Genomic DNA, 1,153,433 nt, shown 5'->3' on the forward strand with positions numbered 1-1,153,433 from the left:
GATTTGTCTGTAAATCTGCAGATTTCGTACATAGTGCTGCAGACATTTTCTGTTGTGCAAACTTTAGCAGACTTTTGAAAATATAGTTTTTCGCAGACTTTCGTCTGCTAACTGCAGAATTTTTTCGGATATACAGACTTTTGCAACCCTGTCTGAAGATATTTCAAATTTTTACCATCCCTGTTATTTGGTATGAACTGTCTGAATAGCGGCCCTTACACGATCATTAAAAGTGTTATTACTAAGTAATGACACTTCTGCTCAAACGCTCGTCATTACTGCATTACTGTACATCATTACTTTTAGCATTACACGTTCATTATTAATGATGAGTTTTTGTAACTACTCCAGCAATAGCAATATTTTTATTTTCGTTTAGCTGAAAATAAATTTGATTTGCCATTGAAACGTTAAGGTTAATGAAATATAATTAATTTAAATCTATACTTTGTCATTTTTTCGCGTATAGTTCTAAAGATATTCAGCACTTCCACAAAAAAAAATAAGAAGAAGAAATAATGTTGGTAATGATGGAAAATCCGGAATTCCATCATTACTCGTGTCATTACTGAACTCGTAGACCTTACACGATCATTAAAAGTGTCATTACTTTTTAGTAATGACACTTTTAATGATCGTGTAAGGGCCGCTAATTGACCCAAAATATTTCAGGCTGGAATGAAAGTGTTAGTGTTCATGATGGTCAGCTGGGTATTTGTGTTAATCTGCATGGGAGTACCAAATTCGGTTGTGAAACCTGGTTTGTCGGACAAGGTTAAAAAATGGCGTTCTCAGATGTTTTAGGTACTTCGAACTTTTCATAAAACGTTTACACGACTACGACCAAATGGTGGTTTCAATATCCCATTGGCATACGCCCAAGGGGAACTAAGGCTCATGAAGGCGTTATCATCAAGCAATCAATCGAACATTACATGTACGATGTGTGAGCGGCATCAGGAGATCGGTTAACTCATAATAAAGTATTTCTGTAAAATGAGCAATATAATCTATATCTATTTTTCATCACATCAATATTATGTTTTTTATTAGTAAAATTAGTAAATTAGTAAATTCAAAAGAAAAATACGACCTCTAGTGATCAGACATTGACGTTCAGAATGCTATAGATGTGGGCTGTTTCGGAGCAAAAACCGCGGCGATTAACATGAATTGTAATATATAATAATCAGCAAAAGCAACTAATATGAATACTAATAGAAACTAACTATTGTTAAGATTGATTTAGTTTACTTGACATTCATTTTTCATTGCATTTCAAAGACCGCGGGGAACATCTCCAACACCTCTGAGGATATGGTAGAAATTAAACAAGAAATTTTCTCTGGCTGTTTTACAGATCGGAAAGTTCTCCTATCTTTAAAAATAAACATTTTTTACCATTAACGACAACATTAACACTTGTTTATTATCATTGGCGGTGCACTCCCAATCGAAATGGTGTCACGTAATCATTCTTGCGCGCCGCCTAGTGGTGAGTGCTCTCATTTTATAAAGTACCTGAAGAACTCTAAAATGGATCACAATTATTTCAATTGTTCTTCGACACCCTCATTTCTTATTATTTGTCTTTGCTTCAACATTGCCGCATCTAAAATGAAGACCAGCCAGAAGCACTGCAATAGCTACCAATTCATCCCAAAAAATCACCGTGTTTGTCTGGATTATGGGCCGCTGGCATAATTTGTAAATTCGTGATTGAAATATAGACAAAACTAAACAAGTTTGACAATGACAAGATCCGATTCACACAGTATCTGTCAAAAACAGTGTTGCCAAAAAGATACCAGCAAAAAATCACCTTTTATATAAAAAAATGAAGAATCGTAAAATAACTTTCTATTCAATTGCCTGCTCCAAACTCGTGCATGAAAATTTACAATCTGAATTACACTGAGGTCTTTTTTTATGCGGTTTTGTTGTATGCGACTTTTTTATGCGAATTTTCAGAGTTATGCGGTTTTTTTTAATGGGAAGTTTCAAAGTTATGCTTTTTTTATGCGAATTTTCAGAGTTATGCGGTTTCCCTTCTGCGGTTTTTTTTATGCGAAGTTTCAGAGTTATGCGATTTTTTTATACGAAGTTTCAGAGTTATGCGGTTTTTTTAATGCGAATTTTCAGAGTTATGCGGTACGCAAATTCGCATAAAAAAGACTTCAGTGTATTTGGAAGAGTGGTGTTTTCGACAGTGTTTGTGAGTAAGTTGGTTGGGGATAGACAAACTGAAAACTTTTAGATACCGTTAGTAAATAACTATGTTTTTCATGAGCATTTCCGGAACGGATTTTTGTTCAACCATAATTCGTACGAGGAATAAGGAAACAGGATTTCTCATCGTTTAAAAACAACTTTTATTTTCATTGTTCAGTATAATTGTAGCCATTTACTAATTATTTTATTGATCCACATTTTGTCTACTCACAGTACAGTAACTCTGCTCTATCACGATAAATGCTTATGGGAAATGGTTGATAAATATTTGTTCTAAGTGTACTTTCAGTTGCGTTAAGTAAATTGGAGTGTTGATAGTATGGATAATACTTGTAACTTCAACTCTACGGTTAGATAAATACTATTTATTGAAGCACTTCGTTTCTTTCTTTGTTATTCTCTCTTTCCAGTGGGTTGTAAATTCAGGGTTAGAAAACAATCTATAATACATTATTGAGTGTGGCCCTGCACGAGAAGCCCTGTAACTTATAAATGCACTTGAAGATTAACAATTTAAAGGCAGATACCGTTGATTTTAAAAATCTGTATTGATTGTTTCTTTTTAAATAGTTTTAAAGGCCAATTACACTTGTACAAAATCAGGTTTGCGACGATACTATTGGTGCATTTGTTCTACAAACACACCAAGACTGAACGTCGATAAATACTACTCGTTCTCAATTGGTAACAAACGAAATATGTAAATATATCTCTGTCTTTTTCCGCACAATATCTTCAACAATGCAACAACATGTAACGACATGCATTTAAGTGCTGTGGTCACTTTCAAACGAGTAATTTTAGGTTTATTTACTCATTCACAAAAATTAGATCCTTATGATTAAACCTTCTAGGTTTAATTCCTCTGGTATCTCAATCTCTTCGAGATTGATTTCGCTGTATTTGTACACTACGACCAGTGGACTAACAATTTCCTCATCCATCATATACGTGTCCGACTCATTCTGCATGTGCCGTTCGTAAAGCTGCTTGGTCAATTTTTCAATGAATATCGGCTTGATTTCATTTTCGCAATCGTCCGTAGTGTACGACTTAATGATCTGTAATGGAAATCAGCATAGTAGCATTACAATTTCACTACAACTGTCTTATTTTCTCTTTAACAAACCTTTAAGATTTGCGGTGTCGTTAAGCATGTACTAAGTTCCAACAGAGTCTGGACATCCTCCTCGGTTTTACGTGCTTGCAGAATACGGGAAATTTGAATCAATGGTTCTAGCGGTTTCACCACTTCCGGATCCATTGCCATTGTTCGGACCCAACCCTCCAGACAGCTCACGTTGTAGCGAATTTTCATGCCGGTTTTCCACATGCAAAGATCACCGCGAAGCATCAGGTTGTTGACGGCAACAGCACAGATGTAGTACATTAGCTAAGAATATATAAATATAAAATTATTACCCGGATAAATTAAACTGTGTGCTTTTTAAAAAAAAATAACCGGTGTAAATTTGTGCTAGGTGAAAGGCTTACCTGCTTGAAAATTTGCTCCATGTAATAGTTTTCCATGCCAAAGCTGGACAAATGTTTATAGAAAGTTTCTAGCTGTTGCACAAGCGTCTTCGGTTCGCGGTTTTCTTCCGGCGATATATCCAGCGACATCGTCCGACGGCTTTTACCGCGTGCCGTTTCGTCGTGATCCAGAATGGCTGGTACAATGAACTGCTTTATGGATTCCTGTATTTGCCGTAGTAAAACTCCGTGCATTAGGATGATCGTTTCGTGGATCACCTGTCGATACTCGGACAGATCGAAGTTTTTCAACTGCTGCTGATTCTGGGCGTCACTGTTGTACTGCATGTATTCTGGGTAGCCTCCGAATTGTTTCAACAAGTTGTGTAATCTAGAGAAAATGTCAGGTTCATGTACAAAGCTGTGTGCGTTTTTCGTAAGAACTAACTTGAAGTAAATTGGTACGACACCCTGCATTAACTCTACACCAGTATTTGAAACATGCCGAGTTCTAAGCTCGTGAATTCATAAAAAAGTGAATAAAAAATAAGACACAATGTTCGACTGTGACGTGTTAAACCTTATATTGGAAATTCTGTATTATCTTCGAATTCCAAGTTAAAGCAAGCAATTTACAGGTGTGGCCTGAAAATGGAATTATTCGACGATGACATCGCAAATTTACAAGTAAGTTTATCCCGCAAGCTTTGATACAAAGTCATCTTTTGGCACGATTTGACCAACTGCCACTACTTCAAAGTGGTTATGGAGTGGTATGTTGCCAACAAGATCGATTTTGTCCCCAAGCTGATGAATCCTACGAATTGATTGAAATTTCGACCAAAGAAATAGTACAGGGCAATTTAAAAGCAACGACTTCGACGAAGCGGCGGGGTAGCCAAGAACATCCAGCAAATGCGATCTAATTGACAAAAAAAAAATTCCGTATACGTTTCCACTTTTAGAAATTCAGTTTGAACTGGAGAAATATAACCATCTAATGCCTAATACCTAATAATACCTTTGACATTTTATTAGAAGCACTGTAAAGTAACTATTGAAGGATTTTTTGAACTTATTGAATCACGAATCACAGATCTGATTGTGCGTACCAAATTCTTTTTAATCAGCTGTTTATTCTATAACTATACTTACGTAAGAGTATTGACTAGCCACATCACACGAACTTCGGCAGTGTTCGGTAATTTGTACAACTTTTTGATCATTTGTACGAAACGAGTTAGTAGAGATCTTACGTGTTGATCGGTATTAACCAAGTCCGTATACCTTATACACATGAATACCACATAAGCGGGTAAACTCGGTATCAAGGTCACTGCCACCCGGGGTTTCAGGTCCGTCACCAACCGTTGAACGATCTTGTTTTCATCCTCATGTCGATACTTCAGTATACCCTGGTACGACTGAGCCTTTTTCTTGACAACCACCATATTTTGGAATTCATCGTTCATCAAGATGGAATCATTCAATCCATGATCTCGCAACCGATTCGACAATATGTTATTCTTTTTGGTCAGTTCGTTGATTTTCACCAGCAGCTCATTCAATTGCTCCTGCAAATCTACGTACGCTGCTGTCGATTTTTTCAACTCATGTCTCAAATACTGTTCACTTTGTTTCAGCGCATCGATATTGGCCTCAGTCGGATTCTCCAGCCGGTTTTGTAGAATATTCTGTAAATCTTGTACCTCTTTTCTCATCGCATCGAACACCTTGTTGCTTTCAACCAGACTCTCGTTATGAGCCTCCGTCATTGCACTCAGCTCCGCCTCCAGCTGCCGATTGACCAATTTCGTTGCCTGAAGTACCTCCAAAAGTTCACCTTCGTCGTGTATCTTCAGGCTAGTATCACCGTTCGGATTGATATGCGACTGGCCTAGGGTTCTCAGCGATTGACTTTGCTGTGCCAGAACGGCCTTCAGTGATATGCACTCGTCACGGCGTCGTTTCAGCTCCTCCTGCAGTGCACTGTATTGAGCTTCCATTTCACGATCTTCAACGCCCCGTTTGATGCTGTTTCGCAGCAGATTGTAATCCTGCCGCAGTTTTTCGAACTCCACTTCCATCTCGGAAGCTCGTATTGAATCCTCTGTGCTGAGAGAAGAGCTCTTACGTAGCCGTGCGACTTCCTTGCGCAACTGGTCACTCTTGGATTTCTCCTCTTCGAACAGTTGGCGCATTTTCAAAATAATGGTTGTTTGGTCCTTTTCAGGGGATTCGTGCGTGTTTGGTGTGGAGTGGTCTGAACGAAAAAAAAATTTATATTTAAATATTATACTTCAATAACAGTGCATATGAGACTGTGGTGCTGTTAGACAAGAAATTTAGGGGAGAAGATTAAAAAACAACAAAAACAAGCCTTTCTGCTTGTTGAGTTGACTGTGCTTGACAAGAGACATATTTTTAAAACATCACAAACAATATAACCCGGAAATTGTTAAAAACAGACACAAGAAGGTTTAGCAGTTAGTCACTGATGAACGATTGCGGTTGTACCGTTTCAAAACGTACTTCAGCCGAAATCCATTAGTACTGATTAGTCACGCGAAAAAGAAGAACACTGAATTGGTCCTACCTTTCAGCATACTAAACGACTCCGGTGGAGTCTTATAGATGCGATCGTAGTCGATGGTAGGAACTTTTCCTTTCGATAATGGTTCGAAACTGTTTTGACTAGAAGCATTGCCTATTGCAGAAGTACTGCAACTGCTGTCACCACGCACTGGGGCGGCAGCCACAGTAACAGTAGCAGCAGCAGATGCCGTACTGGTCGATGTGGAAATATTGGATGGGACATTTGGGGTACTACTAGCACTAAACAGCGAACCGCTGGTTAATTTAACATTATTATTAATTTCACCTTCGTTTGATGGTGGAGATCGTCGAATTTCCAACGTGTTTTTGCCAGAATTGTACCCGAAGTCTTCTTCGTTCGCACTGGAAGCGTTGCTAATCGAGCGTGAATGAGTTTTCAGCTCATGGGAATTGCTTATGATATGCTGCAACCGGCGCAACTCATGCCTCAGTGCGTGATTGTCATTCTCTAAAAGTTCTTTGTCTTTGACCATTCGTTGATAAGCGGAATGAATTTCATGAGAGTCAGCCTGCGAGAGAAGTCGATCCCTTTCCAATTTGGTTACGTCATTGATCTCATTAACCTGAACGCGCATTTTAGCTAGATCTTGTTCCATCAAAGTGCGTTCCTTCGCTCGTTCCTCTTCTTCTTTTTGCTTCTCTTCCAGCAGTATCATCTTCTCGTCTCGTTCGTTCTCCAACTGTTTGATGACAACCAACAACTTTTCATCCTTCTGTTCTAGTTGTGCCTTTAGAACCTTTAGTTCGTTTCCCTGTTTCTTCATGGCTTCCAACTTTTGACGCATCTCCGGGATCTCGATGTTTTGTTTCTTCAAAGCATTGTTCTCCTTTGAAATTTGATCATAGCGTTGCTGCAGTTCGATGATCTTGTTTTCCAATCCTTTGTACATCTTCTGAATGTGGGAGATAGTTCGCGCCTCGGCTTTCATACGCTTGTACAATCGACGAGCTAAGAAACGGCGAATGGTAGCTTGACACTTGACAATATCAGCCAGTCGCTTGGTAGTTCGCTGACGGGCCAAGTATCCTCGACAGAATCGTTGAATCTGAGTTGCTTTGTAGTTATCCAGCACTTGTTTGAACTTTCTCCGTGCCAGCATACCTCGCGCATGAGTTTGTATACCATAAATTGATCGCCGAATTCGTTGATATTTGATTCTCTTAAGCCACCCTCGAACATAACGCTGGATTTTGATGGCAGCCCGATTCTTCCGAAGATTGTCAGCTCGCCTACGAAAGTGTAGTAAGGGATTGTTATTAAAAGCAAAAAAACTGCACGAATGCATACATACTTTCTAGCCAACATTCCGCGAGTGTGACGCTGCAGCCCGAGAGCGGTTCTCTTCCATCTCAAGTACTTCTTTCGACAGATAAAGCGCCTTATCAGTGACTGAACCAGTATAATGTGTTTCTTGCGAACGTCACTCCTCAGCTGTTCGAGATAGGCAACCTGACCTGCGCGGAAGAAGATCTGCGTGTTTCCCAGTCTGTACTTGTCCGGATCGTTCAACCAGTTGCGCACGATGTTGGTGCAGGTGGCCTTCACATTCCAATCAACGATCTGTACCCGTTTACACAGTAGACGATAGCGATCGTAGAAGTCCTCGTACGTCCAGCGGGACGGAAATCCGGCAGCCGAGATGCGAACAGTTTCCAGTACTCCACAGGCTCGCAGCTGCTGGACAATTTTCGGTGCTTCCCATTTGAAGGCAGCTTTGTCTTCGTTTGGCTGTGGATGAAAATTGAAATGGAAAACATACAGAATTGGTGGTATTACTCGAGTTGATGTTATTATGAAAGATTTAGTTATGATTTGATAAGTCAACGTGATCTAAGTAAGAGATTTTAAAGCTTGCTTCAGATAGAATTGGAACAAAGACAATTGCCTGTATTTCAGTTATTTATTATTAAATTCAACATCTTTTTTTATACAAATGTAGCGCTTTCTTCATACTTTCAAGAAAAAATACGGATAAAATTATTCGTCACGGTTTTGAAGGAATTCTCGAATTTTTCCTGTAACACGGCTCATTAGGCGGCGCACACCTTCTTCGTCCATCGTTTTAGCTATCTTATTCCACCAGGTCGTCATCTGATTGATGTCTTTGACAACCTTTCCCTTTGCCTTGAGTCTCCTCTTCATGATTGCCCAGTGTTTCTCAATAGGGCGGAACTGCGGGCAGTTGGGTGGGTTAAGTTTCTTCGGAACAAACTGGACCCCTTTCTCTGCATACCATTCTTGAACGACTGTGCTGTGATGACAGATTGCCAAATCTGGCCAAAACATTACGGGATGGTCATGGGATCGAATGAACGACAAAATTCGTTTTGGAGACACTCGTTTTGGTATAGTTCCGATGCTATTGTCTTATTTGTAACGAAAACTTTCGTTTTTTTTGCCACAGCTGCAAATGCCCTGCCAAATCATAAATTTTCTTGCAGATTTGTCGGCAAAAACAAATTTAAATTTAGCTGGTCTTAAGCTGTTGTTAAGTAAAATTTTTGACTTGGGATTTACCAGAAGTCAGCCTTGACATAGGTTTCATCGTCCATCAGAAGACACCCGTCGAACTTGGTCAGCACCTGGTCATATAGTTTCCGAACACGAATTTTGACCACACTATTCTGTTTTATGGTCCGATTTAGCTGTTTGCTAGCTCGATACGACTTAATTTCTTCCCGGAGTCGAGTTCTCCTCACGGTACTATGGGCAGCACCGAATTTTCTGGCCAAATTACGGTCCGACAGATTAGAATTCCTCCGAATCGTCTTCAACATCTTACCACGCAGTTTCCGGTCGACAGTTCCACTCCGACGATTGGCTTGTCGTCAATGTTTCCTTATACCGTTTGATAACGCGCCATACGGTATTTCTGGGCAATTTCAGCTGTTTAGCTAGCCTAGATGCAGACCACAATGAATTTTCCAAATAACTGTGCTCAATTCTTTCCCTTCTTTCGGCTTCCATGTTGATTGTTTACAAAGTGCAATCGACGTGAAGCTGACAAAATTCCCGACACGTTGGCGCCAAGAACTTCCAAATTCGTCCCCCATGAGCGCCACAATATGAGCAAAAGGTTGTTCCAATTCTAAATGAAGCAAGCTTTAGAAGAACTTATCAGACAGTTTTATGGGATTTGTATCTGTTTTTGACTATCGTTTTTGAGAAAATACTCATGAAATTGGTGATTTTCCACGTATCACATTTTAGTTCGGAAATCGGATCCAGATAAAATGTTCTACAATTTTTTAGAAAAATCCTTAGTTTGTGAAAGTCGGTTAAGCCGTTTCCGAGAATATTGAGTGCGCACTTTTTTTCTAATTTTTACATATTACCCTGTAACTCCGGAACCAGAAGTCGGATCAAAACGAAATTCAACAGCAGGCTATGGAACCATAACACCTTTCATTTAAATCTAAGTTATTGAAAATCGTTTCAGCCATCTCTGAAAAAAAAGTGAGTGCAATTTTTTCCATTTTTTTGGTATATATCACTCTGTATCTCCGGAACCGGAAGTCGGATCGGGATGAAATTCAATAGCAGGCTATGGGAACATAATCTAAGTTTGTGGAAATCGGTTCAGTAATCTCAGAGAAAAGTGAGTGCATGTTTTTGTTACATGCATACACATACAAACATAGACATTTTCTCAGTTCGTCGAACTGAGTCGAATGGTTCATGACATTGGGCTTTCTGGGTTAAAAGGTCGATTTTCACAGTGATTACATAGCCTTTCTGTATAGGAAAGACAAAATTTTGAATTTTTGTTGAGAAGTACACGAACAAAAATTCATTAAACTCTGAAACCGGATTCTGATTAAAAAGTCATCCAATCAATAAATATCATGCCCTTGACATCTTGGAGCTTAAACAGTGTGCCTTTAAACTTATATTATCAATTTAAAAAAATCAAGAAACATGTCTTCATGGTTTATTCTTTTCAAACACACCTTCCTCTTTGCGTTTTGTCTTCGACTCATCAGTGCATCATAAAGCTTGCTTCATTTAGAATTGGAACAAACTTTTGCTCATATTGTGGCGCTCCTGGTGGACGGATTTGAAGATCTTGGCGCCCACGTGTCGGCAATTTTGTCAGCTTCACGTATGATTTTTGACATTCCGCAAATCGACTGTACTTTGTAAACAATGAACATGGAAGCCGAAAGAAGGGAAAAAATTGTGCACATTTATTTGGAAAATCTATTGTGGTCTGCATCTAGGCTAGCTAAACAGCTGAAATTGTCCAGAAATACCGTATGGCGCGTTATCAAACGGTATAAGGAGCCATTGACGACGATTCGAAAGCCTCAAGCCAATTGTCGGAGTGGAACTGTCGACCGGAAACAGCATGGTAAGATGTTGAAGACGATTTGGAGGAATTCTAATCTGTCGGGCCGTGATTTGACCAGAAAATTCGGTACTGCCCATAGTACCGTGATGAGTACGCGACTCCGGGAAGGAATCAAGTCGTATCGAGCTAGCAAACAGCCAAATCGGACCATAAAAAAGAATAGTGTAGTCAAAATTCGTGCTCGGAAACTATTTGACCAGGTGCTGACCAAGTTCGACGGGTGTCTTCTGATGGACGATGAAACCTAACACATGGATCAATAAGTCCCGAGACTAACAATGGAAACAACATTTTTTTCGCGAAATTTGTTTTTATTCATCAACATAATCACCTTTTAGGGTGATACAATGGTTCCAACGTTTTTACAATTTTTCAATACCATGTTTATAAAAAAAATTATCTTTCGCTTCAAAATAAGCTTCAGTTTCAGCGATGACCTCCTCATTTAAGCCAAATCTTTTCCCTGGAGCATTTTTTTAAGATCAGCAAAGAGCCAGTAGTCACTGGGGGCTAAATCTGGCGAGTATGGGGGGTGGGGAAGCAGATCAAAGCCCAATTCGTTCAATTTCGCCATTGTTTTCATCGACTTGTGGCAGGGTGCATTTTGTTCCATCGAAAGCAATCGCGGCACTCACTTGGAAAAAACCTTTTTCATGCTCAATTTTTCATGAAGGATAGTAAATACACTTCCATATGATATCTGTGTCATCTCAGCAATCTCACGGAGCTTCACTTTACGATCTTTCATTATAATTTTTGTCACTTCACTCACATTTTCCGGTGTAACGGCTTCCACAGGTCTACCCGAGCGTTCCGCGTCATTTGTGTCGGTACGACCACGTTTAAACTCGGCGAACCACCGACAAATCGCTGCCTTTGATGGACAAGAGTCCGGATAACATTTTTCAATCCATTGTTTCGCTTGCACGGTGTTTTTACCCATTAAAAAACAATGTTTTATCAAAACACGAAACTCGGTTTTTTCCATTTTTTTTAAAAAACTACAAAACGACTTTACTCCAACCTCGATAACTCAGCTGTTTCTGGTCGGATCGACTTAAAATTTTGACTCGTTTCAAGCAAAGGTTAGTACTCTAGAAAGACGTGGTTACTGGTTTACTACGAGTGCCGTCTCTGCTTTAGTCTCGGGACTTATAGATCCATTTGTTATGTCAAGGCTGACTTCGGGTAAATCCCAGGTCTAAAATTTTACATGGCAACGGCTGGGGGGGGGTTGTTCCATCCAAATTTAAATTTGTTTTTGCCGACAAATTAGCAAGAAAATTTATGATTTGGCAGGGCATTTGCAGCTGTGGCAAAAAAACGAAAGTTTTCGTTACAAATAACACAATGACATCGGAACTATACCAAAAAGAGTGTCTCCAAAAACGAATGTTGCCGTTCGTTCGATCCCACGACCATCCCGTAATGTTTTGGCCAGATTTGGTAAGCTGTCATTACAGCAAAGTCGTTCAAGAATGGTATGCAGAGAAATGGGTCCAGTTTGTTCCGAAAAACCTTAATTCACCCAACTGCCCCCAGTTTCGCCCTATTGAGAAATACTGGGCAATCATGAAGAGGTGACTCAAGACAAAGGGAAAGGTTGTCAAAGACATCAATCAGACGACGACCTGGTGGAATAAGATAGCTAAAACGATGGACGAAGATGGTGTGCGCCGCCTAATGAGCCGTATTACAGGAAAAATTCGAGAATTCCTTAGAAATCGTAACGTATAATTTGAGCCGTATTTTTTCTTAAAAGTATGAAGAAAACGCTACATTTGTATAAAAAAAAAGATCTTGAATTCAATGATAAATAACTGAAATAGAGGCAATTGTCTTTGTTCTAATTCTATCTGAAGCAAGCTTTATATTAGATACACCCTACCGAATCACATCAAATGTCAAAATTATGCTAGACATTGACATTACAACCACAGCATCAAAATATCATTGCAGTTTACCTTAATACACCTCACATAATGTGGTGTTGTATTGTGGAGAGTAGTAATCAAAAGCGTCAAACTTTCTCGGAACTGCGATCCAACAGTTTTCCGTTGCTGTTTTTGGGTCATTGGCTGTGGGAAGAATATGAAACAAACGAAAATCCGATTAGTTCAATGCTAATAAATTGCACGAAAGGCTTTAAAGCGTCTTACATCGATACCGGGGGTATACGTGAGGACATGATACACAGAATAGATCGCAAAAAACAGCAGGTTTACGAACAGGTGGCAGCAGGTGAGAAAGAATCGTCTAACGATCATCATCAATTACCATAATGTCGATATCAAATTTTATCTCCTCTGCCTCCTGTACCACAATTGAATTCAAATAGACCTTACAAACGAATACGAACCTTTCTTCTTTTATCGGCTGGCTGAAATGGAGTACACAGGAAAAAAAACAAACAGAAGCAGAACGGGACAAACACATTAGCAGAAACATCACAACAGGCTTTCAAACACAATGACATCATCGTACCTGATTCCTGGCTGCACTAACTACCAGTTTTACTCCGGCACTTCTTGCCGCTTCCGGTGTTGATTGCTGCTCATCTTGTGCAGTCATCAGCTTATGGCACAATTTCATACCGGAAAGTGCAAGCACATTGACCAGCTCCTTCGATACGGTGTCTCGATTTTTCTCCAGAAATCCCTGTGACTCGTACTGCACCGTGTCCGAGAAGTGCTTGATGAGAAAAGCACTGGTACCGAAGCGAGGTTTATCAAAATGTTTGTACTTGGTGCATTTTTCAAACAATTTCCCCACCCAGGATTCATCCGATCCTCGTGGCATCCGACATTCTTCGTCCAGCAAATCCAGAATACCCAGCTTAGATTCGATCAGATCGATACACGGCTGATTATCATAGAAATCAATCATTGTCCATTCGATACCTTCCTTCAAGTACTGTTCCTGTTCCAGTTTGAAAACGTGCTGGTTGAACTGCTGCTGAAGTTTCTCGTTGGCGTAATTGATGCAGAACTGCTCGAAAGAATTAACATCAAACGTTTCGAAGCCATAGATGTCCAGAACGCCTTTTTTTCGGAAACGTTTCACATTACAGCCAACAAGCAAGAAGCCAAGGAAAAGGTGAAAATTACATTCTATTAGTAGAGCCAGTGCCATCCTCGAACGATAAACCGTCTCAAACGGCGAACTAACACTAATTAGGTTGAGACGGTAATAAAATGGATACACCGCAGCACAACACTTACCAATGAAACAGCTCTGCTTTTTTGACCCAGCCAGATTGCGGTTGATTTTCTTCACTATGTACTGAAACAGCTCAGCGTACACGTGCTTTGCTAGGGCATCGCGGGCGGCTTCCGATTGCGGTTTGTTCTGTGGAATCAACACGCTGTCGTTGATGGATTCGATTTGGCGAGTGATGAGCCATTTGCGCAGTTCATCTCGTTCTAGCTTCAGGATGTCGCTGAAGATGTTCAGGTGGAGATCGTCGGGCTGATGGGAAAAAGTACATGCTTAGAAATAGGTTTTACGATTTGAAATTCAAATTCAGGGTTTCACAATTCAACTTACCGCAACAGTGCACGCCTCCTGGTCCACTTCCTGGGTTTGCTTTTTGAACTTGTGGGTAAAATCAATGTTTCCCAGATGCAGCACAGCCGCAAGTATCTTCATGATATCACTGATCTCCGGATCATCGAAACCGAGAATGTTGAGGGCTTTGATTGTTTCCTGGAACTGCAGTTCGTCGGATATCTTCGCAATGTCCGGCGACTGGCCCTGGTTCAGGAAGTGAAACTTGTTTTGGTGATCCAACATAAGTTCTGGCCACCGTTGCCGTGCCGCACACAGTTGGTAGAATATATGATAGTTTCGTTCGCCCGGGGCTTGGAAAACGACGCGTGACTTCTCCAGCAGATACGTCTGCATGGTGCCCCCCGTCAACGACATCATCGACAGGTGGTTGGTGAACAACAGTTTGGTGAACTTGCCGAATCTCGAACTGTTGTCATTTCTCGTTGTTTTCGCATTTCCGATAGCTTCCATGATCGGATTACTGGCCAGCACTTTTTTCTCTATTTGTGTTTCCGACTCACTACCGCCAACCGTTGCAAAATATCGCATAGCATACTTCGCAGATACGGTCTTGCCCGCACCGGACTCACCACTAACAATTATACTAATATCACATTTCTCCCGCTCTAGCTTAGCGTAGGCCTCTTCCGCCACGGCAAAAATATGTGGCTCCAGTTCGCCCATCGAGTGACCTCGATAGGCTCGAATCAAATCCGCTCCATACAATGGCAGTTCGGCGTACGGATTGATGGCCACCAGCACGATCCCACAGTAGGTGTATATGGCGTGCCGGTCGCAGAATCGGACTTCCAGATTGTACAGAACGTCCGGTTCATGCAAATAGGACAGTGCCGTGAGATCATTCTGACCAATGAGGATTGCGGGATTCCGCAGTGGAGGAAGATCATTTTTGGACTTTAGTTGAACCGTGTGCTTCACCTGTCGGTCGGTGATGAGCTCGAGTGTGCTGCTGCCTTCCTTGTAGTCGCTAAGTACCACGGCACCTTGCCAAACGTTCTCAGGGTGTGGGATCCAGACACGAGCATCCTGTGAAGGAATTGGGAGAGATGATCTTGCATTAGTATCTACTTAGTTTTACTAAAGAAAGTTTAGGTAGCATGCGAAAACGTTGAGAAAATTCCCAAACGTAGAACAATATGAGAACTTTCAGATTTTTTTTTCGATTAAAGAGATTTTATGCTTGCTTAAGGTCATTCGTCTCTTCTGGCCAGTCAAACTTGTGTACGAAGTTAGATTTCGAACCCAGGTGGGTAGCGTGAAAGACATCGACTTAACCATCACGCAATACCCGTTCACAACAAACCATTTGTTTTGCATGGATGGTGAGACCAATTTAACTCAAAACTTTTTTAAAATTGAAACATATTTTTGTATATAGTATCTTCAAACCGCTGTATCTCGAAAACTGTTAGTGGAAGAAAAATTGTGTCGAAAAAAATTGGAAGAAAATCGATGGGAGACTAAAAAATCTTCACACTGGAAAATAAAAAAATTCAACAATTCAAAAACTGACCGAAAAAATAAAGATTCAGAAAAAAAACCCTGTTTTAATACAGCTTGAACTGCTTTTAATGTAATGAACTAAATTTCTGTTTAAGTTGTTAGTAGAATATTCTCACTAATAGTACTGTTGTTGTACCGTTTAATTCCACTATGTCACGTCATTACACTCTCACAAAGTCACTATTTTCACAGTCACTATTTTCACGAAAGTGTATCGAACGTTATAATACAGATACGTATTTCGGAATGTTATTTACATTCTTTCAACCGATACACTGAAGAAGACTTTGTGAGAGTGTAATGACGTGACATAGTGGAATTAAACGGTACAACAACAGTACTATTAGAATGTAATGAAGCTTTTCTCATACATAACTCTGTTAGTTCATATTGCAGATTTCGAACGCTATTTCCGGAGCCGTAATTCGAGGATTGTAATAGCCAAAGTCGGTTCATTTGATGACCAACATTTGAACCTAATTTAGATCTTTTTTTATTGCATTGGAAACAACGGTTTGAAATTTTGCGCTCTCATCATTCTGTTATACCGGAACCGGATCCGGATAAAATTCATCACACTTAATGGTATGGTAAGGCCTTTCATTTGAATCTAAGTTTTCGAAAATCGGTTGAACCATCCCTGAGAAAAACTTTTGGAGTATGTGAAGACTATTTCCAGTACGTCCGGCACTGTAATCCGAAGACCAATATAGCTGAGGCCAATTGTAATGAAGATGTTTTAAGCGTTTTGCAGCATTGCTCTAAATAACGGTTAAATAAAAAGTTTAAGCTCTCATAACCATAACCTCTCAAGTTTGCGAAAATCGGACTCGAATTTGTTTTGATTCTTGATACAAATTCATTCAGATTGATTCGGGTCTTTCACAAGAGAGGGCTACAGCGTTTTCATCGCAACTCCGAAAATATTTTCGAAACCAAAAGTATCAGTGATCATCGATTATTTTCTGAAAAAATATGGGGATAGAAAAAATTAATGTTTTTAGTTTGGTCTCTTTTCGAACTTGATCAATGATACAATAGAAGCTCTAAACGAGTCTACACCATCTCTGATAAAATTGAAAAAAGAATGCGTTTGGTCGATTAACTAACTTTTATCAATTTTTCGCCGGAACCAGGAATTAGAGCCATTTGATTTTCGAACTTGATCTACAACCTTAAAACAACTTTCAAAATAGCGTAAATTTATAGAAATCGATTCAGTCATCCCCAAGAAAGTTGAACGAAGAAAAAAGGCGTTTTGCCGGTTACGTCACTTATATTATTAAATGACAGCCAATTGATCTTGAAACTTGCTCCACCACCCAAGAGTAGGTTTCAAACATGTTAAAGCTTGTTAAAATCGGTTTAACCATCTTTAAAAAAATTAACATAAAAAAAAGCGTTTTGTTGGTTGTGTCACTTTTACCATTATATCTCCGGAACCGAAAGTGATAGCCAATTGATTTTCGAAATTGATTCACAACTAGTAGCTTTCAAACGAGCCTAAGCTGATAGAAATCGGTTCAACCGTGACATTTTTCGATCTCATTGAGCTAAGTCCAAAGGTATGTTCCGGTTTCAAGATGCTCGGATGCACCACTAAACTCACTTCACTCCCGAGTGAACGTTTCAACAATATCCTATATTAAAGTCTCGGAAAGTCTTGATTCACAGCTCTTATTCGAGGAAACTGAAGAAAAATTTGCAATACTATCGCGTAAAGAATAAAAACTTCCCTATTTTTTATAAATGAAATTACGTGATACAAAATAAACGAGTGAATAGGATTTAGACAAAATAGTTGATTTATTGCATTGTTTATTTGTTTATTTGGAGCAGGGAAAAGCCCGGTGGAGTTAGTTTCTGTCAAACTTGCTCTCCAACAGGCATAAAACCTCCTCATCTTTAGCATCAACAGATTACAATCATCCAAATGATACATTCTAAACAGTTCTTATAAAATCATTTTAAATCACCAAATAAAGGTCAACAGATTTCACGCGCGTCTTGATTCTGTATTATTTCCGCTTTATTATTTTAAATATTTATTAAAACTATTAATTGGTTACATTGGTTGATCTGGGCAGCCGGCTGCCGAGAAAAATTATAATTTATTGTTTGAAATGATAATATCAAGTGTTTTTTTACTATGTATTCAATATACCGATATATGTCATCTCTGTTATTAACTTTGTAATATCAACGGATTTGTGCAATAGTTGATTTTTATCATTCAATGAATAATCCTGAAAGACAATCAATAACATGGATAAGAAAACATTCCAAATAAAACTATTCTCCGAAGCTAGACGGAAATCGATAGGTTGAATGAAGAGATAATTTAGTAAAATAGAGTAATCAGAAGTGAAACATTGAAAATATCTGATAACTGAAAAGAAAAAGAAACTCCTGCAATTGTCGCCTTTTACGACATGGAAGCAGGAACCCAGTGAATCTATTCTTGGTTCATTTTTTTTCCGCCGGATTCCACACGGCATCTAGGCTGGTACTGTCCGGAGAGAGCTAATAGGTTCTATCAATCTCCTAGTGGACCCCAGCCTCTTCTAATTTTGGATCACTTGTTGACTGGATAAACTATTTGCCTATAAACAGTTAGATTGTTCGGAGTTAGACAATCAATGGGTCTTTTCGACTAAAGTCGTTTCGCCGAATGGGTCATTTTGTCGAAAGGGACAATCAATCTTTAAAAAAAAAACAAGAGAAAAGTCATGCAGGAAACCCGTGAAAATGAATTTATCCGGTATTTACTCATATTTAAAGTTATTTCAAAAGTGCGATTGTAGATCAACTAAAGAGGTGTTAACATTATCATATTCCATTTGTCTTTATTCTGAATCAATCCCAATAACGAAATTAGGACAATTGAAGGATTCGACTCAATGACCTTTTCGGCGAAATGGCATTCAGCGAAATGGTTTTCGTAGAAATGGCACTCGGCGAAATGGCATTCGTCGAAATGACGTAAACTTTTTGCCTATAAACATTCGCATTCGGTGAAAGGACCCTTTCGGCGAAATGGCCTTCGGTGAAATGACCCTGATTCCAATCAATGGATTATGAGATCTCAGTAGGATGTTGCAATTCATGACTGTTTTGTCCACATGCAACCTAAAGAGAAACTTGCTATCCATGGTCAGTCCTAGATAAATTGCCACATTCGGCGAATTTATTTTATCAAGAACTGGATAAAAAAGATCGAGAAATAAAAAATCTTTTTAAAACCACAACAACAAGAATAATAATTAGATATGAGAAATGAAACAAACAAAGTAAACAGCAAAATAGTGTTAAATGAAAATAAAATGAGGAACAAAACTAACAAAAATGAATTGAAAACTCCAAACTATAAAAATTGTTTTCGTAATACGACACAAAAAAATAACCCAATTTCAGGACGGCAAATATTACTTTAGCTTGGAGTAAAGTAATGTAAAATATGGAATTCAAATTTTCAAACTTAGGATTAGACAAGAGAAATTAGTGCAGTGCGAAATGTAAAAACAGATAAGGAATTTGCACAACAGAAAATAACGAAAAGATAGAATATAATAAACATAAGATACGAGAATCGAAAAAAAAACTAAAATACAGAAGCAATCGGACGAAACTGAAATCAAATGACAAAGTAATGAATTTTAAAAATATGATTGTAAAAGAATCACAAGGTGAAAAAGAACAAAAAATAAAAACAAACAAAAACCACAATATGAAAACGATATTATAATGGGAAAACGAAGTAAGGGTCGACTGTAAACTATACAAATTTGAAATTGAAATGGCAACAATAAAAAATAGGATCCTATAAATCGATTTCTTAGAACTAAAAATAGTGAAAAACTTCAAATGAAAAAAAAACAAGAATAAAAACCAAAAAGCATAGTATCAAAAATTAAAAGTTCATGGTCATTCGGAGGGTTTTGGTACCTCGTGGGTAGAACTTGTTAGTTTGTAGATATATAAACTTAATTCGGCACCAACGGTCTTCCGTTTCCTGTCCCGGAAGTACTGAAAGTAGTGACACAGCGTGCTTTGTTCAATTTCATACACGTTATAAAGAAAACGAAAATCAACATCGAAGCTTGGGTTTGAAAACACAACCGAGTTCCTCAGCACCGCAAACACACGACCAGAAGTTTTCAATCGAAACCAGAATCACGGTGCGGCTACGAATGTCTGCTACTGGTGTGTGATTTTAGTTAAACACGGTGCTGCGGTTGAGAAAAATCTTAGCTTTTTCACGACAAGTGCGACCGAAAGGATAAAAGAATGTCGATGAATTGATACTTGCACCGAGTTTCATAAAACGTTCGAATCAGTTCGTTGAATACGCAAAATGTCTGTTTGTATGTAACATTTTTGTACACTTACTTTTCTCGTAGATGGCTAAAACTAGAAAAACATCTTTTATTAGAATCAAATAAAAGGTTTAAAGATGCCATAGAAAAGTTCAGAATTTCAAATTTATCCGACTTCCGATTCCGGAATAAAAATCTGAATTTCTGATTACTTGCTAAGATAAAGCGTGACCGATTTTCACAAATTTATGTTTTATGGTCCCATACAAAACCTTAGAATTTCATCCGGATACGATTTTCGGTACCGGAGGTACAGGGTAAAGAGTGTTAAAAATGTATAGCGCAGAAGATCAAATTACTAAATTTCATTTGTATATATATGCGATTTACAGGTTTTATACTAAAACGTCGAAAGACAAAAGGTCGAATGACAAAAAGTCGAATGACAAAACGTCACAAAACGTCGAATGTATCAAAAGGTCGACTGCGACAGAAGGTCGAATATAACAAAACGTGCTTAATTCCCTTAGCAGTGAGATGATACCTTTTTTTTATAAATCTACATGTGTTTTTTGCATGAATATTCTTCGGTGTTTTAGTTCTCATGACATTATTTCAATGACCGTCGTTTTAAGCGGAAGTTTGAGATTTTAATCACTCATTACCCTGTAATGTCGAAACTGCAAATCGAATCAAATTTGAATCTAAACGTGTGACAATCGATTGAACATTCCATGAGATGTCGAAGTAATTTCCACTTTAGAGCTTTTCGGTTCTTCCAGAGCCGGTATTCAGAAACCAGGGGTGGAATCATGTAAGGTGATTATCACCAAGTGATTATCACTTTTGAAAATTTGGAATCATGTAAGGTGATAATCACCAAGTTCTGTCACCACTGCTGAGAGGCTAACATCACTATCAAACGTTGGCATTACGTAAGGTGATAGTCACCACGATTTAATCACCTTCATGTCAAAATGGAGGTGATAGCAATTTAGTTATCACTTTCAGTAGTGATTTGATTTTTTGAGAAGTGGCTTTATAAATTATTGTCCGTTAGGTGAATTTTAAGCCACTGATATAAAAATAACCTACCAATATTGGTCGGAGAGGATAATTTTTTTAAATGAAATTCGTACTGATATTGTGTCAAAATTAAATACCAAAATGAAAAGTAACTTAGTTTATATAGTTTAAAGAGTTCATAGAATGAACGCTAGTATTTATCAATTAAACCAATTTATTTATGTTGTAATTATTATTTGAAGGAATATCATTGGGGTATTCGTAGAGTCGAAGATAAATTGCTTTCTGGAAAAGTGATAAGTTTATGAATGTAGACATCACATGTTGCACATAACGTAACATAAAAAATCTATGCTAACATTTTCAGTAGAATTAGATGGCCGTGACTTAGTGAGCGACATATCAGTCTCGTTCAACTGAACGAGTAAAAAAGATTAAACTGCGTTCTTAATTTTCTTCTTGTGAATTGAACTAAATAAGGCAATATTTTTGGACAATTAGTTGCTGCTAATCATAGTGGATATTCGTAGTACCGGTGGGTAAAATTTCCAAAATGGAGGTAGAATTTGAAAGCTCTGTGAAATGACATAATCGTAAAGTGAATGAAAACTATACAAGAAATTATTTAACGGATCTTTCTCATTCGAGAGGAATTCCATCCGTTGTGAAACATCAAGAAGATCTAACAATTCGTGTCAAAGCTTTCAAATTTATCCCAAAGAATTGACTGTGACATTGATTTCCATTGAAAAATAAAAATCGGCACTAAATTAAACCAACAAGTGAATTTTTTTATTTGTTTATGCGCAGGTAGTTTTTTTCAGCGTTACTCTTCGATCCATACAAATCATCATTTATAAACATGACTCGAATTAATGAAAAGGATTGAAAACTATAGGAATAAAAATTTAGATTTTAAAATATTATATGGGTATACGCCACTTTCATATGTTACTCCTCTAAATATCAACGGTATACGCCACATTCATATTTTACTCCTGAAAAATTGACGTTTCTTGACAGGTGATATATGGGTGAAGTTAGCTCAATCACCGGTGATGGTGATAGTAAAAGTGATCACCTTCGGTGATTCCAAACATTCTGGTGATCACCTCTTTATCACCAGGAGGTGATAGTCACTTATCACCTTACATGATTCCACCCCAGCATAACCCAAATCGATTCGTATGGCCATAAATTAATATGACACAGTTTAAAGCTTTTCGGGATTGTCATCTTCTATTTCGGTTTGAATTTTAAAAGTTCATCATCCTGTAATTCCAGAATCGGTAGTCAGAATTGGATAAAATAATTAATTTTGTATGGGACTTTATTTTAATTCGATTTTTTGTTTCTGAAATTTGATTTGCCTTTTTTTTGAGACAAACGATTGAGCTTTGAAAAACGATTCGATACCGGAATTCGAAAATCGGTGTAGCCGAAGTCAGTTAAATTCACCTGAGGAGCTGTACAGTTTACATTTGATTCAAAATGTTTGAAAATCAGTGTAGACATCTTTAAGAAATTTTAGTGCGAATTAAATTTTTGGGTACCTTCCGAATCGAAAACTGAATACCGCTAAAACGGAAATAAGTTTATCGACTATCCAAATCTGCAAATCCGATAAACCTGAATAATTTATGTGAAATGGACATTTTTAAACTAATGATCCTGTATCTTCTAAAGTCGGATATGACTAAAAAGTAAGATGTTTTATAGGATTTTAAGAAGTAAAAGTCTGACTTTTTAATTTGAAGAAATAGGTTTTTGGAATCTTCAACAATGTTTTAGATAAATTCAAATCCAATAACGTTGCCGAGGATATAAACTCTCTATAAATGAGGCATAATAGATCATGTTTCCATAAAACCCAAATTTAGAAAAAAAAAAAAAAGATATTAATTTGCTCTGACATCACTGCAAAATTTCACTGGGGTCGCGCGTATTGCAGTAGCATCAATTAGTGCGACGTGAACGGCATACTTTCGAATATCCATATCAGCACGCGACCCATGTTGGAACGGCGAAAAAGCGAAACCGGTGATGCAACTTCGCGACAATGCGTCCGGAGAAAAAAAAGGGTCGTCTGTCAGTCTCTGGGCGTTGAACGTATGTAACGGAAATGCACAGACAAATCCAAAGGGAGTTCAGTCAATATCGATCCATGGAAGATGCCCAAGCGTATATACGCCGGTTGGTTGGTAGACGTATGTTATGCAATAGAATTCCGCCTGATTTCACTCATTCCGAAACGGGCACTCACACATGGTTCATTAGGATTTTAGCTCCACTACGTCATTATTAACTTCTGCGTCAAGGACGCGACCTTGACCTGTACATCCAAAACAGAAATGCAGTTCTCGAACCAATGTGAAATAAATCATTACTAATTTAACCAAGCTGATAGCTATGGTACTGCATCGAATCAGGATGGAAAAACATTAAATGTTTGTATGGCTTCACGGTATTCTGGTTGAATATTTTATAAAGGCTAGATTGAAAACAAATGGTAGAACGATTATTTGCAGCAGTTTTGGAAATGTTTCCAATTACAGGACCATATTTTTCAGAATAATTTTTCTAGCTTATAATTCATAACCATATTAGGTGATTGGCATTAGTTGATTCATCTTATCAGTATTCGTCGACTCCTAAATTGCAGCCAATGTGTCAGCCTGATTGGTGACTCATAAAGTAAAATGTTTTTTCGCATAAGATATGAAATTTGTACAAAATAATAATACACATGTAGCCTATTTTAAACTGTACTGGCATTTATGATTCACTCGATTCGGCAGCCGTGTGAAGCAAGGTGTCACCGATTGTACAATTCACTGATAACGCTGTCTGTTTTTTGCCTGATTCAAACAAAAGTGTTAGTCAAGTTTACATCTACGAGACTTGTGCAAAAACGAACGGTAAAATGGTGACGTATTATATATAAAGCAAAGCAAAGTCAGGGTACTACATTCCGATGCGGAACTTGACCTTCTGTTCAGGCGGCCGGTGCTACGATCCTACGGACACTAAGAATCGATCCAAGTTAGGACTCGAACATGCGACATTTGGCTTAATGTTTTCTTAAAGTCTCCCTATAAATACAAATCATGCTATCCCGATTAGCCGACCATAACTCTGCCCATACTTGCATATCAGTCCCATATGGAAAATCGACATGTCGAGAAAAAGACAATTAAAATTTTATTTTCAATTTTTTTGATTTATTGTGCTACCTAATGCTAAATCATGGTATTATTACAAGAAATATCGATAATACACCTTTGCTATTCCAATATTGCAACAAATGAATTTATTGAAATTTGCACTGAATGGGACTGATATGCGGGTACTTTGCATATGGGACAGACATTAGTTGATATTTTTTTCACATTTTACTGAACAAACCCTCAACTTTTATTGAAATTTCTGAGAGTATATTGAGGATGGATTGCATTCCTCAAGCTAACTCAATATTAGCGAAAATCGATATGGGACTGATATGCGAGTATGGGCAGAACTGAACTCAATCAAAACTGTATCCCTCTTTGACACTTGTTAGACATGTGTATTAGTTTCGCTACCAAAGAAACTCAGATCAAATTTTATTATGAATTGCTTTCTGTTACTTTTTGATCGGGATGTAACGTTCATGTAATTAATGACATTCAATATATTCCAAAGATTTGTACCCGACCGAAATGTATCCTTGTGTCCAACAATATTTTCACGGTTAGCACTACATCGTTCTGAATTCTTGCCAGAAATATTCTCAAACCATTCATTGGTAGTCCTTTGACCTACTTATGGCGGCCAACTAACACCACTTTCTTTCTCCGCCATGTGCTGCTACAGTCGTTCAATATCAGTTTACTTAGATACGAACGAACAAATTTTTGTTCCGTTTCGGCAAGGTTTTCTCGGTGAGGAAAAAGAATCTGTAGCACGGCACCCAACATATGCGAAAATAATGAGCCACGTTTAATTTCCTTGAACGTAGTAACATACAACAGGTGACCCAAATAGATAATGTTATGTTTGGGGTTTAAGGTTGCGGTAGTCGTCCATTTCATGCAAAGATGGAATAATGCATGAGTTCAATGGAATTATGTGGATCGAAAGTATATGTAATCTTTCATATCATTTTCCGCTTGATTAGCCGACGTTTTGCCGATGCACTGTAGTTAAACATAGACTTATTAGAAAATGTTAATACGCTTAGCAGAGGTAGGTGAGACTGAATATTTCTTTTTTACAGTTGGAGAAATTGTACTATTTAGAAGCTGACTTTTGTTGCTTTAGTGATATCATTTAAAATTTTAAAAATCTTTGCCTAATAAGAAAGCCGCTATAAGCCAATCCCGAAATGTGTAGCAAGTCATCAGATTTCAAATACTCCGGTTTATCTGGAACTTTGCATACGTTTTCGATAAGACAAACCATTCATTTTTTGGGGAGACCAATCCGATTCAAGACAAACCATTAAAATGGGTGAATGATTTTTTGTACGTACCAATTTCATACCACTGTAGTTCGCAAACTGTTAATTGTACTGATATTTTGTCGAAGAAAACGTTTTAGAACATCGATTGAGAACACTGAAAACCTATTCATACTGAGAAAAAGTTCTTTTGAATCGAGGCCCAGAGGGCCGGGTGTCATATACCATTCGCGAAATGTCTATGCATGCATGCATGTGTGTGTGTGTGTGTGTGTGTGTGTGTGTGTGTGTGTGTGTGTGTGTGTGTGTGTGTGTGTGTGTGTGTGTGTGTGTGTGTGTGTGTGTGTGTGTGTGTGTGTGTGTGTGTTGTGTGTGTGTGTGTTTGTGTGTGCGTGTGTGTGTGTGTGTGTGTGTGTGTGTGTGTGTGTGTACACTCACTTTTATCCGGGCGTTTTGGCAACTAGTTTGTTCTTATAGAAGAACATGTAAAAATGAGCTAATTGCTCAAACAGCAATTCCAAGAGAAACTGATATACGATCTCTTCTAGTTCGCAAGTGTTGCAAATGATGACCGCTCAAACTCACCTCCGGTATACCGGTCCCGGAATACGGTTCCGGAAGTACCGGAAATAATGTTCAAAAACCCCAAAGCGGAACTGACTCACTTTTTTCTGAGTGTGGAAACCCTGAATTTTATTTGACTTCCGATTTCGGTACCCAGGAATATTGTGATTGAGTTTTAAGATATTTTTATGAGAATACGAGGTCTGTTCAAAAAGTACCCGGAATTCTCATTTTTCTAAAAATATATTAATTTATTCGTCTACATCTATATGGTCCCCTTCAAAGTAATCCCCCCTAGATATAATACACTTATGCCAGCGTTTTTTCCAGTCTTCGAAACACCCCTGATAGTCACTTTTTGTAATGCTCTGTAGCACTCTCAGCGATTCTGCCTTTATCTCTTCAATCGATGAAAAACGCTGTCCTTTCATGGGTCTCTTCAACTTTGGGAACAGGAAAAAATCACACGGAGCGATATCTGGTGAATAAGGAGGTTGGGGCATGATTAAAGTCTTGTTTTTTTTTATCAAAATTCAGCAGTTTTGGAACGAATTTTGCTGCCACTCGTTTCATGCCCAAAACATTTGAAAAAATATGATGGCATGAGCCAACTGATATGCCAACTTCATCAGCAACTTCTCTAATAGTGATTCGGCGATCATCCATAATCATTTTTTCCACTTTTCCCACATTTTCATCGATTATTGACGTGCTGGGTCGACCGGAGCGTTCGTCGTCTTCAACGTCTTCGCGGCCATCTTGGAAACGCTTATATCACTCGTAAACACTTGTTTTTTTCATAGCAGACTCACCGTAGGCTCTCTGTAACATTTCGCACACTTGGTTACACTTTATTTCATTTTTCACTCAAAACGGCACAAATCTCCAAATATCAAGGGGAACGTGCCATTTGAGCCAATTTGTTCTGAACATAAAATTTGTCTGCATCAAATAAAGCTTTTTTCGTGACTGTACTAGGAAGCAGAAGCAGATAAAATTTCGAATGAATGGAAATCAGTTTACTTTCACAAAAATTCACAGTCTTCATTTTTCTAGCGACAGCACCCATGTTTTTATACACTAATCGCATCTAAACTAAATTATCTAGACATTGTCAGGATGGATTTTTGATGTAAGTTTTCAAGTCGAGATATGCCACGAACAATAATAAGTTGTTGCCTTTCTCATATAGAAAGGTTATGCAATCACTTGAAAAACCGACTAGTGAAAATTGTATCATATACCATTCGACTCAGTTCATCGAGCTGAGCAATGTCTGTGTGTGTGTGTGTGTATATGTATGTGTGTATGTGTGTGTGTATGTGTGTGTGTGTAAGTGTGTGTGTGTGTGTGTGTGTATGTGTCAAATAATCTCACTAGGTTTTCTCGGAGATGGCTGAACCGATTTTGACAAACTTAGATTCAAATGAAAGGTCTCGTGGTCCAATACGGAATTCCTGAATTTCATCCGGATCCGACTTCCGGTTCCGGAATTATAGGGTAAAGTGTGTTCAATATTGTACACCGTCACTTAAACCGGCGAAACAAAATACGTAAAAAAATTTCTGAACTGGTCTCAAAACTACACAAATCGATAGTCATTATCAGTAGGCAACTAATTAAACCGATTCCGACTATCCTGGTTCCCGGTATCCGGTTCCGGAAGTACCGGAAATAGTGGTAATATATACCAAAATGGATCTCACTCACTTTTCTCAGCGATGGTTTGACCGATTTCCACAAACTTAGATTCAAATGAAAGGTCTCGTGGTCCAATACGGAATTCCTGAATTTCATCCGGATCCGACTTCCAGTTCCGGAGTTATAGGGTAAAGTGTGTTCAATATCGTACACCGTCACTTAAACTGGCGGAACAAAAACCGTAAAAAATGTAAATTAACTGGACTCTAAACCGTTATTCCCAATCTTAGGGTCAATTGAAAGGTCTTATGGTCCTACCAAAAATTATTGCATATTTTCGGATGCAACAAACATTTAAATCGTGATTTAGAGTGCGTACTAGTAGAGTTTGTATGTCATGTTAGTTGGTGGCCGTACGAACCGACTTTGATTATACCGGTTCTCGGGATCCGGTGCCGGAAGTGCATATAATAATGAACCCACTTCGTTTTCTTAAGTATGACTTACGCAATCAAAGCACTGTTTTATTCTGTATGTTGTACTAGTTAATGCACAAACAATCTCTTGATTTCTTTCAAAAATCGAAGAAAAAATTTTTGAATAGAATACAACAATATTATACATGAGAAAGGCATCATTACACCACTAGGTGGATTAAAACAGGTTTTTTTTATTTGTCACCGTTTTTGAAAAAAAATATTAATTCGAAGCTTTTTGGAACACTCTAAAACACACTGGCCTTAGACCTTAAGATAGTTTTTAAGATTTTTTATTTTAAGCTTAAGGTTAAAACATTTGAATGACTGTTTTTTATCAGGAACTTAAAGCTGATAAAACACCGTAAAATTATTCCAGCTTTGAGTTCTTCACTTTTTAATTTACACTAATCAAACGAAATAAAATTATTTTGACAAAAATTGAAGAGACGCTTTGTTTCATTTTTTTCGGTAGGATTTAATATTCATGAAAAAGCACATGACTTTTTTTCAGAGTGTACTTTTTTTTAAGAGTGCCTAATATATGTCGATCGATGGTACCGAAAACAGTGGCGGAATATTTTGAAACGAAGCTACAACGGTTTGAAGAAAAAGGTCGCAATTCGATATTTTTGCCTTTCTCTATAGAAAGGTAATAGATAGAAAAACCGACCGATGCTTCGGAGACCCCTAATGTTGAGTCGCGCGCGAATAATACCTATACTGAAATTTTTACTAACAAATATCCTTCTCCCGTGACACTTGTGGAGTGCGCAGTAGTATATACGGCCTCTAGTAACAACAAGTGTTGGACTAACATCCCTTCCCATTCCTTAGACGATCTACGTTCGGGCCTGGCCGGCGCCGGTACTGATCAATGAATTCTGGGATTATCAGAAGATGTACATTGAAGGATGATTTACCAGTCCCAGGTCGGATCATCTAGAAACTCCCTGTACAATTTCAGCTAATCCCGATCAGTAACGGAGTAGCAACCAGGGGTGGTCGCTCAAGCTCAAGCTCAAGCTCAAGCTACAAACTAACAAGTTCTACGAATTAGAAAAATTTATCAGTCACTTTTTTTTTGGGATTTGTGCCTGTTTTTGACCATCGTTTGTGAAAAAATATTCATGAAATTGAAAATTTTATCGCGCTTTATTTCCAGAACCGGAAGCCAGATCCGGTTTAAATGTTCTTGAAATTTTTAAAAATCTTTAAAACCTTACATTTGTTTCTTAGTTTGTGAAAAACGGTTAGGCCGTTTTTCTGAGAAAAATAAAGGAGCACTTTTTTTACGTTAATTTTCACATATTACCCTGAAACTCCGGAACCGAAAGTCGGATCCAAATGAAATTCAATAGCAGAGTCTGAGACCATAAGACCATTCATTTGTGAATTCGGTTCAACCGAGAAAAATGAGTGCATATTTTTATTACATACACACACATAAATGTGCTCAGTTCGTCGAGCTGAATCGAATGATATATGACATTCTGCCCTCCGGGCTTCGGTTGAAAAATCAGTTTTCACAGTGATTGCAAAGCCTTTCTTTATGAGAAAGGCATAAACGTGCAAAACAAGGTTAGGGGCAATTCATTCTTTGCCCCAGGCGCTCTTTATCCTAGGTACACCACTGCCACCATTATAACGATCGTGGCATGCGGATACATTGAGCAAACTTTTCAAGCATTGATAAAACATGTTAACTAGTTATAAATAGGGAATCAAGCTCAGAGGACAGGACAGTTGTCACTGAGTAATTATGTACTGTTGCAGCCCTTATGCACATTATCATGTTTCTGCTAATTCTATCCTCATCCGAATCGAAATTCTAATTGTTCCGGTGAACGCTAGGAAGCGGTTCCCTATTGATAAGTAATAAATGAATAACAGGATTACTTGGTTTAAACAATAGGCTTTCTTTCACGATTCATTGATAACCTGACATAAAATCAATCGAAAATTGCAGGTAGCTGGTGAATTAGCTAGCGGCACGAACCCACGACACCAATAGGAGCCGGGGTTCAGTGCGAGAAAAAATGGAAAGAAATCGAAAGACAAAACGAATAATGCATACACCTTCCAAAGCACTGACTTCGAAATAAGCCTTGGAAATAGGTCATTCTGTCTTAGAGACTTGTTTCCGCTTCGTGGCCCGGCCGACCGACCGACCGATGTGCCGCACGGTGGTAATCCAGTATACAGTAGGTCGTCTCACCTTACCGTTTCGCTTGGTGGCAAACGACGAGCAACAGCGCGCCCATCATAACAGATTCTACGTCGGAGTTGATAATGGCAACTAACTTGCGGAAATTATCATCACACGTGGTTGTTCGTGGCCCGAATTACTTTTCAGTTTTCAATCTGTATGTACGTTACCGAACTGGTGAGAAATTGGGATATCAATAGTGGGAACCGTACGCGGTGTGCTGAAATGTGAAAATCAGATGCGGTTTTCCGCATTATGATCTTGATCATGAAACACCACCCACAGATTTTTACTGCGCACGTGATGCATGCGTACGTTGTGATGCGTAATGCTAATACTAATACTGTTCATTGGTCAACGTGATTACGATGGTGAAGGAATGGTATTTGTTTGAGGGGAAACCCTTCGGATGATTAGACCATTTTTCCACACATTCATTCGATTAAAAGTACATACACCATCATGGATTCCACCACCGTATTATCACGAACGTGACTTCGTGGTTTCTTTTATATTGGTTACTAAGATAAGAGAGCGCAAGCAGCACAGATGCGATGTACCAACATAGGAGCGGAATGCTGCTGGCATTCGTAGCAATCCAATACATTCACCGTTCGGTACGATCTACTGAGAAGATCCATACAACGATCGCTTTGTTTCCCTTTCGATCTATCTCGAATGTAGGTACAAACCATGAACCCCGCACAATAAGTGGTATAAGACACTGCACTGCGCAATGGGGCAGATCAGAAAGAGAAAGGGACGGTGTGTTGTATTTATTGGTCAATTTGATTCTACGTTCATGTTTTGTTTGCTTTCGGATTGTAGATTCACCTTCGATAAAGTGCATCCGTGTGGCGATTTTCCACGAAAAATGGGATGATTTTTCGCCTTAGCTTATATTTTTTTAAGTAATTCACCGGAAAAGTGTGCAAAATTTATATAGTTGTTTTGCATGGAAAATGAAATTTTCCGTTGAAAATGTCGCCCATGCTTACTAGATCATCGATAGGTGCTTGGCGCATAAAGAGTTTGACCACATAATTGGTCGTCGAAGAAAAGAATACTAGATTGTTGAAAAAATCGTTTGATGCACAACGAGTTGTTTTGTGTGGAGATTTTACATGCATGCTTGATCCGTGTGATTCGTCATTTCGAATCACGAGCCTGATAGGGTATCAAAATCATTGCTTGCTAAATGACTCAATGGTGCAATGCATATGACTGTTCTAGTAATGCCGATATACTATTCAAGCCATACCGCAAGCAGGATTTCGTTTACCAGTACTAGATGCAATGTGTGCCATGTGCAATCAGTTAGATGAATAATATTGGTTATCGTGGGCGAGAGTTGAACAAATGAAATTATTGAACGATTCAATGATACGATTCTGCTGTTGAAACAATCAGGACAAACAAATAAAAAAAGAAACGTTCCTAGCATTTAGTTTAAAAAATCGTTTAGATAGGCGATGATGATTAGCGTAATAGATAATAGATTGATATTGGTATTTTATGTAACTTATTTTTGTGAAGTATTTTCAAATCAAATAAACATTATAACGGAGTCAAAGCAATCAAAAGATTCACAGTATATGAAGCTAACCACTTTCTTGCAGTTTTAAGGTAGACGAAGAATTCCTGGCAACTTGAAGATACAGAACAAGTTATAAGCTAACTTTCTTGCTGCGCTGAGCTAAAGTTGCATTGGGTGTATTTTCAACTGTGGATAATTACTTGAAAGCGGGCGGTTTACGATATTACAAATATTATTCATTAACCGTGAAAGTAGCTTAAGACAAATCAGATGATTTTGTAGTTAGTTAATAACATGAAATGTATCATTTGGATATTCTGTTATCTATTGACACAAAAGATGAGGAGGTTTTACGCCTACTGGAGACATAGTGATAGATTGAAAAATCTTATCTCCAATGGGTTTTTTCTTGCTCTTGAAATAAATACACTAAATAGAAAACATGCTGTACCTTAAAATTGTTAGTTGTGAGATCTACTGTCCCTGTTTACGGCATTGGCTCAACAGAAAAGACGACAACTGGTATATTCACTCCACATATTCGCTTCGCCATAACAGAAGTATTGCACATTTTTTATATTTTTTTCTGATATTGATTCTCAGAAGCTAACTTATAGCCATTCCTTAATTGTAGACGAAGTACTCAGCAAAATGATGCGGTGACTCAACTAATGATATGACTATTGCTATTATTATTTGACGAATTCAGTGTTCATGTACAAGTTAATGGGCACTACATGGATAAAATGATCGTTTTAACTGTTGCATGTAAAAGAATTTTATCTCTAAATTTTTATTCGACAATTGATCCTGTGATTGCAATGCTACAAACATTTATCGAACATGACAATGTAGAATCACCAGACGAGCGGTGAAGCATGTTTTAGACAACCGATCGTAAAAATCAAGATATCCTTCCGGTAATCCTCAAGGATTTAACAATGAGTTTTAAACGTGTTCAGTCCATAATTGAACCTGCACAAGTAATAACGAACAAATCATGAGACCTCTGAAAATTTACGGAATCAATTTAAAATAGGATATTTTTTGTAAGTAGTCACAGTGGCAGCAGTCCCTTGCTTCAGTTCTACACTGGACCCTTGGTAAGATTTGCTTCTATTTTAAATCAACACACAGCCTTTCATAAAGACTGTCCCAGAAAGTATGGACGCAACCAAACACCTCTGCCATTTCGCAATGGTTCAGAATCTGTCAATTTTTATGGCTGCGTCCTGTTGTTTACACTCTTCTCTAACCACTTGTGCAGTTGTTTATTCGTTTTCATTAGTTTGTTTCGAAATGCGTAGACTTTCAGCAGAACAACGTCGAAAAATTGTGTACAAATGGTGCACAGAACGCGGACTGTCACTGAGAAAGATAGCAAAAATAGAAGGAGTAAGTGAAAAAGCCGTACGAAATTAAATCAGGAATTTCGGTGAGGATAACAAATTTGTGGATAAACCGAAAACGGGTCGAAAAAAGGTCCTGCTAATTCTCAGTTGGATAAACGTATACTGAAGGCGTTCGAGCAAAAGAAGTTCGAGATGTGGCCAAAAAAGTGGGCACTTCGAAGTCAAATGTTCTTCGTGCTAAAGAACGTTTTAATTATTTCGAATCTATAAGAAGCAGAAATAACCAAAACGTAGTCCGAAACAAGAAGCATCGATCAGGCCGAGGGTTCGAAAGCTGTACTATACGATTCTTGCTGGAAATTTGAACTGCATAATCATGGACGACGAAACCTACGTGAAACTCGATTACAAATCTTGCCGGGACCACAATCGATTGAAGTCGAAAAATTTAGTAAGAAAGCTATGGTCTGGCAAGCAATTTGTAGCTGCGGTAAGATTTCGAAACCCTTCATCGCCACTGCTTCAATGAACAGCGAAATATACTTCAAGGAATGTTTACAAAAACGACTTCTACAGTGTGCCTTAATATTATATTATTGAATAAAAAAAAAAAAAAAAACGACTTCTACACATGATTCGAAGCCACGAAGGATCCTGTTGTTTTCTGGCCAGATCTTGCTTCTTTCGTCGTGTCACTTTCGTCCCAAAAGACATAAATCCACCAAATTGCCACAGCTTCGACCAATTGAGGAATTTTGGGCATTAAAAGGCATATCTTAGGAAACATGTCTCGGCAGCCGAAACCATTCAACAGTTCGAAAAAGATTGTAAAACCTATTTTAATCCACCTAGTGGTGTAATGATGCCTTTCTCATATTACTCATTACATCATAAATATAACCGTGAAATTCGCAAAAACAACTGTTTATTGAATAGAAATAGGAAAGTTTGTTCGAACCTAATCTAACAAACTCTATAAAATCTGTTTACCCTGTAGTTCTGGAACCGAAAGTAGAATCCACAACAAATTAAGGAATTCTGTATGAAACTGTAAGACTTTTCTTTTGAACCTATAAGTTTGTGAAAATCGATTTGGCCATCTCCAAGATAAGTAAGTGAGATCCTTTTTGCAGTTTTTGATCACTATTTCCAATTCTTCCGAGACCGGATTCAGATAAACGGAATAGCCAAAGTTGGTTCGTTTACTACCAACAAATATGATCTACAAATTGGAACAGTTTTGAACGTAGTTAAACCTATACTTACTATCTCATACTCTATTTCGATTAAACCAATTAAACGAAATTTAACAAACGAAACGAACCTGCGTTTTTGTTACTTCTGCATATGTAAGTCAAGCTAAACAGCATAAAACATGTAACAGGATTATTATTTATTATTATTATTATTATTATTATTATTATTATTATTATTATTATTATTATTATTATTATTATTATAACTATAACTATTATTATTATTTTATTATTATTGACATCACTACACAACGTGTACGAAATAGAACAAAGCACGCCTTATTCGTTTTGTGTTTTCTTCTTCTTTCAGTGTTGTACATATTGTCACTCTATATGGCGATTTGAAAACTTTGACACTCATCGCCCTGCAACTGCGGAACCGGAAGTCGGATCCGGATGAAATTTCACAGTAGGTTTAAAAACAGTATGAACTTTAATTCAAATCAAGATTTGTCAAAATCGGTTCAAGCATCGCAAAGAAATCGAAGTGAATTTAGTTTAAGGAGTTTTTCTTCTTCACTTTCGGTGCTCTCGGAACAGGAAAACAGGGTACCAGTAGTGCCGAATTAAGTTTTCATGCCCACAAACTAACAAACTCTGCAAACTAGAAGAATTTATCAGGCAGTTTTAAGGGATTTGTACCTGTTTTTAACCATCGTTCGTGAAAAAATACTTATAAAATTGGTAATTTCTCACTTATCACGCTTTAATTCCGAAACCGGAAGTCGGATCCTGATAAAATGTTCCACAAATTTTTAGGATATTATAAGACCTTTCATTTGAATTTTAGTTTGCAAAAATCGGTTGAGTTGTTCCAGAGATAATTGAGTGTAAACTTTTTCTCAAATTTTCACATATTACCATATAACTCCGGAACCGGAAGTCATATTCAAATGAAATTCAATAGCAAGTTATGGGACCATAATACCTTTTATTTGAATCTTAGTTTGTGAAAATCGGTTCAGCCATCTCTGAAAAAAGTGAGTGCATATTTTTTTCACTTTTTTGGTACATATCATCCTATATCTCCGGAACCGGAAGTCGGATCGGAATGAAATTCAATAGCAGGCTATGGGACTATGAGACCTTTCATTTGAATCTTTGTTTGTGAAAATCGGTTTGGCCATCTCTGAGAAAAGTGAGTCAATATTTTTGTTACATACAAACACACACACGGACACATACACACACACAGACATTTGCTCAGTTCGTCGAGCTGAGTCGAATGGTATATAACACTATGGGTCTCCGAGGCTCCACTCGAAAGTCGATTTTCACAGTGATTGCATAGCCTTTCTATATGAGAAAGGCAAAAAGGGTCAAAACTTGTCGCTAGAAGTCTGTACGGAATTTAATGAGGAACGTTCGCAAGAAGGTGCGCCAGCTAGTCAACAATGGCTAAGTAGCAAATGTTGAGAATAACATTCTATTGTTGTAGTCTAAATTTATCAGTATGTCGAATAAAATTTGAATATCTAACACTTGTGAATTATTTACAATGAAATCAAAGTGCGTCCATACTTTCTGGGACAGTCTTTAGGCTATGGTGCCCACTTGGTCATTGTTTTCTTTAAATGCTGATTCAAACAGATTTAAAAAAATTGTTGTTATAAAGTGTTCGAAATTCTGCAATCAGCATGAATATGAACTCGTTTAGTTCTGCTTTTTTTCATTTAGAGTATTACATAGATTAAAGGCAAATTTCACATCGGTGACGTCTCGCGACTAAATTTACCTTGTTTCACAAAAATTTTCAAAATAAATAGTCCGCTGGTGCATTCTCTTATTTTGCCCCGGGCGCCGAATTTCCTCGGTACGCCACTGGTCCCACCAGACCTAACGAAGATAGGTCCTACAATAGTTCTTGAGCATACACAAATCGCAAAATTTCATTTTTGTAAAGTGGACATAATTCTGGTTGTTGTTTGCGATTCCCTGAAAACTCGTGCTCCTAGAAAAATTAATACTAAATTACGCATCGTCTGTTCGGCGCAGTTCGGCCACGATACTTTCCGCCATGTTCACGCTGGGTTAACACAACTGATTGTTTTACGGTGAAACACTGACTAAAAAGCGCAGGTTGTAGATTCAAAACTGTATTTTTGCTATATGTTTTGCATACAAATATTATTTGTTTTAAAAAAACGTGTTCAGATTTTACGTTTTCAAAATCTTAATTTTGTACAAAAAAAATTAAACATGATTAGAAAAATTACAATAAAATAGTTTTTCAAATTAATAATAAAATTGGGATAAGGTGTAAGTTCTTCATGGTCTTCATGCGTTTGTAGACAGAAGTCAGAGTCGCATATATTACTTAAACCCGTAAACAATGATACCGTTATACTGAAAACAATTGATTTATTATTTAGCTCTGCAAGCAAGGTGGATCTATCCAGTCGAAGATGTTGCACCTTCAGAACTTTAGTGGCTTATAATGAGCTAGAACTATGGAAAATTATACACCACACAATTTAAAAAAAATATTATTTATCTCAAAAGTAATTCATATTATCTTTTTCAATTCTGACTCCAGACTGTAAATTTTTTGTTATTTTGATTATATTAAGCATAAGTATATTAGCATGAATAAAACGGTATCATTGCTTTGTCAAAAAATTTAACACTGCATAAATTGTTTCTGTCATGAATTATTAATTAAACTACCAAATTTAAAAAAGTTCAAATTTAACTCCTAACTCGGGACAATCTGTGGTTTTACCACAATAACCTTATCTAAATGAAACGACAAAGTAAGCTTCGCATGCAGGTTACACCTATGTATAGAAAGTTCAGAAGTTCCACGTATTTACCTTCACGTAGAGCTCCGTCGATGACATATTTCTTGTGTTGATGATCCGTTCTTTCTACGCTGCGGGCTTTTTTCCCAGCGCAACAATGATTCAATGATGTTATTGCGCTAATTGGTGAACTTGGCTCAACTAATCCGGTTAATTAGAAGTGGCCTTTCACTGGCACAAAGCACTAATGGCCAAAACAAGAATCCGATCTTTTGCACATTATTTATTTTTTGTTTCTGCAATCACTTTTTCGGTCGATAATCTTTAGCCTTCACCTTGGGCACTTTTCACTTCGCAGAAGCCAATTCGTTACCACCTCTTTCTTCCACGGTAGATTATAGTAAACTTTTCACAATTCCTCCTTTATTTTGCACCTTTTTCAACACAAATTAACATCACCTCCGCACTTGTTAATCTTCTTACAACCTGAACAAATGAAAAAGTATCGCGTAATCAACCGAGCAATTTATTTCACTGCACAAAATGCCACATGTAGCGATCTGCCTTTTCGCTGCTCTTGCTTCTGTGGGAAAACAGCACAAATACCTTTAGTTCGGTCGGACGTCTCAGTATACCCGTCCACGTTCCGTGTCAAATCAACTCCAACTAAGAACAGTTCCACGAGTTCCGTCAGTTCCGTACGTTTGACTTTGGGAACAACTCTCGATGAGTTCCATCACCGCTCGCTCTGGTCAAAGCGCTTAAAGGCGAAGCCCCAAAATCATACGCGGGTCAAGCAACGAACGATGGATGGATGATGTGTGTGAGAGATCACCACATTGAGAGTGAGAACGATACACAACATCGCTGGAGCCTCAGAGCGCCTTCGGTGAGAGTTGAGTGTCCGCATATGACAGTGATGTGGTTTTGTTTTGGTTTTTCTTTTCCACTAAAAAATATAATAGAATCTATACTAACATTTCAAAATGTTGTATGCGATATTGCACCGGCTCGGCTTACACTGAAACATTTAAACTGCTAGGTATATGATAGAATGTTAAAAAATTAAAACTACATTATTACAACTATCGGAATTGTTCTTGTTGTTTTTTCGATGTCTTAAAAGAAACTTTATTCTGGAACTTACACCAGATGGCAAGACGCACAACTGTATGAAGTAAAACCTGTATGAAGTAAAACCTCATAACTTTCATAAAATAAAATGAAAAAAAAAATAAAATTCTCATCGAAAATAGATTTGATTTTTGTAAATAGAATAACTAATAACGTTTTCATTCTCAACGGTGGCAGAAAAGGATGCCTCGATTACACACAAATTAGAGCGAGTATATTAGGCTACACTACACCGATGCAGTGATAAATAAACGGCATAAGTTTATCACAACAAACACGCAATGTTCCATCGGAATTATAAAACTTACACGCAGAGTAAAATATAAACTATGAACAGATCCCGATTCGTTTCAACAATTTTTGGTTTGATTTCCCAAAGATTTTCAAAATTATCATATTTTATTTTATAATACTAGAATAATGATTTGGACTGATTACTACCAATTTACCTGAATCGTTGCTCAATACGTTGAAAATCGTTTCTCAACGTTTGATTGGCACATTGAGGTTGACAAAACTTGTTTTGTACAATGTCGTTCACGCAGCAGTTTGACAGTATTATTTGCATATAATTGATATTGTGCTTATAAATGACTGTATAATAATCTCGATAGAATGTTTTCTAACTACTAAAACTTCTCGAAAAGGCAATTTATTTCAACGGTTAAAGTGTAATCGGATATCCCTGTTAAATGTATTAGATCGAAGAATAGATTATAAACTTAAGTCTTTAACTCGAATTTTCATTTCTCTTTCTTCTAAGAATGACTGAAATGGAAGAAACGAATCTGTTGACCGTATTATTATGTTTGCACTAGGAAATCATTTTATCAAAAGTACGTAGAACTTAACCACTAAGACTTCTCTTTCGCACATGTTTTTTCATGATCATACAGAGTTGGTTAGAATCATGCTGGGTCATAACAGGCATAACAGGCTTCTGTCTTTATTTGACTTGTGGCTACAATGATGTGCTGATTTATTTTCCGAAAAATTCACACGAATTTATTTTGTTATAACGGCTAATAGACCATCTATAATCATGTACTTTACAGAGTAAATCCAAATAATTCGATTCTTGATAAAAGTAGTTCATATCAGCGAACGAAAAACAAAAGTTTTCTCTTTCGTATAGTGTTAAAATTTATACTTGATTGATTTAACTTACCAGAAATTCCTTTTCAAAGTGGATGTTCAATGATTTTTTTCATTAGCCGTTGACCCAAAAACGAAAGAAATAATTTTTCAATTGCAAGAAATAATTCAATTAATGCAACTAGTTCGAGAATGCTAATTGAATTTACCTGCTTTTCGAAATTAATTAGCATGTTTTCAAAACCTTCTGTTATAGAGTACCTATAACCAGAGTGACGACAGCTGTTCGTTTGAAATGACAGCTTCCAGTTCCAAACGAGCAAACGACCTGTCAATTACAATGTAAAGCTAACGACACAAATTTTCCGCACTTCCCCCAAAATTATCGATCAGAATATCATCCGTACGATAAGGAAATTAAGACTTTACTCGATTTGAAATGCTCGAATGTTTGTTTACCATACTCTGAGCGCTCTAATTGCCCACCAAATGACTTAGATGGTGGCTACGATAGCACTTGCGTGAACACCTTATCCTTGCCACCAGGCTGCCGAAGATAGTCATAACCAAAATGAATTTGTTTGATCTTCAACTAGAAAGATTTTTAAGATAGATTATTTTAAAATTAGGTTTGAATATATCTTGCGTTTTTGGCATCGTCACTTATATGAAGAAACGAACATTTTAAGCCTAAACTCAGGCAAATTGAGTAGTGAAAATCATAAGGCAAATCTTATATGATGCATCAAAAATCATCAAAATCACCATTTCATAAGATTAATATGAAATATATACCTCTGCAATATACATCTCATATATCACTATTATCGTTTTCATACGAACAACTTATGAATTCCATACTACATGAGAGAAGTTATGTTTGTCATAGAAATTTCGCACAATGTTCCTAAAAATTTCGTATGAATTTCAAAAGGCTTTTTATTGGAATTCCAATTTTCGTGACTTCATAAGGCGTTCTTATGATTCTCATACGATATTCTTGTTGCTAAAAACCATACGAAATGATTATGAAAATCCATATATTTTTTACCTGAGTGTAGTAATTTCGAAGCTGGTAGTCAGATGCGTACAAAAATCAATAGAAATTTGTTGAATCATGAAATAATAAGACGTACACATTATAATAATTATGAACCCGTTTTGAAGATATCGTGTTATTTTTGCGAACAACACTCATCACTCCGTAACTCAAAAATCGAAAGTCGGATCATTATGAAATTCAATTACAGGCAATGAAACCAAGAGATCATTTTTTGGAAAATCGATATGAGTTCCATTGTTTTGATCACTACTTCCTGTACCGGAGAGCCGGGACCCGTTGCTAACTAGAGAAATTTATTGACATATTTTCAGTAATTTAATGCTTTTTTCATCCTCACGTTTAAAAACGTGCTTTTCCAGCCATCACTTTATAATTTCGAACCGGTAGTCGTAATGGCCGAACTAGAAATACGATAAACTATCCTGTCTCGGTTTATTACAAATTGCAAAGCAATCGACCATTATGATGTAAAAACAAAAACAGTTTCGAAACAAATTTTTTTATTGTATCTTGTATTATAACTATAATGATGTTCTACCTTTTTTAATTCATATCTGCTAACCCAGGACGGGAGAAACGTGATCTCTGCGTTCTATTAGGTGCAAAAGATCTCAACTGCTGTGTACCACCTCTAGATTTATAACTCTCCGCCAAGTTATTGTAAGTTTCTTTCCTAGGAGCAGTTACGATATCTTGACACAGTAGTTCATCTAGAGTACTATCGTTTATGTGACCATTTGTCTCCAAATACTCCAGCATTCTTTGCATATCTTGCGGAATCTCGGAATCCTTGGAGGATATTCTGCTATTAAGTTGCTGAATAACTTCTCGGCAAAATGTCTGCTTTTTCTCCAGAGGTCCTCCGACTTCGAGAACCGCTCGGAAGATTGGAACAATGTCATCTAAACGTCCTAACGCAACAAGCGCCAAAATCTACAAATATAAAAAGTAAAAGTAATTCTTTTTTCAATCTCTGCGTTAAATACTGACCTTGATTTGTCTTATGGTTACGTAGTTTGCTTGGGATAGTGAACTTGTAATTTCCAAAGCAATATCTGGTTTATTATGCTTTAGCGCCAATGCCGCAGCAAATGCAATAGCTTTCCTCATTGGTGTGTGCCCCATTGCATTCAGTTCTTTCCACAAGCTCATCGCATATTGGAACGATTCCTCGCTATTTTCCTTATAACACGCAGCAAATGTCAGTGTTACTGAGTATCGCGGGTAACGACCGCTGTCTACTTGGCGCGTTTTGATTACATCGAAAAGTTCTCGAACTTGTGAGTACTGTCCGTGCTGATATAAGAGATCACCTAAAATCTGATAGGTACTAAGCTGATCGAAAAATCCTTTGTATTTTTCATCCTTAAAGAGTTTCACGGCTAGCTCAGGATCATCGAGGAAATAAAGAGCACGCATCACCACAGGACCGAAAATGTAGTTTCCGAACCGCAGTTCTTGTCCTTGTGAGTTGTATCTAAATGGAGATAGTTATGCATTAGCATATCAAATTGAATATTTCTTAAAATCGTATGACAAGTCACATCAAATAAGACTTTCTTTAAAAGATTCCAGGTTCTACTTACTTATCAATCATATCTAGAAGTAGCTTTTTGTCTTCTGGGGTGTTCTCCACCAGATGAACAACATTCTTAAGGTCTTCTGTGAAGATCATGTTGGTGTTTGAGCCGGCCACAAACTCCCGCATTTTCCGTTTAAAATTATCTATGTTGTGCATATACTGCGTTTTAGTTTTTTCTCTGTAATTTTTGTATCCATCTAAGCCTAGCACCGAGGCCGAGTACAAATTTCTGGCAACGACGTTGGCTATGATAAAATTGTGTTGCGTTAAAAATAAGGGGTTTCAGATTATTTCGTTGACTTACTATATCCTGACTGACGAACCAAACTGGTTAAACTGTTACGAAACATTATTGTGTTTTTATGCTATTACTTATGATGCTAGTGTTATTTACTAGAAAGACAAAAATTAATTTTGCTCAGTTGAATCGCTCGTAATCGCACTTTGAAATAAGAGCATAACCTCAAACACGTGTGCTGCTTTGGATTGACAGTCGTGAAACATCGCATAGCTACTCTGAGTAAACTATATAAACATCGCATTATTTAAGTGAGTTACCATTTGTGAATCAAAATCGCAAACAAAAATCTCCTAGTTGTTCAGTATTTCCTAAATTAGTTGGGTAAATCCTTGTTCCTCAAATGCAACGAACAAACTTAGACCCGGCTTACGTCACCGATAACACAAAATCGTTTCCAACAATTTCACAGCCCAAAATAGTCGGTTTCTTCAGCGTCGACTCGAAACGAGAGTACATACCGTCGGCCAAAAATCTCAAATATTTGAATTTACCGACACCGGCTTCGGGTAGACCTTTGCAGATAGATCTCAACAAAGGTTTTCAAATTCGTAAACCGAAACCGGACAGTGCCAAACAGGAAAAATTAGACCATTTACTAAAGTTTATTATTGAAAATCAGATGAACTTGCGAGAAAGTGGGCCTGATGCAGAGCACACAACTCGACTCAACTGTGATTTCGTGTGCTTCCGGGGCTTGCTGAGAATGCTGATGTGCACCCCATACGAACGCAAAACCCCGTGGATAGTTTTGGCCAGCCGCTACAAAGGAACCATTTATTTGTGTGCTGAAGATACACCGGAGAAGCTTCAAGAGGAAGCAACACTGACTGAGCAGCAGAAACGATTCTGTTATTATGGATTCAAGTTTGAACAACACGTCCTGACTGGTATTCAGCACATATCTTCGTTTTGTCTTTTGTAAACAATCCCAATTTTCAGACGAACCTAACAGTAAGCCAGATACAAACTCTCCTGTAATTGAATCCGAGGAGTTTTGCGCCATGTTTCGTACCACGCTTGAGAAAAATCGAATTTTGTATGGTGCTGAAATGGATGGGATTGTCGCAGACAAGCCAGTTGATAAAAATTTTCTTGACGCAGATCATCTTGCACGACTTGAATTCATCGAAGTGAAAGTAAAACGAAACGAAACGAACCCACGACAAGTAGAGAACTTTTTTAGGTTTAAAACTAGGAATTGGTGGTGCCAGAGCTTTCTGGTTAACATTCAACGAATATTCGTGGGTCTGAGAGATGATCTCGGCATGGTCAATGAAATCAAAGAAATGAGCTTAAAAGAAATCGACCGATCATCCCGACGATACTGGTCGGCTTCGATTTGTACTGCTTTTTGCTCTCATTTTCTTGATACGGTTCAAAGAATAATGCTAAACGTTGATTGTCCGAATACGGTCTATCGTTTCGAATATGATTCCAGAAGGTGTAGGAATGTTGTGTATTTTGTTCAAAAAGAACCAAATAACGATTCCTTCCTTCCAAATTGGTACTGTTCCGTGATATAAGAGGCTTTATTATTAAGGTATTTTTTAAGCCAGGGAGTTGGGAACAATAAAAATGCATTTCATTGTACACATTTGCTGTTTTACGATCAGTTCTTTATTAGTTTGCTTGCTTGGGCTGCATGAATGTGTAATTAAAGTGTAATAATCCATTTATTATTTTGCTCGAAAAGATTACTAGTAAAGGTAATTTACAATTGGGCGCCTCGAATGAAAAGTCTGTACATGTTACGACTACCTACTCTTTCACACATTGTAGTAGTGAGATAAAAGATCCGTTTGATTAGAATTAATTGCATGAATGAAACGTACGCTAATATCTTCGACTTGGATTAAAATAATGTTGATAACATGTTTCACCCAGTTAGTTTTTCGGCTACACTATAGTACAACTGATTTATTTTATCTCTTTTTGTTCATTATAAATATCTTAAGCTATGATCTTCTTTTTTTTGCTTTTGTTTTTGTAATAATTCATTTAATGATTTAACTCACTAATTTCACTAGTATAACAACAATATTTTTGATTTTTTCCTTAATGTTCCTTGTATTCTTACTATGATACATGAATCCCAAATATGTAAAAATAAACAACTACAACAAAAAAGTACCTTTATTTCAGCCAATTGTTCTTTTCGTCCACTACATTGATTTCTCTTGTAAAACTCGTTGATATCTGTGAAAGAAATAGAATACTTTCATTAGCTTGAGTGACTAGGTCACATACGGGGAGTTCTTATGGTGATCGGAAATAATGCCTCTTAGTCTATTAGGCATTAGTTTACATATGTTGTGCGTAGCTCCATGGATATAATAATAAAAAATTCCAAATGCATATTTTAGGTCGTATGTAACGAACTGTACAAGGATTTTATTGTGAAGGAACACGTAAACTAAATTCGACATGCTTTGTCTAAAAAGCTGAACTCCTCAAAGTCCAACGAACTAAAGATAGATTGACGTTGAAGAGGAAGTGACGACACAGTTTTCGCCAAAAACAAATACTGCATCGCAATGGACGACGAAACGTATTCGAAGTTTGACTACAAAGAATCTACACTGTTGGTGAAGATGATGGTGTTGACAATAAGATCGCCTCAGTTTTCACTGAATATTTCGGCAATTGTTGTCTTGAGGTAAATTTACGAAGTGCCTTACGCAATACATATATCAATGAATGCAGATATTCGCCCTTATTCTGAATAACGACGTATTGATTTTTCGATCGAATGTGGTTCGATCGAATCATAGCTACCTTTGATTTTGCTAGCGTTATTGGGAATACGAATGAAATACGAGCGAAAAAACGATACGACGTTATTCAGAATAAGGGCGATTGACACGAATCAATAATCGTCCTGAAATTGTTCTATTGATCGAGAGTTCAATTAAGATAGGACAAGAACATCTAAGAACGGTGCTAACCAGTCTGTAAACTGAAAATCTTTCACGAATTGTTGATAGACAATGTTGAGAAATCATGTAAGAATGAAAGTTGATATAAATAAAAAGGCGGGTGATTAATTTCAGAGACATAACCGGAATGTCGTGAATACGAATAGCATTGGATTGATGAAGCTGAAACTGTGTCCCTATAAAGCACGATATCAACTCCGGCAAACGACAAAGGTTAAAATTGGGGTTAAATAAAAGACATGCAATAATAATAAGTCAAATATCAAATCAGAAATTTTGTTTTCTATACAGGGTCCGGCACTCGAAGTGTAACCAATTAAAAAGGCCATAAATTCAGTTTGGAAAATTACTTTTACTTAATTCAAAGTACAAAATGTGTAAAAATAATACAAAATTCAGAATCAATTCACTTTTGCTCGATATGACCACCTTTTGCCTTGACTTGATGACTTGAGAGAGCGAAGGAGTTGCTTCGTTTTGCTGAAAGCGGTCAATTTCCGAACATTGTATTTTCTGACGAGAAAAATTTTCCAATTGAGCAATTCGTAAACTCTCAAAACGATAGGGTTTACTTGACCGACCGTTCATACGAGAATTTGAGTCATCGATTGGCCACCAGGAGGCAGCACCCGCAACACATAATGGTTTGGGCCGCTGTAACCGCAGATGGGCGTTCTCCAATCGTTTTCATCGAGCCTGGCGTCAAGGTAAATGCGACATACTATCGGGAAAGTATTCTGGAGGTTGCTTTGAAGCCGTGGGCAGACAAACATTTCGGTGGCAGACCATGGACGTTTCAGCAGGACTCGGCACCGTCTCACAAAGCTCGAGTGAACCAAGAATGGCTGAAAAACAACGTTCCGAACTTCATCACGTCCACACAATGGCTCTCGAATTCACCAGATGCGAATCCAATGGATTATTCTCTTTGGGCCATTTTGGAGAGCAAAGTCCGAACTAAAAGATACACCAGTCTCGAGGCGCTGAAAAAAGTTATTGTCAGCGAGTGGGCCAAAATACCTGCAAGTCACATTCGGCCAAACGAAGCAACTCCTTCGCTCTCTCAAGTCATCAAGTCAAGGCAAAAGGTGGTCATATCGAGCAAAAGTGAATTGATTCTGAATTTTGTATTATTTTTACACATTTTGTACTTTGAATTAAGTAAAAGTAATTTTCCAAACTGAATTTATGGCCTTTTTAATTGGTTACACTTCGAGTGCCGGACCCTGTATATGGGTGCAAATTAGAAATTTAAGGGTAAAAACCAGTAGAAATGTGGTCAGCTTTTGAACAATTACTGCTCAGTCAGTTTAGTTTCAATCAGTAATATTATTTCACCAAATGTTCATGGCCATAAATGAAATGTTGATTAATAGCTAGCAGTGTTCTATTTTGTCTGCTAAAAATCTCCGGTATACCGAATTTTCGTAACGTAGACGAACTCGATTAACATTTTAACTAACAAAATCGACCACATAAAACTTACATTCAAATCAGTCTCAATACAAATTTGTTATACAATGAAAACGAAAAACAAACTAGTGAGTACATAGTTTTGCTGTCAGGACTATGGAACTTCGAGTAGTTTTTCCAACAAATAAAAAAATGATTCTGTGAGTTGAGCAAGTTTTCACAAGCAAGTTTTCAGCAAGTTTGGCAAACCCGGTGCAAATTTAATTATTTTTTACGCTATTTCAATGACAGGATATTTTTATAAATACGTTACACGTTTGCAATCTACAAGGCTTTTCTATAGAGAAAGGCAAAAGTATGTAGTACTGGATCTGTGTTAGTTTCCATCCAGTGATTTTCCTGAGTTTGGATTAGTGTTAGTATTTCCATCCAGTGATTTTCCTTATCCTTATTCCTTATATCACATTTTGGTGGGGAAAGGGTTCCAGTCAGCTTTACAGCCCTGTCCAAAATGTGTTTCCCTCCCCGTTAGTTTGTATCAGGCCGAATTAGCGCCTGCGCGCCATACAAACGCCTCTTTCAATATGAGGAAAATATATTAATACCCAACAGTTTTTATTATTTATTTATGTTGGTTTTCTTACCTTTGGTCATAGTTTATATTTTGTTTTACCTTAATTCCAGTGGTTCTATTCAATATATTTGTTGCCAAATCTTCAAGATATGGATGTGGACGAAATGTGGTTTCAATAGGGTGGTCCCACTTGTTATACTGTGGCCGAAACAATCGACTTATGGGAAGAATATTTCAACGACAACATTATTTTCAGAAATGGACCGGTAAGTTGGCCTCCACGTTCGTGTGTTTTGACGCCATTCGATTATTTTTCGTGAGAATACGTGAAGTCATTGATTTATGTGGATAAACCAGCAACGATTGATGCTTTGAACCAATATACAACGTTCCATTGCTGAAATACGCCCTATAATGTTGAAAAAGTGGTCGAAAATTGGACCTCCAGAATGACCTTTGTGAAAAATAGTCGTGGCAATATGCCTGGAAGCATATTCGAATGCATTCGATCATAACAACGCTCTACCACAATCATTTCTGGTCATTAGTAAACAAAATGTAGAAGCTTAACTGGAAAGTTTAACCATATCCACCAGAAAGTTCCGACTTTTAACGGTACAATATTTGATTCAGATTTTCGTTAATAAGAATCCGAAGATTTTTGAGCGAGGAATTTTGCAGATTCCAGAAATATGGACACAGGCGATCGAACATAACGAAGGATATAACATGGATTTTTTTTATTCTGTATGATAATAAATCTACAATTAAACGAGAATCCAAATTAAATTAATTGGGTTTTTTTAATGGAGCGACGTCCTTCTAATTGTACTACTCATCCCGCAGACGCTGACGGCCCCGTACTACTAAATTGTTCAACGTTTTCGACATTCACATTGTTAAAGTGGAGGATACTTTCACGGCTTTACCTCTATGCCGAAACCAGCTCAACATACATGACCATCGACACAATTTATTAACTTACCTTTCACTCGCCCAACGCAGTATCCTACTATTCTGACCATTTTCCATTCTGGTAGGATATCTATTCCGTTTCCCCGTTCGTTCAATATTCTACTGTACTGCTTGGGTAGCAGCTGCAGCCGCTGCCGGATCCGGATGCAGCGTTTCATCGTTCGTTTGATTCGCTTGGTAATCCTGCGCATTACCTGGTAGAGGTTCAACGTCTGCTGCTGCCGCTACGACGGGAGTTGCGGCTGCAGCCGCTGCTGCTGCTGCTGCTGCTGCCGCAGCTTCCGAACGTTTTTTGCGCTGATGGTCATAGTTGACCAACCGTTGGCCCACCAAATATTTGTCATTTTTGATTGCCACATACAGTTTCTTAAACTGACGGATTTGCAAGATTACGATCACAACGATGAACGCAACCAGCAAGAAGAAAGGGTAAATCTGGCGGGCAATCAGTATCCTCGTTACTTGATTGGTGAAGAAAAGCGGTAGAATCGAATGTGCGATTACGTAAGGAACGGCTAAAGCGAGACCAAAACAGGTGATGACTGGAGCACCCAACTCTCGAATGATGAACCTGAGGTTAATATCATGAAAACCATCGCGATAGACTTGCTCGATGGCTCGTTTGAGTGCCCAATCCGGACCCATCAAGGTGAGTGCACAAGCGATTTTGGTGTATAGCACTCCCAGAGCCCAATCTTGCCACAGAAACAGAACCGGAGTCTGTTCCAATGGAACTCGCAATGGCACAACCACAACTAGTTCCAGCAGAAGTCCAAACATCAGCGGTATAACTCCCAGCATAAGTACGAAAATCATTGCAGCCAAAGCGTAAGACGTGGCAACAGAAATCCAGTGTTTCACTCGTTCCATCACGACATTTCGCCCTTGAGGGAAAAGGTTCACAGCAACGGCAATTCCACGTGATATGATCCAACAAAGGTACGTTCCCATCGCAGCCGTGTATAACTCGTGAGGTCTCGGGGGCGTTTCCGTCCCAGTTGCAATAGCATTTGGTGGTGGTGTAATTTGTGAACCCATTGACCACAGGGCCATTCCATGACGTCCGATCCAAACTGGAACGGTGAGGGTAATCAACGATCCGATTACCAGACTTATACACATCAACACCAGCAATCCAACTAAACGAATGACAAAGAACGCTGGCCGATCGTACGGTTGAAAGCCAACGGGAACATCCCGCTGCATAATCGCCTGATGAGCAGCAGCCAAACCTACTCCCAGTTCGGCTGGCTGTCTTGGCGGAATTTCATCCTCATTAGGGCGAGGTTCTGTTCCGAGGAGGTAACTTTTTATTCCTAAAATGCGGGCTACCACATTGCACCAGATCCGTACCAATCCCTTGAGCCAAATACGAGTGTGTGACTGCTCGAAAAAGCCGGGTAGGATTATCTAGTAGGGAATTGGAAAATCTTCAGTTGAATCAATCAAAATTAAATTTATTTTGTCAAGGTAGGTACCTGAAGCAACAGCAGTTGCAGGCTCAACTCGTTGACCTCCGAATCGCCCGACAGTGTATACGGTAGGAACATTGGCCAGATCGATTTGAGAATCTGAATTGGTGCCCACAGCATCAACAGAACGGCCGAACCGAAGATGATGGCCGAAGCAATAAGTCGCCTCGCATGGCGAAGAATTGAAAGATGAATCATTTCCTGGAAAGTAATCATTGTATTATAATTATTTTTAAGTTGATGAAGAGATTTTCTAACCTGTATGGGACTGAAATCGGGATCATTCAGGTTACGTAAAAACCACAGCACTCCAGGTCGCAGTACCTCTCGCAGTAACACGATAAATGATGCGAAATAGTACACGTACACCATTCCGAACATCCAGTGAATGAAAAGCGATGTTCCTGGGGCTGCTTTGAAGCTGGCCTTCCGATCCTTGAGCGTGGCGTCGAACATGGGAAGCGAACAAATGTCTAGCCACCATCCGCACACCAGTGGAAGCACTCCGATTTCCACAACCGACAAAAGCGACACTTTCACCACAATATAGCATAACCCTAGGATTCTTCGTTGACGACGCCAATGCAAAAACCTAGCGATGGCGTGCAGCTTAACCAGTGTTATTCCAATGACACAATATCCTAACAAAGTGGTTAGCAGTCCGTGAAAGTGCAGAAGCGGTTTGCCGGGGGTTATAATTCCCAAGAAAGAAATCAGAAAGTTTCCAATCGAGTACGGACAGAAAGCGAAGACAAAGATGAACAATGTGTTCAATGAAACAACCCAGAATACGTGCTCCAAGAAAACCATTGACCCATCCAGACCCAGTAATCTTTCCCATGTTAGCTCTTCTGCCGCTCGTTCCCATTCCATCGGATTCCAGTTGGCTTCATCGGCTGCTGCTTCGGCAGGTTCGTTTACTGCTTCCGGTTCACCTTCACCATCGCCCTGTGGTGGTGGTGGTTCTGCTGGATCGATGGGAATATTATCTGCCGGAATTTCCGGGTGTCGTGCAGCTGGCGCAGGAGCAATAGGAGCTTGAACTGGAATCGCTACTGGTGGAGGTGGCGGTGGAGGAAGGGGCTCAACAGGTTCACCAGCTACGGCCTCATCCTGTGGTAATCCCTAAGAGAAAATATAGCATAGATTTGGGAAAAAAACATTATTTTGATTAAGCGAGTCGCAATAAATATTTCAATATTTGTCCTTAAAAACATCATTCATGACAGCAAAACTTACCCGATTCAGAAACTCGATCAAGTTGTTGTCCAAAAAATTGTTATTATTGTTGTTGTTGTGTTCCTCTTCGTTATTATTATCATCATTGTTGTTGTTGTTATTATTATCCTCCTGTCCATTCTCGACCGGATTAGGTTGTTCTTCGTTTGCGTTTGCTTCCGCTTGAACTGCGGGTGGGTCGTCTCGCTCCAGCCAATCTGGCCCTCCACCATGTATGATCTGTTCCCTCAGCCACACCAAGCCAACGAAGGTGAACAGCGTACAGGTTGCCACAAAACATCCTCGAAAGACATCGATTGCGATATTCTCGGTCGAAAATATATCGCCAGGCAAGGTCAGTAACATTTCGATCGAACCGGAAAACAGGAAGCGATAAGTTCGATACGCTGTGAGCGGAACTATTCCAAGCCACGCGACAGCCACCATACTGTAGTGAATCCAATACTTCACTGCGGTTCCGACCGAACTTAACAGTCCCCCGGCGACATACTTCAGGGGTAGCACCCGTGGCATATCCGGGGAATAGATTGGCGTGAATGAAAATCGATGACCGCACAGTTCGCAGTATTCTTTGCGCGAATATCGCATCCACTGCATTAAACAATCCTGATGGATCCATTTGATGCTTCCAGTGCATATGCAGGGATGGAACAGTGGTCGATCCGACTGCGCTTCGCAGCGGCAGACGCGACAAATGTCACCCTCCATATTTGTTCCGCAGCAGCAGCTGTGTTTTTGTTACAATTATGCACTGTCAAATATTGTTTACGCAATGGCCTGCTTGGGTTTTCGTTTCTCAATGCTCTGGACGAGCAAAACAGGTTGTGACATTCTCCTCTCTCCAGTCAAGAAGTTGATTCAGTTTTTGGTTCAATCGAAGAAGTTCAATCAAAACAATTACCGCTTGCTATCCCGCTCTGGCGAACTCTACGCACCCACGTACGATGTGTGGCTCGTGTGACGAGCGTGACCACTTTTCTCTCACTACACCACTGTCCTTGGTGTAGAAAATCGTCTTCTTGTCGATCAGAGATACCTAGAAAAACAACCGTTTTCCTTAATTTAGCACACGCGAAAACTGCCAATTTTACTATCACTTTTACAAACAGATACCGAGCACAATGTTAGTTATGGTTTTGAGCTATTTTGAACAGTTTTACAACGTTTATTAGGATAATTTTTTGCAAAGAATCGAAAATTTTACCTAGTCGAACGAATAATACAGTCGAAATATAGGCTTCTTCGTCTTCTTTTTCTGTCTTCTCCAGTGAACATCAAAAGTGACGTTTAAAGTTTTAATGGTGTAGGCTCCCGGGAAAAGAAATAAAATCACACCCTGATTTTATAGATAATAACAAACAGGGATGCCAGGACTGCAGACCTGGCTGCGAATCTGCAAATTTCTTATGTATCACTCAGGCAACAAAATATCTGGAATTTCATAATGATTTCGTACACGGAACCGCAAATCAACCTAATTTTAAGTACATTCCACCCAATTTGGGGGTTTCGTTCAATAACCTAATTTTAGGTAAAGTGGCTCTAGGTAGTTTTCGTAAGACACGTGCAAAAAAATACTCAAAGATGAGTTATATTTACTCTATAGTTGATTCATATTGACTCAATTTCAAGTTAATACGGTTTACTTAATTTTAGCTTATTGAACGAAACTCTCGCTGTTGGGTGGTTTTGCTCTTTGTATTTTGACAACAATTGAAGGAGCGAATGAAAGGAAGTACTCAAAATTAAGTAAAAAGAAGTCAAATAATAGGTAGTTTTTATTTTCCGTGTATGGTTTCTAGTCACAAGAATATCGTATTCCCATTAAAAGCCTTATGAAATTCATACGAAATTTTTAGGAACATTGTGCGAAATTTCTTTGACAAACATAACTTCTCTCATACACTTAAAACCATTACGCTAGCTGTTGCCGAGATTCAGCACGACAGCTGTCATTTATTGCCGCGTTACATTTTCGCTTTGCATTGCGCGATTATTTTCTGATGGAATTCTCGAGTGAAAAAATGGATAATCTTCGAAGAAACGTGGAACCACTTGCAAGTAAAAATATTGAATAAATATAGTGACATTTTTCGCTTTATAAAAAGCGACTTTATCAGATTACATTATAAGGGAAAAACACCCAACACGGGGCTCAAAGAGTCCTCGAGACAAAACTTTGGGGGATATGCGAAAAAATAACCCAATGCATGGACAAATCCAATAGATCAAAGTAAGTTTATTTTTTGAACAATACCGTATATGCATCATTAAATATTGAAAATTTTTGCATATTTTTTTTAATTTTCATATTTCCAGCTCGACTCAAGGTGGCCGCATCCGGAAACGCCGCTTCTGATTATGCTACATGTTTAAGGTAGAGGCTTTAAGCACTACTGGCAACAAATTTGTAAGCCTCCTTTCAGTGTTAATAAAATGAATTTTTGATCCTGAATGGTGTGTTTATAATGTTTAGAAATTACAAACAAAATTAATTGACTAGATTTTTAATTACTGATGATTCGGTAATTTGTTTTTTTTTCATTTTTTCGTTTTATTGGATTGCCGAATATTCAGCGAACGTTTCACTGAGCAAACAGTAAATCTTATGGTGGCGATTTCGGCAATATTTGACGTTTGTCAAATTTGAGGGTGCCGAGACGCTCAGTTATTTTATTTTTGCCGAGATGATTGCTGATTACTCGGCTGTGCGAATCTCGGAATTTTTTTGCCGAGACTCAGCTAAAAAATTTAAGTGTGTATACTGTGGAATTTATAAGTTGTTCGTATGAAAACTATAATAGTGATAGATGAGATATATATTGCAGAGGTATATTTTTGATATTAATCTTATGAAATGGTGATTTTTGATGCATAATAAGACCTTATGATTTAGCTACTCAAATTACCTGAGTGTATGGACTCTCAGCGGTAACCAACCCATACACAACCTGACAGAAATGAGCTTGTTTCATATGTGTTCCACTGAATTCAGGACGGCGCCAGTGTACCTAAACAATACGAGTGCGATGAATTACGAAACAAAAAGTTTACAAGAGAAACCAGTACTTCATTACGTTATTTACGGTTACTGTGTATGGGTCCAGCAATATATTTAAAAGGAGCGTAATTCTCATTTTGAACTCCTTCACGCAAGAACTCCTGAATGAAATGAAAATATTGCGAATTTTTCTAACAGCGCTGCATAGCAACAAACTCATCCATAACACCCGTCATAAATCGACAAACATGCGTATTTTGTAATTTTTCTCTTTTAATTCACTTTGCCCAACGTTTTCTAAAAAGATAACTATTAATAGTAATTGATAGAGTTAGAAATGAAATGTTTTTTGAAATTTTGTGTGTGACTAAAGAGTACCTAACGTATTTAGTCGTATCAATGAACACGTAAAGAATTAGTAGCCATTTGTAGGAGTATTTGTTATCATTGGATGATCTCCTAACGACTCGGATAAAGATAAGGGTTGGCGGTAACAAGAATAGGGCGTTCAAGCAAGTGCTTTCGTAGCTCAGCGTTGCCAGGTCATTTTTCCAAAAATCTGTATTCAGCGCCAAAATCTATCTATACCATATCGGTATCAGTAGAGTGCCTTAAACCAGAGTGACGACAGCTGTTCGTTTGGAATGACAGCTTTGTTCCAAACGAGCAAACGACCTGTCAAATACAATACAAAGATAACGAAACTGTCATCATCTCGCTTTAACCGTTTTGAGTTGTTTCCAGCATTACGGATGAGATGTCGTCACTCTGGTTATAGGCATTCTGATACCTAGAGTCCCGTAAGGGGCTGTCCATAAAAGACGTCATGCCGCAAGGGGGAGGGGGGTGTTTCATAAAACGTGACCTTTTGTGACAGGGGGAAGAGGGGGAGGTTTTTGGAATGTGTTGTCCAATATTTTCAATGAGCGCATTTTTTAAATACCTAATGTAATATTTACCCTATTTCCTGAAAAAATTTCCACAATAAACGTTTACATTCTATAGGAAAACGTGTATTTGTTGATGTAAAAGCTTCTTCTTGTAAATTTGGAAATGAATGATGCAGGAAATCATTTCTGTTGTGATCAGCAAAAGTGCACGGAGGAGCGAGTAAATTAGCGAAATTATTAAATTTTGCCTAATATGAGTAAAAAAAATGCCTTCAAACGGTTTAACTTAAGTTATGCAATGACAACTTTTTCAGTAATTTGATTTTCTAGCATTGATAATAGTATATCATAAGAATTTCTCTTATCTGATTCTGATGCAGTTTATTCAATTGTACTCCATTTGAAAAAGGGCGGGAGATCAACGATTTCAGACGTAGATCATGCCATGTCTTATCTTGATCATATGTGATTTTCCGCCACCAACATCAAAGCTTATCGAATCATCCAATGATTGAACTTACATAAATCAAGAATCATTTTAGCTCAAAATCACTACCCATTGTGTTACGGAAGATCAGTCACAGACTAACAGACAGGACACTCAAATTAAATTCTTCAATCATTTTAACGGTCTTTTCGAATATTCCTTTAGTTGGGACAGTACACGTATATGTCATGATGTCGCCACGTTACCCTATCAAAAACATCCTGTCTGTCATCTAGACTGTGTTTATTTTTTCATTTACCAACAGAGTTGCCATTTATACAGAATTACCTGTAATGTATTGATTCGTATACGTCCATGCGAATTTCATGCAGGATACAGATTTAATACATATTGCCAAAACTATATATATATATATATATAATTGTGCCACTTCTCATCCTCCAACGCAATACAAAATCGAACCCGTTTTGTTACAATATTTACTTGCTTCTGGTCTACCGCCACTTAATTTCGGATGAAAATTACCAACACAATAAAAAATAATCTAGATGAGCAACATTGAGAAAAATAAATGGTTTCCTTCCAACATCGCTAAAAAAGTTAAATATGTTATCAACGTAATCCAATAACTTATTGTGATGATTCATTTTCAAATATTATGATGAAATCAGGCATCCCTGCAAGCAGCTGATCGGTGTTGACAAACGAGGGGAAACCAACTAGTAAAAAAACTTTCACATAACACAAGGGGTGTACCGATAGTAAATAGTTCGCGCAGTACAATATAGGTGGAACTAGTGCATCACGAAAAATTATTTTTATAAAAATTTACTCATACTGTCATGTCTGTTAGTCTGTGGATCAGTACCGATATTGATCAATGTGATTTAAAATTCACTGATCAACTGATCATGAAAAGATTCTCCGGCAGTGATCTCGTCACAGACTAACAGACAGGACACTCAAATTAGATTCTTCAATCATTTTAACGGTCATTTCGAATATTCCTTTATTTGGGACAGTACTCACATGTGTCATGATGGCGCCACGTTACCCTATCAAAAACATCCTGTCTGTCATCTATACTGTGTTTATTTTTGTCATTTACCAACAGAGTTGCCATTCATGCAGAATTACCTGTAATGTATTGATTTGTATACGTCCATGCGAATTTCATGCAGGATACAGATTTAATACATATTGCCAAAACTATATACAGAATTATGCCTACTTCTCATCCTCCAACGCAATACAAAATCGAACCCGTTTTGTTACAATATTCACTCGCTTCTGGTCTGTCGCCACTTAATTTCGGGTGAAAACTACCAACTACATTAAAAAATTGTCTAGATGAACAACGTTGAGTCAAATAAATGGTTACCTTCCAACATCGCGAAAAAGTTAAATATATTATCAACGTAATCCAATAATTTATTGTGACGATTCATTTTCAAAAATTTTGATGAAATCAGGCATCCCTGCAAGCAGCTGATCGGTGTTGACAAACGAGGGGAAACCAACTAGTAAAAAAACTTTTACGTAACACAAGGGGTGTACCGATAGTAAATAGTTCGCGCAGTACAATATAGGTGGAACTAGTACATTACGAAAAATTATTTTTATAAGAATTTACTCATACTGTCATGTCTGTTAGTCTGTGATCTCGTTTTGTTGAGGTTTTGGACTTTATTTTCTCAGCCCTGTATGCTACACTAAGGAAATATTATTCTTTACCTAAAACAATTATATATCTGTGTACCACTAGCACAGACTAACAGACAGGACACTCAAATTAGATTCTTCAATCATCTTAACGGTCATTTCGAATATTCCTTTATTTGGGACAGTACTCACATGTGTCATGATGGCGCCACGTTACCCTATCAAAAACATCATGCCTGTCATCTAGACTGTGTTTATTTTTTTCATTTACCAACAGAGTTGCCGTTCATACAGAATTACCTGTAATGTATTGATTTGTATACGTCCATGCGAATTTCATGCAGGATTCTGATTCAATACATATTGCCAAAACTATATACATAATTGTGCCTACTTCTCATCCTCCAACGCAATACAAAATCGAACCCGTTTTGTTACAATATTTACTTGCTTCTGGTCTGCCACCACTTAATTTCGAGTGAAAACTACCACCACAATAAACCAACTAGTAAAAAAACTTTTACATAACACAAGGGGTGTACAGATAGTAAATAGTTCGCGCAGTTCAATATAGGTGGAACTAGTGCATCACAAAAAAATATTTTCATAAGAATTTACTCATACTGTCATGTCTGTTAGTCTGTGCCACTAGGATTAGCTGGGATGGTTCCGATTTATTTGGAATTTTATAGTAATCTGTCGCGAATTATATCAATGAAATTCTGACCCTCTGGTTTTGCAATGAAAACTAAAAAATAACCTAAAAAAAAAGAAACTACTTTTTCTCAGCGATTTATGTTAATCTGCTATCATTTTTTCCATTTCACGTTGAAATACGAGTGAGGGTGGCTGTAACAAAATTAATAAATCTAAATTTTACTGAACTAATAGAATAGACATAGAAGAAAAAAAAACTACAACTAATTTATATCATGGTTCAATCAAATTTATTGTAGAAACATAATTTTCCAAAATAGCTTTTTAAACATTTAAGTATCTATTTATTTCCGATGAAACTATCCACGTGTGAGCATGTTGTTTCACACTAGTGCGACGAAAACTTGTGTATTTCTTGTTCGAGGAAGAAACATTTTTCTCGACCTGGAGTGAATCTGTGTTGCAACGCCACGAAACTATCATCGGGAGTCACTGTACAAGTCATTACAATCGAAAATATAACCTAGCAATAAACGGGCCAGATGGGCCATTACCGCCCTTAGCCTGTCACGATAGTATTTACATTTGTCTTATTCTATCCGAGATACTGCAACAATTCCCTTGCCCTCTGATATTTACTGTCATTAGTTAGCAAAGTGTTGTCAGTGTCCTTCACCCGTTGGTCTGTTTCGTTTATAACCGCTTTTGCTTGTTTGGTTAGAGCGTCCCTACCAAATCCCTTGGTACCGGATAGGTACTCTAAAGCAACCGGCCAGATCTCTCCATCGAGCATAGCTTCGTCAAAAACGTGTTCTTGAATGTATATTTGCCTCAGTTTTTGAAACTTCCACTTATCGCGGTTATCATTCCATGTTTGAAGATATTGTTTCGTTTCCTCTTTTTCACGGTCTTTAGACTTTTCTAGTTTTGCTTCCTGGTTTTTGGCATTTTTCTCTCGTTTCTTGGCTCGCTTTGCTTTCTTGTTCAATTTGAGTGCAGGATTCGTCAGTATAATTTGCTCAATGGTTGTCCCGACCGCAATGCTTTCTGACTTGGATTTCTTCGATGTCTCATCATTAATATCTTCTGCCGTTTTCCGCTTTCCTGAAACACGAGGTGCCTTCTTGCTGTTCTCATGAATTTTGTTAAACAAAGTTAGCTTACCTTTTTTCCCAGACTCTTCGATGGCGTCTGATACAATCTTTACTTTATTAGAATTATGTTTATTCATATTAATCAAAGAATTACAATCTTTTCTGAAGAAATACTTCGAATATTTGTTATTCCGAACTAAAACTTCGGTTCGTTTGGCTGCATACTTTTGTTTATTTCGCATGGACCATAGAGAAGTCAAACAGATGCATCATTTTGAAAATAACATATGAAAAGGGCATATACGCCAAAACCGGATTTTAAAAACTTTTTTCGAATCTTTTTTTTTGTAATGTTTTGAAATTGTTAATTATTGATGATGATTATCATGTTTTATAGGTAAATGTTTCTTTCCAATTTCCATGAATTTTTGTAATTACTAATTTCTATCTTTTTTTTCAATGAAAACAATGAAAGTTATACATATATAAATTTATTTTTTCTTCGTATTACAACAATAATTGATGCTGTTAGATTACATCCTCATCAACCGATTATCACTGGGTAATAGCTAGTCAACTAAATGCCTGGTGGTTTTAGATTATTTCTTTTCGTTTACCACCTTCTCGACCCAGTTTCGTAGTTTGTCCGTGTCCTGCAGACCTACCAGGCGCTGCTCAACCTTTCCGTTGCGGATTGCCAACAGAACTGGCACTGAAGCTACCTCATAGTCTAATGCCAAGTCACTGTGCTCGTCGATATCGACCTGCAAAATAGTATATGAATCATAGCTTAGTATAACTTGAATGAACTGGAGCCGAAAATGACTAAATGATGAAATGCAAACTTGGATCAAACGTATATTAATAGATTATTGATGTGACTACTGGAAGGAGCGATGAAAAGTACCGCATCGCTCCATGCTTATTTTAAGACGTTGAACCCGACAGATGTTAACCTTCTGAATTCTTTTTAGTAATTGTTGTTATGGTGAAGATATTTTATAACCGAAAAAGTAATACAACTATTCAAGTATCACTTTCATATATTAGATTATAATGATGAAATACGAGTGCAATGATACGAAACATAAATAACTAATTATCTAACAGTAACAATAATTTAATCATCGTCACTAACCTTGGCCAGTTTCACTTTACCCTTCTGCTCACCGATAATAGTTTCAATTCGCGGGGTCAACATTCGGCAGGGACCGCACCATCTATCAAGAAAGAGAATCTTAATCACAATTATACGACTGCCAAAATAAAATGAGCCTTACGTCGCAAAAAAGTCTACAATGATCGGATCCTTGCTATTTTTCACTTTCTCGTCAAATTCCTGGGGGCTCTGAATTTTGAAAACGTCGAATCGAGGCAATCCCGTACTGATTGTTCGAATTCCGGCGGTTAGAGTACCACGGAAGCCGGATAATTTGGTGAGTGCGTTCATTTTTATGTGAAATATTTGCGGCTCCTTTTCTTTTAAAACCCGCTTCCTTCGCACTGCGTGTTATGATTATGAAACCAAAAGACCACAGCAACCCTTTGACGTCGACTAATGACAGCAAACGACCAGGAGCACGTGAGACTACCACCATGTTACATTCCGTTATTGGTGTTGTCTTTGTGCCATTTATGGCTGCGTCTTGAAAAATTTATGTTACATTCTACTGAATAAAATAGTAGGCATATTGAAATCATGCACAAATTGTGAAATTTATAAGAAATTCATTCAACTTTCGAAACAAGTGCAAATCATGTGCATTTTTTAATGAAAGTTATGCTAATTATTTAGCATCTACTTCAAAACAACGAACTCTGATGGCAGACGTTCACGTATGACTTTCAGATAGATATCATTCCATTATTAATATAGATTTCAATCAAATCAAAGTTTGTGGAATTAAAGGTTTTCATTTGCATACGTACATTTTATTTCACTAGCATGTGATTGGTTTTGCAATTATCCGCAAAAATGGCCAGTTGCCGTTGAAGGAATGCCACATCTTACACACTTAAAACAGATGATCGAGCTCAGCATATTTAAATGCCGAAGTAGGATTAATTTACATGCTCTTTTCCGAAATTCATTAAAGTAATATTCTGATATCTCCGTAAACCGCGTTTTTTGCCGAATTTTGGCATATTATGCTGAACTAATATACCGAAATCAGCAAAGTCCAGTCGCCATTGCTCGTGGAGCTGGGAAACGTGTAAACGTAAAAGATCAGTGAAATAAAAAACTATCTACTTTCATATATATTTACAAATATCTGCTTATTTCCAGATAGAGGCGTTAGGAAACAATAGAAGTAATAGTCTTTTGCCACGATGTTTTTTTTTTGGTTTGCAACCAGAAGTTCCACAATTACTTAAAACATCCACTTTCTTGCTGCTTAAAAGTACGCGTGGTACTTTTTAAAACTTGAAAGTACAGAACAAGTTTCGTGTGAACTTTTTCGCTGCATAGAAGCTGAACAATATATTCTAGAAGCAGCTTAGAAGTTTGTTCGGTTGCCTCGCGCGAACGTTCAAGTGTGGATAATTACTTAAAAATAGGCTGTTAGAATGCTACTGATGAATTTCGAGAGCTGCTTAAGTCAAATCAGTCCCTTTTATTCGAACTTTTGGTTAGGGTTTGGGTAATTAAAATTTACAATAATAAAACACCCCTTTTCCACAACCTTAGCTTTTGTGATAATTTTTTCATACAATAATAAAGAAAAATCATATTCATATTCGATTACAGAAGAATCGACAATTCACGAGATTCAATCCGGATCGCTTTTGCAGAGCTATCAGCCAAATTTCTGATGATAAGCTCGGCAAAAATTGAAGGTTAACATATTTAGTTTTGCCGATATTCTTGGTAATTATATTGTGTTGTATATCGTTTATTTATACCCGGCTTTATATAATTATACATTTTGACGAGATGATAAAAGGTACTTTTCAAATTCGAATACTGTTTACAAGTATTCATTAGTAGCATTCGTCAAAGATGTTTTTTCCCGATAAACAGGTACCATTCAAACAGCACATTAGCTACAACGTTGTTGAATCTAATCAATGCTTGGGGCTCAGGATGAGGTTGACTAAGTACTTGACTGATATTTATTGCCAAAATTCCCTGTACTGTTTACTCGTTCGTTTTACTTCAAAATATTGTTTAGTATTTTGAAACTTTCTTCGCCTCAACGAAACTAATAGAATTGAATCGATACAATGTAGATTGCTCATAGAATAGAATCGATAGTGTATGTATGTAATCGATGTTCGTTTTGTTTTTCGTAGGTTGCCTTGGAATAATCTGCATCCACTATGAGAGACCAGAGATGCCAGGTTCACAGATTGATTTGTGTTTCACAGATTTTCAAAAGATTTATGAAAAAATGAACTATCATCGTTGTGAGAGACGCGAATTGCTAATTGATCTTGACACTATGGTGTACCTAGGATAAGAAGTGCTAGAGGCAAAGAAAAATTTGCCAATCCCGTGCTCCTCGTTTAGGCACGTAATTTATATAAACAAAACAAAAACATTGTATCCGAACTATCGCTTACCTATCTTTTATCTCAGGTGTCGAAGAGAATACTCAGTCCGACACCGTTCTCCAATTAAATACAAGTAGACAACACGCACAATTGGATCAAGATGAAATTCAATTCGTTTGAGTCTAAGTTTGTGAAAGTCTCGTTTTTTCCGTAACTGGCAATTGAGGACCTGTTTATCTCAAATCAACTAACATGCACAGTTTAAAAATTATACGGCTAGCTGATCGCATTCTTTTAATCACTGTAGTGTTCAAGGGTGGCAAAAACTCGCTCATAAGATTTGATTTTTTCTATTCATCAGCTCACCACATGATTTACGATGCAATCCGAAAAATGATGGTAAAGATGAAAATCATCGCTGATTTAAACAAACACACTCACCTATACAGAGCACCGCTGACATCAAATTATGATGGTATTGATGGTTCTCAGTTTTGATTTCATAGCATTTAACTCTCATTCCTAGTTTTAAAAAGTGAGTACTGAGTTTGGCATCACTGTACCGAGCTACACCGGTGAGTGTATTCTTAAACCACAGAGCTGCCAACACAACCCAGATATTCGGTTTTGTTTTTGCTGGTACTCAAAACGAACACGAGCGTTAATGTACGAAAAAAAATGTCGGACCGTAGTGTGATGTATACCATAAACGATTGAATTTCATGTCTCGAGCTAAACACAACTGGCTACTGAAACGAATGCGTTCTCCAGCATGCGAGAACATGTCTTGAGAAATGGATTGAAATGGCATCGATTCGAACATTGGCCGCCCATGGCAACTCTGGTGGGTGGGGAATACAAGCGAGACAGTTTCATAAGAATCTGATTCAATGTGTTGATGTACAAACACATCAAATCACAACTCACAAATCGTCTCTCAGTGGGTTCTAATATTTGATGAGCAGTCAGCGCTCATCTGCTGATTGCTTGACACTACGATGTTGAGACGATGTTTTCTCTATACGAATGGTTACCCAGTTACTCAACTCGTTCAGTGATGCTTTTGAAACCGATTTGCAGGTGAGCTGAACTCGGTGATGATGAAGTACTGAGTTGATTATTGCCAGCCCTGGTAGTGTTATGTAGCTATAAAACACGCTCTTGAAATTGAATGTTTCATACTTATCAACCTGTAATTCCGGAACCGGAAATCGTATCTGGATAAAATTATATATCGTTCTATGGAATCGTAAGATCTAACACTGTGGATGTGGGTCTAGGGGTTTCTGAGAAAATCGACTTCATTGTTTTTAATTTTTTACGCATTCTACCCCGTCACTCCGAAACCGGAAGTCGGATCTAAATAAAATTCAATAGAAGGCTAAGGGACGGTAGGAACTATCATTTTAATCTAAGCCAATAAAAACCACCCAAGAGAAAATCGAGTGCACATTTTTTTGTACATGTTACTCCAGTACTCAGGAAATTCGATCCGGATAAAATTGAATAGCTCGCTATGAAATCAAGGGATCTTTCATTTGAGTTTAGGTTTGTATCAATCGGTCCAGCCATCTTCTAGAAAATCGAGTGCATATTTTTGTTACATAAACTTATGCACACGGCTCGGTTCAAAAGTAATTGCATAGTCTTTCTTTATGAGTGACTACATGGTCTTTCTTCATGAGAAAGGCAAATAGAATGCATATTAAATGAACCGTGCAAAAATGGCCGATGAAAACTGAAAATCTGACACGGTTTCATGCGATAAATGCGATTGTTGCGGAGTTGAGATATGCGTAACTGATATTCATGCAAGCAAATAGGAAAGAGGAACTTAAATACGCGAGATTTTTGTTTGTGCACTAGAACGGTTTCTAGCTGCGGAACGAAATGGATCTAAGAGCAACTCTTGTTTCCGTGCTACTGATGCTGTGTGCGATATTCTCGGACGCTGCACCAACAAACGACTTGAAGGAGGAGGTAATTATTAGCGAAATCAGCCATATTCATTCGACTGGAGTTGTTATAATTTAAATAAAACAATAATTTTATTGAAAACTTCCATTAGTTTTGAAATTTGGAAAAATTAACAAGACAAAAAGCATAAATAATCAAATACGGATAAAAACGGAAACCCTTGATTTAACCATTTTCTACGAATTTGTCGCGAACCAAATAACATTGTTTCTTTTCATGTTGTTCTTTTATAACATCGCAGCCCATAGGATACGCGCAATTTAAAAGACAAGCCAAGATTGCTCGATGGATTGATGATCCTTACAAACCTAAGCCATTCAAACATGTCTAGAATTTGGATTTTGCTGCTTTTAAATTAGTTCGTAAGATTATTGCTTCCTAAGATGTCGTTATATTATCGAAATAAATAAACTTGAATAAGGTCTACACACTTACTTGCAGTTACTATGAGTGATACTAAAAACTTTTACAGAGTCAAAACTAGACAATGTGCCATTTTTTTAAATAAAATTAAAATGGGTTTGGGAGTGACCGCATCAGGCTTGAGTTTAAAGTGAAACACAATTAAGTGTAAAAACATTGTGAAATAGGAACGTAAATCAGACTTTCAACGTTCTCTATGAATAATGTGTTTATTCTACCATGAAGCTAAAATTCCTAAGGGCCTCATTGTATGGACTTGAGGAGACACTAAGCCAGAGGTGTAATGGGAAATTGGTGTACTCTATCCAACACCTACTCTATTTGTGATATTCTTCTGCTCGTAGATATCCACTTCAATGTTAACACTTGTTGCTAGTCTACATCTCGCTTCCGTATACTCCATTCAAATGAAAATTCACGCTCGATTTACTTTAAAAATCACGTAAGTGCGTTGCAAATAACAATGACTTTATGTCTGCTTAACGGATTAAGTTGATGCGCGAGGTGGCATTAGTAGATCAACATAATCTGCTAATGTACTGATGAGCTGAATGCGAAACGTAAATAATTCATCATATAAGATTTACGTGAATCGACCAAACATCAAACAATCTACGTGAATTTGAATCCTTAAAGTGTAAGTTGTTTGAAAATTCACGAGAACTTTTCTTAATTACAATTTCTTACTACAAAGCAAAAAGAATGGCGATTTTAATATAAATTTTACTGGTTTTGTCAGTTTTACAAACTTACTCGCACTATGTTGTCGGCTTTTTTTCAGTCAGTTTTTTTCTGTGCTTTTTTTTCTGAAAAAAAAAGTTTAATTTTTCATGGTAAGAATCCTATTGATTTATGAGAAAATCTGAGAAAATCTCCATGTGACTTCAACCAATATTTAAAATAACAATTCTTTGGATGTAAATGTGCTATGAATGCTATGTCTGCCAGAATTCCGGCAAAAATCTGGCAATAATGCAACAACCGTTTCCGGCGAAGAATTGCGCCTAGCGGTTCTGTTTCTGTCGGATTCTTGCCATACAATCAACGTTGCCAGGTATACCAATTTATCGATATTTATACAGATATTTCACCTCTATAAAGCAAAACGGATATGTACTCCCAAAATACCGATAATTCACGGATTATACAGATAAATATCGATTTTCGTAGATAGCTTGGATAGACAGGAGAAAAGGTTACTGCGAGACCTTTTTTTTTGCTCACTAAAATGAGCTTTGGTGACATTTCCGTGAACTTATGTTGACGAGATTCTGATACTGATATGGTACAGATAGATTTTTACGTCGAATCTTACTAAAACTCATTGTGGCTATCACATCACTCACACACTCTTTGAACATAACTCATGGTTTGAGTTGCGATTACTCAAATTCATGAACTGGAACAATATGTCAAAATTTGAGTATGGATTTGAATAAAATAAACTCGTTGCCATGAGTTCTCTCACATTTATTCATACATTAGAGTAAGCGTTGAGTTTTTAAACATTTGAGTGCAAAAAATACTTCTTGCAGTTCAGTGCGTTTTCATTCTCGGAATATTCTTTCGAAATTAAGAATGCAAGAATACGTCGTTTTCCATTGCCGTTTCTAGATCCGGTTTTGAATACATGAATCAACGTCAATCATAGATGTTTTGTGGTTTCAATTTTTACTCTAAACTGTTCGAAAGGAAACGGTTTTGCATCACTATTTCGCACCTTCAAAAGAAAGAAGAATAACTTCGTATATGAAAATTAACGAAGAAAAATTTCTTCGTTTTGAGAGCAAGAAACTCAAATTTTTAGTTGAACTTACTCAAATTTTGAACAAAATAGTTTTTTCCTATTTGAGTAAAAATTACTCAAGTTTTGACAATTTCGTCCCTTAATGCAAAAATGAGTAGATAGGTGGTAACTCAAGTTTAGAGTACGAGCAAAAAGAAAATCTTTTTAATCACATCACAATAATCGAAAGAGAGAGTGATTAAAGAGAAACTGTCACTTGCTAATACGCCCTAATGAAAAATCAACCGAGAAATGACAACAAAAGTGAAACAAATTCAGCAGAGCGCCCAAAACTGTGCAGGTAATTTTTTTGCGAGATTAGTAGGTATGTTTTTGTCTTTCTTATATAGAAAGGTTATGCCCGTAGGGCCGAGTGTTATATACCATTCGACTCAGTTCGTCGAGTACGCAAAATGTCTGTATGCGTGTATGTGTGTGTGTGTATTTTTTTGCACTCACTTTTCTCGGAGATGGCTGAACCGATTCTCACAAACTAAGATTCAAATGAAAGGTGAAATTGTCCTATATAAAATTCCTGAATTTCATTTAGATCCGACTTCCGGTTTCGGAATTACAGGGTGATTAGTGAAAAAATTCTTATTTCAAATTACTTCCTTACTTTTCTCAGGGATGGCCGATTTCAAATTACTTCCTTACTTTTCTCAGAGATGCCCGATTTCAACAAACTCGAATGAAAGATCTCATGGTCTCATACAAAACTTCTAAATTTCATACGGATCCGACTTTCGGTTCCGGAATTATATGGTGAAGTGTGTATAAAATTGGGTACCGTCGCTTGAAGTGGCGAAACAAAACACCTAAAAAAATTCTTAACTTACCTCGATACTATTCCAATCGGTAGCCATTGTCAATAGACAACCAAACAACCCGATTCCGGCTATTCTAGTTCTCGTTTTCTGATTCCGGAAGTACCGAAAATAAAAAGTTAAATAATGTCTAAACTTGCCTAAAAACTATTACAATCGGTAGTCATTGTCAGTAGATGGACAAACATTAGTTTGGCTTTCCTTGTTCTTGGGTTTTTGATGAATGACCGAAAATTGTAGCCATAGACTCAAAAATGGAAGTAACTTTTCTTGAACCAACTTCCGAACTATCGGCTCCCAGATTCGGGTTTCAGAAGTATTTCTGTTCGTTTTCTCAAATATGGCCTAACCGACCTGAGTACTGTTTCACTTACTAGTTTATGGACACACCTTCATGTTTTTTAAGAATCAAAGAAAATTATTTTGAAGAATACCACACATTTATATATGAGAATATGTTAGATATGCGAAAGGCATTATTGCACCACTAGGTGGATTAAAACAGGTTTTTGTAAATTGGATGACTTTTAACAAAAATTTTGAATAACCTCAAGTAAGCACATTCTAAGAAAGTGGTAAGATTTTGTTGTGCGTTCAAATTTGTGATAACAGCCCATAAGCCATCTATCAACATTCACTTTGAAGAGGAATTCTGAAAAACTCGGTACACGCTGAGAATAATATTAAACGATAGAGAAAGTTTTCTTTTTCATCTGGTGTTGAAACGGAGTGAGCCGTTCGTGACCAAAGGCACATCTGAAGGGGGCTTCAAACCGTAAGGTTCAACTTACAATCTTAGGAAAACAGCCATTGTTGAAAAACGCAAAAGCAGTTTTCTCCGTTACTGCTTAATAGAACTTCAACAAAAAAAACCATCCGTTTAATTGAAAAACAAAAAATGAGACAAACAAACTGACTGCGAAGAAAACTGCTATTGCGTTTTGCAGCAATGGTTGTTTTCCTAAGATTGTAAATTGCCCCTAAATGTCAAGTATTTTATTCAAACTCAGCCTAAAATTTAACTTACGTAAGCATATACTAAACTCGAATATCTGAACAAAAAAGCCTTTGATATCCACTGATTTAATAATAGAAAACGTTCAAACGATTTAACGCCTTATGGATTTTCACGCGAATTTGTGACTGGAACTAATATAAGCAAAATAAAGAAGTCATTTAAATAGAGGGAAAAATTGCCAGTGCAGACCAACTTCTGTGAAAATGGATTTAAAATGGATTTTAGTCTTCGCGACACTGCTGATCTGCATGGCTTTCTCCAATGCAGTGCCAGTAGAAAATTTGGACGATAAGGTAATTTTGATATCACTTCGAATCAGTGCGATGCTACAAAAAATTCCTGTTAAATATACTCTGTTGATAGGAATTTGATGTCAGTAGATTCTTGGGCAGCAAAAACGCATTTTATACTGTTTTATATTCATTACTAATATGTTATGATTTTTTAGGATAATGAAGACTCGTTGGTGATGAAACGAAATGCTTTTGCTCAAGTTGAGGAGCCGCCATTTATACGGAAAGAGGCGTATAAGGTCGGTTCATAATTCATGATTCTGTTTATGTACAAGATTAATCAAATAACGATATAATAAATTTATGATGGTTCATTACTTGTTTCTTTTAAACCAAAAAAGAAGTTAACTAAAGGGTGATTTTTTGGGAGATATAGGATTTGATTTTCAAAAAAAAAGAACACAAAAGATTTAAGAAAATTGATGAAATCTTTATTATAAGCGATAGAACGATCAATACAATTTAACGTTTGAAGATGATTTCACACTGACTTTTTTGGGATGCATTGTAAGCGGCGTTGCCAGGGAATTTTTCCAAAAATCTGTATTCGGCGCAAAAATCTATCTGTATCATATCGGTATCAGAGTTCACGGAAATGTCACCAAAGCTCATTTTGGTGAGCAAAAAAAAGGTCTTCTGTCTATCTATGCTATAGACGAAAATCGGTATTTATCTGTACGATCCGTGAATTATCGGTATTTTGGGAATACATATCTGTATTGCGGTATAGAGGTCAAATATCTGTATAAATACCGATAAATCGGTATACCTGCAACGTTGATTGTAAGCTCTTGCAATGCTTCTGGCTGGTTTTCTTCCAGATGTGGCCATTTTGCTTGTTTACATATCCATTCAATCAGAAATGGGCGTCGTCGCTGGACACAATTTTTAGATTTTCAATCCACTGGATCTGTTTTCAACTTTGCCACAGCCCGACGTCACCAAATCATAGACGTTGTAGGTCGACGTTGTAAGTCGATTAAACTGAAACCGAACTGAACAAGTTCGACAATGACATACTTGCGTGATGTGTCAAAAACAGTGTTGCCAAAAAGATCAGCAAAAGCATCACCATTCACAAAGTGGTTTGGAATTTAGAATAACTGAGCTCAACAACATGGAACCGTCTATTTGAAAGTGTGTAGAAAATTTGAATGTTTTACGAGATCATCTTGTCTATCGAAGTAAGCTTATCATGAAATTAGGAAGGAATAGAAGCCGTTTCCTACCCCAGATGATCGGTCGTGTTTGTCAAAAATTTTAGCTGGAGTTCTGGCAGAATTACATAGAAAATTTGGAAACAATGTCATAACTGTTTCCGGCAGAGAATTTTACCTAGTGGTTATAAACGGTGCTATTTGTTATACCCCTATTCAGAGATGTCTATCTCCTCTGTGTGACGAAGAGCAAGCAAAATTTCTCCCCTCGCACTGACAACTTCAACGAGAGCTCTTCTCTTTCACATTTTTACACCACTGTTGTATAAAGTGTGCACGCATCATGAGTGCGTTTGTTTATTTACTTTTACCTCTTCCACTGAATCGCACCAAAGTGCTAGAGCATTAGCTAATAAATTCTTTGAGGTGGATGCAGATACTTTCACAGAGGTGTACACGCTGGTGAGCACTCTGGTGTATGGTTTACGTAGAAGAAGCGTGGGCACGCAAAATCAGCAAAATAAAACAATTTATCGTAAAATTTTCGGTTTTCCTTGCAAATTTTTCATAGCAAGGCCAGATCTACTCTCTATTAATTGAAGTTCACAGAAGTGTTCGCTCACCATTACGCGCCAGTGGTCACTTGGGTGTATTTAGACGAGAGCGCGTGTGAGCGATTCATGCGAAGAGAATGTGTTTCACTCGCACCAGCTGCTTTAACCACAAGCACACACTCAAATGCTGTCTATTCGACACTGAGAAGAAGTGCGCTTTCCTCTTTGTGCGGTGCTTCGTTTTTTGCATCCTCGGTGTGGACAAGAATCTGACTCCAGCGTGTATCACTCTGGTGAAATGCCATCTCTGCCCCTATTTATTAGCTTTCGGAATTATTTGTGGAATTTATATTGAGCTCTAGATAAATGCTGGCTCAAATGCAATAATTAATTCTTAATGAAATTTAGCTTTCGAAAATCTGTCGGAATGGAAAGTGAAAAATGAATTGAATTGACCCAGCATCTGTTCTTCTTCTTTTTTTTATTTTTTGCACGTTTTCGTATTGATTCCCCTTAATAACGTTTCATCACTGTACTATCTTAAGATACTGCTGTCAACAAAAGTTTATATGTGCTGATGTAGCAGTAGAATAAGAATGTTTGGTAGTTGGGCTGTTCAAAAATATGAAAAATCTACCGAACGGAGTTTAGTATGCGTATACACACCACGAAAAATCATGTAAATTTCTAAAGAAGAAGCATCGCAATTCACTTAAATTTACAGTGAATCATGTCGTTAATTTCACATTCATTCATTACTAAAGAAAATACGACATGCTTGGATTTACGACATGTGTCAGTTATATTCTTTCTAAGAATGTGTCTATGTCAACAATAACTTATCTGAAACTCCGAAAGTTTGGTTGGGACCAAGAAAATGCATTATTTGTTTTGTTTTGCAGTGATAAGAAAGCTGGCAGTAAGAGTTTTTTTTTCCAAATAGGAATCATGACTCTTATAATGAAATGGCAACAAATTATAGCACGAAACGGTGCATATTTGACCCAAATCAGACAATCAGTAACATGAAAATGAAAGCCTTGAAATTCACGTTGAAATAATGGGTTTCAACCTGATATGTTATCGCCATTAAAGCTAAACAACTTCGTAATAATATAAAAAAAATGTTTCAACGCTTTGATAGAATTTCACGCTGTGGTCGGAACTAATGAAACCAAAATAATAAAAAAAATCGTTTATATAGGAAACATTATTGCCCGTGGAAAGAAATTGGTTTGATCTTTCAATTAAAATGGATTTTAAACTAATTCTAGTCTTCGCGATACTAGTAATAAGCATTACTTTTACCAATGCAGTACCAGTAAAGAGCTTAAAGAATGAGGTAATATAACTGAGAATTGTGATCAAAATTTAAACAATAGAGATGTAGAGAACGTAGTTTGAAGGAAATCGATCCATAACCTTTAAAGAAAATCGATCCATAAGACACAAAATGCATCGTTTCATTTGTAAGAATATATCTAACTACGTGTGGATTGCGCTCTCATCGGATAATTGTTGCAAATAGAAAGTAAAAATATTGTTTGTCTTGATCAAGTATATAGTAGCACTTTTTATACTGCCGTGATGATCTGAAATCAAGCAACAGTCTTTTAACCTTGAATTTTAGTACAGGCAGAAGAGCTCACAAGTTCCTTGCAGCGCATGTAATGTTCTTTTATTAATTTTTATAATATTGTAGGATAATGATGACTCATTGTTGAAGAAGCGAAGCGCATTAGCTCAAGGCGGCGAAGATACCTTCCACTGGCAAGATCCACCACCTTTTAGTGAAGATTATTGAAAGCAATCGACGAAGGATTTCGACACCGATTTACTACTTGGAAAGGAGTAGGGTCTGTTTAGATAGGAAAAATATGCAGTCGCTGTTGACTGATTAAATTAAATAATCTATGAATTAATTATAAACCAGTTAAGTTGATGACATTATTGTTGTTTGACTTAGGAAAAGATGCTCAGGGTTTATGGAGAAATTTGAAAACAATGCGGAAAACTCTTTACTTTCGCTTGGGTTTTTCGCGCAAGGACGACGATTTTGAGGTAGTTAGGCACATATCTTCACCTGAACGTTATAAAAGGGGAACCGTGGTCGAAAATCGATCATCTCTTCTTGTGTATTGGATGGAAGCAGACGTCAGGGCGAGAAGACGCATTCAAACAGCGGCATCGGAGAGCGCACTTTCTGCGTGGTTAAAAACCTCATACGCTCAGGTCGTAGTTCTCGTTTGCCTTCCGGTCGTTAAGGCTAGAAGACGAAAAAAAACCAATTTCGCATCATTTGGCACTGCGAACGGATGTGTTGCGATTTGTATGCAAAGCTAGTTTCATTTCAAACAAGTTCGATTGCATCATACAATAGAGCTGCTGGTCGTTTGCATTGGAGATAAAGAACACGAAAAACGAAAAGTGGACAACATTATATCAAAACAGCAAAAGTCATCAGTTTAGTGAAAATCATCAGTTTAGTGAAAATCCAAAATAATTTGATGCGCTTCGTGCACTTTTCGCTGTGCGAAAATCGTTCGAGAAAAATGTTCCGAACTGTGCTAAATATCGTAGAGAGTTCCACAATTTGGTCCTTCTAAAAGGCAGAAATGAATACTGTACAGCATCTTGATAGTTTCTTCCAATGAAATATGCAAATCCGAAATGAGATAATCGACGTCAAAAATAGTTTAAAATTCTAGTAGTGCAAAGGGGGAAAGTTTAACAACTGAAACAATCGATCAACTATCAATTCGAATTCTAAAGTATAAAGAAATCGTGCCAGTTTTATTCGTATTCACGACATCCAGTTATGTCTCTGACATTACATACCCGTACTTTTTTATGCATAACTTTTTATTGCATTGATGAAGTTTTGGATAAAACTTGTTTAGAGTGTAATGTTTACATGTACAAAATTTCGTCACAATCATCACGTTGCTAGATGTGAATCACGAAATAGGTGAGAATCGACAATTTGACCGTATCTCGTGTAGTTAAATCGTTCAAGGAATGCAACCCCGCCCACATTATTAGTTTGTAATGAATTCTGAATCAAATCGTAAAATTTTCATTGAGAATTTCATTTGGAATTCAGTATGAAATCCGATTCAATATGGAATCCAGTGCAACAACCGATTTGGAATGAATTTCGTCTCCAACCGATTGATTCGGAAATCGAATTGGAATTGAGTGAGAAAAAGCGAACTGATTGTCAATTCGTTTTCTTCATCCTCATCGTTTTGCACGCTTTCGTGCTGATATTTTGATACATTCGAAATAAAATTTTGTATAACTGAATACTTAAATTTACGCCATCAACTTTTTCGGATTATAGAACTAGTAAATGGCCAGTTCTTTGTAGAATTCCAGCGTAAGCTGTTGACTTTCATGTACTTCATCCTTAGTTTTATGAAATAATTTTTTTCGTGGTAAGAAACCTATTTATTTATACGAAAATGTGACAAAATCTTAATTACACCTCAAGGTGATTTGAGTCAAGCTTTCACGCGAATTTTCGAAAATTATCATTGAAGGTAACATGGTTTATGATAAATGTTGTCGCAATATACATGCAGCATTTACCAATATTTATTATAACAATTGTCTAACTAATAGGCAAACGTGATATGAACATCCTCTACTTTTCATCTGTAAAACAAGTAGATTTGTCTGGACAGTGCATTGAATGCAGGTTTGTCCTTTAAAAACGACGCGAAAAGTAATATTCATAGTAAATATTCACATAACTTTTCACGCAACTATACGTGATCATTTTTAGAGTGTACGATTATTTCATTTCTATATACTGTATACATACGTTTTCTTCACCAAAGTATCTATTTGTCATAATATAATAAATAAAGTATACCGCTTACTGCCGAGAAGACCGAAACAAAGAAAACTGTAGTATATTGCACAATAAGACGATACGAAATGAGCAAACCTGTTGAACAAAGGGCATGTGTGATTATGCGATCAAGGCTACTGATTCTAAACGGTGTCGTGTTCCCCTTTCATAGAAAATTTACCTGCGGAGCGAATGCAGAGGCTGGAAAGGAATTTATTGGAAAAATATTTATCTCGATTCGGAAATATTCTCTCCATCGAGAGAGAACGGTGGACGAATATTTTTCCGTTGCTATGTGACTTTCGATCAAGACGGAAGGGGCCATGCAGATCACTGGTTACCTACGAAAATCAGCAAGTGTCAATATTGTCAGGAAACCGTTCACTATGGCAAACCCTGCGAGAAAATGGACAAACAGACATCTCGACCCATGGACTATGGAACTTCTATTACGCAAGGCACAGGTAACCCCAGTATCTCAATCAAACATCCTCATCAAATAAACCATTAACTGTGAACAATGTTCAACGAAACAAAAATAAAACAGACAATCTCGACAACGATGCTTAATCATCGCAGGATGGCAATGAAACTACATTTCTCATTACAAAAAGCACATCAACGAACTAGTATCACGAAAATAAGATACACTGAATCCGTTGTATATTTAAGATCTTGAGTCAAATAAATTAAAATAAAATCTATTCTTTCAGTACGTTTTTGTCTTTCTCATATAGAAAGGTTATGCAATCACTTGAAAAACCGACTAGTGAAAATTGGCCCGGAGGGCCAAGTGTCATATACCATTCGACTCAGTTCATCGAGCTGAGCAATGTCTGTCTGTCTGTCTGTCTGTGTGTGTGTGTGTGTGTGCATGTGTCAAATAATCTCACTAGGTTTTCTCGGAGATGGCTGAACCGATTTTGACAAACTTAGATTCAAATGAAAGGTCTCGTGGTCCTATACGGAATTCCTGAATTTCATCCGGATCCGACTTCCGCTTCCGTAGTTAAAGGGTAAAGTGTGTTCAATATTGTGCACCGTCACTTAAACTGGCGAAACAAAACACGTAAAAAAATTTCTAAACTGATCTCAAAACTACACAAATCGATAGTCATTATCAGTAGGCAACTAAACAAACCGATTCCGGCTATCCCGGTTCCCGGTATCCGGCTCCGGAAGTACCGGAAACAGTGGTCATATATACCAAAATGGATCTCACTCACTTTTCTCAGCGATGGTTTGACCGATTTCCACAAACTTAGATTCAAATGAAAGGTCTCCCGGTCCCATACGAAATTCCTGAATTTTATTCGGATCCAACTTCCGGTTCCGGAGTTATAGGGTAAAGTGTGTTCAATATTGTACACCGTCACTTAAACTGGCGGAACAAAAACCGTAAAAAATGTTATAAACTGGACTCTAAACCGTTATTCCCAATCTTAGGGTCAATTGAAAGGTCTTATGGTCCTACCAAAAATTACTGCATATTTCCGGATGCGACAAACTTTTAAATCGTAATTTAGAGTGCGTATTAGTAGAGTTTGTATGTCATGTTAGTTGGTGCCGTACGAACCGACTTTGATTATACCGGTTCTCGGGTTCCGGTGCCGGAAGTGCATATAATAGTGAACCCACTCCGTTTTCTTAAGGATGACCTACGCAATCAAAGCACTGTTTTATTCTGTATGTTATACTAGTTAATGCACAAACAATCTCTTGGTTTCTTTCAAAAATTGAAGAAAAAATTTTTGAATGAATACCACAACATTATACATGAGAAAGGCATCATTACACCACTAGGTGGATTAAAACAGGTTTTCAACCTACTCAAAGCAAAAGATAATGAAAAAATTATGGTTCTTGTTTCACTCGAACAACAATATATAGAGTTATAATGAATTAATTGAAGCAAAATATTCAATATATTAAATTCTACTACCATTTATGATTCTTACATAACTTTCTAATGCGAGAATCAACAAGTTTCGGGACAAATTAATAAAACGCTTACAGTTACCTGATCCTGTACTAGGTTTATATCACTTTGAAACTATTCGGTAAATTTAATAGAAATCGTGCTGATCGATCAGTAATTTATCGATTTTTAGCGAATTGTTCGGTAAAGAGTACCGAATCAATGTGCAAAACGCAAGCACATAGCACGCCATATTGGCTTTTGTATACTGTGATCGAAGTGAGTGAAATGGAATATATATTGAACCAAATCCAATCTTTGGATGTATCGTTATTCGAACTATTCAGTAAGTAATATGATTTACCTTCTAACATTTCAGTTTTACAATAAATGGATGCAATCACTTGTTTTTTTTCTGTCGAAAGGCAGTTTCCGGTTATGTAGAAGACCTTGGACGCCATGTCTCTTTACATATCCGAAATCGCGATTTTCTTCCAGACGCTGTACATTACGACTGTACATTTTCGAATTGTAATATGTGTTATAGTCGGTTCTGGTCTTTAAAAAGACATATTTTGGATAAACATTCCCGAGAACCGCAATTTCTCGTGAATTCTCCGTCATTTCAATCTGCATTTGAATATGCCGAACTAGCGGATAATGAGTCAGCAGGTTCAATTAATGAAGACACTAAACATACCGAAACGGATGAAATTAAAAATTCTCGTGGCGCTAAAAGAACAAAGGATGCAGATACAGAAAAAATAAACCCGTTAAACGGTATAATTCAGTGGTTAAAGGTAAATAATTGTATTTTTTGTTTTTTAAATTCCGTCTTGTTAATATCATCACAAAGAACGAATATATTAGTATTAATTAATTACGCTGTTATATCTGTGAATTTATATGTGTTATTCCAGGTTGATGACCCGTTCCCTGAGGTTAATTCCTATATCCCGATGCTACTTTACAAAGCTGAAAGAGGAGCTATTATTTGGCGCGATCTTAAAATTCCAGTAGAGGGAGATATTCTGTACTGCTTCGGATTGCTGTGCCAGTGTTTTGAAGTATTAAACTGTAAAAGCCATCCTGAACATAAACTGTTTTATTTGTTCATTATGAACACTTTATATGGTATTGGAACTCCTACTACAACGGGTGAAAACTTTCGCCGAAGCTATGAGATGACAGAAAATTATGTTTTTTTAAATGAAAAATAAAACGGACGTAGAGCAATTAGTGGTTCAAGATATTTTTTCCGAAATTTCAAATGAAATAATTTAATTCAAAATTAATTATCTGCTGCACTGAACTGTAAAAATTACTGATTCAATCAGTTGGTTTAACCGCTGGTTCGGTAACTTTTCAACGTAAAACAAATGCTGACTAAACAGCAATATTTACTGAGTCCTCATCAACATTTGCTGACCAGTACAGTTAAAAATGAAAATTTGAATAAACTTCAGTTTTACTAAACCTTCATCAATTAATAAATTACTGAACAGATTACCGTACGTTCAGCTGTGTAAAAGTCGGTAAAATATTACTGAAGTCGGTAAAGAAAACTAAGTGTGTAAGCCAAATAATGGTTTGTATTTGCTTGTGTTGAGAATTAGAGATGTACCAAGTTCTTATAAACATTTGTAATAATCTTTTGCGGGTTTATATGATCTGATAATAATCTGACCGGTTAGGCTTCTGCGTTATTGATAGAGTAATGTTCTGGGGAACGACAACTTATTATCTATAACCGTTTGGAACACACATTTGACAAAGAAAGATGGTTTCTTTTAAACATGATTTTGATTGGGCTCTCAGCAGTATTATTTGATTACATGAAAACAGAACAATCTTCACTTTTTCGGTCCTCTCTCGTTTTCTGATTTGAGATTTTCCCATATGTAACATTTTGTTTTTGTTGGTATTCAGCAGACTTATAAATACATTTTGGTTACTCTCAAACATTGCTGCTACGGATGCTGCTGCCATACTACTGACTGTTACATGTGACTGTTCGACGCTCGACAAAAAAAATTCTTACCTCACCCTCCCTCGTGTTTTTCTCCCGACCACACACAACGACCGGCGCATCGAGATTTTCACTAAATTTTCCGAGTGTTTCCCTGTTTGTCAGTTTGTTAGAGAATCAGTCGCATTTCAGTCGTTGCGTTAGCGTGCCTCAGACCGACGAGGACCAGAGCCGGCTTCGCACTTGCCGAGTTTCGCAAACAGTTGCAAATTTGAGATATTTATTTGACATTTTGTTTTGAAAAATCGGGCAGTGTAGTGAAGCAAAACATGAACATTTTATGACCTAAATCGATTCGATCGCTCCTATGTTTGAGATATTTCGAAACGATTCTTCGAGTGACTGCCGGTAAATGGTGACAGATACTAGTTTCGGATAACATTTTTTTTTATCGGTAACGGTACTTCGCTTGGCTTGGATGAATGATCGAATACTTCGACAGTGAAGGAATCTTGAGACAAAAAGAAAATTGATCTGGTCTGGAAAATACGTCCTCGACCTGAACGTGAATTGTCGGTGTGTTTGCATGCGTGTTCAAAATTAGATCGTTTGTTTCTGTTCAGTCCACTTCCTGTGTTATGATTGTAAAGTGCTTCACAATTCTAAATTTACCTTCGACCAGGAGAATACCTCGAAAACACATGTCTTTCTGGTTTCAAAGAAATTCATAATCAATATAGTATCGGTACGATGCTGACGTCAGCTATTCTCTTTGTTTTTTGACGTTTAGGTCCACACGCTAGCGTAACTGAAATTTTACGAAATTCCTCGAAATCCATTAAAATTGAAATTGTAGGCAGATCAAGTGCTTATTTCAGTTAGTTGTTTTGATGTCGAACCCCGCTTTGTTCTAACTCCATCGAAGTAGTCGTAGTCGCGTAGCCTCTCGTTCTCTCCGTGTTTCAAGTGGACTGCGGGTGCTATTTTTACGACCTACTGAAAGCAGAAGAAAATCCACGGCTTTGCTTCGGTGTTGTTGGTTATAAAAAAGTGCAGAGCAGCTGGTGGTGGAAAATAAGTGCAGTTGTAGAGAAAAATGAAGGAAGAATGTCGTTAGCGGGGAAGATCTGTGAATGAAAAATGTTGCATTCCGTCGATTTTTCTGCAGGTTAATGATCGCGTTCTATGTGTTCGTTGTTTCGTGCGCGATTCGTTGGTGGTTGTGATTTGCACGATTTTCGAAATTAAATAAAAAATTGGAAAAGTGAAAACCAGAAAAGTAAAAGTGAAGTGTGGAGTGCCGGAAAAAGAGAAAAAAATCTCATCAATCATCGCCTGGTGCATTCCGTCTTCTACTACTAGATGGCACGGATCCATGTCAAAAAGTATTAGCCAGACATGTGAGTAGACTTATAAATATGCATCTCTTGTATTTGTTTTTATTGGCGTCACGAAGTGGCGAGGTAATTATCCAGGATCCCATTTCGCTAGGGTTTCATGATGCTTTGGATTTTTTCATCATTCATAGGAGGTTGCCGTAAGTTAAAGTTATGACTTCAATATTCAGTAAACTTAATATTGGTTCTTCAAAGTATTGGAATTTGTGTATATTTTTACCGAGAATAGTTACCACCCAAAAACTCTTCATACAATATATATTTAAATTTGAAGTTAAAAAAAATAATTTATGCAATGCGTATATCTCTGAAATCACTCGATTTGCTCTTGAGAAAAGAAGCCTAGAATGAAAAGTCATGTATTGCCTTGTGTATCATGACGAGTCTTATTCATTAACTAATGAAATTGGTTTGGAAAATAACATCTTGAATTGAACAGCCTGCCATCCTCATCTAATTCGATCAAGGAAAATTGTTGAAAAAAAAACCATCCATGAGGATTCAAAATGCTGCCGTTTCGATTTTTTAAATTGAGAAAATGGTTGATTCCTTTATTTCTTAATACAAATACATATAACCAAAACACATTGAGATACTTATCCGTTATTTCTTGTGCGGCTTACTTCCTAAGAGACCGGGAAAACGTGGCTACAGGTTTGTATACAAAAGGCCACTGTATTGGACAACTCAAAATTTATCACCTTGATGGATTTGCGCCACCAACGTTGCTTTGTCATAGCAATGAAATTACATTTATAATCAACAATATTGCACCTTGGCTGCACTGTCTATACTCGCATATGGATTCTGGCCACTTTTGTGCTATCCCGACGGATAGCGTCTATTTTTACGTTACTTTCAGAAATTGCAAAAACAATTAGGGGTTATTTCAATAAAATTTGAAAAAAATATCCAGCCCGGTCTGTCCCATATGGAAAGTACTCGTATATCTGTCCCATGCATTAAAAATCACGTTTTAGAAACTAGAAAATGTACAGGATGCATTAACTTGTTTTCTAGCCACTGTAGTAATATTTAGCGCTGCCAGTGCTCTCAAAAATTTAGATAATGTTAGATAGGCTATGTTTAAGTCGATCTTTTGATATAGCCGGTACGATAATTTTTCTTGGATAGTTTGCGTTTCGATCTCAGTTCCTCGCCAAAATAGCTTCCTTCAGAATCAAATGTATAGCTCCCATTTATACTCACAATTTCATCCTCCGAACCAACAACTTTAGGAAAAGATTCAGCTCTTTTTCTTTAACATGGACCAAAATCAGATGTATGTATATGCGAATATTTCAAATTGGAATTATCTCGAATGTACTGTGCTTAACGAGAGAATTCAGAATCTTCCGCTCGAATCCTGGTGGAATTGAAACCTACAAAGTCTGAGAGTATATTGAGGATAGATTTCATTCCTCAAGCTAACTCAAAATTGGCGAAAATGGGCAGTGTAGTAGACCGAGAAAGCGGGTGGATTACAAGTTTGTTTGCGAAAGGCCGCCGCTTCCGACGCACGTCTCCTATTAGTATTAGTGTTTTATATGGCATTAACTAAGTTGGAATATGAGTCGATGGCAAAGCTGGAATTAGAAAAATAATACGTCCATAAACAGAATAATATCAAATTATTAAGGCTGTAATAAGACAGCAACACTCCGCAACGATGTTTTCAACAACAAAAGCGATGATGAATCAATGGACGAGGACAAGAATAGTAAACCATTACCCTCTCTTAATTTATTTGGATAACAGAGTAAACCTATCCCAAGGAAAAGGGAGTAATTCACTCGAGCTTCAGTCAAAAAAAACTATAATGTTTAGTTCATTGCGAAATCAATCTTGACATAGCCAATATAAAACTAATAAGAATAATAAAGACCTCTCCCTAATCCACCTAGTGGTTTCTCTTGCCATTCGAAATTAATGACAAATGCCTTTCTTTTTTTATTATTTACCGATATATTTGAAAAGGCACACTGCCTTAGCTCTTAGATGCCGAGGGCATTTCTTAACAGTACTTAAGACTAGTATAAGTACTTAAGACTAGTATATAGCAGAAATAAAAATTTGCGAAAAAAATACCACCTGATGTATTTCACATGCAAAATAGTTTTATTGGCAAAATGATCTCCCCGGATAGGAATAGTTACGGACTTGGGTTCCGTATCGAGGGTGTTTTTTTCAATTTACATTTCTACTATTGTTTTTGTCATTCAGTCAATAGGTACTGATAGAAAGACTAACAAAGTTCAAGACGACTTTACGCCTTTGAAAAACGAAAAAAAAATCGTTCATTTTGCTGTATCACTTTCTTCGAGGTTTCGGAAACGTTATGAACATGTTTCCGAAATTATGTTTATACATTGCTAGGAGAAGGATTGATCTATCTCTTGCTTGCCACTTACTTTCGTCCTCGAAGTATCAATTTTAATTCATGCACACGAAAAAACTATCCAGAAAACTATCTTATTTTAAGCATTTTTCATTTATTTTCATTTAAAGTTGTTCGCAGTAGTTTCCTTAAGGTAAAAAAATACTGAAAAGTTAATTCTATTTACTCAACTGTTCAGTTTCATTGTCTGAGTTCTATGTTGAATACTGTTAACTTAATGTTTGTTCATTGAACAAAACTTTGGCTGTTGAGTTTGCTCTTAGAATTTTGATAGAATAGAATTTTGATAGAGCGAGTGGAATGAAAACTTTAAAATAACTCAAAATTAAACAAACTGTAATCAATTGAAAAGGTGAATACTTGAATAAAACATTAGGTATGTTTGAGTGACAAAACAGGAGAACTTTTTTGATGCTCAATTTTTTGTTTTTGTTCCGATTATACTATTTCATTGACTAAAATCATCAATACACAATTCATAAATGGATTCCTAATTGATTCGAGATTTTGTTATTTATGTAATATATTCGAGAAACGGAAACCAATACCAAATGAAAAAAACTTACTGCAAGAGGCTGACGAATGAAATCGCAGAATTGGAAACTAGCGAAAGCATTACCAAGTTTCCCGTAGCTGATGAGATTTGCTACAACGCGTTGGTTTTTTGCTCAATTTTATATCATATAACACCATACCACAGAATTGATACAAGAATTACAATAAAACTTTATCTAGTGTTTCAGAAAAATTTCTTCTACACACTAGAAACCAATCCTCGAGCTCGGTAAAGTAAAATTCCGAGACAGATCGGCAACATATAATTTTGCTGATTGCTCAGTAATCAATATTATGTTATCCGAGATTCGTTTAGTAAGTTTACTGATTTTTCTGCAAAGTGCATTTTTTTGCCGAGATTTGGCAAAATCTTGTGCTGAACTCATCGGTGATTAACAATTATCCCGAAGTCAGCAAATGCGTTTGCCGAAATTCGGCCAAACAACTGTCATTTACGTTCTACATTTTCGCTTGGCACTACGAAGTTATTTACTGACGAAACATATTCGACAATCGGCGTTGAGTTCGAATTGCATATTTTACAATTGTACGCCCCCGAAACATAAGTAATGTAATGCATACTTTTTGTTTTTAGATGGATATAAAATGAATTCTTGATTCCTAATTGAATGTGTACAGTTTAAACAAAAACGAATTCTTTGTTTACTTTTGAAACCTGAAGGCTCAGTAGTTCACTGTTGCTTGTGACGAACATTCAGTAAAGGTTATGCCGAACAGATAGTAAGCTTTATGTTGACAATTTCTGTAAAAACTGACTCTTGTCAAATTTGAGATTGCCGAGAGTTTTATCTTTTGTGGAGTTTTATCTTTTGCCAAGATAATAATTATAATTAAATAAGTTACTTTCGAAGTCCAAGGACTTTAATGTCAGTTTCTTAAGAACTTCAGATGGTAAACACTTGTCTGATGAAGGTGATGTACTTCACTATCTTTTTAACACTCACTTTCCAGGATGTATGGATCCATCACCGACAGCTCTTCCCGAGACTTTTTCAGGTAGTTACGATTCTTGGGCCCTTGCTCGAAGCGTTGTGACGATTGAATCGGTCAAATGGGCAGTTGAGAGTTTTGCTCCGTACAAGTCTCCTGGAAAGGATGGAGTTTTCCCAGTGTTACTGCAGAAAGGGTATGAACATTTCAAACATGTTTTGAAGAAAATACTTACTTTTAGTCTTGCGACTGGATATATTCCAAGAGCCTGGCAGGAAATAATTGTCAAATTTATTCCCAACGGCGGTCGCGACACTTATGAGGAAGCGAAGAGTTTCAGGCCTATCAGTCTAAGCTCATTTCTTCTTAAAACAGTGGAACAGTAGATCACTATATCAGGAATGTTAGTCTGGGCGTGCATCCGCTACATGGAATGCAACATGCTTACCAGCGTGGAAAGTCCACTACAACCCTGTTACACGATGTTGTGTACAACATTGAAAAAGCTTTCTCACAAAAGCAATCTTGCTTGGGAGTTTTCCTAGATATTGAAGGTGCCTTTGATAACGTGTCTTTCAATTCAATTCTGGAAGCAGCCCGTGGTCATGGCATACCTTCAAGTATCACAAATTGGATATACGCAATGCTTAGCAATCGACTTCCTTGTTCATCGCTTCAGCAAGCAGAGATTAGAAAGCTGAGTGTCTGTGGGTGTCCTCAAGGTGGTGTACTATCCCCACTTTTATGGAACCTAGTCGCTGATGGTTTGTTGAGGAAACTTAATAACCTTGGATTTCCGACTTATGGTTTTGCCGACGATTATCATTTATTGATGACCGGTATAAGCATTAACACTCTCTTTGATTTAATGCAACAAGCCCTGCGATCTGTTGAACAATGGTGTTGTCAGGTTGGATTATCTGTAAATCCGGGCAAAACATCAATGGTGCTTTTCACTCATCGTAGGATAATCACAGGAGCTCGTCCGTTGCAGTTCTTTGGTTCAGAGGTCACTGTGGTCGATCAAGCTAAATACGTCGGGGTTATTCTTGACTCAAAACTGAATTGGTCTGCTCACATTGATTTCAGGATTAAAAGAGCTTGCATGGCTTTCGGACAATGCAGACGAGCTTTTGGAAAATCATGGGGACTCAAACCCAACTCAACTATAGTTAGACCAATTTTAGCATATGGATGTCTTGTATGGTGGCAGAAAGGAGAAGTCGCGACAGTTCAGTCAAAGCTAAATCATCTCCAAAGGATGGTCCTAATGGCGATGACAGGAGCATTCACGACAACTCCTACTGCTGCTCTAGAGGCGCTACTGTGCATTAAACCACTACATGTGTTCCTTAAACAAGAAGCATTATCTTGTGCATACCGCCCTAAGGTTACAGGGCTTTGGAACAGTGAACAGTTAGATTATGCTACCAGCCACACTCGCTTGTGGTCTCAAATGGTTACGTGGGATGAGTATTTACTCGCTCCTAGTGACCTAACTCTCACATGCATTTTTCATTTCAAAACATTCAATGTGAGCTATCCTCTTCGTGAGGAATGGTTGTCTGGTTGTCTGGAACGACAACTTGATGAACACATAGTTTGTTATACGGACGGTTCTCTGTTGAATGGTCGTGCTGATGCTGGTGTCTACTGTCGTGAAATGAGGCTGGAGCAGTCTCTTTCACTTGGTGGATACTGTACTATGTTCCAAGCAGAAATCTACGCAATTCTGTGTGGAGTACAATCGGCACTTCAGCAGAGGATCTGTGGTAAACGAATTTATTTTTATTCCGACAGTCAGGCAGCCTTAAAAGCACTCAGTTTGAATGACTCACGGTCGAATCTAGTGATCGCATGTCGAACTCAAATTGAAGACCTCAGCATTTCAAATGCTGTTTACTTCTTATGGGTACCCGGCCATTCTGATATTACTGGAAATGAATGAGCTGATGAGTTGGCTAGAGCTGGTGCAACGAATGATTTCGTTGGTCCTGAACCAGCTTTACCACTTTCAACTAGTTGGATAAAGCACAAGATTCGTTCTTGGGCTGCATCCAAACATGCCAGCTACTGGCGCAGCTTGCAAACTTGCGCTCAGACAAAAGCATTTCTACCAGATTCAAATCTGAAAATGTCAACGTGTCTACTGCATTTCTCCAAGCATCATTGCAGTATTCTGGTCAGAGCTCTGACTGGACATTGCAAACTCAATTATCACATGGCTACTATTCAACGTGCTGAGTATTATTCGTGTGATTTGTGTGAATGCGATTATGGTACTTCATATCATCTGATATGTAACTGTCCCGCATTGACGCAGCTACGTATCCGGGTTTTTGGTTCTCCATACATGGTTGAGTCTGTGTATGCGGAGCTAAAATTGAAGGGTATTCTCTCGTTTCTCACCCAATGTGGTAAGGAGCTATAGTCAGAAGGGTTCATCGTTCTTCCTGGAGTGAATGAATCCCTTCTGTATTCACCTTAAATAGGGTTTGGCAGATTGTTTGGCATCCTTTATGGGGTACCGAATTTACTTCTGCTTGTACATACTGCGAATCGTTCTGCATTCTTCCGGGAGTGCAGAATGGTGTCGCTTTTGTAAGATCTCTAAATCCTCTCGGGGGTGGGAGGTTTTATTAACAGCAGACTGTTCGGGACCTCGTAGAGGTTCAGAATTTACTTCTGCTTCCACTAAATGTGATCCTCAGCAGATTGTTCAGCATCCTTTAGGGGTGCAGAATTTACTTCTGCTTTTATGTGTTTTTGTGTCGTCAATTTTTCCCATCCTCCTAGTCCAACCCTTACCATTTCCTTTCAATCCTCCCCTCTTAATTGGGAAAATGATGCTAAAAACAAATTGATGGCAAGGCACAAATCTCCAAATATCAAGGGGAACGTGCCATTTGAGCCAATTTGTTCTGATTCCTGATAATTACCGAGTACTCGGCGGTTATTTTGCCGAGATTCAGCGAAAAGAAATAAGTGTGTAGGTTGACACGACTCGAAAAACATCGGAAAACAAACGAAAGTTTTAGATTTTCAGTAAATGTTGTTTCTAATTCGTTGTATCTTATACCGTTTTAAGATACAACGAATTAGAAAAATGTACATAATGAAGCAGTTTTGATAGAAATTTAGAAAAAAGTTTAAGGTGCCTACATCATCACTCTAAATGACGATTTTAAATTTAAACTACACTTAACTCTGAAATTCCGGCACGGGAAGTTTTATACGGAAGTCGGAAAATTCGATAGCTTCCCAAATGACCGTGAGATTTTTTATGCAATTTCAAGTTTTCAAAAATCTGTTTAACTATCTCGTAGAAAATGCAGCGAGTTCCTTTTCGGAGTTTTTGACAACTATTTCCGGAGCCGGGAGCTGAGATCCGGTATACACGAAATCAAGTTTTGTGGCCGTCCACAAATCACACCTACACAGTTGAAGAATTATATGTCTAGCTTAAAGGATTTCGTTCGTTTTTTCAGTCTCATGTATAGAAACACACTCAAGCAATTGAAATGTTCCCACTTATCAACATGTAACTCAGGAACCGTAAGTCGTATCCGGATTGAACGCCGCGTTCTATGACATCATAAAACCACTCATTAGAAATTTGAAATTTATGAAATTCGGTTCGTCAATCTCTGAGGGAACTGAGTGCATATTTTCAAGTTTTTGCACATCTTCATCACCCTGTCGTTGCGAAACTCTGGATTGGGATGCAACTGCAGTTTGTAGAGGAAACTTTAGAAATCGCTGAATCGTTATTCACAATAGTATCCAAGCGTTTTTTAAACCATCTCGAATCATGATTTTCATTTAGTTTTGGGATAGTTTATTTCAATCTCCAGTGTCATTTCAGTTTCAGATTATAGGCCTCCTATTGTCCATATATGATACATTGCATTCACCTCACCCAGTGATTAAGAACATAATCAATTGGCATGTTGTGAGATTCGTTTGTTTGTCTGTCATGTGAATTTAGATGTTTCGGTGGTATACATAGCTAACTGATAATTATTTATGCATAACCGACAAAGCAAACCCATAATTTTTATTTCAAGTTTCGCTTCCGAAGTCAAGATACTTCACTTCCCATAACTCACAGATGCTTGATATTGAGAACAGCCAACGGTTCCATCGAAATTTGCTTTCTGTGTTATACAGATCGTTGAACTAAACACCGGGCAGTAAACTTTTTATGAGTGGACTCCGTGAGCTAAGAGACGTATCAGATATTTACAGCACCTCAGCGGAATGCTAAATTCGTTATGCTATACATATTATAAGCACACAAAGCCACTCAATCACGGTTATGAAAACATTTGACTTAAACTCTACCGTATCTGATGGACCTGGAGGATGCTCTCTGTACCGGTTAAGATTAATAATTACTCACTATCGGTTTCGCTTTTTCGGTAACCTTAATCACGTGAATTTCCCACATCGTCGAATTGCCATTCATTTTTCATATCTTCAGCACACCGTTGCGGATGAAGCAATAGAAATTTCTGCAGCCATTCGTAAGAAAATTGGACAGGTGCTAGTGTACAGTCGTAGGCCATTCCCACTAGGCGGCAAACTGAACCTGACTCTGACCGTGCTCTGTAGCACACGAACGCCCCTAATCGGCACCATTTCTTGTTGGAAGTTCAATCCACTGATTAGCCTCTGCTGGGAGATGGCCGACACAATCTTGGCTGTTCATCGCCGAGGCATTAGCATCACAAAGTGGAACAGCAACTCGACATAAGGCTTCCTATTTAGGGGGAAAAAACGTTAACAAAGATCGTGTTTTGCGACCTGACCGGCCCGGCAGCATTTTAGTTGGGTCGCGGCCGGGCTCTTCCACTTCATAAACAAACAATTAACCCCGTTGACTGACAGCGGCGGCCGGCTTGGTGGACCACCAAGCCGGCTTTAGGAAACTGATGATGACGGATTTATGTAGCTCTTAAAGTCGCACCCCAATCCTAGGTGGTGACAACGGGGCACTGGCTGGTTGGGCGATGTTACATCAGCAAAATTCGATTAACTTAGGTATGATAAATTTATAGTTTCCTAATGGCCCAGCAGTGGGATGAGATTTGAAGCTACGCCTTCGGAAGTAGCTATTACGATCTGATGTAACGATACACAATTGATTATTAGTTGCGCAATATTTTAGATTGAGCCAGGTCCGAGATTCTATTCCTAGCTCGCAATTATTACTTAATCCTTAATGGAACCGAAAATTAAATTTATATTAAATACTTCCAGATCAGGAAACGTTTGTGATTAAGAGTATGGAAAAATGTTTGTTTATATGTGATGGACAAAACATGACACTTATTTTCTTAAGAGACAGCCATAACCCACATTTGGATTCAAATGTCTCTCTTGGTTGTCATTGAATTATTTTCTGGGTCCGAACTCAAGTACTGGAGTTCGGGTTTGAAGAATGCGGCCAGTTTTATGAATTATGATATAAATCATGTCACTATAAAGTAGAAGAATCTCCAAAATAGAGCAAATACAGATGTATTTTAGTGATTGCATTGAAAATTATTTAAAGCCTTGGTATCACATTCATTTTGTGGAATTTTGATCTTTTGTTTTGACAGACTTCGCACTAGAGATGGGAAACTTATAGGGATTTATCGATAATATCGATATAAGCTTGAAATCGACGACATCGATAATTTACAGCGTAAACAAAAAATATCGATATTCGATATTGCTTCCATGGTTGCATTTGGAATTGCAATTTCATGTTTTTATTTCGCTTGCGTAGTTTATACTGAATGAGAGATTACTCCGAAATAAGTAAACCTAAAATTAACTCCCTACTGCTCCTCTATAGGGTGTAAAGTACTTTAGGTTCTACTTAATTTCACAGAATAGTCATTGTTGAGAAACACAAAAGCAGTTTATTTCGCTATCGCTAATAAATCTTAGTTTATTTAGAAAAATGTATTGCTGCTATTTCTTTGTCGAATTTCCGATCAACGACAATGGTAAAAAATGGGTTTGCGTTGTGCAGGAAGCAAAGTGCAATAAAAAAGCAACCAGCAATTTTAGTCGGAGTATAAGATAATGGTACAGTGAGTAATCCGAGAGCGTCTACAAGAAAAATCCTACGCATTTTCGAGATATCTTGTTCCCTAAATATTTTTGAACCTTCTTAAAACGGGAGGAAAATGCAACGATTTAATTTTAAGGAGTCTCAAACTGGTTTTCCTCTCGTTTTTAAGAAAGTTCAACAATTTTTGGGACCCTATAAAAATAAGCTTGAACACATGTTGGTGTTCCCTGGGCATGTGTCCATAAAAAGTACACGAGCAAACACGATGTGTTAATAAACATCATAGTTCTGTTAGAGTTAGAGATAGTACAATTGTTTGTCGTTCTCTATTGAAATATATAAAAATTGCTGGAAAACCGATTTCTGATCGTAGCTGCGGAGACCCCAAGTGTTATATACCAATCGACTCTGCTCGATGAGATCTGAAAATATATGTACATTCAAGTATGTCGATATGATAACCAAGTTTAACAAGTTCAGTCTTCTTTGGAAGCTAATTTTAAGATGTGAATTAATCTCGACTTTAGGATCATTGCTCAATTTCTAAGATCCAATCGCTGATACTTCCTGTTCCGGAAAGATGATCGTATTAGTGACATAATCGACATATCGTGTGTTTTTTATTCGCTGAAGTGATCAAGGGTTAAGTTTAATTTTGTTATTGCTGATACTTTTGATTTTGGGAATACTGTTGAGCATACTTTTGTGCACTAATCTAATCAATCTGGATGAATTTATGTCAAGAATCAGCCCGAATCCGTGTCAGAAATTATCGGAATAAAAAAACTGTTTGAATGAGACTGTTTGTACGACTACACTTTTACCAGCCGCTACCTAATTTTGGGTCGAAACCTACCCAAAATTAACTAAAGTGCATCTCCCCAATTTTGGGTAACGAGTGATGACCTCAAAATTTAGGTAAATGTAAGTTTAGTACAAGTGTTATGCCATAACAAAGCACACTACCCATTCTTGCCGATCAACAACTCAAAGTTTGAGTAGATAACGACCTCATTTTGGGTGGCTTATAGAAGAGCTCCACAATGAGTGATTTCTCCTCAAACAATAGGTAGAAATGATTTTCAGTGTAGAGAAAGGCATTATCACAGCTTGAGTTAAATTGAGAAGAGGAGTTTTTGCCTTTCTCATATATGAAGGCTATGCAATCACTTTGAAAATCGGCTCTTTACATGCCATTCGACTGACAAAATTATCGATATTTATCGATAATATCGATATCGGACTGCACAGTATCGATATTATCGATTATTGTCGATATTTCCCATCTCTACTTCGCACCCGATTGATAGTGTACATAATGGTGGCAGAGCTGATATAGCTGATATAGGTGAGATTGGATAGCTTATGTCACTGTACGGGTGCCAACCAGACTCTACAAATCAACATGTATTGAGTGTCTGCGAGGTATATCAAACCTAAAATTCACTACTCATTGATTGTCATTGCTTCATTACGATGTGATTAAATAATAGTCGAACAGCATAAATATTAGAATAAATTCATTTACTCCAATAAACCGATAACTTTTTGCAGAGAATAATGAACTTTATCAGTTTATGGTTGTGTTAGTTCTCTCTTTATTTTACTTCAACAAGGAATAGAAGAAAGAGAGAGGAAACAAAAAGAGTCGCCTGTATTTGACTGAGTATATTTCTACTTGGTCATAGAACCATGGAGTATCTCATTTGACAGTCACTTTCACAGTACAGATTACAGTTGCCGATGATTTTAGTAAGTCTGTCAAGGTCATTCGAAGTCTAGACCAGTTCCCTATGCATTCGAGTACCAACCTAGAACTATGCAAATTGTTTACATTTTTTTACAGATCTTGAATTCAGAGGGTGGTAGTTCAAAGTATAAGACAATGGTCTCGCAAGCCAGTAGTTCGAGCCACAATCTGAAAAGATTTTTGGCGTCAGTAGGGATCAAACAACTAATCGGTCATAAGAGATGTCCATCTCCTCTGTGTGACGAAGAGCAAGTGTTATTTTATCCCCTTGCACTGACGAAATCAACGAGAGCAATTCTCTTTCACACATATACTCCACTGTTATATAAAGTGTACCCCTATCATGAGGGCGCGTGTTTATATTCTTTCACCTCTAGCACTGGGTCACACCAAAGAACTCAAATTCTCTGTGGTTGACGCAGATATTTTCACCGAAGTGTGCATGCCGGTGAGCACTCTGATATACGGTTCGCATAAGAGAAGCGTGGGTTACGCACATTCAGCAAAATACAATTAATCGTTGAAATTTCGTTTTTCCTTACTGCGAAAAAGGTTTTAATGGCAAGACCAGCACCACCTTCTACAAATTAAAAAAAACAGAAGCACGCGCCAGCTTTTTTAAATACACGCACATACTCAAAGTCTGTCTATTGTACACTGTGAAAAAGTGAGCTTTTCTTTCTTTTTGTGCGGTGTTCGCCGTCTGCATCCTCAGTGTAGGCATGAGACTCACACGCTAACAAGTTAGCTGTTTTCGTATTAATAACTACTAAGTCTGGTATCGTAAGTAGTTAGAATAACACAATTTTCTTATAAGTATCAAAAGGAGAAATGGTTTAGACCTACAGGTCGGGTAGCCATGCAATTTTTTTGTTCGGAATTTAGTTACTTTTGATTTATCAGAGAGTTACGAGACGATATGAACGAAGTTAGGTTCAAATTCAAATTAAAATTAAAGCAGATCTTTCATGGGGATACATCATTTGAGTGCTTTTCGGCTGAGTTCTCTTTTTACAGAATAACTTCCATATTTTTGTAATAGTTCAACTTTTCCCACTACTTTTTCTCGCACTCTAGATAATCTATTGATTAAATGGATTTTTTTGTGTTTGTTTCAATTATAGAGGTTTTTACCTTACAGTCATTTACCTCTCGGACCAGATAAACTTTCTAACCTCATGTGCGGTGTTTGGAATCGAACCCAGGTGGGCTGCATGAAAGGCATTGACTTGCTCATTACGCTATATCTTTCCTACGGAATGGGTCCGATATTCCACAGGAAATCGTGACTTTTTTTCTTAAACTTAGTTTTCGATTGTTTTAGATTTGGCTAAAATTTGCAAACGAATTTTTCGTGATCAAAAAGACCAATTTGAATCACAAATTCGCAATTTGGACTTCAACCTTACTTTCAAAAAGTGCCCATGCGAGAATTTTTCGGAAATACTTTCTTTTGAAATAATCGATTTCTAAGTTTCATTTTCCAAACAAAATAAAAACCTATTTTGTGTAGTGTATGCTTTATCCATAAAACCACAAAAATGAACTAAAACACTAAGATTAATACCGTTTTCGTTTATTGATCACAGCAGCCCGAAAGCTGACCCAGAGTCGCCCAAACAACGTTTGATATGTTTGTTTTAGCAACCTGAGGTCGCTCTAGACCGGACTCCAATCGCGTAGTTTCGCTCTGAAAATTTTCTAGGGTCGCACCACGCAACCAGCCGAGTTTGTTTATATTTTCTTTTTTTCATGAGTTGTTGTTTAGGGCGCGTGCCACGTGTTCGTTTTACTCGGAATCAGAGTAGCCTGCGTCTAGGTTCAAAAACGAAAACGGTATAAGACACGGAATCAATCGATCCAACCGTTTTTTAAATATATTTTTTTCATTTTCTAAGAAATTTTTGCTTAGTCCCTTCTCAAAAGAACGGACATATATTCAAATTTTCATTTTACAATTATATTTGTTTAAATCAAAACAGTAGAATGTGCTCAACTTGCTACGTATGATTTATTTTGAGATAAAATATCATCCAAATAGAGAAATTGCGTTTATTTTTGTAACTTGAATTAAAAAATTCTAAAATCGATTTCTTTAGAGTAGGACTCGAATTCGAATTCGAGTATTCGAAAATTTGACTCACGTTGAAAAAATCACTCATACTACACTTTTTTGTAAGATTTGTCTTTTTTATACACATTAGAAAAAAAATCGGTAACAACATTTGGCCCGTTTCAAAAGTCAGTCAAAATCAAGAAACACAAAGTATACAAAATGGCTTCTTGTGACAAAGTTTGCATGTCCCGAAAGTTTGGCTGAAATCTAAGAGAGGGCTACCAACTTTTGTTCAAGTTGACTCGAAATTCGGCACTAGGAACTTGCCCTGTATGGGCCAAATTATGCGGGGTACATATGAATTATTTTGTCTAATTGGTTTCTTTACATTAGGCCTTTATTTTAGACAATGGATCCTTGATTGAAAACAACCTTTAAAAAAGATTTGAAAAGATTTGAGATTTTTTTGTTCTTAGCATTTTGAAAATCAAACAACATTTCGTCGTTTATGATCATACGTTAAAAATGGGTTATTTAATGCCACTTCAGCAACATGTCGGACATGTAACATCGTCTTTTGATTCCTTAATCCATGCCGTACCTAATTTTCAACCGTATGGATGCATTTAAATACAGGGAAATGGCTATTTGTGTCTTGTCTTCCCAATGATGCAGCACACTTTTCTTGCGTTTCCTCTATTAGTAAAACTTAGCAGTCAAAGCACACTACTTAAAGACCGGGATATTCAAAATATGCCAAGTTTCAGACTACTTGCTTTATGAATGATGCCTCATAACAACTCATTCAGAGTTAATTTTTATTAGCTTCACGAGTTCCTGGTCGAAACCAGAAACTGTGCACTAAACAATTTCAACCTAAACTTTGGTGCACAATTCTCGTAAACATATCAAATTTGACATTGCACAGCGTGTAGTGACACCATCCGTGGGAAGGTCTGGAAAGCAAATTATACGTCCCATCTGGTCAAACAATTTCTCGGACGAATATTTATAGAATGAATGTTAGGTTTTCTTACAAAAAAACAGAGTGGGGATGATCGGGTTAGGAAGCTGATGGTCGATGAGTTTTTATTCCTTCATTCATCTCTGTAGATTTGTAAATAATGAAAATTTATTTGCCTGAATTCAGGAAATTTTTCGTTTTCAATTTGATGACAATTTAAAGTAAAGCAAAACAATTCAGTTGGCCACGTCTTAATACCATGCAGCGAACCGACTGTGCACAGTTTTCGGTGGAACTGACTGCAAGAAGTATGAACCGTGCCGGCCGATGCAGTCTAAAAATATGAAAATGGTTGCTTACCACGGATGGAAGGTTTTAAACTTTGTGTGAAATTTCATTGGCTCGTGTATTTTTGATGATGGCGATTCAAATCGAAATAATCACTTCATACGAAATTACTTAAATGTGGATTGGGTTAACAATTTCTTCCAATGTTTAACTAGTGCAGCTACGTAAGTTTCCACATGCATCGGGTCGAAAATAACTATGTACACTAGAACTTTTAACTAACCATAATTCACATTTACGTGAGCGGAGGTGTTTTTGATTCTCTCAGCTGAATTAATTAACTACGCACTTTCTTTTGGAGTGGGTGATACACACTTGTCCCGGGTAAGTGATTTCGAGTGTAAGTCACTGGTCTAGCAAACACGTTTTCCTTAGTTTGAACAAAGAACCTGAACGGATTTTTATTGCCAGCAGGAACGTTACACTAACTCTGCAAATAGTCTTGTACACTTACGAATCGACTGCGAAGACTATTGAAAAATTAATGGTAAAGTTGCACATCGGAATGTACGGGGTTATTCGAAAAGTACACGGGTGAAAATCCATTGCCGGTACCATGATTAAAAATCATGAAATCATGAATCATATCTATCATGAATAATAAGTCATGATTTCATGAGCAAAATGATTGATATCATGAACAATAACACATCTTTCATGAAAATTTTCATGATATCAATAATTTTGCTTATGAAATTTCATGATTTCATGATTAAAAAATCATGGTAATAGATTTTCATCCGTGTAAGAGCTGTTCGCTTAGATTTCAAAATCGACAATTCGTAAAACGCTTAAACTAGTTCATATCTTTACAATTATTCCAGGTGTTATTTTGATTCAGCAGTCATTTTGTATAAATTTAACAGTTTTTATAAGAATTTTTCAATGCTTATCATTGAATGTGTTCGCATTTAAGAGAAGCGCCCTCACAAAACAAGAATCAGTATCGTACCGACTTGCACTTTGTGCGGTTCGTTGATGCCACAGAGAAGGTTGCGGGAGCGTTTGAGGATTTACTTTGCCGTTCGTTTCGAACGAGAAACATTTTTATCGAAATTTTGATGTTTCTTCGCATTCGAGGAAAACGTGATCAGCACCTTACATCACGAACACTTACAAACTAAACGATTACGTTCACGGCATTTACAATTTGTAATGAATTATTTTCTGAAAAATAATGAAACTGCTGCTGTAATATTAAAAAAAAAAATTAGCAGTGATTCTGATAGTAGTTATAAAGTCCTACGTTAACAGTTCGATCGTTAACGTAGGACTTTATAATTACTATCAGAACCACATAGGACTGTCCTAGAAGTTTTTAGTAGTTTTATTTATAATTTTCTAACAATTGAAAAATAAATTTCTAATGTACACTCTTTTTAGAGTGTCTGACTTATTTCCAACCACTTTTTGTGTTTACCATACCAAATGATTTATTGTAAGTTAGAAAGGATGAGTAGCAAGAATTTTAGATCCTTTTTCATCGTGTTGATGTTTATTTTCTGTAAATCAAAACTGTCCTCTTTTTTCAATAAAATTGTCCCCAATCTGACAGACAGATGGCGCTGTGCTAATGAAGCTGTTGTTTCGAAAATCGTCTCAAAAGTTCACGTGAAAAAGCTGACATCGTGAAGATATTAGGAAGTATATTCATAATTCCGCCCGAGTACTTGAACAAGAAAAAACGTGCTTAATCCACCTAGTAGTGAGATGATACTTTTTTGTCGATTCACATGTTTTCCGCATCAATAATCATAATAATAATAATAAATTTACTTAGAACCCTAATACACTGATGAAGAATGTAAGTAGCATTCGAAAGACGTATCTGTGATGTGACGTCTTTTGTATATGTTTTTAAAAGTGTTGTTGTGATACATACTGAATGTGTATAGTAACGTGATATAACAGATCGGCTGAAAAGTTCGTATCGTTTCTATGAGAGGGCGCCACTAGAATTAAATCCATACCATTTTCAGTTAGTAGCAACCTTCAAAAGATACGTATATAAATTTGACAGCTGTCTGATTATTAGTTTGTGAGATATTGCATTTTGAGTGAAGCTACTTTTGTTATTGTGAAAAAAATGGAAAAAAGGAATTTCGTGTGTTGATGAAACACTACTTTTTGATGAAAAAAAGTGCCGCCGATACCAAAAAATGGCTTGATGAGTGTTATCCAGACTCTGTTGCTTCGCCCGGTGAATTCGTAAGTGGTTTGCAAAATTTCGTACTGGTCATATGAGCACCGAAGACGATGAACGCAGTGGACGTCCAAAAGAGGCTGTTACCGATGAAAACGTGAAAAAAATCCACAAAATGATTTTCAATGACCGTAAAGTGAAGTTGATCGAGATAGCTGACACCCTAAAGATATCAAAGGAACGTGTTGGACATATTATTCACGAATATTTGGATATGAGAAAGCTTTGTGCAAAATGGGTGCCGCGTGAGCTCACAATCGATCAAAAACAACAACGAATTGATGATTCTGAGCAGTGTTTGGAGCTGTTATATCGAAATAAAACCGATTTTTTTCGTCGATATATAACAATGGACGAAACATGGCTCTATCACTTCACTCCGGAGTCCAATCGACAGTCAACTGAGTGGACTGCACGCGATGAACCGAACCCAAAGCGTGGAAAGACTAAACAATCGGCCGGTAAGGTTATGGCGTCTGTAATATGGGATTCGCATGGTATAATTTTCATCGACTACCTTCAAAAGGGAAAAACCATCAACAGTGACTATTATATAGCGTTATTAGAGCGTTTGAAGGACGAAATTTCAAAAAAACGGCCTCATTTGAAGAAGAAAAAAGTTTTGTTTCATCAAGACAATGCACCGTGTCACAAGTCGATGAAAACCATGCTGAAATTGAACGAATTGGGCTTCAAATTGCTCCCTCATCCACCGTATTCTCCAGATTTGGCCCCCAGTGACTTTTTCCTGTTCTCAGACCTCAAGAGAATGCTCGCTGGTAAAAAATTTAGAAGCAATGAAGAGGTAATCGCTGAAACTGAGGCCTATTTTGAGGCAAAGGACAAATCGTACTACAAAAATGGTATCGAAAAGTTGGAAGATCGCTATAATCGCTGTATCGCCTCTGATGGCAATTATGTTGAATAATAAAAACGAATTTTGGCAAAAAAATGTGTGTTTCTATTAAACGATACGAACTTTTCAGCCGAACTGTTACTTATAGTAGAATAAAATAAATAAGTAGAACCAAAATATTTATTAAAATAATCAGAACAAATGAAAAAAATATGCCTATTTTTTAAATATATATGAGTGCTATAAATATTTTGTTTTTTTTTTCAGTGGTTGTAGCTAAATACAGTTACAATTTTTTTAGTTATGAAAATGTATGGGTTAACACTTTGAATAAGAAGATAATGCAGAATTATCAATATAAGGATTAACACGTCATAGTCGAACAATTATGTTGCCAAAAAAAACCTTGTTAAAAACCCGACTTCGATTATATCGGTTCTCGGGCTCCGGTGCTGGGTGTACATATAATAGTGAACCAACTTCGTTTTTTTTAAGGAGCAAAGCATTGTTTCATTCTGTATGTTACACTAGTTAAGGCACAAACAGTCACTTGGTTTCTTTCAAAAAGAAACATTTTGAATAGAATACCACAGTATTATATACGAGAAAGGCATCACCTATTTCGTTCCCCCTTCCCTGTCTCTTCACTATCTCGATGGCAACTAATTAGATCTTTGTCGTTTCAGACATTTTTGATTTTTTGGTGGGTGGATTAGAACAGGTTTCATATTTTTAAAAGAGTCAATCCCGATTAACCTTGCAGTAAAATTTCAAATGCAAAACGAAAATGACTCAATAATTTTTGGAAGTAGAATTGATTTTTGGCTGGTTTTAAAATATCGTGTGTTGTCTCATATTTGGCATTCGGCCCTTTTAAGAAGTATTCTGATGTTTTAGATCTGAGAGTGTAGTAGTGCAGGATTTTGTTTTGAATGCTATCGCAATTGCTGAATGATATGATGAATATAGAAACAACGATAGGATGAATAAAAATCCATTGAAATGAAATTAGGAACAGAATAGTAAACATTTCTGAAATGATTTTGTTTTAGGCTTTGTTAAGACGTAAAGCCGCCTTGAGCTAGTTTTAACATGATCAGTATCTAACGGGGAAACAGATTGGAAAACCGACATGTGAACACAATGATGTAATGAAAACCGCGAAAATGTTACCGCAGAGACGGGACTCGAACCCGTAGCTAACTCCTAACCGGGGAAATTGTTTTACCAATTAAACTACCCTGCATATGAAAACACATGAAGAGAAAGTCCAATTGATTGGACGAAACTAAGCATGCTTCGCCCTACTTAGCCACTACGGTATTCACTTACAGTCCCGTATCGACGGAAACAAATTCAACAGAAACACATACAATGATCACGAGTCTATCTCTACCCATCTGCTTTTGCCGCACGATACTGATTTGAGACTTTTGTTTTTGGCTATTTCGCTATCTACGGGATAACACACGATAGTTTCATCCATCGATTTAATTGATCTCCACTAGTGTGTGGTAGCAGCAGTGACAATTGTGTGATCTCTGGAAAATTAAATTCCGAGCAAGAATTTCCATCACTTCCTGGGACTTCAAAACCCCCGAAAGTCCCTAAAGATCAGTCAGAAAATTTACCAAATACTGGGTTTGTTAAATTCTCTGATATTGTGGACTGGATCATGTCTACTTTCAATATTTCTGAACCTCTTAAAAGCCTGATAATGGCTTTTATTCCTACAGTTAAAACATTCTTGAAGCAGTTGACTGCAAAATGGCCCCTTCTTTCAGCGATCGTATCCTTCGATGGCTAAGACACCCACCGAGGTCACGGATACAATCACTGTTATACAGTGGAATTGTAGAAGTATCATCCCAAAAATAGATCCTTTCAAATTTCTAGTAAATAATCTGAAATGTGACGCATTTGCATTGTGCGAAACTTGGCTAACTTCTGAAATACCCTTAAACTTCCACGATTTTAACATTATTCGTCTGGATCGAGATGATTCCTATGGAGGAGTACTTTTGGGGATCAAAAAGTGCTATTCTTTCTATCGCATTAACCTCCCCTCGATACCAGGTATTGAAGTTGTCGCATGTCATGTTACAATCAAAGGCAAGGACCTTTGCATTGCTTCCATCTACATTCCTCCAAGAGCCTCGGTTGGGCATCGGCGGCTCAATGATATCATAGAGCTTCTTCCCGCACCGACGTTGGTTTTAGGAGACTTTAACTCACACGGTACGGGATGGGGCTGTCTTCACGACGATAACAGATCAACTATGATCCATGATATCTGCGACAACTTCAATATGACAATCTTGAATACGGGAGAAATGAGACGAATTCCTGCACCACCAGCAAGACCAAGTGCGCTAGACTTATCCCTTTGCTCGACATCGCTACGGTTGGGTTGCACGTGGAAGGTAATCCCTGATCCCCACGGTAGCGATCATCTGCCTATCGTAATTTCAATCGCCACCGGATTAAGACCATCGGAAACAATCAATGTTTCGTATGACCTCACAAGAAATATTGATTGGAATAGCTATGCGACCTCGATATCTGAGAAACTAGTAACAACACAAGAACTTCCTCCGGAGGAAGAGTACACGTTTTTGGCTGGCTTGATTCTCGACACCGCGACTCAAGCTCAGACGAAACGTGTACCCGGCGCGAAAACTAACATCCGTCCCCCCAACCCGTGGTGGGACAAAGAGTGCTCATAATTAAACGCGGAGAGAACTGCATCATTTGTCGAGTTTAGGAAAAACGGAACACCTGATAATTTCAGAAACTACGCGGCATTAGACGCTAAAATGAAAAGCTTGATTAAAGCGAAGAAAAGCGGTTATTGGCGTCGATTCGTAGACGGATTATCGAGAGAAACATCAATGAGCACTCTTTGGAACACAGCCCGACGAATGCGCAACAAAAACACCACAAACGAAAGCGAGGAATATTCTAACCGCTGGATATTCGATTTCGCTAAAAAAGTATGTCCTGACTCTGTTCCGGAACAGACAATCATGCGCGTCGCTTCATCAAACAGAAACGAAACACCTTTTTCGATGGTCGAGTTCTCACTTGCGCTTTTATCGTGTAACAATAAATCTCCGGGGTTAGACAAAATCAAATTCAACTTGTTGAAAAATTTGCCTGACTCTGCCAAAAGGCGCTTATTGAATTTATTCAATAGGCTTCTTGAGGATAATATTGTCCCACATGACTGGAGACAAGTAAGAGTTATCGCCATTCAAAAACCAGGGAAACCTGCCTCCGATCACAATTCGTATCGGCCGATTGCTATGCTTTCCTGTATCCGGAAATTGTTCGAAAAAATGATTCTGTTTCGTCTAGACAATTGGGTCGAGACTAATGGCTTACTTTCAGATACACAATTTGGTTTCCGCAGGGGTAAAGGAACGAACGATTGTCTTGCGTTGCTCTCAACCGAAATTCAAATGGCATTTGCTCGTAAAGAACAAATGGCGTCAGTTTTCCTAGACATCAAGGGGGCTTTTGATTCAGTTTCCATAAACATCCTATCTGAGAAGTTGCATCAGCATGGTCTTTCACCAATTTTGAATAACTTTTTGTATAATCTGTTGTCCGAGAAATACATGTATTTCGCGCATGGTGATTTGTCGACAATACGATTCAGTTACATGGGTCTTCCTCAGGGCTCATGCTTAAGCCCCCTTTTATACAACTTTTACGTGAACAACATTGATGAATGTATCAACACATCTTGCACGCTAAGACAACTTGCCGACGACAGCGTTGTGTCTATTATAGGACCCAAAGCTGCCGATCTCCAAGGACCATTGCAAGATACCCTCGACAACTTGTCGACATGGGCTCTTCAAATGGGTATCGAGTTCTCTACGGAGAAAACTGAGCTGGTTGTATTTTCAAGGAAGCGAGAACCAGCACAATTACAGCTTCAACTAGGGGGTGAAACCATAGCTCAGGTCTTCACATTTAAATATCTCGGGGTCTGGTTCGACTCCAAAGGCACCTGGGGATGTCACATTAGGTATCTGAAACAAAAATGCCAACAGAGAATCAATTTTCTTCGTACAATAACCGGATCATGGTGGGGTGCCCACCCAGGAGACCTGATCAGGTTGTACCAAACAACGATATTGTCCGTGATGGAATACGGATGCTTTTGCTTCCGATCCGCGGCGAACACTCATTTCATCAAGCTGGAAAGAATTCAGTATCGTTGTTTGCGTATTGCCTTAGGTTGCATGCAGTCGACTCATACGATGAGTCTTGAAGTACTGGCGGGCGTCTTACCGTTGAAAAATCGATTCTGGGATCTCTCATATCGATTGCTAATTCGATGCGACATCCTGAATCCGATGGTGATTGAAAATTTCGAAAGGCTTGTCGAGCTCAATTCTCAAACCCGTTTTATGTCCTTGTATTTTGATTACATGGCTCAGAATATTAATCCTTCTTCGTTTGTTTCCAATCGTGCTCATTTCTTGGATACTTCTGATTCTACTGTGTTTTTCGACACATCCATGAGAGAAGAAATTCGTGGAATCCCGGATCATGTGCGCCCTCAAGTGGCCCCAAATATTTTTTATAATAAATTTAGAACAGTCAACTGTGAAAAGGTGTTTTACACTGACGGTTCAAACATCAACAGGTCCACAGGCTTCGGCATCTTCAATCAAAACATCACCGCTTCTCACAAACTCAATGATCCGGCTTCAGTTTACGTCGCAGAATTAGCTGCTATTCAGTACACCCTTGAGATCATTGAAACCTTGCCCAAAGACCATTACTTCATTGTCACGGACAGTCTAAGCTCAATAGAAGCTCTCCGGGAAATGAAGCCAGGAAAGTATCCCCCATATTTCCTGGGGAAAATACGGGAACACTTGCGAACTTTATCTGAACGGTCTTATTTAATATCGTTAGTCTGGGTCCCTTCGCATTGTTCCATTCCAGGCAATGAAAAGGCAGACTCATTGGCTAAGGTGGGCGCATTAGAAGGTGATATTTATGAAAGACCAATCTGCTTCAATGAATTTTTCAGTATCTCTCGTCAGAAAACTCTCGAAAGTTGGCAAACTTCATGGAGCAATGGCGAACTGGGACGATGGCTACATTCCATTATCCCTAGGGTATCGACGAAACCTTGGTTCAGGGGGATGAACGTGAGTCGCGATTTCATTCGTGTTATGTCGCGGCTCATGTCAAATCACTACACCTTCAACGCACATCTCCGGCGTGTTGGGCTTGCGGAGAGCGGTCTCTGCACCTGTGGCGACGGTTATCAGGACATCGAGCATGTCGTGTGGTCGTGCGTAGAGTATCGTGACGCCAGGTCGAAGCTACTGGAATCCCTTAGGGCCCGAGGTAGACCGCCTGAGGTTCCGGTTCGGGATGTGTTGGCGAGTCGGGATAGTTTATATATGCTTCTCATATACCAGTACCTTAAACACATTGATATACAAGTGTAATGTGTTATCCCTCGCTCAGAAAGTATAAACTCCACCTACAGGTTCGACACTAACATCCGCCCGATTCTCTCGATCCCCGTCCCTGTCCACCATCTTCATTGGAACTAACAAGATCTTTTTTTGTCACTAACTTTTTCGTTACCCCTTCCCTATCTCTTCACCATCTCGATGGCAACTAATTAGATCTTTATCGTTTTCAAACATTTTGTTCCCACATCCCCTTTTTACCCCGTTTCCACAATATTTACTTTTTTTTTTCATTCTCTTCCGTAACATCACCATCATCGTCCACGGAAGGCCGCCCCAGTCGAAAACCAGCATGCGGGCCACCCGCCGGGCCTTCGTAGCCTGGGGGTGTTTCCCGCGGACCCACGCGGACCGAAGGATGCGGCCAACATGGATCTTCGCCAACGGCATATGGAAGACCCTCATGCGATATTCAATTCACCGGCCACTACCGATAGCTTCTCGAGAATCCGCTACCGCTACATTACATAATGATACTTTTCTAGTTTTAAGTTAGTCGTAATTAAGATTAGTAAATACCCTTGGCATCTTAGAGCTTAAGCAGTGTGCCTTAAAATTATACTATAATATTGAATAAAAAAAAATTGTGTGATCTCAAACACAATGGTAAAGGTAGACAAACCTTTTATTGTCCTTCAACGATTTTGTTTCAGGCTTTGTTAAGACGTAAAGCCGCCTTGAGCTAGCTAGTTTTAACATGATCAGTATCTAACGGGGAAACAGATTGGAAAACCGACATTAGACGGTTAGGAGTTAGCTACGGGTTCGAGTCCCGTCTCTGCGGTAACATTTTCGCGGTTTTCATTACATCATTGTGTTCACATGTCGGTTTTCCAATCTGTTTCCCCGTTAGATACTGATCATGTTAATTTCTGAAATGTTTTCCGCTGTTTTTTGAACATTAGTTTAATTTTCATATGAATCTTTTCTCAATGTGGAGCAAGGCGAATTAAACAGAAATAAGATACGTCTTTACAAATGAGATAGAATAAGGAGCCGTTACCCTACATGATTAGATCATTTATGATACATCCAAACCTTCGTTTATGTTTTTTTCACGCTACCTCTATTTATGTAACTTTTTTTGAACCAAATCCCAAATAACGTGAACTAGATTTTACGAAACTGCTTGGTAAAAAAGAGGTTTCTGCATATAATGAAAACGATTTCCGGCTCATTTATATTCCATGGAAACTACTACAATATATGTATTTTCAGATCGTGTTTAAAGAATAGATTCCGGAAAATGATGTTTGAGCTATTTTGAAAATCCAAAATGACGACTTCTGTTCCATTGATATTCCTTGAAAACCCATACAATATAGAACAGATTTAATGTGAGATGTTGGAGGTTTAATGTGAGATGTTGGAGGTTGTTTCGAAATTCAAGTTGGCAACATCCGGTTTATTGATATTCTTTGGACAATCCACAATCTACATTTATATCGAAAAATTGTGTTCTGTGACGTAGTTTATTTTTGGTTTAATCAATACGTCAACAAGTAAAATTGTCGCATCGGGAGTGAAGACCAGCCAGAAGCATTGCGAGAGCTTCCAAGCCATGAAAAAGGCATTTTTTGGTGTGGATTATGAGCCGGTGGCATCGGCCTGATGTACTTCTTCAAAGGCAACGATGGGCGGAACGTTACTGTGAAAGGTGAGCGTTTTAACAAGACGGTGTCACATCCAACACAGCACGCGAAATAATGACTGAATTAAGAGGCGCCTTCAGTGAACAGTTTATCTCACGTATGGGCCCGTCGATTGGTCCCCTAGATCGGGTGATTTAACGCCTTTGAACTTTTTCTTATAGGGCCAGGATAAACCAGCAACGATTGACGCACTGAAAGCCAATATTGAAGCATTTATTTGTGAAATACCGGCCGATATGTTAGAGAGAGTGTGCCAAAATTGGACCTTGCGCATGGGTCAAAATTTGCATGAAATCATCTTCAAACATTAAATCATGTTGATCGTCATGTCGATTCCAATAAAGTTTTCATCAATTTCCAATTTTTTATGAAAATTAAATCTTATAGCTTTTAAAAAATCACCTTTTAGTATTCTCAAAATCGGTCCAGCCTTCTCTGAGATTCACGCCTCTTTATTTTACGCACACATACAGACACACAGACATTTGCTCAGTTCGTTTGCCAAAGCATAAAAAATAAAAAGCATATTTATAAAAATGGTATGAGAATTAGGTGCCACGTTTTCTCACAACTCATTTGATCATTGCATCGTGTAACAAATCGATTGTTACGTTTGGTAGATTCCTTGAATTGAAATTCGATTTGCTACCGCATTCACTATATTCGACAGATTTAGCCCCCAGCGAATATTTTCTTTGTAAACAAAAACTCCTAAATGTTCACATTCTGCGGTGACCAGTCATGAATAAAGTGCTGTTTTCTATGTCAGATGTGTTAATGTAATTTTATCTTACAGTATAAAAATAATAAGCTGACATGGTTAGAGCAAACAAAACTGAGCGATAAATGAACGCGCTAAAACATGGGGACAATGAGTGAATTCTTGGAACACACCCATAATAAATCGAACATTCCTGTCGAGGGTGAAGCATATGTAAATTATGCCATCAGTATCCGCTATATTGCTTATTGTTTGCCGTTGGTTGCGAGAGCAAGCTTTCGCTGTGCGATTCGAAAACAATTGATACATTTGTCCGTTGGTTCCACCACCAGAAAGCTCAAGACACTCGAGCCACGTGCCGAAATTTGCATTTTTCCGCCGTTTACACGATTAGAGACTCGACCGGGTCACCAACGGATTTGCCCGGCACTCTGCAGTCGGTAATTTTCGTTAATTCCGAACACGTGAAGTTGTGTGTCTAGAAATGGTATTTTTGTCTGTTGGAATGTGTCTGAATACTGCGACCGTTGACGGTTCCACTTAAACTGTTCCAACGTATCAACGCTTTGTTTCAACGGGGCTATCAAGATGTCAAGTCTGCTTCATAAATTATGCGACAATCTCCGTTTGCGGTACCGGCCGGACCGTTTTTGAAATAATCTTTTCCACTTCCGTATCTGGGAGATCAACCTGCAGAGATTTGGCACTGTTACTTCATTCACACTTTAGTCAAGCACTAGGTGTCAGTTTGAGTTCCATAAAAAATGGGAACACTCAAGACACAATATTTATGTTTGTTCATTTCTCCACACCTTTTCATCGTCAGAAAGTGTACGCACAAAAGAACATTCAAATATACAAATCTTCTTTTTTTCCACTGTAGGTACATAAGAAGTGTTAATTTTTAATTCAAACTTTGCCGGATGAATACATTCGAACGGTGGTAAATTGCTTCTGATCTTGATATCTTCCTATACAGAAACCGTATTAGTCTGGTCTCTATTGTCATCAATGGAGAAGAAAATATTTGTACGCTTCGGTGGGATTCTTATGCTACGAACCTTACTGGCCTTCTTCCTATGTAATTATTATCGCATTTACTTTGAATCCGAACCCGTGGACGGAGGCGTACGTAAAAGTAAATCCAAACGTTCGTTGGCATTTACAGACAGCTGATGAAATGGTTTGCTAAAATGTTTTAAAAATTACTAAGCTTGGATAACATGTCCCCTGTCTGCAACCGTTAAACCATCTTCGAGGTCTTTCCGGGAGAAGGAGTGCTCAAGCGTTTCACTTTACGGGAGATTATTAAAATTAATCATAGAGGAACTGTATGAATGCACCGTACCAGCGTACTTTTGCTGCATGAAACGCATGGTAGGAGCATTGGAAGGGGACGACCTATCCAAACGTGTGAATTATCGTGTGTTGGGTTAGTTAGTCGAACCGGTAATTATGACGCTGGTATCCAAAGGCTCCGAGCCGGTGCGAGAGTTTTACAAACTAGCAACGAGCAGCGTCGATGAATGATCGCATTTTCTTCCTTCCTAGTGTCTCTGACGTATCGACTGGAAATTTCTATCGACAATCGATCACCGGGATCACACGCGAGATGGTGTTGTAACACCTCAAACTGCTTCCTTCCATATCGAAACGTTAAATGATCTGCGTTTTGTAAACGTTAGTCGGTAGATGGTGACATAGCTAGTCTGTTGGTAGCCGTGTCGCAGACGATGATTGACCAATTTGTGGATTGATTTAATTTATTTATACGTACTGTGAGATTCTTATGACATCCATGACTAACGTTTTGAACTTAATGTTCAAAGTTTTTCGATAAATCTCAGTATTGAAGTTGGGTATTTCGTTATTTTTTGCACAGTTATTGTTTAAAGAAATCGAAAATTTGAGTGGTATTAATCTCGAGTAATTCACAGAGCTTAAAATCGAGCGGCATCTCCGGAAAAATGAATTCGAACAACGAATGTTGCAGAAATTTACGGAAGAATGGATGGACGGATTTACGTGTTTTTTTTTTGTTTGCTAGATCTAAGATTGATATTTGACGCGCAACGAGTTGCATAAGTGCTTGGTTTTCGAAGAAAAGAATACTAGATCTTCGAAAAATAGTTTGGCGCGCAACGAGTTGTTTTGTGTCGAGATATCACATGCATACTTGATCCATGTGATTCGTCATTTCGAGCCACGTGCTAAAATGGGTATCAAAATTATTGCTTACTAAATGACTGGCGGAATGCATATGACTATTCTGGAAATATCACTGGAGGTAGGAGAAGAAGTTCTGATATCGTTTACCAGTTGATGGATTGTGTGTAATGGAATCAGTTTAAGAATATTGGTCATTATGAACGTGAGTTAAACAAATCAGAAAATTTTGAAATGTATAAATGAAGAGATGATTCTATAGAAGTGCTAAGGTCAAACTAAGAGATTTTCCTTCCATTTTGCGATCGAATGACCTAGATTACACTAAGCGCATATAACGGATTGAGACTGCCATTTTATATTTCATATTCTGTGAAAAATGCTCAATTTGATAGATCATTATCAAATGAAAATTTAGGCGTCGTCTCTCGAAGCAACCACAGTACTCCACAATACCTGGAAATTATCCACTTTCTCAGAGCTCTAAAGTACGTGTGACACTTTGTGGCAACTTGAACGTAGGGGAGAGTGTTCGGTTACCGGTACCCTTTTATTTTAAGCTTATAACTTTTGACTAAGTGCACATTATGTGGACATATATACATCAATGGAAAGCTAAAGTCCCTGGCTAACAGCTGATTAAGCAAGTAAGTTGATTTGTTTGATGAAGAAAACTTTATTATCAATTTAGTAAAGTGATAAATTTTGACCATTTCAAAAAAGGTGTTCAGTTATCGGCACCCCAAGAAATTTCGCTAAAAATGGAAAAATATAAGTAAAGACTACAATTATTCAAATAAAAAAATTAAATTTATTCTTTTCGGAGACTTTTTGGACAAATTTCTTCATTGCCTGATGGTGACTTCGCCTTGGCTCTCTTGGCCGATGATTTAGATGATGGTGCTTGTGGTGTTGATTTGGTCGGCCTTCCACCTGCTTCGCGGTATTGAATACGGTACTGCAGCCGATTTTTTGGCTTCTTATCCACTAATTAATGGCATTTATCAGTGCATGAAATTTCATTTTCCTCGACTTTGACAATTTGTTTGGAGTTGCCATGCACTCTAAATAAATTTGAATTTCACAGGTGACTTAATCCCTCATACGATGTAATTCATAAAGGCCTAATTTGTCAAATGACGGAAATGTTTATTTGTAATGACTTACTGTTAGATGAGCTTGAATGTTACTGGTTTCGACTGTAACTTGCGTTCTGCTAGCAGGTTCGACTGTATAAATTTAAATGCACCTTTTACCAACCAAGCAGATGCATGCTTCTGTGGCTCAGTCGATTAACAGACGTACTTGCGATCCAATGATTCTCGGTTCAAGTCGCGTCGGTTGCTAACAGTATTCCTTTTTTTATTTAAATGAATTTCATGTATGGAGTTTTTGACACAATATTAAATGTTCTTCGACGTAAATTTGCGTGAACTGCGACGCTCCATTTATGTGCATCTAATAAGATGTAAAATCACAGGTTTTTTTAAGTGTGTGGTTAACAGAACCAGAGAACCAGAGTTTTTACTTTTATGATGGATGTTTTGAAGCTGTCAATTTGTCCACGTGTTACATATCACCCGAGATGCCATTTAGTACAACAAGTTTAGATAGAAAAAACGAAAAGATCGAAAAGTCTGTAAATTCTGACGAATGTCGGCAAACAATCGAAAAGTATGTAAAAAGTCTTTAGACGAAAAAAGGTTTGCAGGTTAACTACAAAATTTGATAATTTACAGTCAAATTTGCAGATTTGGCATCTCTGCATATCCCACGATTTGTCGGTAACTGAACACCTTGGGGTGCCGGCCCAAGTAGCATGTTAAGTTGCTGTCCTGTATTTTTCTACCGATTGTGCAATTTATCAAGTTAGTTTATATTACTATTCTGATAACTGTTGTGTTATGGAAAAAGCGCAATTTTTCTGTGTTGTGCAACATATCTTCAAGCTCATCCGTTATTACGAACATTTATTCACAACGATTGTGCAACTGATACAAAAACTCATGCCTCGATCCCATCACAAGGGCAGTAATAAAATCAGTGAAAAAACAATTGTGAAACTCGTGAGAACTACTACGTAATGTAAACAAGAAATGGAATGACGTTTACAAAAACATGCAAACTTTATTTCGAATGAATAAGTTTCACATTTGATTTTCTATACAACTGCTCTTAACACAAACATGGATCTTGTAAAGTAATCTGCACATGAAAAATAATAATGCTGCATATTGTAGAATTGATCTTTTGTGTTTTTGTAGTTGAAAAATCGACAACGAACTGCATTTTTATGGTGAAACATGTATTCATACGGCCGAAATTTTCAAACGCCTTTGAATTAACGCGTTTTTAATGATGTGCGCCAATTACTGTGATAATAACAGCCTATTATTTTGAATGAGAATCATCGGAATGGTGTTTAAAATACGTGTATTAAAACATTCTTAACATTTTCAGACGATTTTGATCAAACTAATGTGTAATTAAGCCTGAAAAATCTCGAAATGAATTTTGCTTGAATATTTTCCAATATGGCATCGATGGTAACAGTGAGTTGAATAGAAAATGGTTCACCCAACGTAATGACATATATTATCTAAATAACAGGAAACATTAACATGTTAATATTTCGAAAAGAAATGCTCCGCGTTTTGTTTTTTTATCAGTTTCAATCTTCTAGTTGAATTGAACAACAATACAGTATAGCCATTCATCTTAGCGGACCCGACTTTTGTGATACGCACTGTAGGTATTATTTTGGTAAGTCCGTGTGCTGGAGTTGCAAAAACAAGTTGCACAAGCGGTAATATATAACTATGGGAGTAACTATGATGGCATTAACTTTTTGTTCAATATCTTTGAAAAATGATGCCAGGTCTGCTTATTTTTTTCGCGAGATGAAAACCGAATACAATTTATCTGATTGATTGTTGTTTTCATTGCGTATGTAATGCTGTATTCCTGCAACTTTTATGATAATAATGTCATGTCTGCAGTTTTGCGTTCAATTCAAACAGATGAATCTTGCACAACTTTTTTGCAAGTTTTGAATTTTATATCATTGTTTTTTTTTAACTGAACAAAACTGCACACACTGAGCTAAAAATTCATGAGGCAGCCAAAACTATGCGGACTCAGCAGAAACATATTTTTTACAGCAAGGTTATCAATTCGGCTAATCATTTTTGCCTTGCGGAGAGCATCAATCATTTAACTAATTTTTCTTCCACAAGAGATGTAAAGCAATTTCGACGTATATTGTGTCCGCTACAATTATGACAGCCATTTGGAAAGTTTTTGATAATTTGCACAATTGTTATAGTTACTCCCGTTTTACATGACGATGTGAATTTTTTTGCAGAACATTAGTGAAACATAAACAAGTTGGTGATTTACTGCACAATTGTTTTAGATGTTCTTAAAGTTGAATTTTTCGGTAGTATCGTGAAACTTAACAGTGATAAGTTGCACAACCAATTTTAAAATATTTAAAAATCTTTCTGAACATATCTAACATAAATAACATTTCTAAATCAATTGTAAAACATCTTGAAAGTTTAATAAGTTACATTTGCTACTTGGGCGGTAACAGAAATCGGCAGATATTTTGAAAATTACTACAAAAAATTGTGAAAGCATCCCGTATTAAATCACGAAATAAATTTATTTCACTTTATAAATATTCAATCCACTCACATTTTTGATTGATGCTCTTCAATTTATGATACTATAAAAAAGTCAGTAAAAACTTTTGTGTTAATTTTCACGCATTTAAAATTTGTTTTGAGCGCAGCCAAAAGTACAAGCGTCCGTTTGCTTCGTGGGGTGCCGTCAACCGAACGCTACCGGCAACCGAACACTTTCCCCTACAGAAAAAAGTTCCGAGAAAACTTTCTTGCTTCTTAAAAGCTGTACAGCGGGTGAACATTCAAATATGAGTAATTTCTTAAAAACGAACTGTTCCGAATACTTTGTATGTTGCTTAAAAGAGTGTCCAATCTTTTCTTACGAACTTTCGGTTTCTTGGGCTGAACACAAATTATAAATTTGTCATACTCTACCGAATGAACAACTTTAGAAGAGAAACTCTTCAACATTGTGTTAAGTTTATCAATACAAAATTCTGGTTAGTGAGCTTTATTATCGATTACCGAAAGCAAGAATCTCACCTGGATGAGAAAATGTGGCACCTTATACCTTATGATCAAAAAAGAACCGGAATTATCATTTTAAAATTCCCGCGCTTGTCCAATCTGTAAACTTTTATTCTCTCAACGTTGGCAACACTTTTATACACATTCTGTCAAATTTTGACACATATCGCACGATTTTTTTTTGTTTGGTGTCTATACAAAGAAGTTGACAAATTTTCGTGTGGCGATTTTTATAATGGATGAAAATTTAGAACAACGTGCGTGCATCAAATTTTGTGTTGTAAATGGATTTAAGTGTTCCGAAACGTTGAAAATGTTAGAAAAAGCCTCTGATGAATCGTGTCTAGGAAAAACACAGGCATATGAGCGGTATAAACGCTTCAAAGGTGGTCGTACAAGCTTGGATCATGATGAAATCCCTGGCCGTCCAACAACATCTGTTACTGAAGAAAACATTGAATCGGCGAAGCAAATCGTCTTGCAAAATCGTTCTGTACCGATTAGAGAGATTGCTGTGTTGTTGGGCATCTCTTATGGATCAGCCGAACACATTTTAACTGATGTTTTGGGTTTGAAACGCGTCGCTTCTCGGCTGGTGCCAAAAAACCTGAATGCACCGGCTCACACAGCGTTGGTTGTGTCGCAGTTTTTGGCCAAAAACTCAACCAATATCATCAACCAAGCACCGTACTCTCCAGATATGGCCCCGTGTGACTTTTTCCTCTTCACCAGACTCAAACTGCCATTGCGGGAAACGCGTTTTGAGCCCATAGAGACCATAAAAGAGAATTCGCTGCGTGAACTAAAGGCCATATCTTCGGCGGCCTATAAAACTTGTATGGAAAATTGGATCAAGCGTTGGCATGCATGTATTGCCGCAGGAGGAGAGTACTTTGAAGGCGATAATAAAGAAATTTATTAAAAATTAAATTTTGCGTTTTTTAATAAAATTCCGGTTCTTTTTTTATCATAAGGTATGTCGAAGCCATTTGAGAGGGATCTCTGTTCAGTGCATTGATTTAAAGGATGAGTGGTATTTCTATTTGGGATAAAGCGAATGTGTGTCGAATTCCGTTGATTGTAGGTTAAGTAATCAGAAAAATTATGGAGAGAAACGGTAATCACTTAGTCGTTTGACAATTGTGCTGTCTTTTCGGATTCGAATAGATCATTTTTGCGCGAGACGAAAATCGGATCCCAGTAGAATTCAATAATTGTAGGAACATTTTCATTTTGAAAGTTTAAAAAAGGCGGACTACAAGCTTCTGAGAAAATCGAGTTCTTTTTTTTATTGTTTAATACATTCTACCCGTTGTTCTTTAGCTGGGAGTCGGATCCGAACAAAATTCAATACTGAATTCGAGCAAAAGAATGATGTTTCAGTTCAGGATGTGGCCAAAAAAGTGGGCGCTTCGAAGTCAAATGTTCGTCGTGCTAAAGAACGTTTGAATCTTCGAACCTATAAGAAACAGAAACAATATTCTACGGTGCGAGAAGGGCAAATGTTGAACCAGTTCGAGACATCGATTGAAGTCGAGGAATTTGGTAAGAAAGCTATGGTCTGGCAAGCAATTTGTAGCTGCGGTAAGATTTCGAAACCCTTCATCACCACTGCTTCAATGAACAGCAAAATATACATCAAGGAATGTTTACAAAAACGACTTCTACCCTTGACTCGAAGCCACAAGGATCCTGTTGTCTTCTGGTCAAATCTTGCTTCTTGCCACTACTCGAAATCAACGGTAGAATGGTATACTACCAAAAATGTCACTTTCGTCCCAAATGACATGAATCCATCAAATTGCCCAAAAGACATGAATCCACCAAATTGCCCACAATCTTAGGAAACATGCCTCGGCAGCCGAAACCATTCAACAGTTCGAAAAAAATGGGAAAAGTGTCAAAACTTGTCGCCAAGAAGTCTGTACGGAATTTAATGAGGAACGTTTGCACGAATGTGCGCCAGCTAGTCTACAATGGCTAAGTAGCAAATGTTGAGAACAATATTCTGTTGTTGTAGTCTAATATTATCAGTATATCAAATGAAATTTGAATATCTAAAACTTGTGAATTATTTACAGCGAAATCAAAGTGCGTCCATACTTTCTGGACAGTCTTTATCCTACATTACAATTCTGCATAAAATGTTCAAAACGACGAATGTAACAATGAGAGATTCTCTTTGTTTACTTTCTCTTTCGATTATTACGGTACTATTAGGAATCCTTCTCTCCAACTATTTACTGATAATAATAACTGAGGCTATCATCTTTCAATCTGCACTGAAGAAACTACCGGAAAAAGCAGGAATATTTCGCAATAATCTAAAGAGAAAGTAAACAAAGAGAGTCTCTCATTGTTACATTCGTCGTTTTGAACATTTCATACAGAATTATTGTTTCTTAGATGAAACTTTGGGACAAGTCGCATATTCCAAATAGAAAATGTCCTCTATTCGAATTACGGCTTTCCGTTAGAATACATGAGAGTTTCAACAGTATTTGCTACCAATTTCAATGGACTTGAGAAGAACACAATATGTAGAGCAAGTAACATGTAAATATGTCGTCACCAGGCCCGTACCCAGGATTTCGTTTCGGGAGGGGCCCACAAATAAGAAATAATGCATCTAACTGATGATTCTTGGGTCTTAAGTAGTTTTTGTTTTTTTTTGAAGAGTGAGTACAAGTAATTATAAATTTAAGTAAATTTGTACTCACATATTTTGGATTGCACAATGAGGATTTGAAGCAAGAAGTTATATGTGTCAAAGGGAAGGGATCGATTTTTTACATTTCTTTTATCATATAGTTCGTTATATTTATCATATAGTTCGGCTTCGACTTCTGGTTCCGGAAAAACTGAGTGATGAGTATTAAAACCTTCAATTTTAAAGGTGTATTTTATCTAAATAGGATGTTCTTATGTGTTCACTATGTAAAAAGAAACAAATATTTTGAAACTATTCAAGCTCTTCTAGTTTGCAAAAATTGTTGATTGTTTGTCGAACAGATGATCGAGCAGATTTAAATAAATTTATATTCAAATGAAGTGCTTTATAATCCCACATGATCCTATTTAATTTCATCGAGTCATCTTCCGTGTCTGGATCAGAGATGTCAGACCTGCAGATTTGTTTGTGAATCAGCAGATTTATAAAATTAGCTGCAGACATGTTTCAGTTGCAGACTTTTTTGAAGGCTTTTGAAAATCACGTTTTTGTAGACGTTTGTAAAAATTTACAGACTTTTGAAATCGCCGCGGTCTTTTTTGTCCACTATACCAATTCCTTACATCATTCTTTGAAGAAAACTTGAAGTTCAGACAGTACAGACTTCTTCAGCCCTGTATGAATATATTCAAAAATTTTACTTTGCATCTCTGGTCTGGTTATACAGGGTGATGAGTATAAAAATTTAAATTCGTCATTGGGAGTGACGATGCTACAACAGAAAAATCTTCTTAGAAGTAGTCAAAAACTCCAAAATAGAACTCACATAAATTTCTCAGAGATGACTAGGACGATTTGCACAAATGTAAGAATGAATGGTCTTATGGATTCATAGATTTGTATGCTATTTTAACCCAATCCGGCTTCCGGTTTCGGAACAGGTCCGGAAGAAGCGGTCAGAACTCCAAAAATGAAGCTCACGCTCTGCTCTGTGCATTGTCTCGAAAAACCAATCGCTAAAATAATGCACACTTATACTTGCTGTCGAAGGTGTTTTTCTTTGTTCGAGGTAGTCCACGAAAAGTATACCGAGACAAACCCAAAGAACCGATCTCATAACCATTTCGCCTAATTTAGCCTACCTAGGTCGCTTCGGACTCGTGCCGAATTCAGTCTATTGTCGGTTAATCATTCTGTTCTCTGGTGTATAATAATGAATCCAGATTTCGTCAACAGTAACTAATCGACATCATTATCAGCAGCATAGGCGGACAAGCTTCCGACGTGTGCTCGCGTTCATCGTTTTAATCCTGAGTATGCAAGTGCGGCATCCAGCGGTAGGACATCTTTTTCATTCGCAAAATCTTACTAAAAGTATGATTATTTTGCTCAGTACTAATCCTCATGGCACTTTCTGGTCATCCTGTACCATTTCCTTTAATTTTGACATTGATTGTAATCACTGTGAAAACCGATTTTTGTGCAAAGAAAAAAATTCGATTGGGTTATCTGAAACTGGTTGGTAAAATCTTCTAATTAACAGATCATGTTAGTTGATGACTCATTTCTGTTCTTGATTCTGGAAATAGTGGTTATGGTGGCCGGTACCCAGGAGGGGCCCAAAGATAAAAAATAATGTTACTGAAGATTGCTTATGTACCTAATTTTCGGTGTGCTTTTTACGGGTGTTTTTAGCAGACGCTATAAACTTTTCCACTGGATCTGTTTACTGTCTTATTTTTTTTGTAACACATGTCTGAGATCTTCTAAATAATTATATATCTGTTTTCGATTTCGGGAGGGGCCAAGGCCCCTCAGGCCCCCCCCTCTGGGTACGTGACTGGTCGTCACAACCATTTTTGTGCATTTCTTTAACAAATCATTACTACAGTCTTCAGTATGATGTAAACAGCACCAGCAGCATATGCCGTCACATTCACAGACCTAGCTAAAACAAATTAACCGCGTTTCCTCGACAGTTGCTGCATAATCATTACATTTCGTTCCAATTGCTTCCATTTCGTTTCCAAACGAACCTATCTCGAGAGCGGTCTTAATTAAGCTACCAATCACTCTACACAGTACGATTTGTGCGTTGCAGAAGCCCCTCATCAACATTCGTTTGTGAATTCATAATTGACTCTGTGGTGGATTGCCAAATGTCCCCAAAAAACCCCAAACGACGATTAACCCTTTCTGTGTAATGTCCGTCGTCATCAATTTCTATTTTGCCCTGGTCTTTGGTTACGAGCAGTGCGATCGTATCTTCCGTAGGCTATAAATATTCATATCATGGAGTAATCGGACGTATGGTTATAGCGTTTATTTTACCCCGGCTTCGGGCGTATGGCACTCAACCGAAATGTACTGTTTTGCAATGACTGAGCGGAAATATATATTGGAGAAGCCAAGTGAAAGAAAAACTAATAGAAAAGATGAATTTTTGGAAAAAGATACGCTCAGAGACAGGACTCGAACCTGCGTTCTTATGCATTCCGTGCATACGCGCTACCATTTCGCCACTCTGATCTTGCTTTAGCCACACTAAAACTCACAGACACAGTAGCAACGTACATCGAACATGGTCTACATCCTGGCCGTCATCCGACCGACACCTTATATCCAAACATCTTCTCTGTCCATCAGACACTAGTCCTCTCGCTTTATACCTATTTCTCCGATCAAGCATTGAGTAGGAGAGTGTATTTATAATCGCTTGTCACCTTCTTTAATGGTGCCAGTCGCTGGCTGGACATCGTCAGCGACAGACCCCTATGAAGGTTGTATTGATTGTCTGCCCTTTCCTACCAGAAGCAGATTGTTACGGAAAACTAAAAAAAAAAAAAAATTAATAAAGCGAAATGTACTACTTTTTTGCATGGCGAACATCAATTACTATCAACCTTAGAAATTTTACAATTGGCAAAACAAATCCTTGTTTGCACCTGTTGATTAAAATTATTGATACAAAATATTATCTTTTTTGTGCTGCTGCACAGCGACACTGCATTTTCATATTTCGTATTACAGCATATTGCTAGTTTTCGGGATCACAGTAAAAATGCTTCCCGATGAATTTGAAAAAAGTTGTCCAGATAAGAGACAAGCTTGACGTCAGCCTTGTGGTTCAAGTTTAACTATCTTGATGAGCAGAATATTGTAAATCGTTATCTGTGCTTTGCACAAATTGAAAAAAAATTATTACCAAATTCATCAAATAGAGTACAAGTTCAAGTAAGGATTTTAAATAATATTGGTTCAAATAATATTCGGTTGAATATCGACACTGCATACTATGGGATTTTCACTGAAAACCACAAATGACTGAAAGGGCAAATGAAAGAGAGAACACAATTTTGAAGCTACTGTTCCGCTGGACATGGATTTCGTTCTCATAGTTTGCAAGCGAAGCTGAGAGTGACAGTAATTTTTTGTCATTTTCGTCTATTTTTTAGCCAATGAAAATGACTTCTATTAGCTCTGATCTAGATGTTTCTACTCACCAGTCGGCAGAAAACTTTTTTCAAATTTTTTCATATTTCCTCAAAAATTGGCGTTTTCTCAGAAATTTTAGAAGAAACTAATTCCATTACAAATTTTTGCATACCGATCGTTTGCATTTGAGACCAGTTTCAATTTACAGAAAGAAATTTAACTCAAAGCTGAATAGAGCCGTTCTGATATTTAAATTTTAACAATTGCACACCTCGATATAATAATCACTGATTCTAAAATACTACAATTTCATATATTTTATATTAATAACCGGATAACCTGACTCCATATTTTGAAAACATCAATAGAAACAAAAATTCATATACGATGACTACAATTTGTAATATTTTAAAATTGCTGTAAAAATGTCGATAGTTTTGAGAATATTACAGTAAACGTGGTATTATTTTCTTCAAATTTTAACTGGTACCAAATTCAATCATTTGCCTCTCACAAATGTTTGGTTGCCTGCATTGGATTTCTCGATAAGTACCGAAAACTCTTAAGATTCGAAAAATTTCCGTAAAAATATCTAATTGTACGATTTTTTTGGTTAATTTTGAACTACTTTCATCTACAAAAAAAATCGCTGGTATCAAAAGCAATTGATCAGTATATAAATACGAATTAATGGACTTTCGGTTACGTTTTTGATAAAAAACTTTTGTTCGATATTTTAAACTGGGAAATATTTCATTTCTATTTTATGTGAGAGATTATAAAATTTTGTTGTTAAAGGAATGAATTTTTGTTATTGCTAATGAGTTAACCTTTCTAATGATGATCAAATTTTTAAATTCGTTCCAAAAACCGCTGGGATATAGTCAGTCAAAATCAGCGTTCTCCCTTGGTAGTCCGGCGTAACTTTTTCCCCCTTGGTATTCGGAGTGTTAACCATCTGTCTTCAATGTTAGGAGCGGCCCACAACAGCGTCCTATCCGTAGTGGACGATCGTATACGAAATGCGGTGTCCCGTCGGTTATCTTCGGGATACCAATTCTGTCACGAGACTACCAACACTACCAGTTTCATTCCGTTTCTATTTTACAGCACCGTTATGCAGAGTCAGACAAGAAACCTACGAAGCACTGTGATAATCCTGTCAATATTACCGACTTTTTGCCTATCTCATGTAAAAAGGTTATACAATCGACTGTGTCTGTGTGTGTATCTGTCAAATAATATCACTCATTTTTCTCAGTGATTGCTGTGTAGTTTCTGAATTCCAAGTTTGGTCCTTTCAATCCAATCTTACTGTTTAAGAGAAACGCTCCGTTCTTTCTTGTGTCCAATAATGTAATGCGGGTGTGAAGTCTCGAACGATTGTTGTGATGGAGATAAACTGGTTGCTAATGATTGTGGAATGAAGTAACACGTGGTAACCATGTTGTGGTCTGGTACCACACATCCTCTCTCATCTCTAAATAAAGTATATGTTTAGGATAAATTTATGTACACAGATAAAAATATTTTGTGATTTTACATTTATTTTCATGCACATATTTGGAGCAGGCAATTGAATGGAAGTTTACATTACAAAACGAAGCGGTTTGTAAATATACAGTCTTGTTCAATGAAAAACTAAATGAATTTTAATGTAATTTTACATCAATCATGGTTTTAAATCAGATTTTCGTTTCAACTGATGTTCATTTCATAGTACTATCGGTTTACATGTCGTGTAAGTTTCACCTTTTCTTTCTGTGTATATATTTTAATCTTTTATTCTATTGTTTTTCTATTGTGCTTATATAATTGTTCAGGTATGCTGGTAATCTTTTTTCTCTGACTGGACGTTTATTTATTTCCATTCCCGTAGATACCTTTTTACCGTATTGGGTTATTGTTTTGTCCTGTTCCCTTTCGTTAGACTGTCTCCATTATCCGACTCTCTTGGCTTGGGTAAAGTCTAGCGGCTCTGGATATTCCCTGAAGCTTTTCACTCATTGATAGGAATAGAATCTGTGCGCGTTTAGCTGGATTATGTTTGAAAGAGATGCGGCAATTTCGAAACGGTCTATGAATTTGTTCCATTGTTCCCACATTTTGTTAGCGGGAACATTTTTGGAAAAGGGTGAATGTGTTCCCATCTAATGCTTGCTGTACCTGATGACGTATCTGTCTTATCACTTTCGATGTTCCAGTTGTACTCATACAATGTTGAAGTATATACTCCCAGCGGTTGATATGAATTTACTGCCCGTGTCAGAATATTTAATGTTTTTTTTTCATAAGCTCCATCCTATTTTCGTAGTCTTTTTTTTTATTTTTGTTTGTTTACGAATTTCCGTTGCACTTCTCGTTAATAGAGTAATTATTTAATGTTTCGTGGTTAACAATTTCGCCGGATAATTGTACAGGTCACCAATCAATAGACAATTCATGGTCATCTTCCGAATCGTACTCGGGTGATCGTACATATTTTCCCGCCATTCTGAATTAGTAATCTACAATAAAGAAATACCTAATGTATAAACTATTTGGTTTTAAAGACAACAAAATAATAACAAATATCTTCAGCAGACGTCCCGATCCGCGCTGAAATATCTCACGGCCGTCCCGGTCTGCGTCATTTTTTTTCAGCGGTCGTCCCGATCCGCACTAAAATTTCTAACGGCCGTCCCGGTCCGTGACCATTTTTTTTTCAGCGGTCGTCCCGATCCGCACTAAATTTTCTAACGGCCGTCCCAGTTCGTGTCCATTTTTTTTTCCAGCGGTCGTCCCGATCCGCACTAAAATTTCTAACGGCCGTCCCGGTCCGTGTCCATTTTTTTTAAGCGGTCGTCCCGATCCGCACTAAAATTTCTAGCGGCCGTCCCGGTCCGTGTCCATTTTTTTATTCAGCGATCGTCCCGATCCGCTCAGAAATTTCTCTGGGCCGTTCCGGTCCGCATATTATTATTATTTTTTTTTTAGCGGTCGTCCCGATCCGCGTTAAAGCGTTTAAATTTCTCACGGCCGTCCCGGTCCGTATTCATTTTTTTTAGCGGTCGTCCCGATCCGCACTAAAAATTCTCAGGAATCATAGCCGCAATATTTATTTGCCGACGTATAATTTAAGTTGCTTTATTTTCTTACCTATTTTTTTCGTTTTGCTTGAGGAAAATTTCTTCCATCAATTTGCTATGACGATCAAATCAACTTGCTCGACGACAGTAAAACAAAATTTCTTTTAAGTCTTTTTTTTTCAAATTTATAAAGGCGCTTTGTGTGCTTCGTAAATTCGTAAATTATACTAACCGGCTCCTGGCAGGATCGCCAATGTGTAGTTTCTGAATTCCAAGTTTGGTCCTTTACAAACAAAAATAAAAAAAAAGACTACGAAAATAGGATGGAGCTTATGAAAAAAAACATTAAATATTCTGACACGGGCAGTAAATTCATATCAACCGCTGGGAGTATATACTTCAACATTGTATGAGTACAACTGGAACATCGAAAGTGATAAGACAGATACGTCATCAGGTACAGCAAGCATTAGATGGGAACACATTCACCCTTTTCCAAAAATGTTCCCGCTAACAAAATGTGGGAACAATGGAACAAATTCATAGACCGTTTCGAAATTGCCGCATCTCTTTCAAACATAATCCAGCTAAACGCGCACAGATTCTATTCCTATCAATGAGTGAAAAGCTTCAGGGAATATCCAGAGCCGCTAGACTTTACCCAAGCCAAGAGAGTCGGATAATGGAGACAGTCTAACGAAAGGGAACAGGACAAAACAATAACCCAATACGGTAAAAAGGTATCTACGGGAATGGAAATAAATAAACGTCCAGTCAGAGAAAAAAGATTACCAGCATACCTGAACAATTATATAAGCACAATAGAAAAACAATAGAATAAAAGATTAAAATATATACACAGGAAGAAAAGGTGAAACTTACACGACATGTAAACCGATAGTACTATGAAATGAACATCAGTTGAAACGAAAATCTGATTTAAAACCATGATTGATGTAAAATTACATTAAAATTCATTTAGTTTTTCATTGAACAAGACTGTATATTTACAAACCGCTTCGTTTTGTAATGTAAACTTCCATTCAATTGCCTGCTCCAAATATGTGCATGAAAATAAATGTAAAATCACAAAATATTTTTATCTGTGTACATAAATTTATCCTAAACATATACTTTATTTAGAGATGAGAGAGGATGTGTGGTACCAGACCACAACATGGTTACCACGTGTTACTTCATTCCACAATCATTAGCAACCAGTTTATTTCCATCACAGCAATCGTTCGAGACTTCACACCCGCATTACATTATTGGACACAAGAAAGAACGGAGCGTTTCTCTTAAACAGTAAGATTGGATTGAAAGGACCAAACTTGGAATTCAGAAACTACACAATTGCTGGACCGATTTTCACTAACTTAGACTCGAGTGAAAGGTCTTATGGGTGCTATTGAATTACATCCAGATCCGACTTTCGGTTCCGAAGCTACAGGGTAAAGTTTGTTAGAAATTGCAAACCGCACATAACGTAAAAAATCTTTTAAGTTTAACTTACAACTGTTCAAAAATGAAAAGGTAATGTTAGTTTCTTCTCAAATAAAATGTCTAGTTTTTATTCAAGTTCCAAATAATTTTTTTTAAGGAATTCTCTCATGATATCCATGAAAATATGAGATATATGGAAAGGAATCATTACACCACTAGGTGGATTAAAACGGGAATTTGAAGTGATTCATCTATATGCTTACAAACTAACTCGACTTTTCCATGTGTTTCGCAGCATCCTTATATCTCCGAGTATTATTACTCTTCAAAACTATATCGTTTTATCCTGGGAACGATGTTTCCTGATCCGTCTTTCCAAAAACGCAGAATCAACCGTTTTGAAATTTATAAATAAGAACACAACTTTATTTCAAGATGTAATCACGAAATATAATCAACAATCAAAAAGAATTAGTTTTATTTACAAAATCAATATAATTATGTATGTGAGTGACAATTCAAAAATAAAATGCTGAAAATTTACCTTTTGCCCTAGTGCAACATTCGTCATATAAAGAATTTCACTGTAATTATTGAATCCATTTGATGCAAATATTGCATTGAGGTGGGGCTGATCGATTGATAGATAATCTCCAAACACGATCTGCTCTGTGTATGAGATGGGTCTTCGGAATTCGATTGAGTTAACGCCTTAACATTTTATTGTAGTTTAACGTTTCAAAAATATTGTGTCAAAATTTCAAATTGATCATGTTTGAGTGTGTAAGTTACCAAAAATATTTTTTGCTCACTTTTTTTCTCTGAAAACCGCGTTTTTTGAAGACCAATCTTTCGAAGTACTTGAACACGATCCTGCAAATCTACTGAACCGATTCTTTTAAAACTAAGAGCATACTTTCTTGGTATAAAATGCCTCTCCCCTACGTGTTTAAAATTTTTACATTTTCTTATTAAGGTAGTTTTTCACCACATAATTGGCGCAAAATTAGCATAAGATTGCGTTTTTTACTAAAAATGCAACGAATTGCTAAAAAATCAAAACAATAACTTGGGAACGACGGAGGGGAGAGAAATAACTCGTACTTTAAGTCAATTTAAGAACAACGTGATTCTTAAAAGAGGTTTTGGGTTATGCTCTGTTACCGCCTTATTTTTCAGTATTAATAAACAGAAATTAACCTAAATATTCTTTAAATGAAGCTATATAATGTAAGAAAGTTTAAATAAATTTGCTTTGCTGTTTCTCTGTAGAAAAATATAAAAAAGTGTTTTTTGATTGAAATTATCCCTTACTCTCCCCTTAATAATTTAAGTTTTTACTGACGAATTTCCCAAAAACAACCAATATTTTAGTTGTGATGAGATCGTGGGGATTTCAGTGTAGAAGCGTACACAACAAAGAACATGCAGTGTGCTCCAAATGTTTCGAATTTAAATTGCATTCATCGCCACTCAAATGTGCAACAAATAAATTGGATTTTACGATCATATATGTCAGACTCGAGAGGCGGAAATTTACATAATGTATGATAGTTTAAAATTGAACGTAATTTTAAAATAAGAACAACATGCCTAAAATATTAATATTGATCATAAGAATTAAGTACTTTAAAATACGACAATTGGTTCTCAGCATAATTCCCGCAGACAGGTCCTCGCTATAAATACAGTTCGATAATAATTTCTTCGACATTTTGTGGTCGTTTGTAATCTCGACCGAACGAAAGCGAAACGAGATCGCAAATGATCATGTCTTCGGTAGCACAACAGCTAAAATTTTACCAAACACGATCGACAGACCGACGGACCGTCCAACCAGTTGCTGGGTAGCACAGACAGAGACGCAGGCGAGATTTTCAATTAATTCAAACATACAACATGTTTCTGAAGCGGACCGAAAAAATAACAGGGAATGTGGATTTCGGGGAGGAGCGGATCTAACACGTAATACGCCGCTCGAAACATAAATATAAACAAGCGAAATGAAGGTATATTATAATCAGCAGCACACATCGCTGCAGCCAGCCGAAGTACAACCCATCAGACAAACTTGGGAAGTAAGAAGAACAGAAGCGAGTTGGGAGTTGATAACAAACAAGATTAATGACTTATGAACATGAATATGCAAAAAGGCGGTGCAGCGCTAAGCCTTGCTCGGGTTAGTCAGTTTTACGCTCCGTCGGGGAACTTCGGATGAAAGCGACAGTAATCCAGAAAGTAAGTGAGTGATTAAGTGACTTTTCGGGAATGGTTTGAATTATGCAAACGCAGCAGATTAAATTTCAGCGAAGGTACACGATCGTTTTGGCCGGCTCGAGGCTGGAGGTAATTTTTCAAGCTTGTTAATGGAGGGCTCGGAAGCCGCGCTCATTAGGGTATGAAACACAAGTCATGATGTTTCAAACAACACTAATCTTCTTCTCATCATTTACGTGAATAAGGATTTAAATTTTAATTGTCATCTCATCATCACCGCTGTCTGTGGAAGATTAGTGAATTGTGGTTTTCGTCGCGATCATTAGATGAAACTAGATAAAGATAAACGCGCAATCGAAGATTGTGTAGCAATTAAATTAATTCAAAGTCGACGTTTAACCAAACAAACTGCCCTTAAACTGCCACCATTGGTGGGAATGATCACTTGAGAAACACGTTCACTCAACTTGACCCCCAAATCTGTAGAACTCTTGGTTATTCTTGTACCGACACGAGCTCGTTCGGTAGCATGCGAGCGTAACAGCATAATGTCGGGGTAAGTACCCGCTGTTCTGAAACGCTGAACTTAATGCTGCGTTCGTATGATGGAGTTTGGGCACGTGCTTAGCCAAGCAGATAGTGAAAGGCAAACGTGATTTTGATGATTTTGCCAAGGCGTTGCCGCAACTGGTTTCCTCAGCCACAGCCTCGGGCTACAGGTTGGCCATAGGCACATGCCAAAAATGGTCAATTTGATTCGGCCGCCATTACCACTACTGGTTGCAGTTGAAAGTTTGCGACATTTTTTTCTCTCTCTCTGTATCACTGTGCGATAAATGAACCTAATGATCAACAAATGAGAAAACGGAAAAAGCATGACAATGGTGCTCACTAGGCGTACCTCAGCGCATACCTTTCGCAGGATTTTATTTTCGTTGGGTAGTAATAAAAAAAATAACAGCACACAGAGACACTTTCCTCAAGCACTGTTTTCCGCTGTTGGATGCCAGGCCGCTCGAAAGCTGGCGAGGTGGCATAGACAGATGTTTAAAAGGGCCCGGCTTTTGGCTAGACATTTAGCTGCTGGGGAAAAATGCAATATAATGCATACATCCATAATAGAGTTGCAAAAAGGGAAAGATCGAAGATTGTCGCAGTTTCCGTCTCGATTATAATTTATGGTGTAATGCTTTATGAATGGTTTATGTGGGATGGGTATGACTCAGTAGGAAATGAATGTCGCTTGATAAACACTGTCTTGTCCCAAAGTAAGAAAGTGCAAGTCGTTAAGGTAAATTTTAAAAAGTTGCTCTCTAAATACCTTTGGCATAAGATCCAGCTCTCAATATTGCATCGGTAGATTAAATAATAATCGACTTTGTCAACTTGAGAATAATAAGAAATGCTTCGATCCACTTATAAGTGTTCGCATCAAATACGATTTATTTCAGGTTTTTTTCAAAGATTGAGTGGAACCATATATTGGAGAAACCAAATTAATGAGAAATTCACAGAAAAATATGATTTTTACCTATTTTTATATATATAAAAAATAGGTATAGAATTCGCTCAAACTTTCGAAAAATTTTCCGAGGCCCGGAGGGCCGAATGTAATATACCAATCGATTCAGCTCGACGAACTGAGCAAATGTCTGTGTGTGTGTGTGTATGTGTGTATGTGTGTGTGTGTCTGTATGTGTGTTGTCAACTAAAAGGTCGAGATCTCAGAGATGGCTGGACCGATTTTGATCAAACTTGTCGCAAATGAAAGGTCTCCCCGTCACCCAGAACGCTATTGAATGGTTTTGAGATCGGATGTTTACTTTTTGAGTTATACGAAGTTTTATGTCAAAATTTTCAGTTTTTTTACAGTATCTGTCACATTTGACCTTGAAAACGGAATATGTTTCCAGACTTAGATTTCGCTCGGTAATACCTATCCAACAAGCCATAGATTGTTAAAATTCGTCCATTTTTAACGGAGATATCGATATTTTTGTGTAAGCCTTATTCCAGTAGAAGGAATTTTGAGCGCTGTATGAAAAAGCAATGCTTGGGAGCAACATGAAACATGATTTTTTATACTGTTACATATAATTGTTTCTAAGTACCAAAAAGACTGTGTACAGCATCCTTTTTTATGACAATTTGCCTCGGACCAATTTTAGCACGGTTCATTTTTGGCAACATAATCTTTCGAATATGGCATATGTAAACCAGATGATACCAGCATTATCGAGTTGGAAGTAATTCCATAATTATATTGATTTAAACTATTTACAGCAATAAATGCTGGAAGAACATGACTTCCATATACCATACGACTCAGTTCGTCGAGATCAGCAAATGCGTGTGTGACAAATAATTTCACTCAATTTTCTCGGAGATGGTTAAACCGTTTTCTACAAACTCAGATTCATATGAAAAGTCGTATACTCCCAAACAAGGTTCCTGAATTACGTTTGGATCCGACTTCTGATTGCGGAACCACTGGATGATATGTGAAACGAAATTAAAATAATGCAATTAATTTTTCTCGTAGATGGCTGAACCGATCTAAGATTCAAATGAAATCTAAGAATCATCTATGATTCAAATGAGAGGTCTTAAAATCCTATAAAACCTCTTACTTTTTAGTCAGATCCGACTTCTGGTTTAGAAAATGCAGGGTGATTAGTATAAAAATGTCCATTTCACATAAATTAATCAGGTTTATCGGGTTTGCAGATTTGGATAGTTGATTACCAAATAAATTTATTTCAGTTTGAGCGGTATTCGTTTTTGGATTCGGAATGTACCCCCAAATTTTAATTCGCGCTACAATTTCTCAAAGATGTCTACACACTGCTCAGGTGAATTTAACTGATTTCGGCTACGCCGATTTTAGAATTCCAGTTCCAGTATCGAATCGATTCTCGAAGCTCAATCATTTTCTCAAAAAAGACCAAATCGAACTTCAAAAACAAATATTACAGGACTTAAGGTCCCATACAAAATTGGTGAATTTTATCCGATTCTGGAATTACAGATGATGAGTTTATAAATTTCATGTAAATTGTTTGGCGTAATAATTTATGGCCATTCGAATCATTTTGGGCTATGCTAATTCCTGAATACCGGCTCTGGAAGTACCATAAATAATGACGAAAAACTCTAAAGTGGAACTTACTTCGACATCTCATGGAATGTTCAATCGATTGTCGCACGCTGAGATTGAAATTCGATATGTTTTGCAGTTTCGGCATTACAGGGTAATGAGTGATTAAAATCTCAATTTGCCGTTTAAAACGACGACAATTAAAATAATGTCATGAGAACTAAAACACCTAAGAATATCCATGCAAAAACACATGCGTATTGATAAAAAAGGTATCATCTCACTGCTAGGTGGATTAATCACGTTTTTTCTCATTCATTTGGCTTCTCCAATGTATGTTTCCACTCAGTTATTGCAAAAAAAAAATTTCTCAAAGATCTTTTCACCAAATGATGGTGTGTGGAAAGTTAACTGTTTCCGCTGCTAGCAAAACACACATCGAAAAAAACTTGTTTTAATCCACCTAGTGGTGTAACGATGCCTTTCTCATATCAATCATACTATCATATATAATACTGTGGTATTCTTCAAAATAATTTTCTTCGATTCTTAAAAGAATAACCGAAATCGGATTGTTTGATCGTCTACTTATAAAAACTATCCATTGGAAAATATTTGAGGTCGATTTAGAAATGTTTTTTTGAGGTTTTTCCCTATTTTTAGTGATGGTGTACAATTTTTAACCCACTTTACCCTATATTTCCGGACCCGGAAGTCGGATCCGCATGAAATTCAGGAACTACGCATGGGACCACAGGACCTTTCATTTGAACCTAAGTTTGTGAAAATCGGTGGCGCCATCTATGAGAAATGAAATGAAATGAGAATGAAAACATATTTTCATTTTTTTGCACATTTTATCTCATAACTCCGGAACTGGAAGTCGGATCCAAACAATATTCAGGAATTTTGTATGAAACTATAAGACCTTTCATTTGAACCCAAGTTTGTGAAAATCAGTTCAACCATCTCTGAGAATAGTTAGTGCGCTTATTTTCACATTTTTTTGCACATTTTACCCCATAATTCCGGAACCGGAAGTCGGATTCAAATAATATTCAGGAATTTAGTATGGGGCCACAAGACCTTTCATATGAATCTAAATTTGTGAAAATCGGTTCAACCATCTCCGAGAAAAATTAGTGCAAAAAAAACGTTACATACACATATACGCACACACACACACACACACACACACACACACACACACACACACACACACACACACACACACACACACACACACTCATACACACACAGACATTTTGCGTAATCGACGAACTGAGTCGAATGGTATATGACACTCGCCCCTCCGGGCCTCGGTTCAAAAGTCGGTTTTCACAGTGATTGCATAATCTTTCTATATGAGAAAGGCAAAACAATTAAACACAAATCTTATCTAGTAAAGTATCTAGTAGTAAAATCTTATATTTACATCAAAATCTCAAAAAATCAACATTTTCATGGAAGTTTTCGAATTTAAAATATTGGAAAATGTAAATGCAAATCCACGTAAGTGCCTACAACTTCTTCAATTTTAAAAACTTCTGTGAGAATATCGATTTTTTAAAAATATTTTGGTAAAAATTTTAGCTGAAAGTAAATTTAGTCGGTTGGTTCACGAACATTCTTGAATGCGTGCTTAGCTAAGTCACAAAAAACTCTAAGATTCAAAATTTTCTGTAAAAATACAAAATTTCTTGAGATTTTTATTAAATATGATAGCATTTCCTATTAAAAACTTTAATTGAAGCAATATTCAAACGATTGGTGATCAACAATGGTTCAATGTTCGATATGAATTTCAAACAGATTTAATTTAATTTTGATTTTAAAATATCTATAAAATATCGAATTTTTGGATTTTTTTTTAGTAAATTTGAAACTATCTTTTCCCGTACATTATAACTGGTATCAAATTCAATCGATTGGTGTACAAAAATGCTTAGCTGAATTTAGCATTCTTCGAATACTTCTAATATTCTAAAATTTCAGTGAAAATATCGAATTTTTTGAGACATTTTCAGTAAAGTAGAAAATGATTTCTTCTAAAACGTATATCTGATGTCAAATGCAATCCATTGGTATATAAAAATGCATATGTCGTCGCTTTGAATTTAAGGATATGTCGAAAATACGAAGTTTTCAATAATTTATGCTTGGACTTTTGGTTACGATTGTGATCATAACTTTTATTAACAAAGTGTAATTGAAAATATTTCTGTTCCAATTATGTTGTGATAGACGTATCAGTCTAATGATAAAAAAACTTCAAAATCGGACTTTTAACAACTTTTAAATTATAGACAAAACTGAACAAGTTTGACAATAATTCAAGACACGATTCACGCGTGTTCTGTCAAAAACAGTATTGCCTTAAAAATACCAAAAAAAATCACCCTTTATTTGATCCTGGAGCCTGAGCTGACTGAAACGGGATTATTTGGTCATCGGTTGTAAAAACGTTGTATGGCATTACAAGACGGTACATTTAAATTTAAAGTTTGTGAAAATGAGCTCAGCCATCTCCGAGGAAAGTTAGGGCACATATTTTTTACACATACTATCCAGCAATTGCGGAATCGGAAGACAAACTTTTAAAAAATCAAGAATTTATGGGACTACAGAATCTTTAATTTGAATATTGATTCATGAAAATCGGTCCAGCTACCTCCGAGAACAATGACCTCACAAAAATGTTAGATACATTCATACTCACATACACTTTTTTGCGGGCCTCGGTTCAAAAGAAGAATTTCGCAGTGATTGTATAACCTTCCTATAGGAGAAAGGTACAACGGTATATACTAAATCTAAGAGCAAGAAGAAGATTGTTCCCCAAGAGTGCGAATACATGATCTTCCTTCAAACGTTAACGGAATAAGTCGCAAGAAGACACGCTCTCGTTGGAAAGGGAAGAGAGCACGAAATACTAACAGCAACAACAGTAACAACATCAACAAGTGCAACAACGGCAGCAACTGCAACAATAGAAGCAACAACAATAATACAAACAACAGTATCAACTGCAAAATAAGCAACAACAGAAGAAATAGTAACAACTGTAAGAACTGAAACATCAACAACAATAGAAATCGCAAGAACATAGAGAACAGCAAAAACAGTAAAAACAGCTATACAACAGCCACAACAAGAAAATTAACAGCAATAACGTCAATGGCAACAATAACAACAGTAACTACTTAAAGAATAGTAATAGTAATAGCTACAACACAGTAACAACAGTAACAACAATAACAACGGTAACAACAGTAACCACAGTAACAACAGTAACCACAGTAACAACAGTTACAACAGTAACAACAGTAACAACGGTAACAACAGTAACAACGGTAGCAACAGTACCAACGGTAACAGCATCAATAAATGGGGAAGCATAACATGATGGGTAAGACCATCGCATTTCACGCAGCCTACCTGAGCCCCGCATATACCATAGAGTCAAATATCTCTGGAACGAGAGGGTTATGAAGCAAATTTATTGCACTTGGGCTGTAGAATCATCATGTGGTGTTTAAATGATAAGTTTTTTTTTTATCAAAAACATGTATTTTCAAAGTAATGCCTAGTCTTTTTAGGCACGTTTCCGAAGCTGTGCGTCTTGTCTGATTTTAGATATGCACGAAACGTCAGGATCTGGTGTTATCTCGAAAAATCATTTCAATTCAACTGTCTGGGATTTAGATTTTCTTTCCAAGATAACGCCAGATTTCGACGTTTCATACATTGCTAAGATACTGGGTAGCTCATTTAAAGTGGAAGCATTTGTTTCTGAACAAAATATATGAAAAACACATTTTTATTTATTTTCATGTTTATTTAAAAAAATGATATCGATTAAATGGCCATCTTTGGCCTTTAGTACAAAATGTGCCCTTTTTCGGCATTTTCCATCGTTTTGGCCAATGTATCGGTCGATATGGCAGCGATTTCACGTCGTATGTTGTCTTTGAGTTGGAATATGGCTCTTGGCCCTCTGGCGGCGTAAATCGGGTGTTCTCTGTTTTTCGATATTACTCGTCCGGGGAACAATGGTCGTAACAAATCGATTGTTAGTCGAGCTGTATGGCATGTTGCAGCGTCCTGTTGAAACCATTAGACATTCAGCCTGTTTCTGCATTGTGCATTCGAGGGAAATGACATCAATATTGCGGACTGACTAGGACTGATTTATTTGGTCGGTTATTTTCAGATTCTTCATTTTTTTGAGCAAATAATTGCTATGATAATTTCTTCCTTTGGCATTAGCAAATCGGAATTTTGAATAATGGCTATGTACGTCGTTCGCAGTTTACGCAGTGCTCGCTCTGGTGTATCTAAAATAAAGCTTGCTTCAGATAGAATCGGAACAAAGACAATTGCCTGTATTTTAGTTATTTTTTATTGAATTCAAGATCGTTTTTTATGCAAATGTAGAGTTTTCTTCATACTTTTAAGAAAAAATACGGATAAAATTATTTGTCACGGTTTCGAAGGAATTCTCGAATTTTTCCTGTAACACGGCTCATTAAGCGGCGCACACCTTCTTCGTCCATCGTTTTAGCTATCTTATTCCACCAGATCGTCATCTGATTGATGTCTTTGACAACTTTTCCCTTTGCCTTGAGTCTTCTCTTCATGATTGCCCAGTATTTCTCAATAGGGCAGAACGGGGGGCAGTTGGGTGGGTTAAGGTTTTTCGGAACAAACTGGACCCCTTTCTCTGCATATCATTCTTTGGAATTCCTGCTGTTATTTACCGTCGCTGTGCAGCTGCTTTATCGGTACCATTATCTCAAATCTTCAACCAATCGTTTAATAAGGCAAAGTTTCCCGATATTTTAAACAATCCTACATGTTTCCTGTGTTTAAAAATGGAGATAGACGGAAAGTCCAACAGTATCGTGGAATTACGAATCTTTCGGCAGGAAGTAAAATATTTGAAATCATCGTCAATCAATTTATTCTCCGTCGTATCGCTAGCTACATTTCAACTGACCAGCATGGATTCATGTCAGGGCGTTCTGTTTTAACGAATTTATTGCAATTTACGTCAACATGCATCGACCAATGGAGAATAAATTACAGGTGAATGTTATATACACTGACCTGAAAGCAGCCTTCGATCGTATCTACCATGAAGTTCTTCTTCGCAAATTCAATCTGCTCGGAGCCACACACAAGCTAACTACTTGGCTACGGTCTTACCTCACTCACAGAATCATTCGTGTAAAGCTGGGTTCTTGCGAATCATCCGCATTTACCAATGGAACAGGAGTACCACAGGGTAGTAATCTGGGCCCCCTGCTTTTCATACTCTTTTTTAATGATGTAGCTTCCGTTTTGTGTACTGGATGTAAACTAATATTTGCTGACGATCTCAAACTCTATTTGGCAGTAAATTCGACCGAAGACTGCGTTCGATTGCAAACACTATTGAATAGCTTCGTGGATTGGTGTCGAACAAATCAGCTGACCATTAGCATCGCTAAATGCGCCGTAATGATTTTTCATAGGAAGAGCGATCCGATCATCTACAGTTACAGCATTGATGGTATACCGTTACGTAGAGTCAATGAAATCAGTGATCTTGGCATTATATTGGACCACGAACTAAGCTTTAGCTCCCACATGGCTCATATAACTAAAAAAGCGAATCGAGAACTGGGATTCATATCTGAAATATTCCGTGACTTTACGAATCCATATTGCTTAAAATCTCTTTATTGCTCCTCAGTCCGGCCAATTCTTGAGTTTTCATCGCCAGTTTGGAATCCGTATCAGTTAACTTGGTGCCTAAAACTAGAAAGAGTTCAGAAAAGACTGATACGATTAGCTTCTGCTCGTGACCCGCAGAACCTACCGCCATATCAAGATCGTTGTCAGCTATTAAATCTTGAATCATTGAAACGTCGTCGTCGTATTCAACAAGACTTCACAGTAGCGAAAATTCTGAATGGTGAAATTGATGCACCTGAACTACTATCCCGTTTGGATCTTCGAGCCACTAGAAGAACCCGCGATGTGTCGTTATTATCAACGAGGTTTCATCGGACGAGCTATGGATATCACGAACCAGTCTCTTCAACGATACGTACTTTTTCACGAGCAGAGTGTACCTTCGAGTTTGGCGACTCATCAAAAAAATTCGCATCCTCTATACGAAGACTACAATTACTGTGATATTTATGTATACTATTTATTGGTGTTTGTATGATTAACGAATGATGTTTGTATAGTTTTATTTATGAACAACGACAATTTTGTATGTATTATGTGCAAATTTTAGTGTTTTGGAAGGATAGTGGTTTTTATGCCTCTTTGAGAATAGTGCCATTGAAAAGTTTTGGTACACTCAAACGGGCTTTCCCCACTCATATCATTTAGACTGTAATGTCCGATGATAATAAATGAATAAATAAATAAATAATTAATTAAATAAATAAATAAATAAATAAATAAATAAATAAATGAATAAATAAATAAATAAATAAATAAATAAATAAATGAATAAATGAATAAATAAATAAATGAATAAATAAATAAATAAATAAATAAATAAATAAATAAATAAATAAATAAATAAATAAATAAATCGAGTTCTCCTCACGGCACTATGGGCAGCATCGAATTTTCTGGCCAAATCACCAAATCATGATTTTCTAGAAGTGTCCTCAAAAATACCACTTCACCGTCTTATTTCTCAATATTTTTCCACGAAAAAATTACAAAATGTTGTTCGAACGATGCTTTTAACATGCAAAACATTTGAATTTATTTTGTTGAACGATAATTCTGGAAAAAAATGAAGAAGCTTCACCGAGGGATCGTAGTATATTCGAAAAATCTTCCAGTATCGACATTCTAACGAAGTGCTTAAAACAGCATTAGTAAAGTCAACCGTTTCCACTCTTAATAAATATTAAAAAAAAACTTTCATACATTGTATGAATATATGAATGTAGGGCTTGAACGGACCCTGCCACAGACAATGTCTGACATTTTCCGCGAAAATAAATCACCGATAATTTCGCTCGAAATTGTTTAAAATTGCATAACCCCGAGGACCGCATAGTTCAAGAGGGCAAGCGAGGACTATCTTAATTCGCCAGCCAAAAGGAAAGGGCCAACAAAGGGTACACGAACGCAACTGCAGACGAACGAAAGCTCGACGACGTGTGCTTTATTATACGTTTTGTCGGCGTAGGGCATAATTCCCAGGAAACAAAAACATATATAAATACCGGCCTACTGCAAGGCCTACTTTTCTCGCTTCGCCAAAAATGTAAAACAACGTATTCAAGATGTATTGTTTTTTTAGGCTGGCCCACCAGAGGCCGGGTGTTTCGCTTTCATGTCTAGCTCCGAAAACCTTTATGAATATGTATTGCAAAATACTTCGATGCCCTTTAAAAAATTATCATATGTGAAGCATCGTAAGACTGCAGTGTAATTAAAAATAAATACATAAATAAATATTTTAATGTTTTCGACAACGCAAAACTAGTTTTCAAGAAATGAACCGAAAAATTCAAAGCGATCCTGTTAACTCGGCACTAAATGGGTTAATGCGTCTGGGATCAGTCAACGCCCGCTATCATCGTCTCCGTTGCGCAGAGCCACGACCGTATCGTGAACGTCGTTGAACCGGATTGAAACGTGTTTCTGATAAAATTCAGAACTGTGGGGGCTACATGCTGACAGAGTGTGCACGATTTATGAAAATCGTATCCAATTCGTACGATGCCCATCCGCTACTACCGGCATTATGTTTTGAAGCCATTGTGAAACAGTGGGACACGCGGCCGTTTTTCGGTTTTTTCTCTCGGCAGACCGAATTAATGTCTCGCGGGCGGGTTATGCGTCGTCGCTGCCATCGTGATCGTTCCGATTTGTCTCGACCGACCGATGTCGGATACGCTTGGGTCATCCCGATCGTGCCGCGGATCCCTAGAGTGACGAAATGTGAATTAACAATGTGGGAAGCGTTTTGTAACCGTATACTTGATGCTGCATTTCTCTGCCGTTGATGATTTTACGGCAACGTGTAGGCCTGATCGAATAAGCTTTATTATAAATTATTAAACGGTCTAAACAAATGCATTAGTGCTGTGAGCATGCAGTTAAAGAGTATGTCAAAATTCTTTAAAATATTATTGCGGGTCCTGATTTCTTCATTGCAAAACAGCTGCTTTTTCGAGATTTGCATTTTAACAAAGCAACAAGGCGAACGACCGTAACTAGGTTAAAGCCGGGTATAAATAAACGATGTAATAATAATAATAATAATGAATACTAGAAATAAATGCCATTCGGGATACCCATTTCTACCAGTGGATTTCTTAAAACTAAATCACATTTTATTGCGAGCTCATAAACGTTTAGAAACATTTACGGGAAAGTATAATTTTCCCAAGGGGAGGACGCTTATAACAATGTGCCAATCACTCATTAACACAATGCGTTGGCGCATTTATCAATTTTGGCACTCGTGTTTTTTTTAGAGGCACAATGTAGTTTGTGTTAAGCGACTCTCCCCTTGAATTTTCCCTAATTTTGTATCATAAAATTAGATAAAATAACCGATGTGCGGATTTCGTACAGTTGAGTACTTTATGCCATCATTTGTTTATCCACAACCGGAACCAAAAATCTGGACCAAGACACAAATACTGAAACTAAATTCAAGAACTCAATTCGAAATAAGGAACAGGCTCATAATTCAGTTGCGAAATTTTGACTCGGAATCCATTTCAAGATTTTTGTTCTAGAATTATGAAACTGAGCCAAGGAGAGAGTCGTTTAACACAAACTATATTGTGCCTCTAAAAACACACGTGAGTCTAAGTGTGCCACGCTGTGCTGCCCCATGAAACAGCTGCTTGTCAAAACTGAGCCCTTTGTGTACCGCAACTGTGCAACTGTATGAAAACGAAAGTGCCAATATTGATAAATGCACCAACGCATTGTGTTAATGTGTGATTGGCACATTGTTCTAAGCGTCTTCCCCTTGAAGTGAGCTCATTTTCAGAATTAGGATCCGAAATAAGTTCTAGAACAGAGCTCTGAACCTATAATCCGAACCTGAATAAAGGACCTGAATTCAAGTCCAAAATTCAAGTTCCGAAATTAATTCCAGCTTACAAGTTCTGAATTTGGAAATAAATTTTGAAACTGAATTTAGGAATTGAATTCTGAAACTCAGAAGGAGTTAAATTATGAAACTGGATTCAGGAATTTATTTCGACGAATTTTGTTCCAGAATTCTGAAGTTGAAATCCTAAATCAGAATCCTAGATAAAATTCCGATCATAAATTAAGGCCATCGTTCAAGTACCATGTCGCGGATGATTTTAGGAAATTTCCGATGGAAAATTTGAAATATTTTCCCAAACCAAAAACATACAGACCTTTGAATAACTTTCATCTGTCTGCAGGGCGATAATGGCTGGAAAATTCGAAAGATTTTCCGAGTGTTATCAAAAATAGTACTGAAAAGTGTGAGCTCTTGTGATCTTTCACAATTATCTCGAAAATATAACACGTTTTCTTAATAATGGACCCTTTAAGGCTTAGTTCTGACTCCAACTGCATCGATTAGTTCATCCAATACAGGGTCCGCCATGTAACTTTTTTTAAACATGCAATAAAACACAAACGATTCATCAGATTTCAATATTTATTTTTTCATAGTAAAGTACAATCCTTCCGGTTAATTGTGGAATATAAATTCATTCAAATGGCTGCTTCGGCTGGCCTTGCAATACGCTATACGGCCGGTCTTGTTTTTTAGTACATTTTCGATTGTATGCAGCTTTATTTCAGCTATGGCTGAACGAATGTTGTCCTTCAAGGCTAGAATTGTCTCTGGCTTGTCCACATAACACTTATCTTTGACAACCCCTCAAAGATAATAGTCTAAAGGCGTCAAATCACAGCTCCGAGGCGGCCAAACGACATTCGAATTTCGACTGATAATTCGATCTTCGAAGACTGTGCGCAGAAGATCGATCGTGTCATTGGCTGTGTGGCACGGAGCGCCGTCTTGTTGGAATCAAATGGTGTCTTCCTCTTCAAGTAACGGGAAGAACCAACCGCTAATCATGGCGCGGTAGCGCTCGCCATTGACCGTGGCGGCAGCTCCTGTCTCATTTTCAAAGAAAAATGGCCCAATGATGCCGCCAGACCAAAATCCGCACCAAACCGTCACTCTCTGAGGATGTATCGGCTTCTCCATGATAACTTGCGGGTTTTCCGTCCCCCAGATGCGACAATTTTGCTTATTAACATACCCGCCGAGATGAAAATGTGCCTCATCCGAGAAGATGATTTTTTCGCAAAATTCTTCAAGCTGATCTCAAGCCCAGTTGGCACTATTTTCACGCGTTCCTCAAGCGTATACACAACCATTTTCGTTCAGCGGAAGGATAAAACTAAGTTTCTGTCAAATCAGAAGTTACATTAAGGTTACCAATGTCGAAATAACAGCTAGTTAAAAAAAAGTTAGGTGGCGGACCCTGTAGCTGAATTTAAATAGAAATGATATTAGGTTTGGTTTGAGCAAACATTTCAAATTGAAAGTTTTCTAAAACCACTTGCGCGCATGGTACTTGGACGATGGCATTAAGGAACTCAATTCAGCCCCAAGAAACCATTTAGTCAAGAAACCATTTCCAAAAATCTAGTTCTAGAATCCAGAATTAGGATTCATTTCCAGAGTCATAGTAATAATTGCGGAATGTAATTTGGAACAAGACTCTGAAACTAAATACTAAACCTGAAATTAAATTCGGAGTTCAACTGGACCAGAATCCATATTCAGTTCCAAAATTCAGTTTTACGATATTGTTCCAGAATCCAATCCAAAACTGAATTCCCGAATTTAGATCCAGCATACAGAAGCTGAATGTGATCTATGCTACTGGTTGGAAGCTTTATATCACACAGAAGGTCTACTGCTGCTGCTGTTGGTGGAGGGTCCTCATCACAACGTCTTTCTCTGTGTAAAGCACAAGAAGAAATAATGGATTTTCGACCATGGTTTACAACTAGTCCAGTAGAACATCAGAACTTAAAGCTTGCTTCATTTAGAATTGGAACAAACTTTTGCTCATATTGTGGTGCTCGTGGTGGTCGGAAGTTCTTGGCACCCACGGGTCGGGAATTTTGTCAGCTTCACGTATGATTTTTGACATTCCGCAAATCGACTGTACTTTGTGAACAATCAACATGGAAGCCGAAAGAAGGAAAAAAATTGTGCACAGTTATTTGGAAAATCTATTGTGGTCTGCATCTAGGCTAGCTAAACAGCTGTAACTGCCCAGAAATACCGTATGGCACGTTGTCAAACGGTATAAGAAAACATTGACGACAATTCGGAAGCCTCAAGCCAATCGTCAGAGTGGAACTGTCGACCGGAAACTGCGTGGTAAGATTTTGAAGACGATTAAGAGGAATCCTAATCTGTCGGACCGTGATTTGGCCAGAAAATTCGGTGCTGCCTATAGTACCATGAGGAGAACTCGACTCCGGGAAGGAATCAAGTCGTATCGAGCTAGCAAACAGCCAAATCGGACCATAAAACAGAATAGTGTGGTCAAAATTCGTGCTCGGAAACTGTATGACTAGGTGCTGACCAAGTTCGACGGGTGTCTTCTGATGGACGATGAAACCTATGTCAAGGCTGACTTCGGGCAAATCCCAGGTCAAAAATTTTACTTGGCAACGGCTCGGGGGATGTTCCAGCCAAATTTAAACTTGTTTTTGCGACAAATTTGCAAGAAAATTTATGATTTAGCAGGCCATTTGCAGCTGTGGCAAAAAAAAACGAAAGTTTTCGTTACAAATACGACAATGACATCGGAACTATACCAAAAAGAGTGTCTCAAAAAACGAGTTTTGCCGTTCATTCGATCCCACGACCATCCCGTAATGTTTTGGCCAGGTTTGGCAAGCTGTGATTACAGCAAAGTCGTTCAAGAATGGTATGCAGAGAAAGGAGTCCAGTTTGTTCCAAAAAACCTTAACCCACCCAACAGCTCCCAGTTCCATCCTATTGAGTAATACTGGGCAATCATTAAGAGGAAACTCAAGGCAAAGGGAAAGGTTGTCAAAGACATCAATCAGATGACGATCTGGTGGAATAAGATAGCTAAAACGATGGACGAAGAAAGTGTGCGCCGCCTAATGAGCCGTGTTACAGGAAAAATTCGAGAATTCCTTCGAAACCGTGACGAATAATTTTATCCGTATTTTTTCTTAAAAGTATGAAGAAAACTCTACATTTGTATAAAAAAAGATCTTGAATTCAATAATAAATAACTGAAATGCAGGCAATTGTCTTTGTTCCAATTCTATCTGAAGCAAGCTACTGACTACCTCGAAACCGTCGTCCTCGCGGGTATGGGAAAGGCAAACTCTGATTGATTCGCGGTTTTCATTACATCATTGTGTTCACATGTCGGTTTTCCAATCTGTTTCCCCGTTAGATACTGATCATGTTAAAACTAGCTCAAGGCGGCTTTACGTCTTAACAAAGCCTAAAACAAAATCGTTGAAGGACAATAAAAGGTTTGTCTACCTTTACCATTGTGTTTGAGATCACACAATCGTCACTGCTGCTACCACACACTAGTGGAGATCCATTAAATCGATGGATGAAACTATCGTGTGTTATCCCGTAGATAGCGAAATAGACAAAAACAAAAGTCTCAAATCAGTATCGTGCGGCAAGAGCAGATGGGTAGAAATAGACTCGTGATCATTGTATGTGTTTCTGTTGAATTTGTTTCCGTCGATACGGGACTGTAAGTGAATACCGTAGTGGCTAAGTAGAGCGAAGCATGCTTAGTTTCGTCCAATCAATTGGACTTTCTCTTCATGTGTTTTCATATGCAGGGTAGTTTAATTGGTAAAACAATTTCCCCGGTTAGGAGTTAGCTACGGGTTCGAGTCCCGTCTCTGCGGTAACATTTTCGCGGTTTTCATTACATCATTGTGTTCACATGTCGGTTTTCCAATCTGTTTCCCCGTTAGATACTGATCATGTTAAAACTAGCTCAAGGCGGCTTTACGTCTTAACAAAGCCTAAAACAAAATCGTTGAAGTGTGATGAGTTTTTCTCATTGTTTTCAAAGATTTGAGAAAACTTAATTTTGGAGCTATTTATGGTTATCTCACATTGTAAGGAGTGTATCGAAAATAAGCTATCCACAAATTTTTCATTCAAATTATGATAAAAAACGATATTTTATTCAAACTAAAAATTAATCTTATATTGTATGAGTTTTAACTTGAGCCATAATGAAAACCGGATGAAATTTAAGTTTTTCGAACTTTTGATCGAACGCTCTTCATCAAGTTCCGGACAAGTGTTGCATCGCATTTTTTGGACGCTTAAGCCTTTCTTGAAGACCCTCTTCACGATTGCCCAGTAACGTTCGATGGGTCGAAGCCAAGGGTAATTTGGTGGATTGATATTTTTCTCAATGAAATTTATACCCTTTTCCGCAAGCCAATTGAGAGTGGTTTTGGCATAGTGAGCCGACGCCAAATCTAGCCAAAGCAGTGGAGGTGTATTATGTTTCTTATATAAAGGCAGCAATCTCTTCTGGAGACACTCAGATCGATAGATTTCTGCATTTATAGTTCCGGTAGTATAAAAAATGGTTGAATTCAAACCACAGGAACATATTGCTTGCCATACCAGTACCTTGCGATCGAATTTCTTCACTTGAATCGACCTGTCCGCATCTCTCACATCCTTCCCAACAACGACAGTAAAGTATTTAATCATAAATTGCTGATCATATTTCTGATGACTTGGAGAAAGAATTGTGTTGTTGCGTTTAGCATAACTCAAGATATTCACGATTAAGTTCTACACATTCTTTCACAGAACGAATTGTGAATAGGTGTCCCATAGAAAATTAGGACGTATTCACGTCAAAAACTGTATAATTGGTTGAAACAATTGAAATAGTTTTTCCTTTCATGCATACTCAGTTGAAGCAATGACACCTAATTGAAACATTTCATTTGCCGTTTGTGGCGTGTGTTATTGCTTCATTGATATGGATCTAATTGCTAAAAAAATGGGGACGGGTATAGCGTGATGGGATAGTCGATGCCTATCACGCAGCCCACCTGGGTTCGATTCCCAACCCCGCACATAGGGCCAGAAAAATTATCTGGTCCGAAGAGGCGAATGACCTTAAGGTGTTAAAACCTCCATAATTGAAACAAAAAAAAATTGCTAAAAAAACATGTTTCTTGAAGATATCTGTTTTTCCATCTGGCCGTACAATCTACAAGTTTCCATTTATAGTGATAATTTTTTGACGTAGGACTACGTCTTCTTTTTTATATATCGGAGTGCGAATTCAAAATATTTAAAATAAAACCGTACAAACAGGTTTTGAACATGTACAGCTCAAGCGATTTTAAACAGATTTTCGGTATTATTACTCAAACTGTTTGAAAATATATTTACTCAAGTAGATTTCGTACAAACTTTCACTAGGTGTGGTTCACAATGCCGTAGACCATTTGAGGATTTGTTTTATGCACTGTTCGCATTCTATCGAAATGCTGTTGCGGTTTCACAGCCAAGAAAAACGCAGGATGACCTCGATCAGGGAGTGCTAGATGATCGTGATCGTGAAAGGTGCTCATTATGAACACCTACAAACTAAAGGGTCCTTTTCAGGGTACCCAAAATTTTCAAAGAATTATTTTCAAAAAAGAATTATTTTCGCCTAAATGCAGTTATGTTCATCCGTAAATTTGAAAACTACTGCCTAAAACTTAATTTTTTACAATAGTGTAAACAACATGTATTTTTAATGCTTCTTAATTCATTGAATAAAAATCATTTTCACACTTTTCAGATTGCTCGAATAAGATGGGCTTCATTAATCGAGTTATAGTTATATAACCTTTTAGGCATGTGGGCAAATTTGAGTGAAACAGTCTAACAGTAAAATATCTCTGAATTTCAAGTAATTTTGGCTTTTTCTTCAATACTTTTCATGTTTTTATTCGGGTACGAGTGTGTAAAGCTCAGACTACCTCAAACCAATTCATTAATCGTTTTCTGTTTCTAAGAAGTTGAAGCTTTTGATCCGTTGACTCAAATGTAGTATTCCAGTATCGATCGATACTAATGGTACACACTTCGAAAAAACCCTGTGATTTTACATCTCATAAAATGCACATAAATGGAGCGTCGCAGTTCACCAAAATTTACGTGCGGGAACTTGTAGTATTATGTGATTGAAAAATTCCACATTAAAATTCATAGAAATAACAAAAAATACTGTTAGCGACGTCGCGACTTGAACCGAGAATCATTGGATCACAAAGTACGTCCGTTGCTCGACTGAGCCACTTGAGCACACATCCGCTTGGCTGGTAAACGGTGCATATAAATTCATACAGTCACACATGCTAGCCGAATGCAAATTACAGTCGAAACCAGTGAAATCTGCCGTCATTTGCCAAATTAGGCATTTATGAGTTGCATCGTATGAGCGATTCGGTCATCTGAAAAATTTATTTTTTTATGTGTGTAGTTGGATGGTGTTAAGTTGGGAGTACATAGCGGGTAATGCAAAATTTTCCAGTCACTTCTATAGTTTCCGAATGGATTCTGTTACTCTGATAGAAAGTTACATTCTGACTTCCATAATACGCTGAAAACATACTTCTAGATCCAATGCATTATTTTTAGTGAACAAGGCAACTATCCAAGTGCCACAATACAGGCTAGACGAGGGGGATGTAATGTTGCAACTTTCTATCCATTTCTGATCTAGCTACAAAATATCCTCAGACCGAAATATTCTTGACGTCAAGTCTTTTCAGTCCAAGATTATTTACAGAACCATTAACCAAACCATTTTATGAAATGCAAAAAAAAAAATTTCGAGCTAGAGTGTTCGGTAGATTTCGTTAGAATCAATTTCCACCAATTTTTTTTTACTAACAGACTGTCTTTCCAGTTTCCAGTTAGTATCTGCATCATGCTCAACATCCCCGCCAGCTGTTTTGTTTACTCTCGTTCGGCGTCTCAATTGCATCCATTTGTCTCGAGCAAACTGCTGATTTAATTTTCGCAGTACATATCCGTTGTATTTTTTTTTCCATCCGCTAGTTTTTTCTCCGTTTCAGTTATTGGGCCTTATCACGTTCGCCCAGCTGTGTTTTTGTCTGCAGAAAGTATTCGCATATGCGATTGCCTTGTCGTAGATATTATGAAACATAACTTTTTATTAAATGTCTCCAATTGTGTATGCTAAAAAATAAAGGACCAAAGACTGAACAGCCGCAAGCAAGCGAAGCTTTACGATTTCAATTTCCCCACGACTCGTCCCCGCGATCATGGTTCTGGGCGAGTATTCGAGTTGAGTTTTATCAGAAAAAAAGGAGTGGAGGCAGAGAAACAAGATTATTACATGACATGATTTGGCTACCTTGGTTGCCTTTTTCCGCACGTCTTACCTAAACTTATTGTTTTGCAAAATTAAGTGCTACCTCCACGTATATGGAAAGTAATCACTTTCCATCCTTCGCCAAGCGGGCCGCACAGACGCAGGAACGATTCCGCTCCGGTATAGTATCGGAGAGGCCCTTTTGACCGGAGGAACCCGCCCAACACATCAGAGTTCAATCGAGCATAACGTAGCGAAAGCTTTCGCCTCAGGAGCGGACGCATTGGACTGCATTGCTTTTAGCTCCACACAAAATCGCGATAAAAAGCAACATGATCACTTTTACTTTCGTCGGTCGCAAATCGGGTCCGTTTTTGCTAGAAGTGCCGCAAGATAGAAACGTTACATGTGTGGGCAAGAAATAACGCGGTTGGTCAATGCACTCGGGTTACTCAGGGATTTGGGGGTTCCAGTGGAAGAAGAAACAATTCCAGTAGTTTTTTGGATTTATGTAGATTAACTTCAGTGTAAAAAAAACAGTGATGTCATTGGATCAGTTCGAATATTCACTTGTCTAGCACCCGGCTATCTAGTACTACTGTAAAAACTAAAAATACCATTTGACCTGTAAGCTGATAGGTGCTTATGTGGCTCATTCGATAAACTGACGTACTTCGATTTAATTCTCAGTCGCTATCGTTTTTTTCATGGAATTTCAAGCCTAGCAATCTCGAAATCACATTCAGAATTTTGTTTTGTAGAAAAATGTATGTCTGGTACCCCGATCAATATATCATATCCAAAAAAATCTCTTTTTATTTCTTGTTAGAAAATTTTGCTGGGATCAGACTTATATCAGTACTTGTATCAAAAATTGCTTTTTGTTATAAACTTCTTATGGTTTGATGATCGGGACCACCATAATGGTTAAAGCCTTGCCTAAATATACTATATATAAAAATGATTGGAACAGCTGAATCAATAGAATTTTCCAAGTTTCTTTGCAACTGTGTAAACACTGGTGATTTGAAGTTGATATTTCTTCGGCTCACATTGTTGTCTTGTACTGATCTAAAAACTTTTAATTATGATCATATTGGACTTGGATGGGATCAGGCCCGTGCGCAGGGGGGGGGGGGGTTTGGGGGTTTTAACCCCCCCCCCATGAAGAATTTTTTTAGAATTAAGTTTCATGAACAATGGAGTACTTATTATATTAAAGTGCAAATAACTTGACCCCCCCTCCGCTTCAATGATTTCTGCACACGAGCCTGTCAGAATTCGTTTTACATTATCAATATAGTGGATGAGCCGCCTTTTCGCCTTTTGGACACCCCCCTCTCCCCTTGAAACCCCCCCCATGGATGATTCCTGCGCACGGGCCTGGATGGGATTATTCTACGCGTTGGCGGTTCAACGCATCGGTTGCTGCTCTCAAAAATCAATTGTTTTCTGGTTGAGCCTCGTACAGGATGGATTCTTATTGTCTCAGTTGCAATCGTATCGAAATCATCAAATATATTCAAATGTTTTGCTTAATAAAAAGCATCATTTGAACAACATTTCGCAATTTTTTCGTGAAAAAATATTGAGGAATGAGCCAGTGAAGTATTATTTTTGAGGACGCCTCTTAAAAATCATGATTTTCGGTGTCCACTGTATCTCAGTGGAGACTAATCAAAAGTGAACAAATCAAAGCAGAATAGTTGTAGTATATATTTTTCTAGATCCAAACGTTTTTTTTTAATTTTTTTAATTTTAGGTGGTTGTTCAAAGCTAAAATTACGTTTTTTTTCACAAAGAAAATCCGTCATTTTGTAGTTGTAAACCCCTTCCCAAAGTAACAAAAAACGAAAAGAAAAACGTTGGGTCTAGTATTTTACATGTAGAAAAAATGCAAAATTTGAAAATAATTGGTGTGTGTGTATGTGTGTGACTAATAATGTCACTCAATTTTCTCAGAGATGGCTGAACCGATTTTCACAAACTGAGATTCAAATAAAAGATCTTATCACACAATTTTCCTGAGTTTCACTTGAATCCGACTTCCGGTTCCGGAATTACAAGGAAATATGTGCAAATTTATGAAAAAATGCACACTGAATTTTCCTGGAAATTTCGTAAACGATTTCCTCAAATTAAGGAGCAAATAAAAAACTTAAATTCTTTAAAAAGTCCCCGAAAAGTTAATCCAGATCCGACTTTCGGTTCCGGTATTACAGTACGATTAGTGAAAATTTTTATTTTTTTCACAAACGACGGCGAAACAAGGCGCACATTTTCATAAAACTTGCTGCTAAATTCATCTAGTTGGCAGATCTTGTTAGTAAGTGAATATATAAAACTACTAGTCCCCGGTTCCCTCTTCCGGAAGCACCGCTAATAGTGAAGAAAAGCGTTAAAAACAGAACTCACTTGGACTTCTCAGCAACGTAAAAACCGATTTTCACAAGTCATAATTCAAATTAAATCTCTCAATGTCTTAAAAGATACTGAGCAATTTCATCCAGATCCGTCTTCCGGTTCCGAAATTATAGGGCGATGAGTGTCAAAAGATTCAAATCGTCATTCAAAATGACGATGCAAAGCCGGTTTTCGTCGGTACGTGCGGTACGGAAGAAGAAAACACCACCGGCTTTACTCTGTTCGCAGCATGCTTTGTTCAATTTTGTATAGCGTGCAGGGTTGCCACATTCCAATCTATATTTTTCAGGTGAACAATTTTTAAATTTGTAAATCTTTTGTACCTTATTGTTAGTATTATCACAAAATCATAATAATGATGTTTTTCTATAAAAGTACACTTATTTTCTTTCTCATATACAAAACTTATGCAATCACTTGAAAAATTGACTAGTGAAAATTGACCCGAAAAACTAAGTGTGTATGTATGTGTGTGAGAATGTGTCAAATAATAGCACTCATAAAATAAAAAATCTCATAGTCCCTTAGGTTACTTTTGAATTTCATCATGCTTGCATAGGGTAAAGTGTGTTTAAAAATGCACAACGTCAATTAGAGCGAAGATGCAAAGTGGGCAGTATTCTTCTAAAATTGGCTCAAAACTGATTCAGTTTGTAGGCTATATTAGTTAGTTACTAAACGAACCGACTTCGGGTATACTGGTTCCATATTCCCGGTTCCAGGAGTGTTGGAAATAGTGGTCAAAAACTTTTAAACGAGACTCACTCAATTTTTCCATAAATGATTTGGTCGATTTCCACAAACTTAGGCTCAAGTTAAAGTTCCTATAGTCTCATAGGTTGCTGTTTGATTTCATCCGGGTCTGACTTCCTGTTTCAGATCTAAACTAAAGTGTTTTTAATCATTTAGTGCGACGATGCAAAATAAAGAAAAATTCTTATCAACTTGACATAACTGTTTACAAATTGAAAAGGTTATGTTAGTTCATACCCAAAGAAAGTTTGTTCAAGTTTGAAATTTTTTTGCCGAATCTTCTAGTGATCGAAATTTGTATTTTGAGCGGTTAGTGGAATGAAAACTAAACCGTCTTAAAGAAAGAACAGATTTATAAAGACACTGATGAAGCGTTCCGAAATACCAGTATCTAATCGTTCACTTTTACATTAGTATCATAACGAAATAGGTTTATTTATAGTGGAATTCAAAAGAACCTATAATTACTTTCGTCTGATGATATTTAAAAAAATATAAGTAATATGAGAAAGACATCATTACACAACTAGGTGGATTAGAAAAGGTTTTTTTAAATCGTTCATTTGTACCCGGATTTGACCTAATTATGGTCGTTTACCGGGTTTTTCTAGCTGAAAAGTCCAACTTTTTCCAAATTTTATTCGTGTGAACATAATCAAAAAATGACAAATTCTACGTGTTATATGAATGACTTTCACAAAACTAATTAAATTTTTGATCAAAGTATTGAAAACATCCAAGTTAAGTTAAGGGTTTTCTGAAATTTCATGTCGTTTTACAAAAAATAAACATTTTTTTTTTCATAAATACGTTTATTTCTTAAGGCAGTTTACATAAGTTTTTCTTCGCCGTAGCATCACTTTTACATAATATTCTTATCCTAATTTAATTCTAACATAGTCACAACGTTTTGCATTTATTAAAACATATTCTCTTATTACTTAAATATCATCTTAGGTAATTCGTCATTAATTATGAAATCTACTCGGAAATATTATTTGAACCAAACGATTAACTTCTATAAATTATAAAATAAGCTGTTATTTTCAGACATTTTGTTAATAATTTCATAAACTGTTTCGAGTTTGTTTGTATCATTACATTATTTTTATTCTAATTTAGCTATTGGTTGAACTCATGGACGCAGCTGGGATCAGAACTAAGTCTTGAAAGGGGCCTTTATTAAATTGAAACTCCAGTTTTCTTTATGAAATGATAAATAAGTTTCATGTATGAAAGGTCACGACAAGCAAGAATGTCTCGAACTGGGATATTGGATAGTCTACCTTGGGTACGCAAAGAATTTATTAGTTGAGATCTGACATCACGATACTCCACGCATGTCCAAACGACATGATCAATATCTCGATAACCTTCGCCACAAGCACAATGATTAGTCTCGGAGAGCCCAATTCGAAGGAGATGTGCATCTAACGTGTAGTGATTGGACATGAGTCTGGACATCACACGAATGAAATCTCTACTCACATCCAGTCCCCTGAACCATGCCTTTGTCGATATTTTCGGAATAATTGAGTGCATCCACCGACCCAGATCATCTTTATCCCAAGAAGCTTGCCAGCTGGCAAGTGTTCTTTGGCGAGACGAGCTATAGAATTCGTTGAAAGCAATTGGTCTCTCATAAATTTCACCCTCAATAGCACCACGTTTGGCTAAAATATCGGCTCTTTCATTGCCAGGAATGGAGCAATGAGCCGGGACCCAGACTATAGTGATTAGATAATTATTGTTCAATATGTCGTTCAGGCACTGTTTTATTTTGCCCAGGAAAAACGGTTCAGTCTTGCCAGTCATGTTTGAGCGAATGGCTTCAATTGCACTCAGACTATCTGTGAAGAGGAAATAATGGTTTGGAATTAATGTGACGATAACACTCAAACTATTATGAACTGCTGCTAGCTCTGCTATATAAACAGATGCAGGTTCTTGAAGCCTAAATGAGGCCGAAACATTATTGTTGTACATACCAAACCCTGTCGCTTCTTCAATTCGCGATCCGTCCGTGTAAAACATTTTCTCAGAGTCAATATGCCTGAACTTACTTGAAAATATTTTTGGGATTTCCGTCGAACGTAGATGATCCGGGATTCCACGCACTTCGCGCTGCATGGATGTATCGAAAAATAAAGTTGAGTCAGGGACATTTAGGAGGCTGACACGGATAGGAATATATCTTGAAGGGTTGATTTCCTGTGACATATGGTTAAAATATACTGTCATGAATTTTGTTTGAGATCGAAGCTCGACTAGTCGTTCGAAATTATTAATTACCATGGGATTCAGCACCTCACATCTTATTAGCAGGCGTGATGAAAGCTCCCAAAATCGATCTTCTAATGAAAGAACTCCCGCCAGAACTTCAAGACTCATTGTATGTGTCGAATGCATGCACCCTAAAGCAATTCGCAAACAACGATACTGAATTCGCTCCAGTTTGATAATATGAGAGTTTGCAGCGGAACGAAAGCAAACGCATCCATATTCCATCACTGAAAGTATCGTTGTCTGATACAATTTTATTAGATCTTCCGGATGAGCACCCCAACAAGATCCTGTTATTGTTCGAAGAAAATTTACTCTTTGTTGGCATTTTGTTATCAGAAACCTAATGTGTCCTCCCCACGTGCATTTGGAATCGAACCACACCCCGAGGTATTTAAAAGTTAAAACCTGTTGGATCATTCTTCCCATCATATGGAGCTGAAGCTGCGCGGGATCATGCTTTCTTGAAAAGACGACTAACTCTGTTTTCTCCGCAGAGAATTCGATACCAAGATGAACAGCCCAATCGGACAAGTTATCTAAGGTATCTTGCAATGGTTTATGCAGATCAATAGCTTTGGGTCCAGTAACTGAAACCACGCCATCATCTGCCAATTGTCTTAGTGTACATGGGGTTACTAGACAGCTGTCAATGTCATTTAAGTAAAAATTATAGAGGAGCGGACTGAGGCATGAGCCTTGCGGGAGACCCATGTAACTATTTCTGAGTGTTGCCAAATCGCCATGTGAAAAATGCATGTGTTTCTCTGACAAAAGGTTGTGCAAATAATTATTTATAACCGCTGGGAGTCCATTTTGGTGAAGCTTGTCTGAAAGAACATCAATGGAAACTGAATCAAATGCTCCTTTAATGTCTAAAAATACAGATGCCATTTGTTGCTTTTGAGCGAAGGCAATTTGGATGTCAGACGAAAGTAATGCAAGGCAATCATTCGTCCCTTTATTTCTACGGAAGCCAAACTGAGTATCTGACAACAAACCGTTCGTCTCGACCCAAGTGTCGAGACGTCGTAGACATCGCAATGGGTCTATATGAGTTGTGATTGGAAGCTGGTTTCCCCGGTTTTTGAATGGCGATAACTTTCACTTGTCTCCAGTCAGGTGGAACAATATTTTGCTCAAGAAACTTGTTGAACAATTCCAACAAACGTCTTTTTGCGAGGTTGGGCAGATTCTTCACCAAGTTGAATTTAATTCTGTCCAACCCTGGAGCGTTATTGTTACAAGACAAGAGTGCTATAGAAAATTCCATCATTGAAAATGGGTTATTAATAAAACAATTATTTGGAGGAGATTCCCGTATAATGCTCTGCGTAGGAACAGAATCTGGGCAAACTTTCCTAGCAAAGTCAAATATCCATCGGTTCGAGTATTCATCACTCTCATTGCCCACGTTACGATTCCTCATTCGTCTGGCCGTGTTCCAAAGAGTGCTCATTGAGGTATCTCTTGACAAACCTTCGACAAAATGTCTCCAATAGCTACATTTTTTGGCTCGAAGTATGCTCTTGTACTTGGTTTCTAAAACCATAAGTTTTTCAAAATTCTGAGGAGTTCCTCCTCCCCGTTTTAGAAACGTCTTGCAAGCATTTTGTTTTGCGAGTTTAGCCTCTGAGCACTCTTTGTCCCACCAGGGGTTGGGAGGCCTTCTGTTAGTCGTTGGCCCAGGAAAGCGTTTAGTTTGGGATTGTTCTGCTGCCTCCAGAATCGAACAAATGAGGAAGTCATATTCTTCAAGTGGAGGGAGCTCTTCCATTGAATTCAAAATACTAGAGATACTACTTTGGTATTTAATCCAGTCGATATTTTTTGTCAAATCATATGGAATACTAGCGGAAGTAGCAATGCAATTGCTACTGCTAATTGAGATGATGATTGGTAAATGATCGCTACCGTGTAAATCAGGCAGTATTTTCCAGGTGCAATCTAGTCGAATTGATGTTGAGCAAAGAGATAGATCTAATGCACTTGGGCGTGCCGGAGGTCTTGGGATCCGTGTCATGCTACCCATATTTAATACCGTCATGCTAAAATTGTCACAAATGTTTTGTATTAAAGATGATCTGCTATCATTGTAAACGGAACCCCACATAATACCGTGCGAATTTAAATCCCCCAGAATCAATCGTGGTGCAGGAAGGGCTTCAACCATTTCATTAAGCTGTTGCTGTCCAAATTGTGCTTTTGGAGGAATATAAACCGAAGCTATGCAAATATCTTTGCCTTTAATGTTTATTTGGCAAGCAACAACTTCTATACTAGAAGTTGAAGGGATGTTTAATCTATAAAAGGAATAGCATTTCTTAATTCCCAAAAGCACTCCACCATACGGAGAGTCTCTATCGAGACGTATAATGTTAAAATCATTAAAATTTAAAGCTATGTTTGAAGTAAGCCATGTTTCGCATAAAGCAAATACATCACATTTTTGACTATGCAATAATATTTTAAATGAATCAAGTTTTGGCATGATGCTTCGACAATTCCACTGCAGGACAGTGATTGTAAAGTCTCTATCGAGACGTATAATGTTAAAATCATTAAAATTTAAAGCTATGTTTGAAGTAAGCCATGTTTCGCATAAAGCAAATACATCACATTTTTGACTATGCAATAATATTTTAAATGAATCAAGTTTTGGCATGATGCTTCGACAATTCCACTGCAGGACAGTGATTGTATCATTTGCGACGGGTGATAAATTATCCATCAAAAGATACAAAACCTGAGACAATTGGCCATTGAGCTGATAACTGCTTCAAAAAGGTTCTAGCTATTGGAAGGAATGCCATTATGAGGGTCTTTAAGGGTTCAGATATATTGAATGCTGAGAAAATCCATTCAACAATTTCCGAAAACTTCAGTAATCCTGTTGGTGGCTGTGAAATGGAGCCCACTGGATTATTATCTTTTTCTGTACTAGATCCTGGATTGGTTTGTGAATTTGACAAACCAGGAGGCACAGTCTTTGGTTTTGACTTTTTTTGTTTAACACGGGGATCTTTTTTTGAAGATGAAATTTTAGGTGTCTTTTTTGGTAATTTGGAGGAAGACTTCTTTCTCTTAACTGACCCTTGGGTAGTGATAAACGAATTACCTTCACTATTTTCGTCAGAGTCAGAGTCCTCTGGTTCCTCTAGATTTGAAAACCCGTTTTCGGTTTCCAAAGGGGGGACATCAATGACCGTTTTAAGCATTTCTGCATATGTGCGCTTAGACCGTGCTTTTAAAGAAAGCTTAATTTTGTCTTTGTGCACTTTAAATGCAGTGCATACTGAAATATCATCATGAGGACTATTCCCACAATAAATACATTTTTCAATTTCCTTGTTGCAATCATTATCTTTATGAGGCCCTTCACACTTAATACATTTTGGTTTATTACTACAGTAAGTAGCTGTGTGGCCGAATTTTTTGCAGTTCGTACAATTCATTACATTTGGAACAAAAAGCCGAACAGGGAGGCGAATTTTATCGACATAGACATGGGACGGCAACGCAGACCCGGCAAATGTCACTCGAAACGAGTCTGATGGGCGATAAACTTTTTTTTCCTCTTCATGAACTACTGAGTACAGTTGTTTGCACTCCAGTATTTTCACACCCTCAAGCATAGAGTTCTTGAAACGACCAACACCATGCTTGAGTAAATCATCTACCGAAAGACTCGCTTCGGTAACAACACCGTCAATTTCGACATCTTTGGAGGGTATGTAAACTTTATACTCTTTAATGAAATGTTCCGAAGAGACAATATCATTCGCGTGTTTCAAATTATTTACCACAACACGAATTTTATCGTTATTTACTTTTATGATCTCTTTGATTGAAGAGTATCGTGATGTCAAACCTTTATTAATTTGAAAAATGTTTAATGGCTTTGATATACGTCTAAAAAAGACTATCCAAGGCCCAGAAGAGCTCTCCTGATATTTTTTCGTTCGTGGGGGTATCGGATTCATGCTAGGATTTACGTCCATGGATTCATCCATTACATTAAAATTTTTAACTAAACTTTAAAATAAAATTTGAAACCAACACTACACAGTACTCAATCAAAAGGAAAAGAAAAAACTTCTACCTTGAAATTGTTGTCTATCTCCGTTGCACTGCCGTGTAGATTCTCGTTGCTCTAGATGTTCTTGTTGGATGCTGATTGTTGGATGTGATGCTACTGCTACCTGACATCAAGCACCACTCGATTTCCGATTTACTTTTGTCTTCGCCAGCTGTAACCAGCGCAGGTCACCGGTGTATACCTGCGTGTTGTATGGCAGTGGAAAGACCGAGTTGTCTTGTCTCCTTCTTCCTAGTGCTCCGCACCGATATGCTTCTGCACCGAAGTGCCTTCGCACCGGTGTGCCTTTGCACTCTCCTGCTTCTATGTGCCTTTGCACTCTTCCTCTTCGATGTGCCTTTGCACTCTCCTGCTCAGCACTTGTGGCTGTATATTGCGGCCTGGGTAGAGTTTGGGAAACGCCCTTTGTTGTTTCCTTCACCAGCTTGGCCCAGCACTAGGGCTCTCTTATGCAGCACGACTATACGTTTTAACGGCTGCTGCCAACAGGTCTCTACCTGTAGTTCAACCGTTGTCGTATCTAACGCGTGTAAACCAACCAGCGTTATTAAACTGTACGCTTCTATACACAACCTTCTCGGTTGAACGGCTATTACTGAATGATTATTCTGAAAAAAAAATAAACATTTATCATTGGTTAAAATTTTGTTTCAGAATAGGTAATTAATAGGCTCGCAAATTTGATGCAAAAATGAAAATGTTCAAGAAACTTTCCCTTGATCAAACTGATTATTTTAAGTACTTTTTTATCGCAATCGAAATTTGTGCTTTCTAAAAATATATTGAAAAGGAACTGGCATTGCTAGTAGAATCGAACAATAAAGACGATATTGGCTTTTTACAGTAGCTGTACACTGATCGATAAAAACTAGAAACCTTTTTCTTCAAGCTCGTTGATGAATTTTTTCGTACTTCGTTGACAAGATTGTCAAACTTATAACTTATGGACTAATCTGCTGAGAATATATTTTTTTGTTAATAAAAAAGATAGATTAAGGAAGATGAAACTCTTACGATATGTTACTAATCTGAAAAAAGTTAATTACTGATTCGTTTCCACAAAGTTAAATAAAAATGAAAAATTTCATTGTCTCATAGTTTGCTATTATTTTTTTCCAGATCTGACTTCCGGTTCCGAACTAACGGGGTTAAATGTGCAAAACAAATTAATGATTCGATCAGCTGAGATTGAATTTTATCCGGGTCTGACTTCCGATCGGAATTTTCGAATTACTCGATTATTCAAAATTCGAATATAATTTTTTAAACTAATCGGTTAAAGATTTAATAATCGATTAATCGATTACTTGATTAATTGTTCGATTATTGTAGTATTGGAATATTATTTATTGTAGTATTGGAATATATTTGAATTGTTATAATAATAGTACTGTATTGATTTTTTTAATTCTACGATTAGGTAATATACGAAATTTCAGTTTCAAACTTCCGTTCCGGAATAACGAGGTAAAATGTGCATGGAAAAAGTGCACTCGATTTTCTTAGAAACCGCTGGACCAATTATCGCAAGCCAAGATTAATATAAATTTTATCCAAATCGGACTTCCGGTTTTTGAGCAACGAGGTAAAGTGTGTAATAAAAAGAGAATGCTCGTTCGATTTTCTTGGAAACCTCTGAAACAATTTTCACCAACTAAGAAAGTTGATATGGTGCTGCTATTAAATTTTATTCACACACCTAGGAAATGGATTCTGACAAATTTCCAAGTGTTGAAACATGTAAATTTACACGTCTGCTCGAAAGGCGTGGTATTTTTGATATATATTAGCATCATTCTTGTAAAATTCAGTCATTTTATGCATTACGTTTTCATGAATTGTGTCATATGTGGATTTACGTCACCTGTGAATTCCATATTTTTTGCGTTTCTGGACTGATGGGAAAAATATGCGAAAGATGATGTTGTCGAATATTGTTTAACTGATTTTTGCAGATTAAAATGTAAAGTTTTACGGTGACATAGCAATCATACTACGATCACTAGCACCAGTGGTGCTAGATATATTAGAGAATGAGCCATTGTTCGGACCTTGTGTCAGTTTTCCTTTAATAACTTTTTTTTCTTACTCGTTCAATTTCCCACGATAATACATGCACTGATTTGTTTAGTATTAAGGTTGATCTCCAGCCGATTTTTTTTGTAAAGAGTAAATTTCCCCATGCAAAATCCCATAGAAAGTTTGAACCTCGGACGCGAGAATATAGTTTCACCGATCGAGCTGAAATTTTGCATAGTTTTTAAGGGGACCACGAAAAGTTTGTTGAAGCTGAAATCACCATTTTGTCACACAAAAACAAAATTTTAATTAAAATGAAAAAGAAATCAATTCGAACAAGAAAAAGTTTTTTTTATAGTTTTTTTTTCTCAGAAAGTGCCCATCTTTTAATGTATGGTCAGTTGGTAGGCAACTTAATTTACTATCAAGAGACAAAATTTCTACCAAATCAAAAATTATAAAAATCTACTAGAATTGAACAACCTAAAACTCTTCAGTCATCACATCAAAACGAAAGCGTTGCACACCCGACTCAGGTTGATTGTTGGGTACTGGAATCCAGAGGTCAAACCAATTACCTGCTCTTTTCTTCGTTTTGACCTCACCAGTCGGTTTTTTTACAATCGTTGCCGTTGGTGCCCGTAATATCCCTACCCAGTTGTCCAGTGGCTCCAGTGGCAGCAAATCTATGAAATAACTAGTAAAGTCATAGATACAGTGGAAATCAATGATGGAAAGAGGAGGAATTGTGCATTTTGTTTTTCAACAGTGAATAGAGAAAACGACCTCAACGCTCGGAGTTTACGATTGTCGTTTACTGGCACTTGGCTTTCGATTTTTTGTGTTGTGTTTCGCTGTGTAATGGAGATAGAGCCCTTTTATGATGTGATAAAATCTGCATGCACTTCCGGGGATCTCCTGCGGCCAGTGACAACAGGTAGGTAATTTTGTTTGTTTGTTTTAGATGCCGGATGTATGTACAAGGCGAATAACCAATGACTCTTAGAGTAGGTAGTGTTTTATATGGCACCGGAAATTACCTTTATTTCTGTATCAATAATTGAGATGATAACCTGAAATAGATTTGTTTTTCGATTCCTCTAGACGAGACGACCGTTTTTCTAGTTAAGCAAAAAAAATTGTTATATATCTGTATAATATTCACTCATTAGCTACTATTTTATGATCATGTTTACGTGTTGAAAAATTAATTCCCATCACTATTTACATTTCTACCATAGTCATTTCACGGCTCATTAGTCGCGAACAATTCTTCAGCTTAGCGGTATCGGAAGGCGTGTTCCTAAAGTTCCGAAGGTTGCAAGGGTATGCAATAAACTCCGATATCGTTAATGAAATTGATTTTAAACTGCCTAAAATTTATCGCTCATGTCATGCTTGTTTTGATTTGGTTTCCCATCTCACACAGACCGCTAGATGGGACTCCAACTGCACCCCGTCAGCCGCCTTTGCCGGGAATCCAAAAAAAAACCAAGAACGGTTGGACTTCATCCAATGCCAGGGGCCATCTATTCGGCAACCCTTCTAATGATACCTCGTTAAGGGATCTAGTCATAAAAAATCTACGCCTGGAACTACGGAAACCATCGATTTATCGACTTTTTATGTAAATGCATTTTACGGTGCTCTCGTCGGTCAGGTGAAATCATTCTGGACTGCATCCAAGCTAACTAAGCATTGCCGTGAATTGCCTTCGAACTTTGTTGTTTATTACACGGTGGTGACAAAATGAGGCTCGTTAAGAAGCGTGAACGCGAATCATAATTCGGATGGCAGGGTCGTAAATTAGGCGATTACTCCGAAAAAACAAATTCACGTCCCGCAAGATGTTCGACTGATGGTCGGTTTCATCATGAGGAAACATTTTTGTCGCTGCTAGCTAGAAACGGTATTTTGATAGTCCAACATGGCACAATCACAGCTTGAATTACCTTTTAGGGAGAACAGATCGCACGAAAAGTTATGGTTTTGGCGTTAAACAGTAAAAAATGTTATTTTTGTATGAGTAAGGATTGTTTGTTAAGAGAAACAAATTGGGACTAGTATAAACATTTATAGAAAAACCCAGCCGTCCATTTGAAATTTTTGTCAAATATTGATAAACTATTATTTAATTCCACAAATGGCTACTAGCGGCGTTAATCGTTTAATCGTGTTAGTTGCGAAAATTGCAGTAAAACACCATATGAGAGATATGAATCAACCAGAGCAAAACCGTCCAATTTCCTAGTCAGTTAAAAGTTGCATCACTACTCCGCTTTCCCGCTGCGAACCAATTATGCGGTTGAGTAAAAAAAGTGTTTTCCATGTACCATGTCATAATGTTCAGGCCCAGTAAATGAGAAACCATCCGGTAGCTGGAGAAACAATCGAATTAAGAAGCGGTACTGGCCCATGTTTTGCCCCTTCGCGTCCACCAACTCGACGGCGCGAAAGAAAATCACAATAATTTGCGGCCAAACAGCCGCGGCTGCGCATACATGCGGGCAACTGAAAGCCCCGCAAGCAGATTTAGTGACGCGTGCAGATATGGCAAAGTCATTAGGTTTTGTTCAATTTCAATTAACAACTTACACGCTTTTCTCCGCGGCTGTATTTCTCCCTTTGAGGCCTATAGGCAACCACATAATAAACCGCCCAAGCATTCGCGACCGACGCCGAAGGCGTTGGAAGATGAAGCGTGTAAACGTTTGATGGCCGATTTTTTTTGGGAAGCTTCTCAGTGCCACACAATAATGTCAAGGTTTGAGTCGAGAAATGGATGGATAGCATTTCTCCTTGATGGCGTAGCGTGCCACCGTCGGGTGTGTGACAGCAGCGTAGGAAGAAAGCTTTGTGGTTTAAATGGAGTTTTGGCAAATTGTTTTGAACTCTAGCTAAGAAACACTAGTTTTCTTTGCCATCTACGTTGCCAACCGTCAGCGGGAAAAGAAAGCTTTTGTTGCATCTGTCAGCGCTCGTCATGTGCGAGAAACTGTCAAAAGTATACTTTTTACGAATAGGAAAAGTGACACATTCCATTATTTTCAAATGGAGATTTCCCTCATCATCATTGATATTAATTTGACTTTGTAGTTAATTTGGAGTTGTATGACGAATACCTGGGTGGAATAAATAATAAGAATAAAAGCACTGATCTCTCATGTTAGTCATCGTAAATTTACGCTTCGATCTGCAAGGGATTCTTGGGCTGTAATCTATTTCGCGAATAATTTAAACTTTCGGTTAAGATCTGACAGTTCAACTGTTATCTTCTATGTTGACAAAAATAATCCTGCTCGAGTGCTTGATTGTTATTTACAGCTCACTAATTGAAATTAAAAGGAGCAACTTTTGGATCATTTAAAAAATTCGCTTCTTTGAAATTTGGTTTTGTACTATCCGCAAAAAAATCGTATCTTTGTGACGAAGGTCTTGGCGAATTGTACACAAATATTGTCAATTTTTCTGCTGATTGATAAATTAGAGTTGCTTAGGAGTAATGAAAAATGATGCCATTCCAACTCAAACTGAACATCTCAACAGCATGATAGCCACCAATGCCGGCCGCCCGCATCTCCGCATGCCTCCTGCGATCGTTTCTAACCTCAAAAAAAAATGTTCCAGTATAAAGTAATGTCGTTTTCGTTTTTAAATTGCACTACACCGGTGTAGCGAAAGCTGCACCTAAACCGTTCGTTTTTACCAATTGCACTACACCAGTGCTACACTTTTTCTGCACCGATACCACTGGTGTAGCACTCATCAAAAGTTTGGTGTAGCTCTGTGCAATGGAATCGTTTATTGTAGTCAATGGTTACTGTTTATGTTTTCGTCATTTTAGTTAGTTTATTCATGCCTCAGTGTAGCACTGCATCGGTGTAGTGCAAATTAAAAACGAAAACGCCATAAGAACATTTAGTTAATCGAAGTTAGTTCTTTGGAATGTTTTGACTTCCTCATATAGAAATGCTATGCTATCACTGTGGAAACCGACTTTTATCCGAGGCCCGGAGTGTCATATAACATTCGACTCAGCTCGACGAACTGAGCAAATGTCTGTGTGTGTGTCCGTTGGTGTGTATGTATGTGTGCGTATATAAGAAAAATATTCACTAACTTTTCTCGAGGATGGCGGAACCAATTTTCGCAAACTTAGTTTCAAATGAAAGGTCTCAAGATGCCATAGCCTGCTATTGAATTTCATCCTGATCCAAACATGAAAAAAAAACGTGATTAATCCACCTAGCAGTGAGATGATACCTTTTTTTATCAATCCGCATGTGTTTTTTGCATGAATATTCTTCGGTGTTTAAGTTTTCATCACATTATTTTAATGACCGTCGTTTTAAGCGACAATTTGAGATTGTAATCACTCATTACTCTGTAATGTCGAAACTGCAAATACAATCGAATTTAAATCTAGAAGTGTGATAATCGATTAAACATGCCATGATATGTAAGTTCCACTTTAGAGTTTACGGTAATTTAAGGTACTTCCAGAGCCGGTATTCACGAACCAGCATAACCCAAACCGATTCGTATGGCCATATGACGAATAAATTACAGTTTTGAGTACAACTTTGAAGCTTAATTGGATAAAATTCATAAATTTTTGTATGTATGTATAAAACTAATTAATATTGTATCTAAGTTTAATTCAATTTGAATTTTTGTTTCTGAAATTTGATTAGGCTTTTTTGAGAAAACGATTGAGCTTTGAGAAACGATTTTATACTGGAACCGGAATTCTAAAATCGGTATGGTCGAAGTCAGATAAATTCACCTGAATAGCTGTATAGTTTACATTTGTTTCAAAATATTTGAAAATCAGTGAAGACATCTTTGAGAAATCATAGCACGAATTAAATTTTTAGGTGCCTTCTGAATCGACTACTGAATACCACTAAAACTGAAAAAAGTTAATTTTTTTTTATCGACTATCCAAATCTGCTAACCCGATAAACCTGATTAATTTATATGGAATAGACATTTTTATACTAATCACCCTGTATCCCCGAAACCGGAAGTTGGATCTGACTGAAGAGCAAGATGTTTTAAAGAATCTTGAAACTTTTCATTTGCATCTTAGATGATTCTTAGATTTTATTTGAATCTTAGATCGGTTCGGCCATCTACGAGAAGAATGAGTTACACAATTTTGATTTCGTTTCATATATCATCCTGTAGTTCCGGAACCAGAGGTCGGAACCAAACATAATCCAGGTACTTTGTTTGGGAGCATACGAATTTTCGTATGAATCTGAATTTGTAGAAAAGAAATTTTCAGAGAAAATTGAGTGAAATTATTTGTCACACACGCATTTGCTGATCTCGACGAACTGATTCGAATGGTATATGGATGTTATGTTCTTCCAGCATTTATTGCCGTAAGTAGTTTAAAACAATATAATTAAAAAAAATCTGCAATCATCTGGTTTATATATGTCATATTCGAACGATTATGTTGCCAAAAACGAGCCGTGCTAAAATCGGTCCGAGGCAAATTGTCATGAAAAAGGATGCTGTACACAGTCTTTTTGGTACTTAGAAACAATTGTATGTAACAGAATAAAAAATCGTATTTTCCGTTGCTGCCAAGCATTGCTTTGTCATACAGCGCTCAAAACTCCTACTGCTGGAATAAGGGGAAAAGTCGTTTACACAAAAATTTCGATATCTCCGTTAAAAATGGACGGATTTTAACAATCTATGGCTTGTTGAATAGGTATTATCGTGCGGAATCTAAGTCTGAAAACATATTCTGTTTTCAAGGTCAATTGTGACAGATACTGTCAAAAAACTGAAAATTTTGACATAAAACTTCGAATAACTCAAAAAGTAAACATCCGATCTCAAAACCATTCAATAGCGTTTTGGGTGACGGGGAGACCTTTCATTTGCGACTAGTTTGATCAAAATCGGTCCAGCCATCTCTGAGATCTCGACCTCTTAGTTGACAACACACATACAGACACACACACATACACACACACACACACACACACACAGACATTTGCTCAGTTCGTCGAGTTGAATCGATTGGTATATGTCATTCGGCCCTCCGGGCCTCGGAAAAATTTTCGAAAGTTTGAGCGAATTCTATACCTATTTTTTATATATATAAAAAAAGGTAAAAACATAGAAAAAATATGCACTCACTTTTTTCAGAGATGGCAGAACGGATTATCGAAACTTAAATTCAAATGAGAGTTACTATGATCCCATAGCATGCTATTGAATTTCGTTGGAATGCAATTTCCGGCTTAGGAGTTTTAGGGCACTCATTTTTTCGAAAACGGCTTAACCGATTTTCACAAACTAAGATTCAAATGAAAGATACTAAAGTTTTTAAAAATTTCTAGATCATTCTATCTGGATCCGATTCTTGGTTAAGACTAAATTAAAGCGTGAAAGTGAAAATTTTCAATTTCATAAGTATTTTTTCACGGTGATCAAAACAGGTGCAAATCCCATAAAACTGACTGTTCTACTCTTCTAGTTTGCAGAACTTGTTAGTTTGTAGGAATATAAATTTAACTTGGCACTACTGCCCCCCATCCTATCCCTGTTCCGAGAGCACCGAAAGTAGTGAAGAAAAACTCCAAAAGTGGTACTCACTTCGATTTTTCAGCGACGCTTCAACCGATTTTCACGAATCTTGATTCAAATTAGAGCTATTGTCTTGATTCGAATTAATTATATTGTCCCGGGTTGGCGGTTTAATGCATAGGTTGCTGGTCTTACAAACCACTTGTTGTATGTTCCAGCCCCAACCTGGAAGGATTCTTAGTGTCAGTAGGATCCATAGTACTAGCCATGCAATGATTCTGTACAATAAGAATCGGCTGCAAAGTCTGTTGAAACAGAAAGGCCGAATTTCACAAAAGAAATGTAATGCCAAGACTTTGCTATATTGTCTCAAAAGCTAATTTGACCCGGATCCGACTTCCGGTTCCGCAGGTACAGGGCGATGAGTGTCAAAGCTTTCAAACCGCCACATAGAATAACAATATAACACCGGTACGCAGCGGCACGTGCAACGTGGAAGAAGAAAACATAACACGAACGACGCGTGCTTTGTTCTATTCCGTACATTCTATAATGAAAAGAAAACAGTGACGAATATCTGCTACTGGTGTGTGATTTTGGTAAAAATCGGTGCTGCGGTTCTACATGTTTTATGCTGCTGATTCATGTTGTTTAGCTTGACTTACATATGTAAAAGTAACAGAATCGCAGGTTCGCTTCGTATGTTAGATTTCATTCAATTGGTTTAATCGTAATAGAGCATGAGATAGTAAGTCAACCAATCGAAATTTAGCAAAGTCTTTGTCTCTATAATCAATAATCAATATGAAATATTATTTCACGGGTTATAGGGTAAAGTGTGTTAAATATTGTACACCGTCACTTAAACCGGCGAAACAAAATCCGTTAAAAATGTTGTAAACTGGACTCAAAACCGTTATTCCCAATCTTAGGATTAAATGAAAGGTCTTATGGTCGTTTAGAGTGAGATTGCAAAATCTTAAAAATTTGAATAAAAACTAATACTAGTTTGTACGTTAGTTGGTGGCCGTACGAACCGACATCGATTATGTTGGTTCTCGGGTTCCGGTGCCGGAAGTGCATATAATAGTGAACCCACTTCGTTTTCTTAAGGATGACCTACGCGAGCAAAGCACTGTTTCATTTTGTATTTTCTACTAGTTTTTGCACAAACAATACCTTGGTTTCTGTCAAAAATTGAAAAGAAAATTAGAATACCACAATACTATATATGAGAAAGGCATCATTACACCACTAGGTGGATTAAAACAGGTTTTTGCTCTTCTGATATGGAAAGGTTATACAAACACTGCGAAAACCTATCTTTGCACCGAGGCCCGAAAGTCATATACCATTCGAATCAGTTAAGTGAGTACGCCAAATGTATGTGTAGATTTTTTTGGTGCACTCGCTTTTCTCGGAGATGGCTAAACTGATTTTCATAACCTTGGATTCAAATAAAAGGTCTTAAGATGCCATAGACAATTTTAAAATTTCAAATTCATCCGACTTCTGGTTCTGGAATTACAAGGTGATTAGTGTATTTGATTTTTGATTTTCTATTTCGAGTCACTTACTTTCCTCAGATATAGCGTGACCGATTTTCACAAACTTAGGTTTAAATTAAAATTATTCCCGAAAAACCTCACAGTCTTAGTACCAATAAAAATGAGCTTTTGCTATATTGCTACATATTTTGTAACGTCCATAGTTTTTGATGAACATTAGATTAGATCCTAAGAACAAATAACAGTTTCTCTTTATTTATTTTCTCTTTCAATTATTACGGGATATCCCCGCATTTTTCGTTAATCTCTTCAGTGCCGTTTAGAAGATGATCGTTTTAGTTACTATTATCTGCAAATAGTTACAGAGGATTGCTAAGAGTACCGTAATAATCGAAAGAGACAATCTCAAACATAACCAAACATGCATTTATGCTTTGTAATTGATTTGTTTTGTAAATCTATGTTTTGTAACTTTTTGAAATAGAATCAAGTTCATATTTCTCGGTTTAATCGAAAGACATGACGAGACGGAAACTATTTGAATCCATAAGATTTTTGTTTCTACTGATAAAATCCTAGCGACAGTTATTTCATCACACCAAACAACAAAACAAACTATTCGATAAATTTCATAATCGATCGTGTTTGATTCATGATAAAAACATGTCAAACAACCAGTAACAGTACCACCTGATCGGATTCGTAGCTACGTCCAATGATAAATCTTCGAAACAGTTCCGTCCTGTCTGGCGTGACTGTCCAATGATAGCGCTTCCTTCACATCCGGGCCTGCCTCCTCAACTCGGCTACCGTTAGACTTTCCGAGAGATCACAGAGGGGATCATAAAGAAACTAACGCGACCGGTACCACAACCGATAAAATTTCAAGATTTGGTTTCCTGTCTACTGCTGGTCCACCACCGAACCCCACAGCATTGTGCTCCTTACGGCAAGTGCAAGTGAGGCTGGCCGGCATGGCTCGAAATCACTTCGAAGTGTTTAGTAATCGTTGCAATGCTGCCCATGTAAAGCTATACGGGGTGTAAATTGATCCCGCATGGGAAAAAAATCGCCAGTCGTGGTTCATTTGAAACTGGCCCCAGACTCTCCTCTCAGACTCTCGAATGGATCGAGTGGTTCGCTCGTCTGGTCAGGCTTCATGACTGTACGAGATGAGGCAGGTTGTGTATTTCTCTACCGGTGTCGAGTTTCGATAAAGACTATTCTTCCTACACTTCCATGTATTGATGGATTGATTCAAAGTTTAACTGGCAGGAAGTAGCCCATATCTGATATGGGTAAGAAAATTCATGCCGACGTTCTACTGGTCGCTCGATTGATTAAACTACGTTTTCCTCAAAAGCTCACTAACCTGATGTAGTCGAAATTAAATACTAATAAAAATAGAAATCCTCTTGATATTAAAATAAGTTTGCATCCTGAACTCAAATCTCGTTGAAAATTGATCACTTTTAAGGCGATACATAAAGTTTCCGTAATATTTCATTCTAGCAATAAGAAAATAAAATAATAACAGTCATAAATCGCTTACGGTTCCGAATGACAGAAAACAAAGAACAATACCATGTACTGAGCAATAACACAATTTCGAGAGGAACAAACTCTACTTTAGACTTTTTTGGAAGGTTCAGATCTTTCGGCACGATATCAACGTCATTCGTTATATTCCACTCTAGCATGTCCTTCGTGTAGTGACATGATGCCAGAATGTCGGTAATTCGGAAAGCAGCGCTTTAGGAGACGGAAGAATTCGCTTTTGGATACATTCCTACAAACACACCTGCCCATTCATGGTGCTTGCGGTAAAGAAAGATGTACTTCGCTTTCTACAAGTACAAATCACTTGCCAAATTCGGGACTTCTTGGCGAACTTCGACATCACCTGTGCTCTCGGGCACATCACACGTATTCTTGGGAGTCAGATACTGGTTTCCTGGAATCTAGTTAAAGTACACCTTAACAGACGTCTGAGCCTTAATCGTACGTATTCCAACTCGAGTTTTGGTATTCTGCACGAAAATCTTGCTCACATGCAACTTCTATCTCAAACTGAGGCGTTTGACTTCCGTTTAATGGAATATGAAATAAACTCACAGAGTGTAAACTATACACATTAAACAGTGTCTACGCAATATTTCAATTATTATTACCAAACGATTCAAAAGTTAAAGCAAGTGTGTGCGAATTTCAAACGATTCATCTTTTACATATGGTATTTTGTGCCGTAGAAGTGCGTGCATATGAATTTTCCCGTTGGTTCGCACATGACATAATACGATGAGTTTTTTTTTCGTTGAACATTAATATGAGAAAGGCATCATTACACCACTAGGTAGATTAAAGTAGGTTTTTTTCTGCCATTCGATATGGTGTATGAGTGTTGCATATGTACTTGAAAAGGCCTTTCTCTTCTTACTTGGTCTTCAGACCAAATTCCGGAATCCATGTAAATCGTTGATCACCTGCGAAAATCAATTGAACGAAAATCAATAACTCTTAGTTCATTTTTTTAGTATATTCAAGTTTTTTCCTAGATATGAGGCATGAAAAATAAATTCTGTGATTTTTGTGTAGGAAAAAATTGTAAACCTACTTGTATTGTGTAATGGGGAAAAGGAACTTTTATACTAACTTACTAACTGATACAGAGAGCGAATCGATTTAATTGAAGTTTGCATCGATTTTTGTCGGAATTTGCTTAAAATATTATGTGACATTACATCTAATGGTTCCATAGTTGTGAGTCTGTGTAACACATTTGTACTAAACCAGGGAGAAATTCAGAATTTCTCAACTCTTCTCCACAGGGACTCACCGCCAGTGGCTCTTTTTTGTGACAAATTTTTAAACAGTAGCATATCCAAGGAGAGCAAAATCATCACTCAGGGCATCAATCATCAACTGACGATCAGATCAGGGAAATGGTTTCATCGCCTTGCTTACACATCCTACCATTCCACGATGTATTTTTGAAGAGCTGCCGTTTCTTTTGACATAAAAAAGCTAATTTGAGCGCGTGCTTCTCCGCTAGTTTAAGCCACTATTATCGATGATTAACGACATTGATTACTGTTCGCACCGATATGCAAATGACTTCTGCATACTCTGAAATTGCACGCACGAGTTGTGCATGTACAAATATTTACAAGCTCAAACGTTTCACGTTTTACCTTTTTTCGAACGGCTCCACTTTTCGAATAGGCTTTGTGGTTTACTAGTAGTAAATATGCAGTACGTACACAATAGAAAAATTGCGTCAAAAACCAAACATTTTTTGGGACATAATCCAGCCTACCAAATAGCATTAATTTAGAAGAAAAGTTACTAATAATTTATTTCACGCTTATCTTTATCCATGTTGGATTTTCAAAACATTTTTCCACACTTCTTTACTTTATTCGAACATTGATCTATATTTCCGAACTCGTTTCATACCGACTTTTCCACAATACGAGTTTTGCTCCCCTTTGTTCTACTCCGAAGGTGACAAAGACTGATTCATCTTACTTCGGACATCCCCAGAGAGAATCGCAGATTTCTGATATATTTATACACCTGCAAACAATCCAAACCCGATTGAGGATACAATGAAAGCACTTGACTAGGATCTTATCACCGGAACCATCAAATTCAGTCGTTGTACAATCAATGAGGTAGACCCAGGTGAGGCAAACTTTGCTAACATAAAAGTGAAATCAACTTTACTTCAGCAAGCCAAGCTATCATCATAGTGTTCAATTTAGTTGACATTGAATTCAAGCATGATTCTTTTATTAGTTTTACGTTTCGTCTTTGACTAATCAGTGCAGAGCAGTTCAAATTGAACTGCTTAGTGCTAAACTCGGCAGTTCAATTTGAACCGCTAAGCAGACGTAAAGTTTCTGCTACTTACAGAACACTTTTTGTTTTGCAACGGAGTGCAATGTCTTTTCTGACGTGCCGAACGAAAACGTGTTTTCGACTATTTCTGGCCGATGCAGGTATGGTCATTTAGGGGTTAGCCAAATTTTGTGCTAGGGCACATAACCGTTTTTATTAGTTTTACGTTTCGTCTTTGACTCATCAGTGCAGAGCAGTTCAAATTGAACTGCTTAGTGCTAAACTCGGCAGTTTAATTTGAACCGCTAAGCAGACGTAAAGTTTCTGCTACTTACAGAACACTTTTTGTTTTGCAACGGAGTGCAATGTCTTTTCTGACGTGCCGAACGAAAACGTGTTTTCGACTATTTCTGGCCGATGCAGGTATGGTCAAACTAATAAAAACGGTTATGTGCCCTAGCACAAAATTTGGCTAACCCCTAAATGACCATACCTGCATCGGCCAGAAATAGTCGAAAACACGTTTTCGTTCGGCACGTCAGAAAAGACATTGCACTCCGTTGCAAAACAAAAAGTGTTCTGTAAGTAGCAGAAACTTTACGTCTGCTTAGCGGTTCAAATTGAACTGCCGAGTTTAGCACTAAGCAGTTCAATTTGAACTGCTCTGCACTGATGAGTCAAAGACGAAACGTAAAACTAATAAAAACGGTTATGTGCCCTAGCACAAAATTTGGCTAACCCCTAAATGATTCTTTTACTTGTATGTCTTCATACCGAATTGTTTACAAAGTTTTCGTTACTAACGTTAAACCACCTGTTTATATCACATTGTTGTACAAGAGTAGAGGTAGAGGAAGATGTTCGGTTGCCGGCACCTCACCGTAACTTTTGACAGAAAGCAAATAGCGTAACTACGTCAAATGTCAAAATTGTAATAGAAGCACGTTCTTTTTGTGCCGAATACCAAAGCAAACAGACGTTTGTACTTTTTGCTGCGCTTAAAACAAATTTAATTTGTATGAAAATCAACACAAATGTTTTTTATGACTTTTTTATAGTATCATAAATTGAAAAGCATCCATCGAAAAGGTGAGTGGATTGAATATTTATAAGGTGAAATCGATCTATTTCGTGATTTAATACCGGATGCTATCAAAATTTTGGCAACCAAAGTTTTTTTTTCGTCATTTTCAAAATGTCTACCGATTTTGGTTAGCGGCATCCTAAGGTGTTCCTTTACCGGTACCCCTTTTTTTCTACAAATCGCGAAAAATTGTCATTGATATGCAGAGATGCCAAGTCTGCAAATTTGTCTGTAAATTATCAAATTTCTTAGCTAACATGTAAACCTTTTATCGTCTAAAGACTTTTCACAGACTTTTGAAACTTCGATTGTTCGTCAGAAATTACAAACTTTTCAAAATTGGCGCGATGTTTTGGTTTTTGCTAGATAAAATTATTGTATTACCTGGCATCTCGGGTGATACGCTCTGGCCCCTCCTGAAATCAAAAACATATAATTATTTAGAAGGCCTCAGACATGTGTTACAGAAATAACAAGACAGTAAACGTAATGTACTGTAATACAATACCAGTTCCAGTGGAGTAGTTTAAAGTGTATGCCCGTAGAAGGTACACCGAGAATAGGGTACATAAGCAATCTTCAGCAACATTATTTTTTAATTTTTGTGCCCATCCAGAAATGAAATCCTGGGTTCAAGCCTGCGTCCAAATCGAGGAAAATCAACTTTAATGAATCAACTTTAATGCCATTAAACTTTGCTTAGTGGATAAGAACCCAATAAATTCGACTGCAGCAACGTATTCAACCCTGCGAAGCCTGTGGAAAACCGGCCTAATCAACACCAAAGGCGCCACCATACAAATCATTGGCCACGAGAGGCTAGGCGAAGTCACCATCAGACAATGAAGACTTTTGTCCAAAACTCCTCAGAAAAGAATAAATTCCGTTTTTTCTTTGAATAATTGCAGTTTTTACTTATATTGTTACATTTTTAGCGAAATTTTATATTGTTACATTTTTAGCTAAATTTATCACTTTTCTAAATTGATAATACAGTTTTATCAATCGATTGAATCAAATTAGTTTCTTCTTTAGGGACTAGGGACTTTAACTTTCCATTAATGTATACACCTTATGATCAAAAAAGAACCGGAATTTTCATTTTAAAATTCCCGGGCTTGTCCAATCGGTAAACTTTTATTCTCTTAACGATGGCAACCCTTTTATACACATTCTGTCAAATTTTGACGCATATCGTACGATTAGTTTTTGGCGTCTATACAATGAAGTTGAAAAATTTTCGTGTGGCGGTTTTTATAATGGATGAAAATTTAGAACAACGTGCGTGCATCAAATTTTGTGTTGCAAATGGATTTAAGTGTTCCGAAACGTTGAAAATGTTAGAAAAGGCCTTTGATGAATCGTGTCTAGGAAAAACACAGGCATAAACGCTTCAAATGTGGTCCTACAAGCTTGGATCATGATGAGATCCCTGGCCGCCCAACAACATCTGTTACTGAAGAAAACATTAAATCGGCGAAGCAAATCGTGTTGGAAAATCGTTCTGTACCGATTAGAAAGATTGATGTGTTGTTGGGCATCTCTTATGGATCAGCCGAACACATTTTAACTGATGTTTTGGGTTTGAAACGCGTCGGTTCTCGGCTGGTCCCAAAAAAGCTGAATTTCATTCAAAAACACAGCGTTGGTTGTGTCTGCAGTTTTTGGCCAAAAACTCAACCAATATCATCAATCAAGCACCGTACTCTCCAGATATGGCCCCGTGTGACTTTTTCATCTTTCCCAGACTCAAACTGCCATTGCGGGGAACGCGTTTTGGGACCATAGAGACCATAAAAGAGAATTCGCTGCGTGGCCATACCTTCGGCGGCCTATAAAACTTGTATGGAAAATTGGATCAAGCGTTGGCATGCATGTATTGCCGCAGGAGGAGAGTACTTTGAAGGCGATAATAAAGAAATTTATCGAAAATTGAAACTTTGCGTTTTTTAATAAAATTCCGGTTCTTTTTTTATCATAAGGTATGTCCACATAATGTGCACTTAGTCCGAAGTTATAAGCTTAAAAGAGAAGTGTGCCGGTAAGCGAACACTCTCCCCTACGTCTGTCACAGCCATTAACGTACCCAACGACTGGATAAATAAAAAGAAGTGAAGAAATTCTCACAGCAATGCAAGGATGAATCAATGGACAACTGCGTGAATAATGAACAATTGAACATCTTCCCCCTGAATTCGCTAAATAGCAATGATAGCGCTTTTACTCCGGAGTAAAAAAATAACAACGAGTAGAGCATAATAATAGTGTTTTGATATTTATTACACATTAATACAAACGTGTCAAATAAATTAATAAACATAATCAAACATTTGATATGATGCCACACACACATTCATCTTTTTTATGGCAAATGTGCTTCAAAATCAGGGACATGTAGGTCTCAGATTAGGACGCCGATCTTACAAGTCATTTCAAACTTCGAACTGTAAGGATTCTTAATGTCAGTAGGATTATAACACTAGCCATGCGATGGCTCTATACACAGCGAAGTCTGTTACAACAGAAGGTCGAATTCCACAAAAGTAGTGTAATGCCAAGACTTTGGTTTGTAGATTTTTTTTATTCACGATGAAAAAATTACTAAGGTGGACAAATTTTTGACCGCAACACATTTTTAATCTCTAATCGTATTCCAAAACGAAGGAAGCGGAATTAGCATGTAATTATCACTCCGATGAGTTTTCATTGCGAAAATAGCTAAACAAAATCGAATGATTATCAGCATGGCTGAACGATTTGCTACGCACCGAGTTCAAGGCATGGTGTTTTCGTAAAAACTTAACCTCAAGAAGACAGACAACGAACCCGGCGGCTAGTATGATCAATCCATTTAACACATCAAGGAAAAACAACATCCAACTTCGAGCACATACTATTCTGGCGTCAAATTTAAACGCTCTCACGAAGCAGCAATTGAAACAGATACGATGTGGTTCTTTCCGAAGGGAACTGAAACCAATCACCCCGTAATGTACAGGGCAACCTTGAACCTTTCTAAACTGTTTTACTCGCATCGATCGAGGGGCTACATAAGAAATCAAGGTTTGGTACGGGATTGAAAGAATTTTCTGCCTCGCATGGAGCTACACTTTATTTACGTATGAACTCAAGTTGAAATGAATTGATCACATTTATTGCCCCAAAATCCAAGGTAGAGAGAAAATATAAAATACAATGCAAATTTTCGTGTGTTTGCAAATCTGTGTTGATGTAACATCCGAAGCTTTCAGTCACGCTTAGCGACTGTGAGTTCCACCGTATCGAAGTTTGCAAAGCGAATGGGAAATTGTTTAAGTTTTGAAAGCTTATTCTCTTAAGATACATGACCTTCATGTGTGATGCAAATTTAAATTAGCTCATTATTGCGCAATATGATCATTAGGATCAATCAGAAAAGTATTAGAGCTTGACCAGAACAAAAGATATGGCCAACATGAGCATGTCATTTTCAGTAAAAGAAAGACCTGAAAAAAAAATCGCTTGTCCAAGTGGTACCGATATTCACCTTCATAACGTATCTCACTCACGACATGTCCACTTCGAAAAATATCTATCCTCAACCGAATAGACTCACGTTTTCCCACGTCAATAGAAACTTCATCGCATTATTGACGAACACGGCCCCCGAATTATTCCGATCATCTCCTCTACCTTCCGGCCACCTCGTCGTGCCCGTGCGGTACGTCGTCATATCTATCATTATGATCATTTCCCAGCAAACATACTTCAATTTATTTATTATTCGATTTACAACTTCTTCGCGGCATTTATCGGCGGGCATCGCTTATGCAAATTGAGTAAATTTTAAAGGCTTCATTTTTTTTGTTACCCACCGCCGTTTGCTACCGCTTGCGTCGTCACCTTCGTCGGTGATGTGAGGGGAAACTATGAGCCGGGATTTGAGCGTACGTCGTGTCCTCGTCTGTATGTGTTTTGGTGTGAACAGATAAAAAAACATGATTGATTAATTTGGCCGTTGCATAAAAAAAATCCACCATTCAATTACGATGGCTGTGATTGTTTGCGTTTCTCGTTTTGACTTCGACTTACACGATTGTTGAGTGTTGATCATTGGAACGTGTTTCCTCTATCTGCGTAAATAATCATAATCGTTCATAATAGTTCGGATACAGAATCGATCGCAGCATGTTCAATAAAACAATGTTCTTACAAGCCCCCCCATAATATGACCTTCTTTGTCAGTAGAATTCGCAGCCACTTCTCAGTATTACAGGGCTACTGCTACGATTCAACTGACCTTAAGATTATTTCCTGGTTGTGAATCGAACGTACTAACATACATAACAATTTTTCGAAACTAAAATTTTAAATGAATCGAAATCCACTGTACAATTTTTCATGCTCTACATTTATACAGGTGTTTTGATTACTCCTAACCAACGATAGTCTTGTTAAGACGTAGAGCTGTCATTTGTTCAGTTTTGAATTGATCAAATTCGTTTAACGAATATTCAACGAAAAAAAAAAACAGATTAGAAAAATGATATGCGAATGCAACTATTTAATGAAAACCTAGCTAGCTCCTAACCGGGTAAATTATTTTGCCAATTGAACTACTCTGCACACAAAGAAAAAGCCTAATTGATTAGAAGAACCAAGCATGCTTCGCTGTATTTGGTCACTATTCACTTATAGTCCTATATCTATGGAAACAAATCCAACGTAAATCAAACACATACCGCATCACAAGTCTTCTATCGGTACTCCTGGAACCAAAAACTGGTTATCGGCATGGTGACAATCGGTTTATTCAACCATAAACCAATATGATCTACATGATCTGCGAAGTGGAGACATTTACTAGCCAATTCAAAGATTGATAACTTATGAAAAAAATATTCTTGAAACTGACATTTTCACACTAAGCACCTTACATCCGAAACCAGGTGTTGGATCCGAGCGATAATTGAGTTATTCTTATGGCATCTTAAGATTTTTCCGTTGAATCTATGTTTGTAAAAATCAGTTCATCCGTCTCAAAGAAAAGTGAGTGACATTATTTTCACATTTTTGGTGCATATCATCCTGTAATTCCGGAATCGGAAATAAGATCCAAACCAAATTTTGGAACTTTGTATGACCGCAAGGCCTTTCATTTGAATCTAAGTGAGTGACAATATTTGTCACATACACACACAGACATTTGGTGATCACGACGAACTGAGTCGAATGATATATGTCACTAGGTCCTCCGGGCCTCCGTTCAAAGGTTGGTTTTCACAGTGATTGTTTAGCCTTTCTATATGAGAAAGGCAAAAATTGAGTAAATTGATGAAATCTTTATTGGAATCGATAGGACGATGAATATAATTTAATGTTTGCAGATGCTTTCATGCAAATGTTGGCCGAGGCTCAGCTTTAGATGGCCCATGCGCAAGGTTCAATTTTGGCATACTCTCTCTAGTATATCGGCCGGTATTTCACGAATAAATGCTCCAATATTGGCTTCCAGTGCGTCAATCGTTGCTGGTTTATCCTTGTAGACATGAGCCGTAACATGGCTCCTCAAGAAAAAGTCCAGTCCGTGTGGGATGTGGGATGTTTTGCTGAAACCACATATCGGGCATGCCCAATTGTTCCATTTTGGGAAAAAAAAATCGTCGCCTTTGAAGAAGTACGGATGATGCCACCTGTCCATAATCCACACCAAACAATAACTTTTTTGGGATGCATTCTTGCAATGCTTCTGGCTGGTCTTCACTTCAGGTGTGGCAATTTTGCTTGTTGACGTATCCATTCAACCAGAAATGAGCTTCGTCACTGAACACAGTTTTTCAATAAACCAAGCATGAATTTTGATAGTAAAATTCAATAATTTGCACGTGTTGTTCGTTCGTAAGTAGATTAATGATTAATTTATAGACCAAACTGAGCAAGTTTGACAATGGCGTAAGACACGATCCACGCGTGATCTCTCAAAAACAGTGTTGCCAAAAAGATACCAGCAGAAGATCATCCAGTTGAATTGAATTTCTCTCGACAGTTTGAAGTTCAGTGTAAAATTTGTGCATCGCATAAATTTGTAATATCAGATAACATGCTTTTCTTCTAATATGGTTGGGAAAGCTATTCTAATTCATGCATTATTTATATTGTTATTGGTGACATACTGTAACAATTTTTTTTTATATTGGTTATTTTCATTGCGTGATGATCAGTTATTCTGTATGTCTTGCAGCTAGTTTTTTAAACCTATTACTCCCATATGTCACTAGTCACTTATGCAAAATACGCTGTTGATCATTTGTTGCAAGCTGATCACAAATCAACTGCAGTAACAAAAATTGTTAATCAAAGTGATTTCGAATAACAGCCCAAAACCTTTCTTGTAGACCCTACTAGGGGAAAATCTATAACTAACTCAATCCGATTTTAACACATGGGCTGAAAAGTTCTAGTTTTATTGCAGTCAATTTTTGCAGTTAATACTAACCTTTCATTAGTTTGTGAGTTATTGTGCTTAGAGTGACGCTTCTTTGTTATTTTCAGAACAGTGGATCAAAAACAATTTCGTGTTTCAATTGTACACTGCTTCTTGATGGAAAAATACCGTTCAAATGAAGCAATGGCTTGAAAAGTCTTATTGAGACTCCGCTCTATCAGAAACAACAATAAAACGTTGGTTTGATGACTTCAAACGTGGTCGTAGAGACACCGATGAATCAGAACACAGTGGATGTCCAAGTGAGGCGGTAACACCAGAGAAAATTAAAAAAAATCCACAAAAACATTTTAAATGATCGAAAAATGAAGTTGCATAAGTTAGCTGACATCGTAGATATATCAAAAGAACGTGTTGGTTTTATATTGCATATTGCAAAGAACGTGTTGGTTTTATTTCATTTGACTATGGAAAAGTTCTTTTCGAAGTAGGTGCCGCGTTTGCTCCCTGTTGACCAAAAACAAGAACGTGTTGATGATTCTGAACAGTGTTTGGTCATGTTTAAACGTAACAAACAGGGATTTTTGCATCGATATGTGACAATGGATGAAACATGCACTCATCACTTCACTCCGGAATCAAAACGATCGTCATCTGAGTGGACAGCAACTGGTGAACCTCGTCCAAAGCGCCCGAAAGCACAACAATCGACTGGAAAGCAGCGATGCCAGATCGTGCGCACTGAATTTCCGTATTCCATCTTGTGTTGAAGTGGTGACAGAGGAGAAAAAATTTGTATAAATCCGTATAACTTATTTTACATCTATTATATCTTTTTAATACCAATTGTTGCGTAATTTATGTAAGGTTTCTTTATTTTTGATTTTGAAGGAATTTTTATTCAATACGAAAAAACTACTGGGTTGTGTACGATACACGACCAATCATGGTGACATTAAAATGTAATTATCCAACTCTCCCATTAACAGATTTAAATTTGAAAAATAGGCAAATAATTGTGGATCAACCAGTAAAGGCATTTTCCAAATTTACAAAAAAAATTAACAAAGGTTTCTTATCTACTATTAATTATTTCTACGATTTGGTCTAAATTTTTCTTTTATTTGTTTTCTGGATATAATTAGATCAATTTTTTGGCAGTTTTCGTTGCTAAAGCGCATCATAATATTAACAGGATTATTATTATTGTCTTATATTTTTTCCGAGAATATTTGACGACTTCTAAGAGGCGGGTAGGAGCATGAAATGTTAATTGTGAAAGCAATAATTCAGTACTTGTTAAGAAACAATATCGTTGATAAAATAAAGCATTGTAGTTTTGCGGCGTTTTCCGAGTGTTTCTAAGTTTATGAGCATACAACGATCCTTATATGATGGAAGAGGAAATGTAGTCCAGTTAAGTCTACGAAACGGATGCAGTAGAAATTGTTTTTGGATAGATTCGATGTGTTCTTCGTGTACTATACTATACTATGCTGTAGTATCTCAAATTTGGCAGAGGTTGTATATAAAAATTTTATTGTGTAAGAGTCCTGAAATTTATGACCGAAACGTTTAATGAAGCCTAACATACTATTTGCTTTATTGACAAATGTACCACGAAAATAAGTTTTGAGACAAATGCTCCACGAAAGTAAGTTTTGAGTCTAAAATTAGGCCTAGGCCTCTAATAATTTAACATTTTTCTACTGATTGGTTTCGTAAATATATTTCAATAGAAGAAGGCATGATTTTGCTACTAAATGATATTGAACTAAAGCTAATTTTAGGAAGCTAGAGCTTACTAATATATCATCGTCAATTGCACATTTTTATGAAAAAGAAGTATCTATGATTATCTTAATAACACAAATTTGAACTGAATCCATTAGCAAGCCACCGTTTCGTTCGAAATTTGAGTTTGCCCTATACGCACGAACCCATCGACAAATAAATTCATTTTTAAGTTACAATATTCAAGTAATGCTTTCGAATCAAGTTAAAAGTGGAAAATTCATCAACAAATCACCTATCTTGTGCTTTCAATTAGGTACGAAAAATCTATCGCCGATAGTTCTAAGTTGACCTGCTAGTTACTGAAGAATCAACAGCTGATCGGTGTTCAATATACTCAAACGAACACACTATGCAGCAGACGGAAAATGGCATCCATACACCGCGTAAAAGTGATTATCCAGCGAGCGAATGGATGTAACTCTGTTTTGTCACCCATTCCCTAGATAAGCTACATGTTTCGTTCACAGGCAGCCAGTGACAAAAGTGACTAAAGGATGACATCATTATGGCATGCTGTTATTGGCTCGTGAAAACATAGGTCAATTCAAACCAATTTTTCAATAGTACGCTACTGAAATACTGAAACGACGTTGCCATTAATGTTTAAGTAAAATGTTTCCGTATCGATAGGTTGTTAAATTATGTCAATCTCGAAACAAATAGCTAGGTTATTATCGTAAAAAACTATGACATATACTACAAACTTTGGGTGCATTCTGGAAATTCAAGAACTAATTAGTTCTACTGAGTTCAACTTGCGCATGTTTTCAATGATTTATCCCAGTGAAATTTGTCGGTCGGAATCGGCCCGACTGTCCAACCGATTGATCACGCTTCTCTATCTATTCCGTATCGATAGGTTGTTAAATTATGTCAATCTCGAAACAAATAGCTAGGTTATTATCTTAAAAAACTATGACATATACTACAAACTTTAGGCACAAACGAATTTCCAGACATGACAGTCACGATCTTTTTTTGGCACACATCTACGGTCCTCCGTGAAACTGGCACCAATGGTGATAAATTGGTTGCACTACTGAGTTCCCATCATCGCACTCATAATGCAAATGTCAAATCGTGAGAACCCTTTCGATACGTCAGCTCATTTGTACACGCAGAGAAATGGAGCATGTTTAAAAAAACAAAACAGTTAGCAGAATTTTTAATATGATTTATGTTCATGTCAAGCTAGAATATGATTGTTTTGACCCAATTTCTCCCTTAAATATAAAAAATGTTCACTGCTTGATTTGAATCTAAACTTTGGTTTAACCAAACGAAAAATTTATTTGCTCCCAATGAATTTTGTTGTTGAAATAAATTAACTATTTATTACATGTCAACCAAATTTGAATTGACGTTATCGAAATATCCTCATTGACTCAATCCTGCTGTATCTTTATTTCAAGAAAAAATAGGTTTAATTTATCTATGATCTTATTTGTGTACTGATATAACTAAGTTTATTGTTCAAATGAACCGTGATAGTTTTATTTCCAATAGACAAGAGCATTTTTCCCGCGAAAATATTCCAGGGCATTTTTTATCTCCCGCGGATAAAGTTTTTTACAAGTTTTATAAAAAAACGTTTATCTGCTTCTTTAATTAACTAAGGGATTTTCAATAATTCAAGCGTATGTATCGATAATTGGAAAGATTTTGAAAATTGCATAGCATTACATAACACATTTTCTTTGCAAAAAATATTTCATGCAGGATCTCTATTTTGACTGATGAATCGTTGGATGCTATAAATATTGAAAAATCAGGGCTTGATAGTGGGGTATGTAAATAATTCGATAGTCTAGCGACAAAACGGCTCACAGTCTTGAAAAAATGCTAAATTTAAAAAAATTGTATATTAGGAAATTGAAAACAAATAAAGGTAGTATCAAAAATTACTTCGTTAAATTAGTATGAAAGAAATTATTTTATTCCTGAAATCAAACAAAAATGTATGGTTTCAACAATCAAAAGCGTTAGTTGAAATAACTAAATTCAAGGAAAATTATTTCAACTAAAAGGTTTTGTGAATTTAAAGCGTTACAATTATTGACTTTAACTAGAGTTCGTTTCATTTAAAACTATATTTTAAGTTGAATTTACTGTGAAATTGTTTGTCAAAAGGTTGACAGGAACGCGCAAGTAAAATATTTGTTTTTTTTTATCAAACTGTTTATTGAAACAAACTAATCCACCGAGAAATATAAACGATCATGTTTTGTAGTTTCAATTAGCAATATTTACAATATCAAACCAGATTTTCTTTTATCACTATTTCAATAAAAATATTCGTTGGGGGGGAACCCAAATTTGGTTATTTTTACAATTTTTTTCTCTGCGTGTATATATTGAGATTTCATGGCACACTTTGGTCGAAATGATAACAATGCAATTAATCTCGCGCTCCATCAAGCGGTGAGTGCGGTCATTAAAGAAGGTACCGGGAACGGACCAGATTTTTTTTAAATATTTGTAAGCACATACATGTCTTTATTATTTATCTTTGCTTTAGGTGCATTCTGGAAATTCAAGAGCTAATTAGTTCTCCTGAGTTCAACTTGCGCATGTTTTCAATGATTTAACCCAGTGAAATTTGTCGGTCGGAATCGGCCCGACTGTCCAACCGATCGATCATTATGGAAAAACAGACTTCCTATAAAATCTGTATGAAATCAGTATTTTTTGCAAAATCCGTATAAAACTCAGTAAATTGTACTTGAAAATCAGTAGAATAGTGAAAAATCCGTATATCTGGTAACCCTGCTGGAAAGGTTATGGCCTCGGTATTTTGGGATGTACGTGGTGTAATATTTATCGACTATCTTGAGGAAGGAAATAGCATAAACAGTGAATATTATATAGCGTTATTGAAGCGTTTGAAGGCTGAAATGGCAAGGAAACGACCGCATATGGCAAAGACAAAAATGTTGCTTCACCAAGACAACGCACCGTGCCAAAAGTAAATCAAAACAATGGCAAAACTACATGAATCGAACTGCGCATTACTGCCACATCTGCCGCATTCGCCAGATTTGGCTCCCAGCGACTACTGGCTGTTCGCAGACCTGAAAAAATGCTTGTCGGTAGATTATTTCGTACGAATAAAGAGGTTATCGCTGAAACTGAGACCTATTTTGATCAAAAGATAAATCGTTCTACAAAAGTGGTATTGAAATGTTTTTCAGCCCATGTGTTATATTTGGTTAGAATTGTTTGCCTCGGATTCTGTAGATGATCCATGAGATCATCAAAACTAATCGCATCGATAATCATATCATCAATCCTTGCAAAGTATTATTCATGCATTCCTGCTTGGAATAGGTTTTGTTTCATATTTAATAACTTCATCAACGCTAGACCATAAACGAACAACCGTATAATCGCTGTTGAATAATTACTCATATAATGATTATGACTGTGAGCTTGCCATTCCGTGAGCACCGGAAGGAGATTATTCTGCCATGTGATAGCAAATCGAAAAACGACGTCTGCACTAAATGGTAACTAATTTTCCTTCCCCATGTTTTGCCAGCGAACTAAGGCACACATACCGGAATATCAACGGATGGAAATGGATTGATAATCTTAGGTACGTGGGACAGGAAAATATCTCAGCAGCACCAACTGAAAGCGATGATCGATTATCTGCCATTTTCATGACTACAATTGCTAATCCAATGATGATGAATATGGATGTTAACCCATATGGATGGTATCGAATAGTATTGCCTAGGTTAGGTTCCCTGGTTTTTTTTATCATTTACTTATACGAATTCAAAAGGAGTAGAGAGTTATAAAGATGAAAGAATTTTAAACTATGATTGTCTCTTTTTCCATAATTTGTTGAGTTTATATCTTCTTACACAGCTGCAAAATCTCAAATATGATCGACCACATGATTTCTATTATGGACCAGTCTATGCACAGTCTCGACTCAACATCGTAGGCCTATGAGAAAGCAACAGCTCGAACAATCGGTGTGATTTGTGTGATCGAACACTATCAATGCAATCAATTCTGACGCACTCATATTGCATCACCACGGAATCAAATCGCATTCACCGCACAACTTCCTCAACTCCAATTTAGCAAGCAAAAGCGCCGCAAATCGCACCATTCCTGGCTATCGCTGCCTGCTGGTGGTTGGTGCTGTCCGGTACAGCATCGACAAAACATCTGTGTGTGCAGATTTCAGCTATCGATTTCAAGTCTACCGCGCGCCATTCAGTGGAACTACGTCGATCGATTTCCCTTTCAATGCATCGGTTTGCGGTGTGCTTCTTTAGAGCCTAGGGTCGACCGCGGAACCCGTCGGCAGTCCGGGAGGAGGTTCGTTGCTTGCAGTCTTTCCTCGGCGGAGCTGTCCGTTGAGCTCGGTATATCGTTTTAATAAGCCCGCCGCACTTGTGAACCGGCCGAAACGCGCGAAACAGAGGAAAAATCCCATTATCCAATCGCAATCAATAATTTTCCCTTTCGATAGACCTCGTGGCTGGTCAGCTGGGCTACGGACCAGCAACAGGTGAAGGAACCGGAGGAGGAGAGGAACCAATTTCGCTTTCCTTGGAATTTACCGTGGTATTTTCCCGCTATACGAAGACCTTTGCCGCTCTTCTATCGCATCATGGTCAGCCGGATTTGATTTACTTTTCTCTTGCCGGGATCTCTGGTCCGGAATTGAAAGGGCTTTACTAATGAGCCTCTGAAGTTGTCGGGTTGCGAAGACCTCACCCGGGCGGATCGCTGGAGACGGTGGTGGCATTAAGTGCGAGAGTTATGATAAATATGAAGCAAATGATACGTTTCGTTCCATGTGGAACGCATGGCTTGCGGATATGGATATTGGCACTTGGGCAACGAAATGGGGTGTGCAACGAATGAGCTTTGCACACTCGCTATGGGCATGTAGGTTTGTGGTTGAATTGTAACCGCGAAGTAATCGTCACACGGTTGAACGACTCTTGGATGTTGCAATTTGTAACTCAATTTGATTTGATTTTAATTTATTAGTTCAAATCGGCGAATTACAAAGCGTCAAACAACCGCTGGATGTAGTAGCAATAATTTAATTGCCACACCGTTCCTCTCCATACCCAGCTTTCGTACTGCTACTTCAAGTGCAACTGTACAACTGATTTACGAGTGTATTGCTTGTCTTCAATAAATCTTTCACCAGCAATGCCTACTTTGATGATCGAATTTTATGTTGCATAGTATAGTACCAGTCAGTTTAGATTGAGAGTCATTTTCCTTAATTACAAACGTTTTGTGTTACTGATTTCTACGATACCTTGACACTACTAAAGAATATTTCCAGGGATCAGTTTGTAAAATCAGATACAATACTTGCTACGTTTTGGAGGAAACTTCGCACACGTCTTTAGTATGACCAACAATTTTGCACACATGGAGGAACGAATTCCATGTCTAAATATCTCTAGAATGGCTGCTTCTAAGAAAAACTGTGAGTGATTTTTTTCTTTTTTGCGGTTTATGTTGAACTGCTAGCGCGACCTGACGGCTCAATATAAACCGCTAGGCAGGCATAAAGTTAATGCTACTTGCAAAACACGACTGACATCTCGGACGAAACAAGTTTCGGCTTACTAGCCATGCAGATTGTGGTAATTTGAAGAGGAATGAAAAAAAATGGTTTACCCCTAAATTTATACTAGGTACATCAACATAAACTGCTACGAGTACTGATGAGTGGAAGACAAAACAAATAAATCAAAGCCAAAATGAGTATAGCATAAATAGTATGGTATCAGTCAAATAATATAGGAGAGATCAATGGTTGTATGGAAATTTGAATAAAAAAACCTGTTTTAATCCACCTAGTAGTGTAATGATGCCTTTCTCATGTATAATAGTGTGCTATTCTATTTAAAATTTTCCCTCTGGGCCAATTAGTGATTGCATAACCTTTCTATATGAGAAAGGCAAAAAGGGGTCGTCAAATGATTTGATGTCAAATTTCAAATTTAAAAGGCGGGGGGGGGGGGATTTGAACCCCTTGCATTTTTAACGGATTTTTGAAACTTACCTGAACATTGATATCTATTTTTCAATTCTTTTTCCTGTCACTATTTACTACAAATTGAAGTAAAATGTTCATTATGTGTAGCGTAGTTATCAGAGAGTCTTCAATAAAGACTCTAAAGTCAGTTTCAGAATTAATTATTTGGTACAGCAGAGTGACGAATTTCTAAACAGTAGCTAGGTTTTCGGAGAGCAGGATTAAGTTTCACTACAGGTTGAAAACAACAGACAATCCATTCGAACATGGTCTCTGAAATATTGGATTTTGGGTTGGTCACTTCATTACAACTTGGTCCGAAAATTAATGCATATATTTTCAAATCCCAAATTTTGAATTGTATCAGAAGGTTACAACGGTATAAATAACTTGGATAAAATACTGGTTGTAATGGGAGTTTCGTTTCAAGTAACAAATAGTGTTACAAACCTAACACACTGAAGAAGAATATAAATTGTATTCGAAATGCGTATATGTGATGTGACGTTTATTATACATGATTTATAGTGTTGTGGGATACATAGTGAATTTGTATAGTGACGTGATATACTTATAACAGAATTAAATGGTAATATTAAAAAATTTATTCTTGTAAAATCATTCTGTTCAAACACTCAAACGAAAAGTTAATGAAATAGTGTCCGGTTTTGTCCCGGTTTCCCCTATTGTTGAACAAAGTATGTTTGAACAAAGTTCATCTTACGTTTTCTACATTACAATTATTTTGAATGGTGTAAGACTCATATTGCATCACATTCAAATTTAGAATGTGGTTTTCTTAAATCTGTGAAAATACTAATTATATTAAGTTTTTAAAGTGGAAATACTAATCATTTTAAGTTTTTAAATCTTATCATTTATTTCAACTGCCAAACTATAAATTCAAAGTAAGACAAATATTACTTTTATTTTAAGTTAGTTCATTTTATACTGATTTTGCAGGTTAAATTTACTATGATAATATTTGTCAAGAAGTCGACAGGAACGCACAAGTAAAATATTAGTTAGTTTTATCAAAATATTTATTGAAACAAATTAATCCACTGAGGAAAATCAAATAAGGAGTGTATCGAAAATAAGCCATCCACAAATTTTTCTTTCAAATTATTATAAAAAAACGATATTTTATTCAAACTAGAATTTGATCCTTTATTGTACGAGGTTAAACTTGAGCATAATGAAAACCGGATGAAATTTAAGTTATTCCTTCACGAATTTTCGAACTTTTGATCGAACGCTCTTCATCAAGTTCCGAACAAGTGTTGCATCGCATTTTTTGGACGCTTGAGCGAAATTTTTTCGAACTTCTGCATGTTCCCATCTGCCTTACCAGTCTTTTTGAAGACTCTTTTCACGATTGCCCAGTAACGTTCGGTGGGTCGAAGGTGAGGCAATTTGGTGGATTGATATTTTCCTCTACGAAATGTATACCCTTTTCCGCAAGCCAATTGAGAGTGGTTTTAGCATAGTGAGCCGACGCTGAATCCAGCCAAAACAGTGGAGATGTACTATGCTTCTTATATAAAGGCAGCAATCTCTTCTGGAGACACTCATTTCGATAGATTTCTGCATTTATAGTTCCGGTAGTGTGAAAAATGATTAACTTCAAACCACAGGAACATATTGCTTGCCATACCAGTACCTTTCGACCGAATTTTTCCACTTGAATCGACCTGTCCGCATCGCTCACATCCTCCCCATAAGTCTCATCATCCATCAAAACGCATGCATCCGGACACTGCAAAAGACGCGATTACAATGGCCCTTGTTGCTGCTCGATTCTTCTGTTCTACACTTTGTTTTGAGATTTTCTGCTTCTGGTAGGTCTTCAGGTGATTTCGCCTCTTGATACGCTGTATCATTCCGACACTTTTCTGTTAGAAATATCCTTCTCACTTAGCCATGTGTTCAGAACCTTAATTTTCACTTCCGCACAAACAAGTAAACAAACGAAAGCTGACAGCCAAACGCACAGCATGCTGTGATCTGAGCATAAAATACCATCACAAATACACTTCGTACAACACAAATGTATGTGGATAGCTTATTTTCGATACACTCCTTATCTAGTTTTGTTGTTTGAAGCAACAATATTTGCTATATAAAACCAAATTTTCTTTTCCCACTGTTTCAGTAAAATAAATCGTTGAGCCAACACAAACTGAGTTATATTTACAGCAGAAGTGGAAGAACAGCAGCGGCGTAATATAATTTTGCACATGCACCTTGAAAATCTGAATCTTTTACAGCTCAGAATTGCACAATCTACGGCAATAGATTTTCGCATTGTGAAAAGGATCACAAGCGGGTAGTGCAAGCTTTCAAGAGAAACCCAAACCGAAAACACTGCATTTGTGTAAAACTTTCGTGCAAAACGCGAAAAACCGTGAAGGAGTATAAAGTTAAAAAGGCAGCGAATCGCAATGAATTGCTGAATACGGTGGGAAAATTACGTGCACGGAATCTCTACACACAGATGTTGACAAAACCGCATTGTTTCATCATGGATGACGAGACGTACGTGAAAACAGACATCCGGCAGCTTCCGGAGCTCGTGTTTTTCACTGCCCATTTTAAATTTGATGCCCCAGAAAATTTTAGAGAGCAGAAAATGTCAACTTTGTCAACAAATACATGATTTGGCAATCAATTTGCTCATGTGGAAAGCGGAGCACTCTGTTTGTGACAACTGGTGCGATCAATAGGCACATATAAGAGCTTGCTGATTTTAAATTTATATAAAAATACTACATACCAAATCATGAAATGGCCAATTTTTTTTTGTTTGATAGATAATTGCTTGGCCTTTAACATTCAAATATGATTTCGGACATATGGCCGTCACGACTATTTCTCATAATGGTCTATTGAGTGCGTGTTTCAGCAATGACACGCTGCATATAGATTTTCAAAGCAGGTTTATCTACATAAACCAATGACTTCACGTATCCCCACAAAAAATATCGAATGGCTTCAAATCACACGAATACACCGGTCAATTTTTTCGAAATTATGTTGTCATTTAAATATTCCTTAATTGAGTCGTTTGTTTCGGCCGCAGTATGACAAGTGGCACCATTCTATTGAAACCACATTTTGTCAACATCCATATCTTGAAGATTTGGCTACAAAAAATCATTGATCATGGTATCGGTATCGATTTCCATTCACGGTAACGTGTCGTCGTTCCTCATTTTTAAAGAAATAAGAACCGATGACTCCATTAGCCCATAGACTGCATCAAACAGTACATTTATTACGTGATTCTTGAACGGCGTGTGGATTATCTATGCTTCAAATATGGCAATTTTGACGTATCCACTCATCCTAAAATGCTCTTTATCACTGAAGACAATTTCGCGCTTTAAACAATTTTAATTGAACACTGATTTGGAAAAAAAATCTCCACGATTTGGAAGCGTTGTTCTGGAGTTATTCATGATGATTTACCAAACAATACTGAGTAGAGACGTCACTTTACACTGTTAAAACACCCCTATTAAAAAAACCAAACCTGCTAAAATAACACCCATTACATAAAGGTCTCCTTCCATTTCTAAGGTCTTACAGTGGTCCTACGCTTTTATTATTATATTTTAAGTGTAAAATAAATCCAAATAACTTTTCCACCGTCAATTTTGAAATTGAAGTTGAAATTAACTACTCGATAGAAAATAACTATCGAAATGTTAAATTTTTATCAAAATTTAAAATCATTCGCAGTGTGCCTCATTGCACATATTATTATATAAAAAAATTTAGTAAATTGTATTTTTCGACATTCATAAAATTCTACTGGAGGAGGGGCTTAACGTGATGGATAAGACCATTGCCTTTCACGCAGCCTGAGTTCAATTCCGAATCCCGCACATACGGTCAGGAAGTTTTTCTGATCCGAGAAGCCAATGACCTAAAGGTTCAAATCGAAACCAACAATAAAATTCCACTGAAATAAATAATGATCTGCAAAGTGCGAAAATTTAAATGAACCCCTGTTTTCAAGTCAATCTTTTCCAGCCAATTGATACAAAATAGTTCACTTCCCAAAAATATGTTTTCCGTTGTTTTCCCAGGTTACAAAGTAGATGTTAAGTAGTTTAGTTTTCATTGAAATGTTTAATCACTCATCAAATCCGAGCACCACTTCATCAATTTTAATTCACCGTTCAAACAATTTACTCTCATTATCACGCGCCTATGCTGTCTATTCGCATTTACTACTCATCTTTCACGCGTTTATTTGATTTTGCGATTTTTTCTCGTTTTGCCTGTTCACCAAAACCGCTTGCAGCCAAGTGTTAATAAACCCAGTCAGTCTCGAAGAACCCTTGGCGTAACGAAGATCAACACTGCAGTGTGGGACCGCTCAGAAATCAAAACAAAGCAGGCACTCACTCTCAGAAGTATGGGGTGAAGAGTGTGACTTGCGAGAGCGCACTACAGTTCATTTGACGGAGAGTTTCGTTACAGCGGTACCCATCGCCGGTACCATGCAAACCGGCTTTGGCTTTTGCTGCCCGGTTAGCCGGTTATATGGGCTTCAGTGCAGGAGGAACGGCAGCAAAAAAAAAGTCGTTATGAATGAATGAATGTTGTACGCCGCCCCGATGAGTGCTTACCCACAACATCATCAACGCCACGGCTAGGGTAGTTTTACATTACACCGTTGGCGTTCATCGGAATCGGTCGCGTTTGTTGTAGAGTGTGTTTGCTTTCGAAGCTTTGAGGGCAAACATAAATCGTGCATGGAATTTTGTTCATGTGTTGAAGTTTTGTTACAACCGAAAACATTCGAAGGACTACCGCTGGCTATTAGCGGGAAACAAACCATTTATTTTAAAAGGAATCGGAAAGCTTGTTAGTGGCAGTGACTAGGAAATTTTGGTGCGTCGAACGACCATCTCGTTTGTATATATGGAACGAAGGAGTCTGCCTAATTCGGCAACGAGATTTGAGTTATCCAACACCTGACTCATGACGGTTTTCGGTTGTGTCTTCCGAATTCGAGAACGTATAACACGCATGACACGCATATAGTGCACCAAACTAGTTATTATGGTGAATTAGAACCGTTTCACCGCATCATCGACTTATGAGATTATGCCTTTTTGATCCTTAGACAGTGGTAGAGTAGAAGAACAGAAAGAAGTCCGGTGAAAATAGATTCAGTGTGAAAGAAACGGCAGCTGGTCAAGTGGTTCGTTAGATGTTCCGAAAATTGCATTTGTTTGGGTACTGACCGGAATAGTTTGGTTTTGTACAGGCAATTTGACAGCTACGCAAAGTAGTGTGACGTCACATACGTTAAAACCGAAAAGTGATTCCAAGTGGCCATTGGAGTTCCGAATGGCTGCTGAACAGCGATGATCAGCTCGTGTAACACACGCTTGACAGGGGCCTACCGTAGATAAAACAAAGTGGCTACTAGATAAAATTATGCACAAACCGGACGTGAGTGAGTGAATGAGTTGTGAATGATTTCGGCATTTTGATGCGCCATCCAGTGGATGAGTGTGTAACTGGAGCTCTCGGAGTCGAAACTTTCACTAAATTTTGTCGTTTTCCGAGCACATATGTGTCCAGCTTTGATCGAGCAATCGGTTTTTGTTTGAATGAATAATTAAATAGAAGTGGATAACTGACTGTTTGTCATTGCCTGCTTGGATGGTGGAGAGTTTGCGAGGGAGACGACTGTTTCGAAAATGAGTGGAAAGTGTTTTGCTGTCAGGTCGAAGTAAAACATCGCTTACCTTACTGTTGGTTTTTCGTTGGGATGCCTTTTGGAGATGTGCTGAACTGATTGCACTCGTGAAAAGACACGATCAAGTGTACCGCCATATTCAAACAACTTGTGAACAGGCAAGCGAATTGAATTAGATGTCACCTAAACTCATCGTAAAATGACGTCCTTGTGGTAGGTTTGAACATCGACGGACGCAAAATTGCAGAACTGGAAGCCGCATGACCTAGTGAAGGTTACCCATCGGAACCGACATACCGACACCGGATCAACGCGAAGGAATTGTGTCGACGACCGAGTGGATTATCGATTTTGCAGGAAGCAGTAGTAACACTCCGAAGGCGCCGTCGTTCGGTAGACGAAAATACCGATAGAAGCGGTAAACGATTTGGACACCTGCACTACTCCAACGGCACGATTTTGGCTCGGAAAATAACAGCAACAAGGAAAGGCAGTTTCAGTTGTGTGCTGTAGTTTTACCTCTTGGCTGTTCAACATGTATTTGGTGCAGGTAAGGATTGGCCGTACTTTTAGCTTTTTAGTAAATACCCGATTCACTGTAAATTCATTTACATACTCGTCTTTGGTGCGAACGGAAATATCAGCACGAAAGTTATTTCGATTCTGATTTTTAACGAAACGAGTTGTTAAGTTTATTAGCTTTAGACTGGCTTTAGAATTATATTTTCAAATGGAATCTGCAGATTGACTTATTTCATGATTAGCATTGACCGGATAATAAAGGACTCATTAATAACGCTGAAATTAGAATATGTGTTGCTACGATCTCAGTTTCCAGTAGCCATGAATTTTTTTCATTTCTGAAGGAATGAAAATTAAAGAATGATACTTTCTAATTTCGAAGATCAGAATAATTACAAAAGAATCTTTAACATTTTTAAGGCGATTTTTAATGAAAAATATCCCAGAGACCGAGAGATTAGTAAAAAACCTGTAGGAATGAGCTTTGCTAAATTTCACATCTTAATCCTTCATGCGCTGATTGTTGACTAAATTGTCTGATACGTACGCAAAATAAAAAAAATCAAAATAGGCGCGTGATAATGAGAGTAAATTGTTTGAACGGTGAATTAAAATTGATGAAGTGGTGCTCGGATTTGATGAGTGATTAAACATTTCAATGAAAACTAAACTACTTAACATCTACTTTGTAACCTGGGAAAACAACGGAAATTATAGTTTTGGGAAGTGAACTATTTTGTATCATTTGGTTGAAAAAGATTGTTAACTAAATTGTCTGATACGCATTTGAGCACTATTTGTTTTGTTCACATTGAGTTGAAAATTTTACTTCAGCAATTGGAAATGAGCGTGAACATTTTTGTGCAATGATTTATTTCCATTTTCGTCGTGGATTATCAAGACAAGAGTGCTTCAATTGACTTGTTTCTACTTTTGGCAGTGTAGCACCATCCTATGCGAGTGTAAAAAACTGATATAACGCATTCAATCGTGGTCGTAGTTCGCTTGCCGATGAATTCAAAGAAGGCATTAATGTGAAAAGCTTATATGTTATTTTGCGTGAAAATTGTTTGCATTGGATCCCACATAATTTGACAATCGCTCAAAAAAGACTCGTGTCGATAGGTGCAAAGGAATGCTGAAATTTTAATCGTTGTGCTTCGAATTTCGTGTATACCATCTACCCAGGTGACGAAATAAGGATTTACTCATATGAGCCCGAAATTAAACAGCAGACTGTATGGGTGTTCCAAGAAGAACCAACTGTTTCGAACAATGATTCTACAAGAACTTGTTGGATGCACATTGAAATTAGATTAGATCTCTCTTCCAGTGATGTCCATTCTCCTCTATTCCAAGACCATCACCGTAACACAACAGAAAACCACGCAGACCTAGTACAATTCCAAGCAAGGAACAACAAAATTTCTACACAAATTCGCTTCAATGGAAAAATAATAATCCAAAATTTGGGACGGTTCCAGCCTGATGAATAAGTTGATACCTTTCGCGCAACTTGCCTGGGTTCGATTCTCAAATCCGCGCGGAGTGTAAAATTTTTTTTCTGATCAGAGAGGCTAGAATCTCTATAATTGATACTATAAAATCTACAAGGTGAATGCGCTAGATTTTATTGTTTCAATTATAGAGATCTTAGCCATTTCGCTTTTTTCCTCGTTGAATGTTGACCAATAACTAATCAAACTCTAGCCTTAAAATGAGTTTTACAGCTGTCATTGTGACATTTTTTATGAGGGCAGATAGGTATTCGAAAGATGTAGATAGGGTTCGAACTTTGAAAAATAAAATGACATATTAACATACTGTGGAAAAATTTAGATAAAAAAACAAAAGCCGTCATTTTATCCAAAACGAAGAAATGTAATTACCGTACGGAAGATGTCTGAAAAAAAAAACATGCGGGATTAATGGAGTTTAACATTAATTCTACTCTAGAATGTAGATCATTCGCTGCATGTTAACGTGCTTGTTGTTCGTGAAGTTGACTTTCTCGTGGAATGCTTCGTACTGGCCTAGATTTACTGAAGGACATTTTACGAACACTTCAAATTCATAAATTGAGATATTCAATCTTGAACACTGTTGATAATTTCAGTGTTTTGTGCGAAACACTCAAGTCTTATGCGCATAACTTTAAAAATTCGCACAAGAAAACAGCATAACTTTGTAAAACGTCGCTCTTGGTATTTCAAATTCTACTATCGAAATCAGGAGGTAGACTTCTGACTTGTAAAACAGACTGTACGAGTGAAACTGATGCCTTTTTTACGAAGTTTATTTTTATATGCGTTTTGCCTTTCTCTATAGAAAGGAGCCTCGGAGACCCATAGTGTTATATACCATTCAACTCAGTTCGACAAGATCGGAAAATGTCTGTATGTGTGTGTGTGCACTTTTCGAAAATATTTATACGCGCTCAATTTTCTCAGAGATGGCTGAACCGATTTTCACATTCGGGCCATTGATCAAGTTCAAAGATCAAATGACTGTGACTTTCGGTTCCGGAGATATGATTGTATAAGTGACGTAACCGACAAAACGCATTGTATTTTTACGCGCTCAATTATCTCAGAGATGGCTGAACCGATTTTAACAACCTCTGCTCGTTTAAAAGCTACTATCGGATCATTGATCAAGTTCGAAGACCAAATGGCTGTGACTTTTGGTTCCGGAGATATAAAGGTATAAGTGACGTAACCGACAATACACGTTGTTTTTACCGCTCTCAAGTATATAAAGGTGCCAATATTTTTGGATCACCTCTAATTTAATTGTTCAAAACTATGAGCACTCGAAAAAAGCCCCCATGCAAAATTTGAGCTAAATCGGACATGGGTAAGGGGTGCTGCCCAGCGATTAAAGTTTGAAAATTTTCGATCTTGTAAAAGCACCATGAAATTTCCGAAATCGAAAATTTTTTTTGATGCCAAAAAATCTTAATATTGCATGAATCGTCGAGATTTAGTGTTATCTTGAAAATTTTTTTTTGAAAAAGTCGATTTTGAAATTTTTTCGAGATGACACTAAATCTCGACGTTTAATGCAATTCTAAGACTTTTGGCATCAAATTTTTTTTTCGATTTCGAAACTTTCATGTACCTCCCCCTATGGTGATTTTTCAAGATATATGAAGATTCTACTAAGTGGACTAAGAAGGTTTTTGTTTAGGTTAGCATCACTTTTCTCATACAAATAGGCAATGCAAATGTCAAGCACTAGTTTGGAAAAATGATGCTGACTGTGTGACATAAACACTGAAGCATGCTTTTGTGAACTACTTGAATCAATCTGAATCAATTGGTGTCGAAATTAGTGTCCGAAATTATTTAATAAAAGTATGAAGTATATTTTCAAGAGACTGTTATGAAAGAAGAGAAAGGCATTATCACACCACTAGGTGGATTAAGAGGGTTTTTTGTCTTAGAAATGCATGAAACATCGAGATCTGGTGTTATCTCGAAATTTATTTTTCAATCAACTCGTCGACACCGATTTTTTTCATAAAAAATTTTTTTTTGAGGAAACATCAGATCTCGAAGTTTTATGTGTTTCGGAGGCATGTGTCATAAATTTTTTATTTCGATTTCGGAAACTCAAAATTTTCCAAATGAAAGTCAATTTGAAAAAAAAAATTTTGTTTTTGAGATTCTAACTTTTTCAGTTCTAAATTAAATTTTTTTCAAAATAAGGTTTTAGAGATTTCACCAGATTTCGACGTTCCATGCATTTCTAAGGCATTTAGCATCAAAATTTTATTTCGATTCGTCTCAAAATTTTCCAAATTCAAGTCAATATTTTTCAAAATTTTTTGAGATCACAACAGATCTAGATGTTTCATGCATTTGGCATAAAATTTTTTCATTAGGTTCACGTTTTTACGCAGATTTTCAAATTTACGCGGTTTTTTGCGCTAGATATTACAGGGTTTTTTTAAGCGGTGCGTATTTCCCGCGTAAATAGAGACCTCCGTGTAAACAATCAAGGCCGGTGAAAGAGTACTACCCGCCCGAAAATTTCGCGCGGAAAACAATAGTCAAAGTCTTGGCATTACATCCTTTGGTGGAATTTGGCCTTTCTGTTTCAACAGACTTCGCAGCCGATTCTTAGTGTACAGAATCATTGCATGGCTAGTACTATGGATTCTACTGACACTAAGAGCAAATTCAGCAGCTGCAAGATTCATATGGGTGGTCTATAATGTAAATGAAACTGAAACAAACGTATCCCCAGCAATCCGTTTTAGTTTTATTTTTTCGACCAGTTCTACTGTCAAATTTAAAACTGGTATACATTGCCGTTCTATTTTTTCTATATTTGAAACACAGATAAAACGCTGCTAGGGCTGCCAGTTTATTTTGTTATAATTTCTAGATTTAAATTTTAAAACTGACATAAATTATGCATCTAGAACTAGAACACTCCTGAATATGCCCTAAGAATTCTTCCAGGTCGGGCCTCGAACATACGACAACTGGCTTGTAAGACCAGCGCCCTATGCATTGAGCCGCCAACCCGGGACAAACAATAGTTATTATAAATACTGACAAGATTTTTTTGTTACTCGAAGTAATAAATGAAATCGTTCATAACTATATTATGTCTTGGTTATTTATGAGTTTGGCAAAAAGCCGTTTTTGTGCTAATGGCACATAACCGTTTTCACTATTCTTCACGTTTCGTCTTCGGCTCGTAAGTGCAGAACAGTTCAAATTTAACTTCTTAGTGCAAGCATCAACAGTTCAATTTGAACCAATAAACTAGTTTAAGTTTGCACTAAGTAGTACAATTTGAATCTTTTTTGCACTGAAGAGTCGAAAACGATTATTATGTTCTTGAAAAACATTTCCATCAGAATTTAGGAACACTTCAAAACAGTAGATCGGTCTTTTCCGGTACACGCACCTGGGCTTAACCAGGGCTTGTAACGAACGAAGCAACAGAAAAACTTCTGAGATCAAATTTTATTTTAATATCACACTCTAAAATCAAATTTTTTTTCATATCACTTTTTTGAAAACATTCAGAACAATGAATACCATAAATTTCAAATTTGAACTTGTTTTTAAAACGATTATTTCTTTTTGGCTCATGAGTATAAATTTTAGAAACTCTAGAAAAAAAACAATGTTTTCAATGCTAACATTCGTCAGAATCACAAATTATGAAACTCGTTTCCTCATGAACATCTTCAACTCGTGAACCATTCACCAAATGCTAAACTAATGAAGTATAGTCATCAGCTGGCGCACGAGTTCATGAACTAATGAACGAACGAAGCAACTCTCCGGTGCTTCGGTTGCTCTACGAAAGTGTGTGAATAGCACAGCTGGTGAAACTCTTTTATTTTCATAGTTTTTCAATTTGCAAGCCCTGGGCTTAACACGTTTCGCCGGCCTAACAAACAATCACTGAAATAAAATTTTGAGAAAAGGAATTAACATAATTAGTAATAAGATTGTCAATCTTCAAAATAATACCAAGCCTCTATAACTAGCTTTTGGTAAGCCGGACCAAATGACAAAACCGTGATTCCGCTTGAGTAAACTAATTGCTATATGTTACAGGATCCAACGCAATTTAAATAAACCAAGTTAAAAAAAGTGTTTATTCAACAAAAACAAACTTGTAACACTCGAGCAAACATTCGGACACCCTTGCAATGTGATCTAACCTATACAATATTGACTTAGGTTTGATTCATAGCTTACATGACTGAAACAATCAATCTAATTGCACCTTTACATACATTAACCCTCTTGAGTTTACCGGAGGAAGTCCTATGCCACTGAACAAAAAAAAAAAAACAAATAGCTCCACAACAGTGTGAACGTTTGCAGTTCGAGACGGTTTGCGTGAGAAATCCTCGTTCAATTTGTAGTCCATGCAACCAACAAAAGTCGGGTGGCACAAAAGGAATTTTGCATCAAAAGTGCGCCACTATGTATAATCGAATGGGGTGAGGGAGGGTGCTGTCTGGTATGAAGGAGTCGCGACACAAACTAAACCTTCTAGCATAACCTATAAACTAACCGTAGCAAAACCAAAACCCGGTCTTCTAGGGAGGGAACTGGTTTACTACGCCTCGGGCAGGCCGTGGATAGAATCCTTCAGGTGGAGGAGGGTTGACTATTAGTAGAGTTTAGGTCTACTTCTGATCGGCTGTTTTTAGCTGCAGGTTTTTTTTCCAGAGCATTGTTTTTACCGTACTCGAACGAATGCTGATACCATCATGCTTGTGTGAGGGGTAGGTGAAGCGGTACCGATTTCGACAGGTTCTCGTACGGCTTGCGTGCGATTAATTGACAAGGCCACGACCCGCCGCTGTCCGCAGGGGTAAATATTTTGCTACTGGGAATTTTAGTCGCGAGTCAAAACCAAGAAAATGCTATTCGACGATTTCGTTGCCTTGAGTTAGAAATAGAGCTTGATCAATATAAAGATCGAGATAAATTTGATTGGGATGAAGTTCAGTTGAAACTATGCGGAAATTATTGGTGCCTTTTTGTTTTCAGATCGAAGTGCGTGTGAGCAGAAGAAGAGTGAAATCTTCAACGCAACTTAATCTATCATATTCCTTCCTGTTTGTTTTCGAGGAGAAAAAAAAATTCCTTATGCTTTCACATAAATTGATTTGATTGATCATAAAGAACATGACCTGACAAACATTGTGATATTTTATACGAAAAAATAAGGACGAATGCTTCACAATAGAAGGAAGAAAGAATGCCAAACACCAGTTATATTGATTGGAACTCTTACGTGAAGTGGGTTGTCCTCAAAACGAGAACAGGTATAAAAATGGGGATCAATTTTTTTGCCTGAGGCTCATCACAACGATGTTTCTATGGGCAACCGAAAGAGAACCGATTGAATAAGACTGCTTCCAACTTAGTTGATCGATCCCGGGGAGAAACACAAGGAAAAAGGAACATGGAAAATATTCCACGCAACGATTACATCATAATAATATAAGATCTGTCTGACAACAACAACAACAAAAAATGAGTGAAAGTTAGTAGTTCGACAGGCTGGACCGATTATATGGGGACCGAGGGTCAACGTCAAAAGTTTTCATCTGATCTCGCATAATCGCCCGGCCGTCTGGGCCTGTTTGGGTGCCTGCGGGGCACGTGATCATCGGCGTCCGGTCGGTACAGTTGGCGTGTTGTTATCCAAGTGTGACTAACGCCCCCCTCGTGCTCCACCGATGTTGAGTATTATGCCAAACGACTTGTTTTATTTCTAAGTTACCAACTTTCTACGCGGCGCTTAGTCAGTTCAGTTGTGAGATGAGGACTAACAACGTACGCATGAAGAAAACGGAGTAAACACAAGAGATGTTCCAGGTCGCTCGATGCCGCACCGCTTCGACGGTTGAGGTTTGATGTCAGACTTCGAAAACAAACTGAACACTACAGTCGATTAGCATTTCACACATTTCCAACGCTTTCCCGCACCGTCCAACGCCGTGCGTTTTCAGGGTAATGCTCTAATTTGCATCTCCGTGTGGAACTTACTCCCAGCCATGAAGTGACATTTAGGGCTGTAAGCGGTGCCGGCGAGGTACAAATGTGAGAAAAGACCCCAAAACCGTGAACCGCCGAAAGTGGCGCATGAAGATTGAATTATTCGATTCTTTTCGTTTCATCAGCTATTCACAGCACGAAAATGATTTTCGATGTGGTTTGATTTTTTTCAATCCGAAAGCAACTCTTTTTGCGGTCAGTTGTCACACTGTGGTGTCTGATCCAATTAATGCTTATGAATTCATGTTGTTGAGTTTGGTATTTGAACTACTCGTTAGTTAGAAGTACGTGTGCATCACTATAAAAGTATATTTTCATTTTATTTTGGTATTTTATAGGCAAATCGTGCCTTTCAAGTTCGATGATAAATTGGTTTGCTCTTACCAATGAACAATACAATCAAGATCAAATTATTTCTCGAATTTAAAAGGTTCGCTTATGCTAAAATATGACTTACTCACGGCGAACATATTCTATCACACAATTAAATAAGGAAGAGCTAACAAGAGCAAGCATACTTAAATTATTCCGGTAAAATTCATTCATACTACGAATGTAATTCGTTCCTCTGATGTATTATAGAATTTCTACAATCCTACTCTTTAAGGATAATTTGTTTCTTTGATAAGACTCGAAAAACCTTCGAATATGACCAAGTTGGAGCTATTCAAAAAAGATTTTGAATCTATATCTCCATACACTAAGGTCTCTTTTTACACGGGTTTTTTTCGCACGGTTTTTTTATACACGGCTTGTTTTACACGGATTCCGGAATTAACACGGTTTTTATTCACACGGTTTTCGTAATAAACACGGTTTCTGATGAGAGTTTAAAAAGAACTGTCATTTGTTTTTCGTGAAAAAATTTAAAAAAGGGAACAGGTTGTCTGAAAGAAAACGATTATGAGAGCTAATTCAAAGTTTGAAAGTTAACTAAAATCATTCATTCAACAATTCACGGGATCATTGACTGTCGTTCCATAAAATGATTAATCAGTCTTCAGATCTTGAATCCCTGTTGTAAATTACACATTACGACAACGTCTCTTCCGCTCAATTGTGGTGTATGATGTCAGCATCGTCACTGATATCATCGAGAATTTCGTATCGTTGACGAACTAGTCGGATTTACTATTCTCGTCAACTCTTCGTCATATCAAACAGTACAGTATTTTATACCCATTTGAATTCTATAGCTCTAGTAGTATTATGATTTACGCCAATGAAATGAGTTTCTTCAGCATGACACATAGTAATACCTTTTCTAATTTGATCCATATTCATCTCTATGAATTCTTCCCCTTCTGTTGCTGCGTGCATATATCTTCACCCAATACCCATGTCTTCCCACTCAGTTTAGTTGAGAATGACTGTTAAGATCTTTAGTGTTTACTATACATAGCACCATCGGAATTGAAAAAAAAAAACAAATTCTCAAGCTTTTTTTGTAGTGAAAGTGTTTATGGGTTCTAATTGTACGTTTTATCGCTCTTTTGAAAACTGAATGCAATATACAGAAGGCATGAGCCATTTAGAATAATTTGCTTATCGAACAACGCTTTTCCTAAGTGTTTTAATTTCAATTTTTATCCAATGTGTTTTATCAAGTATGTCTGGACGCTTCTCGTAACCTCAGGCTGTTTTTTTGATTTCCGTTTTTATTGGGAAATAACAGTTACTTTTTTACAGTTATGTGCACCTTGCATAAATTTGGGGGCTAAAAAATAATCTTTTTCCCCTTCAAATAATCAAAAGTTATATTTCATCCAAAACAAAGAAACAGATAATCAAATCTGCGGTTTTTGGAATTATTACGTCAAATTTCCCACGCGGTTTTTTTTGCACGGTTTCCGCAATTACCACGGTTTTCTTTTACACGGATTTTTTTAACACGGTACGCAACCCCCGTGTAAAAAGAGACCTTAGTGTATATCTATTCGGTTACCTTAAGCATTTTACATCTAGTTTATTGAAAATATTCGTTAATTCCATGAAATCGAATAAAAATAGTTTAGATTGTTTTTGACAAGATTTAAAAATCACATTTTTCAAAAAAAAATTTTTTGGCCATTATTTATTTACTATGAAAAAACTTCGTCGGTTGTAAGCTGCAATATATCAGAATGTGAAATTAATATACGTAAATTATACGTTTTTTGATAAAACTGGTTCTAGTGTTATTTTCAAAAGAAACCCAAAACTCATCCGAATTTTTACAGTGTATATCTTTTTCACATAGTCATAATAGTTACCTGAAACTTTACCGAAAACATCAGATTGATTTTATGTTTTCAGTAAAGTTTCGTAGATATACTTTTACTTTGGCCCTTTTCAGAAGTGAAGTTGGAGTCACAATGGTGGACTGTTGATGCAAATTGTATTTTTGTATAAGTTTCACATACAATTTGAATCAGTTCGTCAAGATCGCAAGATTTCTCTCTGTGTATGTGCAAAAAACGGGCACCTTAATTTCTCTTAAATAGCTTAACGGCTAGTCTACAAGGCATTATTCGGTATGTTGACGTAGGACTACACAGCTGTTGTCAAAATCATCGTTAATTTTTGTTCTAAATATTTGGGCAGCAGTGTGTTGTGTTACGCGTTTACCTGTTTGTATCTGTGCGGGATAAACTTTCGGAAATATTTTTTTCAGAATTTTGAATGCCCTGAAAGGATCGTTTAGTTTGTTGGTCAGAATCTACTTTCTCCGATTTGGATAAAACTTCGTACACATCTTCAGTACAACATACCATTCGGTTTGCACTGATGGAGAGAACAATTTGATTGAAGTTTGAGTTCTGAAAAGGGAAACATTTATTAAAATTTTCGTAACTCGGAAACTGTTATTGATGAAAAATGACTTCAAGAAAAAAGTTTTTGGACACTCTTGGAAAATTATACTGGGAAAAAGTAGTCGAATACTTTTTCAATAATTAGAAATTAATCAAGAAAAGAACTAATAATTAATTTAAAATAAAAACGATTTCTCAAAATTTTTAATAATTCAATGTTTAGCTTAAATTGAAAATCCATATTTGTTGTTTGTTTGATTCGTGTCATTTTAAAGATTAAAGATTTTCAGTTGAATTAACTTTCAGCAAACCAGGCGAACGACCGTTAGTAGGTTAAAGCCGGGTATAAATAAATGACAGAAATAAAATTTTCATGCATTTTTTGTAGTTTTATCGGCATAAGCTTCATTTTTATCAGTAAAAAAGTTTAAGCATAAAAAGAGTTTTACCGTCATCCAGTTTTAATTGACACTAATCAAATCAACCAATAAATGTGGTTTTTTAGTTTATTAGATTATTAGGAAAAATATTTTTTTTAATCAAAGACAAAAAAACTGCGAAAGTAGAAGAAGTTTAATTTATATACGTGCTCTTTGTACAAACCAAAAAAGGGGGCGGGTAATGTCAGAGTCATAACTGGACGTGAATACGAATAACATTGTTATGCCTTTTTAATACTTCTGAATATAGATAATCGTTCATATTAGTGGATTGTGTAAATGTTGCAACTTATGGTGCCTCGCTTCCAGAATTGTGACGCAAATCTATACTAAAGACTAATCGAAAATAAACATATTTTACCATACCATTAAAAACACCGAACAAATACAGCTATTCTAATAGATTATGATCCTCAGTAGAGGTAAACTTCGCATAATCTTTCGGGAATGTTTAAATGACTCTAAAAAGAACCCAATGGCAGAATTTATCCGATGTTTACAACTGTTAATCCTTTTTTGCATCATATATTTATTTACACCAGAGCTGAAATTTTGAGTACATAAATTTAGTTCTCGAATTATGGAACTGAACTCATTTTTAGAATCCTGGTTCTGAATTCGGTTCTACAACAGAGTTCTGTACTTGAATTCGGAACCTTAATAAAAGTGGAAAACCTTGTTTCAAAATCCATGAACCGAATTTAGTTCCAGTATGCAGGTTCTGATGTCTGGAAATGAATTCTGATGCTGAATTCCGGAATTGAATTCTGGTTCACAAGTCAGTTTTAAAATTTAGGTTCGGAATCCCAAACTAACATTCATATCCTGAATTTTGTTTATGAACTCTGAAGTTGAAATCCTAAATCAGTATTCTGGATTTCCGAACACAATTCAAAGCGCTAAATACAGCTTAAGAATTAGAATTCAGTTGCAGAGTCATAGTTTTAAATTATGAACCAGTAATCTGGAACTCAAACCAGACGCCTGAAACCAAATTCTAACCCTGAAATTGAGTTCAAGTACTCAGCTTCGAATACAATCTAAAATTTACTTCCTGAATCCAGAACCAGAATTCAGAAGCTGAATTCGATTACTGAGAATCTGTTATTGCTCCAGCTGGTTGAAGGCAACTTCTCGCCACGACGTCCGTAATGCGAATGAGAGCGCTACCTGAGCGCTGTTTATGGAAGGTCCTCACAAAGACGTTTAGTCCCGTCCGAAACATAAGAAGAAATGTTTAATTTTCGACCATGACCATGAGTCGAATCTCACCGAAAATTTGTATTTGTTTGTGAAATTCTGTAATTTGTTATATGATATATTCAATTGGTTCGTAAGCTTCCAATACGAGTCAACAGCTTTCATTAATCCTTTCTTTGAATGAGATTACATAATCGCGCATGAGAAACTCGTCATCTGAACTGACTTTGCAGCTCACATTTTACACATAGCAAAATCAATGCGCAATGATTCTACTGCCGTGTCAAGTTTGTTTTGTTTACACAATCCGCCGGTGATTGTCGCCATGATTGATTGGATTGACAGCTGACGGGCGAAATGTTGAACATCCATCACCAATCGGCACCAATCACCGACGACGAAAGGCAAATTTGTGTACGCACGGGGAAACCACAAGTAAACCTGCTCGATCCGAGGTTCGATCCGTGAATCATGCATACATTACCGCGGATGGGTACCTGTGCTGCACTTGTGCACTTTATGCTGCAACCGGGGGAGAGATATGTACGTGGGAACTAGGTATAACTTCGTCAGCACAGCGAGTTTACCGGACAGCCCTGAAGTTGTGTAGCGCCCGCCAGCAGCGGTGCGGACAATCGTTTCTGTATTTCCTCGAAGTCGTAAAAAAGATCTGGGCATTGAAAAAACCGCACCGCATGATTGAGTAATTGCGATCAAACTGAGGTGGCATGCATCGAGAGCTTGATGGCGAACGAGCGAGCGAGTTGCGTTCCTTCTGGTTTCTATTTACAGTTTCCGCTTTGGAGTTAAACTATATTTACCCGAACTGGAATGGAAATCGATCCGTTTATTATTTCATTATGAGTTAATTGCGCGTTAATGGATAATGCGGTACTTTTAAATGTCAACTTTTGGGCTGGAAGCACGAGTGGAATTAGGTAAGAGGAATTTTTATGTAATGATTTTATCAGATTTCAATGGAAACCTTGACCTTCAAGCCATGAAGCATAAGTCAATGTTCCTGGATTCATAGAATCGTAACGAAATGGTAACGAATCGGGTACCGGTGCCGCTGAGCTGGCTCGGGGAAACTCATATCTTATCCAATCAAACCAAAATTCCCATACATTTTCGGCCTAACTGCGAATCCCTCGCTCGAGAACAATAGGCACATTTAATAAGCCATCACTGCCACGTTCGAAAGCCTGTGAAACGCGGCGGTAGTCGTCTTCGGAGATCCACCGCAACCGTAAACTGCAAACCATTTGTTCTGGCTGCCTTCGGAGTCTACGGGATTTGGTCGCTTTCACGAGACGGGTGGAAAAGTTTGGGAATTTGGTCAATGACCGAGAAGTGTTTTCATTTGTTCGCTATAATCTGACATAATCGTACATCGGCCCGGTTTTCGTTCGAGCCCGATCAATTCAAGGCTGAACTTCTGTAAGATAAAGCTGAAAAGAAAAGCACTTCTTCCGAACAGCAGAGCGGTTGCAAAATTATAGGTTTGTTCAATTACTCGAACGGCTCGTAGAATTGGGTTACCGCCAATATTTTAATGTATCAAATCTAAAGTAGGTGCAATTAAATTTTCGAAACATTTTGCCGGCCACAATAAAAAGGCTTCTAAGAATCGAGAATGCAATCAAAGCAGAAAGACTAACGTTCTTGGGCTCACCTCATGACTGCATAATTTACTAGCAGCAACACGAACGGGGTTGCACCCTCTTCGAACCGTGCCCGAATCCTGCGCTCCTGCCGTACGTCAAGGAACACGACTTTGACGACCTCCCGGAGATACTATTTTCCCTCTCGTTGATCTCGGCCAACGGTTGTGGTTGCGTCTGATCGGAAGAATTTATCATCCCCTCGAGGGCGTATAATCAGATTTATCCCTTCCCAATTCTTGCCTTCAAACGGCTCCGGTTCCTTGCCTAAATCATGGGCTCACAAGTGGATTTTCGTTTCTCGAAAGGGACGAAAATAACACCCAGCGGGTGACGATGATTAATATCTTTGAATTGACTGCAAATTTTTCGAAACGTCATGGTCTCGGGAAGCGTGTGCATCCCAAAAACTCGCCACAGCACAGCAGACGCTTTCAATGTTCGTTCTTTCGATTTCGTAGCCTTTCCGAACCGATCAAGATGATTGCATACTTCTTGGAAGTGTCAGCTGCACAGATTGCATTTATTTTGGGAGAATCGGAAGAGGATAAAACTTTTGTGATGCTAAGCTGAAGTTTCGTAGGTTCATTAAAATTCAATTAAATGAAATTAAGGATTGACGACGGGAATGCAGGCGGCTTGCAGCACAAGACTAACGCATCATTACGAACTGCCAGGGCGGTGATAGGTTCGATTCTCCACTGTCATCAATTGTTTTGCGTCTGTCGTGCACCGATCAGACCAAGTGGGTTTGCAATTCAACCGCGACAGTCTGATGTGTATACATATAGCCTTGACAGAGAAGCAGAATGAGGGTTCGAGAAACCTCACTAAATCACGAATTATAACCCTCTAATAAAACGGACCGAAATGGTTCTTATTTTGAGTTGTATATAGCGCATTGCATTATAAAAAAATTCTAATTGTTATCCAGTAAAGAGAAATCGAAAACAAATAAGAAGATAAAACTCAAAAAAAAAGTAGAGGCAGCAGAACAGGATTTCAATTAAGCCCCGCTTTGTTCAGTGTTGGTCCCGAAACGCGTGCTGGTTTGGTGCATCAGTTTCTTATGAGAATTGAACTCGTGAAGGGGATGTTTTCTGCTTCAAAACACAGGCAGCAACAGAGGAGGAAACAGGCAGGAATAATCCCAATAATAGAACGAGCCTGACACAGAGCATAACTCATAGCCGGTGTCATTTGTCAAATTTAGTTCGAATGGAAAAGGGTTCGCCGTCTGGTTGCTGGTTGGGATGTGCTGGTTGAGGTCTTTCTTTCATTCGGAAAGCTTGATCCTTGCTCCTGAACTAAATGTGCTTAACTAGATACGGGTTTTTATTTTCGAATCAGGTGTGATATTGTTACGGAAGTATGCGCCTTTTCACAGATAGAAGAATTTAGGTTTTTTTCTTCCATTCGCTTTTACTGTGTTAGAATAGTAGATCCCATTTGTATTACTGATTAAATAATGCTTTTAACATGAGAACAGGTTTTTAGATTTGAATAAAAAAAATATCTGTGAGGACTTGACATTTATATCAAATACAAGTTAAATGTGAATATGCGCTTTCGATGTAAATATCAGCATTGTCTCACAAAGAAGTAATGAAAAACCTACATTCCTACACGAAACAGTATTTTTTTCCGACCCACTTTTTTGTTGACTATCAGGGTATAAAGCAGTTGTATATTGCCACAACTTTACTTAACCATCAACCCGGACGCAGATATCGACTGAGCATGACTAATTATGGATTTAGTCATGTAGCAATATGTAACTTTTTTTTCGCATATTCAGAAGATACACGAAGTGTGTACTTCAAAATGCTTATATACAGCTTCTGCCCATGAGTAATAGCTTTACGGAAATAAACAGCAGAAAAGATGGAACAATCATAACTAAAGTGGCGTCTTCAGCACGACAAATCATTAAGAGAACGATTCGACTCAGGACGGCTTTTTATTAAATTCTGAAGCTTTAAAAGTACAAAAATGGTGTCTTAGATGAAGTATCTAAAAATATTCACTGAGAAAAAAAGGTTTTATTCTTTCTCGAGAATTAGAAAACTGTGTGTGTGTGTTTGTGTGTGTTTGTGTGTGTGTGTGTGTGTGTGTGTGTGTGTGTGTGTGTGTGTGTGTGTGTGTGTGTGTGTGTGTGTGTGTGTGTGTGTGTGTGTGTGTGTGTGTGTGTGTGTGTGTGTGTGTGTGTGTGTGTGTGTGTGTGTGTGTGTGTGTGTGGCCGTTCGTCCGTGTGTGTGTGTGTATGTGTGTGTATGTGTGTGTATGTAACAAAAATATGCACTCACTTTTCTCAGAGATGACAGAACCGATTTTCACAAACTTAGATTCAAATTAATGGTATTATGGTCCCATAGTTTGCTATTGAATTTCATTTGAATGTGACTTCCGGTTCCAGAGTTATATGGTAATATGTGAAAATTTGAGAAAAAGTTTACACTCAATTATACCTGGAACAACTCAACCGATTTTCGCAAATTTCAAATTCAAATTTTATCTGGATCCGACTTCCGGTTCCGGAACTAAAGCGTTATAAGTGGAAAATTACCAATTTTATTAGTATTTTTCCACGAACGATGGTTAAAAACAGGTTCAAATCCCATAAAACTGTCTACATACATTCTTCTAATTTGCAGAGCTTGTTAGTTTGTGGGCATGAAAACTTAATTCGACACTACTGGTTCCCTCTTTTCCGGTTCCGATAGCACCGAAAGAGGAGAAGAAAAACTCCTAAAATTAAATTCACTTCGATTTCTCTGCGATGCATGAACCGATTTTCACAAATCTTGATTTGAATTAAAGTTCATGCTGTCTTTAAACCTACTGTGAAATTTCATCCGGATCCGACTTCCGGCTCCGCAGTTACAGGGCGATGAGTGTCAAAGTTTTCAAATCGCCATCTCGCTCACTTTTCTTGGATCGATTTTCTTATAGGTTCAAAAGAAAAGTCTTACAGTTTCATACTGAAGCGAGTATCTTTTGTATTTAACGAAGCAACATAATTTTTTCTCCAAGCCATCGAAAATATACTCAGCAATTTATGATAAAATTTCTAGTAGTATGAGATAACAACAAAATTTAAGTTTTCTAAAATGTTTGTTATGAACGAGCATTAAGGTGAATTCAGTGCCTAAACAAGGCGCCTAAAGTTCCCTCCGCATGAATGGAACTAATCATCGCACGAAGCGTATCGTGCAAAACCGGCACATAGAAATACGGATTGATTTCAGTGATTGAGTGAGTGCTATGACAATATTGATATTGTGACACGTAACCTTGAGAAGATGATGGAAACATACATCGAATTGAAAGCTGAAGCTAGGCGCATCGTACTGGCCATTAATGCGTAAAAGTCAAAATACATGAGAGGAAGTGGCTCTAGAGAAGAAACATTACGCCTCCCACCACGAATATTCATAGACGGTGACGAAATCGACATGGTTGACGAGTTCGTGTATTTGGGCTCACTGGTGACCGCCGATAATGACACCAGCAGAGAAATTCAGAGACGTATTTTGGCAGGAAATCGTGCGTACTTTGGACTAAGAAAAACCCTTCGATCGAGAAAAGTACGCCACCGCACGAAATTGACCATCTACAAAACGCTGATTAGACCGGTTGTTCTCTATGGCCACGAGACCTGTTTTTGAAAGAAAGGTGCTGAGAACCATCTATGGCGGAGTGCAGATGGAAGACGGAACGCGGAGACGGCGTATGAATCACGAATTGCAACAGTTGCTAGGAGAACCACCCATTTTCTCCCCGGTGAACAACCAAAATGGTTAAAGCCGGGGTAGAATAAATGATATAAAAAAAGAACCACCCATCGTACGGAAAGCTAAAATCGGACATCTACGATAGGCTGGGCATGTCATAAGGAAAGGTACAAGAAGAAGAGGATAGCAGCAAGCACGGTGGATTGATCAAGTGGAGGTTGATCTACGAAGCATCCGTGCCTTGAGTGACTGGCGACGAGCAGCCATGGACCGAGTTATGTGAAGACGTATGCTTGATACAGCAAAGGACACCCCAGGCCTCTAGCTGTTAGGTGGTGGTGGTGGAGTGCTGTGGGATTACGACACGTTTTGTTCGCTAGTAAAACAGACCAACTTCCAACTATGTATCATTTTATAAAAGAACTGAATAAGATTCAAACAAGATCTTTTTATATGGAATTACAACTGGCTTGTAAGATGTTCACTAAAAATATCTAGTTTTTGAAGTGCATTTCAAATCAGTACATGAGTGAATAAAGAACATTGCCTTTTTGATTTAAACGCTCTTCTCCCCTACGAAGCAAAGTCTTGGCATTTCATTCCTTTTGTCGAATTTGGCCTTTCTGTTTCAACAGACTTCAAAGCCGATTCTTAGCGTACAGAATCATTGCTTGGCTAGTACTATGATCCTACTGAGACTTTGAATCCTTCAAGATCGGGGCTCGAACATATGACAATTGGCTTGTAAGACCAGCACCGTAATCTTTGAACCGCCAACCAGGGCCCTGTCTTCTCCCCTATAAAACCCCGTAATTTCTTTCTCTCATGTGTTCCTTCTTATAATTGTACCGTTATAGTTATGCAAGTGACGCATTTAAGTTTGTAAAATTCCCACAATCAATCCACTAGATATTCGGATGTGTGAAAAAAGTATGTCAGGTTTATTCGAGTTCTAGTTATCCAGTTATGTCTCTGACATTACCCTTCCGTCTTTTTTTCCATGGAGAAGTTTAAACTATGAAAGTAGTTATATGAAAGTAGTTATACTAGATGGACTAGAATTCAGTAGAATAAAAGCAATAAATTTCCTTTCTCCAAGCAGTGATATTTTTTTTCAAGATATTAATGAAAAGTCATGATAATCCAATTACGCCGTTTGAACAAGTCATACGTCCAAGAATTGTAATTCTGAATCTAAAATAGAAAATTTGCAAAATCTGGTTCCAGTGTTTAAATGACGACTTTTCAGCGAGAAAGGAGAAGTTTTACCTGCAACACTATTTCTACCGAGAGGTACCAAAAGATACCTTTCAATTCTGAACTGAGCAAAATTCAATAAGCATAATAGTTCCTCCACAGTTAATTTTCTGAATTTTCATACGATAGTTCCTCCAGCTGAACCTGGATTTAAAAATGTTCGAACGGCTTACCTATTTCTAAAATAAGGTGTTTTGGCACCCTATGGATTTCATACCATGAGAGAGCTGTTGGTATCTTGAGGGTAGAGATGTCCATCTCCTCTGTGTGATGAAGAGCAAGCAAAATTTCTCCCCAGACAACTTCAACGAGAGCTCTTCTCTTTTACATATATACACCACTGTTGTATGAAGTGTGCACGCATCATGAATGCGCGTGTATATTTTCTTTTACCTCTAGCACTGAATCACACCAAAGTGCTAGAGCAGAGCTCTTAAATTCCTTGAGGTCTTTGAGGACGCCGCTATTTTCACAGAGATATACACGTCGGTTAGCACTCTGGTGTATGGTATAGAAGAAGCGTGGGACACGCAAAAAAAACAATGTATCGTTGAATTTTCGTTTTTCCTTGCAAGATTTTCATAGGAAGGCCAGATCTACTCTCTATTAATTGAAGTTCACAGAAGTGTTCGCTCACCATCACGCGCCAGTGATCACTTGGGTGTATCTAGACGAGAGCACGTTAGAGCGATTCATGCGAAAAGAATGTGGTTCTCCCGCACCAGATCAACACAAGCACTCACTCAATGTCACTTTCTGCACTTTCCTTTTTGTGTGGAGCCTACCGAATGCATCCGCAGTGTAGAAATGAAACTTACACACTGGTGTATCACTCTAGTGAAATGCTATCACTAGAAAACTCTTTGCTTATAATTGATTCCTCTTATTAATAACTGAAAAGAATTACTTTTTACTATTTGACCAACCGGAGTTTGTATCGTAGAAAATGTCTATTTGAGAAGTAGGTTGACTAAGTTGACTGTTCTAAATGTAATCAAATAAAATACCCGTAAAACATAGTAAAACGATTTGGCTTTTGAATAATACAATTTCATTTTCTTTTTATTTTCAGGTAAGATGTAATACGAGTATAATAGTTATATTTCAGTAAGTCTCATCATGATTTATTTTATTTCATTCGTTTTGAATTAATTGTTGTCTTCAATGTGAGATTAACTTTTAGTTTATACTCACTGAAAATTGGCTAAGAATAGAAGTAAAGGTAAAACGCACCTCCATCATGACAATAGATTACTATAAAATTTCGGTACAAATGGTTCAATTATATTTGGAAAATAAACATAAAACAATTATATCGTTAGTTATCGCATATGCATAGAAAATTGCTCGTTTCGTAGTAATTTTCCTAAGTTATAAAGATGATTTTAATCACGTAACCAGTAATCTTATGTGCCAATCATTGTTTCTTTTAAATTCTGTTCTGTTACAGATGATATATTTGCAATTAAATAGAATAATTTGTAAAAGCAATACACAGAAATTATAACAAGATTAAATTTTACATCTGTTTGTTTGCATGTTTTTGAAGCCTGAAATTGCTTATAAAATTCTTCACATTCTTTTAAATTACGGGAATTTTTCGGCAAAATTTTTGAGATATGGTACCACCTATTTCAATAAGTCAAATCTGACAGCAGCATCGTAAAGTTGAATGTTTTGAACGGTATGCGTGATCAGGACACTTTGTCATACTAATATGTGCGTGCGTGTTAGTAAAGTCTATGAGCGCTTTCCACGCTTTTGCTGTTTGATCAATTTTCTCGGAGAAGGCTTAGTCGACTTAGGTAATCTGAGGGTTGCTTCAAAGGTAAGAAATAAGGAATGGCTTCGGAGATTTTTTTTTGTAATACAATTTTTATTCTGGCCTTTTTGCGTAAAAGCTTTACGTGGCCGATTGGCTTATCTCAGGCCGATTGGTCCTCTGGTGTAGTTGTCTCCTTGTCCAGTTTATCACATGGCTTACCATAGTGAACAGCTTTTTGGCAATATTAACATGTGGCCATCTGATTGTCATAGGTAACAAGTGATTTGCACGGAATTCTCGTATCTTGACCCAAAATCACATAAAAAGGTATAGGCCTCTTCAAGTGCATGCGTAACAAACGTACGACATTTAGAATACCGGGGGAAAAAGTTGTTCCACTTTTCTTTTTCGATAGAGGAAGAACATGCACACGAACTTCTATGGCACTATTTTCCATATGTACTGAAATGATGTACTTAATGTTCTCGTGCTCCACATAATGCACATTATTATTGTCTTATGCGAATTGAATTGCATCCAACTCTTTATAAAACTGGATGTAAACAACATAATTTGTCTTATTGCATTGAAGTAAATGCACACGTTTAATGTCAAGATGTATCTGCTCCTTAACCAAACCTTCAAGCTCTCGTATCGAAGGTCGAATTTTGCACTGCCTGAAGTCAACAACAATTCTATTCTTTCGTGTCGGCGGTAGCTTTTATTCGTTTGGTTCACTCATTTCGAGGTCGTTCTATTGTTCACTACACAATACTATACTTGGATTCTTCCGTCCCGAACGTAAGCGGTTTTGTTATATCGACTGACTTGTGATGATGATGATGTGATGTAAGTGACGTAACCTACACTCTTCACCACGTAACTGCACTCTTCACCATTCGCTCGATTTTTGTGAAGTAAGCTTCAAAGGATTTTAACAATCTTAGGTTACTGTTCTGTTATTTGATAAGTTAAATGCTTATAATAGGATAAGTAACGACAAGACGCACTATTTTTTCTATCCGCTCAACTGTCTCAAAGGTATCTGAGCCAACTAATGCAACCTTGGGTTTATTTAGAGTAACAGGTGCGGCCACAAATTACGTCCAAGTGGATTATGAAGAACACTTCTGGTTCTGAATAAATTATCGTAAAAGTGACGTAACCGACAACCCACCCTTCTTTCTCAGAGATATATGTATGGATTTTGACAAAATTGTTTTTTAAGCTGTAACAAGATCACTGATCACGTTCGAATGTTCACGTTCTGATTTACCAAATCTTTGTTCTTAATTTTTTGAGAAAACGCTGTTAGTAGAATACAGCCTGATACAATTAGCATAATTACACTGCGTTAGTCAACCTTCAATCTTACTATTTCACTGTCATGTCATTGTACTTTCGCTGCGAATTGCAAATGTTTTCAAGCTACACTGTGATATGATAATATTATTGGATCTACTTAAATTTGTTTCAAAATTTGTTTCAATGAAGAAAATGTTACAATGACACTATTGGAATGACAACAGAAAAGGACGATTGAGATGCGGTTTACTTCTGGGAAAAAACAAATTGCTCGTACATTTGCTAGTGTACAGTGACGTTTTATTTTTATTTCAACGTCATATCGCAAGTTACACTTTCAACCATACGCGGTTGTCGAGTCTGTTTTGCCATTCTCTATAGAAGGCAATAGAATTGCTTGAGACTCGTTTTTTTATCAGAGCTCCGAAGACTCTACAAGGTGAGATGAAAAAACTGCAACAAAGTAAAACGCCATAATTTTTTCATTTTTTTTTAAATTTTATTGAATGAAAGCAAAAAATGTCGGAAATAACATCAAATTTGAGAATCGGTTTAGATTTGTTCGAATTGGCCACCTTTGGCACGAACTATGGCCTTCAAACGGCCAATGAAACCATCACACGCTGCCCGAAAGTGGCTCTGCGGTATTTTGTCCCATTCTCGGCGAAGCGCTTGCTTGAGATGATCGACACTTTGGTATTTTTTAGTGCCAACCTTGCTTTCCAAAATACCCCAGGCACAATAGTCCAACGGATTGGCATCCGGAGATTTTGGTGGCCATTGTGCGGTGGAAATGAAGCGAGGAACCTCATTTCTTAACCATTCTTGGGTGGCGCGTGCTGAGTGCGATGGTGCTGAGTCCTGTTGGAATGTCCAAGGTCTGCGGCCGAAATGTTTGCGTGCCCAGGGCTTCAGAACTCCCTCCAAAATATTTTCGCGATAGATTTGCGCATTTATTTTGACCCCACGGTCGATGAATACGAGCGGCGAGCGACCATCGGCTGTTATGGCGGCCCACACCATCACCATGGCCGGCTTTTGAGTTCTGGTGGCCAACCGAAGTTGCAAATTTTCAGCTGACCTCTCTGGCAAGTAAACACGATCATTTTGTTTGTTTACAAACTGCTGGATAACGAATGGTTTCTCATCGGAGAAAACCAAATTCGGCAGTTCACCACTTTCGGCCAAGCGAAGCAACTCTTTAGCTTTTTCGAGTCTAACTTTTTTTTGCGCATCAGTAAGATCTTGCACTTTTTGGAACTTCAATGGCTTTAGTCCAAGCTCATTTTTCAATATTTGCCGAATGGCATATTGCGATATGTTCAGCTCACGAGCCATTTTTCGGCCACTGCGACGCGGATTTCGTTCAATTCGCTTCTTCACTTTTCGAACCATTTCTGCCGATGTTGCTGTTTTTTTTCGTCCACTTCCTTGACGTCGGGCTACGCTACCAGTATCACGGTAACGAGCGATGGTACGAGACACAAAAGATTTATTCACTTTTAAATGCTGGAGGGCTCTAACGATAGCCACTTGTGGTTTTCCAGCCAAATGCAAAGCAATCACACTATCACACTTGAATTCCATCACAAATAACTTTTTTTCTGAAAAATTCCCACCAAAATGCTTTTGTGCGCTTGTAAATAATATAATGAGCTGTCACTAGAATAAATCTGACAGCTGTGGGACGAGCGGTTTAGAAATGACAGCAGTCTGAAGTTGGTTGCAGTTTTTTCATCTCACCTTGTATTGTTATATACCATTCGACTAAGCTTGACGACATCGGAAAATGTTTGTGTGTGTGCGCAGCTTTGAAAGATTTTTCTCTTCGCTCTAGCTCGATTGAAAACTACTCTCGGGTTGTGAATGAAGTTCGAAGATCAGTTCCGAAGATATAATGGAATAAGTGAAGTAACCGACAAAACGCATTGTTTTCCGGAAGATAGATGAACCAATTTCAACAAGATTAGTCTGGATAGATAGAAACTTTTAAGTTGTGAATCAAGTTCGAATGTCAATTGGCTTCCACATCCGGTTCCAAAGATGTAATGGCATTAGTGACGTAACCGACTAATCGCCTTTCTTATCTTCACTCAATTTTTACGGAAATGGCGAAATTGGCTTCAACAGCTCAGGTTCGTTTGAAAGCTACTCATGGGTTCGAAGATCAAGTGATGTAAGTATAGGTGGGGTAAACGACAAAACGATTCTTTTTCTCTCCTCCTTATATCCTCGGAGACAGTGAAATCGATTTCAACAAGCTAAAGCTTTTAGTTTCAGAGATATAATGGTAAAAGTGACGTACCCGACCAAATGCATTTTTCTCTCCGCTTTGTTGAACCGATTACAACAATCCTAGACTCGTTTGAAAGCTACTATTAGATCATTGTATCATCCTCTTATGAGTGGCGTAACCGACAAATCGTGTTTTTGCTGATATTATTGGTTTCGAGAATGTAGTCGGATATACGACGTAAGCGCTGAAGCCCGCTTTTGTGAACTAACTGAGTCATTCTGCGTGAACTTGTGTCAGACGTTATCAACCCAAATGCGAATCAAAAATTATTTTAAAGGAAACTAAATTGACTGAAGAAGAATGAATAGTGAATTAAGAAGAGGTTTTTTTCAGCGGTAGGTTTATGTGATTTTTATAAAATTGCTTAGAAGAGTGCTAATGATAAGCTTTTTGAAGAATATGGAATAAAAAAATTAATTGCTTTATGTTTCTTCTTCAATTCATCAGAGCAGAACAGTTTACATTGAACTGATATACCACTCAGTAGCTCAACATAAACCACTGAACTGACATAAAATTTCTGTTAATTGCGAAACACTTTTTTTAGTTCGAACCGAAGGGTAATGTCCTAGCTGACGTGTTGAAAAAGTACGGGTGTGTAATGTTAGAGACATAACTGGATGTCGTGAATACGAATAAAACTGACACTCTTTCTTTATACTTTCGAATATCAATTAGTTGATCGATTGTGTGCATTGTGCAAGCTTTCCTCTTTTTCACTACTAGAATTTTAAACGATACTCCTAAACTAAAGTACAGATTAGTTATATTAAACATTCTGACACACAATTAAATATTACGAAATAACCAGTATAGTTTTTTATGATAAAATAATGGTGGTTCTGAAAGGAACCTTTCATTAATGGCTTCTAAGTCGGTGCTATGCATTTTAAAAAGTTATCAAAATGCCGTACGATATAAATTTCTGGCATTCAAAAGGGCAACATTGTTTAATTCTTCTGTTTTAAACACTGTTGCGAATTTTGCACTGCGAAAATTGCACAAAGCTTATCAAATTATCCTGAAAACTGACAAAGTGACCTGAACGTTTGAGGCTTTACACCAAGCAAAAGGTCTACTTTCATTGCCAACTGCTTCTCCTGACGACCGAAGTCCAAATGAGACTTTCACGCTTTATACTTGGTTTGTTCTTACTGATGTTGGTGGGAGAACCTCACCTCGACATCCAGTTTCGTCTGTAGCAATAAAAGAAATGAACAGTTTTTATTCAAAGATTTCCTTTTCTATTTGTTTGATAGATTCTGATATGTGCCTGACTACCTCAAAACCGTCGTCAGGATGCGAAAAGGCAAGAAAGCGCGATGATTTTTTTTAAGTTTTAGAAAACTTTGTTTTTCAATTATTATTAGGGTTTTTTTACGCTGTTGAAAATTTAATCACGAATTCCTAATCATATTACCGATAGCTTGTAGAAAAAAATATGTTGTTGGGTTAAGTACATCAAAAGATATTCGTTGTAAAGTTCTGCCCATTCTTGTACAGGGTCAATTTTGAAAAGGCGCCCCATAGTAAAGTAAGTCGTATTCAGGACAAAAGAACCGATTAAAAGAATTCCTTAATTAGGAAGTGGACCTGAGCTCAAGAACTATATTCAAAACTTAGAACAGACTCAGAATTCAGTTGGATTTTAGTAGACTACAATTTCGAAACTTAAATCAGTTCCGGAATCTTTTACCAGAATCCAACCCAGCACGCAGGCTCTGAACTCTAAACCCACACGGAACGACCGAAATCAGCATTTTCGCGAAAAATTTAGTTGATTTGCTGATTTTAGTTAGTTATTTTTTGAGACAACTAAAAAAATCTTACTTTTGCTGATTTAGATTTTCTATTCTCATTCCCTTAATAATAATAAAATATTTGTTGAAATGACTATTTTTTTTAGTTGAATTCACAAATTAAACGTACTGTCATTTCTTAGCTAAGGCACACTTCATATCCAGTCAACTAATTTTTTAGTTGAATTAAAGAAATATAATGTTGTTTTCAACCAATATGAATGGTTGAATTGGCTTCTGCAATCTGCAGCTATATGGCGCCCTGTCACCGAAACGGTAACACCTTAATGACTACTAGCCACTAGATGGCACACTACTGCCGAAAAAAACTCAGACGCGGTTGTCTTTTCTATATTGGCAGGTATAAATACGATGTTGTGTTGGAGAAAAAGACATAAACGAAACGTAAACATCTTTTTGAATTTTTTTTCTTCTAAATCACTGTTTCTTCATTCTCACTGAAAACTTTGAGCACTCGGAAAACAAAAACCGAATACAAATAGTACACCGGACGGCGCAGCTCGGAAGGTTTGAAGATACAAAAAACCTTCATCACAATTAGAGTGAAACATTCGAAATTCACATCACTGTTCCGCGTAAAAACATTATTACGCACAATCGCTTCAAGTGCGCACAAATTCTGAATAAATACACTTTCCACTAACAGTTTACGTCATTTTTACATATCGGTTTAGAAAATTATATAGGGATATATCGTAACACATGCGAAAAACATCTAAACAATTTGCGAGCAGTTTCAACAAGACTGTCCCTTTTAGCTTTTTAATGGATTGTTTTGCTTTGACACTGCTGTCCTTCAGTAATGACGGTGATAGATAAATAGAATCAAAGTTTCTGATTTTAATAACGAAATTAGTTGTCAATGAGAATTTCGTGTTGGATTGAAATATTGCTGGTTTGTGTCCAGAATATTCGCCAACTAAACACATTCTCTAAAAATAAGAGTTTTTTTCAGCACAGTAAATTCTACATTTTAACTAATTTTATAGTTATTTTGGAAATTTTGTTGTTAGAATCAACTAATTCAAAAACAGTAATACGAATTAGGCGCAGAGCTAATTTCGGTCGTTCCGTGCATATATTCCGGAACTAAGCTCTGAAGCTTGACGATTTGTCGTCACGACTACCAAAATGGGTTGCATAGAGTACAGTAAAATGTCACATAATTCTTTGGGAGTATTATTATGATTCTAAAAAGAATCGAATAGAAGAATACTGGAATAAGGAACTGGACCTGAGTTCAAGAACTAAATTTAGAACTAAGAGCACACTCAGAGTCTCGGCTTGAAGATCGGAAAGCGAATGAGAGTTGCTACCTGATCGTTTGAGGTTTTAACCACGCAAAAGGTGCACTCGTCGTCCTTGCGCGAAAAAATCAAACAAAAGTGAAGAGTTTTCCGCGTTGTTTTCAAAGTTTTGGAAAACTTCATTTTTGAGTTGTTTGTGGTTATCTCACACTGTTCAAAATAATATCCTAAATTCCTGATCATATTTTTGATGAAATAGAGAAAGAATTATGTTGCTGCCCTTAATACAAGTCGAGATATTCACGTAAGTTGTATTCACGACAAAAAACTTCCCTTGTAACATTGGTCAAATTTTTGGTCATTTGTCAGATTTGTGAGATAAATTACGACTTGTTAACGGTTGAACATCTGTTATTAAAAATAAGAAGAAACAGAACCTAATCTGTCGTTATCGTTGTATCACAATGAAATTAGCTTCAAATGTGCAGACAAAAGAAATCAGAGTACAACTCGGAAACCGGTTCCTCTTGGGACCGCATCAACTTTCATCGTCGATTTCGAAAACAACTTAATTAGTGCTAAAAGGGTGGTGGTACGATGATGTTTCTTATCAAACCTGCCCTGTAGATTCGAAATTCGAAAATCTCGGAAACGGGAATTGAAAAAGGTTTTTTTTTAATAGCACCTTACCTTCCCGGTTTCATAATCCCTTCTTTTGGAAGGGCAGCACAATCCAGTTTCGTTCCAGAAGATTAACTTCCAACAGTTAGCTGTTAGCTTTTGAAAATAAGCTAGCATCGTTAAAAAAGTGAAATCTTTTTCCCGCATACACGATCTGTGCATTAATCGGATATTCAACTTACGGACGGTGCATCTTCATTCCGTATCTTCTGCCTAATTCTTTCAACAAAAAAAAAGCTCCCGCCTGTGTACCACCTAGTGATCAATTTCAACCAAACACCTCATCATTTCCATTCCCGTTGGAACCGCACCGTGCTGCGGCGCGGTTCGAAAGATTCTTGGAAAACACGCACTCTGGGTGCAGACTATCGATTACGTCAAGATCAGCTCCCGCGAGTCAAACTCACCCAAAAAGAAAACCCCGTTTCTGTTATGCTCATCACCAACCTACATAAATAAGAGGAGAAGTGAAAAAAAACAACCAGCACTTGTTGCTCTGTGAATGGGTTGTTCTTTCTGGTAGTTTTCTGGAAAATCGAGTTTCAGTTTGAGAGCCTATCAAATCCCGTCGCTTCATTCCGGCTCGTGGCTTCGAGCTACAGCGGTTATTTGCTACTTAAGCTAGGTGGCTTGATTTGTTGTTCCGCGGCTACTGGTCTCCGACCGATCTGGCTTATCGAATAAAATAAAACTCAAGCATCAACAAATTATTCTCGGAATCGATTTCCCGGCACGGGTCGTTCGTTTTCTACATAGAAGAAGCTAGAAAATTAGCTATAAAATACTTGCTCGATGCTTACAGCAATGAGCAAATCATCCGGCGTGCGCACACTCGACTCGAATCGACTAGCCGAGCACGTTCAGCATTCCGTGCATTGCTTTATGACAGTTTATTGTCGTCTGGATGCGAGCAAATCGCTGTTTGAGATATGTATCCTCACGCGCGCACTCGATCGTGCTATCGCCCGTGATCAAATCCCGGCTCTCGAGTGTTCTGCCGGGTTGGGACGGACCGCTGGCAGTTGGAGATGTTTGCCACACTTGTCTGGTACCTAGCAGTAGGTAGGTACCAGGATGGTATGAGCATTGCAAATTCCACGATGGCAAGCCCCCTGCTCGAGTGTTTGGCAGCCCAGCAGCAGCGACGGTGCGCGCACGGACGGTTTCGTAATGCCAACCAACATCTGTGATGGAAACGAGTTATTCCGCGGTCTGAAATCGAAATAGGCAGTAGCAGAAATAGGAACGGCATTCTTTTCCGGACGATAGCAAAAGTGAATGGTACCACCATTGGCAGGTGTCCTTGAGTGCTCCGGAGTGGGGAGATATTTTTTATGGGAAAACAATTATGCGACATGTTTATTTTCCGCTACAGAAGATAATGGAATTGGTATGTTTACTGAGATGCTTTTAAAATTAAGTTAATTGTACGAAGCAATCATTTTCACTTGGATGATGCAAGATTTTTTTTAAACGGTCGTACTAAATCTACTTGCCATAATTGGTTTTCTTCTTAGTTTACGTGTTAAATTGCTTCTAAATTTAGCTCATTCAAGTTAATTTAATAGACGTACGCAAAGGTATTTGAAACATACAATGTATGTTGAACTGTTATTAGATAATGACGAAAGGTTTTTCAACCATTCTAGGATCACTGGTCCCAGTCTCTGTTGAACTATTTCAATTGCTTCGTTGATACTTGGTAATTTTCCAGAATATTCGCAGTCGCTTACCTACGTTATTATTAACACTTTAACACGATTAACTGAAGTTGATCTATTAAAAGATTTAAGGACAATTCCCATTTCGGAAATGTCAGAATAGTCAGCCTAAAAATTTTATTCTAAGTTCAATAATGTTGAGTGCGTTTACCTGGAATGCAAATATCAGCAGAATATCGACGACAATAATTACCACTGTATTGGTACGAACGACTCTCATCGTTGATCAGTCTAATATTCCTTCTCGCTGGTATTTTATGAATACAAGTCTGTTTAAATATTCGCGTCACTGCGAATTCTTACCCGAGAAAGTGGAGCTAATGAGAGCAAAATTATTGAAAGAAAAAACCTGTTTTAATCCTTCTAGTGGTGTGATAATGCTTTTCTCTTGCAATTTAAATAATCTTAATAAAACACTAGAATAGTTTCCTCTTCGAGAAATTTTGTTGCAATGGGAAGCACTGGGATTTGTCGATTACGTCAAAAACTGATTGACATTGTTAAGTCTTAAACAAGCCTAAGTTTATCGAAATTCTTTGACCTATCTTCGAGGGAATTCAGCCGATGAAAAATGTGTGTTTAGTCGGTAACGTCACTTATTCTATTATATCTTCAGAACCGGAAGTGACAACCATTTGATGTTCAAATCCTCGTTTTTTCGTCCATAGTTCTATAAGGAGTGTATCGAAAAGTGGTTAGCAACATTGATTACTGAATAAAAAAATGAAAAAAAAACATATTTCAACATCAGTTTTCGATATATTGTAGAAAAATTACATTTTTATGCATTTCACTGATTGTATTGAAGAAAATCCTAGTTTCTGTGAAACGCTCGCACTTTGGACTTGACATTTTTCATTAAATTCTGCACAGTTACTTTTGTGTCTTTTCTGGTAGCAGCTGTCCAGTTTTTTTTTAACTCCTGCATGTTTTGGGACACTGTACCTTCCTTCCGAAAGTGCCACTTGACAATTGCCCAATACCTTTCAATTGGCCGATGATCCGGGCAGTTCCGTGGGTTGATGTCCTTTTCCACGAATTGTACATTATTTTTTGACAACCACTGTAAAACGGAGTTGGCGTAGTGGGCTGAATCCAAATCCGGTCAGAAGAGAGGAGGAGCCTTATACTTTCGGTACAGTGGCAGCATTCTCTTTTTCAAACTTTCTTCCTCGTACACCTTGGCGTTAATTGTGCCCTTCGTGAAGAAAACCGACGACCGCAAACCACAGGTACAAATGGCTTACCAGACCAACACCTTCTGCCCAAACTTTTCCATCGCCACCGTGGTGTCAGCGTTGTCCAGGTCCTGGTACACCGATTTCGTATAATATTGCGGACCGGGCAGCGCTCGAGAGTCTTTCTTGGTGTAGGTTTCGTCGGCAATCAGGATGCATCTGTCTCTATTCGTAGAATCCGGTTATACAGTTTTCGCGCTCTTGTTTTGGCCTGAACTTACTGTGCCAGGGACTTTTTCGGCACCTTCTGTTTGTTGTACGTTTTCAGGAAGTTCCGAACATTGATCCGTTGAATCATCCCGATGCTGGTGTTGAATTGCTTGGCCAAATCCCGCGTCGAAGCCGATGGATTTTTCCTGATGTACTCAACCACTTTTAAGTCCCGGCCGGGCTGGCTGGGACCCGTTTGCCTACCGGATCGGGGCAAATCCTTCATGGAAAGGGTCTTACCGAACTTCTCGATAATATTTTTGACACTGGTGTGGTGCACTTTCACCCGTTTTGCAATTTCGTTGTACGTGACACCACTTTCTGAGCACTAAGTGTGCAGAATTTTCTTTCGCGTTTCCGGATCAATTCGACTCATCATTGAAACGATAAACCGTACCGAAACCAATCGATTGCATCACTTATATTATTATATCACCGGAAACAAAAGTGACAGCATTTCGATTTTCGAAAGTCGGGCTCCGTTCGAAAGTCGGGTTTTCCAGCAATTCTATTACCATTCTATAGAGATAGACAAAAACTGTGTCAATCCATCTAGTGGTTTGATTCATCACATATCACTCATATTTTTATAAACGTTAGTAAAGAAATCTCCAAAAATCTTTTTATTGAATCTTCAATAAAAACAAGATTGAAATCATTTCCGCTGTCGGAGTTTTTGACCACTATTTCCGGTACTTCCTGAAACGCGAATTGGGATTCGATAAAGCCGAAATATGTTCATTTGGCCAGCAACTAACACAAACTACAAATTGAAACAGCCGAAATTTAGAAGTTTACGTTCTATGAGAAAATAAAGTGCGTTCCGTATTCGAAGTTTTTATCCACTATTTTTGGTACATCTGAAACCGAGAAATCCGAAATTGGCTTGTTTGGCCAGCAATTGAGACAAACTGTAATTTACAAAAAAGTTCGGGATCTTGTCCGCATTTTTTTATCGTCACTCCAAATGATGGTATAAGATTTTAAACAAACTTCATAGTAAGACCTTCACACAGTTCGAAATTATCTTGTAATTTTACATCTTATAAGATGCACATCAATGGAGCGCACATTGAATGTCGATGAAATATTATACAAAAAAATATCATAACCACTGCGACTTGAACCGAGAATCATTGCATCACAAATACATCCGTTATTCGACTAAGCTACAGAAGCACATATCTGCTCGGTGCAAATTAATTAATACAGTCGAACTTGCTAGCCGAATGCAAATTACAGCCGAAGCATGTGAAATTCATTCAAATCTGCCAACTTTTGCAATTGCATCATATGCTAAATTACGTCACCTGTAGCTTTCAATATTTCTTCAAAGTTTGTAAAAATCGGCTCTATCTCCGAGAAAATTGAGTGCATATTTTTTGCGCATACACACACAGACATTTTGCGATCTCGATGAACTAACTCGAATGTTATATGTCATTTATTAATTTATTGTAAATTTGGGAAATTTTGTTGTGGGACATAATGTTTGAATACCTCGGATAAAATTATTATTTTAATTCACATACAAATTTTATTTGGATGATAAGACACGCGCAAGCTGACGAATAACATCAATTTCGATCATTATTCATCAATTAATCTCTAAATCCATGCAAACTAAAACATTTTTCGATTTGTGCACCCAATTTGATTCTGATTTTTGAGCAGCACCCAATTTTTCATTCAACGATTTTTCCATTGCTAGTAATCAAACCTATCGCGCAAAGTTACTGAAACATTAGTGATCAAGTTTTTTACCTATCTGAAAGTTATCACCATTACTTTCCAAGTATCTTCAAAATTCGTTATTTGCTTTGCATGTATTATAAGGCAGATTTAAGACTTCATCGCCCTAAATCTGCTCTATATGCACATACAAAGCATGCACAAGACTTGGTGGTTCAGCAACGCAGAAGAGTTAGAACCACAGTATTTAGGTAAAAGCAAGGTATTGAAAAGAAAAGAAACGGCTCACGAACCGTTTATTTGAACCGACGCGTAGCAATAGGATTTTGCACGAAGATGACATAACCTCGCAAAAATGAACAAATAAACTAATTTTGACAGCTATCAGTGGTTCGTTTATGTGTTCATTCTAATTTGAATACCTGTTGATAAATATGTAAACAAACCACTGATAGCTGTCAAAAGATGAACTTGATTCACTGGATTCATGTCGTCATCGTGCAAAAACTAATGAGCGAACGAACCACGGCTATTGATGCTGGAAACACATACAGGGCAATCTTTTTAGTTCTTTTCAATGTGGAACACGTTTTTAACGGGCACCTTTTCGTCATTTTTTAATTTATAATTTGCAGTCGCAAAACAAAACAAACACACGGCAACTGTCAAAAATGAATTTGATTCGTCGACAGTTCATTTGTGTCGTCATCGTGCAAAACCTATTAGGTTTTTTACCATCACTGCTAACCTCAATCGGATGAACACATTTTGACAGTTCAGCAGTACTGTTTGTAAACAGAAATTTTTTTGTTTGTTTGTTGACAAATTGGATCAAACCATTCACGGTCCATATCGCCTAAATAAAGTTTTAAAACATTTGTTCACGATTGAATACGGTTCGTTTTTTGAGATTTATTAAATAAAAGTGACTAGTTGCAAAGTGTAAAGATGATTGTTTAAGATGTGTTCTTCGATTTTTGTTTACACTTGTTTGTAAACAGTACCGCTGAACTGTCAAGAATGAATGCTTGTTCATTTGTGTCGTCACGATAAAAAATCTAATTAGGTTTTCCACGAACATGCCATAAGCTCGGTTTTGCACGAACATCGACCATAATTGCAAGTCGCCTCACACTAAACAGATTCATACATATATCGCTCCTTGATGTTGGAAACACATACAGGGCAATCTTTTTAGTTATTTTCACTGTGGAATACGTTTTTAACAGGCACATTTTTGTCATTTTTCAATTTTTAACTTGCAGTCGCAAAACAAAACAAGTACACGGCAACTGTCAAAGATGAACTTGATTCATCGGAAGTTCATTTGTGTCGTCATCGTGCAAAACCTAATTCAAAAAATAGCCAAGCTACGAACCGTGGTTCATCCGTGCTGCCGCTCAAGTTTGACAATCGTGGTTCGTGTCTGACCTAGTGATGGGCCGTTCAATTAAGTTTTGCATGAACATAACATAACCACACAAAATGACCTGGATGAACACCGTTTGACAGCTATCAGTGATTTGTTTTTGTGTTCACTCTAATTTGAATACGGGTCATTTGAAATATTAACAAGCCACCGATAGCTGTCAAATATGAATTTGATTCATCAACAGTTCGTTTGTGTCGTCGTCGTGCAAAACCTAATAGAACCGCGGCTCTCAAAAAGAACCATGTCACTCAGCATTAAAATCTTGGACTTTTAACGATAGTTCGACATGTAGATTGCGTTGTTGTTCAAACGACGATGTTTTCTAAGGAATCGGTCAAAATATACAGTTGTAACGACTGTACCAGAAAGTATGGACGCAACCAAAAACCGCTGCCATTTCGCAATGGTTCAGAATCTGTCAATTTTTATGGCTGCGTCCTGTTGTTTACACTCTTCTCTAACCACTTGTGCAGTTGTTTATTCGTTTTCATTAGTTTGTTTCGAAATGCGTGGACTTTCAGCAGAAGAACGTCGAAAAATTGTGTACAAATGGTGCACAGAACGCGGACTATCACTGAGAAAGAGAGCAAAAATGGAAGGAGTAAAAGAAAAAGCCGTGCGAAATGCAATCAGGAAGTTCGGTGAGGACAACATTTTTGAGGATAAACCGAAAACGGGTCGAAAACAAGGTCCTGCTAACCCTCAGTTGGATAAACGTATACTGAAGGCGTTCGAGCAAAAGAAGGAGGTTTCAGTTCGGGATGTGACCAAAAAAGTGGGCACTTCGAAGTCAAATGTTCTTCGTGCTAAAGAACGTTTGAATCTTCGATCCAATAAGCAGCAGAAACAACCAAAACGTAGTCCGAAACAAGAAGCATCGATCAGGCCGAGGGTTCGAAAGCTGTACAATACGATTCTTGCTGGAAATTTGAACTGCATAATCATGGACGAAGAAACCTACGTGAAACTCGATTACAAATCCTTGCCGGGACCACAATATTATACGGTGCGAGAAGGGCAAGTGTTAAACCAGTCCGATACATCGATGGAAGTCGAAAAATTTGGTAAGAAAGCTATGGTATGGCAAGCAATTTGTAGCTGCGATAAGATTTCGAAACCCTTCATCACGACTGCTTCAATGAACAGCGAAATATACATCAAGGAATGTTTACATAAACGACTTCTACCCATGATTCGAAGCCACAAGGATCCTGTTTGTCTTCTGGTCAGATCTTGCTTCTTGCCACTACTCGAAACCAACGGTAGAATGATATACTACCAAAAATGTCACTTTCGTCTCAAAAGGCATGAATCCACCAAATTGCCCACAACTTCGACCAATTGAGGAATTTTGGGCATTAACGAAGGTACATCTTAGGAAACATGTCTCGGCAGCCGAAACCATTCAACAGTTCGAAAAAGATTAGAAAAAAGTGTCAAAACTTGTCGCCAAGAAGTCTGTACGGAATTGAATTAGGAGCGTTCGCAAGAAGGTGCGCCAGCTAATCTACAATGGCTAAGTAGCAAATGTTGAGAATAATATTCTGTTGTTATAGTCTGATATTATCAGTATATCGAATAAAATTTGAATATCTAACACTTGTGAATTATTTACAGCGAAATCAAAGTGCGTCCATACTTTCTGGGACAGTCTTTATTTATTCTCCAGTGTTTTTTTTTTATTTGTGGTTGAAATTCGAATAATCGATGAATATTCTGTTTGAATATGGGAAAAAACATTGATTTCTTCCATTCGGAATTTCAACTAATTTATTTCATTTTTTTTTCGCCCATACCGCTCGTGTATTTTCGTGGCTCTGACACTCACTCTCTCGAACCGCTTCTCTACATTAACGTTTGTTGAGAAAGAGCCAATGAGTCCTTCAATTGAACCGAATGAGCGTTTGGTTCAGAGCCGTATTGCCCATCACTATTCAAAACTCGAATGAAGCTCGATGATCGAGTTCGTATCGAGAACAATAATAAGAAATACAGTCGATCCGATAAAATTTTGATCGAATAGAGACACATAATGTCAGCCCTGTTTTTCAAAGCTAATCCTTTATTTATCTATATTTCTGTTTATTTCTTTGGTATCATATTATGAACGAGACTGAATATGTTTTATTTCCAGCAAATGATGATTATTAACGCATCTGTAAAGGTTCGTTTTCAATTATGTATTTGTGTTAACAAATTTTTGAAATCTTTCATTCAGCTATTTTAATGTGGTTTCTTACATTCTAGGGCAATAGTAAGAGCAGATCCACAAATTTCTGAAGAATCTTTTTTTGCAATCATCGGAATGTTCAAAGTATTTAAACAAGTTAGCTTGAAGTTCAACTCAATTCAATGTACTTTTTATCAATTCCACTGAAGATAAGAAAAGCAAATCATGTCAACCCATTAGATCCAGTCATCAATTCTACGTTAAGTTGACCTACCTACGTTGACCTACATCAATTCTACGTTAAGTAATTGGAAAAACCTTCAATCATACAGGGATCACCGTATTCAGCAACGGTAGGAATCAAGCACATACAAGCTAGGAACAAAGAGCGGGTGAAATCAAACACCTTCCAATGTTTTCTTTCAATACCCCTTGGTCGGTCTCGTCACTCTGACGGATTATTACCGTTGTTCATTTATTCTTTCCTTCAATTTACCGCTGAAGTTGCCGCTAGGTATTCGAATGATCGAGGTGGGCGGCTCTCGGCATCTGGTCACCAGGCATTTTATGTCCGAGGAAGACTTGCCCATGCTAACCAGAAACGAATAGTCATTGTCAATCGGTTCGGGACGATCGCATAAAAAGCCCTTACTACAAACACCTTACCGGGAGTGACCATTGGGCAGTTTGTGCCTCCTGGAGAGTGACTTTTTTCCTCTGATCGAACGATATTTATCGCTTTTCGATCGAGAGGCTGCTGCAAGGCCACATCGGATAAAGTAATTCGACCCTGTGTTGACGATGATGATGACGATTACTGGAGCTGCAATGGATTTAGTTCATGGTAGAAAGTTGACGCGTTTTAGCCACTGTACTCTTTTTTTTCCCAGTGGTTCTCGCACTCGATGCGCCCAACAGAATAGACATCAAATCGCCTGTCACGGCCTATCCTCGATTTGCTTCAGTTGAATTCCTGCTCCAGCAAGTCCGGGGGAGGTTAATCGCAGTTTATAACTCTAAAGAGCTTATGTTTTATAATTGGTTTAGAAAGTTTGAACGGAGGAAGATATCGTTCTGGTAGTTCTAGTCCAAGTGAAGGGCTCATAATCTAAATTGAACTCGATTATACGATCTGAATGGTTCTTATTTAGGGATTCATAATTTACTGAAGTGGAACGAGACCCACTTAATTCGAAGTGTTTTAAATACACAGTAAATTTTGAATATCGATCAAGATTTGCTTCAATCGAATTCAACATAATTTGAATTTGATTTTTTTATTCTGGTGAACGTCGATTTACGGCAACCGTATTCTGAGTTAGTGTTCGTTAGAAATGATGGTGCTTGCTTTCGCAATACAAAAGCTTTTTTTTGGCTAGACCCTCATCCAGTTTTATACTACATCCATTGTGATTTCAAGAATCATTCAAAACAGGTACTCGGAAAGCATTATTAATTTTACGACTGGAGAATACCGCATGCTGAAACAACACCCAACCTCGATGCATAAAATTGCTCTCGAAGCATACGTCGATGGTTTCTGTTCTTCACCCGGCACCATAGAAAATAACCCAATAAAAAAAAGCCCGCATCTTCATCATGGTGAACCCTCCAAGCCACCTTAACCTCATTTTTGTTCCTCCCCTAGCCATGCGCATAATTTTTCTCGATCGGAACGATTTACACCTGATTCCGCTGGTACGTCGGTCTGCGACCGTAGTCCAGTCTGTAAAATCTGCTCAACCTTCACCAACCGGAGGACCGGAGTGCCTTGGCTGTCGTGTACGAAACACACAAAATTGACAGCGTCATCACCACCTAAATAGTCGAACTATCAGCAGCATCCATAGCCCGTTGACCGTCGGTGGTATCTACCCGGCTTGGTTCCAGCTACCAATTATTTCACAAAAATGTGATCAACACCTTCCCGCGTCGAGTCGCTATCGCCTAGGCAGGGTGAACAGGTTTCGGATCCACCAAATTGGCAGCGGTAGAAGATAAATGGCAGCAAAAAATTAACGAGTAGCAAGTGGAACGTTTTACCGCTAACGGATTGCTCAAGGACGATTTTTTTCTGAATCGATTGAGGAGTAGATCGATTTGTAGTTTTGCGAGATGGGAAATCAATTGATTTGAAACACAGATAAAAATATTTTGTGGATTTCCATCAATTTTCATGCACATTTTTGAAGCATGCAATTGAATGGAAAGTTACTTTACAATTCTTCATTTTTCAATGTACATTGAAAGCAAAACTGAGAATTTTTTTTAATATACAGTCAATGCATTCCATTAATTTTACATCGATCATGGTTTCAAATCAGATTTTCGATTCAACTGATGTCTATTTCATAGTATTATTGAGAGTAACTCTTTTAAAACGGGTATATAAAGAATGAGTTTTCTACAGCAAAATAAACAAATTAAAAATTTGTAAGTAATATTGTAGCCTTTCTTAGAACAAATACAGCAAATTGTCATCAAAATACGCATCCGATCAAGACATACGAACAATGTTTAAAAATATTTAAAATCGTGTAATAAACAAGGAGTAAATATATAGTTATTACTGAGAGTTCGCAGAGGGTTGCGCTAAGAATTGGCTACGAAGTCTGTTGAAACAGAAAGGCCAAATTTTACAAAAGGTATGTAAAACCAAGACTTTTTTTTACTGATAGTTATTCAACAGTTTACTCCTTCTCTTAAAAGCACCACATTTTATTACAAAATAAGTCTTTTCTTTAAATAATAGGTTCGGCCCCTCAAGATCTACCAGTTCTATAATAATGATGGTTGCGTGAAAGAGCTCATTTCGAATATAAGATTAGATTTTCTCAATCAGAAAAGCTCATGTAGACGATTTTATTCCCAAATTGCCGGTATTTCGGTTTTTATGATAACCTTTAAAATGAAACAGTTTTCAACCAAATTCAGAAAAATTCACTCTAAATGGCAGTTCAAACTTTCATCACTCTTCACCCTGTTATTCCGGAACCGGCGATCGGATCTAAGTAAACTTCAATAGCAGCTTACACAGCAAAAAATATGAAATTTTCACTTAACGCAGATTCACGTATAGCTTAATTTATACTCGTACACGTAACTAGCGTAAGTTGAATGACTGAATTCTACAAAAATGACGTAAATATGTGTCAAACATACTCAGTCTTTCACGTAGTCACGTAGAATTCATGTTTCAACCCGTAAAAATGACTGTTAAAGTATTTCATTTTTGATTCTCGAATATGTCGGTCTTTGAAGACGAAAATCCATACGAAGTGCGTATGAAACCATAAGACCTTCATTTGAGCTAAAGTAGTACAAAATGCAAATATAGTCGCTCTAAATGACGGATTGATATTCTAAACACTATTCACCTTGGAATTCCGTAACCGGAAGAAAAATCTGGATAAAATTCAATGGTAACCAATGAGACCATGAGATTTTTTATTTGAGCCTAGGTTTGTGAAAATCGGTTCAGCCATCGTTGAGGAAATGAATTAAAAGTTTTTGATCACTATTTTCGATACTTTCGGAACCAGGGAACTAAGATTCGGTATATCCGGTAAACGACTCAAGAATTATACGACTTTTGCTCGTATTTTCAGAATCATGTATAGAAACACGCTTTTGAAATTTAATTCTTTGTATTTATTAGCTTATAATTCAGAAACAATCGTATCCGGACTTGGGTCGGGAAAGGAGAAAGATTTTTATTTTTTATCGGGTCAGATTCGGCTTTGGAAGAAAAATTCTATGAAATAGTAAGACCTTTCATTTGAACCTGAGCTTGTGAAAATTGGTCCAGTGGTGCCTGAGAATAGCGAGTGTACTTTTTTTTGCACATTTTACCTCGCTGCTCTGGAACCGAATGTCGGATGTTGATGAAATTTATTAGCAAGCTGTGGGTCTATAGGCTTTTAAGCGGATTTATAGAGGATCGATTTGTTGGTCCTGAAAAGGCGATATATACCTTCCTCTCAAAAGCTACCCGAACTTCGAAAATAAAACACAAAAAAATGAATTTGATTTCGTATTTATTTTATTTTCTTCAAAACATGCCAACGCTTAACAAAATCTTCCATACAATTTTCGTATGCCCATGAAGGTATGGCCTTTAGCTGCTTCAGCGAAATCTCTTTTACTGATTCAACCAGCTCTAAACCCTTACCACGAAGAGGCAATTTGAGTTTTGGAAACAGAAAAAAATATTGCACGTTGTCAGTTCTGGCAAATATGGTGCCTGAAGCATTGCCATGGTGAAGATGCAACACGTCTCATGCCCATATATCATGAAATATGTTATGAACGGATCCATTTGAGATGTTTAAGTCCCGAGCAAACTCTCTTTCAGTCACACGACGATATCCCAGCACGTTTTCTTCGGTATTTGATGTTGATGGGCATCAAGTTTGAGATAAATCTACGACTACTTCACGAGCCTCTTTGAATAATTTATACTACTCGTATGTCTGTGTTCGAGACATAAAAGAGTCCCCGTAAGCTTTCTGCACCAGTTTCAATGCTTCAATACATGAAATTCCGTTCAAAACACAGAATTTCAAACTCGTTGTTCATCAGAATTTTTTATAGTAACACTATAATTCATAGTAAAAATCAAATTTTTCATAGTAAAAATATCAAATTCGAGAAAGGATGTTTAAATATTGCAAAACTATTTTTGCCTTTCTCATAGAGAAAGGTTATGCAATCACTAGAAAAACCGACTAGTAAAAAGTGACCCAGTTCATCGAGCTGAGCAATGTGTGTGTGTGTGTGTGTGTGTGTGTGTGTGTGTGTGTGTGTGTGTGTGTGTGTGTGTGTGTGTGTGTGTGTGTGTGTGTGTGTGTGTGTGTGTGTGTGTGTGTGTGTGTGTGTGTGTGTGTGTGTGTGTGTGTGTGTGTGTGTGTGTGTGTGTGTGTGTGTGTGTGTGTGTGTGTGTGTGTGTGTGTGTGTGTGTGTGTGTGTGTGTGTGTGTGTGTGTGTGTGTGTGTGTGTGTGTGTGTGTGTGTGTGTGTGTGTGTGTGTGTGTGTGTGTGTGTGTGTGTGTGTGTGTTTGTGTTTGTGTGTGTATGTTTGTGGGTGGGTGGCTGTCTGTGGCAATCTGATTCGAACCATTCGGTTGGCGGACCATCGGCGAGGGCCGAGTAAACTGCGTTCGATACGATGGTTTGTTGATTTCATTTCCCGCATCCTGGTTTTGAAATTATCAATGCACACGTGATCAGCACAAAAAAATTGTTTTGTTCGATTGATAAATCGATCAATAGCAATTCAAATGATATTATTATGGACATTATCAGTGTTCGTAGGGTGGCTCGATATGGAAAATAGTAAGTTTTGGATCTTTTGCTAATTTTATGGTTTTGGTTATAGAATCTATAACAATAAGAATTGAATATTTTGGAAAATTTCAGCAATCGTAGAGTGGCTCAATATGAAAAGGGATTTTTTTACTCTTGCAAATTCGATGTTTAATAAACTGGTGAGTCAATAACAAAGGAAATTAAGTAATTTCAGGTATCAAATTTCAACGAGCGTATTTAAATTTGATGTTCTATTGATTGCTGAATCAATAGAAGTTCAACTTTTAGACATTTTCGATGAGTGTAGGATGGCGCAATATGAAAACTTGTAAGTATTTTGACTTTTGCTGATAAAATGTTTCATTTAATAGTGAATTAATATCAATTACAAATTGCTCATTTTTGAGAATGCCATAGGATGGTTCTATCTGTATAATGGTAAAGTTTTTGACTAATGTCAATTCGATGCTCTATTGATTGATTAATTAATAGCAGTTCAAATAAGATGATTTTCATGATGATGATAAGAACATTTTCAGCGATCGTAGGGGGGTTTAATATAAAAATTTGAAAATATTTGGATTTTTGGTATTTTAATGTTCAATAGATGAGCGAATCAGTAGCAGGTAGAATTGGATGATTTTGGACGTTTCTAGCGAGCGAGCGACGTTTGTTAATTTTGGATATTCTCAGCGAGCGCTGGATGGCTTAATATAGAAATTGTAATTTTTAAACTATTTACAATTTCATGCCAACGGTAAAGCGGGAACCGCTTGCTGTTCGGCGGAGCAATATGTACCAAACCATTCAGTTGGCAGACCATCAGCGAAGGTCAATTGAGCTCTATTCGATGCGTAGTTTCATTATGTATGGTTCGATGAAATGCCTACCTACAGCATCAAAACGAAATTCTATTTCAGTTGATGAGCAAAGTAATAACGCGTTAAAAATTACAATCAAAATCACAGGCACTTCGACGATTTGCATGTTTAAATCCGATGGTTCACCACCACTACTATTTATATATTATTCAATACAGCATCCGATTTGGAAAAATGGTTCACAATTTCTCATATAAAGCTGCCTTACCACCGAATAAAATGCTTAAAATTCTAATATTCCTATTGCTATCTATTAAACATTGAATTAGCAAAAGGTAATGTATTCCCAAATTTTTATATTAAGCCATTCCACGCCCACAAGATATGTATAAAATTATTCTATTCGAATTTAATTCATTCATCAATCAATAAAGCATCGGATCTGCAAATTCAAATACTAACATTTTTCAAATAGAACCACACTACGCTCGCTGTAAATTGGAAATCCTATTGGAACTGCTATTGATTCATCAATTAATAGGACATTGAATCGACATTAGTCAAAAATTTTAAAATTTTCCAAATAGCACCACCCTACGCTCGTCGAAAATGTCCAAAATTAACAAATTTACATTGCTCTTGATTCACTATTAAATGGAACATGAAATCAGCAAAAGTCTGAATATATGCAAATTTTCATATTGCACCACCCTACGCTCGATAAAAATTTAAAAAATTATTTCCAGAATCAACAGACCATCGAATTAGTCTTAGATACAATTTTTGTCGATTTTTCAAATAGAACCACCCTACGGTCACTGAAAATGTCCAAAATTGTTAAATTTTAATTGCTTTTGAATCAATATTTAATAAAACATCAAATTAGTAAAAATCAAAAAATTTACAAATTTTCATATTGCGCCACCCCCGCTCGCTGAAAATGTAAAAAATTACACAATTCGAACTGCTATTTATTCACTAATCAATAGAGCATCGAAATGAGATTAGTCAAAAATTTTTTCTATTTTCCATATACAAACACCCTACGCTCGTTGTAAATGCCCAAGATTACTCAATTTTAATTGCTATTGACTCACCAATTTATTCAATATCGAATTTGCAAATGTTAAAACATTTTCAATTTATCATATTAAGCCACCCTACGCTCGCTGGAAATGTACAAAATTACCATACTCTGCTAAGCTACCCAAAAACTGAAATGTCCGCAGCTGACTAAGTTCGGTTCATCCGAAGCAACAGCCTATAGTACTCGAATCGGATGTTCATGAACATACTAGTAACGATAGGCTCACAAACTAAAGCATCGGTTCTTTCACCATCAGCATCGCTTCTTGGTTCGACGATGCTTGCTCGAACGATGGTATCGGCAAATTCATACTCGCGAAGGTGGTTCGCGTTTTGGTTCGGAACGAACATGTTTTGCGTGTTCGGAATCGCTTTACCACCACTGGTTATAGGGTAAAGTGTGTTGAATATTGTACACCGTCACTTAAACCGGCGGAACAAAAACCGTACAAAATGTTATAAACTGGACTCAAAACCGTTATTCTTAATCTTAGAGTCAAATGAAAGGTCCTACCAAAAATTACTGCATGTTTTCGGATACAACAAAAATATAAATCGTCATTTAGAGTGCGATGGCAAATTGTATAAAATCTTCAAAATTTGAATGAAAACTATTAGAGTTTGTACGTCATGTTAGTTGGTGGTCGTACGAACTGGCTTCGATTATACTGGTTCTCGAGTTCCGGTGCCGGAAGTGCATAAAATAGTTAACCCACTTCGTTTTCTTAAGGATGACCTACGCGAGCGAAGCACTGTTTCATTCTGCATGTTTTACTAGTTAATGCACAAACAAATTTCTTTCAAAAATCGAAGAGATGCTGTTATAACTAGTTGTGTAATAATAACTACCGTAACCGTCCTGTTACAGTTTTTTTTTCAAAAAGGTTATCAAAAACGGCCAAAACGTCGGACAATGCACAAAAACGTCGTTAATAACTCTCTACAAGTCTGATTAACTAAAATTAAAGTTATACAACATTCCCCAGTCGTTGAACAATAGATACCTAATAATTATATTTGTATATTGTGGTTTTCAGCGAGGCATAGAATGCGACGGAATCGCCACAGAATAGCGAAATAATGAGCGTCAGAATCACAGGTGCCAGGTTACAGATTTACCTGTAAATTTCCCGATTTCTTTTGTAAGCAGACTCTGTAATTTTGCAGACTTTTTACGGGTTTTTGAAACTATTATATACAATCGTCAAATTTACAGACTTTTAATGTTGCGTTGGGTTTCTTGTTTGTTTTTCCTCGCCATACTTATAAAATTTTATACCTACATTGGAGGATTTCTAGTATGTACACGAGAAAATTTTACCTGGCATCTCTGTCAGGAGTTGGACAGTTATTTTAACCCCTTCACTGTCTGTTGTACTGAAGTTTGCAGCATTGTTATATCAAGCATTAAAGCAAATAGAGAAATAAATCGACTAGTGGATTAAAGGCAATTACAGATTTGAAAGGTAATATTTTTTCTAGCGACAAGAATTATTTGTTTGTTCACTAAAGGCATCAACAAATATGTATCTGTCAAGGATTTTTATAGTTAATATTGATAATGTTTCGAGTGAAGCAAGAGGTTTTTCTGGTTATAAAAACATTGTCATTTAGCGGTAAATTTAAAGAAATTTTTTTCTGGTTTGTGGTTACGAAGAGGTTGAATCAATACGAATGACAGTTTCGTTATCTTTGCGACTTTTTGTCGCTATCTTGTCGCATCGCAATCTTTGTTAACCGCCAGTGAAAATTACAATACATTACGCCCAATTGTGTAAGTTCGAATGACTCACGTCAAACACAAATCAAGATGAACAGAGTAAATTATTGCTACCGAGTTTCAACGAAATTTTGCTAAAGTTTGCAGTGTTGGAATTTCATCAAAAACGTTTGCTGACGTTTCAGCAATCCACAGCTGTCAAAATTTGACTGAAAAATCAATAAATAAATATTGCTACAAACAATGTTGTACTGAATGAGCAAATCATTTTACTGAAACAAAATACGAACTTTTGGTGTGTAAGGTCTAGGTTAAACTAAAATCATCGTGAGACCAAGGATCTATCAACTACATTAATTATTGAATAATGTAGTCTTATGGTAACACATAAATAATGATGCATTACGGCATCATACATTTAATACTATTTAATAGGAAAAAAGTATCAGAAACATTTAAAAATTCCGTTTATCACATCAACAGCCTGAATAATCTTATGCTGGATTTAATTATATGAAGCATATTATGAAAATAAGTAAACCGAGTAAACCGAACAAAACGAGTAAACCCAGTCAGATGTGATGTATACTGTACTCGCATTGGTTGGCACTTCTGACGATCGGTCGCCACAAGTTTCCCTACAAACATTTCGTCCTAAATTTTTATGAGAAAACAAACATCGATAAAGAAGTTCAGTCTGCTGATTTGGCGATATGGCAACATGGCGTTCAGTGAAATAACCCATTCGGAGAAATGACTAATTTGGTAAAATAGATTTGGAAGAAATGGCTTCCGGCTAGACAGCTATCATTACGTCGAGAGCTCTAACACCGTATATTTATTTTGTACACGATCGATGAAGTTCTATTTCGTGTTTGTCTGTTATGTGGATTTATGCCCCAAGTAACAATTACAAATATACACACTCATCAATCTTTGGTGGAAACATTTGGACAAATTTCGTATTAGTCTTTTAATTCGTTTAACTTTTCTAATCTGTTTCTCATGAGATTTGGCTAGTAAGTTTTCTGTTCAATTATACTGAAGCATGAAAGGAGTACAATATTGAGTTGCCTTTTTTTTCCTGTCAGCTATAAACTTGGTGAAATTAATGCATATTCATTTGTCAAATTGCTTTACTAAAACGAACCAATAGAAACTACATAATCAGCAACTAATGAGACCAAGTTGCCCACCCACAATTCGTGTTCTTGTAAAGCGGTTTCTATTCCTTTTTTACATATAATTATCGAAGTAAAAAATTATTTCTTTTTCAAGGTATTTTCTAATACAAAGAAACTCAGGCGATCGCAACCGATAGATTCTCAATCAATCTGATGGGAACCCATCTCACGAGTGAAGCAATAATACACACTGTCAGAATCATAAAACCTATCAAGATAGACAGTTGAAATTAATTTCAACGGTTCGAAACAACAACGAACCGGGCCTTTCTTCCATCACTCACCTCCGGGTTTGTTTCGACGGAATCGGGTAAACAATATTACAGTTATGCACCGTCCTAGGCAGCGTCGCGTGGTTAAATTGAGCCATTTCTACACCTTCATCCTCGAATAGGATAAGATAATAGCGGCTATACTTCACCCTTCCGCTATCAGCCATTCGGGCTCTCCGGCAAACCCCACGGCGTGATGGCGTGATGAACATTGATTCCGATACGGCAATTTTCCTAAGGATCTCGAAAATAAACGAAATTAGACACTGCGTCGTGCGTGGGTTCCAACATCATCGCCGTGATGTTGGTCGATTGGCGTTAATCAACAGTTCTGATTGTGACGTGATTTGAACTAACGGTTCAACTCCCATCACGCTACGAGCTTAGCGAGAGATGCATAGATGCAGTTCGGTTCCCTCACAATCGTCTAGCTGAACCAGAGGGAGACTTTCATTTCGTTCCCTGCCATCGGAATCACTCGTCAGCTTCCCCACCCGGGTGGGTTCAATTTGCGTCGAAGATATGCTAAACAACAGAATAAAAACACCATTTCGAACCACTTCGGCTCGCTAAGTCAGTAGGCTAGTGGCGGTACTTACTGGGTTGGCTGGAGCTGGAACTGAGGCTGACGGGTTTGTTGTTTTATGCATGAACTGTGATTGTGATAAGTAACCCGGCTCTGGATGCTGGCTGTGCGGTGGGCGCAGGGAAAAGAAAGAACTATCGAGCAGACAAGTCAAAACAAAAAACACCCACATCAAATTGTGCTCCGCCAATGGCACGGAGTCAACGGGAATTAATATGGGCGCTCGAGTTGAAGTTCGAGAACACGTGCGGATCGTTGCTGGCATGGAATGATTCGTGTGTATATCTCGAGCTTGTGGCTTGCTGTGAAATTGATCTGATTTAATTTGATGCCACACCACGGCGTCGTCGTTTAGGTTGAAGAGAACCCAGCGGCGACTGGCGTTTGTTGTGGTGACGGCGGATGCCAGATCATTCGAGCGTACGGCCGATGATTTTGATATTCCGCGATTTGGTTGAATTTGACCGTTCTTGGGGCCACGGGTTATATAGTAATTGTTACAACATTTAAAGTCGTTAGATTTGTGTATCACACGTTGTTTTTGGTTTGGTTCAAACAATACATTACGCCCAATTGTGTAAGTTCGAATGACTCACGTCAAACACAAATCAAGATGAACAGAGTAAATTATTGCTACCGAGTTTCAACGAAATTTTGCTAAAGTTTGCAGTGTTGGAATTTCATCAAAAACGTTTGCTGACGTTTCAGCAATCCACAGCTGTCAAAATTTGACTGAAAAATCAATAAATAAATATTGCTACAAACAATGTTGTACTGAATGAGCAAATCATTTTACTGAAACAAAATACGAACTTTTGGTGTGTAAGGTCTAGGTTAAACTAAAATCATCGTGAGACCAAGGATCTATCAACTACATTAATTATTGAATAATGTAGTCTTATGGTAACACATAAATAATGATGCATTACGGCATCATACATTTAATACTATTTAATAGGTTAGTGACACATCAAATTTGTTTTTTGTGTTCTCTGAATGCCGATTTTTAATCCCGTGAAAACAAAAAATCTTGATATACGATAACGGACGTAAAAAAATACAACTTGCTTTGTAGTTTTTCTTACACTAATGTCACAATCTTGTTGTAAATTTGACAATTGTGACAGATAAAACAAAATCTTTCAAAGTACGATACGAGTATCAACGATACTTGTTAGATATTTTTATGGTTTCAAACTACTAACGAGACCTTGCCGTACCAGAACTCGTGACGAAAATTGATTTCTATTACACAACTTTTATTACTTGCAGATTGGGTAATTAGGTAAGAATAAAACTTACTGGAAAATAATTCATTATTAGAGATATCATTACTTAGTTAGAGTGTTGAATTGTGTAAAGGGTTGTAAATGTTGTTTGCACGCGGGAAATAGGTGACAATCGAATTTAACATACGCTGAACTTGAGGAATATTATGAGTAATTTTCAGTCTAGAATCCCTAAATTTTTTGAGTATTTTATGTTTCGTCTTCAACTCGGCAAACGCATAGTATTTTATGTTGAACTTTTTTTCATGTTGAGGTAATATTTTAGCAACTTGCACTTTAGAAAATTAGAGATGATCACATTTTTGACATCCTACATTCCTCGATTTAGAAGAAAATTTCGCATAGCACCTCCATAGAGACTTTTCAAATTTGATAATCTTCAAACTTGGAGAATGTGTGCAGCTGCTAAGCTAAGCTGTATTGTCCCTTATAATTTCAATTTCGTCTTTTTATGCTTTCTTGTCAATTAAACCGTTTCAGTTACTGTTTTTTTCTTCCGCTGAGCAGATAATATTTGGATATAACTTCTACAATTTTCAGAAAATTTCAATATAATTAGTTCTACTTTATTCGTTGTGACATAAAGTCTTCATGAATTTAGTTCTACGTCTTATCAGTACTTAACGAAAGATAGACTAAAAACAATTGATGATTGGAATGGAAAACAAAATACCCCGGAGTGAGGACTGGAACCCTTTTTCAAATCGAAAAATCGTTCCTACAGTTCAACTATACTGGATGTGATGAAACACAATTCGGAAAGTATCATGAAGCTACCGTTCATTCAACGCAGGTTTATCTTAAATAACCATCGCTCCTTAACACAAATAAAATGGAAGAAACTATATTAAACAGAGGTTTTTATTAGAGATGGTCGGATGGTCGAACCCGAGATTTTTTGTTCCAAACCCGAACCTGACCTGAACTCGAAAAAAGCTCTGAAACCCGAAAAAGAACTGAATTCCGACAAAACTTTTTAACCCAAACCCGACCCGTATCCGACAAACATATCTATTTCTGTACCCGAATCCGACCAATACCCGTCGGGTTCGTGTTCGGTTAGGGCTTTGGGCAGAAATAGAAGAATCCCGATTATCTCTAGTCTGTATACAACACGCTGTTCGGGGTAGTCGATGCCTTTCATGCCTGGGTTCGATTCCCAACCCTCACATAGAGCCAGAAAGTGTTTATGGCCTGAAGAGGCGAATGACATTAAGGTTAAAAAAACACTCGGTTCTTCCGTTTACGAAACGCTGTAGTGCATGGTCGTTAGATATACAATGGAATGCCATGAAAGTGTGATTATAAGATCACAGATCACAGAGTTTTTTTTCATGTTATCCAAAAGGGCGCTTTTATGCTGCTACGTATTAGAGATGGTCGGGATTCAGGTATTTGTACCCGAAACCTGACCAGAATCCTTACCCGGGGGGTATTGGTCGGGTTCGGGTACAGGAAAAGATATGTTTGTCGAGGGAGAGTCGGGAACGGGGACAGATTTTTTTTATTTTCAACGGATACGAGTTGGGTTGGTCGGGTTTTGGGTTTTTTTCGGGCTTCGGGACTTTTTCGGGTTCGGGTCGGGTATGGGTAAAGATTTTTTTTATCGGGTTCGGGTCGGGTACGGGTAGAAGCTTTATATTTTCGATCGGGTACGGGTCGAGTTCGGGTTTGAAAAAATGTTTACTCGACCATCTCTAATGCGTATGAGCAGGGTGTCCTTTTTATGCCAATAGTCATTTCGATGAAGCCAATTTTTTTTAAATCGTATTGAAATTAATGCATGGATCAATAAATCTGGGGGTTGATACATAGATGGCGTTGCCAACGCATAATCTTTTTTGAATATCTACACACCTACATAGAATTTACGTCTTCCATGACTAACATATTCAAGCGTCAAAAATGACTCATTCTTACAGTTGATCTAACACGTGATGCATTCTGATGTATTTTCAAGTACTGAGACATGTAAATTTACACGCCTACTTGAAAAGCTGTATATTTTTGACACATATTTGAAACAAACAACCATTATACGAATTTAAAAAAAATGAAATGTGTCATATGTGGATTTGCGTAACTTGTAAATTTCGTATATTTTGCTGTGAACCTTCCAAAGATACTTGTATAAATTTCATGCCACTCTGATGTTTGGCTACAGAGATTTAAATGGTATTCTCAAACCAAATGATTCGAAACAATTTCGTGTGTTTATTTATCATTACTTTGCGATGAAAAAACAGTGTGCAAGCTTAACAAGGGCTTGAAATATGCTAAGGGAACTCTACTCCAACAGAAACAACTAATTATTGGCTAAAACCGGGTATAAGTAAACGATAAATAATTAATTAAACTAATTATTGATGATATGCTGAGTTTGACGTGTTCGTATTGAACGTACAGAACGCACCCGAAACCATGAGAATAGTCCACCAAATCGTAACCGTAAGTCGAAATTGATTTAGATATTTGACATTTATTATCAACGGCAGCCGCTACACTAATTTACATGAAAATTTGTCTATAAAAAAGCTGTTGTTAAAGTTGGTGCCGCTTTTGTTCATGCTGGACCACAAACGGCAACGTGTCGTTGATTCCCAGCGCTGTTTGGATCTGTTTCGCCGAAATGTTCCCGATTTTTTGCGTCGATATATGACAACGGACGAAACCTGGATCCAGTCCTATACTCCGGTATCAAATCGATCGTCACCCCAGTATACTGCACTCGGTGAGAGCCGTCCAAAGTGACCAAAAACGGCCTTAGGGGAATTTTGTTCATCGACTATCTTAAAAAAGTATTTCATGAACAAAATATGTGAGAAACGACTACAAATGTAGAAGAGAAATATACTATTTCAATGCGCCATGTCACAAGTCGCTACCATGGCGAAATGGCATGAATTTTATTGCTGCCGCACACAGTATATTTACCAGATATGGCACACAGCGACTATTACCTGTCCGCAGATCTCAAAAAATTCCCTCGAGGAAGGAGACTCTACTCCAACGGATCGTTTTACAAGAAAGCTTAGAACAGATCTGGATTGATTGTAATTCTTTTGACAGAGGCTGTGTAGTTGAATGAAGTTGCGTTTTACCAAAAAATGTGTTTTTCCAAAATAGTTCCGGGATTTATTCATCCACGTGTAGAATCAAGAAAAGTGAAAAAGATGTTACTCACATCCGTTTCGTTGCTCTAAAGTCTTTCATCTGAAATGCTACCTGTTTTGAATAACGAATAAAATCTTTTGCCTTTGCGATAATATTTAAGATAATTTAGAATTAATGTATTTAAAACTGCAATCCACTATTGGCACATGTTTGGTTTTTTGTCAGCGATATATTTAGTAAGGTACACTGCCTTAGCTCTAAGATGTTTTTCTAAAAAAAGTGTTCCCTTGATTGATCTTTCTAAAATTAAAAATTGATTCTCTGAAAATGAGTTTCCCGTGGTCATCGCTCCCGTCGGTGGGTCGGCGACCATCTCAGCCGGAAAACGTGATTAAAATGGCATATTCCTTCTTACTTGAGCTTTTGATAAAGAATTTATCTTCGCAAGTCGTTGGTAACATACGAAGCTAATAAAAATTGCGGTAGTCCTTATAGAGAAATTGCCAAAAGTAAAGTCGATGGTAACTGATCAACAACTTACAACGGATTCCCGTAAAATACTACCAGCTCATTGCTTATCAATCAGACAAGACATGGAACTGTTTGAGCCTAATTATCTCTTACTGAGATCAAGCGTTGCTCAACGACCCCGGAGCACCGGATTAGGTAGCGGCTCATTTGTTTTCCAGTTAATTTCTGCCACTTTAAATAGTTAACCACGAGGTTGTGGCAGTTTTTCATGGGGTTAAAAACGAACAGTCGTTTTACACGACGAGAGCTTGGTGCGAAAGTGAGAGTGACTAATTTGACGGTTCACTGACATGTCGCTCACCGCCAAGTGCTACAGTCTGGGCTCTTTCAGAGTGACCGGGGTAATTGATTCAGACCCAGATTATTCATCTTGAGCCCTATAGTTAAATTTACACGTGTTTCAAAAGCCCCTACAGATAGGTGAACGTGGCCTCGATCCCAATGAAACTAGAGTGTGTTGGCTTTCGATGGAGCAGAAATTTCCAGGGCCTAAAAGTAGCTTCCTGACGACTATGCAAGCAGTCATCTAGATTAATTGCAGCATAGATACGGGCACTGAAGTCGATGGCTGTCTAACACACTAACACACAAGTGAGCTATGCCGAGCCACAGATCTTGATTAATGGCCCGAGCGGGTGTTGCAATCCTATCGCGAAGTACAGCTAAAAGTCGTACGACCCGGTTCAGCTGCGGGTTCGATGGCTGAACCACCTGTCAACCTACCACATTGGCCACCATACACGGAATGGATTCGCTCTCGACTCGAACCCTGCAGGCATACTCAAATATGAACACACGTCGCACAACTTGGGCAGCATGAAGGGTACGCTTTTGTAGCTATTACACCATGGTAATGTGCATATTTAAAATATTTTGTAATACCTGAGGTACCCTTTAAGTGGCTGAGCATAACTGTGGGCTAACGAATGAGTAAATTTTTTATCTCATACTTAAATTTCTGAAAGGGTCGAAAATTTTCCAACAAAAAATGATAATTGAATTTTTTCATAAAAAAAATTCCGTGGACTAACTTTTAATCATTTTAATCGGAATCTCGTTCCACTGTGAAATGTGTCTAAGCAAGGCTCGACTCTTGTCTAAAAGAATGACAATTTCACTACGCGATTCGAATGACCCGATCGTACGGCAGGCAAAACAAGATACCCATTCATGAAACCTCACTCTTGGTCTGACTAGGCGGCCGTGTATTGATTTCTCCCAAGTTTGGAATCGCCGCTAGACCAGGTCAAGTGCCGATTTGCTGGTGGAAATCGCATGACGCAAATGCACCAACTAGCAGAGGAAGCAGGAGCAAGGAGACAATGGCAAGTGAGGGGTACCCCGGAGGAGATTTACTTGATCGGTTAGTCTCGCTTAAACGTTTGTGCTAAATTGGCAAGCACGCAGTCCAAATGTACCTCGAAGCAGATCGAATGCTTCTCGTTTAACGATATCCGTCGTTTATGGAGATAACAGATTCGATGACGAGCGAAGAAAACCAATTATGCAATCGAGTCTCGCATCGCAAGTTTAATCGAATAGTCAAATAACAGATTTGACTATTGGATGAAAAAAAAAAAGCATATTGCTATGCAGATATAGTGACGAAATCGTGCTTCGATCGCTCCCGGCTGTTGTTGCATCGTGATGCCAATCGACCGTGTGTACGCTTTCAGGTCCTACCGGTGTTCGAAAGATGATCAACCCGATCTGCTCGCAGAGGGTCTGTTTGCAAACTAGACACCGCGGCGGCGCATCTCGGGTTGCTCTGCTGTTGCGTTGTGAAATACAGTGGAACCCTTTCATGCGTGTGAATCTTCTTGTCGTCGCTAGTGGCAATCCGTGAATGTCGAACGTCAAAGGACCAATAGGTGAGCTAATGATTATTATGCAACTATTTTGCCTTTTAAATTACGTTTTATGCAAGCGTTAAAAAATGAATGTAGAAAGTATTGGACCTGATCAAAATGACGGGAAAGTCAGCAAATATACTGTCTGCCCAAGTACTTGCCATCAAGAACATAACCATTTGCGTTTGAAAAATCTACAAAACAATAGAAATAAATAATTGATGTTTTTCTTGTCTTATATTAATAATACTTTGTAAAATTCCATAAGTTTACATGTATATGACGAAAACTTGTGAACAATCACAAATTACAGAAGGCGATACTATTAAATGATTTGGATCTTGAAACAAGTTTGCAGCCGATTTGTTTTACTACATAGATAGAGATGTCCTGGACCTAACAGAGAAAAAGTCGATTTTGAAAAGTAAAAACTTTTTTATTCTTCAGTATAATCTCTATCTAGAGCGATACACTTGACCCTTTCAACTTTTTGAGACCATTTGAAAACAAAAAGATTTAGCATTCGAGCATTGGAGAAACCCTTTCAGGTTTGGAAAGTGATAATAGTCGCTGGGGGTCAGGTCTAGAGAATACGGGGGGTGGTAGACCAATCCGTACCGTAAATCATTCAATTTCGCCGTTGCTTCTATGAATGAATGCGTTGGTGCGTATTTTTCCATAGCTTGATGAAAACTAGAAGTCGTCTGACACGATCAGCTGTTATTCAAAAACTAGTGGATAGATTGTCATGAAATTTGGTATTGGACCATCTAGAGGCTTGTTCTCAACAAAAATGTACACAGTTCGAAACTTCCTGTTTTCATGATATTCTCCATTTAAACTTACTGTAGAACGGAATAATATGCATAAAAATGTGACACTTTGATATTGACTCAACACCGCTATTTGAAATATGCGAAGTTCCAAACTCGTGCAGTCGGAAGAACAGTTGATTAAGATTGGGACACAACGATGATATCACGTTTTGAATTTTTAAAATAACACAATCCATATTTTTGATTTGATATTTATACATAGATTTGTAGCCTTCTATTTAAATTAGGAAAAATCGAACACTTTCTGCGTACATTTATTTGGTTATTTGTTTTTTTTTCTACACAGAAGAAGCAATGTAAATTCGTCGTGGTTTTGTTGTTATGCTGAGGCTTTTTTTTCACAGTTATAAGTCGGTAATAAATAATCCAGTTTTGCACAGGATTACAGTTTTGCCTATATTTTCAACATCTGGTTGAATTCTTGAGCATAAGTCATAAAAGAATTTTCGTTAGCTTTCTTTCATGAGCTTTCGTATTTTCACCTAGCATAAAAATAAGAACGCCACAGGATGGCATAAAATCAACTCATTTCAATATATTTTCTATTGCTGTTTTAGTGAAGGGGTTTGGAAACATGACAACCACAATGAGAGCCATCATTAAAATTTACCGTTGCAGGCAGAAGAAGTAGTTTTGATATCATTTACCATTTGATGAATTGAGGTCAATAGAGTCAGATGAATAGTATTGGTCATCGTGGGGCAAGATAAACAAATCAGACATTTTTTACTGAATCAATGAAAAGGTTGTGCTGTAGAAGCGCTAAGGTCAAACTAAGAGATTTTTCTTGCATTTTTCTTTCTAATGATTTAGGGTTGAGTACGTGCACACAGTAAGTGGCTATTAAATATCAAGATGGTTATCATAATGAATTCAGACTGTCATTTCATATTGCATATTCTGTGAAGAATGTTCTAACTGGCAATGTAAAAATTTAAGCGTCGTCTCCAAGGAATCAAAAGTTCCGCAGTACCTGAAAATATCCACTTTATTAGAGCTCTAAAGTACGCATGGTATTCTTTGATAACTTGAACGTACAGAACAGATTCTGAAAAAACTTTCTCGCCGCTTAAAAGCTGTACACACCGAATTATTTTTACGGATGTCGATACAGTTTTACTGACTTTCAAGCAGCTGAACATTCGGTAATCCGTTCAGTAAAAGTTTTATTTGCTGATTGATCGGTAGAGTTCCACTGAACTTCGATCTGTCATAATTCTACCGACTTCTTCATCATTCAATACCGACGCTCGGCGAAATTTACAAAACAATCCTAACTCCAATGTAAACGTCTTGACCCGTAAAGTATTACTGTTTTTTTTTTGTTAATTTAGTTTTGTAGATCTGTGAAAGGAAGGAGCAATTTTGTTTTCAAAACATTTCCATCCGATTAATTAATTTATTTGAATTACATTTGCTCTCCAGAAATAATTTATACAAATAAAATGATCAAAAATCTTTCGGATGCAATTCAGTAGAATATTGGATCACCCATCATATTTTTAGAGTGCGGAAATAAAAAGTTGTAGAAGGCCATTTGAATATATTCACTCAATGAAAGCTTACCGCCATTAATCTGTATTATCTATTTTGTGTGCAGCAATCAATTTGAACCCCTATTTTCTCTCTAGAAATCTAGAGATTTTCACATCTTTAAGTCCGAAAATGATGTTATTTGACAGATCTGTATTTCGTATTGTGATGATTACTGAAATTCTTCATTATTTTGTATTATTTTTCGAATATTGGTAAAACTTTTAAAGTTCGTTAAGAGAAATGACATTCCAGAGTTTACAGACCGTGCCAGTAAATGTACTTTTACATAGGATTTTCCGATATTCAGTAGTTTTTTGACAGATGACCGTAAGTTGGATACATTTTACGATTCTTTCAGTAAAAATAATATAATAATAATGTAATAATATAATCATTACCGCAAAAATTATTATTATTATTATTATTATTATTATTATTATTATTATTATTTTTATTATTATTATTATTATTATTATTATTATTATTATTATTATTATTATTATAATATAATCGTTACCGCAAAAATTATTACCGAGCACCAAAATAATTTTTTTTGTGTATAAGAAACTGCTTCAAAGTTTGTTCTGTCGGGTGAACATACACGTATGAGTAATTCCTTAAAACGGACTGTTAGAATAGAGATCTGTGCATTTGTTCAATTTTATCCTCACAGAAGTATTTCATATTTTCATCTTTGGTGATATTTCTTCTTTTTGAACTAAACCGAGTGTGTGTCGAATTCCGTTGATTGTAGGTTAAGTAATCAGAAAAATAATGAAGAGAAACGTTGACCACTTAGTCGTTTGACAATTCTTCTGTCTGAAAACAGAAATGCAAACAAACAGTTTCTGGGAGAGACGAAGCTCGACGGGTCAGCTAGTATGTTATAAATCTTTCGTTTCAATGGGGTTCGAGAGCCATGAGTTTTCACTAATAAGCAAATTATTCATTGGCTGAAACATTGTTGTTAACGTTTGCATTTAAAAAATAAAGGATTTGAATTTCCGATTTTGCATGGAGATACCTTCACCTGCACTGACGAAATTACCCATGCAGCATCAATCATAGTAACCCATGAGTTAGCAGACAAAATTTGACAGATCTATCAGTGGAACTCTGACCGTTATGGCAAAAACAGTGCCTACACGCATGTTTTCGTCTGCCATGGCGAATGTTCCGGTAAACTACCTAAAGTCCACTCGCAAGGGCGTTGAATTTTTTCGCAAGTAAGCTTAAATAATTACCTTCCATGGATAATTTATCAAAAGCAATTATCTGTCTTGGCTTTTTTTATCACCATCCGAAAAAAGTCATTTTTTTAATGAAAACGTTAATCAAAAGATCAGCTCACTTCGATTAAATAATGCGTATCTCCTACGCATTGTCAAATTTATAATAATTAGATCCATAGTTATATACACTCCAAACGTTACATAAACTCCACTCTTAACAAAGTTAGAATAATAAGGTATAATTAGCACTTAGTTACGGTATCAGGTATTACAACGCAAGTATTGCATAATTTGATGAACCTCTCATGATTCAAAATCTTTGTCAATACCATTTGCATTCAAAGCTCGATTTATTTTTGTATATTTCGTTTATTTGATTCATAGATTATTTGTCATAACCAAAAAAAAGAACAATTTGCATCTTTGGTTCACAATTTTGACTTTAGCCTAGTTCTTGAGAAGGTCCTGAACAAAAATTTCTTGACAGTTTTCTAAAACGAAAATTTCCAAAACCGGTTGGTCCGATTGGTTTGGTGTTTATAAAGCTGGGGCTATGAAGAGAAATTTTGCCCTTTAAAAAAAACTCGTTCATTTATAATTTTTTCTGGGAAATAGATAAAAAAATCTCACTTAAAACTGGAACCAAAATTATTTAAAAAAACACTTTAAAGACTGTCCTAGAAAGTATGGCGCACTTTGATTTCGCTGTAAATAATTCACAAGTGTTAGATATCCAAATTTTTTTTCGATATACTGATAATATTAGACTATAGAACACTATAGACTATAGACAACAGAATATTATTATCAACATTTGCTACTTAGCCATTGTAGACTAGCTGGCGCACCTTCTTGCGAACGTTCCTCATTAAATTCCGTACAGAGTTCTTGGCGACAAGTTTTGACTCCAATCTTTTTCGAACTGCTGAATGATTTCGGCTGCCGAGACATGGTCAATTGGGCGAAGTTGGGCAATTTGGTGGATTCACGTCTTTTGGGACGAAAGTGACATTTTTGGTAGTATACCATTCTATCGTTGATTTCGAGTAGTGGCAAGAAGCAAGATCTTGCCAGAAGACAATAGGATCCTTGTGGCTTCGAATCATGGGTAGAAGTCGTTTTTGTAAACATTCCTTGATGTATATTTCGCTGTTAATTGAAGCAATGGTGATGGAGGGTTTCGAAATCTTACCGCAGCTACAAATTGCTTGCCAGACCATAGCTTTCTTACCAAATTTTTCGACTTCAATCGATGTCTCGGACTGCTTCAGTGCTTTTGCTCGAACGCCTTCAGTATACGTTTATCCAACTGAGGGTTAGCAGGAACTTTTTTTCGACCCGTTTTGACCGTTTTCGGTTTGTCCTCAAAGATGTTATCCTCACCGAACTTCCTGATTGCATTCCGCACGGCTTTTTCACTTACTCCTTCCATTTTTGCTATCTTTCTCAGTGACAGTCCGCGTTCTGTGCACCATTTGTACACAATTTTTCGACGTTGTTCTGCTGAAAGTACACGCATTTCGAAACAAACTAATGGAAAAGAATAAACAACTGCACAAGTGGTTAGAGAAGAATGTAAACAACAGGACGCAGCCATAAAAATTGACAGATTCTGAACCGTTGCGAAATGGCAGCGGTTTTTGGTTGCGTCCATACTTTCTGGGAAAGTTTTTAACAATTTTCAAAAATCCATCTGTTTTTAATTGACTTTAATTAGTTTGTCCATTACTTTTTTTATATTGACTTAGAAAGCAATGAGTCTTGGCAGCAGTACATTTCTTTTGTAGAATTTGGCCTTTCTGTTTCAACAGACTTCGCAGCCGATTCTTAGTGTACAGAATCATTGCATGGCTAGTACTATGTATCCTACTGATACTAAGAATCCTTCCACGTCGGGGCTCGACCATATGACAACTGGCGTGTAAGACCAGCGTCCTATGCAGAAAGCAATGAACTTCTTCTATTATCAGTTACAACAGATGAACAATCTGATATATCTCTTTTGATTATTTGGAGTTTTTTTGAGTTGAGCCATTAGGTGGCGTTAGCAGTTCAACATAAACTGCTGACGCACTGATGAGGCGAAGGCGAAACGTAAAAAGTGATCTCTTTGGAGATAATAGAGTTTTAAATTTTATTAAAAAAATACTTTCCTAGTTCCCTAAAATATGGCCGAAGAAACCAAATCAGTCACATCAACTGTTTGTTTTTTTTGTGTTTTTGAAAATTTACAAGGAATTTTCGCGCAGTTTCTTCTCAAAAGTAATGCTAGAGTCAAAAATTTTGAACTGATTGTATTTTTTGTTGTTCAAGTATGCGTGTGAAAAAATATGTGCGAAAAAATGAAGAAAAAGTGCACTCGATTTTCTCGGTTCAACCGATTTTCTTCAACTACGATTCAAATTAAAGGCCTGTTATATGAATGTTATATACTATTCGATTCAGCTCGACGAACTGAGTGTGTCTGTCTGGATGTGTGTGTCTATCTGGGTATGTATGTATGTATGTATGTAACAAAAATATGTACTCAATATTCTCAGAATTGGCTTAACCGATTTTCACAAACAAAGACTCAAAGGTATTGAAGTTATTGAAAAATTTCTAGGATATTTTATCCAGATCCGACTTTCGGTTTCGGAACTAGAGCGCGATAAATGGGAAATCTTCAGTTTCATAAGTATTTTTTCACAAACGATGGCAAAAACATGTATAAATCCCATAAAACTGTCTGATAAATTCTCCTAGTTTGCAAAACTTTTTAGTTTGTAAGCAAACCTAATTCGGCAGTACTGGTTCCTCATTTCCAGTTCCAGAAGCACCGGAAGTGGTGAAGAACAGCTCCAAAAGTGGAACTCACTTCGATTTATCAGCGATGCTTGAACAGATTTTCACAAATTTTTGTCTTCTATTTAGTCACCGCAACTTCGTTAGATTTGGTTGTTTTTTGATACTTTTCGGTGAGAAATAAATACACCCTGATGCCGTTTTTTGTACTGCATAACGTTTCTTACTATGCTTCAGCCATCGTATTGGAGTAGTGTGGACGGTCTAGAATGAATGATCGTCCAATCGTCGGCAATGAGTGAGTACGGAATAGAGTGAATGATGAGTGTGAATTTTTGTAAATTGCGTCCGACGATGTCTGAATTTCTTCTAGACGCTGGGGAAATTTTTCAATCGCAAGTCGATTGGTAGGTATCGGTAATATGCACAATTTCAACCAGTAAATATTCAACTTCTATCAAGAAACTGCTGTTTATTTCTCATTTTAGTATTACTGGAAATAAATGGGCTTCATTGGGCTAGAACCGGATTCACCGAAGCCGAAACGTTATGCAGTACAAAAAACGGCATTAGGGTGTATTTATTTCTCACCGAAAAGTATCAAAAAACAACAAAATCTAGATGTTCACAAATCTTGATTTAAATTAATCCTCATGTTGTCTCAAACGCTACTATGAAATTTCATCCGACTTCTGGTTCCGCAGTTAAAGGGCGATGAGTGTCAAAGCTTTCAAACCGTCATATAAAATGATGACACTAAGCCGGTAAGCGTACCGTTGCTGGCACGGAAGAAGAAAATACAACACACCGATTTTCACAAACTTAGGTTCAAACAAAGGCATTATGGTCCCATACAAAGATTTAGAATTTTATCCGGATACAACTTTTGGTTCCGTTTCGAAATTTTACATCACCACTTTAAGCGGCCAAGCAAACAACGTGAAAAGATTTCTGAACTGGGCTCGGAACTATTCCAGTCATTGCTAGTAGACGGCCTATCAAATTAATTTCCGCTATCCTGTTTCCCGATCTCCGATTCTGGAAGCACCGAAAATAGTGTTAAAATACTCCAAAATGAAACTCAAACTGTGTTCTCAGAGATTGTTAGACGTTAGAAATTTTATACCGCCACCTAAAACGACGAAATCAAAGAGAGAAAAATTCTTTTCAACTAGGTTCAAGACTGTTCCAACTTGTGGGTTATATTTGTTGCTGGTCATACGAACCAACTTCGGCTGTTTCGGTCCTCGAAATTAGATTTCGGAAGTATTTGAAATAGTGATCAGGGTGGTAGGGTGGTAGGGTATTTTGATGGGTAGATTTTGCTAGATTTAGTTCGAACAAACTTTACTGTTTCTATTCAATGAACAGTTGTTTTTAGAACTCTGCAGTAATATTTATAATACTATAAGTAATACGGTAAATGTAACATTACACCACTCGGTGGATTGAAAAAAGTTTTTTCTTCAAATTTGAAAAATAACTTTTGTCTGAGCGTAAGTTTGTAAGTTTCGCCAATGAATGACATATTTTAATGCAGCCCAAGAACGATTTATTTGTTTTATCCAACTAGTGGGCAGTGGTGAATCCGGTTCTAGCCCAATGAAGCCCATTTATTTCCAGTAATACTAAAATGAGAAATAAACAGCAGTTTCTCGATAGAAATTGTGCATATTACCGATACCTACCCATCGACTTGTGATTGAAAAATTTCCCCAGCGTCTAAAAGAAATTTGGTCACTGTATTTGAAAATTATTTGATCAGAGACTTTACCCTGGTCTCGCCAACTAGTTATCGTATGTTCGAGCATTCGACTGAAAGGATTATTAGTGTCAGTAGGAACGAATCGATTGGGAAGGCTGTCGAAACAGAAGATCAAGTTCCACATCGGAATGTAGTACTCTGACATTGGTCATCTGACTGTTTAAAATATTGGGAATTTCCCTAAAAAATCCAATCCATAAATTTCAATGTGACTGACTCATCAGAGGAGTTTATGAATCTTCTGGCGTCTGACTCATACGATCAAGTCATTGGCAGGAGAAAGTAAAATGCATACTCCTATAAGAAAAAGGGCTCTGAGTGCCAGCTTCTTTTGGCATTTCATACGGTGTCTGGATGATTATGTTTAATGGACAATGATTAATTGAATCGTAATATGAGGGCAGTCCATTGCCTCAAAACGGTTGTTTCGTTATGAGTGGTTGTAGTGCTACATCGTAAATCATTCTTGAACAACATCTGCATTTCCAAAAATTCGAAAACGAGTTAAATGTTACGGGCTGATGACCACAAATCGTTAGTCAATATTCAATAATGACCAATTTCTTCATCGAAAGAAATAAAAAAACCTACAGGCAATCAATTGGCGCGTCTAATTCCCTCGACAAGTCCCCATCAATTACCGAGGAATGCAAGCATAGCGATCGGTAAGCGTAATGATACCATGTCCAACCAACAAACAACACTTCGCTCCTAATGCTTGACAGTCGGCGTTCGTTTTCTGCGCGGCGAGTGTTGAAACCAAATTCGCTGCTGTTTGGCACATCGCAACCAGCTAAAACAGTGATTGGTGCTTTTACAAAGTAGTACCTTGTTAACCGACTTGGTACTGGGAAATTACTTACCACAAGTCGGGTTAGTGCAATATATATTTAACTGTGGCATAAAATCATTTTTTCGACATCCTGACTGCGAACGACGTATTTGCCACCTGTGGTGCGGAGACTAGCGCATATGTGCGTGATTCGAATGTCTAATTGCCGATTAGAGCCTTGGCTAGCAGCAAACAAAAAAAAAAGGCAAAAACAACCGATCGGAGCGCAATTGTCACTTCCAGTTGAGGTAGTTTTAACGATGTTCGTCAGTTTATTTTGATTCAATCCGAACTGGAGAATCGCTAGTTTACCCTTAGAAACCAGTTTGTAGTCGTCCAGTTCTCATTAGTTTAATTGCATTATCTACAGGCAGGTAGGGGGGGGGCTGTTGACACAGGATATAACAACACATGCTCACAGTCAAACTCCACGCAGCGAATCTAACAACACACTGCTTATTTGTAGCAATTATATACGAGAGCAATTTTACCCTTCGCCTGGAACAGAAGCATTTCCGCCAGTCAGTTTTAGTAGTAGTTCCTACAAACATGGAATCAGCCACGAAGCGATACCTGATCGTTGACCTTAGAAAAGTCACCTGGTCGTCAGTATCTCCGATTCGATCACGTCCCAAAGTCACGATTTGTGCTATCATAACGAGCGGCGAGGGGGCCCTCATCAACTTTTTTTTCATTAAAGTTAATTTTTTTCCACTGCTCTCCGCACGATGTTGAGTTCCGACGGTTTGTAATTCCGCGGAACTTGAACTGGCATTCATCACACAGACAATGATGATGACGACGACGACGACAGTTTCGTCGTAGGTCGTAGGTAGTAGGCAGGAGGCAGTCGTCGATGGCCTTGACTTCGAGACCCGATAGAGGTTCCGATATACTCGCAAACAAGTGGCCAACATTAAGTTAAAGCTACAAGCTGAGTGTTGAAACAATGATTATAAATTCCAAGTTTGTTTTTTTTTATCGAGTGGTGATGTTCATTTGGTGCTCTTTCTTGGATGGTGCCATCATTTGACTTAATTTGAGGTAGGAGTCAGGGTTCGCAGGTAAAATTGATTGAGGGTTTCCGGTTCGCACGACAGTTCTGTTTTTGGTGGGAGACACGTTAAATCGTTGTTTCGGAAGAGGTTATATGAATAAGATAAATAAAGTTCAATTTTTTGTTTTGGGAAGTTGGTTTTAGGAGACTAAAACGAAAAAAAATATTCAACTGTTTACTTTAAACAAACAACAGTTAAATGAGTACACTGTTAATTAAGTTGAGTTGAGTAAAGGTTATTTCATGATAGTATAATTCAAACTGACCTAGATTCTAAAGTTGAGATTAGAATAAATGTTTATTTAGTACTATTAAAGGAATTATTTTTAAACCACTAAGAACTGCAATAGAATGTATGAAGTATACAAAATATAGCTTATCATTCAAGAAAAAGCACTCGAACTTGTTAAACACGAAAGAAATTCTTCAAATCGATTTTTGTAAGAAACCAAAATATATCTTCAAGATCTATTTTATTTTTTCTTCCGTTTGAGTGTTAATTTCTGTAATAATATTATTTACAATGAGTGCAGTTCTGTAGTCGGGCAATTTGTTTACTCGTTTATTCTGCTTCGTATAATTGTACGATAGAATACGTTAGTCGTGTATAAATTGTACTTTAGCATAGGTGAATTGTCAAAATTGTGAAAGCGTAGAAATATAGATTGCACAATCGAAACAATTCACAAACTAATGAAAATGATTGTCGATATTCGCAAGTGTGAAAGGAGCATGGCAAGTTTATTCATATTCATGTTGCTGAGTTACGTCTCAGATATTACCCACCCGCCCTATTTTCATGCATGGAAGTACTTACGAAATTACACGGCGCTATAATTTTAGATTTTTTTATATGAGTCTCTCAATCGCCACCACCGAATAACTTCTGTGTGTACTTTGAATCATGCTTTTCGCGCAATCAATTGACAGAAACTACATGGAATGAGAAGTCCCGGCCCTAACAAAGAAAAAGTCAATTTTTACCATGAAAACTTTTTTATTCTTCAGTACAATCTCCATCTAGAGTGATACACTTGACTCATCCAACATTTTGATGCCATTTGAAAAAAAACCCTTCTTATTCCACCTAGTGGTGTGATAATGCCTTTCTCTTTCTTCAAAACAGTCTCATAAAAACATTTTTTATCTATTTATTAAATAATTTGTGACACTAATTTGTTCTCATTTTTGACACCAATTGATTCAGATTGAATTGAGTCCCAGAAAGTCGATCTAAAAAAAAGTTTTTTTTCAGTTAACATTAAATCTCGACGTTTCAGCAATTTTAAGTTTTTTGGCAGCAAAAAAAAATTTCGATTTCGGAAAATTCATGTACTTCCCCCTAAGGAGCTTTTTCAAAATTGAAAATTTTCAAACTTTAACCGCTGGACAGCACCCCGTACCCATATCCGATTCAGCTCAAATTTTGCATGAGGAGTTTATAGAGGTGCTTAAACTTTTGAAGAATAGAGCTTTGCGAAATTAGAGGAGATCCCAAAATATTGGCACCCTTATATACATTAGAGCGATAAAAAACAACGCGTTTTGTCGGTGACGTCACTTATACAATCATATCTCCGGAACCAAAAGTCACAGCCATTTGATCTTTGAACTTGGTCAATGGCCTGAAAGCCATCTCTGAGAAAGTTGAGCGCGTATAACACACACATAGACATTTTCCGATCTCGTCAAATTGAGTGGAATGGTATACAACACTATGGGTCTCCGGGCAGCATTCGAACATTGCAAAAACCACTGTTTTTATGCATGAATGCGAAACTGGTATTTTTACATAGCTTGATGAAAACTAGAACTCGTCTGACACGATCAGCTGTTATTCAAACACTAGTGAATAGACTGTCATGAAATTTGGTATTGGGCTATCTAGAGACTTGTTCGCCTATTCACGCCTTTTCTGTGAGAGACCCGGGACTTTTCATTCCATGTAGTACCACCACATTTCTAGAATTCTGTGTGACAACTGCTTTCAATGGCGCTCTATCGAATTCTAGTTGACGGTTAGTTGGGCAGCTCTAATCAGCTGAAATCACGATGCGAGTCGATATTTCACTTCCGCATCTTGTGACCAACGTTGAATAATGTATAGTTCTATCCAAGTAAATAGAGATTGAGTCTGACGCAGTTGCAGAGTGAAATTTCTTCCGATTAGATCGAATGTTGTTTTTTCGGTTTTACATCTCAACCAAGTCAGCCGATAAAACAAAACCGCTTACGTTCGGGACAGAAGAAACCAAGTACAGTATTGTGTAGTGAACAATAGAACGACCTCGAAATGAGTGAACCAAACGAACAAAAGCTACCGCCGACACGAAAGAACACAATTGTTGTTGACTTCAGGCAGTGCAAAATTCGACCTTCGATACGAGAACTTGAAGGTCTGCTTAAGGAGCAAATGCATCTTGACATTAAACGTGTGCATTTACTTCAATGCAATAAGACAATAAGACAATTCTCTCTATCGAAAAAGAAAAGTGGAAGATTTTTTCTTCGGTATTCTAAATGGCGTACGTTTATTACGCATACACTTGAAGAGGCCTATACCTTCTTATGTGATTTTCGGTCAAGATACAAGAATTCCGTGCAAATCACTTGTTACCTATGACAATCAGATGGCCACATGTCAATATTGCCAAAAAGCTGTTCACTAGGGTAAGCCATGTAATAAACTGGACAAGGAGACAACTACACCAAAGGACAACGGTGCTTCCTTCACACAAACCCCAAGCAACCTCAGTACACATGTGACAGTCACCAACAACAGTGAAGCATCCCCTTCAACGAAACCATCCAACGTATCCCTTATAGAACAAAGTACACCAGCTGCAATTAACAGCTTACCATCTAACCAACCAGCAACTGCAACCAATATAAAACAAGGTGCATCCACAGCAACTAGCAACGAAAAGAAGACGGAAATCGACAACAATACCATCGATGAGGCAATGGATGACGAGACTAACCACGAACGAAGTGCCCCTCAATCCTCAACGAGATCCAACTCAAAAAAAAATTATTTTAAAAATCGGTTCAATCGGCCACGTAAAGCTTGTACGCAAATAGGCCTGAATAAAAAAAATATCTTTTAAATAATTGACAGTTTGTACAGCTCCATAAATTGAATCTACACTGATAAAGATCCATCGCCGGTACCATCATTAAAAAGTTATCAAATCAACAAACATGTCTTCTCATGAGATCATGCTTATTATTCATAATTTCATGGGTAAAATAATTTATAAGTCAAGAAAATTTTCATGGGAAAGGAGTTATTGTTCATTATATGAATCATTTTGCTCATGAAATCATGAATAATTGACATGACTTTGTAATCATGGTACTAGCAAGGGATTCTTATCCGTGTACTTCGCAACAAATGATTCATTTATTTAAGTATTTTAATTCCAACGCGTTTAGTTTCATTTTGTGCATATGTAATACATTAAAGTTTTTTATTGCTTTCTTACTCATTTCCAAATTTGTGTTCTAGACGTGAAGTCAATAGATTATCTAATCCAAATAACTTTTTTCAATAATTAGTATCTATGCAGGCAATTTTGTTTCCTTTTTTAGTCAAGTGTAAGTACTCAAATTCTAGGAAAAAAAGTATTTCAAGATTTTGAATGTTCTTAAATTTTATAGGTTTATCGATTTTGGATTTTCCCATGTAAAAAAGCTATGCAACTACTGTGAAAAACGGCCTTAGTATCTTATCTGAAATGGCATAGAGGTCCGAATCGATTTGCACAAACTTAGATTTCGGTTCCTCCAATCGGTTTTGGATTTCTTCCGGACCTCAACCGGGTTCCGCAATCCGAGTTGAAGAGTGTATCGATTTGTGTTACAACCCAACAAATTTCAATTCTAAGCGTATAAAATTCAACAATGAACAAGTTTTGTCTAAAGGTGTCAAAAACAACAATTATTTTTCTATCTTTTTTCTTTATTTTAGTTCCGAAAAGGGTCTCAAGAACCACGAATAGAATAAATAGAACAGCCGGAATCACGGCAGCTGTGGAGTATCTCTTTTTAATATGTCTATCTCCGAAAATGTTTTGTGTCACTACTTCAACATATTTCCAAAGATTTATTAAAATTTACTGGGTTCGCCATCTTATTTACATTGAAAATAATCTGTCAACTGCGAAAACTGCGCTTGTTTATCGTAAAAAAATGGGAGACATTCGGCGTCTTCCGTCGGACTTTTTTCTGTGGGACTATTTAAAGGAAACGGCCAAAAAGGAAGCAAACCGAAAAATATTGAAAGCTTATATCACAGCGCAGATTGTTGCTATTACGCCCGTGAAAAACAATGAAACATTCCCAAAAAAGGGCTACTTTTTGTGTGTCTAATGAAGGCGATCATTTGATCGATATTGTATTCTGAGTGAATTGTCAATAAACGGCATTGTATGCCTTAAATGAATATTCATGAATCATTTTTCAAAATTATTGAATAGTTTAATAATTCCTGTCAAGATGGCGCCTTCTATATTAAAAAAGGATATAAAATTGAAAAATTACTTTGTTCTAGAAGGGTTTCAAATAAATCTCTTAAATAGGCGTCACACTGACACGCTGACCCCCTTAATCAAAAGATCTTAGAACATAGTTGTAATATTTCAAAATCAAACTTTGCATTAACTTTAAAGTGCATTTTCTTGAAATTATGTCAATAGATTCTAGTCATGTGATAAAAAAAACTATTGAACCAATCTAGAGGAGATTTCTTATTTTGCAAGCAGAGCAGATCATCGGAAATATATATAAAAAATTTTTTTTGACACATTTGTCGTTGGTTTAAACCTGTAAATTCAAAAAATAAATCTAAGATGGATCTACCTAACGATCTGTTTTAGTCTTGTTAAGACACAGAGCTGTCTCGAGCTGGTTTAGGAATTATCAGTATCTTATGAGAAAAACAGAATGGAAAATGTCTGACGACTATGCAGATTATGAAATGGAAACTGTGAAAAAGTTACCGTTATTTGTTATTGTCTACCTTGGATCTAGTGGGTATTGTCTTCCTTGGAGGAACTGCTCCAGCGGCTCTGTCACTATTACGTTAGTATTATAACGAAATAGTTAAAATTCTTCATAGAAGAATTTAAGGGAACTTTAATTATTTTTAAGCGGTTTAGTTTCATTCCACTAACCGCTCAAACCCTAAACATATGATTAGAGTGATTTATTGCTCTTTCTCGGAAGTACTGGGACTGGAAGAGGCCGGTGTAGAAGAATTACCGTAATCAATGAGTGTAGGTGATTTTCTGTCCAGTTCCCGCAACGCATACCACACTGAACAGATTTTTGTTTTCATGGAAATGTGTCTAGTTGATTGTTGTAAGTGACAAACGATTAACATGGAAGTCTTGTTGTTTCGCTATTCAGGATACTGGGGAAAAATTCTTCCTTTTCAATTGAGAGAAGCTCTCCGGAATGAAACATGTTTCATTTTATTATAAACATTAGTCTATAAAGATTAAAGGAAAGTCATACATCCGAACTTATAAAGAATCGTCTTTCGTATAAACTGGAATGATGTACTTGGCGTTTTCGTTCTCCACAAAGTGCTGTTTGTGGTCGTTGATAGCTAGTTAAATTGCCTAGCTCTCATCAAAGAAATGCACGTTTATTACACTATCCGTCTTGTTCAAATGAAGCGACCATTATTTTGAGATACCTTCGTTTCTTAAGCGAAACTTCTACTTTTTTATTTGATGGCCTTATAGAAGACCGTTTGAAGGTAACAACGGCGGTATTATTTTCGCGCTAATACCAATGCCTTTTGTTAGTTAGATTTACTCATTTCGATTGACTTATTGCTCACCACGTTTTGTTTATCGTTTCCGACGTGCTAATGATTGAGCAGTATATGTTGTCGACTGCATCGGGCGCCATTTTAATTTTTTTAATTATTGTTTGATGGAATTACAAAGATATTGTTTGTTTGCTTTTCTTATATAGAAAGGCTATACAATCTCTGTAAAAACCGACTTTTGAACAGAAGCCCAGAGGGATGAACGCAGTATACCATTCGATTCAGCTCGACGAATTGAGCAAATGTCTATGTGTGTGATTGTGATACGCATCGAAAACAAATAGTAACTCACTTTTTCAGAGAAGGTTAAACCGATTTTCACAGACAGATTAAAACAAAAGGTCTTATGGTCCCATAGTCTGCTATTGAATTTCTTCTTTATCCGTCTTCCGGTTCCGGAATTGCAACGTAATATGTGCAATTGTATGAGAAAATGCGAGCTCAATTTTCTGAGAAAAATTCATAACCGATTTTCACAATTTTCCTTTTTTATAAGTATTTTTCCACAAGTGATGGCGAAACGAGGTGCAAATTTTAGCTCCCGGTTTTCGGTACCTAAAGCACCAATAATAGTGAAGAAAAGCTCCAAAAACGGAACTCACTTCGATTACTTAGCAACGGTTGAACCGATTTACATAATTCATAATTCAAATTAAAGCTATCAGTGTCTTAAAAGATACTGTGCAATTTCATCCAGATCCAACTTCCGGTTCCGAAATTTTATGACGATGAGTGTCAAAACTTTCAAACCGTCATATAAAATGATGATGCAAAACTGCTACGTGCCGATATGAAAGAAGAGAACACCACCGCTTTCACGAGCGTATTTTGTATAATTTCGTATGTACTGATGAAAAAGAGCATTGGAATCTTATGCTTTCGACAAGTTGTGTAGTAATATGGTTAATAAAAACAGTCAATAATATTTACATGCTTTAGTTACAAATAATTATGTTGATAATAATAACAAAAATAAAAAATCAATAACAAAGTATGCCAATTCAAAAAGCACAGATTTTCGTTTTCGTTTAATTAGCTCAATCGGAAAAGTGCAGAGGTAAATCAGTCAGCTTTAATTCAAACAAAGTCTTTATCTCTATAATCAACATTTGAATTGAATAGTTTACTTTTCGCTGAACGTGTTATATGTTAGTCAAAATGTCTAATCGTCATAAAATTTACGACACAGACAAGTACGAAATTTTCAAAGTAGATTTTATAACTATTTGAACTTATAGGCCTGACTATTTGTTGGCCGCAAAAACGAGTCCCGGCGATGACCGCAGTCTCCGAACCCCGGCTCTGGATTGCAAAAAACTCCATCGGAACTTGCATCGATTTCTAATGAAATGTCAATGAGAAAGGCATCATTAGACCTCATCCTCCGCATAACTTCGATTTTGCACCTTCAGATTATCATTCGTTCCTATCTCTTCCGCTAAATTCATCATTGGTTGATCTATACTCTGTATGAACAAAACTAACACTCAAATTTTATGCAAAAAATGCAACATGACATTGTTTACTTTTAGTATATTTCTCATACACACAAAACCTACGGAATTGTTTACGTAATAATCTGACATGTACTTGCTTCTTATAAACGGATAGGATATCAACTCCAAGCACTGTTTCGTGTTTCCTAGTTTACATTCTTCAAAAGGTCTTTATTATATTTACAGAATTTTATTATCGATCGACGCGACAGTCAACAGAAACACCACATAAGTATTGATTCCTCTTCGGAGCATGCGCCAGCAACATATTTTAACATTTAGCGATCATAAATCACTTTATATAATACTTTGCTGGCTACTAAAAATGGTAGTCGGACAAACACATAACTGTTGACCAATCGAGACAACATGCCTCGACTTCAGAACCCGTCGTTTTTATTGCCTTTCTGACAGTAATTTGTACTAATGTTCTTCTTTTGTTGTTTCTTGTCTATTTTCAGGTAAGCTCGACCTATGATCGTTGCACGTTCCGTCCTTTACCTCCTCTACAGTCCACGTAAAATCCGACGTAGGATGCATCATGGGTAGGAGAAAAATTGTTTACGCCACTTCCTTATCAGTCAAATTTGAATATTTTTGGTCTTGCCTTTTTTCCGTATTTATTTCATCGGTCAAAGCCATAACCGTAAAATATTATGTATTCGAGTGGAATCGAAAAACGGCTCCCTTTAGCCCTGTTCGCGCAGGAGACGAATGACCCTGTCCCTTGTGCTAAGGTTGGCAGAAGATAAACGACCGCATCGGCGACGGTGCGACAACGGCGCGGCGCATGAAATGTTAATTTCGATGCACTTTTTCTTGTCGCGCTAACAGTAAGCCAACGGCAACCCAACGGAGCCGCCTTTTTGTTGATGACAATCTATGCTCCGTCGCCTCATCGGTTTGATTGGGCTCTTGGCAGTTTGTGGCTACCGTTGCCCGGATGTTATGGTAAACCACGCTGCCTGCAGCGCCATTGGAAGGTCAAACTTATTTATATTTTTTTGAGCTTGGTATTCGTCCTCCCCCCTCTATCGAAAGTTCGGAAATGTTGCGCGACTAGTTTGAAGTATGTTATTAAACAACCAATTTTGCCGAACCGTCTCTGCTAGTTGCACCTCCCCTCTACTTTCGTTGCAAGTTGCATCATCGCGGAACCCTCAAGGATGTGATAATTGGAGGTATCCGTTGTGAATAATTTTGATAGACAGCTAATTATTTATTGAATAACAAAATTAAACATTCCACAACAAAAGTCACCAAAACGGAAGGCTAGAGATATTCTCTCAGACTTTTAACCATTAAAATCAGGGTCACGGCTCTTGGCTGTTTAGGGCAGTGACCACGGCATGCAAGCGTCTGTAATATCCGGTCGAAGAGTGTCTCCGGAAGGAGCCATCGCCAAACCAAATTCGGAAAAAAAAGGAAATGTTGTAATGTTTTTTTTTCTTCGTTTTGCATGTAAACTATTCGGTTCCGTTGCTTCCGACCTTTTTGTTGTTGTTTAGGGTTTCCATCAGACGACGGTAATTGAGTTTTCTGGTTGGGTGTATCATCAGGAAATTTGGCTACCTGTTCTTTAGCTCGGTAGGTGCACTCGTAGAATTAGGGGATTTATTTCAGGTTAACTGATGATGAGTTTATGATTTAATGGAATGCTACCATAAATTTTGAAGTAACGGAAAAGAACTAGAAACGCGTAAGAGGTAAATATTTACAAAATAATCCAAACACTAAAAGCATTTCAGGACTATGAATGACACACATTGGCAGACAAGGGCAGTCTAGAGAAATGACACACGGAACGGTTCGGGCAGACGGACTCGAAACCGATCAGGTTTCAACGAATAGATTCTTGAAGGATCTTGTTGAGGGAATGTGAAACCTAATAATCCACTTATCAGTTGCATTCCATTCCTATTAAACACTGCTGATCCATCAAAAACAAAACCGAAAAAGAGCACAGTTTCCTTCAAGGAAAATGCTAGTGTCGTTTATTACTCAACACTGTTATTTATGACTATCTCGCCTTAAGATGACATTTCCTCCCAATTCAATTTAACATCTTCATATTCAAGATCATCCCCCCAAGGTCTTTCGAACTTGGAACTCTCCTTCACAATATTTTTTTTACCAGCAGTAAACGACTGCCCGCTCTGGCTTACGAGAACATTAATCTTGGAATCTCGTTCCGCTTCGTTGGGCGGCGGCAATTTACTGCTCTTGCTTAAATAGTTGTTTATAGGTAGCTTCGCGCTTCATTTGGTTAACTGTGCCTTGAATGTGCCGTACGGTATGGTAGGGTTGGAATTGAAAAAAGATATTGTTTACATTGATCGGAATTGAATATTCATAAATTTCGGGCCATTTGATAAATTTTCCATACCCAAATAGAAGCAACCTGTTACTGTTTTTCTGTTGATTCAATATCCTAAAAAAATCTTTCCTACCTTACGGATTTGAAGTATTACAATAAATCATATCTTAAAATATAAATGTTGTAAATTAAACATGCATTCCCACCTATCAAACAGAAATTGTTTTACTTTTTTCCTTAACTTCAAATTGCTTACCAATTCTGTAATTTTTGGCCAACTTTCTAGGAAATCAATTTATTCCTCCCAAAAATGATTTTAATAATTTATCATTCATGATAGTTTTGATCAACTTCCGAAGTGATGAAATATACAGTTTGATAACTGTGATTATTAGTAGTCAATGTTTATTTTCAGAGTCAATTTTTCCCGAATACTATTTCATAAAACGTTATTTCGTTGAATCTCCAAGTAACAAATTCTGTTGTGATAACTAGAGTTTTATAAAAATGTGATTGCTGTTTGTTGCAACTTCAAATTGATCTGAAAGTTTTAACTTTTTTTTCTAGTTATAAGCTATGAAAAACTTGTACAGTAGAGGACTAATTCCATATAAAATCGAAGGATTTTTTATTTAGCTCACATTTTGCATAAGTATTCTTCGTGACCAGAAAGGGCAATTTACATCATTATCATACCAATTCGACTCTAGCAGCTCTTTTAAGAGGGTCAACGTCATTTCGCCGATTGACATTTCGCCGAATGGGTCATTTCGCCGAATGCCATTTCGCCGAAAACCAATTCACCGAAAGGGTCATTTCGCCGAATGCTGCAAATGTCTTTATATCGTAATTTATGAAATTTGAATTTATAAAAAAAGAAAAATGGAAGATGATAGTGTTAACGACCATTTTGCTGACCTACAATTGTACTTCTTGAAAAAAAAATGAATCTTGTACCCTTGAATAATGATTGATTCATGAAAGGAGTTCCCGAGAAAACTTATTGACTTATCCCGGAGACATAATAACACACAAAATAAATATGTTGTAATTGAAATTACCCTTTCGGCGAAATGGCCCTCTTGGCGAAATGACCTATTCGGTGAAATGATCCTTTTGACGAAATGACCCGCTCCTGTTTTTGAGCTCTTTTTGGATTTTCGATTAGTAATCTTTTTCAAAGCTACTGCTGAGTGCATTTTACAACTTATTTACATCAATAAAAATGCTTTTTAGTTGCTTTGGAAGTAGAAATACGATTATTTAGACGTAAACCCTGCTCGATATAGCCCAGTAACCTTTTTCCTAGAACTGTCAATTTGACTACCGTTGAATCCATATACTAGTGCTTGTTGTCTGATGAACAGAAAAGGACTTTGGATATATGATACCGGTCGTTTGGCGGCTAGGATTTAGACCATGTTTGATGATCTACGCTTCACCAGACCCGGTTGTGTGGTAGATCCGTGTCTATCACATGCTTAGGGTGGCAAAATGCTAACGCGTATGCACGGATTGCATAAGAACGCAGGTTCGAGTCCTGTCTCTAAGCGTATCTTTTTTCAAAAAATCATCTTTTCTGAGAATTTCTCATTCATTTGTTTTCTCCAATATATGTTTCCACTCAGTCATTGCACAAACTGAACTTAGTTATGACGACTTTACGTCAAACCAACTAAAATAAATAAATCTTCACAAAAAGTGTCTTGTTAATTCATTTCAAGAGAACGATTTTCCACAAATGTTGAGAAATTCGAGTAAATGGCGTCAGTAGTGAATGTTTTTGGTTTCCTTTTATCAAAATCTACATACGTTGCAGTTTATTCGTTGCACTCAGTGTCACTATGGGAACAAAAAACCAAAACAATAATGTGCTTGGCATGATTTAACTACCACGAAATATTGTGAAGAAACATCGGCTAATACAGCTAAATAAAGACTAACTAAAAGTAAAAATAAACACCGCACAGTGGTCCAATATTGAAATTTCATACCTTTAATTATTTACGTAAAATTATAGAACACTTTATGACTATTTATGAAAAAAGTTAAGGATAGTTTTATTTAAATACTCATATAACGAACTTAATTTTCTTATTCATTTTTTTTGGTTTCAATTATATTGGTTTTAACCTTAAGGTCATTCACCTCTTCGGGCCAGAAAAACTCTCTGACCCTATGCGCGCGGGGTTGGGAATCGGACCCAGGTGGGCTGTGTGAAAGGCCACGACTATCCTATCACGTTATACCCGTCCCAATTTATTTATTCATTTATTTATTTATTTGGGAGCAGGAAAAATACACTGATTTAGCTATACTGATATGGATTGCTCGCCTTTTCAGTAGAGATTATTTCAAAGATTTAAGAATATTTTAATTTATCCTTTGGCACAATTATTTGCAAAGTCGACAATAATGTCTTTTTTCACTCTATACACAAAACTGGCTTGGCGAGCAGAATAAAAACAGCACGGCCTACTAAAAAGTCTGTAATTTTTTACAAAAGTCTGAAACAAATCTGCAAAATGAGAAATCTGTAGACCTGGCATTTCTGTAGCAAAGTGAAATCATATGCGTATAATTTCGCCTATTTTGGTACATTTCTAGGCATAACTGTCCCATCATGAAAAATGACAATAATTCCATTTACAAACGAAAACATCGACAGGCAAAAAAAAGAGTATTCATTCTAAGTATAGTTTTTGACTAAAGAGAATTTTTTTCATTACTCCATTTTTCTCCAAATAGAAATCTTGACTTTTTAATCACCTTTCTCTAAGTTGTCTATTTTGAAATATGAGACAATCGGGTGTAGAATGGTAATATAGGCCTATAGTAGCACCGGTAGCTCTATGAATGGTGCGTCGTAAGGGTAATTGTAGAAACAGCAGTTGTACAACGAATACAATTTAGAGATACCGTGACAGTAATGATCAAACATTTAAAATCATCCGATTGATTACTCACCAGTCTGCACAAACTACATAAAAATTGGCGTCGCAAGAAAACGGCTTTATCGGAAAATAGAGTATAAAATTTGAGATCATCAGCGAAAAAAACCCGTGGTGCTTTCAGAGTAAAATTCCTGTTTTTGAAGTACAGTAAAAATATCAGTGATCCTCGATGGCTTACTTCCTTGGATTCCTGATGTAGCACAAAACTCTTCAGCTTTATAATTATCAATTCTGTAGGCTAGACGACGGTCGTTTAGGTATGACTCAATCCTGCGAGAGCATTAATTCAAAAACCATTCATAAGCTATAGTTTTGAGCATTAAAATGAAAACGAAATATTCTACAACTTTTGGAATATCCAAATGATGGAATGTTTTTGGTATCAATAATAATCTACTGAGTTGTGAATTAATGGTAACCACGGAAATGGAAATGTGACTAAAAATAAAAAGATCGCCTTTTTTCATACATGATTTGACATGATAATTCTTTCAAAACCCAACCGAGCAAATCCGGTTAACCAAACACAAAAAGGATGCCGCTCATTTCGTGTGCAAATTCAACATCATGTTTGCTCCCCAAGACTGGTGGAATCGACCAGTAGGGTGCCGATGAGTAGTCAAAGTGAGATTAATCCAATATAATGATCAGTCAGTGTACGACGGACGGATAACACGACTGGAAAGATGTCTCGCGTCGTTGACCCGGTAGGTCTGCTTTCCCTGAGCAAACGGAATGTCTTGATTTTTTTTGCTGTTTTTTTTGCGCTTGTCAACTAATTTCATGCATTTTTATGAGTACAGTTAGCATGAAAAGTAAATCAAACAATGTCAAGTGTGCGTGTGTGAGTGATCACAGTATAACGGTCGGCCAGAACGTGACCAATTTAAATTGGTTTTTTTCCGGGATTATTTTCATTTGTCAGACTGATATGTCATGTATTGCTGCTCACAGTGAATGATAGCAATTAGCGGAAAATTGTTGCTTCGCATTCCACTCCCGGTTGCTTTGTGAAGAGAAATTAAAAGCGTGCCAAGCCTGTTGACAAATTTATTTCTCAACGAATTCTAGTTGCTTCCAAACATAACAATCGGTTGACCCCCGTCTCCTCTACAAACAATCAAACGATCGATCTCTTCGTTTCGAGTCATAAATCACTACCGACACGAAATCTTCGCGACCGCCTATTAATCGATCATACAAAAAGCGCACCTTTTCATCGAAATGGATCAAGGCGTTCGATTCCATCCACGCAAATTCACTTCATACACGCACGTACGCACGCACACACATTCAGTGCGCATTATAATTAAAGCCAATAAAATGTAACGGTACAACCACGACCGAATGTGTTTGGCGAAGCATTCTGGAAAGACAATGCATCGTCGTATCGTACCGGCGCTTTTAAATTTCCGAAAAACGAAATTAAAACCCAACTCGCAATATTAGCTGACACGATGCAAAACAACGCTTGCATTAACCCTTTCGCGTCGATTTGAATTTTTGTATCGGTTCGTTATAGATATCGTGAGCTACGATAATTGCTTTTTTCCTTGACGGGATTGTAAATATTTGAGCATATGCTAGCTCGAAATTTTTTGTATACTCAAATCTAACAAACGACAACCTCTGGTCAGTGAAGAGTTAAAACGTTCCAACAACGGTGCTAATCGGTGACATATCTTCGGAATAATAGCATTAGTTGAACGCAGAATACTGGATCATGAGCTGCAATGACATCGCCGTTGGTAATCCCATTGTTGGTCGATGGGTGGGTTGTTTGTGGTAATTCAAGGAAATTCGTACTTCACGGTCGCGAAACCGAGTGCGATAGGTGCGAGCTTTTTATGAATAATTTATGAGTCAAATATGTGTGCTCTTTCTGTGGTGCTTCAATAAGTGTGCTCCATACTGATTTACAATTAGGTGAACTCAATAACTTTCTGTCGATAACATGTTTTGATTTTACGATGTACAAAAATATCATACAAGACGATACATAAAGAAAAGTAAAACAAATTACATGGAAAATTTTGTTTTGAGTTTTGGTTTAAACGTGTTTTGATTTTTTTGACAGCCTAATCTTAACACAATGAATAAATTGATCACTGTTGAATATTGCCACTGTTTGATAAGACGTATTTTGTTCTGCCGTTGTTCTGCCTGAACATCGTTCGCAGTTATATTCATTAAAGTGAATGATAATACGACAAATATTTATATGTTATGTATTCACTATTCAATTCGACTTTTCAACTGTGGCCAAAATGGCAGAGATAACCGAACCAATTAGCATAAAACTTACTTTTCATGAGGTTTGAATTTTATTCAATTCATTTTCTAATTCCGGAGCTACAGATTGACGAATGTGCCGGGTATAGAAATCTGATTTGAGTTTCGACTTCGAAGAAAAATAACAAACACGTGAAGTGATCCATATTGAACTGGATCGATTGCCAATCTTTGAATAATGATGGCCAATCGAAGTCCCATGTGGTTCGCCTCATTTGTCAAGCAGCTCAAGAAGTCCCGAAAGTAGCGGCCAGAACAGAATTTTTGCAATTGATCGACCATACCCGGACTGGATGAATTTTACCCAAACCTAGATTCAAATGAATCGTCAAACTCCTGTTTCCGTAGTTACGGTTCGATGTGTGTGATCAAATTTAAAGTTGTCATATGAGTTAAGTCGCAAAAAAGGGGAAATTTTAAAAACTTGCAGCAGACTGCATCGACTGTCGAATCTTAATGACTTTCAATTATTCAAAAGCTAATTCAAGTTCCACTTGCCTCATGGCCACATATTTCATCCTCTACTTTCATTGTCGTTTGCCCAGTACAGATATTTGGAAATGAAGTTGTGCCTTATTTGCCACTGTATCTTCCAATTCATTATATTATTTTCTAATATTTGAAAAGCCTGAACAAACTTATTATGAGTGGAAATTTGAAAATGGAAACTCGTGAAAAAGTTAACTTTTGCTGTTTTGGCCTCTATTTTTGGTATTTCCAGAACTGGAATCTACTGCCGACAAATAATTGTATGGCCATCAATCAACATGACCTATGAATTAGAATAGTTTTGAGCCCAATTTAGATGTCTAAATTTTTAGTATCGTCATAACTTCAACCTGTAATACAGTCAATTTTTTTATAGAATTTAGAAATTTTATATCAAATTTTAAGTCCTTTCATTTAAATTTAGAATTGTGTTTGTGAAAATTCAGCAACTAACATGATCTTTAAATTGGAGTTTTTATCCGAATTTAGAAACTTCCCTACGTTATTTGTGACGTCCGTGTGTGTGGTTAACTTATCCCAAACCCCACTTTCTGGCAGCGATTCGCAGAAAAACAATGTTTCCATATGTTACGTTAGTCCAGGACTCAGGAAGGTGTTGACTCAATCGAAATCCGACGCGACCCATTTCGTGTACAGAGTAAATCATGTTTCGAGGTCACCGTTCCATCGACAAGCCCCGCCTAAACGAAATATTTGCATCAAGTGGATTCAAACTTTACAGAAAGGCGATTTGTTAATTTTAGTTAGTTTGACGTAAATTCGCCATAACTAAGTGCAGTTTTTTTGCAATGACTGAATGGAGAAACCAAAAGAATGAGAAACTTACAGAAAAGATGATTTTTTTTTGAAAAAAGATACACTCAGAAACAAAATTTGAACCTGCGTTCTTATGCAATCCGTGCATTCGCGCTACCATTTCGCCACCCTAAGCCTTGTGATAGACACGACTGGATTTGGTAAAGCTTACATCAAACATGGTCTAAATCCTAACCACCTCACGACCGGTATCACATATCTAAACATCCTTTCTGTTCACCAGACAACACACACTAGTCTTTACGCTCTATACCTATTCTTCCACTCAAGCACTGGGTAGGATAGTGTATTTATATTAAGTTGCTGCCTTCTTTATTGTGCCAGTCGCTGGTTGGTTTTCTGGTGCAGAAATGCTTTCGATCACTTGCAATTGGTAAGCAATCGACGCGTATTTAGTTTATGCTCTTCAGTTTTGCATTGTAGATTACTCACCAAAAATCGAGTTTCCAATTACACCCTTGGAACATAGTATGATATTGCGCCCTTCTGAATATTTTTTCTATAGTCACTCCTGCATAAAATGTCAATGCTAAGAATAGAATTATTATTTATACACAAAAAGTTATTCACTTATAATAAGTATTTTGATTTATGCATCAAATTATATAAGGATGATATGCAAAATGCTAATTTATGAATTGCTAGGAATGCTGCAGACGGTTTTTATCAAAACAAGTTGATAATTTAAAGTCACCGAAATGAGAGGTAAAAGCCGAAATAGGTAAATTATTTGAGGATTTTCAATAATTTTAGCGTTTACAATGAATTATTACATACAAACCAATTCGCACTCTCTCATTCTGCTACTAACGCAAAAGGCGATAGCACCCAGTCGACGCCGCTCTATTGACCAAATGTCATCGTAGACACACGGGAAGGCATGAAATAGGAGCTTGTGAGCACTTAGTTATCTCACCTTTTGACGACCTTTTCTGAGTCTTTTGCGTCGTGGCACTAAACGAAAAATCAAAATTTTAAAGACTCATCACTCAGTAACTCCGGTACCGAAAACCGGATTCGAAAAAAATAACAGTCACTAGTAGGATCGTTCGACTTTTGACTTAAGTGTTGGTTTGTGGAAATCGTGGTGCGAACTGGCAAACTGAATACTGGACTTAACTGCATAAACATCCCAAATAGATAAATACATTAAACATTTCAATACATTTTATTTTAAACCACTGTATCTCAGGAACGTAGTAAGTAACGTAATCCTTATTGAAAATTTTACGTTCTAGAATTAAATCAAGTCAGAAAACATTGAAAAACTATTAAAGAATTCTGCTTTTGATTGTTTTTTATTTTTTTTGTCTGTTATTCCTCCATCTTTACTCATAATGCAAAAAATTTTGGCAGTTGTTAACTATAACATATTAAAACATTGAAAAACATGAGCTCTTGATTGATTTTTAGGTGTTATTATGAAATAAAACAGCTTTTTTCAGTGTCCTTTTTCTACATAGCCCCAATAATTACACTCCGGCGATATTAACCTTGAAAACCATAAAAAGAACTTACGACTTTCAGATTCCGTTTTGTGATAATTATTGTGTAGTACTGCTAATTTAGTGTATAATTTAATGAGATATGGAATTGGATTTTGAGCGAACATATCACGATTCAACAAATAGCTATGATTTTAGCGACTTGAGATCAGGTTCCACCAAACAATTTTCAAAAAATCGAATTTTTTTTTCCATAAATTGCCAGAAATATCTTTGAAAATGATTCAGAATTAGTCTCTAAGGTACACGCGACCGAGAAGTTGGTAAAGGAAAGGTACAGTGATGCGGGGCCAGACACGATTATAGTCACGACCAAAAACTCACAATCGGCTTTTCCTCCAAATTATATTTTCAAAACTTGGTGTCACTCATATTCCAAAACTATTTGCACGTATCAACATGAACCTTACTACAACCGAAAATATGTGTAGTTATTTAAAAAAGGCGGGTGAGTAATGTCACAGACATCACTGGAGGACGTGAATACGAATACTTTTTTTACGTTTTATTTAATTGTTTCATAGAATATAACAGTTCGGCTGAAAAGTTCGTATCGTTTAATAGAAACACACATTTTTTTGCCAAAATTCGTTTTTATTATTCAACATAATTGCCATCAGAGGCGATACAGCGATTATAGCTATCTTCCAACTTTTCGATACCATTTTTGTAGTACGATTTGTCCTTTGCCTCAAAATAGGCCTCAGTTTCAGCGATTACCTCTTCATTGCTTTTAAATTTTTTACCAGCGAGCATTCTCTTGAGATCTGAGAACAGGAAAAAGTCACTGGGGCCAAATCTGGAGAATACGGTGGATGAGGGAGCAATTCGAAGCCCAATTCGTTCAATTTCAGCATGGTTTTCATCGACTTGTGACACGGTGCATTGTCTTGATGAAACAAAACTTTTTCTTCTTCAAATGAGGCCGTTTTTTTGAAATTTTGTCCTTCAAACGCTCTAATAACGCTATATAATAGTCACTGTTGATGGTTTTTCCCTTTTCAAGGTAGTCGATGAAAATTATACCATGCGAATCCCAAAATACAGACGCCATAACCTTACCGGCCGATTGTTGAGTCTTTCCACGCTTTGGGTTCGGTTCATCGCGTGCAGTCCACTCAGCTGACTGTCGATTGGACTCCGGAGTGAAGTGATGGAGCCATGTTTCGTCCATTGTTACATATCGACGAAAAAAATCGGTTATATTTCGATATAACAGCTCCAAACACTGCTCAGAATCATCAATTCGTTGTTGTTTTTGATCGATTGTGAGCTCACGCGGCACCCATTTTGCACAAAGCTTTCTCATATCCAAATATTCGTGAATAATATGTCCAACACGTTCCTTTGATATCTTTAGGGTGTCAGCTATCTCGATCAACTTCACTTTACGGTCATTGAAAATCATTTTGTGGATTTTTTTTCACTTTTTCATCGGTAACAGCCTCTTTTGGACGTCCACTGCGTTCATCGTCTTCGGTGCTCATATGACCAGTACGAAATTTTGCAAACCACTTACGAATTGTTGCTTCGCCCGGTGCAGAGTCTGGATAACACTCATCAAGCCATTTTTTGGTATCGGCGGCACTTTTTTTCCTCAAAAAGTAGTGTTTCATTAACACACGAAATTCCTTTTTATCCATTTTTTTTCACAATAACAAAAGTAGCTTCACTCAAAATGCAATATCTCACAAACTAATAATCAGACAGCTGTCAAATTTATACACGTATCTTTTGAAGGTTGGTACTAACTGAAAATGGTATGGATTTAATTCTAGTGGCGCCCTCTCATAGAAACGATACGAACTTTTCAGCCGATCTGTTATTTGTCGTCAATAAGTCGAAAATATGCAATAAATCCCATAAAGAAAGAAAGCATTTATACGAACGATTATCTAATTGAATATCGATTATCTTAATTCGGAAGTTTGAAAAAGGATGTCAGTTTCATTCGTATTCACACCCTCCAGCTATGTCTGTGATATTACCCGCCCGCCTTTTCTCTCGAGCGCGAAGCAGTCAAATGCTGGTTCTATTCGCGCTCATTTGGTGCAAATTTTGTACTGCAAAGAGTGCACAAAGCTAATCAAATTATTCTCGATTTATACCTTTCATACCTACCCAAGTATGAGTAAGGCGTCAACTCATGAGTGATCATATTTATCATATTCATATTATTTTGATACGTTAGATACAGCATAAGATATTAACGATCAAAGTTTTATCACTCTCTCAGATGTTAAATTTCGAAAATCAATCCATAGTAGAGTTAATAATAATTAAAAGTGGAAAAAAGGGTCCAGGGTACTGAAAAAAATGGTCACCGTTTTGTTTTTTCTTTGTGGATTTTTTTCATTCTAATTCCGACCATAACCAATTCGACACAGAATATGAAACTGTTTTGCGTTTTGCTTTTCGACGGTTGGTTTCCAAGGAATGATTGCCTTATCAATAACTACACTGGGGTCTCTTTTTACGCGGTGGATAGTGTAATCAAACTCTGCCAAAAAACCAAATTGGTTTGACAGTTTGTAGATAATTCGTCATTTTTAAACAATTTATTTAGTTAGTCAGAACAATGCGCATCTTCTAAGTGGTAATAAAGTGTATATAATTTGATGACATCTAAAAAAAAAATTTATAGGCAAAATTAACTGGCCAAAAGTGCTGTCAAATTTTATTTTTGTTTACATATTACCTATTATTAACAATACATGATTTGTGTGACGGGAAAGTGATTCGCCTCAGTTGAACAACTGTTTACCTGTAAGAAATTTGAATTAATTTCTGAGGCGACGGATGTTGTGGAAACCATATTCAACCAAATTTCTTAAAATGTATTGTTGTATGTTATAACGAAACTCAAAACAATTAATCATTGACTTCATGCACACCGAGTTCCACTGCAGGTAATTTAAATCTAAAAACTTAATACAAAATGTTTTCGGAAGATCTAACTAAATAATTTATTTCGGGCCACATCTCGTAAATAAACCTTTCATTTTATGAAACCATAGATTGTCAACTGCTGACATCCGAAGCACATTTTTATCTATATTAGGTGATTTAATTTATTCAATTTGCCGAATCACTCCAACGGAAATAGTCATTTAGGTAAAGCCGCACATGAAGCGTCCATGCATTTCATATATTCATAGTCTGACATTGAGCTGTGCTCAACTGATTTACAATTCTAATGTCCCAAATTTCAACTAATGGAAATATTTCTTTCCACGAGTAAAGTTAATTCGACAGTAGGTGAAGGAGGGCAGACGTTTGCGAAACAAAATTTAGTAACAATCTGCTACGTGTTTGCCTAACCCACACTCGTTTTGTCAATTTAGAAGCACCCGATGGGGTCTAATGCCGAAAGCAGAATTTCTCATCAACAGTTTTGAGGTCACTCGAGGGGACAATCATTCACAAATCATATTTCCATTTTCATTATTCTTCGCTCTGCGGTAGGGCCCAGTCTGATCACCGTAATGATCAAGATCATACACCAACCGAAGCCATCCTCTTCCAACGCACGCAAGCCATAATTTATTGGCGACCTTTTCAATATGTTTATGTTCGCATTCCGCAATGTTCCGGCGTGCAGTGAAGTGAATGATTTAAAGCCGAGTAACGATTGTTGAGAGACGACAAGAACCAATAAAACCAATTATCACTGTCTTAACCAGCGCGCAGACCAGTGGAATTATTCGCGAAGGCCACCAACGCAGAATCCACGTCAAGGACTCGATTTATGATCGTGATCGTGGATAAGCGTCAGTACTACTTCCGAATGTGACACGGTTTACCGGTCCTGAAAAAATGTTTCTAGACTTCAAGACGCGCATCGAAAACAGAATGATAGTGATGCAATATCCGTGTAATTTCTGTGCTCTCTATCGTCCGAAGGAACATTGACTGTTTTGTAAGCAAACAAAAACTGCATTGTAGCTATAATCTTGTCGAAGGTCACAAACACGCCTCGCTTTGAGTTTCCGTTGGTATTATTTGCACCCTTGCCGACAGGCGCGCGTGCAACAGTTATGTACTCCAGTGTGGATTACTATACTGCCAACTTCACGGTCAAGTTCGAGCTTATTTATTTACATGACCACATTGTTTTCATTTCCCTTCGCTGAGTGTAGAGTTTGAATAGGGTGGTTTTTTTTCGAATGGGCACAAGTTGAAGTAGGTTATTTTCCAGAAATAACCCTACCTAGTGAATCTTAGTTTAGTCATTACTATACAGTCTCATATATGCGTTCTTTTTCTATCTGTCACATGGTGGAATCATTTTTATAAATTCCCGGTTCAGTTGGATCGTAACACTAGCCAGGCACGCTAAGAATCGGCTGTGGAGTCTGTTGAAACAAAATAGACAAATTTCCCTAAATGAATGTGATATCACGCCGCTTTGCTGCATAGTTATCCTTGTCTAATGCAATGTAAAATTTGCTTAGCACAAGACACAAAAGATCATTTCCTTGCGCTTAAATTATTTACTTGGTTTAAAATCGTGCAGCACCCAATTTACAACCATTTGGATCCTCGATATCCAATCGGCTGTTAATTGGGTTTCGTGCGATTTGAATCCGAGCCATATCGAAGGGCGGTCTCGAATTGTTGTCGTAGCCGCACAAAAAGAAGTTGCATCGCATTTTGTTTGCTTTCGCATCGTATTATCACAAGTGATAGAGAAGTGTAATAATCCCGAAGGTGAAAACATGTGTCAAGTCCGACCAGCAGTCCTGAACTGTTCCCGAGTTTTCGATGGATTAAAGGATCACAGTATTGAAGGGTAAACGGCCAGAATAAAACCAGCCATCAGTACGAAATTTTTCTTCATGATCACGATTAGCCACGTGTTTAGGATTCGTTTCAAAACTATCTGCATAACAATGGATGGAAAATTTTGCATCACTTGCTATGATTGGCTACTATTTTTTATCGATAGATACCGAATACTCTTTCCGGAATATAGTTTATTGCAGTCTAGAGTGTCAAAAATTGCTCTCTTTTTTTAGCACAAACATTGAAGTATACGCAATATTGATCGTTTTTTTTACACGAATTTAAAATCTAAAAACCCTTTCTGGTAGCGATGAAAAGTAAAACCAAGTAACTGATGATTTCACATCATAGCACAGTGGTCCAAAACGGAAATTTCATGCCTTTAATTATTTTTCAGCAAAACCGTAGACTTTTCATCATTGGTGTCTTATAAAAAGTTGCACGGGTTGTTACTGCGGTTTTATGTACATGGACGGCCATGTTCCAATACACGTGTAAAGACAGATAAAAAAATTAACTTTTTACTGGAAGCAGCTAGAGAATTTTCGTCTTCGACAATATTGTAGAAAATTAAATTTCGAGTAACTTTACTTAAGAAAATTTTTTTCTAACTCTAGCCGTTAATTAATTTTAGGTGCTTTAAATAATAAAGTTTCAAAAATCAGTTTTTTTGTTCTACATTCTTCTGAGAGTAATGAATTTTTCTACAAAACTAGATTTTGTGCAAATACTTAACAGTCTATAACATTTCAAAGTGCTATGATAAATTTCAAAAGAGTTATGAATATTTTTATGTAAAATACAGTCGAAATTCAAACTTATATATCGCAGAAGAGTGCAAAAAGTAGCAGATCAAACAGTTTAGGTTGGATAATAATTTCGATTTAGAACAAAACCTCGAAGGAATGGTTTGTATCCGATTGTATCCAAGGATTTCATCAATAAATATAACTGGAAAATTGGAAGCCGCTGTAATATAAAACGAATATAATAATAGTAATAATAATTAAAATAATAACAATAAGAATAATAATAACGATAATAATAATAAGAATCATAATAATAATAATAATAATAAGAAAAATTACAATAAGAGTAAAGGACTGTTCACACATTTCAGTTCCGTGGCGGTTCAGTGAAAGTGCCTTCAGTGCGCTAAAATACTTAAATCATCATGCTCATTAATGATATTGATCCACTTTGCGCGAACAAATGCTTTCAACTAAGAAAAACATGAAATACGTACGAGATATACATCAATTTCATTCCGTCGCCATCTTGAATTTCTCCACCAGCATTATTATCGATATTATTTTTCTTATTGTTATTATTTTTATTATTATTACTATTATTATATTCGTTTTATATTACAGCGGCTTTCAATTTTTCAGGTATATTTATTGATGAAATCCTTGGATACAATCGGATACAAACCATTCCTTCGAGGTTTTGTTCTAAATCAAAATTATTATCCAACCTAACTGTTTGATCTGCTACTTTTTGCACTCTTCTGCGATATATAAGTTTGAATTTCGACTGTATTTTACATAAAAATATTCATAACTCTTTTGAAATTTATCATAACACTTTGAAATGTTATAGACTGTTAAGTATTTGCACAAAATCTAGTTTTGTAGAAAAATTCATTACTCTCAGAAGAATATAGAACAAAAAAACTGATTTTTAAAACTTTATTTTTTAAACCACCTAAAATTAATTAACGGCTAGAGTTAGAAAAAAAATTTCTTAAGTAAAGTTACTCGAAATTTAATTTTCTACAATATTGTCGAAGACGAAAATTCTCTAGCTGCTTCCAGTGAAAAGTTAATTTTTTTATCTGTCTTTACACGTGTATTGGAACATGGCCGTCCATGTACATAAAACCGCAGTAACAACCCGTGCAACTTTTCATAAGACACCAATGATGAAAAGTCTACGGTTTTGCTAAAAAATAATTAAAGGCATGAAATTGCCGTTTTGGACCACAGTGCATAGCGAGAAAAAACAAAATAATTCAGTGTAACTATTCCTTCTAAGAGAAGAAACTCTAGCTAAACGTTCAAAAATTTCTCGAATAACAATAATTATCAAAGTTGTTAGTTGCCTCGACTAATGATATAAACATATTAATCATATATCAAACAATCAATTTAAGCGATATACTCCATGAACCCCTTGAAAATGTGGTCAATTTTCATCATTTTTTGTACATAAAAAGAAAAATGTAAAAAAATTCACTTGGAACACCTGCAGACGTAAGTTTGAGAGTAAGAAAATGCATTGATGTTTATATGTGATACATACAAAGCATTAATAAAGAAATTGACGAGAAAACTTGTCTCAAATGTATGAATTCTACACTTTTAGAAAAAATGAACTAAAACTAACACATTTACATCTCTATAGATGCACATAAAAGAAGCGTCGTGATTCACTTACATTCATAATTGAAGGCATATCATCAATTTTACAGCTAATTTAGCTGAAGTTTGCATCAATACAGACGTAATATTTATTTTTATGTTTATTTTTTTATGTAATATTGTGTCATCACCGAAGAAATTACGGCATTCTTGAATTTACTTCAAGCGTAAATTTCATTGTTTTTTAAGGGTGTATACTTGATATAAATTCCAGTATGCGATAATTTCTCGAGTAATGACAAAATATTACATCTATTAGCATGTGAACACAAAATTGTCCCTGTTTTGATATCAACTTCAGCTATATTAACTGTAAAGTTAATGATGACGTAAGATTTCACGATTTTTTCTAAGTGTGTATGAATCTCAATCATTTAGCAACATACGAACGGCTGAATGCAAAAATCGGATGAGTGTAACTGAGTTTGGGAGGCCCGTTTAAGTATTTTCGAATGAAAGAACCGAATAAAAATATTGAATGCAAAAAGCGAACACGAATTTAGCAATGCAAACATCATTTGAAAACATCTTTTTTTGCAAATACCGGACCTAAAAAACTTTGAATGCAAAAAAAAACGGACAAAAACACAGTCGTTTCTTTGAAACCGAATCGTTTTATCCGGTTCTTACATACAAAAACTTCGAATGCAAGAACCGGATAGAAACAATTATTTTGCAAGAACCGGTTAAATTTTTATACAATTTTTGCATTCAATGTTTTTTTGTTCGATTTTTTGCATTCAAGAATACTAACACTGATATTCCAAACTAAGTGGCTCTTTTCCGATTTTTTCATTCAGTCGTTTTTTGTTATTTGCATTAAAAAAATGTGAAACATATTTTTATACATTGTAGGGGTTCATGCGCTTTTATGTTCAACATCTTACAAAATAAAAAAAAGACTCGTGTCGTTTGTTTTTTTTTCTTTTGCGACCGGATGGTTTCCAAACAACGAGTTTTAAAAGAACGGTTTTGTGGGAACAAAAATGAATTGGACTATTCGTAAAGTGTCCCGTTAATTTAAATCAATCAAACGCATAGCTTACTATGAACATAATGATATTATCTTCGAACTCTTTTACCTAATGCAGAATTTTGATTTCATTTAATCAAATTTGTTTGAAAACGTGGGATATTTTTTTCTAAGCGAAAACGTCACTTCATAGAGAACTCAAAAACAAACAAAAGCATCTAATACTGTTTGTTCCAGAAGCCACTCCTGAGCAATGCATGCCATTTATCTCAGTATGTCCCAATTTGGAGCAGTCATATCTCAGGAATGACTCGATATGTCCACTTGAAATTAACACTGTAGAAGCCCCAAATAAAGATTAGTAACTATATACAATTTCTAGTTTCTAGTCAACCCATAGTTTCTTTCAATCCGTGCTCGATATTAAGGAGAAATCCCGTTTACTGGCAATATCCTTCACGCAACCCTTCTATCGGGTAAAATGTATTAAAAATTAAGTAAATTTTGAAAGTGTGTATATCAAGTAAGCGCATAGTGATGGAACACGCAAAATAATCCAGATTGTTCGATTGTTTGTTGTTTTGAAATGAGGTAACGAACATTCTAACAAAAATGTCTAAATCTAAATTTATGTTTGAGCTGTTAGTAGAATATTCTCACTAATAGTACTGTTGTTGTACCGTTTAATTCTACTATGTCACGTCATTACACTCTCACAAAGTCACTATTTTCACGGTCACTATTTTCACAAAAGTGTATCAAACGTTATAATACAGATACGTTTTTCGGAATGTTATTTACATCCTTCTTCAGTGTATCGGTTTTATAAGTTTTTGGACAAATCAAACCAGAGTTGTTATCGTTACTATATGAGCAAAAAATATCATTAGAATTACCCTAAACTAATATAGGGGAGACCGGGACGAAAATGGCCACTTTTGGTCTTGCGCAAAAAATAGTGTATAAAATAAGATTTGCACTCAGAATGTTATATACTGTTCGAAGGCTACAACGTTCAGTTACAAAACGCATTTTGATTGCGGTATATATTTCCACTAATACGGGCGCAATCTGGTTCAGAGTTCACCAACATCAAAATCGAAAATGTCAAAATGAGTGGGGCGAAAATGGCCAATCATATTCTGCCGCAGGAAACAATCAGACATGTCCAAATATTGTATGTTAACGAAATTTTTGGTCTTATAGATATTTTACACCTGTTTCGTACATGAAAAATATCATTTCATCCTAAAATTACTGATTTTGTCAAAGAAATATGAATAATGAAGGGGGAAAAGAATGTGAAATAAAATCTTGTTGTTTTTGAGTTAAGACCAAAATTTAAATGAATAAAAAAACGTTACACTCATAATCTGATTCATCATCTGGCTCAAAGGAGTTATTCATGCATGTGAAAACGCTGTTGCTTGAGCGCACAATCAGGTTGAGTTCTAAGGGAACACTTAATGGAAACTTTGTGGAGCTGATTATTGAGTAAGTTGTCCTAGTAAACGCAGCATTTGTCCAAATTATTCGCTGGTTCGGAATGTTTGCTCATCTTTTACGCTGCCGATGCCAAATGTGAAAATATTACTTTTGACGGAAAATCGCCACTTTTCCACTTACCGACCACTGAGACTCAGTTGAGTGGACGTCATGTCAGATGAACATAAGCATGTAACATTTAGTGTTCGAATTATTATGAGTGGCCATTTTTCCCCGTGGCTATTTTCTCCCCGGCCTACTCTACGACTTTTTTCTGCGTGAACGTATAACAACACTTTGCTAGGGTCGTTTCGAAAATAATTTTAATTTGGATTTATTTTTTTTAATAATTTGGGTTGACAGTTTAATAGTTATTCTTTTGGCTGTCAAAAACAACCCTGCTCCAGAGAATAATTGATTAATAACAGCATAATCTACATTGGTCATTCTAATTTTTCTATGATAGATCTGAAGCGAAGATATTATATCTGATTTGATCACAATTCAAAACTCCGCAATTAACATCATAAATAACATTTAAACAGTGATGTAACCCCTTAATTAAACTGACAGGCTGACCCGAACGCTAAATCAAGGCCAACTTAGCCTCGTCTCGCTTTATCATTCTAATAGCACCTCTCTAGTTCGAGGCAGAGGTGCACTCACATTCGACTCCCCATTGACTACAAATGAGTAGGGTAACAGTTTTATCATTTTGTTTACCGACATGGAAAAGTTTGACCGTATACCGGAATGATGTAGTGTAAGTGTATTGGATCCGGCATACAACTATTGAATGATAGACATTGAACACGTGGAGGAACAGTAAACTTATCTTATCTGATGGTAGGATGGGGATGTTTTGACGTTTAGAATAAAATATTGTATTTTCCTTCATCACGAGTACTGTTAAATAATTTGCAAAATTAACGTATTCAATGTATATGGAATCACAACATAACAAGTCATAACAAATTGTGATATTTGTTGATCTCGTTAGTAGATGAGTTAATATGGATTTAATGACGTTATCGACGTTATAATCTGGTCATATTACACCCATTAATTATTTAATGAGTCAGTTCTCATGTTAAATCAATCGAAACAATCAATTGACGTATCATGTTACCGCATCTTCACACAGCAACCTCAAATGTTGATTCGTCTCATCGTGTGTGAACAAAACGGCCAGGGTAGGATCACTGTATGCCAACGGTAAACTCACGTCATCTTGTTTTTTTTTGCTATCAACTGTGACACGAGTATAGTTAGGAATATGTAAAAACAAAACACGTTATGAGTGAGCACATTTGCAACCCGTTGCGGGTGTATGAGCTATTACACAGTACACATATAGGTAGTTAATTGTATCAACTGCAAAAAAAAAATGTAGCAACAGTGTTATAATGGGTAAGGAACGTTGGAAAGAGACAGAAAACAGATGGAACAAAATATGCGATTATGAGCAAATATGGCTCTATCCGTCTCAGGTTTCAAACCGGCCGCCTCTGTCCGTTACCCTTAATGTACATCAGACTCTACGTTAACAGAGTCGTCGTCGTAGTCGTTACTGGCCGTATGACCTAGCTATAATATGTATGTCATCGTCAGTCAGTCAGAAAGTCAGACAGACAGACGAATTGATTGTACGGCTGCAGCGTTGATATTCGGTGTTAGGACATGGAGAATTTTCTGAATACTCATTTATGAAACAGTTCGAGCGACAACCGTATATGAAATACAGAACTTTGTTACTACACTTACATTTCTAAACCCTGTATTTAGCTGTGTATTGCCTTCTACCAAGGAAATCTAATTTTTGTTCCATATTTTGCATGTTTATCTTATGATGGAATGTAACTTTTTTAAATATCAACCATTTATTATGTTACGCAGAGAAATGTGATGACTAATTATTCAGTGATCGTTAATTCAAACTGCTTGCCAAACATTATATTGCTATTCGAATTATACATAATGTGAATTTCGGCTTTTTCCTTTACGATGAAATTGATAATGAAAGGAAAACTCTTAAAATTTTTCCAAAAAAAAATAATTATAAAACGTTGTTCGAATATTTTTATTATGCAAAACATTTAAATTTATTGTTTTGAACAATAGCTCTAAGAATATCGCAAAAATATATTTTTTTAATCCGTCAAACCCTACCCCCTCCAATATAAGTGTTTTGAAATAAGCATTAGCTTTACGTCTGCTTTGTGGATTATGTTGATCCACGATGTGGCATTAGCAGTCCAACACGCCCTGCTAATGCATTGATGAGTCGAAGACGAGACGTAAAAAGAAGATTTTCAGATTCATTCATGATCCTGAGAATGGCATTTCCAGGAAAAGGCTGAAAGCGAAAATTGGATAAGTGTGGCTTTGTTTGGAAAACTCGTTCAAATATTTCTGAATGCAAAAGCCGGATAACAACATTGAGAGCAAAAACCGGATGGGGAAAGTCGGCAGCATTGGGCCAGTCTATGCCTTGGGCCACTCATGTTTTATCGAAAAGTATTTAAGTAATTTTAGTGACCTCCATCTAAATTTAATCAAAAACATTCCCATTTTCGCGATGACAGTGTAAATTTTTGGCATAATGATTTGTTATCATTGAATTGAATGTAAGTTTTTTTTCAATTCTGCAGAGTGTTGCTAAAATATTTTGATAAATAAATATATGTGATGCATGGTTGGCTTGTTTATTACGGGAAACCTGATCTATGCTGCGTTCCCACCGCGGCAGTTGGTAAAATCTTTGAATGCAGAAACAGGATAAAAACATTCATTTTAGAAGAATTGGCTAAGTTTTTTTTGCATTCAAAGTTTTTTGTCCGGTTCTTGAAAAAAAATTCTTGCTTTACAAATTCTGAGCCCGGTTTTTGCTCTCGAAGTTTTTATTCAGTTTTTGTATTAAAAAAATACTTCGGATTTTTAAGCAAAGTTGCACCTATCCGAATTTTGAATTTTGTCATTAATTTTTGCTCTGTATAATATTTTCAGTTACATAATCCTTTCAGTGAGTCTACCCTTTCGGTAAAACGATCCATTTGGCAAAACGGCTTTAAATGAAATGCCCTTCGGCTGAATGACTTTTGGCATAAAATTTGGCATTGTTACAGAAAGATTCTCCATCTGGTAAATGATTTTGCTTTTTTGCATAAAGCATTATTGCGCTTTTTCACAAGAGATTTCGGTATAATATATTGGATTTGATACAATTAAGACAACCAGAACTGCAACTTATCAGACTTCCACCGAAACATAACTTTGGTTTGGTTTTTGGTAAGTTGCACAATTGTTATAGTTGTGTCAATATTTTTGCGAAAATTTGATAACTTGACAAATTGTTTTAGGTAACTCTTTTATTCTTGACTAAAAACAATGAGAATAAGCAGAACTGTCAAATTTAAAGTGGAGTGTAACCAGAAGGAAATCAGTTGCCACCAATACATCTTGAAAAAGTTTCTGTTTGGATCGGTTATCGGGTCTCACTTCTTCAACGAAAGGTACAGTCAATTGAAATTTTGCTACAACAGGACGGGACCACATGCAACACTGCACGTGAAACCATGCACCAACTAATTTGCAATGGATTGATAACTGCTTGATCTCACGTTTTGACGAAGTTTTATCGTGTTATTTAGCCCTATGTTGTTGGGGTAAATAAAAGTAATGTATCATTTCAAAAGTAAATGGTATAAATTGATTCCTCAATCAACCCGATTTAACGAAATTTCATGCATTTTTTAATGTTTTTTGCATTTTCAATGTAAAATAACATTTTTTACCTTTCTCATATAGAAACGTATGCAATCACTGTGAAAACCGACTTTTCAACCGAGGCCCCGGAGGGCTGAATGTCATATACCATTCGACTCAGTTCGACGAACTGAGAAAATGTCTGTGTGTGTGTTCGTCCATGTGTGTGTGTATATGTATGTATGTATGTATGTAACAAAAATATGCACTCACTTTTCTCGGAGATGGCTGAACCGATTTTCACAGACTAAAGTTTAAATGAAAGATGTCATGGTCGCATAGCCTGCTATTGAATTTTATCCCGATCCGACTTCTGGTTCCGGAAATATAGGATGATATGCACCAAAAATGGAGAAAATATGCACTCACTTTTGGCTTAACTGATTTTAATAAACTAAGATTCAAATAAAAGATATTATGGTCCCATAGCCTGCTATTTAATTTCATTTGGATTTGACTTCCGGTTCCGGAGTTACATGGTAATATGTGAAAATTAGAGAAAAAGTGTCCTTCAATTTTCTCTGAAACAGCTCAACAGATTTTCACAAACTAATACCGTTTTCGTTTTTGAACATACACGCGGGCGACTCTGACTCCGAGTAAAACGAACACGTGGTACGCGCCCTAAACAACAACTCATATAAAAATGAAAAAATAAACAAACTCGCATGGATGCGTGGTGCGACCCGAGAAAATTTTCATAGCGAAACTACGCGATTTGAGTCCGATCTAGAGCGACCGCAGGTTGCTAAAACAAACTCATCAAATGTTGTTTTGGCGACTCTAGTTCACCTCTCGGGCTGCTCTGATCAATAAACGAAAACGGTATAAGATTCAAATGAAAAGTCTTATAGTTTTCTAGAAATTTCTAGAACATTTTATCCAGATCCTAGGACATTTTATTCCGGTTCCGGAATATTGAAAAATTACCAATTATAGTAGTATTTTTTCACAAACGATGATCAAAAACAGGTACAAATCCCAAAAAACTGTCCGATTAATTCTTCTAATTTACAGAGCTTGTTAGTTTTTGGGCATAAAAGCTTAATTCGGCACTGCTGGTCCCCTCATTTCCTGTTCCGGAAGCACCAAAAGTGGTGCAGAAAAACTCCAAAAATAGAACTTACTTCGATTTCGCTACAATACTTAAACCGATTTTCACAAATCTTGATTTAAATTAATGCTCATATTATATTGAAAGCTATTGTGTAATTTCATCCGGATCCGGTTCCGCAGTTACAGGGCGATGAGTGTCAAAGTTTACATATCGCCATATAGAATGACAATATGTACCACACCGAAAGACGAAGAAAACACAAAACAAACGTTGCATGCTTTGTTCTATTTCGTACACACTATGAAGAAATCGAAACGGTTACGGATGTCTGCTACTAGTGTGTGATATTGGTAAAAGACGGTGCTGCGGTTGATAAAAATTATAACTATTTTATAATCAGTACGACCGAAAGAATAAACGAATGTCATTGAATTCAAATTAATTTGAAAAAAATATGAAATTTTCACATCCAGTAATGCAGTAATACCGTCCCGGTGGTGTAATGATGTTAATAATAATAATAATAATAATAATAAAAGTAATAATTTTACTACGTGTTTTATGCTGCTGATTCATGCTGTTTAGCTTGACTTACATATGCAGAAGGAACAGAAATGCAGGTTCGCTTCGTTTGTTAGATTTCGTTTAGTTGGTTTAATCGAAATAGAGCAATTTCAGGTCATATTTGTTGCTGGCAAACAAACCATCGATTAGGCTGCTTTTGTCCAAGATTTTCGAAATTTTTTTATAGTTGTAGCTTAGTGTTTATGTTAAGGGTAGTTACGAGGATTTTCCTCTTTCAGTACAACATGGAGTCCATTCGCTTTATCCCATCCCAAAACATCTTTGCTTTATTGACAAGATGCTAAATCCAACCAAAATAGCGATGGAGTGTCATGACAGCGTAGGAATGGTAACAATCGTTTTGCCAAGCATTTTTCACAGTGTTTTTCCTTGTTCATCGTTTCGGTAGTGATGAAGCTTTGGCTTGCTCGACCACAGCTGCATATTGTTTGCCAAACCGAATATGGTTTGGGACGCTTGATATTTTTCTTCCTTCTTGAACGCTCCTCTACGCCGTTCCGTTGCGTGGCAGTTTAAAAAGACATTCCGGGAAGTTGCTTAAAGTCTTCCAGCACAGAAGTTTCTTCGTCCATTATCACGCAGGAAAATTTTGTCAAATATTCACGATACAACTTGTGAGCCCGGGTTTTAGCCGTCACATTCTGTTTCTCGGCTCGGTACAGTTTTCACTTTTAACGAGTTCATCTCTTGCCGGTGTTTGGAAATAACACATGGATCGATAAGTCCCGAGACTAAAGCAGAGATGGCGCTCGTAGTAAACCAGTAACCACGTCTTTCTAGAGTACTAACCTTTGCTTGAAACGGGTCAAAATTTTGAGTCGATCCGACCAGAAACAGCTGAGTTATCGAGGTTGGAGTAAAGTCGTTTTGTAGTTTGTTTAAAAAATATAAAAAAAACCGAGTTTCGTGTTCTGATAAAACATTGTTTTTTAATGGGTAAAAAAACCGTGCAAGCGAAACAATGGATTGAAAAATGTTATCCGGACTCTTGTCCATCAAAAGCAACGATTTGTCGGTGGTTCGCCGAGTTTAAACGTGGTCGTACCGACACAAATGACGCGGAACGCTCGGGTAGACCTGTGGAAGCCGTTACACCGGAAAATGTGAGTGAAGTGACAAAAATTATAATGAAAGATCGTAAAGTGAAGCTCCGTGAGATTGCTGAGATGACACAGATATCATATGGAAGTGTATTTACTATCCTTCATGAAAAATTGAGCATGAAAAAGGTAAAAACCAAGTCGGTGCCGCGATTGCTTTCGATGGAACAAAAACAGCAACGCCACAAGTCGATGAAAACAATGGCGAAATTGAACGAATTGGGCTTTGATCTGCTTTCCCACCCCCCATACTCGCAAGATTTAGCCCCCAGTGACTACTGGCTCTTTGCTGATCTTAAAAAAAATGCTCCAGGGAAAAAGATTTGGCTCAAATGAGGAGGTCATCGCTGAAACTGAAGCTTATTTTGAAGCGAAAGATAAATTTTTTTATAAACATGGTATTGAAAAATTGGAAAAACGTTGGAACCATTGTATCACCCTGAAAGGTGATTATGTTGACGAATAAAAAAAAATTTGCAAAAAAATGTTGTTTCCATTGTTAGTCTCGGGACTTATTGATACATGTGTTATGCACGAAAGTTTAAGACCTTGTTTTTGTTTTTCTAGCCACAGTACATACCGAAATATCTGGTCTCCTCTACAATATTTGCTTCACCATTACTTTCTTCTGGAGGTTTCTGAAATCCGTTTTTTGTTCTGCTCCCAGACTTTCCTGGCTATTGTCAAACATGTATCGAAAGATTTAAGAACGTTATAGGCATGGCTGGCAGGAAAAACAAGCTTTTTTGCAAGTTCTCTTACTGATACATCCGGATATTCATTGCAACCGCACACAATTACTTCTCGCACTTGCTCTTCTATCGACGCCATCTTCGATCTAAAGCTTGTAATAAAGAGCGATTTTTCAAGAGGGGTACTGGCGTTCTACGTAAAATTGTCCCATATCATAGGGTTTTTCCTATGTATATGTGACAATTAGACTTGAAGCGGCAGTAGAGGATTTGATTTTCAAAAAAAAATCGATAGAACGATCAATATAATTGAATGTTTGAACAGTTTCACTTTTTCTGTACCATTTAATTCCACTATTTCACTGTCACGTTATTACACTTTCACAAAGTCACTCTACTTTAATGAAGCATAACAAACGTTACAATACAGATACGCGTATTTCGGAATGTTACTTACATCCTTCTTCAGTGTATCGGTTTTATAAGTTTGTTTGAAAGAATGCTGTAATGCTGCTCCTTTTATACGAAATGTCTTATTGTCAACGGGTAAAAACGGGAAGAAACAGGTAGTAACAGACGGGTAAAACGGTAGTTTGATTGTCAGCGGAGGGCAACAAACTGGAGAAGTGGGATATTAAGGGATTAAGTATTACCTGAATCTATTTGTATCTTATGTGTCGGTAATAGCTTGAATAGCCAGGAGGGCTTATTTCCTTGGTCACGATTCAATAAAGAAATGGAGTTATTTTTGAAGATTTCTAAACTTTCAGCTGTGTCTAATTTCCATGGGTTGGAAATTTGTCTTATGATTTTTATGTCGTTGGTAGTGAGTTCATGATCTTCAGAAAAGGCATGTTCAGCTACTTTTAACTTGAAATGATGTGGTAACGAAAAAACTCCCGTCTCATGAAGTTTCGTGAAGGAGTAGTTACACAATAAATGGCAACTAATTTTTTTTTTCATAAATACGTTTATTTCTTAAGGCAGTTTACATAAGTTTTTCTTCGCCGTAGCATCACTTTTACATAATATTCTTATCCTAATTTAATTCTAGCATAGTCACAACGTTTTGCATTTATTAAAACATATTCTCTTATTACTTAAATATCATCTTAGGTAACTCGTCATTAATTATGAAATCTACTCGGAAATATTATTTAAACCAAACGATTAACTTCTATAAATTATAAAATAAGCTGTTATTTTCAGACATTTTGTTAATAATTTCATAAACTGTTTCGAGTTTGTTTGTATCATTACATTATTTTTATTCTAATTTAGCTATTGGTTGAACTCATGGACGCAGCTGGGATCAGAACTAAGTCTTGAAAGGGGCCTTTATTAAATTGAGACTCCAGTTTTCTTTATGAAATGATAAATAAGTTTCATGTATGAAAGGTCACGACAAGCAAGAATGTCTCGAACTGGGATATTGGATAGTCTACCTTGGGTACGCAAAGAATTTATTAGTTGAGATCTGACATCACGATACTCCACGCATGTCCAAACGACATGATCAATATCTCGATAACCTTCGCCACAAGCACAATGATTAGTCTCGGAGAGCCGAATTCGAAGGAGATGTGCATCTAACGTGTAGTGATTGGACATGAGTCTGGACATCACACGAATGAAATCTCTACTCACATCCAGTCCCCTGAACCATGCCTTTGTCGATATTTTCGGAATAATTGAGTGCATCCACCGACCCAGATCATCTTTATCCCAAGAAGCTTGCCAGCTGGCAAGTGTTCTTTGGCGAGACGAGCTATAGAATTCGTTGAAAGCAATTGGTCTCTCATAAATTTCACCCTCAATAGCACCACGTTTGGCTAAAATATCGGCTCTTTCATTTCCAGGAATGGAGCAATGAGCCGGGACCCAGACTATAGTGATTAGATAATTATTGTTCAATATGTCGTTCAGGCACTGTTTTATTTTGCCCAGGAAAAACGGTTCAGTCTTGCCAGTCATGTTTGAGCGAATGGCTTCAATTGCACTCAGACTATCTGTGAAGAGGAAATAATGGTTTGGAATTAATGTGACGATTACACTCAAACTATAATGAACTGCTGCTAGCTCTGCTATATAAACAGATGCAGGTTCTTGAAGCCTAAATGAGGCCGAAACATTATTGTTGAACATACCAAACCCAGTAGCCTCTTCAATTCGTGATCCGTCCGTGTAAAATATTTTCTCAGAGTCAATATGCCTGAACTTACTTGTAAATATTTTTGGGATTTCCATCGAGCGTAGGTGTTCCGGGATTCCACGTACTTCGCGCTGCATGGATGTGTCGAAAAATAAAGTTGAGTCAGGGACATTTAGGAGGCTGACACGGATAGGAATATATCTTGAAGGGTTGATTTCCTGTGACATATGGTTAAAATATACTGTCATGAATTTTGTTTGAGATCGAAGCTCGACTAGTCGTTCGAAATTATTAATTACCATGGGATTCAGCACCTCACATCTTATTAGCAGGCGTGATGAAAGCTCCCAAAATCGATCTTTTAATGGAAGAACTCCCGCCAGAACTTCAAGACTCATTGTATGTGTCGAATGCATGCACCCTAAAGCAATTCGCAAACAACGATACTGAATTCGCTCCAGTTTGATAATATGAGAGTTTGCAGCGGAACGAAAGCAAACGCATCCATATTCCATCACTGAAAGTATCGTTGTCTGATACAATTTTATTAGATCTTCCGGATGAGCACCCCACCAAGATCCTGTTATTGTTCGAAGAAAATTTACTCTTTGTTGGCATTTTGTTATCAGAAACCTAATGTGTCCTCCCCACGTGCATTTGGAATCGAACCACACCCCGAGGTATTTAAAAGTTAAAACCTGTTGGATCATTCTTCCCATCATATGGAGCTGAAGCTGCGCGGGATCATGCTTTCTTGAAAAGACGACTAACTCTGTTTTCTCCGCAGAGAATTCGATACCAAGATGAACAGCCCAATCGGACAAGTTATCTAAGGTATCTTGCAATGGTTTATGCAGATCAATAGCTTTGGGTCCAGTAACTGAAACCACGCCATCATCTGCCAATTGTCTTAGTGTACATGGGGTTACTAGACAGCTGTCAATGTCATTCACGTAAAAATTATAGAGGAGCGGACTGAGGCATGAGCCTTGCGGGAGACCCATGTAACTATTTCTGAGTGTTGCCAAATCGCCTAAATGGCAACTAATGGATGGAGAGAAAATTTAAGGAACATGCCATCAAGATAATTTTTTACTATAATGATTCTTCAATCGTCTCAACTTGCTCCGTTCTACATAAGAGCGAAATCGGATCAATTCTATAAAATTTACTAAATATAATCTCGGGCTCTCCTTATGCGAAGTATTGTGTTTTAGATTTCTATCATCAATATTCGAATAGTTCAATAAAGCTCAACATGAAAAGCATGAATATAATTTGAACATTTCAATAAAATGTTCGACACTTCAACATATGAAATCAATCATTTTGCAGTTGGTCCGCACTTGCATTGGATAGGATAGGGAAATGAAGGATTCCTTTCCCAAAGGCCCCCTGGTTCCGTCGAAGTCCCACCAACAACAAACGAATTCCAATATCTTTTGAACAACGCTTCGCGCAAACTGACACTCAAAGGCAGCGCTAGACTAAACGCATCATATTTCATTCTTACAGAAGCGCAACTCCAGCCGAGACGGCAGTCTGTTCCAAGTCTTTACCACCTGCGCTGTATTCCGCTATCAGCATATACAATCAGAAGAAATACACTGAGAGCCGTCACACGTAAATACGTACGTTCCCGCGGTGTGCGGGGCATCCGTGAATCGCGGGCAAGTAATTTTGTCTCGCTTCTAGAATGCCGCCACCGCCTAGCCGTTTCGAGACAGTATTTCAGTCGCACTCGCGATATGGCCTCTGGCTCAACAGACGGTGTATTCTGGCTCCGCGGCATTCAATCGCGTGTACTATCAACTTGTTTTATAATTTTTTTTCGTGTATCCCTGATGGGAATTCAATGCGTATAAAAAGTGTACCTCGCGAAACAAGTTCCTTCGTCTTCGGTCCCGGTTCTGCTCGTTCTTTATTTTGGCAGCTGTGTCCCATATCTGAAATTCACGCGGAGATCACTCGTACGTACGGGGGTCATAAATCATTACCGCCCTTTTTGATGAGGAGAACATTTTTGCTGCGCCTCACTCGCTGATTGGAACCGATCACGCAAACACGCCGCACACCGGTCCAGTGGCTCTAATCGGACCTCATTATCGCACTTGTTTACTTTGGAATGAGCAACGCGAATCACATCTGCCAAAAATGTGTCCGGAGACTATCAGCGACTCCTTGTGTTGGCAGGTTGGTAGAGCTCCGCCGAAGTCATCAACAGCTGAATATATTGAGCACAATTCAAGTGCGCAGTTTAATGCGACGAAGGTAATTGAAGTGTCACTGCAGTCGTGCTATTTTGGACAGGAGCAAAGTGCATCGGTTTTCAGTTACTGCTGCTGCTGCTGGTGTTGTTCTGACTTGATCACCGGATGACCTCCGACGTTCGCGAATATTGACTACCAGTTTGTTTGTGTTTTTATAATCGCAATCATCGAAGTAATTACAATCCCTAAAATCACGAAACTTGCTGCCGCCGCACCGAAGGATGCAAATCACGATCGCTTCGATGATCGAGAACACCAAACCCTAATCTTAGGGAATGAAGATCGTGTTCGAAAAGATAGAAAATTGTAGCAAATTATGTTCGTTAGTGTAGCCGACCAGGGTGTTTTTTTTTTCAATTTATCGCAATAAGAATGATCATAGTGCGATCGGCTGAGTGCAATCTGTGATTTTCAGTACGCGGAATAATTCGTTGCAGTCATCAATTTGCAAGCGTTATGATATGTTTGTGTAACTCGAGCTTTGCTGGGCGATTCAATAGGAATAGTGTTTAGTATTGAAAAAGTGGTAAGTTTATTCTTAAGTTGAAATCTAATTGTGGTAAATTGTAGTGTTCGTCAGTTATACGTTGTTTGGTGAAAATTAATCCAACTTAAAAAATATGTATAAATTAGATTCGGTAGAATGAAACAAAGTGCTTTTTTCCAATATTACGAGACATTTGTGAACCACAAAAAACTCTTCTTCCTCTTACTGCGAACCATCGAGGGACATTTTTACACAACTCAATTTTAGAAAAAAAAATACACATCGAGTTATTCTTCATGGTTTCAAAGAAATTCACGAACTTTTCCCTCAATAGGACCCATCAAACGGTTTTCGTTTTTTGGCTTTTCATAAAAGCCCAGTATTTTACTTATGTGGCTTGATCAAGTGCAGAATCCGTTCCCGGAGATATTCGTATTTATGAACCTCTGGGTTTTCGTTTTCTTAGTGATAAAAAACCTTAGCCCCCAGGCCGCAGCTGTAAATTTTCTGCCTGATTATATATTATGGATATACTTTATTATTCATAATAAGCTCTCATTGCACTTGGTTAACAGCAAAATCACTGCACTGTACTGTGGGTAGTATCAAACTGTTTACTTAATTCATGATTGAAAACACCTGGGTAGCTTCTGATGGACCTCACGACCATTCTTCCTCTAGGGCGACTATTTTAAGTGAGGGGTGGAAAACTATTGAGCTATAAGGGTCTAACGAATAAAAAAAATAATTTTTGCGATTTTGTTTATCGTTCAACAAAATAAATTCAAATGTTTTGCATAATACAAAGCATTCGAACAAAATTTTGTATTTTTTTCGTGGAAAACTATTGAGCTACAAGTCGGTGAAGAAGTATTTCTCAGGACGCTTCTTAAAAATCATGATTTGCTGTGTCCACTGTATCTCAGCGCAGATTTATGAGAAGTCAACAAATCAATTTTACAACAAATTCCTCGTGCTAGGATTATTTATTGCTTTAATGAACGAGTATGTGTCGCGTATTCAATACTTAGCAAAGTCCTGGCATTACATTCCTTTTGTGGAATTTGGCCTTTCTGTTTCAACAGACTTCGCAGCCGATTCTTAGTGTACAGAATCATCGCATGGCTAGTACTATGGATCCTACTGGCACCTTTAAGAATCCTTCCAGGTCGGGGCTCGAACATACGACAACTGGCTTGTAAGACCAGCATCCTATGCTTTGAACCACCAACCCGGGCCGTTATTCAATACTTACTCTGATGAATTTGATTCCAATTTATCTCGTAACACCATTAAAACTCGTTTTCTCCGAATCTTTTCCCGCTAGTTTTATTAAGATAATTAGACGATATCAATAGTTGTTAGTTAGCTTTGTAGTTTAAATAAGGGTAATTTAAGATTTCGTTATATATCATTTGGACAAATGTTATCTGTTGATACAAAAGATGAGAAGATTTTATGCCTGCTGGAGAAGGAAAATAAATATCTCAGCTCCAGCGGGCTTTTCCCTTGCTCCTAAATAAATAAATAAATTTTTTGAATAAAAATCAAAGCAGCATAGTTACAGTTGATGTTTTTCTAAACTCCAACGCTTGATTTTTTATTTTTTTTTTAATTTTTGGTGGTTGTTTAAAGTATGGCTTTTGGCGAAATGACCCTGATCTATTTCTTTTTCTCCAATGCAAACGAATGACGCAATCGCTCGAACAGTTCACAGCGCCGATTGATTTAATACTTAACCAATTTTGGTTGAGCGCTTTACGTAGCTTTTTCAAAATATGGGCGGTCCTAACGGCCACAAAACCAGCAATAACCAGAATTTTGATGTCGATTAATTCATTTCGGATTTGCATATTTCAGTGAAAGAAACTATCAAAATGCTGTACGGAATACGTTTCCGGCTTTCAGAAGGGCCAAATTGTGGAGTTCTCTACGATATTGAAAACGTTTCGAACATTTTTCTCGAACACGAAGCAGCTTAATGCTAGCATTATTTGCGAATTTCACAATAAGAAAAGAGCACAAAGCAACCAAACTATTCTAAATTTTTTTTTAATTTTATTTTATTTTGGAGGAGGAAAAAGCCCGATGGAGATGAAATTTGGCAATCTCTCTCTCCAGCAGGCATAAAACCTCCTCATCATTTGTATCATGTACCTTAATACTTAAAAAGTAGAGATGTAATTCAGAAACAATTTTTTTACGGTGTTGCGAGATAGGTGAAAATCGAACAAGTGAGAATATCGATTAAATAGACAGCACTTACTAGAAAACGGTTCGTTATAGCTGTAATTAGTGCGAGTAGATTGAATTCTGAGAAATGGATGAGATCGGAGGTTGCGAAAATTATTAGCTAGGTTCAGTTTATGTAACAATTCGGGGCAATCGGTTTGAGATTGTAACAAATCCGCCACGAAGATAGCTCTACAAATGTCTCGGCGCACGGATAACAAGTCTAAATCGATAAGTTTACAGCGCTCACTATAGCTAGGCAGGTTGTTGGGATCCCTCCAAGGAAGAAGGGCGAACCGAATAAATTTTTGCTGAATAGCTTCTATGCGTTGGATGTCGAGTTGATAATAGGAAGCCCAAACGACTACAGCATATTCGAGTATAGAGCGAACCAGTGCACAATATAGTGCTTTAAGACAATATATGTTATTAAAGTTCTTTGTAATACGAAATATGAAGCCTAGCATCTTGGAAGCCTTAGAGATCGTATATTCTACGTGATTCTTTAAATTAAGTTTTGAATCCAACAGAACTCCTAAATCCTTATGAGCATGAACTTAGCGAGACACCCCTCACCGATGATAACGCAAATAGACACCCCTCACCGATGATAACGCCTCCCTTCCAAATATGCTTCAAAACAAATTGAACCCTAGTAAATAATTTGTTGCTAATTAGTTACGGTAATTTTGAATTTGTTGCTCATTTTTTTTTTGAGTACTTCGCTAAATTTATATGAAGTTAGCGAAGTCTCCCTTCCAAATATGCTTCAAAACAAATCGAAGCCTAGTGAATAATTTATTGCTAATTAGTTACGGTAATGTTGAATTGGTTGCTCATTTTTTTTAAATTTTTTTGAGTACTTCGCTAAGCTCATATGAAGTTAGCGAAGCCTCCCTTCCAAATATGCTTCAAAACAAATTGAACCCTAGTGAATGATTTGTTGCTAATTAGTTACGGTAATTTTGAATTTGTTGCTCTATCTTTTTTAAATTTTTTGGAGTACTGAGTTTGAGTTCATATGAAGTTAGCGAAGCCCCCCTTCTAAGTATGCTTCAAAACAAGTCGGACCCTAGAGAATAATTTGTTGCTAATTAGTTACGGTAATTTTAAATTTGTTGCTCTATTTTTTTATATATATTTCTGAATACTGAGTTTGAGTTCATATGAAGTTAGCGAAGCCCTCCTCCCAAATATGCTTCAAAACAAATCGGAGCCTAATGAATAATTTGTTGCTAATTAGTTACGGTAACTTTGAATTTGATGCTCGATTTTTTTTTTATTTTTCTAGTACTTAGCGAAGTACTCAAAAAACTAAATAAAAAATTGAGCAACAAATTCAAAGTTACCGTAACTAATTAGCAACAAATTAGCAACAATTTATTCACTAGGCTTCGATTTGTTTTAAAGCATATTTGGAAAGGAGGCTTCACTAACTTCATATGAACTTAGCGAAGTACTCAAAAAAATTTAAAAAAAATTGAGCAACAAATTCAAAGTTACCGTAACTAATTAGCAACAAATTAGCAACAAATTATTTACTAGGCGTCGATTTGTTTTGAAGCATATTTGGAAGGTAGGCTTCGCTAACTTCATATGAACTTGGCGAAGTACTCGAAAAAATAAAAAAAAATAGAGCAACAAATTCAAAATTACCGTAACTAATTAGCAACAAAATATTCACCTGTTTATGTTATCATCGACGAGAGGTGCCTCGCTAAGTTCATGCTCATTAAATCCTTGACAGTCGATTCTCGATTGAGGATAGTCTGGGAAATGGTATAGTCGAATACAACTACTTTGCGTTTACGTGAGAAAGAAATCACGGAACATTTTGAAGTGTTCAGGACCATTCTATTGAGGTCGCACCAACTGGAGAAGATATCTAGTTTTTTACATTGCAGCGCAAGGTTCAAATCATTCAGATACAGCAAAAATAAAAAGGGTCCGAGGTGACTACCTTGAGGTACCCCCGAGTTGGTAAGAAAGGGTGCGGTTGTGCAGTCACCGATTTTAACTATCATAGTACGGTTAATCAAATAAGACTGCAGCCAGTTCAAAAAAGGACCGCTAAATCCAAGTCTTCCTAGTTTTGCAATAGCTATTTGATGATTTATTTTATCAAAAGCAGCGGAGAAGTCAGTATATATAGCGTCAACCTGCTGTCGCGCCTGTAACGACTGAATGACATAGGAAGTATAACACACAAGATTCGTAGATGTAGATCGTTTTGGCATGAAACCGTGCTGAGTTGAAGATATACCATTAAAGCAATTGTGTATATCCAAAACGACTAATTCAAAGAGCTTAGAATGGCTGATTTTGTATAATGTTCCCCATCATTGTCCCCTTTTCGTTTTCTTTTTCTGAAATGAAATCAACAAGCAGCAGGTGGCTAGCGCAATCGCTCTTGTTTGAAGCAAAACTCACACTGCGAACGTAAAACGGCAGATATGCTCACAGAAGAACTAGTTGTTGTTTTTCTGCGTTTAGGCTAACGTTATAATACAGATACGGGTATTTCGGAACTGTTTTTACATCCTTCCTCAGTGTATAGGTTTTTTAGGTTTTATACGAAATTTAATGAAGAACTATGTAGGATTATCAATAGGTTGAATATTGAGACACTACGGTATTCCGACAGGGAAGAGAATAGCCTGGAGGACCATCGATTCTGGTTTAACGAGTGTTGCACGAATCAGGCTGACATGCATAAAAATGAATCAAATAAAGATCCAATCTCCATTAATTTGCTGTCCTCAACTATTGCTCGCTCGAAGATAAATAATTGTTTGTTTGTCAGGATGTAATTTCACACTTTCAAATTGAAAAGTTGACAACTCTGCAATTACGACACTGTTATCTTGCACGCATGAGTCAACATCTATAATAGTCTAGACCCTTACCCAACCTACATAAGCCTTGTGCCACTTTCCCTTCCAAGTCACTAGGAACAACAAACCCTTATCGGTACCTACAATATAATGACCTCAGCTCAGTCGTACCGTTGAGTGCAAACAGAGATAAGATATCACTGTTTCACTGTAAACCTGAACCCGTTCGCTTTCTTTCAAGTGTTTTGCTCTAAACACTCAAGTGTTTACACACAGACACAACGCTGCTCGCGAAGCATCAAACAACGCATCGCAGTTCGGTTTCCTGGAATTGTTTACCAACTGATTCCGAGTTTTGGAAAACATTGGATTTTCCTGTCTCTATTTTGAATGTCGTGACCGGCGATCGAGTTCCACTGATTGGGTAAGCTTTTATCGGAAAGAGTTCCAATTTCGTCGAATCAAAACAATAAATGTGTCTGGTTCAAGTGGATATTGATTGTTTGTAGCGCAATTTGTCAAATTAACGAGTGCGAATTGGACTGGATGCAGCAGCTCTTTAAAAAACCGTTTTTTTCGCGTACCACTAACCTTCATTGCACATGTTAGGCCGTGGAGTTTCTTCAACTCGAGAAGGAACGTGCGGAGAAAAAAAACATCGTAAGCAAACTGGGTCATATGGCACCGACCGGCCAATTGAAAGCTAGAAGCCGTACAAAATACAAAAAAAGCGCAAATAAACATACTCTCCGGTATACTAGTCAAGTCATGTTAAGCAATTCTCAACTGAACAGAAGCAACGGTTCCGAAACTAACTGCCACTTTCAAATTTACCATCCAGCAGACAGACTAAGCTTCTTGGCTGTAGGTCTCACGAATGGTCTGCCGGGCAATCATCTTCCAATCAAACGTTGGTCTGTCTGTTTTCGTTCGATTACAGGAATAGAGGCATCCTCGTTCCTCAGAATTATGCAATTATTTGAATGCCAGCGATCGGCAGCTAGTTGTGCAAGCAATTCTAGCTCGCTTCGTGAAACGTTAGCATGAGAACACCCACCCAGGAGCACCACCCAAGACGAGCTGAATGATGCTTCCCGCGTGACACAGATATCGAATTCGCAAGAATACGCAGCTAGGCAATTGCTTCGACAACCCGTCCACTTCGATTACACAATCGCACCGCGCAATGTGCCGCAAGGTGCATGTTGTTTCTATGTTGTTGTTTTTTTTTCTCTTCCTCTCTCTCTCTCACACACACGCCACTTCCAAACCGGTACGACCCTTTTTTCCCCCGGCAACTGGTTCGCCTCGTTCTCGCCTTTCCACAAATGTATGAAGTCGACTGACTGACTTCAGGTATTACGTGAAAGCATAACCGATAATATTACTTTCGTTTTCGTGGCCCTGCCTCCTGCCGAACAAAAAGCAGACAACTGAGATACCGCGACTGAGAGTCGAGTTGAGGACCAGATAACCGGTAAACCGGTCTGACCGCGGCGGCGCAAGTAGGCATGTGACGATTATCAGCAGCAATGTTGACGAAGAGACGAAGCGAATCGAGTTTGCGAAAATGGTTCAAGTTGCGCGTGAGAACGCGATATCGGTTGTGGTGCAATTAATCAAATGTGATTGCTGCTGTCGATCAGTTTGTTGTTTTTTTTCCTCTAGGTGAACAAGGAAGAAACGCTCCACACAGTGTGCAGCTTCTAATGATGCACTGCTTTTGATATTTTCAGAAAATTTCCAAACAGAACGGATAGATTTTATCGTCCGGTGTTCTACTTGTATTCGGTTTTTGTTTTCCGAGTGCTCAAAGTTTTCAGTGAAAGAGTCGATTTCGCGAAGTCAAATGAAGAAAACATTGATTTAGAAGAAAAATTTTCAAAAAGAAGTTCATGTCTCGTTTATGTCTTTTTCTCCAATACAACACCGCGTTTATACCTGCCAATATAGAAAAGACAACCGCGACATAAATTCTTTTCGGTAGTAGTGTGCCATCTAGTGGCTAGTAGTCATTACGGTGTTAACGTTTTTTCGGTGACAGTGCGCCATATAGCTGCAAATTGCAGAAGCCAATTCAACTATTTATGTTGGTTGAAAACAACGTTTTATTTCTCTAATTGAACTAAAAAATTAGTTGATTGGAAATGAAGTGTGCCTTAGCTAAGAAATGGCAGCACGTTTAATTGGTGAATTCAACTAAAAAATTAGCCATTTTAACAAATATTTTTTATTATTAAGAGAATGAGAATTAAAAAATCTAAATTAGCAAAAGTAAGATTTTTTTAGTTGTCTCAAAAAATAACTAACTAAAATAAAAAAATCACCAAATTTTTTCGCCAAAATGCTGATTTCGGTCTTTCCGTGTCGATTTTGTCTACATATTACTCATGTCCTTTTCACCTGAACCCTAACCGCAGAACAGTCAAGTAGCACTATCGTTATTTGTGCACAAATAATTTTACTCTCGCATTACACGAAAAGACTTGATAACAAATTGACAACTAGTTCACTTTACTTGTCAATACCAAATTATTGGATGAAGTTGAGTTTCTAAATTCAATAGAAAATGGTTTTGAATCGTAAATTTTGACACTTTCCGAAAAGCACTCACATTTCTATCTATTTTTATTTCGATGCTTCCGGTTTCTTAGATGGACGATGCATTTTGAAAGGGTTGCAATATTTGAACCGGTTTGTTTATTTTCTGAATTCCTTGACAACGGTAGATAAGGAAACAGAGTTGCGGATAACTTATGTCATTTTTCATTGATTCCACTCGCTCGGTGCCAGTGTTTTGCCCTGACAGCCGATCAATGAAACGGTTTTGTAAAGTTTGGTTTGCACGCATGCTGCTCGGAAAAGAAAACGGGTGCAAAATAGTTGCCCGAGAATTGCCCGAAAGTGCATTTTTTTCGTGCGGTGCAAATCAATGAAACACAGTGCACCTGTTTTGATTGCCCGACTGCACGAAAAGTGCACGAATCGAGCAAAACACTCCACGAGTGTTCTCAATGAAAAACGACATTAGAGAGAAACAAATGTTTTCATTATTTCTCAGAGATATTTTTTTTTATTTTTTCAATAGTATCGAACCGTGATTAATCAATAATCTAAAAGGAATTCTCATTAGCTATGGCACCACTGCCAATGTAATGTTTGTGTCTGGCGGGAAAGCAGAAAGAGAAGATATAAAGCTTGTTTCAGATAGAATTGGAACAAAGATAATTGCCTGTATTTCAGTTATTTATTATTGAATTCAAGATCTTTTTCTATACAAATGTAGCGTTTTCTTCATACTTTTAAGAAAAAATACGGATCAAATTATACGGTTTCGAAGGAATTCTCGAATTTTTCCTGTAACACGGCTTCTTATGTGGCGCATACCTTCTTCGTCCATCGTTTTAGCTATCTTATTCCACCAGGACGTCATCTGATTGATGTCTTTGACAACCTTTCCCTTTGCCTTGAGTCACCTCTTCATGATTGCCCAGTATTTCTCAATAGGGCGGAACTGGGGGCAGTTGGGTGGGTTAAGGTTTTTCGGAACAAACTGGACCCATTTCTCTGCATACCATTCTTGAACGACTTTGCTGTAATGACAGCTTACCAAATCTGGCCAAAACATTAAGGGATGGTTGTGGGATCGAACGAACGGCAAAATTCGTTTTTGGAGACACTCTTTTTGGTATAGTTCCGATGTCATTGTCTTATTTGTAAGGAAAACTTTCGTTTTTTGCCACAGCTGCAAAAGCCCTGCCAAATCATAAATTTTCTTGCAAATTTGTCAGCAAAAACAAATTTAAATTTGGCTGGAACGTCCCCCCGAGCCGTTGCCAAGTAAAATTTTTGACCTGGGATTAGCCCGAAGTCAGCCTTGACATAGGTTTCATCATCCATCAGAACCCGTCGAACTTGGTCAGCACCTGGTCAAATAGTTTCCGAGCACGAATTTTGACCACACTATTTTGTTTTATGGTCCGATTTGGCTGTTTGCTAGCTCGATACGACTTGATTCCTTCCCGGAGTCGAGTTCTCTTCACGGTACTATGGGCAGCACCGAATTTTCTGGCAAAATCACGGTCCGACAGATTAGGATTTCTCTTAATCGTCTTCAAAATCTTACCACGCTGTTTCCGGTCGACAGTTCCACTCCGACAATTGGCTTGAGGCTTCCGAATCGTCGTCAATGGCTCCTAATACCGTTTGATAACGCGCCATACGGTATTTCTGGGCAATTTCAGCTGTTTAGCTAGCCTATATGCAGACCACAATGGATTTTCCAAACAACTGTGCACAATTTTTTCCCTTCTTTCGGTTTCCATGTTGATTGTTTACAAAATACAGTCGATTTGCGGAATGTCAAAAATCATACGTGAAGCTGACAAAATTCCCGACACGTGGGCGCCAAGAACTTCTAAATCCGTCCACCAGGAGCGCCACAATATGAGCAAAAGTTTGTTCCGATTCTAAATGAAGCAAGCTTTAGACCTGTGTCTCCTCTACGCAGGATAGTTTAATTTGAAAAATAATATTCCCAGTTTGGAGCTAGCTACGGGTTCGAGTCCCATCTATGCGGTAACATTTTCGCGGTTTTCATTACATAGTTGCATTCGCATGTAATTTTTCCAATCTGTTTTCTCCGTTGGATACTGATCAAATTTAATGTAATGTGAATATTTGGATGACATTAACGCGATATTGTATATCACAGAAAATTTCAAATGCATAAATATGAATTTTAAAATATTTTTGTTTGGAAATTTTCATGGCACTCCTCCAGCCATGGCTGCTTACACGAACCATCAATCTTCAAAAATAGTCGGATCGGTATTTTCAAATGACTGTATCTTCGTTGATACTGAACCGATTGGGCCGGTTTGAATATCACTGGATTTTTTGAAAAATGTCTAGGTTAACTGAAAACTGGCCCAGGATAGTTACACTTTTCACGAAACCTTGAGTCTCACTTAGTACACAGCGGAGCGTAAGCAAATCTGATATAAAAACCAGGTTCAAAACTGACTAGATTTTCAGTTCAATGACGGTGAAACTAGGTTCGAAACTAACTTCAAACAAACGGTTTGACAGCCCGTAGGATGGAAACTGAGTTAGGTTTAGCATCGAGCGAAAACGACATAACATTTGATCACTGGTCGGTTTGATAGATCTGAATATGTCAGAGCAAGTACTGTAAAAAGACCCAGGGATCGCAATCATTGTTGAGAACCATAAAATTTATCGCGAATACCTACCATTTTCATTTATTTTTATTCTAAATCATTTATAATAACCTCAGTGATAAGTTATCTGACTTTTATACGAAATTCTATATTTTTTCATAAATCCGTTTATTTCTAAAGACAATATACGTTAGGTTTTCTTCACCATAATGGATGCTCTTAGAAAAAATGAAATGTATGCTTTACATCTATTAACATGTAAAAATAATATTTGTGTCTGTATCGACGTAAACATCAGCTAAATCAATTGTGAACTTAATGATATGACTTGTCTTTATATGCTCTGAATTGTCAATTTTAGTAAATTACGACGGTCCTTTTGTGTGCATCTATGAAGATGTATATTTACACGATTTTTCTTAGTGTGCATATACCTTATGATAAAAAAGAACCGGAATTTTCATTTTAAAATTCCCGCGCTTGTCCAATCGGTAAACTTTTATTCTCTCAACGTTGGCAACACTTTTATACACATTCTGTCAAATTTACGATTAGTTTTTGTTTGGCGTCTATACAAAGAAGTCGGAAAATTTTCGTGTAGCGATTTTTATAATGGATGAAAATTTACGTGCGTGCATCAAATTTTGTGTTGCAAATGGATTTAAGTGTTCCGAAACGTTGAAAATGTTAGAAAAGGCCTTTGGTGAATAGTGTCTAGGAAAAACACAGGCATACGAGTGGTATAAACACTCCAAAGGTGGTCGTACAAGCTTGGATCATGATGAGATCCCTGGCCGCCCAACAACATCTGTTACTGAAGAAAACATTGAATCGGCGAAGCAAATCATGTTGCAAAATCGTTCTGTACCGATTAGAGAGATTGCTGTGTTGTTGGGCATCTCTTATGGATCAGCCAAACACATTCTAACTGATGTTTTGGGTTTGAAACGCGTCGCTTCACGGCTGGTGCCAAAAAAGCTGAATTTCATTCAAAAACAGCGTCATGTTTATGTGGCCAAAGAGATGATTTCCAACGCAGATAGTGACCCCACATTCATCGAATGCATCATAACTGGTGATGAGGTGTGGATCTATGAATATGACGTCGAAACCGCACAACAATCGACCGAATGGCGCTTCGAAAGCGAGCCGTTGTTCTAAATTTTCATCCATTATAAAAATCGCCACACGAAAATTTTTCAACTTCTTTGTATAGACGCCAAACAAAAACTAATCGTACGATATGCATCAAAATTTGACAGAATATGTATCAAAGTGTCGCCAACGTTGAGAGAATAAAAGTTTACCGATTGGACAAGCACGGGAATTTTAAAATGAAAATTTCAGTTCTTTTTTGATCATAAGGTATAGTACTTTAAAACTAATATATTTCAAATACAGTCACAACTATTAGTATTTAATAAAACACATCACTACTAGCATAAACATTTATTTTTGTATATTCGCCACATGATCTTATAACCGTTTCAGGTTTGTTTGTATCAGTACATTGCTTTTATTCAAAGTGAAATAGTTGGTTATTTGTTGATGTCATGGAAGAGGAAGGAGGCTTACAAAAAAATAATTAAAATTGAGAAATTTGACATCGAAAATTTAAATAACCGAAAAGTGTTTTCGATGTAAAATTGATTACGCAATCCCGCGGATACCCAGGATGTGTTTAAGTGTCTTTTTTGTCCATTCGCAATGTGTACCTGTTTTGGGGTCGATAGATAAATGAGTATCGGCTGATTACAGCTCGAAGGACGAAATTAAATATTTTTGCCCGGGAAAGCAGTTTTTGGAAATTCTAGTCAAATTGGAATTGTCCATACCTTGTAATATTTAAAGCACGTGCTACTGATACTGTATCATGATCTGACTTTCTGATTTCTCCAGGGTACTGACACTCATGCTGTTTCCGCAGTTATTATGTGTTAGAGCAGTGAAACTATCTGCCTACATAATAAAATTTATTCCTTTACTCGCTTCTCCATAATCCAGCAAAATGTGTTGCAAAATAGCTACCCAGCCACTGAATCACATATTCGCTTTTCATGCTGTAAAAGGCAGATATAAGACATTATTGCCTTACATCTGCTCTATATGCATCTACAATGCTTACACACGATAAATGGGGAAAATGGGTGAAATCACTAAATGTGGTGTTAGTTTTCTTCCTACTGACATGTCGTACTAGTCGATCCCCAAATAAAATCACACTATATCGGTTCCGGTAACAGCCAAAGTAGTGAGAAAGAGTTGTTTCAACACATCTACCTCGAATGAAAACAACTAGATATGCCAGTAGATCTAAAAGTTGGAAGAATTTTCAGTTCAGGTTTGAAGATCTTTTAAGATTTCCATCGTCACTTTATATAATGATTCTAAACCTGTAATTTCGAAACCTTGTAATTCGGAACTAAAAGTCAGGAATATGGAACAATAAGACCTTTCATTTCAATCCAAGTTTGTGTAAATCTTTGGAATCATTTCCGAGCAAAGTGAGTGCATATTTTGATCAAATACACACCAAATATTCCATGATCTCGTCGAACTAAGGGCTGGAGTGCTAAAGTTTTGGCCCACGCTAGAATCGTGTTAAAATTTTGAAAGCATTAGCAATTTCACGTATTATCTTTCGACTTACTCATGTAAAAATGAGTTTTTAGGAGCTTTTCTGCTTTGTTCACGTAAAAGAGGCTGGGGTCCACTAGGAGAATGATAGTACCTATTAGCTCACTCCGGACAGTACCAGCCTAGATGCCGTGTGGAATCCGGCGGAAAAAATGAACCTAGAATAGATCCACTGGGTTCCTGCTTCCATGTCGTAAAAGGCGACAATTGCAGGAGTTTCTTTTTCCTTTCAGTTATCAGATATTTTCAATGTTTCACTTCTGATCACTCTATTTGACTACATTATCTCTTCATTCAACCTATCAATTTCCGTCTAGCTTCGGAGAAAAGTTTTATTTGTAATGTTTTCTTCTTCCATGTTATTGATTGTCTTTCAGGATTATAACATATATCGGTATATTGAATACATAATAAAAAAAAACACTTGATATTAATAATTCAAACAATAAATTAATATTTTTCTCGGTAGCCGACTGCCCAGATCAACCGGTATAACCAATGAATAATTTTAATAAATAATTAAAATAATAAAGCGGAAATAATACAGAATCAAGACATGGGTGAATTCTGTTGACCTTAATTTGGTGATTTAAAATGATTTTATAACAACTGTTTAGAATATGTCAATGCAATGAATCAACTATTTTGTCTAAAACCTATTCACTCGTTTATTTGGTATCACGTAATTTCATTTATAAAAAGTAGGGAAGTTTTTATTCTTTACGCGATTATATTGCAAATTTTTCTTCAGTTTCCTAGAATAAAAGATGTGAATCAAGTCAAGACTTCCCGGAACTTCAATATAGGATATTGTTGAAACGTTCACTCGGGAAGTCAGTGAGTTTAGTGGTGCATCCGAGCATCTTGAAACCGGAACATACTGAGTCGCGCGCGAATAATACCAATACTGAAATTTTTACTAACAAATATCGTTCTCCCGTGACACTTGTGGAGTGCGCAGTAGTATATATGGCCTCTAGTTACAACAAGTGTTAGACTAACATTCCTTCCCATTCCTTAGACGATCTACGTTCGGGCCTAATTCTTTGAGATATGGTTATGATTCTCAACGAGTCAAATTCGATGAATGTGAAGATTCGGCTGATAAATGTTCATGAAAATAATTGCCAGTTTTTCGAAGCGATCCACTATTTCGATAACAACAAGTTTCAAAGCGGATCAACCAAAATGTTGAATTGATTTAGGTACGTTGCTTTTGATGAGGTTCAATAGTGCAAAAAAGTGTAAATTTACATGATTGTATTTAATCAATTGTTCGGGACGTTCGCCGAGACAGTTTCGCTTCAAACAAGAGCGATTGCGTCATCCTGCTGCTGGTCGTTTGGATAGCTTTGTACAAGCAAAATACAACGAAAAGTGGACAACGATGGGGAACATTATGCAAAATTTGCCCTTCTAATGGCTCAAAATATTCTGAAGAGCTATAAAGATGGCTTCTTTGTAGAATCGAAAATAAAAATCATCAGTTTAGTGCAAATCTAGAATAATTTGATTACCTTTGTGCACTTTTCGCAGTGCAAAACTCGCACCAAACGAGTGCGAATAACGCCAGCCTTTTGCTGCTTCCGGCTTTGGCCTCTAGAAAACGGTTCCGAACAGTGTTCAACATCGTAGAAAATTCAACAATTTGACTATTCTAAGTGCCAGAAGTGAGTCCCGTTTAGCGTTTTGATAATTTCTTTCACTGTTATATAATGTTTTTATTAACAAATAAACTGAAAATCGACACGAAAACATGGAAAATCGGGAAAGATTAAAAAGAAAAATAATTAACAATTCAGTCCGAATCTTCTCATTCAATTCCGGAAGATTTTCGAACCAACCGGTTGTAGGTGAAATTCATTCGGAATCGGTTGTTGCACTGGAGTTGGAATTGATTCGGAATTCATTCGGACCTGATAATGTGAGTCTGTATAACGGCCCTTGCACGAGAATGAATAATGTTATTTTTAGTGATCACTAAGTAATGATATTCCAAATTTGTATGAAGAACTCGTCATTACTGCATCTCACACGTTCATTAAAATGACATTACTTTTCAATAATGTCATTTTTAATGAACATATAAGGATCGCATATAATACAGATAAATCCGTATAAAGGGCATCTCTGCTTAAGAGCTCGAATTTGAGTTCGGTCTATCAAAATAGAATGCAATAGAAATTTTGATTCTTCAGTCCCATCGAGCATTTGTGATCCTGTATCGTCACGCCATTCCGTTCAAAGTCTATAACTGAGTCTCGTAGACCTACATCAGTCTTTAAAATTTGTCCCGTCGCCTTCGAGTAGCTTAATTTGAAATATTTCACTGCATTCACTGTAACGATATTTCTCCGTGCCAAAATAAATTATTTCTGTGTGCTTGCTAACATCCTGACTGCGAAAGAAGTGATATTATAAATATCACTTATATCTATTTGTACAATTACCTGTAACCAAAGAAAGTTGCAAATTACTCTGAACTTCACATTCAACGCCACACCACATCACATTCCCACACAGAAGTTGAAGAGGTCGATGAATTATACACAGCCGGCAAACCGGCTCATGTTTGTGCGAAGAAAACTAAAAATCCGAACAGAAGCGGACAAACAGTGTAAACAAACCATCGAAAAAAGACCACATCCGTTGCAGCGCGGCTGTTGCACCGACTGCACTTTGTTATGTTATTTTATGATACATATGTTTCGCTTTTCCCATCGTTTTTAGACTTCTACAGAAAGGCGCACCCACAACATTCGGTTTGCCGAGCAACGTTTTCATTCGAATAGTCTAATTTTTGAGCCTGATTTACCAGCTTTGAAGGCTGTCAAAATATAGTTAGTTTTTCTCAAATATTGTATCCAAAGGTTTGCTTTTTTTAATCGGAAACATTATAACTTTGTTCAAAACCTGCCAATAAAAAAAAACACATCTGTTAGTCTGTGGTGCAAGGCAACCGCCAAGCTAATATCAGGTATCGGTTTCTTCACAGGACTGCTTTGTGTCTAAGAAATATGCACATGCAGCCTCGAATACACAACAACAAGATCAATCAAAACGCAATATTTCTTCTCTGGCTGTCTTCAATCGCCTGCCAGCCAGTCTCGCAGCACGGAAAACTGGAATACGAACGCCATATGTTTGTACGATTATTATCGGTCGGCTTTGGGCGGGCAAATCTCATCCAGTGCCAATGAGTTCAGAAAACCAAAGTAGAACAAAGAATCCGGGCCAGCAACGATCTTTCAGTATGATGTAAACGACCCTTCGCATAGACTGCTGCCGCCATCACCTCCGCCATGTTCATCATCTTCGCCGTCTACGCGGCTCTACTTGATTGCTATCAAACTCGCACATTTCAACCTGCGAATCTCACACCTCCAATCTCCGGTAACCGTCTGTCGGCCAGGTAATGATTGCCGAGGTGTAAAAAGCTATTTAAAGCCGCTAAAATAGGTTTAACCCGGACAAACAAAACAGTAGAATCTGACTGCTCCCCATCTGCTCGGGATGATAAGATCTGTGTTTACGTAAAAGTAAGAAGGCTACATTGCGCAGATTGGCGGCGATCGGGACGCGGATCATTGGGCAGAAGTAATCCGTCGAGTTAATCCGTTAGAGCCCCTCAAAGAAAATGTGCCTGCTTGTTGATGTTGTATTCAGACAGTTCCCGGCAAAAATGTTGCCAGCTGTTCGAAGACCAACCAACCAGCAGTCCGTTTGTTTCTGGGCACGTGCTCCATTTGTGAGCTCTGGACCATGTGGAAGCCGAGTTCATACCCAAGCGTGACTTGGGCCTGATTTGAAGATGGGAACGATTGCTACCTCATGGAATCATAGCAGGCTAGAGCTTTTCAAAGCAGAAACCAAAATGGGTTAACTGCTTCTCTAGGTCAGTCTTTGGCTGACCAATTGGGTCAGGGAAACGAAGGGAACTTTATGGATGACTATCGTTGATTTTGAAGCCATGGGATTAAGTTTTAGTGTTATACTTGATCTGGGTTTCTTTTATTAGATAAAGTTTGGAGAAAGTAAACAGATGCATGAGTTTAGATCATATTGGACTGTTTGGAATTGTTTATGTTATTCAATTGACGAAAACAAACCTGACTGCAAAATTTCGACGAATGAAATTTGTGATGAAAGTTCTCCAACTTGAACCAGCATGCCTACGTCGTACACATTAAACTATTCTGGAAATGAGCTACCATGAGCTATTTTCACTCTAAAATCACTGTTTTTTTTTTCAATCTTCCTGGCAACTATTGGATTCTGGTCTAAAAACTGAACGTTTATTAAAAAATCAAATCTATTTCAAATTCCACTGAAGTGATCCCAGATAGACACAGTGTCATTTTCGTAGATTGACATTCACGGGCCAGGAAAAAACTAAGGTTATATTTTCAGTGTATAATCTTCAAGAGTGCCAAGCTGGCATCTTACAAGTTCTTTCTCGGATACCATTTCTGTGCAAGTAACAATTTACGAGTTACAACAAAGTACTTACAAAAAATGCATTCGCTCTTTTTGAAATTATTTTTGATCCGAATCGGTCACTCTATCCGTGAAAAATTTATGGTTTGCTATACTGAAGACGTGTACAAAACTTCATCATAATCGAAGAAACTTCCCAAGGCAACCTCGGTAATGAGCGTAAGGCGTCTCCCACTTAGTATTTAGAGTGTTAATTAATTATAACTGAAGCCAACTAACCGATAGTAATTTATCGCACATCCTTCAACATTGTGAATTGACTTCATTCCTAAATTCAGCTTGGTTTGGCAAAAGTTTTGCCGATTCATTTCACGGCTGAATGCATCTCGGTTAGTATAACCACTGCCGACATTGGAACATGCCAAAAAACACGATGTTAACCTCAAAGGCTCGCTAGTTTACCCGAAGAAATCGGTTTAATTTAATTCTCTCAATTTCACATGCTGTCCGTACCACTTACCCGCTTGTCTAAAGTGGTCTCTAAGTCCACGGGTGGTTTCCTCCGGTAGCCGTTCGGCGTGAGTAAGCATCACCGCTTCGCAGTAAGTGAGTAAGTAAGGTAGCCCCGAAGAAGAGAAAGCAATCGGTTATGCCCAATGAAATTTAGCTAAATTGAACAATTGGACAGGCAAAGTCTAACGATAATTTATTTAAAGATCCGCTGCTTCAGATAACAAAAAAAATGGTGACGCAATTTAAAATGATCACCGAAATCACTCAACTGCATTCTCAGGTTATGTCGATGCCCGGTTGTGTTATAGAACGAAAGTTGCCTGCTATTAGTGTGTGTGTTGTTTATTTTTATCACAGTTTAATCTTGAACAACCCCATGACTATTCGCCGAGCTCCAGGAAAAAAAATCGAGCATCTTCTGAAAGCCATCTGGTTAAATATCTGCAATTTCCACATTTCACTATCGTTCACGAAGATCGTGTACACACACACACATACGCAAACACCGGCTCAGAACCCAGTCACACTGCTTCGTGAGGAATCCGAGATTCAAACAAGGATTGCCCTGAAACAGTACACCCGGTCCACCGGACGACCCTGGCGGCGGATGACGGGCGGTGGTCGCCTCCGTCCGCCGTCGAGCTATTTTTAATGAACTTATAATCTAAACATGCACCGTTTTCAGTGAAGAAAGCGAACTACGTCGGATCGGTATGTGTGTGCGGTCAGTGCGCAAGAATATTTGCGTTATTTTCGAGTGGGATTTGTAATATTTCACTGACCGGCGCGATATATGTTTTGTTATATTTATAACAAGTAATGCCGGACTGCTGAATGATGATGATGATGACCGCCGAATCGACGCTACGTCGATATCATCACGTTCGTACCGCTTGCCTGCGTTCTGGTTTTGTTGTTTATGTTGTTTAAAAGTAAACCGAAAGAATGCTATCAAACTGTTATGTTGCAAGTGAACTGTTGTTTGCCGGTGCAAAACCGCTTTCAGTAACAATCACTCATCGCTATAAATGCGACGTGTGTCGAATGGTTTCGGTACTTCTGTAGCTTTGTGATAGGTTTATTTTGCATCAGGAAGACATCTGGAATTTGAGGGAGAGGAGCAAAACATAACATAGAAGATTTTATGTGTTTAGATCGAAGTTTATGGCGGCTTTGGAATATGTTTCATCAAACAATCGTTTGACCAGTTTTCGGTTCCAGCGTATCGATTTATTTACCTTCATGCAACATTAGTTACTAGAATTATTGGTTCTGATTGATGAAATTTGTCTTCTTTTCTATTTAATTTCTGCCTCCTAGGTATGGAAATAGGTTGATGTAACTTAAATCATAATGTGCTGTAAAATGTATAATTTCAAACCATGAACAAAACCAAACATTTATCTCTGATTTTTTAGATTCACATATCAGTTATGTTAGGCATTAAAAATAACTTCCTTGGATAGTGCATGTTTTATTTCACTTTTTGAAACTAAATGCTATTTGTAAACGTATTATTTTAATTTTCTTCGGGAGTATTGTGACAGCCAACTGTGACAGAAGTCTGTGTTGAGTGAGCCGCATGAAGTATAACTTCCCAGTGATGTACTTCTAACATATCCGGTAGTTGTTTAATCTGTTTAATCTGGTTTGATGTGCGGGGGAAGTGACTGTTGTAGAGTAGCCGTTCCCGTTTTTGATCATTTTAAATGTTCCAATCCACTTGACGAAAAATATTTGTTGTCGTTTTTGCCCTGAAGATGAAGGGATATTCCTTCGAAACGTCGGCTTTTGACGCAAAATAAATATTTTGTAAAGAAACATTGACCAAAAAGCCATCTTTCAATAAAATATCCGGTAGTACCGAAAATAGTGCACACATACTCCAAAATGAATCCTGCTACGATTTTTCTTACCAATGGTAATGAGCTTCCTTATGTTTTTTTTTTATTTTCATAATCTGCATATTTTTTATCATTGTTGTTCAAAATCACGAATTCTTATAACTCAAAAATGTAAAATATTTTAAAAAATCAGTATTTCTTTACTTTTTGTCTTCGACTTGTCAGTGCATAACAGTTTATGTAGCTTTTATATCAAACACAAATTATTTGTATTCGGTTATGCTACCTAACAGTTCAACATAAACCGCACTTTGTCTCGAATAGTGATAGTGAACATGCATATACCTATACCTATACATATACCTCTAAGTGTAGTAACTGGTGAAGGATCATATATAAACAAATTGGTATAATTTTATATTATTATCGTCTATATTGGAATCTATGACAATTATCGTCACTGAATCAAATATCCGGTAGTCAATGCGAGCACAAACGATAACGTATAATTTTAGGATAGATGTACAGATCCTTAAAAGGACCAAAAAGTAGAATATCTTTGTTGTGAAATAATGTTGATACAAATGTGCAGCATCAGAACATGTTTAAAATTTTTGTTTAAAAAATCAATTGTTGGAAATTATCCTTTTATAATTGACTCGAATATGAGTGTTCATAATATAGGGGAACCGGGGCTAAACCGGACACTTTTTGGAAATTGAAATAAGCCTTCAGCTACAATTCCAAATTTATGGTTTCGGAATAATATGCATTAGTACTCGTATCAAATCGCGCAGAAGTGACTAACCCAAAATGCAATATTTCTGGAACCCCGGAACTAAACCGGACTTGTCATAGGACAAATTACACTATAACTTACTTACCTTATCAGCGTAGTCCTGTAGTGTTTTTGCTGTATCTAGCAAACGTCTCCATGTAGCTCGATTCGTCAGCCACTCAAGGCCCGGACGCTTCGCAAATCCCTCTCCACTTGATCGATCCATCTTGCTCCTCTTTTACTTGTGTCTACCAGGTCAGCTTCAAGAATCCTTTTCACTGGGTTGTCGTTCGGCATCCTAATCACATGCCAAGCCCTTCGTAGTCGTCCAATTTTAGCTGTCCGTACGATGGCCATCTCCACGTTTCGTCTCCCATCAGTACCTTTCTTTCGAAAACACTAAGGGCACGGTCAAATGAGCGTTTTGTAGATGGTCAATTTCGTACTTTCCTCGGTCGAAGGGTTTTTCTGAGTCCGAAGTACGCACGGTTTCCTGCCAAAATACGTATCTGAATTTCTCTGCTGGTGTCATTGTCGGCGGTCACCAGTGAGCCCAAATACACGAACTCGTCAACCACCTTGATGTCCTCACCGAATATCAACATCCGTGGTGGGAGGCTTAGTGTTTCTTCTTTACAGCCTTTTTACATTTTTTTATATATATAAAATAGGTATAGAATTCGCTCAAACTTTTGAAAAATTTTCTTAGGCCCGGAGGGCCGAATGTTATATACCAATCGATTCAGCTCGACGAACTGAACAAATGTCCGTGTGTGTATGTGTGTGTGTCTGAATGTGTGTTGTCAACTAAGAGGTCGAGATCTCAGAGATGGCTGGACCGATCTTGATCTAACCCAGAACGCTATTGAATGGTTTTGAGATCGGATGTTTGCTTTTTGAGTTATACGAAGTTTTATGTCAAGTTTTTTAGTTTTTTGACATTGTCTATCACACTTGACCTTGAAAACAGAATATGTTTCGTTACTTAGATTCCACACGGTAATAGCTATCCAACAAGCCATATATTGTTAAAATCCGTCCATTTTCAACGGAGATATCGACATTTTTGTATAAGCGACTTTTCACCCTATTCCAACTGTAGGAGTTTTGAGCGTTATATGACAAAGCAATGCTTGAGAGCAACGTGAAACACGATTTTTTATACTGTTACATACAATTGTTTCTAAGTATCAAAAAGACTGTGTGCAGCATCCTTTTTCATGACAATTTGCCTCGGACCGATTTTAGCACGGTTCGTTTTTGGCAACATAATCATTCAAATATGGCATATACCAGATGATATCAGCATTTTCGAGTTGGAAGTAATTCCGTAATTATATTGATTTAAACTACTTACAGCAATAAATGCTGGAAGAACATAACTTCCATATACCATTCGACTCAGTTCGTCGAATGGTTCAAACTCAGATTCATATGAAAAGTAGTATACTCCCAAACTAGGTTCCTGAATTACGTTTGGATCCGACTTCAGATTGCGGAACCACAGGATGATATGTCTAACGAAATTAAAATAATGCAATTCATTTTCCTCGTAGAACCGATCTAAGATTCAAATGAAATCTAAGAATCATCTATGATTCAATTGAGAGGTCTTAAAATCCTATAAAACATCTTACTTTATAGTCAGATCCGACTTCTGGTTTAGGAGATACAGGGTGATTAGTATAAAAATGTCCATTTCACATAAATTAATCAGGTTTATCGGGTTTGCAGTTTTGGATAGTCGATGACCAAATAAATTTTTTTCCGTTGAAGCGGTATTCGTTTTTGGATTCGGAATGTACCCCCAAATTTTAATTCGCACTACAATTTTTCAAATATGTCTACACACTCCTCAGGTGAATTTAACTGATTTCGGCTGCACCGATTTTAGAATTCCGGTTCCAGTATCGAATCGTTTCTCAAAGTTCAATCATTTCCTCAAAAAGGCCAAATCGAACTTCAAAAACAAAAATTCAAATTAAAGTACTTAAGGTCCAATACAAAATTGGTGAATTTTACCTGATTCTGGAATTACAGATGATGAATTTTTAAAATTCATACCGATATAGAAGATGTAAATTGTTTGGCGTAATAATTTATAGCCATTCGAATCATTTTGGGTTATACTAGTTCCTGAATACCGGATCTGGAAGTACCATAAATGATGACAAAAAACTCTAAAGTGGAACCTTCTTCGACATATCATGGAATGTTTAATCGATTGTCACACTTTTAGATTCAAATTCGATCCGATTTGCAGTTTTGACATTACAGAGTAAGGAGTGATTAAAATCTCAATTTGCCGTTTAAAACGACGATAGTTACAATAATGTCATAAGAACTAAAACACCTAAAAATATTCATGCAAAAAACACATGCGGATTGATAAAAAAAGGTATCATCTCACTGCTAGGTGGATTAATCACGTTTTCTCTTATGTATTTTGTTTTAGACGCACTTATGACCAGTTCGACACGCCTAGCCTCAGCTTTCATTCCGATGTATGTTTTCGTCATCTTCTCGAGATTACGTGTTATAATATCAACATCGTCAACGAAGCCAAAAGGCTGTACGCACTTTCTGAAGATCGTACCACTCGTGTCGATCCTCGCTCTACGCATTGCACCTTCAAAGCAATATTAAACCAGATAGTTCATCACCTTGCCGTAGCCCTCTTCGAGGGTCGAAGGGACTCGAGAGCGTCCCAGATACTTGAACGTAACACATCAATCTATCCATCGTGTCAGTTTATCCAGCAAACAGTATTCGTGCAGCTCCATCCAGCAAACAGTATTCGTCCAGCTCCATCCATTCCTGTGGTAGAATATCTCATCCTCCCTAATCTTAGGAAACATCCAGTGCAGCACTATAGACAGTTTGGCAACTGTCCAATGTCCACGGCTTTGTTGTTCCTCAGGTTGCAGGTGCTGGGAATCTGTCGTCGGCTGAGCGTGAACCAAAATTGATTCCTATGTCGTTCTCTGTATCGTGTGTTTCGCCATGTAGATGCTCGTCGTAGTACCACTGTTACCACTGGTATCTCTGCACATTTCGGCTTGTGGCATGTGGCCTATAAGTGAGCGATTCAGCTTCTTATAGAACTTCCGTATTCTGTCTGTATCGTTCCTAGTTCGCTCTCGTGCGGTGATGCAGCATCCTCGTTCTTGCTGCATTCTTCTCTTCGACCAACTGTTGGCATTCGCCGTCAAACCGATCATTTTCTTGATAACCTCGTACCTAGTACGGTTGCGGTAGTTCTACATTTGGTGGATCTTATATATCTTCAACCATCTTCACGAGTCGTTGCGCCAAGCAGCTATTCCGTTGGTAGCACTAACTCCAGCTTATTCACGTATTCCTCGGTAGTACGATCGCTACGTTGCTACTCGAGACTGAGTCTTGGCGTTCGTGTGTGACGAGTATTGTGCATCATCGATAGTTTTGAGCGTATGCACACCGCAACATGATAGTAGTCCGAAACAATGTTTCACTGCGGTAGATGCGGACATTTATGACGTCGGAGAAGAATCGGTCATTGATGATAACGTGATAGATTTGGTTTGGTATGTTGATTAGGTGATCTCCAGGTGGCTTTGGGGATATCTTTGCGGGGGAAGAAGGGGCTTCGGATTTACATTCCTAGGAAGGCAGCAAAGTTCACGCATCTATGGTCGTTGTTGTTGAAAGCCGTAAGCAGGCTCTTTGGGTCTTGTTGTCCTCTTTTATCCGTTCTTGGAATCTTTAAAGATCCCATTAAATGATCGACTGGTTTAAATTAACCAGATTTTCCAATGCAAGAGTTGGCAACCCAGCGGATTCTCATTGTTAATTGCACAACTAAGCTGCAAAAAATATACATTCTAAATCGGATTTTTTTTATTTTCAATCAAATATAACTCAAGATACGCTAGTTGAAAATGTCACAGTAATTATCGAACCACCATTTATTGGCTCGATAAACGTAGGAACTGTTACCTTATGGTTCGATTTCATGTGACAGTAATGACAGCAATACTTTGAGTATTTGCATACGACAGACAAGTAGTTTCTTCGCAGTGGTTGCTTGGATAAATTTTACTTTATAAATAACAACTGATCCATTTCGACCAGTCGCTTCCGCCTAGCATTCATCGCCAAAAATACCATACATGAAACAAAAATCCCGCTGACCATTCCATGCTCGGTTCAAATGCTGCTCTTCATAATCCTACGTCAAAGAGTCAATGTTCCCGATCGCCTGCTCAGGGCAGTGTAGAAATTTCTTAGCAATCGGCACTCGCCGCATGGTTCCAAGTAAAGTTTCAAACAGTGTTCATCTCTCGTATTTTTCCTTGCTGTCTTGCATTCTCTCCTCCTTGACAAACGAGTAGTATACCACCGATATGCTAGTAGACGCAACTAGTTCAACGTGTTAGTTAGTACAATATAGAACAGGCTCACCGCGCTCTCGGAAGCTACGGCTTGTTTAGTATTCCGTCGAAAATCGTGCGCTTCACATATGTATGTTTCCCGCTAACAGCGGTGCGGTCGGTTCGGTTCGCACAGTCCTCGGAACAACTCGGCGTAAAGGTGAATCGTTTCGCGACGGAACAAGTGATGATAACCTTCTTGGTTACTAATCAGAAAGTTTATTTCCTTCCATTGTGAAAATTCGACGATGAACCAATTTGACATCGATTTGTCACTGGAGTAATCGAAGCGTCACACGGCGGTCGATCGTTCAACTAATCGAGCTGTCAGCAGAGAGAGAGAAAAAAAACTTGTGATAACCATGTCCAACCAAGGGATAATCTTTTTGAGTGTAAGCAAGATCGCCAACCAGAACAGATCAGATACTGATTGCATAGTTGATTTCGACAGTTAAGTAAACAACACACAGAGTTTTCCATAAACCATCGGCTGCGATATTTTTAGCCATCGCACAAAATCAATTACCAAACAGCTAATTGCTGGCTGCTTATTTTTCCCGTGCGTGGGATTCCTCCATGTTGGCAAAGAAAGACGTTCGCCAGACGTTTCGGGCGAATATAGGTTTTTTTGCATTCCCCGAATCCAATCCACGCGAATCCCCACGGCGAGCTGTGATTGGGTGTGAAACAGTTTGACATTTTCTGCGATCAAAAGTGCTGCCGCACCGTGGGAAAACTGTCAACCATTTCGTTCGCAAGTTCGCTCTGTTTTTGTGTTGTGTCTATTTTTCGGCTTCAAGGTTGCTCTCTTCCAAACGGAAACGCGTTCGGTTCGTATCCCGTTACTCACTACTTGCTAGTACCGATAAATGAGTCAATTTTCTCTTTGTTGTCATCTGAGTCGTAGATGCCTTTTTCATGCTTCTAACCTACACAACTGAACAAAGAACAACCCCGATGGGCCCCAAGCGAAAACCGACGAATAGAACGACGTTCGAGATTACGACGCGAAGCCAAACGAAATCTTCACGCTTCTGTGCGTGCTCCGCTGGCTGAGTAATTAACGTTTTTCATTCACAACTGTACATAAACACGGGACGGTTATTCTTCTGGTGAAAGATGGTACGGAATCCAATATCAAGACGACATCAGCACGTCAATGGATGTTTTTCAGTTTTGAATTTCACGATTTACGGAGCCGCTCATTGCAACGTAACAGGATATCGAGTTAAGCGGGTTTCAAATTCACCAGAGAAGGGCGAATACAATTCTTGGCCTGCTTTGTTCGCCTCGGTGTTAATTCGACAACGACGACTACGGCGATGATTCAGATGTGATAGAAGCGCACTTACTTGCGTTTACTTACGTATGTTCGTCATATAAATAGAACGGATCCATTTGTTCGCGGTTCTGTTTGAAGTTCAAGATTCAGCATTTAAAGTAATCAGTAGTGATTGGTAATGGTAAAACAGATTAAATTCTGCAATGATCCGAATAAACAAGCGCATCTCCAGAATCAATCGAACTAAGAGACAAAATCGAAAGTGCTTCCCGGTTGCCGCCATTAGTTGGTTAGCCATCGTGAAATTAACGACGTTTTTATCGATTGCTATTAATTGACCCTTCGCAAGCGCCGCCGTGCATTAAAATCGATTTCCGCTGTCTAGGCTTGACGGAGAAAACTTCGCATCGCATTCATTTGCTTCTCATTTCTACGTCGTTTTTTTAGTACATACCATTCCCACGACTATGACAAATCACAATAGTGTCGGTTGTGCGTTAACGGTTCGTATTGTTTACAAACAGCTAGACGTCAAAAAATACTCATTTGTCATTCGGATAATGAGCCTGTGCGTACAGTTTAGCCCCGGATGGATATTTAAATCAACTTTCAAACGGAACACAGAGCTTTGATTCAGTTCAATTTGAGCTGACTGCGTAAACAATTAAAGAATTGTGATTTAGATTTCGAACAGATTTGAATTCCGGACCCGGTCAGTGCCCCGCGTATTCAGTTCGGAATGGATTCCGAATCAAAGCCGAACTCAATGCGGTATTCGGTGCAACAGCCGATTCCGAACAAAGCTTCACCGATTGGTTCGGATATCTGTCGGAAGTGGAACAAATGTCTTTCTTCTCCTTCACTTCCTGTATGTTATTCTGCTTATTTTAGTTGCTTTTCTCAATTAAATATTTTTTTAAAAGCAAGATTTTTTTTTTTTTTTCATAAATACGTTTATTTCATAGGCAATATACATAAGTTTTTCTTCGCCGTGGCATCTACAATACATAGTACTTTAAACCTAATACATTTCGAATATCCTATTAGTATGTTGGTATTCATTAGTTAATCTAAACACTGTTTTTATCAAGCGAGTTGCTATTATAAATTACATTAAATGAAATACATTTATTTTGTACATGATCTTATAACTATTTCAGGTTTGTTTGTATCAGTTCATCACTTTTATTTAATATAAGATAGCTGGCTATTGGTTGAGCTCATGGAAGAGAAAACAATCTAACATAAAATAAAATTTAAATTGGAACTCCAATGGACTTAATGAAATAATAAAGAAGTTTCATGTAAGGAACGTCACGACAAGCAAGAATGTCGCGAACTGGGACATTGGATAGTCTACCTTGGGTACGCAAGGAATTTATTAGTTGAGATCTGACATCACGATACTCCACGCATGTCCAAACAACATGGTCAATATCGCGGTAACCTTCGCCACAAGCACAATGATTAGTCTCGGAAAGTCCAATTCGAAGGAGATGTGCATCTAACGTGTAGTGATTGGACATGAGTCTGGACATCACACGAATGAAATCTCTACTCACATCCAGTCCCCTGAACCATGCCTTTGTCGATATTTTAGGAATAATTGAGTGCATCCACCGACCCAGATCATCTTTATCCCAAGAAGCTTGCCAGCTGGCAAGTGTTCTTTGGCGAGACGCGCTATAGAATTCATTGAAAGCAATTGGTCTCTCATAAATTTCACCCTCAATAGCACCACGTTTGGCTAAAATATCGGCTCTTTCATTGCCTGGAATGGAGCAATGAGCCGGAACCCAAACTATTGTGATTTGATAATTATTATTCAATATGACGTTCAGGCACTGTTTTATTTTGCCCAAGAAAAAAGGTTCATTTTTGCCAGCAGCCTTTGAGCGAATGGCTTCAATTGCACTCAGACTATCTGTGAAAAGAAAATAATGGTTTGGAGATAATGTGACGATTATACTCAAACTATAATGAACTGCTGCTAACTCTGCTATATAAACAGATGCAGGTTCTTGAAGCCTAAAGGAGACCGAAACATTATTGTTGAACATACCAAACCCTGTCGCTTCTTCAATTCGCGATCCGTCCGTGTAAAACATTTTCTCAGAGTCGATATGCCTGAACTTACTTGTAAATATTTTTGGGATTTCCAACGAGCGTAGGTGTTCCGGAATTCCACGCACTTCGCGCTGCATGGATGTGTCGAAAAATAAAGTTGAGTCAGGGACATTTAGGAGGCTGACACGGATAGGAATATATCTTGAAGGGTTGATTTCCTGTGACATATGGTTAAAATATACAGTCATGAATCTTGTTTGAGATTGAAGCTCAACTAGCCTTTCGAAGTTATTAATAACTAGGGGATTCAGTACCTCGCATCTTTTTAGCAGTCGCGACGAAAGCTCCCAAAAACGATCCTTCAATGGAAGAACTCCCGCCAGAACTTCAAGACTCATTGTATGTGTCGAATGCATGCAGCCTAAAGCAATTCGCAAACAACGATATTGAATTCGCTCTAATTTGATAATATGAGAGTTTGCAGCGGAACGAAAGCAAACGCATCCATATTCCATCACTGAAAGTATCGTTGTCTGATACAATTTTATTAGATCTTCCGGATGAGCACCCCACCAAGATCCGGTTATTGTTCGAAGAAAATTTACTCTTTGTTGGCATTTTGTTATCAGAAACCTAATGTGTCCTCCCCACGTGCATTTGGAATCAAACCACACCCCGAGGTATTTGAAAGTCAAAACCTGTTGGATCATTCTTCCCATCATATGGAGCTGAAGCTGCGCGGGATCATGCTTTCTTGAAAAGACGACTAACTCTGTTTTCTCCGCAGAGAATTCGATACCAAGATGAACAGCCCAATCGGACAAGTTATCTAAGGTATCTTGCAATGGTTTATGCAGATCAATAGCTTTGGGTCCAGTAACTGAAACTACGCCATCATCTGCCAATTGTCTTAGTGTACATGGGGATACTAGACAGCTGTCAATGTCATTTACGTAAAAATTATAGAGGAGCGGACTGAGGCAAGAGCCTTGCGGTAGACCCATGTAGCTAATTCTGAATGTTACCAAATCGCCATGTGAAAAATGCATGCGTTTCTCTGACAAAAGGTTGTGCAAATAATTATTTATAACCGCTGGGAGTCCATGTTGGTGAAGCTTGTCTGAAAGAACATCAATGGAAACTGAATCAAATGCTCCTTTAATGTCTAAAAATACAGATGCCATTTGTTGCTTTTGAGCGAAGGCAATTTGGATGTCAGACGAAAGTAATGCAAGGCAATCATTCGTCCCTTTATTTCTACGGAAGCCAAACTGAGTATCTGACAACAAACCGTTCGTCTCGACCCAAGTGTCGAGACGTCGTAGAATAATTTTTTCGAACAATTTTCTGATGCAGGACAACATCGCGATGGGTCTATATGAGTTGTGATTGGAAGCTGGTTTCCCCGGCTTTTGAATGGCGATAACTTTCACTTGCCTCCAGTCAGGTGGAACAATATTTTGCTCAAGAAGCTTGTTGAACAATTCCAACAAACGTCTTTTTGCGAGGTCGGGCAGATTCTTCACCAAGTTGAATTTAATTCTGTCCAACCCAGGAGCGTTATTGTTACAAGACATGAGTGCTATGGAAAATTCCATCATAGAAAAGGGGCTATCAATGGAACCATTATTTGAAAAAGATTCCCTAATAATGCTATGCGTAGGAACAGAATCTGGACAAACTTTCCTCGCAAAATCAAATATCCATCGGTTCGAGTATTCCTCACTCTCATTTCCTACGTTACGATTCCTCATTCGTCTGGCCGTATTCCAAAGAGTGCTCATTGAGGTTTCTCTTGACAAACCTTCGACAAAATGTCTCCAATAGCTACATTTCTTGGCCCGAAGTATGCTCTTGTACTTGGTTTCTAAAGTCAAGAATTTTTCAAAATTCTGAGGAGTTCCTCCTCCTCGTTTTAAAAACGTCTTGAAGGCATTTTGTTTCGCGTGCTTAGCATCTGAGCACTCTTTGTCCCACCAAGGGTTTGGAGGCCTTCTGTTAGACGATGGACCAAGAAATCGTTTGGTTTGGGCTTGTTCTGCGGCCTCCAGAATCGAACAAACGAGGAAGTCATATTCTTCAAGTGGGGGGAGCTCTTCCATTGAAGTTAAGGCACTTGAAATATTACTTTGGTATTTAATCCAGTCAATATTTTTTGTCAAATCATATGGAATATTAACTGAATTAGCAATGCCTTTGTTACTGCTAATTGAGATGATGATTGGTAAATGATCGCTACCGTGTAAATCAGGAAATACTTTCCAGGTGCAATCTAGTCGAATTGAAGTCGAGCAAAGAGATAAATCTAATGCACTTGGACGTGCAGGAGGTCTTGGGATCCGTGTCATGCTACCCATATTTAGTACCGTCATGCTAAAATTGTCGCAAATATTATATATTAAGGATGATCTGCTATCATTGTAAACGGAACCCCACATCATTCCGTGCGAATTGAAATCTCCTAAAATCAAACGTGGAGCAGGAAGGGCTTCGACAATTTCATTAAGCTGTCGTTGTCCAACTTGAGCTCTTGGAGGAATATATACTGAAGCAATGCAAATGTCCTTTCCTTTAATGTTTATTTGACAAGCAACAACTTCTATACTAGAAGTCGAAGGAATATTTAATCTATAAAAGGAATAACATTTCTTAATTCCTAAAAGCACTCCACCATACGGAGAGTCTCTATCGAGACGTATAATGTTAAAGTCATTAAAACTTAAGGCTATGTTTGATGTAAGCCATGTTTCGCACAAAGTAAATACATCACATTTTTGACTATGCAACAAAACTTTAAATGAATCAAGTTTTGGCATGATGCTTCGACAATTCCACTGCAGGACAGTGATTGAATCATTTGCGGCGGATGATAAATTATCCATCAAATGATACAAAACCTGAAAGAACTGGCCATTGAGCTGATAACTGTTTCAAAAAAGTTCTAGCTATTGGAAGGAATGCCGTTATGATAGTCTTTAGAGGTTCAGAAATATTGAATGCTGCGAAAATCCATTCTACAATTTCCGAAAACTTAAGTAATCCTGTTGGTGAATGTGAAACGGAGCCCACTGGATTATTGTCTTTCCTTGAGCTAGTTTCTGGATTGGTTTGTGAATTTGACAAACCAGGAGGCACAGTTTTTGGTTTTAAATTTGGCTTTTTAGCTTTAACACGGGGATCTTTTTTTGAAGATGTAATTTTAGGTGTCTTTTTAGGTATTTTGTGGTTTGTTAATCTCCTCTTAACAGACCCTTGAGGAGTGACAAACGAGGTATCTTCACTATTTCCGTCGGAGTCAGATTCCTCTGGCTCCATAAGATTTGAAAAACCGTTTTCGGTTTCCAAGGGGGAGACATGTATGACCGTTTTAAGCATTTCTGCATATGTGCGCTTAGACCGTGCTTTTAAAGAAAGCTTCATTTTGTCTTTACGCAACTTAAATGCAGCGCATACTGAAAGATCATCATGAGGTCTCTCCCCACAATAAACACATTTTTCAACATTTTTATCGCAAAGATTATCCTTATGAGGCCCTTGACATTTGATACATTTGGACTTATTACTACAGTAAGTAGCTGTATGCCCGAATTTTTTACAGTTCGTGCAATTCATAACATGCGGTACGAAAAGCCGAACAGGAAGACGAATTTTATCGATATAGACATGGCTAGGCAACGCAGATCCGGCAAATGTTACACGAAACGAATCTGAGGGACGATACGACTTTTTTCCATCGACAATAGATGCTGAGTACAATTGCTTGCACTCGAGTATCTTAACTCCCTCAAGCATGGAGTTTTTAAAACGACCAACTCCATTTTTAAGTAAATCATCGGCCGTCAGACTTGCTTCAGTCACGACACCGTCAATTTCCACCTCCTTCGATGGAATGTAAACTCGATATTCAACAGAAAATAATTTACAGGTTACAATTTCGTTCGCCTGTTTCAAGTCATTGACAACAACTCGAATTTTATCTCTATTAACTTTACATATTTCTTTAACTTCAGAGAAATGTGATGTCAAATCCTTGGTAATTTGCATCAAATTTAAAATCTTTTCTTTTTTTCGAAGATAGACTATCCATGGCCCAGTGGTACCCTGTGGATAATGTTTAGCCCTCGGAGTATTTAAACTCTTACTAGTATCCGGAATCGGATTCGGATGATCTTCCATAAGATCATCCATTACATTAAATTTTTTTGTAAATTAATAATACCAAAATAAAAACTTATGTTTAGTAAAATTTCAGATATAAGAAATAAAAAATAAATTAAATTAAATCTACCTTGTAGCTGATGTCTCTGTTCCTTTATCGTGAAGAACGACGTGAAGCTCTTCCAACGATTTCCAATTGGCAGTCTTCTGCTGTTTCCAATTGGCAGTCTTCTGTCGTTTACTGCTATCTCAGTTGCTCTGCCGTCGTTGTGAACACCACTGCACTTGCTGTGCTGCCTGTACCTGACCCCAGGTACAGTGCTTTTGCTCTTGGTGGCGATCAAATGCGATGCTTGCAGTGTAGCACCTCGCGATATATGCCGTCTCTTTTGATCCTACGCAGCGTACAAATTCTGGTACCTGGTAGATCAGCACTGGGTTGCTTTAGCACCTTTGTGCCTTTGCACCCCTTCGTCTTCGCACCTTTATGCGATGGCACCTCTGTGACTCGTCACTTCTATGCTCTCGCACCTCTGTATTTCTACACCTCTGTGCGTATGAACGGGATGGCCTTCGTTGCTAGCTTTCCAGTCGGGAAACGCCCCGAATATTACGTTTGCTATGGGCAGTTTAACTACCTGAAGCTTAGAATTGTCTCGGTATCAGCCGTTAACTCACGAGCCAGTACAATCGAAACACAACCTCTTCGCTTGAATGGTTTTTACTGAATGGGAAAGCAAGATTTGTGGAATTTAAACCAGATGATGGCATGAGCATATAACTGCGTCAGCTATCCTATGAAATCTGACTAAAAGCATAAATAAAATCCATCTAGATTCCCCAGTGTAATAATTATGTAATTGAGCATCCCGTGACACCAAAAGTGCCTTCTGGTGAGAAATGATTTCGTAATGTTAATCAAGTCACACAACCATTCCCGCTTGTGATAAATTCTGGCAGCTTGCAGAAGCCTTGTAAGATTTCGGCAGCTGTCAAAATTCTGCAAGCGAAATGGCATCATTCTCTATTCTCTCTTCGTATATTGAGAAAAGAAGCTTTTCATATCTTGTTTGGTAGTGCAAAAGCTATGTTATTGCCCTTCATGTAAACTTCTAATGAAACAATAAAACCGAAGGCGCTAAAAGTGAAAAACCGATTCAAAACGGTTCTGCCAGTCTTGTACGGCAAATATCCGGTAGAAACAGAACCGTCAATAGCCGATAGGTGAAATTCTCTGCCGGGAACGGTTGTTGCATTCCCACGTTATCACATCCGAATGGATTCCGAATCAATTCCGAATCGGCGAGAAATTTTCATTCGGAATTTCATGTGGAAATCATAATGAATTCCAAATCAATTCCAACTCCAGTGCAACAACCGATTCCGAATGAATTTCGCCTACAACAGGTTGATTCGGAAATCTGTCGGAATTGAGTGAGAAGATGCGGACTGAATTGACAATTCGTCTCCTTCTTCTTCTTCTTCTTCTTTCCTGATTTTGCACGTTTTCGTGCTGATTTTCAGTTTATTTTTGAATGAAAACATTATATAGCTGACAAAAAATCTAAATCTTCAAGTTTTTCGGATATACAGAACTAGTAAATAACCAGTTCTTGTTAGAATTCCAACACAAACTGTTGAAATTCGCTGGAAATTAACAAAATGGCCTACCTTAGTTAGCATCATCCATTCCTCTAGCAAGAGTGTAGTGAAATGGCTTAAGTCCAGGCCTAACTTTTCCACTAACACATTCATAAAATGGGCGAATATTCAATGACATTTTTAATGTCACTGTCAATCGGGTTGATCGAGCAGCCAACACAGGAAAAAATTCTAGCACTGAATCGATCGAGCACTGGAAAATCATGCAGTCGAGTAAGAATTCATTGCTCATTCCGTCATTTCGATAATGTGGGTTGTTGCCACACTTTTGCCGGAATTCTGCCAGCATTCCGGCAAAACCTTTCTACAGCCTGGGGGAAAATCTTCCAGATGCAAGCGTACAGTAGTTATTGGAAAAAAGTACATCCGTTTCTCACTAGAAGCGCTGTCAGTATCTCCGTACAGTGGGCAATCTAGGGTTACTTGTTTTATGGTAAGAGTTAATTAATACGCACAAAAATAGCTGTAATTCATGGCACAATAAAGACTGTCTCAGGAAGTATGGACGCACTTTGATTTCGCTGTAAATAATTCTCAAGTGTTAGATATTCAAATTTTATCCGATACACTGATAATATTAGACTACAACAACAGAATATTATTCTAAACATTTGCTACTTAGCCATTGTAGACTAGCTGGCGCACCTTCTTGCGAACGTTCCTCATTAAATTCCGTACAGACTTCTTGGCGACAAGTTTTGACACTTTTTTCCAATCTTTTTCGAACTGTTGAATGGTTTCGGCCGCCGAGACATGTTTCCTAAGATGTGCCTTCGTTAATGCCCAAAATTCCTCAATTGGTCGAAGTCGCACCGTATAATATTGTTGTCCCGGCAAGGATTTGTAATCGAGTTTCACGTAGGTTTCGTCGTCCATGATTATGCAGTTCAAATTTCCAGCAAGAATCGTATTGTACAGCTTTCGAACCCTCGGTTGTTTCTGCTTTTTATAGGCTCGAAGATTCAAACGTTCTTTAGCACGAAGAATATTTGACTTCAAAGTGCCCACTTTTTTGGCCACATCCCGAGCTAAAACCTCCATCTTTTGCTCGAACGCCTTCAGTATACGTTTATCCAACTGAGGGTTAGCAGGACCTTTTTTTCGACCCGTTTTCGGTTTATCCTCAAAGGTGTTATCCTCACCGAACTTCCTGATTGCATTTCGCACGGCTTTTTCACTTACTCCTTCCATTTTTGCTATCTTTCTCAGTGACAGTCCGCGTTCTGTGCACCATTTATACACAATTTTTCGACGTTGTTCTGCTGAAACTCCACGCATTTCGAAACAAACTAAGGAAAACGAATAAACAACTGCACAAGTGGTTAGAGAATAGTGTAAACAACAGGACGCAGCCATAAAAATTGACAGATTCTGAACCATTGCGAATTGGCAGCTGTTTTTGGTTGTGTCCATACTTTTTGGGACAGTCTTTAAGTTTGAATAGTGCATGAATGATTGCTTTATAACAGTTACATTTCACCAGTTCGAACAAAATCTTGATTTTCCCATAAGCGTCCGCACATCAAAAACGGACACGAAATCAGCGCTTTTCTTCCATTTTACCCCCATTTATCTGATGTCCTTGACTGTCCCGCTGCTTCGTCGGAGTCGCTGCTTAGAAATTTCCCCAGTAGTTTCCGATTGGTGGAAATTCCGGACAATTCAGAATATTCAAAACCTTGGAGACGAAATCGATCTGGTTGGCAGCATATTAGTCTATAAGCACATCAGAGTAGTGACAGCTGGCCAAGTTGTACCCTATACTTGCGGATGAACGACATTACAAGCTTTTTCAGGTATTCTTAGATGTAAACTTGGGATGTCATCGTCGAGGGTGCAACGAATCATTCCGTTTTCTAGCCACTAATGAAAATCGCTTGCCAAATAATGGCCTTTCTCGCGAACTTGTCGGCAAACAAGAACTTGAATCTTTCCGGCAGATTCCCACATCCAATAGCAGTGTCACAATGCAATAATTTAACGTATGTTTCATTATCGACCCTTATGTTTCACGAAAACACGGTCGTAGGGACCTTGCACGCTTTTTGGCCACGGAATTCGGATTTATGTACCGGTTCGGTTGTTTACTGGATCGAATTACGTTCTCATGAATTGAGTCATGTGTGGAATTGCGTCACACAGTCCTCTCAATCTTTCTCGCTAGGTGTAGGTCTAGTTGTAAACAAACCCCTGTCAGAGATTAACGATTCCCAACACTGGAAGCAAGCTGGGATGTTTAAACGTACAGAAAACAGATAAATATGCTTCTATTCAAAATATTAGCAGTTTGCCAAAAACCTCCAATATTCAATTTTTGATGAGATTATTTCAGTTATAATAATAGTCTGAAACAAATCATGAAACTATAGAAACGGTTGTAATTTGAATAGATTCAACATCATCTGGAGATTATTTGGAAAATGGGCGGAAGCCGCAAATGGCAACATTCCGTGATTTGATATTAAACACCGTATATTCGACCTATTTTGAATGGACTTTCGAAATGGCATTTAAATAATTTAATTGGACAAATATCTGGCATCACTGCTGCTAGGGTTTGCCTAACATTATCCTGTTGAACGGTAACCCGTTATTGGATGGAAAGTACTCAAAATTTGATTGAATTGAATAAAAATGAGTTATTTCTATCATACATTTTAAAACCCTGATTTTGTATTCATTATAGATTCAACAAAAATTGAATGTTGTGATGAGAAGTTTTCATGTTTTTTATTAGAAATTAGTACCATTTTATGGGCTACGATGCAGATATTTAACTCACATTAATGCATAGTCTAGTTCAAAACTTTTGACCCCCAAACTAATTCCAACTTTTCGCTTTTCTCCCTTTCGTTTCATGTTTCACAGACTGTTCAGACGGCATCGCCCTGGAGGCCACAGTTGCCACTACCGAAGGACATAACGTTGCACGTGCAGCAGCAACAGCAGCAGGCCATGGATAAGTCGAAAACGAAGGACAAGAAGTGGTCACTTGGGAATCTGTTCCGTCGGAAGCAGAAAAAAGAACAGGATTACGAGTCCAGTTCGGAGGAGGATCGGAAGGCGGGATTTTTGCCGATAAAACAAAATCGCACACAGGCCGTCGGGCAGGGCACACTGAACGGGAAGCGCAAAAAACGATCAAGCAGCAAATTGCAGGGTGGTTTCGATCACATCGTTGTTAGTCCGAAGCACGGAAATAGTTATGGTTTCAAAGAAAGTGATAGTGTGAATTCCATCGATAAATATGTGGTTTCAATGGGATCCGGGTCGTTGGATAGGAGGTCACGGAAAGACGGAGGAAAGCCCAAGGATGGCAATGCACTGTCTAGTGACGAAGAATCGCACCGTTCCTCGTCGATGTCGAGGTTTAGAAGCGATGATAGCTTGGGAAATCACAGCGGAAGCTCAAATCGCAAAACTAGAACGGCCCGGACGGAACGGTATCTGAAAAGAATGTCTCGAGATGGTGAGGGTAGTCCTGTCAATCGGTGGCATACGCAGCCGATTTCACCGAGCATGCTTCACGGCAGTATACAATCTGTAGATAACGTTCATCGCCGTGGATACGTTCCGGGAGTTCATCCAAGCCTTAGGAATTCTTCTAGTCTGATCAATGTGCCTCATTTGTTCCACCCTCCAAATCCATATGCTCAGCAGCAGCAGCAATTCTATCAGATAAACCCTTCAGTAACATACGAAAACAGTTTCTATATTCAGAGTAAAGCGAATTCTATGCGAGAACCCATCTTGAGTCCGCCTCCAGTGCCACCTCGTGACCCACAGCGAAGGTTAACAATTGGTCACCCACAGGACGCCCGACCGATGTCGTATGCCTTCGATCACCAACAAGCAATCACATCCCCCAATGCCAACATCTGGCAACCCAACGGAAAATGTATCAGTGACGATCGACTGTGGGGTCCAAATGTTACTCACCATCCTCAATCGCCGGGAACGCCAAATTTTGTCAACCCACATGTGACAGTTTCACCGCGACCGTCATCCGTGCAGCCCGAGTCGGTCCAGAAACGATACATTTCGCGACATCCACAGACATCTACCCCGTCACCAAACCAGGGATACATAGTCCTCCAGCACGCTCCTTCCCACCATCACCATAACCATCAACCTCAACCGTCACCTCAACCGCAACCTCAACCCCAACAGCCAGTGAAACGACCGGCAGAGTATCGTTACGTTACCGATGTGACTCCTCGATCGCGTAAACCAATTCAGATCCAAGATCGAACCTTCGAAGTGTACGAACCATCACAAAAAGCTCAGAGTACTGCGCAACCTGGTAACAAACCGGCGTACAATACGTCTGTCTACATTCGAACACGCCCGCTGAAAACGGGTCCGGAGGAGCCATCTTCAAAAACACCACAGCAAACGGCATCAGCCTTCTGGCGTAAAATTGAAGAGGAACAAAATTCGGTCAACCGACGAAGCAGAGACGCAGATCGCCGGCAACAGAATCCGATTATGAACTCCCGCTCGGTTTCGTCCTCCCGTGCACTGGAAATAATGAACCGGCGAAATCATGAGTTGACGAAAGAATTGAGCCATCTGTTGGACGACAGCAAACATGACAATCAGGAAAATGTTATCAGCGGTCGGTTGTATTTACGGCAGTCACAGGATGCTAGAGTGAAGGAGAAATCACGATCACCACCGAAAAACAAGTACGAAGAATACGTAGCAAAAACAATCGCTCAATCAACACAAGCTCCCGTACCGACCTCGACGTACAGGAAATTCACCACTGGAGGCGATTCCGCGCGAGTGTCGAGTGTTTTGAAACAGGCCAAATCACCACCGCCTCCTCCCGCGCGTGGTATTTCCAAACGAAACTCGTGTTCCGAAGAAGAAATATCCAAAAAACAAAAGTCGGCTAACCTGGAGGAAGCCATCAACGAACTGGATGCGATCTACAAGAGCCTTTATTTGAGCGATGAAGATCTACTGGATCGAGCCGAACTGCGAGACGTTCCGACCCCGAACATGTTCAACAAGCAAACGAAACCCGTCTCCGACTACGACGATGATGACGATGAGAGACGCCATTCGGAACCGGATATTGAACTGGACGATCTTAACTTCCGCAGCATAAAGCAGGCCAACGAGAAAATCAAGGCTCTCGAAGTACAACCGCCATTCGGCATCCCACTGGGTCCGATTCCACCATCACCCAATACGGACTATTTGAGTGCACAACCGGCCAAGCCGAACAAACCAAGGTTCATCCCGAAGCGATCACCCGATTTGGTGGCTGATGACCTTGCCGTTCGTCAGTTGCGTCGAGATAAAGATCTCCAACAGAGTGTGGATCGAGTCAACTGCTATGCTCCGACAGCCACGGACGTGTGCGAGGAGAAACCGGCTGCCAGTTACCTGGAGGATGTTAGGAAAAAACGAAGCAATGCTAAGCAAACATCGAACACCTTGGCATCCAACATCTTCAACATGATTCAAAGGGATGCGGCCAAACCGTCGGGTGGAAATCTTGATGATTACTATAAAATTGAAGAGGTTGTCAAAGCCAAGGCATCGACCGAGCCGAAGAAGGATGACGCTTCTAAGGTGAAGAAATCGACGAAAAAAGTTGTAGAACGGGCTAAAAGCGGATCACCGAAGAGAACCGGCGGAGCCGTGTTCAATCTTCCGTCGACGTTGAAGTCTACTTCACCAAAACCGGCAGTGACATCATCGGAGAGTAGCAGCGACAGCACACCGACCCAGAAGGCGAAAACCAGTCCGGTGATAGTGGGAGCGAAGCACAAAGCGGAATTCGAGGACATCTTGAACGCGATCGCACAGGAAGCCAAGAGCACCAGCGAGAAGCTGGGTATGGATTTGGCCGAACTGAGGAAAGAAACGAAATCGGTTTCCAGTGGAACGAGCCCGGAAACGAAACCACAACGCAAGGTAGAAATGACGGTCGGCGGCGGAAGTAGAAAATCTTCGGTCAAAGTAGAAGAGGAAATCGATGAGGTGGCGGAGGCAGCCAAGTATTGTCAACACATGCTACGGAATGTCGTTCAAGAACCGAAACTGGATGAAAAGAAGCTAATCAAAGATATTGAGGATACTTCAAATGCGGCCATGTTGTGCCACGGAATGATCAATAGAGTGATCATGCCAAGGCAAACACCGACCGAAGCTCCCGAGCGGTCAGTGCTGACGAGTTTGATTAAGGAATTGACACCGGCAGAAGACGACAGGGAAGGGCGTGAAGAGGAGGAGGAGGAAACATTTGAAACGCTATCCAAACGCTGCCAGGAGCAATTGAGTGAGCTTGAAGACACCAACGAAGGACAGAAATCGGCGATCGAACGAGACTATGATAATCTAGTTGAAAGTATTAACCCATTGGAATCGGACTCGGACAAGAAATCTACCGAAGAAGAAATCGACATCATAATGAAGGAGTGCGGAATCGAGAATGACGTTCAGATCACCATCAATTCAGTGCCACTGCAGGAAACAGAGTTTGTAAAGCTAGGAATCCGTAAACACAGTAAAGAGTCCAGCCTAGATTTAAGTGACGTCCATGGGCCTTCGCTAACGCCAACCGATCCGAAGTCTTCCAGCGAGACGGAACAGTTTCCTAAGTCATCTGACCATACTTCCGGCAATCTGCTGTCTTCCAGCGATTGTCTCAAGTCCAATAGTGAACAACGCAAGTCCAGTTCTTCTACCGCAAGCTCTAGCAACACTAGCGCACCGGTGGTTGAACGAACACGGGACACGATCGGTTCGGTACCGGCCACAAGGGTTACGCCTCCATCGCGAGTATCGCCGTCGGATGGCGAATCACAGTACAATTCATCGGAAGAGTTAGCAATGATCTTCGGCATCAAAAGTCCAACACCGACAGGTAACGGTCATGAATGTAGTGAACAATCATTGTTGTTTGCATCCGAGAAGCATGGCGTGTCTGCTACTACTACTACCACCACCACCACCAACACTCCCAACACTAATACAAATAGCAATACTAGCGCTAACATTAGATTTCACGAGGTAGACAGCTTCTACCGAAACGCTAGCTTTGCTCACAGTACCCACCTAGATACCATCGTCGAAGACTTGCATGAGTTCGAACTTGACGGCTGCGAAATTGACGGAGCCGTCGGCGATCACCGGCTGACGAATCCGGAAATAGAATCAACCACAACTGATTCCGGAAACGTTAGCTTGAACGATTTCGGCAATGAGTTTACGACGGAACGGCGCGTTACCTTTTTCAACGAGCTTCAAATAGATGCCGGGTACGCGTATAGAAGTGAAATTCAGATTCCGGAGATTTTCATCGAAGATTGTGACAGCGAGAAGCCGACACCGGTAGAGGAAGCGGAAGAGCGAGCGTTAGATGATCGGATGATAGATGATGACCCAAAAGTTGAATCTTTGGAGGAACTCGAAAAATTTGTGGAAAAACAACGATCCAACCAAAAATCGACAAGAAATTTCGATCTACGGAGACGAACGAATGCTGATGATGATCATCGAGAAGAACGACCGGGTGGTAGCCAGAATTCGAATTCCAAACCAACGAACCTCGGCAAACGTAGCGGTAGTAATATTGTACAGCCTCAGCATGTTGTACTAGCATGCACCTATGGCTTAGCTAGTAGTAATTTTGATTATATTACCGTAATTGCAATTATTATCGCCATCATCACCTTATTTGCACTGATTATACTCTAAATGAACAACCAAAAATGCCAATCCAGCCAAGCTTCATCCCATTCATATGAGCACACAAAAAAAAAATAAATCACGAAACAAGCTTCCGTACAACAGAACAAAAATAGAATCAATGTAATAGATTTTGCACGCCATCGTAATTACAATCATGAAACGCTTGCGCAACTTGCTTTAATGTAAGTTTCGATAAATGACGTTTTTCAATGTTCTAACGAAAACAAAATCCATTTCAATGTTTGTGGATTGTTTTGCTGTATCCTACGGCGCTACAATTCTACACACGAACAGAGTGGAAGAAAATTAAAAAAAAAAACGAATAACAAATTTTATCTCTAATTTGCTTGTAATCCAAAAACAACAACAGAAGAATAATATGACAACAGCTGTGTTCCACGCTATTATTGACAATTAGAGACCGAAATTTGTACGTGTGCTATCTGTAGTGCGTTTCACTAAACAAATCGGCTGACCCGTCATTTATCGTTGACCAAGCATGGCACAATTTTGCACGTACACCCACTCAACTATCACCTCCTAGCTCTAGGAAAAAAAAAACATTTTTTTTTCTCAATAATTTCAAATTCCAATCCGTTTCCATATCTGTCATTATTTTCGCCAGAACCCACTGTGGACTGATTGTGATTTCTGTGTTGTGGCTTACTGTCTTGTTACTCGGTCGAACCTCCGTTCGTTTTGTTTTTTCCACTGTCAACTGTCACTCTTCTAGCTGCGGAATCGGAATCGGAACCGCAATCGATGCCACCCAACGATTCCCCGTTTGGTAGTGATGTTTCCGCTGCGCTCCCGGAACGACGGTCCCAGGCAGACAACCGAGATTCCGGGGCAATTCAAAGTCTATGTTTCTGTTTGCTCTAAAACCTACTGTCCTACTGGCCTACGGCTACTGAGCTGTGTGCAGGAGTGTGCGAAAGTGTTTGAGTCAACGAACCATTTCTAGCTGGTATCCTCCTAGCAAATCGTATACCTTAAGAATCGGTTTAAGTGTACAAACACATCTTCATCGTTAGGGATAACTACATCTGTCACATACTTACCGCGTATGAAACATTCTGTAAATTATGTAACATAAATGCCTACTTACAAGCTTAACTATTGTTTTGCTCTTTTTTACCATTAATTAGCTATTAAACTACATCATGTGCCAATGACAAGTTAGAAGTAGGCTACTACTGTCTATCTCTTTCCACTTCAAAGTACATACTGTTTGTTTTTTTTTAACTTTTATTTTATCAACAAAAATTAAATGCATAATAAACTGAATAGTTGTATTTGTTTTTTTTCTTTTACGCACAACAACCGTTTATGTTCTAGACTTCTATTAGATAAGAACTTGCAAATGAGACAAACTGAATCGAACACAAAACAAATCAATACGACACATGCCAAAACTGAGAAAACAAAACTTACTGCAACGCCATCTTTGTTTTCCTATTGCTGTACGATGATTAGTGTAGAGTTATTGCGAATGTGCTTGAAAAACAAAACAAACAAAAAAAAACAGAGCACACCAGAGGTAGTCAGTGTAAGTGTAAATAAAACATTTGCTTTTCGAAGGCAACAGAATCCGAAATGCTAATTGTATATTTAATTGATTGTTACTTTAGGGTCAATAAGGTTAGTTGCTACCGTTTAACTGTATATTTTTGTGTTGTAAAATTACTAAAGGTTCGAAATCATACGGAGCGAAACAAAGATTTTTTTTATCTGAATAACCCTAATCTATCGATATTTTCACAAATACCACTCTAATGGAGAGGAAATACGGAAACGAGACGGGAAGAAGAACAATGTTTATCTTTACGGAAATATATTTTTTGTTCGTTGTTACTTGGTCACTTTAAATAAATAAAAAAATAAAATACAATCAGAAAGTCGTTTTATTTTTAGGTTTTCATTCATCGTTTCGTATATTTTCCTGTCGTGTCAGGTGATGGGCAAACGTTTGCTTCGATGCATGGTGGAAGCACAGACAGCTGACTTCGAAGTCCAAGAATAAAAATTAATCGGTATTATTTGGAATTGTTTACTGGAGTTTTTTTTTGCTTTAGTTGTATCATTATGATTTCTCATGTTATTTTTTGATATGGCGATTTTACGCTCATCCAGGGGTAAGCCTTATTTTGTGCTTTGGGTACATAACCGTTTTGAATTTTGTTTACGTTTCGTCTTAGACTTATCTATATTTGAAACGCGAGTAAAACACTGCTGGGTCTGCCAGATTTCTTGTTATTAAATCCAGATTCAAATTTTAAAACTGACCTAAATTATGCATCTAGAACTAGAACACTACTGGATATGCCCTAATAGTCATTAACAACTAGATTTGGAAAATTCATTAATTGGGGAGGGATCGCTTACTACATAATAGCTATAACTGATGAGTCGTAATTTTATTAATAAATTACCCGGTTGTTTTTCAGACCGAAGTGAAAATAACTTACTTTTGATTTTTTAACCAAAAATGAAAATTACGTAAAATTATCGAAACATTAATATTAAACATGTCCAGTATAGAATGAATTCCGAATCGATGTCAACTGCAGTGCAAAACCCGATTCTGAATGAAATCGGTCGAAATTAAGTGAGAAAAAGTAGACCGAATGAACTTTTTCGTAGATTATTATTATCTCATTTCTGAAAGAGAGTTTGATTATTTCATATACTTTACTCTAACAATTATTTTTTTTCGGATATGTAGAACCAGTTAACGATCTTACTGAAGAACTGAACTAAGTAGTGGTAATAATTTTCAGATTTTGCTTGAAGATTTGAAAACAATACTGTTTTTTTCTATATTTCTCATTTGATTTTTCAAAAGTCCGTAAGAGAAAATGACAGTTTCTCTTCGTTTACTTTCTCTTCTATTAATTACCAAACGGTTTCCATGTTTTTCACTCAACTCTTGGTATGAAATGATATCCGAAACCTTCGACTTTCATACAGAATAGTAAAATCTAGGAAAAACTTTATAATCACGTCACAACAAAGAGAAACTGTCATTTGCTCATATGGCCATTTGAATAATCAACCGAGAATTTACCTCAAATCACAGCTCACAAACCGTCTCTCAGTGAGTTCTTATATTTGACGGGCGCTCAGCGCTTATCTGCTGATTGCTTGACACTAAGATGTTGAGGCTAGGTTGACAACAATGGAAGGAGCGAATGAAAGAAAAGATTTAAAAGAACTCAAAATTAAGTTAAAAGAAGGCAAATGATAAGTTGTTTTATTTTTTCGTGTACTGAAACAGATTAGCAGGTGAAATCAACTCACTGATGATGAAGTACAAAATGATGATTGATGATTGTCGGCCTTGCGAGAGAGACGTCTCTTCCGATTTTTTTTTTCTATGAGCTACGGCGAAGTTTATCTAGTTTCTTTTATTACTGTTGTTGTAATTCCTGAAACAAGAATGAAACAAAATATAACAATTATTAGAATAAATTTAAATCTAAACCTCAAAATGGGAGCATGACAGCTCATGCACTTTTCTTATTTTTGACATTATGCTCAAATAAAAAGAGGCTTAACTTGAACCGGAAATGACGGGATCGATTTATAAGTACTTACAATCAAGGTAGTTTGTGCAGTCTATACTGATGAAATCATATATCGGGTTTTAAAGTTATCGGTAGGCTAACCCAAAAAGGGAAAAAACCTTAAAATCGACTTGCGAGTAGTGACGATCGATGATTGACTGTAATTCTACTGGCCACATTGATTACCAATAACCAGTTCCGTAGGTAGTAACTCAGAAAATCACAAGTGGGACCCACATCAAAGACATCTGATGAACTACAAATAATTTTTTTTTTCGATTCAATAACCGATTCCGGATCGTTGACTACGATAAGCTAGGAAATTAATATTCGAGACAAAACGCAGAAAGGGGAAAATCTGAAAATATGTACAAAATCAGACAAAATGATCTTCGAATGTTATAGGAACGAATTAAGACTTTCAGACATTAGATTAATAAATGCATTCCATAAGTTTGTCTAATGAAATAGAAGTGACATTCTTCAATATTAATCTTATAAAATTCATAAAAATGTTACGTTTTAAAATAATCATTTTGTAATATAGTTAACTCTATTCTGTATTTTAATTTAGAATTTATTTTTGACATGTCATGTGCCGACTGTTAAAAACATTTCGATGATATTTCCAGTACAAACCAATCCATACTGAAAACTAGTCAAATCATAGGGCAACGGCTCCCTATTTCATCTGAGCTCCTATTTCCATCTTATCCCTTCACCTCATAACTTTGAACATGAATAATATTTTACAACCTACCGGGAGCAAACTGTGAAATGTTTTAAAATGATTTGAAAAGCTATTGTCACACTTTCCTATTGAAAGAAATGGTTTTAAATTCTTCGGTGATCGTTTTTTTCATATAAAATAAACCCACTTTTCAATTTAGGACACACTTTCGTCTCAAGATTTACAGTTCGTCATGTTTCTGAATATCTACTAATCGATTCGTCTCAAAACATGATCACTATTTCGCACAATTATACTACCATTGAAAGCTTGATGACTTCATAATTAGTAATGTTCACTTGCCACTTGTTTAATTAACAATTGAAAACTTCAAAAACTACCCGACAAGCAATAGAAGTCTTCAAGAATATGAGATGAAAGTTTTTCACTTGGTTCACTTGATTGCGCTTTGTTTTCATCTCATTTGGTTTCGCAAAGTTGCCAAGTTATCTCATAATGTTACAAAACAAAAATTGTTTATCTTCTTCAAATTATCATCAAAAAGTATGTTTTTGGTATCCGTGACATTAGTTTAATTATATTATTGATATTAATATTTCAATAAAACTGTTTCTGCTTCGAATATTACCAGAAAGAACGTGTTAAATACTAATGAAATAACCATTGTGGCAAATCTAGTAGCACTGGTTTCATTCCGTTATACGCCAACATAACGCTGTGAAGTGTGTGTGTGTTTCATCGGCTGTGCACAGAGATGCCAGGTATTTTCATAGAAAATATGTATTACTTTGCATAAAAAGTCTATATCTGTTCTATCTGTTTTCACTAATAAAATTATGTTAAAGGATAGTTCTTTAGATCTCCGTAAGTCATTACCCCATTAATTAGATAATTCAACGAGTAAATTTTTTACCAATAATAATAATGTGGAAAAATCCTGGTGGGTACGGTTGTATCGTTTGAGTTGTATATTTGGCAGCGGTGAGGCAGTCGGTCACCAGAATGTCTGCCCAGCCATATTTTTCCACCTGGCAGCGTTTAGTCAGCCATCTGGCAGCCATGCGAATGTGGGTGAGAGTGTAATAGTGGAACATTTTGTTGTGATTGCTGTCGCCATTGCTAATTTATAGGATGAATAAAAGATCAACGATAGGATGGATAAAAATCCATTGAGATGAAATTAGGAGCAGAGTAGTGAAAACATCATTAGTGTTTTTAGCTGTTTTATAAATATTAGTTGAATTTTCAAGAAATGTGAATCAATTTTCAATGTGGAGCAAGGCGAATGAAGCAGTAATATGAAATAGTTACAGTGATTTTAGTGGCTAAATCGGGGTTTGAAGGCGACGTCCTTACAAATGAGATGAAATAGGGAGCCCTTACCCTATATATTTGCAATTTTAACGACTCGTGGTTCCTATGACTATGGAATACAAATTAAATTTTCACCTCAATCAAAACAAACAATTGATGCGTGATGCGACCCGAGAAAATTTTCAGAGCGAAACTACGCGATTGGAGTCCGATCTAGAGCAACCACAGGTTGCTAAAACAAATTCATCAAAAGTTGTTTTGGCGACTCTGGGAGAGCTCTCCGGCTGCTCTGAACAATAAACGAAAACGGTATGAGATAACATTTCAACATGTGAATCACAACAAATTAGAATGATTAGAGCTGAAATATAATGAGAGTAACAGTTAACTAAAACTTTTGTTTGTTTTGTAATTTGATAATTCATATATAATATTTAATTCCTATGAGAAGTCCGTGTACAATAGTTTTAGTTGTTTAAAAAGTATAGAAATTAGTAACAGTCACATATGCGCTTTAGTTCAATGTGTCATTAAATCAAGCTTCAGCATGTTGTTTGTTTGAGTGCTATTCGCTTCACTTCATTTCATAGATTTTTTTGCAACTTAGTGAAAAGTAATACCAAAAATTAACCTCGAAAATTTTCTTCGCAGGACATTCCAAACCCACGACTCAGTGAAATGGCTGCATATTCGCAAATGACCTTCGCGCTAACAAAATGAGTGGACTTATTTCGTTTACTAACACGAAAACCAATCATCGCATTAACAACCAGTTATGTTATTTCCTAAACTATTGAAGCAATGTCGGTGTTAAAACTTTCCAATTTGTCGAATTCCTTTTTGTTATATTATACAGGAAGCCGAACGCTTGGACTTCTACAGTCGCTCAAATAATGGAACGGATAAATAAAAAAAAACCCTAACGGAAATGAAAACGCATGGTGTTTTACTAACCGCTCTCCGGTTGCTGTGTTCCGACAGTTTCTCATTCCTATAGATGTTGAATCTCACCACAGTCATTTTTTTTCACCACAGTTTTATGAGAATGATGACAAACAAGCGGAAGCTCACGAATCAGGTGCTTCGCCCTCTACTGGTCGGCATCGAAAAGTATGCATCTATGCGATGAAATATTTCCCTAAGGTGAAAAGCTTGCACGGTATAAATTTAAGCAGCACTAAGAGCAAATTCAGCAGATGCGAGATTCATATGGGTGGTCCATAATGTGAATGAAACTGAAACAAACGTATCCCCAGCAATCCGTTTTAGTTTTATTTATTCGACCAGTTCTACTGTCAAATTTAAAACTGGTATACATTGCCGTTCTATTTTTTCTATATTTGAAACGTTTGAAACACAGATAGAACGCTGCTGGGGCTGCCAGTTTATTTTGTTATAATTTCTAGATTTAAATTTTAAAACTGACATAAATTATGCATCTAGAACTAGAACACTCCTGAATATGCCCTAAAATGATATTAAAAGCCGAGGTGCAGATTACAACGTGATTTTATCGTGCTAGTTTTTAGATATTGTCAATTCTCTGTTCCTAAAATTTTGGATCTGTTAATTTTCATCATAAATTCTGATTTACCCAAATCAAATCTCAAAAAACGCTAGTAATTTACGTGCAGTGTACGGTTAAATCATGTAAATTTACGTCATGATAGATGCACCACAGATATCAAATATATCCTGGCTCGAACTGAATCTTGCAAAACGTTCCATGTTTATACCGGAATGTTAACAATATTCTCACATGATTCCCAACAGTATAAGAGCAAATTCAGCAGCTGGAGTTTTATATGAAAAATCTATAATAGAATTGAAACTAAAACAAACGTATCCCCAGCAAACCGTTTTAGTTTTTCTATCAAACTTAAAACTGGAATACGCAGCTGTTTTATTTAGATTATGTTCAAAAGTGTTCTAGTTCTGGATGAATAATTTATGTAAGTTTTAAAATTTAAATCTGGATTGTATAACAAAAAAAACTGGCAGCCTCAGCAGTGTTTTACTCGTGTTTCAAAAATAGAAATAAAAGAGCGGCATCGTATGCCAGTTTTAAAATTTGCAGAAGAATTGCTCGAAAAAATTAAACTAGACCGGCTCGCTGGGGATACACGCTGCAGATATCGCCCCGTTTGACTCTATTTTGCTGTATTCACGTAATTTTTTTGTTGCTGTAGAATTATTTTTTCACAACTCTACTTTCCATTTATTCTTATTTTCCGATTTGATTCACATGAAAATCAAACGACGTGGGATTAAAATACTTGTAAAAATCGTGTGAGAAGTGTTTCAATTGTTGTAGTAAGAAAATTTCAGTAATAGTAGAGATAACTTTCTTATCGTTCCGAAACGAAGTTGATCGTTTAAAAAAGATCTCGGTCAGCAGTCAATAGGGAGGCAGAACTTGTTATTACCAACAAATAGTAAATTTAAAAATTACACAGGCTTCAGAAAAAAAAATTGCTAGAGCTGGTATAACTGCTATCTGAGTTTATAGTAGCTTTAAGAAATGCATCGAAAGCGTTTGTCGCCGATTTAGCGAAGCCCGAAAAATTGAGCTCGAATTATGAGCGGAATTGAAATTTTCGCGAATAAACTTAGGATTTAAATTTACGTCGAATAAATAAAAATTTCTCCTGTTCAAAATGACGAATTTTGCGATATTTTTCTCCCAATTCTGAGGTTCTTGTCAAAAAGTTAAGGTAACAATGCCGTATTTTCGAAGATTAGTTAATTGGACACAATAAAAATGAAATTTAGACAATTTATAATTTTAAAAATGTTATTTCTACATTTCTTCTATTTCATAATAAAGTAATCTCACCTACACACTTAAAACCAATTCTCGAGCTCGGTAAAGTATGATTTACTGAGTTTTCGTCAAAGTGCATGTTTTTGCCGAGATTTGGCAGAATCTTGTGTTGAACTTAATTATTTCAAAATCAGAAAATGCGTTTGCCGAAATTTCGGAACATGTATTAACTTTTGCCAAAACTCGATTACTGTTGTTTACGTTTTACATTTTCGCTTGGCACTATGCAGTCATTTTCATTCATATTACTTCGCATTTTTCTCAAAAATCTTGTTTTTCGCTGTGGTACTTATGAGCAATTTTTTGGGGCTTCCAGTTTTTCTTTTTACAAAATTCAGATTTAAATTTTGTAACTGACTTAAATTATGCATCTAGAACTAGAACACTACTGAATATGCCCATACTGTAGATCCATAATGGTTCGTTTAAATTCTACCTAACAGGTTGCTATTTTCAATTTAAACTAGTGTGTACGTGTACTAGTTCTGTCACCCACCACCAGATGAAGTGCTGCTTACGAATCGTTTTCCGACTACTACCATTGCATAGACAGCATACATTACTTCGCTCTTACATACGGCAATGTATGTTGAACCACCTCACCACCCCAATGCATGGTTACGTTTGTTTTGTTTACAATTTGCGAACGAAACATGCTGAACCGCGCCCGCATTAGTGTGCGTACAATCGACTTTCATTTTGACGTTACGTTTTGTGCTTCTTGTTCTTATCAAACACGCACACCGTGTCAGTGCCGAGAGAGCTTTCAGCACTGTGAGCGCAATGTGTACGGTTTTTCGGACCAGAAGAGTGCAATTCCTTCAGTTCCAGTCAGTCTTTGGAAATCCGTCCTCATGGACGAATGTGATTTTTCTGTATTTGCTTGAAACGTTCAAGGAAATAAGTTCCCAGTGCTTAAGTTTTGTTTGCTCCAACAGACTCTCGGTGTCCGGTCCCGGAACGTGAAAAGGTGCAGAACAACAGTAGCGGAGGGAAGCTAGAACAGTTATCGGTGTGTGTCGCAACTTCTCCTGCTTGATTGTGAAGATTGTGTTTGGTGTGTGGACACCATTCTTCGTCGTCATTGTCACGGCGAATAGAAGTTGTCTTTTTCCGGTTTTTCTAATACAGTTCACGGTCTTCCTTTCCCAGTAAAAGAAGTTTCAAGTAACTGGGATCGTAGTAGTTTTATATACGAGGGAAAGGATATAGCACACACATGGGTGCAGCACTCTATCGTGAAGAGGTACAGCGAGACGTGCTAAAGTGAGTGAGTGAAACATCTTTGTGACCCAATTCTAATTCTAGAAAAAAGTAAAAGTTTCGGTGATATACAGTGTGTTGAAAAAAATAAATAATATTATGTATGTTTAATGTAATTAGCCATACAAATAGTTATCTAAAGTAGTGATTACGTACATCGATAATAGTGACAGCTTCCGTTTCATCTTGCCATCATTCGAGATTGATCGTCGTTCTTATTGGAAAAAGGACCTCATTTATTGACACATTCCAGTGGTTCCAGGTGTGTTGGTTTCGCGCAACAAGCGGAAATCGTAATAAAATCAGGTCTGTTTATAGTTACATATTCTAGCATTCTAATATCGATACTAGTAACTTTATAATGCACAGTTAATCCAAAATGAAATTTCACATATCTGGAATCTTCCCCGGAAAGATTGCTGTTTGTCATATTTGGTTATTTTTCCATGTTTTGATAATGTGAGAGAGCTTTGTGTTCAATGTTTATGCCCCAATCATTGTGTCACTGTGTACGTGAAGTTCTCGTGGAGCTAGTATATTATCTCTCAACCACTACCAAGGATATCACTTGATGCTTGCTAATGTTGCCATGTAGTATAGAACGAAAGTGCGCACAGTGCGTAGTTGTTAGATTTATTTGGTCAAAATTTTGATATGAAGTCTAATGAAAACTATAATCGCTAGTGTTTAGAAATTGCTAGAAAATTGAATTTCCAATGTCCTTCAGTGTACACTAAGGAAAACAGCTTTAATCTTTGCTGTTACCAGTTGACTAAGAACACGAACAGAAAATTACAAATGGAAATGATTCCGGCTAAAATAATCAAATTTATGGAGATGACTCCGAAAGCATGTATATTTGTTACAAAAAATTAAATTCACGGAAGTCACTACAAACACGTATAAGTATCCTAACACAGCATAAACTTATTGGTTGTTAGTATGTTTTCATAATGTCCTTCTTTACTGTTTATAGATTTCATACGTGTGAACGAAGTGATTCCTAGTAAGTGGCTATTTAACTGTAGCTTCATAGTTTGTCGTCCCGGGTTGGCGGTTCAATGCATAGGACGCTGGTCTTACAAGCCAGTTGTCGTGTGTTCGAGCCCAGACCTGGAAGGATTCTTAGTGTTAGTAGTACTAGCCATGCAATGATTCTGTACGCTAAGAATTGTCTGCGAAATCTGTTGAAACAGAAAGACCAAATTCCACAAAAGGAATGTAATGCCAAGACTTTGCTTTGCTTCATAGTTTGTCAGAGATGTCGCAAGAATGACTAGTTTGAATATATCAGCATTCTAAAAAAAGCAAATTGTTATACGATACCATGAACATTTAATTATTACTTTAAAGCACTGCAAAAGGCATGACGAGATAAATCAAGAACTACATTGGACTTGAAAATTAGAAATTAGAACAAAATGCATTCAAATAAAATTGTATCTAGTTTCGCTTTCAGCTTTTTATCGTTGTTATTCAAGCTCTTCATTCCAGTTCGAATGAAACTGTGCGCCTGCTGAATGCTAATACATTCAATATTTAAGTTAACTTCCATGGAGCTTTTGAATGTTATCAAACCTCCTTGAAACATCCAAACTTTGCATATAATTTCTTGAACAAACAGCAATTATGTATTCCGAGCCAGACGTTTCCTGAGAGGAAATCGTTCCAATTTTTCAAACAATGGTAGTCAGATGGAACCAAGTATAGACTACAAGATGTGTGAGGTGGAATTTCCCAACAATTACTATCCAAATACATATTTACTGGAAACACATATGTGATCTAAGATCCGGAGCAAGTATGAGTCGACTCAATCCGTCGAGATCGTCAAATGTTTGTTCGTATTTGTGCACTTGATTATCTTCTAGTTGGTTGAACCGATTTTCACAAGCATTCTATTCAAGTGAATGATCTCGTGATTCCATAAGTTGCGTGTTTCCTTAAGTTGTTCCATAAGTTTTTATTCTGATCTGGCTTTCGATTCTAGAATTACAGAGTGATATGTGCAAAAAATGAAAACAATGTGCACTTAGTACAAACCAATCCTCTAGATAAATGTGCACTGAATTTTCTCAGAAATGAATGCGATTTTAACAAACTCAACTTTAAATTTATCTTAAACAATTATCCAATTGACAGAGAGGTGAGCGTAAAAAGCTTCAATTTCATATACATAACGATGTGAAAAGGAACGAATTATTTAGTACTAGTTAGTAAATTCTTTTACGATCTGAAATCTCAAAAAGGCGGGTGGGTAATGTCAGAGATATAACCGGATTTGAGTGAATACGTATAATTTCTTCTAATTTAAGGCGGATGCAATGAACAAGAAATTTCCGCTTACGATGTGCATATTTTATCAGTTGAATAATTCTTGAAGCTCTTTTGAAAACAATTACAGTCTTTAAAATGGCTGATTTGAAGAATTTTCTAAATCGTAGCTCACTTTTCGGTGTATTCTGCTCTAATGCTAACGACTTTGTGGTTAGCAGCTGAACACTGATGTTACTGTCCTTGTTTGAGGCGAAACTCACACTGCAACGGTACACACAATAAATCTCGCACAAGAGCACAAACACTACGTGAACTGCGATATCAAAGGAAGAAAATATCGGTAATTCTTTACGAAAACTAGTGAACACGGTAAACTAGATGCACCTAGAAATAAATACTCAGAAAACTAGTAGAAAATGATCTAGAATTTAGTGAAATTTACGGGAGAATAAAAGCAAATAAACTTCTTGTTAATCTCTTCTACCCATATCTGGTCAAAAAGTATCTCAATATTTTACCTACATTCTAAGTTTCTGCATTTTTTTTGGATTCTTAGTAGAATGCACCCAGGATCAAATAAAACAGCACAAACTCAGAATCTAGGTAAATTATTGAGATACTACTGTGTAAATAAGATTAACAAGATGATTTAATCGTATTTTCCAATAAATTTAATCGAATTAAATCGGATTTTTTGTACTAACTTCCGCAGTAATATATATTTCTAGGTGCATCCAGTTTACCGTGAAGGTTCTGAAAAGAACCGATTTTTTAAGTCACTTCGATGATCCACTATATTGATATTTTGTACAACACAGAATATTCATCTTTCATTTGCAACTGAATTCTTAACTATATTCAGGATTTGAATCCTTGATCCCGAAACTGGGCTCTGTCCTTCACCAACTGAAAAGAGGTGCTTAAGATGCACTTGCTTCACTTCCTGCTCAGTCAACAGCTAGAATGACCAAAATATATCAAATGTTTATCTTTTAGATATTCCAGAAAACTGTAGTTTTGAATTAATTGTGGTTTTGTCATACAACTGAAAGTTTTATCATAAATTGCTGATCATATTTCCAATGGCATGTACCAAAAATTGTGTTGATACGTTAGGTACAACCAGAGGTATTCATGATCAAAAATTTATCACTCTACCAGAGGGTAAATTTTGTAAAGGCGCCTCAGTAAAGAAAGACGTATTCACGTCAAAAATTGTTACTATGGTCCAAAATTCAAGCAGCAGAATATAGAATCATTTAATCTAAATTTATGAAAATTGGTTCATCTTTCGCAAGTCGAGGTGAGTTTTGTTTTGGTGTTTTTAATCAATATTTCCAATAATTGCGAAACCTCAACATAGTATAGCAGAATTCAATTTGGTCATTCGAAAAAGGTGGGTGGGTTTTATTACACACATAACTGGAGGACGCGAATACGAATAAAATTTACATGTTTCTTTCATACTTCCGAAAATCGATAATAGTTCGTATTAGTTGTTTGTTTGTGTGAATTTTGAAACATTGACTACTTTTCTTCCAAAATTAGTACGGAAACGAAGCAGTAAGTTCTGTACTTGATGACTAATATAATGCACCGCGTGGAGTAAAAGAGTAAACAAATACAACAATTTATGTTTGTAGATTTACACAAAATTTCTGAACAGTTCTTTGGGAATGTTCTAATGGTTCTAAAAGTAACCAATTTGTGTCATTTATCAGAACTTTACAACTGTAGAGTAGTTTTATTCATCTGCACCAGAACCTAACTTCAGGACCAGGAATTGAATTCGAGAACTACATTCGTAACCTGCTCAGAATTCAGTTGCAAACGTTTGCGATGAATGCCTTTGCTGATACTTTATTGTTTCTGCTGCTGGTTGGGAAGGCAAATGCTGGATAATTTGAGAAAGCCTCATTTTTGAGTAATTTAAGGTTATTTCACACTGTTGAAAATTTAATCATAAAATGCTGATCATATTTCTGATAGCATGGAGAAAGTATTATGTTGTTGTGTTCGGTACAATTCGAGATGATCATGATTAAGTTCTAATTTTGAAAAGGCACATTGAAATAGTTTTAAGCACAGGTTTAGCACGTTTTTTGAGTCGTCATTTTATTGGACAGTTGATATTTTGAGCACTTATCACAATAGCAATAATTCCGGAATTGGAAGTCAGGTTCGAATAAAATCCAGTAGGCCGCTATAGGACCATTGATTTATCATTTCGGCGTCTTCTAACCAGTACATTTGGTGCCTTCGGAAGCGGAAATCGCAGACCAATATACTGCTCATACTTGCATGTCAGTCCCATAATGAAAATCGACAAGTTGAGAAAACGATGAATACATATTTCGGCAATATTTCGCTTTTTCGCTACTGTGATGATTGATTCGTGATACTATTGAATCGCATACATGGATTACATAATAAACTTTTTATCTGGAACGAAATATTGCATTTTTTGTCATTCGTTTACATAGAATCTGTTAAGCAATAAGATGGGAGTACTTTTGTTAACGAACGAAAAGATACTCGCATACCGGTACCACCTCGCTTCTCTCGCACGTGGCAAAATTTCATATTTAATTTTCCAATCGTGTGAAAATTGTAATCATTCGATATAATTAAAATTGTGATATGTCAGGTCTTGATGCAATTAAATTGTATGGTGGAGTCTCTTCCATGGAAGACAGCTCAAGCAGTGACTTTGTAGGTTTCAATGCAACTAACACTCGAGAGAAATATTCTGAAACCTATCGTTTAGCGCAGTACGTTCGAGATAATTCAAATATTCGCATATGCCTACATCTGATTTTGGCCAAAGTTACGACAAAAGAGTTGAATCTTTTCCAAAGTTGTTGCTTCGGAGGATGAAATTGTGAGTATAAATGGGAGCAATACATTTGAATCTGAAGGACATCGAGAAGTAAAATATTCAAGATGAATTATCGCAACGGCTATATCAAGCGATCGATTCAAAGATAGATATTTTAGTTACTAAATCGCAATCTGTGCATTGTTTAGTTACTAAAACGTAGTTTTCAATGAATGGGACAGATATGCGAGTACTTTCGATATAGGACAGGCCCGACTTGATATATTTTTTCAAATTTTATTGAACTAAACCCAAATTATTTTTGCAATTTCTGAAAGTAACGAAGACGTAAATAGACGTTATCCGTCGGGATAACTCAAAATTTGCCTGAACTCAAACCCAAACCCTGAACCAAACGATTTAACGTCCAGTTTTCAAGAATTAGCTTTTCCCGAACCAGACAACGGTGCTGGCTATAAGAATTTGAATCTAAGTTTGTTAAAAACGGTTCAGTCATGTTAGTTTTTCGCTCCCGAAAACTTTTGAGGTCACTGCTAACGTTAGATTTAGCCAAATTCAACCATTTCGTAAATATTGAACCTGACCACGGTGGATTTTTAATGAGGGTGTTAGAACCTCTCAACATTAGTGCTTGTACTGTGAATCCTCAAACGAACGAAGCAACAAAAAAAAAAATACCCGCGGTGATCACTTTGCTTGACATAACTAATTTTTTTTCAGTGTAGGTTTACAGAAATCATTTTCGAATATAACATTTGTACTCCAAGACCAAATGTGATCACATTTCAAAAATATTTCGAACATTGTATAGCATAAATTTTGCTTTCGAGCTTGTTTTCAAAACGATCAATTTGTTTCTTGGAAGTTTACAGTGTGTATATATCCTAGAAACACAAAATGCAATGTTTTTGCAATTAATATTCATTTGTACTAAAAGTTATGAATATAGTTTTCTCATAGGTATCTTCAATATGAGAACAACAGTAAACAAAAAAGTGTTGTGTCGTCAGAAATGTTTCTTGAGTTTTGATAGGTTGCCGTCCGATCATTCCAAAATCATCATTCTGGTAAATTTTGCCCACCCGATTATTACTTTCGACCCACAATCCAACCAGTTTTGTTCCTCTCTTGCTAAACTGTTTACTGCTCCGAAACAGAACTGTCCCATATTGGTGCCTGTATCGGAGGCAGTGAAGCGTCCAGCAGAGTTCTACCCACACAGGTTCGCAGATTGCGAGTGTCCGATACTCCATCCGAACACTTTATACACACTAGCGTCGCAGACAGCCTCAGAATTGAACTTGAACTAAAGAATGTTTATATTCTCAACGCAGATCATCTAGCCGTTGTCTGCCTTTCGCTCCGACTCGCATCACTGTCTGTCGAGGATTGCAGCAGCAGTAGCAATAGAAGCAATCCTATCTTCGATGAACAATCGCATCGCAGAAAACTGTCAAGGCAACGGACGAAGATTTCGCTCCAGAGACCCAAAAGCTCCGTTCTCTAGTTCGGTATCGTTTCAGTTGCCCTTTTGTTGTTGAGCAGTATTGAGCAGTGCTGAAGCGGGAAATCGACAGTGGTTTGCGAATGTGATGACGAAAACAAATCGATCCTATTTTTGGGGGATTTAGCTTCGTCGTGTTTTGATTAATTATTAGTAGGCCTAGTCGGTTTGTGTGGTCTATAATCGTTGTTTTTCTTTCTATTTTAATTGGTTGTTAGTTAAGTTTTGGAATCGCAAATTCTAGCATTCCGCATTTGAAACATTTAAAGTTTATCAAGGACGTCTAGCAGCAAGTAGGCGGAATCAAAAGTGCCCTATAGCGTGAAACGTGATAAGAAAGTTGATTGAAAGTGGCGTTCTAGTGTGTGAGAGTAGCTACCAGTGTCTTCGGTGAACAAAGGAAACTGTGCAGCAAATGATGGGTAGTGTGATGAAGACGTGATCTACGGGATAAGGTGCAATTTTGGAAGCATCCGGGTAAGCAGAATAATAGGCCAATGGGACGTTCAATCAGTGCTGATATTGCGATGACGATTCTTTAGTGTCAATAGGGCAGAGGGCACGAGCCATGCAGTTGTCCTGGACATTTGTTGAAATTGAAGGGCATGAGTCGTATTGATGATAGTTTTTTTTTGTTTCATCAATTCCTGATTTACTATTTATCTGCGAAATTATGCTAGATCACAGAAAAAGTTCATAGAGAAAGTCTTGAATTTTAGGTAATTATGGATATAAGCAGTGATTGTTTAAATTTTTGTTTCTCTAATTCAGTGATTCCCAAAGAATCCAGAAAAAAAAGTTTTCACAGTTTAGCTGATTTAACTCTAACGAACAGTAACTGCCACCAACAACTTGATAATATTTATGAAGGATTGGAAACTAATTCATATTAGCTAAATCAGATTTCTTAAATTGACTCAAATAATATCCAACTGAATTCACAGAATCAACTATTTTTCGGGAGATTTTAAGCATTCGTAACGCCGAATGTTAATGTGTTTAACACATACCACTTTCAGAAATAAAACTCCAAATAGTACCAACTCATCTCAACAGCAATCCAGCATTAGTGGCGCTAGTTTTAAATTGTTATAAAACACGGAACTTGCACTGGAACTTTATTAATACAAAATAGTGAAGTTTAATTGTGATTAAAAAACAGGTTTGACACTTTTGTTATGTGCTTTGCTGTTTTCTTTCTGAGACAATTGACATCGTTGAAAACAACAACTTTTTAGCTATTAGATCATAAGAGAATCAACAGAACTGTATTGTATTGATGAATAGACGAAGCCGATTCAAGACTCTAGGGAGGAAAATTAAAAAAAAACGAGTGAAGGAGATAATGGCGAGCAAACCTAAAAATGCCTTACTCTTCACTATACGGGGCCGGGTGTCAATAAAAAAATGCAAAACTAACCGCGTAACCATTTTCTGTTATAATTTTCAACGATAATAACTCAGACAATTGTTGATGGATTTATATAATTTAACTACCAATCGATTCGGGAACATTCAATTTAAACATGTATGGCAACTTTCGATATTTCAATAGTATACCATTGAAACATTAGTTAGAATCGACTTATGTTTTCACAAACCAATCATAGCAGGCCATAATGGTGTCATCCTCTTTATGCCTCTTGCACGGACGATGGTTTTTTGAAAAACAAAAAGGTTTGTTCATAAACTAGTATAACCGACAGAATGGAACAGTTCTCAGTTCGATTAGCCTGAAAAAACGAAGTGAGTTCCACTTCCGAAACTGGAATATAATCGAAGTCGGGTCGAGAGAAGTGACTGGGATCCATTTTTGATCCATTATAGCCACAATCTCCGGCCATTAATCGAAAACCGGGAATCAGAAAAGCCGACAACAATTCGTTCGGACATCTACTGACAATGACTACCGATTGGAATAATTTTGAGGCAAGCTTAGAAATTGTTTACTTCAATTTGAACAATTAGGGTGAAATTTCGCAACTTTCGGATCTGGATGAAATTCAGGAATTCAATATGGGACCACAAGACGTTTGAGTTTATGAAAATCGATCAAGCCATCGCAGAGAAAAGTGAGGAAATAATTTGAAATTGAAGTTTTTACACTAATCGGTTCAGCCGTCTCTCAGAAAAGGTAATGTACTTATTTTCATTTTTTATACACATCATTCTGTGATTCCGAAATCGGAAGTGGAAACTTCATTTGAATCTAAGTTCATGAAATCCGGCTCAGTCATCTCCGAGAAAAGTTAAAAAAAATTACATACATACATACACACACATACAGACATTTTGCGTACTCGACGAACGGAGTCGAAATGTGTATGACACTCGGCCCTGTGGGCTTTTATATATGAGATAGGCAAAAATAAAATCTGTGCAATTCGGACAAGGACATAATTCTGGCAAAATCTGGAAATTTTTCAAAGTTATGCTAAGAACCAGAGATGTCAATTCACCAGAGTGATACACACTAGAGCCAGATTTTTGCCACACCGAGGATGCAAAAAACGAAGCACCGCACAAAGAGGAAAGCGCACTTCTTCTCAGTGTCGAATAGACAGCATTTGAGTGTGTGCTTGTGGTTAAAGCAGCTGGCGCGAGTGAAACACATTCTCTTCGCATGAATCGCTCACACGCGCTCTCGTCTAAATATACCCAAGTGACCACTGGCGCGTGATGGTGAGCGAACACTTCTGTGAACTTCAATTAATAGAGAGTAGATCTGGCCTTGCTATGAAAAATTTGCAAGGAAAACCGAAAATTTTACGATAAATTGTTTTATTTTGCTGATTTTGCGTGTCCACGCTTCATCTACGAAAACCATACAGCAGAGTGCTCACCGGCGTGTACACCTCTGTGAAAGTATCTGCATCCACCTCAGAGAATTTATTAGCTAATGCTCTAGCACTTTGGTGCGATTCAGTGGAAGAGGTAAAAGGAAATAAACCAACGCACTCATGATGCGTGCACACTTTACACAACAGTGGTGTATAAATGTGAAAGAGAAGAGCTCTCGTTGAAGTTGTCAGTGCGAGGGGAGAAATTTTACTTGCTCTTCGTCACACAGAGGAGATAGACATCTCTGCTAAGAACTGATATTTCATTCAAAGTAATGCTGAGAACTGATATTTCATAAAAAGAAATTTTGAAATACTGGTGAAATCTGCAAAATCTGGCAGAAGATCTGGTTTGTCGAAATGAGTATAATTTTACATTCAGCAGATAAATCTGGAACATTGGTAACTCTGGTTCTGCGCAGTGTTAATTTCGCACAAATAGGAATCTACCTCGGCGAATGACCGTAAGGTTAAAACCGAGGGTAAATAAAGCAACATAATATTAATAGGAATCTATAAGTATATGTATGCTGCGTAACATTTTCTTGCTCAGTAGGGGCTTGCCTGTGAACAAAGCAAGTAGCTTGTACAGCTTATCGCTTTTGCAGTGTGTGTTGGTGCCATTTTCCGTCTGCTGCACAGCGTGTTTGCTTGGGTAGCTATTGAAGAATCGAATCAGCGTGGTCACCACGAAATAACGTGATAATGATTCTTTCGACATATCCCATATATTTAGCAAACTTTTGGACGTTTTGCCTTTCACTATAGAAAGGTATTAGAATTGCTGGAAAAACCGACTTTCGAACGGAACCTCGGAGACCCATAGTATTATATACCATTCGACTCAGTTCGATGAGATCTGAAAATGTATGTGTGTGTATGTGTGTGTATGTATGTGTGTGTATGTGTGTGCACTTTTCGAAGATATTTGAACGCGCTTAATTTTCTCAGAGATGGCTGAACCGATTTTAACAAACTTGGGCTCGTTTGAAAGCTACTGTCGGGCCATTGATCAAATTCGAAGATCAAATGGTTGTGACAAAACACGTTGATTTTTACCGCTCTTACATATATAAGGGTGCCGATATTTTGGGATTACCTCTAATTTCGTAAAGTGCTAGTGTTAAAAAGTTTAAGCACCTCGAAAAATGTCCTCATGTAAAATTTGAGCTAAATCGGACATGCGTAAGGGGTGCTGCCCGGCGGTAAAGGTTTGAAAATTTCCAATCTTGAAAAAGCACCAGTACATGAAATTTCCAAAATCGAAAATTTTTTTTTAATGCCGAAACTCTTAAAACTGCATGAAACATCGAAATTTAGTGTCATCTAAAAAAAAGATCGATTTCGAAAATTTCATGTCATCCCCCCCCCCCCCCCCCCCTATGGTGATTTATCATGATCTATGAAAATTCCACTAAGTGGGCTAAGAAGGGTTTTTTTAGATTAGCATTACTGTTCTCATACAAATAGGCAACGCGAATTTCAAGCACTAGTTTGGAAAAATGATGCTGACTGTGTGACATAAAAACTGAAGCATGCTTTTGTGAACTACTCGAATCAATCTGAATCAATTGGTGTCAAAATTAGTATCCGAAATTATTTAATAAAAGTATGAAATGTATTTTCATGAGACTGTAATGAACGAAGAGAAAGGCATTATCACACCACTAGGTGGATTAAGAAGGGTTTTTTTTTCAATTAACTTGAGTTTAAACGAATGCAGGTAGTAAAACTATACAAATATAGTGGCTCGTAAATGGATTCAGTTCAAAGTTGTGTTATAAAGATAATCATAGATACTTCTCTTTCGTCAAATATAGCCAAACACAATTGACTACCTTCTACCATTAGCTCATAACTACTATTATTGAACCAAACAATCTAATCTAATTGAATGGTTAGAAACTGACATGGTCTGGTTAAGCAAAATTTATATGATGCAAATCTTGCTGTCAAGAATCGCGTAGGAGGAATCCAAACTAAATGTAACAAGAACAATAAATCGTTATGCATTATCAATTCGATCAAGTTGTTGTCTCACCAGGAGTAAAACGCTTCATAAGATTCGGAATAAAATTCCGAAAATTATCTTAAAACGGCCTCCTCGTTTTAGCACAGACTCACATATATAGAATTATTAGATGCAATATCATATGGTATCAAAGATAAACTCAAGATAAGCTGATCTGAGATTTTAACACGTTGACGGACAATTGCGGCTATAGCCGTCAAAGCGAAGTTCACAATGTGGCATGACTGCTATAGCCGTCCAAAACGAAACGGTCGTTTTTAGACACTACGGCACTATAGCAGCACAAATGTGCACTTACTGGCGTATACGTAGAAGCATAGTGTCGTGTTTTGAAAACATCTTTTTAGGTTGAAGTTCATATTTCACCTGTTATACGAGTTGCATACAAAAATTGCTTGTTTGAACCATTAAACCTGTCATTTACGTTTTTAAATTTTTGCTGTTATAGCCGCCATCGTCCTATCACTTAGTGTATAGAGTCCGCTGGCGCCATGACAGTTATAGCCGCAACCTAATTAAAGGTACTAAATTAATCAAAATTAAGTTTATTTAAGCAGAAAGAGTAAAACTATACTTCTAACATTCTAAAAATCACAAAAACATATAGTGTCAATTTTCGAACTTCGCTTGTTCCTACTGTCCGTCAACGTGTTAACATACTTGTATCATTTAAATAGGTCCCCTCGATGAACTCGTTTCAGTTCAATTATTATTTGCATCAAAACAACATGCGTTGTAACAATGACAATGTTTTTTATGTATTAATAACATCAAATTACAATATGAATAAAATTGTGGAATTTTTCTGCGTTCCCAGTGGTTCCTTATATGCGTATGTAAAAATCAATGGAAGTAACAAAATATTTTGTGCGGACTAACTAAATCATTTTCATTTTTAATGTAATTGAGCTTCTCTTGATTAACCATGTGAATGTGAATGTGAATGTGAGCCAGTTTAGTTTCGAGCGATACGTGTATTCGAACATCATTCGTACGAATGAAAAGTCCCATTCTCGTTTATGTTCGAATACATTGAAAACAGTTTAACTGATTTCCAATAGCTTTTCTTTCGAAAGTGAAATTTGTTTTTTGAATAAAACATTCAGAAAGCATGTCAGGAATATTGTTTGTTTCTGGCGAGCATTCGAATGTATGCGCGGTTACAAGTTTTTACGCATCAAATTTTACCATATCTATTAAGTAATTTATGGAAACTACGCTAGGAGTGAACACGTTTTTTTATATTAAATGCATGACACTGTATGCTTCGTTCGCAACGGCGATGGTGTATTTTCCTCTTCCGTACCAGCACGTACCGATGCGTACCGGTTTTGCATCGTCATTTTGTATGACGGTTTAAAAATTTTGACGCTCTTCGCCCTATGATTTCGGGAGCGGAAGTCGGATCTAGAAGAAATTGCACAGTATCTTTTAAGACAATGAGATCTTTAATTTGAATTAGGATTTGTGAAAATCTGTTTATCCGTTGCTGAGAAATCGAAGTGAATTCCGTTTTTGGAGTTTTTTTTCACTACTATCTGTGCTTTTGGTACCAGCAATCGGCGTCTAGTAGTCCCAAAGTATTTTTATATATTCACCAACTAAGAAGATCTGTCAACTTGAAAAATTTACCAGTCAGTTTTATAAAAATTTGCTCCTCGTTTCGTCATCACTTGTGAGAAATACTCATGAAATTAAAAGTTTTTCACTTATCGCGCTGTAATACCGGAACCGAAAGTCGAATTTCAAAACTTTTCATTTATATCTTAATTTGTGAAAATCTGTTAAGAATTTCCAAGAAATCTGAGTACGTATTTTCTTTTAAATTTGCACATATAACTTTGTAATTCCGGAAACGGAAGTCGGATAGGGACTGAAATTCAATAGCAAATAATCTTATTTTGTGAAAATTGGTTCATTCAACTTTGATAAAAGTTAGTGACTATTTTTTTCAATTTTTTTGTGTATATTATCCTGTAGTTCCAAAACCGGAGGTCGGATCGTGATGAAATTCAATAGCAGCCAATGGGACCTCTCATATGAATCTGATTTTTTTTTAAATCGACTCAACCATCTCTGAAAAAATTGAGTGACGTAGCCCTATGATCAATCATTAGAAACGTATATCGACATTATCGAACAAAAAATCTTCGTTGTTATAAATTCTTAAATCTTCGATAAAATCCACTAAACTGTTAAAAACCTCTTTTATTTGAAATTATTTAACTCCAACTCTACTGATCGGATAAATCGAAATTTTTCACACAATCTTGCAAGCTATAAGAGCTTACTAAACAGTTTAAACAGTATTAATTTACAATGATAACCTCTTCACGAAAAAATTTAAAAAAAGGGCGAGTATAGCGTGATGGGTAAGCCGATGCCTTTCACGCAGCCTGTCTGGGTTCGATTCCCAACCCCGCACATAGGGTCAGAAAGTTTTTTTGGGCCCGAAGAGGTCAATGAACATAAGGTGAAAGCTTCTATAATCGAAACAAAAAAAAAAGAAATGCTACACTAGTTTTAAAGTGGAAATATCAATGGTTATCCAGAGCGATCAATTCAAACATTCTTCGATAAAAAAATCAAGACACTTGCGACATTAACCAAACCAAATAAAATGTAAAGATAATTTCAGTAGATTTCTACCCAGATGGCAAAAATCGCTTGAAACCAAACTATCACTTAAAAAACTGTACTGGGATCTACAAATGATTATGCAGATAATTTTAGAAAATCCGGAATATATCAAATCTCGTGTTCCCATTGCGAGAAAAAATATATTGGACAGACGAAGAGGACTTTGGAAATTCGGTTCAAAGAGCACTTCGTAGAAATAGTGAAAGCCTCTAAAGATTTTGAAAAGGGTTTACCATACCATTTCAAATCAAAAGTAGCAGAACATGTATTTCTCGATGATCATGAACTTTTTACAAATGACATAAAGGTTTTAAGGAAGATTCCCAACTCATGGAAATTAGACGTAGTCAATAGCGTCTCGTCCTCGTGCACTGCACCACCGGTCTGATTGAAAGAATTAACTGAAATTTGTTGTTTTCACTGTCATGTTTGACTCTGTAAAAACTTGTATGCACATCTTCAGAAGAGGCTTCAGTGGCTAATGCTTATGGTAGTTGAAAACAAATTGCTGTTTCCAGAGCTGCCAGGTTCACAGATTAACCTGAGTTTCACAGATTCTGAATACGCTGCACAGATTTTAAAAATGACACAGATTTTCACAGATATCTTGAATCAATCACAGATTTACAATAAGCTCCTGAAAGTCTTTGAATTGCTAGGAAAAACAGTGTCCTACAGAGCGTTTCAAAGTAGCGGGATCTTTTTTTTTATTCAGACTGAATTTTTAGTTCGGACACAGATTAAAAAAAAATGATCCAGCATCCTTGGCTGTCTCAGTTGCAACGTCGAAGCGATTTTACTGATGACATTATTGACCGATTCGCTCGAAGTGCAGTGCGTGGAATTTTTCTACTGTACCGTTGATACTAAATATGTTTAATAAAAAAAATCCCATCCAAAAGTATATCTATATTTCACAAAACACAAGCGAATATCAACTCCTAAATCTTTAGTTTTCATTTACAACGAACTGTTACATGTGATATAATCAGTGCACAACCCGTAAATTTTGCCACGAGACGCAACTGGACGTAGTTGAAAGTTTCGAAATATATAAAAACAATTTAATTTCTTTGTTAAATCATAACCAAGGCAACAAATATTTCTGGCTCTTCAAGTTGTTACAAACCCATGAAAAACAAATAAGCCTAGGAAGTACGTAAACAGTTACTATCTATCAGTAACTGAGTTATCTGTATTAATCTACTTACATTACATTGAAAGAAACAGCACAGCATATTTTCTTCAAACAGACTTCTAAACACTGAGGATGAATGCAAAAAGCATTCGAAATAACAGATCGGCTGAAAAGTTCGCATCGTTTCTATGAGAGGGCGCCACTAGAATTAAATCCATACCATTTTCAGTTAGTACCAACCTTCAAAAGATACGTGTATAAATTTGACAGCTGTCTGATTATTAGTTTGTGAGATATTGCATTTTGAGTGAAGCTACTTTTGTTATTGTGAAAAAAATGGAAAAAAAGGAATTTCGTGTGTTGATGAAACACTACTTTTTGATTAAAAAAAGTGCCGTCGGTACCAAAAAATGGCTTGATGAGTGTTATCCAGACTCTGCACCGGGCGAAGCAACAATTCGTAAGTGGTTTGCGTACTGGTCATATGAGCATCGAAGACGATGAACGCAGTGGACGTCCAAAAGAGGCTGTTACCGATGAAAACGTGAAAAAAATCCACAAAATGGTTTTCAATGACCGTAAAGTGAAGTTGATCGAGATAGCTGACACCCTAAAGATATCAAAGGAACGTGTTGGACATATTATTCACGAATATTTGGATATGAGAAAACTCTGTGCAAAATGGGTGCCGCGTCGATCAAAAACAACAACGAATTGATGATTCTGAGCAGTGTTTAGAGCTGTTATATCGAAATAAAACCGATTTTTTTCGTCGATATATAACAATGGACGAAACATGGCTCCATCACTTCACTCCGGAGTCCAATCGACAGTCAGCTGAGTGGACTGCACGCGATGAACCGAACCCAAAGCGTGGAAAGACTCAACAATCGGCCGGTAAGGTTATGGCGTCTGTATTTTGGGATTCGCATGGTATAATTTTCATCGACTACCTTGAAAAGGGTAAAATCATCAACAGTGACTAATATATAGCGTTTTTGGAGCGTTTGAAGGACGAAATTTAAAAAAAAACGGCCTCATTTGAAGAACAAAAAAGTTTTGTTTCATCAAGACAATGCCCCGTGTCACAAGTCGATGAAAACAATGCTGAAATTGAACGAATTGGGCTTCGAATTGCTCCCTCATCCACCGTATTCTCCAGATTTGGCCCGAAGTGACTTTTTCCTGTTCTCAGACCTCAAGAGAATGCTCGCTGGTAAAAAATTTAGAAGCAATGAAGAGGTAATCGCTGAAACTGAGGCCTATTTTGAGGCAAGGACAAATCGTACTACAAAAATGGTATCGAAAAGTTGGAAGATCGCTATAATCGCTGTATCGCCTCTGATGGCAATTATGTTGAATAATAAAAACGAATTTTGGCAAAAAAATGTGTGTTTCTATTAAACGATACGAACTTTTAAGCCGAACTATTACTAGTATCTGTGTGTAACCACAAACGAATTTCCAGACATGACAGTCACGATCTTTTTTTGGCTCACATCTACGGTCCTCCGTAAAACTGGCACCAATGGTGATAAATTGGTTGCACTGATGAGTTCCCATCATCACATTCAAATGCAAATGTCAAAGCGTGAGAACCCTTTCGATTCGCTAGCTCATTTGTATATATTGAGATTTTATGGCACACTTTGATTGAAATGATAACATTGCAATTAATCTCGCGCTCCACCAAACGGTGAGTGCGGTCATTTCAGAAGGTACCGGGAACGAGCCACATTTTTCAAAAATATTTATAAGCACATACAGGTCTTTATTATTTATCTTTGGTATTACTATTCCATCAAAGGCATTTTCTTCAGCTTGTGTATAGTCTACGATCGAAGTAATTTAATTCATTTATTCTGAATTTCGAGAACAAAGGTCCCTAAGGTTCTTTCTCAAAAAAATTATCTGACGCAACATGTTTGAGGATCAACAATCAAGCTGTCTAAACGATGTGTCATCCATCACCGTTCAACAACTACCTTCTCTCGTCGGATACCTCACGATAATGTCGTTTGAAATAAAATTCAATAATTCCCATCAACAAAAAACGAAGCACCAAATTAAACTTCGACACAGATAGGAACCGTTCGAGAGTTTAACGTGAGTTGGTATCGGATCGTAAACTCTACACTCCACTAAATGATTCGTGTCTTTGCAAATTCCTTTCTTTCACCAGGAAAGATTGTGGAACGTTCCTATCCTAATGGGTTAAGACTAAGTCTGGACAATGTGTCTTGTTCGCAAATGTTCAGGCTTTCGGTTATCGATCCAGCCCCATTCATTTGTTACCGCTGACTCTTCGGCTCTCGACGGTCTCGACGGTTCTGCGAGATAGAAAAAAAAGAGAAAAAAAAGTAACAACAAAACGAGCAAACGATGGCATCAGCCTCCATCGGTCTAACGGCGAAATGATGACTCGAAAGCCGGACGATGATGATGGTCATGGCCAGAGGAGCCCCATGAGCTAGTGGAGCGGTGGTTTACCCGAAGGAGGGAAACAGGCAGAGTGCGGAGAATTATTTGCTCATTTAAGTTGGCTTTATATTGTGCATTTCCAACGACTGGTGGCACAAACCAAAAAGACAGGTTTGCAACGTGAATGCTTGGATTTCTGAAGAGTGGCTATAAAAGCTTGTGGTCATCCCGGGGAAAAGTATTATTGCTAACTTCGTTCACCGATAGGGGATTTTTATTTCCTGAGGTGGACAATATCCTCCGGATTAGTTGAAGTACGGAACCGTAAGTTTGCTTTAGTTTCATGATTTAATCTAACTTTCGGCATTTCATCTATGGGAATAAAGGCTGCACGTTGGCAATTGTTAAATGAACCGCATATTATTAGGAACGTTAGGTTAGTCGAATAGATTTAATAGTTATAAAATAAAAACTAGTTGTTACAAAGTAGACAAGATACAGTTTTCCATGTATTTCATGTTCGCAATATCCAGCCAACCACGTACCATGGAAATTCTAGGTTATTTTTTTCCAATCCACTTGACGAAAAATATTTGTTGTCGTTTGTGAGTAAACAATTTGTTATGAAATTGTATAATGTGAAAACTGTGACTAATCATGTATGTTAACCTTATAGTTGCCCTGAAGATGAAGGGATATTCCTTCGAAACGTCGGCTTTTGACGCAAAATAAATATTTTGTAAAGAAACATTGACCAAAAAGCCATCTTTCAATAAATTACAACAAAGTGGTCGTACCGTCTTCACAGTTATAATTTAGGCAAATTGGACGTAGGCTACTGGACGGACCCAACCGGACGAACATCGACGTCACTCTCAATTGACTGACTCGTCGTCGTCGTCTAAAATAACTCAATGGACGAACGAAAATAGCACGATTACCGGATCAGGCACAAGAGAAAGAAAAAAAAATACAAAAACCGATGGAGTCAGCGACATCAAGCGTCATTGAATATGCTAATGGTGCCATCTGTTTTGATTATCTAGGTACTGTTACCATTAGTGGAACCATTTCGCCTAATTTTTGATGCGTGCATGTGGAGTATATTCTGGGCACTGTACGTGAGACGATGTCACCGAATCGGGTCAACCACGTACTCAAGTTGAATTGCGTGTGGATTTTGTTTTGTAAATTCTAGATAGGAAATAATAGGTATTTTTTTATTTGTTCCTGGGAACTAGAATGCAATCCAGTTGAACGATTCTTGAATGTATTAAATTGAGGTGAAGTTTCTGCTATTTTCAGAACACTTAAGAATTACACCGAAGCCCAATATTCTAAATGACGTGCAGGTCGAAAACGAAAGGCTACTAAAGACTGGAAATTTGAACTGTATAATAATGGACGACGAAACCTACGTGAAACTCGATTACAAATCCTTGCCGGGACCACAATACGGTGCGAAAAGGGCAAGTGTTAAACCAGTCCGAGACATCGATGGAAGTCGAAAAATTTGGTAAGAAAGCTATGGTCTGGCAAGCAATTTGTAGCTGCGGTAAAATTTCGAAACCCTTCATCACCACTGCTTCAATGAACAGCGAAATATACATCAAGGAATGTTTTACAAAAACGACTTCTACCCATGATTCGAAGCCAAAAGGATCCTGTTGTCTTGCTTCTTGCCACTACTCGAAAATAAACTATCCTATTTTTCTTTCAAATTATAATAAAAAACCGATATTTTTTTTTAAACTAAAAATTGATCCCTTATTCTACTAGGTTAAACTTGAACATAATGAAAACCGGATGAAATTTAAGTTATTCCTTCACGAATTTTCGAACTTTTGATCGAACGCTCTTCATCAAGTTCCGGACAAGTGTTGCATCGCATTTTTTGGACGCTTGAGTTCATTTTTTTTAAATTCCTGCATGTTCCCAGCTACTTTACCAGTCTTCTTGAAGACCCTCTTGACGATTGCCCAGTAACGTTCGATGAGTCGAAGCTGAGGACAATTTGGTGGATTGATATTTTTCTCAACGAAGTGTCTCTTCTGGAGACACTCAAATCGATAGATTTTTGCATTTAACAGATCGGCTGAAAAGTTCGTATCGTTTCTATGAGAGGGCGCCACTAGAATTAAATCCATACCATTTTCAGTTAGTACCAACCTTCAAAAGATACGTGTATAAATTTGACAGCTGTCTGATTATTAGTTTGTGAGATATTGCATTTTGAGTGAAAATGGAAAAAAAAGAATTTCGTGTGTTGATGAAACACTACTTTTTGATGAAAAAAAGTGCCGCCGATACCAAAAAATGGCTTGATGAGTGTTATTCAGACTCTGCACCGGGCGAAGCAACAATTTGTAAGTGGTTTGCAAAATTTCGTACTGGTCATATGAGCACCGAAGACGATGAACGCAGTGGACGTCCAAAAGAGGCTGTTACCGATGAAAACGTGAAAAAAATCCACAAAATGATTTTCAATGACCGTAAAGTGAAGTTGATCGAGATAGCTGACACCCTAAAGATATCAAAGGAACGTGTTGGACATATTATTCACGAATATTTGGATATGAGAAAGCTTTGTGCAAAATGGGTGCCGCGTGAGCTCACAATCGATCAAAAACAACAACGAATTGATGATTCTGAGCAGTGTTTGGAGCTGTTATATCGAAATAAAACCGATTGTTTTCGTCGATATATAACAATGGACGAAACATGGCTCCATCACTTCACTCCGGAGTCCAATCGACAGTCAGCTGAGTGGACTGCACGCGATGAACCGAACCCAAAGCGTAGAAAAACTCAACAATCGGCCGGTAAGGTTATGGCGTCTGTATTTTGGGATTCGCATGGTATAATTTTCATCGACTACCTTGAAAAGGGTAAAATCATCAACAGTGACTATTATATAGCGTTATTAGAGCGTTTGAAGAACAAAATTTCAAAAAAACGGCCTCATTTGAAGAAGAAAAAAGTTTTGTTTCATCAAGACAATGCACCGTGTCACAAGTCGATGAAAACCATGCTGAAATTGAACGAATTGGGCTTCGAATTGCTCCCTCATCCACCGTATTCTCCAGATTTGGCCCCCAGTGACTTTTTCCTGTTCTCAGACCTCAAGAGAATGCTCGCTGGTAAAAAATTTAGAAGCAATGAAGAGGTAATCGCTGAAACTGAGGCCTATTTTGAGGCAAACGACAAATCGTACTACAAAAATGGTATCGAAAAGTTGGAAGATCGCTATAATCGCTGTATCTCCTCTGATGGCAATTTTGTTGAATAATAAAAACGAATTTTGGCAAAAAAATGTGTGTTTCTATTAAACGATACGAACTTTTCAGCCGAACTGTTATAGTTCCGGTAGTGTAAAAAATGGTTGACTTCAAACCACAGGAACATATTGCTTGCCATACCAGTACCTTTCGACCGAATTTATCACTTGCCCGCATCGCTCACATTCTCCCCAACGATGACAGTAAAGTAGTGTGGACCAAGAAGGGTTTTTGAGTCCTCCTTTACATAAGACTCATCGTCCATCAAAACGCATGCATCCGGAAACTGCGAAAGACGCGAATACAATTTCCGAGCCCTTGTTGCAGCGCCCTTCTTCTGTTCTACACTTTATTTCGAGATTTTCTGCTTCTTGTAGGTCTTCAGGTGATTTCACCTCTTGATAATACGCTGGGTCATTCCGACACTCGTTCCTGCTTTTTTTGGCCAAATCACGTATTGACATCGATTTTTTCTTCATGATTAGAGATACCACTTTCTGGTCCAGTTTAGGATTGGAAGGACCGGGTTTTCTGCCTCTTCCTGGTAGCTCATCCAAAGAATAGTGTTCACTAAACTTATTAATGATGGTTTTAACACTGGCATAATGAATTTCAAACCGCTTCGCCCATTTTCGCATAGTAATACCCTTCTCACTTAGCCATGTGTCCAGAACCTTAATTTTCACTTCCTTTTCAATACGCGACATTTTGAAAACGCAGAATTTCAACCGCACAAACAAGTAAAGAAACGAAAGCTGACAGCCAATCGCACAGCATGCACAGTGCACAGTGATCTGAGCATAAAAAGCCATCACAAATACATGCGTACAACACAAATGTATGTGGATAGCTTATTTTCGATACACTCCTTACCCTTACACACACACGCAGACATTTGCTCAGTTCGTCGAGCTGAGTCGAATGGTATATGACTTCGGCCCTCCGGGCCTCGATTAAAAAGTTGGTTTTCACAGTGATTGCATAGGCTTTCTGTATGAGAAAGGCAAAAAGATTTGTCAAGGCCTTCAAAATAGGCTTCCTTTTTTGCAATGACCTCAGCATTCGACGAAAATTCTTTTCCCTGGAGAAACCTTTTCAGGTTTGGAAATAGATAATAGTCGCTGGGGGCCAGATCTGGAGAACATGGAGGATGGTGGCTCAATCCGTATCGCAAATCATTCAACTTCAACGTTGCTTTTATGCAAGAGTGCGAGACTCGTTCTTTTCTATGGCTTTCCTTAGCTTGATGCATCGATACAAGATACTGACTCAATACTTACAAGAATTCAATTTTAATCATATAAAGTAAACCCAGAATCAGGCTGCATCACTGCATTTCTTGTTCCAAAATAGTCAAACAGTTCGCATGCCTGCTCGAAACCGTAATCCATTCTAGTCATTCCCCAGTGTACCGTTCCCGAAATGTCAAGTTCAATGAAAAAAAAACTTACTCATCCACCTCCAAACTTGCCCATCATTTTATCGGTTTTATTGTCTCTGAACAAATTTGCTTTTGGTGAGTCAGTCAATCGGCTCTCGGCCGCTCGGTCCCGGTTTGTGTTGAAGTGCCATTGACTCCAAATACCACCGTGTTTGTACCGGCCACGGGCTCAATAGGTAAAGGTGAGAAAAAAGTCCTATCCCATGGTCTCTTCCTCTCTCTTTCTCTCCCCCACCCGGTCTGATTGCTGTACGGGTTCTGATTGCTTTCAAGGTTGACGTCTGTGCCGGGCGTGACGGCGGTTGACCGGGCGGACAATCGTGTGCCGGTGACAGAACCGATAATGAAATTAGTGAAACACACGTAATCCAATTTTGAGTTATGAGATCTCGGTCAGTCCGCTGAACCAGGGCACGTTTTAAACCTGAAGATAATCCACAGCAAAAGGCTTTTGAACTGTTTAGTGAAACGAGAAAAAGGCAGGATATATTTTCTTTCAGTTATTTTAATTGGAATTACAATCACTCACATTCCGGATCGCCAAATAAAATACCACAAATCTAACGATTCCGGAGCAGTGACAGGAATTTGCAACCACCTGACACTTGTGAAATAATTACCCAGCTATGAGCAGCTTACTGTGCGCAACATTCTCGGTCCGTCGGGGTGCCACCAAGTTTCGTTGAAATTCCTTCCATGATCGGATGGACGGTGGGCAGCGGAATAAATTAATCGAAGCTGATACTAATCCCGATATGAATGCAACCATATGATGAACACGAACCGCAACTGCCCAGGTGGGGTCTCTCGAGAGTCTACTGTTTTCTAGGGAAACGATTGCAGTTCCCCGGTTTGTGTGTTCATATCACAACAACAAGAGAGCTAATTGAAGTTGAAGGCTTGGGCAGAAATCACCGAGCTTCCTCGATAACGAACACTTCAATTTCTCGACTCTAATGGGCCTTTTTGTTAGCGATGGATGGATGGGCTCCGGTACGGCGGTAGACGGTGAATGTCTTGCTTATCGCAATCTGATTACAAGCACTTTTCCCTCCTATGCAGATGAATAGGTGCAAACAAACAAAAAAGAAAAAAAAATACTAAAGGCTAGCGGAAGATTCGATTACCGCGATGCAATGCAATGTAATGCGGTGTTGTGGAATTTTACAAACGATTTATCAACGATGTCAATGAAGCAATTATGCATTTGGCTTGGCTGAATGTTGTTGATCTTGTGTTGTTTTGCTACAACGGGCAACTGGTCATCACAGGCCCCCAAGATAGACCCCTACTCAAAACATTCGCAAACTGCCAAGAGTTACAGTCTGAACTTGATCTGCATTGAAGTATGATTTTTTTTCTTGTCCGTACGGTCCCTGGGAAGCTGAAGTAACTGGACTTTCGCGTCGCGTTGCTCATTAATCTTCGTTCCAAGGTAGGTAGGAGCTACTAGCTTGGTGTACAGTGCTAGGTGTAGTGTGTTTCGGTTTTCATTTATCAGTGTCTTGACGCTGTGTGTTTTGTTCTTTCTATGGCTGCTCGGGCCAGTTATGGCGAGCCTCAGCATTATTCAGATAGGCATTTCAGTAAAACTGTTGTAATCCAATTGAACTGTGTTTTTGTTGACACATTTGAGCAACCCGAGTAGATGGAGCGGTTTTTCAGTAAACAGTTGTGGCTGAAAGGTTCTAATGAAATGACGATTGCGATTGTGGAGTTGGATATTTTGACTATCAGTACATTCGAATTATCAGTTTTAGCTGGAAGTTATCATACAACTGTATAGTTTGGCAAGAATGATGCAACTACGGATGTAAAATCTGTGATTTTGTACTGATCTGGTTTTGAAATAGAACTACAAAATGTCACTACGAGCTTGTGATGGTAAAAGTTCTGATAATTTTTGTTACATCAGTGTTTGTAGCTTTTTAAGCCATACTGGTTGACTTCAGAATCGATTCGTAATATTGATAGTACAAATTAGTTCGGTCCGTTCTCAGAAGATGGCTCTGACTGTTATGAATATTGAACAGTAACAATTGAGTGTCGAAACTAACCATCAGTCATTAATATTCATTTCATATTGCTTTAAGTTTTTTTTAAAAAAGCTATTTTTTCACTGTGTTAATTATGAGCAATTTTATGGTACCCGAGCAGCATTTGCGGGAAGTGAACTGAACCGCATCAAATTCTTGTGCATGTTTATGGTGATAATACTCTAACTGACAAATCATGTAGGGAATGGTTCGACGTTTCAAAAATGGGGATTTCAGCGTTGAAGACAGGACTCGCTCTGGACAGCCAACAAAATTCGATGACAAACAGTTGGAGGCATTACTCGATGAAGATCCGAATCGAACGCAAGAGGAGCTTGCAGAATCATTGGAAGTGACTCAACAATTAGTTTCTGTACGATTAAAATCCATGGGAATGATTCCAAAGCAAAGCAGTTGGGTGTCTTATGAACTGAAACCGAGGGACATTGAAAGGCGATTTTTCATCTGCAAACAGCTTTCTCAAAGGCAACAAAAAGAAGTTTTTTACATCGTATTGTTACTGGGGATGAAAAAATGGATATTCTATGATAAACCATAATAAAAATACCCAATGAAACGCTATTTGACATGAATTCGACTTAAAGCAGCGCAGCATCTGGCGCAGCGTTTCAAGGGTGCGTTTGAATTGGCGTAGTCAAATCCTGCACTCCTGTTACTTCTGAGTATGATGTTCAAGCTAAATAGGGTAATATTAATCCACTCCATAGCACGCTTTGTGAGACATGTTTTTCTTATAGTTATAATGCATGTATGTTAAAATTATCAGCTGTTTTTATTGATGAAATTATTCCACCATGATTTCAAATACATCACGAAACATGGAATTTCGATGCGACCGACGAAATAAACTCACTTAACGAGCCTAAAATTATTGATATCGGATAAACCATATGTGTGAATCTGTGAATCAAAAACTTTGCTTATTTCCACCCCTGTGTCATATGCCATTCGACTCAGTTCGTCGAGGTCGCAAAACGTCCGCGTGTATTTATGTGACAAAAAATATGCGCTCAATTTGTTCATAGATGGCTGAAAAAACTTAGATTTAAATGCAAGGTTTTATGGTTCCAAAGTTTTCGATTAAATATTATCGAATTTCGGCTAGTTAAATTTCAACGAAAGAATTTATAGTTCTATGTAAAATTCCTGAATATTATCCGGATTCGACATCCGGCTACGGAATTGCAGGGTGATACGTGTAACACATTCCGAAATATATGTACTCAATTTTCTCGGAGATGGCTTAACTAATTCTTTTTTCCTTTGTCATTCAAATTACATGGTGATGAGAAGAAAACTTTTAACAGATCGGCTTAAAAGTTCGTATCGTTTCTGTGAGAGGGCGCCACTAGAATTTAATCCATACCATTTTCAGTTAGTACCAACCTTCAAAAGATACGTGTATAAATTTGACAGCTGTCTGATTATTAGTTTGTGAGATATTGCATTTTGAGTGAAGCTACTTTTGTTATTGTAAAAAAATGGAAAAAAAGGAATTTCGTGTGTTGATGAAACACTACTTTTTGATGAAAAAAAGTGCCGCCGATACTAAAAAATGGCTAGATGAGTGTTATCCAGACTCTGCACCGAGCAAAGCAACAATTCGTAAGTGGTTTGCAAAATTTCGTACTGGTCATATGAGCATCGAAAACGATGAACGCAGTGGACGTCCAAAAGAGGCTGTTACCGATTAAAACGTGAAAAAAATCCACAAAATGATTTTCAATGACCGTAAAGTGAAGTTGATCGAGATAGCTGACACCCTAAAGATATCAAAGGAACGTGTTGGACATATTATTCACGAATATTTGGATATGAGAAAGCTTTGTGCAAAATGGGTGCCGCGTGAGCTCACAATCGATCAAAAACAACAACGAAAAACCATGCTGAAATTGAACGAATTGGGCTTCGAATTGCTCCCTCATCCAACGTATTCTCCAGATTTGGCCCCCAGTGACTTTTTCCTGTTCTCAGATTTCAAGAGAATGCTCGCTGGTAAAAAATTTAGAAGCAATGAAGAGGTGTTCGCTGAAACTGAGGCCTATTTTGAGGCAAAGGACAAATCGTACTACAAAAATGGTATCGAAAAGTTGGAAGATCGCTGTATCTCCTCTGATGGCAATTTTGTTGAATAATAAAAACGAATTTTGGCAAAAAAATGTGTGTTTCTATTAAACGATACGAACTTTTCAGCCGAACTGTTAATCTCATGAGCCTATTCTATACATGACTATGTAAAACCCTGTTTAAATCCACCGAGTGGTGTAATGATGCCTTTCTCATATATATATATATATATATATATATATATATATATATATATATATATATATATATATATATATATATATATATATATATATATATATATATATATATATATATATATATATATATATATATATATATATATATATATATATATATATATATATATATATATATATATATATATATATATATATATATATATATATATATATATATATATATATATATATATATATATATATATATATATATATATATATATATATATATATATATATATATATATATATATATATATATATATATATATATATATATATATATATATATATATATATATATATATATATATATATATATATATATATATATATATATATATATATATATATATATATATATATATATATTACTGTGGTATTCTATTCAAAATGTTTTTCTTCGATTTTTGAAAGGGATTGTTTGTGCATTAACTAGTTTAACATAGAAAATGAAACAGTTCACTGATCGGTTAGGCCATCCATTAGAAAACGAAGTGGGTGCACTATTATATGTACTTCCAGCACCGGAACCTGAGAACCGGTATAATCGAAGTCGGTTTGTACGGCCACCAGCATGATGTACAAATTCTACTAGATTTTATTCAAATTTTGAAGATTTTATACGATTTTTCCATCGTACTTTAAACGACGATTCAAATTTTTGTTGTATCCGAAAATATGCAGTAATTTTGGTAGGACCATAAGACCTTTCATTTGACCCTAAGATTGGGAATAACGGTTTTGAGTCCAGTTTAGAAAATTTTTTACGTTTTTTTTGTTTCGCCGAGAGTGAGATCGGTCAAACCATGAGAAAATATTTGGAATATTTGACCACTATTTCTGGTGCTTCCGGAACCGGAGACCGGTAACCAGAAAAGCCGGAATCGGTTTGTTTAGTTGCCTACTGATAATGGCTATCGATTTGTGTAGTTTTGAGACCAGTTTAGTAGAAATTTTTTTACGGTTTTTGTTTCGCCGGTTTAAGTGACGGTGTTCAATATTGAACACACTGTACCCTATAACTCCGGAACCGGAAGACGGATCCAGATGAAATTCAGGAATTCCGTATGAGACCGTAAGACCTTTCATTTGAATCTAAATTTGTCAAAATCGGTTCAGCCATCTCCGAGCAAACCTAGTGAGATTATTTGACACATACACACACACACACACACACACAGGTTGTTTGTAGGTTATGTCAGTTGGTGGACCAACGAACCGATTTCGGTTATAACGGTTCTCAGTTCTCAGAAGTACCGGAAATAGTGGTCAAAAACTACAAAACAGAACTCTTTCCATTTTCTCAGTGATTGCTGGACCCATTTTCACAAATTTAGGCCTAAATGAAAGGTCCAATAGTTCTGCAGACTACTACATGATTCCGGTTCCGGAACTACAAGGAGAAGTGTGTTTAAAATTTCAAACGGTTACTTATAGCGAACATGAAAATAAATGCAGAAGATTTTTTTTAATTAGGCTCGAAACTTTTTAAATTTTTAGGTGTAAAAATACTTGTATATACTCAAGATTCAATGAAATTGTTTTTTAAATGACCGCAGTATTATTTATGAGAGTTTGAGTAATATGAGAGAGGAATCAACACACCACTAGGAGGATTAAAAAGGTTTTGTAAATGACCTTTAAATTTGATTTTTTCGATTAGTATTGTTTTTTTATTCGAACATTTTGTAACTAGTACACCCCGTTTTTGTAGGATTTTTCATTTTTCGACTAGAACCATTAAAAAAAATATGATGGAGTTGGGAATTGAACCCAGGTGGGCTGCATCAAAGGAAGAGACTAACCCATCACGCCATAACCATCCCGTGCGCGAAATTCGGCTAATGCCAAACCGTCATATAATTATATTTTAAAAGATGTGGATCTTTTCCGCGTGTTTAGAACTTATTTCATACGGGTCTTTCCCCACTTACATATATTTCATGGAGACTATCATAGGTCAGATGAAAATTAAATTAATAAAGAAAGAAATAAATAAATAAATAATGTGACTTTGCGAAACAAACGAAACGTTCTCTAAACTGGGCCCAAAATTACACGAGCTTAGAGATCTTGTCAGTTGATGGCTAAATGAACCGATTTGATTGTCGAAAATAGTGCTCGTATTCTCCTAAATGGAACTCATATCGATTTTACATAGATGACGGAACCGACTTACACAAACTTAATAAAAGGATTTTTAATATCCTAGGCTTTTGATGAATTTTGGATTCCGGAATAATATTGTGATGAGTGTAAAAAAATCCCAAGCCGTTCTTTTCAGCGGCGATGCATAAAATGTACAAGTGTTTTTTTTTTAATTTGTTAGTCTTGTTGATTGTTGGCGATAATAGCTGACCTCGGCTACAACTGACATACCCAGGATAGCTAAAGCTCGGGGCAAAATATGATAAGCCGCCTACCACCGTAGGGGGGGAGATCGGAGCGAACAAAAAAATAGAGGTGCATCGATCTCCACCAAATCGACCACCAAAAAGCGAGCAAAAAAAAGGTCCCATCGAAGATTGTTTTACCGCCTTCCAAAAACGGGGGTGGTCCTGGTCTTCGGTTCCGAAAATTGCGATCAAAGATTCCTAAATAAAGCTTTCCGCTATAGCATAACATGATGAAGAAAAAGGCATCGATTTTCAGTCAGAAATCGTGCTGCAATTCGTATCGATGGCGGGTTAGATGCTGGCAATGGACTTTGTCGTTAGGTTGTTTCAAACTGGACACCTTATGTTTTCCTGAATAGAATTAATGCGTTTTGGATGGGGCGGTCCGTTTGGCGTAAGGTCATGTGGCATAATACCGTTTGGAATAATGGTTCTCCAGCATAATAGTTATTTTGCAAAATGGTCATTTGGAACTATGGTCATTTGACATCATAACCTTTGCCATAATAATAATTATTTTTGCAATCTTTCAATAGCATTATTATTTAAAAAAATCTGTAGTAAATGGCACACTGTCATTTTATATAAGCAACTCACTTAGTTTTTAACATGTTTACCTTTTGTCTTTGACTCATCAGTGCAGAGCAGTTCAAATTGCAAAACTCGGCAGTTCAATTTGAACCGCTAAGCAGACGTATCGAAACGTAATCGATTACCCAAAGCTAAGGACTATCCCTCAGTTTAGTCCGAAAGAGCGGCCGCGAGGTCTGACAGCAGATCATTAAAAACGATGAGGCGCAGTCGCATTAAACATTTTAAAATCGCAGCAAGTTAGAACAAATTCTATTAATCTGCATGTAGATCTGTTATGCCAAATAACCATTATGCCAAACGAGTTTATGCCAAACGTGGTAGCCCCATTTGGATGAACTTAAATCAACTCACTGGTCCTGTGTTTACCGTTCTTTGCATGGCTAAAATTGATGAAATTTTTGGAATAACTAGTTTAGAGTAGGGATGTCCGATACCGAGTCGATACTTTAAGGTGTCGATACTTTCTTTCAAATATCGGGTATTTTTGGTATCGATATCGCATCAGAGCGATACTGTTAGTATCGATACTTTTGGTCTCGATACTTACAGTATCGCAACAGATTGAAATCAATTCTTATTACGACGGAACATTTTTTTGTTTCAATTATAGAGGCTTTAACCTTAAGGTTATTCCCCTCTTCGAGCCCAAAAAATTGTCTAACCCTATGTGCGGGGTTGGGAATCGAACCCAGATGGGCTGCGTGAAATGTATTGGTATGACGTGGATTAGCCGTCGTTAAAATTCGTTCTCGACTATCTCGCTTCGTCCCACAGGTGCGCTTAAAGAGAGTGCAATGAGAGAAAACCATAAAATAAACACGCACATACTTTCAGACAATTCTATCATTTCAATTTTGCACACTTATTGCACTCTCTTTCAGTGAGCCTAATAACGATGGAATAATAGCAATAGGAATTGGCTTTTAGTTTAACTGATGTAAACTACATACTACGTTGTTTTGATGTAATATCGTGTGATTTATCTGCAATATTTCTTGAAAACAGAAAATTATTGCATTTGATGCTCAGTACGTCTAATTTTTATTCACATTGATTGATAATCAAATTGAGATTGTTACAATTCTTTTTTGCTGTGTGATAACATCTGTACATCATAAAATAACGCCACAGTCGAGAATTTTATTTTATTTTGAAATGATTGCTGCGCAAGTATCAATTGATACTTACAGGTATCGATACTTAATTGCCTTTTGATACCTTGTATCGATACACAAATTTCGGTATCCCGATAACCGAGGTATCGATACTTTGCCTTCCGAGTACCATCCCTAGTTTAGAGTGTAATGTTTGCATGTGTGAAATTTCGTCACAAATTGTTTCTGAGATGGCTTCCAAGCAATAAGTGCATGACAAAACATTAGGAGCACGGTGGTTGAATGCCTAGGCCAGTCCCACAGGTGGATTGCGAAATAGTTGGGAATCGACAATTCGACCGTATTGCATGTGCTAAAATCGTCCAAAGAATCCCAGACAACCTAGTGACGAACTGACAGCGAAGAAATGCAACTCTGTGCAATCAAGGAAGGTTTGGGATCATTTCAAGCACAATTCCAACCTCTCGATTCGTGACGTAGCCAAGCAGGTTTCGTTTGGTTCGTCCATTGGAAACTATCCATATTATAATTTACTTAAATATTTAAAGAAAAGAGTGCTTATAATATAGTGGAGACCGGGGCTAATCCGGAGTGTTCTTGGAAATTGAAAAACACATCCATTACTATTAAATTTTTAACAAATTATCTCTACCGTTGTGTAGATTTCACCTTCAGTCACAATTTCCAGTTTGTGATTTAGAAAAAGTATGCATTATTTGTCGTACCAAGTCGTGCAGAAGTGATCAACTTAAAAGCCATTGTTTATGCAACTCAGTATGGTGTTGATATTGGAGAGTTACACTAGCAGTTCAATGTGAACTTTTTTGTTTTGTTTCGATTATAGAGGTTTGAACCTTAAAGTCATTCGCCTCTTCGGACCAGAAAAACTTTCTGACTCTATGTGCGAGTTTGAGAATCGAACCCAAGTGGGCTGCGTGAAAGGCGGCATCGACTAGCCCATCACGCTACTTCCGGCCCCCCTTTTAATGTGAACTGTCATACACCAAAAAGTCGAAGATGAATCGTTGAAAAGACAGATATATCGACGAAAGGTTCTTCTATTTAGCAAAAGGTGAAAAAATATCGAAAAGCGTTTTTAAAAAATAAATTGTTAATGATAATAATGTGCAATGTGCATGTTCTAAAACAGATGTACTTAACCTAACCAAAAGTAATTCTTTGTGGAGAACAGGTTCTTCAAAGATAAAAATTTTTCCAATTGATACCAGTTTCGAGAATCGAAATCAACACAAACCCGCATATATGTCAAAATAGTGTCAACCATCTGTTTTTTTTCTCTCCCCTGCTCGGATTGATGCTCGGTACGATCCTGGGCGATGGGTGTGGGTAAGCTGTGAAACATGGGCATATCGAAACATGATCACCGGTTTTTCACTCGCTACGGACGGACTGCACGCTTCATCGCCTTTCGACACCTTATTTCATTAACATAGCGAACAAACAGACTTTGCGCTCCTATTCGCGGAATCGTTCAACCAGACAGGTGGTTCTGTAGGCTGTAGCTCGCAGTGTGTAGCTCCAGTAACCTAAATTATCGACACGTGACTGGTGATATCAGTTGCAACCACCATCCCACTAAGCGCTGACGATTAGGGACCGGTTAAACCAGTTATTTCAATATACTTTCGATTTCTGTATTGCTGGTTCAGGATATTAAATTAGTGCGCTCCGAATTCGTCATTCGATTGCGGGTTAAAATCTTCAACCGTCAAAGGAATAGTAATCGTAACCACTCGAACAATCTGATTCTAGTGAAAACCCCGAACACTTCGGCTTCGAAGTAGTTCCGATTCCCAAAGGAATTCTCTCCAACCGACATCCATGCAGTCGATGGAAAATATAATAAAACTTATATTAAATCGAAAATGATGCGGAAGCCGTTTTGTGTCGTGTGTCCTTTGGTAGCTCTGAATTTGACTTATGGTATCAAGGGACACGATGTTTTTTTTTGTTCCGTTTGCCGGCCGGTTTCACCAACGCCATAGCGTCTAGCGACTAGACTCTTGCCAAGAATGGCAGCAACATGAAAATAGTCGGTCAACTGACAAGACTCGTAAATAATAAAATTCACTTTGTAAATTGATTCTGAATGGATCGGTTGAATGGTCAGGTGTTTTGTGGATATTTTATTTCGTTTTCGAGGTATTTCTATCAAGTAAATCGAATTACAATTCAATTGGTAGAAGTGGGATTTTCTCTGGTAGATTAAATAAAGTAAAGAGAGAGTAATTATGGTTATCTGTCTCTTATTTATATTCTTTTATTTCAAATATCGTGGTCGAATTATTACTTAAGTTGATGACTTGATTATTACGCTCAAAGATTCTACTCGGACGACAATCTTTTTTGTCAGGTATGAAAAACAGCGTTTGTTTAGCGTATCCCAAATTCAAATAGGTTAGCAGGAAAAAACGTTACGTATAGAGGGCAAACCGTGTTCCGGTACCATTGTTCCATCGATCAGCCCCGCCTTGATGCAATGTTACCATCAAATGGATTGAAAAATAACAGAGATACTATCGCTTCTTTGTCGATTGCAGTGAATCGAAACGGTTTTTCACATCTTTAGTCGAACACATGATTTATTCTACCAATGGTCGAATCCGGTACCAACCGGTACTAGTAAAACAATAGATTGTTCAAAATAAAAATTATTTAAGCGTAAATATTCCTTTATTTTCTAAGATCCTGTTCGAATTCAACAATTTTTAAACCAATGCAACTGAATGGTATTAAATTTCCGCAGTAGCTCGTACTAATCTGTGACAGGTGATTGTTGCTATTTTTTCTTAGTCAAACTAAAACACATCTGTCTGTTCAGAACAAGATGTCTCTAATTAGCGGCCTTTAACTATATTATTTAACGTTGCCGGATACATAGAAGGGGCTTAATTTCATGCAATATCGATGCTTGGTTGTTGCTAATTATATCACTAGTTGTTACTTACCGCCTGTGTAATTGCTTCTAATCAAGAAAGCCACTGCAAAGCAAGCCTCCTACTAATCTGTCTCATTTGCACTTGTCTATTTACAGGTAAGCACTCCAGTCACAGCAAGTCAATCATAATCCGTGCTCGTGGATGGCGTAGGAGAACGAAGGCTGTTTCAATATGAGTTTGACGTCGAGGTTCGCTTTTTAGTTTTAATGGTACATTCAAAAACATTCCGGTTCAAATGTGAATTCAGTGCGAATCTTTATGATGCAATTGTGTTAAATATTCTTCTCTACTTACTTACGTATCTGTCGCGTTGAACGTCTAAAAATGACTTTGTTTAATTTTTAACTCATCTCAAAGTATATAACTATTTCAATGATTATCGCTTTGAAGTCTCTGAAGTTGAAGACAAGCTGACTGTTGTCCGCAGTTTTTCTAAAATTTAGTAAAACATTGCATTAAATCAAACCTTTTTTTTCGTGTTAAATATTTTGGACTGGTTTTTGTTGAATTTTTTTTAACTCAAAACATATAACTTTGCAAATCCACACAATAAAACACAATTTTGAAAAGCTGCTTGAAATACAAAATCATTTTCAAAGCATAAAAAAAAATTAACGTGAAAAATCGACATGAAAAATAGCATAAGTTTAGAAATCCACATACAAAAGGACGGTAGTTTTGAAAAGATGTTGCACCAAAATTACTTGTAATTTTGTAACAGTACTATGATCATACTGATGTCCCGACCGAAAACAAGTGACATCAACGGTCAGCCATTTTAGTAAACGGCAGTGTTTGAAAAGGTTGGTTGCGAATTGTGAAAAAATTCGAAAAAATAATTTTAATTTGGGCCATGATCGCAAATGTCTTGCCAAAAAAAATTTTTTTTTATTATAATTAACTTCTCTTGAAGATTGAATAGGCTACCAATCAACTCTTCATTTCCTAGATCATTATGAAATAAGGTTATTATAAAATTATACATATTTATTCTCATGTTCAAAGAGACCGTGAAATTGATCACCCACCAATGTCAGCTGCGGCAAGATTCGAACCAATAATCTACTCGAACAGTTCTGCATTTTTGCAACTCTAAAGTGTAAAACAGTTTCTTAGCGTACAGAATCATTGCATGGCTAGTATTACGATCTTATTAACCTTCCACGGGACTACTTACTCAATTCTCTTATCAACTTGATAGGATAGTAACTAAATTCCAGAGTGCCTCAAAAGCCGAGCGATTCCTCGGATTGGAAAATATATTGTATATTTTAAATGCGAATTTTCAAAGTTTCCCGTTTTTTTTTGTTGTGTCTTAGAAATACACGAAACGTCGAGATCTGGCGTTACTCTGAAAAAATGTATTCATTGGGATTGACAAACCCTAAAACCACAAAATATTTCAATTTCGAAAATTTCTTCGATTTCAGAAGTCGATATTATAAAAAAAAATAATTTCGAGATAGCATCGAATCGTTTCATGAATTTCTACGTTTTTACATGACATCTGACGACCAAACATTTTTATCGACTTTTGCGTTTTTATGAGAATTTTCGAAGTTATGCGTTAATTTTTAATTCGTATTTTCAGTATTGTATTCAATATTAAATGAAAATAAAAACTTGGTAGTTGCAATTTCTAAATCAAAACTTGAAAATTATAAATAAGTAATTGCAAAAATAGAGAAATAGAATTACAGAAAAATAGAATAGAAGAATGAAATAATAGAAGAATAGAAGAATAGAAGAATAGAAGAATAGAAGAATAGAAGAATAGAAGAATAGAAGAATAGAAGAATAGAAGAATAGAAGAATAGAAGAATAGAAGAATAGAAGAATAGAAGAATAGAAGAATAGAAGAATAGAAGAATAGAAGAATAGAAGAATAGAAGAATAGAAGAATAGAAGAATAGAAGAATAGAAGAATAGAAGAATAGAAGAATAGAAGAATAGAAAAATAGAAGAATAGAAGAATAGAAGAATAGAAGAATAGAAGAATAGAAGAATAGAAGAATAGAAGAATAGAAGAATAGAAGAATAGAAGAATAGAAGAATTAATAAATAGAAGAATAGAAGAATAGAACAATAGAAGAATAGAAGAATAGAAGAATAGAAGAATATAAGAATAGAAGAATAGAAGAATAGAAGAATAGAAGAATAGAAGAATAGAAGAATAGAAGAATAGAAGAATAGAAGAATAGAAGAATAGAAGAATAGAAGAATAGAAGAATAGAAGAATAGAAGAATAGAAGAATAAATAAATAGAAGAATAGAAGAATAGAACAATAAAAGAATAGAAGAATAGAAAAATAGAAGAATATAAGAATAGAAGAATAGAAGAATAGAAGAATAGAAGAATAGAAGAATAGAAGAATAGAAGAATAGAAGAATAGAAGAATAGAAGAATAGAAGAATAGAAGAATAGAAGAATAGAAGAATAGAAGAATAGAAGAATAGAAGAATAGAAGAATAGAAGAATAGAAGAATAGAAGAATAGAAGAATAGAAGAATAGAAGAATAGAAGAATAGAAGAATAGAAGAATAGAAGAATAGAAGAATAGAAGAATAGAAGAATAGAAGAATAAAAGAATAGAATAGAAGAATAGAAGAATAGAAGAATAGAAGAATAGAAGAATAGAAGAATAGAAGAATAGAAGAATAGAAGAATAGAAGAATAGAAGAATAGAAGAATAGAAGAATAGAAGAATAGAAGAATAGAAGAATAGAAGAATAGAAGAATAGAAGAATAGAAGAATAGAAGAATAGAAGAATAGAAGAATAGAAGAATAGAAGAATAGAAGAATAGAAGAATAGAAGAATAGAAGAATAGAAGAATAGAAGAATAGAAGAATAGAAGAATAGAAGAATAGAAGAATAGAAGAATAGAAGAATAGAAGAATAGAAGAATAGAAGAATAGAAGAATAGAAGAATAGAAGAATAGAAGAATAGAAGAATAGAAGAATAGAAGAATAGAAGAATAGAAGAATAGAAGAATAGAAGAATAGAAGAATAGAAGAATAGAAGAATAGAAGAATAGAAGAATAGAAGAATAGAAGAATAGAAGAATAGAAGAATAGAAGAATAGAAGAATAGAAGAATAGAAGAATAGAAGAATAGAAGAATAGAAGAATAGAAGAATAGAAGAATAGAAGAATAGAAGAATAGAAGAATAGAAGAATAGAAGAATAGAAGAATAGAAGAATAGAAGAATAGAAGAATAGAAGAATAGAAGAATAGAAGAATAGAAGAATAGAAGAATAGAGGAATTGAAGAATTGAAGAATTGATGAATTGATGAATTGATGAATAGAAGAATGGAAGAATGGAAGAATGGAAGAATAGAAGAACACAAGAATAGAAGAATAGAAGAATGGAAGAATAGAAGAATACAAGAATTCGGTAGGATAATTCTTTTTCAATGAAATCAAAATATTTCTTTGAGTGAAACTGATAATTTGAAGAAGTACTTACACATTAGCGAGAACAAACTAACACTCGAAAACTCAATTCGCTCTTTAATTTAGAAATGATTGTTCTCTAATGTCAATAGAAGACGAGCAAGGCAATACAATACTTCTCAGTTGAGCGTTGTTTACCTACGAATTGAGGACGAAATGTATGTAAAGATGAACTTTGAACTGCTTCTCGGATAAATTTTCCAAGTGGTTCCGGCTTGAGGAGATGCTCACAACGTATATAAACTCGTTTTTGTTGGGGAGTTGGCCAGTAAATTTCAGATCTGGCAAGCGATTTGCAACTGCGGCTAAAAAGATCAACATAGAAAGGAGCCGAAAGAATTACGTTCCGCAACTCAGAAGTGAACACAAAAAGTTTTTAAACCTGCGCACCTAGTAGAAATAAAATATTCCATCTTTCAAGAATCGAGCGGTTGCAAATCGAACGGAAGCCACCTGTCGCTCACCGAAGCGTTAGTCGCGCGTCATCGTCAGAAGGATTTTGTTGCAAACGGGCGCCACGGTGGTATCCATTTTCCGCTAGGTTGGATTCCGAACGGAAGCAGCGCAAAACGGCTAGAAATTCATGTTCTGACGTTTTAATTGATACACAATATCCAGTTGCTGTCTGCGTTTTATTTAGGTTGTGGCATAACAGAACCTTCCCCGTTGGATGTCAACGTCTTTCCAGCAGACCGCCGCCATCGGCAAAAGCTAGCCTTTCTAGACGCCGAAGGATCGTTCCATTAAGCGTGCTACGGAGCTGTGTCAGAAAAGTCGATTGTTATTTTTAGAAATTAATAAATATTGCCTCTATTCCTCTATGTACGTTGAGCCCGGAAAGGAAGCCATACGATATACCTATTGATACACAACAAAAAGCTTTTGGCGAACCGGTAGACGAAGAAAAACCAGCTATCCTTCCCTTCGTGTAAGGTTTTCCGACTTATTTTCTACGACTTTCTGTTGAACTGCTGTGGTGACCGCCTTTGAACGAGGCCAAAGGTGAATAATCTTCTGGTGGGGGTTTTTCATGGAAGCGGAGAAAATGAATGACTAGAAATAAACACAGAAAAAATTGATATAAAATCTACTACGTAAACATGTGGTCTCTGTTTGACGACATGTTTTGACCTAAAATTGAAAAATTTTATTTCAAGCAATCAGATAGTTTATTTTTTCAGTGTATTTATATGGCATTGGTGGGTGAACAGTTTATTGACTTAGGCACAACCCTACCCCCATTATGAAAGCCCTTATCTGAAAACGACATTTGTGGGCGACCTTTATTTGTTATTTCAACATTTGTGCTGCGTTCGATTGAAACAGTATGACATTCTGCGCAATACATTTCAGACATAAACATAACACCCCTCCATGGTGACAGCACAGCAACCTTCGATGCACCGCAAGTTCCGCTTAAGACTTCCTGCTTTTAATCTTCGTGTAATCGTCATATCGTCATATATTCTTTGAACTCGTTCAGGATCGTTATCTGACAGCGCTTACCGAACGTTTATAGACGTATTTTCGATATTGGATGGATTATACGATCTCGAATCGATGCATCAGAACAACCTGTCCTTTGGTGGTGTGTTGCAGAATTTCAAACCCGCTAGTGTCTCGTAGAGAGATTGTATCGGTAAGAAGGCCATCAGGTGGTGTCAACGTTTTTCGTTTCACACCACCGACAACGACGACAACGACGACGACGACAAGAAGTCCATGACGTACGTTGATTTCCTAAAAAGGACGATTTCTGTGAGTTCACAAGATGAATGACGAAGGTGCGATGCATTGTAACTCCTTTTTTGTTTGCTGATCAACTCTAGGTAACAGGTAGCGTCACGCACGATGATTTTCGACCGCAGCAAATTGGATGCAGCCATTCGCGTTTCGCGAATCTACTGGTGCAGCGGGAATATTGATAGTTTGAAAAGCCAAGGTTAAAAATTGTGTTTTTTTTTGTTGTTTCCTACACGTTGAGTGTAGGATGTTGGAAAGAAGCCTGTCACTTGTGATTCATAGCACTAAAATTTGGTCAAGGTTCATTGCGATGGTGCTCGAATAGGTGACAAGTGCAATCGCTTGTTGCAATTTTCGTTTACTTTCCATTGGTCTTCTTTCGTCTGATAGCATGACAGCATGACCGACAGTAGATTTCAGGTAAATAACAGCTGTTGCAGTTCAGAGCTGATTTTATGTCATTTTATTGATTTTTTTGCGAATGTAAGACAACATATTAATAGCAGAACAGATGTTTTTCAAGTTTTAGAGCAGTTATTATTCATATTATCGTATCTGATAGGGAAAATAAAAAAAAACTAGATGCTCAATTTTGATCGTTTCCTGTGTTTCTAAAATGGCAACAGTGAAAATTTGGAATCCTTCCGACGTCCCAATTCGTGAATATTGTTGATTCCTACTCCAGACAATGTTTGAGATTCATCAAACCAAGATCCGAAAGTAGAATCCTTCCGTTTAATTCACGTCATAATAATAGTAACCAAATTGAGTTTCTCTTGACGTAGGACTACGTATTTGTTTTCTGTATAGAGTACATATTTCAAACTTGGAAGTTTAAACCGCACAAACAGTGGTCAGTAGGGAGGGATAAAATTTTAATTTCAGCTGCACCTAACTTTTCGTGTTCCTTTCCGGTCCCATAAAAACTTACAAAATTTTAGCTCAATCGATGAAACTATATTTCGCGCTTTGTATGGAATGTAGTATGGGCAAACAGACTTTTTGAAAAAACAGATCGGCTGGAGACCTCTCTCTAGACTCTAAAAATCAGTGCTTGTGTTAGGAAATTTAATGAGAAAGACCACAAAATAATCCGACATTTGTAAAAAAGAGATATTAAAGGAAACCCGACACAAGGTCCGAACAATGACTACTTCCTTTATATAACATTACTGCTGCAAGTGGTCGTAATATGATGTGACTTTCGTTGACTGTGCTATAACTTGATCTGAGTTGTTTGATGTCTTCACGACCAGTTTAGTATGATTCTTTTTAAGTGACAAACCATGGTTTTCTAGGAGCTCATGCGCACAAATTTCTTAGTTGATGGTCCTGGCTGCGATGTAAATTTCGTTCTTCAAGCCACAGTAACAGATGGCTTGCCACACGAGCTATTTGTTGGGCTCCTCAAAAGTTTATGGTGTTTGAAAATTACTACCGCTTCTTCACAAAACGTAAAAAATTCTAAAGAAATCTCGAAATTATTCCTATCGATTGTCAATTTCAGTAGAAGGCCAAAAAAGGAACTCCGACTATTCTTGTTTCCGATTCCAGAAGCACCGGAAAAAGTGGAACTGTTTTATTTTGCAGGTTGTACTAGTAGAACCACAAACAAACTCTTTTGCTTTCTTTCAAGAAGCAAAAAAAATTATTTCGAAGAATACTACATTATTATATGTGAGAACATGAGTGATATGAGAAAGGCATCATTATACCACTAGGTGGATTAAAAAAGGTTTTTTGAAATGTTTTTTGCAAAATCTAAATTTTCATTTTTTCGTCGAACTTGTTTAAGGGAAAAATATTTCTCTCAGATTCCCAACGATATACAATTCAATATCTTATACGCTTTAATTTGAAATAACTTTCAGTTATCGTACACATCAGATTGACAGTTTGTCCCACTTTGAGCAACTATATTCCAGGAACTGTTCGATATTTTTACATACAATTATTACTATGGCTGTCTCTATTACGTTTATTCTTAAAACAGTTTACATAAGTTTATCTTCACCGTTTTGCATAGGATTCTTATCCTAATATAAATCTAATGTTGTCACAACGATTTGAATTTAATAAAACATATTTCTTTTGTTTTTGCCTTTCTCATACAGAAAGGCTATACAATCACTGCAACAACCGACTTTTGAACCGAGTCCCGCAGGGCCGACATTTCATTTGGATCCGACTTCCGGTTCCGGAATTACAGGGTGATATGCACTAAAAATGTGAAAATAATGTCACTCCCTTTTCTCGGAGATGCCTTAACCGATTTTCACAAACTTAGATTCAAATGAAAGATGTTATGGTCCCATAAAAAGTTTCTGAATTTCATTTGGATCCGACTTCCGGTTCCGGAATTACAGGGTGATATTCATCAAAAATCTTGAAAAATATGCTTTAAAAAGGTGAAAATAATGTCACTCACTTTTCTCAGAGATGGCTAAACCGATTTTCACAAACTTAGATTCAAATCAAAGGTCTCATAGTCCCATACAAAGTTCCTGATTTTCATTTCGATACAACTTCCGGTTCCGGAATTACAGGGTTATATGCATAAAAAATGTGAAAATAATGTCACTCACTTTTCTCGGAGATGTCTGAACCGATTTTCACAAACTTAGATTCAAATGAAAGATGTTATGGTCCTATACAAAGTTCCTGAATTTCATTCGGATCCGACTTCCGATTCCAGAATTACAGGATGATATGCACCAAAAATGTGAAAATAATGCATTAAAAAAGTGAAAATAATGCCACTCACTTTTCTCGAAGATGGTTGAACCGATTTTTACAAACTTAGATTCAAATGAAAGATCTTATAGTCTGAATTTCATTTGGATCCGACTTCCGGTTACGAAATTACAGGGCGATATCGACCAAAAATGTTGAAAATTATGCTTTAAAAATGTGAAAATAATGTAACTCGCTTTTCTCGGAGATGGCTAAACCGATTTTCACTAACTTAGATTCAAATGAAAGACCTCATGGTCCCATACAAAGTTCCGGAATTTCATTTGGGTTTGACTTCCGGCTCCGGAATTACAGGGTGCACCAAAAACATGAAAATAATGTCACTCACTTTTCTCGGAGATGGCTGAACCGATTTTCTCAAACATATATTTATCAGAAAAGTTTTATGGTTCCATACAAAGTTCCTGAATATCATTTAGATCCGAATTCTGGTTCCAGAATTACAGGATGATATGCACCAAAAATGTTAAATTAATATCACTTGATTTTCTTGAAGATGGTTGGACCGAGTTTCACAAACTAAGATTCAAATTAAAGGTCTCATGATTCCAAACAAAGTTCCGGAATTTCATATGTATGCAACTTGATAGGGTGATATGCACCAAAAATATGGAAATAGTGCATTAAAAATGTGAATATAATGTCACTCATGTTTTCGGAGATTGCTTAACGGATTTTCACAAACTTAAATTCAAATAGGTCTTAAGGTCTCATACAAAGTTCCTGAATTTTATTTGGATCCAACTGTCGTTTCCGGATTTACAGGGTGATATGCATAAAAAATGTGAAAATAATGCACCAAAAATGTGAAAATAATGTCACTCACTTTTCTCGGAGATGGAAGTTCTTAAGATGCCATAAGCATATCCTAATTTTCATTCGGATCAAACCCCTGGTTTCGGAGATAGAGAGCTAAGTATGAAAACGTCAATTTTAGGAATACTTTGTTCATAAGCTACCTTTTTATATTGGCTAGTGATTTTCTATAATTCGCAGACCTTGAGACTCTGTAGCCAAATAAACCATTGATAGTCCCATAAACGATTGGTTAAATTTTTTCCAAGTCCGACTACCGGTACATTTTTTTTCTAAAATTCAAATCGCCATAGAGAACAGTAAATAAATTTGTAGTTCATGTTAGTGTATGGTTGAATGAACCGAATGTCACTATGCCGATATCCAACTTTCGGTTTCGGAAGTACCGGCAATAATAATCAAATATGATAAAATGGAGCTCACTTCATTTTCTCACATATGATTGAATAGATTTTCACTAACTTAAATTCAAATGTAGTATATCAATAGAATGTAGTATATGCAATAGAAAACATCAAAACTATTTTCTGAACTTTTTAAATTATAGTATTTCGGGGAATTTCTGCTGTAATATGCAAGAGAAAATGAAAATGAGAAAGGCATCATTACATCACTAGGTGGATTAAAAAAGGTTTCAAATGTCATATAAGGTATTTTGTCATTTATAATTAAATCTACTCAAGAATGTTATTCGAACCAAACGATTATATTATGCTATAAATTATAAAATAAGCTGTTATTTTTATAATTTTTTTGATAATTTCATAAACTGTTTCGAGTTTTTTTTGTATCAATACATCATTTCTATTCAAATTTAGCTATTGGTTGAACTAATGGACGCAGTTGGAGTCAGAATTAAGTCTCAAAAGGGTCAATTATTGAATTGAAACTTCAATTGTCTTTATTAAATGATAAAGAAGTTTCACATATGGAAGGTCCGACAAGTCCGACAAGTCTCGAACTGGGACATTGGATAGTCTTCCGTTGGTACGCAAAGAATTTATTAGTTGATATCGGACATCACGATACTCCACACATGTCCAAACGAATTCGTTGAAAGCAATCGGTCGCACATAAATTTCACCCTGAATGGCACCACGTTTGGCTAAAATATCGGCTCTTTCATTACTTAGAATGGAGCACTGAGCCGAGACCCCGACTATAGTGATTTGATAATTATCATTCAATATGTCGTTCAGGTAATGTTTTATTTTTTTTAAAAGAAATACGGTTCATTTTAGCCAGTCATGTTTGAGCGAATGGCTTCAGTTGCACAATTGAATTGAATTGCGTCCGTGTAAAACATTTTCTCATTCAATATGCCTGAACTCACTTGACAATATTTTTGGGATTTCCATCGCGCGTGATCCGGGATTCCACGCATATCGCGTTGCATGGATGTGTCGAAAAATAAAGTTGAATCAGGGACATTTAGGAGGCTGACACGGATAGGAATATATCTGCAAGGGTTAATTTCCTGTGACATATGATTAAAAAATACTGTCATGAATCTTTTTTGAGATTGAAGCTCGACTAGTCTTTCGAAATTATTAATAACCAGGGGATTCAGTACCTCACATCTTATTAGCAGTCGTGATGAAAAATCCCAATAGTGAACTTTCAATGTAAGAACTCAACGTTTGATCCAATTGAAAGATAACAATAAAAGAGACGCATTTCTAATTCCTCAATGTTTTCAAAACATTATGATTATGTTTAAATGCTACGAGAAAGGCATTATCACATCGCCAGGTGGTTTTGAAAGAATTTTTTTGCGTCCGAAACTTATTGTGAGTAAGCAGTCGTATATAAGCATAAAACACCACACTGATAGACGTTCAATCGCCTACAGGTACATAGTGTTCAAGTGGTTAAAGTAGCCTTGTTCATCTGCAATAAAATATTTTGCCGTAACAAACATTCTCTTCGTTTTGTCTTGAACTCTTTGGTATACAGAAATTCTAGTTGAACCGTTGATAGATATACAGCTCTACTCAACTTCGGTGAGTGTATCTAATGCAACGGAGGTGTGGTTTTGACCGTCTGTAGATTAATTAGAAATAACCAATTTATTAGTTAGAAAACCTGAAAAAGATAAAAGCTTATGTCTACCATCCGTTTTCGACGCTTTGCTTCGATAGTTGTATAACAATTTGGTAGAATGGCATCTGCTCGGAAAAATGTTCAAGCGTGAACCTATAATCAGTTAACTCGAATCATTGAATAACTATCTCCACGACCCACTGCTGGATATGACGTGTACGGGCGCCCATTGCATATCAATGTACAAATTATACCCAACAATTGCCTTAATTAAATTTACACGTGCACATTCCGAAAATAGCGAACAAACATCATCATTAGTACCATATATTTTCGGTGGTTCGAATGAGGAAACAGCAAAAGATCCGATAATAATGATCGTATTGTTACAAACACCTCCTTTGGCACATAACATTGCCGGACCGGTCGATGGGGTTCGCGATTTTACGTCTCGCGGACCATTCCGATGACCCTGATGTGATACGGACCTCAGCGACCGTTTGCTCGATTGGTGGCGCTTGTTGGTAGCGCTTCAAGAGAAGACATTTTGTCGAAAATTACGTCACTTTGATCCGACTGGGTGCTAATGGGGGGCAAACTAAGGCACCGGTTAAATCCAGCGGTGTGATCAAGTTTGAGCCAAAATTGCAATTTTAGATTCCGTTGATTTCTTTGTAACGCAATGGACGTTGTTGTGGATGGAGGTGTTGGGGAGGATTGACTATGGGGCGATAAACGTTCAAGGTTAGTTGTCTGGTTGGAGGTGACGAAAGGTAGCACAACTGTCACTTTTCAACCATTTAAAGTGTGCGGATCAAATTCGAACGGAAAAGATTGTGTGTCTGCGGGGTGGGCGATAAATCTTTCCACAGGTTCGACCACTGCACGGACGACGGGGCTCAAAGTTGGTCAAGCAGAAGCCCTACGCGCGAGAAGGTCGTGGCGAAGGAAAAAAAGTGAGGGCTCTCGTCTTTCACGGATTGTGAGTTCGAGTCAAAACAAAGCAAAACAAAACAAAACCATCACCTGCGTCAGCAATAAGTGCACTTTGCGATTGTGCAACGGTTACCATGTGCTGCAAAAGCACACACGGGATTAAAGTTCGAACACGGTCTCAAGCCTGAATTATACCGTGCGGTAAAGGTTGCAACAAATTATTGTCCAATCGGTCCACAACAAACGAAGGAGTGATTTGTTCAGCTGGTGCAATAAGCCGACATTGCCCGATGCGGTTGACGATTTCTTGCGCTGTTTTTTTTTTGTTGTTGTTCGTATGAAATCTTTCCTCCATCGCTTTCCGTTCAGTAAACAAACAATTGCCTCGGGAAATGGAATTGAAATAGTTGGGTTAGTATTGACGTAAGTTTGGACAAATCGTTTCATAAATCTCAAACAAAAAAAAAAACCGGACCGCATGCCTTATAAGTTTTGTTGTCATTCGAAACAAACATTTCGCCCAAACATTTCGGTGCTAAAACCAATCTAAAACGAATTGTGTTTCCGCAATAGACCAATAAAACTAGTCACCGAATTCCTCTTGCGAAAACGAACTCTGAAAGAAGACGGAAAAGTTTCACTTGTCAAGGTCATTCAAAGTGCAACCGCCTTCGCGTGTACAAAAAAAAATGACATCGATTCCAAAGTGATTATTGTCGCACGGTTCGGTTCATCGTGGCCGACAAAATCACGGCCAGAAGGAAGAGGAAATGGAGTGTGTGGAAAATGGAGGAGGTGACAATGTTGATGTTGATGTTGAGTGTGGTGATTGATTGGTGGCAAATAAAGCCGTTATGCAAGCGAAACGAGCGATGCAGAGATCGAAATCGAGCAAGGTTAAGGTTGCTTTTCGGTGTTTTTTTTTGCTATCGTGATCCTAGAATTTGGCGTTGTTTCCAATTGTTCAGAAAAACGAACAGATGACAACATTTGCGTTTTTGTTTTAATTTATTGAGCTACCCCTATCGCTATGAATCCATTCAGAACAAATCGCATTTATAATTTTATCACTTGTTTTTTGCTAATAAACGACTTATTAATTATGATTTATTTATTCAATTTGTTGAGACTTATAACTCGTCTTGCACTTATGGTAATTGCTCTCATTACTCAACGAAAATATACGCTGAAAAAGAATGATGAACGAGATAGCAGAAATGAAAAATGGCGAAAAAAACTTTTCCCAACTTCTGATTCGCAGAACGATTTCTCTGGATAGGCAAAATGATGGGTTTGAGTCTTATCCCTACGGTATTTGACATTTTATCATAGATATACACTGAGGCCTTTTTTACGATGGGAGTAACGTACCGCGTAAAAAATCTCAAATTAAAGAAACAACTTTTTTGATGCCAAATATCTTAGAAATGCATGAAACGTCCAGATCTGGTGTACAACATAATTTTTTATCCATATCATCGGAAATATGGTCAGCAATTTATGATAAAATTACCAGTAGTATGAGATAAACACAAATAACTCAAAATTGAAGTTTTCTAAAATGTATGATATTAACAAGCATTACGGTGAAATTTAGTGTCAATTTACAGCGCGCTAAATTTCAATCGCTTGTATTGAACGAATCATCGCACAAAGCATATCGTGCAAAACCGACACACAGAAATACGGAATATTTTCAGTGGTTTAGTTCAGTGGGCTTATGACATATTTTGTTAAACAGACACTAACTGTTAAATTTATAACCAATATGCTCCAATAATTGATTTCTCGCCTATTAAGAAATTGTTCTTTGTTTGTTACAAATCTGAACCTTTAGTGTGATGAATACTTCATGTAGAAAATTCCAACTATGTATCATTTTTTAAATGAACTAAATAATATTCAAACAATTTTTTTATACACCCAAACCTCCGTTTACGAACACTTTTTATACGTTACCTCGTTTTACGTAACTCGTTTTACGAACCAAATGCCAAATAACGTAATCTTTTTCTACGAACCAAATCCCAAAAAAACTTTAACTTTTTTTACGAACCTACTTCGTAAAAAGAGGTTTTGGCATACATCGAAAGCGATTTCCGACTCCATAGAAACTACTATAATATGGGTATTTTTGGAACGGGTTTAAAGAGTATATTCCGGAAAATGATGTTTGAGGTATTTTGGAAATCCAAGATGGCGACTTCCGGTTAATTGATAGTCCTCGAAAACCCTTACAATATGGGTATTTTCGGAACGGGGTTGATGAGTAGATGTCGGAAAACGATGTTTGAGGTATTTCTAAAATTCAAGATGGCAACTTCCGGTTTATTGATATTGCTTAAAACCCCTAACAAAATGGGTATCTTCGGAACGGAATCGATGAGTAGATGTCGGAAAACGATGTTTGAGATGGTTCTAAAATTCAAGATGGCGACTTCTGGATTATCGATATTCTTTGAAAACCTTTACTATATGGGTATTTTTGGAAAGTATTTAATAAACAGATGCCGCAAAACTATGTTTGGTGTCGTCTCGAATTTCAATATAAAATTCCCAGATTGTAGTAGTTTCCATGGAGTCGGAAATCGCTTTCGATGTATGTCAAAACCTCTTTTTAGAAGTAGGTTCGTAAAAAAAGTTTACGTTATTTGGGAGCATCGTTTTCTGACATCTACTAATCAATTCCGTTCCTAAAATACCCTTATTGTCAGGGTTTTCAAAAAATATTAATCAACCGGAAGTCGTCATCTTGGATTTCAGAACCACCTCAAACATCGTTTTCTGACATCTACTCATCAATTCCGTTCCGAAGATACCTATATTGATAGGGGTTTTAAGCAATCCCAATAAACCGGAAACCGCCATCTTGGATTTTGAAACGAGCCCAAACATCATTTTTGTGCACTTATTCTTCACATCCATTGCGAAAATAGCCATATGATGCGCGGTTTCCACATTCATTACACAAAACTTTTTTTACGAACCAAATCCCAAATAACGTAAACTTTTTTTACGAACTTCCTCTTTTTACGAACCCCCGTTTAGTTCGTAAATGGAGGTTTTGGTGCATATGAAATTACAACTGGGTTTAAGATCTTCATTAAAAATATCTAGTTTATGAAGTGCATATTACATCAGTATATAAGTGAATAATATTTTACCATTTCTCATGAGTTTTTAAATTAATTATAGATAGTTTTTGTTCGCGCTTGGCGAGTGGCTATCGATAATTTATATTTTAGAATTCGGTTAGATGATATTCTTTGGAATCGCTATGCAATTTGTATTTTTGAGACGGGTTTGTCAAGTATGTTATTGAAATTCATGTCATATTAATTCCCAACTTAAATTTAGAAGTCCTCGAAGGTTAAATGTGGATTTTTCAATTTAATCGATTTAGTCCCCTACACAACCCCTTATGTTTTGCTCTCGTGTGTTTCGCCTTAGAATTGTGCAAGTGACGCATTAAAAGTTTGCAAAATCCAAACAATCAATAAACTAGTACGTGCGATTACCGATATTCGGTTGTATAGAAAAAGCATGTCAGTTTTATTCGTATTCACGTCATCCAGTTATGTCTCTGACATTACTCTCTTACCTTTTTTTTGTGAAAATCGACTTTGGGAAAAAATTTTTTGATGCCGAATATCTTAGAAATGCATTAAACGTCCAGATCTGATGTAATCTGAACATTTTTTTTGCAAAAAATCGAAAATTTCAAAGAGTTGGCATTAATACCGCGTAACTTCGGAAATCCACGTAAAAAAACCACGTAACTTCAGAAATCCGCATAAAAAAGTCGCGTAAAAAGAAACCGCAGAGAAAAACCGCGTAAAAAGACACCAGTGTATATCAAAGTGTTAAACTTAACATTTTTTTTGTCATCCCAATTCTGGTTCTGTTTAATTATATTGATTTCTGAGTACTGTTTCACATTCAGACTTGTGTAATTGGTTGAACGATTTCCTCGAATAGTTAAAGTGGCATGATTTTGGTATCAGTAGGATTTTTTCGCTAGTAGTTAGTTTAATTTAGCTATTTCATTCATCAGTCTTTTTCAGTTTGTTTTTCTTTTTTTCGTTGAGTAGTGAAGGAAATTTGACTAAGTTTAAACCGAGTTAAAATTCTCAAAAAAAAAGAATAAAAATCGTGATGAATATATTATTTGTTAGCGAAAAACAAGTGATGAAAAAAGTAAATTTGGAAGGGTAAAAGTGTCCAAAAAATGGCATTTGTTCTGAAGGTTTTCAAAACGGTAGAAGGAGTCCAAGAAATTACAAAAAAACACATATTTTTGGCTCTACAGAACAGTTGGAAACAACGTTAAATTCAAATATCTCAACAGCAATATAAAACGAATAGCAGCTGATGTTTTTTCAATTGAAATTATGGACCCTCGGGAATTTTTTCGTCTTGCAATGGTTGCTTTTTAGGAGGTGTGTGACGTGACGTCTCTACTCAGTATTGTTTGACAAATCATCATGAATAGGTTAACTCCAGAACAACGCTTCCGAATCGTGGAATTTTTTTTCAAAATCAGTGTTGAATTTAAACTATTTATAGCGCAAAATTCTCTTCAGTGATGAGGCGCATTTTCGGTTGAATGGATATGCCAACAAGTAAAATGGTCGTATTTGACGCAAAGATAATCGAAACACCGTTCAAGAATTACCAATGCATAAATGTACTGTTTTGTGCGGTCTATGGGCTGGTGGAATCATCGGTCCTTAATTCTTTAAAAATGAGGACGCGTTACCGTGAATGGAAAAATCGATACAATTTGTAGCTAAATTTTCAAGATATTAATGTGGACGAAATGTGGTTTCAACAGGATGGTGCCACTTGTCATACTGCGACCGAAAGAATCGACTTTTTTGTTGGAAAGTCATTGGTTTTTGTGGACAAACCTGCAACGATTGATGATTTGGAAACCAACATTCAACGTGTTGTTGCTAAAATACGCCCTCAAATGGTTGAAAAAATGGTCGAAAATTGGACCTCCAGAATGACTTTTGTGAAAAATAATCGTGACGGTCATATGTCCGAAATCTCATTTAAATGTTAAATGCCAAGAAATTATCTACCAGAAAAAATTGCCATTTCAGAATTTAGTATGTGTTTTATATAAATTTCAAATCAGCAAGCTTTTAGAAAAATACCCTTTACTACTAAGTACTCGAATTCCTCGGGCTTCGATGATGAGCGCATATTTAAACGCGATCCAAAGCATTACAATATTTGGCTACAAGTACGAAAATCGAAATGCATTTCGAATCGAATGTGGACTTGATTTCACTGGTGGCGTTTGAAAAAGATAGTTCGTCATTAGGTGTTTTCAAGTTGATTCACTTATGTCTGGAATCAGTTCAGTGCTCAGATTAAGTCGATTAAGGGTAATGTCGAATTAAGTCGGTTAAGGGTAAGAAAAAAACATACCAGGTATACCGATAAGAAGTGAGCGTTAAGATGCAAATGTGTCGCTAATAAGCATTTGGTGTGAGCGAAACATATTTAATATACATCAAGTCATTGAACAACCAACGTCATGTTTTTTCATCGTGTTGAAACTGCCGAATTTTGTACCAGGTGATTTTTTGTTTTCATTTGAAAAAAAGTGCAATGACGATATGGCGATCATGCTCTATAAAAAGCAACATGCAAAAGATGGTTTAAACGGTTCAGAGATTCTGATTCTGGTGTGACGAGTAGAAAACGTGGAAGACCATCAAAACAGTTTGAAAACGCCGAATTTCTGCTTGAAATTTGATGAAGATGATACTTCTAGTAAAAATCGAATAGCAGCTGTAGGTTATGTTGCACAACAAATAATGTCTGATCGTTTGAAAGCTATGGGAAAAGTCAAAAAGTGTGGAAAATGAATGCCACATGAATTGAATGAAAGATAAATAGAAACACTTGTGCCATTTTGCTTCAAAAACACGAAATAAAATCAAATTTTCATCAAATTGTTATGTAAAATGGATTTATTTTAAGAATCCTCAACGGAAAAAAGTCATGAGTTAATCGAAAACAACCATCAACATCGATTTAAAAACCAGTTTTATTTCGCAATTTTTGCTCTATGTTTCGTGGGATCAGAAAGGTGTGGTGTATTATGAGCTTCTAAAATTTGGTGAAACTGATAATACTAATCGCTACAGACAACAAACTGATAATACTAATCGCTACAGACAACAAATGATTCAAATGATCAATTTGAACTATGAATTGATTGAAAATCGCCCAGAAGACTCGGCAGAGTAATTTTGTTGTAGGACAATGGACCAGCAATATCGGTTCAAGATACAATCAAAGCACTTGACTGGGAGTTGCAACCCCACGCGCCGTATTCACCGGACTAGGCTCCTTTCGAATACCATTTGGGCCACGCATTGGCTGAGTAGCACGTTGATTTCTACGAAGAAGTAGGATAACAGTACAAGTAATACTAAAAAAAACTGAATAACTCAGTTTTATTGGATTTAATCCTTTTATATATTAAATACAGATGAAATATTCCAATTGAATACGAGTTTTTCTGTGCCGGTGTGAACAACTTAAAATATTTCCAGGCTAAGTTTGCTAAGTCTAAACGGATGAGTTGTCGCGTGAGATTCTTAGTTGTTATTTTTTTTTTAAATTCACGCATTTTTCTGGAAATTTTGAGTATCATAAGATTTTGTACCTCAAATATGGTGATTAGAAAGAATATACGTATATTTCTGAACAACTCAGTTCAACAAAAAGCTAGCGATTTTTTTTTAAGTTGCACAAAAAACGGAGTGATGCATTTCACACATTTCACTTGCATTCAAGAACATGTGAAATTATGTGATTTTAAAATCACATGGCTTGAAATTCATCGAAATAAAAAAAAAACAAAAGATCGGTAGCAATAGTGAGACTCGAACCGAGAAAAATTAGATTGCAAAGCACGTTAGTTAATCGATTAATCCACAGAAGCATTAATGTATAATACTTACCTTACCTAACAGCTATAGGCCTGGGATGTCCTTTGCTGTATCAAGCATACGTCTCCACATAACTCGGTCCATGGCTGCTCGTCGCCAGCCACTCAAGGCACGGATGCTTCTTAGATCACCCTCCACTTGATCGATCCACCTTGCTCGCTGAGCTCCTCTTCTTCTTGTACCAGTCGGATTAGATTCAAGAACCATTTTCACTGGACTGTCGTCCGACATCCTTATGACATGCCCAGCCCATCGTAGACGTCCGATTTTAGCTGTCCGTGCGATAGGTGGTTCTCCTAGCAGTTGTTGCAATTCGTGATTCATACGCCGTCTCCACGTTCCGTCTTCCATCTGCACTCCGCCATAGATGGTCCTCAGTACCTTTCTTTCGAAAACACTGAGGGCGCGTTGGTCCTCTGCCAGCATAGTCCAGGTCTCGTGGCCATAGTGAACAACCGGTCTAATTAGCGTTTTGTAGATGGTCAATTTCGTGCGGTGGCGTACTTTTCTCGATCGGAGGGTTTTTCTGAGTCCAAAGGACGCACGATACCCTGCCAAAATACGTCTATGAATTTCTCTGCTGGTGTCATTATCGGCGGTCACCAGTGAGCCCAAATACACGAACTCGTCAACCACCTCGATATCGTCACCGTCTATCAATATTCGTGCTGGGAGGCGTAGTTTTTTTTGTCTCTAGAGCCTCTTCCTCTCATGTATTTTGTTTTCGACGCATTTATGGCCAGTCCGATACGCCTAGCTTCAGCTTTCAGTCCGATGTAGGTTTCCGTCATCTTCTCAAGGTTACGTGTCACAATATCAATATCGTCAGCGAAGCCAAAAAGTTGTACGGACTTTCGGAAGATCGTGCCACTCGTGTCGATCCTCGCTCTTCGAATCACACCTTCCAGGGCAATATTGAACAGGATGTATTAATGTATAATAATTAGTACAAATAAATCCACACAGCGGCACTTGCTGGTCGGGTGCGAATTACAGTAGGAACCTGTAAATTTTATTACGATTGGATTTCTCCGTCATTTGACATGTTAGTTTTTTATGAATTGTATCGTTTAAAGAACTGGGCAACCTAAATTTTTTTCTGGAAAGTTTTAGTTCTTCCAGGGATTGTATTTGAAGACAGTTGCAATGGACTTAGACTTAAGAAATCGGAGCTAGACTCCCAATATATCGTGAAATTACTTCATAATTGAATAACGAACCGTTAAAATATCTGGCTAACGGGTAATGTGCTCAATATTTCAAGCTTTTGAAAACAATGGCATTGAAAATTGTGTGATTTTCTTGTGCTCAAAACTCACTGTATTCTTGATTTGTTTTATTTGATTATTGAGCTTTTAACCTTGTGGTCATTCGCCTCTTTGGACCAGAAAAGTTTGCTGTCCCTATGTGCGGGGTTGGGAATCGAAACCCGATGGGCTGTGTGAAAGGCATCGACTTACCCATCACGCTACACCTGTCCCCCTTTTTTCTTATTAGATTAAAACTCCCACTATTGGAATAGGGCGAAAAGGGCATTAACACACGTTTATAGTAGACGGATTTTAATCAAACAAACAAAACCGGTTTTTCTTGTAACTTGTTAAAACGGCGCAATTCAAAGAAAAGCTTAGTTTAAAAGACAAAATTTTATAAAACTATTCAAAGGAAATGCATGTAAAAATACATCCGTCCTTTTTAAGAGTTAGTCTTCAGTCGAATTGGTTTCTACAATCGTGCAGAATAGAAGATCTTAAACGTGTACAAAGTTTAACCCAGATCTGAGTATGAGAAGTCTATCGATTGCTGCCCCTTTCTAAAATTGCTCATGAAATGCGTACATGTAACTGTTTGGAATGACACGTTCTACTTACTGTCCAGCAAAGGTTGAGGGGAAGTTGTTTCACACAGCGTATCTTCATCAGTTTGTTTTTGATGTAGTTCTGAATGTAATTGTAATGAAGGTGGAAATTAGATTACTTCTTGGTGGTACTTTTCGTACTAAGCTTACTCTAGTGTTACTGACTGAATCAAAAATTAAGCAGCTGCCAAAAAAAAATGGTAAGAAGAAATGGGCTACTTACATTCGGTAGTGTTCGGAGAAAGGTATACACTGAGGTCTTTTTATGCGGTTTTTTAAATGCGGTTTGTTAAATGAGGTTTTTACCTCGATTTTTGAAGTTACGCGGTTTTTTATGGGTATTCACAAGGTTATGCAGATTTCTTATTTCGTCTTAGAAAGCATGAAACGTCAAGATTTGGTGTTACACTGAGGTCTCTTTTTACGCGAGGGATACGTACCGCGTAAACAAAAACCGCGCAAAAAAACCGCGTAACTTCGGAAATCCGCGTAAAAAACGTATGACTTAGGAAATCCGCGAAAAAAAAACCGCAAAACCAAAGAAAATTTTTTTTTGATGCCAAATGTCTTAGAAATGCATAAAACGTCCAGATCTAGTAAAACCACAAAAAAAAATTTTTTTTGAAAAAATCGACTTCGGGACGGGAATTTTAGACCTCGTAACTTCGGAAATCCGCGTAAAAAAAATCTCAAAATGTAGAAACAAAATTTGATGCCAAATGTCTTAGAAGATTACAGCAGATCTCGACGTTTCATGCATTTCTAGGACAAAATATGAAAACCGCGTAACTTGCTAAATCCTTAAAAAACCGCTTAACTTCGAAAATCCGCGTAACTTTGGAAATCCGCGTAAAAAAAACGTGTAACTTCAAAAATCCGCGTAAAAAGAAACCACATTAAAAAACCGCGTAAAAAAAGACCCCAGTGTATCTCGATTTTTTTTTTATGTCAACTCTCTGACACTAAGAAAACTTTCGATTTTGTTCAAAAAAATGCTTCTTGAGAATACACCAGATCTCGACGTTTTATGCATTTCTAAGACATTTGGCATAAAAAAACGGATTTTGGAGATCTCAAATTTATCAGTCCCAGTGACTTTTTTTTCGAACAAATTTTTATAGAGATAATACCAGATCTCGATGTTTCATGAATTTTTGAAGACATTTGGAAACAAAATTTTTTGTGGTTTTGCGGTTTTTTACGCGGATTTCCGAAGTTACGCGGGTATTTTTATGCGCTTTTTGTGTGTTTTTTTTGTGTGGTACGTATCCCCCTCGTGAAAAAAGATTTCAGTTTGTATTCAAACTGCCACGTATACATTTTTTCTAACTGTTCTTATTCGACACTATGCATTATTATTTCTAGCAGTAACGGTTTCGGAATTGGTTCGGAATGTAAGAAAAGACTATGCCTAAGGTTTTAAACCGGTAGTATAATTCTCGTCGGATTATGAATAAAAGTGTTACCTCTGGTACCTATATTTTCTTCAGCATCAACTCTGTTTGCATAGTTTTAAATGCTTTCAGAGTTTCATCTAAATAATTGCCCAGAGCTGTTCATTTGAGCGAAGTTCTGATAAATCTGGTGGGTCATATTTTTATTCACAAAATTTACTCCGCTGGCACGGTACCACTCGAACACGTTTCAAGCGTAGAGGCAGAATACAAGATCAGACCAAAACAGAGTTGAACATTTGTGTTTCATTATGAATGGCCAGAGACGCTTTTTAAAGTACTCTTCCATGCAAATCGTGCACTGTTGGTTGTTCTGGAAGTGATCACATCCGAAAATCGCCTGCCAGATCAGGTTCTTTTTCGAAAATATCTTTTTTCGAAGATATTCCGTTTCATCAAACTACGCCACAAGCTACGAAATACACCTGCCCAGTAAGTAAGTGGACGGAAGTTGGCCTTGATGTTTCGTTATCCATCACGATACATCACGAGCTGGTGAGTCACTTCCGGAGCTACTGTTTGAATAACTTTGAAACATGTCATATATAAATAGTACACTATGAATAAGATTTACTTAAATTATCAAGCTTTTTATTGAAACTGTTCACCAGTTTTAGAAGAATTTTGGGGTACCATTCCCAGCGAATATATGTACCCTTTACTTTACTTATTTTTATCGACCGATTTTAAAATAAACCACGAACTGAACATCCAAGGATAAATTATTTCAAAATTGATTTAACAAGCGCAAGTCAGAGCAGAGTCTGGTTTTGGTTTTCGTTCACGTGGAAATTTCACTAAACCGAAATAAATTGATGTTACTATACCACCGCAGCTTTTAGTTATATAGAAATCATTCGTCGGCAAGGAAAAGTAAGTGAAAATAGTTTCCGCTCTTTGTTGCCCTGTCTTTCCTGTTATTTTCTCTGACTACGATGGTTAAGTAATGCCATCAAGCTCCAGACGATGTAGTCAGTTCTTATGTATTGTGTATTGCAGCATCCCATCCCAATTCCAACCAACGAAGACCGAGTGACACAGTTTGAGCAGAAAGGAAGACAAAAACATTTCTCCTTTCGAGAAATAGCGAGAGCTGAATGAAGGGGGTTGAAGTGGTAATTTGGCATTTCTAAACCTCTTTCGGGGAAGTTCAGTGGATACAAATATCGACATCTAATTGGACTTGTTCTGATGTGGCTTAAGAAAATATCTCTAAATGTGCTTGTTGTTTTCTTCACGACAAACGAACAACACTTGATTATAAATGTGAGGACATTTTTCTTAAATGCCTCCATAATCAAATTGTGTCCCGACATTAAATCTTCTATGTTTTTGAAGAATAAAATTTGGTCAACCTTGCATTTGAATAAAAACTACATTCAAATAATGTACGTGTTCAGAATACAACGTAGCACATTTTCGAGGACGGCAAATCCGGCAAGGACACTCGACAACGAAACAAGAATGGCCAACCACCCACAATTCCGCTCCATTTTTTCTTCTTCGTTGCTTACAGTTCAAGTTTTTGCAATGAACAAACTGTACAAAGGTTTTGCGCTTGTGGTCACTCGGGTCAAGCTTACAACAAAACCAAAATCCAACGTTTGGACGGCGAATCCCTATATGAATGGTACGGGATCAACGTCAGATTGAATTGATCTTTTTCTCTTTTCCATCGTTCTCTTCAGACATTATTTTCACCTTGCATACGAAACCGAGCAAGCTTTTGCTGTGCTGTCAGTAGTGTGAAGAAGACGAAAATGAAGTTACTGTGCCATGTTCTACCGACCGACAGACCGAACCACCAGCAAATTGTGGGCGTCCAGTCCAGGCCAGATAGAATGAAAAGAAGCATCATCCTTAACCTAGTTTTCTTCGACAAAAGCTCAACTGCGAAACTCGGAAACCGGATCTAATGAAGGACGAATCCGTAGGAGCATGGCCGAGGTTCTTCACCTGCGAGCAGCTCAAGGATGAAATGGGCACTACGAAGCACGGGGAGCACATGATAGATGGTATTACGCCGATGACAAAGTAGAAGATTTTTTTTTCTTCGTTCGCTCGAAAGATATTGCGACTTGCCGAGTGTTTGGCTGACTGATGGGGTGGTTCAAATTTTGATGGAAAAAAGCAGAACATTCTTTTGTCACGAATTAGGACTACACCCTGAAATACCGAGGAACTTTTCTAAACGAAATTCCAACAACCGAATGAGTCACCACCCTAACGGGCCGTCTAGATTGGCTCGTTACACGAGAGCCTGTCTGATTTGAACTGCGTGGGTGAAATTCTGGAGGCTAGAACGTAGCATTTTAGTAGCGGCACGACCCGTACGGCACGGTCGAAGGGACACACGTAGGTTCAGGCACCGGTGGCTGCGTGGTATTGAGAAATCGGTTTCGTTTCTTCGAAACCATCGAGTTCGGAACACCGTGGACGGGAAATTGAATTAGGTGGGAGCGTGTGTTTTTGTTTGGTGGTGGCAGGCACTGAAAATGAAATGATTAATTTGTTACGCTCTAATCGTGTTTGCCGATCTGTCTACCCTTGCGGAATACTGCCTTGAAAGTATTGGTATGCGAACTATCATTTGTTATTGTTTTGATAGATGAAGTTCAACTTCAAAGTTATTGTTTGATTCGAACGTTTTTGTTTGGTAATATACAAGCTTACAGAATTCGCTTTATAGTTCTTTAGTTATCACTGTACAAGCGGTTACGAAAACCGGGAAAGTAGCGTACGTAACAAAGAAAAAAATTTATTCGAGTGTCCTTGTTAGCGAAAGTGAATACCCGGGCCTTTCGTTTAACTCTTTCCACCAAGTTATGCCCAGCCCTATTGTTACTTTCCTTATCGCAGAATGCCACTTTGAACTGCAGTTCATAGTCTTGTGGATCATCTGGACGTCATTCACTGTATATCACTTCATAATATTTTCTTCATAATGGCAGGACGCTAAATCCTACCAAAACTGAACGGAACAACTGTGTGAAAGGCATCCGATGTTTTTCCAGACACTATTGTACACAAATTTTATGATTGATGGTCTCGGTCGTGATGGTAATGTTACTTTTGAGGTCACAAGAACAGATGGCTTGTAAAACAAGATATTTCTGTACAGACTTTAATGGCTTATTGCACGGAACCACTCGCGATCCCATTTCAACCAGAATATTAGTTGATTTTCTGAATTCGATTGGTTAAAATTTGGTACAACTAATCGATTGTTGTTTTAACTAAACTGTCATTTTTGTTTTTCGATTAGCAGAAACGATGGTTGAAACAACTAAATTAACTGTTTGAAAAAAAAAATGCTGTCAATGAGTGAGGACACAACCTTTCAATTTCAACAAATATTTTAGTTGAAATAACTGGTGTTGTTATTGAAACAAAATTCTGTTAGTTGAAAAATAAATCGGTTTTATTTGTTTTAGACATGAGTATTGAAAGTGGAAAAATGAGTATTGAAAGATGATGCCTTCAAATGGTTGAACTAAAGTTATGCACTGATAATTTTAGTCAATTTATATGAGCTTGGGTGCATCAACCGCTGGGAATTGAAATTTTGCGACGGCAATTCAAACGCGCCATTCAATCGCAGCGCGTTCTGTGTGTTTGAAACCCTTCGCTCCTGTTACTTTTATAAATTAAATTCATGTCAAAAAACGTTTTATTGCTAATGCATGAACATTATCATCGGTATCAAAGCAGCTGGAAGTAAAACAGTCTGCTGGAAGTAAATAATGATCAATTTTGAAGCATAAAATTTTTGCGCATACCTGAAAGATTACGAGATGATCATTCATAAACATTTTCTAATTTGTCACCAAATATTTTTCATCTCAAACAAGGTTAACTTTATCACAACACTGCTGTTAGATAAACACTTGTTATCATAAAATTCTCAAATCGAATGAACACAATTTTACCAAACCCTTTAACCATCGATGTTGTTTTCATTGACATTTTGAAGCGACGCGAACAGATTTCAACTAGAAAAGTTGTTGATTTTGCATTGCGATGATTGTTTTGCTTTCAACTGTCTCCGGTATTTGACAGCATTCAAAACAACATATTTTTCAACTACTTGAATATATGAAAATCAAAAATCATTTTGGTTGAATCAAAAAGAAATTAGTTAAATCAACTATCGCAAAAATCAAAAACTGCGATATCGCAATTTTATGATCGAAGGGTTCTCCGTGCAGTACCAGGATTTTTTAATCATGAACCATGCCTTCTCATTCTTGCTTATAAACAAAATGATTTGTATCACGAAAATTTTCATGAAAGATGTGTTATTGTGCATGATACCAATCAATTTACTCATGAAATCATGACTTATTATTCATGGTAGACATGATTCATGATTTCATGATTCCTAGTCATGGTACCGGCAATGGATTTTTACCCGTGTAGCTGTTTATTCTGGTTCTAACAAACAAAGAATGACCTTTTCGCTCTTGCGGACATTATCATATATATGGCGCTTTGATATACACTGAGGTCTTTTTTTATGCGGTCTTTTTTTATGCGTTTTTTTACGCGACTTTTTTATGCGAATTTTTAGAGTTATGCGGGTTTTTTTATGCGAAGTCTCAGAGTTATGCGTTTTTTTGCGAATTTTCAGAGTTATGCGGTTTCCCTTCTGCGGTTTTTTTATGCGAAGTTTCAGAGTTATGCGGTTTTTTTATGCGAAGTTTCAGAGTTATGCGGATTTTTTTTACGAATTTTCAGAGTTATGCGGTTTCCCTTCTGCGGTTTTTTTATGCGAAGTTTCAGAGTTATGCGGTTTTTTTATGCGAAGTTTTAGAGTTATGCGGATTTTTTTATGCGAATTTTCAGAGTTATGCGGTTTTTTTATGCTGTACGTAAATTCGCATAAAAAAAGACTTCAGTGTATCAATGATTTGGTACGTTTTGAGTTCTCATTTTCAAATGACATTCACCATTTCGCTGAAAGGTCTACTTCGTCGAATGCCAAATTCATCGAAAACTTATTTTACCAAAAGGGTCATTCCGTCGAATCCTGCAATTGTTCTAATGTCGTATTAAAATGGATAGAAATTTAAGAGAAATTAAAAATCAGTTTTGTGGACCCAACTTGTTACATCTGAAATTTTGTCTGCTTGGAAAACCGGATAAAATCATTCCACCGTATTTTGTTTTCCTTAAAAAGCACACTCGACTTAATTTATGATCCTCTGAATGAAATTTTCTAGAAAAGCGTAATGAATTTCAAAACACTTCTGCTAGTGTGTCCACGGAGTAAATTTGGGTGCTCCTTTTCCGCTAACAGAGCGTAAGCAAATTTACTTATGCTTATTACCTATCTAACTATAGTTAGGCTTGTATCAAGAAGAACCATCTCTTTCCAAACTTTGTTTGGGCTCTATAATTGGTTGTGGATCTTGTTACAAATTTACTGACCATAAGAATCCTTCTCGATCGGAACTGACTTGTATTAGCAGTGCCAAATATTCTTAACCACCACCAACTAAGACTAAATAATGCGTATTTCGTCCGCATAATAAGCATCCAATAAAAAGGGTTCCTCATATCCTACCTCAATCCGATTTCCAACCCGGCACGTGAGGGACGAAATTTTTTTTAACTTGCTAGACGAATGACAATAAGATTAACTCCTCTATAATCGCAACAAACAAACTACTAGTGCATAAATCTTTAACTGACTGAAAAAAAACACTAAAGTACGTTAGGCTATTGTACCAAAAGTCATCTCATTAGTAGAGTCTCAATATAATTTTACCGAAGCAATTATAATTTACTCGAAGCGAACACTCTAATTTAATCTTACTCTTAAAGTCAGTCTATCGAACGGAGACAGCAGATTTCACTCTAACTAATACTTTTGGTATGTGAGATGACTATTGTAACGCTTACCTTAGTTTCAAATAACGCATTACAATATTGAATAAATACCGGTTCAATCCAACGATTTTTCTTTTGAACATCGCGACAACAAAATTTCTGGTTAAAGTAAACCAATGTTTTCTTTTTCAGTCAACCAAAACTTATTTCAAGCAACCATTCTCTAATTAAAAACTACCGCAATCTAGTTTGAATCTACTATATTCTAGTGAACCACAATCCGGACTAAATTTGTTGTAAATCGGTTTGAAACTATTAATTTTTAGTTCGGCCCGAAACTAATTGTTTCCGAAAAAACTGACTTTTTCTGTATAAGCTGGATAATTCACTGAACAAGCGCATCATCATCAATCGATGATGTAGCTTAGAAACAAACTAAGTAAAAAACTAAATCCTTGACTTCAATTGAAAATATTCAATGAATTTCGAAACAGTTGATGCGCAGTTACACTGATTAATGATTCAACCGCGGTTTCGGTTGACCTAAGCGAAAAAGAATCTCTTCAGTTTATGAATAAGTGCGAAATAAGCTGATTGATATAAACAGTCTATGTTTGCAGAGTGATGCCACGGAGCAGAGAATCGGAATTTATCCGACCGATTACCGCACGGGGCGTTACCAGATTGTTCTTTTGGATGATGCTCATCACATGTTAAGAGTGACGTAAAGAATTACTCGATTGAAGGAAAACTGTTAAGGTACAAATCACGATTACTGTCTGAAATAGCTTATCAATTATTTTGAACTCTATTTCGCTGCGATTTCTAATATCGATTTTTCTATTCAATATGAAATCAAAATGCATGAAACGTCAATAATTATCTACTGAATTGAGTCTAGACTTTTTCCAATAGTATTCAAATGGTTTCTAGATAATTTTGAATCATGATTTACATTCGGTATGTCATATTTTGTTTCAAACTAAAATATGACACATGCTTCAATAAAATTTATTCCGGTAAATGTTCCGAACAAATCCCCGCATCATGTTTCCAAAAAAATCAAATATCCTTTCGTTCCTTCGGTTATAACTATAGTTGCAATAACCACACACTAAACGGACGAAATGATTCACCGTTATTTCAAATAGTAGTTACCCACCGCAATTTGTTTGCATCAATCCCGACCACACTCATAATGTACCATAAGTCAATGTCAAACTCCGTCAATCTGACTGCTTAGCGCGGTATAAATGATGTCCCCGGTCCGGTGCAACACGTGCATTTCGTGCCAGTCACCCGACGAGCGACGGCGGCGGGCTTGTGGATGCAACAACAAAAAATTGGTTTACTGTGCCATCGTACGATGATTGTTGGTTGGTTGGTTGGTTGATTTGCATTGGGTAGCACCCTGCCATCCATTGGCTAGGGCCAAGTTTGCCATGCGGGCTAGCTGGGTATTGCAGGACCACACCCCCTTCTCCATCTGACAGCAAATGCGATGAGCCAAACTGCAATTGATCACGCAAAGCTGCAACTGCAGGCGACACAGAAAAGTACAATACACTCTCTGCATTGATAAATTGCAGTAGAAAACTGTACACTTGTTTCTAGTGGTGGGTCTTTCCTGTGGTATTCTCCAAAGAATTTACACCAGCCACCATTAAGACTGTTGTTTATGAGACCTGGGAAATTTGTTCTGCTTCTAGGGGAACTATAATCGGTCCAAGGTGTCTCGTTAGACCGTTCACTTAGAAGAATAAATATGGAATCCAAATAAAAATAATTGGTAAGCTGAATCAAAGTACGCAACCTACGTTTCAATATTGACTTTTGGTTCGAAACACTTACACAATAGTTCGCTTTCGTGTTTAGTTTGATAAGTTCACTAGTTGTTTACGACTGGAATCACAACAACGAAGATCTGTCGATTAGGGAAAGATCGTGGTGTGATGTACTGTACATTAACCGTAATTTTCAACTCTTTCTAAAAAGTTGGACATGATTACCGACTTGTTTTATTGGTGTGTAATGACGTACATTACTATGAATTTAGTTCAACTTTCAGCAATGACTGATGAATGTAATAGCAAAAATGAAAACTTGCGAAAAAATTAACACCGACTAACAACTTTTTGTTTTTTATCAAACGCAGAGAAAATAGAAAAATTTTTAAACTCGATTACATCAATTATGACAATACCGTTTCACACTATCCTTAGGATTGAAAACTTCCCCAATGTTTCACCAACCTGAAGATAAAGGTTTTTGGAGCGCTTTCACCTGGAATAACGATATTTTTTATTTAAATTTTGTATATTTTGATTTGGCTTCAATTATGCATACTTCATAAACAAATAACGCATATTGTATGACCGTCCCGGGTTGGCGGTTCAATGCATAGGACGCTGGTCTTACAAGCCAGTTGTCGTATGTTCGAGCCCCGACCTGGAAGGATTCTTAGTGTCAGTAGGATCCACAGTACTAGCCATGCAATGATTCTGTACACTAAGAATCGGCTTCGAAGTCTGTTGAAACAGAAAGGCAAAATTCCACAGAAGGGATGTAATGCCAAGACTTTGCTTTGTATGACCAAAAAGGGTAGTTTCCTTCATCAGTTAACAATTTTGACTCTAGCCTCACTTCTGATAAGCCTAAACATAAATTTTTAGGATATTCTCATAAGCATATATCTCAAAAACGGTAGGTACGATTGATTTGGTGTCTTCAGAAATGTATTAAGTGACTATTGGGGCTATATAGAAAAAGTGTACACTGTAAAATAATACCGTTGTGTTTTGATGTTATTTCGAAAATGCAGCTTTAAAAATTGATTATCTACAAAAACAGGTAATTTTGTTATTTTTGCCTTTCTCATAAAGACAGACTATGCAATAACTATGAAAACCTGTTGGTGGTCAGAATGCCGTCAATTTGTTTCGTACTTTCGGGACGTCAGGAAGGACTTAAGTAAGTGACTTGTACGCAGCAAGTACTTTACTTCTGCTTAGCGGATTATGTTGATCCGCGACGTGGCATTAGCAGATCAACATAATCTGCTAATGCACTGATGAGCTGAATGCGAAAACCTAAAAATAAAAATAACTAAATTTAGTCATGTGTACTTTTGCACAAACTGGTGCCCAAGAGGTACCAAAACCCCTTAATGACTATGAAAATCGACTTTTGAACAGAGACCCAGGTCCAGTCCAGTCGACTTAGTTCGTTGAGATTAGAAAATGTCTGTAGCAAAAATATGCGCTCATCTTTTTCGGAGTTGTGTAAACCGCTTTTCTCAAACTTAGGTTGGAATCAGGCGCATATACAAGGGTTCAAACACCGCCCGCACCTCTCCCCGAAACTCAAGAAATTATTAGGGCAGACAGGGGCTAGACCAGACACGTGGTTAAACCGGACAGTTTACATATCTTATAAAACCTGCTCTTATTTCGATTCACTTTATAAACGCGCTTGGGTAAAAACCCAGTTTTAATGGATGTTTTTTTCAATTTCTAAAATGTGTCCAGTTTAGCCCCGGTCTCTCCTATATTATGGAAACCAATTTTTTTTTCTGGTTACGCTCCTGGGTGAAATAAAACGTATTATGATCCGAAATTCAATCCGGATCTGACTTTCGTGTCCGGATATACAGGGTGAAGTGAGTATAAAATTGCAACCGTTATTTACGTAATGATTATATTCTCAAAGATGTCAAGATTTTTTAATAAAACAAGAAACTTTCTTCGGCTAACATTTTCTTTATATTGCACCAATTTTCACTAGTCAATTTTTAAAACTTACTATATGAGAAAGGCAAAACTTTTATAGAAAAGAATCATTATCATGACTTCGTGATAATACTAATAAATAGGTAGAAATTAAAAAGAAAATTTACATATTTTTCACCTGAAAAATATAGATTCCAATACGCTATACGAAATTGAACAACGCACGCTGCGAACGTATCAAGGCCGGTGGTGTTTTCTTCTTCATTTTGCATCGTCATTCTGTATGACGGTTTTAATGTTTAGACCTGCGTTGCCCTATAATTTCGGAACCGGAAGTCGGATCTAGACGAAATTGCCCACTATCTTTTAAGATAATGAGAGCTGTGCAAATCGGTTAAGAAATTTCCGAGAAAATTTTATTTCCTTGTAATTCCGAAAGCGGTAATCGGATCCAAATGTCATTCGGAACTTTGTATGGGACTATAAGACCTTTCGTTTGAATCTGAGTTTGTGAAAATCGTACCAGCCATCTCTGAGGAATGTGAGTGACTATTTTTTCCTTTCTTCGGTGAATTTTCGCAAACTGAGACTGAAATGGAAGGTTTTGTGGTCCAATGGGCTGTTATCAATTTTTTTTGGATCCGATTTCAGAACTACAAGGTGAAGTATTTTCGAAATTGCAAACCGTCATTTACAGCGACGATTCAAGAAACGAAAAAAATTGGCTCAAAATAGATTCTCTTTGTAGTTTATTTTAGTTTCTGGTCAAACGAACCGGTTCCGGAAACACCAGAAATAGTGGTCGTAAACTTTAATATCGAAACCTTTTTCGGAGCTGGCTGAACCAATTTTAAAATTGCTAGTAACAAACATCAAATATCAGATTGCAACATCTGTAAAAAAATTGTTTACTATGGTTAGACTTTAACTAAAAAAAACTATTTAACATCTTTTCTAACAGAGATACCGTATGAGTAATTCCAGAAACGTATAACAGGTCATCAGACTTCACATACTCCGATTTAAATGAATCTTTGCACACGTCTTCAATATCATAAATCATTTATCTGCCAATCGGTCTCAAGACTAGCTTTTAAAACGGGCGAGATACTTAGACCTGAAAATTAAAGAACTCCATTATTTAATTGTTAACACAGGTTGAAAAGTCCTGGGCCTAACAAAGAGAACATGAATTTTCATCAACGTAATCTCCATGAAAAGCAACGCAATCTTTCCAACGCCGCTCTAACATTATCTTCTACCTCAAAACAGGCCCCAGGTTCAGCGAGAACCTCTTCATTCGTGCGAAATTTCTTACCGGCGCGTTTTTTTATTCAGGTCTTCGAACAGCTAGCAGTCGCTGGGAGCCAAATCTGGCAAATACGGTGGATGTGGGAGCAATTCGAAGTTCCATTCATGTAGTTTTGTCATTGTTTTGATTGACTTGTGATTGTTGTCTTGATGAAACCAATTTTTTTTCTTTGTCATATGCGGTCGTTTCTTTGCACTTTCAGCCTTCAAACGCTTCAGTAACGCTATATAATATTTACCGTGAATGGCATTTCCTTTCTCAGGATAGTCGATAAATATTACACCATGCACATCCCAAAATACCGGGGCCACAACCTTTCCAACCGATTGTTGTGTTTTCAGGCGCTTTGGACGAGGTTCACCACTTGCTGTCCACTCAGATGACGATCGTTTTGATTCCGGAGTGAAGTGATGAATCCATGTTTCATCCATTGTCACATATCGACGCAAAAATTTTTGTTTGTTGCGTTTAAACATGGCCAAACACTGCTCAGAATCATCAACACGTTCTCGTTTTTGGTCAACAGTGAGCAAACGCGGAACCCACTTTCAACATAGCTTTCTCATAGTTAAAAGCTCATGCAATATAAAGCCAAACCGTTCTTTTGATGTCTTTACGATGTCAGCTACCTCACGCAACTTCACTTCACATTCAGAACGATTTTGTGATTTTTTATATGTTTCTTGGTGTTACCGCCTCATTTGGACGTTGTTTCTAATGGAGCGGAGTCTCCATAACACTTTTCAAGCCATTGCTTCGTTAGACTGGTATTTTTTCCCGTCAAGAAGCAGTGTAAAATTAAAACACGAAATTGTTTTTGATTCCTTGTTTTGAAAACAACAAAAGTAGCGTTACTCTTAGCATGATAGTTCACAAACTAATGAATGAAATGTCATGAAATTTTAGCGTACTGGTGTCTCTCTTTACGCGGTTTATTTACGCGGTTTCTGTTGACGAGGCTTTTTCTACGCGGATTTCCGAAGTTACGCGGTTTTTCTTACGGTTTCATGCATTTTTAAAATATTTAGTATAAAAAAATTTGTTTCTTTAGTTAGGAGGTTTTTCACACGAATTTCCGAAGTTACGCGTATATCCAAAGTTACGCGTTTTTTTTAACGCGGATTTCCAAAGTTAGGCGGTTGTTTTTTACGGCATCAAAAAAAAAATTCGATTTTGGAAGTCTCAAAATTTTTCTATGTCCAAAGTCGATTTTTACAAAAAAAAATTTCGGGATTACACCAGATCTGGACGTTTCATGCATTTCTAAGATACTAGGCATAAAAAAAATTTGTTTCATTAGTTTGGAGGTTTTTATACGCGGATTTCCGAAGTTACGCGGTTTCTTTACGCGAATTTCCGAAGTTACGCGATTTTTTATACGCAGATTTCCGAAGTTACGCGGTTTTTTGCGCCGTTTTTTTACGTGGTACGTATCCCCCGAGTAAAAAGAGAACTCAGTGTATTAACTGAAAAAGGTGACTGCAATAAAACCAGCGCCATCTATGTGTTAGGCCCGGGACTTTTCAGTTCATGTGTTGTTTCGGAACAAGCCATTCACATCCAAGAACAGTATTTCTGAATGAAACTTAATAGTACTTGTAACCTATTTCATTGGCGTAATTGATTACAAATCAGTTCAAATTTCTCGAAAACTGGTACTCCTAGGAAGAAGGTCACTATGAGAAAGTTTATCGCTTTCTACGTGTAAAATCCATACTCTATTGTTTTTTCATCCGTAGCTGAAAATATTCTTAATATTTATTTTAGTTGTAACTTCTCTAATTTTTAATTAGCACTAACTAAATTAACAAGCATGGATTTTTAGTGTAAGTTTAGTTATTTTTTTTTCTTCGGCACTATTTGTGTACGATTAACAGTTTTTGATCAACAACGATCAGCATAAATAGAGCGCAAGGAGCTCTAGCAAGGATCTAAATGTTGGCCTTTCTTTATAGAAAAGTAACAGAATTGTTGATAAATCCAAATTTAGATCGGAGTTCCGCAGATTCCTAGTGTTGTATACCATTCGACTAAACTCGACAAATGGGTCACTGATCAAGTTCGAAGAGCAAATGGCTCTCACTGCTAGTTCCGGAGATATAATGGTGACGTAACCGACAAAACGCAATGTTTTCTTTACGCTAAATTTTTCTGGAGATATCTTAACTGGTTTCAACAATCTGTGACTGGGTTTAAAGCTACTGCTCACTGGACGAATTCGAAGTTCAAATGGATGACATTTGTGGTTCTGTAGATATAGGGGAAGATGGGGTAAAACACACGCCCGAGGTATAATGCACCTTTTGATTTTCTCAAAAGCTTCCAATTTTTTTCACTGAAATTTTAATGAAACTGAAAGTTCGCCATAACAACAGATTACTATAAAACGTTGATAGCGATGATTAAATAATATCTGAAAAAAATTATAAAAAAAACATTTATGTCTCTGTTATAAGTAATTTTTGATGTTCATTCCATAGTAATTTTCTAGGGTGAGGAAGACGATTTTAATTATGTAACCAGTGAACTTCTTTGCCAATCATTCGGGTTTCTAAAATTATACGATGTATTTGCAATTGTATAGAAAAATCTTCAAATTTATCGTCTCATATTTTTGGGGGAAAAAAGGACCCGAATTGTGTGAGGCATAATGCTCAAGTAGTCGCTTAAAAAAATTATCCATGAGTTATCAATTTAATGAATATTAGTGAACAATCTTCCACCTGGCAATTTTTTCGTCAACGAAAAGTTTAAAGCTATCTTTAAATAAGAAGAAGAAACTTTATGAGGGTGCATATTGACGTAACCAACAAATCAATTTATTTTCAATCCGCACAATTATATCTTCAAATGTATTTTTGCATGATACATTTGGTTTGAGGAATGTATAAAAATATGTGACGTAAGCGCTGAAGCTGTGAAGCAAGTCGACACTAATTTTGTCACCTTTTATGCTGTCATTTTGTGGAATTGTTGCAAAAGTCGTCACCAACAATGATAAAAATAAAATGTCTCACTATTCGATGGTAACCAAATTACAACAAGCTACAACTACTAAAGCTCTAAGTTTTTCATAGTAATAAAAACTCTATTCAATGTGGCTTCCTATTTTTTGCATTTGGTTTTATTTCCTAATATCATATCAATCAATACGGTTTCTTTGGCATTACTTTCCGTTTTGTGCTGCCTCATTAAGCAATCTCTTTCCTTCTTTTCGTTTCAGGTTAGTGCAACATTTTTGAATTGAAGACCGCCGAACGAACAATCAACTGTAAGTAAGTCGGCTGACATGGGAACAGATAAATTGACTTCACTTTGCAAGCAAAACCAAAGTTAAACCGTACAAACGGTGCTGGTTCACCGTATTAATACCGGCTAGCCGCCAACAGGCATTTTTTGGTTTGACGTTGGCTCTTTTATTGCCACTTCTGCTTTTACTACTACTACTACTACTACTACTACTACTACTGCGGCTCAGTAACTTGAGCAAAAAAAAACTATCACTCAAAGTTGAGTGAGTGACGCTAGTGCAATCTCTAATGAACATTCAACAACAATAAACAAACATATTATATCAGAGCGCAACATTTTGGAGCTCGTAGAGTAGCCAACTGGCATTAGTGCAGAGTAACCTGAAAGGCTGTCCGAAATCTGAACAAGCTTAGGGGAGAAGAGAGTACACTAAGTGAAACTTTCCTCCATAAAAAAGTTCTTAAGCTTTGTTTCTAGCAATTTTAGCGCAATGTGGAAAATTATGGAAGTAAAATTTTGGAAATTTTTTGGTCGACAATCGCGACTGCTTCCTCTACGAGTACTCGTGCTGCAAACACTAGGACTAAACTAGAGTGCATAGAAACGGTGCACCTGTGTTAGGTGAAATTCGTCCGAGAAACAAAAGCTCGGCTCATGGGCAGCAAACACTTAATCGGTCACATATGCACATACCACTTAATGACTACTTCGGCATGTTTGGGCCGAAACTTTTCTCTGTGAATCGATACATTGAATTTCAACAGGTGAAAAACCTTACCAAAAATAATATGCTCATGTTGTGTAACGTTTTTCGAGTGCAACAGTGTTTGCTGTTTGTGCGAAGTGTTGTCTATTGCAAGCATAGTTGCAAAAATAAAACAACCTCAGTCGGTTTGTACTGCGATAGAATAAATATTATCAGGTGATAGTGTTTGCTGAGCGAACAATCGAATGACTTTCTAAGCCCACCGGAGTGATATCATTTGGCACTAAAATAAACAACAATAATCGCTATCGCCATGGTTTTCATCAAGCGTGCTGTGCTCTCCAACTTTTAATCTATTGTAACGATCTAGATGGGATTTTTTTCCACTTTAAAGCGAAGCCAAGCGAAACTAGCTCAAAATTTACCATCAAACTTGCCAGACAAACACGTCCCCAGCGCGTCTGCCACGAGGTCAGACCGCCACACGGTCAACAGCAATCTCGGTGAGGTTGGTCCAGGATCAGTCTCTCGCCGAACCCGAAGGTGCAACGTTCCAGTCAGTGGAATATGATTTTCATCTCGTGCATTTTGGCGCTGTCTGGGGAAATGCGAAATTGCGATAGCAGGCAGTCGGCAGTCAGTCGGTCGCGGGGACTGGCAGTGGTGAAAGGCGGCATCCGAGCGCCAGCAGACGCACACATACACAGAGCCAGTCAGTAGTGCCTGGAATGGGGCACGTCTAGCATCGGTAAATAGTAACCATAACGGTTTGCTTATGTATCTGGAGAACGGTCTGGAAGTGCACATAGTCGCTATGGTTTATTTTGACAAAAAGACAGCAGCCATGTGATTCGCTCTTTATTCATTCACACAAAACTATAGTGGCGGGTTTGGTAAGGAACTCTTCCGAATCAGTATTCTACTCAGTTCGAGTTTTTTTCTATCAGATTCTTTGCTGTTGAACATTCCACTTGCTTTACTATGCTAACACCATTGCATGTGAATTGTAGAACAATCTTCGATGCAAGAATTGTTGATAAGAGTCTGTTTGTTTTAGAAATCAACCTAGATATTTGCACATCTGGTTTCGATTAAAATGATTTTCTTTAACTTCAAGTTTCTTTTCAAAATGTTACCCAACGATTCGACGCCTAAATGTCATTTTGCCGCAATGGGTAGGGAGAATAGAAATGCCAATTTCCTATAATGAGTTGAGAGCAGCCTGGTTCGTAGCCAACATCTGGGGCATTTGGTGAGCAATCAGAGTATGGTAAACAAACATTCGAGCATTTCAAATCGAGTAAAATCTTAATTTCCTTAAGGGGAAGTGCGGTAAAAGGTACTGATTAAACAAGTAGTATGTAATATCCAATTTTTTGTTAGCCATTCTTCTTCATTGTTTTGGTTTTTGCAGAATGATGCTGGCCACAGTTTCATGACGTCATAGTAGGAGGCTGGTTGAGAGTCAAGTTCTTCTCTACACCTGTTGGAATAAATCTTTATTAAACTAAAAAAAATATATCACTTCAGTTCTATGGCATTATTCCGTAACTGCATTATATTATTCTTTTTTATTATTTTACGTGATGTCTGTAAATAATATCTGCTAGCCCTGTATAAGTTATGTGATTTACACATAATCTTCAAATTATACATCATGTGCTAGGAGTTTAAGTAAGGAAGATTTCATACGTAAGCGCAGTCCGAAATTTGTGTAATACATCAAATCCAAATTTACTTTTCTTTTTCAATATTAGAATACAATGTTAGCTGGTTACAACTTCTAAAGCTTACAACAAAAAACCTCCGGGAGTATTCAGAGCATTCAATTCAGAATCGATTGGCCATATGAGAATATCACAAATCTGTGGAGTCGCTTCAAACGGTAGTGGAATTCACTGCTGCCACTATTCAAGAACAAGCAACAATGAAGATCAAGAATATCATGTTAATTTTGTAATAATACAATATGCACAAATATCAATAAATTGATGAAATTAAATAATCCTATGCAAATCAAATACATTATACATGATTTCATGTAATTGTTATGTGTTTTTCCTATGCATAAAATGGGTGTTCACCAAAATCACCTATTTTCTTCTGGAAAACCTATTATTTACTTTTTAAATAAGATGCATGATATATGATATATCTATACAATAGAACGTGCGTGACAAGTTGGATTAGATGAGATTCATGTATGTTTTCAAGTAGAAGTAACGTGATTTATTTTAATGTGGAACACATGTTTATTTTCTATATAGAGGTGCAAATTAGAAACTCAAGGAAAAATACACGTAGAAATGTGGGCAGGTTTTAAACACTTACAGCTCAGTATATTTTGTATCAATTATTAATATTATTTCATTATTTGATTGGAAATATTTCTAAGATTCGATTTGAAGGCTAATAAGGCTATCTATTGTTCATTCATAATTTAATTATCTTCGAAACCCATTAATGGAAACTTTTTATGGCATATTTTGGTGAGTTTTTTTTTATTCAATAATATAATATAATATTAAGGCACACTGCTTAAGCTCTAAGATGCCAAGGGTATTTACTAATCTTAATTATCGTCTAACTTAAAACTAGAGTAGTATCATTATGTAATATAGTATCTGGCGATCGGTAGTGGCCGGTGAATTGAATTTAGGATGAGATGATTCCAGATGGCGATGGTAATTTTCTATGTTGGCCGCATTCTTCGGTCCGTGAGGGTCCGCGGGAAACACTCCCAGGCTACGAAGGCCCGGCGGGTGGTCCGCATGCTGGTCATTGACTGGAGCGGTCTTCCGGTGATGGTGATGTTACGGAAGAGCATGAAAAAAAGAAGTAAATATTGTGGGGAACGGGGTAAAAAGGGGTGTGGGAACAAAATGTTTGAAAACGACAGAGAGATCGAGATTGTGAAAAAACAGGAAAAGGGGAACGAAAAAGTTAGTGACAAAAAAAAAGATCTTGTTAATTCCAATGAAGATTTTGGTGAGTTGACCAGGGATCTTGCTAAATTGCTTATTGCTTCACTGGGCAACTTTTCATTATTCGATTGTAAAAGAAATCGTGATATTATATACCTTTTGTGCAATTTTGCCTGTCTGTTGTAACAATATTCACAATCGATTCCTAGTACGATTAGAACAAAAGTATGCTCTTATTGAAACTAAAAATCCTCCCAGATCGAACATACAACAATTGGATTGTAAGCACAGCAATCTGCACAGATAAAAATTTGTTTTGTGAATTTACATCAATTTTCATGCACATATTTGGAGCAGGTAATTGAATGAAAAGTTACTTTACAGTTCTAAGCATTTTTTGAAACATACAGTCTTGTGCATCGGAAAATCTATGCAATCCAATTAAATTTTACAACTATCATGGTTTTAAATCAAATTTTCGATTCAAGTTCTGTCTTTTTCTTCATACTATTGATACATGTCGTGTAAATTTCATTTTTTTTTTCTGTGTGTGTATTGAGCCGCCAACTGTTTCTACAGCGTGCCACTCTTTAAAAAACACGTCGCTTGTGTATATCTTTGTGATTATTTTTCGCAATTTCTATTGGTACGGTAGGGTGGTACAAATTCGGCCCAGTAAATGATTTTGGCTACGAAATGCTTCGATTTCGCCATCCACGTTTCGCCATCTGCTCATCAGTACTTAAAGCAGTTCAAATTGAACTGCCAACTCCGCCTAGCATCTCAATTTAAACTGTTAAGGAGACGCACAGTTTACACAATCTTCGTAGCGCTTTAGAATATTGCAACGCGGTTCGAACGTAAACGAAATAAACATTATTTTACTAATAAAAAGCTGTCATGCCACCATTTTTGATTAATTCCGATGCTCTAGACTTTGCGTAGCGCTTCCGATTCTCGGTAACAGATGAGGGGGCGGGTTTACCTCGTATTTTCATTGTTCAACTCTTTTTGCTATTTTCGTCAGTTTTGCGAATTAGTTACTATTGTTACTCTATGTTTTGTTTTTTCCTCGATGTTCTTTCAATTTTCGATAATTTTGCTATTATCTTATTTTTGAAATTTTACAATTTACCATTCAAACTTTTTTTACTCTGTTGTTTTTTTACTAGTTCTGCCATATTTTATGTTTTCTCTTTCATTTTATTTGCTCTTATAGTTTTATATTATTTAGCATTTTTGATTTATTTGTTAATACTTTTGTTCTTATGCATTTGCTTTTTGTTATATTGCTTATTTTGCTACTTTTGTTATCCATGTGTTATACTCGATACTCGTGGTTTTTTTCGTTATATCTTTTATTGTTTGTTTGGATTTGCTCTTTTTCGATGATTTTTGTGAGGGCTATTTATTCGCTATTTGTTCATAGTATTACTATTTTTGCTTCTCTTGGTTTGGTTTACGGTTTTTGTTTATGTTACTATATTGTTGTTTTATTCTTGTTATATATGGTATTTAGGTTAACGAACGTCATTTTGCTATTTTTCCATTTGTCCTACTTTGGTATTAGTATTTTAGGCGTAGTTCTTGTTATTTTTGCGCATTTCGCTAGCAACAAAATATACGAAAAAAATCGGCACATCTTTTTATTTTACTGTTTTGATTGTAAATATTCTTTTCTATTTATGTTCTATTCCAATTATTTCCTATTGTTGCTAGTTCTGAGTTTTGTGACAATTGTTACTGTTTTGTACTTTTTTAATATTATTTTATGATTTGGTTATGGACAATTATCGGATGGTGGTGTTTTTGTTTTTTGCTTAGATGTACTATTTTTACAATTTCTGTAACTTTATTCTTGCCACCAAAGGCTCTGCTAGTTTTTCTAGTTAAAGTTTGTGTTTTGCCTTTCTCATATATAATGTCTATACAATCACTGTGAAAACCGATTTTTGAACTGAGGCTCGGAGAACCTAATGTCATATACCATTCGACTCAACTCAACTAACTAAACAAATCTCTTTATGTGTGAATGTGTGTAATTGTATGTATGTATTTTGGTGTGTATGTGACAAATAATGTCATTCACTTTTCTCAGAGATGCCGTGACCGTTTTTCACAAACTTAGATTCAAACGAAAGATCTTTTGGTCCTATAGTTCGCTATTGAATTTTATCTTTATCTGACTTCCTGTTCCGGAATTACAAGGTAATATGTGCAAATCTATGAAACAAAAACGCACTCAATTTTCTCAGAAATTTCATAACCGATTTTTATGAACTAAGATGCAAATGAAAGGTCTTAAAATTCTTCAAAAAGTCTCCGAAAAATTGATCCAGATCCTACTTTCGGTTCTGGTATTACAGCGCGATTAGTGAAAAATTTTCAGTTTTCAAGAAGATTTTTTTAAAAGTGATGGCGAAATGAGGTCCAATTTTTTTATAAAATTTTATGCTAAATTCCTCTAGTTTGCAGACCTGTTACTTTGGGACCCCGGTTTCCGCTTCCGAACGCACCGGTAAAAGTGAAGAAAAACCGGAACTCACTTCGATTTCTGAGCAAAAGTTAAACCGATTTTCACAAATCAAAATTCAAATTAAAGCTCTCAGTGTATTAGAATATACTGTGCAATTGCATCCAGATCCGACTTCCGGTTCCGAAATTATAGAGCAATTAGTATCTAAACTTTCAAACTGTCATACAAAATTATGCAAACCCGGTACGTGCTGGTACGGAAGAAGAAAACACCACCGCCTAGCACACGCAAGAATGGCTTTTATCGTATCAAAGAACGCTCACCAGCAACTCTTCACACGATTGAATCAGTGCCATCAAAGACAGACGGATATCATCGCAACAACAAAAACCCGGCATGGCTCATTTAACATAGAATAGACACCAGTGCGAGAGCGAATTTCTCTCGATGACATGTCTGAGAATGAAAGGTTAGCACGCTACTGTGGGGATCCTCTCCGAAGCTACAAACGGTCGCTTATTCTCGTTTCGCGATCCGATTCTATACAGGCAGTTGATAATTGCGATAGAATCATTTTACTATTGCCGCTTATTCTAACTATGTGCATATAACCTTTGTATAAGTTGTGTCTATGAAAATGTCTGTGAATGCTCCACACAAGGGTTTTGAAATATTGCAACCTAGTATGAGAATCATCAAGTTGAATCATCGATTCGATTTTCTGCGATAATTGTCAACTTGCGATTCTCTCTTGGGAAATTCCATACATCAACGATCATTATCAGACTGTAAATTTTTTTAAGGGCCGTGAAATACTCAGAGTATGAAGTGGAGCGAAGGAATGTTAGAAAAATTCTCTCGCGGTTCATGCATTGATAGACTCAAGTTCTTGTAGCATCTTCTACCGGATTGAAAATGTTATATACAATATAGATAGCAATATAGCAGCTTCTGTCAAATTTTCGGCAATCACCAACACTGAGCACACAGCGTGCTTTGATCAATTTTGTATAGCGTGCAGGGTAGCCTATATTAGCTTGATATAACTGTTTACAAATTGAAAAGGTTGTGGCAGTTTATAAGACAAATAAGACAAATCCGGCATATAATGATTCTTTGTGCAATTGTCGGTACAGATGAATTTTAAGATTTGGCGCCATACGAGGTCTGTTCAAAAAGTTCCCGGAATTTTTTAATTGCGCGCGTCTGGAGAGTCCGGTGGTCAAAATTTTTTTTATTGTGTTGGTACATATGTCCCTAATGTATGGTGAAATTTTCAGCTGTATTCATTGTTTACATTCTGTCTTGTAGCGGCTGGTGTAGACGTGTTTTTTTGAGCTCGGCGATTTTTGTTAGTAAACAATGGAAGAATTGAAGAGTCAAAGAATTTGTATTAAATTTTGCGTGAAAATTGAAATAAAGTGTAACCAAGTGTGCGAAATGTTACAGAGAGCCTACGGTGAGTCTGCTATGAAAAAAACAAGTGTTTACGAGTGGTATAAGCGTTTCCAAGATGGCCGCGAAGACGTTGAAGACGACGAACGCGCTCCGGTCGACCCAGCACGTCAATAATCGATGAAAATGTGGGAAAAGTGGAAAAAATGATTATGGATGATCGCCGAATCACTGTTAGAGAAGTTGCTGATGAAGTTGGCATATCAGTTGGCTCATGCCATCATATTTTTTCAAATGTTTTGGGCATGAAACGAGTGGCAGCAAAATTCGTTCCAAAACTGCTGAATTCATCGTTGCTTATTCGTGATTTTTTGGCTAAAAACAAGACTTTAATCATGCCCCAACCTCCTTATTCGCCAGATATCGCTCCGTGTGATTTTTTCCTGTTCCCAAAGTTGAAGAGACCCATGAAAGTACTGCGTTTTTCATCGATTGAAGAGATAAAGGCAGAATCGCTGAGAGTGCTACAGAGCATTAAAAAAAGTGACTATCAGGGGTGTTTCGAAGACTGGAAAAAACGCTGGCATAAGTGTATTATATCTAGGGGGGATTACTTTGAAGGGGACCATATAGATGTAGACGAATAAATAAATATTTTTTTAGAAAAATGAGAATTCCGGGTACTTTTTGAACAGACCTCGTATGAATTGAAGCGTCAACTAGGGTTAGAACTTCACAGCAGATTGCAATTTAAGACGCCTTCCAGCGTAATCAACAGTTATATAGAATTTCGTTGAAACTTTTTAATCTTAACAATAAAGCTACGTCGTTGTGCCTTTTTGATTGAAAAGTTAGTATTGTTTTCGCATTTTCTGACACGTTTAATACTTTTTCTAAAACTATACTATAATTTATGCCGTTTAACTGACTTACTTATTCTATATTAAAACGCTGTTAGACATCATTTTTGTTCAAAACATTTTCACGAGCAAGTTACACTACTTTGGCAATCTGTTAACCAGAGCCAGTCCGGTTATGTCTCTGGCATTACCCACCTGCCTTTTCACTATCTACGATGCGAAGACAAATGCACTTTTTTCTCATGCAACTGGCAACGCAAATCGAACAAGAGTGTTGCATACTTCTTTCATGAAAATTTGCTCTATCCCAGTCTTTTTCCGCATTCGAGCTACTACACGAGACGCCCCAATATAAGCCAAATTTTATCAAGTGATGCAGACTGTAGCTACATAGAAGTATAAATGGAACGATAATCAGAATCCGTTGTGCCAGTTACATAATAGCAATCACTGCAGAAATTCGCAGCATCGTCACCATTGTGATACTATTTACTTGAAGATTTTCTTTGTGGGCTCGGCAATTTTCTCCTTCTTCCGATGCTGCAGACACGTCTGCCGACGACGATAACCGACCGAATAATTTCTCAGCAAACAAGTGTCTCCCGAATCAGTGTCTAGTCTGATGACGATTCGATGAATAGAAATGGATGGGCTATTCAGTATTCTGCGCTGTACACCATCATCCTTCAGGATCAACCCTTGTTCTCGTCTGGACTATTGCTCCGCCGATGGCAGAATTGCTTCAACCATTGAGAATTTGAACTCACTCACGACTGGCTTGAGAGCGAGAAAGAAGATAACGTGTGGCGCCAGCATCCCCACCCCGGCGAATGGTCGTCATCGTCTGACGGTGAGGCAGCCAGGACCCACTCAATCAACTTGCTCTTGGTGTAGGTTGGAAATTGATTTTCCTTTGTGAAGACGCCACGATGCTTGGTACAGTCACAGGGCTCGAGCACCAGACAGGATTCGGTCAGAGCAGGGTGGTGGTGGCCTCGTTATGGAAAATGTAATGAAATAGAATGCAGGCCAAGTGTCTGGGATGGCGCGGATCCCATTCAATGCAGCATCGGGAAAACCCTTCAGCACGCAGTATGAACTGTTAAGCAGGGATTGTCTGTACTGTCTGGCAGACGTTCAAATACCTATACACTCACTTGAAAAATCTGTGTCTGTTTCTTGGGTTTTTTTCTTCGGCAGTTTATCGAAGTGTTTTTCACTACCTTTTATGTACGGTAGAAAATTCTTTTTCCAGTAATCATTCTTCATTTGGTTGCTTGTTTTTTACCACTTTCCTGGACGCCGAACCAAGTTCATTTGCCGCAGTCATTAGGAGACCAAGCCTCCTCCCTACAAGACATATTTTCCGGAAATTAAATTTCTCGGAAATTAGTGAGACAAATCATTGCCAGCTGAAAATAATTAAAATATGCTTACTCGTGCTAGCAGTCGTCGTCGTCGTCGTCGTAATTACAGCGTGGAAAAAGTCGCGTGCTGGCAGATAATGATCTGCCGACAACGGGCCGCCCAAAGCCGCCACGAGAAATGAATAATAATGTTTTGAGTTGGAGGCTTTGCTTAACCCCTTCACTTTGACGACGACGACGACGACGACGTGCTCGTGACAAATCTGCATCCCATTTCACTCACCGTCGGTGGTTGTGGTAATCGATAATCGCGAACCGATCCACACCACGTGACATTGATCGATGAGTGTGGATGGATGGTTCGATAGATGGAAGGATGAATGGATGGATGGATGGATGGATAGCCATTCCCCGTCATTCTGCCATTCAGCTACGGATTCGACCTGCTGAAACAGATCTTGGAAATGCACCGGTGACGAAGGCATCACTTCTTCCTAATTGCGTTTTCCGCCGTGGCATTGCAAAGAGAGCCCCCTTTTCTGTATGCAAAGTGCAAGTAACGAATAAATTTGGAGTAAATTTGCAATCGGATGTAAACATTTTGGTGCCATTTACCTTTTCTACAAAAAAAAATCCAATTTATCTTGAAAGATTATAGTTTTGTCCGGCTTGTTATGCTGTTCGCATAGCAGTCGGGATTTAAAAATGATCGAAAAATTAGCAAAAGAGAAAGGCCGCTATGGGGTATCTACGTCCTTTTGCAAATTTATTCATATTATGCAGAAATTTGATTTCACTTTGTTCAAACCTTTTCAGTAGTTTGTGTTCCGTGTTGTAGAAAGGTTTCGTTATCCACAGTGTAAGCATATTTTATTTACTTTTATCGAAGCCTAAATCCTGTTTGGAATTGATCTAGTTATTGTTTGCTGAGCACAATTAGAGATAAGAAAACCATTCCAATATGCCTTCACGCCGTACTTAATTACGAACTTGGTTGTCATATGATAAACCACATGGTAAACATTTGAATGGGTGTAACGTCACAACAATCCATTATCTGATGGAATTTATCGCACAACGGTACTGGGTCAATTTGCCAGACAGTTACTATACAAACAAACAAACAAACAAAAAAAAAGTTGATACGCCACGACTCCCACGCTCTCACCTGCTATTTAAGTAAGTCGGCAATTGCATCACTCGAGCAGCAAACCCCCCAGCTTCTACAAATGACATCTTGCGTGATGTTACCACAGAACAAAAAAATAATTCCACCACGGAACAGTGAGGTACTTTTTGTTTTTCACATTTGAAGATATAGCTCATAGATTTGATGATTTGTTTGCTTGGATTTTTTCTCGATTTCTTGGTTTTTGCTTTTCCGCAAACGTTGACTAAGTTGCATAAAAGAAATTTGATGAATTTTGTTGTCTACCCGTTATCAATAACTCTTCCGAAATCACCTTGCCGCACATGCTTACTCAGGACTGAAAAGACGTACGCAAGCGCACTCCGGGAGCATGTTTGGCTATGCTGATGCAGATTTGGCTGGACTTGTGGTATTGGTTGGTACAACTGTTGCCCAAACCTGGATCCATTGTTACACGACAGAGAACAGAATGATTATCTATTGAAGCTGGCACAAGTGCTCCGAAGTGGCCTAGGGATGTCATGGATATGTTATTCGTAGATTATCTCGAAAGAGGAAAAACCGTCGATAAATAATATTAGTGTGCATTATTTGAGCAATTGAAGACTGAAAAAATCGTTTGCTAATGTGCCGGTTCACATGGACATCAATACCATTGCTTTCACCGCACGATTTGGATTCTTCGAACTATCACGATTTTTTTTGCGGTTATTTGTTCTAAACTTTCCAACCATCTCTGAGAAATCGATGTGAGTTTCAGTGTTGAAATTTTCGACCGTTACTTCTAGAATCTGAAAAAATCAACTAATAAAATGTGATTTTTAAAAGGTATCGTCCCGGGTTGGCGGTTCAATGCATAGGACGCTGGTCTTACAAGCCAGTTGTCGTACGTTCGAGCCCCGACCTGGAAGGATTCTTAGTGTCAGTAGGATCCATAGTACTAGCCATGCAATGATTCTGTACACTAAGAATCGGCTGCGAAGTCTGTTGAAACAGAATGGCCAAATTCCACAAAAGGAATGTAATGCCAAGACTTTGCTTTGCTTTGCTTTTTAAAAGGTATAGGGTTTGATTTTAAAAAACCTGTTTTAATCCACCTAGTGGTGTAATGATGCCTTTCTCATGTACATATAATATTGTGGTATTCTATGCAAAATTTTTCTCTTCGATTTTTGAAAGAAACCAAGAGATTGTTTATGCATAACATACAGAATAAAACAGTGCTTTGATAGCGTAAATCATCCTTAAGAAAACGATATGGGTTCACTATTATATGCACTTCCGACACCGGAACCCGAGAACCGGTATAATCAAAGTCGGTTCGTACGGCCACCAACTAACATGACACACAAACTGTTCTCGTACGCACTCTGAATTACGATTTAAATGTTTGTTGCATCCGAAAATATTTTAAATGACGGTGTACAATATTGAACACACTTTACCCTATAATTCCGGAACCGGTAGTCGGATCCAAATCATATTCAGGAATTTTGTATGCGACTATGAGACATTTCATTTAAATCTAAGATTGTGAAAATCGGTTTCGTAATCTCTGAGAAAAGTGAGTGACATTATTTTCACATATTTGGTGCATATCACCCTGTAATTCCGGAACCGGAAGTCGGATTCAAATGAAATTTAGGAACTATACACACACAGAGAGAGAGAGAGACATTTGCTCAGTTCGTCGAGCTGAGTCGAATGGTATATGACATTCGGCCATCCTGGCCTCGGTTTAAAAGTCGGTTTTTGCAGTGATTGTATAGCCTTTCTATATGATATATGAGAAAGGAAAAAAAATTGAGAAAATTGATGAAATTTTTATTGGAATCGATAGAACGATTTATATAATTTAATGTTTGAAGATAATTTCACGCAAATGTTGGCTGCGGCTCCGCTTTAGATGGGCCATGCGCAAGGTCCAGTTTTGACACACTTTATCCAAAATATCGGCCGGTATTTCACGAATAAAAGCTTCAATATTGGCTTCCAGTTCGTTCTGGTTTATCTTTTGTAAACATGAGCCTTAACATGGCCCCACAAGAAATAGTCCAAAGATGTTAAATCACACAATCTAGGCGGCCAATTGACGGGCACAAAACGTGAGATAAACTGTTCACCGAAGGCTGCTCTCATTTCGGTCATTGTTTCACGTGCCGTGTGGGATGTGGCACCGTCCTGTTGAAACCACATGTCAGACATGTCCAATTCTTCCATTTTGGGCAAAAAAATCGTCAATCATCACACGGTAGCGCTCGCCATTCACAGTAACGCTCCGCCCATCGTCGCCGTTAAAGAAGTACGGATCGATGATGCCACCGGCCCATAATTCACACCAAACAGTGACTTTTTAGGATGCATTGTTAGCTCTTGCAATGATTCTAGCTGGTCTTCACTCCAGATGCGGCAATTTTACTTGTTGACGTATCCATTCAATCAGAAATGAGCTTTGTCTCTGAACACAATTTTTCGATAAACACACTCTTAACCGAGCATGAATTTTGATAGTAAAATTCAATAATTTGCAAGCGTTGTTCGTTCGTATGGTGATTCATGATTAAATTATAAACAAAACTTAACAAGTTTGACAATGACACATACCACGATTCACGCGTGATCTGTCAAAAACAGTGTTGCCAAATAGATACCCACATAAAAATAACCCTTTATGATTCACAAATTGAAATAATTTTAAGACACGTTAAGATGGTATATTAAAACTTCCCTATCAGACCATTCCTTCTCGTGCTATTCAGAAATTATCTATGCAATGAATTGTCAATTTCGGAACGTTTGTATCACAATTATTATTCAACAGAAGTCCGAAAGCAGAAATTTATAACAATAGTTGTAAAAAATTAGATAGCAAATTTAACACAGAAAAACTATACCTCAGTTAACTTTTAGTATCATTTCAATCCAAAAATGTTGAATGATTTCTTCTATTAAATGAATAATTTATTAAGTGAACTGATTTCTTCTTTTAGTGTTTTGAAATTCTGATTATTATATTTCGATATAAAGCTATGGAAGAACTCATTTTTTTAATTAATGAACTTCATCATGAGTCTTGCAAATGAAAATAAAACATCATAACTGATTTTGTTATTATGTTGTTATCATAAATTTTAACTTTCAACTGTTTTCATTCGTTAAATATCTCAAAATATCACAAATTGTTATACATATCAACTGTTGATGCACTTGTGTTATGATTTTGTTATGTGCATCTGATCGGGAAATGGGGCACAAAACTCGGATTGTCACTGAGAGGGATAGTAATAATGGAAGACGTAAGCGAACAAGCCGTGCGAAGAGCGATAAGGAAGTTCGAGAGAAGAACAAACCGAAAACGGACTCAAAGGCAGTCACACTAACCCTCGTTTGGTTAACCGTCGAACGTCTTCATTGTAAGAGAAAACGGATTTTAGTGCGGGATAATAAGAAAAAATTGGTAAGAAAGCTATAGTCTGGCAAGCTATTTGCTGCTGTGGTACGGTCTCGCAACCAGATTTATCAGAACAACAATTTAACAGATCGGCTGAAAAGTTCGTAACGTTTCTATGAGAGGGCGCCACTAGAATTAAATCCATACCATTTTCAGTTAGTACTAACCTTCAAAAGATACGTGTATAAATTTGACAGCTGTCTGATTATTAGTTTGTGAGATATTGCATTTTGAGTGAAGCTACTTTTGTTATTGTGAAAAAAATGGAAAAAAAGGAATTTCGTGTGTTGATGAAACACTACTTTTTGATGAAAAAAAGTGCCGCCGATACCAAAAAATGGCTTGATGAGGGTTATCCAGACTCTGCACCGGGCGAAGCAACAATTCGTAAGTGGTTTGCAGAATTTCGTACTGGTCATATGAGCACCGAAGACGATGAACGCAGTGGACGTTCAAAAGAGGCTGTTACCGATGAAAACGTGAAAAAAATCCACAAAATGATTTTCAATGACCGTAAAGTGAAGTTGATCGAGATAGCTGACACAATAAAGATATCAAAGGAACGTGTTGGACATATTATTCACGAATATTTGGATATGAGAAAGCTTTGTGCAAAATGGGTGCCGCGTGAGCTCACAATCGATCAAAAACAACAACGAAAAACCATGCTGAAATTGAACGAATTGGGCTTCGAATTGCTCCCTCATCCACCGTATTCTCCAGATTTGGCCCCCAGTGACTTTTTCCTGTTCTCAAACCTCAAGAGAATGCTCGCTGGTAAAAAATTTAGAAGTAATGAAGAGGTAATCGCTGGAACTGAGGCCTATTTTGAGGCAAAGGACAAATCGTACTACAAAAATGGTATCGAAAAGTTGGAAGATCGCTATAATCGCTGTATCGCCTCTGATGGCAATTATGTTGAATAATAAAAACGAATTTTGGCAAAAAATGTGTGTTTCTATTAAACGATACGAACTTTTCAGCCGAACTGTTACATCAAGGAATATTTACTATCTTCTGTCAAGATATTGCGCCTTACTACGAAGCGAAATCAACGGTAGAGTAACCAAAAATGTTACTTTCATTCCGACATGCTGACATACTGGCATGAAACCACCAAATTTCATACAAATTCAACCAATTTAAGAGTTTTGAGTATTGGCAAAAGCACATCTTGGGAGTCATTGGGCAGTTTCAAATGGTTAGAAAGGGGTCAAATTTTGTCTCCAAGAAATCTGTGCTGAATTTAATGAATAACATTCTAAAGAAGGCTTGCTAGCTAGATGAAAACATCAATCTGATATGTTATTCTAATATCAATCTCTAATCCAATAAATATAATATATCCAAAACTGTTATATTATTTCTACTGGAAACTAGCTGCAGTCATACTTTCTGGGATAGTATTTATTCCATTTTTTCCTAACTATGCGATAGTGCAAAGTTTCTGTGCAATCAAATAGTATAGCTATATCTGGACACATTATAGCGCTCCTAGTTGTACACAGTTCGAAAAAATCTTGTCATTTTACATCTTATAAGATGCACAAAAATGGAGAGTCATATTTCACACAAATGCACATTCAAGAACATGTAAAATTTTGTTATTTGAAAATTATATTGCTTGAAATAAAAAAAAAAATAAGATCGATAGCTACAGCGCTACTTGAACCGAGAAACACTAGATCACAAAGCACGCCAGGTAATTGACTGAGCCGCAGAAACGCATATCTGTATGATGAATAATCAATACAGCGGCAATTGGTAGCTGAATGCAAAATACTCTCGGAGTCTGTAAAATTCTGTACGAATGGCATTTGACAAGTTAAGTAGTTTTGAATTGTATCGTGCTCTGACAGTATTTGCTTCGATTTTTTTTTCGTTTTCATCGCAAAGCAAAATAAATGCTATCGTTCCAAGAATTCGTCGGCGGGAAAAATTTCGTTCTTTCCGGACCAGGTAAGCATCCAAACAGGGCACTATAACAAAATCGAGTGGTCAACAAACATACCCGGAAGTTGAACAATGAGGATGTTACGAAACACGAAGAATGTAGGTGGATTATGAGCCGCTTCCCGAACAAAAATTCAATCGATTCGTTGGTCAAGTTGATGTTTCCAGCAAGTTCAAATTTGTTTCTACCGATAAATTCGCAAGAAAGCTGATGATCTGGCAAGATGTTTGAAGCTGCGAACAGAAAAACCTAGATTTTCGCGACAAACAAAACAATTGATTCCCAAATGTATAAGCAGAAATACCAGAATAAGTGTTTTCTTGAAAAGTAATGTAAAGTTTTGGCCTGCTTCCACAAATTGTCACTGTAGCACAGAAGTGCAGCAGGGGCTTCAACATAATCGGGTGGATTTCTTGGAAAAGGACTTGAATTCGCTCAACTACTCTCAATTACGCCCGATTGAGACGTGTAGGGAAATTCAATAATTTGTTTTGTAGTCTTGTTAAGATGTAAAGCTGCACTAGTTTTGAATTTGATCAAAATCTAATGAGAAAAATTGATTGGAAAAATGGCATGCGAATACTACTATGTAATGAAAGCCACGGAAAAGCTACCGCAGAAACGAGACTCGAACCCGTAGCTAGCTCCTATCCGGGAAAATTGTTTTTCCAATTAAACTACCCTGCATGTGAAATACAATAAAAGAAAGGTCTAATTAGCTAGAAGAACCGAACATGCTTCGATGTGCTCTGGTATTTAATTTTAATTAGAGAATTGTTCAACAGAAGTTGAAGAAGAGTTGAAAGGTGATCCAGAATGCGACAGAGATAAAAAGATGGTCAAACAAAATTGCTACTCAGGTTAGCCAACAGAGTGTCATAAATATGATGAGTGGTATTCGAAGAAAAGCTCCAGATTTCATCACTACCAAATCTAAGTAGTGTTTTTTTTTTTTGAGTATTCAACATTGTCCAGAAGTTAGATTTTCAGCGAACCTTGTTGGAAGAGAACGCCAAATGTTCCGATTTTTTCGAGATAACTGCTCCAAATTGTGAACAGACTGCTCTGCAAGTTTGGTTTTCATAATAGATCTGACATTTCCGCTAGGGTTTACATCGAGAAATTAGAAGAGTCGGTCCTACTTTAGATCTGCTATTTCTCTTCTTCCTTCCGCGACAGAGGCGGCGTCGATGCTTCGGATCCACTCAAAACAACCCATTTTTTGCTATCTGATCCAAACATCTTGTCGAACGACTTCAGAAGGTTTCGGTTAATAAATTTCAATTATTTTCGCTACATTTGAATTCTGCGAGAAAACTTCATTTGTACTTTAGCTTCACGTTCGACAATGTACTCAACGATAATGCTACTGTTTCCCAACCAGGCACGAATCACTCGAACCTACACTCAAAAAGTTAATTATTCCGAAAAAATTGTGTTCGACTAATCGCGATTCTTATGATTCTTAGTTCAACTCAGGCATTTTGTCTTTCTCTATAGGAAGGATAAGAATCACTGAAAACCGACTTTTGATCGGAGCCACGGAAACATTCGACTCAGCTCGACGGAATCGGAAGGTATCTGTGAGTGTAAATATGGGTTCGTTGTCACGTTCTATCTATATGCTCAATTCAATCGGAGCTTGCCTAATCGATTTGGTTAACTTTAGACTGGTTTGGAAGCTACTATTGGTTTATTGATCGAGTTGAATGATCAAATCACTAACACTTTCGGGTCCTTCAAGATGTAATCGTTGAAGTGGCTTAACAGACTCTTTTTAAACCTCTCATTTTTTTCGGAGATGGGTGAACTGATTGCAACAACCTCAGGCTCGGCTTAGGACTACTAGTGAATCATTGATAGAATTCAATGAGATCGAATGGCTTCCGATTCCGTAGATATAAACGTAGAAGTGACTTAACGGACAAACCACACTTTATTCTATACGCTAAATTTTCTCGAATATGGATGAATCGAGGTCAACAGTCGTTTGAAAGCTACTTATAGGTTGTAGATCAAGTTTGCAGATAAAATGGCTGACACTTTCAATTGTGGAGAAGTAACATAACCGAAAAAAACACATTTTTAAATGTTATTTTCTAGGAGATGTTTGTACCGAGTTCAATAATATTAGGCTAGTTTGAAAGCTACTATTGTAAAATTTATCACAATTTACTATCAAGAAATTCTTAAGATACTTCAAACAATCGACGAATTTCAATCTGTCAATGAGAACTTTCGATGTTTGCGGAACATTTTGATCGTTCGTATTGATCAAATTCGAAGATCAAATGGCTGACGTAATAGTAGAATGGTTGACGTAATTTACGAACCACACTTATTTCTATACGCTCAATTTTCTTTAAGATAGAAGAACCGATGTCAATCGTGTTTGCCTCGTTCGAACGCTACTATTAGTTTGTGGATGAAATTCCAAATTCAAATGGCTGACTCTTCCGATTCTGAGATATAATCGTAGAAATGACGTAACCGACAAACTCCTCTTTTTTATCTATCCACTGTAGTTTTTCGGAGATGGTTGAACTGATTTAAAAATCCTAGACTCGTTTAGAAGCTACTATTAGATTATTAATCAAGATCAAATGACTGACACTTCCAGCTCCGGAGATATGATCGTAGAAGTGACGTAACCGACAAACCGCATTTTTTATATGTTCAATTTTTTCGGAGATGATTGAACCAGTTTCTATGATGTTTGTCTCGTATGAATTAAATCGGAAGATCAAAAACAAATGTTTGATTTAGAAGTAAAAGTGACGTAACCGACAAAACGCACATTTTTTTCTGTTCGCTAAATTTTATACTTTCTGGGAGATGTCTCAACGGATTTCGATAAACCAAAGCTCAATTAAAAGCTACTACGAGTTCATTGAACACGTTTGGATAGGTCAAAGTGAACATTACCGGTTCGCACAATGAAGTCTTATAAATGGCGTAACGGACAATACGCAGTATTTTTTTATCCGCTAAATTTCCTCGGAGATGCCTAAACCAATTTCGAAGAAATCTTCGACGCTTCGACTCAAAGAAATATTTCCAAAGCAATCAATAAAACCACCCCTGTTTAAATTTATCTTCATTCGCTTCGCTTCGGGTTCACTATGTGTGGGTTTCGCTTAATTTTTTTTTATGCAATCTAATCCATTCACAAATCACAAGCGTCATCCAATTATTGCAACTTTTTTTGTTTTGTTTCTGACGTTCGTACGTTGACGGACCGGGTGATCCACATCCACACTGAATTTGCCATTCGTTGGCCACTGCTTCATTTCAGACTTCATTTCATAACTGCAGTTGCTGCCGCATATTATCTTAACAGAGCATAATTGCTCGACTAAAAGCAAAACCAACAACTTCGGTGTACTCCACAAAAAAGAAACGATGATTAAAAGAGGAGAAAAAAACAGGAAAATACGGCAAACATTTACCCATCAAAGAAGATATGTAGAGCGTGCAGAAAGTCGTTTTCGAGATAACACCGTGCCGGATTTGCCTAGTGGCGCTAGATTGAACAAGCTTTTCGGAGATGGTGCGAACTAATATTTGTAGTTACTCCGCCTTACTCCTCCCCATGAAGGTTGTTCAACGGTGGTGAAGCGTATCAATAAATATTTTTGTATTTGTTTAGAAAAATAGAGAGTAAACTACACTATACACATGAATTGTTCAAATGAACGAGTTCTTCATTTCAATTGAAGTTGTTCTAAACCTTCACTCATTGACATCAGTGTGACTTTATCGACCGGGTATTCAAATCTCATACAAAATCTAAAAAAAGTGCATAACAAATTTTCATATTTTACCGTAACCACAACATTAGTATTTTGACGTAAAACCAATCAACTCTGTTGTGTAATTAAATGGTTGCAGGATGGTGGTCTTCATTCTGGTTTATCAGAACATTTTATTATTGGTTTATCAATAAACGAATTCATGTGCCCGTTATTTCCGTTTCAATATAATATTGGCGTTTTGTTATCAATCCAGCAGAATACTCCTACGGTCATGCGGCTATCTATAGTTGGTTTATCGTAAACTGCTAAAAATGTCAATAAACATATTAATTATTTCTGAATGTAACAATAACGTTCGTGTGTCATTTAGGAGTTTTGGCACCTCGTGGATAATAGGTTTGTGCTAATTGCACCAGACTATGTTACTTTTTCATTTTATCCTTTTAAGTATAGTATTTGCTTCATCAGTGCATTAGCAGTTTATGTTGAACTGCTAATGCCACCACACTGTTTCTAAAATGGTACAAAAACCTTATTCATGACTAAAAACTTGGTCCTATTGTCATCAGTCCATTTCGGAAGTTTACCAATATAAAACATCTTTAGTGTAATGGCACGATACCAAATTCCATCAAAACAGCGGTGACGATTCGTGATAGGGGAATCTGGATTGGAAATGATAACTTTAGGTTTCACACAAAAGTAGCACAGAAAATAATATTTTTATTCAGAATGTTATATGTTATTCTTAAGCTACTGCCTTCAGCTACAAAACGCAAAAGGCACTTGTCCCTTTTTATATGGACACAATCAACCTTTGAGTGCACCAATCTCGATACCTAAAAAATTGGTATTGCGCAGTATCTTTTGAGTCAATGAAAGCTTTAATTTGAATCCAGATTTTTGAAAATCGGTTTAACGGTTGCTTTTCGGTGCTTTCGGAAGCGGAATCCGGGGATCAGTAGACCCAAAGTAGGTTTATATATCCACTAACCTAACAAAATCTGCCACCTAGATGAATTAACCTGAAAGTTTTATAAAATTTTGCACCACGTTTCGCCATCGCTTGTGAAAAAAAATTAAATTGGAACCTCGAATCTGGATCAGCTTTTCAAGGGTTTTTATTTGCATTTTAGTTTGTGAAAATCGGTTTAAAAAAACCTGAGAAAATTCAATGCGCGATTACTCAAAGATTTACCCATATTACCTTGTGATTCTGGAACCGGAAGTCGAACAAAGGTGAAATTGAATAGAACGCTAGGGGACCATAAGACCTTTGGTTTGAATCTCAGTTTCTGAAAATCGGTTCACCCATCTCTGAGAAAAGTGAGCGACAATTTTTTTCCATTTTGTTGGTGCATATCACCCTGTAATTCCGGAAGTCGGATCGGGATAAAATTCAATAGCAGTCTATGGGACCAGAGGACCTTTCATTTGAATATGAGTTTATGAAAACCGGTTCAGCAATGTCTGAGAAAATTGAGTGACATTTGTCACATACACACACACATACATACGCACAGACATTTTGTAATCTCGACGAACTGAGTCGAATGGCATATGATACTCGGCCCCCCGGGTATCCGTTCAAAAGTTGGTTTTCACAGTGATTGCATAGTTTTTCTAAATGAGACATCTTTGTCTGTGATTGAAAAAATATCTGACAACGTTCTATCTATCACGAAGATAGGTTATATCATTATTTGGAGATTTATTTTAGGATTTATTTTACTGAAACAGTGACAAAAGAAAATTTGGTTTTATATAGCAAATATTGTTGCTTCAAACAACAAAACTAGATAAGGAGTGTATCGAAAATAGGCTATCCACATACATTTGTGCTATACGCATGTATTTGTGATGGTTTTTTATACTCAGATCACACCCTGCTGTGCGTTTGGCTGACAGCTTTCGTTTGTTTACTTGTTTCGTTAATTTAATCGTTAATAAGTTTGGGGAACCCTATTCTTTGGATGAGCTACCAGGAAGGGACAAAAAACCCGGTTCTTCCAACCTTCTGGGTTGACCAGAAAGTGGTATCTCTAATTATGAAGAACAAATCAATACGTGATTTGACCAAAAAAGCAGGGACGAGTGTCGGAATGATCCTGCGTATCAAGAGGCGAAATCGCCTGAAGACCTACAAGATGCAGAATATCTCGAAACAAAGTGTAGAACAGAAGAAGCGATCAGCAACAAGTGCCCGGAAATTATATTCGCGTCTTTTGCAGTATCCGGATGCATGCGTTTTGATGGACGATGAGACTTATGTAAAGGAGGTCTCAAAAACCCTTCCAGGTCCACAATAGTTTACTGTCGTCGTTGGGGAGGATATGAGCGATGCGGACAGGTCGATTCAAGTGGAGAAATTCGGTTGAAAGGTACTGGTATGGCAAGCATTAATGACTGTCCCAGAAAGTATGGATGCACTTTGATTCCGCAGTAAATAATTCACAAGTGTTAGATATTCAAATTTTATTCGATATACTGATAATATTAGATTACAACAACAGAATATTATTCTAAACATTTGCTACTTTGCCATTGTAGACTAGCTGGTGCACCTTCTTGCGAACGTTTCTCATTAAATTTCGTACAGACTTCTTGGCGACAAGTTTTGACACTTTTTTCCAATCTTTTTCGAACTGTTGAATGGTTTCGGCTGCCGAGACATGTTTCCTAAGATGTGCCTTCGTTAATGCCCAAAATTCTTCAATTGGTCGAAGTTGTGGGCAATTTGGTGGATTCATGTCTTTTGGGACGAAAGTGACATTTTTGGTAGTATACCATTCTACCGTTGATTTCGAGTAGTGGCAAGAAGCAAGATCTGGCCAGAAGACAACAGGATCCTTGTGGCTTCGAATCATGGGTAGAAGTCGTTTTTGTAAACTTTCCTTGATGTATGTTTCGCTGTTCATGGAAGCAGTGGTGATGAAGGGTTTCGAAATCTTACCGCAGCTACAAATTGCTTGCCAGACCATAGCTTTCTTACCAAATTTTTCGACTTCAATCGATGTCTCGGACTGGTTTAACAATTGCGCCCTTCTCGCACCGTATAATACTGTGGTCCCGGCAAGGATTTGTAATCGAGTTTCACGTAGGTTTCGTCGTCCATGATTATGCAGTTCAAATTTCCAGCAAGAATCGTATTGTACAGCTTTCGAACCCTCGGCCTGATCGATGCTTCTTGTTTCGGACTACTTTTTGGTTGTTTCTGCTTCTTATAGGTTCGAAGATTCAAACGTACTTTAGCACGAAGAACATTTGACTTCGAAGTGCCCACTTTTTGGCCACATCCCGAACTGAAACTTCCTTCTTTTTCTCGAACGCCTTAAGTATACGTTATTTGGTTGGACTACTCGTAGCCTTTCGTTCCGCACACAACGGAGGGCATATCGCATCAAACGACACGGCTAGACACTCAGTAGAGATCGAATTTTTCGTTACATTTTAACCAACTCATGTATATGTTATTTGGTTTTAATTGCCGCATAATATCTACTATATCGATTTTGATTGGTTCTTTTCGGCAAGCATTAACTGAGAGAGACGAAAGATATGAAATGAAAAGACTCAGTTAATGCTTGCCGAAAAGAACCAATCAAAATCGATATAGTAGCCTTCAGTATACGTTTATCTAACTGAGGGTTAGCAGGACCTTTTTTTCGACGCGTTTTCGGTTTATCCTCAAAGGTGTTATCCTCACCAAACTTCCTGATTGCATTTCGCACGGCCTTTTCACTTACTCCTTCCATTTTTGCTATCTTTCTCAGTTACAGTCTGTGTTCTGTGCACCACAAAATTGTACACAATTTTTCGACGTTGTTCTGCTGAAAGTCCACGCAATTCGAAACAAACTAATGAAAACGAGTAAACAACTGTACAAGTGGTTAGAGAAGAGTGTAAACAACAGAACACAGCCATAAAAATTGACAGATTTTGAACTATTACGAAATGGCAGCGGTTTTTGGTTGCGTCCATACTTTCTAGGACAGTCTTTATGTTCCTGCGGTTTGAAGTGAACCATTTTATACACTACCGGAACCATAAATGCAGAAAACTATCGATCTGAGTGTCTCCAGAAGAGATTGCTGCATTTATATAAGAAGCATAGTACACCTCCACTGTTTTGGCCGGATTTAGCGTCGGTTCACTGTGCCAAAACCACTCTCAATTGGCTTGCAAAAAATTGTATAAATCTCGTTGAGAAAAATATCAATCCACCAAATTGTCCTCAGCTTCGACTCATCGAACGTTACTGGGCAATCGTCAAGAGGGTCTTCAAGAAGACTGGTAAAGTATCTGGGAACATGCAGGGGTTCAAAAAACATTGGGCTCAAGCGTCCAAAAAATGCGATGCAACTCTTGTCCGGAACTTGATGAAGAGCGTTCGATCAAAAGTTCGAAAATTCGTGAAGCGGCGACATAACTTAAATTTCATTCGGTTTTCATTATGCTCAAGATTAACCTCGTACAGTAAAGGATCAATTTTTAGTTTGAATAAAATACCATTTTTTTAATTTGTAAGAAAAATTTGTGGATAGCTAATTTTCGTTACACTCCTTACCCCACTGTGTAGTGTTCGATCATGTCATACCAATTATTTATGGCTGATGGCAGCTTAAAGTCGATGGGGGATTGTCCGTTAATGCCACCGCGATTTCCACTGGTTAATCAATAAGTTAATATAAATACCCGATAATATTGTACACTGGCTTCGCATAAAAAATGTCATTATTTATTCAGCACCTGCTTAACGAAAGGACGACAGTTCTTAATATGTAGCAGAGATGAAGACTTGTACTATTCAAACCTCGCTTGAAACAAATGGTGATTTCAATATGTCGTATTTATTATTTTCGAGGAGTTAACATGATTGATTAATTGTTCGTGTATTTCAACTCAATGCAACCGACTGCCAAGATGCATCTATTAGTTCCCCCGACAATGAATGTATGGTTTTGTAGAATCTGCCACCTAATTCCTAGAAAAAAAATGATTCCATTCAATACCGACATGAAAGGTGTTATTAAATAGAATTACAGTCTACAATAATCATACACACAAGTTGCATTATCCACTTACACCTGATTACCGTGTAAATCAATCTGTTTCAATGTGAAATTTTAAATCCCCATAACGACAATCGGTGGCAGCCTCCGAGATTCATGTCCCAATCCAAATTTACAGTCAGCATCAATCACGCTCGATAACCTTTTTTCTTTTTAGTTCCAAACCCCGGGGCCTGGTCCACAACTGGCAGTCAAACTATTAACGTCACTAGGCACTCGATGCGAACATTAATCTTCCCGCGGTGCAAACGAAAACTCAACCGAACAAACAGAAAACTGGTTCCATAATCCGTTCGACGACACCTTGCCACTTGTTTGTCATTCGCATTTCACAACAGCTTGCAGCACACCCCCCACGACCCGGAACCGCACCTGACAGACCTGAAGATCTTCCAATAAATTGAAATTCGCAGGAACCGGAATGCTTTCGACTTTCCCCTGCCATCAACAAGTATGTTGATGGGAGTTGATATTAGATTTTAACTGGATGACTGCGACCGAACCGCACCTATCGATAGATTTACAATTCGGATAGCCGGTCGGCGACATAAATTATTGCGACGTCTTTTTTTCTGCTCCACTGGACTGCGTAAACCCGGTTCGAGCTAGACGGAGGAAGGAGGAAATAAAAATCATGCCTCGACCTTAAACATCCTGGCTTTTGCATAGTATTACGAAAGCGGATTTGTCGAGCTAACGCATTCGGTAGGCTAATTAGTAATTATCCGATGACTCTCCCTCCAGAGCCTAGAGCCTTCCCTTGGTCTACCAACCAACCAACCAACCAACCAACCGACGTGACCATGGACCAGCAGCAGGCTAGGATGTCGCTACCGAAGGGAACATTTCAATTGAAAGAAATTATTTAATAATCGAAACGAGGTGCGGCAACGACGGGTGCCATAATTATATGGTAAAAACACTGCCGATGTCGTGAAGGCTTCTTGAGTAGAAGAAAAACTCGTACCCACCGAGGCGACGACGACACACGGCGACGGTCGACCGTGCAGATGGCGGCACATACGGGAAAAACAGTTGTCGTCGGGTGGAATTACCTTGAACAAAAACAGGAACTAAAACTTCGACGCTTCGAAGCTGGCTAACTGGTTGGCTAGAGCGGACTTCGGGTGTTGCAAAATGGTGACGACATCGGCGAAGGGGATAAAATTATGTGATAAAATGTTTCTAATTAAGATGGATAGTTAAAGTACTCTGACACTCTGCCGGGGGAGTGCACGTGAGGATGGTGAAATGTCAGAATAATTTGTTAGACGTGCAGCACAGCAAAGTTTTCCAACACCGTATTATTACTTTATCATAATGGAACAAAACGTTACACTAACAAAGTGTCTGCGAAAGTAACTCAAATGAACATTGATATGTCAAAGTGAATTGTATGAAAAAGGCTCTCTTCACACTCGCGTGAATAAATCATAACAGCTTGGTTCACAAGCTCAAGGTTAATTCTCATGAATACGATACGTTGCTAATTCAATCCTAAATGATAGACGGGGTACCTACGAAATATAAAAATGAAATCCTAGATAAGCTTTTAATACTTTAGGGCTCAATAAATTTAGTCATTGTCCCAGATAGAGATACCACCTCACATGTGTCTTTAGGCCAGTAGATTATCAAAAGCCATACATATTTTTAACCGAATACACTGAGGTCTGTTTTTTACGCGGTTTTTATGTGGTTTTTAACGCGGCTTTTTTATGCGAATTTCTGAAGTTACGCGGTACGTATCCTCCACGTAAAAATGGGACCTAAGTGTACTTGAAGTTGTACATTCAATGAATGAAATCGCAAAAAATGAAGACATGGGAAAAAGAATCGCCAGAGGCTGAACTTGAACTCGCAACCCTCTTCTTACCGTATTTTTATTTGGTTCAAATGTAAATTTTTGGTCATGACTAAACATCTCATAAACATTTCGCTGTAGTTCGTAAGCAATTCACAAATTGATTCCTATTAATTCGTGATTTTATAACCTGGTAAACTTCTAATATTTTCGTCCTTATTTGTTGCTGTCTGGTCTACTAATTATGCGTTACTCCAAATGAAACAACTCCATCTTCGATGGAATTTTTTCTTAAAAAGCTCTTTTCGAAAAATTTAAAAAAAGCTGATGAAATTTTCCTTAATGTATATTGTTTTTCACGACCTAATATCATAAAAACCTGTTTTAATCCACCTAGTGGTGTAATGATACCTTTCTCATATCTCACATATTCTCATATATATGTGTAGTGTTCTTAAGAATAAAAAATGTCTTTAAACTTATATTATTAAATAAAATGAGTGTAGAAACCGGAATACAGATTTAGCAATGAAAAAATCATTTGAAACCTTTTTTTTTTGCAACAACCAGATAAAAAATTCTGAATACATAAAACATTTAAAAACTTCGCCGGTTCTACCGAAGCAAATGCTTTGATCCAATTCTTGCTTTAATTTTTTTCTGCTGGCTGCCAATACTGACGAAGCATAGTTTGCTTGCTTGTTACGGGCGGCCTAATGTATGCTGCGTTCCACAGCGACAGTCGACAGAAAAACATTGAATGCATTCAAAGTTTTTTTTATATCTGATTCATGCAAAAAAAGTTGTTCTAGGAAATTGCATTGCATTGCAAAATCCCTGTCCGGTTTGTGTGCTCTATGTTTTCATCCTGTTTTGGCATTTTAAACGCTCGGTACGAATAAAACTGGTACTCTTTCTTTACACTTTCGAATATCCAAAACCGAATAGCCAGCTTGAAAACCGAATAGCCAGCAGAATTGTAACGGTGAACGGCTTATTCATGGAAAGAATCTAAGATACAATTAAATAAGACGAGGCAAAAGGAACAAAATCCGGTTGCAGATCTGCACTTGAAGCGAATTAAATCAATACTGACGCGAAATGAATGAAAGGCTCTCTTTAAATACTGCGTCATAATCATTCACAGTCAATAAGGCGGATCCAACGATAGCAATAAAAAAATTGTCTCATAATTACATACAATGCGAAACTTATTTGTTTATATTTACGCTAACTTTTCAATGAAAGAAAATTACTAATAGTTTTTTGGGATCGCTTTATGATTCTTAGCAGAGGCTACGCTGCTGAATATTCACACTGGTTCGTTGGGCATGGCTCTCAGAGAAAATCGACCAATGAGCTACAAGCTTTTGAATAGATCTGAGCGCGTTTTTCGCTGATGAAAAGAACCAGTTGAATAAAGTTTTCAATCACTTGACATAGATGACATTTTTAGGTGCGACTAATTATGTAAAACCTCTGGTCCTTTCCTCTTATTCGTTCCTTCATTTCAAGCGAGGGTAAAAAAAGCTATAAATTTCCAAATATTACATTTTTATGTAGTTATTATTCTTTATTAGAAACAGATAAAAAACAAAGCCTTGGTATTACATTCTTTTTGTGGAATTTACCCTTTTGTTTCAACAGACTTCTCAGAATCATCGCATCCCACGATCCTACTGACACTAGCAATCCTTCCAGGTCGGGGCACTGAACAACGTATACCCCTGCGAAAATTGCGTGTCCCACTTTGAGCAACCATATCTCAGGAACAACTCAATATTTTCGGATCAGGGTAATTTCGCCGAAAGGGTCATTCCGCCGAATGGGCCACTTCGCCGAAAGGGTCATTTCGCAGTATCCTGCAGTTGTTTTAATACCGTAATTGGAACTGATTTGAAATAAAGACACATGAAAGATGATAGCGTTAACGCCCGTTTTGTTGACCTATAATTGTACTTCTTGAATAAAGATTGATTCATGAACCTCAGAACGGAGTTCCCAAAGAAACTTGTTGACTATTACCCACTAATCATAAAAGCAATTCCATTCTTGCAAATATTTGTGGTATTTTCCGTTTACTAAATAAAAAAAAATTCTAATGCGACTTCGCCACATCGATTAACTAAAGCAAAGAAACCTAGCTTTGAGTAGACCGGGCAAACGAGGCGGTTACAGGTTTGTATGCAAGAGGCCGCCGCGAAATTACCTATTCGGCGAAACGACTTTCGGCGAAATGACCTATTCGGCGAAACGACTTTCGGCGAAATGGCTTTCGGCGCAATGACCCGCTCCCCCCCAGAACGAAGTTCCCAAGAAATCTTGTTGACTATTAGCTACTAAACATCAAATCAATTGCATAGGTGTATCTACCAGGTCAATGTATGTGGTATTTTCGGTTACTAATGTCGTTTTCGCTTGATACTAAACCTAACCCAGTTTCCACCCTAACTGCTGTCAAACCGTTTGTTTGAAGCTAGTTTCGAACCTAGTTTTAACGTTGTTGAACTGAAAATCGAGACAGTTTCGAACCTGATTTTTATATCAGATTTGCTCAAACCTCCTAAGTGCCAAATCAACACAGTTTCGTAAAAAGTCTTCGTTTGATGAAACTACACTGGGTCAGTTTCAGTTTTCTCAAGCGAAAACGACATAAGTGAAAATGAAACAATACTAATGCGGCTTCGCCACATCGTTTTGGTTCGTGTGCTGTCCGACCTCGCTATCGCTCGTTCAGACTTAAGTAAAGCAAAGAAACCTTGCTTTAGGGGTAACCCGGGCAAACGAGGCGGTTACAGGTTTGTATGTAAGAGGCCGCCGCTTTCGCCTTTCGGCGAATTTACTTATTCGGCGAATCGACTTTCGGCGAAATGGCTTTCGGTGAAATGATCCGCTTCCATATTTTCACATTAAATTTACATAGTATAATAAAGAATAATAACTACTTGAAAATGGAAGAATAGGCAGAAGGTTTAGTAGTTTTTTTTCATTTTCAGTTAAAAATAATAACTGTCGTATTCTATTTTTGTTTGATGAAAATGTGACGAATATTTGAAGCACCTCGAGTTACTTGTCCAGTCTATTTATTTTAGTCAAATCTGGTCATATCGTTACAGGACCTGTGTGTGCTGTCATAAAAACAAAAATGCGTGGTTTAGGCTCCTTTCTTTGTAGAGCTTCGAATTCATAGACTCATTTACTAGAAGAACTTGAGTTTTTTATTTGCAGTTGCAAATCGCTTGCCAAATCATTAATTTTGTTGAGACCTTGTCAAAAAATCACTACATCGACCCTTACAGGAACTGTAAGAAAACTTGTAGTTCTTTCAGATACTAAGAAACCTTAGGTCAAATCGTGCAGATTGAAAAAACCCGCATGCAATTCAATTTTCATTTTGTGTCCAACCGAATAACGTCAAAGTTTGTCAATTCTTTTTCTCTATAAGTATTTTTAAAAAGCTGCGATAGCAGAGAATTTTTACTTCCAATTTATGAACAATTAACTGTCGCAACTTTAGAACAAAACTCACTCGAAAACCATGTTCCCATTAGTTGAAGGAAATGAAACCACCTGTGTTTTACGATTCCCGATGATTGCATGGCTCCAAAAAAATACTCTGAGTCACCATGAAATATAACTTTTTAGAAGTTTGACGAGAGCTCACCGTGTGCTTGGTGAGGTGATTCATCGTAGAGGGTTAAACAACACCTGCCGATGTCGGCCATGGATGGAACAATATGGCAGCGGAACGCTTTGGAACAGAAGCGGAACTCGTCGTTAATAATTTAGAACAGTAAATCACCCGCAAACCCATTACCAGTTCAAACTATCACAATCGTGGGGATTCGATTTAAAATTTCAATAGGAAATAATAGAAGATAATTTAATAACTTATCTCCGAACGTTGCCAACCAACCCCGCCGCCTGTTATGAAGCGGGCGGCAAAGCACCGGGCTGATTGATTTTAAGCAAGTTCGCTTCAGGCCCACGCTACTTGCATTGCTTGGCACCGAATCAATTCCTTCCTTTCAAACGGTAATTGTTCTCATCTATCTCCGGATGGGGTTTACCGGTGCCACTGTGGCTACCGATGCAATCGACCAGCCGAACGGAGCCGCCGTGCATATTCGTGCAGGATCCGAACGTCGGCCAGATATTACTCCCGTAAATCAATTTTTGTGCACTACACAATCTAGACTTGAATCTTTCGGTTCAAGGAAGCAAGGCTAGCGAACCGACCGGTGCAATAAACCGACCGGAGTTAAATTGTATGCAAGCATGCCTAGACCGACAATCGTTATGTTGATTAGTATATCTAGGTAACAAATGGGAAACGTGGAAGTCTTTTCGATCAAATTTATGCTGAGATGTAGTTTCGGTGTTCAAAGTTATCGGAATACCGATTCTAGATTTTCTCTTCAGTGCCAATGATTTAGATCAACTTCAGATACATCTCATCCAAATCTCACCCTCAGCTCGGTATCAATGATCCTCAACAATCAGCTACCACTCGAATCTGATATGCCGATTGATTGCAAGATTTCACGGAAAGAGAAAGGCACATGAGGAGCTTGAAACAGCACAGAAGAGTGAATGCCTGTTTCTGCTCTTTTTTTCTCCTTTTATTAGCGATAAACCACGCGAGTATGGAACAGCAACATACACCTGCCCTCGTTGTCCTCCCCCCATGCGTTGCATCAATCCGAATCACTGGCGAATGTGGATATGGGCATGGGCACAAATTAGAGCCGTACAATCACTGCAAATCGCTGATTGTTTTTGTGGAGCACCAGTTGAATTGTTGTAAGTCATTAGAATTGTACGACACTGCCGCGTCATTCTGTGCCCGGTGGTAGACTGACTTTGCTGCACTGCAGTCTACGGGCTAGTAATCTCCGGGTTCGCCTTGCTATGTGCGATAAGAAACGACCCGAGATGGCTAATAAATATGCAAACTATCACGACTAATGAATGACTTTCTGGCTTGTTAGTAAACAATATGGCGTAGAAGTGGCTCGAGAGGATTTCGCGATGCTGAAACAGCATTGTATTATTTAGCGAAGGTTGAACCATCTGGATCAGGTCATTCATTAAAGTTCAATTTGTTTATGTATTTTACTGTGAAGTTTGACAAAAAAAAGACGGGTGGATAATGTCAGAGACATAACTGGATGTCGTGAATACGAATACAATTGGCACGCTTCCTTCACACTTCCGAATATCAGTTAGTTGATCAATTGTGTGAATTGTGCAAGCTCTGCCCTTCTTCACTACTAGAATTTTAATCGATTCACCCAACTAAAGTTACACCATACATTCTGATACAAATAAATATTACGAAATTATGTGTATAGTGCTAACATGATGGTAGTTCTGAAAAGAACATTTTGTGATGGGGTTCGTGTTGAAGAGTGACGAGTTGAGTTCGAATTCCGTTGGATGTCGCTGACTTCTGTAATCTATTTCCAACCTGACCTGTTGTCCGTGGAAGCGATACTGATATGGTTTGCATAGGTATAGCGTTCACATCCGATTATAATATTCCAGTGAATAAAAGTTGAATTCGCTGGATTGATCGATGATATAATAGGCCTATGATATGAAAAGCAACAGCAAACACAAGATCGAGATCAGATCAATACATGTGCCTCCAAGTGTAGCAGCTTTTTGAAAGGTATACTAGTTCATGAAATCAATGGCTTTAATATTATCTTGTTTTGAGGCATTTTTTTCTGTATTGAAACCTCCCACAACTTTTCTCGATTTATTATATTTTACGCGAATATTTAAAAAAACTGAGAAAAGTATACGAAAATTTTCAAATTAAAATCTATCAGACTGTAAACCTTCACCAAACTGATTACTTTCACTTTCGATTTTCATATTTCAACAGATGAATAATTCTAATTATTCTTTTGACAACAAGGGCTGATTTTGTAGAATGTTCCCCATCTTTGTTCTCCTTCCGTTTTATTTTGCTCCAATACAAACGACCTTCAGTTGCAGGACGCAATGCTTCCTGTGCGGATTGTTTCAATACTGAAGTAATTTTTGTGAATGGATTTCTTTTTACATGATTTCGTATGTAGCTTTTTCACTCATGAGCGGTCCTAACAAGCTCGCAAAATAGTAATCTCAAATTCGCATGTTTCAGTGAAAGAAACTAACAAAATACTGTACAGGATTCATTTATGGCTTTCAGAAGGGTCGAATTGTGGAATTCTCTACGATATCGATCAATGTTCGGAGCATTTTTCTCGAACGCAAAGCAGTCTAATGCTGGTATTATTTGCACTCATTTGGTGCGAAGAGTGCACAAATCTAATCAATTTATTCTAGATTTGCACTAAACTGATGATTTTCACCTCCAATTTGCAGAGAAGTAGTCTTCATAGTTCTTTAGATAACATTAGAAGATAACGTCCTTAGAAGAGTGGATTTTGTAGAATGTTCTCCACTCGTTGTTCACTTTTCGTTGTATTTTGCTCGAGTGAAAACGACCAGCGACCAGAGGACGCAATCGCTTTTTTTTTAAATCGAAACTCGCACTGCCAACGTCCCGCAGCAGAATTACTTCCTGTGCAGATTGATTTAAAACTGAACTGAATTCTTGATAATGGAACTGAGCTCTGGACCTGAAGCAACCGGAATGAAGCACTTGCTTTACTTCCTTCTCAGTCAACTGCGCAGGCTAGAATGAACAAAGTGTATCAAGTGTTAATCTTTTATACCTACCCAATAGGTAACGCAGAAATTAATTCGAAGGATCGCACTACATCACCGTCGGCTCGGGTATGAGAAAGGCGTCATGAGTTTTCTTCTTTAATACTCGTTGATTGAAAGGCATCGATTTACCCATCACGCTTGTTGAACTTCAATTTTGAATTATTTGAGGTTATGTTATCATAAATTGATGATCATATTTCCTATGGCATGTAGCAAAAATTATGTTGATACGTTAGATACAACAAGAGTTATTCACAATCAAAAACTCATCATTCTCTCAGAGAGTAGATTTTTAAAAGGTGCCTCATAGTAAAGTAAGTAGTATTCACGACATAATTAACCTAAAACTAAATGTTTTTTTCGATAATAAGAGGTTAAAACTCTATTTTAAACCACCAATTGGTGTAATGATGCCTATCTCATGTTATTCAACATCTTTCACACATTATATCGGGATTTATCGAAACTCTATAAGTTTAAAACGTTTAGGAATATACTAATTGAAACAGTTTTGATTCCAATTAAGGGGAATTTTTAATTTTTTTTCACCGTTAAGAAAAATGAACTCGACGTGTGTTTTGGAGGTGTGACAGCAGAGACGCCAGGTCTAGTATATTTTTTGTATAGTGCAGACTTTTAAAAATCGAATTTTTCACAGACTCGTCAAATTTTACAGACGCCGTTTTTCGCCCGGCCTGGAAGGATTGTTAGTGTCAGTAGTGTCGTAGTACCAACCATGCAATGGTTCTGTACGCTAAGAATCGGTTGCGAATTCTTTCGGAACAGAAGGTCAAATTCCACAAAAAGAATGTAATACAAAGGGCTTTGCCTTTTATTCTAGTTTGTCGCTCTACGTGTAATTGTTCCATATCCCATGGGATCTTCTATATATGGGACAGTTAGACTTGGAACGGCAGTATACCGGCATGAAGTGAGCGTTAAGATACAATTGTATTGATAATGAACATGTGGTGTGGACGAGCCTTCATTTTCGCCTTTCTCCATGGAAAGGTATTAGAATTGCCGGAAAACCGACTTTCGAACGGAGCCTGTGTGTGCACTCTCGAAGATATTTTTACGCGCTCAATTTTCTTAAAGATGTCTGAACCTATTATAACAACCTCTGCTCGTTTGAAAGCTACTGTCGCGCCATTGATCAAATTCAAAGATCAAATGGCTGTGACCTTTGGTTCCGGAGATATGATTGTATAAGTGACGTAACCGAAAAAACACGTTGTTTTTTACCGCTCTAATGTATATAAGGGTGCCAATATTTTGGGAACAACTCTAATTTCGTAAAGCGCTATTGTTCAAAAGTTTAAGCACCTCGAAAAAAGTCCCCATGCAAAATTTGAGCTAAATCGCATATGGGTAAGCGGTGCTACCCGGCGGTTAAGGTTTGAAAATTTTCTATCTTGAAAAATTACCAATATTTTTGATGCCAAAAGTCTTAGAATTGCATGAAACGTCGAGATTTAGTGTATTTTTTTAATCTGAAACTTTCTGGCTACCAAAAAGTGTTCATTCGTGGGAAGCATCGATTTTTTGTTTTCATTGGATGAAAAGTGCTGCAGAGTCGCATGGAATGCTTGTTGAGGTGTATGGTGATCATCATAAGCAACGTGAAAAAGATGGTTTGAACGAATGAGAGATAATGATAATAAGAAAAAAGTCCAAAAGTGTGGAAAATATGTGCCAATGAAGAACAGATAGAAAATCGAAAAAACACTTATGAAATTTTGCTAAAAAAAAACGAAAGAAAACCAGTTTTGCATCGAGTAAAAAGTAACAACTAGCGATGAAAAATGGATTTATTTTTAGAGTTCTGAAATCCAAAACCAGATCTATTCAGTAAAAATACTCTGTGTTTGAAAGGATCTGAATGGTGTGGTGTATTATGAGCTTCTAAAATCTGATGAAACTTTCAAGGGGTAGGGTAGGGTGTAATACTTTTGAAAATTCATTCATTCTTATTTTGTAGTTTTCAATAATATTTTATCATATTTTCAAGTCTATCAGAACAATAGTCTTGGACCTTTATCTCATATTGCGAAAACAGCAAGAGCTCGGCGCACTGGTTCTGCTTCGATTGACTTAAAAATTTGACGAAACATTCTTGGATTGTTTTTTTATTATAAACTTCAAAGAAAAACTATGATGTTACGAAAGTGTTAGACTCTACGCGCCCCCTAGAAAAATAAATGGTTAGTTTCGATTTTATAGACAATAAACTTTGAACGCGAAAATACTCCTTCAACGGTCTGTTTCTCAATATTTTTCCAAGAAGAAATTACAAAATACTTTTCGAATGATGTTTTGTGTTATGCAAAACATATAAATGTATTCTGTTGAACGATAGTTCTAAAAAAATCGTCAAAATGATGTTTTTTCATCCGTTAAACCCTACCCCCTTAATACTAATTGCTATAAAAAAAAACGTTTAGAATTTCCATTACGACTTAATTGCATATGGCAGATTCCTTTGTTTATTTTCTCTATCATTTATTACGAAATATTCCTGTATTTTTCGATAATTTGTTCAGTACATATTGAACGATAATAGTTACCGTTACACGCACCATGATAACCAGACTTGGCCCCTTTTGACTACCATTTGTTTTTATCGATGGGCCTCGCATTGGCTGAGCAGCACTTTGATTTCTATGAAGAAATCGAAAACTAGATGTCTAATTGGTTTGATTCAAAATATGTGCATTTCCATTGGTGTCATCTCGAAATTATTTATCTTTAAAAAAAAATTGACTCTCCAGTCATGAGATTTCCACATAATGAGTTTATGTTGTGTAGAAAACTCCAGCAAACTAAGTATGTACAGTAGTGATGACACCACTAATCGTTTTACCCCAATTCTTTTCATAAGTCATATCTTTAGTCAAACTTTCTTCCGCATTCCGAATGAAAACTGATAGTCTGCAAACAAAAACATTAAATGCAAACTTGTAAAGATTACATTTCCGGAAAGGCACGTTGAAACTTATTGTAACTCAGTATGATGAGCTATGAATTTATAACATTATTTGAACTTCATTGGCACCATCATAGCCCGACTTGTTTTGTGGTATCTATCATGTGACCATTATGTAACATATGTTTTATTTTATAATTTTATAAATAAGTTTTCGTTGCTTCTTGAGTTTGAACCCATCAAATGTTTGTCAAATCGGATACCATGTTATAAGCTTGATTACAAAAATTTGGCGTTTGATCGGATTTTAGTTTAGTAATATTTGAATTTTTATACCTTAGGAGTGTATCGATTTCTAAGTAAAAACATATTCTAGTCAGTTTGCTGAAAAATGAGATAAAAACTTTTGTTGATGTTGTAAACTATAAACTTACACAAGTGTTATTACCATAACATTTAGAAAACCAAACGAAAAATCTGCAATCAATTTCAAATCCTGATATAATCCAATTACGTATTTCTAAATCAGTCTTACCGGTTCCGATAGACCGCAGTTGGTACTGCAAAATAAAAAATCAATATCCAATAAATTAGTTGATGTGTGCAATCTAAAACCCGATTGCAATGACCCGATTTAGCTCCGGTGGCTCATTACATTCTGGTAACTAGCTGGGTAGTGGGTGGATGGCTGGCCGATGGTACTGAAAGGAAGCGAGGGAATTTGAAAGGATTGCCTGCCCTACCACAAGCTTTGAGTTCGGCGAGGATGTTCGATACGCGATACCGCCAGTAATCAATTAGTTTGTGCTCTACCAACAGCGCTGTAGTTGCGTGCATCGGCGGGGTGTGAAATGCGAATGTGCAAATGTGATGTGAACTTTGGCCTATATTTCATTATCTCTTTAGTGCACGTGTCCGGTTGTAAGTTGATTTATGATTTTTTTCGATTGTGTTATGAAAGCGCTAGATTTGAATGTTGTAATTATTTTTGTTGTTGGTTCAGTTCTGAAAAAAATGGGTTTGCAGTTTATGAGAGTTATTGAAAGCATTGACGTTTTAAAAATGGAAAATAGTTTCAAAATCTTTTAAGTTTTGAAGTTTGAATTAATTGAGTTTTGTAACTAAGTGAGAAGAAAAATCAGGAAAATAAATATCAAAAAGTACTTACGGACAAAAGAGAAAGACTTCGATATAACCGATTATATACCATCGACACATTTGATTGACATTAGTTAGAAATAGTTGATAGTCTTATTTGAAAGCTCAACCTACACTCCGGACCTCCAGTGCGTTGCCAATTGGATATGCTTTTCATAACTGTTCAACTTAAACATTTTCATTCTACAGCAGCATTCGATAACCGATTTATTATATACTCTATCGTTTCGTGATTCAAAATAACGAGAGAATCGAATGCGATACGTTATACATCTGTTCGTGAATAAATTATTGAGGTTAGGAAAAAATCCTTCTAGCCATCCATATTTCCAAGTGCTGCACGCTGGTTGGCAAACTATACCATTAAATTAGCAATGGAAAAGAATTGTATCAGAACTATATCTCTTATTGATACATGTTAGAAACTTTACATACTATCGAGACCAGATTTATTCCAGAAGTTTTTTTAAATTGCATATTGTTATAAACTTGTTATTACTTACTAATCGGGACGTGGCGAATTCAAACTTCTAAATGAACTAATAGATAAATTTTAATATTATGAACTATACAGTTGTTCTATTCAATTACGTACATAGATTAACTTTTTTTTTCTGTTTTCAGGTAACTATCAGAAGACGCTGGAACAAAAACTATATACAAAAACAACAGTAACAGTATGTATATTCCAATGCACAAAAAATTCAGATTCAAATGAAAGGTAGTTCGGTCTTATAGATTTATATTAAGTTTTGTCGGAATCCAAGTTCCGGTTACAGAGTTATGGATTCGCACGGGCTTAAGATTGTTTGGTAACCGCAGTCACATTCGTCACGTCACATTTATGTTTGATTCCAGATTTTGGAAATTAAAGAACCTAAAGAATTCTCCAACTGGATCAAAACTTCGAGTCCGGTTCCTATGAGTGTTATAGACTATAAAGTCGTCGTGTTGTGCATCAAACTTTGACTGATTTGCTTCCGACAAGGAAGCATATCAATAGTATCTTCCCTAAAATTTACGTAACTCACGTGGATTGCTGAATAAAATATGAACCAATCAGCATTGAAGATCGTTCGTATGTTGCTAGTGCTTTGATTGTGAGGATTATCTAAGGTTGTCAAACACACTCCTCATTTTGAAGACTTGTGTATGCGGGAGAGTAGTATTGTAGTAGTTTACTGTTTGATTTTGGCATTTGCTCTTCAGTTGTGTAAATGACATCGAAACAAGAGTAGCAACTCGTTAAAATTTTGCTTGCGCATTGCGAAAATTCTACCTACTTACAAGCCAAAATGCCGGAATTGTTGATTGTGACGAAATTAATTATCACAAGCGTAGTAAAAGTGTCAGAAAACGTTTATCGACAGTCAGGAATACCGGTTTGGGAAAAAAATCGTCCGCAAGATCTTACAAAAACGTAGAAAAGATTGGATCGCAAGCAAGCGTGGATTGTTGTCTACAATCGGACTGTCGATTCACAAGAAAGTGATGACTACAAATCGTGATAATAAGAAAAAAAAGTGGGTTATTGTACGAAGCAAAACAAGTACAAGTCAGAGTCGCCGAATGGCCACTAACAGTGGAACATGGTTCAGTGTATTAAAGAACCCAAAGAATGGACCGGGTCACGGAGGGTTCCGACAAAGTTTGATTGCGTGATACAGGATGATGAAAGGACTATTTCAAATAGCTACTGAAATGGGAATTACATACGTCAACTAAAAGAAGAGAAAAAGAGTCAGAGATTTTCAAATTCATTAAGTTGTCAAAGTTCGCAAAAATGTCTTATATAGCACGACATCTGGCTCTACGATTTGAAGTACGACATTCACATCGTGGCTGGGACTATCAACAAGGAAGTTCATGTGCAGGAATACCTGAAAAAACGTGTTTTCTTTCCTGAAGCAAAACTATTGCCTCGTTCTAATTTAGCTGGATGTGGCATCTTGTCATTGTGAAATAAAGGCCGTGAGATTCCGAAAACAACGTCTTAAGGTGCCCAAGGCCAGAAAACCCTGAACTGAAAAAGACTTAAATAACAGTTGTCAGTGAGTCACATGCAATCCAACTTTATCCAACTCGGAGAGAGAGAGAGAGAGAGAGAGAGAGAGAGAGAGAGAGAGAGAGATCGTGAAGACAATCAAGTCACTGAGTATTTTCTAAACAAATTTCTGATGTGAGTATCGAAAAATGACACTCGAAAGTGTTTCATAAGCTATGATATCGACTTCCGGCCAGCGGTTATTCTTCGAAATTCTTCTGGATATAACTATTTACGAGGCGGATTTCAAAAATAGACGCTAGTAGTTCATGTTTGAAGGAGTTTAAGTCTCTTTATCGGTAGTCTTTTTTTGTTTGAAAATTACACGAAAAACCCGATCAAAAGTTCCCGAAAAGGAATACACGCAAATAAAATAACTGAAATTCATTAATTAATAAGATTCGGTATATGATAGTTTGCGATAACATCTGGACACCCCTAATTATGTATATCTCTGAAAATACTTTATCAACGCGTGAAATATCTCGCAGATTAATGAACGTATGTCTATCCATTGTCTAACATTAATTTTTGATGATACTACATGCTTTTATATTGAAGATGGCGTCGAAAGAAGAGCAAATGTGTGTGGTCACAATGAAAATCTGTATCGGTCAGTAAGAAAACTTGCAAAATAGCTTGATTTTTCTGCAAGTACTGTCCAAAACGTTCAGCTTCCCGGAATTTTCTTCTGCCATGAAACGAAACGGCGTAAAGAAGCGAAGGTCGAAGAAATGGATCAAGTTTCCCAAAAAATATTTGGTTTGTCTGGAAATATGCAAGCAAGATTAGGCTTCATCACTACCGGAACTGTAAACAAAGAAATAAACCGTAAAGAATGCCTAAAAAGGGACTGTTACTATTCCTACGCAGTCATGATGCTCATACGAAATTCTGGCCTGATTTGGCATCTTATCACTACGCCATAAATATTTTGGAAGCGAATGGAGTCCATGTTGTATCGAAAGAAAAGAATCCACCTAACTGCCCGGAGTTGCGACCCATCGAGCGGTATTGGCCTCTCGTGAAGAGAGAACTCTCTCATTATAAATAGTAAGCTACTAAAATCGACGACAAAAGCAGTTACATCAGTTGCAGAGAAGTCTGCAGAGGCCCGAATAGCTGGAGTGAACTGAAAAGTTTTCAGTTTCTTCATGCTACCTAGTTAAGTAATTGCATCTTGGACTAAAGTAAATTTGTTTTATTCAAAATTCAATCTTTCGCGAACAAGTCTGATGTAATTATGTCCTATGTCATTTGAAAAAATGGAGCCAGTATCAGAAGTCTTGAACTTAGACCATCGTTTTCTAACATCTATTTTCCAGTCGGTTTCGAAAATATGATTTCAAGCCAAATAATATTTATTATCTAAAGAATCGGATTTTTAAAACGGCTTCGAAGTAATCTTCTTGGCCTTTATAATGACTATCTATTTTCAAAACAATAAATATGACCTTCAAATGTTATTTCCCGAATACTCATTTTGAAACAATTTTCAAAACATATCGATAAACCAAAAGTCACCGTCTTGGTTTTAAACGACATACCAGCATCTTCCGAAGTCTTATAACTGAAGTCGTTTCGAAAGTACTCATTTTGTGACTATTTGAAATGAAATGAGGATAGACCGGATGTTGCCATCATGGATTTCCCAACGACTCCAAACGTCGTTTTCTGGAGTCTAATTGACAAACATGTTTCGAAAATACTCATTGTGTAAGAGTTTACAAGAAATTGCTTTGAAAGAAATTTAATTCCATTTCATTTCCCCAAATAATTTTTTTTCGTAATTTAACGAAATACTGCTAATTGCAGCCTTCATCAGTATATCAGTTCTAAGACAGTCGATAGCTAACTTTTCTTAATATTGTATTTTTTTCAGTAATATATTTAATGAAGCACACTGCCTCCGCTCTAATATGCCGAGGGTATTTTTTAACTGTACTTAAGACTAGAATAATTTCAATAATTATGTTTTTTTGTTTTGGTTCATATAGTCGTATGCTGATAACCAGAATTTGCTATTAGATGAGGATTGTCCATTTGACGTGGGTATTCATCGATGATGGCTACTTAGACCCGCATGTTGGTCATCGACTGGAGCGGCTTTCCGCGGGCGATGATGATGATGTTGCCGAAGAGAATAAAAGAAACATAGAAAAGTAAATCTTTATAATCTAGTAACTTATTAGTGTCCCCTAGAAAAAAAAATCAATTTGTCTACCCACATTTTACTTTTTGAAAAATTACTTGCAAAGACCCTAAAAATTATGATTTCAAGTTACATAAGATTAAAACTTTTTACGCTCACTAGCGCCGCTTGGGAGATATTACAAGAACCTTTTGTCAATCATCTAATAGGTCTTGGAACCCTAGAACACTTTATCGAAGAAACCATCTTAATTAGTCATCATGATCCTGAGTTACAGGAACTTCAAAAACTGGATTGCACACTAGCGCCACCAAGTGAGGGAATTTTCAACTACTGTTTACACTATTTGAATTGTTTTGAGCTCCAACATATTCTTTCCGAAAACTTCGGCGTTATATATCATTATCATTTTTTAGAGATATAGCATAATATATTTTCTATCGTTAACTTGCGAGCCCACTAGCACCTTTCGGTGGGTGCTGTACAGTTTGAAAGGAATCTGTAGAATTCCATTGAATCATCTGTAACAAAAGGTATCCATAAGAAATTTCCTGTGCGATTTGAAAATTATATGGCTAGAAAATCAACCACAGAATCACATATATGCGAGCAGGTGCTAAATAGTTCATATAAATTTATACAGTCGTACTAGTTAGCAGTTTGAAAGCAATAATTGAAAATTACGGTCTAAACATGTAAATTTCCATGTTGACTGGCAAAAAAATGAGTTTTATCTATTTTTAAGTTTACGCTGCATACTATTTTATTGAAAACAAAGTTAATATAAATAAGTACATAAACTTTCGGAAATTTATGTTACATTTGATGGAAAATTATGTCTAGGACAGATTTCAGTCTTCGCTGTTTAAGTTAGCATTGAAATTCCGTTACATTTAATTTGCAGATATTTTTACTGTGTGACTTGTTATTGATCAAGTAGATTTTGACATTCCGAACAACTTTCAAACAATACAAATCGCTCTAAATCTTTTTCTCTCAGAATAATAGCCTTATTTTAATATTTATTATTAATATTCAAGCACACTAACTCCATCTGATAGAGTGATCCCGAATAAATGGTTTCAACAAACTTGTTCAAAGTCCGCATTCTTCCGAATGCTATGTATTTAATCCCAAATAATCGATTGTGAAAAAAAACCGTCGATTTATTTATCTGAACAGGAAGATAAAACTGCAGTGAAAAGAACGTAGATGTAAACATTTTATCTATTTGGAAAAATCAGTACTATGAAGCGTAAACATTAAACATTGGCCAATTTGCACTTGATTACACCGTCGCTATATTTATCCTGATTGACCTTGCCGCGCCTCTACGTACGCCGTTAGAGATTATATTTTAGTTGTAGTCGACCAAAAATAACTTTTTTAGGTGTTCCAAATAGCTCCCGTTTCGTTCGATTGATTTAAGTCTACTACATATTCAACAGGCAGTCATTCGGTTTCAGTAAAAAAAACCCGCAGAGTCGCGAACATTCCATTTGTGCATTCTTTCAAGACAAAGTACTGCCCGACACCCGAAGAGAAACGCGTGGAACGGAGCGTTTATTGCGACCAAAATCAAGGTCATAACGTTCGAGGTTGAAGCCGTTTATTTTTTCCTAGCTGACAAAGTTAGATGGGTTCTTATTTCGGTCGACTGGCTGGCTAATTTTACAATGGCTTTGGCCAGTTTGTTTTCCGGATGAAAACTTGGTAGAAAAATCCTATCAGTATGTGTTCAAATGATTTTGTACGAAACAAAAAATGTTCAAACGCATTTTTGGAATAAGCTTTCTGTTCAGTAGTTCTATTTTTTATGACAACCACAACTTCAACAAGTTCCCAAATCTCCGATAACCCTTGGTGTTTTAACATTTTGCATACGGGCGGGCGTAGGTCAAACTAGGATCCCTTGATTACACCCAAATTCACAAGTGCTCAGTCGTTGCTGCATCAGAGGGCGAAGAGCATGATAAATGAAAATATCATTAGTCTGTATTTAGGATGGCAAGACATCATTAGCAGTGTCAACTTGTGCTGATCTCAGCAAAGCACGCCACGAAAAATTCGTCCATGAAAACATTCAACAAGTACATTGTACACTACGAAGAGAATCGACCAAGTCGAAGGCCAACCACGTCCACCGGAACGGAATGGTCCTCACGGGAAGCTTTCTTCTTGTGCAAACTGGAAGTAGCTTTTCAAGTATTATGCATGAAGATGCTAGTCGAACAGTGGCTTCCAGCACACCCCTGGAAGCTTGATAGCACTGCGAGTGTAGCTGCTTGAGATGATGCTGATGTCGATGCCGATGCCGGTGATTGCTGATGAAAGTGAGACTTTGTGGTTCAAGTGCTACACCACCACCTGGCTCCAGAGCAACCAACTATCGGTTCCGGATATCGAAAGAAAGTTACTCACTGCTTGAGTTGCCTTGTGTTTTAGCTAGTGTTTCCACTTGACAAGAAATTGACCTTCGGAATTGAAATTCCGGTTGAGTTAGCTGAGTAAATTTGTTGATTCGTTTTATTGTGAATGCTGCAATTTGTTCCTGTTATTGTAGGTCGATCAAAGCTACCTAAGACATTCGAGCACCTAATATTCAATACAACTTCGGTTTCATTTTCATCCAAACGCATGAGTCACCCGAACCAGGGTCTAGAAAAAATGTCTGGTTCGTGCAAAGATTTTCATTTTCTATCGGGCTTCGGGTCGGGTTCGTGCTTGGAAAAAAAATCTGGTTCGGATCGGGTAGGGTTGCATTTTGAGCATGTGCATACCCGCCAATCTCTAGTGGTTAGATTTAGAAATCGTGAAGTCGCCGGCTAAATCGAGCGTTCTCAAACGTTTTCGTGAACGACATACTATCAATTATACCATGCATCCTAGTGGAACTCGAAAATCGTGAGCTGCAGTTGAAGGTATTTAGGATGAACCCTGGACTGGTGGATTGTGATATCGCCAAAAATCCAATGCCATTCAAAGCATTGCACGGTGGAAAAAAATAGACCAAAAACGCGACGATTTTCTTGGAGGCATGATACAGCCGACCAAAAAGCACTTTTTTGGTGCAAAATGGTCAGTAAAATCGATTCCACGTATTTAGAAGCACCACGCGAAACGCTATCATGTTCACTTACCCAAAGTTCCCCTTTTTATACTGTATCGTATTCAATGCAGAAGAGCGAATTGAGTGTTTTTGATGTAAAAAGGTCTAAAAAATCGATTTCATATAATTTTAATGACAGCAGCAAACTCGTTGTACCGTTTTACCCCATTTCGTTTCCAACAGTAGAATCAATATGATCTATCAATACTGGTTCATATTACGAACAAAAAATCGGTGATCCAATGGAACACAATGGAAATGAAAGTACTAGCCTGTTTAACCCGGTTTACCCCATTTTATATCAAAAGTCGTATTTCTGGTTAAACTTTCTTTCGCATATCGGAAGCAGGCTGATTGCGGTTCATTGGGGGGTAAATTGGGGGTAAAACGGTATAACAAGATTCGTGCGGTCATTTAATCGATTTGTAATTTTATTATTAGGTCTTTCTATATTAATCGATATTCATCAACCCCAATCAGCCTTATCTCGGTATGCGACATACAAGTTTAACCAAAAATACAACTTAAGACATAAATTGGGGACATGCTGAAACAAAGCGAATGTTTAAAAGTTCCAGTGAAAATTATCGTAAATTAAACGCGGGGTTGTACAAAGCCTACGTTATGCGGATTCAAACTGATCTTCGTCGGAATCCTAAATATTTCTGGACTTTTGTAAACACGAAACGCAAGTGCTCATCGATTCCTTCAAAAGTTTGTCTCGATGGTGTTGAATCCATGTCAACCTTGGACTCATGTGATCTGTTTGCAAAGTTCTTTGCTTCTGTGTTTGCTGAAAATACTGCCTCCGGTATCAAAGCGGAGACCGCCGCGGCGGATGTTCCTGAGAATATAGCGCACATTGACACATTTTTGATTACTCCCGTTATGATTGTTGCCGCAGCGAAAAAATTAAAACGATCGTTTTCGTCCGGACCAGATGGTATTCCTTCTGTGGTGTATAGTCATTGTGCTTCTGTTTTAGCTGATCCTTTGTGCACTATATTTAACAAATCATTTGAGCAAGGAATCATTTTTCCGGTGACTGGGTAGCAGTCTTTCATGTTTCCTGTATACAAGAGCGGTGATCGTATTGACGTAGGGAATTACAGAGGCATAACGAATTTATCTGCTGCATCTAAGCTATTTGAAATAATTGTGAGCACTGAGGTACTTTTTCGTACAAAAAATTACATCTCCTCTGATCAGCATGGATTTATGCCAGGTCGTTCGGTCAGCACGAATCTCTTAGATTTCACTACCAGTTGTATCTCGAGTTTGGAGAAGAGAGTACAAGTTGATGCAGTATACACTGACCTTAAAGCAGCTTTCGACCGAATTGACCACCGAATATTTTTGTGCAAGATTTCGCGGCTGGGTGCAACACAAAAGTTTATTGAATGGCTTTGCTCTTACTTATGTGGTAGAGTTTTGCGAATAAAGCTAGACTCCTGTGTATCATCTCCGTTTTCAAATCTATCTGGAGTTCCTCAAGGCTGTAATATGAGTCCACTTTTGTTTTTGCTGTTCTTCAATGATACTGTTTCACTGCTCGGTGTTGGTTGCAGATTAGTATATGCCGATGATTTGAAATTGTATCTTGAAGTTCGTTCTATCGACGACTGCATCCGGCTTCAAAATCTTCTTGATACATTCGTCGCCTGGTGTCGTAGAAACTGGCTTATTGTCAGCATTGCAAAATGCCAGGTCATAACGTTCCACCGAATACTGAATCCAATTCGATTCGACTATGAAATTGATGGCAAAAGCTCCAGAGAGTTGATCATGTTAATGATCTTGGTGTTTTGTTAGATGCTAAGCTTACCTTCAATCTACATCGTTCATCTACAATTTCAAAGGCAACACGGCAATTAGGTTTCATTGCGAAGATCGGGCGGGACTTCAAAGATCCGCATTGCTTGAAAGCGTTGTATTGCTCCTTGGTTCGTCCTATACTGGAAAATGCTAACCTAATTTGGAATCCGTATCAGCTGGTTTGGAACTAACGGATTGAACGCGTACAGAAAAGATTTGTTCGTCTCTAAAAAATCTTCCTTGGAGGAATACGCTTGAGCTTCCACCGTATCCCGATCGCTGTCGACTGATCGGACTCGACTCATTAGAAAGACGCAGAAAAATTCAGCAAGCTGTTTTCGCGGCAAAACTGATTAACGGTGATATCGACTCTTCGAAGATTCTGTCTCTACTTGATTTCCGTGCTTCACAACGATCGCTGCGCTCCACCAGTTTACTGCAACTAACAAATTTTCGCAGAAAATACTACGTTCTACAATTTTATGACTTGACTGATACATATTCATTAAGACCATTTTATTGTCAGATGAATTTTATAATTATAAATAAATAAATAAATAAATAAAGACGGTTAAACGGGCTAGTACTCTCATTCCCATGATGTGTACCTGGAGCACTGAAGTTTTCTACGTAATATGGACCAATATTTTTAGGTCATATTGGACCTGCTTCGAGATTGAAAATCTGAATTCAACATAAAATTATATTCGTAGGAAAATTGGAATAAAAAGATGTAGTACGAAGCATACGATCATGGAAACTATCTGGTAACTCCTTTTTGAGGTTATATGCGAAACATAGAACTGTCTTGTTTAACCATAATTGGTCCAAACATCGATCAGTAGAACTTTTTTTTCTGTAAATTCATAGAAGAAGATGACTTGGGGTAAAACAGTTATTTACGGTCAATCTTATTAAAAACAATCCTTTTATCGAACTTATGAACATGTCAGGAGTACCTTCCGATTGGTCAAATTCTTTTTTTTTTTCAGAGTTTCACTGTTAGTCTTCGAAGTAAAGTTAGAAAAAAAATTGGAGCAAAACGGACATGAATTTTGCGGATCTTCTAACTATCACCAATCGATTCTACGGTATTTTTTGCATAATAAATACCAACTTTAAAAACATTTGCTTAGGTTTTCATTAAATTATTGAGTAAAGTCACGTTTTTGATCGGTTTATCCCCACTGTGCATTGTCAGAAGGAAATCCTTCGTCGGTGAGAAAGATTTCGCCTTTTTTGAACCAGTAAAGACTGTCCCAGAAAGTATAGAAGCAACCAAAAACCGCTGCCATTTCGCAATGGTTCAGAATCTGTCAATTTTTATGGCTGCGTCCTTTAACCACTTGTGCAATTGTTCATTCGTTTACATTAGTTTGTTTCGAAATGCGTGGACTTTCCGCAGAACAACGTCGAAAAATTGTGTACAAATGGTGCACAGAACGCGGACTGTCACTGAGAAAGATAGCAAAAATGGAAGGAGTAAGTGAAAAAGCCGTGCGAAATGCAATCAGGAAGTTCGGTGAGGATAACACCTTTGAGGATAAACCGAAAACGGGTCGGAAAAAGGTCCTGCTAACCCTCAGTTGGATAAACGTATACTGAAGGTGTTCGAGCAAACGAAGGAGGTTTCAGTTCGGGATGTGGCCAAAAAAGTGGGCACTTGGAAGTCAAATGTTCTTCGTGCTAAAGAACGTTTAAATCTTCGAACCTATATAAAGCAGAAACACCGATCAGTAGAACTTCTTTTTCTGTAAATTCATAGAAGAAGATGACTTGGGGTAAAACAGTTATTTACGTTCCATCTGATTAAAAACAATCCACTTATCGAACTTATGAACATGTCAGGAATACCTTCCGATTGGTCAAATTCTTTTTTTTTCAGACTTTCTCAGTTAGTCTTCGAAGTAAAGTTAGAAAAAAAAAAATTGGAGCAAAACGGACATGATAGTGCATCATGTCAACAAGAAGCATCGATCAGGCCGAGGGTTCGAAAGCTGTACAATACGATTCTTGCTGGAAATTTGAACTACATAATCATGGACGACGAAACCTACGTGAAACTCGATTACAAATCCTTGCTAGGACTACAATATTATACGGTGCGAGAAGGGCAAGTGTTAAACCAGTCCGAGACATCGATAGAAGTCGAAAAATTTGGTAAGAAAGCTATGGTCTGGCAAGCAATTTGTAGCTGCGCTAAGAATTCGAAACCCTTCATCACCACTGCTTCAATGAACAGCGAAAAATACATCAAGGAATGTTTACAAAAACGACCTCTACCCATGATTGGAAGCCACAAGGATCCTATTGTCTTCTGGCAAGATCTTACTTCTTGCCACTACTCGAAATCAACGGTAGAATGGTATACTACCAAAAATGTCACTTTCGTCCCAAAAGACATGAATCCACCAAACTACCCACAACTTCGACCAATTGAGGAATTTTGGGCATTAACGAAGGCACATCTTAGGAAACATGTCTCGGAAGCCGAAGCCATTCAACAGTTCGAAAAAGATTGAAAAAAAGTGTCGCCAAGAAGTCTGTACGGAATTTAATGAGGAACGTTCGCAAGAAGGTGCGCCAGCTAGTCTACAATGGTTAAGTAGCAAATATTGGGAAAAATATTCAGTATATCGAATAAAATTAGAATATCTAACACTTGTGAATTGTTTACAGCGAAATCAAAGTGCGTCCATACTTCCTAGGACAGTCTTTATGAATCACGTATTTCCCTTGTCTATGGTATGCAAAGTGGTACACAATTTCGACAATTTCTAATCTCAAATATTCCCATAGTCAGTATTCGAGTCATAGAATCGAGCATCGACATCGTTGACTACATAATCAGCATTTTTGTTGTTCTGTTTCCATAAATTCACTATCTCTGAATTGCTAATGTTTATGTTGAACATCATCCCTAACGCCCCTTAACTGGCTAATCGCATAGTGCGCGTCTAGCGTGCATCTTTTCATCATGCTGCGCTACCGCCGCGATCATCCAATGGGTAAATTTCCGTTGCCGATTTCCGTGGGAGAATCGATTATCTGATGTTCGGAAGGTTCGAACTAAGCGGAAGAAACCAATTTACCGATACCGCATCACCGTTTGGACTAATGAGCCATAGCTGAAAGCTTTAAGCTGAACTTTGAAATGAAAGTGTTGTCGCTAATTGTCACTTTTTACTTAACTTCGTCCGTGTTTCGTTTTGATTGAACGATTTTAAACGAATGGAATTCCACTTCGTTTTGGTGGATGTGATTTTCGTTGTCGGAAGTAAATTGTGCATTCGATATTTTATAACTCCCACCATTCGACCTTGGCATTGCGCTTCACATACTTCGCGTAGCATAAATAAATCAAAGTGACTATCTTTCTCGTGGATGGGGGAGTTATTCATTGTGGAATTATTTTTCAAGGTCGTAAATGCGCTTCCGGATGTTAAAGGATGACGACAAACATTTACCCAGGGTACAATGGCGAGAGGGCGAAAGGCAGCATCATGAGTTTTGTTGAAACTTTTGACAGTTTTGAGCTGCTTAGAGACAACTTGTCATGAGTTATTATCCGAGCAGATAAATCATAAACGTTGCATTCTGCCGATGTAGTAACAATGAAGGATTTATAGTTTATGTGCCAGTTTATGGAAATGCGAAAACTCGGAGTCTAATTTTTATATGCGACACAGTAGAAACTATATTTTGACATAATGTTACATTGAATTTCTAAATGTTTTTTAACACATCCATATTAAGTTGGTTTTCCAATCGATTTCTCAAGCACTGTTAATTTGAAAATGCATAAAACTTATTTTTCTGACTACTAGCTGTGCTTTAGTTTCACATGTTTCTCGCGTTTCTCCTCAGTGCAACAGTATGGAATTTATATGCGCTGTTTATCTGCCATGCAGATATGTGCTTCCATGGCTCAGTCGACAAACGGACGTGCTCTGTGAACCAATGCTTTATGGTTCAAGTCCCAGTCGCTTTCGTTTGTTTTTTTTATTTCATTGAATTTCTAGCCATTTAATTTTTAAAACGCACATGGAGTTCTGTTATATATGATGATAAATGTGTAATTTTACATGTTTCTTTGTAATTGTATAATGTTTATTTAGAATAGTTCTTAGAAACAGGATCGATTACAAATACAGCATTGTAAACCCTGTCATTGAAGTTCAGTTGTACTTTGCTGTCTACTTGAGGTGCTTTAAGTAGGATATACACTAAACATCAGAGAAGGAATGATCCAAAACTATTGCAATATGTTTTGTTTTCTTTAACCATGTAATTTTATATTGTTTAAGCGACAAAGAAAACCAATCGCTATAAAATTATCTGCAAAAAAAAAATTTTATTGGCCGTAATTTCGAATCTACTAATAAAAAGGTAAGATTCCTGTATGAATGCTAGACTGACATTGTAGACTGAAGTACCACCAGAAAAAGATGTCCAAGTTTATCATATAAAAGATGGGAGAATTAATTCGAAATACCATTGAATTCCATTAATATGCATATTACATAATAATGTAGTTCAATGGTGTTTCAAATTAGTTCTCTCATTTTAAATTTCAATAACAGTTCGAGTTACAATTAGTGGCATATAAAAGATGAATTTTTCGAAATATTTTATTTTGTTTTTGGTCACAAAATTCATGAAAAAACTAGAAAATCATAAATCATAAAATTTCATTACACCAGAAAACCTGAAATTCTCAGGAAAACTTCGTTCGAAACAGAGCAGAAATCGTTTTTGTAATTTTATGAATAAAATCAGCCGGTAAATAAATGTCAATTTGGCCTATCAGTGAGAAGTTTAGGCAAGGAAGTTTGTTTTTATTGAAAAGGTATTTTTATTCAGGCCTATTTGCGTACAAGCTTTACGTGGCCGAATTAGCCGATTTTTCAAATAATGCATTTTTTGAAGTGTATCTCGTTGTCACTCTTTTTCTAGGAGGAGAGGAGCTTCCATTTCCCTCCTGCGAGGGTTGAGGGGCACTTTGTTCGTGACTCGGTGGTTTTGTTGTTGATTTCCGTCTTCTTTGCGTTTTCCTTGATGTTCGCAGTTTTGAGCTCGTTGCTAGTTGCTGTAGATGCGCCTTGCTGTACATTGGTTGCAGTTGCTGGTTGGTTTGATGGTGAAACAGAAGTACTGCGCTCACTAGTTTCCATTGTTGAACGGTTGACCTTGTCTTTGGTTGAAGATGTCCTTTTCGCAGTTTCGGTGCAAGGTTTACCGTAGTGTGCAGGTTGTTCACAAAACTGGTATGTAACCAGCTGATTTTCATAGGTAATCAGCGTTTTACATGGATGTGTCCCAACTTGACCACAAATGATGTAAGATGGAATTGCCTTACGTAGTTGCATACGTACCACTCGCACGCCATTCCGGATGGCGGGAAAAAAATTCCTCCATACTTCCTTTTCGATGGAAAGGATTTCACCATACTGCGACATATTATCCCGAACGGACTTATCGCTGGCCTGCGGAGGAAGGTCATGCACGCGTACTTCTATGGCATTGTCCACCATGTGCAATTGCAATGTGGGATTTTGTATTTAATGTTATCACACTCAACGCTGTGTACCTCATTGTTAACCGAAGCGAATGCAATTGCATCTCTTTCACGTTTAAACATAATGTACACACAGTCAGACGCTTTGTTAAATTGAATCTCACTTACATTATTAGCGTCTAGATGCATTCGTTCTTTAAGTAAAATTTCAATTTCATTTGCTGCTGGTCTAACTTTTCAACGCTTGAAATCTATACAAATTGAATTTGATCTTGTAGGCCAAGATTCAGGCTTTGTTAAATCGTATTTGACCATTCCGTACACTCTATTGTTCACTGTACTGTATTGTCTTTGTTTCTGTTGTTTCGACCGTAAATGATTTTCGACTGTGTCGTGTGAGATGCGAGCACGAACTGGGGCAAGAAAGTTGGAATAATGAGATTTCATTCAGCAAAGACATAGCACTTCGGCTTAAAAAAAGTGCTTGTAAATAACTGAACGATTTATGTTGAACCGTTAGGTGGCGTTAGCAGTTCAACATAAACTGCTAACGCTCTAATGAGTCGATGACGAATCGTAAGTATAAGAAAACCCTAAATGACAACAACGATTATTCTTAATCACATTTATTTTATGTCGGTTTTACCCGTCGTACGCAGGGAAATTTCGAATGATAGCCTTTACAGTCGCTTTTTATGAATCCATCCAACTCCTCGAATGATTTGACAGCATTTCAGTTTGTTCTGAAATGTCTTCTTTTCCAGTGTTGATAATTTCGTCTCGATTCATTTTGTTATACTTGATGGAAGCTTGTAACCACAGTCAGTCAATTTTCACACTCACTAAGTGTCCGTATGATCATAGCACTGGCCATGCAATAGTCCTGTACTCTTACGAATCGGCTGCGAAGTTAGTTGAAAGGTCAAACTTCTCATCGGAACTTAAGGTCTGAGGACAGAGGGTCACGTGTTGAGTTTTAAATCGACCACGTGGCTCGCTTAATTCCCGTTTGTCATCGTATTTCTCTTGTACTCTCTCGTATATGAGCAAATTGTACCGGGTTGCCAGCATACATTTTATTATTTTGATGAGAAGTTTTATCACATTAATCTATCGTATGGGTTCGACATCACATGGATTCCAGTGAACAATGAAAAAATATTCAACTTTCACAAAGATTGAATATCTGTGTGTTTGGCAGCCTTGTCGAGCCAATTTTATTTCTCTCTCCTTTTTTAGAATGCTATCAGGAAACCAAAGCGAAAAAATGGCGGATGCATTGAAACTGACTTCGTTTCACAGAAAAATACAAGACTTTATTTTTATCGCGATAACATATATGTTTTTATGTACTAATCGCATCTAAACTAAATTATCTAGACTTTGTCACGGTAGATTTATGATACAAGCCTTCAAAGCCGAGATATTCGATGAACAAGTAGAGGTATGCATTTCCGAGCGTTCCAATTTTCAGCAGTTCTTCAGTCAGAAAAAAATACAACACGACCGCTAAACTCAATGAATCATTCTGAAAATTTCACAGAATATTCTCAACTAAATTTCGAAGACATTGTCAGGTGGGTTTTTCTATATTCTGAACCGTTTCCAAGAAAATTTAATTTGAAACGGGAAAATAGCAAAAAAACCGCCACTTTACGGTACTGTCCTCAGCCCTTAATACCTTATCGTCGCTTTTTGCAGCGTTCTCAAATATTTCCGCCAGCTACATACTGGCCCTTATAAAGGGCCATACTCACTTCACTTGTTTTTCACCGTGTAGTAATAATAAGAGCCACTACCGATCGACAGGAAGCGTCATAGTGGATCTAAGATTCGGAAGCTGCAATACAGCTGTTGAAAATGATTAGGAAAAACCAATGGCTGTCGGATTAAAATATCACCCAGAAATCCAATGTCAGTCAGATTCAGCAAGTTCGAAATAATTTTGCAAATCAATTTTCAAGAAAGCTAATGGTGTAGCAAGCTTTTTGTAATTACGGGCAAACACTTGCCTTTGATTCCGCCCAGTCGATAAATATTGGGTAATTTTTTTTCACGAAATTTGCTTATAAGCTCAACGGGGTCGATTGAACCGTATATTTTTAAAACAAAAAACTTGTTTTAATATTAGATCTCGTTGCTCCCGTTTTTCTCGGACAGATGACATTAAAATTTCTAGCCCGTTTTTTCATTCATTGCATCAATGTCAGTGTCAGTGTTTCAGTGCAAGGTTTGTCATTGTGAGTAAGCTAATTTTCGCAGGTTATCAGCAATCTTGGCCAAAAAAAACCGCGTTAGAAGGGACAGTTTAACGGAATTGTATACGTGATAAACGCACGCACAGATAAAGAAATCTTGTGATTTCACATCTTATAAGATGCACATAAATGGAGCGTCGCGAAACACGAAAATTCACATGTAAATGTATGTAAAATAAAGTGACATGTAAAATTAAATGATTTAAAAATTGCATGTCTTGCAATTCAAGTACACAAAAGAAAAAAATAAAAATTGTAGCGACCGTAAGACATGAACCGAGAGTCTTTAGATAGGAAAGTACGCCCATTATTCGACTGAACCACGAAAGCACATATCTGCTTGATAGATACGTAGGTTGTTCCTTATGTATTTAGCCTTGGCAACACTAACTGTTGCCCGGTGGATTTTACGTTTCCATAATAAAGTTTGAATTTTTTAACCAATACCGTCTTCAGAACATTCTATCATTTGAGCACTATTTGTTTTGTTTATAGTGAGTTGAAAATTTTACCTTTTTTTTTCGATTTTCGTCGTGGATTATCAAGACAAGAGTGCTTCATTCAACTTAGTTCGACTTTTGGTAGTGTAGCACCATCCTATGTGACTGTGAAAATTGGCATAACGATTTCAATCGTGGTCGTAGTTCGCATGCCGATGAATTCAAAGAATCAGTCCAAAATCAGTTGTTTCGCCAGAAATCGATGCTGTGAAAAATCTGATAATGGAAGATCGCAATGTGACGTACCGTGAAATGGAGGCTGTCTTGGGCATTAGTGTGAAAAGCTTATATGCTATTTTGCATGAGCAATTAATTTGTTCACGTTGTCAATCGCTAAAAAAAAGACTCGTGTTGATTGGTGCAAATATATGCTGCAAAAGTCAATCGTGGTGCTTCAAATTTGATGTATAACATCTACACAGGTGACGAAACATGGTTTTACTCATATGAGCCCGAATCTAAGCAGCAGTCGACTGTGTGAGTGTTCCATGAGGAACCCAATTCAACAAAAGTTGTTCGAGTTCGAAGATCTTCAAAGGAAATGGTGGCTTGTTTTTTCGAATATAAACGGACATATCGCTACAGTTGCTTTAGAGGATCGTTAAACCGTCAATTCTGGTACCACCATTTGTTTACCAGAAGTTTTTCGTGAAATAAGGAAAACAAACTCAAGACGCAAAGTCATTCTTCATCACGATAATACAGGCTCTCACATATCGGCTCAAACGACCGAATATTTGAGTACTCAAAATGTCGAATTGATGGCGCACCCGCCGTGTAGTCCTGACTTGGCACCTAACGATTTTTCTTTATACCCTACCGTAATGAATAAACGGAGTGGAGAGCGATTCAGTACTCCTGAGGAAGCTGCTGTAGCGTTCAAAAACCATGTTCTGGGGTTACCTCAAGAAGAGTGGAAAAAATGTTATGAAAATTGGTTCAAGCGTATGCAAAAGTGTATTGATCATCTAGGGAAATACTCTGAAAAACAATAAAACCATTTCCGATTAAATATAATACTGTTTTCATTTTTATAAATACATAAGTAACAACCCTTGTAATTCACTATTTTTTTCTGTGCGCCATTTTGGATACATAAAAATAAATTTCTTCATACTTTCCCTTCGACGGGGAGAGTCGATTCGTACTGCGACATGTCTTTTCGAATGTCCTTAGCATGTACAGGAATTTTGTATTTACCGTTATCATATTCGACACTACCCAGGCAACAAATAAGCACATACTAATGCCGCATAATGACAGTAAATAATCACTAATTAACATTCCCAGCCTTCAGAAACCTGAAAGAATTTTCAGTGCTCATAGAGGACTATTTTATAATCCTAATAAGTGCTTACTGGTTACAATCTTAAGAAAACGGCCATCGTTGCAGAACGCAATACCAGTTTCCTTCGCTGTCGTTGAGCGGAAATTCAAACAAAAATACCATATCCAGCCAGCAACTGGTACCAATAGAGAAGGTGACAAGCGATTATAAATACACTCTCCTACTCAGTGCCTGAGCGGAAAATAGGTATAGAGCGAGAAGACTGATGAGTATTTGATGAACAGAGAAGATGTTTGGATGTATGGTACCGGTCGTGAGACGTAGGATGTAGACCATGTTCGACGTACTATCATGCCAAATCGTGTTTTAGAGCTGTGTCTATCACAAGGCTTAGGGTGGCGAAATGGTAGCTCGTATGCATGGAATGCATAAGAAAGCAGATTCGAGTCCTGACTCTGAGCATATCTTTCTCCGAAAAATCAACTTTTCTGTAAGCTTTTCATTCATTTGGCTTCTTCAATATATGTTTCCACTCAGTCATTGCAATTATTATACCAGTTTTCTGATACATTTTTCTATACAAACTGATGTTTTTTTTCTTGAAAATTCATCAAACAGTAATAAAGGAAATTGCTTTTGCATTTTTCAACAATGGCTGTTTTCCTGAGATTATAAGTAGAACCTTATTTTTTACGTTTGAACTGGACATACACACAGTTACAAGTTTTGTTGAATTGAATCTCTGATACATCCTTCACGTTGAGATAAATTTGTTCCTTGTGCAAGATTTTAATTTCATTAGCTGTAGGTTAAATTTTACTTTACTTAAAATCAATACCGATGGAAATATCTTGCACATGTAAAGACTCCGGCTTTTATTTATCGGATGTGCTTATTTCGGTGGCGTCCCTTTGTTCATAAAACCGCATTGTCTTAGTTTTTGTCGTCTCGACCGAAAGTAACTCGATAGTTAAGATGCGACAGAGATGGCTGGTAGGCCAATAGAGTGTCCAAAATATGGTGAAAGGTATTAGATAAAAAATTCTAGATTTATTTAAAGTAAAATCGGAATAATTTATCCGATATTTTTCCTCTAAAGTGTAATACATAGATAAGGATCATTTCGCCAAAAGCCATTTCGACGAAAGCCGTTTCGCCGAATGCCATTTCGCCGAATGCCATTTCGCCGAATGCCATTTCGCCGAAAGATTCATTTCGCCGAAAGGGTAATTTCTTCGAATTCATCATTATCCTTAATATCGTAATTGGAATTGATAAAAAAAGTCAAACAAAAAATTATTATGTCTACTCCCGTCTTGTTGACCTACAATCCAAAATAACTTGTTGACTTTATTAACGTACCTATCAGGCAATTGTTTGCGGAATTTTCCGAAAACTGAGTGCAGATGGAAAAATATCTAATGCGGCTTCGCCACATCGTTTTGTTCGTATGCTATCCGACCTCGCTACCGCTCGTTCGGACTTAACTGAAGCAAAGAAACCCAGGTTTGAGTAGACCGGGCAAACGAGGCGGTTACAGACTTATATGCAAGAGGCCGCCGCTTCCGACGATGGGTCGGCGGCCAACTCAGCTGGCGTCGCCTCGGCGGCTTTGTGCAGCCGAGTCATCTTGGCTTCGGTTATGTGGCTGCGCCACATACGGAGATGTGAGAACAAGAGGATATTTTTGACCCTAAAAAATTACCCTTTTTACGAAATGGCTTTTTCGACGAAAAAACCCTTTCGGAGAAATGGCCCATTCGGCGAAACGACTTTCGACGAAATGACATTCGGCGAAACGACTTTCGGTGAAATGGCTTTCGGCGAAATGACCCGCTCTCGTAATAAATTACTTGAATTTTGAGTAGAGTAGATGAATCAATTTATTTTCTGCGATCAGATGTTAAATGACTCAAACTTTACTGCTACTAATAGGGCTACTTATTTTACTGACACTAAGAATTTTTTCAAAACGGGGCACTAACCGATGACAACTATCTTACGAGGTTAGCGCCTTTCGTATGTGAAATATTAATTAAAGATGAGTAAATAAAATCATGTTTGACGGAACCCTATGCATTTCCTAAATCTAATTTCTATTAAAATGCATTCAGTATTGTGATTCAATAACAATCTTAGATTTAACAAACTACTGTCAGAACATAACAATTTATCCAATTAAACAAACTGTGTATAAATTCTTGCATGTACAACTGATCTAAATTAATCGTGAGTTCACATACTCGCTTCGACACCCCCGAAGTTCACCTAATCACTATCTTGATCTATACCCGCCTGCATTCGAAATTTTTTGTTGTTGTATCCGCTGCAAACTGTTATTTGTAAATGTTTACGTCCGGTCGCGCGACGCCTGTGTACCGTTTGCGTTTCTCTGTAATTAAGTCACAAATTTTATGACCAGCACAAACAAATTGGCGAACCTACGGCGGCCTACTGCCGAGCATAATCTCACAGAATTCCTCCCAGAGCGGCTCCGAATCACGATCCGTTCGATTTTCATAAATCATTAGCCTCTCGTAGGTACCGCGGTCAGGAACGTGGCCACATTCGACTACCGTGGGCGGCACTTAGAGTTCGATTTCTGTGCAGGAATTTGCATATTCTGCCTGCCAGTCGAGTTCTTATGGAGTTCGATCCAGTGCCGCGATGTGAACGAGCACAACCCCGGGTCATTACATTGGCGACAATTTGGCTAATCGTTCCGATTGAATCCGTAGAATGTAAGACAAGTCCAGAACTAGCTGTGGCTGCACGGTTTTTATTTTTTTTTTTTTCGTTATGCAAACAGGTAAGGCATGTTGCGTCCCTCGCTCAGTGCTGCTGCATTTTGCCTACATTGGCAGTGGCATTCACTTGACCACACACACACACCGGAACGTAGGCGTGGATATCGTTTTATCTGTTTTAGCAAGCGAAGTAAATCCTGATGAGTAATCTAGCGACCGTTACTTCGTGGGAGAGCTAGGTAAATCTCTTTCGGAGATTATGCGAAATTAAACGGATAATGATGTCGTGACAAGATACTCAATGGAATTGTATGCAATTAAATTATTGCAGGAAGCTAGTTTATAACCAACGAAAGAAAGGAAGACCTACACTTCGTTCAATAGAGCAACTGTTTATTTGTTTTATTTAGAAAAAATTATTTCACCGAAAACAATTTCGACTTCTAGAACTGCGACGGAGAGCGGCTTTGACCATTACCGCCCATTCCCACAAGCATGGCTTCGAGGGCTTGCAATTGTTCCATGTCGATGTCTATTCGTCGTAATTGGTCCTTCTTCCAGCGTACCAACATCTGATGCAGCGATTCCAGTTGATTGATCAGACTGTTTCGAGATCTTTCCCTCGGTCCCGTAGGGACCTGAGAGTCTTCAGCGGAAGGTTTCGCGCTAGTATCGTCCGAAACAACAGGATGCGGGAAAGCAGTGGATTCAGCTGCCGGCAGGACCGTTGTAGACGGTGCTTCAGCATACGTTTCATCTTTCCGAAGCATGTTCGTCACCACAAAAGAATTTTCCACCAACGGAACTTCCATCTTGGACGACTGATTCGCTTTGGCAATATTATTTGGTCCACCGGCGGCACACATCGAAACCACAATTTCTCGTAAATATTGGATCAACATGCGCATATCTTCCGAGTATCGGCTCTGACCGGTCCGGTGTGCTTCAATCAGCTTGATAGCCCATTCTATCTGATCCGGCATCAATTTCCGGACATCCCTTCTCTGATTGCTGACACTCTTCCAGGCCACTCCCAGTGTGTGATCTACCAATTGGTTGTACTCCGGCATTCGAAGGGATGCCATTTCACGGTACTCCTTGCCAGCGTAGTCTTCGGGTAGTAGCGGACAGGTGAACTGATACGGCGTCAAATCCCAGTCCTTGATGTTGGAACCAGCAGCCACGAACGATTCCTGAACGCTGACATCCGGCAGTGTCGACTGTCCGGTCGGTTCTGTGTTGATTGAAAGTTCCGGTGTGGAATTCATGGCGAAAAGTGATTGAGGGAAAATTTAGAATTTGAATATGTCAGATCGTTGATTTTTTTGTGGAAGTTTGAAACGTTACAATCGTACCAAATCGAAGTTGGCTGTGGATGTTCTTATTTTTTCGTCAGTTACCCGGTAACCGGGATAAATAACACAAGTTTCTTTTTTATTTATTTGAATCGAAGTTCCCAAAATTGTCATGAATCAAAAGCAATTGACATGCAATCCAAATTTTCTAAGTGCGTTAATCAAGGTACTCATTAGATGCACTAAGTTTGTTTTCGATTTATTTGTAATACAGACATACTAAAACTGTGTTCATTTTTCGTTTCAGATAACCAACCGTTCGTGAACACCGCTATTCTAGAACTAGAAAAAAAGCTTTCATCCGCCACTGCCAACATAAGCTGCCAAACGCAACATATTTCTAGTTTTCAACAACCTCAGCAAACACAACAGCATCAGCTATTGCAGCAACAAAATCAACATCAACGCTATCAGCTAGACTATCATCACCCGACGCACCCGCCGCCATCCATCGTCTCCTCCGACGATCCGTTCCACAGTAACTACCAACGACAACATCCGGAACCGTCGCCACGTCAAAGTCACAACGTTTTCCCCACCAGCATTCCGTATGAACCGCAGCAACTGACTGTAACGGGCAGCTCAAATCTTGCCAGTATCCTAGAGGCTATCCGCGCCGAACGGGATCCGTCCAGATCGGAACGGTCGCCTCGCTGGGATCTGTTTGCTCGATCGGCCAGTCTCGGTCAAATTACACCGCCATCGATCCCACCAGTTAAATCTACCGCTGCCAATTTTCGTAAGATCCAACGCCATCCACCGGTATCCTACCCGAAGAAACCTCTAGTCACTCGACGATCACCGGGATCACCACCATCGCCCAGAATCGATTCGTGTTATTCTCCTTCCGGGTATCAGGTTCATCACCAGCAACAACAACAACAACAACAGAAGCACCTGCTGCAACAGTCCGTGATTCCGTCGGCGTTCGCTGCTGCCTCTGGACCGCAGCTACATGAAGTTACACGAAGACCATTGAACAAGTCCTCCCTGAAACGGCATGAACAATTCCTCAAAACCCGCTCCAAAACAATATCGGACTTCTTCGGCCCTGAATCTACGCCCATCAGTCGACTCTTAAACATAATATGCCAAGAGAAAGAAGCGGAAAGAGCGAAAGCCAGCATGAGCAATAGCAACGGTATCGGAAGTGGTAAAGTTCCCAGTAAAGTACTCACCACTGCCACCTCCGCCACCAGCAGCAGTAAAGATGGCATCTTTTCGAAGATTCCGATGGCGACGGCACCGCCTTCGACCAGTTCATCTTCGGCTAGTTCCTCTTCCGGCTGCTTGACGGCACCGTGGCGCCATCAGAGCAGTAGCAGTAGCAAGTCCCGCAAGGAGAATGTGATCCCGGCGGCCACTGCTTCGTCGTCGTCCGTCAATTCCGGTAGTGGCAGCGGTTCGATTCCCGCTGCCGCGGATCATCTTGCCTCCAAAGACATCGATAGGATAGCAAAATACAAGGCTGACCGGCGAAAACCGATTTATTTAAGAAACACTGTCCAAGAACACGAAAATGAAAGACTGGAACATAAGAAAAGGTGAGTGTTGGAATAAATTCGAACTAATTTTTTACCTGTCGATTCCACCCTTACCCTTCCAGATCATCATCATCCCGATCGCAAACTGCAAACGTCCCGTCGTCATCATCTCAACCATCCGGCACCCACTTCACGAAAGCCCATTCGTCTTCGACCGCCAGAACGACGCAAACTTCTTCCTCATCATCGTATCGCAGTACGGCAACGCAGTTGCAACCACAACCTACCGCCTCTACCTCTAGCGCCTCGGTGACCAGTAAGCAACATTCTCATCATCCACATCCACACGGTGGTGGTGGTACCGGTACCGGTTCCAGTCATCATGCTGCCCGGTCAGGTGGAGAATCGTCAATGCCATTGTCTCCCTCGCATCAGCCAGCGCAAAGATATCACCTGCAGAAACAGCGTAAATCTCGGGATCGTAGCGGTACTCGTCCGACTGCAACAACATCCAACGAGAAACAGGTTGCCGTGCCAGTATCGACGGCCACGGCCTTAGAGCGATCTCCGCCACCGCAAGCTCCGCCGGGGCAACAGAGCAAACAGCAACAGCAGCAGCAGCAGATACGAACCACCCGATCCTCCAGACTCCGAGCCGCCGCGCTAGGTAAGACCGTTCATCGATTGTCCCGAATCACATTCCTCCCGTTCCTACCTTTACCGGGCTATGGCACAGCTGCTTTGAGAGCATTCACTTCCATATTCATTCGGTATTCGGTTACTTTGCGTATTATGTTTTCGCTAACCAACGCATTTTAGCATAAATAACTCAAGTCGGATTTTTTTCTTCTTGTTTTTTTTTCTTTCTTTTCTTTCACTTTTATGTATGCTTGTTTGTCACTAACAAAACCGGTGGCCAGTCTAGTTTCTAGCGCGGGTTTCTAATGTCCAACAGTGTAAGCTCTAAATTGATGAAATTTGTGATTAGATTTGATGACACACTTGTTTGTGCAGATCTTTTCTGTTAGAAATATACTTTCTGTTAGATACATACTCTATACTATACTTGAACACGGTTTCGAAGATGTTAATTTTAACACGTACAAACGGGTACAAATATATATAAAAAAAGGAACTCGATTTAGAAATTTCATAGCAAAACAATTTCTAAATTGTGTGTAAATTGCTTAGATTTTCACACTCGTTAGGGAAATCCATTTGTTTCTAGCTGAACGTTGTAATTTGTTTGTTGTTTCCTTCTCACAACCCTTTACTTACAGTGTTTGAGACTGGCATGTTTCATTCGTTTCGCCGGTTAATTTTTGGTTTCTTGGACAAATAAACCTTACCTTTGATTAATTTCAATTATTCACACTGATCAGTCATGGATATAGAAAAAACTGCATTGAATTTTAGGGAAGCTGTCAAAGTTATGAAAAAAAAATTCATCTCATGTAGCACTATAAATTCATAATTCAATGTCATTTAGGAAGTAACCGGTTTGAGTTAAGTGCACATAACTATTTTACTTTTTTTTACGTTCCGTCTTCAACTCATCAGTGCAGTAACAGTTTACGTTAAGCCTCTAATGTTACCTCGCGGTTCAAAGTGAACCGCTAAGCAGACGTGAAGTTAACACTATTTGCATAACACTTGTTTTGCATCAAAGTACGAAGTCTTTTTTGGTGTACCAAACGAAAGCAAGGGTTTTCGACTATCAACAGATAGTTGTCATTTAGGGGTTACCTGTTTATGTTGAATCACGAGGTAGCTTTAGCAGCTTAACATAATCTACTGAAGCACTAATAAGTCAAAGGTGAGACGACTATGTTCTAGTATCTAGATCATAAAAAATAGCAGCAAGCCAAATGTACTTTTTTCAAATATTTTGAATTATGAAAAATCCCATCCTTCTTCTAAAACAACTTTATATATTTTTCACTTTATATAACTGTAATTTATACCAACGTTGAACTTTCGAAAAAGTAACTGCACTATTGCCTAGAATTGTTTTTACCTTTTACTTCTGGTTAAAGCCAAATTTCATTTTCAATTCGTTGTCTCTGTGTACTCCAACATAGTTAAACGATTGTATTACTTGCGAAAAATCAAAATTTTCAAGAAAAGAAGCAGAAACTCGACGCAAACAATGTGTTTGATTTTTGCTATCATGATTTGTAATATTGAATGGATTGCTTAACTGAAGCGTTACTAAGAATAAGCTGTTTAACTAAGGATTCGATCAGTGATGCGACAAGTTAAGCCCGTATCCGAGCGAATCGCGCTGTGGTAAGCAAAATTACACTCGGAATCAGTAAAATTCTGTACGTTACAAGTTAAGAAGTTATGAATTGTACACACTAAGAAAAAGTTACATCTTTATAGATGCACATAAAACGAGTGTTACGATTCACAAAGCATGTAAAGATAAGTCATATCATTAACTTCACAGTTAATTTAGGTGAAGCTTACATCGATACAGACGCAAAATTTATGTTTACATGTTAGTAGATGCAATATTGTGTCATCACCGTAAAAATCACGGCATACTTGAATATACGTCAAGCGTAAATTTCATTTTTTCAAAGAATGTATCTTTTGTAGAGTCGAGAAGGTTCGTTGAGAAGTTACAAAACTTTAGTGCAAGTGTTGCAAGAAACCATGATGCACTACAAGCTAGATACCTCTGCATAGCACAAGCCTTATGGAAAAACGACTAAGCTAGGCGGAAAAGCATTAGGATCGCGAATATTAGGAAACACTTTTTTTTGCTTGGCTACGAGTAAGACGTGCCTGGTTAGGAAACAGTTTCGAATTCTAAGCGTAGATTTGGTTGCTTAAAGCGTCTAATGCAGGATTTAAAGGTAGTGAAAATGCACGAAATTCGTATATTTAGTCGGCCGAAAAAAAAGTTTATAACTAATACAAATTAGGTCTTTTATGAGGGCAGCAGGATTTCCGTCGCATCTGGAAAGAGGAAAATGGCAGCGTCACTTTGAACTGCTCCTCCTTACCTCTCTATGCAATCTATATCGAAAATTCGACGTAATCTTCGTGTGGAAATTCAGTATTTTCGGCTTTCTCTTTCAACAAGCTGCGCTGAAAACCTCGTAGATAGTATGTTTTCAAGATTTCATACCTTTCATTATCACAACCAGTGTTGGTGATTGCCGATAATTTAGCAGAAAGTGGCTTGATAGTTCTCTACATTGTATACAACATTTTCAATCTGGTAGATGATACTACAAGAGCTCGCTGCCTCTCAATGCATGAACCGTGATAGAATTTTTCTGCATATCTTCGCTCCACCTCATACTCTGAGTATTTCACGGCCCTTGACAAATAGCTATAATTTTAGAATGATCGGCGCTGTGTGGAATTTACCGAGAGAAAATCGCAAGTTCACAATTATCGCAGAAAATTGAATCTATGATTTGAAAATCGAATCGATTGATTCTCATAATAGGTTACCATATTTCAAAACCCTTGAGTGAAGCATTCATAGACATTGTCATAGACACAACCTATACAAAGGTTATATGCACATAGTTAGAATAAGCGGCAATAGTAAAATGATTCTATCGGAATTATCCACTGCACGTATAGAATCGGATCGCAAAACGAGAACTGTTTGTTGCTTCAGGAAGAATCTCCACAGCAGCGTACTAACCCGTGATGCTCAGACAGGTCATCGAGAGAAATTCGCTCTCGCACTGGTGTTAAATGAACTATGCCGGTTTTTTGTTGCTGAGATGATATTCGTCTCTCTTTGACGGCACTGATTGAATCGTGTAAAGAGTTGCTAGAAGCGTTCTTTGATACGATAAAAATCATCCTTGATGGTTTCTTAATTCGATTTGTTCACAATTCCTATGATGCAATCCAATTCAAGCATTCATGCGAGGTGTTGAAGTTAGACCAATGGTTCAAACAAAGTTGGACTTTTTTATAAGAAAATATATAAAGTAATGAATATACGTAGTTTAAAAAGCTCGACAATGTTACGTTTTTCCACTAAACATTGCGCTTTGCTGACCGATATTTATAGTTTCTTAATCATGTTTCCACTGAAGAGAAGCACCAACCGGAGTAGTGTTTCGATATGCAACGATCGAAACAAGTGATAGTATGATAGTGCCAATTCGCAACTAAAAAAGTGGATTAGGTAGAATTTATTATTCTTTGTTATTAAAATAGTTTTTAGTCGCAACGTTTAGCCATATGACCGAAGCCAAGGTACAAAACAACCGAGGCGGGGCCGGTTGAGTTAACCGCCGATCCGCCTTCGGAAGTGTGGAATGCCTCTTGCATACAAACCGGCACAGTAAAAAAATAACGGTTATTCTTACTTTCGAATATCATTTAGTTGATCGATTGTGTGAGTTGTGTCAGCTTTCCACATTTTTATTACTAGAATGATGCACCTAAACTTAGTCGGTGCTATGCATTCTATACAGCAAATAAGAAGTAAGTTCCTACAACAACTACGAACTATAACTGGTTGAAAAAGGGCCGTATATAAAGTGAAATTTTGCATAGTTTTTTGAGAATATGGTAATGGTTCTAAAAAGAACCGATTCGAAGAATTCAGGTATTAGGGACTGGACCTGAGCTCAAGAACTAAACTCAGAACTAAGGACAGGTTCAGAATTCAGTTCTTGAACTATAGTTTCGAAACTGAATTCAATTCCAACATACAAGGTCTGAATTCTAAACCTGTATTCTGGAACTAAGTTCCTGAAACATTATTTTGAAACTAAATTCTCCTCCCGCTGTTTGAAGTCCAAATGAAAAGGCATAAATCCGGAACTACCGAGTGGATTGCTATCTAACTTGGAACAGGTAATTCCTGCTCCTAAGAAATGGTCATAAGGGTATTTTTATGGCGGAGGAAACATAGCAGGTGTCCTTAACAGGGAGGGACTGGTATACAAAATTGATCTAATTTGACTAGATTCGATACTTTTTGAAGACCATGGATACTTTTTGCACATCACTGATATGATTATAAGGATATTCGTGGAAGGATGTAGTAAGTGCCTCTAAAAAGAGGCGTGTAATGTTTGTAACGGCATAACTCCGGAACTACTAAACGAATTGCTATTAAACTTGGCACTGGTAATTTTTGCTCTTAAGAGATTGTCATAATGGTATTTTTATTGGCTATGGAGGAAGGTTACTTAGCAGAGGGGGTCATAACAAAACTTATCTAATTTTACTAGAATTGATACGTTTTGTAGAAACTCAAATACAGTGGGGTCTCTTTTTACGCGGTTATTTTTTGTGCGGTTTCTGTTTACGCGGATTTCCGAAGTTACGCAGTTTTTTTACGCGGATTACCAAAGTTACGCGGTTTTTTTACGCGAATTTCCGAAGTTACGCGGTTTTTTTACGCGGTACGCAGACCACGGGCAAAAAGAGACCTCAGTGTATGGTCTTAAAGGTGTTTGGAGGGGGTGGGGTTATTCGCGTGAAAAGATAGCAAGTGTCTAATAAAGAAAGCCCTCAGTCCAATTTTTTTGTATATATGGACATAACTCCATAACAACTCAGTAAATTATCACTAAACTTAGTACAGGTACTTTTTTGTCGACAACTGAGGGGGGTCGGAGGATTTAAACAAGGAGAAGGGGTCATGGAAATCAATTGTCATCTCCCCTTTTTTTTAATGAGTTGAGTAAAAATTTCAAAAAACAAGTGGTTCGACATTTCCCACGAGCTTCGTTATACAAAAGAAAACGGCCAAGGGTCAGAGAACTAAACGCTACAACACTTTTCTGTGAGATTTGTCATCCAATTGAACGGCCCTTTTCAGAAAACAGTCTAGACCAATGTTTGTAAAAAATAAAGTATACAAAGTGGTTTTTATGACAAAATCCACTGCTAAAGTTGTACAGAAAGATTGTTTAAAATATGAGAAGCCGCTGATGATATTTGTTCGAATGTGCGCGAAATCCATCAATAGTTGAACTAAAATTGAATCCTAAACATATTTTTAAATGGTAAAAATGAGTTAGTAATTGTTGGAATGGGAACAATTTGCTTCAAAAAACTTTCTTAAACAATAACTCTTTTGCTAACGCAGTTGCTTCTTTTTTCATAACTCTCCTAACAATAAATATGATGCATTATTTCGTATTTTCAATATTAAAATTAAGCAATTATCGTGTCTGGTTTGGTCTATTTACACGTACACAGGAACTATTGTATTGAACACGCATGGTGGTAGGTTTACGGTTCATTTAGGCTAGTATAATACTATGCATTTTGTGGCATCAGACATTCGAGTCTTTTATCTCTGCATGAATTTTTAGCACCATTGCTATCTAAGCGAATTATGCAAATTAGTGCTACAAAATCTATTTGCTAGTCAATATTTCACAAACTCATACATTGGTGATTCATGTGGGAAACGCAAAAAAAAAACATTCTCGTATCTCTTGTAAATACTCTTCTGCTATTCTGTCAAATAATGTTCGATTCATGTTCACACAGTTGAAGGTTGCACTCTCCTCCTTACACACTTTGAACCATAGATTCAATAACAATTCGTTCTTCGTCCGATTTGTCTATTCTCTCCCCTACAAACAAAACACGTCCGCTCAACAACCAACAACAACAACAACAATTCCAATTAAACACACACCAAATCATCTCCCATGTTACCTGTGCATACAGAGAAAGCTTCAGCCGGTGGCACGAACGCATCGTCAGCGCCATCAGTTTCTAGCAGAGACACCCTTCAAAGCTCGAGTCAACCACAGCAACGCTTGCGAACATCACCGCTCAGCAATAGTGGCAGCAGCAGCGCCAGTAGCAGTGGCAGGAACTCGAAACTGCTTCAACCCATAGGCTTCGGGTCATCCAAACAGAATAGCAATTCGAATACAAGCAACAGCAGCGAGAGCCGAATGTCGCTTAACATCTCTAGTGCGAGTAGTAGTAATTCGTCGCATGGCGGAAGCAAACCGGCATCGGCCAAGCAAGCACTCGGGAAGAAATTGTCCACTGCTTCAACAGCAGCAGCATCATTGACAACCGCCCCGAAGCCACGGCTCGTTCCGTCGATAGCCGTCAGCATGAAACAAAAGCTGCGCGGAACGACTGAAACCATCAAAAGTGATACTAATCGTAACAAAACTAGTACTAGTAGTAGTAAGACAACTGTCATGCCGATCGGTAACGGTAATGAGCAACTGCTGCATGCCGCGAATATTCTGAATGGTAACAATGTCGTCGTCGTCGCGCCCGTTGAACAAAATGATACGAAAACGATTAGCAACAACAACAACAACATCCAACCAACGGTAAATGGCAACGGGGAGGAGATTTTTTTTGAAGCCCATACTGGTCCACTCAAAACAGCGGTCGGTGAAATGAAGCAATCACGTACCCAGTTGGCCTCAATCGGAAGCCTTAGCAGTCTGGATTCACCGACGACGATGATGAACTCACCTCGGATGCGAACATCCACTATGAAATCCGGAGTCCGAAACCAATTTGTCGCGAGCAGTAATAATGTAGCAACCGCCGACGCCGCCACCGATTCCGCTTCATTTCCGAAAGACATCAATCGACTGAGTCCGGTATTGGGCAACGGTGGCAAAGCATTCGAACGGGACAAATCGGACAAACGGAAATCCAACCTGAACCGTGCTCAGCACGAGGAGGCCACCGAGAAACGTAAGTTTGCAAAAAAAACACTAGCGGTTAAGCGTAAGTGGGGAGTGTAATAACCTGGGCTTCGAGTTATGTTTTCATTTGCAAGCGCGATGTCCCTTTTTCAGTTTCAGTGATCCTAACACAGCGTGCGAATGGTTTTGTTTTGTGTTTTCAAATGGATGTGTTGTTTTTTTATGACATAAACCGAATAGTATGACTTAGGAAATGTTTATTTAGTTTAGCAAACTTGAAAATTTTCATTGATATTTCACGAATTCATACATCGCCATGTTTTTGACGTAAGACGTTTTCTACATAGGGGTGCGAATTCAAAATACGGAAATGAACGATAAACAGAACTTCTTTTTTCACGATTCCTTGAATAAATAAAAGAGCCATAGCTAAACTTGAAGCAAAACTCAAATATGCATATTCTATCCGAGTGTCGATGATTACAGGAAAAAATCAAGCAACTTCCTAGTATTTTATTTTCAAGAAGAAATGTTCAAACTTTACTAGTGCAGCATCGCGAAATAACAGAAAATCAAATACACTAAAGTATTTTTTTATGTATCGCACAAAAAAACGCATAACTTCGGAAATCCGCGTAAAAAAACGTAACTTCGGAAATCCCCGTAAAACTAAGAACTGCGTAATTTCGAAAATCCGCGAAGGGAAACCGCACCTCAATGTATACGATTCTGCACATCATTGAAAAAAATGAAAACAATAATTGTATGATTCATACAGTCTTGATGAATTTAAGGAGAACATTCTATGAAACGGTTGTCAATTGTCATGCCTTTGAAGAGGCTTGACTCTGAAGTGCGTTATCCCGAAACCACGTTTTTCGAAATCGATCAAACGATAAAAAGACTATTGAACTAAACGACAAGAATTTTCTGCTAATTTTATAAGATATTGGACATAGAAGTGCCTGAGCCGAAATGTCGTAAATATATACACAGAAAAAAATATGAATTTTACAAGTGACATAATTCTACAAACGATACAATTCATAACTACTCAACTTCTCAAATGACGCTATATTCCATTCGTACAGAAATTTACTGGTTCCGAGTGTAATTTGCGCTCGGCTAGCAAGTGAGGCTGTATGAATTTATATGCACGATTTACCAGCCAAGCAGATATGTGCTTCTGTGGCTCAGTCGACTAACTGGTGTGCTTTGTGATCTAATGTTTTTCGGTTCAAGTCACGTTGTTGCTGTTGATCTTTTGCTTTTTATCCCATTCGTTTTTAAAGCCATGTAATTTTCATATCACACAATTTTACATGTTCTTGAAAAAAAAGTTGTGTGAAATATGACACTCCATTTATGTGCATCTGATAAGATGTAAAATCACAAGAATTTTTCGAACTGTGTACATATTAAAGTGGATGCATTTGTTTTTGAACAAAATATATGAAAAAAACATCTTTATTTATTTTAATTTCTGTGGTGCAAGAAGCCAGTTATTTTTTGAAAATGATATCGCGTAAATGGCCTTGAGTACAAAAAAAAAACTACTCCAAATTGTAAATTTTGGTGGTTCTCAATGGCATAGAACCGACAACAACATCGTGTTAATGTGAAGTCGACTTTTTTACAGCCAGTCACGGGAAAAGCTAAACGTGTCCGCCTTTTCGATATCTATACCTAATGTTTTTTTTCCATACCCTAAAATTTTTATATAATATTGCAAAAGGAATTTTCCTGCCATTTTTAGTTTTTTGTACAGCAAAATAAAGAAAATAGTTTAGCAGAGTGCACCCTCGACTCGTTACAAACATATCATATTTTTTGGACTATTCATATATTTAAAATGATGGAATTTTTAACACTACACCACAGACTAATAGCAAAGACATCATATTAACAAGATAGCCAGCTCTCACATTTCCCGAACAAATCATTGGCAACATCCTTTTTTGCGAGCATGTCGCCCTCAGGTGAGGCCGCATCGAATCTCATACATAGAAGTAGGGGAGAGAAATGTCAAAACCGTGCGCGCCAAAATAGCAGGGCTGCGCACCCATACAATTGACAAGATATCTTGAATGTGATGCCGTGCGATGGCGTTGTTGAACTGAAGATTGATTTCGCTCCAAGCTGACAGGGGCTGCTAATAGGCAGGCTACTCAAATTGGATTCTTTAATTATTTTAACGGTCATTTCGAATATTCCTTTAGTTGGGACAGTACTCACATATGTCATGATGGCGCCACGTTACCCTATCAAAAACATCCTGTCTGTCATCTGGACTGTGTATATTTTTTTCGTTCACCAACAGAGTTGCCATTCATACAGAATTATCTGTTATGAAGATTGCTTCAACTCCGGTGTTTGGAGTCAAAATTCTTTTGAAGCACATAATTCTCATGGTTGTTTCCGAACATCTTCCTTACATACTTCTGGAGTTCACGGCGGTAAATTTCAACTGTCTTTCGGTTATCAGATTTTGGTAGAATAGCTCTGAACAGACCGAACTTAAACCGGGTATTTTTTTTTGGTACGGAGGTGGACCAAACACACTTCAAGGGAACCCTTGCTCAAAAAGTTACTACATCAGAAATGTCCAATATTTCTTCAATGCAGGCCTTGCGATTTTCGACATGACTTTGAAACTGCTGCGACTCCAAGTTCGCATTACTTCTTGTAAATGATGTTCAATAATGTAAGCTTTCATACAAATTCGTTTAGTCAATTGAGATTAAACCTGCGCAGTCGGAGAGAGCAATTTCTCCTAAATCAATTGACTATTATTGTGTGCGAGTCTCACTGAAACTGATCTCATATGGCAAAAAAAGTAGTTCAGTAGCGAACATTTTCTGCGATGATATTCAAGAAAAAAAGTTCTCATATTGAGTATATCTGATACAATTCTCAAACAAACGATTTTTGGAAAACGAATGGCTGAAATGAAAGAAAAATGGCGAATTTTCAGCTCTTGCTCTGTTGGTTGATTAGTGGATCAATAGTGGTGTTGTATTCGAAAGTTATTGAGCAATACCGTGGTGGTCGAAAGAAATAGTCGGGTAAGCAGTTTCTTGAACCCGAACCCGGCACGTACTCGATTGAAAATGAAAAAAAAATACCCGTACCTGACCCGAACCCGAGAATAAATTTTCTTCCAAACCCGAACCCGACCCGTACCTGTCGATACTCGAAACCCGACCATCTCATCAATAAAAACAGAAAATAATATTAACATCCATTCTGTGATCAATAATAGTGAGAATGATAATATAAAAACTGTCCCAGAAAGTATGGACGCACTTTGATTTCGCTGTAAATAATTCACAAGTGTTAGATATTCAAATTTTATTCGATATACTGATAATATTAGACTACAACAACAGAATATTATTCTCAACATTTGCTACTTAGCCATTGTAGATTAGCTGGCGCACCTTCTCGCGAACACTTTTTCCAATCTTTTTCGAACTGTTGAATGGTTTCGGCTGCCGAGATATGTTTCCTAAGATGTGCCTTTGTTAATGCCCAAAATTCCTCAATTTGTTGAGTCTTTGGGACGAAAGTGACATTTTTGGTAGTATACCATTCTACCGTTGATTTCGAGTAGTGACAAGAAGCAAGATCTTGGCAGAAGACAACAGGATCCTTGTGCCTTCGAATCATGGGTAGAAGTCGTTTTTGTAAACATTCCTTGATGTATATTTCGCTGTTCATTGAAGCAGTGGTGAAGAAGGGTTTCGAAATCTTACCGCAGCTACAAATTACTTGCCAGGCCATAGCTTTCTTACCAAATTTTTCGACTTCAATCGATGCCTCGGACTGGTTTAACACTTGCCCTTCTCGCACCGTATAATATTGTGGTCCCGGCAAGGATTTGTCATCGAGTTTCACGTAGGTTTCGTCGTCCATGATTATGTAGTTCAAATTTCCAGCAAGAATCGTATTGTTCAGCTTTCGAACCCTCGGCCTGATCGATGCTTCTTGTTTCGGACTACGTTTTGGTTGTTTCTGCTTCTTATAGGTTCGAAGATTCAAACGTTCTTTAGCACGAAGAACATTTGACTTCGAAGTGCCCACTTTTTTGGCCACATCCCGAACTGAACTCCTTCTTTTGCTTGAACGCCTTCAGTATACGTTTATCCAACTGAGGGTTAGCAGGACCTTTTTTTCGACCCGTTTTCGGTTTATCCTCAAAGGTGTTATCCTCACCAAACTTACTGATTGCATTTCGCACGGCTTTTTCACTTACTCCTTCCACTTTTGCTATCTTTATCAGTGACAGTCCGCTTTCTGTGCACCACAAAATTGTACACAATTTTTCGACGTTGTTCTGCTGAAAGTCCACGCATTTCGAAACAAACTAATGAAAACGAATAAACAACTGCACAAATGGTTAAATAAGAGTGTAAACAACAGGACGCAGCCATAAAAATTGACAGATTCTGAACCATTGCGTAATGGCAGCGGTTTACTGGGACAGTCTTTAATATAATATAATTACAAAGCATTTAGGCATAAAATATTACTCAATTTAGCTTGAATATCGCAACGTCAATTCAAACGCACCATTCAAACCCTGCGTCTGTTGTATGTTCAAGACAGCAAAACTCTGCCCTTCTGTTATGTTATTCTATGAATCAAATTGATGCTAAATAGCGTTTTATTAGGATTAATGTAAATAGTGTATGAATGTTAATCAATCAGGTGGAAATAAACCTCTCCCTGTCGCTGTATTCACTATCAGTTGTGAAAACTGAAAAATTGACATAATCACATTGATAATCACGATCCATATTGAATATTTTCATAGAACCTTCATTTAGTATTCTTTTACCTAGTACTCATTTTATTGCGAACCAAAAAACTGATTGTGATATCGATCACGGTGAACATCAAACGAGAACATGTGTTGAAACTTCGTATACCTTGCCGTATCGAAACTGGTATTTTTTCCAACTCTGGCGATAAGGAGTCTTAAAGGAACATTCCTGAAAGGTACAAATTGTAAATTTTCAACAATTTGAGCGCTCTGACGCATATAAATTGACAAACTACATTTATTTACATGCTCCTTTGATATTCTCCCTCTAAAACTCTCTAAAAAGTCTATCATTAGAGTCCCTGGAGAAACAAAATACAGTTTTTCATACTGAACCAATGTCCAAAATTAACAAATTCGAACTACTATTGATTCACTTATCAACAGATCAGCGATTCAACAACTGTCACAAAAAATGTGCTTCATATTGATCACCCAACGTGCATCGAAAATATCGCAATCCTTGTTTCTCAGTTGCGTTTTAGTTGCGAAGTATTTTTTTGATGAAAATATTATAATTATTGTTTTTTTTATTGATGAAAATATTATAATTAAATTTTGCACGAATCACTTCGGTGTCGAATTAAAGTGCAGTGGAGATTCAGCGTAGGAATATCATCGGAGACTCCTCTCCCTTTCGATTGTCTCTTTAGTGATATTTCTGTGAGTGAAAAATCGTCATCAAGTTTCGCTGACACAAAAAAACACTTGTAAGCTTTGAGTTTCAGAGTTTGCTGGATGTTTGTTTCATGAATGAAATCTCGGGAGTGATTTTTCCAGTCACTGAGTATTTTTTAGAAAATCTCTTGAACTGATTTATTCACGAGTGATAATGAAACGAACTTTTTCTAATCATGATTTTTCCAACAGTGCTCATGATGAACATACTTCAATTTCGCAAAGCATACTAAGATAAATTTTTATTCGATACGCAAAAAATCGTGTACACTTTCTCTGGTACTGATTTTATCCTTGAAATTCATTTTCACAAAAGTAACGTTTCGATTTTAGTTGTTTGACGTTACTACATTCAACAGTGTAATCAAATTGGTTACAGACTGTCGGTTAGTTATCAGATACACAAGGATAATTGTAGCTTTTACCAAACGGTACTCTTAAACTTATGCCTAATCAGAGTAATTTCTGAAGATTCGTCAAAATGAGTACCGTTACTTACTATATAATTTGGGATTGTTTCCGTTTGAGTCATCTGAAATTAGCATATGAGATGTCATTTTACTCAGTAGAAAAGCCGTTACGAGATAAACGACGCTTATCAATTTTTCCTTTTTTTCTTTTCTAATTTTATTTAATAAAAGTCTTAGTTATGTTGTATCATCATGAAAGTAGTTCTTCTTTCTCCTTAAATCATGGCGAAAATTTGATTTATTACACTTAAAATGCTGTAAGACCGTTTTCAAGAAATCTTGCCAGAAGAGGAAAGAGACCAAGTTGAGTAAAATTGATTCTGAGAAAATCTCGTTTAAAGTTTTATCACAGATTTTACTAGTTATTACGGTTGTCTACGATTTCTGAACTTAACATACATTCTTCCTACTTTCCGTCGAAGTCTTGTAAACAATCTTCTGTTTTTTTCGATTGTTTTTAAACCGAATAACGGGAATACCCCCTTTGAATACCATATTCTGCCACTGTGAGTAGTATACTTTCTATTAACAGCATGAATTTTCGCCATGCACATTGATTTTGGCGAATCTTCAATCCTTTACAGTTGATATTTCTGAAAACTTGCCAGCTAGTCACTATCTAGAAAGGCTTGTCTGCTTTCGTTTGACTTCAGGCACTATCGTCGCCAAATCCAACACACCTTTTCGAACCTTTGTGAAGCATGCGCATGAGCAATCGATAGTTAGAAGCGTTTCTGTTCACGTGTGGCATTTTGCCAAGAAGTCACCTCGGATCACTGATATTTCTTTTTCACTTCAACGTTCTGAATTTCAGACACATTGAGATTTTGAACCCACTTCGGCATCCCGGTAGCGGCAAGTAACAATCGAAAGTTATGAGCAAAGGATTTGACACCAATGATGTGCACTCGTAGAAATAATGATTAAAGTCTGGTTTAAATGCTCGGTAAAATTGATTGTTTAGTTTTGTTTGATGAAAAATTAAGGTGATTTCGAGATTACCTAGAACATGCGTTCATTAGATCAATGTAAGGTATTCGACCGTTTGGTTGAACTCTATAAATCTTTAAAACATTGTTGATTGTCCAACATGCTGTCATGAGATTATCTATAAAATTACGAAATAACTCTCAAACAGGTCTACCTCCCCTCCAGCGATTTGGAAGGATGGGTCTACTGATGTGTATAGTTGTAAATATAGTTTGCGATGTTAGATTTTCGAAGGAAAAAAATTGGCATCGAGGTGGTAAACGAATTCGAGTTTAGTCATTTAAATCAAAAAATTTTTTTATTACCATTCACCAAAACATTTGGACTCATAGAAGTCAGAAATTTTGACTGCCTCGAGCACAGAATTCAACAAACAGAAACAATAATGCTCAAAAAAGATTCAAATTTTCTATTCTGTTTTTATTTAATCGAAAAATTGAGGATATAGGTTGTTGATAAATTATCATAAGTGTTCATAATTGATCTTAGTCTATTTAATCATTAAGTAAGTTTCATTTTAAAACATCTGAGGGCAGAAATTTTCAATTTTAATGATGCACTCGTTTTGTTCGGAAGAGGTATTCAAAGATAAGATTAGATCATAAACAACAGATGTGACAGAGTTACCACTGATGTGAAACTTGTAAAATAATTGCTTCAACATTCATTTGTATAAGCCCATTCGATTTGAGTTTAAAGTAGAAAGTGTTCGAAAGACCACTTCAAACTGCCTCAATTCCACCATGTAAATATCCTAGTCTGCAGACTGTTCCTTACTGAACGTAACTGAACCATTACGTCCGATCTCTAATGCTTTTCTTCTATTGTTTTAGGCACCAGTTCGGCTGAACGGCAGCGTCGCCACAAATCGGGAAGCGCTCATCCGTCAAGCCCGGAAAGCACGACCAAACCTCGAAGCCGTACCTCATCGGATTCCAAAAGTAAATCGCCACGAAAATCGAGCTCCTCGGAGAAACCGACATTCGTTGTGCCCGTTCCGACGGCGGTGTCACCTCCGGTGGCGTCCGTAACACCAGCAGCATCTCCACGATCGAAGTATTCGCCGTTGCGTCAGTCTGGTAGCAACTCCCTACTGCAGTCACCGACGCCTTCGTTGGTTTCTGTTGTGACTAGCCGGGCTGCTTCATCAGTTCCTTCGAGTCCATCGAGATTCTCACCACGACCGGTCAGTAAAACTCCATCACCAGCCGGAAAACTTCCGCTGCTGCTGCTTAAAAGTCCACCTCGTTTGCTGCATTTGTCCAGTTCGAGTGTAGCATCGACCCGAGAACCGTCAGTTGGATTGACTGACAATCGCGACAGCAGTAGTAATCGGTTAGCCGTTAGAGTAGATAGCAGAGTTTCCACTGCCGGTAGCGAGCAGGATGCGGACGTTCAACCCGAATCCCCGCTTGTGCAACAATATTCTAAATTTAGTCAAATGCTAAAATCGCCTACACTGGAAAAGTACGAAGTTAGAAGACCATCGCTGCGTTCCGCTTCAGAGAACGAATTGGAAGTGCTGGATGAACAGAATGTGCCATTGGAATTGGATGAGCAACAGAGTCTACCAGAGCTGGTGCCTTCGGAAGCAGTGTTGGATCTGTTGAGCGTTGACGATGCCGAAGAACACGCAGCTGCCAATATAATTGTGATTACGGACGAATCCGAGCCAGATCTGGTGGATCTGGTGGAGGCGGGACCCTCCGGATTGTGTCCGATAGTGATTGACGATTGTGACGGTGATGGCGAAGAGCTGACGATCCGTCAGGCACTGCAAGAAATTAGAAGTAATTCATCTTCACCGAGACCGGTTAATAGAATTTTATACGATGATAAGTTCAACGATGAGTTTGTCGTAATCGAGAATAGTCCCAAGAGTCATTTTATACAATCGCTGGATGAGACTGACATCATCGTGATCGGGGACAACGATGAAGACTACCCACCAAGACCGGCGAGCAGCAACAGTACCGGAACGGGTGCGTATGAGAAGAAACTGGTCAAAATGAGCTCCGTGGAGCATTTCGAAAGCTTGCGTCAGCGCAAGAGCTGCTCACCGCTACGTAAAAAGAGTCTTTCGCCGATCATGAGAGCTAAAAGCATGGAAGAGAATCATCTGTCCTCATCGGGATCCTCTGCTTCCAACCATATCGTGTCAATCCTGAAACGCAAAACCGTTGAATCGAATAGTTCTGCTTCGAGTAATGCCTCACCGGTTACGTTCTCGCCGAGCGTGGTGGATACTCCGATTCGTTCCAATCGCCGACAAGGGATTCTGAAAAAACGCTGCTCGCTGGACGAAAGCAGATACAGCCGCAGTCATTCTCCGGATGACCGAAGCATTTTGGTGAAACATACGCGCCGTAATAGCTTCGAAGACGGCTCACAGCATGGTATCCTGAAACAGAAAAGTTACGAATCGAAGGAGGACGTTTCGGTTACCAGTGGAAGCACAACCGCTGTCAATGCAGTTGTTTCCCACGGAATTCTCAAGAAGAAAACGGACAGCTCTTCAACATCAACGCCCAATGAACAACCCAAACACGTATCCATATCGCAAGCGGTCATTCTCGCGGCAGCAGAAATTTGCCAAGACATGCTGCTGGATAATGAACATGAGCACGATCACGAAATTCGACCGATACTGAAATCAGATTCGCAACCGCTACCAACACCGAAACCCATCCTCAAGAAGAAATACTCCTCTGAATCGGAAGAAATTCGTCCGATTCTGAAATCGTCCCGTAAGAGTAGCCGCGAGGAAAATTCGGACTCGGAAGAACTGAAACGATCTATCCTAAAGACGGATTCACCTGCCAAGCGTCGTTCGTTCGGTGATCGATCCGATTCGACGGAATCAACTTCCGTTCTCATCCGAAGCCATTCGCTTGAACACCCGGAACCGGTTCCCATGGCACCGATTGTACCTCAGGTTCAGACCATCGAAAAACCGATCATTTCGGTAGCTGAGCGTATTAAAAACATGGAAAAGTTTTTATCCGGTCCGTCCAGTTCCGGAGCGGTTCCGAAGAGAAACAGCGGCAACGGTAATGCCAGCTCACGTAGGGAATCGTACCGTTTCAAGACTCAACCGGTGACCTCGACGGAGATGGTGAGGTAAGTGAAGTGAAATGATGGAGCTGTTATTTTGTTTGATTTTTTTTGGTTCGACTCATGTATCACGAATTTACTAACAAGAGTTTCATGTCCATGTTAGTGCAGTGTGAGACGTTTTGTTTTCCTGCTAAAACAGTACACAATCAGAGTGAGTAACAAAGTTCGTAAACTAGGAAACCTCAGTTGAATTGGCGCCTAGAGGCAAACGGAATGATTCTAAAAGGTTTGAATAATGCACAAATCAATGAAGTGTCTCACACATAACACCAGAGCATTTTGATGTTCAGTTTCGAAATTGTTTTTGTTTTAAATTTGTTAATATTGCAGTGATTGATAGAAAATTCTGGATAAATAAAAACCGAATCCGTCTGAATAAAAATCGTAAAAGAATAACCGTCATTCTTTTACGATCCTGCCGAAAATGATTATTGCTTTCGGCTCTCAGTTTTAAAAGTCATTACTAATTTCCATATGTTTAATGGCGAGATTAGAAGCATATCAGTTTCGCGTACTTTAGACACTGAGCAGCTCTCACGAGCTGATCTAAAAATAGTGTAAAACACTCCAAACTACTTAGCCGTCCACCCCAAAAGCAACCAGAACCAGTGTCTGCGTCGTCAGTCTGTTGATCATTTTTCCGCTCCGCTTTGTTAATGGCAATCTCATTTTTAGTACTTTGAGATCCGTCATTTCTATTTTCTTTTTTTCTTTTTCTTTTTTCGTTCGCCCTATCGATGCACAGTTGCACCGTTCGTGTTGTTTACACGGCATATGAATGTGGGGATTCTATTTTTAGCTTGGTGTGGTGTTAAATTTATCCACCCATCGCAATCCGAGTCCCGTCCGTCCGTCCGTCCGATCGTTTCAGAGTTTCCCCGTAGTGCATGTAGTTTTGCCTGGCAAATTCGATCGAAATGCAGTTTGGCTGATGATGATGATGACACACTGTACTTCCCCCAAATCGCGAGTGTATTTTCGGCGAAAAGATAGATTTGTGGCACGCACGTTATTTTTTGTCCAGTTTATTTGATAGGATTTCTGCTGGTCACGAACTGCATCGAACTGAGCTACACCAAAAACACCATGAACAGTAAATAAACGACGATTTCCACCACTACCGGGAAATTCACCTACGCATTCTGTGCAATTGAGAAAATTCACGATCCCTCACGATTCAGTTGAATTTGATGTTATCCAGTGCGGTTCGTTCTTTGGTTTAGCCAAAGCAAGTTGCTCTCTTCGGTGCATTATAGAGACTCCATGCATTGGACAAGTGTCTCCGATTAGTCATCATTATCCGGGGGATTAGATTTCAAGATTTTTTTTAGTGTTTCTAAAACGTGACGCGTTAGAGCGCGGTTTGTTGTGATTTACGTGCCATAATCGTTTCGGGAAGAAATAAATCAGTCCAGTGTGTCATCTGTTTAGCTGATCTTCAGAATGGAGCAGATCCTAAAGTAGGTTCTGTGGTAGATAAATAGATGGAGAATATATGCTGTTTAAAAAGCAGTATACTTTCGTGTTTTTTGGTCTAAGTTGATAATGTCTTCCATTCAGAACTTCTGGCAAAGTATATTTTGGTTAATTAGGGTTTTTAGTGTCTTACGAATAACCAGTTGACTATCTTTCTCATTTTAACGTTTCGTCTTCGACTTATCACCTAATTAGAAGTTTTTGTTTAACTCAATGCTCTTAATGAAGGAATGTTGGCATCAAAAATTGATCAAACAGTGATGTGTGTAAATCGGTTAAACTTTTTTTATTATAAAAAATCAAATCATGTTTGTTTATTGAGATATTTGGCCAAATGCCAATTCTGTGCTGAAGGCACATAATCGTTTTCACTATTCTTTACGTTTCGTCTTCAATTCGTTAGGACAAGGCAGTTCAAATTGAACGTTCCACAGAAATGTGAAAAAGAATTCACTCAAGTTATCATTTTAACGAATGCAAAATGCCGGCCTTTCATTTGACACTTCTTTTCCTTTAACATCATCTCGCTGATAACTTTTTACGCGTTCTTTTGAGATTCCTTCTCGTCGGAGCTCTGGCATGATGGAAGGGTTCATGTCCTTGGACATTCCTCTGGACGTTGTTCGCAGTTTACCACTTCTTGTCCTTTTTTCCTGTAATGGTATGATGCCAAATCCTCTCAAACTGAACAATGGTGTTATTTGATGAAGGGAAACACAATTTCCTTGTTGAGCAGGCTCAGTTGCTCAGTTTTTCAAATCACTGGATTAGATGGCCTGACATACAAGAGATTTCTCTCCCAGTTTTCATTTAATAATCCCATTTCGGAAGCTATTGAAAATCTGTCTTGATGAAGGGTTCATAGTTCTATACATCGCAATAGAACTACGTTAGCATCTTTGTGTTCAGTTTCCGCGATCGTACTCTGGTTGACTTGTCTAGCTTATCATAACGGTTTCCTTGTAAATCTACAGCCCGACTCTTTTTATAGCTCTACCAATTAAGCTACCCTGGCCCATGTGAGTACACGTTTCAGAAGGCAACAAGGTGCATATGATACTGTGCACGCCTGTATCACTACCTGCTGCTGATCTCATCTCACGAATCTCGAGCATCTCTACGGTAAAGACAATGTGGCGGGTACGAGTCCTGCCCAGGGTTACCACATTCAAATCTTTATTTAGTCATTAGAACCCGAATCTAAAGAAACCAGAACTTTTCTTAATCTGATTTTTTAATGTTATTGAAATTCCTGAAATTAAAAATCCTGAGCTTCTTTCTGCATATTTTCACTTTCGTATATTAGAAAGTAAATGTCAATCTTCCCATCTTAACTACTTCACATTGTGACCTAGGCCATCATCTATCCCTTATCAGAATTTTTTTCCGAAAACATAAAGAACTGCGCTATTAACGTCATTAACAGATGTAGCTAGTTGTAGTGTTTGCCGTCCTAGGTATTCTCTTTTATTATCTTTCCATTACTACCACAAAATCAAGATATCGATTTGACTACGTTCATTAACAGCACTATTTTTTAATATGCTTTAACTCGATAATAATTTAATTTTAAATTAACGCTATCAAAAATCTGTAAAATCTTTATTTCTGGTAAAAAATTTGAATCCTGATCCCAAATTTATCTGAAAAATCTGTAAAATACAGAGAAATCTGCATATGCGGCAACCCTGGTCCTACCTCTGGCGATTGTTTTCCAGGCTTTTCGTATTTTAGAAATTTCATTCATTTATCTTCCCTCTCGTGCAAAGTAAAAACTACGTTCAAGCTTTTGGTATCTCAACGTTCAACGCAAACAAATCGTCTCCTGAACTAGTTCTTTCTCCTTAAAAAATACTATGAAAATAGAGGTAAGAACATACTGCAATTCACAGTTAACTTCCACTGTTTCCTCTATGTTTTGTTTACTGGAATTACTCTGCTGTTTGCTATAATGTAAGGTTGAATGCGAATAGTTTATCTCCGCGTTTAAACCACATTTTCTCTGTGTTCCGCGTTAAGTTGAATGGAGTTTTTTATATCTACGTGAAGTTCAACGCTCAGTGGTTTCTGTGTCATCATTGGTGGATTAATATTCATATGCTGAGTTAAGTGAATCTTCTCCGAAAGTTACAATTAAAACAGTTTATTAGAAGTGGCCCTATTGTTCTGTTCGGTTGGTGACCTACGGGTCAGCGACCACGGGCGAGATGACGACAACTTTACAATGCGGCGCCTGTGCGAAAGCTATAAAAGAGGACAGCGATAAAGTGTTTTGTTACGGCCCGTGTAATGTAATACTGCACCTAAAATGTACTGACGATATTGATAAACAAGGGCTGAAAGCGATGGAAACTAATCGTGGCTTGAAATATCTTTGCCATGGTTGTCGCAAGCATCAATCTGGTCACAATGAAATCATAGCCAAATGTAATGGCATTTTAGCAAAAATGAGTGAGAATGTAGAGCTGTTGAAGAATGAATTGATTGAAAAGGTGAAATCATTAGAATATGATATAGGCAAGCAAATAGAAAATGCAGTAGGAAACCTAAAAAGTGACTTGTTGCGGGAACTATCTGGAAATACAGAAAAAAAATCATTTGCTGAAGTGCTAAAAAATCGCAACAGGAAAGATGTCACTCCGAGAGGCCCTAGTCAAAACCTTAGATCTCGAAAGCGGCCTAGAACTGACGATAATGATACGGCTATTCCAGCAAAATCACCCAGTGATGGCTCTTGCTCACCGTCGTTCGTTAATACACGATGTCTTCGTGTGCCTTTGATAAAATCTCGTAAAAATGAATGCGTAATCGTTGTTCGCCCGAAAGTAGTTAATCAAACTGCCAAGAAAACGAAGAGCGATCTAAGTGATAATATTGATCGTGTTTCGAATAAAATTCATACTGTTCGCGAAGGTAATAATGGTAGTATCATTCTTGGTGTAAAATGTGCTGAAGCTGTAGAACCAGCAGTTGCCGTCGTTAAAGAAAAGCTTGGTGAAAACTATGAGATCTCAGTACCAAAACCGATGAAACCTAGACTGAAGATTGTTGGTGTGGCTGATAAGCTCTCTGAAAGCGAACTTAAGGAATGTATAATGGAACAGAATGAAGCAGTTAATTTGACTGATTTGAAATTAATTACATGTTTCAATTCAGTGCGTAATGACATCACGACTTACAATTTTATAATCGAGGTGAACGCTGATGCTAATGACTCCATGCTGAAGTTAGGTCGTGTGAACATTGGTTGGGAAAGATGTAGAGTGTTTGAATGCTTCGGGATTGTGCGTTGTTTTAAATGTTGTGCCTATGGACATAAGAGCAATGAGTGCAATCATCCTCAAATATGTTCTAAATGTGCTGGTGAACATGCTTCGGCTGTTTGCGAATCAACAACAGTGTGCTGCGCTAACTGTACTCAGATGAACAAAAATCAGAAATTAAACTTGGACACAATACATGAAGCATACAGTTTGGAATGCCCAGTGTATAAGAAACTTGTTGAACGGAGACGCCAATATATTCACCGCGCTGAATAGCAATCACTTGATGCCGCCATGAAGTCATCTCCAGATTCCGATACCGCCATGCCTTACTCTCTAGTTCCTGTTATCGACATGATTTTTTCTCCAGGTAAAACTAGCGAGGGTATATGTCCTCTCGAAGCTTCACATGATACTGCTCCTCCCTAAAACAACTACTGTTTGCAGCCATTGATTGAAATAGATGCTTCCGATTCCGTCTCCGTCAACACCTGTTTACTGTGTGAAAATGATGCTTCCGATTCAGTTACCGTCTCTCGCCTGTCGACCGTCATCCCAGATGATTCATCCGCCATGATTTCTTCTCTAGATCCTGATACCGCCATGAATTTTTCTCCAGGTAAAACTAATGAGAGTGTATGTCCTCTCGAAGCTACACATGATACTGCTCCTCCTCAAAATTACTACCGTTTGCAGCCACCAATTGACACAGATGCTTCCGACTCAGTCGTCAACTACTGTTTGCCGTCAACGCTTGAAAAATATGTCTCCGATTCTGTACCCATCACTTGTATATCGACTGTCATCCCAGATCCTGGTGCCGCCACGATTTTTTCTCCAGGTAAAGCCAGGGAGGGTATATGTCCCTCTGAAGCTACAAACGATACTGCACCTCCTCAAAACAAATCTGGATTGCAGATACCCGACGATGATTCAACTACTGCACAACTCAGAATCTATTATCAGAACGTGAGAGGACTGCGCACAAAAATCGACGACCTCTTCGTAGCTGTTTATGATGCAGAATATGACGTAATTGTACTGTCCGAGACATGGCTGAACGATGACATCTCCTCACTGCAGTTGTTTGGTCCTGGATACACAGTTTATCGGAACGATCGCGATCCAAAAATGTTTGGTAAAACAAGAGGTGGTGGTGTACTAATCGCTGTAACTAATAGGTTAATGTCTAAAGAAAACAAAAATTGTAACATTACTCTCGAACAGCTTTGGGTGAACATAGGTAGTCAAGATTTCGACGTATGCGTCGGTGTAGTATATATTCCGCCAGATTTGGCAATTAATGCAAGCATAGTACAACAGCATATCGACTCCGCGATGAATGTTGCAAACTCGCTTGATCCTTCAACCTCTCATCTAATATTTGGTGATTACAATCAACCTGGTATTGTGTGGAAAGACACTTCCTATGGATTTGCGTCTGCCGATCCGTCATCCTCAGTCGTGTCGGGATCTAGTAGCACTCTGTTAGACGGGATGTCTTTATTGAACATGATTCAAATTTGTACAGTGACTAATGCATTGAATCGCACTTTGGATCTTTTGTTCGTTAACGAGGAAGCGTTAGCGAACTGTCACGTGCGTCAAGCTGATGAAGCACTTGTTGGTATAGATTGCCATCATCCTCCTCTGTTGGCTGAATTAACATGCTACCAAAAAATCTGTTTCAATGATGTGGTCGAAGATGTAGAATTTGATTTTTTTAAAACCGATTTTCTTAAACTTAATAGTTCATTGGAGTCAATCGATTGGGAATTACTCTTGGACAATGCAAAAGACGTCAATGTAGCGGTGGAAAGGTTTACATCTGTGCTCAACTATTTGTTTAGACTACATGTACCAGCCCCTCGTCCTCGACCAAAACCACCTTGGTCAAATCGACACCTTCGTCAACTAAAACGTTTAAGAGCAGCTGCACTTCGGCACTATACAATTCGACGTAATCCTACTACCAAACGGGAATTCACTCATGCCAGCAACAATTATAAGGCGTATAATCGCTTCCTTTATTCGAGACATGTTCTACAGATTCAAGCCAACCTTAAACAGAACCCAAAACGTTTCTGGTCTTTTGTGAATAACAAACGCAAGGAGAACGGTCTTCCTTCCATGATGACTCTTGGGAATGAAAGTTCAAGTTTGTCTGGTGAAATCTGCAAGCTGTTTGCGAAACACTTTTCAAGTGTTTTTGAGACTGTGCCATCTACTTCAGCACAGGTGGAGTCCGGTCTAAGAGATGTTCCTTGTGACGTACTAAGCCTTAATAACATCCAGTTCACCAACGCTGATATACTCACTGCATTGAATAAGTTGAAGTCATCATCATCGTCTGGTCCAGATGGCATTCCTGCTATTATATTGAAAAGATGTGCAAATGCTTTGTGCTCTCCCTTAAAACTTATATTCAATCAGTCGCTCTCGCAAGGAATATTTCCGCAATGCTGGAAAAAATCATACATGTTTCCCGTATTTAAAAAAGGAAATAAGCAAAATGTAGAAAACTATCGTGGAATTACATCACTCTGCGCCGGATCTAAATTATTCGAGATTCTCGTGAGCAATATTCTGTTCAGTGAAATTAAAACATACATATCGACAGATCAACATGGATTCTTCCCAGGCAGATCTACAGCTACAAACCTTGCTCATTTTACATCGCATTGCATTCGAAGTATGGAAGATGGGGCACAGGTGGACACGATTTATACTGATCTCAAAGCAGCATTCGATCGCGTGGATCACGCTATTTTACTTGCGAAAATTCGAAAACTGGGTGCTTCCAAAACGTTCACTGAATGGATCAGATCGTATCTCGTTGGTAGAACTCTCTCTGTCAAACTTGGAAATAACGAGTCAGATAATTTCTCCAACTTGTCAGGCGTACCTCAGGGTAGCAATCTAGGACCTTTGCTGTTTTCTTTATTTTTTAATGATATTTGCTTTATCCTGCCACCAGGATGTAAGCTTATTTATGCAGATGATCTAAAACTCTTCCTCATCATTCGATCCGAAGAGGACTGCATTGTTTTGCAAAAACAGCTCGATGTTTTCTGTGATTGGTGTACGCGTAACCGATTGACGCTAAGTGCATCCAAATGTTCTGTAATTACCTTCACACGCAAGAAAAAGCCTGTTGTTTGGAGCTACACTGTTTCCGGAGAACGTCTCGAGAGAGTATCAGTTGTCAGAGATCTTGGTGTACTACTGGATACACAGCTGTCCTTCAGAGACCACTACTGTCATATTATTGCTCAAGCCAACCGAAATCTTGGATTCATATTCAAAATAGCAAAAGAGTTCAAAGATCCATATTGTCTTCGATCATTGTACTTCACCCTTGTGCGATCAGTCCTTGAAACTTCATCTGTAGTTTGGAGTCCTTACATAGATGTCTGGATTAACCGAATTGAAACAGTTCAAGCTAGGTTCATTCGTTATGCTCTAAGATCTCTGCCATGGCGTAACCCTACAGAATTACCACCCTATACAGATCGCTGCAGATTGCTTGGTATGGACACGCTTGCCAAAAGAAGGAATATCTTTAGGGCCGCTTTTATTGGAAAATTATTAATCGGTCAAATTGACGCTCCATATATACTTTCTCGAGTTAATATTAACGTACCACCTAGAACTTTAAGATCGTGGAACTTTTTAAAACTTGACCATCAACGTACTGATTATGGACAGAACGAACCCATAAGGGGGATGTGTTGTATTTTTAACAATGTCTATGATTTTTTCGACTTTTCCATTTCATGTGATAATTTTAAAGATAGACTTAAGAAATTTACTTAGTGTATAAGAATTTATGTAAAAACCAATATGTCAATTTATGTAACATGAAACTGTTTGTGATGTGATTATATTGTCAGTTCAGCCAACCATAGAAATTAGAAAAGAAGAAGGGGTTTTTATGCCAAATTGAAGATAGTTTCTGTTTGGATCTTCAATTGGGCTTTTCCCCTTCCAATGCTTCATGTAGACTATATCTGGTCAGATGAAGGAATAATAAATAAATAAATAAATAAATAAATAATTTTAGTTACTCTGTAAAAAGTATCTAAAATTTCAATCCGAATCGATTTTTTATATCAAATTTATACAATTGCCAACTACAAATTCAAATTCCAAAAAAGTAAATTCATGGCTCAGGTGCTATTTTCACATAATCAATGAAAAAAACTTTTTGACAGATTTCTGTGGTTTCGGAAGCCGCTACCAAAAATGTGACACTTCGATTCATAGGTATCAAATTGATACAATTCATAATGACAGTATATGGAATAAAATAAATAATATAAAAAAATGCGAGTCTTTGAGAGCTACTTGAACTTTTTTGTGTATTTTTGTGTGCTCGTATAGTGGATAATACCCACACACACATAAGTATTGATGATACGATACAATTGTATGTTTTGAGTCTCTTGGTCCAGCATTACGCCGGATCATCCAAACTTGGCACAGATAGTGCTTGTACTTTGAAAGTAGTCATAAGGGTTTTTCCATGTGTGAAGAAGGAGTAGCAAGTGTTTCGAGTAGGAGGATCTTGGGTGAAATTGATCGAATTTGACGAGAATTGAAACTTCTTGACGAGTACACTACCTATACTCGCATATCAGTCCCATATGGGTTTTGGTCACTTTTGCGTTAACCCGACGGTTAACGTCTATTTTACCCTTCTTTCAGAAATAGCAAAAATAATTTTGGGTTAGTTCAGTAAAATTTTAAAACAATATCAAATCAGGTTTGTCCCATATGAAAAGTATTCGCATATCTGTCCCACGCATTGATAATCACGTTTTAGTGACTAAAAAAGGTACAGGTTGCATTAAATGTTTTCTTCTGGCCACTGTAAAAAATATTCAGCGCTGGCAGTGCATGCAAAAATTTAGATAATGTAAGATAAGCTATCATTAAATCGATCTTTGGATAAAGCCGGTGCGATAATTCTGCATTTCGATCTCAGTTCCTCGCCAAAGTTTCCTTCAGAATCAAACGTATTGCTCCCATTTATACTAACAATTCCATCATACGAAGCAACAACTTTATGAAAAGAATCAGCTCATTTCCCATAGCTTTGTCCAAAATCAGATGTAGTCATATGCGGATATTTCAAATTGGGATTATCTCGAACGTACTGTGCTGAACGAGAGATCTTAGAATATTTCTCTTGGGTGTTGGTGGCATTGAAACCTACAAAGTCACTATTTGAGCTGTCTTCAGAAAATTGCATCATCAAACTTAATTATATCAAATGATTAAATATTTCACACGAATGGAAAATCAAACATGAAAGTTTGCCACGTGCGAGAGAAGCACAGCATGCTAAGATGGGACTGATATGGGATTATCTTACTGGGTCCCAGTGTACTCGTTTATGGGTCCCTTGTATGTAGCAAGTGCACCTAAAAAGTTGGGAAGAGGATCGATAGTATAAATGATCTGATTTTCCATAAAACGAGCATCTAACGAACACATATAATTCTTGCAACTCAGTGTTTACGTGTTTACGTTACGGAGAAAAAGAAATGAAGAAGGAGAGGGAGTTGCAGTATGGTTTGGCTGTCTAAAGTAAAATTTATGGAATTCGGCGTAAAACAACACTCTTGGACAAGCACAGACACTCCTTGGTGTGCGAGTAGTTCGAATTTTCGTGATATGCGTGCACGTTAGTTTTCTAACTTCAACGGCATTTTCACAGCTGAAACGTAAAATCGAAGCAAGAATACAGTTTAATTCTGATATTTAACAGAATTAAACTGTATTCTTGTTTTAATTTTACGTTTCGTCTTTGACGTAAAGTTTATGCTACTTTCAAAACACTTTTTGCTTTTACACCGAAGTGTGATGTCTAAACTGACGTCTCGGATGAAACAAATTCTTGTTGCTATACATACGTTTTTCAAATCAGGGTGTAATTGCGTTTTACTGCACATCGAACAAAATACGTCAAGTTGAAGTTGTAATAATAATAATTAACAAAATAAGTCAATTCCACCTCGACATTGTTTAGATAGAACAAAGCAGATTAACAATGAAAATAAAGGTTTATTCAATTTATAAATTGTCATATCCTATCTGACTTCTCAGACGAAAACGAATGACGACTGGCTACTGGCCGCCGTAGAATTTGAAGATTTAGGATTATTTGGTTTGTACAAAAAGTACATATTTTGTTTCGATACCTTCGTGCTTCGCCTTCGGCTCATCAGTGCTCAAAGCAGTTCAAATTGAATTGCCATCTCCGCCTAACAGTTCAATTTGAAATGCTAAGCAGATTTTCTGGCTTCCGTCTCACAATGGCCCATTATTTCTTGATTGGGTAGAATTTCTCATCGATGTAAATCTTGCTGTCTCGGTACGACTTAAGGGTCTCTGGATTATAATGGCTGTCAATCAAATCTATCCAGAATTTGTAACAAAAAATTGAGTTTTTTGTCCGCAACTACAAATCGCTTGCAAATCGGAAATTTTCTTAATGACGGAATCAATGTTGATTATGCTCTCATATTACGCCCGAACTCTATTTTAACTAGAAACTAATTAGTTTCGACCGGAAGCAGCTCGTACACGGCACGAAGCAAAAACGACTTCTTCTTCTACCGCTCTCGCAGTATTTCGGACCTCGTCGTTCGATATCATCCAGCTTCAACTCGCACTATACTCAATTTTCGAACTTTTGGATAAGTTTCAAATGTCCATTCGAGTGAAGAGAAATGGCATTTTGTGTCACACTCAATGATGTAGCAATTCCTAGTCTTTAATATCAATTTGGCCTTCGGGAGCGTTCATAACATCCAGAACTGTTTGAACACATAGATTTTATGGATATATTCCGCTTCCTAAGTTTCCAGGATAAAAACGGTAAATTTCTGTCTCACTTTATCTCGGTTTTCCAGAATAGATGCAACGCTTACCGCAAATGACACTTACTTAGCTCTAAACCCGCCATGATGTCTCTTGAAAAAAGTGATACACTGCATGCTAAAGACTGTCCCAGAAAGTATGGACGCACTATGATTTCGCTGTAAATAATTTACAAGTGTTAGATATTCAAATTTTATTCGATATACTGATAACATTAGATTACAACAACAGAATATTATTCTCAACATTTGCTACTTAGCCATTGTTGACTAGCTGGCGCACCTTCTTGCGAACGTTCCTCATTAAATTCCGTACAGACTTCTTGGCGACAAGTTTTCACACTTTTTTCCAATCTTTTTCGAACTGTTGAATGGTTTCGGCTGACGAGACATGTTTCCTAAGATGTGCCTTCGTTAATGCCCAAAATTACTCAATTGGTCGAAGTTGTGGGCAATTTGGTGGATTCATGTCTTTTGGGACGAAAGTGACATTTTTGGTAGTATACCATTCTACCGTTGATTTTGAGTAGTGGCAAGAAGCAAGATCTGGCCAGAAGACAACAGGATCCTTGTGGCTTCGAATCATGGGTAGAAGTCGTTTTTGTAAATGTTCCTTGATGTATATTTCGCTGTTCATTGAAGCAGTGGTGATGAAGGGTTTCGAAATCTTGCCGCAGCTACAAATTGCTTGCCAGACCATAGTTTGGTTGTTTCTGCTTCTTATAGGTTCGAAGATTCAAACGTTCTTTAGCACGAAGAACATTCGACTTCGAAGTGCCCACTTTTTTGGCCACATCCCGAACTGAAACCTCCTTTTTTTGCTCGAACGCCTTCAGTATACGTTTATCCAACTGAGGGTTAGCAGGAACTTTTTATTCGACCCGTTTTCGGTTCATCCTCAAAGGTGTTATCATCACCGAACTTCCTGTTTGCATTTCGCACGGCTTTTTCACTTACTCTTTCCATTTTTGCTATCTTTTTCAGTGACAGTCCGCGTTCTGTACACCATTTGTACACAATTTTTCGACGTTGTTCTGCTGAAAGTCAACGCATTTCGAAATAAACTAATGAAAACGAATAAACAACTGCACAAGTGGTTAGAGAAGAGTGTAAACAACAGGACGCAGCCATAAAAATTGACAGATTCTGAACCATTGCGAAATGGCTGCGGTTTTTGGTTGCGTCCATACTTTCTGGGACAGTCTTTAGCCCTAAATTGATTCAACGAATTGACCTTCAGAAAAACTAGTAAATCGATGGAATGGTTTCAGATACAACGACAGTTCGTGATCCAAGACTTAGAACCAATAGAAATAGTTGATATTAATGGCAAATTGAAACAAAATCAAAATTCAAGGAGTTTGTAGAGTTGTGAAATTTGCTGTCACGAAGCTACACGTGGCCAAAAAATTTGTTGACCGTCTCGTTCGATGACCGACTCGCTCGATAACCGACTCGTCTGATGCGCTGCTTAATCAAGTTTTCTCTTGGGAGATGATTTTCCTATATCTTCACGGTAGCTCAATGATGGAACCATTACATAAATCAGACATAGTTTGCAGCTTTGCGCACTGTGACAAGGTGTAGATGAAATGGTAGATTTGCAATTTACTACGGATACATGTTAACAAATATAGAACTCAAAATGCTACTCACCGTTCGCCACTACTTTCGTCACATCATTTTTTCAATAAATATGGCTTGTTCGCAACAAAATCAGGACAGATAAAATTTGGAACAAAACAAATTTGTTGTTTTTCAATCCAAAATGCATTGTGTATTCATTTAACTGTACATTGTTAGTCATCTAAAAATTTATTACAGTTACTTAATTAGGCTGCATGAAGAAACTACGAACTCTTGAGTTTACTCCATCCATTAGGGTGCAGACTTCTCTAGCCAATAGGGTCTGTACAGGCCGATCTAGGTGCTTTTGTTCAAGATTTTCGAGTTTCTTTTATGTAAAAGATGTTTTTATTTAGGCCTATTTGCGTACAAGCTTTATTTTTTATATTGGATCTCGCTGTCACCCTTTTTCTAGGGGGGAAAAGTTTCCATTTCCATCCAGCGAGAATTGAGGGGATCTTTGTTTGTGAATCGCCTCGTCATCCATTGCCTCATCGGTGGTATTATTGTTGTCAAACGTATTATTGTCAATGGTTTCGGTTTTCTTCTCGGTGATTGTCGTATGTAATCAGCGTTTTACAAGGATGTCTCCAGTCTTGATCACAAATTATGTACACGAGGATTTTGTATTTCACGTTATCATACTCGACATTGTGCACACCAAGTTCCAAGCCTTTGTAGATCGTATTTGCTCATTTCGTATACTCTATTGTTCACTACATTGTATTGTCTTTGCTTCTGTCATCCGACCGTAAGCTATTTTCGACTGTGTCGGATGAGATGCGAACACGACCTGAATTTTTTTATTGCAGTTGTTTATATTGAGAGAGTTTTCTCTTCACGAGAGCCGAATACCGCTCGGTAGGTCGCAAGTTAGGTGCAATATGGACTCCATTCGCTTAATACAATTTCAAAACATCTTTGGTGTATTGACAAGATGTCAAATCAGACCAGAATAGCGAGGGAGCGTCTGGCTGCGTAGGAATGGTAACAATTGCTTCGTTAGACATTCTTCACGGTTTATTTCCTTGTTTACTGTTCCGGTATTGATGAAGCTTTGGCTTGTTCGACCACAGCTGCATATTGCCTGCCAAACCAAATATTTTTTGGGAAACGGTATTTTTCTACATCCTGAAATGCTGCTCTACGCCATTCAATTGCATGGCAGTATGAAAATACATTCCGGGAAGCTGATTAAAGTCTTTCATCACATATGTATCATCACACAGGAAAACTTCGTCCAATATTCGTAATACAACTTGCGAGTTCGGCACAGTTTTCACCTTGAACGACTTCATACTTTACCGGCACTTGGAAGTATGCACGGAAGTTGGATACTGTTCTATTTCTCTAACAATCGTACTTACCGAAAGATCTGCTCTCTTCTGCAAAATTGGCGTTCTATTTCGATCTTAACCTTCCTGGATGTTGTTAAACGAATATCGAATGATTTAAGAAGTTGTAAAAAGTGCTTGTATAAAAACCAGATTTTTTGCAAGTTTTCTTGCTGACAGCTCCGGATTTTCGTTGCGACCGCACACAATTACTTTTTGCACTTCTCTTCTTTCGACGCTATTTTCGAGCTTTTTTTTTTGTCGTGAGTACGACTTACTTTACTATCGGGTGCCTTTTCAAAATTTACCCTCTGAGAGAGTGATAATTTTTTGATCATGAATATCTCTTGTTGTATCTAACGAATCAACATAATTTTTGCTACATGCCATCGGAAATATGATCACAATTTTATGATCAAATATTCAGTTGTGTGACATAATCTCAAATAATTCAAAATTAAACTTTTCTGAAATGTTTGGTATAAACGAGTATCAAAGAGGATAATTCATAAGGCGCGTTTGCCTTTCTCGTATTTTTAAAGCTCATAGCTCAGTGATCTGTGAAAAGATTTATATAATCACCAATAGAATCGAAATTTTTCAACCTAAACGTGTACAGCAACAGCATTGAAGTATTTCAATAGTACACTATTGAAAAACCTGTCACATTTGACCCATGTCAACACCAGCAAATCAGAACGCGTTCTGAGGAAGAGAACAAAATATCTGCTGCTGTACAACAAATCGTTCGAGAAAATGTTCCGAACAGGGTTTAATATCGTAGTGAGTTCCACAATTTGGTCCTTAAAATTCTGTATGCGGCTATTTTTATAGCCGTTAGGACCGCCCATTAGTGAAAAAGCTACAGACGAAATCACGTAAAAAGAAACCTCTCAACTAAAATTGGATCAGTTTGGATTCTATCGCCACTGCAAGCAGATGTATTTTATGTCGATTGCAAAGCTAGTTTCGCTTTCGGCAAGAGCGATTACGTCACAGCTGCCAGTCATTTGCATTGGTGAAAAAACAACGGTGGAGAGCATTACACAAAATCAGCCGTTCTAATGGCTCTAAAAGTTTTCTAAAGAACTATTAGGATTTGTTGTTCGCAAATCGAAGGGAAATATCCTCAGTTTAGTGCAAATTTAGAACAGTTTGGTTAGAATTGTGCACTTTCCGCTGTGTGAAATTCACAGTAATCGAGATCAAGTGATGCCTTCTTTGTTTTTGCGAAAAATGTTCCAGTGTTTAATGTCGTAGAGAATTACGCAATTTGACCCTTCTGAATGCTAGAAACGAATCCCTTCAGCATATTGATAGTTTCTTTCAATAAATTATGCAAATCCGAAATGAAATAATCGACATTAAAATTCTTTATGCGGCTATTTTTATAGCCGTTAGGACCGCCCATTAGTGAAAAAGCTACAGACGAAATCAGGTAAAAACAAGCCTCTCAACAAAAATTGGATCAGTTTGGATTCTATCGCCACTGCGAGCAGATGTATTTTGTGTCGTTTGCAAAGCTAGTTTCGCTTCCGACAAGAGCGATTACGTCACAGCTTCCAGTTGTTTGCATTGGTGAAAAAACAACGAAAAGTGGACAACGATTGAGAGCATCACACAAAATCACAATTTTCTAAAGAACTATTAGGATTTCTTGCTCGCAAATCGAAGGTAAATATCAGAACCTAGAACTGTTTGATTTGATTTGTGCACTTTTTGCTGTGTGAAATTCACAGTAATCGAGATCAAGTCAAGCCTTCTTTGTTTTTGAGAAAAATGTGGAAAAGGGGAATGCTTGCATAATTCATACAATTGATCTACTAATTGATATTCGGAAGTGTTAAGGAACATGTCAGTTGTTTTCGTATTCACGACATCCAGTTATGTCTCTGACATTACCCACCCGCCTTTTTTGTTTCGATTAGAGAGCTTTTAACCTTCAAGTCATTTGCCTCTTCGGGTCAGAAAAACTTGAACCTATGTGCGGGGTTGGGAATCAAACCCAGGTGGACTACACAGAAAGAAAAGATGAAACTTACACGACATGTAAACCGATAGTACTATAAAAAGACATCAGTTGAAACGAAAATCTGATTTAAAACCATGATTGATGTAAAATTACATCAAAATTCATTTAATTTTTCATTGAACAAGACTGTATATTTACAAAAGGCTTCGTTTTGCAATGTAAATTTCCATTCAATTGCCTGCTCCAAATATGTGCATGAAAATAAATGTAAAATAACATAATATTTTTATCTGTGTACGTGGAAGGCATAGACTAACCCATCACGCTATATCCGTCCTATTTTCGATCTGAAAACTAAGTAACACCAAAAATTTATTTTACATAACGAACGTACAAACGTTTATCAGTCTGCGAAAAATATCACTTGTTGATGCAGTATTTCCAGCGATATACGCATTAGGGGGTGTTCACAGTTTGTCACAAACAAGCCTTATACGACCTACAAAATATAAAGAGATCTGCTTGGAAAAGATGTTCGATTTCGATACAGACTCCGTTATCGTTTGAGGCGTGCAATTCTTGTAAAACAAAGTGGAACAAAAGTCAAATCACACCATTTTTTTTAGAAATCAGGGGGTTAGGGTTCGAGCTAGGGGTTGAAACTAATCCACTGAAAATTCTTTAAAATTATTACGATTACTGCTTGAATAAAACGGTTTCAGTAATTTTATGACATTTTCAATACTAGCGAAATTATAATATTTTTTAAAACCAAACAGCAATTGTGCTCTTCATATGTAATTCGATTCTCAGAAGCGAAAAACGCCAAGGTGTCAATCACACTCCCGAATAAAAAAAACCCCGTCAATGGAAAGTCCCTAAACAAACAAACTCGAACTAACTGCCAATCTCTCACGCATGCGATCGAGTTCCCTCTCTCTCTCTCTGTAAGAACATCCAACAACAAAAATTTGCTACGCCCAAAATTCCGGATACGCCGAACTGTCCGCGTGCGCTGCTAGATCTTCCATCGTGTCATCATCGTCGTTGCGTTTCGGATTCCGCATTCGGAGATTACACACTCAATTTTGTTTCTGCGCAGCTCGCAGGACCGCTACTTTTGCGAGAGAGATTTTGCTCTTAGCTTCTTAGTCTTAGCTCTGGGTACCTGGCGATACCGTTGAAGATGGTTACAGTTTTCGTCGCGATATCTGATCGTTAGTACTTGGTTTTTGTTGGTTTGCGACCGAGTCGAGGGAATTTTCCGACTGGTAGTGACAGTATTGCTTTTTCGGGATATCAATTTTCATCGATCGGTTCGATCTTCGACTGGCCTGCACCGGGTCTCGGTCGGTTGGGTTCGGGTGCAACTATTTTAATGGTTTATTTGGGTTTGGTGAAATTTGTGGCAGTCTAGTTGAGCCACGCGGTATGTCGTGTCCTTGAAAATAGAAGAAACAAAATACCGAAATTGAGTTATTGTGCACTTGTATCAAATGATGATGCAACCACTGAAAACGTCTCATTGTTTGTCTGAAATTAGTGATTATTTTTATTTTTCAAACCGAAAAATAAACATGCCGTTTTAGATGCATGACCCTGCTGGCAAAAAAGTGAATGCGTGAACGTCAAGGATAACATTTCGAAGCACTCGGGGATGAGACTATCGTTTTCGTTCTATTGATACATGAGTTAAAAATAACGTTACAGTCGTGTAGCTGTGAACCAGCTGTTACGCGATCGAAAAGAGTTTTTATTTATGATTTCCTCGTAAAAATTTTCGCAGTGTTCAGCAACAAATCGATCGGTCACTGGACTGTCCGGGTGATTCCAACTCCAGCATAGAGTCCAGCGGCACTCGTGAACAGACCGAACCAAGTAGTTCAGTTTCGGAACCACTCTGTCCACGGGGCAGTCTTGAATCGCTCATTAACAAAGAGAAGCAGGCACTGGAGGATAAAAGTGTAGAATTGCTATCGCCGACACTAGCTACGGCTGAGTCCAACTCCCACTCGATCAGTGGTGAGTTCAACCTTGCCTCGCTAAGCTCCGACAGTGGCATTCAGTTTGGCCGTGGGACTGAGGAAATATCAGGTGCGGACAATGTATCATCCGTAAAGACAAGTGACAGTGAGAAATCTCCTTCGAAGAAAACCATCGACGACGATTTGAACGAACTCGAAGAAGAGCAGGAAGAAGAACACCTACAGATTATCGAAGAGACCGAAGGGCAGAAGCGAATTTTGCTAAGTCCATCCATTTCCTGTGAGCGATCAGAAATCGCAGCCAGTCGGAGACGCGTCGTCTCTAGAAACTCCTCGTCTAGTTGTTCCAGCACTAGCAGTTCCGGTGAATTGAGCGATCGGGAAAGTGAAAGAATGTACTCGGCCCCCGGTGGCCTTAATCATCATCATCATCATCAGCAGCAGCAAGAAGATTTGTATACACCGATTAGTGATCCCGACGACGACTCATCTATACGGCCACGGTCCAACAGTGTCCGTGCCCGGGCTAACATGTTCCAACAGATGGAGAGTCGCATGAAGGAGAACGAGTGTCCAACGCTTCGGGGCAGACGAGGTAAGTCGTTTTTTCCTACTTCTCTTGCCTAACCACTTTACTATATTTTCGGCAATCTTGCAACAGTCTACTGCTGCTTAAATTCTCTACGCAACTTCGGTCGCGTTCTCTGGATGAACGGCGATGGCGGCGCCAGGCCGGTGTTGTGCGAGTCGCTAGGAAACGCATGGTTGTTTGTGTTTTCACAAAATTCTGTTCTGCACTGCAAACAGAAGAGTGATGCTATTTTTAACCACCACTTTGCCCACGCGCTAAACTCTGACAGGCGCTGGTAGAGGCGATTGCGATAAAGAAAATCCGAAAAGCGGGGTTATAGCCGCACTGCTTTTCTACGCTTCCTGTGGGCTGTGATAGCTATGGTGTGTTTTTAGTTGTATTTCATTCGTTCCTTAGTATTGATATTTAGGTTGGGTCAGTAAACTAGAAGATGGAAAATTTTGGCCTCACCGATACTTACAATACCGGCTTACCAAAGAAACGTTTGAAACAGGAAATGTATGCTAGTGTGATTCAACATTTTAAATATCAGAATTTCAGTCAAATTTCGGAATAATACTCATTGAACGAAAAATCTATTAGTGAGCTTTCTTAAAAATAATGGATATTTGAACACATTTCCTATGGATTTTTAATCTACATCTTCCTGCTGACTAGTAGTGAACGGTGAAAAGAAAGCACATACATTGATGGGTGTTCTGTGTTTGGAAAGTAAAATAAAAATAAAAATTTCTGGTCTTGAAGAGAGCGGAAACAGATATTAAATAAAATCATCAAATAATATACGAGTTGAAAGCTTGGTTATAAAATATGATTATAAATAAACTAGTGCAGGGGTCTACTCTTCGTAGCGCAATAACATTAGATTAGAATAAAAAGCCAAAAGCTCTATCAATCTTTTTGAATTATTACATAAACAAAAATCGTGTTATACTCTATGGCAGTGGTTTCTAACCTTTTCATATCACGGGCCATAGGTTGAAAATAGTTGCCCTTTGATTAACAACATTTTTCGTTTATCCATTTTTGGTAAAAATATATAAAACCGATGGTTTGTCGATATGCGAACAGAAACTCCAAATTCATGTCGCAAACTCATAACGATTGCCCTTGAGCTTTATTGGCGGCAACAGAAAAGCTAAACGGATGCGAAATTGTCGTTTAAATTCAAATGGCTTATCAGTGTTGGGAAAACCATGATCAGAAAAAGTTAATTTCAGTATCACTCGTGAAAAAATTAGTTCAAAAGATTTTCTAAAACAAACTCAGTGACTGGAAAAATCACTACCGAGATTCTCATACATGAAACAAGCATCCACAAAACTTAGAACCTCGAAGTTCACAAGTGATTTTTTGTGTCAGCGAAGTTGAATGACGAATTTTTACTAACATAAATATCGCTAAAGAGATTATCGAAAGCGAGAAGAGTCTCCGATAGTATTTCGGTGTTGAGTTTCCTTTACGCTTCAGTCCGACACCGAAGATTTAATTATTATATTTTTATCAGTAGAGCAATTCCAGGAATGAGTAGACGAAAAAGTGACAAAATCAGAATCGACCTTCTCCGATTTGGATTAAACTTTGCACATGGCTTCAGTATGGAGAACCATAAGTTTTGAACCGATTGAGAGGTCAATCCGACTCACGACTGATTTTTAAAAAGGGCGTATGTTCTTTTGCATTTCACAAAAATTGCCTTTTTCAAATTGTTGTAACTCGGAAACCGTTAATTGTACAAAAATGGCGTTCAGGAAGAAGTTGTAGGGAATCGATACGGCACTCTAAAAAAAATATACACTGAAAAAAATTTTTGATTTTTTTTTCTCAATAATTTCAAAATGAACCAAAAAAAAGAAATTAAAAAAAACAGGGTTTCGATTTTTTTGATGATTTTTATTTTAAAGCTCTTATTAAAACCTACTGATTGATAGCTAGCAAATAAACAATTGATGGAAATATAAAAAATAGTGTTATAAATAAATATCCAAGTATCTCAAGAACAGCTACTTTTAGAAGGATATCATGAACAAATTTATTACCTTTAATCTGTAGAATAAAATTCAACTGTTTAAATGATTATCATTCAACGAGAACTTGAACTTTCGAATTTATCTGTAAATTGTTTTAGCTGTAACTTCTTCATTTTTCAAAAGGCACGGATGGGATAGCCATCAAGCTGTAGGTTTTACTAAGAGCTTCAAAATAAAAATTATCAAAAAAAATCGAAACCATGATTTTTTTTTAAATTTAATTTTTATGGTTCATTTTGAAATTATTGAGAAAATAAAATCAAAATTCAATTTTTAGCTGTAACTTCTTTATTTTTCAAAAGACACGGATGGGATATCTGTTGGTTTTAATAACAGCTTTAAAACAAAAATTATCAAAAAAAAATAAAACCATGCTTTTTTTATTTAACATTTTCGGATTATTTTGGAATTATTGAGAAAATTTTTTTTTCAGTGTATATTTTTTTAGGGTGCCCAATCGATTCCCTACAACTTGTTCCTGAACGCCATTTTTGTACAATTAACGGTTTCCGAGTTACAACGATTTCAAAAAAGCAATTTTTGTGAAATGCAAAAATACATACGCCCTTATTAAAAATCAGTCGTGAGTCGGATTGACCTCTCAATCGGTTCAAAACTTATGGTTTGCCATACTGAAGCCATGTGCAAAGTTTCATCCAAATCGGAGAAGGTCGAGTCTGATGATCTGCTAAGCATTTCTGGAATTGCTCAGTAGAAGAGTCTCTACTGAATAAATTCGCAACTGATAAATAATGACTGCAATATTGTCGATGCACGTGGGGTAGTCAATATGAACAACAATTTTTTTCCACATTCCCAATAGAGATTATATCGTCGAAAGGCTATTTTAATTCCAGCTGGCTGATACAGTGCACTATTTAGATTAAACCCAATAAAACGCTTGGTATGGATTTCCCTCATAGAAGTAACAGGAGCGCAGAATTGTCAGCATAACCTGCGCTCCTGTTACTTCTGTTCACGATATTCAATAACTATTAACTATCATAGCACTCCCTGCTTTTATTGATGATATTACTCCATCACCACGGTATTGCTGAATAAATCTCGAATACATCCCTACTATTGATCCACTTACCGCCCACTGATCTTTTTCAGAAAGGTTCAATTTCTGATCATCGGCGAATTTATTCATTATGCATTCTGAAAATGGTTGAGATATAACGACTTTAAAAGTTCAGTTCCCAAAAATCTTCTGTTTAATTATATTAGATATATTCAATGTGCGAGCTTTTTTTCTTAAATGTCATCGAACTTTTAACAACTGATTTTTTTGCCATGTGAAATCAGTATCAGTGAGAATCGCGTTTACAGAAAAACAGTACTGAACTTTTCTGCAGTGAGTTTTCTGATCGATGATTCTTTGTCTGAAAATCATTTCTGAAAAATTTTAGTCGCGATTTTCTAAATTTTGATTTTTCCCAACACTGGTGGATATCATTGAAATACGTGGAATAAAAACTTTCAACTTTTTGTCTGTACTTGTTCTGTACTTTCTGCATCCGCACCGGTTCCAGTATATTCTGTACTTGTTTCTATACTTTGTGCGCTTGTTCTTGTATTTTCCTCATTTGGTTTTGTTTTGTACGTTCTGTTCTTGTTCCTGTACTTTTTGTACTTTTTTCAGAATTTTATGTTTTTTTTTTAATTTTATTGTATCTTCTGTACTTGTTCATATACCATCTGCGCTTTCTGTCCCTGTTCCTGCACTTGTACCAATACTTTCTGTACTTATGCCTCTTAATTCTGTACCTGTAGCTGTCCACGCGAACTTCGTACTGCTCAAAATTTATTTTTAAATGGAAATTATTCTGAGCGCTTACAAAAACAAAATAATCAAACGATCTATGCAAAAGTTGGTTTCAGAAGAGCGTGGTCATGATTGCTCCCGATTGGTGAAGTAGAATGGTATAAGTTTTTTTCTCGCACATTGAGAAGTATTGTCATTCATGTTCCGTCAAAATGCAATTGGTTATGATTCGATGTCAGCATCACGTACGCTTCGCACTTCGAAGGAGTTTCTTTCATGCTCGCATTTTAAAGGTGCCAAAATGACCAAATTGAAATACATCCCAAAGTCGAGACAGTTTGTAAGTTATCAAAGAGGTAAATCATGTCAATTAGTTCCTAAATGTCTGTTCCATCGATGTAATGTCCTAAAGCAGTGACTCCCAAACTGGTTCCTACCGCTCACCAGTTGGCTCTTGTTTTTTTTGTGTGCTGGTGAGCAATGAATGGCAAATAGTGGGCTTCTTCATTGAAAAACTGAGAAAGGGTCCCAAAAATGTATTCATAACAAGTTTATATGTATAGCTCATTAGTTGATTATGATGTGTACTTTAAATTCTTGTAAGATTTATAAAAAAGAAAATTAAAGTGATTATTTAAAAATTTGAAGTTCAAAAATTGATCCAACTAGAATGAGTATAAATAGAACAAATTTTCTATTAAAAATTCAAATCATATAAATATTCCAAGTTCAATTCATACAGAGTATAAACAAAATGTTCCATGTTCTGAAAGTCCTGATAGAGGTTCATAATCCTGTACCCTATAATTAAACCTCATCAGCTGCTTGCGCGACCGACCGACTTAATTTGTTTGTTGAATGATTTGGAGTCACATCACATTCTTGTAAGTCGACAGTTCAACTAGTTGTTTGATACGATGTACGATTTTAGCTTGCATTCCCAACTTGGTTGCGACATGCCACTCTTTTTTTGACGATTTTTCGACATTCGGCATTCGATTTCTCTCCGATTCAGTTTGCCTGGCGTTCGACGAACGTTCTTCGAATACTTTTATCACATTAGTATCAGTAGTTTTAGTCACATTCATCAATTTCGTCTATTTTGCGTGCGGATAGCTGGGATTTTCGAGATACACGAGCAAAATTTAGAAACGCTGCTACTTTTGCTTCGATGCCACAACCGAACAATCGCGCGAAAGCAAATATCAAAACTAAACCAATTTCAGTGTTTCTTAATTACTGTTTGTTAATATGTCGAAATAATCTTCACCTATAAATCTGTACACTTGCACTTCGAGGAATTTGCAAGTAAAGTTATTTACAAATCTGAATTACTGACAGCTATGCTATTCTGTTTTTTTTTGATGATGTAGAATTAGTAGCGAAACTAATAAGTTGAAAATGTCAACTATTTTTGTCCAGTCCAGTGGCGTATCTAGGGGGATATCTACAAGTATAGATATAAGAGGAACAAGAAGGTACAGGAACAGGCTAAGAAAGTGCAGATAGTTCAGAAATAAGTACAGAAACTACAGGACCAAATAGAGAAAATACTGGAGCAAGTACAGAAAGTACATGAATAGAAAGTAAAGGAACAGATACATGAAATTTTGAAACATCATTGAAAATTTATCGAGGTAACAACTTTGACTGGCAAATTCGATGGTGAAAAAGTTTTTATGACACGCATTCCTTCAAAAAAAAAACATCCGGCTATATAATAAAGAATTTCGCTGTACCAGCTTAAACCTGTCTGATGATTTGTCTTACTCATTTCAGGGCTACTCCCAGCCCCTCCTCGTTGTTGATATAATTAAGCATAATATTATATAATAGGAAAAAAACAATTTCATATGAAATAGTATAATTCAATACAATATGTGATGTTATGTTATGTTACAATGCAGAATGAGCTTTAATTTATAACCCATTTTGGACCCTCTCATTCTGCTGCTAACGCATAAGGCGATAGCACCCAGTCAACGCCGTTCTATTCACCACATGTCATCGTAGACACACTGGGAGACATGAGATAGGAACTTGTGAGCACTTAGTAATCTCACTTTTTGACGACCTGGAATTTTCGAAGCACATTGAAAATTGAGACAATTTGATCGATTATTCATGTAAAACAATTTATAATTTCGTAATGAAAACAACATAAGATTTTAATGGAAAATATATATAAAATATCGTTGTTGTTTTTTTAAGAGCCGCAGTTTCTGATTGATCAAGTTCTGCTACGTAACGCGTAAGGTATGTAAATGATAAATTACCAAACAAAACATTTCAAAACAATTCGAAACTAACCACCTAACTAGTTTTGAAAAATGTATTGTTACAAAAAATCATTTAAGAGTATGAGACATTATTAAGGAGCATACAAATTCGTAGTTATTCGACATTCCCCACAAGCTATGTTGTACAAAACAACCGCCCATGAGTCAGAGAACCAAATATCATGCAAAAACTCACTCACAATGATTTTAAAGATATCAACCTTTTTGGTTTCACGTTAAAGTGTGGGAAATCCACAAACACAATCCTAAAACACAAAAACCACTTTTGGAACCTCAACAATCGCTTGATTGTCGCAGAGGGCACAAAATACTTCTGATCGACTCGACTGTTGATGAAAAAACTAGATGAATCTGAAATAGTACGATGATATAAGTCTCGTGCAGATCGATGTTGGGTAATGACAGATAAGACTAGTGGTTCGAAATACCACATGGTTCGGTTCCTACTTTCCCCCACATATTCATACCTAATATGTTATAGAATGGAATTCTGAGACACGATGTGCTTCATCTTGATTACATCCAGAAATATGTACGCCAGACCAAAATATAAAGGGTGATTTTTGAAGAAGTATAGAATTTAATTTAAAAACAAATTAGAGAAGATTGATGAAATCTTTATAGAAATCGATAGAACTATCAATATAATTTACAACTTTACTGTTTGAAGATTATTCCATGCAAATGTTTTCCACGGCTCCGCTTTAGATGGCCCATGCGCAAGGTCCAATTTTGGCACACTCTCTGTAACATATCGGCCGGTATTTCACGAAAAATAAAAATGCTTCAATATTGGCTTCCAGTGTGTCTATCATTGTTGGTTTATTCTTGTAGACGTGAGCCCAACAAGTTAAATCACACGATTTAGGCGGCCAATTGACGGGCCCAAAACGTGAGATAAACTGTTCACCGAAGGCGGCTCTCAATTTAGTTATTGTTTCGCGTGCCGTGTGGGATGGGGCACTGTCTTGTTGAAACCACATGTCAGGCTTGGCCAATTTTGTATTTTGAACAAAAATAAAAATCGTCAATCAAGTACGGCCGGATGATGCAATCGGCCCATAATCCACGTCAAATAGTGACTTTTTGGGCTGCATTGGTAGCTTTTGCAATGCTTCTGGCTTCTTCACTCCAGATGAGGCAATTGTGTTTGTTGACGTATCTTTTCAACTAGAAATGAGCTTCGTCGCTGAACACAATTTTTCGATAAGCTAGATCTTAAACGAGAATGAAGTTTGATATTAAAATTGAATGATTTGCAAGCGTTGTTCGTTCGTAAGTCGATTCATGATTAAATTATAGACCAAACAGAACAAGTTTGATAATGACACAAGACATGATTCACGCGTGGTCTGTCAAAAACAGTGTTGCCAAAAAGATTCGAGCAAAAAAATCACCCTATTTTAGAGTGGTCAAAATACATTTCCTACTCCTACTTTAGTGATGTATTGGGCTAGAACGCTTATTTCGACCCTTGTTTTTGTCAGAGGCTGCTTACGAACATTGTGACTGTTCAAAAAATTAAAATAATCCGGATATTACCTTGGAATCCCAATGTTCATCTGGAGTTCCTTGATCCGATAGTTTAAATTGACTGTAGTGAAATATTCGTTAGATATACCTAGAATTACTATGCGACTTGTGATGATTTATGTCAAATTGTCAAAACACATATCGCAATGGCGGTCTACTCTTCCGATGAAAACAACTACACTGAGTTGTGAAAACACATCACCGTACAAATTCCAATAATATGTCCACCATTTATTTTTCTCGAACAGTGATGCCGACAACACAAACGACCCCTCAGTTCACCACCCAAGTAATCTCACCGACGGACATGGATCGCAGTCGTAACAATCCCGGTATAACAAATCCGATTAGTTCCTACGGCAAGATCAGTGGCAGCAATAACATTTCCGATGATTCAGGCACTGAGTTTGGTAAGTGAAGGTGTTTTTTTTGTTGATAGCTTTACCCAATTCATCACAAAAGATGAAAAGCAGTTTGTTACCTAGATGTTAGCTACCATTTCATGCATTCATTTTCCATTTTGATGACTACGGCATGTGCGTGAATAGCCTTGAATGTGCCAAATGTTGTTAATGTCTTTAATTATGATATTTTTTAATACGATAGCGGAACAACATCGGTTCTACAATGCAGAGTGAACAAAATCATACTAATATATTTTCGAACCTTTTTACGTTGACGTAGGATTTTTAAGTTCCAGATTAAATTACAACAGAACATACATTCTGGCATGTTAACTCAAAGACATCATGAATTACCACTATTATCCAATAAAATCATTGCGCAATATCGATCAAAGAACAAACACATCCGTGTTAGCATCGGCTCATTTTGTTGTACAATGAATAATCGATCAAAATCTTAAAATGAAAGGATATTTCGCAATGAAACTGACAAATTCACTTCTGTACATTTTGGTTAGAATTCAGTTGGTAGCTATAGAAATACCTATTGTTAAACATTAATTTTTTTTTCATATATATTTGTAATTACCGCACGTTCTCTCCCTTACACTTACGCCAAACTGTACTCTTTACTTTCCACATCCACTGTTCACAACTGAAAACTTCCAACACTGTTTCCCGTTTCCCAAAAACTACACAACAACTCCTCGAAAAAAAAACTACGGCACACCCCTACACAGATCCCTCGACACTGCAGGTATCGAAGAAGATCAAACTTTTTTCCGGTGGAAAGGATCAGAGGGCACTTGGCGTTCTGACCGCAACCGGTGCTGCCAGTAATACGACTACTCTTCTAACGTCCAGCTCTGCCCCAACGCTCGATGCCGGGCGACTTGCACTGAAGAAAAAACCGATGAAATTTAGAACCGTAGGGAAGCTGATCATGCCAATGTTTCTGAACGACAACAATAATAACATCTCGAACTCGACATCCCCTTTGACGGCGAATGGACCTAGCAGTTTCGGTGAGGAGAACAATGAAAAGATGGAACCAGTGACTGCGAGTGATGATGGACTTACTCAACTTCGGTCACTGAAAGTCGAGCGAATCCGTAGGAAGTTTATGAAAAACTCATCGACACCGATCCTCGACGAGGAAGATTTGACGACGAACGGAGACGAAGGAAGCGATTCTAATGTCGAGTCTGGAAAAGAAAATAACTATGATAGTGGTGGAGAATACGGTGGTAAGTACAGGGGATGCTGCGGGGGAATCAACGCTTTAAAAAAGAATCTGCTGAATGGAAACCGATCTCACAACAAAAGTATTTTGCTCAATTCTTCCGCGGAACTCGATGAAATTGTCACTAAAGGGAAGGTTTCAACCATGGCCAAACAATGGAACCGACTGCGAGCAATGACGTTGGATGTTTCAATGATCAAAAAGTCCTCTTCTAGTCCCCTTCCGTCACCGCATTGTAGAGAGAACTCATCGCTGCAGGAAGGTGTTTGCGGAAGTTACCCTTACGAGTTAGATGGCGACCTCTGCAACAACACCAACAACTCATTTCTGCTAGAAAAGAGTTCGTTCCATCTGAACGCATCGAAGCGGCGCGATTCTCCGCAGATCGACGATCGACTGGCTAAATATTTCGGACTGAAAAAGAATTCAAACGAACAATCCATCGAACCATCCTTCAACCGAACAGTAGACAGCAACAACCCAACGTCCCGACGAAGATCACGCTCATTACCTCGTGGGAATCCTCCTGCACCGCCTCCACAGCTCCCGATAGACGAACGAATTGCAAAATATTTCGGAGTCAACAAAAGCTTCTCCGGCAGTCCTTCGGCGCAGATGGTGAACAAACCGCGTGCCATCGTGAGACCTCAGCAGCGTCCGGTCGTGATTGAAAGCGAACGAGCCGACGTGATGAAAGCTGGCGGAAGGCGTCGATCTCTATCCGCTCCCAGTGACAAATTGTTCGAGGAGCTAGTTGCAACCGATCAAACTGCCGGACGCACCCGGGATCAGCACGCAGTGAGCTTCTGTTTAGTGACCGAAGGATCAGCGATGGTTTCGCTCAAGCTGGTGAAGACCTTTGACGAGTTTAACCTGACGGCGGAGGATATGTCGATGGCGGACAGCGAGTTTGACAAACTTTACGTAGGTGTGTGTGTGTATGCGCGCGTGAGTTGGCTCGTCGCTCTGTTTTTATTCTATCCTCTCTCAAACCTAGCTAGAAAGCTGTTATCTCGTTCAGTCTTTCAGCGCTAGATTCGTTCTATTGTTGATGTGTGCCTCTTTCGAAGCTGAAATGATGTTATCTGAGGAAAATATGTTTAAATTTATTCAACCGATGGATTGACAGTTATTATTGTGTCTCAATTTTTCTTGGAAAAGATTAAGAATAGCCGTCAATGATTGAATTTACGGTCAATACCGAACAAGAAAAGGCACAAAACGAAACTTCGCGAACGCTATCTACTATATGAAAATGCTTTACTATTGAGCTATCCTGGAATGTCCCAGACTACACTATATACTTTACACGTCTTTAAACCAATTAGAGAGCCTGGTCATTTATCGTCAGAATCAGTTATATTTTCTAATTTTATGTGCGAAGGCTGTTTAAAGATAATTTCCTAGCCCAGGAATTGGGAACCATTTAACTCGGAAAAGTAAGAAATAACAAATTACAAAATTTCAATGTTTTTAAAGAGCCACAAATATTTTCTGGCCATCTCAAACTCTCTTTACTGAATAAAATAAATTAGTAAATGAGCTGTCCCTTGCCGTAGCCTTCCATACAAAAAGTTGCAGTTTTCCGACTCCTGATCTAGCCCATCACGCTATGTTCGTTCCCTGGCATACATACTGTTTACAGTCGATTATTTTATGTGGTCTCACATTACAAGTAGGATTTACAATTATACAAATTCTTCGTCACATCGAATTAAAGATCATTTGCAGGAGAATTTGGCTTTTGTTTTCCTACCTATACTTCAATTTTCAGTTTTTTTATCTCCCGCTTTTTGAATACTGATAATATAGAAAACTATGGTGAAGACAGCTTCGCGTTAAACCAGAAAACAAATAATACATTAGAAATATTTGTCTGGTGAGTAAGATCTTCGAAATCTGCACCAATTTCAAATTTACACTTAACAAAAAAAACAAAAGTGCTTAAAACTAGGGATAAAGGGTCTATCAGATCTTTGTTTTGGTTCCAATGCAAATACTTATTTTTAAAACCTATCAATAAAAATGAAACGTAATGTCGTTTTGTCATAAAAAATATAATTGTATGTAATAGGTTTTATTAGCACATTCAGTTTCCTACAAACAAACTCTAATTTTCTTCATAATCGAAGCATTTTTCGTACTGCTGCACCAACTTCCTTACCTCCTCTGCATAAAAGCATATCCCAGTTTTTCTGATTTAATTATGTAGACATCAGTGCGTCCAAAGTGAGGAAATTCATCAGCCAGGACACTAATAGTCAACCGACGATCATATCGTAGTTTCTGGTCCTTCAGAGTAACAATTTCATAGATTTGCATACTGGGTCTAACACTCCGCTAGACCCACTATGTAAATCTATGAAATTGTTCATCAACTAGGCATAACTTTTACTGCATTTCGGCAGCTGAAGATCCTCTGCACACAAAAACTTCAAGCTGGCAAGAGTAACGATTATCGCATACAGTGTTTACTGTACGCACAAATAGGTAAATGACTACAGAATTGAAATAGCAGTACAAGTAGTGTACGTACAGATATGCACAAATTAAAAACGTGTTACGATTCGTTGATTTACTTTTAGCATATGCCTCGTAATAACAGATGAAATGTTTATATTAATAGATTCATTGTTTTAGGATATAGTGACCTTTTTGAATTTTTGACATTTCTAAAGTGTCTTATGAATGTTTTAGTACAATTTGAAATGAACTGTCTGACTTTTCAACCGCTCTCTAAAATACCATGACATCAAGTATACCCCCTCGATACTATCTTGAAGCAGTATCTCTTGTTGCCATTTTCTAGAAAGCATGTTCTACTTCGAAAGCTAGAAAATAACGTTCGGTTTGCTTGTTTTTATTACGGAAAACTTTTCAAATTCCAGCAAGAACAATTAGGTAGCCAATTGACTGCACTAAGCCGTGTGATTGATAACTGACAAATATCACCTTTTGAATTAATGGATGGTGTCGCATTCAGTGTGGCATGTGGCACCGTCCTATTGTAACTACATGTCTATCAAGTTCTTGAAATGTTGACAACAAAAATAATTATTATTGAACAGAACATTTATCAGTTGACCCTAAAATTGAGGGTTCCGTCATCTTTTTAAAGAAAAAAAGATCCATGATGCCGCCGGCTGGAAACCGCAGCGAACAGTGGTTATTGTTGGGATGCACTTGACGCTGGTGAATTGTCTCTGGTTACTTTTGAACAATTCTAGACATGGGTAACTAGTTATTAAACTTCACATAGTCCGATTTGGATGAAACTTTGCACACATCTATAGTATGGCAAAACATTTATTTTTGCATAGGTGGAAGAACCAATTGGAATCGAGACTGATTTCCGAAAAGTCGAATGTTTTTACATGCACATTCTTAAGATAGTAGTAGCCTGTAAACCATTTAATTACAGAGAAAAATGTGTCATCAAATGTTGTGGAGAACTCAAAAATTATATACACTCAAGCCTTTTTTATGTCAGGGGTATCCCACATGAAAATTCGCACTAAAAAACAGCGCATAGATATGAAAATTCGCATTAAAAAGTCGCATAGATTTGACAACTTGCATTAAAAACCTCATAACTTGCACAAGTTTGCATAAAAAAGCCACATAATTTCGAAAAATTACATTGAAAAACGCATAACTTTGGAAATTCTTTGGTATATATTGAAAACAATAGTTGATCACTTCTTCAAGAGTTATAAAATTAACGTTTGTTTATTTTTTCTGATTTAAAATTAATATAAATGATTTTCCGAAGTTTTGAAATCTGAAAAAAACAATTTTTTTCCGAGCCCTACAAAATAGATATTCTGGAGGCTTTTTGCATTATTGAGCTGGAGCCAAAGCGACCACTCCTGGTTTCAATTCCGGCCCTGATCGGAATAAGCTGGAATTTTACAGAAAATTTCTAGATTAAAACTGTTCCAGAAAGTATGGAGGCATCTAGTTTTCAGTCGAAATAATACAAAAGTGTTCCCAACGTACGCTCTCTAGCTATCGTGGGGTAGGGTTTTGGTTTCCAGACAACAGCTTTCTTACCTAATTTTTGAACTTGATTTTTTTCTTCAACGATATATTTAATAAGGCACACTGCCTTAGCTCTAAAATGCCGAGGACAACTTGAGTCGATGTCTCAGATTGGTTCAATATCTATCTATCTTGCACCATATAGTATTGAGGCCCTGGTGATTTGAAGATTCAAACGTTCCTTAGCACGAAGAACTTCGAAGTGGCCACATCAGGCCACAAGCACTTGGTCTGACACAGAAAATAACTGTTTTAAGCAATCCCAAATTTCGATTTATTCGTCTATGTTGTCGTCGTCTATGAATTCTTTGAAGAGTAATACAGTTGTTCCAACGGCGTTTCAACATTTCTACACCACTTTTATAACGGGTGATTTTTTAAGAGCTTGAGAACTTTTTTAAACAATAAAACGCATAAAATTTGCAAAATCTCATCGGTTCTTTATTTTAAACGTTAGATTGGTACATGACATTTATTTTTTGAAGATAATTTCATTTAAATGTTGACCGCTGCTGCGTCTTAGGTGGTCCATTCGGAAAGTCCAATTTTGGGCAACTTTTTCGAGCATTTCGGCCGGAATAGCCCGAATTTCTTCGGAAATGTTGTCTTCCAAAGCTGGAATAGTTACTGGCTTATTTCTGTAGACTTTAGACTTGACGTAGCCCCACAAAAAATAGTCTAAAGGCGTCAAATCGCATGATCTTGGTGGCCAACTTACCGGTCCATTTCTTGAGATGAATTGTTCTCCGAAGTTTTCCCTCAAAATGGCCATAGAATCGCGAGCTGTGTGGCATGTAGCGCCATCTTGTTGAAACCACATGTCAACCAAGTTCAGTTCTTCCATTTTTGGCAACAAAAAGTTTGTTAGCATCGAACGATAGCGATCGCCATTCACTGTAACGTTGCGTCCAACAGCATCTTTGAAAAAATACGGTCCAATGATTCCACCAGCGTACAAACCACACCAAACAGTGCATTTTTCGGGATGCATGGGCAGTTCTTGAACGGCTTCTGGTTGCTCTTCACTCCAAATGCGGCAATTTTGCTTATTTACGTAGCCATTCAACCAGAAATGAGCCTCATCGCTGAACAAAATTTGTCGATAAAAAAGCGGATTTTCCGAATGGACCACCTAAGACGCAGCCGCGGTCAACATTTAAATGAAATTATCTTCAAAAAGTAAATGTCATGTACCAATCTAACGTTTAAAATAAAGAACCGATGAGATTTTGCAAATTTTATGCGTTTTATTGTTTAAAAAAGTTCTCAAGCTCTTAAAAAATCACCCAATACAACGATTTCTCTTTAGAAAGAGAAAGAAAAGATTCAATCTCAGCGATGACTTCATCATTCGATGCAAATTTCTTTCCAGCATGCTTCTTTTTAAAATCTTAGAAATGAATTTAACTGGGAGCTAAAACAGACGAATATGGTGGGTGCGGTAGCCATTTTTATTGAAATTCACGGAATCAAGCAGTCGTAACGATCGACTTGTGTAACGATACATTCAATAATGCTGTGTAATATTCTCAATTAACAGTTTTACCTTTCGGATACATTAGTCAGATTTCTCCAGCTGCCGTCCATTTGGTTGAGTGCCGATCGGACTCGGGCGTATAATGATAGATCCACGTTCCATCCATTGTAACGTACCGACGCGAAAATTCCTTTTCTTATGCTTAAACAAGGTTTCTGTGTGAGATCAGCTGTGAGCAATCGCGGTATCCATTCGAAAAACATATATTCAATATTCAAATACTAAAGAAAAATTATGAATAAACTACTTCATTTTTCGATTTCCCAGAACGATGAACTGAACTTTTGAGACCAATTCTGGAACAACAGCCCTACTTAGACGTCCAGAGCTTTGTGCATCATCTGTATTTGACCGGCCACGTTTAAATTCAGAATTTCAGTCAATAATAGAGTAACGTTTTTTTTTTCAAACAACCCAAAAAATTTCTGTTTGCTCTATGGTTCCAGATTTTACAAAATAAGCATTACAGAAAGCACCTAACTGTAACACTAATTTAGGGGAGAGTAAGGGATAACTTGAATCAAAAACATTTTTTTTTCGTATTTTTTTACGGAGAAACAGTTTAAGCAAATTAAAACAACAGTTTAAACTTATTAAAACTTTTTTTTACCTTATAAAGCATAATTTAAAGAATATTTAGTTAAATTTCCGTATCAATGTTGAAAAATAAAGCGGTAACAGAGCATTTCCCATAACCTGAACGGTTATGCTCGGCGTAGAATTATCTGGAATCAAAATTGTTCTTAAATTTACTTAAAGTACGAGTTATTTCTCCCCCTCCGTCGTTCTCAAGTTATTGTTTTGATTTTTTAACAGTTCGTGGCATATTTAGGCAAAGAACGCGATTTTACGCTAAATTTTCCGCCAACTTTGAGGTGAAAAACTACCATAATATGAAAATGGAAAAATTTCGAAAAACGTGGTGGGGAGGCATTTTATTCCAAGAAAGTATGTTCCAAGTTTCAAAAGAATCAGTTCAGTAGATTTTACAGAATCGTGTTCACGGACTTCGAAAATTTGGTTTTCAGAAAAACGCGTTGAAATGTTTTTTTTTTTCAAAAAGTAAGCAACAAAATATTTTTGGTAACTTACACTAATTATTTCTACAATATTTTTAAAATATTAAACTACAAGAAAACGTAAAAAGAAACGATTTTCCGAAACTGTTTATCCTTTTATCCCCCCTTAACCTAATGTCATGGAATATTGACAGATGACACCTGAAGGATTTCTCTGTTGAGCGCTAGAGTGGTTTTCAATTAGTGATGCCATCTATACATCAATCAGGGATTTATTGACCGACATGCTACTATTCTTATTTACCCAATGATTAATTGGTTTTATCGGTTTGTATTGGGCAGCCGGTTTCCGAGAAAATAATATTAATTTAATTTGTATTAATTTGGAGTACAACACGTAACAAACTAAATACCTACTATCGGCTACCAGAAATAAGACGTACTGCAAAGGCAGTATGGCAAATTCGTATATGTTATTTCCCTTGCGATATTAGGGTCCACAAAAAAAGAAATCTCTTTAATTCTATTTTTTCATACTTTGATTTGGCTCATATTTTGCATATGCGTTCTTCATGACCGAAAAGGAAAATTTGCATCATAAGTTCACAATTTTTATGCTAGTCATAGGATCCGAATTCGTAAAATCGTCAAAAAAAAAATTTTTTTTTTATATCGTTTATTTATACCCGGCTTTATCCAAAAAAAAATTATTATTTTTGTTTTTTGTTCAAGAGTTGATAATTTGGTTCTATTTGATCATTAAAATAACTTTCTAAAAAATAGATAAAAAAAATTCTTGAAAGTTATAGTAAAATGAAACTTTTTGTCAAATTTTAAATAAAGTCATGCCACTCTTTAACAAATAAACATATATGAATGAAACTTTCACAGTTCGTAGATAATACAATAAACTTGAACTAAAATCAATTGTTTTCAAAAATTGAATGAAAAAATATGAAAATAACTTTTTATACAATAAATTTAAGTTTACTGTATTATAATACAATAAAATTAAACTAAAAGTATAAAAATCACAAAAAAAAGTAATACAAAAAACTTAAACTTATTGCATAAAAATCACTAAAAAAATATTTATTTTTTAATGTTTTTTATGCAACTTTTGGAAACAATTGATTTAAGTTTAAGTTTTTTGTATTACCTACGATCTGTGAAAGTTTCATTCAAATGTTCAAAACTTTATTGAAAATTTGACGAAAAATTTCATTTTACTGTAACTTTCAGGAAGTTTTATTAAACTTTTTTTTCAGAAAGTCATTTTAATGATCATATTTTTTTCTGTTGCAATTTTACGAAGTATGACCCCATACTTTTGACAATTGCCAAAGCAAACACTATTGGAAATTTTCCAAAACATGCATAGGTAGATTCGATTGAAACTTAAAATTCGATTCGAGATGATCGTATTGATATTGTTGATTATTTCAATTTTTGGATATTTATCTAGCTGACAATTGAATAAAATTGTTTGCCTCAAGATGGGCAAATAAAGATCAAACAAGTTATTATCTTTCAAAAGTGGGTGTATTTTTGAAAATTATTGTAATTGAACTATTGATTTTGCTTCAAATTTAAGAAAGAACGCAAAATTTGATGTAAAAATAACTCCTATCAAAAGTGCCTCATATTAATTTTTAAGTGTTCGTTTTTAATTATTAAAAAACAAATATTGTCAATGGTAGCTGACTATGATGATGACTATGATGTAAAATGTCAAATAAAGAAAAATAATTCCAATCTTCGAATTCAAATAGAATTGCTCTCTTGAAAGGTGAAAAAAAAAAATAAAAATATTTTTTTAAAAATTCGAAGAAATTGATACGATTCTCTCTAAAAATATGGAAAAATTAAAGGGTGAATTTTCACTGGTATCTTTTTGGTAACATTGTTTTTGACTGATCAAGCGTGAATCGTGTATTGTGTCATTGTTAAACTTGTTCAGTTTTGTCTATAGTTTAATCAAGAATGAACACTGAAAAAATTGGAGGAAATTTTTCAAAGAAAAATTGCGTTTAGCGACCTAGGTGGATTAGAAATAGGTTTTTTTTCGAAAACCAAATCCTATAGGGTAACAGAGGTATTTTGGCCACTTCATATATTTTGGCCCACCTAACAAACTTTATGGATTTAATCGATGCAAAGTAACCCATATTGCATCATTTTGAAGCAAATCACATTAAATTACCTACTGCAGCAGAGTTTTTCGAAGATATTACAATATTTGGTGGATATTTTTACAAAGTGGGCCAAAATAAAATCCTAAAGTGGGCCAAAATACCTATATTACCCTACTTCTTAAAAACATAACCCTTTGTTTCAAAAACTGTGTGTAAAACGAAGATTGAATCAACATTTAAAATGTCTGGCATATTGATGTAGGAAAAAATAAACTCCTGGAATTGTGGCCTTTTGCGACATGAAAACAGGAACCCCATGGATCAATTCATGGTTATGTTTTTTTTCCGTTGGATTCCGGCCGCTAAGCTAATCCTGTCCGAAGAACAATAATATTATCAATCTCCTAGTGAAACCCAGTTGAGATTTAAATCACTTATGCTCAACATTACCGTTGTAATAACATTTTTCCCTGTATCTGCAACAGAATTTTCTCACTTCCGGCTGACTACATTTCTTCCGTAACTTCACACATTCAGCTTCGGAAGGGCACACATTTTCTTGTCTACAAATCCATTAATAGTCATATATTTTCCCTTTTATTCCCTTTTATATAGATTAACCTCCTTCTTTTTAGTATCTAGACGATAGTAGCGAAATGCTAATTCCCAGTGTGATATCCAAATATAATTGTAAACATAATGATAAAATCAACCAGACTCATCAAACCGCCAGCTCTACACACCCGGAGAACAAGACATTCGAACCTGTGAACAACAGAGACAACCAAACGGACTTTGAATATTCTTTTCCTGACTGACAGTAGAAAGTAGAATGTAGCCCCCTGTGTTCCGGGAATATACAAACCTACCACCACCTCTCTCTTTCCAGTAGATACTTCTGTATCCAGAACCGTGTCGTCTCATTCCCTCCGACGGTACGTTTTTTTTCTTTCCTTTTCTAGAACTGTTCGGGGGTCTGGCGGTGGTTGTAGCTCTGGTGTAGAAGTGTTGTAGTCCTAGAAGAAAGTTCAATCTAATCCGGCACAAGGGGGAAGGGGGGAACTAATGAATTCCGAGATGATGGTGATGGAATATGAATGATGCCGTTTAGTAGTGCAAAAATATCATAACTTGATTTCAGGATTACAGCTCACATCATATTACAGTCTGATGACAAAAGCCATTCCCTGGAGTTACACAATCATTGGTGTTCGACTAATCCCATCAGATCAATTTGCTTGTTATCATATTTCAGTTTTTCTGAATTTGTGCTTTGTTTTATGTGTGTATGTGGAATTGTTGTTATTGCGATTAACCAACCTTATTTTAATTGTATTAGTATTATAATTATTCGTTGTTGTTGTTGTTTTGCTGTTTGTTTTAGTGTTCACATGTGTGATGTTATTCGTACTAATAAATTTTTGCACCAAGTATGTTTCTGAAATATTTTTGTTTTGTTCTTTCCATTTTTTTTCTATTGTCAATCTAATCTAGATCAAGTAACAAGCCCACGTAAACCACCGCTAGGGTGTCTGCCACCATCAGCCCAACAGTCACAACCGCTCGTGTCCGAACTGAAGAAAGGTATCCTGAAATCAAAGTCCGGCTGCGTCGGTCTCTTTCCGTCCGACCTGAACAGTGAGCTCAAATCGCGCCTGAAAAAATCTACCCATTCGTCGGTTAGTAATCTCAAAAAATCCACTACCGTATCCAGTGTCGAGCTCGACGTCGTACCGCGTGCCGGTTCTTCGTCCGATGATGACGATGGTGTCGCGCCCGGTAAGAATCTCGCGAAAATGCTCCGCAATGTGTCGAATACGGCCGCGTCGTCGTCGTCGTCGTCGTCCGCCGGAAGTTGCTATGTGCCTCCGGGCGGAGTGGCACTGTTTCCGCCGCTGCCCGCTCCGATGCCGACCGCATTCGCGCCGCTAAAGAGAAGTGATTTCGCCGCGTGTGGCACCGCCAGCGACGGTGAACATCCTGGCAGCAGTCGCGGAAATGCTGATTCCATCCTGAAGAATCCAGCGGTGGCCAGACGAAGACGGCAGAATGAAGGGTGAGTGGCTCATGTTTCGATAATAGTATTAAAATTGCATTCTGAAATTATGCATTTATCATTGCATAAGAACAGGTTCAGCGGAGCATGTCATAATTATGTGTGCATTGCTAAACCATTTCCCTTCTTTGTGGTCGAAGTTTTCCAAGACGGTTCCATCGTGACCCAGCAATGAACATGATGTTTTCTTGATGAGCCGTGTTTTGAATTGAACTCAACGAAGCGTGAATCCTTCTTTATTATTTCTCTTTTGACTTGCGAACTACTAACTCATCTTGGCCGGCAGCGAAGTCAATTTCGTTCATGGGAAAAGTTGAGTCTATTTTATCTTTGTCGCTCGGCAGTGGAGCCTGAAAAGGAGAGTTAAATTCATTACTCTTCGAAGGCGATTGTGGTGCAATTTTACGGTAGGGTTACTTCCAGCAATCGCAGCTTAGGTTATGTATGGCATGGTACGTGAACTAATCGCACTTTTGCCGGCGCATTGATGGCATTGGCAGCAAGAGATGTGGAACCTTTTTTTAAGGGGCGCTACGCGGTTCCAGTGGGTGAGCTTTCTCAGCATGTTTTGATAAGCCGAAGTGACGAAGGGTTGAGAAACGGTCACTTCAGTAGATTATGAGTTTATTACCAATGCGAAGGACCTTGACCTAAGTGTGCCGATGGGTGGGCCGTGCGTGGCTGAAGCGTGAAATTTATTTTGATTTTGGATTTGTAGATACAAATTAGAATTAAATTAATGCTTGTGTATTGTAGAGACCCAGTCGGTGCTTCAGAGTATAAGACTTGTTGTCTTATGTTCGAGACGATAAGATTTTAACACTACTATATTTTTACGAATCGTCTGTTGGAACAGAAGTTCAAGTTTCGCATCGGAATGTAATACCCGGACTTTGCTTTTGTAATGTAATAAAATCATCACATCAATCTTAATTTACCTGCTTATTCTGCCAACTAGTATTGATATCGCAATCACGAGGACAGTCTGTATAAATTTTCTCGAATAGATCAGGACAAAAGATGCAAGTTTTCGTCACGTTTCGTCTTCGACCCGTCACCGCATTTATGTTGAACTATTATGTCACCTAGCAGTTCAACATAACGCACAGAACAGAGGCAACGCCCAAACTCTACATGAACAGCAACTTTCATAAATTGATGCCAAAGTTGCAGTGTTTTATTTAATTAATTTTATTTCAGTAAATTCAAATTTTTGTTTTGATCGATGATTTAAAATCTAACAATTACTTTTCATTGATAATTTCACGACAATATTCAGTCTACGATTGTCTATTCTGATACTAAAATGTTGACCCACTTTTTAACACAAGTCGGTTGGTATTTGAGCAATCGTGTTTGGTATGTTCCTATTATATCGTAACATTAATTGATGTATGGTTTCACGTGCAGTGTGGCATGTGGCACCGTTATGTTGGGACGGCATATTAATCGAGAACAATTCTTGGTTGCGATCCTAATCGGATCTTGAGAACATAGGCCCGCATGAGCATGGCTGCTAGACGGCTGACTAAACGCTGCCAGCGGGCAAAAGATGGCTGGCAGGCTTTCTGGTGACCGACTGCCTCACCGCTGCCAGATATACAACTCAAACGATACAACCGTATCCACCAGGATTTTTCCACATTGAAATCTTTGACATTTTCAGCGAAAGTGAAAAGATGAAAACGCTCGGCTAACTTAGATACAGGCGACTTTGTTTTGTCAAACTGGATTTGACAACCATCACTGAAACAATTTTGGTAGCCGTCTGGTGGCTATGGCTGCCCAGGTTTCCAAAACGCTATGCGGGGGGCTACTGTTTCAATTGATTTTCAATTGTATTTTTCGGTAAGTAACGACTAAGAGAAGCTAAAGACATGTAATTGAGTGACGGATAGATATTCTAGTAAGAATCAGTTATAAAATAATGGAGTTTTTGTTCTTAACGCTGCACCGGTTTAGTGTAGCACCGACTTTATTTGCTCAAATTTGGATGTCATCAAGGTATCTGTCAACTCGGGTTAGCGGTTCAATGTATGAGGCGCTGGTCTTACAAGCCAGTTGCCATATGTTCGAACCCCGACCTGGAAGGATTCATAGTGTCAGTAGTATCGTAGTACTAGCCATGCAATGATTCTGTACGCTAAGAATCTGCTGCGAACTTTGTTGAAACAGAAAGGCCAAATTTCACAAAAGGAATGTAATGCCAAGACTTTGCTTTGCAAGGTATCTTTTTCTGCCCTACACTGATGTAGTACCACGGTTTAGCTTAGTGTTTCCGAACTAAGCTTGTGACTGTTTCTATTTAGAACATCTATCCACCTTCCAATATCATAACTCTAGCTTTTCTTAGTTATTACTGTGTGTATGTGAGCGTGTTTAACGTGTTTTTTTGACTTGCAGAGAAAAATCTTTCCTTGTGTTTTGTTTATACAAGCAAATAACTTTTATCCAGCCCCGCATCAATGAAATATTTGCGTCAAATGGATTCAAACAATACATAAAGACTTTCGATCTCTTGCAAATGGCAAGCAATCGACAGGACGGTTTACCCGTTTTTGAAAAAAATGAAAGTTCCCTCAAATTGCACTATGAAGAAGTTTGAAAAAACTATTTCGTTATAATACTAACGTAATAGTGACAGGCAGATACTAGTGTTAAAAATGCTATTTGCATTCATAATCAGTGTATCAGTTTAGAAGAAGTATTATTATATATGAGAAAATTATATATGATAGTATGATTGATATGAGAAAGGCATCATTACACCACTAGGTGGATTAAAACAGATTTTTTATTCAGAGTATCGTTGTCGAAACACTCTTCTAACAGTTGAAATGTCGTCGCACCATTGAAGCTGTTTTTACCGAAAAATTTCATGTAAACTCGCTGTTGAAAATTCAATTCCATTTTGAAAGTTGTACAAAATCGAGGACACACACAATCGCAGTTGTAGTCAATACAGCGTAACTTTTACAAATGTCCAGGTATCAAGCTGAAAATTTGATAAAATATCAAAGACAGATGTGGCAACCTAAAAAAATCTAAACTGGTGACTGATAGCGCCACACGGTGGTGGTTTCGGGAACTTTTTGATCAAAGTAGTATATCCGGAACTGGAAGTACCATATACCATTCGAACTTGATCAATCACCCTATAGTAACTTTCCAACGAGTCTAAAATGTTCAAAGTCGTGGAAATTTAACTAGTAGAGAATAAAGTTCTATTTATCGATTACTTTACTTCAACCATTTTATCTCAGAAACTACAAGTGTCCACCATTCGTTATTCGAACTTGATCATAGTTCAATTATCTTCTTATCGATTAAGTCATCTTCAGCCCCCTCTGGCGAACGACCACCGAAAGGTTGAAGCCAGTGTTGAATTACCGGATAAGAAAAGTCATCTCCAAGAAAAAACATTAGGGGTCTCCAGGGATCCGAAAAAAATCAATTTTATCAGTAATTCTATATCCATTCTGTAGAGAAAGAAAATCATACACTCAGGCAAAATGAGTAGTGACAATCATAAGGCAAAAATTACCAAAATCACCATTTCAAATGAATCACATGAAAAATATCTATTATAATGTTTATGACTCTGAAATATACATCTCTTCCGTCACTATTATAGTTTTCATACGAAAAGCAAAGTCTTAGCATTACATTCCTTTTGTGGAATTTGGCCTTACTGTTTCAACAGACTTCGCAGCCGATTCTTAGTGTACAGAATCATTGCATGGCTAGTACTAGTTTTCATACGAACAATGTATTAATTTCACAGTATATAAGAAAAGTTAAATTTGTCAAAGAAATTTCGCACAATTTTCCCTAAAATTTCCCAATTTTGGCTAAAAACCATACGATATCGTTATTCGATTCCATATATTTTTTTTTGCCTGAATTTAGCTGTCTAGGCAATTTTTAATAATTGAGAATGTCTTGCAAACCGCGATCAAATATCTATCGTTTGTTCACATAATTGTTTCTCTAATCATTTAGATTGTTACAGCACAGGCAAATCATCATATGCTCTGTCCGCTAGCAAAACATGTGCTCACGTGAAACTTCTTTCGATGCTAACATTCACATTTTGCACCCCTCGGTTTATTGCCGGCAGCACAGTGGTGAATTACAGTCGCACATAATTCACCTAAAAATGCTGGTACATAACTACGGCCGCTGTGTGTGCATGTGTGAGTCGTGGCCGTATGTGTTGAAGCCGGTAGCATTAGATGAAAACAAACTGAAACAAACACCGCCTTTCTTACTCTGTTCTGCCTGTTTCTGTGGCATGAATTCATGGCATTCTGTCGGAATGAATTATGTAGTAACGCATTCGTGTGTGTGTTCATTTGTTATTTATGGGAAATTGGGGTAGATTGAGTTAAGAACATTTTTCTTTGAATTCAAATTTTGAAAATCATGGGATAACAGACTTCGCAGCCGATTCTTAGCGTACAGAATCATTGTACGGCTAGTACTATGATCCTATTGACACTAAGAATCCTTCCAGATCGGAACTCGAACATTCGGCAACTTCCTTGTAAGACCAGTGCCCTATACATTGAACCGCCAACCCGGACATTTTGTATGTATGTTACACTGGTTGAAATAATTGTTTTAAGTCATTTATGATATTACATTTCTCCAACCAGAAAGAAATAACCCTTCCGAACTTCACTAATGACTTCATAATAATCCAATCTCCGAGAAAATTGAGCCGTTGGAAAAAACGAGTATGGCTGGTGAAGTCACTTGTATCATTATATCTCCGGTACCGGAAGCGACTACCAATTGATCATTGAACCAATATTAGCTTTTGAACGAACCTAGTTTGTTGAAATCGGCTCAGCCATCTTCGAGAAAATAGTGCCATGTTTATTATAAATGAGTTGCATAGACTCACGTATACAGAATCATTAAGTACAATTCGACTAAAATCTATGAAATAGGTCTAGAGGTTGCTACTCGTAAGTCTGCTGATTTAGCGAAGTAAGAAAAAATGAGAGACAGGTTTTTTGCAGCAGTAAGCTGGTTTATAACTTTGTACGTGGTTATGACAGCTTTTCCGGCTATGTGTAGAAACGACATGCAGTATATGCTCAAATTCAAAAGTAGCGTGTACTACATGTTGGGATTTGGTTTTATTCATACCAAACTGCATTTTACCCTGTGGACTTTCTTTTAGAGAAGGTACTTTAAACATCAGACTTTACTACACTTTATTCATACGACTCACTGTTTATAAAATTAATAGATTTGTACGTTTCCTTGTCCCGACCAAAGACAACTAGGCTTACAATTTTTCCTACAACAAAAATCACACTATTGCTGAACTAAATGATTTGTGAATGGTTTTTTTTTTCTATCATTTATTTGACCCCGGCTTTAATCATTTTGGTCGTTCACCGGGAAGATTAATGGTTATAACTAAACCAAGTAAATAATAGAACTTAAAAGTCGTCAATTTTGAACGAACCCTATCCCGATTTCTTACAATATGTGTTTCTTGAATATATATCGAAATGTATGACTGATATACTATTATATCGTTTCACTTCTTCAGGTATTGTTACATTGATGTTGTTCTTAAATTGATCCTTTAAGTGACTTTAAAATTATATCTAATAACTAAGTTGTAAGATCTGTTTCCAAAAAATTTAGAATATGAAAAATTTCTGGAAAGGGTAGAATTAATTATTATGAAAGAATCAAATCGTTGATTTTCTTATTCTGAAACAATCTTTGCGCTTTGACTAGAATAAGTTTTGAGTTAAATGCATCCACCATCATAAAAAATTTGTATTGTACTTTACGTTTTTGCACTAAGCAGTTCAATTTGAACTGCTCTGCAGTGACATCACTTTACGTTTCGTCTACAGAATAGTTATTTGAACAGTTTAGAAAAATTCACTGTTTTTGTACAATTGGAACATTTTTGTTCATCACAGCATTAGTCAGTTTTAAAATGTATAAAGATGTATGCGTTTTTTCAGTAAATCAAATTTTTGTGTGTTGTTGTCAAGCAAAGCAAAGTCCTGACATTACATTCCTTTTGTGGAATTTGGCCTTTCTGTTTCAAACAGACTTCGCAGCCGATTCTTAGTGTACAGAATCATTGCATGGCTAGTACTATGGATCCTACTGACACTAAGAATCCTACCAGGTCGGGGCTCGAACATACGACAACTGGCTTGTAAGACCAGCGTCCTATGCATTGAACCGCCAACCCGGGATGTGTTGATGTCAAAATAAAGTGAAAATGCATTCTCAATGTACGCTTTTTCTACGTAGTCCGTGGCATTTATCAGTGCATTAAAGTTCATTTTCCTCGACTTTGACGATTTGTTTGAAGTCGCCATGGCTACCAGAGAACCAACATTTTTACTGATATGACGGATGTTTTGAAGCTGTCAATTTGTCCACGTGTTGCAGATGCCAGTTCAGGGCACAAATCTCCAAATATCAAGTGGGACGTGCCATTTGAGCCAATTTGTTCTGATTCCTGAGATGCCAGTTAGTACAATAAGTTTAGCTAGCAAAAACAAAAAGATTGTGCCAATTTTAAAAAGTCTGTAAATTCTGACGAATGTCGGCAAACAATCGAAGTTTCAAAAGTATGTAAAAAGTCTTCAGACGGAAAAAGGTTTCCAGGTTAACTACGACATTTGATAATTTACAGACAAATTTGCAGGTTTGGCATCTCTGCATATCCCGAATAAAAAATATTGTAGAAAAACAATACGATTTGCTGTTACAAAACCTTCCACAATTTTGCTTTGACCATTGAAAAATATTTTAATGTATTGTTCTACAATATTCAATTAATTGTGAACATGCCTTTTACAATAAAATGTATAGGTTGTTAAGTATCGTAACAATTCGAATCATAAAATTTTCTCATAATGTTTTCTTGAAAAAAAATAAACTGTACAGTTTGCATATTGTTTGAAACACCACGTGTACAATAAATTCAATTGTAGAATCGTAGAAACAATATATTGAATCGTTGGAAATGAAATCAATCTTGTCAAGATACAATAAAATGTATTATAAGCCATAGATCTAATTGTGAATCAATTGCTTATGCTGTAAAATCAATGGTTTATTTTTTTACGAGATCACTGACAATTTTTCACGATTTGTCGAAAAACAATGGGGTGTCGGTAACTGAACACCTTAGGGTGCCAGTAACCGAAATCGATAGACATTCTGAAAATTACTGCAAAAAACTTTGGTTGCGAAAATTGTTATAACATCCTATATTAAAACACGAACTAGATCGATTTTACTTCATAAATATTCAATCCACTCCACTTTTTGATTGATGCGCTTCAATTTATGATACTATAATAAAAGTCAGAAAAAACTTTTGTGTTGATTTTCACGTAATCAAATGAAATTTTTTTAATTCAATAATATAATATAAAATTAAGGCACACTGCTTAAGCTCTAAGATGCCAAGGGTATTTACTAATCTTAATTATCGTCTAACTTAAAATTAGAATAGTGTCATTATGTGATGTAGTATCGGGGTCGCGGATTCTCGAGAATCCAGCTTTCAGCTGGCGATCGGTAGTGGCCGGTGAATTGAATTTAGGATGAGATGATTCCAGATGGCGTTGGTAATTTTCTATGTTGGCCGCATTCTTCGGTCCGTGTGGGTCCGCGGGAAACACCCCCAGGCCACGAAGGCCTGGCGGGTGGCCCGCATGCTGGTCATCGACTGGAGCGGTCTTCCGTGGGCGGTGATGGTGATGTTACGGAAGAGAATGAAAAAAAAGTAAATATTGTGGGAAACGGGGTAAAAAGGGGTGTGGGAACAAAATGTTTGAAAACGACGGAGATCTAATTAGTTGCCATCGAGATGGTGAAGAAACAGGGAAGGGGGAACGAAAAAGTTAGTGACAAAAAACGATCTTGTTAATTCCAATGAAGATGGTGGACAGGGACGGGGATCGGTAATCAAAATTTGTTTTGAGTGCAGCAAAGAGTACAAGCGTCTGTTTGCTTCGGTATTCGGCACAAAAAGAACGTGCTGCTATTACACACACATGGCATATGTTGGAATGATGCTATCTGCTTTCTGTCAAAAGTTACGGTGGGGTGCCGGCAACCTACCCAAAGCATTTCCGAAGACGTGAGTTGACCTTTTTAAATTAATTGAAATTTTTCAAGGTCAGAAATTTAATAAAAAATACACTATTAGAATTTTGAGAGCGACTATTTTGATTCAGTTTAATTAACTCTGAGATTACTGACATGACATATTTTAACATTATTGGGGATGTGAATCAATTTTGACATTCGTTTTATGTACATCTTTCGAGACGTACATTTGCGTTCGGCGTTCGTCGAATGGATTTGTTGCACTAAACATTGTCCACAGTTACCACCAATCCCAAATGTTCGCTACGGCAGCTAACCGTGCGAGTTCATTCACACGCACACTAGCCCAACCCGATCAGCTGGTTTAGAACAGCACCACCAGAAAGAAGAATGAACGCAACAGCTCTGCTCAATGATGATGATGGTGGTGGCGGTGGCTTGTGAAGCGCTTCAATAGAAAGGAAGCTGCGTTTGTCGTCCGCGTGAACTGAGCACGATTACCGTCGACGGACGAACGGGGTCTATGTTTATTTGGCTTGTTGTTTGGTTTTGTTGGTGTCCCCATCGTTGCTAATGATGATGCTATTATTGGTGATGTATGCGCATGGTCCGTGCCCCTGCCGTTCGTCGTGAATGCTGCTGGGGGCGCGCGGATTCGCCTCGGTGTTCATTTTTCGTTTGGCAGCGGCCTGCCTTATGTATGCACACTGGTTTACCTCCATTCATTCAAGTTCCGTCTGTTGTCGGTGGTGGATGTTAATGCTTTTTACGCGCTGTGTATTCGTTATCTACGGATCTTCTCGGGCTTGCCAAAGTGCTGAGGCTTGTGTATCGTAAGGAGTGTTGTTTTCTTCGGTGCCGTGCATCGTTTCATTTGTGCAACTGATCAATCATTGGTCGGTAGAACTTATTAGTGCAATCAAAGTTACGGTGGACAATTTAGAACAGGCATATTGACACGGCCTAGTTTAGCGTGCGCTTTGAGATTGTGGGAGGCGTTTGGGTGATAGCAAGGTTCATCTGTCAGTATATCAGTACTTGCAACGACCGCTATAGTGAAGAAGATTGAATGCGATAGCTTATCGATAAAAAAAGTGTGCGTGTGTATTTTACAAGGTTGTTCTGAAAAGTGTGAGTCCAATAGAATTTTGTCGCAGCAGTCGCTGAAAATCTTAACCAAGTGATCGCTGAACAGCTGCTGTCGTGTGCGCATAGTGCTTCTGCGTAAGAAGTTTGGCCAGTTTCTGTTTTCAAGTTTGTTTACATATCATTATAGCCACGGGCTGGCTTGTCATTCCGTAGCTCGTTCGTGTTCAACTGTACAAGTGGCGTGTTGTGCTTAAGAGTTAAATGATCTGGGATAAAAACGTGTTTCGTCGCTAAATAAACACCGATCGGTTTATTTATCCCCCAGTTCATTTATTGGAACACAGCTTGTTGGTTTTTTTTATTTATTTTGGTATCTGAAACAACAATAACAAAAATAAAACACTTTCCGAATAGTTGAAAGATCGGACAGCAACCATCTGCCTTGGTTAGCTATCACCTTGAAGAAGTAGTGAAATTTTAAGTAGCGACGACTGACTGTTCTTGTCATTTTGACTGCCTGCCTGCTTGTTGGTTGCTTGGGTGCCAGCTGAAGGTGTCTGGGTCAATTTACGACTGTGCGCGTTCAATTTCCAAAGGTACGTTTCCCTTTCAAGCAATACTCGACAGTTTATGATGATGTTTCTGCGCCTCGGTTCGCCAGTAGTATTGGTGTGAGGTTGTTTTGCTAAAGTACACAGGTCTCGGAACGACGTAAGGAAACGAATAGAAGAAAATGGGGTGAAACGACATGCTGATCAATGCCACAGCTAAAAGTTTGGGTCATTGCTGTGCCAATGCTCTGAGTCATATCTCTATCATCTTCCATGCTGTAGCATGCCGTTTGCTTGCACGGAAGATGATTTTGTTGTGGTTTTTCGAATTTCGATTTCTGGTTTGGTAGGGATTCAAAAGGGAAGGGATTTGTTCTGCTTTAAAGACAATCGTCGCATTGGGTTGACGTTTCAGTGTGTTGAAATACTTTTCTTTCCTGAGCACTGCTGATTGAATGGTGGTGATGCGAGTGCAGCATCGTTCGCAATTGCAACGAAACATGAGATGATTGACGATAATTACACCAGCTACTGAGCAGAATGATACAGAGTTGAAGGAGGAAATAATCGGAATCCGGATGGTGATTGTTTTTTTTTCATGTTTCGAATGGAATGGAAGTTTACTGAGTTGAATTGACTTGTTTTAGTTAGCTTGTTCATTAAGGTAATCCACATTCCTGTTGCATGAAAAACTTCATGTCAATCATTTGCTATTGATTAGTCTTTTTCAATGTCGTTTTTCAATAATTAGAAATCCACCGAACTCAGTATAAGATCGGCTAGCCCTTGTTCAATGCGACATCAGGTTGAAGGGCTATGGCAAAATTTAGTGCACTACAAATTTTGCATGGCACAAACATTCGGACTCCATTCTGGAAAGATTCTTAATGTCAGAAAGATCATAATACTAGTTATGCAATTGACCTGTACACTAGCCAACTGGCTCCGAAGTCTACCGACCTCAACGAAGATTGAATTCTTCTGAATTTATCGCATTTGAATCAAATTATCAATAAAATAGTTTTCGTCTGATTTCACTATTCATAGTTGAATCGGACTATACTTTAGCCTTGAACACCATTTCGAAAAAAAAACGATGTTTTAATCTGCACATTGATGTAATGTCTTTCTCATATATTTTTCCAAGAAAAATTCACTCGATAATTTTTTTACGTGTTGAAAAAAATTGCAAGTAGATATTAAATTTTTAGCGTCTGCAAGTAAATTTTCAGTAGGATCGTAGCACTAATCATGCAATGGGTCTGTACGCTTAAGAATTGGCTGCAATAGCAGTTCAAATTGAAGTGCCATTGCCACACCCTGAAACTATGTTTTGTATTCCTGATAATATTCAAAGGACGAAATCATCAAAATTCACAAAAAAAAATCCTAATTTGGCAGGCGATTTGCTGATGTGACGGAAAACCCTTTTTTAATCCACCTAGTGGTGTAATACTACCTTTATCATATTATTTATGTTTTCAAAAACATCACTAAAAGATTAATCTAAACAGTCATGTCAAGTTAATATAGAATTAAATGTGGCAACTCTGTGCGCTATACAAAATTGAACAAAGCACGCTTTGTGCTGGCCGCTGGTGCTTTTTTCCGTATAGTTGCATACCAGGTTGCATCATTTTGTATGGCAGTTTGAAAGTTTTAATACTCATCGCCCTATAATTTCGGAACCAGAAGTCGGATCTGGATGAAATTTCACCGTATCTTTCAAGACACTGAGAGCTAATTTGAATCATGATTTGTTAAAATCGATTTAACCATTGCATGAAATTGATAATTTTTCACTTATCGCACTGTAATACCGGAACCAAAAGTCGGATCTGAATCAACTATTTGGAGACCTTCTGAGCAATTTCAGGACCTTTTATTTGCATCTTAGGTTGTAAAAATCGGTTAAGAAATTTCCGATACAATTGAGTGCGGATTTTCTCATAGATTTGCACATATTGCCTTGTAACTCCGGAACCGAAAATCGGATAAAGAAAAAATTCAATAGTGAACTATGGGACCATAAAACCTTTCGTTTGAATCTAAATTTGTGAAAATCGGTCACGTCATCTCTGAGAAAAGTGAGTGACATTTTTTTTTCATTTTTTGTGCATATCACCCTGTAACTCTGGAACCGGAAGTCGGATCAGGAAAGAATTCTATTGCGATCTATGCGAAGTGGAATGGTACATGACATTCGGCTCTCCGGATCATGGTTCAAAAGTCGGTTTTACAGTGATTGTATAGCTTTTCTATTTACTCAAAAGAGGAAACATTAAGGATCAATTGCTGAAATTGTACTAAGCTAATTTTGTGCTAAAAGATATAAACCACAAAATTCACAGGAATTTTTCTGAACAATTCTGACACAATTTCGCAATCATCCTAAAACTATTAAAACAGAGCTAGAGTTGATGAAAATTTTGATAAAAATAGAAAAAAAAATTACAAACCGTTTGTACAAAATTTGATCGGTGGAGTGAAAAAGACCGAACATTTGGGATGGGAAACGTCATTGAATAAAATAAAATTCTACTCTAATTCAATAGTAGTTTTCGATCTTTCGATTTTTATCGATCTTTTCGCGAGCAATCGAGTCTACTTTCTTCACTTTCTTATACTCGGTTGAGTGGATTTTCCCAAACTTTAGACTCAAATGAAAGGTCTGATGGCCCCATTCATTGACATTTGTTTGGATCCAGGAATCAGGAATCAGAACAAATTGGCTCAAATGGCACGTTCCCCTTGATATTTGGAGATTTGTACCTTGCCATCAATTTGTTTTTAGCATCATTTTCCCGATATATAAAAGGGAAGGATTGAAAGGAAATGGTAAGGGTTGGACTGGGAGGATGGGAAAAATTGACGACACAAAAACACATAAAAGCAGAAGTAAATTCTGCACCCCTAAGGGATGCTGAACAATCTGCTGAGGATCACATTTAGTGGAAGCAGAAGTAAATTCTGAACCTCTACGAGGTCCCGAACAGTCTGCTATTAATAAAACCTCCAACCGCCGAGAAGATTTAGAGATCTTACAAAAGCGATACCATTCTGCACTCCCGGAAGAATGCAGAACGATTCGCAGTACGTACGAGCAGAAGTAAATTCGGTACCCCCTAAAGGATGCCAAACAATCTGCTAAACCCTATTTAAGGTGAATACAGAAGGGATTCATTCACTCCAGGAAGAACGATGAACCCTTCTGACTATAGCTCCCTACCACATTGGGTGAGAAACGAGAGAATATCCTTCAATTTTAGCTCCGCATACACAGACTCAACCATGTATGGAGAACCAAAAACCCGGATACGAAGCTGCGTCAATGCGGGACAGTTATATATCAGATGATATGAAGTACCGTAATCGCATTCACACAAATCACACGAATAATACTCAGCACGTTGAATAGTAGCCATGTGATAATTGAGTTTGCAATGTCCAGTTAGAGCTCTGACCAGAATACTGCAATGATGCTTGGAGAAATGCAGTAGACACTTTGACATTTTCAGATTTAAATCTGGTAGAAATTGAGTTCGACATGCGATCACTAGACTCGACCGTGAGTCATTCGAACTGAGTGCTTTTGAGGCTGCCTGACTGTCGAAACAAAAATAAATTCGTTTACCACAGATCCTCTGCTGAAGTGCCGATTGTACTCCACACAGAATTGCGTAGATTTCTGCTTGGAACACAGTACAGTATCTACCAAGTGAATGAGACTGTTCCAGTCTAATTGCACGACAGTGGACACCAGCACCAGCACGACCATTCAACAGAGAACCGACAACATTTTCCAAATCAATTAGGGCTTCAATTGTTGGTTGGTACCCGTAAAATCTAGTCGCCAAGCCCTCTTCATAGAGGTCCCAGTTTGTAGATTTGGGATTACGATATGTGATAATATCAAATTTAACGTTTGAATGATCAAAGAATATGTACTTATGATCAGACAACGAAGGTTCGAGCTCATCGGAGACGAGCCAATTCACCAACTCATGCGCAATTCTATCAGAGCAGAGAGTTACGTCCAAAACCTCCTCTCTTCCAGATCTCGCAAAAGTTGGACGGTTTCCTGCATTGACTATGTGCAGGTTTGTACTGCTCACAAATTCCATCATATCAGAGCCCCTCGAAATTATATCTGTGCTGCCCCAAATGATATGGTGAGCATTTATGTCACTGCCGATTACAAGCGGTAAATCACTTTTGCAACAGTATGATACAACCTTTTTGAAGTCATCGCTTGGCGAAGGTTGGTTATGCGGTAAATATGCCGAACAATAGACATATTTCCTGTCTATGCCATCAACAGTCATACCAACTGTGACAGCACAAATATCCCGAGTTGTGAGCTCCGATATGAGAGAAACATCGAGTGCACTATTTGCAAGTATGCATGCTCGAGGCATTTCACGTGGATTAGTCATACCGTTCTTGTTGAAGACAACAAAGACTGGGTTTAACAATTTTCCAATGTAGAAGTTTCCCTTTTGGAAATATGGTTCTTGAACCAAAGCTATAGAAGCTTTACCTTCTTGCAGAAGTCTGGATAGATTCATAGTTGCTGTACGTTTATGCTGAAGATTGATTTGTGCCACTCTAACCATTATCAATTAGGGTAACGAACAATCCACATCCAGCACTTATCGTACAACAACTACAAGAAACCAAATATATTGGCTTATAATCGCATATAGCGAACCATGTAAGGATTTTTTTTAATGTTTTAATCATTTAAATCCCACGAGTTGCGAAGAAAGAAGTCGTCCACTGTGCCAGAGCTTCGCTTAACACAGTAAGGGAAATCCCCAAGATATTCCGTTCACGACTGCATTGTTTAACCTCCTGCAGCCATTCAGCCATCGGCACGGAAATACACCTTGACTTAGGAGTTCCTATTGTTGTGGCCTTTTACGACATGGAACAGGAAACCAGTGGATCAATTCTTGGTAAAAAATAATTCCGCCGGATGCCACACGGCTTACCTGTTTGGTGGACTTATACCACCGGTACAGGTGGACGCACATAGCATTATTCTTAGCCAGTTGGGAAACCGCTACCGACACTACACGGCTATCTAGGCTGCTCAGAGAGGGAAGTTGACATTGATGGTCAACTTCCATGGATGGCCGAGCAGCCGACGAAATTTTGATAAAAACAGAAAAAAAATTACAAACCGTTTGTACAAAATTTGATCGGTGGAGTGAAAAAGACCGAACATTCGGGATGGGAAACGTCATTGAATAAAATAAAATTCTACTCTAATTCAATAGTAGTTTTCGATCTTTCGATTTTTATCGATCTTTTCGCGAGCAATCGAGTCTACTTTCTTCACTTTCTTATACTCGGTTGAGTGGATTTTCCCAAACTTTAGACTCAAATGAAAGGTCTGATGGCCCCATTCATTGACATTTGTTTGGATCCAACTTCCGGGTTCGAAATAACAGGGAGAAGGGTGTTTAAAATTTTAAACCACCATCTAGAACGACAATGCCAAAAACCGAAGATTCCTTCTGAACTTGGCTCAAAACTGTTTACTAATTTAAAAGGTTGTATAAGTTTTTGCCCAAATAAAGCTTCTTGTTCTAATTTAAGACTCGAAGAAAAGTTTTTTGACGAATCGTTTAGTAATATTTATGAAAAGGTTATATGAGAAAAGCATCATTCACCACTAAGAAGGTTAAAACAGGTTATTAACTTCGTCAGTCTATCATATCTGTTTTCTATTTTCTAGTCTATCTTATCTGCTTTCTTGTTAGGTACTGATAAAAATCCAAAACAAATCGTTTCCTGGGAAAAAATATTCAAAATTTCAAAACTGAGCTCCAAAATCGGAGCTTGGCTAGACGTGAGTGCACATGTTTTTATGTTTCATAATTGTTTGAAGCTTAATTTACATCCACGTTTATTTGATTTTTGAACCAAAATGTTTGCCAAATACGGTTCAGACAACATCTGAGTTAACTGGTTGAAAATCGAGCTTCGAACCGAAAACATAACCTTTCTTCATGAGAATTGCAAAAACAAGAATTGGATAGTGTAAACAGGTTTACTGTTCAGACTTTTATAGCAGGAACGTACCAAACTATATCAGAACGGCCACCGGCCAGATTCCTTGGTAACTCCCCGCCTTTCGGTTGCGATTCTGGGCCCAATCGTTGGGTGGAAGGTACCTTCGCTGGTGCACCAGCAGCGTAAAAAAAGTGAGACGCCACGGTGCGAGATTGGGTAACCCAACAGCACCGCGGGACAAACCGGTTTTATTCTTGGTCGCTCGCCAAGTTGTTCGTGTGAAGTAGATTATACAATTCTGTACGGATGATTTCTTTTTGTTTTTTTGTTATATTATTTTTCGTAGCTCGTCTGGTGCACGACGCACATTTTTACTGGTTTAGTCACTGCGATTAGCAGGCCTGAAAGGTTACGGTTTTATGCAGAACGAAACCTCAAGTCATCAACCTCGGTGAATGGGGTTATTTTTTTTATATCCTAGAGCATAGCTTGAGCAGCAGAATTCAAGCAACAAGTGCGTGAATGTTGTCTTGGGTAGCTGCCAACCGTTGCGATTCGAAAGTGCACAAAACTATTTATACCACTTGACAGACTTCGATAATGAGTCCATTCGTACGAAAACTGTTATTTGTATGTTGGTGCAGTAAATGCTGACGGAAATTAAACAAAAATAAATCCAAAACTAAACAATCACAATAGAAGGTTCTCGTTGCTGCTCTACACGAAGAACCTTGATGAAACCAAATCCAAAAACAAATTCCCCCGGAATACGGTCGATACTACTGGCGTAACTTTCGATAATCTTCACAACACGCGAACCTCGTAGCAAACCCAAAACGCGCTCCCTTCACTATCTGTGAAAGCAACATGGTGAAAGCCTTCCCGTATCGTCACCGAGCCTGCAACCACGACGACGGGACCCACCAACCCCCAACCCCAGCCCGGGTTGAAGGAGACCAGAGAAGGGTAAACTCGTGACCAATGTTGCACGCAACGAAATGCTACCGCTTTGCGATAATCCCGCGGCTTGTCGGTGTTGTTGCCGAATAAAGCCTGCTGTAGTTTTCACCTTTCGGCTTTTACGGAAAATGTTACGACGGTTGTGTTTGGCTCTCATAATATTTGTCTCCCAGCTCACCAGAGGGTGACGGATAATGACGGTCTAATGTCTTTTGTTTGCGTTATCTGCCTATCCTACGCCCACGACGATTTGCGTTACGCCCAACAGAATAATGGCTTAATAAAATGAGTCTATTGGAACGGACGGAAGGGTTTAGCACCTTATTTCGCCGCACATGGATTTTATCCTTTGTCCTCCTCACTCGGTCGGTGAGTTACTGTAATGCAAAGTCAATTAGTTTTGAAGGATGAAAAAAAAACGAATTAAGTGAACCTTGTAATGCCCGGAGTAACAAGATAAGGATTAAACAGATTGAATTGTGGTGATGATGAACGACGACTCGGTATTATCGATTTATTGAGGCAAAAAATACAAAAGTTGTTTGAACAAAGCAGGGAATGAAAAAAATTATGCTTTCATGCACATGAAAAACAATGCAATCTATTTCATCCCTTCTGAAAAATCATTTAAAAAATAATTCTTTATGAATTGAGATTATATCTTGTTTCAGTTTATTTCAGTGAGTTGAATATTTATTTTTTTGTATTGAGTATGGACTCATGAAATATCCTAAACGATGGTCGTTGAGATGTTCGACTTAGTGCACATAATTATTTTTTTTGTCTTCGACACATCCGCGCATTAACAGTTTAAATTGAACTACTAGTGCAACTTCATGGTTAAAGTTAAACTATCCTTCAATTGAAGTTTTTTTATATCATTTATTTTCAATTGAAGTTCTAACATAAAGTTTGTCCCAACAGTCCAATTTTCACTACTTTGCGTTGGATAATCGAACAGATAACATAACAGTGTACATTGAGCGAAACTAATCTACAGGTTAAAACAGATTTTTGATTTATTTTTTCATGAATCTTTGCATATTTCACGTACGTAATCTACTAAGAAGTGCACTCTATGAAACGGTTGAAAAATTAATTCATTTTTTTTATTTCACTGTGCAGAAATATGAAAAGGCAATGAAATTACTTATATAATATTTCAAACGTAAATCCTATAAAATATGGGACAATTATTTGTAGAACGGCCGTGTTATGAGATTATCAACCAAAAGCCTAATAGGAGCTTTCAAACGTGTCTAAGTCTTTCCAGAAATGTTCACCCTAACTATTCCGAACTTGATCGACACAAATAAAAATATTTTAAAAATTTACATCATTTTTATGCACATATTTGGAGCAGGCAATTGAATGGAAAGCTACCTTACAGTTCTTCTTTTTTTCAATATACTTTGAAAGCGTTTTTTTAAGTCTTGTCATTGCATTCCAATTTAATTTTACATGTATCCTGGTTTTAAATCAGATTTTCAATTCAACTGATGTCTATTTCACTATACTATTGATTTACATGTTATGTAAATTTCATCATTTTTTTCTGTGATGTCCTCATAGTAGCTTCTAAATGAATCTAAGTGTAATTCGTTCGCTATCTCCAAGAAAATTGAGCCGATAGAAAAAAGTGCGGTTAGTCGGTTACCTCACTTATACCACTATATTTCCGAATCCGGAAATGTTTGTCATTTGAGAATGATCCAATCTAAGCTATCAAACAAGCTTAAGTTTGCGGTTCAGCCATCTGTGAGAAGTCCGTTACTTCACTTGCAGAAGTATATCTCTGGACCTGGAAAAGACAGTTATTTGATCTTCGAACTTGAATTATGGCCCATTAGTAGTTTTCAAACAAGCTTAATAATATAAAATAGTCGATTTCAGAGAAAATATAGTGGAAAACAAAATACACACAGACATTTTTCCGATCTCGCCGAGCTGAGTCGAATGATATAACACTAGGGGTCTCCGGCGTTCCGATCGAAATTCGGTTTTAAAGCGATTCTATATTCTTTCAATAGAGAAAGGTCATTTTTCATCTAACGAAAACAAAATGAAACTGCGAAAATTAAACTTTAGAAAAGATCCCAAACGGACAAGATTTGAACTGGAAGTGCTCTGCCAATTGAGTCACCCTGGAGATGGGTGGAAATCACAGTTCAAAAATTTTATATATTTTTTTCATAGAAAAATTAGAAAGACGATTTTGGATCAAGGCATTTTCCATGTTTTGAAATCTGATTCGTTCCTATAGATTTGTTTTATTACTGTAATATACCAACCATCGAAATACCAATACAAGGGTTGCTCGATAAGTTTTGAAACACACACCAGCGCCGCTTTTATGTATTAATGGGCCCGGTAGCAAGTTTTTCTTTGTGTTGGTCCTGTCCGGGCCTATGTTAAGGCAACCCTGACACACAGACATTGTTCCAATCTCATCGAGCTGAGTCGAATGATATAACACTTGGGGTCTCCGGGGCTCCGATCGAAATTCGGTTTTTAAAAGGGATTCTATATTTTTTCAATAGAGAAAGATCATTTTTCATTAACATCTAACAAGAAACGAAATAAAATTGCAAAAATTAAACTTTGGAAAAGATCCCACACGGACAAGATTTGAACTGGAAGCGCTCTGCTATTTGACCCACCCTGGGTAAAACACGGATCAAAATTCTCAGTCATTTGTGTCTGCTTGTGTTATTTATAGTAAGTTCCGTTCCGGCGGAAAATGAATTCATCTTTTCGGCAAATTTTGGTACCATGATTTAATACGACTTTCGTTGCGGTTTCTCCGATCAATTCGCTCCAACGTGTGGGGTGACGAAGCATCATCGTCCCCGTTTCATTAAATCAACAGAACCATCAACTCTGAATGATATTTAACAATAAATCTTTTGACAAACAGATTTCTCAAAGATCACATAAGAACAAATGACTTTTAGGACGTTTAAAATATCGAATTGATAGATCATCCGCCTTATAGCCTTCATTAAACCCCCCATTGACTTATTCTTAATCCCACACGTCAAAAATGTATTGTCAACGTTTTTGAGATATATTTTTTTTGCTGAAACGGAATCGGCTTTACACTTGACGCAATACATTCACTTAGCGTTACTTTACTGCTTTTCTAGGTGTTGAGAACTTCTTTCGTTTTTGGTCCGATTTTTTTCCTCTGTTCATGAGCAGTAGGCCCAGGCTGCTTACTGCACTGTGGCCCAAGGGACTCGATTGGGCATTTTAAGATCTTTATTTTAGAAACATTCGAATTGTAATGAAATTTTTGATACTCAATTTCATTAATCTCTGCAAAACTAAAGAAAAAAAAACTAACATTCTGTCAATTTAATAATAAAAAAAATTTTAAACTATAAATTTATGTTGTCGTCGCAAAGGAGGTTATTTTTTTTTTATTCTTTAGAAGCTTTCGAATATTTTTTTATGAAATTTGATTGTAGGTCACAGAAATCACTCACTTTGCTGCCCAAGGCTGCCGGTTGAAAATCCCTTCATTAATTCTCTCGACCCAAATAATTCTTCCGTCTTCCGACATGGATATCCGAATGTAATTCTCAGAAGGAATTACTTCGGTTAATTTTTTTTTATATCGAAGTGTTTTTTTTCTTCAAAATTTTTATGTTTGTGTTCTTCGAATTGAATGTACACGAACTGTCAGTCATGTTTAACTGTATTTGCTTCCTACAGCAACTGAAGACTACACGGAAGTCTTTTTTATGCGAGTTTACGTACCGCATAAAAAAACCGCATAACTCTAAAACTTCGCACAAAAAAAAACCGCATAACAAAAAAAAACCGCATAACTTTGAAACTTCGCATAACTCTGAAATTTCGCATAAAAAGAACCGCAGAAAGGAAACCGCATAACTCTGAAAATTCGCATAAATGAACCGCATAACTCTGAAACTTCGCATTAAAAAACCGCATAACTCTGAAAATTTGCATAAAAAAAGTCACATAAAAAACATTTCAATATATTTTGTTACCTTCAAAAAAACCTAAAAAAGATAAATTTTTCGAGGCGTGGTGCTTTTGCGATTTTGATGGGCTGTCAGAAATCCTCACCATTGATGCATAGCGGATAAAATTTCGTCACCTGAAGGCTGTCTGAAATTGGCTATCAGTAAAATATAATACTGTTCTTTTCGAATCATAGATAGCGCTTGAAGCTTATTGCTGTTATAAATCGAAAAAATATTTATGCTCATTAAAGTCTTTCGATTACTATTAAACTTATGATTTAGCCAGATTATATTTAAATTTCGTCTTCGAATCATCAGTGAACTGCTAGGGCAACTTAGTAATTCCGCATAAACCGCTAAGCTAACGTAAAGTTCTTCTCTGAAGGCGAATAGCATGTGCAAATGTATGACTAAAAACCTGACATCTCAGCACATGCATCTGAATGACAACTTCAAGGCTTTCAGTTTCTAATAGTTTCAGAGAAAGCTCTTAAATGCCGCTTAGATCTACCGTGTTTGCCGAAATGACAGTTTTATCTCTTTGATCTAAGAGATGATCTTTGTTTGTTCAAATGGTGTAAAAGCGTGCAGATTTTTGTCGGCATCTCAGCCGATAATAGTGGTTGACGGCGCGTGATGAGCAAGCGGTTACACCATTTACGAAAGAATGCAATTTACTGGAAAATTATTCTTTCCACCATAGATGATCTATTTTCCTAGTTTTATTCCCACCTGCTAGATTTAGTCAGGCAAATGCTCGATGGTTTCGCGGCTCCATTCAGCAGTCACCGCAACCGAAGTTCACACGAGGTGAAATTTCATCCGCGCCGGGTTTGTGAATAGTCACCTGGTTGTCGGTGGGCCAACAAACAAACTAACCGCCGCAACCAGTGACGACAGAACTCACAACGAAGGTGCGGCTGTTGTATGTAGTCTTGTTTCGTACTGATGGGAAACACGGTCGGCCACATTGATAGATGAGCATCTGAACATACTGTTTTCCACCTAGCTAGAGTTGCAAACATGATATCTATTTTTATTTTCATTCGCGAGGTGGTTTGGTACCGAGTTGATGATTTGAGTTCGTTGTAAGCACAGAACGATTCGATTCGGCAGAAGGGAATCGAATTACCATGACAATTTACCGGTTCATAATCGAATGCAATCGCTTATCGTCTAGTACAGTGAATGTGAAATCCAACTTTTTCGGTTTATATTTCACCCTTTCTAAAAATATTGCCAAGACATCCTCAATGTCCCAATACCAATTTCATATTTTATTAGTATTCCAGTGGCACAACATCAGGTGGCTGCTCAATCCATCTTTTTCCATTCGAAATGAACCCTCCTTCCGGTAGCTATTTTCACTGAATAGTATGAAGAAATGACAAAAAAAAAGTTCCCCTCTCCTTTCGAAACCGACTCAGTTTATCATGGAAATTCAAACACGACATGACGATTGTCGTCGAAAGTTGCGTTCCCTCCTACTTAAACGTAGTCTGCCGGCACCAGCAATCGTCGTCTGATTGCTATTATAAATCTTCTTACTGTCGGAATCTGCGAAACGAGGTGTCGTCCTGTCGTACCGTGACGATTCTAAAAACCGACCGAAATGTTTTCAATCGATAAATTTTAAACCATTTCTGTTTTTCTTGGAATCATTTCACAAACAAAAAGATCGAATTAGTTCCTATGATCGATGCACTATGGCGACACAAGTCTGTAACTATTGAACTTGACAATACTCAGTCACATGTTACAATTCCGATTAAATACTATTTGGTTAACAAGGAAGAAGAAATTCATCCTCACCCACCTTATATTTCGAAATTTGCGTCATCCGACTACCACCTGCTTGGGTTCGAACAAAGCTCAGGAATTTTATATAGGCAGATGAGATCTTTCGCTTGGATATAAGTTTGTGAAAATCGGTTCGGCCATCTAAAAAATATCGAACTGATTTCCACATTGCTTCTTTTGATCATTGTGGCCGATACTTTCGGAAGCAGGGAGGCCGTGAGCTCATATGGTTGGCGTCCAAAAAAAAATCCTATAAATGAGAACAGTTTTGCTCTCAATCTAGAACACTTAACCCTCAGGGTACGGACTATAAAAAAGTTCCGTTCAGTACGGACAGGGTTAGCCTAACCCGGCGACTTTGATTGGGTGTATATCGAGCTGTACTTTGTCAATTTGAATAATTTTTTTTTATTTTGTGTGAAATTGTCTCAAAAATATAATAGAGTTGTCAAATTAATCATTTAACTGATTGAAAAAAAATTATAATGAAAAATGTGAACAGGTCTTGAATTTTTTTTGTAAAAAACGTTTGTTTTTCAAAATGCTGTAACTTTTTGAAAAAAAAAATATTAACATTGTATAACTCGCATTTGAAAGGTAAAAAGTAGTTCTTACAAATGTCCATAACGGTTTTTTGATTTATTCCAAAAACTATATTTTTTTTGAAAAATGAAAATACGCGTTTTTTCGAGTTAGCGAAAAAACGTTGTTTCGTTGATTTATGATGATAAAGGTTAAAATTAATGTTTTTAATGCGTGTTCTTTAACAAAAAATTACAACAAACAAAATTTAATGAGTTATAATTCACTACGAGCAGCAAAGATTTCGATATAAGACGTACGTTCAAGTGATTGAGATCTACTACAATACTTCGCTTACACCATGTACAACGCGTTATTTTGAGGTTAGAATCTACAAAATTAAGTAAAGAGTACGTATTCTTACTTACCTTTTTATTCCTCAGCGGCAAACAGACGAAAATTAAAACTTAATTTTTTTGAAAATTTTGGATTTTGTAACGTTCGATACGGACTGGGTGTACCACACCCGAGCACAATGTTTATATGTGTCTAGCTCGGACACAAAGCAGAGACTGACTCTGCCGCTTGGGCCTCTAATAGTGTGTACCTATAAGTTTTTTCCCCCCCTGGTCCGGACCCCCCTCGCCGACTTCTCTTCGTATGGCGCTTCTTTCAAATTTCGCTCGGGTTACGGTAACCCAGTCCGTACCCTGAGGGTTAAAGTGCCTTCCAAATCTCCGGAATTTTGAATGGGATCAGAAATCCTTTCACTTGGATCAGGGTCTGGAAAATCGGTCATGTTAAAAAATGAGTTTTGGACATTTTACCACCAGTTTCACTTCCTCCGGAACGGGATCCCGAGGACCGATATTGCCGAACCCGGTTCAGCAGCCAACACGATCAACAAATTGGGTTTGCTTTGACCCAAATTTAGTAGATTTTAAACGTTTTACCTTTCTAATTTAGAAAGCAATGAAATCAATGTGAGAAAAACCTGACTTTTGAACCAAGGTCCGTCTCGATTTTCTCAGAGACCACGCAACTTATTTTCTTCAACTTAGATACAAATGAGAAATCCTTAGTCCCACAGTCTGCTTTTAAATTTCATTCAAAACCGACTTCCAGTTCCGGAGTAACCAGGTAAAATGGGTAAAAAATTAGGGCGAAACTAAACTAAAATGCAAAAAAAATCTATGTCGAACCACTTAACTGATATAAAAAAGGAAAGGAAAATATTAAATAAAAATGTACTTGAACGCCAGGAACATTTTTGTGCCATTCTCATAAAGAAAAATTATACTATCACTGTGAAAATTGACATTGCAACCAAAACCCGAAGGGCCGAATGTCATATAACATTCGATTCAGTTCGATGAGATCAGCAAATCTCTATGTGTGTATGTGCATGCGTATATGCATGTATATTTTTTTTTTATTTAGGACCTTTTAACGTTACGTCATTCGGGTCCAGCATGTATATTAGAGTGGCAATAAAAATTGGTCAACTCTAATTTCGTAAGGCGGGGGTGCTCAAAATATTTAGCAACAAAAAAAAAGTACCCTTGCAAAATTTCAGCTAAATCGGATATGGATAAGTGCTGGTCAAAGTTGAAAATTTTCGATCTTGAAAAATTACCAACATGAAATTTCTGAAATCGAACATTTTTGTTAATGATTTTTTTGAGAATACTGACTCTGCGGTCTTGATGTTTCATGCAATTCTAAGACATTTGGAAAGTTCGTATATTTTTCTCAAAAAAAATTTATCAGGATGGCACCAGATCTCGACGTTCCATGCAATTCTAAGACATTTGGCAATAAAAATAAATTTTCAATTTCTAAAATTTTTTTGATGGTTTTTCAAGATCGAAAAATCTTAAATTTCGACCGCCGGGCGGTTCCACTTACTCGTATCCGATTTAGTTCGAATTTTTCATATTGACTTTATTTTGGGGTGCTTAAACTTTTGAACACTTCCGCTTTACGAAATTAGACTCCTTTTTATTGACAATGTTTTTATGTAACGCCAATGTGCACCCGAATTTCTAGGAGACGGTTGAACCTATTTCCATAAAATAGAATAAATCATTTAAAGGTCTCATTTTTCCATAGCCTGTTATTGAATTTTATCCGAATCCGTCTTCCGGTTCCAGAGTAACGGGGTAAAATGTGCTAGAGAACAAAAATATGTGCACTCGTATTTCTCATGAACCCCTTAATAGATTTCAATAAACGTAGTTATAAATGAAAGTTCTTGTAGTCCCATAGTGTTCTATGATATTTTGTTCAGATCCGATTTCTGGTTCCGGGGTAATGGAGTAGAATGTGCACACGTATTTCTCGATCTCGGAGAATGCTGGACCAATTTACATAAACTAATATGCAAATTAAAGGTCCCAAAGTATATACTACCAATTTTGATTCTGATATGACTTCCGGTTCCGGATTGAAAATAAAAAATGTAAAACGTGCAAGATTGAAAAAAAGGGTACAGGATATTCTTAGACACCGCTTAGGCAATTTTTGCAAACTTCTTTTGAAATATAAGTTCTTATAGTCACATAGCATGCCAAGTTAATTTATCCGGATCTATCTTCTGGTTCCGGAGTTACGAGGTGAAACGTGCAAAAAATGGAAAAAAGGTCACTCGACTTTTTCGAAAGCTGCAGGACTGAGATTCAAATGAAAGGTCTTGTAGTCCCAAACCTTGAGTCTGCTATTGAATTTTATTTAGACTCCCGGTTCCGAATTAAAAGGGGTGAATGTTCAAAAATAAAATAAAGAAAAGTTCACTCGATTATCGGAGTCAGAGATAATAACTGAAACGTTTTTTGCAATCTTCAATAAAAATGTAAGATCTTCTGGTCACAAGGTCTTCTATGAAACTCTATCCAAGCCGCTTTTCGGTAACGGAAGTGTTAGTCTTTAAACAAATATTAACCGTCTGACAATGCAAAGATCATACGAATTCTACGAAAGTGTACTGAAAACTTGTGAATAGTGTCACATTTTGAAGCCTTTATTAAAATAGTTGTAAAAAACTGTTTCAATCCATCTAGTAGTTTTATGATGCCTTTCTCATATTATTCATAACATCATAAATATCACTGTGGAATTCACAAAAACAACTATTCATTGAATAAAAATAGGAAAGTATGTTCGGACTTAATCTAACAAATTCTAAAAATCCTGTTTAACCTTCCGGAATTTTCCGGACTTTTTCTTTAAACCTATAGGTTTGTGAAAACCGATTTGGCCATCTTGAAGGAAAGTGAGTGAGATCCTTTTTTGCAGATTTTGATCACTATTTCCAATACTTCCTAAACCGGATTCAGATGACCTGAATACCCAAAGTTAGTACGGGTATTCAGGTTCCTACAAATTGGAACAGTTTTGAACCTACTTAAACTTAGACTTACTATCTTATGCTCTATTTCGTTTAAACCAATTAAACGAAATCTAACACATGAAGCGAACCTACGTTTTTGTTACATTTGCCTGTGTCGAGCTTAACAGCATGAATCAGCTGCATAAAACATGTAGTAGGATTATAGAATTATTATTATTATTAATATTATTGATATCACTACCCCACCGGCACGGTATTGCTGCATTTACATCGTGAAGCTTGAAATTCCGATGTATGTTTATTTTTTCTAATAAATTTTGATTCATTGACAATCTTTTATTGTTTCGCATAAATTTTCATCAACCGCAGCGCACCATCTTTTACCATTATCACACACCAGTTTGAAGATATCCGTAACCGTTTCGTTTTCTTCATAGCGCGTACGAAATAGAACAAAGAACGCATCGTTCATGTTGTGTTTTCTTCTTCCACGTTGCACGTACCGGTGCGTACTGGAATTGTATTGTCATTCAATATGGCGGTTTGACTTTGACACTCATCGCTCTGTAACTGCGGAACCGGAAGTCGGATCCGAGTGAAATTTCACAGTAGCTTTTGAGACAATATAAGCTTTAATTTAAACCAAGATTTGTGAATCAGTTCAAGCATTGCTGAGAAATCGAAGTGAGTTCTATTTTTGGAGTTTTTCTTCACTAATTTCGGTGCTTCCGGAGCAGGAAAAGGGGAACCAGTAGTGCCGAATTAGGTTTAGTTCTGCAAACTAGAAGAATTTATCAGTTTTATGGAATTTGTACATGGTTTTGACCATCGTTCGTGGAAAAATGCTCATGAAATTGATAATTTTACACTTATCACGCTTTATTTTCTAGAAATTTTTAGCATATTATAAGACATTTCATTTACCTTAGTTGGTTAAATCGGTTAAGCCGTTTCCGAGAAAATAGAGAGCAAATTTTTTCTCTAATTTTCACATGTTACCCTGTAGTTCTGGAAGGGGAAGTCGGATCCAAATGAAATTCAATAGTAAGTTATGGGATAAATCCTTTTATTTGAATTTAAGTTTGTGATTATTAGGTTCAGCCATCTCCGAGAAAAGTGAGTGTGTATTTTTTTGATACACACACAGATATTTGGTCAGTTCGTCGAGCTAAGTCGAATGGTATATGAGATTCGGTTAACATGTCGGTTTTCACAGTAATTGCATAGCCTTTTTATATGAGAAATGCAAAAACTAAAAATGAACATGCATCAGTTTTTCAGGTGGACTAAACCAAGGTTTTCTCCAAAAGTCATATTGACTGAAAATCGGGTTTGTGGTGTTAAATATTCTATTATTCAGATGAAAAAGGCTCAACGGTATTACTTCTTAATAGCTTTAATCGTAGTAACATCATACTGGTTATACCTCTTAATCAACAAGCATCGCTTCAACATTGACGAGTGGGTAACTTAAGATATGATTCCTTCGGAATGAAAAATAGTAGACGACGAAAAGAATATCATTTTTAAGTTTTCCCAAGTGTTGTTGTTTTTTACTGGTTCTATAATTTTCATCAGTTGAATTCAATAACTTCAAGAAAGTGATAAGGTTTTTTTCTGAGAAACTAATAGAAACTAATTTTTTTCTCTAGTGGTTGGATATTGAGACACTACGGTATTCTGACAGGAAAGAGAATAGCCTCGAGCATCTGTCGCTTTAGTACACGTGCTCGCGATGCCGGTTCGGAAAATCATACGATTACATCTAGAATTGGTATTGCTTATCGCACCAAACTTCAATTTGTAATGTTGACAATTTTTGCCCGTTTTCTATCTCTAGACATGACATAAAAATGTCATATTACCGTTGTTAATTTCCATTGTTACAATTTATTTGTTATTTTATTAGATAAAATGTTGCATGTCATTTTTTCGCGTTCGTTTTTTATATTTGATATCCGCGTTCGTTTTTTATATTTGATAGTCCTGCTATCACCGTAGAATTTTCATTCCAAAATACAACATCGCGTTGAATGTCAATATTTTCAAAACCAATCCGTCACCCTTGACGGTTCAGCCAGGATCCAATCGGTTTTGTTTTCGCATTGAACGAACTCGGCTTCGTTGGAACAAGAATTGTACACTCCCTCGTGGCAAAATTATCTACCGAGGTGTGACATCTCGACGCGATGTTGTTTTGTCTGCGACTTATGCGGTAATAAAAAAATACTTCTTGATAGAACAGTCTGTTCCGTCTATAGGGACCGTGTTCCCTCGCGACTACTGGCCTCATGTTTCTAGGCAAGATGAAAAAGAACTAGCATTGGAAACGTGTTTTCCATCGTGTTAAATTCTATGTGCGGTCTTTGTTGTTTAAAGACTCGACGGTTCTCGTTGGCCTGGCTACCGTCAGTGTGATGGAAGAAGCGAGGGGGGACTGGCGTGGATGCATTCGAAGAAAAAGTCAAGTCTTTCCGCATTGCTGCCTGTCTGATCCGATCTTTTGAATAGAATATGCAAACATGGTTCTGCACCTTGCGAAGCAGTTTGTCCCGGGAAGGTTACCGAGCCGCTTTGGGGCAATTGCGGTTCGGTTCGACAAACGGAACACTATGAAGGGGTGCTCTTTTGACGGGAGAGACCGACTTGTTCATTCACTGGGAACGACGGTGCGGACGAGACACGTAACCTGCCGTTGTCGTCACTCCCCGGGGCTGATTACGCAACCTGAATAATACTGTGTAATTAATTATTTGCTTGTTCGTTCTCCCTGTCTCTTCCTTTGGGGTCGGAGCTCATAGACTCAAGTCCAGTCGCTTCCTAACCCTACTTTCGTTTTGCTCATTTGAACTATTGAACTTACGTGGTTCGTAGAATCACTCCAAAAACAAAAGATTCAGTGTTGTCAATGTCTTGTACATAAATTATCCGTCATGTTGATTATAATTTAGTAAAGCTTGGCTTTGATTTTCACGGGCTCAACCATCAGAGCATCAACCATTTCGTATATATACAAAATATTCAACAAACATTCAACCCCAACAATGCAAATTAATTTCTGTCTGAAAAGTTTTGACATGTTCTCTGAGCATTTGCAAAAATATGTTTGCTTTTCGCCAGCTGCTTGGAAATATTTCCAATACTTCTCCATGATAGGGCCTTTGATCCGAATAATGCTAAAGATACACAAAACTCTACTAATAACAGCACCACCGGTTGTTGTGCTCGATATCCAGCATCCACCCACAACCAGGATGTATTTTAGCACTGGTCTACAATCAACAATTTATGGGGTGCGATGGAAGCAACCGAATAAATCTCCGGCCTCCTTCGAGTTCCTCCCAGCTTGAATTTGAAAATCCATTGAACGCACTCGTACTCACTCCTCGCCGTCCGAAAGCACTTCTGAATCCTGTCCCAGACGATTGTGAGTATTTGTTTGCGTCACTTGAATAAGGGTGCACTGGTTTTTTTTACTCTATCTCTCTCTTCAAATTCTATCGCGTCCTTTCTGGCGTGAAGAATGTTTTAATCTGTGCACGTGCGGAGAAAATTTAGCTGGATGCTTTTTTAAGTTGAAGCCCACATTCACGCAACCAAAGGCTACATACTGATGCCGGTTTTATGACTTTTTTTACCAATGTATATTTTCACCATGACTATATGTGGGTTTATATATGAAGCGGTATTTGAGTTTTTTTTTCTTTTCTGAGTAGATGCATATGATCCTTGTGAAATACACATTGAATGTATTTTGCCAAAATAATTGCAGTTCGTAATTTGTACTTTTTTCATTTCCATATCAAAGACCGGTAGTATTATTAGTTTATTTTTTGTTGTTATTATTATTAATTAATTTTGCAGATTAAACTTTTTGGGTAATACTTCGTAAGGACGGCTGGACTTTTAATGCGGTTGTTATATTTTTTTCCAAAACTGAAATCATCAACTTAGTGTGACTTCATATCATTTTTCAATAAGAACATTGAAAAGGATAAAACTGCGAAAACGAAAATTTACAAAAAATATACCTCAAAATTCCCCTCAACTTTCAAAATCATACAAGATCAGAGCAGTTCCGCGAATCGAAAAAGGTTATAGGTTATTCGCAGCCTAAGAAAAAAGATTAAAAAGATCCAAAATTAACAGCAGAATAGGTGTCAAAATCAGGAAATACATGCTCTGACTTTGATGAAACATCACGCATGTTTTTATTTACTTTTCACAGATGGGGAAAGCAATTCGACTTAATACTGATTTTTAAACAGAACAAATATGCAAGATAAATTCTTCAAATCATTTAACTCGGAAAATTTGTATAATGGTCGGCGAGTCAGAGTATGAGGGGCAGATGTCTATGTTCGAATCCTTACTTGGAAGGATTCTCAGTGTCCGTAGGATTGTAGCACTGCCCTAGGACAGGACCTGACAATTGTTAATCCACTTCTAGGACCAGTTTCGGACCAGCTCGTGATTGGTTGAAATTGACATAAGCAAGTACAAGTTGTTGAAATCAATATTACTGCAGGGTGTCAGTATCGTCGGTAACAATGTAGCTTGATATTGGATATTTTATTTTTCGGATCATCTTTTCAAAATTATTAATTTCATTAGTATTTAAGTTCAATTTGTTTTTAAGTGCTGTCAATGTGGAAAGTATACGAGTACATTTAACAATCACTGGATGGTACAAAGAGAAAGCCTGAAATCACGAAGTGTGATATGGACGAGAATATTGATTATGTTGGTTGAGAATAGCACCGAATCTTTGGATACTTCTGTATTTTTCTCAAATAGAATATGTTGAATACTTTAGTTAATAAAGCTGCAAAAATAATTACCCAAAAGTGAGTGTTTTAGAAAAATGTCATTAAGTTGTTTCAACTAAATGTTTTCTTCAAAACAAACATCTGATGAAAATGAATCCAGAGCTATATTTTTGACCGATATAACATTTGTCTAAGTGATAAATAATCGCATGTTATAAGGGGAGAAAGTTTTCAGAATGAATAATTAACTCTACTGGCAACAGTGATCGCGAGTCATTTATTATTTACAGCAGGGAGCAACCGGAATAAGAAGAGAAATATTTTTCTGGAAAAATAAGCCAATTGTCTGGTCCTGTCCTAGGCACTGCCCTTGAAATATTCCAGTACACTTACAAGTCGGCCACGATGTCTGCTGAAACAGAAGGTCAAGTTCCGGTTCGGAGTGTAGTACCATGACTTTACTTTGCTTTACTAGAAAAGTGAATTCAGTTTTTAGAAATCGATGCGGCACTCTAAAAATACTGTACATTGAAAAGAAAGTTGAATAATTTTCAATATCACACCAAATCGACGTGTAATTTTTCATCAGGACTGCACTGATATTTCTGTCAATATTCTCCGGCTCCGGTCTTAAATCGCATGAGTAATAATCGATGGAAAATTATGCCTCACCCGTCTTATAATCCCAACTTAGCACTCTCCGACTACTTGTTTCGATTGATGTGGAGCGCTTCAGAATACAGCTTATTTCGATCAAGGAAACCTAAAGTGGGTTCGATGCTATCAGAGCTCAAAGAACGAGTTGTTAATTGTCTGACAGAAGTTATCCATAGATAATGTTTTAAACAAAAATTGGTATCCGAATCGCTTTTTCAGAAGTAATTTTTTTAAAGTTTATCGATCACTAAGCCTGTTGGTGTGAAGGGTGTCGGTTATACCAGAAATTTTCAAAATCAAAATTATATCAGGTATTATCTCGTATACAATTTTTTATTGTGAATCAGTTCAGCTCACTTTTTAAATGAGATGAAACTAGAGTTTACAATAAAAAATCACATATCAAATGTAAAACATGAGTATGTGTATGATTTAAGAAACGTTTGAATACTACTGGGAACAATTATCCAGAAATTTAACCGAAAGCTGAAATTTCAAGCTCTAGTCTCATCTCAATTAAAAATCATCATTTTCTCGGAGATGGCTGGACCGATATTCACAAACTTAGATTCAAATGAAAGGTCTCTTGATCCCATAGGTTGCTAATGATTTTTACCCGGTTCGGGAGTAATGGTGTAAAAGGGACTACTCTTCTGATTTTCTTCGGCTCAGATTTTAATTAATGGCCTTATAGTCCTATAGCCTGCTATTGAATTCCATCTTGATCCGACTTCCGGCTCGAGAATTACAAGCTAAAATGTGCAAAATGAGCTTGAGCTTGAGCGACCACCCCTCGGTCCAGTCGGATAAGTGCTACGTAGTTTGGAAACCCCGTAGTAGTATTTTTGAATGTAAAAACCGGATAAAAACATTGCCAGCAAAAACCGGACACGGATTTTGTAATGTAAGAATCATTTAAAAGCATTTTTTTTGCTACAAACGGACAAAAACACTTTGAGTGCAACAACTGGACAAAAACTTAACCAGTTTTTCCCAAATAAATGTTTTTATTCAGTTTTTACAAGCAAACTATGCTTCGTCCACAGTGGCAGTTGGTAAACACTTTGAATGCAAAAACCATCTAAAAACATTTATTTTTGATGAACCGATTAAGCTTTTGTGATTTTACAACTTATAAAGTACACATGAATATAGCGTCGCACTGATGTGATGTGATGTGAAGTGAAGCCACCATCAGTTCAAGGACTTGCCAGTGGATGCGGGTAGACTTACAGTAGCTCGAATATGACTCATCCATTCACCTTCTTACTATAGCTGTTACCGAAAAACGAACAAAAAGGGTTGAGCGGATATGTAAGTAGAGTCACTTACTCGTATTCCGCGGGAATAAAAGATGCTCTTCCAACCATAATATCCACTGCATGGATGAAGCATATCGCTATACATGCTTGAACCCGCCTGATGGTTTGTATGAGAAGGGCGCGTCAGACTCATTTCAAACCTTCAGAAGGAAACAAGTTTCCTTCAAGTGACTTGGGCTGGCTATCCACAATCTCTCGTCCAGTCATCAATTCGTCCGATGCCCTGATGCTCCCTCCCCTTCACGTCCCTGTGATAAATGTTTTATATTGATAAATACAATGAAACATAGTGCAATGAAATTAATATAACATAAAATGATATAATAGATTACAAAATAATATAATATAACATAATATAATATAATATAATTTAATTTAATTTAATATAATACAATGTCATACAATATAGTATGATATATTATAAAACAATACATAAAATAACAGTTAATGTAGAGTGTCAGTTATGTTCTTCTATCTTCGCAATACTGCAGGAAGTAGAATATTTTTCTTCTAATAACAATAATAATATCCACATCTATAAAAATAAAATATGTTATTATTATTGATGACAAATTAATAATAATAACAATAAATATAATAATGAAAATAATAATAAAAAACAATATAATATAGTACAACGAATTATATAATAAAAAATATAATGAATAAAATGATATGCTGCGATATGGTATGATATTCTATTACTTGAATTTATATGCCATTTCTCATCCTCTCATTCTGCCATCAACGCATTCCATCGACCAATTGTCACCACAGACACACGTGTAGGCATGAAACAGGAACCAGTGAGAACCAAGCTTAACTTGTGACGACCTTGATATTTAGTTAAAAGATTACTTTAAAAATGATAACTTATAAGGAAAATAAATTTATATTTTGCGCAGAGGTACGTAGTACTACTCATAATAAACCCTATAATATAATATAATATAATATAATATAATATAATACAACATAATGCAATACAATATAACATAATATAATAGAATACAATATAATATAATATAATATAATATAATATAATATAATATAATATAATACAATATCATATAATGCAATGCAGTATAATACCATACAACATATTATATAATAACATAAACTAATGTAAGACGATAATATATGAAATAATATGCTATGAAACAATATAACAGTTAATGTCGCAGTGTAAGTTACGCTCTTCTAATAATAATAATAATAATAATAATAATAATAATAATAATAATAATAATAATAATAATAATAACAATAATAATAAGAATAATAATAATGAAAATAATAATAATAATACATGATGTAATAAACAACAGAATTATATGTTGTAATATACTATGATAAACATTGCACTTTAGGATGGGCTTTAACTTATGAGTCAATTCGCACCCTCTCATTCTGCTACTAACGCAGAAGGCGATAGCACCCAGTCGACGCCGTTCTATTGACCAAATGTCATCATAGACACACGGGAAGGCATGAGATAGGAACTTGTGAAGACTTATATTCAAGCAAAGTCTCAGCATTACATTCCGCTTGGGGAATTTGGCCTTTCTGTTTCAACAGACTACGCAGCCGATTCTTAAGTGTACAGAATCATTGAATGGCTAGTACTATCGATCCTACGGGCACTAAGAATCCTTCCAGGTCGGGGCTCGAACATACGACAACTGGTTTGTAAGACCAGCGTTCTGTGCATTGAACCACCAACCCGGAACCCCGACTTATATTCAAGATCACGTGAAACTGTGTGATTTGAAAATTGCTTGGCTTGAAATCAATTTAAATAAAAACAAATGATCGAGAGCAACAACGTGACTTGAACCGAGATACATTAGATCACAAAGCACGTCAGTTAATCGACTGAACCACGGTAGCCCATATCAGCTTGATGGATAATTGTTACATATAAATCCACTCAGCGGCACTTGGTAGCCGAGTGTAACTTACATTCAAAGCCTGTAAAATTCTGTACGAGTGGAATGTTGCGCCATTTGAAAAGTTAAGTAGTTATGAATTGTATCGTTTGTAGAAATACGTCACCTGAAAAATTCACAATTTTTTTTCTGTTGACTTTTGCACTCAGTCGTTCATATGTCATTATCAGACATCGACGGCAGAAGTTTCATAAAATCCGATTTTCCAAATTGCGCAACTTTGAAATAACTTCATTTTTTTTAAATTGTGCAACTTCTGAACTAACTTTTAATATCCCCGGGTTGGCGGATCAATGCATAGGACGCTGTTCTTATAATCCAGGTGTCGTACGTTTGAACCCCGACCGTAGGATCGTAGCACAGCCAAAGAATGATTCTGTACGCTATGAATCGGCTGAGAAGTCTGTTGAAACAGAAGTTTAAGTTCTACAAAAGAAATGTAATACCAAGCCATTGCTTTGCAACTGCTAAACCATGGCATTAAGCTTCAAGTATGACTTCCATTTCTTCAAGTATAACTACCACTTTCTGTGATTATTTTACCTATTTTTCCATCACTCATTACAGCAGATCCATAAACTAGACATAACTCTCGATGGATATCCTTTTGTACACAAAGACTTACTTAACAGCTGACCTGAACAACGATTGTCGCGGACATTTTTTGTTGCACGCACAGATAGGCTAACGACTGCTGAATCAAAACAACACCTGAAATAGCTATACAAGTAGAATTATCTACTAGTTGATATGTTGTGGTTTTAATGCGAAGTAAAATATTCCACAACATATTATTGTATCGTATCGGTCATGATTCGGAATAAATTAGAAATGTGTTATTACCAAGCAGTTCAAACAATAACAGAAAGCAAACAATTGCTTCTCAATGATTGACTGAAGATAACATAAATCTCACAAACATTCGTTTCTCCAGCAGAATCGAATGGAACTGACAATTCTATATTTCTTTCCACAACAAACACATGATCCTGCTCGTAGAATCAGACAGTTTATATCTACCGACCGTGGTGGTAAAACGATTCCATCTCATGATTACTAGCGACAATCTGAAACCGTTTCCTCCGGGGGCCAATTGTTTGCCAAACAGACCATTTTCGGTTTTCAACCGCAACAACCCGAGGAAGATGATATCATTCATCGGCAACCAGAAACGGTGGAAATTCACACATTTACTCTGGGTACAATGCCGACAGTTTTAGTTGTACTACAATTAGACCCATCGGCAATAAAACATGTGTGAACGTTTCGCGATGGGTGGCAGCCTAGTCAACGCTCAGACGAACGAGCGAACGAACGGCCGAAGGCTGGCTGAGTGGAAGGACGGTGGTACCACTTTGTTGATGTAGTGATTTCAGCAGCACATCACAATCTAACCTGGTTGGTTTGTTGGTTGGTTGGCTTCTGATAATCATCACTGGGTGTGTTGTTTGCAGATTTTTTATTCTCTCTCTCTATCTCTGACAACATTTAAGGTGAACATAGTGATGTAATTATTTATTTTGTTGATGATTCAAGCTAGCCTTTTTTGACATATTTTCGGCTATTTCGTCTTAAGTTAAAAAAAGTTTCGATTACAGTTTACCCAACAAATTGGAACAATTTGTTCGATCAACTACTAGGACAGGGTTGGTTTACTGGATACATTTCTACTATGAGCATGCAATTGGAAAAAAACGCATTCCATTCGTTGCGATGCAAGCGAAGATACATCGAGTGACTGGTTAATTAAGTGACTCGGCGCGTTCAGATGCCGGACTTGACGGGCTACGAACGGTTGATTGGCAGTGCTAAGCCATAGCAGCTGCGATTAAATAAAACTGTTTGCCGTAACTCGTGCCGATCCCTCAGCCGGGCTTTGACGCGTACGCTCATAGACGGTGTGAATGGGATACCTTGAAAATGGCAGACGACATGTGAAGGCTAAACCAAATTAGGGAGCGGTTCGGAACAATTTTACCTTTTACGGAAAATCTACGGAACGTATGGATTCCGCGACAGGAATTGTTTTTTGTTTTGTTTGTTCATTGGTTTGCTGTTTGGAATTTAATTACAGTTGTAATGTTTCTTGAGCAGATCTCAAACTAACATAAGCATAGTTTGACGTCTTATTCGAACGCTGATTGACTGTCGTTGTAGATTGGTTTTCACCACAAAACATGTGATTTTTTTTTCTGAAGGACACATTTCGTTTATTCCTACGTTGGTGTAACTTTCAATGAGAATGTTATATTAATATGAGCACACTTACTCTAAACCGTAAATCGAACTATTATCAATGCGCAAAATTGCAATCTAATTTTTCTCTTTATATCTTTTCTTTTCAGGTGAGTGTCAATCTGTAACAACTTTTCCAACTAGTTTCCAAGGTGAGACTTGTCCCAGTACGTCAATTATCAATAAGATCAAAACAACCTTTTTATCTCTAACAAATAAAACAAAATGCCCTACTTCTATTGCAAACGTAATAAAATTAGGCGGCTGATTTTGAATAGATGATAAAACGGAACCAAGAGAGGTCAATCGAAATTGATGCTGATAATCTTGCTGTGAGTCATAGTTACTAATCTTGCTGTGAGTCATAGTTACTAATCGACTAATGTACCTTTCTGCTGCACATGGCAAAAAATGCTGTGATAAGATACGTCCAGTTATCAAGACTTACGATGCAAGTCTGTTTTTTATTCGAAAAAAAATTTCAATCCACATCGACTTTCAGAATAAATTTAAAGTAAATACAAATAAAAGGTGTTACGCTAAAAATTTTATCATACGATAATGTTTGTAAATCGATCAATCCTTTTCTGTTTTTTTAAATAACTATTTGTTGGAAATATGAGTTAAAATTAAATTATTAAGATTTAAATTGGGTATTCAGCCACAAGTGGTGACTTTTCAGCCCTATTATATATATGATTTGGTTGTTACCATGAGGACATCATTTGCTTTCGCAATCCTGAGATTTTTGTGTAGGGAAAATTCTAAGCCTACTTGTATTGTGTAATCGTTTTCTGTTAATTCAATATTTCGTATTTCTTTTCAATGTTCTTTTTATACAGTGCAAAAAAAAATATATTCACTGAAGCTTTTCATAATTGTTTTGCACGGCCCCCTTGTTCATTGTGTATAAGAACTAAATATTTGTATATTTGTATAACTTTATCTGACATATTTGGTCTTATGGCCGGAAGACAGTGGGTCGCGTATAGATTTTGAAGCGTCCTCCCTCAATACACTTTGCATCGGTGTCTTTAGGAACCTTTTTGAGTAGAACTACCTGGAAATTGAAGCGAATAAAATGGCGGACGCATTTAAACTGACTGTGTTTCACAGCAAAACATAAGCCTTTATTTTTATCGCGACAACATATATGTTTTTATGTACTAACCGTATCCAAGCTAAATTATCTAGACTTTGTCACGGTAATTTTAAGATATAAGCCTTCAAAGTTGAGATATTCGATGAACAAGTAGAGGTATGTCATTCTAAGCGTTGCAATGTGCAGCAGTTCTTCAGTCAGAAAAAAATATAACACGACTTTTTTCGTCTCAGAGTGTTTCCGTGAACTGCATCGCACTGATGATGGCCCAGTATTTTTTCTATTGATTCTGTCGTGTTTAAAGAGCGCATGTCCTTGCGCACCATTTGAGCGTTTTTTGTGGTACTCCATAACTTTTTTTCATAATGGCAAGATACCAAATCTCGCCAAAATAGAACGAACTATTTTTTTCTCCCGAAAAACCACAAAACTGCATTAATATAACGAAATCGAACTAAAATTACTAATGCCAGATGTCTTAGAAATGCGGGACTCGTTGAGATATGGTGTTATTTCGAAGCTTCTTGCATTTTAAAGACCTCTAAATCGAATTTCAAATTCGAACTCCAAGTGTCATATATCATTCGACTTAGCTCGTCGACTACGCAAAATGTCTGTTCCGAATCGAGAGTAACGGGGGAAAATGCGCAAAAAAATTGAAAAAATGCTCTTGATTTTCTCAGAGATCGCATAACCTATTTTTCTCAACTCAGACTAAGAAAAAAGTCCCTACAGTCCTATAGCCTGCTATCAAAATTCATCTTTTTTTATAACAATTTTTATTCAGGCCAATTTGCGTATACATAAGCTTTAAGTGGCCGATTGATCCATGATTTATTTTTTTATTGTTGGATCTCGTTGTCACCCTTCTTCTAGGGGAAGAGGAGTTTCCATTTCATTCTAGCGAAGATTGGAGGTCACTTTATCCGTGGCTCATATCATCCATTGCTACATCGTTGGAGTTGTGAGTGGTTTCCGTTTCCTTGTTTTCATTGGTAGTTGCTGTAGATGCACTTTGTACATTGATTGCAGTTGATAGTTGGTTAGATAGTGAAGGTGTTTTTGAAACAGGAGCACTGCAATCACTAGTTTCCGTTGTTGAGCGGTTGTCCTTGTTTTTGTTTGTTTTGTTTGTTTTGCAGTTTCAGTGCAAGGTTTGCCGTAGTTTGCAGGTTGTTCACAAAACTGACATGTAACCAGCTGATTTTCATACGTAATCAGCGTTTTACACGGATGTATCCCGTCTTGATCACAAATGATGTAAGATGGAATTGCTTTACGTAGTTACATACGTACCACTCGCACGCCATTCAGGATACCCGGGAAAAAATTCCACCATACTTCCCTTTCGATGGAAAGAAATTCGTCGTACTGCGACATGCTTTCCCGAACGAACTGATCGCTGGTCTGCGGGGGAAGGTCATGCACGCGTACTTCTATGGCATTGACAACCATATACACAAGGATTTTATATTTAACATTGTCATGATCAACACTGTGCACCCCGTTATTAACCGAAACAAATACAATAGCATCTCTTTCACGTTTGAACATGATGTAAACACAGTTAGACGTCTTGTTGAATTGAATCTTATTAACGTTTAAATGCATTAGTTCCTTAAGCAAGATTTCAATTTTGGTTGCTGCTGTTCTAACTTTGCAGCGCTTGAAATCAATACAACTTGAATTTGGTCTTGTAGACCAAGTTTCAGGTTTTGTTAAATCGTATTTGCCCATTTCGTACACTCTATTGTTCAACGCATTGTATTGTCTTTGTTTCTGTCGTCTCGACCGTAAGAAATTTTCGACTGTGTCGCAAAAATTCATCTTGAACCGACTTCCAATTACGGCGTAATGGGGTGAAATGTGCAAACAAATAAAATAAAGTGCACTCAATTTTGTCGAAGACCGCTCAACCAAAAAGCAAGCTTTTTCTTCTTCAAATTACCAATTTTTACTAGTTTAGGTTCAAATGAAAGGTCTTATAATCCTAAGAACCCTATCAACTTTTATCCGGGAACGATTTCCGGTATCGGAATCGCAGGTTGATAAGTAAAAAAATCATTTTCAAGAGTGTGCTTTTATATATGAAACTGAAAAATCGAGCAAAATACTTTCAACTAACCGTAAAATTCTTCAATTATACAAATATGGTAAGTTGATGACCCAAAACACATTGATTTTGGGTATACCGGATCTTCGTTCCCGGTTCCCGAAGTACCGAAAAAAGTGATCGTGTACTTCAAACCGGAAATCACTTCAAAAACGGCTTGACCAATTTTCAAGAAATTAGATTCAAATGAAAGTTATTATGTTTCTTCCCATAAGTAAGAGTGAAATTTTGTTCGGATCCGACTTCTGATTCCGGAAGTACAGGATCGAGTGTGAATGAAATTGCAACTCGTCATTTAGAGCGATAATGCAAAAAAAAGAAAAATTCTACTAAATTTGGCTCAAAATTGTTTCACTTTGTAAGTTGTATTAGTTGCTGGTCAAACAAACCGATTTCAGCAATACCAGTTCCTAGTTCCCGGAAGTCTCGGAAAAGGTAGTCAAAAACTCAAAAATGGAACTTTTCATTCTTTTCTTAGACGGCTAAGTAGATTTTCACAAATTTAGGCTCAAATGAAAGGTTTTATAATCTCCTAGACTGCTATAGATTTTTGTTCGGATGCAACCTCCAGTGCGGAACAACAGAGTCGAAGATTTTTTATAAACTTTGTTCTAAACTTTTTTTAAAATTAGAATGGTATGCTCAAAAATGCTTTTTTTGTTCTTTTTCAAGATTCAAATGAAAGTTTTTTCAAGAATCTTCTATTGATATTGATGTATTGACTACTAGGTGGATTAAGACAGGTTTTTTCAGATAAAACCAAATCTCGTCGAGACATTCATTTGACATGAAAAAAACAAGAGTTTCTTGGTTCTGGGCTTAATCCTGATATAAATGTCACTCATTAAACCACGAGAACAAATGGCCTGCTGCACGAAGCATTTCTTTTCCAACTTCAACAGACTACTGCTCTGCCATCTAGCGAAAGCAAGACGGAATGAATGTGAATATAGACAAACTAAGAAAAACCCAAGAAAAAACGGAGCAGCAAACCGAAAGAACAAAATATATAGAAACGAAAGCAGCAGCAAGATGAACGACAGAAAAATAAACAAGAAAAACAAAGATATTAAGCTTCGCAAAACATCCCGTTGATCTGCAACTCGCAATTGTGTATAGGCGTAAAATTGTTTAATAAATAGATTACATGAAGTATAAACAAAGTCCAAAATATAAATATAAAATTATTCTATTACTACTATTTTTCACTTCAAACATGAACAATAATTCTCTTGTTTTTACTTTGAAGAAATATTCGATCAGAATAAGACCACGGCTTGTCGGAGACACGTTACCTTCAAAAATTACTACAGTCCGAATGACAAGTACCGCGGCTCAAAATGAAGTTTATTGTGGCCTTAAAAACATTCCTATATTTTAAAATACTTTTTAAGTTGATAAGAAACACTTGTAAAGTTGATTTTCCGAAAGGGGGTTGATTTCGGACCACCTTAACGTACACTTAATCGAAAAATTTGAATCGTGAAAAAGTAATAATATAAACGGTCCAAGATGACTTCCTTGAGGAACTCCGGAAGTAACAGCTAATCGTGAAGTTATAAGTAATAGGCTGCTCATGGATTGTATTGAAAATAGACGACCATCGAGTTTCCCTAAACGGTAGTCGCTAGAAGATTTAACATCTCTGAAAAAGTGTCAGTGCAAAATTTGAGCTAAATCGGTGAGGAATAGGAATAAGTGGTGCCACATCGTGGTCACATTTGAAAAATTATCACAGTGAAATGTACAAAGCCGGATTTATTAATGCCAAATGCCATAGAAATGCATTAAACGTCGAGATCTGGTGTTATTTCGAAGAAAAAGGTGAACCGTAGTGTTTCTTCTTCGCCATTTGGTAATCGAAACTTATACTACTAGACTTTATCTAGGCTACCTGTACAGGGAAGTGAGTTTGATACCCATACTCTAGTGGATTGTAATTATCAATACTAAACGTGGAACTGCTTTGCAATTGAACAATATTGAAATGGTATCCATCATTTCTTTCCATTCGTTCTGGAAGCACCGATAATAGTAACTAAAAGAGTTCAGAATAGGTCTTACTTCAACTTCAAATTTTAGTTATGCTTTTCTAATTGGCAAAACATTCATTTTCTAACATATTTAACATATATAAATACTTATAGCAATTGCCTTCTACTTTGACGTTCTACTTCCAAAACGAACACAGAAAATTCGAAAACCACAATTGAATCTGTCCTATTTCTTGTCGAAAATAGTGGAAACAATCACGCGATACATCCAGTAAACCCCAACCGCACACAGGCACAGGAAGATATCGACCAAACTCATCCTGCTCAGGTCAGACCATTTCTATTCTACGTAACTTGTGCTGGTAATGGAAAAACTTTACGCTTTTCCTCATGTCACAGCCCCAAAAGAACTTTGCCGAATATTTGGTTTAAATCACAACACCCCCGCGCACACAAACACATACACGCTTGGGCTCGCCGCCTATTGGATGTAATAAATTTTCACCAAACAGCCCCATTTTATAGTGATACAACAGAGGGTGATCCCCTAGTTCTTATTTCTACTGCTCCTCATCATCCACCTATTCCCGAACAGTGGAAAACTTTCAACTTGTATAGCTTGATCGGTTCAAGAAATATCCAGAAAAGGAAACATTTCGAGCAGACCCGAAAAACATAAACGCGATTTGAATTTTTTATTGGCCAACAAGCCGGATACCGACGGAAAGCACAGCTGCTGCAGCATAATCATCAACGGAAGTAGCAGCAGCCCTCAAATTCGCTACACACATAGTTTAAAACACAAAACGAGTGGAATGAGCTCGTTACCGGAGAATGGTCATTGCCATCCATCGGTTCCTGAGCAAGCAAACAACGACTGCTGCTGCTCACGAACCTGCTGGGGGCCACCGTCAGGGACGAATTCTAATCGCGCTAGGGCAACCTGATGGTGGTAGTGGTCGATAGACCGGTTGAAACTACCACGACCGACTGGACTGGACTGGACTGTCGGGTGGCAGCCACCAATGGTGACGATCAGGGAAGTTTAATTTACGCTTCCGATGTAACCAAACATGGAATTTAAAAGTGCCGTACTGGGTGAGAGTTGCGGAAAAAGCGTATGGAAATAGCTTTTTGCGGTTGAATGTGGCTGGTTCCGGTGGTTTTCGGTTTGGTTGACCCCCAGCGGAGACGGAAATAGGATTTGCCGGGAAACGTTACACGGGCGTTATTCCTGCTATTTCATAGAATTTTACTAACTGAAGCAGCAAGATCAATAATTTGGCCCAATGGACAGAGTTAGAGCCACAGCCATTAAATCTTAATTAACTGGTGGTGCATCAGCTAACGTACGTGTTTACGTAAGAGCACTGGATGACGGAGATGGCTGGTTTAATGCAAAGTCTGTGGTCGAATTTTCACTGCGGTCCAGCTGGATCGTATCCCGTCTAGCGAGATTGCTGCTGCTGCAACAGAGTCAATATGCGTTTGTTCAGCGTCCTCCGAGACAGCACTACAGTGTTTAGCACCCCCCATCAATCAATTACGGTTTGGTCCAACCCTCAGAGTACCGGGTTATGCATCATTACGTGCTAATGTCACTGGTGCTATAATTTGATGGCTTTGTTGGCACCTCCGGTTCGAAGGGATTCTGCAGTAATGGTAAGTGCTTGATTACTAACCTGAATCCTGCTGATTATTATGTTGCTTCTGGGGTTTCGTGTGGGGACACAGTGCTGACAAATTGGAATTCGATTTGAGGTAATGTTAGTCGAACTCCTAACAGAACTCAATATTTTATCAAATTTTGGTTTTGAAAACTATTTATCGGGTCAGGGCCATTTTGCCGAAAAGATAATTTCCCCGAATAAAATTTTGCCGAAAGGGTAATTTCGCCCACTGAGCTAACGGAAAATACCACAAACATTTGCGTGGTAGAAGCACCATGATGTTTAGTAGCTAATAAAGTCAATAAGTTTTCTTGGAAATTCCGTTCTGAGGTTTATGAATCAATCGTAAAAATGTAATCCAGAGATGGCTTTGTTGGCACCTGGATTAAACGTTGAGAAATGAATATGAGATATTTCAGAAGTACGATGGTAGGTCAACAAAACATGTACAGAGCTGACTAAAAGTACAACCCATAGACAGAAATCAAATCTATAAACTATTTCTTATCCTCTCATTCAGGTTATTTGGGGTCTCGGTTTCCACCAGCGTTACTAGTGTTCATTTGGGTGACGTAGTATGGTTTGTCTAGTATGGAATGTGTGAAGCCTAGAAATCCCCACTCTCGGCTATAGTGACTTATAAAAGTAATAAATTTGCTCTTTGTGATCTGTCCCTTGATGTACCCGTTCTTGAGATATTTAGACATGAAATCAAAGGAATTGAGGGTTCTGTAAAATTGAGTCGTTTTAACAAGAAACACAAGAAAGAAAGTTTTAAATACAATATATATAATTTCCTATAATATGCTAAAATGACGGAATTCAACAAAAAAACAAGTACATTAAATATCATGTCCAAATATTTTGCGAAAAGCTAATTCTAGAAAAAAGGTTACTAGGACAAATTTATTGCTTTATCTGTGAAATCGTGTTTTGGTGTTTAATAGGCTATTTTTCATCAAGAACTTAAAGTTTTGTAAATCGGTTTTCAAATCTACATTAATTATTTTTACTTCAAATGTTAGCTTAGTTGACAGCTCGTGAGTTTCCCGTGATTGAATCAAATGCATTATGCTTTGGAGTAGTAGATATACTATATGTTAAGGGTATAGTATTTCCACTCAAAAGTGAGTTGCATCAAACACAGTTCAAAGTCTCGGAACGATAGTCAAAGGATTTGAAACAAATCGAATCCTCAATGGAAATGGAAAATTATTCTTTATATAAGTTTTATAATAACCGAAATATATTGGCGAATTTCTAACGAAATGTTAGTTTGAAAATTTATAGCCTTTTACTCAATCTCTAGGCAGCCGGTTACCAAAAGAGAAATATATAGCTATTCAAATTGACGACCCATTAGTTCTAAACTGAATTACTATGATAATGATAGTTATTTTGTTTATTAGAATGATAGATAGTTAGTTTGTTTATTAGAATTTATATTTGATTATTTATTTAATTTCGATTGAACCGATTCTCACGAACAACCATCACTCTAGTTTAATGTTCCTCGGTTTGTCTCAAAGTGAAACTCTATGTTCTGTAACGACTCTCATCCTAACAACTCCAAGACAAATTTTTAGCTTGCCTTGATTTGATCTCCTACGTCATACCTGGCTATCACAGTTAATATCCAGGCACTTCAATTTTTTCAACTGAAAATATCTATGACAACCAAGACGTCTGAACCAAAGAGGCTTGGTCATTCGAAGGATGCGAGACCAACTTATACTAGATAAATCGTATTTCTTCCGGTATGGTGATACAAACACTAAACAAAACATTTACAGGTTATTCAACAAAAAGATACGCGGATAATTTGGGCTCACCACCATCCAGACGGCTTAGAATATGCATTAAAAAACTAAAATCATACTTTAATACAAGCTGGTAAAAACGCGTATGAAATAAAGAAAACAGCGAACAATAATCTTGTGGAACACTTTCAATGAAATTACCGCTAACGAATCATCACATGACAATAAGCGAAGAGAAACGCATATGAAATGAGCTCACCACAACCTGTTGAGGAACGAGAAATAACATAAAACAAGAAAAACATTTTTTTCATATTAGACTAATCTCAAAAGCTCGAAGGAATGGATAAAAAATTCTCTCGAAAAATTAGGACTAAATAAAAGCACTCTGTGGAATGAAGTGATAATTCAAGTTCTGGTAACACAAAGTAAGGAAAGAGAATCTTATGCAGTTGTGGCTTTAAGACATGGAAGCAGAAACCTAGTTGATCTACTATTGGCTCTCTCTAGAATAACGTTTTAATACCATTTAATTCTACTATATTTAGGTCGCTAATTGAACACTTTGAAAATGTATAATAAAAATTACAAAGTCAATACTTTGTAACGTTTATTATACATTTTCAAAATGTTCAATTGCGTTTTGTGTATAGCGACGGGAAGGTAGTAGAATAAAACCTGTTTTAATCCACCTAGTGGTGTATGATGCCTTTCTCATATAAATCATACTATCATATATAATATATATTCTTATATATCATATATAATATATATTCTTCAAAATAATTTTCTTCGATTCTTGAAAAAATAACCGAAATGGTCAACCGAACCGAAACCGTCTGCTGATAAAAACTATCAATTGGAGAAGATTTCAGGTCGATTCAGAATTTTTTTTACGTTTTTTCACCCTTTCCAATGATGGTATAAAATTTCTAACACACTTTACCCTATATTTCCGGATGAAATTTTGGAATTCCGTATGGGACCACAGAACCTTTCAATTGAACTTAAGTTTGTGAAAATCGGTCGCGCCATCTAGGAGAAAAGTTAGCACACATATTTTCATTTTTTGCACATTTTACCCGGAACCGGAAGTCAAATACAAATGAAATTCAGGAATTTACTATAGGACCTGAAGAGCTTTCATTTGAATCTAAGTTTGTTAGTGCACTTATTTTCACAACTTTTGCACATTTTATTTCATAATTCCGGAACCGGAAGTCAGATCCAAATAATATTCAGGAATTTTGCATGAAATCACAAAACCTTTCATTTGAATCTAAGTTTGTGAAAATCGGCTCAGCCATCCCCGAAAAAAGTTGGTGCACTTATTTTCACAATTTTTGCACATTTAACCCCATAATTCCGGAACCGGAAGTCGGATCCAAATATTCACGAATTTTGTAAGGAACCACAAGACCTTTCATTTGAATCTTAGTTTATGAAAATTCGGTTCGGCCATCCTCGAGAAAAGTTAGTGCAAAAACACGTTACATACACACATACGCACATACACATACGCACATACACAAAAACACACACACACAATCACACACACTCACACACACACAGAGAGAGAGAGAGAGAGAGAGAGAGAGATTTTGCGTACTTGACGAACTGAGTCGAATGAACCTCAGCCCAGCGAAAAACGTTCTAATTCTAGAAATAAATTAACTTCTTTTTCAGTGTTCTTCTACTTCTTGGACACGATTTTTGTGCAAATGACAGTTTTCAACGGTTTAAAAGATGGTGCACGCCAAAAATGTATTCACCCTTTTTCAAAATTAGTTTGAGTCGAATCGGCTTCTCTATCCGTGCAAAGTTTAATCGTTTTCCATACTGAAGGCGTGTACAAAGCTTCATCCATAGTGAAGATTGTCGATCCTGATCTTTTCGGTTGTTAATTTTTTAAATTGCTCCACTGTGTCAATGATATCTTCTCTGTCTGAGAATGACGAGTAACTTCTCTTTTTTTTAACGAAAAAAGGTTTGTTTCTAGAGTTGCTTGTTTCTTAACGGATGGCATGAGATTGGCACTAATGAGCTCCTGACCAATTCGTTTTTATTTTTGGTAAACAATACTAGTCAGATAAACCGGGATGCAATTATCTGGTGTGAAACTTATTTAATAAAGTTTCTCGTTAACCAAGGGTTTTCGATCCGTGGATGTTGCGTATAGCAACATAAATAAAATAACAAGCTAGATGACATCCACGAAAAACAATATATATCTAATATCTAATCACAAACTGTTTTATTTTTGTCATATGTCTGGTTTGTTTCCATAGAGCTTTCACTTGGATCACCTAACCATCTTGACGTATTGCGACGTAAGAAACTGCCGATGATTAATATCCGTTCCAAAAGCGAGTGTCCCATTTTCAAAAAATCATTCCGAGATTGAAATCCGTGGTCAACGACCACGTTCTGCCTTTCCTGGCAGTAAAATAAAAAGTACACACAACCTGCAAACCACCAACGCACACCGTCATGTCAGCTAGACGTCGAAGTAAACATATAAGACATCAAACATCAGCGTCATCAACGGCACTTGATTTTATTTTTTATTTTTTTCATTTGTTGAAGTTTCTGTAGGCCGTCAAACCAGAGTCACATCTTCGACTCGGATTGCAAAGCGCATGTGCGCGCGTGGGTTTGTTAGCATTTGTTTCGGTTGGCTTTTAAAGAAAGTGAAATTCGCAATTCCGAAAAAGCCGTAATAATCGTTGCTCTCCGCGCCCTCGCAAGTCTCGGGTTTCGGTTCGCGTGTACAGTTTTCAAAGCACGCTGATCGTTGTTTCGCACATTCAACCGCGGCTTCATTTCCATTTGTAATTATGCTAATAAAGCCTGCTAAACCAATATCGAACCTGCTGCTAACACTACGCCACGCAATGATTATTCAAAACTTCTGATGTGGAAGAAAGTCGTGTTGCGACCAGAACTTGTTTGCAGTACCAACCTATATCTGGCGCTCCTACGCAGCCAGTGGCGGCAAACCGAAAATCCATGAGCCCGCAAAACAGGTTATTCAGTCGTTTGAACCGACCCGACTACACGCTGAATGCTGCGTAATGTAGAGATGAAGGATACAAAAAATATGCAGGGTATGTGGTGTGCCTTAGCCAGCGCACCTTGTCTCTACCTTCTAGCATTGGCTCTGTGGTAGTTGGAGTGCTATGAGAATAATAATTCGGGTGGGATTTACATCACTTGAACTGAAACCAATTATGGCCACCGCATTGACTCCTATGGAATATTGCATTTGCACTAGAATTGAGGCTTTTCATTGACTGGTATGCATTTTAGTCAATAAACTTTTGCCTTTTGCGATTGTATTTCCGTGAGATACCATCATTACATAACTACCAATTTACGCTTACGTTTGAGATCTTCATTCTGTTGCGACTATTCCAAGTGACTTAACTCACTGATTGAATCAGTTTCTGTTCAAAAATTACAACCGAAATGCGACGTAAGATGTAGCTCCTCTGCAACAAACCCAAGCAGTCCTAAACGACCGCGGTAATTTTGAACGCACTCCAATAAATCACCGGTGATAATTACATTCGCAGCGAAGAAAAGTTTCGCAAAGTGCAATAAAACAAAATGATGAAGGCATCCCCTCTGGCCAACCCCAAGTGCCATTATAACGCGGCAAATGAGAATAATTTCCATATAATCTCCTATTAACTCGGTGCAATTTTTCGGTACTTTATAACTTATTTGCTCGGACCGGGCGCCCGGAGGTGCAACATTTTTCCACGATTTACATAAACCCGAAACAGTAACAGGCGAGTAATGTTATTGTGGATTAGGCAAATTAATGGTACTTAAAAAAAGCTACGATCAATTGAAGGTATCGTTTTATTACATTTTGCGTGAAATGAAAACAGGGCTAGTTTTGAGCAGGTTAATATTGGAGGCTGCAACCTGAGCAGTTTTTTGCTCTTAAGCTAGATTCTACAAAAAAAACCTGAACGCTGAAAAAATTAGGATTTCTTTTTGATATATTCTTTATTCGAGCACTGTAATCAATATTTGAATTTCAAATTTTGCATGTCTTGATAAAGTTCCAAAGACTGTGATTTTTTTTAATTTTCTGGATTCGCTCATTAATTGCTAGTTCTTACAAACATATCGTTGAAGAACGTAGAGAAAATGTTATCAATGGTAACGCGCTATATATTCCAGACTCGAAGCCATCTGACTGCAAAACGCTGAATACGCTTCACTTTAGAAGAGTAACTAAAAAAATAGTTTTATTACATAAAGTTCAAAAAGGTTTTCTTGATAATCTATAAAAACTCGATAAAAAATAATTCCAATAATTCTTACAATAACTGCAGCAACACAAATAACTTTTGAATACGTTGGATTACTTAAACTCAACTTATGCTCATTATGCTGCCATTTTGTATTGAGGAGAATCAGTTTCAGGAAAATTTCAGCCATTTCATTGATAGCAGCTATTTTAAGGCCATCGTCCAAGTACCATGCGCGCGGGTGGTTTTAGGAAATTTTCGATGGAAATTTTGAAAAATTGCCAAAACCAAAAGCATACAGACCTTTGAAAAGCTTTTATATATCTGCAGGGTGAAAATGGCTGAAAAATTCGGATGATTTTCCGAGTCTTATAAAAATATAACTGAAAAAATGAGCTTTTTTATGATTTTTCACAATTATTTGAAAAAATGATTCGATGGTATGAATATTTTTTCCAAAAAAACCTTATGCTGGTAACAACGATCACATTCGGACACATTTTTGGAAAACCTTTTCATGCTTTTCATGGAAAAACACCGAATTTCATATAACCGATCACGTTGAAATTTTTGAAATTCGTGGATTTTCTTTCCAAAAATGTGTCCAAATGTAATATTTGTAGCCATCATAAGGTTTATTTGAAAAAAAAAAATATGTCATCGCATTATTTTTCCAGATAATTGTGAAAGATCACAAAAACACTCATTTTTCAGAGCTATTTTTGATAAGATTCGGAAAATCCTCCGAATTTTTCAGCCATTTTCACCCTGTGGATAGATAAAAGTATTTCAAAGGTCTGTATGTTTTTGGTTTTGGCAAATTTTTCAAAATTTCCATCGAAAATTTCCTAAAAATTTCCCAGTCAATTTTTCATAAAAAATCAAATTCGGAAAATTAACGTTCCACTCCTCTCCTTTTTTTGCGTGGTTTATCAAGATAAAATATATTCAAACTTTGACAGCTCAAATTTTTCATATGAATTTCTAGAAAGTGCTAATTCTTTTAGCAACAATCGCTATAGAAAATTAAAAATGAGTATGTTATGGCACTCTAATGTTTATGCTTGAAACTTCATTAGCTAGTGGAAGCAAAAATCTCTAACAATAAAGTGTGGAATTCTAGGGCTATTATACCAATAATCATGTCATTAGTAAAGAGGTCATTTTACGAATTAATCAACGAATGTTAAAGGAGAGAATAAGGGATAATTTTAATCAAAAAATACCATTTTTGTAAGTTTTTTTGGAGAACTAGCTTAAACAATTTTGTTCAAACGTTTCTAACATTATCAAGCATAATTAAAAGCAAGGAAGGCTTTTATCGTATCAAAGAACACTCACTAACAATTCTTCACATGATTCAATTAGTGCCATCAAAGAGAGAAGGATATCATCGCAGCAACAAAAAAACCGACATGGCTCATTTAACATAGAATAGACACCAGTGCGAGAGAGAATTTCTCTCGATGACCTGTCTGAGAATCAAAGGTTAGCTCGCTGATGTGGGGATTCTCTCTGAAGCAACAAACGGTCGCTTATTCTATCCGATTCTGTATGGGCAGTGGATAATTGCTATAAAACTTTTTTACTATTGCCGCTTATTCTAACTATGTGCATATAGCCTTTGTATAAGTTGTGTCTATGAAAATGTCTGTGAATGTTCCACACAAGGGTTTTGAAATATTGCAACCTAGTATGAGAATCATCAAGTCGAACCATCGATTCGATTTTCTGCTATAATTGTCAACTTGCGATTCTCTCTTGGTAAATTCCACAGAACACCAATCATTATCAGACTGTATTTTTAAGGGCCGTGAAATACTCAGAGTATGAAGTGGAGCGAAGAAATGTAGAAAAATTCTCTCGCGGTTCATGCATTGAGAGACACGAGTTCTTGTAGCATCTTCTACCGCAATGAAAATGTTGTATACAATACAGATAAATATCGAGCAGCTTCAGTCAAATTCTCGGCAATCACCAACACTGATTAAAAGAATAGTTAGTTAAAATTCGGTGTATCAATATTGAAAGATAAAGCGGTAACAGAGCATTCCCCAAAACCTCTTCTGAGAACCACATTGCGCGGTGAACACGATCACTCGGTGTAGAATTTTCTGAAATCAAAAATGTTCTTAAATTCACTTAAAGTACGAGTTATTTCTTCCTCCTCCGTCGTTTTCAAGTTATTTTAATATTTTAACAGTTACTAGCATATATAAGTAAAAAACGCGATCTTACGCTAAATTTTCCGCCAATTTTGAGGTGAAAAACTACCATAATATGAAAATAACGTAGAAGGGAGGCATTTTATACCAAGAAAGTATGTTCCAAGTTTGAAAAGAATCGGTTCAGTAGATTTGGCAGGACCGTGTTCACGGGCTTCGAAAAATTGGTTTTCAGAAAAACGCGTTTAAATTCTTGTTTCTCAAAAAGTGAACAAAAAATTATTTTTGATATTTTGATAGTCAATCGGAACAAATTGATTTGAAATGTTGACAAAATATTGTTGAAATGTTAAGCCACAAGAAAATGTAAAAAAAAACGATTTTCCGAAACTGTTTATACTTTATCCCTTGCTTTTTAATTCTAAAACGGTGTCCGATAGTTTTTTTTTAAATTCTACTTATTGTTTAAATATTTCAAAATTATACTTTTAACAGGTAAAAGTGCATAAACTTAAACTTAATAATTTTTTTTATTTTCTTCAATATAGCGGCTCTGGAAACAGCTGCTCAACTTCGTTCGATTTGTTGGTGGGTGTCATTATTTCTGAAATGCAATTTCTTCATAAATTTGTCAGTTACAACATACGAAAAAAATCCGAAATGCTTTTTTGAGAAAAACACTTTTTCAGTTATTTTTTCGTAATTGAATGTTAACACAATATTCATTTACAGAGCATAATATTTTTACACAGTCACAATAATTACATATGCCCGACGACATGAAATCAATCGGACCGTATCTTATGTACACGTTTTTTGAAAATGTCCATGGGATTTTTGCCTCAAATAAGTAAGGCTAGAGTCAAAATGATACAAAATGTCTCTTTGGTCATAAATAATGCTCTTACTAAATTTGAGTCTAATTAAAAAATCGATCATAATTTTTTTTAAAAATCGGTTTCTGCTGTGAAATCGTTCATATTTCAGTAATCGTCTTCCGACCGTCAGTATTGTAAATCTGATCAATCCTGCGTTCCATCACGCAAGGGTATCTTCTGATAACGCTGATATTTCAACCGTACTTTAACGACCTGAATAAGACTCTGAAATGACTGAAACGGCTGATTTTCTTAAAATTTTTCGAATTTCCTGTAGAACATTCTTATGAGTTCTGTTAAGTGGTGTAAAATTGAATGAACATTTCTTCATTACGTTCAATAAACTTCAGGAGCGTAATCGATTCGACAACTGTCTTGGAGCCATTTCGCTTGAAAGAACAATATGGTCTAACGATTTAAGGGGTTACACCACTGTAGAAAAAAAAAGAGAAGAGCTTTTTTGGGGAATTATTTTGGGATCCAAAAAATGAAATAGTCCGAATTTTGTATAAAGCACTTTTTTACATATTTATTTAAGTCCAAAAAATGATCAGTTTTTGACGGCCGGAAACATAAGTCAAGTAAATGTTGACCAATCGATTCAAAAATTTTACAGAATATTCTCGATAGTTATCTCCACAGAGATACATACGTTTTTTGGATCTCAAATTAATTCCCCAAAAAAGTCCTTCTCTACAGTGGTGTAACCCCTTAAGCGTTTGACGTTCAATTGAAATGTCAAACATCTGTAAGGATTTCTTGTACTTATTTTTAAGTGTAGGCACTTCCACTCTACACCCCGAAGTAATACCTAACCGGAACTACCATTAGGGAGGTATGATTGGAGATCCAAGGTGTTTAAATGGGTAGTTCCAATTATACAGTGGTAGTCCAGTGGAGAGTCACACACTCTGTGCGTAAATGCATTTCACCTTGTAAAAAAATGCACTTCCACTCTCCCTATCTTCATGTTACTGTTTTCTCCTTACTCCAAAGTATGATCTCTTAACTCCGTTAAAATCACGATAGTGGAATCCAAGTTTATCATGATTATTTCAATGAGATATCTAACACCAAGGTAATTCATGAATTCGTCTGCCGTCGATTGTGAATCAAATGCGGCACCGTTTGCTACTCAAAATGCAAAAAAAAAACAATCATAATGAAAGATAGTGTATTGATTGATTAACTGCAATCTATCGGCGAACGGCTCACTTTTACGTTGTTTGTGTGTCATTTTTTTTAAATTTCATTATTCAACGGTGATTTTTAACATCGCCTATTCTAATATCAAAGCACTCATCAATCAAATTTTGTCAACTAATTTGTTTTTATTTCTTTTCATTCCAGGTAAGTGTAATCAGTGCAAGGCATTCAATGGGACGTTGAAACACTCCCTCACCATCCAAAGGCCTTCAGTATAGCAGCAAGTAACATAATAAGTTTCAGTTTGAATTTGATGACGATTCGATAAAGTACTTTTTGTGTGTTTATTTTTTTTTTCGATATCATTTGTGGACCGCACCAATTCGAACATAAGGGACTGCTTTTTGTGGATAGTTAAAACTTTTATTGTTATCGGTAGTAATCCTTTCAAAAGGAAGTAGAGGATCATATACAAAGCATGATCCTCTTAGTATGGAACAACATCATATGGTAGTGTTTCGGATTTAAAAACGGGTTTTATTAAATTACAACTTCCTCAAAATGAAATCAGTCCTAATTTCGAAGGCATTCTCAAACTTTTCCCTTAACACTCATCCACTGTTGTGGCGATTTTATCCCACCAAGTTTTCAGCTGAGCTGTCGATCTGATAACTGTATTTTTTACCTTCCCAGTAGTTTGACGTGTGTATAAATTGGGGACTATTTGACAGACAAAATAAGCTCCGTTTTCATTATACCATTGTTTTACTTTCCAGCTGTAGATATAACTTGCAAGATTCGGCCAAAATGTGACTCGATAAAAGACTGAGCTTGCTACTGAAGACTATTGGTTTTATAAACCTCAGAGTTCATTGTATATACAAAACTATTATCGGGGGTCACTTCGTCCGCGGCTTATCTCATCATCCATTGCTTCATCGTCGGTGTTGTGTGTGATTTCCGTTTTATTTTCGTTGTCCTTGTTGATCGTAGTCTTGGGCTCGTTGAGAGTTGCTGTAGATGCGCCTTGTTGTACATTGGTTGCAGTTGCTGGTTGGTTGGAGGGTAAGTTTCGTAAGGTCGAATTTTGCACTGCCTAAAGTCGACAACAATTGTATTCCTTCGTGTCGGGGGTAGCTTTTGTTCGTTTTGTTCACTCATTTCGAGGTCGTTCTATTGTTCACTACACAATACTGTACTTGGATTCTTCCGTTCCGAACGTAAGCGGTTTTGTTATATCGACTGACTTGGATGCGATGTGAACGCGAACTGATTGTCAGATTATATATTTTCGCAATAAAATTTGAACATTGAAAGAATACCTCCTCGAGTCCTCGCCTTGTAAAATTTCGGTCTGGGAATTTGTATGAAGTCGTGGGTTTCGTCATCCATAAGTATGCATCCATCGGGCTTGGTATGCGAACCTACACTACAGGTACTTCGAGTGGCACCAGATTTTTTACTAAATTGTTTGTGCCATTTCCAATTCGGTTATACTTTGGTGTATAGCATTAGGTTTCTATGATTAGAAAATGAGAACCAAGCACGATGGAATATGTAATTTTCCATCATGGCAACGCTCGATCGCATTCTGTGGATCCGGTCAAAATTTATTTTGCATAGCTTATTTGTACTCTTTTTGCTGAAATTTGAGCGGAACACACCTTAAATTGATTAGTAAAATTTCAGGCATAAATTCACGATCAATTTGAATTTTATTAATACGGAGCATTTTGCGAATTCCGTATCAAAATATTAAATTTATGAAAAATTACGTCATTACCACTATAATATTTTCTAAAACGTTTTTCTTCGTTAATACAACTTTTTGTTCATATATTGAGAATCCTGAACTATATGTTGAGGTAAAGGTAATTATTAGATGCACATAAATGGAGCGTCGCAGTTCACGCAAATTTACGTGGAAGAACATTCAATATTGTGTCTTAAATTCCATGACATGGAATTCATTGATATAAAAAAAATTAAAACTGATTGCGATCGCCACGCGACTTGAACCGAGAATCTTCGGATCACAAAGTACGTCTGTTAATCGACTGAGCCACAGAAGCACACATCTGCTTGGCTGGTAAAAGGTGCATTTAAATGCAAACAGTCGCACTGCTAGTAAAATGCAAATTACAGTCGAAACCAGTAAAATGCATGCCAATCTAACATTAAGTCATTACTAATGAAATTTTTCGTCATTTGTCGAATTGGGTTTTATGAATTACGTTGTATGAGGGATTAAGTTAACTGTAAAATTCATTTTTTGTATGTATGAATGAGAGTAAACTCGGTGATAAGGCAATATAATTTTTAGATTGTATTCTCAAAGCTGCATCGAGCTTAATCACCGGTTTTCGATAGCTTCTGGAATGATATTTTAATAACATAAAATTGATAATTGATTTCGAAAAGTAAGAGCTGTTTGCTTATATTTTAAAAATGAATAAGTCGTAATACACTCAATCTTGTTCAGTAGCTGCACTACTCATCCTACTGTGGGCAAAAATAGTAAAACTTTGTTCATAATTTTAAAATTCTTTACTTATTCTTCCAAATCTAGTTTTGCCCCCCTCAAAGTAATCCCCTCCGGCCCCAATACACAGTTGTTGAGTTCGATTTCCGGAATAGCCTTCAATGTGCGTAACGATTCAAGTTTGATGTCTTCAATTGTCTCAAAACGTTTTCGCCGGAGCGGTCGTTTGAGTTTGCTTAATAACCAAAAGTCACACGGAGCTAAATCAGGCGAATACGGTGGTTATGGAACGATATTGGTTGAATTTTCGGCAAAAAAATCACGAAGAATCAATGCAGTATGCGACGGTGCATTATCGTGGTGCAAAAACTAAGAGTTGTCGGCCCATAATTCCGGTCTTTTTTTACGAATAGCTACGCGCAAATGGCGCATAACACTTAAATAGTATTCCTTGTTGACAGTTTGGCCGGTCAAAAAGAATTCGGAGTGCACCACACCTCGATAATTAAGGAAAACTGTCAACATTACGTTGATTTTTGACATGCTTTAACGTGGTTTTTTTTTCAGCAACTTGTACCAATAAAAAACACTTGCTCACAACATACAATTATCACCGAAGATCTTTTGCAATACGTTGAAAGTTTCGGCACCAGAAATTTAATCCCGTACACAAAATTTAATGGAACTTCTTTGTTGAATAATTTCACTCATTATAAAAATCGCCGATTGCACTTTCAATACTCCAGAAAGACAGACGTATACTAAACACTAATGAATATTTTGACGTGACACTTAGTACAGATGTCACTGATAGGCATACGAACCTAGAAAAAAAAGTTTCGACGAAAAAGGTTCCCGCGCGAAACATAATTCAAAAGTCTTACTACTTTTTGATCACAGTAGTAGTTATTTAAAATGTTGTTTTTAATCTGCATACATTTGCCCAACTGCGCGTACAGTAAACAGTGTCCGCGGTAATCACTGCTCTCGTCAACAGCAAAGTTTGTGCTCTAATAAGATTTTTGTGAGCATGTCGCTGTTTAAAAAATGCAGATGTTCATGATGAAGAACGGAAAAGTAGGCCCTGTATGCAAATTGTTTCTCTAGTGGAAAAAAACGAACTTCTTGAAATGAAAATGTCAGTCTAACGACATAATGAGGGTCAAATATTTCTCGATGATCTTATATTATGTCGGTGAATCAATAAGCACATTTAATTACTAATTTATGAACAAATATTTCTCGAAAGCAAGTAAACAGTTTGAGTAGTGCTCGTATCCCAAAATCTAATTAGTATTCTAAAAATTTACATGGTGTAAAGGATATTTTTTTTTTATTTATAAAACTTTTATTTCGGCTCATTCGCCTTCCGCCAAACGTGGCCGTATAGCAAAAAAAGAGAAGTTATTATTTTCTGTTATTACTGGATTTTGTTGTAATCTTCTTGCAGGTTATGCAGCGAATGAAAGGGGAACAGTGGTTCACTAGTCACGCTCCAGTCCATTGCTTTGGTGTCACTGATGGCGGAATCATCGTTATTGCTTACATTTGTCCAAGCGTTGTTAGTTGTAGTTGGGATACCTTGTTCTACATAGGGTACAACAGGTTTCGTTGAGGAGCAAGCTTCATTGTTGTTGATGATTGTCTCGGACGTACTAGAGTTATTTGGGTTTGGTGTGGAGGGAGCGCTGTAGTCCTTTGGTGCAGATGTCTTCATGTTCAGTTTTTCACACGGCTAACCATAGTGAACAGTTCCCGTATCGAAGGTCGAATTTTGCATTGCCTGAAGTCAACAATAATTGCATTCTTTCGTAGTGGCGGCGGTAACTTTTGTTTGTTTTGTTCACTCATTTTGGGATCGTTCTATAGTTTACTGAATAATACTGTACTTGGTTTCTTCCGTCCCGAACTTAAGCGGTTTTGTTTTATCAACTGACTTGGATGAGATGTGAAAGCGAAGTGTATTAAAGGATATTGTTTACTGTCACTTGATTGGAAAAGTTCAAACAATATGCGGGAAGTAGATTAGAGTTACGAGTATCGAATGAAAGCCATTCCGAGAGTAACTCGGATTTCGACCATGATGACATTTTATGGATGAAGCGTTTTATTGCTTATCACTTTGATAGTAAAATCATGAATTCATGTGAAAATAAAATAATTGGTTCCATGATAGCTTAAGAAAGGCAGATTTTTTTTGTTTATGTTGAGTGAATGGGAAATGGGAAGCTTAGATTTTGCACTATTCGACTACCACTCGTTTCGATCCTTCACCTAATTTAAGGGAATAAAAAAAGGTTCGACTCAAAACTGTCTAACCATCGAAAATAATCCACTGGAGTACTGTACAAAACTTGATCGATATTCCTCTATCAAATCGGACAGTTGAGTGACAGTCCTTCATCGCCAAATAAATCATCCTTGATCGAGCGTGACTCTGAACCAGAACTACGTCTAGCCAATTTACTTTCCGTTCCTAATTGGCGCCTTTAAGCCGTTTTTCAGTGCCCCATGAAGGACACAGAAGACAGCCTCCGGTCTCAGCATCGCTAATTTACCACGGAAATCGCAATTCGCCAACAACAACGACGCGAATATTACTCAGCCTGCTCACGTTCATTGGCTAGGCTAAGAGGATTTATAAGGAGAACTACGTTGTAAAAGTTTTGTCCAAGTACGGTCGAAAAGCCGCCAGCGGAAAGGTTCGTGCCATGTCGGCGATGAGTTCTTCACTGTACAGGTTTTGTCTGCTTTTGTGATGTTTGTCTCACCACCCGGTCTGTGTGGGGATGAAAAACAAATGATATAGCTTTACGTGGCTTATGTTTCTCGAGACAAAAGAGTACTTAACGTTTAACTAGCTTTAAAGGAACTAGCTTTAAAAGTCGTGAAAGATTAGTTCCAAATTGAAAAGGTATTTTATTGAGAGAGTGATTATAAATTTTTAGATAAGTTTTGCAAGCAATGTTGTGAAAATCATTTCACAAATGACATGAGAAACGTGACATTTTGTTAAATTTATTTCATACAATGCAAACCAGCATCAATGGGAATTGATTTTGATTCTCCGATCTTCGTAATTACGATTGTCTCAACCCACATACTCGCTACTCGATTGTTTGTAAACAAACTTAATCTCGATTTTTTTTTCGCTGACAAAGCCAAATGCCGAGAATGGCAAAATTTTAGGTGGTCCATTTTTTTGTACAAATGCAATTTTTTCTTTATGAAATTTATCAATGAATTAATGAAACCATGATGGACTGTCGATAGACAGTTTATTGAATCATCCACCATAACCTACAATCGTTTTCTCCATCCGAAAAAGAAACAACGATAATAATTCCAATCAATTTGTATACGTGCGTGACGGAGCCCCGCACTGCGTCACCTCGATCACCAAATCAAAATTTGACTTCAGAGCTGTCAAAGTGTGTCAATCATACATAAATTATATGTCGACCGGTATGCCCAGTTCATGCTACTCACGAGGTAGGGAAGAAACAGGTTTTGGAAGCCTAATTGCCTTGACCTTGTTTTTGTACTGCTTCTCCTCCAAGTCTGTTGTCAATGGTGGTCACCGCGCCGTTGTCTATCTTCCTGCCTCAATGTTTGTTGTGTATTTGATAATAGCATAGCGTTTTCCTAAGCTGCTCAACTCCTAAACCGGCCTCGGTGTGCTGATTCTGGCGAACAGGCATTGATTTGAAGTGACCTATATTGGAACGGTAGGCACGAATTTTTTATTTCCTGTCTTGGTGAAATGATTCAGTTGCGTCTTTTGAGTTAGTATTGTTACATGGCAGAGTATGACCAAAAATTTCACTAAGTAGCGGTTATTAATTTGCCGTCAAAGTGAACGCTCTAGAAATGAGTTCCGCATCAAAAAGGATTTACGAAAAGTGGTTCCTAATTAATTTATCGTTCTGCCAGCGGGACCCTCATCAGAACAAAACATTAGAGAAAAATGGGAGGGCCATGAAGCTGCAAATGCTCGCGAATGATTTATCAACTTTGCTTCGTGACGCGCGGAATGGACTACAGTCCCTTCCATTTTTTTTTTTGCTAGACATTTGTTCTTACAGCCTCTGTTGTGTCCCGTTGATGATAGCTAAAACGGATCGTTTTATAATGAAAATGTTACCAGATAGCGGGTGGCACCGGGAACGTGTCTGCATGACTGTAAATAATAGGAAGTCGGACACCACCCGGAACGGTCACTGCGGTGTGTTTTCGACATCGATAGGGGTTCTGGCACCGGGGTTGTCCGGTTGCATAACAAACACCCCCATCTGTTCAGCTACGGTCTAGACAGCAAAAATTCTACACCAGGGATGAATGCGATTCAATAGCGACTGTAACAAAACCATTGTCTGGTTGGTCATTGATGTACAAAAACGTACCAACGTACCATGGGAAACTCAGCTTCCGGCAAGAAGGCATCAATTCTGCATGATACTGTTGCTGTCGATTGTACAGATGAGTTAAGGATGGGCAAGACTGACTGATGTCCCTTTGTTCGTCCGTTCATCTGGAAATTCGTCTGGTTTCCACTAGGAAAAACCGTTGGTAATTTCGGCCTGTCAAAATATGTTTTTTTTCCTCTCTATATGTTAGATGCTCTGTTCCCGCATTGTTCGGGAATGGTTAGTTAAAGTTTTAATTGAATCGCAGATCGTTCCAAAAACTAAGCATAAAATTCGTGAATTAAAAATGCTTTTTAATGTTGCCTGTAGTTTATAATTCATGGAGCCGTGGATGACGGGACTGTATAAATACTTTCGTATTCAGTATAGTGTATAAAGTTTTCACTAACGTGAAAATATTGGTGGTCGTTGAGCGACATGTCAAACAAGGTTAGTACATTCATGCATAGGAAATATCAAATAGATTTTTGTTTGAGTTTTTTCGTATAGTTATTCGTTTAATCCTGAACTGCTCAAATGTCCAGACTTTATGGTGGTGCCGATTTGCACGATTTACACTACCAGATTGATAAAACGTGCGAAATTAGCACGGAATGTATTTCTTTAAATTATTCTTAACAAATAAATATGTTGAAAAAGTTTCAGCATAATCAATCAATGAACAGTTTAATCACTAATACAATTGAAATTGACCTAACACCCTGGAGGATTACAACATAACTTGATACCACTTCAAATTGTGAACAGGCAACGAGGTCATTCCAAGGTGGCGATGTCATTTTTCTTCTTCTATACGCGACAGGCGGCTTCGGAGTCATTGTCCTTTTGAAGAACCCCTCATTTCTGTTATCGGCCTCACACATATTCTCAGACGATTCCATAAGATTTTGTTTGTAAATTTCGAGCATTTTAACTGCATTCTGTGTGAAAAGTTGCAAAAAAACAAGTCTTAGCTCAGATAGTGCACTGATCGAAAATGATACTGTTTTCCAACCGGGAACGCTTAGTTCGAAAACGTATCCGAAAACAAACTTGATTCGAAAAAATCATTTCCGTCCAACTGCAATCCTCATCCAAGGTATCGCTCTTATTTTTTCACGATCAAGAAACTTCTCAACGATCCTCTTCTCGATTCTTTAATATCTTTTGCTTACACAGAATACGATACGTTCGGTCCTTTTGCATGAATAGAATGACAGCCTCGAAGCGTTTTTCGTACTCTTGAAAGTTTCGAGAAACATTGGGTTAAGTAAGCAACCTCGCTTAGACCAACCAATTGAAAAATCTCTAAAGAAAAACGTTTTGAGATACTTTTAATGTTACTGTATTAAAAGATAGTAATGTTTATACTTTGAAAAATCAAAAGTTTCGTTTTATTTTACTATCAAAACCACACCTTATTTTCCGTTAAACTGTCGTTGAGTTTCATCGGGATCGGTTCATCAATTCGAGAGTTATAAGTCAATAACCAACCAAGAAACCATTCAAAGACTCGACGGCTTTTTTCTTTTTCAGTACTCTTTTGATGCTTTTGAAATAGTGTAGAAAAACCGTCAAAATCAACCTCATAACGATTTCTTAAGGATAACTTTACGGAATAAATTTACGTAACCAAATTTTTAGCCAATACTTAATAAAGCTGCACTAGAATCTCGTAAGCCAATTGTCCTATGTTCTAGTTTGTTTCGACTCAAAGGAAAGATCAGTAAAATTATAAATTTCTAAAAAGTAAGTTTTGTTGTTTAAAACGTATTATCGATGAAAATTATTCCAATTATTATTTGGGGTGGTTCAGTTTGACCATTTCTTCTTGTGCTTTGCACGGAACAGGTCGTTACGACAATGACTGTAACCAGAGATGTCCATCTCCTCTGTGTGACGAAGAGCAAGTGTAACTTCTTCCCTTGCACTGACAACATCAACGAGAGCTCCTCTCTTTCTTCTTCCCTGCTTTACCTTCTAGAAATTTAAAAATTAACTTGAGTGTATTTAGGCAAGAGCGCATGAGAGCGGTTCGTGCGAAAAGAATGAGATTCACTCGCACCAGTTTCCTTAACCACAAACACACATTCAAATTCTGTCTTTTCGACACTGAGAAGAAGTGCTCCTTTTTGTGCGATGTTCGTCGGCTGCATCCCCAGTGAAGGTATGTAACTTGCACACTGGTGTATAACTCTAGTGAAATGCCATCATTGGCTGTAACCATGTATTAAATTTTCAAAATTGATCTGTAATCAATGTAAAAACAGCTATCCGAGATGCCGAGTGAGTAAACACTACCAATCTTTAGAAGTAATCTCTAATTTCATAAAGCGGTAGTGCTCAGCAGTTTAAGCACCTCAAACCAAAGTCAAATTAAATCGGATATGAGTAAGTGGAGCTTAAAAATTGTCGATTTTGAAAAATAATCATGAATTTTACGACATCGAAAAATTTTCAGCTGATGCCAAATTTCTTAAAATTTCATGAAACGTCGAGATCAAGTGTCATCTTGAATTTTTTTTTAATTGACTCTTTTGGACGTCGAGAGCGTGGGGGAAGGGGGTTAATTTTATGATTTCTGAAATCGAAAATTTTTGTTTATGCTAAATATCTTAACAGTCTTAAGCGTCGAGATCTCTTGTTATCTTGAAAGTAAAAATTTCTAAAAATCTGCTCTGGAACATTTTGAGAAAATTGGAAAAAAAATCAATCTGGGAAATTTTTCTGATTCCCGAAATCGAAAATTTGGTTATTATGCCAAATATCTTTCTTTTTCTTTATAGAAAGGTATTAGAATTGTTGAAAAACCGACTTTCGAACAGAGACTCAGAGACCGATAGTATTATGTTCCATTCGACTCATGTCGACGGGATCGGAAAATGTCGTTGTGTGTGTATGTATGTGTGTTAAAGATATTTTTATCGCTCAATTTTCTCAAAGATGGTTGAACCGATTTTAACCTACAAATTGGCTCGTTTGAAAGCAACTGTCGGGCCATTGGTCAAGTTTAAAGATCAAATGGCTGTGACTTCTGGTTCCAGAGATATGATGGTATAAATGACGTAACCGAGAGGGGGGAATACATCCAATTTCCGAAATAGATTTTTTTTAATGCCGCATGTCTTAGAATTACACGAAATGTCGAGATTCAGTGTCATCTCGAAAATATTTTTTTGAATATCGACTTTTTAGGACTTGAGGAAAATGTGATATCGCAGAAAGTCGATTTTTGAAAAACGAATTTTTTTTCGAGATGACACTAAATCTCGACGTTTCATGCAACTCTAAGACATTTGGTATTTACCTTTCGTCTTCGACTCATCAGTGCCTAGCAGTTCATGTTGTACTCTCACGCAACTAAGCAATTCAACATGAACCATTAATCAGTCTACTTGAGAAACATTCGAAGGTGTACCGAAGTACAGAGTCTTACTGATAAAGCCCCGATCGCAAAAAAAGTTTACGACATACCCTTATGCCACATAGCAGTTCAACATAAACTGTTATTCACTGACGAGTCGAAGACGAAACGACCGACCAGAGGTTGATTTTGGAGCTTTCATGTCTTCAGAAGAATTTCTGTTTGATATAGTCTACTTCTTTTAATATAACCAAAGTTGTCATCAATCTACCTACAAGTGAGTTAGATAACAATATTTTGCATACGATACGAGCCTGAGAATTCACGCATTCAGAAAAGTTGTAGATCATGTTTAAACAAGAAAAAATTTCGAAGACATGAACGTGTTAAAATGCATTGGTGTCGAGATATGATGCATTGTTTATTAGAGACCCCCAAAATCAAGTTTTTCCATCATAACTTTTTTCAGTGAATTTTTAGAATTTTCGAATGTTCTAAAATTATATTTTATTTATCAAAATACATATTTTTGTCAAAAGTTGCATATATTTGAATTTACAAAATAAAGTGTTTTTGAACAATTTAATTACAAAATACTACAATCTCGAAAATGTGGGAATATGTGGAACAAAATTTGGTAATATGATCAAAACACTATTACAGGGTCCGGCACTCGAAGTGTAACCAACTTCAGATCTTCGAGTCTGGCGTCAAGGTAAATGCGACATATTATCGGGAAAGTATTCTGGAGGTTGCTTTGAAGCCGTGGGCAGACAAACATTTCCGTGGCAGACCATGGACGTTTCAGCAGGACTCGGCACCGTCTCACAAAGCTCGAGTGAACCAAGAATGGCTGAAAAACAACGTTCCGAACTTCATCACGTCCACACAATGGCTCTCGAATTCACCAGATGCGAATCCAATGGATTATTCTCTTTGGGCCATTTTGGAGAGCAAAGTCCGAACTAAAAGATACACCAGTCTCGAGGCGCTGAAAAAAGTTATTGTCCGCGAGTGGGCCAAAATACACCTGCAAGTCACATTCGGGCAGCTTGCGATTCGTTTTTTGACCGTCTCAAGGCCATAGTCAAGGCAAAACGTGGTCATATCGAGCGAAAGTGAATTGATTCTGAATTTTGTATTATTTTTACACATTTTGTACTTTGAATTAAGTATAAGTAATTTTCCAAACTGAATTTATGGCCTTTTTAATTGGTTACACTTCGAGTGCCGGACCCTGTAGAAAAATCTTTAATCACAACATAAATTCACTTGAATTTATGTGAAAACATACTGTATGCCGGAACCCACGATATCCGTTTTCGACGCGGCGGGGTGCCATTCTTCGAACGCGCGCACTTCTGAATGGAGTCGCTTTACAGTTTTTTCTATCACGGTTAGAGTTCGACTGATAGAGCTGTCAAATATTGTCTGCTGACTCATGGGTTACTATAATTGTTGCTGTATGGGTAGTTCCGTCAGTGCGGGTGAAGGTAAACCCATGAAAAATCAGAAATGTGTGTCAATTTTTTAATGCAAACGTTATATCCACCACAATTTAGTCTTTAGAGTGAAATTTAAGAAAAGTCAGGATTCTTTAGTTCGAATGGTATTTGACATTCTATTTTAACAGTGTTCGTAGTCGATTTCTTCGGACACTTAGAATCCTTCCAGGTTAGTTCTCGACCATATGACAATTGAATTGGGAAACCAATACATAACCAGAGAACTATGCAATGTTTACATGAAACCACTCTTCCTTCATTACACACTGACAAACTCTCTTACCTTCATGACATCTCCGGTTGCTTAGCCTAAGATTGTCACATTCGTTTTCACATTTCAAAATATCATGCACTTCCCCATTTCATGTAGCGGGACACGAATAGTTCGACACAAAACCAAGCAGCGAAAACAAATTCCGAAGGCTACAGTTTGCTACCGTAAATACAAACGAATGTCATCGACTATCTACAACGTGAAATGAAACCAAACTAAATTTAGTTGGGTTAGCAAACATCAACACAGAGAGAAAGCATTTCATTATTTCACTGAATGTCACGTGCAATTTCCACCACAGACGCCTGCGAATTCGAATCCAGTTGCAATGTTTTATCGGACACTTCCCAGCTATTGGCATTTCTAAGAATTGCTTTTATCAGCGTTTGGTGAAGCAGCAAACCTGAACGTGACCTTTGCAAACCTGGCGAAATGGTAAACACGGACCCGCGTCTGATAATCAATTTCATCATTTTCGAACCAACACTCGACGTTCAAAATTGAACGTAATTCTTATAAAGGCTTTGAACTCAGCAGGGAACCAGTTCAAACGGTTCTCGGAGGTAGGATTACTAGGTGCTAGGTTTTCTAGTGGTTTTCTGTTCATCCCGTTATGACTCCAGTGGTTCGCCCAGGAGGGTTGGTGGCAGTCTGTGGGTTGCTGATAGTTTTCAGCGGCACAATTTGGAGTGAAGTATCGGCCTATTCAGTGGAAATTACCGGTCCTGATTGGGAGTCTGGGCGCGAGTATGAAACGAAAATTGTGTGCTTCATTTCCGCATGCAACGAACAGTACGACTACGGCCGTTTGCCCCTTGGACTGTGCAGCCACGTTATTCTGATCGATTTGGTTGGCTTGAACAACGATGGAAAATTGCTGCTTCTGCAGAAATCTAGCCGAGGTAGGTAGTGGGAGCCAGGATTATTGGGAATCGAACCGTGTCCTCACCGTGATATGATTTTAGCCTTAACGCTGTTTCTGGAATTGAAGCAACGATTCCGGAGGGGCGGTGATTCGGCGAATTTCGTGGTGTCGATCGGTGGAATCAACCAGAAATCGGCACACTTTTCGCGGGCAGTTCGCGAAGAAAGCAGTCGATACGCTGTGATCGATAACGTGATAACGTTTGTAACGAAGCATGGCTTCGACGGGGTGGACATCGCTTGGTTCTATCCGGGACAGTTTGGAGGTTGCAAATCGGACAAGGAAAACTTGATACTGCTGTTGGAACAGCTTCATATGCGGTTGCATGCCTGCGGTATGAGTCTATCACTTACGGTGGGTGTTGATCCCCGTGATATTACCATAAGCTACGATGTTGTTAAAATCGACGAATATGTGGACTTTGTTAACTTGTTGACCGGAGATTACCACGATCCACGGAAACCATCGCACTTGTCTCCTTTGTACTCTGCCGATCCCAAAGATCGGTTCAATATTGTAGGTAATGGCGAATTTCCCCCAAAAGTGCGTGTATTAAATCCATTGAACATTTCAGCAATACAGCGTAAGAACCTACATCGAGGCTGGATTGAATCCGCAGAAAATTGTCATTCTGCTATCCACTTATGCCTATCTCTACACATTGCGAGCGCCCGTTGATTACGATCAAACTGTTTTGAAGACAGTCAAAAAGTTGAGTAAGCTTAGTGCCCAAGAGATTATGCAAAGAAAAAACTTCCAAGTGTCCTGGGATGACGTTCGATTGGTTCCATACGCAACCAGAACCCGGGGAACGTGCAGAGAGTGGATCACATTCAACGATCTCGAGTCGCACCGTAGTAAAGCGGAGTTTGTTCTGCATCATCAGCTGGGAGGCATCGGTGCCTTCACGGTAGACCAAGACGACAGTGAGGGATATGCCGCAGAAGGGCCCTATCCATTCCTGTGGGCAATCGTAAGCGTAATTCGGCCCGATGTGAGTCCGATCGTCTACGAAAGTCCACCACCACAACCCTACCACTCATATCAACACAGTGTTCAACAACCTCAAAATGTTCCATATTCAGGAGCACCCAACACCGTTTGGGGTCAATCAACCTACCAGCAGTATCTCCCGGACCCCCAACCAGACGCGTAAGTATCTAGCTAGGTTAGAACATTGAACGCACATTGTTTTAAGGCATTGTAGTCGTTTCACAGTGCTATCAGGAACAGTCCCCTGCAGCAGCAGCAGCAGCAACAGCAACAACATCCCGAACAGCAACCGGAAAGCGGTGCCAGAGAGATTGTTTACGAGAACAGACCATATGAGGCTCCACCCGGTAGATGTCCGTACATGGCGTGCCCAACGAAGACGACGACGAAGAGGCCTACTACAAGATCTACTAGCTCTGATACCGGATCCGGCACAACGAGCGACCCTGTTCCCAAAGCAACCGATACTGCCAATGCTGCGACAGTTAGTACCTCGGATGATGCCGCCCCAAGCAGTGGACGCGGATCGAACGGTTAACGTAAATTTGATCAATTTTGGATTTTATAGAAATTAGGTTGTCTTCAACCCATGATGGGTTGCTATGCTGTACCAATGATTATAGGCCGTTAAGTAGCAAATCGTTATTTTTCTGTTGGTTCATCTTATTTATATTTGTTTTTTTTTATGAATACTTGAATACACTGCGGTCATGCAATAGCCCACTTTTCATTGAAAATGCGTATGGAAAACGCATTGTTATGTGAACTTGGATTACGTGAGCCTAACCAATTATCATCCGCTTGTTATGATTTGACGAAAATTTTGTTCAGTCATTCGCTTGAAACAAGCTAACAAAACTTAAAGCTCGTCATGAAATGAATTTCAATTAACCACAAGTCAAGTTTAGTAAAACTTTCTGTTATTAAGGACTGTTCAATTTTTATTTAACTGGGAGTTTAAAGATCAAATTTTATGTTTAACGTTATAAGAAGAAGGTGATATCTAATTTTGTATTGTTATAACTTGCCAAGAATAAAATAAACATTAGAAAAAACAGTTTACCAGCAACCGAATTCCGGTTACAGAATTTCTTTAAAGAAAATTGCGAAGAAATTTCGTGTGTTTTTTTTAATTTGGAATTCCCGTCAAGTTGAAGGAGAAATTTTTTGACATTTGAAAAAGAAAAAGAAAATAATTTTCTCTTCAACATTTTTGTGAAAGTTTTTGCAATGAATCCATATTTGCATATATTGGAGAATCCAAATGAATGAGAAACTCACAGAAAAAATACGCTCAGAGGCAGGACTCGAGCCTGCGTTTTTATGCGTGCATACGCGCTACCATTTCGCCACCCTAAGCCTTGCGAGAGACACGGCTCTACCACACGACAGGGTTTGGTAAAGCCTGTATCGAACATGGTCTAAGCCATATATCATATGTTTGAACATCCTTTCTCCGCACAAGGCTTAGGGTTAGTATTAGATTAACCTGTTAATACGATTTTGATAGGATATGTACGTGGTCGCGGATTCGTCCAACCATCGCGTCCAGGTGTTCGACTCGAATGGCATCTTCGTCAAGGAGTTCGGCCAGTACTGCAACGGGAACGGAGAGTTCGATTGTCTGGCCGGCGTGGCCGTCAACCGGATCGGACAGTTCATCATTGCCGACAGGTAATTGACTCAAAAGCCCTTGGTCGATTTGATTTGAAAAAATTTTTTGGAAAAAAATGCACATTGCTTGATTTCTATTCTTTCGCGTTAGGTTTTCACCTTATCGATGGGTTAGCAATTAAAATTAAACTGCTAAAGATTAACGCTGATGAGATAAAAGCGTTCAAATCTAGTCAACACCTACTCGTATCGTGATTTATTGATTGGGTTCTGCGTTCTGCGACCTGCGGACATTCAGTTTTCTGCTCTTTTTAACCCCGCCTTATCACCAATCAACGTGTAATGGCACAATATTTGAAGTCTTTTTTTTCATTCAGCTGGTACTGATTCAATGATGAAGGGCGGATAGTTTTGCTTCGACTGGTTTAACAGTTTGACTAAACATACTTACTCTTCACTATACGGGGCCGGGTGTCAAATAAAAGTTTCAAAAATAATCCGGTAACCTTTTTTGTCATGGTTTTGAACGATAATAATGTCGTTTTAGTATTTCAATAGCATACCATTGAAAAATTGGTAAGAATCGACCTATATTTTCATCCACCAATCCCAGCTGACCAAAATGATGCTATTCTATTGATTTTTCGTTTACGGTCGACGGTTTCGATCATTCCCTTTTGCATCGCACGAACGTTCGCACAAAAGGGAATTTATAAATATATGCCATCTTAAAAATTTAACAACCACCACAGATAAAAACAATTCAAAAAATATATCGAACAAAAACATCTACTACAACTATGTTACTTGGATTTTTCGATTTCTGAATTTTGCCCTGAGATACAGTGGACACCGAATATCATGATTTCTGAAACGCGTCCTCGAAAGCACTTCTTCACCGACTTATTTCTAAAAATTTTTTCCACGAAAAAATTACAAAATGTTGGTCGAATGATGCTCTGCATTATGGTAAACATTTGAATTTATTCTATGGAACTATAGCTTAAAAAAATCGCAATCATGTGCCGATTTTTCAAATTCAAAGATAGCCTTCTCGCAGAACTTAATTTTTTTCAAAGTAGTAATAGCTGAGCTTGCGTAAAATGACTGCACGCGATGAATGGACGTCAGAAGCCTCAGATTGTTCAAACTAATCGATCAATTGGCAAAAACCATCGAGTTTTTTTGCATAATATAAAAAGATGTGCTAAGACAATATTTGTGTCCTCTATTTTTGCAACTGATCTAACAAATGGTTGCCGGAAAACAATGTTTGAAGTCGATCAAAAAACCAAGATGGCGATCGCCGCAATTTTTTGAAATTTTTTACAATATTGGTATTTTTGGAACGGGTTTGATGAATAAGGAGTGTATCGAAAATAAGCTATCCACAAATTTTTCTTTCAAATTATAATAAAAACGATTTTTTATTCCAACTAAAAATTCATCCTTTATTGTACGAGGTTAAACTTGAGCATAATAAAAACCGGAGGAAATTTAAATTATCCCTTCATAAATTTTCTAACTTTTGATCGAACGCTCTTCATCAAGTTCCGGACAAGTATTGCATCGCATTTTTTGGACGCTTGAGCCCAAAGCTTGAGAAAATTATCAATCCACCAAGCCAATTGAGAGTGGTTTTGGCATAGTGAGCAGACGCTAAATCCGACCAAAACAGTGAAGGTATTCTATGCTTATTATAAGAGGCAGCTATCTCTTCTGGAGACACTCAGATCGATAGATTTCTGCATTTATTGTTCCGGTAGTGTAAAAAATGGTTGACTTCAAACCACAGGAACATATTGTTTGCCATACCAGTACCTATCGACCGAACTTCTCCACTTGAATCGACCTGTCCGCATCGCTCACATACTCCCCAACGACGACAGTAAAGTATTGTGGACCTGGAAAGGTTTTTGAATCCTCCTTCACATACGTCTCATCGTCACCCGGATACTGCATCCGGATACTGCAAAAGACGCCCGGATACTGCTCATGCACCCGGATACTGCAAAAGACGCGAATACAATTTCCGGGCGCTTGTTTCTGCTCGCTTCTTCTCTTCTACACTTTGTTTCGAGATTTTCTGTTTCTTGTAGGTCTTCAGGTGATTCCGCCTCTTGATACTCTGGATCATTCCGACACTCGTTTCTGCTTTTTTGGCCAAATCACGTATTTACATTGATTTGTTCTTCATGATTAGAGATACCACTTTCTGGTCTAGTTTCGGGCTGGAAGAACCGGGTTTTCTGCCTCTTTCTGGTAGTTCATCCAAAGAATAGTGTTCCCTAAACTTATTAATGATGGTTTTAACACTGGCATGATGAATTCCAATTTCCGCATAGTAATACCCTTCTCACTTAGCCATGTGTTCAGAATCTTAATTTTCACTTCCTTTTCAATGCGCGATATTATGAAAACGCAGAATTTCAACCGCAAAAACAAGTAAACAAACGAAACTGACAGCCAAACGCACAGCATGCTGTGGTCTGAGCATAAAAAACCATCACAAATACAATTAGATGTAATTAAGAAATGTTTGAAATTGTTTTGAAATCTAAGATGGCCACCAGGTTTGAAATTGTTTTGAAATCTAAGAGGGCCACCAGGTTATGTGCGTAGAAGTCGACTTACCTTCACAAACATAACATTAACGTTATTTTTAACGCGACAACACCTATGTTTTTATGCACTAATCACCTCTAAATTAAATTATCTAAACATTGTCAGGATAGATGTTTGATGCATGCCTTTGAAGGCGAGATATTCAATGAAGTTTGAAAGTTGCCGTTTTCAGCTATGCAATTCTTCCTTAAGAAAAAAAAAAAGACTTTCCCGATCGCTAAATGAATCATTCTGAAATTTTCACAGCATAATCTAAACTGATTTTCTAAGAGATTGTCAGTTGGGTTTTTTGATATTCGTCCCCGTTTCTGAAAAAAATCAGATTTGAAGCATGAAAATAGCCCTCTAAAACACACTGGCCTCAGGCCTTAATCTTCCGAATTTCCCACGATATTTTCTTTAAACTATACACTGGCTTTCCTGAAAGTTGACATTTTGGATAGGATTCGAAAGATTGGTAGGTTCAAGTCCAAGTTGCCGGTGCTAGTTTTCGTCTTCCAGATGCGACAGAAGTTGTTTCGATTCATTCTCTTCAAGAACCTAATTTAGTCTGTCATTCTTCTCGACTGACTTCATAAGGCTTTTATTTGTTAAATTCGCGTATTTTCGCTGCAATTCTGCGTGAACAGCTCCAAGCAATGAGAGAAGTGTTGAAATCTTCTCAAAATATTCACTTATATTTGACATTGTGAAATGGGATCTGTTTCCCAACCAGGCACGCTTCACTAGAAAACATTCCTAAAAAGTATCTGACATAAATGTATTCTCTATACTTCTCCACGCTGCCTAGGCGTTTTTCTATATGGATTGCAAGTGAAATCCTAAATCAAAACAAATTGAATATAACATTAATTTGTCTTTTAGCACCTATATCCTAACATTTCAAATACAAAACAAACAAGAGTGAACTCAAAATGATTTCCATTTTCAATACCGAATCATGTTAATTTGTTTGGACACACCGGTAATTAATTTAACATTTCTTCAAGTTCCGAAGCACCGCATAAATAACTAACAAGAGCCTATTACCATAGAATTAGCATTTCGAAACTTGATCTTGGTGTAAGTACCAACAGGAGTTTATCCTGCTTATTAACCGAACCCGGCTTGCTATTTTCCATTCGAGTGCACCCGGTAAAATAAGTGCAAAAAATTTGGGGTTTCGTATTAGCATTCCAGCCTGCCATCAGAGTCTTCCTTGAAAAATTCAGCCGCAGACAACAGAAGAACACTGTAATTGATAGGGGTCTTGTGGTGCTATGAGGATTACCGAAATTCAATACATTTTCTACTTGCATATTGATGAGTTGTGCTCTGGGAATTATCGTGACTTGTTACTTGCTTCTTGCAGCAAAATTTAAACGAGGCGTTATCCTCTGGATCACTGAAGTGTCCCTCACGTAAACCATTGGTAGCTGCTGTAGATATTATCCTTGAGTTTTCTTTTAGCCTTTTTCCTTTTTTTTTTTGCCTAGACGACTGAGAACTTTTATGTTGTTGCTTTTGTAGTTGCAATCCAGTGTAACCTGAATCGCATTGATCGATTTTCCCTCAAGAATGATGGATTCCCGAGAATTTTATTCAACTAACGCGCTGAAATGTACATATCCTGAGTCACTGTCGTCCAGCTCTTGTCTTGTGGCACCGTCTGGTCAGTGGGTGGGTGTCAAATAATTAAAAATTCATCGTAACGGCTGCGGTAGTTGGAGAGTTTATTTCACTGTCATGTCCCCCTATTAAATATTCAACCAACTATCTTTACGATCGAGCTTGTTCCGATAGCGTCTTCAAGTGTGAGGCAGACAGCCAGCCAGCCGAATGGTGCTTGTACCGCGCTGAAGTGCCAAAATTCGAGCCAAGGTACTTTGGAGTGCTTTGAAAGTACTTTCGAGCTCAGATATTTCGCTTTGCCCGTGGACTCGTGGAAGTTGTTATTCCGTTATTGTGCGCTGTCACTGAAGCGTGATTTAGATGAAGTTATATCAATAGAACACTGAATGAGTTTACAGTACGTAGCTTGAATGCTTTGTTCAAACAATCAAACGGCATAATGATGCATCGAATTATGAATCTTAAGTTATGTTTTGCGTTTCAGTGGCACGTACGGATGAAAATCTTAAAATAAATATCAAATTCTAACAATTTATAAATACACAGAAAAAAATAATGAAATTTACCGGTGACGTAAATCCGCATATGACTCAAATCATAAGAACGTAATTCGTAAAATGACTGATTTTTGCAAGAATGTTTTACATATGTGTCGAACATACACTACTTTTACAGAAGACGAGTAAATTTACATGCTTCAACACTTAAAAGTATGTCAGAATGCATTAAATATGTGTTAGATCTACTGTAAAAATGAGTCATATTTACACGATATTTTCTAAAGACTGTCCCAGAATGTATGGACGCAACCAAAAACCGCTGCCATTTCGCAATGGTTCAGAATCTGTCAATTTTTATGGCTACGTCCTGTAGTTTACACTCTTCTCTAACCACTTGTGCAGTTGTTTATTCGTTTTCATTAGTTTGTTTCGAAATTCGTGGACTTTCAGCAGAACAACGTCGAAAAATTGTGTACAAATGATGCACAAAACGCGGACTCTCACTGAGAAAGATAGCAAAAATGGAAGGAGTAAGTGAGAAAGCCGTGCGAAATGCAATCAGGAAGTTCGGTGAGGATAACACCATTGAGGATAAACCGAAAACGGGTCGAAAAAAAGGTCCTGCTAACCCTCAGTTGGATAAACGTATACTGAAGGCGTTCGAGCAAAAGAAGGAGGTTTCAGTTCCGGATGTGGCCAAAAAAGTGGGCACTGCGAAGTCAAATGTTCTGCGTGCTAAAGAACGTTTGAATCTTCGAACCTATAAGAAACAGAAACAACCAAAACGTAGTCCGAAACAAGAAGCATCGATCAGGCCGAGGGTTCGGAAGCTGTGCAATACGATTCTTGCTGAAAATTTGAACTGCATAATCATGGACGACGAAACCTACGTGAAACTCGATTACAAATCATTGCCGGGACGCACCGTATAATGTGCGAGAAGGGCAAGTGTTAAACCAGTCCGAGACATCGATTGAAGTCGAAAAATTTGGTAAGAAAGCTATGGTCTGGCAAGCAATTTGCAGCTGCGGTAAGATTTCGAAACCATTCATCACCACTGCTTCAATGAACAGCGAAATATACATCAAGGAATGTTTACAAAAACGACTTCTACCCATGATTCGAAGCCACAAGGATCCTGTTGTCTTCTGGCCAGATCTTGCTTCTTGTCACTACTCGAAATCAACGGTAGATTGGTATACTACCAAAAATGTCACGTTCGTCCCAAAAGACATGAATCTACCAAATAGCTCACAACTTCAACAAATTGAGGAATTTTGGGCATTAACGAAGGCACATCTTAGAAAACATATCTCGGCAGCCGAAACCATTCAACAGTTCGAAAAAGATTGGAAAAAAGTGTCAAAACTTGTCGCCAAGAAGTCTGTACTGAATTCAATGAGGAACGTTCGCAAGAAGGTGCGCCAGCTAGTCTACAATAGCTAAGTAGCAAATGTTAAGAATAATATTCTGTTCTTGTAGTCTAATATTATCAGTATATCGAATAAAATTTGAATATCTAACACTTGTTAATTATTTACAGCGAAATCAAAGTGCGTCCATACTTTCTGGGACAGTCTTTAGGTGTGTAGAGTTCTAGATGACATTGCAAGTTACATTTCATTTTAAAACTAATGCTAGTCGATTGTACTTTCCGACTTCCGATGATGTATTTTGTAAACAATACAAAACACAATCTTAGGCCATCCTGCGATCGAACAACCCCGCCTCACTGCAATGTTTACTTCGAATGGATTCAAACATCACAGAAAGTCTCCCGATACTTCAATTTCAGATTACTAGCAATGGGCATAATAATCTATTTGACTATTGAACATTAGTTTATAATTTACATATACTTCATTTTCATCCAATGCCTTTCTTACTAATCATACTCATTTTTTTCCTTTGCGTAAAACTTCTGTGAATAGAATGATATTTTACAGGTCTGAGAAAAATTCTGGTACGATATTCTAAATAAAATCGTTCATTCCAGATCTATATATAAAATATCAGTTGAATTATCGTGTTTTTGTTTTGTTAAGCATTTTACACGGCGATCAATTAAAGAAAATCATTTAGTATAGTATTCAATATACGATACCAATTTCGAATATTCGGAAATTTAATCACATTTTACCCTAGGAAGAATAGGTATAGAGCGAGAAGACTAGTGTTGTTTGTTGTCTAGTGAACAAAGAAGATGTTTCAGTTCGCTTTCACATCTCATCCAAGTCAGTTGATAAACCAAAACCGCTTACGTTCGGGACAGAAGAAACCAAGTATAGTATTGTGTAGTGAACAATAGAACGACCTCGAAATGAGTGAACCAAACGAACAAAAGCTACCGCCGACACGAAAGAATACAATTGTTGTTGACTTCAGGCAGTGCAAAATTCGACCTTCGATACGAGAATTTGAAGGTTTGCTCAAGGAGCAAATGCATCTTGCCATTAAACGTGTGCATTTACTTCAATGCAATAAGACAAAAAATGTTGTTTACATCTAGTTTTATAAAGAGTTGGATGCAATTCAATTCGCAAAAGACAATAGCAATGTGCACTATGTGGAGCACGAGAACATTAAGTACAACATTCCAGTATATATGGAAGATAGTGCTATAGAAGTGCGTGTGCATGATCTTCCCTCAAGCGTCATCGATCCTTATATTCGCATAACTATGTCCCAATACAGAGAGATTCTCTATATCGAAAAAGAAAAATGGAACCAATCCAACCAACCAGCAACTGCAACCAATGTACAACAAGGCGCATCTACAGCAACTAGCAACGAAAAGAAGACGGAAATCGACAACAATACCATCGACGCGGCAATGGATGACGAGACGAACCATGCGCGAAATGCCCCTCAATCCTCCCAGGAGGGAAATGGAAGCTCCTCTCCCCCTATAAAAAGGGTGACAACGAGATCCAACTCAAAAAAAAATTTATTTAAAAAATCGGCTCAATCGGCCACGTAAAGCTTGTACGCAAAAAGGCTTGAATAAAAATATCTTTTAAATAGAAAATAGAAAATGTTTGGATATATGATACCGGTCGTGAGGCACTAGGATTTAGACCATGTTCGATTCGATGTACGATGTACGTGCCTATCGCAGCATAGGGTGGTGAAATGGTAACGCGTATGCACGGATTGCATAAAAACGCTGGTTCGAGTCCCGTCTCTGAGCGTATCTTTTTCGAAAAAATCATCTTTTTTGTGAGTTTCTCATTCATTTGGCTTCTCCAATATATGTTTCCACTCAGTCATTGCAAAAACTGAACATTTTACCCTATTCATCGTTGAAGTTTGATCAGTATTAAGAGAGGTTGCCATAGAAATATGACTATAATTGAACTGCGTGGCGCCGATGCACAGCTAAACATGCTCGGTTCTTCGGTTCAATTAAGTGGTTTCTTTGAAGTGTTCATAGCATAGTTGTTTTCACTTGTCTTTTTTTTCAATCTGTTTTCATCGTTAAGTATTGATCAAATTTTGAATTAGTTTTAGTTTTCGAAATAAAGCCAACCTTTCAATAGAAGTTTAGTGTATATATGCACGCTTCGCTCTGTTTCTTCTCACGTTCTCATAACATTCTTTTCGTTTTTCGGTTGTTTTTTTTTGTGGTTGGTTCATGTCGTTCGACGCAAAATTTACAGAATCACCTAGTACGGTTTCGAAATAGTGGCCTGAAGCAAAATCGCCCCAAAATAACGATTTTTTTCATCGTGCTTTTTCGAAAACGGCAAAATCCGGTTCTAAAAGTACTCAGTTTTGCGAATCCTGCTATTTCATGTGTCTCTGATCATGGTTTGTTCCATTTACCACAAATGCAAATGGCTTGCCAAATCCAGTAATTTGAAATTAATGTCGATAGTTTCTTCCGTTTGAAACGAGTACCTTTAGCAAATTTTCCGCTATGCGTGAAATACTTTTGCCCTGGAAAGAACTTAAAATCCACTCTGATTAAGATCGCATGAGCGATGACGCAGCAATGGTACACTGAATTTTTTTTTGATGCTGGGGAAACGTACTGCACAGAAAAAACACGTAACTTCCGAAGCCCGCTTAATTGCGGAAATCCGTGTAAAAATCACGTAGCTTCGGAAATCGACGTAAACAAGCCGCGTATTTTTGGAAATTTGTGTATAAAAAACTGCGTAACTTCGAATAAACCGTGTTCGAACTTTGGAAATTTGAATTTATAAAAATCAGTGCTGAAAAAAATACGCAACTTCAGCGGAAATCTGTGTAATGAAAAACTTCGCGATTACGAAAATCCGCGTAGCTTCGAAAATCTTCGTATAAAATCGCATTACTTCGAAAATCAGCGTAAAAGAACGCGTAACTCTGAAAATCCTCTTAGGAAAAAAGGAACCGTGTATCCTCAAAAATCCGCATAAAAAAAGCGTAAAAACTACTTTAGTGTTTTTCGTTGGCATGTAGAGTATTAGGGTGAGCATTTTGACAACACAATGGGCAGTATGAATAAAACGTAGCATGCTTGAATTTCGGTAATAAATGCTACGTGTGGATCACGTTCCTGTCAAAACATGCTACAAACTTTAGTATTTACTACAAGTTTTCGGTAGGTAGCTGTAGAGGTTGCTACTCGTGTGTTTGTTGATAAAATGAAGTACAGAAATTAAAAATGTGGCATTTTTACAGATGTAAGTACGTTTCTTGCGTTGTGCATGCTTATGCCCGCTTTTCCGGCTCTGTGTCGATACGGTGCAGTAAATGCTTAAATTCAGAAGTAGCATTAACTACATGTTAGAACTTGTTTTTTATTCATACCAAACCGCGTTATACTCTGTGGACTTTGTTTTTGAGAAGATACTACAAACAACAGACTTTACTACATGTTATTCATACGGCCCAATTTCTTGTCAATAACCGCGCCGGAATAATCTGATTTCTCTTAAAATGAGCAGTAGGTTCTCTCGATTCTGTCTGCTTTTTGTTTCTGTCCTGCTTTTAAGGATCTTTGAAACGGTCGATATATTCAGCAACATTTCTAAGGTGTGCGGCGATAATCTAGAATTTAACATCTGAGTGAACGAAAACAATCGCGAACGATAGGCTGATTTTGTTCCATATCGATCGGAATTCCTCTGATGACTTAACTTATCTACAATGTAATTTTTTTTAATTCCGTTAAGAAACGAAAGATAATAATTATTTGAGGGTTAAGCCGGGACACGTTTTCGCTTGAATCCAAAACTATCTTAGTTCCTACCTCAACTACTGTCAAATCCATAAGCTTTATGGCAATTGAGGTCGAAGCTGGGTTGAGTTTTGCTTCAAGTGAAAACGTCATTAGAAATAGCCTAACGGTACGCTGCTTCAACAGAATTCAGAGTAGCTCGAAATATTATAAGATGATAATCTAGTTGGATAATTTCCCTAGACTATGCTCTTGCAGTAAATGATTAATTTAATCGACACAATTCTCCACACACACCTGTAATCCTCTTTCTCTCAATCAAGCAGCCACCTGCCATCCCACAAGTGTCGAAGTTGGGTGATTAATCACCTTATCGCCGGTAAGTTTTGTTCTCTCCGTTTCCTGTCGCAGCCCATATGATAAATCATCACATTAGCGAACCATTACCGCTTGCGTAGACAAACTTGGAAAATTGGTTTTTTCGCCAACCCGAAAATATCAGTTCCCTACTTTCTCCGACAAAATAGACAACTCCTTCGTTGACTCCCGGAAGCGAACAACATTTCGTTTTTATGATGGTGTTTGAGAACATCATAAATAATAGCGTCGAGACAAGTTCTAATCCTGCGACAGATTCTTTCTGCAACAGCATCATCACACTCACACCATCACTCCCGGTTTCCCGGTTGCCTCCTCCGGAGACGACGAATTCCCTTACGATATGGAAATTTATGTGAGTCTCCCATCCTAGCAACTTTTTCTTTCTGCCTTCTCGTTGTTATGCAGAACAGTAGCACTCCACGAAACCAAATCAACGGAAGATTCAAAACATTCCAACCTCGGTCGGTCCGTGCATCACGGTTTGGACTTGATGGGAGCCATGAGCATGGCAACCTGTCCCCGTGCTGCAGTCTGCCAACCAGCCAGCCAGCCATTCACGGGACGAATTCCATTGGTAAGCTTTGTCATGCACAAAAGCTCCTTCTCTCCTGACAGGGGAACGAGGCAGTTTATTTACCTATCATCCTGAATGCACCGGCGAATAGTGCATCAGTTCAACCAACCTGGCTGCTAGCCTGCCTCAATGGTGTCCCAGTTGAGCGCGAATCGTTCCGTCGGAGGTTCGCTTGCTTAGGCGTTTCCGTTTATAAAGCACGTTCCGATGTGCTTCATTCGGTTCTACTGGAGTGCGAAAATCGCTGAGAACTAAGCAACGAGGCTTGTGGTTCATTGGACAGGCAGTCACAGAAAAGCCTTCTGGAAATTCGCGAATGGAAAGGTGGCATGGGAAAAAAATGTTTATGATTTTGATTGCAATGCACCGAACATCCAGCGTCAGCCCAACATCAGCCGCCCTGTTCTCCCCGTTCGTTGATGGTGGGGTGTTGTTACAGGTGCGAGATTACCTTTACGTCCGATTCCGTTGAACTCCCTTGGGAGGTCATTCAGGGTTTTGCGTTGCGTTCTATCGCGGCCCAACAGGAATGTTTATTAATAACGAGTCAGAAAAGGAGAGAGAGAGAGATGCGGAAAAATGCGAGACGGGTTCAGATGGGGTTGCCGAAGTGTCGAAATGAGGAAGCTTACAACGAACGGTAGCAGTTGGCGTCGAGTTGTTTGAGATTGGTTTTTTTCTTATTCGTTTTCATCCGGCACGTTATCCTTCCTGTTGGGGTCTTCGCTTGGGTCATTTACATATTTTACGCTGCTGCAGAGCTAACGACTCTGTGGCCGGTTTCTTAATAATTCAGCTCTCAATCCAAAATATTATGAATGAACCCAAATCTGTCGGAAATGAATGGAAATGGAAAAGGGAAGAAAATAATTCTCGTAAGAATAACATATTTTAGTAACTTTCCGACATAGAAGCTAAGTTGCTTTTTGCGAGAAAATTCCAGTTGTAAAATTTTTGTCTTCTTCAATGTTTTATATCGGTGAATTTGTTAAGGTATTGGTTAAATATTTCTGCGATTGTTGATGCTCTAATAAGTTTTTTTTTTTTCATAAATACGTTTATTTCTTAAGGCAGTTTACATAAGTTTTTCTTCGCCGTAGCATCACTTTTACATAATATTCTTATCCTAATTTAATTCTAACATAGTCACAACGTTTTGCATTTATTAAAACATATTCTCTTATTACTTAAATATCATCTTAGGTAACTCGTCATGAATTATGAAATCTACTCGGAAATATTATTTGAACCAAACGATTAACTTCTATAAATTATAAAATAAGCTGTTATTTTCAGACATTTTGTTAATAATTTCATAAACTGTTTCGAGTTTGTTTGTATCATTACATAATTTCTATTCTAATTTAGCTATTGGTTGAACTCATGGACGCAGCTGGGATCAGAACTAAGTCTTGAAAGGGGCCTTTATTAAATTGAAACTCCAGTTTTCTTTATGAAATGATAAATAAGTTTCATGTATGAAAGGTCACGACAAGCAAGAATGTCTCGAACTGGGATATCGGGTAGTCTACCTTGGGTACGCAAAGAATTTATTAGTTGAGATCTGACATCACGATACTCCACGCATGTCCAAACGACATGATCAATATCTCGATAACCTTCGCCACAAGCACAATGATTAGTCTCGGAGAGCCCAATTCGAAGGAGATGTGCATCTAACGTGTAGTGATTGGACATGAGTCTGGACATCACACGAATGAAATCTCTACTCACATCCAGTCCCCTGAACCATGCCTTTGTCGATATTTTCGGAATAATTGAGTGCATCCACCGACCCAGATCATCTTTATCCCAAGAAGCTTGCCAGCTGGCAAGTGTTCTTTGGCGAGACGAGCTATAGAATTCGTTGAAAGCAATTGGTCTCTCATAAATTTCACCCTCAATAGCACCACGTTTGGCTAAAATATCGGCTCTTTCATTGCCAGGAATGGAGCAATGAGCCGGGACCCAGACTATAGTGATTAGATAATTATTGTTCAATATGTCGTTCAGGCACTGTTTTATTTTGCCCAGGAAAAACGGTTCAGTCTTGCCAGTCATGTTTGAGCGAATGGCTTCAATTGCACTCAGACTATCTGTGAAGAGGAAATAATGGTTTGGAATTAATGTGACGATTACACTCAAACTATAATGAACTGCTGCTAGCTCTGCTATATAAACAGATGCAATCTAATAAGTTTATGTCTACGAAAATTCAGGACCTAGATTTAGACGAGAGAATCGGTAAAAAAAACAGTTTGTCGTCGCTATTTTGAAGTTGTTTCAGTTTTTACATCAATACATTCGTAAAATATGAAAATATAAAAATGACTGTACGGTGTACGTTTTACTACTGTGGCCAAAAAAAATTTGTTCATAATTTCGAAATTCCTAATTTTTTTCCAAATCTATTTCGCCTCCGTCCAAGTAATCACCCGCGGCACCAATACACTTGTGCCAACATTTTTTCCAATCCTCGAAACAGTTGTTGTTGTCAATTTCCGGAATAGCCTTAAATGCGCGTAGCGATTCACGTTTGACGTCTTCAATTGATTCAAAACGGTGTCCTCGGAGCGGTCGTTTGAGTTTGCTGAATAGCCAGTAGTCACACGGAGCTAAATCAAGCGAATACGGTGGCTGCGGAACGATATTGGTTGAATTTGCTTCAATCGCGTATCGATTGTCCCGAACTCTTGCAATTGATTAATCTCGACATCCATCGACGCAATCTTCGTTCCCACCCCTTTTTGTTGCAAGAACAAATTATGGTCATAATGAGCAGTTCTCCAGTATGTGCCAAACATTCAACAACTGTTCCAATGTCTTCGACTTTCAGTTATCTCGAAACATGATTAAACGATTGTTTCATAGTCACCTGTCAGATTAGGATTTGTCTATTATTTTATTTTTATTCAACCCCCATTCCGTCTCTCCATCATCTTCATTTGAAACTAACTAGATTCGCTCGCCTAAATTAACTTAGTCGTTATATCCTCTTTTTTCTGTCTTCCACCATCCATTTTTTATCACTAATTAGATCTACATGCTGATTCTAACCCCGTCGTTCGTTTTCGCTCGTTTAGTACCCCCTCCACCAACCCTTGTTTTCAATTTACCTAACCACTTTTCTCCTCTCTCTCACCTTCTAAGTAAGAGCACTATTACTGACCTGTTATGCTTGGTGTGATCAACTAGTTATAGTGTTATAAATTTAGTTTTAACTGTTAGTTTTAATTGTAGTGTTAGGCCTAAATGTATCTGTTGGATCATTGTAATCTGTTGATACAAATGATGAGGAGGTTTTATGCCTGCTGGAGAGAGAGATTGCCAAATTTCATCTCCACCGGGCTTTTCCCTGTTCCAAATAAATAAATAAATAAATTAATAAATTTTTGGCGAAACAATCACGAAGAATTATTGCAGTATGCGACGGTCCATAATCGGCATAGAAGTCACTGACAGTCATACAAACCTAGAAAAAAAAATCGACGGATAAGGTTTTCGCGCGAAATATAATTCAAAAGTCTTACTACTTTTTACCCACAGTAGTATATCCTATATGAAGCTTAGCGGTATCACGTGAAGTAATAAGCTCATGTGAAATGGCTTCACCATTTACGACATCCTCTCGGTATCTTCAATGACGTGCCTTGAGATCGAAGCACAATAAATCCATTAAAAATTGTGGTTAAAATTCGGTTATTTTCATATCTTAAAGTCTGCTTTCCAAAATGGTACTGTCTTTACGAGTTTAGGTAGTTTGTAACAGCTACAGAACGAAAATTCTAAGATATCGAAAATTTACTTACACTATCGGAAATTAAGTCAAAGTCCTAGCATTACGTTCATTTCGTGGAATTTGTCCTTTCTGTTTCAACAGACTTCGCAGCCGATTCATAGCGTACAGAATCATTGCATGGCTAGTGCTACGACCCTATTGACACTAAGAATCCTTCCAGGTCGAGGCTCGAACATACGACAACTGACTCTTGAGACCAGTATCGAAAATTAACAATTTGTGAATATTTGCCGCAAACACGAGCCAATACAAAAAGGCGGGTGGGTAATGTCAGAGACATAACTGGATGTCGTGAATACGAAAACAACTGACATGTTCCTTAACACTTCCGAATATCAATTAGTTGATCAATTGTATGAATTATGTAAGCACGCCCCTTTTTCACTACTAGAATTTGAAACGATGCACCTAAACTAAAGTACAGATTAGTTACATTAAACATTCTTAAACACAAATATTATGAAATATCCAGAATAGTTCTTTACAATAAAACGAAAATCATCCCTCGCCATCTGCAGCTGGCCATCCGTAACGACGAGGAGTTGAAAACCCTGTCCTTTTCAGGACGACCACATCACTGTGATAAAGAAATATTTCAGATTGCTTTAAGTTTAGCCAGTTCTGATACGCCTAGAGAGTAGAATGCGCAAATTAAGTGGAAATCTTTGTTCTAACAATTTGAATAAAGTATGCTAGTATAAAGATGTTTCTAAATCAAAATTTTCTTTTTCGTATTGCGAGACAGCGTTACTGTCGTAATTGAATGTGTTAGATATCACGATCAAAAAGCGCCCCATACTATAGAATTCACGACAAAAATACATATTGATCTGTATACGTGGCAACTCGGTTTCGCACGGCATATTTGTATACTAGTATAAAGACGTATTCAACATCATCACTTCCACTTTCGCATTGCCGTTCGTAATTGAATGTGTTAGTGACGGTGAAAATTAATTAAACTTCTCGTGTGTGTCTTGTTTCGGCAACAGTTACTCGGAAAATGGTAGGAAAGCGACAAAATTCAACTAGTTCTTTAGGATTATATTTAGCACTGAAAAGTGCTTTTTGAATGGGCCTTGCTTGCTGGACTTTTTGGCTGCCTTTCTACCGGTTTTCGGTGCCATCGTGCTGACGGTGTCTCGTACGTTCAGAGTAGCTGCTTTAACTTAAATGACGCTATTTCTCACATCACATTTAATTTTATACCTGGTACTGGCAGCAGTGTACGGACAGCCCCTTTTCCTGTTCGCAGAACGGGAAACAGTGAGACGACAGGTCCTCGATGTTGCTCTCGTGTGTCTTGTTTCGGGAACAGTTGCTCAGCAAATGGTAGGAAAAATGAACCACTCAACTTTTATATGGATGCTCTTGTGTAGATGCAGACATCTCGCGTTCTGATTGGCTAGTGCTGTCATGGGTTAAATCAAACAGGTTTTTCAATAGTGTACTATTGAAAAACTTCCACGTTGTTGCAATACACGTTCAAGTTGAAAATTTTCGATTCTATTGGTAGTTAGATTATATAAATCCTTCTACAGATCACTGAGCTATGAGCTTTCAAAATACGAGAAAGAATTATCCTTTTTGACACTCGTTTGTACCAAACGTTTAAGAAAAGTTTAATTTTGAACTATTTGAGATTATGTCACACAACTGAAAATTTTATCATAAAATTGTGATCATATTTCCGATGGCATGTTGCAAGAATTATGTTGATTCATTAGATACAACAGGAGATATTCACGATCAAAAACTTATAACTCTCTCAGAGGGTAAATTTTGAAAAGGCGCCCCATAGTAAAGTAAGTCGTATTCACGACAAAAAATAACATGTAATAAGTTTCTTCTCTAGCACATTCACGATATTTACAACATATTGCGATACTTACTCTAAACGTTTCGAAATCATTTCAATGATTCAATTCAAAAGTTATTCCAACTCACCCCGGTCTTCCCTACCTTTTTCTTTGAAAGAGGTTTTCGTAATGGCTTTGAAAGAGGTTAATTGTGGCCGAGGTCTATATACAACGACGGATGGAAAATATTTCCTCGGTTTTTGGTACTTTACTTACAATCGTGAAGTTCCTTCACTCCCAAACCTTTCCGATCCGTAAATACACCTTAGATCGAGGAAGGTTTGAATCCCTTCAACTTTGACACATATGTCACCTTCTAATTGGAAAGGTGAGATGTATGTTTCTGGTTATAAAATAATGAAAACGGTTATGTGCCCTAGCACAAAATTTGGCTAACCCCTAAATGACCATACCTGCATCGGCCAGAAATAGTCGAAAACACGTTTTCGTTCGGCACGTCAGAAAAGACATTGCACTTCGTTGCAAAACAAAAAGTGTTCTGTAAATAGCAGAAACTTTACGTCTGCTTAGCGGTTCAAATTGAACTGCCGAGTTTAGCACTAAGCAGTTCAATTTGAACTGCTCTGCACTGATGAGTCAAAGACGAAACGTAAAAATAATGAAAACGGTTATGTGCCCTAGCACAAAATTTGGCTAACCCCTAAATGACCATACCTGCATCGGCCAGAAATAGTCGAAAACACGTTTTCGTTCGGCACGTCAGAAAAGACATTGCACTTCGTTGCAAAACAAAAAGTGTTCTGTAAATAGCAGAAACTTTACGTCTGCTTAGCGGTTCAAATTGAACTGCCGAGTTTAGCACTAAGCAGTTCAATTTGAACTGCTCTGCACTGATGAGTCAAAGACGAAACGTAAAAATAATGAAAACGGTTATGTGCCCTAGCACAAAATTTGGCTAACCCCTAAATGACCATACCTGCATCGGCCAGAAATAGTCGAAAACACGTTTTCGTTCGGCACGTCAGAAAAGACATTGCACTTCGTTGCAAAACAAAAAGTGTTCTGTAAATAGCAGAAACTTTACGTCTGCTTAGCGGTTCAAATTGAACTGCCGAGTTTAGCACTAAGCAGTTCAATTTGAACTGCTCTGCACTGATGAGTCAAAGACGAAACGTAAAAATAATGAAAACGGTTATGTGCCCTAGCACAAAATTTGGCTAACCCCTAAATGACCATACCTGCATCGGCCAGAAATAGTCGAAAACACGTTTTCGTTCGGCACGTCAGAAAAGACATTGCACTTCGTTGCAAAACAAAAAGTGTTCTGTAAATAGCAGAAACTTTACGTCTGCTTAGCGGTTCAAATTGAACTGCCGAGTTTAGCACTAAGCAGTTCAATTTGAACTGCTCTGCACTGATGAGTCAAAGACGAAACGTAAAAATAATGAAAACGGTTATGTGCCCTAGCACAAAATTTGGCTAACCCCTAAATGACAATATTTCTGTTTCCCCTGTTCCTAGGCTCAGAAAGGGGAATGGAATCATGTCCTCTATTCGGTTATTTTCAGCGTGGACAACGTCGTCCAAAGTTGGCACACCTAGTAGTTTGATTGCATGTTAAATATAGCTCTCTCTCAGATTGCGTTGTAGAATGATTGGTATTTTCTCTGAAATTCGTTACTTTCACTCAGTTTCTCACTGATGCTACACTCACTCATCAATCATCATTCATATCCTACTATGGGGATGCAAACAAAGAAATACAAAAAAAAAATCGACAAAGATAGAAACAATCAGAGTAGATAAGAAAAGTTAGTGTTAGTAGACCAATCCTTTCGATATAATTTCTAGATAATTAAAGTAAAAATCGTGTTACGCAGGGCCAAGACCAAAGCGGTTGGATAGAATAACAAAATACCGATACGATACAGACGCATGCCCCAATGATTGACTGGTTACCACACATTTCCTGCTCAAGGGACAAATTCTCTGGCGAACTTGCAATAGAAGATTCTCGTACCTTTCGTTGCAAATTGGTTACTGTAAAGGAATTTGTCGCTTGGGCTACATGCTCGTACGTTACTTGTGTTCATTTGGGCACCATAGCCTAGTTTGTCCGGTATGGAAAGTGTGGAGCATTGCAACCCCCACCCTCGGTCAGACTAGCACATAATAGGGGAGAAAAATTTCCAACTTCGATTATTTATCAAAATTATCTTTGCGATTTCAGAAAGTCCCCAAGACGATATTTTTCAAAAAACTTTCTAGATAATACAAGACTCGATGTTTCATGAATTTCAAAACATCTGGCAACCACATTTTTTTCCTTATTCGTGCGTTGTATTGTATGCGAATTGTCAGAGATATAACTGCAAAACTGAATCTATTCAATAGAACCAAATTTGGATGTTAAATAGATTTAGTTCGTTCTTACTATTACTACTTTGATCAAATAGTTACTGGAATCATCACCATGTGGCGCTCTGAATCACCCGATTAGATTTTTTTTATTTGTCACATCTGTCATTGATATTCTATCAAATTTTCAATTTGATACCAGACCATTTGTAAAAGTTACGCTGTATTGAGTACATCTGCGATTGTGCGTTTCCTCGATGTTGTACAATTTTCAAAATGGAGTTGAATTTGCAACAACGAGTTTGCATTAAATTTTCCATTAAAAACGGGGTATTAGAAGAGTGTTTCAGCAATGATACTCTGAAGAAAACAATCGTTTATCAGTGGCACAAACGATTCAGAAGTGTTCGTGAGTCTGTGAATGATGATGAGTGAAACGGTAGTCCATCGAAATGCGATGCTCACAGTTTTCAATGATTACAAGGGTGTTGTGTATCATGAATTCCTTCCACAAGGTCAGACCGTCAACAAGGAGTATTATTTGGGCGTTATGAGACGTTTGCGTGAAGCAATTCGCCGAAAAAAAAACAAGATTTGTGGGTTAACAACTTGTGGATCTTAACAACTGTGCAAACAACTCGTAGATCACGATAACGCATCGTCACACAATGCCATCGTTATCCGAGAACATTCGGCTAAAAACGCAACGAATGCCATTCAAAAACCACCAAATTCACCTGATTTGCTCCCTGTGACTTTTTCCTATTTGATTGACTTAAGAAACCGCTTCGTGGAACGCGAGATGAGATTATGGAAAAATCACGGATAGCTCTGATGGCCATACCGGAAACTTAATATAAAATTTTTCTCGATCACTCGGAATGGATCAAGCGCTAGCATAAGTGTGTTGCAGTCGATGGGGAGTACTTTAAGAAGGACAATATCGATTTTGATAAAAAATCTTGTATTTTTAATTTTGTGAATTAATTCTGGGAACTTTTTGATCAAGGTAGTTTTGTTCAAAATAGAGCAGTTGATTTTTGGATAACGAGTACAAAAGATTCTTTCTTTTAATCAAATGTTTTGAAAAACTATTTATACACAGAAAATCATCAGAAATTTACATGTGACGCTAATCCTTAAATGTTGCATAACGTAATTTTTCAAATAATTGGATTTTACAATAGTGACTTTTATCTTTGGCACACATACACAGCCGTTTTCGTTGACACGCAATACTTCAAATTTTATTAGAATTCATTATTAGTGTTTTGCATCGATTTAACACGATCTTTTCCAAGTATCTATTTACGATAGCTTTTTGTTCAAATGCCACTATTACATTACATTATTCTCCACCAAGGAGGGTTTTCGGCTCCTAAATCCTTACGTACATTTTACTATTTAAATTTACTTATTTTCTTGTACCATGGTACAATGTGTCTCATAGAGATTCTATTTTGTCTGGTATCTTGTCTTTACTTCGCACCTTGTAAGAACAAATGAAGAGAAGAGCAATGATTTACTTTACCGCCGGGAGAACTAATAAAAAATTCAACTTTCTTGAACTGCACAGATCCTGGATTTATTTTACGTGGAGTTTGCATAGGTTATACGAGTGCGGAAGAAAAAAAAAAGTCATTCCTCCTCTAAACTTTTCTTATTTCATACAGAGAACACTGCTCCCAGGACTACAAAGGCAGTCGAACTCGTCGAAATAAATATATAACCACTCGCAGGCTTTCCAGAAGTGGTAAAGCATGACTGTCGATGATACAAACATTGAGAGAACAAACGAAAACTCGGAATTACATTTCTGTATATTGTATATTTCTGTATATTTTCATTCTCATATATAGAAATAGTAGCTACTTCATTCGTTCTGCGAAAAGAAGAAACAATATCAGCCATCAGACTCCCCCGAGCAGGCTTCCAGCGAAGCTAAAAAGTTTTTCGCCGTCGTTTATACCACTGGAAACAATGTGGCTTTCTCGTCTTTGTACTGCAACCGGCGCGTTCTTGGGAAAGAAAGCCTTTCTCATCTTGCCAGATAAAGCGGACGTCCTTTATGTCCGGTTGTTATGCGCTTCCGGCTCCCTGGGCGCTAGAACAATGACGTGGTAGCACCGCCACGAGAGGTTCATTTCCCGGGCGGAAAAATAATTGAAACTTCTTAGATATCATCATCGAGCAAGGCCGGTCTGGAGTTGTGTGAAATATCCTGTGGCGACGGTCAATAGCAAGCAAGGACAACGAAACAGTCGGTGAAGCTGTGCGAAGTGTATTTCAGTTTATAGCGGATCTCGCGAGCAACTAGAGACAACTAGAGAGCGTATGCTGAAGTTTTGAAACTGCGTTGATTGAATCTTTATCCGATTAGTGCAATTAAGGTCGTGAGCGTTCTATCGTTCGACGATCTCCGCTTGGTTCTGATAGAGTGGATGTGGGATAGTTTGGTTCAATTAACACGTCAATTTCAAAAGTATGCCGGAACATCTGCTGATAGGTTACAGTAATACCACTACTGCCTCGTTCCATTTTCCATCCTACCAGGACATCCGATGCTATCGAAGCTTTTGCGCTGTGCCACAACATCAATCTGAGTGGTTTCTGCGTCCAGTTTCCGACTAGTTTGGGTTTTGTAGGGATCAACGAGTTGCACCATACCGTATTTCGACGCTGCAGAAAATTGAATCAACTTTCCTTCGGCCTGGTTGACTTTCGGCGGAAACTCAATTTGGCTGCCGTGTAATGAGTGTAATTAGATTTTTACAGCTTATCCGCCACCATCGATGCGGCCTGCTGGCGTCTGATTATCGGCCAATTCAATTAAAAACAAATGTGAAATTGAATTCGGTGCGATTTTGGGGGTGTTTTTGTGAGGCTTGTTGTAACGCATACTGCGTACACCGGGAGTGCTTGATCTGTTGCATATCATTACGGTAGACTTATTTCACGATTTAATCATTGTTCGAAATGCCTGGACATCGAAAACTCAGAAAACAAACTGACCAATTCAAAAAGAAAAGCATACCTAGCCAATCAAATATGATTAAGTCGCTTGTTTCAATTGATTTTCACACTTTCATGCCGTTGTGCATAATAAATAAAAAAGAAATCATTCCGGGAAAGAACGGAAACAGACATGAAAGTAGCATTTTCCCATCGGATAGAAAAAAGGATGTTCATTAGAGTTCGATTGATGGACTGCTCTATAACTGTGCTCAATCCTGGTCCATTAACCCAACCCAACTCATTCATCTTAAGTCACATGTGGATTGCCCATGTCCCTTATTGAGTGAGGCAGTACGCTGCGATGGTGGGAAAAGAATAGACTCATTCTAGGTGTATAACCTTCACCAGGAGAAAGCGACTGTCGGTTAACTTTCTGTTTAGTTGAATCCTACTTTTACTAGACGAGCATCGGTCCGACGGGTAAAAAGGCTGTTTGTTAAGTGGTGCTCAGTTTGCTTCGATGTTTAATGCTGAAACCGTTATGGTTTCCAAACTACTCGATATCGATCGTCCGAAACGGAAGCTGATTGGGACTAAAACTCTGAGTCGATGATGGATGGTTATTTACTATATAAATATTTAGGTTTTGCATGAATGTTCGAGAGCAAAACTAATTAAACTGTCCTTTTTGATACAAAGGGTTTGATTTATTATTTTTGTGTTTCTTATACTAGCTCTTATAATTTTTTTTCAAATTACGTTGTGAATGTTCTGAGAGAATTGCAAATAAACATTAGAAAATGATGTACTAATATTCAAACCAATAAGCAAGCTAACTTGTTCAGCATGATGAAATTTTAACATATCAGTGCATAATTTTCATTATTCAAAGAACTGTACAAAAAATGTAAATAAAAATCAATTCTGTGTTATTGAACTACAAATTTTCAACGCTATTGATAATACCTCCTACATTTGAAAACAGCTGGTTAAGGGGGGGGTAGGGTCTAAATGATGAGAAAAATCATCATTTTTGCGAAATTTTTTCAGAACTATCGTTCAACAAAATAAATTCAAATATTTTATATAATAAAAAGCATTATTCGAACAACATTTTGTAATTTTTCCGTGGAAAAATAATGAGAATTATTTCGGTTAAGAGGCATTTTTGAGGACGCTTCTTAAAAATCGTGTTTTGCGGTGTCTACTGTATCTCAGCGCAGACTTATCAGAAGTGAACAAATCAAAGCAACATAGTTAGAGCAGAAGTTTTTCTAGACCCCAACGTTTCTGTTTGATTTTTTTAAAATTTGTTGATTTTTTTGTGGTTGTTTAAATTAAAAAGTACGATTTTTCACAAAAAAATCGACCATTTTGTAGCTGTAAAACCTCCCCATAGTAACAAACAACGAAATGGAAAACGTTGGGGTCTGGTTTTGCCTTTCTCCATAGAAAGGTATTGGAATTGCTGGAAAAACCGACTTTCGAACGGAGCCTCGGAGACCCATAGTGTTATATACCATTCGACTCAGTTCGACGAGATCGGAAAATGTCTGTGTGTGTATGTGTGTGCACTTTTCGAAGATATTTTTACCGCTCAATTTTTTCAGCGATGGTTGAAAAGATTTTAACAAACTTAGGCTCGTTTGAAAGCTATTATTAGGCCATTGATCAAGTTCGAAGATCAAATGGCTGTAACTTCTGGTTCCGGAGATATAATGGAATAAGTGACGTAACCGACAAAATGTGTTTTTTTTTACCGCGCATGTTTCTCGGAGATGGCTCAATCAATTTTAACAAGTCTTGGCCCGTTTGAAAGCTATTATTGAGCCATTGATCAAGTTCGAAGATCAAATGACTGCGACTTCTGTTTCCGGAGATATGATGGTATTAGTGACGTAACCGTCAAAACACGTTGATTTCTACCGCTCTTATATATAAAGGTGCCAACATTTTGAGATCACCTCTATTTTCGTAAAACTCTAGTGCTCAAAAGTTTAAGCACCTCGAAAAAAGTCCTCATGCTAAATTTGAGCTAAATCGGACATGGGTAAGGGGTGCTGCCCAGCGGTTAAAGTTTGAAAATTGTTGATCTTGAAAAAGCACCATATGGGGGAGTACATGAAATTTCCGAAATCGAAAAATTTTTTCCGATGCAAACAATTTTAAAATTGCATGAAACGTCAAAATTTAGTGTTATCTCAAGTAATTTTTTTTTTGAAAAAATCGACTTTCTGGGAAAAATTTTGAATACCAGAAAGTCGATCGAAAAAAATTTTGTTTTCGAGATGACACTAAATCTCGACGTTTCATGCAATTCTAAGACTTTTGGCATCAGAATTTTGTTTTCGATTTCGGAAATTTCATGTACTCCCCCCTATGGTGATTTTTCAAGATCTATGAAAAATCCACTAAGTGGACTAAGAAGGGTTTTTGCCTTTCTCTATAGAAAGGTATTGGAATTGCCGGAAAAACCGACTTTAGAACGAAACCTCGGAGACCCATAGTGTTATATACCATTCGACTCAGTTCGACGAGATCGGAAAATGTCTGTGTGTGTGCACTTTTCGAAGATATTTTTGCCGCTCAATTTTCTCAGAGTTGGTTGAACCGATTTTAACAAACTTAGGCTCGTTTGAAAGCTACTATCGGACCATGGCTGTGAGTTTTGGTTCCAGATACATGATGGTATATGTGACGTAACCGACAAAACACGTTGATTTTTACCGCTCTTATATATAAGGGAGGCAACATTTTGGGATCACCTCTATTTTCGTAAAGCTCTAGTGCTCAAAAGTTTAAACACTTCGAAAAAAGCCCTCATGCAAAATTTGATCTAAAGGGGTGCTGCTGGGCACCATAGGGGGGAGTACATGAAATTTCCAAAATCAAAAACTTTTTTGATGCCAAAGGTCTCAAAAGTCGATTTTTTCAAAAAAAAAATTTTTTAGATGACACTAAATCTCGACGTTTCATGCAATTCTAAGCCTTTTGGCATCAAATTTTTTTTTCGATTATGGAAATTTCATGTAACTAACCAACAGTTTTAATATAGGATGAATAGACGTGCTAAAATAATAAGAACACCGTTACCATATAGCTAAGCAAAGTCCTGGCATTACATTGTGGAATTTTGCCTTTCTGTTTCAAACAGACTTCGCAGCCGATTCTTTGTGTACATAATCATTACATGGCTAGTACTATGGATCCTACTGACACTAAGAATCCTTCCAGGTCGGGACTCGAACATACGACAACTGGCTTGTAAGACCAGCGTCCTATGCACCATATAGTGGCTGTTTTTATTATAGATGAGAGATTTGAAAATCAAAGGGTTTTTTTAATTATGCACCAAAACTAAGCCAACAGATATTTTTTTGGTTCCAAATGTTGTTGTTTTTCTTATATAATGATTTCATGAAGACGGATGTGTAATGAAACCAATTCTCATACTTTATTTCGTTAACTAATACTATATTTACGTTTCGTTTCTATTTTCAGGTGAGTTTCAAATTCATACGCTCGTGAGTTATACATGCTCATGCTCCAATGAGTTCCGTGAGTATATAAAATCATGAATGTTTGAGCCGAAAGAAAAAGAGTTACAAATAACAACGAATTATTCTGTGTGAAAACCTTCTAAATGTTTTGATGATACAAATATTTTCTTGGCGGATCTATAAAATTATTTTTCATATGTAAAATATCAATGGATGCAACGAAGATCATACATAATAAAGGGTGTGTTTCAAGAACTTGCTAATTTTAAATTCAAATAAAACACATGCAAAATTATGCAATGGCCGATTTTTTTTATTTGGTTGATAATTTCTTGCAATTCAACATTTCAATATAATTTCATGCATATTGCCGATACGACTATTTTTCACAATGATCATTCTGGGGGTCCGATTTTCGACCACTTTTGTTGATTTCCAAAGCTTCAATCGTTGCTGATTTATTCACATAAACCAATGATTTTTTATTCACATAAACCAATGATTTCACTTAGTTATTCCCACAAAATAACGGAGTGGCGTCAAATCACACGAACGCGGAGGCGAGTTCAGCGGTCCATTTCTCGAAATAATGTCATCATTGATATGTTCTTTCAATAAGTCGATTACTTTGGCCGCAGTAAGACAAGTGGCACCATCCTGTTGAAACCACATTTCGTCCAAATCGATATCTTGTAGATTTGACTACAAAAACTCATTGATTGATTGATTGATCATGATTCTGTATCGATTTCCATTCACGGTAACACGTCGTCCTTCCTCATTTTTAAAGAAATAAGGACCAATGATTCCACCTGCCGCACCAAACAATAAATTTATCGCACTCTTCGCATTCTTCTCGATGGTTTTGCATCCAAAAGAGTGAATGTAGACCGAAATTTGGTAATTACGTTCTTTATGGTGGTCTCAGATGGACGATTATGTGCAACATTAAATTCACGAAGTGCTCTGTAAACAGGTTTAATTTAACACTGATTTTGAAAATAAATTTCCACTGGGAAGTTTGTTATATATGGCTTGATGTTATTCTACCCAACACCGATGAATGCTGCTTCTTGTAGCCAACGCTTTTTATATTGGTGGCGTTGTTGTTAACAATATGTTAAACTGCGCTCATACCATTTTGACGCACACAGTAAAAAGATGATGATGGAAATGAATTTCTGTCTGATACTGGAAATCATAAGTTTCTCAATCCGAAACAGAAGGTTCAAAAGTCGTAGAGTTTTTAAATCAATTTAGAAATGTGAATGCTATCGAAGCCCGTTTAAATTTCGTGGTATTTAATATAAATATAATTCTGGCTTTGTGTTCTCTGTACAAACGGTAATTTAACTTTTCTTCGACTAAAAGCAAATACATCAACTTGAATCAGTTGTGAAAAGTTTATGTTTCCCTCGATGATATTTGAGAAAAAAGTTCGCGCATTGAATATGCCTGAAATTGTTAGGGCAGAATTGTGGTTTCCAACGGATTAATACTTGGATATCACGCACGGCAACAAACAAATAACACCGCCAAACGGAAATGCTAATTGTAAGCGGAAACGGAGCACTAAATTGAAACTATTGTCACTAATGACAATGAGCACAAAATTTATATATTTCAATGATCTGGTTAACTTTACGATTCGAACAGAAAAGAGAAGCTTTATTTCTGAACTAAGCCTATTTAAAACCTACTTTGAATATTTGGAAAACTTTTCTTAAGAACTTAATTATAGCAAGTTGGGCTGACCACACTGTCTTTCAGCTAAACTTATCATACCCATAATATTGAGAATGTTATAATATCAGATATAGTTCTCTCGAACAGAAGATTTTTGGGAAATGAATTTTCTTAACCGTTATATCTCAACCCTTTGCAGAATACATGATGAATAAATTCGCCGATGAATAAAAACTGAACCAGTCTGAAAATGTTAAATGGGCCGTAGTAGGGTGGTTGAAATGAAGAAAAAATGCTAAATCTTACTATTTTTATGTTCTGTTGATTAGAGTTCCTACATAATAATTGGTGCAATAGTGGTGAGATATTCGAAATTTATTCAGCAAAATCCGTGGTGATGGAGTAATATCATCAATAAAAGCAGAAAGTACTGAGATTATTAAAAGTTATAATGATAATAAAACAATAAAAAAACAATCACGAAGCATATTATGCATGCTGATTAAAAAAATACTACCCAATTTAGCTTGAATATCATATGCAGAAGCAATAGGAGCGCAGGTTTTCGCTACGCCAATTCAAACGTGCCATTCAAACGCTGCGCTGCTGTGTATTCGAGACATGCAAAAAGCTGCGCTCCTGTTACTTCTTTAAATCAAATTCATGTTAAATAGCGTTTAATTGGGTTTTACCTAAATTATGCAGTGTAATCAATCAGCTGGAATTAAAACAGCCTTTCGTCGCTAGAATCATCATTGGGAATGTGGCAAAACATATTGTTGTTCATATTGACCTCCCTACGTACATCGAAAATATCTTTTTTTTCTCGGTTGCGTTTATTTCTCAGTTGCGATTCAGTAGCGAATTTTTTCCGCAGAGATTTTTTTCATTGATGAAAATATAATAAATAAATTTTGCACGAATCATTTCGGTGTCGAACTGAAGCGTAGTGAACTGCTGAAAATTGGAACGCTCGGAAATGCATACCTCTACTTGTTCATCGAATATCTCGGCTTTGAAGGCTTGTATCATTAATCTACCTAGATAATTTAGTTTAGATGCGATTAGTACATAAAAACATATATGTTATCGCGATAAAAATAAAGTCTTGTATTTTTCTGTGACACAAAGTCAGTTTCAATGCATCCGCCATTTTTTTCGCTTTGGTTTTCTGATAGCATTCTGAAAAAGGAGAGAGAAATAAAATTGGCTCGACAAGGCTGCCAAACACACAGCCATTCAATCGTTGTGAAAGTTGAATATTTTTTCATTGTTCATTGGAATCCATGTAATGTCCAATTCATACGATAGATTAATGTGATAAAACTTCTCATCAAAATAATAAAATGTATGCTGGCAACCTGGTACAGTTTGCTCATATACGTGAGAGTACAAGAGAAATACGATGCGTAAAGGGAATTGAGCGAGTCACGTGGTCGATTTAAAGCTCAACACGCGACTCCTCAAACCTTAAGCGATATTTCTGTGGGTGAAAATTCGTCATCAAGTTTCGTTGACACAAAAAATCACTTGTGAATCTCGAGGTTTAGGGTTTTCTGGGCGTTTTTTTTTCATGAATGAAAATCTTGGAACTAATTTTTTCAGCGGTTGAGTTTTTCTTTTAGAAAATCTTTTGAGTTGGGTTTTCACGAGTGATAATGAAATGAACTTTTTCTGATCATGATTTTCCCAACACTGGTTTCTACTTTTCGGTATTTCGTTTGATCGTAATACAGATTTACTGAATTAACTGTTTTTCTATTTACAGAATTTTGTAAGTAGTGTATGTACTACTGATTTTCAGGATATAATTCATAATTAGATTATGAATTTTTTTATGAATTTTTTATGGAAAAAATAACGAACAAGCAAATCAAATCTATGTGTGTACCTTTTAGTAATGCTTTACGAATCTTTCATCTGACCATTTTAAGAGAAATTACTTTTTTTTCATATTTTCTTTGTTAATCTAAGATAAGTCTTTATTTCAAATTGATATGATATCTCTTGCTTGCAAAACGGAACCATTTATGAACGAACTAATATGAAACGAAGAACGAAGCTGAAGGTTGTGCTCAAAACATATTATTTGTATTCCTAAATTAAAAATCATTTTATTATCTCTTATGTCGTGAAAAACATTGGGAAAAAAACTTAGGAATATTCTTAGTTCTAACATCATCAAGGAGTGCACAAATTTTCATTAACTAGAACTTGGCACAGTCATCTTATTAGTAGAGTTGCCATGTTATTTTGCGATTATTCGACTTTTAATTAATTAAATTTGAGAAAATTGGATACAATATCTTCGCTTCGGCTCTGAGATGCAAAACTCTAACTAATGGTTTCCGTATATGAGGCGACTATTGAAGCTGAGATGAATAGAGGTACCGTTACCCTACTGTGTAAATTTGTGTTATGTGAAGAATCTTCGAAGTGTGGCGATTTCATATCCAATCAATATTGCACCATCAACATTAACAATTCATGAATTTGCAGATAGTAAAATATATGAAAGAAACAATCTTTCAAATATCTCAACAAATTTTTCGCAGTGCAATGAAACATGTTGTTGTAAAGGCATTTCACATCAATATTCAAAAATTATTTAATAAAATGTTTATTCTTTTAACAAACACATCGCGGCGTTGCGATAACTTAATTCAATCAATAATCCACTTATTTAAGTCTATCGCCCTAATTGGCAGCAGATCCATTTGCACACTGTGATATGCTAAACGAATGTGACATCGCAGAAGCTCGAAAATAAAACATACTACATACAATGGTAAAACCTACTGAATTAATTTACGAACAATAAAACATTTTCCCTGACGGGGCCACAGTGCGTTGTCGCTCGTTTCCGATCCATCCATCCATCCATCCATCCATCCTGCTCAATCTACAACTGTGGTGTAAAATGTACGAAAGTAACTCTGTTCGAGTTCAGCCATTCGATACAAGTGCACAATAATCATTGGCACCATACTCGGATGTCAGTTCAGTAACAAACAGCAGCCAGACATCGAGTAAGTTGTAGCTGCTGTGGGATGACATCTGGCACTTCGTTCAATTTAATGATAATGGAAAACTGTTTAGTGGGGAAACCACACTTGCAGGAAGAGTTGGGTGGTATTCTGGCTAGGGTTGAGTAGGCAGCTTGGGAAGTCATTTGTTTCCGATAAAGTCGACTGAAATGGCTGTTGATCCACTCGTGGAAGTGGATGTTCGAACGGTATCAGACCTTCCTATTACTATCAGTAACATATTGTTTCGAAAAACAAAACATTGAAAACAATGGCTTATTGCGAACTAAAATTTTAGTTAAACTGAATGAATCTGAAACAACTGACAAACGAAGAATAAATGTATGACTGCTGCCAACTCGTGCATTGAAAAATTGATTGGGAGATTATATTCTTCTATGACGGGATGAGGGAGGTATTTTATAAATCTGCTCCGATAAACGGGAGCCGTCTGGAAAATTGACAAGCTACACATTATCGTATGCCGCGCGGAGGAGTAGTCGGCCCGATAACTGCGCAGCATATGTTCCGGAACAACTTGTTCACTCCCTGCTTGATCGATTTCTCGCCAACCCTTGGATGTGTACATAATCGGTGCAGTCAGCAGTACTAGCACAACACATGCGAGATCATTTAAGCGCAATTTAATGGTTGTAAGCGATATTGAATGTGTTCCAGTCAGTAGTTAGTCTGGCTTGGTGCGATAATTGCATCCACACCCGCGCCGCGACTCTGGCACGAAACACAAATTCCCGTTTGGACCGCTGTCTGTGGTTGGTTTCGTTTGCCGATGTAGTTAATTGTGAAGCTTTTTATGAATTTTTTTTTCCAGTCTCGTTCAGAGAAATCGAAAAAATGGGTTCTTTAAAAATTTTAAAATGATTTTCTATTTTGAATTGAAGCACTTTTAGAGAAATTCTTATTTCGAGAGAAAAATAAACACAATATCAAATTCAATTGTGACCATCGTCTAATCCCACAGTTTTGCTGTTGTGTAGACCCAGACTATGCGTTCAGTGCAAACTATCTGCTTAATTTTTTACAGCTCGCGTGTGAACGAAAGTGTAAGTTATAATTGCGATGGGGGCCTGAAACGCAACCCAATATGAGCTTTCTGTCTTTCTGTGCTCGTCTTCCTCCGCCTCAGATGCAGCAATCGGTGCGAGGAAGATGCGAAGGCTTCGCCAAGATAATGGCAACATGTCTTCAACTAATCGCACATTGTCTACTATTTTGGAACCATCGCATCGGAGTTGGCAAATAGTCGCTAAATGAACAGTAGTAATTGCCATGCGTGCGTTCAACGGTAAACGAAGTGAAGTTGTATACATGACAGATATTTACTGGTGATAATTTACTTCAATGATTTATCTTCCACCTCCGGAGCAGGGGCCATAAAAATCACAGGCACATCTTTCCTAAATGCTGCATTCAGTTAGAGAAACAAATTTTTGAATATTATGTTAAGTGTAGTTTAATCAACAACAAAAAATGCAATTAATTGTAAAAATAACACATTGTAATTTACAAATACCTTTAAATTTTTTTAAATGTTAAAAAATGACTACCTGCTGTAAGGTCGGGACTGTACGGGGGGTGGTTGCAAAATTTCTTACGAAAGTTTTTCTTCGGCCTGTGCTGCGGCGTGACGGCGTGCATTTCCATGTAACAGGATTTGTGATATCCCAAATTTTCCGAGCTAATTGTTTGAATACTGACCCTTATTATCGGCTTATATTTAAAAAAAAAACCTTTTTTAATCCACCTATTGGTGTTATGATGCTTTCTCATATGACTATATTCTCAAAAAACATCACTATAAGATTCCTTCAAGTTTCTTTTTTTGAAACTTGAATAAAATCAAAAACTTTCTTCGGTATAAAGTACCATCACTTTTTCAATTTGTAAACAGCTATGTCAAGTTAATAAAGATTTAAATGTGGCAACCCTGCATGCTATACAAAATTGAACAAAGCACGCTGTGTGCTAGGCGAGTGCGTTTTCTTCTTCTTCTTCTTCTTCAGTATGTACCGATGCGTACCGATTTTGCATCATTTTATTTGACAGTTTAAAGGTTTTGATACTCATTGCCCTATAATTACAAAGCCGGAAGTCGGATCTGGATGAAATTGGCTATCTTTTACGACAATGAGAGCTCTAATTAAAATTATGATTTGTGAAAATCGGTTTAACCGTTGCTAAGAATTCGAGGGGAGGTTTGGTTTTTGGAGCTTTTCTTCTCTATTATCGGTGCGTTCGGAAGCGGAAACTGGACACTAATAATTCCAAAGTAGATTATATATATGACAACGAACAAAGTCTGTCAACTAGATGAACTTACCAGTAAATTTTTTAAAAAATGTGCACCTCGTTTCGCCAACGCTTGTGAAAAAAATCCTCATGAAATTGAAAAATTTTACAAAACTCACTGTAATACCGGAACCGGAAGTCGGTGGATAAATTTTTGGAGGACTTTTTGAAGAATTTCAAGACTTTTCATTTGCATGTAAAAATCGGTTGAGATATTTCCTAGAAAATTTAATGTGCATTTTTTCATAGTTTTGCACATATTGTCTTGTAATTTCGGAACCGGAAGTCGGATCAGGATAAAAATCAATAGCGATCTATGGGACCATAAAATCTTTCATTTGAATCGGAGTTTGTGAAAATCGATTAAGCCATCCCTGAGAAAATCGTGTGACATTATTTGTCACATACATACAGACATACACACAGACATACATACATACATACATACATACATACATACATACATACATACATACATAAATACATTCATACATATATTCATACATACATACATACATACATACATACATACATACACACACATACACACAGATATTTGCTCAGATCGTCGAGCTGAGTCGAATGGTATATGACATTCGGCCTCCGGGCCATTCCGGGCCTCGGTTCAAAAGTGATTATACAGTCTTTCTATATGAAAAAGGGAAAAAAAACCTTTAGTTGGATTTGTTCAATAAATATAATATAATTCATTTCACATTACATGATAATAGCAGTAAGTAAAAAGTGAGGTGATATGTGGAGAAGTGGAAATGAGAACGGTAATAAGAACCAGTAGAATTGATCAAATTAATCATCCAGGCCACTAGTCGTTAATCGACGATTAGATCGCAGTTTTTGTTCCACCTGGAAAAAATCGTACTTGTTCCACCTGGAAAAAATCGTACACCCAAACCTCCATTTACGAACCTTATATATGTATGTATGTATGCTTACACACTCGCTCGTTTGCGTATATGTGTAAATATTTATACATATAAATGATCGCTTTTACTTCACCAATATTTATATGTATTAGGTAACACAAATATCTGCACACATGCGTACGTATAATAATACAAATATACATATATAAGTTACGTAAATGGAGGTTTGGGTGTATCGTACTACTCCTGAAACGAACAGACATCCTATCCTGAAAACTTAATACCTGGACATTCGTAAAAGTTACGCTGTATTGAGTACATCTGCGATTGTGCTTGTCCTCGATGTAATACAATTTTCAAAATGGAATGAATTTGCAACAACGAGTTTGCATTAAAAAACGGTTTTAAAGGTGTTAGAAGAGTGTTTCGGCAACGATACTCTGAAAAGAACAATTGTTTATCAGTGGCACGAACGTTTCAGAAGTGTTCGTGAGTTTGTGAATAATGATGAGAAAAGCGGTAGACTATCGACGCAGAAAACCGACGAAAACATAAACAAAATCAAGGAACATATGACCGTAGATCGCAAATTGACTTTTAGAGAGATGGCGGAGGAGTTGGACATTGCTTTTGAATCCGTTTTAGACATTTTGGTTAATATATTGGGTCTCAGACGTGTCACTGCAAAGCTGATGCCGAAAGACCGTCACCTAATGCCATCGTTATCAGAAACCACCGAATTCACCTAATTTTGCTCCCTGTGACTTTTTCCTATTCGATCGACTAAAGAAATCGCTCCGTGGAATGCGTTTCAGCACCCGAGATGAGATTATGGAAAAATCGTAAAAGGCTCTGATGGCCATACCGGAAACTGAATATAAATTTTTTTTCGAGGATTGGATCAAGCGCTAGCAAAAGTGTGTTGCAGTCGATGGGGAGTACTTTAAAGGGGACAACATCGATTTTGATGAATAATCTTGTATTTTTAATTTTCTGAATAGATTCCGGGAACTTTTTGATCGAGGTAGTATAAGCAGCTTATACAAAATAAAAATTATTAATATATTCAATCGTCACTATTACACTTTGAAACCGCGTGGCTATCTACTTCTAAAATTGTTCTGCGAAAATTGTATAACTTCTTTGACGATTTATTCTTTCTTGTCTCATTTAGCAAAATTATGCAATAGCTTTTAAATGGAAGGGATTTTTATTAGATAGATTGATTTTTTTTCAATAATATATTTAATTAGGCACACTGCATTAGCTTCAAGATGCCGTGGATAGGCTGATATTGAATTTTATACGGATCCGATTTTCGGTTCCGCGATTAAATAGTGATGAGCGACCATCGACAACGCAAAAACGTAAAAATTCTTCAGAATTAGAAAAAATCTGTTACAATTTATTCATCATATTGCGTGAACGATCCAATTAGTTGGGAATTTTCCGAAAAAATGACTTAATTGTCCCGCCAAAGAAGATTGATTCTACTTCACGACATTACGAGCTCCCGCACTTCGTGTAAATCAATTGACTTTTTGAACGTTCAAAACATCGAATTGATTGGTCATCCGCCGTATAGCTCTGATTTAGCCCTCCATGATTTCTTCTTCTTCTTATTTTTACACGAAAATAAAATCTTTGTGGTCAACGTTTTCTGATACCTAAAGAAACAGATAATGTATTTAAAATGATTTCTTTGGAGATACCTTCTTCAGAGTGGAAAAATGAAAATGGTTCGAATCCATGCAAAACTGTATGGACACTGAGGTCTCTTTTTACGAGGGGGATAAGTAGCGCGTAAAAAATCGCGTAACATCGGAAATCCTAGTAAAAACCGCGTAATAATACTTCGGAAATTCGCGTAAAAAATCGCGTAACTTCGGGAATCCATGTAAACAAAATGCAAACCTAAAGAAAGTTTTTGTATTCCGAAAGTCTTAGAAATACACGAAACGTTCAGATCTGGTGCAATCTAAAAAAAAAATTTTTTTGAAAAAAAAAACAACTTCGGAAAAATTTTTGAGATTTCCGAAATCGAACCTTTATTTTTCGATGCCAAATGTTTTACAAATGCATAAAACGTTGAGATATGGTGTAACCTCGAAAAATTTTTTTATAAGAACGTCTTTGGGAAACCGCAGAACTGAAAAAAAATTTGATGCCAAATGTCTTAGAAATGCATGAAACGTTGAGATATGGTGTAATCTCAAAAAAATCATAGGAAAAAGCGTCTTTGGGAAATTCGCGTGGAAAAAAACTGCAAAACTAAAAAAAATTGATGCTGAATGTCTTATGTTGTTTTCGCTTGAGAAAACTGAAACTGTCCCAGGTTAGTTTCATCAAACAAACACTTTTCACGAAATTGTGTTGATTTCGCACTTAGCAACGGGGGTTTGAGCAAACTTGATATAAGAACCAGGTTCGAAACTGACTCGATTTTCAGTTCAACAACGTTAAAACTAGGTTCGAAACTAGCTTCCAGCAAACGGTTTGACCGCAGTTAGAGTGGAAACTGGGTTAGGTTTGGCATCAAACGAAAACGACGTTAGAAATGCATGGAACGTCCTGATCTGGAACAAAGAAAAAAATTGACTCGAAATCAATAAAAATCGAAACTTTGAAGTTCCGAAATTTCCGAATTCCAAAATTTGTTTTTATGCCAAATGTCTTAGAAATGCATAAACGTCACGATTTGATGTAATTTAATAAAAACCGAAAAAACTGCGTAACTTCGAAGATCCGCGTTAAAAAAGACCTCAATGTACTTTGAATAAATACAAAAAATGTCATTTTTGATCAAATATCACTTATTCAAAATTTCATTTATATATTTGTTTGTTTTCCGCTTAGGTATGTATTGCTAATAACAAGCGTCAGAATTGGAAGTTGTTTAGTCGGTTTGACTCGTCAAACAAATAAACGTATGAGTCGTACTGGTGTGTGATTTTCCCACTTTTTCAGGGTAGCTCAATTGTAAAGCATCTTCAACAACATAAAAAAAACAAAACTATTCAGTAGTATCAAATTATTATGTTTCGCTCTACTATATTTTTTGTTTCATTTCAATTCGAAAAATAAATTATCAAGTTAGGAATCATTTTGTTGTATAATCATGTCAATGTAGTCAAATCTAGGACATCATCAGTACTTCTCGAAAGATATCTAGTACATACAAGCTATCGAATACTTTTTAAGATTGTTTGCTTCCTTAACATAAAGTTTTTTCATATAGACTGATTTGAACAGAGGTTTATATAACTTTAAACAGAAAAAAGTTGAAGATTAGTATCGAACTTAAAATTTAACTCACTGCAGAAGTCTACAAACTATTGAAAATAAAACTTGTGTATGTGATTGTTTCATTTACAAGCTGTGCCATAACGAAATTTCTCGTTGCGTGCAGACCGATTCATATGTAAGAGGATGTATTTTTTTTTCAAAAGCTTGTTAAATAAATGATCACAGTTGCGACAGTGGCAAATCCTCTGACAGTTCTGTCATCAGACAAAACGATTCAATAGAGCAAACATGGAGACACGTAAACCGGAAAAAATGCTTCAGTTTTTTTATTTATTTCACTTTCAATCGCCCAATGCTTCGAGGGGCCGGTAGCTCGGTGGTCGTTGCCAGACGTTGCTCCCAGATATCCGATATCGATATTTTCCAGCTTGCCAATCGGAGCTAAAAACACGATTATGAAAGTTGATCAAAAACAAACACAGTCATCGATCGGAGGGTAACTCAATATTCGACTCGCATGTAAACAAATTTTAGAGGGTGTAGTCTATTTTTGTGCAAGACGAGATCACACTAAATCGGCGCCCGAAGTTCCTCGTTATTTCATTCCAACATACTCTGCTAGTTAAATGTATGGATCTACATTACTGGAACGTATCACGTTTCAGCTGTCGACTGCGTTCCGATCCTGCACTACCACCACCAGAGTGAGTTGTTCACTAAACCGTGGTTGAAACCGGTCGGTGTGAAATTGTCTGTTGCCGATGATAGTTATAATTATCACAAGATAAAATACAAGATGCGAGTTTATGAGGTACGAAAACTAGTTGCACGGCATTTGGTACATCTGAGTGCTGAAATCGCATTAATCAGACACGGAACCTGGTGCCGGATGAAGTGACGCAAACAGAAGGCAATGAATGAACCAACAAAAATGTGAATGGATGAAACTAAGATGAAATGAGATGGAAAATAAAGTAAATTAGCAGTGGATAATAGATCAATTACTGTCTCAACGGTTGTTGCACGGCTGAGCAATTAATCATTTGCCGTGGAGTTTTGTTGTGCACAAATAATCAACAGTATCCTTTTTGATCGATAGGTTTGACACAGGAAAAAAAACATTTTCAAGGCATGTGCAATTTTGTTGTTTACATCAAAAGTAAATATGCTTTTAATTACCCGAATAATTTGGTTCTGTTATAATACTATTTTAAAAAGCTCTGTCTGTCACACTCCAAGGCCTTACCCGGAACTTCACGTAACGAAGCAAACAATTTGAAATGTGTTCCAAACAATCGGTGTCGTCATGGCTAGAAGAGTGAAATTTGTTTCATTTCCATGCATCTCCAGAGAATGTCTTCCCCTCCCCGAACGAACATAACTCTCGGAAAAGTGTTCCCCACCCAAGTACTGCACAAATCTCACGATGCAAGTTTACTTCGGTTCAACCGTCTGGGTCATTACTTGGCTCGCCGTGTCTACTTCTGCCGTTACTATGTACCTTTGGCAAGTGCAACAACAGTATCATCGTCCTTCCTTCCTTCCTCTTGGAGCGGAAGTTGTGTGCTATTCGGGAAAGGATTCAAGTGCAAACAAACTTTACCGAAGAAGGCGTCCCTTGCTTACGGTTCTTCGCCCTTCGAGTCATCAGCATGACTGGATGGAGTTTTTGGTCATATCAAACATCCTCCCACCTCTCGCCCGGCACAAAGTTGAACATTCTATCCGAATCGTCCATTCAATCGAAACTAATAGCATTCCTTTTCCCAAAACGGTTGTAGTTATCATCACACAAATAAAGTCAAGTCTTCTGGAATGTTAACTTTTTGTTCATACATTTGGCGAAGGATGTGTCTGACTTGCTCGAATTTTCCCTATCATTACTTCACGGTGCGCTTCGGAGACTGTTCGCTCACGTTCGCTTGGGATTTGCTGTCTGCATATGGGCAAGGAAGGAGAAAAAAATCCTATTAAAGTATGACGACGCTCCACTGGTTCCTTTTGTTGGGAGGCGACTGCTGGAAAATCTAATAACCAATCTGATTCCGAATGAGAAATTGGTCGTTTTGCTTCCGGATCTTTGGATACAAATTTCGCAAGAGACAAATAAGATTGTATGGGAGATTTCACGCTACAATGGCTTGTTTTTACATAGAGGATCGTATTTTCTGAATTTTATGTGACAGTTTGAATGTTTTTGAGTCATAGTTGGGTAAAGAGGTAGCTACTTAATTCGATTCTGATTGTAAATGGAGTCTATTGGAAGATGTCAATAACATTTCTAATTTTGTTATATTGTTTTATATAGTAAATCATCTGTTATTGTTTCACAATAACCGTTTTCAATCAGCGAAATGGGCATCGGAGAAATTATCCATTCAGTGAAATGGCTTTCGACAAAATGGCCACAAAAATATTTTTCGGCGAAACGATGGACCGACTCTGACTATCTTCATTCAATAATCAAACAGAAATCTAACACGAACTCAAAAAAACGATTATACCGTTTTGCTGCCCTGGTTTTAGCTTAATTTAATGAATTATTTTAAAGAATTGCCATAAAACGCAGAATTGATTTTTTTTTCAGATTACACAAGATTTCGACACAAGACAAGACAAAATTCTCTTTAGAAAATTTCATAACTCTAAAATTTTGCGTAATGGAAAAGAGATGCATAAAAAATCCTAAATTAAGGGGTTGAGTGTATCCCCTTAGTTTGGGATTTTTTGTGCATGAATTTTGTCTTGTCTTGTCTTGTCTTGTCTTGTCTTGTCTTGTCTTGTCTTGTCTTGTCTTGTCTTGTCTTGTCTTGTCTTGTCTTGTCTTGTCTTGTCTTGTCTTGTCTTGTCTTGTCTTGTCTTGTCTTGTCTTGTCTTGTCTTGTCTTGTCTTGTCTTGTCTTGTCTTGTCTTGTCTTGTCTTGTCTTGTCTTGTCTTGTCTTGTCTTGTCTTGTCTTGTCTTGTCTTGTCTTGTCTTGTCTTGTCTTGTCTTGTCTTGTCTTGTCTTGTCTTGTCTTGTCTTGTCTTGTCTTGTCTTGTCTTGTCTTGTCTTGTCTTGTCTTGTCTTGTCTTGTCTTGTCTTGTCTTGTCTTGTCTTGTCTTGTCTTGTCTTGTCTTGTCTTGTCTTGTCTTGTCTTGTCTTGTCTTGTCTTGTCTTGTCTTGTCTTGTCTTGTCTTGTCTTGTCTTGTCTTGTCTTGTCTTGTCTTGTCTTGTCTTGTCTTGTCTTGTCTTGTCTTGTCTTGTCTTGTCTTGTCTTGTCTTGTCTTGTCTTGTCTTGTCTTGTCTTGTCTTGTCTTGTCTTGTCTTGTCTTGTCTTGTCTTGTCTTGTCTTGTCTTGTCTTGTCTTGTCTTGTCTTGTCTTGTCTTGTCTTGTCTTGTCTTGTCTTGTCTTGTCTTGTCTTGTCTTGTCTTGTCTTGTCTTGTCTTGTCTTGTCTTGTCTTGTCTTGTCTTGTCTTGTCTTGTCTTGTCTTGTCTTGTCTTGTCTTGTCTTGTCTTGTCTTGTCTTGTCTTGTCTTGTCTTGTCTTGTCTTGTCTTGTCTTGTCTTGTCTTGTCTTGTCTTGTCTTGTCTTGTCTTGTCTTGTCTTGTCTTGTCTTGTCTTGTCTTGTCTTGTCTTGTCTTGTCTTGTCTTGTTGTCTTGTTTTGTCTTGTGTCGAAATTTTGTGTAATCTGAACAAAATCATAACAAATTTATTGTGACACTTAGAAAATCAGTTAGAGAGAGAGTTATGCGGATTTCATATGCGAATTTTCAAATAAATTCAATTTTTTATGCAATACATATCCCTCGCATAAGAAAAGAATTTTTTTTTCAACCTCAATTTCTGTGCATTTCGGGACTGGAGCGCTTAGTAAAAATCATTGTAATTTTTTTCCATTGTCGATTCTTGTAGTTTTAAGTGAATATGAGTGAAAAAACAAAGAACAAACATGATATTGAAGCTACTGTTCCGCTTGTGTAGTCGACCGAACATGAATTTCTATTTCACAATTTGCGAACAGAGTTGAAAGTAACATTTATTCTTCGTTATATTCGTCAGTTATGAATTAAGTAAGATAGTTTCCATCTGCTTTGCTGACATTTTTTTCTCATTCAAGATTCAATCAATTTTGACTTTGACTACTTTCTGGAAGAAAATGGTGTTTTGTAAATAAGTATCCTTATTACATTCAGACTTTTTTCAAAGAAAAATCGTCAGATTTTCAAGTCACGGTTGTAAATTGGGTTAAATAAGTTAACAAAAACCTTAGATAAGCTTTGAACAACTAAACTATTTGCTATCTGCAATTTGAGGGTGTACGGACTCAAATTGCACCACTTTCAAATTGCTGTAATCGTTTTCCCATTAAGAATTTTCAATAAGAATTTAAAGTGCAACTATTTCACTGTGTAATGTTTACATTTTGTAAGTGACAGTAGCTTTTTCGCACGCATCTTGAAAATCCAAATCTCTCTTCGTGTCTACTTCCACTTCTAAGGTTGCACAAGGGCCTTACACTATTCTGGTAGGATTTGGCTTCATGCCATTTCTTGAAAGAAGGACTTCAATCTTCTGAACGCACTAGATCTGCGGTCAATTGAAAAGTACAGAACCAATAAAATCATGAAGCAGGCGCTTCGGAAATATCCTAAGGCAGTAAAATCGGAGGAAGATATGAAGAAAAAAACGGATTTCTACACAAAATATGATGGTCCAAACGTTGTACAAGATTTTATGAGTACTGTTCAGAGAAAGGTTCGTGCATTTGGATATGGTATTGAAATTGAATACAGCGAACATAGAAAATTAAATAATATTTTTGATTTGTTTCCCTGAAAATTTGAAGATGATCGATTGAATGTGTGAATATTACCGGTTATTTCCTTGATTATTGGTTTTGGTCAACCGAAATCAGCATCGTTCAGTAAATGAAAAGTCGAACCAAAAACGTCTTATGGAAAAATTTGAATAAATTGAGGAAACACTTTCCGTCAAATTTTTACAAAAGTAATATTCTTCAAAAAATTATTTTTCAAACATCAGCGGCAAAGTTGGGCCGAGAGCTACGTGAAACTCGAATGATCAACGAAGTATAGGAAACGGGTTCAACAGTCTGTTGTTATCCCTTAAACTCTCTTGACTAAATTTATGGGTTTTTCTACGTAAGATAAATTTCTGGACTTTTATACGTAAGACAAAGTTAGTTAGAACGGCTTCCTTGAACAAAATTCTCTAAATCAAGTTAATACAAACTTTGACAAAAACAAGGTGAAAATTCAACCAAACACTAGATTGATGTGAAACGGAATAACACGCAATCGATTTCCAGGAGTAGTTTACTATTTTTCTATCATTTTTTCAGATATATATATATATATATATATATATATATATATATATATATATATATATATATATCGCATCTAGCAATATATTTCGTCTGTGCCAGAATTGGAACGCTGTCTCACGCTTCAGTTCACATTATATATCTGGAGGTACTTATTCGTAATTATTCGCAGCACTCTTAGTGGTCGGTTCTGATGGTGTTTTGACAGTAGATTGATTGAAATGCTCTTCTTTTGCAGTGGGAACATATCTGTTAGTCTTCCAGCTCTAATTGTCTAGCTCGTTACAAACTCTGATTCGGCAAGCCATTTGCAGTTGCGGATGAAAACCTCGAATTTTGGTTACAAGTTTCAAATACTTCATCAAAGGTCCCTCCCGATAGTCCTGAATTAAAAAAATTAGGAAATTGTTAAGTGTTAGCTGAAAAAAGATGGGAAAAGTTCCTCGAGATGGAGAAGGAGAGATGGTATTAAGTGAATCGAACATTAACAGATAAAATACTGATACCCATGCGGTACCAAAACCGTTAAATATGATGGAATACGTATTGGTTAACAATTAAATGTAAGATAGTCTCATTAAAAGAAAGAATTTTTTGAACTATTGTTTCCTACATAAAATGTAAAAATTTTGGTCCACCATTTGCCAATCTTGGAATCGTATAACAAAGTTGAAATAATGTGAGCTATAGACATTATCTGCAATTACGTTGAATTACACACTGCCTCTAAAATAATCTCCCAATAATAAATTTTATTTTCCTAATAAAATGGATAAATTTCTAAAGGTCACAAACATGTAGTTCAAAGTTTAGCTAAAAGACTTTCATGAAGAGAAGAAGTGAGAAAGACTGACATGCTTTGTACGATCATAGCTGCTATCAGTAATCGATAGGTATGGTATATTCAAATTAAGACATACTCTACTATGTGCTATACAACAATACCCGTAAGACAACATACTGGTATGGATTACTTGTGACAGTGGCCCTTCTCAGTAAGATGTATTCTACCTCCACAAACAGTTCAAATTTGGTGTTCTTTTTCCTTCATTGAGCAATGCATTGAAAGCGTTGTTCAACTAGAACTATAAATTCAATTGATTCATTCCAACCTTATCTTGTCTGTAGCAGAGAACCAGCCAATAAATCAATTTTCTATCCGATCTCCTCTTTCTTCGCCAAACTCTCAATTGGCGGTCGGAGGAATGGAATCTAAAATCTGAGCAGGCAAAACGTAAATGTAAGATCATTTCAAATAATAACACAAATCCATTAGCCTTGTGCTAGCCATCCACCCGGAATTCTTGGGCCATGCTGGGAACATTCCTCACCTCTTACGCTCGGTGCAATATGGGTATCATTTGATTCCAGTAAACAACCAGCAGACATGCCTGGGCATGGCTCTCCAACCTCCACCAGATTATGGTAGGGCATCAACGCTTTTCGATTACTTCCGTCCGTTCTGACCCGGGACCTCATGTGCTCATTTTCTATAATATGTGCAATGCCGGAGAGGCGTGTACATTTGAAAAATGGGAAGATTACTTACTTCCTGTGAGTTCAGAGTACTATCTCTAGCTTTTAGGCATCGCAAGCAATCAGTCTGATGAATTACCTCTCTTGGTGAAATGGTCGTTTGCATGTAGAAAAAAAATCTTTTGTTCATTGAATTGTTGAATTATTCATACTGAAATCATGTTAATTCCGACATTTACAAAACATCACGGGAATGTCGGTCTTCAACCTCGTCAATTTGCAAAGTCGAGCATTACGTTGGACTCAAAAGTTAACATACTGCAAAACTAACCAGTACACAACGAGACTAGTGTTGAATATGTTTCCTAACAAATGGTAAAGTAATATTTTACTTCTCATTCCAATTTCTACTGTCTAGCCATATCCTTCTGTCATATGCGGTGAATGCAGGGAGCATCTAGAACACGGCTTCTGCAGACGTGTTCTATCATTTCGACTAAGTGTGTGTCTACATTATCCCGAGGGAAAGAAGATTGCATTGCTTCACCCACGAACAAATGTTATTCGACAGGTGATTACTTGTTATGGTGATGGGAAGGTATGTCGTCGGTATTGGTTTCGACGCGGAAGAAAATGTATTATTATTATCATTCTGAGCATTAAAGCCTGTCTTGTTGCATTGTTTGGATGTTCGTTTTCATCCATAATAACATCCAATAATCTGAAACTAGAGCTTCGTTTCCTGTAGGAAATTTTCTTAAAATTTTTAAAAATTATTTTCATAAAACATCATCTTTTTTCTAGGGGGAGAGGAGCTTCCGTTTCCTTCTAACGAGGATCGAGGTCTTGCAATTGCATAGCTTTCACGTTTAATCATAATGTACACACAGTTAGACGCCTTGTTGAATTGAATCTCAGTTACATTATTGGCATCTAGATGCAATCGTTCTATAAGTAAGATTTCAATTTCATGCTGCTGGTCTAGCTTTACGGCGCTTGAAATCAATACTAATTGAATTTGGTCTTGTAGGCCAAGTTTCAGGCTTTATTGAATCGTATTTGCCCATTCCGTACACTCTATTGTTTACTACACTGTATATTGTCTTTGCTTCTGTCGTCTCGACCGTAAGCAATTTTCGACTCTGTCGGATGAGACGTGAGCACGAACTGGGCAGTTTCTCTTTGTTTACTTCCTCTTCTGTCAATAATGCTTTGTTACTTCCTAGATATTATTGCATAATACATTCAATGTTTTAATTTTTGCTCTCAGTACTAATAGGTATCGAACATTTGTATAAAAATTCAGAAATAATCGAAAGAATAATTAAGCAAGAAGAATCTGTCATTTCCTTTTATGTCTTTTTGAATTTTTTAAGTTGCAATATTCCTTTCGTCCCACTCTGGATACTGACATGTAAAATTTTGATTGTGTCTCTTTTACCGTCTGAATATTTTTTTATTCGGAAGCAACAGAAACAATGATCGAAACAATCAATTATCTAGTTAGGTTTATCAATCTGGCTGTTAAGCCTCGAAGTGGGTAATAAAACGAACCAACCTAGCAACAATTGAAGCAATTAACTGCATTGTTACAACTGAAGTAGCTATTGGTTCTAAGATACGAGTGAGTTGAATATTTTAACTAACTAAATTGCTGCAATCAGTTATTAAATAGATTGAACTCAGTTTTTGCAATGACTGAGCGGAAATATATATTGGAGAAGCCAAGTGAAAGAAAAACTAACAGAAAAGATGAATTTTTGGAAAAAGATACGCTCAGAGACAGGACTCGAACCTGCGTTCTTATGCATTCCGTGCATACGCGCTACCATTTAAGAACGCAGGTTCGAGTCCTGTCTCTGAGCGTATCTTTTTCCAAAAATTCATCTTTTCTGTTAGTTTTTCTTTCACTTGGCTTCTCCAATATATATTTTCGCTCAGTCATTGCAAAAACTGAACTTAGTCATGGCGGCTTTACGTCAAACTAAAAATTAATAAATCGTTAGATTGAACTGCCTGCTGAACTAATGGCTTTTTTGACGTGAAAACGTCTTACTTTCCTATGGAGCGCTTCGCCCTGTAGGAGAATGGGTAGAACTTAATCGTGAATATCTCAAGTACTATACACAACATCATAATTCTTTTTCCATGCCATCGGAAATATTATCAGCAATTTATGATTAAATTTTCAACAATGTGAGACCAACCATAAATAACCTCTCAATTTTGGAAACAATGAGGAAAACTCATCACGCTTGCTTGTGTTTCTCATACTCGCGACGACGGTTTTGAGATACTCAGGGACAGACTACTGGGCTGATAAGTCCCGGGCCTAACACATAGATGGTGCTAGTTTTATTGCAGTCACCTTTTTGTCAGTTAATAAGAACCTTTAAAAATTAAAAAAAGCTGTTAAAATCTCATGATATTCTATTCATTAGTTTGTGAGTTATTGTGCTAAGAGTGACTCTACTTTTGTTATTTTCATGCATAAGCATTTGACTATGAGAAAGCTCTATTCAAAGTGGGTGCCGCGTAATAACGTAATAAATCGAAATTTTTGAGTCGATATGAGGCAATGAATGAAACATGGATTCATCAATTCACTCCGGAATCAAAACGATCGTCATCTGAGTGAACAGCATCTGGTGAACTTCGTTTTAGGATGTACGTTGTGTAATATTTATCGACTATCTTGAGAAAGAATATACCATTAACAGTGAATATTATATAGCGTTTTTGGAGCGTTTGAAATAAATGAATTGAACTTCGAATTGCTCCCACATCCACCGTATTCGCCAGATTTGGCTCCCAGCGACTACTGGCTGTTCGCAGACCTGAAAAATAAGCTCGCCGGTAAGAAATTTCGCACGAATGAGAAGGTTATCGCTAAAACTGAGGCCTATTCAGAGGCAAAAGATAAATCGTTATACAGAAGTGGTATTGAAATGTATTGGTATTGAACCTAGATTCTGGTCCATCTGAATTCTGAGCTTCATTTAAAGTTTAGAATTTAGTTTCAAAATTCAGTTTCAGAATACCGGTTCAAAAGTTGAAACTAAGCCACTGGATCTGCATTTTTATTCTAGATTCTGGAACTAGATTTTTGGAACTGATTTCTTGACTAGATTTTCAAAATTGAATTTAGTGCTTTAATTTAAGTTCGGTATTCGTATCCAGAATTCCGATTCAGGAATTGAACTAAAAATGCTGGAACAAAGTTTAATATATGATTCTAGATTAGATCTGGAAAACTAATAAGAAATTTGGAATTGACTTCTGCACCAGAATTTAATTCCTGAATTCAGTTTCAGAATTTACTTCCTAAATTCAGTCGCTGAATTCATTTCCAGAATTCAGAATCTGCATACTGAAACTGAACTCGGACCTTGGGAACTAAATTTTAAAACTGAATTCGGTTCCTTGATTCAGGTTTATAATTAATGTTCAGAATTCTGTTCCAGAATTAAATTCGGATTATGAAAATAAGTCCAGTTCCACAATTCTAGAACTAAGTTCATGAGCTGAGTTCTTGATCAGATTTCCGGGGACTGGTTACGAATGCAGATGAATTTTTCATCTGCATTCGTAACCAGTCCCAGGTCCGAATTTAGTATTTTAAATCAACTCCAGTTGCTGAATATCCAGTATTCAAGTTCTGGTGTAGATAAATAATTGCTGGTAAAAAGTACTCAACAGTTGTAATATTCCGATAAATTTTACAAAATGGTTCTTTTAGTACTATTAAAATATTTCCAGAGAACTATGCGCAGTTTTTCGTTGAACTGTTTAAGTTTGCACTAAGCAGTTCAATTTGAACTCTTCTGTACTGACGAGTCTAAGACGAAACGTAAAGAAGAGTAACTCTAACATTGTTTGTTGCAAAATTCACACAATCCATCAACTAATACGAACGATTATTGGTATTCGGAAGTGTGGAAGAAGCATGTCAGTTGTATTCTCGTCCTCCAGTTCGCTTAGTTCATAGCTGTTCAGTATCTCACCACTGGAATTACAAATAATGGAAAAATGCAACGTTAGATGGGAATTTCCCATATGAAACACATTTGGTAACTGTACACAGGCAATCAAGTTGGTTTCTCCACGTACGGAGAAATTTCAATTTTCAATCAATGCACACTAAAAAAAAATAATATACATTCACGTCTTGACAGATCATTTGCTCAATTTGTGATTTATCATTCGGTTGTTCGGGTTACTGTTACTGATTTTCACGCCAGTTTTACCTTTTTTTATATATATAAAAAATAGGTATAGAATTCGCTCAAACTTTCGAAAATTTTTCCGAGGCCCGGAGGGCCGAATGACATATACCAATCGATTCAGCTCGACGAACTGAGCAAATGTCTGTGTGTGTGTGTGTGTATGTGTGTGTGTGTGTCTGTATGTGTATTGTCAACTAAGAGGTCGAGATCTCAGAGATGGCTGGACCGATCTTGATCAAACTAGTCGCAAATGAAAGGTCTCCCCGTCACCCAAAACGCTATTGAATGGTTTTGAGATCGGATGTTTACTTTTTGAGTTATTCGAAGTTTTATGTCAAAATTTTCAGTTTTTTGACAGTATCTGTCACAATTGACCTTGAAAACAGAATATGTTTTCAGATTTAGATTCCGCACGGTAATACCTATCCAACAAGCCATAGATTGTCTATTTTTAACGGAGATATCGAAATTTTTGTGTAAACGACTTTTCCCCCTATTCCAGCAGTAGGAGTTTTGAGCGCTGTCTGGCAAAAAAATGCTTGGGAGCAACGGAAAACACGATTTTTTATTCTGTTACATACAATTGTTTCTAAGTTCCAAAAAGACTGTGTACAGCATCCTTTTTCATGACAATTTGCCTCGGACCGATTTTAGCACGGCTCGTTTTTGGCAACATAATCGTTCAAATATGACATATATAAACCAGATGATGGCATATTTTTTTTTTAATTATATTGTTTTAAACTACTTACAGCAATAAATGCTGGACGAACATAACATCCATATACCATTCGAATCAGTTCGTCGAGATCAGCAAATGCGTGTGTGACAAATAATTTCACTCAATTTTCTCTGAAAATTTCTTTTCTACAAATTCAGATTTATACGAAAATTCGTATGCTCCCAAACAAAGTTCTTGAATTATGTTTGGTTCCGACCTCTGGTTCCGGAACTACAGGATGATATATGAAACGAAATCAAAATTGTGTAACTCATTCTTCTCGTAGATGGCTGAACCGATCTAAGATTCAAATGAAATCTAAGAATCATCTAAGATGCAAATGAAAAGTTTCAAGATTCTTTAAAACATCTTGCTCTTCAGTCAGATCCAACTTCCGGTTTCGGAGATACAGGGTGATTAGTATAAAAATGTCTATTCCACATAAATTAATCAGGTTTATCGGGTTAGCAGATTTGGATAGTCGATAAAAAAAATAACTTTTTTCAGTTTTAGTGGTATTCAGTTGTCGATTCAGAAGGCACCTAAAAATTTAATTCGTGCTATGATTTCTCAAAGATGTCTTCACTGATTTTCAAATATTTTGAAACAAATGTAAACTATACAGCTATTCAGGTGAATTTATCTGACTTCGGCCATACCGATTTTAGAATTCCGGTTCCAGTATAAAATCGTTTCTCAAAGCTCAATCGTTTTCTCAAAAAAGCCTAATCAAATTTCAGAAACAAAAATTCAAATTGAATTAAACTTACATACAAAATTAATTAGTTTTATACATACATACAAAAATTAATGAATTTTATCCAATTAAGCTTCAAAGTTGTACTCAAAACTGTAATTTATTCGTCATACGGCCATACGAATCGGTTTGGGTTATGCTGGTTCCCGAATACCGGCTCTGGAAGTACCTTAAATTACCGTAAACTCTAAAGTGGAACTTACATATCATGGCATGTTTAATCGATTATCACACTTCTAGATTTAAATTCCATTTTTATTAGCAGTTTCGACATTACAGAATAATGAGTGATTACAATCTCAAATTGTCGCTTAAAACGACGGTCATTAAAATAATGCAATAAAAACTTAAACACCGAAGAATATTCATGCAAAAAACACATGCGGATTGATAAAAAAAGGTATCATCTCACTGCTAGGTGGATTAATCACGTTTTTTTTCCTCAATCTACTAAGTCCATTTCCATAGAGTATGTACCGAAGAAAACGTTCTTTCAGTATTCAACAGAAAAAAATTTCCGGTTTAAATCTAATCTGAAAGTGCTTATATATGCAGACGACATGAAACTCTTCATGGAAATTAAAAATATCAACGACGCTGTAATATTCCAGAACGAAATCAATCTATTCCACATTTGGTACTGCAAAAGTCTACTCCAACTCAATGTAAAAAACCTGTTTTAATCCACCTAGTGGTGCAATGATGCCTTTCTCATATAAATCATACTATCATATATAATACTGTGATATTCTTCAAAATAATTCTATGCGATTCTTGAAAGAATAACCGAAATCGGTTTGTTTGACCGTCTACTGATAAAAACTATCAATTGGATAAAATTTGAGGTCGATTTAGATTTTTTTTAAAGGTTTCTCCCCATTTTCAGTGATGGTATACAAATTTTAACACATTTTACCCCAAAATTCCGGAACCGAAAGTCGGATCCAAATTATATTTAGGAATTTTGTATGGGACCACAAGACCTCTCATTTGAATCTAAGTTTGTGAAAATCGGTTCAGCCATCTCTGAGAAAAGTTAGTGCATTTATTTTCCAATTTTTTGCACATTTTACCCCATAATTCCGGAACCGGAAGTCGGATCCAAATAATATTCAGGAATTTTGTATGGGACCACAAGACCTTTCATTTGAATCTAAGTTTGTGAAAATCGGTTCAAACATCTCCGAGAAAAGTTAGTGCAAAAAAACGTTACATACACACATACGCACATACACACACACACACACACACACACAACACACACACACACACACACACACACACACACACACACACACACACACACACACACACACACACACACACACACACACACACACACACACACACACACACACACACACACACACACACACACACATACACACACAGACATTTTGCGTACTCGACGAACTGAGTCGAATGGTATATGACACTCGGCCCTCCGGGCCTCGGTTCAAAAGTCGGTTTTCACAGTGATTGCATAACCTTTCTATATGAGAAAGGCAAAAATGTAACTCAATAACTTTCAGTAGGAAAAATGAAACTATACCTACAAACATACATCTAGGAAATCAACTTGTAGAAAAATGTAAGATTGTAAGAGATTTAGGCGTATTCTTAGACTCCAAGCTCACTTTTGTGGAACACTACAATACCATAATCAATAAAGCTAATAGCATGCTGGGCTTCATTAAACGCTTCAGTCATAACTTTCAGGACCTATACACAATTAAATTATTATACAGCATGCCGTCAACTACGTTCCAGAAAATTATTTTTAGAAAAACAAACTAGAACAAATTATGCAAAATACAGTCCAGTCAATCGAATAATGCGCCATTACAATCAATACTGCGAACATCTTGACCTTACTATGTCAAAAAATCAAATCAAATCTCAGCTTTGTCGTAGAAATAATGCGTAGTATCTAAGTAAACATTGTAAACCATTTATATGTAGTCTACATTTGCTTGACGAAATAAATAAATAAATAAATACAACTATTGCGAGAAGTATGACTGAATGTGGAGCAAAAGGTAACCAAAGGCTCTTCAGCAGCTATAAATACATCCCGAAAAATGTATTGCTCCGAGGCCAAAATGTTATGGTAAAATGAACGAAAGATAACGTTCGATGATGTTGACTAATTATGAAAGTGTTAAACTCGGTCGACATGTGTGGTTTCCATAGGACGGTGCGACATGTCACACTACACGCGAAACCATAAAGCAGCTGAGAAGCGAGTTTGGTGCGCCATTGTATATTCCATTTTTTGACACGGTCACCTATCCGCCAAGATCATGAGATTTCACCGTATTGGAGTATTTTTTTGTGAACCCGCTTTGGAAAATATCGGTTTCGATAAAATATCGGAAAAAATGTGTGAAAATAAAACATCTTGAATACATTTGCTTTATATTTTTCCACAATGTCAGCTGAATTATCTGTGTGTTCACAACCACGTTTAAATTCAGCATGGATTTACTTATTGGAGTAGAACCCGGATACAGCTTATCAAGCCACTTGCATTGATTTTTTTTTCATTAAAAAAAATTAAAAAAAACATTGTATCAACAAACGATATTCCATTGTTTCCAAGTAGCGTCACTGAAAGCACAATTACTAACACATTAATGAATCGAATGTCATGAAATTTTGAAGGATGTCTCTATTGAACGCTAAAGGAATTTCAACTAGTGACGCCATCTATCTGTCAGATCGGGGATGTGTTATTTATCGTACATTTGTGATGTAGAACAACAAATCATATTCTAATTCTTTAAAACTTTGCTGATATGGAGAAATTTACTATCATTTTCCATTAGTTTTACCGTTTCGGAACTCTCGATTAGAATTACAAGTAAATAGTGAAACAAGAATTCATTAATACTGTAATTAAGTCTAAAAAAACATATGTTTTAGCAGCGGAAATTATAGTTAAGAAGTTGTTTAATTTCGAAGATGAAAGTTCGAATATTGTTACAAAACATTGTTTTAAAATTCTTGACTTTTGCATTTAAAAGATTCTCCCCTATTGAACGCTTTGCTTCTCGTTCCAACGAGCTTTTGCCATAATGTCACTCACTCTAAATCCCTAGATATATGTAGCAATTTATGTTTTTGTCTTTTATTTTTCCGGCAATGCTTCATTTTAGATAACGAACACAAAAGAAAAGTCAATTCGGTTTAGCAGATTAAAATTGCCTCTTACCATTGCACACAAAAAAAACTTGTTTCTTGAACAATCGGAAGAGCAAAAAAAAGCTACTTGACCTGATGGAAGAAAAACATTGTCAGCAATTTCCTGGACTGGAAGTTTCAATTTATGAAGTAGGGCTGAAGATTTCTCAAGGTTTCAATAGGATCCCGGCTTTTCGAAACCACAAAGAAAAAGCACATGAAGCAACATATCATATGCCATCTTTCGACCGGTTGTGAAAAGCACGAGCCGAAACAAAAGCTAGAAGAAGTAGATATTGGAATGAAAACATAACCGAAAGCAATAGCTAAGCACTTTCGGAACGAATAGTTGATGGAGGTTCAACATGGTTAGTTTCTAGGGCTCAACCAGCTACAAACTCCTTCCGACTATCTAACATCTGACGGTCGACATCGAAACCATAATTCTTCCTGTCGATTTGCGTCACGTTATTTAGCTATGGCACTTTATCGGCAATGGAGGCACTGCTCGGATTGGGATGATATTATCGTTCCATCAGCGTTGACGTCGTCGTCGTCGTTTTCGTCGTTTTGGATCCAACTGCCGCATCGCATCATTACACGCCACATTGAATCACGATTATTGGATTTTCATTGTTTGCCTTGGTAACTGTAATCAGACGAAATTGAGTTCATTATCGAAGATGGAGGAACTGAATAGAAGTGCCTTGAGTACGGGAACAACTTTGTTTTGAGGGGTATGCATGGATCTTCCGCAAGGGTGGTGTTATGCAAAAAGCGCCCTCATGGCAATATGAAAGTTTCGAAAATGATAGAAAAAAGATGCGAAAATGTTGCTACAATCTTGTATTAAGCAAAGTAATGATGCATTTGAAAATTAATCGCTTCTTTGATTTCCGTTTTTGACGGAAATCCTTATAGTTAGTAAAATGTTATAGACAGCATAGCGTTCCTTCGCACAAGTCACAATTTATCAACTAGAACTAATTAACAAATTCTTTATCACAATTTCCCACTCAACTGAGTTTTATCTTTTCGAATAACAAACTACCAATCGGCGCAAAAAAGACGGTCAACCGAGCGCTAGTCAGAAATGGTTTTATTTAATTTGCAGCCATATATTCTCACATCGACAGGTGATGGTACTTGGTTGGTAGCACTGATGATAAGACCAGTGGTGTACATATTGTGGTGACCTGACTGCTGGGAAAATTTCCCGCCAGAACCAGTTAGTGTCGTTCCAAGAACAAAAAATTATCCAAGCGGCAAAGTGCCATTGTGGTCGTCTATCGCTGGAGAACCAGACAGTAAATTACGTCTAGGAAGACATTGTGCGAATGGAGAGACAGATAATTAAGCGAATGGTTAGCGATGGGTATGGTGTTAAAATTCTCACCACTTCTTGCTGTTTGTTTTTTTTTTAATCGTTCGGTGGGGTTCTAAATGGCTACCCACTTTGTTTGTGAATTCTTTAATGTGTAGAATGTGACCATAGGAAACGGATGCGATATACAAGAAATAGCAAGCAAAAAGTATTTTGAGAAACGAAATATCAATATTGCTATTTCAATGATGAAAGACGATCTACTTATCCGACAATTCATGGTATATGTACTGAAATATCTAATAAAACAAATTGTAAAAGATTTGAGATTGTAAAAATACTAAGAATAATATGAAACGCAAGGGAATTGGTATTGCACGCTACCATTTCGCCACCCTAAGCATTGTGATAGATACAGCTCTAACATGGTCTTTATCCTAGCCATCTCACGACCGGTACCATATATCCAAACATCTTCTCTGTTCATCAAACACTAGTCTTCTCGCTCTATACCTATTTTCTGCTCAAGCACTGAGTTGGAGAGTGTATCTATAATCGCTTGTCACCTTCTCTATTGGTGCTAGTCGCTGGTTGGACATCACTTTTTATCTGTAACTAGTGTTTAAATGACTATTATCATAAAGAACTTGAAATTTTGCCAATACCTGCACCTATTTTTGGTCAATCGATTTTCTACAGCTTTTTCTTGGACATCGATTCGGTATATCGATCGTTTCCGAGTTACGATTTGAAGAAAGTGCATGCAAAAAATACATTCGCCTTTTTTTGAAAATTAGTGCTTGCTGGAATTTGGTGTCTACATACGAGAAAAACATTTTTTTTTCATACTGATAGTGTGTGAAAAGTTTCATCCAAATCGAAATAACATTCCTAATGTTAAGAAATACGGAATATCAAATAGTATGTGTTTTTTGTGACCTTTTCAAAACAGTCGTTATAAACTATCTGAAACCAAATACTATAATATGAATTCGAGTTGAGTAAACCTAACTAACAAAAGACTCCGAGCACTGACGTTTTCGTAACCAATATCAATAATTATGTTGAAGTTTTGCTCAGAGAGCAAATGTATCTCTTTCTAAAAGGTACAACATTTTCAACTGAATAAAACCAACAGTGCTATATGATTTTAATTCTAATCTGTACACAATTATTCCGTGTCAGCCCTTCCTTCCAACGTCCTTAAGCTGACTGATAAAAAAGTTTTGGCAGAGGAGCAGACGAGCACTAGGGATGGTACTCGGAAGGTAAAGTATCGATACCTAGGGTATCGGGATACCAAAATTTTGGGTATCGATACAAGGTATTAAAGAACAATAAAGTATCGATACCTGTAAGTATCAATTGATAGCACTCATTTTGAAATAAAATGAAATTGTCGACTGTGACATTATTTTATGATGTACAGAAAGGATTTTCCATAAATTTGTTGTGCCTCTAGTATACGCATATTACCACGTCAAAGAATTTCCGCAAGCCACTTTTTGTTGGAGCCATGATACACGATACACGGATACTACACAATTCCTATAGAACATTTAGGAGTTTTGTTGCTTTAAGCTCTGATGAGCCGAAGACAAAACGCGAAGAAATAGAAACAATTCCTACTGTTATTACGACGGGACCAGAAACGGACGGAGCGAAAGCACCAGGCTCGCGCATGTATTGGTATGACGTGGGCTAACCGTCGTTTAGATTCGTACTCGATAATCTCGCGTCGTCTCACAGGCACACTGAAGAGAGAGTTCAATGAATGTGAAAAATTGAAATGATTGAATCCTCTGAGAGTATGGCCTTTATGTGCGTGTTTTCTTGATGGTCTTCGCTTATTTCACTCTCTTTCAGTGCACTTGTGGGACGAAGCGAGGTTGTCGAGAACGAAAATCAACGACGGCTAGTCCACGTCATACCAATCCATGCACGAGCCTGGCGCTTCGTCGAATCCGAAGAAAAAAAAAATGTTCCATTGGGGACGGATGTTCGATTCCAAACCCCGCATATAATTTTTCTGGCCCGAAGAGGCGAATGACCTTAAGGTTAAAGCCTCTATAATTGAAACAAAATAAAATCCGTCGTAATGGGAATTGACTTTAATCCGTTGCGATACTGTAAGTATCGAGACCAAAAGTATCGATACTAACAGTATCGCCCTGATGCTATATCGATACCAAAAATACCCGATTCTTGAAAGAAAGTATCGATTTCTCAAAGTATCGACTCGGTATCGGACATTCCTACTGATCACCCTGGCCAAACCACCGACTTTTGAACGGAAACCGACCGAAAACCGACCGAAAACCGACTTTTGAACGGAGACCCGCAGGGTCGAGTGTCATGTACAATTCGACGCAGTTCGTTGAGATCACAAAATGTTTGTGTGTATGTGACAAATAAAGTTACTCGATTTTCTCAAAAATAGTTGAACCGATTTTACAAAATCAGTTGTAAATAAACGATCTTCTGATCCAATAGACTGCTATTGAATTTTATCCCGATCCCACTTCCGGTTCCGGAATTACAAACTGATATGCGGTAACAATAATGCAAAAAAACTGTCACTCATTTTTCTCAAAGATGGCTAAACCGATTTTTACAAACTTAAATTCAAACGAAAGGTCTTATGGTTCTATAGCTTGCTATTGAATTTTATCTTTATCCGACTTTCGGTTCCGGAATTACAAGGAAATATGTTCAAACCTATGAGAAAATGCGCACTCAATTTTCTCGGAAATTTCTTAACCGATTTTTACAAACTTAGACGCAAATAAAAGGTAATGAAATTCTTTAGAAAGTCCCCGAAAGTTTGGTCCAGATCCAATCTCCGGTTCTGGTATTTCAGCGCGATAAGTGAAAATTTTTACTTTTCATGAATATTTTTCACAAGTGATGGCGAAAAGAGGTGCAAATTTTTATAAAACTTACTGGTAAATTCATCTAGGTAGAAGATCTTGGTAGTTAGACGATATATAAATATACTTTGGTACCATCAGTCCCCGGTTTCTGCATCCGAAAGCACCACTGATAGTTAAGATCCAAAAAACAGAACTTACTTTGATTCCTCAGCAACGATTAAAGCGATTTCAAGAAATCATTATTAAAATTTAAGCTCTCATTGTCTTAAAAGATACTGATCCGATAAAAGATCCACATCCGACTTCCGGTTCCGAAATTATAGGGCGATGATTGTAAAAACTATCAGACTTTCATACAAATTATGCACAACCCGTACGCATCGGTACGTGCTGGTACGGAAGAAGAAAACACCACCGTCTAGCACACAGCGTTCTTTGTTCAATTTTTTTAAGTCGGCTTTATTTAATCGTTGGCGTCTTGAGCTGTGTCAAAAAACAATATTGAATAAAGGAAAAACTCAAACCGTCTACTTTTCTAATTCATGTAACTGCCAATGGAGCTACCCTGGAGATCTCAAAGGCAACGCGATTGAACAAAGCAACATACATGCATACTGCGCACGGTTAGTGAGGTTTTATTTTAACACTTGACGACAGTAGCTCTGCATCGTATAAAAACACTAAAAAACCTCAACCTGTCATCAACATTTTTATTTTGTTCTAAATCGTTCCACCAGTACACACATTTATGAAAATTGGCTGAGAATTTTGTTAGAAATTTAGCGATCGAAAATAAATCGTTAACTATTATTGAATATTCAATCTACTATAGAGGTTTTGTTTTTCTTGCCGATTTTTACTCCAAGGTAAGCAAATTAAAAATTAATATCTATTAATACAATTCCACAATTCTCAGTGCAATCTCAAGTATGAATAATGCAGTATTTTCCGATAGCACAAATTAAATAAACTAAAACGAACTGCCGTAATTAGCTTAAAATTCATTAAACGACAAAGCAAGAAAATCAAAAGTACAAATTGGTTTAACTATTTGAAGGGGAAGCGTGAAAAATTCTCCCCATTTATTTAAACTTTCCGGTCGATACTGTAGCAGTGGTTAAAAAGGAGAAGTTTTCCAATCAATTTTAAAATGGTTTTCCTACAGAACCGTGTGGCTCTCCCCCTAAAGCAGGACAGAGAGCAATTGTACTGCTTTCGCAATACAATCAATCAATTCCGCGAAAATACTGTGAATGTCAATTTGTTCGTTGTAGTATTTCCCCACGGAAAGATTTCTTCGATTTGCTCTGCTAGCTCCATTCAAGGCTAGTTTGTTAACCTGATACATAATAGATTTAATTATGTTCAGCGCGAGCTGCGAATCCACCAAACAAAACACATGAAAATTGATTGAAGGTGGCTCGAACGGTATGGAAAACAAAAGATAATTGACTGTTAAATGTATCAAATAGTCTACCATTGTTATTTATGATTTTTCCTTCACTGTTGGTGGCATTTCAAATTACCATGAATTAAATTTTTCAAAAAAATAACTACAAAATTGAAAGTACTCATATATAATATTACGCATGCTTGCATCAAACGAGTGGTTGGCAAATTAATGGGTTCATTTGCATTTCTGTCTGTTCGGTACGAACAGTACTTTTTAACATTGAAATCAGTGCTCCGATCATAGGTAGTGAAGAGGAAGTCTTTTGTCTTTGTCGCTGCGTAAACATTTTAAGTATTAAATCTCATCCGAATTCCATTCTGTACTAGATTTATTGAATTTGAAAATTTCGACTCAATTTTCTATCGTTGTCCTGCATCGATAACTACATAAATATTTACTAATGAATTACAAAATATTGAGTGGTGAAAGGGAGCCGAGCTCCTATACTTTTACCATGAATCAGACTGATGCAATCGTTTGTTGCAATTATTATTGTTTTGCTTAGGTTTGGCTATAGATGCAGCTAATTATAACCAAATTATCCATGCCTGAACAAGTAAATTATTTCTAATGTTACTATTTCTAGTGGAAAAATGATGATTGATAATTCACACTTTGACACAGTAGTAGTTAAATTGGCTTGTTTTATGGTTCGCATATTTGAACTTTAGATTGTGATAAATTAGTTTTTCAGTACACTGAAACTATTTACAATAAATCTCTCAAAACAACAAATTAACCAATAATAGATATCTGTTCTAAAAGATTCGATTCGTTAATAGTGACGTGATGGATTTTCCTCACATGAAACAGATAAATTTCGGACAAATATGAAATGGCAGGAAAGCTTTTTCTCGTGACTCACTATCGTTTTAATTGAAATACATGGGACAAGCCAAGTAAATGTTTTTCTATGGAAAATTGATCGTCTTTGTCTTACTTGTCTATATAGATTTTGAACACTTACAGCTTAGTAAATTTATTGAAAAGATTTTATAGCATTATGCCTTAAACTTGAAAGTATGCCAACCAATCGATTGGTAATTGAAAATTTATTCAATAGTCTCTGCTAGACAATTCAATAAATTCTCCCCATTCTTCAAGCTGACATATTTTTATCTAACAGATACGACAACAGATTTTGAGTAAATGTGTTCACTTTCGATTTTTTCTAGTGTTGATATTCCACCCATGACAATAGAGCAGTTCGTTTCATAGACAACCGAACTTTCGTACTGCCAGCATTCAGTTCGTAAATGAGCTTATGTTGTTGGAAATTTGCTCCGTAAAAAAATCGTTATCGTTTCAATTCCGGGATTTTTCGTATATCAATATTATTCGAAAGCCTCCGGTTTTGTTAGAGCGGATCTGATGTTTGCGTTCATTTAGGGGAAGATGGGGTAAAACGTACCCCCGAGGCATAATGCACCTTTTGCTTTTCTCAAAAGTTACCAATTTTTTTCACTGAAATTTTAATGAAACTGAAAGTCCGATATAACAACAGATTACTATAAAGCTTTGGTAGCGATGGTTCAATCATATCTGGAAAAAATTTAGAAAACCGATTATGTCTCTATTATGAGTAATTTTGGATGTTCGTTCCATAGTAATTTTCTAGGGTGAGGAAGACGATTTTAATTTTGTAACCAGTGAACTTCTTTGCCAATCATTCGGGTTTCTAAAATCAGCTCTAATACAGACGATGTATTTGCAATTTTATAGAAAAATCGTCAAATTAATCGTCTCGTATTTTTGGGGGCAAAACGACCCGAATTGTGTGAGGCAAAATGCTCAAGAATTCGTTCACAAAAATTATCCATAAGTTATCAATTTAATGAATAATAGCGAACAATCTTCCACCTGGCAAATATTTCGTCAACGTAGAGTCTAAAGCTTTCTTTAAATAAGAAGAAGAAGCTTTATGAGGGTGCATATTGCCCCGTGGTTGTCATGAGCTTTAATCCATTGTTTAATGGATGTTTACCCGTTGTTTAAAATCACCCTGCCTCTATGTTGAGATAACCGTCACTTCGCGTAATTTAAAATGTATATTTTTCATGTTTTCCACGATAGGGCGTCATGCCCCGCATATATTTCAAAAGAAAATTTTTAAGGGTTTCAGAAAATTAGATATTTCATGTATTTTTCAATGTATTCAGCGAGTATTTGTACGTAATTTTGAGAAATAATGATTACGAAAGATAGTCATGCATGAAACTCTTCCGTGTTATTCTCTATAGTTAAGATACAGCAACATTTTACCCCATCTACCCCTACATACATTTAGATACAATAGAGGTGGTCGGGTAAGCATTTTTTCAAACCCAAATCCGACCGACAATAAAACAAACTTTTACTCGTAATCGACCCGAACCCGAGACTAGTTTTTCTTCCAAATCCGAACCCGACCCGACCCCAAAAAAAAAGTCCCGAAACTCGTAAAAAAGACTCCAAACCCGAGAAAAAAAAACCGAAACCCAACCAATATTTTTAGCCAGAACCCGACCTATACCCGTTATAAAATGAAACAATACCCGAAACCCAGCCATCTCTCATGTACGTATAGGGGTATCTTTTGAGCTGTCTTACTGATTGAATAACAACTCTGCTCACGTTGCAACGATTCTTCAACAATATCGATAATCCAAAAATTATTGTTTTGAATTTGAAAACGGCTTTAAAAATCTTTGCCGAATATACCTTTGTTCTAATTTCCAAAGAATATCGATAAACCGGAGGTCGTCATCTTGAATTTTGAAACGAATTAAACGCTACTTGTCATCACTACGTTTTGTTGTCCACCCGTCAAATTCCTACCGAAAATGTTCTTATTGCAAGTTTCAATGTTGCTTGAATATCAACGAACGGCATAATCGGACTAAGTAGCATCACTGAGCGAGTTGAGTAACTTCGAAACCATTTGGACTAGGAAAACATCGCCTTAACATCGTAGTGTCAAGCAATCAGCAGATGAACGCTGAGCGCACGTCAAATATTATAACCCAGTGTTGTGAGTTGTGATTTGATGTGTTTGTACATCAACACATTGCATCTGATTCTTATGACACTGTCTCGCTTGTATTCCCATTCGCCAGAGTTGCCAAGGGCGGCCCATCTTCGAATCGATGACATTTCAATTCTCAACACATGTTCTCGTATGCTACACATCGTGTTCGGTTTAACTTGAGACATTAAATTCAATCGTGTGCCGTATGCATCGCGCTACGGCTCGTTTTTTTGTTTTCGTACATCAATGCTCGTGCTCGTTTTGAATACCGGCATAAACAAAACTGAAAAACTTGGTTGTGTTGGCAGCTCTGTAGTGTAAACATACACTCACCAGCGTAGCTCAGTGCGGTGATGCCAAACTAAGTACACTAAGGTCTCTTTTTACACGGTTTCTTTTCACACGGTTTTTTTATACACGGCTTTTTTACACGGATTCCGAAACTAACACGGTTTTTATTTACGCGGTTTTCGCAATTAACACGGTTTCTGATGCGAGTTTAAAAAGCACTGTCATTTGTTTTTTGAGAAAAATATTAAAAAAGGGAACAGGTTGTCTGAAAGAAAACGATTATACGAACTAATTTAAACTTTGAAAGTTAACTTTAATCATTCATTCAACAATTCACGGGAGTATTGACTGTGGTTCTATAAAATGATTAATCAGTCTTCAGCTCTTGAAGACCTGTCGTAAATTACACGATAACGTCTCTTCCGCTCAGTTGTGGTGTATGATGTCAGCATTGTCATTGATATCATCGAGAATTTTGTAGCGTTGAAGAAATAGTAGGATTTACTAATCTGCTCAACTCTTCATCATATCTAGCAGTACAGTATTTTATATCCGTTTGAAAATATAACTATGATTTACGCCGATGAATTGAGTTGCTTCAGCATGACACATAGCAATACCTTTTCTAATTTGATCCGTATTCATCTCTATGAATTCTTCCCCTTTAATTCTGTCGCTGCGTGCATAGATCTTCACCCAACACCCATGTCTTCTCACTCAGTTTAGTTGAAAATGATTATTAAGATCGTTAGTGTTTACTACACATCGCACCTTCGGAATTGAAAAGAACTTATTCTGAAGCTTTATTTGCAGTGAAAGTGTTTATGTGTGGTATTATCAGCACTTCTTTAGTCGAACGTTTTAAATTGTACGTATTATCGTTCTTTTGAAAACCGAATTCATTTAACAAAAACGTAACGTAACCCCCTTGTAAAAATGACCTTGGTGTACTCACTTTCTAAAACTCGGAATGAGAGTTAGGTACTACGAAATCAAAACTGAGATCCATCAATACCATCACAATTTGGTGTCAGTGATGCTCTGAATAGATGAATGTGTTTGTGTAGATCAGCGATAAGTTTCATTTTGTGGATTGCATATTAATTCATGATGAATAGAAGAAAATGAGCCTGAATAGCAAGTTTTTGCCAGCCTTGACAGTAGGAACGAAGAATGTATGTGTAGGTTCAAGTTCTCTACGACTATTGCTTGTCCATTTTCACCCTTCGCACTTCTGCACTGCGAACAGTTCAACGTTATTCGAGGTGGGTGCGAATTATATAAAGAAATTTGCACTGAAAATGGATGAATGAATTGGCTAAACAGAAATGGTGTGCAACAATGCTAAGTTTTTTGAAAAATTATCGGCAGACCGGGTGTCGCTATCTTTGGTTTGAAAATGACTCCAAACGTTGTTCCGAGAATACCGATAGTGTAAGGTTTTTTTAAAGAATATGGACAAAACGGGACGTCGGCATCTTGGGCTTCGCTAAGGCTTCAAATATATTTTCTTTACGTTTCGCCTTCGACTCATCAGTGCATTAGCAGTTTTTATTGAACTACAAATGCCACCTCGTGGTATTACATAAACCGCTTAACAGACATTAAGTCAATGCTTTTTGCAAATTATTGCCAGAGAGCATTAGCAGTTCAGCATAAATGGGAATTTGCGAGTGCGCTGTTTCAAAACAAAAGAGCCGTCGGTAGTGAAAAATTGTCGCTCTTGTCAAAATCTTTTCGTGACTAATAGCTCTCGAAAAAAAGTGAAATCCAAAGGGTCAGATTTTCACATTCTTCGGTTTTCGTGGTGTTAGAATTAAGTCCAGACTACTGGCAGCATGTCGGTTAAACGGGTCAAAAAATGAAACAGCCATTCAGCAAGAATGAAGCAAGCACAACAAGATTGCCCCCTAAGCGATGGCAAATATTCTTATATAGTTTCATCGCTATCTTAGAGCGAATCCTAGACCTCTTATACCGTTTTCGTTTTTGAACCTACACGCGGGCGACTCTGACTCCGAGTAAAACGAACACGTGGTACGCGCCCTAAACAACAACTCATAAAAAAAGAAAAAATAAACAAACTCGCATGGATGCCGTGGTGTGACCCGAGAAAATTTTCAGATCGAAACTACGCGATTGGAGTCCGATCTAGAGCGACCCCAGGTTGCTAAAACAAACTTCTCAAAAGTTGTTTGGGCGACTCTGGGTCAGCTTTCGGGCTGCTCTGATCAATAAACGAAAACGGTATTACTTACCCATATCTCCAACTCCGCAACACCTATGAAAGAGCATGATGAGTTCGGAAAGTAGGTGAAGCATCACCGTTTCCTCTCTTCCTGTTTCTTTATCCTTCCCTAAGAACGATGGAGATGGAGGCGGTCGGCAATGGTTCATGCTGTTGAAATGTCTAATTTTGTTGGAATGGTATCAATTCTTATACAACCATTTCCTATGAAACTCTTATTGGTCCACCAGCTGAATTATCCAGCGTTGCTTGGAAATGCTTCAGGAAGGTAAGACCGCTCAAAAATTCTCTAAATTGTCTTGCCCAGTAAAATACTTTGATTGTAGTGAAACACATCTTAGACGGCAACCCGATTGAACAATTCTCCGTATATGTGCAGTTTGGTCATGGTCAGTGTTCCATCTCAGATCTCACAATAATCATAATTTTCGTGGTATTCTCGTGAAATTGGTCAGTTTTATGACCCCCTCCCCCCTTATACTTTGGAGCTATGCCGTTACAAATATTACACCCCCCTTTTGAAAGGCACTTGCTGCATTCACCCCCATATAGTCATATCTAAAGTATGTAAAAAGTTTCTATGGTCTTCCCCAACCACCCCCTCCCCCCTCCTGTTAATGACACTTGCTACGTTACCTGCCCTACAAAAATACCCATATACCCATACCATCTCTGAAACGCAACAAGTATCTGTGCCACATTTGATAGCAATCCGTTCAACAGTTCCGGATTAATTACGTTACAAACATACAAACTTACATCCTTTTATATATATGATGATATCAGTGTACAATCATTACATTATATAATCTAAAATATGGATGAAAAAGGGAAAAAATCAAAACTGTGAGAAAATGACCTCTAAAACGGTACTCTAACTGGCATCCTTTTCTAATGCACAGAAATCGTTCTGACAACTGAACAAATCAATCAAATCAGAGACTCATGTTAAATCTTGCAAATGTTGTTTGAATGTGTAAACTCACTTCAATAGTTATGCGATCCTTTCCCCTTTTCATAATTCACTATCATTTCTAGTGAAATCATTATATTTAATGATACGTATATTATTTTGAATAAAGTTTTAAGCGATTTCCGATTATCCTAGAGAGTAGTAGCTTGGTCACCATAAAACTGCAGTTCGTCTGCATTGAATAATTTAGTTTCGCTTAGATTAGTTTCAGATACAACATAGTTTAGAGTTGAGGGTAACGGTGAAACCGGAAGGTCATCAGCAATGGCAATTCATTCTCTGCAGCTAGTGCAAATATTCCTCTTCAGTATCTCAGATAATGTAGTTTCTTCCATATTCACAAGCTCAGGTGCTCCAGTCGGTACACAAACAACAAGGTATAAATATTTTAGTAACTTGATACCGTTCTACTTCTATTTGTATCCATCCTCGTGAGGCGCTTGGAGAGTATAAATAAATGTTCACACTAACTGGAAGTTCAACGCATGTCACTACGGAAAGTGCTTCCGTTATCTTATGCTGTCATTACATATAAATACTACTGGATGCCGGTCCACTCTGACACACAATCGTAAACTATGTCAGGTGTCTGTTCATGCAATATTCTCTGCACCCCCCTGTGAATGCCTCAATTCCGGAAATAGTTATTTTTTTACAATTTCAAGCTACATACTTTTACGGTTTTTGTGTAATCACATAGATCTTATGATGATTGGAAACAAAGCATGATGTGACCGGACAATTCCATTCCGTGCAAATCTTTTTGGGTGTAGGTAATAAGCTTCAGTAAAGCATTAGTTGTCTTCTTTATTGCCTTTCTGTCGGTCGACTTAGTCGAGCTAATTGCAGATCACGTCGATCAAAACGTGAATGTTCGAAGGGCTTAGTGCACCGACCTCACGAGCCCTTCACCAAGTCGTAATAGATTTTGTTCTTTGTTAGTTGTACAGATAGAAGCAAAACTGTAATATTTTTTCTCCAATCTAAGATTTAGTATTTCTTTGTCTAACATTATTCGCCAATTATAACATTATTCGTCGAACGAAATAAGCCAAGCAGAAAAAATAGAGGTTCAAGATGACCTGATACAAAAGAGTCGTGATCATTCAGTTTTTTAATCCCTTCATTTCTATCGCAATGACCGAAGAAATGCTATTTTGAGTTGTAAGTGTTGTAGCATTTATTCATTTGAAAGCCTGAATAAAAAATGTGTTAATCGTTAAACAAGCAGTTCTCTATTGAATAAAACTTGAAAACATGAGCTTCCCATCGTAGTTTGTTTAAGCTCAATTAACGGACCTAATCCAACTGAATCGCCAATGACTTGAAGCATAATTTATACTTCACATACATTCAGTTTCGTTCAACTGCAAAATAAACTACGCCAATCTACCTACCATTCATTTGAAATAAACAAAACAAACAGAAACACTGAACTAGATCACCCAAACCAGAAACCTCTGCTTCCGATGGGGAACGTAGACCCAACTCTTCCTGGAACTAACTCAAAACAACTTTGATAAAGAAAAAAAACCTACTCCCATAATAAGTGGCTCTTTATGTAAGTTCTCAAGAGGCTCATTTATAGCTCATACTAAAGGGAAACTTTGGCACCGGTATATGCCAAGCCAGAGCCAGAGAGGGCGTGAATGAACGAAGTCCATTAGGGATGTTGCGAAGGTTGAAAGATAAACTTATCTCGTTTCGGTTTCTTCTGCTTTGTTTTTTATCTGGGGTCCACCCAGACCACCAGTCACTTACCGGGATAGCGGTTTAAATGGTGTCAAACTTCAATAAAGACCCTCTGCGTTAGCTGTTCAGGCCTTTCGATATGTGATGACTAACAACGGGTGGTTCAACGTATATATGGAATAACAATATGACAATACATTTTCGTGAACGATTTGTGGATCATAATTCACCTTTCAGTTTTCAACAATTTAATACCCACTAACCCACGGCTCAAATAAGGAACATCTCTGGAAATAAAAAATATCTAAAACTAATACCAAACTGTTTGTCAGCATGTTGAACGGCGACCCTCTCCGGAGGAAGATCCAGCCACTAGCTGAAAGAAATGCCACTAAACCGCTTCGCCACTAGCCTTATGCTCACTCGGCGTGATCATGACATGAGCGCACAAAGAAGAAGATGAAGAAGGCTAGTTTTATCGCTCGGGTGTGAGTTTAAAACCCAAACAAACTCCGTGAGTAGGTACACAGCAGTCTAGTGGAAGAAAGGAGAGCGCCTACCGCGATTTTGCTGCGGGTGGCATTTTTTTAATGAGGCCCCCCATTTAATGAGCAAAACCTTGGATTGAGAGTCTCGAGCTGCCTGGCACATATGTACATGCTTAACGGCTTTGAACTTGAAAGGGCAGAATGTGTGAGCCCATGTTAGTGGGGTGTTTTTTGTGTGCAGTTGCTTGCGGCTAGTGTGAGTATACAATATATGGAGCGTGAGAAAATAAGTACTTCGGATATACCTAACTTGTTGTACGTAACTTTTCTTGAATCTTTGTTTTCTATTTAACTATCAGGTCTTCTTGTGGACTTTTCGTTCTGAGTAGCTTAATGGTTAGGTTAGAATAATCATTTGGTGCGAAAGTGTACATAGCCAGCTTTAATTGTTCATTCACGATATGCCTTCGACACGTCAGTGCTGTGCAGTTTAAATTGAAATGCTGGTATAATATACTAGCTCTATTTGAACTATAAAACAGACAAAAGGTTTCATCTGGTACGAAAGTGTACATAACATATACACAAAACGTTTATGAAAATCATACTCAGCAATTCCAGTTTTGTTTCGAAGATTTAATAACAGTTAGAATAATCAAAATTCAGTAACTTGAATGGATTCTTTTATAACGTTTGCATTAAAAATGGACAAAAATTGCCGATTTTTCATGAGTTTACCTTTACCCGCACTTACGAAACTACCCATGCAGCATCAATCATAGTACCCCATGAGTCAGCAGACAAATTTGACAGCTCTATCAGTCGAACTCTAACCGTGATGGCAAAAACAGTGAAGCAACTCCGTTCAAAAGTGTGTCCGTGCAAAGAACGACACCTCGCCGCATCGAAAACGGATGCGCCTTGCGGCACTTTCTGGACGCCGGATACGCCCGTTCCGGCATCTACAGCATCTTGGCACTATTAGACACCAATCGGAGCATCACGGTTCCGGATGGCTCTGAGTGACAAAAAGCTCCTAATGAAGCTGACATGAACAGACATGTCAGGAAGCGGAAGTCACGTCACTGGTTTCGGATCAACTCGATTTTCCTGGCGAATGTATGACGAGACCTATCTCACCCTGGATGGCAACGGCTGGCAGAGCAATTCGTATTTTACTTCCCCCACGAAAGAAGTGAGCTCCAAGATGAATTTCATTTCACTCACCAAGTTTCCCAAGAAGGTGCTGCTGTGGCTGACAATCAACGAAAAAGGGATGCCAATGACGCTCTTCCTTCGCTCCGGATTGGTCGTGAATGGGGAAAATTATAGTACGAAATGCCAGCCGGAAGTTGCATCGTTCATCAAGAAATACCATAAGGGCAAAGACGCGGTATTATAGTCGGATTTGGCGTCGGCCCACTACTCGATGCGATCGTTGAAGGAGATGAAGCGGCTAAATATTGGTGTGATGTGATGCCCAAGTCGCCCAAGTCGCCCAACGTCCCCCAGCTGCGTCCCACCACGAATTTCTGGACCAGCCTGAAGTGTAAGATCTACTCCAACAAATTTATTGCAAAAACTGAAGAGGAATTGATAAATAAAACGAAGAAAGAACTCGAAAACATGTCTACACGCATGTTTTCGTCCGCCATGGTGAATGTAATGTTACGGTTAACAACCACAAGGTGGGCGTAGAATTTTTTTTGCAAGTAAGCTTAAATAATTATCTTCCATGGGAAATTTATCAAAAGCAATTATTTGTCTTAACTTTCTTTTATCATCATCCGAAAAAAGTTTACTTTTTTGAAATGCAAACGTTACTGAATTATTTTGATGTAGTTAGAATACGCTTCCCCGATAGCTCTAGCGGTAACCGAAGAATAATGTCGCTGATGAATTTAGAACACAAATAAAAGACACAAGTTATCGTACTTATATATTTTGTTCATTTTTTATCATTAATATGAACATGTGACAAAAATATGCATTTTTACAGGGGGAATTACAAAGTGATATAGGCGAAGAATTGCAAAAAAAATGCCCTCTTGTTTCAGGGAGATGGCTGAACCGATTTTTACAAACTTAGATGTATATGAAAGGTCTTATTTTCCCAACGTGCGTGCATCAAATTTTGTGTTGCAAATGGATTTAAGTGTTCCGAAACGTTGAAAATGTTAGAAAAGGCCTTTGGTGAATCGTGTCTAGGAAAAACACAGGCATACGAGTGGTATAAACGCTTCAAAGGTGGTCGTACAAGCTTGGATCATGATGAGATCCCTGGCCGCCCAACAACATCTGTTACTGAAGAAAACATTGAATTGGCGAAGCAAATCGTGTTGCAAAATCGTTCTATACCGATTAGAGAGATTGCTGTGTTGTTGGGCATCTCTTATGAATCAACCGAACACATTTTAACTGATGTTTTGGGTTTGAAACGCGTCGCTTCTCGGCTGGTGCCAAAAAAGCTGAATTTCATTCAAAAACAGCGTCGTGTTGATGTGGCCAAAAAGATGATTTCCAACGCAGAGAGTGACCAATATCATCAACCAAACACCGTACTCTCCAGACTCAAATTTCCATTGCGGGGAACGCGTTTTGAGACCATAAAAGAGAATTCGCTGCGTGAACTAAAGGCCATACCTTCGGCGGCCTATAAAACTTGTATGGAATGTTGGATCAAGCGTTGACATGCATGTATTGCCGCAGGAGGAGAGTACTTTGAAAGCGATAATAAAGAAATTTATTAAAAATTGAAATTTTGCGTTTTCTATTAAAATTCCGATTCTTTTTTTATCATAAGGTATATTGGTTGAAGTTGATGGTTGGCTTGAGATTAAAAGTATTTTAAAAGCAGAGGATCCGGGTTCACTAGTCACCGTTGCTGAACGGTTGTCCTTGTTTTTCGTTGATAAAAAATATGCAATGGTGGGTGGCTGAACCGATATTTAAATTCAAATGAAAGGTCTTTCGTTTTCATAAAACGCTAATGAATGTTAGCCGGATACGACTTCCGGTTGTGGAGTTACATGGTGATGAGAAAAAAAATTAGTTTAAAGAGCCATTGCCATGTAAAAACGAACAAAATCACTTGAACTTTGTCGTATAATTCCTATGCTGTATAGGTCTTGTTAGTTGATAACATTAAATTTGGTTTCGGATATATCGGCTATCAGTTCCATGTTCCGGAAGTATCGGAAATGGTAGTCGAAAATTACAAAAAAGGAACTCTTCCCATTTCAGTATTGCCTGAACCATTTTATACAAACTTTGGCTTAAATTGAAAGGTGTTATGGTTCTGTAGACTTCTGTTAAATTATATCCGGATGCTACTTTCGGTTCCGGAACTACTTTATAGCGAAGATTAAAGAAAATCGAGTTTTATTTTCTAAATTAGCCCCAAAACTGTTGAAATTTTGTAGTGTTATGCCCAAACAAAAAATCTCGTTTTTATTCAAGATTTAAAGAGATTTTTTACAAATACAACAGTATTTTTCATGAGAGCATGAGTGATATGAGAAAGGCATCATTACACAATAGAGATGCACCCGAACCCAAAGCCGACGAGTATTGGTCGGGTTCGGGTACAAAAAAAGATATGTTAGTCGGGTTCGAACGGTTATGGGTGCCGAGTTTTTCATTTTCAACGGGTACAGATCGGGTTCGAGTTAAAAAATTTGATCGGGTTTCGCATTTTTTTGGGTTTCGGTTTTTCTCGGATTCCGGTAGGGCACGGGTAAAGATTTTTATTTTTATATCGGGTACGGGTCGGGTGAGGATTTGGAAGAAAAATTAGTCTCGGATTCGGGTCGTGTACGGGTAAAAGTTTTTTTATTTTCCATTAAGTACGGGTCGGGTTAAAAAAAATGCTTACCCGACCAACTAGGTGGAATAAAATAGGTTTTTGCTTTATATAAAAGGTTAATATTTTAGAAACAAAATTAAATGATAGTTTAATTCAATAATATTTTCACAATTTCCATATGGACAACGGTTCTATGAAATTTATTTTGACAAACGTTTTTTTTTTCTCGCAGCTTAAGATTACTGTTAGGTAGATTGTCAAATGTCGTTTTCAAAAACTCAATAGTTTAATACTTTTAATGAGTGATCTCTACAAAAAAAATATGAAACAATAGTGACTGTCATAAACAATTGTTTTATAATTGCAAACGTTTTATGATTGAAGACGCTAAAGTCTAAACCTAAAGTTAGACTAATTAACGCAAGGCGTGTTGCATTTAAATTTCTGCAAAATTGATCAAAATAGCTCATGATATCATGACTAGCATTCATGGTGTATTTCCTTAACAGAAAATATACTCTGTTCTCCAAAAATCATGTGGAATCGGAATTCTTTATGTGCAGCTGATTTGTGTACAATGTGAGATATTTGCAAATTGTTGATAAATAATAGTTTTTCGTTATGTTTTCTAAGCCGGAAACATTGTCGTTCACAAACAACTAATGAGAAAAGAGTCAGTTGGTGCATTACTAATTATGACGTGTGTTTGTTTAAATCTCGTATGTTTTCGTTTTAATCTAACTTCTGTCTTCAACGATAACAGTGATGTATGGGATTTTTTTCTAAATTATGGTTAAGATTAAGAACGTAAAATGTACTTGTTCTAACTTACCGTTGAAATGAATAAAACATTTGTTGCATTTCAATAGAAGTTAAGTTACTGTTATTTTTTCATTTATATGAAGAATATTTTATTTGTTTAAGAAAACAACTGAGCTTATTGTTTCAATGATCCGTATCAATTGCATTTCTTTCGAAACGGTATAACATTTTTCCGTAGAAGGAAGGAAGTTTATACACCGTTTGCAAGTAAAAATTTAATAATTTTTGTTTTATATCCTTCATGGAACGACAAGTCATTGATTATTGAAATATCATTCATAAATTGCACACATTGAACTTTGAATTTTGGACATCCATTCAAAGCTATTTTTCAATATTACGCAAAATGCACTGGTCTTACAAGCCAATTGTCGCATGTTCGAGTCTTGACCTGGAAGGACTCTTAGTGTCAGTTATCGTAGCACCAGCCGTGCAATAGTTCTGTACGCTATGAATCGTTTGCTAAGTATGTCGAAACCTAAAGGCAAAATTGCACAAAAGGAATGTAATGCCAGGGCTTAACTTGAGTATTAAAACATGCGTCCAATTTCAATTGAATAGGTTGTACTGCATTTTCATCAGTTTTTTATGCATTTTCAAACATTTGGAATCAACATTTCTTTATTCGTTTTTTTTTTCATATAAGAGGAATCATCTAGTGTATAGAATATCATGTAAAACAAAGACTTTGAATTACTTAACAATTTCTAATGTCGTTTTCGCTTGATGCCAAACCGAACCCAGTTTCCATCCTAACTGCTGCCAAACCGTTTGTTTGAAGCTAGTTTTGAACCTACTTTCAACGTTGTTGAACTGAAAATCGAGTCAGTTTGGAACCTGGTTTTTATATTAGGTTTGCTCAAATCCTCGTTACTAAGTGCGAACCCAAAACAGTTTCGTGAAAATTGTTTGTTTGATGAAACTACCCTGGGTCGGTTTCAGTTTTCTCAAGCGAAAGCGACATAAGATAGTATTAACGAGATCGAAAACTCCTCTCGTATAGTTATTATATTCCCAGGATTAAAATATTTAGCAGATTACTGCACCACACCTGGAAAAGTACAATTAGAAATGGAGCAGTAGAGACAATCAATTACCCGACAGAGAAAAACTGATTTGAGGTGCAACAAGGGAACAGGTAATTGATGACCGTCTGCACCCGCTGCCGTAGTTGATATTCAAAGAGAGTCCCGGTGTATTTTCCAGCAGTTTATTCACCAACTTTCCCGGATATAAACGTAATGGATTCGAAAACGTAATATACACGAATGAAAGTTACACCGCATGGCCAAACCGCACCACCACACATCAGTCAGTCTCGATGGCCACCAAGGCAACCACTTGACGGTCCGTAACCAGAAACAAGCATGCCTACAACATACCACCCAATTCCGTACAGCCTTGCAGGCTCCTATATGATACGAATTCATTGCCATTTGTGGCACGTTCTCTGCCTGCTTCTTCTTCGGCATCCTTCTGCGCCAATACCAGAGTCTTGAAGACTCGCTGTGGAGAGTCTCACATAATCGTCCGTTCAATAGTCCCTCGACGATTGCACCGCAGTCTACAGCCTGCGTTCCGTTCGATGGATGCAAGCTGATCCCAGCCAGCCAGCCAGCCAGCCAGGCAGGCAGGGCTAGCGACCCGAACAAGTTATTACAACTACGCGTAGCGTCATATTAATGGCCCGAGTGAAAGAAAGTGAAATTGCGAAAGTGGTTCATCTGCTTCCTCCATTCAGTCTTGGATTACCGTAATCATCTAGCTGTGGTAGGCAGAACAGAATGACACCTCCAAAGGAACCGCCAAAGGTATGGGATGACGCGCGTGTGCTCGGAAAACGTGTTTAATTTGAAATTACGACCGCGAGACGTGTTTACGTTTATGATGTTTCCCACAAATTGATCCCGTCGGTAGCAGACAGAGTGAAAACGTGACCGCAGAGAACTACGATAGCATAGCTTCCGATTGTTACTGGGTGGCCCGTGATGCACCCAGCTGCATTTCCATTTTGTAGTCATTCTTCTTGATTAGATATATTCCGAATAAATCATTTGATAATGATCCGATTTACTCGTATTGATGACACTAATCATAAAATGACCTAACAAGAGAATAAATAAGCACAATCAAAGTGTATGCGTTGGTCGTTTTAGCGGCCGTCATTATAAGACTTAGAGGGCTATAAACTATCCCCTTACGCTGTGGTTCTACGTTGGTACCTGAAGGTCATTCCTGTGACGGTCTCCGCTTTCCTTAGGTGCAACGATTGTCTCACAACGCATGTTTCATCATGCTTTATGATGGTGCATTTATTTTTTCAGTATGCTGGAAACATGACTAATTCATGAAGGAGGAAAGTTATTATGATAATTTTATAACTTATAGCAGTACGTGCTTGGTTTGATGACAGGCAAAAGAAATGCGATGATCTCATACCTCAGTTGGTATGTGTTTGAATACAGAACTGAAAATATTTTAAGAACTAGAAAACTAGAATTGAAGCTTAAATCATTTAATATCTGTACGTCGTAGTGGAACTAAAAATCGAAAGCTGTATTTGAAGGTGTTCGGAACGATTAGGGTAAACCCCAGAACAATCTCGCTCTTTTCGGGCCAGTAAGCATGCACTGGAACGAAATCTAGTGGTCAAAAGACGCTTCTGGAAGCTGAACAAAAAGCTTCCTACGAAATACAAAAAAAATCATCCCTAAGGACGAAGAAACATACATACTTAGCAGAAATTGTGTAAATTCACATCATATTCGAGCGTTAATAGTTGCTCTAACATATATTTATTGAATTTGGACTTATTTCAAGTGTTGAAATCCGTAAGTTGACACGCCTGCCTGAAAGGCTTGGTAAGACACATATTTAAATAATTCTTGAAAATTCAGTCTTATATGGATTTTCTTTTTTCTTTGCTGTATACGTGAAGATGTGTCCCGGACCAAAGTTCTATAAACCATTATTGAAGGTGATGTCCCTGGCAAGGTCAAAACTTTCGCAACTTTTTTCTTTTAGATGTAATAGTTGACCTTCATGTTAAGTACTCATGATTGTAATTTAATTAACACGATTCCGAAATAAATCAGTTTTTTTACGATCATGGTATTGATGCTTTTTTGTCTAGCTTATCGCCTGAATTCATGCCCCAAGCTGAATCCATATTTTGAGTAAACGAATTGGGTAGACCAGTCTTCATCATTTATACCTTACAACTTGATACTAACTCCGATAAAACCTGCATTGATGCACCTAGTGAAGTGCCTTTCTCATTAACATTTCACGAGAAATCGATGCAAGTTTCATATTGAACATATTGAATTAATGTTTTCGGACCCGAAATCGGGAGACTGTCACAGTTGCAGTAAGTTTTTAGGATCATTAAATAGCACAAGTTCGAATAAATAGCACAAGTTCGTCCGCGTTCCTTGTCGCTATCTTTTTCAAATGGAGATTCGTCAGCAATGAAATCATTTTTTTCACCAATTTATACATCATTGCCAATTTAAATTGTGTTGTGATTGGACCGTTTAGAAAGCGGGAGAGTTGGCATCACTGGGAGTACGATACGGTGTCCTGGTGCTGCTCTCAAAAAAGTATAATTTCAATGTGTTGTTCAATACGTATAGTTAAAAATTTGGTAGAAATAGTTATTTTGAGTGATAGTGCGGGTGTGACAAGTATGTGTTTAGTAGTTAGAATGCTATTTATTGAATAATATTGATCCGCGAAACTAAAGATGCTCAAGCGGCGGATACTGTGAATTTGCCGCCCCAAAATTCAACGATGTTAACCTGTTAACCAATCGAAGCGCCGTCTGCATGTCATTGTCGGTGTTGTCGGATTTCTGTGGAATGTGTGAAAGTTTACAAGTCGATCGTGTCATTCAGACTGAAGGTCTAGGGTTGGTCTGCAGCGGACGCATTCTCGAGTGTTTTTATTTTATTCTTCCAGTGGTCGGTTTCATCTCGCGTTGCTGACAGCAGAGCGAGCAAGAGAAAAGGGATACTGGTGAGATCGTTCCTTTTATATTTTTCCTACTTATTATATTTCTTCTGAGTATCGAAAATCAGGTTTTGTTGAGATCATATTGTGTACCAAAACATATCCGGATCTCTTTCCCTCCCTACTAACAAATCTTCTATCCCGTGATGCTCGTGGAGATACAGTGGTACCCGCGGTTTCTAGAAACAACGAGTATCGGACTAACATTCCTTCCTTTCCCTCAGTAGCACAGCCTTTGGTCGAAGCCAGCGCCGTTATTGATCATTTAATAAAAAGTTAGGAGTGAGTGGGTATATACAGTGAAAATGATTTTCTTCTCCCAAGCTTCATTTTTTTGGTTCATTGTACATTTCCACTCATTCGGCCAATCACGAAGTGCAACTACGGGCGATCTACTCCAGCTCAGCTCATTGCCAATTTAAATTATGTTGTAATTTGATCATCAGTTGCATATTTCAAGTCTTATGTACGTGAAGTTTCTGGCATTGTAAGGGAGTTCGTATCCACCGGGTGATGCCAATCGAGTACACACATTTTCTTAATAAACTTACAAACCTGAATCAATTGGAGCGAGAGCACCAGGACATCAGGGCATCTAAGGAACTTATGGAAAGTGAATGGATGAGTCATACTGGGGCTAATATAAGTCTACCCACTGGCAAGTCCTTGAACTGATGGTGGCTTCACTTCACATCACATCACATTAAATAGCACGAGTTCGAATTGTTTTACAAACTGCTTCGAAAATTTCGTATTTTTTGTGTCGTTAACTATATTAAGGTTAAACATTTTTATCTTTCATTATCCGGGAAGTACTAACTTAAAACTAGAATAATATTATTAGATAATGTCGCATCGGGGTCGTGGATTTTTTAAAATCCAACTACCAACCGGTGAATTGAATATAGCATGAGAGTCTTCCAGATGGCATTGGTAAATATCTATGTTGGCCGCTTCCTTCGATCCGTGTGGGTCCGCGGGGTCCTCCATAGGGGGTGATGGTGATGTTACGGAAGAGAATAAAAAGGCGGTAAATATTGTGGAAAACGGGGTAAAAAGGGGGTGTGGGAACAAAATGTTTAAAATCGACAGAAATTTAATTAGTTGCCATCGAAATGTTGAAGAGACGGAAGAAGGGGGGGACGGATTCAGTCATGGTTAGTTGGTTTTGGTTGGACACTCTTCACTTTGTTATTCCAGAATCGGAAGTCAAACCTGGGTGAAATTCAACAGTTATGTACGGAATCATGAGACCTTTCATTCTAAAAAAATTGACCAAGCCATCGCTGGTTTGTAAAAATTTGTCAAGCCATCGCTGAGAAAAGTAAGTTCCTTTTGCTCGTGAGTTTTAGAATTTGTGACCACTATTTTTGTTGCTTACGGAACCGGAAGCCGGAGACTGGTATAACCAGATATGGATTGGAACTGAGTTGAGCCCCAGCAACCCGATTTTGCATCACTGTATCACTCATCTGTACAACTTCTGTAAATGTAATTCCGGAACCGAAAATCGGATCCAGATGAAATTCAGAAATTTTCTATGGGATAATAAAACCTTCTATTTGAATCTAATTTTGTGAAAGTCTGTTCAGCCTTCTCCGAGAAAAGTTAGTACACATATTTTCATTTTATTTGCACATTTTACCCCATAATTCCGGAACCGGAAGTTGAATCCAAACAATGCTCAAGAATTTTGTATGGAACACAAGACTTTTCATTTGAAATTAAGTTTCTGAAAATCATTTTAACCATCTACAAGAATGGATAGGGCAAAAAACATTACATACACACAGGCATTTGGCGTACTCGACCAACTGAGTAGAATGATACATGACACTCGGCTTGCTTTCAGCGAAATAACATTTTCGGTAAAATGGCTTTCGGAAAATTTCTGTTCAGCAAAACGAGTTGGTAACGTAATTTTACCCTCTTGAGTAGAGAAAGTCTTGAGAAGTGATCAGTTTTTGATCGTTAATATAACATGAATATTTGCTACATGACATAGCAAAATTAAATTATAATCGATTGTCAACACTTCCCCAATCATATCTGTTTCGCATCCCTGGACAACAAGCCAGCCTGAAAATATATTACGGATAACTGTGAATTCATCGAAAATCGAATCTAACTTGTCAGCATCATCGACAACATAAAAGGTTCTTTTTATTATAAAAAGTTATTTCTATCATATCCTATACTTTCGTTGTGTGTTATCAAATTTGATATAGGACTTATTTTTTATACGTTTTATTTAGTCCCAATTTGAACCTGAACACAGTCTCAAATAGCCAATATTTTTCGTATTCATGTTAATCCAGTTATGTCTCTGCCATGACTCATCCAACCCTTTTTTGAAATGGATTTCTGTGAATTTATTGTTTAATTTCATTGGAATTTAAAATTTCTCCTACGTTCTAATAAATTCGTAAATTTTTTGAGAGATTCATTCCCTCATCTACCGTCATCAAGCCATCAGAGTTCTTTTACACATTTTCTTTGACATCCATGCCTTTTAGTACCATTTTTTTTCTCGATTTGGTAAATTATATGCAAGTGTGACGAAATTTATCTTATTGTCAAAGGTTTCAACTGTTGCACTTTGTCGACTTTCTCAGCCACTCTCACTAGACGAACGATTTATATACCATTGCACGTATTTGGTGAAGAAATGTTTATTTTTTGAACCCGAAACTGCAATATCCTTACTAAATCATCAGTTTTCATGTGAATTAATTTATGAGAACTGGGGGACGGGTGTAGCGTGATGGGTAAGCCGATGCCTTTCACGCAGCCCGCCTGGGTTCGATTCCTAACCCCGCACATAGGGTCAGAAAGTTTTTCTGGCCCGAAGAGGTGAATGACCTTGAAGTTAAAGCCTCTATAATCGAAACAAACAATTTATGAGAACAAACAAAAATTTGCTTGAGACATAACCACATGCGTCAGTTTTTATCATCCATAAGAAGGTATCCTCTGAACTTACTCAGAACATACTCATGTAATTACCGCTCCTTATCGTATCACAACTACATTTTAACTTATCATCATCCGATCCAAAACGATGTTTACTTTGAGTCATCTGAATAACATTCTTTCAATCATTTGAGAATCATTTTCAACTTTGTTGTGGTATTATGAATTAACAAGGGTTCCAACTGTGCCAGACGGAAAATTTTGGTATCAGGCCCAGGTAGACTGCGTGAAAGTCCCTGAATCAGTATCAATTTCTTGCACAATTCTTATAACACTGCACGATTGAAATTTTCATTACTAGAACATGTGTAATACCTGAAATGAATACGTTGTTATAGAATCAAGAGTCCGAGCTCTAAGTAGTCCCAGAGACTAACATTCTGATATGACAACCAATATTTTCGATAAATATGCTCATCCACATTCGTAAATGTGACAACAGTAATTCACATTACTACTGCATTTGTCGAGTTGATACAAGCTAATTGAAACATCTAATCTAATAACGACTGATTATAATTAAAATTTGCATGTTTTGTGAAAACTTTACAACATGGTTTAGCAAAAAAAAAAGTGGACTGTTATTGAAACAATGAAATCTCGGTGTTCGACGAAAAGGTGCTAAATGGATTGGATATTTGGTTTGTACAAAATTCAATTTTACCACCACATTCCAATTATATCCGGATGTAGCTGTTATACAAGATTCAGTTAATTAAAACAGTTCGACCTTCCCCTTCCCTAATTTTCCGAAAGATCAACATACTAAATTCAATTTCATCTCGCTTTTCTCGGTAACATTCTTATAGTACAATCCTACAATCGTTTACTTTCCCCGCTGGGGCTTTTAGCAAAGAATCGATTTTCTCCATCCTACCTACCGAATCGCAAATCGTTAACTGCTATCAACCTCTCTCTCTTGTTCTCTCTACTTCCAGCTACAAACAGCAACTGGTGAAGAGCAAGAGCCAATCGGAGCTAACAACCTTCATTCCGGCGTCGGCAATCATTTACCACAACACGGCGAAACCATTCGGTGGCCCCGTTGGCATCGCCGGAACTCGTCCGGGTGGACATGACCCAGTGAGTATCGGCGGTGGTCCCAATGACCATCGGACGACGGCCAGCTTCCTGAATCAATCGAGCGGATTGATACAACAACAGCAACAACAACAACAACAGCAGGAGCAACAACATCATCAAGTGCCGGGATTCCTTGGCTTACGGCGCTGCCTAACGGAGGAGATGCGTCCCGATCAAGAATCGATGGTGAAGAGCGTCTCGATAGCGGAACGGCTCGCTGCACTGCAAAAAAGTGGTGAGGACGATTGGCGGAAGCGAGTTGCCAAGAAGGATGTCACCGACGACGTCCGGCGGGAAAATTTAGTCAATGTAAGTAGTTGTTATATGAATTTGGTTGAAACATTTTCGGAGTCCATTACAGTACAAGCAAGTACACAAGTACGTGCTTCCAGTTTGAACATCTAAAATAAATCATTCGAGATCATGAATAAACCAGCTCTCGTGTAATCGACTGATGCATTGTGCCATAGTAGACCGACTAGGGCGCACACCACACACGCACATCGATTAACGTTGCTATGCTCGGTGTCTCAGCATAACATAGCATGACAGCATCCAACGCAGTCTCTTATGATGCGAGAAATGTACTATAAGTTAGGATGGTACTCACTTTTATTTATCGGTCCACTGGTCCATTTGCCAGCTATACTGCCTCATATCACTGCTTTACCACCCTACCGTACGTCATCGATTTCATGAAACAGAACCACGAAACGTTTTACGAGCCATTATTAACTCGATTCGTTTCAATTGCCTGCAACAACCCACACAGAAGCTCGAACCGCTGAATGGCAGAACAAATTCTCAACATGAACGACTTATGATGTTAAAATGCCCACATAAAATATGAAACCATTCATTCATACTTACCACCAGCAGGACAGCCATCATCGCCACACACCTGATCCCATTGCCCGTACGATGGGGTGGCGTTTTTGAAGAACACGAGACGTGATTCTCATTCGAGGCTAATGGTGGGTCGACCAGTCCCGTGCATTGCCGTCTCTTGCGACACGGGACTCGTGGGTGTGAACGTGATTCTGTCAATTATCACAATGATGTACCGGTTTAATTGCACTCTCTAGTTTTGATTAGGCAACGAATCCTTCGTTTATATGTATACCTAAACCTGGTACCGATAGATTATTATAATTTATCTTCCATGATGCTACTGCAAGAGGGATTTCATCAACAGTTGAGACGCACTTGTCCGAAGAGTGAATTATATATATATATATATATATATATATATATATATATATATATATATATATATATATATATATATATATATATATATATATATATATATATATATATATATATATATATATATATATATATATATATATAAAAATATATATATATATATATATATATATATATATATATATATATATATATATATATATATATATATATATATATATATATATATATATATATATATATATATATATATATATATATATATATATACATATATATATATATATATATATATATATATATATATATATATATATATATATATATATATATATATATATATATATATATATATATATATATATATATTGGTTTTGATTCGAGTCGCATGATGATAGAAGTGAGAGTTAATTCTGGAGATACTTACCGGACGAAACGAAACAAAACAAAACGAATGATCGAATGGATTCCGGTTGCCTACGCAAAGGCGTTTTACAGACTGAATCGAACGATTTTCATCAGGCCTCGCGTAACTGAGCTACGTTATTGTTTAGTGCTGTTGAAAGGTAATCCATAATTCGTACCAATATCCTGTCAAATTGTGTGGCATAATTTCATGCCAGGATGCCAGGTCTGCAGATTTGTCTGAATATCTGCAGATTCATGCAGCAGACATGTTTTGGTTGCAGACTTTTGACCATCAAGTTTTTCGCAGACATTCGTCAAAATCTACAGACATTCGAAACCGTCGCGGTTTTTTGCTCGCTAAAAAAGGGTCGAAACAAAATAATGCAATGAATGTATTTTACTCTGTTTGTGCAGCACTCACTTGGACCTCTATTCATGATGTGCATTTCTTCCATTGTTTCGATAAATAATAAAAGGGCTTAAGGGAATATGAGGTAAAAGCCAAACGCATCCCATGCGTTTTCCAGAAATTACCAGTTTTTTGCGCTGCAATTTTAATGAAACCAAAAGTCCATCATGACAAGATATTACTATAAAATTTAGGTAGCTATGGGTTAATCAAATATCTAGATAGATAAAAAAATAAATATATCATTATTATATGTAATTTTTGGTGTTCGTTCCACAGTAATGTACCTGAGTTATAACGAAGCTTCTATGTTAACATTCTTTATTGGGAAACTCAAAAAAATCTTAAAAGTTATCGTCTCACGTTGCAGACAAATTGCTCAAATTATGTGAGGCAAAATGCCTAGAAATGCTTTTATATAAATTATGTGTAAGTTACATGAAGAAAGTATTCTTTTACAAAAAAAAATAGAACTTTTTTGTTTATTTTAAGGTCAGTCTCCTCCAAACAATTTTTCAAAAAATCCTTTTGCCTTTCTCATATAGCAAAAAAAACTATTAAAAAAAAATTAAAAAAGAAACGACTATAGAACCGAGGTCTGGGAGGCCGAATGTCATATACCACTCAACTCAGCACGACGAACTGAGCAAATATCTTTGTGTGTATGTGTGTGAATGTATGTATGTATGTGTGTATGTGACAAATAATGTCACTCGATTTTCTCAGAGATGGCTGAACCGATTTTCACAAATCTCAGCTTCAAATGAAAAGTCTTACAGTCCCAGAGATCGCAATTAAATTTTATCCTGATCCGACTTCCGGTTCCGGATTAACAAGGCAATATGTGTAAATCTATGAGAAAATGCGCACTCAATTTTCTTGGAAATTGGTTAACCGATCTCTACAAACTAAGATGCAAATGAAAGGTCTTGAAATTATTTTAAAAGTCCCTGCAAAGTTTTTACAAATCATGCCGATTAACACGCTTTTTTTCTTTAAATAGCAGGATAACACTCCTAGAAACGATGTAGGAATAGTGTCGAGGCTATGGGCGATCGAGAAGTTGGTAGAGAAAAGGTAAAATGGACTTTTAAAAAGGGAATAAAAGTTTACCGATTGGACAAGCGCGGGAATTTTAAAATGAAAATTCCGGTTCTTTTTTTATCATAAGGTATATGTAAAAAGTAAAATTTTGAAATCTTGTTTAACCAATAAATGGGTTTCTTTGACAAAACAATTTTTTTGAAGAACCTGGTTTTAAAGAAAACGCCTAATGAAGGTGCATTTTGTACTGTTGTTGTTGTCCTGTCATGCAATTAACTCGCTCTTCCTCTATAATCCTATAGAAAGTTTTTGATTTTTATCTGGAGCCTATCTCCAGTTCTAGAAAACTAATACTACGTTCACACTATGAGTTTAAACGAGTTTTAACTCTGATTTCACATCACAACATGTTTTCCCTAAATAACATGATATAATGATCAGTCAAGCACAGCCCTGCTAGCTTTTTCCGTCATTTTTCGACTATGTCAATTGACAAGCTTTTATCGAATCAGTTTTCCATCAGAGTAACCATGTAATCATGATAAAACAAAACTGGAAACTGGTACAATCATTTTTGTTTTTTTTATTGTTTCAAGACATGACTTTTTTGATCATTTATTGCTAAAACTATTTATTTCGTGTAAATGGCCAACGTTTCCAAGCCAAACCCCATCGAAACATTGACATCTTACGTTATATAAACATTTAAAACCAGAAAATGATCCAATTCGACTGTTTTATACGTAGATTAAAACTTTCTAATGAAGTAGTGGAAAAATTGAAACGATAGATTTAATATTTTTACCAATTCCTCTGAGGCATTCTTGAAACCGGGAATGCAATTTTCATTTTTTTTCTCTATAGATTTTCCTATTCCGAATTACTACAAACTATTTAACGAGAATTCCGGGTCCCAGTAAAGTTCCACAGTGAAGAGCACCCCCAACTCTTTTTTGAAGAGTGGTACTTAGCGCAGCATATTTCAAAGTTGGTCAGTTTGGTTTACGATGTATTCTGTTTGAAGTTAACAGCTTGACTGTTTTTTTGTTCAAAAATGTTGGATTAGGTTCTGATGACAACGCCAATTTCCATAAACTTAGATTCAAATGAATGGACTGGGGGTCTTGTAGGGCATTTATTTGGATTCGACTTCCGGTTCCGGAATTACAGGGTGATTAAGAGATCTTGAAAAGAGCAACGAAACCCTCAGAATAAACTCAATTCAGTTGCCTACCTGCAATAGTGAACAAAAACTCTATAATGTAACTCATTTTCATGAACTTAAATTCAAATAAAAGCTCTTATAGTCCTGTGGGTGGCAATATTGAAAATTTCATACCTTCGTTTAAAGAGACAAGATAAAGAACGCAAACACTCTTCGAAACTGTGCTAAAGATTATTCCTATTTGAGTTCCCGTATCCGGAAGTACCGGAAATAGCGGTCAACTATTCCAAAATGGAACTCATCTCGATTTCTCCGAGATGACTGAACCGAATTTCATAAATTAGATTCGAACAGAAGATCTCATATTACTAGAGAGAGTAAATGCATTTTTTAAAGGTTCCAACTTCCGTTTCTGCTAATAAAAGGAGATACACGTTAAAAATCGTCGTTTAAAGTAACGATGCAAAGAACAAAAAATCTTATGGAAAAACTAAAAAGCGTATATTCACTTCTCGTTGTCTTCTATCCAGAGTTGGGTGACCAGATAGTCGGGCTTCGTGTACGAATCAGGTTTGGGTTCGGAAAAATTTTGTTGGGTCAGGGTCGGGAAAGAGTAACAGTTTTTTTGTTTTTTAACAAGAGCGGGTTTAAAAACTTACATTTCGGTATTTAAACCATGAAACGCGACCCGGGTTCGGGTTTAGAAATAAAATTTTTTTCGGGTTTGGGTCGGGCATTTTTTTTCTCGTGTTCGGGATGGGTCCTGGCTTGGAAAAAAATATTTTAGGATTTGGATCGGGTGCGGTCAAATTTTTCTTTCGATCGATTTCGAGTTCAACAATTTGCATACCCTGCCATCTCTAGTTCTATCCAAAATATCACGCGTTCAAACTATTACTTTCGAAAGTAAAGATCCGCAACAAATCGAAGTTGGTAAAACCGTATATTGCCTCAACTCATCAATCATGGCTCAATTTTTGCCCCTGGGTTGGACAGAATTAAATTCAACTTGGTGAAGAATCTGCCCGACCTCGCAAAAAGACGTTTGTTGGAATTGTTCAACAAGTTTCTTGAGCAAAATATTGTTCCGCCTGACTGGAGACAAGTGAAAGTTATCGCCATTCAAAAGCCGGGGAAACCAGCTTCCAATCACAACTCATATAGACCCATTGCGATGTTGTCCTGCATCAGAAAATTGTTCGAAAAAATTATTTTACGACGTCTCGACACTTGGGTCGAGACGAACGGTTTGTTGTCAGATACTCAGTTTGGCTTCCGTAGAAATAAAGGGACGAATGATTGCCTTGCATTACTTTCGTCTGACATCCAAATTGCCTTCGCTCAAAAGCAACAAATGGCATCTGTATTTTTAGACATTAAAGGAGCATTTGATTCAGTTTCCATTGATGTTCTTTCAGACAAGCTCCACCAACATGGACTTCCAGCGGTTATAAATAATTATTTGCACAACCTTTTGTCAGAGAAGTGCATGTATTTTTCACATGGCGATTTGGCAACATTCAGAATTAGCTACATGGGTCTCCCGCAAGGCTCATGCCTCAGTCCGCTCCTCTATAATTTTTACGTGAATGACATTGACAGCTGTCTAGTAACCCCATGTACACTAAGGCAGTTGGCAGATGATGGCGTGGTTTCAGTTACTGGGCCCAAAGCTATTGATCTGCATAAACCATTGCAAGATACCTTATACCGTTTTCGTTTATTCATCAGAGCAGCCCGAAAGCTGACCCAGAGTCGCCCAAACAACGTTTGATATGTTTGTTTTAGCAACCTGAGGTCGCTCTAGATCGGACTCCAATCGCGTAGTTTCGCTCTGAAAATTTTCTCGGGTCGCACCACGCATCCAGCCGAGTTTGTTTATTTTTTCTTTTTTTCATGAGTTGTTGTTTAGGGCGCGTACCACGTGTTCGTTTTACTCGGAGTCAGAGTAGCCCGCGTCTAGGTTCAAAAACGAAAACGGTATTAGATAACTTGTCCGTTTGGGCTGTTCATCTTGGTATCGAATTCTCTGCGGAGAAAACAGAGTTAGTCGTCTTCTCAAGAAAGCATGATCCCGCGCAGCTTCAGCTCCATATGATGGGAAGAATGATCCAACAGGTTTTAACTTTTAAATACCTCGGGGTGTGGTTCGATTCCAAATGCACGTGGGGAGGACACATTAGGTATCTGATAACGAAATGCCAACAAAGAGTAAATTTTCTTCGAACAATAACAGGATCTTGGTGGGGTTCTCATCCGCAAGATCTAATAAAATTGTATCAAACAACGATACTTTCAGTGATGGAATATGGATGCGTTTGTTTTCGTTCCGCTGCAAACTCTCATTTTATCAAACTTGAGCGAATTCAGTACCGTTGTTTGCGAATTGCCTTAGGCTGCATGCACTCGACACATACAATGAGTCTTGAAGTTCTGGCGGGAGTTCTTCCATTAAAAGATCGATTTTGGGAGCTTTCATCACGCCTGCTAATAAGATGTGAGGTGCTGAATCCCATGGTAATTAATAATTTCGAACGACTAGTCGAGCTTCGATCTCAAACAAAATTTATGACAGTATATTTTAACCATATGTCACAGGAAATCAACCCTTCAAGATATAGTCCTATCCGTGTCAGCATCCTAAGTGCCCCTGACTCAACTTTATTTTTCGATACATCCATGCAGCGTGAAGTGCGTGGAATCCCGGATCATCTACGCTCGACGGAAATCCCAAAAATATTTTTAAGTAAGTTCAGGCATATTGACTCTGAGAAAATGTTTTACACGGACGGATCGCGAATTGAAGAAGCGACAGGGTTTGGTATGTTCAACGATAATGTTTCGGCCTCATTTAGGCTTCAAGAACCTGCATCTGTTTATATAGCAGAGCTAGCAGCAGTTCATTATAGTTTGAGTGTAATCGTCACATTATCTCCAAACCATTATTTCCTCTTCACAGATAGTCTGAGTGCAATTGAAGCCATTCGCTCAATCGCTGCTGGCAAAAATGAACCGTTTTTCTTGGGTAAAATAAAACAGTGTCTGAACGACATATTGAATAATAATTATCTAATCACTATAGTCTGGGTCCCGGCTCATTGCTCCATTCCAGGCAATGAAAGAGCCGATAATTTAGCCAAACGTGGTGCTATTGAGGGTGAAATTTATGAGCGAACGATTGCTTTCAACGAATTCTACAGTTCGTCTCGCCAAAGAACACTTGCCAGCTGGCAAGCATCTTGGGATAGAGATGATCTGGGTCGGTGGATGCACTCAATTATTCCGAAAATATCGACAAAGGCATGGTTCAGGGGACTGGATGTGAGTAGGGATTTCATTCGTGTGATGTCCAGACTCATGTCCAATCACTACACGTTAGATGCACATCTCCTTCGAATTGGGCTCTCCGAGACTAATCATTGTGCTTGCGGAGAAGGTTATCGGGATATTGATCATGTCGTTTGGACATGCGTGGAGTATCGTGATGTCAGATCTCAACTAATAAATTCTTTGCGTACCCAAGGTAAACTATCCAATATCCCAGTTCGAGACATTCTTGCTTGTCGTGACCTTTCATACATGAAACTTATTTATCATTTCATAAAGAAAATTGGAGTTTCAATTTAATAAAGGCCCCTTTTAAGACTTAGTTCTGATCCCAGCTGCGTCCATGAGTTCAACCAATAGCTAAATTAGAATAAAAATTATGTAATGATACAAACAAACTCGAAACAGTTTATGAAATTATCAACAAAATGTCTGAAAATAACAGCTTATTTTATAATTTATAGAAGTTAATCGTTTGGTTCAAATAATATTTCCGAGTAGATTTCATAATTAATGACGAGTTACCTAAGATGATATTTAAGCTATAAGAGAATATGTTTTAATAAATTCAAAACGTTGTGACTATGTTAGAATTAAATTAGGATAAGAATGTTATGTAAAAGTGATGCTACGGCGAAGAAAAACTTATGTAAACTGCCTTAAGAAATAAACGTATTTATGAAAAAAAAATGGCTCAATTTGGTTGTGACTACTTAGTCGCTGTACATCAATAATAATTTACAATTTCTAACTACAATCATGAGCGATAAAACGTAAATAGCCTAATACAGGGTATGTTGTTTCGAAGCAGGAATCATAAATCCCCTCGAAAAGAGAACACAGCCGTGAGAAAATAATATCGTTCAAACGGTCAATTTTATCAGTAACACAAATGGCATTCATGAATAGTCCATTAATCCGCACCATCCTCGGGTGATGTAACAGGGTATCAGAGTTCAAACAGAAATTAACTCAGTATGCAATTTATTTCAAATGTCAAAGGATCGAATAAAACAAAAATGGAACTGGTCAGGATAAAACATGACAAATATTCCATTTTTTCCCACGAGATGGAATGATAACCAATAAGCAACACTCTGTAGTCCTATCGTTTTTGTGTAAAACAAAATGCTTACTGATGCAACAACATAGTTTTTGCATAAGGAGCAACATCAAACCAACCTTTTCAAGAATTATGCAAACGGTAGTAAAACGAAAAAAATCAATTTTATACAAATTGAAACTGCTAGGTGTCACATCGTCTGTCCTAAAGCTCGAACTTTGCTAAGCGATTTCCATTTAACGCTCCGGATTTGTTAAAATTTTACATTTTATTTGCATGAACTTCGATTGTTGTTTTCAACCGCTGATTATAAACAGGTTTTTGCTTAAAATTTTTCGAATGTTTCTTTGTCCATCTCTTCAATCTGGCATAATGACTGCCGCCGATTATGAGAGACTGTGTTATTTATTTTGTTGCGTTTTTTGTATACAAATTTCATCTGAACTTCTCCTTTGGATAATCGCGCGAAAATCCAAATTCTTGATGCTTCTGTTTCTCACGCTCAGGCGTTGCCTAACTAATGCTCATTTGCATAGTTCAATATTATTATTGAGTTTATTCTTTTCTATAGCTCTAGCCATCGAGAAATGATGGTGACAGTATTTTTGGGCTGAAGTTTTAACGGGATTTAAGACTATTTTTTAACATTATAACTCTATGATTAATCTTGAAGTAATTTTGAAAAACAATTTGATATAAGCTGACGATTTCTATTCCAATGATCCTCATTCCGAACGAGAAAGAAGTGCATCTTAAAGATATCAAATTTAATGTATGTTGTACCAACCTGAACCGTCTAATTACCAATCAACAGTATACTCCTACAGATTAATTGATCCACTTCCATCGAAACTGCCGGTATTCACGCTCGTATAAATGGTGCATCACATTCTTGACTTGATTTCTTTTACTCGAACTCCGCTTTCCACTGAGCCGTTCGCATGGAATCAGGAACATTACATGTTTCGCACCATGAATACAAACTAACTTCGCAGCCGTACTTTGTATCACTTATAACTACACAGACAGCAAACTCTGCCGACTGGAAAAAAACGAAAACGTTGTCTATCCAATGTGTGCTTATTTCTTCTCCGCTGTTTGCCTCTTACGATTAAAAACAAATACTTCAGCCCACCAATGTACAACCCCTCATCAACCCGGGCATCAGATCAGAACCCCTCAGCTCCTGCAATGGAATTCCCGCCTTTTCATTACTCATACCGGGATTCAATCAGCTACAGCAGTGACTGAGAGACTACCGCCCTGCAACGATGTTTGATAGTAATCATTAATGACCATCATCAACAGATGGAAGATTGAAGTTGTGCAACCAGTTATTCAGAATATTTTACGATATTGACGAGATGTGGTGTATCGAGAATAAGACTGAGATTTACTGGAATATTTTCCGAACTACCTAAAATGGTAAACTGTAAATATTCCTTTATTTATATTTTCTTATTCTTTATGGAAGAAACTTACGAGCAATTTAAAAATGTGAAATGTTGTGATCAATGATTTTTGTTCAAAATCATGAAGAAATAATCTTTTAAAACAACCTGCTTGGGAATAACACTAACTGTGTTAATCCATACGTGCTGATCACTCCAAACTGTTTGATGCATGTTGCAACTAGAAACCAAGAAATTCTCACCAATCCCACATGTAATACAGGAAGGAATAGCCAGTTAGTAAATGTTCAATTATTATTATCATGTGTTTTTTGCTTTAAGTAGCCAGCTACCGAAAATGCTAAAAAGTTTTATAAAAAAAAGATTTTTTTTGCAAGGCAACACAGCATATTTGTGACAGTAATAAAGGGGAAAATCCAATAACAAAACTTATTGAAAAGCTACAGAATTCGTTCAAATCTTGAACAAATTTTCTAGGCCCTGAATGGTGGGTTTCATATACCGGTTGATTCTGGATTTCTCAAAGAATTATCACTTAAATTAGGGGAAAATTACCATCAGTGATCATTTCCAAAAAAAAAATTATTGTTTTATACAGAAACTTCATAATTCCTAGCTGCTCTGCAGCAAAATTGGTTTGTAAACTCCTCTAGTTTATAGGGTAATATTAGTTAACGAACACAGAAACTCACGGATTCCGGTTCCGAAAGTACCGGAAATGTTGATGAAAAATTCCAAAATAAAAGTCACTTCATTTTCTAGGGGATGTCCCAACCGATTCTCACAAACTTAAGTTCAATTAAAAGATCTTGTGGTCTATATGAAATTCCTGAGTTTTGTCCGAATCCGTTTAAAATTTTGACCCGTCCTTTGGAGTAACGATGCAAAAAACGTAAAAAATTCAAAATTCAAACTGTTCCAATTGGTTGATTATGGGGTGTTTAAATAAGTCTAAGCACGATTTGGTTTTGTTCAAATTTTTATTACATTGCTCTGTTCTCTGTTATAGTCTAGTACAGTTCGACATGACATTCCATTTAATCGTACGCCAATGATCTTACGCTGCTCATCAGCTTTGGCAGAGACTATTTACCAACGATTTTGGATGCCTTATAACAACCTTTTTCAAAAAATGTAATGGAATTCGCTGGAATTGACATGTTTTCGCAAATATACTTTTGTCAGAACCTAAAAATTTTTAATTGATCTGGACTGAGGCAGTTCGGAGAATTCATCTTCTAGGATCAAATAGGACTTCGTTGGCGTTGTGTCAGGGTACCGTGTCCTTCGCATAATGCAATGATGCCAATTTTGATCAAAACAATATTGCATTATGATGTTTTCGGATCATGGGCCTACTGCCGCAAGCATTCCACACTCACATATTACTTGCCAAATCATTGCCTTTTCCCATGTAAAACTGGTCACTCGGAAGCGTCTTATATTCAAATTTCACGTGGGAATCATCATCATCATCATCCATGACTACGATTGCAAATTATAATTTGACGGATGCGGCTTGTTTGTCTTTTACTGTCAATCACTTGAAAAATCGTATAGTAGAAATTGGCCCGGAAAGACAAGTTTCATATACTATTTGGCTCAGTCCAACTTCCGGTTGTGGAATTTTAGGGTAAGGTGTTTTAAAAATTTTGTACCGTCATATCGTGTAAAGAGGCGAAACAGAAAACGTAAAAAAACAAATTTAAACTGACCTCAAAACTACTCCACTCTGTAATCATTATCAGAAGCCTGCCAAACAAACCAATCTCGGTTATACTGGTTCCCGGTTTCCTATACCGGAAATAATTCAATATATATTCAAAAATGGATCTCACTAACTTTTCTCAGCGATGACCGATTTTTCACAAACTTTGGTTCAGATAAAAGGTCTTGTGGTCCTATACGTTATTCCTGAATGTTATCCGGGCCCAACCTCCGGTTCCGGAAGTATAGAGCGAAATGTGTTAAAAAATTTTTACCGTTACTTGAAGCGGCTATACAAAAAACATAAAAATATTTCTAAACTGACCTCAAAAGTACTCTTTTCAGTAGCCATTATAAGTAGGCAGCCAAACAAACCAGTTTCGGTTAGCCTGGTTACCGGTTTCCGATTCCGCAAGCACCGGAAATAGTAGTCATAGGTTAAACTTAACGCTCGTTTCCGTACTGTATTTTACAGTTGTGTACTGTATTTTCGACCCAAATACTGTGTACTGTTTTTTACTCTCATATGTACTGTACTTTAATTTCGACTGTACTGTCCCATCGAAATGAACTGTATTTTTCTAATCAAAAAATAATACAGAATTTTAAATCTTTAACGCATCGAATATCGATTTACTACAATACAAAACGTTACAGGGTCCGGCACTCGAAATGTAACCAATTAAAAAGGCCATAAATTCAGTTTGGAAAATAACTTTTACTTAATTCAAAGTACAAGATGTGTAAAAATAATACAAAATTCAGAATCAATTCACTTTTGCTCGATATGACCACCTTTTGCCTTGACTTGATGACTTGAGAGAGCGAAAGAGTTGTTTCGTTTGGCCGAATGTGACTTGCAGGTATTTTGGCCCACTCGCGGACAATAACTTTTTTCAGCGCCTCGAGACTGGTGTATCTTTTAGTTCGGACTTTGCTCTCCAAAATGGCCCAAAGAGAATAATTCATTAGATTCGCATCTGGTGAATTCGAGAGCCATTGTGTGGACGTGATGAAGTTCGGAACGTTGTTTGTCAGCCATTCTTGGTTCACTCGAGCTTTGTGAGACGGTGCCGAGTCCTGCTGAAACGTCCATGGTCTGCCACCGAAATGTTTGTCTGCCCACGGCTTCAAAGCAACCTCCAGAATACTTTCCCGATAATATGTCGCATTTACCTTGACGCCAGGCTCGATGAAAACGATTGGAGAGCGCCCATCTGCGGTTACAGCGGCCCAGGCCCGTGCGCAGGGGGGGGTTTTGGGGGTTTTAACCCCCCCCATGAAGAATTTTTTTAAAATTAAGTTTCATGAACAATACTTATTATAATAAAGTGCAAATAACTTGACAATTCATATTTTTTTATCAATTTTTTATCAATTTATAAACTGACATAATTTGAAACCCCTTCCCCCCCGCGCACGATCCTGTCAGAATTCGTTTTACATTTTTGGACACCCCCCTCTCCCCTTGAAACCCCCCCCCCCATGGATGATTCCTGCGCACGGGCCTGCAGCGGCCCAAACCATTATCTGTTGCGGGTGCTGCCTCCTGGTGGCCAATCGATGACTCAAATTCTCGTATGAACGGTCGGTCAAGTAAACCCTATCGTTTTGAGAGTTTACGAATTGCTCAATTGGAAAAATTTTCTCGTCAGAAAATACAATGTTCGGAAATTGACCGCTTTCGGCCAAACGAAGCAACTCCTTCGCTCTCTCAAGTCATCAAGTCAAGGCAAAAGGTGGCCATATCGAGCAAAAGTGAATTGATTCTGAATTTTGTATTATTTTTTCACATTTTGTACTTTGAATTAAGTAAAAGTAATTTTCCAAACTGAATTTATGGCCTTTTTAATTGGTTACACTTCGAGTGCCGGACCCTGTAGTATGAACAGTGACAATACGTAACGAATATAAATCCATGTAAACAACAAATAGATTTGTCTTTTTCTCTACGTTCAATAGGGTTACCACCTGCCCGGACCTCGTCTGGCTGTTTCGGGCCTAGAAGTAGCTGCCGGACTAACAAAATCTGCCGGGTCACAGAACGACCCACGACCTTTAAAGATTCATATCGTTTTAACGACATGGATTTTCTGGAACTGTTCTTCCAAATTTACTATGATTGTTCTAAAATACGGCATTCAAAATTGAGATCTTGAACCTTTGTTTTCTATATTTCATTCAGGCTTATCCTTGTTAGATTCGCATATCTCGCATTCTGGCATTGATAGCTTCGGACAAGGATAAATATTCTTATCCCGGCGAATTTTTAACGGTTTTTTTACATCTAATACGGTTTTGAGTTAGACCTTTTAAATGATGTATTTAAATCAATTTTTCAATCTATCTAGATGAGTGAGTAAAACTGGAACAATAGCTATCATTCAGTAAATGTAGTGTGTAGTTATGCAGGAGCTTTTTGTACACTTTTATAAGCCGGTAATACATTCTGCTTGGTTTAAATCAACTATCTTTCCTATTGCTGTTGTTGTGAAATCCCAAGGGGCTCGGAAACTGGTGGAAATCGATAAAATGAAGAATATATTTCGAGAATAGTCTAATACATCATTCACATTTCATTACTAATCTTTACAAAACGACGATGTTTCGCTGAGATTATTATAACGATTGAGCTTGAGCGACCACCCCTGGTTGCTACTCCGTTACTGATCGGGATTAGCTGAAATTGTACAGGGAGTTTCTAGATCATCCGACCTGGGTCTGGTAAATCATCCTTCAATGTACATCTTCTGGTAATCCCAGAATTCATTGATCAGTACCGGCGCCGGCCAGGCCCGAACGTAGATCGTCTAAGGAATGGGAAGGGATGTTAGTCCAACACTTGTTGTTACTAGAGGCCGTATATACTACTGCGCACTCCACAAGTGTCACGGGAAAAGGATATTTGTTAGTAAAAATTTCAGTATTGGTATTATTCGCGCGCGACTCAGTATGTTCCGGTTTCAAGATGCTCGAATGCACCACTAAACTCACTGATTTCCCGAGTGAACGTTTCAACAATATCCTATATTGAAGTCCCGGAAAGTCTTGATTCACAGCTCTTATTCGAGTAAACTGAAGAAAGATTTGCAATACTATCGCGTAACGAATAAAAACTTACCTTTTTTATAAATGAAATTACGTGTTACAAAATAAACGAGTGAATAGGATTTAGACAAAATAGTTGATTCATTGCATTGACATATTCTAAACAGTTGTTATAAAATCATTATTTATTATTCTTTATTATTTCCACTTTATTATTTTGATTACTTATTAAAATCAATAATTGGTTATATTGGTTGATCTGGGCAGCCGGCTACCGAGAAAAATCTTAATTTATAGTTTAAAATATTAATATCAAATATTTTTTACTACGTGTAATATCAACGGATTTGCGCAATAGTTTTAGATTATTTATTTATTTATCATTTAATTTATAATCCTGACAGACAATCAATAACATGGAAGAAGAAAACATTCCAAATAAAACTTTTTTTCGAAGTTAGACGGAAATTGACAGGTTGAATGAAGAAATAATTTAGTAAAATAGAGTAATCAGAAGTGAAACATTGAAAAGATCTGATAACTGAAAGGAAAAAGAAACTCCTGCAATTGTCGCCTTTTACGACATGGAAGCAGGAACCCAGTGGATCTATTCTTGGTTCATTTTTTTCCTCCGGATTCCACACGGCATCTAGGCTGGTACTGTCCGGAGAGAGCTAATAGATACTATCAATCTCCTAGAGGACCCCAGCCCAACTGAGATTATTATAACGATTCATGCTAAAAACAAGCTGAATATTATCAGCTCACATAGATTATTCTGAATATTATCAGCTCACATAGATAAAACAATGCGCATATCTCACGCATTGTAGAATATCTTGTAATTGAATCTACAGTTAGGACTCAGTTATGTCTTCAGAAACAGGTTTTACAATGCAAACATTGCATGATACGATAAGGAGAGTTAAATGAATAACTATCTAAATTCAAGATCGTTTTTACCCAAATAAAATTGTTGCCGGGCGCGGGATTCGTCTGAGGTGGTAACCCTATATTTTCATTGTTTCAACATTGCGGAGCTTTGTGCAAAAAAAGTTTGATGATAAATTAGTGCATTTTTATAGTTTTAATTGAATTAAAAAATTCCTTTGAAAAGGGAAATGAATATGACTGTTGAGATTATTAAAATAAATCATCGGATAATTACTTGCTTTCGATTTTTAGTCACTATTGTTATAAGATAAAATGCGTACTGCAAAATGTACTGTTTTTTGAAGTCGATGTACTGTATTTTCTTGATTTTTACGCAAAATGTACCGTTTTTTGTCAAAAAAAAAATACGACGGTTAGTTATACTCTATCAAGAATCTAAGAAAACTATTTTGAAGAATACCACAGTATTGTATATGAGAATATAATTGATATGAGAAAAGCATCATCACACCACTAGGTGGGTTAAAAAAGGATTTTTACTTCTTGTTGGCTCTTACGGGGTTTTCAGCTTTTTGGGCACATCTCGTACCGAAGTACCCTTTTCTTGGATGAAAACATGCACGATTTTCTGGGTTTCGATTCACATGGCCAGATTGATGTATAGATTTATTCTTGTCCTGAAAGGTAAACTCCTTATATGTACTTCCACATCGCGTTACGAACTGCTCCGGTGTTCATTGCTTCCAATTTCGCAATATAACTTAGTGAAACGTGGGCTGGAAACGTTGGAGCAGTTTTTGTGCACGATTTTCTAACATTTTCTCGGGGAAATGTTCCAAATTTTGATGAAAACTGAGTCGCACAGATTTACAGACATAAATGTGAACAATAATACACATCAATCATCAGCTACGACACAAGTCTGTTAGCCACAGGAAGAAATCTAAGAGTGATCTGCAGTCGCCTACAAAGAAGTTTAAATATTTTCAGTGATTATCTGTCAAAATGGAAAATTGAACCAAATGCAGCAAAAACGCAATTAATTATCTTTCCTCACAAGCCAAGAGCTTCTTTTCTTAAACCAAACAATAATCACATTCTCAAATTGAATGGCTTGGAATTGACATGGTCTGATCAAGCTAAATACTTAGGTTTAACGTATGACAAAAAACTCACTTTCGAGGATCACATTGAAGGATTCCAGGCAAAGTGTAATAAATATATTAAATGTTTATATCCCCTTATAAACAGAAATTCTAAGCTCTGTCTAAAAAACAAATTGTTAATTTATAAACAAATTTTCAGACCAGCCATGCTTTATGCAGTACCAATTTGGTCAAGCTGAGGTTCCACCAGGAAGAAAACGCTTCAAAGGATTCAGAATAAATTCTGAAAATGATTCTGAAGCGTAGATGTAATGTCACATAATATTATAAGCAAATTCCGACAAAAATCGATGCAATCTTCAATTGAATATATATATATATATATATATATATATATATATATATATATATATATATATATATATATATATATATATATATATATATATATATATATATATATATATATATATATATATATATATATATATATATATATATAACAGGGCTGAAAAGTCACCACTTGTGGCTGAACACCCAATTTAAATCTTAATAATTTAATTTTAACTCATATTCCAATAAACAGTTATTAAAAAAAAAAAATCAATCATCAGCTGTTGAAGCGTCATCAGAAAACAAAGGTGCATTAAAATCGTACCTTAACTTTCTCGGGTACCCTATATGCTGCTGGTCATACGAACCAGAGCTGCCAACTATTTTTTTTTTCATATATCTGTATTTGGCGGAAAATTCAATCTGTACAATATCTATCTCAAAAAATCTAGTAAGTAAGATGTGGTTGCAAGCAAAAAAAAAGGTTGCTCCACCTAGTTTAACCCTATGAAACCAAATACAAAAACTGAAAATCGGTATTTATCTGTAAGAAAATTGAATTATCGGTATTTTAAGAGAGCATATCTGTATTCCTGTATGGTGTTCAGCAATCGATATAAATACCAATAAATCACTATAGTTGGCAGCGCTGATACGATGCTGAAATTGTAAAAAAAAACTAAATTGGGCTCAAAATTGTTTCATTTTGTAGGTTATATTAGTTGCTGGTAAAAAATCTCTTTTGTCAATGAAAACAATATTTTAGTAATATTTATGAGTGATATGAGTAGAGCATCACGACACCACTAGATGGATTAGGACATTTTTTGTGCATGGGCATATGTTTATCATAAAAAAGGATTCATTGCCCTCATAAGACAACTATGCGATCGTGGGCAAACATTTCCTAACCACCCTGTAGCAAAAAAAAGATGATGCCGATAAACGATCTCTAATTTACCTTTGAAAAGACATGCGTATCTTCCTATGGGCTACTTTTTACCTGTAGTCCATTTCATAATACCTAATTATTGACGTGCGTCTGCCGATGGTAAAAATAATAATAGAGTCGGCGGGTTTAAATGTTTCCTTTTGTCCTATTCAAAGCTAGAAAACCATACTTTATCTTTCGCTTATCGTCATCGACCGACTGGAGCATATTCAACTCTCGAAGCTGATATCGATAAACCATGTTCCTTTTCGCTCTCGCTGCGACGTGTTCCAGTCTGTAGTTGTACCGGTCAGTCAGCAAAGCGTGTAAGTGTCGGTTAGCGGCTGGTGGAATATGGTATTTTATTGCCGGTACACTTGACTGCACATTCAACGACGATGCTAACGATGACGATAATGACTACTACAATCAGTTTCTTTCTACTGACGAATGATGAATCAAAACAGGCTAATATTTCTTCAGTCTCTCTTCGGAACGGTTGCCTGGAGTCTCTCAGTTGTGTTTCTTCCTTCTCTACGAGTAAACGATGGCACGACGGCTTAGCTGGTGGTGAATCTCAACCTCAACCAGCCGAACAACAAACCAGCCAGTCGATCAGTTGACTGGAGTATTCCGGGTCTCTCGCATTGCACCAGTACAAAGGAAAATTCCAGCAATAGGTCCCCGATAGCCGCGCGGGTGTCTTGGTTGGAGCAGAAGCCTCCTCACCCAAAAGAGAACGGGTTCAGTTGAATCCTGTTCTTGGTGCCGTGTTGATGCGCAGTCGCGTTGCGCCGCGTCGTTGTTGTTTAAGCCACTAATAAATCGTGCAAGAAGGAAGTGAAGCGTACTTATCTCAAGTTTGGTGTTTTTTCTCTGATCAAAAAGAAGCCTTCATCCATGCAATCATCCAAGCGCAAATAATATTCGGCTGAAAGTAGGAGTAGTCGGCCACCAGCTTTTGGAATATTTTAATCGTGATTCACGCCACTGTCATTCAATGGACAGCCACACCATGACGGGCCTGTTGGAAATATTGGAAGTAGTCCGGCAGTGGCTGTTATTGCCGCTCATTTTGATCATTGCACTGCACAGCTTGTGGCGGTTGTACCGGAACGTTAAGGACAATGCTAGACGGTTTATGCAGCACCTACAAGAAACGTTGGAACGCGAGCGAGAGCGACTGATTGAGGATATTAAAACCGATCTGCTGAAGACGCTAAACAAAGGGTCACGACCTTTGGATCTGGTCGGAGCGGTGCTGCAGCCAACGCCCGAAGCAAAACCGCCTGACAAGTACAAAGAAAAGGGCAGTCAGCAGCCACCGTTCGAGTATTCGCGCCGATTAGATAGGAAAGATAAGAGTAACATTGTGAATGAAATCATTTATCAAATCCAGTCCGGTGACAGCAACAAAAACAGCACCGATGACGATAAAGTCGAAAACCGGGTCGAGCACGAAGACTCGGCAATATTGAAAGATGTGCACCGGCGGAACGTGGTCGCCCGTATGAAGAACCTTTTCGAATCCCATGAATCCAGCAAATGGCACATCAACAAATTCGTCGACATGATAAATCACAATAAGCGTCCTACTCCTTTGGCAACTATCAGCATGGAAAATCTCCGTTGCAATCCGTTTTTCGTTCCGAAAGCCGCTTCGGAACCTCCGGTAGTGCGTTTGCGGCGCAAAATTCGTTCCCAGCAAAGTCTGTCCGAGTGTAGCAACCGAGATTACTCGGAGATTGCCTCCAGCATCGAGGACATTTTGGAAGCAGAACGTTTCTCCAAACGGCTGTCGCAATATTCCATATCGGAATATTTGGACGAGGATAGTCCTCGGCCTCAGGAGGTACCCGCTAGTCCCGATTTCAATCGCATTGCCTACGGTGTCAAGACTCTCTCGACGTTGTCCCTGTCGGAGCTACTTCGTGATGATGAGCCGGACTGTCAGCTCTCAGCCGTTTCGTTGCGGCGGGGCAATGTCGCAATGGGCACCCGAAAGCCTGTGGAAAACATCGATCAAATTCTGATCGATGAAAATCTATCCCGCTGCTACTCGCAGTATTCGATCTCGGATCTGGTGGACGACGATGTTGTCTTTCTTGAGGACTATCCTGATCAGAATGTGATTTGATTGCTGTATGATTCATTCGCGTAGCGTAAACAATTCCTTATCTTTAGATTATGCTCGGTTTTATGGATTAGGGTTCGGTTTCAAGCACCAAAAAAAAGGAAAAATAACGAAAAACAGCGCTGTGTTTTATCTTAATGTGAAACAAATGAGGGTAGTGAAAAGTGAAATAACTATAACGTGGCTGTGATTTATCTATATGCTAGCGCAAGCGCTAATAAAACAGACTGTTTAATATATTATTGCTTCGGATAGCAAAACAGAAGAACCAAACCTCGCTGATTTTTGATTACCAGCAAAGTAAAGCCCGTAGTGGCAATAAACGGTACTACGGAACTGATCAGTTCTTGGGAAACCAAACGACGAGCGCCGACGACGATGGTAGGTAACACGATGCGCTTCACATATCGAAGTTTGTTTGTTGTTTTTATTGTAAAATTATTATGAACTGATTATGATGTCGTGTCAATTTGCTTATCGACAGCGAAAAACTAAATATCGTAAAATGAATCCACTCAAACTAGTGCTGCCGGTGCGGTTACCAAAGTTACGAGTGTAGTTATGTTGGGAGGTCTGAACTGCTTATTTTTCGGCACGAAATTTCTTAAATTAAATATTTCTACACGATTTTCAGTTTTCTATCGTGTAGTAATGGATAATGATAGAGTACGCTCAAGACTTCTAAAATTTGCCAGCGCCCATTCAGGATTAAATTATAGACAAAACGGCGACTCATTATTAAATTATAGACCAAACTGAACAAGTTTGACAATGACACAAGGCACGATTCACGCATGATCTGTCAAAAACTGTGTTGCCAAAAATATACCAGAAAAAAATCACCCTCTCGTTATTGTCTCGAAATTTGACGCCTTGGTGTTCCAAATAATTTTTGCGGAAATTTCTATTCTTTCACTACCATTATATGAAGCGAAACAACGTTTTGCTAAAATTGTATAGTGAATCTAGTTTTAATAAGTAATATAAAATTAAATAAAAATATAGATATTAATTTTTAGGTATCTTCCAAGAATTTCTTATTTTCAAGTCGAAAATTAGTGTTCGGTTTAGTCCCACTTTATTTTTGTCCCGCACTGACAATTTATTTTCGAGACTCATAATTTCATGTTCCTCGTGAACGAAAACACTAAAAAATCACTGCATTCAGCACGATATGAACATTTTAAAACACTTACCTAGCCGTCGTTACGATACACACAAATTATTTAAAAATTTAAAAAACAGTAAAAATACGCGTACGTTTTGACATGAGCACGATTGATGCCAAACTGAATTGACTCAGCGTCATCCACTTAATTGACGTCTGCCTGTCACATGAAAGCGCTTTTACAACGTTAATCAATGTATCAAAATAATTACACAGAAAATATTTAAGCTGCCCAATTTACCCTGGTCTCCCCTGCCAAAGAGTAGTTTGAGTCGCAACATATTTACTTCTAAAATCTCACTTATTATTACTGTAGATTGAGATCATAATTTACGATAGTCTTTTATTTCATGTTATTTTTTATTAATTTTTCGAAGTTTCGAGTATTTTTTTTTGCAGTGTATAGTTCTTCGACATACAAATTTATATAGTCCTTTTTGCCTTTCTCATATACAAAGGATATACAATCACTGTGAAAACCGACTTTTGAATCGACGCCGAATGTCATATACCATTCGACTCAGCTCGACGAACTGAACAAATGTCAGTCTGTGTGTGTGTGTGTGTGTGTGTGTGTGTGTGTGTGTGTGTATGTGTGTGTGATCCGACTTTCGATTCCGAAATTATAGGGCAATAGGCAAGGATCAAAACTTTCAAACTTTCATACCAAATGATGCAAAATCGGTGTGTATCGGTACGTGCGGAAGAAGAAGAAGAAAAGGCACCCACTTAGCGTGCTTTGTTCAGTTTTATATAGCGTGCAGGGTTGCAACATTTGAATCTATATTAATTTGACATAACTGTTTACAAATTGAAAAGGTGATTGTAGATTGCACCAAAGATTTTTTTTTGATTTTATTCACGTTTGAAAAAGAAGATCTTGACAGAATCTTCTAGTGATAAAAAAACATAAGTAATATGAGAAAGGCATCATAACACCACTAGGTGGATTAAAAAATGTTTTGATCATAAGTGTTGAGTCGAATTGACTTCTCCGTCTGTGAAAAAGGTAGGTACATCGAACGTTTTCTAATCCAAGCCTCCTCAACATAATTCATAATAGGCCAAATTTCGATCTTTTTTGAGATTTAATTGGTTACATTTTCATGAAAAAAATTATAGTCCATCAGAAAATACTAATTTATCTAATTTTTTCTTGCAACTTATGAATTTCCGATCGAATACAATTCTCTTCATTTGATCCCAAAAAGGTACGGAAATAATTTTTGAATCCCTCGATTGAAGTGAAGCGTTCTACATCGAACAAAACAAGTGAAAGTTGGATGCCTCAAACTCTGTATTATATATTATTTGGTTCAAAATTTGACATGACTTTCAACACAAATTGGAGCGATGCAACACTACACCAGTACACCGTACAAAACAAGAAAAAACGACATATTTGTTGCATAGTTACAACTCTAGAAACGTACTCACTGTTGATCTAAGATTCAATCACTATTTAAAATTCATTCTCAATAATAATTTGAAAACGGTGAAACAATAGCACACTATTCAAGTTCTGTAACTTCAATCTTCATGACCGTTCTATCGGGGAAAATTGATTTAATATTTTTTCTGTCGATATTTTCTTTCATGTCGGAATGGTGCATCACTAGCTAGCTCACAAATAAAACCATCAAATCACTTGCTATACGATTAACAAACCTCGAATAACTAATTCGGACCCGTTCCATGAAAAAGGTCAACCCCAATTAGCCTTCTCTAAAGTGGACTGCTGATGCTTGCATTCGGCTGCGCTGACCAGATCGTGTGAATCCCCTCGGTGCCCCTGAATATTGCATCGTATTTCCGTGGAAGATTCAATGGTTTAACTTGATTTGATTCAATTGACCATGAGCAATATGACACGCGTAGTCAGTCAGCTTTGATTGACCACTCTGAGAGCCCCCATCATCATAATCAGTTTTAATGTTCAAACAACAATTTTCCTGGCGTCTGCTGCTAAAGATGATGGCATATTTGACCACAGGCTATCGGACCCCCTCTCCGCTGCTGCCATGTGGCAAACGCAGCGAATAGCGTGAACAAGTGCCAGACCACGGACGCTATCATTATTATCATTATTATCATCATCATTACCCATCAAACACGTTCGCACTTTTTCCGAGCCGGGCAGGCAATTGACCATATGCCGGGGAGTTTGGTTTCACTTTCAATCGAGTAGAAAATATCCAAAAAAAAAACCCGGGCATACAATGAACTGCACGTCGCACGCACAAATTGAACAGTCAGTCAATTCATGTGATTTTTGCTTTTAGTAATGCTTTTTCTTTCACTTCTTCCATTTCAGAACGCCATCCTTGTTGCCAAATCGATCGAGAGCCCGGTGAAAAATGCCACACCGCGCCCGTTCAGTCGGCCGGCGGACGTCGAAGGCGGTAACATTTCCGACCGGCTCGGAAAGATTAAAACGTCTTCGGAGAATTGGAAGAATCGTGTCGGTGAGTAATGTCCAGTGTGACGTAGAATAGACGAAAATGATTTTGACAAAACAATGCTTTCAATTGATCGCATTCGAAAGGAACTACAGCATCTATCAAAAATAGCTTCAATTTTATCCAATATCATGATTAGTATCGAAAGTAAATACCTCTAATTTGTTCTAACAGCAGAGATGGTGATAGAATCAGGATCGACTTGATTCGATTTTGATGAAACTTTGCACACTTTTTCATTATGACAAACCATCCGTTTTGCACAGATAAAGCGGCCAATTTGACTCAAGGGAGAATGTATTTTTACATGAACATTTTTTCAAAGTAAGTACGCTCAAGTCATTTTTATGTGGGAGATGCGCATCGTATAAAAAAACACGTGACTTCCAAAATTCGCATAAAAAACCTCATTCCTTTGAAAATTCGTATTATAAGACCGTCAAACAATATTTTTTATCAAATGTGATCTGGTAATTCAGCTATTTTTTTTTTGTTTGCTCTGCGACGTTTCATGGATTTCTAAAACATTCTTGCATAAGAAAAGAAATTTCAGAGTTTGCATCTCATCCGATACGGTCGAAAATTGTTTACGGTCGAAACAACAGAAACAAAGACAATACAGTGTAGTGAACAGAAGAGTGTACGAAATGGGCAAATACGATTTAACAAAGCCTGAACCAAATTCATTTGGTGTTGATTTCAAGCGCTGGAAATTTAGACCAGAAGCAAATGAAATTGAAATCTTACTTATAGAACGAATGCGTCTAGACGCCAATAATATAACTGAGATTCAATTCAACAAGACGTCTAACTGTGTGTACATTATGTTTAAACGTGAAAGAGATGCAAATCAGCGATGCCAGATAGTAGTAGTGTCATTTCCGTAGATAAGCATTTTTCTCGGAAGCTCTCTCGGTGAAAAGATTTTTTTTTGCTCGTCAGACAAAACTAGTTTCCGTAGTTCTCCGTTGATAAATTTAAATTTCCGTATATTTCCGTAGAAAAAATCCAATTTCCGTTGATTTTGTCTACGGATTCATAGATCCGTAGAAAATGTTCGAATCCGTAGATCTACGGAGATTTCCGTAGATCTGACAGCGCTGGATGCAATTGCATTCGCTTCAATTAACAACGAAGTGCACAGCGTTAAGTGTTGCAATATCAAATATAAAATCCCTGCGTACATGGTGGATTATGCCAGAGAAGTATGGGGAAAATATGTCGCAGTACGGTGAAATTCTTTCTATAGAAACGGAAGTATGGTGGAATTTTCCCCGGTATCCAGAAAGGCGTGTAAGCGGTACGGCAATTCCATCTTACATCATCTGTCGTCAAGGTGGGATACATCCGTGTAAAACGCTGATTATCTATGAAAACCAGCTGGTTACATGTCAGTTTTGACGACGATGACAAAATGATCGACTATGCGACCAGATCATTTGACCCTCTACCCTTGCTGGATAGCAATGAGAACACCTCTCCTCCAAGAAAGCGCGCTACAACAAGATCCAGTAAAAAATTGTTGGTGAAGCTCCGGCTTCGCTTAAATTTATAAATATTGAGTCGTGTCAAATAAATTAATTAAATAAAAAAATTGATTTGGGTTCTCAAAAAATCCTAGAGAATCGACTTAAATTTTTTTTTGCGGTAACACAAGATTTCTAAGTTCTGTGCATTTCGAAAACAAAACCGCACAACTTTGAAAGTTTGCTTTAAAACCGCACGCGCATAAAAGAATCACATGAAAAGGTTTGGGTGTAGTTATAGCTGAAACAATTTTTATTTCATTTTTTCAAGAATTCAAGTTCTTGATGAAGAATAGCCAACTAAACACTAAAAAATAATTTTACATCTCAAAAGCAATAAATTAACTCTTGGTAACCATTCTCCTAAAAGTAGCCGTTTTCGCAATATTTAGACATGAAATTGAGCCCTATTTCTGCTAAAAGTTGTATCTCAAAAACTATTAACGTACAAAAATGGAGTCAAAAAAAAGTTGTACGAAATCGATCGGACTCTTTTGGGAAAGTATACACTGAAAAATAGTCTAATGCCTGAAAGTATTAAAATATTATCAAATCAAATTAAAAATGAAACGTCTCTTTAAGTACTTTTCTGAATAATTTTATTCCAAACTCAAAATTCAAATCCACAAATGGCTTTTTTTCAGACCTTAACCCTGAAAAAATGCCCTAAAGTTAATTCAGCCGTAACATCCTCGCCTTTTAATTAACACTAATCAAATTAACATCAAATGTGGATTTAAAGTATATGTTTAAAATAAAATGATTTAAAAAATTCGAGGAGGGGTTTTTTTGTTTCGAATCTTTCGGAAGATTTTTGTCTTTCTCTATATAAAGGTGTTGTAATTGCTGGAAAAAACGACTTTCGAACGCAGCCTCGGAAATTCATAGTGTTATAAACCGTTCGACTCAGTTCGACGAGATCAGAAAATTTCATACGTATTTGTGTATGTGTGTGCACTTTTCGAACAATTTTTTATCGGTCTATAACAAAGTGGATCTAACTCACTTTTCTCAGTGATGGTTTGACCGATTCCCACAAATTTAGGTTCAAATGAAAGGTCTCGTGGTTCCATGCGGAATTCCTGAATTTCATGCGAATCCGACTTCTCGGAGTTATAGGGCAAAGTGTGTTAAATATGGCGAAGAAAAACCGTAAAAAATTGTCAAACTTGACTCAACACTACACCAATCGTTAGCCATCATCAGTAGGCAGCTAAACAAACCAATTCCAACTATTCTGATTCCCGGTTTTAGATTAACGACGGGAGATAATAGTCATATGGTTAAAAAATGGATCTTACTCACTTGTCTCAGAGATTGCAGAACCGATATTTCCAATTTTAGGGTCAAATGATAAGTCTTATTGTCCTACCAAAAATTACTGCATATTTTTGGATTCAACAAAAACTTACACCGCCGTTTAGAGTATGATGTCAAAATCGTATAAATTTGAATAACAACTAGTAGAGTTTGTACGTTATTTTAGTTGATAGTTGACAGTTCTTGGGTTCCGGTGCCGGCAGTAGCTACAATAGTGGAACTTACTTTGTTTTCTCGTGGATGGCCTAACCGATCAGAGAACTGTTTCATGCTGTAGGTTTATTTATTTGTTTATTTATTCGGGAGCAGGGAAAAGCCTTCTGGAAATGAAATTATAATCTCTTTTTCCAAAAGGCATAAAACCTCCTCATCTTTTCTACCAACAAATTATTATATTTAAATGGTGGTCGATTAAACTGAATTGCATTACAAATAGTTGTACAGTATTTGACTCATCAGAGCAACTATTAAATAAGCGACACGACACATACGGCTCATTTTACCCGTAGTTGGTTTTAGCAGCGGGAATTCTAAGAAACGCGTGTGAACGAAAACTACGAAGATGAATGTCGAAATTAACCAACGCGATCAAAAACGGCCTTGTGTTTGTCCTTCGAACAGACAGCAGATCCACGTAGCTTGAAAGATTGATTGGATCACTCCATGGTAGATTGCGAAGAGCGAATCTAATGAATTTGCGTTGAATAGCTTCGACACGATCGATGTCAATTTGGCAATGAGGTGACCAAACAATAGCTGCATATTTTAGGATTGACCAGACCAGTGCACAAAAAATAACTTCCAAGCAGTGTATGTTACAAAAACTTTTGGCAATTCGAAAGATGAAACCTAAGATTTTGGAAGCCTTTGAAGATATATGATTGATCTAAGAAAGGCATCATCACACCACTAGATGGATTAAAACAGTGTATATTTGGTTTACACTAATAGAAATCGACACGTTGGGCTAAAGTGTTTTACACTTAATTTCGCCGCGTTTGACATGATACTTGTTAATCACTTCAATTCTTATTCATAGGAAATCACTATAAAACCTACGGATAATTTAATTAAATTCCATCAACCAAACAGCAGATTAATTTACAGTTCACTTATCAGACAAATGCATTAAAAACTGATCAAAATAAATTGTATTTGATCAAATTATCTAAAATCACAAACATTTTATATGTCATGCAAACAAGAATAAATCAATTACTGGTGAATTTATCTAAAGGCCGAATCAACAAGTGACAGTTTTGTTTATTTTTTAAATAAGTGTTAATTTATAGCATTTTAGAATTTTCAATAGATTTCCTATTAGGTTTTGCACGATGACGACACAAATGAGCTGTCGACCAATCAAATTCATTTTTGACAGTTGCAGTGTGTTTGTTTTGTTTTTCGACTGCAAATTTAAATTTGAAAAATGATGAAAAATTGCCTGTTAAAAACATGTTTCACAGTGAAAAGAACTAAAACGTTGGCCCTGTATGTATTTCCAGCATCAAGGAGCGATAATTGTATAAAGCTGTTTAGTGTGAGGCGACTTGAAATTTTTACATTCAAACGATGAACCTCTGATGAACTTTTAAACTGTAAACAAATACACGTCGACTGTCAAAAAAAGTTCATTCTGTTCATTTTGTGAGGTAATGTCATGTTCGTGCAAAACCTAATAACTTGACACCGTTTTTTTTTACAATCAGCAGTTTCCGAGCTACAGTGATACGAAAAAAGTGCATACAAAACAAAATCATTCGCCGTTTCAAACATTAGTCTTTCGAGTCAGATTGGTCTCTCCATCCGTGAAAAGTTTATCATATTAGGTTTTTTACCGTCACTGCTAACCTCATTCAAATGAACACATTTTGACAGTTCAGCAGTACTGTTTGTAAACATAGATGTTTTTGTTTGTCTGTTGACAAATTGAATGAAACCATTTACGGTCCATATCGCCTAAATAGAGTTTTAAAACATTTTTTTACGATTGGACACGGTTTGTTTTTTAGAAATTTTCAAATGAAAGTCACTAGTTGCATAGTGTAAAGATGATTGTTTGAGATGTTTGAGTGACGGTAAAAAACCTAATTGAAGACGTGTGCGTAGTTTCATTTGGTGGGCTTGACGGTATTAGGTTTTGCACGATGACCACTCGAATGAACTGCCGATGAATCAAGTTCACCTTTTGACAGCTATCAGTGGTTTGCTCACATATCTATTAACCCGTATTAGGTTTTGCACGATGACGACACAAATGAACTGCCGATGAATCAAGTTCATCTTTGACAGTTGCCGTGTACTTGTTTTGTTTTGCGACTGCAAATTAAAAATTGAAAAAATGACGAAAAGGTGCCTGGTTAAAACGTATTCCACAGTGAAAATAACTAAAAAGATTGCCCTGTATGTGTTTCCAGCATCAAGGAGCGATTTATTTATGAATCTGTTGAGTGTGAGGCGACTTGCAATTTTTATATTCGAACGATGAACTTCTGATGAACTTTTAAACTGTAAACAAGTACACGTCGACTGTCAAAAAAAGTTCATTCTGTTAATTTTTGTGAGGTTATGTCATGTTCGTGCAAAACCTAATTAGGTTTTGCACGATGACGACACAAATGAATTGCCGATGAATCAAGTTCATCTTTGACAGTTGCCGTGTACTTGTTTTGTTTTGCGACTGCAAGTTAAAAATTGAAAAAATGACGAAAAAGTGCCTGTTAAAAGCGTATTCCACAATGAAAATAACTAAAAAGATTACGCTGTATGTGTTTCCAGCATCAAGGAGCGATTTATGTATGAATCTGTTGAGTGTGAGGCGACTTGCAATTTTTACATTCGAACGATGAACTTCTGATGAACTTTTAAACTGTAAACAAGTACACGTCGACTGTCAAAAAAAGTTCATTCTGTTCATTTTTGTGAGGTTATGTCATGTTCGTGCAAAACCTAATTAGGTTTTGCACGAACATGCCATTAGGTTTTTTATCGTGACGACACAAATGAACAAGTATTCATCCTTGACAGTTCAGCGGTACTGTTTACAAACAAGTTTAAACAAAAATCGAAGAGCACATCTAAAACAATCATCTTTACACTTTGAACTGGTCACTTTTAATTAATAAATATCAAAAACGAACCGTATTCAATCGTGAACAAATGTTTTAAAACTTTATTTAGGCGATACGGACCGTAAATGGTCTGATCCAATTTGTCAATAAACAAACAAAAGAAATTTCTGTTTACAAACAGTACTGCTGGACTGTCAAAAAGTGTTCATCCGATTGAGGTTAGCAGTGACAGTAAAAAACCTAATAACCTCACAAAATGAACAGAATGAACTTATTTTGACAGTCGACGTGTACTTGTTTACAGTTTAAAAGTTCATCAGAAGTTCATCGTTCGAATGTAAAAATTGCAAGTCGCCTCACACTCAACAGATTCATACATATATCGCTCCTTGATGCTGGAAACACATACAGGGCAATCTTTTTAGTTATTTTCACTGTGAAATACGTTTTTAACAGGCACTTTTTCATCATTTTTTCAATTATTAACTTGCAGTCACGGCAACTGTCAAAGATGATCTTGATTCATCGGCAGTTTATTTGTGTCGTCATCGTGCAAAACCTAATTAGATTTTTTGTCGTGACGTCACGAATGAACAAGCATTCATCCTTGACAGTTCAGCGGTACTGTTTACAAACAAGCGCAAACAAAAATCGAAGAACACATCTTAAACAATTATCTTTACCCTTTGCAACTAGTTACTTTTATTTAAGAAATCTCAAAAATAAACCGTATCCAAACATGAACAAATGTTTTAAAACTCTATTCAGGCCATATGGACCGTATATGGTCTCATCCAATTTGTCAACAGACAAACAAAAAAATTTCTGTCTACAAACAGTACTGCTGAACTGTCAAAATGTGTTCATCTGATTGAGGTTAGCAGTGACGGTAAAAAACCTAATAAACAAACCACCGACGGCTGTCAAAAAATGTTCATTCTATTCATTTTGTGAGGTAAAGTAGCAAACATCATCAGCTACAATCAATAAGCGTTACAATTTGATATAAATATGTGTTAAAACTTTTAACGTGTGCAAAGTTTCATTTAAATTGAAGTATGTGAAGTCTTATCACCATATATTTCTGGAATTGCTGCACTGACAAAAAATTACACTATTTTTTCTGTTGAAGAATAAATCAAGTAAACGGTTGCTTTTTGTACCAATTTGTGAGAAGACACTAAAAACCACACGAATATAAATTTAATGCGATGCAAAAAAGAACCGATGAACAAAACATAAGAGTTCTTAGCCACAATAGTTGTGGAATCGTTCTGAGTACAGGCAAACAAATTAAAATTAGCTGACTCACTACTCACCGCAATGTAGGTGATGAGAATTTACTGTGCTAAATTCCGATATCACCACAGACAACTTCTATTTCCGAGTGGAAAAATACCTCATCACGGGGAATCACTCACAAATTAATCTTATCACAGGATCGTTAACGATTATCGGTTATCGCAACCGAACTCGTGATACTTTACGTCACAACAGAAGCAACCTATTTTTTCTGATATACACAAGATTTAACTGGTATTTATTACCGCGCATGAAACATATCAAAACTGCCAACCGTGTGTTCCTTTTCAAGAAGGCAACCAAGGTAACAGCAAATATATGACAAACTTTCGCATGTAGGTCGACAGCTCGAAACATCACAACTTACAATGCATACGTCGAGCAATGACGGCTATGCATGGATGCACGGCTCGGCTCGAAACGATACGCATACGAAACCTCCATTCATCATTCGCTCTACTTGATGATGGCTCATTAACTTGCAGATATTTGCAATTAAAAGACGTAAACGACGTTTGTTTTGGCAATTCGTAAGCCAATTCGTCGCCAGCAATTCATTATCACCTGTATTTCATGTTATGTTCATTTTCGACTAAATTGCAGAACTCTCAGATGCCACCAACTTTACAGTGGCAGGCCGGATGGCCGCCAGCCAGTTACCCAAGTTGCCGTTCATCAAATCCGACACGAAGCAGTCGCCACCGATGAGCGTGTTCCGCAGTGTCAACCCGCCTCAGCTGGGCCTCGCCAAGAGCCCGTCGATGATGGTGTCTTCGGTGACCTCATCGTCGACGGTGTACAGTCCCGCCACACTCCCGAATGGACCATCACCACCGGCTACGGGTCCCGTAGCAGCACTGGCCGCCGTAGGTCAGCAAATATCTAGTCAACTGAATCACCAGAGAACCGGAGGAATGGGAGTGGACAGTTTCATGAAGCGTAGCATTAGTGTCCCCGGAGTGCCCTCGAGCGCAACCGGGGTAGCCGGTGGGGATCTTAAGTCCCATGCTGCCGGCGGTTCAAAGGTTTCAATTCCAAAGCTGGACGACGAAAGCTTTGGCAACTTTTTCACCAAAGTCGAGAAAACCGTATCAGCTACTAGCGCCATTACTAGCAGGAGCAGTTACGCCAACATCAACACCAGCAGTCTTAGTAGCAGTTCGGCGGCGGAGGTTGTCATCGGAGATTTCGACACGCTCAAGGTGGATAGCCAGCAGCGGCTAACGCAGAAGAAGATCGTACAGGGTCCGAAACGACGCGGTGCCATGTCCAAGAACCCGCTGAAAAAACTGGCCGCCCGGGACGATTTGCAGACGGAGTACACCGAAATCAAAACAGGTATCGCCGACAAAGAGTTGAAGAGACTCAAACTAGAATCAAGTAAGTGTGTGTTGTAAGTTTTTTTTTACTCACATATCCTGTTTCCCTGTGTTCTGTTCACATGTTTCCTTTGCTGCCGATGAGAGGCATAGCATCTGCGCCCAATTGTTGTTGATCTGGATGTAACTTTTTAATCATACACAGCTTGCAATTCTGAAAGTCAGTATTGCAAAGTTACGAGTTACGAGTTAGATTTGATTTAGACTTGTATCAGACGTAAAAAATAATCTTCTCAGTCGAATTCGAAAAAGGGGCTATAAGAGTTCTCTAACAAAATGTATTAATACTTATAATTGCAAGGACCGTTCTACAACTAAAACTAACTCTTGAAGTTTTTTGTTGTCGTTTGAAGTGAGAAACTTTCACTCGATCTTGTCAATATATAGATTTGTTTATAGTGACCTATTTTTACTATTTTTTTTGAAGATTTGATCTAAAAAATTATTAACTTCAGAATTTGCGCCACATTCTGTCAAGGACTCATCACTGCATGTTTTTTGTAATTGAAGCAGGAATGACAGATGATTAAATAAATATCTGTTCAACTCCACATGTAATATCCGGACGATCAGTTACGCGTGAGTTTTCATTACAGAACTCTGAATATAAATATGCAATTGACTCGGTAAATCTGAATAGTCGCCGAGTACGGTGGGTTCTCATCGTTTTCCTGATGAGAAGGGAAGGATAAAAGTAACATGAAAGAGAAATATGAAGTGGGTGAGGTGGGAAAACAGCACAGGACTAAAAGAAATAAATCGTTCTGCATCCACGAAAGGATGTTCTGCAATTTGTAGGTGCGTCAATGCGGGACAGTTACATATCAGATATCACAAATCACAAAAATAATACTCACTACGCTGAATAGTAGCCATGCGATAGTTGAGTTGGCAAAGTCCAATCAGAACTCTGGCAAAAATCCTGCAATGATGTTTGGCAAAATGCAATAGACATTTTTACATTTTCAGATTCAAATCTGGCAAAATGCTGTTGTCTGAGCGCAAGTTTTCAAGGTGTGTCAGTAACTGGCATGTTTGGATGCAGTCCAAGAACGAATTCTGTGTTTTATCCAACTAGTTGACAGTGATAAAGCTGGATCTTTCATTTGTGGTATCAGCACTAGTCAACTCAACCGAGATAGTTGACTATTTCCAGCATCCGAATTATCAACTGGCGGGTAAAATCCCAACTACATCATGCATCTTATGAAGTCCTGTCTCGTAGGATGATGATGCAATAGTTAAATCATCCCGCATTTGAAATTCAGATACTTGAGTGAATTAACTAGCCATTTCAACAAGCCTTACCAAAAGCTTTTTGCTTTGCAGAACCAACAAACGACTCGTGAACACTGTCGTTCAAGAGAGATAAGCAAGATTATGTAGGAAATGAATTTACTATTGATGGCTTTAACTCCACTGGAATTCATATTATATGAAGAAAATGAAGTCATCGCGAAGGCCGGTCATACGGCAAATATTTTCTGTCTTTGCCTTCAATTAGACAGTCTAACTGTGACACGGAGCTTAAAGCTCCTCAAGGGCAAAGCTAACAAATGTTCCGTTTACGACTGCCTTTTTTAGGAGTTATTCAGTCATCAGCACGGAAATACACCTTGACTTTCGAGCTCCCGTTTTAGTGGCCTTTTACGACGTGGATCAGAAAACCAGTGGATCAATTCTTGGTTGAAACACTGAGAACAGACATCCAAGCTAGTACAAACTTTTCCAAAAAAGCTGTGTAAAGCATACAAGTAATAATCCGTTAAAAATCTCCTTTGCGCACGACTTTGCACGCATGAATTATCATTGTATGAAAGCTCGAACGCAAGAGCCCATAAGGGATTACTGGGCTGCATGAAGCGTCTCAACAGGAGAACTGCTACTTGATGATTTTTCACTTTTTAAAACAACCGTTAAATTTCTTACACAAATCGCAATATCTACTTGTATGTCTATTCTCTGTGGTTGAAATAACTCCACCGGATGCCACACGACTCATCTGTTTGGCGGACTTATACCACCGGGACAGGTGAACCGTAGTGTTATTCTTAACTAGTTGACACGGCTATCTAGGTTGTTTGGAAAGGGCAGTTGACATTGAAGATCAATTGTTCTAAAAAAAGTCACAAAAGTTTACTCCATCGTAATGGAAAATCGGAAAGTTAAGTTGCAGGAGATATCTGACATCATAAAGAAGTGGTTTGCGTCAGCAGTTCAACATAAACTGCTGACGCACTGATGAGTCGAAGACGAAACGTAAACTTTCAAAATGGTTTTGTGCGCCTAGCATAAATTTGGGGGTAAAAACAAACTTTTTCCCCTTCGAATTTCCCGCAGCTGATCAAAAACACTATCATTACGATAAATTCCATGAATTCAATTTCGAATTGCTACCGCATCTACCATTGAATTTCATTCAACAGACGAAGCATTCCTAAATTCGACAAATAGAAAGTTTGTTTAGCACTGAAAAAATGTTAATGAATAGTATGATAAATACAATACAGTAATCAAAAGAACAAATTATACTTATTACTTTTGATTACAATTGATAACTCTCGTTCTTGTTCGATATAGAGATTGTACATATAGAGATATATAGATATAGATTTTTCCGCCAAATACAGATTTTTGAAAAAAAAAAACAGTTGGCAGTTCTGAGAGTGATCCATATTGATATGTCTGTATAAAATGTTCAAAACGACGAATGTAACAATAGCGGCCCTTACACGAGTCATTAAAAATGTCATTAGTAAAAAATAATATCATTTTAATAAACGTGTAATGGTGCAGTAATGACGAGATTTCTAACAAATTTGAAATACATCATTACTTAGTCATCATTTAAAATGACATTTTTAATGCTCGTGTAAGGGCCGCTAATGAGAGATTCTCTTTTGTCGTTTTTCATTGATTCCACTCGCTCGGTGCCAGTGTTTTGCCCTGACAGCCGATCAATAAAACGGTTTTGTAAAGTTTCCGACCATTTGTACTCTACAGTACATCCAGATCACCAAGAATTGCGCACAGAGTTTACCCTCGGAACACTTCCCATAATTGAAACAGCATATAAAGCTCTAACCGCACTCTAGCTAACCTCAGCCAATTTTCCGACCCGTTCCCGGGGAACCACTCTCCGGTGCGTGTATTTTTCTCTTTCTCTGTCTCCTTCCGTATGTGTACCACCTGCCTGCGTTCTGTGTCACCAACAGTCGCCAAAACTAGCAATCTGGCCATTGAAGCGCTTGCTGGCTTAGCTTCCGTGGAGGATTTCAAATCGGTCGCACTAAAATCAAGCTCACTTCCGCTGAATCAAAGCTTTGTTCCGTTCAAGACGCTGATGTTGCTGCATGTCAAGGGCCGACGACACGTGCAAACCCGGCTGGTCCAACCGATCGCCCGTTCCATCAACCGGGGCGATTGTTTCGTGCTGGTCACACCGGATCGGCTTTTTGCTTTTCTCGGCCAGTACGCCAATGTGATCGAGCGCTCGCGGGCCAAGGAGATTTGTGATGTCATCGTGCGGGACAAGGACTTGGGTTGCGCGGCCAGCAGTGCGATTGTGATCAACGACGGAAAATACTGTAGCGAGCGGCAGTTGCGGGAGTTCTGGAAACTACTCGGACGTGACCAAGAGGACGAAGGGACAAATGTTTGCAATGCCGGGCATGCCGATGAAGATGAACTGGTCGAAAGTTGTCTGATGGAAACGAACAAAGTGTACGAATTCGACGACGACCAGTTGGTTCCATTGGAAGAATACTGGGGGGCAGCTCCCCGTATTGCAATGCTTGATCCGAAAAAGATTCTGGTGTTTGATTTTGGCAGTGAGCTTTACATTTGGAATGGTAAAAATGCTTCGAGTGAGTCGAAAAGAGCAGCGATCAAACTGGCCCAGGAAATGTTTATGCAGGAGTACAGCTTCGAGATGTGTCAGTTGAGTCCAATTAACTTTTCCGAACTGTCCGGTGATCGTCAGAGGGACGTGAGACGTATTTTGAAAACTGGAGCGGTACGCCCGGAGTGGTGTTTGATAGCCAAAGTCACTCAGCACATGGAGACAATTTTGTTCCGGCAGAAGTTTATCGATTGGCCCGATATTACGGTTCAATTGAAAGACGATGGTTACCAACTGGGGGACACTCCCAGTCTGGAGATTAAACCCGTCGATGGAGAATTGTTATTCCGGGGAGAACCATACATGGAACCTAATCTAGTGCTGGAAAACTCCAACTTGGGACGCGGTAATTTTTATTACGACACCGATTCCATGCGTCATTACGATGTACTTACGATTTCGGTGACCCAATGGGAGATTGACGAGTACGAGTATAAGGAAATCCAAGGAACGTCATGTGGACATTTCTACTCTGACGAAAGTTACACCATCCGCTGGATGTATCAGGTGAGTGTTACCGTTCGAGAGCTCAGCGGAAAAGTTTCAAATCGAAGCACGGTTGTTGGACGTGACCGTTGTGCGTACTTCTGCTGGCACGGCTTGGATGCACCGGCAAATGAGAAGGGTGCCGCTGCTTTACTGACCGTCGAATTGGATAAGGAAAAAGGTGCACAGGTTCGTGTTTCCCAGGGCCAAGAATCGGCTGCTTTCATACGACTGTTCAAGATAATGTTCATTCACAAGAGTAAGAAAACAACCCGAAATGCCTGGCGTCTGTATATCATAACCGGAAACTACCAGGAAGAAACGGTATGCACCGAGGTAACCTGCAACGAACGCCAGCTGCGCTCTCGTGCTACGATGGTACTGATACATGGCGAAAAGGGACGCGTAATCCTGTGGAACGGGTGTAAAGCGCTTCCTCACACCAGAGAAGTGGGTCAAAATGCACTAACGGCAATCATCCGAAACAAATATACGGAACTGTTTGACGAAACTCTCGCCGCCATCAACTCAACGACGCTGGAGGAAGGTCAAGAGTCGCATGAATTCTTCGAAGCCATCGATGGAAGCCAAAATCGACATCAGTATCACTCTTTGCTTGGTTCCAACCAGGATTTCTCCTACACACCTCGTATCTTCAATTTAACCAGTATCAATAACGGTAACTTTGAAGCCACCGAACTGCAGTACAATCTGCGTTGCAAAGATCTGCCATCTCCGTATCCGTTCCGGCAGGCTGATTTGTATAATGCCCGACAACCGACAACCTTCATGATCGACAACGGCCACATACTATGGCTATGGCAAGGCTGGTGGCCAACGGAGGACGGATCGGGAAGCGATAGTGGAAGCAACAGTGGCAGTGAAAATCACAGCAGCTTCGATAGTAACCGTTCCGGTGAAAATCGCTGGCAGATCGAACGCCGCGTAGCGATGGAGACGGCTGTTGCCTATTGGAAGGAGAAGTGCTCCAAATCTTCTCGGAAATTGGTCATAAAAAAATCGGAGGTTTGCAATGGTAATGAAAAACACATTGACATACAGCAGGAACAGCTGCTGCATTTGCCGGATGAAAATGGTAACGGAGCAAACGATGAGGTGGATACGATCGGTGGAAACGAAGAGGACGGCACGTTGGAAGTCTCCTCCGTTAAGAATGGTTCTGTCTGCGATGGCAATGATGACTGTGATAATGCACAAACGCTGGTGGATCGAGCCAGGACGGTCGACAAAGAGCTGGAACATGCGGAGGAAATCAACGGTTACGTTGTTTGGGCCGGTTTGGAACCGCTGGAGTTTATCGCCATGTTCCCTGACTGGGAACAGCGAGACGATGTTGCCGAAATTAATGTGCAGGTAGGGTTTTCGATTGATTTTAAATTTATATTACACACATTTTCCTTGAGTTCTTGAAAAATCAAATTAGACTTTTCTACATGACAAATTTTAAAGAGAAAAATTTCAGGAGAAACGTTTCGAAGTAAAAACTACGTTTTGAATTTCAAGAACTTAAGTCAATAATAAGTGTCAAACACACAGTATTGAAATGAGAATTTTACATAACCAAGTAAACAAACAAGGTCAGTATCTCGTCAGTGTCGTTGATGCCCCCTAATAAATGTAAAATTAACATTTTGATGTGTTCTCGCGCCGAATAAAAAAAACTCATCGCTTTCCCTGCCGCGCGTGATTCAGCTTTTTCATATTCCCAAGTTTGTTGTATTTAATAACTTTCAACGACTGTTGGTTGGATACTAAAGGCTAACTAAAAGTAAATTAGTACGCACAAAAAGATTTGTAATTCGTTATTCAATAAGTGTAAAAAATGTCTACTAATTGTTGCTTCACAGTGCTTTTGCTAAGACATCTTTCACAATACTTTTGTAAAAACATTTCTCTTGATCAACGCCCGCACAGTGATCAGCGCGCTTCATCCATTTTGCTCGTGTTTGATGATGTCCTTGACTTCCCCGACGGTTTGTCGAAGTCGTTGCTTTGAAATTGCTCAGTACTTTTCGATCGGTCAACATTTCGGGCCATTTAAAAATTCCGGGAGGACAAAATCGATTTTGTTGGCTGCATAACACTCCAGGATAACTTTGAAGTAGCGGTAGCTGGCTAAAACCTAGGACAGGACCTGACAATTGTTAATCCACTTTTAGGACCAATTTCGGACCAGCTCGTGATTGGTTTAAATTGACATAAGCAAGTACAAGTTGTTGAAATCAATATTACTGCAGGGTGGTAGAAAAAGTGTTGTCAGTATCGTCGGTAACAGTGTAGCTTGATATTGGATATTTTATTTTTCGGATCATCTTTTCAAAATTATTAATTTCAATAAGATTTAAGTTCAATTTGTTTTTAAGTCTTGTCAATGTGGAAAGTATACGAGTACATTTAACAATCACTGGATGATATAATGAGAAAGCCTGAAATCACGAAGTGTGATATGGACGAGAATATTGATTATGTTGGTAGAATAGAATCTTTGGATACTTCTGTATGTTATTATTTTTCTCAAATAGAATATGTTGAATACTTTAGTTAATAAAGCTGCAAGAATTAACTACCTAAAATTGAGTGTTTTAGAAAAATTTTATTAAGCTGTTTCAACTAAACGTTTTCTTCAAAACAAACATCTGATCAAAATGAATCCAGAGCTATATTTTTGACCGATATAACATTTGTCTAAGTGTTTTCAAATGATAAATAATTGCACGTTATAAGGGGAGAAAGTTTTCAGAATGAATAATTATCTCTACTGGCAACAATGATCGCGAGGCATTTATTATTTACAGCAGGGAGCAACCGGAATAATAAGAGAAACATTTTTCTGGAAAAAAAGCCAGTTGTCTGGTCCTGTCCTAGGCTAAAACCAACACTGTTGCGCAGCTGACGATTCCTGGTGACATTTTTTTCGTATGTCCGCTGATTCTTTTCACACGTTTTCTTCTTTTGAGATCTATTTGACGTTATTTCTGAACGCAATCGACTACTTTGATCAAACTTGTAAACAAACCACTGTCAACGGTTTTCGATTCCCAACATCAGAGGCGTGCTAGCGGCACGCGAGAAACGTACCAATTTACTTTTAGTCAGCCTTTGTGTTAGTAAAGTGCTATATTTGTTTTGCTGCGATAGTCTATTAATCTTTTTTTTCTTCTTTCACTTTTGCTTATTCCGCCTGGTCGCCGCGAAATAGGATGGCCGTAAATCTGCTCCGCAACCGATCGCCAGCAGTCTGTCGCTTCTGTCCCGTAAGGAGTATCCGCTGTCGGTGCTGCTGGAGCGCCCCCTACCCGAAGGTGTCGACCCGACCAAGCTGGAGTTGTACCTTCACGAACAGGACTACCAGGAGGGCCTCGGGCTAACGAAGGCCGAATATGAGCAGCTGCCCGCGTGGAAGCAGACCAAACTCAAGAAGGAGCGTGGTTTGTTCTAGACAAGATTACACTATTAAAAATACAAAACATGGAACCGTGGTGCACACGCACTGATCTTGTGCTTATACTATTTTTTTTAAACATTACTGTTGTTTTTTGCTTTTTGTTTTTTTTTATATCTGTCTGATCCTCGCCTAGCTTCCGCAGGTGAGCTGGTGCGTCAGACAGGATCATTTTGTGGTTCGATCAACTGTAATCATTTTATTTTGTAGTTGTTTACTTTTGTTATACTAATTTTTCTTGGTTTTTTAAAAAAAACAAGGCGCTCTCTGTGTTGATTTTCTACTTTGATGTTGTGCTAGTGTTTTAAATCGATCGATGTAATCGGAGAGCGCCATTGCAGGTTATTGTGCTTCGCAAAACTGTATCCACATTGTGTCGAAAAAAAAATAAAACGAATTCTTAAATTACACGATAGAGATTTCTTTTAACTATTCAGATTTCATTCAACTGAAGTGGGAGATTGTTCTGCATTATTATTAACCCTTTAGCGCGGATGATTTCATTTCTGATAGCAGCAAGCAAAATGTATTCCTTTGCCATAGAAAAACAACATATATCTGTATAAAAATTGTAATTGTAGTACTCTCAGTACCGTGTATGTTCAGTAATAGCATAAGGATTAGTGGTGTTTTTGTTTGTTACTGTGCTAGGCAACAATTTCCAGCAATTTCTGTAGATTTTTTGTTTGTTTTCTGTTTTGCACTAAATTATTCGACGCGAGCGTAAGCAAAAATTGCCACCCCTCTCTCTCTCTCTCTTGAAGTGATAGTGATTTAAGGAAAACTATTTTATCATAGCTTTTAGTGCTACTAAGCAAAACCATAGAACGAGGAAGAAGCTTGTACTTAAAATAAAATCAATAAAAAAATACTAGTAAACCAAGCAAAGAACTGACACTGTGGCATCGAGAATTGCTGCATGCAATTTTTGGAGAAGACATTTTATAAAGCTATTTTCTACGTACGTGTGTGCTGTAACCAGGGAAGGGATGCGTAACAATCGAACCACAAAGTCACCGAAACTTTGTGTCCCATATTTAAACGAGACAACAAGTAATAATTATGATAACCATAGAGAAATCACAATAAGAAACGCAAAATTTACTATACTAGAATACACAACCGAAAGCAAACGCATATAATGAAAACACACTCACACGCATCTAGACGTAACGGAGGACATTTTTTTCTAAAACAAGACAAATATTGAAAAAAAAAATCGCTAAAACACAATCACTAAACAGCCTCATCTATTGATAACCGAATACTACTCATTATCAAACCTCTGTCACTGAAAAATATACACACCGACGAAATAGAAACCGATTGAAAACCCGAACGATTTGAATAACAAAAATAAAAACAATTATCTAGAACTTTTTTTTTGTGTTATGTACGTGAACGTAGACAGTCTGTGCGTCGAATTTTATATCATCAGTTGCAACAGAAAAAGAAACCTTTGTGAACCAAATCTAGGACCCCCTTCGTCATTGGCTATTATACTGAATACATACAATAGGTAGCACACATATGCCAAGATATATTCAATTCACTTTTTTTTTCTCGTGAAAAATGAATTTGACCAGTTAGTAAAAACTGAGTAATTTAGAGCGAAATATTTGTATGAAACTGAAGGAAACAGTGCGTGAAAAATATCGAAACTGGAGATTTTTACCAATATAACTGTTTTGTTTTTTTTTTTGTTTTAATAGTACGAAAGAAAAATCCTTAACTAAAAACGATCGCAGCAGGCTTTCGCCAATATTTTTTCGAAAATTAATTTTTGTTCGTTTTTAAACAACATGTAATAAATGAAGTCTTCATGATTGTGATTGTGTGGTGATATGCTAAATAGAGGAGCTTTTCCACAATTTTTCGTATGGAGACGCGTGATTCGAAGGAAACATTACAAAGCCTAGGTTTTATTGAATTAGACTAGCTCACGAAGTCTTTCTATCAACATTATTTGTGTCAAGTTAGATTACAGAGAACTAGTGGTCACGGAGATTGGATTCCCTATTTGACAGAAATTCTATAACCGCAATAAATATTAAGGATTCAAAAAATTGAGTTGTCGCTGCCATCGAGCGACAGTTATAGGCCCTTATTGCCATTCTCACTTCCACTTCCACTTTCACTTCACTTGATTTTACCTATTATCAGTATCACGCTCAGTGAAGCAATCTCTCGAAAACCATTTCCTAGAAAAGAAAGCAACGAAGTATTTTCCCCAGAATGTACCATTCTCCACAAAACCATAGTCACGAAGGTATCAATTAGTAGAAAGACATACAACAGAATGTACCTTTCCCCAGAATACCATCTCACAGAAGAAGCAAATATCTAGAAACTGTTTCCCCATAATGAAAAATAATACAGAAACAACATAGGAACAGATCTTTTACCAGAAGAGCACCTACTAAAATCAGGCGCGTATACATGGGGGGGAGAGATTAAACCCCCCCCCTCCGAAACTTAAGAAATTATTAGGGGATACAGGGGTTAGACCGGACACGTTGTTAAACTGGACAGCTTAAATATCTTATCAACCTGCTAATATTTCAATTCATATAATGTCTTTGTAGACGCGCTTGGAGAAAAAGTGTCCGATTTAGCCCCATTCTCCCCAATATTATGAAAACACACCCCGAAACCTTTCGTCGTTAATTCGGTCTAGTGATAAAGGGTAGTAAATAGCACACTACCATTTTATATAATTATTTTATTTAATGCTTACACAATATTCTGTTCGTCATAGATGATTCAGGTCGAGACGGCCGAAGGCCGCGAGTGCGCCGGCGAAGGCCGCGAGTGCGCCGGCGAAGGCCGCGAGTGCGCCGGCGACGCCTATGGAACGAATGATGAGTTGTCGTCTTTCCGGAAATGATGTTAAGCACAAGTAAAGCTCTCAAATTGGATGTACCAAAGACATTTATGTTCACTCAAATACAAGTCCACGTTCGATTTACTTGAAAAATTCCGTGAAATATTTTCAAACGTCAAATTGAATATTTTACGTGACAAGAATAAACTTACCCTAAAATGAACATAATCATCACATACAATGTATTTGTCTGTATCCACTAATAAAATTAAATCACTACAATGAAATGATGTTGAAAGATATTATTCCAACTGACTATGATTATAGAATGAGATATTCAATCTCCATATCTCCACACTTAATAAAATATACAGCAAAGAAATTTAATATATTTTTTTAACATCATTATCTAGTTTAAAAATGTTGCTCAGAAAAAGTTTAATTTTTTCTGACTTTTTGTTTTTTTTTTTTTATATCATTTATTTTACCCCGGCTTTAACCATTTTGGTCGTTCACCGGGTATAACTTTTTGTGATATTCGTATGGATTTGTATCAAACGAAGGAATTCTGAAAGAATTTGTATTCTGTATCAAATCTGTGTAATACAGATAAATCTGTATAAATGCCATCTATTATCAGAGATGTCAGTTTCACAGATCGTCAGTCTTTCTTTACTATACTTTTACCTAGAGTGACTATAATCAGAGTGACGACAGCTGTTCGTTTGGAATGACAGCTACCAGTTCCAAACGAGTAAACGACCTGACAATTCAATGTAAAGCTAATGGAATGTTTTGAATTGTTGTCAACATTACGGATGAGAAGTCCTCACTCTGGTTATAGGCACTCTACATTTACCTTGTTTGTACTAGGGCAAATAACCAATTTCATTACCCTTACGTTTCGTCTTAGACTCGTCAGTGCATGACAATTTATGTTGAACTGTTATGCCACCTGCGGTTCAACATAAAGTGTTATGTATACTGTCGAATCTTAGACAAAACGTAAAGATAATCACCTGAGAGTATTTTCAACATTTTACAACACGAAAGTGTAACGAAATTACTCCATATTTGATTTCTTAATAGCTTTATCCCTGTTTGAGTATTTTCTAGAATTCTATGATAATCCATGAACGGAAACACAACGAGTGCGTAGACCGCCATCTCTGTCGAAACAGTTGAAATATATCCGGCAATAATCAACTGGTGCTTCAGTCAATGATGAATATGAGACTAAGTTCCTCAAGCCTAAACGCAGAGAAACAACTAGCTCTTCTGTGAGCATAGCTGCTGTTGTCCTACTGCTGACAGTTTGCATTGGAGAAAAAGACAACGAAAAGTAGACTACGATGGGGAACATTATACAAAATCGATTCTTCCAATAGCTCTAAACAAGCGCGTACCAAAAAAAATTTGGGGATGGTTTTCATAATATAGGAGAGACCGGGGCTAAATCGGACACTTTTTAGAAATTAAAAAAACATCCTTTAAAACTGGATGTTTACTCTAGTCATCTCTACCACATCTTCTCTAAGCACATATACAAAGTCAATCCATGCATCAAATTAATTGCAAGTTTGTAATCGCCCTCCCTTTTCCTCCTGTATATGCATCTGGCTCTAATTGTTATCTAAAAAACTATTAAGATTACTTCTTTGCAAATCGGAGGTAAAAATCATCAGTTTGAATCTAGCATAATTTGATTGGTTTTGTGTGCTTTTCGCAGTGCGAAACTCGCAACAAATGAGCGCAAATAAAGCTAGCATTTGGTTGCATTGCGTTCGAGAAAAATGTTCATAACAGTGTTTACTATCGTACACTGAGAATACAACACGTTGGAAAATCATACTAATGTACTTTGATTTTTCGTCACCTATTTTTTTTATTGAATATCAAGTTTTGAACTACACTCAAGCAAATTAAGTAGTGAAAATCATACACTCAAGCAAATTAAGTAGTGAAAATCATAAGGCAAATCTGCATCGAAAATCACCAAAATCATAATTTTATAAGATAAGTATGAAAAATATACCTCTGCAATATACATCTTATCTATCACCATTATAGTTTTCACACGAACAACTTATGAACTTCACAATATAAGAGAGAAGTTATGTTTATCATAGAAATTTCACACAATGTTCCTAAAAATTTCGTATGAATTTCATAAGGGGTTTTATTGGAATTTCTATTTTCGGGATTTCATTAGGCGGTCTTATGATTCGCTTACGATATTCTTGTGGCTAAAAATCATACGAAATCATTATGAAATTCCATATAGTTTTTGCCTGAGTGTATGAATGAACATCATAGAGCAAACTATGAATATCAACCTACAAATTTACGAATTTCATAGATTCACGTATGAAAATTTTTAATAACATATAATAATCATAATCATAATTCCTTTTTTAATGAATTCATTTACATTTTCATGTTAATATGTTTGAAATCCATCCTCAAATCAAATAGTAATTTTAATTAACTTGAACAGAAGAAATATCACCGATAATTTTAGTTTTCGTCCAACAAATTAGGGCGGTTATACTCACTCCACACTCTGAACATAAAAAGATTAAATAAGTACACAGCGCATTAAGTAGACTGGTTTAATCTACCTCTAAATACTAACAACGTACTAGTTGGAACCGAAAAATCCTGAAGTAAACCATCAGCGGAAGCCATGTGTAGGTTTTCACTATATTCGATCGAGTATCATACGCGCCAACTATGATTTTTTTCACACAAGATGTAACTTTGAATTTCATTGCGGTGACGTATGAAATATACACGTCAATATACAGGTCATAAAACTGTTAAATGAGATTGAATTCATTATTATGAATTAGATACGACATAAATATTCAAAAATATTGAAATTGACACAATCATGAGATTTGACTTATGATTTTCTTAAGTGTAGTATCCTCAGTGTAGAGAATTCCACAATTTGGCCGACGACACGACCAGGCACTCCGAAGGAAAATCGCAATAAAAAGTGTTCGTGAGCGATTTACCACCAGTTACCACAAATATAGCGACCCCTTGATAATGATAAAAATAATTTTCTTGAGCAACAGTGTTTAAGTTGCTACGAACTAGTTGCCAAGGAGCCCCATAATCAGAGATGCCAGGTCTGCAGATTTGTCTGTAAATCTGCAGATTTGGGGTATAGTGCTGCAACATTTTTTGTTGTGCAGACTTTTGAAATTCTCGCAGACTTTCTTCTATATTTACATACGTTTGAAATTTCCGCGACCTTTTTTTTTGCCAAGTCAGTTTTGCGTGTCATTCTTTATAGAGAAATTGCTGCCAGCATGACATACTTGCTGACTGCAGATTTTTTTTTCAGATTTACAGACCCTGTCTGCAGACATTTAAAATTTTTACCTGACATCTCTGCCCATAATAAATAAACAAACCATTTGAGAAACTTTCGAAACAGTTATACTATTTTTTTATTGTGTGTCATCAGTGCAAATTAATAAAAACGCAAGATTATTCAGAAGAAATCGAGAATGTACGTTGCTGTACGAGGTGTCGTGAGCCATTGGCCATTACTCGTCTCTCTGGGGACGTTCAACGTGACTGGTGACTTGTAAAAGGCGAAGGAGCTTGGCGTGTATAGATACTGATTCAGAAACTCTTACAATCTACAAGTTTAATTTTTTGGATTTGCACTAGCCGAATGGTGTATTTGTACCTGTATATGAAGTGCGATTCTGGAATGGATTAAAAAATAAAGCTCAAATATTTAAGTATCTTTGATTTGCTGCACTCGAATTTCATGCATCTCGTAGAATAGTACGAATATACCGGATCGATTCAGTTTGATCATTCATATTTCGATACTTATGTCGTTTTCACTTGAGAAAACTGAAACTGACCCAGGGTAGTTTCATCAAACAAGCACTTTTCACAAAACTGTGCTGACTTCGCACTTAGCAACGGGGTTTTGAGCAAACCTGATATAACAACCAGGTTCGAAACTGACTCGATTTTCAGTTCAACAACGTTAAAACTAGGTTCGAAACTAGCTTCAAACAAACGGTTTGACAGCAGTTAGGGTGGAAACTGGGTTAGGTTTGGCGTCAAGCGAAAACGACATTAATTTCGATAATTGGACTGATAAAAAGTTTCGCAACAGAGGTACTCCATACAAAAGATCTTGGTCACATACGGCAACCTGATTGCGCTGGTCTTACAAGAAATTTTTCATATGTTCGAGCCCCACCCCCCAAACGATCCACTGCCCTGACTTCTTATGATGCTGCAGAACATGCAGCTTGCCGCGAAATAAGGATTTTCCACTAGAGGCAGCTAGTTTTGTTTACATCCCTCAAGTCTTCAATAAGCGGTAACCAAGATTTCGACAATAGTTATTCAAAATCAATAATTCTTCAATTTGTGTTGCCAGTTTTAATAGTTTTTCAGGTGATTTCACTTTGACATTACCAGTTACTGAGGGGTACTTAAATTTGCGAACAATTTCGATAGACGAGTGGCTGGTCGTGTCGTCGATTTGGCCCTTCTGAAAGCCAGAAATAAATCCTGTATAGCATTTTGATAGATTCTTTCACTGAAATATTGAGATAAAGAAAATATTTAAATATATGAGCGATTGCGTTCGAGAAAAATGCACCGAAAAGTAAGCGACGCAGGAAAATAAATAAATCGGTCCTTCTAAGGGTTTTCCAAAAGCCCTTTGGAAAACCCTTAGAAAAGTCGACTAGAGTTATTCTTCTTTGAAATATACAAATCGGAAGTGAAAATAATCCATTTGGAAAAATTCCAATAAAAACTACCTAAACAGCCGCACTACTTCCAAGAATACAAACGCGAACTTTTAAAACCAAATGATCCTTTTCAGTACTACAATTAATATCTATACACATCTCGAATGAAGTCCTACGTCAATCTCACGGTTATGTCTCTGGCATTACCTACTCCAATTTTTTTCACGAAAATGATTCCGAACTGCAATGTTCTTACGGGAACATGTAGACTAGAGATGGGCAAAACAGTTCATTTCTAAGAACCGTTCAGTGATGCGGAGTTCTATTAAAAGAACTAGTTCTCGAGAGGCTTCTTTTCATAGTTAGTTTGCTTGTTCTATGACTAACCGAGATCCAAATTAGAACTGAGGTTTCGTAGTTTATTAAACTGTTTTCTACCGTTGCCGAAAAAGATTGAGCGAGTAAAAAAAAGGTTCACGACTTTAAACTAGAACTACCGTCCTCAAAAAAAGAATTATTGGTCATTCATTCTTTCAAAAGAACTATAGTTCTTTTGAACCGTTCGGCCATCTCTAATGTAGACACAGATTTAGCACAGACTGATTTTTGAATCGCACACAGATTTTCGAGCAACAGGACCAGGCATACTTGTCTTATGCCCGGTGAGGTTATTCCGTTTTATTATTACACTTACGCGGAATTCCGATGTTACATGCTTTTTTCACTCGGATATCCCAAGTTACGCGGTTTTTTTTCTTAGAAATGTATGAAACGTCGAGATCTGGTGTTGCCCTTTTGACACTTTGAAAATTTTCATTAAAAAAAATGTTCAGATTACACCAGATCTCGACGTTTTATGCATTTCTAAGACATTCGGCATCAAAAAAAAATTTTCGATTTCGGAAATTTCAAAAAGTCCCAAAGTTGATTTTTATTAAAAAAAAACTTTTTCGAAATTACATCAAATTTAGACGATTCATACGTTTCTAAGATATTTGGCATCAAAAATTTTTTTCTTTAGTTTTGAGTTTTTTTACGCGGATTTCCGAAGTTACGCGGCCAACATGCCTGGAGTTCATCAGGAGATTGATAACATAATTATATTTTTTCTCCGGACAGAACTAGCCTAGAGACCGAATGATATCCGGCTGCAAAAATTGTCCAAAAACTGATACACTGGTTCATGTCGTAAAAGTCAGGAAAAAATCGTATCATCTGAACTGTTTCATCTTTCATTGGCATTCTACCACAGACGAACAGACAAGACACTCAAATTATGATTATTTTATTATTTTAATGATCATTTTAACTTCTTAATGAACTAAATGAAAATTAAAATCATGTAACCGCGGAGACATTGTCGATTATGCTGTGAATGAATTAAAAATACTTACCGAAAACCGCCTGTTCACTATTAAATGCAACATGTTAATTTGAAAGGAAACATATATTTACTATGACAATAAATAAACACTCAGCCTAAATTTAAATAATCTTATTCTAATATCACATTTTACGTTGATAACACAAAGCAGTAGAATTCTAACGGTTTAGCTGCCGAGAGCATCTTCTCCGTAGCTTAACGGGACCATACCGTGTAGTAAGGAATCACCCAGATACTCATGCGCATGGTGATCATCCGCACCGGACGAGCTTGCAGTGGAGGACGAAGGTGTTATATCGCCTTGCAGAAGTTGCATATCTTGCTGTGCGGAATTTTCCAACGCACCTTGCTGCTGATAGGTTAGGTGACTAGGATTATCGAGCGGCGTTGGATTGGTGTACCCATAGAAATTATCCACCTTCGAGAGGTTATTTGCAAATCCAGCCGGTCTAATCATCGGCTGCAACGGGAGATGGTGATCCTGTTGGTCGCTGTTTTGCGACGGAATCAACGAAAATGCGTCCAACGGAGCCTCCGATTGATCCTTCTCGACTATAACCACATCTGAATTAACACTTTCACAATGGCGCTCTTGCTCTTCCTCTTCGATAGAATTATCCGCAGCTTCAATTATCCCATTAGCTAATGGTTCATGTCCTTCTTCCGTCATGTCTTCATTGGTATCATGTTTTGCTCGATGAAGCTGATACTTCAACTCACTGATGGACACGAAGGAGCACTTAGAACATTTGTACAGCAAATTGGAAGCCACATCTGCATGCATACGTTCTAAATGCTTCCGATAGGTTGTACTTTGAATGCTGGTATAATCGCAATACGAACAACGGTACATGTGACCTTCGGTGTTGTGTCGCATTTTGTGCCGGCGGATTGCGTTGTGATCATTGGTAGAATAATCACAATCGGAGCATTTGAACTTCTTTTCGTCTGAATGTTTTGCTACGTGAGATTTTAGCAGATACCTTGTTTTAAACACCATACCACAAATGGAACATTTCATGCGTCCTTCCCCACCTCCGCAATGATCGCCGTCCAACACGTGACTTGTTTCTACGTGAGCTTTCAAAATTTTTGGATTGGAAAATTTTAACCCACATTTAACGCAATTCACGGGCTGCAAAAACTGATGTTTGCTGTTGTCATGTCTTTGCTCGTCGTACTTCTCTTTGGCCTGTGGATTCGAGGGCAGCTCCCGATGGGACCGTCGATGGTTTCGCAATTGCTTGTTATTTTTAAATGCCTTATCACAGATAGCACAAATAAAATTCTTCTCGTCCGAGTGTATCTTCATGTGCGTGTTGTTGAGCCGACACAACACGGGAGTTTTGAAATTGCACAAATGACACGAATAAAGTTCCATGTCGATCGAATGCTCCCGCCACAGATGCGTATGCAGCGTGTTCCAATTACGAAACTCCTGTGAACCACACTCCGGACAGCGTATTCCATCGGATGATGTTGGGTCATTCGATTGTGTGTGACACCTTTTGTGGTAGGCCAACGTTTCCGGTTGCCGAAAACGGGCACCACAATCAAGCAAATCACATTTGTAACCTTCTTCCAGTGGAGTCAGATTGGTGTACAATTTTTTCAATTTTGTAATGCCGGTCTGTTTTGCCCCCTTGGGTCGTCCTCGGCTACGTGTTCGCTCTTTTCTGGTGACATCCAAGTGACTGGGTGCGGAAGTTTGCGATATCGGATTCTCCATTTGACAGCTAGTGGGCGTAACCTCGATATGAATTTGTTCGATTTTGTTAAGGGTATTAGCGATAGTAGAGGAAATCGTTCCCACCAGACAGGGTGCCGGCTGGGCAGACGTGGACAGAGGGACAACTGGTTGATGATGTTCCATCAAATTATCGGACACATAAATACGACCTTGCTGCTGCTGGGCTGGCAGTTGAGGACCTGTCGAAGATACTAAAGGCTCCATTACGGGCTCGGTGGGAAGTTTCTCTTGCGGAATAGGTGGATCCAAGTTGATTATTTCCTCGGCACATACAAATAGAATGTCCTCATCCGTTTGATTATATTGCTGTGGTTCGGATGGTTCTACTGGCGGAAGTTGAATCTGTTGATGCTCTATTACATCGGATGTTTGTGTCGGCATTCTGAAATGTAAACAAATTCATTGTCTTCACGTTTCCAGTACCATGCACTGTGCGCACACTTACCGCGAATGCTCTGTCGAACTTTCGTAGGATACATTTTCCGATGAACTTTCCGGTTGAATTATGATAAAATCGCTGTTAAAGTCGGACTGGTATGACTGCTGATCCACCGGTAAGCACGATTGCAGCTCGTGGTACTGATTTCCCGTCTCGGAAAAAACATCCATTTCCGATTGGGGATCTTCCAGGATTCCCCCGAAGTCGTCTTCGTCCATCGGTTGCACAGCGTCATCCCTCGATAGGTCACCGTTTTCTAAACTCTGAGAGCTACTGTTCACTGTTGTAGGAAGTAAATTTTGCAACTGAAGCTGATCGATAGTCATCAGGTTCAGTTCATCGACCGACTTCAGATGGATTGTGGGTTGCTTAAGGACACTAATATTTTTAATGAAAATTTTACTCTTTCTCGGCGGTTGCGAAAGTATCGAATCCGCACTAGCTACAGTGATGGCGGGCGGAGTGGAAATCGTCGGTGGAGTAGAGGAATTACTACTGCAAATTGGGGTTGGAATTATCACCATATTCAACCCAGAACAGCCCATAGAATTACCACCGATACTTGTAACAGACGCGGCCGGACTGATCACCGGAGGCGGTGGTGTTGTGTATAAACTTTCACTGCTACTGGCCCGACTCATTTCACCAGTTGTGACAATACTTGGAGGTGTGATTGGAAGTAGCGGATTCCGTAGAATATCCACGTTTCTAATAAAAATTTTACTACGCTGAGGTGTTGTGTTATTGGCTTCACTGATGCTTATCGGAGGTGATTGACTGTTTGGACTTGGAGCAGGAACAACGAAGCTATATTTGCTCTCATGCAGTCCCGAAGGATTTTGGAAAACATTTTCCACGTTTTGAACGAAGTTTGCATTCTGCAGTAGAGATACATTCCGAATAAAGATTTTTCTGCTTTGCTGCTGCTGCTGTTCAGCATGTTGCTCCTGGGCATGCTGAACATTCTCCTGTTCAATGACATCAGGTTTTTTGAGCAATTGCACATTTTTTATATATATACGGCTTTTGTTTTGATCGGGCACCACCTGTGAATGAATAGATCATTTTAATTCACGAATTTTCCTATATAAAATCATAAAATCTATCTAACCGAAGGTTGGGAAGATGAAGCCAGAGTGACATTTTCCTGCTGTTCACCTCTATTCACACTCGGTGCATCCGCTGATTCCGTCTGAGGAAACCTTCGCTCCACTAGTATTCTCATTTCAGAACGAGACATCATGTGGTCATCGACTAGGTGAACTTCTAACGAATTTCGTTTATGGAACTTGTTCTCGCATGCTGGACAGCTAATTAAATCAAGATTCTCTCGATCCCTCGTAGGATGTTTGCTGTGGATGTGCTCACGCAAAACTTGCTCCTCTATGGTCACAAATGGGCAAAACTCACAGCAATGCACACTCAATTCGGGTTCTTCCTGTTGCTCCGAGCGATCATCCGTCAGATACCTCTCCGCAACGTTAGGAAGTTGAACCATTGCAGTTCCCTTCTCGAGTGCTCTAAGATCTCCCAACTCGCGTTTGATGGGTTCCGATTTATCTTCGCTTTTGATTTCCTCTGCATTACTGCGGGACTGATTTTGTTGTTGATACTGCTGGTTAATCTGCTTTGGAACCTTAACGAAAATACTCGGAAGCACAACGTCATTCGGCCCGGAAGAACCTCCAGTAGTTCCTGTGCAAGCTGGTACAGAGCTTTGCACGGAAAGTGTGTTGGTTCCACCAGGGTAACCCATTGTGTTGGAAGTTGGTATCGTGGTAAAGTAAGAACACGAACTAAATGTTAGATGCGTGGACGAGTCGGTATTCTGCAGTGGCGAATTCAAGGGATTCGAGGCCAGCTGAAGAAAAAAAAATTAGTTACAAAATACAACCTAAATGTTTTTCATGGCATTACCATCGAATCGAATCCCAGACTTTCAGTGCACTGATTTTGAAAGATGTCCATTTTGCGTTTGGAAATTCCACCACAAACTTGTCCTAAATCGTTTTATGCATGACCAATAAGGGAAGGAAATCTATTTTCCATGAAATTATTGAGTAATACAAAACTTTTCCACAATCAAAAAAGCAATTTGTTTATAGTTCAAAAATTGACAGATAATCTTTAGTTTGAGGAGAAGAAATCAAGTACACACAGAAAAAAAAATCGAACAAATAGGAATGAAAAACTACACTGAGGAAAATATTACACCCTCATTCAACATAATTAAAAAATGACTCGCCTTTCAATTTCATGAATATTGCACGTAGTCAAAATAAAATTGCCACCCATGTATTCACTTTTGAGTTACAGAACGATGCTGTAGAAATTTTTTAATCGGAATAGGAAAAACATTATTTTTAAAACTTGAGTGAATTTGATCTAAAATCTTACACACAAAAAATATTACAGTAACCGGAACCTGTTCCTCATGGTCATTTTAACTATGCACTCAAATAATAGTAACGACCACGATATCAGATTATTTACCATCTGTATTGTAATAAGCACAAGAACAAAAAATCTACTACTTGACTATACTATTCGTCTTTATGACTTTTCTGGCATGGTAATTCTGACAATCATTAAAATAAGAACGAAAAAGTCCCAATGACAATTACAAGTAAGGTGAAATTGAACTTTCGGTTTAGAAGTGATATAGTTATGACTACCATGTGAGTAAGTTCTTCAGAATATAATAATATTACCATGAATAAACATCTTTTCTGCTTTTTTTAGTGTTCATAAAACTTCATTACAGCGGCAGATTTCGTAATCCAACGACGAAATTGCGATATCTTGTATAAGTGTTTAATTTTGTAATAGTGCGCAGTTGGGCTTCAGCATTCGAATTGCAGGTGAGTAAATTTCATAAGAAATAATGATAAAGGAAAAATTTTCACAAATTGTTACAAAACATGGAAAACTCGATTCGGAGCACCGTAAACACTTGACACATGTCGTAGTCGATCGATACATCGCCAATAATGAATATCTCTAGGAGATATAGAAGCTTTCGGAAATAATATCCGAAAATTTTTCTAATGAGTTTTCCGTTAAGTTTCTGTGTAAATATTTCTATTAGTAATTTTTATATAACGTTATTTCTACACTTTTATAGGAACTGTATTATTCCCCAAGAAATTCGCTGGTAAAAAAACCCTTCTGGTTTATTATATGATCGATTTCATAACAGAAACAAAAAGGAAACATTGAAACGTTAAAGAGAGCAACGAGTTGGTGATTTTGAATACCTACAAGCGATCAAAAAACAAGATCTTGCGCTAACAAGTGAAGGTAAATTTACCATCATAGAATAGTTGGAAGTAACGAATATTCAAAACCACAATCTATTGCTAGAAGTCGCTCGTTTCATTACTGGAAAAATTGGCTCAAAATCAGGTTTTCCATCGGGCTGAAGAAATACTATGAATAAATTTTTAAAATTAGATAATCTTTATATATAATTTTAAATCAGTGTAAAAATGTATTAGGAAAATAAAGCAGGTTTTAATGTATTCTTGTTATTCTTGCATCGAAACTTTAATTAATATAACTTTTGAACATTTTGCATGTTCGATTTCTTCACCATTGTCAAATTCACCATAATTCCGTTTTTCGAAAGAACCAGAAGTAAAATGTCAAAAATACCATGGCACTAGTTAAAACAATAAGTACAATGTAAAAATAAGATGCTATCATGGTTTTGCTAAACATTCCAATTGTAGTAGTAATTTCAACGATATACAGTTCAATATTACTATTCTAGAGCCAAAACTATTCATAGTAAAAGTGAGCTTGAATTTTGTTAACATCATCTGATTTTATTCTCGTATGGTTGAACTAACCTCCCATATGGTAGCCGTTACAATCTTATTTTTCTGCGTGTAGTTATTTACACTAAAACCTAGGACAGGACCAGAAAACTGGCTTCTTTTTCCAGAAAAATATTTCTCTTCTTATTCCGGTTCCTCCCTGCTGTAAATAATAAATGCCTCGCGATCACTGTTGCCAGTAGAGATAATTGTTCATTCTGAAAACTTCCTCCCCTTATAACATGTAATTATTTATCATTTGAAAACACTTAGACAAATGTTATATCGGTCAAAAATATAGCTCTGGATTCATTTTGACAGATGTTTGTTTAGAAGAAAACGTTTAGTTGAAACAGCTTAATAAATTTTTTCTAAAACACTCAATTTTGATTAATTCTTGCAGCTTTATTAACTAAAGTATTCAACATATTCTATTTGAGAAAAATAATAACATACAGAAGTATCCAAAGATTGGGTGCTATTCTCAACCAACATAATCAATATTCTCGTCCATATCACACTTCGTGATTTCAGGCTTTCTCTTTGTATCATCCAGTGATTGTTAAATGTACTCGTATACTTTCCGCATTGACAGAATTTAAAAACAAATTGAACTTAAATCCTATTGAAATCAATAATTTTGAAAAGATGACCCGAAAAATACAATATCCAATATCAAGCTACATTGTTACCGACGATACTGACAACACTTTTTCTACCACCCTGCAGTAATCTTGATTTCAACAACTTGTACTTGCTTATGTCAGTTTCAACCAATCACGAGCTGGTCCGAAATTGGTCCTAAAAGTGGATTAACAATTGTCAGGTCCTGTCCTAGACTAAAACCAACGATTCGCTTTTTCGCATATATTTGAATACATCGAACTCGTAGTTCCCATTAATTTATCCGTAATGATATATTTTTAGGGAAACTTTTAAGGGATAATTTGAATCAAAACACCTGAACCTGAAACCTGAAACCGCCTCGTTCACCCGGTCTACTCAAAGCTAGGTTTCTTTGCTTTAGTTAGGTGCGAATGAGCGGTAGCGAGGTTGGATAGCACACGAATAAGAACGATGTTTTTTCATTTCCATTCGTTAACGAAAAATACAACATTCATTTGCCTCGTAGCTACACCAAAGGAAATAGCTATTAAATTAATATATCCGTTTGTTTATTTATTTATTTAGGTATAATCAACAGACACAATATCAGTTCGCTTTCACATCTCATCCAAGTCAGTCGATAAAACTAAACCGTTTACGTTCGGGACAGAAGAAACCAAGTACAGTATTGTGTAGTGAACAATAGAACGACCTCGAAATGGGTGAACCAAACGAACAAAAGCTACCGCCGACACGAAAGAATACAATTGTTGTTGACTTCAGGCAGTGCAAAATTCGACCTTCGATACGAGAACTTGAAGGTTTGCTTAAGGAGCAAATGCATCTTGACACTAAACGTGTGCATTTACTTTAATGCAATAAGACAAATAATGTTGTTTACGTCCAGTTTTATGAAGAGTTTGATGCTATTCAATTCGCATATGACAATAACAATGTGGAATGTGTAGCACTAGAACATTAAGTACAACATTCCAGTATATATGGAAGATAGTGCTATAGAAGTGCGTGTGCATGATCTTCCCTCAAGCGTCACCGATTCATATATTCGCGAAACTAAATGGCGTACGGTTGTTACGCATGCGCTTGAATAGGCCTATACATTCTTATGTGACTTTCGGTCAAGAAACAAGAATTCCGTGCAAATCACTTGTTACCTATGACAATCAGATGGCCACATGTCAATATTGCCAAAAAGCTGTTCACTACGGTAAGCCATGTGATAAAATGGACAAGGAGACAACTACACCTAAGGACAACGGTGCTTCCGAGGTCCTCTAGAGTAAAGTTGACGTCGTTGAAGTATAGTAAAAATATTGAAGGCCCGAGATGGCCACACTACGAAATTCGGGCGAAACGATAAACTCATTAAACAAATCAGTGTCAGAATAACCCTTTCAAACAGTTTAGGAACTGCACTAAGCGATGTGATCCATGATAATTGTTCACGTTTTTTTGTCACCTTTCTTATACACTGGGAGCATAAAAGAAGATTTCCATAAGTTGGGAAAAACTTCTTTAAAGAGTGACTTCCAAAATCGTCGACAATGGGGAGCAATTACACCAGTCGAGCATTGTTTCAATATAACTGCCGGTAAGCCGTCAGAACCAGAGGAGGTATTTTAAATATAATATGTTTCAGGAGTATGATGTTAGGTCCACAAAACGGGCGTAAACACTATCATCTTTCATTTGTCATTATCCTAAATCAATTCTAATTACTATATAAAGACAATTGAAGAAATCAGCGAAATTACCTTTTCGGCGAATTGGCTTTCGACGAAATGACACTCGGCGAAAGTACCCTTTCGATGAAATAACCCTGACCCATTATTTTGCCGATTACTTTCAATCAACGAGTTATGAAAAAATCGGATATAATATCTTTTATAGTCGAACTCTAAGAAACAATATCGTAGAAAAAAATGCTCAATACTACTGTTATAGCGAAGCGAATGCACCTATTTTCATCTTACCCTTGAGGCCAATCTATCCATTAGAGACAGCAAATCTCACTCTAACTAATGGTTTTCCTATATGAGATGATCACTGGAGCCGTTGTTCTACTTACCTAGTTACAGTTGAACCAAAAAGCCATCGAGAAAGAAGCTTTCAAAGAGATCGAAAGTAATTGTTTTCCAATTTGGACTTGAAAAGCTACTACATATTTTACATTAGCTTTATTGGAATAAATATTTCTCTGCCAGAATAAATGATACGCTTTATTTTATTGAATGTTTGTTTATTAGAAAATTGACAAAACTCACATCGGGCTGACGGAACAAACGAATGAAACGTACACCGGGTCAGAGAAATTTCTACTATTTACCATAACACTACAATCTGTTCTCTCCTAGTGGGTCAATAATGTCGCTTTACGTTTATATAGCACTGATTATGTAATATGATAAAGGTCGATATAATCACTTCAATGTATACGATATATGCATGTAATTATAATTACTGTAGAAAAAAGGGTATACATTTTCATAAATATGTAACTGCTACATACGAGATACACAAAAAAGATACTACTAGGTAAATATGAAACTTAAATATACAGTTAAAACCGATTTCATCGAAACAATATAATCAAGAAGTCTAGACCACCGTTTCTAATCATGTTTTCCCGCTATTTTCATTTGTCCGAACAGGTTCCTCGTCGTTGCCATCGGTGGGCGTGACATTGTTAGTGGTAGGAGTGGTTGTCAGGCTGGTGGTTTCCACAGCCAGTGGGGCCTTCCGCTCCGTGTAGTCCTCTTCGATCGGCGTACAGTCCTCTTCGCCGGACGATACTGGGGCCGAACCTCCATTAGTGGCAACGAACTTAAGCGCCCGGTTGGGCGGAGCTTTCGTGTTTGTAGCTGCTTTCGTTTCCGTTATCTCTCTGGTTATCATCAGCTTGTAAGCTGCACAAATGCACTCGCAAACGAAACGATACTGACTCTGAAGAAGAAGAAGAAAAAAAGGGAATTTGAGAGGAGAGATGTTTCTCGGTTCTACAGAAACATACGTACCACATTTTGCACCATGCAAGCACGCTGATCACGCATCGCCTGAACAATGTCCAATGGATAGATTGGTTCTTTTTCTTCCATCAGAGCCAGTGCTGTGTCCATCAGAATCAGAACACCCGTACGTCCGATGCCAGCAGAGCAGTGAACGATGATTGGTGGATTGGCAGCGCTGATGTATCTAAGAAGAAAGAGAATAGCGCTTAGGGATTTGAAAAGTTAGCGAAAGCGAATTATTTTACTGGTGGACCGATGTTGAGGATGGCATATCATTAGGACTTTCGTCGCTATCGGTATGAACCACCCGTCGTTCCGACATGTCCAGCCCACCGTTTTCATCCATCGTCCGCAGCTTCACATTTTTCAAACTGGCTTCAATTTCCTGCAATAAGGTAGTGTTCCGAGCCGCACGAACTTTCTCGGTAAACTGCAAGAACAATTCCGGATCTGCGGGGACTCCATGATCCGGCCAGGCTAAATACTGCATATGCTGGATGGTTCTTTTTTCACCGGTTTTTTCATCGTTCAGTACCAGATCACGAAACACAAAGCTTCCCGTCTCATCTGGTTTCTCGGTAATACACCTAATGGTGAAACCTTCCGACAGTGCCAGAGGTTCCTCGTCGGCTGATGGCCAATACTGGTGGCATTTGGGCCGTCCTCGTTCCATCACGGTGGTCAACATAACCACAAGGTGACTACTTTCCTGTTGTACCATCCTCCAGAAGTCGTTGACCGTCGTTGAAAGTGGTCCCTGGGTGGCTATGTATCGATTGATGGTGCCAGTTGGAGGGATTTCCATGTTGACGTAGTTTCCATTGATGTAGTCACCACTTTCCGCGTTCAACAGGACCACTCGGGTACAATCGTCTGAGGAATGAACATGTATGTTATAGCAATCAAAAAATGTTGGCGGAAAAAGAAAATCTTACAAGGCGAAATATCACGATATCGGTTCTTGTTGATGTTCTCGTTCTTCTTGGCCTCCGTGATGGCTAGGTCCGCATTTTTCCTGTACAGTTGTTCGTACTGAGCCAGCAACGAACCGGATGCCAGTCCGTCGCTTAGCAACAGCAGTGACTGCGTGAACAGCTGATCGCCATTCAACTCGCCGCGCACGATATCATTCTCCTCCGGAACGTACTGATACAGTGGTTCCTCTTCCGTATAGTCGACTAAGGCATTCGGTTTTAGCGTGAGCATTAGCTCACCCCCTTGGCGGGAAGCTCGTATTAAATTCACAACCTGTTCGTGCATCATGGTGCTAACATCGCGCCCGTTAATCATCACCAGCTGATCGCCTTCGCAGATTCTCGGTGTGCTTTTGTCTGCCGGCGTATGCGGTGCCACCCGGGATACCTGTACGGGTAGGTTCAAATCGACACCACCTTTCACATTGAACCCGAATCGTCCCTGATCATCGGCTACCAACCGTATCGTCACGAGACCTTCCTCATTCGGGACGGTATTTTCCGGATTGTGGATTCCGTTGTACGCCGGCGGGGAGTCAAACATCGTCGGTATCTGTGCGTCATAGGTACGGGCACAGTGTTCGATGAAAGTCGGTCTAGGGAACAAGGAAATGCCATAAGTTTTAAAACGATTCAATGGTTCGAAACATGACTTACTCATCACCCCCCGGCTGCTCCCAGGCCTTTCTCGGTATGGATGGAGTTTTCGTAGTAACTTTGTCATACGTTCGGGTACCTTTCGTCAAAGACAACAGCGACAGTTGATTTTTGTTGGCTGTGGTGCCGTTTCCGTTGCTACTGTCATTACCGGAACCGTTCAGCAGTGGTGACTGTGGCTGCGACGCACAGAGCAATCGTTTGCTGGGCGAGCGAATGAAAATTTTCGCAACCTTGCCCCGTTGCCTACTTTCCTGGACGGCCTGCAGCTCGGTTCGGCCGGAATAGTGAAATCTGAAAGACAAACAAATCCATCGTTCATTTCAATAGCCCAAAGGTTAAGCCGACTAAAAACACCTACTTAGAACCTAAGGTTAATGGCAGGAATCGTGGTGAACGGTGCGGTCTTTGCAGTCTGAAAAACGAGTGATGCTCGACACAAGCTTTCCACAGTGTTTTGGCGTTGCGATGAGAACCCATGTTGAACCCGAGCAGTGTGTCGTAGTTTTCCGACTTCAAAATTTAACGTGAAGGTGAAGTGAGAAAAAGTTTGCCAGTATTAAATTTGATGCAATTACAATAGAGTGCAATTTTTGAGACAATCCAACTTACCGGTTCCCGCCGTAGTTGAATGAAGAAATCTTTGCGTTTAAACGACACCTTCACCATCTTGGACCAGGAGAAGGTGTTGACGCGAATACCGTTTTGGTAGACTAGTAAACCTATGGACGAAACGCCCAGACTTAGTTCTTTGCCCGTTGAATCCTGGAAGCATCGGTAAAACTGTTACTGTAGCTTTAGTTGTTTTGGAATTGTTGAGATAAAAAAATTACCGTCGCTCTATGAAAATCTATTCCGTACATATCTAACCGTTTGGCATGCTCGAGATAGTTGTACTCGGCATCCGCGGGCAGCTGCCCCCGGTGAAGCTTGTGCAGTTCCGAAACTCGTCGTTCGATTTCCTCGTTCTGCTCGGGAAGCAGTTGCATTTCATTGAGATAACCGTGAGTGTGATCCAGTGGATTGTAATCGCCCAGTTCAGCTGTAAATAGTGAAAGTTTTACTCAGCACACTGTCCCACAATTCAACCGAAAAAATTGACACTTACACTGCACTGTATAGCTAGCGAGCAGGCAGGCGGTATTTGAACCCACCGACAGTTTTCCCTGAAATATGTCACGCTTTATCTGCAGATAAAATTGATATCTCGTATACTCTTCGTGTAATCGGCTCGGATCTGTTACGTAGAATTTCACTCGAAAGACCAACAGCGGACATGAGTCGCCCGAAAGGCGCACGGTGTTCCACTGTTTGCGGAACGGTTTGGCCGGATCAAGCCATCGGCCCGATCCCGTCACCAGGCCGCCGCTGCCACTTTTCGAGCTCGCTGTGCTACCGCCATTTATGCCACTGACGGAACTGTTTCCGTTTGTGCCGGTGCCACATTTCGACTGGAACTGTAGCCCGAAGTAGTCCCGTTCGGTCAGTTCCAAGTGACGGAAGACCTGCTCTAGTAGGTCCGCTCCCTTGGCTTTCTTCTCTAGCTGGAAGGTGTGGGTGCTTTCATCGAGGAAAAGAACGGTTACCGCTTTGGTTTGGACTTTCTTGTCGCGCGCCAGCTCGGCACTTCTCACTTTGTACGATCCGCTGAAACCACTGAGACGGACGCGCTCAAGCATCGCTGGCCATCGTCTCCCGGGGACGGCCCTCGGCAGTGGAAAATTTAAAGCTGGAGGGAAAATAGAAAAAAAAGATACATCAGGCTTCGTTCATTGTTTATTACGCAGAACTTAAAAATATTAGGGAAAAGTAATTATTTTTTTCATTAAATTGTTTTACATTTCGCCTTCGGCTCATCAGTGCATTAGCAGATTATGTGGGACTGCTAATGTCACCTCGCGGATCAACATAAAGTAAATGCTATTCACATTTCACTTATTTGGCACCGAAGTGCAATGTCTATCCCGACGTCTCAGACGAAACCATAAAAGGAATCTTACATTTCACTGGCAGCTCTTGATTTGTGAAAATAGTTTATTGCCTTCTTTCCTAGTGAAAAACCGTTAATTGTAATACCCTCTGTTTGTTAAAATCGCATTGTAGTGCTTTTGTTTTGTTGCCAAATTTTAGTTTTTCCAAGCTGAGGTCTGCATGTTTCCATTACCAGGGGTCTGCGAGCCCTTTGGAGGGGAGCGTGGAGAGCAAAAAAAAAAAAATACTACTTTATGACCGGAAACCTTCCTTTTCGTCTGGGACGTCTGGATAGAACTAGCCCTTCGGTGCAAAATAAGTGAAATGTGAAGTGAAGTGAAATGAACAATCTAAAATAGTCATGTGAACTTTATTAGCACAAACCGGTGCCCATGAGGTACCAAAAGCTAAATGACTATATTTTCATTGTTTTGCTGTCCAGAAATTAAGAACTGAAGGGGTGACGAAATAGCAGGGCTTGTATTGTGAATCCTCAAACGAACGAAGCAACAAAAAATATCTGCTGTGAACACTTTGCTTGACATAGCTGAATGAGAGACCTATATTAGAGAGAAACTGGATGCGTGAGAGTATATGCTACTGAGCAGACCAATTCCCCTTGCCAAGTAAATTGTCTGTGCTCTCATTCTCAGTTAACACATGAACTAAGCAATCCATGACAATGTAATGAAATGAAGGGTTCACTCTCGTTAGTATTGTACGAGAAAGAAGACCATGCCTCACGGTGTGCTACAAGACGCGAAGCAACGTCATATAGGCAATGTTTACGGTTTATTTTTAAAAAGTAGGTTTACAGAAATCATTTTTAACATAATGTTCGCATTCCAAGACCAAATTTGATCACATTTCAAACAGACTTTAAACATTTTATAGCAGAAATTTTGCATTTGAGCCCATTTCAAAACGATCCATTTGTTTCTTGGCAGTTTACACTGTGTACATATCCTAGAAACACTAAAAGCAATGTTCTTTAAATTAATATTTATCGGAACTAAAAGTTATGAAACTAGTTTCCTCATAGGCATCAACAATATGAGAACCATTCATCAAATGCTAACCTCATGAAGCATAGGTCTCAGCAAGCGGGCATATTCATGAACTAATGAACGAACGAAGCAGCTCTCCTGGCTTGGGTTGCGCTGTGAATTCTACCTGACATACGAATGTGTGTGAATAGCACATAGTGAAACCCTTTCGTTCATATTCGTTGCTTCAATATGCAAGCCCTGCGAAATAGGGATCGAGTAACTTCAATTTGGATGAAAGTTTGTACACGTCGGCAGTATGGCAAACAATTGATTTTTCACGCATAGAAAGACCAATTTGACTTAAGATTGTTTTTTTTAAAAAAGGGCTAATAATGATTTTTGCATGCTAATCGTAGTAACACGAAAATTGTTTCTAATCCACCTAATGGTGTGGTAATGTCTTTCCCTATCTATTTAAACAGTCTCAATATAACATATTTTTCTCATTAACATAATTTCTTACAAGAGTTTTGGCTGATTTTTGAAACGAATTCATTCAAATTCTTTCGGTCAGTTAAAAAAATCAATAACATTCTCGAAGCAAAAAGTATTAGTGCATATGAACTTGATCATTGGTTACTTTCTGTGAAAAAAGTGCAGATAGAAAAGAAGGTGGATGGGTAATGTCACAGACATCACTGAAGGGCGTGAATACGAATAAAATTGCCATGCTTCTTTCACACTTCCGAATATAGATAATCGTCTGTATAAGTAGAATGTGTAAATTTTGCCACTTTAATTACTTCGCTTCCATATTTATAACGGAGCATTTACACTAAAGAGTGACTGATTGACAACAAATTCTAGCATACAATTAATTAACACGAAACCACAAAAAAATAGGAATTTTTGCAGATTTAGATAGAAGAGTTAAAGTTCGCGTAAACCATTGGGAATATTTCAGTGGTTCTAAAAAGAATTACGGAATTTACCCAATGATTAAGGGAAAGGCGGGTTATAGTGCGCGGCACATATTAGTGCGCATTTCATTGTGAGCTTTTGTTAATATTTATCACTATTTTTTTGCGATAAACTTTGAGATTGGGTCCTATTATCCTCATTCGACTACATTTCACCTTCCGTATTTTTTTTATATCAATACGGCAAACGTTAATATAAAATCTGTCATTCTCTTAGCGTTTTTGGTTCGTAGCAAATAAGCTTTATATAAAAAATTCCTTCTTGAATCGCGTTTTTCTTGGTTTAGTAACAATTTTTAGACCACAACGAAGTTATCGTCATTTTGTTTATATTTTTACATTTAATTTCAGATCATAATCGTATTTAGAAATCATTATTTCATATTTTCAAATAGTGCGCAGCTATTTTGATACACATCGAAAAATTAGGCCAGTTTGAAATAGCAAAACAATTAGTGGAACAGATAAAATCGAAAAACTCATAGAAACAAACTAATTTCTGTGTCTATTCCTATAAAATGAATCGGTGTGATAAGCCTAAAGAACTAAATTCGAAATCTGGGACAGAATTCAGTTGCAAAATTCAGGTTCGGAATCCAGATAAAGAAATCAGGACATATGTCGGTTACGTCACTTATATCATCTTATCTCCGGATACGAAAGTGAGATCTTCGTACTTGATTTAAGTTACTTTTACCAGCCCCAGAGAAGCCTTGAAACGAGCCCAGTCTTGTTAAAATCGGCTCAGCCATCTCCGAGGCAATTAAGCGGAGAACAATCTTTGAAAGTGGTACACAAACACAAAAGCATTTTCCGATCTCGTCGAGCTTAGTCGAATGGCATATAACACTAGGGGTATCGAGAGCTCCGATCAAAAGTCGGTTTCTCCATCAATTCTTTTACCTTTCTATAGAGAAAGGCGAGAAAGTGTCCAAGAAGAAGTTGTAGGGAATAAATCGGACACTCAAACTAATTATTTGACTGGTGTCTTCTCAAAATCGAAGGCAATACAGAGCAATTCCATAAATTAACAGCAAAAAAGGAAACCAAATAAGGTTCAACTTGCTTGGATTCGAATGAAACTTTGCACACATCTTCAGTATGACAAACCATTTGTTTTGTACGGATTGTGAGACCAATTTGACGCAAGACTGAGTTTAAAAAAATATGTAGTATCTATTTTTGCATGAAGTTCAATTAAATTATTGTAACTCGAAAACAGTTATTGGTAGAATAATAATGTTGAATAAGAAGTAGTGTAGGAAATCGATCGAGTACTTTAAAAAATCTACACTGAAAAAGAAGTAAAATTTTTTTTCAAGAGTTCAAAATTGGATCTAAAAATATTTTTTAAAAAAGTGAATGATAGTCGATTAAACACTAGAAAATAATTTCACAGGTCAAAAGCAATAAATTTACTCATATTTTAGAAGTAGCCGTTTTTGAAATTACAAAAAAAACTCAGAGAATCAAAAAAAGTCGTTAGTCGGAGTGCACCCTTGTTCTTCTAAAACGTCTCTGTTTGAAAATTATTTTCAATAGTTTAAATTTAATTAAAAAACCTTAAATTTAATTTTTAATTGACACCTAACAATCCAACAATAAATGTAGATTTAAAGGTTATGTTTAAAACAATTTTTTTTAATTCAATTTTTCTTATATCAAAGTTTTGGTTAAAAACATATTTTTGATCACATTGCCAATTTTAACATTTCTTTACGTTTCGTCTTAGACTAGTCAGTGCAGAGCAGTTCAAATTGAACTGCTTAATGCAAATGTGCGCATACAGCACAAAAATGGGTTTTCAACTAAAATCCTCAAATTACCAAAACCAGTGGTCGGCCAGTAAAGTTGCATGTTGCATTTTCCGTCAATACGTCAGATTAGACATCGGCCCAATAAAGAAAAGTGTTTCGCATATAGCGTTAACATTACGTCTGCTTGGCGGTTCAAAATTAACTGTCGAATTTTGCATTAAGCAGTTCAATTTGAACTGCTCTGCACTGACGAGTCTAGGGCGAAACGTAAAGAAATGTTGTTCAATTTTTTTTGTTAATTTTTCTCTTTCTCTATAGAAAGGTATTAAAATTGCTGGAATAACCGACTATCGAACAGAGTCTCGGAGACCCATAGTGTTATATACCATTCAACTCAATTCGATGAGATCGAAAAAGTTCGGGAATTTGTGTGTGAACTTTTCCAAAATATTTTTACCCCTAATTCTCTCAGAGATGGCTGTACCGATTTTAACCAACTTAGGCTCGTTTTAAAGCTATTATCGGGTCATTGTTCAAGATCAAAGATTAAATGGCTGTGACTTCTGGTTCTGGAGATATGGTATAATAGACGTAATCGACAAAACGCGTTGTGTTTTTATTACCGCGCAAGTTTTTCGGAGATGGCTGAACCGATTTTAACAAGCTTAGGCTTGGTTGAAAGCTACTGTTGAGCCCTTGATCAAGTGTGAAGATCAAATGACTGGGACTTCGGATTTCGGAGATATGGTGATATAGGATAAGGGCACCCTATTTCATCAAAGCTCCAATTTCCATCTCATTCCTTCACCTCATAACTTTGAACATTAATCATATCTTTAAACGTACCTGAACAAAACTGTGGAACGTTTTAAAACATTTATTCTAGGTTTTGCCACACTTTCCAATTGAAAAAAAATAGTTAGAAAACCTTCAACGTTCGCTTTTTTCATTTAAAATAAACTCACTTTTTGATTTAGGAACCACTTTCGTTTGAAGTTTTACAATTCATCATGTTTCTGTATATTTACTAATCGATCCGTCTCAAAACATGATCACTATTTCACATAATTACACAACTATTCAATGTTGGATGACTTTTTGGTTAGTAATGTTCACTTTCCACTTGTTTATTCAACGATTAAAGACTTCTGAAATCATCAGGTAAGCAATAAAAGCAATGAAAAATACGAGATGAAAATTTACACTTAATTGCGCTTTGTTTTCATCTCATTTCGTATTGCAAGGTTGCCAAGTTTTCTCATAATGTTAAATAAAAAAATTTATTTTTTCTTCTTTAAATTATCATCAACAAGTATTTTTTGGTATCCGTGACATTAGTTTAATTATATCATTGATATTTATATATAAATAAAACTGTTTCGGATTTTAATATTACCAAATAGAGCGTGTTAAATACTAATCAAATAACCATTGTGGCAAATCTAGTAGTACTGGTTTCTTTCCGCTATACGTCACCATAACACTGTTAAATGTGTGTGTTTCATCGGCTGTGCACAAAGATGCCAGATATTTTCATAGAAAATATGTATCTGCTCTATCTGTTTTCACCAATAAAATGAATCAAATTCAAATTCAAATCAGATTCAAATTGGTTTTAAATTTTAATATAAATGTTTATCAGTCTTCATCATCAAACATTTGCACAAAAGATTTCCATTTTAACATGTGATTTGTCCTATGATTAATAAACTTTTAAAGAAATAGATACTCAGAGAGAAAAGTCTAGCGTTTTACTTCTCACTTTTTATGAACCTTTACAAATCTGTATTTAATTTAGAAAATCTGTAATCTGATTTAACGAACGCGAACGCAAAAATCTATACAATACAGATAAATCTGTATGAATGGCATCTCTGATTCTGTATTTTGTTTTAAGAAGGCAAATGCCAAAAAATTTTAAACGTCGAAATGATTCCTATAACTGTTTTTAAAATATTCATAGTTGGCATAAGGCCCTTTTTAACGAAAATTCTGAAATTTTTGACCTGAGAGTGTAATAGTGCAATATTTTGGTTTTGATTGCTGTCGCCATTGCCAATTTATGGGATGAATAAAGAACCCACGATAGGATGAATATAAAACCTTTGAGTTGAAATTAGGAGCACAGTAGTGAACATTTCAGAAGTGTTTTTTTAGCTGATTTTTTATTTATTATTTTAATTTCCAAGGAATGTGAATCTATTCCCAAAGTGGAGCAAGGCGAATTAAGCAGAAATATGAAAAAATCGTAGTGATTTTGGTGGCTGAATCAGGTTTTTAAGGTAACGTCCTTACAAATGAGATGAAATAGGGAGCCCTTACCCTAAGTGACGTACCCGACAAAACACGTTGTTTATTACCGCTCTAATACATACAAGGGTGCCAATATGTTGGGATCACCTCTAACTTCGTAAAGCGGTAGTGCTCAAAAGTTTAAGCACCTCGAAAAAAGTCCCTATTGAGCTAAATCGGATATGGGTAAGAGGCACTGTCCGACGGTTAAGGTGAGATTCCCGAAATCAAAACTTTTTAATGGCAAAAGTCTTAGAATTTCATGAAATGTCGAGATTTTGTGTCATCTAACAAAATTTTGTTTGATAAAATCGACTTTTGTTGTAGCTTTAAAACGAGTTCCAGAAAGTCAATTTTTCAAACAAACATTTTTTTGAGATGACACTAAATCTAGACGTTTCATGCAATTTTAAGACTTTCGGCATCAAAATAGTTTTTTAGATTTCGGAAATATCATCCAACCCAATTGGTTATTTTTCAACATCTATGAAAATACCACTAAGTGGATTAATAAGTTTTTTTTAATCATTGGTGCCAAAATGAGCCCAAATTTTTGTCAGAAATTATTAAATAAAAAGATTAAAACAAAATTCATTAGACTGTTTTGCAGAAAGAGAAAGGCATTCTCACATCACTAGGTGGATTAATATGGGTTTTTTTGGTTCTTCAAACACCTTTACATTTTTGTTTTCAGTGTACCATTCTTTTATAATGTTTAACAGGTTTCTAGAACTTATTTTTCTCATCATTTTTTATCGATTTACAGTTTCCGAATTCCAGTGATATGAAAATAATGCATAAAAAATCATTCGCCCGTTTTAAAAGTTAGTTCTGAGTTGGATTGGCAGATTTTGTCATATTGAGTTGAATTTGTGTCTTAGACCGTGTAAAACAAATGGTTTGCTATGCTGAAGACATGTGCCAAGCTGGATCCAAAATCGAAGCACAGGAATTCTGATGATTTGCTTCGAATTTCTGGAATTGCTCAACAATTTTTTTCAAAAACAGCAAAATGCAGTTTCATAGGGTTGCTTGAATTATTCGCCGAGAGTCAGTTAAAAGTACTAGGGTTGCCAATACCACAAGCCAAGAAGAATTTGCAAGGTGACCGCACTAACGAATCGCTTACCAAATAAATAAATGTGCTAAATTCCAACACTATCTAGGTTAGAAATTTTGTCTTAATGGCGAAATAACCCTAGTTAAGACCATTTTGGTTTTATTTTTTATTTGAAAATTCCAAATCGATTCATAAATCATCACCATTTCTGATTTGGATGATTTTTTTTTCCAAAATTGATAATTATGTTCGCTACCAATGGCAAGAACATTTTGAAAAAAAAAATCATTCTAATATAACGTTTTCTTGTCTAAACAAAGTTCTTTTTCAGTATTTTTTTATCAAGTCATAATCATTTTCAGGTATTAATATCGTTAAAGTCAGGTAAAAAACAAATTTCTTCAGACAGGGTCGCAATAATTTGTAAATCCGAAAAAAATGTCTGTGGGCTTTCATTTCTCTATAAAGTATGATACACTAAACTGACTTAGTTAGAAAAAACAGCGCGGCCATTACAGAAGTCTGTAAATTTTGACACTTCATAAGAGATCTACAGATTTGAAGACAAATCTGCAAATCAGGCATCGCAGGTCATAAACATTCCAATCAAATCTCGGGTAATTTTTCAAAAGGGCGTATAAGCAAGTGACAGTTTCTCTTTAATAATTCTCTCTCTTTCGATTATTGTGATGTGATTAAGAAGATTTTCTTTGATATCACTATTCTGTTTGAAAGTCGAAAGTTTTGGGTATCATTTCATGCAAAGAGTTGAGTGATAAACGTGGAAACCGCTTGGTAATTAATAGAAGAGAAAGTAAATGAAGAGAAACTGTCACTTGCTTATACGTCCTAATGAAAAATCAACCGAGAAATTTGAACTCAAGTCAACAATATTCTGAGCAGAGATGCCAGATCAGCAGATTCGTCAGTAAATCTGCAGATTTCGTATATAGTGTTGCAGAAATTTTTTGTTGTGCACTCTTGCGCAGACTTTTGAAAATCAAGTTTTTCGCAGAATTTCGTCAAAATTTACAGACTTTTGAAATTGCCGATCGTACTTTAAAGAGAAATTACCGCTAGCAAAACATACAAGATTTTTTCGGATTTACAGAGTTTTGCAACCCTGTCTGAAGATTTTTGAAATTCTTACCTGGCATGCTCAAAATCAAACATAAAATTTTTTTTGTACTTTTTTTTGGAACCAAATCAATTAAAATGTGTAGTGCTTTCACTCTGCAACCGATTGATATAACAAATAATTTTGTTGTGTATAGACGACAGCTGCTTATTCAAACTTGTATGGAAACTTTCATTGTATCTACTTCAAATCAATTGACCTAAATTTATGCAAGTTTTATAATCTTGTGATAATGAATTTCGTTACATAAATTAAGTAATTAATTTTATTTACTGAGAACAATCTAGTGAATTGAACGAAATCACTCATCTGTAAGTCCTAATAATCTGACAACTTTTATATATGATTTCACCTTTGAATTTTCAAAATGTTCCATCATATTGCAAGTGCAGAAGTATCATGTGAAATGTCCGAATGTGACCAACTTGACAACTTGGCGCGTGAGTGCAGCAGATTGGACTGCATATCATTTATAAATCAGTGTTTTTTTGTCCTGTTCTTTTGCTATTACCAGCGGCGCTGACGCAATTTGATAGCTTCCAGGAACTGTGAATCAGCCTCGATCGATCTTGACAGTGTATTTTTTTGCTCTTTTCTTTTATCGACACTACCTATCTCGATCACTCGAAAACAGCCAGTGCCAGTGAGACTCTACTCGCTCTAGTTCTTGTCTACTTCTTATGATATGCTTTTTTAAACCTTCGTCAATGTGCAGAAACTCACCAGATCATAAAGAAAACTATTGTCCTAATACATGTGTAGCATCGATGAATGTGGTTTATTTAACTATTGCATTAGCTTTAGATGATGAGATTTCCAAGAATCGTATCGAAACACGATTTGCTTTTTCTTATATTTTTTGACACCTACTGATAAGATGACGAATTTGATTTTAGTAAATTGATATACGATACAATAATTTGATTTTAGGTAGCCTTCCGCAAACACACGTTCTGGTTGCTATGTCGAGGGTTATGCGCTCATCTTGATAGCAACTTACTTGACTACTTGAAGTCAACTTAAGAGAATGTATAGTAAAATTGATAGTTCTGATGTTAGTTTGAAAACTTTGTTTTTCTGGATTTGCTGGTTTGTATGCAACGCCGTCACAAAAGTAAAACACACATACTCGTACGGAGATAACGCTATCGTGTTATTATTTACCTTTTAACAAACTATCTGTCTTGAGTGTTTGAAAAAATTTAAATCAAGCCACATTATTTTGATTTGCAGTAGATACACTATCTTTCATTTGAGTAACACCAGCTTTTGTCCCAATCGAGCTAATGTCAAAAGGGCATCGGAGAGCTAAAATCAATCCATCTTTCTGGGTATTATTTTCAACCGCATACTTTTAGACAAGAGCCTCCACATAATCAATCCTACTCAAATTACCAAAGGATACAAGCGTGGGATGGTTTCGTTTGACTACAGCAAAATAAAATGCAGAAGCTATAACCATCCAGCTGCGAAACGCAGGATGGGGAGCTTTAATTGCTCTAGGCAGCATCCGTACGAGGAAAATGAAGGTGACATCTCCATTAGAAGAGCGAACGAATGAAACACTAATGAATATTGCTGGAAGATGACTTTCTTTGAAAATAAAAAAAAACGGTAGATAATAGATGAGACTCCAACAAACTTACCGTTACGAAAACTTGAAGTTGTAGCGAGAACTGTCCTTCGCGGTAGTCGTATTGTATAGTCACGAACAGTATCAACAGCAAATTAATGAAATCATAAATTCCTCACTCACGATCCGGTCAGCAGGTGGACTGGAATACAGTCTGGCGTGGCTTTCCTCTAACAGGTCGCACTATTCAGTAGCATCGGTTGTTTTTTTCCACACATAGAGATTAACTAGCAAGTTGGATTGAAAATGAAAATACCAGGATCAAAACACACACGACCGTAAAAAACGAATTGCTGCTGAATTTAGCTGAGATTATGAATAGCAGCAGCAACAACAAAGTATAGAACGAAACGAAGCACACACACAGGATGCACTGCAGAGCACCGAAAAGCACACACGGTCACTTCAATCCATAGATGCAACGCGAACGAAAACTTTCTGCTCAAACTAGTGACAATTTCGCACATAAAAACTAATAAAAATTACACTTCTGAGAAGGAATTTCGTGAAAAGTTGCGGTACCCAACCGAGCGAACGTCTAGAGAAAAAGGGGCGTAAGGATTTTTTTCTCTGCTTTGTGCCAAGATGACAGATGAATTCATAGACTTGGTTATCGAACAGACTGGCCAAAGCTCCTGCATATGCACTGTAAAAAAAACCTCGAGTTAGTAGTTTGTTCGGTGCATATTTTTTATAATCCCGCATAATTAAAAATAGTAACTGGTATAGTTCAAACTATATAAAAATCTTTTGTGTTGTGGTAACCTTATTTGTTGTGGTATGTGTTTGATTCGTTGTTGCAATATAGCTGTTGTAACAATAAATTGTGGGTGATTAAATCACAGACTAACTGACAGGACACTCAAATTCATTATGGATACAGAATTAATACATATTGCCAAAATAAATATAGAATTGTGTCTACGCAATGCAAAATCAAACCCATGTTTTGTTGTGATATCTACTGGTCTGCCGCCACTTAATTTTGGGTGAACATTACCAACACAATCAAAAATAGCCTAGATGACAACAAGTTCGTGCTACTTCAGGCCCGATAATGAACTTATAAACATTGCGTGCAAAAAACTCGTGAGTTGAATTTATTGTACACGTGGTGTTTCAAACAATATGCAATAATGTACAGTTATTTGATTGTTTTCCAGAGGTGCCAGGTCAAAATTTCAAATATTTTCAGACAGAGTTGTAAAAGTCTGTATATCCGAAAAAAAATCTGCAGTCAGCAAGTATGTCTTGCTGACAGCAATTTCTCTATAAAGTGTGATACGCTAAACTGACTTGGCGAGCAAAAAAAAAGACCGCGGCAATTTCAAAAGTCTGAACATTTTTACTAAAGTCTGCGAAAAACTCGATTTCCAAAAGTCTGCACAGTAAAAAATGTCTGCATCACTATGTACGAAATCTGCAGAATCTGCCGATCTATACCACAAACAAACAGTCTGTGTCACGTACATGAGAAGTCATTCTTCTGAACAACGTTGAGAAAAAAAATTGTTGCTTTCATACATCACTAAAAAGTTAAGTATATTATGAACGTAATCCCATAATTTATTGCGACGATTCATTTTCAAATATTATACAAAGCCTCATCAAGTACGAAAATTTATTTTTAGAAGAATTTAATTATAGTGTCATTTAGTGTAGCTCTATCTTCTATGGAACATAACATCTATTTTTTCTCCTCAATTCTCCTCAATAATGCGTCACCTGTCTTTTACTGAGTATACTTCTACTTGGTCATTGAGCTATAGAGTATCTCATTTGACAGACACTTTGACCGTACCGATTACAGTTGACGATGATTTTAGTCAGCCTGTCAAGCACAGACTAACAGACAGGACACTTAAATTAGATTCTTCAATCATTTTAACAGTCATTTCGAATATTCTCTTATTTGGGACGGTACTCACATGTGTCATGATGGCGCCACGTTACCCCATCAAAAACATCCTGTCTGTCATCTAGACTGTGTTTATTTTTTTCATTTACCAACAGAGTTGCCATTCATACAGAATTACCTGTAATGTATTGATTTGTATACGTCCATGCGAATTTCATACAGGATACAGATTTAATCTCGGATTTAATACATATTGCCTATATTCATAACTATATACATAATTGTGCCTACTTCTCATCCTCCAACGCAATACAGAATCGAACCCGTTTTGTTACAATATTTACTTGCTTCTGGTCTGCCGCCACTTAATTTCGGGTGAAAACTACCAACACAATAAAAAATAGTCTAGATGAACAACGTTGAGTCAAATAAATGGTTACCTTCCAACATCGCGAAAAAGTTAAATGTATTATCAACGTAATCCAACAATTTATTCTAACGATTCATTTTCAAATATTTTGATGAAATCAGGCATCCCTGCAAGCAGCTGATCGGTGTTGACAAACGAGGGAAACCAACTAGTAAAAAAACTTTTACATAACACAAGGGGTGTACAGATAGTAAATAGTTCGCGCAGTACAATATAGGTGGAACTAGTGCATCACGAAAAATTATTTGTATAAGAATTTACTCATTCTGTCATGTCTGTTAGTCTGTGTGTCAAGGTCATTTGACATGAATGACAATTTGCAGCTCTGCTCACACCCTCGTGTGGCATTGACGAAACTACCCTTTTTTACCGTCACTTCTAATCTTTTTTTACCGTCACTGCTAATCTCAATCGAATGAACACATTTTGACAGTCCAGCAGTACTGTTTGTAAACAGAATTTTTTTTGTTTGGCTGTTAACAATTTGGATGAGACCATTTACGGTCCATATCACCTAAATAGAGTTTTGAAACATTTGTTCACGATTGGATACAGTTTGTTTTTGAGATTTATTAAATAAAAGTGACTAGTTGCAAAGTGTAAAGATGATTGTTTAAGACGTGTTCTTCGATTTATGTTTGCGCTTGTTCGTAAACAGTGTCGCTGAACTGTCAAGGATGAATGCTTGTTCATTTTTTGACGTCACGATAACAAATCAAATAACTATACTCGATAATGAATAACGACCACAATGCGGTATTAACATGTGATTAGGGCATATCGTGCGATGGGCATATATATAGGGCATAGATGGTAACAGAGGTATTTTGACCACTTCATATATTTTGGCCCACCTAGCAAACGTTATGGATTTAACAGATGTTAAGTAACCCATGTTGCATCAATTTGAAGCTAATCACAATAAATTACCTATTGCGGAAGGGTTTCTCGAAGATATTACAACATTCGGTGGATATTTTTAGGAAACGGGCCAAAATAAAACAAATCCTAAAGTGGGCCAAAATACCTCTGTTACCCTAATGCTCTTTACTGAAGATTTAAACATGAAATTCAAGCATATTGCGCACAATTTCGTAGATTGGGTTTCTATTTACGAGATTATATCGATTATTGTGTAAATGAAGGTCGTAGAACCGAGCAATGAACATTATATTTTGTAACATTCGCAATCACATGTTACTACCGAATGTAAAATTTCAACCAAAATTGGAGTTCACCGCGAAAAAATTCATAACCACAATAAGATTGCCTGGCAGCGCTGGCTTTAGCTCGAAAATATGTCTATGTGTCACAACTGTCAACTAATAGTCGATTTCTCGATGAACGCGGTACGAATGGCTGCGTTCGTGCAATGAAAATCCGATTGTGTCATACCAGAAAGTTGGAGGAAAAGTTTCGTTCCTGCCGTCTCTTGGTTTGTGAGGAGTGTTGTTTTCCGGAATATTTCTAATAAAAATGAATTAACTGCGGCTAGTAAGGTGTTGCAAAAGGTTATCAACTGTGTGGTTTATAAGGTATGTTTGCGTTGCACGTTCAGGAACCTGGACCGTTGGTTTGATTGTGATTGATGAAAATTGATTGGATTTGTTGAGGTGGAAGACATTTTTTTCTTTCACGACTACCAGCAGACTAATAATGGACGAACAGAACCGACGAGCTATGTGTAGGCGATAAATTAGCAGAAGTGTCGAAGAAGTAATACCGTACCGCTTTCTGGAAAGATAAATTTGAGTAAATTTTCAGTGCTACTGATGTTAGGTGGTTCTGTGCTGTCAACTGCTAATAGAGCAGGTTATAAAATTATTGATTTCCGATTTTTTTTTGTTGGCACATTTCATGTCATTAGGAGATACGTCAAGTGTCAGTCAGCGTAGATTCATTACAAACAGAAATAATGCACATAATGACGAGAAGTGATTGTATGTATCCGTCCTACGAGAGCGTTATTTGTATTATAATATGTCAGTTTCCTTCTTGCTGTACCAGCAGTCATGAAGTACAATTCTTATCATTGAGAATTTTATAGATGCATGGCTTTTGCTACTGTAGCTGTAAGTGGGCGTTTAAATTCAATTGTACGCTTTGTTACTTTCGTTTTAGCTATTCTCAGCGACTGAGTACGCACAGCACAGCATAGCTCGTTGGGTACACGAGGGGCCAGTAAGGTGGTCCACCATCGGAGCAGGAAGGAAGTAGAAGCGGAAAATGATAGGCGGGCTGTTTGTTTATAATCACAAAGGGGAAGTGTTGATCTCCCGCGTGTACCGAGATGACATTGGTCGGAATGCGGTGGATGCTTTCCGAGTGAACGTTATTCACGCTCGGCAGCAGGTCCGCTCGCCGGTGACTAACATTGCGAGAACTAGTTTCTTTCATATCAAGGTAGGTTAGGATTTGTGAGTGGCGTCGATTTGATTTGTTAGTTTTTGATGAATTATTGTTATTTTTTTCAGAGAGCTAACATTTGGTTAGCCGCGGTCACCAAGCAAAATGTTAACGCCGCCATGGTGTTTGAGTTTTTGCTCAAAATTATTGATGTTATGCAATCGTACTTTGGCAAAATCTCGGAGGAAAACATTAAAAACAACTTCGTGCTGATCTATGAACTGTTGGATGGTAATTCTGCCCTTTGTACGGTTGGTACTGGTTTGATGTGTAATATTTGTTTTCGTTTAGAAATTTTGGACTTTGGATATCCGCAAAATACGGATACTGGTGTCCTAAAGACATTCATCACCCAGCAAGGAATAAAGACTGCGACAAAAGAGGAACAAGCCCAAATTACCTCCCAAGTTACCGGTCAAATCGGATGGCGTCGGGAAGGTATCAAATATCGCCGTAACGAACTGTTCCTGGATGTGCTGGAGTACGTTAATTTGCTGATGAGTCCGCAAGGTCAGGTCCTGTCCGCTCACGTAGCCGGAAAAGTTGTCATGAAGTCGTATCTCTCAGGTAAGGCTTTGTTTTTAGTAATTTAGTGGAGCTTTAAGTTGATTTTATCGTTTCGGTTAGGAATGCCCGAATGTAAATTCGGCATCAACGATAAGATCGTGATGGAGGCTAAGGGTCGTAGTGGCATATCTGGAAATGCGGATAATGAAGTTTCTCGTTCGGGTAAGCCTGTTGTGGTGATCGACGATTGCCAGTTCCATCAATGCGTCAAGTTGAGTAAATTCGAAACGGAGCACTCGATTAGTTTTATCCCGCCGGATGGTGAGTTCGAACTGATGCGCTACCGAACAACCAAGGATATTTCGTTGCCATTCCGTGTGATTCCGCTGGTGCGCGAGGTTGGCCGCACGAAAATGGAGGTGAAGGTGGTGCTCAAATCGAATTTCAAACCGTCTCTGCTGGGACAGAAGATTGAGGTGAAAATCCCGACGCCGCTGAACACATCTGGAGTGCAGTTGATCTGTCTGAAGGGCAAAGCCAAGTATAAGGCATCGGAGAATGCAATCGTGTGGAAGTGAGTATAAACCACTAAAAAGACGTAAAGTTAATGCTACTTGCAAAAACACGTTTTACACCGGAGTGCTGAATTTTCACAACAGACAACTTTCTGGTTGCAAACAGATAGTTGTCATGAAGGGGTTTTTTGTACAGTTTGAGCTAAGTGCACATGCCTATGTTACTTGTTTTTACGTTTCGTCTTCGACCCATCAGGGCATCAGCAGTTTATGTTGAACTGCTAATGCCACCTTGTGGTTCGACCAAAACCGCTAAGCAGATGTAAATTTAATGCTACTTGCAAAACATTTTCTGTCAAGTCGAAGACTAAACGTAAAAACGTGCAGTACCAAAACACGTAAATGGCCCTGAAAACGTTGAATAATTATTTGTTCTGCTACACAGAATCAAACGAATGGCTGGAATGAAGGAAACTCAACTGTCCGCAGAAATCGAACTGCTGGAAACTGATACGAAGAAGAAATGGACACGGCCGCCCATTTCGATGAACTTTGAGGTTCCGTTTGCACCGTCCGGGTTCAAGGTGAGTTGAACGGGATAACCACGTGATAATCGTGCTCTTCAAATTCATGTTTTTTTTTAATTTCAGGTGCGTTATCTAAAGGTGTTCGAACCCAAACTGAACTACTCTGATCACGATGTAATCAAATGGGTGCGTTACATTGGCCGAAGCGGACTGTACGAGACGCGGTGCTAAGTACCGTGAAACTACAAACATCAACAATGCTACACAAAACTGACTCGATATTCGCATTATTCTATTAGGAAGGAGGGATAGACGAGGACGAGAAGGAAGAGTAATGACAGGTTGATTGAGACACTGAAAAAACTACTTCTGCATTGTAGATCTCGGTCTTATTTTTTCGCACCGTACAAAACGGAAGTCGATATTTAGAGAAACAAAGAATAATATCAGTAAATAGACGGGCAAAACAGTTGCATTAATTGTGGAAATAATGAACGTGGAATACATAAAAAAATATTAAAGCAAAAATTGAACCTCCACCCAAAGTTAATGTCTTTACAGAAACGAACAACTCCTTAATCTCGGTTCAAGAACATTGTATTACAAATTTAACTAATATATTAATACGCGTAGCTCATCTTAAACAAAACAAACAAGAAAAAAAACGATTTAGTATAATAGACATTATTGGAATGATAATAATATAGGCTATTGTAGTGAAATGCGATAATACATTATAGATCACAAGTTCGCTTACGTTCAGGTTTTGCTGTTTTGCAACATGTAGAATCTCGAATTCGCTGGAATTTTACGTTCTCATAGTTAACCATGTTTCTTTGTTGTGTAAATACGGTGAAACTGCTCTTCATTGATCGTTGACCATATTTTCAAGCTTTAGCCATTCCATTTAGCTTTTTATTTCGACTATGAATTGAGGATGATTCGATTAAACTATGAAACGGCGAAACGATCAAGTTCAATGAATTGTACAAACAGCAAATAAAAAATAACAGAAAACAAGTATCGTTACTCCCACAGGCCATATAACCGTTTAGATATGTTTTCACCGGGCAACACATCCTGCATTAAGAACTATCGATCGTATTTGTCTACACGAGAGGGGAAATATTAAAAAAAATAACAAGCGCTACACCGCTATTCGAAACGAATTGTTAAAGTACGACTATCGGCAGATGATGACGCATGCGAACATCATTACCTTCGATCAATCACATTGTTATGTAATTACGCATTGAATTCACGCTAAAATCGTCGCAAAATTAAGCCAAATGCAAATGGAAAAATGTGCAAATTTAACTATGTACAATTCGACTTATATGAAAATCCTTCTAATGATTCTGCAAGATGATAGTAGTAAACCATTGCGATAGATTTTAGGAGCAACTGAGACAAAGACATCGCATTCTCATGGAACCAATACATTGGACGGCATGACGTCGGAACAGTATGCTAAAAAAACATCTTTCATAATATGTACTATGAATTAAATACGCGCTAGAGCTATAACTATACAAGCCGAAATATGACACAGATATATACAGTGGAATAAACTCATGAACATAGTTGTTGAAAAACTTGGTCAGTTTCTTTTCAATCCATCGTACGTATCCTAATTCCCATGTTCACCCCTATTCTGTATTTCGATCGAATCAGATTGTGTCGAACGAATGTAAAAATTTGCATTCTGTAAATCGATCGAGTTATGCTTTTGTATAAAAAACTCGAACTCGATCGAGCTACAGAATGCAAAATTTCGTATTCGATCGAAACAATCAGATTCGAACTAAATACAGAATCGGGGTGGTTGTAAGTAGGCTGAACATGCAACGCGAATAGCTTTTATTGGTTAAAAATAGCTATGACTCATGGATTCTCGAGTTAACGAAAATGAAATTATCCGAAAAAGTATCCCCAACGACATCATTCGAACCTGCAATCTTGCTTCAGCTCGTGCACCTGTTCTGCTTATTGAGCCACCCCGAAAATAAATGTTATTCAATGTTCTTAGATGAGGTCCTAAGTGTAAGTGATAGTTTCAGTTTTGTTTCCTTTTTCTTTGAATTATTACGGAGTTTAATATTTCTGAATTTTTCGATAATTTTTTCGAAAAATGCAGATTTAAAGATGATAAATTCAGTTATTATTCTCTTCGAATACATAGTTAAAGGAAAGTATCTCTGAGAGTACCGTAATAATCAAAAAACGGTGCCACACATACATGGAATGAAAGGTATAACGATTAAAAATTGACTGAAAGAATGTGTGTAGCTCAAATTAATTCCAAATCATACAGAATGAAGGAACAATTAATTATCTTAAGCTTCCTTTCTAGCGAATGCGGTTTGAGATCTGTTTTGACGTAGCCTTTATCAAGTTGACAATTTGGTTCGTTTTTGAAACTCGGTGTACAGTTGAAGACGTCACTCCTAGCTTAATTGCGACATCTCGGCAAGATTCAACTAGACCAGGGCCGCTTTTCAGGAATCAGGAATCAGAACAAATTGGCTCAAATGGCACGTTCCCCTTGATATTTGGAGATTTGTGCCTTGCCATCAATTTGTTTTTAGCATCATTTTCCCGATATATAAGAGGGAAGGATTGAAAGGAAATGGTAAGGACTAGGAGGATGGGAAAAATTGACGACACAAAAACACATAAAAGCAGAAGTAAATTCTGCACCCCTAAGGGATGCTGAACAATCTGCTGAGGATCACATTTAGTGGAAGCAGAAGTAAATTCTGAACCTCTACGAGGTCCCGAACAGTCTGCTGTTAATAGAACCTCCAACCCCCGAGAGGATTTAGAGATCTTACAAAAGCGACACCATACTGCACTCCCGGAAGAATGCAGAACGATTCGCAGTATGTACGAGCAGAAGTAAATTCGGTACCCCCTAAAGGATGCCAAACAATCTGCTAAACCCTATTTAAGGTGAATACAGAAGGGATTCATTCACTCCAGGAAGAACGATGAACCCTTCTGTCTATAGCTCCTTACCACATTGGGTAAGAAACGAGAGAATATCCTTCAATTTTAGCTCCGCATACACAGACTCAACCATGTATGGAGAACCAAAAACCCGGATACGTAGCTGCGTCAATGCGGGACAGTTACATATCAGATGATATGAAGTACCATAATCGCATTCATACAAATCACACGAATAATACTCAGCACGTTGAATAGTAGCCATGTGATAATTGAGTTTGCAATGTCCAGTCAGAGCTCTGACCAGAATACTGCATTGATGCTTGGAGAAATGCAGTAGACACTTTGACATTTTCAGATTTAAATCTGGTAGAAATGCTTTTGTCTGAGCGCAAGTTTGCAAGCTGCGCCAGTAGCTGGCATGTTTGGATGCAGCCCAAGAACGAATCTGCTTTATCAAACTAGTTGAAAGTGGTAAAGCTGGTTCAGGACCAACGAAATCATTCGTTGCACCAGCTCTAGCCAACTCATCAGCCCATTCATTTCCAGTAATACCAGAATGGCCGGGTACCCATAAGAAGTAAACAGCATTTGAAATGCTGAGGTCTTCAATTTGAGTTCGACACGCGATCACTAGATTCGACCGTGAGTCATTCGAACTGAGTGCTTTTAAGGCTGCCTGACTGTCGGAACAAAAATAAATTCGTTTACCACAGATCCTCTGCTGAAATGCCGATTGTACTCCACACAGAATTGCGTAGATTTCTCCTTGGAACACAGTACAGTATCTCCCAAATGAAAGAGACTGCTCCAGCCTCATTTCACGACAGTAGACACCAGCACCAGCACGACCATTCAACAGAGAACCGTCTGTATAACAAACTATGTGTTCATCAAGTTGTCGTTCCAGACAACCAGACAACCATTCCTCACGAAGAGGATAGCTCACATTGAATGTTTTGAAAGGAAAACTGCACGTGAGAGTTAGGTCACTAGGAGCGAGTAAATACTCATCCCACGTAACCATTTGAGACCACAAGCGAATGTGGCTGGTAGCATAATCTAATGGGTTACTGTTCCAAAGCCCTGTAACCTTAAGACGGTATGCACAAGATAATGCTTCTTGTTTTAGGAACACATGAAGTGGTTTAATGCACAGTAGCGCCTCTAGAGCAGCAGTAGGAGTTGTCGTGAATGCTCCTGTCATCGCCATTAGGACCATCCTTTGGAGATGATTTAGCTTTGACTGAACTGTCGCGACTTCTCCTTTCTGCCACCATACAAGACATCCATATGCTAAAATTGGTCTAACAATAGTTGTGTAGATCCAATGAATATATCTGGGTTTGAGTCCCCATGATTTTCCAGAAGCTCGTCTGCATTGGCCGAAAGCCATGCAAGCTCTTTTAATCCTGAAATCAATGTGAGCAGACCAATTCAGTTTTGAGTCAAGAATAACCCCGACGTATTTAACTTGATCGACCACATTAACCTCTGAACCGAAGAACTGTAACGGGCGAGCTCCTGCGATTATCCTACGATGAGTGAAAAGCACCATCGATGTTTTGCCCGGATTTACAGATAATCCAACCTGACAACACCATTGTTCAACAGATCGCAGGGCTTGTTGCATTAAATCAAAGAGAGTGTTAATGCTTATACCGGTCATCTATATATGATAATCGTCGGCAAAACCGTATGTCGGAAATCCAAGGTTATTAAGTTTCCTTAACAAACCATCAGCGACTAGGTTCCATAAAAGTGGGGATAGTACACCACCTTGAGGACACCCACAGACACTCAGTTTTCTAATCTCTGCTTGCCGAAGCGATGAACAAAGAAGTCGATTGCTAAGCATTGCGTGTATCCAATTTGTGATACTTGAAGGTATGCCATGACCACGGGCTGCTTCCAGAATTGAATTGAAAGACACGTTATCAAAGGCACCTTCAATATCTAGGAAAACTCCCAAGCAAGATTGCTTTTGTGAGAAAGCTTTTTCAATGTTGTACACAACATCATGTAACAGGGTTGTAGTGGACTTTCCACGCTGGTAAGCATGTTGCATTCCATGTAGCGGATGCACGCCCAGACTAACATTCCTGATATAGTGATCTACTATGCGTTCCACTGTTTTAAGAAGAAATGAGCTTAGACTGATAGGCCTGAAACTCTTCGCTTCCTCATAAGTGTCGCGACCGCCTTTGGGAATAAATTTGACAATTATTTCCTGCCAGGCTCTTGGAATATATCCAGTCGCAAGACTAAAAGTAAGTATTTTCTTCAAAACATGTTTGAAATGTTCATACCCTTTCTGCAGTAACACTGGGAAAACTCCATCCTTTCCAGGAGACTTATACGGAGCAAAACTCTCAACTGCCCATTTGACCGATTCAATCGTCACAACGCTTCGAGCAAGAGCCCAAGAATCGTAACTACCTGAAAAAGTCTCGGGAAGAGCTGTCGGTGATGGATCCATACATCTTGGAAAGTGAGTGTTAAAAAGATAGTGAAGTACATCACCTTCATCAGACAAGTGTTCACCATCTGAAGTTCTTAAGAAACTGACATTAAAGTCCTTGGACTTCGAAAGTAACTTATTTATTCTGCTAGCCTCATTGAGACTAGAGACATTTGTGCAGATGCTTTTCCAACCACTTCGCTCAGACGATCGAAGAGCATTTTTGGTAAGCCCTTCGAGCCGACACGAATGCCTCCGACCCATCTCTGCGTCGGTGGTTCCAAGCTCTTCTGCATAGTTTCCTTAGTCTAGCAAGTTAAGCATTCCACCAAGGAGTTCCTCTAGTAGCTCGCACAATCCGAAGTGGACAAGCCTCTTCATATGCTGCAACTATGAGTGAGTTTGTCTCGTCGACAACATTTTCCAAATCAATTGGGGTTTCAATTGTTGGTTGGTACCCGTAAAATCTAGTCGCCAAACCCTCTTCATAGAGGTCCCAGTTTGTAGATTTAGGATTACGATATGTGATAATATCAAATTTAACGTTTGAATGATCAAAGAATATGTTATGATCAGACAACGAAGGTTCGAGCTCATCGGAGACGAGCCAATTCACCAACTCATGCGCAATTCTATCAGAGCAGAGAGTTACGTCCAGAACCTCCTCTCTTCCAGATCTCGCAAAAGTTGGACGGTTTCCTGCATTGACTATGTGCAGGTTTGTACTGCTCACAAATTCCATCATATCAGAGCCTCTCGAATTTATATCTGTGCTGCCCCAAATGATATGGTGAGCATTTATGTCACTGCCGATTACAAGCGGTAAATCACTCTTGCAGCAGTATGATACAACCTTTTTGAAGTCATCGCTTGGCGAAGGTTGGTTATGCGGTAAATATGCCGAACAATAGACATATTTCCTGTCTATGCCATCAATAGTCATACCAACTGTGACAGCACAAATATCCCGAGTTGTGAGCTCCGATATGAGAGAAACATCGAGTGCACTATTTGCAAGTATGCATGCTCGAGGCATTTCACGTGGATTAGTCATACCGGTCTTGTTGAAGGCAACAAAGACTGGGTTTAACAATTTTCCAACGTAGAAGTTTCCCTTTTGGAAATATGGTTCTTGAACCAAAGCTATAGAAGCTTTACCTTCTTGCAGAAGTCTGGATAGATTCATAGTTGCTGTACGTTTATGCTGAAGATTGATTTGCGCCACTCTAACCATTATCAATTAGAGTAACGAACATTTCACCTCCAGCACCAACCGTACAACAACTACAAGAAACCGAATATATTGGATTTTTTAAAATGTTTTAATCATTTAAATCCCACGAGTTGCGAAGAAAGAAGTCGTCCACTGTGCCAGAGCTTCGCTTAACACAGTAAGGGAAAACCCCAAGATATTCCGTTCACGACTGCATTGTTTAACCTCCTGCAGCCATCCAGCCATCGGCACGGAAATACACCTTGACTTAGGAGTTCCTATTTTTGTGGCCTTTTACGACATGGAACAGGAAACCAGTGGATCAATTCTTGGTAAAAAATAATTTGGTGGACTTATACCACCGGTACAGGTGGACCGTAGCGTTATTCTTAGCCAGTTGGGAAACCGCTACCGACACTACACGGCTATCTAGGCTGCTCAGAGAAGGAAGTTGACATTGATGGTCAACTTCCATGGATGGCCGAGCAGCCGGTTTTGGTTCGTTTTTGAAACTCGGTGTACAGTTGAAGACGTCACTCCTAGCTTAATTGAGACATCTCGGCAAGATTCAACTAGACCACGGCCGCTTTTACATAAAGGCATTATTGAATTCTCAACAGTGCGAGAAAATCATAAATAACTCAAAAAATTAGTTTTCTAAAATTTTCGGACACAATGAGGAAAACTCATCACGCCGTCTGGCCTTTTTCGTATTCGGACAACGGTTGAGAAGCAGTCTCAGTCCCGATGTTAATCATTTTAGCATCATCGGTTTAATTTTTTTTATAAGAAGTTAAGCCCTTCATATATACTTATTATGGAGAATGTTATTGCCAATAACATTATTTCCTCAGTATCAAACATACCCTCATTCATATTTTACTCGTTTCAATATTTAGTTTTTTGTTTTTTTTTTATTGAAAAGATATTTTTATTCAGGGCTATTTGCGTACAAGCTTTGCGTGGCCGATCGAACCGATTTTTTAAATATTTTTTTTTGTATTGGATCTCGTTCTTACCCTTTTTCTAGGGGGAGAGGAGCTTCCCTTTCCCTCCTGCGAGGATTGAGGGGCACTTTGTTTGTGGTTCGCCTCGTCATCCATTGCCATCCAATCATTGGTATTGTTGTTGATTTCCGTCTTGAGTTCGTTGCTAGTTTGCTGTAGATGCGTCTTGTTGTACATTGGTTGCAGTTGCTGGTTGGTTGGAGGGTAAGTTGTCAGCTGAAGCTGGTGTACTTTGATCTATAGAGGATACTGATGGTTTAGTTGAAGGGGATGCTTCATTGATGTTGGTGGCTGTCACAGGTGTACTGGGGTTGCTTGGGCTTGGTGTGAAGGAAGCACCGTTGTCCTTTGGTGTAGATGTCTCCTTGTCCAGTTTATCACATGGCTTACCGTAGTGAACAGCTTTTTGGCAATATTGACATGTGGCCATCTGATTGTCATAGGTAACAAGTGATTTGCACGGGATTCTTGTATGCTGACCGAAAGTCACATAAGAAGGTATAGCCCTCTTCAAGCGCATGCGTAATAAACGTACGCCACTAAGAACACTGGGGAAAAATTCTTCTACTTTTCTTTTTCGATAGAGAGAATCTCTCCGGAATTTGATCTGCCTGAAGTCAACAATAATTGTATTCTTTCGTACCGGCGGTAGCTTTTGTTCGTTTGGTTCACTCTTATCGAGATCGTGCTATTGTTAAGCGGTTTTGTTTTATCGACTGACTTGGATGAGATGTGAAAGCGACCTGAGTTTTTCGTTTGTACATGCAGGATTAACGAATATCAAATGAAGTCGAGCGAAAAAAAAACAGATGGAATTTTGTCCGGCTGCCAAAATTGTTCACAAGCGGGTTCGCTTTTTGGATGTCGTGGCGAGTAGTCGCCTTCATCCAGCAACAGTAAACACAAATTGGTGCAAAGCCTCATTTGGATTGGGTTCTGGAACTGAATTCAAAACCTGATTTTTGGAACTGACTTTAGAACCTGGATTTTGGTCCACCTGAACTCAGGACTTAATTTAAGGTTCAGAAGTTAGTTTCAGAATTTTACTGCTGCTGGACGAAGGCGACTACTCGCCACGACGTCCGAAAAGTAAATGTGAGCGAAATCCGAGCGTTTGAGCCTTTACACCACGCTGAAATTTCGGGACTGACTTCTGAATTCTTCTGAATTCAGGGAACGGGTATAGCGTGATGGGTTAGTCGGTGTACTTCACGCAGCATACCTGGGTTCGATTCCCAGCCCCGTACATAAGGTCAGAAATTTGTGCTGGCCCGAAAGACGTATGACCAACATTTTAAAGCCTCTATAATCGAAAAAAAATCGTGAATTTGCCTTTACTTCCTAAATTAAGTTTCAGAATTTAATTCCTAAATTCAGCTTCAGCACAGATAACAGATATACAGGTTCGAACATTTTTTTTTCAAAATCCTGTGTGAGTCTTTTTTTTCAAGTCGCATAAATCACACGAGAATTCGATCGAAATAAAACAAAAATAAATTTGTCATGTTAACCGACAGCAAAAACAATCTAGCGTGAAGTCTATGAGCTAATGACTAATGATGAACCAGGAACACTAACTGTTGGTGCAAATTTTCCGAGGACCGGAAGGCTGAGTGTTATATACTAATCGATTCAGCTCGACGAACTGAGCAAATGTCCCGTGAGTTCGAGATTTAAGAGATGACTGAACCGATTTTGATCAAACTAGTCGCAAATGAAAGGTCTCTCCGTCACTCTGAACGCTATTGAATGGTTTTGAGATCGGATGTTTACTTATTGAGTTATACGAAATTTTAAGTCAAATTTTTTAGTTTTTAGACAATATCTGTCACAACTGGCGTTGAAACGAGAATATGTTTTTAGATTCTGCACGTAATAGCTATCCAAAAAGCCATAGTTAATTAAAATTGGTCCATTTTTAATGGAGGTATCGATAATTTTGTAGCAGTTTTGATCGCTGTAGCAACGTGAAACACGATTTTAATACTGTTACGTTCAATTGTTTCTAAGTACCAAAAAGACTCTACATATATAGCATCTTTTTTCATGACATTTTGCCTCGGTTCGATTTTAGCACGGCTCATTTTTGGCAACATAATCGTTCGAATAGGACATATGCAAACCAGATGATGGCAAAGATGACAGCATTTTCGAGTTGAAAACAATTCCATAATCATATTGATTCAAACTACTTACTGCAATCAATGGAAGAACATAACACCTATTAACCATTAGAATCAGTCCATCGAGATCAGCAAATGCGTGTGTGATAAATAATTTCACTGAATCTTGGAGATGGCTTAACCGTTCCAGAACTACAGAATGATATGTAAAACGAAATTAGAATAGCGTAACTCATTTTTCTCTTAGATGGCTGAACCGATCTAAGATTCAAATGAAAGGCCTTAAGATACAATAAAACATTTCACTTTTTTAAAAAAAATTTGAATCAAATGTAAACTATACAGTTCCTTAGATTATTTATCATTATTATTTATTCCTTAGATTATTTTAACTGACTTCTGGTACACCGATTTTCAAATTCCGGTTCCGGTATCGAATAGCTTTTACAAATCTCAATCGTTTTCTCAAATAAGGCCAAATCGAATTTCATACACAAAAATTAAAATTTAATGGCTCATGGTTCCATACAGAATTGGTGAATTTTATCCGACTCCGACTTCCGATTCTCGAATTTCAGGGTAATGAGTTTTTAAAATTCAAACCGATATAGAAGATGACAATCGCACTTGACGATGATCAGCATGCGGGCCAGCAGTTTCCGTGATCCGGGGGTGTTCCCCACGGACAGAAGGATGCGGGCACCATCGATATGTGCCAGCGTCATTTGGATAAGCTCCGACCTACCAACAATCACCAAAATGATTGAAATTATCATAGTTTTAAGAAAAAAAATTAAAATTAGAAAATACTCTCGGCTTAAGCAGTGTGCCTTAAAAATTAGAGTATTAAATAAAAAAAGAAGATAACAATACCAAAAACCTTCAAAGTTGGACTCAAAACTATTGCAATTTATTCGTCAAATTAATTTATGGCCATACGAACCGTTTTGGGTTATGCTGGTTATGGCTCTGGAAGTACCGTACACAATGACGAAAATCTCCAAAGTGGAACTTTCTTCGACATCTCATGGAATGTTCAATCGATTTAATTCTCCGTTTAGGCTCAAATTCCATCCGATTTGCAGTCTCAACATTATAGGGTAATGAGTGATTAAAATCTCAAACTGCCGCTTAAAACGATTGTCATTAAAATAATGTCATGAGAACTAAAACCACAGAGATTTCAATTTGTGCAAAAAATGGGTTGTTTTAAAAAGCAATCACCAAGTAGCAATTCTCCTGTAGAGGCGCTTCGAGCAGCCTAGTAATCCGTTATGGGCTCTTGCCTTGTCTCTATTATTGCCGTTAGTTTTTCTGAAAGTGGCTCAATATTTCTCTACATTGTATACAACATTTTCAATCTGGTAGCTGATGCTACAAGAACTGCCTTTCAATGCATGAACCGTGCTAAATTTTTTCTACATTACTACGTTCCACCTCATACTCTGAGTATTTCACGGCACGTAATTAAAAGATACAGTCTGGCAATGATCGGCACTGTGTGGAATTTGCCAAGAGATAATCGCAAGTTAACAATTATCGCAGAAAATCGAATCGATGATTCGGCTTGATGATTCTCATACTAGGTGACAATATTTCAAAATCCTTGTGTGGAGCACAGACATTTTCATAGACACAACTTATACAAAGGTTATATGCACATAATTAGAATAAGGGGCAATAGTAAAATTATTCTATCACAATTAGGTTTTGCACGAACATGACATAACCTCACAAAAATGAACAGAATGAACTTTTTTTGACAGTCGACGTGTACTTGTTTACAGTTTAAAAGTTCATCAGAAGTTCATCGTTCGAATGTAAAAATTGCAAGTCGCCTCACACTCAACAGATTCATACATAAATCGCTCCTTGATGCTGGAAACACATACAGCGTAATCTTTTTAGTTATTTTCATTGTGGAATACGCTTTTAACAGGCACTTTTTCGTCATTTTTTCAATTTTTAACTTGCAGTCGCAAAACAAAACAAGTACACGGCAACTGTCAAAGATGAACTTGATTCATCGGCAGTTCATTTGTGTCGTCATCGTGCAAAACCTAATTATCGACTACCCGCAATGAATCGGATCGCAAAACGAGAATGAACAACAGTTTGTTGTTTCAGAGCGAATCCCTACAGCAACGTGCTAACCCGTGATGCTCAGACTGATCATCGAGAGAAATTCGCTCTCGCACTGGTGTCCATTCTATGTTAAATGAATCTTGTCGTTTTTTTTGTTACTGATATGTTATCCGTCTTACGCTAGAGAGCGTTCTTTGATACTATAAAAGCCATCCTTTCTTGTATGCTTCACATAGCTTTTTTGAAAAAGTTTGTATTCGCTTGAATGTATGTTCCCGTGCTAAAACATCGAAGATATTCATGCAGAAAACATATGCGGATTGATAAAAAAGGTATCATCTATCATATCACTGCTAGGTGGATTAGGCACGTTTTTAAATACTACTACCGGTATATCGAAATGTTAGCTATTCTTTTAGACGTACTTTCCCTGATATATAACATTCGTATCCGCACTGTATTTTACAGTATTTTCTATCCAAATACTGTGTACTGTTTTTTCCTCTAAATTTCACTGCATAATAATTTTTTACTGTATTTTCCCTTGGAAAAGTGGAAAATGGAAAATAAATAAACAAAATTAAGTCTTTGATTCATAAATTTTTAGATTTGCTACTATACAATACGTCATAGAATAGTGGCAACATGCAGCGAAAAGAAATGCATACAAACAGCGAGTTGCTCATGACAACAGGACGAATTGAAATGCCAAACAGATTTCTTCTTTTCATCATGGTCTTTTTGTTGTTCAGTCTTCTTCAGAGCGTGTTGTAACAATTTTGCAAACATTTGTTGGTCTAATACAAAAGAAAAAAGTATCCACTAAAAGGAAAGAGCACACTAATGTCGTTTTCGCTTGATGCCAAACCTAACCCAGTTTCCACCCTAACTGCTGTCAAACCGTTTGAAGCTAGTTAAGAATCTAGTTTCAACGTTGTTGAACTGAAAATCGACACAGTTTTTATATCAGGATTGCTCAAACCCCCGTTGCTAAGTGCGAATCCAGCTCAGTTTAAGGAAAAGTGTTTTTTTGTGAAACTACCTTTGGTCAGTTTAATTATCTCAAGCGAAAACGACCTAAATCAAAATATTCGTTTCTAGAAAAATTCAGAAAAAATAGAAGTTTTGTGCAGAAAATGTGGTGGAATTATTTGAATTGCAAGTGGTGGTGATGCCGATTGACGACAAACTCGTGTATTTTTTGTTAGCTATTTGTTTCATCGACGTTTTTTCGATATAAAGAAACAAAACTCCGATTACGAAAAATACGGAAAAAAATAATTTGCTTGACACTTGTATACCTGTTAAGTAAAGCCAAGCAATCAAATCAACATAATATCATTTAAATGAACATGCCTTTGATTTTAGTTGAAGCATATTATTGCAGCGGATTTCAGAGTAAATTGAGAAATTGGCCTGCAGTGCATAAGTTAATGATATTGACGTGTAAAAAATATAAATAAAACAGTCGAACGACGGGAAATTTTCTTTCAGTGACCTGTATATTTTATAACCCAATTGGTACTCACCGTCAGACACGCAAGTTCAGCTTGCTATACGTCCAGTGAGCACTCCATGTAGCATTTCTCATCTCTCACTAGAACATGTCAAAACCATTCGCTCGACGGTCGCAGCTCAAGTTGTGATGGATCGCAAATAATATTGTTATTGCTTTGCTTCCCAGCACAAGGAATCAAGTGCGGTGCTATTCATCCATCGGTGGTGAGTGAGATCTAGTGAGAAGACCGTCATCAGTAGAAGAAAAATAGCTTCACGGGGACGAGTGTGTGAATTTTTCTTCTGCTCGCCAAATGCCAAATTTTCACTGGAGGAGATGCACTTTTCAGCATCGCAGGGACAGTGTTTATCGGCCGAAAGTGTAGGATCCTGTGGAACTATCTGAACCCCGCGAGTGTTATCGTTCGGGATAGTGCAAAGGCCTGTGGGTTGGCATGAGAAGTGCTGTGGATTCAGGTTGATTGGCCGAATAAGCTCAGTCAAAGGTGAAAAAACATTAGAACAGTCCATTTTTCCTTTAGCAGTATAGCAGAGTTTTTCCTTCGCAGCACGAGTGTGTTAGTGCATGTATCGAACAGAGACAGGTTGTTCTGTTCTGACAATCGGGTTAGAGTAAACGAAACACCAATATATGTGATAAAAGTGAGTGCTGGGTGGCAAAGGAGAACGAAAAAGAAAATAAATTGGTGAAAAATTCGGTTAGTGGAAATTCTCGGCTTGCTACGCTGGTGTGGTGGATTGTGATTCTTGTGCGTACGGCAAAGAATCAAAAGCACCGATCACACGGTCGCCGTTGTGTTTGTGTTGGTGAGCATGCTGGGTGTTGGGTGGTGAGCGATTTACTACCGTGAGCTTGTTTTGAGGGAGTTGTTTTTTCATGTGGATTCGTTCCTGGGTTAGTCATAAAGAATAACGAAATATGATCCCATCAGCACGGATGTGCTTATAAGGCTGGCTGAGTAGCTGGAATTTTGGGTTCGATTAACGAGGTAACATTGATGTTACGGAGAACACTTCTTGATTTCTGTGTTCGTAATTTTTTACCACGGAAATATGAATAAATTTGTTAGTGAGGCTTAGGTAGAAAGTTTTGCTCGAAATTATGAAAGAGTCTAAAGGATTAGATACGCTTAATTGTGAAGGAAAATGAATGTCATTTGTGTTAGTCACCAGATCTGTTTGAAAAAATTAAATCCAAATTACTCCAAATACTTATTGAGTAAATGAAGAAGGTTGCTATGTTACATACATTTCGATAGTCCCACCACAAAAAGGCCTAACTGCAAATGACAGTTTCTTTCACGATTTACCGGATAGATTTTATATTTGATGCCTTATTCTTCGCAAAACTTTCAAGTTAAAACCACAAGCTTTCGATTTATATTGGAAACTTTCAACCAATTGCAGTACTGGCTCCGTAATAATTAAAAAAGAAAGTAAACAAAGAGAGATTCTGATTTGCAGTTAGGCCCTTTTGTCGTAGGACTGTCGATTTTTCGAATCCTTCGCTGCCTATGAAAATTACGTGTAATCCATCACCATAATTCATCACAAACTTCAATGAGCAACAAAAAAAAAGTTTATCACATGAAACCTGTATAGTATAGTCTTCGCATATGCGTGACAAATGAAGACAATCACTAAAAAAGGTCCTGAGTGCAAATGATAGTTTCTCTTTGTTTACTTTTTTTTAATTATTACGGTTGTATCGGTAATCCAGGTTTCTAACAAAAAATAATAACTGAAACCATCAACTTTCGATTTGCACTTAAGAATTTTTTGGAAAAGACAGAAATATGCCGTAATAATTGAAAGAGAAAGTAAACGAAGAGAACCTGTTATTTGCACTTGGCACCTTTTCTAATGTTTATATAGAAATAATCTATACAATGTTTGTTCATATATTTCATGTACTATGTTTCCGTACACTGCACAAAATCTAATCGTAAAATTTTATGTACCAAACTTGTAAGCTTCTATGTACCAAACTTGTAAGTTTGTATATACCAAACTTGTGAAATTTAGGTAATTTTTACAGGATTTTCATATTTCATGTGAGAAGTAGTAGGAGTAGTATCACACATGACTCATGTACTGATATAAATCGTAAAATATATGAATACAATATAGCAGTTTTATCAGTGAAGTGCTTGCGCCAGAATTGTTAGACTTTATCGATATTATTTCGAACTAACACGTAGACTAACTAAAAAAAACTAAAATCCCAGGACTAGCTAGGAAACTTTTTTTTGCAAAACACAATTTTGTACATTAACATAGTCTTCTTCAATAACAACACAATGAGTTCAGCGTTTCTTTAATATTTTTAATATTATTCAAATTACGAAAATAAGCGTTTGTTTCAGCGAAGACTTTTTCGTTGGACTAGAATCTCCTTCTTTGAAGCATTTTTTTATGTCTGCAAACAGGTAGTAGTCGCCGGGGCCATATTTGATGAATATGGTGGGTGCGACAGCAATTTAAAGCCCAATTTTTGCAATTTCCACATGGTGGCACAAATTCGTCAATGTACCGTTCGCTTTTGATAGTCTTACATTTTTCAAAGTAGTCAATGAAGAAAATTCCACGAGCTTCCCAAAATACTGAGACCGTAACCTCAACGGGCCTATATTCGCGATTTGACTACGGAGTGTAGTGATGAATCCAGGTTTCGTCAATTGTAACATATCTGCGCTAAAAATTCGGGTCATTTCGGCGAAGTGTTGGGAATCAACGACCTGTTTTCGTTTTTGGTTCATCGTGAACAAACGTGGCATTCACTTTGACGATTTAATGAACGATGTGTTTTAGTCTGGTTAAGACATTGAGTCGTCTTGTTCTAGTTTTATTTTTTTAATTAGCAAAACAATTTCCCTGGTTACGAGTTTGCTACGGGTTCGAGTCCGGTCTATGCGGTAGCATTTTCGCGGTTTTCGTTACATAGTTGCATTCGCATGTCATTTTTCCAATCTGTTTTCCCCGTTAGATACTGATCAAATTTAAGAGATATTGAACTGTTTTCATCGTATCCGGTATAATGACCAAATTTGGTCGGCCGGAGCGTTCAGCATCGTCAGTGTCAGCACGAGCACGTTGAAACTCAGTAAACCTGAGCTGGAACGGTTTTTTTTTATCAAAAAGTAATGATGAATCATCACACGAAATTGTTTTGAATGAATTGTTTTGAGAATATCAAGACTAACGATACTCACATCACAGTAACTCGTGGACCAAACACTAGAATATCGTGAAATTTTCACATATATTGATGAAAAATAATGCAGAAATTTTGTTGACAAGGTCCACATGTTATACCAATGTGACAATTAAATGATACAATATACAATAATACAGCAATACATCAATCCAAGTTGTCCCGAAACAAGCGAATGCAAAGATGTCGATTGTTTTAACTTGTTCGACACAATCAATTTTACAGCTTCGCCAAAAAACAAAATTTTATAAGTCAAACACAATGAACATTAGTTTCTTGTGACAAATAGTCTAACGTTTCAGTAAAGAGTAATCGTAGTCCTAAACTAGAATTTTTTATATATTCCGAAATTCACTTGCGAAGCTTCAAGTGTATAAAATCAATGTTTTAATAGAAATATATTAGCAAGGCTTTACTTTCTTATGCTGTCTACTTATCTACTTATGCCGACAGGGAGAAATAATGAATATAATAAATCAATAAATTATAATCACCTTGTATAGGGCTTTACTCGTTCCGGGAAAATCGTGGAGCTGCCTCGATAGTCGGTCTCCGTTTTTTTTGTCAACTCAAACAAACATCCTCACACCGTCCATCGCTCACAGCTCACTCACTCACACGAGACACGTGCTCAGAACTGAAAGAGAAGAGAAGGAAAAGGTTCCGGCTTACAACAATAAACACGAACCACATGTACGGAACTCTCCCATGACGCGAGCGAGTGAGCTCCCGTTTCGGGGGGTGAATGAGGAACTCGGCACTCAGCAACCAACTCGTCGGTGGGCTACATTCCTCCCAGTCTGATGTAGCAGATGGATTGTAGAAACAGTGTATGGAGAGTTTTAGCCCAGTTTTTCGAGTGTATCGAGTAAAGTTTCTTGTTCTTATTTCCCGATAGTTTGGTAGTGTATTTTTAGGACAAAGTGTTGCAATTTGCGGTTACAATAGTTCACAGATAGTTTATCTAGTTATTCATTAAAATTTATCACTGTTTCGAGCTTCTAGAAGAAAAGTAGAATTTCGTGCTACTATATAGGTGTATATATTGCATTGCTGGAAAACAGTGAAGAAAACTTCTCACCGTCGCTGGCACCCCATCGCCTTTTTGTCACGACGGGATTTACGGGGAGTAAAGTTCACTGCCATTCATGGTATTGGTGATGTTGAATGGAGTGCGTGTTCTGGTATTTACATAGCTGAAATATTTCACCTGCCGCTCTCTTGTTCTCTGGTGAGTGACCGGACAACGACGTCAATATTATCCTTGGACTTCAGGAGGAAAATCATCAGGAAGTGTTATTTTTTTCTGTACCATAGTTGTAAGGCCGGATCTGAAAAGTTTTCCCCCAACCAACCCGGATTGGAACAGCAGCCAGTTTGCTCACCGGGTAAGTAGTTTGCCCTAATGGTTTATATGGTGTTTGAGCAAAAAATAAAAATTACAATTTGATAACTGTAACTCTACCAGCTAAAACTATGTCCAGTCCTGTTGGAAAACTAAGGGACAAAGAAAATTAAAATGAAAAAATAAATCATTGACGCGGGTACGCGGAAGGACTGTGTCAGGTGTTTTTTCCGGTAGCGATGTTAATTGCGAAGAGAGTGGACTTTTTCATAAAAAAGTATTTCCTAACTCTCTCTGAAATATAAAATATTGTGAACAAAGTTCAAGTTCTATTGTTAAAATAATAATTTAAATAATGGCAGAGGTATAGAGCGATTCATGAAGCTTACTTGGGTTCTATTCCTAGCCCCCGCATAGACAGAATCAACAGTTTGTTTACCCGAACGGAAAATTATGAACAGATTCAAGATTCTTTGATCAAATCTATTCGAATGAAGTGAAGAAAAAAACAAAAAAAAAACAAGAACAAGAACTAGACATAATTAGAAACAAACGGTCAATACGCATAAAAAGCTATATTGAGCTTGAGTGACCACCCCTGGTTGCTACTCCGTTACTGATCGGGATTAGCTGAAATTGTACAGGGAGTTTCTAGATGATCCGTCCTGGGACTGATAAATCATCCTTATATGTACATCTTCTGGTAATCCCAGAATTCATTGATCAGTACCGGCGCCGGCCAGGCCCGAACGTAGATCGTCTAAGGAATGGGAAGGGATGTTAGTCCAACACTTGTTGTTACTAGAGGCCGTATATACTACTGCGCACTCCACAAGTGTCACGGGAGAAGGATATTTGTTAGTAAAAATTTCAGTATTATTATTCATGCGCGACTCAGTATGTTCCGGTTTTAAGATGCTCGGATGCACCATTAAACTCGCTGATTTCCCGAGTGAACGTTTCAATAATATCCTATATTGAAGTCCCAGGAAGTCTTGATTTACAGCTCTTGTTCGAGGAAATTGAAGAAAAATTTGCAATACTATCGCGTGAAGAAAAAATACAATATTTATAAATGAAATTACGTGATACAAAATAAACGAGTGAATAGGATTTAGACAAAATAGTTGATTCATTGCGTTCACATATTCTAAACAGTTGTTATAAAACCATTTTAAATCACCAAATAAGGTCAACAGATTGAACGCGATTTTTTTGTATTTATTAAATTTGTTAAATGGTTATATTAGTTGATCTGGGCAGCCGGCTACCGAGAAAGTGTTTTTTTACTATGTATTCAATATACCGATATATGCTATCTCTGTTATTAACTTTGTGCAATAGTTGATTTTTATCATTCAATTTATAATCCTGAAAGACAATCAATAACATGGAAGAAGAAAAGATTCCAAATAAAACTTTTATCTGAAGCTAGACGGAAATTGATATGAAGAGATAATTTAGTAAAATAGAGTAATCAGAAGTGAAACATTGAAAATATCTGCTAACTGAAAGGAAAAAGAAACTCCTGCAATTGTCGACATGGAAGCAGTAACCCAGTGGATCTATTCTTGGTTCATTTTTTTCCGCCGGATTCCACACGGCATCTTGGCTGGTACTGTCCGGGGAGAGCTAATAGGTACTATCAATTTTCTAGTGGACCACAGCCCTTCGCACAAAAAGCTATATTGAGCTGATAGATAACTAACAAGTTAACAACTAACATATGAACAACATAAACAAATTAACAATGTTTAGTAAACTTTTTGACGCCCTTCAAATTCCAAAACTGTTTCAAACTTTATTCAGAACATTGTTAATGATATTTCTACAATTCCCTCCATTCGGTTGCTGGACTCTACACACGCTGCTAGAAAATTACTAGAACATTGAGTCATTTTCACCTAGTCTCCACGAATATACTGAATTGTAAGCTATATCTACTCGTTAGAAAGCTATATGTGGTTCTTAGCAGTTGAGTTTTGTTCACTCAGTTTTAGGTTGACTGTGGTTTATTTAATTTGCATTAATAGATCGGAACTAACGCTGATCGATGTTCTTAATAACAATGTAAATAGAAAATAAAAGTAAAGATTAAAAAATAAGCTCAAAATCTAGTCAAAATGATATGGCTGATTTTACCTGATTTGACAATGGATAATGACATACGTGAAAGATTTCAATACTCGACCATGGGCTAGTTAAGTAGATCCTACTGGGTGGTGAAGTAATCAGTATGACAATCGACTCGAAACAGTAAATTAACTGAAGCAGTATGATTAACTCTTCATTTTTCACTCATTCTCAGCTCAGGAAGCTGTTAACTCATTATGATGCATCATACACAAAAATACCTACCTTTTAACACATTTTCGCCATAACAACAGCAAAAAAATATGCTTTCATTTCATTGTTGATGACCTATTTCATATACAGAGCAAATCGTTTTCCGAGGTAATTGCATCAAACGGATTCAAACATTACAGAAAGACATTCGATCGCTTGCAATTAAAGGTTTAAATACACATTAATACACACAGCAATAGGACGTCAAGGCGGAATACTTGACCTATTTGAAAGATTTTCAATAAATTTCGTGATTCAAATGAATTATGAATTATGAATGAAATGAATTATTCGCACCCACTCATTCTGCTACTAACGCAGAAGGCGATAGCATCTAATCGACGCCGTTCTATTGATCATCGTAGGCACTCGGGAAGGCATGGAATAGGAACTTATGAGCACTTATTTATCTCTCCTTTTGATAACCATTTTTGACATTTTATGTTATTACATCTAAAATATATTACGTCATTTGGCTCAAAACCCGGAAAATCCTTGAATTCTAAAATGGTGATAAAGCTATAGTTTACGATTTAATTTAACTAGTGTTGACATTCAGGTTATCAACCTATCGATTAATGCATGTTATTAGAAATATTTGCAATATTTAATACTAACGATCGAATCGAAAATTATTGTTTTTCACTAGCGTTATTTTTTTTTATACTTGATCAAAATAAACCAAATTTCCCACGACTTCTTTTTAGGGTGTATTGTATAGGCGGAAGAGGAACCTTTCGCGAAAGGATTTCGTTCATCCACATGTAAAGTATTTGGGTTGTCATATTGCGCCTTTGAAACAATCAGAAGTTGGGCGAAGACCGGAATCAACGCGTGAAAACATTGATTGCTAATTTCAGAGTCCAAACATTTTGGCACAAAGCAAAGCAAAGGCTCCACATTACTTTTTTTGTGGAATTTTACCTTTTTGTTTCAACACACTTCGCAGCCGTTTCATAGCGTACGGAACCATTGAATGGCTGGTGCAATTGTCATACTGATACTAACTATCCTTCCTGGAACATACGACAACTGGCTTGTAAGACCAGCGCTCTATGCATGGAACGCCAGCTAAAAAATATTACTGTGGAATTCGCAAAAACAACTGTTCATTGAATAGAAATAGCAAAGTTTGTTCGGACTTAATCTAATAAACTCTACAAATTCTGTTTATTCTGTAGTTCCGGAATAGCCGAAGTTGGCTCGTTTGCCAGCAACAAATATGACCTACAAATTGGAACAGCTTTGAACCTAGTTAAACCTAGACTTACTATCTCATGCTCTATTTGGATTAAATCAAGAAACGAAATCAGAACTAATTGGCTCAAGTGGCACGTGCAAATTGCATATTTTTTCAAATAAACTTGAATTCAATGACATTCGATTATTCTTTCGGTCGCATTTATCATAGAATAGCTAGAATTTTTATCAACCGCAGCACCGTCTTTTATCAATATCACTCACCAGTAGCAGACATCCGTAACCGTTTCGATTTCTTCATAGCGTGTACGAAATAGAACAAAGCACGCATCGTTCGTGTTGTGTTTTTTTCTTCTTTCGGTGTTGTACATATTGTAAATCTATATGGCGATTTGGAAACTTTGACACTCATCGCTCTGTAACTGCGGAACCGGAGGTTGGATCCGGATAAAATTTCACAGTAGCTTTAAAGATAATATGAGCTTTAATTCAAATCAAATTTGTGAAAATCGGTTCAAGCATCGCAGAGAAATCGAAGTGAGTTCTATTTTTTAGGTTTTTCTGCACCACTTTCGATGCTTCCGGAAGAGAAAAAGGGGGGACCAGTAGTGCCGAATTAAGCTTTTATGCCCACAAACTAACAAGCTCTGCAAACTAGAAAAATTTATCAGACAGTTTTATGGGTTTTGTACCTGTTTTGACCATCGTTTGTGAAAAATTAACAGTTCGGCTGAAAAGTTCGTATCGTTTAATAGAAACACACATTTTTTTTTGCCAAAATTCGTTTTTATTGTTCAACATAATTGCCATCAGAGGCGATACAGCGATTATAGCGATCTTCCAACTTTTCGATACCATTTTTGTAGTACGATTTGTTCTTTGCCTCAAAATAGGCCTCAGTTTCAGCGTTTACTTCTTCATTGCTTCTAAATGTTTTACCAGCGAGCATTCTCTTGAGGTCTGAGAACAGGAAAAAGTTACTGGGGGCCAAATCTGGAGAATACGGTGGATGTGGGAGCAATTCGAAGCCCAATTCGTTCAATTTCAGCATGGTTTTCATCGACTTGTGACACCGTGCATTGTCTTGATGAAACAAAACTGTTTTCTTCTTCAAATGAGGCCGTTTTTTTTTTAAATTTCGTCCTTCAAACGCTCTAATAACGCTATATAATAGTCACTGTTGATGGTTTTTCCCTTTTCAAGGTAGTCGATGGAAATTATACCATGCGAATCCCAAAATACAGACGCCATAACCTTACCGGCCGATTGTTGAGTCTTTCCACGCTTTGGGTTCGGTTCATCGCGTGCAGTCCACTCAGCTGACTGTCGATTGGACTCCGGAGTGAAGTGATGGAGCCATGTTTCGTCCATTGTTATATATCGACGAAAAAAATCGGTTTTATTTCGATATAACAGCTCCAAATACTGCTCAGAATCATCAATTCGTTGTTGTTTTTGATCGATTGTGAGCTCACGCGGCACCTATTTTGCACAAAGCTTTCTCATATCCAAATATTCGTGAATAATATGTCCAACACGTTCCTTGGATACCTTTAGGGTGTCAGCTATCTCGATCAACTTCACTTTACGGTCATTGAAAATCATTTTGTGAATTTTTTCACGTTTTCATCGGTAACAGCCTCTTTTGGACGTCCACTGCGTTCATCGTCTTCAGTGCTCATATGACCAGTACGAAATTTTGCAAACCACTTACGAATTGTTGCTTCGCCCGGTGCAGAGTCTGGATAACACTCATCAAGCCATTTTTTGGTATCGGCGGCACTTTTTTCCATCAAAAAGTAGTGTTTCATCAACACACGAAATTCTTTTTTTTCCATATTTTTCACAATAACAAAAGTAGCTTCACTCAAAATGCAATATCTCACAAACTAATAATCAGACAGCTGTCAAATTTATACACGTATCTTTTGAAGGTTGGTACTAACTGAAAATGGTATGGATTTAATTCTAGTGGCGCCCTCTCATAGAAACGATACGAACTTTTCAGCCGATCTGTTAATATACAGCAACTGAACAGTTGTGGCGGGTTATCTATTCGTTGAAGAGCGACATTTGAATCGTCACCGATATCATCAACCAGAAAGTTTATGTACAGGAGTGTGTATTATCTTTTCTCAAACAACACAATTGTGCCGTTCTGGTTTGGGAAGATTTGGCATATTGCCATTACGGAAAAGTAAAAGATTATTATTATGTTGTGCCTAAGAACATGAACCCTCCCGAAACGTCAGGGCTCCTTTCAATAGAAAAATATCGTCGCCGCCATATTTTCGCCGAACCCGAATAAAAAGCTAAATTTTTTGTACGCAAGATTCAAGTCAAGACAAATTGGCGTTCTGCGTCGAGGAATATGATGGCAATAGTATAACGAAAGGCGTAAAAATTTGCATTAGCTGAAAAGGAAGCTCATGTACTTGGGCTCTTCGGTGGTTACCGATAATAGCATCAGCAGAGAAATTCAGAAACGCATCTTGTCAGCGAATCGAGTTTAATTTGGATTTTGGATTTTCGTTTCGATCGAGTAAATTTTTGCAATATTCAGCTAACCAGAGATCATTTTGTAGAAACAGGATACGAAAATTATAGAGTGATAATACTCAAGGCAGAGTAAGCATGTAAATATATATAACGGAAAGGTTAGACGTGACGGAGGGTTGTTTGAGCTATTTTTTTTACTTTTTTTTTACTTAACTTTTACCTTCTACCAAAGAAGTCAGGCCAAGGTATCTGATCAATGCGAATCACCCGAGTCTGTGGTATGTCGGAGGTTTTTTACCATTTACTATCCGAATCGGCAAAAGAAAAGTTAGCAGAAGTTGTCACTTTCTACTTGCGAAGGCATTCCTACACACAAAACCTAAACCTTTCTGGACCTAAATTCTGAAACTCAATTTCGATGCTAGACTATGGAACTGAATTCTGAAACTGAGTCCAAGAATTGAATTCTGAATCTAGATTGTTGAACTGATCACTGAAGCTGAGATCTGTAACTGAATTCGAGACCAGGATTCTTCGAGAGTCCGATCCAGGATTCAATTTTCAAAATCGGCCCCAGAATTTAGCTTCGAAACTGAATTGTAAAATCCAGATCCGGAATATAGTTCAGAAATCTTCAGAATCTAGTCTCTGAATTCAGTTACACTTCTAGAATTGTAAATGTGAGTTTTGGATCCTAATTCTAGACCAGCATTCTCTAACTGATACCTGGTTCTGGAAAGCATTTTAGAAAAGAATTCTGGAAATGAAGCTGAGTTTTAGATCTGAATTTGATCCAGAGTTTCGGGCTGTAGTTCCAGACTTTGAGGTTCAGAACTATTATATTTCAAAATTCATATTCAAGTCCAAAAATTTCATTTCCAAATTTTAGCTCCAGAGTCTAGGTCTAAAACGAAGATCCTGATCTATGTTCCAGATTTCGGGTCCATAAACCAGGCTTAGAATGAAATTCTTAAATTTAGCCCAAGTTCCAGAATTCTGGATTTCAATTCTAGCCCTGGATTTCGGGCGAGGAACTGAATATTAGAACTGGATTATGAAAATGAAAAATAAAATCTGGTCTTGGATTCTTGACCTGGATTCCGATCTGAACTGAATGAAACAACTACGCAGGCTAGAATAAAAGAAGCATCAAATGTTTACCTTTTTCACATACCAAATATGAAATTTTAATTTCTAGTTATTTGTGGTTATATTACTGAAAATTTTATCAAAAATTGCTGATCATGTCTCCGATGACGTGTAGAAAAATTAGGATGATACGTTGAATAAAACAAGAAATATTCACGAAAAAACCGCTCTTCCAGAGGGTAATTTTGAAAAGGCGCCCCATAGTAAAGTAAGACGCATTCACGTCAAAAAATGTTCCATCGATGACGGGTATAGCGTGATGGGCTAGTCGATGCCTTTTACTAAGCCCACCTGAGCTCTATTCTCAACCCCGCACATAGGGTTAGAAAGTTTTTCTGACCCGACGTGGCAAATGACCTTAAGGTTAAAACCTCTATAATTGAAACAAAAAAAAATATTCCGTTGTAATAGAAATTGACTTCAATCTGTAGCGATACTGTAAGTATCGAGACCTAAAGTATCGATACTAAAAGTATCGTTCTGATGTAATATCGATACCAAAAATACCCGATTCTCGAAAGAAAGTATCGATACTTCAAAGTATCGACTCGGTATCGAACATCCCTAGTGTATAATACTCCCGACATCTGTATAAAAGAAACTTCTTAATCATTATGAACAGTATAATATAGCAAGCGTTTATCGATCTCCACTTTAATTGATGAGTAGAGGATGCTTTTGATAAAATTATTCATGCTATCAAAGCAAAGTCTTGGCATTACATTCCTTTTGTGGAATTTGGCGTTTCTGTTTCAACAGACTTCGCAGCCGATTCTTAGTGTACACAATCATGGCATGGCTAGTACTATGGATCCTACTGACACTAAGAACCCTTCCAGGTCGGGGCTCGAACATACGACAGCTGGCTTGTAAGACCAGCGTCCTATGCACTGAACCGCCAACCCAATCATGCTATCACAATTGCTAAATTGGACAGAGTGGGCTTCGGTTCCAACATTCTTCGGTGGATTCAATCGTATCTTTGCAATCGACGGCTTGCGGTCAAGATGAAATGAAAATGTTTCTGAGGAGTTTTTTTTCTTTTTCTGGTATTACACAAGGCAGTCATTTCGGACCACTTATATTTCTACTGTATTTAAACGACGTGAATTTTCACTGAAAGGTTCACGATTATCTTTTGCAGACGACCTAAAGTTATTCTAAATTATCAAAACTGTTGAAGATGCCTTTATCGTTCAGAGTAAACATGAAATTTTCTCGGAGTGGTGTGAAATTAATAAAATGAGGCTAAATATCAGTAAATGCTCGATTATCATATTCACACGAAAAAAAACACCTATGATATGACACTTCAGTGCAAACAGTGGTTTTGCAAATTGACTTTTCTTCTGCTTAGCGGTATATGTTGAACTGTTAGGTGGCGTTGGCAGTTTAACATAATCTGCTAATGAACTGGTGAGTCGAAGGCGAAACGTAAAAATAAGAAAATAGTTATGTACACTTAATTTATTACACTTTATGTTGCAATTCAGCATAAACTAAATGTATCCAATGATTTGTTAGAAATATACAAGACAAGTAAAAATGTATTATTTAATATGACATCGTTTTGAATCCGTATCATTTCATTAAGATTCGGAACTGAGGATGAACAGTATCACCTGTCAGGCATCTGGTAGGTAGCCAAACGTGAACTGCTTCCGTATTTGTGGTGTCTCTTGTGGGTACATATATTTGGTAACAACTTCGAAACCTCACCGGCACCGGTTGGCTTGAAAATTCCAAAAAAGAAAAACAGGACAGCAGTGGGAGAAAACATTTGCTTTACCGCCATAAAATTGTATCGATCGTCGACATGGGGAGCGCTCTACTGAATGAAGCCCACGAAGAAAGAAAGACGGAAGAAAATGCGTGTCCTTAGCGAGATACTCGAATTCCGCACCCACCAGCAATGTGTTTGGTTCCGTTTCTGTTGGCTGAAGCACGCTTGGTTTGCTACACGGTTCTGGCGGCTACGGGTGAGTGGGAGCTTGACCTTGAAACCTTGAAACAAAGATAACATCGCTCGTACCCAGGTAAACATCCACCAGTGATACCAGTGAGTCAGTGGATTATTTCGATGGGATAAAATAAACTTTTCAAATTCTCATAAGCCACGTTATAGTTTTCAAAGGAATGTCCCTAAGATAGGCAAGGTATGAAATTAAATGATGAAAACCGAACCGCTCGGAACAAGATTGCAAACAGTTTACTTGAACCGTATGTTTTCGGATCCCAATTTGCATATGCTCAACCCTCTCTGAATGATTTTATCTAGCTTGATGTCAAACCCGAACAAGCTATCCTAAATATCGTCCATAATAAGTACGATATTTATGTTTACACTGAATCATATCTTACGTGCAGGGGAGTTGCTTTCTTTCATACGAGCTGCTCGTGCAAAACGAAATCAGAATATGAATGGTTTCACAGAGAAATCAAATCCCGAATGAAATCTAATCCAATCTAGAAGTTTTCCATCTATATTCATCACATTGTAACATGGTCTTGCATCTCCCACCAGCCACCGGGTTTCCCATGATAACCGCGTATGCAAACATATTGATCCGATTTGCATCGAAACGGTTCCTAGACGAAAAACTGATCGAGATCCTTGATGCAGAACGACGAAAGCTGGGTGACTCGATGAATCCCACCACTATTGAGTATTCTAGAACAATTCCAAAGACAATGGAATAAATCCGGCTTGAGATTGAATGATTCGAAATGCCTAATAATTTACACTTGCCAACGAAGTGAATCGTTCAAATAGATCAAATTTCTAGTACAGAAAAGTTGTTCGATTAATTTGCTGTCCAACATATCGTCATATTTTTAGTTTTGACAATTCTTGAGTCATGATACGTGAAATCTTTTACAGGAACAATTTTATTAAGTACTATTTCTCTCAATCCATAATATGGATATCACTTCCCTCGGAAGTATTTTTAAATACTTTTAACTATAGAAGTTCCAGATAAACTTCTGCGGTATGTTTCCTCCAGTATCTAGATTTTGAAAAGGTGTTATTATTTCACAAATTCTTCTTTTAATTCCGTTTCCCTTTACATTTTTTTCATAGAACAAAGGAATGGCGGGGTCTTTTTTTTAGAAAATTGTACTCCTCTATAACTGATAACTTTTGAAAATCTCTAAAATTATCCGTGGAAATAGTTCCTCGGACTTTATCGCGATAGACGTATATAGCAGAATAGCAAAATTTCATAACTGGAAGTATGCAAAGGAAGCTTCTTTAATTGTCCTCTTTTACGACGTGGGAGCAGGAGCTCAACGTTTCTATTCTTTGCTATATTTGTCGTCAGCGGGTGCCACGCGGCCTCTAGGCTGGATCTATTCAAAGAAGTACAATCGGTACTATCAATCCCTTAGAAGGCACAAGTCCTTAAATCAAAGCAAAATTCATATCTAAAGTTTGAAGCGGAAAAAATTGGTCATATTTAACTTCTTTTATTCGTGAATTAAAAAACTACACAACTACTATTTAAAATATGATTGTTTGTAGAACATTAACATTTTACATTTACCGGTAAGTTGTGAAAAAAGGTATCGAAGCCAGAGGAGCAACGCGACAAAATTATGCTCTCTTATCGTAGAAATCCGAAATTTTTGAACATGATCAAATCACTGGTTCGTAATAAAATTAAAGTATCCGGAGAACGTTTCCCGAGTACTAGAAAAACGGTATCGGTTTAATATCGAAAACCGAGAGTATCAAAAACATCAAAAAAAATTATTACTGTTTCATGCGAAAAACCACTTTCCTCAAGCAAAAAAATATTCCGTTCTGGTTTAGTTGGACTTAGGATCTTATCATTACGAAAAAAGGTCATATAATAGTATACTGCGAACAATGTCCAGATGGTTACCAAGAACATGAACTTCCCCAACCAGAGCTGCTAAAACTATAAACTAGCATCTTTGCACGACGAAGATTGGAAAGCTTATGTTACTGGACCAGGCTCTACCAATCATCATATATTGAGTGTATGAAAGCCGATCTGTCATAACTTAAATTCTCTTGATATTACTCTCACCAGGACGCTCATTGATTGCCGATGCGATTGTCCGAAGTCCGATGACTTTTTGCAAAGAGCAATGAACTTTATCAATTTATGTTTATGTTAGTACTCTCGTGGAATTTTTTTACTTCAACAGGGAATAGGAGAATGAGAGAGAAAACAAAAAAGTCGTCTGTCTTTGACTGAGTATACTTCTACTTGGTCATAGAACTGTGGAGTATCTCATTTGACAGACACTTTGACCGTACCGATTACAGTTGACGATGATTTTAGTCAGTCTGTCAAGGTCATTTGACATGACTGACAATTTGCAACTCTGCTCCCAACACGTTTTTGCTTCAGCCATTCGCATTCGCTGAATTCTTACTCATACCCGCATACCTATTAACAAAATAAACATTAGTTAAACTAACGCATTGATTTTTGCAATAATTGTGCAGTCCCGTGTCAACATTTCAAACAAACCTCGTAGGGCTATTCCTTGTTTCATTTATTACAATCTTCAGAAGATATTTTAATAGCCCTCTTACTTTAAAAATAAGGAACTGCATTCAGTTCCTAGAGCTAGTTTCAGAACCCAAGTACCGAAAGTTCCAGAATCTAAAACAGGATTTAGTTCCAGACTCTTAGTTCCAACTTTTGAATCTGTATTCTGGAACTAAATTCTGAAACTAGATTCTAAACCTTATATTAAATCCTGAATTCAGGTGGACCAGAATCAAGGTTCTGAATTTACTTTCAGGATTCAACCCAAACGAGGCACACCATGTAGGAGGCCTGTTGGTGGAAGGTTCTCACCACGACGTTTTGTCTCGCCGAATGAAAGTAAACCTTGTTCGAAAATCGACAATTATTTTTACTTTTTATACTCGTCCAGTTAAACATCGGGATTGAGACTAGTTCGACACGGTCATCCGAGTGCGAAAAAAAAATTGGATGGGTAATGTCAGAGACGTAACTGGATGACGTGAATACGAATAAAACTAACACTTTTCTTCACTCTTCTGAATATCTGAAGGTTTTATTTTTTTACTTTCATCATTGTAACGTTGCATCTATACTTAAGTAAGAAGAATTCACGATACACTTATTCTAACACGAAAAAACGAATTACAATAATTTAAATGGAACAAGCAACAAAAAGTTCTTTAATAATTATTTTACTGATACTTCAGAGCCAATTGCGCAGGCTAGAATGAATAAAACAATTTTTACTTCTTCTACCTACCCAGTAGGTAATGCGAAAATACAATGTCAATGATATTCGTTGATACCAAACATTTTAGAAATCTATAATTTTGATTCATCTGTGGTTATTTCATACTACTGAAAATTTTATCGTAAGTTACTGATCATATTATCGATAGCATGGAGCAAAAATTATGTTGTAGGTTTAAGTACAACAAGAGATATTAATGATCAAGTTCTACCCATTGTTCTATAGGTTAAATTTTAAAACGGCGCACAGTGGTCCAAAACTGGAAAAAGACGGTCAAAAGTCTGCACTATCTGTCAGACTTTCACTGATTTTTAAAAGCTAACGTGTCTTCGAATAAGTTTTACAAGAGTATATAACGCTTCTTTTGAAAGTGGCACCTTAATTTTTTGTTAAGGGGGTAGTACCAATTTCGAATAAAAAAATTTTTTTTTCACTAAAATTTTTTTGTTTCTATCTCGTTTTGAAGAAAAAAAAACATTTGAAGTATTTTTGCTGAAGATATCAGGTATACAACTTTGCTTCCGCCATTTTTTTTTTCCAAAATTAAAAGCTTTATTGCGAAAAAATGCTCTCAGGTGTATTATTCAAAGTATTGTCCGTCGCTAACGACAACTTTCTCCCATCTATCCGGCAATTTTCGGATCCCGGCTCGAAAAAAGAAGTCCTTTTTTGACGCTATCCATGAAGCAATCAATTTTTCCAACTCTTCGAAGGAATGAAAATGTTGATCTGCCAGGCCGTGTGCCATCGAACGGAATAGGTGGAAGTCAGAAGGGGCGACATCTGGGGAATACGGCGGGTGGGGCAAGACTTCCCATTTCAGCGTTTCCAGGTACTTTTTGACGACTTTTGCGACGTGAGGTTCGGTAACGATCTCCAGTGATGGTTTCAGGAGCTCGTAGTAAATCACACCGAACTGATCCCACCAAATACAAATCATAACCTTGGCGCCGTGAATATTCGGTTTTGTCTTCGACGAAGTAGCATGCCCGGGCCTCCCCATGATTTTTGGCGTTTATCTTGTCGAACTCACTTTTCATCACCGGTTACGATTTGATGTAAAAACCCTTACGATTTTGTCTTTGAAGCAGTTGCTCACATAGAAATAAACGGCGCTCGATGTCCCTCGGTTTCAACTCGTACGGCACCCAGTTTCCTTCTTTCTGAATCATGCCCTTGAGACGTTTCGAAATGGCTTGCTGACTCACTCTCAACGATTCGGCAAGCTCTTCTTAGGTTTGGCACGAATCTTCATCAAGCAATGCTTCTAGTTGTTCATCTTTGAAGGTTTTTTCTCTTCCACCACCATGTTTGTCTTCGACATCGAAATCACAATTTTTAAAACGTTGAAACCACTCCCGACACGTTCTTTTACTCAAAGCAGCATCACCGTAAGTTTCTGAGAGCATTCGATGCGCTTCAGTTGCATTTTTTTTCGAATTGTAAAAGAAAGTAAAACTTCCCGCAAATGGCGAGAATTGGGCACATAAACAGACATTTTCGAGCGTGAATAATACAAAAACAAGAACAACTGTCACTGAAACGGCGATGACAATACGTTAGGCACTGTACACACTCACTTTAAAAGCATTATCATCTATGTATTTTGACCAGCCTCAGCCGGTACAGCCACCTATCGGAAAATGGCGGAAGCAAAGTTGTACACCTGATATAAATAATGTAAAACTATTATACTATTTTTTACCTGGAGCTTTTAGTGGAATGTATTCAACAGTTTCACTTTTTCTGTACCATTTAATTCCACTATTTCACTGTCACGTTATTACACTTTCACAAAGTCACTCTACTTTAATGAAGCATAACAAACGTTACAATACAGATACGCGTATTTCGGAATGTTACTTACATCCTTCTTCAGTGTATCGGTTTTATAAGTTTTATAACATCCTTCTTCAGTGTATCGGTTTTATAAGTTTTATAACTTATAAAACCGATACACTGAAGAAGGATGTAAGTAACATTCCGAAATACGCGTATCTGTATTGTAACGTTTGTTATGCTTCATTAAAGTAGAGTGACTTTGTGAAAGTGTAATAACGTGACAGTGAAATAGTGGAATTAAATGGTACAGAAAAAGTGAAACTGTTGAAACTATTATAGTTTTTTTTAATTTATCTAGAATCTACCTCTATTACCTAAGCATCTACTACGAAGTTTTAGATAGCATTTAATTAGTAACTTTTCTCAATATTTTTCACATCTTAAGCAATCAATTGATAATCAATGTTACCTAATAAATCATTACAATATGTTAATTAGTCGCATTGCATGCGATCAATCAGTATCAGTATGTGTCGCTAATATCTTGCTCTGTATTTTCTTGTTCTGTTGTAAGTTCTAGCATATCAATTTCTTCCAGTGACAATTCCTTTCCAGCTTTCAAATTAATATAGTGTATAACAAGATAATAATGTATATAGATTTTTACTATACATGCTATTTGAATGTATGCAAATATATGAAAGATATTTCTATCCGATTTCCGAGGAGGAGTGAAACCAGCGACTACCAGTCTGGACGTGCGTGAACACGCATAAACAAGCTCTTGTTTGCACGCGTAACCTAAGCAAATTGTTGCGATTTCTATTTTGTTTACTTTTTGGCAATTAACAAAATTAGAAAAAATCTAAGTGGAACTCGATGCAATTTTTTTAGGCCTTTTCAAAGTTAGTTTTAGTTATTGAAAATCCGAAAAATTATCAAAAGTTCAACACATATTTAAAAAATGGAAAAATGTTTTCTAAACAAAACATGACAAAGTATTGTAAAAGTACAAACCTTTACGAAGAGATAACATGTTGAAACGTGTAAATAAATGGAGTTATTGCGGAACAATACGACTTTTAAGACGAGATGTTGATCGTGCGACGCTCTATACAAAAGTGAGTTACAGAAATAGCAGACGCGTGACGCCCTTCGTTTCTTAACCATTCATAGTTTCAGCATGGTCATAGTGAAAATGAGTCACACGAATAGTACTCAAGATATTCTCATTGGAAAATAAATTGGATTAGGAATATATTTTCCTATAAGTAATGTAAAAGTTTGCTGCATTAAGTTGCATATTTCTCTTCGGTACAAGCTTTCCTAGGTAAAAAAAGGCAAAATGAATTCCAGAAAAGAATAAACCTATGCATTACCTTCTGCAAATTTATGGGATTCTACAATTATTCCAAACAAAGTATTCATGAAAAAATAACTCGAAACAAGTTATGATTAGAAAACTAGTTTTAAGGGGGTTCCCATAATTCAATAGCTAAAACTAACTTTGAAAAGGCCTAAAAAAGTTCCATCGAGTTCCACTTAAATTTTTTTGATAGTATTGGGCATATCTTTTCTTATAAATTTTGTAAAAATCAGCTGCATAAAGTTGCATATTTCGCTTCGGTGTAAGGTTTTATCATAGGTAAAAAAAGGTAAAATGGTGTATAACTTTGCCAGGAAAGAACAAACCTATGCACTACCTTCAACAAAAATATGGGATTTTTTATTTTCTACAATTATTCCAAACAACTTATGCATAACAAAGTAACTCGAAACAAGTTATGAATAAAAAACTGATTTCAAGGGTGTTACCATAAAAACGCTTTGTATATACCTAGACTTTTGGTATATTTGACAAAGTTAATTATTTTCAATAGTTCTAAAACTTCGTAGAAGAAAAAACATTTCTATCTCCTCAAAAACATGTTTTAATCCACCTAGTGGTGTAATGATGCCTTTCTCATGTACATATAATATTGTGGTAATCTATTCAAATTTTCCCTTCGATTTTTGAAAGAAACCAAGTGATTGTTTATGCATAACATACAGAATGAAACAGTGCTTTGATTGCGTAAGCCATCCTTAAGAGTACGAAATGGGTTCACTATTATATGCACTTCCGGCACCGGAACCCGAGAACCGGTATAATCGAAGTCGGTTCGTACGGCCACCAACTAACATGACACACAAACTCTTCTAGTACGCACCCTATAATTCCGGAACCGGAAGTCGGATCCGGATGAAATTCACAAATTCCGTATGGGACCGGAAGACCTTTCATTTGAATCTAAGTTTGTGGAAATCGGTCAAACGATCGCTGAGAAAAGTGAGTGAGATCCATTTTGGTATATATGACCACTATTTCCGGTACTTCCGGAACCGGATACCGGGAACCAGGATAGCCGGAATCGGTTTGTTTAGTTGTCTACTGATAATGACTATCGATTTGTGTAGTTTTGAGACCATTTTAGAAAAATTTTCACGTTTTTTGTTTCGCCGGTTTAAGTGACGGTGTACAATATTGAACACACTTTACCCTATAATTCCGGAACCGGAAGTTGGATCCGGATGAAATTCAGGAATTCTGTATGGGACCAGAAGACCTTTCATTTGAATCCTAGTTTGTCAAAATCGGTTCAGCCATCTCCGAGAAAACCTAGTGAGATTATTTGACACATACCCACACACACATACATACACACACACACAGACATTGCTCAGCTCGATGAACTGAGTCGAATGGTATATGACACTTGGCCCTCCGGGCCAATTTTCACTGGTCGGTTTTCAAGTGATTGCATAACCTTTCTATATGAGAAAGGCAAAAATGTTATGGTTATATTTTTTGACAAAGTAGGCCATGAAAAATCAGGAATAGAATCAAATTACGCGGTATATGTTTGTAAACAATTTCTTAAAAGCAACTATATGCATTAAAAGAACGGTTTGGCAGCTACTGATTTATGTCCATGTTTTTATTGATTCGAACCACTGTGCGGTGCCCCGCAGTAAAATAAGTCGTATTTACGACAGAAAAAATAACAATCAATATCATTTATCATAGATCGTTAACTTGTTAACGCTTGGAATCATTGGTTGCGAATGTCCCGGGGCTTTTAGTTAATTAATTTCACTCATATCAGAACCATACTGGTTTCTATTATATGTATCGAACAAGACACGAAAGCGAACTACGATGTAAAGCTAGGTTATTACATTCCGATGCGAAACTTAACCATCTGTTTCGAAAGATTTCGCGGTCGATTCACAAGTGTAACCGGACAAGAGAATCTTTACAGGTCGAGGCTCGAACATACAACAGCCGGCTTGCGAGTCCAAAAACTTTTACTGCTGATCCGGGCTACTGCGAAAATAAAGTGGGTAATCTGTGTCTAATTCGTCAGATATGAAATGTCTACAACTCGGAAACTTTTCACTATCATTGTTCATAATGGAAAAATAAGAAACAACAAGTTGTTTAAAAAAAATAGAAACAATTTATTTATGTCATTTGGGAATTTTGGTACCTCATGGGTAGCCAGTTTGTTCAAACTGCACATTACGATAATACTTACTTTTACGTGTCGTCTTAGTATCACATTTGGCAACACCGATGCAGACCAGATGCGGAGTTTATCTTCCAAACATATTGAAACGTGGATTTTACGTAATAGAAATCGGATCTATTTACTCGTTTCTTCGCATCTATCTACTGCTTATCTACTGGTGATTTTGCTATATATCTCTTTATAGGTACTATGAATGGATTGAGATAAACATGGTTTTCCATTAGGGTAATCAATTCTACTCTACAATGACATCTCGGTTTGCTATCTTAACAGCTGTTCATGCCGCGTTTCATAGGAATTGGCGTGGGCGCTGAAGTAGTCTATGTTAGGCAAAAGAATGATTTATTTGTAAGGACGTAAAAACGTTAAAAAAATTAAGCAACTTTTAAGCGTTAAAGTTTTGAACATTCAAGTAACCGATTTTCTTAGTTTTTTGTAACACCAATCTAGGATTGCGGTGCCGGCATAGAAAAGATCCAAGGACAGTACGACCATGTAGTAATCAGATACTATAAATCGCTGTCGATAAATTTATGATCTGCCAATGGAAGAGGAAGAATAAAATTGCGGTGTAAAATCGATGCTTGAATCACACCACAAGAGGAACCGATAACGATCTGAATAATTGACGCCTGTTCCGCTCGGTTCCATCTTCTTGTCGGGGCTCTGGATTCGACGGGTGGTTTCTTCAACAGAGTATGAAGGTGTTTTACGAGTTCTCGGTGTAATTTCGAGAGAGCACCGGATGATGAACTATTACACAATCGACTATTCTAGACAATTGCTTGGGAAGGCGCATCACAAACCAACTCCTCCCGGTGGTAAAGTAGATACTGCTAGCAATGTCTATCGCACGACTATGAAAATTGATGAAACAGGAAGCTGATCCCGGAGCGGAAGATGGTTTGACAAATTATTGGAACGGCGTGGTACGATGAAAGATAGCTCTGTTCTTTTGCGGGGTTGGTTCAATTACAGATTATATAAAATTCTTCATCGTTTGCATACTCTATGACCTTATCTTCTTGCAAACTAGAAAAAAATAACCCTCATCAAATAGATAACCATATTTGACCTGTCCTAGATTGGATGGTCGTTTGATCCCTAAACTAACGGAACGCTCCCCGTAATTGTTTTGCTTATACGATTTTTGTCGTTGGCAGACTGTATTTTTACTGCTTTCTAATCCAGAAATACCAGAAAGCGAAAAATAGATAGTACTCTCTGTGGGCATGGTGGTAAAAGCGAACACTTAAGCTAGCTTTCTATAAGATTGGATTGTGTGGTGTGTAGGTCAAGGTCACTGGGGGAAGGAAGGAAACTGTCGCACGGGGGTGAGCTATTTGGTGTGTTCCGAGTGCTTCGTTTTTCTCACACCACCGTTTAATTTTCATTTGTGAAGTTGTGTGTGCGCGTTGGAAGAATACACCCGACAAGCAGCTAATACATTATCCGATAGTTGTAAAACGTAACAACGGTTATTAATTGTTGCCTAGTAAAAAATAGCAGTAGGAAAAAGTAATTGCAAAATGTGCTAGGAGGAGCCTTACAATGTGGTTAAATCGTTTGCCTCGGGCTTTTCGATTATAACTTCCCAGTATTGAAATATTTCATCACAATGAAACGTTTCACTTCATTGATGTATCGAGAGTTTTTTTTTCTTTCTTTCTGACATGTTGTTTGCCTTCATGAACTGGATGAAATCCATGGAAACACACGGTTTTTCCATACTTGTTGACACTGGAAGAGCGGTGGTGTGCGAGGGATTTTTTTTCCGTTTTGAGTTTAAATATGTACATACATAGATTAGGGTTGAAACAGGCAGCTATGTATCGTGTTCGTCCTCGGAAAAGCGTCAACCAAACAACAGATGTATAAAGAATGTATCAATTGCTTTCATCCGTGCTGTGTTTGTTCAAGGTGCGGTTGGTTGTACATTTCGTGTTTGTTCCGCTTTAATGGATGTATTCCATGTGATTTGCAAGGTTTTTTTTTTTTGCACGAGAAGAAATACGCTGTCGCACATACACCTTTGCGTTCCATTCAGCCACGACTGTGAATCGTGATTTCATGATCGGAATGCAGAATATCGAGTACACGTGAATAAAAATTGGTTATTGAATCATAGAATTTTCAGTGCAAATGACACTCGTCGACAAATGGAAATATACTCTTTTTGGTTGTAAAGTGAACAGAGAACTATATTTGAATAGTTAAGATAAATTAAGAATTATGAAGAGGATTTCGTTCGACTTTAGATCCAATTTAGTTGTTTTTGGAGATTCACTTGCAGAACAGCATAAGTAAACAAACTCCCTTAAGGGAGGGGTAGGGTCTAAATGATAAAAAAATCATCATGTTTGAGATTTTTTTTCAGAATTATCGGGCAACAAAATATATTCAAATTTTTTGCATGATATAAAGCATCATTCGAACAACATTTGTAATTTTTTCGTGGAAAAATATTGAGAAATAAGTTGGCGAAGAGATATTTTTGAGAACGCTTCTTAAAAATCATGATTTGCGGGATCCACTGTATCTCAGCGCAAACTAATCAGAAGTAAACAAATCAAAGCAGCATAGATAGAGTAGAAGTTTGTTTTAGACCCCAACGTTTTTTTTTAAATTTTTTGAATTGTTGGTGGTTGTTCAAAGTGAAAACTTCGATTTTTCACACAAAAAACGTCATTTTGCAGCTGTAAAACCTCCCAAAAGTAACAAACAGCGAAAAAGAAAACGTTGAACTCGCCCCTTAAGTAGCTTATAATTTGCAAGTAACAAAATACAACACTCGTTTGGTCACTTAACAAACTTTTGAGATGGCCGAAATGGGAAATAAAACAAATGGTCCACCTTCACGAACTGTACGTAGCATGCAAATAAATTATTTTTCCGCAGTCACAATTTCAGTAGTTCTTTCTTTCTTTTTTAACAAACTCACATTATGGTGCGTGTTTAATTGCACGTAGTTAGTAGATCGAAATATTTCATCAAATTTATTTTGCCGGTGTCAGAAGTGGATACGCTTGACTATGGATGGGGACTCAAGTTCACACTACCCACTACCCAATGAAAATAAAATGTATTTCAATTTTTTCTTCCGACCTTACTTGAAATTTGCAATTACCATTTAAAATTTGATTGAAAATTGTCATTGATGTTATGCTAACTTGGAAAGCATAGATTTTTTTTTTCAAAAAAGACTGTACAAACTAACTTTATATTCAATTTCCTTCTACAAACATGTGCATGAAAAAAGATGTAAATTCACAAAATATTTGCATCTATGTAGGTGTAGACCATTTAAAGTGGAAGAATTGGTTTCCGAACAAAATATATGAAAAGAAACATTTTTTCTAATTTTCATTTCGATTATAAGGAGATATGGTACAGCTATTTTGTGAAAATGATATCGCGTAAATGGCCACCTTTGGCCTTGAGTACAAAATGTGCCGTTTTTTCGACGTATTCCATCGTTTTTACCAATGTGGCGGCGATTTCCCATCGTATATTGTCTTTGAGTTGAGCTATGGTTCTTGGCTTATCAGCGTATACCGTGGATTTCAGATAGCCCCACAAAAAAAAAGTCTTGGGGGCCAGCCAAAATCACCGTTTTCCGATATGAATCGTCCGGGGAACAATGGTTGTAACAAATCGATTGTTAGTGAAGCTGTATGGCATGTTGCACCGTCCTGTTGAAACCAGTAGCCAACCATTTTTAAGGTCATTCGCCGTTTGGTGTGTACTGCGCCATGGTAATTTTGTCTTGGGATGACGCTTCCAACGCGGTATGTCATTAGCAGTGGTGGTAAATTGCGAACCGAACGCCGATGCTTCTGCAAATTTACTCAAAAATGTTCACCGAGCGTAAGCATGCGATAGGTTCGAAAACTATTCCCTCGGTTAATGCGAAGGTGTTCTGTGCTCGGTGTTTGGCGAAGCAATCTGATTCGAACCGTTCGGTTGGCGGACTATCGGCGAGGGCCGAGTAAACTGCGTTCGCTACGATGGTTTGTTGAGTTCAATTCTCGCATCCTGGTTTTGAAATTATCAATGCACACGTGAGTAGCACAAAAAAAATTGTTTTGTTCGATTGATAAATCGATCAATAGCCATTCAAATGGTATTATTTTGAACATTATCAGTGTGCGTAGAGTGGCTCGATATGGAAAATAGTAAGTTTTGGATCTTTTGCAAATTTTATGGTTTTGGTTATAGAATCTATAACAATAAGAATTGAATATTTTGGAACATTTCAGCAATCGTAGAGTGGCTCAATATGGAAAGGGATTTTTTTTACTCTTGCAAATTCGATGTTTAATAAACTGGTGAGTCAATAGCAAAGAAAATTAAGTAATTTCTGGTATTTTCAACGAGCGTATTTAAATTTGATGTTCTATTGATTGTTGAATTAATAGCAGTTCAACTTGGATAATTTTAGACATTTTCAGAGAGCGTAGAGTGGCGAAGTTTGAAAATTTGGATTTTTTTTCTAATTCGATGATTTATTAAATAGTACAAAAACTTTGAAAATTATCTGCCACCGTAGGGTTTTTCTATTCGAAAAATTGTAAAATTTTTGACTAATACCAATTCGATGGTTTGTTGATTGTTGGATCAATAGCAGTTCGAATTGATTAATTTTGGGCATTTTCGGTGAGTGTAGGATGGCGCAATATGAAAACTTTTGCTGAAACTTATGAAAACGTATTTTTACTTTTGCCGATAAAATGTTTCATTTAATAGTGAATTAATAACAATTACTAATTGCTCATTTTTGAGATTTTCAGGGACCATAGGATGGTTCTATCTGTATAATGGTAAAGTTTTTGACTAATGTCAATTCGATACTCTATTGATTGATGAATTAATAGCAGTTCAAATAACAGATCGGCTGAAAAGTTCGTATCGTTTCTATGAGAGGGCGCCACTAGAATTAAATTCATACCATTTTCAGTTACCAATCTTCAAAAGATACGTGTATAAATTTGACAGCTGTCTGATTATTAGTTTGTGAGATATTGCATTTTGAGTGAAGCTACTTTTGTTATTGTGAAAAAAATGGAAAAAAAGGAATTTCGTGTGTTGATGAAACACTACTTTTTGATGAAAAAAAGTGCCGCCGATACCAAAAAATGGCTTGATGAGTATTACCAGACTCTGCACCGGGCGAAGCAACAATTCGTAAGTGGTTTGCAAAATTTCGTACTGGTCATATGAGCACCGAAGACGATGAACGCACGACGATGGACGTCCAAAAGAGGCTGTTACCGATGAAAACGTGAAAAAATCCACAAAATGATTTTCAATGACCGTAAAGTGAAGTTGATCGAGATAGCTGACACCCTAAAGATATCAAAGGAACGTTTTGGACATATTATTCACGAATATTTGGATATGAGAAAGCTTTGTGCAAAATGGGTGCCGCGTGAGCTCACAATCGATCAAAAACAACAACGAATTGATGATTCTGAGCAGTGTTTGGAGCTGTTATATCGAAATAAAACCGATTTTTTTCGTCGATATATAACAATGGACGAAACATGGCTCCATCACTTCACTCCGGAGTCCAATCGACAGTCAGCTGAGTGGACTGCACGCAATGAACCGAACCCAAAGCGTGGAAAGACTCAACAATCGGCCGGTAAGGTTATGGCGTCTGTATTTTGGGATTCGCATGGTATAATTTTCATCGACTACCTTGAGAAGGGAAAAACCATCAACAGTGACTGTTATATAGCGTTATTAGAGCGTTTGAAGGACGAAATTTAAAAAAAACGGACTCATTTGAAGAAGAATAAAGTTTTGTTTCATCAAGACAATGCACCGTGTCACAAGTCGATGAAAACCATGCTGAAATTGAACGAATTGAGCTTCGAATTGCTCCCTCATCCACCGTATTCTCCAGATTTGGCCCCCAGTGACTTTTTCCTGTTCTCAGACCTCAAGAGAATGCTCGCTGGTAAAAAATTTAGAAGCAATGAAGAGGTAACCGCTGGAACTGAGGCCTATTTTGAGGCAAAGGACAAATCGTACTACAAAAATGGTATCGAAAAGTTGGAAGATCGCTATAATCGCTGTATCGCCTCTGATGGCAATTATGTTGAATAATAAAAACGAATTTTGGCAAAAAATGTGTGTTTCTATTAAACGATACGAACTTTTCAGCCGAACTGTTAAGATGATTTTCATGATGATGATAAGAACATTTTCAGCGATCGTAGGGGGGTTTAATATAAAAATTTGAAAATATTTTGATTTTTGCTATTTTAATGTTCAATTGATGATCGAATCAGTAGCAGGTAGAACTGGATGATTTTGAACGTTTCTAGCGAGCGAGCGACGTTTGTTAATTTTGGATAACAAGCGCAGGATGGCTTAATATAGAAATTGTAATTTTTAAGCTATTTACAATTTCATGCCAGCGGTAAAGCGGGAACCGAGCACCAATGCTTCATACATATTTGTTTAGAAATGTTTTCCTAGCAAAAATATGCAAAAGCTGTTCATTCGGTTTATGGTAAAGTTCGCTTGCTGTTCGGCGGAGCAATATGTACCAAACCATTCAGTTGGCAGACCATCGGCGAAGGTCAATTGAGCTCTATTCGATGCGTAGTTTTATTATTTATGGTTCGATGAAATGCCTACCTACAGCATCAAAACTAAATTCTATTTCAGTTGCTGAGCAAAGCAATAGCGCGTTAAAAATTACAATCAAAATCACAGGCACTTCGACGATTTGCATGTTTAAATCCGATGATTCACCACCACTACTATTTATATAATAATCAATACAGCATCCGATTTAGAAAAATAGTTCACAATTTCTCAAGCTGCCTTACCACCGAATAAAATGCTTAAAATTCTAATATTCCAATTGCTATCTATTAAACATTGAATTAGCAAAAGGTGAAGTATTCCCAAATTTTTATATAAACCATTCCACGCCCCCAAGATATGTATAAAATTATTCTATTCGAATTTAATTCATTCATCAATCAATAAAGCATCGGATCTGCAAATTCAAATACTAACATTTTTCAAATAGGACCACACTACGCTCGCTGTTGATTCACCAATTAAAAGAACATTGAATCGACATTAGTCAAAAATTTTAAAATTTTCCAAATAGCACCACCCTACGCTCGTCGAAAATGTCCAAAATTATCAGATTTACATTGGTCTTGATTCACTATTAAATGGAAAATGAAATCAGCAAAAGTCTAAATAAATGCAAATTTTCATATTGCACCACCCTACGCTCGATAAAAATGTAAAAAATTATTTCCAGAATCAACAGACTATCGAATTAGTCTAAGATACAATTTTTGTCGATTTTTCAAATAGAACCATCCTACGGTCGCTGAAAATGTCCCAAATTGTTAAGTTTTAATTGCTTTTGAATCAATATTTAATAAAACATCAAATTAGTACAAATCAAAAAATTTACAAATTTTCATATTGCGCCACCCCCGCTCGCTGAAAATGTAAAAAAATATCCAATTCGAACTGCTATTTATTCACTAATCAATAGAGCAGCGAAATGAGATTAGTCAAAAAAATTTCTATTTTCCATATACAGGCACCCTACGCTCGTTGTAAATGCCCAAAATTACTCAATTTTAATTGCTATTGACTCACCAATTTATTCAATATCGAATTTGCAAATGTTAAAACATTTTCAATTTATCATATTGAGCCACCCTACGCTCGCTGGAAATGTACAAAATTACCATACTCTGCTAAGCTACCCAAAAACTGAAACGTCCAGCCGCAGCTGACAAAGTTCGGTTCATCCGAAGCAACAGCCTATAGTACTCGAATCGGATGTTCATGAACATACTAGTAACGATAGGCTCACAAACTAAAGCATCGGTTCTTTCACCATCAGCATCGCTTCTTGGTTCGACGATGCTTGCTCGAACGATGGTATCGGCAAATTCATACTCGCGATGGTGGTTCACTTTTTGGTTCGGAACGAACACGTTTTGCGTGTTCGGAATCGATGCTTTACCACCACTGGTCATTAGTCGATCTTATAATTCTATTAAAAGTTATTGGGTTGATCGATGCTTCCACTTTAAATAATCCACCCTGTATATTCTTATTTCAATCAACAAATTATTAATTTGAGGAAAACAAATTCATAATTTTTACTCCAACTTCAAGATTTTTTTTAATATGCTTCGGATTGTCAGACTTAAGTTTAATTTGCATTGTTTTATACAGTTTTTGTTTGTTTTTCACGCTTTGTCTTCGACTCATCAGTGCATAGTAATTCATGTTAAACTGCCACGCCACTTAGCAGTTCAGCATGAACCGCTAACCAGACGTTAATTTTACTTTACTTGAGAAACATTTTACTTGTACCGAAGTATTGTATTTTTACTGATAACCGTAACGTAAAGAAGTTTACGATCTCGTAGTTTGTAACCATTTCATGGGTAGATTCATACAGTTAAAAAGGCATAAGTATTTCAAAAGTAATAAAAACATTTTAATAATCATTTTTTCAGTGCAATGCATTGCTAAAAGTTTCGGCGAAGATAATGAACAGTGTAGTCACCATTGGTCTGGCACCTGTATTCGATGAGGTTTGCAGTGTAGCTTGAAGGAAGCAATCCCCAAATCTTTAGAATTATCTATAATAGCTGAGTCATTTCAGAAAAGGGTAGTAAGTCATCAGACTTCGCATACTCCAATTAGGATGGAACTTGGAGCCTTTAGTGTATCAAACCATTCGCTTTACACAGTCGCCGAGATTAATTCGACTCAATACAGACTTCTTTATATGACGAATATACTTTTGCATGCACTTCCTCCAATTTTTTGTAGCTTCAAAACCGTTACTTGTACAAAAAATGATGCTGTAGGAAATTAATTGTACGGCTAGCTAGCCGAAACTTGTTTCGTCCGAGACGTTAGTTTGGACATTACACATCTGTGTAATAGCAAAAAGTGTTTTGCAAATAGCATTACCTTCACGTCTGCCTAGCGGTTTATGTTGAACCGCCAGGTCGCGATAGCAGTTCAACATACCTTATGATCAAAAAAGAACCGGAATTTTCATTTTAAAATTCCCGCGCTTGTCCAATCGGTAAACTTTTATTCTCTCGACGTTGGCAACACTTTTATACACATTCTGTCAAATTTTGACGCATATCGTACGATTAGTTTTTGTTTGGCGTCTATACAAAGAAGTTGAAAAATTTTCGTGTGACGATTTTTATAATGGATGAAAATTTAGAACAACGTGCGTGCATCAAATTTTGTGTTGCAAATGGATTTAAGTGTTCCGAAACGTTGAAAATGTTAGAAAAGGCCTTTGGTGAATCGTGTCTAGGAAAAACACAGGCATAAACGCTTCAAAGGTGGTCGTACAAGCTTGGATCATGATGAGATCCCTGGCCGCTCAACAACATCTGTTACTGAAGAAAACATTGAATCGGCGAAGCAAATCGTGTTGCAAAATCGTTCTGTACCGATTAGAGAGATTTCTGTGTTGCTGGGCATCTCTTATGGATCAGCCGAACACATTTTAACTGATGTTTTGGGTTTGAAACGCGTCGCTTCTCGGCTGGTGCCAAAAAAGCTGAATTTCACGATAATGCGCCGGCTCACACAGCTTTGGTTGTGTCGCAGTTTTTGGCCAAAAACTCAACCAATATAATCAACCAAGCACCGTACTCTCCAGATATGGCCCCGTGTAACTTTTTCCTCTTCCCCAGACTCAAATTGTCATTGCGGGGAACGCGTTTTGAGACCATAGAGACCATAAAAGAGAATTCGCTGCGACATACCTTCGGCGGCCTATAAAATTGTATGGAAAATTGGATCAAGCGTTGGCATGCATGTATTGCCGCAGGAGGAGAGTACTTTGAAGGCGATAATAAAGAAATTTATTAAAAATTGAAATTTTGCGTTTTACCTTTTTTATAAATATAAAAAATAGGTAAGAATTCGCTCAAACATTAGAAAAATTTTCCGAGGCCCGGAGGGCCGAATGTCATATACCAATCGATTCAGCTCGACGAACTGAGCAAATGTCCGTGTGTGTATGTGTGTGTGTCTGTATGTGTGTTGTCAACTAAGAGGTCGAGATCTCAGAGATGGCTGGACCGATTTTGATCAAACTAGTCGCAAATGAAAGGTCTCTCCGTCACCCAGAACGCTATTGAATGGTTTTGAGATCGGATGTTTACTTTTTGAGTTATACGAAGTTTTATGTCAAAGTTTTCAGTTTTTTGACAGTATCTGTCACAATTGTCAATTGAAAACAGAATATATTTTCAGACTTTGATTCCGCATGGCAAAAGCTATCCAACAAGCCATAGATTGTTAAAATCTGTCCATTTTTAACGGAGATATCGAAATTTTTGTGTAAGCGACTTTTTTTTCCTATTTTAGAAGTAGAAGTTTTGAGCGCTGTCTGGCAAAGAAATGCTTGGGAGCAACATAAAACACGATTTTTTATACTGTTACATACATTTGTCTCTAAGTACCCAAAAGACTTTGTACAGCCTGATATTTTGCCTCGTACCGATTTTAGCATGGTTCGTTTTTGGCAACATAATCGTTCGAATATGACATATGTAAACCAGATGATGACAGAATTTTCGAGTTAAAAGCAATTCCATAATTATATTGATTTAAACTATTTACAGCAATAAATGCTGGAAGAACATAACAGCCATATACCATTCGAATCAGTTCGTCGAGATCAGCAAATACGTGTGTGACAAATAATTTCACTCATTTTTTTTTATATGACTCAACCGTTTTCTACAAACTCAGATTCATATGAAAAGTTGTATACTCCCAAATAAGGTTCCTGAATTATGTTTGGTTCCGACTTCTGGTTGCGGAAATACAGGATGATATGTGAAACGAAATTAAAACTGTGTAACTCATTTTTCTCGTAGATGGCTGAACCGATCTAAGATTCAAATGAAATCTAAGAATCATCTAAGATTCAAATGAAAAGTTTTAAGATTCTATAAAACATCTTGTTTTTCAGTCAAATCCAACTTCCGGTTTTGGAGATACAGGGTGATTAGTATAAAAATGTCTATTTCACATAAATTAATCAGGTTTATCGGGTTAGCAGATTTGGATAGTCGATAACCAAACAAACTTATTTCATTTTTGGTTGTATTCAGTTTTCGTTTCGTAAGGCACCCAAAAATTTAATTCGCACTACGATTCCTGAAAGATGTCTACATTGATTTTCAAACATTTTGAAACAAATGTAAATTATACAGCTACTCAGGTGAATTTATCTGACTTTGGCCATACCGATTTTAGAATTCCGGTTCCAGTATCAAATCGTTTCTCAAAGCTCAGTCGTTTTCTCAAAAAAACCCTAATCGAATTTCAGAAACAAAAGTTCAATTTGAAATAAATCCAATTTTATCCAATTCTGACTTCCGATTCTGGAATTGTAGGATGATGAATTTTTAAAACTCATAGCGATATAGAAGATGAAAATCCCGAAAAGCTTCAAAGTTGGACTCAAAACTATTGCAATTTATTCGTCATATGGCCATACGAATCGGTTTGGGTTATGCTGGTTTCTTAATATCGGCTCTGGAAGTACCTTAAATTACCCTAAACTCTAAAGTGAAAATTACTTCGACATATCATGGAATGCTTAATCTATTGTTACACTTTTAGATTCAAATTCGATCCGATTTGCAGTTTCGACATTACAGAGTAATGAGTGATTAAAATCTCAAATTGCCACTTAAAACGACTGACATTAAAATAATGTCATGAAAACTGAAACACCGAAGAATATTCATGCAAAAAACACATGCGGATTGATAAAAAAAATTCCGGTTCTTTTTTTATCATAAGGTAAACTGCTACGCACTGATGAGTCAAAGATGAAACGTAAAACAAGTACAAAAATGGTTATGTGCACCGAGCATAAATTTGGGGGTAAAAAAGCAAGCTTTTTTCCCCTTCAAATCATTACTGAAAATAAGTTGAATTTTAGTTCAAAAACACCTGAAAAAATGAAATGGAACATAATTTCATCATTAAGTTTTTTTGCAATATTATAATAAACTAGTTATGAAAACCAACTATGAACGTAAATTGTACTAGTCACTTCTTAAAAACGAAGAAATTAAAGCTAAGGCAATTTACACGCATTTAAAAGCTTCGAGTTCATGATAAACACTAGCCAATCAAACACCAGAACATGATTTAACAGTCTAAAGACATAAATTAGCTTTTATTTTTCTCCTAGAAGTGATCGTTCTCGCGATATTCAGACAAGAACTGATATTCTAAACTAAATCTGCGATTACTGATAATTTGCTAAAATTTTTCCATTCACCAACAAAATTAGTACTTTGAATTAAATATCTAAATATCTCGGGAACGACTATTTAAGGAGGAAGGTCACTATGAGCAAGTTTATGCTAATGAGCTGTAAAACCAAGCCGACTTTTCATCCGAGGCTCAGAGGGTCGAGTGTCATCTATCATTCGATTTAGTTCTTCGAGATCGCAAAATATATGTGTGTGTAACAAAAACAAGCACTTGATTCTATCGGAGATGGATCGATTCTCACAAACTTAGATTCAAATGAAAGGTCTTCTGGTTCCACAAGCTGATGTTGAATTTTATTCGAATCAAACTTCCGGTTCGGTAGTAACGGGATAAAATGTACAAGAATTAACTGAATTCTTGAACATAGATTGGAATGGATATAGTCTCATAGCACGTTGTTGAATTTCGTCCGGATCCGATTTCCGGTTCCGAAGTGACGGTATGAAATGTGAAAAAAAATAAAAAAAACCTGTATTAATCCACCTAATGGTTCGATTCAGTTCGTCGTAATGATGCCTTTCTCATGTCAATCATACTGTCATATATAATAATGTGATATTCTTCAAAATAATTTTCTTCGATTCTTGAAAGAATAACCGAAATTATTTTGTTGGCCGTCGCCTGATAATAACTACCGATTGGAGTAGTTTTGATGTCGATTTAGATTTTTTAAAGTTTTTTTGTTTCGCCCCCTCATGTGATGGTGTAAAATTTTTAAAACACTTCACACTATAATTCTGGAATTGGAAGTCGGATCCAGATGAAAATGAGAAGTCATTTAAGTCTCAGTTTGTAAAAAACGGAAAAAAATTGTTGAAAATTTTTCAAATGATAAGTTTATGGAATTGAATTCTAATTCATTTGAATCTATGTTACCAATGCATACCAAAAAAGTCACTGTTTGGTGTGGATTATGGGGCCGTACTTCGGGGCGTACTTTTCCACAGGCGACGATGGACGGAACGTTACTGTGAATGGTGAGCGATACCGTGTGATGAATCACAATTGTTGGACCCAAGATGGAAATGTGGAACATGTCTGACATGTGGTTTTAGCAAAACGGTGCCACATCCCACACGACACGCGAAACAATGACCAAATTGAGAGCCGCCTTCGGTGAACAGTTTGTCTCACGTTTTGGGCCCGTCAATTGGCTGACTAGATTGTGTGATTTAAGGCCTTTGGACTGTGGGGCCATGTTAAGGCTTATGGCTACAAGGATAAACCAGCAACGATTGACGCACTGGAAGTTAATATTGAAGCAATTATTTGTGGAATACCGATTCCATCCGATTCGATTCGAAGACATTTTGGACATGTAGCACTCCACATCTCTAAGATGGCTCAATCGGTAACGTAGTTCCACTGTTTGAAGAGCGTTATAGGAATCGGGTTCTGTCTCCGATGATAATTTTTGCTAGTTTCATTTTCAAGAATTTTATCATTTATTGTTTTCAATTTATTCCTCTTCAGCCATCGGAACGAAATTCTAAAAAAATGGTTTTTGACGTAACATTTTAATACCATTTAATATTCGTGGTATATTCAGAGAATTTTGAGACATTACTCTAAGTTATATTTTACCTACACCGTGGCTTGTTTAGTAGAATTAGGTTGTTAATTACTGACTTAACATCACAAATTGGCTGTGAGGTCCACCAAAAACGAAGGCTTAGTTCTATATTGAAATGTAATATCTTGGCTTTGCTCCTCCGCTTTCTGCGTTTATCCACGACGCGAAGGAAGACTTATCCAGCGTCGCCAAACCTAATTTAATTTAATATGTTCAACCAACGTACATTGTACGACCTGTTTGAAATAATCTCCTAATGCCGAAAGCTCACAGAAAACCCACCATCGTCCGATGCAAAGACAAAGCTGATATAAATGAGTTATATTCATCTTGATGCCACTCGGTTCCAATCCATCCTGCCTGACCGACATTAGGAAGCCACCGATGGCCTGAAGCAAAAAGTGAATTATGAAAGCACGTCTGCTGGCACGTTCGTTCTCGGATGAATAGTAATGTGCTCAGCTTTGAAGGAAGAATAAAGAGCGGTAAAAAAACTACACAAAAAAAATGTTCGAAAATGTCCTTTTTCGCGCCGTCTATATACACTTTTTCGACAGCTACACAGATACAGGATGTTATCGGTACGTCGAAAGCCACCCACAAGTTGTGGCCTTGGTGCACTCACTGTTTCTAGGTTCAGTGAGTTTTATACATATTTATAAATATTGAGGAAGCTTGGCAGTTGGCTTCCTCCAATATTTTGTCTCTTGGCTATATCGCAGTTGGTACGGTGGTGTTGTAAGACGTTTTACTTGGAGACCCGGTCGTTTTTGTGCTTCACCAGATGTATGAATAATAAATAACCTCAGATCATTGTAATGACTGTTTGAAGGAGAGGTAGTTTTCTTTTATCCCTTGTAAGCTAAAAACATTGGTCTTTGTCGTGGTCGTCTGTCGGAAGATTGTCTTTACCTTCAACTGGTATTGTAATTTCAGTAGAAGACCATCATGTAGCTCACGTACCACTTTCAACTTTAAGCTTTGGAAGATATCTGTTAGAAGGAAGCCTAAGCGCCTGTATTTGCGATACAGATATCAATCTCAAGGCCTAGGTTAAAATTCAAAGCCAATAAAATGCGATCGACCTATCTTATCCATTTAGTACCATAGTTGAGTCTTACAATGGTCGAATCTGATTGTTGCACAATTCAATGCAAACTGCCATAAATTCTCTGCCAACGACACAAATTAGCCACTGCCAAGGATCTCGGTTCCAATATAACTTCCGATGCTGATAGAATGAATCAGGAAGGCTGTCAACATGGGCTGACACACATACCTACTAATTATATAATCATTACTGTGCGAATGAAGTTTCAATTGTCAGTGCAATTCAGTTTTCCAAATATACTTTGCACTTTCGTACTATCTCCTCGGGGTTGGGTTTCACGACAGAGACATACCTGCCGAAGAATACGATGACTCTGTTTGCGTAAATGAGCAGCAAACAGAAACTTAGGAATAATTTGAAAATTTATTCAACTGGGAATCGTTAGCTATCGCAATAAGGTGTACGGCAACTAATGGTGGGTGGTTGTCGTTTGCCAATTCATAACAAGCAGCACCAGGGATAACAACAGCAGAGAACCTTTATTGGTACACGGTGACACCACAGCACAAGTAGCTGACACACACACAAGAAGCATCTTCCTCTCTCTCTCTGTCTGTCTGTCTCTCTTGCTCTGTGTTCTTCTCCAATGATGTATTTCCGAAGTGGGGTAGTTTTCCGACCGTGTCTCTCGATCTGGTCACGGTTGGCGGCAAACTGCCAGCCAGAAATAGGGTAAGTTTTTCGATTGTTGCTCGAAACGGGCTGAATGTTCCGTGAATTATTTTCGTTTTATAAATTTTTCAAAATTAATCAAATACTGAAATAATAACTAAAACTGTGCTGGATTCACAAATTAGTGCTGTTGAATTCGTTTGTGGAAGTAGCCTTGGAGGGTCTACCCAAAACCGGTGAATCACAAATGTGTCGTTTTCCATCATGACAACGCTTGACCACATACATCTTCGGTCGCTCGTTAAAGATTGGGAAGTTATGTGTCATTCACCGTAAAGCCCTAACATTGTACTTTCAGATTTACTTTTTTTTGGTTGCGTGCAGGACTTTTTGCGCGGTGAGACACTTGTTTAAGTGATGATAGGATATCCAAAATATTTTTATTCAGTTTTTTCAATGACAACCAGAAATTATTCGAGCTGAACTGTCGATATAAGCTAACACTTTGCAGTTGATTTTTAGCGTACCAGAACCATTACATGGCAAGTACTACGGTCCTATTGGCAATAAGAATGTTTCTAGGTCGGAGCTTGAACTCACGGCAACTGAAGCGGCAACACCAGCGCCATAAAATCTAACGAACGAAGGTCTCATGGTGGTTGAATGGTACAGACCTACATTTTTGGTAAGCTTTTAGGGGTTAGAAAACAGGTTTTAGACAACTAGGGTTTGGTTACAAGCAACCGATTTGTACAATGGCACATGATTTTTTGTTTGTTTCATGTTGAGCTCCTGAATGACGTTGCAATTCAACATGAACTGCTATACATTGATGAGTCGAAGACGAAATGTAAAAACAAACGAAAATCATGAGCGCTTAGTACAAACCGGCCGCATGTAAATTGCCATGCAAACGTGAAGTATTTTCTACTTGGGAACCTCTTCTAATCATACCGCCTTACGTCTGCTCAGCTGCTTGTGTTAATCTGCTGAGTGGCGTGACAGCTCAGCATGAACTGCTAAGCATTGATCAGACGAAATGTAAAAATAAACTAAAAATCGAAATTTTAGACGTTGTTCCGTTTTATTTTTTTTTGCTTTCGACATTTTCATCTTTCGTCGTTCCGGTCCAATTTCATTCTTTCTTCTTTGACAGCATTTGAAATCGTACATAACATAATAATTGATTAACACCGAATTGACACTGAGAATCCTTCCAGGTTTTATTTTCATCAAAGGACCATTGTCTGGTTTCAAGTTGGCTTTGTAAGAAAACCAAATAAGCTTTAAACTCGGAACTATGTGATTTTTCATCACGACAATGTGCGGCTAGATTTTGCTGTTCCGGTCAATAACGTTTTGGATAATAGTGAACGTGAAATTTCAGCTTACAACCTTACTTTATCCTTTCTTTCGATTCCTTCTTTTTATTTTTAAACAAATGTTCGAGTGTGTTTGAAACATTATTCTGCACTCAATTTATATAACTATTGTTCGGCCGATTTCAACAAATTCAAATTGAAAAGTATTGTGGTTCCATAGAAAGCTACCGAATTTTATCCGGACTTGACTTTCGGTTCTGGAATCACGGTGTGATTAGTGCAAGAAAATGGAAATATGCGCTCTAACTTTTCTTGGAGAAAGCTGAACCGATTTTTAAATCGAAGACCATAGGATCCTAAAAAATAATCTTTTTTGCCTTTCCAAAAAACTCTACTTTTGAATCGATGCTCGTAGGACTGATGGTCTTCTATCATTTTTTCTCCTTTTACCTTTCGCATCAGTTCATCGAGATCAGCAAATGTCTGTGTGTGTGACACTCAATTTTCTGGGAGATGGCTGAACCGATTTTCATAAACTTTGATTAGATGAAAGGCCTTATGGTCCATACAAAGCTTCTGAATTTCATTTCGATGGAATTTCCGGTTCCAGAATTACAGGGTGAAAGGCACCAAAAAAGTGAGAATAATGTCATTCAATTTTTGTCGGATATTGCAGAGCTAATTTTCCTAAATCTAGATTTAAATAAAATATTCTAAGGCCCCATTTAAAGTTCCTGAATTTTATTTGGATACGACGACCGGTTCTGTATTTACAGGATACACTGTATACACTAATAATATGAAACTATTGTCACTTTTCTCAAAGCATATTGAACCGATTAAAACAGACTTAGGTTCAAAGTAAAGGTCTTCTGGTCCCATCCAAAGTTCCTGAATTTTATGTTGATCCGACTTCCGGTTCCAGAATTGCAGGGTGATGTGTGATCAAAAATGAAAATAATGTCATTTACTTTTCTCGAAGATGGATCAATCTCTTTCACCATTTCAGATTCAACTAAAAGGTAATAAGATGCCAGATAAAATTCCCGATATTAATTCAGATCCAATTTCCGGTTCCGTAGATATAAGTTGCTTAGTGAAAAAGTGTCAATTTCAAGGGTGTTTTTTGTCACAAGTAACCATGTGATGAGTAGCGAATTCTTTAAATTGGCTTTAAATACCAAAAATGTTCATAAACTGAAATTCAAATGAAAGTACTGATACTCCAATACAAATTGTGCTGAATTTAATCCGACTTCCGCTTCTAGAGTTCCAAGGTGATAAGTTTCTAGAATTTCGAACCTTCATAGAAATTTACCATACCAAAAATTGTGAAAATGCTTCTAAGTTGAAATCAAAACAGCTCCAATTTGTAGGACATATTAGTTGATGATTGAATGAGTCTTAAATTGGGCAGCGGTCTCCAGTTTTCGGTTCCTGAAGTACCGAAAATAATGGTCATAATCTATAAAATGAACCTCACCTCATTTTCTCTTATATGATTGAATCGAAGTCAAATGAAAGGTGTTTTAGTATTATGCAACAGAAAACTTCAAAACTGATTTGGAAACATTTGGAAACACACTTCGATTTTTTGGAGACGGTTCGACTGATTTTCACAAATCCAGATTCAAACGAAAGATCATATGATCCCATAGATTGCTATACAATTGAATTGAAACTTTCGGTATCGCAATTTTAATCAAAAAATTTTAACCGTAATTTGAGTGACTAAGAGACGTAGACAATTAAACTGAAGCTGGCTGATTTACCTCTCATGCACCTCGTCGATTGAGTCAATTGAACGAAAATGAAACCAATCGAAAACCTGTGCTCCTGTGACTTTCCAAGCAACATAATGAAATTTCCTTTGTGATTGGATTTTTATTTATGTTATTTAAAAAAATCGTTTGTTATCACAGTCGATGAATTCGGTTGTGTTTTGAAAACCGTTGAACAATTGCATTGTCATTTTGTATGACGGTTTGAAAGTTTTAGCACTCATCGCTATATATTGTTGGAAGCGGAATTCTGATCGGGATGAAATTTCACAGCATCTTTTAAAACAATTAGAGCTTATATTTTAATCAAGGTTTGTGAAAATCGATTTATCCGCTGCTGAGAAATCGAAGTGAGCTCCGGTTTTGGAGTTTTTCTTCACTATTATCGGTGCTTCCGAAACCGGAGACGAGGGACTAGTAGTCCCAACATAGGTTTATGTATCCGCCAACTAACAAGATCTGCCAACTAGTAGAATTTACTAGTCTGTTTTATAAAAATTTGCATCTCGTTTCGCAATCACTTGCGAAATAAAAACGAAATACACTGAACTCTGTAGACCAAAACGGTCATTTCTTTGACCTCCCCGATCAAAATGGTTAAAGCCGGGGTAAAATAAATGATATATAGTCATGATTTTGGGGGACTTTTTAAACAATTTCAAAACCTTTTATTTTTTTTATTATTTGATTCCATCTGACTGTAGTCTACATGAAATATTACCTTATATTATATCGATGAACTATTTTAATCCGTGTTGTGAATCGGCAAGATGGTTCTCCAAATTAAAAAAAAACTCTTTGACAGATGTTAAAGTGAGGATCATTGATGTAAACGGTTCGTAAAGTCCAAAAGTAGTACGATGGAAGCAAGGTACGAGTAAGGAACCATGACGTAGAGATCTGGATGGCACTCGGATGCATAACGATGACAATAGATTAGGGCTGTTGACTTCTCCATTTAAACGACGAATTGATCTAATATTGTTTGAAGTCAAACACAGTCTTCAATAGATCTAACGATGAAATAAATCTTTAAATCATCGGCATACGCTAATTTACATTCAGGCCTTAGAATTTGTAATATGTCGTTGAAGTACAGAATGAACAGTAACGGTCCTAGGTTGCTTCCTTGGGTTCTCCGGACGAGTTAGAGAAAATGGAGGATTTAGTTGAGCATTTAGCTTTAGCAAGGAGAGCATTGCTAATAATAATTTCAAAAATTTTGGATGCTGCTGAGAGACTTGTAATGCCACGATAATTTGCAACATTTCGTTTGTCTTCTTTTTTAAAAATAGGAACCATAAACGATTGTTTCCAAATCGCCGGGAATCGAGGTTAAACAAGTGACTGGTTATAAATTCTACACAATGGCTCGGCAAGAGCTTTAATATTACGACAAAACACAACGGAAGGTATACCATCCGGACCGGGCGTGAACGTACTCTTAAGTTTCCGAGTGGCTTTCCTAACCATATCAAGTGTAACATAGGATACATCAAAATCAACCAGATTATTAGGAACATCCAATACTGCCGAGTCAATTTCACGCTTGGTAACGAAATGCTCGGCGAGTACTGGTGAGAAATGGTTGGCAAACAATTGACATTTCTGCGTACTTTTTGATGATTCAGTATCGTGTAAAAATATACTCGTTGGGACCGAAGAGCACTTTCTCGTTGAAGCTTTTTGGGGTATCATTTTAAATTAGTGTTACATCTAAGTTTTTGAAAATTTTCCCACACATACACACATGTAGATATTTTGCGTACTCGAAGAACTGAGACCATTTGACCCTTGGTTCCAAAAGTACCGGAAGTAGTCAACTCACCTCGATTTTTCATGAACAGCAAAATCAATTTTCACAAGCTTAGGCTTTAATGAAAGGTGTTATAGTGTCATGGGTTGCCATGAAATTTAACTCGAATCCAACTGTCAGTTCCGAAATTAAAGTGCGAAGAGTGTCATTTAACTGTCATGTAACGTGGCGGTGAAAAGAACTTAGAAACTTTGGAACTGTGCTAAAAACTTTTTCAATATGTAGATCTTGTTAGTCGATGAATAAACAGATCGGCTTTGGGTACCCGCTTCCCTGAAGTACCGGAAATAGTTGTAAAAAAATCTAGAACGGAACTCACTTCATGTTCTTAGATATGGATGAATCTACTTCCATAGACTGAGGCTCAAATGAAAAGTCTAATGGTCACATACAGAGGGGTCTCGTATAACGTGGTACACCGGGGGCGTGAAAAGCGAATCCGCGATAAACGGGACCCAGATCATATGGGATTTCGACTGATTGGGCCTGTGAACGATTATCTCGCTTCGGTCGACAGTGTAGTTAGTGTAGTTTGACCGACAATTTGTAGAGAACTGCTGTAGCTTTCTTTAACATAATACAGCTTGAAATTTCGATTTACTCCCTGATCCAAATGCTGTAGAATAGACGTCGTGTTGGGTTGCATGAATAAAAATTTTACATTTCGATTATTAACATCAGGTGGATGAGAAGGGGCATTATCCAACAATAAGAGAGCCTTGAATCCGATGTTGCGATTAAAGCCAAATTGTTCTAACTCGGGAATGAAACAGTTTTGCACCCAATCTTGGAAAATTTCTCGAGTCATCCAGCCTTTTTTATTGCTCCGGTAGTGTACTGGGAGATTCGAACGCTGCAAATTTTCTAAAGCACGTGGATTAGCTACATTATTAACACTCCAAATACCAAGCCTGAAAAAAAGTTGGAACGGTAACTTCAGCTGTTTTTCAACGAATTTCAATAAATTTTACACCCTCGAATTTTGTGAAGTTCGTAAATTGATTCGAAAACTTTGTAGCAGACGATTGGTAAAAGAAAACAAATGAAAATTAGATTTTTCCCGTTCCAGGTTTTTTTTCACGCGCCCCAAATGCCCTATCTGCTTAATTTCTACTGTATGATCAGAAAGTTAGCTACAACGTATTTATAGGAATCAATTGTATATTCACGTCTCTAACACAACCAAATGAAACGAAAGAAAGAATCTATGATCGTTCTCTCTGTTGCACTGTAGTTGTTTTTATATTCTAGCTTTAGGTAGTATGTATGCGAGAAAGTAATTCTGCAGAAACACACCAACACAATTACGATAGCGTCGCGTAGGATGTATGCTTAGTAGATTTGTTGGAGAATCGCATGACACAAAATCATTTTATGACGAAGGGAAGCACATGAGTTCGCATCATTTTGCGAATCCTCTGAAATAACAGCTATTTTATAACCGGATCTTGGTGGGGTGCTCATCCGGAAGATCTAATAAAATTGTATCAGACAACGATACTTTCAGTGATGGAATATGGATGCGTTTGCTTTCGTTCCGCTGCAAACTCTCATATTATCAAATTAGAGCGAATTCAATATCGTTGTTTGCGAATTGCTTTAGGCTGCATGCATTCGACACATACAATGAGTCTTGAAGTTCTGGCGGGAGTTCTTCCATTGAAGGATCGTTTTTGGGAGCTTTCGTCGCGACTGCTAATAAGATGCGAGGTACTGAATCCCCTAGTTATTAATAACTTCGAAAGGCTAGTTGAGCTTCAATCTCAAACAAGATTCATGACTGTATATTTTAACCATATGTCACAGGAAATCAACCCTTCAAGATATATTCCTATCCGTGTCAGCCTCCTAAATGTCCCTGACTCAACTTTATTTTTCGACACATCCATGCAGCGCGAAGTGCGTGGAATTCCGGAACACCTACGCTCGTTGGAAATCCCAAAAATATTTACAAGTAAGTTCAGGCATATCGACTCTGAGAAAATGTTTTACACGGACGGATCGCGAATTGAAGAAGCGACAGGGTTTGGTATGTTCAACAATAATGTTTCGGTCTCCTTTAGGCTTCAAGAACCTGCATCTGTTTATATAGCAGAGTTAGCAGCAGTTCATTATAGTTTGAGTATAATCGTCACATTATCTCCAAACCATTATTTTCTTTTCACAGATAGTCTGAGTGCAATTGAAGCCATTCGCTCAAAGGCTGCTGGCAAAAATGAACCTTTTTTCTTGGGCAAAATAAAACAGTGCCTGAACGTCATATTGAATAATAATTATCAAATCACAATAGTTTGGGTCCCGGCTCATTGCTCCATTCCAGGCAATGAAAGAGCCGATATTTTAGCCAAACGTGGTGCTATTGAGGGTGAAATTTATGAGAGACCAATTGCTTTCAATGAATTCTATAGCGCGTCTCGCCAAAGAACACTTGCCAGCTGGCAAGCTTCTTGGGATAAAGATGATCTGGGTCGGTGGATGCACTCAATTATTCCTAAAATATCGACAAAGGCATGGTTCAGGGGATTGGATGTGAGTAGAGATTTCATTCGTGTGATGTCCAGACTCATGTCCAATCACTACACGTTAGATGCACATCTCCTTCGAATTGGACTTTCCGAGACTAATCATTGTGCTTGTGGCGAAGGTTACCGCGATATTGACCATGTTGTTTGGACATGCGTGGAGTATCGTGATGTCAGATCTCAACTAATAAATTCCTTGCGTACCCAAGGTAGACTATCCAATGTCCCAGTTCGCGACATTCTTGCTTGTCGTGACGTTCCTTACATGAAACTTCTTTATTATTTCATTAAGTCCATTGGAGTTCCAATTTAAATTTTATTTTATGTTAGATTGTTTTCTCTTCCATGAGTTCAACCAATAGCCAGCTATCTTATATTAAATAAAAGTGATGAACTGATACAAACAAACCTGAAATAGTTATAAGATCATGTACAAAATAAATGTATTTCATTTAATGTAATTTATAATAGCAACTCGCTTGATAAAAACAGTATTCAGATTAACTAATGAATACCAACATACTAATAGGATATTCGAAATGTATTAGGTTTAAAGTACTATGTATTGTAGATGCCACGGCGAAGAAAAACTTATGTATATTGCCTATGAAATAAACGTAATATGAAAAAAAAAATAACAGCTATTTTAGCAAACCGAAACAGCTATTTTAGTTCAGAAAACTATATGGAAACCGCTTATTTCGAAACTTGAGAAATCCCATTGTCCGCGACCGGACAGCTATTAATTTCTACACAAGCATTGTAGAAGAAATCTCTAAGTCATCATGATCGCAATAGCCATCATGATCGCAATAGCGCAACCTTTTTTTCGAATACTGAACTACTGTTCACATTATCGAATACTTTTTGATATCCCAAGCAACGTTGAGGGAGATACACTGCTCTTAAATTATCACACACAAGCTTTTATCAATCTTCTAACTAGTTTGTAAACTATCGAAAAAACGATCTTAATAAATTCAAAAAAATCAAGATTACAGGAATTTCCAACACAGAATTGCACACCAGCGTCACCAAGTGAGAAAAATTTTTACGACTGTTCACACTATTTAATCTGTTTTTGCCTCCTCTACTTTCTTTCCGAAAACACCGCCAATCTATATCATCATGTTTTAGGAATATAACATAATAAATTTTATATTGTAGGAGCTAGGACTAGCGCCATTCTGTGGGAAAGTTCTCAACTAACATAGTTTTCATAATGTAAACTATAACATTCCTAACAACTTTCCAATAAACAAAACCGCTCTATATCTTTTAGTTTTTTTATGAGAACATAATTCTGATAATTGATATTTGTATTCAAGCACACTAGCTACATCTGATGGAGTAAGTCCGAGTTAATACTTTTGCTGTTTGGCAAACTCACGAGTTCCCGCATTCTTCAAAATACTATAATTTGCGATTTACTTGAAGTTCCTATCGTTTTGTCTGTATTAAGCGAATGATTTATATCATGCATTTTTCAAAGCGCCCCTAGCGGAGCAGTTCTCAACTAATTGTCTGTCAAACTACACTAAATTGTTGGTCTAAGTATCTACAACAAGTTTGCCGAAGATTGTGTGGCTCGATCTGTCGACCGAAGCGAGAGAACCGTTCACAGCCGCAATCAGTCGGAATCCCATATGCTCTGGGTCCCGTTTATCGCGGTTATCCGGCAATAACGAATCAGACAACAACGAATACCGGCAAAACCGAATCCGCGTTGTACGAGACCCCACTGTATGTTGCAATTGATTTTTTCCGGACTTCCGGTTCCGGAGTTACAGGGTAAAGTGTATTCAAAATTGCTGACCCAAAAAAACTTTTTTGTTTTTATTTAAGATTCAATGGAAAGTGTTTTGAAGAACCTTACAGTAATAATAATGAGTGTATGATTGTTATGAGACATTAGAGTTTATTAGAGTAAAAATGTTTACTGTCTTGCTTGTTTGATAGAGCTTGTTAAACACACTTAACACATTTCGCAAAATTCGATAATTTACACAATTTTGATTACAGAACGGCTTCGGTTCCTGGCTAATTTAACCATAAATTACCACTAACAGACAATTTCAAAGAAGCTGTCATTTTTGCACTAAAATCCTATTTAAGACCCACCTGTTTATATCTCGTTGGATCTGTAGCATTCAAGAACTTTCGCACACTCTCATTTTGCTACTCACATAGAAAATGACAGAAGTCAGTGGAAATCGTAAAAGAATATATTCTCGTACAGGTATGGTATAGGTATTTGTAAAATCTTGGTTCTCATGTGATCATATGAAACAAAGTCAATGATGTTTATAACAACATCGTTTAAGACAAGTTCAATTGATTTAACGAGTTATAGTTTAATTATCCTGAATATTTTTTACAGAAAAACTATTTACCACTTGGTGGCAAAGTAAATAGCACTGGCCTACATTACCGATTCTCGCCTAAAACCTAGCACAATGTTTCAATCGTTCGCGACTTACGAGAACGGGGACGGAAAGGAGGTAGTTTTTCCTGAGGTGGCAAGCTATCCAATGTTTAGTAGTGGCATTATTAATCGCTGATGGCAGTCCACCAGCTACTAGCAGCTACAACAGCAGCATGATGCTAGCACAGCATTGCGTTGTGTTGTGACATACAACCCTACCTTTCCACCATGGTGGGAAATTTGAATCATATCAGAGACAAAGGTTTCGTAGGTTTATACACCTCTACCGTTTCGTTCGTTACAAAACAACATCGTCATCATTGTCGTCGGCGCTGTTGTCGCTGTCGGTCTCACGCGTCCTACAGCTGCTGGAGGTCCGCCAACCAACGGCGCCCAAGTTCCCGAGCTCTCGCTCACCTTTGGCCAGGCAGTAAGTTTTGATCGTCCTCTGGAGCATACCTATAATAAAGCATATGCAAACATTGCTCCTGGACGGACGGCGAGGCTGGCGAAACAACAAATATATGAATGTACGGGAAGGCAGAAGGCGGTTGTAGGCAACACAGCACTACATGCAATCGCAGCCGCTTCGCTGACGATAAAGCAGAAGGATATGTGAGAGATTCTTCCCACCCCGGTTGTGTCCTGTTGCCGTCTCGCCGTCGTTTGGGGGTAATATCAGATACTGTTACCGTACATTGTAGAGTGTAGCTGTTGTTTAGAGTTTCTGTGTGTGTGCTTGTGAGGTGTGATGGGGCGAGCCGAAGGTATGCAATCTCGGATGGAGGTCAAATGATACAATGGCAAAAGGCGAGAATAGTGAGATATAAATGTAATGACGAGAATAGTAACACTTTAGAGAATATTAGTCAGGCAATAATAGGATCCTATCTGGTCTTAAATTAGCAATAAATTCGCCATAATTAATATTGAGGATGTTTATGCAAATGTGCACAGATTGGTAAGGTGCGTTTTCGGCACGGTTCCGATTGGTTTGCAGCGCGATGGCCGTAAGCTAGGATATGACTTAAATGGCAACAGGCACCTAGTTCGCATAAATTTCCTACATTGCCAAGTTGCCCTTAAACTGAAACCTTGCTGACATATGGCCCATTCAAAAATTCGTTACAACGCTTTATTTGTTCTGAATCCTGTTTCTGAAGCCCACTGAATTTATTTGCAAATTCAACAGAACAAGCTTATCTTAATCACTTTGGGCCTACCCGAAGCCCTAACTCTATCCAAACACGCCGGCTGCTATAAATTCAACACGAGATTCAATTTAAAACACATCCATTTCCTGTCCGGGACTCTTTATCGTTTTACAACTATGAAATCTGTGTCTACCGCACAGAATTAAACGAAGCCCAAAATCGGATCTTGCCCCAAAGGGGCACAACATTCTGGCTCTGACACACGCACGAGGAATTGGAACTAATTTCATAAAACAGAGTCCACGCAACAAAGCAACACCCCCATAAATATCACCGTTACATGCGATTAATTTAATTGTAATTTATTGTATTTGAATCGATAGAATTCCCATTTGGAGCGGGTGATTACTTGGTTTTCCCTGTGCCAATACTGACTCCCTGTTTCCCTGTGTCCACTTTAAATCGCTCCGAATTTCAATTGAACTTTGAATGAACAAAACATAGCATCGGCTAGTTCCAGTACCGGCTGTATGCAAGCCCACCCAATCGGAAAACAATCAAATCTGTTATCAGACACTGCAACTTGCACTTAGTTATCGGCTAATAGAGCGGCCACAAATAAACTGATAAGCGATATCTGCGGATGGAAGCTAACCCCAAGCGATTTGATCGTGAAAGTGGCAATGGTTTTGGCTTTCCATTTCAACGAAGCGAGAGTTCTATTTGTAATGGGAAAGTTCGGTCTGAAATTTAATTGTTCGGCTTGATTAAAAAATGGGAAATATATTATCTCAATCTTATGACAAGAACTAAAGTGTTTGAACTACATAAGCTAGTTGTTCGAAGTTAGAATTCGTAGCAAAAAAAAAAGGTTAACTCTAAACACAAACATTCAGTTATTTATTTCCTGCATTCAAACAATAATTTATTTCCGATCAAAAAAAGTTTAGATGATTCTATTCATGTACTGCACCGAACAGAGCCCGCGGGAGGATTAGGCGTAAATTATGGAGCGCATCTCTAAATGATTGCGTCATTCATACTCATTGGGGATGATATGGTTCACACACAATTTTTTCGTAAAAGTATTGCGCTATTGTTATTGCTTTTATTGCAAGCAAATTCAGAAAAGTACAACAGAAAGGGTGGCCCAATTAGTAGCGATTTGCTCCGATTGGGATGAAACTTTGCAAACAGTATAGCAGAAAATCGTAGTTAGTAGTACTTTCAACAAGTTTGTTTTCTTTGGATTAACTGTTCTAGTTTGTGTAGAATCACGGTTGGGTTTAAATATTTGGGAAGTTTAGTTTGTATAATAAGCACATATTTCATTTCGATTTCCTCACGTTTCGCCTTCGGCTCGTCAGTGCTTAAAATAGTTCAAATTAAACTGCCATCTCCGCCTAGTAGTTCAGTAGTAGATACTTTTGGATCATTGATCAAGTTCGAAGATCAAGTGGGTGTCCCTTCCGATTCCGGATGTACAATGGTATAAGTGACGTAACCGGCGCGTTATATAAAGGGTATAAGTTTGAAAGCTAATATTAGGTAATTGATCAAGTTCGGAGATCAAATGGTTGTTATTTCTGGTTCCGGAGATATAATGGTATAAGTGGCTTAATCGACAAAACGCGTTGATTTTTACGCGCTCAATTTTCTTGAAGTTCATTTCAACATACTTAGGTTCATTTGAAAGCTACTTTTGGGAAATTGATCATGTTTGCAGATCAAATGGCTGTGACTTCTGGTTTCGGATATATAATGGTATAAGTGACGTAACTAACAAAATGCACTTTATTTATTACAACTCAATATTCTCGAAGATGGCTGAACCGATTTCAACAAACTCAAGTTTGTTTGTAAGCTAATGTTGGGTCATTGATAAAGTTCGAAGATCAAATGGTTGTGATTTCTGGTTCGGAAGATATAATGATATCAAAACTTACTTTTGATTTAACTCTCCGCATAAGCGGCGTAAGCGTCAAACCTCATTGCTGCTCAGTTTTCTTGTACATGATTAACCAATCATTTAAGGCTCGTTCGAGACTAAAATTGGATTTTGAAGATCATATGGCAGACATTTCAAGTTTCGGAGATATAATCGTACTAGTGACGTAATCGAAAAATATTTCTTTTCTATCCGTATAATTATTTCAGATAGTAACCTATGATCTTGTTCAAATGTTTTATTGCAGATACGCTTGGTCTGAGGAATGTTGCCAAATATGTGACATTGACATAAAAGCATGCTTTTTTTAACTAACCGAATCAATCTGAACAAATTAGTGTCCAAAACGAGCTCAAATTGATGTCTGAATTTTTTTCAATAAAACGGCAAAAATATTTTAATGAGACTGTGTCGATGAAAGCGAAAGGCATCGTCACTCCATTAGGTGAATTAAGAATAGATTTGTTAGAGTCTCATCGATTTCTTGAAACGTCTTGAATATCGTTTTTATACAATTAAATTTACAACGCCCTACTTAAAAATTAATCATAAGTTGGATAGGTCTCTTAATCGGTGCGAAATGGTTTGCCATACTCAAATGAAAACATTCCTGTCGGAATTCCTTCAGCCTTCTATTCCCTCAGCCTTTATTTCTTCAGCCTTCTATTCCCAAATTACATTCCCATTAGAGAAATGATTTGCACATTTTCACGGCAATGTGAAACTCACCGAGAGACATAAGGAATATTTTGCTATTTTATTGATTCTTTTCTATGAGAATAATCAATGAAACAGTCTGTGATTATACAAGATAAAGAACAAAAGAAATGTTTTTACTTTTCATCACTGTCAACGAGACACAGATCCAGTAGGAAGATAGACGAATGACATTGCGAAAAAAAGGAAGTGAGGAACGTATCATCGGAGCCATTGAGTTCTGCAACAACCATTGGCAACGAATGAGCTAAAAAACACATACATTTTGAGTGATAATTGAGATACAAGCAATGACACTTCCTGCAGAAACAACTGTGACAACGAATTAATCAACGATAACAAGATGAGTGGCTCGACTTCAATTCGACTAAATTGCACCTGGAAAATATTTCCTGATTTACACGGTAGCGATCATTTACCAATCATCATCTCAATTAGCAGTAACAAATGCATTTCTAATTCAGTTAATATCCCATATGATTTGACAAAAAAAAAAAAAATGACTGGATTAAATACTAAAGTAATTTTTCAAGTGTCTTAAATTCAATGGAAGAACTCCCCCTGTTGAAATAATATTACTTCCCAATTGGTTCGATTCTGGAGGCCACAGAACAAGCCCAAACCAAACGATTTCTTGGCCCATCGACCAACAGAAGGCCTCCAAACCCTTGGTGGTACGAATGTTAAACATGCGAAACTAAATGCTTTAAGACGTATTTTTAAAACGAGGAGGAGTAACTCCTCAATATTTTGAAAAATTCGGGCCAAGAAATGTAGCTATTGGAGTCATTTTGTCGAAGGTTTGTCAAGAGAAACCTCAATAAGCACTCTTTGGAACACGGCCAGACGAATGAGGAATCGTAACGTAGGAAATGAGAGTGAGGAATACTCGAACCGATGGATATTTGATTTTGCGAGGAAAGTTTGTCCAGATTCTTTTCCTAAGCAGAGCATTGTTCTTCTCCAAGTAATGGTTCCATTGATTGCCCCTTTTCAATGATGAAATTTTCTATAGCACTCTTGTCTTGTGATAATAACGCTCCTGGGTTGGACAGAATTAAATTCAACTTGATGAAGAATTAGCCTGACCTCGCAAAAAGACGTTTGTTGGAATTGTTTAACAAGTCACTTGAGCAAAATATTGTTCCACCTGACTGGAGGCAGGTATAAGCTATCGCCGTTCAAAAGCCGGGGATCCAGCTTCCAATCACAACTCATACAGACCCATTGCAATGTTGTCCTGCATCAGAAAGTTTTCGTTAAAATTATTTTTCGAGCGGCTTGTTATCAGATACCCAGTTTGGCTTTCGAAGAAATAAAGGGACGAATGATTGCCTTGCATTTTTTCATCTGACATCCAAATTGCCTTCGCTCAAAAACAACAACTGGCAACTGTATTTTTAGACATTGAAGGAGTATTTGATTCAGTTTTCATTGATGTTCATTCAGACAAGCTCCGCCAAAATGGACTTCCAGCGGTTAAAAATAATAACTTGCACAACCTTTTGTCAGAGAAGCGCATGTATTTTTCACATGGCGATTTGGTAAAATTCAGAATTAGTTACATGTGTCTCCCGCAAGACTCATGCCGCAGTCCGCTCCTCTATAACTTTTATGTGAATGACATTGACAGCTGTCTAGTAACCCAATTCACACTAGGACAATTGGCAGATGATGGTGTGGTTTCAGTAACTGAACCCAAAGTTGTTAACCTGCAAAAATCATTGCAAAATACCTTATATAACTTGTACGTTCGGGCTGTTCACCTGGGTATCGCAATCTCTGCGGAGAAATTAGAGCTGGTTGTCTTTTAATGAAAGCATGATCCCGCGCAGCTTCAGTTTCATATGATGGGAAGAATAATCGCGCAGGTTTTGACTTTTAAAAACCTCGGGGTTTGGTTTGATTCCAATTGCACGTGGGGAGGACACATTAGTCTGGGTTCCGGCTCATTGCTCCATTCCAGGCAATGAAAGAGCCGATATTTTAGCCAAACGTGGTGCTATTGAGGGTGAAATTTATGAGCGACCGACTGATTTCAACGAATTCCATAGCGCGTCTCGCCAAAGATCACTTGCCAGCTGACAAGCTTCTTGCGATAGAGATGATCTGGGTTGGTGGATGCACTCAATTATTCCAAAAATATCGACCAGACTCATATCCAATCACTACACGTTAGATGCACATCTCCTTCGAATTGAAGTTTTCGAGGCTAATCATTGTGCTTGTGGCGAAGGCTATCGCGATATTGATCATGTCGTTTGAACATGCGTGGAGTATCGTGATGTCAGATCTCAACTAATAAATTCCTTGCGTACCCAAGGTAGACTATCCAATGTCCCAGTTCGCGACATTCTTGCTTGTCGTGACGTTCCTTACATGAAACTTCTTTATTATTTCATTAAGTCCATTGGAATTCCAATTTAAATTTTATTTTATGTTAGACTCCTTTCTCTTCCATGAGTTCAACCAATAGCCAGCTATCTGATATTGAATAGAAGTGATGAACTGATTAAAAAAACCTGAAATAGTTATAAGATCATTTGTACATGTATTTTATTTAATGTTATTTGTAATAGCAACTCGCTTGATAAAAACAGTATTTAGATTAACTAATGAATATCAACATACTAATATGATATTCGAAATGTAATAGGTTTAAAGTACTATGTATTGTGGATGCCACGACGAAGAAAAACTTATGTATATTGCCTATGGAATAAACGTATTTATGAAAAAAAATTCCATTGCATTAAAATTTCTGTACTATTTCGTTACTAATGCCACGAAATATTAACAAAATTTTTGAAGCAATATTCTAATAATTTTGAACCATTCACATTCATTTTGTACTTCTACTAATAAAAAAACCTGCCTGAAAATATTTGGATTAGGTAAGGGGGCACGTTTTTATTAGTTTCTGTTTTGCTAGTTCATTTCATTTCTATCGTTTTTAATCCATTCTTGATTAGGGTTTGATATAAAAGTTGAAATTAAGATGATGAATTGGAAGTCATCACGCATTAATTGAATTCAAAAATCATGTAATGTAAGAATGTTTGCCAACTAATCACATATTGGGACATATTTGATCCGCTACTTTTCTTCTATTTATTCCACCAGTCCTTACATGTTAGAAATTTACTGTTAACTTCGCGCAACAAAGATTAGACATAAGACAACAGATAACGAAAGAGAAAAACAGCAGAACATAACAAGAGTGTTGTGAAACCTCTAGTGAATACAACTGTCAATTGTCAATCTCACGTCTCGCGGAATACTATGTTTCCTGAAAACCAGAGCTGGCAGTGTGCCCAGTATATACCGAGCGGAATACAGAGAAAGAGAGAAAGCGCAGAGTGAGAATGATTTACATGCAAAAGTAACCCGCATCAAACGACCAGCACAAGTGGCTATCGTGTTCGTGTGCAAGTGCAGGACAATAAAAAAGTAAATACAGTACAGTTTGCACGTGATGTTTCATCGACCAATCAACGAACGGTGGATGAATGATTTGCGAGTGGGTGGCGATGACAAGAGCTCAACTTGAGTGAGGTGACAATGAGTGCCCATTAGCAGCAATTAAGTTGGTAATGTTTTTGTCTGTGTTTGTTTTTGTTAGGAAATCGTGTCATCCACTGAGAGTTCGTTGTTCGTGCAGTGAGTGGCATGATCCTTTGTCAAGGTCAATTTAAGTGACAAATTCGTTTGTTCTGGTGTTACGGGTGAGGCACATTTCAACAAACACATCTCTTGAATTGAAAGGATTAGCTAAAATTTACAGATTCAAAACACTAATTATTCAAATGATTTATGCTTTCCTCATCAATGAGCCATGTAATCATGCTTGTCTACTTCAAGAACAAATCAGTTGTCAACCATGCGACTATTGTTTACTGTCACATCTCTCATAACAAGGTGCAAACAGAACTGACCCAAAAATTGCTTCTGGCCATGATGGTCCGGTTCAGGGTGTAATTAAACGAGTTCAGCGCATTTTTTGCACAGATTGTGACATGATTGGCATATTTCCTAGTTTCCGTCCAATGGAAAACGATACGTTCACTCCGTATTTCACCATATGGCAGTGCCGAGCGGAACTGTCCCATTCCCTGTATCTTTGCAATAACATTCAATTGCATTCAATTGTTGGGGCTGAAAATTAAATAATGCAATTAAAAGCTTTTGTCCTACCTAGGGCAACGCTTACACGATGCAATCATAAAAATACTCGAATGGGCGCCGATTGTAATTTAAATCACTCAACAAGTGATATTTCAATTATAACCGACGAAAAACGCGTTCCATGGGGATATAAATGATGATGATAAAGGAAGAAAATGCGGGTGATGGTGATGGAGAGCTCGCGTTTAAGTTATAGTAGAAAATGAAGTAGTGTAAAGGAGACTAAAATAGTCCAATGTGAGTCACATGTGAGGTTACTAACATAAGAACATGAATGGTGGCTAATCACACATAATTCATAATCAAGTGATAGTATTTTACAAAGGTATACTTTGAGGCAAGAAAAATTGCCCCCTGATTCTATAAACATTGTCATTTGCTTTTTAGTAAGTCATCGTTTCCAGAGAAAATATTTATGGTTTTTCCTAAACCTCTATATCGTTACCTCGTTTTACGTAACTTTTTAACGAATCAAATCTCAAATAACGTATTTTTTTCTAAAATAGGGGTTTATCATAAAATAAAAAGGATTTCCAGGTTATTGATATTCCATGAAAATCACTACAATATGGGTATTTTTGGAACGGATTTAATGTGTAGGTACTAAAAAACAATGTTTGAGGACGTTTCGAAATCCAAGATGGCGACTTCCGTTTTACTAATATTCTTTGAAAACCCTTTGGATCGCCATCAAACATCGTTTTTCGGTACCAACATACCAAATCCGTTCCATATCAATATTGTAAATGTTTTCAAGAAACATAAAAGTATAGGTGTGTAATGTCAGAGACATAACTGGATGTCGTGAATACAAATAAAACTGACACTCTCTCTTTATACTTCCGAATATCAATTAGTTGATCGATTGTGTGAATTGTGCAAGCTTTCCCCTTTTCACTTCTGGAATTTGAAACGATACACCTAAACTAAAGTACAAATTAGTTACAAGGAACATTCTGACATACAATTAAATATTACGAAATACCCAGTATTGTTATTTATGATAAAATAATGACGGTTCTAAAAAAACTTTTTATGAAGGCGTTCGTAATGGAGATTGACGAGTTGAGTTCGAATCTATTCTGAGTCGGTGCTATGCATTTTATATAACAAATCAGCAGAAAAATTCTACTACAAACTACAACTGGTTGAAAAATGGGCCGTACACAGTATGGTGAAGGAAAATTTCGCATAATTCTTTGGGTATACAATTATGGTTCTAATTAACAACATACAGAATTTTATTTTATTTTGGATTTGAATATTACAGTGAAACTATCAAAGGACAGTGCCGGATTAATTTATGGCATTCAGGAGGGCCAAATTATGTAATCCTCTAAGATATTAAACGCTGATTGGATATAAACGATATTTAACACTGTTGCGACTGCACTGCAAAAATTGCACAAAACTAATCAAATTATCCCAGATTTGCAATACATTGATGGTTTTAATAACCAATTTGCAAAGAAGCAACCTTTATAGTTCTTTGGATAAAATTTGGAGCCATAAGAAGGGCTGATTTTGCATAATGTTCCCTATTGTTGTCAATTTTTCGTTGCATTTTGCCCCAATGCAAACGACCAGCAGCAGGATGATGCAATCGATCTTCTTTGAAGGAAAACTGGCTCTGCGATTTGTGCGTTTGATGCTTTGTACCACGGAAAAGGTCTGCTCTCATTGCTGACTGCTCCTTTAGACGACCGAAGTCCAAATGAGACCGCAACCTGAGCGTTTCTCGCTTTACACTTGGTTTGTTCTTACTGATGTTGGTGGGAGAACTTCACCTCGACATCCAGTTCCATCTGCAGCACTAGAAGAAATGAACGATTTTCAAAGTTTACCTTTTATGCTCGTCCAGTAGATGATCGGAACTGATATGTACCTCAAAACCGTCGTCCGGGTGCGAAAAAGGCAGGCGAGCGTGATTAATTTTCCTCATGATTTCCAAAAGTTTTAGAAAACGTTGTTCTTCAGTTATTTATGGTTCTCTCACACTGTTGAAAAAATTTAATATATTCCTGATCATATTTCTGATTGCTTGTAGACAAAGTTATGTTGTTAGGTTAAGTACATCAAGAGATATTCGCGATAAAGTTCTGCCCCTTCTTGTACAGGGTAAACTTTGATAAGGCGCCCCATAGTAAAGTAAGTCGTATTTACGACAAAAAACGGCAGTCGCCATCCTGAATTTCGGTACTACCCCAAACATTATTTTTCGGCACTTACCCATCAAATCCATTCGGAAAATATTTATACGATTCGGTTTTAAACATTCTCTGCACTTTTTTAACAAAGTAAATTCCAAATAACGTAATTTTTTTTTCGAACCAAATCCCAAATAACGTAAACTTTTTTAAAAAGTAAATTCCAAATAACGTTAACGTTTTTTTACGAACTTGCTCAATTTACAGTCGGGTTTGGGTTTGAAAAAAGGGCGGGTGGGTAATGTTAAAGACATACTATGACATGAATACGAATAATTTCCTTTAATGCAGATGTAATGAACGATAACCTTACATAACCTGAAGACACCAAAAAGCATTTAAATCATTTTAAATCTTTTTTTAAGCGGCTTTTTTTGCGCTACTTTCCAAAGTTACGCTATTTTTTACGCAAATTTCCGAAGTTACGTGTTGTTTTTACGCGGATTTCTCAATTTACGCGGTTTTCTTGTTTTGTCTTAAAAATGCATGAAACTTCGAGATCTGGTGTTACCCCGATATTTTTTTTTAAATCAACTCTTTGACACAGAAATGTTCAGATCCAGATCTGGACGTTTCATGCATTTCTAAGACATTTGGCATCAAAAATTTTTTTTGCATTTTGCGGTTTTTTTCTACGCGGATTTCCGAAGTTACGTGGTCTCAAATTCTCAAAGTCCCAAAGTCGATTTTTACAAAAAAAAATGTTTTAACTTACACCAGATCTGGACGTTTCATGCATTTCTAAGATATTCGGTATCAACATTTTATTTCTTTAGTTTTGAGGTTTTTTTACGCGGTTTTTTTACGCGTACATTTTTCACGAAAGAAAGGTAACTGAATGTCCGTTTTATTTTCACTCGTTTCGTGCAAACCTTTTTTTAACAGCTGCGGATATTGCATATGCATATTTAAACAGTTAAATAATTCTTAAGGAAATGCGGATTTGATAATATAAAAGATAGAAAATATTGTAGTAATTCTTTGAAAAAAATGCTGAAGGCTCTGAAAAAACCGAATTATTAAGACATTTCGATGCTCCACTATATCGTTGACGTTTCCCACGAATATACAACACAGGTACAGCAAAATATTCCACCTCCGTTTGAAACTGAAATGCATCATGTCTGTATGTGTGTGTGTTTGATTCTGTATCTGGAACTTAATTCTGAACCTGAAATTGTAACTATGTTCAGAAACAGAATTCCCGATACTGGAATTGGCTTCTGTAACTGGGATCTGAAATGTATGAAGAGTTAAACCATTAACGCAGAAATGGAATTTAGCTCTTAAAACCGTCGTCGCGGGTATGAGAAAAGCAAACACGCGTCATGAGTTCTGCTTTTTGATAACCGTTGGTACAATACATTTCAACCAACTTAATTTTTGAATTATTTGTGGCTATGCCACACAACTGATAATTTCATCATTATATTTCCGTTGGTAGGTTGCAAAATTTTCCGATTATATTTCCGTTGGTAGGTTGCAAAAATTATGATGACACCTTAGATACAACCAGAGATATTCACGATTAAAAATTTATCACTCTACCAGAAGTTAATTTCTTAAAAAGGCGCCCAATGGTAAAGTCAGACGTACTCACGTCAAAATGATTCTCTGGTAATAGATTTTTGCCTTTCTCATATAGAAAGGTTATGCAATCACTGTGAAAACCGACTTTTCAACCGCGGCCCGGAGGGCCGAGTGTCATATACCATTCGACTCAGTTCGTCGAGTACGCAAAATGTCTGTATGTGTGTATGTGTGTGTGTATGTATGTAACATTGTTTGGCACTCACTTTTCTCGGAGATTTTCATGAACTTAGATTCAAATGAAATTTCTTGTAATTTCATATAAAGTTCCTGAATTTTATTCGCATTCGACCTCTGGTTCCGGAATTACTGGGTATATGTATATGGATATATGTAGAAAAAAATTAAAATAAATTCACTTACTTTTCTCAGAAACGGCTGAACGGACTCTCAGAAACTTTTATTCAAATGAAAGGTATAATTATCCCATCCAAAGTTCCTGCATTTTATTTCGATCCGGCTTCCGGTTTCGGTTTTACAGGGTGATTAGTATAAAAATTTCTGTTTCAAATTACTACCTCTGTTTTCGCAGAGATGGCATGACCGATTTTATCAAACTTAACTTCAAATGAAAGGCATCATGATCCCATATAAAACTTCCAAATTTCATCCGGATCCGACTTCGGTTCCGGAATTATAAGGTAAAGTGTGTTAAAAATTTGATACCGGCACTTAAAGGGGCGAAACAAAAAACCGTAAAAAAATCTCAGTTGGCCTCTAAACTAATCCAATCGGTAGCCATTATCAGTACACAACCAGACAAACCGATTTCGGCTATCCTGATTCCCGATCTCCGATTCCGGAAGCATCGGAAATAGTGGTCATATATTCCAAAACGGATCTCACTCACTTTTCTCAGTGATGGATTGACCGATTTTTACAAACTTAGGTTCAAATGAAAGGTCTTGTGGTCTGTGGTCTGGAATTACATTGTGTAGATTGTTAAAATATTTAAATCGTCACAAAAAGCGACGAAGTAAAAAACGTAAATTAATTACTAAACTTTCCTCAAAACTATTCCAATCGGTAGTCATTGTCGGTGGACGGGCAAACAAATTAATTTCAGCTTTCCTAGATATCGGTTTTCGATCAACGACCGGAGATTGTTGACGTATACTCAAATGGATCCCAGTCACTGTCCTCGAACCAACTTCGGTTAAACCAGTTCCCGGATTCCGGTTTCAGGAGTACCTTCAATAGTGGAACTCACTTCGTTTCCTCAGAGATGGCCTAACCGACCTGAGTACTGTTTCACTCTGTAGGTTATACTAGTTTATGGACAAACCTTTCTAGTTTTCAAGAATCAAAGAAAATTATGTTGAAGAATACCACACATTTATATATTGGAATGTAAGATATATGAGAAAGGCATCACTAGGTGGATTAAAATAGGTTTTTTCAGTCGGCTATAGATTTTTTATTTTCAATCGGATACGGGTCGGGTTCGGACTAGAAAAAAATGGAAAACTTTTGTTCACAACTAAGACATTCTAATTGACACTGGTAACTTCTATCAAATCTGTTGAGTAGAAGGTGCATTTCAAGGATTTCGTTTAGCAACGTATTACTACTACTCATTTTTGAATAATTATTGTGGATGGTTCAACTGAAATATTTCAAACAATCACAGAACTATGACTGTAACTAAGTACTCTCGAAATGAAAATTTTAAAAATACGTACAAATCGCACAGTTTTTCCAATTTTTGGTCTCTAAAACTGGGAATCATCATTGTCATAAAAGTGTCAAATACCTAATGAATTTTACCAACCGAATCCGCACAAAACTATCGCCGCATAACTCAGTAGAGTTGTATAACAAGCTCAGGTTATCGACCGCACCTCTTCTCACGCCATGCCATCCCAAATGAAGCATAAGTTCTGTGTACATTTAAAATCAAGAAATAGTTCCGTTGTTCTCGATCTGTCTGTGTAAGCAAACGACGCTGCCAAAGACTGAATCCTTCGACATCGAACTATTCCACTCCATTTGCCAACAATAAATTCCCTAATCCCAAGCTGCTTTCTGTACGGGAAAAACTTTCATATGGCAACGGAATCATCGCTATTAGTATCAATTTGTATCCACTTAATTTTAGGCTTTCGGCTTTTCCCTAGCCCACACTAAGAGAAGAGAGCCCCGGTAGCCAGGCGCTGGTTCTCAAAACTGGGGCTGATCGGAACTGTAGCGGAACATCGTTTTCATGCGTCTGTTTACGGGGCTGAATTTTCTGTTGAAATCGCAAAAACTGCTGTTGGTAAAGGTGTGTGCCTACGATTTCTCGTTCGCTTTTCCAATCGTCGCCGAAGGTGGAGAAAAGCTACAAATCCATGCATGCAGACTTTGGCAGAGGATTTTTGATGATGGGAAACAGATCCCGGCCCAGAGTTGGTGGATTAGTGCGTCGTCACGGCAGTGCCGTTCCGTACCTGGGTGCCCGGGGCTGTTTTCGGATGCCGAACCTCTTTGATTTTGTGCTGATTTCCAATTTGTGTGTGGGGGGATTTGTGCTCGCCGGTTTCAACGGGAAGACAATTTTGCGGTAAAAACTATAAGATTAATCCTGGTGTTGAATAATTTTCTTAGAGTTTTCGGTTCTCTTTCGATTGAAGGTGGAATACGTCGAGGTACGCTTCGGGAATAGGCGGGCAGGATTTTCGGAATGGGATGCGTAACGATAGGAAATTCTCTCACCGTGCCTCCCTCGCAATGCTACAGAAAGGATAACCTACGAAAATCCTTCCAAGCTGCGATGAACAAGGATTATGAGGCTTATGAGTTCTACACCGTGATGGAAACTATTTCAAGTAAATTGATATTTATTGAAGTGAAATAAGTTGGTTTCGGAATGACAATCGTTTCGATGGGTTGATTCATAATTGTTCGGTGGTTAGTGAAAGTTGTCTCGCTTAAATTGGGTAAGAGAAATAGGACCAAATTCTAACCAACGCGCTCTTTGATACTCTGTTCTGTTAACAAATGGACGCCTCGTGCAGATCGACTGAATGATTTTGTCGGAGGTAGAGGACCAGCCTTAAAAGTGATTCCGCAAAACCTCTGCACTTTGCTAGAGCTCTGTGCGGGAATTTCTGTCAGGGTGGCAGCAGTTCTGTCTACCGTGACGTCGAAGAGAAAGGAAAGATAGTGGGCACGAATGTGAAATATCGTGACCAAAAAATATTTCGGATGATGCTCACAAATTTGTTTGATTGCATTTTGCATAGTAGAAATTTGGTATAAAATGTAGATAGACTGCGAATTGTCAGTATTATTGTAGATATGAAATCTGCATAAGATAACACTCCCGTACTCTGTTTATCATTTTCAAGGAAACACATTAGAGAAACGGAACGATCTGTGGAGTAGGGGAAGATGTTCGATTGCCGGCAGTGTTCGGTTGCCGGCACCCCAACCTAGCTTTTGACAGAAAGCGTCATTTCGACAAATGTCATGTGTGTGTAATAGCAACACGTTCTTTTTGTGCCGAATACCAAAGCAAACAGACGCTTGTACTTTTTGCTGCCCTCAAAACAAATTTTAATTGCGTGAAAATCAGCACGAAAGTTTTTTATGACTTTTTTATAGTATCATAAATTGAAAAGCATCGATCGAAAAGGTATGTGGATTGAATATTTATGAGGTGAAGTCGATCCATTTCGTGATTTAATATCGGATGCTATCAAAATTTTTGCAACCAAAGGTTTTTTTCGTCGTTTTCAAAATGTCTACCGATTTCGGTTACCGGCACACCATTTTTTTCGACAAATAGTGAAAAATTGTCAGCGATATGCAGAGATGCCAGGTCTGCAAATTTGTCTGTAAATTGTCAAATTTCTTAGTTAACATGTAAACCTTTTCTGTCTAAAGTCTTTTTACAGACTTTTGATACTTCGATTGTTTGCAGACATTCGTCAGAAATTACAGACTTTTGTAAATTGGCGCTATCTTCCCGTTTTTGTTAGCTAAAATTATTGTATTACCTGGCATCTCTGGTGATATGCAACACGTGGACAACTTGTTGTGTTTCAATGGAGCATATTTTCCAGCTTAGAAAGTAGAACATTTCGAGATCAGGATGAAAGTTTGAACAATTGTTTATGCAAAAATTTTTAAATAAGTGAATTTTATAAAATCGACACAGAAAATTATGTTTTTCAATTATTTGGTATTTTGTTTCGTTAAGTTTGAGTTTGTTTACTATTGTTGAGCGCAAAAAGTATTTCAAAATTATCGTTGTTAAACTCTCGTTTCGGAACCGAGAACCCGTGAATCGTTATTGGAAGACTCTTCGGAACAATCCTAGCGTGAAATACCACCTGGTTGTGTTGTATCTAGCCAGAAATCCCAGTGTCATTTTTGATAAAGTGCCTGGTTATTTGTTTTCGTTTACGCGCCAAGCAACTTCATTGTTATCATCTGTATCTGGCTTCGTTAAGTTCTTACTGTCTCGCTATCTACCATCCGTGTATCACGAAGCAGTGGAGACAACAAGATGGATAAAAAACAATGCGGCGAATGTAAACTCGATGTGAACGACATCGAACCGATGCGCTGCGGCTTCTGTGATGCCTACTTGCACATCAGCCAAAACTGTTGTGGCATAAACACTAGAGGTTTGCGAGATGCCTTTACCCAAGGTAAGCTTATTCTCTTGTGTACCGCTTGCAGAGAAGAGTTAAATGGTCGAAGCATTCGCACCTATATTACTGAGACTCAACAAGCACCAACAGTGTCGCCGGACTCGCATAGCGATTTAGTCCAATTGCCTGCGCAAGTCCAGCAGCTTTCAGAAGCCGTAATTGCATTAAATAAAAAAATTGACGGTATGTCGTCTGCTCAGCCTAGATGGCCAACGCTAAACTCAGCAACACCAAGGGGTGCAAAGCGTCGCCGAACAGAAGGAAATAATAACGTTCAAGCTCCTACCGATTGTGGTACCAATCAGATCGATTTAAGCGATCTGTCGGTACGTAATGTTGCAAAAAATGCCGATAGGTTTTGGTTTTACCTCTCTGGCCTCAATCCATTGATCACGGACGACGACGTACGGAAAATTATTTCTCGCTGCTTGGATGTAACAGAACCAATGGATCTAGTTCGGCTTGTGCCAAAAGGGCAGGATGTTACCGGCTTTTCGTTTATATCATTTAAAATTGGATTGGAGCCTGGCTTAAAAACTAAAGCATTGGACCCATCATCTTGGCCCGTCGGAATCTTGTTCCGGGAATTCGTGCATCTGCCAAAAAACTTAGATCGCCGTGTACTTCCCACCAGTTCGGAGAGTTATTAAATGAATCTATTTCCGTGCGCTGTACTGTGGACGGTGGAAACCTTCGGGTTTCCACCAGAGGCGAGTATTTTCCAACTGATTTTTCTTTCACTACACTAAATGATCCCGCGTTGCAGCATGAGGAACAAGACGAGGCACAAATATGGGTGTACTACCAAAATGTTCGTGGCTTGAGGACAAAAATCGACGAAATTTTCTTGACAACAGCTGATTGTAATTTTGACATAATCATTTTAACTGAGACTGGACTCGACGACCGTATCAACTCCCAGCAGCTGTTTGGGAACTCCTTCAACGTCTTCCGCTGCGATCGCAGCTCAGCAAATAGTGAGAAATCAACATTTGGTGGCGTATTAATTGCCATCTCACAAAAATATGCCAGCTCTATCATCGAAACGCGGAATGGACACTCTATTGAACAAGTGTGTGCTAGCGCTACCGTACGTGGAATAAAATTGTTTCTATGCGGTATATACATTCCTCCTGATAAAAGCAAAAACGTCGATTTGATAGATGCACACGTTTCAACTGTTTCTGAGCTGTGCAGTAAAGGTTCTGCTAATGATATTATTTTAGTGTGCGGCGATTTCAACCAGCCCCGGATTGTATGGAATCAACGGCATGAGGAAGAACATTTCATCTGTTCCTCTTTGCTACCCGCTGCAAGTACGGCACTGATCGATGGAATGGATTATTTGAATCTTTGTCAAGCGAATCAACAAAGAAACCATCTCGGGCGAGTACTCGATCTAATTTTTTGCTCTTCAGAGCGTCAATTAGTCGTTGAGCGTAGTGTTGCTCCTCTGTTACCCGTCGACCCGCATCATCCGCCTCTAGTTGTTTCGGTGCCAGTTGACTGTGTGAACAATTCACGGCAATCGGAGCCTATTCATGAATCGAGGATGTTAAATTATCGTAAAACTAATTTTACTGCTTTACTAGAACATTTGCGGAATGTTGATTGGACATATTTACAAGGGATCGATAATGTTAATGAAATGGCAAGCGTTTTCTGCGATGCGTTACTTCAATGGTTTAGCTCAAATTTACCATTCGTTAAACGGCCCATCAATCCTCCTTGGTCCACAGTAAGGTTGCGTGAATTAAAACGGGTTCGCAATGTTTGGCAGCGTAAACATCGTCGATGGCATAGCTCTGAAACACTACGAATGTTCAAAAGTTCTAGTGAAAACTATCGTAGGTTGAATGCGGGGTTATACAAAGCCTACGTTATGCGGGTACAAACTGATCTTCGCCGGAATCCCAAAAATTTTTGGAATTTTGTGAATTCTAAACGTAAATCTTCATCAGTTCCTTCATCTGTTTGTTACGATGGTGTTGTATCCAAATCAACATTGGAGACTTGCGACTTGTTTGCAAAGTTCTTTGCTTCGGTATTTGCTGGAAATACTGCCTCTGATATCGAAGCTAAGGTTGCAGCGTTGGATGTTCCTGAGAACTTAGTGCACATCGACACTTTCGATATTACTCCTGATATGGTTGTTGCAGCGGCAAAGAAATTGAAACGTTCATTCTCGATCGGGCCTGATGGTATACCAGCAGCAGTCTACAGCAACTGTGCAACTGTTTTAGCCGTTCCTCTCTGCTTGATATTCAACAGATCATTTGAGGAAGGAATCTTCCCGACAATTTGGAAGCAGTCTTATATGTTTCCCGTGTACAAAACCGGTGATCGTAATAATGTAAGGAATTACCGTGGTATAACGAATTTGTCTGCTGCATCAAAACTCTTCGAAATAATAGTGAGCAATGAGTTGTTCTCTCGTACAAAACATTACATCTCAGTTGATCAACACGGCTTTATGCCCGGGCGTTCGGTCAGTACTAATCTTCTGGATTTTACCTCGACCTGTATTTCACGTTTGGAGGAAAAAGTACAAATTGATGCCGTATATACTGATCTAAAAGCGGCATTCGATCGAATTGATCACCGTATTCTTTTGTGCAAGTTATCGCGTCTGGGCGCAACACAAAAGTTCATTGACTGGCTTTGCTCTTACTTAAGTGGTAGAGTCTTACGAGTCAAGCTTGATTCCTGTATGTCATCCTCGTTCTCGAACATATCTGGTGTACCTCAAGGCAGCAACTTGGGTCCACTTCTGTTCTCGCTGTTTTTTAATGACGCTATTTTGCTGCTCGATAGTGGCTGCAAATTAGTTTACGCCGACGATTTGAAACTTTACCTTGAGGTACGCTCTATTGACGACTGCGTGCGTCTTCAAAAGCTTCTGGATGAATTTGTTACCTGGTGTCGAAGGAACTGGCTTATAGTCAGCATAGCAAAATGTCAGGTCATAACATACCACCGAATTTTGAATCCATTACTTTTTGACTATAAAATTGACGGACAAACGCTTCAAAGAGTTGATCGTGTTAATGACCTTGGTGTTTTGTTGGATTCCAAACTAACTTTTAATTTACATCGTTCCACATTAATTACAAAAGCGACTCGACAACTAGGATTTATTGCTAAGATCGGACGTGATTTTAAGGATCCATATTGTTTGAAGGCATTATACTGCTCGCTAGTTCGGCCTATACTTGAAAATGCTAGCATAGTTTGGAGTCCGTATCAACTAGCTTGGAGTTTACGAATTGAACGTGTGCAGAAAAGATTTGTTCGATTCGCTCTAAGGAATCTACCCTGGCAAAATCCGCTAGATCTTCCACCGTATCCCGATCGCTGCCGTCTGATTGGTTTGGACACACTGGAACGGCGCAGAAAAATTCAGCAAGCAATTATTGTTGCGAAAATAGTAAACGGCGATATTGACTCTTCGAAGCTTTTATCGAGTCTTGATTTCCGTGCTTCACAACGATCGCTACGTTCTACTGGTTTACTTCAACCGAGATTTCACCGAACGACGTTTGGATTCTATGAACCGATAACAGCATGCATCAGAACATTTGGGACTGTTGAACATCTCTTCGATTTCGGCGAACCTACACATAAATTTGCGCAGAAAGTGTTACGTTCCACTATTTTATAACTTGACTACATTATATTCATTAAGACCTTTTATTGTCGGATGAATTAGAGAAAAATAAATAAATAAATAAATAAATTTACGATCTGCTAAAGTCTAGATCTAGAAGTGAGTTTTCACTAGTTTACAAAAAATGACACCACCCGTTGAATATTTCATTATTAAATTAGTGAATTTCTGTTGGTGTCCCGAAGTTTTTCGTTAAAAATCTTGGTAAAAATTTGGGCCACAACACGTTGAATGTTTGGTTGCGCCTGAAGTGGTTAGAAAATCGTGATTTTCACGTTTAGGACAAAGAGCGTTCCGAAAGTAAGAAAACCTTTGTTGACGATGATTTGGATGGATTGGAGCAAGTAAGTATAGATTTGACGCAAACAGTCTTTTGTTTGTACCTATTAGTTTAAAAATTCATCCATATGGTTGGAAATTGGGTGTCGTACGCGTTGAAGTAGAGAGGTATAGAACGGCAAAGTTGAATGTACGAAAATAAAGCTGAAGTTCTTTGAGAATTGCTTGTTTTGGAATTGTATTAATTACTGGTGATAGAAAAAGAGATTTATTACGACGAATCCCAGCTCAAAAAAATACATGCCTAATCCGGAGAGCTGACCAAATCGCTGTCAAAGGAAACTGTTAACGTAGATATTACGAACTGTTTCCGACTGTCTGAACCATAAATGGATAAATTAGTAAGAGTTTTCATCACGACAACGGTCACAATCGACAGAATATGAGACCAGGTACTTTCACATTTCTCGAACTTGATCAAAAGCTGTTTGAAATTTAGTGGAAAAGAAAATCTTGATGTATTTGGTTTGAGGATTGTTGCCGAATAAGTAAAGTAAGCGCTGAAGCATACTTTTGTTATCTACCCGTATCAATCTGAATGAATTTGTTTCAAAATGGACTAGATGGAATCAGAACAAGTTTTACAAACAAGGCTCAGTTATATATCAGACAAACAAAATGTGAGTTTTAATGTCAGAGGCATAACCGGACTTTCACGACAACTCTGAAAACTGGTAATGGGAATACTTTAGCATCTTCTCGTTTCAACACCCAACGTTTTGAGGCTATTTTTGGTGTCTTTCTTAGGAGAGTCGTATTTAAATGTTAGAATTAGAAAATAATGTTATCAATTGATTAGTTCTGTGGATCAGAATTATTTCAACGAAAGAGTCATTTCACTGAATCATACATTTATTTCCAAATTGATTGTAAAATATGAACCTTGTGCACCCTAACCGATTTAACTTAGTCGTGGAAACTTGCTTTATGTAATGAGAGCAGAAGAAATAAATGTAAAAATATTGGACGGTTACTATAATCTATTGGGAATGGGAGGAAATCTATTGGGTAATCTTAGTCAACCTTTCGTTACGTCGTAGTTCGAACAGTAATACTGTTTCAATAACTACCGATAACGATGATGTTCTTTAACGTCATGAGAGCTGCCAACAAATGTCTCACAGCGCTATAACACAAGCAGAGATGATTGGTTAGCGTACCAAACTTTAACATTTATACTCAACCAGTATCCTGAACGTATCTAATTGACAGTAGGTGATTGAAACATTCTTGTGATGGTTTGGTTTTTAAGATATTTAAGATAGATTTTTATTAAAAAATAATGATACCCAATACCTTTAAAATTTTTGCTCGATTTCTCCTTTCATTCAAGTTAAAAGAATATGTTAAGTTATTTAGCGGCTCTCCAGTCAATAGCTGATTAACACGAAAATTTTAGTTTTGACACCCTACGTTTCGACGTCACTAGATTACGTCGTGTTCAGAGAGACTATATTTAAATCATTATTTTTACGTTTCGTCTTTGACTCATCAGTGCAGAGCAGTTCAAATTGAACTGCTTAGTGCTAAACTCGGCAGTTCAATTTGAACCGCTAAGCAGACGTAAAGTTTCTGCTACTTACAGAACACTTTTTGTTTTGCAACGAAGTGCAATGTCTTTTCTGACGTGCCGAACGAAAACGTGTTTTCGACTATTTCTGGCCGATGCAGGTATGGTCATATTTAAATGTTATGCAATGAGGTCTTATTTACACAGTTTTTTTCTTGCGGTTTTTACGCGGATTTCCGAATTTTAACAAACTTAGATTCAAATGAAAGGCCTAATGGCACGATGGCCTGCTATTGAATTTCATTTAGATCCGACTTCCGGTTCCAGAGTTACATGGTAATATATGAAAATTAGAGAAAAAGTGTTCACTAAATTTTCTCTAAAATGGCTCAACCGATTTTTACAAACTAAGATTTAAATGAAAGGTCTTATATTTTCCTAAAAAAGGACTAGAACATTTTGTTCGGGTCCGACTTCCGGAAGCACCGAAATTGAGGAAGAAAAACTCCAAAAGAAGAACTCATTTCGATTTCTCTGCGGTGCTTGAATCGATTTTCACAAATCTTGATTTAAATTGAAGCTCATATTATCTTTAAAGCTACTATGAAATTTCATCCAGATCCAACTTCCGGTTCCGCAGTTACAGGGCGATGAGTGTCAAAGTTTTCAAATCGCCATATAGATTGACAATATGTACAACACCGAAAGAAGAAGAACGCACAAAAGGAACGATGCGTGCTTTGTTCTATTTCGTAAACGCTATGAAGCAACGGTTACTGATGTCTTTCACTGCTGTGTGATATTGGTAAAAGACGGTGCTGCGGTTGATAAAAATTTTTAGCTATTCTATGATAAGTGCGACCGAAAGAATAAACGAATGTCACTGAACTCAAATTAATTCTTAAAAGTATGCAATTTTCACAGTCGGTAGTACAGAAATACCGTTCCAGTTCCGGTTTCGGAAGAATTGGAAATGGTGATTAAAAACTGCAAAAAGGATCTCACTCGATTTCCTCCAAGATGGCCAAATCGATTTTCACAAACTTATAAGTTCGAAGGAAAAGTCTTACAGTTTCATACGGAATTAATAAATTTCTTGTGGATACTATTTCCAGATCCGGAACTACAGGGTAAACAGGATTTGTAGAGTTTGTTAGATTAGATCCGAACAAACTATATTTATTCAATGAACATTTCTTTTAGCGAATTACACAGTAATATTTATGATGTGATGAGTAATACGAGAAATGCATCATTAAAACAGGTTTTACACGAATCTTCAAAAGTATCCGGATTCTATGTTTTGTCTTAGAAATGCATGAAACGATGAGATCTGGTGTTATCCCGAAGGTCAACTCTTTGACACTTGGAAAATTTTCGATATTCTTCAAAAAATAATGTTTTTTTCAGGTTCCACCTGATCTCGACGTTTCATGCATTTCCAAAAAATTCGACATAAAAAAAAATTTATAATCAGGAATCAGAACAAATTGGCTCAAATGACACGTTCCCCAATTTGTTCTGATTCCAAATTATTCTTCAGTTTTGCGGGTTTTTTCTACGCAGATTTCCGAAATTATGTTGTCTAAAATTCCCAATTCCCAGTCTCAAAGTCGTTTTTTTAACCTTAATTTTTTTTTTGAGATTATAGCATATCTCAATGTTTCATGCATTTTTAAGACATCTGCTAAAAAAAAAATTTCAGGTTTTCGATCTTCGAAATCTCAAAATTTTCAGTACCAGTCTTAAAAAAAATATTTTGAGATTACACCAGATCTGGACTTTTCATGCATTTCTAAGATATTTGGTATGAAAAAAAGAATTTCTTTAGTTTTGCGGTCATTTTACGCTGTTTTTTTTCGCGTAAAAAGAAACATCAGTGTACATTAAAAAACATGTTGTAACCATTATGATTTTAAATGGACTTACAACACATAACATTATGATATATATTTTGTAATTCTCACATAAAAAAAAATCCTGAAAAAGATGCCATAAATAGCGTCGAAACGTTAGGTGTTGAAATGTGAAGATTCGGTTTAATCCACTATTGACTAATGAACCGCTTCAAAGCAATCCACTCGAATTTTTCCGAATTGAAAAAAAAAAATTCAAATGAAAATGTTTTTGGAGATCTATATTTTTAATTTTTGATTCTTTAAACGAAATATCTTGTTGACAGAAAGGAAAGAAAAAAGTATTTTTTAGTATGTTGAATGTTTTCCGACCCGTCTCCGTCACATCCTTCTCCACTGCACACATTCAGCAAGTCTGTTCCGTAGTCGACATAGTCCACATACTTCTGGCGCTTGATCTTCCGATATTAGAATTGATTAGTACTTGGGACCATCCATTAGGCAAGAGTCTACGTGGACTCGAAAGTTTGTTTGGTTCCATTAGCAGTCGCAACACTATCATAACTGGGCTTTTAGTATTTCTTTTTGATTTCGATGAGTGCAGCAAAGCCAATGTTTCTCAAATCTGATATAACGAGTTCTGCGATGCACTCTAAAAATTTGCGTCCTGATTCGTTCGCCCAAGACCTTCGTTAACACTTTTTAATCAGAAAATACCACAAAAAGCTCTTCACGAATCATGTCTGCTTGATCTAGTGTGATTTATAAATTTCCCATGGAACAAATAAATGGTTTTTGATTTCTGAAGATTATAGATTGACTTCAGAGAGTTGAAGTAAGATTTACCGAAGGGCAACTTCCCGACTGTCAGTTCACCGAAAATGAATTAGATGAGTATGATGCTGTTGTGCTGAAAATATCGAACTGGAAAAGCTCTGCTAAACGACTAAATCTAGACAGATGTGGTTGTTTGCTACACTCTCGATCTTTCTGTCCTGAATTATCGACAAATAACATCGATAAGCAATATGAATCATCAGGTATCCATCAGATTATTAAAGTAAAAACATTTGGGCATAGCAATATTTAAGGTTTTGTTTTCTTGTACCTAAAAATTTAATACTTTTTTGTCGCCATCATAACATGATCCACTGTGCACCCCGAGTTGAAGGAGCTTAAGATGATAAACGGTCGTTAAACAATGTCTTGGCGCAAAGGACGAAACATTGTTTTTTGCTCGTTCCCATCTCTCCGATGGCGATGAAAAAGCGTTCCGGTAAAAGTTGGTCCATTGCAAGTAGTCAGAAGGGGACGGCAAATTTCGGGTACTTTCTGAAGTAAGAACTGCTACATGCGGTGTACGGGTGAAGGGGATTGAATGAAGAAAAAATGAGTACTTTATGATAAATGAATTCTGAATTTGGGTTAACTTACAGCGAGGAACGAATGCTCAGCGAGTCACACATTAACACGAACCGTGCGGGGGCGGCGGGATTCCAGCGATTGTAGAAAATCGCTTCACTGCAGCTTCTGCGAAAATGTTGCGAGCTGAAGATTTATGACTTCGTGCAACAGATATCCTCATAATCGTTGGCATGTCCTCTTGTTGACGTCGTCGTCGTCGTCGTCGTCGTAGCCGGAATCAGTGTCAGTGAGTGCTTTCGTAAGCATTGACATTCCTCTTTCGTCGGCAGGTGCTGTTCATGAACTAGTGGCTGGATAATGATTTCCCCCTGGGTAATGGGTTTATTTAGCATATTGCCTGTTGTGTATAGTTGACAGAACATATATGCAAATCTGTACACTGCATTTCGTAGTAGCTCTACAAGGTGCGAGATAATCTCGTAGCGGGTGTCAAAGCGTTCATCAATCTTGCCACTGGCGACAGTCAAACTGTTACCGTATAAATGGCCGGAGCTGGAAAGCATCCGTTCCTTGAGCATACATTAAAACGTGCAGTGTGCTCACAATTCGGGGTAAAGTTTTTCAATTCCAGTTCTGCATATTTTACATTAAAAAGTTGTGTAGTGAAACTTCATTAGCGACGGTAACAGTTCCGTTTTTGGTCTGGTAGCACTATCGGGTTTTTTTTTCCTATGTTCGTACAATTGTAATACTAGCTATGCTATGTCTAATAATTCGTCGAAAGAAAAGTTGAATTTCGTAATCTAAATTCTTGCAAAAAAGTTAAGAATTTCCTTGTATTACCTTACCCAGCAATTGAATTCGTTTATTATTCTCATTGATAATGTTTTTCTTCTTGCTATTTTTTATTCACAGGACGACACTAATCAAGTTCAGTTTGTCTTGGTACGAAGAAATTAAACAAATTGAACGATAAATTCTCATCAATCTGATATAAAAACTTTTCCTGGAATTATTCTGGTAGCCGAAAGAGAATGGTGAAATACAGTTTTCACCATCGCACGAAATAAGCACCTTCGGACGTCTGGGCAATGACGTCACAAGCCGTCTATTGTCTAAGTCTTCAAATACGTAAGTATAGATTTTCTATGTTTATGTCTATTCAATTTTATTCTATTTTGCGTCGAAGAAATATAACAAGTATAAGTAGGTATGCGAAACATCAAATTAATAAAACCAAAAACAGTTAAAATTGTTAAAGTTAAATTAGTCAAAGACGTTATGTTTATTTCAGAAATATGGGAAAATAAATCCATTATTTTTACATAAGCTGCGTTCTACGATTTGTTGTCATTTTAAGGATATTATTAACGGCAACAAATTCTAGTAACTGATTATCTCTGCCTTCTCTTGATGCCGATTTCTCATCACTAAGAAAAAAATGGCATTCGCTTGGTGCCAGGTCCGGACTATATCATGTATGCATCAAAACCAGTGTTGGCATTACCATTTTCAAAAAATCAAAAATCTGCTATAGGGACCGTGCACGAGGGCGTGGTTTAGTGGCCGGCGACGACAGCGCACGAGGCGGCTAGTAGAAAAAATAATGCTACCATAGCAAAACTTGTAAACTGAGTTTGAAAATACTTTCTAGCGTATTTTCTCTGCGGATTTTTTTTCCGAACCCTATGGAATTATTCGCGTGTGGTGCGAACGATTGTTCAACATCGACTGACTATTAAATTTAGAATCGAATTATTCATTCTGTATCTAAATACGGCCACGTCATTTTCTGTCATTACAGTTGGATTTGTGTCTAATATTTATCATATTCACTCAAATTCAAACACTCAAACGATATTCTTAGCACATTAAATGATTTATTAATCGACTTGACCTGAAACACTGAAAAATATTTGCTAATACATTCTAATTTCAGACCATTAGTAAAAATTGCTTCTGTGTAATTTCTTTTTATACTTTCACTCAAAGAAAATACCCCAATAAAATGTTTAAATATTTTTTAAATGAAGTAAGTTTATTTCGAAGTTATTCTTACTTTCACTGAATTGCAAGTATTACACCACTTACTATTACTTTATTTTCAGAGATAGATTTAGATAAATTTAACTACTCGATAAAAAATAACTGCCCGACTGTCAAATTTTAACTAAAAGTTCGAATAATTCGCAGGATGGTCCATACTCATAGAATGGAGGAAGAAAATAAATTGTAATCGTAAAAAAGCTAGCAATCTCGCGAGTAGCCAGTTTGACGTATATTGAAAATACGAGTCACGAAGCTAACAACAAATAATCATTTTATTGAAACGCTGAACTGTTTTGCCTTTCTCATATATAAAGGTTATACAATCACTTGAAAATCGACTAGTAAAAATTGGCCAAGTGTCATATGCCATTCCACTCAGTTCGTCGAGCTGAGCAATCTATCTTTGTGTGTGTGTTTCTCGAAAATGACTTAATCGATGTTGACCAACTTAGATTCAAATGAAAGGTTCCACACGGAATTCTTGAATTTCATCCGGATCCGACTTTCGGTTCCGGAATGATACGGCAAAGTGTGTTAAAAATTGTGTACGTCACTTGAAAAGTCGAAACGAAAAAAGTAAAAAGTTTTCTAAATTGGTCTCGAAAGTATTCCAGGTTTTCAAATAACGACGGCAGATAATAGTCATACACTCAAATAAGGATCTCACTTACTTTTACACTTAGTCCGGTATTCCTAATCTTAGGTTCAAATGAATGATCTTATGCTCCTACCGAAAATAAACATATTTTTCGGTTGCAATTAAAATCATGTTAGTTTTTTTTTTTTTATTCAATATTATAGTATAATTTTAAGGCACACTGCTTAAGCTCTAAGATGCCAAGGGTATTTACTAATCTTAATTACGACTAACTTAAAACTAGAAAAGTATCATTATGTAATGTAGCGGTAGCGGATTCTCGAGAAGCTATCGGTAGTGGCCGGTGAATTGAATATCGCATGAGGGTCTTCCATATGCCGTTGGCGAAGATCCATGTTGGCCGCATCCTTCGGTCCGTGTGGGTCCGCGGGAAACACCCCCAGGCTACGAAGGCCCGGCGGGTGGCCCGCATGCTGGTTTTCGACTGGGGCGGCCTTCCGTGGACGATGATGGTGATGTTACGGAAGAGAATGAAAAAAAAGTAAATATTGTGGAAACGGGGTAAAAAGGGGATGTGGGAACAAAATGTTTGAAAACGATAAAGATCTAATTAGTTGCCATCGAGATGGTGAAGAGACAGGGAAGGGGTAACGAAAAAGTTAGTGACAAAAAAAGATCTTGTTAGTTCCAATGAAGATGGTGGACAGGGACGGGGATCGAGAGAATCGGGCGGATGTTAGTGTCGAACCTGTAGGTGGAGTTTATACTTTCTGAGCGAGGGATAACACATTACACTTGTATATCAATGTGTTTAAGGTACTGGTATATGAGAAGCATATATAAACTATCCCGACTCGCCAACACATCCCGAACCGGAACCTCAGGCGGTCTACCTCGGGCCCTAAGGGATTCCAGTAGCTTCGACCTGGCGTCACGATACTCTACGCACGACCACACGACATGCTCGATGTCCTGATAACCGTCGCCACAGGTGCAGAGACCGCTCTCCGCAAGCCCAACACGCCGGAGATGTGCGTTGAAGGTGTAGTGATTTGACATGAGCCGCGACATAACACGAATGAAATCGCGACTCACGTTCATCCCCCTGAACCAAGGTTTCGTCGATACCCTAGGGATAATGGAATGTAGCCATCGTCCCAGTTCGCCATTGCTCCATGAAGTTTGCCAACTTTCGAGAGTTTTCTGACGAGAGATACTGAAAAATTCATTGAAGCAGATTGGTCTTTCATAAATATCACCTTCTAATGCGCCCACCTTAGCCAATGAGTCTGCCTTTTCATTGCCTGGAATGGAACAATGCGAAGGGACCCAGACTAACGATATTAAATAAGACCGTTCAGATAAAGTTCGCAAGTGTTCCCGTATTTTCCCCAGGAAATATGGGGGATACTTTCCTGGCTTCATTGCCCGGAGAGCTTCTATTGAGCTTAGACTGTCCGTGACAATGAAGTAATGGTCTTTGGGCAAGGTTTCAATGATCTCAAGGGTGTACTGAATAGCAGCTAATTCTGCGACGTAAACTGAAGCCGGATCATTGAGTTTGTGAGAAGCGGTGATGTTTTGATTGAAGATGCCGAAGCCTGTGGACCTGTTGATGTTTGAACCGTCAGTGTAAAACACCTTTTCACAGTTGACTGTTCTAAATTTATTATAAAAAATATTTGGGGCCACTTGAGGGCGCACGTGATCCGGGATTCCACGAATTTCTTCTCTCATGGATGTGTCGAAAAACACAGTAGAATCAGAAGTATCCAAGAAATGAGCACAATTGGAAACAAACGAAGAAGGATTAATATTCTGAGCCATGTAATCAAAATACAAGGACATAAAACGGGTCTGAGAATTGAGCTCGACAAGCCTTTCGAAGTTTTCAATCACCATCGGATTCAAGATGTCGCATCGGATTAGCAATCGATATGAGAGATCCCAGAATCGGTTTTTCAACGGTAAGACGCCCGCGAGCACTTCGAGACTCATCGTATGAGTCGACTGCATGCAACCTAAGGCAATACGCAAACAACGAAACTGAATTCTTTCCAGCTTGATGAAATGAGTGTTCGCCGCGGATCGGAAGCAAAAGCATCCGTATTCCATCACGGACAATATCGTTGTTTGGTATAACCTGATCAGGTCTCCTGGGTGGGCACCCCACCATGATCCGGTTATTGTACGAAGAAAATTTATTCTCTGTTGGCATTTTTGTTTCAGATACCTAATGTGACATCCCCAGGTGCCTTTGAAGTCGAACCAGACCCCGAGATATTTAAATGTGAAGACCTGAGCTATGGTTTCACCCCCTAGTTGAAGCTGTAATTGTGCTGGTTCTCGCTTCCTTGAAAATACAATTAGCTCAGTTTTCTCCGTAGAGAACTCGATACCCATTTGAAGAGCCCATGTCGACAAGTTGTCGAGGGTATCTTGCAATGGTCCTTGGAGATCGGCAGCTTTGGGTCCTATAATGGACACAACGCTGTCGTCGGCAAGTTGTCTTAGCGTGCAAGATGTGTTGATACATTCATCAATGTTGTTCACGTAAAAGTTGTATAAAAGGGGGCTTAAGCATGAGCCCTGAGGAAGACCCATGTAGCTGAATCGTATTGTCGACAATTCACCATGCGCGAAATACATGTATTTCTCGGACAACAGATTATACAAAAAGTTATTCAAAATTGGTGAAAGACCATGCTGATGCAACTTCTCAGATAGGATGTTTATGGAAACTGAATCAAAAGCCCCCTTGATGTCTAGGAAAACTGACGCCATTTGTTCTTTACGAGCAAATGCCATTTGAATTTCGGTTGAGAGCAACGCAAGACAATCGTTCGTTCCTTTGCCCCTGCGGAAGCCGAATTGTGTATCTGAAAGTAAGCCATTAGTCTCGACCCAATTGTCTAGACGAAACAGAATCATTTTTTCGAACAATTTCCGGATACAGGAAAGCATAGCAATCGGCCGATACGAATTGTGATCGGAGGCTGGTTTCCCTGGTTTTTGAATGGCGATAACTCTTACTTGTCTCCAGTCATGTGGGACAATATTATCCTCAAGAAGCCTATTGAATAAATTCAATAAGCGCCTTTTGGCAGAGTCAGGCAAATTTTTCAACAAGTTGAATTTGATTTTGTCTAACCCCGGAGATTTATTGTTACACGATAAAAGCGCAAGTGAGAACTCGACCATCGAAAAAGGTGTTTCGTTTCTGTTTGATGAAGCGACGCGCATGATTGTCTGTTCCGGAACAGAGTCAGGACATACTTTTTTAGCGAAATCGAATATCCAGCGGTTAGAATATTCCTCGCTTTCGTTTGTGGTGTTTTTGTTGCGCATTCGTCGGGCTGTGTTCCAAAGAGTGCTCATTGATGTTTCTCTCGATAATCCGTCTACGAATCGACGCCAATAACCGCTTTTCTTCGCTTTAATCAATCTTTTCATTTTAGCGTCTAATGCCGCGTAGTTTCTGAAATTATCAGGTGTTCCGTTTTTCCTAAACTCGACAAATGATGAAGTTCTCTCCGCGTTTAATTCTGAGCACTCTTTGTCCCACCACGGGTTGGGGGGACGGATGTTAGTTTTCGCGCCGGGTACACGTTTCGTCTGAGCTTGAGTCGCGGTGTCGAGAATCAAGCCAGCCAAAAACGTGTACTCTTCCTCCGGAGGAAGTTCTTGTGTTGTTTCTAGATTCTCAGATATCAAATTTGCGTAGCATTTCCAATCAATGTTTCGTGTGAGGTCATACGAAACATTGATTGTTTCCGATGGTCTTAATCCGGTGGCGATTGAAATTTCGATAGGCAGATGATCGCTACCGTGGGGATCAAGGATTACCTTCCACGTGCAACCCAACCGTAGTGATGTCGAGCAAAGGGATAAGTCCAGCGCACTTGGTCTTGCTGGTGGTGCAGGAATTCGTGTCATTTCCCCCGTATTCAAGATTGTCATATTGAAGTTGTCGCAGATATCATGGATCATAGTTGATCTGTTATCGTAGTGAAGACAGCCCCATCCCGTACCGTGTGAGTTAAAGTCTCCTAAAACCAACGTCGGTGCGGGAAGAAGCTCTATGATATCATTGAGCCGCCGATGCCCAACCGAGGCTCTTGGAGGAATGTAGATGGAAGCAATGCAAAGGTCCTTGCCTTTGATTGTAACATGACATGCGACAACTTCAATACCTGGTATCGAGGGGAGGTTAATGCGATAGAAAGAATAGCACTTTTTGATCCCCAAAAGTACTCCTCCATAGGAATCATCTCGATCCAGACGAATAATGTTAAAATCGTGGAAGTTTAAGGGTATTTCAGAAGTTAGCCAAGTTTCGCACAATGCAAATGCGTCACATTTCAGATTATTTACTAGAAATTTGAAAGGATCTATTTTTGGGATGATACTTCTACAATTCCACTGTATAACAGTGATTGTATCCGTGACCTCGGTGGGTGTCTTAGCCATCGAAGGATACGATCGCTGAAAGAAGGGGCCATTTTGCAGTCAACTGCTTCAAGAATGTTTTAACTGTAGGAATAAAAGCCATTATCAGGCTTTTAAGAGGTTCAGAAATATTGAAAGTAGACATGATCCAGTCCACAATATCAGAGAATTTAACAAACCCAGTATTTGGTAAATTTTCTGACTGATCTTTAGGGACTTTCGGGGGTTTTGAAGTCCCAGGAAGTGATGGAAATTCTTGCTCGGAATTTAATTTTCCAAGGCCTGGAGCTTTTTTCTCTGGTTTTTTGCCATCACTACCAGTTGTTGTAATTTTTCGGAACCCATCAGAGGACATCTTCGAACCCTTACTAGGGAGCTTTTGAGAAGATTTATTTCTTCTCTTTCTAATTGATGAGCTATGAGGGACAGCCGAAGATGTACCTTCGAGGGGGTCATCATATTCGCTCTCGTCAGTTGACAAGTAAGCGTAAGGATTTTCGGTAGGTGGCGTAGCACATTTCAACATTTCTGCAAAAGAGCGTTTGGAATGTTGCTTGAGTGAACGCTTCATTTTATCCTTACGCAATTTGTACACGGGACAATCAGAGAGGTCATGCGGCCCCTCCTTACAGTAGAGACACTTTTCATTGTCTCCACTGCAGGAGTTATCCGCATGACTCCCTCCACACTTTATACACCGGGATTTATTGCAACAATGGGATGCTGTATGTCCCAATTGTTTGCAATTGGTGCAGTTCATGACCCGCGGCACAAAAAGACGAACAGGTAAACGGACTCGGTCCAGGAGGACGTAATTAGGCAAAGCCGAGCCAGCGAAAGTCACCCGATACGAGTCTGATGGGATATAGGACTTAGTCCCATCCTCAGCGGTCGATACTGAACGCAATTGCTTGCAGTCCAGTATCTTAACGTTCTTGAGTAGGGGGTTTTTAAAACCGCCTGCCCCATGCTTAAGAACGTCCTCGCAAGTCAGACTCGGATCGGTGATCACGCCGTCTATCTCGACTTCGCGAGCTGGTACGTATACGCGATACTCCCGCGTGAAATGCTCACTTCGAACGATCTCATTAGCCTGTTTTGCACTGGCTAACAAGACCCTAAGCTTGTCCGGGCGTACTTTCTCAATTTTTTGTACAGTATTGTATCGCGAGGACAGGTCATTAGAAAGTCTTAGAAGGTTCAATTTTTTACCGTTGGCTTTGGTCCGGATGTAAACCGCATACGGTCCGGCCGGGAGTGCAAGCCCATCGGGATAGCTTCTAATGCGAGATTTATTGCCATCAGAAGCATCCATTTGATCATCTAGGGGAAGGTCAGGCAATTCTGTGCCTTTTGTCATGGCACGGAAATGTGTCCGTGCGGGTAAATATTAGGGGGCAATAAAAATCTAATGGTACTGAACAACAGGGAAAAGAAAAAAAATACTTAGCTTTAGCTCTCGAAGGGTGATCGGCCGACAAGGCCCGGTCCTAGGCAACCGGTGAATATTCCAGTTCAATAAAGTGCAAAAAACCTCTTTGAGGAAAAAGCACTTTGTTTTTAGTCTCTCACTACACTGTCCAATGAAACCAATCTTTTTATCACTATATATATTTATCACTGTTTCTAATGTACAACGATATATACGCAGCGCCCAGCGCTGGCGCTGGCTAACGGTACCACACGCAGTGCTGCTTTACACAAGCTCACAGTCGGCCTTGAGAACGGATTAATTAGAACTATCACTCGACCGCACTGATGCACACAATAGAATACGGAATGACTTTGATAACGGAATAAAACAATTCACCACGCGATTGGAGAAAGCAGAATTTACGTCCGATTGATCCGATAGTCACGGCACGAATGAAAATCATGTTAGTTGATGGCCATACGAACCAGCTTCGTTTTCGGGTTCTAGTGCCCGAAATACTTACAATAGTGGAACTCACTTCGTTTTCTCATCGATGTCAGAGAACTGTTCCATTCTGTAGGTTATACTAGTTATTGCACAAATAATCTCTTTGGTTTATTTTAAAAATCGGAGAGAAATGTTTTTAATAGTCTACCACAGTATTATATATGAGAATTTGATTGATGTGAGAAAAGGATCATTACACCACTATGTTGTATTAAAACAGGTTTTTGACTGTTTTATTTAGCGAGAACATATGGTAACAGTGTAAAGCTATGGTAGAGTTTTTTCGCCTATTCGCCACTAATGGCGCTACTTGTAGTCGTGCACGGTCCCTATCATCACTGTTAATAATCGTCGGTGATTATCGTTTACAAAATCACTGCCGAGTGTCACTTCTGACAACGCCAATGTGTGAATTTGTGTGACAATGTGGGAATATAAATCACACATTCAAAGTGATATTCTTCAAATTAACACTTGATTAAGAGTGACCATTCTCACGATAATCAGCCATCCAACGATTTCCACTAGCAGATGATGATATTCCGATGTCGGAATTCCAATACGCAATAGAAATATGCAATGCAAATACAGCAAAAAATACATTCTGAATATTGATTACAAAGACAAAAGGCTTCGTTTTAATTGCAGAATTGGTTTACTCTCATGGCTAAGTAGATTAAACCTAATTAAACGCTATTTAGCGTATTGTTGATTTGTAGAAGTAACAGGAGTACAGGGTTTTGCGCAGTATTTGTACCAGCCATCTACTTGAAGAGTTGGCTTGAACGCTTGTTTGTGCTCGCTTCAGTCAAGTCCTGCACTCCTGTTACTTGTCTGTATGAATTTCAAGTAAATAGAGGTAATATTTTTGAAACTGATGCATTAAACATGCTTTGTGAATAGATTTTTATTATTGTCATTTTAATTCTTTTCAATCACAGCATGGCATATCAAGATTAGTTTGAAATCGGTTTTCAATACATCACCCACCATTATTTACCACCATTTTCAGTTAAAATCGTTGCATGGCTGATAATCGTGAGAATGATTTTGAATGATTATTATTTCATTATCACGTGTGAGTTTATGGAACATCACTATAGTGATATTGAACCGGATAAGATTTTGTCCATACTCTCTCTGATCATAATTATCGCTGATTTTGCAGATAGTGATAATCGATGCATAAACTCGGCCATGATTTTTTTTAGCGGTGATATTTGAAAATTTGATATTTTCGTTACACTGATCAAAACTGTCTATTCAAGCTCCATGTATAGCCTCACGGAGCTTGACTCTTCTTTTGCAGGCGATTTCTGGACGAGAAACTAACAGTAAAGATGATTTTTTCGAATGTGAGTAGTGTGATAGACACGGATCTACCACACGACTGGGTCTGGTAAGCGTACATTAAACATGGTCTAAATTCTAGCCGCTGATGAGAAAGATATCATGTTCCTGGATCGCGCGTATACTTATTTAGGACTAGGAACGCGAACGCAAGCGCACTTCGAGTACATGTTTGGCTGAATCCATTACTATACGCTAGAGAACAAAATGATTTCCCGACAATAGACTGAAGTCAGCACAAGTTTTTGGAAGCGGCACGAGTGCCTCAAAGGGCGTCTCAATGGGACGGAAAGATCACAATGTCGGTATTCTGTGATCGGCATAGTATACTTTTGGAGGACTACCTCAAATCAGAATAAGCTAGTATTAGCGTGCATTTATGAAGCGATTGAAGACCAAAATCGCTGTGAAATGATCTTACATGAAGCACATGAGCATCTTTACCATGGTTAAAATCAAAGGTTTAGGTTTCAATCACTTGGGCATAACCCTCGTTCACACGACTTGGCTTCTTTGTACTATTATCTGTTCTCAAACGTTAATATATCTCTGAAAAATTTATGTGATTCTCGTTTTGGAATTTCAGACCACTACTTCCGGAATCTGACTCCGAAGCCGGTATAGCCAAGTAATTTGTATGACCATCTACTAATATAACCTAAAAATTTAGAAGATTTTTTCCGTTCTCCACTAATCGACTGTGCTATTCTATGCGGTGAATTGTCGTCATTTAAAGTAGGAATGAAAATGATCTCAGAATATATGGCATCATCACAAGTCTTGTGGATTGTTGTGCTATATAAATATTTCGACATGTGTGACATAAATGACTTGACAGTAAACGATAAGAAATGTAATACAATAACTTTCTCCCGGGCACAGTCACAAATTTTATTTGAATACTCCATAATGGCAGTTCCAGTGTAAAAGTTTAAAGTGTCTGTTAGAAACGCCGGTAAAAGGCACACCGAGAATCGTGAGTAATCTTCAGTAACATTATTTTTTGATGTGAAACACATTATTATTTTCTAAATAGGGGTGCAAATCAAAAACTCAAGGAAAACTACACATAGAAATGTGGTCAGGTTTTATACACCTACAGCTCAATCTATTTTGCATCAATTATTAATATTATTTCATCATTTGATTGGAAATATTTCTAAGTTTCGATTTGAATGTATCAAGTTATGTATTTTCAATTATATATGATTGAAATTTTGATTAGTATCGAGCAGTGTCCTATTTTGTCTGCTAAAAATCTCCGGCATACCGGATTTCCCTGCCATAGACGACGGTTTTGAAGGAGTAAGCGATATATCAAAGGGAAAGCATCGTTCTGATTGGTCAATCGATGCAAAAACGAAGCTGTTGGGAGCACGCGAATCTATAAATAGAAGCGAAATTATAGCTAACGTTATAGCGTAGCATGCTAGAGGTAGGTTGTTGCTAGACAGCAAGACAGAAAGTGCCATAAAACGATTTTATGCTTTTATTGGTATGCTCTGATCTTGTGTCATGCCAGCTCGGATGAAATTCCATGTTATGTCGTTTCGCCTGAGAAATTGACAACAACCCCAGGATAAATTTTGAGTGCTTAGGATTAATTAAATTAATTAATTATTTTATATAAGATGAACTCGATTGATAATGAGAAAAGGTTTATCGCTTCAACCGAAATCGCAAAATGGTAGTAGTGGTAGAGAAACTTAAGGTGACCATAGAAGCGAACCACAACCCTCCCACTCCACCTTCCCCTATTTCGCCCAGCTCTAGATGTAAACAAACCATAAAACATTTTTTCTACGCGTAGGGGTAAATATGTTGCGTAGAATTGCTACTGTAATTTGATGACATAATCACTCATCGTATTGATATATGTTTACGATAAACTACCAACTCTGAAGAATGATTTGTGCAAAACTTTTTCGGACCTTCATTAGAAGGTTTCTTCTTAGAATGTTACTATTTTTCACTCACCTCAAGATTTCAACTGCTGTTTATAGCTCTGTGACATAAGTAAGCTTTATGAAACACTTTTGAGTTGTTCTTCACCGGAAAACTTATCCTCTGATCTAAACATTTTATTATAAAGCCTTTGAATAACTCCAGGTCTGGTTCTGAAAATTTTCCAAAAATCCACGATCGAAAGTTTGCCGGCCTGCTTTAGTATCGGTAATACCACCCTTTTATATTGGCAGTGATGCCATACATAATTAGAGAAAAAAAACCTTGTCATGCGCTAAAAATGGCATTATTTTCAATTAGTCGCACATTGATATAGTTAAAATTACGGATCAAAACTACTTTCGTACGTCACCATCTAAAATTTCAATATTTTTTTTTGATGTTGTCGACAAAATGGAAAATGTAGAATTTGTTGGTTTGTATTTTTTGAATATGGGAGCTTCATATTCAAAAATTAATGTAACAGAGTTTGTTCTGATTTCGTGTTACTATACTTAATCCATCAATGTATCAGCTTCCTTTATACTTTGTAATGTAAGAAAAATGCCAAGAACCAAACGAGGGCAAACAGTAAACTATCTTCTTTGGCACAATCATTATGTTCTTTCGGTCGCAGAGTTTGCAATTTGTTATCTTCAGAATGAGCATGAAGATAAGATAAGTCCTTTCTGTTCTGCTAGGTGATTTGAATAGTTTCAATGTTTACATTTTGTTCTTGCACCTGTATTCCTTTCAGCACACAAATATTATTATTTCATTCCTCTCTACTTACAAATACTATTACTATATGAAAAAGTATTGTTTCACCAATACTTTTACATTTATTTTCCTTGGCTTCTGTCCACGGTCACCTTAACGCTATAAAAATAACTGCTTGCATACAAAACTTGAACACAAGCTTGGCGAAGAGAAGCTTAAATATCGAAATCGCAAGTATGTACAAAGATATAATTGCATACATTTGGGATATTGGTGAAATTTCGTCGGTTATAAAAAATGGATCAGGGTCATGTCGCCGAAAGCCATTTCGCCGAAAGCCGTTTCGCCGAAAGTCATTTCGCCGAATGTCATTTCGCCGAATGGGCCACTTCGCCGAATGTCATTTCGCCGAAAGCCATTTCGCCGAAAGGGTCATTTCGCCGATTCCTACAAATGTCTTAAAATCGTAATGGGAATCGATTTAAAATAAAGACAAATTAAAGATAATAACGTTAACGCCCGTTTTGTTGACCTACAATTGTACTTCTTGAATAAAAATTGATTCATGAACCTCAGAACGGAGTTCCCAAAGAAACTTGTTGACTACTAATCATCAAAGCAATTCCATAGGTATCTACCAAGCGAATGTATGTGGTATTTTCCGTTTACTAAATGAAAAAATATTTAATGCGGCTTCGCCAAATCGATTTGATTCGTGTGCTGTCCTAACTAAAGCAAAGAAACCTAGCTTTGAGTAGACCGGGCAAACGAGGCGATTACAGGTTTGTATGCAAGAGGCCGCCGCTTCCGACGGCGGGTCGGCGGCCAACTCAGACAGCGTCGCCTCGGCGGCTTTATGCCGCCGAGCCATCTTGGCTTCGGTTATGTGGCTGCGCCACATCAGTTATACAGGAGGCATAAAAAATAATTTGATGTATTCGAAATTTCCCTTTCGGCGAAATGACCCTTTCGGTGAAATGACCCTTTCGGCGAAACGACTTTCGGCGAAATGACCTATTCGACGAAACGACTTTCGGCGAAATGGCATTCGGCGAAACGACTTTCGGCGAAATGGCTTTCGGCGCAATGACCCGCTCCCATAAAAAATATATAAATCAAGACAAATGATGTTCGGTGTTGGTTCCTAATCAAGATCAATCTAAGCAGACTCTCGTGCAATTGCGGATTCAGAAGTGTGACGAATGATTGAACTTCTTGATTGTAGATCATTAGAAATTTTGGTTGCCTTGTTCCACATCATTGGCTCGAACAACCCCATGGGGCTGATCCTTGTAGTTTTTATCTTTATACTAGAATCATTCCGAAGACACAAAGATAAAAAGTTATTACTACCCTGTTTTTGCTATTACGACCTTCCAATTTCGCCACCCACGGTGATTTAGCAGGTGCAAAATGATCGAAAGATAATCCCAATCTCTGTGTTAAAAAAACAGAATTTCTTCCTGTACGAGGAACACACCGGGAACAAGTGATTTAAAACTAATATATGACTGATTCTTCAGAATGCTGGTATCCTTCTCCGAGCCCCGCATGGATGGATAAACCAGTGCAGAGCCCCGGTCGACTCGGGTACCGGCAGAATAGAAAGAAAAACAAATACAACACCATTTGGATCACGAAGCCGTCCAGGAATACCACTGGGGAGAAGGCAAATGTGAATTAGATTTACCGTTTTACAGCACTATGAGACCACAAATCGGTTACATTAGAGACTGGAGCAGTCACCGAGGTCCTTAGGCAAACGGTAGTACGTTCGGCGCACCGTGGATACGGAGTCCATTCCGATGATGCATGATGCATGACAGGAAGCAATTTATAAAACCAACATTGTGTTCTCCTATTTAGCAGGTAGCGACTGTGAACGTGGTGTGATATGTATGTGTATATGTGTTTGATTCAAATGCCGATTTGCCCATCAGGTTCGGGAATGGAAATTGGTCTTATTTGTTATATCGGTACTACGAACACCTTTCGGTGCGATTGAAGGTACCGGCGTTTACTCAAACGAAACATTGACAGTTTGTTCTCCAGCTTTTCTGTACGAACGTTAGGAAGATATTATCATGTCAATCAGGTCCTATGTATGCTATTTGCTCCCTACTCTCGCGAAATTCGACAGAGTTATTCCCATCTGGCTAATAACTTCAAAATCACGAATATTTTCTTGTTTAGCAGATAATTTGCAATTTACAGCCCTCGGATCCGTGCCCCGAGAAATCATCCGGAATCGAGCTGTGAAGCCAACGCAAACCAATTTTTCGACATTGGACAATTTATCTTGCAAACATTGAACGCGTTCCTCACATATCACTGCTGTCGGTTACTTATTCACCACACACCCTTTCAGGACCAAATACATGACAGTCTCGCTCCCTAGTGCCTACAACTAGAAACACCCACTTGAGCGTCGAGAGCCGCCGCCCGTTTCGCTTGATTCGCTAAATGCCGGTACATGTTTCCAGTAGCTCTGGCTGTGGCAAAACATCAACAGCATGTACAGCATCGCCAGTGCCGGGTACTTCTTTCGATTCTGACTGCGTTTAGTGTAAATATTTAATCAGTGATGGTACAATCGTTAGCACTCACTTCGTTCAGTACCGTTTGACGCGAATGTTGGAGCCTCGATCTCCGAAGGGTGGGACAAATCGTGATTTCCGCTCACGAATTTCAGTTAACTTCTTGTAGTCGAGTGTCTTTCACATACCCACCGCCAATGACTCCGATCGGTGGACTGATTTTTCCACTGGTGGCATCGGGTTTCTTCTTCTGTTTTCTACTTTCTACTCGTGATGAAGAACTGTTTGTCTCGTTGAACAGTGGGAATGATACTTTGGTTTCTGGATGTATAATGAAGTTTCTTTTCTGTACAAACATTTCGAAATTTTCGGTTCCTTTTGTTAAAAGTCAGATTTAACTACAAAGTCACATTTTATCGAACTGACTTGAACACTTCGATTGAACAGGAATTTTAGCAGGTAAACTTCAAGTATCATTTTCGTCTATCGGGGTTTAAATGAAAAGCTATTCTAAAGATTGTACTAGGAAACAATGCAACACTTTGTTATTTTTTGTACAGACTTTATTGCATGGATAAGCATGATAAAATTTTGGGTAAAACTAGCTTAGTGTGTAACGTTCATCACAATCTGTCATGTAGTCAAGCTTCCAAGCAAAAAGTGCATCGAAAAGAATGTATTGGTGCTGTCTTGGAAAATCCAGACCAGTATCACAAGTGGATCGCAAAACAGTTGGTATTCGTCAATTCGTCTGTGTCCTTTGTGGTAAAATAGTCAAAAGTACAAAAATTTGATCTACGTGGTTTTCAGCGGTATTTATCAATATACTACTTAAGACTAATTGGAAGAGCTCGAACACAAAAACTTATGAACAAGTAGACCCAATATGGTCTTATATCGCCAGCAAGCATCTACAAATCATATTATGATTGGATATTTTTTGACAGAATTATTTTTTTCTATTGTTCGCCCGGTCAAGATATTTGAGATTGTTCGCGATGACACAATATAAAAAAAGAAAATGTGCTTTGAAACTAAGAGGATAACGCTTTTGCTCTCTACACAACTAGTTGAAATTGAAAAATCTTTATTTTTAATTCGTCCTATTTATACACTCGAGTCTATTTTTATGAGATTTCTTTTCGGATGTCTCGTGAGCCTTTTTTGTCGAATTTTCAAAGTTATGCGATTTTTGGCTTTCTCATATAGAAAGGCTATGTAATCGCTGTGAAAACCGACTTCACAACCGAGGTCATATACCATTCGACTCAGTTCGTCGTGATTACAAATGTGTGTGTGTGTTTTCGCAGAGATGACTGAACCGATTTTCACTAATTTAGATTTGTGGCTATTAGAAATTACAGTATGATATGCACCAAAAAAGGAAAAAAAAGTTACACACGTTTCTCAAAGATGGCTGAACCGGTTTTCACAAACTCAGATTCAAATGAAAGATCTTATGGCCCCATACAATTTTCTTGAGTTTCATTTGGATTCGACTTTCGGTTCCAGAATTACAAGGAAATATGTTCAAACTTATTAGAAAATGCGCATTCAATTTTCTCGGAAATTTCTTAGCCGATTTTCACAAACTAAGAAGTAAATAAACGGTCTTGAAATTTTTCTAGAAGTCCCCGAAAAGTTCATCCAGATCTGACTTCCGGTTCCGGTACTACAGTGCGATTAGCGAAAATTTTCAATTTCATGAATATTTTTTCACATACGATAGTGCAACGAGGTGCACATTTTTATACAACTTACTGCTAAATTCATCTAGTTGATAGATCTTGTTAGTTAGTGAATATATAAAACTACTTTGGGACTACTAGTCCTTGGTTTCCGCTTCCGAAAGCACCGATGGTAGTGAAGAAAAGCTCCAAAAGTGGAACTCACTTCGATTTCTTAGCAACTGTCAAACCGACTTACACGAATCAGGATTCAAATTAATGCTCTCATTATCTTTAAATATACTGTGCAATTTCATCCTGATTCGAGTTCCGGTTCCGAAATTATAGGGCGATGAGTGTCAAAACATTCAAATCGTCATTCAAAATGACGATGCAAAACTAGTACGTGACGGCAGGTGCGGCTTTGCTCCGTTCGCAGCGTGCTTTGTTCAAATTCGTATAGTGTGCAGGGTTGCCACATAAAAATTTATATTTTTTAGTGGTCAAAAGTTTAAAACGAGACTCACTCAATTTTCTCAGAGATGATTTCATCAATTTCCACAAACTTTGGCTCAAATAAAAGTTTCTATAGTATCATAGCTTGCTGTTTAATGTGTGGTTAATCACTTAGTGTGACGATGCAATATAAATAAAAAACTTGACATAACTGTTGATAACATAACAAATTGAAAAGATTATGTTAGTTTATACCCAAAGAAATTTTAAATTTTCAAAGTAATGCATATTTTTTATGCAAATTTTCGTTTGTGTTTTTTTGTTTCATCTTAGAAATGAAGGAAACGTAGAGATCTAATGGTAATCGACTCTCTGTTCTAGACCAGATCGTTTCAAGTTATTCCAAAACACTCGGCAGTTTCGGAAATCCTAAAATCCCAAAGTCAATATCTTACAAAACAATCCTTAACCTTAAGCTAACCAGCAAAAAAATCATTTACACAATTTTTACTATTAGGTGAAAAAGTTACAAACTAGTCAATGTGTTTCATGTTTTTCTAGTGCGATCTTTGCTATAACCAATTATAGCTTGTTTGGGTTTTCAGTCTTTTCTTATATCATTTATTTTACCCCGGCTTTAACCCTTTTGGTATTCTTCAGTCTAAGTAATCTATAAGAATGTAGTATCGATTTTTTTCGTGGAATCATTTGTCATCTTGTGTCTGGAAAGAAGTACCTCGAATGTAGTTGACTAGGGCAAAAACCATATACAGAGAGCAGGACTAATACAATTAAAGCAGCCAGTACAACTGTACCAGTTTATATGTACCAATTATGAGTCGAGCAGGTATGTGCTTAATTGGCTCAGTCAGTCAACGTGTATACTTTATAATCTGATGATTCCCGGTTCAAATCGCAGCCGCTACCGATTTTTTGTGTTTCATTTCATAAATTTCACTAACTACTAACCGCCATAACCTATCGGAAAAAATATGAAAATATTGAATGAAACGTTTATTTAGATATTCCAAATTACTAAAATGTTTATTCAGGAAATAACCCTAATCAATTTCATTATCTTTATGTTTCGAATTCAGCTCATCACCGAAGTGCCAAGTCCTTCCTGACGTGCCGAACGAAAACAAGTTTCAGCTAATACTGGCCGATTTTGAAACTTGTTTTCGTTCGGCACGTCAGGAAGGACTTGGCACTTCGGTGCCAAATATAAGTGTATTGCAAATGCAAGAACTTCACGTCTGCTCAACGGTTTATGTTGAACCGTTAGGTGGCGTTAGCAGTTCAACTTAAACTACTGACGGACTGATGAGCTGAATTCGAAACATAAAGATAATAAAAGGTTTATATTATTTTGAGTTATTATATTATTTCGAGTTGTATATAATACTATTATAAATAATCATCCTTATAATTATGAATATTTTTTTAAAACTTATCAATAAAGGGTTAACATGGATTTTGAATTTATAAACTTATAAGAAATTTTTTTTGAACTTATAAACTTTTTATTTCAAATTAAGAATATAATTTGTTTTCCTGTTCGACCTGTTTCTTATGAGCTGATCCCACTGTGCATCGTGATCCGGCATCATTCATATGCATGACGGGTAGACGAATTCAAGACAGGGTGGGGGCTTAATAAATTTATTTATGGTTGGTGCAGGAAATGAGGGGTTTCTCGTAAGTTATTTGTGTGTACTGAGCTGGTTTTCTCTGCTCGAGCAAAATTTTGGAAAACAAGAATTGAAATCGGTCAATTAATAGTATAATGTTCAGCATTTATTGTTTATGCAATGTTTAAAAGTATAGTCTTTATGTTTGTCTTAGAATACAGTGGAGAATGTTGAATATAAAATAAATCGTTCTGGATCAGGTAATCGAAAAACATGGAAGTAAACTGTTACCATTGGTCCTTGAACTTTGAAGTTCCAATGTTTTTAACGCTTTCGATACATTTAAAGAAGTCTTATACTCATCTGGCTTTTACATTCAGTCTTCATATTTTTGATCTATTAGTAACACTAGTACTTGGTCTTGGCTCGGGTTGGCGGTTCAATGCATAGGGCGTTGTTTTTACAAGCTAGTTGTAGCTTTCTTAGTGTCAACAAGATCTGTACGCAACAAATCGCTCATTGCAAAACCCCTCGGTTTCAGAACGACTGTCTCGTTCTGTGTCATCTTAAGGGAGCCTCGAAGAAATTTCGATAAAGAGTCCTGGGATTCAATCAAACTTTCATCGAATTGACCATATTTTCAAACTCGATCACCGCGCTTCATTCGAGATCACTTGAACAACTATTAGATTATCGAGGAGTTTTGACATTATGAAACCAAACCAATCGAGCTCATAAATGGTTGAACTCGATTTAGAATTTTCAAATACGTTTCTTTTTATTTAAGGTTAGTTATTGATAGCATCATAGATTTATAACAATAAACATATTAGTTTTATTTCAATGCATTGGTTTACATATCTTTCATTGCATATTTTGTGCGTTTTACTGAAAGCAGCATGATATTTAGTTAAGGGAGGTACTCTATAAAAAATCGATTTCCTCATGTATTGCTTTAATCGATAAATATCGATAGATATGTTGTACGCGAACATAATCACAAAGTTTCAAAGTCGTACTTTCAATATGTTCGTAGGTATTAAGGGTGATTTTTTAGCTGGTACCTTTTTGGCAACACTGTTTTTGACAGATCACGCGTGAATCGTGTCTTGTGTTTGATCTATAACTTAATCATGAATCGTCGTTTGGTATATAATTGAATCATGAATGGGCGCTGGCAAAGTTAGAGGAAGATCCACTTTTTTATCGAAAAATAGTGTTCAGCGACGAAGCTTATTTCTGGTCGAATGAATACGTCAACAAGCAAAATTGCCGCATCTGGAGTGAAGATCAGCCGGAAGCAATGCAAGAGCTACTACCAATGATCCCAAAAGGTCACTGATTGGTGTGGATTATGGGCATTATTCGTGAAATACCGGCCGATATATTAGAGAGAGTGTGGCAAATATGAGCCTTGCGTATGGGCCATTTAAAGTGGAATCACGGCCAACATTTGCATGAAATCATTTTCATACATTAAATTATATTGATCGTTCTATCGATCCCAATAAAGATTTAATCAATTTTCTTAAAATTTTTGTTTGTTATTTTTACTCGCTCCTAGCTATTCCTTTGAAGCACACAAACTTTGAAGCGTGTTTTCTCGAAACTCTCCGTTCAAACGATAAAAATAAAACTACTAATCCAATAAACACGAATCTTTTTTGATTATGTAAGACATTGTACAGAAAAGTGCGTGAACCTGTAATATTGATGAAAAAACTGGTTTTACTATTAAATTATTAATAACAACAAGAAAATACCTTGTTTTTCTTGCATATTTGTTTGTATGTAGCTAAGTATGAAACATTCACGTAGTATCTGAGATTCACGCATTTGAGGCAAGTCTCTTGGTCAATTCAATAAACTTAAAAACTGGTTGGAACTGTTGGATGGAAAACGTTACTAGAACGAATCGAGGGAAAATGTGGAGGAAAGTGGAAGATTTCGAAAAAGTCCCACTTATGAGTAAAATTCAAAGTCGATAACAGCTGAAAATTAAATTAAGACCTAATTTAATTAAATGTAGGGGGACGGGTATAGCGTGATGGGTAAGTCGATGCCTTTTATGCAGCCCACCTGGGTTCGATTTATAACCCCGCACATAGGGTCAGAAGGTTCTTTTGGCCCGAAGAGGTGAATGACCTTAAGTAAAAACCAAAGATGGCTGAACCGGTTTTCACAAACTCAGATTCAGATGAAAAGGTATAATGGTTCCATAGACCGCCCTTGAATTTTATCCCGATTCGACTTCCGGTTCCAAAATTACAATATATATATATATATATATATATATATATATATATATATATATATATATATATATATATATATATATATATATATATATATATATATATATATATATATATATATATATATATATATATATATATATATATATATATATATATATATATATATATATATATATATATATATATATATATATATATATATATATATATATATATATATATATATATATATATATATATATATATATATATATATATATATATATATATATATATATATATATATATATATATATATATATATATATATATATATATATATATATATATATATATATATATATATATATATATATATATATATATATATATATATATATATATATATATATATATATATATATGGGGGGGAAGCAGATCAAAGCCTAATTCGTTCAATTTCGTCATTGTTTTCATCGACTTGTGGCAGGGTGCATTGCTGCAATCGCGGCGCCCACTTGGAAAAAACCTTTTTCATGCTCAATTTTTCATGAAGGATAGTAAATACACTTCCATATGATATCTGTGTCATCTCAGCAATCTCACGGAGCTTCACTTTACGATCTTTCATTATAATTTTTGTCACTTCACTCACATTTTCCGGTGTAACGGCTTCCACAGGTCTACCCGAGCGTTCCGCGTCATTTGTGTCGGTACGACCACGTTTAAACTCGGCGAACCACCGACAAATCGTTGCTTTTGATGGACAAGAGTCCGGATAACATTTTTCAATCCATTGTTTCGCTTGCACGGTGTTTTTACCCATTAAAAAACAATGTTTTATCAAAACACGAAACTCGGTTTTTTTTTTTCATTTTTTAAACAAACTACAAAACGACTTTACTCCAACCTCGATAACTCAGCTGTTTCTGTTCGGATCGACTTTAAATTTTGACCCGTTTCAAGCAAAGGTTAGTACCAAGGGGAGGACGCTTAGAACAATGTGCCAATCACACATTAACACAATGCGTTGGCGCATTTACCAATATTGGCACTTTCGTTTTCATACAGTTGCACAGTTGTGGCACACAAGGGCTCAGTTTTGACAAGTACAGTGGGGTCTCGTACAACGCGGATTCGGTTTTGCCGGTATTCGTTTTTGCCGGATTCGTTATTGCCGGATAACCGCGATAAACGGGACCCAGAGCATATGGGATTTTGACTGATTGGGGCTGTGAACGGTTATCTCGCTTCGGTCGACAGATAGAGCCACACAATCTTCGGCAAACTTGTTGTAGATACTTAGACCAACAATTTAGTGTAGTTTGACAGACAATTAGTTGAGAACTGCTCCGCTAGGGGCGCTTTAAAAAATGCATGATATAAATCATTCGCTTAACACAGACAAAACGATTTGAAATTCAAGTAACTCGCAAATTATAGTATTTTGAAGAATGCGGGAATTCAAAGTTTGTCAAACAGCAAAAGTATTAACTCGGAGTTACTCCATCAGATGTAGCTAGTGTGCTTGAATAGAAATATCAATTATCAGAATTATGTTCTTATAAAAAAACTAAAAGATATAAAGCGGTTTTGTTAGTTGATAAGTTGTTAGGAATGTTATAGTTTACATTATGAAAACTTTGTTATGAGAACTTTCCCACAGAATGGCGCTAGTGTGATCACAATCTTACGATATAAAATTTATTATGTGATATCTCTAAAACCTGATGATATAGATTGGCGGTGTTTTCGGAAAGAAAGTAGAGGAGGTAAAATAGAATAAATAGTGTGAACAGTTGTAAAATTGTTTCTCACTTGGTGACGCTGGTTTGCAATGCTGGGTTGGAAATTCCTGTAATCTTGATTTATTTTGATTTATTAAGATCGTTTTTTCGAGGGTTTACGAAATGGTTAGAAGATTGGAAAAAGCTTGTGTGTGATAATTTAAGAGCAGTGTATCTTCCTCAACATTGCTTGGGATATCAAAAAGTATTCGATAATGTGAACAGTAGTTCAGTATTCGAAAAAAAAGGTTGCGATCATGATCACTTAGAAAGCTAATTTTTGGGAAAATTATATTTGTTTGTTTCGTGATTTATACTAGTAGACGGTAGAGATTTCTTCTTCAATGCTTGTGTAGGAATTAATAGTTGTCTGGTCGCGGACAAACTTGATAAGAAATGCGATTTCTATATATTTTTCTGAATTTTTCGGTTTGCTAAAATAGCTGTTATTTCAGAGGATTTGCAAAATGATGCGAACTCATGTGCTTCCTTTCGTCATAAAATGATTTTGTGTCATGTGATTCTCTAACAAATCTACTAAACATACATCCTACGCGACGCTATCGTAATTGTGTTAGTGTGTTTCTGCAGAATTACTTTCTCGCATACATACTACTATATACTAGTTGACGCGACTCAACTAGTATATAGTAGTATGTATGCGAGAAAGTAATTCTGGAAGCTACAACTACAACTACAGTGCAACAGAGAGAACGATCATAGATTCTTTCTTTCGTTTCATTTGGTTGTGTTAGAGACGTGAAACTGATTCCTATAAATACGTTGTAGCTAACTTTCTGATCATCCAGTAGAAATTGAGCAGATAGGGCATTTTGGGCGCGTGAAAAAACACCTGGTACGGGAAAAATCAAATTCTCATTGGTTTTCTTGCTACAAAGTTTTTGAATCAATTTACGAACTTCACAAAATTCGAGGGTGTAAAATTTATTGAGATTCGTTGAAAAACAGCTAAACTATGACAGCTCGAAGGTACCGTTTCAACTTTTTTCAGGCTTGGTATTTGGAGTGTTAATAATGCTTTAAAATAATTGTAGCGTTCCAATCTCCCAGTACACTACCGGAGCAATAAAAAAGGCTGGATGACTCGAGAAATTTTCAAAATTGGGTGCAAAACTGTTTCATTCCCGAGTTAGAACAATTTTGCTTAAATCGCAATATCGGATTCAAGGCTCTCTTATTGTTGGATAATGCCGCTTCTCATCCACCTGCATTCAATCAGTTTTAGTTCAAATTAAGTCATCAACATTGAAAAATTGCTGGATAAAACTACTTCCAGAACTTATTGATTGAATGGAAGAACTATCAAAGTGAACAAAACTAATCACAAATATAACTTACTGTACGATTAATAATTTGAATAATATCTTCATTTTCGACTATTTTTGATACTATTTGTTATTTAAATAAATTCAACCTTCCACAACAATTCCTAAAACCAATGATTTTAAATTAATTAATCCTTTTAAAGATCGGGGTAATACCAAATTCCCGCAGAAACATTTCGATTTTTTCTTCAATTGATACGGTCTCAATAGAATGGTTTTGTATGCATCAAAATAATTCGTAAACTCTTTCTATCGCAAACGCTCAACAGTCGTATTCGACCATCTCGTTTCCCGAAATGTTTTCAAACGGAATTCGACCGTAGAGGATTTGAGAGGCCTGTTGTAAACAAAACTAAATTTTGAGGATAACATAAAATACATAATTTTCGAAGTACTAGGGTTTACAAAGACCTTTAAAACATGTATTGCCTAAAAGCACTATATTGTGAACTGTTTTGAGGTTCTTGAAAATGGTACTGTCTTTTTGGCTCTTTATTGTTAACTCGACATCCGCCGCGTCGAAGCCATTCAGAATAAACTTCTTCGGTTTGCTTTTCGTAGTTTCCTTTGCAGTGATCCCTACATCATAAATTTATCGTTTTTTACTTTTTATCAGTTCACCGAAATATGTCTTTGGTTGTTTACGTAGCAGCTTTTGTTACAATCTCGAATTGGTTATCCGCACTTGTTACAAAAACTGAATTTAGAGATTTACTGCCTGATGAAGAGTGTGACTATGAAATTTTCGCTCCATTGTGCTTTTTCCAGTTCAATATAAAAGGTTTAATTCAAATAAAAAATAAAATGAAACTATATGAGCAATATATGTTACATTTTATGTACCATTATATATAATTGTATAAATAATCAAAACATTAAGTATGAAATTCGAGTTTTCACTCTATCCAGTTCCTCAGATTTCAGATGTCGATAGCTTATTCATCTCAATACTTTAGTAACTTACTAACGCCTTCTAGAAAAACAGTTTAACATCTGTCTCTCCTTCATCAACTTGTTCAAAAACTGATCGATAAGATCACTCTCATAAACAAGTATGGTATTCAGCTACAGAAGATCACATTGTAGATACAATAAGAACTGTTTCATCAATCATTCAATAGGTATTGGAATCTTAAAACACCTTCTCGAAGAAACCATCTTAATAAGTCAACATGATTTTGAGTTGTAGGAATATCGAACGCTGAATTGCGCACTACTGTTTACACCATTTGATCTGTTTTGATCTCCGGAACATTCTTTCCGAAAATACCGACACCACCGAAAGTAAAATATTCGCGATATTTCATGTTCAAACTGTTTTTCTATTGTGAACATATGAATTATTTCATGCTCTTTTCAAAGCGCTCCTGGCGGAGCAGTTCTCAACAAATTGTCGGTCAAACTACACTAAATTGTTGGTCTAAGTATCTACAACAAGTTTGCCGAAGATTGTATAGCTCTATCTGTCGACCGAAGTGAGATAATCGTTCACAGCCCCAATCAGTCGAAATCCCATATGCTCTGGGTCCCGTTTATCGCGGATTCGCTTTTCACGCCCCCGGTGTACCGCGTTATACGAGACCCCTCTGTAGCTGTTTCATGGGGAACAGCGTGGCACACTTTGACTCACAGTATATTACGTGTTTTTTTAGAGGCACAATACAGTTTGTGTTAAGCAACTCTCCCCTTGGTTAGTACTCTAGAAAGACGTGGTTACTGGTTTACTACGAGCGCCATCTTTGCTTTAGTCTCGGGACTTATTGATCTATGTGTTAAAGTGTTGTATTGCTGCTAATGATACCGACTAGGGCCGGTCTAGAAGAAGTACCGTTGTCCTTGAGTGTAGATGACTTCTTGTCTAGCTTCTCGCGGGGCTTACCGGACTGGGCAGTTTTCTGGTGATATTAATATGTAGCCAGTTGATTGTCGTAGGTGACAAGTGTTTTACATAAAATTCTTATGATCTGACCGAAGGTCATAGAAAAAGGTGGAGACTTCGTTTAGAACATGCGAACAAACGTACGCTATTGAGGATACTGGGCTAAGAAGTTCTTTCATACATCTTTTTTGATGAAAAGACTCTGCCTGTATGTTGTACTTGACGTTTTCATACTTTACGTAATACATGTTGTTGTAATTGCAGTAATCAATACATTATTTTTTTATATCGAAGGTCTAAAATGAACTCGTTTAAAGTCAACAACTACGGCATTCTCTCGTATTGTCACAGTTTCGTTTTGTTCATTTGGTTCACTTATTTCGAAGTTGTGTTATTGTTCATACACTGTATTGTTGTTTTGTGTTTATCGTCCCGATCGTAAACGGTTTATTTTGTCGAATTCAAGACAATTTTATCTGTGAAAAGGCAGTAAACTGCGCTGTCTAAATAACATCATTTTACCCTAGCAGCCGATTATATCAGGTGTACAACTTTGCTTCCGCCGTTTTTTCCGAAATTAAAAGCTTTATTGTGAAAAAGTGCTTACAGATGTATTATTCAAAGTATTGTCCGTCGCTAGCGACAACTTTCTCCCATCTTTCCGGCAATTTTCGGATCCCGGCTCGAAAAAGGAGTCCTCTTTTGACACTATCCATGAAGCAATCCATTTTTCCAACTCTTCGAAGGATTGAAAATGTTGATCTGCTAGGCCGTGTGCCATCGAACGGAATAGGTAGAAGTAAGAAGGGGTGACATCTGGGGAATACGGCGGGTGGGGTAAGACTTCCCATTTCGCCGTTTCCAGATACTTTTTGACCACTTTTGCGACGTGAGGCCGAGCATTGTCGTGTTGACTTTGACATGTCGCTCTTGATATTGTGGCCGCTTTTCTTTTAGCGCGCGACTAAGGCGCATCAGTTGCGTTCGATAGCGATCTCCTGTGATGGTTTCACCCGGTTTTAAGAGCTCGTAGTAAATCACACCGAGCTGATTCCACCAAATACAAATCATAACCTTGGCGCCGTGAATATTCGGTTTTGCCTTCGACGAAGAAACATGTCCGGCCTTTCCCCATGATTTTCTGCGTTTAGGATTATCGTATCGAACCCACTTTTGATCACCGGTTACGATTCGATGTAAAAGCCCCTTACGATTTTGTCTTTGAAGCAGTTGCTCACATCCAAACAGACGGCGCTCGATGTCCCTCGGTTTCAACTCGTACGGCACCCAGTTTCCTTCTTTCTGAATCATGTCCAGGGCCTTGAGACGTTTTGAAATGGCTTGCTGACTCACTCTCTACGATTCGGCAAGCTCTTCTTGGGTTTGGCACGAATCTTCATCAAGCAATGCTTCTAGTTGTTCATCTTTGAAGGATTTTTCTCTTCCACCACCATGCTTGTCTTCGCCATCGAAATCACCATTTTTAAAACTTTGAAGCCACTCCCGACACGTTCTTTTACTCAGAACAGCATCACCGAAAGTTTCTGAAAGCATTCGATGCGCTTCAGCTGCATTTTTTTCGAATTGTAACAGAAAAGTAAAACTTCTCGCAAATGGCAAGAATTGGGCACATAAACAGACATTTTCGAGCGTAAATAATACGAAAACAACTGTCACTGAAACGGCGATGACAATTCGTTAGGCACTGTACACACTCACTTTAAAGGCATTATCATCTATGTATTTTAGCCTCAGCCGGTACAGCCACCTAACGGAAAACGGCGGAAGCAAAGTTATTCACCTGATAACTTATTTACATACTTAAGAAATGAACGAACTGTTGAACGAACGAATGAACGAAATCGTAGATGTATTTCACACGTCCAAATCTACCCATGTGGATCGATCATAGAACCGTCAATCAGATTATTTAATATGGACTGCATTAATAATCACTTTGTAATTTATTGATTATCACATTTCTTGGTCGGAGTTTAATGTATTCCAACTAAGAACGCTAAAACTCCCATGGACACAGACATCGTGTTATCAGGCTGTTTGATACAGTCTATACGAGGCTATCCCCGAAGGGCTTGATTGTAATCATAAAAAGGAATTTTTTATTGACTGACGTCGGACATTCTCACCCTCGGGGGGTCTGGTGCAACTGAACTGATTGCTCGTTGATTCTACGGTGACGGCGTTACTACCTTATACGGGATATCGTGTGACGAGACTATTGACAGGACTGTTTGTTTTTTTTTGCTTGCTTGGATCATACATTAGGACAGCAACACAACATCGTTGAACTTTTTCTGCCAAAATTGATGCAGTGATTCAGAATGAATGTAGATTAGTCGACCACTATGGTGTAACCGTAATCTCAGTCCATTGTTTTCATTCTCTTTTTACGGTACCACAATGATGATAGAATTGAAAACTATTATCATAGCTATCTACACCATTCAACATTCAGAAACCCAGTAAACCAATTGCCTCAAGATGGAACTCGGGATGTCAGATAACATCACCAAGAACCTGTTGTTTATGGGGTGTGCTTTTCTGCGTACATATGCATCCCATGTTTGTCTGACACTTCGCCTCCCCTCAGCCCTCTACAACCTTCGCAATGATACGGTATTAAGGTTCCCCCCGTCCACTCGCACTGCTCGCCCAGTTTTGAAAAGAGACACTTTTCGTGCCATAATTCAAGTTCGGTTTCACAGGTATTCCAGCTCACACCTCTGGCTGCCGGTAAATTTCCCCGGCAATGGGCTGCTTGCTGATGGTGTGGAAAGATGCTATCGTAAGACGATTGCTTTCCCTGTCTCGAAGTTCGGTAAAGTCAGGACCAGAACGACCCGGTTCACCCGAGGGAAACAAATACGCCATACAAATTCGAACCAAGGAGGAAAGGACGAATATTAGCTTCGGAAAAGGAGCGCCTTTCTGCTGATGGCGGTGTGTTTCCCTGTCTCTCGGTTTGTCTGTCTGTCTGTCTGTGTAAATAAAGAAAATCTGCTTTCTCTGACTCGATAGCTTAACCATTGGAAGATAGATGTCTAAACTGTTGACAAATAAACCGGGCTGGCTGTGAAAGCATTTAAATTTAAACGATTGCGGGTGGCATGGAAGTGGTGGGAAATAAATGTCTACTCCAGACGGGTTTGCCTGCCGGGAGAAAGGGAGGGATGAAATGATTTTCCGGGATGGGCTTACCAGCATCATCGTCATCGCCTTCGGTTAAGTGATTTATCATCCCGAAGCCATTTGGTTGGCTCGCAGCAGGGATTTGGGTCGAGGTGGTAATCAAGCGAATAATGGGAGACATTTTTGCAAACTGCTGTAATTGGGTGTGACACCATCATGGGTTTGCAAGGAACGGGACGGGATGACTTTGTGCATTGAAATAAATCGGATAAACAATTTTGTTTTGCTAGATTGATGGCCTTGTGATTCTTGTGAGGTTCTTAATAGGTAAGAATAGGTTCTTTGTTTTGGTCCAATTTATTAATAATCAAAATCTAAAAGTATACTAAATATTTGTTTCAAGTTACTTGTTATAGATGATCCTTCTCCTAATAATCTAATTACATTACATGTTTACCGAATCATTAAGTTATAATTTTAATAACTTCGAACTGAGATGCAGCTCTTAGATCAAGAAGTTGCTGGTCTAACAAACAGATGGCGTTACTATTCAAAAGTTTCTCTAGAGCTCATCAGAGGCATTATTCAGATGTCATCTATCAAAATTTCATGACATACGGTTCATGAGGTGTTAATTACAATGCTTTTAGTGACGCTACTTTGGAAAAATTGGAAATATTGCACAAAAATGATTTATTGTGCTGATAAAACAATGTTGAAGAATCTGTTTCAATCTTCCTAGATTTTTTTCTTTTTTTGCATCAACGTTCTAAAATTTAAACCCTCTTTACCCTGTAATTTCTGAACCGAATTCAGATGAAAAAAATTTGCAGTCTATGGAAACATAACACGTTACATTTGAGCCTAAGTTTGTGAAAATTGGTTTAGCCATTTCCGAGAAAATTATACAAACTCCATTTTATAGCTTTTTATCGTTATTTCCGGAGCTTTCGGTATGTGTAACTGAGAACCGATATATCAGAAATAAAATTTATTGATCATCAACTAACATTACACTATATGATTTATATAACTAGTTGAAGGAATTTCATTTCACGCTTTGGAAACTTACGTTTGTTCGTATCTCCCTGCAATTCTGAACCGTAGGTAGCATCCAAATGAAATTCAGTAGCGGAGGAGATTAGAGGACGTTTTATTTGAATCTAAGTCTGTTGAAATGGATGCAGCCATCCCTGAGAAAATTTAGTGCACAATTTTTTTGCACATATCATATTGAATCTCCGGAGCCGGTGGTCGGATCTGGATAAAATTCAATAGCCTTCAACGGGAACGTATGACCTTCCATATAAATCTGTGTTGTAATAGTTTTGTGAGGTCACTAATGAAGTTTTTTTTTTATGCACTGCACAGTAATCTGAAACTGAAAAAAAGACGGTCAAAAGTCTGTACTGACTTTCACTGAGTGTTAAGAGTTTACGTTTCTTCGACCGCATTAACTTTACGTTGTACTGTTTGAGTTTGCACTGAGCAGTTCCACGAAACGAACAGAAAAGGTCATTCTTCTACTTTTCGTTTGTGGCTAGTTTTCTCGTCTAGTACTTCGAAGGTTCTGTCAATTTATATAATAAATGTTTCAGGTTCCTTTGCGCAACACTGTATCTTTCATTTGATTCTAAGTCTGTGGCATTCGGTTCAACCATACCAAAGAACTCAGAGTGAGTGAGTGAGGCTTTGAAATATTTGACCATTTTTTCCGGAACTAGAAACTGGAGACCGGTACAGCCAAAGTCGTTTTTTTTAATAATCTAACTTTGAAGGCACACTGCTTAAGTTCTCAGATGCCGAGGGCAAGCCAAAGTCGGTTCGATATGTCATTAGTTAACAAGACCTTCAAATTGGAATAGCTTTTAGCACTGTTTTCAAAGATTTTTTATGCTCTTTGTATCGTTGAAAATTGTAACATTTATCACTTTACAGTACTTTTATTGAAATTTCAAAGTCACAGTATTAGATGGTTACATTTCTCCAGTACTAACGAAATCTCAAACCTTCCTCTCAATAGAGCCCATCAGCGTCCACACAGTGAAAACGGACACGGAATCAGCGCATTTATTCCATTTTGCCCGTATTTGCTGGATGTTCTTGACTGTCCCACTGCTTCGTTGAAGTCACTGCTTTAAAATTGCTCAGTATTTTACGATTGGTCAAAATTCCAGGCAATTCGAAGGATTCATTACTTTGAGGACAAAACTGATGTTGTTGGCTGCATACCACCTTGGAGTAGTGGTAGCTGGTCGAATCGTACCAAAAATGACTTGGCCTTTATGCTTGTGGATGAATGTCAGGATTTCTTTGATGCTTTGGGATGTCATCGTCTAGGACAGTTACTCCCAAAATTTTTTGGTCGAATGCCCATTTTAAATATATTAATAGTTCTACTGCCCACCAAGTAGAAAACATTATTAAAATTCAGCGACAATGAACATTTTTGCAGTTAACTCGAGATACAAATATAAAATAGATAGAAATGATACAAAAAACTAATTTGTTTCCCAATCCCAAGGCGGTAGAAATTAATTATTAATTCAAGACCCTATCGTTCAAACCTTGGGTAAGCAAAACGACAACAAAACCTCACATTTCATTGCTCAATCGGATAATCAAAGCGAGATCGACTGGTACAGGATCGAAGTTTTTGAGTGCGATATTGGATCACAGGGGATCAACTAAAATGTGAACTCAACTGACCGTGCACATTCAGATCAAATACCAAGTTCTTTTCTAGCCGGAAGTCTTCTGCGTTGTGTATCATAACATCCACAGTAGTTCAGTTGGCAGAGCGATTTCCTCGGATTGGAGAAGGTGGCGGATGGATTTTTAACTGTCATTGAAAGTTCAAGACGCCATAATTTCAGACTGTCTTTTCGTTGGGTTCCGCATTTGGCGTGCTTTCTTGTGGCGTATGTGGACAACACTATGATTTTTTCAAGAGCTCGTTCAAAAGTAACTTTTCGAGTTCTGGTTTTACTTATTGTGGGAGGGACAAAAATTAAAACATTTTAAATCAAACAGTTTATTTGAGGTCAAACCAAGGGGAGAGTCCCTTAACACAAACTATATTGTGCCTCTAAAAAAACACGTGATATACTGTGAGTCTAAGTGTGCCACGCTGTTCCCCATGAAACAGCTACTTATCAAAACTGAGCCCTTTGTAAGCCGCAACTGTGCAACTGTATGAAAACGAAAGTGCCAATATTGATAAATGCGCCAACGCATTGTGTTAATGTGTGATTGGCACATTGTTCTAAGCGTTCTCCCCTTTTGTCAAACAGTTTATTTGCGACTCTTTCCACAAGGGAAATTACGACCAAAAATAAGGGGAAATTACGACCAAAAAATAAATGGTGATAAAGATGTACAAGACTGTGTTTATTACATTTGGTAGTATTTGCTTCTTTGATTGTTAGAAAAAACTCACAAAAGTCCTCTCACCAATTAATAACGAAGCGATCTCGTCCTGAACACTGGATTAGAATATTGAACTATCGAACAAGGTTTCTAGATCAGAATATTAAATCTGAACCTGGATTCTTGAAAGAGGCTCTTTATCCGAATATGGATTCTGAGCTTGAAGCAGAATTAATTACTTATATTCGGGACTTGAATCTGAATTCTAGACCTGGAGTTAGATTGTGAATCTGAACTCCTGACAGATACCTTAACCTAGATTTTTGACCTGGATTCTGCGTCAGAATTCTGTTTTCTGAACTTCTGACAGAGTTTCCGAAGCTTAACTATGAACCTATTGTGCACTTGAACTGTGAGCCTGAATTGGATTCTGAACCTGAGTTCTCTAGCATTCCTCAATTCTAAACTTGAACCTAAATTATTGACAGAGCTTCTAAACCTAGATCAGGATTCTAAACCAGGACCCTACAGTTGGATGTCCGACAGGGTTTCTGGATCAGAATAATGAATCTGGACATGGTTTTTGAACCAGAATTCTGAACCAGATTTCTTGGCTTGAACTTTCGATGAAGGTTTCGGGTCTAAATCTTGAGCAGGATTCTGGAGCTGGCTTCCAAACAAGATTTTTACTCCAAAAATTTGACAGAGATACTGGGAACGCACCAGAATCGTGATCCTGGAACTTGATCCTGAATTTGGATTCTGAATTTGGAGCTGGATTCAGAAACAAAACGCTAAAATTAGATTCTGGGACAACATTTTAGGGACTTGATTTCTGGATCTGAGTTCTGGACCTGCGTTCTGACATTGTATTCTGATTCTGTATTCTGAAAATGATATAGAATTCTATATTTGGATTCTGAATCTGGACCTGAATTCTGTACATGGATTCTAAGTCAAGATCTGAATTCCAGACCAGGATTCCGTACTATAATTGGAACTCTGAAACTGAACCTGAAATGAGAAACTTGACCTAACCTCTGAAGTGGAAATAAGTAAATTTTTTGATTCACAGTAAATAAAAATAGTCAGTATTATCCACATATTAAAGATTAAAGAATAAAGATATTAAAGCTTGCTTCAGATATAATTGGAACAAAGACAATTGCCTGTATTTCAGTTATTTATTATTGAATTCAAGATCTTTTTTTATACAAATGTAGCGTTTTCTTCATACTTTCACGGTTTCGAAGAAATTCTCGAATTTTTTCTGTAACACGGCTCATTAGGCGGCGCACACCTTCTTCGTCCATCGTTTTAGCTATCTTATTCCACCAGGTCGTCATTTGATTGATGTCTTTGACAACCTTTCCCTTTGCCTTGAGTCACCTCTTCATGATTGCTCAGTATTTCTCAATAGGGCGGAACTGGGGGCAGTTGGGTGGGTTAAGGTTTTTCGGAACAAACTGGACTCATTTCTCTGCATACCATTCTTGAACGACTTTGCTGTAATGACAGCTTACTAAATTTGGCCAAAACATTACGGGATGGTCGTGGGATCGAACGAACGGAAAAATTCGTTTTTGGAGATACTCTTTTTGGTATAGTTCCGATGTCATTGTCTTATTTGTAACGAAAACTTTCGTTTTTTTGCCACAGATGCAAATGCGCTGCCAAATCATAAATTTTCTTGCAAATTTGTCGGGAAAAACAAATTTAAATTTGGCTGGAACATCCCCCCGAGCCTTTGCCAAGTAAAATTTTTGACCTGGGATTTGCCCGAAGTCAGCCTTGACATATGTTTCATCGTCCATCAGAAGACACCCGTCGAACTTGGTCAGCACCTGGTCATATTGTTTCCGAGCACGAATTTTGACCACACTATTCTGTTTTATGGTTCGATTTGGCTGTTTGCTAGCTCGATACGACTTGATTCCTTCCCGGAGTCGAGTTCTCCTCACGGCACTATGGGCAGCATCGAATTTTCTGGCCAAATCACAGTCCGACAGATTAGGATTCCTCTTAATCGTCTTCAAAATCTTACCACGCAGTTTCCGGTCGACAGTTCCACTCCGACGATTGGCTTGAGGCTTCCGAATCGTCGTCAATGTTTCCTTATACCGTTTGATAACGCGCCATACGGTATTTCTGGGCAATTTCAGCTGTTTAGCTAGCCTAGAGGCAGACCACAATGGATTTTCCAAATAACTGTGCACAATTTTTTCCCTTCTTTCGGCTTCCATGTTGATTGTTTACAAAGTACAGTCGATTTTCGGAATGCCAAAAATCATACGTGAAGCTGACAAAATTTCCGGGGCGCCAAGAATTTCCAAATCCGTCCACCTGGAGCGCCACAATATGAGCAAAAGTTTGTTCCAATTCTAAATAAAGCAAGCTTTATAATGAATTTCGAAATGAATGATTTTTGATAAGATAAATTTGGGTTTTACTTAGAATTTAAAAAGGTCTTCAATTTCATTTCCCACAATTTAATACATAATCGCAATTTTAGTTTTGTTACTCCATTTTTTAATTCACGGTGTTCGGTTTTTTGATTCACAATCGGAAATCTTGATTCACATTTTTATGCGCAAAATTGATTCATTTCCACCTCTGCTTTGAACATGAATTTGTTATCTGAGTGCAGAATCTGAATACTGAACCTAAAATTGGGACTTCGATTCAGATTCTGGACCAAAATTATAGACAGAGATTTTTTACGTGAACCTAAATTCTGCATCTGGATTCTGGAATTAAATTTTCAACCTGGACTTGGATTTTGGTTCTGGGCCACAATTCCGACCCCGGATTATTTTTCTGTATTTTGTATTAATTCAATTTGGAATATAGACATGATATGAATTTCTAATGAAACAATGAAACTATTTACACTCATTCTTATTTGACAAATTTTTGGTCGTAACAGGACTTAATTTTTCATCTTCTTACTTTCATTTTCTTTTCACAAATCTCACAAGAATTGAATGATGCACTAATCACTTCATTTTCGCAACTGATAGATTGAAATGGGATTGTTTTTTGCAATGATATATTACACACATGTCTATATAAGTTTTTAATGAATACGTTTTACTCAGGGCCTTTCTCAGAAAGATTTTTTAAGTATTGAAGTCCACTTTTTGCGAATCATTGCCCACCTGTTTACAATTGTGTGTTTACTACCCACTGAAAATGAGCTAATGCCCACTAGTGGGTTGTAGGAACCAGTTTGGGAATCACTGGTCTAGGATACGATAGATGGTTCAGGCCACAACTTCAAATCACTTGCCAAATCATGGTCTTCATCGTTAGCTTGTCGCTGCTTAAAATAGAGTTTTGACGTATGATTCGGTATCGATAAAAGTGCAGTCATTGTGTTTTGTCAAATCATAGTTGTTCAAAGGGCCTTGTTCGATTTGGCCATGGAGTTCTGCTTCAAGTGCCAGTTCGGATATTTACTGGTTTTGTCTGACTTGTGTCCTTCCCTGACAAGAAAGTTCTGCATCGTTTGAGAGTTGGCGTTGTACCTCCTGACCATATCGCAAATCGAAAGACCGGGGTTTGCTTTAACGCACCTTAGCAACTTGCTGCGCAGCTTACGATCCTTGATTCCAGTTTTTTCGTAGGGCCGCTTATTTCTTTCCACCCTCAGGATTTGCTTGTAGGTTTTGAGTATTCGACAAACTGTTGTTTTCGGCATAGTCAAGCACGATATGTTCGCTTCTCTCAAGCCCTATGTTACGATACTTCTGAGCAACTTTGATCAAATCTGCAGTTGAATGAAACTTGAAAAAGTCCACAAAGCAGAAGATTGCAAGAGTAAAAATTAATTTTATATCGATCAACATTCACCTCACATCTTTCCTGAACCGTATATAATTAGGAAATTGATGAAAAGACATTACAGCTCAACGATGAAATAGCGTCGGGAACGTGTCATTTGAGCGTATTTATACTAGATCCCAATTATTTCCGCTTGACTTTAGTTCCAATTCACCGAAAGGAAACCTCGAAACAAACATTAACGTTCAAAAAGCTCGAGTGATCCTTCCAAGCCGATATCTTTGTCGTTGTCGACGTCGCCGTCATCATTCCGAGTTCAAGTGCATAAAAGTGGAAGTGATTTATTGATAGTTTTATCATCCAACACTTGAGAAAATTAACTTCTTTTATGTGCACTAAAAAAGGACATTTCCTAGCAAGCTTTTGTCTCTGGACACCGCACCTCGTGCTGCTATCTTATCCCGACAGGTCCCGACCAAGTCGGTTCCACCGAAAATAACACATACACATGGGTTGGACCATTCGACGGTGCTTTGGATTTTATTGCACTTTTTCATACCGAGGAGTAAACCCGGGAAGTAGGAAGCAAGGAAGAAAGCAAATCTCCTCGAAGCGTCTTTGCCATTATCCCTGCTTCCGGAAGGATTCGTCGTGCTATTCGTGACACTATGTAGTATGCTCATTTCCAGCAAGAACTTCGACTCGGAGTAAAATATATGGGCAGTCGGAGTCTAGACTTAAGAGTTAGCTTCTACCAGCCCAAGCACATGTATCACCACAGTGGCTGTGAATCGTACCGAGCTCATGTAATTCAATGAGCTACCAGAGATATATTAATTCCCAATTTCTTGAATTGAGCACCTCCTCAAGGATCCATTTCAATTCGGAAGGTAAATCTACCGTAACAGCGGTATTTCCCATTCCAGGCAGTAGATAAGACTATCGGCAGGACTCGTCCTTCGTTGCACAGAAGTCAGAAGTGGCAAAAGGGGTTGGAATTATGTAATTGAATCAATTATCACTCGTTGGATTGTGCATCTTTTCCAGCTCGAGGAGCAAATGGGAAACATCACCGTCGTTCAGCCAACTTCCCACTCCTGGCCTTCACCCCATTTTATTCTTCGTTTGTTTTCCAAACGAGCAGACCGGACGAAATCAATTGACTTCTATATTGGAGTTTTAATCTAATCGAGCTCATGAAAATGGTAATGATTCTGCCGATGGGCATGGGCTGGCTGGCGGGTAGTGTCTTTATTTGTGCTATTTACTAGAAGACTAGAGGCAGTAACTTTTCGTAACGTTTTTATACGTCGGGTGTTCCTTTCGGAGTCCATCGATTAACCAATTATTAATCTCTCATTTGGAATTGAGGGTTTACTTCTATCAGATGGAAAATTTTAATGACATGTGAATAAAAAGTAAATTAATTTGGAATGCTTTTTTTCTCACGTTTTCCCATCATTTCAAAAATTATTATCTCGAAATTAAATTTCTTCCCGCACACTTTTTATAGCATTGAAATGGAGTTAAAGTGACCATTTCCAGTACTTAGCCTTTGCACTATGGGCCGAAATATTTGTCCTAATTTAGAAAGACATTTTTTAAAAAGATTTCACGAATCATGATATAGAGTTGTTTTATAAATGATTTTGTCAAAGCCATCAACTCAATTTTTTTTACGAATTTAATTGCAAATATTGTACTGCAATGCTGTTACTAGTTTAGGCAATATTATCTTAATTTCCAACCACTGTTCCTCTGGTTTTCGGTTACAAAAAAGTAGAAAAAAAGCTGCGAAAAAGCACGTTATCTTAAAACGCGTATGGAAAACTGCTATTTGTCTTCCGTACGATATGTGCTGTTGTTTTTTTGCTCCCCGCGTATGCCTGCACTTCCAAATGTCTGTAATCGTACATCCTCGACTCGTGTGGAAAACATCTAGATGTATGGACAAACAACAAACCCCTTCGTCGTTTTCTACTCGCCCACTTGTGTCGTAAAAAAAGTGCTGTTGGTGGCGGTGGCCAAGTTTTCGCGGAGGCCACAGCGGAAGCCACAAAAGCCACTATAAAAATATTTAATAAAGAGCATCGCGAGCTTGCAAGTTTTATTTCGTCCTGCATGTCGGCGAGCAGCCCGACCGAGAGTCGAGGTACGGGGAAGGATTTGGTTTGGCGGTGCATATTTATAGGATTGTCTTTTTTCGGGCAAAGTTTTCGCGATTTCGCAGGCTATTTTCTTCCGTTGGCCATTTTTTTACGTACGGCGAAGTGAAATAAGGACGATTCGGATGTGTATCTGTAGTATGACAGAACAGGCGTGAAGGGTGTTTGAAGTTGATGGTTATTGTCAGTGTCCAATTAAATTAAAATTTTTCAGCCTTGCCTTGAATATGTCTGCTATTTTAATCTTGCTTCAATGGAACCTATGCATTGAAACATCGTTTCATTGAAAGTCATTTTGTCGTCGAAAAGAATGTAAGGAATTTCCTCTCATATCAGACGTTTGTCGAATATTACAGGATCTTTGTCAAGTTCAATTAGCTTGAATCCTTGTTTGATAATAAATTAAGATTGTGTCTCTACATAACAGATTTAAAACTCTCGAGATTTGTGTGATTTGTTTCAATTGTTTGATATTTCAACCGGTTTCAGAATTTCCCTTTAAAGACGATCAAAACGGTGTGTAATTTAAGGAATAAATCGTCTAGCTCGTGGAAATAGACTGGAATTTGAGCAAAATTGGTTCACCTTAACTTTTGTAATAAAATATTCACACATTTTAACACTCCTAATAACAAGCCTAAAAAAGTTACGTGGAGCCCCAAACCTGAAAAAATGACTTGACTACTCAATTTTATTATGAAAACTGTAGATAGATGACCTCAGAAAAAGTGAAATTTTTTACAATGATCGTGAATATCTCGAAAGCGATGACATGTACACTTTTCTGCTCCAAAATATTGGAATCATTATCAGATACAATGTAATGAGGAACAAAATTATATATCCGTTTAAAGAATCTCAAGAAATTTGGTACACATACCGAGAATTTCTATTATTCGAAAAATTTTATAAAACAAAAACCAAGTCAAAACTTTTAAATTTTATAACATATATTTTTTATTATTACAGTTAGAAATCGATTCTGACCACGATTTCCAAAAAAATTTCGATTTTGCTAAAAATCTCGAAAATTTTGGTAAATATACCTAAACTCTAAATTTTGACGAAAGATCGAAACAATTTCTATACCAGTGCAGTAAAACCTCATTCAATTCAATTGAAATCGAATGTGAAATACACTGACGATCTCTCTACTGCAGTAAACTTCACACTCTGACACACACACAACGTTCGCTGACGTACCGAACCGGCAGCATTCAGTTCTTCAATCGATTCTTTTCAAATCAATGCTCAGTTTAACCACCGTCAGTTGATCTCTTGAAGTAACAAAATGTCTCTTTCAATAGTATGAGAGCGGCCTTCAAATGAGGTTAATGGAAACATTCGAATTGGTTCAAGATAATAGATGAAAGACAAGAAAGGGTAGCTGAAATATCAATTACAGAATACACATAAATTAATAGTTTCCTCCTTTAGTTTTTATTTTTAATACTTTACTCCATTTATAATTCAATTCATTCAAACTTGCTCACTACCAATAGCGAAGACGATGAAGCAGCTAGGCAACTTGGCACTTGAAACTGAGCAAGCAAAACTTCGAATGGCTAGGCACAAGTCATATGAATTTGTATCGATATGCTGACGGTCAGTGGTCATACATTTTATTTTCATCTGATATCATTCGATTGAAAATGAAATTTTACCGCACTGTTCTATACACAACAGAAACGCTAATTTTGTTTTAGGTTTGCCGTAAAATCTAAAAAAAATCGGTAGAAAATCAAACATTTTAAAATTTTCGAAATATATTATGTTCTAATGTTTCGACAAATCTAAATGAATATAGTAAATAGTAGTAATAGTAAAATTTTCCAATAGTGAACATATTTCGAAAATCGGTTGACTAACAATAAAGTTATGACTGGGTAAAATTGAAGTTCTCAATATTCTACATACGACGTTGATGTCGAAGGGAAGAAAATAAGAAAACAGATAGGGCATTTTGTACGCGTGAAAAGAACCTGGAACGGGAAAAATCTAGTTTTCATTGGTTTTTCTTAACCAATCGCCAGCTGGAAAGTTTTTTAATCAATCTACGAATTTTTCAAAATTCGAGGGTGTAAAATTGATTGAGATTCGTTGAAAAACAGATAAGCTATGAAAGCTCGAAGTTACCGCTTCAATTTTTTTAGGCTTGGTATATTTTTTTATTTTAAAGATATTTTTTTATTCAGATCTATTTGCGTACAAGCTTTACGTGGCCGATTGAGCCGATTTTTTAAATAAATTTTTTAAAATGTGGGTGGCTGATTTTGCGTGGAATGCCCATACATATAAATGAAAATTTCCTTTATCATCTAAAAACTTTTTTTGCGATCATCGCGTAAATTAAATAATAAATCGCGTCATTTCTAATAAAACGCGTAAGAAATTCGCGTATATTAAATTCTCGTAAATTGAGTTCGTGTAAATCGAGGTTTTAGTGTATTTTCGAATGTATATTTCGCATAGAGTCAAATAAGTGTATGTGTACACAAAAAACTGCTATCTGAATATTCAAATCAAAACTTCACAGTGATTTTGACAACAGTTGTGTAGTGCTACGCCAACAGTAGGGCTGTCATTTGACTGCTATACACTGATGAGTCCAAGACGAATCATAAAAATGAAAAATAAAAATCAGTCATGTGCACTTAGTACAAACAGGTTACTTGCAGCCAAACGCCTAGATGACTAATAGCTGAAAACGACCAATATATCGTAAACTTATTTTACGTTCGGGACTTTATCAGTAAGAACACTGTACCTAGGTAAAATTAAAGTGTCTCAAGTAAGGATAACTTTACTACTGCTTAGCGGTTTATGTTGAATTGCTGAGTGGTGTGGCAGTTCAACGTGAAATGCACTGCACTGAAGAGTTGAAGACGAGAGGTAAAAATTGAAATTAAAATGTCGTTTTTAGTTTTCTAATTTTAGTCATTCTCAAGGATGTTACTTTTTACCTCAACTAACTTTTCTAATTAATAGTTTTTGTAGCATATTAAGTTGCGAAAAATATTTCGTAACGTTATATTCAGAGAATTACTACTTTCTGTTAATATATCATTGAAACTATTTTGTTAATAGGTACTCTTATTAAAACATTAGTAATAAACTGATGGAATAGATGAAAAAACAAAACGTTTTGCTTGTTGTATTTTAAATGAACTTCCACTATGTTTCTAGATGTTGTTGATCGTATTCACGGTTTCTGGTTGTCAACGAACGTTTCTCATTGTTTACTCTTTTCACTGGGACGGAAAAATTCGAAAAAACTCTTCACAACAATCGGTCACTAGTGATACAAACGCACTTCGGTCTTCAATTGTAACAGCATCAAAAAAATCCTTCAAGACCTGATCTCTAGGAACCGTTACAGTGGTGACTGTCCAATGCTCTACACACCAAACCTGATGGGCAGCGTCGTTCAATAAATTTTCCTTTGTAGCCTCCTTGTTGGATGTGCAACACTGGTCAAAGCTGATGACCACTGGAGGCTTGTGTATCGCGAGTGCGCGTGGCATAAATTTGATCCTTTCTCATGCGGACCTCCCGGTTGCCCGGTCACAGGAACGTGTGCCGCTTTTCGCGCATAATAAATGTTTTTAATCAGCGAATTTTTCCGCTGTCCACTTAATGGCGTGCCTAATAAATTGCAGCCCGAGGGGGTGGGCTTGAGAGTGGTCACTGCTACGAAAAAGGGGAAAACTGTTACGAAAAGGGCATAAGTTGTTGGTTTGCTGGTGCTTAACAGTATGAGAGGTGAATTTAGTTTGCTTTTTTGTGGTGTGTTCGGGTGGTTAAAGTGGTACGGAAGACGTGAAGTATCGTAAAGAAGTAACTGTAGTATCGTTATACTGCCTAATATTTCAAACAGATATATTTCATTGCTACTGAAGTCAGAAGTGACAAAATTGATCATTGGACTCTGTTTTGTTGTTTAGTTCTTTTACGTACTAAAAGTGTTTTGCAGAATTTCAACTAATGATTTTTTTGGTACAAAAGCTGCATTATAAAAAGTTGCTAGTTTTCTTTTCCAGGATGTGGTCATTTAAGGAGATTATTATTTGTTCTGTTTGTAGATCATTCAGTTTTTCGATTAAAATCATCACTACAAAATTTCGCTTAACCGACACTTCATTTATTCTTAGGTGGAGCAACTCTCCTTGGCGGTGGTGTGCGGGAGAAAGGCTGTAATACATGTAGAACAATATAATGATTCACGGTTATATGATCGTTGAACCTACCCTATCGAATACTTCTCGCTGTACCTCCAGCAATTTTTCGGTCAAATCTTCATCCGCCCGAACCGCGAAATAATGCGTTCCGGCAGCATGACGGATTGAATGCAGTTGCGGAACCTTCACTGTGTACGCTTGAATGATGTCCTTGTGTTTGTATTCGGTTGTAGTTTCGGTCTTCTGCTCCGTTGTAGTCGTGGTTGCTACTGTTGTACTTACCTCCGCTGTTGATTGGAAATTTTCGGATATTTCATTGTCTGCAAGAAATGCTGGATATTTTATATTCCCATTTCAAATATTACGTGTCGTATCATACAGAGATCGTAATCAATTGCTCTTCCTTGAATCGTCAACCATAGGATTGCAAAACAGCACAATTGGAAGACTACACGACTCGCACCCATCTTTAGCTGGTGAACGAATACGACTGTACTCTACAGTACAAAAAAAGAGCAACAATCTGAGCTGTTATGTTTTTAATCTGAATATGGGGAATTCCCTTTTTGATTAGCGTCGTGATTCAAGTGTTTGTATGATCGGCTAATTATGCGCAAAAGTCATTGATGGGTTATGTGTGAAGAGACAAATTTAGGAACAATATGTGTTTATTACGAGAACAGGTAGTTGGATAACATAATCTAAGTCCTGGAACTACCTTCTTTTACGGAATGCGTCTTTCTTTTCCAGTCTCAGCAAATTCTGTGATTTGTTTCAGGCATGATTCATTTATAAGTCTTGGATTTGAAAATCTGACTATTCGGAATTTATTCTAAGTATTATCTTTTGGAATTTCCTATCATTATGGTAACTTTTAGAGTTTCCTTCTTGGAAAGTCTTATATTCTGACGGTTTCCCGACTATTTATGCTTCAAATAAATTAGTTGCGGTAGATATAACAGTCATTTACACATTCGCATCAGAGTTGCTTAAAATCTGTGTTTCAACATGAAAAATCTTTGGCATTTACGAAGCATATTTTCAATCACAATTGGTGAAATGTAATAAAAAGCTATCATTTTAACGAAATAATCCTAAAAATATTGTAGAGATCTGTTGATTATAAAAAAGGGCGAGTGAGTAATGTCACTGACATAACCGGAGCACGTGAATACGAATAAATATGATAAGCGTTCGTATGAGTTGATTGTGTGAATTTCACAACTTTTACTGCTATGTTTCCAGAATTGTAACGGTATGTGTTGTATTGTAACATTTATACTAAAGATAGACTTTTTGGCAGCAAATATTTTCTACCACATAATTGAATAACGCAGAACAAATGAGAGTAAAAAAGCAGAATTTTGATGTCAATATCGGGATTAATTTCTGACATTCAGAAGGATCAATTGTGTAATTCCATACGATATTAAACACTGTTGCGAATTTTGCACTACGAAGATTGCATAAAGCTAATCAAATTATTCTAGATTTGCACTAAACTGATGGTTTTAATCTCTGATTTGCAAAGAAGAAATCTTCATAGTTCTTTAGATAACATTTGGAGCCATTAGAAGAGCTAATTTTTCATAATGTTCGCCATCGTTGCCCATTTTTCGTTGTATTTTGCTCCAATGCAAGCGACCAGCAGCAGGATGACGCAATCAATCTTTTTTGAAGGGAAACTAGCTCTGCAAACGTCCCGCAATTGATTCAATTCTGAATTGAATTATTGTTACTGGAACTGGAAACGAGCTCTGGACCTGATCCAACCGGAATGATAGATTTACATAGTAGGAAAACTCGTATAGTTCTTAAGAAATATTTTAATAGTTCTAAAAAAAAAAAACGATTTATTGAATTCAGAAACTGGACCTGAGTTTGAGTACTAAATAGGGTCAAAACTCAGTTGCAGTTTAGTTCTAGAACTGAATTCTGAATTTGAATCCCAAAACTTAATTTAGCTCTGAAATCCAGTTTCAGAACGCAGTTCCAGCATTCAGACGCTGAATTCGGGAGTTAAATTCTAAAGCAGAATTTTGAACGATTTATTAATTTTAGTTGTTTGACGTAAAGCCGCCATTACTTAGTTCAGTTTTTGCAATGACTGAGCGGAAACATATATTGGAGAAGCCAAATGAATGAAAAACTAACAGAAAAGATGAATTTTTCGAAAAAGATACGCTCAGAGACAGGACTCGAAACTGCGTTCTTGTGCATTCCGTGCATACGCGCTACTATTTCGCCACTCTGAATCTTGTTTTAGTCACTCTAAAACGCCACACAGACACAGTAGAACGTACATCGAACATGGTCTACATCCTGACCGTCACCTGACCGATACCTTACATCCAAACATCTTCTCTGTCCATGTCCAGCCAGCGACTGGCACCATTAAAGAAGGTGACAAGCGATTATAAATACACTCTCCTACTCAATGCTTGATCGGAGAAATAGGTATAAAGCGAGAAGACTAGTGTTTGATGGACAGAGAAGATGTTTGGATGTAAGGTATCGTTCGGGTGACGGCCAGGATGTAGACCATGTTCGATGTACGTTCTACTGTGTCTGTGTGGCGTTTTAGAGTGACTAAATTAAGATTCAGAGTGACGAAATGGTAGCGCGTATGCACGGAATGCATAAGAACGCAGGTTCGAGTCCTGTCTCTGAGCCTATCTTTTTCCAAAAATTCATCTTTTCTGTTAGTTTTTCATTCATTTGGCTTCTCCAATATATGTTTCCGCTCAGTCATTGCAAAAACAGAATTTTGAAATTAAATTCTAAACCTGAAATTAAGTTCAAAATTAAGGTGGGCCAAAATAGTTTTAGAATTCATTTACAGATTTCAATCCAATATTCAGCTCCCGAATTCAGCTTCAGTTGCTGAATGCGATTTTTGTCCAAATGAGAGGACGGCGTTTGACGTTTTTTATCACGTTTGTTGTTACTGATGTTCGTGGAAGAACCTCATCTCGATATCCAGTTCCTTTTAATGCACTAGAAGAAATGAACGGTTTTCAAGTTTACCTTTTATACTCGTTTAGTAGTACATCAGAACTGATATGTGCCTGACTACCTCAAAACCGTCGTCCGAAAAATGCAAGCAAGCGTGATGAGTTTTTCTATATCTATATCGGATTGCATTGAATTTTCAATGAATATAACAATGCAATGTCATTGATTAAGTTTAGAATGGTTATGGTGACCATTTACGGTTCGGCAGAGGTAACCGTATATGTGACGTGACCGACAAATCCCAGTGTTTTTTAATACATCAAGATTTCTCGGAGATTTCGAAAGGCTTAGACTCGTTTGACAACTACTAGGTTACTCGATATGCTCATTCTACTAATAGTCGAGAATAGAATCTAATAAATGTTTCAATGAGATTGTTGAAATGGCAAGAGAAAGGTATTACCACACCACTAGGTACATTAAAAAGTTTTTTTATGGTGGAGTTTCCATTTTGCGCTATTGTCATGTACCAATGCAGCCCCGGGGCTAGATATGGTTACAAGTAACTGGTTTGTACTGAGCGCACATGACTGTTTTTTTGTATATACGCTTCGCCTGTGCGTCATCATTGCATAGCAGTTCATGCTGAGTTGCCACGCCGCTCAGCAGTTTAATATAAACCGCTAAGCAAACGTACAGTTATCTATATAGTGAAGACACTGAAACATGTACCGAAGTACAAGTAGAGATAACTTTACGTCTGCTTAATGTAAAATGTTTGCTTAATGCCACTGTTGAGTGGCGTGGCAGTTAAACATTTACTGTTATGCACTGATGAATCAAAGACGAAACGTAAATAAAAAAATTCGACTTATTATAAAATATCAATTTTGAATTTTTACTTGCATTTAGTATATATTATTCTAGGGAATAAAAACATTTTTTTGAAAGTTTAACATATATTAGAATAAAGATTTTAAATGGCAATTTCATAAATAGAGATTTAAGAACTCTGCTATTTGTAGTCGTTGACATTCTGTTGCAGTACCCTTTCCAAACTTACCAATGAATTTCGCATCCTTAACAAAATCAGCAAAGTCGATCGTGAAGGAAACCAGCCACCCTTCAAACGAATCTAACTCCCAATACTATGTGTCCACAATGATGTGATAAAGATGAATTTGAATTTGAAAATAATGTGAAGAAGATGTATACAAGAAAAACATTTTTTCTATTTATTAGGTTTAGCTTCCATCGCACCACGAGAAAAAAAGCATAGTAGTAGTTCGAAGCTGTTTGTTTTATATAGCTAGTTGAAGATGAACCAAATTGAATTGATAATATTGAAAAACGCTCAAGAAATCTGTCAGCAATCATATATCATAATAAACCAAACTACAGTGTACCGCACATCCTGCCTAACTTGATAGCGGTCAATCTGAAAGCATCAACATTTCCAATCACGTCGTCCAATCCTCGAGAATAAACTGGTAGGATTGCCGTGAAAACGTCCTGAGTTGCATTTTGCTAAAACCTGTTTCACACATTCTCTGCCACGTTGACAGATTCTGTATCCGGCAATCTCATCACCTATTTGCGCAAATAAACACACAAAGCACAGCAAATTGTAGCTTTGGGAATTTAATTTTATCCCCGATGGAGCCCATTTTTCACACTAGCTTTGTGGTTTTTACAATGGAGTGCGGTCTCTATCATTCCGGGCCAAGGCTCGCACCGTGCACTGCCAACACCCGGATGCTACCGAAAAAGAAGCCACACCTAGACGAATATAATCCGCGCTGTGTCGTCATCCACTATCTCAATTTTTCAACGGTGCTTCCCTTTTTTATTTGTTATGCCAACGGTGGTCAACGGTCGGTGCGGAACGAGGAGTGGCGTGTGATATGATGCGCTATCCTCCCGAGAAAAGAGCTCCGTATCCAATGAATGAATTGGATGGTTTTTGGGGGTAAGTTTGGCTCATGGAATGCTTTTGAACTGTTTTTGAAGTTCATGATTGCACCGTTTATCAATTTTCAATTGAATACGTAAGTCATCTAGTTTCAGTTCGATCTCTTGCTTGGAATTTTCTAAAGAATACCTTAATAATTTTTAATAGTTAGGTGGTTTTCAGGACTACGTGGAAAAAGTATACACTGTAAAGGAAATGTGTTGCAGTTTGTTTTCATTTTGAAAATAACACTTTGAAGTAATATATCTTGATATCGTCTTCGGCTCATTGGTGCATTAGCAGTTTCTGTTGAACAGTTAATGTGAAAAATACTTATTAACTTAGCATGGACTGAAAGTCAGAAATTTTCAGTTTTAAAACTGTTGTATCTGTAAAGTGGGGAAAATCAATTCGAAAGATATATTTAAAACATATTCCAAAAGTTTTCAAAAATTCACCTGATTTTGAAAAACTATTTGCAAATTCAATTTTTTGTGAAATAGCTGGTGTCGGAGAAGTTCCACGAAATCGATCGAGGAATAAAAAAAAGCAACAATAATATTTATACAGCAGATCTTTGTGAAAACGTTATCGTATCGTTATCTCTCAGAATTTTGTTATATTTGGTACAATTGCTCTCCATTGAAAAGTTTTAGACTTGGCCTGCTTCATCAATTTTTGGGTATGCTATCAAAAAATGTCTAGCTTTAAGGAAATATATTTGAATACGATAAGTTGAAGTTTTGTGTTTGCAAACGTCAATTGAATATAGTTCTAATTATTTCCATGGTTAGTAAACAAAAGGCACAATATGATTTTTTGTTTTTTTATTCTGAAACATTTTTTCATAACAAATCAGAAAATTGGCGATGCGTTATTTTAATTTTTCGTAATTTTCAAGTCATGTATTTATCAATGTATAAATTTAGAACCACTGAACCAATATCTTCAATAATTGGATAAGTTGCGTTGAAAACCTCGTACAGTCCAGAGAAAACATTGAAAATATGACAAACAGTTTTTTGGGATGAGGGTCATATCGCCGAAAGGGTAATTTCATTTGTCTTTATTTCAAATCAATTCCAATCACGATATGAAGACTATTGAAGGATTCGGAGAAATGACTTTCGGCGAAATGACTTTCGGCGAAATGGCATTCGGCGAAGTGACTTTCGGTGAAATGTCATTCGGCGAAATGGCTTCCGGTGAAATGACCTGCTCCCTTTTTTTTGTGTTTGAAAACGCTGATTGTTTCACTGTTTAACGATTTTCATAGTTCGTGGATATTTCGTTTGAAGAATTCCGTTTTTAAATCCCAATCTTTTGAAAATTTTAGGTCAAAATTTGGTCGATAAATGCAAGACATGAAATTTTCAACTTCACCGAAAAAATCAAATTCTAGTTTGAATAGTTTTATTTTAGACTTAAACTTTGGCGTAATTCATTAAAAAGTGATCTAAATATTTCGAAAACGGCTACTTCTATATGGAAGGTCGCTATAAGCACAGTTATTGCTTTCGATGTGTTGAATTACTATTTTTTATCAGACACTTAAAGATTTTTAGCTGTATGTGGTGTTTATTTTTCGATGTATATTTCCTTAGAGTTTTTTTTATCGATTTCTAAAAACTGTTCTAAGCATTCAGCCTATAACGATTAAAAATTTGTCGTGCAAAACTACATAACCCCTTTTTAAAAATCTATATTGAGTGTTATTGGTCTTTCCATACGTACAAGTAGTTTGTCATACCGATGATGTATGCAAAGTTTAATCCAAATCGGAACAAGTCAGTCCTGATTTCGTTTCAATTTCAGCGTTAATTTCAGGAATTTCTGAAGTAATCAATAGAATCCTACTGGTACTGTATTATGACATAATATAATTCATTTAGGGTTTAGCCTATTTTTGTGCACATCATAAAATTTATTTTTAAGTGAAAATCAGTGTGACAGACTCGTATATTCAGCGCGTTAGTAAGGACGAGGTATTGAAAAAAAAAGGAATTCAAATTGAGTTTGAACTTATCGTATGTTTAGTGATTTATTTTGAACTGTAAGGTAACATACCTAGGTAGCATAAACTGTTGTACATTGACGACATGAAGATAAAGATAAATAATATTTTGCTTTATAAATTTAGAAGCAAGATAAACATCCAGTGGAGCTGAGATTTTATTTCTCCTTCCCCAACAGGCATAAAACCTTCTTATCTTTCGTTCCAGCAGATATAATTTATTCAAATGAAACGCTTCTATAATATCGACATACAATTACTAATTAGCATTTTAGTAGTTATAGACACCTCTTAAATACCGATTTTGCTAAAATATATGACTATTAATTGAAAGTGTCTATTGATAGTAAAAGTGTGTTTAGAATTCTGAATACTGATCGATCAAAAAAAAAAATTCAGATAACTGGAAAAATTTCAGACTAGACAAATTTCTGATTTTTCTGTCACCTTTTTGGAATATGTTGATGTTTTTTCTTTTGTGTAGTAGACCGACGTTTGTAAGGAATATCCATGTTTTTTCGAGAAATAAATGTAACATTGAAAATATTCGGCAACGGGATCGGCTACTCTACAACAGACACTTCCGCCGAATAGCAATTCAGATTAATCAACAGTCTAGTTGATGAAAATATTCGTTGTCAATTTACCCTGAAGAAGAAAATTCATTCCATCGAAACGTTGGTTTGTAATGCAAAATAATTATTTGGTGGCTAAACATTTTACCACAAAACTAACTTGCGATGAATGTCAATAATAATGCTTATTGGTGTTCGGTGTTGACGCCATTGAATGTCACTGCTGTCTACGTTTAGTTATGTTTTTCCTTGTTTGCCCAAAACTAGAACTTTTTGCTACTTTGATACACCAAATTCGCCCCGGGCGCAACAATTTTAGGGTGGCGGCAAAGTAATCCTTGAGACCATGCATAATGGAATAGACAAACTATTAAGGATCATAAACCACTCCTGGAAGTATAACAGAGTTTGGATCTTTTTGTCTGTTATTTAACATATTTGTCGATAAAAATAGTTTCTAATATGGGCTAGTGTCTGATGATATATGCACATATGCTCGATTATTGGAATTATTTTTGCAATTAGCAGTAGAGGAGACGTTGTTTTGAATGAGATATATGTACAATCAGCAAATACATCCATCTCGAAAAAGATATTCTTGTTTATTATTTCATCTTTTGATATGGATAAGATGGATAAGTAATGGACAAAGTAGTTACAGTGTTTCAAGAATATGTGGATTTTTTAAAATTGTAGATTTTTTTCTAATCGTCGACAAAATTTCAAACCAAAATGAGCAAATCAAAATTCGATCAAACAGAAAAAGTTTATTTACAAACCTTTATATTTCTGTTCGTATGATGAGTTCCATTCCGTTAGTATTTCACCTCTCAGTTGGCACATCAATACAGGATTTATGCAGATTTTATGCTGGAAAAACCGTCACTGAATCAACAAGCTACGAAAATTCTGGAGAATTTATCACTTGGCAGAGGTCGTAGATACATAGAACAAAGAGCAGTGGACCGAGGTGGCTTCCTTGAGGGACACCTGAAGATATTCCAAACGAAGTATGATTTTGTGTGGCCAATTCGTAATTGAAGCGTAGAATCCACGCAAGAATGGATAAATAAATCGAATCTGCCAATCCGGAAACCCAAGTCTACTCAATTTTTCGGCAACAAGATGGCGACTTTGTCGAAAGTTTTGGACCAGTAGAAGTTAATTACATTTATATGTTGCCGCTTCTCTGCTACTCCACAGACTCGTATAATATATCGTACAACATGCTTCCAAGTATTTTTGTATGCGCAATTGAGAATTGAGAATAATAAATGTATAACGATTCGATAGCAGTATTATGCCTTAGAAGGTATGGTTAAAAATAAAACCTCAACAACCGTGCACAGTATACATGTACCGCACGCACATCTCAAGAGTGTTCTAATTGACCTTTCTACGAATTAAACCATTCGTCAGAACTGCTCTCGGGGAAAGGAATCTAACCCGTAAAATTTAACGAATCGTTTTTGATCTTGTTAAAACGTAGAACTTGATTTACGTTTCTATCAGCAACTAACGAAAAAAAAAAACAGATTGAAAAGGACTGACTAATGAAACAGCAGATATCATTTTTGTACTTTTAAATGTACACAAAGATAATGAAAATTACAATCAGTTTAGTATTTCAGAGTTGTATTTCGAATTTGTTTAGCGAAAATTTAAATCCAAAATTCGAACCCCGTGGCGTTTAATTTAAATTTCAAATTAAAATAGCTCCAACATTTAGTTGATTGTAACCAAAACCGACCCCAACTTATTCATATCACCTTTCACTAAATCGGAGCAAAAAGAGGGCTTCCATATAAATTGTGCCTTCCACTGCTACCGCTCCAAAAACTCATGAAACCCGTGTCTGAGTGCGGTGACGCTTCTAACAAATGGTGTGGCAATTATTTTATTAATTTGTACAACAACCCGGTGGTGAATTTCAGGTCAGTCCCAGAAGTTCCATCTCTTCATTCCGATCTTTCTGGAGTAACAGCACTCTGAAGAAAGGTAAGAACTCAGAGGATGGGCTCGAGTTGCGAAAACAAATTTGCTATGTAGATTAGCTCATTTCGGTTTGCGGTGGATAGCGGGGTTTGTTTCGGTCTAACTTCGGTGACCGCAAGTTGACTGTAATTTACTACTCGACATTTGAAATTAGCTTCTATGATGCTTGCACTGTCTCGGGTTTGCAGTTTCGAACATTTGGTCATTTCAATTTAGCCGACCACTGAAAGCGCAGATTACTGGCAGCATTCCAGGAAAAAAAGAAGTTATCTCTTAGATGAGAAAGAAAATCAACTTCCCAGTAGAGTGAATGTCCTTCCGGACTGAATGACCATTTATATTGCAAAGCAATAAAAATTTCGTGTCCGAATATTTATGGCCCATGTGACTCGAATTGATCAAAGCACAGTGCGATGCGTGGGCTGCGGTAGGAAGACGGAACGCCAGCCCGCCGGCCGATAGAGATCTTTCATCTTAATTGACTCGTATTAAAAAGTGCTTAGACTTTTTTCCACCGAATCGTGACCAGTTGGGATGGTCATAAATTTGGAACCCATTGGCAAACGATGGTGGCAAATAAAATGTCTTGTTGTTGGCTTTCCACTACTATTCCAGTGTCACGCAACGTCGCTACAGATTCAGAAGAAAAATTTCGTTTTTAGATGTCAGAAAAAGGGGAAATTTAACAAAATTCAGTTTTCATTAGGAGTTAACAGGACATTTAGATGCTGAACTTTGAACTTTAAGTCTGCTTAGCTGTTCATGATAAACTGCCAAGTTGCACTAGCGAATAAATATGATCTGCTAATGCACTTACGAGTTGAAAATGAAACGTACATAAAAGTGGGAGTTAGCTATTTTTTCCCAGAAATTTCGGTCAGAAACGCTCCGGGATGAAATCGCATGAGCATTTCCAGGAATGAGTAGACGAAAAAGTGACAAAATTAGAATCGACCTTCTCCGATTTGGATATCATGAACAAATTTATTGCCTTCAACCTGTAGAATAATATTCTACTGTTTAAATGATTATCTTTCAACGAGAACTTGAAATTTCGAATATATCTGTAAATTGTTTTAGCTGTAACTTCTTCATTTTTCAAAAGGCACGGATGGGATAGCCATCAATCTGTAGGTTTTAATAAGAGCTTTAAAATAAAAATTATCAAAAAAAAATTAAAACTATGCTTTTTTCATTTAATTTTTTCGGATTATTTTGTAATTATTGAGAAAAAATCAAAAATTTTTTCAGTGTATATATTTTTAGAGTGCCCAATCCCTACAACTTCTTCCTGAACGCCATTTTTGTAAAATTAACGGTTTCCGAGTTACAACGATTTGAAAAAGGCAACTTTTGTGAAATGCAAAAATACATACGCCCTTTTTAAAAATCAGTCGTGAGTCGGACTGACTTCTCCATTGGTTCAAAACTTATGGTTTGCCATGCTGAAGCCATGTGCAAAGTTTCATCCAAATCGGAAAAGGTCGAGTCTGATGATCTGCTAAGCATTTCTGGAATTGCTCGTATTATTTTTCCCTGGTATTATCTCCAACCATTTTGTAACATTTTTTCTTTGAACATTAACATGAAGGATAACACCGCATCTGCTTTTGTGTATTTTCTAGAAATTTCTGCGAGCATGCACAAAAGTGTTTCGGTCATGGAGAAATTTCAATAAAATTTGTGAAGAGTCTAATATCAGAATTTATTGCTTTACTGTACTGACTCTTTTTAGTGAGTCATCTGACTAGACATACCTTCTATGTCATGAAAATATGCAATCCTGGAGCCAATTTGCAAATCAAAATTGAAACCTTCAAGAAATGTTATCAGGTGTACAACTTTGCTTCCGTCTTTTTCTCCAAAATTAAAAGCTTTATTGCGAAAAAGTGCTTACAGATGTATTATTAAAAGTATTGTCCGTCGCTAGCGACAACTTTCTACCATCTTTTCGGCAATTTTCGGATCCCGGCTCGAAAAAAGAAGTCCTCTTTTGACACTATCCATGAAGCAATCCATTGTTCCAACTCTTCGAAGAATTGAAAATGTTGATCTGCCAGGCCGTGTGCCATCGAACGGAATAGGTGGAAGTCAGAAGGGACGACATCTGGGGAATACGGCGGGTAGGGCAAGACTTCCCATTTCAGCGTTTCCAGATACTTTTTCATCACTTTTGCGACGTGAGGCCGAGCATTGTCGTGTTGGAGGATGACTTTGTCATGTCGCTCTTGATATTGTGACTGCTTTTCGTTTAGCGCGCGACTAAGGCGCATCAGTTGCGTTCGGTAGCGATCTCCTGTGATGGTTTCACCCGGTTTTAAGAGCTCGTAGTAAATCACACCGAGCTGATCCCACCAAATACAAATCATAACCGGTTTTGCCTTCGATGAAGTATCATGCCCGGGCTTTCCCCATGATTTTCTGCGTTTAGTATTATCGTATCGAACCCACTACTCATCACCGGTTACGATTCGATGTAACAACCCCTTACGATTTTGTCTTTGAAGCAGTTGCTCACATACAAATAGACGGCGCTCGATTTCCCTCGGTTTCAACTCGGCACCCAGCTTCCTTCTTTCTGAATCATGTCCAGGGCCTTGAGACGTTTTGAAATGACTTGCGGACTCACTCCCAACGATTCGGCAAGCTTTTCTTGCGTTTGGCACGAATCTTCATCAAGCAATGCTTCTAGTTGTTCATCTTTTAAGGTTTTTTCTCTTCCATCACCATGTTTGTCTTCGACATCGAAATCACAATTTTTAAAAAGTTGAAACCACTCCCGACACGTTTATTTACTTAGAGCAGCATCACCATAAGTTTCTGAGAGCATTCGATGCTCTTCAGCTGCATTTTTTTCGAATTGTAACAGAAAAGTAAAACTTCCCGCAAATGGCGAGAATTGGGCACATAAACAGACATTTTCGAGCGTGAAAAATACGAAAACAAAAACAACTGTCACTGAAACGGCGATGACAATTCGTTAGGCACTGTACACACTCACTTTAAAGGCATTATCATCTATGTATTTTGACCAGCCTAAGCCGGTACAGCCACCTATCGGAAAACGGCGGAAGCAAAGTTGTACACCTGACACTATAAGGTTGTTCAGATTGTTGATGAGGTGAATGGGTGACCAGTTCGGTATGTCATTTAGTCGTCATAAATTTGGTTTAGCCTGTCACAAAAAATATGGAGAAATCTGTTTCCGTTTGAACACATCACAGAAGGCAACCCGATTAAACGGAATTTCGTGCATGTTCAGACTTTACACGGCCACCATGGCTTAAACTAAAGGGGAGAGTCGCTTAACACAAACTATATTGTGCCACACGTGATATAATGTGAGCCTAAGTATTGTACCCCATGAAACAATTGGAAACACTGTTATGACACGGCTAGTTTATGTCAAGATATTGAAATTTATTTTTTTTGGCAAAATTCACTTCATTCACTTAGCAGCAAGAAAAGATCAAATGTTTAATTCACTTGTGTTTATTTTACCGTTGGAATAACAATAATTAACAGCAGTGCAGGTAATATGATGGAAACAGCTACTTGTCAAAAGTGAGTCCTTTGTGTGCCGCAACCTGTGCAACTGAATGAAAGCGAAAGTGCCAATATTGAGAAATGCAGCAATGCATTGTGTTAATGTGTGATTGACACACTGCTCTAAGCGACCCACCCCTTGCTTAAACTTAAGTTTCGTTCTAGTGATCTAATCTAACACACAAACACTAATAAAGTAGTTCAATCTATTTTTTAAGGTAAATGAGAATCAATAATAGCTCACATATCGTCACCCAGTAAGGAATAGAAAAAAAGGTTCAATCGGCAGATTCTTACGGATTGGAGAACGTCTTGATCTCGAGTTCTGCCTCTGGGCATTTGTTCGGCAAAGGGCAAAGGGCAAAGGGCAAAGGGCAAAGGGCAAAGGGCAAAGGGCAAAGGGCAAAGGGCAAAGGGCAAAGGGCAAAGGGCAAAGGGCAAAGGGCAAAGGGCAAAGGGCAAAGGGCAAAGGGCAAAGGGCAAAGGGCAAAGGGCAAAGGGCAAAGGGCAAAGGGCAAAGGGCAAAGGGCAAAGGGCAAAGGGCAAAGGGCAAAGGGCAAAGGGCAAAGGGCAAAGGGCAAAGGGCAAAGGGCAAAGGGCAAAGGGCAAAGGGCAAAGGGCAAAGGGCAAAGGACAAAGGGCAAAGGGCAAAGGGCAAAGGGCAAAGGGCAAAGGGCAAAGGGCAAAGGGCAAAGGGCAAAGGGTAAAGGGCAAAGGACAAAAGACAAAGGGCAAAGAGCATAAGCGTTTAGATCGAGCAGTTAGTAAGTTTCAAGCAGCTTCCTGGAAGTTCTTTCAATACTGCCAAGCAACCGAACGGCGTAGAGAAACATTTCAGGACAAAGACACAGGTCAAGTTTCCCGAAAAATGTGTGGTTTGGCAGGCAATATGCAGCTGTGGTCGAACAAATCAGAGCCTTATCACTACCGGAACGGTAAATTAGGAAATATACCGTAACGAATGCCTAAAAAAGTGATTGTTACCATTCTTATGCACCCATGACGTTCCCATGCTATTCTTGTCTGATTTGGCATCTTGTCACTACACCAAAGTTATTTTGGAATGGTATAAAGCGAATGGAGTGCGTGTTGTACCGAGAAATAAATTTCAAAAGCAGCTAAATCGATTGCAGAGAAGTCTGCACAGACCCTGATGGCGTCAGTAAACTCAAAAGTTTGTGGTTTCTTCAAGCAGTCTAATCAATTAATTTTCAAAGTTTCATCGGATTCGGAGCAAGTTGATTTAGATTTTATCACCTTTCCTGTTGTTAGTTTTAGGATTTATTTTTTATTTATTTAATATCGGAACGCATGGATTAATTTTTATTGCCCATAATCGATTCAGGTGGTACTTTCGCGGCAGATTTTTCGGGAAACACTTATTTTCCAATGGTACAGGTTGCATACGATTTATCACGATTGATAAAAGTAGTAACCGATGAAGCAAATTCGCTCAGAACACCCGCTTTGAAAATTCGACATGCACTGTTTCAAAAATTGTGAATTGTAACGTTGAACTTGGCGTTTTAACGAGTGACAAAACAATTGCGATTTGTGTGGTTTCAAATTCAAAGAAGGTTTGTTTGGCAACTGGTTTTTGTTAAAACACTTTTTTTGCGTTAACAGCTGACGTTTTGAAGGTTATTCTTTCATCTTCAGAGCAAACGACTACGAGGCAAAAATATGTCTAGTCATTTTGCTCTCACGATGAAGGAATAACTTTCGAATCGTTGGCCATTAGCGTAAAATTAATGTTTCGTATAATATGTGTAACCAAAATGCCAGAGATCTAAAATGAAATCATCATCCAGAGAATCCGCCTATGCGAAGTTTCTTTTTCTTATTTTGGTGGAACCCAATGACCAAAATTTTGGAAGTTTTAAAGATCGATCTTGATGTAGTTAACTAGGATGCAAGGATGACGAAACATATGTGAAGTTGGACTGTGGCTAGGCTCCGGGTAGAAATCGAGAAGATGTCTGCAGTAGGTATAGAAATATTTTTCCTAATTAGATTCTGATTCGGCAAGCAATTTGCGGACGCAAAGAAAGGTTTCGTTTCAAATGAGTTCATAAGCAAGTACATGTAAAGTAAAGAGAACCTGAGAAAAAACGCATTTTTTCATTCATTCGAGGGTAATAATGTGGAAGCTGCAAAACAGTCTCGATATACTTTTGGACTGAACAGATGATCGCTGAAATGGGCGAACAAATTGTCCAAAGGATGATGTGACATATTTAGAAGCAGTTTTTTTTTATTTTAAAGATCTCAGAATTGGAAAAGTCTGCTGAACTGTTTTCCCTGAAAGTGCAACAAAAAAAGAAACTTTATTTTGACTATTCAATTGCATTTTTTTCAGAGCTCATTTTTTACGTGCGGATATTAACTGAATCAAGCTTCTGCAGAAGGTAAATCTTTGAGAATGATTATGTCAACCTTGATTGTTCGAAGCCAAAACGAATTTACCTGCCTTCGAAATCCTACACTATTCAACACATCAATCGAATGTTCCGAGCCCTAATTTCCACAGCCATAAAAATCCGAACATAAACTCGTTCGTACGACCCAAAACATATTGCCCATCCAGGGCAATTATTTTCGTTCAATGAAACGTTTAACTAATTTTGATCGTATACAAATCGGAATGGCAATAAAGTTTCGGAAATAACTACACACCTTCAGCTCGACACCATTTATTCGTCTACTTTCGGAACGGCAATGAATTCACCGACCGGAACATCCAATCCAACGCCACGAAGCCCGGGCACGTGGGCATCAACCGGTTCGGTGCGTTTAGCTTCTGCGACTCCCGGCATGTAACGCAAGTTGGGTTGTTGGGAAACATGCGAAACCACCACCGGCCGTATCGATGGTTCTATTCCGTTCCGTTATCCTGGTTCACTTCCCGGGCTGTCCGTGTCCAAACGATGGCGGAAATGGTTGGGGTTGTTTATGATCGCACCGGTCCGGAATCTAAACTAGTTTAAATCAAGACTTGCTTTTGCTTAGCTGCTCCATGGAGCGATGTCAATGTTTTCGGTTTGATCTATTGATATTTTCCAGGAGAGATATTCTAATTTGAAATTCAAATGTGTGCGTTTCCTTGGATACTTTTTGCAATGAAACGCTATATGCTGTATTGATGACGTTATTACCTTCGTTACCTTAAAATAGCGGCACTCTCGAATGTCGACTCAAACCGATTGAGTTAGCAACCGTGACGTCTACATAATCCTTAGTGCCTTCGTGAGGTCGAGTTTGTCGGCTCTACAACGATGATATGACAATGGGAAATGGCTTCTCCTAGCCGCGACGTCAACTGGTTTCTTACAGTGTGGTTTTCCGCAGACCGAGAGGCAAGCTCTTTTCCGAACGACAAGACCGGATACAGTTTACAGTCGATTTTCGAAGTAAATCATGAAATTAACAACCCATAAATGCAGCTTGATAGCGAAGGTGTACTTTGTTTTGAATCTAGTCGAAGATTTAACTGGAAACCATTATGTAACTATTTGAATTCCACTGAATAGAATGGAAGTTGAGATCTAATTGGTTCGTTGTTCATTTCAATTTCTGTTTTGATTACTTTAAGCACCCTAAACAGCAACATAACAAATGCAACCAAAATCTCATAATGAATGACACAGCACATTTTTAGACAAAAATTTAACCTCCACAAAACTGAAAACAAAGCAAAAGTTTACACAAGCCTTTTCCTACACGTGCAAAAACTTGCAATCTAAAAGTCATCTCGTTGCAAAGTTAGCCCTGCTCTATTGCTGTTTTGTTGCACGACACAAATGAGAATTGAGAACAGAAGAAATAAAAGTTTTCCGTTGACGAAAAATTACCCTGTTTGTATGTAGGTTCATATAATTACGTTTCATTCTACGAAAACTTTCCGCGCATTTCCGCGGTGGCCCTCTGCGGGGTGGGTGGGGGCGCGTGTGTTTTAGTCTACAACTTTCGCTCGCTGTACGTGTTATTTACATGATACCCCCGTAAGCACCAACCAGTAGCGAACTCAGGACGTTCTCTGGTAGGACTGATTATACTAGATTGTCATCAAGCATACAGACAGGTTTTTAACAATTCGTGTTTTTTTTAATCCTCATGCTTTTAATGCAAGAAACTATGAATTTCAAATGATAAACTCGATGAACTTATTTTGTATACTAAGAACGCCAAACGTGTCCGTGATACAAAACAAATTGTTTGAAATCATGTTAGACTTCTCAAAATGAGAATTTTGTAGTGCCTACCGACGCCAGTATGTTTGTTGCTGTAATTTTCATCATTCGTCACTATGCAAGTCGGCGTGATTAAATGTTGTCCCTATTTTTGGTGGGCACACATTTTCCAACAATTCTTCCCAATCTCGTTTGCGATACTCCTCTGCGGTGTCAATTTGATGGTCCATCTTTTTGATGATCGTGAACAGATAAAAGCCAGAGAGAGCCAAATTGGCCGAAAAAGCGCAGTAATACTCGCTGTTGATTTGCTTTCCTTTTTCAAGAACCGACACCTCGATTTTTTCGTTCCATTGAGTTTCCCTTGGTTCGATCGGAGCGTTCGTGTCGCTTTCGACTCAATCTCATTCTTTGGCATGTGACAGTCCACCCGATTCCGCATACGCATGTCCTAATACGCTTCCAAAGTGCGCTTGCGTTGATGTTTTTGGATTGCTGTCAGTATTAGATATTCGGAAGCAGAAATCAGTGCTGATGGACAAATATTGTTCCTCATTGGAAGTGGAGGATAAAGAAGGTCATGGAATGGTATTGTATAGGTAAAAAATAGTATGAAACAAATCGTTCTTCACCTCCGAGAGAATATTCAATGAGGTGCAAAATATTAGATTAATTTATTACGCCATATATTAGATTAATTTATTAGTATCCACCATGCAGTGAATGAGATTGCTCTGATCTCATTTCGCAACAGTAGACACCAGCACCTGCTAGCCGCTTCGAAACCCTCAGACCGATTCTTTTCCATTGACGAGCACTTTATCATCAACATTTACCAATCAACACCAAATGTTCTGCCGATGCCGCTTCTGCATGGCCAAACACGCTTTGATCCAAATTTTACAACCGTACGATCAAAATCCTCTTGAAGCAGGCAAGCGAAGGAATAAAATGAGTGAAATAAAAGCAAAAACATAAAAACCTAGTACAAATCATAAAGCTGTAATCAATGAAATTTCACAGTCAACTTTATTCCCAATCTGGAAAGTATCGTGAGTAGGGGACATGCAATGTCCCTGCAATGAGGAGCATTCACACTTACTTGAATAAATATTGCTAAATTTGTCAGACAATATTAACAATTTCGTCCCAATTCTCGTGAATTAAAGTGAACATTTTCTTCGTGATAGAAGGAAATATTCACACCCGACTAAAATATTTCGTTAGCTTTTCTAGCTTACCATGAGAAATTCTTTAGAGGTGCCCTTCTGGGGTTGTTGGAAATGTTGACGAAGGTAAACACATCTCAAAATTATAGTTAATTTTTTTTGAAAGAAGACAACAATTACTGTTAATTTTTTTTGACGATAATAATGGCATGGAATGCAGGTTAGATCTTGTTCATTATTAATAGTAGTTTCGACCACTAATTATCAAAAATGTTTGATTTTATCTAATCGAATTGATGGGTAGACATGTTTTCAAACAGTAGATGTGATGAAATCTAAAATATTTTTAAAATAATTGAGCTTTGGATGTTCCAAACCAGACCACTTTTCCTACGGGTTTATGTTTCGTGTTTTGAATTTGAACCCCTATTAGCAATCCAACGCAAAACTAATGTTACCTACCGCTCCATCTAAGGTTAAATATTTGAACCTTACGATGACGATTGTATGTGGCTGTTATGAGGAATTCATTCAATTGCGCTGTAATACCGGAAGCGAAAGTCGGATCTTGATAAACTTTCTTAAGAGAATTTCAAGACCTATTTTTTGCATCTTTGTTTGTGAAAATCGGTTCAGAAGTTTTCGAGATTATAGAGTGCGCATTTTATCATAGATTTGCACGCATGATCTTGTAATTCCGGAACCGGAAGTCGGATCGGGATAAAATTTAACAGCAGTCTATGGAACCATAAGACCTTTCATTTGAATCTGAGTTTGTAAAAATCGGTTCAGCCATATCTGAGAAAATTATTATTCGTCACATACACACATACATAAACATACACATACAGTCGAATGGTATATGAGCCGGTTTTCACAGTGGTTGCATAGCCTTTCTATAAGAGAAAGGCAGAAATGAATGTTCGTAACATACAGCTGCAAATTTTCTTGTTATAAACACCTAGTATTTGACATAGAGAGTGTTTTTACCGTATTGATTGAAACCGTCACCTTAACCATGGAAGCGAGCCACAAATGGCAACCAAGAAACCGCTTACCCTCCCACTCCACCTTCCTCTATTTTGCCCTGCTCTAGATGTAAACAAACCATGAAACACATTTTTTTCTACGCGTAGGGGCAGAATTGCTACTGCAATTTGGTGACATAATCACTCATCGTATTGGTATATGTTTACGATAAACTATCAACTCTGAAGAATGATTTGTCCAAAACTTTTTCGGACCTTCATTAGAAGGTTTCTTCTTAGAATGTTATTATTTTTCACTCACCTCAAGATTTCAACTGCTGTTTATAGCTCTGTGATATAAGTAAGCTTTATGACACACTTTTGAGTTGTTCTTCACCGGTAAACTTATCCTATGATCTAAAAATTTTATGATAAAACTTTTGAATAACTCACATTTCTGGTTTTGAAAATTTTACAAAAATCCACGATAAAAAGTTTACCGGCCTGCTTCACCCTTTTATATTGGCAGTGATGCCATACATAATTAGAGAAAAAATCTTGCAATGCACTAAAAATGGCGTTATTTTCAATTAGGCGCACGTTGATATAGTTAGAATTACGGATCAAAATTACTTTCGTACGTCACAATCTAAAATTGCAATATTTATAAAAAAACGATAACATTTCCCTTATTTCCGTTACAAACATTGCTTCCCCTCCAAGTTATCCGCAACTCTGTTGTCTTATTTACCGTCGCTATAGAATGCAAAAAAAAACAAACAATTCAAGTATTGCAATCTTTTCAAAATGCCTCGTCCATCTAAGAAGAGGAAAGCAGCGCTCATTCGCGAAAATCAATAGAAAAATAGATGGAATACGTTGATAGAGTGTGTTTTGGGTAGTGTGTATGTGCGGGACTCATCAGTTCAAACAGTGGAAGAACTGCCAGTTCAAAACAATAACACGGAATTTAGAAACTATACTGGATGCAATAATTTTATTATCAATAGGTAAAGTTTTTAAAATATTTTCGTCAATATATGAAATTATATCTTCAAATTTGCATGATAAATCTTTTCAGAGCAAATAGCCGATTTGTCATCAAGCCCTCTCGTCAAGTGTCACTTGAATGTTCTCTGGGTGAGGTTGCTTTCCTGGTTTGTATTTTTTGAATATGGAAGCTTCATATGTAACATGTCAGAGGAAGGTTGCTGTTTAAAAATATATTGTAACAGCTTCCTTTTTACTATGTAATATAAGAAAAATGCCAAGAACCAAGCGAAGCAAACAGTAAACTATCTTCTTTGGCACAATCATTATATTCTTTTGGTCGCATGATTGCAATTTGTTAACTCCAGAATGAGCATGACGATGAGATAAGTCTACTCTGTTCTGCTAGGTGATTTGAATAGTTTCAATGTTTACATTTTGTTCTTGAACCTGTATTCTTTTCAGCATACAAATATTGTTATTCCATTCCTCTCTAGTCACAAATACTATTACTATATGAAAAAGTATTGTTTCACCATTACTTTTAAATTTATTTTCCTTGGCTTCTGTCCACGGTCGCCTTAATGAAACATTGTATCGGATCTCTGTCTTTAATGGTGATTGCAGTTTTGAATCCATCAATAAGTGAAAATGTTTTCTTAGCACTGTACCTGGAATATAGCTACTATAATTCAAATAAATACTTAAGTGTTAGAGTACTTGAAATGATGATAACTTAAGAGAAGTCTTTACCCTGAACGGTTTGGCTACTGCACCGTAATATTTGTTTTGAAAGAAAATTTCAACAACTTAGAATTTACTAATTTTCATTGGAATTTTCATTTCTACCATCGAAAATTGAATCGCAACTATTACATTATATTGTGAATTTTCAAATTGATGAAGAATTTTGTTTCAACGTTGACTTCCTGCCGCTGCACAGTGGTTCATAAGAGCAATTTCACGCTTTTAATTGATAACTCATAGGAATGTGGTTTTTGAGTTACAGTATCTTCAGCAAAGTTGCTCAGAATGATAGACACCATCGTTTGGCAAATTTCATTTATGTGATTAATCCCCCTAAAAGTGAGATAAAGATATTATTTTAGTTCAGGGCAAACATATGGGCTAAGCTACTTCGACAAAGTTGGTCAGAAAGTTATTTCAAACCAATTTGCTAAAGGTATTTGCTATTACCGTAATTTGAGTGTAATTCATGATATAATGTATTTTCTGAAAAGGGTGTCCTAAAACCAGCTTTTGTAAGAAAACACATATATTTTCAATTTATATGAGTTTTTCATGCTATACAAAGTTTTTCATCATTAGAAACTACACGACTTTCTCAAACATACTATTCTGCTATCATTTCAGTTAAATGAAATAGAGCCAGTTTTAATGTTCTTTTTTACAAAATTTCAACTTGTCTATCATCAAAAGGCCTAGAAAGGTGCAGATGAGACTACTTACATATTAAACTACTTCAAAAGAGCTTTCAACTACTTCAAAAGAGCTTTCATAGAGTTTTTAATGATTAAAAACTTTGTATATCATGAAAAACTCATATAAATTGAAAATTTATGTGTTTTCTTACAAAAACTGGTTTTATGACACCCTTTTCAGAAAATACATTATATCATGAATTACACTCATGTTATGGGAATAGTACCTTCAGCAAATTTGTTTGAAATAACTTTCTGACCAACTTTGTCTAAGTAACTTAGCCCCTATGTAGGCCATGAACTAAAATAATATCTTTATCTCACTTATACGGGAGTTAATCACATGAATAAAATTTTTCACAAGATGTCGTCTATCATTCTGAGCAACTTTGCTGAAGATACTGTACCTCATAAACCACGTTCCTATCAATCATCTATTAAGAGTGTGAAATTGCGCTTTTGAACCACTGTGCGCTGGTCAGAGATGGTTGGAATCATGTATGCCATTGGATAGAATGAATAAAACACACTTAAGTTTATGCAAATTATCAACTGGTGTTTTTCCAGGAAGTCACTTGAGATCCAAGATATTTGCATTATTCATCAACGAACTGTGCATTTGCAAAGAATCTAGAAAACTACTCTACGCTGATGATTAAAAAAACAATTCACATTTTGGTTTTTCAGATCACCAGAAAAACATAGCAGGTGTGGAAAATTGGTATTCATCAGTGCAGAAGTTTCTACAATGGCAACTAATTCGAAGTATCTTGGAATACGTTGTACAAGTGTTTGAGTGTCATATAACTCTGTTCTAATCGAATGGTTAAAGTCTGCTAGAAAAATACGAATTAATGTGACATGTCAAAATTGAATAATCTTTCTTGAAACGTACGAGCAGATAATATTGAGAATGCAAACGTAACGAAGATCTCATTTGCTCATAATTTACAATTCAGTTATTGTATATATGGGATCATGTGGAAGCTACTTTGGCCCTTCTAGTGGAAAATTATCTTTTTGAACGCAACACCGTAACTATTGGGTGGAAAGTACTTAAAGAAAGTACCTAATGTAAAGTTATTTTTGGCAGCGCGTAGATTTCGTAATCCAACATGAACATTCTGTGCATCCACGCAGTGAATCAAAGCAAGCCATGGCAAAGAGGTTATTGAGATGATTTTTCACTTCCCGAGCCGTACTTCTCAAACCAGAAGCGAAGCGACGTTTTCCTCTGTCAAACGAACCGTGAAAATCCAAATTCTAGTCAATTTTACGACACTTCCATCGATGGAAAAGCTCAGAATTTTGCAGCGAAGCAAAAAAAAGAAACCCGGAATGATCCAACGTGGAACGTAAGTCTAAAAAGCCAAGTAAGTCGATGTAGTAAAAACGTCTGTGTTTTGGCAGCGTTACATCATTCGGCTTACCGAAGCAAAGTGACGTGCCTGTGTGGAACCAATGAGGGGCTGATAGATGTTCGTTAAAGCTTGCTTCCGGTATTGGTGTCACGGTAGGACCGGCGATTCCCACCCCCATCCGGCGTGGGATGGCAGGGCACAATCGAACAGGTTTTTATTTCTATGCCCCATGCCATCTCGTTCCGGTGGAACGGCGCGGCGATGGAATGTCTCAAATGCAATCGAGTCAAAGGTTTACTTCAACTTCGACTGCTACGGTTTGCTGTCTAGCTATAATGCTTGTCTTGTCGCTTGCAGTCGATGCTCACGGGCAGGTGCGCCCTGATGGGGACCAAATTGATTGACAATGAACGATTTTACAGCTGACTGAGGCCTTTCAATCCGGGTTTGTAAGAAAAACTTTGACTGTTACATTGTTAATCCTAAGGTTGAGCCGTACCGGAAGTAGACACAGTAGTATTTTGAATGAATCGTAAAACGTGGGAAGGAGGTGGACACGAGGGTGATTGATTTTATGGGTTGGCATTCTGGCTTTTGACCTGAAAGTAGGTCCTTCGTCTTGAAACTTTTGACGAGTTCGGAAAAAAAATATTGAAACACATTTTGTTTTTTGCCATCGTTTCAGGTCCTCCAGCGGAAGAAGGAACCAATATTTCCACCTCATCCGGAAATGTGTCGGTCAGTGGCAATGAACTCACCAAAGTGGTTACCACTTCGACTCCTACGACCGCTCCCGGGGGTGCCATCATCACCGGTTTGGACAGTAAAAGTGTCACCATTACGGAAGCGACTTCCCGACAGCTTCACTCGCAGATTCAACTTCAGCAGGCACAAGCGGCTTCCCAGACGTCGGTTCCGGCGCAACATAGCAACATTATACTGGTTCGTGGATCAAGATCCGAAAACGGGCAAATTATCCTACAAAACACCCACGAGTTACTGAGTTTGTTGAACGACGAGGACAAACCGATCCTGCTGCAACACCAACGCCTAAAGACGAAACCCGTCCCGGAAGTGGCGACCTCGTCCGGCAACACTATCCTGTTTCAACCGGCAATTAAAACCAGTGCCGTCGATGGGACGATCCTGCTGCAATCGGATGGCCGCAAAAAAACGGCCATCAGCTCGGAGGGCGGGCCAATCTTTCTTCAGCAACGCTTCAGTAAGAACGGATCCACCGAAGGACCGATTCTGCTTCGTACGCTTAAACGCATCGATAAGTCACAGTCTATTTTGGTGATTCGTAATGCTTCTACACCGGCTTCAGCTGCCAATGTTTCTAGTCATTCTACTGCTTCCATCATCGCAAACTCTGCCACCGCCGTTACCGTCAATACTGCAACATTGGCCAGTTCAGCGAATGCCACTTTCGTCAAGGCAAAACCTCTGCAAGTCCAGAGCCAATCGTCGGTTGTAACGCTCGGTTCCGGATCATCGAAAGCAGGCATCTCAGTCCGAGAGGACACCGAAGGGAAGAAGGAGTGTGTTGTCACTACGGTGGCAAAAGTTGTCCAGAAACCGATCAATTTGCCGCTCGGTGCAGGTGAGTGCTTTGTTTCACTTAAACACAAAACGGGGTCGAAGGGGACAGCGGATAAAACTCACGATTGGCAGCAATATGTTGCAACAATCGAAATTTGCTTAGAGAAAAAAGAAAACAAATAAATCCTTAATCCAGGAACTGACAGTGCTACTGAATAATTGATGTTTGACATTTTGTTGAGACTCGATATTCGGTGTTCGATACCCGACTGTTACGGGGAAAATCTCTACAAAATGCAACGTCTTTTTGCAAGATGTTTCAATGAAGACCGGCGTGACAAATTGACAAAACCGATGAAGTAATCGAAAAATGAGAGAAAAACGAAATCGAAAGAGAAATGCTGACGATTCATGCAATACGTGATGAAATGATGCTTGACTTGACTTGATTTCCACTTTTTTCGGTCTTACCTCTGGAATCGGTTTCAGTGTTTCTATCGGATTCAGCTCAGAATAAACCGCTCTTCTCACATTCACTGCTTTCCCTCAAATAGGACCAAAAATTTCATTTTCTTACGAGTTGAAACGGATGATTGTATTTATCGTGTATTTGCATAACATGACGATCATCCTACTGGAACTGGTTCCTTTGCCGGTTGAACCGTAAAATTTTCCTAGGTTTCGCATAGTTTTGCACTGTTTGTCTGGAATCGGGTTAGTTGATAAATGTAGGGACAAGTTGTCACACCGCTCTGTTTTCGTCGGAGGGTGGAGACGTGCCCGGTACCATTTTTCACATTTTTCTCGCCTGATTTCGTCTGTGTTGACTTGTTGTGCGGGGCGGGTTAGTTCAAAGGGCGACAATTTTGTACAATCTGTTTTCTTTCGATTTTGGATCGAGACGGCGCGGCGGTGCTATTTGGAATGCTATTCTGTTTCGATTTCTTAAACCCACTCCTGGGGGGAAATGTTTGTGGAGAGGATGTCTACATCGGATCGCATAGAATTAATTTTTGATTTTTGTTCAAATTCAATTTCTTTTCATGTTTTCTTTAGTCCTCTCATTCAAATGGGTTGAGGATTTCTCTTTTGTCTGTGATTTCCGTGGATTCGAATGATTCGTTTTTCCGCTGAAAACGATTCGTAATAATAGCGCGCCAAAGTGGAATTGAATTGTGATTTGCTGTCGAGGCGCTGTGATTTATAGGACAAATTACAGCCTACTGTAAACGAATGTTTTGATGATTTTTTCGCGATTTTATAGGAGTTGTTATTCAATTTTTCCATAACATGTTTTAAAATATGATACGCTGTACACTTGAGAAAGGGTGTACTAGTTTCCAAGCAATTAAAATTTCTGGCTTCATCTTTATTTTACAAGTGTCTTATGTTACAGTTAATCTCTGCATTCCTGTTGTTCCTGCTTTCATCATACATTTCCATTCCTATTCAAACAGCCCCAATCCTCACAGTTCCATTTTCACTTTCTCTCATTGCCAAAGTCCGGTTTCTTGTTGCTATTATTATGCCGTTTTCACTGAAATACACTGGTGACGTGGGTTGCTCTGGTTTTGCACTTTCGAGCAGGAGTGCAATTATTTTATGGTGTTTCATTGTCATTTCTGCTCGAATGTGCAAAACCAGAGCAATCCAATAGGAATAGGAATCCTATTCCTATTTCTATTTCTATTCCTATTCCTATTCCTATTCCTGTTCCTGTTCTTATTCCTATTCCTATTCCTATTCCTATTCCTATTCCTATTCCTATTCCTATTCTTATTCCTATTCCTATTCCTATTCCTATTCCTATTCCTATTCCTATTCCTATTCCTATTCCTATTCCTATTCCTATTCCTATTCCTATTCCTATTCCTATTCCTATTCCTATTCCTATTCCTATTCCTATTCCTATTCCTATTCCTATTCCTATTCCTATTCCTATTCCTATTCCTATTCCTATTCCTATTCCTATTCCTATTCCTATTCCTATTCCTATTCCTATTCCTATTCCTATTCCTATTCCTATTCCTATTCCTATTCCTATTCCTATTCCTATTCCTATTCCTATTCCTATTCCTATTCCTATTCCTATTCTTATTCCTATTCCTATTCCTATTCCTATTCCTATTCCTATTCCTATTCCTATTCCTATTCCTATTCCTATTCCTATTCCTATTTCTATTCCTATTCCTATTCCTATTCCTATTCCTATTCCTATTCCTATTCCTATTCCTATTCCTATTCCTATTCCTATTCCTATTCCTATTCCTATTCCTATTCCTATTCCTATTCCTATTCCTATTCCTATTCCTATTCCTATTCCTATTCCTATTCCTATTCCTATTCCTATTCCTATTCCTATTCCTATTCCTATTCCTATTCCTATTCCTATTCCTATTCCTATTCCTATTCCTATTCCTATTCCTATTCCTATTCCTATTCCTATTCCTATTCCTATTCCTATTCCTATTCCTATTCCTATTCCTATTCCTATTCCTATTCCTATTCCTATTCCTATTCCTATTCCTATTCCTATTCCTATTCCTATTCCTATTCCTATTCCTATTCCTATTCCTATTCCTATTCCTATTCCTATTCCTATTCCTATTCCTATTCCTATTCCTATTCCTATTCCTATTCCTATTCCTATTCCTATTCCTATTCCTATTCCTATTCCTATTCCTATTCCTATTCCTATTCCTATTCCTATTCCTATTCCTATTCCTATTCCTATTCCTATTCCTATTCCTATTCCTATTCCTATTCCTATTCCTATTCCTATTCCTATTCCTATTCCTATTCCTATTCCTATTCCTATTCCTATTCCTATTCCTATTCCTATTCCTATTCCTATTCCTATTCCTATTCCTATTCCTATTCCTATTCCTATTCCTATTCCTATTCCTATTCCTATTCCTATTCCTATTCCTATTCCTATTCCTATTCCTATTCCTATTCCTATTCCTATTCCTATTCCTATTCCTATTCCTATTCCTATTCCTATTCCTATTCCTATTCCTATTCCTATTCCTATTCCTATTCCAATTCCTATTCCTATTCCAATTCCTATTCCTATTCCTATTCCTATTCCTATTCCTATTCCTATTCCTATTCCTATTCCTATTCCTATTCCTATTCCTATTCCTATTCCTATTCCTATTCCTATTCCTATTCCTATTCCTATTCCTATTCCTATTCCTATTCCTATTCCTATTCCTATTCCTATTCCTATTCCTATTCCTATTCCTATTCCTATTCCTATTCCTATTCCTATTCCTATTCCTATTCCTATTCCTATTCCTATTCCTATTCCTATTCCTATTCCTATTCCTATTCCTATTCCTATTCCTATTCCTATTCCTATTCCTATTCCTATTCCTATTCCTATTCCTATTCCTATTCCTATTCCTATTCCTATTCCTATTCCTATTCCTATTCCTATTCCTATTCCTATTCCTATTCCTATTCCTATTCCTATTCCTATTCCTATTCCTATTCCTATTCCTATTCCTATTCCTATTCCTATTCCTATTCCTATTCCTATTCCTATTCCTATTCCTATTCCTATTCCTATTCCTATTCCTATTCCTATTCCTATTCCTATTCCTGTTCCTGTTCCTATTCCTATTCCAATTCCTATACTTCGTCTGGTTCAGTCCTTTTTCTGTTGCTAGTTTGCTTCATATTTCATTAGTCTCAGGTCTCAGGTCTCAGGTCTAAAACTAAAAAACCAAGAAACCAAGAAACCAAGGAACCAAGGAACCAAGTAACCAAGAAACCAAGAAACCAAGAAACCAAGAAACCAAGAAACCAAGAAACCAAGAAACCAAGAAACCAAGAAACCAAGAAACCAAGAAACCAAGAAACCAAGAAACCAAGAAACCAAGAAACCAAGAAACCAAGAAACCAAGAAACCAAGAAACCAAGAAACCAAGAAACCAAGAAACCAAGAAACCAAGAAACCAAGAAACCAAGAAACCAAGAAACCAAGAAACCAAGAAACCAAGAAACCAAGAAACCAAGAAACCAAGAAACCAAGAAACCAAGAAACCAAGAAACCAAGAAACCAAGAAACCAAGAAACCAAGAAACCAAGAAACCAAGAAACCAAGAAACCAAGACACCAAGAAACCAAGAAACCAAGAAACCAAGAAACCAAAAAACCAAGAAACCAAGAAACCAAGAAACCAAAAAAACCAAGAAACCAAGAAACCAAGAAACCAAAAAACCAAGAAACCAAGAAACCAAGAAACCAAGAAACCAAGAAACCAAAAAACCAAGAAACCAAGAAACCAAGAAACCAAGAAACCAAAAAACCAAGAAACCAAGAAACCAAGAAACCAAAAAACCAAGAAACCAAGAAACCAAGAAACCAAGAAACCAAGAAACCAAGAAACCAAGAAACCATGAAACCAAGAAACCAAGAAACCAAGAAACCAAGAAACCAAGAAACCATGAAACCAAGAAACCAAGAAACCAAGAAACCAAGAAACCAAGAAACCAAGAAACCAAGAAACCAAGAAACCAAGAAACCAAGAAACCAAGAAACCAAGAAACCAAGAAACCAAGAAACCAAGAAACCAAGAAACCAAGAAACCAAGAAACCAAGAAACCAAAAAAACCAAGAAACCAAGAAACCAAGAAACCAAGAACCCAAGAAACCAAGAAACCAAGAAACCAAAAAACCAAAAAACCAAAAAACCAAGAAACCAAGAAACCATGAAACCAAGAAACCAAGAAACCAAGAAACCAAGAAACCAAGAAACCAAGAAACCAAGAAACCAAGAAACCAAGAAACCAAGAAACTAAGAAACTAAGAAACTAAGAAACTAAGAAACCAAGAAAGCTAGAAATCAAGAAACCAAAAAACTTGGGTATTTAAAAAAAACGCTAAAAAATCAAAAAAAAAAACAAGAAACTACGAATTCAAAAAAAAAACAAGAACTACTAAATCATTAGACAAAGAATCCAAGAAACCATGAAATGAAATAACACATTGAATTAACAATAAAAATACGAATCTTTCCGTGAAGACCGGAACACGCTGCGAGAACCCATTTCCGGCATCACTCGAAACCGTTAGATGGTGTACTTATTCGCGTATTCACTTTTACACTGGTCTGCTTTTGGCAGCATCGCCCACATATGTTTTAATGAATTGGTTGCTCAGCCTCTGGTCTCCTGTTAAGCCTTGTGACATCGAGGGATTTGGGATCCGTTCGTATCAGTTTACTTTCGGTTTCACTTCCCACAGTGGTCAGTGCCGAATTCAATTAATGCTACGTAACGAAACTGCCAATCAATAATTAATTCGATTGGGTGTCGATGATGGTGTCGAGAAGCCGCGCTCCGTGAGCCCATTTGGTGAATTGATCAAGTTGTCCCGTCCTGTGCTTGGTGCGCTTTGGAGTCCACGTGAGAGCGTGTTGAGAATATTAATGTCCACTCGCCAAAGGAAGTTGAACTAATTGTGATTGAATTTTTATGATGGTATTCGAAGGTGCCCAGAAAAGAACGGGGGAAAAATTATGACTTTTTTCGCTGTTCATTCAAAGTTCTCGTAAATTTTGACTGTCACCACTTGAAAACGAACTGTAGAACATTGCCGGAAATTGTCTTTCACTTCTGTTATTCGAGCAATTTCCTTAATGGTAAGTTCATTTCCGGAACAAAGCTACGACACAAAAGTAGACATCATCGTCATAAACTCTCCAAACTGATAATATAAATTTCACTATTTCCACCGATTCTCCGCATCCCCCCTTTTTCTTCGGGTCGTATCACGTTGCCTGTCTGCGATGAATGAAACCCATTCACAGTGAAGGATTGTCCCTGCTAGCCGTCTTTTCCATTCATTTGTCGACATCAGCATTTTCCGGAAGAGGGAGCATAAACACAGATAAATAAACATTATCATCGTTATAAAATTAACGAAATAAAATAGCAAATTATGAGGATTGTAAAGAAGCGGGAAAACATTTTCATAGAAAAGACATAAAACCCAGTGAAGAAAGCATATTTCATTTTAAAGTCGTCGCTTTCTTCGGAGTCGAGCAACGAAATGGAAATGTGGGAACGGGTGGGGAGCGGATCGTAACCCTGGCATCGCTCTTGTATGCGAAGGGTCAGAAAATCGTCCGCCAGACAAGTGCTGTTTGTCTGATGACAGATTGCTGCGAGACTGTAACCGAAAGGTTGGTGAGGACAATTCACTGTGTGTTTGTTTATTTTTGAGGCTATTGATGAAAGGAAAGCAAAATTTGTTATGAAGGCCTACGACGAAAGGTCCGCCTATTGTGTCCCGTTATGTATAGTTCTGAGCCATTATTACGTCACTTTAACATCGATTCTATTGATGTGAAGTGAAATATGTAAGGTATGCATCAAGGACAAATGAAGTTATATTAACTTTCACTACATTATCGCTATTGAACTTGAAAGCTTAACCGTATAATGGCAGCCATAAAATCGATATTTTGTCTTTGATGGGATTTGTAACAAATGAAAATCTGTTTAAGGGTTCCATCGGATTAATGGACTTTCGGTGAATCAGCGGTTGGCGAAATGACTCAACGAAAAGGCTCTGATCTCTAAAATTCTTCTAACTACTAGCTATTTATTAATTTTAGTTTGTTTGACGTAAAGCTGCCAAAACTAAATTCAGTTTTTTGCAATGACTGAGTGGAAGCATATTTTGGAAAAGTCAAATGAATGAAAAACTAACAGAAAAGATGATTTATTGGTAAAAGATACGAGAGACAGGACACGAATCTGCGTTCTTATGCATTCCGTGCGTACGCGCACCATTTCGCCACTCTGAACCTTGTTATTAGACACTCTAACACGCAGTCAGACATGGTAGAACGTACTGTCTCTGAGCGTATCTTTTCCTAATATATCATCTTTCCTGTTAGTTTTTCATTCATTTGGCTTCTCCAATATATGTTTCCATTCAGTACTAGTAACTGTTTCCATGAAGATTAAATACATATTTCTTAGCAAATTAATAGGGGTAAAAAAAAGAGTTTGTTTGTTTATTTAGGAACAGGGAAAATCCCATTGTGAAACCGTTATACACTCAAAACTCAATGAAGGTAAAAAAATTGTAGGTAAATAGAAGCCTTAAAATTCGCCAGAAAATTCTTGTAGGTGGCAGGACTTTAGCGGTTGAAAAAACTTACTTTTACCATACCGGCTTGCGATTTTCGAATGACTTCGGAATGGTTTCAATTGATTTTTCGGATATGGCTGAGTTGATTTTCAAAATTCAGATTCAAAGGAAAGGCCATGAAGGGCCTTCAGAAAGACGGTTTTTAAATTTCTATCTATATACGATTTTCGGTTATGGAATTAGATAGTGATTTAATTACTACCAACAAAACCACGAAAACTCTGTAGTCAGCTGAGAGTGACATTTCTTTTCGCCATTCTCATCTACTTTGACTTTTGTTGTGTTTTTTTTTGTTTTTTTCATTTAGTGGAAAATGGAAACATATACTGAAGAAGCCAAATGAATGAGAAACTCACAGAAAAAATGATTTTTTGTGGAAAAAGATACGCTCAGAGACAAGACTCGAACCTGCGTTCTTATGCAATCCGTTGATACGCGTTTGCCATTTCCGCCACACTGAGCTGTGATAGACACAGATTTACCACAAGACTGGGTTTGGTAAGCGTACATCGAACAATTCTAAATCCTAGCAGCCTAACCTAACCGTGAGTTTTCGTGGTTTTGTTGGTTGTAATTTAATCACTATCTAATTCCATAACCGAAAATCGTATATAGATAAAAATTTAAAAGCCGTTTCCACTTTCCACTAAATGAAAAAACAAAAACACAATAAAAATCATTTTCAAAGTAGTTGAAAATGGCGAAAAGAAATGTCACTCTCAGCTCCGCTTGCAAATTTCGAGAGCAAGGTCCACGTCAACGACAAAAGCGAAATAGTTGTTTCAAAATTGTGTTCTTTGTTTTGTTTACCCTTTCAGTCATTTTCGGTTTGCAGTGGAAATCATATGTGCAGTGTCGATATTTAACCGAAGCTTCGAGAATCGATACACTAATGAATTTTACCCGTTGATGCTCTGTATTAGATTTGGTTTCAAAATAGATTCTAGAGTGTAATAATTTCGATCTATTATATTTTAGACTCACTTTATAGTAAAACTTCACAGATTTTCAATATGTTCAAAAAATAGTTTGAATTGAAATTCGACTAAACTTTCAAGCACGTTTTGTCTTGTCGTAGAAAAATGAGTGACGTTGACATTGATACTTTCTTTTGTTGAAGGGAAAGACTAAAAGACCAACTCTCTTTTTGTTTGATTTGAATGCGAATGAGACAGTAAAAAAATGATGAATGAATTGAAAGTTTGATTGCATTCTTTCATTGAAGAGACGAGTCAATTTTAAGCTCTGCTGTGCTCTACCGATCGCGACTTGTAAACATTGCTTCAAACAAAGGTCAACACTAAAATTTTGAGATTGAATTTATAATTCAATTCAATATTAAACACGATACCTAAGCTCAAAAAAAACGATAATCGTCAATTAATTTCTGATCGTCTACACGTCATGGAAAAGAATCTGAAGGTGGAGAAATGGGTTCCTCCAGAGATGTCCATCTCCTCTGTGTGACGAAGAGCAAGCGAAATTTCTCCCCTCGCACTGACAACTTCAACGCGAGTTCATATAGCGAGCTTGTACATATATACAACACACTGTTGTATAAAGTAAGGACGCATCAAGAGTGCGCGTGTTTATTTTCTTTTACCTCTAGCACTGAAACGCACCAAATTGCTAGAGCAGAGCTATTGCATTTCTCTGAGGTGGATGTAGATAATTTCACATAGGTTGGTTTGAGCAAAAGAAGCGTAGCGCACGCAAAATCAGCAAAAAAAAAAACAATTTTATAGTAAGGCCAAATCTACTCTCTATTAATTGAAGTTCATAGAAGTGTTCGCTCACCATCACGCGTCAGTAATCATTTGGGTTTACTTAGGCGAGAGCACAGGAGAGCGATTCATGCGAAGAGAATGTGGTTCTCTCGCACCACCTTCTTTCAATAGAAACATACATTTAAAATCTGTCTAATGGACACTGAGAAGAAGTACGCTTTCCTTTCTGTGTGGAGCCCACCGAATGCTTTCGCAGTGTAGAAATGAACCTTACACACTGGTGTATCACTTTAATAAAATGCCATCGCTGGGTTCCTCATGAGCTAAATTATAGACAGAAGGAAAAGTGAAGAGCTATGAGTACCGAATCGTGGTGGGAATGGAGGAATGGATTTGTTTTAAGAACCCCAAGCGAAAAAAACTCTGAATAGCCTAAACCCTGGTCAACTATGGACAGCAACTACAAAATCTAATCGCTTCGGAAGAAGCGATTCCGTGCATTTGGAGGTATCGAAAAAGTGTCTTGTGCTTTGTGCTTCTCAAATCAGGGTAAACTGTAAATACTTATTGCTTCCGATAGCAAATAATTTAATTGAATCAAGCATTGCTTGAAAGATGACCAGAATACACCACAAGATATGAGAAAACCAGTTTTGCAGCCCCAAAACGCTCCCGCACACACAGCAAAAGCAGTCCGAAATCATCATTTCTGAACTCCGATTGGAGCTTTTATCCCTCCTATCATTCTCTCTAGACATGACCTCCTCCGATTATCACTATCCGAATTATACAAGGTCCAACATGTCGGCCGGAATTTCTCTTCTACATATCGGTGGTATTTCACGAATAAATGCTTCAATATTAGCTTCCAGTTCGTCAATCGTTGCTAGTTTATTCTTGCTGACATGGGCCTTAACAAGAAATAGTCCAAAGGCGTTAAATCACAAGATCTAGGCAGTCAATTGACGGACCCAGAATGTGAGATAAACTGTTCACCAAAGGCGGCTCTCAATTCAGTCATTGTTTCGCGTGCCGTGTGGGATGTGGCACCGTCTTGTTGAAACCACATGTCAGGTAGCGCTACTTTGGGATGCATTAGTAGCTCTGGCAATGCTTCTGGTTGGTCTTCAATCCAAACGTATCCATTCAAACAGGAATGAGCTTCGTCGCTGAACACAATTACTTCCTTAACCGAGCATGAATTCGTTCGTAAATTGATTCATGACCGTTGTTGGTTCGTTAGTTGATTCATGATTAAATTATAGACCAAACGGATCAGGGTCCTTTCGCCGAGAGCCGTTTCGCCGAAAGCCATTTCACCGAAAGGGTTATTTCGCCGAATGACATTTCGCAGAATGCCATTTCGCCGAGAGGGCCATATCGCCGAATCATGAAATCGTCTTAAAATCGCGATTAGAATTGATTTAAAATAAAGACTAATGAAAGATGATAGCGTTTGTTGACCTGCAATTGCAGATTGATTCATGAACCTCAGAACGGAGTTCCCAAGAAAACTTGTTGACTATTAGCTACTAAGCATCAAGCAATTGCATAGGTGTATCTACCAGGCAAATCTATTCGGTATTTTCCGTTTATTAAGTGGAAATGAAAAAAATATCTAATGCGGCTACACCACACCGTTTTGGTTCATGTACTGTCCGATCTCGCTACCGCTCGTTCGTACCTAACTAAAGCAAAGAAACCTAGCTTTGAGTAGACCGGGCAAACGAGGCGGTTACAGGTTTGTATGCAAGAGGCCGCCGCTTTCGACGGCGGGTCGGCGGCCGACTCAGTTGGCGTCGGCTCAGCGGCTTTGTGCCGCCAAGCCATCTTAACTTCGGTTATGTGGCTGCGCCACATCAGTTATACAGGAGACATAACATACAGGAGACATGACCTTTTCGGCGAAATTACCCTTTCGGCGAAACGACTTCCGGCGAAATGACCTATTCGGCGATACGACTTTCGGCGAAATGGCTTTCGGTGAAATGACCCGCTCCAAGACCAAACTGAACAAGTTTGACAATGAGACAGGACACGATTCACGCGTGATCTGTCAAACAAAACAGTGTTGTCAAAATGATACCAGCAAAAAAATCACCGCTTATTTTAAGATAAAATGCCTGAATTTTTGCGCCAAAGCAGACTAAATACGCCTTTAGGAATAGCCCGCAATCTAAAGTGCATTAGGGTTGAATTTCAGTGAAATAAGCCCAAATAGTTCATGATTCGAGAACTTTTAATCATGATATGTAATTCTAAAATGAAAATTTACTTTTTTTCCCAGCTCATGATTGATTTTGTGCATTTATGGCAACGAAATTCTGCCCATTCAGATGACTTACCTGATACTGCTAAACGATTGTACTGAGCCATTTTTGAACTACGCAACCCACAGAATAACGAGCACTCAATTTGGCTGCTTGTGAAATCAAACTGTGAAGTAACTGGAGTCATTTATAATCCGTTACAACCACCCTTCAGTTGAACGAGTTGTTCGCCAACTCTCGAAAACTGTGAAAAGCTATTCAGAGTTGAAAGCCACTTGGCTAACGGTAGAGGGATTGACTAAAGCGAGGACACGAAATAGGAGCTCACCGAAGCTAATTAACGCATAATGAATGCACTGGGAAGCCATCGCCGGGTGGCTGCACTCCGGCTGATGAACCGCCGGTATCCAGCTTTGAAGTCTTCAGCTACATTCGGTACGGCAACTAGAGAGGCGTGTGTGTGTGTTTGTGTATCTGAGGACGTTAAAGGAAAGCACGAAGTTTCGTCATACCCGAGATGTTTGCAAGCAACGGGCTCGCAGTACATCCGATGGGATGAGTTTTTAGCACCTCTTGCTTTATCATTAAAGCACAACGTCAACGGTTACGAATTTCCCTGGAAGATGATTAATGACGCACTTCTGTCGTAGAAAGTGAAAATGTAACTCTTGACGACGGAAGAAAAACGACTTCTAATGAGAACCGTGATTATTTGTTAATTTGATCAATGTAAGATTAGTGAGTATAAAACATCCAAGCCGGAACGACAGTTAAGCGTCTTTTGCAGTTGAATTTTGCCTCCAGGCTTTCACAGCTTGACCCAAGGAGAAGCGACTTATCATGCAAAAGAATTAAACGAAATAATTAGTCTGCTAGTTAGCAATTCGGACTCTTCATCGGCTCAACATTCACGTCGTCGATTCATTGGTATTCCGAGCGTGGTAACGAACTTTGCAAATTTTGAATAATTATCTCCTGACGGAGCGTTTACAGAGCGTTTCGATGAACAACGGGGGAGTACTTTTTTTTTGTTTCGAACACCGTCGTGGCAATTTCAGTTTAAAGTTCTTACGGCACGAGTACGATTGTTTCAACTAGTTAAAATTCAAAACCGTTGGTTTCTTGCAACGAGTGAGTGTGGTTGATGAGCCAGGATTGTAGCAAAAAATAGTCAAACTAAAACATCAAAACTATTAACTTATGTGTCTCTATTGATATTCTACTTGATTCATGTCTCAGGATTGCACTCGTTCTGATACTAAAAAAAAGCGGACAACATTATAGTAAAAGTACTACTTTTAGGGCACAATCCAATTTGGTCTTGTTCTAGGACTACCGTTTTTTTCGTGGGAGAAAAAAGAAAAGTTGCTCCGACCATTCCCCCCATGGTATGTAGACTGAGCGGATCCTTTCCATCGAAATAACTGACAGAATAATGCTCTGGCCAAATATTTGAGTTTCCCGTCGAATTGTAAAGTTTGCCCGTGAGTTCTCTGGAATGAGTAGATTTATTCAAAGTTGTTGCGACATGTCGATCTGTTTTGTTAGGAAGAATACTGTTAGCAGTTGAATTCAATGGCATTTTTTCACTAGCCATATTGCGAAATAAAAAGAATTATACGATTCTTAACTATTTACTATTCTGTTTATTTTTCTATCGTTTCAGGTACGTACTGTTTCAACATTCAGATGGGTATGTTTCAATATTTTAGATTAATTTCTCAAATTAGTATTCATGCTAACAGTTTGTGAAAGTTACTTCGAAATAGTTAACAGAAACTATTTATTATGGGGACAGCATAGATTTCGCACCAGTGATATGTTAATTCCGGAATTTTCCGCCCTCGGAGCGAAGTCAACGGGAATCAAAAAGGAAAAAATCACTCATTTTTAATGCCGAACCGGATTTGTTCACATCCCCAGGATTTATGCGTATTCAGCCGTTTGTGAGTCGGGAGCAAGGGGTTAATTTTTCATCGTTAATTGCTGTTAGCCGCGGGAATAACGACAAGCCGGAATCCATTACCTGGTAGATAAATTAGTCAACCGAGACCGCAGCGGTTACAACACGCGACAGGCAGTTCATTTGAAGTATGTCAGCTGCGGAAGGGGTCGCGGGTACGATCCACCATCACGTCTCTAATTTTTATGATCGTTTTTATTACATAGATATTTCACTGTTTCGGGATTTTTTTTCTTTTGTGTGAACCGCGGATGTGATACTGTTAAGGGAGTTCCGGTGGTAGCAATAAAATGGCCATTTTGGGGTTCAGTTTTGCGAGAGAAGGTTATGTTCAAGGGAAACAAAATAATGTCATTTGATACAAGAAAATGGCGATGGACGGCCCTCAAAAATTAAGAACTGCTACAATGATGGCGAATAATTTTTCACTTTTTTCCATTGAAATGCTATAGAAGTTCTGGAAAACACATTGTTGATCGGAGTCCCGTAGACCCCTAGTGTTATATACAATTCGACTTAGTTCGATGACATCGGAAACTGTCCGATGGATTTTTGCAATAGATATCTTTGCAAACAGGGATTACTAAACAGTTTGCTATAGAATAACGTTCCGGAAAATCGTTGCTGTTTAGTCAATTGCAAGTGTTAGTGCCTGTTCGTCATGGGAAAGATTCGGAAGGTGGGAAAATCGGTTCCTTATGAGATGAATGAATGACAGCAGTAAAAGCAAAACACGGTGAGCGAAATTTTGCTTGTTTGACGTGTTTTCTGCACCGGATTGTAACGAAGATAAGAAAATGTATTTAATTTGAGCATCCCAAGTGCAGAAAATGATGGGTCGACCCTAGCCAAACATCGACATCCGCCCTTATTCTGAATAACGACGTATTAGTTTTTCGATCGAATATGGTTCGGTCGAATCCTAGCTACCTTTGATTTTGCTAGCATTATTAGGAATACGAATGAAATACGATCGAAAAAACGATACGTCGCTATTCAGAATAAGGGTGTTCATCTGCAAAACCCAATCGCTCTGAAACGAAAACGTATTTTTGTGCGATTTTATTCGCCCTTATTCTGAATCACGACGTATTGATTCTTCGTTCGAATGTGGTTCGGTCGAATTCTAGCTACCCTTGATTTTTCTAGTGTTATTGGGAATACAAATGAAATACAATCGAAAAATCAATACGTCGTTATTCAGAATAAGGGTGATTATCTGATAGTCCAAGGTTTGCTCTGACTGGTTCAGCTTGCGGTCATATGTCCCACTATGACGCGTACCTTGAAGCACTCAATTCATGCAGTTTCGCTTTATTTCTTTTATTACAATATTAATTTTGCATTATAACATTCTTAGAAACATTTAAATGGAAAGTCCTACCTGACCCACCGTATTGTCCAGACATTGCTCCTTCCGATTACTATTTGTTCCGATCGATGCAGCATGATCTGACTGACCAATTATGATAAAGTCAAAAACGTGTTTTAATCCACCTAGTGGTGTATTGATGCCTTTCTCATATTTCTCACATATTCTCATATATAAATGTGTGATTCTTAAAAAAACAAAAAGGTTTGTCCATTAACTCGTATAACCTACAGAGTGAAACAGTACTCAAGTCGGTTAGGCCATCTCTGAGGAAACGAAAAGAGGTACTTCCGAAACCGGAATTTGGGAACGGGTATAATCGAAGTTGGTTCGAGAAATGTGACTGGGATCCACTTTTGAATCTATGGCCACAATCTTCGGTCGTTCATCAAAAACCAAAGAACAAGAAAAGCCAAATTTATGTTTGGCCGCCTACTGACAATGACTACCGATTGGAATAGTTTTGAAGCAAATTTGGCAATTATTTTATTTTTTATTTCCGGCGCTTCCGGAATCAGAAAACGAGAACCAGCATAGCCGGAATCGGGTTGTTTGGTTGTCTATTGATAATGGCTACCGATTGGAATAGTTTCGAGGCAAGTTACGAAATTTTCGTGTGTGTTCTGTTTCGCTGCTTCAAGTGACGGTATCCAATTTTAAACACACTTCACCATATAATTCCGGAACTAGAAGTCGGATCCGGATGAATTTGGCGGTTTTGTATGGGACCATGAGACCTTTCATTTGAATCTAAGTTTGTTGAAATCGGTCACGTCATCTCTGAGAAAAGTGAGGAAGTCATTTGAAATAAGAGTTTTTTCACTAATTACCCTGCAACTCCGAAACCGGAAGTCGGATCAAAATAAAATTCAGGAACTTTGTATAGGACAATTATACCTTTCATTTGAATCTAAGTCTGTGAGAATCGGTTCAGCCGTCTTTGAGAAAAGTAAGTGTACTTATTTTCATTTTTTTTGCACATGTCACCCTATAGTTCCGGAACCGGAAGTTGGACCCAAATAAAATTCAGAAACTTTGTGTGAGGTTACAAGACCTTTCATATAAATCTAATACCGTTTTCGTTTTTGAACCTAGACGCGGGCTACTCTCGCCCTTATTCTGAATAACGACGTATTGATTTTTCGATCGAATGTGGTTCGATCGAATCATAGCTACCTTTGATTTTGCTAGCGTTATGGGGAATACTAATGAAATACGAGGGAAAAACGATACGACGTTATTCAGAATAAGGGCGTCTGACTCCGAGTAAAACGAACACGTGGTGCGCGCCCTAAACAACAACTCATGAAAAAAAGATAAAATAAACAAACTCGGCTGGATGCGTGGTGCGACCCGAGAAAATTTTCAGAGCGAAACTACGCGATTGGAGTCTGATCTAGAGCGACCTCAGGTTGCTAAAACAAACATTTAAAACGTTGTTTGGGCGACTCTGGGTCAGCTTTCGGGCTGCTCTGATCAATAAACGAAAACGGTATAAGTTCATGAAAATCGGTTCAGCCATCTCCGAGAAAAGTGAGTGCAAAAAAATGTTACATACATACATACACACACATACAGACATTTTGCGTACTCGACGAACTGAGTCGAATGGTATATGACTCTCAGGCCTCCGGGCCTTGGTTCCAAAGGCGGTTTTCACAGTGACTGCATAACCTTTCTATATGAGAAGCCTCTGGTCTTTATTATCTTTATCACTTCCACTTCCACTTCCACTTCCACTTCCACTTCCACTTCCACTTCCACTTCCACTTCCACTTCCACTTCCACTTTCACTTCCACTTTCACTTCCACTTCCACTTCAACTTCCACTTTCATTTCCACTTCCACTTCCACTTCCACTTTCACTTCCACTTCCACTTCCACTTCCACTTCACTTGATTTTACCTATTACCAGTGGCCCATATTACAGGTATCACTACACGGTGAAAACCAAGTGAAGTGATTGGGACCCTTATTATCGGTATCACTTCACGGTGAAAATCGAGTGAAGTGAATTTAGGTCCTTAGCACGGCAATCGCTTTAAAGACAAAAGTAATTATTTGAATGAACTTGATGTCATTATGAACATCACGCCACCAACATTTCGTTGAAAAAATGAGTTTTTCCACTACAGTGATCACTTCACAATGCGTGATACTGGTAATAGGGAAAATCAAGTGAAGTGACATGTAAGTGAAGTGAATGTGAAAGTGGAAGTGAGAACGGTAATAAGGGCCAGTATTACGCATAGTGTACTGGAGTGTAGTGAAAACAACTCATTTTTATTGGTGACGTGATGGTCATAATTCAGGCGCGTACCCAGGGAAAATTTTTCGGAGGGGGTTTCAGAACATGATGATTAACATAATTTCCATACGCATGGAAATATGTAAACGTTTGTTGAAAATTTTTCATTTAATAATTGACTTAAATGTGACGAATTTCTCGCTAAGTCGAAGTTGTCAAAATTTTCTCACATTTGAAAGAAACTTTCTGGACGTGTAGACATTGACCCTTATTATCGGTATCACTTCACGGTGAAAATCGATTGAAGGCCCTTATTACCGGTGTCACTACACGGTGAAAACCAAGTGAAGTGACTGTGACCCTTATTACGAGTATCACTTCACGGTGGAAATCAAGTGAAGTGAATGTAGGTCCTTATTACGGAAGTCGCTTCTGAGACAAAAGTAATTACTTGAATGAACTTGATGTCATTATGAACATCACGCCACCAACATTTTATTGAAAAAAATAGTTTTTTCCATCACAGTGATCACTTCACGATGCGTGATACTGGTGATAGGTAAAATCAAGTGAAGTGACATGTAAGTGAAGTGAATGTGAAAGTGGAAGTGAGAACGGTAATAAGGGCCATTGTCTTAAAATTTCGCATTACGTACTTCGTTTTCCCAATATTGATCTAGACTGTCTTTTACAAAGGGTGGACTTTTTTAACCATTTTTATTTATACAGTTCATATGGACAAAACCTACAAAAAGTATTATACTATTGATTTTCACAAAATCAGTCAAATTTTCCAATAAAAATATTGAAAAACTTCCACAGTCCCACAATAAAAAAATTTGCTGTATTGTTTTATCGGAAACTCAACTTACCAGAAATTCATTATCATCCAAGAATTTAATGAATCTCAATTTGAGAGGTGATTTCAAAGAATACAGGTTGCTCGATGTTTGCAAAAAGCATCAATAATGGACAGGAAAAAGTTTTAGTTAGAAACACTCTTTTCCTAAAACTTCTCGCCTTACAATTCATGGACGGTTGGAATGGAACCTACCTTGGGACAAAGTTTCATTGAATTCGAAAGTGGTGTTCTTTTTTGTAAATTGACCTAAAATTTTGAAAATCGATTTTTTTTAGTGTAGTTTTCGAATAGACGAATTTTATGCAAGATCGTGTTTGGAACTGGTAATAGATTTTATCACAAAAAAACACTTAGACCGCTTTATTTTTCCAAAATTGATCTAGACTATTGTTTGAAAAGGGATAGATTACCAATTTTCTGCAGTTATTTAGAGTAGAAAAATGACAAGTGCTACAAAAAATTGTTGTTGTTGTGAAGTTCTCCAAATAAGTTTAATTTTCAGATGAAAATGCTGAAAAAAATTCTTATCGAATTTTACACTGAAATAAAACGATCCTGTAAAAATCCGTTCTTTCTTTGAACGAAACAAGGGCCATTGTAAGATAGGCGTTTGAAGCGAAAAAAGTTTATATACCAAAAATTAAATCTTATCCAGCACTGATACTTTTTGGAGATTTGCAACTACCAACAGTTTAGTTTAGTTTTTACTAAAAAGAGACTGAATAAAAAACTTAGTTTGGACAAGAAATACGCCCTTATTCTGAATAACGTCGTATCGTTTTTTTCCTCGTACGAGGTCTGTTCAAATAGTACCCGGAATTCTCATTTTTCTAAAAAAATATTTATTTATTCGTCTACATCTATATGGTCCCCTTCAAAGTAATCCCCCTAGATATAATACACTTATGCCAGCGTTTTTTCCAGTCTTCGAAACACCCCTGATAGTCACTTTTTGTAATGCTCTGTAGCACTCTCAGCGATTCTGCCTTTATCTCTTCAATCGATGAAAAACGCTGTCCTTTCATGGGTTTCTTCAACTTTAGGAATAGGAAAAAATCACACGGAGCGATATCTGGTGAATAAGGAGGTTGGGGCATGATTAAAGTCTTAAAAGTCGTTTTTTTATCAAAACTAAGCAGTTTTGGAACGAATTTTGCTGCCACTCGTTTCATGCCCAAAACATTTGAAAAAATATGATGGCATGAGCCAACTGATATGCCAACTTCATCAGCAACTTCTCTAATAGTGATTCGGCGATCATCCATAATCATTTTTTCCACTTTTCCCACATTTTCATCGATTATTGACGTGCTGGGTCGACCGGAGCGTTCGTCGTCTTCAACGTCTTCGCGGCCATCTTGGAATCGCTTATACCACTCGTAAACACTTGTTTTTTCATAGCAGACTCACCGTAGGCTCTCTGTAACATTTCGCACACTTGGTTACACTTTATTTCATTTTTCACGCAAAATTTAATACAAATTCTTTGACTCTTCAATTCTTCCATTGTTTAAACTAACAAAAATCGCCGAGCTAAAAAAAACACGTCTACACCAGCCGCTACAAGACAGAATGTAAACAATGAATACAGCTGAAAATTTCACCATACATTAGGGACATATGTACCAACACAATAAAAAAAATTTTGACCACCGGACTCTCCAGACGCGCGCAATTAAAAAATTCCGAGAACTTTTTGAACAGACCTCGTATTTCATTTGTATTCCCCATAACGCTAGCAAAATCAAAGGTAGCTATGATTCGATCGAACCACATTTTATCGAAAAATCAATACGTCGTTATTCAGAATAAGGGCGATAGTTTTTGCTTGAAAAACTTTTTTTTAATGTGCCCATCTTGCAATGTATGATCGGTTGCTAGGGAACTTGATCGCCTTTGTTGAGACAAAATCTTATCAAAATCATTGTATTGTTTCGTAAATCGACAAAAAAGTCTACAAGTCCAGAAAGTTTGGTTCTTTCAACATTTGTTCGGGTTTGGCTCGAAATTCGTCATATTTATAGAGAAGAGTTTTTATAACATAATTATTTTTTAAGGTTTCGAGAGGGGGTTAAACTGCGATGAATATTTAAATAATATGCCAATTATTGAGAGGTGAACTAGACACGAGAGAACTTGTTCAAGTCTTCCCGATAAGAAGAAAATAGTTAACGCATACCTCATTATGCCCTTGTCTCCGACTAGCAAAAGAGCTTAAAGTGATATTCGTGAGGTTGAATTTTAAGCTAAAATATCTATACAGAACACTTAAAACTGTCACCCGCATGATCAGAGTAATATCTAATTGAGGTATTTTCAATATCGAAACAATAGCACAGTAACATTAAAATGTAGAATACAGTGACTAAACTTAAAATGTATTTGAAATAATCATTGAGCGAGCACGATTGACGGTTTCGAAAAGTGTATTTCTATTGTTGATACCAAATGAATGACATAATAAAATAAATCGATAAATAACTATTTTACTAAGTTTGTACATTTTCTAATCCAAGATTTTGATGAATATTAAACAAAATTTAACTGTTTCTTGTATTTAAACTAAATTCACTAAAATTCTCTAATACTTTAAGAGAAGTTATAAAAGTTTTCTAACAATTTATTAAATATGTTACGGAATAATTGCACGAATTTGACGATGGCACTGTATTTATAAAGCTGTAAAGTTTGCTTTTTTTAACAAATTTTTAAATAAAAATGTTATGGTATAAAGTACGATTCCTAAAAAACAACAAAATTTTCTAACGCACTATTCAACATTAATAGAACTGAAACAATATTACAATAAAATACTTGTTCTTCCTCGATCTTGAAATGGTTTGTCGTAATTTCTAGAAATGTGTCAAAGCTAAAACAGCTCTACTCTCGCTTTTTCTTACCTTTGGTAACTTTAGATCTGAAAATCGTTCGATAGATTTTCTTGAGTATGTACAAGCTAATGACTGAACTCGCTATTAAAATAAGCAATAGCACAGCTAAAACGTCAACTGAATGATACTGCAGATAGGACAGTTCCATAGCGGGTGATCGAAGCTGCGGTGCTCCTCCATGCCGCAATATATATTCAACCCAGTAGACGACACTTTGTTTCGGTGTCATTGGTTTATCCCGAAATCGTTCCGAAGTTAGCTTGGCATTTTTTGCGTACTTTGGATCATTTAGAACTGTGTTGATAGCTTGGGAAACCGAAGATTCGCTAATATCGGAGCATTTCAACAGCACGGCATAACCCGCTCGAACGGACTTTTCAACGTTCATCATTTGATCACCGAAAATCGGGACTCCAACCATCGGTTTTCCGTGATACAAAGACTCCGTAGTTCCCAAGTTGCCTCCGTGGGTGATGAACAGTTTCACATTGGGATGGGCAAGGATGTCATTTTGAGGCATCCATGCTTTGATCATTAAATTCGCCGGTTGATTCGGAATCGAATCATCTTCAAATTTCCACAGGACACGTTGTTTCAATTTGGAAAACGCCTTCAAAAATGCTTCCCGTTTTTCAACAGAAATCTCCGTAGATTTCAAATTGGATCCCATACAGAAATAGATCACTCCATCGGTGGCTTCATCCAGATATTGTTGCAGATCCTGAAAATTGTTATAGACAAATCAATCACCGTTGATTACATTATATAATACTTTCTAGTCTCATGACTTGAGTTGATATGGCCGATAAGAACGTACCTTCGGTAGTGGTTTTGGTTCTTCTATTTGGAGTCCACCGACTTCTATCATGTTCGGTGGGTATGGCCTCGGGCTGCTTAATACAAAATGTTGATTCAAGAACACTAGCGAAACATTTCTCATCTGTTCCTCGAATGTCTGTTTCGCATTCGGAAATGCTTGATTGTAGAAATCCTTTTGTGTTGGTAGATAAATCCAGTTGTAAAAGACCGCGTCAATCAGAGTGACCAACGCATTGACAAAGCGTTCCGAAAATGTCATGCGATCAGTATAATGAAGCAGAAAATGTGCTTCGTGGGAAGCTGGACCGGGTGCTGCGACAAGATGATTAGTCCACAATGAATTTCCAAATGCAGAAAAGGTAATCAATTGTGCATCAAAATGCTGTGCAAATCCATAGAACGATTCAGCCAAAAATGATTCCAGTATGACAAGATCGAACTTCTCATTTGAGCTGGAAAGTTTTTCAACGTTCGGATGTTGCATGGCAGCCTCGTACAGCATGGCTGGTAATGCTTGGTACAAGAAAGCCAGTAGCATCATTGACGATATGAGTCCACCGTGAAGTTCGAACATGTTCATGCTTTGATTATCTGCCTTTTCCAACATTCCAGTCAGTACAATTTGCCGGTAGTTCTCCGGTGGATTTTTCATTGGGTAAGCCGTGATGACGGTCAAGTCGTGGCCCGCTTCTGCCAACGTTTTCGCGAATGCTGCTCCAATGATGTCGTGCGATTTGCCTCCCAAAGGCATGATTGTCAGGATTTTGGCACCTTCACCGAAGGACACCAACCAAATTAAACTAAACACGACTGCCGCGCGTCCGTTCATTGTGATAACGAGAAAGATACTGTTGCTGCAGGCTCGATTCGGTCAAATAAATAATCGTATTCGTTATCGCGATGATGAAGAGCATGCTTGACCGTCACACACTTATACAGTACTTTTGATTGTCAGCCCTGTGCTGGTGTGTGAGCAAACTTTTTCGGTAAACAATACTTGCTCAAATCGTTTGATCGAAAGACAACGCCTGCGACATTTACTATTTCTGGTACCTGATTCGATTTGTAACGTGTTTAGTTTTATTCGCATTTTTGTCCCATTCGATTATAGAACCGCTAGACGAATGATAAACATGTGATAATGGGTTATACATGAGTGTTGGTTTCTTTAGGGATTAGACATCTTTGAAGTTGGAAATTATCTTCTCACGTTGTATCTCACCATTCAATGCTGAAGATAAGCTGTATGCCGCATTCAATGGATACATACATGGAAAGGTAGAGTCTTATATGTCGTTAGGGTTTCATGAAATATCACGACAAGCTGATGCAACATGCGTAACAGGTGAATAGCTGACCGGTAAAACATGAAATTATTTCATCCTTTTTCATGTTCTACTTTTCTTCAGTTTGACTTTGAAAATGACCATTTGATTGATATATTTCAAATGAAACAGAATATCTACTCATCTAAGTTTTCGGTTAATAGTAATTGTATCCTCGGATGAAACTTACATTGAAGAGTGAAGGAATAGCAGAACAAAAATTAACAATTTTAGATGAAAAAGGCGAGTGGGTAATTTCACAGACATAACTGGAGGACGTAAATACAAATAAAACGGATTTGCTTTCTGAACCTTCCGGTTATAGGTTATCGTTCGTATTAATAAATTGTGTGCATCTGTATTAAAGTACGACTTTACTGAGAAACGGGTACGACCATTTTTGCAGATTGAACTGAGAAATGGCCTTTTTGGTCACGTGAAATAAATATTTGACCAAAAAAGTAATCGTTCAATCCAATATAAGTACGACTTATTTACGACAACCATACAATACCATGAAAGTAAATACCACCGAGCCAATAGGAGTAAAATACTAGAACAAACAATGTTATAGTAGTTTTTGTGGTTTACGTATTCAGTCGAGGAAAACTTCTTTGGTAATATTTTAATGGTTTTAATTGTTAATGGTTTTACAATAAGAAACTGAGTAGGCTGTGCATAAAAAAAGAAGTGAAAATTTTTACGTGTGACATATTTTTGCAAATCAAATATCATGTTGTGAAATTAACGATTTTTCCTAACAAATTGTTAGCTTCAGTGCTAAATGTTAGAAGATATTGTGATACTAAAACTATGCTGACATCGGAATAAGTGTTGGACTATTTGTACTGGTGACACTAAAGTAGTAACAAGATAAGTTGTCTTTCATTATATACTTGATTTAGCATTGGTTTGAAACCTGAAGTGAAGCATCTAGGATAAATACCGGACTGTATCTAAGAAGTTGTCAGTGACATCACATGCGTCTTCCGTTGAGAGATAGCTGAGTTGTTTTTCACACAACCATATTAGGTATTGGTTAAAGTACACCCATATCTCACTTTGGAACTGCTTCAATGGGTCCGAGAAGTTCAACACAACATGTGTTAAAATTTTAAAGAATTCTTGGTAGCCTAGCTAGCTAGGGCAAAAAACATATAATAATATTATTAGGACGTTTAATAGCAGACTATGTTGCATGTGAAAATGCAGAGGAGTACCCTACCGCAATGATATGCAAAATTTATCTGAAAAAAGTCTAGTGAAGAACTAGGTTATATTAGTTTTTCGAAAAAAAAATTTTTTTTCTTATACCTTAACGGACGACGAAACAAACGCTCGAAGACTTTGAACAGCTTCCGGGTCTGGCTTTTTCTATCGCAATGCGAAGTAACGCCGTTGCCGAGCATTTCCAGCCAAAGAAGCATTGCCAAGTATTTCCAGGCTTCATTCAACTGATCATTCTGTTTGGGTTAGCCATCAGAATTGTAAATCTCAAACGCTACTCGTACGAGCAGATGTTCAATGCTTTACAGTTTTTTACTTCTGAACTTCAGTTGTTACTGCATGCAACGAAAAATTGTACCAAATGCGGCAAAACCACAATTAATTATCTTTCCTCATAAACCAACAGTCTCTTTTCTTAGCCCAAACAATCATAATGTTATCAAATTGAATGACTTGGAAATGACATGGTCTGTCCGTTTTAATTATTCAGGCTTAACTTATGATAAAAATCTTAGTTTCAAGTATTTTTTCAATGGAAGTAATACAACAAAAAAGTAAAATATGTTGAATATTTATAGTCTGTTATAAACAGAAATTCTAAGCTTTGTCTTAAGAACAAATTTTTCGATTTAATAACAAATATTCAGACCAACCAGGCTTTATATAGTACCAATTTGGTCAAGTTGTTGTTCCTCCTAGAAGAAAACATTCCTAAGTATTCAGAATAAAATTCTGGAATTGATCTTGAAGCGTCCTTCCTGGATTAGTACAATTGAGTTGCACAGAATAACAAATAAAACCATTGGATGTATTGTGATATAGTATTATAAGCGATTTCCGACAAAAATCGATGCAATATCCAGTCGAATCGTTTCGCTTTTTGTATTAGTTAGCAAGTTAGTATATAAGTTTCTTTTGGATTATTAGACATTACAAATAAGTTTACAATAGGGGCTGGGCCACTAGGAAATTGACTGTACCTATTAGCTCTCTCCGGACAGTACCAGCCTAGATGCCGTGTGGAATCCGGCGAAAAAAAAATGAACCAAGAATAGATCCACTGGGTTCCTGCTTCCATGTCATAAAAGGCGACATTTGCAGGACTTTCATTTTCCTTTCAGTTATCAGATATTTTCAACGTTTCACTTCTGATTACTCTATTTTACTAAATTATCTATTCATTAAACCTATCAATTTCCGTCTAGCTTCGGAGAAAAGTTTTATTTGGAATGCTTTCTCCTTCCATGTTATTGATTGTCTTTCAGGATTATAAATTGAATGATAAAAATCAACTATTGCGCAAATCCATTGATATTACAAAGTTAATAACAGCGATAACATATATTGGTATTTTGAATACATAGTAAAAAACGTGTTTAATCCACCTAGCAGTGAGATGATACCTATTTTTATCAATCCGCATGTGTTTTTCGCATGAATATTCTTCGGTGTTTAAGTTTTCATGACATTATTTTGATGGCCGTCGTTTTAAGCGACAATTTGAGATTTTAATCACTCATTACTCTGTAATGTCGAAACTGCAAATCGGATCGAATTTGAATCTAGAAGTGTGATAATCGATTAAACATGCCATGATATGTAAGTTCCACTCTAGAGTTTACGGTAATTTAAGGTACTTCCAGAGCCGGTATTCAGGAACCAGCATAACCCAAACCGATTCGTATGGCCATATGACGAATAAATTACAACAGTTTTGAGTCCAACTTTGAAGCTTTTCGGGATTGTCATCTTCTATATCGGTTTGAATTTTAAAAATTCATCATCATGTAATTCGAGAACCGGAAGTCATAATTGGATAAAATTAATTAATTTTTGTATATAAGTTTGTTTTAATTTGAATTTTTGTTTCTGAAATTTGATTAAGCTTTTTATACTGGAACCGGAATTCTAAAAGCGGTATGGTCGAAGTCAGATAAATTCACCTGAGTAGCTGTACAGTTTACATTTGTTTCAAAATATTTGCAAATCAGTTAAGACATCTTTGAGAGATCATAGCACGAATTAAATTTTTAGGTGCATTCTGATCGACAACTGAATACCACTAAAACTGAAAAAAGTTAATTTTTTATCGACTATCCAAATCTGCTAACCCGATAAACCTGATTAATTTATGTGGAGTAGACATTTTTATACTATCCCTGGTCGTCAAATGGTGAGATAACTAAGTCCTCACAAGTCCCTATCTCATGCCTCCCCGAGCGTCTATGATGACATTTGGTCAATAGAACGGCGTCGACTGGGTGCTATCGCCTTCTGCGTTAGTAGCAGAATGAGAGGGTGCGAAATGGCTTGTAGGTTGAAGCCCATCCTAAAGTGCAGTGTTTATCATAGTATATTACAACATATAATTGTGTTGTTTATTACATCATGTATTATTATTATTATTTTTATTATTATTATTATTAGAAGAGCGTAACTTACACTGCGACATTACCTGTTATATTATATCATAGCATATTATTTCATATATTATCGTCTTACACTATTATATTGTATTATATTATATTATATTTTATTATATTATGTTATATTATATTTCTATTATATTATGTTATATTGTATCGCATTATGTTGTATTATATTATATTATATTGTAGGGTTTATTATGAGTAATACTACGTACCTCTGCGCAAAATATAAATTTGTTTTCCTTATAAGTTATCATTTTTAAAGTAACTTTCAACTAAATATCAAGGTCGTCACAAGGTGAGCTTGGTCCTCACTGGATCCTGTTTCATGCCTACACGTGTGTCTGTGGTGACAAATGGTCGATGGAATGCGTTGATGGCAGAATGAGAGGATGAGAAATGACATATAAATTCAAGTAATATAATATCATAGCATATCGCAACATATCATTTTATTTATTCTATTATTTATTATATAATTCATTGTACCATATTATATTGTTTTTTATTGTTATTTTCATTATTATATTGATTGTTATTATTATTAATTTGTCATCAATAATAATAACATATATTATTTTTATAGATGTGGATATTATTATTGTTATTAGAAGAGAAATATTCTACTTCCTGCAGTATTGCGAAGATAGAAGAGCATAACTGACACTCTACATTAACTGTTATTTTATATCATGTTTTATAATATATTATATTATATTGTATGACATTGTATTATATTATTTCGTAATCTATTATATCATTTTATGTTATATTAATTTCATTACACTATGTTTCATTGTATTTATCAATATAAAACATTTTGCACGGGGGCGTAAAGGGGAGGGAGCATCAGGGCATCGGACGAATTGATGACTGGACGAGGGATTGTGGATAGCCAGCCCAAGTCACTTGAAGGAAACTTGTTTCCTTCTGAAGGTTTGAAATGTGTCTGACGCGCCCTTCTCAAACAAACCATCAGGCGGGTTCAAGCATGTATAGCGATATTCTTCATCCATGCACTGGATATTATGGTTGGAAGAGCATCTTTTATTCCCGCGGAATACGAGTAAGTGACTCTACTTACGTATCCGCCCAACCCTTTTTGTTCGCTTTTCGGTAACAGCTATAGTAAGAAGGTGAATGGATGAGTCATATCGGGGCTACTGTAAGTCTACCCGCATCCACTGGCAAGTCCTTGAACTGATGGTGGCTTCACTTCACATCACATCACATCACAGTAGACATTTTTATACTATCCCCGAAACCGGAAGTTGGATCTGACTGAAAAGCAAGATGTTTTATAGAATCTTGAACCATTTGAATCTTAGATGATTCTTAGATTTCATTTGAATCGTAGATCGGTTTAGCCATCTACGAGAAAAATGAGTTACACAATTTTGATTTCGTTTCACATATCATCCTGTAGTTCCAGAACCAGAGCTCGGAACCAAACATAATTCAGGAACTTTGTTTGGGAGCATACGATTTTTCGTATGAATCTGAATTTGTAGAAAAGAAATTTTCCGAGAAAATTAAGTGAAATTATTTGTCACACACGCATGTGCTGATCTCGACGAACTGATTCGAATGGTATATGGATGTTATGTTGTTGCACCATTTTTTGCTGTAAGTAGTTTAAAACAAAATAATTAAAAAAAATTCTGCCATCATCTGGTTTATATATGTCATATTCGAACGACTATGTTGCCAAAAACGAGCCGTGCCAAAATCGGTCCGAGGCTAAATGTCATGAAAAAGGATGCTGTACACAATCCTTTTGGTACTTAGAAACAATTGTATGTAACAGTATAAAAAATCGTGTTTTCCGTTGCTCCCAAGCATTTCTTTGTCATACAGCGCTCAAAACTTGTACTGCTGGAATAGGGGGAAAAGTCGTTTACACAAAAATTTCGATATCTCCGTTAAAAATGGACGGATTTTAACAATCTATGGCTTGTTGGATAGGTATTACCGTGTGGAATCTAAGTCTGAAAACATATTCTGTTTTCAAGGTCAATTGTGACAGATACTGTCAAAAAACTGAAAATTTTGACATAAAACTTTGTATAACTCAAAAAGTAAACATCCGATCTCAAAACCATTCAATAGCGTTTTGGGTGACGGGGAGACCTTTCATTTGCGACTAGTTTGATCAAAATCGGTTCAGCCATCTCTGAGATCTCGACCTCTTTGTTGACAACACACATACAGACACACACACACACACACACACACACACACACAGACATTTGCTCAGTTCGTCGAGCTGAATCGATTGGTATATGTCATTCGGCCCTCCGGGCCTCGGAAAAATTTTCTAAAGTTTGAGCGAATTCTATACCTATTTTTTATATATATAAAAATAGGTAAAAAACACTTGATATTAATATTTCAAACAATAAATTGATATTTTTCTCGGTAGCCGGCCGCCCAGATCAACCAATATAACCAATTAATAATTTTAATAAATAATTACAATAATAAAGCGGAAATAATAAATAATCAAGTCTCGCGTGAAATCTGTTGACCTTTATTTGGTGATTTACAATGATTTTATAAAAACTGTAGAATATGTCAATGCAATGAATCAACTATTTTGTCTAAATCCTATTTACTCGTTTATTTTGTATCACGTAATTTCAAATATGAAAAATAGGGAAGTTTTTATTCTTTACGCGATAGTACTGCAAATTTTTCTTCAGTTTCCTCGAATAAGAGCTGTGAATCAAAACTTCCCGGGACTTCAATATAGGATATTGTTGAAACGTTCACTCGGGAAGTCAGTGAGTTTAGTGGTGCTTCCGAGCATCTTGAAAACCGGAACATACTGAGTCGCGCGCGAATAATACCAACACTGAAATTTTTACTAACAAATATCCTTCTCTCGTGACACTTGTGGAGTGCGCAGTAGAATATACGGCCTCTAGTAACAACAAGTGTTGGACTAACATCCCTTCCCATTCCACAGTGGTCCAGGAAGCAAAATTAGCAGGAAACAATTGTTTACGCTTTTATTATTGGGCTTAGAGATTTGAAGTCTTCGGCACATTAGTTGGAATTAATAAACTGCGTTTTTCGGCCATAGTGGTTTTAGGGTGGTCCTAAAGCAAACTATGAATTAAAAAATTATTTCAAAATCTGGATGAGATAGAACAATGCATGCTTCCACAATAACTTAGAATAATCAATTTAAGGCAACTTTGTCGAAGATATTGGTTGTGTATCTTTAACTGTTTTTACATTAGAACGGTTTACATATCCTAAGTTAGGGTGCTTCTTAAAAAAAAGTTTTTATTCAATAACTTTTTCATTTGAATTTTCTCAATAAAGTAATGTTCTAAGAAACTCAGGAGCCTAAAAAGGCGCAAGTTTTGGTGGAAGAAGATTTTTTTATACTACCTGGTTAAATAGTTATGAAAGATTTTAACAAAAAAATACGCCTTTTTTAAATAACGGTTTCCAAAAATAGCGCAATCCGAAAAAAAAATTTCGATTGCATGTGATAGCTTATACATTTTTATATAATATGAGTAAAATTTGGAAAACAGTTATTTTTCTATCTCATTTAAATCAAAATTCCGTGCAAGTATTTTTGTACTTTATCATATAACATCTAGCTTAGTAATATACTCAGGAGTGTTAGAAAAAGGATATTTCATGACAAATATTTACAATCTATTCTTTGGACATTTGTCGTACGTATAATAAGATGTAACTTTTAAATTTTTTATCTTTCTCATAAAGAAAAGTTTTACAATCACTGTGAAAACAGATTTTTGAACAGAGGTCCATAGAGCCGAATATCATATACCAATCAAAAGTGTTTGTGTTTGTCACACTCAGTTTCAATGGGGATCTCAGAGAAATCTGCTAAATTTCATTTCATTTATATGCAATTACATGGTGAAAAGCGCCAACAAATCAATTTCCAAGTGTTTCTTATAAGTGGCCATGGAAAGGAAGGCGATTTTCCAAAACTACTTAGTAAAATTAATTGGAACAGTATGTAAACTTTGTTAGTATTTTTGTTTGTTTTGTTTTTCAGAGAAATTATGGGATCGGAAGTCATTAGAAGCCTTAAGAACAGATCTTCTAAATTGACCTGCCTGTTGAATTTTCTTGTATTATTTTCCCTAAATCTTTGAATGCATTTGTTTCTCGTTTCTGCTGCTTCTTCTGAAAACATTCCAATTGGACGAATTGCATATTGTACAATAGCGACTTCATGCACGAGTAATTTGTGTACAGTTGGTGACAAAGCGTACCAACCATACAATTTGTTGTATAGCTCATGTGTACTGTTCGTATATATTCCGAAAGACACCACATCGATCTCCATTTTGCTGTTAATTAGTGATAGTATAACATAAAATCTTTCCAATAAATCATGATTCAGTCCTGTAATTTTAGCAACTATTTCTTTTCCTTCAAAAAACCGCCTCGCAAAATTACCGCTGTTTGAATTTCCTCCCCCTGGCCGAGGTTCACTGATTCGTATATCCAATTGCTCTCGAAGAGCCGAATGGATAGATTTTTCATGATGACTCACTGCATTATTATTCTTTGAAACTTTCCACGTTGGTTTCTCCAAGCACAAACGATAAGAAATCTTGAGAAGCAACTCCATAGTGCGATTATACGCATGAAGCGGAGAGAGTCCGAACTCGTATTTGGATTTTCTTTGAAAAACAAAACAAACAAAAATACTAACAAAGTTTTCCTTCCAGAAAATACACGGCATCTAATATTGTAATATGATACTCGTTAATATACATACTTTCCAATTAATTTTACTAAGTAGTTTTGAAAAATCCTCCTGAGTTTCTTAGAACGTTACTTTATTGAGAAAATTCAAATGAAAAAGTTATTGAATAAAAACTGTTTTTTTAAGAAGCACCCAAACTTAGGATATGTAAACCGTTCTAATGTAAAAACGGTTAAAGATACACAACCAACATCTTCGACACAGTTGCCTTAAATTGATTATTATAAATTATTGTGGAAGGATTTTTTTTTAATTCGTTTTTTAATTCGTAGTTTTCTTTAGGACCACCCTAAAACCACTATGGCCGAAAAACGCAGTTTATTAATTGCAACTAATGTGCCGAAGACTTCAAATCTCTAAGCCCAATAATAAAAGCGTAAACAATTGTTTCCTGCTAATTTTGCTTCCTGGACCACTGTGCATTCCTTAGACGATGACCCGTCTGAGCATCACGGGTTAGCACACTGCTGTAGGGGTTCTCTCTGAAGCAACAAACGGTCGCTTATTCTCGTTTCGCGATTCGATTCTTAGAAGCATTTGTGCGATAAATCGGATCGCATAGTCGCATAGTTTAGTCGAAACGGTGGTCATGACATTTGTTAGTATTAGCGGAAAACAATAACAGGTTCGGAAAATCGGGATATTCTTGAAAAAAAAAAACAGCGCCCAGCAGCATCCTGATGGTAGATTGATTTCGGCTCTGCTCAAATGACCGACGAAACCGTACCGAAATTTCTCGAAAACTGGTTTGACTATCCATTAGCAGGGAGAAATAGGGTACTAGATCTGCTATTGAAGTGTAAGCTGATGGGTAGTTTAATACGTATGATTTATTAATGCATTAAGGGAACTTAAACAATACAAAACATTCAAAAAAGTTGCTCTTCCTGATTTTGGAATACATCCAATGTTCGGTTTTGCATTGACTTGCTAACCTATTCCAAATGGAAATCAGAAACTATGCCCTTTTCTTCTTACTAGTTTTGGAAACTTTTGATTTGAAAATCGTCCGATATATTTTCTTCAGTATGTACAAACTAATGACTAAGCTCGCTATTAAAATAAGCAACAGCACAGCTAAAACGTCAACTGAATGATACTGCAGATAGGACAGTTCCATGGCGGGTGATCGAAGCTGCGGTGCTCCTCCATGCCGCAATATATATTCAACCCAGTAGACGACACTTTGTTTCGGTGTCATTGGTTTATCCCGAAATCGTTCCGAAGTTAGTTTGGCATTTCTTGCGTACTTTGGATCATTTAGAACTGTGTTGATAGCTTGGGAAACCGAAGATTCGCTAATATCGGAGAATTTCAACAACACGGCATAACCCGCGCGGACGGACTTTTCAACGTTCATCATTTGATCACCGAAAATCGGGACTCCAATCATCGGTTTTCCGTGGTACAAAGACTCCGTAGTTCCCAAGTTGCCTCCGTGGGTGATAAACAGTTTCACATTGGGATGGGCAAGGATGTCATTTTGGGGCATCCATGATTTGATCATTAAATTCGCCGGTTTGTTCGGAATCGAATCATCTTCAAATTTCCACAGAACACGTTGTTTCAATTTCGAAAACGCCTTCAAAAATGCTTCCCGCTTTTCAACCGAAAACTGTGCAGACTTCAAATTGGATCCCATACAGAAATAGATCACTCCATCGGTGGCTTCATCCAGATATTGTTGCAGATCCTGAAATCGTTACATTAAAAGTAGACACATGAATTACAGTCAAGTTTGATGACTTTGAATTTACACGGTCGAATATAATTTACCTTTGGTAGTGGCTTTGGTTCTTCTATTTGGAGTCCACCGACTTCAATCATGTTCGGTGGGTATGATCTTGGACTACTCAAAGTGAAATGTTGGTTCAAAAACACTAGCGAAACATTTCTCATCTGTTCCTCGATGGTTAGTTTCGCATTCGGAAATGCTTGATTGTAGAAATCTTTTTGTTTAGGTAGATAAATCCAGTTGTAAAAGACGGCGTCAATCAGAGTGACCAACGCATTGACAAAGCGTTCCGAAAATGTCATGCGATCAGTATAGTGGAGCATAAAATGTGCTTCATGGGAAGCTGGACCGGGTGCTGCGACAAGATGATTAGTCCACAATGAATTTGCGAATGCAGAAAAAGTGACCAATTGTGCATCAAAATGCTGTGCAAATCCATAGAAGGGTTCAGCTAAAAATGATTCCAGTATAACAAGATCGAATTTCTCGTTTGAGTTCGAAAATTTTTCAACGTTTGGATGTCGCATGCATCCCTCGTATAACATGGCCGGGAAGCTATGGTACATAAAACCCAGCAAAATTAATGACGATATGAGTCCACCGTGTTGATCGAAAAAGTTCATATTCGCAACACCACTTTTTTCCAACATTCCAGTCAGTACAATTTGCCTGTAGTTCTCCGGCGGGTTCTTTACTGGATAAGCCGTGATGACGGTTACGTCGTGGCCCGCTTCTGCTAACGTTTTTGCGAAAGCTGATCCAATGATGTCGTGCGATTTACCTCCCAAAGGCATGATTGTCAGGATTTTGGCACCTTCACCAAAAGACACCAGCCAAATTAAACTAAACACAACTGCCGCGCGTCCGTTCATTGCGAAACCGAATTTAAAACTGTGGCTCTGGTTCCAATTCGGTTAAATTAACATATTCGTTTGACGAGATGTTTTGTGATCAGTTTTAGTTCCGGTAACCAGATGCAAAAGATGTCAAAAGTATTCGTTTGCGTGAAGACGGACAGGTTTGGGGTTGAGATGATGACTGGCAACTAACGAACGCCCAAAGCTGGAAATACTTACACACCTAAGAATTTTTGTGGTTGGAATCTACTGAATCAAATTCTTCTCATACAGTTTGAACAGGTTGACTACGCATGTGATGTTTACTATTTCGGCTATCTGTCTCACAGCTGACCACAGTTGGAAGAAAGAGGACAGACATGCGACAATAGTCAGTGTGTGAGGGTTGGTTCCATTCCAGTTATCACGGCGTATCTAATCATTCAACTTTGTTGTCAAGCTGGATTGCGTACTCAATCAACACATACAAATGAATATTTCTTGATTTAATTCTTGGCGACTGCATTAAATAAATCGTTTTTTCATTACCGAAGCTCAATAGTTCAAATTACTTGTAACTTTTGAATTTAATTTGTCTCCTGTAAACATTACCTAGGAAACTATTCGACTGATTAATGTTTCTTGTTGTCTAACCTGCGTTCTCTGCCTTCATCAAAGGGAAATACTATTGTGACATGGAAGTGGACTTGTACCGATGTAGTCGTGGTGAGACTCTTGCAAATGTGTTTCGTGGGTGATGCGTGCATTGGTTCACGTGTATTCTGCTTCACAGAAAAAGCAAGTGATCGAAGCGCATTTGATTTTGTACACTGAAGAATTATAAATGGCTTGCGGATTTCCGAAGTTACGCGGTTTTTTTTACGTGAATTTTCAGAGTTATCCAGTTTTCTTGTTTTTATGTCTTAGAAATGCATGAAACGTCGAGATCTGGTGTTATCCCGATTTTTTTCGAAGTCAACTGTCTGAAACATAAAAAAATTTCTGTTTAAAATACAATTTCAAATCACGTCTCATTTAAGATGTTTGGCATAAAAAAAAATTTCGCTCTCGGAAATCTCAAAATTTCCCAAAAGATTTTTAATAAAGATAAGTTTTTTTGAGGTTACATCAGATCTGAACGTTTCACGCATTTCTAAGACATTTGGCATGAAATTTTTTTTCGCGGATTTCCGATATTACACCTTTTTTACGCGGATTTACGAAGTTACGCATGTATACGATTTTCACCGAAACCGAAAATGAATGAAGTGGAAAATGAAAGAAAGAACACAACATCCAGTCAACAACAGAAGCGAAATAATAGTTTCAAATTCTGTTGTTGACTGGATGTATATCTCGATCGCAAAATTTGTCAGCGGAGCTGAGAGTGACATTTATTTTTCGCCTTTTTCGTATATTTGGAGACTTTTATTAGATCTGATGGAGACACCAATCCGACTCAAGAATGACTTTTGAAAATGGCGAATGATTTTTCGTATGCACTTTTTTCGTGTCATTGTAGCTCAGAAACTGTTAATTGCACAAAAAATTGCAGAAGTGGGAAATTGATTGAGCACTCTAAATTAATATGAACTGGGAAAAGAAATGGAACACCTTTTCAATATTTAAAAAAAAAACTCAAGTTTCAAAAAAATATTTCCATATTTAGCCATAAAACTCAAAGAACTCAGATTCATTGAAATAACATGTTTTTCTTAGTATTTTGATTCCGCAGTCTCGTCACTCGATCACAAGGATGGCGTTTATCGTATCAAAAAACGCTCTCAAGCAACTTTTCACACGATTCAATCAGTGCCATCAAAGATAGACGGATATCATTTCAGCAACAAAAAACAGGCATGGTTCAATGAATATAGAATGGACACCAGCGTGAGAGCGAATGTCTCTCGATGATCCGTCTGAGCACGCTGTTGTGGAGATTCTCTGTGAACCAACAAACGGTCGCTCATTCTCGTTTTGCGATCCGATTCTATACGAAAAGTGACTACCTGCGATAGAATCATTTTACTGTTGTATGGCATCACAATCATTACATGAACTATATTGGCGCATGCTTATGTATGTTGCATTATAACTCCAGTATAATTTAATGTGCTCTTACCAAACTTGACTCAGGTACTTCTTGCTCTTCAGAGGTTGTCATAAGAGTATTTTCTCTATGGATAGGTGTGCCCTTAGCATGGGGATGTAAGCTAAAACTTAGAAAATTTGACAAAAATCGTTACTATTGATGAGTACAGATACTTCTTACCGCAACTCAGGGAAGATTATAATAGTAATCAGAGGTAAAAAATAAGTAACTTAAAATTATTCCAATTTACATGTGGGTCTGAATTCGCTAAAATCACTCAGAAAAAATGACTAATGAAATTTTTTGCTCAAGTCTTGGTAATACGGTTCTATTCGATCATTGAGATTATTTTACGAAAAAATAAATGAATTAAAAATTTTCTGAAGTTATTATAAAATTTGATTTTTGTCGCTTTTACAAGAAAATCATACTATTCTATAACAAATACAAATAAAATATTCAAAATATGCTTGTTTTAAATTTGAATATGGCTGTTCCAAACGAATGTTTGAAAAAAAAAACATTGGTTGAACCAAACCAGAATTGCACATCAACAAAATGATTCGTTGGAATAAGTCGGAAATTATTTATTTTCACAATAACTTTTCTTGCGTGTTGGAAATCATTCGAACAGTCTAAAAATAATGCACACTGGAAGTAAAATATGGATGTTTCTCCTAGTTCCCTAATCCTTGGAACTGAGAAAAATGAAACCGTACCTTCAATATTTTGTTTTAATCCTGTTATTAAAACGAACACTTGGCGTTAATGCGATTAGTACTATTTTGAAAATGAAGTAGTAATTCCCAAAACAATGCACAGATATTCGAATAACTTCAAGCTCTTGATGTGAAAGAGTCATTTAATAACTAAAATATGATTTTCTAGCTCCTAACACACTTTTTCGAGTAATATCATATTTGCTGTTTTTTTAAAATATTTTCGTTCTTCGGGTTGGCATTTGATAATTATTAATTCACCTTTTGTTTTATAAACTCATCTAAAACCTAGTATTCCTCGGTCAGATCCAAAGCCATTGAAATTTTCCTCATTTAAAAAAATACTGGTTTGTTTTCTGAGAAGTTTTGTTTGAAGATGAAATTATTTCGAAAGAAGATGGAGAAAAGTATTAAAAAAAGGTTTTTTTTGTCGTGGATACGACTCACTTTACTATGGAGCGCTTTTTCAAAATTTACCCTCTGAGCCACTTGTTGTATGTTCGAGCCCCGACCTGGAAGGATTCTTATGTCGTTTTTCATTGATTCCACTCGCTCGGTGCCAGTGTTTTGCCCTGACAGCCGATCAATGAAACGGTTTTGTAAAGTTTGGTTTGCACGCATGCTGCTCGGAAAAGAAAACGGGTGCAAAATAGTTGCCCGCGAATTGCCCCGAAAGTGCATTTTTTCGTGCGGTGCAAATCCATGAAACACAGTGCATCTGTTTTGATTGCCCGACTGCACGAAAAGTGCACGAATCGGGCAAAACACTCCACGAGTGTTCTCAATGAAAAACGACATTAGTGTCAGCAGGATCCATAGTAGTAGCCATGCAATGTTTCTGTACGCTAAGAATCGGCTGTGAAGTCTGTTGAAACAGAAAGGCCAAAGTCCACAAAAGGAATGTAATGCCAAGACTTTGACTTTGAGAGCGTGATAAGTTTTTGATCGCGAATATCTCTTGTTGTATCTAACGTTTCAACATAATTTCGACCATCGGAAATATGATCATCAATTTATGATAACATTTGCCGTTATATGCCATAATCACATATAATTCAAAATTTAAGTTTTCTGAAATGTTTGGTATTAACGAGTATCAAAAAAGAAAACTAATGATGCTTTTCTTGTATCTGGGTAGGTTTCAACGGTTAACACTTGATATATTTCGTTCATTCTAGCCTGTGCAGGTAAATGACCAGGAAGTAAAGCAAGTGTACCAGTTACAGTTATCAAGAATTCAGTTCAGTATTGAATCAATTGCGGGACGTTCGCAAAGCCAATTTCTCTTCAAACAATTGCGTCATCCTGCTGCCGGTCGTTTGCATTGGAGCGAAATACATCGAAAAGTGGACACCGAGGGAGAATATTGTGCGAAATTAGCCCTTCTTATGGCTCCAAATGATATCTAAAGAACTAAAGTTACGAAATTCACACAATCAACTAATACGAACGATTATCATTTTTATTCGTATTCACGTTCTTCAGTTACGACTGTTGCATTACTCACCCGCCTTTCCTTTCTCTTAAAAATATTATAGGTTGCCATTTATTGTAAAATGTGCATATAACCTCTGTATAACCGCTTACTGGTTTTAAAATATTGGAAATGATAGTATGACAACCTGATCAACACGGGAGAACAAAATTGTATCTGGGGTTGTTTCGTTTTTTCTATCTAAATTAGTCATAATCTTGGCCTCGTTACTAGTTAAAATAACAAAAACTATAACTCAATCTAATCTAGGTGATAACAAAATTCAATATTATATCTAAATTTGTTACAAAATTAGTACGACTTTTCAGGTGTTATTACCCATTTTTTTAAGGGAATATTTTGTAACAAATTTTGAAATATTTTTGGCTTGTAAGCTGTTGAAATAACAAAAATCATAATAAAAAAGACTCTAGCGGGAACAAAATCGTAACAGATTTTGAAACGTTTGTATCACAATTATTATTGAATTTGATATGACTACAGAAGTTCCAAAGCAGAAATTTCTCATAATAGTTATAATAAAATAGATAGCAAATTTAACACAAAAAAATATATCACAGCCTACTTTTAGCATCGTTCTAATCCAAAATTGTTGAATGATTTTTTATATTAAATGAATAATTTATTTAGTGATCTGGTTTCTTCTTTTAGTTCTTTGAAATTCTGATCATTATATTTCGATTGAAGCACTGGAAGAACTCATTTTTCCAATTAATGAACTTTATCATGAGTCTTGCAAATGAAAATAAAAATAACTGATTTTGTTATTATATTGTTAGATTAATTTTTAAATATTTAAAGATTAAATATCTCAAAATAACACAAATTGTTATAAATATCAACTGTTGATACACTTGTGTTATGATTTTGTTATGTGCATCTGATCGGGACACCATCCACAAAATTGACGATGTTGTATACAATGTAGAGAAATATCGAGCCGCTCTCTGTCAAATCATCGGCAATCACCAACATTGATCCATCGTAGCAGATGCTTGTAGCGATGAACTGGTCCGGCGGGAAAGGCTATGTAAATTATTGGCTGATACTGGTAAAGATATCGGGTTCGATTCCCGATGTGATCAAGAATCTTCTCGGGTTGTAAGTTCTCTTGATTAACCCTGGATAGTAAATTCGAAATATTTGAATGCTATTTTTTGTCAATAGTGCTTTTGAAGAAGAATCTATACCGGCTACATCAACCAGATCGTTTTTTGTTTACTGTGTTGAAATATCAACTATTATCTAGATAACTTGTTCTGGTCACATCTTTGTAGGGGTATGAGGGGGGACCATCATCATATCTTGTACATATTTTAACTGACGTTAATGGAATTAGCCGTGAATGTGGATTCTGCGTTCAAGATTAATCGATCAATTTTTAATTTCTCTTAATAGTGTTCGACTTTTCAGTCGATTTCTAAAAACTTCTTCGTCGACACCAATAATAGATGTCGAGTTATAACGATTTGAAGAAATTTTTTCACAATACTATTTACCTCCTTTTTAAAGTCAGTCGTGAGTCGATCCTGATTTTTCAACTCTTTCTATTGTTAATTTCTGGAATCGCACAGCAGTTTCAAAATAAATTCGAACATAAAGTATTTTTTGTCATTGTTATTCACTGTCAAAATTTCATGGCTTTCGAAAAGTGAACATTTGAGTCGACAGTTGTCCTAATATGCATAAATGGATTTCATTTTATTTTAAAGCGACGTATAATTTAATAATGCATTAAGTGAACTATACAATACAAACATTTAATAACACTCGTTAATCTTGATTTTGAAATGCAATCAATGTTCGGTTTTGCATTGATTTTCTTACCTATTCCAAAAGGAAATCAGAAACTATGCCCTTTTCTTCTTACTACTTTTGGAAACTTTTGATTTGAAAATCGTCCGATATATTTTCTTCAGTATGTATAAACTAATGACTGAACTCGCTATCAAAATAAGCAATAGCACAGCTAAAACGTCAACTGAATGATACTGCAGATAGGACAGTTCCATAGCGGGTGATCGAAGTTGTGGTGCTCCTCCATGCCGCAATACATATTCAACCCAGTAGACGACACTTTGTTTCGGTGTCATTGGTTTATCCCGAAATCGTTCCGAAGTTAGTTTGGCATTTCTTGCGTACTTTGGATCATTTAGAACTGTGTTGATAGCTTGGGAAACCGAAGATTCGCTAATATCGGAGAATTTCAACAACACGGCATAACCCGCGCGGACGGACTTTTCAACGTTCATCATTTGATCACCGAAAATCGGGACTCCAATCATCGGTTTTCCGTGATACAAAGATTCCGTAGTTCCCAAGTTGCCTCCGTGGGTGATAAACAGTTTCACATTGGGATGGGCAAGGATGTCATTTTGGGGCATCCATGATTTGATCATTAAATTCGCCGGTTTGTTCGGAATCGAATCATCTTCAAATTTCCACAGAACACGTTGTTTCAATTTCGAAAACGCCTTCAAAAATGCTTCCCGCTTTCCAACCGAAAACTGTGCAGACTTCAAATTGGATCCCATACAGAAATAGATCACTCCATCGGTGGCTTCATCCAGATATTGTTGCAGATCCTGAAATCGTTACATTAAAAGTAGACACTTGAATTACAGTCCAGTTTGGTGACTTTGAATTGACACGGTCGAATATAATTTACCTTTGGTAGTGGCTTTTGTTCTTCTATTTGGAGTCCACCGACTTCAATCATGTTCGGTGGGTATGATCTTGGACTACTCAAAGTGAAATGTTGGTTCAAAAACACTAGCGAAACATTTCTCATCTGCTCCTCGAAGGTTAGTTTCGCATTCGGAAATGCTTGATTGTAGAAATCTTTCTGTTTAGGTAGATAAATCCAGTTGTAAAAGACGGCGTCAATAAGAGTGACCAACGTATTGACAAAGCGTTCCGAAAATGTCATGCGATCAGTATAATGAAGCATAAAATGTGCTTCGTGGGAAACTGGACCGGGTGCTGCGACAAGATGATTAGTCCACAACGTATTTGCAACAGCAGAAAAGGTAATCAATTGTGCATCAAAATGCTGTGCAAATCCATAGAAGGGTTCAGCCAAAAATGATTCCAGTATAACAAGATCGAATTTCTCGTTTGAGTTCGAAAGTTTTTCAACGTTTGGATGTTGCATGCATCCCTCGTATAACATGGCCGGGAAGCCATGGTACATAAAAGCCAGTAAAATTAATGACGATATGAGTCCACCGTGTTGATCGAAAAAATTCATATTCGCAACACCACTTTTTTCCAACATTCCAGTCAGTACAATTTGCCTGTAGTTCTTCGGCGGGCTCTTCACTGGATAAGCTGTGATGACGGTTACGTCGTGGCCCGCTTCTGCCAACGTTTTTGCGAAAGCTGATCCAATAATGTCGTGCGATTTGCCTCCTAAAGGCATGATTGTCAGAATTTTGGCACCTTCACCGAAAGACACCAACCAAATTAAACTAAACACAACTGCCGCGCGTCCGTTCATGGCGAAATCGAATTTTAAACTGTAGCTTTAATTTGGTACAATTGTTATATTCGCGTTTTGAGATGTTTTGTAGTTGGCTTAAGGTCCGGTAGCCAAACGCAGAAGATATCAGTTGTATTCGTTTTCATGATGACAGTGCGGTTTTGGGTTGAAATGATGACTGGCAATAATGAACGCACGCTTAATGATGGAAACACTTACACACCTAACGTTGTTGATAGTCGGAACCAGCTGAGCCAAAATCTACTCAAGCCGTTTGAACATGTTGACTACGCATGTGATGTTTACTATTTCGGCTATCTGTCTCACAGCTGACCACAATTGGAAGGAAGAGGACAGACATGCAATAATAGTGTGTGAGGGTTGGTTCCATTCCAGTTATCACGCCGTGCCCAAGCATTCAACTTTGTTGTCAAGTACTCAATCAACACATACAGAGGAATATTTTTGGATGAGATTTCTGGTGGCTGCTTGAAATATTTCGATTTTTTCATTGCCGAAGCTCAAGATTTGAAATGACATGTAACTTTTGAATTGAATCTAGTAAACTGTTCGGCTGGTTAGTGTTGATGGTTGTCTAAACGGCGCTATTGTATGCATTCTTTGATCATCACTGTAGAACAAGGAAATGAACTTGTACCGATCTTGCCGTTATTAAACGGAAAGGTCATGGACTTGTAATGCTGGAAATTGTGCAGGAACTGTAGTAGTGGTGAGACTCTTGCATATGTGTGTCGTGGGTGATTTCGGGCATTGGTACACGTGTATTCTGCTTTACAGAAAAAAAGTGATCGAAGCGCCTCTGGTTTTGATCACTAAAGAAGAAATAGAATTGGAAAATCGTTATACTCACTTGAAGCATTTTCCTATTATGGATAGATTTCGAGCAGTGAAATATTTCCGAATTACAGATGGGCTGTAAGTTCTGCAACATTAATTAGTTTTTTGTATTCATTACAGTAGAGATTAAAAAAAGCGTTCATTTTGTAGAACTGCTTTGAACTTGATATTACTACCTGAGGAGCTAGTACTATTGAATCGTTCCATCATTCATATGGATTTTTTTCATAATCTTTCAAAAAAAAAAATTCAAATTGGCAGCTATTTGTATTTTGTGGTAACAAATTGAATGGTTATGTCTATAGTGACTTTTCGTATGGATTTGTAATAATAATCACCCTAACTCTTGTTTACGTTCGTATCGACCATACGACGAACGGGTACTTTCGAACGGATACGAATAAACTACTCCATGTTTCCACTCCAATGAATTCGCATACGACTCGTATGTCACAAAATATTTTTATATCAGTGAACTTCTTCAAATGAATGCTAAGCCATGATGAAATCACTCCAATTCTAGTGATCAACCATATGCGAAACGCTAAAATGAATGCCAGTTTAGTTTCGAAAGATACATGTATTTTACCATCACGAACGAAAGTTCCCATTTTCGTTTACATACGGATACACGAAATGCCGTGGTTTGGATTTGTCTGTTTATTGTTGCGAATCAACCGTTCGAATAACGAAGAACCACTCCCATCGATGAGGGACACCCGCTGGATCTTCAAGAGTGGTTCCTGAGGACCCACATGGACAAGCTCTTGGCATCATAAACTCAAACGGATTGTGCCCTAATGAAATATATCTTTGAAAACCGTTCGAATACATTGGAAACAGTTTAAACGATTTCCAACAACTTTCCTTTTGAATGTGAAGATGATTTACAATCAAATAATAAATTTTTAATTTGAATGAAACATTTAGAAAGCATAGCAGTCATAGTAAAATGCTTCTTTTTTTCTGTCGAGCCTTCGAATATATCAGCTGTTTTCAAAGAAGGGCGAATCTAACATTGACAGCAAATGGGAAAAAGCATCGATAAATGTTTTCGAATCCTATTTAGAAATTATCGTATATTCTCGGATAAATTTTTGATTAGTCGATGAGTTGTTGGTTTATTTTGAAAAGGTATGCAAATCACTACTTTCCTTCTATATCTACTGAATAAGTCAACATAAAAAGAGTTTCACCCTTTTTCGATTTGTTTACTTTTATGCTCCCTGTGTGAATTATGAAGTTATGTCCTAGCGCATTTTTTGTTAAATTGACTGGTTTTCGACAAATCTGCAGGTAATTTCATCGTCTCATTTACTATTTACAGTAGTAAAAGGTTCGGAAACCATCTAAAATAAAGAAAATAAATAGATTCGTCCTTCCTTACTAGCAATTGAAGTATCACCCTGATTGTTGGCATGAAGCACGTAGGGCGAAATTTACGTAAACAATTGGAATGACAGCTTCGCCCTTTTTAGTTCCTTGTATTACTAAGATTGATATTTTTGTAGATTCCTAATCGTTAGGCAATATTGTAGGAGTTTGAAGCATTTATTGGTAGGAGAGAGAATCTCTATTTGGATACTTTTGTAAGATTCTCCCTTCTTTGAAAAACAGTTTACTTTTTCTTTAGCAAGAAGTTCAATTTCAAATTTTTATTTTTATTTACTTGAATAAAATTGATCTTGAGTACGATATTTATTTATTCTGCTGCATTCGTCACTTCTTTCACATTCGAGTGAAAACGAGAATTGCTTGTTCGCATTCGTTCGAAAGCATGTGTTCGTCGTATGGTCGATACGGACGTAAAAAAGTATGATGATACAAAATCAGCGAAAAAGCAAGTCAAATAACAATTGATATCGAAAATTTTTCATCACAACTTAAATCTGTACCAGGACTGATACTGTTTAAAGTTGGATTGGCGTTATTCATATGCATGTACTATGTTTGAAAGTGTGATTGATTCGAAAGTAAACGGTAATACGAATATGACATACTTTCGAACGTATCGCATACGGCCGTAAACAAGGATGAGGGTGAATTATTTCTCGTCATCCACTTTAGTAAACAATTTCCAATATTGTGAATGCGTACAACTCAAACCTTATCCTTGAAGACTTCCACATACTCTCCTGTGTGAGTCGGTCTTTCAGAAGAACTAGTTCTTTCAGTTTCATACTAATTGATAATAAGATGACAATGCTTAGTGGTTCAAAACATGAAATTAACAAGATAAACATATTTTCCCTCTTGAATATTATTTTTTTGTAGTTGGTGTATTCACAAAAGTTGTTTGTAAAAAATTGGCACATCTTTTTAAGTAAAATTTCAATAGGGTGGTTCCTGTTTGGATCGAAATTTGGAATCTTGAATTTAAAAATTGTTGTTTTTGAAGTAAAATCTAAGTAAATTTAATTTTGAACAACCTCGCTGAAGAAGCCTAGCTCTTCATTTGATCGAATTTTATAAATTTTTCAGATTAACAATAGGGTGGCCATTGAAAAAAATCACTTGTTTTGTTCTATTTTTTAATGAGCAATTTTACAAAAAATCATCTTCCGAAGAAATGTCAAGCTAATTATTTTCCCCGACTATGTTTTTTTAATATAAGCTACCATACAAAATGTGATTGTGTTTTCATCCAAAACTAGTCAACCTTCTAATATCAATATTGAACAGATATCAGATCGATGAATAATAATCTCATATAATTTCTGAAAGATCATAACATTAGAAACGTTTGAAGAAGAATATGAAAGGGTGTTATTTTGTAACTCATTTAAATTAGTGTTCTAATCAATCGAATCAGATTTTCGGAAATAAATTACTTCAAATTGTTAAGCGAAAAATCTATTTTCTGGGGTAGTTTTCTTGTATATTATTTTCCGAACAAATGATGTACGAAACTCTTATAGGGCTTATTTGAACAAAAAATCATTTTGCGGATAATAATATTTTGCTAAGTTTTGGCGTTTAAAAGTTATTTGACTTTTCCGATTTTTTGAATACTAATTTGAATGAGTTGAAAAAATAACACCCACTCAGATTTCTCTACAAACTCTACTTATTTTATGACTTTTCAGAACCCGTATAAGGTTAGTTTTTGTCGATCTGGCATCTATTGCATATTGATATTAAAAAGTTTACTAATTTTTGGTGAAAAAACAATCATAACTTTTGAATGGTAACTTATACAGGGTGATTTTTTAAGAGCTTGAGAACTTTTTTAAACAATAAAACGCATAAAATTTGCAAAATCTCATCGGTTCTTTATTTTAAACGTTAGATTGGTACATGACATTTACTTTTTGAAGATAATTTCATTTAAATGTTCACCGCGGCTGCGTCTTAGGTGGTCCATTCGGAAAGTCCAATTTTGGGCAACTTTTTCGAGCATTTCGGCCGGAATAGCCCGAATTTCTTCGGAAATGTTGTCTTCCAAAGCTGGAATAGTTACTGGCTTATTTCTGTAGACTTTAGACTTGACGTAGCCCCACAAAAAATAGTCTAAAGGCGTCAAATCGCATGATCTTGGTGGCCAACTTACCGGTCCATTTCTTGAGATGAATTGTTCTCCGAAGTTTTCCCTCAAAATGGCCATAGAATCGCGAGCTGTGTGGCATGTAGCGCCATCTTGTTGAAACCACATGTCAACCAAGTTCAGTTCTTCCATTTTTGGCAACAAAAAGTTTGTTAGCATCGAACGATAGCGATCGCCATTCACTGTAACGTTGCGTCCAACAGCATCTTTGAAAAAATACGGTCCAATGATTCCACCAGCGTACAAACCACACCAAACAGTGCATTTTTCGGGATGCATGGGCAGTTCTTGAACGGCTTCTGGTTGCTCTTCACTCCAAATGCGGCAATTTTGCTTATTTACGTAGCCATTCAACCAGAATTATGTAGACCATAAATCGGGCGTAAAGCGCGAAACACATTTCGAACCGAACACTGATTTTGGTAATAAAATTCAATGATTTGCAAGCGTTGCTCGTTAGTAAGTCTATTCATGATGAAATGTCAGAGCATACTGAGCAAATAATAATGCATGAAAATCATAACCTCAAAAAATCTGAGCAAATACTAATGCATGAAAATCCTAACCTCAAAAAATCACCTTTTATTAAAAAGCTTAGTTGAACAAAATTGAGTACAATAATTAGTTTAACAACTCTTTGGAAGACAATTTTCTCGTAAAACTGCTCAAAAATAAGTTAGAACAGAAAAAGAAGTAATTTTTTAAGAATTAAAAGTTCAATCGGATAATTCAGAAACTAACAGACAGAATAGGATGCACCCGTCTTCAGTATGGCAAACCATTGCTGTTACACGAACGAGGAGACCAATCCGGCACAAGACTGAAATGTTGTTATGTTTGCACACACAAAATAAATGAATTTTACAGATGGCCTACTCCCACATATGATGGAATTCATTAAGCGGGAAGTAAGAAATAATTTGAATCAAAAAACACTTTTTGTAATTTTTTACGGAGAAACAGCTTAAACAAATTTATTCAGACTTTTTTCGTATATTAATATTGAAAAATAAGGCGGTAACAGGGCATTCCCCATAACCTCTTTTGAGAATCACGTTGCACAGTGAACACGATAACTCGGCGTAGAACTATTTGAAATCAAAAATGTTCTTATATTTACTTAAAGTACGAGTTATTTCTCCTCTCTCCGTCGTTTTCAAGTTATTATTTTGATTTTTTTTAACAGGCCGTGGTATATTTAGGCAAAAAACGCGATCTCACGGTAAATTTTCCGCCAAGTTTGAGGTGAAAAACTACCATTTTATGAAAATGGAAAAATTTCTAAAACGTAGGGGGAGGCATTTTATACCAAGAAAGTATGTTCCAAGTTCGAAAAGAATCGGTTCAGTAGAGTTTGCAAGATCGTGTTCACGGACTTCGAAAAATTGGTTTTCAGAAAAACTTTTTTTTCTCAAAAAGTGAGCAAAAAATATGTTTGGTAACTGACACTGAATCGATCCATATTTTTAAAATGTTAAACTACAAGAAAATGTAAAAAAACGATTTTCCTAAACTGTTAACCTCTTACATTAATTTTGAACTCTTAAAACTGAGCCATTTGATGATGGATTCGTTTTGAAAGTATTTAACTTTTGTCGTTTTCGTTTATAATTTGCACTACACCGGTGCAGTGCTACACGGAGGCATGAATAAACGAACAAAAATGACGAAAACATAAACAGTAACCATTGACTACAATAAACGATTCCATTGCATAGAGCTACACCCAGCTTTTGATGAGTGCTACACCAATGGTACCGGTGCAGAAAAAGAGTGTAGCACTGGTGTAGTGCAATTGGCAAAAACTAACGATTTCAGTGCAACCTTACCTACAGTCGTGTAGTGCAATTTAAAAACGAAAACGACATTAAATACGTATGCTGCGTCTTTTTAGTATATCTATTGAAAAATCGATTTTAACTGTTCGATGTTTTCACGAACCATTCACAGCATGTCATAATAATGTCATCTTTATGAGTTCTCTCGCACGGCCGACGATTTGCCTAACACCAGTCATTTCATAGGGAAGCGTCGCGTCATGTGTGAAAAAATTCCGCACCGTTCTGCAGAGTATGAACTTTCGCACAAAACGGAATCTATAAAAATATGCTCTAACTTTGAGGGGGACGAAATAGATTTGGATGTATAAAAAAAGAATTTTGAAATTATGAACAAAGTCCCGCAGTATGCCAAACATGTCAAGTATGTTCTCGTGTGCTGTAAACCGTGTTCGTTTGGATCAGTATTTACTGCCTTGCAGTTCGCTATTAATTGTGGTTGACCTTTTGGTGTTTCGACCTTTTGTTCATCGACGTTTTGTCATTCGACCTTCTATCATTCGACATTTTAGTATATACAGGGTCCGCCATCTAACATTTTTTTGAACTAGCGGTTATTTCGACATTGGTAACCTTAATGTCACTTCTGATTTGACAGAAACTTAGTTTTATCCTTCCGCTGAACGAAAATAGTTGTGTATACGCTTGAGGAACGCGTGAAAAAAGTGCGATCAGCTAGAAGAAGATGCCGATTTTTGCCAAAAAATCATCTTCTCGGATGAGGCACATTTTCATCTCGGCGGGTATGTTAATAAGCAAAATTGTCGCATCCAGGGGACGGAAAACCCGCACGTTATCATGGAGAAGCCGAGGCATCCTCAGAGAGTGACGGTTTGGTGCGGATTTTGGTCTGGCGACATCATTGGGCCATTTTTCATCGAAAATGAGACAGGAGCCACCGCCACGGTCAATGGCGAGCGCTACCGCACCATGATTAGCGATTGGTTTTGCCCGTTACTTGAAGAGGAAGACTTGGACACCATTTGGTTCCAACAAGACGGCGCTCCGTGCCACACAGCCAACGCTACGATCGATCTTCTGCGCACAATCTTCGAAGATCGAATTATCAGTCGAAATTCGGATGTCGTTTGGCCGCCTCGGAGCTGTGATTTGACGCCGTTAGACTATTATCTTTGGAGGGCTGTCAAAGATAAGTGTTATGTGGACAAGCCAGAGACAATTCAAGCCTTGAAGGACAACATTCGAGCAGCCATAGCTGAAATAAAGCTGCATACAATCGAAAATGTACTAAAAAACTGGACTGACTGTATGGCGAAATTATATTCCACAATTAACCGGAAGGATTGTACTTTAATATGAAAAAATAAATTTTGAAATCGGATAAACCGAGTATTTCGCAAGAAAGAAAGGATTTTTATCTGTACTTTGAGGACTTGATGTAGCCACAGAGCAAGATGTTCGATTGTAGTCCAGTGAAAAGAAAGTACATTGGACTATAAACGCAAATTAACTGGCCTAAGTTGCTGTGCTGTCAAATCGGCGTCATTTCAAGGGTGAGGTGACGTCAACCAGAAGAAAGAAGAAGAAGAAGAAGAAGAAGAAGAAGAGAATAATTATAATTGTCATTTTTTGAATCTGCGCTGAATGAATCTGCAGATGTTCACCGATGACATATGAAGAATGTCTCTATTGAATACAAGAAGGATTTTTAATTAGTGGCGGCATCTGTCTGTCAGACCGAGAACGTATTGACCGATGTATTTGAGCATTTCATTTGTATTTACTTTTGGTTCAGTCATCGTTGACGTGCTTCTGTACACATACATTAACATGTTACCTAATTTCCTGATATTTCACATGAGGAAAGTAAAACGTTTCATTTTCATGCCATTATGCGTTATGCATGAAGTAGAGTTTTTTGATCTAGTGACTATGAAATAGTTAATTATTTTTCAATTTCTTTTTCGAACGAAAGCACACATTGCACAACATAACTGTTAAGACTAAAATGACACTGATAAAGATTACTACTACCGTTAGAATGTCTAGTGAATGGTATTGCAGAAAATTTAAAGCCACAGCCGGTGATCGGAGTTGAGGTGCTCCTCGATGTCTGATTACGTATTCAGTCCAGAAGACAGCATTTTCCGTCGCCGTCATTGGTTTGTCATGAAACCAACGAGAATGCTGGGAAGCCTTTGAAGCGTATGTTCTATCGTTCAACATGATATCTATAGCCTCCCTAATTCGGTCCTTATTCAAATCATCGTAATCTAGTTTAAGACCATAACCCGAACGAATTGCGTTTTCCACATTCGTCATTTGATCTCCGAAGATGGGTATTCCGATGATGGGTTTGCCATGGAACAAAGCTTCCATCGTGCCCAACAGTCCTCCATGTGAAATGAATATGACCACGTTTGGGTGAGCCAGAATATCATTCTGAGGCATCCATGCTTGGATCAAAACATTACTGGGTGTGTTCAGGATTGCGTTGTCCTCATATTTCCACAGGACACGCTGCTTCAATTGCGCGAACACTTCTATGAACGCATTCCGTTTTTCCTGTGGAAAATGCTTCGACTGGATATGCGATCCCATGCAGAAGTAAATAACACCATGATGAGCTTCTTCGATGAATCGCTTTAAATCCTAGAAAGGGGGTAAATTATGTTTTGAACAATTCAAATCGGTTTTTGGTTAAATAAAGAACCTACTGAAGGAAGCGGCTTCACCTTTCGAATGTGAATACCTCCAACCTCTACCATGTTGGGAGGATAAGGTCTAGCACTGCCCAGACTGAAATGTTGATTCAATAGAATCAGTGAAACGTTTCTCATTTGTTGTTCAAATGTGAGCTTTGGTTGTGGAAACGCCTTCTCATAGTAGCGTTTTTGTTTCGGAAGATACCTGAAGTCGTAGTACAGTTGCTCACCAACACCAACTAACATGTTGTACATCCGTTCCCAGAACAGCATGCGATCAGTTAAGCCTAGCATTAAATGTGCCACGTGGGAATAGGGTGCCGGAGTTCCTACCAACCCGTTCGTCCAGATGTTGCTTCCTAGGGTGGAGAATACTATCAGCGGTGCGTTGAAATGCTGTGCCATTCCGTAAATCGATTCCGTCATGAAGCTTTCAACAATCACTACGTCAAACTGTTGACGGGAGTTCAGCAATTTAACGACTTTGGGATGCTGCAGCACGAAGGTACAGGTAGTATCGGACAGATCATTGTACAGCATCGACAGAATCTTTAGGAATGTACCACTCTTGTACTTGAAATAGTTCTTCTCCAATCCTGGAACAATCGAAGTCAGTGGGAGCCATTTAGTCGAACTGCGTGGACTTATCCATACCTTGAGACGCATCCAAAATGCCATCCATCACTATTTCGTGATAATTCTCCGGTGCATCGGCAAGCTCAAATGGAGTAACGACAGTCACATTATGTCCGATTTCGGCCAGCAATCGGAGATATTCGACTCCGATGACGTAATGGGATTTGGCCCATGTCGGTAGCACACCGAGAATGTTTGCTCCTTCGGTTGATGTTGAGTGTAAACTGAGTAGTGCAACGATTAGCAACGCGGGTAACGCAACTTGTAAACCACCACGACTCACCATTGTCACTCCGTGATGTATGATGTATTTCAGCTGCACCTACCAAAAATATTATCGTTATCAGTAACACCGTTCCGTTTCGTTTGTACCAAAAAGAGCAGCGATAGAATCCCGATCAGCAGAGCATAACACAATTATAGACAAAAGGATACTTGTTGGAAACTTTCGTTGTTCTAACTACTAACGAAACTAGGCTGATATCAGAATTTCTTATGAAATTTACTTTTTGTTGTAAATTTGTTATTTCTGGTTGATCGGGTTTCACTGCACGATGCCGCGTCAAGTATATCAGTTTATGTTGCGATTGTATTGAGATTGCTGAAGTGTACTTTCTTTTGTTGTGTTTATGTGCGATTCAAACAAAATAACTTGTGGTGTTATTTTATTTTTGTTTTTCATTCTGTATGACCAATTTGATCAGAAGATTGTTTTCGAAATAATTGGGGTTGGTAAAAAGTTGATTGCTTACATATTTTGAAAATCAAATCCGTAAAGCAGTAGTACAAAGTTTATAACTGAATGCAATTTTCGTTCTTAATACTGATACACGTTTTTGCATTTGAAAAAACTTTTCAATTATTAACAGATTAGACCAGGGTTAATGAGAATTCTCCGTTTGCTCTGAATGACGGGTGAAAATTTTAAACACATCTCACCCTGTGTTCCGAAACTCGAAGTCAGATCTGAACAAATGTCAAAAGCTGTGTATTTTCATAGAGGTAGACCCTTTTATTTGAGTCTAAGTTTGTGAAAGTCGACTAAGATCTCTTTGAGAAAATGAAGAGAGATCACATCTCATCCGAGTCAGTCGATAAAACAAAACCGCTTACGTTCGGGATGGAAGAATCCAAGTACAGTATTGTGTAGTGAACAATAGAATGATCTCGAAATGAGTGAACCAAACGAACAAAAGCTACTGCCGCTACGAAAGAATACAATTATTATTGACTTCAGGCAGTGCAAAATTCGACCTTCGATACGAGAACTTGAATGTTTGCTTAAAAGGGCGGGTAGGGTCTAACACTTTTGAAAAATCATTTATTTTTTTCTTTGCATTTCCTTATAATAAAACATTTCAAGAATATTCAGTGAAATTTTCAAGCCTATTGGAATGAAGCTCAGCAAGTTATGGTCCTTTATCTTTGCATATCTCATACTGCGAAGAAGTAAGAGCTCGGCTCCCAGGCCCAAGACTTCTGCTTCGATTGACTTAAAAACTTGACAAAACATTCTTGAAACGATTCATTATAACAAATTATAGAAGAAAAAATTTAATTTCTTGCAAATATTTGACCCTACGATCTCCCTCGAGTTATAAATTCTTTCTATTGATTTTATAGACAAAAAACTTTAAATGCGTTTTTCTCGAAAGCAGGTTTTGAAAGTCCGTGTCCATCGTCATTCAAAAACTACTGCACCAATTTTTTCAAAATTTTGCACACACTTTGCACATATAAAAACCAGACCCCAACGTTTTCCTTTTTGTTGTTTGTTGCTTTGGGGAGGTTTTACAGCTACAAAATGGCAGATTTTTTTGTGAAAAATCGTAGTTTTGACTTTGAACCACCTTCATTGATTTGTTTACCTCTGATTAGACTGCGCTGAGATACAGTGGACACCGTAAATCATAATTTTTAAGAAGCGTTCTCAAAATTACCTCTTCACCGTTTTATTTCTCAATATTTTTCCACACAAAAAATAGAAAATGTTGTTCGTATGATGCTTTTTATCATGCAAAACATTTGAATCTATTTTCTTGAACGAGAATTCTGAAAAAAAATCGCGAAAATGATGATTTTTTTCATCATTTAGACCCTACCCTGTTGAGGAGCAAATACATCTTGACATTAAACGTGTGCAATTTCTTCAATGCAATAAGACGAATAATGTTGTTTACATCCAGTTTTATAAAAAGTTGGATGCAATTCAATTCGCAAAAGACAATAACAATGTGCACTATGTGGAGCACGAAAACATTAAGTACAACATTCCAGTATATATGAAAGATAGTGCTATAGAAGTGCGTGTGCATGATCTTCCATCAAGCGTCATCGATCCTTATATTGACAAAACTATGTCCCAATACGGAGAGATTCTCTCTATCGAAAAAAAGCGGAAGAACTTTTTTCCCGGTATTCTAAATGGCGTACGTTTGTTACGCATGCGCTTGAAGAGGGCTATACCTTCTTATGTGACTTTCGGTCAGGATACAAGAATCCCGTGCAAATCAATTGTTACCTATAACAATCATATTTTCAAAAAGCTGTTTTCTACGGTAAGCCATATGCTAAACTGGACAAGGAGGCAACTACACCAATCCCAAGCAACCCCAGTTCACCTGTTACAGTCACCATCAACAAAGAAGCATCCCCCTCAACGAAACCATCAGTATCCCCTATAGAACAAAGTACACCAGCTGCAGTTAACAACTCACCCAACGTCTTATTTATTTCACAGTAACGATTGTTCCGCCAATAACAGTGATGCCGAACCAATGGACGGGAGCGCGAATAGCGAACCACTGCTCCCCCTTCATTCGCTAGATAACAGCGAAAGCGCCTCTCCTCCAAGGAAAAAAAATACAACAAAATACAGCAAAAAAAATTTTTTTTTATTGTAAAACGACGGAGTTAAGCTGCAAAAGATCTGAATAAAAAAAGCTTTAAAAAAAATTAAGGGAATTCCATTTTTTGAGTTTCTGGCCACTAGTTCCGGTACTTCCGGAATCAGGAGCTGGGAACCGGTATAGCGGAAATCGGTACGTTTGATTAACAACTAGCATAACTTATAATTTGAAACAATGTTGAGCCAAATTTAGAAGAATATTTTTCGTTTTTTTTTTTCATTATTGCTCTATATGACAGGTTTCAATTTCATATTTACCACCCTGTATTTCCGGAATCGGAAGCCGGATCTAGATTACCTTTTACATTAACTTATGGAAACATAACACTTTTCATTTTAATCTGAGTTTGCAAGGATCGGTCTTGCCGGTTCTGAGAAATTCGAGTGATAGGTTTAGAGAACGCTCTTCCGGTATTTCCGGAACCAGGAACGATAATCTGGTCTACACAAAATCAACGTATTTGGTTAGTTGATAACCAAAATACCTGCCCAATTGAAGAATGATACGGCTATTTAAATATATTTGGTTTGATTTTTGGTGTCATATAAAAAACACGCTCCTGAAACTGACATTTTTATACTTATCAGCCTGTAATTTCGGAACTAGAAAAGATCGTAAGACTTGACATTTGAACCTTAGCTTGTGAAAATAGAATATTCATGGGAATTGAACTTTTCGGAACCGATTTTCACAAACTTAGATTCAAATGAAAGGTCTTGTGGTCCCATACAGAATTCCTGAATATTGTTTTTATTCGTCTTCTGGTTCCGGAATTATGAGGTAAAATGTGCATAAAAAAGAAAATATGTGCATGAACTTTTCTCGGAGACGCCTGAATCAATCTTCATAAAATTTGATTCAAATGAAAGGTCCTTTGATTGCATAGAAAAATTTCTGAATGTCATCTTGGTCCTACTTCCGGTTCCGGAATTACAGGGTGTAAAAATGTTAAAAAAGGTGTAAAAATTCCAATTTAATTACTTATTCACTTTTCTCAGAGGTGGTGTGACCGGTTTTTACAAACTTGCACAGTTCGAAAAAATCTTGTAATTTTTCATCTTATAAGATGCACATAAATGGAGCGTCATATTTCACGCAAACTCATATTCAAGAACATGCAAAATTGTGTGATTTGAAAATTACATGACTTGTATGAAATGAAATAAAAAAAAATAAAAAACAACAGATGATGATAGCTACAGCGTGGCTTGAACCGACAAACATTAGATCACAAAGCACGCCGCTAATCGACTAAACCACAAAAGCACATGTCTGCTTTATGAATAATTGATACATATAAATCTATACAGCGGCACTTGGTAGCCGAGTGCAAATTTCACTCGGAATCAGTAAAATTCTCTACGAATGGTATAATGCGTCAATTGACAAGTTGAGTAGTTATGAATTGTATCGTTTGTAAAAATGGGGTTTCTGGGGGCTCAAATCAGTTCCAATCGATAGTTCTTGTTAGTTGACAGCCGAACGTATCCACTCCGGCTTTACTCGTTTCCAGAAGCACCGGAAATAGTGATAACAAACTCTAAAATGGAATAAACTCACTTTTCTCAGCGATGCCCTATGCTCTTATGATTTCATACATGATCCGGATCTGACTTTCGAATCCAGAATTACAAGGTTATGAGTGTTCCATATTTCGAACCGTCCTATGAAGCGCACCGCCTCTATGAACGAAGCACGTGGTGTGTGGTGTTCAATTTCGTTCACACGATAGATAAAACGAAAACAAACACCGAAGTTCGATTTGGAAAACACAAGCAAGTCCATCGGTGCCGAGCACACATGAATTCCAGTTCTTAACCGTTTTGAAGCAAACAGAATCACGGTGCCGACAAGAATGTCTGTTAATGGTGCGTGATTTTTGTTGAATACGGTGGTGAGTGCTGTCTAACCTTCATATAGACGAGGACACAAAAACCTACGAAATTTTTAAGACAGGTTGTGAAACTATTTTAGTTTGTAGGCCTGGCTGTTTAATGGCCCTAAAAGCATACTGTAACTTCGACAGTCTCCCGATTCTGGTTCCGGAAACAGTTATTCAGAATGTCCAATATGAAACTTGCATCGGTTTCTCGTGAAATGTTAATAAAAAAGGCACCATTACACTACTAAGTAGATTAAAACAGATTTTCGGATACAGTTCTTATTTTTATCTGTACATCAGTGCCGCTTCTACGTATTAATGGACCCGGGGTAAGATTTATTTGTATGCCCTTAAGGTCTGAGGACAGAGGGTCGCGTTTTGAGTTTTAAATCGACCACGTGGCTCGCTCAATTCCCTTTGCGCATCGTATTTCTCTTGTACTCTCTCGTATATGAGCAAACTGTACCGGGTTGCCAGCATACATTTTATTATCTTGATGAGAAGTTTTATCACATTAATCTATCGTATGCGTTGGAAATTACATGGATTCCAAAGAACCATGAAAAAATATTCAACTTTCACAAAGATTGAATGTCTGTGTGCTTGGCAGCCTTGTCGAGTCAATTTCTTTCTCCTTTTTCAGAATGCTATCAGGAAATCAAAGCGACAAAAATGGCGGATGCATTGAAACTGACTTTGTTTCACAGAAAAATACAAGACTTTATTTTTATCGCGATAACATATATGTTTTTATGTACTAATCGCATCTACACTAAATTATCTAGACTTTGTCCAGTAGATTTATGATACAAGCCTTCAAAGCCGAGATATTCGATGAACAAGTAGGGGTATGCATTTCCGAGCGTTCCAATTTTCAGCAGTTCTTCAGTCAGAAAAAAATACAACACGACCGCTAAACTCAATGAATCATTCTAAAAATATCACAGAATATTCTCAACTAAATTTCGAAGACATTGTCAGGTGGGTTTTCCTACATTCTGCACTGTTTTAATTTAATTTGAAACGGGAAAATAGCAAAAAACCTACCAATTTACGGTACTGTCCTCAGCCCTTAACTAACTAAATGACCATTTTATGCTCGGTGAGTCCCGTTAAGGACCCCCTAAGACCCCTCTGTAAAAGCAGCCCTGCTATACATTCACGATAAAAACGCACATATTTTTTTACATCCACAGAATGCCTCAAAGTCATAAATAGAATCATTCATACTATGCCAATTTAAGAAAAGTTTAATGTTCTTGTGTCGACGGTCGAATTTTACGTTGCTTGAAGTCACCAGCGATTGTTTTTTTGGTACTGTTAGCGGTCCCTTCCGTTCATTAGTTTTTCTCATTTCAAGATCGGCTGGTCGTCCAAATTAGCCTGTTGTTCCGGAAACGGGCATATGAGTTCATTCCACTTTATTCATCAGATTTGGTTCTCAGCGAATGTTTTCTGAATAAGAAGACCTGACTGTTTATATAAAACCGCTAAGCAGAATAAAAGTTAATGCTATTTGCAAAACTTTTTTTTTCTATTGCACCGAAGTGCAATGTCTAAATTGACGTCTCGAACGAAACAAGATTCAGTTTACTGGCCGTAACGATTGGTATAATTTAAGGGGTTAAAAATTACCCACAGATTAATGCTAAGTACATGAAGCTACTACTAAAAGTTTTGCGTTTTGTCTTAGGCAGTTTAGCAAATAGCATAAACTTTACGTCTGCTTGACGGCTTTTGTCGAACTACTGAGTATCGTTAGGAGTTATAACTGCTAGTGCACTGATGAGTCTAAGACGAAACGTTAAACACATTAGAATGGTTAAATGTACGTGGTGGTAACTTAGGACCCCTATACTGAAGAGTACTGAATTATATCTCTACCACTCAGAGTCGATTGCATAGAAAATTGTGTCTAATTTTGATTCCATGTGTCATTTCATCGTGCTTCGTTCAAAACCCCTACTATTTTTTGTACTTGTTAAAATATGTGAAAAAAAAACAATTTCAAATATTTCAATTGACTCTTTCAATGGGATAAGTCGATGACAGCCTGTGTGTCATCACTCGGCATAAATCACAGTCCAGCTCTCAAGAGACTATTTACCCAGTTTATAATCCTCCATTGGAACTGCGAGCCGTGACTGATGGCAGGCATTATGATCATCATCCTCGTCATCAGCATTAGTTATGATTTGAGTGGTTCGGATACGGTTAATCGTATTATTGAAGCTTAATATTATGCTTTATCGTATTTGTTGAATTAGATTAGGTTGGCTTCGGGAGCGGTTCGGATTGCCGTTAACAGTGATTACCGAATCCGGTAAGTAAAATCCCAATTTAGAAGGCGTTCTATCATTTCTTCCGGACACGGTGTAAGGAGATCAGCAAACAAATCTCTCACTGACAGGTTGAATGAAAAGTTCACCCAAGTGGATTAGAATCCGCAAGGTTCGTCTGGGCACCCTAGCTGTCGGAGTTTGATATGGGCATCCTTACCAAGCGACTAACCAACCAACCGAATGAAAGCTGTAAGTACAGAGGATTAGAGCCGTGCGATTGACCTAGGCCAATAAGGGCTGGTAATAAATTTCACAGCACGAGATTCTGGTTTAAAGCTGTTTCTGTCAGAATTAATTTCAAGGACTTGTGTTTTATTGTTCCTTTAACAGATCCAGCTGGGAAGTTTATTTATGTCCGGTGGAAAAGTGTTGCGATGGCTTTATTAGAAGAAATTACTACTGAGCTTATGCTTGAGAGTAGTGTTACAGGGGTTCTTTTTACGGTTAATAAACTGACCTCGCCAGGTGGTCATCATGAAGATATGAAAATTCCGCATCTCTAAACTGTGCGGAAGGTCCGATTCCCTTTCCATTCTATAGGCTATTTCAAAAGCCTTATTCCAGTTTTAATAAATCATTATGCAAGTAGTTAAAGGACCAGTTCATCATGCCATAGTTTTTGCTTGTTATTTATGTCCATTCAGCTGAAAAAAACTCAACTGTGAGTCTTTATGACGGAGGCCACTCGCGAACCCAACAAAGTTTCACCAACAAAAACCATTATATTATTTGTTGATTATTTCGAGAACATAATTCAACGGTAGTCGTCGGAAACAACAAGCAAAGCAGCAAATTATTTCTCAAACCACTACGTCCGTTTTCAATGGGAAACAACACAGGACTACAGCCGAAAAGAAACAAATTAAATTTGTTGCTATTCTTCGTCGAGAAAGAAAAGCTTTCATAGCTCATCAGTTTTCCTCCGGCATGTCTCCTCCATCCGGATAGCCAGATAGTCGGTGGCCAATTAACCCCTTGAAAAGTTCCAAAAGCCATCCGGTAGGGTGGAATCCTCCTCTTCTTCTTCTTCTTCAGCTCGATGTAAAGCTGGTTTTGTGTCAAGAAAGATGATAATTGAAACCTGGCTCCTAGTCTTCCACCAAAACGAACGGCGAACCAGTTGACATCACCCCGACATCGACAAACCAGCACGGCGGTTCTTCCCTACGGTTTGCTATGTTGTTTGCTATGCTCGAGACACTTCAAATCAAGTCGAAAATTGTTATGATTTCTGTTTCCGCGAAACAAGCCTCTTCCAGTCATCCCCCATAAGTCTGTTTGCCTGGATAGATAGATAGAAAGAAAGAAAGATGGAGATGGAGTCGACTAACCAGACTTGTTGTCTAGTTTCGACTCCTAAAACAACTCACCCCATCACCCGCTCTGACGTTGTTTGCAGGTGGTTGGTTCTTTGGTAGGGGGGCATACCCAAGTTCGCGGGACATTTCATTTCCGTTTGTGTCACGTGCGGAGCCGTGAAACCGAGTAAGGATTAGATAGCGCCGCGGAAATCATCATTGCATAGTGAGGCGAAATCCCGCGTTGGCGGTTTCTGATAAATTAAATTTGTGTTTCTGTTCAAATACGGATCGGTTGGTTATGTGAGTTTTTGTTAGGGTTTAAACAATTCGCGCTTTGCTACTATAGGCGGTTGATATTGATACTAATATTTATAATCAACTAGCTGACCCGTCGAACTTCGTCTCTCCAAAAAAATATTTGTTCGAATTTATGTTTTCGGACAGCAGAATTGTCAAACGACTAAGTAGTTAACGTATATCTCCATTATTTTTCTGATTACTTATCCTACAATCAACGGAATTTGACACACATTCATTTAGCTCAAAAAAGAAATATCACCAGAAATTAAGGTGAAAAATTGAGCAAATGCATAGATTGTCATCCCATCCTTTGAGTCAATAAAAAATCTTTCTTTAATGGCTTCGACATAATGGATATAAGTTGCCACGCTTTCTCTTCCAGATGTGATTCTCGCTTTTGGTTATGGATAAAAAAGGTCACTAACCAGAATTTTAACACATACATTGAAGCAGTTTCTTGTACAGTTTTTAAGCAGCGAGAAAGTTTTCTCAGAACTTGTTCTGTATATTCAAGTTGCAAAAAGTGCCACGCGTACTTTAGGGCTTTAATAAAGTGAATATTGTACAGGCACCAGGCATAAATAAATCCATTATGATAATCATATTGAATATTAATATTCAATGGCCACTTATTATGTGCGCTAAATCATTAGAAATCAAGGAAAATATATTAGTTTGACATTAGCGCTTCTACAGTACAATCTCTTCATTGATTCAATCAAATTTTTTCTGATTTGTTAAACTCGCGCTCACGATGACCAATATTATTTATCTAACTCCATTACACACAATCCATCAACTGGTCAACAATATCAGAACTTTTTCTCCTGCCTACAGCGGTTTTCTAGAACAGTCATATGCATTCCGCTATTGAGTCATTTGGCAAGCAATAATTGTGATATCCAATTAAGCACGTGACTCGAAATGACAAATAACATGAATCAAGTATGCATGTGCAATCTCCACACAAAACTATTCGTTGCGCGCCAACGATTTTTTTCTACGATCTAGTATTCTTTCCTTCGACGGCCAAGCACTTATGCAATTCGCTATGCGCCAAACATCAATCGTAGAGAGTGAAAGATTTTTGTTGTGGCCTTTCATTGTTGTAAATTTTTGTTTCAGAAGTCCTGTGATTGCTTGGAGCCGATATGAAACTGTTTTTAATGTTTTTAGATACAGGTGTTCGTTCACTCGATTTCTCGCAGGGTTGAAATGGTTTTAGACAATATTGCCATGTGGCCCGTTGACCCTCGCATGTGATCACCGATTTGAATAGGGTACTTTTGCTTCCGAAAACTAAGTAAAAAGGAATAGATCATTCTGAACGATTACGTCATACACGAATGCCAGAGAAAAAGGTGGGCGGTAATGTCAGAGACATAACCGGATTGATGTGAAAACGAATAACAATGGCTCGCTGAAACCCTAACTGTGTCCTTATAAAGCACGATATCAACAGTTCAAATATGATAACACACAACGTAAGTATAAGAAATATTAGGATCAATTCCTTACTACAACGCATGCGTTATCCAATATATTAAACATTTCAACTAAAGTTTTTTTACAAAGTAGTGACAGTATTCTGTGAAGAATTTATTCTGTGTAGCTTGAACCTCGAATCGTGATCTCTACCATTAATATAATTTCGTTAATGTTTCAATTACTGCATTTTTAGTGTTATCTCAATCGGTCGTTTTTTTTACACAACCCTGTGATTATTTTAATAGTCCAATATAATTAAGATGGTCGCATTAAAATTCTTATAATACGTTAATGAAGATGTTGCGTCAGGGTGCAGTTATAGTTTTGCTTAAGTGAAATCAAATTTCACCTCTTTATAGAACACTAGGTTTCGTTAGTCTTGATTTTCGAAATATATAGATTTTTATTTTTAATACTTGGCATCCCTGTCCCGGTTCCATATACGGACAGTTTCAAATATTTTATCGTTGATTCGATACGTTCGGCTGAAAAGTTCGTATCGTTTAATAGAAACACACTTTTTTTGCCAAAATTCGTTTTTATTATTCAACATAATTGCCATCAAAGGCGATACAGCGATTATAGCGATCTTCAAACTTTTCGATACCATTTTTGTAGTACGATTTGTCCTTTGCCTCAAAATAGGCCTCAGTTTCAGCGATTACCTCTTCATTCCTTCTAAATTTTTTACCAGCGAGCATTCTCTTGAGGTCTGAGAACAGGAAAAAGTCACTAAGGGCCAAATCTGGAGAATACAGTGGATGAGGAAGCAATTAGAAGCCCAATTCGTTCAATTTCAGCATGGTTTTCATCGACTTGTGACACGGTGCATTGTCTTGGTGAAATAAAACTTTTTTCTTCTTCAAAAGAAGCCGTTTTTTTTTAAATTTCGTCCTTCAAACGCTCTAATAACGCTATATAATAGTCACTGTTGATGGTTTTTCCCTTTTCAAGGTAGTCGATGAAAATTATACCATGCGAATCCCAAAATACAGACGCCATAACCTTACCGGCCGATTGTTGAGTCTTTCCACGCTTTGGGTTCGGTTCATCGCGTGCAGTCCACTCAGCTGACTGTCGATTGGACTCCGGAGTGAAGTGATGGAGCCATGTTTCGTCGATTGTTATATATCGACGAAAAAAATCGGTTTTATTTTGATATAACAGCTCCAACCACTGCTCAGAATCATCAATTCGTTGTTGTTTTTGATCGATTGTGAGCTCACGCGGCACCCATTTTGCACAAAGCTTTCTTATATCCAAATATTCGTGAATAATATGTCCAACACGTTCCTTTGATATCTTTAGGGTGTCAGCTATCTCGATCAACTTCACTTAACGGTCATTGAAAATTTTTTCATCGGTAACAGCCTCTTTTGGACGTCCACTGCGTTCATCGTCTTCGGTGCTCATATGACCAGTACGAAATTTTGCAAACCACTTACGAATTGTTGCTTTGCCCGGTGCAGAGTCTGGATTACGCTCATCAAGCCATTTTTTGGTATCGGCGGCACTTTTTTTCATCAAAAAGTAGTGTTTCATGAACACACGAAATCCCTTTTTGTCCATTTTTTTCACAATAACAAAAGTAGCTTCACTCAAAATGCAATATCTCACAAACTAATAATCAGACAGCTGTTAAATTTAAACACGTAACTTTTGAAGGTTGGTACTAACTGAAAATGGTATGGATTTAATTCTAGTGGCGCCCTCTCATAGAAACGATACGAACTTTTCAGCCGATCTGTTACTAGTATAAAGATGTAACCCACATAAATACTTTCATTTTCGCATTGTGTGTGAGCGTTGCCCATCGTAATTGAATGTATTAGTGAGCACGTAAGCTGTTTTCAACTTCCATTTTGAAGAATCCGATACCTTCGGTAAGAAAGAAGGAAAACTCAAATAATTCTTTATGATTATCTGTGGGACTGGAAGGTCCCTTGAATTTCCATAGCCTATGGGATCGACATATAGGTAGAACAAACATGTCTCCTGGCGTGTACACTCGGTAAACTTGTCCGAAATTTGACTCTGAATTCATTGCGTTTTCCAATTGGACAACTTAACTGAGCAGCGGTATATGTAAACACAGTGCTTCCATGAAGCTGTGACGACTTCCACCACTGCACACTTGAAATGCAAATCACTGTTAAAAAATGTTCTCCCAATGAAGTTCCTTTACACCATTCTGCTGCTCGTTTTATTCCAACTGGACTAGCAGGCCTGCTCCGAAAGTTCTTCCCGTATGACTTGCTTCGACAACAGTTGCACAGAAAATAATTGGGAAAGTAGAATGTTTATTATTTATAGTGATACAGTTGTACAGCAGCAGATATTTTGTTCTCTTCCGTAAAACGCGTTTTGATTGTCTGGTGCTGAGATGGGTCAAATCAGACAGGTTTATAAAAAGTGTACTATTGACAAATTTCAATGTTGTTGCAATTCATGTTCAATTTCGATTTTGTTGGAAGTAAGATTATATAAATCCTTCTAAATATCACTGACAAGAAATCTAGTGCGGTATGAGTTTGATATCCGTAATACCAAACATTTAGGAAAACTTTCATTCTGAATTATTTGTGATTATGTCATTCAACTGAAAATGTTATCATAAATTGATGATATTTCGATGGCATGTTGCAAAAATTATTTTGATACGTTAGATACAACAAGAGATATTGACGATCAAAAACTTATCACTCTCTCAGAGAGTAAATTCTGAAAAGGCGCCCCATAGACTTACGAGATAACAAAAATCTTTTGAGTCCATAAAACTCTTGCGATATGGTAGACTATTCTCCAAAAATTTATAATATGTCGTTTTTGACAACATTTTCCAAAAATTGTGGTTATGTTCTGATTATATCTCGCATGACATGCACGCAACACATCCTTAACATGTATGAATTTAGGTTCCTGGAGGTGTAAACTTTTGACGGAAACTCAATTTAAAAATAGTAAAAAACAAGTGATCGGATTTGTTCCGCGATCGAACCTGCCGCTCGCTCCCCTATGTTCAGATGGTTGAGTAATACAGTTTTCTTTTTAGAACCTACACGCGGGCGACTCTGACTCCGAGTAAAACGAACACGTAGTACGCGCCCTGAAAAACAACTCATAATAAAAGAAAAAATAAACAAACTCGCATGGATGCGTGGTGCGACCAGAGAAAATTTTCAGAGCGAAACTACGCAATTGGAGTCCGATCTAGAGCGACTCCAGGTTGCTAAAACAAACATATCAAGAGTTGTTTGGGCGACTCTGGGTCATCTCTCGGGTTGCTCTGATCAATAAACAAAAACGGTATAAGAAGGAAATGTCCTTTACCTACAAGACAAAACGAAAAGACCCAAAATTATTGATTGATTTAGAATATGTGTTTAAAAAGCGTGGCACTTTGTTGAAGTTTCGTTAAATATGATTCCAGACGTTCGCAGAGTTTGTGTTTAAAGCCATTTTTTGTGAGTATGGACTGTAAAAATGATACATGAATATGGTTGGAAGCCTTGCTGGAATCGGTGAATAGGGTTCCTACATATGATTACCATTGTCTATAGCATCGATGTCCTAAAATACTAGTTGATTTGTAATGTATATAAAATTTAAAAAGGGAAAAATTAAATGATTTATTGAAGGTGTGCGTTTTTTAGCGAGTTTTAAATATTGATTTCTGAAGTTATGACGATTTGCGGGTTCTTGGTATAATTTTGTATTCAATGCGTCTTTCTTAAAGCGTTGCGCAGCTCTGGAATAATTTGTGAATTCTGATGTGAATTTGAAAAGTTCGTGTGTTTTTCGAAATTGTGAAGAATTTATTATACGAATTTCTGAAGCACTGCGTTGTTTTCAAAGCGAATTTTTCAAATTATCAATGTTTTTCTACCAGAAACAAATCCCCTGCATAGAACTGCTTAGCGGTTTTAATTGAACCGCTAGGTGGATATAGCAGCTCTATTTGAATTTTTCGCAATGAAACATGAACATGAAGAAATCAAAATAAATCGTTAATATAATTAAAATTATTGAAAAAAACCACTAATGTCTTCACTGGACGAACTCGGTTTCATACTTTCCTAATGACGTATTTTTTTCGTTTTTGTTTTGCAGGTATGTGTAAATTCATTGATTGTTTTTGATACATTACGGGTAAGTGAGTAAAAATACTATTTTATGAGCAAAAACAATATTATATAAAGAACTATTATCTTATTGTTCAATGCACTATGTTCATCTGTAAAGGACGAAGCATAAAAACCAAATTTTGTTGGAATAACATCAATATAGGCACCATCCCAACTTTTTTCATAGCTGAGAGCTTTCTAAGTCTGAAAACTTAGAAATTATAGAGCACTTGAGGTTTAGGGGAAGGGTGAGTGTAAAATACAAAAAATTTGTTAACTGTGGGGCGTATAGACCATAGTTGGACGACAATAATTTGTTTCAATAAAATATATACATTTTTCATTGGAGGGAACTGAAAAACCTTTATGAACAAAGGAATTCTGCTTGAGATTCTGAACGGTTCTTTGGAAGGATCTACTTTGTACAATAACAGAAAAAAGTGCTCATCAAATCGATTGTTGAATTTCTCTCATTTATTTGGAATAAATGTAGTCTGTTTTTGGAATCATATTTTTAATATGCTGTTCACCGTTTTGCACTTCACGAACCCTCAATTTTTTAATATCTACGTTCTGTTTTACATACAACGCGAGCGCCTACAAAAATGCACTAGGCCGAGCAGGGTTTTTTTTAATTTGTAACTTTTTTCCGTTGAACGGACTTATAGACTTTTATCTCGCAGTTTTCGAGAAATTCGACAGCGTTTCGATTATGCAAAAAATTAGATAGAGAGTCGTACATATTTTTCGAGAGAATTCAACATTTTTTAACTGCGGAAAGTGCTGCTTCTAATTCTGTGAACCTGTAAATCAGCATACACTATTGAATCCACGCGTCGTGGGTGGCGCAGCGACATTGAAGTAAAACAATACCCCAGAATGCCGTTAGATACTGATTGTTCCGATAGGGCTTTCTTAAAATTTTAATCGAATCCGATGTGAGGGGTATTTGAGAAAAAATGGTCAGAGTATGAGAGCAGACACGAGTCCGTAATTTTTCATCACGATATTGTCCAGACACATGTAGCGATTTCCGTCAAAAACTATTCGGATAATAGTTCGAAGGAAATTCTGGCTAACACACTTAATACCCCACACTTGTAAAAATAGTTATCTCAATATTCGAGACAGCAAGTAACTCGGCTTGGAGTTCTCGGATCGCGATCAATTCCGATTTAATATCGGTGTGTACACTTTGTCACAAAAAACCACTTTTCGTATTTTTTTTTTCAATAATCTAGACTGTGGAAATGCTGCTCTTAATTCTATGAAGCTATAGAGCGGTATATATTATTGAATCGACACGTCGTGAGTAGTGTGAATAGTTGAAATGTAATTATTTTGATGTTGAAGATAAGGAATGTTTAATGGGAGCTACAGGAGAAGCTCCTCCTAAAAAGATGAATGACCATGTATTCTGCTTGAACTTGTTCCAGCGGCGTTTCTATATTTCCGTACCATTTCTGTGCCACAATATCAGTCTCAACGAAGACCTCATTAGTCCATGCAAATCTCTTTTCAGCAAGCAGCGTTTTTATAAACCGCTAAGGGCAAAATCCGGCGAATATGGTGGATGCGGTAGTAATTCGAATTTTATTTCTTAGAATTCAGTCATCGTCGAATCTCGCGTTAATTCGAGCAAAGTATCCTTTATTTACAATTTTATGTTTTTAAATTGTTATAGTCGAATAATGACAGAATCAGCAAAAAAAGCTTTGAAATAGTAATGTTCAAAAAAATTTCAAACGAAAATATTGAAAAAAATACTAATCGACTTCTACATTGAAAGCAGAAAGAAATTTGATACTAATAGTCGATTTACACAAAACGACACATTTTGTCCATGTAAAAAATAAGGTTTTTTCGCACGAACTGTTTTTCCGAACTAAATTTTTTTCAGTGCCTTTTTATAAAAAACTGAACTGAACTGAAACTTGAATTTATCTAAAAATTCAATGCAATACATTTTGTGAGAAGACTTCACAGAATACTCTATCGCTAGTTGCCCGATATTTGTATAAATTATCAGTATTTGACAAGAAAGGTTTCAGTTGAAATAACTTTTTTCCATAAATATTTTTGTCCTATCTTGGGTAAATATCATATAATCCAAATTCACATCTCATCCAAGTCAGTCGATAAAACAAAACCGCTTACGTTCGGGACAGAAGAAACCAAGTACAGTATTGTGTAGTGAACAATAGATGAGTGAACCAAACGAACAAAAGCTACCGTTGTTGTTGACTTCAGACAGTGCAAAATTCGACCTTCGATACGAGAACTTGAAGGTTTGCTTAAGGAGCAAATGCATTTTGACATTAGTCGTGTGCATTTACTTCAATGCAATAAGACCATGTTATTTATATCCAGTTCTATAAAGAGTTGGATACAATTCAATTCGCTAAAGACAATAATAATGTGCACTATGTAGAGCATGAAAATATCAAGTACAATATTCCAGTATATATGGAAGATAGTGCTATAGAAGTGCGTGTGCATGATCTTCCCTCAAGCGTCAACGATCCTTATATTCCTTAAACTATGTCCCAATACGGAGAGATTCTCTCTATCGAGAAAGAAAAGTGGAAGAAGGTATTCTAAATGGCGTACGTTTGTTACGCATGCGCTTGAGGCCTATACCTTCTTATGTGACATCAAGTCAGGATACAAGAATCCCGTGCAAATCACTTGTTACCTATGACAATCAAATGGCCACATGTCAATATTGCCAAAAAGCTGTTCACTACGGTAAGCCATGTGATAAACTGAACAAGGAAAAAACTATACCAAAGGACAACGGTGCTTCCTTCACACCAACCCCAAGCAACCCCAGTACACCTGTGAAAGTCTCCAACAACAGTAAAGCATCCCCTTCAACGAAACCATCCAACGTATCCCCTATAGAACAAAGTACACCAGCTGCAGTTAACAACTTACCATCCAACCAATCAGCAACTGCAAACAGTGTACAACAAGACGCATCTACAGCAACTAGCAACGAAATCAACAACAATACTACCGATGCGGCAATGGATGACGAGACGAACCGCGAACAAACTGCCCCTCAGTCCTCGCAGGAGGAAAATGGAAGCTCCTCTCCCTCTAGAAAAAGGGTGACAACGAGATCCAATACAAATAAAAATATCTAAACACTCAGCTAAATCGGCCACGTAAAGCTTGTACGCAAATAGGCCTGAATAAAATATCTTTTTAATAAAAAATATAATCCAAAAATGGTTTGTTGTTTTACCTTGTTTTTTGTAAATCGACTTAATTTTAAAATCTCTTTTAGTGTGGAGTCGATCAGTTATTTTTTCGATAATTTCATTTGAAAATTTTGTGAACATCACTAGTTTAACACTTTGTAGAATTGGTTGTTTTTTGGACTGTAACAAATTGAAAATGAAAATTGTAAATTTGGTCCTATTCAGAAGATAGTGTAAATCAACGTTGGAAATCAGTTTTCCAATCCGTTTTCCCCGTTAGATACTGAACATATTTAAAACTAGCTTAAGCTCTACGTAAAAACAAAGACTAAATACACAAATCGTTTTGGGATAATTTTTGGAACAATAGCTTCATTTGGATGACAAGAGTGTGATACATCGTCGGTTTATGTCTGACTATGTTTAAATTTCAGCATTTCAGTCATTAATGGTTGACTTCTTTTCATGCACAATTTTGTTTTCCTTTAAAACAATGTTTTTAATAAACACATCAAACTCTTTTTTCTCCACTGTTTTCCAAAAGTAGTGTCACTTAACGCACGATAATCTTTACAATGATGAACCGAATGCCATGAAATTTCGACAGATGATATCAGCAGCTTGTCTCTACTGTCTACCCTTGAGAAATTTTTAATTAGTAACGCCATCTATCTGTCAGGCTGAGAACTCATTGACCGATGTGTTAATTCTGATGTTGCGTTTCCAGATTTCGAGTCAAATTCATGATTTTTCATCTAACCTTTTGAGCAGAAGATCGTAGATCTTAAAGTGAATGTTTTAGAAGATGAAAACTGAGATGATTTACGGTATGATTTTCCTAAATACCATTGTGTTTGGATTTGAAATTTTATGACCGCCTCAATGACATTTGTTTTGTCAAATAATAGGAATTAGGAAAGTTTTAGTTTCTACTATTTCATACAATCTACAAACCTGAATGCTTAAAGCTGCAGGATGGCATTTTCAAATGTTACAATAATACGGCTGAAAGTCATTACATAATTAGGCCGATGAAAATACAGCTGTCAATTCTAAGCTTTCCGATACCATATAATTACCGTTAATCTTTATTGCCACGATACGAGTCAGAGACAAGTGCCGGCAGCGAATCATCAACAGGATCCTTTCGATGTACAAGTTTTTCTCTTCGTCGATTAGCTGCTACTCTCGTTTTTCCGACGACCACGTGAATTACCCGACCGACCGCCGACCTACGAATGAGAGAACCATAACAAACAACGTTGTTGCTAGAATACCTTCACGTGGTTTCCTCGGACCAAGGATGGCTCTCGCGCGAATAACAAACATTAACAATTTCCCTTCTGGTAGCATTCCACTCTCAGATTATGCGAAAGAGGGCATCCACATTCCTGGTTCCTCTCGCTCGCACACCACGTTGTAATCTCACTTGTTCCGGTGTTTCTCTCTCTCGCTCTTCGGAAAAGCGTTGAAACCTTTCTGAATAAGGAGGGGAAAGCTCGATCCTTCCAACAACGTTGCAGAGGTTTTCCTTTTCCCTCCCGGTATCTGTTGCTTATCGCTAGTCAGGGGAAGAATGTTTGGTCCTTGTTTATCCTCGGTGCTTTTCCCTCATTGTCTCCACGAGCCAGCCTTGCTCGCCAGCCTCAACCAGCGGTGGTAAAGTTTCGAATTTCGGGTCCCCCTTTTCGGAATATCTCGCGTGGCTGAGGAAGGATCTCGCGTGTCACGGGCCACAACAATTTTTAGTGTCGTTTATCCTTTTGCCGGGAAAGGAAGTCCTTGTCGTGTTCCTGTGTTCGGGATACAGTGCTATCCACCCACCCGGGGTTGGCACCTTTTCTTCCTCTACTAGATAGATGTCTGTCTGTTAGGTGTTTCGGTGTCCTTTCCTTCCCGGTGTCGTAGAACTCTACTTCGCCGTGTGTACAGTCGACGTCGTGTAATCGTGTGTGTATGTGTACTCCAAAACAATAGATATTTTGGTCGCTGTTTACGCAATTGATAATGATGTTTGGTTGAAAATGAAGAGACTTTTTGTTTTCGTCCTCAAATTGAATCGGCAAGTTTTCGTTCGACTTTGAAAGAAATTGTCAGTTGGGTGTTTCCTGTGTACTCGATGTAAGGTGAACTACGAAGCTTTCTAAGTATACTTGGTTCTATGAATCCTAGAAAGCTACCAGAACTGTAAATATCAATGTGGAAGTGAACTTGGTTTCGTGCAACTGTCGACTGTAACCAAATCCAAAACGTGAAAAGTGTCTCAAAGTGGTATTATTAATTTCCTCCATTTGAGTGTCGTAAAGTGTACTCTGAAGCAATAGTCACACTCCATATCATGTAGTAACCATCTAATGGTGCACAATCATTCATCGCCCTTACGTAAGAAAAAAGAAAAACCCAAAGAAAACCATCAAACACTAAAAATACGTATTTCCTATCTCCATTCAGTAAGGGGAAAGGGACGCATTTTCCCTTGAACCAAGTAATTAATGAGCCGTGCGTGAGCCTGAAAATTAAAAGCATCGTTTTAACGAAAACAACAACAAAAAATTATAATACTTCACGGTATCTTGATTGGTGAACCTTCGAATGATTCTAATCTTTCGACCATTCCGCTAATCCACAATCCACAAAGTGATAAAGTGTTTGGCTAAGTGAACTACTACTAACTTGCAAGAAACGCTTTCTCGTATCGAGAAACAAAAAGTGAAATCTAGTGGAGTAAAATAAATGAACGTGAATGACGTGAATTAAATCAGAAAATAAAACACAATGAAGTACCCTTTCCCAGACAAGAAGAGTGCTCATAAAAAAGTGATGAACGAAACAGAAAACGAAAGTGAATGTGATAAGGACGCGAAAGCTCATAAAAATTAACCGAAATAACGTTTAGCGGTGCAAATTTGGCACCGTTTTACACCGGAGCTTGAAAAAGGTAGTAATTATTGAAATAAGAAAAAACGAGAAAAAAAGGAACTCAACGGCAATTACACTAAATCGTAAGTGAGACTGGAAGTGATTTAATATAATATCTTTTGCATTTCGGACGGGACTTTTTTGACTGCCTTCGGTTTCTTCATTCCTGTGAAGTGTTTCGGGTTATAAATTTAATTGTTTTCCTTCCGTTCAAACAAACCTTTTATTTGAACCAGGACACCCGACCAGGTTTTTTTGCGGTGGTTTTTCTTCCGCAACGGTACGCCAGCGAACAACAACAGGTTTCGTGTCTGTTTGCTGTTGGAATTTCTGATGATCACCACCCACTCACAGACACCCAACTCCAGCCCCGCACCAGCCACCAGTATCACCCATCATCTCCGGGATTGTGTCGCTGGCGTCAGTGAACGAAGACGACCAGAAAGAGGAAAATCTCCCCCCTCCCAAAACGAGTGACACACATTTTTGCTGCCCCCGAGCAGAGAAACACGCCTTGTCCTATGGTTTGCCCGTTCACTCGCTGAGTGTGTGTCGTCTTCCGAGCGGAGCTGAAGGATGGTTCTGGGCGGTCGGAACCGTTTCGTGCAAAATCGATACCGTGGGAAGAAATGGAGGCGCTGGTTTTTTTTTGGCAATTCAAATATATTACATTAGGAAAGTGTCACATTTTTGCTTCACGATGTTGCGAATCGATTTTTATTTTGGCTTCCGGAAGTCAGATGTTTGTGGGGTTGAAATTTGCATTTTGTTCGAGCCAGGTATTTTCATGTTCATCGTGAGTTTACCTGTTCGGTTGGCAATGAGATATTCAATATGTTTGAATAAAAAAATCGCCTCTGAGCTTTTATTGAAATATAAAACGTGTCTTCGAAACTAAGTTTTCTTTCAATTCTCATAATAATTATATAAATAATTGTATAATATAATATTTTCCACGATTTTGTGGTAATTTTCGTTTTCTGAGATCACCATATGACATATTTTTACAGTTGATTTGACTTATTGAAAGATGTCATTTCGGTACAATTTTCTTTTCAAAGCATTTATTTTGCCTTATAGGCCGACGTTTCGTCGTTTCGTTATCCCTTCATCTTCATGGCAAAACGGCAACAAATATTTCTCGTCAAGTAGTTAAATATAAAATATTTTTTGCCGTTTCACCCTGAAGATCAAGTGATATTCTTTCGAAACGTCGGACTTCAACCCAGAATAAATAAAGGGGCAGAAAACTTTTCTAGCCCAAAAAGGCGAATGACCTCAAGGTTAAATCCTCTGTAATTGAAACAAAAAAAAAATTTTATACAGCAACATTTGACCAAAAAGCCATTTTTCTATAAACGAAAAGTGGTACGATTACTCTTTATAGGAGTTGAGTTAACGCATGTTTCATTTATTATTTTTACGTTTCGTCTATAACTCATCAGTGCAGAGCAGTTCAAATTGAACTGCTTAGTGCTAAACTCGGCAGTTCAATTTGAACCGCTAAGCAGACGTAAAGTTTCCGCTACTTACAGAACATTTTTTGTTTTGCGACAGAGTGCAATGTCTTTCCTGACGTGCCGAACGAAGACGTGTTTTCGACTATTTCTGGTCGATGCAGGTTTGGTCATTCAGGGGTTAGCCAAATTTTGTGCTAGGGCACATAACCGTTTATATTATTTTTACTACTTTTTTCGGTTTTTTAACGATATCAAACTAACTGGAGATTATAAGAGGAGAAAGAATATGAAATCATAGAGCCATAGTACTCAAGGAAGAGCAAGGATGTGAAGAATAAAGTGCGGAAAAGTGAGACGTGACAAGGGTCATTTAAGTAAGCAGAAGGCTTCTCGTATCTAATTCATATTCTTTCTCCTCTTATAATCTCCAGTTAGTTTGATATCGTTAGAAAACCGAAAAAAGTAAAAAATTACTGACTGACCAGAAGTCATAAATAAAAAAGTAAAAAAAAAAAATTATTTTTACTTTTCGTTTTGACCTATCAGTGCAGAGCAGTTCAAATTGCGTTTGCTTAGCGGTTCAAATTGAACTGCACTGTACTGATGAGTCAAAGACGAAACGTAAAAATAATAAAAACGGTGATGTGCCCTAGCAAAAAATTTGGCTAACCACAAAATGACATGTTTCATGCATTTTAGGAAATTTTCATGTAGTGAAACATGCTATTTTTGGGACAAGTGTGGAAGGTTGTTTATGTTTGAAACAGATTTAAGTCATTCCTTTAATTCTTGTAAAATTCTGTCATTTGACAAATTACCTTCTTTTGAATTGTGCCATGTAGAGATTTGTGTCACTTGTTCCAACACAAATCTCTTCCAATTCCAACGGAATACTTATGTTTTGAAATTTTGAGCTCGCAAGGAAACTGCTTCACAATCTATTCCAAAAAGTACATAAATAGTGACATAGCTTTGAGTCTGCTTAGCGGTTTAAATTGAACCGCTAGATGGAGATGGCAGTTCAATTTGAACTGCTTTAAGCACTGATAAGCCGAGGGCGAAACGTGAAGGAAAGTGTTCCTAATAATCTCAAGTACTGCTAAGATCAATCAACTAAATTGCTAGGATTTTTGTCTAAATTCAGTGTTATTTATATCAATCGTGTAATTGTTTAAAAACTACTTAAAACGTTTTTGAAATATTTAACTTATACAGGGTGATTTTTTAAGAGCTTGAGAACTTTTTTAAACAATAAAACGCATAAAATTTGCAAAATCTCATCGGTTCTTTATTTTAAACGTTAGATTGGTACATGACATTTACTTTTTGAAGATAATTTCATTTAAATGTTGACCGCGGCTGCGTCTTAGGTGGTCCATTCGGAAAATCCGCTTTTTTATCGACAAATTTTGTTCAGCGATGAGGCTCATTTCTGGTTGAATGGCTACGTAAATAAGCAAAATTGCCGCATTTGGAGTGAAGAGCAACCAGAAGCCGTTCAAGAACTGCCCATGCATCCCGAAAAATGCACTGTTTGGTGTGGTTTGTACGCTGGTGGAATCATTGGACCGTATTTTTTCAAAGATGCTGTTGGACGCAACGTTACAGTGAATGGCGATCGCTATCGTTCGATGCTAACAAACTTTTTGTTGCCAAAAATGGAAGAACTGAACTTGGTTGACATGTGGTTTCAACAAGATGGCGCTACATGCCACACAGCTCGCGATTCTATGGCCATTTTGAGGGAAAACTTCGGAGAACAATTCATCTCAAGAAATGGACCGGTAAGTTGGCCACCAAGATCATGCGATTTGACGCCTTTAGACTATTTTTTGTGGGGCTACGTCAAGTCTAAAGTCTACAGAAATAAGCCAGTAACTATTCCAGCTTTGGAAGACAACATTTCCGAAGAAATTCGGGCTATTCCGGCCGAAATGCTCGAAAAAGTTGCCCAAAATTGGACTTTCCGAATGGACCACCTAAGACGCAGCCGCGGTCAACATTTAAATGAAATTATCTTCAAAAAGTAAATGTCATGTACCAATCTAACGTTTAAAATAAAGAACCGATGAGATTTTGCAAATTTTATGCGTTTTATTGTTTAAAAAAGTTCTCAAGCTCTTAAAAAATCACCCTGTATATGGTAAACATTAAGAGAAGTTTTTCTTTGGGAATTTCATTTGATTCAAACATGTAATAGTTCCTAATTGGTGTTAGGAATGGAGCTGTTTTCTAAAGTTTTTCATACCAGAAAATAGTTGAAATAAATCGTGATCTCAAGACAAAGCTGAAAAGTTAAAAAAGAACCGGAAAAAAAAGACTTTTATGAGACTATTCCCTTTTGTGAGTACCTTTGGTTGCTGATCTTGTTATTTATTATTTGCTCAATTGTACCATTGTTTTTTTTTAATAATAGAGGTTTCAACCTTAAGTTCATTCGCCTTTTCGGGCCAGAAAAGCTTTCTGACCTTATGTGCGGGGTTGGGGATCGAACCCAGGTGGACTGTGTGAAAGGCATCGACTAACCCATCACGCTATACCCGTCCCTCACTACCATTGTTTTTATGTTAGGTTTGTTCAGAAAGATTTTTAGATCTATAAAAATCACATTGTGCAGCAAATCGCCAACTTGCTCATGTTGCGGATACAGAAGTTTTGCAAAATTTTTTGCATCGTCATATTAAAAAGAAGTTAGAAGTTAACAATTGTACAACCTATCAAAGTTTTTACAAATTGCTGTGATAATTGTATCGGACATAATATATGATGCTCTTCGCAAGATGAAAAATAAAAGCCGTATTGAGAACCTGCTTCTGCTTCTGAAACTTTTAAGATCAGTGTGCGCAGTTTTTTCCTTATTAGAAAAATGAGTATGGAAATCAAAACTTGAAAAAATCAAAATTGATTTTCGTAAGTTATTAGCGATTTACAATGTGGTCTGTCGCCCTGTTCAAATCTCACGTACGACGGATTCGTCTTATGCAGTCGCATACGAAACACTCGAACGCTATTCCGGATACGAGGTCAAAATTCCGCAACACTTTCTTTTAAATGGAAAGAATATCTCCGTACTCCGTACGGAATATGAAGATGAAAAATAATAAGCCGGATTGAGAACCTGCTTCTGCTTCTGAAACTTTTAAGATCAGTGTGCGCAGTTTTGTCCTTATTTGAAAAATGGGTATGGAAATCAAAACTTGAAAAAATCAAAATTGATTTTCGCAAGTTATTAGCGATTTACAAGGTTTTCTCTCGCTCTGTTCAAATCTCACGTACGACGGAATCGTATTATGCAGTCGCATACAAAACACTCGAACGCTATTCCGGATACGACGTCAAAATTCCGCAACACTTTCTTTTAAATGGAAAGAATATCTCCGTACTCCGTAATCGTAATCGTACATGTTTCTGGGTTTACTTAACGCAACAACAAAATATTTTCTCCATTCCACCGCAAATGTGTTCAAATGCTATCATACATTTTTCCCTAACATGAGTTAACCCTAAATAACTCAAAATTAAAGTTTTAAAGTATGTTTGGTATGAGCGCGAATCAAAGATTTGCTTTTTTATATCGTTGTTTTGAGCGCTTATATTTATAAAATTTAATTACCAATCGATAAGAAAATATACAACTTAAACACATGTTGCAACGTCGTTTCAATACTTCAATAATACATCTGTTAGAATTGGCCCATATTTTCACGAGCCGATGACAGCACGTCGTAATGATGTCATCTTCTTCTCTCCTCAACCACGGCCGACGGTTTTGATCGTTGAGTCACATCTCACATCAGTCATTCAGTATCAGTTCAGCTTCTGTCGGTTCCGGGAGGCTTTTTGTTATGTAACATATGGGCTGGAAAGTCCCGGGACTAACAAAGAGAACACGATTTTTTTTGGTTTAAAATTAACTGTATTCATCAACGTAATTTCCATCAAGAGCAACGCAATCACTTTTGTACAACGATTTATCTTTTGTCTCAAAATAGTTTCAGCGATAACCTCTTAATTCGTGCAAAATTTCTTACCGGCGAGAATTTTTTTTTGGTCTGTCAGCCAGTAGTCGTTTTAGTCAAAGCTGACGAATACGATGGGAGCAATTCGAAGTTCATTGTATGTAGTTTTGCCATTGTTTCGATTGACTTGTGACACGGTGCGTTGTCTTGATGAAACAAAATTTTCTTCTTTGCAATATGCGGTCGTTTCTTTGCAAACGCTTTCAGCCTTCAAACGCTCAAACCTATTTCCTTTCTCAAGATAGTCGATAAATACTACATTACGCACATCCCAAAATACCGAGGCCACAACCTTTCCAGCCGATTGTTGTGTTTTCGGGCGCTTCGGACGAGGTTCACCAGTTGCTGTCCACTCAGATGACGATTGTTTTGATTCCGGAGTGAAGTGATGAATCCATGTTTCACCCATTGTCACATATCGAAGCAAAAATTCCGGTTTGTTACGTTTAAACAAGGTCAAACACTGCTTAGAATCATAAACACGTTCTCGGTTTTGGTCAACCGTGGGCAAACGTGGCACTCACTTTGAATAGAGCTTTCTCATAGTCAAATGCTTATGCAATATAAAGCTAACATGTTCTTTTGATATCATTACGAGGTTGGCTAACTCACGCAACTTCACTTTTCGATCATTCAAAACGATTTTGAGAACTTTTTTATGTTTTCTGGTGTCACTACCTCATTCGAACGCCCACTGCGTTCTGCTTCATCGGTGTTTCTATGGCCCCGTCAGAAGTCAGCAAACCAAAGTTTTATTGTTGTTTCTAATGGAGCGGAATCTCTATAACACTTTTCAAGCCAACTAACTACTACTATTTTTTCCCATCAAGAAGCAGTGTAAAATTAAAATACGAAATTGTTTTTGATCCATTGTTCTGAAAATAACAAAAGTAGCGTCACTCTAAGCACAATAACTCACAAACTAATGAATAGAATGTCATGAAATTGTAACAGTTGCCTTTTTTTTGAACTGAAAAAAAAGTGACCGCTACAAAACTAGCGCCATCTATGTGTTAGGCCCGGGACTTTTTCGGCGCATGTGTTATAACGAAATTGTCGCACCGTTTGGCACAGTATGAACTTACACACACACACACACACACACACACACACACACACACACACACACACACACACACACAAAACACACGAACACACACCGTACTCGCCCTGAAATGACACGTACCGATCATTCGGCTTGAAATTACTCAATTTCCATTTTCAGTGGGTAGTTATCTAAGGGAAGGGTGTACACAGATAAAAATATTTTGTGAATTTACGTGCTACTTGGGAGTGGTTCTCTTTTCGATTTTTGCTTAGATGTCTGCAAAATAATAGACAAAACAAAAAACGTTGCGTCTTCGTGTCATCAGTGCGTTAGCAGTTTATGTTGAACTGTTAATGCCACCCAGACCCTCTCATAATTAAATGTAAAATTCGAGCTTTATTTGTGGAATAATTAAACTTTTTATTTATTAATAACTTCTGTATTATTTAATTTAGTTCTAAGTTATCATATTAATGACATGAAATTTATGTAAAAATAAGTTTTTCGAATTGTTGACATTCCGTTCTTTTGGCGGAAGCAGACGGATCATACTTAATGTGTACTGGTTGATCATCACTTCACTATCCTTGCAAAATGACAAATAAAAATCAGCACACCATGCCAGTCACTGATAGTATCGCTTGACGAAAGCCACGAAGCATATGTTGTATCCATGTTGGAATTCGTGCTGAATTAGCTGTCCCCAAGTCTAGCCCCGTTTCGGAGGTTCCGGTAGTAAAAAAAAGCGTGCATATTACGTGTGTCGAAAAGAAACCAGGATGACAAAAAGAGAAGCTAAATTCAACCGTCAAACAGGAAACACCGTCGCTGCTATCCTTAGAAGGTTTTCGAAACGTGAGAGGCCGTCGGTATGTGGGAGTCACCTCCCCTCAGATGACACACTAAAAAAGCAGCTGTTCTTGCTGGCGGAGATATCAACAATCGAATTCGGGGACCAAATCGAATAAATAACAAAGCTTTTGAGCCTACTCGATGTTGGAAACTTCCGAACGCATGTGGAAAATCGTGTTCCAGTCGGTTTGTCGTTTTGTCGATGGCGGTTTTCGCTTTAAAATTTGTTTCTGTCCGCTGAAAGTTGTGAATTGAAGCGGGAATCGAGTCAAAACTCACCTACTTTTTTGGTGTGTGTGTGTGTGAAACAAGGCTGTTGGTTCTACGTGAATTGGCACTTGTTTAGAATTTAAATGGTGACGAACATGAGCTTTGACATGTGAGGAATTGAAAAGGGGTGTGCTTGCCTTTCTTTCGGTGGCTTCTCGATTCGTTTTGGGGCTGTTTTTGGGATGATACAAGAAATTAGATTCGCTGGAAAATTGGCACTTGTCATCGAATCCGGCGGAAATGGATTGTTTATTGGTGGCAGTTGATTCCAAATTGAGTTTCGACGAAACGTCTTTATTGTTACCGAAATCGTTGTTATTGGGAAAACAGTAATTTTCAGCGGTTTATTCTTTATGAAAGTTAACAGTAGAAAAACCAACGAATTTTCAATTTTTCAGATGGACTAGAAGCCTTACTACAATAATTTATTTTAACTGTTGTTGAAACTCCTATAAAACCCGTTTAAATGGCAGCCGGCTGGAGCACGCCATCATTCAAGTCCAAGGCCACTAGAAAGCCAAGTCATTAGCTAGGTCTTCTCAATTAAAGCGTAAGTGAAAAGCGCGCGGATATCCAATCGGTTCGGCACGCACCTGCCAGTGACCGATTTAAGTCCAACTGGTGGTGACGGTTTTGTTTGCAAGCCCGACATAGCTGATTCCGTAAGTGTTTTCCGCACGTAGTACGATAGACTGTTTCCATCGGCAGTTAGAATCCTGGCTGTGGCATGCACACAGGGTTCGTTCTAGGAAAGACGAGTTGGCAACAGTTTTCGTTGCATGCCACTTGATTTCGAATGACTGGTCTGATATCGTAAGTAAAAATTAAATTATAATTTACCTTTCCACGCTCGTTCCTACGTGGAGTGCCACGGTCACCTGAACTAGGTTTTCTTTTCTCAGCGGTGCAGATTATATCGGACCTTATAAGTCTTTGTTAAGCTAAATGTTTCTCGCGGTTTGTTTTGGCACTGGGTTGGAACGCTTAGGAAAAATTCAATTGGACATTTTTTTGTTACAGAGTGGTTTGAGCTCTGCCGGAAAAGTGCATTGGTTGTTTCATGTTCACACCATTGTTGATTTTGACTGATTCACGTTTTTACTTGCATGTTGTTTGTAGCTTAAATATGTCCCATTATTGGTACATGCTAGTGAAGCTAGAGAAACTCGACGTGAACTTTTCATAAGTTCATATAAATCAATGAGAATTTCTCTTTGTTTATTTTCTCCTCTTTAAAAAACTCCTCAATATCCACGTTTACACGAGAAAATTAACTCAAAATATAGTTGGAAAAAAAAATTAACACGTCGAACTATGCAGTATATTTTCAATACTCTCTCTTTAGGATTAGTTACTGATACAATTGTTTAATTGTGACGTTTACAAAAGGAACCAGTTAGTTAAATTTAAAAGAGGCTATTGTCAACATGTTGGGATCAGTTCACTTTCACATCTGATACAAGTCAGTCGATAAAACAAAACCGCTTACGTTCGGGACGGAAGAATCCAAGTAAAGTATTGTGTAGTGAACAATAGAACGACCTCGAAATGAGTGAACCAAACGAACAAAAGCTACCGCCGACACGAAAGAATACAATTGTTGTTGATTTCAGGCAGTGCAAAATTCGACCTTCGATACGAGAACTTGAAGGTTTGCTTAAGGAGCAAATGCATCTTGACATTAAACGTGTGCATTTACTTCTATGCAATAAGACGAATAATGTTGTCTACATCCAGTTTTATAAAGAGGTGGATGCAATTCAATTAGCAAAAGACAATAACAATGTGCACTATGTGGAGCACGAGAACATTAAGTACAACATTCCAGTATATATGGAAGATAGTGCTACAGAAGTGCGTGTGCATGATCTTCCCTCAAGAGTCACCGATTATTATATTCGCAAAACTATGTTCCAATACGGAGAAATTTTCTCTATCGAAAATGAAAAGTGGAAGAACTTTTTCCCGGTATTCTAAATAGCGTACGTTTGTTACGAATGCGCTTGAAGAGACCTATACATTCTTATGTGACTTTCGGTCAGGATACAAGAATTCCGTGCAAATCACTTGTTACCTATGACAATCAGATGGCCACATGTTAATATTTCCAAAAAGCTGTTCACTACGGTAAGCCATGTGATAAACTGGACAAGGAGACAACCACACCAAAGGACAACGGTGCTTCCCTCAGACCAACCCCAAGCAACCCCAGTACACCTGGAACAGCCACGAAACCATCTGTATCCCCTATAGAACAAAGTACACCAGCTGCAGTTAACAACTTACCCTCCGAACAACCAGCAACTGCAACCAATGTACAACAAGGCGCATCTGTAGCAACTCTCAACGAGCCCAAGACTACGATCAAAAAGGAAAACGAAAAGAAAACGGAAATCACACACAACACCGACGATGAAGCAATGGATGATGAGATAAGCCGCGGACGAAGTGACCCCCGATCCTCGTTGGATGGAAATGGAAACTCATCTCCCCCTGGAAAAAGGGTGACAATTAGATCCAATAGCAAAAAAAAAAATTTAAGTAACAAAAAAGTAAGCCAATCGGCCACGTAAAGCTTTTACGTAAAAAGGCCAGAATAAAAATTTTATTATAAAAAAAACATGTTGGGATCTACTTTATGCTCTTACATTTTAGAGAAAGCGAAGAAATTTTCTGTGGAATCACGTGTAGAATCATACAAGATAGCTCAGTCTAAGATCTCTAGTTAAACCTCAATCAAAGACTGACTGTTGAGAAGCAGAAGATGGAGGCAAATTTTGATCTAGACCACCATGAAATCAAATTTTATCAAGAATCAGTCTTTATCTAGACTGAATCGCTCCAGTAAGCTTTTGTAGCACTACTTCAGCCTAGTAAGTTTAAATACTGTGGAAATAGGACAGTAGGTTTAATATTAAGAATAAAAACAGTTCCTCTTAGTGGTGTGAAAATGTCTTTCTGTTCCCAATCATACATCAAATCTCACATTTTTTCATCATGATGTTTTGGTACACATTTAGGTCGATCACATAGTTAAAACACAAAAGCATACTATTACCTCTACGTCATTTGTCCGGCAACATTCGCATAATAAAAATTATCATCAATAATACATTTGAATTTGATTATTGAACACCCTCTGGGAAAATAGATTACGTTACTTTTACGATTACATCTTCGGAACAAAAAAATGTTTTCCATAAGTGTTGTGAACTTCCCAAGGTAGACTATCCAATGTCCCAGTTCGCGACATTCTTGCTTGTCGTGACCTTCCATACATGAAACTTCTTTATCATTTCATTAAATCCATTGGAGTTCCAATTTAAATTTTATTTTATGTTAGACTGTTTTCTCTTCCATGAGTTCAACCAATAGCCAACTATAGGATATTGAATATAAGTGGTTAACTGATACAAACAATCCTGAAATAGTTATAAGATCATGTACAAAATAAATGTATTTTATTTAATGTAATTTAAAATAGCAACTCGCTTGATAAAAACAGTGTTTAGATTAACTAATGAGTACCAACATACTAATATGATATTCGAAATGTATTAGGTTTAAACTACTATGTATTGTGGATCCCACGGCGAAGAAAAACTTATGTATATTGCCTATGAAATAAACGTATTTATGAAAAAAAAAGTGTTGTGTGAAAAACTCAAATATCGTAACAGTAGCTCAGAAACACATCTAATATTTTCGACATAGGTTCAGGCGTCTTCGAGAAAATTTAGTGAATTGAGAAAAAAGCTTCGATTTTGTCGGTTACGTCATTAATCTTATAAATGACGTAACCGACAAATCGAAGTTATTTTCTTTCGAACCGAAAAAGTTCACCATAACCCTTCCGAATTTGATCAATTACTTTCATCTTTGAACTTTTTTCATATGGTTTATTTAAACCCGGCTTTAACCTGTGGTCGTTCGCCGGGTAATCTTCGAAAATGTTCAATGGACCGATAGTAGCTTTCAAACGTGCCGGAACTTGTTGATATCGGTCTAGCCATCTTTTAAAAAGTTGATCGGAGAGAAAAGAAGTGCGTTTTGTCTGTGACGTCACTTATATCATTATACATTTGAAACTTGAAACGTCCCTATTCGATCTTCGAAATTGATAAAATAAAAAGTCGTACAGCTTCGAAAATGCGCATGAAAAAAAACCGGCTAACTTCGAAAATTCATATGAAAAACTGCATAATTGTGGATGATAATACTCTGCCAGACGTCTTAAAAATTCATTAAACGCCATGATCTGGTGTAGTCTACCCTGCTTGTGGAACACACGAAGAAACAGCCTGATTGAACAGAAGAACCGAGTATGTTCAGCTAAACTCGGGCGCCACGAAGTTCAATTATAGTTATATCTCTTAGGTAACTCCTCCGTCAGCTATCACTACACGTCGCATCGCAAGTCTATTTTCACTCTCCGTTTTGCTGTCGGACGCTGATTTAAGATTTTGATTTTGTCTTTTTGCTGACACAAAAACGTAGCAAAATTAAAATAAATCACTAGATAACACTAGATTTCGATAGCACTAGAGGCATAAAATTTCGCATGAAAAATGCTCATTATATTGGACCTTTGCGTAAAAAAGTCCCCTAAAAAGTCGCTTATTTTAATACTTAAAAATATATTCATGCAGTAGGCGGATTGTCAAATCTGTTTGAAATTGATGGGCTGTAGAATTTCAAAACCTGATCACTGTATGCATGGTTTATTTTTCCTGTTTTGAGTTTTCGTCCCTATAGACGTTTATTTCGCTTAAAACTTGATTTCCTTCTAAATGGTACACGACTATGTTGTTGACGGATGTCCAAGCTGTCCACACGAAATCTGACATCCACAGGTGAAGCCATCTTTTATTAAACACTGGAAGCATAATAAAGCTGTTTATTATTAAAGAAATAAAGACAACAAAAACTGCATGAACTTCAAATTATGTTGTACACTGTTACAATGTATAGTTTACAGATTGATACTTTCACGAACAGATACAGAAGTACTCTACTATGCAAAAGTTTTGGTTGGTTGGGAAAATACGTTTTTTGTTGTGTTTTGGAAAATACGTTTTGCCTTTCTCATATAGAAAGGTTATGCAATCACTGTGAAAACCGACTTTTGAACCGAGGCCCGGAGGGCCGAGTGTCATATACCATTCGAGTCAGTTCGTCGAGTACGCAAGATGTCTGTGTGTGTATGTGTGTGTGTATGTGCGTATGTGTGTATGTAACGTTTTTTTGCACTAACTTTTCTCGGAGATGCCTGAACCGATTTTCACAAACTTAGATTCAAATGAAAGGTCCTGTGGTCCCGTACAAAATTCCTGAATATTATTTGAATCCGACTTCCGGTTCGGGAATTATGGGGTAAAATGTGCAAAAAATTGTGAAAATAAGTGCACTAACTTTTCTCAGAGATGGATGAACCGATTTCCACAAACTTGGGTTCAAATGAAAGGTCTTGTAGTCCCATACAAAATTCCTGAATATTATTTGGATCCGACTTCCGGTTCCGGAGTTATGGGGTAAAATGTGCAAAAATATGTTTTCTAGTTTTTCTCTAGCGACTGATTTTCATAAACTTAGGTTCAAATTAAAGGTCCTGTGGTCCCATACGCAATTGCTGAATTTCATTTGGATCCGACTTCCGGATCCGGAAATATAGGGTAAAGTGTGTTAAAAATTGTATACCATGGGAACGGGTCATATCGCCGAAAGCCATTTCGCCGAAAGTCGTTTCGCCGAATGCCATTTCGCCGAAAGTCGTTTCGCCGAATGCCATTTCGCCGAAAGTCGTTTCGCCGAAAGGGTCATTTCGCCGAAAGGGTCATTTCGCCGAAAGGGTCATTTCGCCGTAAGGGTCATATCTCCTGCATGTGATGTCTCCTGTATAACTGATGTGGCGCAGCCACATAACCGAAGCCAAGATGGCTCGGCGGCACAAAGCCGCCGAGCCGACGCCAGCTGAGTCGGCCGCCGACCCGCCGTCGGAAGCGGCGGTCTCTTGCATACAAACCTGTAACCGCCTCGTTTGCCCGGTCTACTCAAAGCTAGGTTTCTTTGCTTTAGTTAGGTCCGAACGAGCGGTAGCGAGGTCGGACAGCACATGAACCAAAACGATGTGGCGTAGCCGCATTAGTATTTTTTCATTTTCACTTAATAAACGGAAAATACCACCTACATTTGCCTAGTAGATACACCTATGCAATTGCTTTGATGCTTACTAGCTAATAGTCAACAAATTTTCTTGGGAACTACTTTCTGAGGTTCATGAATCAATCTTTATTCAAGAGTACAACAATCAATCATTATTCAGAAGTACAATGGTAGGTTAACAAAACGGGCGTTAACGCTATCATCTTTCGTTCGTCTTTAATTTAAATCAATTCTAATTACGATTTCAGGACGATTTCAGGATTCGGCGAAATGACCCTTTCGGCAAAATGGCTTTCGGCGAAATGGCATTCGGCGAAGTGACCCATTCGGCGAAATGTCATTCGGCGAAATAACCCTTTCGGCGAAATTACATTCGGCGAAACGGCTTTCGGCGAAATGACCCTGATCCGTATACCATCATTGAAAAGGACGAAAAACCGTAAAAAGTTTTCTAAATCGACCTCAAATCTTCTCCACTTAATAGTTTTTTATCAGCAGACGGTCAAACAAACCGATTTCGATTATTGTATTTAGGAATCGAAGAAAATTATTTTGAAGAATATAACAATATTATATATGATGGTATGATTGATATGAGAAAGGCATCATTACACCACTAGGTGGATTAAAACAGGTTTTTATGTTTTGTTTTCGCAGCAAAGGACTTTATTTTATCATTTTTGATAAAATGAGGATAGAAGATGTTAAATACACACCAAAAACATCAATATTTTTAGTTTTTTGGAAAAAAGAATAAGACTCAATTTAGCTTTTTTTCGTCAAAGTAAGTCAATATAACTTTCGCCAACGAACATATGGCCTCCGTATACTGCCGAACAATTAGAATTTCGACTCCTATGTCCAAACTACATTTTCTAGTCCTCAATCGAGCATGTGCTCGAGCAAACAATATCCTTTTCTGCTTATTGACGGGTCTCGAAAGTGGTTTTTTTTCTTCGCGACACGGCCTATCATGCCGAATGAAATCAAGCACCGTTGAACGGAATTGGTTTTGAGAGTATTTCATTCACTTCAGATACAATCGTGGATGCAGTTTTGAGACAATATAGAATTTCCGGAGTAACGGGTTAAAATTTGTAAAAAATGAAGAAAATGTACACTCGAGCTGTCTCAGAGACTGCTCAATCGATTTCCTGCAACTCACATTCAAATTAAATGCCTTATAGTCCCATAGCTTGCTAATCAATTTTATCCGGATCTGACTTCTGGTTTGGGAGATACGTGGGAAAGTGCAAAACTGATTAACTGAAAAAGTGCAATCAATTATCTCATTATCAATCATTATCATGCAATTTTCATAAGCTTAGATTAAATAGAAATTATAGAATAGAAACAATTTCTCAGAAACGACAGGACAGATCTTCGTAAACTCAGATTTGAATGGAAAATATTATATTTTCATAGGTTGATGTAGAATTCCAGATCTGCCTTCCGATTCCAGAAATACATAGTAGTGTGTATTAAATTGTCACCTGTCATATACAGCGATATTTCAAAAACCTGTTTAATCCACCTAGTGGTGTAATGATACCTTTCTCATATCAATTTTATTCTCATATATAATACTGTGGTATTCTATTCAAAATGTTTCTCTTCGATTTTTGAAAGAAAACTAGGGATTATTTGTGCACTAACAAGTGCAACCTACAGAATGAAACAAGAGTAGATAGTGAAGATAGTGCCACTATTGTAGGTCGGTCGAGTATAATCGATGTCGGTTCGTATGCCCATCAACTAACATGACGTACAAACTATACTAGTATTTATTCAATTTTTGAAGATTTTATACGATTATGACATCGTACTCTAAATGAAGGTGTAATTTTTTTGTTGAATCCAAAAATATGCAGTAATTTTCAGTAGGATCATATGACCTTTCATTTGACCCTAAAATTGGAAATATCGGTTCTGGAATCCCTGAGCAAAACGAGAAAGATCCATTTTTGGGCGTATGCCTATTATCTCCCGTCGATAATTGAAACACGGGAACCAGGATAGCCGGAATCGGTTTGTTTGGCTGCCTACTGATAATGGCTATCGATTGGTGTAGTTTTAAGTCCAGTTTAGAGAAGTTTTTACGGTTTTGTTTCACCGGTTTAAGTGACGGTGTACAATATTTAACGCATTTTGCCCTATAACTCCGGAACTGGAAAACGGATCCGGATAAAATTCAGAACCACGAGACCTTTCATTTGAATGCTAGTTTGTTAAAATTTGTTTAGAACAATTTTATTTTTTTTCAAAATCATTTAAAGGATGATGATTTCAGAGGTATAGGATTTGATTTTCAAAAAACACAAAATATTAGAGAAAATCGATTAAATCTTTATTGGAATCGATAAAACGATCAATATAATTTAATGTTTGAATATGATTTCATGCAAATGTTGGCCGTGGCTCCGTTTTATATGGCCCATGCGCAAGATTCAATTTTGGCACACTCTCTCTAACATGTCGGCCGGTATTTCACGAAAAACGTCATCGGCCCATAATCCACACCAAACAGTGACTTTTTTGGAAAAGCTCTTGCAGTGCTTCTGACTGGCCTTCACTCCAGATGCGGCATTTTTGACCATAAATAAGCTTCGTCGCTGAACACAATTTTTCGATATAAATGTGGATCTTCTTCCAACTTTGCCATCTATGATTAAATTATAGATCAAACTGAATAAGTATGACAGTGACACAAGACATGATTCACGCGTGATCTGTCAAAAACAATGTTACCAAAAAGATACCAGCAAAAAAATCACCCACTATATGTTTTCTTATATATATTTTTTCTTATTTTCTCGAAAACCACAAATACATTGATTTCGAGATCCGTTGAGTAACGGAACAAGGTTTCACATCAAACAAGTGAATCGTGTTTCGATAATAGTTCGATACATTTCGTAAAAAGCTCGAACGAGAGAAATCGGTTACCGAACATCTCTAGTGTAATGACCGACTGGAAATCACCAAATTATCAGCAATCCATCATTTTCTGTGCTGTTTGCTTCCCTTTTCCTGCGGTCGGTTCTACCATCGGGACAAGAACCAAGTGCCTACGAGCATATCATTTATTGAAAAAGTTTTTTGATCTATGAGTGACATAAATAAAAGCAAGAGCCCGTAATGCGAAGCGAAGCGAGCTCAACGAGAATGTAATCTCATAAACATATTGTCTCGATTTTGTTCATTGCTGATCATCATCTTGTTCTCTTCCGAGTCAGTTGGTCGTTCAGCTTTTCGTTTTTCTCATTCACTCAGTGCAAGGCGGCAACAATATTTCCAGCTGCTTGCCAGAAATGCCATCAGCTAAATCACCCAAACTTTACACCGTCGTTGTTGACGTCGGTTCGGTTCATTACGAGTGGGTTCGATGGGGGTGGAAAGCATGTGAAAGGGTGTAATTCAACCGATAGGACGATTACTACTGGTTTTCTAACGATAATAAAATTAATACCTTTTGTGCATAAGTGTGTGGAATAATGAGCAGAAAAAAAATCGTGCCTACACCTTTTCGGGAACAATTGCGCGTTTTATCTTTGTTTTATCGCCCAAATGGTAGCTCGTGCGAATGTTGTTTTCAGGTTAAGGCCGTTGTTGAACGCATGGTTGAGATAACGTAGTCAAGAAGTATATGTCGATTATAATTCCAGGTCTTACAATAAACGATTCGAAAATTCTTGTCTTCTTCTACTTCCTATCGGTGTACTACTGGGAGTTGATTTTTCTTCATCGCGGATAAACTATTTACTGTAAATTCTATTGACTGATATTGTTTATAAGGCCTTCCATTGAATGGAATGTTTTGAACCATTTACTTGCTGCCTGCTTTGTGAGTAAACAAATCTTTATCGAATAAACTTTTCATCTAAGTAAGCAGTGCAAGTGAACTGTTCAATAGATTGAGCCTCGTAGCTGGGACAGTAGAGAACTTAATAGAACCAAAAGTGCATTCGAATACCGAACCCGTCTGTTTAAAGTGAAATTTGAAAACCGGTGTCACTGACTGAGCACAGGAACCATCAATGCCGGCCTGATTGAAGCTCGCGTAAACAGAAAATAAACCACCACAAAACTGCCGCCTCAGATGCAGATGGCGATAGTAGAAATCGTTTACATTCTGATGTTCCCCTGTGTCGTGTAGTTTCATCGAACATTTTCGTAGTAGCGGGGTGAAAGGGGGAAAATGGACCCTCATCATCGGTCGAATCGGTAGCCGGTGTGGGTGGGTGGGTGTTTACGCGGGCACTGATAGATAGGTGAAATGCCGAAATTGCGTAAAATAGTGCTCACCATGCGGTCGATTGGGGTGCATCTTTGTTCGGGGTAGGAGGCTATGAAATCGAGTGAAATTCGTAAAATTCTCCAAATAATATGTAAATATAAATCACTAAAATGTTTAGCTGCTCGAAACGTGTACGGGGGAAACGCACACGTACACAGTTCGGTTCTCGCACCCCCGGTTGGGTAGGTATCAGGGTGGGACCAGTTTGTTTGCACTCTCCAAAAAGGGATTCCCCAAGGACGGCATACTGATGAAGGGAACCGTTTGAAAGAGGATTTGAGGGGCGAGGGGTTTGTTTATGATTCGGTGAAGGGTACTTGATTCAGGAGGGCACTATTGGGAAAAGGGCCGGTAGATTCGGTTAGCCAGTGTTGGCTGAAGTTTTGATTTGTCTTTTGGAAGCTAAAGTGTTTTCATAAATCTGCATTATTTGATTACAAAATCTTAGGTGGAGTTATATTTTTGCATGCTTGGGGTGACTTTGATCATGGAATTATTACTGTTTATTATTACTGGCTCTAACTAATGTGATCATTCTAATGAAGTGACCATGGTAAGTGTTTTTAAGAAAATTGGTAATCGAGTACTTCTTCAAAGCTTTGACCCATATCGTGGGTAATTTTAATGCTTCAAGGACAGTGATCATTATAAAGGAGTCAAACAACATAGCAATGATAAAGTTTGAGCTTTTGAGCTTTGAAGTGAAAGTTGTACCAAAGTAAACTAAATCAAACTAGTATTAGATGCTTTTTTGCTTATTTAATTGTGGACTATAAGTTATCTGAAAACTGAGTACATTACTCTAGCCCTTAGAGTCTACTATGCAACCGATTTAGATAACTTATAGCAACTGGCACCATTAAAAAAGGGGACAAGCGATTATAAATACACTATAAATACACTACACCTCCTCAATGCTTAATCAAAAAAATAGATATAAAGCTATTGTTTGATGGACAGAGAAGATGTTTGGATGTAAGGTGGGGTAACGGCCAGGATGTAGACCATGTTCGATGTACGTTCTACTATGTCTGACTGACGTTTTAGAGTGACTAAAACAAGATTCAGAGTGGCGAAATGGTAGCGCGTATGCACGGAATGCATAGTAACGCAGGTTAGGGTCCTGTCTCTTAACGTATCTTTTTCCAATAAATCATCTTTTCTGTTAGTTTTTCATTCATTTGGCTTCTCCAGTGTATGTTTCCGCTCAGTCATTGCAAAAACTGAACTCTTGGCAGTTAGGTGAATTCGCCTCTTTTAGTACAACATGAACTCCATACGCTTTATACCATTCCGAAACATATTTGGCGTAGTGACAAGATTTCAAATCACTCCAGAATGGTGTGAGAGTGTCATGGTGGCATAAGAATGGTAAAAATCGTTTTTTAGGCAATCTTCACGGTATTTTTACTTGTTTATCATTCCGGTAGTGATGAAGCTTTTTTTTGCTCGACCACAGCTGCATATTGCCTAGCCAAACCAAATATTTTTTTTAGAAAATCGAACTGAATTGCTCCTCTACGCCGTTGTTTTGCATGGTATTTTGAATAGACATTCCGGAATGCTAGATAAAATCTTCCGGCACATTGGATTCATCGTCCATTAAAACTTTGTCAAATATTTGCGATACAACTGGCGAGCACGGGTTTTAGTCGTCACAGTTTGTTTGCCATTATGGTTTGGTGCAGTTTCCATTTTGAACGGTTTCATACCTTTCCGGGGCTTGGAAGTATGCACGATAATGGGAGACATTTTTATTTTTCTAGCCACAGTTCGTACCGAAAGATCTGGTCTCTTCTACAATATTTGCTTTACCTTCGCGTCTTTCTGTTGGTTGGTTCTGATTCGTTTTTGTTCCGCTTTTCTAAGTCTTTCTGACTGTTTTCAAACGTTGGTAGGAAAATTTAAGAATGTTATGGACAGTGTTTACACGAAAGTCAAGCTTTTTGTTGCAAGTTTTCTCACGGAATTATCCGGACTGATTTTCAAGCCTTAGTTTAATTCATGGTTTGTTTAAAACGGGATGAACACAACAGACCAGTTCACTACCAATCATAAACTGATGTGTTTGAGTCGAACATAAGTCGTTTAAGTCGATAACAGATGTATTTCAATAAACAGTTTATTTCATAAACAAACTGGTTCACGCTCACTATTAGTTCTGATAGAAACGTAATCTCGTTGTCCTGGCATAGTTCTACTTATATCATCGTTGTTGAAGTTCTGCAGTACTTCACGTTTTACATTAGGATTCAGTTTTACCAATGGGACATTGTATTTATTCACATTAAATTGTTTTATCGTCATTGGAACAGACCACGAGTTAGGTAAAATTGAGAGTATACGTATTTTATCATCTCTTGAGCAATCTGGTTCGGTAAATTTCGCCTTTAATTTATCCATGGTTTCGTCGAATGCTGCAGCCTTAGTTTTCACTGTCTGAAATTTTTTAGATTTATTTTGTGGTGTATTGTTGAATAGTTCTTTCCTGATGTCTTCGACATATTTGGAATACTTTTCTCGACGATAGTTGTCAGATCTGAGGTTTCTAACTGCTATAGGAGATACATTAATTCCGGAAATACCTTTATTAATACCTCAACATTTTTATTCTTCTAATCATCCGCTAGATCACTGTGTTGGGAGGATGCTGAGACGAGTGAAGCTGCTGATGGTATTTCTTCTAAATCATATGTCGATGTAGCTAGCGGTATTTCTTATAAAATATTTCCCGATGTTGCTTGTTGTCGCTGGAAGCTAGTTGCTGTGCACTTTCAACTTTTGTAATATTAACATTAATTGCGCACTGTTTGAAAGCAAACATTCAATCATATTATCTATTACTTTACGACGCTTAGACGAACATTTTACATGATCACGAAAGGGTTATATTTTCCCATCATTAAATCACACTCACTGAATATTGTAGTTAGTTGATGCTAGTTTTCACACTGACGCTTTGTATTTCAAAAAGGAGCTATGTGGGTAAACTTTTATACCTAAAAGTAGGTATTTTTTCAATATGGCGATTACTTCTTTGTAGAACTTGAGATTTTTATAAACCAGCGATTTTTCTTCGATTTCGTTTTCAAAATATATCGAAAGCAGCTACTCGCATCGTCTTGATGTCGAAGAATAATTCATTCAAAATTTCATAAGAATTACAAAAATAATAAATTTGACGAAGGAGAATTTTTTTCGAATTGGTTCCTCATAGATCTCGACTAAATGCATTTAGGACGTAGTTTTCTATGAGTGTTTACATTGAAGGTAGTTTGGAGAATAATATTTCATTGCTTAAATACATTTATTCCAATAAAAACACCGTTTTTCGAAAATTGCTAAAAAGTTTTTCCTCGGAAAAACCTTTTCTTTTATCATCTCTCCAACATTCTAAAACATTCATTAGTTTCCTTTTAACATGGTGTTTTTTGTGATATAAAATTTAAAAAAGACGTACTGTAAAATAATTGAGAATTTCGAAAAATGAATTTTATATTTGGTTTCACGAAAAATCGGAAGATTTTTTTTCAGTGTATATTTTTGTAGAAAGTTTTATTGATTACCTAAAACTTCTTCTTAGACATATTTTTTTAAGAAGCTATAGATTTCTAGTTATAATTGTTTGAAAATAATGTGACTAAATCACATACGCCCTTTTCATAGATTAGTCTTGAGTGAAAAAAAATCTCTAGTGTAGTGAAAAATATTTCATTTGCTATACCGATAACACATGTAAAGTCTCATGCATATCCAAGGGGGCCGTGCCAGAATTTTTCCATTTCTGGACGATTTGGCGTGGAATTGATCTAATACACTCTTGAAATTTGCACCGAAATTCAATATGTCTTCCTGTTTTTAGTGTTCCGCTCAAAATGTATGTGTGTCCTGTATCTGATCTGGTATTAATTCTTTTTTTAAATGAAATTCCCTTTGTTGATTCGTTTGTATTATTTCCATTATTTTTATTATTTATTTATTTACTGTTATTGGAAGTACAAATCAATTCGGTCCGTTTTTTGGAGTCGAAATGCATTTGTTTCAAAGTCCATCGCTCGTTACTACTTTTTTCCACCACTCAGGCAATTTTCGAATTCCATCTCAAAAAAATGTCTCGTTTTTTGAGACGATCCAAGTTTGAAACCAATTTTCGATTTCTACGAAAGAAGTAAATCGATGATCTGCCAGATCGTGCTGCATCCGTCTGAACAACCAGTAATCAGAAGGAGCAATATCAGGAGAATACAGCGGGTGCGTCAAAATGTCCGGCTTGATCGTTTCCAAATACTTTTCCGCGACTTTTGCGACATAAGGCCGAGCGTTGTCATGCAGGAGAATATATTTATCATGTTTTTGCTTGTATTCCGGTTCTTCTTTTCTCGTAATGATCAGACGCATCAATTGCAGCTTATAATGATCGCCCGATATAGTATCGCCTGGTTGTAGCAGCTCATAATACACAACACCATTTTGGTCCCACCAGATGCACAGCACGACATTCGAACCACGAATATTCGGCTTTGGAGTTGATTTTGAGGTCGATGGCAACATTCGACCGGGCATAGCGTACTATTCGGCTTAACTGTTATTCGAATTCCGGTTCCGGAAGTACCGGAAATAGTGCTGAAAACTCTAAAATCTAGCTGACTTCGCTCTCTAAGAGACGGGTAAACCGGTTTTCATAAACTGATATTCAAATAAAAGGACTTAAGATTCCATACCAAATTACTGAATTGGATTTAAAAATATCAGATTGGCACGAAACATTTAGGCCGATACTTCTTTCGCTGAAGTCAGAGACGAAAAATGCTTCTTCTCTCTTTGTTTGTTTTGAATGCGATTATAAACGAATGAGACAGTAAAATACGAAGATGAGGCTGTTGAATTGTTTTCTTCTATTTTTACGATCGAGAAGCTTTACGAGCTGGGAACTGACATTACTATACGAAAAACTAGAAATCTTTTCTCAGATAAATAAAGTAACTATGTCAGAGTCTGCTTGACATGACACCGTTTCTACTTTGACAGGGATCTTTGGGCTTGCTAATATCAGCTTCCGGCTCGAATAAGTTTCGTGTGTTCACTTCAACAGAGGACCTAATGAGAGAATTCGTACTCTAAACGAGAGTTTAATATTGTCACATTTTCACTGAAATAATACAATCAAACAGCCTTATCTTCGTTTCTACTGTCTCATTCATTTATAATCGCATTCAAAACGAACGAAGAAAGAGGAAGCAATTTCGTTTCTCACTTCAACAAAAGAGAGTATCAATGCCAACGTTACTCATTTCCCAACGACTAGACGAAACCAAAATATCATTTGCATAGAAATTTAGTCGAATTTTAATTTTCATTCTTTCTTAAATATATTTAAAATTTGTTAAGTTTGGCTATAAAGAGTCTAATAGGTATATGGAAAATTAAAGCTATTACACTTATGAACCTCTTTGGATATCAAAACCACTATATATACGAGCACCAAGAGGTGAAAATCTTCGTGTATCGTATTCTGCCATTATCGATTCTCGTAGCTTTTGTTAAATATCGGATACTGCACAGTATACGATTTTCACTCAAAACCGAAAATGACTGGATGGGTAAACGAAAGAAAGAATACAATTTTAAAACTACTATTTCGCTTTTGTCGCTGACTGGCATGGATCTCGTTCTCAAAATCGCCAACCGAGCTGAAAGTGACATTTTTTCGTCATTTTCGTCTATTTTAAATAACGAATTTGGGCTTCTTTGTGTTATTCGGCTGAATCGCCAGTAATCGCAATGTTAAATAATAGTTGAAAACACACAAAATTTTGACATGCATCGAAGTATATGGTATTTATAATGCCTATGAAGAAAATTGTTAGTGCTTTGAACGAGTAAAAACCAAACTGATTCGTGATTTTTTCAGTTAATTGATTTGAAAACGTGACAACGAAACTTGCAACCCGGTAGTGCTTTTTCATTGCCTAAATATGAGGGCCGTTGATGAGAGAATGCACTTTCCACCCATGCCGACGCTGGTGCTGGTGTCGATGAATTTTTACCATCGAGGGCTGCTGTGATGGTTTGGCCAGGGAGTGCAGAATTGGTAAAATAATAAATCAGTTGTATCCGAAGAAAGCAAGCCTTGAGCGGATCATAGTGAGAAAAATATTGAAGCCGTTAGGTACTACACATGAACCACTGGATGATGCACACTCGGTTTATTGTCCCGTTTTCTCCTGGTCCTGGTCCTGGATGTCTGGGATTGGCTGGTTTGGCGCTGGATGATGGAATGTTTGAACTATTTCCACCCGGTAGGAGTAGTGTGAAATTCAATTTCAAATTAAATACTCCGAATTCGATTCACGTTTGTATGATCCGGAATGGTACGGATGTTGTTATTCTGTTGGTTGATGGTTAGTAGCATTTTGGATTGTCGGGCAGATGCACAGTTTCTCGTTGAATAGGACATGGAACAGCAGCAAATCACCAACAAAGTTTCGGCTGGCAAACTATTTAATTTGGCAACTATGTGGAAGCTGGCTCTAGATTGGTTGCTAATATGTGCCCGTAATCAGGTTTGATGCCTCTGATGGGAAATCGTTCGGAATTCAGTTATAAATTTTCATCAAAAATTTATTGCTAACATTTTATAAGCTAAATATTTTAAATTGTCAACCAACCTGGCACTGGCACTGCATGTGGGTGAGGTATTTAGGCAGCGTATTTGCTCCCCGCGGATGATGGCGGCACACTTCAGCAATTAATTTGTGATAAATGATTGCAATTTGTGGGCCATTCAGTTGATTCGGATTTTTTCACCCCATAAAATCAAATGCTCCACCGATCAATGCTGCACTCGCTGACGGGAGATGTGCACCTAACTGACACTAAAGCAATGCAATATTGACTGGGACATCCTGCTAACAATACAATATGGTGAACGGTCGGAGTCCATTCATAATTTATAAATTTTAGAAATCCTGGTGCTACTTTTCGCATCCGGCTTAATTGGAATTGTGATATTAGTGCTCCGGAGTGCGGGCTGATTTGGAAGGCATATCAAATGTGGTTTGATATTGCTGGGACTTTCCTGAGGTTTGAAGTTATTACATTACAGCATCTATTAAGTAATTCAAATTGTATGTAGCTCCGGGTTAATTATTTAGGCGAAGTTGCGGATGATAGTTAGATTTTGGTGCAATTGGAAGTCGAACAATTATCCAGTCATGACCTTGCTTACTCTTCAATTAAAATTCTGAAAATAATCATCTGTACCGCTATTACAGTGTGACAAAAATAATGAATTTATTTTTTTCAACCGTTTTCTTGGATGATTTCTTTTTATTTTGAAACGCGACTGTTATGATCCAGAAATAATAAAAATGAGTAATATTTTGTTGTGTCCACATCAAAGGAACCTGAGATTCGATAAAAAAGCACACAATTGTTTTCACGTTTTCGTATCCATCAATCATAATTCCACTCGACTGTCTCCGCCACACCACAGCCCGGTTAGAATCGGTTTAGGGCCAGCGATTGTTCACGATATCGAAGGTCTCTTCAGTAGTCATAAGTTTTGCACGAGCCGGGCCGAGGGTGTTATCAGGTGTTATCGAGTTTCCAACATGACGGAATTAAATCATTGTTTTTATCTTTATACGTGGCAAGGCTTTCGTGAGAGTCTCCGTGTAACAAATACCGGCACAATAATTGTAAAAATGTTTAATCACAAAACAAACAGGCAGCTGCTTCTTGGACGGCCGTTTTGCTGCCGTACCAGTAAGGTATCGGTTGTTTCTCGGGATTGGCGTATATCCACAATCTTTCGACTGTTTTCGTGATGTAAATGTTTCGCAACACTATGCGGAAACAGAAAGCATACGTCGTTCGTTAGTCAGTGCTAGAGTTTTGAAGGTGGAAACGATAAACGACTTGAAATTCAATTGTTTAGTTGAGAATGAGCTATTCACTATCTGTGCCCACAGGATGATGTTGTTTTCCACTCTTTTATTTCAAAAATTGGTTTTCTTGTCCTCTTTTGACGTAAATACGGCTCAATTCTCAATATGCTGCATGACACATAAAAAATTATATTACGTATTGTCATTATCCCCTTATAAGCAGAAATTTTAAGCTCTCTCTTAAAACCAGGTAATTTCATCGATATTCAATTAAAATCGGTTAAGAAATTTCCGAAATAATTGAGTGCGCATTTTCTCATGGATTTCCGCATTCTACCTTGTAATTCCGGAACGGAAGTCTGATAAAGATGAAATTCAATAGTAAGCTGTGGAACCATAAGACTGACTTTTCTTTTGAATCTAAGTTTGTGAAAATCGGTTCAGCGATCTCTGAGAAAATTGAGTGACATTAATTGTTACATACCTACATACATACACATACCAATTTTGACACAGTGATTACATAGGTTTTCTATATAAGAAAGGCAATAATCGGTAGAGTTGTTTGTCCTTCTTCAGAAGATATAGATTTATTTGCGACAAAGAAGGCATGCATGCTGTTTTTTGTGTTAAAGTCTGCTTGTACGGAAAGTGTCATTGAAATGCGTCCTATTTTAAATAACGTAGGCCTCTTTTAATTCACTTAGTGGTGTGGTGGTACCTTTCTCATGTTATTCATACACTCATAAATATAACTATAGCTAACTAACAATTTTGCTTTGAATCTTGAATAAAAACAAAAATGTTTTTTCGGGCATAAACTATCCTATATCCTATAAATTCAAATAGTTTCGAATAACTGAATTTAGAAGAATTTCTCCCGATTTGCTCATCGTCGCTCTTAATGATGGTTTGAAATTTTGAACAAACTTCACTCTATGTAGTTCCGGAACCGTAAGTAGAATCCGGATAAGCTTCAACAGTAGTATATACAGGGTGTCTTCGAAAAATTTCGAATTTTAAAATGAATTGAAAGATTGATTCATTAAATTTTTATGAACAATAATTTCGTTCAAATGACCCCCGCGGCTGGCTTGGCGGTAGCCAATCCGATCCACTCAATTTTTTAGTACATTTTCAGTTGTTTCTTATGTCATCAATAGCAACTTGAATTTCGTGCTTGAGGTCTTCAATTATTTCTGGATGGTTGGCGCAACATTTATCTTTAAGTGCTCCCCAAAGAAAATAATCTAGCGGCGTCCAATCGCTGCTTCTCGGAGGCCGATTCGCATCACTATTTCTGCTAATTTTTCGATTCTCAAAGATTGTTTGCGAAACATCGATTGGTGCTGTTGAAACCAAACGTTTTTTTTTTATAAATAAATTTCATGCATTAACTTTTCATGTATTAGGTGTACAACTTTGCTTCTGCCGTTTTTTCCAAAATTTAAAGTTTTATTGCGAAAAAGTGCTTACAGATGTATTATTCAAAGTATTGTCCGTCGCTAGCGACAACTTTCTCCCATCTTTCCGGAAATTTTTGGATCCCGGCTCGAAAAAAGGAGTCCTTTTTGACGCTATCCATGAAGCAATCTATTTTTCCAACTCTTCGAAAGATTGAAAATGTTGATCTGCCAGGCCGTGTGCCATCTAACGGAATAAGTGGAAGTCAGAAGGGGCGACATCTGGGGAATACGGCGGGTGGGGCAAGACTTCCCATTTCAGCGTTTCCAGGTACTTTTTGACCACTTTTGCGACGTGAGGCCGAGCATTGTCGTGTTGGAGGATGACTTTGCCATGTCGCTATTGATACTGTGGCCGCTTTTCTTTTAGCGCGCGACTAAGGCGCATCAGTTGCGTTCGGTAGCGATCTCCTGTGATGTTTTCACCCGGTTTTAAGAGGTCCTAGTAAATTGTTATTCATCTTTGAAGGTTTTTTCTCTTCCACCATCATGTTTGTTTTCGACATCGAAATCACCATTTTTAAAACGTTGAAACCACTCCCGACACGTTCTTTTACTCAGAGCAGCATCACCGTAAGTTTCTGAAAGCATTCGATGCGCTTCAGTTGCATTTTTTTTCGAATTGTAACAGAAAAGTAAAACTTCCCGCAATTGGCGAGAATTGGGCATATAAACAGATATTTTCAAGCGTGAATAATACGAAAACAAGAACAACTATCACTGAAACGGCGATGACAATTCGTTAGGCACTGTACACACTCACTTTAAAGGCATTATCATCTATGTATTTTAACCAGCCTCGGCCGGTACAGCCACCTATCGGAAAACGGCGGAAGCAAAGTTGTACACTTGATAAATGTATAATCATTGAGAGCTATCAAGCTATTCTTTATAATTGCATTTTTTAATTCAAATTTTTCGTGGGGCACCCAGTAGAATTATAAAACGTTTTATTTGAAACTAAGAGTTTGAAATGAGTTCCGTTTTTAAGTTGGTGCTTCTGCAACCTAGAATTGGGGTTGTTTCGTCAGTAACTGATATAACTTTTAAATTGGAACTGTTTTGAGACATATTTAAAAGAAATTTTCTCATTTTTGCTTCTCCGCTCTGAATGACGAAGGTTATTGACTACTATTTTCGGTGAGCGATTTCAACGCAAATGACAGATTTTTTAAATTTAATTTTCACATTTTTTTATTTGGCTCATCAGTTGTCATTTTAACTCCTACCTTACTTTTGAGACGAGACTAAGAAAAAATCATTTGAAAATTTTCAATATAATCTCAGATAATATTATATATTAATGCAATGTTTTTAGTAATTATAAGGACTATGTAAAACAAAAATTAGTACTAATGGAAAAATTTTGATTTGATTTTTTTTGAACAAATAAAATTGAAATATCTCAAAAAGGTTTTTTTATATACGTAAATCTAAAATAAAATACTGTCAAATTTATAAAATGGAGGAGAAAGTTACATATTTTCAAAATAATGTTAATTTTTGACAATCATGGAAATTTATTTTTCATATTTTTCAACAAAGTTATCTGAAAGAACGCTAAGTTTCCAATAAAAAAGATGCTGATCAAAATTTTGCTACATGCTACCGTTCTCGAGATACACCCAAACCTCCATTTACGAACCTTATATATGTATGTATGCTTACACACTCACTCGTTTGCGTATATGTGTATATATTTATACATATAAATGATCGCTTTTACTTCACCAATATTTATATGTATTAGGAAATACAAATATTTGTACACATGCGAACGTATATTAATACATATATACATATATAAGTTACGTAAATGGAGGTTTGGGTGTACAGCGGTTTGAAAAACAATTTCAGGAAGGTTTTGCAACGACTGAGTGGAAACATATATTGGAGAAGCCAAATGAATGAAAAACTTATCAGAAAAAATGATTTATTGGAAAAAGATACACTCAGAGACAGAACTCGAACCTGCGTTCTTATGCACCATTTCGCGTTACCATTTCGCCACCCTGAACCTTTTGATAGACACAGCTCTAAAACACGGTTAGACATGGTAGAACGTACATCGAACATGGTCTACGTCCTGGCCGTCACCCGACCGGTACCATACATCCAAACATCTTCTCTGCCCATCAAACACTAGTCTTTCAGGAAATATTTATTTTTTGATGATTTTGGATCATCTTAGAATCTTGTTAACAAAGAAGCAAAGTTTCTTGGAACAGTAAATAAATTGTTAAGCAAAGGCTAGTAATAAATATAACATATTTATAATATATTTTTTAATTATATAGTGTATGAAATATATGTCTCTTTTGATCATAAAGAATGCATATGCAAAATTTTAGCCAAATCAAAAAATACAAGAAAATATCGACCTTCGGTTTCGTATGGAACTGCTCCTGTACTTCTGAAATCGGGAACTGATAACCGATATCTCCAAAATCATTTTGTCGTGAATACGACTTACTTTACTATGGGGCGCCTTTTCAAAATGTACCCTCTGAGAGAGTGGTAAGTTTTTGATCGTGAGTATCTTTTTTTGTATCTAACGAATCAACATAATTTTTGCTACATGCCATCGGAAATATGATCACAATTTTATGATAAAACTTTCAGTTGTGTGACATAATCTCAAATAATTCAAAATTAAACTTTTCGGAAAGTTTGGTATAAACGAGTATCAAAGAGGATAATTTATAAGGCGCGTTTGCCTTTCTCGCATTTATGAAGCTCATAGCTCAGTGATCTGTGAAAGGATTTATATAATCTAACTATCAATAGAATCGAAATTTGTCAACTTAAACGTGTATGGCAACAGCATTGAAGTATTTCAATAGTAAACTATTGAAAAACCTGTCTCATTTGACCCATGTCAACACCAGCCAATCAGAACGCGTTCTGAGGAAGAGAACGAAATATCTACTGCTGTACAACAAATCGATCGAGAAAAATGTTCCGAACAGTGCTTAATATCGTAGTGAGTTCCACAATTTAGTCCTTCTGAAAGGCAGGAATGAATCCCGTACAGCATCCGGATAGTTTCTTTCAATGAAATGCTAATCCGAAATGAAATAATCGATATTGAAATTCTATATGCTGCTATTTTTATAGCCGTTAGGACCACCCATTAGTGAAAAAGCTACAAACGAAATCACGTAAAAAGAAACCTCTTAACAAAAATTGGAACAGTTTGGATTCTATCGCCACTGCGAGCAGATGTATTGTGTGTCGTTTGCAAAGCTAGTTTCGCTTCCGACAAGAGCGAATACGTCACAACTGGTAGTCGTTTGCATTGGTGAAAAAACAACGAAAAGGGGACAACGGTGGAGAGCATCACACAAAATCAGCCGTTCTAATAATAATTCTCAAGAACTATTAGGATTTCTTCTTCGTGAATCGAAGGTAAATATCCTCAGTTTAGTGCAAATCTAGAACAGAAGGTGGGGAGGGTAGGGGAATCAAAAATCTAGAAAAAATTTGAAATTTTGAACGAAAATTGAAACCGCTATTTTTCAACCGATTTTGGCTAATCAGCTAGACTCTGGAACATCATCTGGTCTTCGAAATTTTGGTTATGGATCGGTTTACGCCGAAAAATGGGCTGAAGTTGTAGCGATGTACAGGATGGACCATTTAAAGTGGAAGCATCGGGCAACCCAAAAACTTTCTGACAGAATTGTCATATTGATTAATGACATATCGCATCGGAAGCGTCATTCCAAGACAATTTTACCATGGAACAATACACACCAAAAGAACGCGCTAAAATTGTTCAGCTTTACATTCCAAATAACTTCTCAATTGTGAAAACCAAACGAGTCACATTTCACGTTAAATGGATGCGTTAATGAGCAAAATTGTTTGTTCTTTGCCACTGAAAACCTTCAATTAATTGAACAGTTTCTAACAAAGTGACAGTTTTTGGTGGTGTTTGTGCGGATATGGTTATTGGTTTCTATTTTTTCCAAGACGATGATGGAGCAACGAAAACTGTTAATGGCGATCGGTATCGAGCCGTGATAAATGATTTTGGGATGCCCACTGTTCTTGAAGTTGTTTTTAATGGCTACTGGTTTCAACAGGACGGTGCAACATGCCATACAGCTCCACCAACAATCGATTTGTTACGATCATCGTTCCTCGGACGAGTCATATTGAAAACGTTTATTTGGTCTGGCCCCCGATTCGATGCCATCAGACTTTTTCGTGGGGATATTTGAAATCAAAGCAAAAAACCATAGCTCAAATATCGACCGATACATTGGTCAAAACGATGGAAAACGCCGAACAAAAGGGCACATTTTGTTCTCGAGGCCAAAGGTAACCAATTACGCGATATTATTTTAAAAAATAGCGGTGACATATTTCCCAATATGCATGTGAACCAAAATAAATTATAATTGATTTAAAAATAAAAGAAAGTTTTTTTTTTCATAAATTTTATTCAGAAACAAATGGTTCCACTTCAAATAGCCCACCCTGTACATTAAAAACAATCGTTCAACTGTGCGTTCTTATCGTAAAAAATATGGGAGACATTCGGCTCTAAGACAATTCATACTTAAAATGTAAGTGTATGTCAGCAAACCGAAGGCGATTGAAAAGCTAAAAGGTAATATCACAGTCGAAATTTCAACTACCACGCCTGAAATGTTGTCAAATACAATGCAAAATTCCCGAAAAAGGGTCGCTTTTTGTGTGTCGAATGGCGGCGGTCATTTGACCGATATTGTATTTTGAGTGAATTGTCAATAAATGGCATTGTATACCCTAAATATATCTTTTCTATTCAACAAAACCGGCTGAAACTGCGAAATATTTAAAATTTTAAATAGATCCTATCTAGATGACGCACCCTGTATGTTTCGTCGTCCATCATTGCCTCCACAATATTTATAAACATTTATTGTCTTCATTTATCTAACACGGCTAAATCATCCACTCCATCTAGCTGATTTGAGTTTTTGTGAGTCAAATGCACTATCATTACCATTCAGTGAGACTTGGAAAGCCATTGGTTCACTATTCGAGCTTTCGTCCATTCAGTCGTCTTTGTTGTTGTTGATAACATCGTTGTGAGGTGGAAAACGAACTTTATTTATCATCGATCCATTGCTAAACATGCAGAATTGATCCTTCTTGTTTCATTCATGCAATTGTCAAGACCATTCGTAACCGCTTCAGCTTAACGGGCACCTAATTAGGCAAGGTGGGACCTAATTCTGGGTCATAAAAAACGGGGAACAAAAATTGTCTGTACGTAACACACCATGCAACGTTTTTCCCCTTCTGTTCCCTGCATCATCCATTCACAAACAGCGCTATCGCACGTATCTACCGTCGTGGTGGATACCGTGGATACCCACCCGCCCCTGGATTTGTCCGGTTTCTTTAAATAATTTAGATAAAGTGTCAGGCGATAAAGGCTCAAGCATTGGGTGATTCGCAGGTCCGCTGCTATCTATCGGGTGGTTTTGGCTCTCAGTTTTGACGTAGTCTTCTGATCTTTCTGACAGTGTTTTTTTTCGGCGGATTCATTCGTTTCTTACGTTTTGTTTTCGAACGACATCGAGATTTGCCGTAAAACTGTGCCACAGAATGCTACCCCAAACTCAATCAGCAATAAATTAATAACTTGTGCAATTGTGGTTAAGTATTTCGGATCGGAATATATATTTGTTCGGGGTTCAGTGTTTTTATTTTCACCAAGAAGAAACTGCAGCCACCAGACGGTATTGGATTTCGATCAAAATGCTTGGGCTTATCTTTTGTGTGCTCAGTCGAGAAAATCGTAAACTAGTTGATCGGATTTGGAGCGCGAATTTTCGCTTTCAGTCACTCTAGTTTAAGGTTCAATTTTATCGTTACTCGAAAAGCTGAACTCATTTTTATTTGTGATTTGTAGTGGTTCCAATAGTCTCATCAAAGTTAGTCTTAAATTCCTACGAATCGATAGTCTGAGTGTGTTTGTTGATATTGAAGAAAAAAAGGAAATCTTGATACCAATCAAAGCTTAAACCTTCTTTGCAAATAAAGTTCCATTAGAAAAGGCTGGAACATGTGTTCGCTGGAGGAGTGGAAAAGGAAAAGCATTCAAATGAAAGTGTGAAGAGCACACTTCTGTTGGAGTATCGAAAAAAAAGTCCCAAAATCGTCAATTTGCGTGGAAATGAAATCAAATAAAGTAGCCGGTTGTGCTGCCAACAACCGTACCGACATCATTTGTCCTATGAACTTACGAGTGATATCCATAAAATGCGGGTCGAACGAGCGAGATACAGTCAGCTGTGCCACGATATGCCAGCTCACGACAAAACCACAACAAAACAAACCCCGAATGGAAAGTGATAAAAATTATCCCCCCTGAAGATGAGAAGAAAAATCACGACATCAGCCGACACGGATCCTGGGCAAAATGGACGGGGTGGCTCGGGAACAGGGGTGCTTTCAAGGGTCGCGGAGTGTGAAGTGTTGAGTATAATAAATTTGTGGGGTTACCCGGTGTCGGAAGCTGAAAATAAGTACAGTGCAAAAAAAGAATCAGTTATTCGATGTGACAAAAAATAACAAACAAAAATCCATCCGGGAAGCAGATGATGACAGAAAATGTGCGTAAATAAAATAAAGTAAAATTAATAGAAGTAAATATCATCGGTACGGGGTGCTGAGTTCTGCCGTCCATTTTTGGGGATTTGCTTGTGTTTTTTTGTATCGCGAAGGCTCGAAAGAAGGGAGGGATTGCGAGGTGCCTGCTTTGGATTTACTGTTTATTGGTGGGTTTGAAGAGTATAAAAAATGTGTGTTAATAAAAGCATCCGGAATGGACTGTAAATATCGATAGATTGAAGGTCCTGCGATGTTGGTGATCCTGGATTTGTTTTTTTGTTGGAATTATTGCTTAGTTTCAGATGTTTCTGTGGTGGACATTGTATCGCAACGAATCTTGCTGTTCAATGTGTATTTATTCAACTTAACTATGATCACTAGATTATCTGGTATCAAAAGAAGCATGGAATTACTTAGTCCATTTAAGAAAAAATGGATAAATTTTTTAATAACTGATGTGATACTTGGCTGTCGTCAGATTTCACATACTCCGACTTGGAGATCAAGTGACTGTCGCTTCCGGCTCCGGGGACATACTGGTATAAGTGACGTAACCGACAAAACTCATTTTATCTCTCCGCTTTATTTTCGCGAAGATGGCTGAACCGATTTCTACAAGCTTAAGCTTGTGGGAAAGCTACTAATATGTTGTAAATCAAGTTCGAAGATCAAGTGGCTGTCACTTCTGGATTGGGAGAATTAAAAACATAAGTGACGTAACCGACAAATTGCATTTATTTTCTCTCCGTTAAATTTTCTCCGAGGTGTCGTAACTAATTATAACAATAGTAGGCTCGTTTGAGAGCTACTATTGATGGTATAAGTGACGTAACCGACAAAATGCGTTTTTTTATTCGCATTTTTTTCAGTAACCAAATGTATAATTGCTGATATTTTTGGTCTCTCAGCAAATGGTATTACACCTCTCTGAGTCCATTCAATTCTACTGGATAGTGCTTTAAGCGTCACATGGTTACAGAATCAGAGTAAGAATTTAACTAACTGAATAATTTTACAGTCACAGATATTCAAAAGAAGTAGCTATGATTACATCGGATAGCATACCCTTAAGCTATAGTTATACATTGCAATGGCATCTTCGTAAGGGTCAACAGCAAAGATCTCTCATTGCTGCCTTGAGCGACTCTTGAATTGTTTCAGAGTTTCAAAAATACTTCATTCGAATGAAATTTCATTCGCGATTTCTCCCACAAAATAGTTTATTAGTAAATTGATTGAGTGTTGTAGTTTCTTTTTTTCAATGAACGAATAGATAAGTAGAAATTTAGGTTCCAGAAGGACAAGGATTGCATTCAAAATCTTATGTAAGTGTGATAATATGTCGAGAGAAATCCTCCAATCTTATAATTCATTGTCAACTGTCACACCAGAGAATCTGAAATCTAACTGAAGAAATCTTCATCCTTTTTATTCAGGGGAAAGCCTAATTTTGTGCTTAGGGCGCATAACCGTTTTGAATTTTGTTTGCGTCTTAGACTCATTAGTGCATTTCAAATTGAACTGCTTAATGCAAAACTCGGCATTTCAGAAAGACTTTTACAGAATCTCTTGCAATTGGGAAACAATCGTCGCGTATTGCGTTTATGTTCTTCAGTTTTGTATGAATAATCAACATTTTCTGTTTCATTTCTAACCGTATCGGAACCATCCAAACCTTCAGTATTCTAAACCAGCCAATTACATCCTTGGAACATAGTATGATATTGCACACTTCTGAATATTCTGAATATAGACGCTCCTGCAATAGAATTAATTTTGTACACACAAAAGTTACTCTCACTTATAAGATGCATTTTGGTTTGTGCGTCAAATTTTGTATGGATGATATGCTAAATGCTAATTCTTGAATTGCTAAGAATGCTGCAGACGGTTTTCATGAAAACAAATTGACAATTTAAAGTCCTAATACGTGTAATACGTTTCAGCAATAGGACGTCGAGGCGAAATATTTGACCTATTTGAAGGATTTTCAATAATTTTCACGCTTCAAATAAATTATTACACACAAACCAATTCGCATCCTCTAATTCTACTACTAACGCAGAAGGCACCCAACATCCAGTCGACGCCGTTCTATTGATCAAATGTCATCATAGAAACACACGCGGAAGGCATGAGATAGGAACTTGTGAGCTCGTAGTTATCGCACCTTTTGACGACCGTTTACCATTTTTATATAATACTCCCTTTATATTTTTGTTCAGCTGAAAAAAAAGTTACAATCTGTTTCAAGTGTTGCAATAATTTCTTGTTATCACCTTCGACAAGCGAATACGTTTGAATAGCATTATTTCTTGTCTTCCTTCAGTTATGTTTTTTCTCAACATAATATTCAGCTATCCGAGGAAGAGATTTTATTTTAGTGATTACTTAGTATATTACTGCAAAGGGATATTCAAATCTTGGCAACATTTGTAAAAATCTTAAAAAAAATCATGACGAAATCATAAAAGCCATGACGAAGTGAAAGTTTTTTTTTAATTTTTCCAAAGAAATCATTATTCAAACTAAACTGATCTCGTTCGTTTTAGTTCGAAAAGAGTAGAACAAAAATGATGATGATACCCTAATAGATTGCACACTGAAAAGTACCTTAATTTTTATCACTATTCATGACCAATGTTAATTCTGAAAAGCCAACGATTCCTAACATTAATACTAATAACAGTTAATGAATTTCGGTATCGTTACTCAAAATGGAGTTGACAGGCAAACAGTCGACTTGATTATCATAACGAAATATTTAGGTACTCGTGCAATTTCTGTGTGCGTGTATGTTTCTCAAAGTACCCACTAATTAAGTGTTAAATCGATTTTTCCATGCTAACACTACTGCTTCATGGGCTCCGCTCACGTCACTAGTTAAATCGAGGCACTTGATGGTGTCCCTATTCGCGATACATTGTTCATCCACCCACAATGGTTAAACATCAAATTCACGTGACGGAACCACCGGAAACCCACTTATCCTGAGTGTATTATATCATGTGCATCCTGGATAACAAGTTGTTGTACAACTCCGAATTCGTTAGGGTGGTTCGGTTTCTTCGTTGGTTGTTGTGTTTATTGGAATCGTTCTACGAGTGGTCTGAAAAAGAAATAATCAATGCAAATTTATGTTTTACGTTATCATTTGAAAATTACTTTTAAAAGCGAACCACCAATTTAAGTTGCATCTCGAAACTTCCTGGTACCACCCTCGCTCGCTACTAATGCACTAATTACATTTTCTCTGCCGTACGATAATTGGTCCACGCGGGGGTGGACAGCTCATTTCTCTTCCGCTGGGGGTGGGTTTCCACTTCAGAAAGGCCAGCCCCAACCGAACCGATGTAAAATCTAAAACTAACAAGCATTTTATTTATGCATTCATCCGAAGAGGGGGGGACTGTGAGATACGAATTGTGTGATAAAAATGAAAAATAAATAAACGAGCGCCGTTGTGCCCGGAAAAGCTGGTCGTGAGTGAACGAAAATTGGAGAAAAGCTGAATGACTATTGAGCACATCAATGACGAAAACGGTACCGAAATGTACTGTAGGATTGATTGTTTTTTTTCTAGCTCCGGCAGACAAAATAGTCCTTTCCGAAATGCATAATTAGTATGGTGGTGTGTGTAATTTATTCGAGGTGTATTGCAGGTAAAATTGTTCTTCGCTGCACCAGCACAGAACGGTGGTGCGGTGGGCATTTTGGCAAAACCATGAAGACGGAAAAACTATGTATGATTTATTGGCGCTGGTCGCTGTATTGATTTGGACTATACGATTTTAATATGCGTGACGAAAAGTGTATATTAATCAAGTGGTTCATTATTTTCATTACCACAATTACCATCGTTATGGCCGAGGTCGTGCGGTCAGCAGCGCGCTTGGTTGCTCTCTGTCACAAGCCGGCTGTGGCTTGAAACCACGATTCGACGAACGGTCCGAAAATCAGTGTTCTAGTGTTGTGTGCAACTCTATTAACTTTGTAGGTAGGCAGTGAACAGGCTTGCCAAAGGTGGCCGAACCGAAGAGAGAGAGAGAGAGGAATCGTGAGTGGGAAAAAAAAACTAACGTGACTAATAATGGCCGATTATCGTCATCTGCCGCCTCACCACCAGGCTCGTGGTGGAATGTACCACCCACTGGCCAACCATGGAATGCTTTACCCACCGCAACCGGCCCACGCCGGTTCGGCGATGGGAATGCAACAGCATCAGCAGCAGCAGTCCCAACAACAGCAAAGACAACCGATGAATCCTCATTCCCACCAACAACAGCAACAACAACAGCAGCACCAACAGCAGCAGCAGCAACAGGCTCTTGGTCATCATCAGGGGCCACCGATCCCACCACCTTTACCTCCGATGTTGCACCAGCAGCATCCCCTGAACCATCATCCACACCCGCACGCAGCAGCCGTTCATCACCACATGCTAACCCGGCACTATCTCGGAATGCACGCGGGTCATCCGCGGCTACACGGGCTCAATATGACCACCAGCATGCCCCTCAATGCAAGTAAGTAAAAAACAAAACAATCGAAAAACCTTCTATATTTGTTTTATAACCATCGTCAAATGTTCATCGCATCTCGAAATATATCCGTCTTTGATTGTCACCGATTTGCGATCCTAATGAACCATAAATCACGCTACTAGCAGCTGAGTCCTTTTCGAATGCGTTATTTCATGTTTTTTCTTTGCGCTAGCGAAAGCAAGGAAGGATCGCTTCTGACAGTATCCGAAGAGGCGTCTGAAACAGAAACCATTATCCCAAATGGAGCCGTCAATAAAAGTTTAATCCACTTTCGCCATCACTTTCTCGCTCTACGTTAGACTGCCGGTTTTTTTTTGTTTTTTGTTTCGTCGGCCGTTATTGGGTTCCGTTTATTGAGTACTCATAAATTTTTATCACTTAACAAGATCATAATTTGTAACCCATCTTTCACATTGCTCTGGCCTTGGCCGGAGTGACCTGACTGACACTTTGACACTTCTTCAGTATATTTTATCGATGGTTGTTTGGTTTGTGCGTTTTTTCTTCAATCCTGGAGAAAGATGTGTGACGAAATTGACCGATCGACTGCTGATTGTGTTGAATAATTTATGCATTTTTGATTCGGTAGATATATTTGGCTAGTTTGAAATTATTGCATTTTCATGTGTCATGTGTCATGAGCTCAGATTCGGCGATAAATTTTATATAATAGGGCGAAATTTTACTCTGTTTGTTGTTGGTACACGTTTTTTTATGGACATCATCACTTTTATATACGAATTTGAGAACGTTTTAAAGAATAAAATATTATTGGTAGGGGAGACTGGGGCTAAACCGGATTGCCTAATTATCTTATAAACCAACCATTATTTCGATCCATGGATTGGCTTTGTGAATTGGTAGACGTCTTAGCTGGATGAAGCTGAGTTAGTTCAGTTTGGTGTCAATTGTGTTCATTTCAAAAAATGCTCTTTTTTTACAGTATTATTCTGAAATTTTCAGATTTTTTGATATATGTGCATCGTAACTTTTTTAAGTTCGTATCAGTAATTATTAAGTGTTTTCGACGAAGCAATTGTATATACGGGTCTAACATCTAACATCGAATTTTTTTCTTGGAGTTGACACTAAATCTAGACGTTTCATGAATTTCTAAGACTTTTGGCATCGAAAGTCCCAGGAAGTCAATATTTAAAAAAAAATATTATCGAGGTGACACTAAATGTTCACCATTCGTATAATTCTAAGACATTTGGCATGAACAAAAAAACATTCGATTTCGGAAATTTCATGTACTCAATCCGTAACTGCCGGGTAGCACCCTTTATCCATATCCGATTTTACTAAAATTTTGCATGGGGACTTTTTTCGAGGTGCTAATTAAACTTTCGAGTAGTACCGCTTTACGAAATTATAGGTGACCCCATAATATTGCCACCTTTATAACACATAGGCTGAAAAATTCCAGGCCTCACAAAGAGAACACTTTTTTTTTTGGTTCAAAATTAATTTTATCCATCAACGTAATCTCCATCAAGAGCAACGCAATCATTCCAGTGCCGCTCTAACATTTCAATACCCATTTTGTAGAACGATTTATCTTTTGCCTCCAAATAGACATCAGTTTCAGCGCTAACCTCTTCATTCGTGCGAATTTTTTTACCGGCGAGCATTTATTTAGATTTGCAAACAGCCAGTAGTAGCTGGGAGCCAAATTTGGCGAATACGGTGGATTTGGTAGCAATTCGAAGTTCAATTCATGTAGTTTCGCCATAGTTTTAATTGACTTGTGGCACGGTGCGTTGTCTTGATGGAGCAAAATTTTTTTCTATGCCATATGTGCTCATTTCTTTACAATTTCAGCCTTCAAACGCTCAGACAACGATATATAATATTCACTGTTAAAGGTATTTCCTTTCTCAAGGAAGTCGGATAATATTACACCACGCACATCCTTAAATACCGAGGCCATAACCTTTTCAGCCGATTGTTGTGATTTCGGGCGCTTTGGACGAGGTTCACTTGTTGCTGTCCAGTCAGATGACAACCGTTTTGTTTCCGGAGCGAAGTGATGAATCCATTTGTCATCCATTGTCAAATATTGACGCTCAAATTCCGGTTTATTATGTTTAAAAATGGCCAAACACTGCTCAAAATCATCAACACATTCTCGGTTTTGGTCAACAGTGAGCAAACGCGGCACCCACTTTGAACAGAGCTTTCTCATAGTCAAATACTCATGCAACTTTACTTTTCGATCATGCAAAACGATTTTCTGAACTTTTTCTTATACTTTCTAATGTTACTCATTTCGATAGCCACCGCGTTCTGCACCATCGGTGTCTCTACGACCACGTTTGAAGTCAGCAAATCAACTTTTTATTGTTGTTTCTGATGAAGCGGAGTCTCCATAACACTTTTCAAGCCATTGCACAGTGGGGAAAAATGGACCAAAAACGCGACGATTTTTTTGAAGGCATGACACAGCTGACCAAAGCACTTTTTTGGTGTAAAATGGTTAGTAAAATCGATTCCAAGTATTTAGAAGGACCGCACGAAACGCTATCATGTTCATTTTACCCCTAGTTCAATTTTTATACTGCATTGTATTCAAGCTTAACTATATAACATGAAACCGAAGAACTTGCAGAAGAGCGAATAGAGTGTTTCCGATGTAAAAAAAGTCTAACAAATCGATTGTATATAGTTTTATTGACAGCAGAAAACTCATCGTACTGTTTTACCCCATTTCTTTTCTCAGTTTAAATATGATCTACAATCCAAAGGAGATCCAATACGATCTATCAATATTGGTTCGTATTACGTGCAAAACATCTGTGATCCAATTAAACACAATGTGAATGGCAGTACTAGCCTGTTTAACTCGTTTTACCCCAATTTATATCATAAGTCGTATTTCTGTTTAAACTTTTTTTCGCATACCGAAAGCAGGATGATTGCGATTGATGAAAATCGATTTATTTTATTACGAACTATTTTCCAAATGTGGAGCAAAATCTTACGACTCAGTTGAAGGATAAATTGGGGTAAAACGGTATAACAAGATTCATGCGGCCATTGAATCCATCTGTAATCTTATTTTAAGGGCTTTCTTCGTAATATCAATCGATTTTCATCAACCGCAATCAGCGTGCTTACGGTATGCAGAAGAACGTTTAACCAGAAAAACGACTTATGATATAAATTGGGGTAAAACGGGTTAAACAGGCTAGTACTGTCATTCCCATTGTGTTTGATTGGATTACAGATGTTTTGTACGTGATATGAACCAATATTGGTAGGTCATATTGGATCTGCTTCGGGATTGGAAATCTGAATTCAACATAAAATTATATTTGTGGGAAAATTGGGATAAAACGATGTAGCACGATGCATGCGATCATGGAGACTATCTATTAATTATTATTTGAGGTTATATGCGAAACATAGAACTGTCTTGTTTAACCAATATTTGTCCAAACACCGATCAGTAGAACTTTTTTTTCTATAAATTCATGGAAGAAGATGACTGGGGGTAAAACAGAATATAGTTATTTGTGGTCAATCTTATTAAAAACAATCCATTTATATAATTTATGAGCATATCAGGAATACCTTCCGATTGGTCGAATTGAATTTTTTCCTGAGTTTCACAGTTAGTTTTCGAAATAAAGTCAGAAAAAAGAGGAATTGGAGCAAAACGGGCATGATAGTGAGTTTTGCGGATCTTCTAACTATCATAAATCGATTCTACGGAAAAATTTTCATAAGAAATACTAACTTTGAAAATATTTGCTTAGGTTTTTATAAAGTTATTGAGCAAAGTCGCGTTTTTGATCGTTTTTTCCCCACTGTGCACTGCTTTGCTTGCACGGTATTTTTTCCCATCTAGAAGCAGTGTAATATTGAACAACGAAATTGTTTTGCATCAATTGTTCTGAAAATAACAAAAGTAGTGTCTCTCTTAGCACAATAACTCACAAACTAATGGATAGAATTGCATTAAATTTATACAGCTGTCTTTTAAAAGTTAGTATTACTTGAAAAAAAGGTGACTGCAATAAAACTATCGCCATCTGTGTGTTTTAGGGTACTTTTCAGCTCATGTGTTATGTATTAGAACGGTAAAAACAAAGTGTTTTGTCGGTTACGTCAATTATACCGTCATATCTCCGGAACCGAAAGTCACAGTCTTTTGTTCTTAGAACTTGATTAATGGCCTAATAGTAGCTTTCGAACGAGCTTAATCTTGTTGAAATCCGTTCAGCCGTTTCTGACAAAAATGAGCAGGAAAAAAACAACGCATTTTATCGGTTTCGAACTTGATCAATGAAAGCTCTCTCAGTTCGGTTTCACATCTCATCCTAGTCAGTCGATAAAACAAAACCGCTTGCGTTCGGGACAGAAGAAACCAAGTACAGTATTGTGTAGTGAACAATAGAACGACCTCGAAATGAGTGAATCAAGCGAAAAAAACTACCGCCGACACGAAAGAATACAATTGTTGTTGACTTCAGGCAGTGCAAAATTCGACCTTCGATACGAGAACTTGAAGGTTTGCTTAAGCAGCAAATGCATTTTGACATTAAACGTGTGCATTTACTTCAATGCAACAAGACAAATAATGTTGTTTACATCCAGTTTTATAAAGAGTTGGATGCAATTCAATTCGCAAAAGACAATAACAACGTGGACTATGTGGAGCACGAAAACATTAAGTACAACATTCCAGTATATGTGGAAGATAGTGCTATAGAAGTGCGTGTGCATGATGTTCCCTTAAGCGTCATAGATCTTTATATTCGCAAAACTATGTCCCAATACGGAGAGATTCTCTCTATCGAAAAAGAAAAGTGGAAGAACTTTTTCCCTGGTGTTCTAAATGGCGTACGTTTGTTACGCATGCGCTTGAAGAGGCCTATACCTTCTTATGTGACATTCGGTCAGAATACAAGAATCCCGTGCAAATCACTTGTTACCTATGACAATCAGATGGCCACATGTCAATATTGCCAAAAAGCTGTTCACTGCAGTAAGCCATTTGATAAACTGGACAAGGAGACAACTACACCAAATGACAATGGTGCTTCCTTCACACCAACCCCAAGCAACCCCAGTACACCTGTGACAGCCACCAACAACAATGAAGCCACCAACCCTTCAACGAATCCATCATCATCCCCTATAGAACAAAGTACACCAGCTACAGTTAACAACTTACCCTCCAACCAACCAGCAACTGCAATCAATATACAACAAGGTGCATCTACAGCAACTAGCAACGAAAAGAAGACGGAAATCGACAACAATTCCATCGATGCGGCAATGGATGACGAGACGAACCACGAACGAAGTGCCCCTCAATCCTCGCAGGAGGGAAATGGAAGCTTCTCTTCCCCTGGAAAACAAGGTGACAACGAGATCCAACTCAAAAAAAATATTTAAAAAAAGCTTGTACGCAAACAGGCCTGAATAGAAATATCTTTTAAATAAAAAAAAAATGAAAGGTCTCATCTGAGTTAAGAAGTGATGTTTTTTGACCGCTCTCGCTATTTGTGCGGATGCGTTGTAGCGCTGCAAAATGACTTTCCTATCACTTTAGATCCAGTTTGCACTTATGCACGGAATGCATAAGAACGCAGGTTCGAGTCCTGTCTCTGAGCTTATCTTTTTCCAAAAATTCATCTTTTTCTGTCAGTTTTTCATTCATTTGGCTTCTCCAATATATGTTTCTATATGTTAACAGAAATTACTGCATGCTTGAATTTACGTCAAGCGTAAATTTCTTTTTTTCCTGGAGTGTAATATTCGCTGTTGTTGAGGTTTCCATCCTCAAGATAGTCAGTGAAGATTATAGCATGTGTATCCCAAAATACTGAAGCCATAACCTTTGCAGCTGGCTGTTGTGCCTTTAGATGCTTCGGACGAGGTTCACCGATGGCTGCAGTCCACTCTGATGATGATAATTTTGCTTCCGGAGTGAAGCGATGGATCCATATTTCATCCATTGTCACATACCCACGAAAAAATATTATTTATTGCTTGTAACTATGGCCAAAACTGCTCTGAATAATCAACACGACGTTGTTTTTGGTCGACTGTGAGTAAGTGCGACACCCACTTTGAACAAAAACTTTCTTATGGTCAAATGTGCATGCAGTTGTAAACACACTGCCTCAGATGTCTCACGAAATTTCATTTTACGATTAAGTATAACCATTTTTTGTACTGTTTTATGCTTCAACGTATTATAACCTCAATTGAACGATCAGAATGTTTAGAATCATCGATAGATGTACGACCGCGTTTACATTCTGCTAAATCAATAACAAATGATTTTTTTCGATGGATAAGAGTGCTGATAACACTTTTGAAGCCATTGATGAGCTTGTGCAGTATTATTTTGTCATCAAGAAGCCATAAAAAATTAGCACAGATTTTTTTAAATCTTCACTTAAATGGCTAGCATGTTTTTCGTACCAAAGAAATTTTACACATAGTCTTTTGAAACTTAGTAGTCCATAAACGTCATAAGCATATGACATTAATCAGCGCCATCGGCATGTCAGTCACACAAATTATTGAGTGATGTGTTATTTTTTGTGTTTCGCATTTTTTTTTTAAATTTCAGAGTATTTTTTGCAGCCGTGCAATAACCTGAAACCTTAAATCACTGGTGGTTTTATTTCCTTCAACTACTGGGATAATGGTTTTCGAGTGAGTTTTGTTCTGCGTGACTTTATTCGGCTGGGCATAAAAAGTAAATTAAATTTCACGTGGACTTGTTCCATCTGAACGATCTGATTTAAGGTAGCTTAGTAGCTGAAATATTTGCAAATTTTCTTACATTTCTGGATGTGGTCGGGTTTCGACAAAACTATTGATTAGCAAGCGATTTGTAATTGCAAATAAAAAACAAGTTCTTCTTGCAAATAAGTCTATGAATTCGATACTCTACAAACAACAAAGGTACCTGAAAAACGCATTCTTCTATTCATGACAGCACACACAAGCCTTATAACGATACGGTCAAATTTGACTAAAATAAACAGACTGGGCAAGTAACTCGAAACGCTTTAGATATTCATTATTCTATTAACATAAGCAAATATTTAATACGACAGCCACTATTTTTAACCGAAAATGAAAGAAAACTACTCAACAGTTCAGTTTTGTCATAACAATGCCGAGAAAGATTTGACATTAAGGGGAGCTTCGTCTGTAAACGGGACTTTTTGTCCCTTCCTATTCTTTCATTTGTAAGTAATTATTATCCCTTATTAGATACTGCTTCTGTGCAAATTTAATGTAAAAATGTCGAGTTGTTCCTGAGATATGGTTGTTTAAAGTGGGACATGTTTTTACAAACTGTTGTGCACGATAGAAAAAGGACGATAACTGGTGTGCATGATAACTACAGCTTGTCCTATTTACACATTTTTAAGATTAAAGAATATTACATTTTTAATGAAACTCCGTTGAAAAAATTGTGACAAAAAAATTGTTATCTGACTTTTTTAAACCAATTTGAAGAAAAAATGAAAGTTTTGCAAATTTTATTGTAGTTTTTGTAAAAATAAATTTAAAAAAACTATAGTTGCGTTCCACGGAGAACTTCAAAACAAACAAAAATTGGAAATTACGTATCCCACTTCGTGCAATCATATCTCAGGAACAATTCGATAATTTTACATAAAATTGACATTTTGACAGTCGCTTATAAAGAATAATAACTACATACATATTGACTATTATGCAACCCATAACTTCCTCACGTTGAAATGAAGGAACGAGAAACTCCGTTTACAGAATACAGCTCTCCTTTAGAGATTCGAGCGTTCGTAAGGACCAGCGGTTTTGCACAATTAGTCCCTAGTAGAAGCTTGCAGCATCGTAATCCGACAGGGACAGTCGAACTTAATCGCTGAGGCCAGTAGGTCGCGTATAACCACGTGGCTCGCTCTGCGTATTATATTTCCCTCCATGCCCTCTCGCAAATGTGCAAAATGATTCTCGATGTGGTCGGGTGGCCAAGAAAGTTTTGATATTCTCGGTTACAACTTTGACTACATCACATAAAATCCAATAAGGCGCTTGTTTTGCAGCTTTGCTGGGCTGATTTTATTTATCTCTCATGTTTCGTTACGTTACCAGGAAACAAGAGCAGAAAAAATGGTGTCGCCATAGAAATCAACTTACCTTCACAAAAATAACATTCACTTCATTTTTATCGCGACAATACTTTTTTTCGCACTATTCGGATCTAAATTAAATTATCTAGACATTGTCAGGATAGAGTTTTGATCCATGCTTTTGAATGCGAGATATTCAATGAACAAGTTGAAAGAAGGCGTTTTCAGCTATGCAATTTTTCCTTCAGAAAAAGACTTTCCCGACCGCTAGTCAATGAATCATTCTGAAATTTCCACAGAATAATCTAAACTAATATTCTATAAGATTGTCAGTTTGTTTTTTTTATATTCGTCAACGTTTCTGAGAAAATGAGAAAATCAGATTTGATGTGTCTCTCTAAACAACCCTAAAACACACTGGCCTCAGCCCTTAAGGTCATGCATTGGTGGCTCTGTGATCATGGCGCACCCAAAAGTCGCCATCTATGTCAAGTGAATGAAAACTTTATTCATCTGGTTCGTGCTCAAATCTATTCAAAAGCGATTGTAGCTGATTGGTCGATTTGCTCTGAGCGTCGTTTGCAACAAATCAGTGGCAATATTCTTCAGCATAGCTTCTGCTAAGAATCAGAAAGTGATTCCAAATAACTATGTTGTAATTTTCTGCTCTTGAAATGTTAGCGTCAATATAAATTAATTCCACTTTGTATGTAGTTATGAATCCGAGAATTTTTGTTGCTATCGTTGGCTTCGCCTTACTGACGGCAAATGATTATGACGCAGTATTTAAAGAGAGTCTTTCATTAATTTGGCTTAGTATTGATTTGATTCAAGGACAGTTCTGCTACCGGATTTTAATTTTTTTGTTGCATCTTATTTAAATGTGTCTTAGATTATGTTTTCGAGAATAAGCCAATATATTGGAGCATCAAAAATGAATAATTTTTATATAATGTAACATATTTGAAACCATCCTGTCATATTTAGTCATTTTACGAATTACGGAATCCAAATAGTTCTATAAGAGAAGGAATGCACACTAATGAAGTCGAAGACGGCACCAAATCGCAATGAAATGCAAATATGCAAGATTTAACCTGCAGGAATGTTGATGACAGAATGTTTATTCAAAACGTTGGCCAGTAAGGCAAAATAAATATTTTATAGGTTTCAGTGATCTCTTTAATTTGGCCTCTAGGCAGATTTTATCGAAAGCAAAAATGTTATTTATATTGTCACTTTCTTAGTGCAATGCAGTCCTCTAGTTTCGCCGATCTTGATCATGTGAAAAACTTACTTCCATATTTAATATAAAATAGTATAAATTTCAAATCAACTCAAGTAAGAAACTATAATTGTGCCCTTATCGCTGTTCGGAATCAAATTGTGTTTTGTTCTACTTAAATTCGCCAGCATGAAACAATCGTTGCAATACAGCTGATGACTTCATGCCATCGGATTCCATGAAACTATCTTACATCACCCGAAGAATGCCGAACTCTAGCTGTAAATCATTTTCCGTTGCACCCTGGCATACAACAGTGTTGGACCAGACGGACTCAAACAAAAAATTCAGGGAATGTAATTGTAATTGCATGTTGATTCGCCCCCTTGGTATTTCAGTTGGGGCTGCCAAAGTATTAAGCATGTCAAGCTGTGTTTTGATTTCAGCTCCTTTTTCAATATGTTTTAAGCGATAAATAGTTGAAAATCTAACCAAGAACCAAGATCTAGCATCCAATGAAACCGTTTTGAATGTACTCCATCCTAGTATCTAAGAACGAAGACTATCCAATTAACTTGATTCTGAACTACGACAAGATCAACGGTTGGCAACAATGAGCGACCGCTTCATTACGGTCGCCTTAATGTAATTTTTCCACTCCGAAAACCCTAGGGACGGAGGAGGGATCCTTTAACACACACCACGTGCTCCATAATTATATATTTGTTTAAATTAAACTTGAAAGGTGGAAAAACAATTCATTCTCACCGGTTACCGACTGGACTTCCTTCTCTTACGTTTTCCAGAGTTTTTGTCGCTGGTTTTTTTCCTCCCTCGTAGACACCATCAACGAACAAATGCTCGCCCCATCCAATACCTAGGCGATAGTAAGCGAGGCGTTGAAAACAACGGCTAAAATGAGATTATTACCACACCGCTTAGTGCGCTTCCTTCGTCGTTTGGGGCGGAAGACTCGCGCACTGAAGCACGGTAAAAAATGTCCGACGAAAAATTAACTCAAACTGTTTCAGTTTGGATCCTTTTACATGTTAGATAATTAAGTATTGACCATTTGCAAGATCAAATAACTCCTGAGAATAATTTCCAACGTAAAATATTTTCCCCTCTCCTAAGAATAGTTTGAATATTTTCTTCACATCCCGCGTGTTAGAATAACTCATTGAATTCAGTATGAAATTTACACAGTGCCACCTGCCAGCCAGTGTCCGATAAGCGGAAGAGTAGACCGTAACCAGTAACACTTTCGCCTTCCTGGTGCGAGAAACATTCGGGCGTTTGTTTTTTGCTCTTCTCATCCTGTTACGGGCCTACCCTTTTTTTACCACCGAGTGGTTGGTTTAGTTTTATTTACAAAACTCGCTGGTTGTTGCTCGGTCGGTCGGTCACATCACCACCCCGGCAAAGCAGGAAGCTTTCCACGTCTGTTTTCCCATATATTTTTTTTCTGTTTGGTTTCATTTTGTTTTCACCACCCAGTACGACGACGGTTGGTGAGTGGTGACCCGTGCTGCAAACAGAAGCGCACTACCAGTTCTTCGCTTCGGGTGATTTTTTTTTGTTGCAGAAAACGGGGGAAAAATACACAACTGGAACTACTTACTTCCACACACCGTGTGGCCGGAGGACGACGGAGACTATCAGTTGGAAAGTGGGATAACACGAAACCATTTGCTAAAACCAGCTGCCGGTGGCTGAGCCAACGGAAGGAACCGAGAAAACTGTAAAATTTTGTTTAACAAATTACATTTATGAAATTAATTACTTTTTATCTGATGAAAATAAGTCTGCGCACGAGTCTGGCTTTTTTTGTGTGTGGATTTCCTGCTGGAGGCAAAACGGTGCTCCACATGGGTGCCCCGGCAGGAACCAGAAGGTGGAGGTGTGTTTTCATGTGTGGAAACAACTGTGGCTCTGTTTCTAGTTACGTAATTTGGGAGAAAATTAAAATGATTTAGTGCTTAAAATGTGGATAATTTGAATGGTGCTTTACGGGAAGCTCGAGATGGATTTACTTATTTCCTTGGTTTTGTAAATATCGGTCAAAATTTTGGCCGAACGTCAAAGCTTTTTCAGGTCAGAAAATGGCAGTCTTAATATGACATGCTTTAGCTGTTGTACCTTGAAACATTAATGATAATTTTTTAACACAATTTTACATGTTTTTGAATACTAATATTTGTTTCATGACAAATACCTGAAAATTGTCATCATTACTTAGTTTCAAGCTCGCCACTTGCATAGCACAGCAATCGCAGGAGAGTTGGTGGACTTCTCAATTGAGAATGAATAGATGGATATAATTGCGAGCCCCATCAGTAGGCCTTTATCCAGCAAACTACTTCCATTCGTAGACTAGTGATTGTTCTGCTAATTAAACCATATTTACTAATAAATAAAAAAAACGTGTAATAGCTTTTTGATTTATTAGTAAACTTTCAATAAATTTCCAAGATGATTTTCGTCTAAATTGGATTTGTTATTTATATCTGTTAAAAATCGATTTTTGAAAATTTTCGTATTGCTGAGACTGGAGTTTGAAATTGAAACCGGAATCGATATTTTTTATGTCAGATGTGCTATTCCAGAATTTAACACCAGAAACGGTAACAAATGTTCTGACTTGAACTAAACTTTGCCCACATCTTCAGGATAATAAACCATTTGTTTTGCACGGATGGAGAGACCAATTCGACTCGAGATTGATTTTTATAAAAATGGTATGTAGTTTTGCATGAAAATTGCTTCAAACTGTTGTATTTCGGAAATTACTATTGATAGAAAAATGGTGTCGAAGAAGAAGTTGTAGAAATTCAATTCTAAAAAAAATTATAGGTATTCAAATATTTCATTTAGAAATACTTGATAATCATTAAAAATGTGAGTGCTTTGAATTGATTAGTTATTTTCTAAAATAAATATCTCGAGAACGGATATTTCAAGGAGTAAGCGTTCTATGCGTGAATTTATTGCTCTTCGTGAGTAGAATCACATTCTATTGTTCAAATGGTTATTTTTCATCAGAAACTTAAAGATGAAAAAAAACTTTACAGGGTTGTGTGCAATATACGCTCGTGAACAATTCCATTAAAATGAAGCAATACTAAGGTTCATATAATAAATACAAATATAAAGGAGGTGGTGGATGCAGAAACTCAAATAAAATGAAAAGTTATTTTTTGTTTGCGGAGGAGATAATTACAATTAGATTCTTTCACAATAATTGAATATATTTTGATCCTTTTCCAAACATTTTTATATAGCAAGGCATTTGAAAAATATTCTTCAACTGGAAGCCATTATATGGTTTTAAAGTGACTTAAGGGGTCAACTTTAGGTATGAACTACCCCAAGGCAGGCACGTACCTAGAGTGAGGGGCTCAAGGGGCCCTTGCACCTCCCGAAATCAGCCAATTTTATTGATTGTTCTTTCACGTCTTATTCACTCATACATATTTTATGCGTATATTTTTTATTGAAAAAAAAACAAGATTTTCGTTCTCCCAAAAAAGATTTTCATGGGAGATAAAACTACAAAAAACATAGAACATGTTCTTTCAGGGCGAACGCGAGTGCATTTCGGAAGTGTTCATGATCTGAAATCGTTACGAGTGCTCCGAAGTGGCCTAGGAAGACTCCATGGGTCGGAAACGTCATGAAGTCTGTTTTCTGGCATTGTCGTGGTATACTTTTGGTAGACTAGCCTAGGAAGGTATAGTGGAAGTAAATTTGTTGAGTAAATAGCTATCAAATCTAAAAGGGCTTACTGAATAGTTTGAAGGTAATTTTTCCTCTTCAAATTGATGGTTTTAACACTCATCACTATAGTATTCCAGAAGTCGAATCTAGACAAAATTTAATATAATCTCTTACCCTTTAACACTAAGAAGTTTTTGCTTCAATTCCTCACAATACCATCCACTTTTAGTAATCATATGTCAGGAACAACTTGACAGTTTTTCATAAAAATTACACTCTATTAATTTCTAATAAAGAATAACAACAACTTAGAACTCGAATATTAGGGAACGCATAACCAACACTATAGAACCTACAAAGTTATTGAGAGCGTAGTGAGAATCAGTTTGTTTTTGGCCCCTCCAGAAACGAAATCCTGGGTACGGGCCTGTTCCAAGGTATAAATTATACTCATGTTGTAAAAAGTCGCCAATTACTTTTCAATTCTATTATTTATATGTAGGAACAATTTTAAACCTACTTGTGTTTGGGAGAAAAAAATACAAACTAATTAATTCTATAAACAGTGAATCGATTCAATCAAAGATTGCATATAGTTTTATCGAATTTTACTTATAATACTGTCAAAAGTAATTAAAGATAAAAATAGTTCACACTATGAAAGACAAATAAAGAGAAGATAGCGTTTTAACCACATTTAATGCAAAAAAGGTTTTTAAGATTATGTTCATATTACTGCTTTGAACTGAATCCATTTGCAAGCCACCGTTTCATTCGTTACTTGAGATTCCAGTGTGGACACGACCCCGTCAACAAATCAATCCCGTTTTTAAACGTACAATATTGAAGCAATTCTTTCGAATCAAGATAAATTTGGCAAATGAATCAATAAATCACCGAGATTAAAGCGCTTCAAATCGGGTCCAACGAATCTATCGCCGATAGTTCCATATTGGCCTGCTAGTTATCGGAAATCAAAATCAACAGCTAATTGATATTCAATATACTCAAGCGAACGGTCAAAAGCGACGATCCAGCGAACGAATGGACGTAACTTTTAGTTTTGTCATCCACTCGCTACACAGTCAAACTACATGACTCGTTCACAGTCATTGATGCCAGATAGTAGTAGTGTCATTTCCGTGGATAGGCTTTTTTTCGGTCGCGATGGAAAGCTTTTTGTTTTTGCTCGCCAGACAAAACTAGTTCCCGTAGTTCTCCATTGATAGATTCAGTTTTTCTTATACAACGTTGCCTCATATGTTTAAGTTAAATGTTTTTAAACTCAAAAATATAAAACAATTGATTGGTAGTTAAACTATATAAATCCTTCAACAGTTTGTTGATAAATTATAAGTTATAAGAGTTATAAGCGTTAAAAATTATGACAGGAAAAGGTTATGCGGATTAATTTGCATTTTTTAATTGACACCCAACCCCATATAGTGATGAGTAAGGCATTTTTAATGCCACAATGCTTCAACATTATTTCAAATTCACACTAAACAAATTAACAATAAATGTGGATTTTAAGTTCAATTTTAAAACGAAATTATGAAAAAAAGTCTTTTTTTTTGTTTTTTTTTCAGTGAATGTTTTTTATAAAGGGCTCAATCGATTTCGTGAAACCTTTTTATTTTTTAATTGAGCGTTTTCGAGCTTCAGTGATATTGAAAGAGTGCATATAAAAAGTTATTGGTATTTTCTGAAAGTTACTCTTGGGTAGTGTTGGTCTCTCCATTCGTGGTTTGTCATATTCAGGACGTGTGCAAAGTTGTATTGCAATTGGAGCATGTGAAGTCTGATGACATGCTACACATTGTGTAATTGCTCAGCTGTCTAGAGCTGTGAATCACTTCGCAATTGATTTTTACGTTTGGTTAAAATTTGTCATAATCTTTTTTTATCGAGCAGATAAATTTGGTTTAAACTGTGAACCAATTCAGAATTTGACATATGTAAGTTAATTTGGATTTAATTGCACTGGAAATAAAGTGATTAAAAGTAGTATAATAATTGCAATACAGAGGCCTAAAGGAAATCGCTGGGAAAACTTACTTTGATATACAAAATATTCATACTTTATATTTTAGGTTGGAAAGTTTTCTTTAATGGGTGGTATAAAAACAATTTACGCAGAGGTGATTTTCAGAAGATTTGAAACTTGCACTTTTTCCAGTGTCTGAAAATAACTAACGAATAGTTAATAACAAATATTCACTTGAGCAGGTTTTTTTTCGATAATATAGTAAGTAAATAAAGGGTGATTTTTTCGTTGGTATATTTTAGACAACACTGTTTTTGACGGATCACGCGTGAATCGTGTCTTGTGTCATTGGCAAACTTGTTCAGTTTGGTCTAGAATTTAATCATGAATCCTCGTTTGCTCTCATCATGAAAGGGCGCTGACAAAGTTGAAGGACGATCCATTTTTTGTCGAAAAATTGTGTTCGCGAGGAAGCTCACTTCTGGTTGAATGAATACGTCAACATGCAAAATTGCCGCATCTGGAGTGAAGATCAGCCAGAAGTATTGCAAAAGCTACCAATGCATCCCAAAAATGTCACTTGTTGGTGTGGATTATAGGTCGGTTGCATTATTCGTGAAATACCGACCGATATGTTGGAGAAAGTGTGCCAAAATTTGACCTTGCACGTAGGCCATCTAAAACGAGGCCGCGGCCAACATTCGCATGAAATCATATTCAAACATTAAATTATATTGATTGTTCTTTCGATTCCAATAAAGATTCAATCAATTTTTTCAATTTATTTGTGTTTTTTTTTAAATCAAATTCCATACCTCTTAAAAAATCACCCTTTACTTGACAAAAGTTCTTGATTTCGGTTTTCAAGCGAATTCCCAATGCGTTTATTCATGCGGTCCTTATCTGTTGCATGAAAAATTTCAGAATTTTCGAAAAAACCAATATTTAAACACCGCCTCGAAGACCCGTAGTGTTATGTACCATTTGACTCAGCTCGACGAGATCGGAAAATGGATGTGTGTGCACCTTTCAACGATTTTGCTTATCACTCAATTTTCTCGGAGATCGCTGGGCCGACTCCAAAAAACTATTCCAACTACTTTGAAAGCTGCTATTGGGCCATTGATCCAGTTTGAAGATCAAGTGGCTATTGCTTCTGGTTCCAACCAGAGATAAAGTATAAAGGTATAAGTGATGCAAACGACGAAACGCTTTCTCTTCGTCCTTTATTCGAAGGATGAAATGATTTTAACAAGCTTAGGCTCATTTGAGTGCAACTATTGAGCCGTGGATCACATGCGCAGATCAAATGGATATAATTGTATAAGTGAAGTAAACGACAAAACTCAACAACGCTAATTTTTTTCGGGTATGAATTTCAATAATTTTAGGTTCGTTTGGAACTAATATTTAATAGTACATCGAATTTGAAATCATATCGCTGACCAGGGCAGTAAAACTTCATTCAAGTCAATTGAAATTGAATGTGGAACACATTGACGATCACCCTACTGCAGTAAACTTCACACTCTGACACATATGTTTAAGTTAAATGTTTTTAAACTCAAAAATATAAAACAATTGATTGGTAGTTAAACTATATAAATCCTTCAACAGTTTGTTGATAAATTATAAGTTATAAGAGTTATAAGCGTTAAAAATTATGACAGGAAAAGGTTATGCGGATTAATTTGCATTTTTTAATTGACACCCAACCCCATATAGTGATGAGTAAGGCATTTTTAATGCCACAATGCTTCAACATTATTTCAAATTCACACTAAACAAATTAACAATAAATGTGGATTTTAAGTTCAATTTTAAAACGAAATTATGAAAAAAAGTCTTTTTTTTTGTTTTTTTTTCAGTGAATGTTTTTTATAAAGGGCTCAATCGATTTCGTGAAACCTTTTTATTTTTTAATTGAGCGTTTTCGAGCTTCAGTGATATTGAAAGAGTGCATATAAAAAGTTATTGGTATTTTCTGAAAGTTACTCTTGGGTAGTGTTGGTCTCTCCATTCGTGGTTTGTCATATTCAGGACGTGTGCAAAGTTGTATTGCAATTGGAGCATGTGAAGTCTGATGACATGCTACACATTGTGTAATTGCTCAGCTGTCTAGAGCTGTGAATCACTTCGCAATTGATTTTTACGTTTGGTTAAAATTTGTCATAATCTTTTTTTATCGAGCAGATAAATTTGGTTTAAACTGTGAACCAATTCAGAATTTGACATATGTAAGTTAATTTGGATTTAATTGCACTGGAAATAAAGTGATTAAAAGTAGTATAATAATTGCAATACAGAGGCCTAAAGGAAATCGCTGGGAAAACTTACTTTGATATACAAAATATTCATACTTTATATTTTAGGTTGGAAAGTTTTCTTTAATGGGTGGTATAAAAACAATTTACGCAGAGGTGATTTTCAGAAGATTTGAAACTTGCACTTTTTCCAGTGTCTGAAAATAACTAACGAATAGTTAATAACAAATATTCACTTGAGCAGGTTTTTTTTCGATAATATAGTAAGTAAATAAAGGGTGATTTTTTCGTTGGTATATTTTAGACAACACTGTTTTTGACGGATCACGCGTGAATCGTGTCTTGTGTCATTGGCAAACTTGTTCAGTTTGGTCTAGAATTTAATCATGAATCCTCGTTTGCTCTCATCATGAAAGGGCGCTGACAAAGTTGAAGGACGATCCATTTTTTGTCGAAAAATTGTGTTCGCGAGGAAGCTCACTTCTGGTTGAATGAATACGTCAACATGCAAAATTGCCGCATCTGGAGTGAAGATCAGCCAGAAGTATTGCAAAAGCTACCAATGCATCCCAAAAATGTCACTTGTTGGTGTGGATTATAGGTCGGTTGCATTATTCGTGAAATACCGACCGATATGTTGGAGAAAGTGTGCCAAAATTTGACCTTGCACGTAGGCCATCTAAAACGAGGCCGCGGCCAACATTCGCATGAAATCATATTCAAACATTAAATTATATTGATTGTTCTTTCGATTCCAATAAAGATTCAATCAATTTTTTCAATTTATTTGTGTTTTTTTTTAAATCAAATTCCATACCTCTTAAAAAATCACCCTTTACTTGACAAAAGTTCTTGATTTCGGTTTTCAAGCGAATTCCCAATGCGTTTATTCATGCGGTCCTTATCTGTTGCATGAAAAATTTCAGAATTTTCGAAAAAACCAATATTTAAACACCGCCTCGAAGACCCGTAGTGTTATGTACCATTTGACTCAGCTCGACGAGATCGGAAAATGGATGTGTGTGCACCTTTCAACGATTTTGCTTATCACTCAATTTTCTCGGAGATCGCTGGGCCGACTCCAAAAAACTATTCCAACTACTTTGAAAGCTGCTATTGGGCCATTGATCCAGTTTGAAGATCAAGTGGCTATTGCTTCTGGTTCCAACCAGAGATAAAGTATAAAGGTATAAGTGATGCAAACGACGAAACGCTTTCTCTTCGTCCTTTATTCGAAGGATGAAATGATTTTAACAAGCTTAGGCTCATTTGAGTGCAACTATTGAGCCGTGGATCACATGCGCAGATCAAATGGATATAATTGTATAAGTGAAGTAAACGACAAAACTCAACAACGCTAATTTTTTTCGGGTATGAATTTCAATAATTTTAGGTTCGTTTGGAACTAATATTTAATAGTACATCGAATTTGAAATCATATCGCTGACCAGGGCAGTAAAACTTCATTCAAGTCAATTGAAATTGAATGTGGAACACATTGACGATCACCCTACTGCAGTAAACTTCACACTCTGACACACACAACGTTCGCCGACGTACGGAGCGGGCAACATTCAGTTCTTCACTCGTTTCTCTTTCAATCGAAGCTCAGTTGATCTCTTGATGTAACAAAATATCCCTTTAAATACTGTGAGAGCGGTCGTCAATTTTTTCAATATAATAGATGAAGGACAAATTAGATAGCTGAAATATCATTTACAGAATATACATAAATTAATAGTTTCCTCCTTCAGTTTACTTTTTTAAAACTTTACTCCTTCGAACTTCCTCACTACCAAGAGCGAAGACAATGAAGCAGCTAGACTACTTGGCACTTGAAACTGAGCAAGCAAAACTTCAAATGACTAGGTACGATTATTCAACTGACGATGAATTCTGTAAGCTTCACTTGAAAATAGCAGTAAAAGTCAAATGAATTAGTAGGGATATGCTGACGGTCAGTGGCCATAAATTTCATTTTTATCTTATATTATTCGATTGAAAATGAAATTTTACCGTACTGTGGCTGACATCTCCAATTTAGGAGATAGAATCGTACATGTGACGTAACCGAGACATCTTTTTTTTCAATCCACACAAATATTTCCAAAAGTGACCCATGATCAAGTTCAAATGTATTGTTTCATGTGGTTTAATGAATTTTTCCGAATATTTATCATTAGCGCTGAAGTATGCCCTTGTGAACTACCCGAATCAATCAGAATGAATTTATATTAAAAATGACCCCAAATTCTTGTCAGAGATCATCTTAAGAGATAAAGCCACCATGCGCTTAAAAAAACAGAACAATTTCAGGTACGTGGAAGCTATCGCAATTTATTTTTCAGTGTGTTATCAAGCGTACTTTAACGTACAAAAAAAAAACAAATTGTTACATCATTCCGATAAAAAATAGCCTCTTCCAAGTTGCTGCGAATAGTTTTCCGGGAGGCCCAAAACGGGCGAACCGTCTGTGTCTTCAATTTTACAGCAGAAACATAAACCAGTTTTTTTAAAGTATATATCATAAACTAGTATACCGTGTAGGAGATTTCGAAAATACTAATTTTTCGGAAAATTATAAGCATATATGTGAAAAGTTCAGTAGAAGTATATAAAAATTCATATTGTATTGTTTATATAAAAAAGTTTTCAATATATCAAGTAACCCCTACGTCGTATACTAGATAAAGTGTTTATAAATCTCCTCAAAATTTGGAAACAATTGATGAAGAAAGTTATTTTACGTTTCGTCTTTGACTCATCAGTGCGTAGCAGTTTATGTTGAGCTGCTAGCGCGACCTGGCGGCTCAACATAAACCGCTAGGCAGACGTAAACTTAATGCTATTTACAAACCATTTTTTGCTATTACACCGAAGTGTAATGTCCAAACTGACGTCCCGGATGAAACAGATTTCGGCTATCTAGCCGAAAAGATTTTGATAATATTAAGGGAAAAAAAATCTTATATTATAACCCCCAAATTTATGCAAGGCAAAAAAATGTTGTAATGAATTTGTGGTCTTTCTGTACCCGTTTCTCAGTAAATAGAAAAAAAAACATTGTCACACCTCTAGGTTGATTAAGGATAGTTTTTTACTGAATTCATCAAATTAATTCATATGCTAGGATATTAGTATTCTATAAGAGTAGTTCCGCAAGCTTTCTATATGAGAAAGGCATGATTTTGCTTAGGAAAGGTTTCGTGGTTTTATCATCCCACCTTAAAGGAAGTAGAACTCTTATTACATTTTGAGCTTGTTTGCGGTTCTTCAACATGAACAGAGGTGAGTATGACGTAAACAATTAATCACGAACTATCTTTCTCCTCTGTATAAGAGATTTGCTTTCAGACAACCTAAATGCACTTCTGACGAAACCATTTAACCTTGAGGTAAAGTTTTTGTAGAACCGTATCAAAATCTGCTTGTGCAGTCTACATGGCTTTTCCCTAATAGTGACAGAGTGAACGCATGGTTGTTTAATTGCGGTGTAGGGAACTGGAATATATATAAGGTACGGGCTTCCTATTTCATCTCCCCTAGTTAAATATTTCGCAAAAAATAAATTGATGTTGAGTTTAATTTTTCTTCTTGAATTAAAATTTTTTTAAGTAAACTTTTATCCAGTTTTGAGCACAATTTCGACATTTGTGACATAAAAATTTACCTGTGTTCAAAGAAAAATTGAATATGGTTATGCATCATTTCTAATTTTCCTACACTTTCGAACTATTTTATAATATTCCATCACTTCGTTTGAGATTATTATTCCACAGGCATTTTCCTAAATGGTGTTTAATGCATATGTTTCCCCTCTGCATATTCTCGATCAAAGAACTTCTCAAAGCAGTTCCACCAAAAGAATTCCCATTTTATTTTTCTACTGTAACATCCAATCAACTTGATGCACTCGCATTTTTTTTCTGGCGGTCATAATACATTGCCCAAACAGAAAAGTGCAATGGAAACTAATCTTCAATCATCAAAGTGGATTCTCAACGTTATTTCGTTGGGTTTTCTATTCGTACCGGCTAATGCAAACTTCTTCAGCTTGACACTTTCAATTTCTAACATTGCAACATCTCTTCCGCCCCCGTGCAATCGGTTTCTAAGTGCTGTCTTCATCCGGGTTAGCGACGGCGGGGGAAACGATGGAAAAACTTAAATGTGGTTCCATTTTCTAAGCCACACAGCCACTCGGTAGAAAGGTATTGCCAAAAAAAAAAAATGAAAACTGTCAGCCAAAAAGTAAACTCTCTTACGTCAGAAAGCCGACGTTGGTTTTATTGCCGTTACATTTTTATTTCTATATTTACGATCTGCTTTCCCTTTTGGCGGATGTCGCACTCTTGGGCTTGGGTGCTTTTTTTCCTACGGTGCACGAGCCAACCAAAACTGTAAGCTTGTCAGCATTCCGAGCTGACGGATGTCGGTGGTGTTGGTTTCCTCGACGAACCCGTGACCGAGCCAATTGTGTCGAAAAGGAAACATCTCTATAAAGAGACACTTTTATTGGAGATCGAAACGCGATGACAGCTGCTCGTTCGGCTCGTCGCCGAAGCCGGGAACGATGGCGGTTGTAAAATAGAAGGGCTCGGAAGCATAAGGATTTCTTTTTAATATCGATTAGGTTCCGAAGTGGAAATGTTTCGATCCGGAGTGCACTCATGGAGAACGGTGGACAGGGCAAGGCATTCGAATGGTTTTGATTCCAAGCAAGTGTTGGCAGCCGAAGGTAGTCTACTTGAGCTGTATGTTGGTTAGTTTGTTATTCGACGGTTAGTTTCTATGAAATGGTTTGAAGTTTTCTCATTTCGGCAGTTTTTCGCAAACACGAATTTGGCTAAAGTTAACATTTTCTTGTAAATTCCGTGACATATTCGGAGCCAACAGTAAAAATTTGTTCGAATAATTTTGAGCACTATTTTATTGAAGATTGTAGTTTTTTTGAAAATATGTACAAAATCGTGATTTTTGTTTAAGCTAGGTACATATTCAACGTAAAAATTACAGAACTCCGAGTTAAAAATTCAATGGTTGATATGTCAGTAGTATCATCGGGTACAACGAGAAAAGTACCGCAGGATGTTAAGGGATTTTGTTGCCCAAAATGAATTTTGTTCGGCCGATGTGTGATTAAAACAGGATGGTGCCACATGTGACGTGGCACGCGAAATCATGCATCAATTGAACAATCTTACATTAAGGCGTAGACCATAAACCGTGTGGTTTTTTAGGGCGTTTGTCGTCCATTGGGACAAACCAAACACGATTGTAAGGTACACGGTTAAAAATTCATTGCCGGTACCATGATCTAGAATTTATGAAAATGAAGCATCCCCTTCAACGATCATCATCCCCTATAGAACAAAGTACACTAGCTGCAGTTAACAACTTACCCTCCAACCAACCAGCACCTGCAACCAATGTACAACAAGCAGGGCCGGAGAAAGAGGTGGGTACGGTGGGTAGTACTACCCACCTGAAAATTCCAAAGGTAGTTAATTAACCACCTAAAATTTCTAACGAAAAACAATGGTAATATAAGTATTATTCATGAATATCGAAGGTTTAAGAATAAGTATTATTTATAGCAATAGGAATATTTTTAATGTAACTCGGAATAATAAATAAAATGAAAATTTTAGAACCCTAGTACTCAGCTAGTAGAGTAATGGTGTGAAGATATTCAGCAGAAAGGTAAGATGTGACAAGGACCATTTGAGTAAGCAGAAATCTTTTAGTAACTTAACTTTTACTTTTTTCCAATCAGAGGAGACTAGCTTAGGCATCTGATCAATGAATCACTCGTGTATTGGAAAGTACCGATAAAATAAAATTACTCAAAATCTTTTGACGTAGGGCTACGTCCTAGTTTGCTATACCGAGGTGCAAGTTCAAAATACAGGAAATGAAACTGTACAAACAATGGTTTGAACATTTACATCTCAACTATTTTTCAACTGATTTTTGATATCATTACACGTACTGCTTAGATATATTTTTACGCAACGATTCGAGTAGATGAATCTATATATTTTAGATAATTGGTGATTCAAACTTCAATGTGTAACGAACCATGTCTGTTGATGCACAATTGCATATGTCAGAAGACAAGTTTAAGTGAGCTTCACTGTACATGAAGTAGAAATCGATCAACGTTATTATTCGAGCAGTTTTAATAGTAGTTGAGAGAGTTTGAGATTACATTCGTCTGCGATATAGGCTTTCCGGCATATTCTACGTAATATGCTTTCCGGCAGAGACAAACTTTGTTCATATAATAATGTACGCAGACTATATAAGGGCAGTGCAGATCAGATCAGATACGATACCTATTACGGTATCACGATACCTATTACGGTATTACGGTACTGTGGTATTACGGTACTACAGTACTACGGTACTTCGATAGTATATTAAGTTTTTATATTCGTCGTGATTGTCGTAGTCATAGTAATTGTTTGTCATAGTCATTTTAATATACTAGTCAGTTAATCAAGAATAAACGCGTACCAGTTTATTACATCACATCCGAAGTGTTCCGCGGTGTCCCCACCCGTGCGAAAGCCGTACCATGGCTTAATGTATTCGAAGTGTCCGCAGTGTCCCAATCTGCACGAAAGCCGTCCCAGGCTTAAGTTGGAAGCCGTCCCAGACTTCATATTTCCGTACAATTTAAACACAACGTAGGGTTCAGATGAGCCTCATCATAATCGTGTGGTGAGCGCCATCATAAATTTGGTGCCGTGACCAGGATTCTCCTTGCGAGACGAATGTAGAGTTACCAGAATTCTCCTTGCGAGACGAGCAATCAGTTACCAGTGTAATGTAATGTATCGGATGCGACGGTGGAAATGTGAAAATGCAGTTCAATTTGTCATGCGGTTTTTCATTAGCGTTCATAGTAAGAAGAAATAAGTGCAATTCCTAAGAAGAAAACGATAATCTATGATCACCACGTGGAAGGGTACGATTGCCTGCCCGAAACCGCCATTGTTAAAGTTTCAAAACGACCTTCATTGTCGTTTACATTCTGTTCACAATGAACTGGAAGTATTCGTGACAGCGCGCAGTTGTCTTTGTTTCGATTATGCTCACTATTTGATGTGCGGCGAAAACCCTGTCGATAGAAACGATAACCAGAAAGTACTCATTTCAGTGTAAAACTATTCCGCAAAACGAAAATGCTGTTTAGAAAATGTGTGTGACATGTGCCCAAAATGCCCGTAATGACAACGTTCCCATTTTGTCTTGAAACTCATCATCGGATAATAAAATTGCATGCACTTGTAAAGTTAAATCGCCACAGATTTCCGTTGAGTAATGTCACTCTAACTGTGGTACCTATCGAATATCAAAATGTGCGCACCTTCACTCACCCAGCATGAAATGCGAGCAGAATTCATCTCTGCCGTCTATTGTCATACGTCATGACCTCACGTAAAGAACAAAAACAAACTGTCAAGCTGATAATTTTGCAAAATGTCGGTCGAAAAGTTCAGCAGTTTCGGATCGTTCGTGCTTTGTGTCGTTCAGGCCTGCTGAGGTGTTCCAATCATCTGCATGGTTCTATAATCCATTTTGCGAATTGTAAATGACGCAACAGCGGTGCGTGCCAGTAAGTCATTCGGGCTTGTTTCTACAACAAGCAGCGGCATTCATTCACTTCGGGTTGAATTCAGCACAATTCAACCAAGTTCTATATTGAACCATCAGCGTACTCATCCGATCAAGTACGAACTCCAAAAGCTCGAGTAGGAGATGAGTCGTCAGTCAACAAAGTTTATCATTGTGTTGAAGCATTCTCTATAATTCGGAGAAACAGTTTCCAGCGGTGTTTCTATCTGCTAACAAGCCGTCCCAGGCTTTGCAAGCCGTTCCAAGCTTAAGAGTGAAAGCTGTTCCAGGCCTCAATTAGAAATTCATCTTCTTTCGTATCATCGCGACAAAAGTACACCAAAATTTATCGTATGTTAGGAAACAGTTCCGCAAAAGTCGATGCACTATTCTCGTCAGAGCATCAGCAATGTTTTATTGTAAATCCATAGTCAACTTTCCCGATCGTCAGCATCAACTTCATACACCAAACAGTTCCGCCAGTTAGAGAATCATTACAGCTGCATATAATCACCATCACTGCAGAGAAGCAGTTCAACTTCAATCTTCGTCATTGATGCCTCCGATACACTCTCCCACCAGTATGCTGTACAATGCCAACAAAATCAGCGGTTGACAACCACATGCCAGAAGTGGTTTCGAGGTTCCAGCAACGAAGCAAGTAGGGATGGTTCAGTTTTTGATCGAGGTGATCAGAACTACCATCCCAGCACTATTCCAAGTTAAGTATACAATCTAAATTGAAAGCAGCAGAAACTGATCCGTCCTCCCATACAGGCAACGTTGTAATAGTCAACATCACCGCAGATCATAATTCATCACCACCAAGGGTGAAGCAGAACTACGGAGACGGTTAACAGAAGGAATTCAACTACCAGATTTTCATCAAAGAAAGTGGATCCCTGTATCAATTATAGTCTACTAGATCATCAGCTCACTTGTCCTGCAGCAACAATCTGTTTCCATGCAACAACATGCTGTTCGAGGAAGTTTATCCCAGTCAACAACATTGCTACGGTCATATCAATCATCGCGGCTCATCGCAGTGGTGGAACCAGCGGAGTCGCTCGGGTCTTGTCTTATCGACGCCGGCTGCATAGCAGTTGACGGAGTCGAATTCAAGTCTCCCCTCCTCGACGCCCATGGTTCGCCAAAGGATCATCGAGTACCAGCAAGCAACATACTAAAATTATTGTGAATAGCAAATACAGAGAACTTGTAATGAACAGGCTAGTTAGGCAAATAGAACTTGTACAGTTATTTTGGATATGTGATAACAGTAGGCACTTCAGGAATCGCATACAGTATTACACAGCAGTAATGATTCTCAATTGTATCATGCTAAGATAGGTCAGTTCATTGACTTCAGATATAGTTTGTTGAAAGCGTAGTCTTTCAAGGCGGGCGGTATGTTGATGCACAATTGCATATGTCAGAAGACAAGTTTAAGTGAGCTTCACTGTACATGAAGTAGAAATCGATCAACGTTATTATTCGAGCAGTTTTAATAGTAGTTGAGAGAGTTTGAGATTACATTCGTCTGCGATATAGGCTTTCCGGCATATTCTACGTAATATGCTTTCCGGCAGAGACAAACTTTGTTCATATAATAATGTACGCAGACTATATAAGGGCAGTGCAGATCAGATCAGATACGATACCTATTACGGTATCACGATACCTATTACGGTATTACGGTACTGTGGTATTACGGTACTACAGTACTACGGTACTTCGATAGTATATTAAGTTTTTATATTCGTCGTGATTGTCGTAGTCATAGTAATTGTTTGTCATAGTCATTTTAATTTACTAGTCAGTTAATCAAGAATAAACGCGTACCAGTTTATTACATCACATCCGAAGTGTTCCGCGGTGTCCCCACCCGTGCGAAAGCCGTACCATGGCTTAATGTATTCGAAGTGTCCGCAGTGTCCCAATCTGCACGAAAGCCGTCCCAGGCTTAAGTTGGAAGCCGTCCCAGACTTCATATTTCCGTACAATTTAAACACAACGTAGGGTTCAGATGAGCCTCATCATAATCGTGTGGTGAGCGCCATCAATGTCTAATTTTTCTTGTTTCCCAAAATATTTTATCTGGATTTCTCCGTTTTTCATAAGATTTCTGCTCTTCAATGAGTACGTTCCTCTTCCGTAACAATACCATCACCGCCCACAGGAGACCGCTCCAGTCGATGACCAGCATGCGGACCACCCGCCGGGCCTTCGTAGGACAAGTAGTCGCTGGGGGCTAGGTTATTGAGAATATGGTGGGTAAGGAAACAGAACGAAGACCAATCCGTTCAATTTGGCCATTATTTTCATTGACTTGTGGCTCGGAGCACTGTCTTGGTTAAAAATGGTTTTTTCGATGTCGCATTACAAACGCATCAATAATTCAATGTAGTAATCACTTTAGATGGTGCTTTCTTTTTCAATATAGTCAATATCTCGAGTATCTGAAAACTGACGCCATGATTGTTCCAGCTACCTGTAACATTTTCGGACGACTTTCTCCGTATGAATGCTAATATGACTCCGGAGAAAAATGGTGGATCCAATTTTCGTTCACTGTTTCATACAAACGAAAGAAATCCTTTTTATTGCGACTTAACAGTGTCAAACAGCTCTCTGGATCGTTATTGCGTTGTTGCTTTTATTCGATTGGAATAAAAGTACGGGTGTGTAATGTCAGAGACATTACTGGATGTCGTGAATACGAATAAAACTGACACGATTTCTTTACACTTGCGAAACTTTCCCTCTTTTCACTACTAAAATTTTAAACGATTTTTGACGTCAATTATCTCATTTCGGATTTGCATATTTCATTGAATTATTCATTCATTTCTGCCTTTTAGAATGACCAAATTGTGGAATTCTCTACACGGGCAAAATTCCGGCAAAACGAGTCATGATTTGAGGAAAATAATATATTTTCATGTTATGAAAATACACCATGATTAAAATTTCTCGGATCATGATCCATTCGGACTGATTTCGATGAAATTTAAACGTAACGCACTTGACGTTGTTAGGTATGACTTCAGGCGTGTTTCTGCTACGATGGTAATTTTTGCAATATTAATTCAGTGAAAATCACGACTTCTTTTAAAATAAAAAAAATCTGTTTTTGAAAAACGACGACTCAAGAGATAACGTGTTTACTTGCGTTCATTATTTCAGTTTTGATTGTGTGTTTCAGAATTCAAACACTTAAACGAACTGCATGAAAAAACACGAGTGAATCAATCCTCTTGAAAAGAAACTCTGATTGAACAAAATACTATTTCTGATTTTCGTTAGATGGTGTATCAAAATCACAATCGAATTAAACGCTAGCTCTCGGAATATTATTCTAGCAACAACGATCACATCAAATATGTAAGAATACATACGAACGAAATGTAACATTGATGTTTTTCAAATGAAAAGCGTAGCCGTGCTAAGTCTTTTATGATGTCAATTTTTGGTCCATTATCTTTGTTATGTTTAAAACAACACGATTATTAAATAACATGCTTCAGGATCAAGTAAACATTTTCAGTAGGTCTTGCTTTTCAATGTCTGCTTTTTGCTTTACCATTAATCTATTAATCTATCACATCACTTGAGGCAGAGGGTTCAACGTGATTCATGGGAGAAGAGTTATTGCTCATGGTTTCATGATAAGTTAAAATGATTGGTTTCATGATTTTCTAATCATAACTGCAGCAACGGATTTCTTTTCGTGTACGATGTTTAGCACAGTTCGGAACATTTATTACGAACGATTTTCGCACAGCGAAAAGTGCACGAAGCAAATCAAATTATTTTGGATTTTCACAAAACTGATGATTTCTGCCTTCGATTTGCAAAGAAGTAATCTTAATAGTTCTTAGATAACATTCAGAGCCATTAGAACGGCTGATTTTATATAATGTTGTGCACTTTTCTTTTTTCGTTTTCTTTCTCTCCGATGCAAACGACCAGAAGCTCTGTTGCATGATGCAATCGCTCTTTTTTTTATTCAATAATATAATATAATATTAAGGCACACTGCTTAAGCTCTAAGATGCCAAGGGATGCAATCGCTCTTGTTTGAGTTGAAACTAGCTTTGCGTACAAATCGCAACACACCCGCTCGCAGTGCCAAATGATGCGAAACTGGTTGAATGTGTGTTCTCGCCCCGACGTCTGCTTCCATCCAACGCACAAGAAGAAATGATCGATTTTCGATCACGGTTTCCCTTTTATAACGTTCAGTTGAAGATATGTGCCTGACTACCTCAAAATCGTCGTTCTTGCGCGAAAAACCCAAGCAAAATTAAAAAATTTTCCGCGTTGTTTAAAATTTTCAGAAAACTTAATTTTTGAGTTGTTTGTGGTTATCTCCCACTGTTCAAAACATTATCCTAAATTCCTGATCATATTTTTGATGAAATAGTGAAAGAATTATGTTGCTGCCATTAATACAAGTCGAGATATTCACGATTAAGTTCTGCCCATTCTTCCATATGGCCAATTTTGAAAAGGCGCCCCATAGTAAAGTAAGTCGTATTCACGACAAAACCTTTTTTATATGCCCAGATTTTCGCGTAAGATCAAAAAAGCGCTTCCAGTTAATGTCCTTACCATTTCAGCATATTTAATTTTACGAACTTCAATTTTGCGTTCATTCATCGCGTTTATCAAAACTTGCTTGACTGTTTCTGACGATTGCATCATTTGGTCCCGTTTGAAATCAGAATACACACAAATCTTTATTTTCAATGGATCCGAGTGCGGGTAACACCTCTCAAACCGTTGCTTTATCAGCATACAAAACTCGTTATTTCCATTTTTTCATAAGTGAACAAGTAACGCCACGGTGAGATCAAGGTGAAAATTTGACATCTGAAGGTTGGTTCTTTCGAAAAATTAGATAAGTTTGACATTTGGGTCAGTCTTGGGACTTTTTGAGCAATGTGTTATGCACATCAGCGACTGGACTGTTTATGGATTTGTTTTATGCGCCGTTCGCTTCGCACGAGACATATTTTGATCGAAAATCGGCAGGATGACTTGCGCGAATTCAGCACTTTCCATCATCAGCCCCAACGAACTTAACGGTCAGAATAACTAAAATTCTCAAAGAATTAATTTAGAAAATTCGCACACACGAATAAGTTTATACGGAACAAGACAAGGCCGCTGCCCTAATACTCAAAACAAATATTGGCAGTGATTTTGAATCTAGTTGGGGAGTCCTATGTCAACAGTTCGAATAACCCTGCAGTAGTTTCATGGCGTATTTAATCCAAAAATGTGCAATTTCGTTTTAAAACAAAATACCGAAAACGCTTCAAACTTCGTATTTACACATTTCATGCAAATTAATAACGAAACAAAATATTGTTAAAAAATCGAAAAACTACCCACCTGGGCTTAACATGTTTCACCGGCCCTGACAACAAGGTGCATCTACAGCAACTAGCAACGAAAAGAAGACGGAAATCGACAACAGTACCATCGATGCGGCAATGGATGACGAGACGAACCACGAACGAAGTGCCCCTCAATCCTCGCAGGAGGGAAATGGAAGCTCCTCTCCCCCTAGAAAAAGGGTGACAACGCGATCCAACTCAAAAAACAAAAAAATATTTAAAAAATCGGCTCAATCGGCCACGTAAAGTTTGTACGCAAATAGGCCTGAATAAAAATATCTTTTAAATGAAAAAAAAAAAAGAATTTATGATTCATAATTTCTTGATCATGGTACCGGCAATGGATTTTTAACCGTGTAGCTAATATTTAAGCGAAATTATCTTTTAGAATCATTTGTAAGTTTTGGTAATTCATGTGCTAAATTGATGGTGACTAATTTTCATTTATTTTATTTTTTGCCTTCTGCTTGTTAGGACTGCCACCTTACGGTTCAACATAATAAAAAACAATAAGGTGCTATGTTAAAACCACCAAAAGACTACTATCTGTTGACGAACAGGTAGCCTTCAATTAGTTTCCTTTTTTCGGCACGTCAGGAAATGCATTGCACTTTGGCGCAGACACAAGTGTTTCGCTAGTAGCAATTTCTTCTCCGCAAGGTGGCATTGACAGTCCAACATAATCAACTAATGCACTGATGAGCTGAAGGCGAAACGTAAAAGAAATCTTTTGAAACTTACTGACTGATTCAAGTGAAATTTATCTATTTTGAACATTTTAAACTTATTGCAAAATCGCCATTAGGTCCACGCTGGAATTTAGAAAATTTTCTCAAAACTTTTAGCCATTGAAAACTTAAGTGATAAAGGTATTTAGAGATTTGGTACCGCGTGGGTACCGGATTTGTGCTAAGTGCACATAACTATTTTCATTTTTTTACGTTTCGCTTTCAGCTTATCAGTGCTCAACATAAACTGCTGACGCACTGATGAGCTGAAAGCAAAACGTAAAAAATTGAATTAAATGATAAAACTTTGTGAATTAACTGCCTATTGCAAAATTTACTAATGCATTTTTTTCCTCTTCTTACAGGTAAGTGTCCTCGACATACAGATAAGTATAATAAATTATTTCAACCAGTCGATAAATCATGGTATTTTTACCCTAGTCATATATAACATTACCCGGTTCGGTTGGTCACATTATAAGGCATTGGTCTCACAAGCCTATATTCCAAAGCCTTCGGTTTGCTTTTCTAGAAAAATTCAAAGTATATCACACTATTCGATTTGTTTAGTTGGAATAAATTCACTTGATTTAGATCGAGGTGGAATTGTTCTTTAAGCAACATTTCAATTCATAGTAAGGGTGATGGATATATCAAGTCCGTTTGAAGTCAACAACGATAACATTTCTTAGTGTAAGCAACGGTACCTTTTGCTTGTTGATTTCGAAATTATTTTATTCTTTGTTTCGGTCGTTTCGGTCGTAAGTGGTTTTTCTTGTTGATTGTCGCAGGTATAAAGTATAAGAAGTATAAAATGTATAATTTTTCGTTTTAGTTAATTGTGTGAATTTCGCAACTTTAACTACTTACAGAATTGAAACGGTACATATCTACTAAAAGTTGACTTATTGGCGACAAATATTTTCTACCACACAATTGAATAATGTGGAACTAATGAGATTAAAAAACATAGCAACATACAGAATTTTCATGTCGATCATTCCATTTTGGATTTAAATGTTTCCGTGTAAGAAACTATCAAAATGCTGTACGGGATTAATTTCTGGCATTCAGAACGGCCAAATTGTATAATTATCTACGATATTAAACACACTGACATTGATGGTTTTAATCTTCGATTTGCAAAGAAGCAATCTTTATAGTTCTTTAGATAACATTTGGGGTCATTAAAAGGGGTGATTTTGCATTATGTTCACCATAGTTGTCCACCTTGCATTGTATTTTGTTCCAATGCAAACGACCAGCAGCGGGATGACGCAATCGATCTACTTTGAAGGGAAACTGGTTCTGCGAATGTTCCGCAATTGATTCAATACTGAACTGAATTATTGGTACTAGAACTGAGATCTGGACTTGAACCAACTGGAATGATAGATTTTCATAGTAGCAAAACTTCGTATATTTTTTGGGAATATTTTAATGGTTCTAAAAAGAACCGATTTACAGAGTTCAAAAACTGAACCTCAAGAACTAAAAAAAAAGATTCAAAAACTTCGTTGCAATTCAATTCTATAAATGAATGCTGAATGTGAATTCCGAAACTGAATTTAGTAGTTCAGTTCAGTTGAGAGCACGATCAGGGCGTTTCACGTTTTATACCTGGTTTGTTCTTACTGATGTTGGTGGGAGAACCTCACCTCGACATCCAGTTCCGTCTAAAGCACTAGAAGAAATGAACGTTTTTTAATCAAAAAATATATTATTATACCCTAAAACCGTCGTCCGAGTGCGAAAAAGGGAAGCAAGCGTGATGAGCTTTCCTCATTATTTCCAAAAATTTTAGAAAACTTTGTTTTTCTGTTATTTATGGTTATCTCACACTGTTGAAAATTTAATCACAAATTCCTGAGTGATTTAAGAAACTTCCAATTTTGTCATTTGGCCAGCGATTGACTACTGTGGAACGTACCGGACAACCAAAAATGTACATTTGGTGGGACCAGTTGGGCGTTATTTATTACGAGCTGCTCCAACCGGGTGAAACTTTCACTGGTGACGTATACTGATGACTAACTCATCATTACAGGAAAAGCGGCTGAAGATCGTACAACAAAGTAATTTTGTTTCCTAACCCCTTGCTTCAAATATCATAAAAGCTTATTTGGAATCGTTGAAATGGAAAGATCTGCCTCACTTACCATATTCGTGTGATATTACTCCATCCGATTACTGATTGTTCCGATCCATGGCTTGGCAGAGCTGCATTTCGAAATCTACGCAATGACCAAAAATTGGATCGATTCATTCAATCGTTGTATTTTTTCAACGAGGTATCCAAAATTTATCAGAAAGAATAAAAAAGTTGGTAACGATAGAAAAACTTAGAATAACTGTAGAGCACGTGATAGACAGCTGTGGGTTTGAGTCTCATCTTCGATGTTTTCGTTGTAGAAAAATATTATCCTATAATATTATTTTCTTCAGTCTTTTGCCATTATTTTCCTTTGTTGGGTACTGATAAAAATTATATTTAGGTAATATAGAGGTTATGTAGTCACTGTGAAAATTGACCTTTGAATCGAATCCCGGAGGGCCGATTGCTATATACCATTTGACTCAGTTTGTCGATATCGCCAAAAAGTTGTGTGTGTGTCTGTGTTTGTGAGTTATAAATAATGTCAATAAAAGCCGGAATGAAATAAACGATACTAATAATGATGAAATCATTCAACAGAACACAGTGTACATGTTTGATGCTCTATTTAAATCTTATTTTCCCAAGAGAGGTAGTTTTTCTGCATCTTAGTGTAGCTCAAAGAGAGAGTATGGATCAAATAAGGCATACACATTATCATTCTGATTGCTGAACCAATTTTAATGTCCCTGTTGTTTTATTTGTTTTATTATACTTTTCATTTATCGTTCTCAATTTGCTTTTTATTGAGTGTTTATAAAAAGTATCGTAACCACAAATTGTCGAACGATTTCTGATAAGGCACAGATATTAATAAATAAAGAAATTAAAAAAAAAAGATTCAAAATCCTATTCATACAGTGGACAACTTCATTTGATTCTAAGTTCACATTTCGTCTTCGACTCGTCAGAGCATTAGTAGTTTCTATAAAACTGCTAACGCCAACTAACGGTTTAACTATTTTTTTTCTAAAACAAACTTATAAAACCGATACATTGAAGAAGGATGTAAATAACATTCCGAAATACGCGTATCTGTATTGTAACGTTTGTTATGCTTCATTAAAGTATAGTGACTTTGTGAAAGTGTAATAACGTGACAGTGAAATAGTGGTATTAAATGGTACATAAATAGTGCAACTGTTTTACGGTTTAACATAAACCGTTCATCAAATGTTTTTTGCATATACACTTTTTGCACCGAAGTGCCATGTTTGCCTCTTGCATACAAACCTGTAACCGCCTCGTTTGCCCGGTCTACTCAAAGCTAGGTTTCTTTGCTTTAGTTAGGTCCGAATGAGTGGTAGCGAGGTCGGACAGCACACGAATCAAATCGATGTGGCGAAGCCGCATTAAATATTTTTTTATTTAGTAAACGGAAAATACCACATACATTTGCTTGGTAGATACCTATGGAATTGCTTTGATGATTAGTAGTCAACAAGTTTCTTTGGGAACTCCGGGAACTGAGGTTCATGAATCAATCTTTATTGAAGAAGTACAATTGTAGGTCAACAAAACGGGCGTTAACGTTATTATCTTTAATTTGTCTTTATTTTAAATTTATTCCCATTACGATTTTAAGACATTTGTAGGAATCGGCGAAATGACCCTTTCGGCGAAATGGCTTTCGGCGAAATGACATTCGGCGAAATTACCCTTCCGGCGAAATGACTTTCGGCGAAACGGCTTTCGGCGAAATGGCTTTCGGCGACATGACCCTGATCCCTCATACACAATGAGTTCTTCACTGTATGGATATTTTTTATCAATCTCTTTATAGCTGTAAGTTCGTCTCCTCTGGTAGAATGTGAAAGTTAAGTTACTAAAAGATTTCTGCTTGCTCAAATGAAGCTTGTAACGTCTCACCTTTCCGTTCTATATCTTCGCATAAATAAAATTACTCATGCCTTTGTCTTCGATACCGGAGTGCAAATTCAAAATACAGGAAATAAAACCGTACAAACGATGGTCAGGTTCCGAATATCTACATCTCAGCCATTACTTAACTGATTTTCAATATCATTACAGATACTGCTTAGAAATATTTCTAAGCTTCGATTCGAGTAGATAAATCCATATATGCAAGGTAACTGGTGATTAAAATTTCAATTCAATTTGCATTTAAGAAAATCGCTCACACGAAACAAGATTCAGTATCGAAGACAAGAACTTACACTCTGTTCGGTTCGATGAAAAATCAAAAAGTTCAGATAAACAATTGAATCGTTCTTGTATTTTTTCGATACCATACTTATAGAATGATTTGCCCATGGCTTCAAAATTTGTTGATGGTGCTTTCCTTTTCCAGATAGTCGATGTTAATTATACCTCGAGCATCTAAAAACTGACGTCATGATTGTTCTAGCTACATGTTACATTCTCGGCTGGTTTTCCCCGTCTGAATGCTGATATGACTCCGAAAAATGATGGATCCATGTTTTGTTCACTGTTTCATACCAACGCACGAATTTCTTTTTTATTGCGGCTAAACAGTGCCGATGTTGCTTTTATTCGATGGTGAGCGAACGACGCACCAATTTGGAAAAGATCTTTGTCATACCCAGATTATCGCGTGAGTTTATTCATCTCAGCACGTCTAATCTCACAAACTTTGATTTTGCGTTCATTTATGACGATTTTCAAAACTTGCTTAATTTTTTCCAGATGAATGTTTTATTTCGCCATGTTCTAAATCAGAATACCACAAATCTTTATTTTTAGTGGATCCTAGTAACATTTCTCAAACCATTTCTGAGCTGGCACGGTTTCCTCATTTTAGAAAGCAATGTTTTATCAACGCACGGAATTCGTTATTACCATTTTATTTTTCAAAAATGAATATGTAACATCTCTCATATGTCGGTAGGGGCGATTGACGAGCAAAATTGACATATGTCATCTGAAGGTTGGTACTTTCGAAAATTGAGGTTAGTTTGACATTACAAACGTCATCTCTGGCTCAGTCCCGGAAGTGAGTTTTGAACAATGTGTTATAGATATCAGCGGTGGTTTGTAAATTTGTTTTGTGCGCCGTTCGATTCTCGCGAGACACATTTTGATCGAAAATTCTTAAAGAATAATTTTCGAAAATCCGCAGACACAAATAACTTTTTGCGGAATACAAAAGACTGCTGCCTTAATATTCAAAACTAATATTGGCAGTGATTTTGAAACTAGCTGGGTAGTCCTACGTCAACAGTTCGAACAACCCCACAACAGTTTTATGTCGTATTTAGCCCTTAAATACGCAATTTTGTTTCAAAACAAAGTACAGAAAACTCTTCAAACTTCTAATTTACGCGATTCATATAAAGTTTTGTCGAAACGAAACATTATAAAAAAATCGATCGCACGCTTTTAAGGGATAAATATGTATTATTTCAATAATATCGTTCCCCCCGGTACGAAAAATACCCACCTGGGCATAACATGTTTCACCGGCCCTGCCGGTTTGTGCAAAGTGAACATGACTATTTTCTATTTTCACGTTTCGTCTTCGCCTCATCAGTGCATTAGCAGTTTATGTTGGTTGAACTGCTAACACTAACTTTTCGTTTGCTTAGCGATTTATGTTGAATCGTTAGGTGGCGTTAGTAGTTCAACGCTAATGCACTGATGAGTTGAAGACGAAACGTGAGAATAGAAAATAATCACGTGCAATTAGCACGAACCGGTACTCATGCGTTACCAAAAACGAAAAATTTTATTTCAACTAGATAACACATAGTTTCGTTCTGAATTCAAATCGAACAGATATAGATCAAAGATGACTAATCAGTAATCCTGGCAGCACGCGACCTTCGGGCACTTCAAAAATAATGTGCAATCGAAACCTAGTAATACTGGCAGCTAGATTTTACTTCACTGCACGAAGTGTCAAATCTCTAATAAGTCCAATCAATTCGAGGTCACGTACCGTTGGCGTCAACTGGCAACCCTTTTGTCGTCCCACTTTCTCCCTCCGCTTCCTTCGAAGGGGTGACCAAGGATCACTTACAAACACACTTTTTGTAAGACCTGTAACTACCTAATCGCAAAAAAACAGGAACCGAAACGAGTCTCAGAAAACGGAAACGGGCCAACTTGCAACCACCGGTGACATTTATTGGTCGCATATGTGTCGAGCCGAAACGACACGACAGTGAAGTGCAGGAAAAAGCAGCGGTAGCTTGTTGGTGGAGGGGGCGATGATGGTAAAAAAAAGTGTCATGCATGCACATGAAACGACCTCCGGCCTTGTAAGTAAAGCAAAGGTGCCGGTTTTCGACGGAGTTGCTCGGGTTGGTCGATGGTCTGACCTCTGAAATCTCTTTGAACTGAGGCGGGTTTGATAGAAATCAGAGCTGACTGGAACAGTTCGCTTCTTGAGGCTAGTTAAAAATTCAACACCTACCTTCCAGTGGGAGTCCGAAACGAGAGCAGGATTTTTTTTTCTTGCTAACGGACGTCTAATCCGGTGAATGGTTCCCTGGGCACAAAGTTGGTTTCAAATCTTAGTACTTCGAGCTGTTCGAGAAAAAAGGCGAACAGAGATAAACTGTCTAGTTAACTTGGTTGTTGTTCGCCAAAGTAAAAACGAGACCTGCTCCCGACCAGGACAAGAACTGAAAATCGATAAAATTAACAATCAACACAACTAACTAAATTAAATTGCTTTATTTCAAAGTTTTTCCTTCAAACTTTTCGACACAAACAAAAAGTTGCTAAGCTGAATGGAGCATACACACACAGAAAAAAAACACAAACGGACCTTTGCCGGTGGATTCTTCACCCAAGGGGGGGAGGACATTTCGCGGGAAACTTTCAAAAAATTAAAAAAAGTAGGAGTCGCTTCGGTGGCAAGCTTGGTTGAATAGTGGGCTGAAGCAGCAGCAGCAGCAAAAAAAAAACAAGTGTTTGGCAGACGTGAGTTTCCACGAGCACCATCGCCACCGCCATCCATTCGAAATGATTTATAAAAATGTCTTACATTCATTACTTCAGCGAATGCAATTTTTCATCAGAAACTAAAAAGTCTAAAATCTGGAGCAAAAGTCATTCGCCAAATTGTCGGGGCTCGTTGGAGGGTGCCCCACCGGTCTTTCCGTTCACTGCGTTACTCAACCAAGGACAGTGTTTTGAAGAAAATTTCCTCGAAAGCATCAGCGGAAAAAATCCGACCGGCGGGAAAAGTTCTGTTCGGACGGCGAGTACTTTCCATTTCCTCGGATGTTTCCTCTCTTGGGCGTTCGTTTAGCGACCAGCGATTCTTCGTCTCCATCAACTGGTGAGGAAAACAAAAGCGAGTTAAAATTTATTGTTTGTCTTAAGGATACTGTTTTATTTGTGAGTTCTCCGGGTTGAAGCTGCTCTAGTCTGACGAATTGGAATGACGAGCATTCCCCCGGCAGGTCCGGCAGGTTGTGACGGAGGGGTAAGATTTCTCTTCGGCTTACGACATGCTGAAGTCGAAATCGACTTCTTTCAACTGCGACTTGTTTGAGCAGCTGGTTGGACGTGGATGAAATTTGACAAATGTTGGGGTGCAACCCTCTGTCTCGGCACTCGGTTAGAGGTTAACTTTCTTGACTTTTCGAGGAACAGCAGCGGATTAGTTGCTGGGGAACAAATCTTGAAACTTGATGCTAGTTAGGATGGTTGTGTGGTCAGGTTGATGGGAATCGTTTGTCGGGTTGCGGGACATTTTGATGAGGTTAATTCTTGGGTTTATGCTCGTTTATTAATTCTAGAAATAATTCATGTTAACCGTTGAAAATTCGGGGAATGTGTTGATAACGATGGATAAATGAAATAAGGAAATTAAAACTTTCGAGAATGTCTATCTCAGAAGCATAACTCGAGCCTGCAAACGTTATCTAATCTGTGGAATTGCTCTACAAGTTGAGTCACTCTGTAGGTATTGAAAGAAATAAGCATATTTATTGAAGCAACAAATACTCTTTGAACGATCACTGATAGGTGCTTTATAACAGTAGTAATGTTGCTTCTCTCGTACGTAATATCGCTCTTGTCGTACGTACTCTTATTTCATTTGCTTCTTAAAATATTTTTTGTTAGACCAACGAAAGGCAGTTCCTTAGTCATTTTAAACGATAAAGAAAAGTTTTCGCAAAAGTTTCTGGTTAGCGAGGTAATTTGTAGTTGAGGACAGAACAGTAGTGTTCTTATATTTTATTACTTTGGGGACTCAAAAATTTTGTAAACGTTGTTTCCTTCGAAAGCAGATTGCACTTTTTCTGGTGCGTCATTGGCTTTTTTGTTAGATTAGGCTAGCTTTTTTAGGAAAACTCGACTTTCTGGGACTTTTTGAGAAGTCCCAGAAAGTCGATTTTTCGATTTTTGTTTTTCAATTCAAGACTTCAGTTCTAAGACTTCAGGCCAGCTGTTATATTTTGCTCATAGTTTTTTTTTCTTAAAAAAATGCTTTCATTGCCAGTGGCGCCCTGAATAGACAACAAATCCAGGTCAATAAATATAAATAAATAATAAATAATAATAAATAAAGTAGTATTTTTGGCAAGCTATCTGTTGCTGCGGACTATGATTTTCCTCTGCGTTGCGTGAGGTCGATATATCTCGTATTTTGCCGACAACCCAAATGTCATCATATACGTAATATACTTAATAGAATTAAAATACTTAATATAATTAATATACTTAATATACTTTTTATACTTAATATACCTAATATACTTAATATACTTTTTATACTTAATATACCTAATATACTTAATATACTTAATATACTTAATATACTTAATATATATAATGTACTTAATATACTTAATATACATAATATACCTAATATATCAGGTATATAACTTTGCTTCCGCCGTTTTCCGATAGGTGGCTGTATCGGCTGTGGTTGGTTAAAATACATAGATGATAATGCCTTTAAAGTGAGTGTGTACAGTGCCTAACGAATTGCAGGGTGGCAAGTGACCGGGAAAATCGGGAAAACCGGGAAAAAGCCGGGAATTTGGTTTTACCGGGAAAAACCGGGAAAAAGTCGGGAATTTTAGTGCAAATCCGGGAAAAAATTTACTAGTCCTAATCTTAGTAACGATTTTCAGCATCATGATTTTCCTGATACAACAAATGAAAAGATGAAGGCCATTTTGTGTTTGAGCTAGGAGTTCAGTACAAGTTTGGAAACTTCTTATTTTTCCTCACAGGTTCAGTCCATTGAAAATGGTGCCAACACCTCAGCAATTTTAATTCAATAAGCGCTTTTTTAGTTGGCATCAATAAAAGCACAATGAATGCTCATAATGAAAAATAAGGATAATTTGGATACTTCTGCTGAATTTCTATTTAATCTCGACACATATTAGAAAAGATTCCAAGTGCAAATGACAGTTTCTCTTTGTTTATATTCTCTTTCAATTATTACTGTATTTTCCAACATTTTATTAACAGCAGATCGAAAGTTGATAGTTTCAGTCGTTATTCTATTCAAAGTGTAAGATAGTATGATTGCCTATAGGACCATAATAATCCAAAGAAAGAGTAAAGAAAGAGGAACTGTCATTTGCACCTAGGACCTTTTCTAGTGTTTTTCTTCAAATTTCAGAATAAGTATGCATAATGGTAAAAGTAACATCAAGTAACATGTTTGATAATTTTTTTTAAGAAATCTTAGGGGCCGTGTTTTTAGTTGCCAGCCAATAATTTCCCTAATTTCACTTATATTTGTCTCAGTAATGTCAAATTGTGACAATACTTGTTTAGTAATCTTGGTATTAATTTCAATTGTATTCACAAAATCGACAGAGCTGTCGACTTTCATTTTATCCACCGTTTGCAAGGAGTATTTGATTTCCTTCTTTGACAGTCGATGATAGGAGAATCAAATTTAGATCATCTCAGTCACTAGAGGCAAAGATGGTTGTTGTTTTTCCAAAGTGACAAGCGTACATTTTAAGAATTCTAGAAGGATTTTGTTCTCTCGCCAAAATCCAACTCTGAAAGAATATAGTATATGTTGTTAGCAATGGTCTGTCGTCCTCATGTACACCTCGTGCACTGCACAACTGGTCAAATAGGCTCTATGAGAACTTGTATGCACACATTCGGGAGAGGCTTCAGTGGCTTATGCTTATGGCAGTTGAAAACAAATTGCTGTCTCAGTTGCATCGTCGAAACTGTTCTGATATCATACCGTATAAGCAGTGCACAACCCGTACATTTTGTCACGAGACGCCACTGGTTGTTAGAAGTAATCGGGTTTGAGGGAGGAGTGTTGTGCTTTAGTTCATTCATTTTTAATTTTTAACTCTATACTATACCAAACTATAAAAAATTGGAATAACTAGAGATGGTCAGTCCCCGTACGGTCCAACAGAACTAGTTTTCCTCGAAGATTGAGTAAACTGGAGCTCGTTATTGAAGAATGATAGCTCCCTGTTCTTCTCAATAGAATAGTCTTTCAAAACGTTTGCTGGTAGAATTTCGCGAACTTTGAAAATGTATACAAAAGAGAATGATTATTGGTAGAACACATGCAAAAAGACTTTATTATTATTGAATCTGTTAACTACAAAATATAATTTATAGCTCTCATATTATTTTCGAAGAAACATACAAAGTTTCAGAAAAACGAAAGAACGGTTCAATAGAACTAATTCTTTCGGTACAACTATCAAGATTTCAACAGTTCTTTGAAATTAACGGTTTTGCCCATTTCTAGAATACACTCCTAACTTGTATAAGTTTTAAGAAGGACTGATTTTCCAGATAGCCTTTAAAAGACTGATTCAGTGGTAGTCTTGAAAAAGATTCAATAGTTCGTTTAGACAAACTGTGGATGAGAGTTTTAGTCGTAGTTCCAAGGAGATAACCGAAAAATACTTATTTCTCAATGTTTTTTTTGGACATGTTAAAAAACCGGGAATTTTTAGTCTCGCGCACCGGGAAAACCGGGAAAAAACAGGGAAATTGATCTCGCTAATTCACTTGCCACCCTGGAATTGTCATCGCCGTTTCAGTGACAGCTGTTCTTGTTTTCGTATTATTCACGCTCGAAAATGTCTGTTTATGTGCCCAATTCTCGCCATTTGCGGGAAGTTTTACTTTTCTGTTACAATTCGAAAAAAATGCAACTGAAGCGCATCGAATGCTTTCAGAAACTTACGGTGATGCTGCTCTGAGTAAAAGAACGTGTCGGGAGAGGCTTCAACGTTTTAAAAATTGTGATTTCGATGTCGAAGACAAACATGATGGTGGAAGAGAAAAAACCTTCAAAGATGAATAACAATTTACTACGAGCTTTTAAAACCGGGTGAAACCATCACAGGAGATCGCTACCGAACGCAACTGATGCGCCTTAGTCACGCGCTAAAAGAAAAGCGGCCACTGTATCAAGAGCGATATGGCAAAGTCGCAAAAGTGGTCAAAAAGTACCTGGAAACGCTGAAATGGGAAGTCTTGCCCCATCCGCCGTATTCCCCAGATGTCGCCCCTTCTGACTTCCACCTATTCTGTTCGATAGCACACGGCCTGGCAGATAAACATTTACAATCCTTCGAAGAGTTGGAAAAATGGATTGCTTCATGGATAGCGTCAAAAAAGGACTCCCTTTTTGAGCCGGGATTCGAATATTTCCCGAAAGATGGGAGAAAGTTGTCGCTAGCGACGGACAATACTTTGAATAATACATCTGTAAGCACTTTATCGCAATAAAGCTTTAAATTTTGGAGAAAAAAAAACGGCGGAAGCAAAGTTGTACACCTGATACTTAATATTCTTAATATACTTTATATACTTAATATGCTTAATACACTTAATATACTTAAAATATTCAATATACTTAATATACATGATATAGTAAATATTCTTAATATGCTTAATATGCTTTATATACTTAATATGCTTAATACACTTAATATACTTTTTATAATTATTATATATAATTTATTTAATATGCTTAATGCCATCGTCCAAGTACCATGCGCGTGGGTGGTTTTGGGAAATTTTCGATGGAAAATTTGAAAAAGTTGCCAAAACCAAAAACATGCAGACCCTTGAAAACTTTTTATCTATCTGCAGGGAAAAATTGGCTGAAAAATCACCAAAACATTCATTTTTCAGAGTTGTTTTTGATAACACTCGGAAAATCCTCCGCATTTTGCAGCCACTTTTACCCTGCGGATAGACAAAAGTTTTTCAAAGGTCTGGATGTTTTTGGTTTTAGCAAATTTTTAATGATTTCCATCGAAAATTTCCTAAAACCACTCGCGCGTGTGGTACTTGGACGGTGGCCTCAATATATTTAATATATTTTATATACATAATGTACTTAGTATACTTAATATACTTAAAATACTTAATATGCCTATTATATACTCTTGAATGTTTATTGAATACTCCTCCCAGTATTTACGATTCAACTGAAAAATTAAAGCAGAAAAAGCCCTAACTCAATAATTTTATTTAAAACTTGTAAAAGTCATCACTATACATCAATGCGATTAGTGCCATTTAAAAAAAACGAAGAAGTTCCTATTTACCAGCATCTGCAAAGTAAAAGGTTCAGACAATTTTTTTATTGTAATGCATCTTGCCACTAGAGTTTTTATTAGAATCGTATGAAACTTTGTGAATTGATAAAAAACTATTTTTGTCACTAAGGAAAGCATTTTTAGAAGTGATATTTTACCTAATTTTTAAATGAAATTTTTCGAACAAATCGAATTAAAAGCTTCTTCTTGGTGCGATAATTGTTTTTCAGTTTGTCAAAATTTGACAATATCGTAAAATTTCATATCATATTTTTGGAATAAGTTTTCGTATGATTTTGATTCAAGTGTATGATTCGGCGAAATAATACTTTTGGTAAAAAGGCATTCGATGGGGGAACGGGTACAGCGTGATGGATAAGTCGATGTCTTTCACGCAGTCCACCTGGGTTCGATTCCCAACCCCGCACATAGGGTCAGAAAATTTTTCTGGTCCGAAGAGGTGAATGACCACAATGTTAAAACCTCTATAATGGAAACAAAAAAAAAATATATATATATATATATATTACTGTTTCAAGAATCCGTCAAGAAATTTCAAAAAGGCATTCGATGAAATGGCTTTCAGCGAAACAGTTTGTGAACGACGAAACGGCTTTCGGTGAAATGACTTTTAGTCTAATCGCTCTAACCTCCATGACCACATGAGTAATGCTGATAGGAAAATTACACCAATCGTTCAAGGTGTACATGTACGGCGCTGTGTGTCACTCGGAAAGTTAAATTAGCAGTACAGTTTATCGAATTTCGAAATGTATTTCGGTATTTTGAATTGAGTAGAACTTATCTTATTTTTATTGATTGGATAATGATCAATAGTTAAAATATGCTGACTACAACTTTGCGTTGCAACTGTCAAAAATAAAAAAAAAACATTAGCTGTGATACGAAATTCAATTTCCAAAGTAAACAGGAGACTGTGTAGACTTGAAATGAAATTCTCTCTCTTTGTATATAGACAAACGTAGCCTTTTTAGATACATCTCCGGACACAGGTTTAACAATTGTTCCTGACTCGAGTGGTTAAAATATCTATAATCGAAATAATAAAAGTCGGGTTTTCCAGAAATTCTATTCCTGTGCTCCTGTTACTTCTGCGGTTAGCTTAATTGGGTAATATTTTTTAATCAGCTAAAAATTTAGTATTGTTTTCGTTTCAACCACTCTACGCGCACTATCATTTTCAGAAAATTTAATTTATTCAGTATGTATTCTGCAAAGGGTTAAGATATAACGGCTTTTATAATTCATTTCCCGAGATTCTTCTGTTCGAGAATCATATCGGTTATATTCAATATGCGAACTTTTTTCATAAATATCTCCGAGGCAAATGTTCGCTAGTGAACTTTTCACAACTAATTTTTTGACATGTGTTTGCAAAAAATCAGTGGTGAACTTTTCCTGAGTGAGTTTTCTGATCGATGATTTTTTTGTCTGAAATTACTTGTGAAAAATTTCAATTTCGATTTTCGAAATTTTGATTTTTTCCCAACACTGCTCACTGGAGTGCAATAATTTCAAGGCAAGTGTATGAACGGATCAAACCGTGTAAGACTATTAGTTGGACTTAACGGAAGTTCCTTTTTATTCCAAAATGCAAACAATCAACAGCAATTTATTGAATGTTGTTCTATTCTCCTCCGACCTAGGGAACAAATATATTTATGAGCTCTATTTATTCGAAACATTTCCAAAAATAGGGTTTAAACTGTTGGTTTTTCCACGTAGCTGAATAATTCACATTTGATTATTCTCATAATTATATATCATTATTATTATATTTATTTGCCTTGCCTTGCCGCGCTTGCCAAAAATCGTAGTACCGTTCCGTCAAACCAAACCCTGAGGAGCCACAGTGGAAAAAGGGTAGCGGTCGGCCGATGACGAAACACCGAAGAGACTTCGCGCAGATCTCACTCCTCGCCGGCAGGCCATTCGGGCTGGGTTGTATTTGCAGAACGGACAGGATATAGGATTACATCACGAACGTCCGTCGACCTTTCGCTCCGGTGCTGACAAATGGCCAACTTTGGGTGAAGAACTAACCAGCCGTTTACATATTTTTAAGACACAACATGCCATGCAACGGACGGCCCACTGAACGGAAGAATGAAGGATGTAGTTTGGGTTTCATTATTCAAGAAGAAACAAAAACCGACGGCAGCCGAAAATACTCCTTGACCGAATCATCCGGCCGAGAGCAAACGGAGCGCGGGTTGAAAGTCTTTCATATTTTTCAGAAACATGCTTTATTACCTGTGGGCGATTGGATGAATTGCCGTACGTCCGTTTTCTTACCTCTGGAGAGGGACCAACTTTCAGTTGTAATGATATTCATGGCACATAAATTATTCCAATGAAGAGTTGAAGTTGAAGAGTTTGTTGGCAGCACGTTTCGGGAAACATTTCGGAGCTTTCGTTGGCCACTATCGTAATCGGTTTGATGGTTTTTGGGACCGTCGTCGAAAGAATTTCGTATGGAGGGTACGAGCCCACCAGTCGGTGTCTTACTCGTAAGGTCATTGAGTTGATGGATTTCGACATCCTGGCGGTGATGTGCTCGTCAGCAGAGAAACATGGTAAACCGTTATGTTGGGTAGAGTGATCGTTTTCCTCAAATGGGGATGAGGATTCGTTGGTGGGTAGTAGGTATGGCTCATGTTTTCTTTCTGTGTGAAGTGATTAGGTTCCTTAAACAATGATTGAAATATTCAAAATTCATTCATTCTCATGTGAAGCTTCATGGAATTGATTGAATGAATATCAACATCATTGAAATAACAGATAAGGTGGGATTAAAATTTATCCTGTTATGAGCAGATATGGATGATATCCAACATCAGTTCTTGTTACAACATTTACCTTTTGATCAAACAAAACTCACGATAATATTACGTTTAACTTGTTCTTTTCGAATCGAAATATGATGCAAATGTGAAGTCAAGTACCGCTGTGGCATAAGTGACGTAACCTACAAAGCACTCTTTTTCTTATCGGTCGATTCTCTCGGTCATTGCTTAAGGGGGAGGCGGTAGAAAAATGGTTGTCTATTTTTCTTCATTTTGCTATACAAAAACAGAAAACAGGCAGGAAAACTCCTTCTAGAGGATCTACATTCGAATATAAGAAAAACAGTTTTTAATAATCATAAAAATTCAAAATGGCGGTCATATCGAACATTTCCTGGTTCCAAAAAAGTTTTTCGAAGTTTAAAGTCGATATTTTTCATTTATTTTACATAACAGCAGATCTCGATATTTCATGAATTTTTAAGATATCTAGCACCAAAAAACTTTCTCCTTAGTGTTGCAGTTCTTTTATGCGAATTTTCAGTCTTGTCTTTTTTTGTTCGACTAGTAGAAGCCAGGCGGTTATTTTTATGAGATTATTTTTCGCTACGTATTATCCGCATCAAAAAAGAAGATGGACGATAAAGCTTACATCAAAATGGATTTTTGACAACAATTTTAATTCGCTAAATTTGAAAGTGACGCTCCGGTTAAGTTTAAATTTGTCATTAAAGATAAATTTTCCCGCAAATTGATGATTTGGCAAGGCATATGCAGTTTGGGATATAGAACAAAGCCTTCCATCGCTGAATCACAGAGCATAAAATTGTCACGCATTTTCAATGAAGTTATTCAATCTAACAGCATCATATTCGTTTTTACCGAGGTGTCATATACCATTCGATTCCGTTTGTCGAGTACGCAAAATGTCTGTGTGTGTATGAGCGTAAGTGTATATGTAACATTTTTTTGTGCTAACTTTTCTACGAGATGGTTGGACCGATTTTCACAAACTTAGATTCAAATGAAAGGTCTTGTAGCCCTTACAAACCCCTAAATATTATTTTAGTCTGACTCCCGGTTCCGGAATTATGGAGTAAATTGTGCAAACAATGAAAATATATTTACTAATCTATCTCGGAGATGGGGCGACCGATTTGTACAAACTTACATTCGAATAAATGGTTTAGTAGTTCTTTATAAAACTTCTGATTTTCATTTCAATTCAACTTCTGGTTCCGGAATTTCAGGTTTATTAGTGTAAAATATACTTGCTCTATTTTCTTAGAGATGGCGTTACCGATTTTTGCAAACTTAGATTCAAATGAATGGTCTTATGATGATCCTATACAAAACTTCTGAATTTCATTTGGATCTGACTTCTGGTTCTCTAAAAAATCGAAGAAAATTATTTTGAAGAATATCACAGAATTATATATGATAGTATGGTTGACGGTTCAATGCATAGGACGCTGGTCTTACAAGCCAGTTGTCGTATGTTCGAGCCCCGACCTGGAAGGATTCTTAGTGTCAGTAGGATCCATAGTACTAACCATGCAATGATTCTGTACTCTAAGAATCGGCTGCGAAGTTTGTTGAAACAGAAAGGCCAAATTCCACCAAAGGAATGTAATGTCAAGACTTTGCTTTTTTATGGTTGATATGAGAAAGGCATCTTTACACCAGTGAAATGTGCGACCTTTGGCTATTATAAGTGTCTAAAATATGATAAATCGATGTAAATACATCTCAGAACCTCTTTGGAAACCAATAGGTAAGAATCGTTTTTTGTCTTTATCGATTCTCGAAGTTTCGATTGAATATCGACATTGCGCAGTATTTGATTTTCACTGATAACCGAAAATGACTGAAAGGGTAAGTGAAAAAAGAACACAATGTTGAAGTGGGACGGGTATAGCTTGCTGGGTAAGTCTTTCACGCAGCCAATTTGGGGTCGAATCCCAACCCCGCACATAGGGTCAGAAAGAAACGAATGACCTTAAGGTAAATCTCTATAATCTAAACAAAAAAAAAACACAATGCTAAAACTACTGTTCCGCTTATATCGCTGGCTGGACATAGATCTCGTTCTCATAATTTGCAAACAGTGCTGAGAGTGACATATATTTTTCGTGATTTTTGTTTATTTTGAGTCGAAAAAATAACTTTTATTAGTTCTGCTAGAGCGTCCACTTGCAGACCAGACCACTTTGCAAGGAGGAAAAGAGGGTTTTCCTCTCATTCGACCACACAACAGTCCCATAAAATTCTGGCATGAATTAGCTTATAGCCACTTAAGTCGGTCATCGTCATCGTCATCGTTATCGAATGGCTTCTGGCGAAATGATATCGATTTTTTAGAGCAAAATATGAATCCACCCAGTTTTCCAAATTTTCGTCGCATCGAAAATTTTTGGGTAATTGTCAGGGACTAGTAGACTTGAGGAAATGATGAATTAAGATGGCAGATAAGATTGACAGTAAAACTGTGAAAAAACAATGATTTTGTAGTATTCGCCGCAAGCTCGACGATTCATCCGAAAAGATTAAAAAAAACCTTTTTTAATCCACCTAGTAGTGTAATGATGCCTTTCTCATATTACTTATATTTTGAAAAATATTACTAGAAGATTCTCTGAAGAATTTTTTTTCAATGTTGAATAAGATAAGAAACTTTCTTTGGGTATAAACTAACACAACCTTTTCAATTTGTGAACAGTTATGTCACGTTTATAAGAATTTTTCTATATTTTGCATCGTCACACTAAATGATTAAACACACTTTACCCTATAGTTCTGGAACCGGAAGTCGGATTCGGTTGAAATCAAACAGCAGTCTATGAAACTATAGGAACTATTATTTGAGCCTGTTTGTGGAAATCGATCAAATCTTCTCTGATAATATTGAGTAAGTCTCGTTTTAAACTTTTTGACCACTATTACTACTTCTGGAACCGGGAACTTGGAACCAGTATAGCCGAAGTCGGTTCGTTTAGTAAGTAACTAATATAGCCTACAAATTGAATCAGTTTTTAACCAAGTCTAGAAGAATTTTATTTTTTTTTGCATCGTCGCTCTAAATGACGGTGTAAAATTTAAAAGCAACCAGTGGGACTACGAGATTTTTTATTTTATTAGTGACAATATTTGACACATACTCACACACTTACACGCGCGTACACATACATTGCTCGGCTCGATGAGCTGTGTCGAATGATATAGAGCACTTAGCCCTCAGGGCCCATTTTCACTAGTCAATTTTGCAAGTGATTGCATAAATTTTCTAAATGAGAAAGGTAATAAGTGTACTTTAATAGAAAAGCATCGTTATCATGATCTTGTAAAAACACTAACAAGTTGATACAAATTGAATGAAAGAATTAGAAATTTACATTTTTTTCACCTGAAAAATATCAATTAACACATGGATCAATATATCCCGAGACTAAAGCAGAGATGGCGCTCGTAGTAAACCAGTAACCACGTCTTTCTAGAGTACTAACCTTTGCTTGAAACGGGTCAAAATTTTAAGTCGATCCGACCAGAAACAGCTGAGTTATCGAGGTTGGAGTAAAGTCGTTTTGTAGTTTGCTTAAAAAATGGAAAAACCGAGTTTCGTGATTTGATAAAACATTGTTTTTTAATGGGTAAAAACACCGTGCAAGCGAAACAATTGATTGAAAAATGTTATCCGGACTCTTGTCCATCAAAAGCAACGATTTGTCGGTGGTTCGCCGAGTTTAAACGTGGTCGTACCGACACAAATGACGCGGAACGCTCGGGTAGACCTGTGGAAGCCGTTACACCGGAAAATGTGAGTGAAGTGACAAAAATTATAATGAAAGATCGTAAAGTGAAGCTCCGTGAGATTGCTGAGATGACACAGATATCATATGGAAGTGTATTTACTATCCTTCATTGAGCATGAAAAAGGTTTTTTCCAAGTGGGTGCCGCGATTGCTTTCGATGGAACAAAAACAGCCTGCCACAAGTCGATGAAAACAATGGCGAAATTGAACGAATTGGGCTTTGATCTGCATTCCCACCCCCATACTCGCCAGATTTAGCCCCCAGTGACTACTGGCTCTTTGCTGATCTTAGAAAAATGCTCCAGGGAAAAAGATTTGGTTCAAATGAGGAGGTCATCGTTGAAACTGAAGCTTATTTTGAAGCGAAAGATAATTTTTTTATAAACATGGTATTGAAAAATTGGAAAAACGTTGGAACCATTGTATCACCCTAAAAGGTGATTATGTTGATGAATAAAAAAAAATTTTGCGAAAAAAATGTTGTTTCCATTGTTAGTCTCGGGACTTATTGATCCATGTGTTATAATGTGGCAACCCTGCAAGCTGTACGAAATTGAACAAAGCACGCTGCGAACGGAACAAAGCCGCACGTATCGCCGCGTACTAGTTCAGCATCGTTATTTTGAATGAAGATTTGAACGTTTTGACACTTATCGCCGTACACTTTCTGAACCGGAAGTCGGAACAGGATGAAAGTACATAGTATATTTAAAAACAACGAGAGCTTTATTTTGAACCATGATATGTGTTTGAATCCATAAAATTTGTTAGGTGGACCAAAATATATTAAGTGGCCAAAATACCTCTGTTACCCTAGTAGCCCAAAAGTAGTTTTATATATTCACTAACTAACAAGATCTGCCAACTGAATGAATTTGGCAATTAGTTTTATGAAAATGTGCACGTCGTTTCGCCATCGCTTGTGAAAAAATACTCATGGAATTGAAAATTTTCTCTAATCGCACTGTAATACTGGAACCGGAAGTCGGACCTGGATCAATTTCTCGGGGAATTTATAAAAAATTTCAACACCTTTTATTTGCTTCTTAGTTTGTGAAAATCAGGTAAGAAATTTCCGAGAAAATCGAGAGCGCATTTTTCAAAAAATTTGCACATATTTCCTTGTAATTCCGAAACCAGAAGTCGGATTCAAATGAAATTCAAGAAAATAGTGTGAGGCCGTAAGACCTTTAATTTGAATCTAAGTTTGTGAAAATCGGTTCAGCTATAACTAAGAAACGTATTCGACTATTTTTTCCCTCTTTTGGTGCTTATCACCCTGTAATTCCGGAACTGCAGGTATTGGAAGTCGGATCCAAATGAAACTTAGCAACTTTGCATGGGACTTGAGACCTTGCATATGAATATACCTTATGATCAAAAAAGAACCGGAATTTTCATTTTAAAAATTCCCGCGCTTGTTCAATCGGTAAACTTTTATTCTCTCAACGTTGGCAACACTTTTATACACATTCTGTCAAATTTTGACGCATATCGTACGATTAGTTTTTGTTTGGCGTCTATGCAAAGAAGTTGAAAAATTTTCGTGTGGCGATTTTTATAATGGAGGAAAATTTAGAACAACGTGCGTGCATCAAATTTTGTGTTGCAAATGGATTTAAGTGTTCCGAAACGTTGAAAAGGCCTTTGGTGAATCGTGTCTAGGAAAAACACAGGCATACGAGTGGTATGAACGCTTCAAAGGTGGTCGTACAAGCTTGGATCATGATGAGATCCCTGGCCGCCCAACAACATCTGTTACTGAAGAAAACATTGAATCGGCGAAGCAAATCGTGTTACAAAATCGTTCTGTACCGATTAGAGAGATTTCTGTGTTGTTGGGCATCTCTTATGGATCAGCCGAACACATTTTAACTGATGTTTTGGGTTTGAAACGCGCCCGAGAAGCGGGCTGGTGCCAAAAAAGCTGAATTTCACGATAATGCGCCGGCTCACACAGCGTTGGTTGTGTCGCAGTTTTTGGCCAAAAACTCAACCAATATCATCAACCAAGCACCGTACTCTCCAGATATGGCCTCGTGTGACTTTTTCCTCTTCCCCAGACTCAAATTGCCATTGTGGGGAACGCGTTTTGAGACTATAGAGACCATAAAAGGGAATTCGCTGCGTGAACTAAAGGTCATACTTTCGGCGGCCTATAAAACTTGTATGGAAAATTGGATCAAGCGTTGGCATACATGTATTGCCGCAGGAGGAGAGTACTTTGAAGGCGATAATAAAGAAATTTATTAAAAATTGAAATTTTGCGTTTTTTAATAAAATTCCGGTTCTTTTTTGATCATAGGGTAAGTTTGTCAAAATCGGTTCAGCCATCTCTGAGAAAATCGAGTGACATTATTTGTCACATACACACATACATACACACACAGACATTTTGTTATCTCGACGAAGTGAGTCGAATTGTATATGACACTCGGTTGAAAAGTCGGTTTTCACAGCGGTTGCATAGCCTTTCTATATGGAATTAAAACCGATTTCCACAAAATTAGATTCAAATGAAAGGACTTATGATCTCATACGAAATTACTGAATTTCATGTTGATCCGGCTTTCGGTTCCGGAGTTACAGAATGATTAGGTTAAAATTCAAATTTAAAATTACTTACTCGCCTTTCTCAGAGATGGCGTGACCAATTTTTGCAAATATAGATTCAAACGAATGGTCTTGTGGTTGTATACAAAAATTCTGAATTTCATTTGGATCCGACTTCCGGTTCCGGAATTATAGAATACAGAGTACTGAACATTTCAAGCAGTTATGCAGATCAGTGATGCAAAACACGGGATAATGGGGTTGCTGGGGGCTCAAATCAGTCCCAATTGATAGGCCTTGTCAGTTGACGGCTATATTAGTCCCCGTCTTCCGGTTTCGGAAGCACCGGAAAAAGTGGTCACAAACTCTAAAATGAAACGAACTCACTTTTCTCAGCGATGGCTTCACCGATTTTTACAAACTTAGGTTCATATGAAATGTCTTATGATTTCATCAACTCCTGAATTTCATCCGGACATTACAAGGTGATAAGTGTCCAACTGATTGAAGTTTGATTCAAATAGTTGTCTTATTATCTTATTGAATAAGGTTGAATTTTATCCGGATCCAACTTCTAGGGTAATGAAAACTAAAAATGTTTAATCTTCATATAGGTGACGACACAAAAAAGGGATGAAATTTTCGATGCAAACTGTAAAACTATTCAAACTTGTAGGCCTGGCTATTTAATGCAACTTACTGTAACTGTGACAGCTCCGGTTTCGAAGACAGTCATCAAAAATGTCCAATATGAAACTTGAATCGATTTCTTGTGAAATGCTAATGAGAAAGACACCATTACACAGTTAGGTGGATAAAAACAGGTTTCTTACTTTCAAAACCATTGGTTTTTTAAAGTTTGTTGCAGTAGCTAAAAACGTCAAATGTTAAGTGAAAGTAAAACAATTATAAGTTTGTCTATAAAATTTGTACAAGAAACTCGATCCATCTTGAAAGATTAAATCGTACCGCCTTTACCACGGTATCAATTAGCACTCTCTGTGTTGTGTTTCTATCGTGAATCGTGAGCTTGCCAGAACGGAGAAAATCTCGATAGCACTTTTTACAGGTGTGCTTGCCACCTCACTTGAAGGGTACAAATTAACACGCCAAGTTAAGAAAAACGAAAAAATAAACTTTCTCACCTGACTTTAATTTGTGTCACTTTAGTCCCAAAGTTTTCATTATTTTTTTTTCTCACATCTACCCGTCTCTCGACGACCACCAGCCGACAGAACAAAAGAAAAAAAAGTTCTGCTAATGTCATGTAAACATGCCGAAGTTGTTTTTCTTTTTATTACAGCAAATCCCCATCATTAACACGATGAAAATATGGGGAACGGATCTGAGTGAAACACAGACCACAGGCAAGGAGTTCAGCCCCAGGTTCTATTATTATTAAATAATCATAAAGTTTTTCGTATGTTCGCATCCTGTTTCGGTTCCGATACGATAGAAGCGGCGAATCACAGCAAAGTTCGTTCCATGCTTTGCTGGCAAACCGAACCGGAAGATACTTCCTATTTCTTTATTCGCTTTTGTGAAAGAGTTTACCGACGGTGGGAGGATAATTTCCCACGGTGCCCATAGAGTGAATCGTTATTTTTTTCGCTACTTCACTTGCCGCGGGGGATCTTCGAAAGCATGTCCCTTTGTCTCGAACCAAATAGTGACAGCTGCGTCCAGCACCATTTGCCATTAGTGGTCGCATCGCGGTGCAGCTCGACTCCGTCGCTGATGCATAATATATGAACCGAAATGAATGTTTGATCGAGTTTCCCATTCAACACGAACCCAAGCCTCCCCGGTGGGATGTAAATTCATTCGAAATCTTTTTATGATGTACTTTTATCGCCATCCGGTCGTTCGCCATTGTGTTCGTGTGCCCGCCAGTTTAGAACTAATCTTTTAATTTGCAATCAATCTTTACACCGTTTGCCCGCCCTTCTGGCAAGATTCAAATTGAATCACTTGGATTAATGTGACTGTTCTTTTCCTTCCGCCCGAACAAATCAACCCAAACAGGCACGAAATATTGGGCTCATGACTCGTCCGGCCGGGGGCAGGAAACATGGAAAGGAAGTTGGTATAATTTCCTAACAATCATTCAAGATTACAACCAGTCAGCACTGCTGCTCCCGAGTGTTCAGGGCCGGCTGGCGGTGCGGGTGAAAGTCTTACAACTCGATTGTTGTATCCTTCAAGCCTAACCGGAAACATATTTTCCTTTATCAGCGAGCTTTATCACAACACGGACGCTCCTTCGTTTCCAAATGCGGCGGCAGTGGCAGTGGCATTAGACGAAGGGGTGGAACTTTTCCGTCGCTCGTAACTTTCTTCGTTTTGGTAGTGCAAAAACGAAGAAACAAGCCCAAAGCGATGCATGTCAAATTTAGTTTGATGACTTTTTTCGTGTTTCTCGCCGGTGGGGTGGTTCGTTGGTTTCGGGTGCTTTTACTGGCGCTTGATGGATGGCTGGATGGATGAGTGACGGATGGCTCTTTGGCCTAGTTGGCACCTTCTTATTTTGGGGTTCACGCCAAAAAGTGAAAAAGAATCTCCTTCCCTGGGCGGCGACCGGCGCGACGGTTTCCTCGCATCGTCACAGGAGGTGCTGTGCTTTTAATTGGTGCGATCATGCGAATGAAAAGCCTGCCTGTTTGGATAATAAGTGAGCTGGCTTTGTTAATCGGAAATGGCTTTTCTGTGAAGGTGTTTGTTTGCAGTCGAGTCGAGTCAGCTTGATTGCTTAATTTCATTGAATTTTCCGTTGGTAATTAGGAAGTGGGTGGAAAGATTGCATCATTATAGCCCATTGACTTGCAAGTGGAAAATGAACCGAGCCTACCGGATGAAAATTACTGAAGAACTGGTCGTGATACGTTTCAGTGCACTGCTAGTTAGAATGATTAGTCTCTGACTAACGAAATAGCTTATGCTTGCTTAACGGTTAAATCACAAACAGTTGAGAACAGAAGAACGGTGACATTTTTGATAAGGCTAGTTAGAAAATAAAGTCCGGTGTACTCAAATGCTCCGAAATTTACTGACAGAATAAGTCTTTGCTTGAAACACGAATAAAAATTTACGAAATTGATTTCGGGTGGAAGTGTGAGATTTCATGCATTATGTTTAAATTTTGGACTTCCGTCTAGGGTTACCACCTCGGATGCATCCTTCGCCCGGGCCCAGTAGCAACTTTTTTTGGGGAAAGATCCTCCATTTGTCTTTCCGGCACTTCAAGTCATAAGTATCTGAGTACTAGTTTCACCTAATTTGTCTTACATTGTTTGAAGTGTATATCTAACTATGGATCTAATTACCGGAAACTTGCATCGTTGCGTGGGACTTGCGCATTGTTTTGTCTAAGTGATCTGGTTCTTTGATTAACAACAATGTTTTAGTCGATGAGTACTTATTAGTGGATTTTTTTCTCCCGAATGGTGGAATTTAATTTTATATTCCAACTAAGGCTGACCAAAATTAAATTTTGTTAAAGCCATCTTGACTTCAAGTCTTCCAGCATGAATCGGCATAAAACCTTAAAAAATATCTGTCGAGCATCGTCTCTGAGATGTAACCAATTTGATAACTTATATCTGATTCGGGCTCTTTCAAAGTGTATTCGCAGTTTTATTACTTCTATTTGCACTATAACATTTCTATATTGGATCTCGTTGTGATTGTTATATTTCATCAGTTGTTAGAGTTATAGGCAAAGTAGAATCCATTCTGCAAGACTCTGGGCATATATTTTCAATCACATCCCAGGATAGTTAAATTGGAAGAACAGTTCCAGGAATTAAAGAAGGTGAACAAGTTCTAATCCTATCTGCAAAAAAAACCTATTTCATTTTCCACTGCCCCAACTCATGGTCTAGCTTTTTCAAATCTTTCTTTGATTATAACTGCGCCATAACGGGACAAGAATGTAGAAAGTCGTTGGTAGTACTGCGGTCCGGCAGATTTTGAGTAAGTCCGGCATCCCGGCAGCTACTTCTAGGCCCGACACTGCCGGGCGAGGCCCCTGCAGGTGCAACCATACTTGCGTCTGAAACGTGGTATGAATGCATTATTTGCGTATTTCTATCGGACAAATAAAAAAAAATGTATGTGATAGTCACTCAAAGAGATGTTTCGAACACATATACATACGTCATTACTGATAAGTTTGCTAAAAAAACTCTGATTTGACAAGTGATTTACAACTGCAGCCAAAAAAATAAAAGTTTTCATTACAAATAAGTCTATGAACTCGAAGCTTTAGATTTAAATTTGAATAACTGCCGCAATCGATAACAAAAGACAACTCAGTGCTACCCAGTTGTCATGGGAGGATTTAATCGAAAACGACCTCAATATACCTAGTTGTGTACAAAATCGCCTGACCGAGAAATGTTGAGCAATTGGTAATTGGAAGCTGAAAAAGAATGAAGATGGGCGTGCTCAGTGTGCTTTTGAGATAAAAATTTGATGAAAATTAATAGCCTCTGAAGATAGCAAAACGCGTTTCCGTATGATGGCCAAATGTTTTTTTTTCATTTGATAGATAATTTCTTGGCATTTAACATTTGAATATGATCTCGGGCGTATGACCGCCATGACTTTTTTTCAAAAATGTCATTCTGGAGGTCCGATTTACGATCATTTTTTCAAGCATTTGAGGCCGTATTTCAGCAATGACACGTTGCATATTTTTTTCCAAAGCATCAAGCCTTACTGATTTATCCACATAAACAAATAACTTCACGTATCTACACACTTAAAAAGAATCCCTGTGATTTTTTATCTTATAAGATGCACATAAATGGAGCGTCGCTGTTCACGCAAATTCACGTGGAAGAACATTTAATATTGTGTCTAAAACTCCATGACATGAAATTCGTTGAAATAAAAAAAGAATACTGATAGCAACCGCCGCGACTTGAACCGAGAATCATTGGATCGCAAGTACGTCTGTTAATCGACTGAGCCACAGAAGCATACATCTGCTTGGTTGGTGAAAGGTGCATTTAAATTGATACAGTCGCGCCTGCTAGCAGAATGCAAGTTACAGTCGAAACCAGTAAAATTCAAGCTATTCTAACATTAAGTCATTACAAATGAAATTTTCCGTTATTTGACAAATTAGGTCTTTATGAATTACATCGTATGAGGAATTAAGTCACCTGTAATATTCAAATATTTTTGGTGTGTAACAATAATTGAGTGGCATCAAATCACACGAACGCGAAAAAAATAATAATAATTTCAATAAGTCGATTTTTTGTTTGGTTTCGATTATAGAGGTTTTAACCTTTTAGGTCATTCACCTCTACGGGTAAGAAAAACTTTCGGATCCTATGTGCGGGGTTGAGAATCGAACCCAGGTTGGCTGCGTGAAAGGCATCGACTTACTTATCACGCTATACCCGTCCCCAAAATAAGTCGAATGTTTCGGCCGCAGTATGACAAGTTGCACCATCCTGTTGAAACCACATTAATCTTTTGCTGTATCGATTTCCATTCACGGTAAAGCGTTTTAAAGAAATAATGACCGATGACTCCACCAGCCCATAGACCGTACCAAACAGTACATTTATCGGGATGCATCGGTAATCATTTCTGAAGAGAATTTTGCGCTATAATTTTGCGCACTGATTTTGAAATTAAATTTTCACGATTTGGAAACGTCGTTATTGAGCTAACCTATTCATGATGATTTGAAATACAATACTGAGTAGATACGTCACTTTACACTGTCAAAACAACTTTCATACAATAGAGTAATACCTTTTGGAAAACCAAACCTACTAAACAACATTCGGTTGTTAAAAATGGTTGTTAGTTTGCTTAAAAATAAATGTTCTGTTTTAATTCTCATAAGCAATCCAGATCATATGTGAATTGAACTTTAGAAGTGACATGTGACCAAACTCAAAGGGAGAACTTCAAATATGCAATTTTTTTTAGGTTCGCTCAATAGGTTTGGATTTTCTAATCTAACCGAATCGAATATAGACTGTGAAATGTCCATATGGATCTCGAACTCTATTTCTAGAATGTCTAAGGACATAGTTTGGTGTCGTCATTTTTGGGGCGGCCCAAACCAGCTCCTGGTCCACTGCAGCCGGTTGTAGAAGAAGCGTGATGTCACGTTAGCTATATCATAGGCGACAGTCTTATTCCGTGGCTTGATATCGCAAAAGTAAGATGACATATCGAAACTCCCGCAACATCGACGCTTGTTGGGACAGAAATTACTTTCAATGGGTAAGCCGGAAGAAACTACTCTGTCATTTGTTTCGATGATTCGAAATCATGTAAAGCTGTGTCAGTAGAAAGTTAAAAATAAAAATATGGAACAAAAGTTTCGTTCTATTTTGGAATTCTTGATAAAGTGTGACTGATTTTTCAGTGTACTGATTTAAGAGTGCCCAATCGATTTCCTTCCAATCCTTTTAGACACCATTCTTCTGCAAAATTATAGTCCGGGTTTCCAACGGTTCGAAGTAGTTTTCCGAAAATCATACTTTTTTCGCTCTTTAGTAAAATTGGTCTCTTCAACCATGCAAAGCAAGTGGTTTGTCATACTAAGGATGTGTACAACATTTCATCCAAATTGAAGCAACTTGTTTGCAGCTTTTTCAGCAGCCAATTTCTGATGATTTTTTGTGTGCAACATGATCTTCGGCAGTTGAAGTTACGCACCCCAAAGGTTTCAGCTACTTCCAGAACACTTATTCTGGTTTGTTCCAAAATGTACTGTCTCAACTGGCTCGACAATTCAACATAAATTGTTTTCTATTCACTAGTTGAAGACAAAACGTGAAGTAAATAAAAATGGTTATCCTGAGCAAAAATAAAATGATTAAACTCCAAATGCTCTATTTTATATTATTATAATTCCATGGCAGAATATCCTTTACTTTTCGAATATGCCTTGTACTTCACTAAATTCCATACACTCAGTTATAGGATGGGTATAGTGCAGGCATGTCCAAACACTGCACTGCACCGCGTGCTTCATATAACCACCGCCACCTTGCCATTGCGTGCCAGTGCACAAAGAGAAACACGAAACGCCGTGACCGAAGCCATGGTGCTGGTGGCGGTGTTTTACACGGCATATACCGACACCACGTGTTTTCAATTTCGTTAAACACCGGAGCCGAGTGTTTAGAATTTCGCGAAGGCACCGAAGAGCACCCATGCGTTGGTTATATTGACAATGAATATAATTCAATCAAACGCGTATTGATGAAAAAGAATGAGTCATTAAGAACGCATTTTTCGTCATGCCGTGGCGGTATAGGCAATTATAGTACAACCAACGTATAATGCAAAATCGGAAACATTCGGCTTCGGTGTTTGCCGAAGTCAGGGACATTCGACTTCAGTGCTGCCCGAAAATCCAAACACTGCTTGGGTGCTTTTTCTGCTGCGTTCGGTGTTTGTATTTCAACACGGGCACGAAGTGTAGCATTCAATACTCCTGGTGGTGTGCTCATGAGTGAAGGTGAGTGCCGTGCAGAGCGGATCCGTGTTTTTGCCATGCCTGGTATAGCGTGATGGGTAAGTCGATGCCTTCCACGCAGCCCGCCTGGGTTCGATTCCCAACCTTGCATATAAGGTCTGGAAGTTCTTCTGGCCCGAAGAGGTAAATGACCTTAAGGGTAAAACTTCTATAATCGAAACGAAAAAAAATACACTCACTTTGATGATTAGTGATGTATAACGAATACGATACAAAATAATTCTTAAAACGGACCTTTGTAGTTTCCTACTTGCTCGATCTACAGTATTCAATTCAACTCGCAAATTTTACTCCGTGATCAATTTTTCCCGAAGTTAAATAAAAGAGGTTTTCAACGAAGTTCCAAAAACATAGATTGATTCTGTGTCTGCTGTATACAAAGTTATATTTTCGCACTTTAATTCATATATATTTACCCAATTGCTGTCGTAGGGTTAAGATAAAAAGCCAAACAAATGTTAGCCAGGCCTTTCTATGATTCTTAGTTAAACTTTATTTATTATTTAGAAAAAAAAAAAACAAATAAGTCACGTACGGTTAAAGCGAGTCCCCCCTCTCCCTAATACACAAACGTTGGCTTTTGCTAAACTGCAACTTTTCCCAAGTAAGTTTACGTGGTTATTCAACCTTAAGTGTCTTCATCCAATAGACGTTGTAGTATTTGTAGTTTCGAGTATTGTGTTCATTCCCGGGCTGGCGACTCAATGCATAGGGAGCTGATCTTATAAGTCAGTTGTTGTATATTCGAGTTCCGACCTGGATGGATTCTTAGTGACAGATACATGCAATGATTCTGTGCGCTATGAATCGGTTGCAAAGTCAGTTGAAACAGAAGGTAAAAATTTCACAAAAGGCAATGTAATACTAATACTTTGATTTTAACAGAAAAAAATGATCAATTTTACAGCTGACGTTATTCTACAAACGATACAATTCATACTTACTTAACTTTTCAAATGACGCAATATTTCACTCGCACAAAATTCTACAGGCTCCGAATGTTATTTCCACTCGGCTATCAAGTCCCGCTGTATGTAGTTATATGTATTAATTATTCATCAAGCAGTTATGGGCTTCTCTGGTTCAGTCGATTAATACCGTTTTCGTTTTTGAACCTAGACGCGGGCGACTCTGACTCCGAATAAAACGAACACGAGGTACGCGCCCTAAACAACAACTAATGAAAAAAAGAAAAAATAATCAAACTCGCATGGATGTTGTGGTGCGACCCGAGAAAATTTTCAGAGCGAAACTACGCGATTGGAGTCCGAGCTAGAGCGACCTCAGGTTGCTAAAACAAACATATCAAACGTTGTTTGGGCGACTCAGCTTTCGGGCTGCTCTGCTCAATAAAAGAAAACGGTATAACTGATGTACTTTGTGATATAATATTTCTCGGTTCAAGTAGCGTTGTTGCTACCGATCTTTTGATTTTTATTTGATTCGATTTTAAGCCATGTAATGTTCAAATCACACACAATTTCACATGTTCTGGAATATAAATTTGTGTGAAATATGACGCTCCATTTATGTGCATCTTATAAGATGTAAAATCATAAGATTTTTTCGAACTATGTTGTATTTCGTTCAATGAGTCCCAAGACAGCATTTGTCCTGCATTTTACAGTTGAGTACTATTCCGCTCATTGAAGGTTGTGACCGAAAGCGATGTGATGGGCTACTGAAGGGTTTTTGGAACTGTATGAGCGGTTTTGGTTTTATAATTCCCTCAACTTTCAACTGTTGAGCTTAGCAGTCAACCGGAGTTTAACACGAAAAAATTCCCAATGATCATAAATAAATAGCCATCGAAGAGGTCGTTAACGAACTACATATTAATAGTAGTGGTTCCAAGTGACTTCTTTGCGATTACCAGAGGTTATGTGAAACTTAGTGCATCAAATTCACTACAGTTTAGAAGAAAGAATTAAATCTATTTCTACTCAGCCTCTCGTTATCGTATTAATGCGGAACGATTTAGACAACCCTTCACGAATAGAAATCCATTGCCGGTACCATGATTAAAAATCTTGAAATCTTGAAAACATGTCTATCATGAATAAGTTCATGAGCTAAATGATTGATACCATGAACAATAGCTCATCTCCCATGATTTTCATGATATTAATCGTGTTGCTTATGAAATTACATGAGAAGGCATGATTTCATGACTTTTAATCAGGGTACCGTCAATGGAATTTTATCCATGTTGGAAAGTAACATGTACGGTTGTAATTTTCTATCCAATTCAGTATGCAACGTGTACTGTTGCAACGTTTGCTGTAGAAATCGAGGAAATAATGTCATTTTCTGCTTAATTTGAGAAAGCAGTTGAAATTTCCGTGTAACGCACATTTACTGATTACCTCCTTCCATTTCCTCGAAGCACATTCTCAACAAGTTAACGATTAAAAAGTCATTATAATCCGAAAGCATTTAATCTCTCCCTAAAATTTTGATCCATTGAGTATCATAGATTTTCGAGCAAATAAATAAATGGAGTGCCCACGGTGCAGTACAACAAAACACCACCAATCTTTTCCGCAAGCAACCGGATCAACTTTCAATTGAGCCAGTTTTCCTATTACGAAATTGTCTTTCCTTCCAACGCCCCATATAAACATCTCGGAGAACGACACACGATTTCCGTTAGGGGACCGGCGGTGGGGTGGCATCACGTTTCCGAGTAACCTGCTGAAAACGTTCTGTGGTTGAAACTTTCAATCCATTCGTCGTGGTCTCGGTAAGCACTTTCGAGCGGTGCAACAATTACAAAGAGCTAAGTTTTCCGCACACAGCTGCCAACACTGTAGATGCTGTGGATGCTTTGAAGGGGTCCGTTTCTGGCATCGTAGAAAACCTCCTACCCCTTCCCGTCCTTTTTGAACCAGCCGGAATAACATGTACTTTAAGTCAGCAAACCGCGCGAACGAATCGCTAGCAGCAGCAGGCAGCATCAGTTCTTCGGAAAAGTTTTCCCACACGAAACTGTTCTCGAAAGTGTGTAGGTGGATGGCAGAATGCAACCGACAACCAATTTTCACGCTTGTTACTAGTTTTCTGGTGCGAAGAAATAGCAGAGATTTCGGTGGTTGAAGAGGTGACATGCATTCGCAATTCGTAGCTTCAGATTACTTCGCCGAATGGTTGGACGAGGCAGGACGGCGGAAACATCGTAATTAAGTGCATTTGTCAAGTACAAAAGTAATTTCACAGTCGAGAAGATGCATGGCATCATAATTTTGCAACCCCGGTTGAGAGGATACTGGTAGGGTGGAAGGCGAGTCAAGATTTTTATCTTGAACGGCGAACGACAAACTTATTCTTCCCGACCCAGGATCAGACTACATTCTATGAAGCGTGGCGGGAACAATGGTTTCATCGGTTTTTTGCTGGTGATGCCGGAGCTGTTGTTGGCTCATAATTTTCTCCGGCGATGAGCTGCTAACGAGCCAATGGAAAGGATAACGTTTGCGAGAGGGAACCGGATAGAATCAACAGCTTCCAGGTCCCCCGGTTTGCCGTCGAGATGCTACTGCTACTGGGCGCTGCTATGACAAAGTATCTGTGAAAATGTAATGAGTGTAATTTTATTTAATGCGTTCATAATCTTGTCAGCGCAAGTGCTGATGGAGTCGGGTAAGGATCGAAATCTTCTGCTTTGGATGTTTTACGGTTCTATACAAGTCGGTTTGACTCCTACGAACGCGAAATGGAACCAACTCTTCGGTTTCCCATTTTTTTTTGCATCTCACTTTTCCAACAAATCTTGTTTATCGTGAATGTATTAGCAACGTAAAGCTAAACTATTGTCGATTCGCCACCGGATCAATTTATGGCCCTGGCAATAATTTAGAAAAAAAAGCCATCATCCACTACCGCCACCGCAGGCTGACCGCACATTCCACCTTTGGTGACCCACGTGACCTGGTCCACCGTCACCAGAATTTGACCGTGTGTGTTCCAAACGGCGCCAAGTGTGAGTTCCAGGATGCAAATAAATAATCGACCGGCTTTGGAACTGAGAGTTCGATAAATTGGCTTCTTCCATGGTTTACCGCCACCGACGTCAATGTCGACGAACGCTGGGCCGGTGCGTACCAGACTATAAATATTACCAGTCTAGTAGGTCCTGGGATAAAGCGTCCGGAATACCCGGGTTGAGGTTTTTGCCAGTGCACCCGGGTGGACCGATAGGCTACCGGTAGGATGTAATGAAATGAATGAACTTTCATGCTCGGTTTTTCAATACCGTACAGCCGCCGCCAGCAGCCGAAAGTGTGGGATACCGCACGTGCGGACAAGACTACTAGGTGATCAATTAATCATTTTCATAATTCAGTTGCTGATTACATCTATTCATTTTAATAACTCATCTCGGTACCGGTTGGTAGAGGTGTTGGTGGTTTTCGATAGAGGTGCTTAGTTTGTGTTCATTTTTCGGTTGGTTCGGAAGATTTTTCGATATTTTGGAATCACGTTTCGCATTTGTTTCAATAGATTTCGTTATTTTATTTCCATTTTCTATTGAAGCGTTTCTACATTTTATTTTACGATAGAGCGCGTTTTCAAAATTTACCCTGTATAGGAATGGGTAGAACCAATCATGATTATTTCTTGTTGTAATCAACTCATGACAGATACATATTTCATACGTCTAATTCATTCTAGCCTGCAAAGTTGACTTAGCGGGGCGTTTTAACCCGTCCATCAGAGGTGCCACATTTCAGTTGGATCTGTTCTTAAAGCTCCAGAATTCAGGTCCAGAACTTGGTTGACGAATTCAGTTCAACAAACCAGTATTTGATCTCAGCTCTAGATCCAAAGCTCAATTCCAGATCCAGAACTCAGTTCTAGAATCCCCAGAATTCAGATTCCGGTAAAAAATTCAGCTCTAGAATCGAAAGTTCGAAGTTCGGACCCTGGTTTTGAATTAGGCTCCTGAATTCGGTTCCAAGTGTGGAATGCAGATCCAGGTCTAGAATTTAGTTCAGGAACACAGGTTCAAAATTTAGTTTCCCGAATCTAGGATCATGAATTCATTTTTCCAGGTCTAGAGCTTAGTCCAAGAATTTGGTTTCTGGTTCAGCACTCAGTTCAAGAATACAGGTTTAGATGCAGAATTCCTGGCACAGTATTCAGTTGCAGAATCCAGGTACAGCCGTCGGAATCTCAATCCTAGAATTAGGATCTGGAACTCAAATCCAGGTTCAGGAATAATATCCAGAATCCTTGTTTGAAATTAGGTCTAGTACTCAGTCCAAGAATTCAGTTCAAGGTCCAGAAATCAGTTTGAAAATCCAAGTATAGGGCCAGAAATCGGTTTCATATTCCAAACTCAGAATTCAGTTCCAGGGTCCAGGTACACAACTCAGTTTCAAATCAAAAGCTCGGTTCAAAAATTCAGTTCCAGATTCAAAACTCAGTTTTAGAAACCAGGTACGGAATTCAAATTCAATTTTAGAATTCGGCACCAGGACACCGGTCCAGAACGCCCAGAATTCTGGGCTAGAATTCAGATTCGTGTCCAGAAATCATTTTCAGGAACCTAAGTTCATAATAAAATTCTGGAATTCAGTTCCGGAATCCAGGCTCAGAACTTAGTTTTAGATCCAGAAATTAGTTCAAGAATTCAGTTCTAGGCCCACAACTCATTATTAGAATGCAGGTTTAGGCCTAAATTCAGTTTCAGAGTCCAGGCTCAGAATTTGATTCCAGAATCCTGGTTCAGAACTTCAAGTCAAAAACTCGATTCCAACATTCAGTTCCAAATCAAATATTCAGTTTTAGAATCCAGGTACGGAATTAAAATATAAGTTGGGAATTCAGTTCCAGAACACAGGTTCAGAATTGAGTTCCAGAATATATTTAATAGAATTTAGTTCTAGAACCCAGGATAACAATTCAGTTTCGGGTTCAAAGTTCAGTTCCCTAGTTCAATTCTAGATCCAGATCTCAGTTTAGAACTCAGATTCAGAAATAATTTCCAGAAAAAAGTTCAAAGAGTCTAGATCCGGAATTCGGGTTCATATTCCAGGCTCAGAATTCAGTTTCAGTATCCAGGTAGACCACTCAGTTCCAAAATTCGGTTCCAGATCCAAAACTAAGTTTTACAATCAATGTACGGAATTCAGATTCAAGGTTAGAATTCAGTTCCATGATACCGGTCCATTCTAGGTTTAAAATGCTATTTCAGCTCAGAGTGCAGTTCTAGAACTCAGATCCAGGTAAAGAGTTTAGATTCTGGCCTAGAATTCAGTTTCAGAATTCTGTTCTGGAATCCAGATGTAGAGATCAGTTTTAGGTCCAGAACTTAGTTCAAGTGTATGTTCTCTGTCTAAAATCCGATTTCAAAATTCAATTTCAGATACAGAAATCATTTTTAGAACTCAGTTGCAAAATCCCGGGTTAACATTCAGTTCTTGATTCAGCATTTCGGAATTGAATTCGGAATTCAGTTCCTGGCTCACACACAAAAAAAATTTGAATTTTACAAGTGACTAAATCGCTTATACGATGTTATTTGAAAAGACCTAATATGTCAAATGACGGAAAATTTCGCTTGAAATGACTTAATGTTAGATTAGCATGAATTTTACTGGTTTCGACTGTAACTTGTATTCTGCTAGCAGGTGCGACTCTATGCATTTAAGTGCACCTTTTACCAGCCAAGCAGATGTGTGCTTCTGTGGCTCAATCGATTAACAGACGTACCACGTGATCCAATGATTCTCCGTTCAAGTCGCGGCGGTCGCTATCAGGATTTTTTTTTATTTCAGTGAATTTCATGTCATGGAATTTAAGACACAATATTAAATGTTCTTCAACGTGAATTTGCGTGAACAGTGACGCTTCATTTATGTGCATATGTAAAATCGCAGGGTTTTTTCGAAGTGTGCAGAACTAAATTTCAAGGTGCGGATCCAGATCCAGAATTCAGTTCCGAAATCCTGGCTAAAAGTTTAGTTTCAGGCATAATTTAGTTCTAGAACTCTAAAAATTCATCTTCAGAATCCTGAAATATGCATTCGATGATAATGAAATCAACATTCAAATTTTCGGTTGTTTTAAAAAACCCAAAATCCACCCCAAAAGCTATTTGATATTTACTTCCATTAAAATGCTTATGTCAATATTACTGTAATTCCAACTGTGTAGTTTTGTGGTTGCACAATTTATTCAATTGTGGGGTAGAATGTGTTTGTAGTTAATAAGCCGTACTTTAGTATAGGTGTACCGTTACAACTGTAAAGCGTAGTAGAAGTACATTTTGAAAAATTCATACAATCAATCAAATTATTGAGAGCGATTACAGTTATTCGAAAATACGAAGAAATGCAAAGGGATTAGTATTCACGTCATCTAATTATGTCACTGACATTACCCATCCACCATTTTATGTTCAATCTTGTCCATCAATCAGTAACCACAAGGTTTTCGCCAAATATCGAAATCTGAGTGGCGAAGGAACTAAAATCAAACTTGATAATCAGATACTTTAATTGGTAATATTTCATCAGGGGGGTGGTAAATATTTCCATAAAGATCTGTCCTTGATTTTTTTGCTATTTTCATGAAGTTATTCTCTCGTTTTAATTATTTTAGGTCCCGCATTCGACTAATTAGTGCATTAGCAGTTTATTTTGAGCTGCTAGTGCCACCTCGCGGTTCAATATAAACCACTAAGCAGACGTAAAGTTAATAAATGTTATTTGCAAAAACACTTTTTGTTGCTCCGATGTACAATGTCTTGAAAGAAGAATACACTGGGTTCTCTTTTTACGCGGTTTATTTTAATGCGATTTCTTTTTACGCGGATTTCCGAAGTTAAGCGGATTTCTGAAGTTACGCGGTTTTTTTTACGCGAATTTCCAAAGTTACGCGGTTTTTTTTCGGCATCGAAAAAAAATTTTCGATTTTAGAAATCTCAAAATTTTTCTATTGCCCAAAGTCTATTTTCACAAAAAAATTGTTTTGAGATTACACCAGATCTGGACGTTTCATGCATTGCTAAGATATTTGGGATACATTTTTTTTTCTTTAGTTTGGAGGTTTTTTTTGCACGGACTTCCAAAGTTACGCGGATTTTTACGCGAATTTCCGAACGCGGTTATTTTTGAGCGTTTTTTTACGCGATACGTATCCCCCGCGTAAAAAGAGATCTCATTGTATATGTTTCTCGTTTCATGAGACTTCCTATATTCTTCTCTCTTGCACTTTCTGAAAAAAGAGTGTGCACTTGATTTTTTTCAGGGATAACTGACTTTATATTCACGACCTTGAATTTCAATGAACAGTCTTTTAGTTCCATAACCTACTATTGACTTTTTCGGGGTCGGTTTCAAAGTAAAGGGGCGAAATGGGCAGTATGATGAAAATAGTGCTCTCGATTTTTGTTAAACCAATTTTAACCAACCTAAATTCAAATGAAAGATTCTTTTGTCCCATAGTTTGGTAATAAGTTTTTTCTTTATCCGACTACCCCAACACAGTGGCAGGATAAAACGTGCAAAATCATCATTTTTGCGATTTTTTTTTCAGAACTATCGTTCAACAAAATCAACTCAAACGTTTTGCTAAATACAAAGCATCATTCGAACAACATTTAGTAATTTTTTATTGAGAAATAAGTAGGTGAAGAGGAATTTTCGAGAACGCTTCTTGAACATCATGATTTGCGGTGTCCACTGTATCTTATTTTGTGGTTGTTCAAAGTGAAAACTACAATTTTTCACGAAAAAATCCACCATTTTGTAGCTATAAAACCTCCTCAAAGTAACAAACAACGAAAAGGAAAACGTTGGGGTCTGGTTTTTTATACGTACAAAGTGTGTGCAAAATTTTAAAATAATTGGTGCAATAGTTTTTGAATGACGATGGACACGGACTTTCAAAACCTGCTTACGAGAAAACGCGCTTCAAGTTTTTTGTCTATAGAATCAATGGAAACAATACATTACTCAAGGGAGCCCGTAGGGTATAACATTTTAAAAAATTATATATTTTCTTTTATAATTTGTTATAATGAAACATTTCAAGAATGTTTTGTCAAGTTTTTAAGTCAGTCGAAGCAGATATCTGGGGCCGAGCTTTAATTCTTCCAAGTATTAGATTTATTTATTTATTTATTTTATTTATTTGGAGCAGGAAAAAGCCCAATGGAGCTGAAATAATAATCTCTCACTCCAGTAGGCATAAAACCTCCTCATCGTTTATATCAACAGATTACAACAATCCAACAGATACATGTATGTACTTAATACTATCAATTAAAACTAACCCTAGCTAACTAACTCTATAGTAATTAGATGTCACTAAACCCATCAGATAAACGATGGTGATTTTGCATTAAAACTAGAGAAGAAAAGAAATTATGCTTTAAAATGGAAGGTAAAAGGAGGGAGTGGTGAATGAGAGTTGGCGAATGAAACCGGTTAAGGTTCGCCATGTATATCTAATTAGTGGTCGAAAAAGATGGTGGAAGACGGATAAAAAAAGAGGGCGAACAAACGTGGTTAGAACCGACATATAGATCTAATTAGTGTTCGAAAAGATAGGAGAAGAACGATGAATAGCGGAGAAGAGGAGATACAACAGGATTAGTTACAACGAGCGAATTTATTAGTTTTCAATGGAGATGGTGGAGAGAACGAAGGGGTGGTCGAGCGGAAAGAATTAACATTAGTATTATAACTGCAAAAATAAAGAATCATGGAATAATCGTTGTATCGCATTACGAGAGAGATGAAAATCAAATTCCTGTGAGCAACTATTGAATAAACGGCACATACTGGAAAAGGGTTCATTATATCCGTAATTGGTTCTAGCATGGGGAATTCGTATAAATAGATGAGAACGAAGACTTCGACGATGAATGTCAAAATTGATCAATTGTAGGCGATCAGGACTGTCAACACGTGATTGAATTAGATCAGCAATAAAGACAGCCTTGCAAACGTTCTACGTACAGACAGCGGATCTAGCTCAATAAGCCGACAGCGATCTTTGTAACTAGGAAGATTGAATGGGTCCCTCCATGGTAGATTGCGGAGTGCAAATCTAACGAATTTGCGTTGAACACTTTCGACACGATCAATGTCGATTTGATTATGAGGCGACTAAACGATAGCTGCGTATTCTTATCTATGTTTATCGAACTAGTGCACAATAAAGAGTCTTCAGGCAGAGTATATTGGTAAAGTTCTTAGTGATCCGAAATATGAAGCCTAAGAGTTTAGAAGCCTTCGAAATTACATAATCGACATGATTCTTGAAATCCAATTTGTGATCGAGAATAACACCTAAGTCCTTAACCGAGGATTCACGTTTGAGGACATTTTGCAAGAGATGATAGTCGTATGTAATTATTGAGCGTTTTCGGGAAAAAGATATAATGGAGCATTTGGAAGCGTTTAGTACCATCCTGTTATTGTGGCACCATTTGGCGAATGTGTCAAACTGAGCTTGCAGAAAACGTGCATCTTCTAGTTCCTTTATAGGATGATATAGTTTGAAGTCGTCAGCAAATGATAGTTTGAAACATTTCTCGGAGAAGTTGAGATCATTGAGGTAGAGTAAAAATAGAAACGGTCCTTAGTGGCTTCCTTGAGGTACTCCAGAACTAACAGTAAAAGAAACTGTTGTGAACTTTACTATTTTCACCGACATCTCGCGACCAGTAAGATATGAACGCATCCAATCCAGTAAAGCGCCACTAAAGCCTAGTCTGTCGAGTTTAGCAATTGTTATTTGATGATTTATTTTATCGAATGCCGCTGAAAAATCTGTGTAGATAGCATCAACCTGTAGATGCGATTGTAGAGAACGGATGATAAAAGATGTGTAAGTTACAAGGTTTGTAGATGTTGACCTCTTAGGCATGAAACCGTGTTGAGTTTCAGATATGTAGTCCTTGCATTTGTGAGTTATGAAATCGAGAATAATTATTTCAAATAACTTGGACACAGTACATAGTGAAGCTATTCCACGGTAGTTAGTGATATCAAATTTGTTACCTTTCTTAAAAACCGGAAAAATATATGATTTCTTCCAGGGGTCTGGGAAAGTCCCCGCATTAAGGGAATCGTTGAACAATATAGTCAGTGGTGTTAAGAGTGAATTCAAGCAGGAGGATGAGCTCCAACAGGAGAACGGAGAGGGACGTTCACTATTGCCTCAGATTAGCAAAGATAAAGGCCCATAACTTGCTGAGTTTTATTCCGAAAGGCTTGAAAGTTTTACACAATGTTCTTGAAATGTTTTACTATAAGAAAATAAAGGGTGATTTTTTAAGAGCTTGAGAACTTTTTTAAACAATAAAACGCATAAAATTTGCAAAATCTCATCGGTTCTTTATTTTAAACGTTAGATTGGTACATGACATTTACTTTTTGAAGATAATTTCATTTAAATGTTGACCGCGGCTGCGTCTTAGGTGGTCCATTCGGAAAGTCCAATTTTGGGCAACTTTTTCGAGCATTTCGGCCGGAATAGCCCGAATTTCTTCGGAAATGTTGTCTTCCAAAGCTGGAATAGTTACTGGCTTATTTCTGTAGACTTTAGACTTGACGTAGCCCCACAAAAAATAGTCTAAAGGCGTCAAATCGCATGATCTTGGTGGCCAACTTACCGGTCCATTTCTTGAGATGAATTGTTCTCCGAAGTTTTCCCTCAAAATGGCCATAGAATCGCGAGCTGTGTGGCATGTAGCGCCATCTTGTTGAAACCACATGTCAACCAAGTTCAGTTCTTCCATTTTTGGCAACAAAAAGTTTGTTAGCATCGAACGATAGCGATCGCCATTCACTGTAACGTTGCGTCCAACAGCATCTTTGAAAAAATACGGTCCAATGATTCCACCAGCGTACAAACCACACCAAACAGTGCATTTTTCGGGATGCATGGGCAGTTCTTGAACGGCTTCTGGTTGCTCTTCACTCCAAATGCGGCAATTTTGCTTATTTACGTAGCCATTCAACCAGAATTATGTAGACCATAAATCGGGCGTAAAGCGCGAAACACATTTCGAACCGAACACTGATTTTGGTAATAAAATTCAATGATTTGCAAGCGTTGCTCGTTAGTAAGTCTATTCATGATGAAATGTCAGAGCATACTGAGCAAATAATAATGCATGAAAATCATAACCTCAAAAAATCTGAGCAAATACTAATGCATGAAAATCCTAACCTCAAAAAAATCACCTTTTACAAAGAAAAAATAAATGATTTTTACAAATGTGTTAGACCCTACCCGCCCCTTAAGGATGTTTCGACTTGGGTATGTAATTGATTTCAATATAAATGGTCGAGTAGAATTTCGGATGTAAGTGAGCAGTTTAGTTACCCTTTCGCTATAACAAATAAAATTCGATCAACCAGTTGCTAGAGCATCATACTTTTGTAGAGAAATGGAACATCCCTAAAACTAATCCCAACATTTGTCAATAGTATGTACACAATAAAGGTTTCAAAATGAAAATATTATTACTCTTCAGGCAAAGCTGGTATTCATTTTCCGAAAACTATACCGATCGTCGTAGTTCAGCAAATTTGTGAAATGATTTATGAAGCTTCTTTCACAAAGTGATACCACTTCACTTTGTCAACCCATGAACCTTCAATAACAATTGGTCTCTTTCAACCGACGACCGTTGCAAAGGTGAAAGTTAATGGAGTCGAGTCCCCAAACGGCTAACTTACTCTATGAGGCTAACTATTTTGTATAATTCGTAGTCGCCATCGTCATCGTCGTCGTCGTCGTCGTAGATGCCATGGTCCGGAAAAGTGTGTGGCATAGAATCGCACAGGACAGGTCGCGGAAATCAACCGCGGAAATGAGCTTAGGTGTACGTATGGGACCGAAGATAACCGTCGCGCGCTTGAAATCGGATGATAACGCGGTTCACTGGTATGGCCAACCTAACCAAGGACGACGATCCACATCCCAGGAGAACGTTTTATTAAGGCCACCGAACGGTGCGCTTCGATGTCAGTGTGTTGGTGTGTGTGTGTGTGGTGCAGGTGATTCTGCTGGAATCTGTACCGAAAACAGTATCCTTGCTATGAAAGCTAGCAGCTCTGCGATTCCAGGGTTGATAGCGAATTCAACAACGACGAAGAGGCATAAATAATTTCCAGCTTGAATAGGCGCTTCCGATGGCAGCCGTATTCATAATGTGATATCGGACGATAGTATCGTTTTATTGTTTGGGAGAAAACTGCTTTTCGGCTTATAATTACCTGCCTTGACGGTCTTTTGCCATTTCGGCTAGGTAAGTCATGTTTTACTTGTAATTTGTTGATAATATTTACTTTCCGAATAAAACTACCCGAAAGCCGTATCAGCTATAAACTTACCTGGTTGAAATAATTTCATAACCATAACAAATAATTACTACAACTACCGATTGGCGGTTTGACTGACTGAATCCAAATGAAGGTAAATAGTCAGTTCATTAATGTTCATGCAAAACAAACTAAGCGCCTCTGGTCTCCTCCAGTGCGCCAATAAGAAAACAATCAAAATCCAATAAAGGACTCCACCGTCTGAGGTAGTTTATAAAGCGTTGGGACACTTCGAAGTTATAGTCGTATTGAGAAAGGTGAACCCTGTGGGTCCACCAAGAGTCACTCCTTTAATTATCCAATTGTAATAGTAATCGTAGTAATTTCTACCTCTTTTTTGCTCGTTAAACACCCTTGGCAAAGGTGGGAGAAAAGAAGCATAAAATGAACATAACTTCTTTTTTACGTTTATTGCATTAAATTAATTGTTGAGATAATTGGAAATGTCTCCAGGACAGTTTCATTTTCGTTTGTTGTTAACCTGCGCGTGCCAAAGTCAGTTCGCTCGTTAACCGAAAAGAGGTACGAATTTCCAATCGAAAGCAGGAGCTGCGCCCGATTTCAATATTCATAGCATTAAGGGATAAGCGGACAATAATGGAGTGCGTCTAATTTATGATTATTCTCTTCATATTTGCCGAATCAAACGGGGGAATCGAGAACGGTCATAAAACTGTTACCGAATCATTACCATTACCATCAAATCGTAATAGCCCCCATGAATTGCTAGGAGGGGGTGGAGCTGTGTCACCTCGATCCGCCGTGCTTCCGGCCCCTGACGCACAAAAAAAAGTGGACACCGATCAGTCAAAATTGTGCCGGTTTTTCGCTGGGAAGTTTTACGACACCGAGTATTAACGGATAAATAAAATACTGTGTAAACATCGTACGTAGTATGTCTATTAATTCGCTATCAAAATGACGAACGGTACCCAGAGAGGTTAGAGTGGAACTGTGTTTGTAAGTAATAGGGAACGACTGACGAACGAGAGGAACAATAAATTGGGAAAATTACTTCGCATTAAATCAGCTCGATGGTTTTGGGTTAGATTTGAGGGTCTGCTAAATTGACAAACTTTTCACATTCGTGCTGAACTTTTCGACTGGGGGCTTCATCTTTTCAATACCATACTGATTTATGTTTTGAATCGACTGAAGTCGTTGGTGAGAGGGTTGAACCGATTCTATAAAGTAGTGCAGTTGAGTCTAAGCATATTAAATCTAATATGAAGAGATCCAATGTAAGTTGGTGTAAGGTTCTGTTTAATTTTGTTGTATCAAATCTCGGCCATTCAATGATTTTTTTCAACTAATAAAATTATGGAAAATCTGTCTCCGGTGAGATTTTTTTTCCATATAGTGAGATTTAAGTTTTACAACATTTCAAAGTGAGTCCGACTTTTTCTTAATGTAAATTATTTTATTTTAGAGTAAAGTTTTTCTTAAAACAAATGCAGAATAAATCTATGGATATATTCCCCTATATTCCCCCCCCCCCTCCCCCAACTCCCTTTTCACGTTTGTAACTTTAAAGAGGATTACCAAACCAAGGGATTAGTAGCGAATCCAAGTTGGAGATGCATTACCGATATATTTGGCATTGTCTAACGTGAAAATTTCACTTCCTTCTTGGAAGTAATCAACAATATACGGGGCGTTCCACACAAAATCAGCCGCCAAAATTTGTTTTTCCATCTATTTTTTTCGGTTAAAAACTCAAAAATATTCGATACGTATCGATTTCAATTTGATAAGTGGAAATTTCAAGAGATGATTTTTTGAACTTTCGCGCTCACACAAAAGAGCTTTTTCTCAAAAGCGGATTTGCATATTTCAGTGAAAGAAACTGACAAAATGCTGTAAGGAGTGTGTCTAAAATAAGCTATCCAGATACATTTGTGTTGTACGCATGAATTTGTGATGGTATTTTATGCTCAGATCGTAGCATGCTGTGCGTTTGGCTGTCAGCTTTCGTTTGTTTACTTGTTTGTGCGGTTGAAATTCTGCGTTTTTAATATGTCGCGTATTGAAAAGGAAGTGAAAATTAAGTTTTTGGACACATGGCTAAGTGAGAAGGGTATTACTATGCGAAAATTTGCGAAGCGGTTTGGAATTCATCATGTCAATGTTAAAACCATCATTAATAAGTTTGGGGAACACTATTCTTTGGATGAGTTACCAGGAAGAGGCAGCAAATCTGGTTCTTCCAACCCGAATATGGACCAGAAAGTGGTATCTCTAATCATGAAGCACATATCAATGTCAATACGTGATTTGGCCAAAAAAGCAGGAACGAGTGTCGGAATGATCCAGCGTATCAAGAGGCGAAATCACCTGAAGACCTACAAGAAGCAGAAAATCTCGAAATAAAGTGTAGAACAGAATAAGCGAGCAGCAACAGGGACCCGGAAATTGTATTCGCATCTTTTGCAGTGTCCGGATGGATGCGTTTTGATGGACGATGAGACTTATGTAAGGGAGGACTCAAAACCCTTCCATGTCCACAATACTTTACTGTCGTCGTTGGGGAGGATGTGAGCGATGCGAACAGGTCGTTTCAAGTGGAGAAATTCGGTCGAAAGGTACTGGTATGGCAAGAAATATGTTCCTGTGGTTTGAAGTCAGAAATTATCGGAGCTATAAATGCAGAAATCTATCGATCTGAGTGTCTGCAGAAGAGATTGCTGCCTTTATATAAGTAGCATAGTACACCTCCACTGATTTGGCCGGATTTGGCGTCGGCTCACTATGCCAAAACCACTCTCAATTGCCTTGCGGAAAAGGGTATACATTTCGTTGAGAAAAATATCAATCCACCAAATTGCCCTCAGCTTCGACCCATCGAACGTTACTGGGCAATCGTGAAGAGGGTCTTCAAGAATACTGGTATGGCAGCTGGGAACATGCAGGAGTTAAAAAAATTGGGCTCAAGCGTTCAAAAAATGCGATGCAATACTTGTTCGGAACTTGATGAAGAGCGCTCGATCGAAAGTTCGAAAATTCGTGAAGGAATAACTTAAATTTTATTCGGTTTTCATTATGCTTAAGTTTAACCTCGTACAATAAAGGATCAATTTTTAGTTTGAATAAATTATCGTTTTTTATCTTTATTTGAAAGAAAAATTTGTGGATAGCTTGTTTTCGATACACTCCTTACGGGACTCATTTCTAGCATTCAGAAGAGCCAAGTTGTGGAATTATCTACGATATTAAACACTGTTCGGAGCATTTTTCTCGAACAACAAGCAGTTTAAAACTGGCTTTATTCGCACTCGTTTGGTGCGAATTTTGCACTGCGGTAATCAAATTATTCTAGATTTGCAATAAACTGATGAATTTTATCCCCAATGTGCAAAGAACCAATCTTTATATTTCTTCAAATAAAATTTGGAGTCATTAGAAGGACTGATTTTGCACAATGTTCCCCATCGTTCTCCATTTTTCGTTGTATTTTACTCCAATGCAAACGACCAGCAGCAGGATGACGCAATCGATCTTCTTTGAAGAGAAATTGGTTCTGCGAACGTTCCGCAATTGATTCAAAACTAAACTGAATTCTCGATACTGGAACTGGAGCTGAGCTCTGGACCTGAAGCAACCGGAATAATGCACTTGCTTTACTTCCTGCTCAGTCAACTGCGCAGGCTAGAATGAACGGAATTTATCAAATGGTTACCTTTTATACCTACCCAGGTACGAGAAAGTCGTCATGAGTTTTCTTCTCTGATACCTGTTGATACCAAGCATTTCTAAGAAAACTTTAATTTTGAATTATTTGTGATTATGTCATACAGCTGAAAATGTTATCATAAATTGATAATCATATTTTCGATGATATGTAACAAAAATTATGTTGATACGATAGATACAACAAGAAATATTCACGATCAAAAACGTATAACCTTTTCAGTGGGTGAATTTTGAGAAGGCCCAACTACGTAAAGCAATTCCATCTTACATCACTTGTAGTCAAGGTGGGATATATCCGTGTAAAACGCTGATTACCTATGAAAATCAGCTGATTAAATGTCAATTTTGTGAACAACCTGCATACTACGGCAAACCTTGCACCGAAACTGCAAAAAGAACACCTCCAACCAAAGACAAGGTCAAGGTTTCACCCATCGAACCAACCAGCAACTGCAATCAGTGCACAACAAAGCGCAACTGTAACTAGTAACTAACCCAAGACTACGAGTAATAAGAAAAACTAAAAGAAAACTGAAATCAACAACAATACCACTGATGCGGCAATGGATGACGAGACGAGCTACGAACAAAGTGCCCCTCAATCGTTGCAGGATGGATGTGAAAGATCCTCTCCCCCTAGTAAAAGGGTGACAACGAGATCCAATACGAAACAAATTTCGTTTAAAAAATCGGCTTAATCGGCCACGTAAAGCTTGTACCGAAATAGGCTTGTATAAAAATATAAATTAAATAAAAAAAGGATATGATCCATAGAAAAATTGACGCTGGGTCTAGCAGTTAAAGGTAATCTGTGCATTGTCATGTCTTCTGTTTGTAAAAATAAAATTAAAATTAAATGCATCACATCAATAATTTGTTTTTACAACTGAACAATTTTTTGATATTTTTAGTATAATAATGAGTCGAGCTAAATCATTCATTTAGTAAAAAACCCATGTGATAAAATAATCCTTTAAGTGCAATGGCTAAGTCAGAAAAATGATTTGAACAATGTTATATCCGATGCAAATAGCATCAAATCTCCGATGGGCATCTTGAAGGATAGAAGACGTTTTAGGAGAAATCCATCTTTTAAAGTTGCCTATGAAGCGATGAGAAAATTGATGAAATTCCACACGAATTTTTTCCACATCTACAGATCGTCTTCTAGATAAGAAGTCTTTTTTTCCTTCCGGACGGTTTCAGGAGCGTCAAATTTAGTCTTGCTGATGATGTTTCATTGTCCACAACAACGTATTTCGGGATGGTTAGCTACTGTTGGTACAAAATTCTTGCACGGGTTTTAACCGCATTGTTGCTTATTGTCATTGGTTTGGTGTTTACAGAAAACTGTGACCTTGATACCTATAGTTGTTTTTTTTTTGTTGCATTCCGAACCGAATCGAAGAAAATCCTTGCGTACTTGATTATATCCGGTTAACTGATGGAATCCGATTGCGAGTTTGTTTAACTTTGCTTCCATGCAAGCAATTTTTAACAATATGTGATCAACTGATTTCAGAATGATTCCAAAGTATTAAACAAGCTCATTTCAAGAACGTGTGTTCGCTAGAAGGTTCATGTTATTGTTTCTAATATGAATGAAAATTAATATTATTCACTTGTTGTCAGCTGGAAGGTGGTTTCATGAGCGGCTTTTTTTATTGGCTTTATGCTAATATCTGAAAAGAAAAAAAAACCGGAAGTAAACCACAAAAATGTAAGCCACCTTTACTCCATACTGAAGACGAGTAGTGGAAGAACGTAATTCATGTCTCCGCCGGATCTGGAGTTTTTTTTTTCATTCTTTCATCACACCATTGTGTGCCGGGTGTTTCAATCTATTCGCCCCTAAACTGTCCTTCCGTTCCGTTTCCAAGCCATCCGCTGCCATCGTGCAGGACACCGTCCGCCCGTCCGACCGACCTCGGATATGTGTGGCTTGTGGTTGCTGGTCGGAGCCGTAAACGTTGAGCTTATTCTCACGTGATGATGTCCAATGAAGGAACGAGGCAATTTTGCTGTCCTTTGAATATCCATATCCAAATGGCACACGGTCAAACAGTGGAACAGTGGCAGCGTAAGGTAAGGTGCAAACGGTAACCCCCGTGACCGGAAAGTGGAGTTTGGCACTGTTTGGAAGTGTGGTAGGCAGAGAGAGAGAGAGAGAGGACGCTGACTAGTTTGAAAATGATCACTATTATCGGAAGGGCGTTTTGCCACCTTCATTTTCGGGTGTTTGGCCAAACTGTTTCCTGTGTTGCTTTGCTATATGTTTTCTGACTGTTGTTGGTTCTATGAATATTTATTGCGGTTTTCACATCAATTATTTATGCTATAAAAAGAATATTTGGTTCCGAGTGTGCTTATGTTCAAAATTTAGAACCAACACGACTGGTTGAAGAAAGGATCGAATTCTAATTGTTTGCATGTTAAATTTTAATTTTACCGTTTGAATTTTGATAATAGCAGACAATTTTTAATCCATAATTAACCGATATCCCAAATGTCATCAATTAGCACTCGCTGACATTGGTTGTGTCTTGAAGAGAAAGAAAAAAATTGCCCCCCCCCCCTTTCGCACACGACTACAGAGCATTTCCAATCCGTGCGTGCGGTTCTGGTATTCCGCTAATTGAAATTCACATACTTTTTCTTATGCGACTCGCGTCGCGCTCCGATATCCGGAGCAATTTCCCTGTCCGATGGTGGTTGGTTCGGGATTCCATTTACAAGTCTAATAGTGAGGAAAATTTGAGGAGCCCTCCAGTTCGTCGTCACTGTCACCGAGGGGTCAGGCTGTCGTCACACGATCATATGCACACATACTTGAACCGTTTCGGGAGGGAACTGTACTCTACTCGCCTGGTGGTCATTATTTATTCCGTCCAAGTGTGTATATTTTACGATTATGAGAATTAGAAATAGTAAATTCTTCCGACGTGAACAAAAAAAAAACACGCTTTCTGTCCCATTGCAAAAGCAGGCTCCAGTCGAACCATTAGTTAGGTCAGTCCAAATATGGGGCTCGCTTTCATACGTGCATCGGGAGCGCACCAAGAGCGTACAAATGAAAGCCATTTAGTCAGACTATTGCAAACCGTACCGTGCCAAGGCTGATTCCGCCTGCCAGGCCAAGTTCTGGAGGAACCGTTCAGGCTATCTTGACCAGAGCCGATGATGATGACGACGACGACGACGACTACGACTACGACGACGTCGACGACAAAAAGGACTATGACTGCGTTGGTTGGAGTTGGTTCTACTTTTTTTTGTCCTGCTCGGGTGTTGCGTACCGAATCCAATCTAAATTCCCGCTTACACCAACACCATATGTGTGACTGTATTCTCACATGCTGAAATATATGTTATACACTTGCATTTGCTCGATGTTGCCTAAATAAACTATACTTCAGGGATGAAGTTGACGATTTTGAACTGAATAATGTTTATAAGATATTTCTGCTGTTCATATTATTTGAGTTTGATTAAGAACGATATAATATAAACCAACGTTTATACCCTCCCGAATCGGGACTCGGGGATTAGTTAACAGGAGTTAAGTTTTTGGTCACTATCTCATAAGATCCGCTAGACGCACATCTGCGTCGTGTTGGTCTTGCTGAGAGTAGTTATTTGGCTTCTGGCAAAGATTTTCGAGATATGGATCAAGTCGTACCTATCCTAACTAACCTCAGTACATTTTTGTGTTAACTATAGAACTATTTGTGTATCCAAAGGAGACTATGAGATATCCAAAATATCTTTGCAAATTTTTGAATTTTGTGAGTTTTATGAAACCTAAAAAATTAAAAATGGTCGAACGTTTTCAGCTCAATGATCTAAATTTTTCGATCAAGTGTATGAAACTATCGTTCGCCGATGACTGTCATATTTTATATTTCAAAATGGTTTAAATGCCACTAAATGCTCCGTCATCTCTTTTAGTAGCAAAAAGTCTGTATTCAAGTTATACTACAATATTCTACGAACTGTCCTCGAACACGCATCGTCTGTTAAGGACCTGGGTGTTCTGAAAACTACGTAAAATTTTAAAGAGCACATAGAGCTTGCAATTGTTACAATTTGACATTCGACGTCGTAGTTTTCCTTTTTTTTTCTTCGGTTTCCCTATGTTAGAACTAATCATGGAAATAACGAGCTCAATGCTAGCATGTGTCACATATTTAACAAATGAAGACAAACACTAGAAAAGGTCCTAAGTACAAATGACAGTCTCAAATGAATGTCTCTTTGTTTACTTTCTCTTTCGAGTATTACGGCCCAATCAGCAATCTTTCCATCTAACACTTCACATAGGATAATAAAAAAAACCATCAACTTTCGATATGCACTGTAGATTTTGTTGGAAATTACTGGAATTTGCCGTAATAATTGAAAGAGAAAGTAAACCAAGAGAAACTGTCATTTGAACTTGGGACCTTTTCTAATGTTCATCGAGAAACGTTTCAATTCTTTCGACTTTCATTTATTACGTAATGTTATCAAGAAATTTTTTTTTATGTTACTGTCTCATTAGATTTAGTTACTATAGAAGCACTAGATTTAAGAAAATGTATCATTTGGATGATTTTGATCTATTGTTGCAAAACATGAGGAGGTTTTATGTCTGCTGGAGAACAAGTAATTCCATTAGACATTCAGAGTAAAATCTGACAACAGAAGAAGGCGCTATTCTAATTGAAACTGAAATTAAAAAGAGTGAGTCAGATCATCCTGATGTGGTCTACATTACCAAGAAGGAAATGTTTGCCGAACAAAAAGATGTTGAAGCGAAAAAAAAATTTATTCAGTGAAATCTGTTTAACTTCTTTCAAAATCACAATTGTAAGCATTTTTATTTTTACTGTAACCTTTTCCGTACATCAGAGAGTATTAATTAAGGATCATGAGTGAATCAAGTTAACTTGTGTGAGTAATTTGTATATTACGTACATTTTATTTGGTACGTATGTCATAGATCATATATGCAGTGCAACGAGTTTATCAAAGTAACTTGCCAGATTGAGTTTCAAACAATTTTATTAACAATAATTTATTCTCAAATGAATATTAAGCCTGACATTTTGTTTGAAATATCAGTTTTTGAACAATTTATCTCCAACGTTTGATGGAAAATTGTTTACATTTTATGAATGTAGATTTTAATTCCCTAATAAAAAGGTAAGCAACAATGCAGTTGTATTAGATTGCGTTACACAAAATAGGCAAAGCTATATATTTTCTGTTACAAAAACAGTTTTCCGGAAAAATAAATAGTTTTACAACATTCCATATCCATTGCTTTTCGCGTGTTAAATCGAAGGTTCCTATTTTACGGATTTATTTATAGAAGCTACGAAAATCTTTATATCGCAATAATTTCTGCAAGAGGAAATCCATATAGGAATGTGTTTGTTGCTAATCAAATGTTTCAGTGGAAGTAAGCTGAAACTAAAATAATTTTTTTCGAACTGTTTTAAGGAAAACCGAAGAGTTTTAGACTAAGACACTTTTCTTGAATTGCATTTTTAAGCAGAATGAACTGATTGGTGTTTTTTTTCTGAACCATATGGAAGATTTATTGATTAAAATCAGGAAAAGAATCGCCGGAATTTGTTTTTAAGCACATATTGTTGACATTACTTATAAGCTTGCAAAGAGTCCTGCGCCTTAACTAAGGACATCGAAAAAGATGAAGAATAAAAATGAAATCGTTTTCATGGGGTTTCTCGTAGTGACGTGTTGTATGCGGACTTATTTATTGTGTTCATATGACAAACTTATGCAAATTTTAAAGTTATATATAAGTGAATTTTCAGGTACTGCGGAAAGTATCACCTGCATAAATATACTTGTCTAACGCTTCGCTCGAATATCGCGCGTTTTAGTTTTCGACTTCGCGCAGATTTCGCGCGTTTTGATTTTGAAATTTTCCGTAACAACCCTGCACTTGAAAAAATAAACACACTGAAGAAAAAAGTTGAATTTTTTACAAAAACTAAAAAATTAATTAAAGAATTGAGAAAAAAAATCTTTTTATATATTTTAACCTAAACGTAAAATCAAAACTTGAAGCGAATACGATTAGTAATCTTTCAAGAATGAGGAAGTTACATATAGCAATGTATTGGCATTCGATAAACTTAAAGGTTTAGCCATCTAAATACTATTTAGAATATGATTTTACAGATCAAAAGTAGTAAATTTGCTGCTCTCAGCTATAAATCTCCTAGAAGTAATTGTTCTCAATTATTTATTTAGATACGAAGTTTAAAGAAGTCAGATTTAACATTACAATATTTTCTTTTCTCTTATAAATCAACGTGCATTTTTTCTTCGATAGTACTTTCAGCAAATTGTCTTTCGTTTGTTGAAATGAAATTTGCATAAGATCCTTAAAAAATAGCAAACTTAGCTCAACTTTTTCTCTCAGTTCTGTATATTTCCCTTTGAAGAATCACGTGAATAGTTGCGGATGGTTTTTCCTAAAAAATCATATTCGCAAATATTCTGGGATGTGATAGTAAAATTTCTGTGTTTCATTTTATATTCTTTGAATTTTCATTCAAATTTCGGAAAGAAGGAATTAAGATCATCCAAAATCTGTAATATTTAATAGTTTCAAGACCTTCTCACACTGAAGCTATGGAACCGGAAGATCCAGATGAAGTACACTGAGGTCTTTTTTTACGTGGAGTATATGTACAACGTAAAAAAAACCGCGCAACTTTGGGAATCCACGAAAAACAAAAACGCAAAACTTCGAAAATCTGCGTAAACTAAAATCGCGTAGCTTCGGGAATCTTAAAAAAAACCGCAAAACTAAACAATTTTTTTTATTCCAAATGTCTTAGAAATGCATAAAGTCTAGATCTGGTGTAAATTCAAAAAATATTTTTTGGAAAAATATCGAAAATTTATTGTCAGAGTTGACTTAAAAACCATTTTGGGATAACACCAGATCTCGGCGTTAGGTGGCGTTAGTAGTTCAACATAAACTGCTGCCGCACTGATGAGCCGAAGGCGAAGCGTAGAAATTAAAAGTAGTTATGTACACTTAGCACAAAACTGGTACTAAAACTCTATAACTATAACTGTTTTGGTTTCGGAGATATAGGATGATATGCACCAAAATAATGAAAAAAAAAAATGCACTCACTTTTTTCAGAGATGGCTGAACAGATTTCCACAAACTAAGATTAAAATAAAAGGTCTTATGGTTTCATAGCCTGGTATTGAGTTTAATTTGGATCCGGTTCTGGAGTTACATGGCAATATGTGAAAACTTGAAAAAAGTGTGGATTTTCTCTGAAACGGCTCAACCGATTTTTACAAACTAAGATTAAAGGTCAAATGAAAGGTTTTTTTTTGTTTTTATTATAGAGGTTTTAACCTTAAGGTCATTCGCATCTTCGGGCAAGAAAAACTTTCTATCCCTATGTGCGGGGTTGGGAGTCTAACTCCGAGGGGCTGCGTGAAAGGCATCGACTTACCCATCATGCTATACCTGTTCCCTCAAATGAAAGGTCTTATAGTTTCCTTCCGATTTCTAGATCATTTTATCCGGATCCGACTTCCGGTTCCGGAACTAAAGCGTGATAAGTGGAAAATTATCAATTTCATCCGTATTTTATCACGATGGTCAAAAACAGGTACAAATCCCATAAAACTGTCTGATAAATTCGGTGCAACTGGTCCCCCCTTTTCCTGTCCCGGAAGCACCGGAAGTGGTGAAGAAAAACTCCAAAAATAGAATTCACTTCGATTTCATTACGATGCTTGAACCAATTTTCACAAATCGTGATATGAATTAAAGCTCATATTATCTTTAAAGCTACTGTGAAATTTCATCCGGATCCGAACTCCGATTCCGCAGTTACAGGGCGGTGAGTGTCAAAGTTTTCGAATCGCCATATAGAATGACAATATAACACCAGTACGCATCGGTACGTGCAACGTGGAAGAAGAAAACGCAACACGATGCGTGCGTTGTTCTATTTCGTAAACGGTATAAAGAAAAGGTTACGAATGTCTGCTACTAGCGTGTGATATTGGTAAAAGCCGGTCCTGTGGTTTATAGAAATCTTAGCTATTTTATGATAAAGGCAACCGAAAGAATAAAAGAATGTCAATGAATTGAAATTTATTTGAAAAAAATAAACATACATCGGAAATTCATACTTCGTTGTGCATATGAAGTTTTCACAGCCGGTAGTGCAGCAATACCGTGCCGGTGGTGTAGTGATGTTAATGAAAACAGCAAATAATATTAACATACATACAGTTATGAAAATTATTTTGAGTAATAATAATTAATACATGTTTTATGCTGTTGATTTCTGCTGTTTAGCCTCACTTACATATGTAAAAGTAACAGAAATGCAGGTTTGATTCGTTTGTTAGATATCGTTTAGTTTTTAGTCGAAATAGAGCATGAGAACAATTGGAATTCAAGCAAAGGCTTTGTCTCTATAATCAATATTCTCATATGGAAAGGTTATACAATTATACAATCACTGTAAATACCAATCTTTGCACTTAAGTCTCCCGCGCTGCGGTATCAAATTCAAACGAAACACCGCTTTCGATGATAAAATTCACACTTGCGCTCTTGTCGTGTAACAATAAAGCCCCGGGGTTAGACAGAATTAAATTCAACTTGTGGGAAAATCTACCTGACTCTGCCAAAAGGCGCTTGTTGGATTTATTCACAAGTGAGAAAACCAGGGAAATCAACCTCCGATAACAATTTGTATCGGCCAATTGCTATGCAGGGATGTCCGATACCGAGTCGATACTTTGAGGTATCGATACCTCCTTCACGAATCGGGTATTTTTGGCATCGATATTATATCAGAGCGATATTGTTAGTATCGATACTTCCTGTATCGCAGCAGATTGAAATCAATTTCCATTACGACGGAATCTTTTTTTTTTAATCAACTATAGAGGCTTAAACCTTGAAGCTAGAGTAAAGATGGGAAACTGATGATGCAAATTGTTTCATTTGGCCATGAATAAAGCGTAATTAAATTTTTAAAAAATTTGTCATTTATGATTGAATTGCTCTCATATTCTACGAAAAAGGGAAATTGGCTACGTGGCCGTTCTATCGGCCATCGCCTTCGACTTGCCCGTGCCAAACAATTCAAATTCAACTGCTAATGCCTCTTAGCAGTTCAACTCGAAAAGCTCAGCAGGTGATAATCTTATTGGCAGTTACTTTTGTTTAAATTACGTTGAATCGCGATGTTTTTACTGGTGTTGTAGGTTTTGTAAACTAGGTAAATCACTTTGGAGAATTTTGGAACTGAGATGATCAAATGTTCGGCTTTTTTTATTTCTGTCTTCTCTAATGCAACTAATGGCCTACTAGTTCCAAAATATATGTAGTAGAATGCTATCCCCGAACGAGTGGCAATAGTAACAAATAAAAAAGTAGTAATATTTCAACTGGAAGCCAATTAGCTAATATTCGAAAAGCTCGTTCCAATGAACGGAAAACCACCGTGCAAGATAGCCTCGAGTTTACCCTGACCGACCTGGGCCGTACTGCTCCCGGTGGAAGGAAGCCTGTGCGCTACCCGAAGGATGGCGTTGTTCGCGCCAGGACCAGCTTTTTCTCACCATCGCTGTGAATCCACCCGCTTCTTTTCACATATGTTGTGTTCTGGCCCGGTTTTTTCTGTGCCTTCTTGTGACTGCTTTCTCGCAAGTATGGCATTTTTTGTGCGATTCTAAAGCAGACACCAAAGTCAGCATACTTGTGCGGAGCACCGTTTTCCTTCCGTTTACACCCCTCCCCTTCTCTTCAGCATCGCTCCATTGCCCGATCTTCACCAAGTAGGGAACTGTGCGAAACGATGCATGTTGTACAAATAGTTGTACAAGAACTAACTCTCCATATAGTTTAGCCTCGTGTGCTGTACGCTCTTTTTAGTCGAGGCCTAGGTCTTTTCCTGTCCTCTGACGAACGCCGGTACACCCGCCCGTCCGTCCGGTATCTTCCACCGGGCGGGTTTTGTAAATGCGCCTTAAGCTATGTGAGTGGGGTTTTGGTTGGAATTTATGCTTCCGCTCGTCGCACCCTGACCGGGCTGCATTTTTGGAACAGCAGCCCACTTCGTGCGATGCATGCATTCATTTCTGAACACACATGCACTTGAGTTCTATACATTTTGCTTTCGCCTTTTTTACCTCTAGTCCTTTTCAGGTCGCGCGTCTTTGTGCCTATTTTTAATATGGGAAAATATGATACTTAATTTTGTTAAAATATAGCCCGACTTCTGCTACTCATTTTGAAAGGCTTTAGGCTCTGGGCTCTTAGGGATAGTGAATGTCCGTCCGGGACATGGTCGACACCGGATGCCACGACCTTAAAGTGGTGAGTTAATTATGATTGATGCTCGCTTAAGAAGCTTTGCCATAAAGGCATAAAAAGTTGATGGGTCTAGATTTGGAAGTTTTTTATTGTATTTTTTTATGTGAACTATAAATAATTAGTCTAGTGGTTTAAGGCCTTAAGTTAAAATTTTCGGTGCTTGCGATGTACTATCCAATTATTTGAAAAAGGTACGAGCTTCTAGCTTGTCTGAAGTAGGAAAATTTCTAATGAAAAGGCCTCAAAGTGGTTCTTTACAAAACCGATTACGAAACATGCTGATACCTACAAAATTGCGAGAAATGATTTCACGCACATGCACTACTGCCGCTGTTGCCTGTCCGTTCCTGGTTCCCCCTTGCCAACTCTTCACCCCTAATGCTACCATAATCGGACCACCATCGGCAGACAAGTATGCGAAGCACATCAAGAATGTATCGCATTGTTTCTGTCAATATGTAAGCCGACAGTCAATGTTGAGCGCGGAACATTTTAGTCTTTTCGCACGCATCTGACCCCTTAAATAGTGTCGATCAAGTTTCGACGTGTTCAATGGAGAACGGCTTTTTAATTTCTTTCTCAACTCGATGTTGTAGCCCAACAAAAACCTGCATCCGCGGTGGGAAACGCACCAAACTGCGAAAATTTAGCTTTGCGGAGGAATGTCATTCCGCCAGACGTCAAACGCACACCGAATCCATCAAACCGGAATCGAATTTCGATTTCGGAAAAGTGTTTGTGCTCGGGACAGCAGGGGGAAAATATTCTATTATTATTACTTGTATTATTGTATTGGCACCGTATTGGGGAGGAACAGCCAAGCACGTTATCCAGCCCCGGCCGAACGATCTGCTGGCATATATTCCAACTACACATATTTAGATAATTTTTCATTTGATGCAAATCAAACACATTCGAGGCTCCCATGCCTCCCTCAAAAAAAAAGGTGTTGATTGCAGCTCTGCTGTGCTCGTTCGTCACGAAGAACCGAACCCACCGGACCCAGGGCCATTGAAAAATGGCGAAATTTATGATTTATATTTATATACTATAATTTGAAGTTCCGCTTTGTGTTTTAAATCCATGGACTGACACGTGAAACGGTGAGAACAATGAAAACGAAAAAAAAAAGAAGAACCGGTAAGCAAAACCTCGACCAGGAAGGAAAATTCGTTGAACTAGGAACTGAACTCGATGCAGGCTAGGCGACACAGTGGTATCCCCGTTTTCGAACCGTGGGCGATGGTATCACAATAGGCTGTGAAAAGTGCTTCGGTGATTTATATGGAATTTATTCTAAACAATATAGTTTTTTTTCGGTTCCTCGCTACCGCCGCTACCAGAGCAGTAGTTGAATCAGGATAGGGTTTTATTTCTGCTTTCCCTGCCGAGATTCAGTATTCAGTTCGAATGATGGGCTTTTAGAATATTTTTAGAAATATTTCAAACATGCCTCACGAAAGTCAACCAACCAAACGTCGATGACGTCGATGACTTCAGCTGGAGGAAAACACCTTGACGGTGTTGTAATCCACAGCCACGCGGTGGAGTGGCAAAAGCGCGGGAAACCGGAGATCATTTAAAATAGATTTATCACAAAGCATTTTTCATCCACGTCAGCGAAGACTGCTCCAATCGGCAATGTCCGCACTGCACTGCTGGCAGTGCTAAGCTGCTAGTAGAAGACGTTTTCGCTGTAGGCTGTCATTGACATTTATATAAATGATGTTGCTTTTCATTTCTCTTTTTTCTTCATGTTATTTGTTTTGTTCACACTATCATTTTACTATTGTTCGATTTATTTTTTATGATCCCCAAATTCATTTCGTAGTTTTTTCGAATCTAAAAAATTACTTTGTTTTACGTGTTACTTCTCAAAGAAAAAAAAACGCTGATTAAAACTACAAATATCTAGCATAGCAAACAATTGCTGGAATAGAAAACTCTCTAGGTTTTACGCATTGTTTAAAAATTGTTCATATTTTTGGGCTAAGGGTGCATAACGAACATCTTTTGCTTTACGTTTTGTCTTCGGAGAGAAAGGTCAGTTCATATTGAATTGCTATGCTACTTTGGAAGTTTACTAAAAAAAACTCTACATGAGTTAGCAACTTTACAATTTGTACCGAAAAACAATGGCTTAGAATATTTTTTCACTAGTTTATCTTACACGGGCAAAATTCTGATTCTAGAAATGAGCAAAACGAGTCATGATTTGGGGAAAATAATATATTTTCATGTTATGATAATACACCATGATTAAAATTTCTCGGATCATGACCCATTCGGACTGATTTCGATGAAATTTAAACGTAACGCACTTGAAGTTGTTGGGTTCAACTTCAGGCGTGTTTCTGCTACGATGGTAATTTTTGCAACATAAATACAGGCGTTATGTGTGATTTTTGCAACGATGGTCATTTTTGCAATATAAATTCCGTGAAAAGCACGACGAACTTCTTTTAAAATGAGAATATTCTGTTTTTGACGCAAGAGATAACGTGTTTACCTGCGTTCATTACTTCAGTTTTGATTTTGTGTTTCAGAATTTAAACACTTAAACGAACTGCATGAAAAAACACGAGTGAATCAAACCTCTTAAAAAGAAAATTTATATCGAATTCTTACAAAAAAAATCGTTTATTCATAACATTTAGGTGCATCAATACAGCTTGTGTTGTAATATCTATGAAACAAATTAATCAAAGTGGTTGAACAAAATATTTTTCTGATTTTCGTTAGATGGTGTTCCAAATTCACAATCGAATTAAACGCTAGCTCTCGAAATATTATTCTAGCAACAAGGATCACATCAAATATGTAAGAATACATTCGAACAAAATGTAACATTGATGTTTGTCAAATGAAAAGTGTAGCCTTGCTTAGTCTCTTATGATGTCAATTTTCGGTTCATTATCTTTATTTTTATGTTGTGTTGGTAAATCAACACGATTTTTAAATAACATGCTTCAGGATCAAGTCAACATTTTCAGTAGGTCTTGCTTTTCAATGTCTGCTTTTCGCCTTACCATTAATCTATTAGTCTGTCACATCACTTGAGGCAGAGGGTTCAAAGTGATATCCGGGTAGAAAATTAGAGTTACGAGCTTTGAAAGAAATGCATTCTTCAAGTAACGCATTTTCGAACCATGATTAATTCTCGTGGGAGAAGAGTTATTGTTCATGATTTCATGATAATTTAAAATGATTGGTTTCATGGTTTTCTAATCATAACAGCAGTAACAGATTTCTCTCCGTGTACCAATACTTATGTCAGCTTACTGGCTTACTACAGTATATATTTAAGAGTTGAACTTTCTGTACTTAGGACACATAACCAGTCAAACATGAACTTTTATGCACATGCGTGAAGGAAAATCGGTCGACTTAAATTGCACCGCTTTCAAATGGTTCTAGTTTTTTACCTATTAGGTATTTTGGGTGAAATGTGCAATGAAAGTGGAATTTTGAATGTGTAATGTTTACATTGTGTAAGTGACAGTAGTAGTTTTGCAGGCCCTTATTACCGGTGTCACTACACGGTGAAAACCAAGTGAAGTGACTGTGACCCTTATTATGGGTATCACTTCACGGTGGAAAGCAAGTGAAGTGAATGTAGGTTCTTATTACGGAAGTCGCTTCAGAGATAAAACTAATTACTTGGATGAACTTGATGTCATTATGAACATCACGCCACCAAAATTTTGTTGAAAAATTAGTTTTTTCCACCACAGTGATCACTTCACTATGCGTGTTACTGGTAATAGGTAAAATCATGACGGAAATCCCAAAAATATTTTCAAGTAAGTTCAGGCATATTGACTCTGAGAAAATGTTTTACACGGACGGATCGCGAATTGAAGAAGCGACAGGGTTTGGTATGTTCAACAATAATGTTTCGGCCTCATTTAGACTTCAAGAACCTGCATCTGTGTATATAGCAGAGCTAGCAGCAGTTCATTATAGTTTGAGTGTAATCGTCACATTATCTCCAAACCATTATTTCCTCTTCACAGATAGTCTGAGTGCAATTGAAGCCATTCGCTCAAACATGACTGGCAAGACTGAACCGTTTTTCCTGGGGAAAATAAAACAGTGCCTGAACGACATATTGAACAATAATTATCTAATCACTATAGTCTGGGTCCCGGCTCATTGCTCCATTCCTGGCAATGAAAGAGCCGATATTTTAGCGAAACGTGGTGCTATTGAGGGTGAAATTTATGAGCGACCGATTGCTTTCAACGAATTCTATAGCTCGTCTCGCCAAAGAACACTTGCCAGCTGGCAAGCTTCTTGGGATAGAGATGATCTGGGTCGGTGGATGCACTCAATTATTCCGAAAATATCGACAAAGGCATGGTTTAGGGGACTGGATGTGAGTAGGGATTTCATTCGTGTGATGTCCAGACTCATGTCCAATCACTACACGTTAGATGCACATCTCCTTCGAATTGGGCTCTCCGAGACTAATCATTGTGCTTGCGGAGAAGGTTATCGGGATATTGATCATGTCGTTTGGACATGCGTGGAGTATCGTGATGTCAGATCTCAACTAATAAATTCTTTGCGTACCCAAGGTAGGCTATCCAATGTCCCAGTTCGAGACATTCTTGCTTGTCGTGACCTTTCATACATGAAACTTATTTATCATTTCATAAAGAAAATTGGAGTTTCAATTTAATAAATACCCCTTTTAAGACTTAGTTCTGATCCCAGCTGCGTCCATGAGTTCAACCAATAGCTAAATTAGAATAAAAATTATGTAATGATACAAACAAACTCGAAACAGTTTATGAAATTATCAACAAAATGTCTGAAAATAACAGCTTATTTTTTAATTTATAGAAGTTAATCGTTTGGTTCAAATAATATTTCCGATTAGATTTCATAATTAATGACGAGTTACCTAAGATGATATTTAAGCTATAAGAGAATATGTTTTAATAAATTCAAAACGTTGTGACTATGTTAGAATTAAATTAGGATAAGAATATTATGTAAAAGTGATGCTACGGCGAAGAAAAACTTATGTAAACTGCCTTAAGAAATAAACGTATTTATGAAAAAAAAAATAGGTAAAATCAAGTGAAGTGACATTTAAGTGAAGTGAATGTGAAAGTGGAAGTGAGAACGGTAATATGGGCCGCAATCCATAAATAGTTTACATAAGTTCGCTGTAGCGTCGCTTTTACATAGAATTCTTATCCCAATATAGTTCTAATGTAGTCACAACGATTTGTTTTTAATAATATTCCTCTTATATTTTAAATATCATAATACCTACTATGATCGTCATTTATTATTGAATCTGATCAAAAATATTATTTGAATCAAACGATTAATAGGGTAAGGGCTCCCTATTTCATTTCATTTGTAAGGGCGTTACCTTAAAAACCTGATTTAGCCATCAAAATCACTACGATTTTTTTCATATTTCTACTTAATTCGCCTTGCTCCACATTGGGAATTGATTCCCATTCCTTGGAAATTAAAATAATAATTAAAAAATCAGCTAAAAACACTTCTGATATGTTCACTACTGTGCTCTTAATTTCATCTCAAAGGTTTTGTATTCATCCTTTCGTTGGTCCTTTATTCATCACATCAATTATCAATGGCGACAGCAATCAAAACCAAAATATTGCACTATTACACTCTCAGGTTCAAAATGTCAGAATTTTCCTTAAAAAGGGCATAATGCCAACTATGACACAATACACGATATTAGAAAAAAAACAGTTTGGAATCATCTCGACGTTTAAAATTTTTTGGATCGTTTTTAGTACCTCTCGTTTCAAATTTCAAATTTTACTCTGCAGTTAATTTGGAACTTAAAAAAACAAAAAAAACAATTGTTACTATTTAGGCATTAGCCCTTCTAAAAACAAAATGTAAAACCAGAGATGCCATTCTAGCAGATTTATCTGTATTGTATAGATTTTGGAGTTCGCGTTCGTTAAATCAGATTACAGATTTTCTAAATTTAATACAGATTTGTAAAGGTTCATAAAAATGAGAAGTTAAAAGTTAGACTTTTCTCTCTGAGTATCTGTTAGTATTTGATTGCAGTACTTCTTTAAAAGTGTATTATCCCCCTCGGCCAGAGCCCATAAAGAGGAAAAAAGCGGACAAATCACATGTTAAAATGGAAATCTTTTGTGCAAATATTTGATGATGAACACTGATAAACATTTAAATTAAGATTTTAAACCAATTTGAAATGATTCATTTTATTAGTGAAAACAGATAGAGCAGATACATATTTTCTATGAAAAAATCTGGCATCTCTGTGCACAGTCTATGAAACACACACACACTTGGACGAACTGTAAATCTTGAGACGGAAATGTGTCCTTAATTGAAAGGTGAGTTTGTTTTAAATGAAAAAAAAACTATCACCAAAAAATTCTACAGTTTTGTTCAGGTACGTTGTAAAATATTATTCATGTTCCAAGTAGTGAGGTGAAGGGATGAGATGGAAATAGGAGCTCAGATGAAATAGGGAGCCGTTACCCTCCAATCACTCTTATTCTGAATAACGGCGTAACGTTTTTTCGAACAGATCCTTATGATCAAAAAGAACCGGAATTTTCATTTTAAAATTCCCGCGCTTGTCCAATCGGTAAACTTTTATTTTCTCAACGTTGGCAACACTTTTATACACATTCTGTCAAATTTTGACGCATATCGTACAATTAGTTTTTGTTTGGCGTCTATACAGAGAAGTTGAAAAATTTTCGTGTGGCGATTTTTATAATGGATGAAAATTTAGAACAACGACTCGCCTTCGAAGCGCCATTCGGTCGATTGTTGTGCGGTTTCGACGTCATATTCATAGATCCACACCTCATCACCAGTTATGATGCATTCGATAAATGTGGGGACACTATCTGCGTTGGAAATCATCTCTTTGGCCACATCAACACGACGCTGTTTTTGAATGAAATTTAGCTTTTTTGGCACCAGCCGAGAAGCGACGCGTTTCAAACCCAAAACATCAGTTAAAATGTGTTCGGCTGATCCATAAGAGATGCCCAACAACACAGCAATCTCTCTAATCGTTGAGAATTGTTCGAGATGACACTAAATCTCGACGTTTCATGCAATTCTAGGTCTTTTGGCATAAAATTTTTTTTTCCATTTCGAAATTTTCATGTACCTTCCCCTACGGTGATTTTTCAAGATCTATGAAAATTCCACTAAGTGGACTAAGAAGGGTTTTTTTAGTTTAGCATTACTGTTCTCATACAAATAGGCAACGCAAATGTCAAGCAATAGTTTGGAAAAATGATGCTGACTGTGGTACATAAACACTGAAGCATGCTTTTGTGAACTACTTGAATCAATCTGAATCAATTGGTGTAAAAAATTAGTATCCGAAATCATTTAGTAAAAGTATGAAATATATTTTCATGAGACTGTTACGATAGAAGAGAAAGGCATTATCATACCACTAGGTGGATTAAAAAGGGTTTTTTTTCCCAATCGGATTGCCTATAAAATGGGCTTTATTGCACATCTCCTTAATGTGTTAATTAGTATAGCAATTCCATTGATTGAAGAAGCTTTGCGGGCTCAAAACGTACGTATGATGGATACAGTTTCTCCATGTGTTTTTTTTTAGCTCAGACCTAATATTGTTCATATAATTTCTATCAGACAAGTCAGACTGTAAGTAAAATCTGATAGCGTAATACAAAAATGCACATTTTAATGAGAATTTCGATAAAACACCTGTAATCTTACGAGGCAACCACATTAAACAAATAACGTCGAAAAAAAAATGTCACCACTATCCACTATTATCTGCTCGACGCTTAACGGCCACCGGGCAAATAAAACAATTCATAAATTTAAATTGAAATCTGAGCCGCAGGAAAATGCGACCTTTATCTCCGAATCATTGTACTGCTGCCTGCATTCGCTCCTCCGGCCTGCTGATGGGACAAGCGGGGGGAAGGGCAGTATTTTCGCTGACGAAATTTAACATTTGTTGGTACACAATGTTGTCACCATCCATCCACCCAGTGCAATCACTGTCTGACTGACTGACCAACCAACCAACCGACCAACCAACCAACGAACCTTTCGTGGGAGGGGAATTGCCGGCATTGAGTTGATGGCTTCATTTAGCACCGCCAAACCACCGAATTCGCTGGGATCGACAAAAGTAGGTTCGCGAAAAGATTTGTGCTTTCATCTGGCGACTGGCATTCCGTGTTCATCCGTATTCAACGATTCGAATAATGAGGGTAATTCAGTCACAATTTAATTATTTTATAATTAAAGTAATGATATGGTGTATAATTTTAAATTAAAGCCGTATTAATATGAATACCGCGCTGCACGAATACAGATTCAACACCCTTCATGTCGGGATCAGGGCGTATGTGAATCGGCGAGCGGAACAGCCGAACTATAGGGACTTAGCGCTTAATACCAGTTAAGTCCAAAATCGAAACATCGGTCCAGAGATAAAAACTAGGTCCCTCGTGGTATTCGACCGAAAACAAAAAAAAACTTGCCAGCACGCAGGGGTTTAACAGTTGAATAGCTGAAAATGATTGTGAGAATCACCAGAAATTTCGACTATGTGTTTCAATGTTTTTCGTACTTGTAAATTTTTTGATAAATCAATTAGTTTTAGTTATAGTTTTAACAAATTTGAATATTAATTTTGAATGTTTCGAATAAAAACACTATGCACCTCCGAAGCAGGTATGTGCACTTGTACCACAACAGCCCAACAGAAATGATTCAAAGCTCAGCAAATAAGCCCTGTGAATTATTGATGGAATTTCAATGGAAGTGACAGAGATCCAAACAGGGGACGAACAAAAAATAAAATGGAACCGAAAGGCACGCGTCCTTCCGCGTGTTTATCGTATAATTTATTTCAGCAAATAAATCAAATCATTAGCTTTAATCAATTTATCAAATTGTAGGCTGCTGGTGGCTTACACATAATGGCAGCTTAAGTGATGGAGCAATTGAAAGTTGAAAAAAAAACGTGAGACGGCCCATTAACCAAACGATGTTTCCTTCATTTGCATATTTCCCATAGTCGATCAACAACCTTTCAGGACAGTTTGCCGTTTGACTCGGTTCGGCTGTTAAAGTACTTCAAAAGTAATACATTCCAAAACGGTGTTGTTATCTGCCGTGAGATTCCGTCCGTCTGTTTGTCTATCATGGCTATATTTTTCCCCTCGCCCGGTGTGTGGGCTTGGTGTGGTCCAACGTAAACGGAACGGAATTATCATTAGTTTTATGTGAACCGGCGGAAAAATAGTCGTCCATCAAGGAACGAGAAATGCGATTTCCCTGGCTTGATTACATTGGCAGACCGAACGTATGTAGCTGGACGTGGGGATGTGCGAGTCAAGCAGTCGAACGGAAGCGCGGAAGAAAGGTTTTAATCTACCAGAAATATGATAATGTATACAAATTAAAATTGTTTATAATATAGAATTTTAGCATGCGATTTCGAGCCGAAAGGTTTCACTGCCACCTCGTTTCAGTTGTGCATTTGAAGTTACGTGATGGTGGTGGTGGTGGAGGTGGAGCTGCTTCTGTTGAGGATTGTGGCTGCATTTGTGCCTTCTATTTCATGGTTTTGGTCCGACGAAGTTTCTTCAGTAGTGGAAATGAAAAGAAAATTGTTGGTTTCGGAGCGTATTGTAGCGAATTGCATTACGATTACGTGCAAGTCGCAAGAATCCCGCTCGGTTCCAACTTTAATGACTATTCTTTCGCTTGTATTTTGATGTTTAGGGTTTGGCTCGGTGAGTTGTGTTGCGATGTTTTGGAGTAAACATTCGTTTGGTTACTTGAAATGCTAAGGACCACCCTGAGTTGTTATGCAACTGAAACATTGTTGTTATCCAATTGAGTGAAAACTCTCGAGTAGAATTTTTTTTTCGACCTGTTATTCGATGAGGGTATTTATGATATAAATGATGTGCGATTGTGGAGTTCTTTGTACTCGGAATAAGTTGTGAATTTATTGGAATTAGCTCATATTTAGCCTAGGTGAATTTCTTTGATTAGTTGTTGAATCAAGCCTCATCCTTGCAATATAATATTTATTCAATTTTACGTCTTTTTGCCTTTCTAATATAAAAAGGCTATGCAATCACTGTGAAAACCGACTTTACAACCAAGTGTCATATACCATTCAACTCAGTTCGCGGGATCACAAAATTTTTATTTTGTTTCGATTATAGAGGTTTTAAACTTAAGGTCATTCGCCTCTTCGAGTGAGAAAAACTTTCTGAACCTATGTGTGGGGTTGGGAATCGAACCCAGGCGGACTGCGTGAAAAGCATCGACTTACCCATCACGCTATACCTGTCCCCAAGGATCACAAAAGGTATGTGTGTGTGTGTATTTGAGTGTGTATGAATGTATGTTTGTTTGTGACAAATAATGTCACTCCATTTAGTCAGAGATGACTGAACCGATTTTCACAAACTTCGTTTCAAATGAAAGATCTTATGACTGCTATTGAATTTTATCTTTATCCAACTTCCGATTTCTGAATTACAAGGTAATATGTGCGAATCTATGAGAAAATACACACTAAATATCTTAACCGATTTTGCATAATCTAATACGCAAGTAAAAGGCCTTGAAATTTTTTTAAAAGTCCCCGAAAAGTTGATCTAGGTCCGACTTCCGGTTTCGGTATTACAGCGCGATAAGTGAATTAACATATATTTTTCCACAAGTTATGGCGAAACAAGGTACAAGTTTGTATAAAACATACTGGTAAATTCATCTAATAGGTAGATCTAGTTAATTAGTGGATATTCAAATCTACTCTACAATTACTACTCCCCGGCTTGCGATTCTAAAAGCACCGATAATAGTAAAGAAAAGATTGAAAAACGTGCTTAATCCACCTAGCAGTGAGATGATACCTTTTTCATCAATCCGCATATGTTTTTTGCATGAATATTCTTCGGTGTTTTAGTACTCATGACATTATTTTAATGAATAATATTTTTTAAGACGCAGTTTGAGATTTTATTCATTCCAACATTACCGTGTAATGTCGAAACTGCAAATCGGATCGAATTTAAATTTAAACGTGTAACAATCGATTTGACACTCCATAAGATGTCGAAGTAATTTCCACTTTAGAGTTTGCGGTTATTTACGGTACTTCTAGAGCCGGTATTCAGGAATCAGCATACCCTAAAAGAATTCGTATAGACATAAATTAATATGACGTATGAATTGCAATAGTTATAAGTTCAACTTTTAAGCTTTTTGGGATTCTTTTATATCGGTTTGAATTTTAAAAACTCATCACCCTGTAATTCCAGAATCGGAAGACAGAATCGGATAAAATTCATTAATTTTGTATGGGACCATGTATCCTTTAATTTGATTTTTTTTGAGAAACGATTCGATACTGGAACCGGAATCCGAAAATCGGTGTAGCCGAAGTCAGATAAGTTCACCTGAGTAACTGTATAGTTTACATGAGGTTCAAAATGTTTGAAAATCAGTGTGGTCTTCGAGAAATCGTAGTGCGAATTAAATTTTTGAGTTCCTCCCAAATCAAAAACTGAATTCCGCTAAAACTGAAATAAGTTTATTTGGTTATCGACTATCCAAATCTGCAAAATCGATAAACCTGACTAATTTATGTGAAATAGACATTTTTATACTAATCACCCTGTATTCCTTAAACCGGAAGTTGGATCTGACTAAAAAGCAAGATGTTTTGTAGGATCCTAAGACTTTTCATTTGTATCTTAGATCGGCTCAGCCATCTACGAGAAAAATGAGTTGCATTATTTTAATTTCGTTTCACATATCATCTTGTGGTTCCGAAATCAGAAGTCGGATGCAAACCTAATTCAAGGACCTTGTTTGGGAGTATACGACTTTTCATAGGAATCTGAGTTTGTAGGAGAAGGTTCAACCATCTCCGAGAAAATTGAGTGAAATGATTTGTCACACACGTATTTGCTGATCTCGACGAACTGATTCGAATGGTATATGGATATTGTGTTCTTCCAGCATTTATTGCTGTAAGTAGTTTAAATCAATATATTTATGGAATTACTTTCAACTTGAAAATGCTGCCATCATTTGGTTTACACATATCATGTTCGAAAGATTATGTTGCCAAAAACGAACCGTGCTGAAATAGGTCCGAGGCAAAATTTCATGAAAAACGTGTTTAATCCACCTAGCAGTGAGATGATACCTATTTTTATCAATCCGCATGTGTTTTTTGCATGAATATTCTTCGGTGTTTAAGTTTTCATGACATTATTTTAATGGCCGTCGTTTTAAGCGACAATTTGAGATTTTAATCACTCATTACTCTGTAATGTCGAAACTGCAAATCGGATCGAATTTGAATCTAGAAGTGTGATAATCGATTAAACATGCCATGATATGTAAGTTCCACTCTAGAGTTTACGGTAATTTAAGGTACTTCCAGAGCCGGTATTCAGGAACCAGCATAACCCAAACCGATTCGTATGGCCATATGACGAATAAATTACAACAGTTTTGAGTTCAACTTTGAAGCTTTTCGGGATTGTCATCTTCTATATCGGTTTGAATTTTTAAAATTCATCATCATGTAATTCGAGAACCGGAAGTCATAATTGGATAAAATAATTAATTTTTGTATATAAGTTTGTTTTAATTAAAATTTTTGTTTCTGAAATTTGATTAGGCTTTTTTTGAGAAAACGATTGAGCTTTGAGAAACGATTTTATACTGGAACCGGAATTCTAAAAGCGGTATGGCCGAAGTCAGATAAATTCACCTGAGTAGCTGTACACTTTACATTTGTTTCAAAACATTTGAAAATCAGTTAAGACATCTTTGAGAGATCATAGCACGAATTAAATTTTTAGGTGCCTTCTGATCGACAACTGAATACCACTAAAACTGAAAAAAGTTAATTTTTTATCGACTATCCAAATCTGCTAACCCGATAAACCTGATTAAATTATGTGGAATAGACATTTTTATACAATCCCCGAAACCGGAAGTTGGATCTGACTGAAAAGCAAGATGTTTTATAGAACTTTGAAACTTTTCATTTGAATCTTAGATGATTCTTAGATTTCATTTGCATCTTAGATCGGTTCAGCCATCTTCCAGAAAAATGAGTTACACAATTTTGATTTCGTTTCACATATCATCCTGTAGTTCCGAAACCAGAGGTCGGAACCAAACATAATGCAGGAACTTTGTTTGGGAGCATACGACTTTTCGTATGAATCTGAATTTGTAGAAAAGAAATTTTCCGAGAAAATTAATTGAAGTTATTTGTCACACACGCATTTGCTGATCTCGACGAACTGATTCGAATGGTATATGGATGTTATGTTGTTCCAGCATTTATTGCTGTAAGTAGTTTAAAACAAAATAATTAAAAAAAATTCTGCCATCATCTGGTTTATATATGTCATATTCGAACGATTATGTTGCCAAAAACGAGCCGTGCCAAATTCGGTCCGAGTCTAAATGTCACGAAAAAGAATGCTGTACACAATCCTTTTGGTTCTTAGAAACAATTGTATGTAACAGTATAAAAAATCGTGTTTTCCGTTGCTCCCAAGCATTTCTTTGTCATACAGCGCTCAAAACTCCTACTGCTGGAATAGGGGGAAAAGTCGCTTACAGAAAAATTTCGATATCTCCGTTAAAAATGGACGGATTTTAACAATCTATGGCTTGTTGGATAGGTATTACCGTGCGGAATCTAAGTCTGAAAACATATTCAATTTTCAAGGTCAATTGTGACAGATACTGTCAAAAAACTGAAAATTTTGACATAAAACTTTGTATAACTCAAAAAGTAAACATCCGATCTCAAAACCATTCAATAGCGTTTTGGGTGACGGGGAGACCTTTCATTTGCGACTAGTTTGATGAAAATCGGTCCAGCCATCTCTGAGATCTCGACCTCTTAGTTGACAACAAACATACGGACACACACACATACACACACACACACACACACAGACATTTGCTCAGTTCGTCGAGCTGAATCGATTGGTATATGTCATTCGGCCCTCCGGGCCTCGGAAAAATTTTCGAAAGTTTGAGCGAATTCTATACCTATTTTTTATATATATAAAAATAGGTAAAAAGATGCTGTACACAGTCTTTTTGGTACTTGGAAACAATATTTTTAAAATCGTGTTTCACGTTGCTCCCAAGCATTGCTTTGTCATTCAGTGCTCAAAACTCCTACTGCTGGAATATGAGAAAATGTCGCTTACACAAAAATATCGATATTTCCGTTAAAAATGTACGGATTTTAACAATCTATGGCTTGTTGGATAACTATTACCGTGCGGAATCTAAGTCTTAAAAAGTATTCTGTTTTCAAGGTCAATTGTGACAGATATTGTCAAAAAACTGAAAATTTTGACATAAAACTTTCTATAACTCAAAAGTAAACATCCGATCTCCAAACCATTCAATAGCGTTCAGGGTGACGGGAAGACCTTTTATTTGCGACTAGTTCGATCAAAATCGGTCCAGCCATCTATGAGATCTCGACCTCTTTGTTGACAACACACACACGGACATTTGATCAGCTCGGCGAGCTGAATCGATTGGTAAATGAAACGGGCCTCGGAAATTTTTTCTAAAATTTGAGCGAGTTCTATACCTATTTTATTTATTTATAAAAGAAGGTTAAACGGAAATAACTTCGATTTCTCAGAAATGTTCAAACCGATTTTTACAATTCTTGATTAAAATAAAAAGCTCTCATTGTCTTCGAACATAATGTGCAATTTCATCCAGATCCGACTTCCACTCCCGAAAATAAATGGCGATGTTTTGACACTACTTATAAACCATCATACAAAATTACGATGCCAAACAGGTACGCATCGGTACGTGCTGATACGGAAGAAGGAAACTCCATCGCCTCCATGCGCCTTTGTTCGAAGTGTGCTTTGTTCAATTTTTATTTTTCAGGGTAAAAATCTGTAAATCTATATCGGGGAACAAAATTCTGTATATGGAAATGATAAGAAATTAATGCGCAACGAAATGAAAAAGTCATTAAATCGAACCTGAAAATGATAGTTACTTTTTGTTTCGAGGTAGCAATGTTATTGTAATGTAATTGTCACTCATTTACTTTTACTATCTTACATTATGGCCAAAGTCAAAATTTTAGTAAACATGAAGAATTACGATAAAATAATTTTAGAAAAAATAATATTTTTTTAATTCAAGAATATAAAAGTCAAGTCAGTCAGATGGCGTTGGAGAATATCTATGTTGGCCGCATCCTTCGGTCCGTGTGGGTTCGCGGGAAACATCCTCAGGCTACGAAGACCCGGCGGGTGGCCTGCATGTTGGTCATCGACTGAGGCGGCTTTCCGTGGTGATATTGCCGAAGAGAATGAAAGAAACAGAAGAAGTAAATTGTGTGGAAAACGGAGTAAAAAAGGGGGTATGGGAACGAATCGACTAAGAACGACAAAAGATCTAGTTAGTTGACACCGAGATGGTGAAGAGACGAGGAAACGAGTAGCGAAGCGTCATTAGCAGATGGGACCATTTGTAGTGTTTGTGTTAGCATGATCACAAAATCATGATTTTAAAAAACTTAGGCTCAAATAAAAGGTCTCATAGGTTGCTATTGAATTTCATGTGTTTAAAATTGCACACCGTCATTTAGAGCGACTATACAAAAAAGGATAAAATATCTCTAGGTTTGGCTCTAAACTGATTTAATTTGTAGGCTATATTAGTTACGTTGTTAAACTAACCAACTTCGGTTATACCGGTTCCTAGTTCCCGGTTTCGAAAGTACCGGACAAAAACTCTAACACGAAACTCACTCAATTTTCTCAGAGATGATTTGATCGATCTCAAAAGAAAGGTCAAAAGAAAGGTCTTGTATCAAGGGGAACGTGCCATTTGAGCCAATATGTTCTGATTCCTGATTGAGTTTATACCCAAAGAAAGTTTCTAATTTTATTCAAGTTTTAAAAAAATCAAAAACAGTTACAAAACAGTTAAAACAGAATCTTCTAGTGGTACATTTGAAAATATGAGTAATATGAGGAATGTATCATGACAGGTTTTTTTATACATAGATTTATTTTATGCGGCTCATGAACCTAACAGCTAGACAGAATATTAATTTCGATGTATTTAAAATGTCGGTACAGGGTTTACCGTAGTGAGCAAGATGACATATAATCAGCTGATTTTCGTAGGTAACCAGTGATTTACAAGGATTCCACCTATTATCTCACGTCAAAGCATAACCTACAAATCGAAACAGTTTTAAATTTCAAACACAATTCTTCCTGATATTCCGGATGCGAAAGTCGAATGGGGATAAAACTCAATAGTTACCTATGAATCCACACGACCTTGCATTCCAATTTCAGTTTGTGAAAATCGGGTAAGTTATCTCTGAGACAAGCGAGTGAGTTTGAGTTTTTGAAGAGTTTTTGGTCACTATTCCGGTACTTTCGAAACCGTATGACCGGCAACTAACATAACCTATCAATTGGCATAGTTTTGAACGCAGTTCAAAATTATTTGTACGTTTTGTGTATCGTTGAGTGATCATCCTGTTATACCGGAACCGGCAATCGTACCCGGACAAAACTCACGAAATATGTATGTTATTGTAAGACTTTTTCTTTTGAAAAGTGAGAGAAAATCGGTAAAGAGAAGTGATGTGATAACGAAAAGTAAATAAGATGTAGCGGAAGTTAGTTCGTTTGATCACCAATTAATACGAGCAACAAATTAAAGTAGCTTTGAACCCAATGCAGAGGATAATATACGGTTTTGCATAATCGCTTTTAACGGCCGTTTGAAATTTAAAACTCTCATCATCCTGCCATTCCGGAACCGAAAGTTGGATCTGTATTAAATTTAGAAATTTTGCGGGGGACCACAAGACCTACATATTTGAATATAAGTTTGTGAGAATCGGTTGGGATATTTTCATTATTTCCGTTACCGGAATCCGGTAATGGCAACGTCCGTGCAGTTGGTGAGGTCATCCACTCATAAAAATTACACATACATTTGAGAAATTAGCTAATTTTTATATCTTCTATAAAATCAAACTATTGTATTAGTTTTATTAAGAGTAATAGGCGTAACTTTTATCTACTACTATCAATTTAGATGAACGTACTTCCAGTCATCTTTCGTATTTCCGTAGTTGTCCATCCGGTCACTATAACTAAAGCCTTGGTATTACATTCCTGTAGTGGAATTTGACCTTCTGTTTCAACAGACTTCGCACCAACCCGAGCAAGGACAAACTATACCTGAAAAGACAGAGATAAATCTTTAACTGAATGTCTATAACATTTCTGCGAATTATAAAACTAAACTCCTGTTTTCGAATGCTGTCAGTTGAATGAAAATTTTATTCAACTACATTACATCATGTCGTATTTTGAATAGACTAACAATAAATTTTTCTATTGCATTAGACGCTTCAGCTCAAAGAACAACCAGTTAAAACAATTGAGACAGAAATCGCTATTCTGTGACGACTGAGTTAGCCACAGGTAAAAATCTAAGAGTGATCTGCAGTCGCCTACAAAGAAGCTTAAATATTTTCAGTGATTATATGTCAAAATGGAAAATTAAACCAAATGCAGCAAAAACGCAATTAATTATCTTTCCTCATAAGCCAAGAGCTTCTTTTCTTAAACCAAATAATAATCACATTCTCAAATTGAATGGCTTGGAATTGACATGTTCTGATCAAGCTAAATACTTAGGTTTAACGTATGACAAAAAACTCACTTGCAAGGATCATATTGAAGGAATCCAGGCAAAGTGTAATAATATATTAAATGTTTATATCCTCTTATAAACAGAAATTCTAAGCTCTGTCTAAAAACAAATTGTTAATTTATAAACAAATTTTCAGACCAGCCATGCTTTATGCAGTACCAATTTGGTCAAGTTGTTGTTCCACCAGGAAGAAAACGGTTCAAAGGATTCAGAATAAAATCCTGAAAATGATTTTGAAGCGTCCTCCCTGGTTTAGTACAAATGAGTTACACAGACTCACAAATATAGAACCATCAGACGTAATGTCACAAAATATTATAATCAAATTCCGACAAGAAACGATGCAATCTTCAATTGAATTGATTCGCTTCCAAGAATGTTTTGTCAAGTTTTGAAGTCAATCGAAGTAGAAATCTTGGGCCTTTGCGCCGAGCTCTTGCTTCTTCGTAGAATGAGATAGCCTTAGATAAAGGTCCATAACTTCCAGAGTTTCGTTCTAATAGGCTTAAAAATCTCACAGAAAATTCTTCAAAGTTTCACTTTAAGAAAATATAAAGAAAATAATAAATGATTTTTCCAAAGTGTTAGACCCTACCCGCCCCTTAAAGTGGAAGCATTTGTTTCTGAACAAAAAATATGAAAAAAAAAAACATTTTTATTATTTTTAATTTCGATTATAGTTTATTTTGGTTGAAGGAGATATGTTACAGCTATTTTTTGAAAATGATATCGCGTAAATGGCCACTTTTGGCTTTGAGTACAAAATGTGCCCTTCTTTCGGCGTTTTTCATCGTTTTGGCCAATATATTGGTCGATATGGCGGCAATTTCACGACGTAGGTTGTCTTTGAGTTGAGCTATGGTTCTTTGTTTATCAGCGTTTATCTTGGATTTAAAATAGCCACACAAAAATAAGTCTGGTGGCGTCAAATCGGGCGATCTCGGGGGCAGAGTTGTCATTTTAAAATCAGTGTTTCAATTTCTGTGTACCATCTGTGTTACATATTTTCGATCATAATCTGTGAAAATCTGTGAAAAACGTTTTAAAAATCTGTCACTTTTATGAAATATTCATAAAAATATGTAAAAATCTGTAAATTTTTATAACATCTGTGTTCTGTGACACAGAATCTGCGTGGAAAATAGGCAAACAATCTGTGGTTTTACAGAAAAATCTGTGATTATGGTAACTCTCCTCGGGGGCAGTCAAAATCACCGTTTTTCGATATGACTCGTTCGGGGAACAATGGTCATAAAAAATGATTGTTAGTCAAGCTGTATGGCATGTTGCACCGTTCTGTAGGTATTCAAACCATACCGATCGCCATTAACGGTTTTCCGTGCTCCATCATCGTCTTGGCAAAATAAGGACCAATCACCATATCCGCACAAACATCATATCAAAGTGTAACTTTTTGGTCGTATAGAGGCTATTCCTCAATCAATTAAGGGTTTTCAGGGCGTAGAACCGATAGTTTTGCTTATTAACGCATCCATCTAACTCGAATGCAAAGCGGAACAATTTCAGCGCATTATTGTGGTGTATACTATTCCATGGTAAATTTCGTATTGAAATGACGCTTTCAACGCGGTATGTCATTAGTCGATCTGACAATTCTGTCAAACGTTATTGGGTTGCCCGATGCTTCTACTTTAAATGGCCCACCCTGTAGGTATATCAGATATTCCATGCAATATACAGATGAAATTCAGTTTTTGCAATGACTGAGCGGAAATATATATTGGAGAAGCCAAGTGAAAGAAAAACTAACAGAAAAGATGAATTTTTGGAAAAAGATACGCTCAGAGACAGGACTCGAACCTGCGTTCTTATGCATTCCGTGCATACGCGCTACCATTTCGCCACTCTGATCTTGTTTTAGCCACTGCAAAACTCGAAACAGACACAGTAGCAACGTACATCGAACATGGTCTACATCCTGGCCGTCTCACCCGACCGATATCTCACATCCAAACATCTTCTCTGTTCATCAAACACTAGTCCTCTCGCTTTATACCTATTTCTCCGATCAAGCATTGAGTAGGAGAGTGTATTTATAATCGCTTGTCACCTTCTTAATGGTGCCAGTCGCTGGCTGGACATCGTCAGCGACAGACCCCTATGAAGGTTGTATTGATTGTCTGCCCTTTCCTACCAGAAGCAGATTGTTACGGAAAATCAAACCGCAATTGTTTTTAACGATTTATTAATTTTTAGTTTGACGTAAAGCCGCCATGACTATGTTCAGTTTTTGCAATGACTGAGCGGAAATATATATTGGAGAAGCCAAGTGAAAGAAAAACTAACAGAAAAGATGAATTTTTGGAAAAAGATACGCTCAGAGACAGGACTCGAACCTGCGTTCTTATGCATTCCGTGCATACGCGCTACCATTTCGCCACTCTGATCTTGTTTTAGCCACTGCAAAACTCGAAACAGACACAGTAGCAACGTACATCGAACATGGTCTACATCCTGGCCGTCTCACCCGACCGATATCTCACATCAAATTTCATCTCACAGATGAAATTCGCCGAATAAACTCGGCCATTACTCACGGGAAAAATCTACAATTTTATGCACAGTTAACTGAAACTATGGTCTCGAGGAGTATTTCATTTCCAACCATCCAGCTAGTAAGTCGAAAGCAGTCCCATCCCGGATTCAATTGGCGTTCGGATTCCGACGACGACGATGACGGTAGAAAGTGAATCTCTTATGTGTATCTCGCATGAACATAATTCTCTCCATCGGGAGAATAAATCGCTAATTTAAGCTAAATTATGTATATCACCCGGCAATTTACGACATTAAAATTTGTCCCGCGACGAGAAATTGACTTTTTTTGGTTAGGGTAAGTGTCCCACAAGCCATCGAGAAAGTGTCTTCAGCAGAAATCATACGCACAGAACTGAAAATTTTGGATCCGGTTTTATGACCACTTCAACTACTTCGGTGGCATATTTCTTTGGTGGCGTGGTGCGTTTTGTAGTTTTACAACCTAACGCACCCATTCTGTACTGGCACTTCAGGGTAAAAATTCTCATCGTCGTCATCCTAGCAAAAAGAAATAATCGTTCCCAGCGGCAATTCATCTAGAGAATAGTTCTTAACCATTGACCGCACCGTCGCTGGCTCGGCCAGTTCCCCATTTCGAGGTTTCGAGCGGATTTACGGCCGAACGCGGCATAAATCATCAACAATAAATTATAATATCTTACATGCTGAGCAGTAATCTGTTATAACAAAGACGTCCACTGCCAAAATATATTCGATTGGAGAGCGAACGAACGAATAATAATGAAGTAAAGTGTCCTGCAGGACATTCCCCGCTCCGATGGGGGTTAGTCAGCAGTAACATTGTAAGTAGCTAGCGGCCTACCAAACACGATTTTGATTAATCAGATAATGGGACATACCAATTACAATTCAAAGTTGGCCTCGATATGCTTCAACGGATTCACGAAAAACAAGAAAATAAGTTAGGAAAACTATTCAGCATACACCTTGGGTAGAGATTTGTAGTGTAAGTCAAGTTTCCGCACTGCTATGAAAGTGCAATTGTTCCAACTAAATATTTTCAACGCATCAGTGGACATTCCGTTGCGGCATCAACCCACCCGTCAGTAGTGATAACGTCGGACTGGATGACCTGAACCCGAATAAACATTGTTTCTCATCAGTCACGAACCATCGATTCGTTTGACGGGGCTCACGGAAGGAACACGTTTCTTCCTCTTCGTCGTAAAGTTGTATCCGTAACACCTCGCCCCGGTGTGCCATAAATAATATTTTCCTCCAGTGGGGAAAATTGTAAACGAATTGAAATGAACAGCGACTGAAGAAGGGGGTGGAGGGCACACTCCTGCTTCGTCCGTTCCATGCGAATTGGGAACACGGGAACAACCGTGTCGTAATCCGGGTCGTAAAATTAGAATTAAGTCGTAAAAGCACACAATCAATCCTCGTTTATCTGTGAATAATTGAAAGGGATTTTCATTGCCTGCTAACGAAGTTAAGCGTGAACTGTTGTTGTGTTTAACATTTTTGTATTTTCAACACCGCTCGGAAAATAGCTTCGGCAAATTAGCTATCCCGGCTCGATAAGCCCGACAAACAGGAAACCACAGAAATGTGCGCGGGATAATAATTCAGTACAATTTACTCGCAATTTTCACTCGACTCGGGCACTGAAAATGGACCATTGCATAGACGCCAAGATTTTCCTGATGGTTCGCCCTCTATAAAATTCCTCTCGTCTTTTCCTCTTTTCCAGATGGTGAACCGATCAAGCTTCCGGAAAATTTAGAAAGTTTACCACGGGCTGACCATTTCCCGAACCAGCGACATCGGTGGAATACTAATGAGGTGAGTAAATGCCAAGAATTTTCCGTTGTTTTTCTCACCAAAGATTGAAAAACGTAGCTGGGAGTGTGTGTGTCTGTGGGTTTGTGCGAGTTCGGCTAGAGATTGAAAGATTGAAGGGTTGAGCACTCTCTCCGCACAAGTTCCATCGTCGTCCTTCCGAAGACTAGCGGACTAACTTCGGCTGACTGGACTGGAACAATCTGGCTGGCGGCGGAGTTTTTCCTCGCCTGGCTAAACAGTCAGGATGGACGAAAGAGCAAACAAAAAAAAAAGTGGCTAAGGAAAAAGGAAAGATCAAGAGTCAAGAGTTTAATATTGGGCGGAATTGTTTTATATTTTATTGGATTACAGTCCTCTGGTTGAATGGAACCTTGTTATTCGGGCTTGGTATGTGTGTATGTGTGTATGTAGTTCCCGGTTTTCTCTCGTTACTTGTGTACTTCGTTCGTGTAGTATAAATTGTACGTTCGTCGTTGGTTTTCTAGTGAACGCACGTTTTTCCTATCCAGGGATGGTCAAGCGTTTCGCCTCAAAGGTTAACTTGTTTTGTTTTCTTCTCATATTATCGTCACTTGGATATTATCATTCCATACAACGGCCAGAGGGAAATTTCATTTTTCATGTAGCATATTTCTTTCGTTATTTTTTTTCTGTGTGCTACTTCGTGAAATTTTGCGATCGACAAGCGGCGTTAATTGCATGTGATGCAATTCGAGAGCCAGATAATTTTAGTACTGAAACAATGCGAGCATTTTTCGAAACGTGTAACAACGGCTGAGAGGCAATTGGTTCACCAATCACCATTTCAATAATTTCATCTTTGTTTCTGATGTAGTGATTATTGAAAGCGTTGTTAAACATTTGTGTTCTTGGTACATTTCGTCAAAAGATCAAACTTCCGCATTCTATCGCCGAATGGAACTCGTACTCTTGGTGATACAGTGATACAGAGTAATAAAATTACACTGTTGTAAGCAAACAAGACAAAACGTGTAATCTTGTGGCGTTGTGATGTGGTCACCCCGTTATGATCATCGTTTCAGACATCGGTTCCAGGCCAACATGAAAAATCCTAATAAATAAAAAATTCAAAAATTTTAAAGTTTCAAATTATCCCGACCTAACTTTGAATATTATACATCTTCATTTACGATATATTTTGTAACTTTTGAATCGAGTGAATAAAATTCTGAAGAAATGCATTGTGTATTTTTAACATTTGTCGATTTTCAAAGTTGTTCATACAGTAGTTCTAGTTATGTCGTCGAAACATGAAACTCTGTAATCGAAAAAAACTTCCTGAGCTAGGATATTTGATTGCCAAGTCTAAGTTCCATGTTCCGGATGTTGTTTGAAAAAAGAAAATATCAAAATTTGCATTTTGCCTGATTTGTCAGCTGATATACGAATGTGGTGAAGTGAGCGTTCCCATTATTACATCCGGAACATAGAACAATGCATTGAGAAGCGTCTCTTTCTATTCATTAGGAAGCACAAAGAATAAGCTCTGTTTGGCCTGATCTAGCATCCTGTCACTATGCTCGAAACGTTTTGGAATAGTGCCGAACTGATGGAGTCTATCTAGTGTCAAGTAATGCCATGCCAAAGCTATTAAAACTGAATTGAAGATGAAGAAAATTTGGATGAAAATTACAAGGAACAGCCTTATGGGGTTGTTCGAACTGTTGATGTTAAACTACACAAAATTTTTGTCAATTTTTTGTTACTTTTTTGTACTTTTTTATCATTTGTTTGTCACTGTTTTGTTACTTTTTATCACTTTCTGTCACTTGTTTGTCTCTTCATTAACACTTTTGATGTGGAACACATCTTTATTTTCTATATAGGGGTGTAAATCAGAAACTCAAAGAAAAATACACGTAGAAATATGGTCAGGTTTTAAACACTTGCAGCTCAGTATATTTTGTATCAATTATTAATATTATTTCATTATTTGATTGGAAATATTTCTAAGATTCGATTTGAATGTATCAAGCCACGTATTTTCAATTATAAATGATTGAAATTTTGATTAGTAGCGAGCAGTGTCCTATTTTGTCTGCTAAACATCTCCGGCATATCGGATTTCCCTGCCATAGGACGACGGTTTTGAAGGAGTAAGCGATATATCAAAGTGAAAGTATCGCTCTGATTGGTCAATCGATCCAAAAGCGAAGCACGCGAATCTATAAATAGCAGCAAAATTATAGCTAACGTTTCAGTCTTACGCGTAGTATGCTAGAGGTAGGTTGTTGCTAGACAGCAAGACAAAAAGTGTCATAAAACGATTTGAAGCTTTAATCGGTATGCTCTGATCTTGTGTCATGCAAGTTCGGATGAAATTCCATGTTATGTCGTTTCGCCTAAGAAATTGACAACTACCCCAGGGTAAATTTTCAGTGCATAAGATTAATTTCCAATTTATATAAGATGGATTCGATTGATAATAAGAAAAAGTTTATCGCTTCAACCGAAATCGCAGAATGGTAGAGAAACATAACGCTATAAAAAACTGCTTGCATACAAAACTTAAACACATGATTGGCGAAGAGAAGCTCAAATATCGAAATCGCAAGTATGTATTGGTGTAATTTCGTCGGCTATAAAACAATGTTCGGTGTTGGTTCCTAATAAAGATCAATCTAAGCAGACTCTAGTGTAATTGCGGATTCAATAGTGTAACGATTGAATGAACTGTTTGATTGTAGATCATTTGACATTTTGGTTCTCTTGTCCCACATCAATGGCTCGAACAACCCCATGGGGCTGATCCTTGTAGTTTTTTATCACCTTTTGTCACTCTTTTGAAACTTTTTATTACTCTTCTGTCACTTTTTTATCACTTGTTTGTCACTTTTTTATCACATCTTTGACACTTTTTTGTTACTTTATTATCACTTTTTAATCACCTATTGTCACTTTTTTGTAACTTTTTAGTAACTTTTTTGTAACGTTTTAGGAACTTTTTTATAACTTTTTTTGTAACTCTTTTGTCACTTGTTTATCACTTTTTTGTAACTTTTTTGTCACTTTTCTGTCACTTTTCTGTCACTTTTTTGTAATTTTTTTTTGTTACTTTTATGTCATTTTTTGTCACTTTTTTGTCACTTTTTGTCATTTTTTTGTCTTTTTTGTCACGTTTTGTGATTTTGACACTTTTCTGTCAATTTTGTCAATTTTGTCAATATTGTCAATATTGTCAATTTTGTCAATTTTGTCAATTTTGTCAATTTTGTTAATTTTGTTATTTTGTCAATTTTGTCAATTTTGTGTCAATTTTGTGTCAATTTTTTGTCAATTTTGTGTCAATTTTGTGTCAATTTTGTGTCAATTTTGTGTCAATTTTGTGTCAATTTTGTGTCAATTTTGTGTCAATTTTGTGTCAATTTTGTGTCAATTTTGTGTCAATTTTGTGTCAATTTTGTGTCAATTTTGTGTCAATTTTGTGTCAATTTTGTGTCAATTTTGTGTCAATTTTGTGTCAATTTTGTGTCAATTTTGTGTCAATTTTGTGTCAATTTTGTGTCAATTTTGTGTCAATTTTGTGTCAATTTTGTGTCAATTTTGTGTCAATTTTGTGTCAATTTTGTGTCAATTTTGTGTCAATTTTGTGTCAATTTTGTGTCAATTTTGTGTCAATTTTGTGTCAATTTTGTGTCAATTTTGTGTCAATTTTTGTCAATTTTGTGTCAATTTTGTGTCAATTTTGTGTCAATTTTGTGTCAATTTTGTGTCAATTGATGTTACTTTTATGTCATTTTTTGTCACTTTTTTGTCACTTTTTGTCATTTTTTTGTCTTTTTTGTCACGTTTTGTGATTTTGACACTTTTCTGTCAATTTTGTCAATTTTGTCAATATTGTCAATATTGTCAATTTTGTCAATTTTGTCAATTTTGTCAATTTTGTCAATTTTGTTAATTTTGTTATTTTGTCAATTTTGTCAATTTTGTCAATTTTGTGTCAATTTTGTGTCAATTTTTTGTCAATTTTGTGTCAATTTTGTGTCAATTTTGTGTCAATTTTGTGTCAATTTTGTGTCAATTTTGTGTCAATTTTGTGTCAATTTTGTGTCAATTTTGTGTCAATTTTGTGTCAATTTTGTGTCAATTTTGTGTCAATTTTGTGTCAATTTTGTGTCAATTTTGTGTCAATTTTGTGTCAATTTTGTGTCAATTTTGTGTCAATTTTGTGTCAATTTTGTGTCAATTTTGTGTCAATTTTGTGTCAATTTTGTGTCAATTTTGTGTCAATTTTTGTCAATTTTGTGTCAATTTTGTGTCAATTTTGTGTCAATTTTGTGTCAATTTTGTGTCAATTTTGTGTCAATTTTGTGTCAATTTTGTGTCAATTTTGTGTCAATTTTATGTCAATTTTGTGTCAATTTTGTGTCAAATTTTGTCGAATTTTGTCCAATTTTGTCACTTTTGTCAATTTTTGTCGCTTGTTTCCGAATTTTTTTCAAGGATTTCACTTGAATTGTGTTCTATTTGCTTGCAAGAACGAGTACCGCACATTCGAACGGAGCGGAAATGGAGACTCCATGCCGTTTGTGTTCGGTTTGTGGATCCTCGCTGTTGCATGTCGGCCGCCCGGAGTAATGGTATACAGCACAAACAAAAAATCCGGACCTTGTTTCTCGCGTAACAAATAAATGCCACCGAGCGACATTCACCCGACTGCTGCCGGTTTCCAGACTATTGTTTTTTTTCTAGCTGCCGCCGGACGCTCAGTCAGTGGCACATACTTCCTTCCCGATGGGAAACTTGAGCTTCTTCTTGGTGAGTTAGACTTGTTTTTGTGCCGATTCCTTCCGGCATTCGCTCGAGTCTCTCGGCGAAGGAGTGGTTGCAAAATAACACGAACGCGAAATAAATTTATGATTGTTTTTTTTTTCTCAGTGTTCGTTCTCTTACGAAGTCACCGATTTATGCGAAATAAATTACAATAAATCAGATTTTCTCACCGTATCTCACTTGACGGTAGTTGTTTTCTGTTGGGCGAAGATGAATGGCAAATTAATAAGAAGTGCTAGACGAAAATCGGAAAAGACACTTGAACCGCAGATCATTATTTGCGTTGCTAGAGTTTCGAAGATCAAAAGTTTGGTGTTGGTGTAAGAACTCAAATCTGATTACAATTTTAAAATAAACAATAATCCTACACCTTTAAAATTATGGAGACGCGTCAGACTTCGTTAAACGAGCTATTAATTTGATGGATTCGTTATATTACATTTTTTTCTCAACGCTTATTTACTAAGATAAATCCGGAATGGCATCCAAACAATTATCCGTTTCCAAACAGTTGAGCATTGATTACATCCGCTCGATTTTATGACTCTTTCGACTGTCTGAAGATAATGAAAACGGTCATAAAACTGACAGCATTGATGTGTGTCTGTGTGCGCCTGTTCCGAATAGTCCGTGATATATTTGGGAAAAACTTTCCGAGGAACGATTACAACTCTACTCTCCACTTGCAGTAGAGGCCGATTGTAGTTTCGAAAGGCAAAAAGCATCAACAAATGTCTATATTATTGAATCTTTATTTATAGTTGGCCTGTTTTGGCAGCTCGGCACTCGGCCAGCAGTGGCCAAGTGAGGACCATCGGGTGTCGAAAGGTGGTAACGTGCTGCATTTATTTTTCAACGCACTCCGAAAGCTCCCGTCAGCCCAACTGAAACGGAAGGTCGTCTTGATTGTCGCACATTCTCCTTAATGCCCGTTTGCTGAAAATAGTCCGTCTTCAAGTATGTGTACCCGAACATAAACACAGTTACCTACATGGGGCTATATGGAGTTTAGTTGCACGATTTTTATCGCTTTTCTTTTTTTTATGGGCGGAGAGGTGCCTTATTTCTTGGCTAGCACACAGCCTCCGAATCCGCCATTGTCACCATCACAAAAGAATAGGAGCTATCTCAAAGAAAGAAAAAAAAACCGGATATAAATAAAAAAGCTCATTAAAATAAATTTTATAAGCCCTTATGTACTAATATCGAAGGTTGTAAAAGATATTAAATGTTTATGTATCTTTTCACCTTTCTATGGGCTGTAGAAGGCGACCGGCTAGCGAAGGACGCGTTTGTCTCAATATATGCGATTGGATTCATTCACTGTCTTACCGACGGCGCGCGTTTCCCAGGGATGTTAGAAGGCAGAACTTGTTGACCTTGGAAGCAGGGGAAACGGATTGAGACTTTTACTAGTGAACAGCGACCATTTGATTTCTTGGTGGGGTCGGTGAAAGACGCTGATTTGAATATATTGTATGAAACACATAAATGAACGCTATTCGCTTGCTGGCCCATTCGGTAATATTTACGACTGTAGAATGCACATCAAAATAATCACCGGGAATGTACATTACCTGCGCTGAGAATGGGCTTTGAAAGCCTGATGATACTAGGCTGTTGGAGATTGTAACGTACCGAAATGGAAAAAGTCAAAATCTTCTTAGAATAATAAAGAAATGATGTTTGTGGAGTTGTCATAATTTTTGTTTGTTTGAAGATTTCGTTATCTAGTTTTTTTTTAATTTGGAACACATTTTTGTTTTCTATATAGGGGTGCAAATTAGAAACTTAAGAAAAATACACGTAGAAATGTGGTCAGGTTTTGAACAATTACAGCTCAGTCAATTTTGTATCAATTATTAATATTATGTCACCATTTGATTTGTAATATTTCTACGTATTGATTTGAATGTTCATAGCGTGTATCATTTAAATGTTGATTAATAGCTAGCAGTGTCCTATTTGTCTGAAAAAAATCTCCGGTATACCGAATTTCCCTGCCATAGTCGACGGTTTTGAAGGAGTAAGCGATATATCAAATCGCTCTGATTGGTCAATCGATGCAAAAACGAAGTTGTTGGAAGCACGCGAATCTATAAATAGAAGCGAAATTATAGCTAACGTTTCAGTCCTACGCGTACCATACTAGAGGTAGGTTGTTGCTAGACAGCAAGACAAAAAGTGCCATAAAACGATTTGAAGCTTTAATTGATATGCTCTGATCTTGTGTCATGCAAGATTGGATGAAATCCCATGTTTTGTCGTTTCGTCTGAGAAATTAACAAGTACCCCAGGGTAAATTTTGAGTGCATAAGATTAATTTCTAATTTATATAAGATGAACTCGATTGATAATGAGAAATAGTTTATCGCTTCAACCGAAATCGCAGAATGGTAGTGATGGTACAGAAACGCTATAAAAAATAACTGCTTGCATACAAAACTTGAACACAAGCTTGGCGAAGAGGAGCTTAAATATCGATATCCGTATCGAAAGCTATTGATGTCATTTCGTCGGCTGGAAAACAAATACAAATCACGACAAATAGAGTCTATATTCTGGGGTCGTGTGTTCGGTGTTGGTTCCTAATAAAGATCAATCTAAGCAGACTCTCGTGCATTTGCGGTTTTGAATCCGCAAACGACGATTAATTGAAAATGTCGATCATTAGAAATTTTGGTTGTCTTGTTCCACATCAATGGCTCGAACAACCCCATGGGGCTGATCCTTGTAGTTTTTACATACACTTGAACGAATCACATAAAATTATTGACTCCAGGTTTGCTTAGAAGAAATTTTAAGTTCCCGTGTTAAGTAAATATTTTAATCTATATATCAAAAGACGGCATTATTCAGAAAAAAATTTGTAAAATTTTATGACCATCCAACAAAACAAATATAGATAGAAAACTGATGAAGAAAATAACAGAAATGAAAATGTGTGAAAATCTACTCTAAAGACGGAACTTGCACGCAAGAAAAAACCCCGGATTTCGTGCTGCCAACTGAACTACTCTGGATGTGATAACACACTTTGACGGTTCTTAATGCAATAGAACTCTTCAAAACTCTTTTCTAAGCATTTTTAAATTGTGGAATTTTGATGAATTTTGTTCCGTAATATAAAGGAGAAAATGAGTAATATGAGAAAGGCGGCATTGCACCACTAGGTGGATTAAAACAGGTTTTCCAGCTGTTTCTGGCCGGTTCACGTTTGGCCTTAAAAGAATTAGCCTTATTTGGTGCTTAGGACGTATAATCGATTTTAATTTTCTTCTCGTTTCATCTAGATAGTATACTAGTTCAACATAAACTGTAATGCACTTACGAGTTGAAGACGAAACGTGAAGAAAATACCATTTCGTTTATTTTGCTCAATTCTTGAGATAATACTTGACTTGACTTGAGTTATAGTTAATCTATTATATTCCATTTTTTTATCGAAGTGATTTTTCTTAGTCCCTCTCTTGAAAAAACTATGTATTATATATCGATCGAAAACTGATATTTGCTGTAGTATGTTTAATGCATTGTAGGACCGGTTATTTCGCCGAAAGCTGGTAATTTAGGCGAACATTTTCCAACTAAAAAAAATCGAACCTACAACAAAGGATATACAACGGCTTTTTATAGATAATTCACTGCAAAACTTCCACTACAAGGGTGGTGACCTTCATAGGAATCACATCTGTCTTTTTGCCTTTCTCTATAGAAAGGTATTAAAATTGCTGGAAAACCGAGTTTCGAATGGAGCCTCGGAAACCCATAGTATTATATACCATTCGACTCAGTTCGATGAGATCGGAAAATGTCTGTGTGTGTGTAAGTGTGTGCACTTTTCGAAGATATTTGAACGCGCTCAGTTTTCTCAGAGATGGCTGAACCGATTTTACCAAACTATTTTACCTACTGTCGGGCTATTGATCAAGTTCAAAGATCAAATGACTGTGACTTTTGGTTCCGGAGATATGATTGTATAAGTGACGTAACCGACAAAAAGCGTTGTATTTTTACGCGCTCAATTTTCTCAGAGATGGCTGAACCGATTTTAACAAATTTTGGCTCGTTTGAAGGCTATTGTCGGGCCATTGAGCAAATTCAAAGATCAAATGGCTGTGACTTTTGGTTCCAGAGATATGATGGTATAAGTGAGGTAACCGACAAAACACGTTGATTTTTACCGCTTTTATATAAGGGTGCCAATATTTTGGGATCACCTCTAAATTCGTAAAGCGCTAGTGCTCAAAAGTTTAAGCGTCTCGAAAAATGTCCTCATGCAAAATTTGAGCTAAATCGGACATGGGTAAGGGGTGCTGCCCAGCGGTTAAGGGGGGGTGGATGGGGGGTAGGTAGGGTCTAAACGATTAAAAAAATCATTCTTTTTTGCGATTTTTTTCCAGAATTATCGTTCAACAAAATCAATTCAAATGTTTTGCATGATAAAATGCATCATTCGAACAACATTTTATATTTTTTGCATGGAAAAATATTGAGAAATAAGTCGGTGCAGAGGTATTTTAAGAACGCTTCTTAAACATCATGATTTGTGGTGTCCACTGTATCTCAACGCAGACTAATCAGAAGTGAACAAATGAACGCAGCATACGCCCTTATTCTGAATAACGTCGTTTTTTCGATCGTATTTCATTCGTATTACCAATAACGCTAGCAAAATCAAAGGTAGCTAGGATTCGACCGAACCGTATTCGATCGATAAACCAATACGTCGTTATTCAGAATAAGGACGATAGTTAGAGTAGAAGTTTTTCTAGATCCCAACGTTTTTGTGTGATTTCTTTTTTTAATTATTTAAATTTTTGGTGGTTGTTCGAAGTGAAAACTACGATTTTCACGAAAAAAAATTCACCATTTTGTAACTGTTAAACCTCCCCAAAGTAATGAACAACGAAAAGGAGAACGTTGGGGTCTGGTTTTTTATATGTAGAAAGTATGTGCAAAATTTGAAAAAAAATTGGTGCAGTAGTTTTTGAATGACGATGTACACGGAGTTTCAAAACCTGCTTTCGAGGAAAACGCGTTTAAAGGTTTATGTCTATAAAATCAATGGAAACAATTAATTACTCCAGGGACCCCGTAGGGTCCAATATTTTCAAAAATCATATTTTTTCTTTTATAATTTATGATAACGAAACATTTCAAGAAAGTTTTGAAGTCAATCGAAGTAGAAATCTTGGGCCTGTCGGCCGAGCTCTTGCTTCTTCGTAGAATGAGATAGACATAGATAAAGGTCCATAACTTCCAGAATTTCGTTCCAATAGGCTTGAAAATTTCGCAGAAAATTCTTCAAATGATTTACTATAAGAAAATATAAAGAAAATAACAAATGATTTTTCAAAAGTGTTAGACCCTACCCGCCCCTTAAAGTTTGAAAATTTTCGATCTTGAAAAAGCACCATAGGGGGGAGTACATGAAATTTCCGAAATCGAATATATTTTTGTGCCAAAAATCTTAAAATTGCATGAAACGTCGAGATTTAGTGTTATCTCAAAAAAAATTTTTTTCGAGATGACACTAAATCTCGACGTTTCAAGCAATTCTAAGACTTTTGGCATCACATTTTATTTTCGATTTCGAAAAGTTTATGCAGCTTCAATATTGGCTTCCAGTGCGTCAATCGTCGCTAGTTTATCCTTGTAGACATGAGCCTCACAAGAAATTGTCCAAAGACGTTGACTCACATGATATAGGTGGCCAATTGACAGGCTAAAAACTTGAGATAAAGTATTCACCGCAAGAGGCTCTCAATTTGATCATTGTTTTGCGTGCCGTATGAGATGTGGCACCGTCTTATTGAAACCACATGTCAGGCATGTCCAATTCTTCCATTTTGGGAAAAAAATTGCCAATCATCACACGGTAGCGCTCGCCATTCACAGTAACGTTCCGCTCATCGTCGTCCTTGAAGAAGCACGGCTCGATGTTACTACCGGCCACGCCCAACAGTGACTTTTTTGGGATGCATTGGTAGCTCTTGAAATGCTTCTGACTGGTCTTCGCTCCAGATGCGACAATTTTGCTTTTTGACGTATCCATTCAACCAGAAATGAGCTTCGTCGCTAAACACAATTTTTCGATAAAAAATTAGATCTTCCTCCAACTTTGTTAGCGCCTATTCATGATTTTTTACATACCAAACGACCAAACTGAATAAGTTTTACACTGACACAAGACACGATTCACGAGTGATCTGTCAAAAACAGTAATGACAAAAAGATACCAGCAAAAAAATCATCCGATAAAACTGTGTTTAAGTGTTATAACCTTTGATATAATAATAATTTTTTATATTTATAATAACTTTTCTGAATAATAAAGATTTAGTTAAATGGCAATCTTTTTGGCCATTGAATAACTAATTTATTTCAGAAGACTTTTCGATTAACTCCACACTCTAATGTAAATCGTTTCAGTAACGCTGTATGTGTCCTGGCCGTGCTCCGACACTTATTTGTTTTTAAACAGTCGAAGATGCTCTCTCCCTTTTTCTCCTTGAAAAATATATATCAGCCTTTATTATATCCAAAAGGTAGAACTTTGACAAAGGAAAAAAGGAGAGACATCATGAGTCAGCTAAAATTCATTCTTCCTGTTATAACGATTATTATAAGAATTTCTCAACTAATCGAAATGACGAATTCTCGCATACAGCTGATGAAAAAGACATTATTTATAATATTGCTGAATCATCCCAAAAAAATAATGCCGCTAACATAAAGCTTCATTCATTTTAAAAATTGGAGTTTCTATTCGATTTTCACATTTTCAGAGAGTCAAAAAAAAAAACAACTAAAATTAGTTGTGGCATCGTTCATTAAGTACAGGGTCCGCCATCTAACTTTTTTTTAACTAGCGGTTATTTCGATATTGGTAACCTTAATGTCACTTCTGATTTGACAGAAACATAGTTTTATCCTTCCGCTGAACGAAAATGGTTGTGTATACGCTTGAGGAACGCGTGAAAATAGTGCAGTTTTACTTTGAAAATCATGGAAATGTTGAAGAATGTGTGCCAAAAAATCATCTTCTCGGATGATGCACATTTGCATCTCTGCGGGTATGTTAATAAGAAAAATTGTCGCATCTGGGGGGGCGGAAAAGCCGCACGTTATCATGGAGAAGCCGATACATCCTCAGAGAGTGGCGGTTTGGTGCGGATTTTGGTCTGGCGGCATCATTGGGCCATTTTTCTTCGAAAATGAGGCAGGAGCCGCCGCCACGGTGTATGGCGAGCGCTACCGCGCCATGATTATCGATTGGTTCTTCTAGTTACTTGAAGAGGAAGACTTAGACACCATTTGGTTTTAACAAGACGGCGCTCCGTGCCACACAGCCAACGCTACGATCGATCTTCTGCGCACGGTCTTCGAAGATCGAATTATCAGTCGAAATTCGGATGTCGTTTGGGCGCCTCGAAGCTGTGATTTGACGCCGTTAGACTATTATCATAGGGGGGCTGTCAAAGATAAGTATTATGTGGACAAGCCAGAGACAAATCAAGTCTTGAAGGACTACATTCGTGCAGCCATAGCTGAAATAAAGCTGCATACAATCGAAAATGTACTAAAAAACTGGACCGACCGTATGGCGTACTGCAAGGCCAGCCGAGGCAGCCATTTGAATGAAATTATATTCCACAATTAACCGGAACCGTTTGTGTTTTATTGCATGTTTAAAAAAAGTTACGTGGCGGACCCTGTACTTTTTTTTCTTGTATATCCGAATGCGCGAGCCTTCACAGATAATATTTTTTTTTGTAAATTTACATCTATTTTCATGCACATATTTGAAGCAGACAATTAAACATAAAGTTATTTTACAATTCTCTACGTTTCAATATGATTTAGTCGCAAAACTAAGCGTTGATGGAAAGATACAGCTCTATTTAGGGAAAATTCAATTCAATCCAATTTAGTTTTGTATCGATGATGATTTTCAATCAAAATTTCGATTCAACCCATGACTATTCCATGTTTCTATTGATTTACATGTCGTGTAAATTTTATTATTTCTTTCTGTGTTGGCCTTAACAGCCATAAGGTTCTGCACAACCACAGAATCGAACACTATCCCCATATTAATTTAATTAATCTCGCTTCATTCCTTCTACAATCTTCATAACTTCAAGAATCCACAGGAGAAATCCACATTATTCGCCTTATGCCACTCTAGCATGTAATTCGTGTAGTGGCATAATACAAAATCCAGCCAAAATATCGTCGACCGTCGTGAGCCTTCAGAAGAGGGAGAAACAGCATTAGGGGACACTATTTCAAATACGCCCGTCTGCCATAATGATGCTTGCAGTAACGAAAGGTGTACTTCGTCTTTCGCACGTTCCAATCGCTTGCCACTTCTTGGTGAACTTTGACATCTTCTGTCTCCAGCGGCTCTTGAGAACATCACACATATTCTTGAAAGTCGAGTTTTGGTTATGCAAATATCGGAGGTTATGCGCTTGCAATCTCCCATATACAAAAAGATTTCTGAGTGTATTAAAAGAAGCCATGGAAATATTAGAAATGTAAAAAATCAAACATTTCAAAGATCATGTATAACAAAAGCATCGAAGTTTTCCTAAAGTTATATTGATCACTGCTATGACAAATGAATTCACGGTATCACGACTTTTGTTCATGGGGTATTTTCATAACATAAAAATACACTACTTCCTATCATTAATCATTTTGCTTTTTTGGTGTAGAGAAATCCTTCGTGAGAAATATATATGCAAGTAGTAAGAAATTTCCCATTTTAACATACGGTCCGTCACTGCTTGCAATAGAAAAAATAGTAGCTAGAAATGTACTGAACCAGCACTAATGAAATTTGAATTAAGTGACACACTAGAGGGTTGTGAATCATAAATAGAGGAATTTAAAGGTCCCAAGAATTGGATTTACGTCATAGCCACCCCCCCCCCCCTCCCCCCTTCCCACTGAAAACGTTGCGCCTGGGGCGAATGGGGCATGCTTCAATCGGTGTGGATAATTATAAACAATTACAATACTGATTTATATATGTTTATACATCTAGAAATAAATAACCAATAAACAGTGTGTAGTCAAGATATTGCTTGTGTCTCTCAGAACGTTTTTTGCAGATGCACGCAATTCTGTATAACGGATGATATGGCATAATAAAGCCCATTTACAAAAAATTGTAACATTTCAAAAGAAACAGAAATATATTTCCACTAGGACCTATTTTTCTAATTTGCGCATGGGAATAATTAAATTGGCACTCTCCACATACTCGTGGTTTATTCGAATAAAAAATGATGAATTGCGCTTTACAACATACCAATTTTGACCCCGAACTGTTCCCTTACAAATTGCGATGAATACAGGATTTGATGATGCATATATTTTACAGAAACACTGATATTTATTGGCTTCAACTGCAAACCTCAGAACCTTAGGAATTAATATATAATTTATCATCTTCTCACAAAGTGGCCTAAATTTTGGAATAAAATCAAAGCAATTATGATTTTAAATACTGTGACAAATGTTCTGACCAGAAATGCTCCTTTTTATCGAAAGAACTTTGAATGATTTAAGTATCATCCTTTCATCTCTTCAGAAGAATGTCAGCCACGATTATTTACATTCGCTTCTTTGTAAATTCCCATTAAAAGAGGTTACAAGTTGGCAGGCGTTGCCGACGGTACCGGCCAAATTCCAAGTAATCCTGGAACAAACACACAACTCACGACATCCATTCCGACGGTCACATTTCTCCCGCTCGCCTCTTAATCCAATTCCGAGACCAAAACAAACTCTCTAACGAAAAAGGAAACCATCAATAGTTAGAACTTGTTTATCTATTTTCAATTCATGGCTTCATCCTTCTGGCATATTCACAGCACTTGCATGGTCAGGATTGTTTGGCAAACGATTCTAAACTGTTTCTTGGGTTGTTGTGTCTTTTTTTTTCGTTGCTCCTTTCGTCATTCATTCTCCTAGACACCCGTCCTGCTCGCCTGTGCTCTGAAAGAAAGTGGACTTTCTTTATATTGTTGCACTTCCGTCTTGCATATCGTAGATTTTGCCAGCCTTTTTGTCGAACCACGACGCTTGGCTTGAGCTGTTTATGGGCGGCGTTGGACCATGAGTTTTGCAACTTTACGATTGCCCTTTTCTCCAACGACAGCGATGTGGTGCGGTGCGATATGGTTCCTTGCGGGGAGTTTTGTTTTGAGCTGCCTCAGATCGGATTTATTTTTCGATTCAGATGCATTTCAATCGAGAAATTTGATTGAAGCCAATATGTTTGCTATTGTGAGCTTAGATCCGTAGATGAGCATATTTGATTGCGCATAAAATATTCACAGCCTTGCCACCAAATTTTCCGTTGAATTGAGTGTGAAGTTCATTTACGGTATTTCTCACTTCATAACCAGCAACTTCCGTTCAGCGTCAAGCATATTCAGTGCAAGGGAGAGAAGAGTAATTCATTCGGTAACTATCGGTGCAAAAACACCTCCATGGAGAAGTAGTGTAAAGGATGGTACAACCGCACATCCGGCTCGTGCTTGCCACCGAAATGACCCCTCCCTGCTTCCTCGTAACTAACTACCGACCGGCCTAGATCGGTAATCTTTTTGCCGATTTTATTACTGTTCGCGTACACACATTTTCCACTTGAGCTAACGCCATACAGCAAACACCCTCGCATCCACTCACGGTAAAAGCACCGTACCGTACGTGCACTCGGAATCACCCACTCCCACTTTTCCGCCTTGTTAATCCCGCACAGTCAGTCGGTGTGTTTGGGGCCGTAAGCTATTTACCTACCGACTTCTCGCACAAACGAGCAGCGAAAGCAATTCTTTCTGATAGACCTGGAATCGTGCCCTTTGCCGCCAGGGAAGCAATAATGCTATTTGAGAGTAACCAATAATGCACGATGGTCGTGGGTTGTGGCAAAGAAGGACGAAGGTGTTCCGACTATCGGATATAACTGCATTCTGGGCGCGTACTTGGCGGGTACTGGCTTCACTGACTTTCGATTGTGGCAGAATTGTATCCCCGAAAAGGTATTATTTGATGAAGAATGAATTGGACAGTGAGAATGTAACGATGGAATGTAAAAAGACTTCGAACGCGAGACTCGAGAAGGCATTTTGAATAGGATTTTTTTTTGTTTGATTGGGATTGGATAGCAATTTTTCCATCAAACATCGTAGAGTGACTCAAACGCATTCGATTTTCCGGCCAATCTAGTGAACCAAGTGTTAGGATCAGTACTATTGGCAGAGGTTTATTCTATTTGAGTGGCTCCCGTAAAAAGTGTACAAATTGATTTACTCATTGCCATTTATGATTTAATCTGGATGCCTTGGGCTCTACTGGTGGTGGTGAGCTCACTTCGTTCGCGTCGCTTGTCACCATTTTTTTTAAAGCAGTGATTCGTCAGTAATGCTATCGTTTTTTAGCAGTTCAAATCTCATTGCAAACTTAAAATGTGTTGTAATTTTATCATCAACTGGAGTACGTATCCACGGGGTGACGTCGATCGAGCCCGAACATTTTTCTACTAAACAGGTTGTTTTGTTGCTGGTTGAGTGTTTATATGGCCTACTGGGGATTTTTACAATGATAGGGGCTGCACCTTCCTAGATGCCGTGTAGAATCCTGTGAAAAAACAATAAGAATAGATCCACTGGGTTCCTGCTTTCATGTACGAAAAGCCGATAATTGCAAGAGTTTTTTTTTTCGATCAATTAACAGATTTTTCCAACGTTTCAAATCTGGTTACTCTCTTCATTCAACAAAGAGTTGTATTCAAAATATTTTCTCTTATTTAACATAGATCGTTATATAAAATAAATAGTAAGAAACCTAACTCCTGATAACCGATAGGACAGGTTACGTATCACACTCCAGAATCAAATTAAATAAATTAATATTTTTTTCTCGGTAGCCGGCTGCCTAGATCAACCAATGTAACCAATTAACCATTTTCGTGGTTACTAGTAATAATATAGTGGAAATTATAAACAATCAAGACTCGCGTGATGTTTGTAGATCTTTGTTTGGTGACTTAGAATGATTTGATTTATTCTCTAGAATAATAAATACACGTACTTTATATGTTAAGTAGAGATTTCGGATGATTTTAATATGTCGAATCATATATAATGAATCACCTATTTTGTGTAAATTCTAATCACTCGTTTATACTGTAGCAGTAAAGTTTTCATTCGTTCCGAGATAGCGTTCAACATTTTCTATCAGTTTCCATGAATTAGTACTGTGAATCAAGATTTTCCGGTTGGGACTTCAGTATCGGACATTGTTGGAAGTCCATTCTAAGTCGTTGCGAATACTACCATTACTGAAACCTATACTAACAAATCACCTGTGACACTTGTGGAGTGCGCAGTTTTATATAAGGCCTTTAGTAACAACAAGTGTTGGACTAACATTTCTTCCCATTCCTTAGTAGATCTACGTTTTGGCCTAGCCGACGCCGTCACGGTGGGGAATTAATATCTTCACCGCCTGATAGAGAATTGAAATCATCAAAGATCATGAACGGAATAAGTACGGCTACTTACGATTTTTCATATATATATATATATATATATATATATATATATATATATATATATATATATATATATATATATATATATATATATATATATATATATATATATATATATATATATATATATATATATATATATAAGGATGGCGTCGACTGAGTGCTATAGCCTTCCGCGTTAGTAGCAGAATGAGAGGGTGCGAAATGGATTGTAGTGTGAAGCCCATCCTAAAGTGCTTTATCATAGTATATTGCAACATGTTGTTTGTTGCATTATTTGTTATATATTGAATTGAATTATATTATTTTTAATGGATTTCTACTTGTATGCTTTACACAACTTTTTAAAAAAGTTTGTACTAGCTTGGATGGGATATATTATATTGTATTTTATTATATTATATTTTTTATATTATTTTATATTATATCATATTATATTATAATATATTATATTTAATTATCTTATATTGTATTATGCTCAAGTATATCGACAACGGGGAGGGGCAGGGAGTGCATCAGGGTATCTTAAAAAAGAATGACTGGATGATGGAGTGGATTGCCAACCTGAGTCACGTGGGGGAAGCTTTGTGTTTCTCCCTGAAGGTCTGAAATGAGTAAGACGCACCATTCAAACAAACAAACCAAGCGGGTTTAAGCTGGTACAGCGAATTTTTTTATTATATGGCCGGATGTTCTTGCTGGAAGGCGCCGGGTCCTCAAACCCCATTTTGGCCTTCTTAACAGCAATTATATGAAAGCTATCTGATAATCAAATTCGGATCTACTGTAAGTCTACCCGCATACATTAGTAATGCCTTGAACTGATGATGGCTTCACACATACATACATACATACATACATACATAGATACATACATACATACATACAGTAATAAACGAAAAACTGTTAAGAAA

General features: G+C 37.4%; 17 protein-coding genes and 4 long non-coding RNA genes across 58 annotated transcripts in view; 9 read left to right on the forward strand and 12 right to left on the reverse strand.

Annotated features, from left to right (window-relative positions):
* Positions 1–2,370: 2,370 nt before the first annotated feature.
* On the reverse strand, positions 2,371–37,977 carry LOC131439512 (unconventional myosin-Va). Of its 3 annotated transcripts, none has more exons than XM_058610636.1 (12): positions 37,375–37,977; positions 14,220–15,269; positions 13,895–14,141; positions 13,158–13,714; positions 13,033–13,053; positions 12,638–12,751; positions 7,614–8,050; positions 6,587–7,551; positions 4,861–5,968; positions 3,727–4,096; positions 3,362–3,625; positions 2,371–3,293 (listed from the first exon to the last, which is right to left on the reverse strand). In XM_058610636.1, the coding sequence occupies exons 1-12, from the start codon at positions 37,399–37,401 to the stop codon at positions 3,060–3,062; spliced, it is 5,394 nt and encodes a 1,797-aa protein (XP_058466619.1). In that variant the 5' UTR covers positions 37,402–37,977; the 3' UTR covers positions 2,371–3,059. The 3 variants fall into 3 exon arrangements, with proteins under 3 accessions (XP_058466619.1, XP_058466618.1, XP_058466620.1); XM_058610635.1 differs by having other exon boundaries at positions 6,302–7,551; XM_058610637.1 differs by lacking the exon at positions 13,033–13,053.
* A 3,100-nt stretch (positions 37,978–41,077) lies between these two features.
* On the reverse strand, positions 41,078–42,744 carry LOC131439521 (pentatricopeptide repeat-containing protein 2, mitochondrial-like). 2 transcript variants are annotated; one of them, XM_058610651.1, is made up of 5 exons: positions 42,639–42,744; positions 42,481–42,569; positions 42,181–42,421; positions 41,585–42,071; positions 41,078–41,527 (listed from the first exon to the last, which is right to left on the reverse strand). In XM_058610651.1, the coding sequence occupies exons 2-5, from the start codon at positions 42,524–42,526 to the stop codon at positions 41,138–41,140; spliced, it is 1,164 nt and encodes a 387-aa protein (XP_058466634.1). In that variant the 5' UTR covers positions 42,527–42,569; positions 42,639–42,744; the 3' UTR covers positions 41,078–41,137. The 2 variants fall into 2 exon arrangements, with proteins under 2 accessions (XP_058466634.1, XP_058466633.1); XM_058610650.1 differs by lacking the exon at positions 42,639–42,744 and having other exon boundaries at positions 42,481–42,632.
* Positions 42,745–42,817: 73 nt separating this feature from the next.
* LOC131439522 (decapping nuclease DXO homolog) lies at positions 42,818–44,071 on the forward strand. The gene is made up of 2 exons (XM_058610652.1): positions 42,818–43,364; positions 43,417–44,071. The coding sequence occupies exons 1-2, from the start codon at positions 42,818–42,820 to the stop codon at positions 43,998–44,000; spliced, it is 1,131 nt and encodes a 376-aa protein (XP_058466635.1). The 3' UTR covers positions 44,001–44,071.
* Positions 44,072–52,395, reverse strand: LOC131439516 (E3 ubiquitin-protein ligase MARCHF6). 2 transcript variants are annotated; one of them, XM_058610643.1, is made up of 6 exons: positions 52,291–52,395; positions 51,087–52,122; positions 50,106–50,972; positions 49,854–50,048; positions 48,386–49,785; positions 44,072–44,673 (listed from the first exon to the last, which is right to left on the reverse strand). In XM_058610643.1, exons 2-5 carry the CDS (start codon positions 51,792–51,794, stop codon positions 48,475–48,477), a joined length of 3,081 nt encoding a protein of 1,026 aa, XP_058466626.1. In that variant the 5' UTR covers positions 51,795–52,122; positions 52,291–52,395; the 3' UTR covers positions 44,072–44,673; positions 48,386–48,474. The 2 variants fall into 2 exon arrangements, with proteins under 2 accessions (XP_058466626.1, XP_058466625.1); XM_058610642.1 differs by having other exon boundaries at positions 51,087–52,322.
* Positions 52,396–58,023: 5,628 nt separating this feature from the next.
* LOC131439524 (uncharacterized protein C7orf50 homolog) lies at positions 58,024–59,054 on the reverse strand. The gene is made up of 2 exons (XM_058610654.1): positions 58,909–59,054; positions 58,024–58,848 (listed from the first exon to the last, which is right to left on the reverse strand). The coding sequence occupies exons 1-2, from the start codon at positions 58,973–58,975 to the stop codon at positions 58,340–58,342; spliced, it is 576 nt and encodes a 191-aa protein (XP_058466637.1). The 5' UTR covers positions 58,976–59,054; the 3' UTR covers positions 58,024–58,339.
* A 259-nt stretch (positions 59,055–59,313) lies between these two features.
* Positions 59,314–60,381, reverse strand: LOC131439526 (thioredoxin, mitochondrial). Its single transcript, XM_058610655.1, has 3 exons — positions 60,119–60,381; positions 59,977–60,058; positions 59,314–59,602 (listed from the first exon to the last, which is right to left on the reverse strand). The coding sequence occupies exons 1-3, from the start codon at positions 60,286–60,288 to the stop codon at positions 59,438–59,440; spliced, it is 417 nt and encodes a 138-aa protein (XP_058466638.1). The 5' UTR covers positions 60,289–60,381; the 3' UTR covers positions 59,314–59,437.
* A 3,791-nt stretch (positions 60,382–64,172) lies between these two features.
* Positions 64,173–64,736, forward strand: LOC131439528 (uncharacterized). Its single transcript, XR_009231135.1, has 2 exons — positions 64,173–64,313; positions 64,552–64,736. It is a non-coding gene; the product is annotated as an uncharacterized LOC131439528 (long non-coding RNA).
* A 3,799-nt stretch (positions 64,737–68,535) lies between these two features.
* Positions 68,536–68,974, forward strand: LOC131439530 (uncharacterized). Its single transcript, XR_009231137.1, has 2 exons — positions 68,536–68,657; positions 68,813–68,974. It is a non-coding gene; the product is annotated as an uncharacterized LOC131439530 (long non-coding RNA).
* A 2,625-nt stretch (positions 68,975–71,599) lies between these two features.
* Positions 71,600–72,313, forward strand: LOC131439529 (uncharacterized). The gene is made up of 2 exons (XR_009231136.1): positions 71,600–71,710; positions 72,071–72,313. It is a non-coding gene; the product is annotated as an uncharacterized LOC131439529 (long non-coding RNA).
* A 6,000-nt stretch (positions 72,314–78,313) lies between these two features.
* LOC131439510 (supervillin) lies at positions 78,314–724,219 on the forward strand. Of its 16 annotated transcripts, none has more exons than XM_058610622.1 (16): positions 78,314–78,519; positions 78,902–79,511; positions 329,698–333,712; positions 474,959–476,255; positions 476,318–476,862; positions 482,874–483,878; positions 491,626–493,912; positions 512,254–513,047; positions 520,924–521,085; positions 521,820–523,250; positions 532,549–533,110; positions 682,127–682,580; positions 705,944–706,094; positions 713,911–714,687; positions 717,902–720,447; positions 722,294–724,219. In XM_058610622.1, exons 3-16 carry the CDS (start codon positions 329,785–329,787, stop codon positions 722,531–722,533), a joined length of 16,179 nt encoding a protein of 5,392 aa, XP_058466605.1. In that variant the 5' UTR covers positions 78,314–78,519; positions 78,902–79,511; positions 329,698–329,784; the 3' UTR covers positions 722,534–724,219. The 16 variants fall into 16 exon arrangements, with proteins under 16 accessions (XP_058466605.1, XP_058466602.1, XP_058466604.1 ...); XM_058610625.1 differs by lacking the exons at positions 78,314–78,519; positions 78,902–79,511 and adding an exon at positions 317,689–318,052 and having other exon boundaries at positions 521,820–522,326; positions 522,453–523,250; XM_058610619.1 differs by lacking the exons at positions 78,314–78,519; positions 78,902–79,511 and adding an exon at positions 187,729–189,303.
* LOC131439531 (uncharacterized) lies at positions 498,321–499,476 on the forward strand. The gene is made up of 3 exons (XR_009231138.1): positions 498,321–499,018; positions 499,096–499,267; positions 499,345–499,476. It is a non-coding gene; the product is annotated as an uncharacterized LOC131439531 (long non-coding RNA).
* Positions 596,655–601,308, forward strand: LOC131439523 (probable chitinase 2). Its single transcript, XM_058610653.1, has one exon. The coding sequence runs from the start codon at positions 600,518–600,520 to the stop codon at positions 601,163–601,165; it is 648 nt and encodes a 215-aa protein (XP_058466636.1). The 5' UTR covers positions 596,655–600,517; the 3' UTR covers positions 601,166–601,308.
* Positions 724,220–731,166: 6,947 nt separating the features above from the next.
* On the reverse strand, positions 731,167–735,782 carry LOC131439513 (uncharacterized). The gene is made up of 4 exons (XM_058610639.1): positions 735,590–735,782; positions 734,784–735,533; positions 733,679–734,718; positions 731,167–733,615 (listed from the first exon to the last, which is right to left on the reverse strand). Exons 1-4 carry the CDS (start codon positions 735,638–735,640, stop codon positions 731,650–731,652), a joined length of 3,807 nt encoding a protein of 1,268 aa, XP_058466622.1. The 5' UTR covers positions 735,641–735,782; the 3' UTR covers positions 731,167–731,649.
* Positions 735,783–740,335: 4,553 nt separating this feature from the next.
* Positions 740,336–755,142, reverse strand: LOC131439515 (tyrosine-protein phosphatase non-receptor type 4). Its single transcript, XM_058610641.1, has 10 exons — positions 754,590–755,142; positions 743,865–744,485; positions 743,590–743,798; positions 743,369–743,521; positions 743,118–743,269; positions 742,757–743,050; positions 742,061–742,695; positions 741,371–741,998; positions 741,132–741,309; positions 740,336–741,060 (listed from the first exon to the last, which is right to left on the reverse strand). The coding sequence occupies exons 2-10, from the start codon at positions 744,433–744,435 to the stop codon at positions 740,734–740,736; spliced, it is 3,147 nt and encodes a 1,048-aa protein (XP_058466624.1). The 5' UTR covers positions 744,436–744,485; positions 754,590–755,142; the 3' UTR covers positions 740,336–740,733.
* A 3,101-nt stretch (positions 755,143–758,243) lies between these two features.
* On the forward strand, positions 758,244–762,414 carry LOC131439519 (AP-2 complex subunit mu). Its single transcript, XM_058610647.1, has 7 exons — positions 758,244–758,399; positions 758,986–759,267; positions 759,339–759,501; positions 759,562–759,837; positions 759,898–760,351; positions 760,738–760,876; positions 760,943–762,414. Exons 2-7 carry the CDS (start codon positions 759,091–759,093, stop codon positions 761,048–761,050), a joined length of 1,317 nt encoding a protein of 438 aa, XP_058466630.1. The 5' UTR covers positions 758,244–758,399; positions 758,986–759,090; the 3' UTR covers positions 761,051–762,414.
* Positions 762,415–774,298: 11,884 nt separating this feature from the next.
* The window catches only part of LOC131436556 (calmodulin-binding transcription activator 1), a 477,355-nt gene continuing 98,220 nt past the window's right edge, over positions 774,299–1,153,433 (forward strand). For 5 of the 17 annotated variants that reach the window (XM_058605322.1, XM_058605333.1, XM_058605336.1 and 2 more), the window contains exons 1-5: positions 774,395–774,660; positions 778,288–778,777; positions 848,136–848,351; positions 914,278–915,195; positions 1,135,057–1,135,148. In XM_058605322.1, coding sequence (XP_058461305.1) covers positions 848,312–848,351; positions 914,278–915,195; positions 1,135,057–1,135,148 — 1,050 coding nt within the window. In that variant the 5' untranslated portion in view covers positions 774,395–774,660; positions 778,288–778,777; positions 848,136–848,311. The other 12 variants (XM_058605335.1, XM_058605337.1, XM_058605326.1 and 9 more) reach the window with 11 other exon arrangements.
* Positions 890,121–890,921, reverse strand: LOC131436561 (uncharacterized). The gene is made up of 3 exons (XM_058605348.1): positions 890,816–890,921; positions 890,506–890,756; positions 890,121–890,449 (listed from the first exon to the last, which is right to left on the reverse strand). The coding sequence occupies exons 1-3, from the start codon at positions 890,901–890,903 to the stop codon at positions 890,396–890,398; spliced, it is 393 nt and encodes a 130-aa protein (XP_058461331.1). The 5' UTR covers positions 890,904–890,921; the 3' UTR covers positions 890,121–890,395.
* On the reverse strand, positions 935,387–937,357 carry LOC131436559 (UDP-glucosyltransferase 2-like). The gene is made up of 2 exons (XM_058605345.1): positions 936,455–937,357; positions 935,387–936,358 (listed from the first exon to the last, which is right to left on the reverse strand). Exons 1-2 carry the CDS (start codon positions 937,283–937,285, stop codon positions 935,627–935,629), a joined length of 1,563 nt encoding a protein of 520 aa, XP_058461328.1. The 5' UTR covers positions 937,286–937,357; the 3' UTR covers positions 935,387–935,626.
* On the reverse strand, positions 947,015–949,633 carry LOC131436557 (UDP-glycosyltransferase UGT5-like). Of its 2 annotated transcripts, XM_058605343.1 has the most exons (3): positions 949,066–949,633; positions 947,979–948,999; positions 947,015–947,895 (listed from the first exon to the last, which is right to left on the reverse strand). In XM_058605343.1, the coding sequence occupies exons 2-3, from the start codon at positions 948,807–948,809 to the stop codon at positions 947,161–947,163; spliced, it is 1,566 nt and encodes a 521-aa protein (XP_058461326.1). In that variant the 5' UTR covers positions 948,810–948,999; positions 949,066–949,633; the 3' UTR covers positions 947,015–947,160. The 2 variants fall into 2 exon arrangements, with proteins under 2 accessions (XP_058461326.1, XP_058461325.1); XM_058605342.1 differs by having other exon boundaries at positions 947,979–949,633.
* On the reverse strand, positions 954,779–956,713 carry LOC131436558 (UDP-glucosyltransferase 2-like). Its single transcript, XM_058605344.1, has 2 exons — positions 955,748–956,713; positions 954,779–955,664 (listed from the first exon to the last, which is right to left on the reverse strand). The coding sequence occupies exons 1-2, from the start codon at positions 956,576–956,578 to the stop codon at positions 954,930–954,932; spliced, it is 1,566 nt and encodes a 521-aa protein (XP_058461327.1). The 5' UTR covers positions 956,579–956,713; the 3' UTR covers positions 954,779–954,929.
* LOC131436560 (UDP-glycosyltransferase UGT5-like) lies at positions 962,978–966,504 on the reverse strand. 2 transcript variants are annotated; one of them, XM_058605347.1, is made up of 3 exons: positions 966,121–966,504; positions 965,479–965,825; positions 962,978–965,413 (listed from the first exon to the last, which is right to left on the reverse strand). In XM_058605347.1, the coding sequence occupies exons 1-3, from the start codon at positions 966,386–966,388 to the stop codon at positions 964,703–964,705; spliced, it is 1,326 nt and encodes a 441-aa protein (XP_058461330.1). In that variant the 5' UTR covers positions 966,389–966,504; the 3' UTR covers positions 962,978–964,702. The 2 variants fall into 2 exon arrangements, with proteins under 2 accessions (XP_058461330.1, XP_058461329.1); XM_058605346.1 differs by having other exon boundaries at positions 965,479–966,062.

This window comes from Malaya genurostris, chromosome 3 (genome assembly GCF_030247185.1).
Source record: "Malaya genurostris strain Urasoe2022 chromosome 3, Malgen_1.1, whole genome shotgun sequence".
Taxonomy (NCBI): domain Eukaryota; kingdom Metazoa; phylum Arthropoda; class Insecta; order Diptera; family Culicidae; genus Malaya; species Malaya genurostris.

Excerpts from the sequence above, each read along its gene's own strand:
- LOC131439512 (XM_058610635.1), bottom strand. The coding sequence starts at position 37,401 with ATGTCATCGACGGAGCTCTACGTGAAG. Across the intron at positions 15,270-37,374 it reads CGACGGAGCTCTACGTGAAG|GATGCTCGTGTCTGGATCCC; the intron begins GTAAATACGTGG and ends ATTCCTTCACAG. Across the intron at positions 3,294-3,361 it reads CGACACCGCAAATCTTAAAG|ATCATTAAGTCGTACACTAC; the intron begins GTTTGTTAAAGA and ends TTTCCATTACAG.
- LOC131439521 (XM_058610651.1), bottom strand. The coding sequence starts at position 42,526 with ATGTTTCGTAACAGTTTAACCAGTTTGGTTCGTCAGTCAGGATATA. Across the intron at positions 42,422-42,480 it reads GGTTCGTCAGTCAGGATATA|CCAACGTCGTTGCCAGAAAT; the intron begins GTAAGTCAACGA and ends ATTTTATCATAG. Across the intron at positions 42,072-42,180 it reads CTTCTAGATATGATTGATAA|ATACAACTCACAAGGACAAG; the intron begins GTAAGTAGAACC and ends ATCTCCATTTAG.
- LOC131439522 (XM_058610652.1), top strand. The coding sequence starts at position 42,818 with ATGCAACGAACAAACTTAGACCCGGCTTACGTCACCGATAACACAAAA. Across the intron at positions 43,365-43,416 it reads TGAACAACACGTCCTGACTG|ACGAACCTAACAGTAAGCCA; the intron begins GTATTCAGCACA and ends CCCAATTTTCAG.
- LOC131439516 (XM_058610643.1), bottom strand. The coding sequence starts at position 51,794 with ATGGAGGGTGACATTTGTCGCGTCTGCCGCTGCGAAGCGCAGTCGGAT. Across the intron at positions 50,973-51,086 it reads TGATCGAGTTTCTGAATCGG|GGATTACCACAGGATGAGGC; the intron begins GTAAGTTTTGCT and ends ATTTTCTCTTAG. Across the intron at positions 50,049-50,105 it reads CCGATTTCAGTCCCATACAG|GAAATGATTCATCTTTCAAT; the intron begins GTTAGAAAATCT and ends ATTACTTTCCAG.
- LOC131439524 (XM_058610654.1), bottom strand. The coding sequence starts at position 58,975 with ATGAATAAACATAATTCTAATAAAGTAAAGATTGTATCAGACGCCATC. Across the intron at positions 58,849-58,908 it reads CGAAGAGTCTGGGAAAAAAG|GAAAGCGGAAAACGGCAGAA; the intron begins GTAAGCTAACTT and ends CTCGTGTTTCAG.
- LOC131439526 (XM_058610655.1), bottom strand. The coding sequence starts at position 60,288 with ATGAACGCACTCACCAAATTATCCGGCTTCCGTGGTACTCTAACCGCC. Across the intron at positions 60,059-60,118 it reads ATTGTAGACTTTTTTGCGAC|ATGGTGCGGTCCCTGCCGAA; the intron begins GTAAGGCTCATT and ends CTTTCTTGATAG. Across the intron at positions 59,603-59,976 it reads GTAAAGTGAAACTGGCCAAG|GTCGATATCGACGAGCACAG; the intron begins GTTAGTGACGAT and ends ACTATTTTGCAG.
- LOC131439510 (XM_058610618.1), top strand. The coding sequence starts at position 318,023 with ATGTCCAACCAAGGGATAATCTTTTTGAGT. Across the intron at positions 318,053-329,697 it reads AAGGGATAATCTTTTTGAGT|ACTGTTCAGACGGCATCGCC; the intron begins GTAAGCAAGATC and ends CATGTTTCACAG. Across the intron at positions 682,581-705,943 it reads GGCGGGAAAATTTAGTCAAT|AACGCCATCCTTGTTGCCAA; the intron begins GTAAGTAGTTGT and ends CTTCCATTTCAG.
- LOC131439523 (XM_058610653.1), top strand. The coding sequence starts at position 600,518 with ATGATTTTAGCCTTAACGCTGTTTCTGGAATTGAAGCAACGATTCCGG.
- LOC131439513 (XM_058610639.1), bottom strand. The coding sequence starts at position 735,640 with ATGGACATCTTTCAAAATCAGTGCACTGAAAGTCTGGGATTCGATTCG. Across the intron at positions 735,534-735,589 it reads GTCTGGGATTCGATTCGATG|CTGGCCTCGAATCCCTTGAA; the intron begins GTAATGCCATGA and ends TTTTTTCTTCAG. Across the intron at positions 733,616-733,678 it reads AGTTCGACAGAGCATTCGCG|AATGCCGACACAAACATCCG; the intron begins GTAAGTGTGCGC and ends TTTACATTTCAG.
- LOC131439515 (XM_058610641.1), bottom strand. The coding sequence starts at position 744,435 with ATGCTTGAGCGCGTCCGTCTCAGTGGTTTCAGCGGATCGTACAAAGTG. Across the intron at positions 743,270-743,368 it reads TTCAACTACGGCGGGAACCG|TCGGAAAACTACGACACACT; the intron begins GTAAGTTGGATT and ends TAAATTTTGAAG. Across the intron at positions 741,999-742,060 it reads ATATCGTGATATTTCGCCTT|ACGATTGTACCCGAGTGGTC; the intron begins GTAAGATTTTCT and ends TTCATTCCTCAG.
- LOC131439519 (XM_058610647.1), top strand. The coding sequence starts at position 759,091 with ATGATAGGCGGGCTGTTTGTTTATAATCACAAAGGGGAAGTGTTGATC. Across the intron at positions 759,502-759,561 it reads GATCTATGAACTGTTGGATG|AAATTTTGGACTTTGGATAT; the intron begins GTAATTCTGCCC and ends GTTTTCGTTTAG. Across the intron at positions 760,352-760,737 it reads GAGAATGCAATCGTGTGGAA|AATCAAACGAATGGCTGGAA; the intron begins GTGAGTATAAAC and ends TCTGCTACACAG.
- LOC131436561 (XM_058605348.1), bottom strand. The coding sequence starts at position 890,903 with ATGGGTGCGAGTCGTGTAGTCTTCCAATTGTGCTGTTTTGCAATCCTA. Across the intron at positions 890,757-890,815 it reads AGCAATTGATTACGATCTCT|ACAATGAAATATCCGAAAAT; the intron begins GTATGATACGAC and ends CATTTCTTGCAG. Across the intron at positions 890,450-890,505 it reads AGCGAGAAGTATTCGATAGG|CCTTTCTCCCGCACACCACC; the intron begins GTAGGTTCAACG and ends CATGTATTACAG.
- LOC131436559 (XM_058605345.1), bottom strand. The coding sequence starts at position 937,285 with ATGAACGGACGCGCGGCAGTCGTGTTTAGTTTAATTTGGTTGGTGTCC. Across the intron at positions 936,359-936,454 it reads AACCAAAACCACTACCGAAG|GATCTGCAACAATATCTGGA; the intron begins GTACGTTCTTAT and ends AACAATTTTCAG.
- LOC131436557 (XM_058605343.1), bottom strand. The coding sequence starts at position 948,809 with ATGAACGGACGCGCGGCAGTTGTGTTTAGTTTAATTTGGCTGGTGTCT. Across the intron at positions 947,896-947,978 it reads AACCAAAGCCACTACCAAAG|GATCTGCAACAATATCTGGA; the intron begins GTAAATTATATT and ends TAACGATTTCAG.
- LOC131436558 (XM_058605344.1), bottom strand. The coding sequence starts at position 956,578 with ATGAACGGACGCGCGGCAGTTGTGTTTAGTTTAATTTGGTTGGTGTCT. Across the intron at positions 955,665-955,747 it reads AACAAAAGCCACTACCAAAG|GATCTGCAACAATATCTGGA; the intron begins GTAAATTATATT and ends TAACGATTTCAG.
- LOC131436560 (XM_058605346.1), bottom strand. The coding sequence starts at position 966,388 with ATGGTGAGTCGTGGTGGTTTACAAGTTGCGTTACCCGCGTTGCTAATC. Across the intron at positions 966,063-966,120 it reads CATTTTGGATGCGTCTCAAG|GATTGGAGAAGAACTATTTC; the intron begins GTATGGATAAGT and ends CGATTGTTCCAG. Across the intron at positions 965,414-965,478 it reads AGGTGAAGCCGCTTCCTTCA|GATTTAAAGCGATTCATCGA; the intron begins GTAGGTTCTTTA and ends CCCCCTTTCTAG.